The 1153433-nt window shown below is 41.7% G+C and overlaps 21 protein-coding genes, 2 long non-coding RNA genes, 11 other non-coding genes and 7 pseudogenes across 88 annotated transcripts; 16 read left to right on the top strand and 25 right to left on the bottom strand.

Moving 5' to 3' along the window:
* Positions 1-4063: 4063 nt before the first annotated feature.
* LOC124963604 (ras-related protein Rab-12-like) lies at positions 4064-4912 on the bottom strand (annotated as a pseudogene).
* Positions 4913-5713: 801 nt separating this feature from the next.
* On the bottom strand, positions 5714-22424 carry LOC124966499 (uncharacterized). The gene is made up of 3 exons (XR_007105361.1): positions 22296-22424; positions 18259-18334; positions 5714-5839 (listed from the first exon to the last, which is right to left on the bottom strand). It is a non-coding gene; the product is annotated as an uncharacterized LOC124966499 (long non-coding RNA).
* A 3319-nt stretch (positions 22425-25743) lies between these two features.
* Positions 25744-27096, bottom strand: LOC124963537 (vacuolar protein sorting-associated protein 29-like; annotated as a pseudogene).
* A 4150-nt stretch (positions 27097-31246) lies between these two features.
* Dmap1 (DNA methyltransferase 1 associated protein 1) lies at positions 31247-40430 on the top strand. The gene is made up of 10 exons (XM_047532680.1): positions 31247-31656; positions 32181-32272; positions 32535-32730; positions 38213-38371; positions 38466-38633; positions 38891-39076; positions 39238-39309; positions 39598-39670; positions 39785-40080; positions 40271-40430. Exons 1-10 carry the CDS (start codon positions 31552-31554, stop codon positions 40328-40330), a joined length of 1407 nt encoding a protein of 468 aa, XP_047388636.1. The 5' UTR covers positions 31247-31551; the 3' UTR covers positions 40331-40430.
* A 390-nt stretch (positions 40431-40820) lies between these two features.
* On the bottom strand, positions 40821-172613 carry Eri3 (ERI1 exoribonuclease family member 3). Of its 7 annotated transcripts, XM_047532940.1 has the most exons (10): positions 172222-172580; positions 169906-169981; positions 157335-157612; positions 139226-139342; positions 132982-133041; positions 128793-128884; positions 101989-102061; positions 65459-65558; positions 50863-50932; positions 41303-41366 (listed from the first exon to the last, which is right to left on the bottom strand). In XM_047532940.1, exons 1-10 carry the CDS (start codon positions 172354-172356, stop codon positions 41363-41365), a joined length of 1005 nt encoding a protein of 334 aa, XP_047388896.1. In that variant the 5' UTR covers positions 172357-172580; the 3' UTR covers positions 41303-41362. The 7 variants fall into 7 exon arrangements, with proteins under 7 accessions (XP_047388743.1, XP_047389028.1, XP_047388827.1 ...); XM_047532787.1 differs by lacking the exon at positions 50863-50932 and having other exon boundaries at positions 40821-41366; positions 65426-65558; XM_047532871.1 differs by lacking the exon at positions 50863-50932 and having other exon boundaries at positions 40822-41366.
* A 45972-nt stretch (positions 172614-218585) lies between these two features.
* On the top strand, positions 218586-435708 carry Rnf220 (ring finger protein 220). 3 transcript variants are annotated; one of them, XM_047545405.1, is made up of 15 exons: positions 218586-218825; positions 225234-225975; positions 398814-398946; positions 407679-407724; positions 411140-411241; positions 416706-416748; positions 420074-420195; positions 420552-420684; positions 428913-429009; positions 429211-429297; positions 429437-429492; positions 429622-429700; positions 433658-433766; positions 433900-433974; positions 434728-435708. In XM_047545405.1, the coding sequence occupies exons 2-15, from the start codon at positions 225351-225353 to the stop codon at positions 434797-434799; spliced, it is 1779 nt and encodes a 592-aa protein (XP_047401361.1). In that variant the 5' UTR covers positions 218586-218825; positions 225234-225350; the 3' UTR covers positions 434800-435708. The 3 variants fall into 3 exon arrangements, with proteins under 3 accessions (XP_047401361.1, XP_047401371.1, XP_047401379.1); XM_047545415.1 differs by having other exon boundaries at positions 218588-218825; positions 420074-420117; XM_047545423.1 differs by lacking the exons at positions 218586-218825; positions 225234-225975; positions 398814-398946; positions 407679-407724; positions 411140-411241 and adding an exon at positions 416324-416579.
* Positions 390445-402191, bottom strand: LOC124980174 (uncharacterized). The gene is made up of 3 exons (XR_007107751.1): positions 402050-402191; positions 401556-401663; positions 390445-391181 (listed from the first exon to the last, which is right to left on the bottom strand). It is a non-coding gene; the product is annotated as an uncharacterized LOC124980174 (long non-coding RNA).
* Positions 425891-455203, bottom strand: Tmem53 (transmembrane protein 53). Of its 3 annotated transcripts, XM_047545445.1 has the most exons (4): positions 455052-455203; positions 442359-442480; positions 427495-427668; positions 425891-426681 (listed from the first exon to the last, which is right to left on the bottom strand). In XM_047545445.1, the coding sequence occupies exons 1-4, from the start codon at positions 455110-455112 to the stop codon at positions 426334-426336; spliced, it is 705 nt and encodes a 234-aa protein (XP_047401401.1). In that variant the 5' UTR covers positions 455113-455203; the 3' UTR covers positions 425891-426333. The 3 variants fall into 3 exon arrangements, with proteins under 3 accessions (XP_047401401.1, XP_047401392.1, XP_047401410.1); XM_047545436.1 differs by lacking the exons at positions 425891-426681; positions 427495-427668 and adding an exon at positions 437252-438772; XM_047545454.1 differs by lacking the exons at positions 425891-426681; positions 427495-427668; positions 442359-442480 and adding an exon at positions 437252-438772 and having other exon boundaries at positions 455052-455190.
* Positions 443260-443451, bottom strand: LOC124980170 (cytochrome c oxidase subunit 7C, mitochondrial-like; annotated as a pseudogene).
* Positions 455204-455429: 226 nt separating the features above from the next.
* Armh1 (armadillo like helical domain containing 1) lies at positions 455430-483344 on the top strand. 2 transcript variants are annotated; one of them, XM_047564935.1, is made up of 13 exons: positions 455430-455498; positions 466348-466445; positions 467669-467899; positions 470856-470924; positions 471938-472104; positions 474175-474371; positions 476427-476511; positions 481964-482086; positions 482160-482232; positions 482362-482491; positions 482591-482668; positions 482908-482989; positions 483065-483344. In XM_047564935.1, the coding sequence occupies exons 3-13, from the start codon at positions 467694-467696 to the stop codon at positions 483199-483201; spliced, it is 1347 nt and encodes a 448-aa protein (XP_047420891.1). In that variant the 5' UTR covers positions 455430-455498; positions 466348-466445; positions 467669-467693; the 3' UTR covers positions 483202-483344. The 2 variants fall into 2 exon arrangements, with proteins under 2 accessions (XP_047420891.1, XP_047420898.1); XM_047564942.1 differs by having other exon boundaries at positions 455483-455590.
* A 3351-nt stretch (positions 483345-486695) lies between these two features.
* On the bottom strand, positions 486696-486811 carry LOC124968925 (U5 spliceosomal RNA). Its single transcript, XR_007105889.1, has one exon. It is a non-coding gene; the product is annotated as a U5 spliceosomal RNA (small nuclear RNA).
* Positions 486812-497417: 10606 nt separating this feature from the next.
* Positions 497418-525494, top strand: Kif2c (kinesin family member 2C). Of its 2 annotated transcripts, XM_047555972.1 has the most exons (21): positions 497418-497555; positions 498663-498757; positions 501434-501535; positions 501711-501759; positions 505160-505279; positions 506831-506953; positions 507493-507593; positions 508185-508280; positions 508908-508962; positions 509046-509208; positions 510970-511060; positions 511312-511375; positions 511453-511544; positions 512232-512374; positions 513222-513426; positions 513536-513646; positions 522491-522558; positions 522866-522974; positions 523102-523215; positions 524618-524741; positions 524866-525494. In XM_047555972.1, the coding sequence occupies exons 1-21, from the start codon at positions 497492-497494 to the stop codon at positions 524946-524948; spliced, it is 2172 nt and encodes a 723-aa protein (XP_047411928.1). In that variant the 5' UTR covers positions 497418-497491; the 3' UTR covers positions 524949-525494. The 2 variants fall into 2 exon arrangements, with proteins under 2 accessions (XP_047411928.1, XP_047411936.1); XM_047555980.1 differs by lacking the exons at positions 497418-497555; positions 498663-498757 and adding an exon at positions 500503-500548.
* A 5968-nt stretch (positions 525495-531462) lies between these two features.
* On the top strand, positions 531463-534117 carry Rps8 (ribosomal protein S8). Its single transcript, XM_047557927.1, has 6 exons — positions 531463-531510; positions 531913-532019; positions 532536-532635; positions 533016-533191; positions 533382-533511; positions 533950-534117. Exons 1-6 carry the CDS (start codon positions 531507-531509, stop codon positions 534057-534059), a joined length of 627 nt encoding a protein of 208 aa, XP_047413883.1. The 5' UTR covers positions 531463-531506; the 3' UTR covers positions 534060-534117.
* On the top strand, positions 531742-531824 carry LOC124968609 (small nucleolar RNA SNORD55/SNORD39). Its single transcript, XR_007105786.1, has one exon. It is a non-coding gene; the product is annotated as a small nucleolar RNA SNORD55/SNORD39 (small nucleolar RNA).
* On the top strand, positions 532350-532454 carry LOC124968638 (small nucleolar RNA SNORD46). Its single transcript, XR_007105799.1, has one exon. It is a non-coding gene; the product is annotated as a small nucleolar RNA SNORD46 (small nucleolar RNA).
* LOC124968633 (small nucleolar RNA SNORD38) lies at positions 533244-533312 on the top strand. The gene has a single exon (XR_007105798.1). It is a non-coding gene; the product is annotated as a small nucleolar RNA SNORD38 (small nucleolar RNA).
* Positions 533766-533834, top strand: LOC124968630 (small nucleolar RNA SNORD38). Its single transcript, XR_007105797.1, has one exon. It is a non-coding gene; the product is annotated as a small nucleolar RNA SNORD38 (small nucleolar RNA).
* Positions 534118-538076: 3959 nt separating the features above from the next.
* Positions 538077-541445, bottom strand: Best4 (bestrophin 4). Its single transcript, XM_047519795.1, has 9 exons — positions 541294-541445; positions 541111-541205; positions 540321-540554; positions 539940-540094; positions 539463-539540; positions 538967-539164; positions 538786-538866; positions 538509-538663; positions 538077-538350 (listed from the first exon to the last, which is right to left on the bottom strand). Exons 1-9 carry the CDS (start codon positions 541443-541445, stop codon positions 538077-538079), a joined length of 1422 nt encoding a protein of 473 aa, XP_047375751.1.
* A 10672-nt stretch (positions 541446-552117) lies between these two features.
* Plk3 (polo like kinase 3) lies at positions 552118-557322 on the top strand. The gene is made up of 15 exons (XM_047543004.1): positions 552118-552455; positions 552607-552714; positions 552803-552919; positions 553065-553194; positions 553280-553367; positions 554181-554276; positions 554370-554568; positions 554685-554808; positions 555202-555293; positions 555531-555624; positions 555764-555847; positions 555945-556107; positions 556261-556390; positions 556569-556682; positions 556796-557322. Exons 1-15 carry the CDS (start codon positions 552246-552248, stop codon positions 556985-556987), a joined length of 1941 nt encoding a protein of 646 aa, XP_047398960.1. The 5' UTR covers positions 552118-552245; the 3' UTR covers positions 556988-557322.
* Dynlt4 (dynein light chain Tctex-type 4) lies at positions 557243-565270 on the bottom strand. Of its 8 annotated transcripts, none has more exons than XM_047543158.1 (4): positions 564652-565270; positions 558854-558912; positions 558325-558396; positions 557243-558011 (listed from the first exon to the last, which is right to left on the bottom strand). In XM_047543158.1, exon 4 carries the CDS (start codon positions 558002-558004, stop codon positions 557336-557338), a length of 669 nt encoding a protein of 222 aa, XP_047399114.1. In that variant the 5' UTR covers positions 558005-558011; positions 558325-558396; positions 558854-558912; positions 564652-565270; the 3' UTR covers positions 557243-557335. The 8 variants fall into 8 exon arrangements, with proteins under 8 accessions (XP_047399114.1, XP_047399134.1, XP_047399105.1 ...); XM_047543178.1 differs by lacking the exon at positions 564652-565270 and adding an exon at positions 561882-561921 and having other exon boundaries at positions 558314-558396; XM_047543149.1 differs by lacking the exon at positions 564652-565270 and adding an exon at positions 561882-561921 and having other exon boundaries at positions 558318-558396.
* Positions 558351-593135, top strand: Btbd19 (BTB domain containing 19). Of its 11 annotated transcripts, none has more exons than XR_007107605.1 (11): positions 558351-560373; positions 561833-562046; positions 562175-562228; positions 563939-563998; positions 564524-564592; positions 564670-564801; positions 564920-565045; positions 570198-570234; positions 577411-577494; positions 589277-589499; positions 592986-593100. XR_007107605.1 is itself a non-coding variant. In XM_047543037.1 (10 exons), the coding sequence occupies exons 1-10, from the start codon at positions 559949-559951 to the stop codon at positions 593129-593131; spliced, it is 1347 nt and encodes a 448-aa protein (XP_047398993.1). In that variant the 5' UTR covers positions 558351-559948; the 3' UTR covers positions 593132-593135. The 11 variants fall into 11 exon arrangements, 9 of the variants coding, with proteins under 9 accessions (XP_047398993.1, XP_047399001.1, XP_047398974.1 ...); XR_007107602.1 differs by lacking the exon at positions 570198-570234 and adding an exon at positions 587342-587478 and having other exon boundaries at positions 564920-565166; XM_047543037.1 differs by lacking the exon at positions 589277-589499 and having other exon boundaries at positions 592986-593135.
* On the bottom strand, positions 575933-599522 carry Ptch2 (patched 2). Of its 10 annotated transcripts, XR_007107595.1 has the most exons (23): positions 599129-599518; positions 598518-598710; positions 590262-590451; positions 590084-590153; positions 589790-589881; positions 588962-589157; positions 588296-588417; positions 588002-588149; positions 587789-587920; positions 587545-587700; positions 587370-587462; positions 586661-586786; positions 586452-586570; positions 585990-586338; positions 585550-585862; positions 585318-585460; positions 585054-585234; positions 584662-584942; positions 584414-584551; positions 583163-583305; positions 582981-583080; positions 581998-582596; positions 575933-576104 (listed from the first exon to the last, which is right to left on the bottom strand). XR_007107595.1 is itself a non-coding variant. In XM_047542945.1 (22 exons), exons 1-22 carry the CDS (start codon positions 599198-599200, stop codon positions 582360-582362), a joined length of 3369 nt encoding a protein of 1122 aa, XP_047398901.1. In that variant the 5' UTR covers positions 599201-599519; the 3' UTR covers positions 581859-582359. The 10 variants fall into 10 exon arrangements, 8 of the variants coding, with proteins under 8 accessions (XP_047398901.1, XP_047398894.1, XP_047398896.1 ...); XM_047542945.1 differs by lacking the exon at positions 575933-576104 and having other exon boundaries at positions 581859-582596; positions 585550-585637; positions 599129-599519; XM_047542938.1 differs by lacking the exon at positions 575933-576104 and having other exon boundaries at positions 581859-582596.
* Positions 577170-577286, bottom strand: LOC124968931 (U5 spliceosomal RNA). The gene has a single exon (XR_007105890.1). It is a non-coding gene; the product is annotated as a U5 spliceosomal RNA (small nuclear RNA).
* A 5923-nt stretch (positions 599523-605445) lies between the features above and the next one.
* Eif2b3 (eukaryotic translation initiation factor 2B subunit gamma) lies at positions 605446-734075 on the bottom strand. 3 transcript variants are annotated; one of them, XM_047566686.1, is made up of 12 exons: positions 733930-734075; positions 731080-731237; positions 727312-727457; positions 698894-699053; positions 678270-678381; positions 644925-645014; positions 629708-629835; positions 628236-628426; positions 626924-627001; positions 625874-626022; positions 611445-611548; positions 605446-605606 (listed from the first exon to the last, which is right to left on the bottom strand). In XM_047566686.1, the coding sequence occupies exons 2-12, from the start codon at positions 731225-731227 to the stop codon at positions 605554-605556; spliced, it is 1359 nt and encodes a 452-aa protein (XP_047422642.1). In that variant the 5' UTR covers positions 731228-731237; positions 733930-734075; the 3' UTR covers positions 605446-605553. The 3 variants fall into 3 exon arrangements, with proteins under 3 accessions (XP_047422642.1, XP_047422651.1, XP_047422660.1); XM_047566695.1 differs by having other exon boundaries at positions 733982-734054; XM_047566704.1 differs by lacking the exon at positions 626924-627001.
* On the bottom strand, positions 639144-639554 carry LOC124994610 (dolichyl-diphosphooligosaccharide--protein glycosyltransferase subunit 4). Its single transcript, XM_047566728.1, has one exon. The coding sequence runs from the start codon at positions 639510-639512 to the stop codon at positions 639399-639401; it is 114 nt and encodes a 37-aa protein (XP_047422684.1). The 5' UTR covers positions 639513-639554; the 3' UTR covers positions 639144-639398.
* LOC124968406 (U6 spliceosomal RNA) lies at positions 661034-661139 on the bottom strand. The gene has a single exon (XR_007105707.1). It is a non-coding gene; the product is annotated as a U6 spliceosomal RNA (small nuclear RNA).
* LOC124990769 (RNA-binding protein 39-like) lies at positions 678476-682629 on the top strand (annotated as a pseudogene).
* Positions 687949-688421, bottom strand: LOC124994601 (60S ribosomal protein L23a-like; annotated as a pseudogene).
* LOC124968708 (uncharacterized) lies at positions 694936-695112 on the bottom strand (annotated as a pseudogene).
* A 6443-nt stretch (positions 734076-740518) lies between the features above and the next one.
* Hectd3 (HECT domain E3 ubiquitin protein ligase 3) lies at positions 740519-754739 on the bottom strand. Of its 6 annotated transcripts, none has more exons than XM_047542623.1 (21): positions 754274-754737; positions 753926-754086; positions 753566-753658; positions 753352-753487; positions 752943-753058; positions 752744-752857; positions 752511-752593; positions 751791-751956; positions 751505-751586; positions 750694-750876; positions 750471-750523; positions 750242-750306; positions 749978-750081; positions 749597-749716; positions 749391-749480; positions 748229-748435; positions 747895-748024; positions 747722-747796; positions 747536-747617; positions 747351-747422; positions 740519-741833 (listed from the first exon to the last, which is right to left on the bottom strand). In XM_047542623.1, the coding sequence occupies exons 1-21, from the start codon at positions 754640-754642 to the stop codon at positions 741764-741766; spliced, it is 2571 nt and encodes an 856-aa protein (XP_047398579.1). In that variant the 5' UTR covers positions 754643-754737; the 3' UTR covers positions 740519-741763. The 6 variants fall into 6 exon arrangements, 3 of the variants coding, with proteins under 3 accessions (XP_047398579.1, XP_047398580.1, XP_047398578.1); XM_047542624.1 differs by lacking the exon at positions 740519-741833 and adding an exon at positions 746134-747213 and having other exon boundaries at positions 752768-752857; XM_047542622.1 differs by lacking the exon at positions 740519-741833 and adding an exon at positions 746136-747213 and having other exon boundaries at positions 754274-754736.
* LOC124969009 (U6 spliceosomal RNA) lies at positions 743342-743448 on the bottom strand. Its single transcript, XR_007105910.1, has one exon. It is a non-coding gene; the product is annotated as a U6 spliceosomal RNA (small nuclear RNA).
* Positions 754740-755454: 715 nt separating the features above from the next.
* Urod (uroporphyrinogen decarboxylase) lies at positions 755455-758958 on the top strand. Of its 2 annotated transcripts, none has more exons than XM_047542625.1 (10): positions 755455-755598; positions 756203-756315; positions 756418-756497; positions 756571-756633; positions 757010-757207; positions 757321-757482; positions 757829-757966; positions 758130-758230; positions 758334-758400; positions 758724-758958. In XM_047542625.1, exons 1-10 carry the CDS (start codon positions 755579-755581, stop codon positions 758883-758885), a joined length of 1104 nt encoding a protein of 367 aa, XP_047398581.1. In that variant the 5' UTR covers positions 755455-755578; the 3' UTR covers positions 758886-758958. The 2 variants fall into 2 exon arrangements, with proteins under 2 accessions (XP_047398581.1, XP_047398582.1); XM_047542626.1 differs by having other exon boundaries at positions 755494-755598; positions 756046-756315.
* On the bottom strand, positions 758600-929443 carry Zswim5 (zinc finger SWIM-type containing 5). Its single transcript, XM_047542621.1, is given in 16 exon segments — positions 758600-762509; positions 763257-763338; positions 763816-763979; positions 782386-782543; positions 783369-783504; positions 783866-784126; positions 785998-786135; positions 786637-786726; positions 786729-786782; positions 790226-790407; positions 795522-795675; positions 795678-795695; positions 801499-801649; positions 802836-802984; positions 811772-812128; positions 928250-929443. Coding segments are annotated over 16 exon segments (3945 nt in total). The 5' UTR covers positions 929238-929443; the 3' UTR covers positions 758600-761646.
* LOC124968321 (U6 spliceosomal RNA) lies at positions 767979-768085 on the bottom strand. Its single transcript, XR_007105673.1, has one exon. It is a non-coding gene; the product is annotated as a U6 spliceosomal RNA (small nuclear RNA).
* On the bottom strand, positions 883504-883608 carry LOC124968537 (U6 spliceosomal RNA). Its single transcript, XR_007105752.1, has one exon. It is a non-coding gene; the product is annotated as a U6 spliceosomal RNA (small nuclear RNA).
* On the top strand, positions 909207-909279 carry Trnaa-agc (transfer RNA alanine (anticodon AGC)). Its single transcript has one exon. It is a non-coding gene; the product is annotated as a tRNA-Ala (tRNA).
* On the bottom strand, positions 921314-921975 carry LOC124978767 (60S ribosomal protein L9-like; annotated as a pseudogene).
* A 76324-nt stretch (positions 929444-1005767) lies between the features above and the next one.
* Hpdl (4-hydroxyphenylpyruvate dioxygenase like) lies at positions 1005768-1007542 on the top strand. Its single transcript, XM_047539935.1, has one exon. The coding sequence runs from the start codon at positions 1006133-1006135 to the stop codon at positions 1007240-1007242; it is 1110 nt and encodes a 369-aa protein (XP_047395891.1). The 5' UTR covers positions 1005768-1006132; the 3' UTR covers positions 1007243-1007542.
* Positions 1007543-1008153: 611 nt separating this feature from the next.
* Positions 1008154-1015822, bottom strand: Mutyh (mutY DNA glycosylase). 6 transcript variants are annotated; one of them, XM_047539878.1, is made up of 16 exons: positions 1015465-1015822; positions 1012057-1012177; positions 1011340-1011521; positions 1011211-1011250; positions 1011022-1011095; positions 1010844-1010885; positions 1010689-1010760; positions 1010495-1010608; positions 1010321-1010418; positions 1010094-1010238; positions 1009952-1010015; positions 1009596-1009745; positions 1009355-1009491; positions 1009120-1009269; positions 1008868-1008909; positions 1008154-1008345 (listed from the first exon to the last, which is right to left on the bottom strand). In XM_047539878.1, the coding sequence occupies exons 2-16, from the start codon at positions 1012169-1012171 to the stop codon at positions 1008214-1008216; spliced, it is 1557 nt and encodes a 518-aa protein (XP_047395834.1). In that variant the 5' UTR covers positions 1012172-1012177; positions 1015465-1015822; the 3' UTR covers positions 1008154-1008213. The 6 variants fall into 6 exon arrangements, with proteins under 6 accessions (XP_047395834.1, XP_047395808.1, XP_047395828.1 ...); XM_047539852.1 differs by having other exon boundaries at positions 1009596-1009787; positions 1015465-1015820; XM_047539872.1 differs by having other exon boundaries at positions 1009596-1009787; positions 1011340-1011488; positions 1015465-1015819.
* On the top strand, positions 1015552-1023813 carry Toe1 (target of EGR1, exonuclease). 2 transcript variants are annotated; one of them, XM_047539921.1, is made up of 9 exons: positions 1015552-1015787; positions 1016485-1016627; positions 1016715-1016755; positions 1016900-1016996; positions 1017123-1017281; positions 1017540-1017799; positions 1017969-1018128; positions 1018217-1018536; positions 1021780-1023813. In XM_047539921.1, the coding sequence occupies exons 1-9, from the start codon at positions 1015736-1015738 to the stop codon at positions 1021781-1021783; spliced, it is 1236 nt and encodes a 411-aa protein (XP_047395877.1). In that variant the 5' UTR covers positions 1015552-1015735; the 3' UTR covers positions 1021784-1023813. The 2 variants fall into 2 exon arrangements, with proteins under 2 accessions (XP_047395877.1, XP_047395866.1); XM_047539910.1 differs by having other exon boundaries at positions 1015554-1015787; positions 1018217-1023813.
* On the bottom strand, positions 1019039-1152602 carry Tesk2 (testis associated actin remodelling kinase 2). 3 transcript variants are annotated; one of them, XM_047539848.1, is made up of 13 exons: positions 1152292-1152602; positions 1129996-1130302; positions 1087157-1087278; positions 1066536-1066584; positions 1040294-1040440; positions 1022791-1022873; positions 1022479-1022563; positions 1022137-1022220; positions 1021834-1021920; positions 1020997-1021114; positions 1020539-1020678; positions 1020197-1020381; positions 1019039-1019190 (listed from the first exon to the last, which is right to left on the bottom strand). In XM_047539848.1, the coding sequence occupies exons 2-13, from the start codon at positions 1130218-1130220 to the stop codon at positions 1019142-1019144; spliced, it is 1374 nt and encodes a 457-aa protein (XP_047395804.1). In that variant the 5' UTR covers positions 1130221-1130302; positions 1152292-1152602; the 3' UTR covers positions 1019039-1019141. The 3 variants fall into 3 exon arrangements, with proteins under 3 accessions (XP_047395804.1, XP_047395795.1, XP_047395785.1); XM_047539839.1 differs by having other exon boundaries at positions 1020197-1020678; XM_047539829.1 differs by having other exon boundaries at positions 1019039-1020678.
* Between the last annotated feature and the right edge of the window lie 831 nt (positions 1152603-1153433).

The following is a 1153433-nucleotide window of genomic DNA, read 5'->3' as shown; positions in this document are numbered from 1 at the left end:
AACTCTGTCCCTGAACTATATCCCCAACCCTTTCTGTTTTATTTTGAGACAGGGTCTTGCTAAGTTGCCTAGACTGGCCTTGAACTTAGGATCCTCCTGCCTTAGCCTCCCAAGTAGCTGGGATTACAAGTGTGCACCCCTGTGCCACGCCCATTAAGTGTTTTTATTGAACACATGTGCCATCATCCACCTTTTGGAGAGTGACTTCTTATCTGAACCCATGGGAGGTCTGATTGTCTATGAAATCTGAGATTTTTTCCAATTTACAAATTAACTTCAAATTCCATGCAACCAGCACCCCACTATAGCCAAGAGAACCCCACTAGAATCTTTCCTCAGTGGAAAATAGGTTATCTTCATCTATTTCAAAGTTGATGCTAATTCTGGTGATTGATCATTTGGCTTCTGATCATGGGAGCTATTATGGACTTTCAAGGGAAGCTCTTCAAAAGGCAGGAGTGAGCCAGGTCAAAAGCAAGATCTAAACTAGTGAGGAGGCAGAACAGTGCTGGCGATATGGCCCATCATGTAGAGTGCCTGCCTCGCATGCTCGAAGCCGGGTTCGAGTCCCCAATGCGGTGGGAATGCGGAAATAACAAACAAACAAATGAAACCAATTCTGAGTCTCCCAACCTTCCATCGAGGAGGCAGAACAGAGTAAACAGGTTCTCCACAGACCCAGTATAGGCCCTTGGGGGTTTAGAAAAGAGGGCCACCTAGTGATGTCTGAGCAGGGATATGCTACTTTTGTTTGCCCATAAGTCTTAATAGCTCCTAAATAAAATCCAGTGGGAAATCTTTCGTGTGGGATAAATTAACACATTTGCTGGGAAAGGAGCTTACTGGATTTAATCCAGTGACATATAAGCAATTACTTGTACCTACATAGATAGCCCCCAGGTCTGGAGTGCCACACCTGGAAGCACAGTATGCCTTTTGCAGGCATCATTTGGAAAGGTCCTTTGTATCTGGTAATGATTAGTAAAGTTTCAAATATCATTTTAGCAGGCGTAAGAAAACACGTAGCACTGATGTTCAGGTTATTCAGGATAGCTTTCCATCCTTCCTTTCAAGTTCCAGGATATCTTTCACTGGGAACACCTAGACATTTTGGCATTAGTGGAATTGTTTTCTGATGTTTTGGCATTTAGTCCACAAACCCAACAAAACTCTGGTTTTGTGTTAAAGCATAAGCTCTAGCTAAACACATGTGCTGGTTAGGATCCCATAGATTCTTAACTTTTTAAAAGTAGGGACAAGAAAAGATTGAGACATCAGGAAATGAGGAAAAAAGAAAAAGGACAACGAGAAAAAGGGATAAGGAGAAGTCTTGATCCAGGGTAAAGCTATCCATATCTAGGATGCCATCTGCTGCTGAGGAGAAAGTTTCCATGTCCACTTCATCTTAAAGTTTCCGACAGAGGAGGTTTTCTTACAGTATGGGTGGTGAGAAGTTGATGTGATTCTTTCTAATGAGGCCCTATATCTGGCTTCTAGATCATGAAGGGTTTGATGGTACTCATTCAGTGGATCACAAAACGCTTGGTCAAAAAGACACTTTAGCATCATGCCTTAAAGCTTTTACAACAGTTAGTCATTAGATTTTAGGAGGACAGGCAATATACAAGGTTCTATTATGAGGGGTATAGGTCTTCCAGATTATTTCATATGGGGTCAACTTATGTTTTCCAGTGGGAATAGATATGACTGTCATTAAAACCAGCAGTAAAATCTTTGGCCAAGCAATGCAATTGTTTCAGTTAACTTTCTCAATTTTATTTTAAAAATGCCACTTGCCCTTTCAACCTTTCCAGAAGACTGAGGGTGATAGGGACAATGGTAACAGCATTGTACTTATAATATCTTATTTAGTTGCTTCATAGATTGTCCAGTAAAATAGGTACCTCTAACTCTGGCGATCTCTCCAGAGCTTCCCCATAGGGAACCCATTTTCTACTTACTACTTTAAAAAATATTTTTAGTTGTAGATGGACACAATACCTTTATTTTATTTATTTTTATTTGGTGCCGAGGATCAAACCCAGCGCCTCATACTTCAGGGGCAAGTGCTCCACCACTGAGTTACAACCCCAGCCCTATTAACAACTACTACTATTTCTTCTTCTTCTTCTTCTTCTTCTTCTTCTTCTTCTTCTTCTTCTTCTCCTCCTCCTCCTCCTCCTCCTCCTCCTCCTCCTCCTCCTTCTTCTTCTTTCTTTTCTGCCATTCCTTCACCTTTAGAATTAGAGGAAATCAAGCAAGAAAAGGCAGCGGGCAGAGTCTGGTAAAGTTCACTGTGTCTTTTTCTCTAGGCAGAACAACAACATCAAAAACTTATTGAAGCAGTTATCTACACAAATCAGTCCAAAGCAAATCAAAGAAATTCATGCAAAAAGTGAGCCTTTTACCTGAATCAGGGAGAAAATTATCTCGCTCCTCCCCTTTAGCATTCCTGGGGAGACCTGATCCAAGATTGTTCTTTCCAAAAGCTAGCAGATTCAGGGTGGAGAGAAAATGCATCGTGAGCACAGCTGTGGGGATGGGGTGTGCTGCCCAGAACGCCTGACGAGAACATGCAGGCGTGGACTCTGCTCCCCAGAGATGACCTTCCATGAAGAAGGTGACCTCAGGTGTCAAGAGAAGGGTGCCAGGTGCCTAGAGGGTCACCCTACCTGACCTTTCAAAATATTTATAACTTCACCTTGAACATACGATGTTTCAATTTACTGTCGGAGACATTGTAGGTGATTTCCATTTATCTGTTTAAAAATGTATTTCTTTTCCTATCACCTCTTAGCAATTAAAAGGGTAACTTGGTGAAAGACTTTTGCCTTCAAAGTATGAAATTAAAAGATAATTATAACTATAGGCAAGAAAGCATTTTGATTATGTATCACTTGGAAATGATAATAAAGATTATCCGTATGGTCTAATGTAGTGATTCCTTCCATTCCATTCCCAATCACCTAATATGGGTACAATTTTGATTACATAACTCATTTTAAATTCTGCTGTGTCCTAGGTCAACCAGGGTCAAGATGATTTACTAGAAATAGCTTCCATTTTTTACTTGTAAATGCTGCTAGGTGGTTGGGCAGACTGAATATTTTCAGACATAGGATTTTTGGTATGGTGTTCTTCTTAAACCTTCTCACTTTATCCTTCCTTAAGCGACTCAAATTCTATTCTTGTCTGTCTTAGGGACATAAAACAACGTCCAGAGGTGGTAAGACCTGTAAAAAATGGTTTTATCTGATTATTGATGTTAGTTTCCCTTAGATTTTTGTGGCTTTTGTATAGGTAGCTGTAATTTTAGATTATGAGTTTCAGGTGGTCAGTGAGCGGGTGCAGGGATTACTGTCCTGGGCCTTTTTGCATGCTCTTCCATTGACAGACCGTGCTAAATGTTCCTGCTGTTATGTTCATTAGTTGAATGTATTCAGTGCATTTTCAACAGATAACCTTTTCAGTTTACTGGGATGTGACCCCATCATAAGCTAAGGAGCACCTGTAGTTCAGTTTTGTCTGGCAAATATTTATTAGAATCTTCTCTTTGAAGCTATTATGGTAATGTAGATAATAATTCAGTAATAAGTTAATATCTCTAAGAGATTATCAGTAAACAGATGATGGTTGTATTGTACAAGGATCATTGGTCATTTTAATTTAGCTTATAGTAGGAAAAATGAAATATTTTAGGCTGGGTTTTTGTTGGTGTTGTTGTTGTTGTTTGTTTGTTTTGAGGACAGGCAGTGGATCTTTTTCACCTCTATGTGCGCAGCCTGGAGAGTACCTGACACACTGAAGGCACATAAATCAATGAATCATGAATGCATAAAATTGTTTCAGTAGAGGTTATTCCCAAATATTGTTCAATACGCCTACCAGATCTCCAGTTTCCATTCACATGCATGTCTACATAATTGAATTCTTTGTCCTTAAGGAAACTAGCCAAGAAATGGAAGGAGACGATGAGCAGCACCCAGCAGATGACCCGTGATGGTGAACTCTGGGGACAAGAACTATTTGGAGCAAGGCAGAAGCTGGAACGCGGCCTTCTCCTTCATGGACACACACAGATGTAAGTGCGCCTCCTGGCTTTCTGGATTCTAGGTAGCACACCCTTTTTAAATTTTGTCTTTGTGTCTTTAGCCACCTTGTAGAGATGCAGGTGCCAGTTTAGCAACAGCAACATAGCTACACACTTGAGTGCCACTTCCATGCCGGGCATCCCCAGGTGCTTTTTCAGAGTATCGCCAAGTTTCAGAAATATCTCGTCCACATTGATGTTGGCCTTAGCACTTGCTTCACAGAACCGCATCTCAGTTAGTGCTGTGCAAACTTTTCACCTTGCTGAAGATGTCTGTCCGTTTCACAGTCCACCTTATTTCCACCTGAGAAGTTCAGCGTCTTCTGAATGTACTTATCGACCATCTTCATCCATTTTGACAAATCATCAAATGTCTCCTTCTGAAGGATATCATACACTAACTAATATGATCCCCTTGACACTTCTGTAATAAGCTGAAGTGATGCTGTTGGATCTCTCCTGACCTGCTGTGTCCCCACGGTGGACTTGCAGGCCTCGCAGAAGGTGTCGCTGGAGGCGATGATGATGACCTGCAGCTTGAAGTCTGCGGGCTTGGGCGGCTATTTCCTCCCACGCGCCTGGCCACTAGACAGCGCCCGGATGCCAGCGCCCAGCCGTCGCCGCCGCTGCTCTGACGCACCCTGGAGCGCGGTGCCGGGATCCAGGCAAACGTAAGGCTCCCGCCCGGCCATCCGCCCGCCCCCAGACCCCGGGGCTCCGCGCTCGGCGCTGCAGCTGCGCCTCGGGCCCGACCCCGGCGCCCTGCTCGCCTCGGGGAGAGGAGGAAGGGAAGCAGAAGTCCCGCAGTAACTGCAACAGCATCTCTGAAGAGGAGGCCCATCACTCCTTAACTATTGCCAGAGCATTGACTTTCCTACATGAGAAAACCTCGGCTCAAACAGAGAACATGCCAACTATTATACGATGACACTAACAGGTGGTCATTGAGGGTGGCAACCGAGTGAAGTCCATCTGTTAATGTTCAAATAGTCCATCATGTAGCAGAAATATACCAACTTTTGATTGGTTTCCTAGGATTATGGATTTGGTAAACCAAACATTGCTCATAAACCATTTTAGCAAAAAAAAAAAAAAAATTTTTTTTTGAGATGGGGGTCTCGCTATGTTGCCTAGTCTGGTCTTGAACTTGTGGGCTCAAGTGATTCTTCTGCCTCAGCCTCTTTAGCAGGGATTACAGACATGCATCACCACATCCAGCTGATTTTAGCAATTTTGGAAGTAATCTCACAAGTATTTTTTCATAATTTGGATGATTTTGTCTATTCCATGATGAGCTGTGGAGTTCAGAGCTTTTAACATCGGAAGCATCAAGAACCCAGGAAGCTTCTAAATAGCTATCTGGATACTTAACATTGAATTTATATCATTTCAGATACCAATTTCCTTTTACCAATCACATGCATTACAATGCAGTAGCTAAGGTGTATTCTAATGATTTAAAGGCAGTGGCAGCAGCACCCTCTAACCAAATCCAGTTAATTATTGGATCTAAATCATCCTTAGTGCAGTTCAATCAAAAATAGCTCATTTAAACTCAGAAAGCGCAGAACACAAATCTGTGGGTTTGGAATCTGAGGGAAAAACTCACCTATGATCCCAATTGTTTTGAGAGAGCAATAGGTACTTTGAACCTTGGGTGGGTATCTTGCTTGGTCTTGGTCCAGGAGGACCAAGGAATTCCCCAAAGTCTACTGAAATTCTACTTTAGACTCCACTTCTGACACCAATCTGTAAAAGAGAAACTTTATTGATTAATTAATTTGTTTTTCTATTAATTTTTTTGCAGTACTGAGCATTGAACCCAGTGGCACTCTACCACTGAGCTACATCCCAGTTCTTTTTACTTTTTATTATTTATTTATTTTTATTTTTTATTTAAATTTTTATTTTTACAGATTGCATTTTGAGTCACTGTACAAAAATGGGGTGTAACTTTTCATTTCTATGGTTGTACACAATGTAGATTCACACCATTCATGTAATCATACATATACATAGGCTAATACTGTCTCATTCTACTATCTTTCCTTCCCCCACCTCTTCCCACCCATTTTCCTCTATACCATACAAAGTTCCTTCATTCTTCTCTCCCCACTCCATCCCCCTAGTTATGTATTCTCATTCACTTATTAGAGAAAACATTTGGCCTTTGGTTTTTGGGACTTGGCCTATTTCACTTAGCATGATATTCTCCTACTCCATCCATTTACCAGCAAATGCCATAATTTTATTCTTCTTTATGGCTGAGTAATATTTCATTGTGTATATATACCACAGTTTCTTTATCCATTCATCAATTGAAGGGCATCTCAGTTGGTTCCATAATCTAGCTATTGTGAATTGAGCTGCTATGAACATTGATGTGGCTGCATCACTGTAGTATGCTGATTTTATGTCCTTTGGGTATAAACCAACGAGTGGGATAGCTGGGTCAAATGGTGGGTCCATTTAAATTTTTTTGAGGAATCTCCATATTGCTTTCCAGAGTGGCTGCACCAATTTGCAACTCCACCAGCAATGTATGAGTGTGCCTTTTTCCCCACATCCACGCCAACACTTATTATTACTTTTTATTTTGAACAGGGTCTTGCTAAATTGCTCAGGTTGATCTCAAATTTGAGATCCTCTGGTTTCAACCTCCTGAGTAGTTTGGATTACAGGTGTGTGCTACCACACCTGGCTAAAAGAACAACTTCAAATTAAATTTAACAGGGTTTAATAGACAAAGAAAGATTAATGAGTTAGGCAGTCTTCAGAAACAGAGCAGATTCAGAAAGATTCTGACTTGTAATGTGGTATAAAAAGCACTTATAGGCAGAAAAAAAAAAAAGAAGTTATGCACAGAAAATGGAAGTGAAACAGAGAAAGCTGGATTGTTTCCAACTTGGCATTTGTCTTATTTGAACATGGTTTGAACAGTGGCTGCCTGTGATTGGCTGAAGCTTGACTGCTGTGATTAACTAGGACTCAGCTGTTTGAAAAAAAGGGCAAATTCCTAAGTTAGGTTTTAAGTTTAGGTACAAAAGTTAGGTTGTAGTTTTGAAACCAAGGGAACCCGAATAAACTCTCCAGCTTCACTTGTTTTTAGTTACTTGCTTTTATCACCAATTTTAGAGGTCATGTAGCTAAACAGTATTCTCCCACTAGCTTTGCTATAGATAACACTTTTGATGTACGGTCGCCTTGGAAACGATTCTTTAAGTTGGTTTTTAGGATTTGGGAGGTGAATGGGTTCAAATCACAACCTTTCACTTGATCCTGTACAGGTGTTCCATGGGTGACCTTTTGAAGTCTGAGTGCTGAAAACTCCACTCTCAGGTAATGCCAATGCTGCCATTTTCCAAACATGTGTCCTATGAAGAGCCCTGTGGTTTGATCATGCATGCACACACCACCGACACCAATTACCAATTACCTCTTTTTCTCTGCCTCTAATCACCTTTCCCCACGCCTCAGTTCCCCCTGGTTCTTTGTTCTATAAATACCCTTAAACCTACCCTAGAGAAGGTAGATTTGAGTCTTGAGACTCCCATCTTCTCTTATTTGGCCACCTCATGAATAACTGCCTTGTTTTTGCAAACCTTATTACTTCAGTGCTTAGCATACTGTGGTGGGCAAAAGGGGTCCCTTAGGTAAGGACTGAAGTATGTGAGTACAGAGGCCCTACTGGGCCAAAGTTAGTTTAGTTTAACACTTACCTATAAGTTTATGGAGCATCTCCTCCATTTCAAGGAATCACAGGATGCCTCATCATTCTCATAGTCTGGACCCATTTTCAGAGGTACATCTATGTTTCTCTTCTTCAAAGTTAATTATCATCAATTTTCTTATCTTGCCTTTTCCAAGTCCCTGACTATGCAATCTAACAATTGCCACATTTTATGTATCACGGTAGATTTTTACCTCAGGATATCTTCCCTAAAAGAGAAATTAAACAACAGGCGGTGTTTTTTTGAAGTTCTACTCACTAGGAGGATTTCCTTTCTCAATAGTCCTTCAGGGACACTTTGAATATAATGATATAATAGTATACTTCTGGTCACTGCCAGAGTCCTGGGCTAAGTATTTTGTAAAAAGGCTAAAAATTTCCCCTCTCTGATGAGCTAGTCATAGGGAGTTCTTCATGAGTTCACAGGTAGAGTCTGAGGGATGGGTAACATGATATAACAGACATACTGGGAGTGCACACAGCCAGCTCAGCTTGTGCAATTCTTGTATATTCAGGCTTGAGTTCATAAGTACCCTTTCCATTTAAATTGGTCTCCCTATTTCTCCCAGGCTGACCTCTATCTCCTGGCTTCCAGCTGTCCTCTGCCTTAGCTTCTGGAGTATCTGGAGAGTGTTCTCTATTTTATAGTTTGGCATAAATGTGGGTTGTATATTACCTGGTAATTCATGGTTAAGTGTTTTTACACTCCTGGAGTCCAGCAGCAAGCTAGATGCTAGTTCTCAAAATAAGAACATGCTGAAGACGATGAGACTTCCAAATGATTCCTTAATGGGGTGAAGCGAGCCCCACCTGGAAATTTTAAATGATTCCCTTTGTAGCCTTAAATGTACTTATGCTAATATTAAACCAGAGTGTTTCAAACAGGTCCACCAGTGCCACCCCGCCCCATTTACTTTGCTTTAACTAGTCAAATAAGAGATTCCACCAGGGTGGTGGGGTTCGCTTGTAAAATGAGCAACTTGTGATGCCAAGGCAGGACGATTGCCAAGTTCAAGAACAACCTTAGCTACTTAGTGAGTCCCTAAGGATTTAGCAAGGCTTTGTCTCAAAATAAAACAAGAAAAGGATTGGGGATGTGACTCAGTGGTTAAGTGACCCTGGGCTCAATCTCCAGTGCCGGACGGAAGGAAGGAAGGAAGGAAGGTAGGAAGGAAGGAAGGAAGGAAGGAAGGAAGGGAGGAAGGAAGGAAGGAAGGAAAGAAGGAAGGAAAGAAGGAAGGAAGGAATTCCTTCATTCACCAATTTCTCCTCCATCTGCCACCATTGATTTAGAAGAAGGAGGAGGAGAAGAAGAAAAGAAAGGAGTGTTAGAGAGCCTGTGATACAATAGGAAATATTTATCTGATCTTTGTACCCAATTCCTTTGTCCTCAGAGGTCTATCTCTTGGAATTTCTTGTTTGATAGGGGTGTTAGGAACATCTTTCATTATTCATAACAAGCTCCCTTCAACCAAATACCTGAATTTATGCTAGTTAGGTGACTCTTGGTGGGCCCTTAGATAACTTCCAGATGTGATCTGGCTGCCACAGGAACCAATCATGTCATTTAGGGTTGGGACCTTTAGCCCTAACCCTGGACCTCGGGGTAGAGAGCTGAACATAGTTAACCACTATCATGTAATGATTAATGGATCAAGCCTATATAGTGAAGCCACCACAAAACCCACTAACCCTCAGGCTGCCGAGAGTATCTGGGCTGGTGCACCATCCATGTGCCAGTACGATGGTGCACCCCAAACTATCCCCAGGAAAGAAGGCCCTGTGCTCCCCAGCCTTCTGGACCTCACCCTGTGTACCACTTCATGGGGCTGTTCATTTTATCCTTTATAATCAGCCAATAAACATAAATGAAATGTTTCCTTGAGTTTTATGAGTCTTTCTAGTAATTTTGTGAAACTCAGAAGGGGATTGTGGGAATGCTTAATTTATACTTGGTTGGTCAGAAGTATAGGTGGTAAGCTGGGACTTTCAACTAGCATCTGAAGTAGGGACAGTTGGTGTCTGGAGAGTTGGAGAACTGGTTGTTGATGTGTAGTAAAAACATACACTGGTGTCAAAAGCGTTGGGAGTAAAAACAGTTCAGAGAGCCCTTCGGGAAGTTTTCCTATATGGAAGCCTGGATCCTATAAAACTGCCTTATAACTATTTATCCTTCTCATGGGAAGCATATGGGATTAACAGACTGTGACAGTGGTCTTTTATTTTTCCATAATATTTTAATTTTTATCTGTTAAAAGCCTTCCAAGACCAAAGAAAGCAATTGAAAGGAAAGTAATGCATATTAAATTTTTATTTGATCTGACACTTGATCTTTTGAGTTCAGTGGCTTCACCTGGGAAGACCTGTGAGTGAGGGGATTCACACCTTTTTATTATGGAAAATTTCAAACATATACAAAGTAGAGAGCGGTATAATAAGCCTCCACGCGCCTACCACCTAGCTTAACAATTGCCAAAGTTCTTATTTATACTCTATCCTCCCCACCCGCAGTTTTTTTTCTTTTGCTGGCATATGTTAAAGCAATCCAAGACATCATTTGATTTCACTTGTAAATTCTTCATTAAGATTCACTACATATACAGACCAGTTTATAATCATAGCCATTACTTTATTATCATACTCAGAAAAGTTAATAATTCCCTAATATCATCTAATGACTAGAATACTTTCAGTTGTTCCAAAATGTCTTTTTATAGTTGGTTTATTTAAATCAGGATCTAAAAAGGATCTACGCGTTGCATTTGGCTGATCTCTTAAGTCCCTCTCTCCTTAAGCTAAATACAAGCTTTTCTATTGGAGTAATTTATAGTTTTTCCAGTTCTTAAAATAGGTATCAGATTTCTAAACAGAAGCAAAAAGCCTTAACCAAAGAGCCACATATTAGATATTCAGACAGGCCTAAGGAAACTAATAAATTGAGTAAACTAATTTGAACAAATTAAGAGTGCACATTCAGAATGTAATTGTAGCTTTTGGTGAGCAACACGTGAACCAAAGGCAGATATCTGACAAGATTAAAGCAGGCTTTTTAAAAAAAAATTATTATCCCCCCCTTTTCTATTATAAAACCATATAGCACATTGTGTTCTTGCTATTTTTCTCTTAAAGTTCATTTAATATTCACTTCGATGTGATTAAAGAACACTGCCAAGCTAGACTACAAAAAAAAAAAAAAAATAGCATAGAAAGAAACTTTAGTTTCTTGCTGTTTTTTGTTTGTTTTTGTCTTTGTTTTGTACCAGGGATTAAACTCAGAAGCACTTGACCACAGAGCCACATCTCCAGCCCTTTTTATTTTTTTATTTAGAGACAGTGTCTCACTAAGTTGCTGAGGCTGGCTTTGAACTTGAGATTCTCCTGCCTCAGTCTCCCAAACCTCTGGGATTACAGGTGTGCACCACAGCCTGGCCTATTTTGCCAGATACTGACCATTTAGAGCTTATCCTATTGTAAAGTATGAGGAATGGCTCTAATTTTATCTTTATCCACCTATCAGTTGTTCCAACACCTTATTCATCAAACACTGAATTTCTGTATGTCTTTGAATCTGTCTATGGACTTTCCATCCTATTCCTTGCTCATCTGTCTCCTTATACACCAGCACCATAATGTTTTAATTAGAGGGGTTTTCTAAATGTTTTAAGGAGGGGCAGAAGTAGTCCCTCATTGCTCTTCTTTTTTTAAGGGGATTTCTGGCTAACCTCATATTTATTTATTTTCCAAATTAACTCTATAATCAATTTGTCTGGCCTCAGAAAAAAAAGTAAGGATTTCTTTTTATTGGGATCACATTAAGTGTATAAATTTTAACTTAGAGATAATTGATCTTTCTGATCTTGACTCTTCTGATCAAGAACATGGTTATGCTTTTCCATTAGTTTAAGTCTACTCTTTGTCCTATAAGAATGCTTGGTAATTTTCCTTGAGCAGTTTTACATGATTCTTGTTAAATGTGTGCTCATATGTGGTTTTGTTTATTTTTGCTATTGTAAATGGAGGCTGGGATCATTATTTCTTCCAAGTGGTTCCTGTTTGTTCCTTTTATTTCTGTATGTTAATTTTATATCTTGGTACTGACAAAATAATTTCACTGTTCAAGAGGTTTTCCACTGATGAAAATGTTTCCTAGAAATACATCGTTTGTACATGAATGTGATTTTTCTTTTCCAGTTCTTATACCTCTAATTGCTTTCTCTTATACTCAAATAGTGGGTATCCTTTCTTCATTTCTGATTTTAGCAATATGCTCCAATACCAATTTTCTGACACCAATTGGGGGTCCTACAATTCAGTTCAGTCCTGACACTAACATCTGTAAGTAGCACAGACCCACAGGTGAGGGGCTCAGTAGCACAGGACTTCAGAGGCCAGTCACAAGTGCTGGGTATCCCCAAGCTGCCTGCATGTCTGTCCTGCTGGCTTCAAATTTGGGGCTTCCCATATCCCGTCAGGTTGATAATGCATGAAGAACAACTTACAGAACTCAGGAAAGTGCTATATTGATGATTACTAGATTGTTATAAAGGACAGAAAGATACAAATGAACACCCAGGTAAAGAGGTACATGGGGGTGGGGGTATTTGGATTTGGGCCTGGTGCTCAGGATTGGAACTATGGCTTCACCTGTGCTGGGCAAGTGCTGACCTAACAGCCCCAGCCCTTGGGCCTCATGCTGTTTTGATATGTTTCTGTTTACAAACTTGTATTTCCACAGAAATCTGTCTGTTCAGACTTTATAGCTTTATGGGAGAAATTTCAATAGATAATATTCTACCTAGAAAATTATCTATTTCTTGTAGTTTTTAAATTTAGTTTCCTAGAATTGTAGAAATTAGTAGGTTGTGTACAGCCCCTATCTTCCTGTTGTTTGGTTTATACCTTTGTGTTCTTTTTTTCTTTAAATTAAGTTAGAGTATTTGCATTATTAGTATTTTGAATAACAAGTCTTTTTTTTCTTTAGGTACTACGTTCACTCTGTTTCTGTTGTTTAATCCACCATTTTTATTTTTATTTGTATTTTTTTAGTACCAGGGATTGAACCCAGCAGTGCTCAACCCCTGAGCCATATCCAAAGTCCTTTTTAATGTTTTATTTAGAGACAGGGTCTCACTGAGTTGCTTAGAACCTTGCTAAGTGGCTGAGACTGGCTATGAACTTGTGATCTCCTGCCTCAGCCTCTCCAGCTGCTGGGATAACAGGTGTGTGCCACTGTGCTTGACTTACTCTTAGTTACTCTTATTCATCCTGTCCTTATGTGTACGCTTGTTTTTTTTTTTTTTTTTTTTTTAGTTGCCAATGGATTTTTTAAAATTTATTTATATGTGGTGCTGAGTATTGAACCCAGGACCTCATACGTGACGGGCAAGTGCTGTACCACTGAGCCACAACTCCAGCCCCTGTAGTCTTGTTTTTTGTTTGATTTTTTTTAAGCTTTGTGATGTCAGTGTTTCATTTAGTTTTATTTTCATTGATAAAGGCTGTTACTACTACACACTCTCCCCCATAACTGCTTTTGCTGTCATTAGCATCAGGTATGTCATTAGCATTGTTAAAAAGTCCCCCTTTTGAACTTTGGATTATCCAGAGGGGAGGAAGGGGAGAGGTGGGGTTGTGGGATGGGAAGGATAGTAGAATGAAACAGATATTATTACCCTATATATATACATGTCTGATTACACTACTGGTGTGACTCAGCACCATGTACAGTCAGAGGAATGAGAAATTATGCTCCATTTGTGTACAATGTGTCAAAATGCATCTACTGTCATGTATAACCAATTAGAATAAAATTTTTTTTAAAAAGTCCCCCCCTTTTTTTTTTTTTTTTTTAGTGCTTCTTGATCACAATGCAACCTTGACAGATATCAACATCATGACCCTTGCCCCCTCTCTGTATTTTACATTTTCCCTGGTATATCCTTTTTTTTTTTTTTTTTTTGGGGTGTTGCTGGGGATTGAACCTAGGGCCTTATGCATATGAGGCAAACACTTTACCAACTGAGCCATATCCCCAGCCTGCTGTGTCCTTGTTAATGTTCTTTATTTATTCTTAAACGTTTTAAATCCCTTTCCTTTAGGTGTATCTTGTATGTAACATAGGGTTGGACTTTGTTTTGTTTGACATTTTGAAAACACTTTGATTTAATATGGGAGTGAGTCCCATTTATATTATTGATAATAGCCAGTATGTTTGCTTGTTTGTTTTTAAAGTATAAAGTATTTCACTGCATGGCCATCTGTCTTCTTCTCTTTCTCACTCTTTGGCTCTTTTAAAAAATATTTCTCTTGGAATCTGTAACTAAAAATAACTGAAAACGGGAGCAGACCTCAAACGGGTCAGCAAGCAGTCTTTATTGGTGGAATGGCACATTTTCAGGGGAGAAAATGTCGACTGGTTACAAGAGGGATCTGTCTTTTATAGGTCTTAATGAGAGTTCATCCTGGCAGAATGTTTAATGTGATTAATCATTACAGACTGGGGACATGCAGGCTGGGCAGTCAGGTAACTAGTTGTACAGGTTAAAAATCTAACTTAGGAAAACAGTTGTAAAAACCTGAAATTCATTGTTACCGAGATGAAAGCCCAGAGCCCTGGGCCCATTGCTTGCCTTCCCCTCCTGCCCTCTGGGATCACACTGACCTCCTTTTTTCCCTGCAGGCTGTCATTTCCCTTTTCTTGGGGGATATTATTTTCCATATCCTTCAGAATCTAGAGGGTTTTGTTTTATTCTAATTGTTACTTTTTAACAATACAGTTGCAAAATACCATTTTCCCTCTTTTTATTTGTTTTTTTGTGGTGCTGGGGATTGAACCCAGGGCTCTGTGCTTGCAAGGCAAGCACTCTACCAACTGAGCTATCTCCCCAGCCCTGTTTTCCCTCTCTTTAAAAATAATAGTTTGGGGCTGGGGAGATAGCTCAGTTGGTAGAGTGCTTGCCTTGTAAGCACAAACAAGGTCCTGGGTTCGATCCCCAGCACCCCCCCGCAAAAAAAAATAATAGTTTGTTGGTTCCTTACTTTGAGCAATGTTAAAATTACCTAGGTACAACTTCTTCCCCTTCCTCTCTCTGACATCTACTTAAAGTAATATATTATTCCATCTTTATAAACGCTAGGCGAACAGAGAGTTTATCCTGTTCTCTTTTCTTTCTTTTTTAAAATTATTTTTAGTTGTAAATGGACACAATATCTTTTTATGTGTTTACTTTCATATGGTGCTGGGGATCGAACCCAGTGCCTGGTGCATGTGGCAAGCGGGCTACCACTGAGCCCCAGCCCCAGCCCTTATCCTGTTTTCTATGCATTTCTCTTCCTTCCCCCATTTTTTCTCGCAATGAATAAGATTTTGTTTTTTTTTATATTTAAAATTTAAATTAAATTTATTTTAACTGAAACATGTGGTTAAAAGTAATCAAACATTAACTGGTACCATGTGATGTTTTAATACATTGTGTAATGTTTATATCAGGTTAAACATATCATTTCCTCAATATCATTTCTTTAAAGTGAAAACACTCAAAATCTTTTCTTCTAGATTTTTGAAATATATAGTACATAATTACTACCTATAGTCATCTTCTTGTGCAAAAGCAATCCAGAGCTTACTCCAAACTGTAACTTAAACACCACAAATCAAACTTTCTTCATCTTTCCCTCTCCTTCTCCCACTTTTTTTTTGAGAATAAATTTTTTCTCTCCCATTTTTGAAATTTGCAGTTTATCTACAATGTCTGAACATCCAACAATTACATAACATGATGTCACTCTTACCCTCAAATTTGCTTTTAGTCCTACTGTTAAACGTATTAAATGTTTACCATCGATCCTCATGTTGATGCTTCTCTGGGTATTTTGCAATTGTCCAAAGCTTGTCCAGTAGGTTCCTCAGGAATAATATTGTGGGATCAATAATTCCTGAGTTCTCACATGTCCAAAACATCTTATCTGTGGTCTTTATAATTCATGGTCAGTTTGGTTGGGTAGAAATTCATGGCTCACATCTTGAGTATTTTGAACGCATTAGCTTAATTTTCTTTCTTTCTATTGTTTTCATGCTGGGGAATAGAACCTTGGGCCTCATGCAAGCTGAGCCACATCCCTAGCCCACCTTAATTATCTTCTTGCATAAAGTATTTTAGTTCAAAATTCTGATGCATTTTTAATTTTCTCTTACCCATAAATAGTTTGGTCTTATTGCCTTGCCTGGATGTCCAAAAATTTTTTCTTTCCTTTAAAATTCAATAATATTTAAGAATATGTGTCAATATTGATAATTCTGGGCTAATTTTATTAGGTATATTGTATGCCCTTTCAGTATATCTTTTTATATTGCAGGGAAGTTTTCTTGGATTATGGTTCTTAGTATTTGGTTTGTTTTCTTGCTTTGACTTTCCTTTTCAAGTTCTCTTGTTATATGCATGCAGAATCTGGTTTGCCTGCCTTTTACATCTATCATTTTCAACATTTTTATCTCTTTCATTTTTTATTTGATTTCTTTATTTTTCTTCCTCCTGTCCTTTTTTTATACAATGCTGTCTATTCACTCTTAAGTTCTTCCATGTTAGTCTGTATTTCTAAAACATTTTTCTATTCTTTCTACTTATTTTCTAAGTTCCATTAATTTTCTTTTGATATCTTCTTATTGCCTACCCAGTCTGTTTTTAAGCTTTTAAATTTTGCTTTATCTTACTCCTTCATAACTTTTATTATTTTCTTAATAGCTTTTGTTCATTTCAAAATATTGAGTTACAGTCTTCTGCTTTGTGACTCCATATATATATAGATAGATAGATAGATAGATAGATAGTAAATATATATATTTGAATGCTTCATTTTCTGGGGGCAAGTTATTATTTTTATCCTATTTTTTTTCTTACAATTTCCATGGGGTTTAACCACCATCATGTTCAAGTAAGATTAGTTTTCCTGTGCTTTTAGGAAAGGGCTCCATGTTGGAGTGGGACTGGGCAAGGACAGCTTCCCTATCTTCACGGCTTTATAGATCCTTTTTCTGTTGTTATCATTATTATTTTTTTTAGAAAGAACAGCAAGTGTTTTTAATACCTTTATTTTATTTATATGTGGTGCTGAGGATCAAACCCAGGGCCTCACACATGCTAGGCAAGCTCTCTACCACTGAGTCACAACCCCAACCCGTTCCTTTTTTTTTTTTTTTTTTTAGTTTTTTAGTTGTCAATAGAACTTTATTTTATTTGTTTTTAATGTGGTACTGAGAATTGAACCCTTTGCCTCATATATGCTAGGCAAGTGCTCCACCACTGAGCCCAGCCCCAGCCCTCTGTTGTTACTTTAGAGTGTTAAGAGGTATATTTGATCAGTGTAGCCACTTTACCAATAGTCTTAGATATCTGTTCCCTCAAATTCTCTAACAAATAGCTAAAGCCTTGTTTCTTTTTCTTCTTCTCCTTCTTCTTCTCTTTCTTCTTCTTTTTTTTTTTTCCAGAGGGTGTAGTCACTGAGTCACATCTCCAGCCCTTTTTAATATTTTATTTTGAGACAAGTTCTCACTGAGTTGCTTAGGGCCTCGCCAAGTTGCTGAGGCTGCCTTTGAACTTGTGATCCTCTTGCCTCAGCCTCCCCAGCTGTTGGCATTACAGGTGTGTGCCACTGCACCCAGCTTTCTTATTTCTTTTTTATCTCCATAATACCACTCTGACCTATTTTGTACGATATTCACAAAGCTTCTCATCATTGAATGAGGGGTTCAGTTCTCTCAATGGATAGTTTCTGGAGTCTTGAGGACCATGGCTGCTTCAGTTCCTTTAGACCTGTCAGCAGTCCCTTTGCAGTTGCCTGGAAAGTAGAAAAGTAGAACCTGTACAGCCTCTCCTGTATTTTTATTTTTATTATTTATTTATTTTTCCAGTGCTGGGGATTGAACCCAAGGCCTTGCACGTACTAGGCAAGTGCTCTACCACTGAGCCACATCCTCAGCGCCCCCTCCTGGTTTTGACTGTTTTCCTCAGTTTCATCCACAGAAATCTCCTTGAGAGATATTCCTTCTGCAGGTGAGTAGTTGCTGATGATTTCCAGATTTGCCCTTTGGCTTCTCTGTGTGTCCTCCTTCACTATTGATAATATCACAGAAGTTTGCTGCTCTTTGGCCCCACCACCAGCTCATATTAAGGGTTTGTGGGAGATATTTTGTCCCCCGGTTTGTTGACCCCCTCCTTCTATCTTTGGTATTTTCTTGGTGGGTGGTACACCATGCCATGTGGATCTCACCACAGCTGAAAGCTGAAATTGCCTCCATTAAAGAGAGTCACCTCATGTAAGATCTGCCTCCTTCCCAGGACCGCCCGAGTTTGATCACTGGTTGTGTTCATCAGTTTTCCATCGCTGTGGAAAAGTACCTGCGAAAATTAACTAACTGTAGGAAAGATTTTTTTTGACTCACAGTTTTTTGTCCATGGTCAGCTGGATCCACATGACAGGGAGCGAGTGGTAGAGCAAAGCTGCTCACCTCATGGTTGCTAGGAATGAGAGAAAGAGAGAGAGAGAGAGAGAGAGAGAGAGAGAGAGAGAGAGAGAGAGAGAGAGAGAGAGAATATGAATATGAAAATGAGACTGGGAACAGGATACACGCCTCAAGGACATGCCTCCTATGACTTGCATCCTCCAACTAGGCCTCACCTCCTGAGGTTTCCATTATCTCCCAGTAGTGCCACAGACTGGTGGCCAAGCCACACCTTCGATACATGACCTTTGGAGGACATTTTAGATCCAAACATGACACTAGTTGGCACGAGAATATTAGGACCTGGTTTCTTCACCTCATCAGGGGATGACTCTGAAGGGCCATCCACCCCATCGGTCAATGGAGGCCTTACTGGAATTTCATCATGGTCGGATTTCTCCCTTTGCCCAATCCTGTTTTCTCCCTTTCCCTCCAAGAGTACTTCTTCTAGGCTAATCTGTGTTAAGGACTCTGCTTCCCAAGAAACTCAGCTCAGGGCACTCTGTTTTCTCTAAGGGGAAACAACCTCCTTCTCATCGCCGAATTATTCTGGCCTTTTGCTTAAAGTGAGGTATGTGTGCTCTCTCCTAGAGACAGGAGGCATATGGGTTACTTCAGTTTATCCTTGGCCTAAAGGCCTTCTTACCAACCAACTCTTTAGAATCGTTGGAAGTTGGTTGAAAAATAAGAATAAACCCATTCCACAGCTTCCAAAACAAAGTAGGAGCGAGAGCATTTCAAATGTGCCTCCAACTTCCGAGCATGAGAAAGGAATGGAAAGTGTCAGAATCCCACCCTTACTGGTTTGGCAGCTGTCTGTGCCCCCAGATGCTTCGCTGCATTTCAGGCACCCCTCTGTGACCAGACCCCACTGCCACTGAACAAATCGGGTCTTAGGACTGTTTGGGTAATTAAAAATGCTTCCCTTTAATCGGAGGGTAGGTGCACAGTGAGTGATAGCTGGATAGAACTTGGTACTGGCTTTGCTAGGGGGAAAGAACCTTTCGATGAGCCTCTGTCTCTGGTTGAGATTTCAGTTTCCATCTTATTCTGTAATATGAAACCAAGGTAGTCTTGTTTATAGGGGAGAAGTGTTCCTGACTTTGGGAGACCCTGAAAGAGCAGTTGCCCTGTGAAGTTTTGCTCCCATCAAGTCCCCTTTTTCATTTTTATACAGAACAATTTTGAAGGATAAAAATGGTCCCTGCCTTATGTTTTACTTTAACGGCAGGCCTTTAATGGTCAACCATTTAATATGATGTTTGCTCTTAGTTTCTGAAAATAAAACACACACACACACACACACACACACACACACACTCACACACACACACACACACACTCACACTCCTCTTTATCATGGTTAGGAAATGTCCTTTGTCTCTTTTTTACTTAATGTTTTTACCAGAAATGGTTCTTGTATTTTCTCTACTGCTACATAATCTAATAACATAGTTTTCAATTTTATTTTACCAATGTGATTAATTAGATTGATGAATTTCCTAATACTGAATTATCCTTAAAGGCCTTAAATACATTCTGTATTTAGGTTTATACTTAGATGCTTAATAGTTTTTGTTGCTATTGTGAATAGAATCTTATTTCCCGTTACATTTTCTAGGTGGTTATTGCTGGTATACAGGAAGGCTATTGATTTTTGTACGTTGATCTCGTATGTGGCCACCTTGCTTATTAGTGCTAATAGTTTGTCAATTGATTTTCTTAGGCTTTTCTATGTAAGCCATAGTGTCATCTGCAAATAATCACAATTTACCTCTTCTTATCTCATGTTTATACCTCTTATTGCTCTCCTTGAATGAGGACATCTGGCATCATTTTGAACAGTAGTGGTGATAAAGGTCACTCTTGTTTCTAACTCCAGCTAGAATGCTTCCATGTTTTGTCATTAAGTATGACATTTGCCGTAGGTTTTACCTCAAATTGTTTTATTAAAAAATATATATCAATTCCTAGTTTGCTAGAAGTTTTTTTTTCCTTTTATATTATTAATGGGGGTTGAAGTTAACATAATTGTATTCTCACTGGGTGTGGTGGTGCATGCCTGTAATCCCAGGGATTCAGGAGGCTGAGGCAGGAGGATCACAAGTTCAAGGCCAGCCTCAGCAATTTAGTGAGGTCCTAAGGAATTTAGCAAGACCCTGTCTCAAAATAAAAAATAAAAAAAGGACTGGGGATCTGGCTCACATGTAATGAACAAACCAAACCAAAACAAAAAAAAACAAAGATCATGTATTTTCATGTGAACTTGATTAGCATAATAAATTAGTATAATAAATTAAGTAGATATACATTTTAATGCTAAACCATCCTAATGATGTTAGGATAAAATCCTCTTTATATTTGATGAATTATTCTTTTAACACACTGCTGGATTTAATATGGTAACTTTCTTTTTTTTTTCACTCAGGATTGAACCTAGGGCCTTGAACATGCTAGGCAAGCACTCTATCAATGAGCTACACCCTAGCCCTTTTATAAAATTTTGTTTTGAAACAGTCTTAAGTTGTCCAGACTGATCTTAGACTTGGCAAGCCTCCAGCCTCAGCTTCCTGAGTAGCTGGGATTTCAGGTGCGAGCCATCATACCTGTCTCTTGTTAACATTTATTGAGGATTTTTGCTTCATTGTTCATAAATGGGATTGTATCTTTTTCTCCTCTTGCTATTACTATCTGGCTTTAGTTTCAGGATACACTAGTCAGTTAATACATGTTGGGTGCCTTTCCATCTTCTGACTTTCTTAAATAGTTTTTATAAGATGAGAACTCTGTATTCTTCAGAGGCTTTCTGTTTTTTATTTGGCTCTGGTATTGATATTGTGCAAAAGTTTTCAAAAGTTGAGAGAATTTTCAACTTCTTACATGCTTTAAAGTTCACTTGAATAAATGAGGAATAATCTGTTGCTTGAAGGTCAAATAGAACTAATCTATTTATAATTTTCAGCCTATTACCTTTCAAAATTGTAGCTCATTAATATCATTTTTTTTTTTTTTTTTTTTTTTTTTTTTGAGCTGAGATCTTGCTATCTTTGGTCTTGAAAACTTCTGGGTTCCAAGCTAGAGAGAAAAGAGGAAAAGAAAGGTAGGGGAAGATCTCATGAAAATCAAAGAGAGATTGTAGAAGATTGTAGAAGAAAGAAACCAACAAGTGGGAGGTGGGGGGCAAGTGGTGGGGAGTGATACTGACCAATTTATAGTTATATTGTGTGCATGTATGAATAGGTAACAACAAATTCTTTCATTATGTACAAATACATCGCACCAATAAAAAACGTGGGGAAAAAGAAAGAAAACTTCTGGGCTCAAATGATCCTCTTGCCTCAGCCTCCCTAGTGCTGGGATTATAGGCATATGCCACCAGGACTGGCTAGTAATAATATATTTTTTTCCTATGGTTTTTCTGTGGTTATTGCTCTGTTGGTTCTCCAATTCTTCTTGGAACAGTTTGACTGCTTTTTATTTTCTAGAAAACATAACTAAGAACTACCAGTTGTAACTGAAACATAAACTTGCATTAGAACAGGCATGCATTGGATGTTTATGTTTGGGCAGTGGAAATTCAGCTACTTTAAAGGTAGTTCGTGCCCTGTAACTAATAGATTATCACCTGCTATTGATTATCACCTGAATGAAAGATGCTCTGAGGGCAAAGATTTGGGGAAGCAGAAGGAATGTGCGGACTGGGCAGCAGAATTTCTTTTAACTGTTCTGGACAGAGTGACAGGATCAGTACCCTAAAACTTTGGTTCAAGATAAGTCTCAAACGTCGACTTTATATATTTATGACAAAAATAATTTATCTTGTGCAGTCAGAGGACTGGTTATAGCTGGAAATTAAGTTCAAAGTTTGATACTGAGAATTACCCATAGTAAAATATCTGTTGAATTCTCACATTTCCATTATGCAAATGTTGGAGCATTGGCCAGAAAACGAAGCATTGAGACAACTCAGATCCTACCCTCTTGCCTGCCTCTTGCCAGCAGAAATGTCTCTTCTTCCCCTGCTAAGGCTGGTGGGTGACTTCTTAAAATTGTAGTTAGCAGGAGGAAATATTGGGGAGCTTGGAAAGCCTTCTTTTGACACTTTCTGGTAAATCAAGGATGCACCAGGATCAGAGCATCTCAGATTCAATGAAGTAGAGTAAATCCCATGAAAATATGTCTCAGTGATGGAGCTGGAGGTCCAGCGTTCTAGGGCATGTCACCACATCCCCTTCTAAGCACAAGTTGATCCCCTTTACATTCTCCTAGCATATGAAAGAAGAAAAATACAAATATCATTGATTCTAAGGGACATAAAAGTTATTTATTGAGATGAAATCTACACAACGTAAAATAAACCATTTTAAAGTGAAGAGCTCAGTGGCATTTAGTGTATTTACAAGGTTGCCATAATTGCCCCAATTTTAAAATGCCAGTGTATCCCACAATCAATGGCATATCATGGTTTAATTGATAGCCTTTAAAAAAATCATTCACAGTGGAATATCAGTGGTGTATTTTACAATTGATAACATTTTAGATTAGTTGAAATGTGGTATTTGGTTGCCTTCTTAGAATTTTGAGGCAACATATACCATGTTTGGGTCTCCCGTACCTGCCCATTTACCCGAAAGGCTGCAGTTTTGAGAGGAAATTTGAGGAAAAGAAGTCCTCAAATGGTCTAGACTGCTCCTTAGGTAGATAAGCCAGCTGATTTCCATGACCCACCACACCCCGTCATGTTCAGGTCACCATTCTGGGAATATCCTGTAAGCCCAGGGAGCTGGGCATAGTGGCACATATGTGTAATTCCAGAAACTTGGGAGCCTGAGACAGGAGGATCACAAGTTCAAGGTCATTCTCAGCTATTTAGCAAAGTCCTCAGTAACTTAGGGAGATCCTGTCTCTAACTAAATAATAAAGACATTTTTAAAAAGTAGTGGGAATGTAGCTTAGTGGAAAAGTGCTCCTGGGTTCAATCCCCAGTGGAGGGAAAATGTATAGGAAGGCTGCAGAAGAAGTCACTAGAATTTGTGAAGAAAGCCATGCTGTCTTTGGCAAATTGCTGAACTCCTTTTGAGAAACAACTTCATCTTGTTCCTGGGCCCTCACAGAAACTAAATTCTTGTCTAGAGGACTACCAGGTGATCTTGAAAGTTGAACTGTCTGTCGTAACCTGAAAACTATTTAATCTGACGCAAAGTCTTTAGTGTCTAATAGCAATTTATTATCAAGAGGAAAGGATAAAATGAGACCAGGCCCACGTACGTCCTCCTCAGCCAACCCCTACAGGCTTAAGAGACAGAGATGGTTCAAATGAATAAAAAGAGCCAAACTCAAATATCTACCCTGAATGTAAACATATAAGTAAGATGGGGAAAAAATGGAAAAAAGAAGGTATACTGTGCAAATAGTAAGCTTACAAAGTGTGGAGTGGTTATAATATCAGATAAAGTACACTTTTTAGCAGAGATAAAGATGGATATTTTGTAATGATACAAAGGTCAGTTCACCTGGAAAACATAAAAATTATAAGTGTATATTTTCCTAGTAATAGAGCTTCAAAATGTGTGGAGCAAAAATGAATGGAATTAAAAAAAGAAGTAGATAATTCCATAATCATAGTTAGAGATTTTTTAAGATTTCTTTTTTTATTTAAAATTTTTTTTCCATACATGTATATAGGGTAATAATGTCTGTCTTATTCTATGGTCCTTCCCATCCCCACTGCCTCACCCCTCCTCTCTCTCCCCTCTGTATAATCCAAAGTTCCTTCAATCTTCCCTACCCACCCCCACCATGAATCAGCATCTGCTTATCAGAGAAAACATTTGGCATTTAGATTTTTGGGATTGGCTTATTTCACTTAGCATGATATCTCTAGTTCCATCCATTTACCTGCAAATGCTATAATTTCATTCTTCTTTAAGGCTGAGTAATATTCCATTGTGTATATGTACCATATTTTCTTTATCCATTCATCTGTTCAAGGGCATCTAGGTTGGTTTCATAGTTTAGCTACTGTGAATTGAGATGCTCATAGTTAGAGATTTTAACAATCTTCTCAGCAATCAATAGAATAGTAGGTAAAAAAAAACTAATCAAGACATAGATGATATGAATACTGTCAATCATCTTGACCTAACTGATGTTTATAGAACCTTGTACCAAACGATTGCAGGATACACTTTTTTCTCAAGTACACATGGTATGTTCACTAAAGGACCATATGCTAGGCCATAAAACAAGTTGCCATAAAGTTAAAAGGATTTAAATCATATGGAATAAATTCTCTGACCATAGTGGAATTAAATTAGATACCAATAACCATAAGCTATCTAGAAAAGTCATATTTGAAAATTAAGCAACATACTTCAAAATAATCTTTGATCAAAGAAATCATAAGGGAAATTAGAATGATAATGAAATGTAAAAATTTGCAAGGTGCAGCTAAAGCAGTGATCAGAGTGAAATTTACAGCTTTAAATATTTATAATGGAAAAGAATAAAGGTCTCATATGTACTCCTTAAATTTTATAATGGAATGCTGCATCTCCAACTTTACGGTTCAGTGGATTGGATAATTTTCAGTTCATGCTGGGCAGTTCCCATTAGTGTTTCATAGTCAGGCATTCAGTTTCTACCAGGGCCTAGTTGTCAGCCAGAAACTGCTTTTCAAAAGGTGGCAACTGTTTGCAGGTGAGACTGAGGATTTCTTTCAGAATCCCGGGTGCCTGTGCTGCGATTCTCCTACTGGCGTCAGCAGAAGACAAGCATTAGATTTTTGCCACAAAAGACTTTCAGCATCACTGGGTGTGTTCCATAAGCAGGCCGAATGGCAGCCCAGCTGGAATGCTAACCCAGAGCTCCCTCAGGACTCCTCCTGGAGCCAGGCCCCTCTCAAAACTTACCAGTTACTGGATAAACGAGTCAGAGCATGAACAAAGGTACAGCACACGCAGCCTCCAAACCCAAAGAGAACCACCAAGCTTTGCAACTCTTTCTTTAAGGTGGACGGTACAAGGTGTAGCACCTTATCTTTCATTTATTTTTAAATGAAAGGTAGACATTTATTCCTGAAGAAGAGAAAAATGTATACAGAAAGTCTAAATTCTTTCTCTTCATGCACTCCCTTTGCAATGAAGTCCAAATACCAACTGTGAAGATGTTTTCAAGGATAAATTTTTCTTAACACATGACCACCTGCTGTGTCATGGACTTTTTTTTCATAGAAACCATATACTGCAAATATATTCGTATAGCTTACAAGAAGCTTAGAGCACTTATGCATGTTAACAGAGAAGACATATCTTACTGCAAAATATTACAGAAGTAATACAACTGTGTGACTCTTAAACATTTAATTACTTGATTCAAACAGAGGAATGAAAAAAAAACCCCACAAAATCATGAACAGGCATGGCTTTAAGACTCTTTGTATTCAATTTCTTCTACTTTCACATCATCTCCAATTAGCTGGTGGACATAAGTGACCATGGAAGAAGCCTGGATATATCCATCAACACAAATGAAAGAATAATGTTTGTTTCCAAGGCATTATATGAGCCAGTGGTCAGAACCTGGGTTAATATAGAATATATTTTCAAGTTCAAGTGCTTCAAATTTGTGTACGTGTCCTGAGATGAGAATGCCCACATCAAACTGTCTCGGCAATAGGGCTAAGCTGGCCATACCTACCCACGGAATAACTTGATGTCCATGGATCAGGCCAATTTTGAACTGTCCCACGTCTGTTCAGGATAATTCAGATCCTCATTGAAGTCTTCTCTCACAAAATGAGCATCACCAGCCAGTCTTGAGATAGTCATAACTCTCCTGGGTGCAAAAGTTTCCAGTGCAGAGAACATGCTGGATCTTTCCTGGCACCAGGCGTTTTTTGAATTTAGCAGGCAAACTGTTGCACTGGTGTGGAATGTGCGGATCTCCCAATACAACACCAACAGCCTGTCACCTGGCTCTGCTCAGTCCCCACAGCAGCTGTCGCCCTCTTCCTCCCTTATCTCTTATTTTAATATTTATTTAGTTAATTAGTTCAGAAAAACGAAAGAAGTCCCTTAACAAAGAAGTCTGTGAGGGAGATCAGACTAGAAGAAGACAGACAAACATCCATTTGTTTGTGGTGGAGAAGTAGCAACTTTCTCTCGCATGCTCACCCTATGTAAAGATCATATGTTGCCATATGTCAGCACTGCAAAAACCGAGAATGAAGTTGTCTTTGTTAGAGAGTGAGTGATCACGCTAGGAAGGCTTAAGTTTTTATTATTTGGGGTTTAGAACTAGTCGCTGTGGCCCTGCGTTTCGGGAGCGAGGGCTGGGAGCACAGGGGCTGAACCCAGAGGCGCTCTACTACTGAGCCACATCCCACCCACTTTGTTTTTTGAGAGAGGGTGTCACTAAGTTGTGCAGGCTCACCTTGAATTGCAATCCTTCTGCCAGAGCCTCTGGAGGACCTGAGACTGTAGGCCACCACACCAGGCAAGAGACTTGAATATTTTCAGCTTGGAACAATTATGAATAATACTGTTCTGATGGCTTTTGTTTATGCCTTTGGTGAACACGAGAACTTACTTCTCTTGAGACTCTACCAGGAGTAGAACTGCTGTGACAGCAGGTATATGTATATTTAACTTTAGTAAATAATGTCAAATGATGTTCCTATGTGGTTGTAATAATTTAATTTCCATCAGTAATATAGGAGAGTTCTACTGCACCATATCTTCACCAACATTTGGTATTATTTTTTTTTACTTTAGCCATACTTGTGGGGAAAAGGTAAACTACCCATATTGAAATAAAGAGAAATAGGATAATAAATATTAAAGAAATTGAAGTGATAACTAAAGATTGTCTTCATCCAAAAAACCAAAATCAAGCCAAAATGAGGTCATTTCTAAGTACTAGCATACTAAGAGTTTGTGTGTGTGTGTGTGTGTGTGTGTGTGTGTGTGTGTATTATTACACCTACTTCAGAAAAAGCATGAAGATTCCCAACTTCATATAGGAAAATAGCATAAATTTTTTTTTTTGGCAGGGGTGATTTACCACTCAGCTACATCCCTAGTCCTTTTTATTTTTTATTTTGAGACAGGGTCTCACTAAGTTGTTTAGGACCTCGTTGAGTTGCTGAGACTGACCTCGAACTTGTGATCCTCCTATCTCAGCCTTCTGAGTCATGGGCTTACAGGTATGCACCACTGTGCCTGGCTAAATAGCATAAGCTTGAATCTAAAATTAGATATAGTTATGAGAAAGAAAATTATAAGCCCATTTCATTTATGAAAAGATTATTTTAAAATTCTAAATAAAATATTAGTTACCTGAAGCCAAGGTACACGTGACCAGGTGGATTTCATTCCTTGAATGTAACATCAGAAAATCTGTCAACTCACTTCATTGATAGACTAAAGGAGACAATTCATATGAATATATCAATTGATAAAAAATATTCTGCTAGCTCATTACCTATGACTAGGGAATAAACAATTATTAGAAAACTGAGAGCTGAGTGAATCCCAGCAATTTTGGAGGCCCAGGCAAGAGGATCACAAATTTGAGGCCAGCCTCGGCAACTTAGTGAGGCCCTGCATTGAAATAACAAAATAGAAATCAATGGTAAGATGCCCCTAGGTTCAATTTCCAGTCAAAAGGAAAAAAGAAAAGATGAAGGGGTGGGGGGAACAAAAAGAAAGAAAAATTTAAGTACACCTCCTTTAGGAATAATACAAGGATGCCCACTACCACAGTTGCTATTTAACCTATTTCTGGTGATCCCGGCCAATGCTAAAAGAAGAATAAATAAGAGGTGTAGGTAATATTGTCATTATTTGCAGATGATATGATGGAACCCATTCCTGCTTTAGTTGTTGCCTAGCTATCTCCCAGAAAGGCACAGTCGCCTGCACTGTGGTCCAGTTCATCCTCCACAGCTCAGCTGGATCTATCTTTCCTTTTCCTTCTCTTTCTTCTTTTCTTTTATTATAAAAGAAGTACACATTCATTGTAGGACATATAGAACGTACCTACAGACAAAAGGTAGAATATATAAATAGCCTAAACAAAAACTACCAATGGTATAATTTTGGCTTATTCTCTCTTCCAAAAGGTTTTTTTTAATACATATACACACTTATAAAAGGCAGAGAACATAAACTCTCTGAAGGCAGGAATTGTGTTTGCCTTCTTTACTGCTTCACATCCAAGACCTAGCATAGTGCCTGGTATATAATAGCATATATGTAAGAGGCATACAGTAAGTATCAAACAAATATTTGTTGAATGAATTTATGAACAAAAATGAAAAAAAAAACATTCCTACCAACAGTTTATGCTAATGTCTATTTCACCTATATCTTGGTCAAGAATGGGTATCACAATTTAAAAGTTTTACCTAGCTGACAGGCAACAAAATAGCATCCTATTGTGGCTTTAAACTTTTAATTTCTTTGATTGCTTACCTGTATGTTCACTAGCTGTTATACTATTTATGCAATTTCCTCTAATGCTCTTGGCCCATTTAAAAATGGAAACATCTGTCCTTATCTTATTAGTGTGGAAATGTTCTCTCTTATTAACCTGATCAAGTTCAAATCAGCTCTCCCTTACACCATGTACTGCCTCCCTTTTCCCATAGTGTTTTTCTGAGGAGTTTCTCCAAATAGGGCACATTTTCCAGTTTTCAAATGAAGAAACAAGCTCTGAGATGGTTCAGGTTCAGAAGATGAGACCTAGTGCCATCTTTAAGGAGCTCCTAGTCTTGGTGAAGAAAAGGGAGGATGTAAGATGATTGTCCTTACAGTGAAACTCAACTCCTTACCATGGCTCACAATGCCTACCTCTGATCTCAGCTCTTCCTGTGCTCCCCATTCTCACCAGACACACACCATACTGGATGTTAGTCAGGTTTCCATTGCTGTGACAAAATACCTGAGATAAACAACTGAAAGGAGGAAAAGTTCATTTTGGTTCACAATTTCAGAAGTTTCAGCCCTTGGTTGATTGGCTTATTTACTTTTGAGCCTATGGTAGAACATCATGGCAGGGAATGGGTGATGGAAGAGGCCTTTCACCTCATGACAACCAGAGCAGAGCTGGGGTGGGGAGGGAAAGATTGAGAGAACGAGAGAGAAAGGGAAAGGGCAACGGGGTGTGGGGAAGGGCCAGGATCCAAATAGCCCCTTTCGAGGGCACGTTCCCAATGACCTAATTTCCTTCCAGTAGGTTCTATCATCTTCCAATAGCACCACTGGCTAGGGATGAAACCTTTTAGCATATGGGCCTTTGGGGGGACACTTATATCCAAACCATAACACCTTCTTTATCTGTTTTTCTTCAAAAAATAGAGCACCTTCCATTTTAGGGAATTTGCATTTGCTTTTCTTCCTATCACAAACATTCATTCTTTCTCCAGATATCCTGTGGTTATTTCTATTGTTTAAATTCTAGTTCAGATTTCGACTCCCTGGAGAAACATTCCCTGACCACACTCTTTCGCCCTGTTACTCTTTTATTTCCTTCACAGTTCTTCTCACCATGAAAAGGTACATAATGGATTTTACTGTTTATATGCCCAGTGTTTCTCTTTGCCCACAAATAAAAGGTCTACCAGGAGGTATTTGTACCTCATTCACCTACTGCATCCCCAAGTCCAAGAACTGTGCCTGGCACAATATTCATTTACATGTTAGAATCTCTGTCTTACACAATTAATTACACAAATAATGACACAATTAATTAACCATAAATAGGGTCAAGTGCTTAAGGCAGAGGCACAGGGCTCTCTCACATTGCTTTACTTCTGGCTCCAAGGAACATTCTTTTACCCTGTGGGCAATTTTTGCTACAAGACTTAGTTTCCCCAGAAACTGAAGCTCGGTGCATCCAGCAGCAATCAGACCTCAGGAACAGGGCGAGGTATGTACTTCCAGGCATAGTTCTCAAGTTTGGGGTCTAGCTAGACTTGCACTGCAGTTGTTGTATCTCCTTCTCCATTCAGATCATAGGCTGCAACATTTATATCTAACTTGTGCAGGTTGTCTGCTCCTCTAGTCCTTGTGGGGATCTTTGGCAGGTCTTAGTTTATGGTCTGGCCTTAATCAACCTCAATGCCTTAGCAAGCCCCTCTCCATGCCCTGCACTAGTTGCCCATGAATTCTCCATGTTGGCAGGTTGATTTTCAGAGGCTGAAGCTGGGAGCTGCTTCCTCTGTCACTTCTGTTCTTCCTCTTTCTCCAGGGATATAAGCAGATTTCTTCCTTTGAGGAGCTTCTTCCAGTAGCTCCCGACTTGGAGCTGCGTTTTGAGCCTCTTTATAACTCAAAACAGTGTAGCTAGCTCCCGGATTAGTAAAGTTCCAGGATGCTGGGGAAAGGAAAGCCCCAGAGGCCCCAAACCCACAGCCACTTCCACCACAGAAGGCGCAAGTAATGTCCAGACTCTATCTTGGCAGCCACCCAGGGATGCTCGGCCTGTCTAGTTTATCTCTTCATTGCCAAACTTAACACAGGTACACGTTAACATTTAATAAACAAAGGCAGTTACTATCACTAATTCATTTAATTAAAAATGTCCCAGGCACTGATTTTTATGTTTTACATGGATTATTAGTATTTCATTTAGGCAGGTATTATTACAATTTTTTTTTTTTGGAAATGAAGAAACAGGTTAAGATAAATTCCTTCCAGAGCCACAAGGTTCTGGGCTTTTTTTTTTTTTTTTTTACGCCCAAGATGCAAGGGTGTAACTCGAAATATGGTAAAGGCCGGAATAGTAGCACACCACCATGCGCGGGGGTCGCGCAAGGACAGGACTGTGATAAACTCAGCGCGGCCAGTAGTTTTCGCACTGAGTTGCCAGCCGGCTCCGTTTCCGCCAAGCACAGACCGGAAGTGTTTCCGTCGGCCGCGTTTGTAACGTGCACACCCGGAAGTTTCTGACTGAGGATTTGCGGGGTTAGGGGAGCGGCGCAGGGAACCGCAGCCGGGAGACGTAGGTGTGGAGGCGCGGGGTGGGGAACGAGGAGGTGTATGAGGCTGCTGCTAACACCCAAGCAACGGGACACGCAGAACCCCGACCTGATCTGGACCGCTGTCCTCGCGGCCCTCCTCTTTACCCCGCCCCCACTTGGGTCCGGAGTGGTCCCGCCCCCTGGCCTGAACGTGGTCCCTCAAGCACTGACCCTGGACCTAGGGGTGCACCCCCCATCTCTCAGGCGTGATGGCCACGGGCGCGGATGTACGGGACATTCTAGAACTCGGGGGTCCAGAGGGTGATGCAGCCTCCGGGACCATCAGCAAGAAAGACATTATCAACCCGGACAAGGTAACAGGTGCATTAGAGAGCATGGGGTAGTGAGGAGTAAGGGAATGACAACGGAAGAGAGAAGAGGGAGTGATGGGGTGGTACACTTCTAGTGAGATGCACGATAAAAAGGTGAAATAATGGTACAGAGAATATGTGTCATTCTTGATGAGAGGATGGAGGAGGTGGGACACTGTGGGAGATGGTAGGGACCAAGAGAGTGGGGCACCTACAAGACATGAGAGGACCAGGAGAGAGAAAAGTTTTGGGTCAGGGGAGACCAAGATGTTGTGACATTAGGCTGAGAGATGGGGAAAGGATCTTCAACTTTAACATATCACAGATGAGGGAGGGAAGGGGAATGACATGCTCAGATTGGGTATGCTTCAGCAAGTGGATTTCTGTGTCTTTAATGTGTGTCGTTATAATGTTAGTATGTGTGTAACTGTACTTACAATGCTTTGTTGAAGGATTCTGCTGGTCTAAAGAATTTTCAGGAAAGGGAGTCTAGGTTGTGGTTCCTTCCTTGTGGTTTCTTTCCTCAGAAAAAGTCCAAGAAGTCCTCTGAGACACTGACCTTCAAGAGACCTGAGGGCATGCACCGGGAAGTCTATGCCCTGCTCTACTCTGATAAGAAGCAAGTATTGGGATCCCAAATCCCCATTCTCTGACCCCTGAGCCACCTACCATGTCCCTAACTCCTGGTTTTTTCTTCCAGTTCTCTCCTTACCTTCCTTCCTCAACCAGGGTTCCTGCTTGCTGAGCAGGATGCAAGAGGAGCTCAGATGTCTTGCTCTAGAACATGACTTCCTTGCTCAAGGGGAAATCAGCTCCTTGAGTCTTAAGGCTGTATACACCTTCTGATTCTAACCTTATACCTCCCTAAATCCTACTGCCAGGGATGCACCCCCACTGTTACCCAGTGACACTGGTCAGGGCTACCGCACAGTGAAGGCCAAGTTGGGCTCCAAGAAGGTGCGACCCTGGAAGTGGATGCCATTCACCAACCCAGCCCGTAAGGATGGAGCTATGTTCTTTCACTGGCGACGGGCAGCAGAGGAAGGCAAGGACTACCCTTTTGCCAGGTTCAATAAGGTGAGCTACCACCATTTGGACATAGGCCAATGCTGCCCACCTACTCTGAGCCATATGTACAAGCTCTCTCATCTCCTAGGGTTGGCTTCAGATGTATGCTCGAGCCCAGCCATGGTTACCCACTCAGTCTTCATGTCAAATAAGTGCAGAGTGGGGACTGGGCACGGTGGTGCATGCCCATAATCCCAGCGGCACAGGAGGCTGAGGCAGGAGGATCAAGAGTTCAAAGCCAGCCTCAGCAAAAGCGAGGTGCTAAGCAACTCAGTGAGACCCTGCCTCTAAATAAAATACAAAATAGGGCTGGGGATGTGGCTCAGTGACTGAGTGCCCTTGAGTTCAATCCTTGGTTACCCCCCCGCCCCCCAAAAAAAGTGCAGAGTGGGGTCTTTTCTGCCCATGACATCCTGTTCTTCCCTGAACCTACTTTGGTTCTTGGTGACTTCTCTTAGCCTTTTACATACTGCTGTTTCTCAGACCTGTAGCCTATGTTTTGCTTTTTTCACTCTGTGCTTTCTTTCTAGTGTGTCTGATTTACTGTGTGGCTTCAGATACCCTCTATAATTCAGTAACTCCAAACTTAATATCTGTAATCCAGAACAATGGTTCCCACATATCTGTAGATGTCATTTACTGACAAATCTTTCAGAATGCCCCAGAGGTACCTCACATCAAATAGGTACCCCTGATCAAAACTTATTCTATTTTCTGCCCCAAACCTATTCCCCATCTCATTGAGTGGATACTGGTATCCACCCATTGGCCACACTTGGGAATCATCCTTGACTTAGCCTTGTCCCTTGGGTCTCAACAGCAGGACAGAGGTACAGCAGGAGAAGACAGTTAACAAACATCTAAAGAAATAAATAAGTTGGATTTGTTCAGATAAAAGCCATCAATACAATGAAACCAGGGTATAAATGAATATGAAATGAGAAAAAGAATGAACATCTAGGTGTAAGGGAGGCCTACTTTTAGATAGGGTGGTTAGGGAGGTCTCTGAGAAGGTGGCATTTAAGCTTGACCATTGTGATACATCATTGAGTCCAGTTGATTATTTCCACAATAAAGCTTAGTTCTCTGCCTATATTCTCCATCCTCTCTGCCACCACTCTAATCCAAGTTGAATTATCTCTGGTTTGGATAATTAAGGCTCAGCCTTACCCAGACTCATCCAGCCAGTGAGAGGCAGAACTCGACTGGATTGGAATTCCTGTCCATGACTTAAGCCACTGTACAATGAAGCCTCACAGGTGTTCTAGCTTGGAACAGCCTAGACTTAAAGCCTAAAAGCACCAGAGGCTCAAAACCAGGACTATAAGTCCTGACTTCTTTCCTCTCAGCCCAGTATATCCAGCTGCACCTGGATACTGTCCCCTGGATGGCTCGCAGGCTTCTCAGACTTGAGCATGGCCACTGTGAATTCATCACTTTCCACATCCCAAACTAGGTTTTCTTCCATCTCACCATCATCCCTAAGTCCAGTGGAAGGAGAGATAGGAGATGCAAGGATGGGAAGGGATAACCACGAGGGAGGCCTCTGAGGCAGTGGGGGAGAGAGGTAGGATGAGACAGGTTGAGGTGAAGACAAAAAAAATGTTCATTTTGTATTTGGTAAATACTGCTCCATGCCAAGTTGAGGACTAACCATTGAGGGCACAAAAATGCAGACTCAATGTCTGCCCTCAAAAAAACCATATTGTTAGGATGGGAAGAGGGGTTGAGGCAGTCAGAGCCTGGTGGGATACATGGTATATTGGGAGGACCTGACAATCATGGAAGCTTACTGGAGTTGTTAAGAGTCTGAGTTGTCCTGAAGGATGTCACCAGGTGGTATTAGGAAAGGTATGCAATGATTTTTTAAATAAAGGGAACAACATGAGCAAAAGCATAAATGATAAATTAAAAAAATTTTTTTTAGTTGTTGATGGACCTTTATTTTATGTATTTGTTTACTCATATGCATACTGAGAATTAAACCCAGTGCCTTACACATGCTAGGCAAGTGCTCTACTACTAATCTACAACGCCAGCCCCATAAAATAATAATTTTAAAGGGTCATGTGTATGGGATGCTATGGGCATTTCTATGCTGATGAATCCTAAATCCCAAGGTGGGGCAATGTGGGAGATGCCAGCCAAGTGGTGAGTAGCAGCCAGGTCAGGTTGGCCTTTGCATCCAGGCTCAAGAATTTTTACTCTGGTGTCATTTTGTAAACATGGACAAATTTTAAGCAGAACAGTGTCAGGATCAGATTTGAGTTTTGGGTGACTACAAGGCCAGAGAATGAAGTCAGAGTTAAACAAATTAATTATCTTCCTCTCCCGTACTGCTTCTCACCGTGGATCTCATCTCACTCAGTGGCTCCCTATCTACTCCCTTGCTTAGGCCAGAAACCTGGAAGTCATTTATGGTGGCAGCTCTCTTTGCTGTGCACACTCAAGCCCTGTGGTTTCTGTCTCCTGAACCCTCTTGATCTGGGCCCTTCTCAGTGCTTTCTTGAAGCAGCTCAGGCCTTTCCACCTCCCACCTGCATTACAACTGGTCCCCAGACTCTTGTTTCACCTCTCTGTCCTCACTGCTGCTGGGGTGGTCTTTGATAACAAGAACTATGACCTTTTATTTTCCTTAAAACTAACCCTGCTAGTTCCTGTCACCCTCAGGACAATTCCAGAGTCTATAACAGGTTCAGAGCTGGCTTCTACTAGTTTGCCAGGCTCTTTTTGTGTCTCTGCTATTTGTTTCCCAACATGTTCCTGTCTGCACATCAGGCGGTTTTTCTCTCTACTTAGGATTCTCTTCCCGTTTCCCCTCACTAGTTCACTTCTACGTAACTTTTTTTTTGGTGGTACTAGGGATTGAGCCCATGGGCACTCAGCCACTGAGCTACATCCCCAGCCCTTTGACAGGGTCTCACTAAGTTGCTAAGGTTATTCTCAAACTTGTGATTCCCCCTGCCTTAGCCTCCCAAGTCACTGGGATTACAGGCATGTGCCACTAAACTCAGCCCTAATTAACATCTAATTTTTTACAGTATTGGGGGTTATGCCCAGGGGAACTCAACAACTGAGCCACATTCCCAGTCCCCCCACCTTTTTTTTTTTTTTTTTAATTTTGAGGCAGGCTCTTGCTAAGTTTCATAGGCTGGCCTTGAATTTGCAGCCCTCTTGCTTCAGCCTCCCGAGTTGCTGGGATTAACAGGTGTGTACCACTGTGGCTGGCACAATTCTGCTTTACCTTAAATGAGGACTCATTTATCTCTTCTCTGACCAACTCTTGTCCCCAGGCTGGACCCAATGTCACTTATTAACACCCTTAGGCTTACCTTTGTCATCAGACTCACCACACTGTACTGAATGACTTTTTTTTTTTTTTCCCCCGGCTGAACTGTGAACTGAGAAGTGAAGCCCACTTCCCTTTTATTATTTAGCACTACGTTTCTGGTATAGGTGAGGCAGGCCTGTGATAAGTATTTGTTGAATGAACAGAGATGAAATGCCTTACTTCAAGAGCAGGATTGGCTATGCTTTTACCATGTTTTTAGGTTTTTAAAAATTAAATGGAATTAAATGCATAGGAGGGATATATATTCAAACCTAGGAAACCAGAGAGACTCCAGAGAAGAAAATGTTACAGACAGAAGAAATGTGAATGTGAAAAGGCATTTCAGGCAATAACAAAGGCAAGGTTTCTGGTGTGTTCCAGAAACTGCTGATTATTTGGCAGGAACTTAGGGTCCGTTGAAGGGCAGTGGCTGCAGAAGGATATGTCATTCCCTCATGTGCTCATTGATCAATTCAGTAGATATTCATTGGTACCTAATGGAAACTAACTAAATAATCCTTGCTTTTGAGGCGTTTGTGAATTATTTTGAAGGCACTTTTGTTTTTCCCTAGAAGGATATTTATTTTTGGTACCAGGGATTTATCCAGGGGCACTCAACCACTGAGCCACATCCCTAGTCCTATGTTGTATTTTATTTTGAGACAGGGTCTCACTGAGTTGCTTAGTACCTTGCTTTTGCTGAGGCTGGCTTTGAACTTGCAGTCCTCCTGCCTCAGTCTCCCAAGCCACTGGGATTACAGGTCTGTGCCATCACCCTTTTTTTTTTTTTTTTTTTTTTTTTTTTGAGACAGGGTCTCAGTAAGATGCTTAGGGCCTCACTTAAAATTGCTGAGGCTGGCTTGAACTTGTGATCTTGTGATTCTCTTGCCTCAGCCTCCCCAGCTGCTGGGATTATAGGCATGTGCCACTGTGCTCAGCTGAAGGAACTTTATCTTGAAGGTGGGAGGCTTAGGGGTTGATGTGGTAAGATCCCTTGTTCTAGAACTGCATCTCAAATTATCTGTGGTGAAGGACATTTTTATATTTCCAGTCCATCAGATACTGATAAAGATAATACAATAGTAAGAAAAAGATAATACAAGTTTTTGTTTCTTCATATTAAATTAACCAGCACAGTTTTATTATATAAAAAGTTTTCTGTGCTTCTGCTCAGTTGCTCTTTTCACCATAGACTAGTGAAGTCTACACTGCCCTTTCAAAAGTAGCTCTGTTCACAAAAGTCAAATTTTGGCTGCAGATGGAGGGTTAATTGGAGGAAGTTTGAATGGAGACAAGAGAGATGAGTGGAAAGCTGTTTTTCTGAGCCAGGCAAGTGATGGTGCTGGCCTGGCCCAGAATGTGGCAGTGGAGATAGGGATTATGGAGGTAAAGCCCCAGATTTATTAAGTGGTAGAAATTTAAAGATGCCTCCCAGGTGTTGGTCACATTGACTGAGGTCTGGACTAGTGATGTCAGTATGAGCATGTTAAGTTGAATTCAGAGGAACAGCTTGGGACTTCCAATAGGAGGTGTCCAAGAGGTACTGGAGAGAGCCAGCTGTGGTGGTAAGCAGAGAAACTTTCCCAGTTCAGTCTAGCATTGACTCTGTCCTTGGGTCTCTTAAGTGAAAAACCCCGCTTGTGCTGGTGCTATTTGTCTCTGGAGAAGAGGGGTGGGGTGTGGTCTAGGGGAGCAAGGGGCGATGGCAGGGTTGCATATATTGGGGCTAGGATTCAGGTCCTGTCTGTAGAGGTTTGACTTCGGAGAGCTCTGGGGGAGCGACAGACCCCACTGTCACCACTTGGTGGCAGTAGTGCTTCAGACAAAGTTGCTTGGCCTTTTCTCAGTCTGATGGGTGTATTTAGCCATCTGCCTGGCTCCAGAGTTGACCTTTGGACTCCACAGAAGTGCTTACAAGTGGTCCCCTCACCTTTACCATGGGGGCAGGAGCACGTGTCCTATTACCAGGCTCTGGAGCTGAATATGGTGAAGTTGCCCTTAGAGTACATCAGGCAGGTTATAGCCCAGAGGCTGCCAGGGTTCTAGTCAAGCAGATAAGTGCTTTCCTCACTCTAGGCTGCCCTCTGCAGGGGTTGACAAGAGGACTTGCTTTTGTCCCCCTGATGTGGGCATTCCCCCACTGTCCCTCTGTGCCAGTAGACCGTGCAGGTGCCTGTGTATTCAGAGCAGGAGTACCAGCTTTATCTCCATGATGATGCTTGGACTAAGGCAGAAACTGACCACCTCTTTGATCTAAGCCGTCGTTTTGACCTGCGTTTTGTAGTTATCCACGACCGGTATGACCACCAGCAGTTCAAGGTGAGCTGGTATGCGTGTGCTTGTGTCCCAGCCTCTGGACCTGGTAGACCCTACCTTCATGCCTATTTATCTCCCCGTGTATCTTGGTTCTCAGAAGCGTTCTGTTGAGGACCTGAAGGAGCGGTACTACCACATCTGTGCTAAGCTTGCCAATGTACGGGCTGTGCCAGGCACAGACCTTAAGATACCAGTATTTGATGCTGGGCATGAGCGCCGGCGGAAGGAGCAGTTGGAGCGTCTCTACAACCGGACCCCAGAGCAGGTTAGTCCCGAGCCCCACTGCCTCTCCTCTAAGCCCTAAACCCCTTGCTCATTGCCTCTGTCCTCTAAACCCTTAGAGCCCTCACCCCATTTTCCATCCCCAGCCCATTCCTGCTGCTTCTTGGCTATTACCCTGCTGTCCTTTACTTCCGTCCAGTCCCTTCCCTCTCAGACAACCTGCCGCCCTTCACCTCCCTATCTACTCACTCTCTGGATTGCCCTCACACTACCTTTCAGCATCTCTTCTCCCTTTTCTAGGTGGCAGAGGAGGAGTACCTGCTACAGGAGCTGCGCAAGATTGAAGCCCGGAAGAAGGAGCGGGAGAAACGCAGCCAGGACCTGCAGAAGCTGATCACAGCAGCAGACACCACCGCAGAGCAGCGGCGCACTGAACGCAAGGCCCCCAAGAAAAAGCTACCCCAGAAAAAGGAGGCTGAGAAGCCGGTGTGGAGCTTAAACCAGCCCAGCTTGGGGTGGAGGGGTTCTGTGCCAGGCGACCCCACCCCGAGTGGGGAACTCAGAGGGCACACAGAGTTAGTGGGGTGCTGGAACTGACCCTAGACTCATTCCCTGTGACATCTTGGTCTCTACAACTCCTTCCCTAGGCTGTTCCTGAGACTGCAGGCATCAAGTTTCCAGACTTCAAGTCTGCAGGGGTCACACTGCGAAGCCAGAGGGTACGTGAGTTATCTCCTTTAGTTTGGGCTCTGGGTTCCTGCTGGCCTGAGTGCTGCAACCAGTAGGAAGGGTGGCTGTAGACAGAGGTGGCCTCATCAGGATCACAGGGGGATGTAGCCAAGCTAAGGTCAGAACTTTCACTATATTCCACTTGTTAGGCTATTTCCTTCTCTGGCCCATAGTTACCTCCAAGGGGGTACCTTCCCCCCAACCCCACTATCGTTAAGTTCCTTTCAATCCCTAAACCTCTTGTTGGGGAGAAGACTTAGCTGCCTGGGTCATTGCAGATGAAGCTGCCCAGCTCCGTGGGTCAGAAGAAGATCAAGGCCCTGGAACAGATGTTGCTGGAGCTTGGTGTGGGTGAGTGTGGGCCCCAGAGGAACTACCCATGGGGGGCTGTGGATGAAGGCTGGACAGGGGGTGGGCAGTTTGTTACAGGCCTTTAGCCACAGCCTGGCTGTGCCTTGCCTGCAGAGCTGAGCCCCACCCCCACGGAGGAGCTGGTGCACATGTTCAATGAGCTGCGCAGTGACCTGGTGTTGCTCTACGAGCTCAAGCAGGCCTGCGCCAACTGCGAGTATGAGCTACAGATGTTGCGGCACCGGCACGAGGCACTGGCCCGGGCAGGTGTGCTGGGGGGCCCCACCACACCAGCAGCGGGGCCAGTCCAGGCCTCTGCTGAGTCAGCCGTGTCTGAACCTGGACTTGGCCCTGACCCCACTAAGGACACCATCATTGATGTGGTGGGCGCACCCCTCACACCCAATTCGGTAAGAGTCTGGATGGGCTTGGGAAGCATGCCCTGACCCCATTCCCTCTAGTGCCTGCAGCAAAACTATCACCTCTTTGAGGGTCTGTGGCCAAGGGCAGGAGTGGGTTGACCAGTGGGCGTTATCTTCCGAGTGAAACACACACCAGGCCTTGGGGACCACTGACCTCAGCACTCCTGTGTCTCCTCAGAGGAAGCGACGGGAATCGGCCTCCAGCTCATCTTCTGTGAAGAAAGCCAAGAAGCCATGAGAGGCCACCCGGAGTGTGGGTGGTGCTATGGTGTAAATAGAGCTGCTAACTTAGACTGGGCTGCCTCTGCCTCTTTTCCTGCACTTCCGATGCCCCTGGCTGGGAGGGTTGGCCAGGCAGGGGCTCAGCACAGCCACTTCCCAAAGGTGGTAGTGCTTGCCTGTGTCAGGTCCTTGGTGGCACTGTTGGTTGGCCTCTAACCCCTGACAACTGCCCCAAGCCTCTATACCTTGAACACCTGTGGTCTTACACTCAAGATGACCTCACACACAGTGGTGGCTTCAAATACCAGCAGCTTTGAACACAGCCTTGTGCTAAGACAGTCTTCACACTCCCAGACCTGTATATCTTCAGTGAGGGTGTTACAGGTGCTGCAGTGACAGCTGGCCACACACTGATGGCCTTGTGCAGAGGCAACCTGGAGCATGCTCCAGCTGGTTCACATCCTGATAGCAACAGCACAGCAATAGCCTTACAAAGATGGCTGCACACACACCCACCACCTTGTTTCCCCGACTTTATTCAGTGGCACGTTCACAGCGGGGATGGGGGTAGACACAAGTGGGGCCTGATCTGTCCTGGAGCCCTGGGGGCACCACACACCATGCACTATGGATGGGAGGGGGCACAGGGGGGCTTGGTGGCCCCAGCAGTAGCCTGTGTGCCAGGGAGGAGGCGGCGAGTGCCTGGGTCCCCCTAGCCCAGGCCCATAATGGGAAGGGCTAATACTGGGCTGAGACTGAGGGGTGAGGGTAGGTGGGGGGCACAAAGTGTCTGCTCCAGAGAGGCCAAGAGGCCAAGTGCTTACCCAGGGCACAAGCCTACAGGGCAGCTGGGGGACACTCTGGGCGCAGGACTGTGCCACTCTCCCTTTTCCCCTCTGGTGAGGGAGAGGATGATTCCGGGCTGGGCCAAGCAGCTACCCTGTCCTGCCCCATCCCGTCCTCGACCAATCAGAATGGCTTTGACGTCTGCTTGAAGATGAAGCCTCGATATGCGAGCGTCTTCATGATGTTGGCGATATTCTTGCAGTCATCTATAGGGAGGAAGAGAAAGCATTTAAATGGGCCCCAGATCCTTCCTCTCCATGCCCATAGGTGCTTGCACAGGGTGGGGAGGGGAAGCAGGGTAAGGTTCAAGAGTCTTGGGCTCTAGAGAGCGGGTCCCTAGCCCTGGTGGCAGCATCTCTGGCTTCAGGTTGGATGAGGTGACGCTGGGCCAGCAGGAAGCCTGGTCGCGAGGCTTCTCAGCCCCATAATTCATGCTGGAAATTGGCCGGCATGTCCTGTCCCAGGCCCAGCAGTGATGTATGGGCGCCGTCGCAGTAAGAAAAAGGCAGAGTAAATGTGTAATTTCTCCCTTGACGGCCCCCGGCCGCTGGGCGATCCTTCTTGTTGCCGCCGCGTGGGGACGGCCCGTCCGCCACACTCCGTCTTCCCGCCACCCGCCTTGATGTCTCCATTTCATTACTGTGTGGCCATTCATCACACCCATGGCCAGGGTGACTTTGCCGGCACTTGTGTGTGTGTGGGAGATGTGGCCCAGGCCATAATCACTGGTGACAAGGCACAAGGCTCAGCACTCGTGGGCTGGATCCCTGAGAGTCACACCTGCTGTGGGTACCTGTTTCTGTGTGGTCCCAGACAGGCTAGGGATAGCCCAGATTTATGGCCCCTTTCAATCCTGGCCATTTACTAGACGTGTATGTCAGCCTGGGCCTCACTTGTCCCTGAAGGATCAAAGCTGGGTGCTGGTCACTTTCTTTGGCTCTGCCTCTGCTCAGACCCCAGATTAAATGTCTGCTTGTGCCAGACCCTATCACAGTTTCTCTGCTATGGGTCTCTTGTGAAAAATTTGATGCTGTAAACTCGGGGCATCCTGGAGGTCATGTGCAAGAATGCTGGGCCTTGGGATCATAGTCATAGGGTGGGACTTATTCCACTACCAGCAGTAGGAGGGGCAGCTGCCCAGAGCTTGTCCCACTAGAGTAAACCTAGTACAGAAATGGCCTTAGTGGCTTATTTTTCTGTTCAGCTGCCCTGAGCAGTCACCAAGTGCCATCCTCTCACTTGCCTCTCTTCCCACTCCTTTCCCACTTCCCAGGCTCCTGGGCCATGACCAGGGGCTTCAGCCGCCACCAGCCCTCAGGGGATCGATGTTGTGATTGCAGAAATATTGTACATCGATGTCATAATCAAGTGGGGGGTGGTGGTAAGGTCAAGGTAGGGTCAGGAAGCCTCTGCATTTGTCAAGGACTGTCCCCTTCCACTGGTCTCTAGGCTGGTCCTCATCAGGACCTCAGCCTAGGAAAGGGAACCCCCTTTCTCAGAGCTAGGAAAAGGTTGTAGGTAGGAGAAGAGTCTCTGGTCAGCCCAGGGCCTTTGTCACTAGCCAGATACCAATTCTGCAGATCCTGCTTGGGGCAGGCAAATCAGAGTCCTGTCTTGCAGAGGTCAACATGCATGTACCTGTGGTGGATACGGGTGTAGAGAGGTGACACCTTGTTCCCCCCGGGGCTCAGGCAGCCATGAGGGCTGGTCTAAGGCAGAATGGTGGGAAGACAGATGGGTGGGTAGTGGCGGCCATGGCAACTCCAGACGTGACCCATCCCTGTGGTTTATGGGCCGGACACGCACCCCGCTCAGCTGAGGCCCCGTCATTTGTCTCCCTTAGTGTGTACGCCTGGGCTGTTGGGTGTAGAGGGTGGAGGAGGGAGGGAGCTGTGACAGGAGGAGCAGGCAGTTGACAGGGGAATAGGACAAGAAGGGGCTTGGGAGGAGGAGGGGTTATGATGGGGTCTAGGGTCTGTGATGGCACTGTTGGAAGGGTTGATAGGGTGATTTTCTTCCCAAATAAGCCTTGCTGTCGGGCACCTCCAATCCTTCCTGTCTCTTGCACTCTGGGGACTGTGGCTGCTGTGCATATTAAGAATAAGTCCCCTCGTTATCTGCAATTACCCAGCGGCCACACACCTCATTTCTTCCAGCAGAAAAGAAAATTAGTTTTCTATTGACTTCATCTAGCTCCTCCCTCATCACTGGACAAATCGCTCAATCTGCCTCCCCTGGCCCAAGTGAACGTTCTGGCCCAGACCCCCAGGCCACCAGCCATCCAGTGGGCAAGCACTGATCTCCCACCTGTGTGGGAAGGAGTTGCACGCCTCAGTCTCTGTCCTTGACCTGTCCCCATGCTGCACATTGGATGACTTCACCCAATTCCTAAGCTTAGGCTGCCCCAAAGGTGACTCTCATCAGCCTCACCTCTCCTGAGCTCCACACCATAAATTCAAATGTCTTTTGAACATTTCCTTCTAAATAAAGACACAAAATGTCCTCAGTAATGAACATATTTTCTCCCAAGCTTCTGCTTGCCCCTGTGTTCTCCACACCAGAGAAGGACATCATAATTCCCTCAAATGCCCAAAGAAACCTGAGGCAGGCTTCTCACCTTGCCCCGCCTTGCTCCCCAAATCTAGTCAAGTACGAACCTCTGAAGATGTGATCCCCTTATTCTCTAATCACCTACTTCCCTTCATCCCAGCAGCAGCCACCCATGAGTTCAGACCTCATCGCCTTTTACTTGGATTACTACAGCCTATTCCATCTCCTCCCTGTAATTCATTTCCTTGTAGCTAAAGCAATCTTTCTTCCACAACTCTGGCCGGGTCCTTCCTGCTTTAAACCCCTTCGGTGGCTCTCCCTGCCCTCTGTTCAAAGTCTATACTCTTTAATGTGACTCAAAGCTTCAGCAAAATCTGATCCCTGTTATCACCTCTGTCACCCTCTACCTCCAATCTCAAGGTACCACATACTATTTGCTGAAAATGACAAAGTGGACTGTGGAATCAGACAAACCAGTTTTAATTTCACCCACCGGTTGCATGACATGTGGCAAGTGCTTCATTTCTTTACGCTTCGTTCCATCCTATATTTTTGCATGAGTCATTGTTTACACTCAGTCTCTTTTCTCTTCCTGAAGGATGCTAGCTTTCTGGATGACCCAGTGGTGAGAAAGTGTATACTGTACAATCTATGGCATAGATGGAAGACTGGGCTGGTACGCTGATGAAACCAATTGTCATTCATGCCACAGACTCTGACTGCTTACTCTGTTTACAGAGGATTCTGGATTCTAATGTGTTGCAACTTGTCCACTACAATAGAGGCCCAGAAAGAGGAGAGAGCTTGCACCAGTTCACTTCTCAAATCAGTGGATGGCAGTTACAGGCTGTCAGCCCAGAGCTCTTTTTCCCCTAGGAGCATAATGAGAGTCAATGCAAACTACTCATCAGTTAAAAAAGAGAAGTCAATGGCACAAGTAGAAGATAAGGAAACTTGGTAAAAGATGCACCAGAGACCGATCTGGGGTTTTTAATAGGCTAAATGTGCAGAGAAACAGCAGCAGTGTCAGCCTGGTGACAACACAACCTCTTGGAGTCCTCTGCTTGAAACTCCTGGGCCATGTGGACAGCCTTGCCTTTCAGCACTTCTCACTTAGCTAATGAGACCCGCCTGAGGCTGCTGTGGCATGGGGTGGTGTGGGCACAGCCTTGTGCCCACAATGGAGGCTATAAGAATAGGTCTTCTGTACCTTCACATTCTAGAAGGTTAACCTATTTATGTGCCTCAGGGTCATCAACTTGAGACATGACGACTTTTCTTGCACGTGCGTGCGCACACACACACACTGAGGAATGAACTCAGGGGTGCTTTACCACTAAGATATATCCCCAGTCCTTTTTAGTTTTTGAGACAGGATCTTGCTAACTTGTCCAGGCTGGCCTTAAACTTATGATCCTCCTTCGCCTCCTGACTTTCTGGGAGGTGTGTGCTATTACACTAAGCTGGGACATTCATATTCCTAATGTTGGAAGTATTTTTATATTGCCAAGATCATTTATCCCTCAAAGAGGAGATGAGCAGAGCTAGAATCTAACAAAGATAAGCTTGTCAGCTGGGCCCCCAAGAATAGTCAAATATCTGTTTGGCAAAGGAGCTGATATAGTGGAAGGGTAGCTCAGATCTCTTAGAACACTGAGTGAGTTCACACAGAGTTAACAAGCTGAGGCTGGCATGCTCTCTTTAGCTGCACTTGTCTGGGAACTGAAGAGGACAAGAAGCAGCCTGTGCCAGGAAGACCCTCAGGAGGAAAGGGGTCTAAGAAACTCTTGGGGAGCCATTCATTCCCACATTCAGTTCATTCAGCAAGCGTGCATTGATGTACCCAGCACAGGTGGGCTGTGTGGTCTGAGGGATGTGCAAGACTCTGCAGCTCCCTGTCCTCATAGTGCTCAGAGACAGCCCTGCAAGTGGCGCAATGCTACAAGAAAAAGAAGCATGGAAAATTCACCTAGTTCTTCTGCTTGGTCCTCAGAAATGGATTCCTGGAAGAACAAAGCTAAGAAGAGGTCTTAGGGGATGTGGGAGGAGTTACCTGGGCAAGTTGGGGTTAAAGTGAGAAAGGTATTCTCTGCATAATATACAAGATAGGCCTATTTTTGAAAGTGAAATATAGGGTGTCCAAAAACATTAAGTTTAGAAAATGGGTGGGTGGGAGGTAATGCAGCAGCAGCAAGGAAGTGACAAGATATGAAGCTGGTGAAATCAGCAGCAACTGACAGGAGTAGAAATCCTGAGGAACCCAAATGCTCAGCTAAGGAGCTCTAGGCTTTATTATTCTAGCAAGATTGCAGAGACATTAACATGTTTAAGGAGGGGAATGACAGGACCAGATCTGTTTCAGAATTACCACCTCATCATGTTAAGACAGGATTGGAGGGGCTAGCCCTGAATTGAGAGATCACTTAGCAGACATACTTTGGCCCAGGTCAGAAAGGTTGACTCAGAGTGAGGCCAGTGGCAGTGGAGATGGAGGTGGAGATATACTGATGGGGTGGAGTGTGGATGGAGGCAAGGAGTTTTTAGGAAAGAGAATGAGTAAGCCTTACTTCGGGGATTTGGAGAGCTGGGAGAGGAACCTTAGTGCTACTCAATGAGATAAGGAATTCCAGATAAGGTGCAATTCTGAGGCAGTTATGAACTTAGTTTTAGATGAATTAAGATTGCTATGGGACACCTAAATTTATCAGGCATTTCCTTAACACTTTTCAGGCTTAGTATGTTACTTCAGAAGGCCCTCTCTCTCCCAGTGTTCTAAGAAAAAAAAGCCTATTTTCTTCTAACAGTTTTATCTATATTTTATATTTAACTTTTGAAATCTGTCTAGAATTTATTTTAATGTGTGGTAAGATACTTATTTTTTTCTGATGGATGTTGATTGTCCTATCCCCACCGAGCAAACTGTCCATATTTTCTGCAGCCTTTTGAAATCACATATACAAATCTCATACATGGGTCTGTTTGAGCAGGAAATTGAAAGAACATGAAATAATCAACCTGAAGCTCACTGGAATATCCACAGGCCTCCTGCCTCAAAGTCTTTGCCTGGTAATACACCCTATTAGTGATCAGGAAGTGGTGAGGGATGGGGCCAGAGCCAAGTAACCAGAACGGCAAAGATGGGAGCAAGGTGGGGGAAGGATGGGGAGAAGTGTGCGAGGAGCAGGAGCCAGGCATGGTATGTCAGTGTTCTAGAACCTCATTTGCCTGCCTGCCTGCCTGCCTGCCTCCCTGGACATTCTGGAAGCAGAGAAAAATGCTGTGGAGCTACCCCGAGCAGGTTTGATTAAACATTGTACTGGCTTCACTTGGGACTCACACTAAAAAAATTGTTATAGCTGAAATTCAAATTTAACCAGTATCCTATATTTTTATTCACTAAAGCTGGCAACTCTTCAATGGGGACTAGGATACCAAGCTCCAGCTGGCTGCAATTCAGGGTTCAGCTTCAAATGGTAGTTCGAAAGGAAGATGGGGGCCAAGGCAGTTAACTTAGAACTGAAACAGCAGAGGGCCCCCGTTCTATCCTGATTCTGAATTTGAATGCAAACTCCACTCCTTAATAACTGTGTGAACTTTAAGCAAGTTTCTAAACTTTAACTTTTCTGTGTTTTGGTTTCTATGCTACAATGGGAGTAAGAGTGACAATTAGAACAACTATGTCCCTCAAAAATCAAAAGATGAGTTTTTATTTGTGATGTGCTTATAAACATTGTCTTAGTTACTGTCAATGTTGTTACTCCAGTAACATCCAAAAATATGGTTATTCCAACAATATCCTGATATCCCCCATCACCCTGTCCCTTGTCTGTCCCATACTTAGGGCTCACACAGACCCCTGAGACCTTATTCACAGCCACCCTGGCTTTCTGGATACATTTTCCAGACATAAACTCCCACTTCCAACAGACACAGTTCCATAGCCTCCTATCCCTCCCTGGGTCAGGGTCCTCTCAGCCTCAAGTCTGAAGTGACCCCTTCTTTCAGTCCTTCCCCTCAGCTCTCTCCCCCTCCACCCCAGCCGAGGTGCCTGGAGGTGCCACAGGGCTGATGGTGAAGGATGACGGTGGTTCCACAATAAGGGGAAAAGGCAATTTCATCTTGATTAGCAGGCGATTTCTCTCTCCGTAATAAGCGCGCTCCAAATAATTAGCGTGTTTTACGTAATAATGAAATTACAGAAATGCAGTCCACTTATTCAAACAACTCACCATTACCATATTTTTAAATATTAGACTTAATTAGAGTTTATCACTTCAGAGAAGTATGCGGACCGAAGATGTTTTTAAAAAAAATCCTCATAAAGTGTTTATTAAGCGCTGGTAAAGCTGGGATAATGATGTGTTTGGAAATTAAGGCAATCAAACACTTACCGCTGCTCCTGGAGGCCGGGCATGGAAATGAGGCCATTACACGCCCATTACCCGCCAGCTCACAGCCACTTGGGGGGTGGGGGGAGGATGTGCCTGGCCGAGAGGGCATAGTGCCCGGAAATGCCTGTGCCAACATCCCAGAGCTGCCTGACCAGTAAGCTCAACAGCAAACCCCTTAAGTCACTTATATACCACATTTGGGTACCAGGAGCCCAACTCAGACTTGGCCAGGCAAGTGGTCCCAAGTGCTAAAGAAGATACTCCAATCAAACCCCAATGCAGAATGAGGACACAGCCAGGTGAGACAGCCAGGAAGGCTGGTGTAAGGAGGTAGAGGGTGAATGCCACCTGCTAGCTCAGGTCACTGTGGAGGAAGCTACAGACCCAGACCGGGCGATCACTGCCAAGTGTGGGCCACACAAGAGGGGTTCATGAAGTGGTGGAAGGAAGATGAGGAACTGAACTGGGAGCCAAAGAGGCAGAAGAGCCAAGGCCTACGCTTGGGAAAAGGTCTAGGGGCAGAACCTGGATCAGGGAAAGCAGGCAAGAAGGGTGGCAGGGAGAGGGCTGGTGGCTCCAGGCCCCATTTATCCCAGTGAATAACTAATTCCAGAATTTATAGTGCTGGGTTTTTGTTCTGTGGCCATTTATATCTACGAGGGGAGGAAATGAAGAGGCAGCGCGGACGCCACATCTTTCTGTGTTATTGCTTGTCTGCCATTTGCAAATCATTATTAATTGTGGGCCCTAGTGGCAGGCCGGTGGGGGCCGGGCTGGGTACATCCACATAGCTCTTCATCAAGGACCCCAGCCGCTGCCCCAGAGAGCCAATTACCCCGCCCTGATTGGGATCAGATAAAGAGGGAATTTTTACAAATTAAGGAATAAATAGAATTTCCACACAGGGCGCGGGCAGGACCTGAGAGGCTATAATGAAAAACCATCCGTCACCATCAATGCGTCCTGGGCACGCAGCCCCGGCACTCCTCCTCTGATGGGCCTGCCCTAATGCTCAGGGGCCTAGGCTAAGAGTCTAAGGACACCCCAACCCTCCCAAGGCCTGGAAGTGAAAAAAAGGAGTCCCATGGGGGTGCATGCACCCTTTGGGCTGAAAAGGCCTAGGCCCTAGCTCAGGTACTGGCCTGCATGCTGCTCCCCCTCGCCCTGTCTGCCTTCCCTAGGGGGTTTGGGAAGGAAGAGAGAGGCAGCCCTAAGAAGGACCAGAGTTGGGGACCACGGGGCAAAGACCACATCCATGTCTCACAGTCCCCCTGGACCACTCACTCTGGGCTCCCATTAGCGCTCCTCCCCTTGGATCATTAAATATGTATATCTTATTACACGCCTTGTTAGAGTATCGAGCTCTATTGACTGATGATAAATCCTGAGCCTCGTCGTGGCCATAAATTTATCTGGAGATGATGAAGACTCAATAATCTAGTCAGGCAGATAATATCATCGGGCCTTAAAAAAGATCATTACATTATATGTCAGAATTAAAAGTGAAATACGCCGTAGTAACAGGGCGGCTGCTCTGGCCGTTACAACAGATGCCCGCCTCCCCCATCCCATTCCCAGCCAGCCCCTTCCAGGTGGAGGCATCAGGAGGCCTCACCTGCCTCCTAGCTCTGGGATGCCATAGCCAGAAGTGCTAGAGGAGAGCCAAATAACCCATGGTCAAGTGAGGAGACCTAGCTGAGAGGTGAGGAAAAGAAGTGGCTACTGAGAACAGCTGAACAGATCTGCTACACCTGGCAGCCACATCTGTTCCAACCAAGCTTCCACCTGACCCTATCCCCAGATATGTCCCATGATCAGTCTTCTCCAGTCTTCACTGGTTCCAACAGAAAGTGTCAGGGCCTTACCCACTTCCAGAATGGCCTGAACACCCAGGACACAGATTCTATCCAAAATGGGGACACAGAGAGCAGTTGATCTGCTAGCCTGTGCTGCTCTACTAGCCCCTGTGCCAGCAGCCTGTGGGAGCCTTTCTTGTGAGCATGTGCTATCTATTGGGCCAGCCCTGGCTCTTCCTTCCCGAGGGCCTGTTGCCCAGCCTCCATGTTGCCTCTTGCCCTCTCCAACCTCTGAGAGTCTGAGTTGCCAGCCTCTTTCTTCCTTGACTTCACCATTAACACCCTTCCTGGGTCTTTTTCTACCCATTTCCACTCTAGCACCCTCAACCATTGAAACATCCTGTTCTTCCCTGGATACACTAAGTTCAGATAGCCCCAGACCCTGACGATTATCTATTTTTCTTTTGTTCACTGGAACCTTGAAGCCATTTACACCCCTGTTCTACCACACACACCATCCTTCCTATCTTCACTTTTTCCCTCATTCCCTCTGACTGACGACACACTGTGCCATGCTGGCAGAGCCCACCACTCCCTCACATGGCTTGGATTAATCCTCCAAGGTCAGAGTCATTTATGGTGCTCCCACCCTACCTTGCCAGTCACTTGGGTCAGGAGTGGGTAAGTGTTCTGGTTACTTGGGAATGCGGGTTAGTCTGCTGGAAGCACTTCAAGGAGTTTTCTAATGAAAATAGGCATAAGGGGAAAATAGAACAAGAAGCTAAAAAAACAGTCTCTAAACTGGGTACACACTGATGTCCCTGATTCCAGAGGGTTATATTTAGTGAGGAAGAAGGAAAAAAGGATGCTGAATATGAACCAAGTAGCTTCTGTCCTAGCAACACAACAGACACGCCTACCTTTGGAGTCTGGCCCCCTCTACATTGTGCGGGAAGCTTCCATACCTGCACTTAGTGTCTGGGACTGCAGAAGCCATCTTCCAACTTGGAGGAGAGTTAGCTTGTGAAGACTGTGCTGAAGATAAAAGAGCAGAAAAATGGACAACTCTGGGTCCTTGAGGATATTGCTGAGATGCTGGATTAATCAGCCCTAGATCACACTCAACTCCAAATTTCTTTTGTGAGATAATAAATCCCTTATTAAGTTATTTTAAACTGGATAACCTATGACCTGTCATTTTCTTTCAGCTGAAAGTACACTAACTGATAGAGCATGTAAAGGCAGAAAGAAGAATTATATGGGAATGGACTACACAAGATAGAATTGACCAAATGGAGGAGGTAGGGCAAAGGGAAAAGAGGACACTGCTACCTAAGGCTGGACAGTTGGTAACCTTATGCTCTCTTGAAACATTTGAACACATTGTTTCTTGCTGTACCTGAGGACACAGGCCATGTTACTAAGGCTAAAAAAGAGTCATGAAACCCATGTAAAAACTGAGATGCAAGAAAATATAACTTCAGTGAGAAAGATGTTTTGTCTCTGGCTTGCAATGTCAGTTTACTAAAAGCCCCATGGCTCCACATAATCATTAGATTCAGGCTTCCGCCTTCTTTCTGCCCTAACATTTTCAACATTTTTTTTTTACCCCCAGGGTCCAAAATAGCTGCCAGAGCATCAGCTATCACATCTACATTGCAAGAAAAAGGAAGGAGTAAGACAGGAAAGGTAAGAAGCGTGCACTCCTTTGCTGAATTTCCAAATATTGTTCCTAGAGGTCCCACACTGCACATTTCCTTTTTTCCTACTGGCAGATATTAGAGACATGGTCCTACCTAGCTGAACGAAAAACTAAAAAAGCAGTCTTTTATCTAGGTACACACTGATGCCCCTAATTACAGAGGGTTCTATTTAGTGAGGAAGAAGGGGAAATGGGTATTGAGTACCTACCAAGTGGTTTCTGTCCTAGCAACATGATGGACATACTTCCCTTTGGAGCTTGGATTCCCATGGTCCATAATTTCAAACTTTTTCTTGCCAGTATCCTCAACTCTCTTGTTCCCTTTTCCTTCAGTCACCTGTGCCTGGAAAAACCAAACTCTGCCTTCCCTAGGCCTGCATCTGGGCAAATGTGGCTAGAGAAAATCCCACCACACAGGTCAGCACATCAGCCTCTGCTGGGTGTACCACACCAACATGGCCCTCCGTGCTCCCGACCGGTGTATGCGCTCTCCTTTCATCCCTTAGGACAAGTTCAAGTTTCCTTTACACAGAGCTCAAGTCTATGCTCCAGTTGACAACGCACCCCCCTTGCCCACAGCCAGCCAGCCTTGTCTCCTGCTACACAGGGGCTACACAAGCCACTGTCCTGCATCTGTACCTGTCCTCTCCTTATACCTTGTCACAAGAGAGGACCAACCCTGCTGTCACTTCCAAAGCTGGTTCATCCACTTCACCTGGGTTCTCAAGTCCAGCCTAGCACCCAGGCTTTCCAGGGTCTGGCACTGTTCAGCACTTTCTCTCTGATGCAGCCTGTTCCCAGATCTGCCCTGATCTGTCACTCAAGCATCTGAATATATGACCTCTCCCCTGTCTTGGGAGATGGGAAGCCTCCTTTAAATCCCTCTGTCTTGGCCAGTTACCCAATCTCTCCTCCCTCTTAGAGTCAAATCTCAGAGCCATCACAGTCCAGATGTCCTTCTCCCCTCTCCCTGTCTGTAATCTTCGCTTACCAAAGCCACCTTCTCTCATGAGCCCTCTGGTTCCCCAGGGCTGGCGCTCTTCAAGTCTGACTGACATGGGGACTGCTCACTCCTTGAAGCTCACACTCCCTTGGCTTTGAGACATTGCCCTCCCTTTCCATCCCAATCCCGCAGGTTCCTATGAACACTCCTTGTCTTCAGGTCACTCCTCAGGTGTGGTGATGTTCAGAGAGGTCACGGGCCCTGGCCCCTTCTCCCTCTCTATTCTCTCCCTGGACAACCTCATCCATCCTGAGGCTTTAGTTACCATAAAAGTTCCAATAATTTCTAAACCTAGGTTCCTATTATCATCATTATGGCTCAGGCCACATCCCCTCTCATCCAGGTGACAACAGTGCTTCTGCCACTCTCTCCAAAATGGTGTCCTTTTAAACCATGAATCTGGTCACTTGACTCCCTGTCTTAAAACTCTTCAATGATCCTAGAGGAGAAGAGGGACATTAGTAGAGCCCACGGTAAAATTTAAACAAGGCCTTCAGTGTGGTCAACAGTCTGGAACCAATGTCATCTCCTGGTGCTGACAGTTGCACTCTGATGATGCAACATGTTGACTTCAGGGAAGGCGGAGTAAGGGATATACAGAAACTCCTCTGCAAACAGCTTAAGAATTAAGAATGGAAACAACCACCACCTCCACTGGCTCCTCACTGCTCCCAGGACAGAACCCAAGTTCCTTTATGAGGTCTGGGAACCTGGCCCTGTGGACTGCTCTGGCCTCATCTTTCCACTCTCCTGCTGTACAGTCGAGTTAGGCTCTTCTGCCTCTTGACTCCTCCACATGTTCTTCCTTCTGCCTAGAACACTCCCCCACTCTTCCCCTGGTACTGCTCCTGACCCTCTGGTTTTTACCTTGGCCTCTCTTCCCTATATTCCCTCAGAACTCAGAGAGCCCCCTGTCATGACTACTCTGTCATTTCTGCTAGACCATAGCCACTCTGAGGGGTTATCTACCCAGAGGCTCTCAGGAAATATGTAGAGAGTCAACGTAAGGAAGGTCTTGTAGGAAGAGAGAGGACAGAGGGTCAAGGTCACAAGTGGCTCACCTCCAGCCCTGACATTTGCCGTTCACAGCTGCCACACACCCAGGCTCTGAAAACCAACCCAGTCCTTGTCTCACCAGTGCCCAAGGTGTCATCTGTTTCCCCCTCCATTCCCTCCTAGCATCTCACTGTGCCAGGAGGCTGCCTGACCTGAGCTGTTGGTAGCCTGGTCAGCCTGTCCTGCAAACTGAGGTAGCAGAGGTGGCAGGGGTGGTGCTGGCCAGTCCTAGCCAATGATGCCCTGGAGAAGAGCCCTAGGGATGCTGGGAAGGGGGGCAGCTGCCCTTCCTAAGCCCAGTCCCACCTGGTAAATATTTCATCCTCAAGCTGCTCAGCTAATCCCTATTAATTTCAATACCGCCGCCTTGCCTGGCTCAGCTCCCAATGCATTATTTATCCCCTTTGTTTGTTTGTCGCTAACAGGTGGGCCCCAGCGGAGGCGCTGACTGGGGACAAGCCCACTCCATCACAGTGTGGCTGTGAATTAATCATGAGGACTAATGGGAACCACCTCAGCTCCAGGCACTTCCCTAGCCACCTCCCCCTGCCCTGGCACCCAGGGGTGGGCCAGGACCATCTCAACTCAATTTAACTCAATTCAAAACAGCACATTTTATTTATTATCTGCCTACACTTGTCAGACACTATGCTACGCTTGAGGGATGCAAGCTGAACAAAACAGACAGAAGTTCTGGCCCTCAGGGAACTTACAATCTAGTGGGAACAGAGGCATTAAACAACTTTCAGGAAAGTAATTTCTTAATTACAACTCTGATTAAATGCTGTACAGGGCAAGTGGAGGGTGCTGGTGAAATGGACATGGGGTGGGGTTGGTGGCCAAGTCTAGGAGTCAAGGCAGGCTTCCCGAGGAAGACAATCTGACACTGGCTCTAAATGAGGAGGTGGTAAGCAGGCTCCGGGTGGGAATATGCGTCTGGAACCAGGGGAAATAAAGCCACGGGAAAAGGATCTGAGGCAGGGCAGTACCCAGGAGAGGAAGGAAGAGCCTGTGGCCTAGAAAACAGGAGAAGAGTGGCTTGAGAAGGAGTAGGAAAAGTGAGCAGAGACAGAGGCTATGACTAGCCCAGATGGACAGGGACTGCCCCCTAAGACAAAGAGGCTCAGCCTGGGGGCTCTTCTGCCTCAATGGCAAGTCTTTGACCTGGTGGGTCACCTGAACACAGGATTGGCATTCCTGACACTGACATAAACACACATTCATACTTTACTTGACTTTGTGTTGTGGTCTTCTGAGGCTGTCCCTGGTGCTGTGCCCACCTCCTCCAAGAAGTGCCAGGTTCCTACTTGCTCCTGTGCATACTTGGGTGGTTATCAACCCCAACTGCACACATCAGTGAGCTCAGGGGAACACCTGGGGCCAAAGGTAGGCTTCTAAGCACCCTGAAGGTTTAGGCATCACCAGGAGAAGGCAGAGCTGGGAACCTACCTCAGCTGAAAGTGCTCACTTCACCTTCTAGGAAGGAACTTTCCTTGCCTCTGAGGCCGCCTGGTCTGGAAATTCAGAAGACCTCAGCAAACAACTTGTGAATCAAAGAATGGGCAAAGTGAAGGTCCCACTATCTCCCACAAGGATCTGTTCTCCAGATGCTTCTCTCAGAAGCCTTTCTGGAGATGTCAACAAGTAAAGGAGTTACCAGGTAATCAGGGTTTTACAGAACTTACTTCTGTAAGCTTGGGAGTTAGAAGCCATGGTTAACCCCATCTTGAAGAGTCTGAAGAGGCCAGGTCGTGAGTGACTTACCCAGGTACACTCAACCTCAAAAGGGCAAGCCTTAAGAGAATGAGGTCAGCCTGGCTCTGGCATGTGCCGAGATATGCTCCCTTTGTGATCATTTCCCCAGGGTTCTTTCTCAGTGACTCCAAGAATCCAAGCTTCTGAGAGTGACACTAAAAGGCCCCTGGTTTATGAAGCAAGTGCAGCTCTGCCATGGCAGAGGCCTCACTGCGCACATGCTCAGGGTTTGTAATTCTATTCAAAGTGGCCACTTTGAAAATCCATATGTCTTCAGGCTCCCCGTACATCATGGTGTCAAGTCCTGGAGCAGAGGCATCCATCAGCAGCTCCCAAACGCCATGGTCTGTATGCCCACATGACTGATCCCACCCGCATGCTCATCCTTGGCTCCAGCAGCTGTGGTAGTACTGCCCTGCCCCGTGCAGGCTCACTCCAGCCTTGGCCCTTGGACTTGCCAGCCTTTCCTGGCTGCCTTCAGACTGGCCAGCTGCCCTGCCTGGCCGGGCCCACCCAGCCCTGCATGCCTCCTGTGCCCCACTGGTCTCTGCTCCTCTCTTGGAGTTAGGCAGCCAGCGTGGAGGCAGCCTCGATAACTTGCTAACGTGCTGCCCATGCTGTTCTTAAAAATTTATGACTGTGCAACATGAAAAATCCGGCTGAGGAGCCATCATTAGCGGTGCTGCCTCCCTCCCCCACCAGAGCCGCCCTCGTAAATTGAGATTTATGGCTGCGGCAGGAGGGGCGGGGGCGTGCGCAGGCGGTGAGGATGTTATGGGGGAAACGGAGACCAATGAGGCAGCGGTGAGGCCAGGGGCTCCCCCCTGCGGCAGCTCCCGTTCATCACAGGCCAAGGTGATGACACCTCAGGAGAGTGAGGTCTGGTCTGGATTTCTGCGCAGCACGGATTCTAGACAGGACTTGGAGGTGGACTGGAGAAGGGGCCCAAGTCAGTCATTGTGGTGTGAAGGGTCAGAATTTAAGGTCCCAGGTACCAAGCAAGGTCTCTAAGTAGGATGGCTTGGGAAGGGGGAAGGCTAGACTTAGGTGGGGGAGCATCATCCTTGCCAGGTTCACCCTGAGTCATTTTGTCTAACCAGAAGCACTGGGGTTGGGCTGGGATTGTGAAACCCCAAGAGTTGAGGGGAGGCATGGAGGATGCCTGGGAGAAAGGGACAGGGAGGGAAAGGATATTGGAAGCAGGAGCGCAGGTCTGGACCCAGTCACACAGATTCCCCCACGTGGGCCAGGTTGGGGCTGAAGAGAAAAAGAGGTGATCCCACTGTCTGTCCCCCCACTATAGTCCCTCCCCGTCACCTCCCCTCCGCCTCCTCCTCTGCTCACTTAGCCCTGTCAGCCAGGCCATTATGAAATTGGGGTTTCATTTACAGACTAATTAAACATTACAGCTTGTTCACAATTACAACGCGGGGATGAGGGAGTAACTAATTACGGAAGAAATGAGCTAACATTTATCTCTGCTCCCACCCTCCCTCTTCCCACTGCCCCCCCCCCACCCCATTCTGGTCTCCTCTCACTCTGTGGTCAGTACCAGCTCTCTCCGCCTATTTCCTAGAATGGGGGCTGGAAGGGCTGGTACTCCCTACCCCTCACCCCAGATCCCACTGCTGTTCCTAGCTATTCTGGGGGCGCGGGGCGGAGCTTAGTTCCCAGAGTCCTTTGGCAGGCAATAAGCAGGGTTTGTGATGGTATGTGAGGCTATGACTTGTCAGTGTGTGTGTGCTGCGGGGGAGGAATGACAATGCTGTGGGGCTAACTGGTTCTATGTATCTTTATCTTACCAGCAAGGTTTTGGTGTGATTGCTGCAGATGACTATTTGTGTGACTGGGCCTGAGTGTGAATGAACCACGCCCTCCCTGCCACCCCCAGGACAGGATAGAAAAGAACTAAGTGGCTGGAGGAGGTAATGGTCAAAGCAGGCCTGGGATGTGGTCCTAGCAACTCAGAGCTCAAATTCCTGCTGGGCAGCCCATTCACTCTCCTGCCTCAGAAGCAAGAGAGAGGCAGGGTTACTGTGCCCTGGGGTTCAGCTGGCCTGGCCTGGGTCTCCGGCCAGATGCCCCCTCTGGTGTCCAAGGAACCTCCTGGGGACTTGGAGTGCCCCCTGTGGGCAGGAGTCCTGGGATCTGGCTGGCCTGCCACAGGGTTTAATAATAGTAACAGTGAGTGTAAGCGTTTCCATCCTTCCTGCCTTTGGGCAGAAGAAGAAAGGAAAGGAGGGAGAGGAGGGAGTAGAGGGAGCCGGCTGAAGGGAGGCTTTGAGGCCTCAGAACTCACATCAAACGGCCGGATCTGGGCCTAATTGTCTGACCCCTGCCCCCGCCTTCAATCAGCTCTGCAGCTCCCGCCCGCCCCTTGCCTAACTAGCAGCCATGTTCTCCTCATTAGGACAAGCTCCCCTTGCACACGTGTCCCCGGACATGTCCCCAGCACTCCCAGCGCCCAACCCTGCCTAGTGGGAGGGTATGGTGGGGACCCAGTTTTGGAGGGGGCCCCTGGGACAGCTATACCCTCCACCAGCCATAGCTGGCTGGCCTAAGCTGTATTAATCCTTCTCCTTGAGTTGCAGGGCCTGGTGATACATGCTGTGACATATTCCTGAGCTGGTTCAGCTGCCCAGGGCCTGGTGATACATTTCTGTGACATATTCCTGAGCTAGTTCAGCTGCTGAGTTCATACTGTCCTCTGTGTGTCCTTGCTATGGCCCAACTGTCTCAGACACAGGTCCCTATAGTCTGGACCTCTTTGGTTCTTGTCCCCTTGGCCTGGTTCAGCTCGGCAGGGGGCCTGGGTGAGGGTCTGTGTCTACAGCCTGGGACCTGAAGGAACTTGTCTGCCTACTGTCTGGGATGGTTCTCTTTAGTGGATCCAGGTGTGGTGACATGTTGGGGTGGGTGGCACAGTAGTAAAGTGGTAGGGCCTGGTGATGAAGTGTTCAAACCCTAGACTAGGGGAGATCTGTATTTAAATCCTGGCTCTCCCACTTCCCTGCTACGCAACCTTCTTGAGCCTCAGTTTCCTCACAAGTAGAGATGCCAGTCATTATCACTGGGCTTAAAAACTTGGACAGATCTGAAGCCTCTGTACTCCACCTGGCACTCACCAAATGGTGTGGAATGACAGAGGGTATTCAAACAGACCACCCAGATTCCCCTCTCCATAGGCCATGGGTCCCACTTAGCCCAGATGGGGCCTGGCCCCTGGTCAGTAGTATCCAGAATGGGAGGCTTTGTGAAAAGGGGTACAGAACTCTGCAGCAGAGCAGTTCTGGAGGCGCCCTGCTAATACCAGAACCCAAAGCACCTAGGCTGGAGCCTAAACATGGGAGCAGGGATGTCACACAGCAACTTCAAGTGCAGGGGCAGGGGCCCATCCTAAGGAATGCCAGATGGCATTAGGTCAGATGAGGTAGGTCAGCGGAGCTGGCCCATGAGGTGTGAGTCGTCCCATGAGTACTATAGGCCTGGGAGGAGGGGTTGTTGTGGACACCAGTGGAAGGAAGGCTGCTCCAGGGATTAATTCTCAGGGTACCAGGCCTGTTCAGGATTGGGGGAGGGGCTGGCCTGGTCTGGGCCCTGACATTGTCTCTCACCTTAAACAAGTGATAATGACTTGCAAATATTGATGAAAACGCAAACTACAGAGATTGTGTTTTTCGGGGAGTGAAGGTGGGGAGAGGGGATAAGGAGGAAAATAAACTGAAATGAAGTCCAGTTATCTCCCATCTGTGGCTGCTCCTAATCCTCCAGCCCAAAGGAATCCAATGCGGCCCCTTATCTGCCCTGTCAATCACTCAATCACCGCCCAGTGCTTGGTGGGCACCACACACCGCACACATGCACACTCACTCCACTGACTCTTGCTCCAACATTCCCGCCCACCCCCAGCCCATTACTCCTCTGAGTAGGAGCAGCCAGCACGCAGGTCCTGCCAGATGGATGCAATTTGCATAATATCAGCAGCCGAGGCTGCAAGATCACCAGGGGTCAGGGCGCTGACATCCCCGCACAGTCTATCTGCAAGTGCTAATTTGGCCGGCATTGATCTGTCTTTCTGATTTCTTTGTCATTTACGTCTGCGATGGTTTGACAGGAGATAGAGAGAGAGACAAGGGGAGGCCAGGCTGACCCGGGGCTAGGAAGGTAGGAAAACAAAGATAGTACTTCCCAATGCACCACCCACAAGGAACACATACATACATAGACCAGAATCTTCCTCCATCCATCCGTCAACTCAACCCTCTATCTATCCTTTTTTTCCATCTGTGGTCGCTACTGAAGACAAGAGCCTGAAGAACCAATTCCTGACATCCCTAGAGTTCCCAGGGGGTCAGTTCAGGGAGGAAGGAGCCAGTACCTCTCTCCCCAAGCACCATCCAGGCAGGCCAATGGAGACCCTTCTCTTGGTCATCCATCCCCAGGTTTCTCACTTTCTCAGGGTCACACCAGAAGGAATAAGATGGGAGTAGGCAGTGTTGGGGAAGACACTCTAATGATGTTGTCTTGTACCTTCCCAGAAGGCAGCAGGACTGATTCCTTCCATCCAGCCTTGAAGGTGGCAAAGTTGGGGTGGTGGTGGGGTGCCTCTCTGAGACAGATGGGAAAGGGACACCAAGGTCTACAGGGGCCTCATATCAATACTTCATCATCTCAGGTCATCCAAAGCCCAGACATTGCGCTCTTGCCGATTCAGTGAGAAAGTCCCATATCACATCGGGTCAAAATGCTATCTGCTGAACCCTCAGCCAGAGTCCCTCCATTATTCCCTGCCTAAGGAGGGCTCCCCATGGGGATGGGGACACTGCCAGGCTAGGAGATGTCATGGGGCAAGGGGAGGGGAGAAAACTGCAAGACCCCTCTGCAGAAAGGGGACATGTTACTGTCAGGGGATGCAGAGGCCCCCTCCCCCGGCCTGTCTTGGTACCACCTCCTTCCCTTGCCCATGGTGCAGGAGCAGGGTGATCAGAAGGAGCACCCTGCTGGGCCAGAGGGGGCTGGCGTTTGGTGTGTGCTAATCCCAGGCCTGAGGTCTTCAGAGGGACCTGGGAAACTTCAAGGAGGGGAAGGCAAAGCTGTACTGCAGACGAGCTCATTAGCTGGCACCCCCCACCCCCCCACCAGGAGGAGGGCGGGCGGCCCAGTGAGCGTGGCGGCAGAGGCGGCAGAGAAAAGGCTGTCACTGTCCTTTCTTCCTTTTGGTACAAGCGTCTCCCTGAGCCGACGATTCTCCTGCAGTGACACCTCTCACGGGCACTAATGAGATCCGTGTCACAGAGCTAATGCATTCTGACTGGACTCTGATAGACACCCCATTCCTTCAGGGGAGACTACAGGCCAGTACTGCCCCCCTGGGGGCCAAGTCCCCACCCTGCCACCTGCCAGTCCAGTTCTTTTGCTGGACTGTGCTGGGTAGTAAGCTCCTGAGAGTCCATTGTGTCTCTGGCCATGAAGTGCAGAAGGGCCTCCTCAGTCAGTCCCAGAGCAGAGGGGCTAAGCTCCCAGGGCAGGACCACCCAGTTGGGCATCAGGAAGGTTCCAGTTATTCTCCCAGCCAGTTGAAACCAGTAGTCTGTGGGGTTTCCCTGTCACAACAGATGAGATTTTACTGATATTTCCTGCAAAGATTTCCCAAAAGAAAGAAGGGAAGGAGACCAAACCCAGTCTCAGAAAGCCCAAGTATGAAGGTCCAGGTTATTGCCCCTGACAAATTATAATGGGTCAAACCTGTCTTCTGTACACTCATACTTAGGAAAGCCAGGCAAGAGGCCCAGAGGAAGTGGTCCCTGAAAGATGGGCAGGAGTTTTTTGAGCCAAGAGGTGAAGAGCAAACTGCAATCTCAGAGGGAGAACTATCACGGTCAGAGGAGAACAGAGGCCTCTAGGTGCAGGGACCTGGCTCTCAGAGTGACTGTAGCAGGGCCGATGGAAGGCGATGCCTCCTTTCCTTTCTTCCTCAGTTGTCATCAAAGCTTTGTCAAGGCCCAAGTGTTTCACTTGACACCAAGGTAATAAAGGAAATGAGCTTGCCATCTTCTATATCATCTTATTGGCAGCAAAAAGACCAACACCAAAAAGGTAGGTCAGTACAGTGGTAGGAACATAGCCTTTGCACTTGGATGCACCTGGGTTTGAATCCCGGCTCCTCACTCAACTTGTGGGAATTTATTAAGTCTCTTAACGAAGCCTCAGTTTTCTTCATCTATAAGATGGGAGTGATGATGCCTGCTTTCATGGAACTGGTGTGAAAATGGTCCCAAGTAATGTGAGTACTTTGTTGACCCTTTGCTGAAATGAAAGAAAGAAGGAACACTCAGCAGTCTTCTGTGGAAGCTGCTGCCCTGCCTCAGAGTCTTTGGCCCAAACTGCAGATGCTGACAGCTGCTGTGGCCTTAGAAGCCAGCAGCTCTACATACACGTGCGCAGCTCCTCCTCATGCACATCTCACTCGGACACCACACTGTTCATTTCACTCCCAAAGTCAAGTCTGCCATCCCTGGAGGAAGTGTCCTACCTCTACTGAGATGTCACATCCTCAAGCCTCCAACAGCCCAGTACTCCACCACCTTGGGACCCTCCTTAGCCATGCCTGAACCTGCCTTCTCTCTCAGTCAGTGCCCAGAGGCAAGGTCACAATTCTACCTGTGAACTCAGTGGGGACAGGGCACAGTGTTTGTCATCATCACATTCATTTTTAGCTCCAACACATAGTAAGTGCAACATTTAATGAATGAACTGAAGTTTTAGCTGGTCCCTGTCTCTTCTCATAGTCACTGCCCTGGCCCTGAATCACCCATCACCTCTTGCTTACCTTATTGTACCTTCCCACTGGCCTCCCTGTCTGTAGACTCTTCACCAGTTCTTCCCGTACAAACTACCAGACTGCTCTGGCTGAAGCACAACTCCTACTGAGTCACTCTCCTGCCCCCAATACTCCCATGGCTCTCCTTCAAACACCTCAGGATGCACAGCTGGCCCTCTGCCTTTCTTCAGCCTTATCTCCCAGCCCCACGCCTGTCACCCCACTGTTCCAGCAAGCCCCCCTCCTTGCTCCCTCAGCATTTCCATACCACCAATACCATATCCCCATGGCACTGAGGAAGAACCAAGCAGACTCTGGGGATGGCTAAGCAGTGGGCTCTGCAGAACCCTTGCCCAACATCACCCAATGCTATCTCACCCCCCACCAATGTACATACCACTCCCTACTCCAGGCTGGCAGCTCCTCACACAGTTAATTAGCACCATGTCACTGAGGACCAGCCTGAGTGGCCAGTGACAGGAGCTGACCTCTGACCCCAGGGCTGGGAAGCAGTCCACATCAAACTCTTACAGCGCGACCCTTTTAGCACGCACAGTAACTCGGGGCACCGCCAGCTGAAGCTCATTAAAGCTGTCTCTTTGGTGCGAGGGCCATTAACCTCACTGCTCAAAACCCACGCCTCCCCTCCCCGCCTCTCCCAGCCCAATTAATGCCCTGCATCCTCCCTCCCTTCCAAGCACCCTCACCCACACCTCAGAGCCAGCCAGGAGCCGGCAGGGCAGCCCTCTTCATTCAAAGACTACAAAGACCTAGTGCCAAGAGCTGCCAGTGCCCTGGGGAGCCCTGGTGTTGGCAGGGCCACAAAGAAGAAGCTCCCTGAGCACCTGCTACAGGCTGACTGCACAAGTTCTTTACAAGGTTTCTCACAGGGCCTCCCAGCAGCCCTGAGAAGCAGGTAGCACTGCCTCTTATCTAAGGGCCCAGGGTTCAGCACGGCAAAGCCAGAGCTATCTCTGGCTTCAAAGCCTGTACTGCATTGACAATCAGAGCCTTGGGCTACCCCCTGGGACCAATCAGATGGAGAAACCTTCTTCTCTAAAACAGGTGATTCGTCACAGGATATCAAGGGTAAACATAGAAGAAGGATATCACTGAGTCTCAAGACACAACAAAGAGTGGGCAGAGGGAGCTGCTTCCCCTCACAAACACCCTGGGAACAGACACACAGAAGCAGAATACCCAACTTAAGGCCATGTAGCCTGTGTTCACTCAGTCTTGCAGCTCTTCCCACTGCCAGACTCCATTATGGGTAGCTCCTCCTCCCCTGGATCAGTGCTGATCTTCTCATGGGTCTTCTCTCTCTGATCTCTCCTTCCCACCACTTTTCCACTGATTTACTCGCCCAGGTTTTTGTCCATCCATCTACAAGCATTTATTGAGCATCCAGTAAGAACTAGTTTTGTGTAGCACAAACTGCCTCATTGGTTCTGAATCAGAACTATGATCATGTCATTATTTCACTCATGACTATTCTATGTCTCCTCTAAACCTTGGGGGTCGGGGGTGGGGATCTACCCTTTAACCAGGCATTCAAGACACTACTTATTTCTCCATTTTCTAGTTGATCCCTAACCTAAATTTTCTACTCCAGTCTGGGGAAATTACTTGTATATTTCTGAACTTGTTCTCTCAATATGTTGGGCATTCTCATGCCCACAGGCCTTTGTGCACACAATCTCCCTACTTAGAGGATCCTTTCTCTGTTTTCTGCCTGGCAACTTCTATTCTCCTGTTAAGCATCCCAACTGAAGTGTTCTCTTCTCTAGAAAACTTCCTGCTGATCTTCCAAGTATATCACCTACTTGGGTTTAATGTCTTCTCTAGGTTGCATGGAAAACCTTCTATGGGAGGGAATAGATGTTATGGTGGTATTCTCCCCTACCCAAGCCTGTTGACAGCTTCTTTCCCCTAGTTCCTCAGGGAGCCTGGGGATGTCCCAACAAAAATGATATGGGGCATACCAGGGGCCAGGAGTTAGCAAGATGTAAGCAAAGAAGTAGAACCTACTTTGGCAACTGAGAACATCCAGGTGTGTCTATCATAGCCCTTAGATGCTGGCTGACAAGCACCTATTTCAGTCTCTCCTCCCAGGATGTGAACTCCCTGAGGACACAAATTTCTACTGAGCACGCTCAGTGCCCAGCAGGCATCAGTAAATGCGGAATGGATAAAGGGGCTAGTCTGTAGCAAGTACCTTCTGGTGTATCTTTCCAGCCCCCACCAATGATACCTTCCCCAAAGTAATCAGGTTGTAACAAAGCCATAGCACCACCCAGGAACAACCTGGCTTCTCTAGAACAAAGCCTATGCCACTTGAAAGCATTTGCATGCACACATATGCATGTACACATAAAATGAGAGACACAGAAATGAACAGACACTCTTTCTGACAGATATACACACAGGCTGGTAGCTGCTTTCAGGTACAGACACATGTCCTCAGAAAAATACAGATGTGTTGTTATGAATACACATCCTTCACACAGCTATACACAATCACAGACACATTATACTCTTACACAGACACACAGCTAAAGGTGTCACGCATGGGCAGACACAATGATATTCACACAGACACATATTCATGCTGATGTATCAGAAGCTCAGAGCCTTCAAGTGCTGGGATTCACAGCTACTCTAGTCTCCCTGAGAGTGTACCCCCTTCTGATACCCCAAGTGGCCCCTCCCAACCCAGGCACCACTCAATGGAGGCTGCTGCTCCTACAGGGGAGTCAATACCCTGTGGACGAAGCCATCGGTCAGAAGGACCCCGACTAATTAAAAGCTGGTGAGGTTTAAATAATTCATCTCCTTAACTCCCATTGATCGTCCAGTTTAGTGGCCACAGACTTGAAACAATATTAAACAGCTTCCTCCAGCTCCATGGGTAAGCTGACATGTGCCCACCTCCCTGAGGACACTGCCCACTAAGGATGCAGGCAAGGATGTTGGGGGACTTTGACCTGAATCCAAGGCCACTTGTGACTCACCCAAAGCCCAGACCCCCACCTCCTCTGAAATGTTGTTTGGAGATGTTCTTTCCAATGGTCCTCATCCCATCCTCCCTTTCCTCCTTTTCCCAGCTATGGAGAGAATCCTGTGGGGGCACTGAATGAGCCATGGAAACCCTCTGTGTGCCAGGGGACTGGGGCATGTGGGCAGGGGACTGACCGAGCTGCCAGGGGGATTTGCGGAGGGACTGACCAATGCCGCTGTGGGGCCGGCCTATGTGTTGCAGGCTGAGACCCTTGTTCATGTCTAGAAGTCCATTCTTGGGCCAGCAGCCCATGGCGAAGCTGTAAGCCTGGAAGACAGGAGGCAAGAGTGGTTAACAGAGTCCCTGACCCCTGAAACAATCCAACTCACCAAGTCTCCCCCAGCCCCCAAATCTTCCCACCAAGGGCTTAATCTTTTTTTATTTAAATATTTTTTTATTTGTAGATGGACACCTTTATTTTATTTATTTACTTACTTACATATTTATTTTTTATGTGGTGCTGAGGATCAAACCCAGTGCTTCACATGTGCTAGGCAAGTGCTCTACCACTGAGCCACAACCCCAGCCCCAAGGACTTAATCTTATAATGCCATTTCATGAGAGCCCCCTCATTGGGTTCCTTTTTCATGAAGGTCCCTCTAACAGAAAACCTCTTCCTTCTCCAGAATCCTTTTTCTCCTGGGCTTCTCCCCATCAGTTCCTTGGCCCTCACTGTGTATTCCTACCAGGGCTCCTATCTAGAGAGCTTCCACTTACTAAGATCTTCCTATCAGGAGCCCTCCTTTGACCAGGGTACCCCTTCACCATACACCTCTCCTCAGATTCCCTCTTTTCTAGAGCACCCAGAACTCTGTGGGCTCCTACTGGTCAAAAAGACTGGTCCTAGGAAGGACCTTAGAGACCACTTCACTCCACAGATAGGAACACTGAAGCAAGAATTGGCCAACAACTTCCCCATAGTCAAGGTGCTTTTGACTCTAAGCAGGTGAGGCTGTGAAGGGCTGAGTGACATGTTGGGGCTCAACTGAGGAGGGGAGAGGGCACCTGGCTGACTAAGGCAGCTGTGAGGACAATCATGGTGTGTGTGTGTGTGTGTGTGTGTGTGTGTGTGTGTCTGTGTGTGGTGGGGGGAGCAGACGCTCTGCTGAAGGTCAAGTGCTCACTTATGCATATTCAAAGCGGCCACCCATCGATCTGTACTTAATTGTTTTCCTGGGGTTGGGGAAGGAAGTGCTGGGGGCATCGATCTGCTCAGCCCCCAGCACTCCATTGCCCCCTCCATTCCCTACCGCACTACCTGGCTGCCAGCAATCCCCATCTGGGAGGAATACAAGGCAGGTTGGGGACAGCTTGACTATCTTCACAGGCATGACTGCCTGATGTCACAGATGAGGAAACTAAGGCCCAGAAAGAAGAAACTTACATGGGTTAGAATGCAATGATGTGAGATGGGAATTAATTCTTGCTCAGTCTGCTAACAAAATCCTGGGCTTCTGTCAGTGAGTCTGATAGCTGATTGACCCCTCAAACAATACCTATTCCTTCATTTGAGAACTTCAGAAGTCCCCAAACACTAGGCTGCCCTTCTCCCCGTGGCAGGAAGGTGACAACATGAGAGCCAGCAGCAATGAGAATCAAGCTTGGATGAGATCCCAGAAGTTGGATGGTAGGTTTAGTGTTGGAACCAAAATGACTATCAGTCATGCTCAGACAGGCACTGCAGTGTCCTGACCACTGCTGGGTCAGGAGGTCCCCATCCCACTATAAAGAGAGGACAGGGGATCAGGACAAAACACAGGCTCAGAACAAAAGACAGGTAGCTGGACACTGTCTGTGCCAGGGCACGAGGCTGGGCAGAGGACCACTTCCCTTCCTTCCCAGCTGCAGGAACCAACCCTCCCACCCCAAAGGTACTAGCAGCCACTGCACGTACACCTCAGCACCTTCCAAAGTCATTTTCTTTGACCGCAGAAGTACCAGCCACAACCCAACTTTCCAGCCAACCCCTCCCAACCCTCTACCAGGCCACAGCTGTATCCACAAATCGTGGGCTGAGAGTGGGACTCAAGGACAGCCCTAGGATGCTGGCCTAGAGCCAGGGTAGACACGGACAGCAAGGGGACACAGCCAGTGGGAGGGGCACAGCTAGAAGAGCTGCTGAGCATGGCCAGGCTGAGGCAGGAGCTCAGTGGGCCAGAGAGCAGTGGCGGCTGCCTTTCAAGTACTTTAAAATCACTTACAAAGGCCGGATTAAACGATCAGAAATTCCATTTAATAGGACAAATAAAGAAATAACAATCTACTCTATCAGCCTGGAGAAGGCGAGCTGGATAGGTTTTTTTCCCCTCTAAAAAGGAAAAAGGGAAGGAAGGGGGAAAAAAGAAGGATAATGTGTGTTTACTCAAGCAAAGAAAAAAATATTTAAGTGATGTCGGGGAGAAGATTGCAGTAACTAGTGAAGAATAACATCGTCTACTTTGCTGTCAAATCACACCCGAATTTCAGTAATAGATTCTCGGCTGACACTCAATTCAATTCGAAGGTGATCCTGCTTTATCCCAGCCCATCAAATATTAAACACTTGCATTAGCAGGTGCTGCCGCTTTCCAGCTTAAAGCGGCGGGCGGGCGTCAGGGCTGCTGAGGCCCCTCTGCTCTGCTCTCGGCTCAGGGACAGGGCAGCTCAGCGTTATCTGCACGTCATCCCGAGTCTTATCGCAGCTAAGCGGGAAGACCACTTCAGATAACATTAGACGCTTGCCCTGACGCATCACCATGATTAGGTTATTATTATAATTATGACTCCCCAAGATCTTCCACAGACTGGGTTGTGTGGAAGGGGAATGGAAGGAGGCAGAGCCCAGGAGGGCCAGGCTGGACCAGGGCAAGCCCAGAGCCTTTGGCAAGAGAGGAGAGGTACCAGGCAAGGTGGCAGCCGGTCCTGCCTGAGGGATGCCTTTCAGGAAGGGCAGTCTAGCTTGTCAGAGCGAGGGTGAGATGAATTGGCGTCTCCACTGCGGCCGTGGTGTTATGCTGCAGTTTCATATTCCCAGATAAGGCATGATAACCAATTGCTGCTGTGACACGGCCTCATCCAGCACTTCCTCAGGGGGGCGTGGGGCGGGGAGGGGAGGGGCATGTGCACATGGGTCTGCCAAGCTCCTAATAAGAGGGATTTAATTTTTACAAATGCTGCTTCCAGCGGGGCCTTCACAAACCAGCCAAAGTCCAAAATGATATTAAAAACGGTTAATTAAAACTGCTCTACTTCAGCCTGGGCTCTCCTCCTATTGCCCCTGCTGAGAACCCAGGCATGTCTCTGGGGAGTACTGACGCACACTTCTGCAGAGTTAGCGCCTCCTTTGGATGTGATCACCTGCCTCACAGACCCATCTTTGGCCCAGTACCAGGGCCCAGCACCTCAATCCCTCTCACAGTTCCTGACATCTTGGGTACCCCTCAGGCACAGTCATCAGTCAGACAGTAACCCAGAAAACACAGAGGGTCCTATAGCAACTTGTTTTCCTGCCACTGTATGATCTGGAACCCTTGCACCTGCTGCCCTTCCGCACCTGTATCTGCATTCCCACCACCCCTCCCCGAGATACATAGACACCATGGAATGCCCTAACCACTCTATGCTCCCACACCCATGCATAACCCAGACCTGCCCTCTGATGACTCTGCCCATCCTGCTTTTCCTGGACCCCTCCAGATATCCTTCTTTAGAGATTACACTTGTTTATAAATCTTAGCAGAGCCCTTCTAGGAGTCCAGCTCAAGGCAGAGTAATATGGGCTATGTCTCAGGGATTCTGGCTGGAAGTCAAGGCTGGCACCCAGGGACTCATCAGAACAGGAGGACCAGGGAGGTTAAACTCTGTGGAGTTGTCCACAGGTGACAATGAAGACAAGCAGGCCTGTGTGGGGTAGGAGGCAGTTAGGAAAGCTTCCTGGTGGGAGTGAGTGCTACTGGAAGACCACAGTACAGATGACAGGGGAGGACAACATTCTAGGCAGAAAAAAGACAAAGGAGAAGGGTGTGGCTAGGGAGTCAACTCAGATAGCAGGAAGCACCCAAGTCTGTGTGCCAGCAGCAAGCAGTGCCAAGGGGTCTCAGTGCACACTTTCACTTATGCCTGCTTCCCCTCCCACTCCCTCCCTCTCCCCTGCTAGCCTATATGGGGAGTTGGGGATAAGGAGCCCAGAAGCTTCCTGACCTTGATTGGTGGTGGTGGTGGTGGGGGGGGGGGGGTTGCCAGAAATCTGCTTTAAGAGCTTTCTCCAAAACCTTGTCTTGAGCCTCTTTCCCAGTGTTGGTTCCAAATTTCCTGGGTGTCACTTCTCCAGCTGCACCTCTCTCAGCCCTCAAGGTCCACCTGCCTAGCTGTGCAGTCAGCACCTCATTCCTGATGTTCCTGACCAGAGGCTGGGGAGGGTGGAAGGATGACAGAGGAGCTTTTGAGTTTTTTCCACAGCAGGCATCAATGCTGAGCTATGAGGACAGGTAGAGTTGGTGAAAGATGCTGGGTCTACCAAATCAGCCCACCCCTACTCTGTGCCAGGCAGGCACACACATCTCGCTTCCCCTGGGCTGCTGTAATTTCCACGCATAGGGAAGCAGGTGCTGAGCTGCTCCCGGCTGGCTTTCCCCTCTCGTGGCTCTGCCCGCCTTGGCTGCTGCCCCATTAGCTTAGTGGCCAGCCATCTGCAACGGGCCTGCTGCACAGCCCTGCTGTAGGCGCGGCGGGTGGCCCCCTGTGTAACAGGGAGCTTTGCCATTAGCGCCTTTAATATTCTGACACCTCAGCACAGCCTGCTATTACATGCAAACGCTGATCGCCCTGTGAAATTACATTGCTGGGCCCGCGAAATGGAATCGTGTATAATCAGCCTCCTCCATGCACTGTCAGTCCCATCACAAACACGGCGCCCGGCGGCTTACGGGGGCTTAGCAGCTGCGACAAGTGTATTGGGTTTAATAGATGAAGTAGCCCTCATCGGCAGCAGCACCAGATTCTTCAAAGAGGAAAGAAGAGGCATCCACAGCTGCTCTGGTGCCTCTGCCCACCCATATCCAACCTATGAGGGCCCTGAGAGTGGGGTGGACAATGAGTGGGCAGGGTGATGGTTGGGTAAATGGCCAGAACCCAGCACAGACTGCAGGCGAAATAGACTGCATTGCCACTTCCAAAAAACCCACAGCTCCCTAGTCAGCCCAGTATATCCAGTCTATTCAGCCTCCTCATGAGTTGGGGAGGAATAGGCTTTTAATCACATACCTTTGGATGACTTGTCAGTCTGTGGACCTAAGACTGATGGGACATTTCCTAAGATTAGGAGCCCTATCCAACCACCTGCCATTCTCTTAACATCCACCACAGATGATGCTCTAGACAAAGTCTGACAAACCAAAGTCTACCTAGCTTTTCACCCAACTGACCAACACTTCTATAGCTGATGAACCAAGGCCACAGGTACTTCTGGGATGGGGCATGTGACATGTACTCAGGAATACCCAGAAGCCCATGACTCACAGAAAGATAGTATGTTCAGGGCTTAGAAGTCAGACAAACCTATCTTTAATTCCTAATTCTGCCAGTTATTAACCCTGTAACCTTGGATGAGTTATTAAACCTGAGTCTCAGTGTTTAGTACTAAAAAAAATTTCCCCAGGTGCACCTGTGGTCACCCAGGGATACTTGCTCTCATTACCACCTCCAGACACTCTTGGTGCCATCACTCAAAATGCATGTTGTCTCTGAAAACACTGCTCCCTCTCTCTTTTCCAGTTCAGCCTAACACCAATTGTGGCAGACTATATTTTCCAGTGATGGCTGCAATACCAACTCTCATTCCACAGGCTCTGACACTGTGACTGATAAACTTGTCATCAAGAGAAGAAGTCGACATCCCCTGGAAACAGGGTGGGCTTCTGTGACTATTTTAATGGACAGTAACACAGAAGTAATGTTACATCCAGGCTATTGCAGAACTGCTTCGGTGGCTTCCGCCTCAATTGCTAGAATACTTGCCCTAGAGCCCTGAGCTGCTGTGTTAAACAGACTGACTATCCAGAGGCAGCCATACTGTGAGGAAACCCAAAGTACCAAAGCAGAGAACCACACAGAGAAGCCAAGAGACTCAGAGAGGAGAGGGGGGCAGCTAGCCCCTAGCTGCTCCAACCAGGGGTTGTTAGGTTCAGTAATTGCCTGACTATAATCACCTGAGAAAGCCTGAACCCGAATCCACATAACCAGGCTCTTCCTGAATTCCTGACTCACAGAATCCATGAGAAATAATGAAATACTTGTTGTTCAAGTCACTAACTTTTGGGGGTAATTAGTGTATAGCAATACCAACTAGAAAACCAATACCTACTCACTTCTAGATATACTCTACAGTTTTCTTCAAATTCTTCTTTACTATTGCTTCTAGACTATTCCTCTCCCTCCAGAACTTCATTTCAAATCACATCACTCTTGGTAACTTCAGTGTCTACAGAATAACCCAACCTAGGAAATTTATCTCTAAGTTTCCCAATTCCTGTTGCTCATTAATGACCTTCTCAGTCTTTCCCTATGCCATGTCCTGGGCCTTGTTATCATCCAGAACTACTTCTCCTCTGAAATCTCTCAATGACATTTTCCACTCTGACCCCAGCCTTTTATTCTTTCAGGTTCTGAATGCTCTTTCCCTCTGCTCTTGGTTTTTCCCCCTAGTCTATCCATTCCTTCTGGCCTCAATCCCTTTTTTAGTGAGCCTGCACCTTTTTATCTATTACTTCGACTACCCACTTCCAAATCTGCAACTTCCCTACCCACTTATCCTTCACACCTTCCCTGAAAAACCCAACCATGACTAAATTTTGCCACAACTGCCCTTGAGCTAAGTGATGCCAGAAAAAGTCACACTTATGTAGGAATCAGTCACTATAGATCCAAGATCACAACCTTGGCAGCCCTCAATGGTACCCAACAATCCTACTCTTCTGCTATTTTAAAAAAGATACTAAACGCCACTAGGCAAAACTTTTTGATTGCATGTCCTGTGTTTATAAATGCATATATATCTTTCCCTACCTGCTGATTCACCTCTGTTTACACAGGGGTCTCTTACTTCTCACGTAAGGCACATACCTGTGCTTTACATGTCATTCCTTTTCACCTCCTCAGGCCCTTGCTCCCTTCTTTCTAAATTCTTAGCCTTACCTTCTCTGCTGACTCCTTCCCTAACTTAGCACTGAAGCAAATGCTTGAATCTCTACCATCTTTACAGAACTTCGGGTGTCTCAATTTTCTCTTTGAAAAATGAGTATAATAATCGTCCCAATCTCATAGAGTTGATATGAATATCAAATAAATTATTATTACGTATAGTGCTTAAAATGATGCCTAGCTCTTTGAAAGCTACAAGTATTAGATTGTGATTTTTATTATTTATTTAAAAAATTATTTTTAATTTGTCTACTGACTATTCTCCTTTTAACTAAACTCAAAATTATCTCCATATGCCTCCATTTAACTCCCCATCATTCATGAAGAAACTGAAGCTGGTTTACATCCATGTCACATCACTTAGCTCCTGCTATGGTCAGTAATTTTTGTGATGCTGCCTCCATCCATTGATGGTTTCAGGTTCTTACCTGTCTTCACCACTCTTCAGCCTCCTCCACCTTTGAAACCCTTCTTCCTTTGGTTTTCTTGACGCTTTCCTAGTTCCCTGCCATGTTCCTCACAAGTTCCTGTATGGTCATACCTCATACATGACTCACACAGGCTTCACTCTCTCTTCCTATTTTTTCCTACACTCAACCACTCTCCTTGGGTGATTTCTTTGACTCCCTTGTTTTTGGTCTAACTTCCAAATCTCTACTTCTTACTGCTACTTGAGTGTATTGCCTACCTGACATTTCCATCTGGATTTCCGCACAGGCACTTGATTCCCAATATGTTTAAAATCTATCTTAATATCTCTTCTTCAAACTGTTCCTTCTCCTGGTTTTCCAAATTCCAGTGTACGCCACTACCATCAACCTGTATTACTAAGCCAGAAATGTGAAGGCTAATCTTGACTCTCTACTCTTCCTTTCTTCCACGAAGTCCTAGGATTGTTGTTTCATGCCACCAAGCTTATCCAAGCAACCCCTTCAGCCTGCCTGGAATGCCTTCTGCCTTCTCCCACTTTCATCCTAGTTGAACATAACTCCTCTTTCAACACACAAAGAAAAGTACCTCCCTGGTGTGGGGGAAGGAAAAATAACAGAATGAATCAAACATCATTACCCTATATAAATGTATGATTACACAAATGGTACACCTCTATGTCATGTACAACCAGAGAAACAAGTTGTACCCCATTTGTTTACAATAAAAAAAAAGTACCTCCCCTTTACAGTCTTTCCTGACTCATCCTGCTTTAAATTCCACCTGTATTCTGAACAGAACCTGCAATATGAGGCTTTTTTCCATTTTGCTGGGAGATTGCCGGGTTTGTGTCTGATGTCTCTAGATGGTCTCCGTGGAGGAAAGGCGAAGAGAGGGGAGGAGAAGAAAAAAGGAAAAGAAAACTCTGTGGGTACACTTCTGCTAAGCATGAAGGCCTGGTTTCCAGACCTGTGACTCCTGTCAATACCACCCAGTGTCCTTCAGGAACCAACACTGTTTTTGCCCAGCAAAACAGCAATCCTCCATAGCCATTTTTGGAACTGGGAAGTCAGTTGCCTGCATAAGAAAGAACTCCTGTTCCCCTTCATTGCTGAACTTGTTAGCCTTTGGGCGGCCTCCACCACATTCCTCGGGCCCAACAGAGGGTTGGCCAGCACAGCTACAGGAGCAAAAAGGTGGGCCCTCACATCATGTGATAGAAGCCCACCTTCCTAAATCCAGCTGGTGGTTCTATTCTGTGCACAGTGTTCTCTGGCTACCAACAGACTTCAGGGACCCTGGAGCTGTGGCTGCTTCTGTCTATCAACAGAACTTGAGTGGGATAATTATATTCTCTGTGTACTGCTCACTGCCTATAACAGGACAGCTGCCTCTAGTGTGGGTCACCACCATAGTAAAGGCAAGGGTTGTGCCATAGATTCAGGTTCCACAGCATTTGGTACTAGGGGCCCCAGGATGAGAGGATGGCTGCCAGCTCCACTGGATCCCATTAGGGTCCTGAGTATTTTCAGGTAGAATAATCTCCGGACAGTTCCCAGATCTCCTGGCTTCACTGCTGAGTCAGGGGGGATGTGGGCACACTGAGGTTACTGGGAAGAGAACCAGGTAAGAAGTTCCTGAGCCATGCTGCCTGAGCCCACACAGAGGAGGCTGGCCTGTCTGGGGTTTCACATGCATTGTCAGAGTCTAAGGCAGCAGGTCAGTCTCAGCCAGATGCCCAGGGTAAGAGATATATTGTGAGTTTTCTTTGTTTTCATTACAATTTCCTCTCCCACTGCTTCTTTTTAGCCAGTTCTTTCCTCCCCCGGGGTGCTGGGGATTGAATGAAACACCACCCCCGGCTCCAATAAGTGTATTTCAATTACATCTGTCACTGCATAACGATATAATGATATATCATGTGATATTAAATCCATGGTAATCATATCAGGGATTTTTTTTAATCGTGCACTAATCGCATTATTACATCTCTATAATTAACAACAGGAGGTATGGAAATTCGGTTAAGGCAGTAAGCTCAGGATAGTTCCCCCACCCCCGTTTTAGCTCCTTCAGATTAGGATCAGATTAGGAGATGGGGACTTCAGGGCACTCGCAAGCTGGGTCAAAGCCCTCACCTCCTAGTGCCTCCCTCAGCCACAGGCAGACCCTTCAGCATCCAGGGCTGACAGAGATTGTCCAGATTGAGGCCAGGATGCCTGTCTATCTTGTGGTTACTCAGGAAAGAGCCTGGGGCAGAGGTCACACAGAGAGGTCCAACCACAAGGGTCAGCTGGGCCTTCTAGACCTTCTGCCACTACAGCACTAAATCATCTCCATGGAAAAGAGTGTTACCTTTCCTTCAAACCAGCAAGGCCTTCAAAGGTGCTTGTGAAGCACAGGGCAAGTTCCTACCTCCTGCACCAGAATTCCTCCTGCTACTGTTCCACATTCTCCCTCCCTCTGACCTAGCCCTCTGACCACTCTTAAATCACCAGGTCCAACAGCTGTGATGTCTCTGTCTCTTGCTCCCTCCAGCCCTGATGATAGCTGAACACACAACTTTTCCTAGGGCCCTTCCTCCCCAGCTCTCTCTCTCTGAAGTCTGGCCCTTCATATTACATAACAAGTAATTTTTTGATAACCACCAGGTGTTCCCCTATTCCCCAAACAGTCTAAGTTCTTATGTCCTCCCACCCAGGCCTAGATGGAGAGAGGAGGGGCTGGGGACTGTAGCTTGAACTATGTCAAATGACCCTGTCTTTCCTACCCCCCTTCCTGATACTGAGCTGTTAGGGCTAATCCCCTCAGGGGTGTCAGAACCAGTCTGCAAAGCAGAATTCTATGTTTCAAGTCCAAGCTTTGAACCTGGCATGTAACTAGTCCTCAGTGAGGGGCAGGCATTTTGCTAAGTTTGACTCTCAGAAGTTGGACAGGCCTGAAGATAAAAGAGAAAAATCATGTCCTTTTTCCTAATAAAAAGGAGACACTAATAGCAGTCAGCACTTAGGCAAAGTACTTTAAGTTTCTAAAGTGCTTTCCAAATTAAAATCTAATCCTTTATTGAGCATGCGACGCCACCATCTGTCCACCCCTCATACTTGAGGGTGTGTGCACACTTGACCACAGCACATATACCTTCACTTTCTTTCTCCCTGGGAAAAAGGAGATGCTCAAAACATTCATCCCAGATCCTTCTACCTCTTGACAGGATTGCTCATTTAGTAATTTTTTTTTTTTTTTTTTTTTTTTTTTTTAAGTTACCTTGTGCCAAACCTGTGCTGGAGAGCCACAGACCAAGTAGACCAGACCAGTACCCTCAAGGTAGGAGAGACACGTAAACACACTTGTAAAACAATGCAGCAAGGGTTAAGATCCGGCAAAAGCAATGGGGGCGGGGGTGGTGGTGGTGCTGGAAATAAATCACTGAGGAGGACAGAGATGGCCCTCAGCGAGGCATACTAGGTGGGATTCCATATAGGCAAGGAGCTCAGTTCAGAGGTCTGAGCTGAGACAAGAAATTCCTAAGAAGGCAGATGAGAGGTGCTCGAACCTGAGGGTAGAGAAGATCACCCAGGAAAAGTGAAAGCTGTTAAGAGTCAGAGAAACTCTTCTCTGACATTTGAGTAAAGGAAGTCTGAGATGAGAACACTGAGACTCCACACCTAAGGACTGAAGAATCTTCTCTCTGGGGCACACCCAAGATTCTGGTCCCTGCATTTCCCTTTGTCCAATCAGTCTTCATTCTACCCAGGTGTAACAGCATGGAAGAATTCAGGCTTTGGAATCACACTGCTTATTCACAACATTTATTGAGAGCCTATTAGCTGCCAGGCTATCTGCATGCATTTAGCAGCAGAGACACAGTACTGTCCCTCAGAGAGCTTATAGTTTTTTGGAAAGATGTTAAATAGTAACATAAATCATTATGAAGTTGCATCTATAGTATTTAACCTGTTTTGATAGGATAGAAGAGGGGATATGGACCTAGTTGAGAAGTGATTCCCTAGAGACAGGTAAGCAGAAACTGAGAGGGACTGGTGTTTGGGGGCACGTTAAGGTCTTTAGGTGAACTGTGCTCGAGCACCTGGAAGGAATCAAATGAAGGCCAGTGTTCCTGAAGCACAGAAAGCAAGTGTGTAATGTGGCTGATAAGGAGGCAAGGAATATAGCCCCAGCAGGTCTTATACTCTTTCCCTAAGGCCTTCCTTCTACCATGCTGTGTGATCTTGGGGTGCTCCAATAGGCTAAAAGTGAGTTGCTTTGCACATCTATCCCTCCCCATTGCTAAAGATAGCCAGTCCTGGAAAAAACTAATCGAGAACCAAGACCATTTTCTATGTAGAAGAGGAAGAAACTGCAAAACCATTCACTTAATGAACATTCTGTTCTCAGTGAAGGCCTGCTGGACCTCAGTAACTCAAAGGGAATCACATGTATATTCTACCTTCATAAAACTTACGGTCTTTTGAGGAAATCAGACTCAGAACCAAGAGTTGCCTAATAACTGTGGTAACCAGTGAGTAGAGAAAACCATAGTACGCATACAAAGGAGGGAAGTGCTCAGGCCCAGAAAAGTCTAGAGTGGGGCATGCTGTTTCCTGGTCCTTGCCCTGCCACACAAGCAGCAGTTGGTGGTCTAGGATAGCACACCCCACACAGACTGCAGACTGAACAGGGGCAAAAGTGTGAGGAGGACCTGAGCCATGGCTCCTGGGTAGGGACTGAAGAGCAAGCAGCAGTGAACCTAAGCCAGGATCTTCTGGTTACAAAGCTGAAGACTGAAAAGATATGACACCACAAGGAGAGGGGAGAGAAGGAGGGAGGGAGTGTGGGGGGAAGAGAGGGAAAGAGAGAAAGAGAGGGAGAGAGGAGGAGGGAGAGAGAGAGGGGCGGGGAGAGACTGACTGCATTTTCTCAGGGTTAACTGAAGGGAGCACCTTAGGAATAAGTAAGAGAGTTGTGCACAGTGCTGCATGCCTGTAATCTCAGCTACTTGGGAGGTTGAGGGAGGAGGGCTTTGAATTTGAGGACAGCTTGGGCAACTTAGCAAGATCTCACTTCAAAAAAAAATTATAATAAAAAATAAAAATGCACAAGCAACAGGAACCAACTAGAAAAGTCACTTCAGGAAATGGCAACTTTAGTCTCCAGGCCCCAGTGTCCTCACTGGAAATGAGGGCTTAGTTACTGGATTTTTTTTTTTTTTGCGGTGCTGGGGATCGAACCCAGGGCTTTGTGCTTGCAATGCAAGCACTCTACCGACTGAGCTATCTTCCCAGCCCTGGATTTCTTAAATTCCTTCCTGAACAGAAATTCACAGATCTGAGGCACTTCAATTTCCCATAAAAGTTGGCTCAGTTTTGCCACATTTTGCTTAAGCTGTTCCTCTCCCAGAACACTCACCTTTGACCCTTTCCAAAACTCCACCTTCTGCCAGACAGGAGGCCCGACCTGCTTCTTCCCCATCTCCCGTGTCTCAACCTGATTACCACACCAGCAGCACCTTGCTGAATCACACAGCACACATGCTTGGTCGGTCTAGGGACTACCTTATCACTCTCTGACCTCTCACTTCCATTTCAGAGGCAGGACGGAAGCTCTACTCCACAGGCTCCAGAAACAGGCAGATGCTGTTCCAGCCCGAAGTCTAGGTCCCCTTCCCTCTGCCCACAGTCCTTTGAGAACTCAACAGGCCTCCACTTGAAAAGGGTGCTAAAAGCAATGATGTCTCCAAGTGTGATGGGAGATATTTGTGTCTGCTTTACCCTTGGCTTTTTGCTCTGGTTCAGGTAGGAGCGGGGTGGGCCGGCTGGCAGATCTGAGAGCGCGGCACGCCCCAGCGGGCAGGGCGCACAGCGCGGAGGAAGGCGCGAGTCAGTCTGGAGTGCTCCCCATTTATCAAGCTCACGCAGGCCGCCAGCCGAGCGAGTCTTTCTATCATTACACCTCTCAAAATCCGATTCATACCACTAATCCTGCCTTCATTCTCCCAGATTAATAACATCTCTTTCAACCTTCACAGTGTGATAAATAGACAAAGAGAGAACAAAAGGAGAGACAGAAGAGAGAGAAAGAGCTGGAGCAAGTCCCCATAATAGAGAGAGCCGAGAAAGAGGAGAGGGAAAAAAGGAGAGCGAGCGAGAGCGGGCAGCGGCCAGAGACTGCAGCTACCTCAGAGAGCCGCTCTGAGGAGAGCTGGCGGCTGCGCCCCGCTATGCGCTCTGCTCTGTCCCCAAAGAGAAAGAAAGGCTCGTTAACAGCTCCTTCCTGCCTGCACTTTTGTTCAAATTCTTTTCTTCCCTTCCAATCCTGCTTCAGGTCAAATTCCAGTGAAAATGAGTCTCCTGGCTTCCCTGTCCCAGCCTCTGGACCAGGCCCAGAAGACCAACCTGGTCCTTGGTGGAGGCCTTCGTCTGGGTACATGCTGGGCTGGGGATGGGGTTAGCAAGGGTGGAGCAAGTTTTAGGCAATCCTGGCTTGAATCCTCATCCTTTCTCTGCTCTTTCAGCAGAATGGGAAAGGGAACAGAGCAGAGGGGGGACTTGGGGCTCAACCCCTATGGTGCTGTTCTACACATTTTGTTACCATAAGGCTCTCGATGATCGAATTTAGGGTCCCTAACACCTAGCAGCCCAGTCTGATGGTGAAAGTAAATACCGCTCAGGTTTGAGAAAGCAAACCATAGTGGAGGTGTGTGACAGGGACAACAAACCCACTGGGTTCTAGTCCTACCATAGCAACTGACCTCTGGTACTTTCAGTTCTCTTCCCACAGCACACTCCCCATGCTCTGCATAGATCCAGTTCAAAGACCCTCTTCTGCTATCTGAGCTCTTCCAGGGGAATTCACTCATTCCCTCTTTGGGGTTCTGAAAAGCAACACCATTTACATCGCCTTATAATGATCATGGGTTTCCCTCACTCCACGGGGACTCTGTCTTCTTATTTCTTTCTTTTCAGGTCCCAATTATCCATGGTAATTCCACTCTTTCTTGATTTTGCCCAAACTAGCCAGAGCTGAACGTGGCTCAACCCTCTTTCTGGACTGCAAAGCATTTTTTGCCTGCTGGTCGACCTTGCTCAGAGGGAGCAGCAGGGGCACACCACACCAGGAAGCTCAGATGGCCCTGTGCATCCGCTGCTTCACAGTGTATCAGAATCAGGGAAAGAGGGCTGAAGCAAGCTCCCAGGACCACTTCATCTCTCAACACACTCATGACAGGTTGTGGGGTGAGACAGAGGATGTGCATGGAGAAGGGAACTCTGCCCTGCCCTGCCCTGCCCACCCACCCTAGCAGGAGGAGCCTTCTAGGAAAGTCGAGAATTCTCCAAGGACAGAGATTGGTGGTGGACAGGAATGCCCTGATGTGGACTGTTGGTAGCAAGTTGGTGGCCTGATGGCTGTTTAGAAGCAGGTCCTTTCTAGAAAATCTCTTGCAGATACTTTCCAGATTCTTTCCTCCATAAAACCTCTTCTTCCTTCCCTCTGTCCCCTTTCCCAAAACACAGCTCTCCTCTGGGCCCAAATGGCTGCTGCCCACACCCACCATTCATTCCTGGGGACCCCATCACTTCCAGTCTAGCTCTTAAGTTTGCTCAATTACATCTCCCAAATATAAAAGCTCAGAGAAAAGGAGGCTTCATGGGGCCCAGTAAGAGTAAATCACAAGGGGAAAGGATGTTAAAGTAGATGGGGGTAGTTCTTGGGATCTCTTTCACAAAAGTCTAGACATTCCATTAACATTCCCTCAACCCCTCATCAGAAGGACTCTCCACACTTTATTCTTTTCTACTAGACCTCCAGCATCAGACACCTGCAATAGGAAGGGTGGAAGTAATGACAGTGACTGGTGTTCCTCCGTGGGCCCAAGTGACCCAAAGAGGTGGGAGGCTAAAGACAAACGGCAAGAAGGAGAAAGAATAACAGTTTCAGTGTCGGGTACTAGTCCTCCCTACAACAAACCTAGCCTACTGGTGCCCGGGCCTTCAGGGCAGGTTAGGTCCAACTGGTCATACAGGCCCAAACTGCTTCCAAACCCAAGGTCAGAGAGGGTCCCAGAAACATGGACACCAGACCTTCCTTAAGAGACAGCATCAGCCAGAGTCAACCCTGCTACTTGCCTGTATCTAAAGCTTACCATGTTAAGTAACCAGTTGACTTTCCGCACAGTTTCCCCAGGGGCTTGGAAAGATGGTCCAGCCCTTATAGTCCCAACTCTGAAAGGTTGAGAGGTCTAGGTTCTGAGAAGAAAAACCTTAGCTGTTCTTCTGTTCTCTGCCTCTATTGCCAATCCTGTCCAACACACACTCTTCTTCCTCCCTTTGCTTCCCTCAATTCTTTGAGGTCTCTCTGAGCATTTCCTCTTTCCTCACAAGGCATGCCCCTACCAAGGTGCACAAATCTAAGGGATAAGCCTCATCTCTTTAGGGGACTTTGCCCTTCAGTTAGAGAGACACCCCTAGACCCCAGTAAGAAACCCGTTGTGGGTGGGGATGAGAGAGAAGGAAATCAGTCTGATACAAAAGGGTCTCTGGCAGATCAAGAAGTCAGATCCAAGTGATGCTTTTCCCTTACTCCCTAAGTACCTGGTTCTAGAGCTCACTCCTCCAGGCAGCAGTGGAACAGAGCAAGGAAGGAGAAGTTGGGTCCTAACGTGTAAAAAACTCCAGCAAAGCAAAATCATTTACTCTTTGGTGCGACTGCTCAGCAGAGCTAATAAATCTTGCATGAGCAGGGCTGATTCTAATTTCCTAATATGAAAAGGCATTTGGATTGAGAGAGAGGGGGAGATAAAAGTGATTGAATCTCCAATAGTCCAGGTTACTGACAAGAAACATCCTGCTCAGCCCTGAGAGAAGGATGGCAGCACCCGCCTGCTCACACACACCCATCTGTTCTGCCCCCCTCTTGGCGTGATACATCTCAGTCTCCTCTATTGACAGGACGTGGCTTTAAACACAGTTACACAAGTTATCATTTCTGCCTTCTGATCAATCTGAATTTTCAGGACAATTACCCTCTTAATCAATGATTGCTATCAGCAGCCCCGCGCCTGGACGGATTTCTCAGCAAGGTAATCATGCCGCCAGGCTGGACGGCGCGTGCATAGGCAATGAAGCTCCGGGTGGGGTCTCCTCCCTCCTTGAGCCCCCATATTCCAGCACCGCTGCCAGCATTGAGGACAAGGACGGCAAAGTGTGAAGGCCACTTCAAGGAGTGGTGGGAATAGAAGGAAGGGGAGGGGGTCCAGCCACCCAGTCAGCCTTCCAACCACCTGCCTATGAAGCAAACCTATTAAAAGACTAGATTTACTGCCCACACCCTGATGCATCTCCACATGCCCTCCTGCCATCATTCCCACCTCCTCATTAGCCTCATAAAGACCAATTCAAATTATGGGCTCAAATTATTAGGGTAAGGAAATACAAAGAAAATAGAAATATTGGTTTTACTAATCTCTCAGAGGCTAGTGATCCTAGAATCCCTTTTCTTCCATGAACTTGTTCATACTGCTACTGAATGGGATGGCAGAGGCAGCTTCTTTTGCCTCTTCTGATACATCTGAAGCTATCGCAAAGCCAGCCTGGCCTTGAGCAGGAGGCCACCCAGTCCAACACTCCCTCTTCCTCCAGGGTCCTCCCACAGATCCAGCCCTCTGTGCCATAAAACAAACCAGAGCTCCTCAGGAGAAAAGGGAAGAAGAGGGAACAGTGGAATCAGTGTTCAGTTAGCTGGAGGCCATATCTTCCACACTGGGAGCAACTCAGAAGTTTCTTAAATCACCTGTTGTTGGGAAAGGACTTAATATAAGGAAGTCAACAGTGGAATGAAAAGGGCTTGGTTCAGGATGTTGATAAATGAACTTAGGTTCCAGCATGGGTACACAGTTTTACTCATGGCAAGATGGGTCAGGGGTTAAAACAGGTACCAATAAATTGCTATTACATCCTGAGGGGGAAAGAGTTTTAGAAAGCAAATGCATGTTTTTATTCACTGACATTTACTGAGTGCTACCCATGAGCTAACTGATGGGGATAAGGCAGTGAACAACACACAAATGACTCCTAATCTCATGGAGCTCACCATTTACTAAAAAATAGACCAACAAAAATTTTTTTTAAAAAGCAAAAGCAATAAAGTAAACTTGTACTTGAATGTTCATAGCAACATTATTCATAATAGCCCCCAAAGTGGAAACAACCCAAATGTCCATCAACTGAGTGAATAAAGAAAATGTGGTATAGCCATACAGAATATTACTCGACAATAAAAAGAAATGAAGTACTGATTAATACATGGTACAACATGGATGACCCCTGAAAATTATGCTAAGTGAAAGAAGTTAGTCATAAAGGTCACATATAATAAATTCCCATAACTGTCAGAACAGGCAAATCTATAGAGATGAAAAGTTGATTAGTGGTTGCTTAGGGCTGGGGTGTTTAGGGGAGAAATAGGAAGCAACTGCTAATGGACTTTCTTTTAAGGGGGACAAAAGTATTCTAAACTAAGATGGTAATTATGGCTATATAATCTTGTGACTATACTAAAAAGCATAGTGTATACCTTAAATGGGGAATTATATGGAATATAAATTACATCTCAGTAAAGCTACTTTAAAAAAAAATGTATACTATGATTAAAGAAGTACAAGGAGCCCACAGCAGGCTCACCAAGAATGAAAGTCAAGGAAGGCTGAGGCACAATGCCTGCACTGTGAAGGCACTCAAGATAGGTGCTCAAAGAGGGAGTAAACTCCTTTGTCCTAAAGGATAAGTAGGAGTTCATTAGGCAGTAATGCGAGAACTTGCCAGACAAACAAAACAAATGTAATAAGACTTCAGCATATCATATGGACCATCATGGCATAATTGGAAAAGGACTTTGGGGGTCTCAAAGATCAGGCTAGAGAATTTATACTTTGGTAGCCATCAAGATTTCTTAAGTAGAGAAAGTCAGTATAGGACAGTTTGGGGTTTGATGGTTCAGGCTTAGAAAACAAGATGCCATAGTTGAAAGGGAATGGTTTTTGAGGTCACAACAGCCAGAGTTTAAATCCTCAAATCCTTCTCTCAATTAACTCTAATGACCAGTTGGGACTAGGATTTTGCCTATTTTGCTCACTACTTTATCCTCAGAGCTTGGCAGAGTGCTTGACCCAGAAGGTGCTCAACTGAATGAATGAATGACTATGTTGAATTCAATCCCACTTGACAAACATTTACTGAACATCTTCCATAAACCCTGACACTCTAGTTGCATAGTGTGAGTTCTTAAAGGCTAGAGGTCCTGTCTGATCTCTGGCCTCACACAGGATCTACTAGGCACAGGGCTGGTACTCAATCTGTAGTAATTCCTTTCTTTCTCCCAGTCTAGGAAATTTCCTTAAAACCCAGTGAATTTTTGGATAGGCTTGACCTAAACACACTACTGTGGCAGGCAAGAATAGGGAAGCTGAAGTTGTAGGGATGGAAGCTTTTAATAGAGCAATAGGAGCAGGCAGGATGGCCCAAGGCAAGCCATGGTCCCTCTAGGAGGCCATTCGGCAATGCAAGTCATAAAGCTGGGTAGAAAGAACACTTTGTAAACCGTCCTGCATCCCAGGCAGTGGACCTACACGCAGGGAAGGAGTTAGTGTAGGTAAGGTAGAAACATAAGCTGCAAGGCTTTCAGGTGGATAGGGAGGGGAAGAGCTGCACCTTATTTCCTGAGCACTCTGTTCTGACCCTGGAGATGTGCCATTTCTATATGTCCCCTCTGGTTAGGAGAGCCCTTCTGACCACAACATGAAGGAGCTCCTCAGTTTCCCAGCCCCCAATTCCTATAGGGCCTCCTCCTCCCTCCTCTCTTCCCTCCCTTTTCTTCTTGCAAAGCTTCCCTCAAGCCATAAAAATAAAATAAAACACAAACACCCATAGTCCAGGAGGAGGGCGTCAGACAGATAATGGGCATTTTATATCTTTTTATGACACTCCCCATAGGCAGCTCGGCAATCACAGCGCAATAAAGGCAGGCATGCAGCTTGCATAGTTAAACAACTGCCGGGTAATTAGGCACAGCAAACACACCACTGGGGAGGCCTCAGGCCTGTCCTGGGATCTGCCTACAGCCTGCATGCCTGCTTGCAACCAAGTAGGTGCCAAGCCCAGGCCTAGCACCATAAGACCTGGTCACAGTGCTAGGGAGAGACCACTGACTGCTGCCATATGAACAATAGGGCTCCTGCCTATATACGCTCACAAGCAAACCTGTTTACACCCACACTGGCACTTCCTGAATAGCTAGTGGGACCTCATCTTCCTAAAGGGCCACTCCTCTTTTCCAAATAGGGAAACCCAGGGTCCTAGGAGGGCCCTTTAAAGGCCTTTGAAGAAGTCACAGCAGGCACTAATAGGGAACCTTTCATTAGGGCAGCTCTCAGCTTGTCAAGTGGCACAGGCCAGGGGCACATGAACATGCAGACAGGCTTACATGGACCTGCTGTCTCATAAATTTTGACCCAGTACAAAGCTAAATTCAAAAGTTTTTAAAAATGGAGATGATATATGCATACTCCATATACATATTTCCATCACTGTATTTACTACTTCTATTGCATTTTTCTCCATTCATCTATTTACCCACTCATCTTTCCCACCAGACCAGGAACTCTGTACAGGTAGTGATCAGGTCTTATTCACTGAGTCCAGATGACCCAACACACAGGGCTTCAGGAAGTGACTAGTGGCTGGATGCAAATATAGATGTCCTAGCCCAAGCAGAACACAGACCACTTGCTATCTGAGGCTTAGGTCTAGGATGATCTAAGCCCAACCAAGAAAGAAAGAAAACTCCTCACAAGAGCTCAGGGAACTATACTGTGAATACACACATTACACATTCCTTCTTTAGGGATCTAGCCAGTCAAGTTCAGAAATTACAGGGACAGAAAAGACAAAACCTGGCTAAGTCTCACTTGAAAACTGAGAAAGCAAAAAGGTTCCATCTCTAGAAGTCATCCAGATCAGCTCTGAGGAATTAGCCAGGGAAAAATTATGGCACCAAAGTTCAAACCACTCTTTCCCCAAGAGAGCTGACAGTAGGCCTGGGTCAGCTCACAGAAGGACCATAAGTTGTGCCAGCACAGTCCCATTTGAATATGAACATACAGCCTGCTACTTTTCCTGGTCTCTACCTAGCTGCCACTCAGCATCTGCCAAGACAACCAACAGAGGGGATCAAAAGCCAGAGGAAGGGCCTGGGCTGCTCCCTGCCTGTAGAGTATTGAGAGCCCCTTTCTATCCAGCCCCCCAAGTAGTAGGGAGGCAACAAACTTCTCCTCACCCCATATTCTCATGATGAAGCCCAAAGCCTAATGGATTCTGGCTTCAGTCCAAGACACCTTAAACAGTATCAAGATGCCAGCTATCCAAATTCCTCCACGGCACCTGTGTCCCCAGGTCTCTTGACCTGATACCAGGCAATGCCCTGCATCCACTGGACCTTCAACATTTCTCAATGAGATAGTGAAGTAGTTCCAAGGATAGAGATAAGAGTAGGCAAGGGTAAACAGAAGGATTTCTCTTACCTTCCTTGCATCAGTTTCATTTTTAGATGGAAGAAAAAAGGGGAAACTTAAGATATGATGAATGATCTCTTAAGGACAAAAGTAGATAACTTACAAGAAGAAATTGCTTCATTCAACTTTTTTATTCCCTGGATAAGGAACCTGAGGTCTCAGAAAGGGCAAGTGACCCCGATTAGAGCCCATTTCTTTATTTTCCAACTTCAAGTTTAGTCAGGTTCTTTGTATTGTACCATGTTTCCCTCTAGAGATAAGGGACTCATCCCCACTATCTCCAGTTCCTAGAGTCAGGCTATAAATTCCATACCCACAACTTCCCCCATATTGCCTAGTGTGGGCACATGCCCACACCAGATGCACATAGAGGGAGATATATTTTAAACACATACAGACATACAGGTATACATGGGAATACCCTCTTACTCGCATGGATTCCCATTAAGTAAATATTACTCTCTAAAGACCTGGAATAAAAAGCCAATCCCTATCCTTCCCCAGTTGCTTTCACTTTCTCTGACCACACAACTTGCAGAGGCTGCTGTGTGTTTGCTTCTAGCTCAAATAAGGTCAGACCATAGGAGTTGCCTTCAGATAGAATCTGCTAAAGGACAAAGGACAGGAGGGAAGTTGTGGAAGGAGAGAATGTGGATTTACATTCTCCTGGTCATGTAGCTTTGGGCAGACTTCTTACTCTTTGAGTTTCTACTTCAGCACTCAAAAAATAGGAACAAGTCCTTTCCTTGCTGAGTAGCAAGAGGAGTAAATGCCATGTGTGTAAAGCATCCAGCACTGCGGCTGGCACCAACTGGGGCTCAATGCACCAGTGCTCTATTATCATTGCTTCTGACAGATGTGCTCAAGCCTGCTTTTGCAGAGTGTGGGAAACAGGAGGCAGAGCTGTGCTTCCTGCCTTCAAGGAAGTCTCTTTCCTTTTTTATAATTCTTCTAGTTTCCAGAATCCAGAGTAGCAACAACAAAATTAAAAAAAGGAAAACCAAAAACAAAACCCTGGGGAGAAGGCAAAGTAACTAAACACTCCCTTAGCTTTCATAGACTTAAAAGGACATTGATGCATCTGCCTCTCCCCTTCTGCCACACTCCACCCCTTTCCCAAACTATCCTCAGCTTTTCCTCTAGAAGTTGCCCCTAGCAGCTACTGAGGTCCCTTCTGCCTCCCACTCCAGCTTTGTTGCTTCAGAGAAGATATAGATCTAGTCTTTTTCCTCGAGTGGCTCATGATACTATAAGGAACAGACCAGGTCACACTGATAACCAAGAGGTATGGACTCTGGGCTATGCTGAGTCCTAGTAATTGGCCCCCAGGATAAGAGTACAGGATCTATGGTCAGAAACTTAGGTTTAAATCTAGGACCCAAATAGACCCGGGAAAGCTCCCCATTCTTATGTGTTCCAAAGCAAGCAAAGAATGCTCTTCAAGGACATAAGGAAAAGAGGCAGCTCAAAGTAGGAGCAGGCTTAAGAGGTTACCTCACCTAGGAGGATGCAGATTGAGCAGCAGCCAATGACAGGCAGGCAGGCCTGAGGCAGGCCTGGTTGTAAAGCCCTGCCACAGAGGCACTGCAAGAAATCCAGGGTGAGAGCCACTTGCAGTGGTTGCAGAAACCTTGGAGGAAGAAATGATCCCTACTGCACTGAGCTGATTCCCTCACCTGCTCTTCCCCACCATGGCTGTATGCACCAGGGATGCAGACCAAAATAGGCTGGGTCCCTGGCTGGGAGAGCACCAGTACTCTTCTAAGAGCTTTACAAACATGCTCTAAGGATTCCTCTCACTGCAATTCCCTCATTCTGCCATAAGGACACAGAGGTCTTCTACCTAGCAGTCTTGGGCTGTCCACAGCTAATAGCCTAAAAGGTGGGGTGGCCTCTCCCTTGGCTGCCATCACTGGCCCCTAGACTCTGTCTCCCTTTGCATGGATATACATGTGTCAGTTTCCTAGACCTATAAGCGCTCCTCTCAGAAGGCAGCTTAATTTGGTTCCACTCTAGACACTGGATAATGGTTCCTTACTCTCTTCACTTGTTCTCACTGTTTTCTTCTGACAGAAGACACACATGGGTGGTCCACATCTGTAGCTCAAAAAGCCTGGAAGCTGGGCTGGGATTGTGGCTCAGTGGTAGAGAGCTTCCCGAGCATGTGTGAGGCACTGGGTTTGATTCTCAGCAGTGCATATAAATAAATGAATAAAATAAAGGCCCATCAACAACTAAAAGAAAAAGGTTCAAAGCTACTGTTTGTCATTTTTCAAGCCATTTCACCACTTCAGGCCTTTTTCACAAGATACTCTTTGACTGGATGTCCCTTCCACCCTATCTCCTTAAAACTTACTCATCTTTCAAAATGCAATGCAAGCAGCTTTCACTGAAACTTTTCTTGACTTTCTTTTACACACCTCAAGTAAAAATGACTCCACCTTCCTTTGCTCTGAAGGCAACGGGGCAAAGCAGTTAAAGAGCATGGACTCCAGAGTCTACTGTATAAATTCCAATACTACTCCATCACTCACTACTACTGGGCCTTGTGGATGGTACATCTGCTTCAGTTTCCTCATCTGAATGATAGCTAATGATAGTGCTTAAAGTTTGAGAATTAAGAGTTAGTCCATATAAAGCATTTAGAGCAGCATTTATTATCTCCACTTTACAGATGAAGAAACCAAGGTTCAGAGAAGGTAAGTATCTTGCCCAAGATCGTAACAGGTAGGTGACAGAGCCAGGCACTGACCTAAGGTGACTGTGACTATATTTCACTGGATAGCCAGGTATGCTGACAGTATGTAAAAAGGGCATGATACCATCAACTCTGTTCTTTGGTGTGCACTGAAAGTGAGCCAGTCTGAGGACAGTATTAAGTTCATTGTCCATGATGCTCATATGTGCTCTGCTGGGGGAAGTCCTGCCTGCAGAGTTCTATGTGCTCACCTTGAGCTCCTAGATCCTTGACCTCCCTTCTCCTTGAGGCCTGGTCATTTCTAGTACAGTACTATTACTTCATCCTGAGGTCTCTCTCTACAAGGTGGGTATTATTTTTCTCAGTTTACAGTGGAGGATACCATGGCTCAAAGAAGTTAAGTGACTCTCCTAAAACCCTATAATTTGTAAATGTAAAGCCAAGTTTCTAAATCAGTCTTCCTGGACTTCAGGACTTCGGTTCTGTGAGTCAGATATCAGTTGTCTGCTATGGGTTCACAGAGACTTGCTCCAGTTCACACAGCTGGTTGGTAGTAACACTAGAGTCTGAGCCTGATTCATCTGGCTCTGAAGCTCTCTTTTTTTGCCCCAGAGGTCTTTGGCCTGTGAACCATATCCCTGAGGTCCAGCATTTACCACATACCACCTGAATATTAAATAAAGGGCAGGTCTTACATACAGCCACACTACTTTCCAGATTTATGAAGACAGTATTATAATTAATGAAATACAAATCCATTTAAAAAACCAATCAGAGTCACTTCAGTCTTCTTTTCATTGTGTACTCCTCTATCATTATATTCCCTAAGTCCAAGTTCCAACAAATCCTGAAGGGAGAAAGGGCTATCTGTGAAATTTTCTGACATTACTAAAAGCTCCTTCTGCTCTGCCTGCCTACCTGTTTAAGAGCTCTCCAAAAGCACACTAAGGTACCTTTTCCAAGGTACTTTTCCTGATCCTTGGCTGTAAACTCACAATGGAGAAGTGTCTTTTGTGAGGAATAATTGTCCAGAAGTCAAAGTCAGCAACAAGAGACACAATCCCTTCCAAGACTTGAATCCTATGAATGCTAAGGACCAATGCAATCTTCATCAAAGAGGACTCCAGTCCTGAGCTATGATGAAGGAGCCAGGTAGCTGCATTTCTGTCTTTCCTACCCCTCACCTCCAATGCCTTCCCTACCCACCTAAGATACATAATCTGGGGAAAAAGGAACATTCAAATTTCATTTCTAGTTTCACTTCTTTCTGATTATGTGCTTTTAGGCAAGTTACTTAACTTCCCTAAGACCATTTGCCTGGGTAATCTGGCAGAGAAATGGGCACCTGGGCTCTGGAGTTCATTAGTCTAGCCCTAGATCCTAGTGTATGCTGGGTCTAGGGGGCACTGGAAATACAGAGATGGATCGTACACAGATCTCAAGGAGCTTACAGTCTAGCAGGAAACACAAACATAAGAGCATGTGATTTGCTCAGTACAAAGTTCTGAAAACATATAAAGGAAGTTGACACTTTCTACCAGAAGTGGGGAAATGTTAGAGAAGCCTTCACACAAAAGGGTTTTGAAGGATGAACAGGAGTTTCCCCAACACATTAAAAGAGTGAAGGCAATGTAAGCAAAGGAAACAGCATAAGCGAAGGGAGATAAAACATTCATGTGTATTTGGAAAGCAGCAAGAAGTTTGATATAGCTGAAATGTTATGAGAGGACAGAAGATGTGAAGATAGGGATACTTCAATGAGTTAGATCATCTAGGAACTTGATATCTTGCTCAAGAGCAAGAATGGGGCATAGTCTTAAATATTTACCCTCTTGGCTCCAGTGCTCTTCCTGTCAAAACAAGCACCCTGCAATCGCACCCTCTTCTGTGCCTTTGATTTAAGAGTTCTTCTCCTGGCCCTGACAGTAAGGCATTTCTGTCCCACAGATTATAACTCACTCTGGGCTATTATTCAGCTCCCCAGCCCTGGCCCTGCTGCAGTTAGTCCAAACATAATATCCTTCATGCATATATTATCTGTCTCCCTATTATCTGGAATCATTTCGGAATTAAATTTCAGTCCTGCAATATTGGCTTCAGGAGCGGCACGCTTTATGGGCTAGTCAAAGGTTAGAATACCAATCAAAATAACAGTGCCGATGCAGCGAGACATTTTAATATTCCAAAACCCGGTAATTGTAAAAGGACATAATATTTTTTCCCTGATTACCCCAAAGGCAACACATGTTAACAAGGCGAGGGAAGAAGTGAAAGAAATTTCAGAGTTCAGACAGCTGTAAGACATATTTAAAGGAAAAAGCCCAGGCTGGGCACTACACCATGGAGGCAGGGAAACAAGAAGAAAGGAGACATTCCCTCTAGCTCCAGCAGCCCCTGACTCCAAATGCAGTACTGTCCCCTCCTCTACCTCTGGACTACACCTCAAAAACTCATCCCCAAAGGCAGAGGCTGCAGAGGGCGGAATGAAAGGTGAAGAACTCAGCACCTAAGTCTTGAGGTATGAGTTCCAGGTTTCAGCTTATAATTCAGTAGCCTCCAGCTCCCAAGAATGGCCCCTCCCGGGGTTTCAGCATCAAACTCGGCAGCAAGTACCCTGGGCTGCTGTCCACTCACCCCCTCCTTATACAATGCCTGTGTGTGCACCCCACCCTCCCTTACTTACACCTAGTGTTCTGTGTCCTGCACTATGTGCTTGTCTTTCTTCTCAAACACAGCTAGAGGCCCTGATCTAGCTGGTTTCCATCACAATTCCAGCCCACAACTGTTCACTGTCCCATGAACAATATTCTGTTCTTTGGATGATGCCCAAAACCTGGACCCTAGCCCTGTCTCGTTCTGACCGCTAAGTAGCCCAGAAGTATCTGCCCTCAATGCAAACTATCCCCCTCCAAAATACCTTGTAGCACTTCTAAATATTCATGCCTCTTTTGACTTTCTCTTTTGTTGTGTTCTTTTTTTCCCCAAAATTACTTCTGAAGAGCCCTAGAAGAGGGGCTCTGTGGCTGGCACCAGGCAGACACCATAGCTTCTCTCTGGCTGCCTATCACTTGATCAGTTTTATCCTAACAGTTCTAAAAAAGTGATTTGACTAGCAGAGTTTTGGGTCTTCTCACGCTTGACAGCTTCCCACCTTGCTCAGCCCACTCGCTGAAACCACCAATCTGTATCATCCTGACCTGCTGACCTGCCTATGGCCCCCAGCAAAGAACTTCATTAAGGCTGAGAATTTATTCTTCCATAAGCCCTTAATTTATTACTGTGCTGATTGGGACTCTGAATGCTCCAAGGTCAGGAAAAGTCGTACTCAATTGTAGATACCAATGCTCCCTTTAGCAGGGGGAGGCAGGAGACAAAATGTTTCTTGGAGGAACTCAAAAGGCCTCCTCCTTGCTCTCTAACATTTGGTCCCAATCTCATCCTTTTCAGAGAATGGTATAGAGCACAGGTGTCAAAGAAAAAGTGAAGCATCACACTTCATATCCTGGTACCTTTGGGCCTGTTAAATTCAAGGCAACCCCTACCCCTACAATTGCTGGGCATGACTGATTGAGACCTGTCTGCTAGGACTGACTCAGAATCCTCCTAAGGCTGCTCACTTCCCCAAAACCACCAATCAGGCTGAGGCATCAGAGGGGAATCCTGAGAATTTATGACTATACATGCACATAATTGCATGGCAGGGTCTGAAGATACACGAATTGTCTCTGTGTAGGAATACATTTTTACATACATTTATATGTATGTGTCCATGCATTCGTGGTGGGTAGAACATCATTTTATGTGTGCATGTGTTTATCCATGTGCTCCCATCCTTATGGAAGACTCATCCCACCTTTCTTTTTCTTGATTCTTTATTTATAACAATATTCTTTTCCACTCAACCTTAGCTAACCACTTCCATGGCTGTACCTTGGAACCTGCCAATAGCTAGAACTGCCCCATCTCTGAAATCATGAACTTAGTAAGCCTAGTCTTTAATCATAATCTCTAATCCTTCCATCTTGCCTGCTCAACTATACCCAGTATAATTATTCCACATCTTACTGGAACCTACCTTTCTCTATCTATCAGACCCCTGTTATCCTCTCTTCCCTCAAATTCAGTTTAGATCCTACAGTTCATCTTGTTGTCTTGACAACATCTTCAACTCCCTCTTCCTTTCATCACAGTTCCTGGAGGAGAATCTTCATTCACCCTGATGAATCTAAATGTCTTTCTCCATGCCCACAACCAGGCAGCTGAGCTCTGGCTAAAGAAGTCACACAACTGATCAGAGTAGCTCCACTATGAATTAATGTCATCAATTTAACTGGACCCTCAACATTGCCTGTATTTCTCAAGTTAGCCTGAATATCTATTCTTTACTAAAACTACAATAATTCTCTTTTACTTTCTGCAAACATTCCCAGCTTTCCTGCTAATTATCAGCAAATGATTCACCTTGTTTCATAGAGAAAAATAAAAGCCATCAGATGGGAACTACTTCAATTTGCTATCACCAAATCTACAAGCCTGCCTACATCCATCTGCAGCCATCTTATTTCCTGCCACAATGGAAGAGGGATTCTTCCTCTTGAAGAGAGCTGATTTCAAGAATGTAGCTTCTGCCAGGTGTGGTGGCACATGCCTGTAATCCCTGCTGCTGAGGAGGCAGAAGGATCAAAGTTCAAAGCCAGTCTCAGCAATTTAGTGAGGACCTAAGCAACTAAGTGAGACTCTGTCTCAAAATAAAAAGGGCTGGGGATGTAGCTCAGTGGTTAAATGCCCCTGGATTCAATCCCTGGTACCAAAAATAAAACAACAACAAAAAAGAATGTAGCTTCTGCTGAACGTGATGATATATGCCTGTAATACCAACTACTCAGGAGGCTAAGGCAGGAGCATCTCAAGTTTGAGGCCAACCTCAGCAACTTATGAGACCCTACCTCAAAATAAAAAATAACAAGGGTCTAGGGTGTAGCACAGTGGTAAAGCACCCCTGGGTTCAATCCCCATTACCTAAACAAGCAAAAACAAAAAATTACGAATGCATCCTCTCCTTCTATCTCCTTTCAACTTCTCAGAGGTCTCATTTACTGATTCCCTTTACCTCCTATATCTTCATCCTTTCCTTCTCTAATAGTTTTTACACAGAAACACATATGTCTTCTATCTCAAAAACAAAAAAACAAACAAACAAACAAACAAAAAAACACCTTCAGCCAGGCATGGTAGCACATGCCTGTAATGTCAGTTACTTGGGAGGCTGAGACCAGAGGATCGTAAGTTCAAGATCAGCCTTGGCAATTTGGTGTGACCCTATCTCAAAATAAAACTGAAAGGACTGGGGATGTAGCTCAAAGATAGAAAGCTCCTGGGTTCAATTCTCAGCACCAAAACAAAAACCTCACCTCAACCCCACATTTGGCCCCTCCTCAGCTCCTGCCTATTCTCTCTCCTTCAAAAATTACATTTCTGAAAAAGTTAAAATTTCTCCATCTCATTTTCTTCCCAATTCACTCCCATTTGGCTCCTTGTCGTGCGCACAAAAAGCTTTCACTAAGACCGCTGAGGTCCTTGTGACTGGATTTTAGTCTTCACATCATGTGACCAGTCCTTTTCTATTTCCAACTCTTCCTCCTCTATCAGATATTGGTGTTTTTCCATGTTCCGTCCTAGGCTTTCTTTCTTTTTTGTTTTTTTTTCCCCCCTCATCCTATATTCTCTTCTTTGGCAATCTCATTTGCTTCCATCCTTTCATTGTCATTTGTATACCATTAACTCCCTCAAACCTATATCTCTTACTGGACTTCACCCTTGAACCCTAAACCTATATATTCAACTGCCCCCTCATTAGCTTCACAGGAATGTCTCAAAGGCATGTAAACTTAACATGTTCCACATTGAATTCATCTTCTCTTCTAATCCTAAAGCTTCTCCTTCTTCCACTATCTAAGTAAACTCATTCCATTCCCCTAGTTGCTCAGATCATAAACCTTGGGATCATCACGGTCTCATCCTTCATCTGCAGCCCTCATAATCAATCACCATTTCCTATCTATTATATATTCAGTGCTACTGTAACAACTGTTTTGAAAGAGCAAATATGTTCCAATGTAAATGTAACTGATGTATTGGAGAATTATTGAGTATATTGCAAATTTTGCATTTGTTTGTGTCATTATGTACTCTAGATAAACACAGGAAACTACACCCAACTGAACTATGTTAGAATATACAAAATGCACATCTGCCCACACCTGAAACATCTACCAGCCACAGAGATCACATATGTTAAAGTCACAACTGTCTGGTTACAACTTTCCATCAGATTTCAGACAATTTTTTTCTACCACTTCAGTAACTCAGAGCTGTGATCCTTTTACTAGTGGTACTCAGGACTGAACCATTTGGGGTGCTCCAACTGAGCTACACCCCAGTCCCACAAGTCCTTTTTTTTGAGACAAAAATCTCACCAAGTTGCTGAGACTGGCCTTGAACTTGAACTTGTGACCCAACGTGGTTTCCCAAGTTGCTGGGATTACAGACATGTGCCACAGTGATAAAGCTGTGATCTTCCTATGCCTAAAAGCAAACTTTGGGTCTTTTTCAAGGTAAAGTGCCATATTTATATATTACCATTAAATGGTTCTATATAAATATATTTATGACCATTTATATATTATCATTTATAGGTATTAATTATAATTTATTAGTATATATTTATATAGCACCATTAATCTATATACTTATACAAATTTATATGTAATATACAAATAAATATATTTATATAAAAATAAATATGTATATATTTATTAATTTATACCATTTATATATATTAACCATTTAATGTATAAAACTTATTTTTATTAGACTCATAATCTTTTTTTAATACATCACTGATGAAGTTTTGAGTGCCATACTCCAAACTGAATGTTTGCTGTATGATTTCCCATAGCAAGGGAATTTTCAGAAACTTATATGTTGCTTTATAGAAGTGAATATTAACATTCTGGAATCCATCCATTTCTCTCCCTTACCACTGCTGTCAGTTTAATCCAAGTAACTATCATCTTCTACCTGGACTTATCAGCAATGGTCTAATTCTGTGACAATCAGGGACAGTACTTCTTCACTCCCACCCCTGTCCAGGTCCTAGAAATATATATATATAGATGGCAGGGAGAAGCATTTCTGGTTGCCTAGTGATTAGAAGAGGGGCACTATTCAATGAGCAAGAACCTAGAATGTCACAAGTTCAGCAATGTTACCCATGCAATGATTTGTGTCACTCAAAAATGCCAAATGTAGAAGAGGTTATCTTTTCTCCATTGTAAGTTTTTGGCACCTTTCTCTAGTATGAGATAACTGTACTTATGGGGGTATGTCTCCGTGTCTTCTATTCTGTTCTATTGGTCTACCTGTCTATTTTGGTGCCAATACCATGCCGTTTTTGTTACTATTGCTCTATAGTGGAGTTTAAGGTCTGGTATTGTGATACCTCCTGCATCACTCTTCCTGCTCAGGACTGCTTTGGCTCTCCTGGGTCTTTTGTTCTTCCAGATGAATTTCATGATTGCTTTTTCTATTTCTATGAGAAATGTCACTGGGATTTTAGTTGGAATTGCATTCAATCTGTATAGTGCCTTTGGAAGTATGACCATTTTGATATTAATTCTGCCTATCCAAGAGCATGGGAGATCTTTCCATCTTCTAAGGTCTTCTTCAATTTCTTTCTTTAATGTTCTGTAGTTTTCGCTGTAGAGATCTTTCACCTCTTTGGTTAGAAAACTGGAAATATGCAGTGAAATAAAATTAAACCCCTAGCTCTCACCCTGTACAAAACTCAACTTGAAATGGATCAAGGATCTAGGAATTAGACCTGAGACCCTTCACCAAATAGAAGAAAAAGTAGGCCCGAATTTCCATCACGTTGGCTTAGGACTCGACTTCCTTAACAAGACCCCCATAATGCAAGAAATAAAAGCAAGAATCAATAAATGGGATAGATTTAAACTAGAAAGCTTTTTCTCAGGCAAGGAAACAATCAATGTGAAAAGAGAGCCTACAGAGTGGGAGAAAATCATTTCCACACACACTTCAGATAGAGCTTAAAAAACTTTACACCAAAAATACGAAGAACCCAATCAATAAATGGGCTAAGGAAATGGGCAGACACTTCACAGAAGATATACAGGTGATCAACAAATATATGAAAAAGTGCTCACCATCCCTAGTAATTAGAGAAATGCAAATTAAAACCACCCTAAGATTTCATCTAACTCCAATTAGAATGGCTATTCTCAAGAACACAAGCAATAATAAGTGTTGGCGTGGATGTGGAGAAAAAGGTACACTCACACATTGCTGGTGGAGTTACAAATTGGTACAGCCACTCTGGAAAGCAGTATGGAGATTCCTCAGAAAACTTGGAATGGACCCACCATTTGACCCAGCTATCCACACGTTGGTTTACACCCAAAGGACTTAAAATCAATATACTACAGTGATGCAGCCATATCAATGTTCACAGCAGCTCAATTCACAATAGCTAGATTATGGAACCAACTGAGATGCCCTTCAATTGATGAATGGATAAAGAAACTGTGGTATATATACACAATGAAATACTACTCGGCCATAAAGAAGAATAAAATTATGGCATCTGCTGGTAAATGGATGAAGTTGGACAATATCATGCTAAGTGAAATAGGCCAAGCCCAAAAAACCAAAGGCCAAATGTCTTCTCTGATAAGTGGATGATGATATATAACAGGGGGAGGGGGTACTGGGGGGGAAGAGAAGAATGAAGGAACTTTGCATGGTATAGAGGAAAATGGGGTGGGGAGAGGTGGGGGAAGGAAAGGTAGTAGAATGAAACTGACAGTATTACCTTAGGTATATTTATGATTACATGAATGGTGTGAATCTACATTGTGTACAACCATAGAAATGAAAAGTTGTACCCTGCCAAAAAAAACGCCAAATGTAGCCCCATTAAGAAAAAGTAACTGGGGCTGTGGTTGTGGCTCTGTGGCAGAGCGCTTGCCTAGCACACATGAGGCACTGGGTCGATCCCCATCACCACATAAAAAAATTAAATAAACAAAATAAAGGTATTGTGTTCATCTACAACTAAAAATATTTTTAAAAAAAGAAAGAAAAAAGAAAAAAAGAAAAAGTAACGGGTATAATCCTAGTGACTCCAGAGACTGAGGCAGGAGGATTGCAAGTTCAAAGCCAGTCTCAGCAATTTAGTGAGACCCTAAGCAACTTAGCAAGACCCTGTCACAAAATAAAGAGTTGGGGATGTAGCTCAGTGGTGAAGTACCTCTGGGTTTAATCCCCAGTCCAAAAAAAAAAAAAAAAAAAGAGAGAGAGAGAGAGAAAGAAAAAGAAAAAAGTAACTGGTCTTTTGTATCTATTCTTAGTTTTCTTTACACTGCAGTCAGAGGGAACTTTTTAAAAATGCAAATCAGATGTCCCCCCACCCCTTTTCTTTGGTGTCAGGAATTAAAGCCTGAGGCACTTAAGCACTGAGCCATATTCCAGACTCTTTTATTTTTTTATTTTGAGACAGGGTCTCCCTACGTTTTTTAGGGCCCATGAAGTTGCTGAGGCTGGTCTCAAACTTGTGATCCTCCTGCCTCGGTCTCCCCAGTTGGGATTACAAGCATATGCCACTGCACCTCTCTTAATACCCTTTAAGACTTCCCCTTACCCTAAAGATAAAGATCAAAATCAGAGTATGGTCCTATCTTTCCCCTCACTTTCTTCATACCAGTCTCTTCTTCCCACATTCACTATGCTTTAGGTAGTCATTTGCTCAACAAATAATGATTAAATTGTCTGTAGACCATGAACCATTCAAAGTGATGGAAATAAAACAGTAAACAAGAGACAAAAGTTCTGTATCCTGGTTTCTATGAAGCTGCCAGGCTTCTCCTTACCTCAGGGCTGTTCCTTGTGCTTAGTCAATTACTCCTTCACACTTTGGCTTAGACAGCCTTTCTCAGAAAACTATTCTTTGACTCCACCCAACTAAGTCATGTTCCTTATTATATGATCTGCAACTCTGAACTGTTCAGTGTTCTCAATGCAGCTGAAATGATCTGGTCAACATCCATCTTTTCTGTTATATCCCAAAGGCCTAGCATCATACCTGGCACACAGAAGGCTCTCAAGAAGATTTATTTCTTGATGAAGATGCATATGCTTATATATATGCACATGTCTTTAGACTTTATGAATATGTACATATAGATACATTCATGTCTGTTCATGTTTCCAAACATTTCTGCAGAAGACTTTATGTGGATATGTAGATACATGGGCATGCACATAAGGATATGTATAATTTTGAGCATACTTACTTGGGTGTATTTATTCACATGAAGACCTGTGTGTCTTTAGGCATATGCATGTGTGTGTGTGCACACACGTGTGTGTATTTTTCTGGCCCTTCAGTGACAGTTCTGCCTTCCTGGAGGGAGCTGGGAGCAGGGCCCCAAGTCTTCTCTAAGCTGACAGCTCAATAAAAGTCTAAGATCATTCAATGACATTCCAAATGTCAGCAAACACTGGCTTGCTCCACTCTGCTACAGGGGAAGTAGGTGGAGGCGGGAGCTATAGAAACCTGGCTGCTGAAAAGCTGCTCTTTCCTAACCCAGCCCATACAATTTCTGGAGAAGACAGGGCAGCTGAAAGATGGCATTTTGCTTTTCTTAGAGGCCTTAGGAAATGGGGATGGTGAGTTCAGTCCCAGTTGCTTACTTAGTGGCACATTTGGAATGATGTGACTAGGGGGCAGAGAAGGGGTTAGACCCTTTGTTTTCCCAACCATGCTTGGTTTACCTCACAAGAGGAAATCACAAGCCCAACTAGAAATAGAGTCCTCAGTTTCCCCTTGTGCTTATTTCTTCCTTCTATCTTGACAGTTGGTGGAGAACCAAGCTGAAAAGGTTCAGGACTTCCACCCTCCCCCTTTGGGCCCAACAGCACCAAGGTGGCTCTGAGTGGCAATGTTACCACATGGGTCAGCTGCTTTCCTGCCTTTCTGCCAAGGAACCTAGAGGCAGGGAGCTGCCACACACCAAAAAGTCAAGTGAACTTCACAGAGTAATTGTTCATGGTCAGCGCCTGCTGCGCCTGGACGGGTCTTCACATTGCATTTGCTGAGGCTGGACAGCAGCCTCAGATGAGCTCTGACAGCTAGCACGCTGTCTTCCAGGAGTGCATGCCCAGTCACATGGGCACACTTAGCCCACCAAGCCCCGCCTGGGAAGTCTCTGTGGAGTTACTTCTCAAAGATGATCCAGTCAGTCAGCAATTATTCACTGAGAACATATTCTCTACCTAGCCTGGTCTAACCACTGGGGACACGGAAAGGAACAGACTCAGTCTCTGTGCTCCAGGTGTATATGTCTGGAAGGAAAATATATAGACTCAGTTTCAACTGAGTTAACTAATCCCAAGTGCCAAAGAGCCTCAGGGCAAGAGAAGCTCAGCAGGAGTGATACCTAAGTGGATCTTCAAGGAGAGGGAATGTGTATGATGAAGATGGCTGGGGGACATTTCAGGCAGAGGGAAGGCCTGAGGCCAGATCCCAAAGGTGAGGCAGAGCCTAGCCTTCTCGAAGATGAGAAGTAGTAAGTGGCACTGGCTCAGTTGTTGGGAGATCAGTAGGAAAAGCAGGTAGGGGTCAAAGTACAAAGAAGTCAGAGTGCAAAGTACATCTGTAAGTACTTGTTCCACATCCCTTGGACTTGGTTCCATGCTTTGTGGCAGCAGTTGCCACAAACTTTCTCTTCTACTGTTGTCCTACATTTGCTTAGCTCTAGTCCCCCACACAAAAAGCATGCTGCTCTCCCTGCTTACAAATATTATCCCCTCCTTGTATCCATATCCTGCCTTCCTTGATTGCCAGTTTAAGATCCAAATCTTCATGATACCTAGCCTGAGCAGCTGTACCTCTTCAATAGCTTCTTTTTTCTGAGCTAATGGGAGCTACCACCCTGATCCCTGATGTATTCTTCCAGAGCTTCCTGAGAGTCACTAAACTGACCAGAAGCATGAAGTTCCTGAGGGTGCTCTAGGGCTGTTGTCCTATATCAGGATGATTTACGGGGATCAGTCTCCTAGTGGACTGGGCCTTCTATAGTAAGGATTCCTCCGGACAGGGATCTGGGGAGTCTATACCTATACATCCTTTCTTCTGCTTACCTAGGAAACACAGCACACACCAGGAAAGAATGGTTTTCTTGGTGTTTCATTCTCTACCAGAGTCATTGTCCTAGCTACACAGGATCCCTACTGGCCCAGAACTTTAGCATCAACTCTCTAGGTCCTCAGGGATGCATTAGTGCCAGTCTCCTCCCTCCTATACACATGAACAAGGCTCTGCTAAGGCTAGGTGGGACCCAAAACCAGCTTGTTTTGACTCTCCTCCCAACCAGAGGGAGACATCAGGGCAAGTCAGGAGGCTCAGAGGCTACACTCTTGAGGTCATCAAAGAATACTTTCCCAAAGGCTCATCTAGCACCACATCTCTGTGATAACGTGACTTAGCCCAGAGATTCAGCTCTGACTGAGAACCCTGGAAAATCCCTTTATCTGGGATCTCTGTGCATACCTGCGTGACACCAACTAGAGCAGAATCATACTCTATCTAGTCCCCATTAGCTTCCCAGAAATAACCATAACATTTCAGTGCATATTAGCTAGGGAAGAGGAAGAAGAGATGTTGAGAAAAAAGAAAAGAGAACAAAAATGGGAGGGGAGCTCTGAGTCATAGGAGGACCAGAGGAAGACCCTGGGTGGGGCTCAGATAGTACCTTTTTCAGATTAATCCACTGCTTGAAGTAATCCGCCACTGGCAAGCCCAAGTACTGGCACTGGCCTGGAAGCCTACAAGAAAGGGAAGAGAGAACAAGTTGGACACACACATGTCCCAGGTATGAAGTCTTAAGCTAGAAAGCCCAATAAAATCTACAGGACAAACGGTCTCCAAAGGCAAACCCATTAGCCATGGATCCCACCCCACTCAAGGAAATGACCCCACCTCTAGCATTATACGCACTGGGCTCTAAAATTAGCCCTTAGATCTAAATGCAAGTGCCTGAAAAAGCTGCTCAAAATAATACCGGCAACTACTATTTTCTAATGGCCTATAGTATGCTACGTACCTTGCTTTCACTTTTCACATTTAATTTTCAAAGGTATGCTGTGAGGTAGTAGTGTTATTTACAGTTTACACCCAAGAAAATGAGATTCAGGCAACAAAAAGCAGACTAATATATCTGTATTCCTTTCATTTCCTTTTCTTGTCTTATTGCAATATGGGAGCTTTTATTGTTTGGTTTTTGTTTTGAAACAGTAATCTTTTGAATCCAGGGCCTCACACATATTAGGTAACCACTCTGCCACTAAGCTACACCCTCAACCCTTGTTTTCTTGGTTTTTTAAAATCATAAATAGGTATATGATTCTGTCAACTGGTGTTCTGGAAAAATAAATTATTATTGTGTAAAAAAGAGGAAGAAAGAAAGAAAATGAGATTCGAAGAGGTTATCCAAGGTCTCACAGCTAAAAAAATGGTAATGCCAAGAACTCAACTCAGTTTTGTCAGATTTTAAAGCCTGTGTTCTTTCCAATGACCCAGTCTCTTGTTTAGTTACAGCAAAGAGATAGAGATACAAGATAGGAGGAGACAGGGAACAAGCATATGATGTGGAGACAAATGGGCAGGGACTCACTTCACCTTTAAACCTCTATCTGTATACTTATTTCATCATTAGAATAAAAGGAGGTCAGGGTTGGGGATGTGGCTCAGTGATACAGTGCTTACCTAGTGCGTGTGAGGCACTGGGTTTGATCCTCAGCACCACATAAAAATATATTTTAAAAAATGATATTAAAAAAAAAGAATAAGAGTAGGTCAGAATTAAAACCAAGGGTCTGTTCTTGTTTTTTGTTTTTTTTTTTTTTTGTTTTTTTTTTTGTCTTTAAAATACAATCTACTGCCAGGCACAGTGGCCCACACCTATAATCCCAGCGGATTGGGAGGCTCGTAGGAGGATCGCAAGTTTAAAGCCAGCCTCAGCAAAAGTGAGGCACTAAGCAACTCAATGAGACCCTGTCTCTAAATAAAATACAAAATAGGGCTGCAGATGTGGCTCAGTGGTCAAGTGCCCCTGAGTTCAATCTCTGGTACCCCACCCCAAAACAAACAAAACCAAACAAAACAAAAAGTACAATCTATCAACTATCTCCACCTCTAGCTGATGATGCAATTTTACCCACCCAATCAATTTCAACCAGACATGTATGATACCTGATGAGAGTTAAGAACTAAGGATTCAAAAAGGAAGACTTAACCCCTCTCTGTAAAGAACTCAGTTTGTTTAAAGAAATGGACAGTGAAAAGAAAAAAAAGGTGCCTTAAGTTGGCACATGAAGGTATGTGGAAGGACAGAGGAAATTCATGTCACTAGAAACACAAACCAGGAAAGATACACTTTTCTTTCTAAAAAAAAAAAGTGGTCACAGGCAATGGAGAACCTCTGAGGAATTGTGACTTATGACAAGGGTTCTGGGGGCAACAAAAATAATAGATTAAAAAAGACAGGTGGTAGCCAGGAGACCAGAGACAGTAGTGGCAGAGACAGAGATCGAGGAATAGACATAGGAGATGTAAAGAAGGACTTGGTGACCTAATGAGATATGGGGTCTGCTATTTTTTGGATCTTAAATAGGTATTTGGGGCATATACCATATATATTTTTAATATAGCATATTCATTCTTTTTTTTTTTTAACATTTTTTTTCCAGAACTGGGGACTGAACCAGGGGTGCTCCTTTATTTATTTATTTATTTATTTTCCAGTGCTGGGGATTGAACCCAGGGCCTTATGCTTGCAAGGCAAGCACTCTACCGACTGAGCTATAACCCCAGCCCCAGCATATTCATTCTTTTAGGGAAAAAAAACTGCCAGTATCACTGACAGCTGCCAACCAGCAACTACAGATTCTGACCTTAAAAGTCATAATTTAAACTCTAGCATTCAATAACATTCTTTCTCAGGATGCCTTTGTGTTAGCCAAATATCCACACATAAAAGAACTTACCGACCCCCAGACTGGCACTATTGGAAGGTGGCAGAACTTTTAGGAGGCAGGGCCTACTCAGAGGAAGTTAGGGTATTGGGGGCATGCCATGGAAAGGGATTATTTGGACTTGTGGCTCCTCCTTCTCCCTCTCTGCTTCCTGGCTGCTGTGAGGCGAACAGACCTCTATCACATGCTCCCACCACAAAGTTCTGTCTTGCCACAGACTGAAAGCAACAGGGCCAGATGACCAGATTGAAACCTCTGAAACAGTGAGCCAAAATATGCCTTTTCTCTTTTTAAGTTTATTATTTTGGGTATCTTGCCACAGTAACAAAAAGCTGACTTACGCATGGCTCAACAAAAGAAAATAATGCAGCCCAAGCCAAAGGTTTGTGGCTTGGTTAGAGTACTGTTTGAGTGTGTCCCTCAAAGCTAATGTGTTGGAAACTTAATCCCCAATGCAACATGTTAAGAGGTAGAACTTTTAAGAAGTGATTAGGATTAATGCCATTATCACAGGAGTAGGTTAGTTATAGAAGGAGTGGGTTCCGAATAAAAGGACGAGTTTGGCACCCTTCCTTTGCCTCTGTCTCTCACATGCATGTTCTTTTGCCCTTCTGCCTTCCCTCAATGGGATGACACAGGAAGAAACCCCTCACAGTGTAGACCTCTCAACCTTGGACTTCCCAGCCTCCAGAACTGAGAAATAAATCTCTTGGTAGTAAATTACTCAGTCACAGGTATTCTGTTAGAGTGACACAAAACAGAATAAAACAACTAGCTTCATACTACACACTAAGATAGAAGAGGTACTAACAAAGACAGCATATTTGAGGCCAGGATTTTGTCAATTTTATCAATGGGTTTTAAGTTTTCTGCATATAGTGTAACCCTTTACTGCTTAAACTGGGGTAAACTGCCCCCACAACCCCACACTTAGTATATCCCTGAAAGGAGGCAGAATTGGGAATGCAGTTTCAGATTGACACAAGGTAAGCACTCAATGTCTGCTGAGGTTGAGGAGCCTAGGAGATATTTGAAAGTAGAATGATGTCTAGGACACAGCTACATATTCAGCTCTGCAGAGACATCTGGTCTAGGGATATAGATTATTAAATCATTAATTTAATGGAAGGAAAATTAAGAATAGATATTACTATACTCACCTGAGAAGAATACAGGATTAGGTGAGCACAGGGCCCAGGCTAATGTCTTATAAACTTTACTGAGCTAAAAGGAAACCACCTCTAGCACACCATCACCCCACAAAAAGAACTCATACTTGACAGAGGAGACAACTCTAATTTTGAACTCAATTTTAGAACGTCCTTCTTTACACACTTAACCTTGGTCTCCCCGCAACTCTATTCATGAGTCAGAGGTATGTCTTCAGAAACTACACAGAATAAAACTTCTATCTTTTCCTTGCAGAACCCTTCAAGATCTGAGAGCCCAGAAAGCTTCCTCCAGAGTTCCCTTCTCCAGGCCGCAAACCCTCATCTCCTTTCAGAGTTCCTCAGGAAACAATGTGTCATGAGTCAGGACTCAACCAATTCACCCCATTCCCAAAAAGCAGGGCCCCAGTCCTTTTCAAGGTTATTAGACACTGAGGTCACACATTCTCTTTTGACCCCACTTCACATCTTTGGTAGCCAACCTAAACTGTGAAAGTATGTTTCCCTTTTCTGTACTATTTAGAATTAATTTTTGAGCTTAAAATAAAGGTCATTCATGTCAAGTGTCATGGAGTGAGCAAGCAGGAAGAGAGTTGAGAAAACCCCAATTAATTTGGTAATGGGGAGGTCACAGGCAATCTTGGTGAGAAGGGTGTTAGTGGGCCAGGTGGGGGGCAAGGCAGAGGCAGCCTGCGAAGCGTTGAAGAGTGAGCAAGACACAAGAAATGGAGACTCTTTTTTCAAGGTTTAAACTTCTAATTTAGTTATAAGACAAGTTTGACCCAGAAACTTCAAGACCAATCTAGCCTTCCCTTCATTATCCTTCAAATACTCAACAGATGCTAACAGAAAGTTGACCTCCATATTTTAAGCAATATAGTAAAGATTTACTTTTATATGATCCAAAATATCTTATGTGAGGAACAGGATCATCTCAGACATCCAGGTGGCACAGTGATATTGCCCATAACCAGTCAGTTTTCTGAAAGAGAACTTCTGGCTGAGGTCAAGAGGAAGAAGGTGATATCCAGAGAGGATGTGCCCATATAGGACAAAGGACCAAGGATAAGAGAAAATTAGGTAAGGTTTTTAAGGATGAGAAGTAGCCTTAGAGCTAGAATGTGGTTGCCTAAGAAGCAAATCTGAAATCTGACTTCAAATAATTTTATTTCCTTCAAACTTTCTCTTAAGTTCCTTGTCCTTGGTGTGTGAGAAAAATGCTTGCTGAGTTCAGCTATTTTATTTTTTTCCCATACTTTTTTTTGGTACATAACAGTTGTATATAATGGTGGGATTTATTGTTACACAGTATAATTTGGCCAATATCATTTCACAGTATTTCCCCTTTTCCTTCCCTCCTACCTCCTTCCCCTGGTCCCTTTCCTCAAGTGATCTCCCTTAGATTTTCATGAGACTACACATACACATACCTTTCTTTCTCATTTTTAAAAAAATGTGTTCTTTTTACATGACAGAGAATGTATTTTGACATACATACGTGGACTATAACTTTCCATTCTTATGGTTGTACATGATGTACAGTTATACTGGTTGTGTATTCATATATGAACATAGGAAAGTTATGTCCAATTCATTCTACTGTCTTTCCCATTTCCACTCTCCCCGATCCAATCTGGTGAATATCCACTCCTCCTGCCTAACCCTTGGCCTATTATGAGTCAGCATCCATGTATCAGAGAGAACATTCAGTCCTTAGTTTTGGGGGATTGGCTTATTTCACTTAGCATGATAGCCTCCAGTTCCATCCTTTTACTGGCAAATGCCATCATTTTATTCTTCTTTATGGTTAAGTAATATTCCATTTTGTATATGTATCACATTTTCTTTATCCATTCATCTACTGAAGGGCACCTAGGTTGGTTCCATAGCTTAGCTGTTGTGAATTGAGCTGCTATAAACATCGATGTGGCTGCATCACTATAGTATGCTGATTTTAAGTCCTTTGGGTATATGCTGAGGAATGGGATAGTTGGGTCAAATGGTAGTTCCATTCCAAGTTTTCTGAGGAATCTCCACACTGCTTTCCAGAATGGTTGCACCAATTTGCAGTCCCACCAGTGATTTATGAGTGTACCTTTTCCCCCACATCCTTGCCAACATTTCATGTTACTTATATTATTGATAATTGCCATCCTGACTAGAGATGAAATCTCAGTGTAGTTTTAATTTTGCATTTCTCTAATTGCTAGTGATGTTGAACATTTTTTCATATATTTGTTGACCATTCAGATTTCTTCTTCTGCCAAGTGTCTGTTCAGTCCTCCCAACCAACACCTTTCTAGTCCTTTATCCTCTCTACCTTCCATATACGACCGAAAACATGTGACCCTTGGTCTTCAGAGTTGGCCTATTTTGTTATATGATGGTCTCAAGTTGCACCATTTTCCTGCAAATGACTTAATTTCATTTTTCTTTATGGTTGAATAAAACTCCATTGGTATATATACCATCACATTTTCTTTATCCATTCATCTGTTAATGAACACCTAGGATGGTTCTGTAGTTTTGCTATTGTGAATTGTGCTGCCATAAACATGGGTGTGCATGTATTGCTATAGGATGATGACTAATTTTTTAGGCTATGTACCCAGGAGTGGTATAGCTTGGTCATATGGTGGTTTCATTCCTAATCTTTTGAGGAGCCTAAAAACTGATTTCCATGGAGGCTATCCTAATTTATAATCCCATCAACAGTGTACAAGCGCTACTTGCGACAGTGTAAAAGTGTTCCCTTTTTTCCACACCCTCTCCAGCATTTATTATTGTTTGTATTCTTAATGGCTGCCACTCTGACTAGAGTGAGATGAAATCTCAGAATAGTTTTGATTTGTATTTTCCTAATTGCTAATGATATTGAACTTTTTTTCATATATTGGGCATTCGTATTTCTTTTTTTGATAAGTATCTATTTAATTCATTTGGCCATTTATTAACTGGCTTGTTTTTTCCATGTTAAATTTAGAACTCGGCTATTTTAGATAAACCACATTAAAGTCTGGGAACGAAGAAGGCTACCAGAAGTAGGAATAGCACACAGGCACTGCCAACAAGTGGCAGAGATCCCCGACACTATTTTTTGTAGCCAATCCCAGCACCTCCTGATAGTTGACACAGGCCAGGAGTCCTATTTGGCTCTGGGTAGCCCTATGGGGCAAGGGACTCTCTCTTCAGCAGGATTTTAAGGAAAGACAACAGCTGTAGGTATTTCCACTTAGGAAGGGTCTAGCTCAAATAGGATCCTTCCTGTTCCTCTGGGAGGAGGACCTACATCAGAGGAGCCACATGGAGGACAAACCAGACAGACTGTCATGCTGGCTACTCATTTATATCTGAATATGGCTCAGCAGCAGTGCTGACTGCCATTCTGTACCCCATGTCTGACTGGAGCACGGGAAGGTTTGGGACTATCAGTCCCACTCAGGGGTTCTTGTCACTTGCAGGTATGTGTGCAGTTTGCAGATTCACTGATAGGTTGTTGAATGGTCCTCTGAATGGTCCCAGCAAATGCCATCATTTTATTCTTCTTTATGGCCCCGTGACTCCAAGACACAAACGCTATAAATGTAGCAAGGCCAGCCCCATCTTCATGAGAGACATAGAGACTAATAGCAGAACTTGAACTCCCAGAAGATAGCTACATATCTCTATCAAACAACCCTAATCCACCTTAGCACCAAAAGATTAACTCTGTGAACAAAGTGGGTTACAGTGGTTGTCATCCCCTAGACAAGAGGAAACTGAGGATCAGAGAAGAAAAAGAATTTGCTCAAGCATACAAAGCCAAGGGTAGAACTAGAGATGAAATCTAAGGCTTCTGAATGCACAGGCACCAGTTTTATAGATTCATTCAGAGTTCCTGACAGTCCCTGGGGAGGTGAAATCTGGAACTTAAGAGAAGCAGGTAAGGTGGTCACTGATGAAAGTCACACTTTCACTGAAGTTCTTAGTAGCCTAAGGCCAGAGTCAGGGGGTACCAAATGGATACGTGGTTCCACCAATTTGGAAAGGAAAAGGGCAAAAGTCCCTCTAGCACAAAGGTTCTAAATGCTGTAAGTTCCCACCAGATACTGATTCCAAGGAAAGAGCCACTGGCAGTGGGCCCTGGACTAGCCTGTGGGCATGAATATGCAGGCAAATTTATGGTGCCCAGGTCTCCATGCAGCTGGATTCACTGGGCACAAAGCTCCCCAACTGCCCAAATATCATCTGGTCATGCTTATTACTGTTGCCCAATGAAATTTTATGCAGCAAGTCCACAGGTGTGATTTCCCCTTCTTTACGAGGGTCGGAATGACATCACTGATGGCCAATAGAAAAGACCCAATTATGTCCAGGCCATAAAAAGGAATGGGATTTTTTTCCACAAAATCAAAACTTCCTTCAGCTTTGTGAATGCAAGGGGCCCCCTTTAAGGAAGGGCCCCCAGTCCTGCCTGGGGACTCTAAACCAAGGGACCTGATTGTTTTTTCAAATACTGTGGGGCCTAGGGCCAGAAAGGGGCTCTGCCCTTGGCATTTACCATTTGGCCCTGTTTTTTATCACACTGGCTCCTCAGGGTCATCAGAAGAGAATATCAAACCCTACTATAAGACATCTGATTGGCTCCTCACTTCTGCATCAAGGGGAAGTTAAAAAAGATGGGGTACTTCCCAAATTCCCTTATTTTTACTTTTGTGTAACAAAAAAGCAGAGAGACCTTCCCTGCTTAGAAAGACGAGAACAATATGAGGGGAACAGGGGTGTGAGAAAGTGCCCTCCTCACAAGCATATGGCACAAAGCAAAAGGAACCCAACCTTCCCACCCCACCCCTCACTCAGCCCCACCACCTGCAACCAAGCTGCTCTGGCTGGGTCCAGACAGCCCTGATGGCAAACAGGTGTGGCTAGCTCGGCGCCAGCCAAGGCAGGGGAGTAGCTCATTAAGGCACCCCCTACCCCCCCAACCCCCCTGCTAATGGGTATGGCCAAGGTGGAGCCATTGTGAGCAGGAGCTCAGCTTTGAAGATTAAGTGAACAGAGCTGGAGGGAGAGCAGTCAGCTTGAGTAGAGGAGACCAGTAGCATCTACGCAGGTCTGACAGAGTGGCAGATAGATCCCAAAAGCTAAGTCCAGTTAGAAAGCAGGGACTCAAGCTGAAAGAGGTCATGGACATTACTCCTTCCATGATTTTTTTCTCTTCAAAACTTAAGAGACCTGACTTGGAGATGCATGTCAGTCTCACTTTTAGTAGACCTGAGTTCTTAAAGAGGAGGGGCCAAGCAGACTCTGGAGCCACCTTCAAACCCTTTGGCCTCTCAGGAAAGGCTGTGGAACCTAGATCTTCGAATGACGTGGCCTGTCAATCCTGGTGCTCAACAGCTTTAGGATATGCACCCACTGCTCACCTGCAGGAGCAAATTATTGTGTGCCAATGATATACATGTAACGGGTGTTGAAGAGCAAAGAGTGGGGAAGAGGCTCTGTCTGCCTCAAAGTCACAAGTGGACCAGGGAGGCACAAAAGGCCATTCCTTACGGAGAGGACTGAGAGAAGCTGGAGAAAAGATCTTGCAAGGAGGACACCTATGAGGTGCTTGGGGTCCATTTCCATATTTGCTCATTCTAATATAAACACTTCCAAAGAATGTAGTCGCCAGCTGTTCTGCATCTCGGAACTGCCACAATTTTCTATGCTCCTCTCCAAGTGCTATGGATAAGCCTCAAAAAAAGTCCCACTCCCCCTGGACCCTAGTATGGGAGTCCATCAGGTAAGAGCTCCACAGTCTGAGCGGCATGAGTCTGTGTCTGGCACATGCAAGCTACCCCAGCCTGAGCAGCACTTATCTTGAAACACAGCTCTTTGTCTCTCCTGTTTCCGTTCCCCACCCAAAGGAGATAAACAGACCCGGGTGATGAACAGTCCGCCTTTCATGATCACTTTTCCTCAAGTTGAGGAGAGTAGCTGGTGATGGATGGGTTGGAATTTGGTTATCAGGAAGGGCTGTCAGCCAGAGGTACCTATCTCCTCCCCCACTACGCAGGGCATCATTACACTGTGGCATCGAAGTAAAATATGACCAAGGGGAGGGAAGAAAGAAAGAGGGGAAGGCTAGGCTTACACACAGAGCAAATTGAGCAACAATGAGAGCAGGCACGAGGCTGGGACGTTAGTTATCTGCCTGTGACACCTTTTATCTCTGCACAAATTGGTCCTTCCTCCCCCACTGCATCCTCTTATACAAACAGAGGCAGACACAATGTGTCACCACTGCAATAGCACAGCAATTTAACCCGAATTAGTGAGGGGGTCAAGCTAGGAAATAGGGGTTTCTCATTTCAACAGGTTCCTTAGTCTTGGTTCTGAACCACCACATTGTAGGGAGGAGGGTAGAGAGAAAGAAGACTCATAATTGAATTCATTCACTTGGCTGCTGCTGATGTATAAAAAATTTATGCTCAAGCCTCCTACTTATCAAAGCTGGTTAGTATCCACTTCACCCACGAGATGCACCATGTCAGGAGACATAGCACGGGCCTGCCCGGGGCACTCAGTCATTTTAGCCAATGTAGAAATCAGCAAGAACAGGGAGAAAGAGAGAAAGGCGCTTCCCAAAGACATCAACCCCAAGTCAGAAACCGCTTGCTATAGGACAGAGTACAAGGTAGCATTGGGTGGAGGGAAGGGGGAGTTGTGGATGTGTTATAGGTGCCGACTGCATCAAAGGCAATCAAGAATACACTTGAGTTGCTGGGCATAGTGACTCATGCCTGTAATCCCAGCAACTCAGGAAGCTGAGGCAAGAAGATCCCAAGTTTGAGGCCAGCGTGGGCAACTTAGTGAGACTGAGTCTCAAAATAAACAATAAAAAGAGCTAGAGCACTTGCCTAGCATGTCCAAGGTCCTGGGTTCAGTACCCATTACTGGGAGGAAAAATGCACTGAGAATTTACAGACCAAAAAATCATTCGCACTCCACTCTCCAACAGAAGGTGTCCAGGGTATTATATGACTAACTCCTCCTAAAAGACATACACACACTCTGCTATGCCTGAATAGTAGCACTGATGGCACTGATGAGGTTAAAAGAGCAGGGAGGAGAGGAACCAGGCCTGTTCACCAGTGACCTCCCCTATAGTAGGACCAGTGGAGACTGCAGCTCAACCCACATCCAGGACCATGGCTCCATGCACCAAGACACAACTGGTCAAATGATCACATGTCCTTGAACAAGTAACATCTGTGCCCTGCTCAGTGAGAGTTAAAGAAGCCAGCCAAGGGAAACATGCTTTATAAGTGGGGGTTAATGGGTTGGGTTCCGGTTAGAAGGATATCATCTGAGACCAAAACTGCAATAGCCTTTAGAAATGCTTCCAGGACACCTGCTTTGAGAAGACGGTGCCTTAGTCAGGAAAAGGGTATTGGAGAAGACTTCCTGGGTATAAAAGACACTTCTAGAATCACTGAATAACTACAAAAATGAATTCCTAAAAGCTTGGGTTGAGGAAAAGAGTTATGGACATGGGGGTATCTTGGGACTCATTATCCAAATCCAAAGAATCAGCACACAAATACCAAGGAACAAAAGCCAAGACCCCATCTGGACACAAAATGAGAGAACCTTCTACCTCAACTGACCACACACATTTTTAAGATTACCTTCAAGACCCAGAACCTCAAGGTAGAGGCTAGTCAAAACTGATTCCTATGTTCAGAGGTTTCAAGATCAATTCAGAAGATAACCATAGCATAAACATAATGATCACGCTCGGAGAGACTACTGAGAAAGGGCCATCTCAATTCTGGTGATGGGAGAGCAATGTCCTAGAGCACTTACAGAGACTCGGTTTCAATTCCCTCTGCTCAAGCGAGTGCACATGCATGTATGCACACTCTGTCCATCCACTCTTCTCTGCCTGCCTGTGGCCCTGAGGAATGCACTGCCAACTTCTCAGCCCATTTTGCCCCCATGCTTGCCCCCATCCTCTGGGATGGCTGCAGGTTACAATTCCAACCACAGACTTCAGAAAAATGATACACTTGCTGGAGCCTGCAAAGGGTCAGGAGAGAGTACTGTTTGAAATACCAGCATGACAGCTGGCTCCTTGTCTGTCTCTTTCTCCCCCACCCCCTCCCCAAACTTGTCATGGCACAAGAAGTCTATAAGCAGCCCATCAGCTTTAAATATCAGTGTGCGTGAAGCAGGAGCACGAGAGCGAGGGAGCGGGAAGCAGACAGCAAGCGCCTCTGTCGCCACTGCCTGTCAGGGAACACTAATGAATTTCACCACCAGCAGCCATGCTTCAGATGGGGGGTGAGGTGGGGGTGGGGTGGGGTGTTTCTAAGGAGAACTCTCAAAGTATTAAAACATCTTTTCCCAAAGTCCTTTTAATATATGTCATCGTGGAACTGAGAACTATGGCCCACCCAGGACTTCAAGGGAAGGGGAGGTTGGGGCAAGCCCCCTTGTCCTCCCACACAGGAAGGGGAGGCTGGAAAGAGCTGGCTGAGTCCAAGTGAGAATGGGTGATCTCTGGCAAGTTTTCCACTCTGCCTAACCACCACCACCTGCAGTTATCTCATAAAGGCCTTAGGATGGTTAAGAGGATAAGAAAAAGAAGGAAGGGTCCTAGAAAGTGAAAGGTGACCAGCTGTGGTTTTCTAGTCAGACTACCACCCACCCCACTTAACAGCAACTTCAGCTAGCTCCACAGGAAGTTATTTCCCCACAGATGTCAGGAGACGGAGACGGAGATGCTTATAATTTTACTGATGGAGGTTAAGAGTGGTAATACGACTTTTCCAAGATCCTACAATTAGTCAGTAGTGAAGCTAGAACTTCAGCTCAGATTTTTTATAATTTGAAAGGTCCTGCTCTTTCCATACCACCACTCAGCTTCTCTGATGAAGGCCAGTTATCTCACTGTCTCCTGTGTGTCCTAGTGCCATGCCCTGCCCTGTCTCTCCACTCCCTTCCACTGGTACACATGCCTCTTTTGCCTGGCATGGGCCACAGCTGCCATGTAGCACTGGGCTGGGCTCCAGGCCAGGGTGAACTCAGTCGGGCAAAGCCCTGGGAGTGAGCCAGGCCATCACCTGGGAGTCTCCACAGCTCAGAGGACACGGATGTAGCATAAACCTTCCCTTGGGTGCCCTCTGTACAACTCTGATCAGCAGTGTCTGATCTGGCAGCGATCTGCTGTGCAGGGGGCAAATGACATTTAATTTCCTCTTGGTTTCCCTAAGGTACAGACAAAAGGCCGTCACCTGCGTCTGGGTCTGGCGGCACAGCTGGAAATGTTCCCAGACATGCTGCTCTGGAGAGTTCCCAAAAGAAACCAGAACACAAGCGGGTGCAGAGGATGCCCCTTAGGCCAGAATGCTCGTCCTCCCAAGGAAAACCAACCTCAAATCTCTAGTGCCAAACAGTTGCTCAAAGTCTCCAAAAGGGTGTGTGTGTGTGTGTGTGTGTGTGTGTGTGTGTAGTACCACGTTGCTTCATGGCTTTTAATCTACCTGCCAACTACCTCTACTCCCATTCTCCTCCACAGAGCCCATATGAAGCATACAAGTGCCACAAACACCCTGTGGAAAAATATAACTTCTATCTCCCCAGTGCCACGAATACTCATGAAACCCTGTAATTTGTATCTTGCAGCCCTTGTCTAGGGAAACGATGAGAAAAGCACCTCTCCATGTCCTTCGCATGGCAACTCTTCCAGGAAAGGGCACAGTGTCCACTTGTTATGTGAAAAGTGCTAGAGTTGCCACGAGGCCAGAGCTCTTTCCCAGATATTAAGGCAGAAGCCCCAGTCAGGAGTGGAGGTAGGGGAAAGGAGGCTGAGCAGGTGATGGGAAGTTTCAAGGACACTCTGGCCATTCTCTTTTTGGCCAAGGAAACCAAGAACTCCTGAGTAATTTAAGTTGTCTCTAAGACATTTGTTTTTCCTACTACAGTCTCCATCTGGCCTGTGGCCATCTTGGTCCTACGCTTGGCCTACAATGCCCTCTGGAGGTGCCACAGAGAGGTACCCTTCTAGTGCTCACACTCTGGGATGCAGTCTGACCTCTGCTCCAATACAGACACTCAAGGACACATCTGTTTCCTTTCACCATCTGGCTGGTCTCTTGCCCCGATTCCAGGTCCCCCGACTCCTTCAAGATATATAAACAGTCAGCCTATACGAAGTCACCCTCCTGGCACTACCATTATCAGATCAGGTCAGTGGTTTTAAAACTATGCTCCACGGAGCTCAGGGTTCTCAGGAGGGACATCAGGAGGCTTCATGGACCGGGGAGGAAGAAGAGACAGGACTTTATCTTGGCTCCAACCAGAATGGCTCATTTGGGGCATTATTCAATATTTTGTTTAAAAAAAAAAAAAGTTCACTGCTAAAAGATACTACCCATTCTGTCTATGGTGCTCCTCTGGGTTCTCACAGCATTTGTCTGTCTTCTTCATAATGTTTTCATAGTCTACCTTACCCTATAATTAGTTATGCACGTGCTGGTCTTCCTGTCCTGATTACTTGGTCCCTATCGTCCTCAGCACAAAATTTACTGGACTCAAAGCAACTCTCAAAGAGGCTAACTTTAGGCCACTGCTGAATGCTATTCCCTCCAGAATACCATAGTCTGCACCTACAGTATTCCTTAGGAAAAAAGAGCTACAGTGGAAAATAACTAACACTTACAAGAAGGTTCTAGTGAAGATGTGAGGCAACATGCCACCCTTAAATCAACAAATGGGGACACACCTGCTACCATGATCAATCATCTAATTCCCTCCAAGGGACCAAGAAGACCTTGCATTTGACCAATCTTTGGCAAAATGCAGCATTTTCCAACAGGATATATCACTAAGAAGTTTCGTGACCCTAAATGTGTGACCATGGGAACACAGGATGATGTTCATCAGCTGAATACTCAAGGTCTATCCTCTGGTTTGGTCAGCCTATAGAGGAGTCACAATTTCTACAATTCAGGCTATAGGACTAGAGTGGGTGAAGTCCCTTGGCCCCAACAACCAGACCCACTGCGTGGGCCTCCTCCTCCAGTCAGGTTTGGAGTTGGGGCAGGAGATTGCTCTCCTTCTAGCTATAGCCACTTGTTAATAGGCCCTAGATTCCTTTATCCCTGGGGAAAGGAAGGTAGCAATGAGCCCTCTCCTCCCCAGCAACCCCCCTTGCCTCCCAGCAGGGCCAGGGAGGACAGCCATTAGTGTGTGCCTCAGCAGACAATGGGGAGGAGAAGTCTCCAGAGCAAAGGACAACTGCAGCAATTAGAATGCAGGGAGGTTCAGAAGCTATTTAACTGGGTGACCCCTGAGGTCGCTGCATCTGACTCCCATCCCTGGATAAATATTGTATGAGAGGGGAGGGGGTGGGCGAGGAAGCCATCTCAGCACAGCTCCTCCTTCCCCTACCCCACACGGCTGCCTCCAGCTACACACACCAGAAACATTATTTACAGCCCTGACAGTCAGAGCAATCACTCTGCTAACCAAGAGGGAATGGACAAAGTCGACTTACCAAAAATTGACTATGGCAACTGAAGAAGAAACGAGGGCTGGTGGTGCAGGGAGCTGAGCCACCACAGACACAAGGCCTCCCTCACACTCTGGGTCCAGCTAAAAGCAGAAACTTATCCTCAAACCCCAAACTGCTGGCAGGTGAAGTTGGTCTGAATTGTCAGAGAGTAAATCAGAGAAACAGAGTATCCTTCCAACTTTTGGGGGCTACCCAGTGGAAAAACTCCTGGATCTCATCACTATTCAGGTCCTCCTTAGAAAAGATGAGAGCCCTGGCTACCTGCCCAGAGGAAATCACACCAGCCACATGCCACTTGCTGACTCCAGGTGACCCTTGGCTGACCTAATGGGAGAAGGCCAAGAGCAACAAAGTCAGACATCACAGAAAGGGGTCAGGCAGGGGAGAGAGGAGCGTGTGTGAGTGCAGGCTTCGCCTCAGCCCCCGCATGTGCCGCTCTTCCAGTCCTGCTCTAATGCACCCTGACATGCCTCTGAAGACAGAGAGCTGTTTGCAGTCAGCACCGTGATTTGTTAGTAATTATTTCCATGGTGTCACATTGCTGTCACTCTGTTAACAAAGAGACAGGCTGCCTCGGGCTGCCTGCAAGAAAGAATTGCAGAGAAAAAGGCCTGTCAGGCTCTCGGGATTCTCTGGGCTGGCTGGCTTTCTTCCCCAAACCAACATCCTCACAGGTTTTGGAAGAAACAGTTTTACAGAACTATCAAGTCTGAGTCGTGTCACCCTTTAGCCAGGGACACAGAATTTATCCTATCCTTCCCAAAGCCCTAGAAAGCTAAGTCCCTGAGTCTAAATATCACTCATGCAAGGGCTACCATTCCAGTTGAAGCCTTGTGTTCACTGGCCTTTAACTCCCAAGACCCCTGCTCTCCGACTCTTCTTCCTCACTGGGATGTTTGTGGCCTCTCATGTGCTCTTAGGAAGCTGGCAAAAGGAGCTTAATTCAGACCAAATTGAAGCAGCTGGACTTTTGGCATGAAGGTGTTAGGGAGATTATGATGGGTGAGCATCTTCCCTTCTTGAATACACCAACCACTCTTCAGGAGCAAGTGGCTCAGGTGCCAAAATCCATCTAGCCTCCATGTGCCTGCACATCTGTAAGGAATAACCCACAGAGCTGACCTGTCTTTCCAGGGCCTGGATCCACCCAGGATCTGCACAGGAGTACTGGTGGTTTGCTTTAGAACAAAGTAATGTCTTCATTACCCTGGCTGGGAATTAGAGGACAGATTGGCAAGCACTGACAAAACAGAGGTCACTCACCTTACAGGCATGGAAAGTTGAAGATTAATTCCCTCCTCTCACAGAGGGAATCAAGACTCCAGGATAGTGGAAGGGAAGCACCAATACTAAGAAACCCTTTCACTGCCAAGAAGTAACAGCTGCTGTAGCAGCAACAGCTACACCACCACAGGAAAGAAAAGGAAGATGAAAGCCCACAAACATACAGAAGACCCTTGCCACCTTGGCAGGATCACTGCCACACAGCTCCTATGGAACCCCCAACACCTGACAGAAGAGCCTGGACAAGACCATGATTCTTCTGGTACCAGGGTCCCCAAAGCAGAGAACAGTGCCAGTTGCATGCAGCAGAATGCACACTCCATAAAGGCAGAATATTGGAGAGGTTTGCCCTCTCTATTCATTGCTGTATCCTCAGTACCTAGAACAGTGCTATAGCATGTATCAACACATATCTGCTGAAAAAAATAAATGAGCCAGTGTGGCTCAAGGGCCACTCACTCCCCACAGGTCTAGGACCAGCCTTTCCCTAGCACAGGATCTCAGAGAAGAGGGTGGCCAGGACAGGTTCCAGAACAGACAGGGAAGACCATAAGACTGAGGATTGGAACTGAGATTTATGAAAGAATTAGTGGTGCTGGGACAAACCAATAGGTTTAGGGAGATTCCCACGTCAAATTGAACTTCACATGCTCATTCAACAAACATACGTTGAACAACTAAAGAAGGGAGGGGTTTCAAAAGCTAAATAAAGTGCACTATAATAATACAATGGATTACTGTATTTTTCAACTATGCTATTATACTACATAGCAATAAAAGGGCTAACCTACAGATACATACAACCACATGGATTGACCACTTGTACCTTATTTCGTGCAAAAGAAGTCAAACACAAAAGAACATCTTGTATAATTCCATTTCTATTAAAGTTAAGAATAGGCAAAACCAGAAATAACAGAAATCAGAACAAATGGCTACCTGGAAAGGGAAAGCATTACAACTGAGAAGGGGCACAAAAAAACTTTGAGATGATGGTAAAGGTTCTTTTTTAAAATTTGTTCTTTTTGGTTTTACATAGAATGTATTTTGACATATACATACATGGAGTATGACTTCCATTCTTGTGGTTGTACATGACGTGGATTTACACTAGTTGTGTATCATATATGAACATAGGAAAGTTTATATCTGATTCATTCTGCTTTCTTATTCCCATCTCCTCTCCCTTCCCTTTATTCCCCTTGGTAAACGTTATTGATCTTGATCAGGATGGTAGTGATTCAGGTGTATATCTGTATACAAATTTATCATACCATACACTTATTACAAATACATAAAATGTACCATACTATACCCACTTCATACTTGATTTTTTTAAAGATCCAAACAAAACAAAAACAGAAACTGATGCTCAAAAGTTACAAAAAGAGTTTTAAAAAACTGATCTAAAAAATATCTCACACAGGAGATAAAAATATCTCTCACACAGGTACTCCTAGGAGCTCCAGAGGTTTTTTTCCTTAGAGATTAGGAGACAAGACCATCCAGCATTCCCTCTCTATTTGACAGAGAACAGATGGGCCCAAGCAAACAGCCAAGATGTGGAAAGATTTTTAAAAATGTTCAAAATACTAAGGAAACTGCTGAGCATGGTGGCACATGCCTGTAGTCCCAGTCAGTTACTCCAGAGGCTGAAGCTGGGGAATCACTTGGGCCTACAAGTGAGACCTGCCTGAGCAACACAGTGTGACACTGCCTTAAAATCCAATAAAATAAACCCAAACAACCAAACAATAAAAACAAACAACAACAAAAAGGAGTCCAGTCCAAGTCTTGGGCCTAAGTGGTGGTGGCTTGATGTGCTCGCTACTGCACGCCAGGTAAGCTCTAGGGAGACAGAGATGGATCATACAGTACAGTCATGCTCCCAGTTGGTTCAAAGGTCCTCTGAAGTAGCCTGTCTATCAGATTCTGCTACAGAGCATACAACCAGACTTCTAGAGAGTACCCTGAAGAGCCACAGACATAGGGTCCAATTTGTCTTCCTGATAAGCCAGGTAAAGACTGGCTGAGCTTGTCCAACTCTGGGCTAAGGCAAAGTTCTCAGAGCATCTAGCCCTTCCTGCCAGCAAGGAAGAGGTGATAAGACCCTCATAGATGGTCAAAGGGAGCGCCACAGATCAAATCCTAGGGCCAGACCCTAGGCAGCAGCCCTTGCTTCTGGATAAATTAAGCAGTAAAGAACCATTCGGCTGGCTCTGTAGCAAAAGGTGAGACTGTCACTGCCCTAAACACCTCACAGCCTGACCAGTCATAGAGCAAATATCTTTATCTTTAATCAGTTTTAACTGGGCAACTTCCATTCAGGACTTTGTAAAATTACTTCAATGATTTAAACCCTCTGCAAGTTCCAAGGGGGGATTAGAGTGAGATTAGGCTGCCACTGGAGTCCTACCCTTCAGCCTAGAAGTACCAGAAAATGGAGCACCAGAAGCTCTTTCTACTGGGGGAAGGGTGCTTGTTGACCTGACAATAGCTTCTCCCCCAGTCCCCCTCCAGGCACAAAGTCCTTCCAGGACAGACCAAGTACCCCAAACAAATGCTCTGAGCGAAGGTCGTAGTAAGATGCCTGTGGACTAGCAGTGCCAGGACCACATGGAAGAGTGTTGCTGAAGGAGCAACACCTGGGAACTAGGAGCCTGCTCTGGTTCCACAGAAACCTCCTCTCCTGCCCCAGGGCCCACTTATGGGAAATAACCCCCAACAAGCCCACAATCAGGAGCCCCTTTACTTCCAATTCCAGGCCCCAGGACATGCAGGAGGGGCTTTCAGATGTTTGTCAGTAGGCTGGCCCCAGGGGCATCTGAGCTCTTAGGCAGAGGTGGGGGCACCCCTCACTCTCCCAGGCCCAGGAACTCTCAGCCCAAGGAGCTGTCAGGCTAACGAGGCTACCCCACCACCACTCCATCTGAGCGTGGCAGGCTGCACCGCACGACTGGCTTCAGGTGGCTCTTCTTTAATTAATGGCATCCCAGGCTCTGCAGGGAGCTTCACCCCACAATGAATGGCCCTCTCTCATTAGAGGCAAGCCTGCCATGATGTATTCAGGGTGAGGGCCAGGATTCATTTCCCTGTCTGTGGGTTGGGGATGGGAGGGAGGAAGAGGCAGCGGGGAGAGATTTATATCGAGGGACTTGGATTAGCTGCAGCTGAAACATGACCCCATCAACTCAAGCCGCCTTCTTGGGCCTAACCCAATGCACCTCTGCTGACTAGAGGGCTCTAGGGAAACCAAAGGGAGGGCAGAAGGTCTGGTTCCTGTTCTCTCTGAGCTTAGACTTCAATGCTAACGCCCAGAATTCCTATACAACTTCCAAAATGTCCTCCTCCTGCCCCCACATACTGCATTTGCATTGGAAGCCAGGGCTGACTCTGAGAGATCTTGCCCAAGAGTCTTTCTGACCAGAAAGCTGACCCAGTGGCTTTATTTCTAACATACTGAGGCCTTGACCATGATCTCTAGCTGGATGTTCTGCCTTCTGTAGCAAGCAATACCCTCGCCCCTTACCTCAGAGAAGGTAATTCACAACATGGCTCGCCCTCATATCTGCTCTCTGGATAGGACCTGAGTAAGTTCTGCCACAGGCATCTCAGAACTCGGGCCAGCCAGCAGTAGGGTAAAGACAGGCATTGGACTGCCACAAAAACATGCTGTCAGTAGTCACCTCACTATGGTGATCCATCAGCCTGAATCCCACCTCTAGGGTGGGGAGAATCTGGGCTATACTACTCTCCCTGGCCCCTTCTCACAGGGGGTCACAGGAGACTGAACAGGGGGAACTGGGCCTTCATTTGTCCCAGTTTCCAACGTACTTCCCACAGACTCAGAAAGAAGACCACCCTGCACTCTGCTCACCATATAGGTGGCTATAAGTCTAGAAGCTAGGTGGACTAAGGTGGCAAAAAACAGGACACAGCCCTATACACTCCTTATACAGATTACTCTAAACTTGACTTTCAATTTTACTTGTAGAGGGGAAGAAAAAACACACTTCAGAACCTGCCCTCTTTCCATTTTCAGTCCCTTAGAATGCCCAATTCACTAAGAGCATTGGAAGATGTTTATGTCAATCAGAAGGTTGCTTTGCATGACTGTTGTCCCCCCTAGAAGGGTCAGGGCAGGTGTCTATCATCTACATGTGCACTCATTGCATGTCACCCACCCTTCTCCCTGGCCCTTTTGGAGGAGTGTTCATATACCCTTCCTTCCCTACTCAGAAAGAGATGTAGCTCAGTTCCGCTTTGCTAAGCCCTATTTGGCAATGTGTCTAAACACATGCAAACTTAATTAGTTCAGGAGGGGAGCCCAAGTGCTTGCAGTGACAGATAAAAGTAACGGGAAATGAGACAAGTCAGGAATGGCAGGGAGTACTAACACCAGCCCCTTCCCCCAGCAGGCTGCTAATCAAAGGTGATGTAGCTCAGTGCTGGGACCAATTGGCACTCTCATGGGCAAAGGGCAAGGATCTTATAAGATCAGTGGCACCATGAGATGCCCTGAGTGCTTCCAAATTTGGCTGTAGTTTCCTTAAAACAGTCTGAAGATGTATTAATTTGTAGCCAAGGCAGGCCCAAATAATCCCCACCACATCTCCTGGCCAATCATGCCCTCATATCAAAACCTCCTCTAACATCAGACCAGGAATCCAGTCTCAGGCATCAGAGAGCACCCAAGGTTCTAACACTCAGTGCAAACAAAGGAGAGGCAGAAGGACATTCCCACCAGATCACAAAGCCATGGGCCAAGAAGGACAGAAGCAGATCCCAGATAGCACATGTGGATTGACACAGTTCTAGAGTCAGAATGTCTAGGCTCAAATCCCTGCTGTGCCCAATCCCAAACAGGCTGTGTGCCCTAGGTAAATTACTTACCTTTCTGGGCCATAGTTTCTTCCTTTGATAAAAAAATGTGTTATAAAGACTTATTTCACAGAACTGTCATAAGGACTAAAAGACATACCATGTATAAATGGCACAATAGGGCTCCACATGTGTAATAAGTGCTCAATAAACACTATCTTTATACTCTGAGGTAAACTCTTTCAAGGAATTCCAAACCCAAAGGCACAAATCTCTTAGAGAAAGCACTTAGCACTATGCCCAGGATCAGGCTTCTCTTCCCTTATCTAAGCCTAACCCACCATGATGGGTTCAACACAATGCTGGCAGTGAAAAATCCAGCGGCTTCCTGACATTAACAGCTTAGTTCTCTAATTCACATACAAGCTAGACCAGTAAAACCCAAGTTGTCCCCTTCTGTTCCACTTGTCCTATACAATAGCAATGAATGTTCCCTGCATCTACCATCAATTCACAGTCATTATTCCTGAACACGATTCCACAGAACTACTTTATTACTTAATTATTCTTCATTTAGCAAATACTGGGGCTGAGAGTGTAGCTCAGTAGTAGATGTTGTTAGCATGTGCAAGACTCTGTATATAAACCCCAGCACCACCAAAAAATAAATAATAATTCAACAAATATATATTGAACAACTAGTTAAGCCTTGTCCTAGTATGACAACACTGCTCATAGTCTAGTGAGAGAGAAAGACAAGTGAAGGCAGTTACAACAAATTTTATGCACGAATAAATACATGGGCTCTAAGAACAAAAAGGAAGGCACCTAGAGAAAGTTATTGGGAAATGGCCAGCTAGAGTGTCTTCATGGGATGGATGTAGGGGTGCAAAGTGCATAGAAAGTACTGAGGGATGTGATTAGAGAAGTAAGTAGGAGCCTTGAAGCTCTCAACAAACAGTGAGAACTTGAGCTTGAGGGTAAGGGTGAGCCTGAGACTGGATAGGGTTAAGCTGAGGTGTGACATAATCTGCAGCAATTGGGGGAAGGGAATAGAAGCAGTAAGACTGGAGTCAAAGAGATTAGTTAGAAGGCCTTGGTAGTAATTCAAGAATATGATCATGTTAACTAGGGTGGTGGCAGTGGGAATGGAAAGAAGGGAAATAATTCCAGAAACCTCTAGGAGGCAATCAACAGAATTTGGCAATTAACTGGTTGTGACTAGAGAAAGGATGATTCTCAGGTATCTGACATGATAGCCAAGTAGATGGTACCAGTCATCATTTGAGGGAATGTTGGAGGACACTCTCTGGGGAGAAAGTAGCAGGAGAGCTTTAAGGGACCTGTGACCATTGAGGTAAAGATGTAGGAGAAGCAGCTGGATTTGCAGGCTTAGAGTTGAAGCAGCAGATGGAGCAGATTTCTTTCTCCAACAGGATCTCAGTTGCCATGTTAGTTCTCATATCTCACTTGAGGAAAAAAAATTAGACAACTTCAGCATACAGAAGATAGCTGAAGCTATGGCAAAAGATAAGACCACTCTGGTAAAGGCAGGTGTGTAGAATCAAAGAAAAAGACAGCTAAGACAGAGATAAAAGCATCACCAATATTTAAAAACACCAACACTTAAGGGAGTTGCTTCTCCCACTGAGGAGAAGACAGAGAATCAGAAGACACAAAGAAAAGATAAAAAACATTCAAAAAGATTAAATGGTTAATTTCGTTGAATGATGCCAAGAGGACCCAGGTTGACCCCAGACACAGTATGTCCCTGGTCCACTGTTTCAGTCACTTTCTACATTCCCAGGACAATCACCACCCCACAGGGGTTTGCAGGTATGTGGTTCTACCCCTGTGTTTGGCTCTTCAATGGTCTGGGCCACCACAGCCTGGGAACCCTGTCATCCCTACTGAGCACATGCTCCCTACACCAGCAGCAAGTGATGTACTCTGGGCAAGCATATTTCCATCTTCAGACTTTGTAAAATCTGAAGTGCTCCAGGCCCGCCTCAGCAGAGCACAGGCAGAGAGGTGTGGTATGCCAGACCAGGAAGGCAGGCAAAGAACTAAAGCCCATGCCAGTCCAGCACCTACATTTGAGAGGAGAACTTCCTGTTCTAAAGCTTAGCAGAGCCTAGAGAAGGAGCCACTGAACTCTGAGCAGGCCACATCCCTCCTTCATCAGAGCACAGCATCAAATTACCCTGAATCTCTCCAGAAGGGCCCACTCTCAGGCTGCATCCAGGGCCAGGGCCTCCCTCCAGCCAATCTCGCCTCCTCCAATCTTGCCCTCTTCCTCAGACCAACAGCCCACCCAGAAAGCATCTGGTCTAGCTTCTTAGTCATGTGGTGCTTTTCAGCTGGCAAACCTGATCTTCAAGTGACAGGTTAAAGCCCAAGTTCCTCAAGTGGGCACCTGGGGAAACACCACTCCTCTCTCTACTAGACCTACCCAATCACCACACCAAAGATGGGCCCCCCCCTGAAAGGGACATTCCCTACCTTGGTAAGCAGAGAAATAACACTAAACTTCATGAGAGCCATAAGAAACCAGGTAAAGCAAAGGAAAGGTAGGATAGGTACAGAAGGTGGTCGAAAGCCAAATCCATATTCTTCTTTAAAGATCAACTCTTTAAAGAAAATTAAACCTGCACCCACTAAATTTAAACCTGCCTAGCAGGGATCTGTGGCTATAGCATCAAAGTCCTATAAACCCGGAGTATCCGCTCATCGGGCTTTGACAAAAGATGGACACAAAATGATTTTGTCAGGATGGGAGCAGATTTCTTTTCTCCAGTGGGATTTCTGCTGCCACTTCAGTTCCCATTTCTCAGTGCTGCACTAATCAGCCTCCTTCCAACAAAAGTGATGTGACGCTGCTTTGGGGGGATGGGGGTAAGGGCAGCGATGAGAAGAAGCCATGCTTCCAGAATACTAGAGTGTGAAATGAAAATATTTGCTGAATTCCTTAGACTTAGTTAAACCTGGAAATGGATGTCAAAATAAGAAGTAAGCCACAGACTAACAACTTGTGAGTGTCAATTTAACACCACCCTTGTCAGGCTCATCAGCAGCCTTTACCAGGCGAACAAAAGGTGATGGCTCTGCCGAGAGCAACTGACGAGAGGTTCTGGGAACACCGATAAGCTGTGCACTGTCACGCTACACTACTTAAGTTTCCTCTCTGGCTGTTTTTATTTTGTTACACATTTAATTAAGAGCCTTCCCAGCAGTGGTACGGAGTCCTGCTTCTAAAAGGCAGTCACAGAGCCCTCCTCCCACCCCTGCCACCTGCTTCCTCCTGCACACTCTTCCCCAGAGCCTCACTGGCCTTCTCCATCTAAACCCAAATCAGCATCAAAGTCCACCCTACCACCTCTTATGGAAACTATGCCAACTTAGAATTCAATTCTGTTTAGGTACAAGTCTTTAACTCTCTTAGCCTCAGGAGGGTTTTGTTTTGTTTGCTTCATGAATAAAAGGGAGACATGACCTCCTACCAGAAGCAGTGGTCAGGAAGACCAAATGAGGAAAGGTTATATGCTCTTAATAATTTGGTTTCCCTTCATATATGCTTGTATTCCACCACCCAATCCAAGTTTTCAATTACCTCATTTCTTGTGAGGATACAGAGCAATGTCCTCAGTCACCAACATCTGTCCTGGACACACTGTGCTGCAGTGCATGCAGGGCTGGAGGGCTAGACTAGAGCTCCAGTCAAGAACATGCCAGACCCAAAGATGACAACCCCTTTGAAACTCTCTATCTCATGGGGAGGCCAAGTCCAAGCTTGGGAGGCCCAGCCAGATAGATGGTCTCCAGCCTTATGCACAATAAGTTTTCATATGTACACACCATTCCCTGAATGACGAAAAATTCTGAAATGTGGGTCTTTGAAGATGAACATGCCAAAGATAAAAACAATGGAAGGGTGGGAGGAGTTCTGGTGAAGCTACCTGGAGGAACTGAATCTCTGGACCAGGCCAAAGTACTTTCCTCCTGTCCCACACAAGCTCTAGAATGCTGGGTAGCAGCCTGATCCTGCCCTGCCCTGTGTAGCTTCTCCTGGGCTTCAGAGTCCCACATTAAACCTGTCAAGGGTTCACAGTTACCCAGGGCACCACCAACAAGAACAATGGTCTTCTCCTTCACCCCTTCTCCATGACCTCTTCCTCTGATTCATAACTGCTTCAACCCCAGCCCATATAATTCTTCTGACAAATGAGTGCCATGTGGAAGGGTGGGGAGACACCCTGGAGCACATATAGAGGTGTGCAGTCAGTGTGTACACACAACCAAACGGGTGTGGCAGGTGAAATGTGTGTGTGCTGATGTGTTCTAGGCTTTGTTCTTCCTCCACTGTGGAGTTGGAGTCCAATACAGGCTTGACAGCCATCATGGTGCATTAACTCCACCTCAATTTCCACTGTCCAAAAGGCATAAAAAGGACCTTGGTGAGAAATGGTGCCTGTTTAAGTGGAAAATGTCATACCAGAGCCACTACTGCCCACCCCCCACCAATATCCACCTTATGCTCAAGAGCGCTCTCTCTCTCTCTCTCTCTCTCTCTCTCACACACACACACACACACACACACACACACACAGAATGCTTGCTGCTGTCTTCAGTGACAAAGAACATAAAGATATCGATTCTATCAATCCTCAGCAAACAGTGCCCCCACCACCTCCACCCCTCCGTTAGTTCCCTGGGGGCTGTCTGAAGCCAGGTATCCATGAGGACAGAAAAGATGCAGAAGTGTCAACCCAGCAAAGAAACCAGTTTTTGTCTATAACTGGGGCATGATCAGGAGACAAAGGAGAAAACGCAGTGGGGACAAAGAAGAAAAGGAGAGGCTGGTGACATGGGCAGCTTCCTAGAAGCAGCCGTCTTATCCTACCACTAGGCTCTCAATTAGATCACCAGGGTCTTACATGGAAGATAAAAGGGTGGCATAGTGTAACAGTTAAGGGCAAGGACACTGGAGCCAAGTTGACTGGGTTTTAATCCTGGCTCTGTGTCCTTGTCAAGTTACTCAACCTCTCTGTGCTTAATGCTCTCAGTTATAAAACAGAAATAAAGATTAGTACCTATTTCATAGAATTGGTAAATGCACTACTACTTCTAGAGCTCTTAGAATACTAAATACTATATATTTGGTAAAAAATTTTTTCAAGACCCTCTTTTTGCATGTGTGTAGTACTAGGTTTTAAACCCAGGGCCTCCACATGCTAGGCAAGCACTCCACCACTGAGCTACATCCCCAGTCCTTTTGAGTTTATTTTGAGACAGGGTCTGACCAAGTTGTTGCCTTAAATTTATGATCTTCCTGCCTCAGTAGCTAGGATCATAGCTAGGATTTCAGATGTGTGCCACCATGCCAGGCAACACCCTCTTTAACACTTTCCTTCTAGGGATCATGTGCAGCCCAGCAATTAGAAGGGCTGTCATGAGGAACGAGACTTGGCAAAGGCAGGAAGGCCCCAACAGTAGCAGTCTAGGCAGAGCCCTTGACTCAATCCCACCCTGTTCCAGAAAGATAGAAAGCAGGACTCCCAGCCCTTCTCCATCCCTGGTAGCCCCAAAGACCCAGAAATCCCTGCCCCAGGTATCCTGCAGGCTTAAACACGTACACCTCTGAAAGGCAAGACCTGGCCCCACAGAGTCCAAGTCCTGGCAACAAAGGAGCCCTTCTCATACTCACATGACTTTTAAGTCCCAGTCTCCACAGGTGACAAAAATTGACTTGACGTTTGGATCTAAGAGGCCTTCCTTCGCCATCCACTCATCGACCCTCTGAAAAGTACACAGGAACAGATGAGATTTTCCTTTATTTTTTTTCCCCCTGAGCCTATGAAGAGCTACAACAGTGAAATGCAGATAAGCTGCTTGTAATCGGAGCAAGAGAAAACTGTGATCTTATTCAGTCATGGCTCTGCTCTGGACTCTCAGCCTTAGCTCAGAACTAGAGAGGCCCCTGGAGGATGATCCCTTCAGGAAGACTCACAAGCCCAAGTGTGTGGGAGGGTGGGCCCCTCCAACCCCCCTGCCTGGCCTCCGATCCCAGCAGGTCAGTCCAACAGCCTGCTCTAACTTCGTTGTTCCTCTCATTGGTCCTCCGACAAGTCATAGCCCAGCACAGACAGGCTGTCCTGGGGCATGAGAATGGTCCAGAAGGAAGCCCCAAGCAGAGACTCCAATCCACAGCTTTGTTCATTCACTTATTCATTTTACCCTTCCGCCCAATGTTTACTAACCAAATTTGTGAATTTGGTTATTTGCCAAATGAAGGTGAAGAGAATTTCATCTTCCTGGGTAGCACTGCCTGTTCCTGTTGCTAAAAGCTCATAAATGGCCCCTGACTTTGTATTTCTCCTTTTCCCAGTTGAGGATTCAAATTTAGCAGAATATTTTGAAGGTTGAGCTCAAATCCTACACAAGGAAAGAAACTGCTCCTAAACATACTTTAAGTTTCTTTCCCTCTGAATGATTTTACCGTTTGCACTCACACTGGAAGTACAAATACTAAAATCAGTATATAATGAGAGAATTATCATGAAGAATTCATGAAGCATTGCCTATTTTTCAGAAGATCTTAGGCATGAGGAGGGAGTAGAGTAGATCACACCACTGCTTCTACACACATAGGAGGGTTATTTCTTAAGGCTGTATCACACAGTATTAAAAATGCAAGACTGAAAGTCAGACACATCTGGGTTCCAACCCTTCGCTCTTCCATATCCAGGTTATGTCATTGATGGGAAGTCATTTAAAAGTCATCTAACCCCTCTGAACCTCAGTTTCCTTCATCTATAAAACAAGGTGGGATGACTAACCTTACAGAGTTGTTGTGAGAATTAATTGGGATAATGTGTTAAGTGCCTACTACAAAATAAGACAGTAGGCTGAGAAGGAAAGAACCACGGACCATCATAAAACAATACAACAGATACAGCAATGGAGAAGTGACCAGAGTGCTAGAACACCAGGAAGAGGAAATGGCTACAAACACAGAAGCAAAGGTATGAGCATAATACTTTTGTTATTTGAGAGGCAATTATTTGTTTCATGTCTGTCTTCCCTACCAGATTATAAGCACCATGAATGCAGGGGTACTCACTGACTTAATCCCTAACCCAGCACAGTGTCTATGCAGTAGATATTTCCTGACTGACTAAAACACAAGCAGGTACAAATTTAGTTGTGAGTGAAATCCAGAGGAAGGATAGGAATGAGGCTGGGGGACTAGTTTGGCCAGACTGCAAACAGCCTTGGGTAACCACCAGGTAACAAAAAACCCATGGGTATCTTTAAATAAGATTACTCTGGGAGGTGTACGCTGGCTCCACAAACACCCCTGAGATACTGGAGGCTTGGCTCATGCCAAAGAAGTCCTTGTGCAAGGCCAAAGATCCTATTTAGCTCCATGGCTATAGCAGTAAAACACCCAGAATGTCAGAGCTGCTCCCTAGTGTCAGACTATGTAGACCATGTCGTCCCTAAACCCTCTTCACAGTCTATATGCCAGAGAATCCTTGTCAGCAGTGTGTCTGGGCCTTCTGTTGAATAACTGCCCCCCAGTCACTTCAGCCCAACCCCCTGCATACATGCACATGCATCTGTAGACACACTAGCACATCCTTTCTCCCATGCTACCTAAAGAAAATAAGGCAGACTTTACACAGGAAAATAGGTAAGGTGAACCTACTGGCCCTATGTTCCCAAGGTAGGTGTCCCATGTGCTACAGGGGGTCCCAATGCCCCAACTCCTACACAGCAGAAACAGAGAGCAGGATAGAACAGGGCTGTCTGGAGGCCATGTCTAGCAAGACCACCATGAGACAGAAGTACTTAATACTCTCTCATGCTGCAGACACTTAGTGAGTGCCTTCTATATGAGTCCAAGGAAGTAATACTACATTTGGAATCAGGCCTGTCCTTCTTCCCTTCTCTGCCTTAAGGAATAAAGGATTAGTGGAACCACCAAGACAACCCCAATCAGCTGGGTCTGGCTTCCCAGTTATTGACAACCTGGTGGGGTCTAGCCTGAGCTCTACTTAGAATAAATGAGCCAGGCAAGCCTCTTGCTAGTTGCCTGCTCAGGACATTGGTTGGGACAAGAAATTAGCTTTAGCTCTATAACCAACTCAGGGCTAATGGGACCCATCTAGTTTCCTTGTCATGCCAGAAACATTCTATTCAAGCTGATGCCAGGAATCTTTCTTCCTTATCCACAAAGTATGTGGAAGTGTCAGAAAATAGCTTCCTGGGTAAAACTCAGGAATCCTCTAAGCACCCTGCTCTGGGGCTGGCTTGGGGTTAGCAGAGGGTTGCCTCCTGAAGATCACATTTCCTGGTCATGGACAATGGCCACAGACAAAACACCCTTCATCTCAATAGCCCTGGTTTGGTGCTGACTCAGAGAAGCATTCTCCTGACAGGGTTCCAGTCACAGACATTCCCAGGAAAAGCTGTCTGGACTCTGGCCTCCCACAGGGGCCAGGCCCTGACCAGGGATGCTGCTGGCTAGGACACAGGGAAGGACAGGCACCTCTTTCTCCTTGAGTCTGGTCTTACAGGGAGTGGCCCATGCTAAGGAGCTCCCTCAGTCATAGCAGCGAATCTCCATCCAAAAAAAAACAAAAAACAAAAAACTCACTGGGGTCAGGAGGCACCCAGAGTACCTTCTCTCAATCTACCGCAGGTGCCCAAACCCCGACCCAATCAGAGGTGGACAGAGCCTGGGCTTCCACATCAGGATCAGAAGTATACTGCACCACAGAGGGGAGTCGAAATCTTCCTTCTGGACCCTATTCCATCCTGAGGAGAACCAGGAAATTCAGTCTGTATCTCTCTTCCCCATGGGACAGGATTCTTGGCTAACGGGAGGTATCTGGTGCTCTTTTCCCACCACTGCCCTACTTCCTCGAGGCTGCCCACCTCCCAAGCACATATGCCTTGCTAGTTTGCTATTCCTCCAGATACGTGGATTCTTCCTGAGCATTGATTATGTCTGAGCTTTGGGTTTATTGGTCTTAAAAATGAACAGAGCACCTAATGAGATCCACAGGCCTTTTCTCTTCTCCCCTCCCCCTACAGAAGATATAGGGGAAACTTCTCCGCCTTGAAAAACCCAGAGGTGGGAGGGGGTGATAGGGGAGCTCAGGCCAAGCATGGTCCTTCCTTATTCCCTTGGGCTAGAGCACAAGAAACAGCGTCTTAACCTTTTCCAGCTCCCTGAGGAGAATATCCTAGAAGTGTGGTCTCTGCCAAGGGTTCTAAAGTCTTTAATTTGATTTCCCTCACATAGGCAATTGTTGTAATTATTCTGATTAGGAATCATTACCCAGCGCAGCCTCTGCACCCCTGACAGGCACAATGTATCCAGCAGCAAGCTGCAGTGGGGCAGGCAGGCCCAGCCGCAGCTCCTGGAGGAGCTGACAACAAACAAAAGCCATCGATGGGGAGTTCTGGGTGAGTTAATGAAGTGCTCACATGCCACAAGAAGCCAACACTAAAACTAAACAAAAACACCTCCAGTCCCCAGGGCTAGCCTCCCAGTGCCACAGATCAGCTTCCTTGAGTCCCAGCCTGGGTGCAGTGCAGAATGCCCCAGAGCCATCAGGGCAGGGCCAAGGACAGGCAGGGTGGGGGCCCTCTGCCTGACTCCTGGCAGCACTCGGACATCTTGTCAGTAACCCTGACGGGAACAGCTGGAGATGACAGATCAATGGTTCAATACTCTCAACAGCATGTCACTGATGTGACAGCAAATGTTATTCTAATCAAGCCATAATCATAGTCAAATTACACGGCTACATTCTCAGGAGGGGAGGGAGAAAAAGGAAGCAGGAAGGGGTCAGAGGTCAGGAATTAAAGGTCATTCAACCTACCTCCAGCACTTGCTGCAGGCTTGGCTGACCATCCACCATGGCTTGAATAATCCCGGTGAGCTGAAAGGAAAGAGAAACAGCCTTTGGGTGGAAAACCAGGATGCAGGGACTCAAAGCTGAACTGGCTCCTTCCCTTTCTTTCTCCTTCTACTCTACAGGTCTCTGACCTGGCACTGCCTCAGGCTCAGAACCCACTGGGAGCCCTGAAAACAAATTCCAAGGACACTATGTAAGCTTTTCCCACAAAAGCCTGTCCTGAGATGAGGGTACACAAATATATGCTAAACACAGGGTGTATCTAATACCCATTTCAGCTTTCATTTTGGAAAAAAAAATTGATTTTTAAATGTCTTTTGTATTAAATAGGCTCAATAACTTCCCCCCAAATACAGCCTGAAGTAAATTCAACTCAAAGCTTCACAGAAGTTCCTGTAAAACTTGGGGAGTGCTAGCACAGGGCAGGCACACTTGGTTTCAAGTCTCCCCCACCAAGCCTCGATGTCCAGAACTCAACCCTGTCACACTCTCCTTAATACCAGTGAGGTCCCACAGGTATCCATCCTTCACCCTGCATACCTGGGTCCTCAATACTGACTAGCCAAAGAGGAAAGAGTCACCTATGAGGAAACTAAGACCAAAAGCCCAGTGTACAGAATCTGGCCTAGAAAATCTCTGGCTCACAGGCCTCTGCTCCTCCTAGGTCAGGACTAGGTTCAAACAAGGTTCTTGTTCTACTTTGTTGTTTTGTTTTGTTTTGAAGTAGAAATACCCCTCAAACACAGACTAGGGAGAGACTGCCTACAAAGATCTGAGGCATGAGGACCCCTTTCCTGGACATCAGTTAGAAATCACAGGCCCAACATGCCCTTGGCTACTTCTAGAAAAAGTAGTAAGTATCTCAGGCTTGCTTGGAAACAACTTTTTTTTTTTTTTTTTTTAAATGGGGGAAGGGGTTTAAAACTCCAATTAAACTATAATTTCATTTAATGAATACCAAATACCCAACTCATAGAAACCAATGGCTCTAAGAGGGAAGGTTATTTTCTCATAGTGACTTACATGGAATGGTAATACACACCTTTTAGGGAAGAAATTTTCATTTTAAGAATGCTGAGTTCCTCTAGGTGGGTTTCTGTAGTTCATCAAGTCATTATTAGGTGGTATTTTAAGGAAGTGTAAGGACACAGCCACTCTATTTTATATTCCAGAAACTGTTTTTATATTAATCTGTATTTTAATTGGGTAACAGCTGCTGCCTACAGACTTCCCATGGTCTAAAAGGAAAATAAATTAGAAAGATTAACTACGCTGTTGTTTCGCAAGGCTTTAACCCACAGCATGCCCACCCGGCTGGCACCTCCACACCCTTTCCTTGCTTGGGAGACCAGAGAACTGCCCAGCAGAGGGAGGGCCTGAGTCAAGGAAAAGAAAAGATTGGTCAGCCAAGAACTGGCTGGGGGGCGGGGGGGGGGGGGAACCCCTGGGTTAGCCACTTTTTAATCTTGGAGTGCAAAGGACTTCTCCTTTTATTTTGCCAACAACTATTCTTGGAGCACTTACTATGTGCAAGGCTCTGTCCGAGGAATCAGGGATCCAGCAGTGAAGACAACATAACCCTGCCTTCATGGAATCTGCATTATTCTTGGTACTCCCTCTTCCACCCAGGGGTATCCTGAGCCTGTCCACCTTCCAGAGTTACACACTGAGCAGGCAAGTCCTGTTTTGTCTCAGGCATGTAGGGGCCAAAGAGAATCAGGAGTAGGCTCAATCTCAATTCCAGGTCCCCGATTTCGATTAGTAACTGACACCCAGGCACCACCATTGCCAGTTGTGACTCAGCTTCTCTCCTGCTAAATTCTTCCAAGGCATGGAGCTGGGACATAGGGTCATGGAAAAGAATGTTCACAGCTACTCCCACTTCTGAGAAAGCTCTGGGAGTGAATGTCAGCCTTGTGTCTAGTCTGAGTTTTCTGGGGCAAGGTCAGGTCCACTTCTCTTGGCTCCCACAAAGGGTAACTCAGACGAACTGTACCTTGAAGAGCTTCAAGTCTCACACAGGTAACCAATGGAAGTGATGCCAAGAACGTTCCTCCTTTGCAGATAGGGCTGAGGTCACCACCTATGTACCCCTAAGTACCTTCCCTAAACCCCGGGAAAATTACAGATGGGGTGAGAAACTCACTACACCAAAAAGGAAAACTGGGGATTTACTCAGATATCCTGTGGCAAGATTCCTCACTGTAGACCAGGCCCACCTCTTGCCACCCTGGGGTTCGGGGAGGGGCTCTACCATCTGGGGGTTGTCACAAGTTCTACTTCCATACTCAGCACTCAGCAATCCTGGCTTAGGAGAAACCGGGTGAGGTCAGCTTCTCTCTGCACATGCTTCCCATAAAACAAGCATTTTCACTGTGACCCAGCCAGGCATGCTCACAACTGAGTTCCTAAAGGATTTGAACTTGACCCTCAGAAAACACAGGGGCTTGGGTTGGTGGGATACAGCTCAGTTGGTACAGTGCTTGCCTCACATGCACAAGACCCTAGGTTCAATCCCCAGCACCACAAAAAAGAAAAAAGAAAAAAAAAAAGAGAGAGAGAGAGAGAGAGAGAGAGAGAGAGAGAGAGAGAGAGAGAGAGAGAGAGAGAAAACACAGGGGCTTAAGCACTGGTTCAAGCAGACATAGTCTTCCAGAAGGTCTAATGCCCCTGCATTCAGTCCTCCAAGAATGAACCACAGCTTATCAGCTCTGCCAAAGCACTGGATGTAGAGGGGGTAAAATTAAAAGAGTACCTATACCTAATACTGACAAACTGTAGAGTTAGGTTAAGAAACTGTGAGGAAGAGAGACAATTTTATAAAATAAATACTGGGAAGTTCTATCTTAGGCCTAACTTAAATCCTTCATGCTGCAGTTTAAGTCCATTCCCACTTAGGTTAATATATGTTTGTAATAAGCTTTCACATCCTCACAATGAAAGGTACTAGAGCAAAGCCAAGTATTATTAAGCTGAGAACCAGGGCTCACAGGCTAAACAGAGCTCAGAGACCTTAACCACTTAAAGCAGGAGAGGTGAGAGAAAGAATTAATGTGTGCTCTGTGGCTCCTTTCACTGAGGAATTACGATTAACTCCCACTTCTCCAGACACAAGCGAGGGGCTTTTGACCCTGACTGATAACATGGCTGGTTACTGAGATCCCCTACCCACACAAGGGCTTTGTCCAGGGACAATCTGGCTTCTTAAACACTGGCAACTATAGGAAGCAGCCCAGGAAACTCAGTGCCAATAACATGTCAGCATCCAGTGCTTCCTTCTTTCATGGTTTATCTCCAACACAATCATATTCTGACACCAAGACAGTTTGTTGATTACATAAGCACTTGTCTCTGTTGTACAATCTGATAATCAGACCCACTCTTTCTCCTCAGACAAAGAGACCAATAAATCTCACCCTTTATAACTACAGGTGCAAGACAAAGCCCTTTACTGGCATTTAGCAAAATGAGTATTTTTCTAGCTTTTTTCAAGACAACACAACAACAACAAAGACTGCACATGGTCAGGGACTGTGAAGCAGCCCAGCTGCCAGAGACAGAGACCTGATGTGCTAGAGCAGAATTCTCAAGGCAAGGAAAGGACTTGGGAGGGAAGGAAACACAGCTCATCCTACCTCTGTTAGAACCATGTCTCCAGGCAGACTACCAAATGGAACTAAGAAAGGATCTCAAGAAGGCTTACACAGAGCCACAAAAGTAAGAGTGCCTGTACACGGGCTAAGGACTCACTCAAGGGGGAATTCTTTTTCCTGTTGTCTCTCCCCACACAAGACTGTGTTCATCTGTGTACCTGCCGCATGCATGTGTGCACATGTGTATGTACACACATGCGCAGGCTTGGGTTCCTAAGAACTCCCTGTGCACAAAAGAGAAAATCCTACCAGAGTAGCAGCCTGGGTACAATCTGGAAGGGCTTAGGGTTGTGTTTTACTTCCTAACAAAAAATGACCTACACCCCTAACCCTAAAGGCAGTTACTGCCAGGGTGGGTGAAGTTTCAGAACAACAGCCTCCATCCTATGTCTATGCTTCTCTCTGTGATACAGCTCTACCTGGTATGAAGAAAAAGCAGTATTTAGATTATCTGAAGTTTTACAAAAAGACTTACTTACTCAAAAGAGCAAGTCAGCAGTACAATTGCTTTTGGGGGAGATGGGAATAACTCCTTGACAATATTTATCCATCTACAGAACACACTTCAAGTGTTTACTCAGTACCAGACCCTAATGATGGGGTAGAGATGAATGAGGTCTAGTTCTGTCCTCAAGGAAGACAGGTCTAGTGGGGAGACAGATGGTTAAAAATATAACTTGTCTGATCAGTACAATGCTAGGGCAAGCACAGGCTGAGATCAGGGAAAGCTTCCCAGGGAAGGTGACCTTTAACAGAGTCCTGGAATACAAGCAGGAGTTATGGGGAGGTAGTGGTGTACAGGCAGAGGAACCACCAGGTGCAAACATGGCTAAGGGAGGACAGCCTTTGGGTGAGAGGAGCAGGTGGGATATGAAGCAGAGGGACATGAGGCTGGACAACAAAGAAGGGACCAGGTCATGGAGAGTTTTGAGCTGTGAAGTCCGAGACAAAATGATCCAGTGTCAGCAACACAACCACAGCCTTACTTTACGAGGATGTGTCAACCACACTCCTACTCCCTTCAAATTATGCATGTACGTCCTTGGGTGAAACTGTCTAGAAAGAAGAAACATAGCTTTCCCCACATTCTCACAATGCTTCCTCCCCTCCTCCCAAACAGCAGCAGCAGTAGCCCTGCTCTGGCAGAAATTTCTCTGGTCTCCATACTCTGGATACTCTGGAACACTGGAGGTATTTCAGTCTTCAACAGGCAGCAAACTTTCCAAAGCTCAAACCTGCCTGGAGCCCAAAAGGTACAGGCCACACACAGAGGATGAAGAATAGGACAAGAGGACCCTATAGACTTTTGAGCCAGTGGAGGGCTCAGGTGACAGGCTTCCTTCCCTCCCATAAAGAAGAGAATTTTCACTATATTAAAATGGAGATTTTTTTCCAAAGGAAGCCAAAAGGACACATTAGCACCCTCTGGTGATTTCCGGGAGAAAGGGGGGAAAGCAGGAGAGAAAAACAAGGAAAAACTTCAATATCATTAGTTAAAACAAAAAGTTTAAGAGACCAGACACCTGGTGCAGGTGGCAAATTCTGGCGTCAAGAATAGGTGACCCTGCACCTTGGTTGTCAACATAGATCTCACTGAGATGCCCACCTCTACCATCAGGCAGGCCCTCCTGTAGCCTACTCTACTCCAGAGATGTTTGGGATTACTCAAGGACTTCTCTCTTCCTATTCCATTCACAGATAGAAGGTAGGTCTCTAAATGAAGGCACACAATCTCTAACATCTCAGTGCCAAACTCTTAAAAGATCCTAGAAACACTCACATTTTCCTATAACCTCTCCTACCACATAGGCTTGACTCTTGATTCCATCACAAAATGCAAAACAAGACATGTCATAGGGGAAAGCAGCCACAGAAGGCTTCTCCTCACTGTTCTGGAGGTCAGAACTCTCAGGGGCTCCTTCCCTCTACCAAAGGCTCCTCTGAGATCCCAGCAAATCTCAAAATCTTAGTTAGTCCCAGTTTTACAATCTGTAAAACAGGGTCAGTAATACCTACTAACAAGGTGGGCAGTATGGTACTAGCCTGGAAAGGATCTTTCAGCCTTTGCCAGCCTGTCTTCTTTTGTTGGTAATAGAGTGTGCTTCCCACAAATTCAACCCACAAGTTCCACACAAGGCCACTTTAGAGAAGGATAGAAAGCTAAGAAAACCTGAATATAACACTTCCTTCCAAGTGGCTAAAATCTTCACCTCTTGCCAAATGGCCCTAAAGAAAATGGAACTAGCAAGAATTCGTGCCCCAGAAACACCATCCTGCTCCCAGGCTCCAACTGCCCAGTCACCAAGAAAAGTAGGAATGATAAGGAAGGGAAAATGTTGGGGAAGCTGGGAAAAGTTGTGCTACTGCTCTCCCTGGATCTCCAGGCACAAGTGGAGTCACAACTTTATGAAAAGCTAATTGCTAGGCCCAAAAGATGTGCCTGCCTTAACCACTAAACAGACCTAAGTTTTCCCTAAATGGCCCCCGTACTGAGCACTAATGATCCCAAAGTTCTTCTCCCAGCAGCCCTTGCTACTCAACTCCAAGGCCCTTACCTCTGTACAGAAGGGGGTAAGCTGTGGATGGACTACAGGCTGGACATACATGTGAAAGGTGGACTCAATCTCCATGGTCCGGCCATTTAGTTTCAGGATGGGGAACTCGATGATTTCCTGGAATGCCAAAGACATAGAAAAGGAAGTTAAGTTATTTTAATCAACCATTTCAAAAGATAACTCTAAAAGAATGAGTGTTTGGGTCTCATTACTCCTGCAAGGTCAAACCCAAGACCGAACAAGATGGTGACAGCATAGTGATATTCCTCACTCTCCCACTGCTGGTAGCCTCACAGGTCCCAAGGACTACACGAATGCCCCCTTCATCTCCACTGTTTCTGGAAAGGGTAAGAAAGACAGTGGTTTAATCTGCCACAGTTTCTCCAACAGGTTCTCTAGCACAGGCCTGCTCATTTGAGCCCCTAAAAGGAGGCCCTACTTCCTTTTTCCCAGTTCCCTATGCTGGAATGAGTCTGGATCCCTAGCCATATAGACATCCAGTCACCAGACCAGTGCATAGATTTCCTTGCATGAAGTTTAAACAGATCTGGTGAGTTTCTTTAGTTTTTATGAGAAAAAAAAAACAAGAAAGAAAGAAAGATAAATAATAAATAAAGCAAAGCCAAAGGGGATACCAAAGAGAAGGCAGAAACTGAACACAAGTAATAGGAGCTAGTGCCTCCCACCTTTCTTTCAGGCAGTACATGCTCCCCCCTTATTTCCCCACCCCCCGCCCAATTGCTTAGCCAGCCCTTCCCAGCCCACTGGAACGTAATGGAAGAGAAGGAGGAGGAGTGACAATTTGTTTGGTGTCTCTAAGATTAATTTGTCTCCGTTATTTAATAGAGATGCACAGCACCAAGGTCCTGGTGTGCAAACAGGCTTGCAGAACGCTGGCTGTGCAGCACATCTCATACATCGCTCCTGGGAAGGGAGGGACACACCAGAGGGGGAAGAGGGCAGGAGAGCACACGCGCACCAGAGAGAAGAGGGAAAACGAGAAGAGAGAATAAAAAAAAATGGCTTTTTAATATTCAAAAACAGTTTGCAAAATTTAATCAAAGCAGAGGAAAAGCTAACATTTTTACCACTTTGACATTTTTATTAGCGCTTTCATAAATTTTTAAAACATGAATGGAATTAGTTTACAACACACACACACACAAAAAAAAAAACTGCCCTGAAAACATCTGGAAAAGACAAATAGGAAATAATAAAAAAAATAAATAAAAGCAAAATCTTCCAAGTCAAATTAGCATGTGGAAAAGGCCTCCACTGCAGAGAGAAAAGGGGGGCTTTGCTCACTCAGTGGTCCCAACAGTCAGCACTAGTAGCACCCCTGCCCCACAAACACCATCCTGGAGGGGACTTTTTCAGTATTCCTGCAAACAAGGCCAATTGGTTCTCTGTAGAGACGGCCTGGGGAAGTGACACAGGAGCTGATGACACTTGACTGTAGTGGGGAAATGGATGGGTGCGAAAACAAAAGGAGAAATAGTCAATCTCCTTGATGACCCAGGGAAACCACATATCCTCCCCCAAAAAACATACCTGCTAATATTAGGCTTATTTTTAAAGCATCAATTTCAATCCAACATATAAGAGCAGGACTGAAAACCAAATCAAGGCAGTCAGATTTCATGCCAGACAAATCCAAAGGTTCTGGTTGCCTGATCTCCCTGGGCTGATCCCCAAAGATGGGGAAGTTGACAGGAGCTTATTGCCAAGCATCGGAAGGGCAAAATGGCTGCAAGGCAGAGACAGAGGGGAGACAGAGGAGGAGGCCTGGGGTGCCGCTTAGACTTGGTGATACCTCTCTTCTCCTAATCCAAAAAGAAAACTCATTCCCCAATTGCCTGAGCCTTTTGTTCCCCACAAAGCATTACAGAGCAATCCAGGGAGAAAGGAGTTTGCTCTGAAAAACAAATGTGAGCACACACATACACAACATACACTGAACTCCCTGAAAAATCAGATTTCCAAGATTTCCAAGAGCCAACTCTGAAGTGCATCTCATCAGAGTCAGGCTCATTTGACTCCTGAATTTCCACAAATCCTTCCCTTCCACTAAGTAGGAGAAACACTTCCCCCATTAGAAAGAGCCCCAAAGTCTGGTGAGTTTGGCTGCCCTGGTGTCTAAGGAAACAAATACGGCCAGCTCCTCACTAACAATGTTAGCTGGGCCCACAATGAAATTTAACCTGTGACACAACTGTACTTTTCATTTAAACTTTCATTTGAAGAGAAGCAGTGTTTGGAGACCTGCAGTTTGTCCTGCTAATAAAGACAAGTGTTGGGACCTTTAAGGATGCCATTCATCTTTGGCTTTTTATTAAATTCAATTTTCTTAAGCCCATGATACATTATGAAATTAGGAGTTGACATTCCTCTGGAAACAAAAGTATCTATCAAACATAAATAGAAAAAGATCCTCTATTACCAAGAATTTATGGCTTAAAGTTGATCTCTTTCCACTTTTTTATAAGCACATGGTTTGTTTTAGATATCTGAAATGCTATTACAGATCTGGAATTTCATTAGTATTTATCATAAAATAGTACATGCTCCAGCTCCCACTCTGACCAAGTCAGCATGCCCAACAGACTCTCTAAAAACTTGGCCTTTGGATTTCCCTACTGCAGCTTAGTATTCAAACTTCCCTGCTGCTGGCTTCATCACCCAAAAGGGAAACGGAGCGAATCTATGTTCAAACTCAGTGTCACCCTCTCAGAGACACACAAACACACACACACACACACACACACCAAAAAAAAAAAAAAAAAAAAAAAAAATCAAGCACCCTCAGTTCCATGTGGATGAAAAGGCACAGACCCCTGTGATGCCTGGACCCAAGGACCAGGACATATCAGACTGGGCCTATCATAAACATGCTTCTCTGATGTTGCTAGCCCATCAGTCAGAACTACTCCCTAATAATGAGAGGGACTTTCAAGAGCCAGTCTCAAAACATAACTGCAGGATTCCTTTGGTAGAACAGGAGCCTGCACACTGGCGATTTCATTTGAGTCACTGAAGATACAAAAGAAGAGCTCTTGATAGAAGGCCTTCTGAGAAGTCAGAGCAGGAAGGACCTCACTTAGGTACTTCTTACCTTCCCCTACCATTCAGCAAGCCCAGACTTCAAAATATTGGTCCCAACATCCCAATCACTGGAGGGGAGCCGTACCTTGTACCAAACTGATGTGACACTATAGCAAGTGTATCTGAGTCATGCCAAACACTTCCTTGACAGTTTTTAGCTGATAATGATCAGAGACATAATCCCAATATTACAGGTTGATAGCATCAATTCCAACCCAGGATTTGTGAAGATGTGCCCAAGTGCCAGCTTCTAAGTTCAGTTGCTCAGATAATGAAACTATTATCCCTGTTCCTCTCCTTTCCCCACATTCAATTTCATTATTCCCCAAGGAAGAAGTCTTTTCAGGAACAGTTGAATACCTGGGCAATGGCAGCACCAGAAAAAAGGAAAAAAGAACCAGTTTGTATTTACAGACCCTCTTTCCAGCCCCTAATAATAGCTTCACAATTCCTTATCTTCATATGCCATTTGTGCTCACTTAAACTACCTGAGTACTTACTTGGTATAAGACATCATAAAGTGTTGGAGGATGATTTAGAGATAAGACATAGTCTCTGCTTTAGAGAAGTATGTGAACTTGTGAATGCAAAAGATATGTGAGCAAATAATGAACAGTACACTATGATAAATACCTCAGTAGAGGGACATACAAGGTGTTGTGCTTTTCTACTTACAAAAGTGTGCTTCCACATACATTTTCTCATGTCGTGCACACCATCAGTAGGTCATAAACCAATACATTTTAGCACCCACTATTTACCAAGCAGGGGCTAGGTGGAGACAGGGATGAATACAATGAGATGTGGCACTTCTCTGTGAGATGCTCAGAGTCTGGGCAAAGGGTGCAGAGTAATCAGTCTCCAACAATCTCCAAGACATATGAAGAATGAAAGCATCTTATTTCCTTCCATTTATTATGTACTCTGTGGCAGATAAACTGTGCTATGTGCTAACAGGGATGATCTCATTTGATCCTCTGAACAACTCACAAGGTGGGAATCATTACTATTCCTATTTTCATAACTACCCAAAAAAGGTAAGTCACTTACTTATACCTATACTGCTAATAAGGGATAGAGGTGGGACTCCAAATGGGAAGAAGACATTTTTTTAAAAAGTGGGACTAGCAAGCTTTCAGAGTTTGACAGGTCAACAAGTCTGATTCTCTTAATCTGAAAGGCTACTTACTGTCTCCTAGAAAGAGAGGCTGTTCTCAAATTATAACAACAATGTAAGAGGATTCCCAGGCAGTAAGTTCCAGAAAATTGCTATTGAAAAGTCTCCAACATAGTTGCAGTAGCATGGATGGCTCTAGACTATGAGTTGATGGTGGGCTTGAACCTTTGGCCTTCAGTTTATATCCCAGCATCTAGCTGTTTTGGTACACAGTCCTCACTCTCCATGTTGTTGAACATACACACAAAGAAGCTAACAAGTAGAAAGAAGATAGAGGAAGACAGCCTGTTTTTCCAAAGCAGATTCTCCTCTGCCTGAGTTGATGTTTCTGTGGTTTTCTGGCTCTAACAGAAAACGCTCTGCTTTCAGGGGACCTTCCACAGGTCACAAACGTAGTCTACCTGAGAAGACAAAGATGGCAGGTGGCAGAGCCAGGATTCAAAATAGAGATACATAACACTCTAAAGTCCTTTCTCCTAGATCCATCCACTCTCATCCCTAAGTGGTTTCTTCCCTCAGCTGCTACAAACCACTATGTTACAGTTTTACCTGGTTTAACCAACTATCAAGTTTGCCTGGGACCAAGGGTTTCAGGGAACAGAGGACTTTTGGTGCCAAAATTGGGATAGCTGGTCACCTACAAACTACCTACACCATTAGGTTATCCCAGGGCAGAGCAAAATAAATCCAAAATGTTGGTCTGCTGATAGTGGATGAGCACTTGACATGACTTGAGTGGCCACCACTTGACAACTGAGGAAAAGCCTCAGAATTTGAATTTGTCAAAGTATACAACGTTCCAAACCTATTGTAACTATTGTCTCTCTCAATAAAATGCCAACTACAAATCTCCATTGCCCTCTTTAAGGGGAGAGAAGACAAAGAAATAAAAAAGAAGTACCAAGCAAGTATTCATTCACCTTTACCTTTTCAAGTGAGTTGAAGCAGAGGTTTTAAAACCAGCTGCTTTAAAATTGCTCAACCAGGAATCCCAGTGAGTCCACTGAAAAACTGAGGACAAAACTGAAACAGCATTTCACATGAAATTTCACCCCAGCTTCGGTAGATTACAAGAAATAAATGTGTAGGTTGTTTTTAGGGTATTCAAACTTCCTTTCACTAAAATTGTCTGCAGCAATAAGATTATATTTGAAACCAAGTGTAGTGGCACACACCTGTAATCCCAGCAGCTCGGGAGGCTGAGGCAGGAGAATCGCAAGTTCAAAGCCAGCCTCAGCAATTTAGCGAGGTCCTAAGCAAGTCAGAGAGACCCTATCTCTAAATATTAAAAAGGGATAGGGATGTGGCCCAGTGGTTTAGCACCCTGGGTTCAATCCCTGATACCAAAAAAGAAAAGAAAAAGAAAAAGAAAAGATTATATTTGAAGACAACAACAACAACAAAAAAGCTGATTTTAAGCAGAAAGAGCTAAGGTTAAACTTTCGGAATTCATGACAATGGTTAATAGTGGAACATTCCAGCCCTTTTTTCTAAAGCATAGATTCTCCTCTGCCTAAGCTGATGTTTCCATGGTCTTATCTGAAACAAGGGAATGAGTGTATCATTTTTCATGGCTTTTCCCTCTCAATCTAAGAAGGAACTGGCATTTCCTCAATTTCGACAGTTAATCTATTCCTTCCTTTCACTGAAAAAAATTCCAAAAAGCATATGCCCCTGCACTGAAAGGCTTGATAAAATCCAAAAGCAATATCACATCTCAAGATAGAAAAAGCAGTACCTGCCACAAAATGGGTTTTATCCAAATGGGTGGTTTTGAATAAAAGTCCCATGCAAAGGCTTGCCCTTTCTCCAAAGAAACAGGGGGTCTCAGGGCCATCGGGAAGAGGAGAAGTTGGAAAGGGGAAGTGAGGGCTACAATGGGCAATGGGGCATGGTTTGCTTAATAGTTTTTCTCTTGGAGGAAAAAAAAAAAAAAGACATTTTATGCACAAGGAGCTTATTTCTTAAACAAACACTCGTGGTTTTGATTTACACCACAGCCTGCTCCTAAATAATTTATGGCGGGTTAAATTTATTGCCGAGCCCTGGCTGGCTGCAAATTCGAATTGCCAAATAATTAGATTTTAGGGCAAAGCTTATAAATTACCCGTCGATTTGTCCGGACTTGTTTGTCAGTTGCTTTGTGCTTCGGGTCATCTTTGGCATTTGGCTGTTTGGGTTTTAATTGCTGATTTACACTTTGACAGATGAGAGCTGATGCTCAAAGTTTCAGGACAACGAATGGTACAAAAATCAGAGCTGTAAAGGGCTGGTTTTTCACCTGCAGTTCCCATCCACCCATTCCCACAGACCCCAAAACAATTAAAAGAAAGAAACGAGGTTGAAAATAAGATACTGCTATTCCTTATTGAAAGGGGTGAGGATACAGAGTGAACTATAATTTACCTTTACTAAAATTAGAATTTTTCAAAACAACACAGTTATCAATAAATGAAGGGAACCGAAAGTCTTAGAAATCATATCCTCACCTAGAGGTGTATACACCTGTGTCTCCCTCTATATGCACATGACTTTAAAACAACTTCAGTTCAAACATTTTTACATATTCAATTATACATAACTTCAAATATTAGTGGCCTTTGTGAAGCTGACCCTTCAGGGCAGTAAACAACCAAATGATTTCTTTGTAGCTACCTGTGTATATCTGTCATGTAATTAATTTAAACAAATCTCAGGCTGTACGCAAGAGTGCTCCCCTGGAGGTAGCACTAAGGGTAAGCAGGGAAATGGATCAGGGTACTAAGCCCAACTTACCATTCCAGTAGAAGATAACAAATCTCTCTGGGCAGTGCCCTGGCTCTATCCACTATGTTGATAGAGGCCTAGAAGGCTAGGCTCCATGTTCCCAGAAAAGTAGGGTCTGCCTTCTAGCTACTTGCTGTATCCCAATAGTTTCCCACAATGCCAGGGATCAGAATAATACTAAGTACTAATTCTACCAATAAGTAGAATTCAATTCAACACATATAGCTAATATATGCCAGACACAACTCTGAGCACTTGCATGTATTATTAGTTTGTTGTCCCCCCCCACAAATCCTATAATATTGGTATTATTATTAACTGTCTTTTACCAACAAGGCAACTGAGGATAAAGAGTACAAGTAACTTGCCCATGGTCACACTGCTAATAGGTAATGGAGATAAGACTCAAATCCAGATGGTCCAATTCTGGAGTCCATGTTTAACCAACATGCTAGATTATGTCTCAGTAAAATAGCCTCTTTCTCAGTACACCTCACTCTGGAGGCCTAAAGTCCCCACTCTGGGGCTTGGGCACATGCAGCCAAAGCCTATTCAATTAGTCACCTAAGGAGGAGGGGAAAGTCATATAATTTGCTCAGGATCTCAAGATGCATTAGCAGCTTGATTAGAGAATGACCATTTTCCCAATCAATCCTAATACTGTCCTAACAATTCACTGGCTGCGGGTAAAGGGTTGGGGGTAACAGGTGATCAAGACAGAAACAGGTTCACTCAGGCACACAGAGAGTTTTGGTCAAGAAACCTGGCTAAGAGTCAGAGAAGCTGGCTGGGCTTCAGGAAGGTCTGCTCAGTAATTCCCATCCACGGGAACTGCTGATATTTCCCCATAGGGTAGTTCACAGATTCCCTGTTTTCTGTCTACATCTGATGGTCAAAAGCCAGTACAGGATATGTGTTGACATGACTGATTTAAAAAATCAGAACACTAAGCAAGTAATATACAGACTGACATCCTGCCCACAGTGCACTGAACCCTTTTCTCACACATTATCTCCTGTGATCCCACATCTCCATTAGCTGGCAGGAATTACTCACCTATTTTATGGATGAGAAAGCTAAGGCAGTCAGTGGTTCTCAAAACACAGTTCCTAATAGGCAGCATCTCATCACTTGAGATTTTGTTAGAAATGCAAATTCCTGGCCTCTACCCCAGACTATCCAAGTCAGAAGCTGGGGAAAGGGAGGGAATCTTGGTTTTAATCAACCCTCCAGGTCTTCTGATGCTCACTGAAATTTGAGAAGTACTGGTTCAGACTAGAATAGCATTTCTCAGTATTCAAACTACCTGAAGATCTTATCAAACTGCAGATTCTATTTAGCTTTGGAATAGGACCTGATATTCTACATTTCTAACAAGGTAAAGTGGATGCTGCTGGTTCACAGAGTACACTTTGAATAGCAAAGCTGCAACAGCCTAAAACATCTATGTTACATTCCTTGTCACAGAGACAGTGACCAAGTAAGAATCAGAACCCAAGGCTCTCATTTCTTCTCAGAATAAACCCTTCTCTGGCCACTTTTAAGCCCCCCTGGGGCAAGCCCTTTAGATCTGCCAACCATCCCTGGCTCTTGCCTTCAGATTTCATCTTCCTTGATGCCAAGAGCTTAGGGAGAAAAACTGGCATGTCACATCCAGAACTTAATAGCGCAAGCTGGTACATCTCTATTAGGGAGCTACCAAGAGGTTTTTTTCATCAGCTCCCTTAGGCAGACTAGGACATCAACTACCATCAGAATGCTCAGCATACTGTTTTCTGAACCTTCCAGAAGAACACCTTGTTTCTGTCTAAATGGACCATAAAGGGGGTCTGGATACCTCTCCTATGAAGAACTCTTAGACACAGCCAGAAGCTTATCAAGTCTGTCTTGCCACTTCTAGTCCTAAGAAAGGCTTCTCTAACACTGGCCATGAATCCGGAACAGGTTCACAGAAATTCCTGCAGATCATGAGACACCAACCTGGGGACTCCTTGCCAATGTTACCAACCACCCAATTCTAAATCATCACCATGAACTTCCTTTGGGGGCTGTCCCTGACATTGGTATGCCAGTCATGCTTCCTTTCCAGTGAAAGTAGACTTTTTCAAAATGGCATGGTTCATCCCATTTATGAGCTCTTACCTTCCCCACCTCCAACTAACTACCAATCTCTTTCAGTTTATCAGTTTGCCTTTCAATGCTGCTAGTGACAGGAAAAGTACCCATGAATAAGCAGACATTCTCCCTGAACTGTAATCTCAAATCAGGGCTTTCATTTTTATCATAATTTTGGAAAGTAAGATTCCAAGTTTTCTAGCTAAGTTTTATCTTACCTACCTAACCATCACTACCTACCTTCTCTGGTCCAACGGTCAAATAGTGACTCAAATGGATCTTAGAGGGGTAACTACCTATACTACCACTAAGGAACTCACCTGAAACAGCTGTCCCTGTATATTCTCTTTGATGTGGATCATAAACTCTGAGCTCCCCATTTACAATATGTTCCACTACTTACCAATCTCTTAGCATTCGTTACTTCCCAGAAGCCCACTCCAGGGAGTTAAGAGCTAGATAAGAGCATGGTTCTCATGCTTCTTTCTTTCCCAGCACAACTAAGGACTATGACATATAACTCTATTTCCACCATCACCACTCTAGTCCAGCTCACTAGTATCTCTCTCAAGTAATGCATTCAAACAAGTTTCTCTACACCCATATTTAACCCTTGGAACACTTTCTTCTGTTAACACAAACTCTGGTTGCTATTTCCATTTCTTCCCTTCCACTCAATTATTGTTGAGTGGAACTATTCAAACTTCCTTTTCTGGCCCACTAACTCTGCCCCCAACCTCACCAAGGACTCTCCCTGTGCAGTCTTTACCTTCACCAACACTGGGATCTCTAAATAAGAGCCTCTGCCAGCATTTAGCCCTCAGATCAGCCCTTGACTAGAATGACTCTCCAGGAACTAGATACTGTGGACTACAGCACTAGAAGAGAAGTAGAGCCACTCATGTAACAGAACTGTTCTACTGTCCTCAGACCTTCAACATCTCCCACTGGCCCACTACACGCAGGAACAGGACCCAAATAGTAGCCCACTCCAAGGCTCCTCTACTTCAGAATAAAGCTTCCCTGATATTTGTCTCTTCCTTCAGGATCTCCTGCCTGATCTGCCTCCATTCTTATTCTCCCAGCACCTACCTATTAGGGCTTTGTCTGTGGATGTACTCCAGACATACATACAAACCCTCTCTGCCTGTGCAAGTCTGCTCACCCTTCTACTGCAGACTGCGTGGTGGGGAGGTGGGGGTATCAATCTGGGAAGACTCTAGTCTCAGGCTTTTAGGTTATGGCACAATTCTCACAGCTGGAGCTCAAAACTCATCACATAAATGTAAGGCTGTGGGGGCTTTTTAAGTACTGTGAACACCCAGGATAAGAGGATAAAAAATAATCATCCCAATGGCATCTTAATCAAAATGATGTAGGATCCTTTCTTCTAATGAGGCACAGAAGCATCTCGAATACCAGTTTCCTCACATCAAATAACTGAGCTCAGTCTACAAAAGAAATGTAATCAACAGAGGGGAGAGGAAAGACAAGACAGGATAGAGGCAGGAAGAAGCAAAGTCTATGAATTCATCCTAACCATTCCTTTGGATTTCATTCCCTCACCCACCGGTTCCTGACCTGTTAGCTTGCTATCTATGGCTGAGTACCTGTTGCTGGAGCTCAGAGGTGGAACTCAACCCACACCCTCCAGTCACCTTTACTCTTGCCAATCTTCTCTTGCAACCCAGACCCTCCTGCCTCTTCATTAATCCTTCATTTCACATGGCTCTTAATATTAGCCAGCCAGCTGTTTATCTGTTTGAAGGATCTAAACTTCCTTGGTCTACAGAAAGTGGGTCCTAGCAGATCCAAATCCAAATTCCCAGTATAAGGGGGGAAGGTATTGTGTCACTCCCCAGCTATTGCCCCTCCCTAGAGACTTATCAGTCCACCTAACTGCTAACTTCAGTGACAGCTATCAGATTGGCCTCTCTAACAATGCCTCAGAGACTCAGCTCACATATTTCCACTTTGACCCTCACCCATTTTGCCCAGACTTTACAGGTTCAAATTTTCTTAAGCCACTTCTAGCCTTCAGACTCCCACAGCATCCCAGTAAAGACCTTCTAGCTTGAAGATGAAAAATACCATATAACTGACACAGATAATCCAACTAACTCAACAGTGAAATATCACCAAGTTCCAAGTCTTCATTCTCCCTCTCCCTCATTTGCAACTTTCCTACAAAGAAGCCTATAATCAAGGTGAATTTTCTCAGACTTAGGTCAATTCATCCCGCTTTACTCTGTGAGCCCCTTCTTTTATCCCTGCGTAACAGTGTAAGGCCTCAGGCCTCCATGGCCCTCCTGGGTCTCCTAAACTTCTTATAACATAAAACCTATTCACCTCCCCTGCTCTCTCTCTCTCTCTCACACACACACACACACCCACACACACAAAGTGGGGCTAACCACTCTCATTCTTTGTGCCCCCACTACACAAATACTTGCCTGTATAATGATAATTCTCATACTGCCTGATGATGGTCACAGGTTCCTTGATTGTGAGCTTCTTGAGGGTAAGACTATTTCTTGTCTTTATCCCTGTAGGTGCCATCCCAAGAGCAAAAACAGGTCTTTTCATTATCTGTAAGGTGGTGAACATGAAGTCCTCCCCATCCTTTCTTTTTTCTTTTTGGTGGGGCTGGGGATTGAACCAGGGTCTTGTGCATGCAAGGCAAGCACTCTACCAACTGAGCTATATCCTCAACCCCTGAAGTCCTCGCCATTCTTCTGCTAACTTAGTTGCTATTTTGTCAGGTTCAACAAAAACTTTAAAAAGCAGCTCAGTGTCACTGTTATTTTACAGTCCCTGATTTCATTCACCATTTATCAATGGTCCTATTCTTTAGAGCTGTTCAACACACCAAACTAAACCTAGTGCCTAACAAAATCTGCATTCCAACAGCTGTCTCAGCCCTGGGGAGGCCAGAGGATAATAAGAAGCTATGGGGGATGTTTCCTGGTTTACACTAAATTATGTGGTGATTTCGTTTCTAGTGACTCAGTGCTCCCCAAGGAAAATTCCTGGTCCCACCCCCAGGCAACTCCATGGCCTAACTATACACCATGGCAACCTAAAGGTATAAACCCTGGGGAAGGTAGAGAAGCAGTCTGAATAGAGTAGATAAACCCATTTCCATCGTGCCTCTGCTATGGCAAACACAGAAAACGGCACCCCTATGTTATCAGTACTCCATGTCCTGGGATGTATGTTTTACTTCTACACTATGTCTGCTCCAAATAAAGAAGAGCCCTTCAGCTTTCATAAGGAATTACAACACAGTCAAGACCTGGACACAGAAAATGTTTGTTCCCATTCAGAGTGTGCTAGTGAGGAGCAGGCAGGAAGAGTTGGGAGGTGGGTGTTGCAGGGAGGCCTATCCCTGTGGGGGACACCAGAAAAAGCAGCCTGTAGAGGGGGTGGAGGAAGCACCACATTAATATAGGTAGAGACAAAAAGGACAAAAGGGCCTAGTGGGTCATCTCATTCCCACTATCATCACTAACACCAATAGAAGAATTCATTTGTAGTGACTCTGGAGAAAGAGATGTGTTAAAATAGAGATATAACTAAAAAGAAAGGCAATAATCGGTCTGATGGGCAAGGGAGAAATTATCCCAGGAGTTGGGAGCCTGTGCAAGAACACTTACGGCTCACACAGTCGTCATAACTCAGCCCCCTCAAGCATTTTGTGCTCTGCTTATGGTGTTAACTTTAATGTCTTAACATATAACACCATCCACACTAACACAAAATACTACACACGCCAGATGAGGCTGAGTTATAGTTGCTGTGGGAAGCATAACTTTGAATTTCCTGATTTTGGTGCATTTAATCTCAACCATAATGTTACATTAACGTCGGTTTTGCATTTCATTTCCCAGTTTAGAAGAATGGCGTCAGCGTCTTCGCCTGTTTGTACAGAAAAAAGTGCAGGCTGACTGGGCCACAGGCAGAAGGACCAAAATCCAACAGCTGGGCTCTCCTGCTGAAAGGCAAGGACCAACCTGTTTCACCTGGAGGAGCTATTACTGGGATAAGCTTATGGGAAGGAAAGGATGGGTTCTTTCTCTATGGCACTGCCTTTCTGTCTACTTGGAGACTGAAGGAACCAAGAACAGAGAAAAGGAAAAAAGCTAATCATGCAGCAAAGAGCAATGTTCATGTTTGGGGTGGGATGGGGATTCCTCCCTTTCAGCCTTGAATGCAGTAGAAAGGGAATTGATATATTTGGTTTGTAGGAATCTTAATCAATTTCCTGTAAAGTTTTCAAAATATCTTTCACAAAACACTATAATGATGTTCCAGCTCTAGGTCATATTGCCTGTCTTCTATATCATTCCCTCTCCTCTGTCACCATTAACCCCTCCCCCCATCCTGCCCTCCAAAAATAAACCAGCATCTGGACAATTTTCTATAAAAGAGAAACTCTTTTACTCAGTAGTTCTAACTCAAAATGCAGATGGAGTCTCTTTAAGGTTTCTATAAAAGGGGGGAAAAAAAAAAGCCCCTGTGGACAAAGACCAAACACTAGAAAACCTCAACCCCAAAGGTCATTTTTCTCCAAAGTTATGGGCACTTGAATACAGATAAGAAGGAAAACAGTAGGCAGGGCTGCTGCAGAACACTGAGAAAAGGACTACCCAGGAGCCTGATGGATGGCCAGAGAGGACTCAGGAAGGCAGCAGCCAGGATGTCAGCTCCCCAGATGGGGAGAGCTAGGTTGCCCCTCCCTTACTAGCTGTCCAGACAGCTGAGGTTACTTCCTCCTCCCCATGAGCTGTGGCCTACACCTCATTTTCCTCACTTACATTTACTTTGGTCTCTTCTGAACACTGAGGTGGTGAGAGAACTTGCCCTGAGGTTAAAGATGCACAATTAAAGATCCCACCAAAGCTTTCAGGCTGCTCTCTGGGCCTCAGGGTCAGAACAACTATCATTCCATGCACATCCACACCAAAATGAGCAAAGTGAACTCCTGCTAGTAAGGACAAAGAAGCCACTATTCTCCTAAACCAGATAAAAATCTTCTATATCTGGAAACAATTCCTAAAACAAGAAAGGAGCTATGTTCCTGAAATTTAGAGCCTTTAATACATTATAAACTATCTAAATTAACAGTTAAGTGAAAAAAATGTTTTCCGATGAACAACAGTTTCATATTCAAGGAACACCTATCATGTTAATCTGAAGCAAACATGTAAAACAAATAAAATGAGTGCAACAACCAGAACACAAAAGCCTATTACTGGCAAACCAACCACTCCAGTTTCACCTAGTTGAACAAAGTACAAAAATAAACAGCAAAAATGATGACAAATGGAAAATACCAGATGTCTTACTATATTTATAACCAATACTGTTACTCACCCAAGTACAACAGAGCTTACAACTGTTAGTTCTTCATGATGGTATTACTTTAGGATAGTACCAATAAGCTGACTCAGGAATTTCTGAAAACCAGAGACAGAGGATGCAAGCCTCCAAAGGACCTTGGCCCAAAACCTGATTCTACCTTCTGTCCACCCAAAGTTATGATGTAATCTAGAAGAATCAGAAGGGTACTATGCAGAGATCATGGGCATTGAAAGCTCTTGGGAGCTGGTCAGGAGAGGAGTTGGGATGGTTTTCATTCATGATCCCAGTTCCATCCACAGGAGGCAGGCAAACTTTACCCATAAAGAACCTGTCAAGAGGACAGACATCACTCCATTCTGAGAGAGTACTCAGGCAAGTTCTAACTTGTATAGCACATTCTAGCCCTTTATTCTCTTCTGGAAGTTTCTTCTCATCCCAAATCTCAAGTTTTCTTGTTTCCATTTAAATTTATTTTTGTCCTGATTAAAGTGAAGAGCAAGTTGGAACAACTACTCTCACATGATGAAGTTAATTAGTACAGACAAGAAATCAGTTGCCCAAGCTATAGTTCATTCCTTTTCTTTCTTACTAAGTATCATTTTGTTTTTGCCTGAAATAATTTTTGTTCCTCTCATCTAGACTTTTTCCTGTTTCCCCCACTTACTGTGCTGACTAGAAGACCTAAATAAACAGCACAGAGGCTCTAAGGAGAACCTGACCTATGATGAACTCACCAGAAGGATGCTGTCCTACCTGAAACTAAAAGTTTCTATAATCTATTTTCTTAGCTTTCCCTGAATCCTATGATGAGCCTGCTACCTGCGATCCCTAAAGAAGATCCTCATACACACACACCAAAAAAGACGGGGCAGATTTTAAGTTACTAATAACAACAGGTCTTAAGTTGCCTATCCCTTTCCTGAGGGTGATCCAGAGTAGTCCCAACATAGATGTGTGGCCCTAAACTCACTTTCCTACCTGTTGATCATAGCATCGTAGAGGCTTAATGAAGTTGAGATGCATTACATTTATCACTTGCCCTAGATCCACTCAAATCCATCACTATGTCACAGCAAGAAGTTAGATTGATCTGACAAGATTTGCTCTTCTTCACAAACCCATGTAAGTTATTACTCAGTACCCCACGCTCTTCTAGCTGTTTGCTGATTGATTATCTGACGATTAGGTCAAGTATCTTCTCTGGAATCACAGTAAACTAACAGGTCTATAATTTCCAAGATCATTCGTATTCCCCTTTTAAAAATAAGCAAGACAGCAAATGCTTCTTCCTGAGTTCTCTAAAGCAACAGCTAATGCTTTGCTAATAATGAACCAGGGCAGCCAATTCCTTAAGTGCCCTTGGAATCACATCATCAGGGTTCATTGATTCTGGAGATAATCTTTAATCAGGCTCAGATCCTGGTAAACAGCCCAAGGTTCTAACAGCCTAAATCTGGAAAGCTCTGGCGCCTAAGACAGAGAAGAAAGTTGGTGATACAGTGATTTAAAGCTATACTACATTATGTCTTCAGCATTGCAATAGATATATAAACAGAATAATGCTTTGACAGACTGATGAAAGGTGACACTTAAAAACCCAACTGAGACACAAATTAGACTCTACCTTCAGGAACACTGGCAGGACTCTCTGCAGGACATTAGAACACAGCTACTTAATTATCTGAGTTTATAATCTAACTGAAATGATAAGGAACATGCATCCATAAGCATGTCCCAGGAAGCAGCAAATGCCATAATGGAGGTGCCAAACCATTATGAAGGTTCATAATGGTTCAAACCATTATGAAGAGGGATGAATCATACGTAAGAGAAATGTCTTGGATTTTAGACTCACGTCTCATTAAGGCTTATTCAATGACTGAAACCTAATCTGTAAGGAAAATAACATAGAGTGTTAGGATATGGATCTCTGATTCTCAATTTAGGAGACTCTATTTAACCAAAATTCCCAACCTACCACCCAGGCACACCTACCATGCCAGAGAAATTGCAATAGTTTGAGGAGGCAAAGATGAGACTTTAAGGCATAGGCAGGAGCAAGAGTCAGAGAAAGTAAGTGTGGCTTACTCCCAAGCTGTATTCCTGTTCTTCCAAAGTTATTTCCCTTACTGTATTATCCATATCCAGCTTGTCTTTCAAGGCCTCCGTAGGCCTGATTTCAACGCCCCCGAGGCAAACTATTGCTTTAACAGAAAACAGGAAAGAGTAGAGGAGAAAGGAAAAAGGGGTTGTGAAGTCTGCTTTAGGTAAAATAATTTATTATTCTAAAGACAGACCCCTTTGTGGGGAAAAAAAAAAAATGATGAGAAATGAAGCCAGTTTATCTCTTAATGCTGAAGGTCCTCTTCTCCTTCTCCTGCTTACTCCTGCTGTAACCTGCTCCCACAGCAACAAATCTATGCATCCCCAAATTACATACTCTATAACCTAGCCCTGTAGGGAAGAGTTACAGTCCTAGAGTCAGGCATACCCTAAGCCCTCACACTGCAACGAACTGCCACATAGAACACAACCATTTCCCTCAAAGCAAACACCAAGCGCTTTAACATACCCCAGCACAGGTGTCTCTCTGCTAGTAATCCAAGCTTCCTAGCAGCATAACTTAAAAAGGTAAAAGGTCTTTTTACACAGCTGGTGACTAAGGAAAAAAAAAAAAGCAAGCAAAAAAAATTTTCCTTTCCAAAAGACCAACAATGGTACCTGTTCAAGTTATCTAATGCTACATAACAAGTCACACCAAAACTTATGGCTTAAAGCATCAACAATCATTTGTTATTTCTCACAGTCCCTGTAAGTCAGGAATTTGTAAGTGACTTGGCCTGCTGAAGATCTCTCCTGAGGCTGAAGTCAAATGTTCACTGGGGCTGCTGTCATCTGAAGGCTTGACTGGAGCTGGTGAATTCACTTCCAAGATGCCTCAATCACATGGCTGCCAAGTTGGTAGTGACTTTTGGATTAGAGCCTCAGTTCCTACACACATGTGCCTCTCCACAGGACTGCTTCAGTGTCTGTGTAGCACAGTGGCAGGCTTCCGCCAGGGCAAGTGGTCCAAAAGTCCAAAAGTGAACTGCAATTTTTTTTCTTTTTTAACTTAGCCTTAGAAGTCACACATTGTCTCTTCTGCTACAGTCTACTGCTTAGACAGGGCTACCTTTGATTCAGTGTCACAGAATTTCCAAGGGTGTGAATCCCAGGAGGTAAGGATCACTGGGGGTCAATGTGAAGGCTGACTACCACAGTACTCCTTGAAAGAACAAGCAGCAGTGGCAGGAGGCGGGAAGAAGGAAAGGAAAGGAAAGGAGGAGGATGAAAGAGAAGGAAATATTTTGATTCCCAAAAGTTGAGACAAGAAAAAACAATGTGCCCAGTTTTCCCCAGAGACTTCTCAGATCTGCCTTGCCCTAGCATACCTGGACCAAGTTCTGCTTCCTAGGCAGAAACTCCAGATGAGTAGCTAAAAGCCAGGAAGACATGAGAAAATAGCTCTGGGTCCCAGGAAGCAAGGTTCTCCTCCCTCCCTCCTTGCCCACCCCACCTTTTCTGAAGCAATGATGCAACAGTTACCTGAGGATGAATCTGTGGCTTGTCACACGTGGCCTCAAAGTCCAGCACTAAAAAGTAGTGATACCTCTGGGGAGGGAAGGACACCATTGCCGCCATGGATGCGCCAAAGCCGTGGGCCGCCAGCTTTCTGGTGGATATGGAGCAGAACTCCGGAACACCACAGGGAGAAAATAAGTGGGAGCCCAGCACTTTTCTTGCTCTTGAAAGTAAATATGAAGAAAATCGAGCTGCTCCAGTCTGTAAAGGTGCTAGCATTGAACATCCAGAAGCATCTAAAACTTAGGGGAGGAAAGTTAAAAAGAAAACAAAACAAAACAAAACAAAAAACAAACAAACAAACATACAGAAAACAAAACAAAACAAAACAAAAAAAAAAACAGAGAGCCTGGGTTACTCCCCTCCCACTGTGGCCCTGTTCCATCTAGTCTTCAGGAATGTCCATGCAACATGAGTCACTCCTCAGTGTTCTTAGGCCCCTTTTCTAAATCACAGTATCTGTTACTAAAGTTCAAGACCCTAACACCAGCACCTGCAGCATTATTACAGCTCTGAGTCTCCCAGATCATTCTCAAAACAACACACAGCACTGGTCTTATTTTTAAATGGTGCTCTAGTTCAAAAGAGAGCAGAGAGAAATTCTGTGGTCACTTCCCAGGTGGCAACAGTTAACTTTAAAGCTAAGTGTCCCAAAGTTAATACAAGGTGACTCAGTTGCACAATCAGTCCTGGGAGTTAAGTAGACCCAGACGAACAGGAGGAAATGTCCAAGTTCTCTCCTTAGCTCTGTTACATGCCATTTGCCCTGGGTTCTCCTGTGTCTTGACATCTCTACACACCAGTGTGAAAGCAAACAAAGTTAATCCCAGGGGAATTAGCTCCCAACAGTCTGGTGACTTCCCAACCCCCACAATGGTAAGCAGCACCCTGGGGGAATGAACAGGGCCTGGAGAGCACAGCTGGCAACAGCCTCAGGCCCCCTCATTTGCTGCCTTTCAGCCTCACTCTGTCCTAGAGGCCCTGATCAACTGCGGGACTTTTTAAATAGGGAAGGAAAAAGAGAAAACCCAGATGTGGCAGTAATGGGAGCTTTGCTAAAAGTCTAGTAAAGTTTTCTGAGTGAACATGTGCAAAAAAAAAAAAAAAAAAATCACTTTTCCTTTACATTTTTCCTTTAAATTTGCAGTATGTCTGCTCCTCAGAGGGCTAACTAAATATAAAAATCAAAGCCTAAGTTTTACTCATAAATAACTCAACTTTCAAAAAAAATAAATAAAGGAACAAAGCAACAATTTTGTCTTTCTCCCCTTTATACCTAATACTCAAATTTCCTTCAACTTTGTTTGAGAAATCTTACCACTCAATACAGATATAACCATAATTTGTGCTTTTTGAGGCCCCATTCCAACCCAGTCAAATGTGACTGCCTCAGAATGGCTGTAAGTGAGCACCTGGCTCTCTCCATGTCAGGTAGTAGGGACAGCACACTGTGAATCCCAAGGCAAACTCAAGGCAATGAGGTTACTACTACCTGGGCAGAAAAGGACAATGACACATCATCACTTCTCTTTCAAGTTCTCTCCTGACTCACTAAAGGATCTACAATCATTTGCCTGTATTAGGACATATGCTAGTGTAGGTCTTAATTTCCCTATCCCTATACTGAGAGGTCATGGGAATTGAATGGAAACCAAAAGGATTTTAAGTTCTTCATGGATCCTGCACAAACACAGCACACTTGTTCTTACCACTGCTTCACAGTCTCCCCAAAAATGCAGCCAAACCTCCTTAGCCCAGGTGACAAAGGCTAGCTTGAGGTTCATTACAGAATCTCTTGGAAAGGCAAAAGGGCCAATAACTTTTTGAAAACCAGAATCCAAAATAACTCATCATGTCACCTACTCCTGAATAGTACTGGGAAACCTTATTGAGATGACAGACACCCATCTGCTAGTTTGGATCAAAAGTCCCTCAGGGCCTTAGAATTTTTCTCTAACCCTTTGAAGTCAGACCATATAAGACTTTTGAAATCCTTAACATTCTCCAATGTGTCTACAGTATATGCAGTATAGATAGACCCTATACTAGACCCTACCTGCAAAATACTGGCAATTAAGCATCACCATTAATGAGGACTTCCAGTGAGTCCAGACTTTTGTCACTTATTAGCCATCACACCTTAGACAAGCTCTGTTCTTCAATTCCACACCTGTAAAATGACAATAATAAAACTACCCACTCCTTAAGTGAGAATGAAATGCAACAACACATGTAAAGCACCTAACAGCAGTGTATGGGACATACGGGGTCAATAAATATTAGCTTACTATTATTACTATTATCATCCAGTTGGCTCTGCCCAGCTGGCCAAGCCTGGATCCCCATACCCTGGGCCTATAATTCTAATCAATGCATCAGGTAGCCTCAGGGATCTACATCAAAGTCTCCTGCATCCCTAGAATGCTCCAGCCCTCCCATAGAGCATATTATGTACACCCTGTCCCCTCCCATGGACAATACATGAATGGCTAGAGGTTCTCTGACTCACAGGCTTTATTTCTCACCTGATTTCACCCATATTAAAAGGCATCACTTGTAGAAAGTCTTAATAGACATCAGGAGGGCCAGGCCTCCACATATCAACAGTCACTGGTTCCTTATTTCCTTTTTTCTAACAACCAAGTTCAGTTCAAGTCAAGAAAAGAGGGTAGCTCTTCCTCTTCCCTTCCTGAAAAATTCAATCCTAAAGCTATTAAATGTAGTAAAGGAAGGGAATATCTACAACAAATGGAGTGAAGAGAGATATGCAGGTGTAGGGGAAGATATACAGGGCCCAAGCAGGGCAAAAAGGGTATCCTTGAAGAGGTGGGAAGGTGTGCAGTATGTCAGAGCCAAAGACAGGTGAGGAGGCATTCATGTCTAAGGTCATCTACTCTGGGGAGTCAAGGGCAGGATAAAACAGGCACTCAGGAGTGGTAAAGGGAAATGGCCAGCATTAGGAGACTGGTTACATACAGAAGAACTGAGTAAAGAAGTACATACACTAAGGATAATGGGAAGCAGGTTTCTCACTGTTAAAGAAAGTAGTTAAAATATGAAAAGGGAACTGGGAGCAGCAGCCCACACCTGTAATCCCAGTGGCTCAGGAGGCTGAGGCAGGAGGATCTAGAGTTCAAAGCCAGCCTCAGCAACTTAACGAGGCCCTAAGCAACTCAGTGAGACCCTGTCTCTAAATAAAACAAAGAATAGGGCTAGGGATGTGGCCCAGTGGTTAAGTGGCCCTAGGTTCAAACCTGGTACAAAAAGAAAAGGGAGAAAATAAGGTGGAGTCTGAATGGAATTGGCAGTAAGAGTACAAACTCATGGTTTTTGATATAGACCTGGATATATAAGTGTAGATATATAAATATGCACATACATATACACATATACATACATACACAAATATAAATACACACACATGCATAAATATTTTCTAGTTCTGTCTAAGGAAGAGCCAGGAAGCAGCAACACTCAATAGTAATGAGCACACTGAGGACTCAGTCGCCTTCTAAATACCATTCTCCATTAAAAGAACCAGAGTTATTGGGCACAGTGACACACACCTATAATACCAGTGGCTCAGGAGGCTGAGACAGGAATTCGAAGTCAGCCTCAGCAATGGCCAGGCACTAGGCAACTCAGTGTGACCCTGTCTTTAAATAATATACAAAACAGGGCTGGGGATGTGGCTCAGTGGTTGAGTGCCCCCGAGTTCAATTCTGGTACCCACTCCCCCCAAAAAAAGAACCAGAGTTCCTTGGAGAACTGGTTCTTTGGAGGTTGGTTCCAGAGCTGTGGCAGAGAAGTACAAGATGAGTCTGGAACATCCTGTAGTACCAGAAAGTGAGGAAATAATCAAAAGACTGATGGGAACATAAAAGGACACAAAGTCACCTTGAAAGGACTTCTACTGGCTAATAATTAGTGAGAGTAATGGATTAAAATACACTGAATAAACTAGGGACACTATGAGTCCATAAAAATATAAGTAAATAAATTGAAGTTTATTGAGGGATATTTACATAGTTTCAAAGTCTCCACAAAATGTTTATTAATTAAAACAGGAAATGATTTTATAATGGGAAAGCTTGACAGACATCACCTCAATCAACTGATCAAAAATAAACATCATCTATAATGGGATCAATCAAAATCACATGCCATCTGAAAGGATGCAATAAGAACAAAGCACTATTTCTGCAACATTCTTGTTGAAGAGGCAAAACCTGAATCTAATCATGAGAAAATATCAAACAAACCGTAATTGAGAGCCAATCTAAACAATAACCATCCCATAATCTTCAAATGTATCAAGGTCATGAACATTAAGGAAAGTCTAAAGGATAACAATACTTGATAACTAAATGCAATCCACAATTCTGAACCATATCATTTTGCTTCAGAAAACATTCCTGGGACAACTAGTGAAACCTGAATGGGATTTTACCTAGATGGAAGTAACATACCAATGTCAATTTCCTGATTTTGATGGTTGTATTGTGGTTAAGAAAATGTCCTTGCTTGTAGGAATAAAAAGTGTTCAGGATATAGGGCATTAGTTGGGAACTTAACCCAGAAATAGTTCAGGAAAAAATTATTTGTGATGTACTTCCAACTTTTATGTAAATTGGGGCTGTTTCAAACTTTTTAAAAATTATTTTTAAAAATCCATATGCAGGTCTGGGGTATAGCTTAGTAGTAGAGTACTTGCCTAGCATGCATAAGGACCTGAGTTCAATCCCCAACACTGCAAAATAAAAAATAATAATAAAATATAAATAAAGTCTGTGTGTGATGTGGTCTAAAAAATAAAAACCAGAACAGATGGTATGTGAGAAACAGAGATATCCCCACTGTGTCCCCTCTGGCAGCAAGGCTGGCAAAAGCGAGCCCTCAAAGCATCTCCTCAGCCCCAACAGTCTCTATTCAGTTGAGTCTTCATCAGAAGAGCCCCTATTCCATGGTCCCCTCACTGGCACCGAGGCCCCGAAACAGCTACTCAAGAAACACCTCAGCACTCCCTGAATGGCATCCCATCTGTTCTAGTACCTCCTGGCAGCTTAAGGACTTCTCTTTCCTTTCGATGTCTTTGTACTTTAGTTACAGGTTTGCAGAGTATAAGTCTTGCAGCTTACAACCTCAGCTGGAACTCCGAATATCTAGTTAAGGGGCAGAACTGAAAAGAAACAGCTTATGATTCTCTGTATTTCTGCAAACTATCTTTTATCAGAGAACAAGATTTACACATTTATTCTCAGACATCCTTTTTCTTCTTTGAACAAATTAAAGGAGTAAGCAGCCTACAGCAAGAGGGAATATGAATGATTCTCTCCTCAAAATGAAGGGATCGGTCCTCCAATGGGGACAGAGGAGGGGTAAATAGGGACTGCCCTGGGGCCAGCCTGAGTTGGAGAAAGAGGTCTGCGCCACAGCCCCTGGAGGATGGTCTCTGTACAGCGTATTTACACAACAGACACCAATGGCTCCTCTGCAGCCATTACTGTCTATCAGGTAAATAACACATGTGCCAAGACACACATTTAATGAGGGAAATAATATGCCTTTATAAAAAGACTCAATCTGTATTTACCTGAGAGACCAAAGAAGCACCAAATCACCAGATTAGTGGAACCACAGAGGAGTCGTTCTGGTGTCTTGGGTAAATAGACATTTTATAGCCTCCATTACTGGAGGGGGGAAGGGAGGGTAAAGGGAGGGGGTCATTCTTCAACTCCACATACACAGGCCAGAGGAGCCTAAGGAATGGGACAAGCAGAGGAGTCCATCAGGAAACATGTGGTCTACTCCACTCCACCTCCCCAACCACACAGACTTAGAATCTTTGGGAACACAGGGGTTGATACTATCTCTGTATTCAATACATGCCATTAAAAGTCAGACTGGGAGGCTGGGGTACCTTCCAGAGAAACTCCAAGGTACCAGAGGCGGGTCCTGAGTCCATCTAACCGGAAGTACCTGGACCACTAGAGCTATAGCTTCCTCAGTCCTGGGGCAAGTTCCTGCCCCAATCTGACCTATAGCATCACGGGTGCTCAGGCACCTGAATCACAGAAACAATAACAAAGAACACTGTACCACCTGTTTGTAACTTACCTGGTCCCAAATTTTGTCTTAGGCAGCTAAAAGTTGCCTGGGAAATAAATAAACAGACAGCATGCCTTCAAAAATCATAATCTTCAACTAATAAATGTATCCTTACTGCCAGAAAACTTTCCGTGAAAATCAGACGGTCAAAGGTAAAAGAAAACCTAAGAGGCAATACAGTCCAGTCAGCCAGCAGAAATGAAGCCCAGGAAAGAAAAAGGATCACCCAAGGTTCACACAGCAAAAAAGAGAAAGAACAGAATACAGGTCTCTTGACTCCAAGGCCAGGGACCTAGGTCATGGCTCCAGTGCAAGGAGCAGGCCTCTCCACTCATCATGCCCCACCATTCTCTACAGTCTCACAGAACAGGCAGGAGTCTAAAAGTTCTGTTTAGTCCACTCAAGGCTATGAGCTGGAGACAAAAGAAATCATGATATGTCCCACAAACTCTACATGACTTCTTATGACCCCAAAACTCTAAAGGAGGACCCTCACCACAACAAAACATTCTATTCCCCTCTACAACCTGTCACTGCCCTTAGCCTTGGAGATTCTGCTCCAAGGCAGGGTTAAGGAGAGCTTCCCCCTTCAGAAACAGCTGCTAATCCCAAATTACCTAAGAATCTTCACCGAAGACCTATAGGAACACCAGATTCTTATGGCAACAACACAGGCCATAGCAGGTTAGCTCTCCCCTCAACTGGTCCATCTCAACAGCTTAAAGCAGCACATAAAAGAGGCAACTATTTATAATTTGCTTGCTGTTTGCTAAATCATCAGAATACTCACAACTTGGTCAAACTCTTTCCAGGGACCAAAGCTGGAAGACACCTCTTAGTAAAGTCCTACAAGTCAGTAGTCACTGCATTACATACAAAAGGACACAAAGTCTTGTTTCCTAAGATATCATAAATAAGATAGAGAGGGAGTGAGGGTGAATTATCATCATCCCTTTAAGCACCTCTCATACTATAGACTACATCTACATCTACAGAACTACATCTACAGCAGTATTCAGAACTGTCCAGAAATCTTCTAGGCTCCTGCTTTCAAGATGGAGAACAGGTGCTGAAGCAGAGTCACACAATCTATTTCTTAAAACACTTGTATCAGAAAAATCTAGGTTCAAATTCTGACTCTACTGCATATTCTTTGTAATAATAGCTAAATAATACCTATATCTTGGGTTCAGTTCAATCAAATAATGTACTTATGATGCTCTGCATGATAGTAAGTGCTAAATAAAAGGGAGCTACAGTTAACACATGAGAAAGAGGAAAGGGAACAACATTTTCTTTATTGGTGATTTATATATTTTAATATCATTTAGTCCTCCAACTGTCAAGCAAAATGGTTAACACTATTTCCATTTTACACATGAGAAAACTAAGGCTCAGAGGCACCCATCTTTTGGGTACTCTTAGTTTCCTCTACCATGTTTGATGGCCCACATTTCCACACTTGACCAATTTCCCCAACTGTCACAGGGCTAACAATGCATATCAACTTTTTTGGGTTTTTTTGTTTGTTTTTATACCAGCAGTTGAATCCAGGGGCACTTTACCACTGGGTCACCTCTCCAGGTCTTTTTGAGACAGGGTCTCCCTAAGTTGCTTAGGGCCTCACTAAGTTGCTGAGGCAGACTTTGAACTAGAAATCCTCCTGCCTCAGACTCCTGAGCTGCTGGGCTTACAGATGTGCACCACCATGCCCAGCAAAATCTAACTTTTTCTTTCTTTCCTTTTTTTTTTTTTTTTTTGTGCTGGGAATTGAACCCAGGGTTTTGTACATGCTAGGCAAGCACTCTACCACTGAGCTACATCCCAGTCCAATTTTTCTTTTTAAGTAATGTGTGATTTTAACCAAAAGTAACTCAAACTTAGGCAGTGATTAAATTTGCAAACCAATTTGTTTTCATAATACTTTCTTTTATATTTTAAAAAGAAAAACAAATTACAGCCCTGAGCACAAAAGTAGGAATAGGAAGAGGTGTCTTGAATTAAAACAACTGCAGGATGGAGAACTCAAAGCTTCTTCTCAAACACAATTCCAGAGGTGCAAATCTTCCCACCTTAGAGTGAGAAACTGGCAGGAGACAGATTACAATGAGCTCTTGCCCAGGTTCCCAAATGTGACATTTCCTTTTCCAAAGCTGAACTTTGGCAAATGCTACTCCCTCTGTGTTGGAATGCTCCTCCATTTTTCACTAGGCAAATTATTACTCCTTCTCTAAAACCAAGCTCAAATCTCCCCCTTTTAGTAGCCTTCTCTGATAACCCATCATAAAATTAATTGCTTGTTATCCAGTAACACAGTTTATTCTTATTTTGTAACTTTTCTCTCACTATAAGACGTTAGGTATCTGTTTCTCCTTCTAGTAATAATCTTTGAGGAGCTGAGAGATGGACGGAAAACAGGCATAAGTGTGCATGTTTGTGTAAAAAGAAGCATATCAGATATGCTAATTCCTTGACTTTTTTTGGTCAGACTTCATGCACTTTAAAATTTCATATATAGCATTAAAGAAGGGTATGAGATTCATCTTTTAAATCTAAATGGTGAAAAAGAGTTTTAAAAGCCTGAGAAACACAGTTAGACCCTTAGGTGCAAGAACTACATTTGTTCATTTCTGTATTCCCAATATCCAGCACAGGGTCAGGCACAAAGTTAAGTGTGAGTTTGTTGAATGAATTAATATGCCCAAAGTCCACTGCTCTGGAATTAGAACATGCCAGAACAGAGCATGGCCCAAGCACCAAACAAAGCTTCTTTTCTTTCTTTCTCTTTCCATTCTTCCCCCAGTCCACCCCATTCTGTCCTTCCCAGTTGAGAGAGAGAGAGAGAGAGAAATTGCTTTGGTGCTGGAATACTATTAAAAGGATTAATTTAGGGACCGGTATTTGGACTGTCACATCCAATCACTACCCACAGATCTACAGCTTCCCAAATCAGGCTCATGCAAAGAAGAATCAATTGCAAGGACACAGAGGGTCTGAACAGGCATACTAATGGCCTCCTGAGGTGCCAGCGGCCAGCTTTGACACTCCCATAAATTATCTGCCTTTTGATTTTACCTGTAGCTGTGGGGCACAAGGCACAATTTTGAACATATCAAAGCAATTCCTCGTAACCCAAGGCTCCCTAAGGAATGTCCCCAAAGGAGAAAAGGCTAAAACAACAACCCAAAGGGAACCTACTTCCCAACAGGTCTGGTCCTAGCAGTCATCAATTAAAACCCAACAGAACCAAACAGATTCAGCAGAACTCAAATGAAGCCTCGCAGATATGGACAAGGCATGTATCAGATGCAGTTCTGCAATGACTACACATCTCTCACTCAGGGGAAGAGAAATCACAGCAATAAACAAACACAATTTCATCTGGAGGCAAATTCGCACTTTGACAGTACCTCACAGTATGACCTTAGGCAACTCACTTAACCTTGTTGAGACTCAGTTTCCTCACATGGTAGCAAGGAAATGAATGCTGAATATCTGACCCACTTCCCATAATGGCAGTAAAAGTAATTTAAAAAATTCAAGAGGCACTTTACAAAGATGTAGGGTCACAAGGGTGGCAATACTAATAAATGACCCCAGACAAACAAGGAGGAATGATTGGTCACAGGTGAAATTCACTAGGAAGCTCCTTGCTCAACTCACTTTACTTATGGAGTTGGGACTAAGGTCCATCCCCACAAAAGTTCTGGGATGAGTTCTGGATGGAACTCCTGCTGTGTGTGAATTTTCTATTAGGAAAAACAGTGCCTTGCTTTAATTGTAACTTTCTCCTATGTGTTAGCTCCCGCCACCAGGGTTGTTTCTACCATATAGATACAATGACAACAGTGCGGACCAAAGTATTTGTCAACTACTTTCTGATTTTTAAAAAAAAATCATTGTGTAAAATACTACTAGTAATAAAAATGTATCAAGACACTGTGCCAACAGCTTTATATACATTACCAAAGCCTTTAACCAACCTATTAAGTCCCTTATCTCCATTTTATAGATAGGAAAGTGAAGCTCAGAGAACTAAGTCACTTGTCCAAGGTCACATAAACACAACTACCAGAAACCTACAGGTTGGCCAGGAGTGGTGACATGCCTGTAATCCTAGCAACTTGGGAGGCTGAAGTAGAAGGAATGCAGGTTCAAAGTCAGCCTCAGCAACATAGCAAGGCCCAGTCTCAAAATACAAAACTTTAAAAGAAAAAAGTGCTAGGGATGTGGCTCAGTGGTTAAACACCCATGGGTTCAATCTCCAGTAACCAAAAAAAAAAAAAAAGAAAAGAAAGAAAGAAACCGACAGGTTGGGGCTTAGGGTATAGCTCAGTACAGTGTTGAGGAGGAAAAGGAAAGAAGGGAGGGAGAAAGGGAAGAACTTATAGGCTTCCCTCTAGTAATGGGACTCAAAGAAGTGGAAGACAAAGGGCAAGAGCAGAAACAGGACTCTGTGCTATAATCTACCCATTAGACACTCAACAAATACTTTACTTGGTTCCTGTGTCTGACATATCATCATACCTGAACAGGGAAACATTTCCAAAATTAGGAAAATGTCATCAGTCTGCTGCAAGCAAGGAAAGGAGAGACTGAGTAGGACATGTACAGAAAGAGGACAATTCCCTAGAAAGCTTAGGAAAATGGGTCAGTTTCTGTGGGTATAGTTCAAGAAGTTTGAAACAACTGACACTAAGCCATGAATCCTAAAACCAATATCCTTTCCAGGATTTCATTTATTCCATACTTCCTTCGATATAAAATAGTTCCCCAAACATTTGACTTCATCTTATATCAACTTTCTCTTCCTCTGTCTTCTCCAGTCTGTGAAATAGGAGTTGGTATTACCAATACATTCCTTGATAGACATACTTTAAGCTTCACTGGATGACCAAGAAGTTAGTGAAGAGAACCAATATAACCATGTAAGCAAAGATTCAGTTATACTTGGTTTAAGGATCAAAATACTACCACAAAAAGGGAAATATAAAATGATATCCACGAAACTGCTAAAGCCTCATTATTGGTCTCTCTGCTTCCAGTAATATCTGTCCCCTTCAATTCATTCTTCACAGTGACATCAGAGCAAACTTTCTACAACACAAAACATCACTCTATTGCCTAAAACCTTTTTTTTCAGATGTTGATAGACCTTTATTTTATTCATTTATTTACATGTGGTGCTGAAAATAAAACTCTGTGCCTCACACATGCTAGGCAAGCGCTCTACCACTGAGCCACAATCCCGGTCCCTGCCTAAAACCTTTTAACAGCTTCCTACTATTCTTAAGTGTGATTCAAGGCACAGCAAACTAGAATCCATGTGTTAAGTTCAGCTGTTTTTATAAATAAAGTTTTATTGGAATATAGCCATGTTCATTCATTTTCCTACTGTCTATGGCTGCTTTCATACATAACTGCCAAGTTGTATAAAGTAGCCACAGAGCATCAATATTTACTATTTTGTCCTTCACAGAAAGTTTGCCAGTTTCTAATCTTTTTCTACCCACCGACACAACTCCAGGTCTAATCCTAAGAGTTTATAAGGCTCTGGCATCCACTTATCTCTCTTGCTTCATTTCTCACTACATTCTCCTGCCCCTGTGCACTAAGCACTGTTTCAATCACACTGAACTTTCTCAAACTCAACAAAGTTCTGACACTGGTCCCTCATGTTTTCGTCTAAATCTAGGTGAAGAGGTTACTTCTTCTGAGAAGCCATTCCTGAGTCTATAAGTCCGGGTTAGGGACATTTCTGCACTCCCAGAAAACTTGTACTTCTTTTACTAGAGCACTCTCAGATATAACCCAACTGCCTCTTTACTATCTGTCTTTCCTCTGAATTTCTAAGTTCTTTGGTAAGGAACAGTGGCTGTCTTATTCACCATTACAATCCTAGGAACTAGCAAATTGCTTGGCCCTTAGTTATTGGACAAACTACTTCCAAGTCCCTAGATAATAATCTCATAGTCTGCATTTTTAGCAAGTCCTTGATCCTGGCAAAATGGAGACAGGTTGGGACTAACTATTCACTTAAAGGTGACACACAACTCAAATTAAACCAATATCCCAAAGGCTTTGATCAGATACATTATCAAGAGTCAAATGAATGTGTTTCATCCTCTTGTATTAAGATGTGTATTTCTCAGGATAAAGGATTATTCTAGCTCTATTCAACAATCCTGAACCTAAAGTAGATGTTCATGAGATGCCCATTAAAGAAATCATGAGAGAGTTTAGGAGTCTGGATCCTCAACTCCAATTCTCACTTTAAGAATTAGGGAAGTTTCAAAAGGTTTTGAGCATATGCTGCCAAATAAAAGAAGCTACAGAAAAACAATTGCAACAGCTCCCACCCCCACCCTGCCCAAATACTCAAAAGGAAGAAGTCAAGTCAAACTTGACCATGCAACAGGAGTCTCACCTCTCCTTACTTCGAAGATGCCAAGACTGGCAGCTGGGGATGCTGAAGGTTCTGTGAGAACTGGAAAGCCCCAATGCTGTGGACAAACACACATCTCTGCGACAAGTCTATTTCAACACAAAGGATCAAATCCCCACTAAGGATCATACTATATCTCAAATTCCTCAACTCAAAACTTTGGGATAACAGTTATATATGTGGAAAAAAAGCGTCCCTATAGAACTTCCAGAAGCAATTAGTACTATATTTATTTTTGGAATGATGGATTTCATGTTCTCTCGTAATACACTTTTCTTGGTAAGGATACTTACTTCCTAGAAACACCAAATATTTACAATATCTGAGCCGAGACTGAGAAAAAATGGCCATGAAGTGGTGGCTCACTAGATAATTTCAAAAAGAATGCTATCTAGACAAGGAGACACTAAGGCTTACAATATTCCAAACTCAGAAACTGAGGCTGGGTCAGGACTGAGGCAGGACTGCCACAAACACACAGGTCATATTGTAAATGGTCATAAATGCTAGGAAACACTTTCAGGATATTTCCATGTCTGCCTCAAGCTCTAAGAAAGTCAAAGTAACCAAACCCCAACTCAAAACATCAATGGACACCTATCATATTTATCACCTAATTCAGATTTTCTAAAGAACCAGAAGTTGCATGATGATCTTGTAAGCTATTGATGCCCTTTACACAAAGAAACACCTACAATTGGAACCAATATGTTCCTGTCTATCATTATACACATTTGACTATTCTACTCAGATCTTCTGGGAAAAGGCCACTAACTTAACCCACCATAGAGAAAACACTTTTCAAAATGAAAGGGAATAAAAGCACTTTTATTTGGAAATTTCAAGTTGGAGGGAGAGCTCCTAGGCAAGCTCTATGACCTAGCTAGCTGATTATTTACAGGATCTTTGGGCAGGAATTGTTAATGAGCTTTTAATTTGGAGTGCTTAAGTTGCCAAAGTGCTCTGAGCTCCAATGAAGCAACACAGAATCCATAAAGGAAACCTTATCAATCACTTCCTGGCAGCTCCCTTCCCCCATTCTGCACCTCCTGCCGAAAGGCGGCCAAGTAGGTTTCTAACTAAGATCACAGAACCACATTAGTGGAGTCACACTCCAAGTCCCTGTTTATAAATTGGCTTTTAAATGGTAGGGGATTCAGGTATAATATACTTAGGCTCCAAGAACGCGAACCCACTAAAACAAGGTATGCTGTATATGATAAAGTCAGAATAAAGCAGAATTTGATGAAGTCAATTTCTGGTAGCAACTCTACAATAAAAAAACCAGGTCAGGCCCAGTGGCCCACACCTGTAATCCCAGCTACTTGGAAAGCTGAGGCAGGAGAATAGCAAATTCAAGGTCAGCTTGGGCAAATTTAGCAAGACCCTAGCTCAAAATAAAATTTAAAAAGGGTTGGGGATGTACCTCAGTGACAGAGTGCTTGCTTACCAAATGGGAAGCCTGGTTTCAATCCCCCTTACCACAGGTTAAAAAAAAAAAAAAAAAAAAAAAAAAATCAGCCAATCACAACCTACTATAATTCAAATAGAGTAGTCTTTAGCCAATGAAATTCATGTTTTGCTGCCCTAATGCTGAGAAACTGACGAAATGTGTGACAAGAGCAAATGCCATACAAGTGGCCAGAGACCTCTAGCAGAAGACAAAAGTGGACACTATTTGTTGCAAAATCCAGCCCTAATAACAACCTCCACATCCCTAGTGAGGGACCTCACATTCAGCATCTTTTGGGTCAACAAGAAAAAACAAGAACAACAAAAACCAAATAAATTTAAAGGAAGTTACATATTGCAAGAACTCACAGTCATGCCTCAATCCAAATTAATGCTTTTTTCTTTTTTTCTTTTTTGTCTTAAGTACCTGTTGCTGGCCCATTTGCAGAAAAGACAAACAGAAAGCTAGCCAGGTTAGGCCCCTTATTCACTCTTTTCCATCGCTTCAGATTTACAAAAAGGTAAATTGCTAATTTCGTGTGCATGTGTCGGGAGGGGGAGAGGGGATATTCTCTCAACTATCTCCTTGCTGTTCCTAGCCCCTCCGGTCAAACCTCTCTAGCAATTCCAAGTAAGAAGTCAGCCCCTTAATCAACTCACCCAATCTGTCTGGCAAAACCCTGCCCCGCTCCCCCAACACCAGACCGTTGCTCAGTAGCTCATGAATCCAGGGTGTGCACAACGGCCATCACCCCAAGCTGCACAAACTATACAAGCCACGACCCGCAACCCGCATGCATTAACCGGGGCCTAGGATGGGGGGAAGGGGCTCTCAGCATCACCCACCCCAGGGTGTTGCCCCCAACTCGGACCCATCCAAGTCCAGGGGAGCGTAAGGGGAGGGGCAGGGGGCCAGGAGACCAGCCCTCCTTCCCAGGGCCGCCCCCGCCCCCCGTCAGCTGCTGGAGAGGCTGTCGCCATGGCAACGCCCCCTCCTTGGGGCCAGCGCGGCAGGCTCTCTCCAGGTGCAGGCCCCGACGTCTCCCTCGGCCTCAGCAGGCGCTCAGGGCAGTTGACGGCGGCGGGCGCGGCCCGCGCCGACTGCGGCGCCGGCCAGGCAGAGGCAGGGCCAGCTCCGCCCGCTTCCCACCGCCCGTTCCCGGCCGCCTCAACAGCGGCAGCCAGCACCACGAGTCCACAACACACCGACTCACCTCCGCGCACTCTGACCCCGACCGACGCGGCGGACGGGCGGGCTCTGTGGCCAACCGCTGAGCCCGCCGTCGGCCCCTTTAACCAATGGACTGCAGTGGGGCGGGGCTTCTTCTTCCCAAATGCTCGCTCTCCCGCCGACATGCGCGCTAAAGTTGTCAAGATGGTGACTGCTGGTGGCGGGCCTTATGGGACTTGTAGTTTTGAGGCTGCACTTACTCAGAGGAGAAGGGGAGGGTCACTTCTGAGCAGTGAAAGGGATTTTTTTAAAAAACAACACTTCCTCAGGCCTAGAGCGACTCAGGTGCCCCACCTCTTTTTTCTCACTTTTCAATATATGCACAAGGTGAGTATAGGCTCATAAAGTGACATATTCTGTTTATGTGACACTTTCTCCTGATTAATTCATTCAACAAGTAATTATTATCATCTACCCTCTGGTGTGGGCCTGAGTGAGATCTGGGAGGAACAAAATGCTTAGATTTCTAAAGGGCCTAAGGAAGAGGGAACTGACTTGTTCAGGGCTCTTCAGAGGAAATTTCAAGGCTAAAACGATTCTGACTGCTGGGGATGGGGTTGTGGCTCAGTGGTAGAGCATTTGCCTAGTGCACGTGAGGCATTGTATTCCATCCCCAGCACCACACTTAGAAACATAAAAGGATTCTGACCCAGCTGTGGATAGAACCCTGACCAAAGCCAGTTCTCTGGTTCCAGCTTATGAGCTGGGAAACCTCAGTCTTAAACAAGTCAATGGTGACTTTGACAGCTTCCTAATCAGTCAGGACCCTTCTATGAGCTAGCAACTGCCACCATGCTCAACGAGCTTCAATTACCAAGCTCCTCTGTCACGTGCATATTTTCACTTAAGACAGTGATGTCATTTTTGGACCACCTCTAAGATCTTAACATAATGGTTCCCACCTGAGCTGGAAATGTCCGGTAATCTCCATATTAGGAGGAATGCCTTCCTTAATTTCATCCACACATGAGTTAGGTGATTCTACTGTGCATCTACGGAATTGATCACACTGTTTTTTGTTTTTTGGTTTTTTTCTTTTTCCATATTTTTCATTGGTGCATTATAATTGTATATAATGATGGGATTCAATGTTATATATTCATGCAGTATAACAATATCATCCGGCCAATAGCATTCCCCAATATTTCCCCTTTCCCTTCCCACTTCCCTCCCCCGATCTCTTTCCCCTAATACTGATCTCCCTTCAATTTTCAGGAGATCTCCTCCCACTTCTCTTTTTCCTTTTTCCTCTTTAGCTCCCACATATGAAAAGAAAACATACAATCCTTGACTTTTTGAGTTTGGCCTATTTTGCTTACCTTTATTTTCTCAAGTTCGATCCATTTTCCTTCAAATGACATAATTTCATTCTTCTTTATGGCTGAATAAAACTCCATTGGATCAGTGTTATGTAATTGTCTATTTCCTTGTCATCTCTCCTCCAGTATTTTAAGCTCCTCTAGGATAGAAGTTATTTCTGTATTGTTCATGCTGCCATCAATAATACCCAATACAGGACCAGGCACAAAGCAGGCATGCAATAAATGTTTGTGAATGAATGAGAGAATAAACAGCAACAGGGACAGGAGATGAAATGGAAGAGGAAGAACAGACAATACATAATTACATAAATATAAAAATAAAAATATAGATAGCTCGGTTGGTAGAGTGATTGCCTCGTAAGCACAAAGCCCTGGGTTCAATCCCCAGCACTGCAAATAATAATAATAATAATAATAAATGTAAATTATGTAATATAAAAGTAAGACCATAAGTTGGCCTCTTTTGTCTCTGGCTTTGTTATAGCCTAACTTTTGACTTGAGAATATGGCACAGGCAAACTTCTTGGCTATCAGAATGAAGTAAATTTACCCATCTGGATTGGAGGCCTTCTTTAAGACCCTGCCCAAACATCCTAGAATGTGCTCTTTCCTTTTTGATGCTCTACAACTTAACTCTACAACTTCTAGGACCTCACCAGGCTGTAAACCCTTTTTGGACAAAGATAAGGCAAATGCATTCAAATAATAGAACAGTTGAAGAGTGCAGTATATACTTGATACCTTAAACCTTGGCTATAGTGTGCCGTTTGGCTTCCTAGAAAACAGCCTGAGACAAAGCTTATGTGCTTAGATTTAAATGGGAAGTATAAGCCCAGGGCAGCAGGAGTAAGGGGGAAAGAGAATTGAGGCAGGGAAGAATGGAATGAAAATACAAGACAGTGTATTACCAAGTTAGCCAGTGCTTCAAAGAATACAGCTAGTTACTCTTTGTATTCTAGATGTGCCTAGAGGAAGAATCACATTTTTGGAAGAAACAAAGGATTATATTACCCCACCATTTTGGTAGCCACAGGGGGCGCCAGATTCCACACCCTGGAACATAGTGATTCTTCTGAAACTACAAATGATAGGAGCAGCCCAAGACTCTAGTTTGACCAAATGGGGCCTGCTGCAATCCCACCACCACAGTGGACACTTTGGAGACTGGGTCAAAACCTTACTCTCACTACCAGGGGAGGCTAGAATAGCCAGATGAGGTGATAGTGGCAGCTGGACTGTTCAATAAGCAAGTGACCACCGCCCTGTGTCAGGGTACAGATGGGGCAAGTGAATTTGGAGAGGCAGATAGTGAACTGAGACCAGTACACAGACTTATGTACACTCTGGGCAACCTCCTGGCTTCTGGGTCAAGTAAGTGACTAAAGTGAACACTGAGAGCAGGAACTAAAGACAGCAGCACCAAGTTGCTTCTACTGCCCTTCAAGTCACCAGGAAAAACAGCAAGGTGACTCAAACTGGGACCTTAACTAGCAATTAAAGGGCAGTGAGTGGTAGCCCCCAAACTTGGCACAGTTAGGAAAACCCAGACTGGGTTTGAAAGCATTTTATCTGGGAACTGGAAAAATTGCTGCTGCCTGCATAGTCTCCATAAGCTATGTAAGACAGGATGGTGCAGTTATGAATGTGGGTTCAGAAAGAGCCTATTCAAGATTTGAGTCCTGGTTCTGTGACCTTAGGCACATCACATACCTCTCAAGTTCAGTTTCTTCTCTAGGGTAGAGATAATACTCGCACCTACCTGTTAACTAAAATTAAATACAGAAGCGTTTAGCACAGTACCTGGCATAGAGTTCAATAAATAGTGGTTATTACTGTTATTCTCACCCTTTCCCACCTCTCTCTCCAGCTCCTCTCCTCACCATGACAACCACCCTACTATGTTCTCCCTGCCACTCCTACCCCCTAGCAGTATTCTGCTGCTTAAGGAGCAGTGGGGTTGGATCTGGCCATACCTATTTCTCTCTGCTCTCCCTGGGGCTGTTCCCCGTGAGCCTGAGTCGTTCATCTCCCTGGTGACCCGAGTCTGAACTAAGAGACAAATGTGGGGTGGCTGAGGCCATGGTGGTAATGTGTTCCCTTATCTTCGTGCCCCTCACTGGGGCCTAGTTAATTTTCCCTTTGATTTTAATATAGATTTATTGAAAGTTTCAGTTATCAAAACAAACTGCAGCAGCAAATTGGTGTTCTTTGCAGGCCTACAAGTGCCTATAAAGCTGCCATGCTCGGGAACGAATGGCACTCTCCAGGAGGTCAGTCATGGCAACAGGAAGTCCCTGGGGACACACACACTGCAGTTTAATATTTTTCTTATTAGCCTTTTTCTTCTTGGCTATCTAAACCTCCCCTTTAAATCGGAAATCAAATGGAGACACCTGCCCAGGGAGGCTGTCTTCCCCAAGCTGCTGCGCTTTCCATCTACCCTCTGTCGTCTCTCTAGTCCTAGCCTCCTTTTCACAGATCCTCTGGCTTCACCTTGCCTTGCCCGTTGTACCAGAGAGAATTGTGATTCACATGCCCCACAGATGTATAAGGCCTGCCTGGGCTACCCAGCCACGAGTCAGAGGCAAAGCATCCCTAGAAAAGATTGGGGCCCACAGCTTCTCCCAGAAATAGTGCTCAGAAGAGAAGTAAAAGCAAAACCAATAGCAAAGGAGTTGCTTTCAAAAAGGCATGCAGTCCTGTCAGGATCTACTGGACTCCAAAGAAGCAAACAGGAGACGATGATCCTAGAGAGCGGGCAAGTTCTACTTGCCCAAGAATTGTCTGATTTCTTTCTCAGATCCTCACTGCCACCTCCAGAATAGCCTCTCCTCTCAATCCCAGCTTGCCCCTAATCTGTCTCTCTAAAGACCAGGACTCCAGTGTCCCATTGGCTCCAATATCTAGAACCACCCATTGCTACCTCTAGACTCTGGAATCAATTCTATTCCAGGGCAGGGTCTCCATGGCCTGGTTACTAGGAGGCCACCATCATCTTTTCTGGGTCTGAGGTGCTGCTAGGTTGCCATGCTACATCCCAATTCCCAATGTCCTGTTGTTGCTCTTAAACATACCATGTCAGCAGCAAGGACTACTGCCCTTCCTCAGAACTGACTATGACTGAGGGTTCTGACAACTATATCTACAACTAGAATGATAGAAAGTGCCAAGGTCTGAACCCAGACAGTGCAGAATTTGAGTCCTGGCTGACACTTACTGACTCAGTGACTTGGGGAACTTCTCTGTGGTTTCACTGCACCTTGTGCTTGCATCTACTCTCAGCTGAACACAGTCTGTAATAACATGATTTGCCTCTGAGCCTCTCTCCTGTGATATTCTGAGATCCGCAAGGGAAAGGACTGTGTCTTATCACCATCATATTCCTTGTGCATATATTTGATGAATAAATGAATGCTCCTTCCCCAACTACAAAGTGGAGATAAAACCTGCATCACCAATGTAGTGAAGAAGCACCTCTCATGTGCCACCCAGTGTAATGTAGGTATTTAGCAAGTGAAGTGCCCTTGGTCAGTTTTCCTTTGAGGTTGGGTCATTAGTCACCTGCACTCCACTTTTTACCTGTTACTATCTCAGTTTCAAGTTGCCTGCTGGGCATTCACCCTGGCCCCTTTGGAGAGGTGCTGACTTCTCTTCTCCAGGCCAGGATCCCTCATCTTTCCAACCCATTCATAAACTGCTGCTTTCTGGTAGCTCTGTTTCTAATCAAAGTCCAATTCCCTGGGCTGCTTTGTAGTTCCTCTGCAGCAATGCAAATATTCCCAAGCCTACCATCTATACCAGCTTGTGGTACAAGTGAGTTTACATTAATAGTAATATACTGGTCTTGCTAATTCTAGGTTCCCACCTCCTCTTGTAGAAATGTTGATCCCTAACAATGTTCCCCCCCGAACCTCAACTGTACCTATCAATCCAAGCCACTGTGTCCACTGGCTTCTGTCAAAAAAGTACTATAGATGCTGGCCTTGAATGCCTCTTCCTGATGTGCTTAGTCCCTACAGTACTGTGACAACTGAGAGCATGGCTGTCTCTTGCAGAGTGAGAAGGTGACTCCCTCCATATGACATTCTGTTATAGGTACATGAAGCAGTGTCATTTAAGATCTTTCTATTTATTCTTCTCATTGTGCACATCTACTACCATCAGAGTAGCCAGAATAGGGTGAGTTTATTTAGGAGCCATCATACTGAACCAGTTATGATCCCTCTTCAACCTCTAGTCCTACTGCGGAAGCTGGTCCATTCCACCAGACTCCTCTCTCCTCTATCATAGGTCTGTCTCTGGAACTCTGTTGAGTTGTCACATATACCTACTCAAGTCATGCTGGTATATACCTGATCCAGTTATGCAGTTTTTGATTTGTTTTTCACTGAGAGAATTTTTCAGCCCTCATATAATCATTAGATTCAAATAGATATTTGGATCAGGGCATGTTGCCTAATTTCCCACACTTGATGTAACTGAGAATCAGCTCCAAACTCACAATGGCTTCATTATATTACATTTCCCCCAGAATGTAGTGAATAAGCTCCTTTCCTGTCTGATTAGTTCCCCTACCTTCCTCAACAAGGAGGGCTTCACCCTTACACCAGACTACTTCTTCAGCTCCTCCCTCTTGGTCCTGGGTTGGCATTCAAGTCCTTTCCACCCAAGCTCCAGCTCATGCCTTCAGCCTTATTTTCTAGTAATTCTTTTAACTCTTTTTTTCCAGCCCACAGACTAATTACTACTCATCAAGGTAGTACCTTTTGCTGCCAAGCCTTTGTGGCCCTGTTCTCTCCACTGGGAGTACTCTCCCTGTCAAGGAAACATTTCCTAATTCCTCAGGTGGCTCTTCCCTCCCCTCCTCTGGTTCCCCTAAGCCCTTCCTGCCCATCCTGCCCTGCACAGCACTCACTAATCCACAGAGCTGGGACTTGCTCAGCAATCTTATTTCTAGAGCGTGCCTGACCACAACACCCCAGGACCTGAGAGTGCTGGAGGGATTTTAGGAGGGCATCCCAAGACTTCAGGACATCTCCTCCAGGATCCATAGCCCTCACTTTTCCTGTATCATAATAAGTATATACTCCAAGTGTATTTTTTTTTAAGATTCAACAAATATTCTTTGAATAGTCTTTGAAATGTTGGGCTCCATGAAAACAACAGAAGAGGACATGAACAACAGACATACTTCTTTCCCTCATAGAGCTTATACTCTTATGGAGAATTAATGGTAAAGAAATCTTTGTCACCCAGGGTGATAGCTGGGATTCTAAAGACCACTAGTAATAAGGATTTGAAGATGAGGTGTCTAGTACAGCCTGGAAAGACTTCCAAGAACAGGGGATATGTAAGTCCAGTAGAGCATGCTTCTCAAATTTTAATGTGTGTTCATTGTAATCACCTTGTCAAAATGCAAATTGTGATTACTTGGATCTGGAAGCATCCTCAGATTCTGCATGTTAAAAAGTTCCCTGGTGAGACTGGTGCTCCTGCCTCTCAGACCACACCTGGAATCTTGAGGTTTGAGACAGTGGTATCAAATGTGTCCACTCACACCAGCAGGGGCAGAACATTTTTCTTTGCTGAGTCTGACTCAAGGCTGCTGTGGCTCTTCACATTCATTTAGTACTTACATTTTAGAAGCTGTTTATTGCATATTTGTTCCATGTCCAGCAAAGTGCCAGGTAAGGAAGAGTTGAGGGTGGGGGCCTTGGGGAAGTCAAAAACATGACAAAGTGTTTGGTGTCATCTAACAAGGTGCAGCTTTCTCTGGGCCGCCCGCAGCCAGACCTGTCATAAACATGCCAAATGAAGCCTGTCTCAGCGGTGCTCCCTGGGGCCCCACTGCTTCCCCAGCCCTATCCAGAGATGAGCCTGTTTATCCCTAACTGTTGTCTCTGACCTCTAAATCAATTTCCTATCTGATTCAAAACTCCAGTCCTCTCCTTTGCTTCTCCCAATTCCAGGCGAGGTCAATTTGTAAAAGTGGAGGTAGTGAACTAGGACAGCATTAGGAACACAGGCCTTGAAGTTACACTGCCTGGCTTTACCCTTATGTGTTGGGTGACCTCAGACAAGTAGTTTAGCTTCTTCAAGCTTCAGTTTTTTCATCTGTAGATTGGGCATAATAACTTGGCCTGTGTCCTGGGGCTGTTGTGAGAATCTGATGTGACAAAGCATACGCTTCGCAGGGTGCGGTGGCACATGCCTATAATCCCAGTGGTCCAGGAGGCTAAGACAGGAGGATCTCAAGTTCAAAACCAGTTTCAGCAACATTAAGGTGCTAAGCAACTCAGTGAGACCCTGTCTCTAAATAAAATACAAAATAGGGCTGGGGATGTGGCTTAGTGTTTGAGTGCCCCTGAGTTCAATCCCTGGTACCTGCCCCACAAAAAAAGCATACAGTTCAAAAGTCTTTGAAACATCTGAACATCCAATGATTGTTATCTATTGGTTTTATAAATATGAAAAGTGATGTGTGTATCAAATTTTATCAAAGTCCTTTGAAAACGCATATAAGTAGAAGTCACTGCCATCCCTTATACATCCACAGCTTTTTCTGCTTGTGTCATCCCCTTCCTAATGCTGGGGAGGCAGAAGGAAGCTGTAGATGCTCAACACTGAGAAGCACTGCTGGATGAGGCAGCCTTGAGGGAGCTCTGAGGGGCAGGGATTTCCACCTCGCAAAGCTGAAGATCAGTGTTGGAGGGGGATGCTTCCAAATCCCCTCCTACCTCAACCCCATTCCCACTGTGTCCCCTCTGCCCAGGGTCACCCAGGCTCCCCCCCCTGCAGGCTGCAGTGAGAGGCAGCCTCAATCATTCATCTTAATGTCTCTATTAAACAGGGTTATGACCAGGAGGAGACAAGAAACAAGGTCTTTTAGTGTAAAAACACAGCTCCCAGGACTGGGCCCCACGGGACTCCTCAGCACTGCTGCTTACTCCAGGGTTACTGCTGCTACAGGGGACTGAACTTCCAGACCAGGGGGATGACTTTGCACTGAGTTTTCTCTCTCTTCTCTCAATTCTTCTAAGGGCCTTCCTGTTCCCTTTTATTTCCAGCAAGAAGAGCAATGAGGTGGCATTTGGCAGCAGCGGCCATAGGGACCTCAGGACTGTCTTTGTGTTAGACCAGCAGCCTGACTTGCTCATCGCCATCTCACCTTGTTTTAGTCAGCTTTTCCGCTGCTATGACTAAAGGATCTGATCAGAGCAATTGTAGAGGAGGAATAGTTTATTTGGGGGCTCACAGTTTCAGGGATCTCAGTCTATAGGCAGCTGGCTCCATTCCTCGGGGCTTGAGGTGAGCTGAGCATCGTGGTGGAAGAATGTGGTGGAGGGAATCCACTTACATGGTGATCAGGAAGCAGAGAAAGATTCCACTTAACAGATACAAAATTTAGACCCTAAGGCCACCCGCTACCTGTCTTCAGTTACCACTCAGTTAATCCCCATCAGGGGATTGATTCACGGATTGCATTAAGGTGCTTATAATCCAATCATTTCTCCTCTAACCCTTCTTGCATTGTCTCACACATGAGCTTTTGGGGGACACCTCACATCCAAACCCTAACATACCTCTTCCCAGCAGTGTGGAGGCAGATCCAGCCTTGGTACCCGGACCTGGGCTCCAGAGGGTCTCAGCATCTACTCAGAGCCTAGAGGTATGAGTATTTCTGATTGTAGAGTCAGTGAGAAATCCTAAGAAGACCACACAAGTCCCCATCACTCGTAGTAGAGAAAGTCTTAGCACATGCTGAAGTGGAGTGCTTACTGATGCTCACCTGGCATCCCCACGTGGTGAGCTTTGTGGGCTGAGGCTCCTGGAAAACCAAATCAAAAGGCACCAACCTGGAACACATTGGGAAATTCTCAAAGGGAACCATGTGCACAGGCTGGCCTTAAAAGGCATGGAAAGAGTCCCAAGAGAACTGCTCCCAAAGGTCAGTAATGTCACCATCAGTACATGAGTCCTTTAACTGGCATGGGAGGATAAGGATATAGAACACACAGAGGGACAGGTACAGAAGGGAGGGACAGGGCATCCAACAAGTTTGCCAACCACAGTCCCATGAATCCTCAAGCCATTGATTTGTTTTCCTCTGTACTGTTGCCATCTCACTGGTCCTGGTTTCTCCCTCCATATCAATTTATTTTGACCATAATCTCATCCACGTGGCCTTCCCTGAGGGGAGCCGTCATGGAGGAAACACTCAGCCTGTACAGCCAGGCCAAATAGACTCATATCATGGCTCTACCCCTTCTAAGTGACCCTGGGCAAGTCATTACTGCCTCCTGAGCTTCAGTTCCTCAAGGTGTAAAGGTATGAATGAGTCTGCATGTGTCAGCTTATTGTAGAACTTGGAACACAGTGGAAGGAGAGATGAAGTGGAGAAGAGAACTGGGAGTCTTAGTCCATTTCATGCATGGGAAGGACACCTGCAGGCCTAGACTGCAGGGGCATTCCCTACTCTCCTTCCTATGACTGTGGGTGGGTGGAGAGGCCTTGACCAAGAAGGGCTGGGAGAGCAGGGGGGGTGTGGGGGAATGCCAGAGCAGCTGAGGGCAGCACAAAGTCAGAGTGAGTTAGCACTGGTCCCAGGGGCTGCATGAGCAAGGCAGGCTTTTACACAGATATCCAGGGAACAAGAAATACCAGCAAGGAAGTTGCCCCATTAATAAATAAGGAGGTAGGAAATTAATGATGGTCTGAAAATGGCTGAGCTACTGAACTCGTTCTTTAAATCTGTCTTTAACAAGAAAAATAAAGAAACGAGATTTGGCCAATTAGGAGGTAATGAAGACATGGTAGAAATAGCACCTGACAAAAACTCAGGGGTGGAAGGCAGGGGGTGGTGCTGAATGAATGTCCAATGGCCTTGACCTGCCTCACCCCCAGACACAGAGGAAGGGTGCCAGTGGAGGGCACTCTTGCTTATAAGCAAGAAGAGTAGAGAATCATCCAGGGCCTGGGAAGGGATAAGAAAGGAACAAGGATGGGGAGATTCCAATTTGGGCCTAATTGATGTTTTCCCAGAGCCTGTTGTGAGCCAGGTGGGATGCTCCACCTTCTCCAATATTGTCTCCTGTAAAGGCTGGGAATGAAGGTAAGGAATGGGGGATAAAAGGAAAGCCAGAGGGCTGGGGTTGTAGCTCAGTGGTAGAGCGCTTGTCTAGCACGTGGGAGGCCCTGGGTTTGATCCTCAGTACCACATAAAAAAGTAGATAAATAAAATAAAAGTATTGTATCCATCTACAATTTAAAAATATTAAAAAAAAAAAAAAAAAAGAGGGGCTGGGATTGTGGCTCAGTGGAAGAGCAACTGAATAGCACATGTGAGGCACTGGGTTCGATCCTTAGCATCACATAAAAATAAATAAATAAAGGTATTGTGTCCATCTACAACTAAATAAATATTAAAGAAAAAAAAAGTCAGAATAAGGGTAGATGGAGGAGATAGAAGGGGGCACAGAGAAGAGTGATCTCAGAGAAGGGAAGCAGCAGAAGGGCCCTTCTCAGAACTACAAAAGGGCTACACCTCTGACATGTTTGAGATGGTCCCTTTTGGGGTGTTTAAACCATAAAAAAATAAGAGAACAGGAGAGGAGACATGGGAGGGAAAGAGAAAGAAAGCAAGAGGAAGGGTCTGGGGTCTAGAGGAGGGAGAACAAGGAAGAAGGAAAATATAGAAGAAAGAAAATTAGATAGTGTTTCCAAAGGGCTTAGGAAAGGAGTTGGTGTATAGCGTGAGAAGAAAAGGGCCATTATGCAAAGCATAGGAAAGGTCACACTGCCTGCCATGCTGGCCTAACTCTGGTACTCCCTTGAGGTCCAGGTGACCCACACAGGGAACAGAAGAACAACTTCAGCTCTCTGAGGAAGAAAGTAAGGGAATAAGAATGCAGGTCCAATCTACCCACCCCTGCCTATATACAAATGAACCTGACCCTGTGGCTAAGAAGGAGCTCTGTGCGCCCTTATCCCTCCCCATCCTGTCCCAGGTCAGGGCCCACTATCACCAGCAGCCCTGGGTGCCGTCTTTGGGCTAGCTCACTGTTCAGGGAAGCAAAGGCCCACAGTCCCCCAGGGATAGAGGTTTTAGGATGCAATCTAAAGTGGCTGGGCTCTAATAACACTGACACTGCATGGGGGGCACAGGGGTGCAGGCAATGAAACTGCAGGAGAAGGTGAGGGCAGCCAGTGATGAATAGGGGCAGCAGCACCTCGTTAGAGGGTGTGTGGAGAGGATAGCCACTGCAGGGATGAGCCCGGGGCCTGATTTATCATCTTCAGAGCTGATCTGAGCGAGAGGGGTTAAGTAGCAAGTTAATGAAATCCGCAGATGCTGCTAAATGGGGAAGAGCTGGGAGCACAGAGGCTGGCAGGGATACCAGGCAGGAGGCAGGTGGCAGGTTGGCCACTGAAGGCGATTCATCTGGAGAGGGGATCGACATATTCCAGCTGAGGGGAAATCCTGCCTTAGTCTCTGCATCCAATTTCGGCAAGCCAGAGAGAAAGAGGTTAGACAGACAGCAGAAATGCACAGAGAACCAAGTCCCCGCCTCAGGGATGTCCTCAATTAAATTTCACAGCCCCCTTCCCCAGTTCCAATGGGACTTCCTCTAACACTGGGCAAACTTGAGCCCCAGAGACAAGGAGGTGAATGAGCCCAGGCCTCTGAATCTCTTCTCCCAGACTGAGTGGCCAAACAAGTAACTACAGTTCTCCGTGATGAGTGCTGTTCAACAACACAAAGGAGGGAGCAATTAATTCTGACAGGGGAGGGCAGAGAGGTCAGGATGACATTAAAGCTGGTCTTGAGAAATAAGGATTTTACCAGGCAGAAAAGGGGAAGGAGGGATTCTGGGCAGAAGGAACAGCATGAGCTATGGCCAGGAAAAGCTCAAGGGAAGCTGAGGGAAAGGAGCCGACCTGGTGGGGATGCCTGTTCAGGGGAGGTGGTGGGCGAGGGGAAACCAGCCAAAAGCTGGAGGCAGGCCAAAGCGGCAGGTGCAGGTCCTGCACTGCACTGGGTGTGCATGACAGGAAAAGGAGGCAACCAAGTTGTTGCCAAAGAGCTTCTTCTGCATGCCGGCTGCATCCTTGGCCTCCAGCAGTAGACCAGGGCCTCAATTAGAGAGTCTCCATGAGGATGAAAGGAAATCAACCCTGTGTAGAGTTTAGCATAAGACCTGGCATGCAGTAAGTGCTTACTAAATGGAAGTTGTTATTGTGGTTGTTAATCTTCCCAGGATGACCTAAAAATACTGGGTGTTTGTTATGGTTTGGATGTGAGGTGTCCCCCAAAAGTTCATGTGTGAGACACTGCAAGAAGGTTAAGAGGAGAAATGATCAGGTCATGAGTGTTTTAATCTAATCAGTGCATTAAACCCCTGATAGAAATCTCCTAGATGGTAACTATAGGCAGATAGGGTGTGGCTGGAAGAGGTGGATCCCAGGAGGAGTACCTTTGGTTATATATTTTGTCCTTGTGAGAGGAGCTTTCTCTCTGCTTCCTGGTGCCATGTCCCTAGCTGCTTTCCTCTCCCATACTCTTCCACCATGATGTTCTGCCACACTTGGAGTCCTGGGAAATGGAACTGGCCTTCTATGGGCTGAGATCTCTGAAATAGTGAGCCCCAAAATAAACTTTTCTTCCTCTAATTGTTCTTGTCAGGTCTTTCAATCACAGGTGTGATCAAAATGGCGTTTTAGTTTATTTGGGGCTCCCAGTTTTAGAGGTCTTAGTCCATAGATGACCGATTCCATTGCTCTGGACCCAAGGTGAAGCAGCACATCATGATGGAAGGGCCCAACAGAGGAAAGCTGCTCAGCTCATGGCAAGATCAGCAAGCAGAGAAAAAGGGTGAAGGGCGCCAAAGAAGATGCACCCTTCGGTGCAAACCCCCAGTGACCCATCGCCTCCAGCCATTCCCCACCTGCTTGCAATTATCACCTCGTCAGTCATTCAAAGTGGAATGCATTGATTAGGTTAAAGCTCTCATAATCTAATCATTTCACCTCTGAATATTCCTGCATTAATGGATTTTGGGGGACATCTCCTATCCCAACATTAACACTGGGCCAGAAGTCTGACTGAAGCTCTAAATGTACCTAGGGAATGGCAAGAGATTGAGTGGACAGGTGGCTACTTAATAAGTAGAAACTTGGGCCCATGAAGCAGAACATAATCAATAGCTCTAATAATGAGGTAGGTCAAGGTACTGCTGAGGTATCAGGGACCAACAGCCTCTAAGAAGGGGAAGACTGACACATAGGTTTATATCAAAGGACCAGTCTATCCACACTTCTGCCCAGGCCCCACAGGGGCAGCTCTTGAAAGCAGGTAAGATCAGTTTGCATCTTCGGGCTCTATGGTCAAGCCCCTTTATACTTCTTCCAGCACTCAGAGATATCCTAGGCAGGCAAATATATCCTTCCCTGTAGAGGCCTTCCTTTCTCAGAATTTGAGAGCAACCCTTCCTTTGTAGGAAAACCTTCCCCAAGGAAAGTGGCAAGGGTAAAGTGGCGAGACATGCTCCTTTTTATTCTATATCAACTTATGTAGTGCATGTTTGTTGAATGAAGGACTGGATTAACTGATAAAAATCCTGAAACTCTTCAGCATAGCACAGCATAGGCACAATCAAAAAAGTCTCCCCAACTCCCCATCATATACACAATTCTTTCCTCCTTCTAATTCATGGCATCTAAATTGATAATCATGTGACTAAAAGAATAAGCCAGTCAGGCATGGTGGTACACACCTGAAATCCCAGTGACTTAGAAGGCTGAGGCAGGAGGATCACAAGTTCAAAGTCAGCCTCAGCAACTCAGTGAGATCCTAAGCAACCCTAAAATAAGAATAGAAAGGGCTGGGGATGTGGCTTAGTGGTTAAGTGTCCCTGGGTTCCATCCCTGGTACGAAAGAAGAAAGAAAAGGAAGGAAGGAAGGAAGGAAGGACAAGATCTTGGATTTAGACAAGTCCCAGACAGTTCTGGAACTCAGACTTTATTCCATTACTTACAATTTCATGTTCCTAAGGAAGTCTTAGTTTCCTCCTCTGTAAAATGGGTACAATAATAATACCCATGTAATAGATCATGTGGATTTAATTAATGATACATGTAAAAGGCTTTTAACAGTGCTTGGCACAGAAAGTAACTGTTACACAGATTGAACATGACTCAGTAAAATTAAAAGAGAAAGTATCTTAATTCTCCCTCCATTGTATTCCTTCAAACCTTTTCTGTGGGCCTGTATTCTCTCTCTGCCCCTACATGCTTTTTAAGGCAAATTCTTTAACTTTATTCTATAAGTAAAATCTAGGTTCTGAAACATACCAAAGCATAAAACTGGGAAGGCCCACTAAACCATTCCCCCTAACAAGAGAGAGACACAGGTAAGATTGAGCGCAAACAGGACTAGCAGGCAAAGCAAACTGCATGACAGGTATCCCAGACCCCCTGTCATCTGTCACTACTGTACCAGTGCCTCTCTTTCACTCACATAAGTTGAATGAAGAAATTCCTTATAACTAAGAAAGAGGAGAGTTGACTCAGTATGTGATACAAGATAAAAGTAAACAATGACTGTACTGAAAGATGGTGGGGAGGGAAAACCTTCCCAATAAGCAAGGCACTGGGGGGTCCACTTTATATGGAAAGAGAATATATGATAAGATCAACCTAGATTTTCAAGGTTAGAATATGTAGACTCATGGGCAGTGGGTAATGACTGAGTTGACTGGCCAGGTCCCTGAAAGGAATCATGATTAGAAGGTCATGGGCAAGAGGTCTGGGTTATGGGCACAAAGTGTGAAGATCTTTGTATTACAGGTTAATACTGATCAGAAAGCGTCTACTGTGGACAAGGTACTGAATTGTCACGTAAACAAAATGACTCAAGTCAGTGTACACCAATCAGCTCTGTTATTGGCTACTTTGATACTGGCATACTGAGAGCACAGATGAAGTAACCGTGATGGCAGGGATGGATGGCAGCTATTATGAAGAGGCCCAGCTGCACAGGTTCCCACTTACTAAGGTTGATCCAGCTACTACTACTGCAGAATGTCCAACCTACCAGTAACAAAGACCAATGCTGATCCCCCAATGTGGCACCATCCACTGAGGATGCAAGTATTATTTGGGGCTCTTTCCTTTGGAAGGAGCAGAAATTCATTTTGATAGGAATAGGTGCACATTCTGATTATGGGTTTGCCTTTTCTTCCTACGAGGCTTTAGCCAACACCACCAACTGAAGGCTCACACAGAGTGTTCGATTCACCAGCACAGAATCTCACATAGTATCCATCATGTCAGATCAAGGGACTGACTTTACAGCAAAGGAGATGCAACAGTGAGCCCATGATATGGGATCAACTGGTCACAGCATGTGCTCCAGCACCAGAAACTGCCAGTCTGATAGAGTATCGGAATGACCTGCTGAAGGCACAACTGAACTAACAACTAGGAGATAATATTTTATAAGAATGGGGTACCATCTTCTTGGATACTGGCTCTCAAATGAAGAGAGAAGCCTTCAGGAGATTCTAGGGAATAGTTGGTAATGTCTACTAAGAGTGGGCACATAGCTGGCAGAGGGCAAAGGTAGTAATACTGGCATAAGTAAGTAGAGGCCTGGAATGTGCATCCTATATACAGGATAGCACCCTGCAACAAGGAATTATCCAGTCTCAAACGTCTTTGGTGCCAATGTGGAGAAACTGTTCTGGGATACAATATGCACTTTAAATCACAGACCTTTATATGGACATGGGTACCCAGTTGGGCCTAGGAACCAAGATGTGGGAATTTCCCCATTTTTAGTCCTAGTGATCCACTTTTGGAAGTTGTGACTTCACACATTGTGAGGATCTGGTTTCCAAGGGAGAAACACTTTGTTGAGAGACACATCCAGAGTCCCACTGATCCATATGATACAGCTACTGCCTAGGTTCTTCATGCCAAGGGACAAACAGGCAGAAAGAAAAGTCACCATATCTTGGCAGAGGTGAATGGTCATCAGGAAGCAGTAGGGCTGCTGGTACACAATAGGGACACCCAGACGTGATCTACTTAATACTTGGGCATCCACTGGTACACCTTTTCTATTTTGATGATATATGGACAAGTGCAATAACCTCATACTCAGAGGCCTCGGTGACTAGTGTGAGGTCCCTAGAGGATGAAAGTCTAGGTCATGCCACAGGTTAACCTACCAAGACCAATAAATGTGCTAGCTAAGGATAAGGGGAATCTCGAATTATTAATAGAAAAGGAATATAATGAGTGTAAGTTGTAGCCCCAAGACCAGCTGCAATAATGGGAGTCTATAGTTCATTTTGCCAACCTTCCTGTTTTAAATTTCCTTTAGGAAGAGAGGCCCACCAAAATCCTAGAGAAAATGCTCTCAGAACATTTGAAAAAGTGAATCCAAGTGGTACCGCAATTTACCAAATGGTGTAAATTGCGGTGGATGTTGGGATCCAACGCCTAGATCCACCTTCAGAAATGAAGGTCTTTTTCCTCCAGCTGCTGGTAGTGCTACTCGTAGGTAACCCTTAATTTATAGCTTTGTTGGGAAATTGCTGCAACTGAAGAAAAATTTTCACCCAGGTCCTGTCTCCCTCCACATACTGATCCAGAGTAGAATACAAGCTGGGCATGGTGGCGCACGCCTATAATCCTAGCAGTTTGAGAGGCTGAGACAGGAGGATCATGAGTTCAAAGCCAGCCTCAGCAACAGCGAGGCACTAAGCAACTCAGTGAGATCCTTTCTCTAAATAAAACACATAATAGGACTGGGGATGTGGCTCAGTGGTTGAGTGCCCCTGAGTTCAATCCCCAGTATACCCCCAAAAAAGAGTAGTATACATAGGGCCAGGCATGGTGGCACACACCTATAATCCCAGTGGCTCAGGAGGCTGAGGCATATGGCTCCACGGTTAAGTGCTCTTGGGTTCAATCCCCAGTACCAAAAAAAAAAAAAAAAAAAAAAAAAAAAAAAGAGTGTACAAAGATCCAGTCCCCTTGCCCCAGTTCCAGAGTTCCTCGACGCAGAGTTCTCTTTGGGATCATCTGAGGCTTTTGCTAGGACTGTACCACACACAGCTCAGCTGCTTCTTTTGCACCAATCCTGCTTCCCCCCTTCCATTAGTGTTGATCCCCGGAGCACGCTCTAATAACCATGCTATATGCTAATCTCTTCCTCAGAAATTTCTCCTGAGGAACACAATCTATGACAGTCAATAAACTTTAAAATAACATCATTGCTATGGTCTAAATATTTGTGCCCCCCTACCAAAATTCATATGTTGAAACAATTCCCATCATGAAGACATTGGAGATGGGGTCTTTAGGAGTTAATTAGTTCATGAGGGTTCTAGGAATGGGATTAGTGTCCTATAAAAAAGTCCCCAAAGAGATCTCTTGCGCCTTTCATCATGTGAGAACACAGCAAGATGATGCCTGTCCATCTATGAACCAAGAAATGGGTATTCATTAGACACTGAATCTTCCAGGACCTTGATACTGGATTTCTTGGTCTCCAAAACTGTGAAAAATTTCTGTTGCTTATTGGCCACCCCACTTATGGTATTTTGTTATAGTAGCCCAAATGGACTAAGACAATTTCTGTGAGTGTTCAGCTTGCTTACGTTCTAGTCAGGGAAACAGACCAAAAACAATAAACATAATAAGCAAGTAAATCATTAAATATGTTGGAAGGTAATAAGTCCTAACATAAAAAGAAAAGGTAGAGAGAGCAGTGTAAGGAGATCAGTAATGCCTAGGTGTAGGACGTGGCAGATAGAAAGCAGTATTAAATCAGGCCTCATTGGAAAAGATGATATATGAACAAATTTGAGGTGAGAGTTGAAGAAATGACTATCAGGAGATAGTATGGATAAAGGGTATAGCAAGAACACCAACCCTAAGGCACCAGTCATTGTGTTTCAGGACTACCTGGGAGGACAGTGAGGCTAAAGCAGAGTGATCAAAAAGGGAAATATAGCCATAGGGATAGAGATGGAGAAGGAATGTGGGGATGGAGAGTCAGATTATGTAGCCACTGTGGGTCATTTTAAAGGCAATGGCTTTTACTTTGAGTAAAATAGGAACTGCATCTTGCTTCCAGGAAGCCCTCCCTGACTCTCTCTGGTTAAATTGAGAGCCTCTTTTGCCCTCACAGCTTCTTGGGCTTCCTCTGTGGTATCACTTATTGTATTCTATTATAATTGCCATATTATCTGTTTCTGTTACCTCCTTAATTTTTTGTGAACTCCATGAGGATACACTAAGATTGTCTTGATAATAGGGGATCACTGTGAGGATGAAGATAGGAATGAGGAATTTAAGACATATAGCCGCATGGTGAGACTTCACAGAGACCATAACAAACATTGGGAACAGGACATTGTTTAGGATACAGTCAGTTCTAGAAATTTGGTTATTTCATTGCTGCCTCTGAATTGGGCATTCATTGATCTCCACTCTTGGGTTTCATCATTATAATCACTCAGATCTCTGTCCTTGCTTCTACAGTATCTAACACTTCCATGGACTCCTGGCCAAGCCAGTAGATTGACTGCCTTTAGGTCAGGTATCTATCCCAGACCCAGTTAGCTGGTGACCAGGCCGGTAAAATCTCTCACCTATGCATGAGTTCCTTATCTTGGCAGTGAGCTGTAGCTTTGGCAGTTATGCAGGGGATAGTAGATTTCCTCTTTAGTACAGCTTAGTACAGTGATCACAAATAGGAAATATCAATCAATCAATCAATCAATCAATCTTGTAAAAGCCCACCCCCTCCCAAGTGTCCAGAATAGTGTCTGGCACAGAATAGACAATAATAATTATTTTGGAATAGAAAGTCAGTATATCTAGCAACATAGCACTAAAGAAAGCGGTATAGAGTAGTGGTTATGCATATGGACTCTGGGCATAGACTGCTTGAATTCAAATTCCAACTCTGCTACCTAACAACCATATGACCTTAAGCAAGCTACTTAACCTATTAGAACTTAGTTTTTGCTTCGGTAAAATGAAGCCACCAATGATCCCAATGTCATAGGAGATTTGTGTGCATTAAATGAGACCATATACATTAAGAAATTTTCTACAGTCCCTGATATATAGTGCTGCCTCAATAGTTAGTGGTTTTATTTTCCTCTGTGAAACTCATGCAAATGGGTGTGGAGCTCTATGCCAAATACATGTCTGGAAGACAAAAGTCACATCTCATCCTTGACTGAGTGAAGGAAGGTCCCCTGTGTAAGAGAACTTTCTAGGTACACACTGATTCTGAGACATGGCCAGGGTCAACTAACTGGATCCTCTTTTTTCCCTGTGCTGGAGTTTCTGGGTCATCCAGGAAATCATTGCTGACTTTAGCAAAGAAAGTCACTACAAAGGGTGTACCTAGGAACATTTCCAGGTCAGTAATCAACATTAGTTGTTGGCAAGCAGTATATCCTCCAACTCCTGAAGAGACAGCATCTCTAGGCAGAGTATGTGAGAGAGACAGAGACAGAGAGAACACATCGACCATAGTCAAGGATTCTGCAAGTTATAATTCAGTATGTATATCTTAATATGTCCAGTATGGAGAAGCCATTTTGTCACCACCTCTATGCAAGCAGAGATCAATAAGAAAGTCAAGATGGTGACATGTCTGTGCATGTGTGTGAAAGCAGACACAAATGAGGTCGCAGGTTTATTTCAGGGAAAGGGCAGGGCCTATCCTAAGGCCCTCTTGGGCTCCTCTCCATGTCAGCAGAAAGATGGGACCAAGAGCAGAATGTGAGACTTTTCTTTGGGACCTACTTAAACAGAAAGGGCTTCTGGTGGAGGACATGATGAGACAATTTGAAAAAAGGAGTGAGAATGGCTACCTTGGCTTGGGGTATATCGGAAGCAGAGGGGTGATGGGAAAGGAGAAGGAACAGGCGAAGCGAAGGGAAGATGGTGTCCCTGCTGCAAGTGCAGCTCTCAGCAGACGGGGCAAAGAACAAAAAGATGCCATGGTGGTCTGCTCCGTGGGCAGGAGCCTGAAGAGTGTCCCTTCAGGACTTTCTGGAACAATATGCCTGGGCCTCTGGCTCCACTACCACAAAGCCTCCCACTCTGCCAGTCAAAGGAGCACCAAATGGCAGCACCACCTCCCCTTACTGTGCACAGCACCTGGTGGCCAGAGGCACTCTTTGTCAAGAAGGAAGTATTTTTTCCGATGACCAATTTTTCTCTTTCCTAATTAGGCTGAGAATTTCCTCTGGGGAAATGGCAGTGCCCCAAGCACCACCAGGGGGCACTAGGGCCTCTAGGCACCAGGGGCCAAGAAAAGTGAAATCCCCCAGCTCAGAGGCCCCAGTCCAGGTGCTGAGTCCCCTGCACAGCTCCCTCCAGCAAGGACTTAGTGCAGCAGACCAGGGAGACTGTTGCTGGCTTATCTAACGAGAAATGAGAGGACTGGGCCAAAGAGCCCTATTTCTGTCCAGCCCTACACTACCTGCCATAAAATTAAATGATCACAATGAGTACATTAATTACCTGACACAAATGCTTTAACATAACAAAATTATTAGCCATTCTAGATTTAGTGTTTGTACAGCACTTTATATTTGCAAGGGCGTTGCAATAACTTACCCTGCTGAGGGTGCGTTTCGAGCCCTGAATGACATCCTAAAGGGTCTCCTCTGGCCAGCCAGCTGTCTGGCCCCTGCCACAGCTGGTCCCTTGCCCTTCTTGCCTGCACTGACTTCTTTTCTTCTGTTCCTGCTGCCACCTGCCATCTCCTCCTGGAAGCCCCCTCATCTGTTCACTGACGACTTTTTACCTCAGAGAGCCATGAGCCCAGGTTATCTACCCAAAACGGTGTCAGAATCCAAGTGCTCAAGGGTAGCAGCCCTGGGTGGGGCAGGCCTTGGTTCCTAGTAAGGCTCTCCCTTCTTTGACTGAATGTGAATCCAAGTGTGGACACATGATGAATTCTACACATAGAAGGAGCTCCAAATTTGAGACCTACTGCTGTTCAAAGTCCATAGGAATTGACTGTGTGTCCTGTTGAAACACTTGCAGAATGTTCACTGAGTCCACATCCCTTGAGGAGCATGGCATTGAGGAGGGTCACCCCTATGCTGAGTCCATTCCAGACTGGATGGGATAGCATAGGAAACCTCACTAGTAAAATTGTGTTGCAGTTGGCTTGGGTGTGAAATCTGCTTCCTGGACAGAGAGATCAAAAGCTCAGTTGATGGATGTCTGTATACCCAGCTCGCCTTGCTTGCTTTCATCTTCCTTCCAGAAAGAGGAGTAAACATTCAGCTAGTGAACACTGCAGGTGTTCCCATAAGGAGTGTGAAGGAATATCATTGAAAGCAGACAAGACCACCAATGAAGGTGTCCATGGGGATCCCAAGGGCCTCAAGGAGGATCAAAATGAAGGGCATTTCCTGCTGTAGTTCCAGAATTTCTATGTAGGAAGGTCTTGGGGCCATAGCAATTTGGTTGGAAAACAGCTGGGGAGACTTACCTTGAAGCTGCATTTGTATAGCTTGTATGATACAGATCAATAACATTTCCCGACATGCTTTTAATCATACTTTATGACAACTGAGGAAGCAACAATTTTCTATAAAAAGTTTATCATGGCACACAGTGTAGTGATGAAGAGCACAGCTCTGAAGCAGGATTGCTTGGGTTCAAATGCCAGCTTCACCATTAACCAACTGGGTGATTGCAGGAAAGGACTTTAACTTCTCTGTCATTCAGTTTCTTCATCTATAAAATGTGGAGCTGAGCATGGTGGTGAACACCTGTAAACCCAGTCACTTGGGAGACTGAGGAGGAGGATTGCAAGTTCAAAGCCTCAGCAACTTAGTGAGGCCTAGGTTATTTAGCAAGACCCTCTCTCAAAATAAAAAGGGCTAGGGATGTTGCTCAGTGATTAAGCACCCCTGGGTTTAACCCTCAGTACCCACCCCCCAAAAAAAGAAAAGATGTGGATAATTAGTGGGCATGGACAAATATGTAACCAAAAACCCCATCAATACATACAACTATAATGCATAAATAAAAAACAATTTGGATAGCTAGAGTATCTAACTCAAAGACTTGCTACGAGAATTAAATCAATTAACCCATATAAAGCATTTAGCATAGAGTAAGTACTCATTAGCTACTATTCATTGGGAGAAACCTGGAAGGGTCTGGGACTGCCTATGGAAGTCACACTGCACATTTGGGAGTAAATTCCCATCATTCAAAATGAGAGAGACGAGGAGAGGGATTCACAATTTAGATTAGGAGTGCTGTATATGATGTGGTATTGACATTCCTGGTGAAATCCAGAGAATTCTACCTCCAAAGGAGTCAGAGTCAGGGTTGAGTTCCAGGTGATCAAAGACCCTCAGCCTTTTGGTGTACATTGAGCTGGAGATGGAAACCCTCCAACAACCCCTTGGATTGGACCAGATGTTACACCCGAGAGTAGAGGGGAGCATGACTTTTCTCGCTCTTCTAGGCATAGACTGTGGCATCTCTGGAAAGAGGTCCAGGAGGCCAGTGGGAAGGGTAGGCTGTCAGTATGGTGGGTGGGCAGCCCTGCACTCATGCACTTACTCAAAGGCTTCAGCAGTACTCTCTTGGGTCAGGCTAGCCTCCTCCTGCTCCTGCTTCCCTACATGCTCTCAGCCTCTAAGAAGCTCCAAATAGCAACTACACTAGGAATGGGAACATCCAGATTCCTGGTCCTGACACAAAGGACTAATGGAATGGGGAGAGTCAGACATGTGAAGAAAACTGGCCCCTGGCTGGATTTTGGTAAACCTCAGGCCCACAGGCTTCAAATGCAGTGAAAAAAAGGGCTCTTCCAAAGTCTACCAACAAGTTCATTTGAGATCTATCTCTTGTGATGGCCACTAGGAATAAGGAGCAGAGCTGAGTTTTACGGTTTTGCTATGATTCTTAGAGGTATTGGGGCTTTAAAACCAAGAACGATCACTCAGAACTCCCAGTTCCACATCCCCCTCTGACTCAGTCAGCTCACCTATTGTGCCAGTAAGCACACCCAGGATGTGCCCAGCCAAGAGTGAACACACATATTCTTTGAAACGGCAATTCTAGAAAGACTCTGGATTAAGAATTAGGAAGCCAGGGCTGGTGAGATAGCTCAGTTGGTAGAGTGCCTGCTTTGCAAGCACAAGGCCCTGGGTTCAATCCCCAGCACTGCAAAAAAAAAAAAAAAAAAAAAAAAAAAAAAAACAACTAGAAGACTTCTGACTGTGTTACTTGAGGCAATCCTCCAATCTAGAAGTCTTCAAAGATGATTCCTTGGGTTAGAAAAAAATACTAGAACTACAATTTTTATGTGTTTCCTAATGCAAAAAAAGAAGAAATTGAATTTACTGGTATTTAATATGCATGTGAGAGACGCACTCTCATTTGGTAATTCATTCCATCACCTGTCATGTAGGAGACATGACCATCCTGAAGGAAGATGGTAATAAGAAAATCCAAACTTTCCAACTAAAGGTTCAGTAATTGGATCTACTGAAACAAACTGACAATAGGCAGATTAATGGGATAAACACATAAAAATTTATATATATATAATATATATTACATATATATACATGCATTGGAACCATACAAAATATGAAACTCAAAATGGCCACATGGTTGAGGCTTAAATGCTCTCTTCACAGTGGGAAGTGAAGTGTAGGGGCTGTAGGCAAATTTAGGGGGGTGGCAAATGAATTTTTAGGGAAAAGCATGAGCCCAGAGAACAGATGGTGGCCTGAGACCAAGTTCCTCCAAGCTCTAGGTGCATTATTTGATTTTCAGTCTCCTCTTCTGTGATGTACATTTAATCTCCACTGGTTAATGAATTTCAGCTAGAAGTTTTGAATGCAGTTGGATTCCTCTTGGTGGATCTGGTCTTCAGGTAGATAAGAGGGAAGCCCTTCCCTGTATTTGCTACTCCCTAGGGTCTCTAGGTTTGAAGTCCAAAGTGGCATGTTTTGGAGTCATTTTTCCTAAGCCCCCAAATGACCTCAGCAACATAAGGGTTGACAATATTTATGACACACTGCAGTTAACATGTGCCCAAGAAAGTGATTTTTTGTTGTTGTTGTTGTTTGTTTTTCAGTTATCGGGGATTGAACCCAAGGTTGCTTTACCACTGAACTACATCCCTAGTTCTGTTTTTAAGTTGCTTAGGGTCTTGCTAAGTTGCTGAGGCTGGCTTTGAACCTGTGATCCTCCTGCTTCAGCCTCCCAAGTCACTGGGATCATAGGCATGTAACACTGTGCGACTAGTAGTTACTACTTTTTAAATCATCTGTCCATTCTTCAGATGGTTTAAAAAGATTACTATAACAACATGGGGCACCAGTCTTCCTTATCACTTTCACCTTTTCATTCCATGCCTAAAAGCCTTCAATAAATCTTGTACTATCAACTTTTCCTCTGTTATATACTATCTTGTATTTTTCAGCATTTTTTTCTTCAAGTTAGTCTTGTCTTCCCAGTCAAACCTGTTGTAGTTGATACTTAGAACTCAACAATAAGATTGTCCTGGAGAAAACTGAACTTAATCAACAGGTGATGAAAGGAACCCACTGTCTCCCAGACCCTTGGGAGCTGCTATTTGACTGCTAATCAGTGGTATTAATGTGTCTAAGGACAGAAAACTTCAGTATGGTCTGCAGTGCAATTTGGAATAGAGAAAAGCCATTGTAATAGCCATTGGTATTATACTTGAAGGACTACTTAGCTAAAAATAAAGTTTATGAGTTTTTCTTTGCTTCCCCTTAGAACCTTGAAGTCATTGTTTCATTGTTTTTCTGACTTAAAATTTGCTTAGTTCTTTTACTCCAACATCTTCATTTCTTGGTTGGTTTGATTTCATCATTAGGTACCATCCCATCCCAACCCCTGCCCCAGGAAGGGTTCACATGTTCTTTATCTTCCAAATTCTTGCTTATTTGAGAAGGTCTGTCTCTGGCTTATACGTGTAAATGACAACTTGGGCAGATATAATATTTTTAGGCTCACTATTTGCCTAGAACCTCAGCCATTGAATGCCATTGTGGAGAAGTCTCAGGGTACCTTATTCTTCTATCTTTTAAGTGATCTGATTTTTTTGCCTGGACGATTGAAGAATTGCTTCCTCATCCTAATGTTGAACAACTTAACCAGGAGACATCTTGGTTTCTATTGCTCATCATCAGTTTTTTTTCTTGGAAAATAGTATATTCCTTTCATGTGTGGATTTCGCTCTCCATAGTTATTTAAATCAAGAAATTTTCCTTTTGTTATATATTAAAACACCTCTTTTGTTTGATTTGTTTAATTTTCCTTTAACTATTACAATTTTATGAGTTTTTTATATATCTCAATCTTCTTTCAGAATTTTTTTTTAAGAAAATTGACTCCTTTCCCCATTTATTATGACTAACCAAGAATATTTTCATTTATGTTGTGCAATAGTATTGATTGGGTCCCTAACTTGGTTTTTATGCTCTACAGTATCTTTTTTATACTCATTCTGTTATTTTATCATGTTGTCTTTGAGTTCTTTTGTTTAATTTGTTTTTTTAAAAGTTCTCCAATATCATGAAGCTTTCATGGACAATTTTCTTTTTCTCCAGTTATATTTTGCTCAACACTATCTTTTTAATCATTTTTTTGTTCCTTTCCTTCTTGTTTCTTTTTCCTTTTCATTCACTATGTTATATTTGTACATTCATTATGCAGATGTTATGGAGGACTTTCTTCACGTTAGTCTACCAGTCTTATTTTGTCTCAGGAATGGGCATATATGCAAGAAAGGTCAATTAAAATTCTGAGACAGTTGGTCAATGGATGTCTCATTTCTTCTTTGCATTGAGCTGCCTTGATTTAGAATATCAGAAGTGTTTTGTATAATCTTAGGGATAGCAATCACAGCAGCTAAGCATGCTCTCATCCTCACCATATATCCTCAGGTTACAGATATATAAATAGATTTTTCTAGCCTGTGCTCAAGCTGTAACTTTTGGAGAAAATAAACCCCACTTTATATGCCCTTTTCTCAGGGGGGCTTTTTCTGATTACCCTTTCTAAGGATACCCCTGCTCTAATTACTCTATTTTACTACCTCTGAGGTAGATCTTCAAAGCATTTGTCACCATTTTAGACATTTCATTTTATGCATTTGCTTATTTGTTAAATGTTTCTCAAACATTTGGAATTTAAACTCTATCAGAAAGGACCTTGTTTCTCTTTTTAAGTTTTTGTATTCAAAGCATCAAGAACAGGGCCGAAGATTATTCTTGTTTTGGTAAGTAATTCATTATAAGTTGTGCAGTTGCTGAGCACAGTGATGCACAACTGAAATCCAAGCAGCTCTGGAGGCTGAGGCAAGAGAATCACAAGTTCAAAGCCAGCCTCAAAATAAAAAATTTAAAAGGCTGGGGGTGTGTCTCAGTGGTTAAGTAACCTGAATTTAATACCTGGTATCAAAAATAAATAAGTAAGGGCTGGGGATATAGCTGAGTTGGTAGAGTGCTTGCCTAGCTTACACAAGGCCCTGGGTTCAATCCTTAGTACCACAAAATTAAATAAATAAGTAAATAAATAAATAAATAATGCAGTGAACATTCTTAGTATGCATCTTTGAATCATTTAAAAGACCTCTTTAAAGTAAAAGATCTCTACAATGAAAACTACAAAACATTGAAGAAGGAAATTGAGGAGGACCTTAAAGATGGAAAGATCTCCCATGTTCTTGGATAGGCAGAATTAATATTGTCAAAATGGCCATACTACCAAAAGTGCTATACAGATTCAATGCAATTCCAATTAAAATCCCAATGACGTACCTTACAGAAATAGAGCAAGCAATCATGAAATTTATCTGGAAGAATAAGAAACCCAGAATAGCTAAAGCAATCCTTAGCAGGAAGAATGAAACAGGGGGTATCGCAATACCAGAACTTCAAATGTACTACAAAGCAATAGTAACAAAAACGGCATGGTATTGGCACCAAAATAGACAGGTAGATCAATGGTACAGAACAGAGGACATGGACACAAACCCAAATAAATACAATTTTCTCATACTATACAAAGGTGCCAAAAATATGCAATGGAGAAAAGATAGCCTCTTCAACAAATGGTGCTGGGAAAACTGGAATCCATATGCAGCAGAATGAAACTAAACCCCTATCTCTCACCCTGCACAAAACTCAACTCACAATGGATCAAGGACCTTGAAATCAGACCAGAGACCCTGCATCTTATAGAAGAAAAAGTAGGTCCAAATCTTCAACTTGTTGGCTTAGGATCAGATTTCCTTAACAGGACTCCCATAGCACAAGAAATAAAAGCAAGAATCAATAACTGGGATAGATTCAAACTAAATAGCTTTCTCTCAGCAAAGGAAACTATCAGCAATGCAAAGAGAGAGCCTACAGAGTGGGAGAAAATCTTTGCCACTCATACTTCAGATAGAGCACTAATTTCCAGAATATATAAAGAACTCACAAAACTCTACACGAAGACTACAAATAACCCAATCAACAAATGGGCTAAGGATATGAACAGACACTTCACAGAAGAAGATCTACAAGCAATCAACAAACATATGAAAAAATGTTCACCATCTTTAGTTATAAGAGAAATTCAATTCAAAACTACCCTAAGATTCCATCTCACCCCATTTAGAACGGCGATTATCAAGAATACAAGCAACAATAGGTGTTGGAGAGGATGTGGGGAAAAAGGTACACTCATACATTGCTGGTGGGGATGCAAATTAGTGCAGCCACTCTGGAAAGCAGTGTGGAGATTCCTTAGAAAACTTGGAATGGACCCACCATTTGACCCAGCTATCCCACTCCTCGGCCTATACCCAAAGGACTTAAAATCAGCATACTACAGAGATGCACATCAATGTTCATAGCTGCTCAATTCACAATAGCCAGACTGTGGAACCAACCTAGATGTCCTTCAATTGATGAATGGATAAAGAAACTGTGGTTATATATACAATGGAATATTACTCAGCTATAAAGAATAATAAAATTATGGCATTTGCAGGCAAATGGATGAAATTGGAGAATATCATGCTAAGTGAGATAAGCCAATCTCAAAAATCCAAAAGGCGAATGATCTCACTGATAAGCGGATGATGACACATAATGGGGGGTGGTAGGGGGCAAGAATGGAGGAAGGAGGGACTGTATAGAGGAGAAAAGAGAGGTGGGAGGGGTTGGGGGAATGAAAAAATAACAGAATGAATCAAACATCATTACCCTATGTAAATGTATGATTACGCAAATGGTATGCTGTTACTCCATGTACAAACAGAGAAACAACATGTATCCCATTTGTTTACAATAAAAATTTTAAAAAAGACCTCTTTAGATTAATATTTCTGGATGTAGAATTACTACATGAAGAGGCACCACATTTTATATTATTACCCATTGCTAGACTCTTTTCAGAAAGGTGGTTCAAATTTATGCTATTGCCAAAAGTGCATGTTGAATGCCCATTTTCCTTACCTACAGTGAGTTTATTTGATCTTCCTGATTTTGTCAACATATAGGTAAAATATAACAGTTCATTGTTTTACTTGTTTTTTAATTTCTATATTTTTTTCTATTACCCGTTAGTATTCTTATTTGTGAATTATCTGTTCATGCATTTTGACTATTTCCTATTGGGTCATTAATTTTTTCTTGTTGATTTATAAGAGCTAATAGATATTTGCTATTAGCTATTTTAAATTAAGTATTATAAAAAGTTTCTCTATTATTTGTCTTTCAATCTTGTTTATGACCTTTTAACCAGGCAGAATGTTTATACAGGTATATAGTTAATAGTTTCCCTTTATGTTCCTGGCTTTGGGAACATGTTTTGAAAGACCTTCACCTCCAAGATTATACAAATATTTACCCATGTTTTCTTCAAGTGTTTTTTATGTTTTTTTTTTTTTTCTTTGACTCTAGGAACTGAAGTAGGGATAGTGTTTTTTCAAAAAGATTGACCAGATCTTCCAAAATCATTTGCTGAATTATTCAATGTATCTCAACTGATTAGCATTTAGTGACTATTTATCATGTGGTAGGCACTTACTAAATCCTTTATGTATTAACCTAGTTTAATACTTATGTCAAGTCGTGACAAAATCATATTTTCCTCTAAAACACACATATACAATCTGTCTTCAATGTGGAAAATAGATTGGTGGGGTAAATTAGATTCTCCACAGAACAGAACCAGTAAGATATACATAGATATGTAAGAGGGAATTCTTTATGGGAATTGGTTCATGAGATTACAGAGGCTAAGGAGACCCATGATAGGCCTTCTGCAAGCTGGAGAACCAGGAAGCTGGGTGTAATTCAGTCTGAGTCCAAATGCCTGAGAACTAGGAGGGCCAGTGCTGTGAGTCCTGGAGTCAGGCCTGAGAACCTAGAATTCTGATGTCCAAGGGCAAGAGATGAATGCTCCATCTCAAGAAGAGGGAGAAGAAATTTGCCCTTCCTCCACTTTTTCATTCCATCTGGGCCCTCAATGTATTGGATGATACTTGCCACATTGGTGATGGTGACCTTCTTTACTCAGTCTACTAATTCAAATATTAATCTCTTCCAGAAACACCCTCACAACATACACCAAGAGTTAATATTTTACCAGCTACCTGAACATCACTTAGCCAGTCAGGTTGGTACATAAAATTAGTTGTCACAATGGGGGAAGGAAAGATAGCAGGAAGGGCAGTTATTTAAGAGATTCAGGCAAGAGGCTCTTTTGAAGCTCTGTATTCTAATACATGGTACATGGTAGGTATTAGGTGGAAAGAAAAATATTAATGACTTGGAGGGGGAAATTGAGTGGAGCTTGTTGAACAAAAATGTCAATGATCTGGACCAGAGAGGTGGCAGGAGAGATGGAGAAAAGTTAAAAACAAAACAAACAAAATCTGAAAATAGTTTGAGACAAGTAACAGTTCTTCATGAATAAATATGAGGAAATGAGAGAGGGAAATGTGAACGATAGCTCAGATTTCTGGATGGAATGGGCAAGTGATGCGTTTACTTTTGAACACGCTAAGCTGAAGATACCTTGGAGATAACCATTTGAAGATGTAAGATAAGCCATTAGGTTTATCTGTCTGGAAGTCCAACAACGTAATGTAATTTGAGGAGCATATGCATACTGATAGTGATGAGGCCATGGGAAGAGTTGAGTCACTTGAGGAAAGACTAATGAATGAAAAGAGAAGAGTTCTTAGGACAGATCTCTGAAAATCCCAATATTTAAAGGTTTAGTGGATGAGGAGGATGGAGTTAGCAGAAATGTCTGCAAAAGGGCTGTCAGAGAAGTAAGAGGAACTGGGAGAGGGTGGTATTTGAGAAGATGGGAAAGAGTTTACTCAAGTATAGAGTCGAGAGTAATTCTAAGAGAGTAAATGAAGTGATGGACCATGAACTCAAGCTAAATAAATAGGGAAATGAAGACAGGAAGAGAGTTTTAGAAGAAAGTGAAGGGGTCGATAAACTGATATTCAAATGAGAGGGGAAGAATAGATGCAGTCAGATACGCTTAATAAGCAAGTTGAGGATAGGTGACTGAGGTCAGAGTCTGAACTCCTTGAATTAGTGACTTTAGAAGTAGAGAAAGTAGATAGTCAGGTGCGATGGGGCTTGCCTATAATTCCAGCCATTTGGGAGGCTGAGGTAGGAGAATTGCAAGTTCAAGGCCAGCCTCAGCAACTTAGTGAGAACTTGTCTCAAAATAAAAAATGTAAAAGATTTGGGATGCAGCTCAGTGCCCCTGGGTTCAAGCCCCAGTAGAAGTGGTAGAATGAAAGAGAGAGAGAGAGAGAGAGAGAGAGAGAGAGAGAGAGAGAGAGAGAAAGTGAAGGAGTCTTAGGTCATAATGACAAGATGCTGGGAGTGACTCTGGGGGTAGGTGGGTTGAGTAACATTGTGAAAGAACACTGGATGTAAGGTGGGTCTTTCATGTGAATTTTGCAGTCACTTAGGATGGTGGCAGGACTCAGTGCAAGGGAACACAGTATGCCAAATGCTAGTGTTTTCTGTAAGCAACAAGGAGCAAAGAGGAGCTGGAGTACAGTGTCCAATCCAGGGGAGAGTAGCAGGGGTTCTTACAAGAGATGGAGAAGCATGGACTCTAAGTAGAATGGGGCGGGGAATGTCCTCAGCTTTTGACACTATATAACTGTGAGAATACCAGCAGACTGCCCTTGAGGGAGCTGCAGGGAAAGTAGTGTAGACAGATCCAGGTTTAGATAAGGCAAGAGGTAGAAGGGACATTTAGGGAAGTGTTTGAAGGCATAAAGGGCATTGGAATTCCAAAGGGCAAATGGAAGGTTTTGGCAGGGAAGATGACAGGGAATGGATTAAGCTTAAGGAAGTATGAAACATTTCAGGAATGGCAATTCCATAGAGAACAAATATGGGAAGAGAGCAAGTGTTTATATTTGGGGCTTTGATCTATGAAAATGGGAATGATGCTTGGTGGCTTTTATTCCAAGTGACCCTTGGAGATGAGGACTTAAAGAAAATCCTGCAAACATCCTGCATAGACATACGAGATGCAGCAGAGGAAGGTTGTGTGGGACAAAAAAGCTTGAAGTTCAAGGTTCTTTGAAAAGGGGGTGAATAGTGGCACTCATGTCCTGTTTAATGGGAGGTTGGAGGTCTTGGGGTTTGAAGCTTAGGATGGGGTGTGTGAAAGGAGTGACTTAAGAGTGGCCCAGGAAAAAAAAAAAAAGTGGCCCAGGGATCTCAAGCTTAGATCTCCAGGTGAGATATAGTTTAGAACTTCCTATTTTCATTATAGCACAAATTTTATTTTCACTTTCGAAGTACAGAAATATTGCCTAAACTATTATTTCCAAATTATTATTTTTTTTTATTTTTTAATTTTGAGGGAGGTATCGGGGATTGAACTCGGGGGCACTCAATCACTGAGCCACATCCCCAGCCCTATTTTTTTTTTTGGATTTTATTTAGAGACAGGGTCTCACTGAGTTGCTTAGTGCCTCGCTGCTACTGAGGCTGGCTTTGAACTTGAGATCCTCCTGTCTCAGCCTGGTATTACAAGAGTATGCCACCAAACCTGGCTCAAAATTATTTTTCACAGGTAAAAATTTAAGTGATTGGGTCACTTCTCCCAGGTATCATTCTTATTTTAGCAGATTATGAATTTGCTTAATTTTTTATTTAAGTAATTGTTTTTATTAAGTTAAATTTCCTCACACACACACAAAATGGCTTAGGTTAGTATAATGATAGAATTCAAAACTGAAAGTCATCATATTCAAGGAGTTAAAGTATAAAGCTTAGTTTTAATTTGTCCTTTTCTTGCCAACACCTTATACAATTAATAAAGGGCACATTGGCAGAACTTGGCCAGTGTCACATGTAGCATACTCTCCTGTCCACCCTCAGCTCCTTGGAACCTCTTACTACACTGATTTTCTGAGAACCTTCTTATCTCCAACGCACTCTTGGAACTTTGTATAGATAAGTTCCATTATTTTCTCACCAAGGAAGCTCTTTGTTTTTTACTCACATATGTAGTCAACTGGAAGATGCATATTGTTCCACATTGTAGCAACCTAAAAACTGGAATGCTGCTTCATTTGTTGTTGTTCTGGGGATTGGGTACTTTACCACTGAGCTACATCCCTAGCTCTTTTTTATTTTTAATTTTGAGACGGGGTCTTGCTAAATTGCTGAGACTGGCCTCAGACGTGCGTTCCTCCTTCCTCGGCCTTTCCAGTAGTTGGGATTACAGGTGTGTACTACTCCACGCAGCTTGGAATGCTTCTTATAATCCAAACTGTCTTTGACTTGATGAATTATAGTACTTGGTAACAGTACTTTGTTTCACTCCCTGGTGCAGCCTAGTTTAATTTCTGACACAGAGCAAACACTGAACAAATGTTTGTTTATTGATTGACTAATAGGTAAACTAAGAAGAGGTCACATAATTTGAATTATGACTTACATACAAACTTTAACTTGACTTCTTATACTTCTTCAAACTTTTAACCTTCATGAATCTTTATTCAATAAAATTTTAGATTATTATTAAAAAGGAGAAAGAACCAGGTAATCTCAGCAGCTTGAGAGGCTGAGATAGGAAGACTGAAAGTTCAAAGTTAACCTCAACAACTTAGTGAGGCCCTAAGCAACTTAGTGAGACCCTGTCTCAAAATAAAAAAGAGAAAGGGCTGGGGATGAGACTCAGAGGTAAAGCACCCCTGGGTTCAACACCTGGTACCAAAAAAAAAAAAAAAAAAAAAAAAAAAAAAAAAAAAAGGTGGAAAGGGAGGAAAATGTAATTATTTACCTACTTTTATGATTTTTAAAGAAGCATTTTAAAATAATACCTCACTTTTTTAAAAATTGTACCAGGGATTGAACCCAGGTTCACTTAATCACTGAGCCACATCCCTAGCCCTGTTTTTAAAATTTTGTTTGTTGTTTTGTTTTTTGAAATAGGGCCTCACTAAGTTGCGGAGGTTGGTCTCAAACTTGTGATCTTCCTGCCTCAATCTTCTGAGTCACTGGGATTACACGCATGTGCCACGGTTCCTGGCTGCCCCTACCTCATTTTTGTGTAGAATTTGTCACAAAAACAAAACAAAAACAAAACAAAACCTTGCCATATAGGTGGAAAGAAAACCGCTATAGAATATCGAAGTATGTGTTCTACCTAAGTCCCCAACTGGTCAGTATCCTGGTTTCCTGTTTATGGAAATTTTCTTTTTACTACCTTGTCCCACGGAAAGACAGATGCATCAAATGCATTCTTCAATATGACCCTTTTTGCAAAATGCTTCTTAAAACTGATGCCATGAAGTGAAGTCCTAACTGCTGCATTCCTCTTAACTAGTCTTCAAAAGAAAGGGAGGGAAAGATGCAGCAGAGCTGAAGTGTAATTGCTTATTAGGCCTCATTCAATGAGGGAGGCAGTAAAAAGCAAAACTACTAATATTGCATAGTAAAGAGAACTTATTCAGCTCTTGGGAAAAATTGAAGAATATTTACTGCTAAAATGCAATTTTCACTCACTTTGAAGGAATCATCACAAGAGTCAACCCGTTTTCCTACTTTAAACCTTTAAGTCACGTCAGCCAAATGTTCATATTCCTTTTTCTTGCGCAGCTCTTTCTGCACATTTTTCCACTGCTTGGCTTTCACTCAACTTTGGGAGTAATTTTCACTTTTGCACGTAGGTTTTTGTTTGTTTGCTTGTTTGTTTTTGGTACCAGAGATTGAACCCAGGGTAACTTAACCACTGAGCCACATTCTCAGCCCTTTTTTATATTTTATTTTGAGATAGGGCCTCCCTAAATTGATTAGGACCTTGCCAAGTTGCTGAGGCTGGCTTTGAACTTGTGTTCCTCCTGCCTCAGTCTCCCAAGTTGATGAGATTGCAGGCATGTGCCACCTGCGTCCAGCTTGCACATAGATTTTGGGGTTTTCCTTAGATTAGCCTTTTCTTTCTTGTTCTTTTAAGGCAACAATATCTTATGTGACATCCATTTTAGCCAAGATTAACTTTCTTTGACCCCTAAATATTTTATTTTTTTCTACTATAAGCTTGTTTTGAAGCCAAATGGGTCCCGGTATAGAAGTATGTATTTTCCATTTCACTGAAGTTACTTCCTGAAATTACTTCTCTCTTGGGAAAAGAAAGGTAGCTTATGATGCAGCTCATTGCTTCAGAAAACAGTGGACACTGATTTTACAAGCTACAAGGAAGGATCATGTTCTGGGGAAGGTGTTATATTGACGCCTCATTTTCTCTTCCCACTCAAAATGCTTGCAAGTGTCAGAGAAGGGATCTCTCAGTGACTTCCAGATGTCCTCCTACTTGGCTTCTTTTTTCGTTATTTATATTTAGTTTTATATATTTATTTATTTAACTTTTTAAACTTTTTGAGCAGGTTACTTGATCTGAACTTCAATTCTTGTATCTATAAAGTATGTGCAAATGTCTACCTCTTAGGGGTTTTGATAAGGATTACTGATACCACTTACAGGGGTTAGCAGAATAATTGTTTCATTTCAGATTTAGCTCTTCATAAAGTATAACTCAGCTTGGCACATCCCTTCAACTTGAAATTGCTCTAATTCCTTGTCATTCTATTGTCCTAAATAGTCTTGCCCTTAAATCACTCAATTTTTCCATTCATGCAATCTTCTGGCTGACCATTTGGACACTTTTGAGAGTATAAGGGGCAGGTACCATCAATTATTATGTTAGGACAACAGGTGTTAACTGGGACTATTCTAGGCAAATTAGATCGCATCCCATTAGTTAGCTTCTCCTGGCTACAGCAGACTACTTTCAACCCTGGAAATTACTTTTATGGTTCCCCTTTCAGGACTCCATTGCATTACCAACCTTCTCACTAAGTATAAATTCTCCCCTATGTTACCACAACTATCAATACCTATGTTCAGAACTGTATGTATTTACTTCCTAAATCACCTCATTTATCAACTTCTCATATTTGTCAAAGGCTAGGCCAATTCGGAGTTTATCTTTGACTTCCTGTATTATTTCAGGTCTCATACCTGGTCAGGAGCTTGTCAATTTCATTCTATAAATCTTTATTGAGCATTATCATTGTGCCAGATACCAGGTGAAGTATTAGAGATAATTTTAAAAAGGTACAGTCCTGGGGCTGGGGATATAGCTCAGTCGACAGAGTGCTTGCCTCACATGTACAAGACTCTGGGTTCAATCCCCAGGACCACATAAAAAAAAAAAATTACAGTCCTGATATACAATAAGCTCATATTTTAGAAGGGAAGATAAACTTGTAAGTAAACAATTACGATACAGGGTATTAAATGCAAAATAGAGGTAAAATCTTGGGTATAGTGGGGATGGGAACATGGGCATTGTCAGTTCCCTTTGGGTAGCTTAAGAAAGACTGTGCAAAAATAAAGATTAAGTTGACCTGTGACTGATTGTTTGAATTAATTTAGAAATCATTACCTACTATTTGTTAGACACTATACTATGTACTAGGAATTCATTGATTAGCAAGACGGGCATGACTCCTGTCCTCTTGGAGTTTATAGACTATTAGGGAAAGCAGAAGGAGTGTTAAAGGAAGGAGTATTATGAGGTAGAAGAAAGAGGGGCATTATGTGATTATGTAAATGGGGAACTAACCAACTCTGCTTCCTATTCCAAAACAGTTAAGCTGAAACTCCAAAAGATGAATAGAAGCACCTAGGTGATGGGTAAAGATTGATAGGAGAGCCAAGCACGGTGGCAAACACTATAATCCCAGCGACACAGGAGGCCGAGGCAGGAAGATTGTATGCTCAAAGCCAACTTCAGCAACTTAACCAGGCCCTAAGTAATTTAGTGAGAACCTGTCTCAAAAAAAAGGGGGGGGGGGAGGGGCCTGTGGATGTGGCTCAGTTATTAAGCACTCCTGGGTGACAGAGAGCAAGGTCTTGGTTAGGAGAGAGTATGAGCCATATTGAAGTACTGAGAGGAGACCAATGCAGATGGAGAGGAGAAATAAGCAGGAAAAGAGACATGAAACAAAACTAGAAAGTAGGGGTCAGAACATACAATATCTTGTAGAATATATAAAGGATTTGGGACTTCATCCCAAGGTCAATAGATAACCATAATGTAGGCACTGAGAGTGGTATAAACAGATGTGCTCTTTTTAAAGGGAGGCTGTTGCAGGTGCTTAGCTAATGATATTGGTAAAAATGGAGGAAAAGAATTATCTAGGAAATATGACAAAATAGTAATTGATTTGTCATGGATGATGAAGATGGAATGGTTGAGGATAATTCTCAAATTTCTGTCTTGAGACTGGGCATGGTGGTGCATACCTGTAAACCCAGAGACTCAGGAAGCTGAGGCAGGAGGATTGTAAATTCAAAGCCAGCCACAGCAACTTAGTGAGGTCTTAATCAACTTAGTGAGAAACTGTCTCAAAAATTAAATTTTTTTAAAAGGACAAAAGGGCTGGGGATGTGGCTCAGTGGTGAAGTACCCCTGGTTCAAACCCTAATACTGATAATAATAATAATTATTATCATTTTTTAAATTTTGTCTTGAGCCACAGGTTAGCCGGTGCTGTCATTTAATGAGTTAGGAAACACCAGAGGAGGAACAGGGTTAAGAATGAAGATGATGAAGCCAGATTTGGATATGCAGAGTTTCAGGTTGCAGGGCAATCTTCTGGTGGAGAGGGTATGCAAGCAGTTGCCCATATGGGTCTGGAACTATAGAGTTGAGAGTTGTAGGTGCTTTGATGATAATAAAGCCATGGAAGTAAATGCATTTCCCTAGGAAAGAAGCCAAGTGGGAAGAGAAGTGTGCATTAGAACAGAACCCAGAAAAACATTTAGAGATTGCATAAAAGAAATCCTGTCAATGATGGGCAAGAAGGGGTTCCTAGAGAGGAAAAAAGAGAATCAGAACAATGTGACTTCACAAAAAGAAAGAAAGCATTTCAAAAAGGGAATGGTCAAGTAAAATAAGAAATAAAAAATGATGATCTTAATGCAGTTTTTGAGGAATGGCAGGCACAAAATAAAGCTTGATGTGGTGAGAAGTGAGAGGTGAGATTAGCGGTAGAGTTTACAAGTTACCCTTTCCACAAATTTGGCTGGGAAAAGAGAGAGGGCAGAGAAAGTCTGAGAGCTAAAGAAGTATGTAGGTGAATGACTATGAAAGGTTTATCTTCTTTCTTTCTTTCTTTCTTTTTTTTTCTCCTGAGAGATACACAAGTATGCTTAAGTGCTCAATAGAGAGGAATCATTAGAGAGGAAGAAGTTGACAGGAACAGTTTGAGTGCAAAAGCCCCCAAAGAAGACCAGGACTCCAAAGTACAGGTGGAGGATTCAGTCTCACGAGGAGAGGGTTTCTTCTTTCTCTGCAACAGGAAAGAACAGGCAAAGAGAGATATAGTAAGGGGTGGGAAGTTGAAGTCATTTCTACTTGATGGGTTTTAATTTTTCAAAAATAGATGCTCAATAAATATTTATTGAACCCATGAATGAATAAGTGCAAGTAACACAAATCTGAAATGTGCAGTTTCTTATTTCCCCCGGAAGCATTCTATTGCTCAGAAAAAACTTGACAATAATAGTGGTGGTGAGTGGGATTCAGAGTATTTTCAGGAAGAGGGATGATTCAAAACCAAATAATAAGAATGCTGAACTCTTGCTCCAAATGGAAATCAGCAGGGAAATCATTGCTTTGTTGAATGGAGTGAAGGTAAAAGGGCCGACTGGCTGTTCCGTACAGGTCTGTTCTATTCTACACTTTTTGAGTTAAAAACAATTCTATTTCAATCCCTAGAAGTTTCCAGCCACAGGCTTGCACATGGAGGGAGAACACAGAACTATCACCTATGGAATGCTTATTATTTGTCGAGAACTGTGGTGAGTACCTTTTATTTAGTCCTCATATCACCTTTATGGACTAGGTATATTAATACTCTCTGTTTTAAGTTGTGGAAACTGAGCTTCACAGAAGATAAGTGTGTCGAGGTCACTCAACCAATAAGTGGTAGAAACAGGACTCCAAACCAAATCTGCCTTTGGTTGTTCTTAACTGCAGTAATTTTAATTACTGATCATCACAAATACTGTTCATGATGCCAGTGTTCCCTGACACAGCATGGGCTTGTGATTCTTTCCATCCTCCAATATTAAAATCTCATCTCCTTTAATCTTCTACTTAAATCTCACTTTGTCTCAAAACAATTGGGGCCTCTCAAACCATAATGGTCTCTCTGGCTTTTGAAATCCTTCAACAATTTGCTAGTCACTGTGTACATTTTATCTGTATATAGTGTATTTATAATTGAGTTGGGTCTTACTCAACTTCTCTTTCAACTCTGAGTTGACCCCACATATCCATAAGCTTCTTAGAGGACAGGAAGTGTATCTCGTGCCTTTTTTAGGGAACTAGGGTGGGCATCCTACGCATTGTCTTACTGCCTTGCCCATAGTATGCAGTCAGTAAATATTTGTTGCTGGATAGTCAATTTCAGCATTTATATTAGTGGAATGTCTCTGAGAACTGTCTGCAAGTACTTGAGAAAGTTTCTTGTTGATATCAGCCTGGAAAATAGAGGATTTTTTATTTCCACTGTGAATTTATTTTTTCTTTTTCTTTTTGGATTCTGAAACTGGAAATCTCAAAAAGACCTTAGGAGTGTGTGTGTGTGTGTGTGTGTGTGTACGCACACATGTGTGTCTTCCTTTTGAAAGAGAGTGTTAAAAAGCAGACTTTATTTTGTTAAAGATTTTTTTTTGAAGCTTACAAGTTCTCATAAAAAAAAGTCCAAATTGGTCGAACTTGAAGTTCCCTCCTCCTTTCTCCTCCTTCAGAGTCTTTTTCTAAACCTACTTCCCTTAAAATGACTTTTATTGATTTTCACTCAATGAGAGTTATTCTTCAGAATGAGGATGGAGGGGTCAGAGAGAGAAATTTACCCTGTGTTACCTGTGGAATAGGTGTATCTCCGGATCCAGTCTTGCTTTATTTGTTCTGTTTCCTGTATCCAGAAACCTGCACACTGGGGATCATTAGGTCCTCTGTGTCTTGGTCGGAGCTTGAGTACAGTATACTAATAGATCAATTTATGTGTTCATTCATTCAGCAAACATTTATTGAGCAGGCATGTCCTAGGCATTGAAGATACTAAGATGAATAAGACGTAGTCCCTGCCCTGGATGACCTCTAGATGTGCGCTAAGGCACCAGACTAGTGGGGGTGGGGTCAGAGAAGGCTTTCCGAATAAGGTAACTGAATAGCCTACATCAGGGACTCCTAAGAAGATAAAAATATCAGGTTTGCAAAATAAATATAAACACCTAATCAAATTAGCCAATTAGACACTTATCAAGAAAAGATAGTCTTTTACCATGGGATATGCTTCTTTTATAATTTTTTTAAAAACTGGTTATTGAACCCAAGAGTTTTCTACCTCTGAGCTATATCCTCAGCCTTTTTTTCATTTTATTTTGAGACAGGGTCTTGATTAATTGTCTGGGCTGGTCTCCAACGTGTGATCCTCCTGCCTCAGCCTCCTGAATAACTGTAATTACAGGCATACACCGCCTTTCCCCCCTAATTTCTTTGTTCCCAGTCTTTTGCCTCTCCAGTTTGCATTTAACATTGCCTCCAATATTATTTTTCTAAACCCTGATCTGATCAGGTCATTCCTGTCTTGAAAATTATTAAGGGCTGCTCACTCGTTCACTTTTCATATTTATTAGTTACCTACTACACAGTTTCAGGCAAGCGTTTAGTGTTGGAAAGTGGTGAGCCAGCAGGCCTTCCCTTCAAGGAGCTTAGAGTCTAACCATCTAATTCTTCCTGAATCTTGTCCTCTTATTTAAATCAGTTCATTCCAACAGATTCTGGAATCTATAGGCTAAATTTGTTTCATGCAAAACAAGACAGAATTTTGCTTTTAAGCAGATCCAAGCCTAATGAAGGAGACTGAAAGCTTAATCCATCATTCCAACCACATGTGGTAAGTGGATAGATAACTTATTGGCTGCTATGATAACAGGGTTGTGGAGAAGAAGGGACTGCTGGGCAGGGTGGTTCCCCGAAGAGACTATGCCTAAGCAGAGTCTTGAAGTACAAATAGGATTGAGCTAGACATGGGGAGTGCCCAGTTCCTTAACGTGACAAGACCCTTCACAATTCATTGACTTACTTTTCCAGTCTACCTCTATATCTCTATACTTAGTGTTGCACATGGGGTATAAGAAAGTACCAGATAAATGTAGTGCATCTTTCTAGAATAGTGGTGCTACCAAGTGATAAATAATTTAAAACATGGTTTTATATTAAAGCACAATATATTTGTAGAGTCAAAGGCAAATTTTCCAATCATTTTTCAAGATAAAACAGGATAAATCAATTACAAGCTATTGTGAATCTGAAATGGCTTAGGTACCACCATCCTCCATCACCCTTTCCAGTAGAAAAGTTTGAGAAGTACTATCTGAATGTGCCAAGAAAGTTCATGCCTCTATGCTTTTGCATATGCTGTTGCTCATCCTAGAGTGTTCTTCCCATTCCTGCCCTTTGGTAAACTTTTTTTTTTTGGGTATTGCTGGGTCTTGAACTCAGGGTCTCATACATTCTAGGCAAGTACTCTACCACTGAGCTACACTCCCCAGCCCAGGTAAATTCTTCTTATCCTTCAAATCCCAATTTAAGTGTCATCCTATGCAATGTTCACTTTTAACCAAGTGCAGATGTTGACCCATATAGTAGTTATTTTTTGAATATCCACTTAAGCCTGTGGCCTCTTCCTCCTAATAGCTCTTAGGCAGAGTTAGCAACTCCCTCCTGTTTCCACCACCCTCTACTCAGGATCCCCACGATAATGTTGCTCACACTGTACCATAGGTACTTGTTTCTTATCAATCTCTGTTTCTGGAATGTAAGCTCCTCCAGGGCAGGAACAATTTTTTACATTTATTTTTGTATTCTTGACTGATGGACACTCAATAAGCTGCATGCTGAACTCCTAGACCATTTCTTACTATGTATCACTCTTGCTCTTGTATAAAGTAATAGCTCCTTTACTTCTCATCTTCAGGTGTTCCACAAAAGTATCTTTTCCAGACAACTGTAATTGATTTCCTAAGGTATCAAAATCTGCTGTTTATAAATCTTCATTTTGGAAAAAACTATGTTGGCAGGGATCTCATCAAAACAGAAAGGAGACCAATAGAGTAGAGGAAAGGGATCAGGGGAAGGGACAAGGGGAACAAAAGGGAAGAGACCAGGGAAAGGTATTGACCTTATTGTTATATTGTGTGCATGTATGAATATGCAACAATGAATTCCACTATCATGCATAATTATAATTCACCAATAAAAAATTGAAAAAAATCATTATTTTGGTGGGACTTTCTTTTTACACACTTGCTTGTTCTAATAAGTAAAAAATACTTTAGCATCATGTGTTCTTTGGTGACTTGACTCGAAAAATATGATGTTGGGTTGGAATTTGTGACATCCTCTGGGGCCACTGGTAGGATAAAGTTTTGTTTGTTTTGTTTTGTTTTGTTTTTTGTCTTCACACTAAATAACCTCCTCTGGGTTTTGTTGTGGTGCTGTGCTCCTGGGGATCAAACTTGAGACTTCATACATGCCAGGCATGTGATCTACCACTGGGCTAGTCTGGTTTTTGAATTCTTGTGCCTATTTCTTATAGTTTGGTCAGAGTGCTTGCTCTAACCTTTTTCCTTTTTTTATTTTATATTGTGGGGGTTGGAGGTGGAGTTTGAAACCAGGGGCCCTTTGCCACTGAGCTATCCCTGGCCCTTTTTATATTTTATTTTGAGACAGGCCTTGCTACATTGCTGAGGCTATCCTTGAGCTTGCAATTCTCCTGCCTCAGCCTTCTCCCTGAGTCGCTGGGATTATAGGCATGCACCATTGTGCCTGGCTCCCTTTGCTCCTTTTATATACTTTATAATGGATATTAAAAATTACAAAACAAATATATCTTCATCGGAAACAAACAAAAATATATGAAGTAAAAAATCCAAATCCTTCCTTCCTGTCACTCACCCACACTCACACTCCCATTCCCTAGGCATATCCATTGTTAACAGTTTAATGTGTATCTCTGCAGGCCTTTTTCTGTCAATGTGTGTGTACACATGTGTATATACAAATATCAAATCACATATATGCATAATGTTCTATGACTTGATTTTCTTTCCAATTGACAGTATATAATAGGCATCCTTCCATGTCAGTGTATTCAAGTCTATCTCATTCTTTTTAATGGCTGCCCCCTTTTAATTTGACAATCTTAATCAGCTGTAAATGGGAAAGCCAAATAATCAAGCTTATTAGAATTGTACCTAAGAAAGAGTAAATCGGCTCTGAGTGAAGGCTTGTGGAATTCTCCTAGGAGTAAAATGTGTTAACTTTAGTGCATGGACTTTGTAATGTTTGTTTTGGCTATTCTGGGATTCTTTTTGCTTATTTCCTGCTTCATTGTGTTTTGGATAGCTGAGGTTGCTGAACACATGATTTCAGAATCAGTGAGGTATTACATATTTGTTTTGTGTGATGTAATTTTGTGGAATTTTGCATTTAATTTTTTCATTTTGATTGTTCTTGTAGACAGTGATTATTTCTTTTGGTTTCTAAGTACTTAAGTCTTAGTGAGGACCACTTTAGTGGTAGCAGTTAAAAATACCTGGCTTGAGGACTGACACGGGTCTTCTTATCTGTATGGTCTACCTCTGAGAATGTGCGCTAGACTTACGGGAACTCTATAATTTGATTTGAAGAAACCCTTTACTACTGATGAACATTAAAATAAGACAGTATATTGAGCTATGAATAATAATATTTGAGGATTTATACAGGTCTTCTTTCTTCATCCACCATAGTAAAGTGTCTAAATCTACTTGATTCAACCTTTTAGATATCACTGTAATGTGCCCCTCTTCCCTATTCCTACTGTTCTAGTACCTTGGTTCAGGACCTACTATTTCTCAACTGAGTTATCTGTAACAAACTTTTAATTAGTCTCCCTCCTTCTTGTCTCTCCTGCCCCACCCACAACTAGTGTTTCTTTAAAAAAAAACCCTACCACTCTACACCCCTAAAAACCCCTCTAGGGGTTTCTTATCATCTCTAGGATAAAGTCCACTTTTCTTAGCTTAGTATACAAAGCCTTTTGTGATTTGCCCCACTTCTGCTCATTACTTCAATTTCTAGGGAATCAAGTGGTTTGTAGTTCTTTCAGCAAATCACCTGAGAGTGCTCAATAAATGTTTGTTAAATGAATTAATGAAATACTTTAGGTACCTAGGGTGACCATTTGACTTGCTTGGTCCAAGATGATCCCTGTTCATACCTGTCATCTTAGCATAATTATCAACTTTGTTTCTTTTTATGATCAAACTTGTCTCAGACAATAAATTATATGGTCACCCTAATTACAAGAGTCATCAAATTGATTTCTGACCCTTTCTTTGTCTCTTCTAGTAGATGGTGAGCTCTTCAGGGACAGGAATTTTGTCCATTTTTATATCCTCATTTATTTATTCAACAAACAGATTGACATTGTTAGGTACTGAGGAGGTAATGTTGAAAAAAACATAGTTCTTGCCCACATAAAGTTTACAGTTCAGCAGGAAAAAACAATCTAGTGAAAAGAATAGTGCCTAACATAATAAATACTGGTGTGTGAATGAATGACTAAACCATGGATTTAGAGATTTAGAGGTTCCTAAATAAACCACCCTAATCCCATGAATCATAGAGACAGAAATAGTCATAAACTAGGTGATTCACTTAACCATTTATTTAAAGAGTTGCAAATTAAAAATTTTAAACATAAACGACACGCATATTTACGCATGCATAATATTTAGATGTTACGTAATGTTAAACGTAAGGAAAAAGAATGATGAAATATTATCAAGAATGAAACTTTGAAAAAAAAAAAAAAAAGAATGAAACTTTGGATCTCATTTTGTTTTAGGCAATGTTATTTTTTGCAGGGTGGATTAGTATTATGGTACTCCTAGGGGAGGAAACTTTCTTTCCAGATTAGAAATCTGAGGTTTAGAAATTGAGCAACTAAACAAAGGAAAGATTTCTTAAACCAGGCTTAGATTTTTGGTGGCTTTTTCTTTCATAGCTAGGACTACCTGTTTTCCTAAACTTGTTAACTGAATTCCCATGGGCCAATTACAAAACCCTTTCAACCTCAGTTTCCTCTTTTATACTAGTGACAATATTACCTCCAGAATTAATCCAAGGATTAAATGATATTATTTAAAGGCATTGTAGTCCCATAACCTGGCTTCTAAAAAGGCTCTCAGGAATATTAGTTCTTGTCCATTTCCCATTTATCTTTCTGTGCTTGATGATTTAAATGAGTTGAAGAGAAAGAACCAGAATATAAACATCAATAAAACACCAATGAAGAACCATACTCTCAAATCTGTGTGTTAAACTAGGCCTTCTTCACTTCCTCTAAAAGTTAGTTTTATTCACATTCATTTATTATTTTATTTTTCTAGGCAAAGACCCAGAGAAGTATTCCAAGAATCAAACAGTGGGTAAGAGTTTTCTGGGAAAAAGGCAGCGTTTATGAGAGAACCAGGCTTTGGGGATCAGTTTGCAGCCTTGGGTGTCAGTCTTGAAGATTTACCCATTTACTCTTAGTCACTTTTGGCTCAAGAAAGAGCGAAGAACAGCAAACCATTCATTGAGATCTGTAGGGAGTAACCAGGAGATGTAAACAACATCAAAGGCTCTCTAATTTCCACTACATCTAGCAATCCCAAGACTTTCTGAGCCCTTTCTTGAGGGCCAGCAGGTCTGTTCTTCAGGAGTGCCCTGGGTCTGGACTCCATTTCCCAGAGTCCCTTAGTGCCCTAATGTATTCAGTGCTCAGAGTGCCTGTATGTGTGTGAGTGTGAGAGAATGTGTGCGTGTGTATGTGTGTGTGTGTGTGTGTGTGCGCGCGCGCGCGGGTGTGTGTGTGTGTGTGTGTGCGCCTCCGAGTCCCTGAGAGAGTGGAGGCTCATTCACTGATTAGAGCCAGCGCTGAGAGGCAGCACTGCTCCTTCTCTCACACCAACCGAGTCTCTTGATCTGTACATGCAATCCCAGGCAGCTCGCGAGCACAAACCCGGGGCCAGCCGCCTGCTGCTGCTGCTGCTGCCGCTGCCGCCGCCGCCGCCGCCGCTGCCTCCGCCGGCTCTGCGCACCCGGGACTTTTCATGCACCACACTCTCCGCCTTCTTCCCTCCGTGTCCTGAAAAGTGCGACCGTTCTCCCCAGGAATTTCCACGGCAAGTATGGAGATCAGAAGGGGGTGTGGATGTGTGTGCGTACATAAGAGGGGGTGGGTTCGAGGGCGGCCGGGTTGCTCAGGAACCTGGCTAACTTTCCGGGTCGGTCTCCTAGGGATTCGGGCGGCTCCCCCACGATAGGGGTAGAGACTGGGACCTGCACTGGCGCGTCTTAGATCATCGCGACGAAGCTTCCCGGCGTCGGTGCCCGGCGCGCTCTGTGCGCTGCCTCACTCAAACTTTCCGTCTTGAGTTTTCCTTAATGTGTTTTATTTGGGGGGTGCAAAGGGGAGGGACCAGACTCGGGAATTGGACAAGTAGGGTGGGTGAGGGGACAGCCAAGAGAAAGGAGCAGGACTCCTTTTCTCCATCTTCTAATAAGCCCCATTTCCACTTTGTTTGGGTCGATCGCAAGAATGCCCTCTTGCTGGGCTCTCCGGTGTATCCCGCGGTGATTTCCGGCGGGGCCGGGGCTGGGTGGTACTCAATGGGGAGCCAGAGGTGCGGGAGGGATAAGGATGGGGAGATCCGTTGAGACACTATCCCGGCCGCCCCCACACAACACACTCCCTGCCGGGTGGGGTATCCAAGGAGAGGCTGAGGATTCTGGGGGTCCCCGGAGGCTTGGCTTACTTTTTTTCTAGCGGGGGCGGGTGTGGAAGGTGTGGAAGGAGGGGGGTGGGGTGAGGGGAATCCTCTGCCGACTGGAAGGAGGCAGGTGCTGGCACAGAGGTGGACTGTTCTAAATGCAACCGGTAAACTCCCGGCTTCTCTGGGGTGAACCGGCCTGGCCTTAGAGCAGTCCAATCCGTAGGGTCTCCCGGGATTTTGGGGGTCAGGACCCCTCTCCCAGCGGTTGTAAGGAGTGAGGCGGGAGGATGATCGTGTAGACCCGGGCGCGTTGCTCTTTTTGTAGTGTTATTTTTATCTTAGACCTGCCTTAAACTGAGTAACAATTTCTCTTCTTCCGACTTGAGAACAAAACTTTTCAGTGAGCACGCCGGTAGCTGCGGTCCTGCGGCCACCACCGCCGCGCTCTTCAGCCAGGGCCGAGCGACCTTCCCCGCCCGGAGTCCGGCCCGCCACCGCGCTCCGGAGCCTCCGGCGGCCCCTCCCGCCCCCCGCAACCCGGGGCTTTTCAGGGCTCGGCCTGGGCGTTTCGCCTTTGTGCTTTGTAAGAGAAAGCCTTTTCTTCCAGGGCACAACAAACTTGGGCGGAGAGCTTCCGTGTGGCCCCCTGGGCGAGGCCGCCCACGGTGGTGAGGCCAACCAAAGGGATGCCCAGTTTGTCCCTGGCTCCAGGAGCCCCAACGAGAGCTCGATGCCTGGGTGACGGTGGCTGGCGAGGGCACGCTGGAGCCCCGAGGTAGCGGGGTCCTGGGCTGCCCAGAGGCAAAGGACAAGCCCCGCTTCCCATTAAGAACGCACTGCTTTCCCAGGTCTTGGCCCCGGTTCTAGCCGAAGACCGTGGCCAGGGCCGCGGGTCCAGGGCGCGTTACACCGAGTGGGTGCATAGGGCCAGGGCCATCGGGATGGGGCGCAGTCCTGCCTGGCGGGCCGGGGTGTCCGAGGTCTGCCGCCTGCGCCGCCTCCCTGCCCCAGGAGCAGCCGAGAGGGAAAACACCGGCTCTGTTTGCCCACGATGCCCAGCAACCTCGCCTTGCCTCTCGCCCCCGCTCCGAACTCGGCTTGAGGGGCAATGCAGAGAGTAAAGAAAAATAAAGGAAAAAGGGCGGGCAGTGAGGAAGCAGCGAGTGGGACTGGGGGAGTAGAGCGGGCAGGGGCCCTGTGCCTTGCCGGGCCTCCTCCTCTTTCCGTCTCTCCAGCTCTTCCCGCAAAGGGAAAATGAGCAAAGGGGGAAAGACTGAAAGAGCGTCGAGGAAAAGCACTCCAGGCGTCTCCGGTTCGGATCTCTCCTGGCTGCGAAGACCCGGCAAAAGTGGAGTGAGTTAGCTCGCTACGCTCTGGGGAAAGGTGGGGAAGGCCGAGGACAGGGCGGCGCCCCTCCGCTGGTGACCGACGGGGCCGGGGAGGGGGCCGGGCGCAGAGCGAGCCGGGATACACACCTGTTCTGCTAACCGCGCCGGGTGCGGCGGCTCGGCGGCGGTGGCGCAGAGGGCAGAACCCTCCCTTCCGCTCCCCAGGCCCGCAGTCCCGGAACGCGGTAGACCCGCACTCGCCCGCATTTGCACGAGAGTAGTGTGGAGGAACCCGTTGCTGCCCGCTGAAGCGGTGGCGCGCGGCGACGAGACCCGGGTGACCCGCGGGGCGGGGCTGTTTAGGGGCTCCAGGTCCTTGGACTTTGGTCGAAGGCAGAGTGCTCCGAGACCCTGACCCGAGGCCTTGCACGGCTGCGGACCAGAGCACCTCGCGCTTGTTCAGATTTTTGCGAAACCGGCGCCTTGGTTACCCAAAGTTAAAGCAAATTGTTTCCATGCGGAGGTTGTTGGGATGTAAAGTATTCTTTGTACAAAGGCAACCTAGAGCTGGAGAGAGAAGTCAGGCCAACGAGTGGTGTGGGTGGGTTCGGTTGAACGATGGCCCCAAGTTTACGTATGCTTCGCCTTCATCTCTTCTTTCCCCGTTTTCCCCCAAAGAGTTGGTTTTTCTGGGTCAAGACTCTTCCCGGCTGAATTGTGCACCCGCTAGCTCAGCGGGCATCCGCGCGGCACCGCACAATCCAACTGGTCCGGTTGTCGGGGTTTCGCACCCCTTGGCCAAGCAGGGCCTGGGTCCTGGTCCAAATGTGGGACTAATACCCGGCCTTGTCTGAACCTCAGGCGTCGGCCATAGCCTGAGAACCGTATTAGCCTTATGCTCCCAGAGTTTTCGCATATGGTGGTAAAATTTCTGTTAGGGCGGTGTTTCCAAATACCCCCTGGGCATTTGGTGTGCGGGAATTCTCTTCAAGCGAAGTCTGTGAACTTAAAAAAAAAATTCTTTCCTGCGTTCTTCACCACCCCCCACCACTCTGGCCTCACTTCCCATTGTTCTTTGCTTTTTAAGTTGCCTGTTAATTTTTTAAAAGTTTATTTATGCAAAGGAAAAATATCGTTTAATTTGTTCTATATTTTAAGTCCTGGCTTTTGGAAACGGTTCAGAGACCACAAAAATGTCACCTGTTGTTATAAGCAGAGGAGTGTTGTGTGTGCATTTTAATTGCCAGCAGAGTCGTAGTTTGGTGGGCGCCCTGAGCTCAGCTCCAGGAGAGAGCCCTTTGCAGCTTGCTTTGTGGCAGTCATTTGCAAGTGGGTTTGGCTCCCAACAGCAGCAGCAGCAGCAGTAGCAGCAGCAGCAGCAGCAACAGCAGCAACACGGCTTCCTCCTCTGCCGATCCCGGGCGAGAGTCAGGAAGCCCAGAGCCTGGACAGGGGTGGAAGATAGCCCACTCTCTGGGACTTTCTGGCTTTCGGTTTTTCTGTGCGAAAGTGACTAGTTCGCGCCGGAGAGCGCGGAGCGCTGCGCATCAGTCCAGCCTCAGACATTTTCACGTTCCAAACGCCGGCTTCTTCGTTTCATTTGTCTTGATTCTGGCATGTTTAACCACGCAATTAGTAATCTCACTAATTATTCAGTTAGCTGGCGTCTTGTAATCACTTTAAACCAGGGTCGGGTGTGTGATTTAAGAAACAAACTCCCACACATACAGAACTGAACCAAAACCCATCACGTCAAGGATTTGAGATTTTTAAAACTCAATATTTGTTGGTCCCTCTGTCCAACCTCACTGCCTGCCAGACAATTTATTTAGCATCGTGGATTGATCCCTCCTCCTTGTTTAGTTAATTCAACAAAGACTTTTTGCAATCTGTTTGGAGTTTGTCTGATGCCATGGAAAAGTAGCTGATGATTTATTTGGTTGCTTTTCGATTTCTGTCTTCAGCCCTTCTTTCTCCTCCTTTCAGCGGGGATGTCAGCTGTTATTACTTCCTATTGATCCCTTTGCAAAGTGAGAAGTGAACTAAAATTAATGTCAATTCCACTGCTTGGATCAATAGCTGGAGTTATTTTAATCTGGATTTGCACGAAGTGCTAAATTAAAAAAAATCAGCATAGAGGCAGAAAAGTAACAGTTACTTACTTTCCCTCTGCTTGGTTCTTTACAGTCACCCAAATGCTTCATCAATCTGATTATCTTACAATCCATATTTTTTTAATTAAGAGGGTCAGTTAGTTTTCTTATTTTGGGTTCTGTGTTTAAACCCATGACATTTTGACATTGGGAGTGTATTAACTATAGATTTTCATAATGACTGTGGTCTGCTGAAGCCTCATCTATACAAGTTGTTAATGTGAGGAGGGGAAGAAAGAAAAGGGAAAAGAAAAAAAACACCCTTTCTCCCCCTCAGAGACCAACGCCCACACAGTGGAGTAAAAGATATGTGGCTTGGAAAAATATTGTTGATTTATTTTCAGTATAATGAAGTTTTCAAATGAATAAGCAGATTTGAGTGATTCACTGTGTTCTATTGGAGTGTCCGGTGCTGTCGCCAGATTACTAATTTATGAAACTCATTTAACATAATGAGGTGATCCAGGAAGCAAAAATAGAAAGTAAATCCTGGGGGGAGTTATTTTTGGGGAAAAATATTTTTCACTAGACCCCCAGTGTATTAAGTTTGTCCTTTTCTCCAGCTGGCCTCACATATTATGGTTTGTGGATAGACGTGTAGTTATTTATTTTCGTTGTGAAGAGCTGCTTAGAACCCTTGGAACAGTCCTAGATCCACTTTCAGAGCATCCATGTTGTATGACCATTAATCTAACTTGAAAACAGCCAAGAACCGGATTCCCAGACTTGTCAGGCTAACTGGCTGTCCTTGGCAGATCATTCCCTGCACGGCTATAACTTGACAGGAAAGTTATTTAAAATTTGGAAGAGAGAAAAATCCGTTAATGTGAGATACATAATCTGGTAATTTAGCAATGATGTCTATAAGGAAAGATGCCAAATGAGGAAGCAGTCTGATGGTGTCCACTCATCTTCCCAATTAATAACAGTCATTGACACGTCTGCTACAGGATGGGAGAAGGAAATACTCTCTTTGCACTGCATTAAGCGGGGAGGATTCATCTGCAGTTTAACGGGATTCTGTGTTTGAGGGAATACCAAAAAGACTCCATTATAGAAGTGGGGCTTTAAAGAGGAGGGTGTCACTTTTATTTCTGATATGACTCTCAATTTAAAGGTTATTTTTTGTAGCAGGTGGTGATTTGGGGTTGTACTTTGAGTTTCCTTCGGTTTCTACTTAGTGTACATATTTGAAGCTAATAAGTCCTAGTCTTCATCTTTTCCTGGCTTTTCCCCAACCCCCACTCAATATAAATTCTGAAACTGAATCGGTGACTATGAAAACTACAACCTAAATTTACAAGGTAACCCAAAAGAAGTCTGTCTGAACTCCATTTTGTTCTGGGGGCCTTTATTGGACTTCGACTCTGACTGGGCCAATAAGCAGAGCAAAATAAGTCAGAAATTTTGTTAACATTTTGCTCTAAATGTTAATGGCAAATCCAAGGCAGTTTACAAATCTACTTAGGAGTGAGTGCATTAGTAACTAAAATTACCAATCCGTTCTTTGCTGCCCCTGGAAGACAAACGCTTGTGGAGCGCATATGCCAAAGGCACCCATTATGTTTTTAAATATTGTTAGAGACGCCAGGCATTTTATTGATGAAGGTTTTGTTCCTTCTCAGAAAAGAGAAATAGGAAGGCTGTGTGATTTGAGAGGGATGTGCATCAAAAATAACATTGCTGTTTGTTCACATAGTACTTCTCTCTGGAAACAGTCTTAGATGATACACAGAGATATATGTTTATGTACATGCCAATGTGTATGATCAAGCCACATGTACAGTTTGTACCAACTAATCTGTACAGATGTTTCTGGTCAAAGTGTACTTGATATAAGGGTTTTACAGTATCGGGGCATTGTTAGGGAAGATAAAGAGAGGATGCAGATGTGGGGAATCATAAGTGGAACCTGGTCTCTGAACATCAGGCCTGCCATGACTAGTGTATGTGGTAGAAGCCCTTTAAAATATAGACAACGCCCCCCCCCCTCCACCTAATCTACTGGGTGACTTGGCCTTCCAAAGCTCATTTGCTCAGGGAATATTGTATTTGGAGGTTTTATGATTTTTTTTTCTTTCCTGGGCTCAGGCGCATTTCACCCGGAACGTGTAGGGACCAAAGTCAGCTACGCGTACATCACAGTAAGTTGTCTATTGATTTTCCTGAATGAAAATGGTCTGCTGCTGCTGCCCACTGGCTCCTAAAGCCTGTGGTGTCTCTTGCCCGAGCATCTGTAAGCCAGAAGGATGGTGTTTCGATCACTTGGGGTTTCCCTTTTTTTCCTCCCCCTGACTTTCCTCCTCCCTCTTCTTTTCTCTTTGCTGTTTCTGCAGGTCTTAGAAGGGCATGATTCCCCAGTAATATTCCCCGCCCTGATCCAAGGTGCCGCTTGGCCTCCCTCCCAGGGAAGACTGCTTCTTGTGTGACACCAGCCATTGAAAGAGACTCCGATGGACTTACACCGGGCAGCCTTCAAGATGGAGAACTCATCCTACCTTCCCAACCCTCTGGCATCCCCAGCATTGATGGTCCTGGCATCCACAGCTGAGGCCAGCCGGGATGCTTCCATTCCTTGTCAGCAGCCACGACCCTTTGGTGTACCTGTATCAGTAGACAAGGATGTGCATATTCCGTTCACCAATGGTTCCTACACCTTTGCCTCTATGTACCATCGGCAAGGTGGGGTGCCAGGCACTTTTGCCAATCGTGATTTCCCCCCTTCCTTACTACATCTGCACCCTCAGTTTGCTCCCCCAAATCTAGATTGCACCCCAATCAGTATGCTGAATCATAGTGGTGTAGGGGCCTTCCGTCCCTTTGCTTCCACTGAGGACCGGGAGAGCTATCAGTCAGCCTTTACACCAGCCAAGCGACTTAAGAACTGCCATGACACAGAGTCTCCCCACCTGCGCTTCTCAGATGCAGATGGCAAGGAATATGACTTTGGGACACAGCTGCCATCTAGCTCCCCCGGTTCACTTAAGGTTGATGACACTGGGAAGAAGATTTTTGCGGTCTCTGGCCTCATTTCTGATCGGGAAGCCTCATCTAGCCCAGAGGATCGGAATGACAGATGTAAGTACTTTGGTTGGAGCCCTCCCTCGCCCCCAGTAAGCCCTGCCTCCCAGTAGTGTTCAACAGGTCGGTGGCATTGTGCATGCTCCTGCTGATGGGAAGGGTCAACTGCTTCCCTTGTGATAGCTATGGAGTGCTAACATTTATTTGTCTCTCGCCAGTGAGCACTGATAGTTCTTATAGAAAGTGTTTTTCTGAAAGTAGCCAGAGGCAGGTTGGCCTCAGTACTGCTTTATCTCCTGGACCTGGCTGGCTTCTTCTCTGGGGATTGTGGAGTGAAGAGGATGCCATATAGACGCTGGAGTGAAGGTCATTTCATTAGAAAGTGTAGGTTCCCAGGGACTTTGGGAGGCCTGAAGAAACTTGTCCATCCTTCCTCTCTTTGCTGTCCTCATTATGCTCTCTGATCGCAGTATTTTTTTTTTTTAGCTTTTCCATTGTATCGCAGCCAGCAGACTCCACGTGATTTTATTTTCACAACTCTCAGCCCTTGTCCACATCAGGCTATTTTTCAGAGTAGGACAAAGGTGTCGTCAATCACCATAAAGCATTTCAAACAGCTGTGTTTTCCTTGCTATCGCAAGGCTGGAAAGCCGACCTCTCTTGGGATTTGACAGGTTTGCTGGATGCTTATCCTGGGGCTCACTTTTAGGACTAGACACGGTTGACCTGTGTGACTGTTCCATAGTTGATGTTCACAGCTATTATTAATTTCTGCTTATGAAATGGCTTTTCTCATGTTCTCCAAGTACCTTGTTGGGCTGTGGCTACACTCATATCATTGAAACTACAGCTTTATTTGGAACTTGTAGACTAGGAGTGCTGAACCTTGCAATCTTCTGCTCTGATATAATCAGAAAATAATTGTGTTTTGAAGCTTTTGGGCTGTGGGTAGACAGAGCAGTTTTCTTCAAGCCTGGAGAGAATTTATGAACTGAGGGTGTTTTCCCACCCAACCCTTTGTTCTGAGATTTGCTTCATTTTATTTTCTTAAGAAAACTACATCTGAGGTTTGCTTTCCCCTCTTCTCTATTTTTTGTACTCCTGTCCTCTCTATAACCACCAACACGAATACCATTTTTTTCTCTTCTCTTTATGATGCCGAGGAGAGTAATAGAGACATTGCAGCTCTCTCCCCTGTCGGCACTGCTTCCTCAGGCTGTCTCCTTGAATTAGGCACTGTGTTAACTTTCCTGCGCTAAAAGGCATCTGCCTAAACCCAGCGTACCTTTTCAATAAAAGTCATCATAAAATCAACCTGCCTTGTAAATCCATCGCTCTTTGGTTTTGAAATATGTTGCGAGTGTGTCTTTTATGTCAGCGTCTGTAAGCTGGAGACCTCCCCACTTAAGGGAGAAGGCTGCTACATGACAGCACAACTGCTAGTGTGGTTCATACACTTGGGTTTTCGATCCTCTGTCACCTTTTCACTTTCTGTCGACTCCTCTGTATTTTGATCCCGCTTCTTGAATATACCTACTGAACAGGTGTTGGTATTATGTTGGTCTGTTTTTGTTTTTATTTTATTTTATTTTTTATTTGTTAAAGGGATGTGTAAGTGATCAAAGCTGGCTGTAATCTGACCTCTGGCTAAAAGTGCCCTGGGTTAGGGTGTGACTGATTCTGCCCCTTTTTCCTCCAAGTCCAAGTTGAAAATGAAATCTTCTCAAAACGAATATGCCACAAAGTAACATCTGCAGATCATGATTCCTTTCTTCTCACCTAACAGATCCAGCTTGTCTCCATTTTGCTGGGTTTTTTTTTTTTTTTTTTTTTTTTTTTAAGCCCAAACCTGATTCAGACTCGCAGAGCAGGCAGAAGCTTGTTAGTCAAGTCAGAACTCATAGCTGTGGATATCCATTCCCCTCCGAGTGTCAAAGCCATAACTCTTCTGTTTGCCTGGTTTGCATTGTGTGGTGGTGCCATTCCCCCATGGAGATGGATCCCTCACACAGGAATACGCCTGGGTGGAGAAAAATTAAATGAATCTGTCTCCCAAAGTGAAATGGAATTCTGACCTTGAAATTAATGAGATTCTGATCGGAAGGGTGGGGAAACTTCTTTATTTCAAATTGTCATGTTATATAAATTGAAGTTCTTTCCCTTTTTATTTAAAATATGCTTCCCTTATGGAGTACTTTGTGTTCTCCTTTTCTTGGGTGCAGACATTAAACCTATGGGAGTATCTATGAGTGCAGGCTGTTTGTACACACCCATGTTATTAGCTAGAGTTGCATTCGTGACTAATCTTTGACCAGACACAAAGGTGCAGGTAAAGAGGAGACTGTCACTCTGTGCAAGTCCTAGATTCATGCTCCTTTTTCTTTTCTTTGCCTTAGGTGGTATAGCAGCTTTTGAAGGGGTGGACTGGGCAACATCTGTGCTTTTGATTTTTGAGTTTTTGGAAGGCAGGAGAAACATTTCCTGCAAGGAAGGGTTGAAGAAGCACTATGACAAAGTCAGTAGCAGCTTTCTTGGCTCTTGTCATATGCCGACGTGCGTGGGAATATTTATGGTCTGTTTTATGTAAATACATATTTAAGGGCCGTTAGAAGACCTGATTATTCCCACTAGATGCCTTTCAGGTCCTCCCCACAGAACCATTTTGAAATAAGTAATATTTCTCAGATAATCGAGTGACAGTATACAAGACTGCTTCCAAAGGGAGAAAGGAGCTAATTCAGGGGCAGATGGGACAGTGATGGGGGATGGGGAAGGGGAGAAGAGAGGAGAGAAAGTGTTCACAAGAGCTAAGGAACAGGATTCCTAAGAGCTTTGACCAGGATTGCCAAAATGAATCATGTACATTTTAGGTTTTTTTTTATTAAAATCTAGAATTAATTTCTGATATGGTTGATTTGTTTTCAGTTCTTTTTATATAAATAAAATGTTTTCATGAAATGTAAGAAATGTTTTAATTAAAAATGACAGTAAAACTCTAAGTAAGTGTTTAGTTTTAGAGCTTTGTTGGGAGTGGGGGGTGGTGAAAATGGGGGTGTGTGCGTCCTTCCTCAGAGTACAAGTTTTATGACTGAGTTTTAGGTCACTGCAAAATCAGTTTTATAATGGAAACACTGACAGCTTTTACTACTGCAGCCGCCCCCTGCTCACACACTACATCCATATGCAGATATGTCCACATGTGAATGAACGCCTTTTAAAAGGGGTCCTGCAGACATAGCGTAATACATAGTGTTGATTTCTTAATCCTGGGTACTGATAAGCAGAATTTTTTTTGTGATTAAACATGCATTTTTTGAAGATGGAAATATAGCTACTTGGGTAAAATATCCTCTCTCCAGTAGATGATCTCCAGTTTGCTTGCCTGTTCATCCACCTGACATCACAGGTGATCCTGAGATAGGTGTTGGGCTCTAAGGAATAGGAAGCCTTTGCTCTACAGGGCTGACTTATTTGCCCTGGAAAAGGGGACAAGTGTTTTGTGAGGAGCCCTTCTTAGAGGATACATAATTCCCCAGGAAGAGGACTGAGGTAACTCCAGTTTATTGTCACTCCCTGAACCAGTCCCCAAGGTTCCTTGTCCAGGGAAAGGATGCTGAAATTTATGGACCAATTACAGATAGTCCTCATTGTGTCTTACATAGGAAGCGTCTACAGATATGTTTCCCAGGGCCTTTAAAATAAACATTCCTCATTAAGGAAACTTTACAACAAAAGGGAAGGTAAGTACTGTCTGCTGCCTTGTGCTGTAATCCATACACTTATTACCCCCTCAACACTCTAGTTTTTGTCATGTGCATCTCCTGAGGGTTCTCTTTAGGCCACCCCTGTGCCGGTGACACAGTCTTTGGCCAGCCTGCTATCCATTCAGCCCAAATTGGAGTTGGCGGGCATGCTCACCTCAGGACTGAGAAGGCCCAGAACTGTCCCCATGGAGCCAGGACTGGCTCTGCCTTCTGGCTCACCCCAGGGATGGGAACTGGGCACTGACCATAAGTAGCTTTGCTTGGCCAACTTCCTTGGCCCTTCCTCTAGTCAGGCAGATTCACAGGTAGGCAGGAATACCATCTGATGACTGTACAGCAGTTCCTGGATGTTTTGCTTTGCTCTCATTTTTGATGTATTTGAAAAACTATTCTCAGGTCCCAAAAGCCCTGAGTAGGAGATGGTATTTTGTACCCTGAGATGATCTTTATAAAGGCATGTTATCATTGAACACCCTATGTCCTGAGAATACACTGAGTTCTCAGGCCAAGGCAGTCTGAAATGAGGAGATCTGGCTGACATCATGGGGGTGATGTTAGGTGGAATACTTTCCAAGGGCTCTAGGACTGGGTGAGCAAAGACGTTAGTCTGGGGTGGGGAGAACGTTTGGGAGCAGTTCCAAGGTCACCAGGCGCCACCTCTGGATTGCAGCTGAAGCAGATGAACAGTGTGAAAGGGTCAGCAAATCATCAGAGGAGAGGGGTCAGATGGTTCCCTCCGTCCTGACTGCCCAGACCTAGCTCAGCTGCTTCCCTGCTCTCCCCCCTCTCTCCCTGGGGGCAAGAACTCCTGTGATGTGTGTGGTTTCTGGTTGTTCACTCCCAACACAGTCATGGAGACTCCTTTTCATGCTGCTGGGTTTAATTGTCTTGTTGGGATAAAGAAATGTTTGCACAGCTAAAGTGGGGCCGGGCTGGACGGGAGCGGTCCCTGATGGCTGCAGAGCCATCTGGCCAGGCTTGGCTCAGCTCGGCGCGCCGCTCGCCGGGCGCCTGGGCTCGCTCTAGCTCTCGCTCCCGCTCTCTTCCCCTGCCCTCGCTCCACAGCGCGCCGCTGTTCGGCGGCTGCCTCTTCGCACGGCCGGAATGCCTAATCACCATGGTGAGAAAACGGACACCACGGCCGTCCTCCCTCCTCGCCTCGCGCCCTCCCTCCCATCAATTGTCATGCAGAAGTGATCCGGGCTGCCGTTTCCTCGCGGCCGCCAGCCAGCCCCTCGCCGCTCCCGGCAGAAGGGTGGCTGGTAATTGATCGTTGGGGGGAGGGGGCGCGGAGAGGCGTGAGGACCGGCCGGGGGAGGCAAGGCCACACTGTGGGCGCCTCGCTCACTTGCAAAGGACCCCCCAGCCGCCGCCACTGAGGCGGCTCGCAAGTGGTTTCAGAAATGTTGGTGACCTCGCCGTCGCTCTGCCGTACTTGGGAGGCTGCGCGAGAACTCCGCGCGCTGCCCCGAGGGCCCCCGGAGAGCCCGCGCCGCCGCCCTCCCGCGGCCGGGGACCGAGGGTCAGCCGCGGCCCCCGCCCTGCCCTCCATCCATGTCCCCACGCCCCTGAGTCGCACACTAAGAACCCAGCCCCGGGTCGGTTTCCTGTACGTCGTCTGAGCAGAAGAGTGGGGGACCGGGGCGAGGGGCAGGGGAGGGAGTGCAACCGGAGGGGGGGCACGCCCAATGCAGATGTCCCGGGTAATGGGGGCCCTGCGGGACGCGCAGGTGGTTGCGTGGGGAGGGTGAGGGGCACACGGCGGGGGTGACGGCGGCGCGGGGAGGGGGCGCGGGGTGACCAGGGCCGTGGGGGCGACGGAGAGGAGGGAGGGGGCGCAAGGGCGTGCGGACCCAGAGGCTGGACGTGCGTACGCGCGCATCTGGACCTGGCTTCTCCTCTGTACCCAGGGACTTTGAGGTTTCTGCTTTCTGTTCAAAATGTTTTTCCCGTCTTGCTTCTCAAATCTGTAAAATGTTCCGGGGAATGTTTCCCAAGTCCAGGGCTGGGCGAGCCGGCAGGATTGCTGGTATTCGGGCGAGGCGAACCGCGGTCGCCTCTGCCGGTCGGAGGCTCGCAGCCAGCACAGCGGGGCTCGTTAAAGTCCCGGCAATTTCTGGAACTCTTCCCACGGGAAGTTTTCCGGGGCTGCCTTCCGGTCAGCGGCCCCAGGTTGATTATTTGGTGGCCCTTTTTTGTTTGAAAACAAAAAACACACATTGTATCCAAATAACAAAAGTTGCTCTCCTTCCCCCACCCCCTTTCCTCATTAGGCAGGGAAAAGGAAACTGAAAAATAGAATTATATTTTTATATTGGTTTTTCTTATTTTTAACCCTTATTAACTACCACCATCTGGTTAATAAATATTAGCACACGTTGAAATGTATTCTTTGTAAATACTCGGGATTCGGAGTGACACTACATTTAATAGTTATATTTTTCTGATGATTTTTCTTGTTTTTAATTCATTTACCACCTCCATCTGGTTAATGAATATCAGAGCACACGTTGGAACGTACTCTTTCTAAATACTTGAGATTTGAAGTGATGGTACATTTCATTGTAAAATCCACATGATTTTAACACCAAAATAATAATTTTTGAACTTGAACATTCTCTTCTAACAGTTTACAGCTGCATTTCTCAGCGCCATTTTATCCCTCTTAAAGAAAGGTGAACTGCAGACTTCAGAATATTTTATTGCTACATGACAGCTAAAATGTCTTGAAATTTTTAAAAAAGTATCATTTCAGTTGTGGCATTTGTGGTTGAACAGAATCTGTTTTTATCCTCAAAGTGTGTACTACAGGGTGGGGATTTGTAAATCTCTCTCTCTTTGGGTCATAGAGGAGAATTTTCTGCAAAAGAACTTTCTTATGCCTTTTCCAAGAAAAGGTCCTGAATTGGGACTATGGTTTTAGTCCTAGAGAAATGATAGACTGTGGTATGAATCAGGAAACCTGGAGGTAGATACTAACCAAGCAAACAGAAGTAATTCATCCTTTCAAGTCTTACATAGTGGATTAGACTTTTCTATTATCTCAATCACATTTTAGTTTTAGTTTAAAAAAACAATTTTTTTTTTTTTTGCATTAGTGACAAGCACATTAGTAAGTTTTAGTTGGGGTATTGAATACATTGATGGTGTGATTATAATCTGGTTTTAACTTTAAGTTTTCACCAATTTGCCACTCTTTGGCATCACATAGAACAGAATCTGCAAGTCTCTGCTATCCCAAAGGTGTGGGGATTTGAGGAACTTGAGGAAGAATTGACTTTAGCCTTGAGTTTTGATCATGATGAAGGTAGGGGTTTTTCAAAATATATGTGAAATCCCCTTTCTCAAATATAGACTTTTATTGTAAAAATACTAAAAAAAGTTTCATAACTGAAAAAGTAATATAAAATTTACTTTTTTTTCCCTAACCCTCTAGAAACCTGAGACTGGAGTCTATCCCCTGTCCAAAGGTTTTCCTGCAGTATTACATCCCCTATCATGAAGTCCATAAATACAAATCTGCTTTTGGTGTATATTTTAGAAAAAAAGTTTCTGCCTATATCCTGGTTGAAGCGGGAAACAGTCAAGTGATATGGGGGCTTGTACACACATATAACCATCTGGCAATTCAGATATTTGACCGTCAAATTTCTCTGTGGAATGTGTTCTGATTGCAGATGACCTAGAGGAAATGAAAGTTGTGTTTTTAAGGGGCGATGTGGTACTGCGCCCAGTACATTCTCTTTAGCAGATCCAGAGCTTTAGGAAAGTCTGGAGCTTCGAGGGTGAAGAAGGAACCTTTTGGTTTGGTCTCATGAGAAATCAAGCCCAGTGAGCCTGAGTGTGACTCACCAGATGAGGGTTGTCTTTTTTCCACTGAAATTCATTTGCAAAATTCATTTGCAGGCTGAGACTTATGACTTTGCATCCATCTTTTAGTGGCAGAGACAGTCCACAAGCCATCGGGAGGGGACAAGGGCCAGCCCTGGAAAGGCCTTCACTTTATTTTCAGCTTATGATTCCCATTTAGGCGCTAGCTAATCCTATATTATTCTCATTTGACCTTTTTTGGGGAGTTTGATTTGAACTCAATCAGCAGCCTAACATAATAAATACCTGTTAGAGGAATAAAAGTTGTATTTGCCCCTTTGAGCCTCAACTTCAAGGTGTTAAGGCTGGCAATATAACATAGTAGTTATGAGTATAATCTTTATAGTTTGATCTTGACTCTTTAACTTACTTGTTCTGTGAAACCAGGCTATTTACTTACTGTCTTCAGGCCTCAGTATTCTCATCTGTAAAATGGGAATTATACAACCTTAAACCTTAAACCTTAAAGGGTTGTTGTGAAGGGCTAAATGAGGTTAAATACACAGATAATGCTTAGAATGGTTCCTCACACATACTGAGGGCTCAATATATAATGACTATTGTTATTTCCAGGACAATCCCATGGTGTGATCTTCCTTGTTTGAAGTACCAACATAGTCAAATGTAGGACCATTAAAAACTGGCATGTATGTAGGGTCCTTTCACATATACTCACGCCTTATGGCAATGTGGAAAGAGGGAGGGAGAGAAGCTGGAAAACCCTTTTCGTGTTGACCAGCTGCTTCGCCTCCCTTCATTATCATCCATCCACCAGGATTAGCCCTGGTGTCCCTCTGACCTCCTCCTCCCTTAGTTTTATTTAGAAGCAAGTTAATATTACAGTTAGGGACTCCCGAGTCGCTGAGTCCAGAAGGGACTTGACTAGGTTAGATATCTAGGCAGTGGCCCAGGTCAGAGAATCCTGAGCTCATGATATTTTCTTATTCTGGAATTTTGTCTTATCAGATATTGTTTGAAATAAGTGGGTTATTAGAATTTGTGAGTGTAGAGATTTGGGCTATGTATAATCAGATTTGCTATAATGGTATTTGACTGGTATTAGAATTCAAAGTCTCAGAGTTTCTAAAATGTCCTTAGATTTTAAGTTGTACAGACACTTTTACCCTCTTGCCTATGTAAGACAAATCTGTGAACCTTCCCCCATCTGTGTGTGTCACAGTCCCACAGCATGATGGATTGTCTCTGCTTGGGGGAGGCTTAGGACTGGGCTTGAAGGGGCCTTGCAGGTCAGGAGAGAAATACAGCAGCAGGGCTGTGATGGTTGGGGGGGGCTGGGGCTGGGGTGGGATTAGCGGGGGGAAGGGGCGGGCAGGGTTGGGCGGGGACAGGCCTCTCACGTAGTGTCTGTGTGCATTCTCCTAGGAGTAAAAGAGGGCTGTCCATTACCCTGAGCGCACAAATAAACTCAGTGTTTTTCTCTTTGTAGAAAGAAAGCCCCATGGGGTTTGGAGTATCAGAGAATGACTCTGCAAGTCAGTGGGAGAGGTGGGGAGTGGAGGATGGGAGTGGGAAAGACCTACCCTCTGTTTGAGGACCGTCGTTTTAGTCTGCATTTCAGTAGAGTGGCTCCTACTTGGAAAGTCTTATGTTCACGTAGGTATATAGCAGAAATCGCCATTGGAGGCCAGCCATCTGCTACCTCAATCCCTATCAGCTCTTTAACGCCCTTTAAGGAAAGGGCTTCAGCTCATTACTGCGGACAGATTGTCCCTACAGGTTGTGGAGCACGCAGTTCTGCTCTCTCCCTGTCCTCAGTCCCTTCCCACACATAGGCACAGAGATGTGGTATTGAAAGAAGGTGCAATAGCTGGGAGTGGTGGTGTGCACCTGTAATGCCAACCACTTGGGAGGTTGAGGCAGGAGGATAACAAATTTGAGGCCACTTGGGCAACTAAGCAAGACTCTGTCTCAAAATAAAAAATAAAAGAGCCGGGGATGTAGCTCAGTGGTAGGGCGCTTGCCTGGAATGTGCGAGGCCTTGGGTCAATCCCCGGAATCAGGGGGAAAAAAGGAGGGGGCAAAAGTCTGGAATTTAGACCCAAATGCCAAAAGTATAGTTAAGAAGAAATTCTAGGAGAGAAAAGATGGAAGTCTAAGGTGGCTGGAGAGGTAGGGCAGTGGCACATGCTAGGGGAAGGAACCAGCAGGACTGCAGTTAGGGCCTAGGCTTCGGCTTCCTTCCTGAGCAGTAAAATTAAAAAAAAAAAAAAATCCTTAGAACAACAAAAGTCTGGACGCATGGGCTTCCTTCCTGACAGGCCAACCTGGTGGGGCTTCATTCAGACTGAGCAGCAGTCAAGGCTGATTTACGGGTAAAAAAGAGCCCAGACATGTGGGCTTAACCCTTTCCTTACCACAAGGATGCTTCATTGCAAATGCTGCCTCCTCCTTCCAGCTTCCCATCATGGTGTGGGTAGCTTAATATTGTCATTTCCTCTTAACTGAAAGGGAGTGCCTATTGTTGAAATGCCTACTACCCTCTTCATGAAAAAGCTGAGTTTATGAGAAGTTGAGTGACTTGAAGGAGACCTTACCATCAAGTCTGTGACAGAGCTGGTATTGGGACTCATGGCCAGGACAGCTCAAAAGTCCTTGGTGACATTATATGGACTTTGGAGCATTGCATCCATGTTTGATAATGGAAAGTGCTTCCTGGAGTCTGTATTGGTGTGATCCTGTGAGCCACAGTTCTATCTCTATAATATATTGGTACTGCAGAAAGAATGGTACTGCTTTATCTCAGCTGTTTATTGGCAGCCGTGGATAAAACCAGGCAAAGTACATGGGGCATGATTCAGTTGCCATCACTGGTAGAGGGTGTTGTGCACTTATTAATCCATTTAGTCATTCAACCGCCCTTACTGAGTACCTACATTGTTCCAGGCACCATGCTTAGTGTTGGGGACAGAACGATGAGCAAGACAGATTATAGCCTCTGCCTTACTGGAGCTTAAAGTTTGGTTTACAACAGCAGAATGTTGTGAAAAGTGCTATCATAGGGGATTTGGAAAATGCCACAGGACTAGAAATAGAAGCATCGAATCTTACCTAAGAGTCAGGGGTGGTTTTCTGGAGCAAGCAACCTTTAAGCTGATATCTGAAAATCAAGAAGGAATTGTTTATTCAAAGGAGCAAGGCTTGGCAGTTTGCTTTTTTGGACAAAGTATTACATCCGAGAGTGGAAGAAAGAACTCCAGAACTGCCAAGCATTGCTCACGATAAAGTGAGAATAGAAATCTCTCTGCTGGGATCTGAAACCTGGCCTCGGATATCTACGGTACATCATTCTACAGTCAGATATTCTTGAGAATGTCCATTTGGTACTTATGTGGTTCTGAGGCCCAATATCATAGAGGGTCCTGCTTTTAAAGTAACTTTCTAAGGATAAGTCACCATAAAATACTTTCTTAGGACATACGATATCTTAACCACCAGAAGACCCATTTGTAGAAAAAAGGAGGGCATCCCCCTGCTGATGTTTAGTGAGGTAGGTAAATATCTGTCATTTTATTGAAGTTCATGGTCAGCTCTGTTCTTTGCCCTGGAGAGAGACGTGATAGGTCTCAGGACCTAGAGTGCTCATTTGGCCATTAAACTAAGCCACATAGCACCAGGGATTCCTGGCAGGGTTTCTTGGCAAAGTTTCCTACAGGAGGTACATTGCTCAGGCTTGACTTTCATGAGTAGTGCCAGGAGTATTGAAGAAGGGAAAAAGTGGCAAAGCAAACAGTTGTTCCAGTCTGGCACACATAGGCATACTAAAAACAGTTCCTCCAGCGGGGCCTCTGCACGCTGCCATCCTTGTTGTGGTTTCCCTTCCCCGGTCTCTTATCTTCATCATCTCTCTCCATCCACGAACATTTCCTGAGCTCCTGTGTGCAGAGCGTTGTGCTCAGTGCTGCTTGCAGGGGAATCAGAGAAACAGGAGACCATACTTCCTTTTCTTGAGGGCCTCATGGTTAAGGTGAGTAGTTAGGGTGTGTACAGGAGAAAGAAATGATAATGTAAAATAACAGATGGTAAGGGCTTAAGGATTTCAAGAGAGGGAGTCAGCTCCAAGGCTGGGTTTCTCACATGTGATCTAAGGACTGCCTGCTTCAGATCACCTGTAGTGTTGCAGGGTAGGAGCGGGGGTGGAGAATGCTGTTGATAAAGCAGAGTGCCAGGGCTCACACTAAACCTGCTCGTCAGAATCCCTAGGAACACTGTGCATTTGGCAAACGCTTCTGCACGTGAGTCTTATGTTCCTTAAGGTATATGAAGCACTCATTCAGGTTGAAAGGATTAGAGGAAAGTTTTTGCAGAGGAGTTTGGTCTTGAAGGAAGGGGAGTTAGGACTAGGCGAGTAGAGAGCACAGGATGGCATTCCATTGAGGAAACACAGGCTCTGGGCTCAAATAGTACCTTTCTTTCCTGCCAGGGGGAGCATGTCCAGTTGCCTCTAGTCCTCCCTCTCTGCCTTGGCTCCTCCTTGGGCTCTTTCCCTTTTCCTCCCTTATTGCAGATCAGCTGACTGTGTGTGTTAGGCCTACCCTTCTTGCTGCAATATTGTCATTATGCGGTGGCCCAGCGGAGGGGCTGGAGGTGCTTAGCCAGATGTGAGAAAGGCCAGAACATGCCTGGTGTTCCTTGGGCTCTGGCCAGCAGCTGGTCTTCTCACTGTGTTCGTGCTGCCTGAAGGGACTGCAGAGGGGCTGTGGTAGTGGTGGTGGTGGTTTTGTTTTTGTTTTTGTTTTGTTGTCTTGCCAGCCTCCTCTCAGCTTCCCCAGACTTAAGCTTTCAGATACTTATTCGTAAATAAATACAGGTTGGAGGGTTAGAGGCATCTCAGAGGCAGAATTAGTCCCCACCACCTGCAGACTGGTTTTGTGCTTCAAGTTTTAAGTTTTCTGGGAGCAGCTGCCAATGGGTGGAAGGTTAAATGGACCATGAACTGGGTTCAGTCTGAGGCTCAGGTGGCTTCAGATACCTGTGCATAAGGGATGCCCTCATCAACTTTGCTTCTAGAGTTGGAGATGCTTGTTTTTTTCCCAGCATAATTCTATCTTTGTAAACACTCATCACATTATATTGTAATTATTTGCTTTACTGACCTTCCTCCAAAGGCCCATGTCTACGCCCTTGTGTGACTCCGCACAGTGTGTCTCCTCATGTAATGCCTGACTTGATCAATATTTGGTGTGATCACTGTTTCCTCTGAGTTCTGCTGAGACTGCCAGCTGGCTCTCCACACTTTGACATAGACTGAAGGACCACACAGGATCCAGCACAGGGTTGGGCACTTCTGGCACATTGACATGTGGAAATTGATGAATACAAATAAAGGAACAGTTCAGTAATGGGACAAGAGCACAGAATCCAAAGCTCTGGGCTGATCAGTTACTAGCTGTGTAACCCTGGGTCAATCACTTCATTTTTCTGAGCCCAAGTTCCTCACAAAATGGGAGGGGGTGAATAATCCCTACCCTACCTTACAGGGTTGCTGCATCAGAAAAGATAACAGGTCTACTCTGTAATCTATAATCGAAAAGTAACAATATTAGTGTCATCCACATATATATTGGAAGACATTCCTCTTCCAAGAACATCTGTTTAAAGAGCAATGTGGTCTTAGGGAACTGAAATATTCTATGAAATACCTTCAACCTAGAGGGAGCCTTCTTACTTGCCCTCTGTCTTTGAAGTTAGGCTAAGAAAAAAGTCTATTCCCTGGCACTGGCTGCACACAGCATTATTTTCCTCAGTAGTTTGGACAAAGTTGCCTAACTTTCGTTGATTTTTTGAAGGTAGACTGGCAGGCCACTTTCTGTACAGATTTGTGACACCTCAACTGAGATTTCACTTTGCCAGATCCCCCATTGAAAGGAATTTACCCTTTGCCTTTCTTCTCAGCCAAGTGGAGTGTCTTTATTTTTTTGTTTTCAAGGCTCTCTTCCTTTTTTGTGGAGGGAAATGTTTTAACTCAGAGGCATAACTCCCTGGCCTGAGATGATGGACAGAATCAAGGAAAAGAGGGCTTTCTGCCCTAGAGAACATTCCTAGGCTTCAGAAACAGCCAAGCCAGTGCAACAAGATGAAGAAGGCTGCATCAGATTCGGAAAGATTTGGAAGGGCTGGCCCCTTAGGCAAGATCTTTCGAAGTCAGGATTGGAAGGATTGGAAAGAGCCAGCATTTGAAAAAGGCTTTACTTGTGCGGTAAACTTCATTGTGTGATTATTTAATAGACCATTAACAAGCAGATTCATTAACAAGATCTTAATTAACAAGTTCCAGGGTTATTCCTCCAACTTCCCAGGGGAACTGTTCTCCTCCTATTTAGTCCTAGAGACTTCCTATCCTCCTTAAAGTAACCGTACCAGATGCATTTAAATTCGGTCTTTTTATTGCAAGTGAAATGACTGCAGGCAAAGGCAGGAACATAGGACTCTCCTAACAATAATAGCTAACCACCCCCAGCTTTTTTTTTTTTTTTTCCTGCTCTGCTGGCCATTGAACCTAGGGCCTTGCACATGCTAGGTAACTGCTGTACCACTGAGCTATATCCCCAGTCATTAGCTAACCCCTTTTGAGTGCTTTTATATGTCAGTATGGAGTGCTTTATAGGTAGTGATCATTTAATCCTCAAACATCTCTAGGAGATAGGTGTTGTTTACCTCTATTTACAGATGAGGAAACTGAGGCACAGAGTATTTAAGCAATGTGCCCCTTGTCACACAAGTGAGAAGTAGCAGAGATGAGATTCAAACCGAGGCAGTCTGGTTCGAGTCAATGGGAGGAGAAAACAAAACAAAACCCCAAGAGAGAGAAGCCTGTGGGTCAGATTCATGAGATAATCAGTGTAAGAGGGCCCGTGATATAGCTATAGAGTGTGGGCCTAACAGCACGAGACTCAGGTTCAATCTCCAGTTCCTCCCCACACACACAAAGAAAAATAGTTGAAGGCGAGTACTGTGTGCCAGATGCTGCTTGCTCTGAACTCTTCTTGCGTGCATGTCAGGCTGTGTCCACACTTGGAGAAATTGTAGCAGTCTTTTGTGGGGAGATGTTCCTTAAGCACAATCTGTTTTGGTCCATTCAAAAACTTTTGTCACCTTGCTACTTTGTGCACTTTTTCAGGTAGGACTATGTCTTACTTATCTCTTCTCAGTCCCTAATGCATTGCCTGAGACTTACTAGTTGTTATCAAAAAAAGAAAGTTGCTCAAATGAACCGCTTGACAGGGAAGGGGGAAGATAATGTGGTATCTTCTAACTCCTAAGGCTTAGTGCTCCTGTCTGCCTCCAGGATACTTAAAGCACAGCTCAGATCTATTAGTTTAGAAGGAGCCACCTCTGAGATGGGACAGACACACCTGTTTTTTCTGTGCCTCTGTTTCCTCAGGGTAAAGAGGGACAAATACTGGTTACAATCTCTTAGAGCTGCAAGGATTAAGTGAGTTAACATAAAATACAAATAAAATCCTAGGAACAGTGCCTGGTGCAAAGAAAGTCTTCAATAAATGTTAGCTCTAATTAATATTACAAGGGTTTAGGTCTGGGTTTGAAGCCTCTTTTAAATTTTTAATTAATTAATTTTTGTTTTTTGGTTTCTGGGATTAAACCCAGGGGCTTTACAACTGAGCTACCTCCTCAGTCTTTTTTAAATTTTATTTTTTAATTTTGAGACAGCTTTTCTTTCTTTCTTTTTCTTTTTCTCTTTCTTTTTTTGCTAAGTTGCTGAGGGTCTCAATAAATTGCTGAGGCTGGTTTTGAGTTTGTGATTCTCTTGCCTCAGCCTCCCCAATTGCTGGGATTGCAGGCATGCACCCCAATGCCCAGTCAGGATTTGTTTTTTTTGTTTTGTTTTGTTTTGTTTGCTCAGTCAGGTTTGAAGTCTCTTGAACATCTCCTTTCACTCTACTCACCTCTACTCTTGATCACATTGCAGGGACTCTGGCATGCCCTAATCCTTTATGGGTTTATTGCAACAGTCTTTTGATAACCATAAAAAGTTCCCAATCTGATATTAAGGAGCTGGTACCTATAATGTTGTCTTTCTTTCCTGGCTCCAGTTACACGGGGGCTGGAGCAAGGATGACTTTAGAGCTCACGTTGTGACCCTCTTTTTGAGCTTCCCTAAAAGGCCAAAAGTGGCAATAACTAGAATTCTATATTAAACTCCTACCTGGGAAGGACAATAAGCCACAAGGACTTTTTCTGGGGCAAAAGGACTTGATTAGTCTAGTTCTTCACCTCTGCCCGACCAGCTACTCAGATAGTAAGCCTGTAGCCATTTACTCTTTCTAACTATCTGGGGAAAGGACAAGGAAGTGACAGAATGCCTAAAGTCATTGGGAAATTTGAGCTAAGAAGGATCTGTTACAGGTTGCTTTATTGCCCTCATTTTCAAATTACTTTACTTACATAGAGCATAGGACTGTGTTTCCCCTTTATCTTAAGGGGAAAAATCACATTTACCCTATCCAGATCTCACCCCATTTTTACATTCTAGAAATACTTTTCTCCTAAATCTCATCTTGAAGACTTACAAGAGCATTCGTTCTCATGGCTGGACACTTGCTACCCTCCAGCATCCAGCCCCGCCCTGTCATCTTTAGCTCATGAGAGATGCTCATAAACCCTCAAAAGGGCCTCCCTCTTCCCCAGGTCACACCCTTGTGTTCTTTCTAAGTAGCTTGGCCATAATATCACTTTCTTTAGCAGCATTCTAACTTCTAAGAGGCTTAATAGGCAAGGAGATTGTGGGGTCTTTGACTTTCCCTGAGCCTTAGCCCTAAGTGGTTTATTCTATTAAGCCGCTTCTTGGTGGTAGATAGAGCTTTGCTGGATAAGAAGTTGGGGTAGGGGGGAGGTTGCAGGAAGAGTAATAAGAAACTTTCACTCCCCCTTCTGCCATACCCCTCCCTCCAGCCCATTCCTGCCCAGTGATGCTGGCTTTAGAGCTCCTGAATGAAGGGAATGGTGATGGAACTAAGAACTTTTCTTAGAGGACATAGGAAGTTGGCCTTTGCCCCCTCACCTCTTCCCTTCCTGTTCATTTGTTCCTACTCTTCAATTTGCCACTTCTGAATTTTTCTTCCACTTCTACTTTTGCCTCCACTCCAATTCTATGGATCTATCTAGGAGTGAAGAATAAAAATTACGAACTATTAATTCAAAGGGACTTGCTATACTGTCTAGGTGTAAAATATAGAAAAAAAAAAACAGATTCAAGTTTAACAAAGGAAACAATGCAGAATTTTCCAAGACATTTTTTTTCCCTCAGAGTTACACCAAGATGAATGTATTTCTTCTGATATTTTGACCCAGATTAAGGATTTTCAGGTCTCCCTATTAATATTCTCTCTTGGTTCAGGTGGGCAGCAGGTTGGGAGAGCTGGGAAACTATGTCTGGTTTTTATTTAATCATACTGAGCTGCAGAGAAACTACAAGGGAAATTTGTGAACAGGAAACACGAGGTTGTTGGAGAAGTAAGGCAAGGAAGGGAATCAAGAGTATAAGGGTAGGGAAAAAAGTAGAAGACAGTCTTTACCAGGAAGGCAGGAAGAAGGCCAGAAGTGGTCAGGGAACTAAAAAGAAGGAAAAGTTGAAGCTGGAGTTGGGAAGAAGATAGAAAATTTGAAGCATTCTAAGGAATTATGCGGTTTGTGGCTGTAACCCCATGGCAGAGTACTTGCCTTGCATGCCAGAGGCCCTGGATTCAATCTCCAGTACTGAAAAAAATCAATAGACCACGTGTGCACACACAAACACACACACATGCAAAAAAAAGAAATTATGAATCATTCGTTTGATAACATACCCTGATTGATGAAGGTATTTGGAGGACAATTTGACAGTATCTACGAAAAATTCAAAATATTCTTTGATAGGATTCAACTATAGGAATTTATCCTACATATATTTGGCCAAATACATAAAGACGTGTGTTCTTTATGATATTGTTTGTAATATGAAAGCAAACAACCTAAATGTGCATTGATAGGGAATTGGTAAAACAAATTATGATACATCCATATAATAGAATACTATGTAGTGGTTTTTTAAAGTGAGTTAAGGTACTAAATACTTATATGTAAAATAAGATACAGAGAAAATATTTCTTTGTATAGAAATATATATGCATATTTAATTTTGTATGTGCATATAAAACTTTCAAAAGGGTACATAAGATACTGTTGATGATTTCCTCTGGGAAATATGATGGGGACAGAAAGAAGAAAATATTACTGATCATAATATTGTTATCAGTATTGATTCATTAGTTGTGAGAAATGTATCCTATTGATATTAGGTAAGAGTAGTAGGGTAAACTGGGCATGGTATATATGGGAACTCTCTAAAATAAAAACTATTCTAAAATAAAAACTTTTTTTGTGTGTGTGGTGCTGGGAATTGAACCCAGGGCCTTGGGTATGCAAGGCAAGTACTCTATCTCCTGATTTATATCCCCAGTCCCCTAATATAAAAGATTTTTATCTTATTTTATTTTTCATTACTGGAGATTGAACCCAGGGGTGCTTAACCACTGAACCACATCCTCAGCCCCTTTTATTTATTTATTTTATTTTGTGACAGGGTCTCACTAAGTTGCTCAGGGCCTCGCTAAGTTGGTGAGGCTGGTTTTGAATTTGTGATCCTCCTGCCTCAGCCTCCTGAGTCACTGGGATTATAGGTGTGCATCACCACTGAAAGACTATATTATGGGAAAGGTCCATAATCTAAGTTTTAAAGATTGAACCTTGAAATGTTGAATTGATAAAATTAAATTATTCCTCTGATTCTAGAAGTAAATACTAATTGGTTCTGTTTCTTCCAAATGGTCAAGTGAATGGGATTATAGTTACAATAGCTGGGACAATGTCTGATTTCTTATTTTTTTATTTACAAAATTAGTTTTCTTTCTGAATTAGTTTGTAAAAAGGTTAACTGATGGTTGTTTCTGTTTAACCATCCAAAAAAACAGACTGGTTGGGGGAGCTATATAGTGAAAGAAATTTTAAAAATAAAGAGACGTCAAGGTGGTCAAATGCTTGTTACCTTCTTCAAGTGAGCAAGTTAGTGTGGACAGAGAGCAGATATGAGGGATAAATGGAATCCCATTTAACCAACTGTATATACTGCCATTTTTACGAGATTTTTCCCTCGTCAAGTTGATGCTGCAGTCAAGTAGGAGCAGACCAGAATACCATAGTTCTAGCATCTTCTAAGTGGGGTCTCTTCACTCCTTGTGCACCATCAGGGGTGATGGTAGCCCATGATGGAGGGAGTTCTTTGCAGGATCTGGGTCTGGAGATCAGACTTGCCATTGACTCACAGTGATGGTGCTTATTTACCTTCCTTCCTCTGATAGTAGGATATGATTAAGACCCAATGTAAGACATTTTCCCTTTGAATTAATTCACTTCCTACCAGAGGAAGGCACTTAGTTTTACCTTGGAGAGGGTAACAAAGGGAGATCTCTGGGCCCTGCTCCCACTTGGTCCTGGCACCCAGTTTGAAAGGGAGGCTCCTCTGTAGTATTGATTACAACCGGCTACATCATCCTTGAATTCCCCTCCCTTGGCTTCTGGGACATTTTACTGTCAATCATTGTTCTTCTACTTCTTGGACCCTACTTTTGCTCCCATGATGCCCTGTTTCCCCATATTACAGCACTTACACATTCTTTACTATGATAGAAGCATGCACTGGGGAGGGGAACAGGATGCTGTTAGTTAGCAGAGGAATTTTAAAACAACAGTCAACTAAAAGTTGGTTTGCTTTTTAATATCATCATGCCATGGCCATTCTGAGGACTGTCAGTCATAAAGTATCTTTAAGGTAAAAAAATAGTATTTTTAAAAAATTTTAGTTTGAAAAAATGCTGTGGTTTCTCTAGAGTTTTGATATATATGTAATTTTTGAATTAGCACATTTTAAAAGTTATTCTCTAATAAACGTTGCTGTCTGTAAAGAAGAATTTGGAGAGCTTTCACTTATATTGTATATCCCTGACATCCGCAGACTCAATGTGATTCAAAAGTGAATATGGATCAGTTCAGAATCTCATTGGCTCTCTGAGGACCCACTTGTGTCTCTATCTCCTGTGGCACTACATAGTCCTGCAGCCACACAGTAGGTTCAAAAATAACACTGGGAGCACTTGAATCATAAAGAATAAAAACCAAAAATTGAGTTACTTTAATCTTGCCATTCTCTGTGACCATGTGGAATTGTTAATTGTGCTTAAAATTTAAAACAGTGAAATATATTGTGAACTGGGTGTAATACTTTGGTATGTGCAAACTTTAGTTTGCCTAGTAGTTTGCTACATTTGACTATCTTTAAAAAAAAAACTTATTGTTTTAAAATTGTTAATTGCTCATATTAAAACCAAAGAATTAATCAGGAAGTAATTACTGTGACTGATTATAACATGGTTACTTATTTGTCATAAAAAAATAAAATGGTCCACTCTATTAAAATGACCTTTGGATTGTAATGTGAACAAGGAGCAGGAGACAACTGTGTAAGGGTTTGGGAATAGGGAATCTTGGCTCATTTAGGAGCTGGAAGGCCTAAGAGCCAGGATGGTGTGTTTGCAGGATGATGGTAGCAGATGAGGTAGAGAGGGGCCAGACATCCATAAATCTTTTAGGCCACAGAGAGTTTGGATTTTATTCTAGGTGCACAGGAAGCCACAGAGTGTTTTAAACAGGGAGAAGTACCGTGCTGTGATTTATCACTTAGAAAGACTACTCTGGCTGCTGTCAAATAGGGATTGAAATAGGGAAAGTTGGTAATAGAAGACTTGTAAAAAGGCCATTGCAGTAGTCACAGTGAGAGCTGAGGATAGAATAGTACCTTATACTTTTTGAAATATTCACAGTGCCTTTCCCATAGAAGGCACTCAATAAATGCCAAATAAGTAAATTTACAAAACAATAAGTGTGCCCCACCAAAACAAACAAACAAACAAACAAATGAAAAAGAAACCAGAAAGACAACAATAAACCTCCAACAGACCAAGAGCTGGGAAATACAGAGTTAGGCCAAGAACACTGCCTCCAGAGTTCCTAGGACAGGGTTTTAATTGCGGTCCTAGCACTTCTTAGCTACGTTGCTAAGGGATGAGTGATTTAAACTCTGTGAACCTTGGTTTCCTTGTCTGCACAATGGTAATGAGATGACACACCTTTTTGTTTTATTGAACAAATTAAATAAGAGAATATATTTCTCCCACGGTAGCCACCCAGGAAATGGTGACTATTTTGTTTAGCAGAACATGAGGATACCTTGAGAGAGTGGTCAGTGAAACTTCATTATGACTCCAGCCTTGAGAAACAGTTCCTTCAGCTAGGAGGAACACCGTGGACCTTTTCATAATTGGGATTCTGTCCTGAATCAAAACTTTTGCTGGCCTTTGAATAACTGGATTTTTTTTCCCCCCTAAAGAGGGAAAACCATAGGAAGAGAGCTTTTGGAAATACAAAGTTAAGATAAGAGTCTTCCAGCTCAGCTCAGCTCTTGCCCCTGGTTTTCAGAGGAGTCATCTCCTCCCCCTTCATTTCCAAGTTGAAGGGTAGCACCCTAAGGTACAGTGCTTTCTTGATACACAAAGTAGCTATTCCCCAGAGCCCAGGGAGTTCTCTTCTTAAATGGAGTTAAATGCCTCAATTAAGTATACAATCATAGTTGTTTGACTCTGTAAATCATTTGACCCTTGCCTCATGCAGTCAGAGCCTCTGGGGGCCCCAGGGATGACCATTCTGTACCTGCAACGGGGGTGGAGTTGGAGTCAGCTATTATCCATAGTGGAGAGATAGCCACTCGTTGGGGGTGATATATTTTTCTTTTTCCCTAGGTTTTTTGGAAAGATGTGGTGTGGGGGGGGATTGCAGGGGCAGGGAGCAAAAGAGAGAGGATAAAGAGAGAAAATGGGACCAACAGTGTACAGAAACTGTTAGCACAAAAGCCTGGGGAAGAACTTGCAGAAGACAAGGAAGTGATTTTGCCCAGTTTAAATCCCACTTGAACCGTGTGGTTTGAGTCCTGAACCTTTTGAGGTTCAAGTTGAGTGCACTCTTGACAAAACGTGATTTTCTGGTTCACATCAAAAAGGCTTTAAAAGACTTCGAGGTCTTTTCCTTGAGACATCAAACAGTCCTCAACAAAGCAGGGTACTGATGAGATGCGTACAAATGAACAGATTAAATTCTCCCGTGAGGATTAGATTCTCCTTAAGAAGCATGTGAAGTTGGAAACAGGGGAGATGGGACTACGCCAATGCATACTCACACTCAGGACCCCAGAGTGCCCCTGCGCCTCTTGTACCCTCTGTACCTCCCGGAGCCTGGAGGTAGACCTTATTTATCAGAAGGTTCACACAGAAGTACCCAGGGAATTAGAAACTGAAAACAAACTCTTCTGCATTCTCTGTCTTGCTTAAGGCAACACTTATGTCCCCCAGTAAAAGGTGTAAATTAATTTAGATAAGATAGGCCATTCCTTTAAAAAATTGTTATTTGTTTGGGTGACTTAGAGCACAATTCTGCTTATTGAACCAGCCTCAGTCTTTACCAGAAAGGACTTAGGTGACTACTGCCTATGGCAAATGAAGAGCTGACTTGGGGATTGGTAAAGCAAACCAGCCCATGCAGAAGAATTTCTGTTGCCAAGCCAGTAGCTAAAGCTAAAGTCAATGGCACAGACAGTGCTGTGGGTGAGTAGGCTGTACCACTGCAGTTCTGAGCCAAGCAGGTAAAATATTAATGATCAGCTTTAAGGAGAAGCAACTCTGATTGAGGCCCCTCTCCTGTCAGAAACCATAATTAGTAATTTTAAAAATATATATATATATACATATATATATATATTTAAAAAAAACTGTTCTAACCAGCAGCTTCTAAATAAAGAATTGTTGCTGCTGATTGAACTTGTTTTATTTCCCTGTGTTTTTCTTATCTTTTTTTCCCTTTGCATAACTTACAACCCTGTAAATGCTCAGTAGCTGTTAATATGATTCTGTCAATACGTTTACCATGGTGACTTGGGCCGTATTTGGCGAGCATTTGAAGAAATCAGTCACTGGTTGGAGGGAGGAAAGACAAGCTGTCGATATCCAGGGAGAAATGCTAATAACCCTGGTGACAAATCGTCCTCTGGATTCTCCAAGGGTTAAGAAAAAGCACCTCATAGACCTGGGAGCTCAGGGCTAAGGAATGGTGACTTGTTAGGAAGCGAGGACATTAGCTGTCATGGTCCTGCAATGTCCTTTTCCTTGTCTTGCTTTGAAACTCTTAAAGCCACACTTGAGTTTTGGAGACACACAGGCCTGGATTTGAATCCTGATTCTCCTCCTGTGTAACTGTGTGACCTTGAGCAACCACTGAACCTTCCTTTTCTCATCTGTGAGTTAAAGATTGTAATATGTAGCCCCAGGACGGGGTGGGAAAGGCCTTACACAAAGACACTATTCACTGCTGCTCAAACTCTTCTGGAAAAGTACACAAATGGAAGAAGAAAATAAACTTTTGTGTTGCAATAGTGTACAGAGAATATAAAATATTTGGAAGTCTGGTGCTGTCCTAAATTTTTGTGAAGTTTGCACTTGATGTTTACTTGATCAAAATAATGTTTAAATATGCTTATCATTAAGTAAAATTAGCGCTCTGATATGATTCATTAACTCACAAGCATTTATTGAATGCCTACTATGTGCCAGGCAATTTTAGGCACTAGAGCTATAGCAGTGAATAAGACAGATGTGGTCTTGACTTCTAGTAAGCTTATAGCTACGTCATCAGGGAGGCTGATATTGGATGTTTCTTATGTCCCCTGGGAACCATTTGAGGGGATAAAAATCCTACATCAGAGAATCCTGTGGAGGACCTCCCACTGGCTATCTGCCATGTTTTTAAGTGGAGAAAGAGAATAAACACCTACACCTAGAGAATCATTAATATTTTGGTATATATCCTTCAGATTCCTTATTAGGAGTGGATAGGTAAGTAGATCAATGTATTTATATAAGCAGGATCATACTAATATGCTAGTTGTATGACTTTCTTTTTCTCTTATTCATTTATTCTAGATAGTATTCTACATCAATAAATATAGATCTACATCACCACTCGTAATAGCTACTTAGTATTCCATTGCAGGAATGTATCATGTTTTATTTAACCAGTCTCTGGCCTAATTAGAATGTTTCCAGCTCTTCAGTACTATAAACAACACTGCAGAGAACATCTTTGTAAATTCACCTTTATCAAGTGTCTTATCGTTTTCTTAGGATATAATCCCCAAAGTAGAATTGTTGGATAAAAAGTAGGCATGTTAAAATTTTTATGCCTATTGCCGGATTACCTGTTGCCTTTTGATCTTAATGCATAATGATAAATCATCTTATATTCACTAATTTAATAGGAAAAATGTGATATCTTGTTTGTTTAATCTCCATTTCTTTAGTTGCTAGTGAAGTTAACCATATTTTTAAATGTTTATTGGGATTAGTTTATCTCCTTTTTTGAATTTCCTGTTCGCGCCCTTTACCCATGGGGTGCCTGTTTTTCTCTTACTGATTTTTAGAGCTCTTTGAAAAAATAAGAAGGATATTCATGCTTTTTCATCTATAATACATGTTGTGCATATTTTCCCCACAGTTTCTGACTTTTGGTATCTTCTTAGAAAGTTATAAGGCCATTCTTAATCAATCCCTGCAGCTGTTTAAATGTGCTGTAGTTATCTCAAAGCTAGTCCGCAATTGAGAACAAGTCTAAATCCTAAGCCCCTGTGGATGTGCACTCAGAAGGAAGATGAGAGGCACCCAGACCTGAGAGAAGTCCACAGGGATCCAAGCTATCTGATGAAATTTACAACCGAGTGGAAAATATAGGCAGACAAGTAATTCACATAAAATGTGATGAGTGATATAATAGAAGTGGTGGAGAGGATGCCAGAAAGCCAGAGGGAAAACTTAACTGCTCCAGGAGCATAAGATATGCATCCTGGATGAGTAGATGTTCAAGATGAGTACAAGTTAACTAGGTGAAGAGTGTGGAAATGCACTTCACCCAGGGAAGTAGCATATGCAAAGATGTACTGTCTAGAACCATAGGTTATGGTATCCACTGGCCATGTAGGTATATTCAGATTTAAATTGATTAAAATTAAATAAAACTAAGACTTTACTTCCTCAGTTCCACTAGCCACAGTTCAAGTGCTGTCTACCCACATGTGAGTAGTGGTGGTAACATTGGACAATACAGATACAGGACTTCACCACTGCAGAAAGTTCTGTGGGACAGTGCCATCCAGAAAGACCTTGATGTGTTCAGGGAACTGAAAAGGCTTCACTTCAGCAGGCATGTCGAGAGAGGCACAAGATAAAGAAGACAGCACAGCATGCAGGGACTTTAGTCAAAGCTGACCTTGCTATTGGGGCTGATGTTCCTAGCCAGTTGCCAGTACAGAGGAAGTAGAATGAAAACAAATTAAAGATTTACCTAACAAACCTGTAGATAGACATTATCTCCATTTTATAGGTAATGTATTTGAGACTCAGAGAATTCTGGACCTGTGAACAACATACAACTAGTTGGTGGCAGAGCTGGATTCAAAGTTTGACCTGTCTGATGCCCCAAACCTGTGCTCTTCCCTTTATATCACTCCAATGGACTCCAGAAAGCTCTGACTACTGATCTCTTAGATCAGGAAGGAAGAATCCTGACTCAGGAGAGGCTCCTCAACTTGACATTTTTTTCTGTTAAGGGAGTATTGATCGCCCTGGGTGTAAAATAGAGAGCTTACAGGCAGAGCTTTCATTGGGGCTGTTGGTCTATTCCCTGTGTTGCAAAGAGGAGCTCTAGAGACCTTGACATTAGCCAGATTCAAGGGAGACCCCGTGCAGATACTGACAGTAGAACCAGAACTGCTTTGCCAAAGAGAGCGACTAGCTTGAAGGCATTCACCTGAAGCCTACCAGGGGGATTCACTGGTATCCAAATGTATGCTTTGATCCATCCCTTAACCAACAGTCTATTGTAATAGCCACTTCCAAGACAGTGTTATTGGAAAGAGAGAGTGCTGATTCCCAGTTAAAAGGAGAAGCCCTTCCTTGCCTGAGGGCAATCCCATTTTGTTCTGCATTTGAGTAAAGAGTTGTTTCAGGCCATTCCTGCCCCAGCCCTAAGCAGCCACAGGGATGGAGGCTTTGAATTTGCTGTCACAGCTCCAGGCATTTTCTGAGCCAGTGAAAGTCATGCCTGGCAGGATATTAAAAAGAACATTACCATCAGAATGTGAATTCTGGATCAGTCAGTTTCCCTGAGTCCAAGATCTTGTATTTTCTAGGATGAATACGATGCCTTCGCATTTTCTGAACTGGCATGAATTAATGAGTGGAGGGAAAAATAAAATGTGTGATCATACAGAACAGGAATAATAAAGGATGTGTTAATTGGCTTTTTGCTGCTGTGACAAAATACCTGAGAAAAACAACATGAAAGGGGGAAAGATTTATTTTGGCTCATGGTTTCAGAGGTTTTAGTCTGTGGTTGCTTGGCCCCATTGCTTTTGGACCTGTGGTGAGGCAGAACATCACGGTCAGAGTACATTTCAGAAGAAACTGTTCACTTCATGATGGCCAGGAAAGTGAAAAAGTGAGGAAGGGGCCAGGGCTCCCATTATCCCAAGGGCATGCCCTCAGTGACCTAACTTTCTCTCACTAGGCCCCACCCCCTGAAGGTTCTACAACTTCCCAGTTGTGACTCAGGTCCATAACCAAGCTTTTACCACATGGCCTTTGGGGAACATTTAATATCCAAACCCTAATAATGCAAATCTGAAGAAGTAAAAGAAGTAAGAATCAAGGGGATAGGCAAAAGGATTAGCCTCGGAGATGAGCAATAATTCTCAGAAGAGTGAAAAAAGAAAACATTTTCAATGAGTGAGGAGGAAGATGCTAGTGACCTCTACCTTTGAAATAGGATGCAAGATACTTCATGAAGAAAAGGTGAGCAAAGGAAACTTAGTATGTGAAGGTTTGACTATGGTGCAGAGAACATCAAGATGATTGTAAGAGGAGTCAGCAGCATCCCATCATTCATTCATTTATTCTAAAAATTCATTGATGCTAAGAATCATTAGGTCATAAGGATACAACATGAACAAGACCCAACTTCTACCTTCAAGCAACTCACAGTTCTTGAGGGGACAAGATGCGTAAGCAATAAAATACATTATATTGAGGAATATATTTTAAGAGTAGTGTAGTATTAGACTAGTATTAGGTCAGGAAACCCTTAAATACTGTCTTTTTACTAATGGAACCCAAAAATTATAATTCCGAACATGTCCTCATCCTCCATATTCCAGTGGTGTACACAGTTGCCTAGGTGAGGATTCCAGTTGAATGTCTAAATGATATTTCATGTATATATAAAAGAGTATAAAAGAGAGATCTTGATTTTTTTTCCTCTCTCTAAAAGCAAACAAAACAAAATAATTAATTTTGCTTCTTTATTTGCACTTGCATCTCAGATTAAAGGTACCCACAATTTACCCAGTTGCTCTGGCCAAGAAGTTAGGAATCACCCTTGTTTTCTCTCTTACCCTCATACCCAAGTACCCTCTTACCCTGCCCTCTCACCAGTGAAAGTGAAACTTCTCAAGTTGGTAGTGGTCCAAACCACAATGAACCACTTAACAATTTCAAGGTGTAGATTTTGCAGTGTCCAGGCCAAATATCTATGCTGCTGAGCTTCATACATGTACATTCAGCTGCCTTCTAGACATTTACCCTTGGGTATCCTAAAAGGACTTCCAACGCAACAAGACCAAAACTGAACTCACCCTTTTTCCCCAATGAACCTATTTTTCCCCTTGTATTACCTATTTTGATTTATTATCATAACAGTTATTTAAACTAGAAACTCAAGATCCCTCCATTATCTTACCTTACATCTAATCAATTTCCATGGCCTAACTCTTCTAGTTTTGAAACAGCACCATCTGTCCCAAAATCTTTCTCCCAAGTTCGTGTTCCCATGCTGTAATACCAAACTCTGCCAACAGGCCTGCAACATCTCGAGCGTTAGTCTCATCACTTGTTTCCAAACATTGTTGATAAGGGTCTTTCTAGAATGCACAGCTATTTGTGACACTCTCCTCCCTAATACTCCTTTTAATTATCATAAAAACACCCCAGACTCTCCAGCCTCCTGATACATGTTCTTTTCTCTCCTCTTAACTTCTGTCTTAGTCATACTAAGTACACTGTGGCTTTGGGATTATTTTCTGTTCTCTCTTACTTGCTTGAATGTGGACACACTATTTTCCCTATATAGAATTCCCTTTTTCCTATGTTGGTTGGGCAAATTCTAACTAATCTTTTATATTTCAATCCCTGTGTTTCTCTTAGGTGAAGTCTTTTGTGATTTCTTTATTATTTTCAACAAAAATGACTTTCCATTTGCAACCACATCTAGCGGAACATAGCTGTTAACATACTTTTTATGGAATACAACATACAAAGAGAAAGATGCATGAGACCCATGTACACTTTTAAAAAGCAATTGTATGGTGAACCCTCCTGAGACGACACTCATGAATGTTTCTCCTTGAACACAACCCATTTCTCCCTCACTTGGGTAATCACTATCTTGATTTTTATGATGATTATTTTCTTGCTTTTCTTTATAATTTTATTATCCACATATGCATTCCTAAATAACACAGTTAAGCTCAGCAGTTTTAAGCATAAGTGTGAAATCATGTTTTTTTATAAACTTGGGTACTTAACCACTGGACCACATCTCTAGTCCTTATTTATTTATTTATTTATTTATTTATTTTAAAACAGGATCTCTCTAAGTTGCTGAGGGCCTCATTAAGTTGCTGAGACTGACTTTGAACTTGCAATCCTCTTTCCTCAAGCCTTCTGAATTGCCAGGATTACAGGTGTGCGTCCCTATGCCCAGCTAGTGTCTCATTTCTTCTGTTTATCACCAAATTTGTGGCATTTATCCATAGTACTGTGTATATCTAGAGTCTGTTCACTTTTCTTGCTGTGTAATAGTACATTTTTCAAATATACCCTGATTTGTGTATCCAATCTAAGGGATACACATTTGGGTAATTTTTGATGTTTGGTTCCTATGAAAAATGCTGCTGTGAACACTTTTGTAGTGTCCTGAGGTACAGGGCACAAGTTTCTTTAGGGCTGGGCCCCAGGGTAAGATTCTTCAATTTTACTGGCTAATGTTAAACTGTTTTCTGAAAATATTCTAATAATTTGCCCTACTTTGAGCAGTGTACAAGAATTTTTGTTGCTGTATGGTCTCACCAATACTTGGTTTTGTCAGATCTTCTAATTTTTGTCAACTTTGTGAATATATAATGATTTCTCAATTTAGTTTTTGTCTATATTTTCCTGGTTACCAATAAGGTAGAATGCCTTTTCATGTATTTATCAGCCATATGAAATTTCTTTTATAAATTGCCTGCTCATTTTTCTATTGAGTTGTCTCTTCCCTGGATTTCTTCATGCAGGTTTATTATTTCTTCTTCTAATCAACTATTGCACCTTATGAATATATCTTCCATAAATATATTCTACCTGTTCTAACAGGTCTCCATATCTCTGGTCTCAAATCCTGTTATTTCATCTTTTCATAGCTACTCAAGTCCTATTTCTAAGAAAAACCCTGTTCTTGGCATTCCCATAGTTAAAACCCTTTAATGGCCCCCAGTGACTCCTAGACAACACAGGATGTGAGGCCATCCATCATCTGCTCTGGCCTAACACCCCTCATCACTTGCTGGGCCCCCTCAAGCCCCTCCCCATCTTTTTACTGTAAACTTCATCTCTATCAAAAGGTTTGCAGCTCCCCAAACACATAAAATTGTTTTATACTTGCCTTTGCCAGGGTTACCCTTTCCCTTTGCCCTTAATTTGGATAACTCCTACTTATCTTTTTAAACTCAACACAAAGTTCACCTTTTCTACAAAACCTTTTCCAAAACTCCTTCCTGTCCCTCATTAACCCTCTATCTTTTGTCTTTCTACTAAACATACTATACTATTTCCTGCAGGGCACCTGCATTTGCTGTTACATTTATTGGTTAATATGCTAGCCTCTTCCATCAGATTATTCTTCAGTCCTTCTAAGGTATGGGAAGCCTCTTGAGGGCAGGGGCATAGAGTCTGGCACTAGGCTGTGGAAAATAGGAGAAATTGTATTAAAGTTAATACCATGACTGAGTACATGTCTGTTTTCCTTCTTAGATGGTAAAATTCTTGAGGAGCCTGGCACTTGGGTGGTGTGCAATAACATTTGTCTCATGAATTAATAACTTAGAACAACAATCGCTTTAAAGCAATATTTGGAGTAGGAACATAGAGGCATTGAGTATTAAGTTTGAAGGGAAACAAAATTGGTTTATATCTGTCTCACAGAGAATGAAATGTTAGGTTCAAACAAATTCAAAGCAAAAATTTAGAAGAACAAATGTAAAGTTTTCTGTTGGGGTTAAGCAGTAAGATTTAAAAGTAAAGGTGGAAAAGATCTGAGTTGTCAGTTCATATGGAAAAGAAGCTCAAATATAATATTTTCCTTCATCTAAAAAAATTAGGTTTTTGTAGTGGATGATTTGACATGAGTGTGACTAGGATGATGAAAACCTGAGGAACATAGTGCTTGATTATCCCTGGAACCACCAATGTCTGCTCTCTAAAGATCTTGTCACTGTTAAAGTGAAATCTGTAGATGGCCCTATTAAGACTTTCATTGCTCAACAGCTGGGCGTGGTGGCACACATGTAATCCCAGTGGCTGAGGGGCAGGGGGCAGGGGGAGCTGAGTCAGGAGGATCTTGAGTTCAAAGTCAGCCTCAGCAACAGTGAGGCACTAAGCAACTCAGTGAGATCCTGTCTCTAAATAAAATACAAAATAAGGCTGGAGATGTAGCTAAGTGGTTGAGTGTCTCTGAGTTCAATTCCTGGTACCCCCACCACCACCTGCCCCCCAAGGAAAAAAATGTTTTCAACACACAATAGATGAAGTTCACATGCATGATGGTTCTCATAGACAAACCAACAGTGATGTGTAATTTCAGGTCTGTGGGCTCTAACTGCACCTCTCTCTCCCCCTCCAGAAAGCATATCCTAATGGAAGTAAGCAGCAGTGACATTGTTTATTGTAGTGATAACCTTGGTCTGCTCCATGCTCTATTTTCTAAAAAGCAAATCATTTCTCTAAACTTCAATCCTTTATTAGTGGTAATAAATTACTATATTCCTCACAATTGATGTCTTGGTTGGGAACCAAGATAAATACAGTGGTAGGTTTTGTTTGTAGGAAGAAGTGAGGCTTTGGAGTCATGCCAGTTGTGATTCATATTACACTTCAGTCATAGCTCTGTGATCCTGATCTAGTTACTTAACATCTCTGACTTTGATTTGAAAACAGGCTATCTACTTTACAAATTGCTGTCAGGACTATAAATACACCCAGCATGATATATACCTCCTAAATATCTTTCAAGTCTGTATACACACCTCTGTTCCCCACTACTACAGGCCTATTTTTAGCCACTCCTCTCTATGCTTTGGATTATTTAGCAACCTTCTGACTGGTCTTTTGCCTTCCATCTTGCTCACCCAGTTTTGTTCAGAGCAAAAGATGTTCTGAAACGCTGACTTGAACCCTTAACAGCTACATCGCTGGCATGGGGATGGACAGGCAGCTGCCATTCTTCGAGTGCCTATGACACGACAGGGACTAACTTGGCATTCTGCACGACATCTCATTTAATCTTACAGTAAGCCTGTGAGTGACTGTCATCATTCATCTTTTAAACACTGGAGCTTGGAGAGGCCAAGTGACTTGCCCACAGCCACTCTGCTGGGACATGGCCTGTGTGTGTTTGGATCTATCTGGTTCTGAAGCCCATGCTCTGCTCCTGTCTCCTGCTGCCCTGTGCCTCCAGTTATCAGATCCTGGTGCTCTTCAACATTGTAATCCTATTATTAACCAGCTGGGTGCTGATTTGAGCCCACAATACTGTCCCCTAGTCATTTTGCTTTGTGTATCACTTGGTTACAGGATGATGAGGCCGGACGTGGATGTATGCACTGCCCGACGGTCACATTTCTTTGCGTACATTTATCAACAAACTAATACTCTAGTTTCGTACTTGGGTTTGTATGACTTGGTGAGCACGTGTGAACCTCCTGGGTTCAGCTCTGAAGGCATGTGTTTCTGGACCAGAAGGGTTAAGGGCCAGATTCCGTGAACTTGGACAGATTCTTTAAGGGAAATGCCACCTGGTGTAAGCCTGCTGGCAGCAGTTTGCTGTTCCAGACTACAACTTTCTGATACCTACAACTAACCTTGATGACAGTGATGAAAAATCTTTTATTTGGTGTGAAACCTAGCTGCTTTTGTAGACTTTTAGATAGTGGCAGAAATAAAGTTTATCTACACTTGGTTCCCTGAGACTTAGGCTAGTCTTTGTGAATGGCTGCCCATTTCTTAATGTTTTCTCAAGCATTCACTCAAAAAGTGAATAACAAGGGGACTATACAAAGAAAGCCATCATTTTGCCATTGCCCTCCAAATGCTTACAGTGTAACTGGGAACATTAGACATAAAAAGAAAAGAGCCGACTATTCAAAATATCAGATGACGGTGTTTTTACATAGCATCCTATGAGTCACACGGGCTTTGATACAACATATTCCCAACTTTCATGTGAGAACTTGATTAAATATTTAATGGATGATTATTGGAGGTTGGCCTCCCAGTTGCCACCCTCTCATGGACAGCTTTCTGTCCATATACCTAGCTCTGGCCACTCTAAGAAGTTGCAGGCTTGTGATATCCAGCTACCCACCGGACAGCTCCACCTCATTGAATCTCCCATCAGAACCTGAAACTCAACGTATCAAAGTGGATTTTATGCCTTTCTGTCTTTGGAGAGGCAGCATAGCCTCTAGTTAAGAGCATGGAGCCTGGGATGATGGTGTGAGTCACAGCTCAAGCTGAATGACATGGGAATAGTCTCTTACCTGGCCTTTCTTTGTGTGAGGGAATATAAGGGTGTTCTTAGGACTCAATGGAAATAGTGGATTCAAAACATTCAACAGAATACTTGCTTGTGGTCAATCCCTAAATATTAGCTATTATCATCCATAATTTCCTTCAAATGTACTATTTTTCCTTACGTGGTAATGATATCACTACCTATTCTAACCCTCTCCTTCACCTCCTCTCATTTATTTAGCTACTAAAAACTGTATGTTCTACCTTTTATCATACCTCTCAGGTTATGATTCATTCAACATATACTTGTGTAGCATCTCGTGAATGCTGAACACCTTGCCAGGCACTGTAGACACAGAGATGAATGCTTATCCGTCTGCATGTCTGTGGAAGCAGATACATAGAAGACTGCAACCTTCAGGTCATCCAAATAAAGGAATATACAAAGTGACGTAAAAGAGCCTGGAAGAGATATCCCTTCCTCTTTTCAAAACCAATGCCCTCGTCCAAGCCTGCATTGCCTCTAACAGTAGCTGGTGCTGCAGATTTTTTCATTTTTTAAAAATTGCTTTTGAAAATATATAGGTAAAACAAAGACATGCTTCTTGCAAAAATATAATAAATTAAATTAAATTACCAAAATAATACAAAAGTATTTACTCTACCTCTTTAATCCTACTACCCTCCATGAAGGTAAACAGTGTTTACCCTTCCAAATGTACCCTCCCAAATTTTTTTTCTCTATTTACATGTGTACCATATGTATACTTATATAGATATAAACATAGTTTTTATGCAAATGGGTTTATACTTTAAGCATACAGCTTGCTTTTTTCACTTAATAATATGTCTTTTAAATTTTTTCTGCATTAATACATAATAAAATTACCCTATTCTTTTTAACTCCTAAATAGTATTCCCTATTTTATATAGCTACCATAATTTATTTAAAGTTTCTCTATTGGAAGTCTTTTGGTTCCACTTCCTCCTTTTCACTGTTGCAATCAATACTGAACTTTTTATACATCTGTTTTTATAGACATGTGCAATTATTTCTGCAAGCAAGTTTATAGAAGTGAAAGTACTTAGTTAAAAGGTGTAAGAACTGAAATTTTGGTTAGACTGTGCTACATTGTCCTTCAAAAAGACTGTACACATTTACAGTCTCATCCAACAATGAATGAGAATATTAACTTATGTAATAAGAATAATTGTTACTTATCTCACCAACACTGAATATTGTCAGTCCTCTGATTTTGCACCTCTAATGAGTAAAAAAAAATGGTATATTATTCTTTCATAAACATCTGTGTGCGGTTACTAGTGAAATTGAGCATGCTTTTATATATTTATTCATCATTTATATTTTCATGTGAATTGTCTGTTTATAGTGTTTGCTCTATAGATTATATTTCCCTATTAGATTGTCTTTTTCTTTTTGGTTTGAAAGCATTCTCTGTTGTGTTACGATATTCTTTCACTGTTAAATATGTTGCAAACATTTTTACTTAGCCTATTGCTTGTCTTTATTTACCTTATCTTATATAATCCAGAAGGTTTTCATTCCTATGTAGTAAATCTGTCAATCTTTTACTATGGCTTTTGGAGTTTGTGTTTTGCTTAGGAATAGTATGCCTACCTCCCAGAAGATTTTTTATATTTAATTTCTTTCTCTCAATACTTTGATAGTTTTATTTTCTGAGTTTGAGTTTTAATACAATTAAAATGTATTTTTATCTATATGCTAAATTAAGGTTTTTTTATACTAACTTTTTAAAAAAAATTGTTCTAATTAAACATGACAGTACAATGCATTGGCACATTTTACACAAATAACTAAATTAAGTTTTATAACTTTTTTTCCTAAGAGAATTTCCAACTATCCCAACACAATTTCCAGTGGTTTGAAATGCCAGATTGTACATGGGGCTGCTTCTCAATTCTGTTCCCTTGATTTTGTTGTTGTTGTTGGGGGGGGGGGAGGGTTGAGGTCATTTTTGTGCAAACACCAGGCTGTTTCAATTAGTGTAACTTTATAGGATAGTTTTATACTTTATGGGGCCAAAATCTGAATGGTCTACCTTTTTTCTTTTCTTTCTTTTTTTCTTTGTCACGTTGTTTTTCTTTCTTCCGATTTTATGAATTCCTTTTGTACATTTCTTCTCACAAGAACTTTAGAATAAAATTTCCCCATACTGTAAAATAACCTAAAACCCTTTTGATGGAATTTCATTAAATTTATTGTTTAATTTGAGTCTCATCCAGGAATATGACATATTCTTCATTTCTTTTCTTCTTTTAATGTCTTTCAATAAAGTTTACAGTTTCTTAGCATAAATCTTGGACATACTGACGAATTTAGCCCCATGTGTTTTATAGTTTCTTTCTATTATCAATGAAATACTTTTCATTGCATTTTTCCATTTGGCTGTAGTTGGTGAATAGGAAAAGGATTGATTTTTGTTGTTGATCTTTTATCAAGCCTTTAATAAAGTTTAGTATATTCGTTTTGCATTTTTACAGTTAAGTCTTAGATTGTCTAAGTTGAAAAATAAATCACTTGTGGAAATCGTCTTATGTCTTCCTCTGTAATAGTTCCATTTCTTTTTCTTGTCTTATTGCATTAGGTAGGACCTCCACTGCCATGTTTAGTAGTTGCAATGAAAGCAATAAAACAGGCCTCTTTGTCTTGTTCTTGACTTTAATAGGAATGATGACTGCTCTTCCTCAAATGAAAGAAATTTTCTTCAATTGTTGGTTTGCTAAGAATTTTTAAATTTTTGTTTTGGTTTTTTAAATTACCAAAATAATACAAAAGTATTTTTTTTGCTTTATTGTTTTGCTTGCTTTATTTATTTATTTTTGGTACTGGGTCCCAGGACTGAACCCAGGGTCACTTAAACCACTGAGCTACATCCCCAGCCCTTTTTATTTTTTATTTTGAGACAGGGTTTGTTAAGTTGCTTAGGGCCTCACTGTGTTGCTAAGGCTGGTCTCAAACTTATGATCCTGTTGCTTATTAATGCCTAGCTACTAATAAGTTATATTAATAGATTTCTAAATATAGAACATCCCTTACATTTCTGGATAAATCTTGTCTGGTCACAAAAATTGTTATTTTAAGAAAAATTGAATCTAAGATATGTGTACTTATGTTCTTAAGTAAGCTGATAGTTTTATTTGTGCTATTATCTTAGATCTTTTTCTGTTGCTATAACAGAATACTTGAGACTGGGTAATTTATAAAAAAAAATAAGGTTTTTTTGGTTTATGGTTCTGGAGGCTGAGAAATCCAAAGACAAGGTGCCAGCTTCTGTTGGCTACTGATGAGATGCTGCTTCGGCTGATGATAGAAAGTAGAAGGAAAGCAGGTGTGTGCAAGTGAAAGAAAAAGTAAAGGGTTGACTTGCTTTATAACAATCTGCTTTCCTGGTAATTAACCCAATCCTACAAGAACAAGAACTTGTTTATAGGAGAAAAGCATTAATCCATTCCTGAGGGCTCCGTTCTAGTCACTTCTTCCTAGGTTCCACCTCCCAACACTGCCTCATTGAGGGATTAAGTTTCTAATACATGCAAACTTTGTGGGGACATGCTCAAACCATAGCAGCTGGTTTTTTGTTTGTTTGTTTGTTTGTTTGTTTGTTTGTTTTTTTGTGTGTGTGTCTATTTTTCATATTGAAGCAATATTAGTTTAGTACATTGGTTCTCAGACACTTTTGGTCTTAGGTTCCCTTTGCCTTCCTAAAACTTGTTTAGGGTCTTCAAGGAACTTTATGTGAGTTACTATCAATATTAGAAACTAAAATGAAGAAAACTTTAAAACCAAACATAGATTTCTTTAGTTACCAATGACTCATCACATAGCATTCTGTTAACCTCTGGAAAACTCCACTCTGCACTGTAAGAGTAAGAGAGTAAAAAGATCAAAGCATTTTAGTATCATTATCAAAATAATTTTGGACCTTATGAACTCCCAGAAAAGTGTTGAGGATCTTTAAGGATCCCTAGAATGCACTTTGAGAAGTACTGATCTAGCAGAATTAGTTGTAAGTTTTCCACTTTTTTTTTTCTGTGTAGCAATACAAATAACATAGATTTTTACTTGCCTTGAAGGTTAGAACTCATTTGGAAATTATTTGGAACTGATAGTTTTTCGAGTGGTGTATCTTTGCCTACCGATTCAATTTCCCCTATGGTTATTGGTTGTTTTAGTCAGCTTTTTCGCTGCTGTGACTAAATGACCCAACAAGCACAGCTGTAAAGGAGGAAAGGTTTATTTGAGGGCTCAGTTTCAGAGGTTCGTAGAATGCTGGCTCCATTTCTCAGGGCTCAACGTTAGGCTGAACATCATGGTGGAAAAGGGTGGTAAAGGGTAGCACCTTACATCATGGTGATAAGAAAGCAGAGTCTTCACTCTCTAGATACAAAATATATACCCCAAAGCCACACCTCAATTCCAGTCTCCTCCAGCCCCTCCCTACCACTCAGTTAATCCTTATCAGGGGATTAAATCACTGATTGGGTTAAGAGTTTTACAACCAAATCAGTTCTCCTCTGAAGCTTCTTGCAATTGTTTCACGTATGAACTTTTGGGGGACACCCCATATCCAAACCTAACATTGGTCTACTCGGGTTTTATATCTCTTATTAGATCAATTTGTTTTGCTTTTCCTCTTGTTGTTGTTGAACTGGAGTCACGCTGTGTTGCCCTGGCTGGTCTTGAACTTATAGGCTCAAGTGATCCTCCCACAGGTGAGGCCACAGGTGAGGCCACAGGTGAGGGTCACCATTCCCAGTCTTACGTCAATTTGTAAATTAGAGTTACGTAGAAATCTGTGCAATTTAATATATGTTTTCATTTTTAAAGTATAAAGTTGTATTATAATTTTTATATTTTCTTTATATCAAGAATTAAATCCCCTTTTTACTTTCTAATATTGTCTACCCATGTGTTTTCCTTTATTCCCATTTGAGTTTGTCAAAGATTTGTCTATTTTACTGCTATTGTTGATGTGTTTTAAAGATATTTTTAGTATGATTGATCTTGCTTCTTGTTTTTTGTTTGTTTCTAAATTTGTCTTTTTTTTATTTTAGGGGGGTATTTATACTTTTTTATTCTTTTTAAAAATTTTTTAAAATTTATTTGTTCTAATTAGTTGTACATGACAGTAGAATGCATTTACACATTTTGATAGCTCATACATAAATGGAGTATAATCTCTCATTAGTAAAGTCAAATTTATCAGGGAATAACTACAAATAGTAAAACTTACCCTTGATAGTGTACATTTCAGTGAGTTTTGACAAATGTATCCAATCAAGTAAGCACCACCACAATCAGGATATAGACTCTCTCAAAACTTTCCTCATTCCTTTCGTAGTCAACATTTCCCCCTATCCTTAGCTCCTGGCATCTTGCTTTCCATTTCAGTAGTTTATTACATTTTATTTCTTAGTAGTATTCCATTGTATGGATATACTAGAATTTGTTTATTCATCCACCCATTGAAGAACATTTGGGTTGTTTCCAGTTTGGGATGCTTATGAATAAGGCTACTATAAACATGTGTGAACAAGTTTTTGTGCAAACGAAAGTTTTCATTGTTCTCGAGTGAAGATCTAGGGGTGAAAGTGCTGGGTATATGGTTAGTATGTTGACTTTATGAGCAACTGCCATATTGTTTTCTATTTCTGTTGTTCTTTCTTTTGCTTCAGTCAAATTTCTTCCTGTAGGATGAGTTTGGTCTCCTCACTGCAGTTCATCTTAGTGAGGGCACAGGCACCAAGTGCCAGGAAGGACACCTTGGTGACAGGACTTGGGAAATGAGTGATCAAGGTGATATTAAAAAGTGTTTCTAAGCAAGACCCCATAGGGGTCACAGGAGAGAGACGAGAAAACGGGAAACAGAAGAAAGGAGAGTATAAGAAGGGGAAGGAGAGAAATGAAAACATAATGTTGCCTAAATGGGGAGGGCTGAGGGCTACCCTGTAACACCACCATGTAATGGGGGCCTAGAAAGAGCATGGGGCCCTGAGGACTGTAGGGTAGAGGGAGGTGGGCCTGGAACCTCTAAGGCTGATGCTGAAAGTCTGTGGTACCAAGATTTAGTTTGAGTAGAAAGGTGAGCCATTGTCGGCTTCAGAAAAAGGTGATTGTTGCGGTGGGAGGGGCTTGGGGAGAGGAGACAGGCTGGAGATAGAGTTGGCAGTGAGACTGAGGTAGGAGTCTTGCTGCAGACTCCTGGTGCTCCCAAAGGAAAGAGAAACGTGTGGGATGGAAAAAATGGGGTAGGGGTCCAATAAATATTTGATTAATTGACTAATTAATTCAGGTGTTTGATATTTTGAGTAGGTTGCAAGAAATGGAGACATTGAGAATAATATGGAAAGATGTGTAAGTTGGAAGGAAAAAGAATTCTGAAAACTAAGGGGCTAGAGTCAGGAAAAGACTTGGCAATGGAGACAGAATTGATTAATCAGAAAACTACACATAACTATATAAACCTAATACAAAAATTGTTTTTTGTGATAAACATGGAACCTAGTGAAAAGCAAGGACAACCTTCTGAGTTCTCCAGTTCTAGCACCTGCTATCTCTCTGTCTGACACCTGAGCTTGTCTCAGGAACCTTGATACCAGACAGTCAAATGATAAGGAAGGGAAGTGCCTGAGGGAATTTAAATTTTGAATGGGGATGAGGGGTTGATTAAATGATCCTGAAGAACTTTCTAGCCTTGACAGCTTGTCATTCTTGTGAATTTATTGGTGGAGTGTCATATTTCCAAAATAAGTTTCCTTTTAATTTGGTGAAATATCCTAAGATCTTCAATGGGAAAGAGCACAAATAATCCAAGTTATCCAAGTCAAGACAATTGCCATTAGTCTCTGGAGATGTTTAGTTTAAAAGAGAATGGAATTCCTTTCCACCACATAACTTGTGGTTGCCAAGGACCCAATAACCCTATAATAAAGTAAGGTTATTATATGGTGTAGGACAAGGGAAAAAAATCTGGTAGTTGGACAAATGTCTCCTCCCTTTAGACAATATAAATTTTGTCCACAGCTTTAACATTGCATTAACTGTGACTTCCATCCTTCCCTCACGAGAAAGATCACTCATTCATATCTCACAGTACTGGGAAATCATGGAGCTGAGATACTACAGAAGAAAATGGGGTAGCATGAGAAATGACATAACATAGGTGCATTATTTAAGTGACATTTATTAAGAATCCACTAAGTGCTGGAAGCTATTATAGACATTGAGGATTCAGTAGTGAATGAAACAGATCAAATCCCTGCCCTCAAGGAGCTTCCTGAATTTTGGTAGGAGCACATGGGAGAAAGCATCATCCCATGATGGATCCACTGCCACTGGGATCAAGGAAGGCTTAAGAGAGGAGTGACAATTGTCATACTTATCATCTGCTCTCCACATGAGAACAGACGGATTTTGTTTGCTTGTTTTTGTGTTGTGCAGTACTGGGGATTGAACCCAGGGGTACTCTACCACTGAGCTACATCCCCAGTCCTTTTAATTTTTTATTTTGAGACAGTATCTTGCTAAGTTTCTGAGGCTGGGAGATAGGATCCTGCAGAGTTGCTCAGCCTGGTCTTGAACTTGTGATCCTCCTGCCTCAGCCTCCATAGTTGCTGTGGTTATAGACATACACCACCATGACTGATTTGGAAAGATTTTTTAAAAAATCATACACCTGAAAATGTTATTTCATTGCTGAAGTCTCACCCATAGCTTCCTTTTGCTTTTCTGATAAAGATTAAAATTGAATTCACATGGCCTGTAGAGCCCTGGAGGATCTGACCTCATCCTTTAACAGTCTACTCCAGTTGAAGCAGGACACTCCGCAATCCTGCCACAGTGGTCTTTGAGTTTCTTAAACCTGTCTCCCCTCCTTTGGCTTCTGCATCTTGGTACTTGTGTTCCCTTGATCTGTAACACGTCCTGCCACCAGAACCCTTTGCCCCTAAGCATCCCCACCTCCAACCTGCTTTGCCCGGTCAGCGGTCAGCCCACTTACCCTGCAGATCTCAGCTCCAGGATGAACTCCTCAGTGTTTCTGACCTTTTCCCTCTCCCTGCAAGCAACATGTACTCTCACAGCAACCTGTACCTACACTCCCCTCCCTTCTTTCTCTGTTTTCTCCTTCTTCCCTCAAACATGAAGCAAATGAACACAAAACCAAACATGAAATAGTAAATTGTGATAAACGCTTTGAAGGAAAAATACAATATTTCAGCGAGGACGTGTGTGTGTGTGTGTACTCACTGTTCACACAAATAAGTGCCCAGAATTGTTTGCTGAATTAATTAATGAAGAAAAATTATGAGTAAGTTTTCCCCAGTTGGAGAAGGTAAAGAGAATTCTAGAAAAAAATGATTCATATAAAGCTACAGAAGCATGAAAAGGACAATGGGTAATTGTCAAATGACTAGAAATAGGGGCAAAGAGGGACTGGCCCCTTCACAATAAGACCGAAAGTGTAGGCAGGATCCCATTTGTAACCTCGATTTCTTCCTACCTGGGAATGGAGGTAGGTGTGGAAATCAAAGGTTTAAAAGCCAGAGTGTGTTATAGTCAGATTATGCTTTAGAAAGATAATTGATTCTTCATCTCTGGTTATGGCTGTGACATGTCTAAACTTCTAAATTCTCAAGTAGAGAATTATTCATTCAGTATTACCACTAAGTTGGTTAATCAAAGTCAGTTAAAGTGGGAAATATAGAAAAGTGCTACATATATACTCTGAACATTTTATTCTAAATGCTACTTGCTAATCTTTGAGTAGAGGAGGAGGGTCTTAAGGGTGGAGTCCTGGATTCTTGAATAACTGCATCCATACCCATTGCCTATGGATTTCAGCTTCAGCTTCTTTAAAATAGAACAAGAAACTTCAGCACAGACTTCATTGTTAGTATTTTTTCCAGTTTTTTTCACATGATAGCACAACAGTTAAGAACAAGCACAGTCTTGCTGGGTACAGCAGCACACGCCTATAATCCCAGCAGCTTGGGAGGCTGAGGTAGGAGGATCACAAGTTCAAAGCCAGCTTTAGCAGTTTAGCAAGTCCTTAAGCAACTCAGTGAGATCTTGTCTCTAAATAAAATATAGAAAGGTATTGGGGGTTTGGTTCAGTGATTAAGTATCCCTGGGTTTAATCCCCAGTACAAAAAAAAAAAAAAAAAAAAAAAACCCATAATCTCTTGAGCCAGACTGCCCTGGTTCAAATCCAGCATGCATCGTCTCCTAACATGAGCAAGGTGTTCAGCTTCTCTGTGCCTCAGTTCCCTCAGGACCCAGGTCAGAGAGTTATTGTGAGGATCAAGTAGATATTTTATGTAAATGTTTAATGTAGTGATCCTGATACATACTAAACATTCAATAAATGCTAGCTGGTTTCCAGTTATCTCCACCCAATCAGCAGCATTTTAAAAAGAGATCTACTAAGTCTTCCCAGAGCATTTGGTTTAGTGTTTGTAAGAACAACGATTCTTTCTTTTTGCACTATTGGTTTACATAATATTTAATTAAATTATGTAAATACAGTAACTACTGCCGTGGAAATACAAACATTTTGCACCATGACAATGATTTACACTCACTGGGTGGAAGTATGTGGACATGCAAGAGAGTAGCCTACCAGCCAGGAACTTTCTGGGTGCTGTGGCCACTGAGGAGTACGTGTTACAGTGGAATGGTAAGTTCCAGCTAGCCTAGTAGGTCAGTTCAGAAAAAGTCCACCCCAGGATGACAACCTGTATCCCTCCAGCTTCCTCTCTCCCTTGCTCCTATTACAGCCATGCTTGAATCTCATGAACTCCCAGGCGCAGGCCAGACTTTTAATCTCCCTGGGCACCAAAAAAGAGAATGTTCCCTTATGTAACTTAATAATAATACTAACTTGTAAAATAAGTATAAGGAAGTTCAATAAACTTCTGACTTTTCCCATGGCGACTATTTTGGTGCTTTTTAAATTTTTTTTTCAAAAAATTTCTGAGGAGATGTTAAGGGGGGTTCACTTTGCTTTGCTGGTGCCCCATGTGTGTGTTTATCTGTTGAATAATTCAGTACTGCCTTAGACTCTTGCATGTTTTTGCCATCTACTAACTACTCCCAGAATTACCTCCTTCCCTGTTGAACCTACATCTCATGATCCATCACTTGTTAATATCTTCTACCCTATTTCTTAACAGACTTGTCCTTACACAGAACCATCCAATGAACCCCCAAACATGGCATGTATTGAATTTGAGGTGACTTTGCAAATTCCAGGTCTAGGTGATCAATAGGTAGTTGGACACAAAAATCTGAAACTCAGGAGACAAAATAAGGGCAGTTAAAGAGACTTAGGAGTCTTCAACAAATAAGTGGGATTTGATCCTTTGCAAGTAAGTCACATCACCAAAGAAGGGCAGGTAGAGAGGGAAGAGAAATGGCTGGGCTGAGAACATGTCACCACTGTATAAGGGGTCATGGAGTGGGAGCTGCTGATGAAGGAGGGAATGTAAGGAGGCCTGAGCCCAAGGAAGGAGAGCTGCAAGAAGTGGCTACTGGTACCAAATATAACAAACATGTGAGGCGAGGTGATGCAATGCCTGGCACCGAGTAGATACTCCATGCATACTTGTTAACTGACTGGCCCATTAGGACTGAAACAGTTAAGTCATTGGCAAGCCTGGTGCTTACGTTGGGTCTTCCTAGAAGCAGACTCTGAGACAAGGATTCATTTCTTGGATAGATAAAAACACTGGGGTGTGTTTTGGGGGTGAGGGATGTGAAACAGGGAGATGTGGAGCAGCCAATCAGGGGTGAACCCAGTCAGCAGCCACTGTGGACAATTAGAACTGAATCCCACTGGGAAAGTTCTGGAACTCTGTGCAGAAAACTCACCTCATGGTTACCCTCTCAAGGACTGAGGGAGATGGGCTATTTATATAACAATTTTTTCAGGTCATTGGTTGAGGGCTACTGATAGTAGGCATTAATTCGATGACATTGCCAGCCCTCTGCTTGGGCAGCAAAGAAGACCCTGGCTGCAAGAGAAAGTCCTCAGGCAAATGGATGCAGGTAGTGGTGGCTGGAAGTCTGGTGTTCACTGAAGTAGTAAAGGGAGGGGGTATAGACAGGGCAGCAACAGCACCCATAACATTTAGTAGTCACGGTTTCAACAGCAGAGGCTGAACTGCTATGGATTGATAGTAAGTTGGAAGTGAGAAGTGGAGAAAATGAGTGTAGACAAGTATTTCAAGATGCTTGGTTGAAAAGAGGATTAGAGCTATGTCATTAGGCTGACTTTGTGTAAGGTGGGAAAGAAGGGCAGGGTATAATGAGAGATCACAGCCACCCAGTGACGTTCATTGAGGGAACCCACGGTTCCCAATTTTTTGTTAGTGTGAGAAGTAGTCTTACTTCAGGACCCTTCTCCAGCTCCTTAGACTAGCATCTGGGGCTTCCTTTGTTGGACTTTGGGTCCTGGGTTCCCCAGCTGAAGAAGCCCCACTCAGTTGTCTGTTGCCGTCCTCCATACCAGCCAGAGGCAGAGGCAGAGTTCGAGAATGGTTCAGAGCAGCCTGGGGCAGGCAGGGAGCACAGTGGCTATATGCTGAGCCCTCAGGGAACCATAGGTCAGAAGAGACCTGCTTCTGAGGGGGTCTTCCTCCAGTGGTTTCTCACATTCCCAACTCTTCCCTCTCACGTCAGCAAATCTCAACTGTTGGTTTGGTTTGAGCACAACAGAACAACCCCAAAAGATACTTCCTGTCACCTTCATCTAAAGTGTGGCTTTTTATTTGATTGATATTTGTCTACCTTTTGGCTAAACATAAGCTCGTGAGGGCAGGGACTATATTCATTTTAGCACTATCCCTAGTACCTAGTACCTAGTCAGTATTCAAGAAGGATTCATGTAATGTAGGAAAACAAAAGCGGTAATGCTGTCTATTGATGGTGCTTAAACCAAGAAAAAGGTAAAGCTAATCCCCTGCCCGCCCCGCCCCCTCCCCCCAGGGGCCTCACACCTGCTAGGCAAATGCTTTACCACTGAGCTACATCCTCAGCCCTAAAGCTGGGCTTTTTTTTATCCACCTGGAAGTGGACCTCCTCTGGAGCTGATCTAAGCTTAAGATCCTTCACTTGCATGGACTCCTTTCAAGATCCTGGGAGGGGCCTTAACAATATTTTTATGTAGTCACTTTTTTTTTTTAATTTGCAAAAATAAAATAAACAATCAAAAATAATATCACTGTTTCCACTCTAAATTTACATCTCCTCTTCCTGGAGTGGCTTTGGAGTGGTCATGGGTATTTCAGGGATCTGGTTCAGGGAAAATGAGTTGGGAATATACATGTTTGATGGAATTGTGTATGTGGCTCACAGTCTCTTCTGGGCAGAGTTAACTTAGACTGGCTGTCTTGGTGTAGACATGACTCTTAAGAGGGCTGCTACTGCCCACAGTACTGACTCGCTGAGTATCAGGACATGAGATGCATGAAGGTGTCCTATGGCACCCTGCAATGGAACAGAAACAAGACTTAAAGTGTATGGTTCCAGAAATTAGTCATCACACATGTAAAATTGTCAGTGGAAAGTTTGGTTCTTACTAATGCCTTTTCAAAATGAAACCTCACTATCTGCAAGATACTTCTTATGCAGTATTTAAAACTATAAATGTAGCATTTTTTTTTTCTTTTTTAAAGGGACCTACATGAAATAGAATTTTTAAAAATTCTATAGGGCACAAACCTATGGAGTGATATTTCTAGTAACAAATGCATTTTATGCATCTCCAAATACCGATATTGCCATAAAACTATAGGACATCAATAATAAACCAGTAAAGGTGTCAATGAAGTTCAAGAGTATTAAGGAAAGCTTGAAATGCCCTAAAATCTTACAATTTCTATAAGAAGGAAACTTGATAGAGTTTTCCCCAAATTTCATATAATCCTAAAAGGTACATAACAATAGCAATAAGGATTTTTGAAGTTGAAAGAAACTTCTCTAAACTACAGATAACACATTTTGGTCAACAATGGTACAAGAGAGACTGAATTATCTTTCTATTTTCTTTATAGAAAATGATTCTTCAAAATTGTTGTTCATATGAAGAGTTAGAAGTATATCAGACAGTTAATTTTTTAAATGTTATTAAGTTTTTATGATGTTCCTCAACTTTAAAATTTCTGTAATTTGTTGTGATATCATTTAACATTCTAATAAATATTTGCTTTGAACCTAATTTTACATTTGTAATTTTGTTTCTTTTCTTCTTTTTTCAAAGAGGGTCCTTAAAGTTGTATATGCTCAATTTCAGATGCCACAAAATATGGATCAGCCTCATATCTTCCCTTTACCTTCCTAGCTTTAGGTGATTTTGCATATAAAGCAATATTTTCTTTCAAGTCTCAGCTATAGACACTTGGTACATGACTGGCTTCCATATTGACATTTTAGATGTTTCCTGAATTCCTTTTTTGGTTTATAGAATAAGTTGAGTTTCCAGAATTCACAAGATGCTGAGGACCACTCCCTTCTGATTCACTTGTAGGGAGCTTGAGTTTTAATCTTACTGAGTCTCTTAATTCTAGAGTCACTCTGAGTCCAGGCTCCAGGGACAGATTCCTTCTTCCTTTGCCATATGGCTACCTCTAGAACAGAGGCAGAGTTGAAGGGAAGAGGGTCACATGTGTGCAGAATTCTAATCTGATGACTCTTTTTGGGAGTGCTTCTTAATTAGTTCCAGTTGGGATATCTTGCAGAGCAATCTGGCAGAACTGAGAAAGGAGAAAGCATGACGAACCGTTGAAAGAAGTGGAGGTATTTAGCCTAGAGAAGAGATATTGCTGTTGAAGACCTATATCAGCAGCTCATGCCACAAAAACACTGTATAACGAACTTATACAAAACCCCCTGCCATAAGGTGGTGGGTATTTATTTCTCTAGGGCAGAGGTATGTGGATCAGCAGAGATGTAGCTGAGCTAGGCCAGACTCAGATGGGCTTAGCTCCAAGCTATGGGTTAGGCCCGGGTCTGCTCTGTGTCCTTTATTGTTTTGAACCAGCAGCTACCAGAAGCATACTCTTCTCATGATGGAAGGTGGAAGCCCAGTGACCAAGACCAACTTTGCCTGCACATTTTAAGCCTCTACTGCATTATGTCTGCTTACATTCCATGGTTGAAGAAGGTCACCAGCCAAGTCTAAAGTCAGGCAGTAGAAAAGTCACTCTCTATCCTGCTTTGAAGACAAAGCAAGCGGTATGGGCAAGGTGCATCAGTGGGGACAGGGAAGATGGCAGTGGAAGAATGGAGGGAATGGGTGACTCGTGAACAAATATCTAATATGCCATAGGAGCTGCTATATTAAAGAAGCAGCAGCAGCTTTCCTCACCTCTCAGTCACATCCTCAACTCACTGCAGTCTGTCCTCGTTCTCTGCTCTTATCAAAACCACTGTCTTACTTCTTTCGCCTCATTATAGCTAGAATCTGATTCCTCTTCTTCCTTCTCACAGTTCAGCTTGCCGAGATGGCTGCTACAATCTGCTAACTGCTCTCCTTGTCTCTGGTCTTGTCATCTTCCAATTCATCATCCACAGAGCTGCCAGCTGTTATCAGTATCTCATCAGCATCCACATCATCATTATTGTTATCTATTTTGCATTACACTTTCTGGTTTATGTGCCTGGCTCCTTCATTATATGAGAGTCCCTGGATGGCAGGAACTGTGGTAGGTTTCTCTCTCTCTCTCTTTTTTTTTTTTTTTTTGTCTTTCTTTGAATCTCCAGCATCCTGGCCTGGGTCTGACACATAGTAAAACTTCAGTAAGTTAATATGAAAAGAAAAGGCAAAGAAGGAAGATGGCATTCCAACTTAAGTCCTCCTAACATTAAAGCCCATACACTTTCTACACTACTTTTGTATATTCTGAGTCACAGATGTGTGACGGATAAAAATAAGGATAAAGCTCAAACCCTCCACTTCTATACCAGAGGGCAAGCAGGTTACTAGATCTAGATGAACGAAAGATTTTTTTCCTACCATAATCACAGTAATTCTTCCTAATCCTAATTCTTCTAAAATGGAAGTCTAGAAGCCATAAAAAATTTTAAATGGCCATAAGTACTTTAAATCTATGATATGATGCTCAAATTTATTCTTAAAGAAATACATATGCCTTTCTTTCTTTTTATTTCTTTCTTTGTTTTTGCTTATACAGTTGGTAGAGATCAAAAAGTGTTTTAACATTGTAAGAGTGAAAGATGTGGAATGAGACATTCCCATGCGCTGTTGATCTGAGTGCAAATTGGTTCAGCCTCCATGGAGGGCAATTGGGCAGTATCTATCAGCTCCTTAGGTACTGACAGAAAGGTCTCCAATATACCTTCTGTTGTAAGTGAAAAGGCAAGGTGCAGAAGCAGAGTACAGTGCTACCTTTTGTGGGCATTGTGGGAAAAAAACAAGCTACACGTGTCTGTTGTTATTGCTTAGATAAGCTCTGGAAAGATAAACAAGAAACTGAGTAGAAGGATTGATCTGGAGACCAAGGATGGAAGGAAAATTTGTTGTTCATTATATATTCTTTTCATATTTTTAAAATTTTGTTCTATATGGAATAGAATTGTTTAGATGCCAGAAATAATATCAAAAGATTAGCAACAAACTAGAAAACATATTTGCCATATAATTTGGCAAAGGATTAATTTCCTTAATCTACCAAGAGTTTATGAATCAGTTTTTAAAAATTAAGAGAGAAAGAAAAAAGGAATAGAAGCACTAGTTTCAGGAATGAATACATATGACCAATGATCAAAAAAATGTAAATTTATATATTATTAAAAACAAGGAAAACCAGAAAGAATCCTCTGGAGATGAGTTGAGCTCTATTATTAGATATGTTTAAGTACAGTATAAATGACTGATTATTAAGGCTGATGAGATGTTTCTTTCAATCACCTGATAAAGGAAAGAACTGCATCTGAAAGTACTAATTCCTCCCAATATAGGGTCTTCTGTGCTTTCAAGGACCACTGGAATTGTGTTGATAAGGTCAAGCAGACCAGCCTAAAGGAAGGAGGGAATGGATAATAATGGAAGTTCACCTAGAAAAGCCAGAGACCTCAAAAATGAAAGGAAACTTGGAGCTCACTTTTCAAACCTCCCACCTAATGCCTCTCCTCTTGGGACAGAGTTTCTGATCTGTCACTTACTAACATGGAGCAAGTTTATTAATATAGCATTCATTCAGTCAATCAATATTTATGAGTCCCTTCTGTGCGTCAGGCACTGCCCTTCCTCAAGGAAACAGATATTAATCAAAAAAATTTTTTTTCAAACAAATGTGAAATTGCAACTGTAAAGGAGAATTATGCAGATTATGTTATGGGCATCTAAGAGTATGATGTGACCTAGACAGGAATTTTAGGACAGTTGCTCTTAGGCGGATGAGCAGGAGTTTAACTAAACGAGGGAAGGAAATACCCACTAGGCAGAGGCAACAGCAAAGGCCCTATCAGCTAAAGATTTATTCTCCTATAACCACAATAATCTTAATCCTAACTCTTCTGTAATAAAAAGGTCTAGAAGCCATAAAAATTTTAATGGTCACAAGCAGGTTGAATCTATGCCGTGATGCTCAACTTTTTACCCTTAGAAAAATTATATGTCGGTGATCGTGACAAGGACCAGAAGGGAAAAGGCTGGGAACACTGATGAGAGTGTGGTATGTGGCGAGGTAGAGGAGAAACCTGACAAAGAATCCAGTCACTGTTCTAAGAATGATTGGAAGAGCCAAAGGGGCTTAGGGAAGGAGGGGCGGGACATGGGCCGTTATGGGATTCCCATTTTGAAACTGTTGCTCTGGCTACAGAGTGGAGAATGAATTGGAGGGAGGCAAGAGCAGATGTGCAGGTGAGTCAGGAAGCAGACTTAATAGAAGACAATGGTTGCTTAGATCAGAGTAACGAAGGTCGAGCAATCTGGACACAGGTGAGAGATGTTGAGGAAAGTGCAATAGACAAGACTTGATGATGGATTTGACCTCCAGTGACAGAGAAGAAGGAATATGTCAATAACGTGTCTTAAGCTTTTGGCATGCACAGCTGGATAGATGATGGTACCATTCGCCAAGGCAGATAACAATCAAGAGAACTAAATCTGGAAGGCAATATCAGAGTACAGTTTACAAGATGCCAGATCTGAGATGCTTTTGAGAACATCAGTCAGTTGGCAGTATTTATCTATGGAGCATCTACAAGGCAGCTGGCAGGGGAATACATAGGTTTATTTTCTGGCAAAAAAAAAAGAAAGAAAAAGAAAATAAATAAGGATACACCATTCCCCTTTTTTGAGGCTCTTACTGTCCCACCATCCTGTGGTATGATCTTTTTTACTTCTATCATTTGTCTGGCTTCAAGGATGCTCACCTCTCTTTTGGTCAATGGAATGATCCCATACCTTCCATTTATAGTCACTTGGCCTATTAATTTCTAAAGACTTATATTGGCTATTCCCATGACCACATCACAAAACTTCTCACTAAAAGCACATCCACCTCAAACTTCTCTCACTTTTCCACTGTGCCCTCCTATCCTTCCAGCTCCTGACAGGGCTTGCATCCTCCTCATCCTCCTGTTTACTGTTCTATTTCTTTCATTATTTCCAGACCCCTCTAGAAGGATTTCCTCCCTATCGTGGTCTAACACATAGACAGAATAACACCTCCACTTCCTTATCTCCCATGAATTCCCAAACCCAGTGTAGTCCTTGTTGACCTTCACCCTTCCCCCAAGGCCAGCCGCCTGCCTTAGAAATCATCAAGTCTCATGGCTGCTTTCGGCTCTCTCACCAATATCTTCAATATTGCTCACTTTGTTTGCCTATTCCTTCCTTTTCAAACTCTATATTTCCTTGAATTCTGCATTTTTCCTGTCACTGTGCTACTTTCTCTTATTCTTTTTCAAAGGACCCATAATCCTCATGGCTCATCTTCAGCCTTCTTTACTTCTCTACCCATTTTCCCTAAACGACCCCATCCACTCGCTGTGTTATGAATCCCTCATTATCTGTGTCCAGCTTGGAACTCTCTATCCAAACTCCAAAAATGTGTTTCCAACTGCCTACTGAACATTTCCAACAGGCACATAGTAGGTATTGATTCCTCGACTATTGCTGAACAAATGAGTGAAAATTCTGTATGCACCTTATCAGTTGCCATGTTCCCCGCAAAACTTAACCTCTCTTTCTTCCAACCCACTTCTCATTTTCTGCTCCCTACTCTGATTCATGGTAATGTTGCCCATCAGGTTACTCATTCAAACATCCAGATCTGATTTTCTTTTTTCCTTAAATATGTTTCAATCTTTCTCTTCCTCACTGTTCCCACTACTATTATTCTAGTTCAGGCACTTACCAGATCTTTGTCTGATTATCCTTTCTCATTCCTATTATAGCTCTCCTTGATCATTTCAGTAGTTTTCTAAACTCATCTCCCTGACCTCTTATCTTACTCCTCTCTTGGTCGATATCATATATATGTATATATAAAAATCCCATGAAATTCACCATTTCAATCATTTTGAAGTGTATGGTGATTTTTTTTAGTGTATTCGCAAAGTTGTTTAGCCCTGTCAATTCTCTAATTCCAGAACATTTCCATCTCTACCCCCCCAAAATAAACCCTGTATTTCCCAACTCTCCCTGATTCCCATTGCCTGGCAATCCCTCTCCATGGATTTGCCTATTCTGATTATTGCATACAAATAGAATCACACAACACATTGCCTTTTGTGTCTCTTCTTTCACTTGGCATAATGTTTGTAAGTTTTACCACTACTGAAGCATGTTTCAATACTTCATTCTTTTTTATGGCTAAATAATACTCCACTATACAAATGATCACATTTTCTTTTTCCATTCTTCAGTTGATAAATATTTGAGCTGTTTCTACTTTTCAGTTAGTATGAATAATGCTGCTATTAACATTACTGTACAAGTTTTTGTGTGGACATATATTTTCAATTCTTTTGGTTACACCCAAAAGAGAATTGCTGGGTCACATGGTAACTAAGTTTAACATTTTGAGGAGGAGTAGCCAAATTATTTTCCACCAATGCTGTATCATTTACACCATTCCCGTAATCCATGTATGAGGTTCCAATTTATCCACATTCTGGGCAGCACGTATTTTTCTTGTGTTGTTTTTGTTTTGTTTTGTTCTGTTTTGATATGTAGCCATCCTTGTGGGTATGAAGTGGTATCTTGGAATTTTGATTTCCATTCCCTAGTGGCTAATGATGTTGAGAATCTTCAATTTTTTTTTTTACCATTTGCATATCTTCTTTGCACGCAGTCTTAAGGAAGCAATCTCCTCATGTTGCTTCAGTGCTCAGAATTTTACCCTATTGCCTAAATAATAAAAATTCCCTAGTGTGACAGGAGGAACTTCGGGATCTGGCCCAGCGTTCCTGTTCAATATCTTCTGTCACTCTGCTCCCTACATTCTACGTGTTTGCCATATTGAACTGAGGGGAGTAGGAGGTTTTACTTCTGTTTCCTTTTTTTGTCAAACAGTCTCCAACAAGAAAGGATGCTCAACCGAAGTTAAGGAAATGCGTCACTCGACCAATGGAGTGACGAGGTCTCTGCTTTTCCTTTCTCTTGTCCTTATTGCCTTGTTTCTGAGCATGCTCACTCTGTCCTAAGTGTCAGTCCTAAGTCCTGAACAGGTCTATGTTCATGGCTCCAGATCTTACTGAAAAGTACTTGCTCTCAGGCTTCCTGGCTGTGAGCCTCGTGCTCTCTCCTGTCCTTTGGCTCTCCTGGGACTACAATAGGCAGAGCTTCCAGCCTGGGAGGAGGCAAGTGGGTGGAGGAATAGCAGTTTGCTCCTGGGCCCCTTCCCTCTCCTTCTTGACTGCAAAGGGCTGAAAAGTCAGCTTCTATTGTGATTAAGTTATAATTTAAGGCAGTGAACATGTGCTCTGCTGGCGGCTATAAAGATTCAAATCATAAAGTTTTACAGTGGAACGGTTTCTGTAAAAGCATCGTTAGGAAGTGGGAACTATGCCTTTAATTCTTATGACATATGGGACTGCCTGGTTTGTTTTGGTTTCAGTGGAGTTTAGTAGGGTGATGGGCTGACTAATTAAAGTCAGACCTTCTTCCTTTCCATAGTGCTGTGCCCCATCAGAGGACAGTGCTAAGGTGGAAGGTTGTTCCCCACCTGTGTTCCTGTCTCAGCTTATCAGGGACAAGCAGCTCTCAGAAATCAAGAGGAATCCTTCAACAGATAAATATTTTAGAATCTCTTCCAACTTAGTAGACTTTGTTTCTTGGGGAGTTTTTATCTTCCTCTGTCCCTTACTGGCCAGGGACAAACTTAAACAATGAATCAAGCCTACATGGAAGATAATTTCCTTCAGGGAGATCAGCGGAGGAGACCGTGGCTCCTGTAACTATGTCAATGGTAGAAACAAAGAGAATACTGATACCTTGGTTACCTTAACCAACTTCCATTTAGCTTATTTGCCAGGTTAACTAACACTCCCTCTGTCCTCTGTAAAATATATCAACTGATGCCCACAGTGTACTCTTGGCTCTTGCTTTTGCTGTTGTACAGAATGGCCTCTCATGGCTGCCCCCACCAGGTATCTTGAATGTTTTCCAGAACTTGACCGTACTTGTCTCTCTCTCTCTCTCTATTTTTGTTTTTGTTTTTGTTTTTACATGTCTATATTTAATTTTTTTAATTTTTTAAAATTTTTATAATTTATTTATTTTGATTCATTGTAAACAAATGGAGTATAGCTTGTTTCTCTGGTTGTACATGAAGTAGAGTCATACCATTTGTGTAATTATACATGTACATAGGGAAATGATGTTTGTCTCATGACTATACTTGTTTCTAAGCCTCTTTATGCCAGGAGTAGTTGTTGTAATTGTCTAATTTCATTATATTTTATAATGTCAACAATTAAAATTGTGAAGATTTTTTTTCCTATGAGAACCAAGTTGAAAATTAAGAATGAATGTCTATACTAATTGCTCTTGGAAGACCTGTAAGACCAATGGAGGAAAAATATTACAACAATCTAGGAATCTAAGTCCGATTGCTTTAAGTCCTTGTCCCACTAAAAACTAAAATTGTAGACAATGTATTATGGTTATGATTTATGCAGGAAAGATCTGGAAAGCCAGTCAGCAGACACATGCCTTGGCTTTACATCAAAAAACTGGAGAATGAATCTATATTCATGTATTTTAAGTTAAAATAAAATGTTCAAGGTAAGTATATATCTCTTTTTAATGATATTCTGCTTTATGGGACTTTTCGGATTAACTAACCAATTCATTGAACAATATGGTTTCTCTGTAATAGGATTTATCATTTATTGGGTGTCATTATTGAATGTATTAAATCTTTATGGAAAAAAAGTATTGCTATCCCCATTTTACAAGTAAGGAAATTGAGGCTTAGAGTGGCTAAACTTGTCTAATTCTCACAGACATCAAGGCACACAGACATCCCAGAAGAAGGAAAAACTGAATGTAGTATATATGAGTAAATGATATAGGGGAAGAGGTATTGGAGTTTGATATAATAAGTTATAGTAAGTAGGACCTGATAGGCTACTGAGACTACAAATGGATAGCATCACTTTGGAAAAATGTAGCATTATCTTCATTCATTCAATCAATTAACTATCGGGTCATCGACTCTGGGGATAGAGCAGTGAACAAGGTAGATAAACATCTCTGACCTCATGCATGGTAGTTTACATTCTTGTATCTGGATCATGTGTCTATCCCATGACTTAACAGTTCCATCCTTACAAATGTCCCCTGAAGGATCTCTTGCTCATGTACTCCAAGAGATGTGTATACAGGAATGTTCCCGGCAGTGTGGTTCATCCTGGCAAGAAACAAAGCATGTAGACAATCCAAACGTCTACTAACGGGGGATGGATAAAGAGATGGCAGCATAGTAATATAATTGAATCCTACAAGGCAGTGAAAATGAAAGCACTCTAACCATATACACACAAAAAAACTCTTAGAAATATAATGTTGAGTGAAAAAAGCCAGTTGCAGAAGAATACATACAGACCAATATATACATTTATAGAGTTCCAAAACAAGCAAAACTAAGCAACATATCGTGGAAGGACATGCAAATTGGGTGAGTTATAGAGGAAAAGTAAGGACCTGGGGGAAGAGTCTGAGACAATGGTTACGTGTATGGGATGGAAGGTCAGGATCTGGGATCTAGAAGGAAGACCTAAGAAGTGCCAACTGTGAGTGATCCTATTCTGGTTAAGTTGGATGGGTGGTTCACCAAAGTCCATCTCATTTCTGTGCTGCATAACTTTCTGTAACTCAAATGTAACATTTAATAAAAGCTTAATATCTTAAAGAAGGAAAAGAAAATATCAAATTATAGAGCTTAAAGTCAAAGATCTTAACTAAGAAGGTTGGGTTTGGGAAAAACCAGAAGGCTAAAGCTCCAGAAATAAGTGGGTGAGCTTGGCAGCTTGTTCCAGGATCCATGCCCTGATTTGTCTTTCTACCCTTCCCCTGTGAGAGGATCTCCATGCTCTTAGACCCTTATTTCCTCACAGTATGTGGTTTGTGGGCTTCAGACATATTGCAAAGTCTGATAGTGGGACCTTGTAGCTGTAAATGCTACTGGAAGAAAGCTAGGTGTAGTCTGAAAAAGGTGTCTGTGGGCTTAGAACCATCAGGTTGATGATACCATTGGGCTTCATGTTTCTGCCATAGCCTTCCTTCAAGCTCTGTGTATATGCATGTGTTTCGTGAGTATGCTTGTGCTTTTGGAGTAGATGGAATACGCCAACCAAACTTGATGAAGGTTGCTCTGGCCCTGGTGGAAACAGCAGATGGCCTGAGCTGCATCTTTGACCCAGTCATAATGTTGGTCCAGAAGAAATCAGGCATGGCATAAGCAAGTGTTTCCCAATATCTAGGCTCATTCACTCACTTTAAAATTCCTCTATTCCATAAATATTTACTGACAATCTGCTATGCATTAGTCTTAAACCCAGGCTTTAGGAATGCATTGGTGAATAAATGAACATGGTCCCTTTCTTATAAGGTTTAGTTCAATTGGGAAAACAAACAAGTCAACAAAAACTATTTACTGTTACAAATGGGGACGAGTGCTACGAAATAAATGGCATGACTATATAGAATAATAAGGTGGTCTCTGAAGAAATTCATTTAAATTAAAATCTGAGGTTAAGACCTGCAATGAGCGAGGGAATGTTCAAAAAGAAGAAACAGGTTATTTTAACAAGCCCAAGTCAATAAAGTGCTTGTTGCATTTGAAGAATGAGAAAAAATCTGTCAGATATTGCCAAGTAACAAATGAACACATAAATCCCGGTTGCATACAACAGTGGCATTACTTCTCACACATCTCTGCAGGTGGGCTATTCTAAGTCTAGCGTGGTCAGGCCTCTCTGTCCTTATAATAGGTTGAGCTCTAGTCTGATCCATGCAAGTTCACTCTGCAGCTTGGGCTGAAGAGAGTGGCTACCTAGGGAGAGCTCTTCTCCCCAGGAAGGCCAGTCACACAAGCACAAATCAAGGCCATGCTTGGGTCACATATGCTAATGTACCATTGACCAAAATAATCATATAATTGAGCTAAAAGTCAAGGAGCAGTACAGTTTTCCATGAATAATTATTCCTGAGGAATAAATATTTTTGGACAATAATTAATCTGCCACCGTCCACCTCTTCTTCCTGAATACTCATTTTCTTCCCCCCTGCAAAATAAACTCATCCAAAATCCCAAGACTCCTTCAGATATTATCCAACCGTGGCACCAGTTTAAAGCCCAAGATCTTGTAATCTCTGTGTGGATCTGGATATGGTTTTTCTTTTTTCTTTTTTTCTTTTTTTTAATTTTTTTTTAGTTGTAGATGGACACAATCCCTTTATTTATTCATTTTTATGTGGTGCTGAGGATTGAACCCAGTGCCTCATGCATGCCAGGCAAGCACTTTACCACTGAGCCACAACCCCAGCCCTGGATATGATTTTTCTTGATCCAAAGACCTAAGAACTTAAAAAAAAAAAAAAAAAAAATCATTGTGTACCTCCTTCAACATCCAGTGGTGGAATAGGTACAGGAAAACAGAAATAAACTACTCCATCCAAACAGTGGCACATGGAATCATCAATCCATAGAAGTTTCAAAATTCTGCAGGGCAGATGTTGACAGGTTCCACCATTCTAGGGATGGGAGTGTTGACAGGTTGCACCTAGGTGGTAGGAGTGGTCTCTGATTAGGCCCTGATTCTGCTTCCTGGGAATGGATATCCATCCATTATTCTGTATGCTCTTGGTTCAATTCTCTGGGAATCCTTGCTTTCATCCTCCTTGGACACTTGAAGAAGATATTATATAATATGTCTTTGTGTGGTTGAGCACTTTTTCAGCATACCATCTGCTTGTAGAAATTTAAAGACCCAGAAATTCTTTTACATCTTGAATGGTCTCAGTCTTTTAGTTAAAGCTGGCAGTGCTTTTGCCAATACAGCTCTCTTACAAACATTGTGGGTTTTCATGCATCAGTATTAGTGCCACAAGCTGTATCCACAGTATTTACAAGAAAGGATCTTCCTACACTCAATTACTGGTACTCTAGGTATGTCAGGCTTCTGTAAAGCCATGCTCTTAAGCTTTCTTTTTTTCTTTATTTTTTAAATATTTTTAATTGTCAACAGACCTTTATTTTAATCATTTATTTATATTGGTGCTGTGAATTGAACCCAGTGCCTCACACATGCTAGGCAAGTGTTCCATCACTGAGCCACAACCCCAGCCCTGCTCTTAAGCTTTTTAGGAACTTTTTCTCACCTGAGAAATGATGCCATCTTCTTCATTCAGAGCTCAGGGAAGATATGATTCTTATTTTACCCTGAAACTACATCTTTCCGGTGGCATTTGATCTTTAGCCCCAGAATCAAGCTTAATTTGAAAATCTTTTACTGGAGAGGTTGGAATGAGAAAGTTATTTTTCAACCGAGCAAGTTCTGACTTCTCTGCATTCCCACTAATTCTGCTTGCAAACTAGCCAGTTCTTTTCTAAGTTTGTCTCTTTCATATTAGTGCCACATCAAATACAGCTAAAAACAGCCAGTTTGTGCTTTCGTTATTTAGTTTTAGATCTCCTCCTCCAACACTAGTAGTTCATAAGGTACATTGCCTACCTTCCAGATTATTCTAGGTTAAACAAATAATTTACCATTAAATAATACAGGTTGCAATTATTCCAGTCTTTTATGCCAGCTTCCTTCCTGCCCACTGCCTAGTCCCAAAGCCAATGTCAAATAGTTTAGATGTTGTTTTGTTTTAACAGAACCTCACTGCTTAAATTGATTTGCAAATGATGAAATCACCAAGGTGATTGTATAAAAAAGAGAAAATATAAGGGCACAGAGCCAAGCCCTGGAGAACTCTAACATTTAAGATCTACTAGAGGACAAGAAGAAAGGATTCCAACAAGAGAGATTAAAAAAACAGGAGTGGAAGAGGAGAGTGTTTTAAGAAAGAACAAATGGTGATCCATGTCCAGTGGTACTGAAAGATGAAGGATAGGGAAGTGTCTTCAGGATTTGACAATCTGGAGACTAACTGATAACCTTGAGACCCATTTTAGTGGAATGGTAGGGCAAATTCAAATTCACATGAATTGGAAAATGAGAAAAAGATAAACAGCAGGCATAGCCAAAGGCTTGGAGATGTTTTGGCTATAAAGGAGAGAAGAAGAATTAGATGGCAGGTGGAGAGAATATAGAGTCAAGGAGAGATTTTTTTTTTTTTTTTTTTAAATGGAAGACCCTAGGGTATGTGTGTGTACTGACAGAAGCAATTTGGACAAAGAGAAAAACTGATCATGCAAGAGAGAGAGACAGTGATTAAGGAAGCAATTTTCAGAAGACAAGAAGAAGTAGGATCCAGAACACACATAGAGGATGAGATTTCAACAGTAAGAGGGTCATTTTCTCAGTTGTTAACAGGAGGGAACAAAGAGAAGATGGATGTTAATTCAGAGATAGGAAACCATAAATAAGGATCACTAACATGCCTACTGTGTGTCAAACATTGTCCCAAGTACTCTGCATTCAATACTTTAGCCCTGTGAGTTTGATTTCATTTCATTCCCATTTTACAGATAAGAAAACAGAGGCTTCAAGAGGTTATATAATTTTCCTAAGGTTTCTAAACTTATAAGGATCAGAACTGGGATTTAAGCCCCACCGGCCAGATCCCACACTTTTAACTTCTATTTCAAAATGACCCAACTCATTTTTCTACAGAGGAGTAGTACCCACTCCCTCCCCCAAAAAGACAAAATTAAGAATACAGTGCATGCTGACCAGGACTGGGTTAGGAGGAGTGGGGAGAAAGGGCTGTGTAATGATAGTGGAAGGAGGGAGAAAGATAAGATTAATACTAATACTGACCTGTTCCCCTTTAATATATGGTGCTGCATATTTTTCAAAGCATTTTTGCAGTTCTTCTCTCAGTGAGTAATGAATAGCTTAAGTGGAGCTAGAAATCTTTTTACAGGAAGAAAAGGAGCTATTTTCTGATTGTCATGAGGTATTCCAGTTCTAGGGATCTGAAAAGGGATTCTTCGCATTTGCCTTTGGCATAGCCTATGGCTGATTCAAGCAAAGTGTTAAATGCACACCTTTCTAGGGGATGAGTTCCATCTCCTTTCGGCCAGTTGGCTCTGCTCTGCCCTGCTCCATGCCAGAAACCCAGCTTTCAAATATCTGCTCTTGATCAGGGGTAAAAAAAAAAATCCTGAATGGAAACCTGTGAAGGAACTATCTCCAGTCTCACAGCACTATTTTAGAGAGTATCTCAACATATAGAGGAAGAAGAGGCAGGGGTATTATGTCCATAGCAGAAAATACACTGTTGGATCCTGGCATGGTGGTGCCCTCCTGTAATGCCAATGACTCAGGAGGCTGAGGCAGGAGGATCACAAGTTCAAGGCTAACCTCAGCAATTTATTTAGCAAGGCCCTAAGAAACTTAATGAGACCCTGTCTCAAAATAAAAATAAGAAGGGCTGGGGATGTAACTTAGTGTTAGAGCTGCCTGGGTTTGATCCATAGTACTGAAAAAAAAAAAAGGAAATGAAAGAAAGAAAAGAAACACACTGTCGGCCATGCTGGTGCGAGCATGTATTCCCATCTTGAGTGGCTAAGGCAGGAGGATCACAGGTTTGAGGTCAGCTTGGACCACTAGCAAAGACCCTGTTTCAAAATAAAAATTAAAAAGGATTGGGGATGTAACTCAGTAGTTAAGCACCCCTGAGTTCAATCCCCAGTAGCACCAAATTAAATAATTAAATAAATATACCTGTCATATTAACAAATAACCATGCTTTGTGTCAGTCACTTCGTGGATATTGAGCTAATGCTAGGTTCTAGGTCCTGAGGTGACTGAAGGGGTTTAGAGATGCAGGAGACTCTTCTGACCTTGAAGAACTCCAGAGCTAGTGAGCCATCGGATGGGTCTATCCTAAAAAGGTATTCAGTGTAGTATATCCAAGAAGCCATGAGAACACAGCAGTGGCAAGGTAGAGAAGGGAGCAGATCAGAGGTGGCCAGAGAATGTAGGCAGTAGTGCTATGTGATCTGCTTTGAAATTAAGATTTTTAGTTTGCTTTCAAATATACATTTGTTGTTTTGTTTGGGTCAAATGTTCATAGCCTTCCCCCTTATTACCTTTTCTGCCTTGAGATTTCCAAAGCCCATCAACTTGTCCAAGTTTGTGAGGAACGCCCCAAAGCTGTGAGGATCTTTTCCACAAGTCTGGGCCAACAGCTAGCCATGGCTCTCCTAAGCCCCTTACCCTTGCTCAGCCTCTACAAGCAGTGGAATGGCTCCAAGATCTGGGAACAATCACTGTTTCCCAGCTGGAGGATTTGTTTACTAGTCAATGTAGGCTAATTACTCTATCAAAAAAAAAAAAAGAGAGAGAGAAGCCTCAAAAGTGTTTGTAATGGTGTTTTTAGAATTCAAGTTTAGCATCCTCTAGAATTCAGAATCTTTGATTGATGTTCTAGCTGGCATATAAGAAAAGAACATAAAAGATCAAATAGGAGATTTTTATTGGCCCAGGGGAAACAGCATACATCACCTCCATCTGCAATCCAGTGGCCCGACTTCAGTCGTGTCTATTTCTCAACAAGGTAGTTTGGGAAATGCAGTCTACTGTGTGCCCAGGAAGAAAACGGGGCAGGTTTCAGTAAGCACGTGGAGACTCTGCCACACAGTGGGTGGCATTGGCTGAGAGCATAGAGTACTACACTCTGGTGAGGGTGACAACGACAGACTCCCTCAGCATTCAAATCTGGAGATCTAGCATATTCCTACTTCGGGTTTTAGGGAGGGTTACTGGGAGAGGCACTGTCTGCTTCATGAATGGGAGGAGCCCATGCACGAGTGGATGGGTGAGAATCCTTTGCACAGGATAGGAGCTGACTCGTGCCTGGAGGAAGGCACTCTGGGGTCCTCCCTGAGTATTGCTGTGGCTAAGTCAATCTGATTGTCTCTCTTCAGCTTCTTCCAACCTTGGAGCATAAATATTCCAAGGCATCCTCAAATGTAACAAATCAAGTTCTCTCTTATGTATCTAGAATGTACCATCTAATTGTACCATCCTTGGGAAAGCTAAGAAAATAGTTACTCAGGTCATTTTTCGGTGTGGTCCAGTTGGGGAACTCCGGCTGAGAAACACCGAAGAGAGGCACACAGCATCGGCATCGTGCTTTTGAGGCAAATGCTCTGGACTGTTTTCTCCCTCCCCCAGTCTCCTGTCCCCTGAAAGGAAGCAAACTGATGTCATGAGAAATTCCTTTCTAATAACAAAAACAAATGGGAGGTCTCAGGGGATTGTTCCTATGGAGAGACAGTGGTCTTGTAAGAATGAGAAAATGGTGACTCCTGCTCAGAGTTCTGGTTAAGGATCAGGTAGCATTTTTCCAACATCATTTTGAATCAAGAGAGGCACTGAAATCACTTTAGTAAAATCTTTGAGTGGGAAAAATGTAAAGAAAACAAAATCCAACTCTGGCTGCTTTCCCCAGGAAAGGCATTAGTCAGGCAGCTGCTGGAGCCAGCCACCTCTCAAGAGCCTGTTTTTCAGTGTCACCGTAGTGACTCGCCATGCTCTGGGTTTTAATTCTAGCCTCTAATCTCGGTCGCTTCTGTGATAAATTAATTGTAATGATAGAGGCCCCAGTTACGAGGTCTGCACCGTTTGCTTGTAATGTGAGCGACAGGTTTAGGGCCTGCTTTATTTAAGATGCTGGGGTAATTACATGGGAGTTAGCATATGCAGGCCGAGATATGATTCATTCTTCCAGCCACAAGCATGACACAGCTGTTTGCGGGATAAAATAGGGGAACCGTGTTGTTACAAAATGTTCCCCTTATTATACCTCATTAAAAACAAGGCTGTGATAAGTCAGGACTGGCAATGAAGAAAATCTATTGCCCCTCTGTAAAACCTGATAGGAGAGGAGCTTAGAGCTGTGCTGTGTCATTTTATTTTTTATTTCTTTTTATTCTTTTTATTTTTTTGTCCTTTCACTGACTCTTCTCTCCCTATTATTCAGCAACTCACTGAATACTTGGGGAAAGAACAGCCTCCCGGACCCTTTCCCTTTCTTCTTATGAAATAGGGGCTGCCCTTTCCCTTGCTTAGCTAAAGCTGAGAATTTTCAGAAAGAGAGAGCATTCGCTCAGAACAAAGCCAGAGGGGTCTTTTTGGCGACCTGTCCCAATTTTGTCCTCATCACCTTCAACAGGAGCACATAGGCTGAGAGAGCTCAGAGGCTCCGGTGGGGGCCAGAGCTTCAAAGTCGGAGAAAATCACGAGCAAGAGACAGAGGATCATTCCTTTCAAGAGACAGACATATGCTCTCTGCCCCCATCATCTCTCTTTTTAAAAATAACTTTAAAAATGGAAATGAATCTTGGCCTGATTTTCCTTCTTCTTTTCTCTCTCTCCAAGGGAACTAGTGAGAGTTTCAACCAACACGCAGATCAACATTAAACTACAGACAGAGGGCCAACTAAATCAGGCTAGTTTTGATCAAAAATGGGTGGTTAGGGGCTAGGGTTGTGGCTCAGTGGTAGAGCACTTGCCTAGCATGCATAAGACCCTGGGTTCAATCCCCAGCACTAGAAAAACAAGTAAAAATGGATGGTTAAGAAAGAGAAACTGCAGTACAACTTCAGTGATAGCTACTTAGGGTCATTCCAAAAGAGCTGTCCATGAGATAGACATGTATCTGTTCAACAGTAAAGTCCACCTGGGGAGCCACAGATCTTTATGGTTAACAGAGCGGGTTGCATGAGTTCAAATCTTAGCTCCACCACCTGCCAGTCACGTGGTCTTGGGCAAGTGAAGTCAATATCTCCTTGTCTCTATCTTTGCTATCTGTAAAATGAAACTGGCAATAATATTACCTACCTCGAGAGTTGTTATAAGGAATAAATGAGATGACCCACGTAAAGAGTTCAGAACATGCCTGGCAAACAGCATGTGCTACATAAATGTTATCATTATAAGTAATTTAATTAGCAGCAGCAAATGGCTTGGGTCTGCATGTGTTTTAGACTTGAAAGGAGGGTTTTAAAAACTGTGGTTGCTGCAACAGAAATAGGACTAATTTGTGACCCTTCTTCACAGTTTAGGCTTTGGGGACAAAGTCTCAAGATTTAGGTTGGCAACAAGGGAAGGAATTCCATGGGCACAATTGACAGACCCTTGGTGCGTTCTCCCTAAGAGCTTGTGAATTGAGTTGAAGTGTTCTGATCATCTGGAGGATGGGGTAGCCTATAGAAAGGAACAAGTGAGCATGCTGGCACCATAAAAGTTGATGTTGAAGAGGTCGGCAAGGGCCTACTGATGTACAATTTTACATATAATACAAATAAGTAGAATCAAACAAGCAGTAGATACTAAAAGAAAAGATGGTGCAGATTAAAGATAACTATACCATAACCTTGAAGGGGTAAATACCATGAAAAGAATTCTGATAAGCTGTTGTGGGAGTTCAGAATGAGGCAAGACAGTTTTCAGCTGGAAACTCCTGGTATTCCTCAGGATTCTGTTCTGCCCATTGTTCGTTCTTTCATTTACTCAATGAATATTTATTGAATTCCCACTATGTACCAGGCACTCGTCCTTGGCTCTCATCCACCTCCTTGGTTTCAACTACATGAAAATTAGTTGGATTTTCATCTGCCTGTTGGGCGTTTTCCAGCATGAAAAAGCAAGTCTTTTTCTTAAAATCCTCGTCAAAGGCCCACTGCATCCCTTTGGCTTTGATTTGTGACCATTTCTGAACCAATCATGGAGGACAGGGAAACATAATGCTCTAATTGTCTCATGTCTGCATCCCGTCCATTACCCTAGAGTGAAGGGTACAGTCTGCTTCACCAGAATCTCATAGACTGAGAACAGGGGAAAGAGTGGTCTTGAATAACCCATTTTGTTTCACATCTCTTAAGTCTTTATACATGCTGTTTCTACTGATCAGGAAGTGGTCTTTTATCACTTTGCCTAACCAATGGGTTTTATTTGTCCTTAGAAAACTTGCTCAGTAATGATCTCCATTGTGAAATCTACTCCATTAGAGCTAATGACTTTCTTTTTTTTTTTTTCTTTTTTTTTTTTTTTTTTTTGTACCAGGGATTGAACCCAGGGGTGCTTAACCACTGAGCCACATTCCTGGTCCTTTTTATTTTTTACTTTGAGGCAGGGTCTCCCTCAATTGCTTAGGGCCTCACTACGTTGCTGAGGCTGACTTCAAACTTGCAATCCCCTTACCTCAGCCTCCTGAGCCACTGGGATTAGAGACATGTGCCATCACGCCCAGACTTTTCTACATTCTTTTGTACTTTAAACATATAGCGGCTTAGGGGGCTGAGACTGGAGGATTGCAAGTTCAAAACCAGCCTCAGCAAAAGCTAGGCGCTAAGCAACTCAGTGAGACCCTCAGTGCCCATGAGTTCAATTCCCTTTGCCAAAAATACCAAAAAACAAACAAACAAAAAAAAAAACCACCCATAACTCTATCATTGAATGCATCAACCTATGTGTTCACTGTATGTTTGAAAGGGTACAATGTGTGTTTGAATGTAAACAATAAATGCTTGAATGTATCAACCTATACATTCACTTTGTATGTGTCTGGGTCATCTTTCCCCACTGTACTGTGAATTGCTACAGTAGAAGGATTGTTTTATAGTCTAATACTCAGTTTAAACATATTTGGCACTCAACAAATGTTTATTAAACTATTCTCTTTTCTTCCCTAGGACCGAGGATTGAACCCCAGGGCTGTCTACCACTGACACACCCACATCTTTTTATTTTTTATTTTGAGACAGAAGTCTCTTTAAGTTACCCTGTCTGGCTTCAGATTTAGCAATCCTTCTGCCTCAGCCTCCCAAGTAACTGGGATTATAGGCATGTGCCACTGTGCCATGATAAACTATTCTTTATAAGACTAATCATACAACAAAGTGTGTTATCAACTAGAAATGAAGATATTGGATATGTTTTCTAAGCATAGTTAAAGATAAGAAGAAATGAGGAATCAGAGATGAAATCTCAAGGGAAATTAGTAAAGTACTTTTAAATGAATAAAAAATAAAAACACTACACCATAACTGATGGGATGCAGCTAAAGCAGTGCTCTGAGGGAAATTTATGGCTATAAACACCTGTATTTTATTTTTTCCATATTTTTATTGTGCATTATAGTTGTAAATATGGTGACATTTCTTTTTACCTATTTGTACATACACACAATATAACAATATAATTTGGCCAATATCACTCCCGAGTGTTTCTCCTTTCTCCCTCTTCCTCCCCTGCCCCCATCCCTTTCCTTTACTCTACTTCTCCCTATGATTTTCATGAGATCTTCCCCACCTTTCTTTCCCTTTTTCCTCTCTAGCTTCCGCATAGGAAAGAAAACATACTACCAAGGCTTCCTGAGTTTGGATTATTTCACTTAACATAAAGTTCTCAAGTTCCACCCATTTTTCTGCAAATGACATAATTTCATTCTTCTTTATGGCTGAAGAAAACTCCATTGTGTATGCATAACACATTTTTTAAAATAAACATCTGTATTTGAGAAGAAGTTTTTGTTTTTGTGGTATCAGGAATTGAACCCAGGCTTACTCAACCACTGAGCCACATCCTTTATTATTATTATTATTATTATTGTTATTATTTAATCTTGAGACAGGGTCTCACTAAGTTGCTAAGGTTGGCTTCCAAATTAAGATCCTCCTGCCTCAGTTCCCCATGCCACTGGGATTACAGGCATGTGCCACCACACCCGGCTAGAATGGAACTTTCTTAATGGTGAGAGACTGGATGCTTTCCTTATCAGATCAGGAATAAGACAAGGATGTCCACTCTCACCACTTCTATCAACATTGTACTGGAGGTTCTAGTAATTAAGTAAGAAAATGAAATAAAAGGCAACAGTTTGGAAAGAGAAAAGAAAACTCATAAAAAATAATAACCCAATTTAAAATGGGCAAAGGATCTGAATAGATGTTTTTCTAAAGAAGATATATGAGTGCTCAATAAGTACGTGAAGAGCTTCTCAACATCATTAGACATCAGGGAAATGCAAATTTACAGTGAGATTCTACTTTACATTCACTAGGGTGGATATAATCAAAAAGCCAGATAATAAAAGAATTGGGAAGGCTGCAAGAAAATTGGAACACTCAGTACCCTGCTGGTGGGAATGTAAAAGGTGCAACCACTTTGGAAAAGAGTCAAAAAGTTAAACAAAAGTTACCATTTGAAGCTGAGCACTGTGACACATGCCTATAATCCCAGCAGTTCGAGAGGCTGAGGAAGGAGGATCGCAAATTCAAGGCCAGCCTGGGCAATTTAGTGAGACCTTAAGCAACTTAGTTAGAACATGTCTCAAAATAAAAAATAAGGGCTGGGGAGATAGCTCAGTCGGTAGAGTGCTTGCATTGTAAGCACAAGGCCCTGGGTTCGATCCCCAGCACCCAAAAAATAAATAAAAAATAAAAAATAAAAAGGACTGGGGATGTGACTCAGTGGTAAAGTGCCTCTGGGTTCTACCCCTAGTCCCCCCCCCAAAAAAAAGTTACCATTTGACTCAACAATTTCACTCTTGGGTACAGTAGTTCCCCCTAATTTGCAGGGAATACATCCCAAGACCCCTAGTGAATGCCTGAAACTGTGGGGGGAGCTTATACATACTATGTTTTTCCCTATACATACATACTTACAATAAAGTTTAACTTGTAAATCAGGTACAGTAAGAGATTAACAACAGTAATTCATAATAAAATAGATCAATCATAACAATATAATAAAAGTTATGCAAATATACTCACCCTCTCTCAAAATATCTTCTTGTCCTGTAAGAACACTTCTTCTTGTGGCCATGAGATAATACAGGGCCTACATGGTGAGATGAAGTAAGGTGCATGATGCAAGCCTTATGATGCAGCTCTAGGCTACACTGACCTGAGAAGGAGGGTCATGGAGCCATGACAATGCCCAGTAAGGGAGGTAACTGAAGAAGGAAAGCAAAACTCCAGATAAAGAGACCACTGGTTGGGTGCGGTGGTGCACACCTGTAATTCCAGCTACTGGGGAGGCTGAGAGAGGAGGGTCACAAGTTCAAGGCCAGCCTCGGCAACTTATCGAGACCCTTTCTCAAAATGAAAAACAAAAAGGGCTGGGGATGTAGCTCAGGGGTAGGGCACTTGCCTATCATGGGTTCAATCCCAAGTACTGGCAAAAAGAAAGAAATCAGAAGCAAAAGGTCAACTATTATGTGCTTCCATTTATATGAAATATCTAGAATATGAAATATCCAGAATATGCAAATCTATAGATGCAGAAGCTAGATTAGTAGTTGTCAAAGGCTGTGGGGATGGAGGATTGGGGATTACAAATTAAAGCCATGGATTTGGGGGAGGGAGATGATGGAAACCTCCTAAAATTCACCGTGGTAAGAGATGAATAGTAATAACAAAACCAATGCATTTTTTACCTTAAATGGGTCAACCGTATGGTATGTGAGTTATATATTAATAAATATATCTCTTAAAAATGAAAAGAGGGGCTGGGATGTAGCTCAGAGGTAAAGCCCTGGGTTCAATCACCAGCACTGCGAAAGAAAAGACAAAAATAAGTGAATAAAAATAAAAATAAAAGAAATCATGAGGATTTGAACAGGAACAGTAATAGATCCAAAAAGGAGATAATTAAAGAGCAATTATGAAATCTGATGGACTTTGCTAAAAATTTGATTTATGTACAAATGAGAAGAAATCTTTTTTTTTTTTTTTTTTTTTTTGATGAATTTCTAAGTCAGGTGTTTGGGAGTAATGATGGCACCATTTACAAAAACAGGAAATACACCAGGCGCTTTGGCACATGCCTGTAATCCCAGCGGCTCAAGAGACTGAGGCAGGAGGATCATGAGTTCAAAGTCAGCCTCAGCAACTCAGGGAAACCCTGTCTCTAAATAAAATATTTAAAAGGGGCTAGGGATGTGGCTCAGTGACTAAGCCCCCCTGGATTCAATTCCCAGTACCAATAAAATAAAATGAAAAATTTTTAAAAAGAAACAGGAAATACGAAGAGAGAGAAAGTTTGAATGGCAAGAAATATTTTTAGACTACCACAGTGCTTGGCACAGAGCAGGTGATAATAAAATATTCGATTAGGGATGGGGATGAAGCTGAGTGGTAGAGCACTTGCCGAGCATGCAGAAGGCCTGGGTTTGATCCCCAGAACTACAGGAGGGGGAAGTATATAGTGTAGCAGAATGTAGACTACTTAAAAAGTAGATTCAATAAGACATGGTGAGTGTTTTGATGGAGATGGTACTAGGTGCTTTGGAAATGTGTGGTTTGTAAGGGAACCTTACTAATTGGAGTGAAGGAAATCCAACCGTTAAGTAGGAGTTAGGCAGGCAAGGGACAAGGGTAGGGAAACATCTTGGTAGAGGGAGGATAATGAACTTTCTAAGTAGAATTAGCTGTATAAGTTGACCCAGAGGTAAAAGAGGGACTAAAAATAAACTGAGATACCTAAAGCTTCAGGAAGGCACAGATCTTTTTGTTCACTGTTGTATCCCAGCATTGAGAATAGTGTCCAGTATCTAGTAAGCACCTGATGTGCTTATTGGATGGAAAAATGGATGGATGGTTGGATGGTTGGATGAAAGGAAGGAAGGAAGGAACAGTGGCAAGAGATGATGGCAAGAGACGTAGACAAGGACTGGTTCATGTGGGACTTTACGTCTTGCTAAAAAGCTTGGACTGAATCCTAATGACAATGGGAAGCCATTAAAGAGGGGCAGAAACACGGTCAGGTTTGTATTTTAGAAGGAGCAGTGTGGCTACAAATGGAGAATAGGGAGCTTGGGAACAGCCTGGGTGACAGAGTAAACAGAGGGACCTTCCACTGACATGGAAGAACAAATCAATGTGAAGGGGAGAGAGAATGAGGTCGGTTTTTAGCATATTGAATTTTTAGGTACCCGTGGGAAATCCTGGTGAAGAAATTGGGATACAGGCAGTTCTACCAGGATGAAAATCAGAAGAAGGGTTGGGAATGGTGATAGAGATTTAGAGTCAGTGTTATTCATATGGTAGCTGAAGCTATGGGAGTAAATGAAGAGAATGAAGGAATGAAATGCAAAAGCTGCTCTGAGTGGCTTCAGTTAGAAACCTGCAGGATGATGGATGCTGAGGGAAAAAGGGAAGGCTTGAAGTAACGAAGCAGTACTCCTTCCCGATCCCACAGGGCAGAGCTGAGTTTGAGGAAAGAAAGCTATGTGCCTGGGTAGGCAAGGGTGACTTCCCACGCCACTGCTTTTCACCCCTGCCCTTTGCCACCTCCACAGTAGCATGGCTTTCCAGTCCAGTGTGTGACTGCTGGGTAATAGATTTGTGTGATGTGGGTGATGGTCCAGAGCACAGCTCTTACTAGTGCTTCCCCTTCCCACCAACAATGAAACACCCCCTCACACACCCCGTTCACCTAGCAAGTTGCTAAAATTAAAACTTAATCAAGCATGTTCACTTGGGGATGCTGAATAATTTTGCAGCCCACCCCAGAGAGCAGGGAACTGCTGGGGCAGACAATTACAGCGTGAGGGCTGCAGGAGGTGCTTCCACTTTCCTGTGGTCCTCCTCCAAACTCCCAATGGACCGAAAGACAGTGAGGCCTGCCTCCTACTAGCCTGGCTACTGCCTCAAAGGCGGGGAGTCCAGGCCAGTAATATCTCCTCTGTGACATTGGCCTGAGGGTGAGACACGACCTCTGGGACAATTTCTCCTCTGGCCAGTATTATCCTTTTCCCTGGGAGCAAAGCAAGGATTGTAATAGTGTCACCTTTCAAATAAATCCTAGAGTGATAGCCCTGAATCCCTATGGCATCTCTGGAAGTTCCACTGAAGCAATGCCATTGGGCTGAACTGTCGCTCAGTGGTAGAGCACTTGCCTAGCATGCATGAGATCCTGGGTTCAATCCCCAGCACCACAAACACTCAGTGCTGTGACCACAGCCATATTTGATATGTCTGTCTTATCCTTTGCAATTGTACTCATGGTCCAGGTTCTTTCTTAAGGTCTTATAGGTTCTTGGTTTAAATTAGTGATCAAATATGAACATGTTAATGCCTTACCAGCACACCTAAGTATTCCATCCTATGCTTAGAGACCAAGCTCCTCTTAATAAAACCACTGGCCTATATGGTCTTGGATCTTTATTTACCCATATGGAGTGAAGTCCTACAATCTTGAGTGAACGCCTTGTCTCTTGAGTGTAATCTTACTCCAGTGTACAGCTGTTTCTCTTATCTACCTGTGTGTTGGCCAGCTTTCTGACCCTATGACCATAGTACCTAACATAAATAATTTACAAGAGGAAGACTTTATTTTGGCTCACAGTTTCAGAAGTTTCAGTTCATGGTTGGCAGTCTCCATTGCTTTGGACCTGAGGTGAGGCAGAACATCATGAAGGAAGGGTAGAAGGGAAGAAAGCTGCTCAGTTCATGATATTGATGAAGCAGGTGGGGAGGGGTGAGGAAGAGGCTAGGGATAAGATATAGTCCCCAGGGCACACCCCCAGTGACCTACTTCTTCTAACCACTCTCTACCTGCCTGCAGTTTCTACCACTTCCCGGTAGTCCATTCAGATTATTAATCGATCAGATGGATTAATCCACTGACAAGGTCAGAGCCCTCATGATCCAATCACTTCCTAAAAGCCCCACCTCTGGACATTGCTGGGCCAAGCCTTCAGCACATGAGCTTTTAGGGGACATTCCAGATATAAACCATAGCAACTTGTGTATGACAGTTCCTCAAATGCTCATCAGCACTATGTGGTAATCCTTGTTATTGGCCTCAGTATTATTTTATTATATGAGATAATCCTTCTCAATCAAGTCTTCCTGCATAATGGCCAGACCTTGTGAGTTTACGATTATACACTCCTTTCCTTAGTACATGATAATCACTCCATTTCCCCAAGTTCAATAATTCCCCTCAATCCTAGGTTCATTTGCCATCCACATTTATTAAGCATGTCGCATACTGCTTTTAGGACCTCCCTTTCTCATGTCCCCCTTCTTTCTGTTAGAAGTTGCCTCCCAAATTCTTCAAATAAATATTTCTCTGAAGTTGATGATGTTCCTGCTTATCTGTACTCCCAAGGGATCTAGCCTGGCCCAGAAAGCCAGGCTGGGTGATACATGGAAAGCTGTTTGTGCTTCCATGTGAAACAGAAACCAGCTGGGGAAAAGCCCAGCCTAGTGAGGGGATGTGCTGCCTGGGAGCAACAGATCAGCAGTGGCCTGGCCCTAACTTGGCTCTGACAGTAGTTCCCCTAGAGCCAGGCAATCCAGATGTACGTCAACATTTACCATGGAACATATTTGGAGGGTGGAAAACATCCCTGTTTCTTCCATTTATAGATCCATCCTTCCAAAGCACTTTTTTTTCTGCATTCCTAGAAGAGAAAGGCCCATTGGCAGGCATGAAGTAGTAACCCCAAAGATCCACATTGTCACATCCAAATTCTTCCCCAGTTTACTGGAACCAAACTCTTCATTCCCTCTGTTTTCTTCACTCAACACAAAAGTTCCCTGACTCCTGGGAAGCCTTCATTGCCTGGACTGTCATTCTGTAAAGTTCTGTATACTCTATAGTGGTTCTCAACCTTGCCTGTATACTAGACTTACTAGGAAAACCTTTAGAAATACCAATATCCTTAAGGCTCCCTCTCAGATAGATCTGGAGCTCAGACTCAGCACTTGGATTTTTAAAGTTCTTCTGATTCTGATGTTGTGCGACCACGGTGGAGAACCACTGCTCTGATCTGACCCCATCTCTCACACCTCCTCACCTCCAACAGTCCATCAAAATCCCCTACATCAGTGAATCTCAAACTTAACCATCATCAAATAATTCAAGAGGGCTTGTTAAAACACACTTTGCTAGGCCCCATCACCCAGAGTTTTTGATTCTGTAGGTCTGGAAAGGATTTGCTTTTCTTAAAAGTTCCCATATGTTACTGATGCTGCTGGTCCAAGGACCACACTTCAAGAACCAGTTCCAATATCCTGCTCTTTCAGCTCCTTGACTTTCTCTCTCCAATGAGCTTGTCCTCCTACCACGGTCATGGACTCTAATGCTCACCCCCAAGCCTTGTCATTACCAATAATTACACCCTTTTGTAACATCCATCTTAAGCATCCTACCCTCCAATCTCCACTTCACTCCTGGTAGTGCCCCAATTCCAACCCCGTGGGACTCCACTGTACTGGATCTAACTGTTTTCACTGTCCCTCATCCCATCATGCCCTTTCTCTTAGCCCAGCTTAGGTTCCATGGTCCAGTATTATTTTTGTTCCCTCAGACACCCTCAACTAATTCCCTTGCCTCTTTTCTTTTGTTATACTCTCTTAACAAAAAATCTAACCCTAGGTAAGTCCACTACTTGCACCTCGAATCTCATTTAATTTAGTGAATAATTCAATCACTTCTGCTTGCTCCCCCCACTTCATGGGCCAACCCATTTTGTCTATCATTGTTTGGCTTTCTTTCCAGCGAGTGATTTGACACTCTGGATCCCATTCCCTCTCACTTTCCTTAAGGACATGTTCCAGCAATCACCTCCTCCTCACCTCCTCGTCAATTCTTCTTCCTATTGGTGCATTCCTGTCAGCACACAAATATGTAATAATATGTACCATCTTTCAAAACAAACTTCCATTGGTCCCACTGCCCTGCTACTCTTCCATTTCCCTGTTCTACCTTGTCACCCTCCTCTCTCCTCATTCTCACTTGAACCCTCCCTACCCAGATTTTCTCCCATCTTTCCTTGGAAATGTGTTTTGTCAAGGTCACTAGTGATTTTCCTATTCCCAAACCAGTAGCCACTCTTTGGTCCCAACCTGTCATTCTCTCCTTCTAAAACACTTTCTTCACTTGGCTTCTGGGATATTGCTCACCTTCCAGGTTCTCCTACCTCACTGCTTGCTCCCTTTGCTGGTTCCTTCTCCCCTCCCTGATCCCTAAACTTTAGAGTGGCCTTGGAATTGGGCCTCAGATTCCTCTCTCCTCTATCTGCATTCCCTTCCCAGATGATCTCATCCAGTTCCATGGCTTCAACACCAAGTCTATGCTGGCGACTCCCAAATTTATATCTCCAACCTACAAGATACAAAGTTCTCCCCGAACTTCAAACTCAAGTACTTAGTGGCTTACTGGACATCTCCTGTTGGCAGCTCATATTTGTAAGTTCAAAACCAAACCCCTGATTCTTCTAACTGCACAGTCCCAAACAATTACTTCCTCTATCAATGACATATCAGTAAATAGCTATTTCAGCCTTTCCCTTGGATCAGGCCCCAAAGAAGAAGTCATCCTTGACTTCTTTCTCTCACACACACCATCCATACCACCTATTTACAAATCCTGATTGTTCTACTATCAGAATGTTCTCAAAATCTGACCCCTTCTCTCCAACTCTACCACATTACCCTGGTCTGAGTCATCATTATTTCTCACCTAGATAGTTTCTTAAATTCTTCCCATTTCTACTCTCATCCTGGGACCTTTCAATATGTACATCAAATTCTGTGATTCCTCTGTCTTGCCCCTCATACAGAGCAATCTAAACCCCTTATAAAGGCAAAGGAGACCTGCATTTCCTGGCCTCACTGTCCTCTCTGATCTCAGACTCCCCTACTCCTCTTTGTCTTGCTTCAGTCTTTCAGTTTTTTAATCCACAGCTCAAGGCCTTCACTCTTACTGTTCCCTCAGGCTGGGAAGCTCCCTCACTTTCTGACTGTTTGAGAGGCCTCCTGTGACCTCCATCCGCCTCTAACACACTCCTCACTGGCTCTCTCTAGCCCTTTTTCTTGCTGTATAGACTTTCACCTGAAGTTTTATGTGTTGGTCTCTTTTGACCCCTAGCAGATGAGCTCTGTGAGGACGACGTTGTTTTATTCATCGACATTTCCCCAATGAGCATATGATAGATGCTCAATAAATACTTGTTGAATTAATCCGTTAATTGAAAAGCGTTTCGGTCTTCCCTCCCCAGTGGCTGCAGCCCTGTATGGGGAGGTATCCCCCCGACTGCCTCTCTCTATTTTCTAATAGCCTCCTGGTCACCACCTGGGCCCCTCCCCTCCCCAGAGCCTGCCAGACCCGTCTAATTGCTCCTGCTGCAGAGGGAGGGAGTCAGTCTCTAAAGAGAGAGTGGAGGGAGGGAGGAGCTCCATCTGGTGTCCAGGAAGATAAGGGAGCAGCCTGGGGTCGGCTGTTCTCCTGCATCCTTGAGTCCACAATATGGGGCTAGGAAGCCTTGGGGCCAGGCACCCTTCCAGTAGACTGGCTCTCGGCTCTCCTCAATTCTGTTGTCACAGGATGGGTCCAGAAGCCTCAACTTCTCTTGATTTGACCAACTTAGCAGGGCCCAGCAACCAGCCTCCAGGCTGCAGAAGGCAGGGGGTGGGGGTGGCAGGGACAATGGGCAGCTCCGAGCCAGCGCTCCTTTTGCACCAGCCTGAAGTGATACAATGATACAAAGGGAGAGTCTTGTGCTCCCGGGAAGGGGGGTGGGCAGAGGCCTTTGTCCCGCTATTTTATACATTGCTGCAGGGTGGGGGGTTGGAGGGTGGGGGGGTGGTAAGCGGCTGTCAATATGGGGAGGAGTAGAGAGTGATGCAGAGGCCCTGGAAAGTTTTTGAATTTCAATCGGGTTGGCTTTGAAAGAGTTTGGCTTTTGTTGAAAGAAAGAGAAAGGTTAATGCTAAAGTTGAGGGGGAGGGGGTGGCTTCTGGAGATAGAGTCCTGTTTGCAGGCGGTCAGCTGTGGGACACCCAGGCTGGCAGAAAGTCTGGGGATGAGAGAGCAGAGGAGCAGTGGGGTCCCATCTCCCTGCACCGGGCCAGAATGAGGAGCGCCATTAGAGAAATCAAGAGTCCCTGGGAGCAAGCAGGGAAAGTGGTCAGGAAGGGGAGGCGGTATGGGCAGGGGCAGGGCAATTTTCCTCCTGTGTGTTTTACAGAGCCTTTGACTTTTTAAGCCAGGAAAGAATGAAGTTCCCTCCCCTCTCCCCTCCTTCTGCAATCCACCCAATCACAGCAGCAGAGCATTGGCTAGGACTCTGTGACAAGTGCAGGCTTAGGATGGTAGGGAAGGGAAGGCCAGGGTGGCTGGGGACCTCTCAGTGTTCAGGAACAAGCTGTTTTCCATGCTCTTGGCTTCTGCTGACACCGCCCTCCTGACTGTGTCCTCTACCTTCTCCAGAAAGAGCAGAAAAACCTGGAGTCTTTGGAACGGGCAACATGTTCCTTTCTTAAAGTTGGGAGAAAAAAGAGAAAGGATGGGGGAGTAATTGTAGCCATTCGACAGTCTAGAGATCTGCAATTTCAAGTCCAGGCATGGGGGCCTGGCCTTCTCCAGTTCAGTTCACCTCACAGCCATATACAAAATCTTTGATTCTTTCCTTTTCCTAAACTTGTCCCAAATACACACTTCATATGGCTTCTGGAAAAGGCTACAGTATGATCGATTCAGCGTTCTGGGAGTCTTGGTAAAGAAGTCTGTTAGGGGTTGGGCCTGGTAGCACACAACTATAAATCCCAGAGGCTCAGGAGGCTTAAAGCAGGAGGATTGCAGGTTCAAGGCCAGCCTCAGCAAGTTAGTGAGGCTATAAGCAACCTAGTGAGACCCTGATGGAAGATTACATTCGTGTTTTTGTCTTAAATTTTTTAGTGCATTTGAAGTTTTACTGAATTTGTTTACAGAGGAGAAAACTGGTCCCACCCAGCAAGAAGGGCTTGGATTCCAAATCCAGGCTAAGGGAAAAAAAGAGGCCTGTGTCCATTTTTGCATACACAGGAGTCAGTGTTCTGGAAGATGGCCATGACTTTGCCTCCTTCATCCAATGCCACATTGAAAATATGTTGGTGGTTGTATTCTCCATCTGATTTGTAGTCAAAAAACAACCCCAGATTCCACCACCACTACCACCTCCACCTGGAGAGAGAGAGTATATGCATTATCCCAGGTCTTTCTGTTTATCTTTCAGGGCCAGGTCTTAGGTGGAGAGAGGACATGGAGAAAGATACATAGCCCAGTGTTCTCCAAGCCTGGTCCCTGGACAAACAGTATCAGCATCACCTAGGAATTTAGAAATATAAATCCTAAGGCCTCACCCAGGTTACTAAACCAAAAACTCCAGGTGGGCCCAGCAATCTATGTTTTAACCAATTCTCTGGGTGATTCTGAAGCTTCCTAAAGTTCCAGCATGCTGATCAACCTTGCAACTCTTAGATGATCCTAATGTTCCTCAGAAACAATTTGCTCTGGGTAGAAGGTAGGCCAGTGGGGACCAATCCAGCACAGCATCTAAGTGTTTGGTTAGTTCTTGGGCCAACCTGCCTGGGAATGTGAATGGCTGACACACAGAAGCTCTTAGTGCCCACATTATCTGGGCTTCCTAGAACCTTCTGATTCCACTGGCCCTTGCAGTCACATGAGAATAAGGCCTGGCTGTGGAGAAGCCAATGGAAGTGCAAGGTGACCATCTGGTAGGACTTGTCCCTTTGAGATTCCTCTTAAGAATCTAGGCTTGTAAGAATACAGATCATGATCTGAGTCTCTGGAATTTCTGAATGGGCACATATTATGAGTAGTTTATTAGAATTGGGAAAGACAAAGAGGGGGAGAGCAAAGCACTTCTTCCATATTTGATTTTTCAGAAAGTATCTGATACTGTGGGGAGAAAGCCCAAGGGACACCTGGCACCTGTGTCTTCTTGGTGTCAGTGTGTTTCTTGGCATACAATGAGAGTTTCTCTTTGCAAAAATCTCTTGGCCAAAGCCATGTGACAATGTATGTCTCAAGAAGTTGGCATCTGTCCTTTTTCCAAATTTGTCCTTTGTCTTCTCTGTCCTTCCCAATTTTCCCTTTCACCTGGAGCTAGAAACTTCAAGTGTCCTCCAGGATGTTCATACTGATGGAACCAAATTATTAGTTTTTAGCTATGAAAGTAAGGCTAAGACTTCCTTGCAGAGAGGAAGAAAAATTAATATTAATTAATTAAGTGTCAAGCACTGTACTTGTTGCTTTACATAATTCATCTCCTTTGTCCTCCTGGCAGCCTCACACACTGTTATGTCCCCCACTGTATCAATTAGGAAACTTGAGTTGGGAGAGTTTGGCACTCTGCATACTCACATAGCTTTTACATAGGCAACAGGATTTGAACCTAGATCTGACCAACTTCAGAACACATGTTTGTTCCTTCTTATGTCTCAGGAGAGTTCCTCTAGGTCCTGGCTCCCTCTCAGCCAATCCCCAGGAAACAGTCCTCTGGCCAAGTTCATGGGCTTAGCCAGTCCTGGCTGGATTTGCCCTTGGCTCACCCCATCAGCTCTTACCTGAATTCTCCCAGCCAGCAGGGTTGTCCACCTTCTGGTTTCCCCTGGTTGTCCAGAGGAAAGAGCAGAGGGAGGCCACAAGGGCTCTGTACAGGTTGCTGTGAGTGTCCCTTCCATCCTGTGTTAACCCCTGCGGCTGGCCCACAGCAGGGAAGCCTTCTTGCCTAGCCCTGCACAGACTGCTCGCTTGCCTGAGTTTGCATTATTTATTTAATGTCTTGTACCGTAAATAATGGTAACTTTATGGTTATTAGGAACGGGTTAAGGTACATGCGGGTAGCACCAGGCTGCCTTCAAAAGGAACAGTCCTGGCATAAAATGTTGCGATAATTGCTTTACTGCTGAGTGTTGGTCTTTATTTTGTGTCTGATTTGTCCCTTAAGCCAGCGTAACATTCTCCCCACGGCAGGAGAATGCAGAGAGCAAATTGAAGGGCTGAGCATGAACAATGCGACATGGCGCACTGCTGGGTTTTTCTTTTTTCTTCTTTCTTCGTTTCTCCCTTGACCTCCCTCCAATCCTCTCCGCTCCCCTCCCCCCATGCCCTGCCCCAGTCTCCGCCCCTCTCTGGTTGGTAGACTCCTTCTCCCCCACCCCTGACACCTCACTGAGGTATCCCATCTTACCCCCTTATTTTGAAAATTAGGTTAGTAGAGAACTCCTTTTCCTTACCTTTTCTCTGGGCAGCAAACAAGACAAAACAAAAGATAATCACATAAAAGACCCAGGCATCCCAGTCCAGGGTCCCTTTCATTTCTTACAAGGAGGCTGTGTCTTGGCACCAGCTAGGACATAGCCTGACAGTCCTTTCCAGGCTGGTTGTGCAGGAGGACCTGGTCTGTGGCTCCTTTCTGATGCTGGGAGATGGCAGTGGTCTCCAGGGCTGGCTGGCACTCTCTTCCTCTTCTCTGCTTGCCGCCACACCAAAGCAGGAGACCATGGCACTGGCCACCATGTGCCACACCCAAGTTTCCCTTCTCAGCGGAGGAAGGGGGTCATCCAGATCCTGGCTTTCTCCAGTTGCCCCTGAGGGCCACTTTCAGAGGTACCCCTCAGGCTAAATGATTCAAGGAAAATGAAACCTCTCTCTTCTGGCATAAAACAGGTCCAGAGCCACCCAGCACAGGTGCTGTGGATCATGCTGGACTTCTTTGGTGTTCCAGGAGTTTGACCCAGATGAGAACAGGACTCAGGAACCCTGGGCTCTTGTCTTTGTACTCCCTCAACTTGCCCTCAACTGTGTAGTAAAATGGTAGAAACCAAAGTTTCTCGGAAGCTTTCTGCCTTTGTTTCATCTGTAAGATGAAGGCAAAAATACCAACTTGTGGGATTTTTATGATGACCAAAAGAAGGTAATGGGAGAATACAAACTCCAGAACCAAATGTAGCTGGCTTCTGGTGGAGGCTCAGATGGCCCATCGTGCTCTCCAGCAAAAGGCGAGTGACTATTTCCAGGTAAGGAGGAAGGAGAGTTGGGGTGGCACAAGGAGATGGAGAAGAGGGAGGCGGGGTGCACCAGCACCCTCAGTGTCTGGGAAGGGAGTCCCCATTGCTCTTCTCCATGGAGGTAGGCACAGGGCAGCACCCTGACTTCATCTAGGAAGGGGACCTCCTCTTACCCTTACCCTCCAGCCTCATCCCTTCTTCTTGGTTCTCTTCTCTCTTCTCCCTTCTCTCCCCCACTTCTTTCCTTCCTCCTCTAGGGGCTTCTCCCTCTTGGCTACAACAGAGGGGACAACAAAATCCAAGCTAGTTGACAACCAGTGGCTCTAAGCTGTAGGAGGCTGAGGATTTGTATGTCTCCACTTACCCCACCTCTCCAGAGCCTAGTAACTCATCAATAGCGGAAATTTGAACAAAGTGGAGAACCTGGGATGAAAGCAGAAATGCTGTGGTGATTGGGGTGGGGCACGGGGGGGAAGGGGGGATGGCTTTAATTAGGGCTTCTTGGCCTCTTTAGTCCTGGGGCTGGTCGGGGTAATCCAGTTAGAGTCCTAGCCTTTCATCTCAGCTGGCTGGCCTCTCTGGGGCCCTGTCAGAGCCTTTAGGGGGCAACAAGTAGCGGGCAGGCTTGGAGTGGGTGGGGGCTGGTACTGCACTCACTTCCAGCTGGACGCAGAGGGGGGCGCGGAATGAAGCCCAGCCAGGCAGCAGTTGGTGGTGGGCAGTGAAGTGGCCGGTGTGGGCGGCTTGGGCGCTGGGCGGCTGTCTCCTGACACCAGAAACTCTCTTTATGAAAGGATCAAGTCGGGAGCATTGTTCTCTGGGCCAGGGAACCAAGAGCTCAGAATGCTCTTTTGTGTGGAGGTGCCCCCCCACCCATTCCCCCTTCTTTTTTCTCCCTTTGAGCCACTGCTGGTTGTGCCTCTGCCCCCATGCTTGGGGGGGGGGGGTGGGCAATGGAGTGGTGGAGATGGGCTGGGGACAGACAGTCCTGGGGGAGCCATCTGTGCTGGGGTAGGATCCACTGGAGCTGAAAAATTAAACAGCATTTTCAATTAACTTTTCCTCTCTTGTTTGGGGGTGGGCGTGGGGGGGCGGGCTGGTTGAATTTAACCTTTGAAAAGCTGCCTTGGAGAGGAGGAGGAGGGAATGACCTTTCTTTCCTGAGGCAAGGCTGGGTGGGGGTGGGGAACGGTGGAATTGTTTCCTGGAGCTAGACAGGGGACCTTCTCCTGGTGAATATTCCTTGGTGTCCTTAGCTTAGGTGCCATCTGGGGAGCCATCAGGTCTATGCCTGTGTCCCCAGAGCATTTGCTGCAGGAGAGGCAGTGGAGTTGCATGGTGTTGGTAGGTGGGTTAAGACTCAGTGCTGATCAATAAGAACCTTTTACACTCCCTGAATGGCTACCTATTTTTGCCTACGTATCTTCCCTTTTTCTCCAGAAGTTCTGCTTATTAGTTTACCCTCTTAAGACTGGGTGCCCAAAAAGATGGTTGAACACATATAAAAGGGATTCTGCTTTAGGTGGTGCTTGGCCTACATAGGCTGACTCTACAAGCCTTTCCAACCCTATTCCATTGGCAATGTAGACTAAAATGGGCTACAACATAGCCAGAAATCAGGATTCAAGAGCCCAGTTTGTTCCCTTCTCACCTCCCCAGTGCTGTGTCCCATGGCCTTCTCCCCTTCCCTGAGCTTGGGAATAGGCCTTCCTCATGCTCTTCAGTCTCTTCTTCACGTCACACAGCAACTGCAGGGCCTTCACCTCTGCCTGGGTCCTCAGTGGTGGAAGACTTCTCTAACCCTAAGAACTCTCTGTAATTTCAGAACTTATGTGAGCCTTCTTTTAATCATAGGGACAGATGGAGAAGATTAATCCCACTTTTATGAGAAGGAAGCTTAGACTCAAGAGAAATTGGTTCTGCAAAACGGTCTTCTACCAAATGGCCATCAGCATCACCTAGGGGCCATTTTCAATTTGTCCATCCCTACCCAGAGAGTCCACAGTTCTCACGCCTTTTACTCCTACCTTCACCCCAGAGCAAGGCTCTTTAATGAAATGATATCTTGCAGTTTCCTTTAGCTAAGTACAAACTGACCCATTCATGGGTGAGAAAATCAGGAAGGCTGCTCTGGTTAGCTAAGGCAGAAGAGGAAACAAATCCAATAGTGTCATTTGATTTTTCACCAACCCAGGTTTTTCTAATCCCCCCTGGTTTCCTTAAAGCAACTGGGAGGATTAGAAAGTAGACATGAAAATGATTTGCTTCCTCAGCTACTCTAGGGCACAGTGGCACAAGCCCTTCCTTCCCCAACCTGCTCCTTGTCTTCTGTCTCATGCTCACATGAGGACACTGTCCAGCCTTCAGCTGGGGTTCTCTTCCCTCCCCTGGCTATGTCAGCCAAACTTCTCCTTCCATCCCCCCAGTGTGCAAGCTTTCCTCTTCAGGACCTCTGTATGTACTTCACCCGGCTCCGCCAGCCTCCTGTCTCAGTGGGTTGCACTGCTTAAAGAAGTCTTTCTGTCCTCCAAAGTCAATCCTCTCCTTCCATTATACTTCCTCATAGCACTCTGCACTTCCCTGATGTAATGTAACATGGCTTGTAGTTGGGAGAACAGTTAGTGAAGGTTTCTCCTCCTCTAGGCTTAAGCATCACAAGAGCTTGCTATTTAGTTCACTACTCTGTCCCCTGTGCTATGGAATTCACAGAGGGCCTTAACTCATGCTAAGTGAATAGTTGAAAGAAGAAAGGGAAAAGGTAGCAACTCACAGAGAAAATGAGCAAAACAACCGGGCACAGTGGTGCCAGCTTACTGGGGAGGCTGAGACAGGAGGATGGCAAGTTTGAGACCAGCTTGGGCAACTTAGAGAGACCCTGTCTCAAAGTTAAAAAAAATAAAAAGAGCTGGGATGCAACTCAGTGGAGAGTACCCCTGGGTTCAGTCCCCAGTACCACCAAATTAAAAAAAAAAAAAGAGCAAACTAAAAACCAAGATTTCCTAGAAGTAAGGGTGAGGATTGGCTATTGATTTGCCATCCAGGAAACTTCTTTTAGACTCCAGAATAGAAGTCGATAGGACTGAATGGTGCAGAGAACACTTTTAGGGCGGGAGGATGCGAGGGTGTGATGGTTAAGGTCATCTGGGCTATATCCTTGTATTGCAAAGAAGCCTGTCCATTTCGAAGCTGTGTGAAGAGAGGGCTAGAGGAAGAAAATTCAGAACTACAGCCAGTTCTGATGAAGAATAAGGGAAAAGAAAAGGCTTTCCTGTTGGAATAACTTTGAGTCAGGACACCCTAGTTTTCTGCAAAAAAAAAAAAAAAAAGGATAAACTTGAGGAGCCAATAGATCCTGGGGCTTGTGGACAACAGGAAGAACCAGAGGAAATGGAGGGAAACTTCTAACTTGTGAAGGGTTAAAGGGAATAAACATGTTTAGCAATAGATTTGAGGGTAAAGTGAAGGAAAAATTGGGGAAGACCAGTGAGCATAGAGACCGCTAATAAATGAAGAGCAGAGGGAGATTCATCTTGCCTCCTACAGGGCAGAGATACTCAGCTCATTTTTTAGATCAGTCTTTAAGAAGAAAAATGACAAAAAGGAATTTGGATAATTAGGAAGTAAATGCAGAGTGTGCAAAAATCGTTACTGATAGAAAGCAGGTAGGAGAACACTGAGAAAATGTAAAGGTTTCACAAATCAGCAAGCCAGGATGACATCCATCATGAGGTATTAAGGCTAGTGTTCTGGGAACATGCTAAGCGGGGCGCTGATTGAACCACTTATAATTATGTCTGGAAAATCATAGAAAGTAAAAGGAGCCATCAGGAGTCCGGGGAAGTGAAACGGATGCGACTCCTATCTTCTAAAAAAGGCTACAAAGCCCTAAAAATCTTTACCCACTCAGTGTAGAACTAGATACAATGAAAGTGTGTGTGTGTGGAGGGGGACAGTCTGTCATCTCTGAGAGAAAAATAAAATTGCAAGCCGTGTGTGTGTGTGTGTGTGTGTGTGTGTGTGTGTGTGTGTGTAAGTATGCCTAAGGGCCAAACCACACCAAACAGAATAACACTAAGTGATCAAATTGGAAACAGAAAAACAGATGTGTTGTAATGGGCGTGCCACAAGTGGCTGTTGTTAAAACAGGTTCAGGTTTTCACCGGTGGTGTAGGTATGTAAATGAAAACTGCACAGAAAGGAAAAATCAATAGCAGGGAATCTACTGAGGGAGAGGGATGCCCTCCTGATGAACATTTAACAAGGTCTCCTTTTGGATGAGGAGAGAACAGTTTGTAACTGAAGAAGTTGATGAGTAGGTGTGACCAAGGAATAATACAGGAACCCAAAGAAGTCACAGACCTAAGCGCCTAATTATGGGGGAAGAGGGGAGTTGGAACAGATGAACATATTTGGGGGGGTGGGATTTCCCCCTGCATGTTGGAGGGAGCTGTGGGAAGGCCCTGGGTGCTGCCTGGGTGTGGGGGCTGCATGCACAAAATTTGGGTGCAGAGTCCTTGGGGCTGGAAGGGAGGTGACATACTGAAGTGGTTTCGAAAAGTGTGGGGAAGGACCCTAAGGGGACTTGCCCAGAGGGAGTGGCTTCTTGTGGTAACAATCCGAGCTTGCTCCACAGCCCCAGCACCCTACACACTTTTACAAGGTTAAAGCAACAGCTTGAACCTGTATGGGGTGAGCATTTGTTTCCTTTCCAGATTGCCAGCTAATGAGGAAAGATTAAAGGAGCTAAATCTGTTTAGCTTGGCTAAGTGACGATGGAGGCGGCGGGAGTGGAGAGGCATGCTGGGCCTGCCTGGCTGAGCCAGGGGTGTGATAAGTGTCTGCAGATTTCAGAAAGGTGTGACTACAGGGCAGGAAGAGCCCTGTCTGTCTCAGTGGGTACAAGCCTCAGCCTTCAGCAGTGGGAAGACAAGACAATGGGAGGGCTTTCCAGCAGGGCGCTCATGGAGCAGCCAGGGACCAAGGAAGAGAAGCAAGAAGTGGGGATAGGCTAGCCGAGCCAAGGGAGAGATCAGGCCAGCCACCCAACCCACCAGGCACTGTCCTTACAGGCCAGCTTTCCTCTGCTGCTAATAGCATCTTCAGTGTTCCTGAAGGTCTTCTCCGACCCACTGCCCCACCACAGCCAGTGCCTTAGGGACTTTGGAGTCTAAAAAAGGTTACCCCACTTTTTGGCTTGTGATATTCTCAGTGACTGACTTGGCAATTCACAGCCAGGCTGCTCTTAGAGGATGTCTTCACATACATTCCTCCAAGGCTGTGAGATCTGAATCTGTGAGAAGAACTCTGCTAGGGGCAGAAAGAATATCTCCCCAAAAGGAGAGCAAGTGGCAAGGCCCAGGGTTTGGTGTCCCAAGGGTCCCTAAGCCTGAGCCCTTGGGCCAGCTACACGGCCTCCCTTGTGCTTCCTGTTGGCAATCTCACAGTTAAACACTTAAACAATCTTTCTTTCTCCTCTTTTCTCTCTCCCCCTCTCTCTTTTTCTCTCTCTTCTTTTCAGAGTTGACAGGGGCCAAATAAAGGCCCTTTTAAAAAAAACACACAAAACAATTTTGTTCCTTCTGAAAGTGATGGAGTGAAAGTGAGTGCAGATTATAGGCCTGTGAGGCGAGGGCCTTCCAGACGGGGGGAGAAGCGGTGACATGATGGGAACCTAATGGCAGTAATTGGCCCCGGCTTTGACAGGGCCCATATCACAGCTCAGGAAAAGAGAGATGTTTAAAGTAAAAATTTACACAAAATTATATGTTTTCGGGGTGAAAAAGACTGTTTGGATTTCATTTTTTTTCTTCCTCTTCTTCCCCCTAGGGCATGTTTCATGGGTCATCCTCTGCTCTGTGTGTGTGTGTGTGTGTGTGTGTGTGTACTTGTGTACGCATGCAGGCATGTGTGTGCGTGTGTTTGTGTATGTGTGTATGCACCCACCCCATGCATCTGTCTGCAAGGTACATCCTATACCTGCATCATCAGTGCTTTCTACTTTCTCCCTCCCTCAAATTAGAGGCATTGGTTAGCTTATGAAGTCTCCCTTTAGTAGAAAGAGTCTAAGTAAAGGAGGAGAAGAAGAACCATTGGAACCCTATATTAGGCCACCCTTCATAGGTTCACCCAGTGGAGCTTATTGGGACTCGGTGTGAAGGTGCATGGCGTCGTGTATTTATCCTTGCAGCACTTAGTCCTAAGTAGAACCAAGCAACAGATTAGGTAATTATATTTGCTTAGTGTCTTGACTCCCTCTCCAATCTCAGAGCCTCTGAGTACAGGACCCTGTCATCTTGCTCACGCCATAATCCCAGCCCCTAGTCTGGTAGCACCTAGCACAGAGCAGGCTCTTGGTGTTTGTTAAATGAGTGACCTAAAACAAGGAGTCATGTTGGAAAAGCAGCCATGTTAGAAGACCATGTCTTCCTGAGGATAAAATTCTGGATGCTAGAATATCCAAATAATTGATTCTTGTGGGTGTGAATGTTGGGGGTTCAACCCAGGGCCTTACTCTACCCCTAAGTTACACTCCCAACCTGTAAAAAAAATTTTTTTTTTAAATTTTGAATCGGGATATCTCTAAGTTGCCCAGGCTGACCATGAATTGTGATCCTTCTGCCTCGCCCTCCCAAGCAGCTGAGAATAAAAGCATGTGTTACTGTACCTGGCCAGATGAATATTTCTTCATAGCTTATTGGAATGTGACTTGACAAGAGTGTTTCAGAGGTGACACAGAAGCTGTATTGGATGTTCCCCCTGGTTCGGAGAGATAAATACTTTCCCCATGGTGAATGTCACTAGGGGCCCTAGGGTCCATCCCAATTGCCTTTTCAATGATAATGACCCTTCCCAGGGAGAACCATTTCCACTGGGGTCTACTAGAGATACTGCACTCCCTCTCTTATCTAGGATTTCAGCATCATGCATGCGCTAAGAACTATCCAACTATTAGTCTACTTTTCAGATTTTTTAAAAAGAATATTCTTTGACTAACCTAATAACAAGACTCATAAATGAAACTAAATTGAATGCTTTCTCCACATGAGCCCAAGGGGAAGTAGCAGAGTCACAGAAACTCAGACTGTGAAGTAGCATTGGAGGTTTGAAGTCCATCCTGTACTAGCTGCATGCATAACCTCTACAATAACCTCTCACTCTCCAGTTTCATAGATTAGTGATCCAGCAAGGGAGGTGGAGCTTAAAGTCAAGAAATGAGGGACTAGGAACTGGGTTAGTTGTGGAGAACAAACATAGAAAGAAATTCTGAAAGGCAAATCCAAGAGGTTGGTGTAGAATGGGAAAGTATAGAAACCAGCAATGGGTCAAGCCAACAGTCTGTGTCCTTTCCATTTTGCCAGGGTTTGAAGAAAGTCTCAGCCTAGCCAAACCAGGTGGTTCCAAGACCACTAATGGAGTCCAGAACACTGAGTGGATAATGCTGGGGATGGGAGAGCACAGTGGTGTCAAGAATCATATGGAAATGATGCTCTTAGAAATGTGTCCAACTGATGGTAAGGACACTACAACTCAGCAGGTGGTTCTTGAATAATATAAGCACAGCTCATGTGCTAAGTACCATGTTAGCTACAGTAATAGCAGACAAAGTTGCAAGTGATTTATAGAACTGACATGCTCTTGGAGTGGAAAGGAAGAAATAATCGCTTATGGTCAGAATACATGTTCTTAAAGAAAAACCTGTGACATTCGGGGTTTTGGAACCATTTATTGGTGCCAACATTCATGGAATATCTACTCTATTCCAAGCATCATTCATGGTCAAGGCCCTTCAGACCTCATATTTAATTTGAGACACCTCCCTTTTATTTTCCCTTTGTATGCTGAATTGAGAGTGTGAATAAAGAAAAGAAAGTGACTGACATTCCATCCATGAAAATCATATAAGACGAGAATGCTCTCTTGGCAACCTCAGGGTTCTCCCAGCTCTACAGATGCTCCAAGAGTCTAAGGAAATAGCTGCAGCTTACAGAATTTTCCTCCTTTGGCATACTGATGGTAACCTTGTCCTCATATATTACCTCTGTGTAGGAATATTAAAATGGTAAATTACATGCATTTTCCTAAAATACAGTCCTTTTGCTGTGATCTGAAATAATGACTTGGCTGCAGGTGCCTCTGGGTATCAATCACTTGGCTTGCCAGTCAATGTTGATGAGATGCTAAAACCTTCAGGACCGCCTTCCTTGGATATGATCTTAGCTGTTCGACATATCCCTCCTGAATGAATAGCATAAGAGCCATGGGTGGTGTTTGCTTAAAATTATAGAATCTGAACTTTTTGCTTAAAATTATGGAATCCTAGAGACTTACAGGTGATGTGGCATGTGTCATCTAAGTTAAGTGCTGAAGATATGTAGGTTTAAAAACAGTTCCTGCAGTAAAGGAATTCATAGTCCACTGAGGAGAATGGGCCAGCCAAGGAGATAATTTCATATACTATGATAAGTGCTAAGACAAACATAAGATGCAGCATCTCTTAGACGCACATCCCTCAATCAACTGGAGACCTCAGGGGAAAATTCACAAAGCCAGGAAAGCTTTAAATGAATCTTTAGGAACAAGTTTGCTACCTAGGGAAAGAACAAAGGGAAGGAAGAAGGCAACTCATGATTGCTGAATGCATGGATTCTAAGTCAACTGATCCTGGCTCTTTGTTCCTTAATGTTTAGCAGCTTCTAAGAGAGTGTTCTCCTCACTTTTGTGGCAATTGTGAGAAAAAGAAGGGATTAAGGAGCCCTTAAGAAAAAAGATGAGGGCTGGGGATACAGCTCAGTTGGTAGAGTGCTTGCCTCCAAAGCACAAAACCCTGGGTTCAAGACCCAGCACTGCAAAATAAAGAAGAAGAAGAAGAAGAAGAAGAAGAAGAAGAAGAAGAAGAAGAAGAAGAAGAAGAAGAAGAAGAAGATGGGAATAAATAAAGTACAGGGAAGGAAGAAGGGAAACGAAACCAATATTTATTGAGTGACAGGTGGTTTTATGTGATTGTATTTACTGCTATTATTTGCATTTCATGAATTAAGAAAATGTGGTTCAGAGAGATGAATGGGTTTCTTCTCTCTCACTTCAACTTTTCCTCCTTCCCTGTCCCCCATTCCCACTCTAACTCTACCCCAGACCTCTCTTTGTTGTTGTTGTTGTTGTTGTTTTGGTTCTAATTGGTTATCCATGACAGTAGAATGCACTTTGACACATTGTATACAAATGGAGCATCACTTCTCATTCCTCTGGCTGTACCTGGTGCTGAGTCACACCAGTAGTGTAATCAGACATGTATGTACGTAGGGTAATAACGTCTGTCTCATTCTACCATCCTTCCCACCCCACACCCACTTCCCTCCCCTCACTCCCCCTGCACAGTACAGAACTCTTTTTTGAAGTCACTAGTACCTGTTCACCACCACAACTCAGATTGCCATCAGACTTTCTGACTCAACCAGTTCAAATGCTGCTAAGAATATTTTCCCTGTGCAACTTGCTTGTCCTCCACTTTTCCACGGCACCTCTCTGTCCACGTGCTCCAGGCAGAACACTGGGAATCAGTCTTTGGCCTTTCCTTCTTCCTTAGCCCCATACCCAATGCCCACGGCGTACTTCATGCATTCGCTTCTGCCCAACTTCTGTGGCACCATCCTGAAGGAGGACATCATCATCTGTCCGTCATCCATCACTGCTAGAATAGTCTATTTGTTTTCTCTCCTTTGCTCTCACCGCCTTCCATTCTGGCCTCTTCCCCTGGCAGAAGATGTATGACCTCTGAAGCAAACCCATAATCCTTAATCCTGCTCCCTGTCTACCCTGAGCCTCACCGCACCTTGGGGTCTTTGTATTCTGTCCCCTCAGGCTCCCTGCCTCCTCACATGGTTGGTTTCTTCTCATCCTGCAGATCTTAGCTTAAATGCCACTTTCTCGGGGAGTTCTTGCCAGTCTAGAAAAGATTTCACCTATTTTCCTACTTCTTATCTTTTATCTTTAAAGTATGTATGACGAATTGTAGTTTAACTTTATTTGTATATTTCCTTTTTTAATGTCTGTGTCCTCTGCTAAGGTTAAGCAGGACTAAAGTCAGCCCTCCAGGTCGCTGGGATCCACATCTGCACAGTCGACCAACCTCAGATCTGAAGTACTTGGAAAAACACTGCTCTGTTCTGAACATGTACAGACCTTTTTCCTTGTCATGATTCCTAAACAATAAAGTATAACAACTATTTACATAGCATTTACATTGTATTATAAGTAATCTATAGATGATTTAAAGTATATGGGAGGATGTATGTAGGTTATATGCAAATACTATGCCATTTTGTATAAAGAACTTGAGCATCTGAGGATTTTTATATCTTCAGGGGATCCTGGCGCCTGTCCCCTGAGGATACGGTGGGACTGCTACATGTTTCTTCTTCCCTCCTGAATCACCAATACATTGCATAGCACCAAGCATAGAGTAGACATTCGTAGGTTATATTTTGGCATATTATATACCCTTTGTTAAAAAGGAGTATTGCATGAACCATTCAAGACAAAGAAGAGTTTGATTTAAACCCACTTCTTTCCAATGTCAGAGCCCCCTTCTTTCCTCTTCACCACAATATCATCCAGTGGGTAAAATCAACCCGGGGCCACCAGGCAGCATGCAGTGTTCCTGCAGTTCGTTTCAGAGACGGGATAAAGAGCCTTCAAAAACTTAATCCTGCTTAGAAAGTGAACTCTTTGAAGCCAGAGGCCATGTCCTCATTGTTTAGTAAAGTGCCTGGCACAGGGTAGGTGCTCAATAAATAATGAATGAATGCACAAATGAACTATGAGAAACTCTCGGCTTGCTAATGTAAGCCAGCGGGCAGAGGCACCAGTTACTGAGGTGGATAGCAGAAAGGAAGAACAGATTTGTTGGCAGTGTGGGGAGGGGTGGGAGAAATGAAGCAAGATTTAGTTTGGGAATGACATGCAGAGAAAGGCACAGTCATCAATAAGCCTGCTGTGTTTTGGAAACAATGAGAAGTCTGTTCATTCAGTCATTTATTTATTTAATCATTAATTTAATCAACAAATAGCTATTTGAAGCTTAGTATATGTCAAGCACTATGCTAGGCGCTGAGCATATGAAAACAAATCAGACAAAGGCAAGAAGGGGAAATGGATAAGAAAACAGATATTAAAATGCTGAGTGGCTGGTGCCATTATCAAAGTAGGCACGGGGTGTTGTGGGGCTTGAGGAGAAGAGCAGCAAGACTTCTTGCAGAAAGCGATGCCTTAGTCACACGCTGCAGAGTGGAGGAAGTAGGTGCTAGCCTGACTAAAAGCCAGAGAAAGAGCTTTGCAAGCAGAGGAAGGAATGTGTGCAAAAGCCCAGCCAGAAAAGAAAGTAAAGTATTCGGAGAACTGTAAATAGATCAGCATGGCGGGAACGGTAGTGTTGGGAACATGTTGCTCCATGGACAGTAGTAAGAGACCCAAGTGGAGAACCTCCTTGACATCCCTCCCTTCTGTCTTTCCATCCAGAGAGAGTAAGCCAGGTGTCAGTGAGTCATTGTGGCTCCCAGAAGGTGTGCAAGGGAAAGTGAGGAGAGAGTGGAGTTGGATCCTAAACTTGAGCCCCATGGTTAGGAGACTTATTTACTAGAGTATGACTTCTGGGAGCGATTGGTAAGCACTGGAGGTTTTAATTGGTGGTAACATAATCAGATTCATATATTAAATATAACTCATGGTCAGAGTGAAAAATGGGAACATAACCAGAGGCTACCATGTTTTCTGAAACGGCATTCTTCAGATTGGAGAACAGTAGAATAGTAAGAAAATGCCAAAGCCTAATACTGTGTGTGTGTGTGTGTGTGTGTGTGTGTGTGTTGGTGTGTGTGTGTGTGTGTGTTGGTGTGTGTGTGTGTGTTGGGGTGTGTGTGTGTGTGTGTGTGTGTGTGTGTGTGTGTGTGTTGGTGTGTGTGTGTGTGTTGGTGTGTGTGTGTGTGTGTGTTGGTGTGTGTGTGTGTGTGTGTTGGTGTGTGTGTGTGTGTGTGTGTGTGTTTCTAAGAAACTATTACATAGGATTCACATCTGACCTTCACGGTCAGCTGAACACCTACCTCAAGATTGCATGCTTCTTTGCACTGATACATTAAAAAGTCCTCCCTGCCTCTTTCCCATCTTAAGGTAAAACTTTAAATTCAAGCCTGTCCTACTCCTCTTTTCCCAGACAGATTTAACAGCTCTGTTCTCTGGGCTTCCAGGTCACTGTGGACATAACAACCGTATTAGATTACTGTTCTGTTCATCTGTCTCCCAAACTAGACTCCATATTTCTCAAGGTCTAAAGCTGTATGAGCTTCTTGGTGTCTCCAACATCAGTTATAGACCATGGGAAGCAGTAGGTACTCAATGATAATAAATAGATTGGAAGTTTTTAGACTAATAAGCTGGAATGATGTGAAACTTAATAAATATGAATTCCTGCACTTGGATCCACAACTTTGGCTACAACAATACAGGATAGGAAATCAACATGATCCATTCAGCAAATATCTCTTGAATATCAAGCACATGCCAGGCAGTTCTCAACACGGTATGTGTTCTGCTAGCAGTGAACTAGGGAGAGACATTCTTTACCTTTGTGGGACTCACAATCTACTGGGATGACAAACTTTAAACAAGTAACCACATGAAAGGGAAATGCTCCAGAGAAAAATAGGGAGTGTAATGGAGACCTAATCTGATCTGCACCTTTGAGGAAGAGGAAGTGGTACGTAAACTGGCCTGAAGAATGATGAAGTTTTCTAGCAAAGACAAGGGGTAGAGATTGAAGTGGGAGATGTGTTGTCAGCAAGTCTCGGTTCTATCATTATTTCCTTAGATAAACCTTCCTTGACTTTCCTAAGGAGGTCACATCTCCTCCAGTAGCAACTTGGATTACTTTTGTAGAACTCATCTCTGTTGTACATTCATGTTTATTTCTGTCATTATTTGATTAGTGTCCATCACCCCAACTAGACTGCATGCACAAGGAAGAGAGCTGTCTGTTCTTCAGTGTATCCCCAGTACCTAGTGAGTACCTGGCAGAGAATAGGCTCTCAATTTATGCTAGTGAATGGAAGAAAGAATAAATGGATGAATTAGCAAGTGAATGAATGAAGGGTGGACATTCCAGATACTGGGAACAAGCACCAAAGACTTCTATGTCCAGGAACACAGTGAGGGGGAGATGTAGTAGTGTCTGAGAAAATTTAAGTGTTTGGTTGACCACCAGCTATATATGAAATAACAAAGCCTGCGACCTTAGGTTTTATTATGAAAAATCTTGTCTTTACCCTGCCCTGGCCAGATAATCCTGGGGTGTTTTCTTCTTTCCTGGGGGCCGTGCTTTAGGAAGGACTGTGACAAATGTTGGTGAACATTTTTCATATGGGAAACTCCACTACCTAATGGAAAGATCATGGGATTTCTGAGTCAGATAGATATGGGTTTACCTGAGACAGGAATTCCAGCTCTACCACTTGGAACTAAATTGGACAAATCACTTAACATCTCAGAGCCTCTTTTCCTGTCTGGAAAACAGCGTAAAGCTAAATGAAATAATATAAAAATTGCTTAACATTGTGCCAGGCACACAGTAGGCACCCAGTATATGTGAGCCCCACATCTATTAGAAAAACAGAGCTCTGGGCTATTTGAGTTACAAAAGGCTTGTTGAAGCAAGTAAAATTTGAGCTAGTCAATTTGACCTGGGAATTCTATTTTACTGAAGAAAAGAGAGACCCTCATTGAGCAAGGTGGGCACTAACTGAGCTTAGCACTGCGTTCTCTGTGCATGGACAGAGAGAAGCAGGAAGAGCCTGGTCCCAGTTCCAGGGACCTTCCATGCCTGATCACACATTCCCAACAATAATATAATGCCTGGGAATCATCTTTGACTAGTGAACACCCTGTGGAAAGTAGGGCACCTACAGCTTAGTTTAGAATTTGCTCCCAAACAGGTAACATCTGAGAGCTTGCACTCTGGGAGCTTGTGTACGTGTGCTCTGCTGATGGAAGTTTGAGCAGTTAAGTGTGTGTGTGTGTGTGTGTGTGTGTGTGTGTGCGCGCGCGTGTGTGTGTGTTCATGTGCATGCGTGTACACACTTGAGCACTCAGCAAAGCCCAAACAAAGCATGCTACCCACACTGGCCTTGGAACTTGGCACTAACAACCATAGCGGCCCATCCAGAAGGTAGCCTTGGGTATGGAAGGACCAGGAAGGCCAGCGACGGGGAAGAACATATGTTCAAAAATAAACACTGCCTCCTGCTAAATGGTCTAGAAAGCATCTGTAAGAGGGGCTCTGGGCTGTGGGGTTTCCGAGGATGGTTAGTGCGGGAATGTTTTGTCTGTACAGTTGGGGCTGGGGGCTTCCACATCCTGCCACTGCCACATCTGGGGAAGTCATCTGTGCTGGGCTGATGGCTCCCTCAGCTCTCCTGCTTTAATGGCTCGTGGTGCCGCAAGAAGTGGCCCTGTAATGGCCATTCCAGGCCGCCCTGGGGAAGGTCTGGGGCAGGCCTCAGACAGCCTGTTTGCTTCCCCCCACCCAAGGCCATGCACCACTTTTCACCCCTTCTTGCCTAGATGAGCGGCTTGTGGGTTTGGGAGCCTCCAGCTGTGAGGACGTCTTGGGACTAGGGGGCGCCCGCGTTCAGAGTGGGGAAGAGACCTGGCCCTTTCCTTACTGTCTCATCCCCGACTAAGGCCCTGGCTCCCAGGTCCACCCTCTTCTTTCTTCTTCTGATGCAGCTCTGTCTCATCTCTTTGCAAAAGAAGGCGATTCAGGGTTATGGGGTCACTTCCAAGACCAACTGGTGCAGAAAGGGCAGACACAGCACGTTTCGAAAGAACTGCTTTACCCTATGAAGCATGATATTGGAGAGATGGGAAAAGAGAAAGCAGAGAGATGCATGAAGGGCTCTGCCACTGCTGTGTCCCTCAAGGTCCAAGAGGAGCCACTCATAATTTCCGCCCTCACAACCCCATGTAGTCCCATCCTAGACGGTCCCTGAGTCTACAAACCTGTCACCACTGCACTCTGGCGGGGGTGTATTTTAATGGCATAGTTCCCTCACCTTGCTGACAACCCTGGAGAATTACCTGGGAGGCCCAAGAGAGGTGCATTGCATGCAGACCTACTTGCAGGTTGTAAGGACTGAGCCTAGGGCTGTGACTTCAGCTAGGGTGAGAGCCCCCTCATCTGGTGCCCCAGCAGCAGCCTGGCTAGAGCAGGGGCCCAAAAGTGCATGGGGAGAAGCTGGAGGGGGGGCAGGGCTTGCACTCGCTGCTCACGGCAAGGGCTCGTAAAGCTGCAGGTGTGAGATGTTGTTATTTAGTCTAGAGCCTGGTATGTGACAACCCGGGCCCTCTCTCCTGCGAACTGCCGCCACCACCGCCTCTGCTGGCCAGATAATTAGTCCATTACGACTCTCCCACCTCGGGTGGGTGGGGGCAGGGTGAGAGCCCACCCTCAGTCTCCTTGTAATTCAACTTCCTGTGTTTTATGGAAGCAGGCTGTTGGGGGCAGAGAGTGAAAGGCCGGTCCCTAGGCTGGGCCAGCCCCTTCCTCAGCTCCCAGTCCCCCCACCTCCCGCCACCCAACCTCGGTTGCTGTGGTGACCGAATGTTATTTCCCAGCTTCGTATTCGGACTAATTTGCAAAAGTTTTTTTACATCTCTTACCTGCCTAAAAAAATGAACGCGGGTCGGGCGTATCTCTTCCCATGTCTTGCTCTGCTGTCTCTTCCTCCGCATCTCTCCTCTGTCTCTCTCTATTTTTATTACACGCTTATCGCCTTTTTCCCTCCTGCTTTTGAAATTGATTTCCTTTCCTTTCTCCCCCTATTCAGGACCTAAACGCTGAATGTTCGATATTTCATTTGAGACCGCTAATCGCATTACTGCCCTTGACGTTTTACAGATATCATATTATGGCGCAAATTTGGCAAATTATTAGCGCTGTAATGTATAGCTTGTCAGAGGTATTTAAGACGCTAAGAGCCCAAGGCTTATCGGGGTTAGCAGAGAGCCCTCGTTGAGCTTTTGAAATGCAGAGAGCCAGTTATAAAACACACTGTGACTCTCTCTTCAGCTGGGGAAAAAAAGGAAAAGAGAAAAAGAGAAAGAAAAAGAAAAAAATGTCACCCGTCTATCAGAGGCTTCCAGGGCTGATAACAAGCAAAATTCTTCTCTGTGGGTTTCACTGGAAATGTGAGAAGCTTTTAAAACATTTCTCAAGCTGTCTGGAAAAGAAAAAAAATCTTTATTGAAAGGATGTAGCAATCTTTTTTACTGTGGCCTATTTATCTCTGGGGAAAAAGCTGTAACAAGAAGATCCCCTACTGGTCATCAGCCCTGTCAGGGCCTGCCTGGCTTTGGTGCCAGGACTTTGGTGTAGGGGGCTTGCTGAGAGGGAGTGGGGCCACCTTTGGCAAAAGGGGGAGAGGCTGCAGAGCGTGGCGCATTCCTCTGGAAGGCAGCGACCAGCACATCTCGACTGGTGCAGTCGCATCTCATCAGATTCTCTTTGAATGAACGGTGGATTGAACCAACCAACAAACAAACGGAAAAAATTAACAGAGCCAGGAGACCTGTGCCCGCCTTTGGCCAGCCTGACTGTACCCCGTACCCCTTTACCGCACTGGCTTGTAGGAAGTTGCCTTTGCTGGCACCTCTCCTGTCTACACAGGTGTCCTTCACCCTCACGCAAGCATCCCTGCTCTTTCGAGGCTGTGATCCTCTCACGTTCTTGTCATTGTCATCTGTTGATGGCATCTCCCCTCTGTTCAGCACCAACTGGACGTTGGCGCTTGGCTCAGGATCCCTCTGTGCAGCCCGATTCCTGCCTTCATCCTGGGAAGTCAATCCTGGGATCCCTCCTCCAGCGCCCTTCGCACTGCCACAGTCCATGGGAACACAGCCCCCCATCCCCGACTGACCATCTCCCGGAAGCTCTTCAGCTTGGAACTCGTGAACTCAGAACCTGGCTGTCTAACCAGAGTCCTCTGTCTTTACATCTGTCCTGCTTCCTTGCTCCCACCGAATCAGTTCTTTGACCTCGTTTAGACCTTCAATCTCGGGACTATTCCTAACTTGACAAGCCCATCATTTCTCTCCCAACTTCGCTTCCTTTCCTACCCAACCTTGACCCTCTGATCAATCTCTTTAAAGACTTTCTTCATGCAAGTGCCTTACCCTTTTGCCTTCTGCCCACCTGTTTGCCGACCTCGGACCCCAAATCCCACATAAGCATTTGCTTCCTCCTCTACTCTGGCCTGTGATGCTTGAGGGAGAAAATCACATCCCTGCTCCCGCTGGTGTCACCGCTAGCCAGGCCCTGACTTTCTCACCAGGCTTTTCACTTGACTCATAATCTACTCTCTGTATCATTTCCTAAAACAACTGTTTTAAATCTTTCCCTTTCTTAAAAAAAAAAAAATCTTTCCTAGCCAGGCGTGGTGGCACTTGCCATACTCCCAGCAACTTGAGAGGCTGAAGCAGGAGGATCACAAGTTCAAAGCCAGCCACAACTTAGCAAGGCCCTAAACAACTCAGTGAGACCCTGTCTCTAAAATATAAGAAAGGGCTGGAGATGTGGCTCAGTGGTTAAGCATCCCTGGGTTCAATCCCTTGTACCAAAAAAAAAATTTTTTTTGTCGTTTTCCTCTCCTATCTCTATTTGTCTTACTGCCCATGGACAATTTCATTTCCCACATTTCAGAGTAAATAGAGGGCAGTGGGCTCAACTCCTTCCCACTCCTCACCTTACTCTTGGCCCTGGTGTTCATCCTCACTCCTTCCTGACCTGTACAGTTCTGACCCTTCCACCTGTGCCCACCACTTCTTATAACCTTGTGCTACCGTCTCTTCTTCTGTGTCTTAAATTTCTCTCCTCCCACCAATGCCTTTCCTTCTGTCTTCAAATACCCTCAGATCTCCCCTTTAAACCCTCTTTTAATCTCAACTTGCAAGCCCATTACTGCCCCCATCTTCCTCTTTCTTCTTACTAATAAACTTGTTCAAAAGCGATGGGACTCTGCCTCCACTCTCCCACCTCCCATCCACTCAGCCGTGGTAGACCGTGTTCTCTCTCATTTCACAGACATTTTGATCCCCTCTTTCTTCTTTAGATTCCTCTTACCTTAGCTTCTCCCACTCATTTCTTTGGCTCTTCTCCTCCCATTCCCTAACTTCCCCTTCAATGTTGCCAATGTCCAGAGAACCGGCTTTCACTTTGGTGCTTCTGCCAGAGGTGAGCTCATCCATCCATGCCTGTGGTTCCACTTGCCATCTAAATACTGATGGCTGCCATGTCCAGAGCTTGAGCCCCAACCTGTCCCCAGAGGTTCATGCCCATATTCCAACTGTCTCCCCAAGAGTTCTTGAAAAGCACCTCAGACTCAACATATTCAAAACTGACATCCCTAGGCATCATCCAACCAAACACATAAGCAGAAATAGGATTCAACCTAGATTGTTCCCCTCTCTCCTTCCCCTTCATCTGTATTCTTTCACATAAATAAAATATAACAATACGAAATCTTAGGAGGTGGGGAGGAGAAAGTTCCTTGTCTTATATAAAAATAAATTTAGGTTAATTAAAAAGTCAGATGCAAAGGATAAAGTCACTGCCAGATCTTTACTAAGTAGCTTGTTGGGGAATGATTTTCTTAGCATAAACACAACGGAAGAAGTCACCAGAATTTTAAAATTACTACATAACCACAACGAAAGCCTTAAATGAAAATAAAAGGCAAATGACACCTGAGAAACAAAGACTTAAAACAAAATGGCAGAACATTTGCGATCCTTAATATGTAAAGAGTTCCTACAAATCAATAAAAATCACTAATAGCAATATAAAATGGACCAAGTAATGAATAAGCAGTTCCTAAAAGAAACACAAAAATCTTCAAATTAATATAACTAATAAATATTACACAAGTGAGTTAATATTTTTGTCTATACCAATGGGAAACCTTAAAAATTATAAACTTCAGTGCCATTTAGGGTAGAGTTAGGTATTCTTATGTACTATTGGTAAAAGCATTTATTTGTATGACCTTTCTAGAAGTAATTTTGTAATATGTAGCAAAAGGTTAAAATATTCTTGTCCTTTATTTTAGTAATTGCCTTCTTGGAACCTATTCTTTAAAAAATAATCAGAATAATCAAGAATGTGGCCAAGGTTTTTTACATAAGAATAATCATTGTTGTGGGCTGGGGATATAGCTCAGTTGGTAGAGTGTTTGCATTGCAAGCACAAGGCCTGGGTTCAATCCCCAGTACCGCAAAAAAAAAAAAAAAAAAAAAAAAAAGATCATTGTTGTATTATTTTATAGTGGGGAAATCTGAAAACACCCCAAATGTTCAACAATGAGGGAACAGCTAAATAAATTATAAGTATATGGTGAGATGCTGTACAGCTGCTAAAAATCATGATTTTGAAGAATATTTTAGCAGAGATCCTAACTAATATTAAGATAAAACCCTACATTAAAAAAAGAAGAAATTGCACTCACATATTAATAGTAGGTGCTAGGATGTAGTCACTTATTTTCTGTCTTTAGAGTTCTCTTAATTTTCTAAATTATCTACAATATGTATGTATTGCTTTTAAATCAGAAGAAAAAAAATATTATTTAGAAGAACAAATCTTATCATGGAGTCCTCATTCATCCTTCCCTGCTGTGCTTTCTTTAGTTTCCTTCCACTCCAGTCCTTTGCTTATACTCCCTACCAGTGATCTGTTGAAAACACCAATGTGTCCCTCCTCTTCTTGGATTTCTCCAGTGCTTCCTCTAATCCTCAAGGTAAATTCAGGGTCCTCAATAAATTGCAGTAGGTGCTTCACAATCCAGCCCCAAACTGCTTCTTCGGTCTCATTTTCCACACACCTCATCTCCCCGAAGCATCCCCTGCTTCTTCATGATTTCAGGGCTTCGCCCATCTTATCCCTTCCACCTGTTGCACCTTGACTTCCCCTGTTCATCTAGTGAGAGGATTTCTTCAAAACCCAGCTTCAGTGTCATCTCCCTGGAGAGACTCACCCTGTTGCCAGCACTTAGTTTTTTTCTGATGTGGTCTAAAGCAGACCTCTATCATGGTCGTTGACCCCACTGTACTGTAAAAACTCAGAAGCCAAGGTCTTTCCCTCTTTTCTGCATATTTTCTCAGCACCTAGCCGACTGCCTAGCATGCAGCAGATGTTGAACGAATATGTGTAATGAGCGATGAGACTGAGGTTTTCAGACTCTTTCCTTGCCACATGATGACAGAGAACAGGAGAGAGAGAGAGAATCCCAACAGCTCTGACATTTCAGCATCAGACGGACTCTTAAAGACCATCTGAGGGTGTAGCTCAGTGGGTAGACCACGTTCCTGGCACGCATGAGGTCCTGGGTTTGTTCCCCAGCACTGGGAAAAAAAAGAAAGAAAGAAAGAAAGAAAAGGATGATTATTTTGGATTATTATTATTTTGGAGTCTCAAAGAACGGTGCCTAGACCTAACCTTCTCCAAGTAGCCACACCAGGGCAGAGCAGGGTGAGCCTGCCCTTGCTTTACAAATGTTGTGGAACATGGTCTGAGCTACTAAAGACCCCTGAGTCCCCAGTGCTGAGTCATGTCTCTTTCATCTTATTCTTATACTGTTGGGTTTTTATATCCAAATTCAGATCTTTACATTTACTGTTATTCTCTTCTACTAATACCCATCAGGTCCTCCTGTGGACTCCAGGTAGACACAGGTGTATGCGTACACTGATATCTTTCATCACACATTTCCTTCCTTGTTAAAACTATGGGTGGGCGTTATTATTTTTATTTTATGGGAAGGCAAGCCAAAGCTAAGAAAGGTAAGCAGTTTTCCCGAAGTTAAATAGCTTATAAGAAGCAAATTGTTTTCTGACTTCAAAGCCTGTGCTTTTTCTTTTCTTCTTTTTTTAATTACAACAATGTGCCTTTCAAAGGGGAAGAGGGACTAGAACAGTCTGACTGGAGTACTGTAGTGTGACTGAGGCCGTGTGAGGAGCATTGCATGCATTATCCCAGTTCATCCCCGTAACAGGCCTTTAAAAGCCATCAGTAAACTTCTTGCTATTCACCTACTGCTCTTGCAGATGGCAATAGCCCAAAGCTAAGAGACTACTGAGGCTTTCTGCTGACCGACCCCAGAGATCTCAGGGAGCAGAAGGGAGCAAGAGCAGAACTCAGCTTCCTGGAGGGTTAGGAGTGCAGCCACTGACTGAGGACCAGGCCAGGGGTAGCAGTCCTGAGCCTGATTGGTCTGTACTTACTCCTCTAAGCGGTATACAAAAAAGAAGAGGAAAATAGAAGACAGTAAAATAGAGGGCATTTAATATCACACACTTGGGGGTTGCTCCTTCTTTTTGGTCTTAGAGGGGGCTACCAGGCTTTGAGGGTCTCCAGGGGGCCTGTGTTAGTCAACTTTCTGTTACTGTAACAAACACATGCAATAATCAACTTATAGAGAAAAAAGGTTTATTTTGGTTCACCGTTTGGGAGGTTTCAGTTCATGACCTGTTGGCCCAGTTGCATTTGGTCCTGCAGCAACGCAGGGAACTCACAGCAGAGCAAAGCCACTTACTTCATGGCCAGGGAGAAAGAGAAAAGAAGAAGGGGCTGGGGTCCCACAGTCCTCTAGGGCACATCCCACAAGAACTCCCACTAGGTCCACCTCTTCAGAGTTTCCACATCTCCTAATAACATCAAGTTGGGGACTAATCCTTTTACACATGGGCATTTGGGGGACATTTCAGAGCCAAACGATAGCAGGACCTAATCAGAAGAGAACACTAAAGTCCACTGAAGGATCTAGGTCAGCGTAATGGTGTGAGTTTAAAGCCTCAGTCCAGGTTGATTGCCCCAAACTGTGCAATAAGCAAAAACATGATCTGGTGCTTGCTCTGGGTCAGGCTCTGTGTGAGCAGCTAAGACTACAAAGAATAAGACACCTGCCCTGAGGAGGTTCAAAAGCTACTGATTGATGCTGACATAGAGGTAAGTACAGGGTTCTTTGGGCACAAAAAGGGTCCCCTAGGGGTGGAGTGGCAGAAAAGGCCTCCACAGGAGATAATGCCTGACCCAGGTTAAGAGAGCTGACTGTGGGAAAGCAGATGGGCCTCCAGGCAGAGGGGTCGGAATGAGCAAAAGCAGAGAGCCAATAAGGAGCATCCTGTGTTAGGACTGCAGGGGCAAAGAGTGAGGGGCCGGACCCAGGAGGTGAGCCCGAAGAAGGAGGGAGTGCCGGGCCCTGGAAGACCCGCTGAAGGTCTCCTGAAGAGTATGCACTCAACTGTGTCCTCACTTGAAATAATGATTGCGTCTAAGTCCCCAGAATCATTTGTTCACTGTTGGACTCTGCCAGAGCAATGGCATTTAGTCTGGTGAGAAGAGTGAATCACCATCCGCCTACTGTCCTGTCCTTAGGTTTGGGGACCATCGAGTGTCAGAGTGAGGTGTCATTCCTTCATCATCGCTGCCACCACAACCTGGTGCCATCACAATAGCCCAATGGTAAAGCTTGGAATTGTACATGGGAGAGAAACGCAAACTCCAGCCTAAAGTCTGTGGCACATCAAAGCATGCTTCCAGCATCAGAAAACAGTCAGGTGGTCACCCCTCTGGCCATTCGTTGTCTGATATGGACAGACATTTTAAAAGTGTAGAGAACTAAACAACAAAGAACACATTTGCCGGGCGCAGCGGCTGGGCACACCTGTAATCCCAGCAGCTGGGGAGGCTGAGGCAGGAGGATTGCCAGTTCAAAGTCAGCCTCAGCAGCTTATCGAGTCCCTAAGCAAGTCAGCGAGGACCCTGTCTCTAATAAATATTTTAAAGGACTGGGGATGTGGCTTGGGTGGGTTAAGCACCCTGGGTTCAATCCCTGGTACCAACAAACAAACAAACAAACAAACATATCCGGGATAGAAATGCATTAAATACACTTAAGCTCTTCAAGGGAAGATGTTCGGAGTAAAAAGGTGAGCTACTGGACTGGGGTCGTAGCTCAGTGGTAGGGTACCCTGCACGTGTGAGGCACTGGGTTCAATCCTCAGCACCATGTAAAAATAAATAAGTAAATAAAGATATTGTGTCCATGTACAACTAAAAAGTAGCCAAAAAAAAAAAAAAAAAAAAAAAAAGTGAACTACTGGGTTGTCCAGATTGTACATGACCAGACGACAGTTCCTGCCTCTCCTGTCAGAAGTGATGCTTTCTGGCTCCATGGAAGAGGCACCTTTGTCACCTTTCCTTCCATGGAAGGTAGGGTTTCAGATACACCACCTCCCCTTAAGAGGCACCTTCCGTGGGAGATTTGTAGGAACTTCTACTGGGGTTGTCTCTCCCTTGTTGCCATTAGGGTTCTTTGGAAGGAGCTGAGTCCAGAATAGATGGGCTCAAAGTTTGAGTTTAATTTGTGAATGAGCGGATCCCGACTGGATCCCTAAAGCCTATTTAAGATGCAGCCCTGGCCTTGAAAGTGGACCTTCACTTCCTGATGCCCACACCCAGCCCCGGTTCACCAGCAGGGCACAGAGCAAGGGAGAATTGACTCGACGTCCTGCTGCAGCGGCTGAAGCACCGCTCAAGTTGATGTCCACCAACAGGTGTGGGAGGACACGGGACATAGGTGAGGCTTCTGGTCAGAGAGCTCCCTCTTTAAAATGGGCTGCTCCAAGCCTGTTGCCCCTTCCGGGCAGCAAGACTGTGAGGAGCGGTGACGTGAGCTGGAAAGGGGCCTTCCTAGGAGAGCGGTGAGCACTCCCCAAGTCCTCTTCAGCTGGGAGGAGAGAGACCGGCAAGGAGCGTGACAGAGCCCTGAAGCCTCTTCCTGACTCCTTGCTGGACGGGGGTGCTCTTATAATCTAACACAGAGAACCAAGAGGGCCTTCTCTGTTACCCGTCTCACAACCTCTCCTGTGTTGGCTGGTGATGACGGAAGAGGGTGACCTTAGGAGGTGTGGCATTGGCTTAAAGACTGCCCCGGAAAGCCAGGGCTTCCCTCACTTACTGGTAGCTTCTCCAGAGCACCAAGTGAGTGGGTGAATTCTAAGAACGACCTGAGGGCGCAGAAGCAGAAACCAAGTCTTTGCAAGAAACACTGGAGCCAGGCGGCCTTCACAAGCAATCACTCAGGAAGAAGCACTTTGGGGGTGAGGCTATGGGGTGAAGGTTACTTTGAACTGGGCTCTTGGAGTGGAGACCTGGGAAGGTTGGAGCGAGTGGTGCTGATTTGCAGGACCTCACTAAACAGCCCTCGGGATGGACACAGGTTTCTGCACCAGGGACCTGGGCTGCCCTGGAGACCATAGGCCCCGTGTCTCCAGGGCCCAGGGACTGCCTCAGTCCCTCCTGCTTTCCTCCTGAGCTGCGGAGATGGGGAAGGACTGAGCTCCTTGCTTCACTCTCATGAAATGGCGCATCAGTAAGTGCTACTTAAGAAAACACATGGTCTGCCCCTCGAAAAGGCCCCCCTCTGCTGCTGCCGCCACCAACACCTTTCTTTATTCCGCCCAAACCTCACCAAGGGGAATTCGAAACAACTGTGGTGATAAATCCGCCTGCAGATAATTGGCAAGAAAACAACACTTGTGCAGTATATAACGTTTTATGGTTGTTTCATGTACTTTATTATAATACTAATGAGCAGTTATATATCAGGAGCTAACTGCACGCCGGATTAGCTTGTTAGCATGATATGAAATGGCAGAGCAAACAGTCCAGGCCCCTCGCTCCCTGCATGCCTCCCCCACCCTCCCTCCCTACCCCTCGGTCCCATTTGCACTCAGTAATTAGTATGCAAATTAGGCCCCGGGACCACACAAGTTCTAGTATATTACAAGGGCTTTATTATGCTCTTGTGAGTACATGATGGAAACGGCCCATGACAGTGTTTATCTCACTACCTCTGTCTTGCCTTCCCCTTTATCTCTCTCCCCTCTTCTCTGCACACATACTCACAACACACCTTCCTTTTCCTGGTCTGCAACCAAGCCCTTCTTGTATCAGACCTCCAAACATGATGGTGGTTCCTCCTTCTATTTGACCATATCCAGTGGTGGGACACCTGCTCCTTCTGGAAGCCAGGGTTCCATTCCAGTTGCCACAACTGAAAGAAAATCCTTCTGTGATTCTTCCTGTGCGTGTGCATGTGTGTGTGTCCCACATCTCCTTAAGTATTTGTTGAAAATCATAAACTCCCTTCATCAAAATAACCTATGTATTCACATGTACACGGTATTTTATGTTCAGTTTGGGGGATCCTATATGTTCATGTATAAGGGGGTTCATCGACTTCTTACCCCATATGGAGCCAAAATTTACCTTTCTTTAATTCTTACCCTGGGATTATAATTCTGTACTTTGACTTCCTTCAGAGAAAGTCTATTCACTTAACTCTACAACAAATGAGCAAGTATTTAGGAATTCCTATCATGCTTCCCAAATTTTTCTTTCCCCAAATTCCTTGATCGATGATCACAAGTCATGGTTTCAAGATACATTTCTATCCTGACCACATCTGTCCTAGTTATCAATGTCCCCTAAACAATAGGAAGCCCAAAGTAGAGCAAAACGTCCCCGCTATGTTTGTGGTCTAACCAACTCTCCTTTGTTCTGCACACTGTACCTCTGCTAATGTGACCAAAGTCTTCATAAGTCTCCTGGTTAATATAAATTCACCGAGAACTTCCTATGAATTCTTCTCCAGGCATAACTCATCCAACCTGCACTCCCTGTATTTATGTTTTTTTTAGCTCACATGCAAAATAGTTACTTTCTTTGTTAAATTTCACTTGTATTTCAACTCATAGAAGTGATTTTTGAATCTTGGTTCTGCACTCTGTCTTGTTGGTCATCCCTAGTCTCGTCTCACTATAAATATGTTAGCCCGGTTGTTATGGTTCCGAGTTGCTGGTAAAAAGTGCTGAGCAGTGGAAAGGACAAAATCCCATCATAAGTCACTAGAGACCTCTTTTCCAAATGCTGATCAATACACTTTGGGTCTGGTTATCTAGGATCTACCTAACTTTCTTTCCTAACTCTGAGCTTTCTTGTTCAGTCTCTTAAGGTGGCTCCTATTCTTGCAACCTGCCCCTAAAATTCCTCTGCTTTCCACCTGTAGTTCTATCTTCCTTCTTTTTATGCATTCATTTGCATGTCTGTTTATTCAGAGTAAGTGACACTGAGCAACTCTATGTACAATGCACCATATTAGACGGTAAGACACAAGGATTCATTTAGCATGGACCCTGCCTTTAGGGAGCTCGGACTAAAGGTCACAGGACAAGGTGGTAAGAGCCTCTTCCTCTAAAGGGAGGAGAGGTATGGAAAAGATACTAAAGGAGCCAAGAGAAATGAGTGAGCCACCTGGAGAGAGTGAAATGATTTGGGTAACACTAAAATTAGTCTTAAACTGGTCGTGGTGGTGCATACCTATAATCCCAGCAACTCAGGAGGCTGAGGTAGGAGGATTGCAAATTCAAGACCAGGTTAGACAACTTAACTCTCAAGACCCTGTCTCAAGATAAAATTTTAAAAGGGTGGGGATGTAATGTAACCCAGTGGTACAGCATCGCTGGGTTCAATCCCCAAGTGCCATTTAAAAAAAAAAAAAAAATTAGCCTTAAAGGATGAGTAGGGATTTACTAAACTCTCTCAAAAAATCTCATATTATTGCAACAGTCTTCTGAAATTTTCTCATTCCCATTTCCCTTCTTGCTTTCTCTCACCTGTACCCCTTCCCAAACTGTATTCCACACTGAGCATGTAGAAAAGTCTTTCCAAAAATACAAATCTGATTCTTTGTACAATCCTTGATGGTTCCTTTTGCCGATAGGATGAACTCCCAACTCTGGAGCATGGTAGGCAATCTGTCTTACTAATCTGACCTCTGGCCAGCTTGTCTCTGATGCTTGCAGGTGGTCTTGTGCCCTATGATAGGGTCTCTCAGTTGGCCGTGAGGGATCCATAGAAGGCATCCTCCCACACTGCCGGCACTTGAACTTTGAACAACACTCCTCTTACCCATCTAAGCTCAAAGTCTGGACCTGACGGCCTCCTAAGGACAGCTCTGAGCAGGCTTCCTCCCCCAGTGCCCGCATCTCTACCCCAGGCTGCAGCAAGGCCCCCAGCATAAGCAGACAGAGAACAGGACAGCTGCAGTCCAAAGGAGAAGATCAGAAAGGAAGAAGCTGCAGAGCATGAGCACAGAATAATGGGCCTCATGAATACTTAGCATAAGGAAGAGGGGGGGGGAAAAAATCTGTGTAGCAGGCAGTTTTTGTAAAGCGTTGAACTGTACCACACATCACCCCCTGACAGGCCCTGATGTTAGCTCCTGGAATGGATCACAAGAGACTCATTAGAAAAAACAAATATTATCGCACGCTGAAATGATTTATGGAGAAAAATGAAAAATTTTGTGTGGTTGCGTTCCCTCTCACTCACTCCCCTCGCCTCTGCCTTCTTATGGGGAAGTTATTTATGGCTCCAGACCCTTAACAAGAGAACAGCAAAGCTCTGGGCTGATCACTCCTGCAAACTGCCTACATTTGATTTTTATTAGTGACTTAAAGCTTCCTTTTTTTTCTTTATTGTCCTGGGTGAACCAAAATGCATTTTAATGCCTGCTATTCAGGCCAGACAAGAAATGTGTATATGCCTCCCACACAAGCCAGCCATTCAGTGTCTCCATCCAGAACTGAGGGTGATGAAGAAGGAAGGGAGGAGAAAGACCAAGCTCACGGAGAGGGCCCGTCAGGTGCCGTGATCCGGGGCACTGTCTACACATTGCCCTTGCATGGGGGCTAGACCCACAAATTGAACCCTGTAAGTTTCAGACAAGGAAAGGAGATGGTAATTAACATTTATCATGTTGTTTACAACATGTCTGACATTACTCTAGGTATTTCCCTTAGATTATTTCACTTAATCTTCCTAACAACTAGGAGTTAGGTATCCTTATGCTCATTTTATGGAAGAGGAAACTGAACCTCAGAAAAGTCAAGAAACTTATCCAAAGTCATATAGCTAGAAACCACCTGAGCTGGAATTCAAATTCAGGTCTTTCCTACAACTACTACTCGTTCTGTATCTTCTCCCAGGTTGGATCATGATGTCTCTAGAATCATAATTTCCCAAAGACGAATTTCATAGTTCTCTTTTCTTCTTTTTTTTTTTTGGGGGGGGGGGTTGGGGTGGGTACCAGGGATTGAACTCAGGGGCACTCGACCACTGAGCCACATGCCCAGCCCTATTTTGTATTTATTTAGAGACAGGGTCTCACTGAGTTGCTTAGTGCCTCACTTTTGCTGAGGCTGACTTTGAACTCGTGATCCTCCTGTCTTAGCCTCCCGAGCTGCTGGGATTACAGGAGTACACCACGACACCCGGCTCATAGTCCTCTCTTCTAGACAAGGTGTCATCAAGTCCCTGAGAGGTGTTGTTTCTCAAGGCAACTGAGGGCCCTGGGGATCCTCATGACATCTGGGTATCTCCAGGTTGACCAGGTGTATTTCTATTCCAATTGTCTTGCTCTGGAACATTGTAACTATCTGCATCCCTCTTTCGTTGCATCTCAATAGAGTTAATTTAAAAAAAAAAAATCTTTCTTTATTTTTAATTTTTTATTTTGAGACAAAGTTCCCCTAAGTTGCTGTGACTGACCTGGAACTTGCAATCCTCTGGCCTCAGCCTCCAGAGTTCTGGGATTGAAGGCAGGCACCACCACTCCCAGCTCATAAAATCAAATCTCGAGGGATTCCTCATGAGAAAAATTTTAACTTGCAAAGTCGCCCAGGTGGAGTACTTCCCTTGCCATCCTTGCTGTGGTGCTCAGGACCCACCCTACAGGGATCTGGGCTTTACCAGCAAACTGTGATGGGGCCTGTCTGTCCAGCCTCCATGATCATGGACCTCTGTCCCCATACTCTTTTCCTCTCAGCTCTCTAGTTTCTCCGGCTGCTTCTCATACTTATGATGCCAGCACTGGCCAGGAACAGAGTGGGCACCAGTGCAGGCCCCAGTGGACTCTGAAGGCAGGCGACTATACAGTAACCGTTCTTTTCCTTTTCCTATTTCTATTCTGATTCAGCAGTGGGGTCCTACTGTCAATCAGACAGTTAACAAAGATGCACAAGAAACCTCAGTGAGCAGGAGCTGACCAGGTCTTTCATATGTAATTAGATGTCACTAGTCTAAGGTTGTGGCCTTCCTGTGGACATCCGTGGAAGATTGCAAACTGAGCCTCAAGTGATCAGCCTTGGGAAATGTCCTGCTAATGCCTCTGTACTTTAGGTTGTCCTGAGGGAGTGGGGAGGTATCATGGACAGATTGGCCACCAGGAAGCAGGGAACTACTAGAGATGGCTTGGGAATCATGGCACAGTCCTAGCTAATCCTAATCTGTACTTTCCTCTCCACAGTTTGTTCCCCCAGGGAGGCTAGGGTCCCAGGAAGAGAGGATGGTGTTATTGACAACAAGGAATGAGGTCTCCATGCAGGCCATGGGGGCTGTACGTCATTGTGACCCGTAACTCACTTTGACATCTGAACAGAAGGAAGGGCTGCTGAGGAAGGAGCAGCCCATCCTCCCTACCCGCCACCCTGAATTTAATTCACAGGACCACGGGGAGCTCAGGGAGCTCGGCCCTGGAACATTACCAGCAGTTCCTCCCGAAACCCCGGAGCTCTTTAGCAAATTGGGCGGGTCAAAGAACCTGGATGGGGAGCAAAGGAAATCTAGAGAAAGGAGTGGGCACCCTGAGTGGGCCTGGAGTGTGGAGGGGCTCAGTCTCCCCTCTCTGCCTCAGCCCCTCCCAGGCGGGCTCCAGGGCCCAGCCCGCTGGGCCTCATTCCTGGAGGGCCTGTCTCTCGGCAGGGTTGCTAGGTGCGGTGAGCCGGGCGCCTGCCACCGGCTGGTCAAGGCTCTGCCTGGAGACCATTGGGGAGGCTGGGAAGAAGGAGCTGCATTATTTGGTTGATCCCTCCCTCCCTCCCCCCAGCCTCAGCACAGTGAGCTTTCCGGAGGGATGGTTATGAGCCAGCCCATCCCCAAGCCTTCCTCTTTGTGCAGAGACCTCCCCATCAGACCCCCCACCTTCGCTGGCTGCCCCCTCCCCCTTCCCTCCAGTTCAGCAGAGCCAGAGTTAAGCCCGGGGTTAATGCCCAGTGACACCTGCAGGTTGGCTGGTGTTGTTGACATGGGGGTAGGGGGAGGGGAGGGGTGATGGGGGAGATCGTTGGTGGCTTTATTATGGAGAACTCAGCAGGCCTGGGGCCTTCTATTGTCCAAGTGGCAAATAAATAAATAGGAGAAAGTAAGTCTTCCCCATGGCTTACCGACGGGAGGTTAACAGCTGGACATGACATGACAAATTGGGCATTTTTCTTTGGGGACTGATCCTTACAGCAGCTAGCAGGGAGAATGAGAGAGAGAGAGAGAGGGAGAGAGAGAGAGAGGGAGGGAGGGGAGGGAGGGGGCAGTTAGAGAGAGAGAGAGAGAGAGAGAGAGAGAGAGAGCGCATAGAAGGGGCTCCTCACAGAAGTCCACGTTGAAGCCATGTGTGTGTGGCCATGATTACATGACTGGAGGGTACAGGGATCATGACACCATATTTTGGACCTTTAAAAACAAAGCAAAACAAGCTGCTTCTGGAGTAAATCCAAGAGCCTTGGCAGCTGGGTATCTGGCTGTAGGGGGAGATGCCCTGGAAACTGTCACCTTGGGCACCTCCCATTTCAGTTTGCCAAATGGAAAACCAAAAGATGAACACCAGTTCCAATCTAAAGAATCCCCTCCCTCTAGGTGGGCAGTGGAGCAAGCGGCCTAACTCAAACCTGATTAGGAGGAGGTCTCTTGCCTTCAGGCGCAGTTGACTAGATCTGGTCCCCATTGGGCAACAGCGCCTCCCACTTGTCTCTATCTGGGTCTGGGAGCCGCTCTCCCCTGACCCTGTACCACCTTTCTCTCACCTAGGCAGTACCCAGCAAGAGGCCTGGAGGAGCAGAGGAGGTAACCTCTCCCAAACAGTGGCCTCAGTTGCCCCAGCAAGTTGGATTCAGGTGGGAAACAGGAGGGATGGGAGACTGCTCATCTCTGCCAGGCTCTGCACCTGCTAAGCAGAGGGCTGATGGCCATCATGTTCTGAGGCAGCAAACTGTGTGGCAGCCAATAGCTCCTGCTCTGGAGTCAATAGGCCTGAGATGTTCATCCTGTTCCTCTTGACCCTACAGTTGCAATAAGCGATTTAACCTCTCTAAGTCTCAGTTTCCTTTAGGTAAAAGGGGGATAACACTATACCTTCCACCTAGGCCACTGTGAGGTTTCAATGAGTTAATGCATGTGAGTGCTTAGTGCAGTGTGTGACAGAGCCTTTACAAATGCCACTGCTCTGGGGTTAGCCAGACTTTTCCTCCTCCACGTTGCCCTGTGCTTTAAGACTGGCGAGAGGACCCTATGGAACTGTCTTGCAGCGTGGGAGGGAAGCATACAGCCAATTCACAGGAAGTTATGTCTGCACCATCTCCAGGCTGAGCATGGATCAGCCCAAGCCCTCATGGAACCTTGCCTGCAAGAACTACCTCCTTCCATTCTTCTTGCCGAGACTGATGCTTTTAGCAGTGGCTGCAAGGAGAAGCCTTACTGGCAATAATTCTGCCCTATGTCCACTCCATGGGAGAAGCCTGGCCAGGGTTCCAAGGGTGTTTAGAGGGAAGAAAAGATTCCTGACTTTCAAGAGCTTTTGTTTGCGTGTTCATCTTGAAAGCAAACTCTCCATCCTCCCTCTGGGACCAGAGAAAAACCAAAGGAAAATGGTGAGAAGAAGCTGAATTAATTAATTCATCTAAGAAATGCTTATTGAACATGAACCAAATATCAACACAGCTCTCCCTCTTGGGAATAGAGCCATAAACAAAGCAGCCGAAAACCTCCTGCCTGCATGGAGCGCACACTTCAGTTCTCCAAGACAGCAAATGTATCCCTCAGAGTTGTCTCTGGCCCTTACATGGGCTCCTCAGCATGTCCATGGCCTCATGGGATCTTTGTTATTCTTCCTGTTGGATTCAAATCAGGCCTCCCAGGAGAGCCGATGCAAAGGGGGCCTGGGAGATGTGCAGGACAAGAGCACAAGTATGCAGTTACTTTAGGGAGGGAGGGCAGCTGCTGATAATTACTGGAAGCATCACTGAAGGGAAGTTTGAGAGGAAGAGGAATGTGCAGAAAGAAGCTACCATGTATCTCATGCATATTCCACGTCAGAACTGTCAGGCATTTTACATACATTGTCTTATTTCACCCTTGCAGGTACTCTGCAAGGCAGTTAATATTATCCCCGCTCTGTAATAAAGACATTAAGATTCAGAGGAGGAAGGGACTCACCCAAGATCCTTAGCTGGGAAATGTCAGAAACTGGGTTTGAATCCAGAGCCTTTGTTCTTTCCTCTGCCCATAATCCCCCATACTGGTTTGCTGGAGAGAGGGAGAGAGGGTACCAGCCCAGGAGGGAGGAGCTGGGAAAGCTGGTCAGAGCAAGAAGTGTTTAAAGTGCAAAGGAGAAGAGAAATCAGGCAGAGGGGAGGGCTAAAGATGGGTGAGACCTCGGAGACTTGCTAAATCAGCATGCTGCCCCTTCTTCATTGGAACACTCCATTATGGTCCCCGCTTTGTGGCAGATCCTACTATAGGAAGTGAGGGGCTATCTGAACCTGAGAGAGACAGGAACGAGTCCTCTGAAGTTTCTTGTCAGACCCTAGAACCAAAGGGGTGGGAGGTTTAGAGAAAGGTTTGAAAGGCGGAGGACTTTCATATGTGATAGACAAGAAGCTAAGCGCACATGGGTGTTGCATTACGACCAGATGGGCATCTGGGGCAGGTCATGGAGGGAACTGGGGAGTCACTCTCAGCCTTGCTTGCTTTGACCATTCAGCCTCCTTATGGCCAGTACCAAAAAGCCAAATCCTGTCCTTCCCAAGCAAGCCCACAGCCTTGGCTCAGTGGCCCCCAGGTCCAGCCTAGAGTTCCGATGGCCAGGACTTCTACCTGGAGAATCACCTGCACCGTAAGGATCTGAGCAGGAGCCACACAGCTTTCTTCTTCCAGGAAGTCCCTTCCCCCAGCCCCTGCTACTCACTCCCCTATATAATATTCCACGTTAGAGCTCATAAATGCTGCTGCGGGTCCCCAGCCTGATTGAATTTGGAAGCCATTGTTTACAGACGTCTGGCTGTACAGGGGGATTTATTGAATTTTCCATGAAATGTTGCTCCCCTAATGCTGTAAAAGGCAAGCAGCCCACATCAGAGGAGCCCTGCGTTACAGGATCATGTTACCCCGAGATGGAGTGCTTGCTTCACAGTCATCGATGCACCAAGCTCTGGCTCTGGGCAGGCAGGAGAGACTTCAGGATCACACCTGACACCCCAAAGCTGGAACTTCTGAGCCAGTCTCTGCCCCTCCAATTCCCTTCCCTTTGCAGTTAGTCTGAAAACCCTGGAGACACCCTCTCAAACGTATCTCCCAAGGTCACTCTCCTGCCCATCCCACCTGCTGCTGTTCTAGTTCAAATTACAACATTGCCGTAGTCATTGCGCCAGTCTCCTACCTGCAGCCCTTTCTCACCTGCCCCATGCCCATAGGGCAGATGACACATGGCAGGTGTTCAATAAATAAAGGACGAGAAGGAGGCAAGCTAGAAAGAAAGGAATAAGGAACTGAGGTGTTCATGAGCTTCACAGGTTGGGAGGGAAACTTCCTCCCGACGACTGGCACAAGTGACTGGAATCTATGGATAAAAGAAGCCCCAGGACAGGGGACAGCATAACCAACAGCACCTTGAGAGCCGAATTGGAGATGTGTTCTTGTGTGTACCGCAAAATGCAACCAGACCAAGTTTTTTCTATGTTAAAAAGCACATTCTTTAAACCCCACGCTCCTTGAGCGTCTATCCTCTTCATTGCCTCATTGCTCAAAGGTTTATTTATATTTAACCAGCTCCACTTCTCACCCCCGGCTCGTTTCTGCCATCATCCTTACTCTTTATTGAATCTGTTCTCTTGAAGGTCATTAATCTGAATCCTCAAGTCCATGTTCGTCCTCACCCCTCTCAGCATCTCCAACCCTGCTGGCCACCTTCCTGAACCCTTTTCTCTCTCCGTCTCTCTTGTACCACGTTTCTGGTTCTCCTTGCAGAGGGCTCCTTCTCACTCTTCACCCTCCTCCCACCCTAAATAAAAGGAGGTGTTTCCCAGTGTTCTGTCTTTGACCCTCCTCCCTCGGTGGGCACTTTAATCTGATGAGCTCATCTGTTCCTGCGCTCAGCTATCATCTTTATTTAGAGGACTCCTGCATATAAAACTCCAAATCTGACCTCTTATTGCTCTGCTCCCATTTTTCCAACTGCTTGGTGAATGTCCTCAGTGCTATGTCCCATAGACATTTCAAAATTGAATCTATCCTGTCACCCCCACCCTCATGATAATGCACCTTCAGTAGGCCTTATTTCTGTTGATGACATTATCATTCTCTCAATTACTCAATCATGAAATCTTGAAGTAGTCTTTGGTATAGATGCCCTAGACCCACATACCCACTGCATACTGAATAGCTCTTAACACAGCCATTAGTACCCCCAGCACACACACATGAACACACAACTTGTTCTCTTTCTTTTATTTCCTTGCTAGCATGAACAGGTCCTCTATCCTCCCAGGAACCTAAGCCAAAAACCTAAGCATCCTTAGTCTTGTCTCTTGGCCTCATATTCCTGTGTCCCATCAGTCACTAAATCCTGTGGGTTCATTATCATCCTTTATTTATGACCCTCTCTCTCCAGTGCCTGGTACTTAGTTTGAGTCCTCAATACAGTTTATCTCACTTATATTGTCTAAAAGTCCTCCCAGCTGGTGTTCACCATCCAGTCTCTCTCCTTTCCATCCATCCTTCATCCTGCTATTAGCATGATCTTGCTAAAATGCCACGCTAAAACCTGCTTAAGCCTCCAGTGGCTCCTCACTGCTTCCGCCAAAATATCCAAGCTCTCCAATGCCTCTTCCTTTTGCACATGCAATTCCCTTTACCTGGAATGCTCTCCTCCCCTCAGGCCTTCCCCTAACCCCTTATTTTATCCAGCCTCCATTTTTTATATTCTCCTGCTTATTCTTTGTTTTTTGTTTGGTTTGGTTTGGTTTGATTTTTTGTTTTTTGTTTTTTGTTTTTGGTTTTTGGTTTTTGGTTTTTGGTTAGAGGGACTGAACCCAGGGAGCACTAGACGGAGCTATATCCCTAGCCTTTTTATTTTTTCATTTTGAGACAGGATCTTGCTATTTGCCTGGGCTGGCTTTGAAGTTATGACCCTCCTGCCTCAGCCTGTTGAGTAGCTGAGATCACTGGTATGCACCACCCGACCCGGCTCTAATCGTTCTTTAAGACCCAACTCAAAGATCCTACCCTCTATGACATCTTCCCAACACATCCAGGCATAAGTGAGCCCTTTGTTCCACTAAGGCTCTCCCATAATTTGTTTATGCCTCTGTTAGAACAGATGGGATGTCACAGTGTGATGGGCCATATTCCCCAACCGGACTATGGAAGCCCCGACACCCAGCACAGGGCCTTGCCAGCCGAAGGCTCTGAACAGTTGCTCAATGAAGGTCACATTTAAGGGAAGGAGGCACAGCACACAACAGGAACTTTCCTCTCCAAGTGGGATTCTTTCTCCACAAAAAGGGTAGATTCTATCTTGCCTCACTGTTCCTTGGTTGAGTCCCCATGTGTCAGCTACACATTCCTCAAGTCGTGGAACTCCCCGTCTCCAAGTTCTGCCTTCCCATTGTAGCTTTCCATCTTCCTCCTTCAGCCTCTTAACTGGGGACTCCCGTGTGACTGAAGGGCCTCAGAGGAAAAACAGTGATGCTCTAGAGAGAGCATGTGTTCCCCACGTTAGGCAAACATGCCAAGCTGCAGGGGCGCCTGAGAAGGGGGAGGAAAGAGTCCCCACACCAGCCTCATAGCTGGCAAGCAGACCCCTCTTGCCCTGAGGAGCGGGTGGACAGTGGCCCCAAAGAGAAGTGGTGGGATGTTGTTTTTTCAGATTCCATTGGTTTATTTATCCTGCGCCTGGGTACCATCTGTACAACCTCCAAAAAGAGAAGCAGTCAGGGCTCCACACAACCACAGGAGTCCTGTCCTCAGCCTGCAGCTCTATAAGGACCTGGAACTGAGCTAAGTTTTGAGTTTCTCCCCTGCAGGGTAAAAATCTCAGACCATATGGCTCAATTTTCCAGAGATAGACGGAGAGCAAATAGACCAGGAGGAGAGCACAGGCCCAGGCCTGAGCCCTCCCTGCTCCTGCCAGGTGTCCCTCCACAGTTCCCTTGGCAAGGCCAGGAGGTCCAGGAGGTCTTGGAAAGACCAAGCATACTACAGAGAAGCCCAGGTTTGGCTCGGGTTTGACTCTCCTATTGCAACCAAGAGAGGCAGGTATTGGGTGAAGATGTTTGGGGTCATGGAATCGGCCTCTTGGGAGAACCCACTGTGTGCTAGTCTCTGGGTGCATGTTAGCTGGAAAGTTATTGAGTGCCATACAGTTGACCATGGTTTTGCAGAGTTCTGGGCAGAAAACAGGGTAAAACTCCTCCCCTGCATGGAAGATTTTGAGGATTTTTTTTACCAATAATGGGTTGATGGGAGAAGTAAGAAATGGGGAAACCAGGGGAACAGGATATTCCAAAGAAATGCAGAAAGGTTGCTTTCCATCCATCCTGAGGAGTAAGAACCTTCCCAGAGAGCAACATCCTGGCAACCCAGGACTTGCTGCAGATTCATACATTACTTTGTCTCAACCCTGAGGTCAGGATGTAGGAGGTGTACCAAAGTATCACAAAGCCAGGTAAAGAATGGCAGGCTCATTCTACTGTTTTAGACATAAGCCCATAGGTGGTTCCAGTGGTGACTCAGAGTCCTGGGGCCTGAGCTGCTCTAAACCGTGCTTCTCTGAGGTCAGGCTGGTGCCCTATTCATCCCATCTCTGTCCCACCCCGGTCTCTTCCCCCCCGTGTGTGTACTCACCTAGTGTCACTTGAGCTATGGACCTCAGAGCCATGCGACCTCTGAAGCAGGCCTCGCCCTCCAGAGCCCAGACACATCACTCAGGCCACTCAGGACATGCAGATATTCCCATCACAATAGAGCAGAAACTAAAACCCTGCCAAACTGGTCCCTTCTCTCACCCTCTGTGTCTCTGGAAGTGGCACCCAAACTTACTGTTGCCTTCAGTTCTTGCCTTTATCTATCACCCACATATAACCAGACGGCAAGTCCTATTCTTTCTTTCCCCTATCCTTTTCTCTCCCAAAACTACCTACTAGGGGGTAGGGAGACTCACGTCTGATCCCACTTCCCCAAGATAACCTTTTTAACTGCCTGAGATTGTATTTCTTTTTGCAATGCAAAAATTGGAAAACCACAAGCCTTAGTATCAGGAGTACTTGAATTTGAATTCTGGGTCTCCTGCTTGCAAGCTATATGACTTTGAGCTTCTTTCTCCTCATCTGTGAAGTGAGGTGGCATAGTTTTTACTTCATGGCACAGTAGGGAGGATTCAGGGGTTATGGTAAGGAAGGTGCTTAGCATAATGCCTGATGTGTAGCAAGAGTCAAGAAATGTTATCTACAGATTTACAGAAGTTACAAAGGCCATGTAGAGATTCTCCTACACCTCACCCAGCTTCCCCTACTGTGAGCATCTTGTCACTATGACACATCCATCAAAACAAAGAAACTAGTATTAGTACATGTTAGTATTTTACTAAACTACTAGTCACTAAACTATAGACTATATTCATATTTCCTCAGTTTTTTCCACTAATGCCCTTTTTCTCTTTCAGAATCCAGCCCAGGATACTATAATCCATTTGTATCATGTTTTTTCCACTTATCATTTTATTGTGAGCCCTTTCTAATTCCATTAAATATGCTTCCAAAACCCATTTTCTAATAATGTGAAAGCATTTCGCTATGTGTATTTTAATATGTTTAACCATTCTCTCTTGGATGGCTGTTTAGGTAGTTTATTTTTCTCTTTCTCCTTTTTTGCTACTATTAATAACACACAGTTGAACATTTCTGAACATGCATATTTTTGAGAATTTCTTGAGGTTAAAGTCCTGGAAATGAAATAATTGGATCAAAAAGTATGAACTTTTAAAAAGCTGTTGATACATACTGATAGACAGCAGTGAATGATTATGCCCATTTTCTTAAAACATCATCCACATATCAATTTTTAAATCTTTACTAATGTGATTAGTTAAAAAAAAAAAAAAAAAAAAAACTTTCTGCATTATTGCAGCAACCTCCCCATCGGCCTCCCTACCTCCAATTCACTTTGCCACCAGGTTATACATCCTAAGATTCCAGTATTACCATGTTATTTTTCTGCTAAAAATCCTTTGGTTCTGCTCCCCTGCTTTCCTGCTACAAACTAGGATTTCTCAGGCTGACATTCCCATAAGCCAAGCCTTACATGTGTCTCCTCCTAACATGTAATTCCATTTTAACCTCTTCACAGGAGAGGGTTGGCAGCCACCCCGCTCCCAGGGCCTGACTCAGAGCCAGAACTGTCTGATCAATGGGTCAGTGGAAGCTATTGCCCCTCTGGTGCTAGGGAAGTGCCATCAAAGCATAGACAGCAGTCTACTGAGAAAGTGTGGAGGCTGCGTGGCTGGTTCTGATAAAGTTCATCCCAGATTATCTAGGGTACTCAGGGGAAAGAGCGTCAGTAGCAGGCTCAGAACACATGAACGTGGGAACTCCAGGTCTTGTAACGGGCTTCATTCAGCCTTGGGTAAGTGCCCATCTCATCCTGGCCTCATGAATGAAAGTGAAACTTCTCATTCTCAACCTCCTGCCAGACCTGCCCATTCTCTCCTTCCTTTGCTTCTGGTCAACGTCCCCAGTCACCAAAGTGGGAAATGGGAGCAGAGCCCAATTCCTCTGTCTTCCTCACTCTCCCCAACATCCCACCAGTCACCAGGCTGAATCCTATCAAGCCTTCTGTCCTTGTCCTATAGCAGTCTACTGTAGTAACCTCCAAGACTTCTCCCTACTCCTATCTGCTCCTCCAATCTGTTCACCACTTTACAGCCAGTTACTTCAACACACATCTTACTGGATCCCTTCCCATCTTAAAAACCACCAATGGCACGTCACTGGTCTCAAAGCAAAGTCCAAATTCATGATCACAGCCCAGAAGGCCATGTGTGGCATGGTCTCTACCGCTTTTCCAGCCTAATCTCTCACCACTCTCCAGCCTTGAGCTCCATGCTGAGTTACCGATCTTCAAGGCATCCACCTCCAGCTGCTTGTCATTACACATACTGTTCCCTCCTCCTCCTCCCCACCTCTCTTCCCCTCCACCTCACCTCCCCATTCCCTCGATTCCTTCAGATCGAGTCAGATTAGACTCACTTCCTTCGGAAAGCCTTCTCTGGCCACCCCTGGCTTTACTTTTGTATATTTCCACGTCACCCTGTACTCACCCCTCTTAATAAGGTCATTTAATTATAAGTGCTTGTTCAATCAACTGGTTCTCCAACAAAATTGTGTGCTGCGACCAGGGTTATATTTGTCTACTGTTTGTGATATCCTTTAGCATAGGATCTCTGAATATCGTGTTTCACAAATATTTTCTGACTTGAAGAATGAACGAATGAATGAATGAATGAATGTTCTAACCCAGTCCTGAGATTCTCTGAATCTCAATTTCTCTCTTACTAAATAAAATATGAGGCGACTTCTTTTTAATCATCGTACTCTGTAAAGTTGTTGGTACGAACAGCTATGAAGAGCTATGAGAAGCTGCTTAGGCCAAGGGCATGGGATTAGATTTCTATTTGGTTTCTCCACAGTCTGCCCAACAACTCAGCAGGAAGAGGCACTTATTAACCTAGTATCGAGAGATCCATGGTTGGCAAAGTAAGATGGGACTAAAAAGAACTTTCTAGAATACATATATGCCCAGTTAGTGTCACATCTCTGAAGATGCTAGTCAGGGTTCTAGCAAGCAAGAGAGGTTCTTGCCAAGCACAGTCATGCACACCAGTAATCCCAGTAGCTTGGGAGGTTGAGGTAGGAGGATTACAAGGATCACAAGTTCAAAGCCAGCCTCAGCAAAGCGAGGTGCTTAGCAACTCATTGAGATCCTGTCTCTAAATAAAATACAAAACAGGTCTGGGGATGTGACTTAGTGGTTGAGTGCCCCTGAGTTCAATGCCCAGTACAAAAAAAAAAAAAAAAAAGAAGAAGAAGAAGTAGAGGCCCACAAATGGGGTGAACAAGGAAAGTTTAATAAAAAGACTATAAAGAAAAGGAGAAACATCCCAGGGCTTGCAACGGCAGGGGATGTCACCCACTGCAGGGCTGTAGGAACATGTGCCAGATCCCAGGAAGGACTGGGCTATGATCCTGGCTGCAGTCAGAGCTAGGAATGCTAACCCATAGCTGGCAGAGAAGCCAGGGTAATATTTACCCCAGATGCTTTCTAATGTCCTCCATGTCAAGCCTAACAGGAATCCTGAAGGCAAGGATTCAGACAACCGTGCGCCATCCATAATTCCTGTTTCAGTAACCAGCTATCTATACTTGATGGCACCTTCCTGGCACCGGAGGGGCAATTGCTTCCATTGGCAAATAAGCAAGGGACTTGATTGAGGCAGTCCACAGAAGTTAGCTGCCAAGACACAGAGCAGGACAGAGAAGGTGATGTGTGGATTTTGAGGGGCAAAGAGAGACATTCAGCCATCCACTACCCTTAAGAATAGAGGAAGGATGGAGATGAGAAGGGCTGGGACTCCTTCTCCACTTGGGCTTCACCCAGGTCATAGAACAAGAGCCTCTGAAGAACAAAACCCAGAGTGTGGGGCGGTAGCAACCTGGTGAGCATCAAGGAGGGACTTGGGCAAAAACTGAAGCGACTGCTTGGGGGTGTTCTTCTCACCTACCCTTACTCCTTTGCCATCTCATTCCTCCAACTTAGCGTCAATTCCCAAACAAAGTCAGAGGAGGAATCCTGGCAGGCATTTGAAGATTACACTTTCTGATCTATTCATACTCAACAAAGCTGTCTGTTCCCAAAATCTGCCAATAGATTCTTTGGTGTGTATAGAGCAAAAAGTTCCAATGTCAGACCCAAGAACAAGAAACAGTTGGGCTGAAGGGGCCCCCATTGAGCTAGGGCTTGAAATCAACTGAGCAGAGAATAAAGAGGCAGGAAGATCTACCTTTCCCCAGGCACAGCTCTGGGGATAGGACCTACTGTGCTGCAACAGAGTGCAGCCAGCCAGGTGGGAAGTCAGTCTAGATCTCAGATGGACTTGCATGGCAAGCAGGTAGCTGGCAATGGCCTTCCCAGTTCACCATCCCTTTTGGTCTCTGTCTCTTAGTTTCTGAAAATAGCATTCTAGCTAGTCTCCCTGCCAACAATTTTAATTCATTAATTCCTCCTCTACACTGTTTTGAGCGTGATACTTCTAAACTGCAAAACTGATCATGTCTCACACCTTTCTTAACAGGTTGTTTTTTTGTTTTTGTTTTTGTTTTGTTTTTTGCCTTTTGCCTTTTGCTATAAGATCAAACCTGGACTCCTTGGTATAGTATTCAAAGTTCTTTATTACCTGACCTCACAGACCTCCCCAGTCTCAGTCCCCAATGCTCCTCATTGCATACCCTCAATTCCAGCCATTCTGCACTACTTCCTCTGAAGGTGCCCCTCCATGTTTACCTCATCTTTGCACTTACCTTCCCTCTGCCTAGAGGGGCCACAGTCTCTTTATCCACCTGTTGATATTCATCTTCCAAGACCCAGCTCAAGTGACACATCCCTAGAGGGGGTACCCAAGGAGCTCACATGACTGGGCTGAATGTCCTTGCCCACTGAGAACCCCAGGAGACCAGAAATGGTAACAACAAGCCATGTGCTCATGGGGAGCCTTAGCACCTCATTCTCCATCTCCCCAGGGGTTGAGCTGAAGGTGCTTCTTTCTGCTTAGCTCTGAAATCTACCAGTTATTTTGAGTCTTGAATTTAAGAGCTACTGGAAGCTGTCTGTTCCATTGCCTCTCAGGACCTGCCTGTCATTGGATCACGAGAGTGTGCCCTGGGTATTCTGATCTGCCCTAAAGAGTAGACCAGATTTCCCTGTGTCACTCGAGTGCCATTCTTCTGTTCTCTTCAGATCTTTCCCTCCTCTCTCCTTCTCTCTCAATCTATCTCTCTCTCTCTCTCTCACACACACATCTCACTGTACTCTTATCCATACCTAATATGTCCTTCATTTTTTCACACACACTCCCCAAATCTTAGGAGTTATTCTCTTTTTCTAGGATGCCTTTATTTCCACTTTTACCTGCTAAAAACTACTTCATTCTTTGAGACTGGTTTCCAACATCCTCTTCTCCATCCCTCACAGAATTGTTCCCGTAGTCACCTGCATTTTTCTTACAGCACTCTGTGTCCACCCTGTGTTGACAGTATCCTTTCTAATCCCCTTATAAAAGTGTAAGCTTCTAGACAGAAACTGTTCAATTTTACATCCTGCACAAAGCTTTGCACACAGTAGGCTCTCCATGAATATTTATTAGGTTGGATTGAAATACCTTGAAAACCAGAGTCATCCATATTCATTTATTTATTCGCTGAACAAACCCTGATTCAGGAACACATATGACTTTGTCTTCCAGAGATTTCCCCAAATACGTTTCAATTCATTCATGTTTTCTGCTTGGGATAATGAATTTTTTAACTTCACTGGCCACTGTACAAAATAGAAACCCTCTTTATTCATCCTAAATGTGCTCAAATTTCAAAGCAAACCCACTTTGCCTACAGTTTCAGGATTTTGTGAATGAGCCCCCAGTCACCTTCTCTATACCCTTTGAAACTTCCTTTCTGTCCCCCAGTAGCCTACCCATGTCTAGACTTGAGAGTGAGTCATTCAGTCTTTTCTGCTAAGAAGGTTTTGCACCCCCTGGATCTTCTCCAGGATAGAGCACAACCACATATCTTAGTCCCGCAGGTAGGACTGTCCAGCTGGACACTTGGAGAAATATGTGCTCCTTCTTCTTTGATATCTTATTCACAATTCTCTTTGCCTCTTGGCCAACAGCCTCGGGGAACTGTCTAAATGAAGAAGGATTTCCAGGTCCTTTGCCAGAACCGTGGCTGACCATGCAGAGTTGAGCACTGGGAAGGGGATTTTGATGTGTTTATCACAAAAGGCATTGCCTTGCACTTGTCCACATTTAATTGAGTCTGTAGCCTTTTGCCCTGAAATCTTCCTGCCAACTAAATCCAGAAGGAAGCTGGAGAACAGCCTTCCCAGCCCATCCTCCACCCTATAGATGCCTGCATGCCAAGGGCCATACCTTGGGTGGGGTGCCTGGGGTCTTTCTTTGATATCATGTGAAATATCAGAGTCTCTTCAATTCTCTCTGTCTAATCAGATGGAATGCATAAGACTTTGTCCAAACCTTCAAGAACCTCATAGTAATCCTGGGGTAAAAACAGACACATATGCTGGTCCTATTTGTGGTAAGGTCTGCTGTGTATGGCACATGTCCTATATGTCAGGTACTTGACATACTTTCTTTATACTGATTATCAAGTTAAATCTCTACAATGGCCCTGCAAGGCGAGTATTTAACCCCATTTTACAGATAAAGATATGAAGGTACAGACAGTTTAAAGAACCTCCCCAAGATCTCACGGCCAGTAAATTCAAGAGTTAGAATTCAGACCCAAGTGTGTCTTGCTCCAGAGCCTGTATCCTGTGCCCCTACACTACATGGTCTCAACACAGAACGATTAACACTACAGGTAATAGCCCTGGTGAAAGTGATTCGTTATTGGACCGTTCTGGTCTCTCCCAAGTTACCTATTACCTGTCCACCTAATCTTTTCACACTTTAGCTTCGACCTCATTTCCTAAGGGAAACTTTTCCTAGTCCCCATCACTCATTCCCACAACACCTGTCCTTGTCACCTACAGCCATTATCTAGGCAATTGTTTATATAATATTTCCTTTCATGAAAAAAAGTTCACGCGGGCAGAGACTGTGACACTTTAGTTCACTGTTTTGTCCTTAGTACCTGGCCCATCGCTAAGACAGAGTAGATGCTCATTAGACCTTCCTTTCTCAGGATGTCTCCCTCATCCCTCCCCTACTCTCCTGCTTGGAGAAGGACACCCCAGGCCAGCCCTCTCCTGCCACTCCCACCTTGCCTCCAGAACTTCCTTCAGTGGCCATGCATGGCTCCAACATCCCCTCGCCTCCTTCCATGAGTCAGCTTTACAGACTCTTGTCTATTCCAGGAGTTTTATTCACACTTCCATTCTGTTTGTGGAAGCAGGGCTTCCCCTCAGCCCCAGCAGGGCAGGTGCTGACAGGAGCAGCCAATAACCAGGATACCAGGTTTCCCTTTGCTAAGCTTTTTCCTGGGAATGATTTAAGGCCCCGAACAGATAAGTGAAGAGCAAACCCGCAATGAAGTCAGCACTCTGCTTATTAAGTGAAAAAGCTGTGCTCGGCTTATTGAAATGTTCATTAGACAGATATATAGAGATGAAAAGAAGGGAGGGAGGCAGGCAGCGCCACGGATCCAGCAGGCGAGCTCCAGCGGGAGAGGCAGCGGGTGGGGGGAAATTTCAAACTAGCCCAGGAGGAAGGGGGCCACTGGGGCAGGTGGGCAATGCCTGCTGGGAAGAGGGGCCACAGCTCTGACTCACAGAAGGGGGAACAGAAGGAAGGAGGTTGGCCTGGCTCTCGAGGGAGCTCTGCTAGTGGAAGCTCTCAGTTTCATGGGACCGTAGATGGAGAGGACTTTGGCCCTAAGGGGTCAGGGCATCTTGGTCTCCTTTGGAGAAGACCCACTTCTCTGTATCAGTGTAGCTCTCTTTATCCCAGGAACATAACTTCTAAAGTTTTGTGACCCAGTTCATTTGTCCGCTTTGAAAGCAGGAGGGTGAACTGTGTTCTGTCAGGAAGAAAGGGCCTATACAAAGTAGCATCATGAAGCCACCCACAACTACCTCTCTGGAGGAGTCGTCTCTCGACAGAGCCCCCATTCCCTACCTACAGCTCCATGAACCCTGATCTCCCTCCAGGGAGGGCTTTTCCTCGGGTGGGAGCTGAGTCTTGCTGAGGGTCCCCCTCAGCCCAGGCAGAGACTGGCTCCTTCAGCACTCTCCTGGCTCCCTGGCTTTTGACCTTCTCCGTGCCCATCAATGTGGCCCCAGCAAAACTCAGAACTTCAGAGTGGGGTGCTTTAAAAGTCTGTAGCCACTTGATAACGTCACCTTCTAAGAGACGGTGAGAATTCCTCGTGAGTGGGAACTTGTCCTAAATCATCCCATGTCCCCAGAACTAACAGAACCTGACCCAAAAAAGGGCTTCTTATATCTGAGGTTTAGTTAGTAGCTGATTGATGAGTGGAGATTCTACCCCTCTCTCCATTGGAAGACATTGGAAGGCAAATGAATCATGTCACTGGAGGGGCAGGTCCTGCTTCCCAAACAGAAAAGATGGCCTCGAGATTTTCCAGTATCTTCAGATTCTTTCTTGCTTCATCGGTTTGGCTCCTGGAGGATAGAGGTGCTGGTGACTACATAGATAAGGGAAAGGAGGGTGACAGGAAATGTGTGTGAACAGAGCAATCAAGATACTATCTTTAGGGTTTCAGACTGTTTTCACACCCAGTGGTCTCAGTGGTTGGGCTCCTGTTACCTGTCAGGCACTGGACAAGCCCTGGGGTCACCCTGGTGAATGAACTACCCCATTCCTACTCTTGTGTAGCTGTAGCCTTGTGGAATGTAAATGTCATAACAATTCTTCATTAATTCTTTTGTTCAGCAAACAATGATGCCAAACTGGACTCCTGGGGATGGAGAAATGAATCAGACATGAATCCTGCCCTAGAGGAGTTTACAGTCTATGAGGTACATGTACAAGTAAATAGATGATCGTACAACAGTGTGGCCAATGCACTGAGCTAACCAGCCCGAGAGGTAGGGAAGCCCTTCCCTAAGATGTCCAAGTGGGTCTTTAAAAAAGAACATGTGTTTCATCATGTGTTCAGGGAGAAGGAATTTCTAGGCAGAGATACATGGATTAGAGGGGAAATTCAAATAGCTCAGCCTTGGAAAGAGAATGGGGAGTAAGAGTGTTTAAGAGCTAGGCAGAGCCCCAATCCTGAAGGCATTTCCATGCCATGTTCAGGAGTTATCCCCTTTCTGAAGGCAACTGGAGGTCATCGAAGGAGAAAGACCTCACAGAAGTGTGGAAGAAGAGTTACCCAGACGGGCCCACCCAAATGCATGACTCAATTGGGGGCCATCTCAGTAGCTGCTGTGGTTTGGATATAGTCTGTCCCCCAGAGGTTCATGTGCTAGAAGCTTGGTCCTCAAGGTAGCAAATTAAGTAGTGGTGGAACCTTTAAGAGGTGGGGCCTAGTTCACTAGGGCATTGCCATAGGAGGGTATTAGTTCGTGTCTTGTGGAATTAGTTGTCACCATAGCAAGTTTTATCAAGCAAACCCACCCACACACCTTGGCCCCTTCTGCATGTGGCCATTTCTCTTTTCCTTTCTCTACCATGTTGTGACACAGCCAGGGGACCAATGTCATGCTGCTCCAACCTTCTAATACCAGAATCATGAGCCAAATAAACCTCTTTTTTAATAAAACACCTAGCTGCAGGTATTTTGTTGTAGTAACAAAACGAACTAATACAACAGTCTGAGTAAGATGGTGCCATCTGACTAGATCAGTGGCCTGGGAAGAAGGGAAAGTAAGAATGGATCAGGTGGATCAGCAGGAGGTTTGAACATGTCTTTGGTGATCTGATAACCACAGGAAATAAACAAGGAGCTGTCCATTTTACAAGTCGGAGAGAGGGCACAGGAATGCCTCATCTCAGTGGACTAGAGCAGTGTGGGGAGTCCCGGGCACTGCAGGGAACTGTGGCTGCTTAAACCCACGTTGGCAGTCCCCGCCTCTGGCTGCTGACACCTGCTCCCAGGCCTTGATGACTCCATTTCCCAGCCCCCCTCCCTCTGCCTTGCTGACTTTGGAGGTGATTAGTAATAAAAATTTAACAAGCATCCATAGGTGCGTCTCCCTGTCACTTTTATGAGGCTATTTCCTGAGCAAAGATATAGGAGCGCCTTCAGTCCTGTCCTCGCCATGTTGCTGCTGCCACTGTCAGTCTCGACTTCAGCCTTAGCAGGTCCCAGACAACTGTAGGGGCTCAAAGAAGTACAAGCCGGCAGAGCCCACGTATGCCCCAAAGGGCTCTTTGGCAATTGTCCCTGGGAAGCCTGGAGCCATCTTCACTGCCGGGCCATTGTAAATCAAAGGGGGCCTCATATCTCGCCTTCTTCCCGCCTCTCCTCTACCCTGCTGTTCTCTTCCATCCTCATCCTAGAGTTGCTTTTCTGACTCAATTGAGCAGTGTGTATTTATCCAGTGCCATCACAAATGAACACTGGGGATCTGCTCCCTGTCCTTGGGAACTGGTGACCTGAATGGGACTGAGAACAACAGACACCTATCAAGTGACCAAAACATACTGAGATCAAGTTTTCACAGGCACATATGAAGTGCTATGGTGGGAACCAAGTTGAAGCCTTTCATGAAACTGAGGACAGGAAGAACCTGGAAGTCTTTCTCCAAGGAGACAAAGCCTAAAGCTTGTTGAATAAGAACCTTATGAACTGGGGTGAAAGAAAGGCAGCCCCTTCTTTCCTGGCAAAGTTCTAGGTCCTCAGGGGCAAGATAGAGGTGGACTTGTGCAAGCTGAGCTTCCTCTTGCTGGGCTGGGCTGAGGCTGAGGCAGGGTCCCCCCGAGTCATTGGGCCCCAGCTGCAGGACCAGGCGCAGTGACACTGTGATTCTGGTAGACAGCAGAAGACTTGGGGTGCTGTTATTTCCTCCCCCAGTGCTTCCAGTTTCAAGGTCTTCCAGGGAATTGGGGCCAGGTGAACAGGAAGAAAGGAGCTGCTTCCTTCAACACTATTAACTCCTCCCTCATTCTTGAAATTCTCTGACAATGTTGTTTCCTGTAGGATGACATAATGCAAAGACACCCTAGCCTTGAGCAGACACGATTTCCAATCAGAGCTCCTAAATTTTAATCCCCTGATGATAACTCAAGCAAGTTTCACTCTCTGAACCTATTTCTCCATCCGAAAAATAGAGATAATAATACCTACTGCAGAAAGTTGTTATGCAGCCCAAAGGAGACAGCTGGGCTGTGTGGGGACAGCCTTGACTTGAAGCCAATTGCTTTAGTTCATTTCCTCCTCCACCACACCTTCCCTAACCTCTCTGGTTGTTCCTTCCAGCCTTGTTCCCGGGTTCCTTTTCTTCCAAGAGCTCCTCAGTGTCCCTAAGCGGATATCACTCAACTCTGCAACTTCTCCTCAAACATCTTTCCTGGGTTGGAAACCCACATCCAAGGCTGCCCACTAGTTCAGTCCAGTTCAGCATTTACTAGATACTCATCCTATGGGGCCCAACTGGTACCTGCCTTCAAGGACTTGTTATCTTTTAGAGTTTTACCCACTGGCCTCAGTTTCTTCTATGAAGTTAGAATTGCTAGGAGATTTGGAATAGGGGATGAGTGGGGGACCAAAGTGGTTAACTACTAAAATAGCCATAAGAGAAATCTTTCTCAAATTCCTCTCTTCTTTCTGTCAGTTTCCACTCACTATCATCTCTTGCCTGGACTATCGCAATAGCGGCTCACTCAGGGTTTTCAACTGTGGCTGATCATTGAACTCCCCAGGTCGGGCAGGACTTTCCAAAAACTTGATGCCTGGATCTCTGACCAGGGATTCTGATTAATTGACCTTAATGTGGCCTGGACATTAAAGCTCCCTATTGTGTGACCAAGGTTGAGAACCCTATTCTGTTTTCATCTCTGTTCTCATCCCCACTTGTCAAATGTGGGCAGGGTGAGCCTTATGAAAGACAATTCTGGTTGTGTTGTTCCCTTGCTTATCAGCCTCTTGATTATAGGTTCCTCCAGAACAAGAACTTCTGGGAATTGATTGTGTCCCTAGCACTAGCATAAAGCCTGGCCTGTAAAAAGTGCTTAGTCAGCAATCCATGAACCAGTGAACAAATGACCACCAGTAACCCCAAATTGACAGATGTTGGTTCTGTGCTTAGGCGTATGTTGGTAGATTATAGCAGTTTGCCATGGAATCAGAGAATAAGGCCAGTTGGGTACAGATCTAGAAGCCTGGGGAGAAAGCAGGGGCGGAGGGAGGGCAGGAGGAAAGGAGCGAGAAAGGAGGCAGAGAGAGGTCAGAAAGGCAGAGTTTCCTGAGAGGTGAATTATCAGAGGGACCACCATGGGTCGGGCAAGCACCTCAGCCCAGGAGTAATGGAGTTATGGAGGAAGGCCCAGGCAGAGCCAGCAAGAGCAATGGGAGCTGCTTAATCTGCCCCCAGGAAGTGCAGGCTGGGGACAAGCAGGCAGAAGGCAGCAGGCCCATTCCTCAGCCGCTAATGCCCCCAGCTTAACACAATTACCCCTTCCTTCTCCCTCAGCCCAGGCAAGGGGGAGGTTGCATGGAGGGCAAGCATGCCCCGCAGCTCGGGAGGTGGGGACCCGGCTAGAAATCCAATGAGGAGATCCACTTTGGTATTAGCCTGAGCTCCCCATTTCAGCTGGAGGGTCTTGCAAAGAGGCTGAGCTGGGGCCAGGAAAGATGCTGCTGGGAGATCTGTGAAACCCGTGCCCTGCCCTCCTGGGGTGCCAATGTCTGGGACATTCCCCTTCCACCCTGTGACCCCGTTCACCTGGCCACAGCCTTACTACTTCTCTGGGGCCAATTTGATAGTCTTGCGTTCCACCTGGGGCTGGCCCCCATTGCTGCTTCTCACTCCCCACCTCACAGCCTCTCGCCCTCCCTCTCTGCTCCACATTGATATAAATGGAGGCTCCGGCTGCCTTTAAATAGTCCGATCTATCAGAGGGGCGCACGCTGCCCATAAATCTGCCGGGGCTGATGGCTCCCTAAGTGGACTGATAGGAGCTATTTCCGGCAAGGTGTTCAGTTACTCTACCCCTCCTATCCCTCCCCCTAGCTTGCCCTTCCCCAGGGGCAGGGACCCTTTTTGTCATCTGGTAATTGGCATTTTTTCACTTGCACTTGGTCCTACAGAGGGCGTGCAGCGCCAGGCCAGCCCCTAACCGGATTAGCATTGGCTTTCAGAGGAGGCCCCTCTGGAGTGACCTTCCAGTTCAAGAGATCAGGATCGAGCTGTTGGCTCAACAAGGAAGGGTGAGGTGGAAGGCGCGTGCCCAGGGGAGCCAAGACGAAGTGCAGAGGGAGGGGGTGAGTGGAGTCCTCAGCCCCTCTCTGGCTAAGCCTGCCTGTTTCCAAGACACCAGCCTAAGAAGCATGGAAGGGACCATAAGATAGGCTCTGGAGTTGAGGATCTCTATCCTGGCTATCAGAGTCCATTTCCCCCACCCCATCAGGCCGCCCTGGGCTAGCCTTGAGCTTTCCTTTTCTACGAATGACCTAGAGTTAATGGGGATAGGAGTCTGAGACTGGAGTGGGATTCCTGCACACAAGCAGTATGGATCTGAAACAGAAGCTGGACAAGTCTCAGGGCCAGCTGTTATACACAGGAGGTCTGATGCAGGAGCCAGGTCATTACCCTAATTTGGAGGGCAGCTACTAATGGATAGTTTCCCCTGAGGAAGGGACAAAAGGCCTCTGGAGGTTGGGCCCTGCTTGGGGAGACATGGAGATGCCCTTGGAGGTCACCCCAGTGACCCCTGGTCAAGAGGTCACTATGGTCACTGAGAGATCATCACTAACATAGCTCTATTTCCTGTCTCATTCCCCTTTGTTTTCAGAGGGTAGAAAGTTGAGCCAGTGCAGTGACATAGACCTAGGCGCCTACCCCTACCAAAGACTCCTAGAATATTCCACTAAAGTTCTATGTCTAAAGAGAAGGAAAACCGAGATGATGGAGAATTATTCCTGGAATGTGTCCATAAGAGCACTTGTCAGGCTTCTTTCCTAAAATCTGGGTTCTTGAATAAGGATCCAGTGGGTGGGTAATGTTTCTTATTGGGGTGCCAGAGGTGAGATGTTCCTACTTGTGGGTTCTGGTTGGGAACCAGGACAAGTCCAAAGAGAAGGTGTGAACGAGTGTTATTTTGAATAAAGCAAAAATTTCATATTACAGCGACCCCATTTCTGGCCCAGCTATTGGCAATTTGCAAGAGGGTAAAGGGAAAATCATGGGGTAAGATTCCCAGGTGTGGGATCCTGGGGCAGGGACAAGAGTTAGCCAGATTGCCCCAGTCAGTCTTGGAACTGAAGGAGACCTTTTCTGCTGCTCTAGGGAAGAGGCTGAGCAATGACAGAAGCCCTATGAGTGTTATCAGGGATGTCAACACCATGGAGATGGTTGAGGTCATCAATTCTCAAGCGATCTTTCAGGAGACCTGAAGAAAGCCTATCCTTTCTGGGTTGGGTGACTTGAGGGGGATAGCTTTTGTTTAGAAGCAATCCTGAGAGACTCTGGGGCAGCCACCAAAACCCAGGGGTAGCTTCATGGAGTATGAGCAGTTGCTCTACCTCCCCTCCTCCCTCCATTCATTCATTTTCTCCTCCACTGCACTGCTGCGTCATCTTCTGTGTAATCTGCCCTGTGCTGGTGAATGAAGTTGGAAGCATATCCAGGTCCAGCTCCCACCCTCAAGGAGCTTGCTTCTGGTAGAGAGAAACAGTTTTATGAGCAGATTACAAAACCCAGAGTGAAAGGCACCCAGAAATCACTGCCGAAAACTAGCGCGAGACACTCCATCACACCCTGAAGCCAGCTCTACTGCACTTCTGGGCGTTTCCAGTTTTCTGACTCTCAGACTCCACAAATCCCACTTGTCTACATCTGAACTTTGTCATCATGCCTCCAAGTTTGTTCCCCCTGTAGTGTCCCTAACTTAGTGAATGGCACCACTAAGAACTGTCACTGTGTCTGTCATCAGAGCCAGAATTCCAGTTCACCCTCACCTCTACATCCCACTTGTGATCCATCAGAGTGTCCCTTCTAACAACATAGGTGACACCATGCTACACCTCTGCTGTGTAGCCCTTGCCCTAATGAAGCACTGTCTAGACCTATAGCAAGCCTAGACAGGAGCCAAGGAGCCAAGGCCAAGTGTCCAAGGCCAACGAGCAATGTGCTCATCACTTGTAGATGCCCAAGCATTTAAGCTGTGTTTGAAAGATGAGGAGGATGCCCAGGGTGGGGCCAGTAAGGATGGGGCTGCAAAGCAGGACAGGCCTGGAGGCAGTCCAACTCGGAGGCATGCGGAAGGCCACCTGGCAGTGGCCCAGCTCTCCCACAGAACACTATGTGTCATTGCCGTTTTTTTTTTTTTTTTTTTTTTTTTTTTTTTTTTTAATGGAATAGGGGGTTATATGGAAAGATTTCTGAGGACCATTCCTACTTGAATTTTCTAGGGTGCTACAAAGACCCTTTGGGTCTAGACTGACTGAGTCTGGAAGCTCAGCAGAGGAGCCTGGCTTTGGTCTTGCTGGCAGCACAGTTTCTAGGCAGAAAAGTTTGGCTTCAGAACTTGGTCTATGAACTAGAGGCAAAACTTCCTCTTAGACCTCTACACAGACCTTGAGGCTTCTGGAAAATTGATGAAGAACAAAGACTTCACTTGCGGGCAGTCTGAGGTGAAGAGAGCTGAAGAGAGGTTGGTTATGGCAAAGGCATCGTCTCCCCGTGGGAGACTCCGGAAAGGGGCTTTTGTCTGTTTTTAGACTAGCTTGTCTCCCCGCCCCACGATCCCCAAAAATTATTATAAAGAATTATTGCCATTAGTACGTCTTTCCTACTGAAAGGAGAAAATCGCCTCATTCATAATTTATACCCTCAATTACTATTAATAAAGAAATATTTCAGCAGAAAATCGCCTGGGAAAATTACACGTAACATTGCATTAACATTCTATTTGAACATTTTCATCACATTTGTTATAGAGTTAATAAGAGGGATACGGTCCCCTGACTTCTTCATGAAATTATGGGCTGACGATGATAGTTTAATCTTTTAGACTTTATATAATATATTCACTTTACTAATTGAGCTATCCAAGGAGCAGTTAGAGATGTTCTTAAACGTGGAGACAGAGGAATCAGGGCCATGACTTTGCTGCCAGAGGCACCGCCTGTCGGGGTGGGGCTGAGGGCGAAGCTTGCTGGCTTAGGCCCTGGCCGACCTGGTCCCCACCTCACAGGCCCAGGATCTTTGTGCTACCTGACAAGGCAGCAGATGCCCCAGCCTTCTGGGAAGATGTATAGCACAGCTGAGAGGGAGAAGGGTGGCCAGGAGATGAGAAAAGGAGACAAAAGGGCTTTCCTCTCTAGACTACTCCTTCAGCCCTCACTTCCTTTAGTTGCTTTCTGCCTGCATTGTCCTGGGCCCCAGGGGAAGTTCATAGCTAAAAGGGGCAGCAGACCCATGATGGTTTATGGGATTACCCTTGGCAGTGTTCTAGATACTGAGAGCTCCTGGAAGAGCTGGATCCTAGGGAAAAGTCTGCGGAAGCCCCCAGAGACGGGCACTGGAAAAGGTGATGCCCCTAAGGGCCTTCCTAGCACAAAAGGAGTTACTTTTTTTTTTTTTTTTTTTTTTTTTTTTAATGTCTTAATGGAAATGACAGGATATGTTTTGGGAAGCGGGAAGGAGGGTGGAGCAAAGTTAAGACAGTCATTCATCACTGCTTTAGTCTATGCGCTGATCCATCAGCAACACCTGGGCAGACTTGGCAAAGGCACAGGTCCCCATCCTGACCTCACCTCAAATGTCACTTTTTCTTACACATCCGCTTAGCAATACCCCCTTTCCTTGTCACTCTCTCTGACAGAACCTGCTTGATTTTTCATAACATTTATCACTTGGTAAAAATGCCTGCTTCCCCCCTACTAGAACTGATGTTTTCTGTCAGTCCCACTCAATGCGAACTAGTTGCCCAACACCTTGAACAAAGCCCACACATGGTGGGCAATCTAGATATATTACCTGGATGAGTGGAAGTGGGCAGGATGGTCCAGCAATGTGCCTGATACCATGGAGTTACCCAGAACAGAGACTAAAACTCCTTTCTAATTGATTCCGAGTGTGAGCATCTCTTTTGCCTTCCTGACCCAATATGTCAACAAATGGGAAGGCAGTGAGACTTCTCAATACCTTCGTTGTCAAATGGTAATGCAGGCTGCCAGGATCCCTCACCTTTACTTTGGCACTAATCTCCCCTCTTCCTTTCTGCCCTCCAATATCTGTTCACCCCACAGCAGTCAGAAGAGTCCTTTAAAACATAAAACAGACTCTATGACCCACCTTGCTCCAAACTTTTCCAGGCCTTCCTATTATACATAGAATAAAATCCAGTGTTCTTATCTTGGCCTACAGGACCCCTGGTCTGGCCCCTGACTTCCTACCCCTTCACCCCATTTCCTGCCACCCAACTGTGGCCACATCAGCCTTGCTGCTCTTTCAATACAGGGCCTTTGAACATGTTTCCTGGACCTGAAACATGCTCCCTTCATCCTCTTCCTCACTTCACTCAGCTATTTGCTCAAATGTCACCTCTTCAGGGAGTAAGTCCCTGACCAGCTGCTGCCCCTCATGGCATCTCCTTGCCCTGCTTCATTTTCTTCATTGCATTTGTCCCTATATGACATCCAACTGTACTTTTATTTGTTTGTTTTCTGCCTCCAGAAGTAGAAGGTAGTTCCATGTTCACTGATATTTCCAGCACCTGTAATACTACTTGGAACATAATAGGTGTTCAATAAATGTATTGAGTGAAGGGATTAATTTTTGCTCTGCTTTTCTCTGTCATGCTGCATCTGTGTGATCCCATCCTTTCCCAGGTAAATGCTTCTCCAGTACTCCAATGGTTTATAAATCTCAACTTCAACTCAAATCAGTTTCCTGAGTTTCCAATTGCTTTGCAACCACCTTTTGGACACCTCCGCATAAAGAAATCTAAAGTGCAATACATCCAAAGTGGAACCTGAATTTAGTTCATATTTCACTAAATGGCAGCAGAGCAATCTTAGATGCCCAATCCAGAAGCTGGGATTATTTTTGACTCCTCTTTCTTTCTCATCCCAACATCTAATCAATCTCTAAACTCTGTTAATTTTACTCTTATACAGCTCTCAGATTAATCCACCTCCATCCATTTCCAAGGCTCCTACCCAATCCAGAGCACTGTCATCATGTCTCACCAAATTACTGCCTGGCCTCCAGCTGGTCTCCCTGCCTCCAGTCTCCTTTCCCTCTAATCCATCCTCTACAGGATGTTTTATGGTTTGTCTAAAACATAAATCTTGGAGTCAGAGATAATATCCAGGCTTCTAGCTTGAGGAATTAGATGATAATGATTCCTATCACATTAAATGGAGGAGGAGGCAGTCTGGGGACATGTGACATTTGACTGCCTTTGTGACTTTTTCTAACATAGCTGTCTCCTCCCACTAGGTGGCAGAAATCATCTCATTCATCTTTGTATCCTCTGTGTCCTCCGCACCCAGCACAGTGCCTGGCACAGAGCAGGTGCTCATGTTTATTGCATGTTATTCACCCTGAAATTCATTAAGGAAGGGACTATTTTTGAAAGTCACGCCTCATTGGCACCCTGTCACTACTACTAGATTATTAGTATTGTACTGTAATTCCTGTTTGTCTGACTAAACAATGAGCCCCTCTTTCACAGATAAGTCATCAGCACAAAGTAGGTGCTCTGTAATGTCTGTCAAGTGACAAACTGAATCCTCACTGACACATTACAACATCCTGTTTACTGCTCCTTCCTCCTGCTGACCTGCCAGCAAGACAAGCCACTCTCCTAGGCAGATCTCTGGTTCACCCATTTCTCAACCCTGTTGGTGTCTGTGACTCACCGCCTCAAGGGTCGCTTTCCATCTCTGTCATCAGTTATTGCCACTGAGGATTTAAGTTGTCCCCTTCTCTTTGATACTGAGTACACTGCTCTCTAACAGAAATGTTTCTCTATAGAATCGTGCTGTTACTCTGCTTGGGGAGAGATGCCCAGAGAAGGGATGATAGAGAGTTCAGCAGGTGAAAGGAAGGGTCCTACAGGTGGAAATCATGTCGGATGAAGTAGACAAGGACATGAAGACTTGAAAGAGGAGTTCTTGAGCTGAGGATGTGGCTCAGTGGTAGAGCAATTGCCTGGCATGCACAAGGTCCTGGGTTCCATCTCCAGGACTATACACACACACAACACACACACACAACACACACACACATGAATTCTCTAGACCCTCAAGGAAGAAAGCACATAGGAGAAGGCATGAAAGAAGACTGAAGAGAAAGGCAGGCATCCAAACCCAGCATGGAGGTAGTGTATAATAGAATATATGATATAATATAAATTTTATAATTATTACAATGTGTAATAATAACTACTATTAATTGAATGCCTAAAATGTTCCAAGCAAAGTTTCAAGTGCTTTACACACATTGTCTTATTTACCCTATACTAGAACCCTAGGAGTTAGGAGCTAGGAGTTTGAATGTCATTTTCAGCAGGATCCATTGAAGGCTTAGAAGGGGAATAGCTGCATGGTTGAATTTGCCTAAGGTTTGCACATGGAATTCTTACACCCAGAAGAGAAATGTGTCAGGCTCAGGACAACTAAGGGGTCATTACTGAGCTATCGGTCCACGAAGAAACCAGACCAGGGAAGAGAAGAGAACAGAATCCACAGGAGGAAGCTAAAGGTGAACATTGTGGAAAGCTGAGCTGAACCAGAATCAGGAGCAAGAGTAGAAGGACATTGGGAGAGTTCATACTAAATAGTTTGAGTCTAAAAACTTTACATCCACTAATAGTGGATACGAGGGTCTGATACTCCCAAGAGAGTTCAAGGGTAAAGATAGAAAATCTGGAATCAACAGAATATAGACAACAGTTAATTCCATGGGGTAGTGTCCCCATTTAAGACAAAGAACTGGGCTTCCTGGGCTCTTCATCATCTAACCCTTGCTTACCTCTCTAGAATCATCTTAGTGTCCCTTCTGGCTGCTTTCCACTCTGGTTCTACTGTAATACATGGATTTCCCCATCTGGGCCATGCTCTTCCTCCTGCAGGCCTTTGCCTGACTCCGCCTTCAATTTAGAACCCACTCTGCCCCTCTTCACTTGGTGGATGCTGACCTCTCCTCTCCTTCATGTCACATTTTAAAATCAAGCATTAAACAGCTTGCTACGGAGATGCACTTCTTGAACACCTCTGTACCTCCCTTACTCACCTTCATACTCCAGTTTAACAGGCTGAAAAGCATAGAAAAAAACTTCCCAGGACTTCACCATGATTCCTTACTAAATTTAGAGGGTCCACTGGCCCTAGTACTCAAGAGTCAAAGTCCTGGTCCTTCAATAGTAGGGGACAAGAGAATAAGAGAGCACCCAGGCCAGCCTGCTCCTGCACTGACATTAGGAATTCTGCACATTTATACTTCCTTCATTGAACAAGCATATCATTTGCTGTATCTTAGATGTCAACTGCCTCTAAGAAGCCTTCCCTAACCCCTGGAATGGGTGAGGTGCCTCCCCTGTGCTATGGCCTCCAGTGACAACCCCTGGGGGGAATCATTGCTCTGTTTTTATTACCCACTTTGCCACTAGTCTGCAAGCTTCTGGAGAAACGTTTGTTTAATAAATGAGATAATTGTGTCCCACTGTGCGTCATGCTCTATGATGAGCCCTGTGGCCACCAAGTTGACATGGGCCCTGCCCATGAGCAACTACCATGCAAGGGACCTGATCTTCATCCCTGGAAATCAGCTATTTCTCTTCAATGTTTTACCAGAGATTACTTCACTACAGTAACAAATGTTTTTTTAAGTCTTCACAGATACATCATTTCCTTTGATCTTCATAGTGGTTTGGAGGGGGATGGTAGATAAAGCAGAAATTTGTTCCCAGACCTTAACTACCAGGAAGAATGGGGGATGGGGAGGCTACCATTTTGTTATCCCAATTCGCCACTTGAAAAGAGCAGAGATGGGAAGCCATGGGATTTCAGCAGTTCTCCTTTCTCTGGGGCTTCTAAGGGCTGAGATTTGGCCCTGGGACCAGGTCTCAGACCATTCTCCTATCTTGAGACTTGTGCTTTCCTGGCCTTTGAGCATGTTGGAACCCTCCCACCCCTATTGCCCCCAGCCTAAGGTTAGGAAACCCTGGGTCAGGAGAGGCCACTAGCTGGGGTCTGACTGGAGCTCCCCAGCCCATCCAGGACAGGATGGGCCCCAGTGTAAACCGGATTCGCCTTGTAAACAGCTGAGCAGCTGGGCTCCATCTTGGCAGGGGAGCCCCAGCAACAACCCAGCAGGATAGCCCCAGCCCAGCAGGGCATTGTCCCAAAGAAAAAGGGGGGGGAAAGCTGAGTAAACAAAAGGGACGGCCAATTTTTTAGTCTCTGATCTGTTATTCAGCCGGACATTTGCCGGGCTGACTGTGGGGCTGTGTTGGGCTGGCAGGGCTAGCTTGGTCAAACGGTAGGGGCTAAAGTCTCGCCGAGTCTTCCTCACCTCTCTCCCCTTTTCTCACCTCACCTCTACTCTAGGCTCACTCTGGGAAGGAGCCAAGGTGGGGGCTGCTGGACCAGTGAGAACAGGCTCCATGAGCTGTGGGGAGGGCAACAATGGGGTTGAGACTGGGTAGTAGTAAATGAGCAGGGTGTGCTGATGCACTGAGAGAAAAGTTAGTACTGGGTCCTTGGCATCTGCCAAGCTTCTGTGCACACACAGAGACACATCCAGGGTATTGTGAGAACAGAGAGGCAAGGGGTGATACAGGAGATGATTTTATCAAGAGTCAAATGGAGCGCTCTTGTGGGCCCTGAATTTCCCTAAGAGAATGGAAGGAAATGGGTAGAAAAGTCTGATACAGGTATAAACATTGAGAACAACCAAGAAGCCAAAATACAACAAAGATAGAAAGTGATAAAAGAATGTTCTAGACCAAATGGCAAAAATTTGAAGGGAATAAATAGCACAATAATGTAGAGACAGTCCTTGAGGAAGGGACTACTCTATACAGGATGATCAGGGAAAAAACTCTCTGACAAGATGTTTGAGTGGAGAACTCATAGATGAGATGGACTCAAACACATAAAGAAAGGTCCTAAGATAGGGAAAATTGGGAGTGAAAAAGAACCTGATAATCTTCTCAGGAGGCTGAGGCAGAAGGATCACAAATTTGAGGCCAGCTTCAGCAACTTAGTGAGACCCTGTCTCAAAATAAAAACTAAAAAGAGCTGGAGATGTAAAAAATTTTAAAAAGGAACTTGAGAAGGAGACCAGAGTAATTAGATTCAGTAAGGGGAAGGCGGTACAAGATGAAGTGAGAGAGGCAGGAAGAGCCAAGAGATTAGAAGGCCTTACAGCCAATGGCTGGAAATGTAGATGGAGTCTAAGTACAGTGGTAAGCAATTTAGAAGTTTTTAAAGTCATTGAATAAAACGGCCTTAACTCTGAAATTTTTGACTCCTCCCTCTCATACCCATGTCCCCTCCCAACAGAGGGGCAGGACAGCATGTGTCAGGCTTCACAATGGTTGGTTTCCAATAGGTTTTCATGGGAAATGAAGGATCAAATCAATTCAGATATAGTTAACTCCTCCTCTTAGACCTCATCAGGACCTCCAGGGTCCAGTTCTAACATTTTCCTCCAGCATATCAGTACACACTGCTCATTTCTTTACCAGACTCAACCCCATGACTATTCTATGAACTATTTTCTTATCAGTCCTCACCTCCTCTGCACCTATCCTTCTATACCACACCGAGCAAAGCTCTGACACTATCAAGCATTGCTACGATCCACTTCAATGTCCATAGCTGAGAGCTATTGAACGAAGTCACAATACTCTGAGACAATCCACAGCAATGCCTGTTCTCCCAGTCACCTGGTCTCAGAGTTTCCTTCTATGCATTCACTCTCACTTCCTGCCTCAACTAGAAAGTCAGGATATTTGACATCCCTCCACTTTGAGCATCTTCCTTTCAACTCCATCTGAACCCTTTCTTCCCCTGTTCCCTTTCCCCTTTTCCTGTTCCCCTTTCCTGGAGGTCACCTCCTCTTATTCAGAGCTAAATTTCTCTGCCCGTATTTATGTCCCCATATGATCTGATCTCTATCTGTCTTTCCATCCTCATCTCCCTTTATTCTAGATCTTAACCTTTATGAGCACGAAAGCATGGGCTGTATCAAATAGCCACACAGCTAACATTGATTAAGACCTTATTATGTATCTCTCTTTTCTAAGCACTTCACATATATTAATTCATTACATCATCACCACAGCTGGTATTAAAGAATACTATTCTATAATATACTATACTAGACATATCATGCCTAATATTCCTATTTTACAGAAGAAGAGACCAAGGCACAGAGAGGCTAAGTAACTTTCCACAACACACAGCTAGTAAATGGTTGAGGTTAGGAATCAGATCTTGGCATCTGACTCTGGAGTTCATGCTTTTTGCTCTTCCATTTCATCCTTTATCTTTACTTATCCAGAAAGACTAAGCTCAGGAACTATGCACTCCAGGGAACATTCCCTTACCACCCTTCCCCAATCTTTTTCCCAGACCCCTACTCCCCTGCTACCAAGGTCTACCATGTAGTAGATGCCAATATAAACATTAATACCATTACTGAGACCATTCACAAACCTACAACTCATCACAATTTAAACTATACAACTTAATGTGTTTTTTAAAGTATATTCTCAGGGCTATGCAACCACCACCATGATCTAATTTTAGATCATTCTTGTCCCCCCTGAAAGGAGCTCAGTAGCAGTCAATCCTCATCCTTGTTTCCTCAGCCTCCGGCAACCAATATCTACTGTCTTAATAAATTTGCCTATTCTGAACATTCATATAATGGAACCCAACAATATGTGGGCTTTTTGTAACTGGCTTCTTTGATTTAGCAGGTTTTCAAGATCTATCCATGCTTATCATGAATCAGTACTTTATTCCTTTTTATGACCAAAGACTATTCCATTGTATGGATTACCACATTATTAATCCATCCCTCAGGTGACGGGCTTATTTCCACCTGGGGTGCTTCCAATTTGTGGCTATGAGGACTGGTACCAGCTCTGAGCATTCACAGATGTTTTTGTGTGGCTGTATGTTTTCCGCTCTCTTGGATATGTACCTAAACATGTATCCAATTGCAAGTCATATAACTCTATCTTTAATATTGTAATGAGGTCCAAACTATTTTCCAAAGTGGTTTTCCACCATTTACATTCCTACCAGAAAACAATGAGTGTTCCAGTTTGTCTACATCCTCACTAACATTTGTTTTTATCTTTTTTATTATAGCTATCCTAGTCAGTAGGAAATGTCCTGACAAACTCTTAAAAACTAAATATTACCCAGTAGTTCTCAAAGGAGATTGACATTGGAATTAGGTCTTGAAGGATGAGAATAAGTTTGCCAGGTGAACCAAGACTGAGACAGCTAGCTGCCAGGCAGAGGGTGCGTTTTCTCTCTACTGACTCTGCAGTGGGGAAGTTTTACAAATGACTTAGCATCTTGTTGATGAGATCTGAAGAAGACACCTGCTAGCAAGAAAAAGGACCAAATCAGAATATCAGGTGGTCTTGATTGGCTCAAACAATGGGTAGAATCTTCCAACCAGATGTCAGCAACTGGTATAAATCTTGAAATCTGAGTGCCTGCAAAGTGAAGGGAAACTAAGCTAAAGAAAAGCTCTGAGGATTATTCGACGATAAATTGAGAAGAGTCAGCAAGTGCCAGAGCCACCCCCATATACCTGGTATCATTTGGACCCCAGAATGAGTGAGGGGACAAATAATTCTGCTCCTTCCTCTACTGATCAGACTAGTGATCAACTCCCCTAGAGGACTACATCCAGGTCTGGGGAAAAGGCACTGATCGACAGCTCTAATCATTCACATAAAACTTGGGCCTCAATAGTTTGCCAAAAATGACATATTCCTATTACTTAGCATCCACGACCTTCACAGCTGTCCTTGGGAGTAGTATAATAATAATAGCTAATATTTATTGAGTGCTTACTATGTGCCCAACATTCTTTGTTCTCTCTGTATAAAATAATGTATCCTCAAAATAACCTGGAGGCAGGTGAATTACCTGCATATTTGAAAATTAAAAGAAAAAAAAAGGTGCAGGGCCTTAAGTAACTTAAACAAGATCAACAATTATTGAACTGTAGGACCAAGATTCAGACCCTGGGCTACTAAGAAGTCTGAGCAAGCAAAAGATATGGAGACTTTAGGGACTCTGAACTAGTGTCTTCAGCAAGTGCTCTTAGGCGGGATCTTAATCCATCTCTGGACTTGGAGAAACCACTCTGAGCTTTATATACTCGAGTTCTGGTGCCATGAGCCGAAGAAGAGAGTGGTTCCATCACTGGAACGAGCAGCCTGTTACATGTGGGTTTATTTGTCCGAGCATAAAGGCAAGAATGGGGACAACTGTGTACATACTTGAAGATATAAGACTTTAGCTGGTTCTGAACATTCATCCAGGACACCAACTATTTATGGATTTCTGGTACCGTGTATTGAACCCAGTGGTGCTTAAGCACTGAGCCACGTCCTCAGCTATTTTTATTTTTATTTTGATACAGGGCCTCACTAAGTTGGTTACGACCTTGCTAAATTGCTGAGGGTTGGCTTTGAACTTGCCATCCTCCTGCCTCAACCTCCCAAGTCACTGGGATTACAGACATGCATTCTCTACACCCCGCTATTTAGGGATTTCATTTACTCTACCTGCTCCTCTCTTCTGCTGACCTCCTCGGCTTAAGTAGGTCTCCCCTAAGCTCAGGAAGTAGCACAGTGGTAGAGCACTTGCTAGCATGTATGAGGCTCGGGTCCAATTCCCAACACCTCAAACAAAAAGCAGGTCTCCACTGAGGTCTTGGGCTGGCCTTGGACCACATCTGAAGTTATTCCAAGGAGAAAGGTGACCCTTCATTTAGTGTTAGGCTATAGAAAGTGAATCTCAAAAAGGTAAAGGAAGTTATTTAAATTCTTCACATGGCTATTCAAAACAGACTAGGATTCTGAACCTTAGGTTTCTGACTACAGAAGACTGTGTTTTTTTCTCCCTTTTTCTATCATGCAATGGAAAATGGGCATGATCTCAGTGGAACAGAACTGGGTACTCGGGTGTCAGAATACTTAAAATCAGGACGTATTGGGAATCACTGAATGAACTAGGAAGAATCAACAAAAAGAAAAGGAGACTCTAGGAACCATTCTTGTTTTCATATTCCCAGCAGGTTAGTGTGTGGGGTTGAGAGAACACCTTTTTTGTTTGAGCCCAAGGGGTTAAACACAGACCAGGGGGGTGGAAACTTACAGGAAATAGCTGCAGCTGTGTGTGAATTTTCTAAATAGCCAAACTTCCAGAGCAGAAGTGCTGCTTAGGAATGTCTGGAGTCTCCTGGTCATGAGGTGGTTTAGGTAGACCACTTGTCAGGCCACTTTCCTGGAAGAATGTGGAGATAGGCTGGACCATGAGACCTTTCCAGACTTTCAACTGGGTGGTTTGGGGTTTGGGGCTCCAAGACCAGCCTCTCCCAGCCTTCAGAACTCTGGAAGTCCCTGAGCATCACATCTACTACTTGGCGCACTCTATTTGATTGTGTCCTCCCTTCCCAAAGTGTCCTCCAGCTTCCCCAGGAGACCGAGGAGAGGAGACCAGCATATCTAGGGCCTGTCTTGCTTTTTCCCTTGATGTTGGGTGGACCTTCCTAGGGTAGGATGTGGAGTCAGGACCAGGGTCTGGGCTAAGGGAACTTCATAGGAGAAAGGCAAACTGAGGTCTAGGGACGAGCCCTGGCTGAGGGAGGGAGCGTCCGGAAGGAGTAAGTGCCTGTCTGGTGCTGAGGAACGAAGGTTCATTGATGACATCTTCATTAGGATTTTCCTCTCATCATTTGGACTGTGCACCACACTCACACACATATATAACTATTGGAAAAACGATTTTAATACCCATGGCACATTGTCCTTGTGTGATATAAAATCCAATGACATGTGGCATTTGGAAAAGGTCACTTCTCCCATCAGGATTCATTAGCCTGTTTCAGCCTCTACGCCTGCAGGACGGGTCCCAGCTGCCTGTCCCCTATAGTGGGGGCAGCTGGACAGGTGGAGCCCACAGGGACCCTCCCTGGAGAGCAAAGGGCTTCCCCAGAGTGCTGACCAGGAGTCTTTGCTTTTGTCAAGCTCCTCCTCATACATGCCTGGGGAATAAGAAAGAGTGGTATCCAGAGAATATGAAGCCCCTGGCCAGGCAACCATGATTTTGAGGTCTGGGGTACATAGGAAGGAGAAAGACAGAAACAGTGCCTCAGTGTTTCCTGAGTATCATCCTTTGGGCAGAGGATGGGAGATCTGGGACTCTGAAGTGAGACCTGAAGGACCAGGGTGGATTCTATGAGTAAATCAAAGGTATAGGGAAGACAGAGTCCTGGGAGGCCTCAGTGGCAGGATCCTGGGCCTGCCTTCAGGGATCAACTACACCTGGGTTCTCCTTGTAGTCTGTTCATTCTTCTTTCAAAGCTGAGACCCGCATCTGGTCTTCTGGCTCCACTCTTATGTTCTTTATGTGCTTGGATTTCATTTGTAGTTTTGAAGTAGCTGTGCCCCAAGCTAGGCCCCTGGGAACAGGCATTATCTGTCAATGCTGATGGTGGTGCAGCCAAGGGATGGGCCATCCAGTGCCAACATCCATGCCTTCTCCATTTCATTGTCAGTCTGTGCTGGCATTGGAATCTCTGTGAAAAGCCCAGCATTCCCAGCTTGGGACATTACCATCATACCAGCTAAACAGGAGTGGTTTCTGCAGATCCTTGTGCTCTTGGCTTGTTAGATGGAAGTCACCAGTAAGTCACAAAAGAACTCTGGTTTCAGAAAACAAGAATGGAGATAGAGTATAAGAGAAGACTTTGGAAAGATTAGAGATGAGGCCAGGCATGGTGGTGCACACCTGTAAGACACCAGGAGACTGAGGCAGGAGGATCACAAGTTCAAGGTCAGCCTGAGCAATTTAGCAAGATCCTGTCTCAAAATAAAATAAACAAAAAAGTGCTGGGGATATAGCAGCTCAGAGGTAGAATGCTCCTGTATTCAATCTCCAGTAACCACCCCCAAACAAAAACAAAGACTACAGCTGGGAACCAGAAAGGCAGTGGGCTCACTCGGATAGAGGAACAGGGAAGACACACACCCTAAGACAAAACCTCCAAAGCAAGCAAGCCTCCAAGTGTGCAGTGGGGTCCTGGTTCCTGAGCTACGGTGCCCATCCACTCACACACTCACACATCCCGTCTTGTCTATTCTTGCAATAGGAAAAGGAGGGGCCTCTAGCAAGAAGAAAAGAAATATCCAGTAAGGCAAAAAGAAACAGGAGAGACGGGCACAGAAGCACAAGCCTATAATCCTAGCAGCTCGGGAGGTTGAGACAGGAGGATCGTGAGTTCAAAGCCAGCCTCAGAAACTTAGCGAGGTCCTATAAGAAACTTAGAAAGACCCTGTCTCTAAAAAAAAAAAAAAAAAAAAAAAAGAACAGGCTGGGGATGTGTCTCAGTGGTTGAGTGCCCCTGGGTTCAATTCCATACCAAAAAAAAAAAAAAAAAATGAAGAAGGAGGAGAGAAGGGGGAGGAGGGTGATGTTCAGAAGCCAGGTAAAATAAGGCTTCAAAGGAGAGAGCTGCCCATCATGCTAAAGTTGCTGCCAGCCACGAAAGATGAGGATTCTGAGACTTACCCTTTGGAACTGGCAAAACAGAAGCCATTGGCAATCCTGACAAGAGCACTTTCAAGAGACAATAGGAAGGAAAAAAGAGAAAATGATGAGTATTGATGTCTCTTGTGGAGTTTTGCTCCCAAAAGCAGATATATACTTTTATACAAAGATTCATTTATTGTTTGAGAAACACTTGTTGAGGCCCTAATCTCCATGAGGTTCTGCCCCAGGTACTGTGTACCAGACTGGTCCTTGCCCTCAGCATCTTGCAAAGTTATGGGTAAATGAATGAGATGAAGCCTCAGTTCTCCCACCATTTAAACTTCATTTTCTTAACTGTTCAGAGAGCAGTATTAGAAAGCCCCACCTGTTTATAGAGCTTAGAATGTCCCAAATTTACTGTGCCAGTTCCAAATGTTCTGACCTATTGCCATACCGTGAGGTTATCACACTGGGTTCTAATTTTTGATCTAGCAAATGTGGTTATTGCCAGGAGCAGTGCCTATCAAAGTCTTCTGTGACCTGCAAGTGCTCTATCAGTACTAGTCACTATTCAAAACTGATCTAGATTGAAGAGGCAGCTTGGCCACTCCTTGCTGTGTGCGTTCAGGATAACTTGTCCATCCCTCCTTCCCAGCACTCATCTCCCTTTATTTTTAATGTGTTGTTAAGTGTGTGCCTCACTCCAAATAGCATCCGACATGGGGCCTGGCATGCAGTCTAATTTCTCAATAAAGATTTATTGGATTTCTGAATGAATGGATAAATGGTGAGCGACATAGACAAGCAAACAGCAATTATGATTTAAGACCAAATGAAATGATAATTATCATCACTAACATTTACTGAGGACTTACTTTGTATAAAACCTGATGCTGATTTCTCTACATGTCATCTCACATCTTTCTCACTGCTCCTCTAGGAGGTAGAGAGCATCATCTTGCAGATCAGAAGACAGAGGCTCAAAGAGGTTAAGTCACTTGCCCAAGACACAAAAGTTTGGAAGTCCTGAAGTCAGAAGCTGCAGCTCCACCAGTCCAGGGTTATTCACTCTGACCTAGCCAGAGGGTTACAGGAAGAATCATTTGGCCCTTGGGTTGTCCTTCTTTTGGTCCACTCAATGCAGAACCCAGACAATTGGCCATGAACCCACCACTTAAATCTCCCCTCCTTCACCAGGGCAGCCTAACCAGGCTTGTCCAACCCTAGCAGGAGCAGCCACCAGGGAAGGAGCTGAGAGTGGTTCATTCCTCTTTTACAGCCCTTGTCAAATTCCAAAGCAAGTCGTAAATTCATTAACCTCGTAGGGATTAAGCTGTACAGCTTACTTAGCACCATAAACAAGATCATTGGGATGTTGATTTTCCCTTTTTATTGCTTCACTCAAGGAAAGCCTAGCTGGCTCCAGCTCTGGAAACAGGGGTTGGCTTTCCTAAAGCTTGTCGGGATGCTGGGGAAGTCCCAGCTGCTGCCCCCAGGCAGGACTGGGGCTTGCGACTCAGGTATATGTAGCCTGAAAATCTCTCTCCCTGGCTTGTCTTGTCACAGCCAGAAGCAGCATTTCCAAACCAGTGGCTGAGCTTCTGTCTCTGGAGCTGGCCTGGGCATGCTGGGGAGAAGCCAGGGAGAGGATCTCTGCTGCCTGCCGTCCAGCTCACCTGGCTGTCCTGTCAAGATGGTCTCAAGATGGCTCCACCCTTCTTTCTCCTTGCTCCCCCTTCCCCTGGAGTTTATCCTAAGAAGGCTACCATTGTCTGTGTAACCCGTCTCTCTTCAACAGAGGCCAGGAACTGCCCCTCTCCTGGCTGGGGATCCATTTCCTCAGGCCAGGCGCTAGCAGTAATCCTCTCTCCCGGAACTCCAGCTCACTTCCGTATCTGAAACACAAGACCCTCCTATAGTCATCCTCCAGACCCTGTGCTCCCCCGGCAACCACAAGCCTCTCTGTCCTCCCTTCACACTCTGGGATGGGCTGTCCACACTTGACACCTGCTCACACTCCTCCCTCCCTCATTCCTTAAGCTGCTGCAGCTTTACCTACATCCCTACCTCTTCCTTGACCCGATTTTACCCAGGTCAACAACTGCTGCAAAGTATCAAATCCAGCAGCAGCATTTCAGTCATTTATCTGTGTTCTTTTGCTCAACAGATGTTTGAGGGCTTCCTAGATGCTGGTGACCATAGTAAGAAAAACAGAAGAGAACTGAGACCTGAGCAAGAGTTCATAAGCTCAGACTATGCTGGCCCACCTGGGTGTTCACCTTGACTGTGCTGCTTACTAAGTTCTGTGAACTTGGGCAAGCTCCTCACTCTCTTTCTCTGGTTTTCTGAGCTCTAAATGGTATCTACACAATCATAGTATTGTGTAGATTGCTGTGAAGTTGAAGTAAATTATCAAGTTCAAGTCTTTCAGTCAGTGCATGGTGCCCAGCAAGTGATCGGCTTGATATCACACAGCTGACCAGCAGCAGGACCCAGCCGTCAACCCAAATCTGCCTGCTCCAAACTGTCGCCCTCTAGTGGCATTATGCTAACTCCCTATTCCTACTGCCTCCCACCTCCACCCCATCGTCCTGAATTCTGGGCTTTCCCAGTGGTAGTCTTCTGGAATGGTTTGCTCAACATTCATTTAATCAGTGATTCTCTGTTTGGGGAAGCTAGGCATCTAGAACAATAGTTATTTAATGGATAGAAGTGAGACAGAGGAAAGCCATTTTGAAGAGAAGATAATTATTTCTGATTCAGCATGTTTCATTGGGAAACCGTAAAGCATTCAATGGTTATGTCCTTTGGGCAGTTGACAAATTGGGATGGGAGTTCTGGAGAGACGCCCAGTTGGAAGAATACTTGGGAGTCATGAGAAGAGTTGTGGAAAGTTTGAAGTCTAAGGAGGGAAGAAAATAAATTCTCTGAAAGCAAAGAGCACAGGAGCGATCCTTGAGTCAGAGGAAACTAGGAGGTGGAGACAGTACTGACTCGGGACAGCTGAGGAGGAGCAAAGGAGTAAGGACAGAGCGTGGTGTGAAATGGAAGTGCAGGAGTACCAGGGAGAGCCACAGACACTGTGGTAAGGAGGCCACAGCTTCCCAGGTTCTATGAGCTGCTGAGGATGACACAATGGGAATGACACCAAAGGGACAAAAGCGGCATCCCAAAAAGCCAGGAGATGGGACAACAGGCTTAGGCTCTTGTTCCAGGATGCAGATTAGAGGACAAAAGTAGGGTAAAGGGTTCAGGAAGTAGCAAGTTTCGGGGAAGGGCTTGGGGGTGTAGCTCCGTGGTAGAGCACTCATCTAGCATGCACAAGGCCCTGGGCTCAAGCCCCAGCACCAAAAAAGGAGAGAGAGGAGAAAGAAAGAGAAAGAGGTTGGGGGCGGAGGGTGGGGGTTATACTTACTTGGAAGACAGAAGCAAGAGGAGAGGAATAATCACAAGTATGAGGTCCCTGCTAGGGAGCCAGGGAATTGGCCCTAGAAGAAAGTGGGCACTAGTTTGGGTGAAAAGGCAGAATTCTGAAAACTGAGACTGGAAGGAACTAGGTAGAGGCACATGGTATCAGAACATGAGTCTTCTCAGTAACAGAATAAAAACAATGATAATAAAAGTTATTTAGTAGCTCAATTTGGGAGATGCAAATCTGAACTAGTTTTGCCTCCGATCTCTACACCTGGTCAAATCCCTTTCCTGGATGGGTAATTGATCCCTTAACAAAATGGGCAAACTTCCCCCAACCCCACTTCTAGTTACTTCTGATTCTTAAAAGTTTGCACAGTTTGAAATTCTAATCTGAATCTGGTTTAAAGTATTCCTGTCCTTTTATTACCCCTTATCTCCATTACCTGTGCTGAGGGGCAGTTCTGCCTCTGGAACCTTCCCTTTCCCTCCGTTCCTCTTCAAGGAAAGAGGGAGGAGGGGTGCTGCTGGTTCCCTGGCCAGCAGCTGGGACGTCAGGGTTCTCTGCAGAGTTGGTCCTCCTGAAGGGCGCATGTGTTCAAACAACTTAAATGCCTGAGCCTTGGTTCGCTTCCTCTTCTATAAAATAAGTAACACTAACTTGGAATGCCCTCAGGATTGGTGTGAAGGATTAGACAAATGCTTGTAAAGCACTTATCCTCAGCACTTGCTCCACAAATGGAACTCTCATTACTGGAAAGCGTAAGGATAGCTCCTGGGCATGAATGTACATTGTGTCTGTCAAGATGTGTGTATGTGTGTGTGTGTATACCTGTGTGTGCAAGAGAGAGTTTATGTGTGGGCTGGGGATGGGGCACCCTGTGAGTCAGCCTATTGTATGTGTCATTGCCTACAGCTGACCCCAGGGCTGTAAATCCTGCCTCTATGCCCGCTAGAGTGAGCACTTATAGCCCAAGGTCAGGCCCATGAATCATAAGTGGGGCTGGCAGGAAGCAATCAGGCAGGGCTGGGTGGAGCTGGGTGGGAGGAAACCCCAGGATTCCCACCACTTGGAGAGGAACCCTGGGTGAATCCTGCAATCCCCATCTCTGGGGCGAGGTTCTCAGGCTACATATACCTGAGCCTCCCACGACAGGCCTTTCCATGCTCCGGGCACCACAACGGTGCTTCAGGCCTTTCTTGGAGGATGTAGGTCCTGAGCCCAGAGTCCACAGCCTGGTGGACATGGAGCCGCCGCCCGATGCTTTTATTTCTTCATGCCTTTCCAATCTGTCTTGGGGAAAGTGGCCCCAATAAGGCAGCCCTTTCGCTCTGAAACCTTTTTATGACTCTAGCCATAATTAACTTGAGTAATAAAATTTTTCAAATCCAATAGATATAATTAACATTTAATGCCCCTGGTTGGTGCTGGTGGCTGGGCCCATTAAGAGCACAGTATTGATTGAGAAGGTGAGCCAGCTGGGCCTGCTGCTGGGCCAGGGGGCAGAGGGGGTTGGAGCCAGGGCTGCCTATGAGCAGGGCCCTAGCCCAGGTGTGAGGAAGGTGGCAAGTGGCCAAACCCCGCCCCCACCTGTGTGATCAGAATGGGACTCCCCAGGCTGGGTGAACTTCTTCCTGCTGTCAGTCTCCCGTGGTTCTCCTACCTTCAGGCCCTATGGTCCCCAGCATCTCTTCCCACCAAGCACTTCTGCACCAAATCTTGCACTGCCTTTCTGGTGCCAGAGGCCTGCTTCCTCCCCAGAACTTACCCGGTTTCCCAGGACAAGGTTGTGTCTTCTCCTTAAGGAGTCACCTGACTTTGGGGCACATCTCCTTTCACAGTTCTTCCTGACTTGCACTGCTCCACTATGTAGTCCAGGTTGAGCTCTAAACCATTTAGTCAGAGAAGAAGCCTTATCTATTTCCTGGACAGGTCTTACACCTTTCCAAAACTTCACTTTCCCCAGGGAGCTGCAGAGTGGTACAGTTCAGGGAGTATTCCTTTGAATCCTAGTCCCTCCACTTCCCTGCTGTGTGACCTTAGGCAAATACACAAGCTTCTCTGAGCCCCAGTGTCCTTTTCTAAAAAATAACAAGAATATCCACCTTCTAAAGATGCATTAACATCAGTCTACCTTACACATCACAAGAGTCCAAGGTCAGGAATCACTGTCTCCATCTTATATGTAAAACTCAGATGTCAGGAAGGCAAAACCCATATTCTCATGTCTTATATTTCTCTGTCTCTCTCTCTCTCAAAAGTTAAATTTTATATATATTTGTAAGCATCTAGACTGGGGACTACCTAGGAAACATCTCGCTGGGAATAAGATAATTCTAAGTCCAGGACACTATATGCAGGGTTCTCCTGGTGTGGAGGGGCACAAGCAGGGAAAGGGGGTGCTCATCATAGACTGGTTTAAGTTAAGGCTGCATAGGAGAAGCGTGTGGGCTATGGGCCCTGCTGCAAATTAGAATGCAAAATGTTGTAGGAGAAATGGGTAAAGGTCATGAGTTCAAGGCAAATCCAGCTATGAGGACAGAAGAACTGCCAGGGATGAGCAGGACACACTGGGGCTTATGTGTGTAGTTCTGAGTCTGGGACAACGGGGTGCTGGAACAGGTGTGGTCCTCACAGAACCACCCAGTCACCCACAGGGAGCCCATAGGGCCAGGTCCTGCTGTGCAAGTAGAGGCAGCTTAGGGGCTGAGTTCCTTTCTTGGTCCATCTTTGCCACTACTCTCTCAAATTCACAATCTGCTCTTCACGAAGCTCAGCATTTTCTATCCTCCAAGGGAAGGTGCCTTCCCAGCCTTTAGAAACCTCATTCTTCCTCCAAGCTCTCACAATGGGGGTCTTGAATAGTTCTTGATTTAGTCCAGGTCTTGCATTGTATTTAAACTTGACTGAAGTCTCTACTTTGTCTACTGCCCCCTTCCAGGACTGCTGACACCAGCACTGGTGCTAGAAAGGTGGAGGTAGGCCGGGTGAGGTGGTGCATACTGTAATCTCAGCCTGGGGCAGAAGGATCGGGAGTTCAAAGCCAGTCTCAGCAACTCAACCAGGCCCTAAGCAACACAGTGAGTTGCTTAGTGTCTCTAAATAAACTATAAAAGAGGGCTGGGGATGTGGCTCAGTGCTTAAGTGCCCCTGAGTTTAATCCCCAAACCAAAAAAATAACAATAAAAAAGGTGGAGGTAAGAGGGCAGTCCCTTGCCCCTCCACTCACTCACCGGACATCACGGGCTGTGCGCGGCCCTGTTGAAGAAGGAGCGAGTAAATATGTAATTACAATCGGGGAAGGCCCAGGGCTAGAGGGCACATGGTGGAGCTGAAAGGCTCAGATAAACTGCTTCTGCAAGAGTGAACCGGAAGCTGAGCTCTAAAACAGTTGTCCAGGCTGAGGGAACAGTATATTTAAAAGCCCAACAGTGAGAGACGATGGCCCATTAGAGAAACTGAAAGAGTCAGTGGGACCAGAACAGTGGTGAGCAGGGTGAGAAGCAGTAAGAGCCGAGGCTGTCCAGTTCAGCAAAGGCCCACGCCAAACGCCCCTGCAGGACTTGCTAAGGGACTCAGACCCTTTCCAGTCTCAGCTGCATACCTGCTGGTAGTAGGAGTTAGGGCATCTCACTTGACTTCTGAGTCAATGAGCATAACCTCAGGTACCTGCGCCATGTGTAAATGTCAAACTGCTTCATGCTAGGCCAGTGCCTGGCTAATTAGGTATGGTTAGAGACATGGCCAGGACATATCTTCTGCATAAGACAATTCCAGTCACAAGCCTTAATTCCCTCTCTCTAAATATTGAGGGGGTTCAACGACGTGGTCCATATGTCCCACCAGCTCTGAAATGCCTACAGAACAAAGGCCCAGGGGAGGCCCTCTGATCCTTACGGCAGGGACTCCTCACTCCTACCTTCTCCTTCTCCAACCTCACTGGCCCACTCTTGCCCCTACCCTCCGGACTTCTTCCACTGCCTCCTCCAGGAAGCCCTCTCCCTCTGAACCCTGGCCTCATTCTCCTCCTTAGCTCTTCTCTCATCTGCCTCATAGTATCTTGTTGGGCCCAGCCTGGCTTCTGAGCCTGGCCCTCATTCCTCCACACCATCAGAGAATTGGCTCTCAAACTTTAAGGGTGTTCCAGTTCTAAGTTTGGAACAAGCTATGATAAAAAATGAAAGGAGAGAGCAGACAGACCAACAGATAGAGGCAGAGGGAGGAGGGCAGTACTTCCCATGAGCAGCCCCAACCTGAGCCCTGGTTCCTTCTCACAGCTCTGCTCAGCGTTGAAAACTAAGAACTAGGAGGGCAAGGGAGCCTGGGGCCTGGCCTTTACAGCCAGGGAGCTGCTGCTTACTGCAAGGTTCATTGCGGAGCTGGTAACAGGCTGTGCCTGGCCAGGCCTCCTAGTTGCCCCTCTGTCTCAAGCCCTCTTTGCCACAAACTCCAGCCCAACCCCCCACGCAGCTGCCTCCTCATGACACAGGCCTGTGTTGTCCTGTTGACCACTGACCACTCTGACTGGGGAAGGGCCAGGACTCTGTGGGAGGAGGATCTCCAGAGCCCATGGGCAGAGTCTCCCATGCCCCCAAGTTGTCAGTCCCAACCTCTTGCACTTCCAGGCTCACAGTGGCTCCATGACCCCCATCCCATCCCCACCCACACACAAAGACACACTAAGACCTACTCGTGCAAGTCCCTCTGCTTCAGGTGACACATACTCGTCTCATTCATTTGTTAAGGTGGAAGGAAGGTCAGTGCTGTCCTCAGTCTCTATAAGAGAAGAGGACTGGGGCAGAGGACGGCACTGACTCGGACATACGTGGCTGGCAACGCTGAAGCTGGTTTCAACGCCAGGTCTGACTGACTCTGAAACCCTTGTTCCACACTACCAGGCTCCTTGCCTCACTCCTGTTTCCTGCTTCAGCCCAGCCCTTGCCCTGGACTTCTGCCTGTGACTGAGACACCACCACCAGTGCAGCTGCAGGGACAGGGAGTAGCAGGGACCAGTAGTAGTGGAAACACCAGCGTAGAGAGACTCAAGAAGACACATGCTGGAGGGAGGAGAATGTCTTTGGTGAGGACCTGGACTCAGAGCTACCATGATTTCTCCCCAACTCTCTCTTGGTCATGGAAGCCCAGGAGTCAGCCCCCAAACAGATACAGGGGCAAAGCCCCTCTCCTCTCCTAAACCATGCCTGAGTCCAGGCCAGCCCACAGAGAACCGTCACTTGCCTAGATTCAATAGGAAGGCGAGGCTTCCTTCCCTTTTTCCTCCCACAGCCTAGACCCAGCAGAAGTAGACGAAAATTAGACTGATCCTCCTGCCCAGTTGGTCTTTGCTTCCTGAGGAGGACTCCTTTGGCCTGATGTTTTCAGCGTAGTAGACAGACAACACAGGACAACAGTCACCCAGTTTTATTCTTAAGCTGAAACATGACTTCAGCAATGTTTTTCACTTTTCCCTATTTCATGAAACTTGCCCTGTCTAAAGTGCTAAATATCCCAGGGTTTTAATAATAATAATAGCAAACACCTAACATAAAGGGCTTATATGTGCCAGCACTATTCCAATGACTTTATACATAACCTTGTAAAGCAGATACATTTATTCTTTCCATTTTATAGATGAGATACAGAGAAGTCAAGTAACTTTTCCAAGGTATTCAAAAGGATCTTTCTATTTCAATGGTTGATGAGACCGTGGAAAATTAGAGAGACATGGGCCGGCTCAGTGGCAGAGCGCTCGCCTGACACGTGTGAGGCACTGGGTTCGATCCTCAACACCGCATGAAAATAAATGAATAAAATAAAGGTCTATCAACATCTGAAAAAATCATTAAAAAAGGATTGTAGGGACATTTTGTAAATGTGGAGTTACTTTATAAATGCAGAGGTAGTTTTCCTTATAGAGGTGTTTATAAACAGGGAGGGAGGTGCATGCTTTTGAAAGGCAGCAGTTTGGTACATGCAGAGGTATTTTTAATTATGTCATGCCTCACAGTGTGAGAGATGGCTCTTCCCTGACTCCTACACTCCACACCTGAGGAGTGGGTCACAGTGAACAGCCCTCCAGGGCAAGGGCAAATTGCTTCTTATTTTAAATTGCATTCCTGGGCTGGGAGTGTGGCTCAGTAGTAGAGGGCATGCTTAGTGTTCGTGAGGTCCCATGTTGGATCCCCAGCACTGAAAATTTTATTTTATTTTATTTGTTTTTGTTGTTGCTAAATTGCATTCCTACTTAAAATCACAGACTGTCAGACAGAAGGGGTAAACTCTCACAGCCCAGATCATATAACCTATTGCCCCTGCAGGAATCTCTTTCTTTACTACACAGAAGAGCCAGATGGTAGGCAGGAATAGGAAGGAAGATGGTCCCTCAGAAAGAAAAGCCCTGGAGGGTGCCTTGCCTACCCACTCCCCACAGAGCCCCCTCCTCCCTCCTAACCTGCAGTCAGGGCTGGGCTGATGGACAGCCTTCCTCTCTGCCGAGTCCTGGGAAATGAAGCCCTTAGGACAGAGAAGAGCAGCATAGGATTGGGCAAGGACAAGGCTCTCCTATCCCCAACAGCGAAGGACCTTAGAGGTCTGGAGCATGCCTGTTCTCCATGAGGCTACCCACTTGTTCTTTTCTTTTGCTGCACTCTGAGCTGAGTCCAGGAGGAGCTTTGTCCAGGCATGTGTGCCCCAATCCTACTGCCTTACCATCCTGGCCCAAACTGGCATCCAAAGGAGAGTATGGCAAAGGACCAAGAAGGTTATCAGAGAGTTTAAGGGGGCTTTTGTTTTCAGACTGACTGAAGCCATGGGTGGCCCTTTGGGAACTGAGGCTAATTTGGGAAATAGAATTGGTTTGGGGTTTAGATTTAATTTTAGAACTTGGGCTAAGGGGCAGGGCTGGGTAAGCTCAGAGAATTGGGGTTAGGTTTTGGTTCAGAGCTTCTCTAGAAACTACCTGCTTCACGCTGGTCTAGCTAAGTCTGTCTCCAAAAGAGGGAATCTGTCATAACAACCCTTGACTTTTAATTCTGAATTTTGTTGAAAGAAATAGGAATGAGGGTGAGGGTTGACTTTTAAAGAAAGTAGAGTCGGTGTCCGTGCACTGGGGAGCTGCTTCATTAGGACCTTGCTACTCAAAGGGAGGCAGACCAGCAGCATGGTGTCACCTAGGAACTTGGAAGAAATACCCACTCCAGAGTGGCTGACTTAGAATTCACATCTAAATGTGAACCCCCAAGTGTTCCATGTACACTTAAAGTTTGAGGAGCCCTGGTGAAGGCTTTCCTGGCAGGAAGGCCTGAGGCAGGGACAGGAGGCCAAGAGACACCCAGTGCCTTGGCCTGCTCCAGGGCCCCTGTCTAACACCCCCTCCCAGTGCTGGAGCCACAGTGACACCTACTGGCCATGGGCACCGAGACCACCTCCTCTAGGACTGGGCCCTGTGGTCCAGCCCTGCCTGGCCTGCACCCTGAAGTGAAGCAGGCATTCCTGAGTTCTGGCAATCTGGCTTCCCCATCTGGACTGGAGCAGGCATAGGAAGGGTGGGCTCAGTGTGGAACAGGGCTGTGTGCAGGCTGGAGCCTAGGGCCTCAGTGGGGAAAGGGCAGGACAAGTAAAGAGGTGTTCCACAGGTGCACAATGCTCGGGAAACATCCCAAGCCCGGGCCTTTTCTCCAGATTCAGTAACACTAGGCACATGTTTGTCTGCTCTCTTCACTTAACTCTCAGCCAGATGGACAGCTGGCTTCCCAACCAGTGTCAGGCCCATGCCCTTTGGGGATGGGGTTTGAACCTATGTCTAAATTGCTCTTCCTAGAAGTGGATTTTTAGGAGGGACCATTAAAAAGCACCTCAGGGAAGGGGAGAGGGTAGGATATTTCTGATCTAAATCAGAGGTTGCTAGATCAAATTTGATAGATCAATATCTAAGTCAAAAGAGGAGACTGAAGCCAGAGAGAAGTAAAAAGGTAGGGAAGGAAGCCACTCCACTTCCAAGGCGAGGCTCAGCTGACCCACTCCCAAGGGACCTGGTTTGCCCAGGGCTACCAGGGAGGAGAAAAGGACTTCTTTCTGTGCAGTACTGGTCTGTACACCCCACCCCATGCATCATTTCCGGATCTCATTTATTGCTGGATTCCCTCCCTCTAGTCTGCTCTCAGTAGTGAGCAGGGTTTGCCTGAGAACTAAATGAATGTGATTGCCCACCAGTGCTTGCCATTAGTGGTGATTAGTTAAAACATCAGAGTCTAAACAGTCAATTGGTTCTAATAATTAATACTATGGCTCAATGGTGATTGAGAGAGGGAGGGAGAGAGAGAGAGAGAATAAAAGTGAAAGGGAAACAGGATTGACCAAGGGACCCTTGCTGTGTAGCTACCATTTCTAGACCTACATTAAGTGATACAGTGCTAGGGTGCATCTAGCTCTGAAACCTGTGCTTTTTTGTAAGACATTTTACATAAATTACACCACGGAATTACCACAACCACCCTGTTAGACAATGTTATTATTACATTCATTCTATAGGTAAGAAATGAGGTGCGGGAAGGTAAAAGCTACTAGTTGCTCAATAACAATTTATTGAATGAGTGGATAAATAAATGAATGAAGTAGCGAGAACTGAAATTCAAACCCAGGTTACCCTGAGGGGGAAAGGGGTAGGGAGAAGAAAATGAGGGCACACACCTCACACACCCTTCTCAGTCTCAGTATACTCATCTTTCTCTGTCTCTCTCTCTCACACACACACACATACATACACACACACACACACACACACACACCCTTCTCTCTGTTACACACACTTTTCTCTCTCACACAATCTCTTTTCTCTCTCACACACATCCCTCTCTCTCCCTCCCTCCTCTACTTCTCCCTCCCTTTTCCTCGCACAAACCCACCTCTCTCTCCTACCGTACCCCCCAACCCCACACACACAGGAACCTCCATCATGCCTCCCTGGTGGTGTGCCCTGCCCCCACCACGTCCACCCTTCACACACAATGCATCCCTGTCACACATACCCTTACTCTTGTCCCCTCACACAATCATCTCTCACAAGGCTCCCCGTGCCAGCCTGCCTCCCTCCTGCTCACACTCAGCCACCTTTCCTCTCACCCTCACACACCCGCCTCCCTCTGGACCATACTTATTTCTTTCTCACATCCTGATGTGTCCCTCTCCCTCACATGCACACCTGCTCTCTCCAAGACCCTTGTCTGTCTCCCTCAGTACTGTACCTGTAGTTCTTAGAATGTCACCAACCCCAAGTACTCACTCAAAGAGTGTTTGGGACACGAAGGAAACACACCTCTCCACCTCCAACACACACCCGGCCCTCTCCCTTCCACGTGCCATCTCATATCACACACATATACAGCTCTCTTGCACACAGGTGGGCACTCTGGGCCTTATCCCAGAACCAGCCCCTGTGCACCCCTGTTTCTTGCCTCCCCCTAGGAGTCAGGCCCCAGAGGCCTCCCACTGTGCACTCTCTAGTTGCACTTGCTAACCTTTAAAGTGTCCCCCCAGTCTCAAAGGGCTGAGAGGACTTCCCTGCCTGGGACTGGGGAAGGGATACCTGGCAAGGGGCTGAGCCCAGAGTCCTCAGGCATCCTGGAGCAGGCTCAGTCGCTCCCCACCCCCTCCCCAGGTCAGGAGCAGCAGCAGGAGCAGCGGGAGCAGGATGGCTGTGTGTGCATTGCTATTAATCACCCCTCCTGGTCCGCTAACGAGGCTAATGCGGTAAGTGACAATAGCCCATCTTGGTTCCTGATTTAGGGGCTCGGGACGGAAGCTGGGCTCCTGGGAGAGAAGACGTGAATTCTCCACGACACTAAACCTTCAAATAAATCTCCTCCAGTCAGAGAAGCCCAGGGCACTAAATCCCACGCGCCGGTAATTGAAACCCTTAGAGCTTTCTTGGGTAGGGAAATTGCTGAGAGAGAGCACGCGCAGCCCAGGGGTTCCGGGTGGGGTGGTGGGCCAGGGTGGAGGCCTGCAGAGGGCTCTCTGAAGGGGGAGGTTTCCAGGGCCCTCTAGGAGCACGTGGGCATCTGCCTGACCTGATGCGTATGTCTGTTTGTCCATGTTTTTAGGCAATTTACTATCTGGCTATGTTCCTGTGGTCACTGCTCACCCATTTCCCACCAGGCCAACGAACACTTGATATTACGGGAGGTGGGGGACGACATTACAGAGCTTCTCTCTTTTGAGAGCTTCCACCTTTTGAAACTCTTGGGACATGTCACTCTCACTGACCATGAGCAAGTCTTCATTGAAGCAAAAGGGATTTTCAAAATTCTCTCCATTGCTTTCTGCCACCTATTCCTGCCTTTCTCACCCCCACACTCTACCACCCCCATCTCCCACTCTCTTTCCAGAACGTCTCCTATAGGCCTTTCAGGTCCTTATCCCATTAACGTGGTCACTGAATCACTCAACAGTCACTAACACAACACCCACTCTCTGCCAGACCCTGTGTGGGTCTTGAGTATACCAGGGTGAATCAGGTAACCTCCCAGCCCTCAAGGGGCTCAGAGCAGGAAAGTGAACACACAATTGCAATATTATGTATGTGTTATAACAGGGGTATAGACATATGTAGAACAGAGGGTAAAAAAGAGAGTAACTATGAGGGAAGGACTCCAAGAGGAAGCATTGTCTGAGGGTAGTCTTAAAGAATAAATAAGAGTTACAAGTTATCCATGGGGGTCAGATGTCATGGGCATTATTGGTAGTGAGAATCTAGGTCTTGTCTGGCCAGAGTGTACAGTACTGCTGAAGGGCATGTGAGGCTGGAGAGGGGCTTGGGTGATAAGGAGTACACAATTTATGCTTTGAGCTTCGGGGGCCAGGGAAGGGTCTTAGTGACTGAATGGTAGGATCTGATTTGTGTTTTAGGAAGTTCCTTTTATCTGTAGAGATGGAAATAGATTAGAGGAGAAAGAGATGTGCTAGGAGACTTAATAATAATGACTGAAGGTGATGATGAACCAGGGTGATGGAGAAAAGTAGTTCCTATGGGGACTTAGGGGGTAAAAACAGCTAAGATGATTTACTGGATGTAGGGGCCTGAGTAGAGTTAAGAGTCAAGACTGTTGATTTAGTGAATGGTGGTCCCACTCACTGAAACAGAAAAGCAGGAGGAGGGCAAGGTAAGTCCCATTTCAGACAGGTTGAGCTTGAAAATTCTATAGGACATCCAAGTGGAGAATCTTCTCACAGTGTTGTATGTGGGTCAGCACTAGAGGTAAGAACCGAGGGAATGAAACCTGAGTAGAGGTCACACACAGAGTGTGCAGACACGTGAAGGATGGCAAGGATAATAGTGACATCAGATGCAGCAGAGTGGTGACAACATGAAGGCTGATGTTACACTGTCTGGGTTGAAAGTCCAACATAGCCCCTCACCACATAACTACAGGCAAGTTTCAGAACTTCTCTATGCCTGTTTTCTCGTTTATGAAATGGGGATAAATAGTGTAGTGCTTGGCACAGAGTAAGCATGCAATCAGTGTTATGGCTTCCCTCCTCCTCATCTCTTCAACTCCTACCCATCCATCATAGTTCAGCCTGTGTCCCTTCTTCAGGGAAGCCTGTCTGGATTTTCCTGACCAGGGCAAATCTCCATATTATGGGCCTATGTAGCATTGTTTAACACAACTGCTATTTTACAATTGTTTGTATAAGTATTTTATCTAGACTGTAAGCTCCACTAGGACATACATCTCATTGTCTCCCGAGAGTCTGGTATAGTGCTTAACACACGAGAGACATGTAACAAGTATGTATGGAATTAGTAGATAATGGATTAACTGGAGTATCTATTATGTTTAGCAAGTGATGATCATCAAGGACCTGATTGGGAGCAGTTTCCATAGAATGGTGGAGATGGAAATCAGTCTGCAGTGAGTTAAGGAGTGGTAAGGAGATAAAAGAGCATGAAGAGCAAGAAAGTCTTTGGAGCATCTTAGATAGGAAGGAGGGGGAAGGAGAGGATGTTCGTTACAGAAGGTTGGAAAGCTTGTGGATATGACCTTACTATGGGAGAGACTCAGAGTTTATGTGCTCATGGAGGGAAGCAAGAAGAAGAAAGGGAAGGATGCAACAGAGAGGGGAACCAACATTTTCCCCCAGGGAACATAGGCAGGAATGGAATTCTAAGCCCAGGAGAAGCAAGCAGGCTAAAACAGAAATATGAATACCTCCTTCACTGAGACTGGGGTGGGGAAGGAGGTGAGCTGAGGAGAGCTGAGGGAACTCATGCCTAAGGTCTCCCCATTTCTGAGTGAAATAAGAAGCAAGGCCACCTAGAAAGAGAGAGGGGGGCAGAAGATGGGGAGGTGACCCAAGATGGTAAAATATTATTGAATTGTATCTGTGGGAAAGGGGAGACAGAGCCGACTAAGAACATGTAAAAGGATTGCTTAGTAGTGCTGAGATTGGAAACTGTGAATTTTTATTGGCACATATCTGTGTGGTTTTGTGATTTTCCCCAGCTGCGCTTAGCCGCCTGTGTGTCTGAGACAAAAAGAATAGCTGGATCGTGGCAAAGGCGAAGGAAGAAAAGAGATTGAGTGTGTTGATGAGAGGGTGTTGGAATGATGCACTGTAGGTCCAGTCTGGCATCCATGAGTAAGTGGAGGCTTGGGAGTGGGGAGACAGGTAGAGGGAGGGGCAAATATAATGGACTCCGTGTACAAGGCCACGAGAAGGCTTGGGGGAGAGAGTGTTCTACCACAGAGCAAGTAAGGTTGTTGACAAGATCCTCCAGGAAGAAGTAGAGTGTAGGAGAAAAGAAGAGGAGCTGAGGAGGTCAGGGAAATGACAGGGCTTGGCTGAGAAAGGTGAGTGTAAAGTCCTGGTGGAATGCAGAGAATGGTGGCTAACAGAGATGAGATGGAATTCAGGGTGGAGACCTCCAAGAGCCCATAGGGTGGAGGAGCAATAGACTGCAAGACACTGGCCCCACTGCTGGCATGAAGAGCATGGAGTTGGGAGAACAACCGCCTACCCTGAAGAGGAGAGTAAAGAAGTGGTGTCTCTAGGGATAAGTCAGGGTTCCAGGAACTTGAAGAGAGGAAGTAAAGGAAATATCTAGAACTGAGGATGAAGAGGAGGTTACTGGCATGGTACTCATGGGAAGGTGGTAGAGAGACATCAGCTGGAGCCAACTCCAACCCCCATGCCCGCAGCATCCCTCTGGGGGCTGTCGACACACATCTCTAGCCTTCCTTCCTTCCCTGACTAGATGTCTCTCCTGCTGCTCCCCACTCCACCCCATACAGGCATTCCCCTCCTAATCCATACATCCTTCCCTCCTCCTCCCACACTCCCTCCCCAGTTGTCCCTCCCTGGACCCTTCCCCTGCCCTGCCCCACCCCAGCCGGCCTGAGTGAGCAGGAACCCCTGCACCTTCATTTCTCAGGTCACTGCTTGGCTAATGGGCTATTAATTTGCTCAATCGTCCCCTGTGAGGCAAACTCAATTTCTGCCAGCCAGTCGTCCCTCCCTGTCGACAGCGTGATTGATTGGAGGAACAGCTGTCACCGCCCGGCTGCCTGCTCCCTGCTTCCTTCCCTCAGAGTCCGCACCACCCCTCCTCCTCGGGCCGCCGCCCCGCGCCCACAGAGGCAGCGCACCCCTGCCACCTGCCCAAGGATCTGTCGCCAGCAATGAAAAATGACAGAAATATTTAAGGACAAATAAGGTTTCCCAACGCAATTGAAAATGATTACAGGCAGCTACAGATGGGGCCAATCTGATGCGCAGCAGCAAATCAAATCGAATTTCCTTATCGGCGTATTATTTTAGGCGTTATCTGGCACGTTGATGCAGTTATCAATTCAATTTCAGCCGCCGGGCCGCTGTTTACTGTCTCGCCTTTGCTGGGAAAAGGTAAACATGCTCAGCCCAGCAAATTAATTTCTGGCTGAAGCCAGAGGCAGTAAAGGACTGCTACCCAGGACCCACGGCCTCCACCTTGGCCCTGGGCTCCACAGGGCCAGGCCAGAGCTTGCCCAGGGAGCAGAAGCCCCACTAGCTGCCTGCCCCTGCCCCAAGCAGGATGCAGCGCTCCTAGGAGGCTGAGGTGACCGTTGTTGGCTCTGCTGCTGCTGCCAGGGAGAGGTGAAGGTCTCCCATTAATTCCCAGCTAAAAATGACAAATTCATCTTGGACGACAATTAAATGAAGTCAGTAATTGATGCTAATTGATCTCCAGATGCGAGGGCTCCCCTCAGCCTTAGCAGCACGTGGCTGTCTTGCTCACTCTCCCTACCCGGGCCCTTCTCTTCCTCTACCTCCCTCTACTGAGCTCTCAGTCCTGCTCCTTCCCTAGGGCTTTGGCTCTTTTGACTGCACATGTCTGTGGGAGGCAGCTGGGCTGGGCCAGCAGGCAGTGCCTGAGGCTCCACAGCTGGCCCACTGCCAATCCAGTCCCACAGGCACTTGTCAGTACCCGGGCTCCACCCATCCGCCTAGAAAGCAGGTAACCCTGCCCTCCTCGGCCATTCAGGATTTATTGCCCACAGCTGTGGAGGTTCCCACTTCATTTTTATAAGCCCATAGTCAGAGCCAGCAGGGGGTAAAGCACACTTGAAGTTACTTGACTTTAAACAGTACAGTCTCAGCATTTGGCTCCATGGCAAGGAAGGGATGGGGAGAGGGAAGTGGGTGGCATGCTGGGAGAATATGTAGGTATATACTCAGGCCTCATATCAGTATATGCACTGGAGCTCAGGTGTATATATGCAGATGTGAAAAAAACACTCTTATGTGAGCACCTGTGTGTCCAGACACTTGGGATGATAAGTGTGCATGTCCATATGTGGATAGTCTCCTGAAGGGGGCCCTTTACTGCAGTTTGTAAAACCTAATCCCAGGGAACACTGGGAGGCCCCACCTACCCCACCCAACACTGGTTGCCCAGCCCAGGAACTGTCTGGAAGTTATTAGCTCTAGGAGGAGGGGAACAAATTGTAGCTCCATAAGAGAAGAGAAACTGCAGTTTTTTTTTAGGAGAGCCAAGGTCAGGGGTGTGAAACAGCTGTGGTCCTGAAGCTCCACCCACCTCTGAACCAGTTGGCTGGTGCACTTGGCTACAGCAAAGGCTCATGGGGCCAAGGATTTAGGTTCCATGACCAGAACTCAGTGAGCTTGTGTTTTGGCCCAGCACCTCTGGCTTCAACTTGAACCTAAATCTGAGCCTAAACCTGTCCAGAAACTGACCTCCACCTGGCTGTCCTGCAGATGTTTGCCCCTGGCCACCCAGGAACCATGTCTGGCTCAATTCAGGCCCCCTCTATTGCCAGAGACAAAAAATAGCATCCATCACAATAGGGGTCAGAGCACCAGTCAGATTCTTGTACCTGAAGCTGGGAGGAAACCATGTGGAATGGGTTGTGCCAATCTGAGCTTCTGTAGGCAGAGCAGAGGGAGAGGGAAGATAGCAAGGGCTTGTGGGCATGAACTGTCACTCCTCCATATTGGGTATGTATGTCACATGTGAAGAACCTGATGCTGTGTGAAAGAGTCTATGCAAACCTTTTGGAAAGAAGAGGGAAAGCACGTTAAAAAAAAAAAAAAAAAAAAAAAAAAAAAAAGCATTAATAGGATAAATGACTAGATTAGGCCAGAGTCAGGGTGGGGACAAGGAACCAGAGAAAGCCCTAGTCACCAAGGCAATGTTGGCATTGTTGGGGGTCTCAATAAGTCAACAATCATTATTCATTAATTCAAAGAATATTTATTGATTTGTTATTACCATTACTTTCCTCTTACTTTGAGCTATGCCCTCTGCTAGATGCCAAGGCTACAGCCGTGATCAAGTTAACTTTTGCTCTCAAGAAATTTACACTCTAGGGCTGGAGAGATAGCTCAGTTGGTAGAGTGCTTGCTTGTCAAGCACAAGGCCCTGGGTTCAATCCCAGCACCCCCAAAAAAAAAAAAAAAAAAAAAAAAAAAAAGAAAGAAAGAAATTTGCACTCTAAAGACAATTATAGACACACACAAGCAATAATAACACTGTGTGCCAAGTCAAGGGGAGTCAAGGAAGGCTTCCTGGAAGAAGGAATTATAAGTTGAGTCCTGAAGGATGAGTAAGAGTTAGCCAGCTTGTGCAAAGGGTCCCTACCTATACTTTCCAGTTGTTTGGCAATCCCAAAGCAGAGACCAATAAGCCTATTTGGTTCTAAGTGACCCTGGAACTGCTGAAAATGTCACCTCTGTGACATCTGGTACCTTGAGTGCCAGCTGCCATCCCGGGGTCTGGGTAAGAGGGAGCACAGCTGCTTTCAGGGTATGCCTGGGCACCAGCAGATAAGTATGGGCCACAGCTAAATACACATCTCTCTCCTGCCTGCCCTACCCCCACCTCCTCGACCAGGGATGCCTATTAATCCTGACAAATGATGACTTACGAACATGTAATGCAAACTGATTCATCATACATTCAAATCCGCCGCCCCGCCCCAGCGGGAGGCCCCAGCCAGACAAGTGTATTACACGGATAATGTATTTGACGTATTAATAAAACCAGCCGCATTGCTCTGGCGCGGGGACTGGGGAATGCCAATATACGATGACAGATCACATATTGATGAAATCCAGATGTTTGGAATCATAGTCTTGGGGCCTTGTTCATATTGACTGAAGGTAAAAAATGCTGTCTGTCAGTGTGTTAACTCTTCCTGTCCCATATTCGACAGAGGCACCAATCATGGTTTTCTGGAGAAAAAAGGAGGAGGAAGGGAATGAGTGAGAGGGGAGAATGGATGAGTAATTATTAGGTGGTTTGAATGGATGACGGATGGATGAAGTGAAGGGTAGAATGGTTGTACTGTGGATAGGAGAGCGGATGGGACACTTTTCATGCCTGATGTTGTTGACCTCAGCAGCATTTGACTCTTGGTGACAATCACCTCTGCACCCCTGAAACTCTTCCTTTCTTGGTCTCAATGGCATCACACTTTCCCTCTGATCATCTACCCCTTGACTATTCCTTCTTAGTCCTCGGTGACTTCAACTTCCTTCATCTGTTAATCAAGGTTCTGCTCCAGATTCTTCTTAATGTATACTCTTTCCCTAGTTGATCTCACCTCCTCTTAACTTCATTCATTTATTCATTCAATAAATATTTCTTGAGTATTTACCATATGTCAGACCTTGTTCTACATACAGAGGATACAGTGGTGAACTTTAGTTCTTATACATATGTCAGTGTCTCCCAGGTCTATAATCTAGCTCTAGCTCACATAATCATATCTACTCAGCATTTCCTCATAGATGTCTTTGCAGTTCCTCAAACTAAAACAGACCTAAAACTGAACTCATTTCCTTCCTTACCAAGCCTGCTGCTGCTCCTCCTGTTTTATAAGTGAGTTAATGGTCTACCACCTAGTAGTCAAAGGCAGAAATCTTAGAATCATCCTTAACACTTTTCTTTTTCTCTTGTTTTCTGGTGCTGGGGATTGAGTCCAGGAGAGTTCTACCACTAAGCTACATCTCCAGCCCTTTTTATTTTTTATTGTAAAACAAGGTCTCACTAAGTTGCTGAGGTTGCCCTCAAATTTGCGATCCTCCTGCCTCAGTCTCTTGAGTATTACAGACATGTGCCACCATGCACAGACATCCTTAACCACTTTCTGTCTTTTAACCCCCCATCCAATCCATCTGCTTCTGTTCATCCCCATCATCATCACTCTAGAGTAACGTCACCAGAATTTCTCACCAGAGTGAATGAAATAATCTCCTAAGCGACCCTCTTCTGTTTGCTTTTGCCCCTTAGATGATCAGTTACTTTGCAATTAGAATAATTCTTTTAAAATACAAGTCTGACCAGTTGAGTAGTGTAAGGGAAACAAGGGGAGGGAAAAAGGGAAGGTGGATAAGGAGGCACTGGGGACTGAAAGGGAGCAAATTAAATCCCATACATGTATGATTGTGTCAAAAAGAAGCTAACTATTTTATATAACTATCATGTGCTAATAAAAGCATTTTAAAAAATAAAAATAAAATACAAGTCTGATATGTTACTCCCCTGCTTAAAACTCTCCCAAAGGCTTCTGATTATACATTTAAAAATACTAATAATTACCAAAGTCATTAATGTAGATAAAAAGTCCTCCAGAGGTGTAGGGATGTAGCTCAGTGATAAAGTGCTTGCCTAGCAGGTGCAAGGCCTTGGGTTCAATCCCCAACACCACCACCAAAAAAAAAAAATTCCTTCAGGATATGGCCTCACTATTATCATATGTCACTTACTCTCCTTCAGTCAAACTGGATATTTTTCAACCCCTAGGTTACAATCTCTCCCCTCTGTACCTTCAAACATGCTGGGTTTTTTAAAATCTATAACACCACTTTTTCCTAGAGCATGACTGGTTCCCTTCATCCTTCAGGTCTTTGCTTAAATGTAACTTCATTCACCTGCCAGACCAGGAACTAATACTCTCATTAGTTCCATGTATTTTCCTTTCCCTAAGACCACTCTGGGGACAATTATTTAATGTTTCTATCCATAATTAGGCCCAAGTTCTCTGAGGACATTCATTGTGGCTATCTTACTATTACCGTCTGGTGTCTGTATTAGAGCAGGCCCATAGTGGGCATGCGCGGACACTTGTGGAAAGGTACTGAATCATGTGCTAGGTGAATGGGTCCATAGGTAGGCAGGTAGTTGGGTATTGCTCAGGTTTGAAGTCAGACAGACCTGGATTTAAATCTCTACAGTTCCCTTTGTAACCGTCAGTGCATTATTCTGAGCCTCATTTTCCTTATTAGTGAGATAATAATTCCTACTTCACGGGACTGCCATGAAGTTTAAATGAGATAAATTATGTGCAGTACCAAACTACAGCCTAGCATATAATGACACTCAGTAGCATTATTTAACAGAAAATAGGTAAATAGACGGGTGGATGGACAGATGGATACACTGGCACACAAACCAATAAACAGATTCATGGGTATAAATGGATAGGAGAAAGACTTCCACAGAGGCCAGAGGGCCAGAACCAGTGAGTCTACTGAGTGGTAGATGACCCTGATTATAGCCAGGGGGAAGCTGGATACAGGGTAGGACCAGGTGTCAGGACATAGACACAAACACAAATCTGTGCTAGTGAAAGTCTGTTGAATTCTGTTTGAAGTTCTGTTTTTGACTTGGTCACTAGAAAGTGAAAGTCCTCCTATCGGAGGTAGGGAGGGAAAAGGCAGGACCTACACATGTGTACAAACAAAGGTGTGCATATACCTACATGCATACTCTTAAAAGTCCCAGCCTCCATTGCCATCTATCATTAGGGTCACCCTCACCCTCATTTTAATGCTCCCTATCCCTAGTCAGACACCAGGTAGTCAAGTCATGCCCTTTGTGGCCTACAAAGAAAAGAATAGTAGAGGTAGAAATTACTGCTTAGACAAGCAGAGAAGCAAGAATAGAACCACCAGGCAACAGAATTGGGACAAAAGCAAAAGGCCAAGCCAGAGAGGCAATCACCTGGTGAGGAGTTGCAAGGCCAGATGTGGGTTACTGATCCAGGGGAAGAAGACTTTTTCTTTGAATGAGACCCTCACCCTCCATGTGTCCAGCCCTCACTAAAGAAGATGGCAGTGAAGGAGCAGTGTGTGTGGGTCCAGTTACCTGTTCCCAATGGTCAACAATTCCCAACAGAGGGGGGCAGCAGAGGGCTGATCTAGACCCCCACAGTACCTTAGGCCTTGTTGCAAAACTTGAGAGATGAACAGACTGGAGCCTGGCCTTCTCTCTACTCAATCAGCCAGTCCCCTTTCACCTTTTACAGATAGCCCATTCCTGTTGGAGCCTTACAGGGACCTGGTGGGGAAGGTAGTACAGCAGCTCAGCAAGCCACAGGAATCCCTGGAGGTCACTCTGACTAGGGAGCCATCAACTAGGACCTGACTGTCCAGCCTGAGGAGCAGAGGCCCCTCCCTGCTCTTTGAGAGAGTGCCCTGTATAAGGCTGAGAACAGGGTCGGGGCCCCTCCATGCCCTCCCTCCGCTTGGAAGATACCTAGGCAGGCAGGCAGAGAAGTGGAGGTGGCAGGCCCTACAGGGGAAGGGGTGGTGGGAGGGAGGCGCGGTAATGAATGTGGACGGGAGGCGGAATGAGCGATCCATCTTTGCATGGGAGGGGAGGGGGCTGCGGGCGGTCCCCCCACACACTCACACACTCAATCAGGCGCTGTCAGACCTCCGGCCGCCTGGCATTTTGGTGAAGAATCTCTCAGCTAAAAATTGTTGTCAGTCCCATTTCCTCGTTATCAGTGCAAGGGCTAAGGCAGCGCCCGGGGATTAGCAGGAGCGGCGAGCGCTCGCGCCCGCCATCCACCGCCGATAACACTGGGCCTCCCGCCTCACCTCCCCCATTCATCATCTTTAGCACTGACAGCCCGACCCAGTCCCTGTCCCCATCCCCTCCGCTGCTCCCCATCATGCGGCTCAGCCTGGCTCCTGACCTCCCCAGGGAGTTAGGTCTCCTGGAGAGAGACAAAATTCAACCTAGGCTTATGTGAACTAGACCCACCTGTGGCAAAAGGCTTTGCCCAACTGTTGGGGGAATTGTCAAGGGCAGGATGAGGAACGTTCAAGGAGAGGACGCTTGCTGACAGTCTGCCTCCAGTAGGCTCTGGCGGCTACCTGTGATGCTGCCAGCAGAACTGAAGATGGGATTTCTGTATCGGATGGGTAGTTGGACTAAGGATTTTCAGGGGTCTCCCTGGCCTGAGAAGGACTTCCAGATTTGGGGAACTGTGGAAAGGAAGAGCCAGAGGATGCCTCCACCCAAGCCTATGAAGAGTAGAGGGTTGAGAGCTTCATTCCCACCCCAGCAAGACCACAGCCCCCTCCTCTTGGCCATCCCCAGCGGTTTTATGGCCCATTTTATGGCCACTGTAATGGCCCAGGTCAAAAGCTTCAGGGAGCTGTATTCTGGGAATTATGCAAACGAGGAGCAGGCCCAGGGCCAGAGTATGGATTTTGTCATTAAACCTGGGCAGGCCATGTCGTTAATGCAGTAAAATCCACGTCATGACCACAGGTCTCAATATAAAATTATAGGGAACACAGCGGGGGAGGGGAAGTAGGGGGCTGTGGCCATGCTGACACCTGCCACTCTAACCCCTGAGAAAATGGAGGTGGGATGGAGGGCACAGACTATAGAATTCTTCTGCTGATCCCTGTCAGTGTTATTGCAGAAGCTGGGAGCCAAGAAGAAGGCCCATTGTCCCCACAGGAAAACTGAGGCCAAGCTCAGAAAAGCAGACTATCTCAGTGACAGCAAAGCAAATGAAATGAGAGCAGGTATTTGGGAATGCTGATGCCTGGCCTGCAAACATGGAAAGAGGAGTCTGGGCTCCAGGAAGTCCTAAGAGCCAGACTTGTATCCTAGGTAAAAACGGGCCTGAACCCCTGATTTTTCCACCTCAGCTCAGACAGCATATCCTGGATCATCCTCTTACCATCCTCCTCTCTCATCATTTCTCCTTTTATACCCCAAACCCCGCTGCAATGATCTGTTCCCACAACCTTGTCAGCTCTTCCTTACTCATCCTTCATGCCCACTACCCCTTAAGCATCACTTTCATCCTTGATCCTACCAACCCCTCTCTGGTCCTACCTGCCCTCCTGCACTATCCCTCATAATTCCTGCTTTCCCACTAATGTGTGTTCTCCTAGAGGCCAAGAATTTGTTTTACTTATCTCTGAACTCCAGCTTCCTCAATGCTGGACATAGAATGGTTGTTACATAAACATTTGCTGAATTAATAAATAAATGAAGCCATGAAATCAAGAGCCAAGTTCAGCAATCCCTTCCAGTTCTGAGTCTCAATTTCCCCATCTGTAGAATAAAGATAATAGCTGAGAGAATTTCTAGGGCCTCACTCATCTCTGGGATTGGAACTGAGACGAGAATCCTCATTTCCCAACTCTCACAAGGGCCACACCTACTTCTTTTACTCAGTTGTCCCCTGAACACCAAGGTACATGATAGTAGGACTTGTTTCCCTCCTCGGAGACCTAGCCACACAGGCTGGGGCTACACCTCTCCCACCCTGACATCCTAGATTTGCAAACCCTATCTGACTTCTAGAACATTCTGCTGGTTATTCACCCTTCTTCCTTCCTTCCCTTCCTCTTCCTCTCTTTTGCTTCATCATTGAATATCTAGTCTATGCCAGGCCTGCTATAAATTGTCTATAAATATACAAATGGATATGAAATGGTTCCTGTCTTAAGGAAATTACAACTTATTTATTCATTTATTTGCTCCCATCCCCTGCCTGGTGTACTTCTAAGCTGCAACTTAAACTTCACTTCTTTAGTTAAGCCTTCTCTCTATTTCCACTCCCTGAAACACGCTCAGAATGAATTGCTCCGTCCTTTGAGCCCTCACATGACTCTATTTGGGCATCCAGAGGAGTTGTAATCCTGCTCAGTCTGTGTCAAAGGGAGATAGATTCTTGTGCTCAGTCTTAACTGGAAACTTACTCAAGTATCAGGTTGCTAGATTTAGCAAATAAAAATATAGGAAATCTAGATTAAATTTGATTTTAGAAAAATAAGAAATGGTTTTTAGTATAAATATGTCCCACTCAATACTTGAGACATCCTCAAACTACAAAATCATTTATTGTTTATATGAAATCAAATTTCACTGGGCATCCTGTACTTAACCCGGCGACCCTATCCAGGTGACCATCTTGATCATCCCTGGCATGATTTTTATCTCCCCCAAACTGATTTTGAACCTCTCCAGGTACCAACAGGAAGAAACAAGGAGGAAGAACTGGGCTTAAGCTAAAGAAATCCTTCTAAACTGGAGAAGGTGGTACATGCCTATAATCCCAGCTACTTGGGAGGCTAAGGCAGGAGAATCACAAATTCCAGGCCAACCTGGGCAAATTACCAAGACCCTGTCTCAAAATAAAGGGCTGGGGGTGTAACTCAGTGGTAGAGTGCTTACCTGGCATGTATGAGGCTCTGGGTTCATTCCCCAGCACTGAAAGAAAAAAAAAATCCTTTCTACAACTATCCATGGATAGCTAGAGATGTTTCTAGCTCCTCAACCCTCATGCTTATAAGCAAAAAATGGAAGAGCACTGCATGGGTTTAGACATCCCAAGAGGGGGTGAACTAGGCAACCAAAAGGCTCCTTCCCAACTTGGTTTATTCTGGATATCATTAGTGACCAAGCAGGAATAGAGTCCAGGCTCCCAGCTGCCCCCACACACACACACAATGTACTCATATATTAGGGATACACAATTTAAAGGGGATGTTGGAGAAAGAAAACTCAGGATCAGTGATTCCTACAGAGGTCAATGAAGTTGTTCAAGGAAATAGTGAGACCTGAATGGAGAGACAATAGATTCCAGGAATGTTGAAATAGACTGGACAGGACTTGATAGTTAAGTGTGGGAGAGGTGGAAAGGCAAAGGAAGAGTGGATGGTGAGGCTATTACTGGCTTCAGTGAGTAGGCTAAAGAAGGCATTATTTACAGAAATAGGCTCTGCTAAAGGAGGAACAGGTTTGGAAAGGATGAAGAAGTTGAAGAACTCAATTTTGAATTGTTGAGTTTCAGATATTTTGGAACATTCAGGCATTGATGTCCATTAGATGTTTGAATGTAAGGGTCTTGAGGGATCTGGGGTAGAGATACAGAATCTGCAGTCAACAGGACATGGGTAGGAATTATAGCTAAAGAATAAACTAGATCATCCAGCATGCAGAATGAGGAGAGCAGAGGTTGAGGATAGAATCTTGGGGAAAAGTAAAAAAAAAAAAAATTAGAGAATGCTACTCTGGAAATCACCTAAGTCCCTGTTGGTTTTTCCCACTTGACCACAAGTCCTCAAGGGTAGGGACTAGATCTGATTTCATTCTAGGATGACACCATTCTGCACATGCCTATTTTGAAGTGAGTATGAGGGAATACTTGTTGAATGATTGTAGAAACGAATCTCCTTTCTCCCTCTCTTGTATTTCTTCTCCAGATCTGGGGCCTATGAAATCAGTGAGGAAAGGAGAGAGTCAGGAAGGTACTAGATATTCTGGGTGATGGTATGATTAAACATGTGTGAAATGGAGTGATCACATTTGATTGCACAGAGCATTGATTGTATCCCAATAGACTTCCAAGAGAGGCAGCTAGCTGAGGAGGTGCCATTTATGGCCACAGCATCTGGAGCTACCAAAAGGGGTGATGTTTGTGGCTCTGAGACCCTCAGACTCACCACTCTTTTAGATCAAGAAGCCCTAGGGGGCAGCAGCCAGTATGGCTTGGCTTCCCTCCAGGGACTGGAATAGTTAATGCATGTCTATTCTTCCCCTGCCAGGTAAAAAGAAAGCAGCAGCTCTGTTTGACAGCCAGGCCCCGATCTGCCCCATCTGCCAGGTCCTGCTGAGGCCCAGCGAGTTACAAGAACATATGGAGCAAGAACTGGAGCAGCTGGCCCAGCTGCCCACCAGGTAAGTCATGGGAAGCCTGACACTGAAGGATTTCACTGAACCTCCAGCCACCAGGTCTCAGGAGCAGCCACCTGGCCACACCCCAGCCTCTAGGGAGAAGCCGGGACCCTGCTGCCATTCTCCACCACTCAGTTTTCAAGCCTTAGATCCTCCAGCTGAATGGTGCTGCCTTCCTTTTCTCTTATTTTTGGGAATGGGAGGAGCATGACCCCTTGGGTCCCAGTCTCAAAGAGCAGAAGAACTGGAAAGGGGTTAAGTCACTGCCCCACGTCCAGTACTGCCATGTGAGGCTTCAGGGCAGAATAAAAGAAATGGGTGTGAGACCTGGCAGCCCCATCAGAAGTTCAGCCTGGTCCTCCTTCCAGGCGGGCGAGCAGTACCATCTCCATCAATCTCAAGGACTGAGAAGTAACAATCTTGAGAATGTGCTTAGGTGTGTTCCATCCCACAAACAGGAGACTGAGCCTCCTCAAGGACCCTGAGGAGGAGCCAGGACCCTGAGAGGAGCAGAGGAGAGGTATAAAAAGAGTGTCTCAAATCTTAGCAGTATAAAGCAACCATTCCATTATGCTTGTGTAATCTGTGGGGCCAGGAACTCAGATAGGGCACAGAGGAGACAGCTGTGTCTGTTCCAGATATCTAGGGCCTTAGCTGGAAAAATTCAGCGGCTGGGGCCTGGGATCATCTGGAGGTTCCTTCACTCATGTGTCTGGTGGTTGATGTTGACTATCAGATGGGACCTCAGATGGGGCTGGGACCAAAGCACCTGCACATGACTTTTCCACATGGCCTGGGCTTTCTCATAACTCAGTAGCCTTGGGGTAGTTGGACTTTGTATAGAGTGACTTAGGGCTCCAAAAGCAAATGTTCTAGTCAATGAGATGGAAGCTGAATCATCTTTCATAACCTAGTCTCAGAAGTCATTTAATGTCACTTCCACTGTACTCTATTGATGAAGGCAGTATTAGCCCACCTGGATGCAAGGGTAAAGGAAAAGTGCCCCTTTTGATGGGAGGAGTGGCAAGGTCATATTGTATGACCTTGTATGGTCACACATTGTATGGTCAATATGACCATAAGTGATCATATTTTATGACCATATTGTATGAGAATAGAGGGTACTCCAGTCCCACTGCTTCTTCAGTTCAAGTCATAAACCTGAATGATCCTTCTTCCTTCTACCCTCCCACCTAACCCCCCATGCAGGGTGCCAAAAGGATCCAAAATCACCCCTGTCCAGGGAAGCTCAGAATATCAGAACACAGAGTCAGGCAATACAAACCCCAAGGAAAAGAACCTACTATATGGGAAAAGCTGGAGTTGTAGGGGTATCATTGAGGCACCAAACCTAGCACAAAGTACAGGAGGCTTCCTGAGGGAGGAGGATTTTTATATGTGTTGTGTGTATGTGTTACTAGAGATAGAAACCAGGAGTGCTTAACCACTGAGCTACATTCCCAGCCCTTTTTATTTTGAGACAAACTCCCACTAAGTTATGCATACTGGCCTCAAACTTGTAATCCTCCTGCCTGAGTCTCCCTAGTAGCTGGGATTACAAGTATGTGCCGCTGTGCCCAGCTCTGAGGGAAGAATACTAAAGGAAGAAGTAGTAGTTGTCAATTTCTATGTTACAAATTATCCCCAAATCTAGTAGCTTAAAACAACATTTATAATCTCAGTTTCTGTAGGTCATCAATTCTAGTACTCCTTAGTTGAAAGATTGTGGGTAGTTGTGGCTACTGGTTCAGAGTGTCTCATGAGGCTGCAGTCTCAAGATGTTAATCAAGGCTGTGGTCATCTGAAAATCTGACTGTAGGATCTGTTTCTAACATGGCTAATTCACATGGTTGTTGGCAAGAGGACTCAGTTCCTTGACATGTGGTCTCTCTAAGGGATATTTGAGTTTCCCTCTGACATGGAAGTTGAATTCCCACAAACATATGATCCAAAAGACAGACTAACCAGGAAGCCACAATGCCTTTTCCTAGTCTTCCTTCCCCTATATGCTATTCTATTCAGTAGAAGCAGGTCACCAAGCCCAGTCCCTCAGTGGAGGAAAATTAAGCTTTACAAGCTCTGCCTCTTGAAAGGAAGAATATCAAAAGAGTTTGTGGGTATAGTTTAAAGCCCTCAAAGAAGACTATACTACTACTAATAATAATCCTTGTTGAACACTCACTATGTGCCAAGTACTTTACATTGTCTTAATTTATTTAATCTTCACAGCAACCCTCTGGAGTAAGCGGTACAGTTGTATGTTACTTAATGATGGGGATATGTTTTAAGAAATGTGTCCTTAGGCTATTTTTGTCATGCACACATCATAGAATGTACTTACATGAACTGAGATGGCTACGACACTAAGTGATATAATCTTATGGGATCACTACCACACATGCAGTGGGTCACTGACCAAAACATCATTATGTGGTGCATAACTGTAATTATTACCCCCACTTTACAGATGAGGAAACAGAAAGGTTAAGTGACTTCACTAACATGACACAGTTAATAAGTGGTAAAGATAGAATTGAAACTCAAGAAATCTGATTCCAGTGCCCATGCTCTTAATGTCACCTCCCCCAAATACTTACATATCCAAGACTGACCTGCCAGGGGTAGAAAGTGAAAGAAGCATCCTGCTGTTAAGTGCTATATCTCGCTGTCCAGGAAGAGTTCTGTGTAATTTGCTCTCAATGGAGGGTTTCTCAAGGAAACTGAAAACAGAGGCAGAGATGGAGGGACCTGTAGTAAAGGCAATGTACCCTTTACTGGAGAATGGAACTCTCTTTCTGCCTCCTCAGTCCCAGTGCCTCCTGCACTGCCCAGGTCATCCCCTAGTGCCCAAAGCCTCCCTTGTTCGACCCACACACAGGACCCTCACAATCCCTCATCCCCCACGTTCTCCCAGGAGCATCCCCTTTCTGCACACCCTTACCCCCTTGTACCTTTCCCCACCCCTCATCTGCTCCCTGCCCCTCTGGCTGTGTCTTGCGTCCCCAACATCTGTCCCCTCACGTCCGGGCCCTGCCCAGCACCCCCTCCGCCCACGTTACCCTCCACACGTGCACGCCCTGTGCCCCCGGCACGCCCCCCTCCCCACCAGCCGGTGTCTGACAGCCGGACAGCGGGATCTGCACAGCAAGTGAAATTCCCGTCGGATCGATAAAGCCGAAGCGCTGGCGGCGACGGGTCGATGGTTTTATCTGTCTCGGCCCCGCCGCGCCCGGCGCGCTGACAGTCGGACCGGCCGGCAAAGGCGTTCAAGGGCAGCCGCGCCCGCCGCCCCCTCCCCTCGCCTCGCCCGCGCTCCCCTCCCTGCGGCCGCTGCGCCCACCGGACTGCGGGCTGGACCGGCCCGCCGCCGCCCTCGTGATTTATCTGGATTTTTAATTGGAAAAAATTTGCGAATTAATTGATTTCAGGAACTTGCCAATTAACATTGTAATTGGGTGCGTGATAAATTCCCAAGGAGCGTGTCAGCTCCCTCCGGGCTGACGGGCAGCGTGCGTGCGCGGGGCGGGGCGGGTAGCTCCAAGAGGGGCCCAGCCTTGGCTGTCCTTGCCCCGCCCCTGCCAGCTCTCCCGAGGACAGAGGAGAGCAAAGGAGGCTGGGAAATGATGAGGCACCCAGGCCCCTGAGATATGCACTCCCCGCCTTTCTTCTCCCCACCACCAGCATCCTGGACAGAGAGGGGCCTTAGAGTGGCCATTTCACAGATAGAGAAACTGAGTTCCGCAGGAGGGCAGAGCCCAAAAGCCGGCATTCCGCATCTAAAGCCTGTGGCCAATGCCTCCCCAGCTTTCCAATCCTCCCCTTTCTGTTCTCGGCCTTGTTCCCTCTCCTAGCTGCTCCTCTCTCTTCTTTCCCCTATTGGCCCCTCCCCTCTGCTCTCCAACTGACCCCTTCCCTGTCTCACCCTGCCTTCTGCCTCTTTGCTCTCCTTGACCCTTCCTCAAACTGGCTGACTCCTAAATCTTTGGATGCTACTACCAGGGTGTCCTGTATCAACTTGAGTGCGTGCCTCTCCCCCATGTGGCTCTGGTTGAGTAACTCTCCAGGTGGACCTGTTCTGCCTTCAATTCTGTCTACCTAACCCCATAAAGCAGCCTCTTGGGAACCAGCAGCTATTTTGGTCACACCTAAGGGCCCCCAGGAAAAGCAGGAACCTTACCTTTCACAAACACAGGCACAACACATAGGTGTGTTCACAAATCTCATTCCCACATACATAAATGTGCTCACACCCCACCTTGAAAGAACCACCTTCCCAAAGATACACATTCCCACAGGTACACAGGCAGCCAAACCCTCAGAGAAAAAGTAGTCAGAACTTCCTTTGGCACAGCACATGGACTTTTCAAAGCACTTTTACATTTGAGATTAGAGACAATGCTCACACACCCTCCCTCATGTCAACCCATCCCGTCTTTCCTCAGTCCTGCACAAGGGCTCCCTTAGACCCCAGGACTTAGTAGTTAGAACAACAAGGACAAAGTTAGGTTCAGGACAGATTGTAGAGGGCCTTCCATCCTGGAAGAAGTCCTAGATGTAGTGGCAGGAATGAGAATATTTGTGAGCCAGGATGAAGCTCTCTCAGAGCAAGATGGGCTGCAGAAGAAATGCTCTGGAAGCCAGTGGAGAGTGTGGACTGGGGGCAGAAGCAGGGAGACAAATAAGGAGGTTGGGCCAGGTGCAGAGGATGCCTGAAGAGTCTGCCTAGGACAATGGTGGCAGCGGTGGGGATGCAGAAGAGGGAATGATGAGAGACCTGGAGAAGATTTAGCTGGCATACTTACTTGGAGAAAGCTTTCCAACCTGGATGATTGAGAGAGTGGTGGTGGCAGAGAAATGAGTGTCTGAAGATAGGAGGAAGCAACAGGCAGGGCTCTGGGCAAGCTGAGCTTAAGACATCTCTGGGATGGTGACAGGGTAGGAACTGCATGTGTACAGAGAGACAAGCAGGACATAGATGGGGGCTGAAGATGGAAGAGCAGGTCCCAGACCTCTCTGTGGTTCTTAGGCAGTAATTTCCACCCAGCGAAAAGAAACAGCCCTGGACATGACGAGATTGTACAAAGCTGAAAGTGCAGCTTGGCTTCTTGGGGCCTGAGCTCAGAGATCTCTGGGAGGCTTCTAGAGCCACTGTGAGAGCTGGCCTCTGGGCTGGAGAGCCACCTCTTTGGGCAGAGCTATAAGAGGCCTGAAATAAGCCAAAGGGAGGCTGAGTGACTCTGGAGGAAAGGCGGGGTATAGAGATGGCAGTGCCCTCACCCCCACTTAAGCCTTATTTAAGGCCGGCCTCGGTGTTTGGTTGGGTAATGAACTAGATAAACAATTCCCCAAATAGATTAAAACGAAGTGTAACTTACAAAGGCGGCTGGTGATGATGGTTTATTCCCGGGCAGTGCACCATTTCTTTATTTCCAAGGATAATTCAGTGTAAATCACCTTAATTAAAAGTGTCAGCCCAGCCCATGAATATTGTACTTAGGAACGCGTTTCCTGGGTCCCAGTTATAATTTAAAACCCATGGATCACTAGGCAGCGAGTGACTGAGTAAGGGAGGAAATCGTTGAGGGCGGGCTGTGGAAACAGGGAGGGACAGAAGGCAGAGCTGATGGGCTGGGCGGGAGCTAGGCTGCCAACAGCTCCCAGAGCACAGACCTCTCTTTCCAAGGCAGATCCCTCACCAAGCTCCTCAGTCTCTGGGGGACCACGCAAACTTGGAGGCGATGGGGTTGATGGAGGAAAGGTAGGGAGGTGTCCTTGCTCAATGCAAGGGAAGGAATCTGAGCTGGTATCAGTTCTGTGCAAGGAAAGGAAAGAACATTGCTAGTAAAAGATCTAGAACATGAACTTGACCAAGTAAGAGGCTAGACATCCTGACCCCGAATGGCTTCAATCAGCAGAGTAAAGTGAAACCCAGGGTCACCAAGGCCCTCCTCAAAGTGACCCAGCAAGCAGAGAAGAAAAAACTCAGAATTCTGCTCATGAGCCTGAGTCCTGCATATCCTTAAGGAAGGTGGTGTGGGCATTAAAATGAGCACTTTGTGTGAGCATGGAGCATGCCTGTAGTCATAGCTACTTGGGAGGCTGAGGCAGCAGGATCTCATGAGCCCAGGAACTCGAGGCCTCCCTAGGCAATGTAGCAAAACTCCTCCTCCCTATCTCAATAAATAAATAAAATAAAAACCAGCACTTCGGATTTGGTCAGATATAAACTCAAACCCCAAACCCTCCACAGACTGTGATCACAAAGTTGTCACATAACTGTTAATCAACTTTGTAAAGTTTTTGTGAAGATTCAGTGAGATGAGGCATTCAAAGCCTGTGTCTGAGGCAGGCACTGTACTGCACATCTTTAATCCCAGCCACTCAGGAGACTGAAGGAGGAGGATCACAAGTTTGAGGCCAGCCTGGGTAACTTAGCCAGGCCCTGTCTCAAAAAAGGAGTGGGGGTGTATCTCAGGGGTAACGTACCCCTGAGTTCAATCCCCAATATCTATGGAGGTGGGGGGAAGCCTGTATGTATCACATACAGTGGGTATATAGTGATTGTTCATTCTTTCCTTTTCTGTTCTTATTTGATCCAACTAGATACTACTCATATCCCAGTTGGGGATAGGGCCTGAAAAACAGTGTATACAGGAGATGCCTCATTTTGTAAGCAGAAAGGTGATATGAGCACTTGCTTACTGAGTGAATGGAGGAGTGAAGTAATGATAAAAGTCATGAACTCATCAACTAGATGCTCCTCAAGAACAGCTTAGTTTCCCTTCTGTATCCCCAATGCCTAGATCAAGGTTGGATGTGGACCATTTAAGAATGAAAAGTAATCAAATGGAAACCTTTCTGTCTGTCCTTCTTAGTTCCTATGTGTGATCAGACTGGTAGCTCTTTCTTATACTCAGACCCTGGCTTTACTCTACTGCTAAGCCTAGGGCCTCTGCACTGTGGTGTATGGTGTGTTTGTGTGTGTGACCATATGTGTCTACCTTTGAGGGTGCCTGTGAATCTGGGTGTGTGTCTGTGCCTGTGGGTGTCTTTGTCTATGCATGTTTATGTGGACCTGTGTGCAGGAGCAGTTTTTCCTCCTGTTGAATTTGTCTGGAATTATGACCCTGCGGCCCTGTGTTGCATGCAGGTCTCCAGGTGTAACTGTGTGTATCTATGTGCCCATTGTCAGAATTATAGTCTGTGAATATGTGTGTGTCCCAACCTCAGCACTATTGATATTTCGGGTCAGATAATTCTGTATTATGAGGAGCTGTCCGTGATACTGTAGGATGTTTAGCATCTTCTACCCACTAGATGCCAGTAGTAACCCCCCTCTCCCTGCCCAAGTTTTAACAATCAAAACTATCTCCAGGGACTGGGGATTTAATTCAATAGTAGAGCATTTGCCTAGCATGTGTAAGACCCTGGATTTTACCCCCAGCACTGCAATACACACACACACACACATTGTCAAATGCCCCCTGGACAGGAAAACATCTCCCCCTCATTGAGGGTCACTACTTTATCCAGATCTGCCTATGTTTTGCTTGTGCTTTGGGCGCGTCCATATCGGACTTTGGGAATGCCTGAGCACATCTGTTGATGTTTCCTGTTTTTCGTTTTGTTTTGTTTTTTGTTTTTTGAGTTCTTTTGGTGGTACTGAGGATTGAACCCAGGGCCTTGTGCATGCTAGGCAAGCACCTGTGGGTATTCCCTGGGTAATGGACTTGGTAAATCCATATGTGCCGTCCATATTCTGCATTGGATGTGTGTCTGTCTTTTGTGCCTTCTGGATGTTTCCATGGATGTGCTCCACATGCGTGTCTGTGTGGGGAACCTATGAAAATAGGCTGCATCTGCCTTCATACATGTATTGGCCAGCACTTCTGTGTGCATGTATTTGTGAGTGTGTGTGTGTGTGTGTACTCACGCAAATGTGTAAGCACAGATGTGGTAAGCATGGCGGGGGCAGCAGGCAGGGAGGGACAGGAGCAGGGATATTAATGTTTCTGAAGTGGATCTGATTTGATATGTCTTGTTCCATTGTCAGCATCTGTTTAGCGGGGATTTGTAATACTTTGTGGCTCTGGATCACTCATGCTTAGCACGGGATGTGGCCTTGCATACCAATTTTGTTATTAAACACAGTCCTCGCCTCCCCCACAGCCCATCCATCACCTCCCACTCCGGCCCCCGCCTGCTCTGAGCTGCCCACCATATTTCAGGGCCCAGCTCCCGCCCGCCTGCCGTGCCCGATGCCGGAGGGCCTGGGGCTGACAAATTGAATCAGGGGGAGATCATTCCTGGCCTAACACAGTTTGCAGCGTGTTGGAGGGAGAATTGACAAGAGCCATGTCAGCTTCATCACCCCAATCCCATAGGAGCTAAGAGCAGGCTGGGGACAGGAGGTGGGGAGAGAAATGAAGCCTCCTGGACAGGCAGAATCTTTAGGGCTGATCTCAGGAGTCAGGTAAAGTTCCTTTCCCCAGATCCACTGAGGAATCTCCCGTGCCTGGTGTGTATATCCCCTGCCAGTGATCAGCATGGCCCTTGGCCCCTGATAAAGGCCAAGGTAGGCCAGGCCACAGTGTAGAATAGGCCAGGTAGAACTTGGCTAAGCTGGCTGGGCAAGGTTGGCTAGGCCATCTCTCTTAGGTTCTTCTTACTCCTTTACCCTCACAAATCCTGGGCAGCAGGTGGAACGATCACCCTGTTTTCTTCTTTCTTGGCAGCAAGAATTCCCTTCTGAAGGATGCCATGGCTCCAGGCACCCCCAAGGTAGGTGGTCATTTATGTTTTTCCTCCTGTCCATCCGACCTAGATGTACCCAGATCTGGTTCCTCCTGAGAGAAAGGAGCTCCTCCTGGACACCCAATGTCTTTAGAGTTTGAACATTAGCCTGAGGCCTAGAGCTGCTGTGCGTGTGTTGTGGGGAGGTCTTTGTGTGGGTGAGGGTATGCTCATCTGACTTCCTCCTTTTCCAGCTAGGAGAGGGATCAGAGTCAAGAGTGGCCTGGGGATATGGGCAACCCAAACACTAAGGCTAGGAGACTCAAAGGAGGATGGTGAGCTGTAGCAAGTGAAGAAAAATATAGAATTTGAGTTCAAGACATTCCATGAACTTAGAAGTCAGACACATGCAAAAAGGGACCAGAGAGGATGCTGGTCATCTAAGGAGACAGTTTGCCCCTCTAAACAGACATTATGGGAGAGAACCTTGAAAGGATCAGATAGAGAAAGGAAACATGAAGGGCAAGTACCTGTCTCAAAGGAGGGGCCAGGGAGGCTTAGCACAGTAACATAATTTATACCGAGAACTCCCCACAGAGGGAGATGGTACTTCTTCCCCAAAGGTGATGATTTGGAGGGGTTGAAGATCTGGAGAGAAAGACTAAGCCCTCACCTACAAAGTATCCCCTATCCCCCCACACCCCAGCATAAGATTGCCCACTTCTTACAAGTTTTCACAATAACCCCCTCTAGTGCACATTATAGGGAGTAAGGAGTGGATGTTGAAGCTTGGGGAATCTCAGGAATCTTGCACTTCCAGTCAAGGTGAGATTCAGAAGTCTGGGACAGGGCTGGGGAGATAGCTCAGTTGGTAGAGTGCTTGCCTCGTAAGCACAAGGCCCTGGGTTCGATCCCCAGCACCAAAAAAAAAAGAAGTCTGGGACAGAGACAGAGGAGGGATAGTTAGTGTGTTAGGAGGGATACAGGAAAACATGGTATCCCAGGATCTTAAGGAAAAAAAACTTTTGGAATGTTTGGGTGGTCAGCAATGCAAAAGGGAAAGGCTAGTGAAGAGACCCACTGTATTTGGAAGGCTTAAAGTCACTGGTGACCTCTGAGAGGGCAGTTTTGGGAAAAGGAGCCAGAGTGACAGGTATCACCTCTGCAGGGCTGGCCTCACTATTCTGCAGGTCTTTACAAAGGATAAAGTTGAACTTTGTACCTTCATTTAAGAAGTCTCTCAGCTGTATTCAGTTGGAAGAGGAGGAGCAGAGCACCTAGTCCAGCCTTGGACTGGTGCAGGCCCTGGCCAAGGAGACAAAGGCCTGCCAGCCCCAAAGAGAAAGGTGGGAAAGCCAGGTGACTATGACTCATAGAAGTAGGGAGCCACATTGGCCAAGCTTGGCTCAGCCTGCAGCATTTAATGGTGTGGTTAAGGAAGGTCATGGCAAAACTTCCAGGTTGGCCAATGCAACCAGTGACATCTGACATCTGAGCATGGCTGGCAGGTTTGGGAACTTGGACACCAGAAAGGCCTGTATTCTAAGGCCAAATCCTGACAACCTGCATCCATTCCTACCTCCCACATACGCAGACCCATACACACAGCCCAGAATACACACATAGGAAGTCTTAAACTTGGGCACATTCCCGCAACCATAGACACAGGGAGAGTTATCACCAAATGAGACAAGAGACACTTGCTCACCCACTTCCAGATATACACTCATACCCCGAGAGCTGAACGGTTCCTGACCTATCCTTGGCCTTGACCTCGGCTTTAGGGAAGGAGGTCATGGGAGAAAGAGGTGGGAGGCAGAAGGTTGAAGCAAGAGACTGGGAAGATAGGGAAAAGGCGGGAGGGAGGAGGAGGAGAGGGCGAGGGGGCCTTAGACAAGATTGATGGCCTCGTTGCCATTAAGAAAAAAATTAGCCGGTGGCGGCTATCATATTAAAGGGTGAAGAAGCCGTGAATTATTTTCTTAAAGATCTTATCGCTTACAATGATAATTTTACCTTCCAAAAGGCCACTTTTAATGAGGCGAAGAGCCAGGCAAAAAGTCATGATTTAATGCCGAGATTTTTTTTTTCAAAACACATTTTACTGCTTTTTGGTCCATGTTTAAAAAGCACCAGTGACCTTTTTTTATTCTGCTTGCCCCAGGTGTAATGCTGAGGCCTCTCAGGGCTTCTAACCCAGAGAAAGAGAGAGGGAGGAAAGGTGGGAGAAAGTGCACACAAGCATGAGCTTTTCATGGCTGGGGGACCCACATTGTTCCCCCTTCTCTGCACTGGGACCAGAAAAGGAGGTCATTGTCTGACAGCACCTATTTTGGGGGCTGGGGCTGAGTCGCCCACCAGGCCTCTTGTTGGGCTTGGGTGGGTAAAGAAGGAGCTCCCAGTTGCAGGGAATCCCACTCCAGGCTCTCTGCAGCCTCCTCTCTGGGCCATGGGCAAGTCAGAGATCCCTGCCAGACCAACAGCTGCCCCTTCCTTTCCCAGGGTCCTTGCCTGAGGATGTTCAACATGGCCACCGAATGCGGGTCACATCCTAAGTCTCAGTCGGAGATGAAGGATAAATGGTTGCTCCATCTTTCCCAAATTGCTTTCTTTGGGCTGTCACTGGCGATTTGGCATGGCTTTCTAGGCTGGGGAGGACTCCTAGGGAATTGTGTGCTTCCTGCTCAGAGCTGTGCGGGCTGGAGAAGGTGGGGGGAGGAAGTATGGATTGCTTTCAAAGTCTCTGGGCCCCCAGTTTGCAGCTGAACAGGCCTTGGCAAGAGCTGGCTCTCAGGCTGAATGTGCCATGTGGTATTTAGAATTGTGGTGCTCGCAAACAATTTAAAGTAGACAGTTTATTAATCTAAACTGCAGGCGTATGTAGAAGAGGCCAGGCAGGATTGACATGGGGGGATTAGTTTTGCTGGGGTTTTTGCTGGGGTCATCACCACAGCACGGGGATAAATGGACCCAGCGTACATCCCTAGCTGCACGCAAGAAACTCATACATACTATTTAATTTACTGTCTCCATAGCGGGGCTGCCATCAGCCTGTATTAGGGGCAGGCAGGGTGCTGGATATGTGGCTTTACCCCCAACCCTTCATGGGGGTTCCACAGTGTCTGCTTTCTAAGGAAGAAAAAAGCAGGTTTTGCCCTACTGCTCAGCCCACAGCAAGTGGACTGACAGCGTCAACTCCCTGGGGCAGGAATTAACTGCAGCAGGGGTGGAGGTTTGGACCCTGGGGGAGGGGTCTATACCTAGTCCTAAAATCAACCATTCTCTCCCATAACCATACTCCAGTGCCTGACAATATACCTTCGGAATCTCAAAAGTGGCCTTCTGTCCCTCTGCCCTACTTCTTTCTGTCTCACTCCCTAAAGCTCCACAGGACTGGGAACTCCAGGGGACTGACTATAGGTCTCCTTTGGTCTAAGGTCATGTGTCCTTTTTCTTCTTCCAGTCCCTCCTGTTGTCTGCTTCCATCAAGAGGGAAGGAGAATCTCCAACAGCATCACCACATTCATCTGCCACTGATGATCTGCACCACTCAGACAGATACCAGGTGAGGAGCGTGTGGCAGGTGGCCATGAGAGATAAGCTCATCTAGGTGAGAGCTTCAAGGCCAAGCTTGGTGCTAGCTACTCCCCTCATAGGGAGGCCAGGGAAGTGGACTGAATTGTTTGGTTCCCTCTTGTGTCTAGTGCCCTAAGAAAACTCAGAAGGCCCAGGTGTCACTGATGGATGGGTCTTAAAAATGGATGGATCTTAAGGAAAGATGCCAAGGTCCCCTGGGCTCCACTGGGCTCAGAGTACCTCTCAAGTATCCTATCCATCAGGAAGCATCCTAGGGAGTTTTGTTTTATAAGAAAGCCAGAGACATAGGCTCAATCACTGAAGATTTCAGACTTCAATAGCAGGATCCCTAGCCAGACACACTGGCGCACACCTATACTCCCAACAACTCCAGAGGCTGAGACAGGAGGATCACGAATTCAAGACCAGCCTCAGCAACTTAGCAAGGCCCTAAGTAAGACAGCGAGATGTTGTCTCACAATAAAAAGTAATAAAAATTAAAAGGGCTGGGAATTTGGCTCAGTGATTCAATCCCCGCTATGGGGGCGGGGTTGGGGGTGGGGAGAACACAAGCAGGATCTCCTCAGCAAACAACCATTTAATCCTGCCAAAACTTGGTATTGGGCCCAGATAGAGAAAAAGGTAGACATTGCCTATGGGCAAACAGGAAGGGAGTGATCACACAGTCCTAAAAGATCAGAGCAAAAGGGGGCCTAAGGATAACAGTTTAGCAATAGATGGTGCTTCCTTGTGATAGGAAGGAGAAAACTTCCCTCAGAAGCTTTTACCTAAGAAGTAGAGCCCTCCCTTTGGGCACTCCCTATCAGAAGGAAGAAAACAAGGCCCTGCTCCAAGGAAATTTATCTAAATGGCAGGAGGGCTTCCAAGGGATCCTCAATATGAACCGGAAGAAACATCCCTAATCTGATGGAGAGGCAAAACAGTAAGGAATGATAAGCTGGGGTGGAGAGCCAGGGTCCCTGCTGGCACATACCAGGCCTTGGTGAGAACCAGAGAAATGTGTCCTCTCAGGTACCCTGTCCTCCCAGCTGACACAGCCTGGAGAGGTGCAGAACTTGGAGAATACAGTGCCAAGTGTGGGCTTGACACTAGCCTCCACTGGCACCTCCTCCAATAAATGCCTTTGTATGGAGCTTGAACTGAATAGCCCCAAGTGTCAGTGCTGGAGAAGAATCCCTGCACACATGAATCCTGGTTTGAGAGCAGCAGCCCAGTGAACCCCCCAGGAGACATTGCCCTGATCCAGAAAACCCTGATTTGAGGTAGAGAAATGACCTCTTGGTAATCCTGGTCTGAGAGGGAAACAAGGCACTGTCCTGGAGAGTTTCACTGCAAAGGCTAAGCAGAGCCCTGCCTTCAGAGGCCCTAATTCCCTCACAACATCAGTCTCACCATCTGCTGAACTAGGAAAAGAACAGACATCAGGCAAAAATCGCCTCAATTCCTTGACACACGCACCCCATTCCTACCCCAAAAATGTTGATGTTTCTTTTACTCTCTCCAGAATATGAGGAAAGTTTCTTGCCTGAAAAAGTACATATATTGAGCTCAGCAGTGGAGTGCTTGCTTTGCTTGTATGAGGCACTGGATTTGATCCTCAGCGCCACATAAAAATAAGTAAAATAAAGGTATTGTGTCCATCTAAAACCAAAAAATATTTTTAAAAAATACACATATGACCACACACACACCCTACATGCACACGCACATTCATATACAGCACCATATGTGCAACTAACTTCAGGAGGTGAGGAAACCTCTAGAGCCCATCCAGATGCCTCTCAGGTTGAAACCCAACACCCTGTTTACCTCTCAGACAAATCAGATTAGGTGACTTCCTATAAGATAAAGTTCAAGGTCTTCTGCATAACAAGACACCCTGTAATTTAAATTTAACCTGTATTTCCAGCTTCCATTCTTGCTTCTCCCCTACATGAGTCACATGGCCTATGTTCATTGAATCAATGCCACCCACCCCCTTCTTGCTATTTTATATCACCATATCAGATTTCTATTTATCCTTCAACATTCTACCCAAATACAATCTCCTCCAAGACGCCTTTCTAGATTAGTGGTCTCTTCTCATGGACTCTCGTGTCCTTGTTATGGCCCCGTTACCCTATATTGTGATCAACTGTTTAGTATGTTTCAGTTACCTATTGATGTATAACAAACTATCCCCAAACCGGTTGGCTTAACACCAGTTATTATTTCTTATTTTCTGTGGGTTGACTGGGTATTTCCTCACTTATACAGCTCATTCAGCTAAGGATTGTCTAGGATAGAAAGTCCAAAATGGCCTCATGATATCTGGGAAGTTGTCCTGATCCTCTTCCACATGGCCTCTCAGCTTTTTACTTAGCAGCTTCCTGGAAATGTTCCACCAAGAGAGTGAAGGCAAAAACTACAAGGCTTCTTGAAGCTAGATCTGGAACTCATACAACATGACTTCCACCACTTTCTATTAGGCAAGTCACACAGCTAGCCCTTAATCAAGGGATGAGGAAATCCAGCTCTCAAGAGAAGAAGCTGCAAAGAATTGTGGCCACTTTTAATATATCACAATGAATCTGACTTTTCACTCCACTTGGAGTTCCTCCAAGGCAAAGACCTTGTTTTATCCTTCCTTTACTCAAAGGTTTATCTAGTACTGCTCATATTCAGCCCAGTGTCCTTGCCTTCAAGGGGTTAGATTTGCAAATTGATAATTATGACCCAGTGTTTTAAGAGCTATGACATGGGTATAAATAAGTTTTTTAAAATGGCACTGTGAAAGGAAGGAAAACCAGCAAGTTTCACTTGATGTACAAGGAAGAAAGGATATTCAGATAAAGGTAATACCATGTAGGAAAAACAAAGTAATATAACATGGAATGATGTATCTGAGGACCTGCAAGCAGTTCCCCTTTTTTTGGAAAGTACACTGCTCACTGAATACTAACCTCTCCCTGGATGTGCTGTTGGAAAGGGGAACTGGTAGGAGATGAAGCCAATAGTAACCCAGGAACTATCTAGGTATCCCCTGCTCTTTACACAATGCCTGGCAAGTAGTAGTTAGAGTTATGCTGGATTTTTATGCTAGTTATGCTAGTTATGCTAGGCATGGTGGTGCATGCCTGTAATGCCAGTGACTCTAGAAGCTGAGGCAAGAGGGGTACAGGTTCAAGGCAAGCCTCAGCAATTTATCGAGACCCCGTCTCAAAATGAAAAATGAAAAAGGATTGAGGATGTAGCTCAGCATCCCTAGGTTCAATCTCCAAAACCAAAACTAAAAAGAAATTTTAAAAAAATTATTAAACTAGTCCTTAAAAGTAGCAGGTATTGGTTTCCAGTTTGGATTCCCATTTACTTAGCTCCTGCTGAGTACCTAACCCTCTTTAACCATTACCTCACTTAGCCTTCCTGGCAACTACATAAATTAGGATTCATTGCCCCCAATTTATTATTAAGGAATCAGTACAGAGGAGGGAAGGGACTTTTCTGAGAACATACAAATTATGACAAACATCTGGGTATGGTAGCGTATGGGTATGCCTGAAATCCCAGCTACGTGGGAGGCTGAGGCAAGAGGGTTTTAAATTCAAGGCCATACTCAGCAACGTAGCAAGATCCTGTCTCAAAATAAAAAATAATAACAAAAAAATAAGAACTGGGGATGTAGCCAAACTATAGAAGTTTCCCAACCCCGCACTGGGCTCAAGGCTTCCTTCATAACGTCCTTCGCCTTTTCTAATACCTCCTTCGTGCTAGACTTCACATGGGATGACTAGGTAGAGATGACTTGGAAGGAAAAATCAAGCCTTGCCAGCCCTGAAGGATGAACAGTTAACAAAGAAGGGAATACTGGGGGGCGCAGAGCATGGAGGTATCTATCCCAGAGTGCAGAGCATGGAGTGCTTAAAGAGCTATAGTGTCAGGAAGACAAAAGAAGGGAGTAGGTATGGAAGAAATGTCTGGAGAAATAGGATAGGGCAGGGCAGGCCCATGTTACCCTGTAGATCCTCTAGATGGAAAACCACTGAAGGATTTAAAGAAGGGGAAACAGGGTTGAGTTTGTACAAAAGAGAGATCATACTGTGTGAATTATGTGGTGATGGGTTGCAGGAAGAGAAACTGGAGACCAAAAGATAAGGTGAAAGGTGCAAATTGAGAAAACTAATAAGATTATAAACTAGAGCAGTGACAACCAAAGTAGGTAGCGCCATTAAAGAAACTCTCAGGGATGTCTTGCCTATGCCAAGCACCATGCTGGGCCAGGTTCTGGGTTCACCCACATGACTCATACATGACCTCAACCTGGAGTCGTCAGCTCACTGATAAAAATTTGTACTAGCTATAATAAGGGTACAGAGATGGAAGGGAGGGAGAGAAAGCTTTTTCGATTAGGCCTAGAAGGATGAGTAGGAGATAACACAGGAGGTGGAGATGAGAAAATTCAAGAAATCTTTAAAGGGAGATTCCCGGGATGGGATCTAGAGGAATGACTGAGGGATGGAGAAGGTGGAGGCAAGAGCGACTCTCAAGTTAACTGTGTGGGCACACCTGAGTAGACTGTGGCATTCCCTTATGAACTTAGAATCTAGGAAGCAAGTGCCTGTTTGGAGAATGCTGAGCTTAGTGTTGGTCATAAGGGCCTCTTGGGGAGCTACAGGGGATGTCCAGCAACAGTGAAATGCTGGGAATACTCTATCAACAGAACTGGGATGCACTGGGTCTAAGTGGGATAATGTTGGGAGCTTGCGGTGGGATGGCCCGCGGACGATTTCTCCGTAGCAACGCACCCCTTTGAAGGGTATGCCCCAGGCAAGCCGCGCGGAAGGAGGGAGTCTGGGCCGGGCTCTGGGGAGGAAGGAACCCTCGCACGGGGAGGGGCCGTGGGGCGGGGGCAGGGACCTTGCAGCCACTAAACCTGGGGCCTGCCCGCTCTAGGGGTAGTGGGAGGGACCCGCAAGCAGCCCCAGTTGGTGGCTACCAGAGTGCCGAGCGGCTATTTCCTGGTCCCAGTCTGGCCGCCCCCCACCGTGAACTTTCACCCCCAGCGCGCGACGGCGGAGGGTCACGTGATCATGGCCAACATGGCCGCCGCCGCTGCTGGGAGCTGAGGTGCCGCCGCCGCCGGGCAGCCGGGGGGAATCCGCCCGCATCGCCGCCCTCGCCAACCGGGCGGCAGCGGGGCCCGGAGCACCGGAGGCCGGGGCTGGGGCGGCACCGCGTGGCGGCCACGGGGTCCCGTTAGAGCAGCCCCGGCGGCTATGCCGAGGGCCCGGAGCGGCCGGCGGAGCAGGGGGGCCGGCGGGAGGGAGGAAGTAGGTTTGTTTACGGGCTGTTTGGGGCGGGGCAGGCCTGGACTGGGGTCGTCTGCTGGGGCCGGGGCCAGGCTGCGTCTGACGCTCTGTTTTCTTTTTTTGCATCTGTCCGGGATCTTCTCCCAGACCTTCCTGCGAGTGCGAGCCAACCGGCAGACCCGACTGAATGGTGAGTCCTGCCCGGCCCCTCCCTCCGCCCCACCCCCGGCCTCCTCCTCCACTGCCCGCTGCTCCTGGCTTGCTTGGGTCTCTTCCACTTTGGGGCCCACTCACTTTACAGTCACAGTGCATGGGTATGTCCAAACCAAGGCTGCCGACCTCAGTTTCCCCGTCCGTCTAATGGAGGTTATGGTTCCCAGCTCTTGCCCATTTCTCTCTAAAGGCCCTGAAGAACCCTGGGGGGCAATAAGTGCCAGAGAATGAGGAACAAACTACATAATTCCACTCTGGAGCTCAGCTTTGAATTTGCAAACTGCTGGGACCTCACTATACAAGCCGGCAGGGCGCTGAGAATGTTTTTCTTCCAGTTTTTAATCAGTGCCCAGTAGTGTGAATACAGCCTCTCTGCTGAGACTTGACAATGCATTGAGATCTGGAGTTCCCACGGCAACAGGAACTAACTCATCCCAGGGCTCTTTGAGTTATCAGTCGGCCCACATTTCACAAAAGTGATCAGCGTGGGCTCGACAGCTCTTAGAGGCCTTCTCTGAAAGCAGGCCATGTATGCACTACCTGGCGGCCCCCCTTTTGGATTCAAACCTCTGGAGCATTCTTGTTTGCTGAACACAATTGAATGATCCTCGCTTTTTGTGCTTACTGGGGTGTGGTGTATGCGTGGGTTGGCTATAAGCTGCTTAGGGTCTCTGGAGTAAGTGAGTGAGGCCATGGACGTTCAAGATCCCCAGCTCTTACCACTTGGTTGCTGTTGCCAGCCTCAGCTTGTCTGAAAAAGGAGAGCATTCATGATGGGCTAGCACCATGTTAAGCACCATCCTTAAAATACCTCTGAGATGAAACTGTTACACACATTTTATAAATAAGGAAACTGAGGCTCTCAGATGTGAAAATGACTTGTTTAAAATCACACAGGCTGAGATGTAATTGAGCCACTATGGAACTGAAATTTGTTTATTTCCAAAGTCTAAGTTTCTATCATACCACGCTACTACCTCCTTGGCAAATGCTTTGGCTCTTCCAACTCAGAGGTAGCCTCATGTAAAGAAGAAGACTGGACAACACTGTAATAAGGTTAGTTCAGGACTTAGAAGATGGATAGCAAGGGAAAACCCAAATCTGCCTTGCTTACCTGAGAATTTTGAAAAGAAGCCCAGTCCATCATCATAGCTTTCTGAGATTGTAAGGGATCATCTGCTCTCCTAGGGTGCCCTGAGCAAGAAGAGCATCATGCTCTCTATGGTGGTTCATTTCTTTATTCAGTCTTTGGACAGTGTCTGTCATCAGCCCCTTCTTACCCAAAGAGGCATTCCATCAGACTTTTGGCAGGGTAGGTGAGGACCTTTTCTTATTACACTACTTCATGCTAGAATTCTTAGGGGCCTTTGCTCAGTGCCTTTCTGATGTATTGCATCCGTTCTCCATCCCATCCCTGGCTTTAGAGTGTCAAGGTTGCCCGAACTTGAAATTCCAGTTATAAACCAAAACAAAGTGATCCGGATCTTTGTTCACAAAGTCAAAGGGATCCTAGATATGTGATCCATAGTCACATATCTGTAGTGGAAACACAGGTAATTGAGATGGCCTGGACTACAGACCAAGGTTTCTCAAATCCTTGCTCAGTTCTGGTGGGCCAGTGGTTTTCCCTTTGGTTTGCGTTTTTGTCTAGGGTCATGTTCTGCAATTGAAGAAACTCTTTCCTTGAACCTTCAACCGGCAGGAGTTGGAGCCTAGCACACTCACTGTGATCAGTTTTGTTGCTGCTGCTCAGTATGGAGGACCACTGGGGTAGGAGAGCATTCTAAGCAGTGGAGTCAGACCTGGTTTTTTTCTTGCCTTTGCCACTCGTCAGCCACTTTGGCAAATGCATTGATCATTAAGCTTTGGGTTTCATCGGTTAAAATGGGAGAATACAACTTTAGCTTCAGTATATAGATGTTAAGGAGTCTTATTGTGTAGTGTGCCTGACTTTGAACCTGACTTGCAGTAGAAGTTCTGAATTATAACTGTCATCTGTGTGTTCCCTCCCCTGTTGCATTCACAAGCGTCCCATCATCACCACCATCCATAAGAAAGTTCTTCCTGGCCTGGTATGGTGGTACATGCCCACAATCCAAGCAGCTCGGGAGACTGAGGCAGGAGGATCACAAGTTTGAGACGAGTCCTAGCAACTTAATGAGACCCTGTCTCAAAATAATAAAAAGGGCTGGGGATGTAGCTCAATGGTAAGAGTACCCTGAATTTAATACCTTGTACTACATAACACACAAAAAAAATAATAAAGAAAGAAAAATAGTACATAAATAAGTAAGTTCTTCCTGGCTCTGCAGTGCAGAATCTTTCCCTTGTTGGCAGACACCTCTCCTCTCCCCTCAGTGTCTGGTATTGGAGTGGCCATCTCTGATCCTTCTGTTGCATCGTGGGAGGGGCTAGAGAGAACAGAGTCTCTTGTTTTGACCCCTTCCTGCTTCAGTGACAGGAGAACTGCAGAGAGGGATTAGTGAGCTAATTAGAAATGATTGCATCTCTCAGCATTAATTAGTAGTGCTGTGGGCTTACAGTGTGCACTTTGGAACTGAGCCCCCTACGGGACAGCATGGCAGGCGGTCCTCTGCCTCTGGGGCCTGCCATCCCCTCTGTACTGATTAGAAATGATGGAACAGGTTTGAGATAGGTACATCAAGGGCTGCCATTTCATGGTATCCTGGGCACTCTGACCTGGCCACCCAAGATCTGACTCTGATACTCTCTCTTTATGACTGGGTCTCAGTCTCCTTTCCTGTAAAATGGAACCAGTGGACATCAGAGAAATTCCTCCTAGAATGATTCTAGTTAGGACTCCAGGGGTTGCACTTCAGGGCTCATAGCTCCAGAACAAAAGGGTAATTTAATTGATGAGTAGACAGTAGGCCAAATCAGGCCCCCAGGTGACCTTGGGTTCTAATCAAGAAATGTTCTCTAAAGTTGTATTTCCTGACACCAAAGAGCCTGTAGTCTTGGCCTTCTGAGGAGAAACCTAACAACATGGAGTGTCTTTGCCCATTGGACACAATGAAAACAGCATATAGGAAGGTATGCGTTGAACTTAAGCCACCTGTAGCCAAAGAGTGGACACTTCCTGGTCCAGACCCATCTGCTCCTTGGTGCTCTTGGCAAATTCTAATCCCCAAAGGAGCAGGAGGCATTGCAAAATGAGGGCCAGATAGGCACTGAACAAAAGGGCTAATGGCTGACAGCAGGTCAGGATGTGTTAGCTCCACTGGGACTCTGTGTTACAGTGATTACTTATTCTGTGCCTTGTTTCCTGTTTCTCCATGCAGCTCGGATTGGGAAAATGAAACGAAGGAAGCAAGATGAAGGGCAGGTATGTCCCCTGTGCAACCGCCCCCTGGCAGGATCGGAACAGGAGATGAGTAGGCATGTGGAGCATTGCCTTTCTAAGGTAGAGGGACCGTCACCACCCATCTTCGTTCTCCCCTCCCTTCCCTTGACACTAGCTGCTGACTGCCTCCAAATCTGGGCTCTTGGGGTCTTCATGTGATCTCAGCAGTTTTTCCTTTTCATTCTTTGCTTTCTCTTTGCTTTCGCTCTTTCTCACTCCCTACTGGGGCTCCATGGAAAGTTACTGGGAAGAGGCCCCAGTCTTTGACCTCTAGATTGGTTTTATTTCAGAGGAACCCTAGAGCTGGGGGCCCATATGGTACACAGGCAGGGGCTAGGGCTGGGCCTTTCCTGCAGGCTCTGGGGAGCAGGTGGGGATGGCTTGGACCCTGCATGATCCTGCTCTGCTTTTCACAGAGGGAAGGCTCCTGCATGGCTGAGGATGATGCCGTGGACATCGAGCATGAAAACAGCAACCGCTTTGAGGAGTATGAATGGTGTGGGCAGAAGCGGATACGGGCTACCACTCTCCTGGAAGGTGGCTTCCGAGGTACAAGCAGCTGACACATAGGCAGTGACACTGGTAGAAAGGCCTCTGCTAGGTATCCAACTGTTAGGAACCACAAGGCCAGGGCTGGTGGCTGGTCATCCACTCCACCACGTGTGAACTGCTGCTGGCGGGGCTCCTTTGTGACCGTGCTGCCTGCCTGTGATGTGCATATTAAAATGGATGTATTTGGGTGGGGAAATGGAATTGTGAGACTGCAAGCTAGGAGTGACGAGGGGGGTTCTCAGCCTCGGGTGATGCATTGAAGGTGACAGCCAAGCCGCGTTAGCACCTGCATAAAATATTAAAGGGACGGTTATGCATTTATCACTCCATCCCTCTTAAGGCTGATAAATGAGAATCCAGCAACCTGCTGTACACCTCCAGCACTGGGGGCCCTCAGGGCTTCCAGGCAAACACATTGGATTTTCCTCCTCCTCCTCAGCCCTATGTCAGGGAAATCAGTTACAGAGGAGAGAGTGAGTTATGGCAAAATTTGACCTCCCATGAGCTTCATTGGTGAATCTAATTTTAACTCTGATCCTATCCCTTCTCCCTGGGCGCCCTCTGCCCTGAAGCAAAAGGGGCCTAGGCCCAGCTGCTCCCTCTTTCCCTTGGGCTCTCCTCAGTTGCTGCAGAGGAGTCTGCAGGGCTTTCCCCATCTCCATGTCCTCCCATCTCCTTGGAGGGATGTGACTTGCAGGACCCCTCCAATATCAATTCAGACAGCAGAATTAGTTGGGTGTCCAGGGTCAGTGTCCTCTTGTCAAACTCCCATCTTGGGCAGGGGAAAGAAGGAGCTGCCTGCCTCTTGGCCTCCAGCTTTTCTCTCTTTCTGTGCACAAGCACAGCTGGCATTGCAGCTTGTGATCATTAAGGAAGCCAGTCTGCTTCCCGTCTGCTTCCCATTCTCTGGAAACGTCCTTGGGAGTCCCACTGCATATGATCCTTGGGGAATCTCACAGCATCTGGGAAGAGGGTTTTGCCTCCTTGGGGCCGTGTTACCTGGGCTCATGTTGAGGATTGGTTTTCCAGTGCCATGCATCATAGACTGGTTGTGTGAAGAGGCCGAGAGCCCAGATGGGACATTATGCCTGTGGGCTTCTCTCACATTACCCACGTGTCTGAAGACCAGCCAAAATATAAATCAGGAGGGTTAGACTAAACCATTGCTCTAAGCCTGAGCTGGTCAGCTTTAGTTGCCATTGAACTCTGGTCTTATGCTGGATCTCTGGTGTGTCTGAGGCCCTGGATAAATGAACAGCAGAACCCATGAGCCCAGAAATTGTGCACACAGGTGTGTGATGGCAGTCTGTACAGTCATTTCCAGAATGCTTCTCTGGGTTAGCTCTGTTGGCAGCTATAACTATTCATATCTTGTATTGCTGTGGCAGCTTCTTAGGTTTCTTGGCACAGAACTGGACCCGATAGTGTCTGGGCACCAATCAGGGTTTGTGGGGGGTAAAGCTGCACAGGGTTTGCTGTTTCTGTCAAGTCTTTCCCCTGTGCTGGGACGAACTTACAGAGCAGTGTGAGGGGCTTTCAGGCCCTGGGCGGGTATCAGTTTTCCTTAAGTGTTTACACTGCGAGGTTGTTTCTTTCAAGAATTCCTGAGGAGAGTTCAAAGGGGGCTTTTCTTTGAGCGATTTGGAGAGCGAGAATGAGAGTGAGACTTGAAGAGGGAACGGGCCGGAGGTGCCTTTATCTGCAGAGAATTGCTCCAGCTTTCCTGATAGAAGCTGCTGCTGCCTCTTAAACAGCTTAGTGCAGTCAAAAGACAGGCCGACTTGAAAGGCTGTTTTACAGCAAGATCAGCGGGGGCCACAAGGCAGAGAGCGGGGCGCAGTGGAGCGGAGGAGGCTGGGCCTCCTCAGTGCGGGAAGCTATCAAAGGGAGGCCCTGGCTGATCTGACTGCCTCTGCCCCTGAACCCTGTCTGCAAAAGCTGGCCATCTGTCAGCCTACCCTCCCTGGTCGGGACCAATAGGCCCAATTCTTGGGGGGTTGGGTGTGGCCCCGCCAGGCGGGCTGGTGTCAGTACAGCGCATTGATCGCCCGCCGGGCGGGCCAGGCCGCAAGCCGGGCAGCGCGTGCTTAATGTGATTGAAAGGCAGTTAAAATGGCGGTGACCTTTTCAGGAGGAATTAGATTGCCTGCCAAGACCGGTTAGAGGGAGTGATAACGCCAGCTGAAGAAGCTGCCCAGCCGACTTCAGAGAGAGGGAGGCAGAGGCAGGATGAGCAGGCGAGCAGCGAGGCCCATTTAAGCTGTGCTGTGCGTGCTGACAGAACAGAGATTGCTGTCCTTGTTAGATATGAAAGAATTGAAGAATTGCAGATAAGTTCCTGTATCCGATCATCCCCGTCCCTCCTCCCAGACTAGGGCTTCTTCGTCATTCTCAGCAAAGCTTCCCACCAGGCCCCCCGGTAATTGGGCTGATGGATCAGATCAGTTACCTTGAGTGAAATCTGTGGAAGGCAGGAGACAAGCAAGAGTTTTGGTGGAGACACTTGCTAGGGGGAATGGTCTTCAGGATGGGACCGTTTGGTTTCTAAGGGGAAGGCCCAGATATTTCAGTCCTGGGAGTGCTTGAAATTGGTATTTTAGGACAGAATGAAGAACCAGACAGAATAGAAGAGCATCAAGATAGGCCCAGCTGGAAACAGATGTTTAAAAGACCCAAGAAAATAGGTAAAAACTTCGAGAGAGTAAGAAATTTTTGGTGTCTAGGAAATACTCTGACCTTTGCAGTTCTAGGGGAGGTTTCAGACTGCTTAGCTGCTGATTGCTGTCTTAGAGCCTGAGGTTTTTTAACTTGCCAGTGCTGTTTTCATAGAGGGCAGCACACAAAGCCCAGTGCCTTACTTACAAGAGATCAGCAGTTTGGAGAAAAAAGATGCTTTTTCTGGGGTACCCTACAAAACCTGTGCAAAACAGGGGCCTTCTAAGCCAGAGAAGCAAGCCATAGGAAAGAATCTAGTTATATAACCCTTCAGACAAACCTGCCCCTACCCACAATAGGAGGTATGTGACAGATTAGTCGTGGCACTTTTTCTCTCATTTCCAATTCCAACTATTCTTAGTTCCTAGAGAAGAGCCGATGGTGGTGAGCTGTGGGCCCTCCCCTGATTGTCATTGAGTTCACCTGGCTGGATTAGGGGAACCTAGAACCCCTCCCATCTGGAAGGAAGGAACAGGCAAGAGAAAGGACATGGGAATGATTGGTTTCAAATAAGATGGCAATGATGCGGGCATAAGAGTGTTGGGATGGAGGCATTTCCCAGGAGGCTACACAAGAAATACAAGGTGTCTCCAGCTGTGTCATTGAGCTCTAGGTTCTAGCATTGCTGAAATCCACCAGGAAGCCCCTTTGGATCAAACAGGTGGGTAGGGAGAGGAAGATAAAACATTTGACTGTGCAAGGTTTTCTGCCCTGCGAGATTCTGGAGGAATCTGTAAGAGGCACTACATTTGAGTTCTTGTCTTAGATTCAGACTGGTTCCAAGCAGCCTGGAATGAGAAATCACAGAGAGAACTATAAGCAGGGCAGCTTTAGCGCAGTTCTTTGGACCATTTGTTGATAAAACTTCAGCATCGGATTATGGGACAAAGGGCTGAGAGGTGTTGTGAATCCAAGGGCACAGGCACATGGGCCTGGCCCTGGCTGCTGCCTCCATTGGCACGTTACCTTTTAAAAGATGGGAGCCCCAAACACTAAAAATATGCCCAAGTGCAGCTATGCTGCCTGCTCTTGTCACTGGCAGTTGTTGGAACAGCACACCCCTGGAAACAGGCTGGAAATGCAGAGGGCCACTGCCTTCTAACTCCCCGCCACCTTTAGTTATGACTGTCTCCTGTTGGGAGGGGTGAGGAGAGGTGGCAAGGAGCAAGGCACCTTCTGTCCCCTGTGGCGACGGATGGAATTTAATCGCCATTTGGAACACAATTGTTAAGCTGGGACAGAGAGAATCCAGGCAGAAGGAGCAAGTATCAATGGTTTTAAACGGCGTCTGTCTCTGAGCGTCTCTCCTGACGTGAGGCAGTGAAACGCGTTATCGAGGAGGCCCGGAAAGTGGCTAAGTGCGTTTGACACACGCCAACTCCCTGCCTCCACACTGGATAATTGCATTGTCAACTGTTCAGCGAGGTGGCAGGTGACACTGCAGGCCGATTGATTGTCCCGCATCGCAGCTCCCCAGACTGTCAGCTCCCCAATCGATGGCGTTTACACAAGACACCGTAACTGCATCTGTAACTAATTCCAGTGTAAAACTCCCCGGAAGCTGCTGTCCCTGCCCTCCCTGTAGGTGAACATTAGGCTCTGGAGGACCCCCAGACTCCTTTCTCTCTGGGATCTGGTTTGGTTGAGAGTAGCAGGTGAGGAAATCGATAGCCTCTTTTTTGTGGTTTCAGGTTTCAGGGCGTAACTACCCCCAGTAAACAGGCATCTCCAGTTTCTCAATCGATCATTTGATCAATTGATTAAATTAACACTGATTTTTTTTTTTTTTTTTCTCCCTTCTCAATGACCCAGGAAGAAATGAGTTTATGGGAGAAGGGTTGTTTTTATAAAATTTATAGTTAGATATCAGTTATGCACTTAACTCTCTCCCTCTGTATTGCTGAGTGTTCACTGGGAAAGAAGAGGGTTCTTTGTTTTGTTTTGTTTTGTTTTGTTTTTGTATGCCCACCTGCCCAGGATTGGACAAACCTGGCTCCCACTTTGCTGGGCATTGCTGACAATCAGACTTAGTTTGCCTGTGAGTGAGCCCTTTTTGCTGCTTTCAGGTGGGGTAGAATCATAGCAAGGGCCCCTTTCTGGTGACTGAGGTACACTCTGGGTCATCTTGGAAGTCCTAGGGACCAAGTTCCTTCCCTGGAAAGCAACAGCAGAAGTGGCAGCTTGTGCCAGTCACAGTGGCTCAGGAGACTGAAACAGGAAGATCACAAGTTCAAGGCCAGCCTCAGCAACTTAGCAAGACCCTGAGCAACTTAGTGAGACCCTGTCTCAAAATAAAATACAAAAAGGACTAGGGATATGACTTAGTGGTTGAGTGCCCCTGGGTTCAATCCCTTGTACCAAAAAAAAAAATGGCAGCTTGCCTATTATTCCCTGAGTTTCAGAGAAGAGGAGCCAGAGACTTGGAAAGGAGCTGTCTGTGCCATCTTGCCTCTGAGTACTGGCTTGGGATATTCCAGCAGCTGAGAACATAAAATGACTGTGGAGCCTTCCTCTCCAAGTGGGAGGGGGCAAACTGGCGGGTGTGCTATCTGCATAAAACGTCTTTATGGCCGTTTCTTTTTATTATGATTCTGCCAGAAGTCAGCAAGTGACATTTCATTAAGAAAATAAAGTTTAATGTGCTGGGAAGGAGGTTGGAGCGGGCTCGGGCAACACCAGAGTGAAATTGGCAATGGCAGCCTGTTCTAAACACCTGTGAGGGTAGGTTCCCAACATCTGTCTCAGCTGGGGCACAAGGTCAGGGTCAAAAAAGACTGCTCAGACCAAAGGCAGAGAGGCCTTTTCCTTGGCAAATAAGATTTTGTACTTTCCCTCCTGCCTCACTGGTCAGAGGAACAGAAGGTTGCCACCTGGCTGGGAGCTGCACTAGAATAGGGAAGCCTGTGTCATGAGATTTTTCTAGGCCCAGCCTTATTCTGGAACAGGGCCCCAGGGCCTCATAGAGTAGTGTTGCCAGTACTGCTGTGGTAAGTTGTATAGCACCTGCTCTGAGCCTGGCCAACTCTGCTGGACAGTGCTAAGATCACAGCAGTGAGTCACTCTTGAGACCCTTGAACTTTTTGGTCTGGTGAGGGAAAGTGACAGTGGTAATAAATGTGAGTAACAGGAGTTTGGGTAGACACCAAGGAATGGACACATGTATAAGATGTATAAGTACCTGAGCAAGGTACATCCTCCACTGAGTATTTGGAGGATGGGAAACCAGATCTTGAGACTGTATTTACCACACTGGGCCAGACAGGATGTGCTCCATAAAGGCTGAAAGAATATTAGAGGTGAAGAGTCATTCCTTTTGCAAGGATTTGTAGAGCAACTACTCCATGTAGGCACTACCAGTTAATGGTAGAAGGTTGAGCTGACTTAGACTTGCAACTGAGCAGCCATTTGTTTTGTAGACCTGTAGTGAGAAAGTTATATAGGCAGATGGGGTAGAAGTATCCAGGCATGAAGCATAAACATATAGGATATGGGAGACCACACTAGCCCTGTTCCCATGGGGTATAAGTCCTGGAAGCAGGGTAGGCAGTGAGATTACAGAGGAAAGGACTTCAAGCCACAGGGCTGCTTTATATACTGGGACTTCTCCTGATAGCTAGAGCTACCCTGTCTTTTCTGTTTTGCCAAGGGAGCCAAACTGAGCTCAGGAGTGGTGCCAGGTTCTCTGCTTCTTTTTTGCCCACCCACAAGGCAGGGCTAGGCTGAGCGGAGGATGTGAGACTGGCTGCTGAGCTGCATGTACTTAGAAGAGGGGGGTTGGCAGGGATCAGAGGGCCCAGGCTATAAGTGAACCTGATAGCTACATTCTGATTGATGGCAGAGTTTGTCTCCCAAACTGTCAGAGGGTTTATAGAGGTGCCACTCACCCACAAGGTGGGAATTGCTTGTCAGGACACCTGGCCATGAACAGGAGACAGAGCTGTAACTTGGTGTTTTCTCAGCTTAATGGCCCTGCTGCTGACCTGCCTGCTGTACAAGTGTGTCAGTGCCTCCAGGTCGAGGGCAAATGAGGACTGTCAGGGAGGGTGGAGCCTAGGGAATGCCCAGCCTCTTTCTTTCCCTGGTGCTGCTTACCTCTGGGATGAGTGGAATCTTTGAGACCCGAGACTGGAGGAGGATCAGGAAGAAAGTGCTTTTCAGGTCTTGGTAGATGGAGAACATTCCAGATGGAGTGAATAGTATAAACAAAGGTCTCAATGTGTGTCTGGAACACAGCAAGCAGTCTCCATGTCCATATGTACAGGGCTTCTGGAGTGAAATGAAAAGAGAGTGAGTATAGAGAAGTGGATGCATATAGATCTTCACAGATCTAACTGAAGAGTCTGGACTTGGCTGTGCATACAGTAAAGAGTCATACTGGTTTTGGAGCAGGAGAACAAAGGATCAAAACTAAAAGGTAGGCAGGATAAGGGAATAGATGAGAGGTTTAAGGACCTATTATAGCACTGTTAACCATTACTCTAATGAGAGTGTAAGTACCTAAGAATGGACAAGAAGACATTGCTGAGATCATTGGGCAGAGTCCCAGGTTGTTTCCTTGCTTCTTAAAGGATCTCACCAGCCACAGAATCTTTTTTTTGCCCCTGGCCAGTCTGCCATGTTCCTTATATAGGTATGGTCTGAGACCCATAGAGAAGTAGAGGTTGGGGGTAGCCATGGGCTTTCAAGAAGGGTGGTCCTGGGAATCAGACACCACCCAGCAGGTGAGCTGGCTTCGTATAGTCTTATTAGCTCACCCTTCCCCATTAGCCAAGAGTCTGCCTGTGGCTTCGTCAAATGAACCTCAAGTGGTCAGCTGCTTGAGGTTCAGCCTGGCCCTTGGCCTGCCCCAGCCTAGCCTGGTTGCCTTCATAGACTGCTGCTTTGAGAGGCAGGTGTGCATGCCTGTTCTCCCTTGTCCGTCCATTCCTAATCCCTTTATAACTACACTTGTCCAGGAATCTGGGCTGCGTGAGGTAGAGATGAATAATTAATGTCAGGCGCTTCAGACACCAAATATTTGAACAGCTGCCTGGAGTTTTTGCTGGCAAGGACCTAGCGGCCAAAATCGGGATGTTGGCTGGGGGTTCCACTCTGTGGCTCTGATTGGCCTTCGTCAGCCTGTTTTCTTTGATGGACTTGTCAGACTGGACAGTGGGACGTAAGGAAGCCCAGGTCCTGGTCAGAGCTGGGCCAACCTTTTGGACATGGATTTCCCTGCTTTCTTTTTGCTTCTGGAGCTGGAAGACAGATGGATAGCAGGCCTGGGACAGGGTGTTTCCTTAGGACTTGACAGTATATGAATGGGCCAGTTTATGAACAGAGATCCTGGTAAAGGGACTGAAATGTCAGTCAGGAGCACTTAAGTATCTAGTTCAGTATATCCCAGGTCCAAGTTTCTGTTCGGGCCTCATCTGGACCCCATATCTGATCCCTGCTTAGAGGCAGCATAATGGGCACACTTGGCCTAGTCTTTTTGGTCCATTGCTGTCCTCATACCCTGCTTCCCACAGGCTCTGGCTTCGTCATGTGCAGCGGCAAAGAGAACCCGGACAGTGATGCTGACTTGGATGTGGATGGGGATGACACTCTGGAGTATGGGAAGCCACAGTATCCTTGGGCCTCTATGGGGCAAGATGGGACTGGCGGGGCAGGCCATTGGGAGAAAGAAAAGTAGCTAGCACCTCTAGTACTTGACCATATCACCCCCAGGGTCAGAGACTCAACTTTGGCCATGGGGAGTCCTCCTGAGTATTTAGCCCTCATGGCTTACAGCAAACTAGAATCCATTGTCCTTGACCACCATGCCAGATACACGGAGGCTGATGTCATCCCCTGCACAGGCGAAGAGCCTGGTGAAGCCAAGGAGAGAGAGGCACTCCGGGGTGCAGTCCTAAAGCAAGTGTGGGCACAGGCGTGGGATGCTGGGGTGGAGGGATAGGAAGCACAGAGGCAGAGCTCAACCCAGTACCCACCTGCAGGGTTGTCCTGCATGCCATCAGGCCTCACTGTGTTCTTTCTTCTTTCTCTTCTCTAGTGGTGGCCCTCCCAGCACCCGCATCACACCTGAGTTCTCTAAGTGGGCCAGTGATGGTAAGTCCTGACCGAGGTTAGCTATAATTTAGAGAGGGATTCCTAGATAGTCATGACTGACTCAAGCCCAAGCTCTCACCTATGTTATCCAATCTGGCCAAAGTATGAGTTGTCCCTCTGTCCCTGCAGAGATGCCATCCACCAGCAATGGTGAAAGCAGCAAGCAGGAGGCCATGCAGAAGACATGCAAGAACAGCGACATCGAGAAGTGAGTGTGGCTAGCCAGGACTGGGGTGGGGTAGGGGGGACAGTTGCTAGTAGGAAGGCCTGCTGCCAGGGCTTCTGGCCCTCCCAAGTGTAGCTCAGTCCTGCTGCCCTGGGCACACAGCCGGCATTGGAGCCCAGCTGGTGCTAAGCGTGACTCTGTGAATTGATCGCTGGGCCATAGACCTGGGAGCCTTGGTGGAGGGAGGAGCAGTCCGCCTGCGTGCCTGCCTGCCCGCTGCGGCGGCCTCCACCCGGGGAATGTGATGTATGGCCGCCCAGCCCAGCCGGCGCACTTGATTCATCTCCAGTTTCTGTTTCTTAATCGGGAGCTAAATTGGTTTCATTTTTCTTGTCCCGGGTGGCGCTCGCAGTGGGTTTTAGGCAGGAGCACTGGGTCTCATCACTTCTGGTAGGAATTTTTGGCCAGGGCTTTCCAGCAGGGGAAAAAGGGATCCATTAGTACTTTACCTAGGACTGGGCAGCCCCTCTGGCCTGGATCCCCGGGAGCCACAAAGATTTAATATCAACTGGGCATCTTACTGCCTTTCCAGAAGCGCAGGCAAGGCCAGTTCCAACCCTAGGAGGTGGCATTGTCCAGTCTGGGCTGCCTAGAGCTGCTGCCATTGGCCATTGCTTATCTCCCTGCACCCACCCCACTCCCTCTAGTTATGGGGTAGGTTCCCTGGGGTTAAATGGCAGCCTCTTCATTCTAGGACCAGTGTTCCATCTTGCCTTCTGCCAGGAGAGTGGATTGCAGGCCGATGCAGGGCTGGGTCGGTGGCCCAGGGTCACCTCCCATTTGTTTCCCTCCATTTTGTGTTGTCATAAATTCATTCCAGCCCGTTGTGGTTGATCAGTTTATCTCGGCCGGGGCCGCGAGTGCTGCTGGCATGATGTATGGGCCGCGGCGCAGGGCCCGGCTGCCCATGAATCACTGCAGCTGCTCCGTGTCAGCGCCGGAGCGGGCCGTACAGGTTCGGCGCAACCAGCTTTGGGGGGGAGAAATGACGTATGGATGTTTATTTAATAATTCTCTCCTACTCCAGCTGAGCGGGGCGGGCGGGGCTATAAGGGGCACCCACCCTCGTCTGGAGGGGCTGCTCATAAATCAGAAAGACAAGATCATTAATCAGGGATGGCGCCTGAGGAGGAGGTGGGGGGCCAGAGCCAGTGGCCATCCATGAAGGTGCTACCCACCCAAGACTGGGGGAAGTCCCACTTGTGTGAGCACAGGCTCCAGTAGGCAGGGCTCTTGAGATGAGTTGGGGATTGACTTGCTCCTGTGCAAAGATCACCATTGGGTCTGGATCAGCCAAGGTTGGAGCCCTTCAATCCCTATGACTTCTGTCTTCCTTATCCATAGAGTATGGAATCCTGCCTTAGATCTGTTTCATGTTCCAGGAAAGGGAAAAGGCAGGATGCTATGGCTTCCTCCAGGAATCTGGCCACCTCATGCCCTGGAGGGGCTCAGGAATAGCTAACAACCAAGCTGGGTCAGGGGTTGGAGGATTGGGTATTTCACCAGAGCAAAGAGTAGAGGTCAGGTATGTGCTGAGCAAATCTAGGAAAGGTGGGCTTTAGAACTATATCTTGGCCTGTGATGTGACCTTGGAGTTCTTAGGTATTTGTTTCCCCATCTTTGAAATTCCTAGCATGGGTCTTGGAAAGGAAGGGAACATAACTCCCCATCCTTGTCAGGAATTTAGCAGCAATTGAGATGGGGATGGTACATACGGCATCAGGCAGAATGCCAGGGAATGAACCAGCTGTGCAGCTGCTTGTGAGGGTAGGGGTGAAGACGTCCCAGAGTGAGATGGAACGGACACTCCTGGGAATCAGTACCAGAAGGAACTGGAGACAGCCTTTCTCAGTATCCCTGGAGAGGCAGGGCCTAAAGAATAATGGATCCATAGCTGGTGGATCTAGAGCATTCCCAGTATAGGAACACAGACCACTAGGGAGTTATATTCTATGTTGCTTCTAGCACCTAAAAAGAAAAAGGTCAGAGATTGAAGTTTGTTGTCTGTCAAATGTTACCACATCCCCCAAGACTACTTTGCATCTAACAGTGATAGGCCACCTCAAGCTTTCTCTGGACCATTGTCTCTCTCAGGCTGGCAGAACAGGCACCCCCAGGATATTGTCCATGCCCACACCACAACTCACTGTGTTTCTGCCTGTGTCCTCCATACCCCCTTTAGTCCTGCTTTTCACTTCCTTATTGAATACCTCTTAAACATTACCTGTTTTATCACACCCTTCTTCTAACATCCCCACAACTTCCCATTGCCCATGAGGTACTTCAGTTTCTGACTGGAATTGAGTTCTGCCAGACAAGTCTCCTCTCTCACTTTAGCAACTTTTGCCTACCTACAGATGAGCCTTCCAGCCCAACTGGGCTCTTGGGCCTCTTGGTCTTTGTTTCTTCTGTTCCCTTGACCTGAGACACATCTCCTTATAAGCCAGTATAGAGTAACAGTTAGTCACAGTTGACCACAGGCTCAGTCTGCCACAATGGAGTCCCATCTCCCCAAATCTGTGTGAACACCGGGCAGGTTGTTTAATTTTTCTGTGCTTTTTGTTTCTTCGTGTACAAAATGGGAATATTAGAATCTTCTCACAGGGTTTTTATGAGGTGTAAATAGGATAATAATTATCAATCCCTCAGTACAATCCCTGGCATTTAGTAAGTACTTAATAAATTTTAGCTATTTTCTTTGTATTATTATCCTTATTCCCTACGGCCATCCCCAGTACCATTTTTCTACTCTTCCGGCGGGCATTTTTCTCTGTGAGTAGCTCTGTTCACTTGTTTTAGGACGGGCAGGAGGGATCCTTAAGAGTCTTAGCAATTCCCTATTCAGCAATATGACCGGTCTTGGAAGAGTCATAGGGACCTTATGGTACAGGGCTTGGACAACAGGCTGAGGCTTACTAGGGTATCAGATGGGCCTAGGAAGAAATAACAAGGAGCCCTTGAGGGAGGCCAGGCCTATGGCAAAGGGACCTAGATTTTATGGGATCTGTCCAGCCCCACATCTCCCTTTCCCTGGAGGTTGGACTGGCTCTTCATTTTACAAATGTTTACTCATGTTCACATGCCAGAAGTGGGGCTTAGGTCCAAAGTAAATACTGGCCAAGTGAGAGCCTGCCCTTGGGGAACTCAGTCTAGTGGAGAGACAAAGACCTTTGCAGTTGGACTGTTGGGTTTGAGTTGGATACAGGGTGCCCTGAGAGCCCCCAGTAGTGGTACTGTCTGGGAGCATTGGAAAAGGTTTCTGGATGAGGAGGCAGAGCTGGTGAGTTGGGGGTGAGGAGTTGGGAGGACCCAGAGGAAACAAAATGTGGAGGCCAAGAGAATGGAAAGGGTGGTTTACATGAAGACAGTGACCAGTTTGTGTGGATAGAGCATAGTGAATGTGGCAGGGTGCTGAGGGGTACAGGCTGGCAAGGCCAGACTAAGGAGGAGTTTGTTAGAGCTTTATTCTGAGAGAGACATTGAAATGTTGGAGTAAAAATGATCAGATTTGCTTTTACAATGTAAGTTCTAGGTGCTGGGAGAATGGGATGGAGATGAGAGACTGGAGCAAGGAGGCTGTTTACTCAGCTTAGTGGAGTGATCCATGCAAGAGTCCAGGAGGCCCAACCAGTAGTGGTAAGGGTGGAAAGACGTGGAGTGATTCCTATTAGGACAGGTGGGAGATTTTTTCGAAGTTGTGGATGACTAAGAAATAGTGATTAAGAATGGTTCTCAGGTGTCTGGTTTAGAAATTCATCAGATGGAGATGGAGGAACAGAGTGAGTTTAGTTCTGAAGTAGGGTTTGCAGCTGTGGGACGTTGGGGAAGGAGTGTGTGGGGATGTCTAGGAAACATGGTTCTGGATTAAGGGAGGTATATGGGCTGAAGGTTCAGATTAGGGACACCAGCCTACTACCCAACTGTGTATCTTCTTTACAGAATCACTGAAGATTCAGCTGTGACCACGTTTGAGGCCCTGAAGGCTCGGGTCAGGGAGCTTGAACGGCAGCTATCTCGGGGGGACCGATACAAATGCCTCATCTGCATGGTAAGTAAGAGGGAACCTAGGGGTACCCTTGGTCAGGCTTCAGTGCTCCTGAGGTGTTGGAAAGGGTCTCTGGTGGGTTCTTGGAAGGGTGTTCCTGCCTCAGTGATCCCTTCTCTGCCCACCTTTTCCCTAGGACTCATACTCAATGCCCCTAACGTCAATCCAGTGTTGGCATGTGCACTGTGAGGAATGCTGGCTGCGAACCCTGGTGAGGTGGTGTGGAAGTTGGGGGTAGGGTGGCTGTTTGGGGGGCACTGCACGGATGTTCATGCCTCTGCTTGTGCCTGCTTTGTGGAGGTGGGGAGTGAAGGATAAGGAAGAACAGGAGCATAGAACACAGCCAGAGCCAGCATATTTACACCACCACTACCCCACCACCCCCAGCGAATCACTGCTTTCTCTGCCCCCCACCTCAGGGTTATTAAATTCTCCCCTCCATGGACTCACTACATTCTGCTCCCCCCCACCCCAAGGCCCACCACATCACACATTGGTGAGATCCCAGGTCAGGAGAAGGCTGGTGGTGGGTAAGCAGGACCAGGGCCTCAGCCCCTCCCCCTCCCATTACTAAGCTCCTTCTGCTCCTGCCCCTGTTCTTCGCTCAGGAGCAGCCATTAAAATGTCGCCCGGAGACAGCAATAAAAGGCCCGGACGTGGGCTCTGTGTCCTGATCAAAGGCCGCATGTAATCTCGTTAGGGCCGCGGCAGCCACAGCTGGACCCAGCCTTGTTCTCATTACTGGGGCTCCCGCTGCGGGGCTGGCCAGGCGGTTTGATCCTGGCGTCCCCCCAACACAGGAGCGTGCCTGCCTGCTCAGAGGCCGCCCGTGCATCCCCAGCCTGGCTGATACAACCAAAGTCCCAGCACACACTAGTGCAGAGAGATGCAGCTTTAGGCCCACATACTCACATGCACAAACATGTGGCACATGTGTCTGATCATAGCCCTCTTCCCCCTACAGGGTGCCAAGAAGCTATGCCCTCAGTGCAACACTATCACAGCGCCTGGAGACCTTCGGAGGATCTACTTGTGAGCTAGCCACCCAGGCAGGCCTTGCCTCAAGCAGCCTCACCTGCCCCCAGCCTCTGTGACAGTGACCCTCTCCCCTTGTACATACTTGCACACAGATTCCCCATGTACATACATTCACATGCGCACACACAAGCATACACACACACACAGGACTCTGGAGCCAGAGTGGAGGCTGAGGCCCAGGCCCTGCCTGCTAGCTCCCACCAAGCCTGGGGACCATACTTATTCTGGCCTCTGTTCCCAGAGTGGGGCAGGGAGGTGGGGGTGGGAGTAGAGGGGCAAGGCTCCTGAGATACAGCTCCCAGATGGACAGACAGACATGCAAACACCAGACTGAAGCACATGTAATATAGACCGTGTATGTTTACAATGTTGTGTATAAATGGGACAACTCCTTTGCCCTCCATGCCCCCACCTTCGGTTGTATGATTTTCTTCTTTTTTTAAGAACCTCGGGAAGCAGTGCCTCCTTCAGGGCTGGCTGGGGGCTCGGCCCATCCACCTCTTAGGGTACCTGCCTCTCCCTCTCCCATGGCGTCCCTTCCCTCTCCCATGTGCTCGGTGTTCAGTGGTGTATATTTCTTCTCCCAGACATGGGGTACATGCCCTGAGGGACATGACCCTCTCCTTAGTCTTAGCTCATGGGGCTCTTCATAAGAGTTGAGGGTGAGGCAGGAAGAAGGTCCCGAGCTGAAACAGAAGCTGAGGTTGGAGCTGACTGAGATGCCCCCGGCTGTAGCCTTCTGCTGAGAACCTTCCTGGGAGTAGAGATGCTGTTCCCAGGGAAAAGTTGTCTCCCTGCCCCTCCTGTGGGCCCCATGGTGTGATGCTGTGTCTGTATATTCTATACAAAGGTACTTGTCCTTTCCCTTTGTAAACTACATTTGACATGGATTAAACCAATATAAACAGCTGCTGCCTGTGTGTATGTATGGGGGAATAAGGAGTTGACAGCAGTGGGTGGACTGAGGCAGGTAAAGGGTTAATCCTAGGCAGCAGTCTTGGGAAGAGGACTTAGATGTAGATCCTTGTGAAGCCATACACTGTTGGTCTGCTTAGGGGCCCTGGAGCATTCCAGCAGGAGTGGGGGTGGGGCTAGAGATCTGGGCTCCTGACTATTGATGGGTAGGGGCTCTAGGTTAATTCCTTATTGATGCAGAATCGTCAGCTCATTAATCATAGAAGAGGTCAGAGCTTGGGGGTACAGAGGGAATGTAAGCTCTATCCCCCAACCTAGAGCAGAAACAGCTGCAGGCTTGGGTTAAAAACCCAAGCCCCAGGTTTCTGTCCTTTTCTAGTCCCCTGAAAGGTGCTCCTGGGATCACAATCTTGGGTCTTCTGGGCTTTTATTCTATTCATCCTAGTTCCCACCAGCTTGATGTAGTTGCTGCCCAGATCCTCAAATGGAAACAGTAGCAACTCCTACTATCCAAGATGGACCTTCACTCAAGTTAGGTAACTAGGCCTAGCTAGGCCTCTAGCACTGGTGATGGAGCACTTGTTGGTCACTCCCACAACTCCCCTGCTGCTGAAGTAGACCAGCATCCTAGATGTGTCTCAGACAGGTGTAGACCAATCCTTGCCCACAGCAGAAAGATGTCTTAAGGAAAATAGATGTGTTAAAATTCAAGAGCCAAGAGTCTCCATGACTCCAAACTCCTTGACACATTCTTACAGCCAGGCCCACCTCTCCTTTGCCCAAATCCCCTGCCTTAGACACCCACCTCTAGAATGCTTGGAGAATCAGCAGGTCTTGGCAGCTCTTGCCTCCTGCACCCAGTGGAAGTGCACATGACAAGCCACCCTTGGTTGGAGCCCAGCAAAGGCCTCACTGTCCCATGCCCAGCTTGGGACAAATACCCTAAACAAAATCCTGGGGCCTGAGATCACAGGGACTGTATATAGCCTCTAGGGAAGTGAAGCAGTCCCACCGATGGCTGAAGGTCTGTAAAAGAAGTAGGCTTGAAAGAGTGGGCCTACAGGAAGTAAGGGTGATGGCAAAGAAGAAATTCCAGTCAGGCTGACTCCTTTTATATCTATTCCCCCCTCTCTCTGCCTTGGACTCTAGGTCCTTGATAGCTGGTTACCCGCACCCTAGAGGCCAAGTGCTCTCTTAATAGGCACATTAACCCACAGGAAGGGCATTCTGCTGAAGCCAGCCATGCTGTTGGATCTTTGAGCTTTCATGGCACAGGCGGCACTGCCACCTGTTGGCCATGGCTAGGAATGCAGCCACAGCATAGGAATCACAGCAACAGTAATGGGGATTCCCAGAGGACTGATGTCCTGCAGACAGAACTTGGCCCCAGGGAAAGGGAATCCATCACCCCTAAGAATATCAGGGATCAGTTCCAACCCAGAGCTTTCCAGCCATTGCTTCACTGTCTTCCAAACTTTGAAAGCCCATCCTTAACCCCCAGGCCTCTTGACTACCACAGCAAGTTCATTCAATCAACAAATATTTATTGAATACCCATGTGCCAGCACTGTGTAGCAGTGACTCACAGAATGATATATGGGACAGAACTGTAAGGCTGAAGCCGCTTCCCCTGCCCGTAGAGTATCAAGTGGGTCTCCTTTCAAGGAGATGATGTCATTTCAGCCAAAACTCCCTTTACCCTGGAATTCTGGTCTTTAGGACACCAGAGTTAACTTGCCACAGCTCGCATTGTAACATTGCTGCCTTACTGCTTCCCACTCCAACTGCCCCTTACAAAGACAACTCACAACTTTCCCAGACCTAGTGGCTTCCTAGCAAAGTGTGGAAGAGCTGGGCAGCACACATCTCTGCATCCTCAGCTAATCTGGCATCCGCCTCAGACTCCTGGGCTGAGGTCAGAGAAGCTTCTCTGAGTGAATGGGCAAGTGAGATTCATGCTTTACCTCCCCAATAAAGCTCACCTCCATTCAGGAAATCTGAATGGAGGTGGCAACAAGTATACTCTGGCAATAAGTATAAAGTTCTAGAGATCTGCTATATATAACATTGCACCTACACTTAACAATAGGGTTATCAGTTAAGTGTATTATACACTTGGAACTTTTTTAAGAGAGTAGATCCCATACAAGGATTCTTACCACAAATTTTTTTTTTAAATCAACTCTGAGGTTCATCCTCAACCCTCTCCCCTGCTTTTTTAACCCTTTCCAGCCTGAATGCCTCAGGAATCATCAGGCTGATTGTTGCACTTGTTTGAAAAATCAACTACAAGGCTCCACAGAAACCTGCCCAGGCACTTGTGCCCACTACAATCACCAGCAGTCCCTCAGGGCAGATGTAGATTGTGGGAGGTGTCAGGCATTTATTTCTGGAGCAGGACCTGAGCACTGGACACAATTGCGCATGAAGTCGACACAGAGGCTTGTGTAGTAAATAGGGTAGTCACGAAGGTGGCTGACATGTGCAGATGACACAAAGTCCACAGAGCGTACCAGGACCTGGTGAGCCAGGCGTGCTTCCACCATGCGTTCCACATCCCTGGCTAGGACAACCTCATCTGCCCTTGAGTAGAGATAGAGCTCAGGCCAGTGGGAGCCTGCATCCCGTAGCTTGTCATAGAAGTGGGTGTGGAAGAGGGCAGTGAGTGGAGCAAGTAGGATATGGAACAGGACTGCCACCAGGGTGAAGGCCACCAGGAGTAACAGGCGCATCAAGGCAGGCCGATGTTCCAGGATGACTGCCAGGGCCCGTAGGGCCCCTACCAGGTTGCTATCACCAGGACCACTGTCAAAAATGGTGCCCACCACACGCAGATGGCAGAAGCGCTGATGGGTCTGTAGGAGCTCCAGCACGTAGCGGTACAGCATGACGCCAGCATTGCTGAAGACATGGAAGAGCAAGGGCTCCCTCTCAATCTCATAATCAAAGAGTAGCTCAAGCAGCTTCTGGGCCAACAAGCGAAGTGAAGGGATGCCCAGGGACTCTGAGAAGAAGATCATGTGCCATGGGGCTGTGTATCGGATCACGATGCAGCCCTGGGGAGAGGAGAGAAGCCTGGTCAATCCCCGGGGATACAGTGGGGGTGGTGGGCACAAGCTACATCAGAGAGGCCCAGTAATCCCAACTTCCACAAGGCCAGAGTCCAGCAACACTCTAGGCCCTGCTTCAACCTGGGCACCAGCTCACTACTCATAGACACAGGTGTTTTCCAGGAGTGGAAGGTACACTCAAGGCCCATTTTTGGACTCTGCTTAATGTTGATTATGCCTCTGGGATGGTACGTGGGGCCTGGAGATGAGCATGCTTTGGAGACGTCGAGGCTGACCAGAATGTCTCTTCATTCCATTTCCTTCTCTGTCCTCACATCCCAACCGCACCCCAGACCTTGTACATTTAAAGCCTCACTGCTCAGCTACACCTTGCTGCAGCAACTTCTCTCCATTAACCCTACCTCCCCAACACAACACCATGCGACCAACTCCTAAGAGAGTCTGCAGGCCCCAGCCTTGACCACCGGAGGCCACTTCTGAGCCAGCCCCCAAGGCATCCATCTCTTGTCACTGTCATCCCCTTCTCCCCACCAAGGACATGAAAGCATAGTCCATACTGTCTGGATTCAGGAGCCTGACCCCCATATCTGTCTCATTCCTGAGCCTAGGATCACTCCTCACACTCACCCTGAAATTCCAAATACAGTAAATACTGTTGTTCCTCAAATTCTAAAATCTGGGCCCAAACTCTCTTTAGGCTTCTATATGCCTCACTGCCTGGGCCAGTGTAACTCAAAACCTCCAAAAAGGTCTCCTTCTAGGCCTGTTAGAAAAGGCAGCCAAAGGCACCCTACCTCAATCTTAATCCCGCTCGTTAACCTGTTCTAGAGACAAAGCGCCCTTTGTCAGGAATCTGAGTTGGCCAGGCTCTGGGGTCAGACAGGTCTGGGTTTAATTCCTGGTCCTAGCATTTAATAACAGTATGAAAAAAAAAAAAGCAATTTAGTTCTTTCTGAGTCCCCATCTATTATTGGGATAACACCCATCTCCTAAGGTTATGGTGGAAATTAAATGAGAAAAAAAAAAAGTATCTCAAGTGACCAAAGCAAAACATGGCACAAAGTAAACTCACGACCAACAGTTGTAACAATCATCAGAGATGGTTATAATAACCAGGAGAAAATTATGTGGGCACAGTTCTTGAGTGACCCACAACCAAATGGATGGTCAGCCAGGTTGCCTGCTATTGCCCCGACCTGCTAGGTCTGGAGGCTCCCAATACTTGGGTGGCAGCGTCGCTTAAGGCCACCCATGCTCCCAATGGTCAAATCTAATAGAGGCCTCTCAGTCCCCACCACTTTTCTCCTGGCAGCATCTGGAGCTTACACACTCCTACAACTATTTCCTTAACTGGAGCCCAGTCCCTCCAGTTAGTCAAAAAAAGAAACATTTTTAATCATGAGAAAGGGGCTGTTCTGGATATAGAGCCTAAGGAACAAAAGAACTAGATACAATGTGTGACCCTGGTTTGGGCAAATCAACTGTAAAGGACACTCAGAGGACAATTTGGGCATTTGAACACGGAAACTAGATGTGATGAAAATTTATTAACATGAGAAGATGGAAAGCATGATCTAAAAAAAGCAGGCTATAAAATGGCATACTCAGTAGCTCTCATCCAGGCAAAGAGAAGATCCAGAAAAAACCTGGAAGGAGATACCCTAAGGTGTAAACAGAGGTCATCTCCAGGTGGTGGAATATATTTTTATTTTCCTTTAAATAATGAAGGTTGTCTCCCTCTGGAGATAGCCTGCATTCTCCCTTGAATGTTCCTCTGCTTTCCCAAATAAACCTTTGTGTGTGTCTCTAAAAAGAAATTAAATATTGGCGTTTAGATTGGAAAAGTTTCTTCTCTGCACCCATCCTGTCCTCCTCCCTATGAGGGGTAGAGGCAATCCCCTCCTTGCCTCTACCAGTCTTGCAACTTCAGCCCCTTTGCCTGCTCTAGAATCTTGCTCCATCCATTTTCTCCCTCACACCTTCTGCCCACATAACATCTTCCTTCCTCCTCCTCCAAGGGCCCTGTTTCTCTGTTCTTTCTGTCATGTCCTCCTGGGTTTTCTTGTCCTTCCTGGCCACTCCTCCTTTCCTCATAGAATTCTCTCCATTTTCTACTAAGTTTGGGTTCCTCTGGGCTATCCCAGCCCTCTTCTTTCTGTCTCTACACTCCCTAGAGATCTCATTGACCCTAGAAACTGTGGATTCTCTTCTAGTGCTCCTGTCTCAAAAACATACCTCCCTCTACCCAGAATGTGCTCCAGCCAGAAACTTGGTATGACCCTGGACCCCTTCTAATCTTTCATGAGCTATCTTTCTACCTCCCAACAAGCTCCTCCACCCATCACTTTCCTTCCACCTGCACCACCAGCCCTAAGGTTCTGACCACCCTGACCTGGGCCACTGCACCCCTTTCCAAACTTCCTTCTGGATTCCAGTCCCAGCACCTTCAATCTTTCCCCCAACTCTGCAGTGAGGTGCTTTCAGATGGCAAATCTAACATCATGCCCCTGTTTAAATCCCCTGACAACCCTCCCCACACCAAGCCTCACCTCTCCACACTTGCACTTTCATTCTCTGTACTAGCACACTCAACCACTCCTATTCCCCTGTCTGCCCTCAAGGATCCAGGAGCTGATTATCTGAGGAGCAAAGTAGTCTACAAAAGGCAAAGGCAGAGGGCCACTTTATTGGCTGAAAGGAAGCTTCAAACTCAAAACTACTTTTCTCCCCCAAAGCCTCTCCTCTTCCAGAGGTTCCATGCTGCTCGGGCAGAGTACAGACAATGGTTAGTGGAAGGAGGTCAAGGAAAGGGGCATCAGCTGGTCTTTCTCCCAGGTAACTCCTACTCCTTTGCCTGGGCCTTCCATCTAGCAGTTGAGGCTGTCCAAACAGAACCCCTGCCAAAGGCTGCTTTGGGAAGACCTGCCCTGAGGAGGGCAGAGAAGAGCCAGAGACTAAAGACATAAAAGGGAGTTCCAAAATATAACCAGGCCCTCCAAGGGCCCCCTCCAGTTACCACCTCTACAGCCAACTCTTGGTGCAGCTTGAGAAGCAGCATGACTTCTCCAAGAGGCCCTGTAACTCTGGGAATATGAAAAGGTACCATGGTCAGTCCCAAGACAGAAACTTACCTGACAGGAAAGGAGAAAGTCCTGGGAACAGGAAGTATGCCCAGCACACCCAGCCCTTGCTCCTACCACCCAGAGAGGCATCATCCAGTCAACAGGACTTAAGGCCTGGGGTGACTCCACCAGTGGGGAGAACATCAAGGCTGCCCACTGCAGGATTCCAGGAGAGAAGCAGGTCAAGGGACTGAAGGAGCCAGACTAGGACACAAAGCTGGAAGCAAAGTGAGTGGGGGATAATCCTGCCAAAGTCCCCATGACCCCATCATCTTCCTCACAGGTTGTTCTTAACACTAGTTCTTAGCACTATTCCTAAGCCTGTCACAGAGTGGGTCAGCCTTCACTGCAGCCCAGAGGTGAGGCAGCCAGAGGCTGGGAGTTCCCCAGAGTACCCAGAGGTGGCAGGAACCCAACCATCTGGGTATCCACATGCCTGCAGTACTCACCCTTTCATGGTAGATGGCGCTGTACTTGGCAAGGTTCTTGTCCCTGCAGCCACCCCAGCCCAAGAGAATCACCACAGGCTGCCGCGTCCCTGCCTCCTTCCCACCTTGGCTGGGGTCATTCTCTGAAACACAGATGCGAACTATCAACACCCAAGGTAGGATGGGGGTTCTGGTCAACCCAAAGCCAATACCACTGTGGCCAAAGGCAGGGAACCAACAGGTGCCAGGCCCAGGCATCCCTCCAGCCTCTCTGCTCCAGGCTCCCAGGGGGCTCCTGCCACTGTCCTACCCTGACTGTCTTTCTGCAGACCTCTCAGGAAGAACCGTGGCATCACTGGAAAGCCCTCTTGAGGGCACCTTTCTTTAGTGATTCAAAGACAGTCAAGGAGGGGAAAGTGAATACCTTCTCCAGGCAACTTCCCCTTCCAATCCAGGGGTTGGCAAACCATAGCCCAATCAGGCCCACTGCCTTTGTATAGTCTATAGGCTAAAATGACTTTTACATTTTTAAATGGTTAAAAAAATCAAAATAATAATATTTTTGTGACATATGACAATTATATAAAATTTAAATTTGTGTGTTCACAAATAAATTTTTATAGGAATTTAGCCACACTCATTCAACTTATTTATTCTCTATGGCTACTTTCATACAAAAATAGCAGCACCGAGTAGTTACAACAGAGACTGTATGGCTCACAGAGTTTAAAATACTATTGGCCCTTCACAGAAAAAGTTTGCCGGCTTCTTTTCTTTTTTCTTTCTCTCTTTTTTTTTCATGTCATTAATTATTTACAAACATATCCAGGATGCTGTGAATCCAAGAGTTTGACCCATTTTTCAGAGATTGCACCTCTTAAAACATTCTTCATATCTGTTAAATGGATGGATTAAAACGTCCCTATTTCTTAAGCAGTTGGTGTCTTACTATAAAGAAAGGTGCAGCAAAACCTGATCCAAAGTATAAGGTCATCATAACCAGTAAGTGTCACTTGTTTTCCACTGAAAATGGCAAATTTTTCCCAGGGCCCTCCTCACAGTAGCTCCGATGGACCACCAAAGTGGTGAACCTCCGAACGCTCTATCCCAACATGGTGCTGCTGGGGTCTCTGCAAAAAGCACAGAAACCACAGGCGGAAGAAAAGCATGAAAAGACAGAAAGGCTGCCAGCCTTTTTTCTAATTCCAAGAGCTAATGGAAGAAAAAGGTCTTAAGAGGAGCAATGGAAAGGACAGTGTAAGCAGGGACATGAGGTAGAATGACTCTGGCTCCCATCCTGTCCTGCCAGGAAAACACATACCTATATTCTAAACTAAAAGCAGAATGAGATTAAATGTCTTACTTATGGGCACAGGAAGAATGGAACTGGGAATCTGGCCCCTACTACCCACCCTAAGCTCCTGGAGCAGCTCTTGGGCCACCGCCCCCTAGCTAGGTCTTCCTCGGGTGATGTGCTGGGAGGCATGAGCCAGCTGCCTCTGCCATGGTTGCTGAAGAGGTCTCCTGCAACTTTGGACAACAGGACTCATCTCGTTTCCCTGCAAAGTGAATGCCCACCCCCACGGAGGACATCTGTGCAAGGATGTCTGCAGCTAGATAGCTGCCCTCCTGAAAGGGCTGGTGTGTACCCTTGCAAGGACCAAGCTACTTGGCTATGCTCAGCTGCCATCCTGAAATTTATGGATGCTGGTGGTGACCTGGCAACAGTAAATTTCAAGCCTAGTTAAGAGGATGGTAAATATAAATCACTAACCTTTGGACAAAAGGAAGACAACAATTTCCTGTGGAAATTAATGTGATTGAAAAGTTCAATGTTCCTGCTCTCTAGGAGTGGTGACTCTGGCCTTCAGAGATTAACTGCCCGCACCCACGGGGATCCTGGGCCAGTTGCAATTCAGGCTGGAGCAGAAATTGCCAGGGTCTCAGTCCCTTGCTGACACCTGCCAGCCCTCCCAGCCACTACTGACACTGGCCTTGACCTTGCTCTAACTCAAGTTGCTCCAAATATTCTCACTGCCTTTCTCAGCCTGATGTCCCCATCTTTTGCCAGGACAGCCCTTCACCTGTGCTGGCCTTTCTGGTGGAGATACCCAAAGTGGGGCCATGAAGCTCAGACTGAGGTGGCCTCTTGGGTAGTAATCAACAGCTACTATTTGGATCTGCAGAATCTCTGAGGTCACACTACTAGACTTCTGAGACCCTGCCTTGGGAGCCTCCCTTACCTCTCTGTGCAGCTACCTCAGAATAGTCTCCCCTTCCCCAACCTATTAAAAAAAAAAAAACCTCAAAAGTCCCCTGCAAGACACCAGCAAAGGGCTTTGAGATTTATCTCAAATACAGAGAAGGCAGCTAAGGGAGGTCACATTCACTGGTGACTGAAGGATGATAAGGCCAGCCCCCATAAGCAGAAAGGGGCATTCTACATTCACAGAAGGTTCGAGCAGGTTCTACTGGGCCTGGCCCTTCCCATTCTGAGATGCACATAACTCTGCTTTGCTCCACTGCAGGTTTTTCTGGCACCCTTGGCAGAAATGACTCTCTACCAAATAAGTATCTCCATGAAGAAACTGACACATTTTGGCTACTTCCAGATCCCAAGATTTCCCTCATGTTCTCAAAGGGGTGGAACCAGTCCTTTCTCTGGCCAGGCCCTGGAGGTTGCTCCAAGGGACCCTTCTCACCCTGGGACATCTCCTGCTCCCTCACACATGCTCCTCCCAGTGCCCTGCTCTCTATGCCCATTCCTAACTTGAAGGTTTGTCATGACCTTCTCCCTGCTGGAGCCACATTTGCCCCTTCTGATTCTATACGTGAAGGGTTACAGTCCCAGAAAATCCAATGTGCCTTGGGAATATGTCTGGGAGAGTGATGGTGACCAGGAAAGGTCTCCCAAAGGAACACACATTTGCTGCAGTGGCCTCGAAGGCCCAGTAGGAGTGCGCTGGGTGGACAGAGGACATGAGTAGAGAATGGAGTTGTGGAGATGTTGTAGTCCACCTGAGGCATAGTAAGCAGTCCTGGGGGACTGGAACCCAGGGGGAGCGAGCAGTAGTAGATGGAAGAGCTGCCAAGAACAGGACCAATACCTGACCCTGCGTAGGAGCCAGGGTTTTATATTCCACTGCAATGAAGAGCAAATAAAGATTCTGAAATGCAGAAAGTGGCATGACCCAATCTGTACGCATTAATGACTTACACAATTATTTGTTTAATGTCTGTCTCTCTCTGTCCTTAACCAGCAGGTTCCATGAAGGCAGGAAACTCTGTCATGTTTATGGTCATGCCCCCAATGGTCAGCACTGTGGCTGGCCCATCAGGCACTAAGAAGTTACTGGTGAGTGACTAAATACATGTTGCAAATCGAAAGATGGCTCCAAGGAGAAAGAGCTGGCATTCTTCTTGTTCCCCATTGCCCTTTCCAGAGTAATAAAACTCTTGGTTATGGCTGTTGTTTATTGCCACATCCAGACCACAACTCCTCCACCCTCCTGTGCAAACCCCTACTCCTCTCTTGCTCACTCCACTGGTCATCCCACTCTCTGCTCCTCCTGCTACAGACTCTCCTGGCCTCTGGCATATAAAATGTAAGGACTGAAGACTTTGGTCCCTGGCTTGGTGTCCTACTCTATTCAAAGACTTGCCATGACCTTGCACTAGCAATCAAGTACAAGTACACTTTGTGCCAAAATCATTACAAACCTCTCAATAAAAAGAGCTAACACAGAGAATATTATGCACCAGGTGCTATTCTAAGAATTTGGCATTTTTACCTATCAATTCATTTAATCATCAACATTTAACCATTTAATCATGACAACCCTAGAAACAAGGAATTCTTATTTTACAAATAAAAAACGAGGCACAGAAATGGTAAATTACACACTTAAGGCTACATAACTAATTTAAGTACTGAAAACTGGAATTGAACTGGAAAGATCAGCTTATATCTACTACCTATGTGGTCTAAACCAAACTGCTTCAGTTCCAAAACTACACACAGCTGCCTCCTATACATTGGCAGACCCAACACTGACATCATTCACTTGCTCCTCCTCAGGGACTGGCCACTCAGATGTCAACATATACTGTTTCATTTGGTCCTGCAACCATCCTAGGTGTTAGCTACTATTTCCATTTTGCAGATGAGAAACTAACAGAGAAAGTATGTCCTTTTCCCTCCAAACACACAACCAGGAAGTGGCAGAGCCAACTTCCACTCTCCTACCTCCACCTTATACTTCCACTACCTCCAGGACCTTACCCGTGCTTTTTATTCCCAGCCCAAGATGCTGATGCTTCATGTTTATGCTTTGCTAATGCCCTCTCCACTTACAAAGTCAGCTTGCTTTTCATTTCCAGAAGTCCTCCTCAATGCCCTCCCCAGTGATCAGACTAGTTTAGGTGCTACTTCTCTGAACTGTCCCAGCACCCACCAACACCACACCACTCCTCTTAGCATACTGCCTTGACAGTGTTTGTTAGGAAAGGGAGGAAGTTATTAAAACATGCACAGCAAGAGATGGTGAAAGTCAGAACCAGAGCAGTCAAGAAACAGGCAGCAAGGGTAGGCAAACGAGTCACAACAATTTTAGGACATATTATCCAAAGTCTCAAAAATATGCAATTTTTGACTTGGCAATTCCACTGCTAAGAAAAAGGCTGACTCATATAGAAATATTCACTAATGTGTTAAGCGGATCATAGACATTAATGGAAGATCTAAAATTATAAGTCTCAAAGAAAAAACATTGGAGTAAACCCTTGTGATCTTGAATTAGGCAATAGTTTCTGGAACAACAAACAAAATAAATAAATTGGGATTTCAACAAAATTAAAATATTTTGCACTTACAAGAGCACCATTTAAGGAGTGAAACAATACCCACAGAATGGAGAAAATATTTGCAAATCACATACATGATGAGGGGCTTGTTCCCAGGATATATTTTTTAAAACTTACAATTTAACAACAAAACAACGAACAGTCCAATTTTAAAATGAGCAAAGGATTTGAACAGACATTTCTCCAAAGAAGATATACAAATGGCCAATAAGTGCATGAAAAGATTAGAGAAATTAAAGTCTAACCCACAATGAGGTATCACTTTGTCACTAGCATGGCTGTAAAAAGTCAGATAATAGCAAGTGTTGATGAGAAAGTAGAGAAATAAAAGTCTTCATACACTGCTGGTGGGAATGGAAAGTAGAGCCACCATGGAAAATGGTTTGGCAGTTCCTCAAAAAAATTAAACAGTTACTGTATGACCCAGAAATTTCACTTCTAGATAAATTTACCCAACAGAACTGAAAACATATGTCCACACAAAAAACTTCCACATGAATTTTCATAGTAGCATTTGACAATAGCCAAAAAGTAGAAATAATTCTATCACCTATAATGAACCATCCATTCAATGGAATACTATTTAGTCATAAAAAAGGAATAAAATACTGCCCATACTCCAACATGAATGAACCTTAAAATCATATGCTAAGTAAGAACAGTTAGACACAAAAGGTCACACACATATCATGATTCCATATATATAAAATATTTAAGCTAAGCTGGGCTCAGTGGCACATGGCTATAAGCCCAATGACTTGGGAAGTTGGGAGGAGAACTGCAAATTCAAGGTCAGTCTCAGCAATTTAGCAAGAGAGATTCTGTCTCAAAATTTTAAAAAAATAAATAAGAAGGGCTAGTGGTTTAGCTCAGAGATACAGCACCCCTGGGGGTTCAATCCCCAGTACTGAGGGGGAAAACATCTAGAATAGGCAAATTCGTAGAGACAGAAAGTAGGCTAGTGGCTGTCAGGGCTAGAGGAGGAAATGGGAATGACTTCTAATGGGTATGAGGTTTCTTTTTTCTGTGATGAAAACGTTTTGGAGTTAGATAATGGTGATGGTCTCACAAGTCTGTGAATATACTAAAAAACAGTGGATTGTACTTTTTCTTTTTTTTTGTTTGTTTGTTTTGTTTTGTTTTTTTGTACTGGGGATTGAATCCAGAAGTGCTTGACCACTGAGTCACATCCCCAGCTCTTTTTGTTTTTTATTTTGAAACAGGGTCTCACTAAGTTGCTTAAGGTCTCACTAAATTGCTGAGGCTGGTCTCAAACTAGCGATTTTCTTCCCTCAGTCTCCTGAGTCAATGGGATTACAGACAGGCAGCAGTATGCCCACTTTTTTGTGTGTGTGGTACTGGAGACTGAACCCAGGGCTTCATGCATACTAGGCAAATCCTCTCACTAAGTTATATCCCCAGTTCAAACTACACGTTTTAAAAGGGTAAATTTTACAACATGTGAATTATATTTGTGTTATTATTTTTTAAAATATATTTTCTTTTAGTTGTTGATGTACCTTTAGTTTCTTTATTCATTTATTTATATGCAGTGCTGAAGAATTGAACCCAGTATCTCACACATTTCGAGGCAAGGGCTCTACCACTGAGCCACAACCCCAGCCCTGTTATTATTTTTTAAATAGTAATACATTAAGTGAAAAAGCAAGTTAAAAGTAGTATCACTACAGAATATCCTTTAAAACATATACACGTTATGCATTGAAAAACTATATCAAATATTAATAGCAAGTATTTCTGAGATCAGAGACAATTTATTTTTCAAGACCTTTTTTTTACCCATTTTCTCAAATCAATATGGGGCTATGAATGTACTTCAGTGGTAGAGTTATGGGTTTGATCCTAGCACCACACACACACACACACACAAAAGATTTAAGTTAATATGTATCACTTTTGCAATGAGAGTTCAAATGTTATTTCAAAATCATAATAGGGGAGGTGGTCTAATCAAAGCAGTTCAAGTCAAAGAGGTCAAGGATAACCAGAAGCCCCTTGGCAATGGGGAACTTTCTTTTCTATCCTAGGAAACTTTTTTTTTTTTTTTTTTTTTGGTGGTGATGGTACTGGGAATTGAACGCAGGGGTGCTCTACCACTGAGCTACATCCCCAGATCTTTTTAGTTTTTATTTTTAAGAAAGGGACTCACTAAATTGTTAAGGCTGGTTTCAAACTTTGATTTTCCTGCCTCCGTCTCCCAAGTTTCTGGGATTACAGGCAGGCACCAGGCCCAGCTCTTCCCTGGCACTTCTTGAGCACTCCCCATAACAATTTAGTCTCCCAGGATCCCTGTCATCCACGGTTTCTCAACAAATAACACTGACACCAAGAATACAAGAATTACAACTAAGTATATTGTACAACAGTTCCAGTCATAAAACTAAGGCGTGAATTAGATTGTGGATGTCCCGGGGGCATGTGGGGAAGACAAAGGAGAGGCCTGACAAGGCATAAGGGTCTGTGGTATAATATATGCTATTTATTTGTAAGCCAGAAGCAAAATACAAAGAACCTATGTTATTTTTAAATGCAAAGGATAAAAGAATCCTTAATTTTCTCTATTCCCCAGAAAACTTTCTAGAGTCTCACTGCTCCTATATTTAAACCAAATTACTTTATTTTACATTTAACTTTTGAAATAACAGTATGAGAGAGTAGTATAGTATCTAAGATTAGTGTTAGGGTTAGAGTTAGGGTTAGGGAGGGGGAAAAGAATGGAGGAAGGAAGGACTGTATAGAGGGAAAAGAGGGGTGGGAGGGGTGGGGGGGGAGGGAAAAAATAACAGAATGAATCAAACAACATTACCCTATGTAAATTTATGATTACACAAATGGTATGCCTTTACGCCATGTACAAACAGAGAAACATCATCTATCCCATTTGTTTACAATAAAAAAAAAAAAGTATAGCATCTAAGAGTACATACCATACAAAACCATATCTGGGTTCCAATCTCTGGTTCTGCCACCTGATATCTATGCAACAGAACTGAAGCAAGGGGCAAGGGGTGTGGCTCAGTGATGGGGCACTGGCCTAGCATGAGAGGCACTGGGTTTAATTCTCAGCACCAAATAAAAATATATAAATAAAATAAAGATGCAAAAAAATACAATAACATTATATTTTTAAAAAGGAACTTAAGCAAATTCTCTAAGTTTCAATTTCCATGTCTGTGAAATGGGGACAATAACAAAAAGAATTCAATATATAATAGTGACTATGGAGGGCTTAGCAAAGGGACCTGGCACAAAGAAAGAGTTCAATAAGTAGAAATTATTATTACCTCACCAGTAATGCATGTTCACTGTAGAAAAAGCAGAAAATGAATACCTAATAAAATTGGAATCATACTGTTTGTAATCTGCTTTCTTCCGTTTAGCAATATATTGTGAACATCTTTCCCTGTCAGTTTATATATTTCTACACCATTATTTTTAGTGGCTGCAGAGCAGCTATAGAATGTTTCATAATTTATGGTGACCAATCTCCCACTATTAGACATGATGTTGTTTCCAATTTGAGGCTGTAATAAAAATACTTGAATGGACACCCCTTTCTTTGTGCATGCCCCTTGCTGTTTCCTAGAAATGGCATTGCATTCAGGCAGCCCTTTCCAATGGCAACTGAAATCTGCATGCACAAGATTTGGAGTAAGACTCTCAAGCCGAAATCTGGAATTACTTTGGGCAAGGTACTTCACCTCCCCCATTCATCTGTTCCTCATCGTAAAATGGGATTAAGAGCACCCCTACTTCACAAGATGGTTGTGAGGATTAATAAAATAATGAAAGGCAGGTCGGCATGTGGCTAGGGCATGGACATGGTCAACTGTGTATGAACGACAGAGAAAAAGGCCTGCAAAGGGTGCATTAGGCTTTGACTTCAAATGCAGGGCCTAATACAGCACCTGACATAGACTGGGCACTTGGAAAGGGAGTTTTTAATGGCTGAAAGAAAAGACAAGAGGATTCAAAAAAAAAAAAAAAGAAAGAAAGAAAGAAAGAAAAGAAAAAAGAAACTCTTCTAGAAGAGGGAGAAGATGGAGGCTGCAACAGCCTTGAGGATCCAAAGATCCTCAAGTCTTAACTGATTCTTCTCCTGGATCTTTTAGACCTGACAGCTCTTGAGGGTTTCAACTCAACTTCCTCTACCCAAAGCTCACCACAGCCTCCTTGCTAGGGTTGCCCCTTCCAGCCAATTCACTCCAAGTCCTCCCTCAGAGTCCTTCTGTACCTTCTCTGCTCACCACAGGTCTGCTCGCCAAGATCTACCTCCCACCATGGACCCCCAAGGTCATATAGACCTCAGCAGTTTTCCTGGCACTAGTGAAAGCTTCCTTAGGGTTAAGAAGATAGAGCAGTTCTTTGACCCTGGCCAGTGGCTAGCAAAAGAGCAGACTCATAATAAAGTGTAGGAATCTAAAGCCCCTCACCTCCTTTCTCTGTGATCTCCTTGAGGCCTTCTGTTTACTCTAAGAGCAAGACCACTGTCTCCAGCCCATGACCCCAGCCCTATTAATTCTACAAATGAATGACTTTTTAAAATGTTCAGTGAACATGAGAGCAGCATGCCTTTAAGAAGGCTGGCTGGGTTGGTGTGTAGCTCAGGGGTTAGAACCATTTACCTAGCATGTGAGAGGCCCTGGGTTCCAACCTCAACTCTGCGGGGGGGAAAAAAAAAAAAAAGAGGGGACCTGAGTAGGACTCAGTTGACCATTCTCTGGATGGAAGGAGGAATGGCACAGCCCAGCTGGGATGTCAGAGCAGCTCTGGCCTGGACACACAGTGCTTCCAAGTGATTCCAGTCAGCTAGCTTGGCACCTCATCACTGCCAGGCCCTGGCAACAATGAGCAAAACTGTCAAAGGCACTATAACAGAGCGATACAGTGCTATGGGAGCCCCCAGGACACAACCTTCACTCAAAGGAATGAAAGGGAGCTGGGAATTAGGAGAAAAAAGGGATCCTGGTCCAAGAAAATGAAAGGAAGGACAGATTCCAGATCAAAGGTCAGGTAGACTACCCTGGGCACAGGCAACCACACAAACGGGCTGGTGGGATTCCCAACAGGAAGATCCTCTGCTGCCTAGTCTGGCTCACAAAACCCAGGGTTCTGAATGACTCCAATCTACAGCTGCCTTCCAGATAATGTATGTGCCAGCATCAGCTGCTCACCTCTCTTGTCAGCTCACAGCAGGGCTGGCTCTGGGGTTTGGGTTTCAAATATTGGGGGAAAGTAATTCCAAAACTAAACATGACCATCCTGCACACTTCTCCACTGCAAAGAGAAACAATCTCTGAGGCCCCTGAAGACTGTCACTGTGTGCAGCCATGTCAGCCTGGAGTGGAACACTCTACAGAGGGAACAAATGAATTTAGGGAATTACAATGTCCTGACATCCTTCTGAGGAGTTCTACAATCTCCAGCTCAGCTGTGGGACATGCACTGTGAGAGGGAAGGATATGAGGAACTAAAGCAGTAGTAGGTCAGCACAATCAGGTGGTAGAGGATCAACCAAAAGCTCTGGAGGTATTTCTTCAAGACACCTGTCTCTTGAAAAGAGGAATAGAGACTCCCTGCTCTGTGTTATCACCACCACAACAATTCTAGTCCTATAGTGACCATTACATTTTGAAACCATCTGCTTAAAAATCTTCATTCCCTCCCCAGAGCCACAGTTTCCTAAAGGGTGCCTGTATGTGAATCATTTCTGAGGTGGCACCAACTAACCAAAGGCCAGGACCCAGCAAATGCTGAACTGAGAGTGGAAATGAGAGGAAGGCCTATTGTGGTTCCAGAAAGGGAAGTGCTTTCTAACAATGCCAGTCGCCTCCAACAGACCAGGATGTTTGGGGAGAAATGGACCTGCTAGCAACAAAATGCTCTCATGCTGGCAAAGGGATGCAGGACAAAATGGCCCCAATGTCTTCCAATTCTAAGCCTCAGCCTCTGGAAACCGTGAGGGGAGGCCTAAGGGAGGAAATGCACCCAGAACCTGCTCTATGCCAGGCACATGCATTCAATCACTTCCCTGTTAACCCTTATAATTATTTCCATTTGACAGTGGAGGAATATGAAGTTTAGAGGGTTAATAGCTTGCCAAAGCCATAGAGCTAGTAAGAGGTACAGTAGAAATGAGAACCAAGATTTGTCACAGGCTGCGCACATCGGCAGAGAAAATTTTTCTGTCCTCCTCATCATGCAGAAGGCAGATACTGCCCTTTACACCTGAAGGCTCTCCAAGGATAAAACTATTAACTGACTTAACTTTTCTAAAGTATTTTTACATCTATAAGCTCAATAGCCCTAAGCCAACAGATTTAGTCCTAGAGAAAAAAAAGCTAGTTGGAGCCATGTGATCTTTGGAAGCCTAAGGGCTGACCTCTTAGACTTCAACCAAAGAACACAAGATGCTACAGGATGTATGCACCAATAAAAAAGAAAGAAAGATAAACAGCAACAAAAAAAATGCTACGGGAGGTGTCTGGAAAGACTCTCCTGAAGGAGGCAACATCTAAGCTAAGCTCTACGTGGTGAGCTGGACAAGAGTGGAGGCAGTGCAGGGCAGCAGAGGGGAAAGGGCATTCCAGACAGAGGAAAGAGCAGAAGCAAAGGCAGAGAAGTAAGAAGCGTGTGGAGAATCATAAGCCATTTGGTGTTGCCAGAACATAAAATTCACACTGATCAGCAGAAGGACATAGTGATCAAAGAAGTAAGCAAGGGCTGCTAAATTATGAAGGACTTTGAATGCCATACTAAGAAATCTGGACTTGATTTATTCCGAGGGCAATAAGGAGCCACTGAAGGGTTTTATGAAAAGCAGTGATGAGATCAAACCTTTGCATTAGGAAGATCACTGTGGTAGCAATACAAGAGGTTGAGCTGCTGGTAGTGAGACTGGAGACCTGAAGGCATTGCTGGAGTAATGCGGGTCAAATAGACTGGACCCAAGCTGACAGTACGCCCAGACTCCTCTACCACAATTCCCGACGGGGACAACTTTTCTTCCATTCTATAAGCTGCCCAACTTACACTGTCCCATGGACTCAGGCCAGTTTTAAAGGCTACTAATTTTGTGGAACCTCCCACACATCTTTCTTCAATGTTATGACTGGGGAGCAGGGAGACAACGCTAATCCTAAATGCTGATTACTAAATACACTCCAGGTAAAGGCCCTATGCCAGGCTGTTTACACAAATAATCCTAGTTGTGTGACCAACAACCCAGTGAGGGAGTTTACTACAGTTACCCTCGTTTTGCAAAGGAATACACTGAAGTTCAGAGCGGGTAGCTTACCCAAAATCATCCAACTACTAAAAAGGAGGAGTCAGGATTTCAACAGAGTTCTACCTGAAGGACGAAACTGGTCTATTAACCACTGCCAAGAAAAGTGGAGAGTGAAGGCTAGCGCTTCTGAATTCCAGGTTCCTTGGAGAACCAGAGACAACTGGAGAAGAGAGGCGAGAAGCGGGAAACCCGATCCCAAACAAAGGAATCAAAGGGAATCTACCCTAGGCATTCTCCAGCTACTAAGAGAACAAAAAGGGTAGGAACCTGAGAACCACTGATCTGAAAAGCAGAAAAAGAGACCCCGACCCAGCAGACGCAGACGCAGGGAGGGCGGGGCTCTGGAAGGAGGAGCGTTCTGGGTGGGGCCCATAAAGGGGCGGGGCTCTCCGCGCCCCACAAATCCCGGACCTGCCGGATCCAGCGAGGGGGCGGGACGCGAGAGGGCGGGGCCGCGAGACGGGCGGAGCTACAGCTGCGCTTGCGACCCTCAGATTTGTTAGGTCACCTCCCCACGACAGAACCCAACCCTCGATCCATACTCTGGCTCCAGCAGGGCTGATCCGGGATCTCGATGGTGTAGTCCAAGTCAGCCCAGGCCATGATGAAGGTGCCGGCCCTCAGCACGGGCCTACAGCCGGAACTCTGGCTCGCGCGCCCGCGCCTCGTTGGGGCGCCTCCCGGACACCGCCCAGTCCCCACCTCCTTCCCCGACACTGCCCAATCCCTGAGCCGCGCTCTGTGACCTTCCTCCCTAGCAACCCCGGAGTCACTCAGAGTCTCTCGCCTCACCCCTCTAGCAACCATGCCCCGCCCCTCCCTTTCTCTGGCTCTCATCCATTGGCTGACTCTCTTGAACTGGACCGGGGATTGGTCAGGCAGGACGCCGGTCAGGGAAAGCCCCCGCCTCACGCCGCAGTGTAGGAAGCCGCTGGAGAGTCGTTTAATCGTCTTCTGCGAACCCCGAGAGTCTCTCCTCTCCCTGTCGCGTACGTTAGTATCTGGCGAAGTCAGCGCCCTTTGATTTTCATCGTCTGGCTACCTCCACTGTCCACTACCAGCCACAGTTCCAGGGCTGGAGGTAGAAAACCGTACAAAACCGCCTAGGCGGCGCGTGCCAACCCATTCTTCACCCAGTGGGGTCGAGGCAGATTCCGGCGGGTGGGTGGGAGGCGGACTAAAGTTAATGACTTGAGAAAATGCCCTGTTGGTGGGGGACACCGAGGGACTAGGAAGTACAGCTTTCTTGAATTTATCCACGCATTTAACAAATATTAATACCTCTTATGTGCCAGAGACTGGGTTAAGGTTCCTTGGGCCCTAATTAGGGTCAAGCTTTTGGCCCTACTTTATATGTCTTTTGTGTACATGGGATTTTGTTTTTTGTTTGTTTGTTTTTTGTAGTACTAGAATTGAACCCAGGACCTTGCACATGCTACGCAAGCATTCTATGACTGAGCACCCTCCCCTTTTTATTTTTATATTTCAAGATGGGGGTCTCCCCAAATTGCCAGGGCTGGCTTCAAACTTGCGATCCTCCTGCCTCAGTCTCCGAAATAGCTAAGATTACACAATTGAACCATCGCTCCTGGCTCCAATTTATATAATTATTGAGAGAGGGAGAGAAACCATGTATGAACCAACTCTAATTCTATGCAGGGGATAAATACTACAGAAGAATAAGATTTTTAGAAGTTCAGAGCCAGAGAGGGGGCATTTATAGCAGTGGAGATGGTTCTTAAGCTAGGCTTTGAAAGACTCACGGAGATGAAGAGGGAAAAGAACTCCTTAGAGAAGCTCAAAGAAGAGAAAGTGCCAGATGAGTGCCAGAAATTCCACGAAGCATCTGGCCAGAGGAGAGAATAATGTGAGAAAAGAATAGGTCCAGGTGCCAGAGAGCATTGGATGCCAAGATCAATGTGAACTTTAGGTAGATCTCGTTGGTGGTAAAAATTTTACACCTATAAGCACAAAGGCTTAGATTTATCATAAGGGCAATAGGGAGTCATTGTCAGGCTTTAAGCAAGGGAATAATGATCCAACATGTGTTTTATTTTCTTAATTTTTTATTTGTTCATTGTATTTAGACATGACAGTAAAATGTATTTTGACAAACATACATGGAGTATAATTTCCCATTGTGGGTTGTACATGTTGTGGAGTTTCACTTGTCCTCTATTCATATATGAATAACATGTGTTTTAGAACCATGCAAAGAATGGATTGAGGATTGGGAGAAGGAAGGAGATCAGTTAAGAGTTGTTTGAATGGTGGGGATTATGGTGACCTGAAGCATGGAGTGGCAGCTGAAATGGAGAGAAGGGAATGGATTCCTTAGACATGTATAGCCAGAAAGACCAGGCTTTGGTGAATACTTGGGTATGGGGAAGTAGGAGAAATGTTGGATGACTTCTGGATAGGTGATCTGGGCAAACATGAAGGAGAGGAAACAAGGCTTTTAGGAGGGAGTTAGTTCTGGGCATTGTGAGTTTGAGGTGCCAGTGGAACATCCAAGTGAAGGTGTCTAGGAGCTAGGTGAACATGCCTGATGGGAGTTCACAAGATAAGTATAAACTGGAAGTAGGTATGTGGAGGCCTGTAGGAAGGACCTTGTACATGGCAGCCACAAAAGTAGATTTGTTGAGTTTGCCCAGAGGGCCTAGAACAGAATCCTGAGAACCCAAGATTGAAGGTCTGGCAAAGGAGGATAAACCTGCACAGGTAATTGAGATGAAGTGACCAAAATTGTAAACATACAATGAGTAATAAAATCTGGTGTCTCAGAAGCCAAGGAAGGAAAGTGTTGAAGGCCAGTGATGAATCAAGCAAATAAGGTTAGAAAGAATCCACTGGATTTAGAAACAAGGAAGTTGGTGACCTTTGCAAATGCAGTTTCTGTGGAATGATGAGAACAGAAGTCTCATCTGTGACTTGAGAAGTAGGATGATGAGGAAATGAAGATTGCATTTATAGTACTCTTTCAAGAAGTTTGGGCTGAGGTAGCTCAGTGGTAGAGCACTCACTTAGAATGCAAAGAAATTTGACCATTTAGTGTGGTATGGTTGCCTATAATCCCAGCAATTTAGGAGGCTGAGGCAGGAGGATCATAAGTTGGAGGCTGGCCCCAGCAATTTAGTGAGACCATCTCAAAATAAAAAGGAACTGGATATAGCTCAGTGGTAAAGCCATCTCTAGGTTCAATCCCTGGGACCAAATCATCATCATAATAATACATAAAAAATAAAAAGGACTGGGAATGTAGTTCCATGGTAGAGTACACCTAGGTTCAATCCTTAGTATTGCAAAAAGTAAAAATAAAAGAAATTTGACCATTTTGAAAAGGAAATAGAGAAAGCAGTTGCTAAAAGGAGACACAAGTTTTTATTCAGATGGGTGAGATGCTATTGACACAATTTCAGCAAAGAGGAAAAAGATAAAATTATAGAGGAAAGAAGATAACCAAGAAAGTGATACCCATAAAAGAGAATAAGAAAGAGGTTCCAAAACATTGGTGGAGAAATTCACTTTAAAATGTGGAAAGACACTTGCATTATGTCAAAGGGAAACATATGTTGAAATGAATACATTGGTGGGCTTGGTGATAGTAAGTTGAAGGAATTCCTATTTGATGGTTTCTGTTTTCTCTGTGAAATAGAGACTTATCAGCCAGTGAGTGTATGATTGGAGATAGTGTGCGAGGTTAACAAGGGCAGAGAAGAGCTGGAGATGTCATTCAGTGGTAGAGCACTCACCGAGAATGGGTGAAGCCCTGGGTTCATCCCAGCCCCACAAAAAAATAAAGGTTTGACAACTTTAACCCCAACACAAAAGGTTTTCATTAATTGAGAGGAATGTTCATGGTGCATTTTCTGCTTATAAGCAAATCTGCAGTTTAAAAAAAAAGAGAAACCAAGCAAACCACAAATGGACATACTTCTGAAAAGAGTGACTACTATTCAAGAAAAGCCACAGACAGGTCCTTTAAGAGGGATTCCAAAAGAAAGCACTTTTATCATAGGAGATGACAGTTCTGTGCATGTTAATGCCCCTGAATACCTTCCAGTGGGACAAGATGCAGAGGTGGAATACAGTGATACAGTGTTGTTGATCCTGACCCTGTGTGGCCTAGGCTCGTGGGTATGTTCATGTCTTAGTTTTTAACAACAGCAACAAAGTTTAAAAAGCAAAAAAAAGTTTAAATTTTTAAGTGGGAAAAGCTTATAGAATAAGGCTATAAAGAGAGAAAATGTACAGCCGTATAGTGTGTTTGTGTTTTAAGCTAAGTGTTATTATAAAAGTTAAAAACTTTAAAAGTTAAGTTTATAAAGGAAAAAGAAACAGTAAGCTAAGTGTGTTAGTCTACTTTCCTTCACTATAACAAAATACTTGAAATAATCAACTCAAGAAGTTTATTTTGGCTCATGATTCCAGAGGTTCAGTCCATGGTTGGTAAACTCCGTTGCTTTGGGGCCTGTGGCAAAGCCGAATGGTGCGGGGTGTGGGGGGCAAGTGATGCAGAAAGCTGCACACCTCATGGAAGCTGGGAAGCAGAGAGAAAGAGAAAGGAACGCGTGTCCTGATATCCTTTTCAAGGTCACTCCCTCAAAGACCTAACTTCATTAAGCCCCATTTCCTAATAGCACCACAGCTGTCTCAAGAGTGAAAAGCAGCCCTGACTTGGGCTGAGGAGCCAATATTTACAGAAGGGCTATATCGGGGCCTGGACTGGAGGTAATGAGTGCATCTATCTACCCATGAATGAAGAATGAAAGTGAGGAATCAAAGATAGCAACCCAAGGAGAAGACCTCCATCTCATTCTGCACATGAAACCTCCAGGAACAGTAGACCTGTCTGCCTTCTTGTCTTTGAGGCCATCTGGGGACAGGATTTGGGCTCCCGTGACTTGGAGGCTTCTTACATATACAAAGGTGTTTTTTTGTTTGTTCGTTTGTTTTCATTTTTTAAATTTAGGCAGGGGAAGTCCTTTGGGAAAAATTATTTAGAAACAAGACTTACTGACCTCTTGATTTTTCTTACTTTTTTTTTTTGGTACTGGGGATTGAACACAGGGACTGTTTACCACCAAGGAACATCCCTTTCCTATTTTTTATTTTGAGACAGGGTCTCACTAAGTAGCTGGCTTCAAATTTGTGATTCTCCTGTCTCAACTTCCCAAATAGCCAGGATTACAGGCATGCACCACCATGCCCACTCAACCTCTTGATTTTAATACCTCCCCTAAGGATCTTTGCTAAGGATCTTTGGCTTAGCATGAGAGCTGGGGTTTTTAAAGATTTTGTGATTTTAGTTTCCCTGCATGAAGAAGAACCATTTGGCTGCTATAGAAATGATTTATGGATGGGTCCAGATTTATTAATCACCTCTGAAGATGGAGAGGAAATTAAAAACAGAGAGTCCACTCTGGGCTGAAGACAACATAGGTTGGTCGTCCTTGCAGAAGACCTTGCCAAGGTCAAAGGCCACAAACAAACCAATTTGGACCAAGGTTTCTAATCTGAATTTTAATTTCATGTGATTTGATTTTTCACACCATTTTCTCTCCAAGGTGAAATAATGACTATTTTAATTGGCTGCCACTTACAGAGAGATTCCAATAAGCATGATGGCATCCGTACATTTTTCTCTGGCATTCCATGTGTGCTCCAGTTCTTATGATCAAGCTGGTGAAGCTGACTTTTACTGCATGCTGCATGCCATGATCAGTTGACTATAAATTAAACCCTCTTTTCCAAAAGCCATTTTCCATTAGTGCTAATTTGTTTGCTTCTCATTTCCACTGAATCATTAGAGTCTCTGATCGTGAGCACCAAATTGGAAATAATTTCCTTGACATTTCAAAAAATTTTCTCCCCTTCTTGAATGCCATTTGGCTACAGCTAAAGAACATTATAGTTTGCAGAAGAACAGTTCCCTCCAATTACAATTTAACTGACCGTTCATGGCACTGAATCCCTGTCCTCGGTGTCCAAAGATGACACCATTGCTGACATTGCTATTTCCTGTCATAGCTATAAAATGCCTCATAGACTTTGCTCTGGCCTTCTTGGATGAAGATTCCACCACTGTGCACATGGCAGCTTTGGGAAGTTGGTAGTTTTATGGACCTACATATCAGGGACATTCAGATATAACCATGTAAACAGGAGCTGGCTGGTTTCTTCACTCATTCACTCTGTGAGCATTTATTAAAGATCTGTTTTATGCCAGGCCTGGGGACACAGACATAAGGAAGATCAACCCCTGCCCTTGAGGAACTCACACTCTAGTGGGAAGGAAAGTTAAATTGTAGAGCATAATAAAGGAAGAGGGGATACAGATGGGACCACGAAACTGAGAGGCTAGTTGTCTCGGAATTTGCCAAAGGGCAATAAGGAATTGCTGGTCATTCCTCATGGCAGAGCAGCCTTGAGATGCAGATGGCCTGAAATGGTGAAAATTCGAGGTATGTTTTAGTGCAGAAGTGACTGGAGATGAGGCTAGGCTGCCACCAAATTTTGAGGGGTCTTGAATGCCATATTTGGTTTAGACTTTATCCTGTAGACCACAGGGAGCTAATGGAGAAATCTGGAGGTGAAAAGGGGAGCAAGTGTAGAAGTTTGAGGAGCAAATAGTCAAGGAAAGTCTTTGTTCACAGTTATATTTAGGTTAGTGGGGATTCAGCATGGATTTGAGAGAAGTCAGAGGAAATTGGGCAGGGTGGTACATGCCTGCGATCCCAACAGCTCTGGAGGCAGAGGCAGGAGCCAGCCTCAGCAATTTAGCAACTTAAGGAGACCCTGTCTCAAAATAAAAAGGGTTAGGGATGTGGCTCAGTGGTTAAGCATCCCTGGGTTCAATCCCCGGTACACCCCCCCACCCCCAAAAAAAGAGAGTGAGAGAAGTCAGAGAAGATGGAAAGACTGGAGATGGAAGGGTAGAATCCAGTACTGATATAGTAATGTGAAGAATAGAAGGGAAGGCTGGAGGTGTAGCTCAGGGGTAGCATGCATGATGCCCTGGGTTCAATCCCCAGTACCAAGGGGTACAGAGAGGTACATGCCTGTAGTTCCAGTTACTTGGGAGGCTGAGACTGGAGAATGGCTTAAACCCAGGAGTTCAAAACCAGCCTGGGCAACATAGTGAGAACCTGTCTCAAAAAAAAAAAAAAGCAAAGGAAAGAGAAAAGAAAAGATGGGCTGGGGATGTAGATCAGTGGTGAAGTGGTTGTCTAGCACGTGGAAGAAAGCCCTAGGTTTAGTCCCCAGCACTGACAAATTTAAAATGGAGGATAGAAGAGGGGGTTCTGCTTGAGTGACCCAAGCAGGAAACAAGGTTATTCAAGTATACTGCATAAGTCCTCCCCTTCTCTCATCATCCACAGCCAGTCAGGCACCACAGCCTGTTGCTTCCACCTATGTGGCTTTTCTATTTCTCTCCACCCCTAGTACCTTCGGCATCTTTTACTTGGATTGCAGAATTGACTTTCTAACTGGTGCCCCACCTCATCTTGCCCCCTTCCAGTCCTCTTTCTATACTGCAGTCAGAAATTTCTAAAACAAAAATCTTTTCTTGTCGCTACTGAAAACCCTTCGTTGCCCTCACTTACCCTCAGGACAGAGTGGGGACCCTACAGCACAGCATATAAGACTCTTCATTGTCTGGCTTCACCTGTTTTTCCTGCCTCATCTCTCACTACCTTATTCTCATATTGTGCTCCAGCCTCTCAGACCACTCTCACCAATGAAAGTAAGAATTAGCACTATTGAGGGTTTTCTGTTGGGAACTGAAGACTTGAGTAGCTTGCATAAGATCACACAGTTGGAAAGTGGGAGATCATCCAACTCCAGAGTCCATGGCCCTAACCATTGTATTTTACTGCCTTCCACTTGGAATTCTTCATAGCTGTACTCTCTCACCTCTGAGCCATGCATATTTTATGCCCTCCATCTAGAACACGTTTTCTTAGCCTCTCTCCTGACTACAAACTGCTTTTCAGACTAAAAAGCATCTTCTCTGAAAAACCTACTATAACAGCCAACATCCAAACCAAGTACCTCTCCCTCCTTCCCAGGTGTCCTGTACTCATCCCATCATAGCCCTTACCACACTACTGGAATTGAAATCACATTTTTTTCTTCTTGTTTTGGTACTAGAGATTGAACCCACAGGCGCTGAGTCATATCCCCAGCCCTTTTTACTTTTTATCTTGAGACAAAGCCTCACTAATTTGTTTAGGACCTGGCTAAATTGCTGAGGCTATTCACCAACTTGGGATCCTCCTGCCTCAGCCTCCTGAGCTGCTGGAATTACAGGCATGCACCATCATACTAGGCTGAAATTCCTGTTTTACAAGACTCTATGCCACCTTTTCTTCAAACTTTCTATCCCTTTTGTTTTGTTCTGTTTTGGTGCTGGGATGGAACCTCAGGCCTCAAGCATACTAGGCAAAGTTCTATCCATTGAGTTAGACCCCCCAGTCCTGTAGGGAGAATGTTCAATAGGAAAACAGAGTGTGTAGAATGTTTTTCAGAAGCTTTGCTGTAGTGAAAAAAATCTGAGATGTCTAGAGGAGGCTGTAGGATTTTTGTATTGATTTTTGCCTATTTACAAAAATTAAGTAGGCTAACAAAAAAATGCCTAAATAAAGGAGGTGGTTGAGGATAAAAAGGAGAAGACAGTAATGGGTAGAGCAAAGTCCCTGAGGAAGAAGGATGGGTGGATACATGCATGCAAGAAGTCTGGTGGAGAGAAGGAAAAGAGAATGAAAGAGGAATATGAGGACATTCTTAACCTAATTCACGTAACTTTTCTTTTGCTAAGCCCAAGACTAGATTTTTGTGTGTGTGTGTACTGAGGATTGAACCCAGGGGCACTTTACAGATGAGCTATATCCCCAGAGTCTTGCTAAGTTGTGGAGGGTCTTGCTAAATTGCTGAGTCTGGCCTTGAACTTTTGATCCTCCTGCCTCAGCCTCTTGAGCCACTGGATTGTATGTATGCTCTACCATCCCCCACCCAAAACTAGTTCTGCTAAGAACAGATGGAGGAGGTGGTGGGAAGGGTAAGGAGCTTAAAACTATAGACTTGGTGGGCTGGGGATGTAGTTCAGTTGGTGCAGTGCCTGTCTCGCATGCACAAAGCCCTGGGTTCAATCCCCAGCACCATTTAAAATATATATAGAGAGAGAGATTTGGCAGAGGGATTGTTTCTGGCTAGTCACAGAATTTAGGATTTAGCTCCTGAGTATGAATGCTGGGTTGGTTGGATGTGATGGTTGTAACCTGGTTCTGGATTTCATACCCCTTTGTGCTTCAGCAAAACTTGAACTATGTCCCCTCAGAGGGCTTTTCACTCTTCATTAAAACCCCTTGGTTGGGCTGGGGAGATAGCTCAGCTGGTAGAGTGCTTGCCTTGCAAAGACCCTGAATTCGATCCCCAGTACCGCAACAAAACAAAACAAAAAAAACCCTTGGTTGCTTGCCTCTCTGCCTGCCAGAAGTAAACACCCTGAGGGCAGGAACTATGCTTGTATGTTAACCAATACCAATTTCAGTGTCTGACTCAGAGTTAGCACCCAGAACATCTGTTTAATTAATGTGTAGAGTCAAGGAAATCAAAGTACTTATTATGAGCACAGTATGTTTCATGTTGGTTTGTTAATGTTTACTGAGTATCCATTATGTGCCAGAAACCAAGCTAGACTCACAATTGACTATACTGATATTGAAATTGTCTAGCAGATCTTGGATCCACAAAAAGATGTGTCAAAGTCATTGGTGAGAGCCTCATTAAAGCACCCCTGGGTTCAATCCCAGTACCAAAAAATAAATAAGTTGATAGATAGCCCAGTAAGTGCCTAGTATAGTAAATGAAAAAAGACCTGCCCTAAGGTATATCATACAATTTCAAAAAAGGTTTTAAAGTCATTGGGAGTAAAAAGCCATAAAGAGGGCTGGAGATATGGCTCAGTTGGTACAGTGCTTGCCTTGCAAGCACAAGGGCCCTGCGTTCAATCCCCAGCACCGCAAAAAAAAAAAAAAAAAAAAAAAAAGCCATAAAGACACAGGAATCAGAATGACATCAGACTTTTCATCAGCAAAAGCAACTAGCTCAATTAAGGCAAGTTTATTTCTAACATAGAGTTATACACCAACCAGTCCAACTTGAAGTCAAAAAATATTTTCAGATCTTCCAGAACACACACACACACACACACACACACACACACACAACCCTGAAGCTACTAGAAACTGTGCTTCAACAAACAAGGGAGTTAAACCAAGGAGGAAGATGTGGGATGTAACAGAAAAGAATGGCAAAAGGAAATCATCCTAGCTGTTTGTGTACCATACTTAGTGAGCAGTGAGTCTCAACTAAAGGAGAAAAACAGGTCTGGGGTCAAAGGTCTGCAGGGAAAAGATGGAACTGGTCAGTTACAGATTGAATATTTGGAATAATTACTGGTAATGTTTGAAACATTTAGAAAAACTTGGCTCTAGGTTCTTAGAACTAAATGATTAAAAACCAACCACAATGATTAACTCTAGGTAAAACTAAGTAGTAAGAACAGAATGTAATATAGTTTACTAATTGAGTGAAGAGTTTATTTACTTGGTCAATAATGTAAACACTATTGATTTAACTGTAAATTGTTAGAAACTGTATTGTGAGGATGGGGGAGTGAAAGCAGGGGTTAGAGTGATACAAAAAAACAAATTCCCCACTGCCAGAATGATAAGTACATATATATGTATTATCTACAATTGATAAATCAAGTAACAGTGTATTTATTTACTGAAGCTTCCATAACAATGTACCACAGACTGAGTGGCTAAAACAACAGAAACTTTTTTATTTCCAGTTCTGGAGGCTGAAAGACTGACCTCAGGTATTGCCAGGCTGGTTGCATCTGAGGCTTCCCTCAGCTGGTCGACGGCCATCTTTTACCTTGTCTTCACATGGTCTTCCCTCAGTGTGTGTCTGTGTCCTAATATCTGCATAAGGACACCAGTCATATTGAATACAGGCTCACCTTAATAATCTCATTTTATCTTCATCACCTCTTTAAAGACCCTGTCTCCAGCCAGGTGTTGTGCACATCCAAGCTACTTGGGAGGTTGATGCAGGAGGATTGAAAATTCAAGGCCAATCTCAGCAATTTAGTCTGTCTTGTTTTTATCTTTTTCTTTCTTTTTTTTTTTTTTTTTTTTTTTTTGGTACCAAGAATTGTACCCAGAAGCACTTAACCACTGAGCCACATCCCCAGCCCATTTTATTTTTTATTTTGAGACAGGGGTCCCACTAAGTTGCTGGGGCTGACTTTGAACTCGTGATCTTCCTGCCTTAGCCTCCCGAGCTGCTGGGATTAAGGGTATGCACCTCCATGCCCAACTCAAAATTTTTGAAAAATGGAAAGGTCTGGGAATGTAGCAGTGTTAGAGCATACCTGGGTTCAATCTCCATTACTCAAAAAAAAAAAAAAAAATACACACACACACAGCAGAGAAAGACTGAGATCCAGACAATCTTTGAAGGGCCATAATATGAAGCATCCTGTGTAGAGTGTCCTGCCCTTATGTCCTGGAATTGTTGGGTGCATCTCTGTTAGCACTAGAGTTTTGATCGCAGGGAGCTTGATCCTGAGAAAGCTAATGCTGGTGTTTCAACCCCTCCTGTCTTAGGTCCAGAACAGCCACTCATTCCCATTTTCTTGAAGTCTCTGTGGCTGTGGAAGGTGGCCACAGCCTCTGAATATTATTCTCAGGCTTGGGACTATAATGGCATTCACAATGATGATGGCATCATCTCCTGAGGGGTTTTGGTCATTTTTGTGTTTAGATTGATCCACAGTTGACCACCCAGTTGTCTTCCTTGCCTAAGCTACGTGGACGCCTTTCCTGGGATCACATATCCAGTGTCCTCTGGGGGTAGTGGAGGTTGGTATGTATGTATGTCTGTCTCAGCATGCCTCAGATTATTGCTTCCTAATAAAATTCTGATAGCTGGGCCCCATCAATATCTCAAATACATGTGAGGAAACGTTAATTTAGAATCAATTTTAGGATGTTTCAGACTGTAAAGTCCTTTTAACTAGATCTCTGGCGAAGATGTAGAAGCACTTTATGGGACTGTAAATTTCATGTTGAACAGTCTTTGTGAAATACACATCTCCCCTACACACAAGCTGTTCTCTCCATATCAATCATGGCCCCTGCACGTAATGTTTCACAAATATTCTGTAAATCACAGAAAACCCCATGATAATGTGAAATATGACTTTCACTTGTCTGTTAGACAAAAGAATCACACATGCCTCTCTCCCATCAGCACTAACATTTGTTATGGATAATAACACTTTCAATCACAACTATTTTTGGAAAACGGGTTTATTTTAAACCTTCCCTCCCCCACTGAAAACACTCTCCCAAGGACACAGGCTCCTACAAACCACAGCCCATTAATCCAACTGTGGGATAGGAACTTTTTCTTCCCACTAACTTTTTTTAAAGTTGTTTTGAAGAGTTAGTATAAAAGTCCTAGGTACAAGGTTAAAGAGCACTTTACCTTAGCTGATTGGCATAAAAGGGGGAGCTGGATCTCTAAATACCCCACATCTCTGACCCTGTGTAAAATCAGCTAGGAGAGAGGTCCAAGTTTTTAGCAAGGACTTTCATTCTAAGTGACATTCTGTGCTCTTTCAGTTATGAGCATCAGCAGCAGGGGAGTCTTTAACTTTGGAACTGGGGATTGAACCCAGGGGCACTTTACCATTGAGCTATAGTCTCAACCCTTTTTTAGTTTTTATTTTGAAACAGGGTCTGGATAAGTTGTTTAGGACCTCCCTAAATTGCTGAGACTGACCTCAAATTTGCAATCATCCTGCCTCAGCCTCCTGACTTGCTGGGATTACAGGTTGTGCCACTGTGCCTGGCAGGAAGCCAGAATAAATGTTTACCACCTTGATGTTCTTAAATTCCTTTACAATGCATTTAGAGCTTCCCTGTTCAAGTGGCAGATGACCAGTTCTAGAGTGGATTTTGCATGTAACTACACTTGTGTGTGACAGAGACTCAGAGGAGAATAGGAAAGCAAAACCCACAAGGTTATCGATTTTCATGGTTCTAAACTTTCTGGTAACCTGTTTTCCTTCCCTTTGTAGCCAACCTCAGGACTACGGATTGATCATGACTTCTATAAAAGAGCAGGCAGCAATTAGCAGGCTCTTAAGCTTTTTACAAGAGTGGGACAATGCTGGCAAAGTTGCAAGGAATCACATCCTCAACAATTTCATTCAAACCAACCAAGGCAAGACTTCCCCTGAATTGGAGCAGGAGTTTTCCCAAGGAGCCAGCTTGTTCCTTGTACGCTTAATCACCTGCCTTAGAATCACGTATCCTTTGCTGAACAGGGCAAACAATAGATAACTTCAAAAGAAAAGATTGTTAAGAGAGCTTTTCTCTTGATTTTCTCTAATATTAATATTTTGCTAAATTGCCAAGGTTGGCCTCAAACTTATAGTTCTCCTACCTCAATTGCCTGAGTCACTGGGATTATAGGTGTATGCCACTACACCCAACTTTGGTGCCCCTTTAAATTTGAGATCCAGAGCAAGTACTGGGTCTCCCTCACCTCACCCAGTCCAGCCTGATGGCCACTGTTCCTTCTTAAGCTCTCTTCTCCTTGTCCTCCTTCTGTTTCTCTGTCTCAGCTACAGAATTTCCTCCCACCCCTTAAACGCTAGTGTTTCCAAGGATTCTGTGTTCAGCCTACTTTCTTTCTTACTCAGCTATTGCATTTGTGCTAGGCATTGTCATTCTTCACCACATCTCAGGTGCCAGTTATAGTGCGTAATATTTAATGGACATTCAGCTAATGCTTATGGAATGACTGGATGAATCATGCTTTAAACTTACAGCTGTAGATTCAGTTTCTGTACCTGGAATTATTTATAAATTCCTAACTTTTGGGAAGGGACTGGGGATTGAACCCAGAGGTATTTACTGAGCCATATCCCCAACCCTTTATTTATTTATTTTATTTTATATTTTGAGACAGAGTCTTGCTAAATTGCTTAGGGCCTCTTAAATTGCTGAAGATGGCTTTGAACTTGTGACCCTCCTGCCTCAGCCTCCCAAGCTGCTGGGATTATAGGCTTGCACCACTGCTTATAATATTATAACTCATAATTTCCTAACTTTTGTGATCCTGTCATATAACAGAAAAAATAGATCAGCTGAAGTGATAGTGTTTTGAATTAGAGATCGCATGTCTCCTCCTCAGCCCTGAAGTTATAGTGCATTTTGGAGGAAAACAAATCAGTATAGCATCATTATATTTTCCAAAACTGATGATCACATAAGCCTAAACCTTCTTCATTAATCCTGAACTTCCAGAATAGATCAGTTACAACTAAGGGTTTATATATTATAATAACAAAATTAAGCTGGGCACAGTGGCACATACCTGTAATTCCAACAAATTAGGAGGCTGAGGCAAGAGGATCCAAAATTCAAGGCAACTTAGTGAGATCCTCAGCAATTTAGGAAAATAAATAATAAAAAGGGTTAGGGGTGTATCTCAGTGGTAAAGAACCCTTGGAGTTCAATCCTTGGTACTGCCAAAAATAATAATAATGGCAAAATTATTAGTTACCATTTATTGAGTCTTTTTCATTTTCTAGGCACTGAATACAAACATTATCTCATTTGAGCATAACATCATCCTAGTAGGTGACTGTTATTATAGATAAGGAAAAATGAACCTTGAAAAGATTGAGTAATTTACTAGTGAATGGCAGAGATAAGACTTGGAATGGTTCTGTCTGGCCCAACGCCCATAGGCCATCCATTGTACTCCAGGGTCTTGCACTTGGTGGACAGTGCAGCCCAGACCTCCACCTGCAACACTGTACAGGGAGAGCCCCACCAGCTCCCCATGTCTACAGGCAGAAAGGCCAAGCAGGAAGAGCTTAGGCTCTGAATCAGCCTGCCTAGGTTCAAATCCCAGTTCCATCAGTTCCCTTTAGTTACTTCATGTTACTCATGGAGTAAATGGTAATACTGATAGTGCCCACTGGAGGGCTATTGTGAGGATTATATGAGACAATGCAAGCAAAGCCGCAGTGTCTGGTACTTGTCAGCTACTGCCAATATTGTGGCAACCTTCTAGAACTAAGTGATGGAAATAGGCCAGAAATATGTATCACAAGTGACTATGAAAAAAGACTAGCCTGGGACAGAGAGAAAAGATGGTGACAAAAGTTGATCAGCCTAGTTGGTCACTGAGGAAAATGCACTAAGTCAGGAACGGGGCAGAAGATGGGAACAGGGAGGGGATAATGTAGGAATAAAGAGACTGCTATGTGGCTGATGGCCTGGCCCCCAGCTATGGCGGCAACAGGCAGAGGAGCCTGGCTCCAGAGCGAACACTGTTTTTGCAGTAAAGAGCCTTTCCTAATGAGCCAATCTGTCTCTACTTCTATTGGCATCCTGGGAACCAGGGTGCAGCAGAGATAATTTGCCTCATGCCCCCACCCTCCCCGCAACAAAGCACCATTACCTCCAACCCATTACATTAGCCTTTATCAGTCTTGGAAGCTCTCAGTCATCCTCCATGAGCTGCAATAATTTCAGCTAATTTCTTAAGTGTTCTAAGAGCCTGTGATGTGTTATGAGCCTAGTAATTGTTGACTGGTTCCCTTTCTGTTGTGGCTTGATTTCATACCTTGTATCCGAGCTGATGCGTGCTCTGGATGCTTTATTAAGATGAGGCTTTTTGCAAAGGCTCACATTAAAAAATAACATTAAATACTGAGGTAGTTTTAAATCAGAGTTTAATTTTTCTACCATCTCCTGTTATTCTTATTAGGAAGCCATACAATTCTTCATAAGGATAGTGACCTCCAGTGTAAAACTTTGAGCAAGTACACAATTGAGAATTAATGATGAAGCTGATTGTTTTTAGAGAAGTCTAGGAATGGTGCCCAAAATAATGAACTATACTGAGACGCAAGAATGCAATGATCATGGCTTAGAGAGACTTGGGAAATTGACCTTCAGCTTTCTCCATGTACCTTTGATTTACACAAGCATCCTTGCTCCCTAGGGAGCCTGTCAGAGCCAGACTGACTACCCTGGAGGAACTTCCTGGAGAACAAGAAACAACCCAGCATCCATTCTCTGTGTGTTGCCCCTTCCCTTTCAGCTGGTAGATCCTCTCAGGGTAAAGGGTGCACTCCAGCTGCTTGGTTATACTGGACCTGAGGGGTTACCCAGGATCAGGCACAGGATCTGTCTCTCTATGAAAAACCACCCTGAAATATACTCTTTGACTTGTTTGTTGTCCAGCTATATGACTGGCTCATGTTTAGAAAAGCTTTTGAAGTCCATTGGCATCTTCTTATCAGCTGTGGGCAGGTGAGTTCCACTCTAGAGAAATTTTGGAGTCTCAGGTGTCCTTGGCATTCACACCACATGGAATTCTAGGTGTCTGTAGGGCCCAGAAGTATTGTCCGCTTGCAGTCTGCTCCCATGGCTCCTCCATCCCTTGTTCCCCATTGGCCCCTTACTAGTCAGTACCCTTTTGACTGAGAATTACAGAGAACTAACTCATACTGGACTCAGAAAAAGGGAATTTATTGGCTTGCTTAACTGAACAGCCCAGAGGTGGAAATACATATTTTAGGCCTGACTAGACCTAGGGGTTCAAATAATATCATCAGTATTTGGTCCCTCCCTCCCTCTTTTCCTCAATGTCTCCATTTGTTCTCTATCTTCAGAGGCCTCTGTGTGCTGAGGTTCCCAGGAGCTCCAGGTAGGCATCCTTATAGCTCAGTTACACGGACAAGAGACCAGTCTTTTCCATGGGGTCCCAGGAACATCCTGGCTTCTGAACCTCATTGGATCATCTTAGGTTACATGCCTGGCCCCAAACCAATTTCTGCAGTCAGAAGGATGGCATACCTTTTACCTGTTTACCCCACCAAAATCACATGACCCATGAGTGGTAGAGACATGATTCCCCAAGGGACAATCAAAGTGCCATTACAAGAAGAAGGGAGATGGACTAGAGTTGTGACTCAGTGGTAAAGCATTTGCCTGGCATGTGTGAGGCCCTGGGTTCACTCCTCAGCACTACATATAAATAAATAGATAAAATAAAAGATCCATTGACAACTAAAAAATATATATTAAAAAAAAAGAAGGGGGAACAGAGGCTGCAAAGCCCAAAATAAAAATTATCCACATTATTTAATCCCAGCATTTCCTGCTAGAAGGAAGAATTTCCAAACTATTATATCACTTTACCTATGGACATTTCCCGCAGAGGAGGCAAAATATGTGAGGAAAGGACCTTAGAGTCTCTTAGAAGGGTCGGTGTCATGGAACTTGTCAAGTGTTTTATTTTAACTCTTCTATTCCCTGGACAGTAATCGGTACCTGATAGAATTTCTTGAGGTTGGAGGTGTCCTAACACTCTTGGAAATACTTGGAATGGAGAAAATCAAGGAAGAGGACAAGAAGGAATCCATCAAGCTACTTCAGCTTATTGCAAATTCTGGCAGGAAGTATAAGGAGCTTATTTGTGAAAGCTATGGTGGGTACTATGTGTGACAAGGTGCTGATTCCCAGGGCTCCCTGGGAGCCTGGGTGGAATGGTGGCAGTACCTACCTCTGCTATGGGACAGATTCATCATAGAAATGATGCACAAGCCAGCATTTCATACAGTACTCAATTAGCTTCTGTCCATATCACCACCAGAAGACCAGACAAGATTTTTTCCAACTGGGCGTGGTGGTGCACGCCTGCAATCCCAGCAGCTCAGGAGGCTGAGACAGAAAGATTTCAAGTTCAAAACCAGCCTCAGCAACTTAGCAAAGCCCTAAGCAACTCAGCCAGATCCTGTCTCTAAACAGAAAAGGGCTCGGAATGTAGCTCAGTGTGTAAGCACCCCCTGAATTCAATCCCTGAGACCAGAAAATATATATATATATATATTTTCTGATTCATCATTTATTCAAAATTTTCAATGGTAGTTTTAGGACCACTTCATTTTAAATATAGCCCCTTTCACCAGTGGCACACAACTATAATCCCAGTGACTCAGGAGGATAGGTAGTTCAAGACCATTCAGCAATTTAGTAAGACCCTGACTCAAAATAAAAAATAAGAACGACTGAGGGTGTAGCTTAGTGGCAAAGCACCCCTTCGGTTCCATCCCCAGTACTAAAAAAAGAAAAAAAATCTACATTTTTCATATATCCATTCACCAAAAACTTATTAACCATCGCCTAAAATACTGTTGAAATTGAATTATGAAGGACTTAAGAAATTAAATTATCAAAAGATTGAAAGACTACTGTGTGCCAGAGACATGCAAGGGTACAAGGGATATAAAGATGAATAAAATATAGTCTCCATTCTCAAATAGCAACCTGGTGAGAAAGATAACCATTCAGTAATTTATCAAGTGCACTGTTTGAGAAATGTAAAGAGGATGCCATCACCCACGAATCCTTGTTTCAAGTACTTCCCACACCCTGCACTTTCATCCTTTCTGCCTCCTCCATGACCTCTCTGTGCCTCAGTTTCTTAACCCATAAAATGGGATGAATACATTACTCTCACTGTAGTTTCTGGGGTTAAATGATATAGTATTTGTCAAAATATTTTGCAAACTTCTGAGCACTCAAGTGTTATCATCTAGCTGTAAAAATGTGTTTATTGCTGGGCGCACGCCTATAATCCCAGCAGCTTAGGAGGCTGAGGCAGGAGGATATCAAGTTCAAAGGCAGCCTCTGCAAAATAGAGGTGCTAAGTAACTCAGTGAGACCCTGTTTTTCTCATTGGGTTTTTTTGTTTTGTTTTTTGGTACTAGGGAATGAACCCAGAGGTTCCTTGCCACTAAGCCTCCTGGTGCCTTGCCCCAACCCTTTTTATTTTTTATTTTGTGACAGGGTCTCACTAAGTTGCTTAGAGCCTTGCTAAGTTGCTGAGACTGGCCTTGAACTTGTGATCTTCCTGCCTTATCCTTCCAAATTGCTGGAATTACAGCCATATTGAAAGTTAAAACATGGATTTTAACTGATCATGGTGGTAGTACACACCTATAGTCCCAGCATTTGGGAGGCAGAGGCAGGAAGATCACTTGAGTCCATGAGTTGGAGACCAGCCTGGGCAACATGGTGAGACTCCTGTTTCAAAAACAAAATAAAACAGAGATTTTTTTTTTTTTTTTTTTTTTTTTTTTTTTTTTTTTTTGACCAGGGCACTTAACCACTGAGCCACATCCCCAGCCCTTTTTTTATGTTTTGTTTAGAGACAGGGTCTCACTGAGTTGCTTAGGGTCTTGCTAAATTGCTGAGGCTGACTTTGAACTCACAATCCTCTTGCCTCAGTCCCAAGCCACTGGCATTAAAGGCACACATCACCCCGCCTGGCCATACAACACAGATTTTAACACACCTATGCTGAAACAAATCCTCTGTCCCCCACACAGCTAGAGGTAAACAAGAGAGTGATTCAACATGAAAAAAACAGTCTCCATTTTTATTTGATTGAACAGACTTGGTTGAAAAATTCTTAATTCTACTCATATAATGTAATCTTGAGTGGATATTGTTGTCATAGGCACTTGCAATTTCGCGTTTTCTCCTCTTTGACCAGGTGTACGATCCATAGCAGAATTTTTGGCACTGTCTAAGTCCGAAGAGACCCAGGAGGAAGTGCAGGTTCTCTTGGATTCTTTGGTTCATGGTAATCCCAAGTACCAGAATCAAGTGTATAAAGGTCTAATAGCTTTGCTGCCCTGTGCACCCCCTAAAGCTCAGCAGCTGTCCCTGCAGACACTCAAGACTGCCCAGGTGAGCCAAGGCTTCACGTTCCTGTGGTTCTGATTCAAATGCAGTGGTCTTATAATTACCTTCCGCAGTTGCACTTCCCATGGGCATGAGAAACAGAGCTCAGCCTCCCACAGCATGTCTGCTATTCAATCAGCATCACTTCCAGAAGGCCAAGGCAGGGCAAAGAGTTCATGTCTCCCAGCAGAGTGATTTGTCATGTTTACTTAAGGATCAGAAAGATGTTGGCAGACTTAAAAATGGTTGAGACAAGCAACAAGGATGATGAAAGAACTGGAGAAAAGATTAAAGGTGTCGATTTGATAGGGAGAGAATCATGGTGCATTTGTAGACAGCATGTGAGTGAAGAGGCCAGATCTCCACTACTTGGAAAACCTCCTTCTTTTTGGCCTCTGCCCTTCTCTCAATGCCCTAGAATGCAAAGGAAGTCCGAGGTAGGGGATGGTGACCATAAGAAGACACTGTGCCTAGTAAGGAGGGGGACATGATTTTGATATGAGCCATCAAAAGCTGTCAAAACTAGGGCTGGGGAGATAGCTCAGTCGGTAGAGTGCTTGACTTGCAAGCACAAGGCCCTGGGTTGGATCCCCAGCACTGAAAAAAAAAAAAAAAAAAAAAAAAAAGCTGTTAAAACTGTTTCAGATGATGAGCTAGAGGCAGCGAGAAAAAGGAGGAATGGCGGAGATGATAGGGCCTGAATGGTGGCAGTGGCAGTGGGAATAGAGGTGACCAGATTGGCTAGACATTTCTGAGGCAGAAGGTGTGGGGCTAATGGCAGTAAAAAGAAAAGGAATCAAAGATGACTCCCAGCTAGGCACAGTGGTGCACACCTGTAATGCCAGCGACTTGGGAGGCTGAGGCAGGAGGATTGTAAATTCATGGCCAGCCTCAGCAACTTAGTGAGACCCAGTCTCAAAACAAAAAGGGCTGGGATGAACTTAGTGCTAAAGTGCCTCTGGGCTCAATCCCTAGTTTAAAAAAAAAAATGACTCTCAGCTTTGAGCTAAAACAGCAGAGTGAGTTGTACACCATCAAAAGAGCTGGAGTAAAAAGGAGAAATCAGTTTGACTTGGGAAGAATTAGGTTTTGACCCAATAAAGTTGATGGGCTTGGTAGTTCCCAAGTGCCCATCTGGGGAACACGCCAAGTTGGCTGCAGAAGACAGAATTGGGTCACTTTTTCAAAGAATACTGAACCAGAGCCATAGAATTCCCATAGAATCTGACAGCTCTCAGGTGACCCTTGGTAATGCTTCTTCCTTTTAAACTCCCCAAGTGATTCTGATTCCTGATTCGATTGAAGAATAACTGTCCAGAACCGCTGGGAGAAATACCCACTGGACAGTGAAAAATAACAGTCCGGAGCTCCAGAGCAAGGCCCAAGATGAAGATGTCAGTTTAAATTTCATGAGCAGAGACGTGATAACTGAAACAGATGTAAATAAGATCCCCAGGCAGGATGCACCAAGGCAAAAGAGAACAGAAGGGACACCAACCCCCAAGACTTAAAAGATGAGCTGAGGGAGGAGATGCAGCAACACGTATCTGGTTGTCATTAGTATTCCCAGCTCCCATTAAGTGCCTCCTACTTTTAGGAGTTGATTTACCCTGTCTCTTTCAGTCTTCACTGAAACTGATGGAGGCAGCATGGTACAAGTTTTAAGAGGTAGAAAAGAAGGGCTGACTGAAGGGTGAAGTTCCTGAGAAAGAGACAATCTTGGTTGAGTCCCACTCTCCCCTGTGTCCTCCCTTCCTCAGCCAAGAGTGCAGACCTTGTTCCTGCACCTGTATCAGGTGGCTAGCTATCTTTGATTTCATGTGTCCTGAGCTCCAGGGTTCAGTGGCAATCTGGGCAGATTCTCAGTCACATTCCTGGCTGCCCGTCTCTGCCCCTCCTCTCTGTGCTCCTAGGAGAGCCTAGACCCAATGACTCACCACTGCTGTCTCCCCTGCCCCCCATTCACCCAGGTACCTGGCTATTTGGAAGTCTGCATTTTGTTTCTTCTGGCTGTATAAGATCTAAAAAGCAATCACCCTTTCCTGTTGTCTGTCTTGTCAGTCCATCATCGGAACCACACATCCCAGCATCGTGGACTGTGTGCTGAAGGTGCTAGGCACGATGCACCTGGAAGTCCAGTATGAAGGTAGGGAGGACTCCTCCAAGTGGCCAAAAGTGGCCATGAGAGCTAAGTAAAGTAGCTCTCGAACAATATCTATTAGTCACAAAGAGCCTTATTGCTGAACATCCTGAATAGCCTTGACAGACGGAAGACCCTGGTTCAGTACTAATAAGCAAATTACCTAGAAAATGACAGTCACATGCCATACTTCGAGTCAGCCACATGGTGCCTTAATGGTTATGAGAATGTGTCTGGGTCCAGAGTTGGCCCTTGTTCCTAGTCTCATGTGGAGTTTCCCCTCTGAACAGAAGATTCCTTGGGCGGTGGAGCACAAGAGCCTGGGTTCCAATCCCCAGCAGCACAAAAAGAAAAAAAGAAATCACCCTGGGAAATGTCCTTCTAAGAAACAATGTTGGCTAATGATGAATGCCTCTATGTTCCAGCCACATTTTCCATACATTTCATTGAATTCTTAAAATAACCATAAGAATACAAAGCCTGGTATGAACCAGTTTTTCAAATGCTTGAGTGAATGAATGGTGGAGATAGGTGTTTTTTATGTTTTTCAAAATAAAACATACAAGCACAGAGAGGTAAAGTATGCTTCCTAAGATACACAGATCTGGATTCAAACTAGATCCGTCTGATCCTAAAGCTTATGGTTTTGACACAGAGCTCTTGTGCAAGGCATTCAAAGAATCTCATTTCCTTTCCTTTTCCTATCCCTTTTCAGAGAAGGGATTCTGTTTTCAATAGGAAGGGTCAAGGAAGAGTTCACTGAGAAGGTGGTGTTTGAACTGAGCCTTGAAGAATGGGAAGGATTTTGGAAGGTAGAAAGGAACAGAAATGGGCATCCTGGGAAGGGGAATGGTAGAAACAAAGGCATAAAAATAGGGAAGTACAAGTTGTGGTTGGGGAATGACATCCTACCTGGGGTATTTTCTTGGAGGCAGTGTTATCAATTTTGTGTGCGTTTGACCCCTGCAGGTATGTATGGATACATAGGCCTTGTATGCTAAGAAGTAATGCTGTGTCAAAATTTACTGATTACCAACTGGAGCAGAGCCCAGCCAGGGAGAAGCTGCCAGTGACGGGGTGGATTGGTAGAGGGACCTAAGTAAAGGTCAGAGCCAGCAGGAAGCAGCAAAGCAGTATTGCTGGCCTTGGAGCACAAGGGTTACTGGGCAGTGGAATCACGTTAGGAAGGTTAATCAAACAAACCCAAGGAGACAAGACCGGGTGGCACTGAGACCTTACCACCCCACCTCCACCTGGCAAACATGGCCCTCCCTTCATTTCCTAGCTGAAGCATTTTCTTCTCTAAGTCCTCCCTAGACCCTGACTTTAACCCCCACCCAGAGGTCAGCCCTCCTCCCTTTGAACCACTCTGCCACCCTGGACTCACCAGTAGTTCCTCCCTCTGTTGGAGCAGTTATCTCCAAAACAGTAACTGCCCTTTACATAGATTGTACACAATTTCAGTGCAACTGTCGTGGTTTTTTTCCATACATCCAAGCATGCATTCAGCCCCATCCCATACTTGTTGAGTGGGTGAGGGAGTGCTGTATATACACACTGCATTCATGATCCCCTGAGTGTCCTTCTGCACCAGACCTCTGAGCAACTTCAGGGTAGAAATGAGGTCTGAGTCATCTCTTTTTCAGCTTAAGGTCTGGAATACAGTGGGTACTCAAATAGAGGCTTGCTAAATAAATTTATGAAGAAATGGTTTAACTTCAGTTATACTGATGAACTCCTCCAGAGTTGGAACTGGACCTGGTCTCTTCCAACATTGGCCCAGTTTAGAGTTCCTCTGCATTTATTCAGTAAGTACTAACACTGTGGCAGAGGCAGTGGGAACATGAGGCTTTATCACTACCTTTTGGATGTAATGTCACCTCATGTGATAACAATGAAACCGGCACCTCAAAATAATTTCATGTTCCCAGACTCATAATAGGTGCTTAAGAAATGTCTGTTGAGCTGGGTGCAATGGCACATGCCTGTAATCCCAGAGCCTCAGAGGCCGAGGTAGGAGGATCGCAAGTTCAAAGCCAGCCTCAGCAACTTAGCAAGTCTCTGAGCAACTTAGACCCTGTCTCAAAATAAAAAATAAGTTAAAAAGTGTTGGAGATGTAGCTCAGTGGTTAAACACTCCTGGGTTTAATCCCCAGTACCAAAAAAGAAAGAAAAAATGTCTGTTGATTGAATAAAATAATCTTTTTTTTTAACCAAATACTTTTAAATAATATAACCCAAATATAGAGGATGTGCATGTAATCATTGTCCACCAGGGGGAACTATTTCACATGATCAATGCAGAGTTGAAGTTAAGGAAGACCAGGTAGTTTCCACTGAAAGTCCTTCAAAGGCAGGGAAAGATGGTCTGACAGGTCTTCAAAGTGGTTCTAACAGAGGGTGGCCAGAGAGAACCCATGGTGAATTTCTCATAGTTTGAGGACACCAGATTTCAAAATCCTGGGGAAGGCCCCCAGGAAGAAGACGACCAAGAGGATGACAGTGATGAGAAGTCAGTGGATGGTATAGGTGAGTGGACTGGCCTTGAAAGGGTCAGGTAGGATTTGTTTTGGTTTTTGAATAAATACATATTAAATACCGGTGGTGTGCCAAAAACTGCTAGGCACTGGGGTTTTGTTTGTGTTTGTTTTAAGAAGGAGAAAAGTGACTGATTTAGAAGGATGACAGTAGGAGGGTGTCTTTCTACCTCCTATGCTGAAAGGGAAGAGGGGAGGCTTGCTGCCTCTGAGAAGGCAACAGGGAAATGGAATTAATTCCCAGGGAAAGGTCAAGAGTCTGAGGATGCCTGGTGTCTGTCAACCCCACAGTGCATATCACCATGAAGGGGCCAGCTGATGGCCTTGTGCCTCAAGAAATCCACCTTCCCACCCCCAAGTCAGCCAACCTTCCTGACCTGCTCTGTGCTCTTCCCTGTTGCTATTGCAGCCACCTCTTTTGCTTATTCTCCTGATGCCCATTTCCTCCAGGACTTCCGTCCTGCCTGTTAACTCTCCCTTTTTCTCTGGCCAAGAACTCCATTGCTGTGCAAATGTGTTCTGCACCTCTCATCATAAAAAAAACCCTTGGGTCTGATCCAAAGTCCTCCTTGGGAACCTGTAGATGAAAGGATATTTAAAAGGTGGTCCCATGACAGCACAATTATAGTGTTTGAAGAGATGTACCCTTCCTGACCCCAGCTTCCACTCCAGCTCTTCATTTTTCCATTTTCTCTCTCCTTGACCTCATAGCTGCTTTTGACCCAGTTGACCACTTCTTGACTTCTGTGATGCTCTCTCTTTGTTTTCCTCCTGCCCACTAATTTTCCCTACTTCTCTACCAAATTGTTGGGTCAACCTACTTATCATCTCTTCATCTACACTTTTCCCCCATTAGGGCCTCACACCTGTTAGGCAAGTGCTCTACCACTGAGCTACATCCCCAGCATTTATTTTATTTTTTTGTACCAGGGATTGACCAGAGGGTGAGTGACCACTGAGCCACATTCCCAACCCTTATTTCTTATTTTGAGACAAGGTCTTACTTAATTGCTTAGGGCCTCACTAAGTTGCTGAGGCTGACTTTGGACTTTTGATCCTCCTGCCTCAGCCTCCTGAGCCATTGGGATAACAGGTGTGCACCACCATGCCTGGCCCTGCACCTTTTAGTTTAAGACAGGGTCTTGCAAAATTGCCCAGACTGACCTTGAACAGTGATTCTTCTGCTTCAGACTTCCGAGTAGCTGGGATTACAGGCATGCATCGTGCCTGACTCTTTATCTACATTTTTTATCTACACTCGTTCCCTGAGTGATTTTGTCTAGTATAAGGACTTTAAATACCATATAAATACCAATATAGAATAGATAGATCTATATCTCTGGCCCATATCTCTCCCTGAAGTCTCCATGTGAATGTCTAATAGAGATCTCAAATTAATGGCTACAACAAACTCATTTTCTTCCCTAAAACTGTTCTTCCTCCTATTATTCTCTATCTCAGTAAAAGGTACCCATCAACCCAAATGCTCAAGTAAAAACTTTAAGACTAATACCAAATCACCTTCTTTTTCTTACCTCACCCCAAGCCATCCTTACCAAATCTTGTAGGCTGTATTTCCACTTACATAAAGATACCATGTCCATCTGTGACTAAAAATATTTTTAATTGGGCTCTAGACAGGAGGTGGTGAAAAAGCAGAACACACAGGAATCAGACATAGAATATAATTGGTCAGGAAGATGCCTGACTTGGTCCCTTCCTTACAACAATGCCAAACATTCTTACTGGTGTCCTACTGGAAAAGAAAGTAAATCTCTGTGGAGGTTGCACTTCTCATATGTCACCAGTAGGTGACAGTCTTGTCTGAAAGTGCACAGTAAGAAATGGGACACCAGTTTTCCAAGGTTCTAGTAGAAAAGAATTACTATAGAACAAATCTCAATAGCACTGTGAACATCTTGGAAATGGCTGCATGTATAGGCAACTTTTAAATTTATTCTTTTCCCTCTAGACGTTCAATAATTGTAGTTTATAAAATGAACTGACAGTAGACAGATTAACAGGGAAAACCCATACATTTTATTATGTACCTAAACACCAGAGTCACTCACACACAATAGGAGGCTCAAGGGATAGGAGGCTCAAGGGAGGAGCAAGATTGCTGAAACTTACATAGAACTAAAGGAAGGAATAGTGGCATTGGCCTATGTCTATGGGGAGAAAGAAAGTAATAGCAGGTTATGAAAGATTGAAGGGAGGAGGCAGGTAGAAAGCAAGCAGAAAAAGTCCTCCAGGCAAGAGCCACTTGCTCTCATGATGGTTATTGAGGTTCTCTACATTGCTATCTATCTTGCTTCCTCCCCCTTCTCATTTGATGCCGAACACCCACACACATCTGCTTGCTCATTCTCCCACCCCTTGAAAGACCCAGCACAGCCAGGCTGCATGGCACTTGCCTGTAGTCCTAGTTATTATGGAGGCAGAGGTGGGAGGCTGAAGCAGGAAGATTAGTTCCAGATCAGCCTGGGCAACTTAATCAAAAAGTAAAGAGGTTAGAGATGTAACTCAGTGGCAGAGTTCCCCTGGGTTCAAGCTCCAGTTCCACAAAAATAAACGAACCCAGGCCCTCCTCCCACGGATTCCTCCAAGCCTAAGGCAGCTCAGTTCTGTGGAGCCTCAGCCTCTACGGCCTCCTTTCTGGGGAGCTCACTATCCAATCCTTGCTCTGCCCTCTTAGGTTGCTCTGTGAGTTGTGGGACCTCCTCCTACCCCTCTTTAACCATAAGCTCCAGGAGGACAGGAATGAGGTGTTACCTTCCCGGCTCACCAGAGGTCTGGAAGTGCTGGGCAGTAAAAGGCACTAGGAAGCGTTTTGGTGAGGACAGTGTAAAGGGAAATGACCTTCCCCACCTTGATGGGGTGTAGCCTCCTGTCTCTCCAGTGTCTCTCCCCTTCCCCAGCCATTGAGCTGATAAAGGACCTGGTCAACTTTGACGTGCGCCAGTCGCTGCTCAGGAGCCTCGTGGCACTGCTAATACCATCTGTCAAGGAGATGTCCAAACTGCAGCCCAAGATCCTCACTGGTAGGACGCCCTCAGATGAGGCTGCCTGGTGGAGGGAGGCGGCCTCCTTCCTCACGGTCTCTCGCTCCCCTAGACTCCCCGATTCTCCAGCTCACCGCCCACCTGCCAGTGTTCTTGCAGCAGGCCGCGGCCGCCAAGACCATTGGGTAAGCGGGCATGGGTTGGGCGTGACTGTGGCAAGCCAGGCCTGGCGCTGCTCGCGGCCTGTGTGCCTGGCGGCACTTGAGATCTCAGAGCCTCGCCTAGCACCGCCGCAGCCTGATACCCCTGCCCAGGGTTCTGGCGCGTAGAGACATGAGCATCGCTGAGGAGATGCTGCACATGCGCGTTGTGCACAGCCTGATGGCCGCCATGGGCAACACGGACCATAGCAACAGCCAGAGGCTGGCCTCCCTCACCCTGGAGGTGAGCCCGCGGTGGCGAGGGCTGCGGGGCGGGGGCTGCGGGGCGGAGGCGCGGGTGCTGGCGGTGACCGTCACGCCGCCTCTCCCACCGTGGCTGCAGTTCTTCGTGCAGACGTTCCCGGTGGTGGAGGAACACGTGCGCAAGTCCATGGGGGAGGAACTCTACCAGCTCTTCCTCGTAAGTGCTCGCATCCTGCCCGGCAGGTTGGTAGTAACAATGGTGCCCACCCATCCCCACAAACAGAATGGGCAGGATTGCCCCTGGCTGGGCTCTCCATCGGCTGTCTCCCCTTCCCCTTGGTACCCTTCCAGTCCGGCTGGGAGCTGACCCCACCTGCAGCACCACTCTGCCCAAACCCAATACAGGAACACACTGCCCTGGTACCATAGCTGTGTCCACCTCATTGTTGTCCTCAGATCCACGGTGAGGACTTGTACATGAAAATAGATAGCATTCAGGCAGACATCTTGGCAGCCAATGAAGTCAATGTTACCAAAGGTGAGCCAGAGCCAGGGGACCTGGGGTGCAGGCACCCTCGCCACCCAGGCTCATGTTCCCCTTTGTTGCCCACAGCGTTGAACCTTTATGACGCCTCCAACAGCAACTTCAGCGTTGTACTTGACACTGGTGTTCTGAATCAGATGACTTACATTACACACTTCGGGGATGTGGAGGAGGACACTGAAGAGGACGCAGAATCCAAGGAGTAACAGACTCCCTGTGGCAAACCAGGAAGGCCAAAGTTGTGTGGCAGGGAAGCCTGGCAGAGAGAAGGAATCGGTGACTCCACTTGGCTCCAGAGGAGGCTGGGGGTTATGCATGCAATGGGGAAGAAGGAAGGTTGCTGGCTGGAAAGAGACCAATAAACAGTCTTGATATCCGCCTTTTCCGTTTTCTTGTGGAAGGGAAAGATCAATGAGAGTTGTAGATGGCTTAGAGTGTCTCTGCTTACTAAGTTAAAAATCAGGTCCTGGGGCTGGGGTTGTGGCTCAGTGGTAGAGCACTTGCCTAGCATGTCTAAGGCACTGGGTTCAATTCTCAGCACCACATATAAATAAATGAATAAAATAAAGGTCTATCAACATCTAAAAATATATTTAAAAAAAATAAGATCCCTGCTAGGCAACCTGGCTCAGGCCTGTAATCTCAGCAACTCAGGAGGCTAAGACAGGAGGATTCTAAGTTTGAGATCAGCCTGAGCAACTTAGCAAGACCTTGTATTAAAAAGAAAAAAAAAAAAAAAAAAAAACAGATCCATGAGGGAAGGATCACCAACAGCCTGAAAAGTTAAGGGCATAGCCTGCATAGAGGGCCCACCTTAGCCCCCTACTGGCCCCCACACTTTCCTCCAGGACATCATATACACCTGTTTTTTTTCCTGCCTCTCTGGTTCCTTCTTATTTTCTTTTGCTGATTCCTCTTCTTCAATCCATCCTCTCTTTCAACTTGGAATGAGGTAAGACCCTAACCTTGAGCCCTTCTCCATTCTCTTTTATACCCTAGTGATCTCAACCAGTCAGGGCTTAAATAACATTAATATGCAAATGACTCCCACATTTCTATGTCCAGTGGAACATATCCACCTCATTGCATCTAAAATTGGACTCCTAGCCAGGTGTGGTGGCACAGGCCTGTAACCCAGTGACTCACGAGGCTGAGGCAGGATTGCAAGTTTGAGGCCACCCTCAGAAACTCAGGAAGATCCTTAGTAATTTAACAAGATCCTGTCTCAATTAAAAGGCTATAAATGTATCTCAGTGCTACAGTGCCTCTGGGTTCAATCCCAGTACTAAAAAATTTTTAAAATTAAAATTGAACAACTAATCCTGGGCCACCTTCCACTAGTACAACTGATGGTAACTCATTGTCCTATAACTCAAAACAAAATAATGGAGTGCTGCTTGAACTCTCCTTAACATAGTCTGCTGACTATCTCCAGAACCCAACCATATCTCACTACCTTCTTTGCTAATGCCCTGGCCTGAGCCACTGTCATCTCTCTTTTGTTATTTTCTTTACTCTCTATTCTCTTTTCAATACACAGCTAGAGTGGTCCTTTGAAACTTCAGATTCTGTCATCGCTCTACTCAAAACCTCGCCAGGCTCGACATTTCACTGCGAAGGCCTACATGGCCCTAAGTGATCTCATCTCCCATTGCCTCTCTGAACTTGTCCCTATTTCTCTCTCTCCTTCCCTCAACTCCAGATACACTGGCCTCCCTAGCTAGTTCTGACAAACAAGATCTTGCTCTGGAACTTTCCTACTGGCTTCCACTATGCCTAGGACCTCACCCCTGATAATTATCCATATGGCTGACTCCCTTACCTCCCTTCATCTCTCTACATGAAAGTCACCTTCTCAAAGAAGGCTAGTTTTGTTGTAATTCTTGGGGTTGAACCCAGGGAATTGTGGATGGTAGGCAAGTGCTCTACCACTGAGCTACACTCCCAGCCCTTATTTTATTTTGAGGCAGAGTCTCACTGAATTGCTTAGGATTGAGATAGAAATTGAGTCTCTAAAGGAAAAATATCCCTGTTAAAATATGGAACAAACAATTGGTTAATAACTCCTGAGCCAAAGGAGCCTAAGAGATAGAAAAGGGCCAAAATATAAGGATACACTAAACATCCCAGAAATTACTTTGTAACTTTCCAGTTTCCTGTAAGTTCCTGAAGCAAAATAGGAGCAAGACCTCAATAGAAAGAGACCATTAATTTCATGAGTCTAACTTCATGGGCTAATATTTGATTGGACCACCACCCTTGGCTCAATCACCATATAGACCAGAGATGTTGATGTGAGTTGAAACCTACATACCAAATCAGATCCCCTAATGAGGAAACAGCCCCTTTGGATTGTACATATCCCACCTACTTATGTACCCTAATAAAAGCTTGGCCTCAAAGCTGGCAGTACATCTCACTCTCAAGATTGCCCATATCCTGTTCTGGGAGTATATCTTCAACTTTTGCTCATATAATAACCCTCTTTTTACTAAAACCATCCTTAAATTCTATTCTGCAATGGAATCAAAAACCTGAAAGGTTGAAATACAGGTGCCCTCCCGACCTCCTCAGATCCCCACGTGGTAACAGACTGGCCTCAATTTTTTTTTTTTTTGAACCGGGATTGAACCCTGGGCCACTTTACCACTGAACCACATCCCCATCCCTTTTTTATCTTTTTAATATATTATTTAGAGACAGGGTCTCACTGAGTTGCCTAGGGCCTCACTAATTTGCTGAGGTTGGTTTTGAACTAGAAATCTTCCTACCTCAGCCTCCCAAATAGCTGTTATTACAGGCATGTGCCAGAACACCTGACTAAGGCTACTGTTTTTTAAATTACAATGAACCCTGCTACTCTCTATATTCACAGCTCCTATTACTCTATTTTTGTAGTATTATTATGTTTGCTTGTTCTCTATCTTGCCTACCTGAGTGTAAGCTCCATTTAGGACAGGGATACTTGTTTTGATTACTCATACATCCCAAACATTAGGACAATGCTTGGCACGCATGAATGAATAATCAAAGTATTTGAGGCAGTTGTCCCTCTAAGTCAGAGGAAATGAAGTTAGATAGCAGTAATTTTACAGGTTGTCACAAGAGGGCAACACCAGGACTGACATTGTTGATCTAAAGCAGCCCAGCTTTTTTCTATTTGTTCCTAAAGGGAGGAGGAAAAATCAAGCTAAATGGATTTCCTATTTTAAAGTATCATCCTGGGGATGTAGCTTAGTAGTAGAGATCTTGACTATACATGCATGTATGTGTATGTAGGTACATTACACGTACACTGGTAAAGCACTTACCTATATATGTGCATGTCACAAAAAAGCAACCAATTATACTTCAACAGAGGAAGGGGGTTATTTTAAGGAACCTAATTTACAGGAGTGTAACACTGAGTGCCGGGGCCCTAAAGAGACTTCCCTGGGTCTTGACAGAGGTGCTCAAACGTCTCTTTGTCAAAAGCATAGAGAAGAACAGATGGGCCCTTGCCTGAAATAAAAAAAGTAAAAAAAATTTTTTTAAAAAAAGACGTTATTCAAGGATAGGAACCTGAAATTCCAGTTGCTCGTAACAACTAAAACACCATGGAGAGAAACAGCACAAAGCGCAGTAAGTGCTTACGAAAAAAAAATATAAGTTACAACAAGACAAAACAACGAAATAAGTCTTTTTTTTGCACACGTTTATTAGCCCTGCAAGCGCAAGGCCTCAAAAAATTGGGTTAAGACTCAGAATTGTTCCTCTCCACGGAAATCTTTAGTAAAAGGCGAAAGATTTATACGATCTGAAGAGAAACCAGAGTATAGATACATACTCCCGCGTACAGTCCTCCAGTAACTGTAACTACTAGAACAGCAATGGTAACTATCCACCCAAGAGAGCCGATAATTTCTGTTGTTATCTCAGACAATTCAGTGAAAACAAACGCATTTATAAGAGAGGAAAGAAAGGAAAAAGAGAAAGAAAAGTCTTCCCGTTATAATTTAGGAAATGGCCTATGTGCAAAGCATTGTGGGTATGTAAATGATGAGTCGCCAACCTCCGGTTTCTGGAAACACCGTAGTTCATTAATTTTCTTGCTAGGTGTTGGGCCACCACCAGGGGGCAGAGCAGTAGCCAGATTTATGGAAGAGATTTACAGTAACGTAGAACCCCTAGTCCAGCTAAAAGCCTGACTCTTATAGTCAAAGCTCAAAGTAAAAGTTCTCTTCAATTAAAAATACTGGAGGTGTAGTTCAATTGTAGATCGTTTTCTGGAATCGATTTATCTGTTCTCCACAGGAAGGAGATGTCACCAGAAGAACTAGGAAGTAACTGTCTTCTAAATTAACAAGCGAGGACTGGAGTTGTGGCTCAGTGGTACAGTGCTTGCCTGGCATGGGCGAGGCCCTGGGTTTGATAATAGGCACCACATATAAATAAATAAAAAAGATCGTTGACAACTAACGTATGTGTGTGTGTGCGTGTGTGTGTGTGTGTGTGTGTGTGTGTATACACACACCCCTGTTAGGGTACACCTGGAATGTAGCCTTTGAATAGCTTCTTTAATAGCCCTCTGTTTTCCCTTATTTGCAGAATCACTGCCTCTTGGACAGGAGTCTCCTGTGTTTCTCCTTTGTTAGCAAAGCAATTCTTTTTCCTTTTTCTCAAAACTATGTCCCCGTTATTAGATTGGCATCAGGGACAAGGATGGAGATTTTGGTAACATGATGAGCATTGTTAATAGACTATTCAACAACACAGGAGCCAAAGAAGTAAGGTCGAGAGGACATTCTTGGCAGAAGAGAAGGACAACAGTGTGAGCCCAGGCAAGTGGCTAAAGGACAGGGACCTAGTGTTTCTGTTTGTTTGTTTATTTGTTTAGACAGGGTCTTGTTAAGTTGCACAAGCTGGCCTTAAATTGGTGACCCTCCTGCCTCAGTGTGCCTCCCCCTGTAGCTGGATTACAGGTGTGTGACACCTTACCCAACCAGGGTCCACAATCTTGTGTATGTGGCCCTAAAATACATCCCCAGCCCTTTTTATTTTTTATTTTGAGGTAGGGTCTCACTAAATTGCCCAGGCTAGCCTTGAACTTGTGATCCTCCTGACCTCGGTCTCTCAAGTCTCTAGGATTACAAGTATGCATTACCATACCTTACCAGGCCAAGTTAAAATCTCAGATTAACCTTGAAGGCAGTCAGAAACCATTGAAAATCTCTAAAGGAGAGTATGATCAAATTAGTTGTGGTTTTTTTATTTGCTTGCTTTTTTTCCCCCCAGATTTGCATTTTTTTTTTGGCGGGGTCAAGGGGGGGGGGGTTGTGCGGGGGATTAAACTCAGGGCACTCGACCACTGAGTCACATCCCCAGCTCTATTTTGTATTTTAGAGTCTCACTGAGTTGCTCAGCACCTCAACATTGCTGAGGCTGTCTTTGAACTCTGGATCCTCCTGCTTTAGCCTCCCAAACCGCAGGGATTACAGGCAAGCACCACACCACCTGGCTCAGATTAGCATTTTAAAGAAGAAGCAGCATCACATAGTATTAAGGGTGAATTGTGTCTCCCTACCAAAAAAAATCATATGCTAAAGTGCACCTGGGGATGTAACTCAGTGGTAAAACACCCCCGGTTCAAAAAAAAAAAAAGAAGAAGAAAGAAAAGAAAGAAATTATAACCATTTTGGCCAGACGCAGTGGCACACACCTGCAATCCCAGCAGCTCAGGAGGCTGAGTCGGGAGAATCACAATGTGAAAGCCAGCCTCAGCAATTTAGCCAGGCCCTAAGCAACTCAGTGAGACCCTGTCTCTAAAATATTAAAAAGGTTGGGGATGTGGCTGAGTGGTTAAGTGCCCCTGGGTTCAATTTTATCACATCAAATTTTTAAAATTTTAGTTGTGATGGACAAAATACCTCTTATTTATTTTATTTTATTTATGTATGTGGTGCTGAGGATTGAATTCAGTGCCTCATGCATGCGAGGTAAGCGTACTACCAGTGAGCCACAAACCCAGGCCCCCATCAGTTTCTTTATTGGTTACTAGGTCCATTGGTCTACTCAAGTTTATGAACTTTTTTCTTATGCCAGTTTTGGTATTCCATATTTTTTAAAGAAATATATTCATTTTACCTAAGTTTTCAATTTACTGATGTAAAAATTATTTCTTAATTTCTTAAAAATATTTTAGGACCGAGCTCAGCATGCCTGAAGACTTTTGTTCAATTCCCAGCTTGAGGAGAAACAGTTTTTTTTTTTTCTTTTTTTTCTTTTTTGGCAGTGTTGGTGATTGAACCCAGGGTCTTGTGCATGCTAAGCAAGAACTCAACCCACTGAGCTATATCCCCAGCCCCCAAGAAGTAGCTTTAATAGATGCTGTAACTATAACAATGCTTTGTTCATTTGCATGTTTTTCTCTATATCTCTCACCGGATTTGTCTAGTTTATCCATACTTTATTTTTTATTTATTTTTAATCTTTGCAGGTACTGGGGATTGAACCCAGGGGCACTCTACCACTGAGCTACATCCTCAGCCCTTTTTTATTTTATTTATTTTTTAAAATATTTTTCAGTTGTAGATAGACATAATATCTTTATTTTATCTATTGATTTTTATGTGGTGCCGAGGATCAAACCCAGTACCTCACAAGTATTAGGCAAGCGCTCTACTACTGAGCCACACGGCAACCCTTATTTTTTTAATTTTGTTATAGCATCTTGCTAAATTACCCAGGCTGGCCTCATACTTGTGGTCCTTCTGTCTTAGCCTCCTGAGGTGCTAGGACTTATAGGTGTGTACCACTGAGCTCAGCATCTAGCTTATTAATACTTTTAAACGACTACTGGCCTTTCAGGTCTGCTAGCCCCACCAGCCATTCCTGCCAGTTGTTCCCACCAGCAGTTCAATAGAGGCTCTCTAACAGGCTCTCCACTAAGGTCAAGAACTGGCTCCTGTCCAAGTAAGAACCTCAGAAGGAGGCTGAGCTCTGTAGCTAAATCCAGGGATTCAAGGGCCTCTCTGTCAGCCCTCACTTCCAGAAGGGGCTGAAGGATTGTCTTACATATATTCATGAAGAAGCTATACCCAAGTGATAGTAGTTGATCAGTTCCCCAAAACAACTACTTCATGCAGAATTGATACTAGTTAGAAAACCTCTAATTTCATCAGCTGTGCTCTGCTATAGCATGAACCCTGTGTACCTGTTTGATGCCTGTGACCTATGTGAGAGTGGGAACATGATGTGGGTATAGGTGTTTCTTCTTGAGCTGACAGGGGAAACCAAGACAGAGGGGCTACCTAGGGGGCATGGACATTGGTGTCAAGTGCCCAGAGATGCAGAAGTGGAACTTCATTGATGTCATCATGAAGACTGATCAGTATCATGGGGCTGCAGATGGCCCCCAACAAATCGGTCAGCCGATTTGGGTCAGCCAGTTGGGTATGATGGTATATGGTACAGGAGACACCATACAACCCCAAGAAGTATATCCTGCCACCCACAGACCACTCTACTATCAGCCTCTAGATAGGTTGATAGCAAAAAAAGTACTAGCCAGGTAGGTGTGATGACTTTGGGAACCCAAGCACAAGTGTGACAACTCTTCATGTCCCTGCATATGGGTTAGACATTTATGTGCCAACTGGAGTGGTAAGATCTCTTTTTTTCCCACATTTTTTATTGGTGCATTATAATAGTACATAATGATGAGCAGAGTGGCCAGATCTTTGGCCTGGGTCAGTCCATACACAACTCCAAGTACTGCCCACAAGGCCAAGCATCAACTGAGCTCCATTGGGCATTAGCAACTACTGAGCCCAAGGGAAGCCCCAGAGTAACTCCCCTACTACCAAAAGAAGGCCAGTTACTGAGGTGCCTGGGTGTTCTATGTATGGCAATACAGCATTGCCCTATATGGGTTTGGGGCTGGGTGTGGGGGGAGGGTGTGTGGGGGGGGTTTGTTTGCTTGTTTTTCACATTTTCAGTGCAGTCAATGGAGGATCTATGGCAGCTGTGTGGGATCAGGTCTATAGGGGATGTTTCTCTCCAATCCTGCCATGATTCCTTTGCAGGACTGAACCACCAGGCTGAAAGTAATGGGGGCAAGCCATATTTAAGTGTACGGGGGAACCCCTGTCAGGGCACATGTAGGTACTGAAATTCCCAGCTGTGTTGGGGTGACACTGGGACAGGCAGAACAACTAGTCCCAAATGGTTTTCAGTTTCCTTATCTTCCAATTAGTTTGTGGTTACTGTACACACAGAAATTACAGGCAAGTTTAACACAGGAAAAAATAAACTTTATTTTTCAGGGAAATGAAGTGATAATGGAGTGGGGATGCTAGGAAATCGATCCCTTGAGAGAGAGCCAGGCCACAGTCACAAAATGTAAAATGTTTTAGGACTGGATTTCCCTTGGATCCTCAGACTGACAACCCTGACTCCCTCCAAGGCCCAGTGGGGAAACAGACCCAGGCAAGCAAGACAAGGATTTATCCTTGGTTGAGCCAAAGTTAGGCCCCTTCTCTGTATTACCCCCTCCCACTTCAGGGCTCTCAGTAGATTTTCATTTTAGCATGCCTGGTTCAAACTCTCTTTTAAAAAAGTCTTTAAAATCCCTCTTTCAGGGCAGGGGTGGTAGCTCAGTGGCAGAGCACTTACCTAGCACGTGTGACACTGGGTTCTATTCTTAGCACTGCATAAAAATAAATAAAGGCATTCTGTCCATCTACACCTACAAAATAATTTTTTAAAAAAATCACTTTCACTGATGCCTGCCTTTATTTTCTCCCTCCCTTCTTTGTTTGGATCTCAACTTGTAGCTCTTTTCCAAATTATGAACAGAGCATCAGCTAGGAATGTTTTAACCTAAAGAAAACATGAAAAAAGGTAACTTAAAGAAATAGGTGAAATAGGTGAATTTTTGTTTGGTTACACACAGCAGGTTTTTGTTTTGTTTTTCACACAAGAAGTAAAAAATTTGAAAAAAAATTTAAAGTATGCATGTAGGTGGTGGCTAACATTGGTTCTATTGCTCAACCATCAAGAACCCTCCTGGGATCTTCCTGCTTTGCTGTCCTGAATGTGTTGGCTTTTTAACCTGATGATTCTCATTTGCCTCATGATGACAAGGTAGGTGTCACAACTCCAAAAAGAACATCCATGTCCAAGGCAAGAATAAAGGGATGACACAAATGAAGCCACCTCTATGTCATTCCCTTTTATTAGGGAACAACCTCTTGCCCACAAGCCCCTCATAACACTCCTGCGTCCATCTCATTATTGGAACTGTGTCATCTGACCAACTCTATTGCACAGGACTTTGGGAAAGCAAGTAGAAAGCCTTCTCTGTGTCTAATGTGGAGATGAATAAGGAAGGAGGGGAAGTTGGGAATGGCTGCTGGGTTAGCCAACAACCATGTGTGTCACAAACAATTGGATCATTTGTTTTCAATCTTCCTTTTGGAAGGAATCCTCACCCTTCTACCTTTTGGGTGGATCCTTACTCTGATGTCATTGCTCACAATTCCATTTGGGCTGTAACCATTCTGTAATTCAATCCCTGAATGGATTTCAACTATTAAAATTTTCAAACCCAGCAATTCCAGTTGGTGGTTCTTGTTTGTTCTTTTCTTATATTAATAATATCCTTCCTTATCTTTTGAAGATATTTGTTATGCTTTTTAAAAAATTGTCAGATCTATTAATTCTGCTTCATCTAATATTAGTTTCTCAATAAGTTATTTTCCCATTGTTGCAAATATATTCCCCTTCAAGTTCATATAACCTCGGATATGTCAGTGAAGTTACAGTGGAAGGCTAAAGCCCAGACCCTAAGATATGCATGCAGGAGATGGAGCAGTGAAGTTTAAGGTCCACTGGTCTGGCTCTACCTGGCCAGGCTGTGGTGCTGGGATGGTGCTGCCATTTTTCTGCCCTACAGTGGCAACAGGGCAGATAATGATTGTTAAAGTCAAAATCAGAACACATTTAGTTTTAAAGATGTCAATTGTGGCTGGGGATGTGGCTCTGTGGTGAAGTTCCTCCCTACCATGCGAATCCCTGGGTTCTTGACATCTAGCACGATAAAAATAAATAAATAAATAAAATGTCACTTGCAAGCCAGATGTCATGGCCCATGGCCCATGCCTGCAGTTCCAGCTACCTGGGGCTGAGGCATGGGGATTGCTCAAGCTCAGGAGTTCAAGGTCAGTCGGGGCAACAGAGCAAGACCCCTTCTCAGGAAAATATAAAAGAAAAAAGATGTCAATTGCAATTCTGGAATTGAACAACATATCATTTTATAAAATAGGATAAGTGTTCCAATGAGCTGAGCAGAAGAATTTAAGGGTTGGGGATATAGCTGAGTGGTAGAGTGCTTGCCTAGCATGTGTGAGGCCTTGGGTTTGTTCCTTAACACTACAAAAATAAAATAAAATATCAGAGTTGGGGGTGTAGCTCAGTAGTAGAATAAATATGTGCTTAGCATGCATGAGGTCCTTGGTTAAAGCACCAAAAATAATTAAAATATCTATTTAGTCAAAATACTCCTTTCCAATCACATTAACCTGTCAAAGGCCAACAACTCTTCTGAATCTTTTTTTTTATCATTTTTTAAAATTTATTTATTTTGATTCATTATAAAAAAATGGAGTACAACTTGTTTCTCTGGTTGTACATGAAGTAGAGTCATATCATTTGTGTAATCATACATTTATTTTCTGAATCTTTTGAACCATTGAGTTATATCCCCAGTTGCTCCCCCACTCCCCAGCTTTTTTTGAGACAGGGTCTTTCTAAGTTGCTGAGGGGCTCAATAAATTGCTGAGGTGGGCCTCAAACTTGTGATCTTCTTGCCTCAGCCTAGGATTACAGGCATATGACTTCGTATCTAACTCCTGAATCTTAAGTGTTTATTATTTTCACATGTCTTTATTCTTTTATTACATAAGTATCCATTAATTTAAAAAAATTTTTTTAGTTGTTGATGGACCTTTTTTTTTTTTTCATTTATTTACATGTGGTGCTAAGAATTGAACCCAGTGCCTTGCATGTACTAGGCAAGTGCTCTACCACTGAACCACAACCCCAGCCCCAAAATCCGTTTTTATCTCTCATCTGGCTCTCACCTTCAACGCTTCACCAGGGCAGCTCAAAGTCACCATTGGCTCAGATGCTAGCAAATTCAAAGGACAATTCTATGTCCTCTTCTTACTTGACTTTTTTTTGGGGGGGTGCTGGGGATTCAACCCAGGGCCTTGTGCTTACAAAGCAAGCACTCTACTGACTGAGCTATCTCCCCAGCCCCCTTACTTGACTTCTGAGTAGCTCTCTACAGTTGCTTCCTCCTTCATTCCCCCAATTGGCTTCCAAGATACACCACTCCCTGATTTTCCTCATCCCTTCAAACCACCCTAATTCCATCTCCTCTGCTGGCTTCTCCTCCCTTGCCCTACCTCAAAATGTCAGCATGTCCCACAGTTCAATTATGTTCTCATCTCCAACTAAGCCCTCTTCCTGAGAGAGCTCATTCAGTTTAATGACTCTAAATAACATCCACATAATGCTGACTGCCAAATCTCTCTGGTCTTGACCTCTCCCTGGGCTTCTAGCTTGTATATCCAATTGCTGACTTGAGTCCTCCACTCAAATGTCTCACAGACGTCGGACTCAACACGTACAAAATGACTCAACACGTACTTTCAATTTATTTCCTTTACGATCCCACTCCACCATTTCATAAAATGGCTCATCAGGTATGTAGATTTTCTAGCCAGAAACCAGGAGTATGATTATCCCTCATTCTTCAATTCAACGCAAGACTCATTTACTCCACCTCCTAAATATCCAATTCTTTTCTTGTTTGTTTGTTTTCTGGTAGTGGTGATTGAAACTAAAGTTACTCTACTACTGAGCTCCATCTCCAGTCCTTTTTAGTTTTTATTTTGAAACAGGGTCTCACTAAATTGCCCAGGCTGAGCTGGGTGTGGTGGCATACATCTATAATCGTAGTGGCTTAGGAGGCTGAGGCAGGAGGATGGCACCTCAGCAACTAGCAAGGCACTCGGTAACTTAATGAGACCCTGTCTCAAAATAAAAAATAAAAAGGACTGGGGATGTAGGTCATTAGCAAAGTGCCCCAAACCCCAGTACCAAAAAAGAAAAAATAAATACAAGTTTTTAAAAATTATAATAAATAGGGGCTGGGGAGATAGCTCAGTCGGTAGAGTGCTTGCCTTGTAAGCACAAGGCCCTGGGTTCGATCCCCAGCACCCAAAAAAAAAAAATTATAATAAATAAATAAATTGCCCAGGCTGGCCTTGAATTTGCAATTCTCCTGTCCCTCAGCCTCCCAAGTAGTTAGGATTGCAGGCATGTGCCACTGTACCCAGCTCACATATATGCACCTTGAATCCATCCATTCCTGAAACTACATACATTTCCTTTGTCACTAACCAAGGCTAGGCCAGCACAATCTCTTGCCTACAAAATGGTCTTCTCACTTCCAGTCTTGCTTCCTTCAAATCTGCTACCCACATAGCAGCGAGCCTGACAGACACACAGTAAAATCTGACTCTGGAGATAAATTTTAATGGAAGTCAGTTTGGGAAGTCAGAGGGAGATCTTGTCACTTCCCTGTCTAAAATTCCTTAATAACATCTCATTAGAATAAAAGCCAAAATTATTATAATAAGCCAGGAGATACTAAATGATCTCACCCAACCCACCCCTTCAACTTCATCTCATGCTTTCTCCTTCACCCATTACCTTCCAGCCACACTGCCTTCTTTTAATTCTTCAAACACCAAGTTCTTTCATATTTCAGGGATTTTACACATACATTTATTCTCAAAGCTTAGTCTGGAAGGTTCCCTACCTCCTTCCTCTCCATTTTGGCATGTGTGGCTTTAGACTTAGGTTAAACGTCACTGCAAAGATTTATGTGAGGTACTAGGAGTTGAAACCAGGGTCTCCTGCATGCTATGCAAGAACTATACCACTGACTATATCACCAACCCTTTTTGTTTTATTTTGAGAAAGATTCTAAGTTGCTCAAGCTGGCTTAACTTGTGATTCTCCTGCCTCAGTCTCTCAAGTAGTGAGGTCTAGGTTCAATTCCTAGTATCACAAAGAGAGAGAGAGAGAGAGAGAGAGAGAGAGAGAGAGAGAGGAATTTAATATAAAGATGTTACTTGAGCTGGGTGCCATGGTGCACACCTGTGAACCCAGTTACTTAGGTTGAAGTTAGAGGATGCCTTGAGCCCAGGAGTTAGAGACCTGCCTGGGCAACATAGTAAGATCCAGTCTCGAAAATAAATAATAACAAATAAAACCAATCTTAGGTAGCTTTTCCCCCCCTTTATTTATTTACATGTAGTGATGAGGGTTGAACTCAGTGCCTCACACATTATAGGCAAGTGCTCTACCACTGAGCCACAACCCCAGCCCCTAGTTGGCTTTTATTTGCTATTCTAGAATCAAGCAACACTTCATCCCATAAAATAAAATTAGTACGAGCTAAGCAGAGGAGCTAGGGCACAGAAAGCTGAGGAAATCAGAAAGAACAAGAAGTACACTGTTTCAATCTTACTTTCCCTTGTAAAAGGTTAATGAAAAAGAAACTCCCTCAGCTAAAACTCGCTTGTTTGAGGATTTGGCTATTATCTAACTTCTGATTTCTCTGAAATTTTGTGTGTGTTGCTGGGGATTGAACCCAAGATCTCTGGCATGCTAGACCAGCGTTTTACCACCCCAACCCCAAAGAGATTTTAGTTTGGCCAGCGGGGTCTAGTGCTAGAGCTCAGTTCAAACGAAAGGCATATGAATTTTACTTAACACTTGTTACTTCTTTCTGCCCCGTTCTTATCAAAAATATTAGATCAAGGATAGAACTATGTACCTTGTTCACTACTACTATCTCTAGTCTAACACCAAGCATGCCACATGGTAGGCACTCAATAAATATGAATTGAGTCAGTGTCTTAGAAACTTTACATCTAACTTCACTGAGGAAGCATACATGCCCATCGTGCAAAACAGGAAATCTAAGAGTCAAGTTTCTAACTTCTTGATCACTGAACTTGTAAATGAAGAAACAGATTTGAACCCATGTCTGTAAAACCCCAGAACCCTCAGTCAAACATATACAGCTTCCCTGTTTGGAGAACTTGACGACCAAACAGCCAACTCGGCTTTAAGCCGGGAACCCAGGACTTCTGGTCCGCTGGGATGGTGAAGTCCCAACAGGCACAGCGCTCGGGGTGTGGCCAGACAAATGGGCGGGCCTGTGCGTCGGACAACCAGTCAGAGACTACGTATCCCACAAGGCTCCTCCAACAGGGCGTCGCTTATTGGCGGAAGCGAGGACGGCGACAGCGTGATGACGTTACCAGCCGCGCTAGCGCGCGGGATTTAAACTGCGGCGGTTTACGCCGCCTTAAGACTTCGCAGAGTTGTGTTTTCTTGGGAATTCGCTTTTTCTTCATCGCCGACCTCCTTATACCCATGGACTCATCGCTTCCGGCCCGCTTGTTTCCCGGTCTTTCCATCAAGATCCAACGCAGTAATGGTGAGGGGGTGGGGGGGTACCTAGGCTAAAGAGACCAGTGAAGGATGAGAGGGCTGAGGTTATTGCCCCGCCCCCAAACGGCAGATCCAGTACTCTGTTGGTGATTCCCCTCCTACCCGCTGCACAAACACAGTCCGTATTCCCACACTGGCAATTTCCACACTGGTCTTTCCTATCCAGAGAGAGAACTGCACTGGTTGTGGATCCCTCCCTGCTTTCTGGGAGTGGGCAGAGTTTCTTAGTGGTCTTCGGACTTCCCAGGGAAGTTAGGACCGCTAGATTAACTTTTCTTCCAAAATCTGTTCTGAATCTGCCCTGCCTTTGTGGGAACCTCTGCTTCCTAGCCCCTCTAACTTTCCAAAAAATATTGTGTAGTTGCAGTATGTCGGGTGCTGTGATTCAAAATAAAGGAGACAAGATCCCTGCTCTTAAGGAGCGGGTCCTCTGTTTTGGTTAAGCAGGTACTGCAGCTTTGGCAGATCTAATACTAGTGTCATTAGGAGAGTGGCCAGACATGCTCGCCAGAAATGAGTTACGGAAACCTGCAGTCTCCAGATTCTCAGTGTTGTGTTTAGGAACAGCTCAACTAAGGACTAGTGACTCTTCTACTTAAACATACTTTCATTCCATTACAAGCTCTCTTTTGAGTGGGTATGAATCCTTATCCTATTAAGCTGGGGTGTTTTCATTTGTTTGGTTTTGTTTTGTGGTGCTGGTGATCAAACTTAGGGCCTTAAGCTCCAGGCAAATGCTCTACCACTGAGCTACTCACCCAGCCCCACAGCTGGGTTTTAAGAGCTATTCTCTGCTCACCTTGCTATGGTGTGTTCTAAGGGTGAAGCTCCATGAAGTCTATTTACCTCTTTTAGTGTCTGTTTTTGTTTTTTTGTTTTTGTTTTTGGGGTGCTGGGGATCAAACCCAGGGCCTTGTGCTTGCAAGGCAAGCACTCTACTGACTGAGCTATCTCCCTAGCCCCTAGTGTCTGTTTTTTAAAAAGGAAAACAAAAAACAAAAAAAAACACCTCATCTGCTCTTACCAGGTAAACTCCACACTGGGAGTTTCTGTGGGATCCTAAACAAGTAACACTGGTCTTTTCGTACTGTAGGCTTAATTCACAGTGCCACAGTAAGGACTGTGAACTTGGAAAAATCCTGTGTTTCAGTGGAATGGATAGAAGGAAGTACCACAAAAGGCAAAGAGGTAGGTTTTATGAGAACACTTCTACCACATTTAATACCTTTATATGCAAAGGAGCTGTATGGAAATGGAACCTGAGAGCCTAGTTTCTGATGCTGTGCCATCCTCCTCCCCAACCTTAAAATGTTCCTCTTTGGATGCATTGGGATTTGAAAAAATGTTTTAGCATTGGGTATGTATGCATACCTAGGGCTGTGTGCATGCTAGGTAAGTATCATACCACTGAGCTACATTCCCAACCCTTTTTATTTATGTTTTATTTTGAGACAGGGTCTCACTCAGTTGCCCAGGCTGGCCCTGAACTTGTGATCCTCCTGCCTCATCCTCCCAAGTAGCTGGGAGTATAGGCATGTACCACCATGTTCATAAAATTGGAATTTTATTTGTCAAGCCCATTCTAAACTGAAGAAATCCACAGCATGGGTTATGTTTGTGGAAAGCAAACTATAGAGAATCCCCAAAATGTTGCTCACTAATCTAAGCTAGTTTCTGAGTGTACACTACCTATAGTATCAGTTTGGGTGCAAAATCAGCAGTGTTGAAGAAACAAAAGTATGTTTTTTCTGAAATGTCAAATAACAAGGCATCTTTAATGACTAGCACAGACTGGTAGTGCTGGAAAAACTTGAGTGGAGACTCTGAGAACGGGCTGGCTTGGGTGCAGCACGAGGGTTTAACTAAAACAGCAAGTCAGCACACATAAGGTTTAGGAAAAATTGGTCACAGATAGTGTAGGACTAAGGGATGCTTTGGTAGCAAAAATGTTAGAGAGACTGGAGGGTCTTCATCTTTGGGACCTAAGATGCTTAGATATTCTGTAGGAAGCAGGGAGCCTTGGAATGATTTCGAGAAGACAGATATACTTAGGGCATTATGTTCTAGAGGCATTGTGGTGTTGTGAAAAGCTTACAGGACTATGAGTATAAAACCCTAGATTCTAGTCTGACTTTGCCTCTGCTTTGTGTGTTCTCAGGCATATTTCCATCTTTCTTAGAAATTTAATATCTTGCAGGGCATAGTGGCACACACCTGTAATCCAAGTGACTTGGGAGGCCAAAGCATGAGGATCGCAAGTTCAAGGCCAACCTGACTAATTTAGCAAGACCCTATCTCAAAATTAAAAAAAAAAAATGACTGTGGATGTAGCTCAGTGGTAGAGCATCCTTGGGTTCAATCCCCAGTACCAAAAAAAAGGAATTTAATTTCCTTATCCATAAAATGGAGGCAGTGATAATATCTACCTCAGAGCTCAGATTGAAGATTTATTCAGCAAATGCTTTTGAACTAGTTCCAAAATTCTAGACCATGTGTTGGGTTCTGGGAATATAGAAACAAATAAGAGACACCCCCGGGACCCTTGCTTATGGAGCTTAATGAGGTAACACATGAAAAGGCTTGCTTATAATAGTGCCTAGTGTAGGCATGCAGATATTTAGTTGGTCTGTTTGAGAAATAAAAGGATTGAATACTTCCCAGTTTATCTGAGGAAGCAAGAGGTTCCTAAAATTCCTTTCTTTTTTTTTTTTCTTTTACTAATACTGGAAATTGAATCCAGAGGTGCTCTACCATTGAGCTATATCCCCTGTCCTTTTTACTTTTTATTTTGAGACAGGGTCTTGCTAAGTTGCCAAGGTTGGCCTCGAACTTGCTATCCTCCTGCTTCAGCCTCCTGAGTCGCTGGGATTACAAGCATGTGTCACCACATTGAGTTGCTGAGGGTCTCGCTAAGTTGCTGAGGTTGGCCTCCATCTTGCGATCCTCCTGCCTCAGCCTCCCGAGTCACTGGGATTACAGGTGTGCGCCACCACTCCCGGCTCCTAAAATGCCTTTTAACCAATGATAAGCAGTTCCTTGTGGTCTGTTGTTTGTTTAGAAATATTTCTCTTGTTGGATCTCACCCCAGCTCAAATATTGCCATTGGAATAAAGTCCATACTTCTTTTTTCTTCTTTTGTGGTGCTAGGGATCACACCCAGGACCTTGTAAATGCTAGGCAAGCACTCCACCTTTGAGCTACACCCCCAGCCCAGTTTAATGTGTTTGAATCTGCTGTGAAATTATGCTGGTGAAGTCTGAGTTGTTCCTAAAGTGTTCCAGGACTCTGATGTAAACCTAGAATTGTGACCTCATTGCAGGCATGAGCAGGTACTAGGGGAGGCATGAGCAGGAAGCTGTGACTAGGAAAGAAGTTTCTGGGCCCAATAGAAAATGTAGGTAGACTTAGGGTTAGGTAGTTGCTGTTGGGAACTTGTTCCTGCCCATGAGATCCTGAAGGGCCCTCCATTTTAACTATCACCAGACAGTTCAAACTTGTTTCCTCCTCTGTTGTCAGCTAGCAAGAGGTGCTTAGGGGACTGTGCCCAGCAGGATCCCACTATCCAGTAGAATAGCGGGGAACCAAGTGACCTAGGTCTACTGTGGACTACCTGATTGCCTACCTGCCTATCTGCCTTCCTCTTCACCTCATATCACTGATATCCATCGTTGGCTTGGAAATCAGAAACTCATATCCATCTAGATGGTAAACCATTACTAAGGAATAAATATTTGTTTTGTAGCTATAAGTATTTAGTGGAACTTAAGGTTGGTAAAATCTGAATCTGGGGTAGCTTTGGTTGCCGAGATATATTTAGATTGAACATTATGTTATTTCACTGAAACTCTTTTGTGTTCCTTTCAGATTGATTTTGATGATGTGGCTGCAATAAACCCAGAACTCTTACAGCTTCTTCCCTTACACCCGAAGGACAACCTGCCCTTGCAGGAAAATGTAACAGTCCAGGTAGGTGCCTGTCATCTGACTGTAGCTAATGTCCTGGAGAAGTCACCTCACTTAGTAACTCTTTGCTCATTTGTTTTTTGGGACTGGCTGGGTAGCATGTGGACCCAGAATGGGTTCTTGAGAATTGTTAAGAGCCATATGGTGTGGTGGTTTGTTTTGTTTTTTTGTTTTTCAGAAACAAAAACGCAGATCAGTCAACTCCAAAATTCCTGCTCCAAAAGAAGGTAAATTGATTTCTACTGGCTATTATAATGGCATTTGTGCTAGGATTAATGTGCCTAGAACTCAGACTAGTAGAAATTGTGAAGTAGATTCATTGCTTCAATTTAACAGGTGACTTATGTGTGGACTGAGTCCTGCCTTGTATTCTATACATCTTTCTCAGTGAAGAAAAATTCAGCCTATAACCAACCTATAAGTGACTGGTGCAACTTTCCTGTAGAATCCAAAGCCTGGTCCTGGGGAGAGTAGGAATCAGCCACTGGAAGACTTGTTTTCTTTGTTAGGGCTCATCTTCCTCCAGGGAATAGCGTGTCTTGGAGTGAGCTGTGAGAAAAGCAGACATCTAGGTCTGGGCTGTTTGGAAGTAGAGTCAAGCCAGGCATAATGGCTCATGCCTATAATTCCAGCTACTCAGGAGGCTGCAAGTTCCAAGTCAGCCTAGGCAACTTGGCAAGACCTTGTCTCAAAAAGACACGGGGATGTAATTCACTAGAGCACTTGCCTAGTGTATGCAAGGCTGTGGGTTTACTCTCTAGTACTGCAAAAAAGTGATGATAATAATAAATTAAAAAATAAAAGGACTAGGGATATGACTCAGTGCTTGCCTAGCATATGAGGAGTCCTGGGTACAATCCCCAGTACTGAAGGAGAAAAAAAGAAAAAGGAAGTGCAGTCAATAGTGCTATGAAGTCAGGTGAAGGTCGGGGATATAACTAAGTGATAAAGTGCCCTTGGGTTCAACCCCAGTACCAAAAACAAAAACAAAAAAAGTGTTATGCAGATGGAGACTGGGGTCAGGAGGGAAAACAGCAATGCCTCATAGTCTTGGAAAAAGTTGGGCTTTCTCTGCAGAGGTAGTCAGCATAACCCTGCTTTGGCTACAGTAGACTGTGATTATAGGGGGTGACTCTAGGCACAAACTGCCCAAGAAATACAGCATATTACTCAGAGACAGCTGTACCTTGCAGGTCATTGAACTTGTACAACTGTCCTGGACCAGAGGTTATCACTGCCTTTACATGATCCAACTATCTTAAGAACCTTGAAAATGCTTGACTGAAGCTTCAGATGCATGGAGGCCAGGATGGAAGATGATGCCTTTGTAAACTTGGACAGGGGCTGGGTCCCATGGTGCTGGCTCCTCTTGCTGGTTGTACCATGAGTCCTGCAGGGGAGATGAGAAGGTAGTCAGTGGTCCCATTCCATGTGTGTAGCTCAAGGACTATTGGCACAACTCCTTTTTTGTTTAGGTGCTAAGCCCAGGACTTTACAGATACTAAGCACATATTTTACCACTCAAACTACATGCCTCAACCCCACAACTCCTTTAAAAAAACAAAAACAAAAGACTATGAATAGGCATGTTAGTCAATAATAGAAATTAAATATAAGGTTAGAAATCATTTGTGAGGGGCTAGAGTTGTAGCTCAGTGGTAGAGTGCTTGCCTAGTATGTGTGCAGCACTGGGTTTAATCCTCAGCACCACATGAAAAAGTAAGTAAATAGAGTTATAAAAATATATTTAAAAAAAAATCATTTGTGAGGCCAGGCATGGTGGCACACACCTGTAATCCCAGTGGCTCAGGAGGCTGAGGAAGGAGGATCACAAGTTCAAGGCTAGCCTCAGCAACTTAGCAAGGCCCCATCTCAAAAATTTTAAAAAGGGTTGGGGTGTTGCTCAGTGATTAAGCAGTCAAGGGTTCTATCCCTAGTACCAAAAAATAAATAAATGAAAAATAGAAAAGGAAATCATTTGTGAAATAGGAAACTTCTAATAGTTCATGCTTTTTTTGAAAGAAATTGGTTATAGATGTTCCTTGACTTATAATGAGTTATGTCCTAATAAACCCATTGTAAATTGAAAATAAATATTGTAAGTGCTCAGCTATTAGACCCTGAGTTCAATCCCCAGCACCATAAACAAAAAAAATATTGTTAAGTCAAAAAATGCATTTAAACTGAGCATGATCCAGCTACTACTCAGGAAACTGAGGCAGGAGGGTCAAAAGTTTGAAGATGGCCTGAACAATATCACTAGATTCTGTCTTAAAATAAGGGCTGGGATCAAGTGCTTGCCTAGGATGCATTAGGCTCTGGGTTCAACCCCCAGTACTGGGAAAGCAAAACAAAAAACTGCATTTAATACACTTAACCTACAGAACATCATAATTTGGCTACATAGTACGTTGTAAAGTATAGATGGTTTGTCTTCTTGATCTCATGGCTACTTTGGAGCAGCAGCTTGCTGCTGGAAAGAGTATTGTACAGAATTTGGCTAGCACAGGAAAAGATCGAAGTTCAAAGTTAGTTTTTTGTTTTTCTTGTTTTTTTGTTTTGTTGTTTGTTTTGTTTTTTTGTACTGGGGATTGAACCAACAGGTGGTTTACCACTAAACTATGTTCCTAAGCCTTTTTGAATTTTGAGATAGGGTTTCACTAAATTGCTTAGGGCTTTGCTAAACTGCTGAGGCTGCCCTTGAACTTGGGATCTTCCTGCCTCAGCTTTCTAGGTCACTGGGATTACAGGTGTGAGCTACCAAGCCTGGCTCAAAGTCAGTTTCTAATGAATGTATATCACTTTCACACCATCATAAAGTTGAAAAATCATATGTCAAAACAACATAAGTGCCAGGTGCTGTGGTATACGCCTTATAATTCCACTGACTTGGAAGGCTGAGGCAGGAGGATCACAAGTTCAAAGCTAGCCTCAACAACTTAGGGAGACCCTGTCTCTAAATAAAATATAAAAAAGGGTTGGGGGTGTGGCTCAGTAGTTAAGTACCCCTGGGTTCAATCCCCAGTACCAAAAAAATCAAAAACAAAACAAAGAAAAACAAATGTCATAATTCGGAAACCATCTATACTTGGAGCCTTGAGGCTAAACCTGTGACTCAGAAATTCAGTGTAAGTTATTTGTTACATGAGATCGTGTCTTCTCTTTCCAAATTTATAGCTATATTTATGACAAATTTGTGATGTATTTTATGGGTAATAAAGTGTTTCTTACAGAGGAAACTACATGGATTTATATAAATTGATAAGAATTCAGGTATAACTCAACTAATTCTCTCAGTTAAGCATTCTTCAGAAATGATTTCAGATTTGCTCTAAGTCCATCCATTTACTCAAGACAGATGCTCTTATGAGAGATATTTTTGCCTTCCAGAACTCCTAGATTTGGAGAATGTACACAACAAATTAGTTTTGGAGTCACTGGTACTTTAGTCTAACATTTCCTTCCTGTGGGTAGAAGGAATGGGAAGTAGCTGGACTTTTTTCCTCATGGGTATGTTCTACCTCACCTTATGCAGAATCTTGGAGGTTTGCCTCTCTGCTCTCTTCCTGCCCCCTTTGACCCTCCCGATCATGCAGAACTGATTGGTTTCTGCCTTTGGTTCTTTAGGTCTTCGAAGCCGCTCTACTCGCATGTCCACTGTCTCAGAGGTTCGAATCACCACTCAGGAGAATGATATGGAGGTGGAACTACCTGCATCTACAAACTCCCGCAAGTTTTCAGTTCCCAGTGAGTAATAAATATGCTTTCCCTGTTTGAGGCACTGAAGCAGGTTCCACACACTGTGCCTGTGCTAGAAGATCCTAGAATTCTTCCATTCTGGATTCAGTACTCTTCTGCCTCAGCTGTATTAACACTGTTTCCTTATCTGGACATAATCTCTTTTTTATTTTTTATTTTTAGTACCGGGGATTGAACCCAGGGTAAATTTACCATGTCTCCAGCCCTTTTTTAAATGTTTTATTTAAAGACTGGGTCTCACTAAGTTGCTGAGACTACTTTGAATTTGTGATCCTCCTGCCTCAGCCTCCCAATCTGCTGGGATTACAGGCATGTGTCACCATACCTGGGATAACCTCCTTTTTTAAAAAACACAGTTAAGCCAGGCATGGCAGTGAATGCCTGTAATTCCAGTGGCTCAGGAGGCTGAGGCAGGAGGATTGCAAATTTTAGGCTAGACTCAGCAATTTAGAAAGGCCCTAAGTAACTTAGTCTCAAAATAAAAAATAAAAAGGGCTAGGAATGTGATTCAGCACCCCTGGGTTCAGTTTTCAGTACAAACAAACAAAAAAAAACCTCAGATGAAACATTGTGCTTTCCCTGTTTGAGGCCCTGACTGTATATATATGTATATACATACAATGCAGTATATAAAGTACGGTATATATTTCAATGAATTTTCTCACACTGAATATATTCACGTAACTAATGCCAAACCAGAGCATTTACCAGCCCTCCAAAAGTCCTCTTCAGACTTGCTTCAATTCCTAACCCCTAGAAACCTACAGTCCTGACTTCTAATAGCATAAATTAGCTTTTCTCTTTTTGTACTTTACATAAGTGGAATTTTTAAAATAATTTTTTGTAGATAATATTTTTTTAGTAGTCAGTGGGCATTTATTTATTTGTTTGTTTGTTTGTTTGTTTATTTATTTATATGGTGCTAAGGATCAAACCCATGACCTCACACATGCCAGGCAAGCGCTCTACCACTGAGCCACAACCCCAGCCCCCTAAAATAATTTTTAAGTGAAGTATTTATCAACCTTTAATAGATATGTAAAGTAGATGCAGATTTTGTAAGATGCACAATCATTACAATTGACATATATCAAAGTTAGCTCTAATAGGTTGAATGTAAATGAAAGGGTCATGACCACGGATGGGGAGGTAATGGGGTATTGTGGATTGAACCTTCTGTGTTGAATCAATATGTTTAGTTGTTCCCCAAGTTCCCTGCTACCCCAAATGAGTAGAAAAACCTGGCCTGAGAAGACATGTTTAGGTCAGGCCTCCATATGTTTCTCCCTTCATGGAAAAGTTCTTATACCTTAGGATACTTTGATCTTGGAGGCCTGCCCCTGCAGAGAGGGGGTTGGGCTCAGGGTGTTAGCCAAGATGAAGGGAAAAGCCCAAGTTCTGCTTATACTGGAAGGGCTCGGGCCCTTGCTGAGCTGACACAGTAATAGCCTTCCTCCTGTCCCAAGACCCACTAGGATCCAAATGAAGACAGCTTTCATGTACCTGCTTGCTTCTCCAGTGACTCTTGTTCCCCCACAGCGGGCCCCCCTAGGCCCTCCTACCCTGCAGTGGCTGAAATACCATTGACGATGGTCAGCGAGGAGGTGGAAGAGCAAGTCCACTCCATCCGAGGCAGCTCTTCTACAAACCCTGTGAACTCAGGTAGACACGTTAAGCTGTCTGCTGTTCTATTCCTAGTGTGGAATGGATCATTAACATCTTGTCCCAAACCTGGCCTACCTGGACACCTGAGTTCAAACTCTTTTGTCACCTTGAAGGCTTGTTTTCCTGTGTCCATGAACTCTTTCACAAGTGGTGAAAGATTGGGCAGTGGCCCTCCGATGTAATTGATGTGTTAGCAGCTAAGCTGTTGACCAATACCTAAAGAACAGCCCAGAGTGACTCAAGACCAAGCAGGGCTGTTTTACCTCTTTGATTGTTGAGAAAATAACCACAGAAGCATAGAGAGAGCTTAAGTCAGACCAAGTGCTATTATCAGTGCTCTGGTCTCATATTAACCAAATCATAACTTCATGGACTTATCTATCCCAAGAGTAAGACCTGTTGCTGCTTCTTGCGTAGCGATTTAAGGGTGAGGATCTAGAGGTTTGTTCCTGGGAAAGACTTAAGTCTTAGCAAAACAGTCGAAGAAGAGCAGACTGACCCCCAGGTAAAGGATTGGGCTCCCTTTCTCCCTCTAGTTCGGAGAAAATCATGTCTTGTGAAGGAAATGGAAAAAATGAAGAACAAGCGAGAAGAAAAGAGAGCTCAGAACACTGAAATGAGAATAAGGCGAGCCCAGGTACCTTTCTTTTGGGAGGCTTGAGCAAGTTTTGGGGCAGGTATCCTTTACTGAAGCCCCGTGGGCAAGAAAGATACAGTGGCCCCAGCATTTCTTGGACTTCAATCCTGATATATAGGAATTTGACATTTCTCACCAGGATTCAGAGAACAAATACATTTTCCAGAAGTTTATCTTCAGGCTCTCAGATGAGCAGTACTTGATTCCCGTTGTCCATTGGGAAACTCATCACATGCTCACAGTACGGTGCTGTACTGGCTTTCCTTCACTCCCCCTACTTTCATGTATTGCAAGGCGGGGTGACTGCAGTGGATTCCCTTTAGCTGGGTTAGCTCTTGGGGAAGCCCAATCTGCTGTTGTGCCTCCCAAGATGTGGAACAGTGGCCCTTGTCCTATTTCCTAGGGTGGTTTGGTACGGGCCTAGGCTCCCTTGCCAGTCTCTGCTCAACTCAGCTATACCTGACTTCTCAGCTTAGAGCCAGGGTGGGGCTATGTCAACTGTGAAGTTGATACAGACAGCCATTGTTGCCCCTTAGGACCAGGTCTGAGAGCACCTGATAAGTCTGCCCTTCTTACTCTTGTCTCAAACAGGAGTATGACAACAGCTTTCCAAACTGGGAATTTGCCCGAATGATTAAAGAATTTCGGACTACTATGGAATGTCATCCACTTACTGTGACTGATCCTGTAAGTCAATCAAAAGGGCTCCTGCCTCTTTTTCCTGAGTAGTTATACAACTGGGGGACAGAAAATTTGTCTTTATAGAATTGAAAGTATGCTGGAATCTTCACTTACCCTTGGTTCTTTGTTTGTTGATGCTTGGGATTATACCCATGGTCTCATCTTTGATAAGCAGAAAATCTACCTCTGAGCTACATCCCAACCCTGTTTTGTTTTGTTATAGATGGACATAATACCTTTATTTTCCTTATTTATTTATTTGTGGTGCTGAAATTGAACCCAGTGCCTCACACATGCTAGGCAAGTGCACTACCACTGAGCCACAACCCTAGTCCCCCTGTTTGTTTTTTTAAATGCCCATTGGTGTGTTGGAGGAGTGAGGCCCACGTGGGAGGTTCTGATCTTACAAACTGTGTCACACCCCAACGAAAGTAATGCTCAAGCCTTCTGTTTCAGGCAGCAGAATAAGAAAACAGAAAATTCAGTTCTCCTTGTGCTCTAGAGTGGTTAAAAGGAGAGGCTGATGTCCTAATGTTAGATACTGTCCATTGGCGGGACCAGGGGAGAGAGTGTAGACAAGCTTTCTTTTGATATTGCTCTGACCCTTTTCCCTTTTGTTGTCTTCTCTTGTAGATTGAAGAGCACAGGATTTGCGTGTGTGTTAGGAAACGCCCTCTGAATAAACAAGGTAAGTCACTCAGTCGTAGGCTTCAGATATCTGAGAGTCCCTTGCATCTAGGGATTACCTCCTAAAATATTCTCCTCCCACAGAATTGGCCAAGAAAGAAATTGATGTGATTTCCGTTCCTAGCAAGTGTCTCCTCTTGGTACATGAACCCAAATTAAAAGTGGACTTAACAAAGTATCTAGAGAACCAAGCATTTTGCTTTGATTTCGCATTTGATGAAACAGCTTCAAATGAAGTCGTCTATCGGTTAGTCCTTACCTCTTTTTTCCTTCTTATACCCCCTGCTTTCCCCACCACTTCCTCCTTTTGATGTGGGACATTGTGGTATTATACTCACAGACATGCTTAATTCTGAGATCCTACCTGGCCTCTTGTATTTTCTTTCAGCCCTCCAAACTAGGAGCTCTGGCTCCTGGCATTAGGAAGGCCCCATTTTTGGGTCTGCCACATCCCCTTTTGCAACTTTAGTGGCCCATCTTTAAACAGATTATGACTGAGGTATTATCCATTACATTCTGGGCCTAGGCTGGGCAGGCTCTGGGGTTCTTCCCAGTGTTGTATATAGGCACCCCACTACCTACTGAGCTTAGCAGACTTGGATAACTCCAGATCTTCACTGTATAGAATACACCCAGTAGCCTTATTTAAATCTAAATAAAAGCCAAATAAAATAAAAAATTTAGTTTTTTCATTACACTGTCCATATTTCATGTGATCAGTAGCCACATGTGGCAGAGGCTACTGTTATACAGCACAAATAGGGAATATCTCATCATTACAGGAAGTTTCACTGGAAACAACACCATTTTAGAGCAGAGGGTAATAGACTTTTTCATAGGCTAAATCTGACTCATGACTCCTTTTATGGGAGAGAGGGGTACTGGAGTTTGAACCCAGGGATACTTTACCACCAAGCTATAATCCAAGCCCTATTTATTTATTTCCTTTGTGTGTGTGCACACGCACGCACTCTACTGAAGGTTGAACCCAGGGCCTTATGCATGCATTCTACCACTAAGCTATATACCTAGCCTCCTTTTTATTTTATTTTGTTGTTGTTTTAGTACCTAAAATTGAACCCAGGAGCACTTAACCACTGAGCCCCACTGAGCCACATCCTTTTTTTTTTTTTTTTTTTTTTTTTTTGAGACAGAGTCTTGCTGATTTGCTTGGGGCCTCACTATGTTGCTGAGGTTAGCCTCAATCCTCCTGACTTAGCCTCCTGAGCTGCTGAGGTTACAGGCATGTGCCCCTGCGCCCAACTATTTTGAGACAGGGTCATGCTAAGTTGCTGAGGCTGGCCTAAACTTGTGATCCTCTTGCCTCAGCCTCCAGAGCAGCTGGGATTATAGGCATGCACCATTGTGCTCTGCTCTTTGTATTATGTCTTATGCTGCAGGTTGTCAGCCAAACTCAGGTTTTTATTTTATATGTCCAGAGTCAGAGGAGAGGCTGGATGGCTTAGAGTTGGACCATCAGCTTGCTCCTGGCAGGTCAGTCCAATACTCCCCACACCATTTCAGTTAGCTAGTAGTATATCAGATTTGTTAGTAGTGTTGGGATCAGGTTAGACCAATGAAGCAAGAGAGAAGTACAATGCTTAGAAACAATTGAGGAACCCAGGAGCTCTGTAGTAGAAGGACCATGTTTTAGGGAGCACATTTTGAGAACCCTCTGTATCCTTGGTTTCTGCATGTGTGGATTTGACTCACTGTAGATTGAAAATTTTGGAGAAAAAAAATTGTCTTTACTGGACAGACTTCTTTTCTTGTCATTCTTTCTGAAACAACATAGTAAAAACTTATATTAGGTATTATAAGTAATCTAAAATGATTTAAAGTATACCATAGGATGTGTGTAAGTTATATGTAAATACTGTCATTTTCTGTAAGGAACTTGAGCATCTGCTGATTTGGGTGGGTGCAGTGTGGGGGGTCTTGGAATCAGTCCCCTTGGATATCAAGGTGGTTATACAAACACTTCCCTCTACTCCATACTTTCTTCTAGGTTCACAGCAAGGCCACTGGTACAGACAATTTTTGAAGGAGGAAAAGCAACTTGTTTTGCATATGGGCAGACAGGAAGTGGCAAGACTCATGTGAGTATTCAGGTCTGGCAGGGGGAGAGCCTTCCTGTGGTACAACACTGGGTCTCTGAAAAGGAAAGCAATCAGTTCTTATAGAAAGTCCCCTCAGTGCAGATGCCCCATCACCAGACATACCATTCCAGATAGGATCTTAGCAGGTCCAGCTCCTGTTTTTGGTGTGGTCCCTTGTGGCAGTAGAGCCAGTATTACTCTGGCCTAGGCCTAGGGCCTTTACCATGGTCATCTACCTCTTCCTTTTGCAGACTATGGGTGGAGACCTGTATGGTAAAGCTCAGAATGCATCCAAGGGGATCTACGCCATGGCCTGTAAGTAGTGTGTTCTGCCACATCAGGGTTGGGTATGGAAAGGCAAGTTGCTCACTTATCCAGGCTCTCTCCCTCAGCCCGGGATGTCTTCCTCCTGAAGAATCAGTCCCGCTACCGGAACCTGGGCCTGGAAGTCTATGTGACATTCTTCGAGATCTACAATGGGAAGGTAGCTGGCAGGGAGCCCCTTTTTAAGATGTTGGGGTCCCTGACTTTCTAAAACCTTGAGGTTGGCTAGAAGTGGCAAAGGGCAACAAACCAGTTAACTGTCATATTTTTGGGCCATTCTTGATCATGAGGTGGCAGCCAAGCTCAAGTGTAGCAGAAATTCTCAGGGCTCCCTCTAGATGGAAAGTTTGCCTTGTGCATGCCCTTTCCTCCCTTGACACACTTCCTTTGTAACATTTTTCCCAACTTCATTTTTATGTTTATTCCCCAACTCCCTGTATATCTCTTTCTGCCTCTCTACAGCCTCTGCTTTTGCAGAGTTGCCTTTCCTAGAGCAGGGCTTAGATAATGAACATAGCTAATATTTATCATTAACAGGATATTATGTGCTAAGCACTATTCTAAGCACTTTACTTGTCTCTACAGATGGAAAACAGGCTAGAGTGATTCATTAACTTGCCCAGCTTCATGCAGCCAGTAAAGTAGCAGGGTTGGATTGAACTGTGGCACACTGGTTCAGATTCCAAGTGTAGTACCCTCTGCTGGTCTGATACCTATCAACTAGTATTCTCTCTGCCTTTCCTGCTGCTGACCCTTGTCTAAGCTGGAGCAGACTATTTAGGAAAGAAATGTTGGGTGGGGCATCTGGCACCCATGACTTTAACCTCATTTCCCTGGTCTGGCACAGCTGTTCGACCTACTCAATAAAAAGGCCAAACTGCGTGTGCTGGAAGATGGCAAGCAACAGGTGCAGGTGGTTGGGCTGCAGGAGCACCTGGTTAACTCAGCTGAAGATGTTATCAAGATGATCGACATAGGCAGTGCCTGCAGGTTAGAGGGAGAGGGAAGAGGTCCACCTTATGAAGCCTGATTCAGGTGATAGTCTAACGCTGAGGCCATTTTCTTTTCCATATAGCATATTTTCCCCCCAGCTTGATAAGGACTATGAAAGCCTCTGTTTTAAGGGGTCTCCATGGGACAGATGAGTTAGGGTCAGAGACTCAGCAAAACCAGCTTAAATATAGTCAAGTCACAGTGTGCTTCCTGGCATCTATGGAATTCTTGTTTTCCCTCCCTTTCTGGAAGGAAAGAGCTGTGGGTCTGTTATGGGCTGGAAGTAATGGGGCCCATAGCTCCTTCCATACAGAAATAGAGAAGCACTGCTGGGTGTGGTGGTGTACCCTGTAATCCCCCCTACTCGGTAGGATGAGGCAGGAGGATTACAAGTTTGAGGCCAGCCTGGGCAGTTCCTTGAGATCTTGTCTCAAAATAAAAAATAAAACAGGATGGAGCTAGAAGTAGAGTGCCGGTTTAAGCCCCAATACCCAAAAAGGAAAGAAGTGCTGGCAGGTGCAGTGGGTGCTGGACAGCTATGGAGGGCCAAGGAGAGGTTGCCCTATGCAGGACCCTCAAATTCAGACAAGTGGTTCATGACAGCACCCTGTGCACCCTATAGCAGAGGCATCTCCTTCTTTGCCAGGTCCTTATTTGTTCCCAGGTTCACAGCTGGAGAGAGAAATGCTGTCCAGGGAGGGCAGAATGGAAGTATGGGACAGGCAGACACAGGACTTCTTAGAATCCTGACCTTTACTAAAGAATTTACTACTGCGGACTGGGATGCCCTGGGAGCTTGTGACCCCAGAAGCTCATAACCTTTCTTCGCCCTCCTCTGCCACAGGACTTCTGGGCAGACATTTGCCAACTCCAACTCCTCCCGCTCCCACGCCTGCTTCCAGATTATTCTTCGAGCCAAAGGGAGAGTACATGGCAAGTTCTCTTTGGTAGATCTGGCAGGAAACGAGCGAGGTGCAGACACTTCCAGTGCTGACCGGCAGACTCGCATGGAAGGTGCAGAAATCAACAAGAGTCTCCTGGCCCTGAAGGTAGCAGAGGCTAGCTAGGGGTGGTTGGCCTGGAGTGCAGCTAGGACGGGAGGGAATGGGCAGCACAAGAGGAAAGGAGCGAGCCTCAGTTATTCCTGCCATCCCACAGGAGTGCATCAGAGCCCTGGGACAAAACAAGGCTCACACCCCATTCCGCGAAAGCAAGCTGACACAGGTGCTGAGGGACTCCTTTATAGGGGAGAATTCAAGGACTTGCATGGTGAGTAGTGTCACTCTGGAAATGATGGAACGAGGAGACTTGCTCTCCAAGGAGATATTTAATATTGTCTGTGAGCTTCCCACTCAGCACCTCGGGCTGCCTGAGTTCCCAGGCTCTTTTTGTTTGTGTGGTGCTAGCATTTGAATCACCCAGGTCCTCACATTCTAGGCAAATGCTCTACCACTGAGCTACATTCCCACCACTTATTTTTTTATATTTTATTTATTTATTCATTTATTTATTCATTATTTTTTAATTTTTCGTGATTTTGGTGCCAGGGATAAACTCTGGGACACTTAACCACTGAACCACATCCCCAACCCTTTGTTTGAATTTTATTTACAGACAGGTTCTCACAGAGTTGCTTATCACCTTGCTAAGTTGCTGAGGCTGGCTTTGAAATTGTGATCCTCCTACCTCAGCTTCCTGAGTTACTGAGATTACAGGTATGTGCCACCACATTGGGCACATACTTTTTTTTTTTTTTTTTTTTTTTAATTTATTTTTTTAATTTATTTTTATTGTAAACAAATGTTGTTTCTGTTTGTACATGGAGTAACAGCATACCATTTGTGTAGTCATACATTTACATAGGGTAATGATGTTTGATTCATTCTGTTATTTTTTTCCTTCCCCCTCACCCCTCTTTTCCCTCTATACAGTCCCTCCTTCCTCCATTCTTACCCCCCTCCCACCCCCCATTATGTGTCATCATCGCTTATCAGTGAGATCATTCGCCTTTTGGATTTTTGAGATTGGCTTATCTCACTTAGCATGATATTCTCCAATTTTATCCATTTGCCTGCAAATGCCATAATTTTATTATTCTTTATAGCTGAATAATATTCCATTGTGTGTGTGTGTGTATATATATATATATATATATATATATATATATATATACCACAGTTTCTTTATCTATTCATCAACTGAAGGACATCTAGGTTGGTTCCACAGTCTGGCTATTGTGAATTGAGCAGCTATGAACATTGATGTGGCTGTATCTCTGTAGTATGCTGATTTTAAGTTCTTTGGGTATAGGCCGAGGAGTGGGATAACTGGGTCAAATGGTGGGTCTATTCCAAGTTTTCTAAGGAATCTCCACACTGCTTTCCAGAGTGGCTGCACTAATTTGCAGCCCCACCAAGCAATGTATGAGTGTACCTTTTTCCCCACATCCTTTCCAACACCTATTGTTGCTTGTATTCTTGATAATCACCATTCTAATTGGGGTGAGATGAATCTTAGTGTAGTTTTGATTTGCATTTCTCTTATTACTAAAGATGGGGAATATTTTTTCATATGTTTGTTGATTGCTTGTAGATCTTTGGTGAAACGTCTGTTCATATCCTTAGCCCATTCGTTGATTGGGTTATTTGTATTCTTCATGTAGAGTTTTTTGAGTTCTTTATAAATTCTGGAAATTAGTGCTCTATCTGAAGTATGAGTGGCAAAGATATTCTCCCACTCTCTAGGCTCTCTCTTCGCATTGCTGATAGTTTCCTTTGCTGAGAGAAAGCTTTTTAGTTTGAATCTATCCCAGTTGTTGATTCTTGCTTTTATTTCTTGTGCTATGGGAGTCCTGTTAAGGAAGTCTGATCCTAAGCCAACAAGTTGAAGATTAGGACCTACTTTTTCTTCTATAAGATGTAAGGTCTCTGGTCTGATTTCGAGGTCCTTGATCCATTGTGAGTTGAGTTTTGTGCAGGGTGAGAGATAGGGGTTTAGTTTCATTCTATTGCATATGGATTTCCAGTTTTCCCAGCACCATTTGTTAAAGAGGCTATCTTTTCTCCATTGCATATTTTTGGCACCTTTGTCTAGTATGAGAAAATTGTATTTATTTGGGTTTGTGTCCGTGTCCTCTGTTCTGTACCATTGATCTACCTGTCTATTTTGGTGCCAATACCATGCCGTTTTTGTTACTATTGCTTTGTAGTAGAGTTGAAGTTCTGGTATTGTGATACCCCCTGCTTCATTCTTTCTGCTAAGGATTGTTTTAGCTATTCTGGGTTTCTTATTCTTCCAGATGAATTTCATGATTGCTTGCTCTATTTCTGTAAGGTACATCATTGGGATTTTAATTGGAATTGCATTGAATCTGTATAGCACTTTTGGTAGTATGGCCATTTTGACAATATTAATTCTGCCTATCCAAGAACATGGGAGATCTTTCCATCTTCTAAGGTCTTCCTCAATTTCTTCAATGTTTTGTAGTTTTCATTGTAGAGATCTTTTACCTCTTTGGTTAGATTGATGCCCAAGTATTTTATTTTTTTTGAGGCTATTGCAAATGGAGTTGTTTTCCTCACTTCTCTTTCAACTGTTTCGTCACTTGCGTATAAAAATGCTTTAGATTTATGTGTGTTGATTTTATAGCCTGCTTATTTTGCTGAATTCATTGATGAGTTCTAGAAGTTTTCTGGAGAAGTTTTTTGGATCCTCTAAATAAAGAATCATGTCATCAGCACATAGTGACAGCTTAAGTTCCTCTTTTCCTATTTGTATGTATCCCTTTAATTTCTTTAGTCTGCCTAATTGCTCTGGCTAGAGTTTCGAGGACAATGTTGAATAGAAGTGGTGAAAGAGGACATCCCTGTCTTGTTCCCTTTTTTAAAGGAAATGGTTTCAGTTTTTCTCCATTAAGAATGATGTTGGCCATGGGCTTAGCATAAATAGCCTTTACAATGTTCAGGTATGTTCCTACTATCCCTATTTTTTCTAGTGTTTTGAGCATGAAGGGGTGTTGTATTTTGTCGAACGCTTTTTCTGTGTCAATTGAAATAACCATATGATTCTTATCCTTAAGTCTATTGACATGATGGATTACGTTTATTGATTTACGGATGTTAAACCATCCTTGCATTCCAGGGATGAACCCCACTTGATCGTGGTGCACAATTTTCTTAATATGCTTTTGGATACGGTTTGCCAATATTTTGTTAAGGATCTTTGCATCTATATTCATCAAGGATATTGGTCTAAAATTTTCTTTCCTTGATGTGTCTTTGCCTGGTTTGGGTATGAGGGTGATATTAGCTTCATAGAATGAGTTTGGTAGGGTACCCTCTTTTTCCATTTCCTAGAATACTTTGAGAAGTATTAGAATGAGATCTTCTTTGAAGGTCTTGTAGAACACGGCTGAGAATCCATCTGGTCCTGGGCTTTTCTTGGATGGTAGGTTTTTAATGACTTCTTCTATTTCATTGCTTGATATTGATCTGTTTAAATTGTGTTTGTCCTCCTGGTTCAGTTTGGGAGGAGCATATGTCTCTAAAATTTGTCAATGTCTTCGGTAGATTCTATTTTGTTGGAATACAGATTTTCAAAGTAGCTTCTAATTATGCTATGTATCTCAGTGGTGTCTGTCGTGATATTTCCTTTTTCATCACGAATTTTAGTAATTTGAGTTTTTTTCTCCTTCTCTTTGTTAGTGTGGCTAAGGGTCCATCTATTTTGTTTACTTTCTCAAAGAACCAACTTTTTGTTTTGTCAATTTTTTGAATTGTTTCTTTTGTTTCAATTTCATTGATTTCAGCTCTGATTTTAATTATTTCCTGTCTTCTACTACTTTTGCTGTTATTCTGTTCCTTTTTCTAGGGCTTTGAGCTATAATGTTAGGTCATTTAGTTGTTGACTTTTCATTCTTTTCTGGAATGTGCTCCATGCAATGAATTTTCCTCTTAGTACCGCTTTCATAGTGTCCCAGAGATTTTGATATGTTGTATTGTCATTCTCATTGACCTCCAAGAATTTTTTTATCTCCTTCTTGATGTTTTCTGTTATCCATGTTTCATTCAATAGCATATTATTTAGTTTCCAGGTGTTGGAGTAATTTCTGTTTTTTATTTTGTCATTGATTTCTACTCTCAGTCCATTATGATCTGATAGAACACAAGGCAGTATCTCAATTTTTTTGCATTTCCTAAGGGCTGCTTTGTGGCATAACATATGGTCTATTTTCGAGAAGGTTCCATGTGCTGTTGAGAAGAAAGTGAATCTGCTCATTGATAGATGGAATATTCTATATATGTCTATTAAGTCTAGGTTATTGATTGTATTATTGAGTTCTATGGTTTCTTTGTTCGATTTTTGTTTGGAAGATCTATCTAGTGGTGACAGCGGTGTGTTAAAGTCACCCAGAATTATTGTGTTGTGGTCTATGTGATTCCTGAAATTGAGAAGGATTTGTTTGATGTACAGGGATGCACCATTGTTTGGGGCATAAATATTTACTATCATTATGTCTTCCTGATTTATGGTTCCCTTAAGCAGTATGAAATGTCCTTTATCCCTTCTGACTAACTTTGGCTTGAAATCCACTTTATCTGATATAAGGATGGAAACCCCTGCTTTTTTACTGAGTCCATGTGCATGGTAGTTTTTTCCCATCCTTTCACCTTTAGTCTGTGGATGTCTTTTTCTATAAGATGAGTCTCTTGCAGGCAGCATATTGTTGGGTCTTTCTTTTTAATCCATTCTGCAGTCTGTCTTTTGATTGATGAGTTTAGGCCATTAACATTCAGGGTTATTATTGAGATATGATTTGTATTCCCAGTCATTTGGCTTATTTTTGGTTTTTAACTTGGCTTGGTTTCTCCTTTGAGTGGTTTTTCTCTAAGGTAGTTCCTCCCTTTGCTGACCTACATTGTTGTTTTTCATTTCCTCCTCATGGAATATTTTGTTGAGAACATTCTGTAGTGCAGGCTTTCTATTTGTAAATTCTTTTAACTTTTGTTTATCATGGAAGGATTTTATTTTATCTTCAAATCTGAAGGTTAGTTTTGCTGGGTATAGGATTCTTGGTTGGCAACCATGTTCTTTCAGAGCTTGAAATATGTTGTTCCAGGCCCTTCTAGCTTTTAGAGTTTGGGTTGAGAAGTCGGCTGCTATCCGTATTTGTCTCCCCCTATATGTAATCTGATGCTTTTCTCTCGCAGCTTTCAAAATCCTATCTTTATTTTGAATGTTAGGCATTTTCATTATAATGTGCCTTGGTGTGGATCTGTTGTGATTTTGTGCATTTGGTGTTCCGTAAGCCTCTTGTATTTGATTTTCCATTTCATTCTTCAGGCTTGGGAAATTTTCTTGATATTATTTCATTGAATAGGTTGTTCATTCCTTTGGTTTGTATCTCTGTGCCTTCCTCAATCCCAATAATTCTTAAATTTGGTCTTTTCATGATGTCCCATAGTTCTTGGAGATTCTGTTCATGATTTCTTACCATCTTCTCTGTTTGGGCCACTTTATTTTCAAGATTAAATATTTTGTCTTCATTGTCTGAGGTTCTGTCTTCCAAGTGGTCTAGTCTTTTGGTGATGCTTTCCATTGAGTTTTTGATTTGGTTTATTGTTTCCTTCATTTCAAGGATTTCCGTTTGGTTTTTTTTTTTTTTTTGAGAATCTCTATCTCATTGTTGAAATGATCTTTTGCTTCTTGCAGGTGCTATTTCAGCTTATTGGTATTATCATTCATTGCCTGCATTTGCTCTCTTATCTCATCCTTTGCTTCACGAATCATCTTAATCATGTATAATCTGAAGTCCTTTTCTGACATTTCTTCTAATATACTGTCATTGGATTCTATTAATATAGAATCTAGATTTGTTTGGATCATTTTCTTCCCTTGTTTTTTCATGTTGTTCATGTATCTTCCCCTCTAGCAGTGCAGATCTGGGGTATTGCAGATTTCCCCCTATAGGCTTATAGTGGCCCTATAGGTTTCCAAAGCCCTTTCTTTAAGGGGAGATCAATATTAGCAGTGCCCAATTCAGACACTATGCAATCCTAGACCAAACAGCCCGTATGAGGACAATAACAAAATTGTCATAATAAAAAGAATGAGTTCAAATATTATCTTCAATAAAACAAACAGATTCACAATAAGGTATGCAGTTTCTAATGGAGGACAAAGAGGACGCAGAGGGATGTAGAATGTGGGTGTTAATGGGATAAGAAAAGATTATACAGAAGTTCTAGATAATAGAAAGGGTGAGAGTGTAATCAAAAGAAATTGGATGTTAGCATGCAAAAAGGGGAGAAAGAGACTCTGAGAGAACAGGTAAACAAAAGGAAAAGAGAGCAAGAAAAGTTAAAGAAATAAAAACTTAAATGTTTTCTATAAGGAGAAAAAAGAAAATCTACAGTATAACAGTCATATAGTAATGAAACCTCCCAGAGTTCAGTAGCCTGATGCTTGAGAGGTACCTGACAATGAGCTTCAAGCCTCCAGCAGGCGTCTCAGGATGGGATTTGCCCCACCTAAAGATTGGAGCTCCGGCTTCCAGGATTATCCAAGATGGCCGCTGTGGCTTCGAAATGTGTTGGCAAATGGGGAGCTGCAGCTCAGGGTGTGGACGTGGTCAGCTGGAGGTCCTGAAGGCGGGATGCGGTTGGTCAGGCAAGGGTCCTGGAGGTCTGGTGTGTTTGTTGTGTTGTGAGATCCTGGAGCCCGGGTGCAATCAGTCAATCTGGGGTTCCAGTGATAGGGCACAGTCAGTTGGTCTGGGGGTCCTGGCGGCAGGGAGCAGTCAGTCGATGTGAGGGCCCCAGAGGCAGGGAGCGATCGGTCGGGCTGAGGGAATCTGGAGACGGGGCTCAGTCAGTCCTGCCAGGGGTCCTACGGGGCCTGGCTCTTGTCTCAAAATGTCGACAGCCACTTGTAATCAAACCTGCAGGTACTGTAACAGTGAACTTCCAGGCAACAGCAGGCAGCTGGTGCTCCACTGGCGGTCGGTGATCAGTTTGCTAGCTGTTGTCGGACGATCGGGAGGTGAACCTCGTGCATTGGGTGATGGATAGGTGTAAGGCAGGCGATGGACCAGCAAGAGGCAGGCAAATGGCGGATGATAGGCGCCTGACAGGAGCAATCTGCACTCAAAAAAGGCGTCGATATGCTGGCAGACTGCAGGTCATCACAGCAGACAAATGGGGTAAACAGCAGGGGATCGATAAGCAGCAAAAACTGCCTCACCAAAAAACAGATATCCTCTGCTTGAAACCGGAGTTACGGAGCGGCAAGGAACTCAGCCTCCCTCTAGTCCACCATCTTGGATCCCCTCTCACTTCGTCCTCTTTAACCACAACTGAATTCAATTGTCCAGTCTTTGCTGAGCCTGGTTATAGTGCTCTTCACAGATTCGATAACTTTCCTAACTCGTGTTTTTTGTCCCCCCAACCCCGTCCTGGGAATTGAACCCAGGGGCACTTTACTACTGAGCTACACACCCAGTCCTTTTTATTTCTTATTTTTGAGACAAACTCTCACTAAATTACCTAGGGCCTCGCCAAGTTGCTGAGGCTGGCCTTGAATTTGCGATTCTCCTGTCTCAGCCTCCAGAGTTACTGGGGTTACAGCTGTGTGCCACCGCGCCCACCTAACTTTCCTGATGCTTAAAAGTTAGGCAAGAGAATCCCCAATTAACAGACCGTGTATGGCTCAGAGAGGTCAGGTATTTTTCCAAGGTCACACACATCTAGCGAGTGGTGAAAGAGAATTTGAATCTAGGCAAATCTGGCCTAGAGTGTAGACTCCTATTGGGGCTGTGTACGTAAGAGCCTCAATTTCTTGGCCTGACAAGTGCATGGGGAGATGTGAAGGGCCTGTACTTTGAAAGGCCGAAAAGCCCCTGTGCGCCACTGTCCCCCAGGGCAAATAGCCAGTGGTCTGTACCCGCTTTCTGCATGCAGCTGCCCAGGCATCCTTACTTTTTACTTTGAGTCAGGTTATCACTAAGTTGAGGAGGCTGTCCTCAAATCTGCACTCCTGCCTCCGCCTCCTGAATAGCTGGAATATGTGCAACCGTATCCAGATTATTCCTAGGTTCTTCACCAGGCTTCCGCACCCTGCTTTTCAGCAACAGCCTCCTCATTACCCACCTACACAGAGAGGAAAGGATTGACACCCTTAATGTGTTTAGAAACAAGTCTTGGTTTTGGGAGAGGTCATTCCTCCCTTACCTGGTGAAAAAAGAAGTCCAGAATTCAGAGGATAGACATAAGGAGAGACGAGTGGGAAGTCCTCATCTCTTCCATGGCTTCTTCAGGTTTATTGATTCCCAGCCTAGGAAATAGACTGGAGCATGAGGCCATAGCCTCCAATGACGTGTTATCCTCTTCCCTATTTTATCTCCTAAGTCCTAAGTGAGTACTGCTATCCCTCCTCTCCAAGGAATATCCTCACTCCTCCTCCCTGGGTAGGGGCCTTTTCATGAGGAAGGAGGGCTTTTCTGGGTAAGCTCTACTTTTTTTTCTTCCCAGTACTGAGGATAGAACCCAGGGCCTTGGACATGCTAGGCAAGCATGCCTACCACTGTACCACCCCTCAACCCCTTTGACTAAGCTCTAAACTCTGATTATCCCATGACCTAGGTGAGCTGAATTTCTGGTAGGGAGCCACAGCACTTTGGGATGTAACCTTGGTAGAGGGATAAAAAAGCAAATGACAGCTGGATGTGGTGCACGCCTGTAATCTCAGCAACTCTTGGAGGCTGAGACAGGAGGATCACAAGTTCAAAGACAGCCTCAGCAACTTAGCGAGGTTCTAAGCAACTCAGTGAGACCCTATGTCAAAGTAAAACATAAAAGGGCTGGATATGTGGCTCAAGGGTTACGTACCCCATTACTTAAAAAAAAAAAAAAAAAAAAAAAAAAAAAAAAAGGCAGGGTGTCAATTTTTAAAGCACCTTAATTTGCAGTGCCCAGGGAGAAAGTTGCCTAGCATAGCATGAGTGCTAAATGAGTCCTCCCACCTTACCATGTAGGTATCTTGGCATCTACTGTGTAGCTGTGTAGCACCTTTACACTGTGATTCTGAACCTCTTAATCACCATTTTCTCTTTCGTAGATTGCCATGATCTCACCAGGCATAAGCTCCTGTGAATATACTTTAAATACACTAAGATATGCTGACAGGTATGAGGACCTACAGCCAGGTGGGATGGGGAAAGGAATGGCATTGATGAGCAGGGAGGAGACTGGAGGAGACTTGGTCTCTGACTCAGTGGGAGGTGGGAATTGGTAGTTCCATCCCAATCCCCTGCAGTCAGTGTGTGAGGGTCTTGTCCAGCCCAGCTTCAGGTTATGCCACTTCTTTCTGGCTGAAGGCAAAGCTGCTACTCTATCCGCTAGGAGGCCCAAGCCTTGCAACCTGAGTGGTGCTGCACTCCTGTGGTGAGTATAAGGGGCTGCCATGGGATTTGAGACCTTCTTATTTCCTCAGAGTCAAGGAGCTGAGTCCCCACAGTGGGCCCAGTGGAGAGCAGCCAACTCAAATGGAAACAGAAGAGATGGAAGCCAGCTCTAATGGGCCCCTGATCCCAGGCAATAATGTAAGGGGGCAGGTGGGACCAGGCAAGAGGGAAGGATGACCTGCTGAAGTGGAAACTCTGCACACTGTTCCCCCTCTCTCTCTCTCTCTCTCTCTCTCTCTCTCTCTCTCTCCTTTTGATTCATTAGTTCTCAAAAGAGGAGGAGGAACTATCTTCCCAGATGTCCAGCTTTAATGAAGCCATGACTCAGATCAGGGAGCTGGAGGAAAGGGCCATGGAAGAGCTCAAGGAGATTATTCAGGTAGGCATGGGCTTCGGACAGGGAGAGGCTGAATATCCATCTGGAACTTGACCGGAGTTCTGCTCCCACAGGTCTTTAAGTTGGGATGATTATAAGAGGCAGCCATCTGGGGCTGGGGAGATAGCTCAGTCGGTACAGTGCTTGCCTTGCAAGCACAAGGCCCTGGGTTTGATCCCCAGCACCCAAAAAAAAAAAAGAGGCAACCCTCTATACTAGCATTCCTAAATCTCCACCTGTCTGTATAGCTGTTCTCTTAAGGCAGCTAATTACCACACCACCCTCTTTTAGAGCCTGGCACATATAGAATTTCCTGCATCATGATAGCTGGAATTAGTCTCTTTCCTCCATGCTCCTGATTGAGGGTTTAAGAGGTCAGTCATGTAGAGCTCTTATTTATTCAGTGAATGTTCCAGTTCCTGTACTACAACCATGACCTAAAACATCAGATACAGGTAGTTCTCTTTTATATGGTATTGGGAATTGAACTCAGGATGCTTTACCATTGAGCTACATACCCAACCTTTTTTTAATTTTGAGATAGGGTCTCACCAAGTTGCCCAGGCTGGACTTGAACTTGTGATCCTCCTGCTTCAACCTCCCAAATCATTGGGATTACAGGCATGTATCATCACACCTAGCTGCTCATAAGTATATCACTGTGGCCAAGGGTGTAGTGATAGAGTACTTGCCTAGCATGTGCAAGGCCTTCAGTTCATCCCCAGTTCTGCAAAAAAAAAAAAAAAAAAAAAAGGCTGGGTATATTGGCACATGCCTGTAAATCCCAGTAACTCAGGAGACTGAGTCAGGAGAATCATGAGTTGGAGATCAACCTCAGTAACTTAGCAAAGCACTAAGCAATTTAGACCCTATCTCAAAATAAAAAAGGGCTGGGGATGTAGCTTGGTGGTAAAGTGCCTCTGGGTTAAATCCCCAGTACTCCTCTCTCCCCTACCCCGGCACCCTCCAAAAAAAATTTTTTTCCCATGGGAGAGGGTCAGGAGACAGTGTATAGACCATGGATAGAGGTATGTCATCCTGCACAGTCATCTGCATTGCAGATGGTTGGGCCTCAGGAATCATTTTTTTTTTTTTTCTAGTTGCAGATGGACACAATGTCTTTATTTATTTATTTATTTATTTATTTATTTTTTTTGCAGTACTGGGGATCGAACTCAGGGTCTTGTGCTTGCAAGGCAAGCACTCTACCAGCTGAGCTATCTCCCCAGCCCCTAATTTTTTTTTTTTTTTTTTTTTTTTTAATGTGCTGAGGATGGAATCCAGTACCTCACACATGTGAGGCAAGTGCTGTACCACTGAGCTATAGCCCCAGCCCCCCAGGAATAATTTACTGAAGTGTTTTGGTCATTATTGAATTGAAAAGGTCCTCCCTGTGTTGTTACAGCAAGGACCAGGCTGGCTTGAGCTCTCCGAGATATCTGAGCAACCAGACTATGACCTGGAGACCTTTGTGAACAAAGCAGAATGTGCCGTGACCCAACAAGCCAAGCACCTCTCAGCCCTGCAAGGTGGGTGTGGCTCCCTCTGGCAGTGGTGGCTTGCTGGCTTCTGGGCAATGCAGGGGATGTCAACTCTGCCCTACGTGAATAGGGGCCTCTAAGACTCTCATACACCACTGCCCTTTCCTTCTAGATGTCATCAAGGCTTTGCGCCTGGCCATGCAGCTGGAAGAGCAGGCTAGCAAACAAATAAACAGCAAGAAACGGCCCCAGTGACAACTGCAAATAAAGATCTGTTTGGTTTCACACCCAGTCTCTGCCCCGCCCCTCCCTTTCCCTCCCCAGTCAACTCTGGGCACCTGGTGAGTTGTTCAGGGTTTGAGCTGGGGCAGGTTTTGGTAAATGCTAAGTGTGAGGGCATCCAGCCCAGGGCAGCTGGGGTGGGAAGCACTATACTTTCCTTTTTCCTCAATTGGGAACAGGAGGAAGGTGCTTTTAGTTACCATGTAAATCTGCCCTTCTCTCCCTCAAGATGAAGTGCTTTCTTGGTAGTTTTCTCTGGGGTAGCATCCTGCCTGCATGAACTGGCTGCTGGTGGAGGCTTCCCAGCGTTGTCCTGGCTCTGGAGAAGAGAGGAGCCTTTAGTCCATTTCTCTCTTGGCTTTGGCCTACCTTCCACAACCTTGGCTCAAGCACTTGGATGTCTTGTACTTTAAGAAAAGTTTCTGGGGGGGACCTTTGCTTTCCTTGCAGTTTTTGAGGCCCAAGAGTATCCCTGTTCTTTTCTGTTTTATATGTTTATACATCGTGTCTAACAATAAAGCAAATAAAGCAAGAGAAACTAAATCAGCCTTTTTTTTTGTTTTTTGGTTGTTTTTTTGTTTGTTTGTTTTTTGCGGTGCTGGGGATTGAACCCAGGGCCTTGTGCATGCAAGGCAAGCACTCTACCAACTGAGCTATCTCCCCAGCCCTAAATCAGCTTCTTGAGTGGTGTGTGGGAAGAGCCTGGGAGTGTCTGAGATTTCTGGGAACAAGTACTTCATACAAACTTTGGCCTCTGTAGTGCTGATTCTGTATTTTTCTTAGATCAATCCACATCTAGAGTCAGTGACAGGCAGAAGACTCCAAACTAGCTTGTTTTCAACCTATTACATTTGTACGATAAGGGACAGGAACTGAAAAGTAGGGAGGAGATAGTACTCCTCTATGGTTGCGCTCAAGTCATGTTCAGAGTCTGACAAGAAAGCACCTGAGCTGGGTGTAGTGATGCGCACACCTGTAATCCCAAGGGTTTGTTCGGGGAAGCTGAGGCAGGAGGATGGCAAGTTCAAAGCCATTCAACAACTTGGCAAGGCCCTACACAACTTAGCAACACTTTGTCTCAGAAAGGGCTGGAGATGTGACTCAGGGGTTAAGAGCCTCTGGATTCAATCCCTGGGGGAAAAAAAAAACACTTGACTCGCTAGTCAAAAGATCTGAATGGAAACACCAGTTTGGTCCTGGAAAATTGAGAAGTTTGCAAGTTAGACTGAGGGTCCAAGCACAGGCCCTGGGCAGTTTGCAAAGTGAAGGACCAAATTCTGTGTCATGGGGTTTGAATTAACCGAATGATAATGAGGTGTCCATAAAGAAGGGTTTTAAACCTAGGAACCACATAGTCAAATGTGTGGTTAGGATGGTCTCAGTAATGAGAACAGGCAAGCCGCATGGACTATGTAGGCTGTTACAAAAGGCAGAGAATGATGGGGTTGGATGGACCTGATCTTGCTCCTCAACCTGGGTGTTTTGGGTTTTTTTGTTTTGTTTTGTTTTGTTTTTGCAGTGCCCAAGGATCCAATCCACAGCTTCATGTGTACAAGACAAGTGCTCTACTACTGAGCAATATTCTCAGTCCCTCCATTTGTTTGAAAAATAGGGGCATTTTCTACCTTGTAATGAGAGAATTGTACACATCTGAGGTGACATTAAATTCTGAATTTCTGGATTCAGAAATTTGGCTAAATCACAAGCTTAACAGAAATGGCACTCTGTGGCCTTGATGCCGTGGCACACACCTGTAATCCCAATGGCTTGGGAGGCCAAGGCAGGAGAATCACAAGTTCATGGCTAGCCTCAGCAACTGAGCAAGGTCCTAAGCAATTTAGTGAGACCCTGTCTCAAAATAAAACATAAAAAGGGCTGGCAATGCAGTGCTCTTGAGTTAAATCTTGGGCAAAATAACTTTTAATTGTAATACAATTTATATGCCATAGTATTAATTAATGTAAAAATGCACAATTCAGTGGTTTTTAGTATTCTGAATTGGGCAATCACTATATAATTCAAAACTTTTTTTTCAGGGGAGGGGTACCAGGTATTGAACCCAGGGACTCTTAACCACTGAACCACATCCCCAGCCTTTTTTATTTTTTATTTTGAGACAAGATCTCACCAAGTTGCTGAGACTGGCTTTGAACTCATGATCCTGCCTTAGCCTCCCAAGGCGCTGGGATTACAGGAATGTGCCACCACACCCACCTGTAGTTACCCTTTATCAGGTCAAGGAAGTTCAATTCTATTTCCAGTTTATTGAATGTTTTTATTACTTAAGCATGTTTTTTTGTTTTTTTCTTGGGGGGCGTGCAGTACTATGGATTGGACCCAGGGGTGCTTTACTGCTGAACTACATTCCCAGCCACCACCACCCCTTTTTTAAATTTAAGACAGTGTCTCATTAAAATCCCAAGGTTGGCCTGCAATTTGTAATTTTCCCACTTCAGTCTTCTGAATTACTGGGATTATAGGTATGAGCCACTGCAACCCACAGGATATTGGATTTTGTCAAGTGCTTTTTCTGTTCTAAAGTGATTGTTTTTCCCCTTTGTTGTATTAATAATGGTATATTACAAAATCTAGGGCTGGGGATATAGCTCAGTTGGTAGAGTGCTTGCCTCGCAAGCCCAAGGCCCTGGATTCAATCCCCAGCACCACTAAATAAATAAATAAATAAATATATAAATATCTAGGAAAACTGGTGAATACAATATGGTTAAGTAGAAAATTAGATTGCCCAAATATTTGTGTATCATTCAAATATTTATTGTATGCTTACTAAATGACAGGCATTATTCTATGTTTTAGAATTTTAATAGGGAGCAAGTTTCTACCTTCATGTATATTTTGGTTAAGACAGATACGCATGTAAAAATGTTAGAGGTAGTATTAGGTAGAGAAAGATGAGGTTTGCTACTTTAGAAATCAGGCTCCAGTCGGATGCAGGTTGATGCACACCTGTAATCTCAACTTTTTGAGAGGTAAGGCAGGAAGATTTCAAGTTCAAGGCCAGCCTCAGCAATTTAATGAGAACCTGTCTCAAAAAATAAAAGGGGATGTAGCTCTGTGGTAGAGCACCCCTGGCTTAAATCCCCAGTACTGGGGAGCAGGGGAGCAGACTCAGAAAAGTCCTCCCAGTGTGTGTTGGGGGGGTAGGGGAACACTTTGAATATACTTGAATGAAGAGAGGGAGAAAGCCAACTAAGACTTGGGAAAAAGAGCTTTTCCTGTCAAAGCATTAAGGCCTGAAGCAGGAAAAGCAAAGTCAGTGTGCCTGGAGTAAGGGGGAGTGGTAGGAGATGAGCAGTTAGAGAGATAAGCAGAGGCCTGATAAGGAATTTTTATTTTTTTCTGAATATACTGTAAAAGTAGTGGAAACTGAAAATAAAGAGGGGGTAATGTTGAATCTCTTCCAGGAGATGAGATATAGGGCTGGAGATGTGGCTCAGAGGAAGAGTGCTCGTCTGCCAAGGAATAAGATATAATCTGGAGCCAAGTGTAGCCGGACTGATGCATCAGTTTATTCCCTTAAAATATTTTCCCTCTGTTCTGCATTCCTCCTCTTTAGCCACTAGATAATTTATCTTCCTCTTCCAAGTTATTCTTCTCAAAGAATTGTCTACATACTGTTTCTTTCTATTTTTCAACTTCCCATTTTCTTTCGTTTTTGATAAAAATGAATCAAGAGGCTGAGGCTGTAGCTCTGTGGCAGACCACTTGCCTAGCACGTGAAGCATTAGGTTCACTCCCTAACACCACATAAAAATAAATAAAGGCATGCTGTCCATCTGCAACTACAAAAAAAATTTTTTAATGAATCAAGGGCTGGGGTTGTGGCACAGTAGTAAAGCGCTTGCCTGGCATGTGTGAGGCCCTGGCTTTGATCTTCAGCACCACATATAAATAAGCAAATAAATAAAGGTCCATTGGCAACTAATTTTAAAAAAATGAATCAAGTATTTGCTCAGTTCATTGCACAGGAACTGCTCTTGCCAATATCACCAAGGACTTTCAGATTACCCAACTGAACTGTAACTTTTTAGTTTTTTTTTAAATCAATACTAGGGATTGAACCCAGGGGGGTGCTTTACCACTGAGCTACATCCCTGTTTTTTTTGTTGTTGTTGTTGTTTTCTTTTAAGACAGGGTTTTGCTAAGTTTCCCAGGCTGGCCTTAAATTTGCTATCCTCCTGCCTCAGCCTTACAGGTATGCACTACTACACCCACCATTAATCTATGACTAAATAGCACTCAGTAGACACCACTCTACACTAACTTTGTTCCTGCCACTTGAATTGGTCCTTTGGTCTCCCTTGACAGCTTACTTTATCTTATCCTGAATTGTTGATATTCCTTAAGGCTTGGACCTAGGCCCTCTTACACTGCTTGATCCAACCCCCTCTTTGGTGCTGGGAATCACATCCAGGACCTTGTACATTCTAGGCAAATGCTCTACTACTGAGCTACATCCCTGGCCCCAAGACCTTTTTAAGTTCGAGACAGGGTTTTGCTATATTGTCCAGACTGTCCTCAAACTTTTGTTCCTCCTGTCTCACCCTCAGGAGTAGCTGGGATTACAGGTGTATGCTTCTGTGCCTGGCTCTCATTTTTTTTTTTTTTTTTTTTTTTTCTTTCAGTACTAGGGATTGAACCCAGGGTGCTTGACCACTGAGTTACATCCCCAGCACCCCCCCCCCCTTTTTTTTTTTTAATTTTACAATGGAGTCTTGCTTGCTAAATTGCTGAGGCTGGCTCCAAACTTGTGATTCTTCTGTCTCAGCCTTGAGTGGTGGGATTATTGGTGTGTGGCCACCATTCCCAACTCTGTCAAATTTCTCAATGCCTAGGGGTTGGCAGACTACTTTGCATTGACAAGGCCCATGACCTAAGAATGGCTTTTACATTTTTAAATGTTTGGGAAAAAATCAAAAGTATAGTGTTTCATGTATCAAAAGACAAAAGTATAACAAGTGTAAAGACCTTAATTAGCTCTATTTAGAAGTTCTAGAATCAGACAACACTTCATTCCCTAAAATAGAATGTGTTCCAATACACTGAGAAGAGGGTGGTGCTATAGACAAAAAAGGGCTTACAGAATAATAGAAAAATAACTGATTGGTTAACATCAGGTTATTTTTTTTGTAAGGATTAAAGCAGAAGGAATTTCACTGTGCCAATTTAAACTGGCCTGTTTGGGAAACTTGGCTTTTATATCTCTTTCAATGTCTCTGAAGGTCAGATTAGTTTCAAATGGTGATGTAGGACTTTAGTATACTAAAGTAGCTCCATTTTAATGTTTGCAATACTGGAGATCAACCCATGGCCTCAGGGATGTTAGGCAAGCATTCTACCACTGAGCTATATACCCTCCAGCCCTCCGTTTTGATTTTTAGTCTGGTCTGTTGGGGCCTTACTGCAATACCTTAGTTTAAAAGGATAGCTTCCTACAATTGTTATTTACTAGATAATACATGAAAATTATATGAAATGCAAATCCAAGTATCCATAGATTTATAGGAATGCAGCCACACCCATTCACTTATATTGCATATTGCTGCTTTCACACTAGACAGGAGTTGAGTAGTTGTGCCCAGTGTACCAACTTAATTTTTTTTTCTCCTCAGACACACTTTATCATCACTTAAAAACCAGTAGCAGAACTTATTTACTCTTCGTAAGAAAAGTTTGCCAACCTATGCTCTCTCCCTAGATTGCCTTTCCTCTTGTGGCTTTAATTATCCCATATATACCAACGATTCCCAAAGTAACACGTTCTGACTATATCTCTTATCTAAGGATGACCAGACATGAACAGCTTACCTGTCATTGCCATTTACATAATTCACCCAGATCTCAGACATGAACACTACCTTAGCCTATCCTGTTGTTAAATGGCACCAATATTCATCAAACTGGTCAAGAGAGAAGAAATCTTTGCCGACTCCTTCAATCCCCACGTTCAACCTACCACCAAACCCTTCAAAACAAAACCGAAGCCTACCATCTCCACTGCCTTCCAGCCTTTTCCAACACAGCCTCGCCCATACCTCTCATCCTAGACTACTGGAGTAGCCTCTGAAACGAATCTCTCAAAAACGTAAATAGGCGGAGGCCTGTAATCCCAGAGGTTCGGAAAGCTGAGGCAGGAGGAACCCGAGTCCGAGGCCCTAAGCAACTAGGCGATCTGTCCCAAAATAAAATATAAAAAGGGCTGGGGCATGTGGTTCAGTGGTTAAGCTCCCCTAAATTCAATCCCTGGTACCAAAGGGGGAAAAAAAAGTCAAAATCACGCTCAGTAGTGCCCTAAACTCCTGCATTTCTACCGAAACAGCTGCGTGCTCACCCTCCCAATCAGCCTAAGGTCAGGCGGCTGAGAGTACCAGACCCTCAGACTTCAGGCTTCAGTAAAACTCGCAAAGACGTAAGTCACGTCGCCCGGAAGAGACGTAAAGGGGGCGGGGCAGGGTCTCACAAACTGGACCGTGAAGCTTTGCGTTTCCTCTTTCCAGCCGGCGCCGAGCGATGGGTGAGTGTTTCCCTGAGTTAGGGCTGAGAACCGGGGTGACCTCAATCCGGCTCCATCCTTCCCCACGGCGAGTTTAGGACTGGAGGCGTCCCGATCTCCGGTCACAAACAACCGCGAAGGGGATGGCCCACCAGTTTTAGGTTGCCAAGGTCTGGTGGGGGGGGTACTACAGGGTCTCCGAAGTGCAGGCTGCATCAACATGGCTGCCGTGGGAAGGAGCTACGGCTGGGCCGCACGTTATGATGACACTTCGGTAATGCTGCACATTGCTGACTGAGCAGTGGGGAAGCCAACCTTGGAGAGCTGAGCGTGCGGCCCGCCAGGCGAGTGAGGTCTGGAGCGGCCGAGCCTCCCGCACCGAGCTCCAGCAGCTCAAGCTTCCGCCCCCGTTTCCACACACAGGCATCTCTCGGGACAACTGGCACAAGCGCCGCAAGACTGGGGGCAAGAGAAAGCCCTACCACAAGAAGCGGAAATATGAGTTGGGACGCCCTGCTGCCAACACTAAGGTAGGTGCGTGCTGGGCCTTGCTGCCTGAAAGGTCGCTTTCCCCTGTTACCTAGTCGGATCGCTGGTGGTTGTGAATTTTCTTAGGTTCTGTCTTTCTTTGTGTTAGGGACTGGACGGTCTCCCTACCTTTATGTGTTGAATCAATACTAAATGAAAGCATGGCCTCTGGATCCGGTCCCCCCAGTTTACGGTCTGGTAGAGACAGATGCGTGCTGGGATTTGATCAATTCTTGGAAGGGTGGGCATTTCTTGTGATCAGGAGCCTGGTATTTGTGTTTAGTGGACACTTAATTTTTAGTGTTGGGCCGCAGGTTTTTCTCTTAGGAGGTAACTAGAGTGATGAAAAAAGTATCCTTAGGCGTGGTTGTGGCTGTATTGGTCACCTGTGTGCCACTTGCCAATGGAAGGACTTGTCATAGTTACACTGACAGTTGCCTCCTTTCAATCCAGGTTGCCTTCCCTCACTTGTCTGGCTCTCCTTGATAACCTAGTTCCTGTCTCCTTGTATTCTGCAGATTGGCCCGCGCCGCATACACACTGTCCGAGTGCGAGGAGGCAACAAGAAGTACCGGGCTTTGAGGCTGGATGTGGGGAACTTCTCCTGGGGTTCTGAGTGTGAGTGGGGCCCTTAAGAAGTGGTGGGAACCTAAGTCGTGCTAAACTTTTGTAAGTGTTTTTTTATAAGGGATTGCATGCTCTGGAGCAAAGCACTTAGAAGTGTCTCCTTGCTGAAAGACCTTGAGGTAGCAAGAGAGTTTTCTCCATCCAGACTGTTCTGCCCTGGTCTCTTACTCCTATAGCCTGAGGGATTGGGGCTGATTTTTAGAAGCATTGTCAAACACAGGCCCTAGGAAAAGATGGGATTGTGGAGGAGCTGATACCCTATGGCTGGGTGAATTAGTTCCCTTCTGCTTCTGCCCTACTTTGGGAGGTAAGGATCCAGTTAATTGACCCTTGGATTACATGACTTGATTCTGAATTTCTCTTGTGAGTAGGTTGTACTCGTAAAACAAGGATCATTGATGTTGTCTACAATGCGTCCAATAATGAGCTGGTCCGCACCAAGACCCTGGTGAAGAACTGCATCGTGCTCATTGATAGCACACCGTACCGACAGTGGTACGAATCCCACTATGCACTGCCCCTGGGCCGCAAGAAGGGGGCCAAGCTGGTGCGTGCCACTCCCTGTATGGGTTAGGGGGAGGGCTGCCTGATTTGAGCCTTCTTGTGATGAAAACTGTCCAGTTCTGCTGCTGAAGGGAGAGAGATGAATGCCTTTAGTGCTGAGGAGGGCAGGCATTGGGCTGAAGGAGGCTCTGATGGCTTCTCTGAGCTAAGCCATCTGTGTCCTTTTTATTCAGACTCCTGAGGAGGAAGAAATTTTAAACAAAAAGCGATCAAAGAAAATTCAAAAGAAATACGACGAAAGGAAGAAGAATGCTAAAATCAGCACTCTCCTGGAGGAGCAGTTCCAGCAGGGCAAGCTGCTTGGTGAGATGGCTGTTGGGTTGGGGAAATGGGAATCACAAAGATGCAGTGTGCCCTCTGCATTTTACCCTTCACTTGATTTTACTTCACTGCCAGGCATGTTTATCTAGAGGGTTCATCAAGGAGTTTAATGATAGTAGGACATTGGTATGAAAGTGAAATGTGAAATTGCAGGTAGAAAGGGTATATCCACACATCCTTAAAGCTTGACCTCAGATGTAGGGATATTTTGGTAAGCCCAGGCAGTGAGGGGGCTGTCTCAGTGATGAAAACTTTGTCCAGTTCTGCTACTGACTTTAAGTGATGATAAAGTGTGTCTGAGGAGACAGTGGGCTTCATGCCTGCCCCCAGGGTCCCAGAACCAACATGGACCTTTTCAGAGGATTATATAGGTATGTGGGGCCTTTTGTCATTCACTAAGGGCCACATGATCTCTTACAGCCTGCATTGCATCAAGACCAGGACAGTGTGGCCGAGCAGATGGCTATGTGCTAGAAGGCAAGGAGTTGGAATTCTATCTGAGGAAAATCAAAGCCCGGAAAGGCAAATGAGTCCTCCTCCCTTCTGTCTTAGCTCGTGTAATAAAAGTGTTTATTGTTCTATGCCCTATGTTCATGGTGTTTGAATATTTGGCTTTTTTATTTATTTTTGTACTGGGGATTGAACTCAGGAGTACTTGACCCCTGAGCCACATCCACAGCCCTGTTTTGTATTTTATTTAGAGACAGGATCATGCTGAGTTACTTAGGGCCTCACTTAAGTTGCTGAGGCTGGTTTTGAACTTGAGATTCTCCTGCCTCAGCCTTCCAAGCCACTGAGATTATAGGCATGTGCCACCATGCCTGGCTGATTTTCCTGTTTTGAGCAAAATTGATAATGATATGTGGTATGGCCCTCTTCCCACCTTCTATCCTAATCTGGGTTCATCCCACTGTGGAGTCCTCATTGGCCTCTTATATCCCTGAAGGCCCAACTTATTGGACTATGTAGACTCTGACTTTGCATAGTTGGGCCATTGTTTCTCACTGGGTTTCAGTGGAAACTATATTGGGGAGTTTTTAAGAAGAAATATGTAAATATATGAATATAATAAGTTAGTATGTTTTCATTGTGGACCTGGATTGTGAGGATTTGTTTGATTGTGTGGGATCAAACTCAGGATCTTGTGCATGCTGACCACATAAAATGAGTTACACCCACAACCAATTTTTATACTTTTGGTAAATGGATGGTCTGGAAACCTTAAAATTGTATTCAGAGTGTTTTCTGCATCGCTGAGAGCAGATTAACCCATTATATCTCAGTGTCATTCATATATAAATATATGAATATAATAAGTTAGTATGTTTTCGTTGTCTTTTGGATTCTTTGTGGTGCTGGGGATTGAACCCAGGGCCTTGTGCTTGCAAGGCAAGTACTCTACTGACTGAGCTATATCCCCAGCCCTGTCTTTTGGACTCTTAATCCCTAACCCCCTTCACACAAAATTTTAAAATTTAGATTACTAGTGATTTCTGCATTGCTGGAGATTATTTCTTCATCCTTAACTTGCCCTGTCAGCATTTTGCCCAGCATGCTGGAACATGCCTGTAACCCTAGCTACTTAGAAGGCTAAGGCAGGATCATAAGTTTGAAACCATTTATTTTGAGACAGGGTCTCACTGAGTTGCCCAACTGATTTCAGACCCTGTGATCCTCCTGCCTGTGTCCCACATTGTGGAGGCACTAGCTAAAATACTTACTTATTTTGGTGCTGGGGATGTAACCCAGAGGTGCTTAACCACTGAGCTAGATCCCTGGTCCTTCTATTAATTTCTTTCTTTTGGTACCAGGGATTGAACCAGGGGCGTTTAACCACTGAGCAACATCCCCAGCCCTTATTTATATTTTATTAGAGACAGAGTCTCAATTAGTTAGGGCCTCATAAGTTGCTGAGACTGGCTTTGAACTCCTGCCTCAGCCTCCCAGGTTAGCCCTTTTTTTCTTTTCTTTTCTTTTTTTTTTTTTTTTTTTTTTTTTTGGTGCTGGGGATCGAACCCAGGGCCTTGTGCTTACAAGGCAAGCACACTGCCGAGGCTGACCTTGAACTTGTGATCCTCCTGTTTCAGCTTCCCAGGTCACAGGGATTACAGGTATGTGTCACACCTGGCTAAAGGACCTATTTTAAGAGCTAAAGAAGCATAAAATCCAAGTAGTTAATCAGCTTGGCTAAGTTCCAGACTTCTGTGAAAAGATGATTGGAAGGTGTATCAGGAGATCAGCCTCTTCTGAGTACAGAAACTGCTTTTGAGGACAAAATAAAAAACCTTACTATTGGCTCTGGTGAGACAAGGCCCGGCTTTCCCAGTGTTCATCTTTGTTCACTACCTTAATATCAGCTGATGTTTACTGAGTTCACATATCAAACATAATAAAGCAACATTCAGCATTCCCCCTCCTTTTTCCTTTTGCACAGTAGTGGGGATCTAATGCAGGGCTTCCCACAGGTTAGGCACACACTCTACTGACCTACGTTTCCAGGCCTGCTTTATTTTGAGACTCTAGCTAAAGTTACCAGGCTGTCCTAGAACTTGGAATCCTGTCAGCCTCCCAAGTGGTCAGTATTACAGCTTGCTCCCTCTCTTCTATCTCTAATCCAACAAAAATATCTGTTTTTGTCTAGTCTTAAATTTACCTGCTCACCATCTCCACAGCCTCCATAGATTATGATTCTCACCATAGAGCAAGAATATCTCTCTGAAACCTAAGAAAAAAACCCAGAAGCCTTCTGAATGAATTGCTATCATTGTAGGGTTCTTAAGTCTCCATGTTACAGATTTGGAAACTGGAGACATGCTTGTAATCTGAGGCAAGAGTATCACAAGTTTTAATGCCAGCCTCAGCAACTTAGACCCTGTCCAGAAAATGAAAAGGACTAGGAATTTAATTCAGTGGTAAAGAGCTTCTGGGTCCAACCTTCAGTACCTAAAAATTAAATAGATTTGGAAATTGGAAGCAGGTGTAGAACTGTTTAGTATTGCCAGGCCTAGTGGCACACATCTGTAATTCTAACTATTAGGGAGGCTGAGGAGAGGTGGGCAACTTCAAGAGCAGCCTGGGGACTGGGCTTGTGTCTTAAGTGAAGGAGTGCTTGCTTGGTGTGTGTGAGGCACTGGGTTCAATCCTTAGCACCACATATAAATACATAAATAAAAGAAAGGTCCATAAACAACAACAAAAAATAGCCTGGGCAAATTACAAATTAGCAAGACCCTGCCTCAAAAGCATGGGGATGTAATTGGTAGGGTATTCCCCCTGCTAGAATCTCTAGAATTCAAAAAAGAAAGAAATGTAGCCAGCGATCAAATCTTCCCCTTTCCCCCACTGAATGCCAGGGCAGCTGTACACCCCTAGTGCCTCCCTCCTTTGTCTTCCTCCTTTGTTCTGGTAGTACTTCAGTTGTAAAGGCATGACAGGTTTGTCATTCACCATCTTCTTTAGGTGGAGGCTAGAGCTTGGAAGGAGCCCAGTTTTATAATTCCAGTCTCCATGGGTCTTATCCACAGGGCCTTTCTCTTTCCCTAACTGAGTGCTCCAGCGTTGCAGGCACACTGTGGAGGTGGACGCATGGTTCTACCCTTTGAAGTTTTCTCCCCTGTTTGGTTGGGAGGACCGCAGGAACATCCAAATGCTGAAGGTCTGGGGTGCTGGGTGGCATGGGACTGCTTCTCATCTGAGTTTAATCCTCCACGGCATATTCCCAAACCCTTATTTCATCTGTATCCTACAGTGCACGTGTCAATTCATTTTACACAAGTAATGAATATATTCTCCTTGTCAACAAAAACGTCACAGAGCAAAGTTCCCTGGTGCACATACTGACCACGCCTTCCCAGTGATTTAGGTTGTCAGTGTGAGTAAGTTATATCTTTCCAAACATTCTTTAATGCATGACTCTCAAACTGTCCACCCCAGACTAGCACAGCATCACCTAAAATCTTGTTAGAAATGCCACCCTTTTGTGGGGGGAGGTTACTGGGGATTGACTCAGTGGGGCTTTACCACCGAGCTACATTACCAGAACTTTATTACTTTTGAGACCGGCTCACTAAGTTGTTTATGGCCTCACTAAATCACTGAGACAAACCTTGAACTTGTGGTCCATCAGGCACTGGGATTACTGCTTGCACCACTGTGTCCAGCTAGAAATGTCACTTTTTGATCCACATACCAAATCAAATGCATCAGAAAAGCTAGGTGTGCCCAGCACTCCACAAGACTTCCAGTGATGCTGATGCTTCCTCAGGTTTCAAGACCACTGGCTCAGGTCTCCATTGCCAGGCAAGGAGGAATCTAACTTTTGCACCTGGACTGTAGTCCTCCACACCTGGCCTTTATCCTTCTAGCTTCACCTCACCAAGGACCCATCCTACCTGGCTCTTCCCACCATCTTCTCTTTCAAGGATGGTCCCTAAATTCTGCTCAAGGCCCACAGGAAATGTTTGCTCTAAGTGCTGACAGGCAGGACACAGCACTGCAGGAGGGAAGGGGGAGTGGTGGGAGGTAGGGGTGGGACAGGCAGAAGGGTCTCAGGGCTCCAGGGCCTCGTCGCCAGACTCCACTGCCTCCTCTTCAATGCGGCCAGTGGCTTCAGGGTCTGCTCCCTCCTCAGTCCGGACACGCAGCAGATGCGGGGTCCTCGGGGCGCCACGCACCCGGCCAAAGTTTCGGAGGCTTATGGCAGGGGAGGGTGCTCCTGCACCCAGGAAGCGGCTGAGCAGCGGGGTTTGTGCTGCAGGCACTGGCCGGGCCGACCCTGGAGATGCCTCCACCTGCAGGCTCTGTTCAGGGTCATCGCTCATGCTATGGCCAGGAGGGTGTACAGGGTGAGACTTGAGGCCAGACTGGACCGGGGGCAGAGTAAGGGGCTGGGTATATTAGTGCTCCAGAGGGTGACCGGGGACCTGGCACCAGCCTGCTGGGTCAAGCAAGTCCGGCCTTGGCCAGCACGGGCCACTTACCGCAAGTTGAAGGTGGATCCCAGGAAAGAAGGTCGCAGTGACTCCGCTGCTGTTGCCACAGTGTAGGGTGGCTGTGGCTGCTCCTCATCCCAGTACGGGTCCTTCTCCGCAGGGGGCAGGTTTTGGTACATGTCATCTACAGAGAGCAGGGACACCTGGACCAGAAGAGAGGTGGGCAGCAGGTCACAAGGATCCTCCTCTCCTCTCCACACACAGACGGAGAGCTGACTGGGGGAGGGAGCCAAAGAATTGACCCCTGAACCTACTCCCACCTCACCTGCAAGTTTCGGTCTATGAGCTGGTTGGTCTCAAAATCATCATCATCTTCACCAAAGGGGTTGATGATCTGTTCAGCCACCTACAGGATGCAGAGACAGTGTCTTTTGCGCTTAGAGCCCCCACTCTACCCCAACATTGGGTTTGACCCGTGCCCAAGCATGGCCATCTGCAGTGCCCACCTTGAGCCAGCCAGCATAGAAGAAGAACTGCAGCAGTGTGGTAAGAGGCACATACATGTCCAGGTCTCCCAGGGCTGGCGCTGCCTTCTGGCCTGGTTCCAAAGGCTCCTGAGGTTTGGCAGCCCCTGCTTCTGGCTCCACAAACTGGCGGCCAACCAGGGAGAGGGCAAAGAAGGAGTAGACAGCTATGGTCACCACCTGGAGAAGGGAAAGCCAGACCCAGAGTACAGTGCAGTGACACACACAAATGCATCCCTGCTCCTGAGACCCTGGGGAGTCTGACTAGTAATGAAACATGCAAAGGGGTGGCAGCACCAGCAGGATAGGGACACCTTGGTGGGGTGGAGGGAGGCTTTGACGGTGAGCTCTTGGATATTCAGAGCCTCACTGAACAGAACGGGCCCAGGGCAAGGACCATCTCTTAATTCTCTTCAGGATCTCACACACAGCACAGAACATACAATAGGCATGGGACAGGGGAGGTGAAAGCATTTACTTGGGTGTAGACGAGGGGGATGCTGATCCAGTCATAGTGGAACAGCATGCTGCACTTGGCACGGTACTTGTTCAGCTCCTGGTGGAACAGCAGGAAGAGGAGATCAGCAAAGGGGAAGAAGGAAGACTAGGAAGAGAACAGGGAAGCCCAGCACAAAGCAGGCCTGGGCAGATCTGAGGCTGGGCCTGCTTTACGATGTTATTAGGCTGGGGTGCCTGTGATGGGAAGCAATTTATCAAAGTCCTTGCAAGCACAGGCCCTGGAGCTAGAAGGACTCAGAATGAATCCCAGCTGTGCTAACTAGCTGTGTGATTTGAGCTTTTCTACAGTGTCTGTTCCCTCGTTTGTGAATGGGGCTAAAGGAGCTACTATAGGTAAGTACTTCCAAGTGTGTGGTACTTAGTTGCAGTCATTCAAGCGTTAAGTACCAAAATTAAAGGCAGGAGGACCAAGGAAGCTGGACCTAGATTAACTCACTTCCAGAAGGAGACAAAGAGCAATGTCATCACGGATTCGCCCATCTCTGCGGGCCTGGGCTGCCAGGTTGGTGAACCAGACGCAAGGGACCCAATACTTGTTGAAGTCGGATTTCAGGCTCTCAAACTTTTTCCTCTCTTCCTGGGACATGAAACCTGTGAAGTGGGTGGGTGCAAGACACATCCTTCGCCACCAGGGGAGGCTGACGGTCCCCTATGTGGCTGCCCTCCCTTGGCTAACTCAACTCGCCAAGCTGGGATCCTGAAGCGCCTTCTGGGGATTAGACCTTCCCGGAAAGGCCCTGACCTGAGAATCCCCCAGCCTGACACCTGCACCCAGCTGGGGTGCCAGGCCCACACAGAGGTCCCACAGACCACGCACCTGAGTCCACCACGTGCTCCATAGTGGGGAAGCGCTTGAGCACGCGCGTGCTCACCGAGCGCAGCACCAGAACCGATGCCAGGTTGGCATAACGTATAAGAGTGCGGCGGAGCAGGCGGCCGCGCTGGTCCACGCCATGCACGCTGGCTGAGATGACGCACATCAGCTGGTCCGGCAGAGGGATGCTTGTGTACTGGGACCACCAGCGGTTCACTACCAGAGTCACATAGAAACCTGGTGGGCCACCATGAGTAGTGGGGGATAGAGGGATCATGGAGGAGCTGGGAGTCAGAGAGCCCTGCCTCCCAAGCCAGAGGGTAAGCCTGCAGCCCCTGAACCACAGCCAGGCTGCTGCAAGCAGGCAGGAACGCTTTTGGCTCCAGTGAGCCTTGCCTCTTCCTCTGGTTCCACCACCCTGCTGGGCCAGGCCAGACCAGGAGAAGGAAGAAATGCAAATTTCCAAGGAATTGGGGAAGCGAGAGTATAAGACCAGGTAATGGTTAACTCTGAGACCTGCTTCCCATGAGGGTGAGGAAGGGGCTGTCACCTCTTTCCAGCTCCCCTCAACCCAGAGTGGAGTTGTGAGGCCACAGGTGTCTTGTGCCTGTGTGGAGTGAGGGTCCAGCAAGTGATAGGCAGGGCCTTGCCCTGGAGAAGCCCTGGACCCAGTCCCCAGTCCCCAGCCCCCAGTTGGTGCCTGCTCCAGCTGGCTCTAAGCTATGCTGCTCAGAGCTGTCAGCTCAACCCAAAGGTTAGAGACCACAGCCAGGGAAAAATAATGGAGCCTCACCCAGTACAAAGGACAAAGGGATGAGGTCCGCAGAGCGGTTGCAGTATCGGGCCACCTGTGCATACACTTGCCTCTGCTCCTGGGTCAGCAGCAACCTTGGGAAGGTCAAGCATAGGCCTAGGTTGGAGGGAGGTGGACAGACAGCCTCTGCCCCAACAGGCCAGCCCTGAGACCCACCCTCACCTGTAGGCGATGCTGAGCACAGCGTAGAGAGCAACAAAGAGTAGGAACTCCTTGTAGAGGAGCTTGTAGATGCTTCCCCTCCAGCGAAGGAGCAGACTGGAGAAGCCACCAAAGCGTGCTTCTGCCACTTTGAGGGTGTATGAAACCGTCATGGTTCTGGGGCCTGAGGCAGGAAGTCACAGAGCTGTCCTCCTTAGCTTGTGTTTCCGTTAGAAGCTTAGTACCCGGACAACCTCCCTTCACCTCTGGTCCATATACATGTGGGCCTTCAGCCTGTCAGTAGATAAGAGGCCAGAACGCCACAGGGCACACCTAGCACAACCAACCCATCCTCTGCAGAACCTGTACTCACAGGGGAAACCAGAATGGAATAGAGCAAAACAGGGCTGAGCTCTGTGCCTCCTCATGCATGAGACTTTCCCAAGCTCTTTTATTTTTTTTTTTTAGGTTCTGGAAATTGAACCTAGGGCCTGGAAATGTTCTGAGCAAGTGCTCTGAGTTACATCCCTGCCCTTTCCCAAGCTCTTCTTCCACCTGCAGGACTTGGATAATGGATTTTGAGTTTCTGGAGACAATCCCCAACTCCAGCCCAGAACCACCTCTCTTGCTCTGAACTCTGATTATCTGGTCTCCCCAGGCCCAGGGCACTTTCACCCACACATACCTGCCTGCCTGCTGGGAGCAGCAGCCTGTGTGGAGGAAGAACAGCCAGCTTTCACTCTGCACAAATTTAAGTACCTGCTAGGACTGAGGTTGTCATTGATGGATTGAAGAATCATCTAGCTTCCCCTGGTCCTGGGAACTGGATGAATCTCCCTACTCCTGCAGGGCTGGGCTGGCCTTTGAGAAGCAGAAGTGCCGTTTGCATTGACCCTATCGCTCACACAAATGACACCATGTCCTTCAAGCCAGGATGACAGGGATCACTGTCCCATGCTCCAGGTGAGAAGACAGGAGCAGAATAAACTGTTATAATACCAACTATGGACTAAGGGACAGGTACTATGCCAAGAGCACTACCATGTCACCCTCTCATGGAACTCTCATCACAACCCTACAAACAAAGTAGGAACCATCCTCATTTCAAAGATGAGACTCCAAGAGGTAAATGACAGCAAGCATATATGTTGGAGATAGAATTCAAAACCAGAAGTGACAGACTTTAAAGACTAGAAGTAGCCCAACTAGGCCTAGACAAGGACTTGAACTCCAGGACTAGTGTCCCGTGCTAGGGTTCTGAGGGTCCTGGCCAGGATTTTCCCTATTTCCCCACAGGACTGACAAGGTCACAGATCTAGGAACTCAGTACCAGAATGCAGACCCCTTTAAGTCTTGTGTCCCACCTCTTGACTCCTAGCAGTACCCAGAGTCTGGAGTGACCACTTTCAGAGCAAAGCTATTGGCGCTTTGCAAGAAGCAAAAAGACCTACCTAGTTGGCAATTTTTCCATTTTCATGTAGATTTTTTTTTTCCAGTACTGGAGGTTGAACACAGAGTTGCTCTACCACTAAGCTCCATCCCCAGCCTTTTGATTTTTCTTTATAATCTTTATTTTTGGTACTGGGGATCAAACCCCAGGGCACTTTACCACTGCTCTACCAGTCCTTTTTAAATTTTTTTACTTTGAGATAGGATCTTGCTAAGTTGCTTAGGGCCCTGCTGAGTTGCTGAAGTTGGCCTTGAACTTATGATCTTCCTACCTCAGCCTCTGAAGTTGATGGAATTACGGGTACACACCACCGCACCTAGCTTATTTTTCATTTTAAGATAAGATTTCACTAAATTGCCAAGGCTGGCCTCCAACTTGCAGTCCTCCTGCTGGTGTGGACATGTGAATTTTTAATATATATGCCAAGATATAAACATTAATACAAGTCAAAATGGTTCAGTGAACAAGTTTCAGGAGTTCATAACAGTTGTATAAAAAAAATCAAACAACTTTTCCTGAACAATGCCAGCATTTGGATTTTAAAAAAATATTTTTTAGATGTTGATAGATCTTTACTTTTATTCATTTATTTATATGTGGCTCTGAGATTCGAACCCAGTGCCTCACACATGCTAGGCAAGCACTCTACCACTGAGCCACAACCCCAGTCCAATTTTTTTTTTTAAAACAGTACTGGGAACCAGGCACGGTGGCATACACCTGTAATCCCAGCAGCTCTGGAGGCTGAGACAGGAGGATCACAAGTTTAAAGCCAGCCTCAGCAAAAGCGAGGTGCTAAGGAACTCAGTGGAACCCTCTCTCTAAATAAAATACAAAATAGGACTGGGGATGTGGCTCAATGGTTGAGTGCCCCTAACTTCAATCCCTGGTCCCCCCCAAAAAAAACAGTACTGGGGATTGAACCCAGGGGTGCTCTACCACTAAGCTCCATCCCTAGTCCTTTTTATTTTTTCAATCTTTATTTGTTCTTTTCACTTACACATGACAGTAGAAACCATTTTGACATATTTATACAAGCTTGGAATATATCTTATTCTAATTAGGATCCCAGTCTTGTGGATGTACACAATGGTGAGATTCACTGTGGCGTATTCATATATGTACACAGGAAAGTCATGTTAGATTAATTCTGCTGTCTTTCCCCTTCTCATTCCCCTCTCTTCCCTTCATTCCTCTTTGTATAATCTACTGAACTTCTATTCTTCCCTTCCCCCCTTTTTATTTTTTGAGACAGGTTGTTGCTCCATTGCCCAGGCAGGCCTAGAACTTGCCATCCCCCTGTCTCAGCCTCCTGAGTTGCTGGAATTAGAGCTGTGCACCACTGTGCCCAGCCAGCATTTGGGTTTTTAAAAAACAAATTTATCGCCCCATGCATGCCTGTAATCTCAGCTACTAGGGAGGCTAATACAGGATAGTAAGATTGAGACCAGCCTGGCCAACTTTACAACACCCTAAAAATGAAAAGAAGGACTGGGGATGTAGCTCGGTGGTAAACCATCCCTGGATTCAATCCCCAGTACCACAAAAATCATCATCCTTGTCATCCCCACCATCATCATCATCATCTTATTGAAGGCAACTAAATGGTGTTTGTAGCATTTTATCAGAGTCCATCCATTCACTATGCTTTTCTAAGTTGTTCCACATGTTTTAAGTATGTGTTGTTTGTCTTCTAAGCTGTTCTTGTAAGTTCACTATTATTATTTATTTATGTTTATTTAGAGACAGGGTCTCACTAAGTTGCTTAGGGCCTCACTAAACTGCTGAGGCTGGTCTTGAACTTGCAATCCTCCTACCTCAGCTTCCTGAGCTGCTGGGATTAAAGGTGTGTGCCACCATGCCCAGCTGTTAATTTATTATTAAAATACATTATACTGCCAGGTGTGGTGATGCACACCTATAATCCTAGCTACTCGGCAGGTTGAGGCAGGAGGATCACAAATTTAAGGCCAGCCTTGGCAATTTAGTGAAACACTTTCTCAAAATAAAAAAGGGCTGGAGGTAGAGTTTAGAGGGAGAGCACCCTGGGTTCAATCCCTGGCACTGCAAAAACATAAAAACAAATAATAATTACAAAAAAAAGATCCAAGCCTTGAGAGTTACTTAGAAGCTCAGCCTACTCTGCTCTCTCGGTGACACCTTTGCTTTCAATAAACCTCTGCCTTGCTTGCCAAAAAACAAATGAAAAAGATCCAGTTCTAAGAAGCCTCTGGAGAACCAGCCAAGCTCCTTCCCCAAGTCACTCCTCAAAGCCCTCAGGTTTTCCCTTTTGCAGCAGTCAATCCAGGCCCTCCAGACAGGATTGGATCTGATTCATCTCAGGAAAGTCAGGGAAGACTTGAAACCCAGCTACATTCTTTTTCTCTTTCTTCCCTCCCTTTGTAACAATGGTCTGCTTCATGCTTTGAATATAACCCTTGCTGCTCAGTACCAGGAATTGAATCCAGTGGTGCTAACCACTGAGTCGCATTCCCAGGCCTTTTTATTGTTTTTATTTTAAGACAGGACTTTGCTAAATTGTTGAGACTGGCCTTGAACTTGCAATTCTCCTGCCTCAGCCTCCTGAATCCCTGGGATCACAGATATGCACCCCCAGGCCTGACTGTGATTTATTTTTAAAATGGACATGTTTCTTTCTCCCTCCCTCCCCCTCACTAATCTGGGAGGGAGGCGGAATGGAAACAGGATTGCCTTTCTTCCCCATCCTAGGCAGACACCCACCACAAGAATGAAATAATTCTGACTTCAAAATGGTACCAGAAAGGCTGTAGCTCAAAGGCAGAGCACTTGCCTCATGTGTGAGGCACTGGGTTCCAGCCTTAGCACTGCATTAAAACAAACAATAAAGGCATGTGGTCCATCTACAAATCCAAAAACTTAGAAAAAGATGGCACCAGAAGATATAAAAAATTGCTATCTCCCAAGTTAACAAGTGAACTACATCTCCAAACAGGGAATACTTGGAATGTGACCTTTTTTAAAACTCCCTATTTACAGGCAGTGGCATTCATCTGTAATCCCAGTAGCTGGGGAGGCTGAGGCAAGAGGATCACAAGTTCAAAGCCAGCCTCAGCAACTTAGTCTGTTGACTAATCCTGTCTCAAAATAAAAAAATAAAAAGGGCTGGGGATGCAGTTCAGGAGTTAAGCATCCCTGGGTTTGATCCCTGGTACCTAAATAAATAAATAATAAAAATCAAACTTTCCTGTTCCCCATGATGGGCAGAATCATATCTTCTGGGACAGGAATCCCTTGTGCTTTTCCTTTGCTAGCAAAGTAATAAGACTTCTTCCTTTTTCTCAAAACCATGTCTTATTTGATTGGCATCAGGGACAAAGATGCAGCTTTTGGTAACATCTTCATCCCTCCCTTCTTTCTCTTTTTCTCTCCATTTTAACATGAAAGACATCTGGATTCACATTCTCATCCTCCCCTGCCTCTTTAGGTGAGATTTCCCTGGTGAGCCAAAGTCTGGAAACTGTCATGACCTGACTGGAGTTGGGCCCTCCTTCCAGGTCCAAGGTGAGAAGTCACTGAATAAAGAACAGATCTACGAGAAAGACCAGTACCTCATCCATCTCAGTCACAGAACCCCTTCCCAAGCTCTGATCTGTGACTTCCCTATAGGCTAGGGACGGAGCTCAGGGGTAGAGTGCTTGCCTAACATGTGCAAGGCCCTGGGCTTGATCTCCAGCATGAAAGAAAGGAAGGAGTGAAGGAAGGAAGGAGGGAAGAGAGGGAGGGAAGGAAGGAGAGAAGGAAGGAAGGAGAAAGGCAAAGAAAAAGAAAGAAAGATTGGAAGAAAAGAAAGAAAGAAAGCTAGCTTTCTGGACTGCTTACCACTCAAAGATGTTCTAATACTTGGGAAGCCAGGCCAGGGTCTCCCTGACAGCTTTCCCCAAGGCAACACCTGCCCCCATCCTCAACCCTCACACTTCTGCCTGTTACTAGCACTCTGGTCTGTGAATTTCCCACAGATCTAGGATGAAGGTACATGACCTAAAGTGTCTGTCCCAGGAAGGGACTGTCACCAGACCTACCCTGCCTCTCCCTCCTGAGTCACATATCTCCCTTCCCACTGCCCAGGTACCCTTCCCCTGGTTTATGGTCTAGGAGAGGGAACCATTTAACCTGTAAATCACTTTGCCCCACCCTGCTTGTCATCCTCCTGTTCTATCTCCCTTCCTGCTTTTCCTGCCCTCCAGTGCACCCTCCTCCTCATAGTTAACTTGGATGTATGCTGTACACTTAGTACTACAGTGTCTGCAGCTAGGCTTCACCATGGTCACCAAGGTTACCAAGCATCATGACTTTATTTATTTTTTATTTATTTATTTATTTTTTTTTTGCGGTGCTGGGAATTGAACTCAGGGCCTTGTACTTGCAAGGTAAGCACTCTACCAACTGAGCCACATCCCCAGCCTGCATCATGCCATTGAGTGAACCACTTCTGTGCTTCATTTTTCCATGGTGAAATGGGGATAATACCTATCTCATCGAGTTGTTGTGAATATTAAGTGAGTTAATTGTATAAACTGCTCAGAATAGCACAGGAGAAGCATGAAGTATACTCTAGCAATTAGCACATGCTTTAGTTTTTGGCTGTAGCACTCTCCAAAGAACCCTGAAATCTTATTGCTGAATCCTCCAGAGTCCTAACCTCACTTGGTATCTCTCATTCTTGGAAGATTGTCCTCTCTTGGCCTCTGACCTGACAATGTCAAGAGACTCTAAGTAGCCAAAGGGACAGGGATATAGGGCATGTGCCCAGCAGGGCAGCAGGTCTGACAGAATTCTCTGGGGAATGGAGACCCCAAGAGTTTAGGAAAAGCTCAGCTTGGGGGCTGGGGATGTAGCTCAGTGGTAGAGTCCTTGCCTAGCAAGCACAAGATCCTGGGTTCAATCCCCATCAGTGCAAGACAAACCCCTCAGTTTTGACAAGCCATTGGTTATGAGAATCTTGGGGGAGGAGAAGGGGTACTAGCAAGAGGAACAGGGAGCAGTGAGGAAGGAGGACAGTTGCAAAGACAGGGAATGAATGACCCCAGAAAAAGGGCAACTGAATAGTGGAGCCAGACAGACTTAGGTTCAGAACTTGATTCTGCCCCTGGGGAGCTGTAGATGACCTTGGGAAAAGTGTTTATGAAATCCCCCATAAATTTACAATGAGCAATCAACAAATAAGATAAATACCATTTCACAAATGGTGCCTTTTGGCCATCTTCCAATAATTCTCTGGAAACAAGAGAGACACCTGTGCATGTTGCACTGAATTTCTCCTTTAGAAAGCATGGAGTCATTCCTTTGCTCACAGACATACAAGAATTATAGGGGCTGCGGTTGGAGCACCCCTATAATTCCAGCAACTCAGAAGGCTGAGGTGGAAGGATCACAAATTCAAGGACAGTCCCAGCAATTTAGCCTCAAAATAAACAATAAAAAAGTTGGGAATGTAGCTCAGTGGTAAAGCACCACTGCCACTGGATTCAATCTCCAGGAAAGAAGAAAGAGAGAGAGAGAGAGAGAGAGAGAGAGAGAGAGAGAGAGAGAGAGAGAGAGAGAGAGAGAGAGAGAGAAGAAAGAAAGAAAGAAAGAAAGAAAGAAAGAAAGAAAGAAAGAAAGAAAGAGAAAGAAAGAAAGAAAGAAAGAAAGAAAGAAAGAGAAAGAAAGAAAAGAAAAAGGAGAGGAATGTCTCACATATGTTACCATGGCAAAACTGAAAGGGTCGACAAAGCACCCAGCATGCTGTTGGTATTGTAAATAAGCAAGTTAAGGGGAAGATTTTTTTGTTAACAGTAAGATTCTTAGCAAGAGAATTAAGGCACATATTGAGCATATTAAGCTCTGTAAGCGCCAAGACAGTTTTCTGAAACGTGTGAAGGAAAATGACCAGAAAAGAAGGAAGCCAAAGAGAAAGGTACCTGGGTTCAGCTGAAGTGCCAGCCTGCTCCGCCCAGAGAAGAGCGCTTTGTGAGAACCAAAGGAAAGGAACCTGAGATGCTGCAACCTGTTCCCCATGATTTCATGGCACAAGAATACAAGAATAATTTTAAAAAGACCCCTGGACTGGGCTGGGGATGGCTCAGTTGGTAGAGTGCTTGCCTCACAAGTACAAGGCCCTGGGTTCAATCCCCAGCACCACAAAAACAAACAAACAAACAACAGAAAAACCCTGGACTGTATAAAAAAATATGTGAATGGGGAGGAGGTTACACAGAGAAGGACTTGCTTAGCATGTATGAGGCTCTTGGTTTTGCTCTGTTTCCTTTGGCTTTGTTTTTGTGGTATTGGGAGTTGAACCAGAGCCTTGTACATAATCCACAAGTGTACTATATCCGGGCTACATCCCTGGCACCACCCCCCAACTTTTTTTTTTTTTTTTTTTTTTAAGTTTGAGAGAGGGTCTTGTTTAGTTACCCAGGTTAGCCTGGAACTTGTGATCCTCCTGCCTCAACCTCCCAATTAGCAGGGGTTACAAGTGTATGCCAACCAAACCCAGTTGAAACCCTTGGTTTGATTCCAAGAATGACAAAACAAAACAAAACAAAAATTTACTGTAATCAGGAGGCTCTCCTGATATCCTGGCTCCTGGATATCAAGAACCTTGTTTGTCAGGCGTGGTGGCTCACACCTGTAATCCCAGCAATTTGGGAGACTGAAGCAGGAGGATCACAAGTTCCAAGTCAGCCTCAGCAGTTTAGCAAGGCCCTAAGCAACTTAGCCAAATCCTTTCTCAAAATAAAATATAAAGAAGGATGGATATGTGGTTCAGAGCTTGAGTACCCCTGGGTTCAATTTCCTGTTACCAAAAAAAAAAAAAAAAAAAGTAAACTTTTAAGGGAAGACTACAGTTAAAAAAAAAAAAAGTGAACTGGGTATGTTGTTCCCTAGTAGAGCACTCCCGGGTTTAATCCCCAGTACTTAAAAAAAAAAAAAAAAAAAAAAGCAGGGGAGGGGGTATTTAGCAGCTCAGTAGCAAAGCACTTGCCTAGCATGCGCAAGGCCCTATGTTTGGTCCTTGTCCCTGAGGGGGAAAAAAAATGAAAAAGAAAGAAAATAAAAAGAAAAACAGATCATATATGTGAACTCAGAGGAAAAAACATCTATAAGCTAAAGAGGGAGGCCTCAGAAGAATCAAGCATGCTGACATCTTGATCTTGGACTTCCAGCCTCTAGAACTGTGACAACAAATTTCTGTCACTTAAGGTACTCATTCTGTGGTATTTTGCTATGGCATCTATAGCAAACTAATACAGAGACATTTTGCTTTGTTTTCCAAATATAAAATTGCAATATTGAATATGCCTTTCGAAGCTGTGCATGACTCAGGCCCACTCACCCTGGGGATTCACCCTTTCTAGCCCCACCATTATCATCTCCCCCTGGAAAATTGCTAACCTGTGAGAAAGAGGACCAACTCCTGAGTATGGCACTCAAGGCCTTCCTGCCCATTTGCCCTTCCCTCACTCATCTCAAGCTGGTTTGGGTCTCCCTTCAGTGGCCATGAAGGACAAGCTTGAAGTAGGCCCCTGTGGGTCTGATGAAGGACTGGGTGAGATCTCTCTAGCAGAATATGGTGATGCCATAAAATGGAGGTGACAACAAAAGCCAGGAGACCAGCAAGGTGCTGTGGCAATAATCTGACAAGACAGACTGTGACCTAGACTAGGGTGGGAGGAGAAGATGGAACCAAATGGATACATATCAAAAATATTTGGGAGATAATCTTGACAGGAATTGGATACAAATAAATACTTGTTGACTTTCCCAGCTACTCTTCCTAAAGTAGGCTGTTGGTTTACTCTTGTTTTTTTTTTTTTTTTCCTTCATAGCACTTTTCACAGCCTGCAATTATTTTGTTTACTTACTTATTTATTGTGTTTCCATAAAACAGAATCAAGCAAACTAAATGAGGACTGCAAACCCTTACCAGTCTTAGCTGAGACAATAAATCTGAGGTCTGACTGGTTCAGTAATTGATAGAATGATCCAGAGTGGAAAGAGTTGAAATTGACCATAAGATCGGCAAGTCTGATCCTGGGACCATCACTCCAGAGGTGTTAATATCACACTTCTGCCTCTGGACCTGGGCATTGAAGGGTGGGCATTGAAGAGGGATCTAGGGGTCTAGATGGCCCCAAGAAAGCTGCCCAATTGCCCAACCCCAGCATTTGAGAATATCCAATACCTGTTCTTCACTTTTTGGCCTTCTGGCTGTTGACTCAGGGTAGTAGATAATTTCAGGAGAAGGAAATATGGGAAGCTACAGGACCCTGAGATCCACCCCTCGAGAGCTTATAAATGGGTAGTGGAAGATGCGACTAAAAACATGGTAAAAAGCCTTCAATACCAAGCTGATTTTTTTTTTTTTTTTTTTTTTTTTTTTTTGTACCAGGGATCTAACCCAGGAGTGCTTTATCACTGAGCTACATTGACGACTTCCCTCTTTTTAAAAATATTTTTTTAGTTGTAGATGGATACGATGCCTTTATTTTATTTATTTTATGTGGTGCTGAGGATGGAACCCAGTGACTCACACGTGCGAGGTCAGCGCTCTACCGCTAAGCCACAACCCCAGGCCCACCGAGCCCTTTTTATTTATATTTATTTGGTAGCTGGGATTGAATCCACGGTGCTTAACCAGTGAGTCACATTCCCAACCCTTTTTTTTTATTTCTTATTTTGAAAAAGGGCCTCGCTAAATTGCAGAGACTGACTTTGACCTTGCCATCCTCTTGCTTCAGCCTCTCCAGTACCTGAGATTACAGGCGTGTGCCATCACGCCTGGCTAATATCAGGCTGTTTTGACCCCAGAAACCAGCATGGCAGTCCCCAAACTAGGCAAGCCAGGCTCCGAAGTTGGTTTTTCTTCAGTTCCTAAAGGGGGCAGCAGTGGCCTGGGCCTCTGGGCTCTGGTCAAGTGCCTGAGACGCGAAGGGTCCCACAAGCAAAAAAGGGAGAGTTGGTGACGCGCCCAGGAGAAAGAGCACCACCCTGCCTCTCCCTGGTTGGAACGCTGGTCCACCCAGTTTCTGGAAAAACGCCCTCGGATACCAGACCCTCATTCCAATTTCAGCATGTGCTCCAAAGACAGGAAAGAAAGGGGCCCCCATTGGCGGAACACACGGTCACCAGGAGGAGTGGATGGCAGAGTCAAAGGTCAGTTTGCCCCTGCTGCGGGTCGCACCGCTTGGTGACTAGCACTATAGCGGCTCCTTTAAGGTTAGCACAAGAGGCGGGGCCCCGAAAAGTGTCGGGTGAGAGGAGGAGCTTCAGAATGACGTAAGGCCTGGGAAGAGGCGTGGCTTCCCCCGGACTCACCGCCAGGAAGGGGCGGGGTTCGAGATGACGAGACGCCGGGGAGGGGGCAGGCGTTCATTGATAAAAACGCCGGTCTCCCTCGGGCGCGAGCGCAGCGTACCAAGACCAGGCAGCGCCACGCGCGGCCCGGGCCGGGCGGAACCGAGAGCAAGCCGGGCCAGCGCTGCGACGCGCCGCCCGCATGGAGCCCGCCGCGGGCTTCCTGTCCCCGCGCCCTTTCCCGCGTGCTGCCGCCCCGCCCGCGCCCCCAGCTGGACCGGGGCCGCCTCCGAGTGCCTTGCCCCGAACTGAGCTGGAGATGCTGGCTGGGCCACCGGCGCCGGACCCTGGGCGCCTCATCACCGACCCGAGCAGCGGTCGTACCTACTTCAAAGGCCGGTTGCTGGGCAAGGTGGGCCGGGGGCTGTCTGGGGAGTGGTATTAGCGCGGGTGGAGGGAAGCCCTGCCAGGCAGGGCGGGTGTGCTGGACCCCGACAAGGGAACGTCTGCGGACCTGACCCGGCCCCCACTCGAGCGTCTGGCCTGATACCCCCTCCTCCTAGGGGGGCTTCGCCCGCTGTTACGAGGCCACTGACACAGAGACCCGCAGCGCCTACGCGGTCAAAGTCATCCCGCAGAGCCGCGTCGCCAAGCCGCATCAACGCGAGAAGGTGGGTCCAGGCCCAGCGGGCGAGGGGTGAAGTGGGATCTATGGGGTGGGAACCCCGGAAGGATGATGACCCCGCATCCTCATCGCAGATCCTAAATGAAATTGAGCTGCACCGAGACCTGCAGCACCGTCATATCGTTCGTTTTTCTCACCACTTCGAGGATGCTGACAACATATACATTTTCCTAGAGCTCTGCAGCAGAAAGGTGAGGGATGGGGATTTCAGCAGGGACCAGGGCGGGGTGGGGTGCGTCTTAAGACCCAATGCTAGGGCCCTGCCTCCCTCAGCGAGCATACATAGAAGGAGACTCAGGTAGGGCGAGCAGGGGCTGAGACAGTGGCTCTCTGCAGTCCTTAGCCCACATCTGGAAGGCTCGGCACACCCTGTTGGAACCAGAGGTGCGCTACTACCTGCGGCAGATCCTTTCCGGCCTCAAGTACTTGCACCAGCGGGGCATCTTGCACCGGGACCTCAAACTAGGTGAGACTCTTGGGTGAGACAGCAGGGTTGGGGGACTGGGGATAAAGGGAGAAAGAAATCTGACATACCTCTCTGTCCCATCCAGGAAATTTTTTCATCACAGATAACATGGAATTGAAGGTGGGAGATTTTGGGCTGGCAGCTCGGTTAGAACCCCCAGAGCAGAGAAAGAAGTGAGTGTTTGAGTGGAGGGGTGGATATAATCTGTGTATGACATAGGTGATGTGTGACAGACAGAATGTATGTGGGAGGCAAGATGATCTCCTGATGTGTGCATGTGATGAATAGGGAAGGGGTAATGGGCTGTTTGTGTATATGTGAAGGTGGAGGTGGCAGCCTTGCTTGCTGGAACTGGTGGGGAGGATGAGGGTCTTATGAACACAGATGGGATAGGTGACTCAGTCCTTGAGACAGATCGGGGTGTAAGGATTCTTGGAGGTGTGTGACTGACCCTGTGTGTGGATGGGGAATGTGACATAGGCCAGGCAATGTGTACGTGAGACAGTGTGGGAATGGCAGGACATGATGCTTTCTGTGTGTGTATGTAAAAAGACCCTGCTGTGGCTACTGTGACTGAGTGTGCATGACACAGATAGCATGTGTAGCAGATGAATGTTTATGGGGGATGTGACAGCTGGTGTTGGTGTGTGTGCAGCACAGACCATGGGAGGTGATTGCCTGATGGATATTTGACAGACGGGAGTGGGGGAAGGGATCAGTGATGGACCCTCTGTGTTGATCCTGGAAGAGGGGACTGGGTTGGAGGGTCAGGGCCTCCCCCTGCCCTGCAGAACTGCTGAGCAGCTGGGCCAGGCGGGTAGGCGGGGACTCAGCTGCCATCTCTGGCATCCATTGTCCCAGGACAAGCAAGAGCTCTCTGGCCTTTGGTGACAAGCAGCTGCTTTGTCTGGACTCACAGCGGGGGCAGGGATGGGATACTGCTGGACTGGGTCTCAGCTTTCCCTCTCTTCCCTACTCTTTTTCAGGACCATCTGTGGTACCCCCAACTATGTGGCTCCAGAAGTGCTACTAAGACAGGGCCATGGCCCTGAGGCAGATGTGTGGTCCCTGGGCTGTGTCATGTGAGTGTTAGAATCAGTGGCTGACAGGTAGTAGGTGCATAGGCAGGGCATTTCTGCCACTTTACTCCTGACCCCCTTATCCCTGCCCCTCAGGTACACACTGCTCTGTGGGACTCCCCCCTTTGAGACTGCTGACCTGAAAGAAACGTACCGCTGCATCAAGCAGGTTCACTATACACTGCCTGCCAGCCTCTCACTGTCTGCCCGGCAGCTCCTGGCTGCTATCCTTCGAGCCTCACCCCGAGACCGTCCCTCTATTGACCAAATCTTGCGCCATGACTTCTTTACTAAGGTCTGTGACTCTCCAGACACCTGAGTTCAGTCTGCATATTCCCAGGGGATTAAATGGGGGCAAGGGACAGGACCCCTGGGGTCTCTCTTCTCTGTTGACATGGCTTCTCTCCCCAGGGCTACACCCCTGACCGGCTTCCTGTCAGCAGCTGTGTAACAGTCCCAGACCTGACACCCCCTAATCCAGCAAGGAGTCTGTTTGCCAAAGTTACCAAGAGCCTGTTTGGAAGGAAGAAGAAGAGTAAGTCTGGGGTGTCAGTGTGTTGAGTGGCAGAGAGGCTTGTGATATTCATTTTGGGGGCATGAGAGTACGGGTGCAGCTGGGTATGGTGGGTCATGCCTGTAACTCCATCAACTCGGGAGGCTGAGACAGGAGGATCATAAGTTCAAGGCCAAGTCTCAGCAACTTAGACTCTGTATCAAAATCAAATATAAAAAGGGCTGGGGATGTAGCTTGGTGGTAAAGCACACCTGGGTTCAATTCTTAGTACCAAAAGAAAGAGAGAGAGTGAGTGTAGATGCCTGGGAACTCCTGAGGAGAGCATGTCCAGGTACTTGGGAAGGCCAATCCATTGTGTTATCCCTGTGGACAGTGGATTTGGGCAGAACTGAAGATTATCCCCCCTACCTCCAGATAAAAACCATCCTGAGGAACGGGACGAGGTCTCCTGTTTGGTGAGCAGCCTCATGCGCACATCTATTGGCCATCCAGATGCCAGGCCCGAGGTGAGGTGCTTACATGGGCACTGTCCCCTGACTCACCCCCACCCTAGCAGCTGAGGGAAGCCTGGGATAAAAGGCTGATGAAGCATTGAGCCTCGTGCTGGCCTAATTGGCTGTGTCTCATTAGCCAGCTGGGGCTGACCCAGGGTGCCCTGGAAACAGGGCAGGGCTGGGCCAGGGACTTTCAAGGATTTAGATTCCAGGGCCTATCTCATTCCCTGTCCCTATCCAATTCTTCAGGCTCCAGCAGCTTCTGGTCCAGCCCCTGTCAGTCTGGTAGAGACAGCAGCTGAAGACAGCTCACCCCGTGGGACACTGGCAAGCAGCGGAGATGGTGAGGAGCCATGGAGTCTGAGAGTTGCTAGAACTTACTGAGGCAGAGATCAGGGACCAGAGGGAAGGAATTGGCAGAGGGACATGACCTGGGTCTAGAGAGGGCTAATGCCTAAAACTCAGTGCCCCGTTCCTTTCAGGGTTTGAAGAAGGTCTGACTGTGGCCACTGTGGTAGAGTCAGCCCTCTGTGCTCTGAGAAACTGTGTGGCCTTCATGCCCCCAGGTAAGGCAGGGGTCTGGTATGTGTGGATGTTGTTGGAAGTTCTTCAGCTTGGAGGTTAGGAAGGAGCAGGTCCTTATTTCCTTTTCTCCCTTGACAGCGGAACAGAACCCAGCCCCTCTGGCACAGCCAGAGCCTCTGGTGTGGGTCAGCAAGTGGGTTGACTACTCCAACAAATTTGGCTTTGGGTATCAACTCTCCAGCCGCCGCGTCGCTGTGCTCTTCAATGATGGCACACACATGGCCCTGTCAGCCAATAGAAAGTAAGTGCTGTCGTGGGGGTGTTTTCTATCCAGGCCATTGTACTCATCAGGGCTGTACCTTGGCATGTGTTCCTAGGCTCAGGGGCCTACGGTTTCTCAGTAGAAGGGTGTTGGTGCAGGCTCCCTCTGACCTTGGCCTCCCCCAACTTCCAGGACTGTACACTACAACCCCACCAGCACAAAGCACTTCTCTTTCTCTGTGGGTGCTGTACCCCGAGCTCTGCAGCCTCAGTTGGGCATCCTGCGATATTTTGCCTCCTACATGGAGCAGCACCTCATGAAGGTATGTGAGTTCGGATTGAACAAACTAAAGACTAACACATCCTCATTACTTCAAGTTCCCCTTTGATAATGGGACCAGGGGCTCAAAACTAAAGACTGAACCTGTAAGAAAGGGAGACATCAATGGAGAGGGGCCTGATTCATGTCAGACCAGTGACCAGCCCTGCTCCTGCTCTCAGGGTGGAGATCTGCCCAGTGTGGAAGAGGTGGAGGTGCCTGGACCACCCTTGCTGCTGCAGTGGGTCAAGACTGATCAGGCCCTCCTCATGCTATTTAGTGATGGCACTGTCCAGGTAAGAGCCCACCCTGGAGTTGGAGGGAAGGTCTGGGAGGCCTAGGTTGCCGGGAAGAAAATCAGGCCCACGACCCTAGCCTGGGCCCTGATTAGTATCCTCCTTGTACACAGGTGAACTTCTATGGGGACCACACCAAGCTGATCCTCAGTGGCTGGGAGCCCCTCCTGGTGACTTTTGTGGCCCGAAATCGCAGTGCTTGTACTTACCTCGCTTCCCACCTCCGGCAGCTGGGCTGCTCCCCAGACCTGAGGCAGCGACTCCGCTATGCTCTGCGGCTGCTCCGGGACCGCAGTCCAGCCTAGGCCCCGACATGCAGAGCAGGCCATAACCCAAGCCCTAAAGCCTGAGGCCTGGGCCTGTAAGGCTCTGGCCCTTGCCTTTGTGGCCCTCTCTCTTCCATTGGTGCCTCACTGGGGGCTCTGGGCTGAATCCCCCAGGGAATCAGGGACCAGCTGTACTGGAGTTGGGGGTGGCCCGTCCTTACTATTTCTCACCCCCTCTCTGAGATAAGCCTGAGCCTTAGCCCCCAGTTAGGGGGCATTATTTATGGACCACTTTTATTTATTGACAGACATTTATTTATTGGGATGTGAGCCCCAGGGGGGGCTCCTTCTGGGATAATAAACCTTTTGCAGAACTCGGAGGCCTGCTTACTCGCAATAGAGCCCATGGACAGTGGCCACCGCAAAAAGGGAAGCGTTGGTGAAGGCAGCAGAAACCAGCCCATCGCGTGCTGCATCCCAGAGCGCGCGGCTGACCACACGCACGCCCTGGCCGGTGCGTGGCCCCAGCACCACGCTGCACACAAGCTTATAGCGTGGTGGGCTGAACTCCCGCAGGCGCACACGCACCTGCTCGCACAGCTCTCGAGTCAGCTGCCCAGCCTCCGCGCCAGAGTAGGAAGCGTCGCGCAGCCCCGCATCCAAGACTGCCTCCAGAGCACGCTGTGCACGGGCAGCCTCCCAACATTCCCCAGGTGCAGGCTCCATGCGGTAGGAGGGTGCTACCTGACGGACTGGCGCCAGGGGCAACCCTGAGAAGCTGACCCGTGAGCCTAGAGGGGGCACTGGGCCCAGGGATTGTCGCCGACCTCCAGGACCAGTGGCTGGCCCAGCCAGTGAGTTGCGGCGTGAGAAGGATGTGGCTAGAGCCATCACAGAGCCACGGCGGGAGGCGGGGCCCACAGCTGCGGGTCGAGCCTCATCAATGCTGGGCAGGTGACCAGGGGGTCGTACTGGTGGTAGTTTCGGCCCCAAATCTTTGGCAGTCTCCTCCTGGTGTCCTTCCTGGCGTCCTGGGGGTAGAGTCTTGCCAGCCATGGGCCTGCTGGTTGAAAGCTCACACTTAGTATGGCCTTCACTGGCCATCCTTCTGCATCACCCACTGTTGCTGGGTGTTGTCAGGGGCTTTTATACCTCTATTCCCTTCTTGTCCACCCCTCTCCACACACACACACACACACACACACACTGCCGTTTTTTTTTTTTTTTTTTTTTTTTTTTTCTTCTATTTTTTGAAGTGATGTTGCACCATGTGGCCCAGGCTGACCTTGAATCTATGGACTCAAGTGATTCTCCCACTTCAGCTTCCCAAGTAGCTGGGTCTACATGTGCCTAACTCCCCCGTACCTACTTCTTACTTCTGTTTTTGGAACAAGTGGATCAAACAGTCCAGAGCTTCGTGGGTTCCTAGGTGCTTAAAGGGTTAAGGGCTGTTAGGGACATAAGCAGGGAAAGAGATGTTACTCAGTCTGGGTCCTGAGCTAGTCCTTGCCATCCTGGTTTCCACTTTGCCTTGGCACTGTGTAGGTTGGCTAAGTGAGCTGTATTATACTTCCTTTTCTCCCAGCCACCTGACTTCAGCATAAGGGGGAGATGAAGTTGGCTTCTGACTCAGCCTGGAGAGTGGAAGTAGTGCCTCCAACCCTTAACTAGAAGGGATGGACTGAACCAACTCCCTCTTCCATAGAACCCTCTAGCCCTGGGGATATTGAATCCAGCCACCTTCTACCATTCCTGCTCTAATAGGGCACAGAAGATCTTCCACTACAGCAGGCTGAGATTGGGGGCAGGTGACCCACTGAAGCTCTATCCCTCTGCACCACCTACAGAATGATTTCTGGGATGGTTGCCCTCCTCTCCCGAAACTCCCTCAGGCACCTGACTCACCTGCAGCCTTTGGTCTCGGAGCTTTCCTGGCTCCACAGCCCTGGCCCAGCTGGCCTGACCTGCAAGTGGGAGGAGGAAGAGCCGTGTTGTGCAGTTGCCATGGGCTGCTGGGGCAAGCACTCCTTCCTCCCAGTGTACCTCCCTCCAGCCTGGCTCTGGAATAACTTGAGTGTTACTACTATGAGCACCTGCTGAGGGTGGGGTGCCCCTGAGTTATTGGCGAGAGGGGCCTATAGGGTCTTGAGCTTGAACATGTTACCACCATCAGACAACCAAGGGGCCTGATGTAGAGAAGGGCTCTAGTTAGAAAACCCCAGGGCTCTTGAACCATTCTCCATTTCTTCCTTTGTGAAATGGCCACATGACTGGCCATTTATGAACAAATCACAGGACCTAGGGTGTGGGAAGGCATTGAGGCTTCTGGGGTGGCTGCTCAGGAATCCAGGATCTAGGCAGACAGGAAGGAGCACGTCATGGCTCTATCTTCTCCCCATCAGTCTCAACAAGGACAAACATTTCCGCTCCAGGCGCTGAGCTGGGGTGGGGCTTGGATGACTTCCTCATTCAGGGCTGTGTGCGGGGGCGGGGAGGCCCTTTGGCTCAGATGGGAGGACCAAGGCCTGACAGCTGTGACTCAGTGGTAAACCCAAGTCCAGTCTCTTGACCCTTGCTGACCCAAGTGCCCTGGGGCTTTTCTCCAGTTGGCCACACCTCTTATGTGCTTCAGTACCTAGATTACCCTGCTGCATTTCAAGGTTACCACAGGCTGCCATGCTTCTGTCAGAGGTGACAATTCACCTGACCCTGGAGGGGATGGGACTACCCCATCTCCAGCAGAAAGTCATCTGGGCTTAGAAAGTCATCCATGGGGTGAGGATTTTCCCTGTGGTGCTGAGGTTCCCCAGGCCTGGTTAATCTTAGCTTAACCTATGATTCTGGGGGAGAGCAGGGGGTTTGAATTCTGATCCTGTGGCAGATCAAGACCAGAGCTAAGGCCCTCAAGATTGTGCTTAAGGCACTTCCACAGGCTAAAGTTTTCCACCAGGCTTGTGGGGAGATGGGCGGGGCCTCCTTTTAGGCTGAGCTCCAGTTTCCATGGAAACCCACAGGCTTCCCACCCCAGCGCTGCCTGGGCAGGCTCCCAACCTGGGCCTCATCCCACTCCAGCTTCTCCCCTGGACTATAGGCGCTTTGGCCTCAGCCTCTCCAGTTCTTCTACCCCTACCTCCACCATATTTATCCCTATTCCTGACCCTCTCTTCATCCTTAAACTTTAGCTTCTCAGTAAATAGGCTTCCTGAACTCTTGCCTCGCTCTCAGGCCTTTCTAGTCTCCTCATCAGCTCTAGGGCCTGGCCAGGCCTCCCACAGACCAAGGAACGGCAGCAGACCTCCTAAGCCACTGCACCCTCTTTCTCCCTGCCCCACTCCATGCATGGAGACTCCAGAACTAGTTGTGCATGGGCAGACTGCCTCCTTTTCCACAGCACTTCGAAGTCTTGTCAACAACCCTCGATACAGGTGAGGAAGTGGGCCCTGTTGGTGGGTTTTCCCTAGCTGACTTTGCTGAGCCCCATGACTCTGCGGAGGCCCTGGGTGAAGAGGTGAAAAGGACTTGGCCCTCCTCCCTGGCAAACACACTGCGGGGAAGCCAACTGTAGATGATGGCTACTGGCTGCTCAGTGTCCATGATATCCTGGGCTGCTGTGTGAGCTCAGGCAAAATCCTTCTCTGGATAATGGGCTTCTCTCAGAGGGGAAAAGAGCCTCAGCACTCTGGATACGGACAAATGGAATGTAATTTGACTCCCTCCCATTGAGCACTTAGGTGTTGGGGCCTCCCTCCTTGAAGAGGCAGAGGAGCACAGGGCCCTATTCTGAGAACTGGGGATTGCAAAGAGGAACAAAGCTCAAGGGATTGAGCCAGTGTTCCAGACAGGAAGTAGTTCAAGGGTGCTAACCACTGTTTGCCCAAAATGCTAGTGGTGTCTGAGACCAGGGATAGAGTTTCCTGGGGGCAGGGCTGGTCAGGAGAGCTAAAATGCAGATTTTTGTCCCCACTGTCTCAAATCCAGACTCTTCCTCAAGAGTTAGTAGCTCCAATAACCCTGCTTCTTTGGAGGTTGTATTCTGGTCTGAGTAGTAGGAACCTCAGGACTTGGACTATGGGACTAGGAGGCTCCAAGAAGCTCACACTTTTTCTCTTACCTTCTACCATCTACTTTGTTCAGTGGCCCAGAAACTGGGGCCGGAAGTGATCATGAAGATGGAAAATGTGGTCTGGCCTCATTATGGTGCATCACTGCCATGTCTGTTTACAGTCAATGCACATTCTGCACCCTACACCCCCACACCCTCTTGCCTGGAGGAGAGAGAGCTGAAAAAAAGCTGAGTTTGCAGCCAGTGGAGGCGGAGCCAAGAAGAGCTTTCCCTCAGACTGAGGAGAGGTCCGGGAGATGGGATCAATCTTGCTTATATTAACCCTGGTGCCCCCTTAGCGACCAAGCAGTCACCTCCTCTGAGGTCATGGGTGAGAAACTTAAGATTCAAAGATAGGAAGTCACTGGGCACAGTGGCACATGCATGTAATCCCAGCAGGTCAGGAGGCTGTTGCAAGTTCGAAGCTAGCCTCAGCAACTTAGTGAGATCCAGTCTCAAAAATACACACACACACACACACACACACAAAAAAAAAAAAAACCAAAAAACCCAGCAACAACAATAACAACAAAAAAAAAGGGCTGGGGATATGAATCAATGGGGAAAACAAAGAAAGATAGGAAGTCATTTGCCTGCAATACCATGGGACGGAGTTGGGACTGAAACTCAGGTCTGTGTACACCAGACATTCTCCTGGAAGGCTAAACCCTGTCACATAACAGATAAGGAAACTAAGGCCCAGAGTGGGCAAAAGCAAAGGCCAAACTGTACTCTAAGTCCTGAACTCCTTTCCTCTGGCTCTCTGCCCCTCTCTTCCACAGTGATGTTTGCTTTGTGGTTGGTCAAGAACGGCAGGAAATATTTGCCCACCGGTGCTTGTTGGCCTGTAGATGCAACTTCTTCCAGCGTCTGCTCGGCACAGAGCTGGGTCCTGGGGTGCCTGGTCCCGTGGTGCTAAGCACTGTGCCAGCTGAGGCCTTCTTGGCAGTGCTGGAGTTCCTGTATACCAACAGTGTCAAGCTGCACCGCCACTCTGTGAGCCCAGGGCCCAGGGGCCTGGGTGGGAGAGGATGGGGGTACAAGAGGCAGGAGTCTGCCCATCACACTATGGGTCAAGGGGCAGGGGAAACTCCCTTCTGGTTCCCCAACCACCCACTTTGTAGGTGCTGGAGGTGTTGACGGCAGCTGTGGAGTATGGGCTGGAAGAACTGCGGGAGGTAGGTTTTTGTGGCAGGCCCTGGCTGGTTTCCCTTGCCTCTTGTGGGCCCAGTTCATACCCTACTTTCCATACTCTGATCTGGAGGGGAATGCGTATACACACAGAAGTATCTCTGTATGGACAGGGCAAGCATGAGTGCTTGTAGGCACAGGAGCCACACATGCCCCGAGTAGGCTAAGTGAGCATCAGGTGTTGATGAGTGAAGGGTGAATCAGCCTTGATCCCTATCTCTAGAGGAGACAGACACATGGAACACTTAACCCTGTAGCATGAGTGTGATACATAGGGTAAATGGTACTGAGGCTGTATGGGGAAAGAATTCCTGGAGGAGGAAACATTTGTGATCTAGCAGAATGAACAGAATTTTTTCACAGGGGGAGTGGGAAGATGTCACACTAGTTCCAGAGGTACTGAAGGAGCTAGTGAAACATTTGGTGTGGCTGGATGGGAGTGTGAAAACAGATGGGGGTAAAATAAGAATGAAGAGGGTGCCAGGGTCTGGTTCATTCAGGGTCTTCAAGAATTTAGACTTTTGGCTGGGTGAAGTGGCTCGTGCCTGTAATCCCAGTGACTCAGGAGGCGGAGGCAGGATTGCAAGTTTGAAGCCAGCCTCTACAAGTTAGTGAGGCCCAAAGTAACTTAGACCCCATCTCAAAATACAGTATAAAAAGAACTGGGGATGTGGCTCAGTGGTTAAGTGCCCCTGGGTTCAATCCTTGGTACCAAAGAAAATAAATAAAAGAAATAATTTTAAAAAGAATTAGACTTCTAGATTGGGCATGCTGTGACACACCTATGGTCCCAGTGACTCAGGAGGGTTTGGAGGTCAAGACCATCCTGGGCAAATTAGTGAGTCTGTCTCAAAATAAAAAATAAAAAGGGTTAGGGATGTAGGTCAGAGGTAGAACACCCCTGCATTTAATCCCCAGTATTGCAGAAAGAAAAAAAAAAAAAAAAAGGTGGGGGGAGGTTTAGACTTTGGGTTGGAAGTGCTGGTCAGTGGTACAGTGCTTGCCTAGCCCGGTGAGGCCACACACACACACACACACACACACACACACACACAGACACACGACAAAAGAAGATTCTTTCAACCTGGGGACAGAGGGGCTTTACTGAAGGTTTCAGGTAAGGGAATGGGATTTGGATGCTAAGGGGAGAAGGGACTGGGAGAAATGGAAAGGGCTCATCAAACCAGTTAGGAGGCTAGTGCAGCAGTCAAGTCAAGAGGATGTGGCAAGGATGGGGGTGGCAATAAAAGCCCAAAAGAGAAGTGGGTGGTTTTCAGAGATGAAGTGGAACTGCCATGACCCAGTGCTTTTCTGGGTGTGACAATGAGAGATGTTAAGGATGAAATTCAAGTTTCTGATAAAAATAGAAATGTCCTTGAGTCAGGAAAAGAACAAGTGGAGGAAAATAGCATCCTGAGAGGAGAATGGAATTTTTGCATGGTTTTATCTGGTCTGATTAGTGGCAAATGTGCTGGAAGGTGTATTTCTGGGCTTGGCTTTGCTCATCTCCAGTCTCTTGGGCTTGCCAAATCTCAGTCCCTGGCAATTCCTTGCTTCCCCAGGCCTGGTAGGTTAGGGTGGGTCTGGGGCTCATCCGAGTCTAGATGGCTAACCTTCAAGCCTGCTCACTGCTTTAGGGTTGGGTCTGGGCCTTGAAGCAGAGACATCACACAACTCAGATTTATTTCTGTTCCCAGCTGTGTCTGGAGTTTGTGGTGAAGGTGCTGGATGTGGAATTGGTTTGTGAGGCTCTGCAGGTGGGTGTTACTGGATGGGCCTGGGAGAAGACTGGCTTTTGGTATGTGGTAGGGGGCTCCTAGGTACCAGGAGTCTAGAACTACTATGTCTGTCCTGGAGTAGCCTAGGTACATGGAATTGGGGAGGGTTGCACCAAGGATGTTTATGGGATAAATTCTGTGCCTATATAAGTGGATCCAGGGGGTACACTAGCAGGTCTGATGTAGGAGTAAGGGTTGAAAAGCAGATCAAAACTGGGGAATGGTTCTCCGCTGGGGAGGTGAAGGGTGGGGTGTGGAGTTGGGAAGCCAAGCATAGGCCCCAGGGTGGGATTGAAGAAGGTGGCGTGCCTCCTTTAGTGTCCACTTGTGTGTGCACATGCAAATAGGGACTTTCACAGGTTCTAGTTTCCTGGGAGGCCAGAGGCCTTGTCATCCTCCCCAACTAGGGGTAGGGTCAGGCTTGTAGTGAGGATTCCCAGTGTGGAGGGCAGGGCTACATGGCCTCTCCAATCTCTAACTTAACTTCCCTCACTCTACTCCCAGGTGGCTGTAACCTTTGGCCTGGGGCCGCTGCAGGAGCGGTGCATAGCCTTCATAGAGGCCCACAGCCAGGTATGAATCCCCACCTTCGTACTCCTAACCCCACACACCCCTTCCTGCTTTCCCCTGACCCGTTCGCCGGCCCACAGGAGGCGCTCCGGACCCGCGGCTTCGTGGAGCTGTCGGCCGCTGCGCTGCTTCCCCTGCTGCGCAGCGACAAGCTCTGCGTGGACGAGGTTGAGCTGGTCCGGGCAGCCCGGAGCTGGGCGCGCGTGGGCGCAGTGAGTGGGATCTGGGGACCCCCAGGGAGCTGAAGGCGGCACGGGCAGCAAAAACCTGGCGAGCGGGAGGTGGGGCGGGTGCTCCCGCCACGCCCGGGCTCAGTGCTGCCTTTCGCAGGCGGTGCTGGAGAGGCCTGTGGCCGAGGTGGCGGCCCCGGTGGTGCGAGAGCTGAGGCTGGCCTTGCTGGCCCCGGCGGAGCTGAGCGCCCTGGAAGAGCAGAACCGGCGAGAGCCGTTCATCCCGGTGAGAACGCGGGGAACCAGGCTCAGACCAACTCCGCAACGTGGGGACCCGGAGCGGGGGGCGCGGCCCTGCCCAGCGTCTTCCGGGAAGAGGCAGGGCCCCGCGGTGACCCGCATGCCCTGTAGGTGGAGCAGATCGTGGAGGCGTGGAAGTGCCACGCCCTGCGGAGAGGGGATGCTGCCCCGGGAGCACTGTGTCGCCGACGCAGGGGGACTCTGCCCCGGGAGCACCACCGCTTTCTGGACCTGCCCTTCCGGTGACCCAGTGCGGTGACTTGAGAGGAATTCCGGGCCGGCCCGACCGGACCTACTCGGAACTGCAGCTCCCGAAGTGCTCTGCGGTTGGAGCGGGCTTCCGGGCGAGCTCGCGGGGACGACGGGGCGAGGGAAGGATCGTTCTCAGGTGCCGCGCCCTGTGCCCGGGGCTGTGGGAGGAGAGCTGGGCCAGTGCAGTCTCGCCAGGGCACAACCCAAAAGCGAGGGTTTCTTTCACCCACGCCGGGGCACTGTGGTGCGCAGGTCTACCCCGATTACTACCACGTGTCTGTCCAGTTCAGCCTCCGCTTTAATAACAGATCCTCCTCTGGAGGTCCTTCCCTGAGTGCCCCACAGACACCTCAGTGCAAACTCGAGCTCCCCATCTTTCCCCAGCTCTGTCCCGGTTCTGTTTCTCATGTCTGTGGGCGCCCACGCCCGAAACCTGTTTGTCATCCTTCCCTTATCCCCCTTCCTCACACTTGCCTCCGGTCTCTTTCTGCTTTCTAAAAGACTTTTCCAGAGGTTTCAGCCTTCAGCCTATCCTGCCTGTCACATCTCATAACCCTTCTTGCCCTCGCTCCAGCGACCCCTCAATTGAGTTCCCACATGCAGCCTGCCCGATCAGTTTATCAAGTCGACTTCCCTTTAATCCCTCAGCATCCCTGTTAAACTTGCAGGGCACTCAAAACTACTGTGGTTTCTGAACATTTAGCAACTCTTCTCTCACCCCTGCTTTTGCAATAATTCTCTCCTGGGAGGTACTCAAGATTTGCTCCCTTGTTATTGAGGTTTCTGCTCTTCACCTCTTTCATCTTACATCTTGTCTTCCTGTGGACCTGGATCTTCCTGAAGAAAGATCCCTGGGGCCTGGAGTTAGGCCTTATTGGTTTTTTTGTTTTGTTTTGTTTCATCAGTCCCTGTCACATAATCAGTGTTCTGTAAATGTTAAGTGAATGACTTTATCTCCCTATTTATTCCATAAAGAGTCCTCCTAACCTCCAGTACTGGGGACTGAACTCAGGAGCACTCTACCATTAAGCTACAGCCTCAGCTTTTTTTTTTTTTTTTTTTTTTTTTTTTTTTTTTTTGAGACAGTGTCTTGCTAAGTTGTCATGCTGACCAAGAACTCCTCAACAATCCTCTAACACAGACTCATCAACAGCTGGGACAACAGATGGGCAAAAAGTTTTAAAGAAGTTGTAAAACAAGATACCATCAATCTAAAATGAGAGACAATTGACTATTTAGAAGAAAATATTTATATCTCAGGGACTTTATACAAAAATAACTTGCAAGCCAATAAAAATAGTTATTTGTGATACTGGGGATTGAACCCAGGGCCTTACACATGCTAGGCAAGGGCTCTACCCCTGAGCTACATCACCAGCCCTTTTGGTGTTTTTAATTTTGAGATAGGGTCTCCCTAGTTTCCCTGGCTAGTCTAAACTCGTGATCAACCCTCCAGCTTCAGCCTTTTGAAAAACTAGGATTACAGACATGCACCACTACACCTGGACGGAGAGTGAAAATTGAACATTATATATCCATTAATAGAGGTCTGGTTAAATCAACTAGGTATATTCCTACAATAACACAAAAAGATATACATGATGGTCAGTGAAAAAAAGCACGCCGCAGACAAAGTAGAGCATTGTGCCTTTTGTTAAAAGGGTGGTAGCTGGATGTGGTGCTGTATGCCTGTAATCCCAGCAATTTAGGAGGCTGAGGCAGGAGGATTTCAAGTTTGAGGCCAGGCTCACCAACTTAGTATGGCCCTAAGCAATTTGACCAGGCACTTTTCTCCAGGGGCTTAGTGGCTCAGTGGTCAACCATCCCTGGGTTCAATCCGTGGTACAAAAAACAAAACAGAAAGAAAGAAAAGAGAAGTGTGCTGCTAGGCACCATGGCATTTGCCTGTAATCCCCGCTGCTCAGAAGGTTGAGGGAGGATTGTGGCCAGTCTGAGCAACTCAGTAAGACACCCGTCTAACCATGTAGTTCCATGGTGGTGCCCCACCTCCATTCAATCCCAAATCCAGCAAAATAAAATAAAAATAAATAAATCTATTCATTTGTTTCACATGTACTCATTGAGGGCTCATGTTGGTGTCATTGATTTAACATCACAGAGTGCATCAGAGAAAATCAAGTCTCTGCCTCAGAGCTTACATTCTAGGGGGAGAAACAAGGACACGTGTGATACAATTTCAGGGAATAGCTCTGTTATGAAGAAAAGTAAAGCAGGTTAAAGAGATAGTGGCAACTGAGCATATAGTTCTGTGGTAGAGTGTCTGCCATGTACAGACCCTGGGGTTCATGTACCGCACAGCAAGAAAGAAAGACAGGGGTTGGAATGGGATTGTTTCATACAGGGTACTGAGCGTAGATTTTGAAGCCTGAATAAACTCACTCTATTTTCTCTTTATTTGCTTGTCATTTTTTTTTTTTGGATCATTTCATGATTGATTGTTCACGTACTACTCTGGAGTCCCTAATCTTTGCTTAATCCCTTTTTCACCCTGGTCCAGACTCTTCTCATTTAAGGTTATGTAAAATAAATTACATCTACCAGAACTCCCCTTGGGGGATAAAATATATGAATCTGAAGGAAATATTTCAATAAACCACTTTTTTTATTAAAATATTTTTTATTTTTACAGACACATTTTGATTCGTTGTACACAAATGGGGTACAGCTTTTCATTTCTATTGTTGTACACAATGTATATTCACACCATTCATGTCATCATACATATACATAGGGTAATACTGTTTGTTTCATTCTATTGTTTTTCCATCCCCACCCCCTCCCACCCCTTTTTCCTCTACACCAGTCATTTGGGCTTATTTTTGGTTTTTAACTTGGCTTGGTTTCTCCTGCGAATGGATTTTTCTTTAAGGTAGTTTCTCCCTTTGCTGACCTACATTGTTGTTTTTCATTTCTTCTGCATGGAATATTTTGTTGATAATATTCTGTAGTGCAGACTTTCTATTTGTAAATTCTTTTAACTTTTGTTTATCATGGAAGGATTTTATTTTATCTTCAAATCTGAAGGTTAGTTTTGCTGGATACAGGATTCTTGGTTGGCAACCATGTTCTTTCAGAGCTTGAACTATGTTGTTCCAGGCCCTTCTAGCTTTTAGAGTCTGGGCTGAGAAATCTGCTGATATCTGTATTGGTTTCCCCCTATATGTAATCTGATGCTTTTCTCTCACAGCCTTCAAAATCCTATCTTTATTTTGTATGGTAGGCATTTTCATTATAATGTGCCTTGGTGTGGATCTGTTGTGATTTTGTGCATTTGGTGTTCCGTAAGCCTCTTGTATTTCATTTTCCATTTCATTCTTCAGGTTTGGGAAATTTTCTGATATTATTTCATTGAATAGATTGTTCATTCCTTTGGTTTGTATCTCTGTGCCTTCCTCACTCCCAATAATTCTTAAATTTGGTCTTTTCATGATGTCCCATAGTTCTTGAAGATTCTGTTCATGATTTCTTACCATCTTCTCTGGGCAACTTTATTTTCAAGATTAAATATTTTGTCTTCATTGTCTGAGGTTCTGTCTTCCAAGTGGTCTAGTCTTTTGGTGATGCTTTCCATTGAGTTTTTGATTTGGTTTATTGTTTCCTTCATTTCAAGAATTTCCATTTGGCTTTTTTTTTTTTTTTTTTTTTTTTTTTGAGAATCTCTATCTCTTTGTTGAAATGATCTTTTGCTTCCTGCAGTTGCTCTTTCAACTGCTTATTGGTGTGATCATTCATTGCCTGCATTTGCTTTCTTATCTCATCCTTTGCTTCATGAATCATTTTAATCATGTATAATCTGAAGTCCTTTTCTGACATTTCTTCTATCATACTGTCACTGGATTCTATTAATATAGAATCTAGATTTGATCGGATCATTTTCTTCCCTTGTTTTTCATATTGTTCATGTATCTTCCCCTCTAGCAGTATAGATCTGGGGTATTACAGTTTCCCCCCTGTGGGTTTATAATGACCCTGTAGGTTTCCAAAACCTTTTCTTTAAGGGGGAGATCAATATTAGCAGTGCCCAATTCAGACAGTATGCAACCAAAACCAAATAGCCCCTATGAGGACGTTAACAATATTGTCATAATAAACAGATGAGTTCAATTATTATCTTCAGTATAACAAATAGATTTGCAATAAGGTCTGTAGTTTCTAATGGAGGACAAAGAGGATGCAGAGGGATGTAGAATGTAGCTGTTAATGGGATAAGAAAAGAATATATAGAAGTTCTAGATCATAGAAAGAGTGCGATTATAATCAAAAGAAGTAGGTTGTTAGCATGGAAAAAGGGAGAAAGAGATGCTGGGGGAACAGGTAAACAAACAGAAAAGAGTGAGAAAAGTAAAGAAATAAAAACTTAAAATTTTTCAATAAGGAGAAAAAATAAAATCTACACTACAACAGTCATATAGTAATGAAACCTCCCAGTCTTCAGTAACCTGATGCATGAGAGGTACCTGACAATGAGCTTCAAGCCTCCAGCAGGCGTCTCAGGATGGGATTTGCCCCACCTAAAGATCCCGCTTCCAGGATTATCCAAGATGGCCTTTCTGGCTTCCAAATGTGTTGGCAAGTGGGGAGCTGCAGCTCGGGGGTGTGGGCATGGTCAGCTGGAGGTCCTGGAGTTGGGGTGCGGTTGGTGGGGCAGGGGTCCTGGAGGTGGGGTGTGTTTGTTGTGTTTGTGGGATCCTGCAGGTGGGGTGCAATCAGTCGGTCTAGGGTCCTGGTGATAGTGATACCGCCATTTACCGGTGACGAGTTCTGCTCCTAATGTTGAAGATTGAACGCTAGAGAAGCACGCCAAGGCAAGCATATTAAGCAGGTTTTATTTAAAGGTAATAATACAGACTTCTCCCGGCAGGAAGAAGGGGACCATGGCTGATGTTCTAAAAGTCCCAAGAAGTGAGTGCACCCTACATCTTTTATAAAGTCTCTTTTGTTCTCCAGTTTCTCTCCCCCCTTATCTCTCCTTCCTGCCTACGTGACTAGGCCTGGTTTTGCATTAAGTGAGAAACCATGGGCAGGGGGAGGGCCAAGGTGATTCAGGCAGATAAGGGCCCAGGGGGCACCAATTAGCAGTTCCTTGTTTGCAGTCCTTGATAAAGGCAGGTAAATTTGGTAATCAATGGCCTCTGGAGATCTTGACATTCCATTCTTCCAGGGGCAGTCTCCAACTTCCAGAGGCAGATGGCTTTATGGCCTCCATTTCCTCGATTTGTCCCGATCCCCTATTTCTGCACTAACTACCTGTCCTTAATTCTGGCTTCAATAGGGTGCAGTCAGTCGGTCTGGGGGTCCTGGTGACGGGGAGCAGTCAGTCGATGTGAGGGCCCCAGAGGCAGGGAGTGATCGGTCGGGCTGAGGGATCCTGGAGACGGGGCTCAGTCAGTCCTGCCAGGGGTCCTACGGGACCTGGCTGTTGTCTCAAAATGGCGGCAGCCACGTGTAACCAAACCTGCAGGTACTGTGACAGTGAACTTCCAGGCAACAGCAGGCAGCTGGTGCTCCACTGGCGGTCTGCGGTCAGTTTGCTGACTGAACCTCGGGCAGTGGATGATGGATAGGTGTAGGGCAGGCGATGGACAGGCAAGAGGCAGGCAAATGGCAGATGATAGGCGCCTGACAGAAAGCAGTCTGCACTCAAAAAGGCGTCGATAAGCTGGCAGACTGCAGGTGATCACAGCAGACAAATGGGGTAAACAACAGGGGATCAATAAGCAGCAAAAACTGCCTCACCAAAAAACAGATATCCTCTGCTTGAAACCGGAGTTACGAGCGACAAGGAACACAGCCTCCCTCTAGTCCGCCATCTTGGATCTCCAATCTTGTAGTCATTTTTTTAAAAAATTGTTTTAGTTGTAGATGGACATGATACCTTTATTTTATTTATTTATTTATCATTCATTTATTGTTTATTTATTTATTTATATGCGGCAGTGAGGAGCGAAGCCAGTGCCTCACACATGGCTAGGCAAGCGCTCTACCGTGGAGCCACAACCCCAGCCCTAGTCATTTTGTTTTTATCAGCAATTTTAGAGTTCATGAAGCTAAGCACTACTCCCATTAGCTTTGCTATGGGACACACTGGTCACAATGGTAATGGTTGCCTAAATTGTTTTTCAGGAACTTGGAGGTAGCCTAAACTGATTGAAATCCATCCACCCTTCACTTGGGCTTATACACATGTCTGACCTTTTGATGTCAGAAGGCCAAAACTCCACCCATGTGAATTTTGCCATTCTCCAAACTTACATCCTATGAAAAGCCATGACATTTGATTACATTTGATTACACTTGCACAGACTACTAATTACTTCACTTTTCCTTACCTCCAATTGCCTTTTCCCATTCTCAGAGCCTTCTGTTTTTTTTTTTTTTTTTTTTTTTTTTTTTAAATATATATTTTTAGTTGTTGATGGGCTTTTATTTTCCTTATTTATTTATATGTGGTGATGAAAATTGAACCCAGTGCCTCACACATGCTAGGCAAGCACTCTACCACTAAGCCACAACCCCAGCCCAGAGCCTTCTGTTTCTTTATCCCCATAAATACCCCTAAGTCCTGTTCTAGGAGAGGTAGATTTGGAGAATTATGGTACCTACCTTCTCACAGTTGGCCATCTCATGAGTAAACTTTCTCTTGCCAAACTTGTCCTGTACTGCAAGATGGGCAAAAAGGGCCTGGGTCAGTAATGACTTCTGCTGAGATGAGTTTAGACAAGCGATCTGAGGTAAGCTCTGGGGAAAAGCACTGGAGGGATCTGTGCAGGAGGATCAGATTTAGCTTTATATATGTATTTATTTATTTATTTGGTACCAGGGATTGAACCCAGGGGCACTTTACCACTGAGCTCCATCCCTACCCCTTTTTGTTTTTAATTTAGAGACAGGGTCTCACAAAATTTCTCAGAGCCTTGCTAAATTGCTGAGGCTGGCTTTGAACTCTTGATCCTCCTGCCTCAGCCTCCCAAGCTGCTGGGATTACAGGCAAGTGCCACTGCGCCCAGCATGCTTTTTACTTTTATTTTATTTTGGTACCAGGGATTGAATCCAGGAACACTTTAACCACTGAACTACATCCCCAGCCCTTATTATTATTATTATTATTATTATTAATTTTGAGATAGGGTCTTGCTAAGCTGTGTAGGGCTTCACAAAGTTGCTGAGGCTGACTTTGAACTTGTGATCCTCCTGCCTCAGCCTCCCAAATTGGTGGGATTATAGGCATGAGTCACCGTGCCCAGATAGATTTACCTTTTCAAGGTTTATTTTATCTATTTATTTTTTAATTTTTGAGTTGGGGATCTCACTATGTTGTGCATGCTGGTCCTGAACCTCTGGGTGCAAGTGATCCTTTTGCCTCAGCCTCCCCAGTAGCTGGGACTACAGTAGTGGGCCACAACACTTGGTTTGGATTTCTTTTTCTTTCCTTCCTTCCTTCCTTCCTCCCTCCCTCCCTCCCTCCCTCCCTCCCTCTCTCTCTCTCTCTCTCTCTCTCTCTCTCTCTCTCTCTCTCTCTTCTTTCTTTTTTTTCTTTTTCCTTTTTTTTTTTTTTTTTGGTACCAGAGATTGAACCCAGGGCACTCAAGTACTGAACCACATCCCCAGCCATTTTAACAAATATTTTATTTAGAGACAGGGTCTCAGGCTAGGGAGATAGCTCAGTTGGTAGAGTGCTTGCCTCACAAGCACAATGCCCTGTGTTCAATCCCCAGTATGGGGTGGGGGAGGTAGAGACAGGGTCTCCCTGAATTGCTTAGGGCCTCACTAAATTGCTGAGGCTGGCTTAAACTTGAAATCCTTCTGCCTCAGCCTCCACAAACTGCTGGGATTATAGGCATGCACCACCACACCTGGCCCTATTTATTTTTGTTTTTAAATTATTGGTTGTGTTGGGGATTGAAATGGAAAGGAAGGGTGGGAGAGAGGTAGAGGGAGAACAGCTAGGAGGTGAAGGAGCCCAGGATACTGCACCCTAAAATATGGCACCTTGGTATGCTTTTTTTTTTTTTTTTTAACTTCAGCAGTTTTTTTTTTTTTTTTTTACCAGTTAGTTCATTTATTTCCCAACAAAATTAGCACTCATAATTCACTTTTGATTTTGCCAAAATAACAAAAAATTAAATTATACACACACAGATACAACACTCATATGCCTATGAAGTTTCATAATATGATGAACTTAAATTCAAAACATTCCATGACACAACAAACAGAAAAATGAAGTCAATTTCAATCAGTGTGTCCACAGTTCTTGACCTTTCACTGGGAAGCTACAAGATATCCTTGAATAAGATCCTGAACCCGGGACAGAATAATCTCATTAGAGCTGCTGCAATTTTCTGGACCATATGGTGGATCTATGGTCAAGACCCCAGCCACACAGAGAGTCCTTCATGAATCTCCCTGTTCAGTGATGGGGATATGGTTCTTCTCAAGCCACTTCTTTAGGCTGTTCTTTCTCTTTTCCAGGTCTTCAGGGCTATAAGCTTTGCAGTCCCCGGACATGAACAACTGCCTCAATTTCGCTCTCACTCTATGGTCCCCTTCACTCACAATTTCAACAGTTTGTACAGAATGTCCCATAATTCCAGTCACAGATAAGTCGCCAGGGCTGGGGAGATAGCTCAGTTGGTAGAGTGCCTGCCCCACAAGCACAAGGCCCTGGGTTCAAACCCCAGCACCGCAAAAAAAAAAAAAAAAAAAAAAAAAAAAAAAAAAACCAGATAAGTCACCATCTTCAAGGAAGTTCATGAGAACAATACTTTGAAAGAAAAGTTTAGAGAAGATTTGCAAAAGAAAAATCGAAAGGCCCATGAAACTACAGAAGAAGCGATGCAATGAGAGGTGGTCTCAACCCAAATAAGTCACTAGAATTTAATATTTAATATTAATTCTCTTACCACCAAATGATTTCACTTGTTTGACAAGCATTCACTGAGGATCCTAAACATCTAAACATTGTTCCTGACATAAGGTTAATCATTGTGGAATACAATTAATGTATTTTCTTGTTTAAATATTTTTTAGATGTAGATAGACTTTATTCATTTGTTTATATGTGGTGCTGAGAATCGAACCAGTGCCTCACACATGCTACGAAAGCGCTCTACCACTGAGCCACAACCCCAGCTCCTACAAAATTAATGTATTTTCTAAAGCATTAGTTGGGTTGTGGGGTGTAGCTCAGTGGCAAAGTGCAAGTTTAGTATGCCTGAGGCCCTGGGATTTATCCCCAATACCAAATTTATTTTAAAGTTATGCCAGGCACAGTAGTGCACACCTGTAAACCCAGTGAGTTGGAAGGCTGAGGCAGGAGGGATCAAGTTCAAGGTCAGCCTTGGCAACTTAGTGAGACTGTCTCCAAAAAAAAAAAAAAAAAAAAAAAAAAAAAAAGGTGGGGGATGTAATTTAGGGTTGGCAGAGACTGATCTGTAGTTAAAAGTCATCCTTTATACTGTTTCTTCTCACTGGCCAGCACTCTGACTTTTTTGAAAATGTAGTCTTCCCATTCTAAGGGGTTCTTCATCCATTCACTCATGGTTGCCAGTTGGCTAAATACCTCGTGGTGCTTAACGCTTAACCCTCGCAAACCAGGAAAGAGCAGCTGGAACGCCTTCCGGCCCGCGACCGCGCCGCGACCACTTCAGCAGTTTGTAATCAAAGTCCTAAGATTACTTTATTCCTGCATCTTCTCGATTGTTCCCTCCTTACGTTTGCCCTTTTCCTTTTCTACTTGCTGAAATTTGGCTTTCTGTGCTAGGATCTTTTTGCGGTCTTCGTGTCTAGTTTTAGCTTTGCTGGAGTGGATGCCCACGCGGACAGTTGTGCCATTAGTCTTTTCCCACTGCACCTGTTCAAGGTTTATAGTATATTTCCTTCTGAAAATTTGGACTGCTTTGCCAATCTGCTGACCTTTATTTACAGTGTCCTCATACAACCTGAATTTTCTCATCCTTTCAGATGGGTGGAGATCAAACATTGTACTTCTGTCTCAGTTCCTTGGAAAGAGGGAGAAGATAATCTGAATGTGTGAAGATGCATTGAAATGCCTTTAATGGGCTGGGGCTGGGGCTCAGTGGCAGAACACTGGCCTGGCACATGTGAGGCACTGGGTCCCATCCTTAGCACCACATACAAAAAAAAAAAAAAAAAGCAGGGGCTGGGGAGATAGCTCAGTCGGTAGAGTGCTTGCCTTGCAAACACAAAGCCCTGGGTTCGATCCCCAGCACAAAAAAAAAAAAAAAAAAAAAAAAAAGAAAAGAAAAGCAAATAAAGGCATGCTGTGCATCTACAACTACAAAATTTAATTTTTTTTTTTTTTTTTTTTAAAGAGAAATGCCTTTTTTGGCTCTTGCTTAGGTCAAAAGTCATAAAGAGATTGAACTTCATCTGGACTTAGCTGCTTCAGTGATGGTTGCACAAGTGAAGAATTTGTTGAGTATTTTGAACTAAAGACCCTTCAAAGTTAACAGGTGCTGGAAGAGGCTGTACTCTGATAAACTCTTAGGGTCATAAGACTAGACCCCCCAAACTGTGATGTAGCTCAATGAAAGAGTACCAGGCCCCAGAAAGGAAAAGATATTTGCCTTCCATCCCAACCCTGAAATCTCATCTATCACAAATGGCTGAGAAATGTAACTGTGCCTGATGAGACTTTGTTTCATGGTAACTTCTGTCCCTCTGGCTGGAATTCTAAAGCAGATCTGAGGTTGCAGGTCGGTGGTAGCATGCTTGGCTAACGTACCAGGCTCTGGGTTCCACTCCCAGCACTGCAAAAATAAATAAGTGAATGATCTAGAGAGTCATTTTACAAGCGAATTTCTGTCTTCAGGTCTCTTAATTCTCCTAATAATCATTTACCCCTCAAAACTATCACATTCATCTCTCCTTCCCCTATGAAGAAACGTATAGTAATATCTGGACTTCATTGGGTTATTTGGGCAATCTCACTCCTGTGACCCACATTAATTATCAATTGTGTGCTTTTATAAATTTGCTATCTTTTCTCCTATTTAATCTGTCAGTTCATTCCAGTGAACTTTCTGATCTAGAAGGAAAGTCTTTGCTTTGGTGGCTAAATGCAATAATCCAGCAAGAGATCTTGGACTAGGGTGGTGGCAGTGGAGGTGATAAAATGTGAATGGATGAAATATATGCTTTGAAGTTAAGAGTCAACAATCTGCTGATGGCTATACATTTTGGGGTTAAAGCTATTAGATAGTATTTACTTAAAGCGGGGGAAATAGATAAGCTCCCTTATAGGACTAAGACCTTGGGACATCCAACTTTTTTTTAGACTGTCCAAACTATCAAAACACTTCCTCGAGATTATATGTAATCCGTCTGGAATTGTTATTTACTCAACTGTTGTAATGCTTGGTTCCATTAGAAAAGCCCTCAGTCAAGTATGGGAGGCACCTATGGTCCCCAACTACTTAGGAGGCTGAGGCAGGAGGATCATTAGCACCCGGGAGTCAAAAGCCAGCCTTGGAAACCAGTAGACCTCCTTTTTTTTAAAAAAAAAAAAAGGAAAACACCTTGTGGGAAGTCTTGCTTCTCCAAAGAGTCCTACAGGTATTTACCCCCTGGCAATAGATGGAGGAGTCAGGTAGAAACACCTTTATTCAGATCACCTCAAACAAACAAAACACCCCTTGTCAGTAAAAATGGTGGGAAAAAACCCACAATTATTTGTGTGTGTGTGTAACCCAAAGCGAAAAAAAACTCAAGTGAAGGACAGCCTAAATCACAAGAATAAACGCAATACTAAGCAGAAAGATAAGCTTAAAAAAAAAAAAAAACCAAAAAATCCTGTTTTTTTCAACTCTCAAATGAAGCCTCACAGGGTGAGACTTTAAAAAAATTGGTTGATAACTCGTAATTGTTCCTCCCCACGGAAATCTTTAGTAAAAGGCGAAAGATTTATACGATCTGAAGAGAAACTAGAGCATAAGCAAGGTACAGCTTCCAATCTCCCAGAAAGACACAACACTTAAATCAGTTATGGTTGTTCAGTGCCTGCGCTGCACGCGCTTCGTGGCTGCAGTTTATTTTATATACGTATATTTCCCACAGGCATCGCGTCCTACAATTGTGGAGAGGACCCCTCGGGGATGGAACTTAAGCATCGCGAAGCTGTCTTCTCCTGGTGCACCATGGGTATGCAAATTGAGGCAGCTCCGGGCTGGTACGGGTAACAGCTGTGGGACCTGATAGGGCCACCTGCGCCACCGAGGGCCCTGCGGGTCTGCTCTCACTCTCTGTCTTCTCTGTGGTCTGCCTGGGACCGCACTCATCTGCCCGGAGAGGTGCGGGCGTTTCCCGCCGGTTACAGGTGCTTGGTGTCAACTCCCTCACGGGGAGATGGGAATGGTAAATTGATAGTCCCAATCGTTAGGATTCCGTTCTCTTGTTTCTTACCCGCAGGGAACCCCCAGTGCTAGGGAAACAGTAGCTAAAACAGCCAAGCATCGCGCTCAAGGGCAGTGGGAAGCACATTACCACTCCTCCTGGAGAAGATGATATCCAATTCATTTTGAAAGATGGTTAAGGGGCTGAGGAGATAGCTAAGTCGGCCTTGCAAGCACAAGGCCCTGGGTTCGATCCCCAGCACCGCAAAAAAAAAAAAAAAAAAAAAAAAAAAAAGGTTGAGGGTTTGGTTAAGGGGAGATGGGACAGTGCTCTAGGCAGAGGGATGGAGAATGCAAAATTATGGAGGCTGGGGTCTGTGGCTCAGTGGTTAAGCACCCCTGGGTTCAATCCCCATGCCGGGGTGCCTGGGGCTGGGGATCCTGAAAAGAGCCAGGCAGGATTACACACCTGTAATCCCAGCTACTGGGCGGACTAAAGCAGAAAGAATGGAAGTACAAGCCCAGCCTGGCTTGAAAACGAGAAATAAAAAGGGTTGGGGGTGTAGCTCAGTAGTAAGTTCCCCTGGGTTCAATTCCCAGTACCGAGGATGGGAATGAATGAATAAATAAATATAAATAAATAAAACAAAAGCCTTGGGGGTATGGTTCATGGTGGAGTACTGGAGCCCTTGCCTATCTCGTGTGAGGCCTTGGGTTCAATCCTCAGTATGGGGAAAAAAAATCTGAATGGGGCTGAGGTATATAGCTCAGTGGTAGCGTTTTTGCCTAGCGTGTGCAAGACAAAATAGGCTCTAATCTTCTGCTGAGGCTCACGATCAGTAAAGTTAGTCAACTTGTCCAGATTTTTCAGCTGGTTAATAGCACAGTGGGCTGATGTCTTTTACACTATTCTGGCCCGGTGAGCCGTCTCTGCTTCACTCAAAAGTCCCTCCCTAGTGACTTAAACACTACTGGATCCATATCTGGCCTTCATTCCTTGGACATGAAGGATATGTCCTGCACTAGGTTCTAAGCCGACTGCTTCTCCCCATCACCTCGCTTCTGGTGTTGATTCATCTGCAGTAGGCTGTGTGTGTGTGTGTGTGTGTGTGTGTGTGTGTGTGTTCATGTTTATAACTTTTGGTCAGAACATAGTTTTCTGGTTTTGGGTGGAGTGCTAGAAGGCAGTATTCTTGGATGGGATCATTCCTGCTGAGTTTGTGGTTGGAATCCAGGGTTTATATGTGGATCAGCTCAGGGATAAGTGTTCTGAGAAGGGCAATAAGAGATCCTGAGCCCTGCTGGGTGAGGCTCTGTACTCTAGCCCAGGGGTGCATCCAGACTCTTCAAGGTCCCTGTATAATGGGGCTGATTAACCTTCACAACACACCTAAACTTCTGATTGTTGCTAGCACCTAAACTTGATAGTTCACGCATCTAGCTAGCTGGTGATCAAATATCCTTGCTGTCAGGCTGACTGCTGGCATACAGAGGCTCTGCCTTGAAGATTGCTCTAGGCCCTGGCTCCTATCCCCCAGCTCACAAACCGCCTAAAACATTTTCTTAGGTCCTGTTTCCCCAGCTCAGCTTTGATGGCTACTTGCCTGATAACTTCTGGTGACTTTACTGGATGTGGCTTTGCCCCTCTACCCCTGCCCCACATGCTAATGATGCAGGAAGGTGAGAAATGAGTGTGGAGAGGTGGGCAGGGTTGGAAAATGATTTCTCTGAAAAACCACACAGTACAACTTGGCACCAAAAATATTATTTTTTGGTAACTTAACCACTGAATCACATCCCCAGCCCTTTTATTTTTTATTTTGAGACAGTGTCTCACTAAGTTACTTAGGGCCTTGCTAAAGTGATGAGGCTGGTCTTAAATTTTCAATCCTCCTGCCTCAGGCTCCCGAGACACTGGGACTACAAGTATGTGCCACCATACCTGGTGATAGGTGATTCTTCTGGGAGCTCAGAAGGCCAGAATGCTGATAGGAATATGAAGAATAAAGGCTGTTCCCCTCAAATTTCAGAAGGGAATGAGTACTCCATTGGAAATTAGACCAAAGGCCATGCCTGTTACATTTTGGCAAAGACTTTGTCTACATTTTGTTCATGCCCTGAGACTTTGTGTGAGATTGAATTTAAAAATGAGGGAGTAGGACTGGGGTTGGAGCTCAGTGGTAGCATGCTTGCCTAAGCACATGTGAGGCACTGGGTTTGAGTCTAAGCACCACATTAAAAAATAAATAAAATAAAGGCATTGTATCCATCCACAACTAAAAATATTTTTTAAAAATGATGGGTTTGGGGCTGGGGTTGTAGCTCAGTGGAAGAGCACTTGCCTAGCATGTGTGAGGCACTGGGTTCAATTCTCAGCACCAAATATAAATAAATAAATGAAAATAAAGGTCCATCAACAACTAAAAAAAAATAAAAAATAAAATGATGGGCTGATTATTCAGGCAGAGGCCCTTTCAAGGGAGGACAGTGTTCAGGCTGTGACATGGGTATTGCTGTTGCTTTTTGCCAGATTTACAGGGAGCAAAAAGCACAATGGAAAGATTTGAAAAACTCATATTCAGCCAGAAAAGAAGCACACTTAAGGGGCTGGGGAGATAGCTCAGTCAGTAGAGTGCTTGCCTTGTAAGCACAAGGCCCTGGGTTTGATCCCCAGCACCCAAAAAAAAAAAAAAAAAAAAAAAAAAGCACACATAAAATTGTAGTTAAGAAGTGTGTGGTCGCTAAAGAGATTAACACCATTACTGACCCTGAGGCAATAGGAGAGCTGCCTTGAAGGCATCTCAGGCAACACAGGCTCAAGGGAGTAAGTGTAAGCTTGTTTAACTTTACTTTGAGAATAACCAACGGAGTCCTGCTGGAACAGGGCCATGTAGGGAATTTGTTCCTTGGGACTCATTTCTTCATGATCAGCCACCCAGGCATTCAGAGGCTGCTGCACCCATAGTACAAAAAGGCCTGGGTCTGCTCCAGTCAGTCACAGACCTTGACACGGTCCTGTGCTATTTTTTTCAGGCATGCAGAATGCAGAGTTAAGGGGTCATAGAGGCCCCTGCAAGATTTCAAAAGAAAACCTGGAAAGAGCAGCCTCTGATAGGGTGATGCATGAAGCTGTTTAACAACGGAGTCAAAGCTGCAATGGAGATCCCAGGAAGTTAGAGATGGCAGGAAAGGGAAACTATGGGCAGTGAGTGGAGAGAACCCAATAAAGTATCTTTGTAAGCCAGCAAGGTTATAAGGGAGAGGCTGCCCAAGTCCTTTGGCACTCACATCATGCCACTTTGTGCCCTAGATGCCAGACATGGAACTGTATGACTTAATATTTGCCTCATTTCACTTTGGTCTGATTCCTCTTCCTAATTTCCAATTCCTCCCTTTTGGGATGGAAATGTTTACATGATGCCATTGTATCATAAAGTTAGGTAACATACTTTTTGATTTCAAGGGACTCACAGCTATGAGTTTGCCCTTGAGTGTCAGAGACTGAACTTTTGAGCAATGCTGGAACTGTTAAGACTATGGGAACACTTGGAGATGAATCAAAGGCATATTGTGTTGAGATGGACATAAGTCTTTAGGGGCAAAGGGCAGGATGTTAAATGGTTTGGATTTGAAATGTCCCTCAAAAGTTTGTGTTGAAGGCTTGGTGCCCAATGTGGCAGTATTCAGAAGTGGGGTCTTTGGGCTGGGTGTGGGGGTACATACCTGTAATCCCAGTTACTTAAGAGGCTGAAGCAGGAGGATCACTTGCTTAGGATACATGAGGCCCTGGGTTCAACCCCAGCACCACACACACACACACACACACACACACACACACACACAAACGCACACACAAAAGTGGGGTTGTGCCTCATCAGAGGAAGTAGTAGGTTGTAGCAAGGTCTTCCCTTGAAGGGTATACTTGCCCCCCTGACCCTTCCTCTTTTGCTATTTCTGCTTCTGGGTCACCATGAAATACACAACCTCTTCTACTTCATATTTGTACCACCATGATGTTCCGCCTTACTACAGGCCTACAAGTGAGTGGGCCAACCATGGACTGAAACCTCTGAAACCATGAGCCAAAATAAATCTTTCCTCTTTTAAGTTGATTTCCTCAGGTATTTTGTCATAGCAATAGAAAGCTATCACAAGGACCATAGTCATTTGAGATGAGTTCATAGAGAATATATTTCACTCTTTAAAAATAAAACTTTTAGAACAGCTAATATCTATATATACTACAAAAATAAAAATCTTCATATAAATAATTTATGTGGTAGGAGGTGAGCAGGAATGTAGAGGAGCCTACCTGGAGTCAACAAGTAGTGAGACACAACTGGCAAAGTGTGCTTGAAGATCCCTCAGGCTTGCTGGGAGGGCAGCAGTGTTGGGTAGGAGGGGGAAAGGGCTACACTGCAGCCGGAAGTGCTGGCTTTCCTCCCTACCCAGCAGCTATAGGTACAGAGGAGCACCAGTGGCTGGGCTGCTGTCAGCCTAGGGGTGGCTGTTCTATATGGGTATCAGGGAGGTCTGTGATGGCCGAGTCAGGGAGGGGATGCAGACAGCAGCAGCAGGGCCCTCCAGGGGTCCATCCTGCATTCAGAACCCCAACCACTGCTTCCCAGTGATTTCATGTGGCCCAGGTAGGATCTCTGTCCTTCAGCTGCTTCTTCACTCAGTGGCAGAGCTGTTGGCAGCTGGGGTGACAGCAGGAGACCATATGGGCTCGGTAGAGGTTGGGTGGATATAGGCACCAGGTAGTGGGGGTGGGTGCAAGGCCACAGTCATGGAGGTAGTCACTCTGGCAAAGTTCTGTGGCAGGGTGGGAGTCACCCCCCATCTGAGTGTGCCTCCCCGTGGAGTTGCAGGACTCAGGACCTGTGGGCTCTCCTTATACATCTGTACTACCTGTAGGGAAGATACCAGTAACAGTGAGTCCAGGGGTACTGGGGCTGCAAAGTCCTCCGCACCTATCTGGTGATCAAAGTGATTGTTGGTAAGCTGGATCCTCGTTGGTCGCTAGTAGATTATGAGGGCCCACAAGTGCCAAGTTATCAAGGCCTGGGGCAAACCCTGCACTTGTTCTGGATCCAAGGAAGGGCTAAGGAGCAGGAGTGTGGTGTTGGAGGAAAGGTAGATGCTACTACCCTTTTAGCTGGTGGCACATTTTGGGAGGGCCCTTGTGAGCTGGGCCCTATCTGTTGAATTCTGGAGACATTTAGTAATTTGTCCTTTCTTATGCTTGTCCTGACCCTGACTCTGGGGCTGGGAGCAAAGGGAGGGAGTGGTCACCTCTGGTGGGGGGCCCAGGATGGACAGTAGCACAGGTAGCAGCACGAGTCCATGGAGGAGACCCAAGAGTGTGAGCACTGTCAGCACCACGAAGAAGTACCTGGTGGAGGTAAGGAGTCAGCAGGGCAGGGCAGGGCCTGACCACTGCAGGCGATCCCACCTTCTCCAGAGCCCAGCAGTACCTTATGATGAAGTCAAAGTTGGAACCAGCAAGCATGAGCAAGCCCAGCAACGTGGAGACGGCCCCATCAGTCACAGGGGCAAATGTGTGCTCAAGGGCATGGGCAGCCCGCAGGTTCCGGCTACCCTGGGTGGTCAGGAAACCCTGGGGGAACAGAGTGGTCTCAGAGCTCCTACTCTGCCAACCATGGCCAGCTCATCCGTGTCCTCAACTACTCTCATGTGTTCTCGGGGTTCACCTATGCCCTTGCCCACTGAAGACCATGTGAACTGAGCTCATGGAAGTGGTCTGGAAGCATGAGTCCATTCAGGTAACACTGCATAGATGTGTCTGGTGACACTAAGAGATGTCTAGAATAGGGTGGGCACATTACAGTCTGTCACCTGTGTCTTGTAAATTAAGTTTTGTTGAAACAGTGCCATACCTGTTCATCAATACACTGTTGTCTATGGCTGCATTTGTACTATGATGGCAGAATTTCAACATTCCCTATGGCCCATCAAGTCTGAAATATTTACTAACTGGCCCTTTTCAACTCCTACTTGAAAAGAAGGGACACTAAGGTGATGTCACTTCTTACGGTGGCACTTCATAGGATTTTGAATTCCTTCTTGGAATTGTTCTGCACACTGGCTTTTTGGGGGGTTACTGGAGACTGAACCCAGGACCAAACTTGTGCTAGGCAAGCGTTCCATCACTAAACTACATCCCCAGCCCTTTTGTCCTGTTCAAAGAGCATATATCATTCTTATAATCAGAGTAATAATGGGGTTATGTGGGTAATGATGGGGTTATGTGGGGGTAAAACGAAGGGAGTTGTTTGTGGGCCTGGCTGGGCTTGTGTTGGTACTTCCACTTGGTCGGGGCTCATTTGTCTGCCAGAGAATGCACGACTTTGAGAGAGGCCTGTGCCCTCCTTGGTTCTAGTATCTGTGGGTTTTCTTCCCCCTTCCTGCTGGGGAATGAACACAGGGTCTCTTCTATTCTAGACAAGTGTTCTTTCCCTAAGCTGTGTCCCTGGCCCTTTTCATTATTTTATTTTGAGACAACAAGGTCTTGCTAAGTTGCCCAGGCTGGCTTTGAACTTTCAATCCTCCTGCCTCAGCCTCCCGAGTAGCTGGGATTACAAACTTGTGCCACCGAGCCTGGCCCAGCTCTGATTCTTAAATAAGTGCCTAGCACAGAGGTGCTCGAAACATGTTTGTTGAATACTGAGTCAGCGGCCCGTCCCTCCCCCATTGCCTGTGCTCACCAGAGCCACGTGGACTGTGAACTCGACACCAATTCCTACAGAGGCCACGAGGATCACCACAGGGATGGCACTCAGCTTGATGCCCAGGAAACCCATGATACCAAAGAGTTCCACAGTCATCATTGCCAGGACCAGCACCTGGGGAGGGCAGGGCTCACTGGGGGCTCTTGGCAGGAGGAACGTCGGGCTGGATAGGGCAGGGCGAGTTGCCACCAAGTCTTTCTGACCCTACCCCTGCAGGTACTCACTATGAGGCCAGCCATCCAGGGGTTGAGTAGCAGCAGGGCACAGACCAGGAAGGTGCACACCAGCAGGATGCCAACAGCTAGCAGGAAGCAGCGCCGCAGGCCCAGGTACTGCTCCCAGAAGAGGAAAGGGGAGCCGCTGGGGTAGGCGTGCACCCCTGCCTGGCCTGCCTCAGTGCATGCTGCCCGGGCCCCCTGGATGGCCTCTACAAAGTCTGCAGTCTTCTGGAGGCCACGCAGTAGGAAGGGGAACTGGGCAAACTCCAGGGGCTGGGCTGCTGGGACTGTGGAGGAGAGGAGAGAATGGGCAGAGCGAGGCAGACGGTAAGCACAGGAACAGTGGGCAGGGCTTAGGGTCAGGGCTGTGGCTCTAGGTGAGCTCCCCCAGCACTCACTGCGAAGGTTCTCCCCAGTGGTGTCATATTTGTCATGTAGCCATTCAGGAGGTGGGGGGTAGAAGTTGGCCTGTGAGGCTGCCAGACCCAGAGGGTCACTGCTCACCCACACAGTTAACCCCATGTAGAAGAGCTCTGGTGGAATCAGTCCCTCCTTGTCCACCAGCCTTCTTGTGGTCAGCTGTAGAGACAGAGAGGGCTGAAGGCCTGGGCCATGGGGTCTAGAGCCCCTGTGCTCCCTGACCATTCTAGCCCTCTCCCAACCTGGCTGAAATCCAGAGGCTCCTGGGCATTCCCAGTCTGAATGAGCAGCTTGTAGGCCAGGGCCCCATCCTCAGAGCCATTACGGTATGAATGGTAGGTAATGCGCCCAGAAGCCCAGTCCTGGTCAAATGCAGCCTGGATTCCTACAGAATAGGTTAGGGCACAGTTAGCCTGTGGTCAGAGGGAGCTTTTCCCTGCAGCAACACTCCCTGCCAATCTCCTGGCCTCTCACCCTGTAGCCAGTTGCGGTAATAGTGCAGCCAGGTGCGGGGTGCCTGGGTGGCAGGCGGGGGCAGTACAGCCTTGAGGGAACTGAAGCGCTGGTGCAGATCAAAGAGGGCACGTTGGGAGTGAGCGTAGTCAAAGCCACCCTGGGTCACCAGGGCTACTTCGTACAGGGAGAAGTACCTGAGCTGGGCGCTCAGGAAGGCATGTTCCTTGGTGCCCCGAGGCACCACATCTGTCAGGGCCAGCCCATCCTGCACCAAGGTGGCTCCATAGAGGCTCAGGCCCAGAAGAGCCCCAAAGAACATCAGCACCATGGCCTGTGGGAAACAGCGACTAAGCCAGAGGCCCAGGGCTGTCCTCCAGTCCTCAGGTAGTGGGTGAGGCCCTTTGCCCTTCTTGGGGCCCACAGATACTAAGCTTCTGCCCTGCCCCACCCAGTCTCACCTTGGCATGTGTCTGGAGCAGCAGGGGTGCAAACTGATAGCGGGCGAAATGGGCAAGATTCCAACGGGCACAGGGTAGGGACTTGCGGGCTGCCTTTGGCCTTATCCCCTCCTCTTGTCCTAGAAGGTCCCGTGTGGACCCAACAGGGCTGAAGAGCTCAGAGCTCAGTGGATCAGAAGGTGGGGGTACCAGCTGGGCTTGGGGAGGCAGGATGGTGACCACGTGTTGGCTGCTGGCTTCACAGTGGGTGAAAGCTTGTACTGTGGTGGTCAGGTGGGCAATGCCCACTGGCACTGTCCTATCCCCCAGCTCCTGGGGCAGAATCTGAATCACTCGAGCAGAACAGGGGCTAGAAGAGGCAGAGAAGGTGGATGACAGGTCGGTCCCTTCCTTGCAATGCCAAGGAGGGGACAAGCTGGGGTGGGTCATGGGAGGAAAGGGGTGGGCACCCAGGCACAGTACCTAGAGAAGCAGCAGAGCACATCAAGGCGCTGGCAGTGGCGCCGGTGCAGGTCCAGGCTGAGGACAGCCGGGAAGACGAGCATCACGGCTGTGAAGTTGCAGCCCACTACTATGGCAGCCTGCGGGGGGCAGGAGGGACGAAGGCTGGATGAAGCACACCTCTGGCCCCATGCCCACCCCAGCCCACCTGCCTGCTTATGAGGCCTCACCTGCAGGGAGAAGGCTCGCAGTGCGGGGATGGGAACTAGGGCAGCCATGAAGAAAGCAATCATGTTGTTGATGGATGTGAGGGCAACACTGGTGCCTGTGCGCTGCAGACACTCGCCCATGCGCTCCTGCCGGAATACAGCAGGGACGTGCCCTCAGGTCACTGGAAGGAGGGAACTATGTCTGTGTGTGTGTGTGTGTTTTCTTTGGTCCTGGGGATTAGGGATTGAAGCCAGGGGCGCTTAACCACTGAGCCACATCCCTAGCCTTTTTTATTAAAGTTGCTCTCACTAAGTTGCTTAGGGCCTTGCTAAGTTGCTGAGGCTGGCTTTGAACTTGCAATCCCCCTGCCTCAGACTCCTGAGCCCCTGGGATTATAGGTGTGCGCCACCATGCCTGGTAGACCACGGTCTTTAAGGTAGAGTGAAAGGGAGTCTCCAGAACTTGGATGATAGAGGTGGGGCAATAATACCACAGTGGCTAACATTTACTGAGTACCACGGATGTGTGATGTGATGTACACTCACCTTGAATTCTCACTGATCCTCACAATAACCCTTCGGACACAAGCACTATTATTACCCCTATGCACTAATGGGGAGGCTGAGGCACAAAGAGGTCAATTAGCAGCCCAATGTCACTCAAGCCTAAAGACTCTTAACTATTATGCTGAACTACCTCAGGTGAGCCTGGGCTGAAGGATGGTCTTACCTGGAGACGGGTACCAGGAGGAGCCTCTGTGAAGGCATGAGCCAGCAGGAAAATGTCATCTACACCAATGCCCAATGCCAAGAAGGGTAGCACCTGGAGGGGCAGAGAGGTGAGCAGCTGGAAGAACTATGCAGTCTGGTGATGGTCCCAAATCAGCCCTGCAGCCCTGGTGTACCTGAGTAGTGGCAGCATTGAAGGTGATGCCAAGCAGGGAGCAGAGCCCAAGGCCAGAGGCCACTGCCAGGGCCACCAGCAACACCCCAGCAAGGCCCACGGCACCCTGAGACTGGGCACAGTCCCATCGCAGCATGGTTACGCAGGCATAGGCCAGCTGTGGGGGAAAAGGGTCCAATCTCAAGACAGGGGCTTCCATGGTGGGTGCTGGGTAGAGGTGGAGCAAGGTGCTAGGGCTGACCCACCATCAGCAGATAGCCTCCCACCACACGGGCCGTGCTGACTTCAGAGAATGCGTGCAGGATGTCGTCCAGGGTGGTAGGGGAGAAGGCGTGGATCTGCTGGGATGCGTTCTCAGGCAGGGCCTCCTGAGCCAGCTGGAGAGACAGGGTGGATCTGAAGGGCAGGGAAGAGGGAGTGGCCTGAGGGCACCCTGCCCTGTTCTTGTCCATGCTTACCTGCACGAAGCGCCGTTGCCAGGTTTGCAGCACTCTGCTGGCCTGCTCCTCACTCCAGCCGATGTCATGTGTCTGATAGTCGCCCCTGAAGTGTTCGAACAGCTGGCGGGGACTCATCAGCAGGAAGGTGCTCTGCAGAGCCTCTGCCCTGGTGAGGGTACAGGAGAACTAGGGGTCAGAGGTGGCCCAAACAACTGGTAGGGGTATGCAGCAGACTTTTGCCAGAGCTGCCTGCTATAGAGTGGATTCCCATGCATGGGGTTCGTCACCAATTCCCAGGGGAGGAGCCTCTACCTTAGCAGCCGTCCTTGGGGGTCTCTGACCATGCCTCCCAACAGCAATTCCTCCTGCCAATGCATGAATTTGTGGGAGAAGCCATGGCAGCCCCCACTCAGCTCCTGAGCCACATTGGGAGCCTGGAGGGGGACAGGAGAAGGGTTTACTGCTCAAGGCCCTGCCTGTGGATAACTGTGTCCCTGGGCTTGTTCCTCCAGGAACCACGCCTGCCAGAGCTCAGTAGGTCTGGAGTGTAGGTAACTAGTCTCTTGAACCTCTTCCCTACTCTGTGAGTAAATGGCTAGGTGTCCTGCAGATAGGAGGCCACAAGAGGGAGCAGAGTCCTGAAAATAAGCAGTTGGGAGGGGATGGAAAACCTATGTGGGGAGTTGGAAAAAGTACCCCACACAGGGCCGCATAGACACATGGGAGACAAGGTGAAATGTTTGTGTTCAGTTACTGTGTTTTTAGTGTCCTTGTACAGACTGTTTTGGTAAAGTCTAGCTTTAGGCTTAAAAAAGGAAAAGGGATTCATATGTCACTTCAGGGTGTCTTAGGAGAAATGAATGGGGATGGACACTCCAGGGCAGGGTGGCAACATCCAGAAAATAGTGGGGGCAGCTCTCTTTCAGAACAGAGGGACACCTGCAGGAGAGAGACCTGGCTGACCTGGTTGGAACTCACCTGCCTGTTGTGATGGTTGGGGGCACTAGGTGGGCAGTGGAGGTCATCAGGATCCAGACAGGGCCGCCCCACATAGGCCTGGCCCACCTGTGCCTTGTCTAGCAGCTGCCGAAAGCCTTCCAGGGAGACAAAGGGACCTAGTTCCTCCAGCAGTTGCTCTGGGTCCAGGTTGGTCCACTGGATATCAGGGCGGCCCCTGGGGAGAACCCATGGTTAGTGAGCGTCAGGGATCAATACCCAGCACCTGAGCTGCTGCTGTGGACCCATGCTACACCCCACCCTCCTCTTATGAGCTTATCTGTCCTTCCCATGCAGGGTGTGCAAGGCTGAGCTTCTCACCAGCCCACCAGGCTGCCGCAGTGAGCTGTGGATGGATATAAAGAGCTGAGAAGCACATCGGGACAGATGTGCTCAGTACATGGGAAGGGCCCAAGAAGCACCCCTGCATCTGCACCAAGCTGCACACCCTCAGCTCTAACAAACCAGAGGGGCACCTACATTCAACAGGTTTCTTCTGGCTCAGGCAACAGTTTAGCTGGTACCTAATTCCTCCCAGAAAAGTCTCTTTCTGGGGATCTTTTTTCTCCTTTGCTGAGATCTTGGAGAACCGTGCTGTTTTTTCTAAATGAGACAGGTCTTCCTTTCCTTTAGAGCTGAGGAGAAGGGGGATGTGGAGCCTTGGGCAGTCTGTCTTTTGGCTCTGGCCTGAGAGGTAACAAGGACTTGGCCAGGTTTTTTCATCCTCCTTACTCCCATCCCTCCTTTCTCCTGGGAAGTCCCTGGCAGGAGATGAAGTGGTACCCCAGGAGCGGCTGTGCCAGCACTCACGGCAAGTAGGCAGAGCCCCCTTGGAGTTTGGCTCCCTCCCAGAAGCAGTCGAGTGGGGTGAGGATCACACATGGAAACAGCTTCTCAATCATCTGCCAGGGATACCACAGGCCACATCAGTCCTTCCCTGGGCTCCTTTCTCCATGGTCTGTAAGATACCCTCTGCAATCCTCCCAAGGTTGGTCCCAACCTGCACCCCAACTCCCATATCTGCCACAGTGTCTCTGGGCCTTCCCACACTGTGGAAAATGTCCCACCTCTGCCCAGTCCACGGGAACAGCCCAGGAGACTCACCCGCTCAATCATTCCATTTTCAATAAGGGGAACTCCCGACTTGTAGCAGATTTTGTTCAGATCCCAGGACCTACATTAGCCAGGGGCACAGGCAATCAGCAGAAAAGGGGGAGTCCCCCTCCAGAACTGCCCCGGCATGCTTTACCCACCAGCTGCTCAGGGGCTTGGCCAGACTCACTTTCCATAGAGTGATACTTGTACTTTACTGGCAGTGAGGGCTGCCTGGAGGTGGAGGCCAAGTGCCTCGGGCGTGAGGATGTTCTCCCCCTCCTGGCGTGGAGTCTGAATCAACATCTGGGAGGTATATGCAGCCTCCTCCCCCAGCTTCTCCTTGGTATAATGCAACTCTTGGCTCACCCGGCTTCCCACTGCCGAGCAAAGAGAGAAAGCTGGGGAAAGGGGCCTTGGACATTCCTAATCTCCTAGGCTCCCAGACAAGGGGGAGACGCATTGCTGAGAGACCCTGCCTTCTCCCCATGGCCTTGCTATGGCCCTGGCTGACTCCCAAGCTTCTGCCCCTCTCCTCAGAGTTGAGTCCTGCTAGGGAAGTAGGGAAGCCTTAGCTGCACAGCTTTATGGATTTCTTGTGTGGTTCAGCGATTAAGCATGAACCAGGTTGGTGGGTTTGGGGCAGAAACTTAAAAATGAGAATCAGCACAAGCTGGGACCAAGTTATAGGAGCATCCTGGTAAGGAAACCCTTATTGTCTCTGGTCTGGTCTGCAGGACAAGAAGGGACAACAGGCCAGTAGGGAGGCTGCCAGCAGGGAGGGGTTTCTAAAAGATCAGGTCTAGGGTCAGGGCTGGTTCTCGTTCGGGTTGCCCTGCATAGTGATCACACCACACACCTTTCTGTAAACTGCTCTGAAGGGGCAGGAATGGTGGTGTCTGGTAATGATGGGCCACACAGTGGCACAGGTGACAGGGAGGACTAGTCTTTCAGTGTGATGCTGCCACCCACTCAGGCAAGAAGTACACAGACTCGGCTCGTGTGCCCTGGCAGAGGTGAAATCAAAGTGGGCTGAGGAGTTCGGGTCCCTTTCCGTAGCCTCCTCGTAGAGACCCTGAGTCAGATCTCCCAGCGCCAGGCCTGCCTCAGTCTCCTTGATCTTAGCATTCCTCAAGTCCCGTCCGGAATTGCGCTGGCAAAGGAGTCATGCTGGGGCCTGGGGAAGGTGGGGGCACTGGGAGGGGATATGACCTAACTGTGATTTGGAGGAGGGTGAGGGCCGACATCTGGGAGTTTTATGGACTTGGTCTGGTCTCAGACCTACTTCTGCTTCCACTTGTCTTGGAGTCTCTTCTTGCTGGTTGCTGCTACTCCAGGGACTAATCATGCTGCTTCTCTGAGACTCTAGCCTCACTTGAGATTATCATGTTCCCCAATCTCTTTTTTAACTTTTTTTTTTTTTAAGAGATAGGGTCTCACTATGTTGCCCAGGCTGGCCTTGAACCCCTGGGCTCAAGCAATTATTCTGCCTCAGCCTCCTAAGTAGTTGGGATTACAGACATGCACCATTCCCCTCCGGTTTCCCAATCTCTCTCTCTCTCTCTCTCTCTCTCTCTCTCTCTCTCTCTCTCTCTCTCTTATTTGGGGGGGTACTGGGGATTAAACTCAGGGGTGCTTAAGCACTAAGCTACATTCCCTGCGACCCCCTTTTTCATTTTGACACAAGATCTTGCTAAATTACTTAGGGCCTCTCTAAGTTGCTTGAGGCTGGTCTCAACCTTGTGATCCTCCTGCCTCAGCCTCCTGAGTTGCTGGGACTATAGGCATGCACCATCATACCATACCCCAATCTCTTTTTCAAACCCATATAATCTCCTCACTCAGGAAAGTCCCAAGCCCTTGTTAATTTCCCAATTCAGATTTACCCATATGCTCATGACCCTCAACCTGAGTCACACTCCTGGTCCTGTGCACAAATACAGTCTTCCACAGCCATACTGTTCCCCTCTGCTGCCACAGTCCACCCACTCTTTTCTTCCTCCCCTGTTCTCCACTCCGTTTCCAGGCCTATACTGCAGGATTTATCTCACCAGGCAGAGGCCAGAGCTGCCTCATGGATGGAAAGAAGGGAGGCTTAGATAAGCTTCCTATAGTAAGGGGGTTGACTGAGGGCGAGAAGGCATGGGAGAAGGAAGAGACTCAAAGGAAAGAAACACTGACAGTTAAAAATATATAGTGAGACTAAAGAATTCTCAGTGGGGGTGAGGAAGAGAAAAATGAATCTCAGCTGACCAGGGACAGACATGAGGACAGATGAACTAGAATGTACTGGTCAGGCAGGAAGAGACAGTGGGTATATGGAAGAAAACAAAGGCTCTATTTAGACCGGGTTTTGAGCCCTGGTTCCAACATTTATTCTTTGTCTTGGACAAATGACTTATTCTCTCTGAGCCTCAATTTACTCATCTGTGAAGTGGGGACAATGCCTCCCTTGGTAAGATTAGAATCAACACAGGCAAAGCACTTAAGAAACTGCCTAGTTCAGAGTAGGTGCAGATGTAGAGTTGTTATTCAATAGTTGCTGCGAGAGAAATGATGTGAAGAGAAAGTAAGAAAGAACCAGAGAAAAAGAAAATACTGTGGTTAAGTAGGGAGGAAATAGAACAGGGGTGGGAGGATATCAAAATCAACAACAAACTTGGTGAAAACTTTTATACCTTTTCTTTTCTTTCTTTTTTTTTTTTTTGGCAGTGCTGGGGATTGAATCCAGGGCCTAGGACTTGCGAGGCAAGCACTCTACCAACTGAGCTATATCCCCAATCCCCAGCCCAAAACTTTTGTACCTTTAAAAAAGGGAAAATACCAACATGGAAAAGGAGTTCATCTGATAGGTAATCCTATAAATATAAGTTAAAATAGCAACCAGTTATTATATACTTTTTTTTGGGCACAGGAGATGGATCCCAGAGGTGCTTTGACACTGAGCAATCCTGTTTTAAAAAAATCGAGACGGGTGCAGTGGCACATGCCTGTAATCCCAGCAGCTCAGGAGGCCGAGGCAGGAGGATCATGAGTTCAGAGTCAGCCTCAGCAACTTAGCAAGACCCTAAGCAACTCAGTGAGGCTCTGTCTCTAAATAAAATATAAAAATGGACTGGGAGAATGTGAAGAGAGAGCCTATAGAGTGGGAGAAAATCTTTTCCACACGCACTTCAGATAGAGCGCTTATCTCCAAAATTTATAAAGAACTTACAAAACTTTACACCAAAAATACAAAGAACCCAATCAATAAATGGGCCAAGGAACTGGACAGACACTTTACAGAAGAAGACATATAGGCAATTAATAAATATATGAAAAAGTGTTCAACATCTCTAGTAATTAGAGAAATGCAAATTAAAACAACTCTAAGATTTCATCTTACTCCAATTAGAGTGGCTATTTTTCAAGAACACAAACAATAATAGATGTTGGTGTGCATGTGGGGAAAAAGGCACACTTTTACATTGCTGGTGGAGTTGCAAATTGGTGCAGTCACTCTGGAAAGCAGTATGGAGAATCCTCAGAAAACTTGGAATGGACCCACCTTTTGACCCAGTTATCCCACTCCTCAGTTTATACCCAAAGGACTTAAAATCAGCAAACTACAGTAACACAGTCACATCAATGTTTATAGCAGCTCAGTTCACAATAGCTAGATTGTGGAACCAACCTAGATGCCCTTCAACAGATGAATGGATAAAGAAACTCTGGTATATATACACAATGGAATATTATTCAGCCATGAAGAAGAATAATATTATGGTATTTGCAAATAAATGGATGGAACTGGAGAATATCATGCTAAGTGAAATAAGCCAATCCCCAAAAACCAAAGGCCGAATGTTTTCCCTGGTAAGTGGAGAATGATATATAATGGGGATGGGGGGGTGTGTAGTGAGAGAAGAATGGGACAACTTTAGATTATGTTGAAGGAAATGAGGTGGGGGGGGTTATGAAAAATGGTGGAATGAGACAGACATCATTACCTTATGTACATGTACGATTACACGAATGGTATGAATCTACATTGTGTACAACCAATCAAAATGCAGTCTGTAAAAAATTAAAAGATAAATAAAAAATAATAGTTAAAAAAAATTGGACTGGGGATGTGGTTCAGTGCCCCTGAGTTCAATCCCTGGTACCAAAAAAAAAAAAAAAAAAAAAAAAAATTGAGACAGGGTCACACTAAGTTGCCAAGGCTAGCCTCAAACTTGCAATCTTCCTGCTTCTGCCTCCCTAGTCACTGAGAGTACAAGTGTGCACCACTGAAGTCCGCTAAAAGTTAAAAAAATTACTAGCAATTATTGCTGGCTTATAGGAATCCACTGTGGGAGTGTGATTTGGTATCTATTTGGAGGAAAGCAATATTGCAATATTTATTCTCATGATTTCTGGTCCAGAAATTTCACACATAAGGGCCATTGAGCTGTGGTAGGGACTCAGACTTACTCTAAGTGAAATGGGAATCATGTAGGTTTTGAGCAGAGATGTGAGATGATCTGACTTTTTCATCACCTAACAAGTAAGAATTGGCCCAGGGAAGAAGTCAAGAAAAGGTATTCTGGACCCACAATGCTCAGAGAACTGTCAAAGACTTAGAGTTTCCATACTGTTCAGGGAAGAAGGCTCAAGAAGAATGAGTCAGATTATGGAGGGCCTAGAATCTGTGCTAAGGGGCTTATATTTGATTCTAGAGACTACAGAATCTGATAGAAATTGATAGAAGGGCTCTAAGCAGGGTACCGACTTGGTCGGATTTAGACATATCACAAGAGGGGTCATATGGAGGTAGATATGAAGGTGAAGTTGACAGATCTTTTACCTCCCTTCCTCCTTTCCTTCTTCCTTCCTTCCTTTCTTTTTTTTTGTGTGTGTGCCAGGGATTAAACTCAAGCATGCTTAACCACTGAGTCACATCCCCAATCCATTTTATTTTTTTAAATTTTGAGACAGTCTCACTAGGTTGCTTATAGCCTCGCTAAGTTGCTGAGGCTGGCTTTGAACCTGTGAGCCTCCTGCTCAGCCTTCTGAGCTGCTGGGATCACAGTCTTGCGCCACCACACCCCGCTGTCTTTCCCCTTTCTAACAGACTGATTTAACTGGCCATCTCCTGAAAGGCCTTTCAACTTCTCTCCAGCATCAGAGGGTGAAACCTGGTTAATCTAAGAAGCCAATCACATAATTCCATTGCCTTTGCCAAGGGGAGCATTTAGGTATAGGATGCTACCCAGTTTTTGCCAAAGTGCCCCAATGGGAGATCAGCTGGGAGGTTTGTGGTAAATTTTTCCTTCACTTTAAAAAGGGATGCAAGATGGGTGACTTCCTTTTCTTACCACTGCAGCAGCCACCTTAGGATAAGCCTGAGGACAAAAGTCTAAAGAGCTGAAGATGGCAGAGGAGAAAGAAAGAAACTGGGTCCTTGAGGATGTCCTTGGGCTGCCGGATTAACCACCCTGGAACTTCTCTGCTGCCAGCCTTCCTGTTATAATCAATCTTCTTCCTTCCTCCCTCCCCCTCTTCCTTCCTTCCTTTCCTTTCTTTCTCTTTCATGTGGCTAAAAGGATCTAAATGACACAACCAGGAGTGTTTTTTGCAGGAGATTGAGAAAGGACTCAACTAAAGTGTGACCACAAGGGTGGAAAGGATGAGTTTGTTGTGAGAGTGGTTAAAAGGGAAGAATTTATTGGTTCAGTAACCATTTAGGTGAGTGAGGACAACTGATGCAGTCTCACAAGGATTTAGTTGTAGATATTTGAGTGGATGGATGGGGGCTCCCTCAATTGACACATGGCCAGGCGCTGCCTTCTAAATAGACTGGCTGTATATTCCTTATCTTCTCTCTCACTCTTTGCTGGAGATCAAACCCAAGACCTCATACATACCAAGCAACTGCTCTACCATTGAGTTATACCTCCAGCCCTATGTCTTATCTTTGATAGCTCCAATTTCAAACTATCTTTGTCTCATTCCAGTAAATATAAGTTGGCCTACATGCTGTGATTTTTATTTTGGAGAACTATCTTCCTCTGAGCCCTTTAGTTTTAAGGTTAACCAGGACCAAGGGTGTAGCTCAGTGGTAGAGCACTTGTCTAGCATGCACAAGGTCCTGGGGTCCATTATTAAAGAAAAAAGAAAGTAAGTCGTTCAGGAAAGGTGAACAAGTCACATTCCAAGTCTCACCATGGCAAAACTGGGAAGAACCTTGAACTCTGGTTCAGAACTCTGATAGCCAATGTCCTACTTCTCCCTCTTCTTTTTTTTTTTTTTTTTTTTTTTTTTGGTACTAGGGATTGAACTCAGGAGCACTTGACCACTGAGCCAAATTCCCAATCCTATTTTGTATTTTTTATTTAGAGAGAGGGTCTCACTGAGTTGCTTAGCTTCCCGCTTTTGCTGAGGCTGGCTTTGAACTCGAGATCCTCCTGCCTCAGTCTCCCAATCTGCTGGGATTATAGGCATGCATCACCACTCCTGGCTGCCCTCTGCTTTTTATATAAGACAAAGGGGAAAGAACGTAAAATATCCTAGTCCTCACTTTTATCAGCTCCTCACTGCTTAGGCATTGAAGGAGAAGCCTTAACTACAGATAAGGCTCAACTACAGATCTATAGAGAAAGATCACATTACAATTACTTCTTTTACCTCACCCTCAACCAATACAGGATAGAGTGATCTTTATAATAAAGAAAAGAAGTGAAAGTCAGGCACAGTGGTGTACACCTGTAATCCCAGCTACTTGGGAGGCTAAGGCGGGAGGATTGAAAGTTTGAGGCTAGCCTCAATGACTTAGGGAGATCATGTCTCAAAATAAAAAAATATAAAGGGCTGGGGGAGATAAAAATGTCTAGGCATTGGCTACCATGCTTTTATAACACTCTTCCTCAAACACCAGCAAAAAACTGGTAGTAACTAGCCTTTTTTGTGCTGGAGGGCAGAAGAGAGGATAATGAAACTTGGAAGATCAAGCAGTGTTTAGAGGGAGAAGATCTGGGGAACAGAAAGAGGAAGAGAAGAGAGACTGCCTCAGTTGTGGCAGGAAATCCAAGTCATCTGGGACCACCCAGGCAGCAGTGATGTGGGTGGGGGGTATGTGTATGTGCATGCATGTGCATGTGTATCTTGGGGCTGGGGGCAGGCAAGCAGGCAGAAACATCTGCTCTGGACCCCAGGGCTGGCCTAAAGTATGAGTGTATGAGAGTCTGCAGAGGAGCAGGAGTAGGGTGGGGATGGGGTGTGGGAGACCAACAGGCAGGCAGACTCTGAGAAACATCTGCTCTGGATCCTAGGACTTGCCAGCATTTGAAATAACTCAAGGGTGTGAGACTTCAACCTGGGCCCTGCTCTTGGGCATAGGCCAGGGCTGGGGGAGGTCTAGGGGAGCCCACAAATGCAAATTTCTCAGGGAAGAATAGAGCAGAGTTTGACTCTGTCAAAGAGTTGTCATGAAACCAGGCCTTAGGAAAGAAAAGAGTCATGCTAAAAATATTAATACGAAATTATTTTTACCTAATGCTTCCATTAGAAAGTGATCCCATTTGACCTCAAAGGGCAGAGTCTGCGCTGCTTCTTCACTAACTGGTCGCAGGGTACCTGGGTGTATGACCCCTCTCCCCAGAGGCCTGCCAGATGAGTTTACTCAGTTTCCTAGACTTCTGATCCAAATTTCTCTTTCTCTCTCTTTCTTTCTCTCTCTCTTTTGTGACAGGATCTCATTATATTCCCCAAAGTGGCCTTGAATTTCTGGGCCTAAGCAATCTTCCTGCCTCAGCATCCAGAGTAGCTAGAACTATAGTACTAACTTTTCTGGTCAGAAGTGACCTGTCTCTGCTTTGTTTGTTTGTTTGTTTTTGGCAGTGCTAGGGACTGAACCCCGGCTTAGCATGCTGGGAAAGTGCTTTATTTCTGAACTGCATCCTCAGCCCTTTTGTAAAAATTTTATTTTGAGACAGGGTCATGCCAAGTTGCTCAGGCTGGCCTTGAAATTGAGATCCTCCTGCCTCAGTCTTCCAAATTGCTGGGATTAGAGGTGCGTGCCACCATGCCTGGCTTCCCTGCCTTTCTTCACGCATCATAATCATATTCTGCTTTTAGTACATGTAGTTATCCTAGCATATGTTTTATTTTCCTTGCTACTGAAAGATGGCTCTTATTTTAGTTGCCTTTATACTATAAAAAGATACACATAGAAGGTTGGCAATAAATGTTAAACAAACACACACATAATCACAGATAAATGAATCCAACATACCCAAGTGAAGGATGAAATTACCTGTAGACTATGGTATAGGTGTTCCAGCATGCCCAGGTGCACAGGCTCTGCTCACAGATTCCCCTCCAGACCCTTGGCCAGGCTGGCTAGGGCTCAGTGGTCAGTTCCTCACCCTGCTCTTGTCTTGGGCTCAATGTACCCAAGCAGCTATAGCCAGTGTCCATAACTCACCTTCTACCCAGAGCTGTTCCAGGTCTGTCTCAATAACGGCCACACGGAGACCCAGCGCCAGGGCCCCAAAGGCCAACAGTCCCAGGAAGAGCACTTTGCCACAGTGTTTTTGGATCCCGCAGCCCAGAGAGAAGAGCAGGCCCTGGAAGTAAGCACGAAGCCAGAGTGGAGTCTTCAGGCTCCCAGCTAGGATCTGGGACAGAAAGAGAAAGGTCAGCCAGGTGTCACTGTAATAGCACAAAAACCTTCCCTTCTCTCTTATATACACCCACTGGCAAGCCCATGCTTCTTGATCTAGGGCAGGGAGCACCTACAGAAATAGGTTCAGTTGTTAAGATTTAACTCCATTCCCCTCTACCTTCCCGTAGCACACACTTGAGGAACGCATAGACCCATTTTGTGAGAACAGGATACACATACACACACACACCTGTAGTCATGTGGACACAGAGGTGAACCTACACACCTACAACTGACACAACTACGCTAGTTCTCACCTGTCTTCAAACACGAACGCCACTGACACATGACATTTAAAGCCATCATACCCTGCAGAGGCCCCAGTGACAGAAAAGACCCCACTCCTCCTTCTTCGTTTCCCCTCTACTCACCTGAGGTGCTGTGGGTCGAGCTGGGGATATGTAGCCAGGTGGCAGCTCTCCGAGAGGCGGTGGCTGAGCCATGCTGGCGGGGATAGGGGGCGCGGGCGCCCCCAACCTGTGTTATCTCGGCGCTCCCATAGGCTAGCCCGGCCCCCTGTACCGCCGGACCCCGCGTGGGGCTTCAGTGGGCCCTCAGGCGCGGGCGTGGGTGACGCCGTGGGGTGCGGTGCTCAGGGGCGGCTGTGAGAGGGGCAGCGTGGGGCGCGGAGGCCCTCGGGACGGCCGAAGTGCGTTGGCGTGCAGGCAGAACTGGCGGGCTGAGACGCACCTCGCCGCTCAAGGTGGCGACTGCACTGCCGGGAAGGCGGCTGGAGTCCCAGAAAAAGGGAGCGGGCCGGGGCGACGCCCTCCCATTGGCTGAGGGGCAGGCAAATCACCCGGAGCGGAGAGCCGGATCCGCTGCTAGGTAACGGCGCCGCAGGGGGCGGGGCAGAAGACCACCCAGGCAGGGCCACCCCTGGCCTGGCCGCGCCCGCCCGCCCGCCCGCGGGGCCCTCCGGGAGGAGAAGGGAGGGAGACCCCGGAGCGGGTAAGCCTAAATTCGGGAGAGGCGGAGGCTGAGAAAAGGCGTCTGCTGGCCCAGTTAGGACCACCCTTTCTTCCCGATCCAGCCAAACCCCAAAGACTTCTCCTTTTCACTCTTCCCAGCCTTCGTTCTTGCTCCCTTCAGTCCACTCGCCAGGGAGGCCAGAGTCATCTAAAATGCAAATTTGGTGATCGCTCCAAAGCACAAGCTCCGCTTGGAAGCACAGGGCCCTGTATAAACTAATTATAGTTTTTTTCCTCTTGGGTCCTACCTCACAACCACCCAATGTTCCTTCTACCATGAAAAGTCACCTATAATTTCCTAAACACATCATGATGTTCCATGTGTTCTCGCCTTTGTACATGTGGTCCTTTTGTCTTGGCAGATTATCTTCAAAACAACTTGAATCAATTACCCCCTCTTTGAAGCCTTCCTTGTCACATCTCCCCCCTGGCAGATAATTGCTGCTTTGTGGTCCTCATAACACTTAATTTACATGTTATTGTGTTTATGATTAAATATTTTATGTGCAGTACTTGAAAGTCTGCTTTCCTCACCAGACAATAAGTAGGTGCTCAATAATTGAGTGAGTCTCTTAAGAGTTGAAGAAACCAGGGTGTCAAGGACTGGAAACAGGGGAGGAGGGGGTATTTCCTCTGTTAAACTTTTAATATCCCATCTGAGTGTGCTGTTTCTATCGGGTTCCTGACTGATAAACCATGAGTGGCAAAGTAGAGTAAAAATCAATATTCCAATATGTAAAGAGAAAAAAAATCTGCAATAAATTCATTATTCTAACACAAGTACATTATCTCTGGCCAAAAGTTCTTGGTCAATTCTTCTAGACTTGTTTATCATTACATCATAAATATTTCATGTTACTACACAGTCATTGTATCAGTCATTTGCAGAATGTCCTCCTGAGGCAATATTCCCAGAAATGGGGTTGTTTGGGTGGAAAAGTATGAACCTTTTCATGGTCATGCTGCATACTGCCAATCTACTTTTTGGAAATTTGTGTGAACACCCCTCCTGAGCCTCAGTTTTAGGGAACGAGAACCTTTAGGTTGTAGGGGGGTGAACACATAACAAGTCTGCTGCTTCCATTTGTCCATTCAAAATGTGGAGGAACTATTGTCTACAATACTGTTGGCCTACTGGTAACAGCACAGGCGCATAGTATTTTCTTCCTTCCTCCCTGTCATAGAGGAGTGGGTCCCACTGTATACCCCTAGGTTTTTGGAAATAGAAACAGCCTCTAAACTAGGCTGTAGGCCCCTACATTCTCTTGGGGCTGTAAAGACAGTGAATGGTCTAGAATCAGCAATGGATGTCATTAGGACTTTGAGAAGAGCTGCTTTGCTTTAAGCAGGTCTTTCAATCTCCTTCCTTCTTACTAGACTCTGCAAGACATAAAGTCCATGGACAAATAGGTTTGTAAACACCTGGGCTTTGGGACTTATTCTGCTTCTACCACTAACAATTGTGGCAAAGTCCAGCATTTTTATGAATGCTTCCAAGGCAGGGCCTGCCTACTGAGAAAATCTCTTGCCAATCAGTCCAAAGAGTAATGTGGAAGGAACGGGTTTGCACTTCCCAGCCTGTCCTGTAGGGCTTAATGCACTATGGCTGCTGCAAGCTCCAAAATAACCTTTCTTTCCCTCAACAAAATGATTTCCTGAGTGCAGATGAGCTCAACTACAGGTTAAGCCACAGATCCCAGGTAAACAACAGGAGGAATAAAGAGGCTACTCTTTCCCCGCTGCAAGCAACCTGCTTTCTATTGAGTGGGCTTGTTCCACTGTTACCTCCACTGGATGAGGTTGTGTTTTGGGCCCAAACCAGAGACATTTTCTGAAAAACAAAGGAAAAAAAACTAATACATTTATTTATTTATTACTAAGGTTTAAATCTATTGATTCATGGGACAAATAAGTCTTGGGGTCTTTTATGTGTCTAAACCCTTTGTGGAGATCTGGAGGCTGTAGGTTATCTTTTTATTTTAAAATTTTTAAAAAGGAGTTTATAGCCTGAGGGGGAGAACAGAGACCATGAGGGAAACCACTGTGTATTGAAATAATGAGGGAGTTTTCCAGAAGTGAGAAAAACTGAGAGAGAGGTAGGAGATGACAGAATCTAAAAGGAGAAAACATGGGGGTGGGGTTGTGGCTCAGTGATACAGCACTTGCCTAGTATGTGTGAGGCACTGGGTTCAATTCTCAGCACTGCATGTAAATCAATGGAAAAAAAAAATAAAGGTCCTTCAAGAACTAAAAAAAATACTAAAAATAAAAAAATAAAAGGAGAAAACATGGTTCAAGGTCTGAATCTTTCATTTACTGGCTGTGAGATCTTGGGCAAGTCACATTATCTATGACACTGACATAAGGATTAAATGAGATAAGATATATGGCTAAAGAGATTCTCATATGCAGTGTTGGGGAAAGTGACCAGCCTGGCTTCAGGGGAAGGTCCATGGGGCAGTTAAAGGGAGTCAGGGCAGGACTTGGCATTCCTTGGTATTCTCCCAGGTTGCTCATTCACCCTATTTTTTGGCTGGTTTCTGTTTTCTGGGACAGGCAGAGTAAATGACCTTGGTATGTGGAAGAGGAAAGCAGGGGCCCTGGGCAGCCCTCACACCCACCCATTACATTAGGGATCAAGCCTGGGAATATATGCCCATTCACTTCAAGCCTACAGCATCTATCAAGTTCTGGGTGCCAGAGGCTAATAACCAGAGATCAGCGAATGATCCTTCATCTTGCGTAAGGGGGAGAGACGTGATGAGCCAAAGCATCATCTCCTCATTTTCCATGGAAGAACCCTGATGCAATCCCCCTGGGTGGTGGAAGACAGCTCAGGCCAAGGACAGGTCATCCTGGCCTCCAATAGAATGTGTTCTCTGCCCAGCCTCTTTCCCTCCTAGCCAGCTTCATCTTAGCTGAGCTTTCTAGACCTTCTGTCTGGGTGGTCTTTCTGCACCCCTCCCCCTCCCTCAGACACATTTAACTATTTAGTGTTTAATTTTCTTTGCTTTGTTTGAGCTGGGGTGGAGGTCTCAGCTAAATTGTTCAGGCCAGTCTTGAACTCCTTGGCTCAAGTGATCCTCCTGCCTTAGCTTCCCAAGTGCTGGGACTATAGGCCTGCATGCCAGGTTTACATGTAGCTATTTAGAAAACAGCACACAAAGGTCTGATTATGTAACTTCTTAGGGATAGTGATGGCTGTACACCTTTGTAACTGTCAGGAAATAGAAACAGCCTCTAAAACTAAGCTGTACAGGTCTCTAGATTGCTCTTGGGGCTATGCTAAACACAATTTGCCTTCCTCTATACTAGGGATGGGAATGTAGTGAAGGACTGGGAAGTTCAGCCTCTGGCCTTTGAAAAAAACCTGGAGAGCAATCCTGGCAGTCAGTTCCCTTACAGGCTCAGGGAGCTCTTGCCAGTAGGCAGGGATATGTTGACGGGGAGAGGGTTCCTGTAGCAGTAGCCATCACCTTTTGTCCGACTGGGCAAGGTCCCAGGACTGTTTCTCAGCACCTCCTCAGAGTCCTCCCTGATTCAGTACCAAAGGCCCCCTTGATCATTTTTCCTTTCACTTCTTTCATCAAGCATCACTGAGAGAGGCAGGGCAGACCCTATCAACACTTCTACCTAGCTGACTGGCCAGTGGACATTCAGTAGCAGTTGCTCACTACATTTCAGATACAACCTCTCTGTAGCTGCTACCAAAAGGAAAAAAAAAATCCCTGTCTGCTGGCAGATAAATAGAGCAAAGAGAAGAAAAATCTAAGCATTTGGGTACCCAGTCAATCCTGAAGTTGTTAGGGACAATGGCAGCAGTGTCCTGAGTTGGGGGTTGCTCCCAGTTGGGTCTCAAACTCAGTGAGGCCTTTCTCTGGGAACTCTTACCTTCTCTGTTTGCTCCAGTTCCCTTCTTTCCTTGGTGCAGTGGTTGCTAGATAGACTTGTGCAATGGGAAGGCAGAGGAAAGGTTTTTTCCTACCTCTCTGTCAGGGGTTCTGAGGGATCAGTGAGAAAGCACAGAAAGGGGCATAGCAGGGCTCTGGGACAGTTCTTTCACCCTACTCTTTCTCCAAACCTGTCCAACTCCACCTCTTTCTGTGGTCGAGGTGAGGTTTTCTGACCGCCGAGGCTTCCTAGACCTTAATGGTCAGAAAGATCTGAGAAAGGAGACAAAACCTGAGAATCAGAAGGGCCGTTAAGTCACCCATTCTAACTCTCTCCTTTTGCAGATGGGGAAACTCAGGATCAGAGGAGACGCAGTGATGTGGCTAAAACCATAACTATTACAAAGGCCAAGTCTTCTTCCACCCAGGCCAAGATCATCAGGGCCAACAAATTTCATTTCAGTTCCAAGAGTGATCGTTTGGTGCAGCACATCTCTCTCAGTCCTACTGCTTTTAGCCACTTCTGCTAGGCCATTTTAACTCCTGTCTGATTAGGGCAAACTTTCAGGAACCTTGTCTTAACCAGTGGGAGGAATGTGGAGCTCTGGAGCTCCCAAGAAGGCTGATGGAGGTGGAGCTCCCCCAGGGTAGGAATGCTCATCTAGTCTCTCAGAAGTTCAATGAGAAACAGCACTAAGATCGGGCAAGATTACTCAAGTGAACTTGAGAGCCTTGAGATTTTTTTAAGTAATATAGAAACCAGTATTTCAAACCATTCTTTATAATTACTGCCACCCACAGTGAGGACATCAAGAGAAACCTTTACTTTGATAATTCTAGGAGGTGAAATCTCACCTGAGGAGCCACTTTTATCTTCCACCAAACACCTGCAGGTTGTAAAAGTGGTGCAGGGAGAGACAAGAGCAGAGTGTTTGGGAGTAAGGGTGGCGGATGGAAGCGTGGCTCGGACTCCAGGGGACTATGAATATAGAAATTGCATTTCTCAATTATCTGAAGCAGGAATGTCTATATGATTAGGACATAAAGGAGTACAGCTAGAGAAGAGTCAGGAAGAATTTCAAACCATGATACTGGTTCTGGGCTCCACTTTACCAGGCTGAGCAGACCTCACCAAGGGGAGGTGGGAAGGGAGCTGGCTTGGCTTATATCGTGGATGTCTATGCTCCTGTCTCCATGACAACCAGTGGGGACAGGCTGGCTTTCTAGGCATGGTCTGCTCTCCTTCTTGTTTTAAGAACTTCCAAGAGACAACAGTTGAGGCTGGGAGACTTGGAGCGAATGATGGGGGGTGGGTAGGATGGTGGCAGGTGCTAGATATCTGTGTGACAGGTATTGGAGCAAAGAACAGTTAAGTCCAGGCTCAGTTGGTAGAGTGCTTGCCTTGCAAGTACAAGGCCCTGGATTCAATTCCCAGCACCGCAACAAAAATAAAAAAATAAAAAAGAATACTAAGTCCTAGGCTGATTGTCAGGCGTGGTATTGCCATCAGCTGGGCCTATGCTGTCTACAAAGAGTTGACTTTAATCAAGTCAGAGACTGAAGTATTTCCATGTCCTTTTAAGTGGAAGGTGCTTTATGGACAGGGCTGGGCTGGCAAGTCAGAAAGTTGTACTCATAGGAGCTTTATTACTGGACAGCTGCTTCCCCAGCCTGATAACTTTGGTACAAAAGAGTTAGGCTACTGTGTCTATCCTGTTCACATACTTCCTCTAGATGGTGTTTACCACATGATCTATGAACACACACTGTGAATACCTGGAGACCACATGACAGAGCCTAGGACTGCTCCACAAATCTCTAGCATGCCTTTGGAAGTCCTTCTTTATTAGGAAATAAATACAGAGTCAAACAGGTGGGCCAGCCAACATCTGTAGTTTTGGGGGCCAAAAGGAAGGAGTTTGACTTGATCAGAACTCAGATCTCCATTAGCTGGTCATTCCCCACGATCACCTCATTCATTCGTTTAGCTACAAAAGAAAGAAAAAGGTTTTCTGAGAACTAGCAGCAAAAGATGTCATTTTAAATCCAATTGCTTCTAATTTTGTGTTCAGAAACATTTGTAGTGTATTCTGTTCTTGAGGAACTCTTAGGACGGCAACATGCCAAAGGGGCTATGAAAGGGATAGCATTTTCTCACACAGAAGGGCTAATTCTCTATATACCTGTGTTTGGGAAGCGTAAATAGGAGACCTGGAGCTGACTCTTAAAGAATGAACAAAGCGGGCTAGGACTGTAGCCCAGTGGTAGAGTGCTTGCCTGGTCTGTGTGAGGCACAGGGTTCAATCCTTAGCACCACATAAAAATAAACAAATAAAATAAAGGCATGCTGTCCATCTACAACTACAGAACAAAACAAAACAAAACAAAACAAAACAAAAAAACCCAAAACAAAACACAAAAGGATGAACAAAGGTTTTTCAGGCAGTGATCAAAGGGAAGACATTCTTGGCTTCTGGAACTGCCTGGGCAAAGACATAGGGATGTGAGAATGGGGAACACGAAATACTGTGGTGTGGTCAGAGGATAGGGAGTGAGAGGAAAGGAGGGAGAAGAAATGAGGCTAAAAGGATAAATGGAAATACTTCATTCTTCCATGGATGCCTGAAATTGCAGATAGCACCAAACCCTATTTATTTTTTTTTCCTATATACATATGGATATACATAGGATAAAGCTTAATTTATAAATTAGGCATAATGAGAGATTAACAATTAGCAATAAAATTGGACAATTGTAATAACATTATAATAAAGTATATAAATGTAGTCTTTCTCTCAAAATATCTTATTTTACTGTATTCACCCTATTCCTAAGATGATATGACATGAAAGACATAGGCATTGTGACACAGCATTAGGCTACTTGGTAAGTGTAACTTGAACATAAGCACTGAAATACTGTTACAGTGGATTTGATAATCAAGATGGTTATTACATATGAAGGGGGCAGGTAGTATTTATAGCATGGATATGCTGGACAAAGGGGTGATTCTCATCCTGGGTGAGATGGAGTGGGACAGCATGAAATTTCATCATGCTACTCAGAACAGAATGTAAATTAAAACTTGTGAATTGTTTATTTCTGGAATTTTCCATTTAATATTTTTGGCCTATGGTTGGTTGCAGATAACTGAAACTATGGAAAGCAAAAGTGTAGATAAGGGGGGGCTACTATCACCTACGGAAGAGAGTTGTTGTAAAAAGTCAGTGAGTTAGCTGGGCATGGTGGTGATTTCATAGAGTAAGTGTGAAGGAACCTGTTAATTCCAGTGACTTGGGAAACTGAGGCAGGAGGATCAAAAGTTTGAGGCCAGCCTCAGCAACTTTTGAGGCCTCTCTCAAAATGAAAAATTAAAAGGGCTGGAATGTGGCTTAGTGGTTAAGTGCCCCTGGGATCAATCCCTGGTACCAAATAAATAAATAAATAAAATAAGTGAGTGAGTGAAAGGAAGATCAGTAGAGGGAAGAGAATAGGGGGTGAGAGGAGGGAAGGGAAAGGATAGGGGAATGGGGATTGAAACCAAATTCCATGCATATAAGATTTTGTCAAAATGAACCCTATAATGCTCTTAAAAACAAAAAACAGGGCTGGGGCTGTAGCTCAGTGGCAGAGTGCTTGCCTAACATGTGTGAGGCACTGGGTTCGAACCTCAGCACCACATAAAAATAAACAAATAAAATAAAGGCATTCAAATAAAGTTGTCCATACACAACTACAAAAATAAATAAATAAATAAATAAATAAAATAAAATAAAAAGAAAAACCCAAAAAACAAAAAACCCATCAGAATGTTAGGTCTCTGGGGCTGGAGTTATAGCTCAGTGGTAGAGCACTTGCCTGGCATGTGTGAGGCACTGGGTTCAATTCTCAGCACCACATAAAAATAAAGTAAAGGCATTGTGTCCATATACAACTAAACTATATATATATTAAAAAAAAAAAAAAAAAAAAAAAAAAGAATGCCGGGTCTATGTACACCTGCCCTAGAAGATGCTCCTTTTAATGCTTCATAGCCATCTGCTTCCTTTAGTGATGAGAATGGGAAGGAGGCCCAGTTAGTATTCAGACTGCTAAATCCTTTAGGGCTGGTGAGTAACTATCAGGCCCCACCTCCAAGGAAAGACTAACCAAAAAAGAACAAAGGAAATGCTTCTTTGGCTAGTTCTCCAGGGTGCCTCCCAAAGCTCCTCTTTACTTTTTATTCCTCTATAGCTGTAAGTCAGACTCAATCACCTCACATACACTCACATCCAGGGACAATGGACTGTTCTGAAGATGGTTTCAGTCTCAACACTTTTCTTGGACCTCAGTACTTTAGACCAGAGGTAAATGAGGTACCTGGCTGGGGCAGACAACCCCTTCTTCTCTGTCACACTCTAAGGCCTCTTCCCTCTGGTCTATTCTTGGCCTGCGTGTCAGAGAGGATCTTGCTTACTGGGATTCAGGGGAGAATGTATCTGGAATGCTGGGGGTAGATATAATTTCATAGAGTAAGTTTGAAGGAAACCTGCAGGTCTAGTTTTGCTTGACCAGGGCTGGGAGCAGGCTTCAGTAAACACAATGGTAAAGCACTGGGCTGTAATTAGGTTGGGAAAGACCCCAAAAGGAACACTAAAAGGGAGGATGGTAAATTGGGGAAAAATCAATGGGACAGTATATATCACAATTGAAAAGCTGCACTGTTAGGAAAGTAGGAAGGATTCTTGCTAGCCAGGAGGACTTGGCTTATGTCATGTATATATCAAGACTTGGATCTATATAAGGTCTACTTTCATGACTGAAGGACTGATTACTGTGATTAATAATGTAGAGATCTAAGTTCCATCACTGACAGTAAGAAGAGACTCAGATGAGGCATCCAATTAGTCTTCCAGGTTTTTTCTTCTTTTGGGGGTACTGGGGATTGAACCCAGAGGTGCTTTACCACTAAGCTGCATCTCCAGCCCTTTTTTAAATTTTGAGATGGCTTTGCCAAGTTGCTGAGACTAGCCTTGAATTTGTGATCCTCCTGCCTCAGTCTCCCAGGTTACTGGGATCATAGGTATGAGCCACCACACTGGGTTAATCTTGCAGGTTTTCTTTTTTCTTTTTATTTTAATTGTCAATGAACCTTTATTTAATTAATTTATTTATATGCAGTGCTGAGGATCAAACCCAGGGCCTCACACATGCCAGGCAAGCATTCTACCACTGAGCCACAGTTCCGGCTTCCTCTTGCTGGTTTTAACTGTTGGTTGTGGCTGTCTACTGCTTGAGTTGGCAGGATTTTGTCAGAGATAATCACTGAGAGTACTGGGATCAGGTGAGAAAAGCCAGAGTTGTTATAAAAAGGCTTGTAGGGGGCTGGGGTTGTGGTTCAGTGGTAGAGCACTTGCCTCGCATATGTGAGGCACTGAGTTCGATCCTTAGCACTACATAAAAATAAATAAGATAAAGGTACTGTGTTCATCTACAACTAAAAACAAAACAAACAAACAAAAAAACTTATATAAAAGGCCAGGATTTGTTCTCTTGGTAGTGCTAGAAGTGGATAGCAAGGCCTACACTGGGTTATGAGAGTTACATTTTTGGTGTAAAACATTGCTATGGACGTAATGACTGTGTCATGAAAATGATTAGAATTTGGAGAGGGGATAGTATTACTTCTTAGGATGAACACTTTTTCCTGTATTTCCTCTATGTGAGGAAAATTGGGAACTTTGTCATCTATTAAGCTCTTTGTTGGTAGATGGTTTTGTCAAGGTCATCCATAGTAACAGTACTCTTTTCTTCTTTTTTTGGAGGTACTGGTGATTGAACCCAGGGCACTTTACCACTGAGCTACATTCCCAGTCCCTTTTATATTTTATTTTGAAACAGGGCCTTGCTAAGTTGCTGAGGCTGGTCTTGAACTTGTTTGTGATCCTTCTGCCTCAGCTTCCTGAGTCTCTGGGATTACAAGTATGCACCACTGTAACTAGCTACAGTAACAGTTCTTGAGTGTTGCACTGGCTAGGAATTTGCTTTTTTTCTTTTCTTTTTTTCAGTTTTGAGGACTGAACCCAGGAGTACTCTACTTCTAAGCTACATTTGTAACCTTTTAAAAAAATTTTTTTTAGTTGTAGACGGACACGATACCTTTAATTTATTTATTTTTATGTGGTACTGATGATCAAATCCAGTGCTTTATACGTGCTAGGCAAGCGCTCTACCACTGAGCTATAACCCCAGCCCCCATAACCCTTTTTAAAGGGCTCCCAACTTTGCTCAGGCTGGCCTCCAACTTGCAATCCTCATGTTTCAGTTTTCTGAGTAGTTGGGATCACAGGCATGTAATCCCAGCCACTGCACTCAGCTTCTAGAGTTTAAACATTTAACCTCATATATATCAAGTTAGTTGCACAGTTAAGATCTGACCCTGGTCTGTTGGATTCTAAAGCCCAAAAGGGAGGCATGTGACTTTAAAAAATGGAAGAGGAAGTCAGGTACTGTGATGTATTCCTATAGTCCTAGTACTTAGGAGCCTGAGGCAGGAGGATTGTGGGAACACAGGAGTTCAGGACCACTCTGGGCAACTAAGTAAGACCTCATCTTTAGGAAGAAAAAAAAAAAAAAAGGCCTGTTCACCTGAGAGAAGGAAAATGAGGTGGCTTCTACAGAATTTGCAGGATTAATTTATTCAGTAACCCCACTATCCTATCCTACTTTATGTTTAGGAATAATTCCCAAAGCAATCTGCTTTTTAAAAAATTGATCTTAAGCTTTGTCTACTTTTGGTTAAAAACATTTAGTCATGGATGGATGTGTAACTTAGTGTTAGAATGCTTGCCTAGCACTTGGGAAGCCCTGAATTCTATTCCTGGCACACCGTGCACACACACACACACAATCCAGCCAAATTATAGGCAATTGAAATTTTCCCTGACCACCTAGTTTCTGTATGTGTCTAAGGCACTGTACGTCTTTCTACCAAGCAGAGCAAGCTAACAGCACAGTTTACAATATCTTCCCTAAGTAGTTGAGAATGGCTCTCAAGTGTTGTATCTTGTAAACTCTGTCCCAGGTCAGGAATGTAGGGACTACCTGTCTTAAAAACCAGGTCAGGCTGAGCATGGTGCCATGCACCTGTAACCCCAGCAACTTGGGAGTCCGAGGCAGGAGGATTCCAAGTTTGAGGCCAACCTTGGCAACTTAGTTGGACCCTGTCTCAAAATAAAAATAAAGAAGGGTTGGGGATGTAGCTTAGTGGTAGAGGACCACTGCCTCTGGGTTCAATCTCTGTTATCGGCCCTTCAACCTCCCTCCTCAACAACAACAATGACAACAAACAAAAACCCCCACCAGGTCAGATGAAGCACCCATGGACTTCAGTAGGCCAGAACTCACTAGTTCCAGAGTCTCTGCTGCACTACTGGTCCTGGTTTCATGTCCAAAGAGTCACTGTAAAGTATTGGTGCCCATCTGGGCCATTGGATCTATTGGTATTCTTTCAATGTTTTGGTAGTACAGCCACATACATGTATTTACCTTATTTATAAGATAAATTCTTAGAAATGGAATTAAGTCAAAGTTTAGCAATTTGAAAACAATATCAATTATTCTCCAAATATGGCTTTACAAATTTATACTCTTATCTGCAGTGCATGAGCTTGTTTCCCATATCTCCACTTTGTATTATCTGTGCTAGTATGATAGGTAAAAAATAGCATCTGTGGTGGTGGTAGAGAGCTTGCCTAGCATGCACAAGGTCTTGGGTTTGATCCCAAGCACTTAAAAAAGAAAAAAGAAAAGAAAGTATCTATGACTGTAACTTGGGTTTGGTTTACCTTTGGCTTCAATCCTCTGGCCACTTCCAATCAAACAGTCCTTGATGTCTGCTCCCTTCTCGATCACGGCATTGTTGCAGATGACGCTGCCCTGGATGTTGCTTCTGTAACATAACAGCCAAGTTAGAATGCCCTGAACTCTCATCATCATCCTTACTACTATTAGCTGGGGGTTCAGGCTCTTCTCAAAGCCAGACCTGTTAATAGTTACATGCTTGAAGTTATCACTGGAAGACAGAATGGCTGACTAAGGGAGACATTGGTTTTAGAGAAGTCTAGAATTGGGATATGCTTAAAATGATCTTTCTCCAAGGTCTAAAAAGAACAGATATTTTCATTTCAGTTCTTTAGAGTACCCCAGACTTTGGGGTTTAAATTGCATCCAACCTCTCTTCCCCTTTCAATCTGCAGGTGGAAGCTCAGGCAATAGGCTTGCTTCTGGGCTGACCCATCACTCCTGCTTCTTAGCTAAGAATATATGCCAAATTTCATTTGAGATTCAGAAATCATGAATCTTCCTAGGAGATTAATTATGGAAATAACGGGTTCCCCACAGCTCTCACCAAAAACTGGTTAATCAGAACCATAGTCCTTCAGGAAGAAAAAAAAATTTATATATGTAAAATTTTGGTAGGGCTGAAGGATTGAACCCAGGGCCTCACACATGCTAGGCAAGCACTCCACCACTGAGCTACATCCCCAGTCCCAAAAAGGATATTTTAGAAACCAGCTTCATTTCATAAAAGATTATTCCAGACCCTAAAGTACATGATCTAGAGTAGCAGTGGTTCTTAGCATTTGAACATATTTAAAGAGCAGCTTCCTAGTTCCTGAAGATTAGTAGGTGGGAGAAAAGGTCCTTTTCACTGACACTTACTGCATTTCTACTCTATGCCAAGGACGTGCTAAATAAATACTCAATGTACATTAGAGTAACTTCTTTTATAAATCCAGTCATTTCATCTGAAAAATCACCTGGGCAGTGTAAAAAATAACAAATGAAACCACACTCTGTTTTGGGTTCCCATCAATCATTCTGGTAGGCTGGGATAAGAACCTTATGTATTTAATAGGAAAAAAAAACCTTCCCAGGTGATTCTGGGCATGCCACTTTTATCTCTGATGTAGTAAAAACAGCAACCATGTTTTGTAAAGGAGGTAACAAATTTAGAGAAGATAAACCATTCATCCAAAACCATGTAACTGCTAAGTGACAGATTCTAATCCAGGTCTGCCTAACTCCAGGATCCAAACATTTAGTCATAATGCAATACAAAGAAACTAAGAGGAGAAAAGACTGAAACAAGTCTAGATCAGACTGATGTAAGATCTCTGCAGAAAAACCTCTGTCTTAACAGTGAGTATCCCTGAGTTAGAAATGGGAAGTCAAAAATGGGGAGTTGAAGGGGAGAAGGAGAATAGGAAGGTGTGAGTACAATGTAAACAAAATGAGTGAAACAAACTAAGAAAAATCCACAAGCAACCCTGTGGATACATGGGGGTAGGAAAAAGGACATTCCAAGGGCTGAAAATACCAATGCATAGGCCAATAAAAAAGATCCTTCCCAAATGCCAAATTCTTTTGCAAAAAGGAATTTTAGCACTTTATGGCATTCTAGACTCTTCCTCAATTCCTCCAGAAAGTTAAAGCCTATGGAAGAGCAGCAAAAGTCAACCACAGCACTTGTTAGAGATGAACAAAGATAAGCACTGGTTTGCTTTTTTGGCACAGACACAGATACACTCAGTAGGTGTATTGAAAAGGACCATCTATAACTTTCTAATTTGCCCAACTTCAAAGCAATCTAGTCAACGGTTAGGGTGGTTCCTGCTCCTTGGGGAAAATTCCCCCAAATAGGGTAATAAGGAAATATAGAAAGTCTTAGATGGAAACTCCTGGGACAGAGCTAGTTTCCAACTAGCTACTAGTTTATCACTGAAAAGTCTCATTTCTTTTTCCAAGGTATTAGCAGGAGCATGCTTCCTACTCAGTAAAGAGCCTAAAAATATATGTTCTGGAGCCAGACAAGAGGTAAATACAGTCAGCAGATAAGAAACAACAAACAGAAACTCAAGCAGTCATAATTAAAGACTACTAAATAGTTATATTGAAATTTAGGATTTAAGTGGGAACCTCTTAGCCAGGCGTGGTGGCCCACACCTGTAATCCCAGCAACCTGGGAGGCTGAGACAGGAGTATCGCAAGTGGTTAAGTGCTCTGGGAGTAAATCCTCAGTACAAAAAAAAAAAAAAGGAACCTTTTCTGGAAGGATGAGGCTAGAATTACTGGGGTCAGATTTCTACAGCAATGGACAGTCTGGTTTTCCTTATGTTTAGTAGGTCTGATTAGGGTCTTCAGGAACCTTACATATTGCTTATCTCATCTTGTTTATGCATAACTCTACCTGAGATGTATAAACCACTGTAGAGTCTGTAATGTGATAGGGAAAAGTGGGCTGGTTAATGAGAAGCTGGCTCCAGATGAGTGGATCTATGGAGGCCTTAAGATGAGCACCTGAGAACAGATTACTTTGTCTCCTTAACTGCTGCCTAGTATCACTGGTGTGATCACCAATCACCTCCATTAGCCAGGCTGAGGTACTTTGGAAAAATTAACACAGCATATCTCTCCCTCTGTCCAAGTCCTCTAGATCAACTTTTTTTTTTTTTTTTTTTTTTTTTTTTTATGGTGCTGGGGCTCAAACTTAGGGCCTTGCACATGCTAAACATGAGGCTGTATCACTGAACTACAACCTCAGCCCAAAGATCAAAGATTTTATTTGTGTGTGTCTGCTCATACTAGAGGGGATGGACAGATTAGGGTTGTATCAAGCAAGCCCTTTCTAGGTTGCCAATACAAGGCAAGGACTGTACCTTTTCTGCTCAGTACTTAAGAGGGAAGATAAGATTCTTTAGCACTGGTTCCAGTGTTAGATCTGTAGTTTTTGCAACCAAGTTTTAACTCTGAGTTTGTCACTAAGAACTCTGCTCTAGTGTCTAGCTGCACTCTCTAAGACGCTGTCTAGTGATGACTAAGACTAATGGAGATTTGGTCCTCATTTCTCCTTGGTGGGATCATTTTTTAAAAAATTATTTGAATACTGAGTATTGAATCCCAGGGTAATTTATCACTGAGCTGTATCTCAGGCCTTTTTTATTTTTTGAGACAGGGTCTTGCTACGTTGTCTAGGCTGAACTAGAACTTTCAATCTTCCTGTCTCAGCATCTTGAGTCACTAGGTCCTACCTGGCAGGTGGATCAAATTTTAATTAAAATTGCAGACCCTGGGAAATTATCCTGAAAACTGTAATGCATTAGTGAAGAGGAGATTATGAGGAAAAACATAGAGATCTATAGTGAGACCCCTGCTTGGGGGAACTGGGGTTATAGCTCAGTTAATAAGAGTGCTTGCCTTGCATGCACAAGGCCCTGGGTTCAATCCCCAGCACCACAAACAATAACAACAACAACAAAACCCAGCAAAGATCCCTGGCATAGTGGCACATACCTGTAATCCTAGAAACTTGGGAAACTGAGGTAGGAGGATTGTGAGTTAGAGGTCAGCATCGGTAATTTAGTGAGACCTCTTCTCAGCAACAACAAAAAAAGATCCCTGCCTGGCCAGGCATACCATACTATACCATGTGATGGTATAACACATGAAGAAGCCCCAGCTGGTGAAGAAGGGGAACTTCCAAATTCTCGATCTTCTTTTGTCTTTAGGTAGGACTTTTCTTTAGTTCATTCCAAGGAAAGAGAACTCATATATACCATATATAGTGTCCACTACATCTCAGTCATTGCACATAGAACTTCATATTCATTTTGTAGCTTAGTTAGTCCTTTTAGAAAACTTGCAGGGAAGGTGGTATTTATTTGAATTTTTAGAGAAAATTGAGGCTCATGGAGATTAAACATGTGTCCAAACCTATATACGATGAGTGACTCTCCATCATCATGGGTTCCTGCCTTAGTTGTTCACTAGGTAGTATTTGGTAAGGAGTCAGGAAAGTCCTCAGTAACTCTGACAATAGGCAGATTCTTTTCTTCTCTGGAGGTTAGTTAGCATGTTTTCTAAGCCTACTCATAACCCCGGGGGGAAAAGCAAATATGGAATTGGAGTTACATATAGCTTTTCTAGGAATGTGACTAAGTTCTGCTTTAAAACACTTTGGCCCAAAGATTATGGCTGAGTTGCCCATATCTCTCAGGATGTCTGGGAGCCTACTAACCTTAGCCCAAGGGGTCCTGGTCTAGCTGTCCCTCTAAATGAAACATATTCTTTTAATGAAATATTTAAGTACAAAGAATACCAGTGTGCCCACAAAACAGCTTAAGAAACAAATAACACAACCTGGTGTGTGTTTCTCTTTGATTGTGTTTCCTTTCCTCCCCCACCAGAAGTAATCACTACTTGTGCTATTTATGTTCCCAAGCATTTTTACCACATATATCAGTAGACAACATACAGTATTGTTTTGCATACTTTATAATGCTATCATCATGCTAGCATTATAGCACTGAGACTGCTAACATTCTCTATGTGTTCTTCAATGTGCTTTTTCCCTCTTCAGCATCATATTGTGAGATTTATGCAGGTTAATTCATGTAATGAGATATAAAACTCGAAGAAGAAATAGCTCATCTTTTCCCTGCTGCTAGTCATTTTTGCTCTTGGTTCCTTTAATCAAAATGTACTGGCTCCAGTAAGCAGGTGGAAAATTTCCTCCTTTTAGTTCTATGTGCCTTCCTTTGCTACACAAAGATTTGGCGGTGAAAAATGTCACCTTCCTAAGAAATCTGAGCTTTATATTCCCTGAGCAGAGGCTAAGAAAAAGAGAGGTTTGGAGGACATCAAAGCAAATATGTAACAACTTTAGGAAATTAATTTGTGGAATTCTCCATCTGAGAAGATGGGTTTAGTGCAAATGGTAGGGAAAGAACCAAAAGCCCTCAGGAGCTCCTTAAATCTAGGGTACCTTCCCCACATTGGCGTAATCTGGTGTTTTCAAGAGTATAAATAAAGAAATATGGATAGATAACTTTTTTTTGTGTGTGTGCTGAGGATTGAACCTAAAACCTCCACTGAGCTACATCTCCAATCCTAAAATTCTTTTAATATTTTTCTTTCTTTTCTCTTCTCTTCTCTTCTTTTCTTTTCTTTTTTCTTTCTTTCTTTTGGTGTGTGTTGCTGGGGATCAAACCCAGGCTTCTCACATGCTAGGCAAGTGCTCTACTGAGTCACACTCCCAGTCCTTATGCTGTTGTTTACCACTCCCATATACTAAATTTTAGACCTCAAACTACCAATTTGTTAATAGTTTATGTTAATAAGCTTCACTTCTTGCTAGGCTATACCTTTTGCAAGCAGCTTTGCAAAGAGTTCATGAGTGCCACATCTTCTGCACCTAGAAATATGTTTGATGTTTTAGGATTCTTAGATTGCAACTTTTACCCCTCTAAATTCTCTAAATGTTGTTTCACTGTTTTCTGGTCCTAAATGTTGCCATGGAAAAGGTCTACCTGATTTTCTCCCTTCTATGCACTTGAATAGTTTTTCCTTTCAGTTCTATGTGCCTTGATATTGTGCCAAAAGGATGCTGGCCATTCTCTACTTCACCCACATTCCCATTCTTTATGCTCACTGAATCTTGCTCTCTTTGGATTTTATCTAAATTCATTGTATTTGGCAGATAGTCTGTAGTCTGTGTATGAGTATGTGATAGTTATCCAGTTTTATTATAGATAAAGATTCCTTCTTTTTAAAAAAATATGTATTTTTTTTTAGTTGTAGATGGGCACAATACCTTCATTTTATTTATTTTTATGTGGTGCTGAGGATGGATCCAGTGCCTCACATGTGCTAGGCAAGTGCCTACCACTGAGCTACAACCCCAGCCCTGATTCCTTCTATTTTTGTTTTTTGTTTGTTTGTTTGTTTTCATTTCATTTTGTTAAACCTAGAGGTGTGAAACATTTAATTCACTAGTTTTTCTTACTTTTTTTCCCCCCAGTGTTGGGGATTGAACATGCCAAGCAAGTGCTCTACCACTAAGTTACAACCCCAATGCTGACAGGGATTTCTTGACAGATAATCAGCCAATTTGGGTAGGGGAGTTAAATCAGAGATCTCCATTTGTCATTCAGTAAATACTTCCAAGGTATATAAAAAGTGCAGTATTAGCTGGGCCTTGCACATGCTAGGTAAGCCCTCTACCACTGAGCTACATCCCCAGACTTAAAAAGTATTTTTCTATTTAAGGAATTTATAGTCTGATTGAAAAGAAAGGTGCAGTAAGTGTCCCATTGTCACATGAGCATAAATAAAGTGTTTTGGGTGAAGGGGGAACATAGAGGTGGGGGAAATAATTTCTGGCTAGGACATTTTGAGAAGGCTATAAGGATAATTCAAGATTGGGAATAGGCAATGGACTTTGAAAAAGGGGTAGAATTTCTGCAGGTAAAGATCTCTAAAGGGAGTTTTTAACTTGGTTTATTGTTTCCTTCATTTCAAGTATTTCAGTTTGTTTTTTTTTCAGTATCTCATAAGTGAATTCAGTAAAGTAGCAGGTTACAAGATCAATGCTCATAAATCCAATGCATTTTTATACATAAGTGATGAATCTTCAGAAAGAGAAATTAGGAAAACTACCCCATTCACAATAGCATCGAAAAAAATAAAATACTTGGGAATCAATCTCACAAAAGAGGTGAAAGACCTCTACAATGAGAACTACAGAACACTAAAGAAAGAAATTCAAGAAAACCTTAGAAGATGGAAAGATCTCCCATGTTCCTGGATAGGCAGAATTAATATCGTCAAAATGGCTATACTACCTAAAGTGCTATACAGATTCAATGCAATTCCAATTAAAATCCCAATGATGTACCTTGCAGAAATAGAGCAAGCAATTATGAAATTCATCTGGAAGAATAAAAAACCTAGAATAGCTAAAGCAATCCTCAGTAGCAAGAGCGAAGCAGGGGGTATTGCAATACCAGATCTTCAACTCTACTACAAAGCAATAGTAACAAAAACGGCATGGTATTGGTACCAAAATAGACAGGTAGATCAATGGTACAGAATAGAGGACATGGACACAAACCCAAATAAATACAATTTTCTCATACTAGACAAAGGTTCCAAAAATATGCAATGGAGAAAAGATAGCCTCTTCAACAAATGGTGCTGGGAAAACTGGAAAACCATATGCAATAGAATGAAATTAAACCCCTATCTCTCACCCTACACAAAACTCAACTCAAAATGGATCAAGGACCTCGGAATCAGACCAGAGACCATGCATCTTATAGAAGAAAAAGTAGGTCCAAATCTTCAACTTGTTGGCTCAGGATCAGACTTCCTTAACAGGACACCCATAGCACAAGAAATAAAAGCAAGAATCAACAACTGGGATAGATTCAAACTTAAAAGCTTTCTCTCAGCAAAGGAAACTATCAGAAATGTGAAGAGAGAGCCTACAGAGTGGGAGAATATCTTTGCCAACCATACCTCAGATAGAGCGCTAATTTCCAGAATCTATAAAGAACTCAAAAAACTCTACATCAAGAATGCAAATAATCCAATCAACAAATGGGCTAAGGAAATGAACAGACACTTCACAGAAGAAGATGTACAAGTAATCAACAGATATATGAAAAAATGTTCACCATCCCTAGTAATAAGGGAAATGCAAATCAAAACTACCCTAAGATTTCATCTCACCCCAATTAGAATGGCGATTATCAAGAACACAAGCAACAATAGGTGTTGGCGAGGATGTGGTGAAAAAGGAACACTCATACATTGCTGGTGGGGTTGCAAATTAGTGCAGCCACTCTGGAAAGCAGTGTGGGGATTCCTCAGAAAGCTTGGAATGGAAACACCATTTGACCCAGCTATCCCACTCCTTGGCCTATACCCAAAGGACTTAAAATCAGCATACTACAGAGATACAGCCACATCAATGTTCATTGCTGCTCAATTCACCATAGCCAGATTGTGGAACCAACCTAGATGCCCTTCAGTTGATGAATGGATAAAGAAACTGTGGCATATTTATACAATGGAATATTACTCCGCAATGAAGAATGATAAAATTATGGCATTTGTAGGCAAATGGTCGAAATTGGAGAATATCATGCTAAGTGAGATAAGCCAATCTCAAAAAACTAAAGGTCGAATGATCTCGCTGATAAGCGGATGAGGACATATAATGGGGGGTGGGAGGGGCTAGCATTAGGTTTAGGGTTAGGTTTAGAGTTAGGCTAAGGACAGCGGCAAGAATGAAGGAAAGAAGGACTGCGTAGAGGGAAAAGAGGGGTGGGAGGGGTGGGGGGAGGGGAAAAATAAAATAAACATCATTACCCTATGTAAATGTAAAAAAATAAAAAAATAATTTAAAAAAAAAAAAAAGATCTCTAAAGGGAGGCAATTCAGGCAGAATTTTAAGAATAGATGGGAATGTGAAAGTAAGGAATCCAGTGGGTGGGGCAGTCCAGTTAAGTGTAGTAGAAGGGTACACCCTGGGTAGCAATGAAAAGCAGTAATACCTTTGGCTCTGAGGATCTGCACTCGCTAATTGCAGAAAGCATGGAAAACCTAGGTGAAAACCTGACTCTCCGCCTGCTTGCACATGGAGGTGCTATCCTAGATTGCTACATGGGATCATTTGTCTTGGACTAGGGGAAAAAGCAAGAGTCATTGCTCAAGATCAGGGAACTAAACATGCAGACAGAACACAGGACTGACATTCAAGCCTTGACTATAAAGTTTTCACTAAATTTTTGATTCCTTAGCATCAGCTATGATAAAAGTGGCAGAAAATGAAAAGACAGGCAGGAGCTTTTTCTGCATAGACTCACTTATACCTTCCCCAAGGTGGTCCTATTAGTGTCTCTCAAGCCCTGAGGACCCTGAGCAGGTATTCAGCCTGCTGTCCAGAAACCTCAGCAGCCTACCACTGCTGGTAGAGACAAGTACACCAAGAATATGAGAAATTCTTTCTGGACAAACTTATGCTCCTAATCTGACACTCAGTACAGACATAAAGGCAGCAGAGTAATCAAGATGCACATGACTGCAATTTAATTAGCTTCCTCAAGTTTACCAAAACTTAATTAAGACTAAATGACCCCCCCAAAATGGGAAAAATTTTATAAGGGATGCAGGATGTCTGATCTTATCACCAGGAGCTAATTTGCAGGATTGGGTAATCTCTACTGGCCTTTATAGTCATTAGGCCAGTGTAGGCTGCCTATAGCTTTACATCAACCTTTTTATTTGGAAAAGCAGCAGCAGCAGCTCTCTAAACCTCGTACTATTTCCCCAGCTAGAAACCTTACTAGATCATCTAAGATTATGTATCCTTTAACAGCAACTGACTCTGGATCTGTTAGGCTTTTCCTGTCAATTTCTTCTTTTTTTTTTTTTTAATTTTTTTAGTTGTTGATGGACCTTTATTTTTTATTTTTGAAATTTATTTGTATGTGGTGCTGAGAATTGAACCCAGTGCCTCATGCATTCTAGATAAGTGCTCTACCACTGAGCTACAACCCCAGGCCTTTCCTGTCAATTTCTCTCACATAAATCAGTAGTAGCTTCTTAGGGAGCCATGAGTTTCCTCACAAAGTTTCTTCATATCAATTAGGACACTAACACTGAACTTTCACATGGTGCCAGAGAACTGTTCCTTTGTCTGCCCACCCACAGGAGGATTAGAGGAGGCTATTAATTAGAGCACATGGGGGAAAGTTACAGCATTGTCTTTCTTGGAAGGTCTGAGGCAAGATGAGAGAGTAGAAGCTACAAAGCCTCATAAGTTACAGTGGAACTAGGTGATCAAATGGATAAAGGTAAGTGCAGTTTCAGTTTTCAGAAGAATGGTAGTGTCTGTCAATCTCATGTGGGAGTTTAGAATGGGACATGGAGTAATAGAGGTGAGATGAGAAAAAAGCCTGGAATGCCACAATTTATTTTACTCTGAAAATGAGTTAGATGACTTCTAAGGCCTCATGTCACTCTAACATCCTAGGACTCATTGTTGGAGACAGATCATGAGAAACCCCTAAGTTCCAATTTTATTCTAAAGGTAATGAGTGAAAACCTGGATGCAGAGCCACATGCCTATAATTCCAGTAACTTGGGAGACTGAGGCAGGAGGATTGCAAATTAGTAATTTAGCAAGACCCTCAGCAACTTAGCAAGACTCTGTCTCAAAATTAAAAATGAAAAGGACTGGGGGATGTACCTCAGTGATAAAGTACCCCTTGGTTCAGTCTCCAGTATTAAAAAAGAAAAGGTAATGAAAAACCTTCAAAAATTTTTAATGGAACAGAGATATGATCTGATATATTCCCTTTTTATTTGGTACTGGGGAGTGAAACCAGAGGTGTTTTACCACTGAGTCACATCCTCAGCCCATTTTATTTTTTATTTTGAGATGGCCTCACTAAGTTGCTGAGGCTGGCTTTGAATTTGCAATCCTCCTGCCTCAGTCTCCCTGAGTTGCTGGGATTATACGGATGCATTACCTTAGGAAGATGCTGGCAATACGCCACCTTTGTAAAGATAAAAGTAATTATTTAAAAAAAAAAAAGGCAACTATCATTCTGTGTGCCTGTGTATCAAATATTGTTCTAAGTGCTTTATATTTATTAACTCCTTTAGTACTCCCAATAAACCTATGAGGTAGTTTAGTTCTGCTCCATTTTATAATGAGAAGATGGCACAAAGAGGTAAGGCTAATTCTATAAGTGGCTAACAACGGAATTCATGCTCTAATTTGGAAGAGCAATGGTGAGAGGGTAATTTGGAAGAGAAGATGAAGACAGGAAAATAAGTGAGAGAACACTACTTTATTTCAGAACAGAGACAAAGATTTTTATCTCTGGGTCTGAATGCCTCTCTCTCTCTCTCTCTCTCTCTCTCTCTCTCTCTGTGTGTCTCTGTCTCTGTCTCTGTCTCTCTTTCTCTTTTTGGTACCAGGGATTGAACTCAGGGGTACCACATCCCCAGCCCTATTTTGTATTTTATTTAGAGACAGGGTCTCACTGGGTTGCTTAGAGCCTCTCTCTTGCTGGGGTTGGCCTTGAACTCTCAATCCTCCTGTCTTGAGTCTCCCAAGACAATGGGATTACAAGTATGTGCCACTGCGTCCAGCTTTTTTTAATTTTTTAAATTTTTTTATTTTCTTAGTTGTAGATGGACACAATATCTTTATTTATTTATTTTTATGTGGTGCTGAGGATGGAACCCAGTGCCTCACACATGTGAGGAAAGTACTCTACTACTGAGCTACGGTCCCAACCCACTTCGTTCTTAAGGTAAGTTTATGTTGTATGTCAAAGAAACCTACAAACCCTTATAAACCATATTTTCATGGTCTCAATCTAGAAATACAACAATTCTAATTAACACTGATTTTTTTTTCAAATTCTATCATGTACTTACTTTATCTTCAGCACTGTTAGTGGTAACATAAATAAAATTGCAATAATATACTACTGACAATGTCAGACAGTGATAATGCTAGGAAGGAAATAAAACAAGCTGATACAATGGAGATTATGGGACAAATTAGGGTAGTCAGGGAAGCCTCCTCTGAAGGGTGACAGTTGAGCTAAAATAAAAATGAGATGTTTTTGGAATGAGACATGCTCTCTCATACTTCACATTCTTCCCCCACCCCATCCCTAACTGAGGATTGAACCTAAGGTTTTGCACACATTAGGCAAATGATCTACCACTGTGCTACATACTCAGTCCCTTTTATTTATTTTAAATTTTATTTTTAATTATTTTTGTGTTACTGGGGATTGAATTCGTCAGCATTCTACTTCCAAGCTATATCCCCAGCCCTTTTAAAAACAATTTTATCTTGAGACATAGTCTCACCATGTTGCCCAGGCTGGCCTCAAACTTGACTGATCTACACCACCTTGCCTGGCTCATACTTCACATTCTTGAGGCATCTAGAATGTTCCCCTTCTCCAGCTCAAGTGGCTCTACTCATTTTTCAAGATTTAGCTCAAAGGTCATTTCCTTAATCAAGTCTTTCCTGACCCTTTCCTCTTTTGTGACCATTCAGACTTCTATCACAGCATCTATAACATCTTACTGAATATAGTCTATGAATTCCTTGAGGAAGAGATTGAGTCTCATGTAGTTTTACTTCTTTAACTGCCTACCAGTATTGAGCCTAGAGTGGTTTCTTAAGTGTTTGCTAAATGAGTAAAAGATTCAGATGGGCTTCTATTAATAGTAACTTGTTCAAGCTTAGGAAAACTGATTATTAGCACCTGTTCAGTGATGTTGGCCACAGTTGAACAACTTACACTATATAAATTCACAAATGTTACAAATAGGTCACTTTTTCCTTTGAAGAGCTGGTTGTTGACAATTTATTAGCACGATACTTGTAGCAATGTGCCACAAAACTGTTTTTTTCTGGGGTATTTAAAATTAGTACAGTTGTCACTAGGTATCCATGAAGGACTGGTTCCAGGTCCCCCTGAAGATATAAAAATCCTGGAACACTCACATCCTTTATATAAAAGGGCATAGTATTTGTATGTAACCTATGTACTTCCTCCTGTATATTTTAAATCATCTCTAGATTATTTATACTACTTGGTACAATGTAAATGCTATGTAAATAGTTGTTAGTTATTCTGTATTGTTTAGAGAAGAATCTGTACATGTTCAAGAAAAAGTCTGTACAGGTTCACACTGAGTACCAATGCAATTCCCACCCCACCCTCCCCCCCAATACTGGGGATTGAACTCAGGGGCACTTTAACACTGAGCTACATCCCTAGCCCTATGAGACAGAGTTTTGCTAAGTTGCTTAGGATCTTGCTAAATTGCTGAGATTACAGGTGTGTATCAATGTGCCTAACACTGTTTTTGAGTATTTTGGATCCTGGGTTGGTTGAATTCACAGATGTGGATTAGAGGGTAGACTATAGTTTATATTTTGTGGTGCTGGGGATCAAACCAAGGGCCCTGTGCACGCTAAACACAATACTCTACCACTGCACTACAACCCCAAACCCAGACCCAGACGGAACATTTTATTATGAAAGACAACAGTCCCTTGCTCCTCCTATTCCTCATTTTCTTCTTCCTAGAGACAACTCTTCGAATTTTTTTTTTGGTACCAGGGATTCATCCCCAACCTTTTTTTTTTTTTTTTTGGTGCTGGGAATTGAACCCAGGGCCTTGTGCATGCAAGGCAAGCACTCTACCAACTGAGCTATATCCCCAGCCCCCACTTTTTAATATTTTATTTAGAGACAGGATCTCGCTGAGTTACTTAGGGCCTCGCTAAGTTGCTGAGGCTAGCTTTGAACTTGTGATCCTCCTGCCTCAGACTCCTGAGGGATTATAAGTGTGTGCCACCATGCCCATTGTAACTGTATTTTTAAATATTAAGTTTCTGTGTTAAATTTTTTTTGGGGGGGGATTGGTATGGGTTTTTTTGTTTGAGTGACTTCCAGGGGTACTCTACCAGTGAGTTCTATCCTGAACCCTTTTCATTTTTCATTTTGAGGGCTGGCTCAGTGATAGTGTTGTTCACTTAGCATGCATGAGGCCCTGGGTTTTATCCCCAGAACTGCCAAAAAACCCCCAAACAAACAAACAAAACACAACATTATTTTGAGGCAGGATCTTGCCAAGTTGCCTAGGCTAGCCTCGAACTTGTGATCCTTTTGCCTCAGACTCATGAGTTTCTGGGATTACAGGTATGTGGAACCATGCCTGGCTTTGCAGAAGATTTATATTAAGAAAATGTTTTGAAACCATTTTTCTTGAAATATCCTTCTTTTTTTATACAACCTATGCTTGCATTTTATATACAAAACCCCCCTCATACTCACACAGAAGCTCATTAAATATCATTCAAGTCTTCTCACTCTAAGACCAGACTATTCATGAATTATGATTTTAGGTTACTCTAGTGTTTCCAAATGAGAAAGATCTCTACAACTTGTAGAGGAGCTGGCCTCAAAGGTAGAGTGTGGCTTATATATACACTCCTCCTAGGTTTCTGCCTTCTTCAGGGATGCACTGGGACATCCCTGAAGGGATAAGGGGAGGCGACTTTTAGGGTGCAGGGTCATCCCAGCAATGTCAGTGGCTCACTGTGGTGGCCATTTTTATCAAGAATGATACCAAGACAAAAGAAGGCAGCTTTTCATGGGATCACAACTGTCATAAGTATGAGGAGGGTGCTGGAAATGCTTTCAGAAATCATGTCATTGATGAGGCAAAACCAAGGCCTCAAAGGAAACAGGTGCTACCCCTTCTTTCTTCCTTTTCTTTTTGCTCCTCCTCCCCAAGACGAACTCTTTCTTGGGTTGGACTGGCCCGTAAAGCCTCCTGGGGGTACCAAGAGCCTTGTTTCAAGTGGGTACAAGAAACTTACCCTTCCTCCACAGTGACTGAGTTCATGAGAAGGCAATTGGTAATAGTCACTCTCTCTCTTATGAGGCAGGATGAACCAACAACTGAGCGTTTAATGGATGACTTCTCTCCAACCTGTGTATCTGGTCCTATGAGGCTGTCAACTCCAACCTGTATAAAGCAGATAGAAAACCTTGTTCATCTGTCTCAACCAACTATAAGTCACTCTCAGATCACTTGAGTTGGAGTCTAATAGGATCTTTCATAGAGACAGTTCAACAAAAACAACCAACATCAGTGTTTCTCAGGACTAAAAATTCCCATAACCCCTCTGAGACCAACTCAAACCTATATTGAAGCATAGGTTCTTGGCTTTCCCTTGCCAAGAAAACAAATAAAACAAAATGGACACATATGCACATACCATGCATTTGTGTGCATGGATGTGCTCTCTTGAAGAGAGTGCACAAGTCAGGATAAGAAGAGAGACAGAGATTGAAATCACCTACCTAGATTTTTTTTTTTTTGGTGGGGAGGACTGGGGATTGAATCCAAGGGCACTTTACCACCTACCACCGAGTTACATCTCCAGCCCTTCTAACTTTTTATTTTGATACAGGGTCTCACTAAAAGTTTCTTAGGACCTCCCTAAGTTGCTGAGGCTAGCCTAAAACTTGTGATTCCCCTGCTTCAGCCTTCCAAATTGCTGGGATTACATGCTAAACCATCATGCCTGGCCCAGGAAGTCTTTTTTTTTTTTAAACCACTGAGCCACATCCCCAGCCCCTCCCTTTTTTTTTTTAATGTTTTGTTTTGAGACAGGGTCTTGCTAAATTGCCGTGGTTTACTTTGAACTCCTGCCTCAGCCTCCGGAGTGGCTGGGATTATAGGTATGCACCACTGCACTTGGCCCAGGAAGATTTCTTGAGTGAGATTTTATTACTAGAACTCAGATGGATTTCCCTGGGAGTGAAGAGGTTCAGGGTTCAAGAGTCTCAATCAAGATCTTAAGAATAAGACTCAATGCTCCCAGAAAGTGCCCCATGCCTGCCCTGCTCATGCTAGCACTTACCAAGTGTTTGTTGACAATCTGGGCTGATGAATGAACCGGTGATTCTTCTGGACAAAGAACAGACAGCAATTTGGGCACCTTGAGGAAAGAGATTTGGTCACTAAAGACCAGAAACATACCTAAATATACCTCAGGTAGGACCCGATGCCTAATCAGAGGTAGGGAGAGTTCTCAGTTAAGCTTCCTGTTTAGGTGAGGAAGAACAGGAGGAGGTTGCTGCATTTCTCCTAGAACTAGGATTATTTATATAGCAACTTCTAGATGGCCTTATTCTCATTTTCTTAGCTAAGGGTACTCTTTCCTGAAAGTCATGTTATATCTTTAGCTGGGAGGAGGTGAGGCAAGCCTGTGAGGTTCTGACATGGCACTTCTTTGGAAAAGAGTTCTGATGGGGCAAGGAACACCATGAGTCCTGATTGTAGTCATCAAAGATTCTGTTACTGGGGCCATGCATGTGCTCAGCCTCTTTGGGACAAGACTCCTTACTAGTACTGTTTGCAGACAATTCTCTCTCATAGACATTCCTTCCTTGAGGCTTTGCTATCTGACCACTCTATCCTTCACTTTCTTAAGGAAGCCTCCTCTATGTGTCTATGTAATGATTACACAGTATTTATCTGCTTATTTATCAAGTAAATACTGCACATATTTCCATGTAGAACATAATAGGCAGAAGCTGCTAAACCCAAAGGTTAAAAGTTAGCTTTCCTGGAGATCTAAGCCTTTCCTTAGAGCTACAGAGGCCCTGCCTCTATGGACTAGGACCTCCATTTCCCCTTTTGCTGTACTTGGGCACACCAATCTTCTTCCCTGACCTGTCATGTCTTGGTCAGCCTTGGGAATGAAAGGATTCTGAATAAGTTACTTATTCTGAATAAGTATCTAATGAAGAAATAAGACAAAAGGTTCAGTTTCTAGGGCAGGAACTCCATGAATCCTTTATATTTAATTTATTTATATCTATATATTTATTTATTTTGTAGTGCTGGGGGATTGAACCCAGGGGTGCTTAACCACTGAACCACGACATATCTCCAGTCCTTTTTTATATTTTATTTAGAGACAGGGTTTCACTGAGTTGCTTAGGGTCTCTCTAAGTTGCTGAGGCTGGCTTTGAACTTGAGATCCTCCTGCCTCAGCCTCAGGAGCCGCTGGGATTACAGGCATGCACCATGGCGCCTGGCCCATGATTCTTCTTTTTTTTGGGGGTGCTGGGGATCGAACCCAGGGCCTTGTGCTTGCAAGGCAAGCACTCTACTGACTGAGCTATCTCCCCAGCCCCATGATTCTTCTTTTAAACCCATCTTCTCACCTGTCTGTTTGCTTCCATGTAGAGTCCAAGTGTGCTCACTCGAGAACAGAGCCCCTCTTTCATGATGTGGACATAGCAGCGCACCTGTGATCTGGCCAGGTCGTTCCACCGATCTTTTCGACAGGCATTCCAGCAGGCATCATAGGGAGCCAAAGTCAGTGTATTGGCTTCTTTTATAAAACTGTAAATATCTTCAGAAAGAACACCCAATCCAAGCAAGTAAATGAGAGAGAGATGACCAAGGGGATACAGATTCAGTCAAGTTTTGAAAGAGGGTATAGTTAACACAGCCCCCTGGGAATTTATCCATGAAATGTGAGCCTGTGGAAATACTAAATCAAATTTAAAGAGGCAATATATTTTTCTGAATGTTTGAAATATTGTTTGATATAAAAATGCTTAATGGGACAAACCAGGCGTGATGGTACACGCTTGTAATTCCAGGAGCTTGGTAAACTAAGGCAGGAGGATCACAAGTTCAAAGCCAGCCTCAGCAACTTAGAGAGAACCTAAGCAACTCAGAGAGACCCTGTCTCTAAATAAAATATACATTTAAAAAAAGGGCTGGAGATGTGGCTCAGTGGTTAAGTGCCCTGGGTTCAATCCCTGGTACCAAAACAAAACAAAACAAAAAAAGTTCACCAAAAAACCAAAAGCTTAGTAGAATGTCCTAAAAGCAAGTTTGAGCAATAATCAAGCGCTACTAGGGAAAATAAAATAGATGACTCTGGTAAATCATGAAAGAACACAAGCAAGTACTCAAGTACTCAGGCTTTAGTGATTAGCCATGGTGGCTTTGTGCTGCTAGTCTCTATTACTATATCAGGTAGCTATGTTATGACAGAAAGAGCACATAACTCAGAGTCAGAGTAACTGGGCTCCAGTTTTTCATCTCTCACAAAAACCTTTTTGAAAGCTTTTATTTTATGGTAAGTAAAACAAGAAGGTTAAGTAATCTGCCTCAGGTCACAGAGTTAGTAAGAGGCAGAGGTAGATTTCAAACCTAGGTCTGTTTGATGCCAAGTGCTGTGATCTTAATCATCATGCTACACTATTTATTTATTTGGTAAATATTTTTTAGTCCCTGGTTAGACTGTAACTATACACTTCTTCACCTTCCTTGCCTAGACAAAAGAGACAATATAATCAGGACTAGGGTTTGCACAGACATTGAAGCACCAGGGAACTGAGATATGGCAAAGAGAGTTTTAAGACATAATGGTTTAGTAAAGAACAGTCAAACAGATCTATGAACCAAACAATGGGTCTGGAAGCATGATAGTCTGTCCCTGAAGAACACTGACAGGATCTGCTAAGCAAGCTTACCCAGAGCTCAGGAAGTGGGGTCAGTTAGCCTATATTGCCCTGTAGACTAAAAAAAAGTCTGCCATTTGAAGACTAGCTTTTTGGCCTGGGACTTTCTCCAAAGACCCTCTTACCCCTGCCCTTACTGCCCCAACCCAAGCACTGACCTAAGGACTTCAGTTCCTTTTTCTTTAGATCCTCTTCTTTTTCTTCTTGCCCATGTTGTGAGGAAGCTGAGGAAAACTGTTTTCTTACTAGGTAGGGAATCAGTTCACTTCGGATAGAAGTGATTGACCTAGGAAGAAAGAGTGACCAAATATGAGAAAACAGACTGGATTTTACTGGGATCAAAAACTCTGTACATGGCTGGGGTTGTAGCTCAGTGGTAGAGCTTGCCTTGCATGTGTGAGGCACTGGGTTTGATCCTCAGCACCACATAAAAATAAACAATTAAAATAAAAGTATTGTGTTCATCTACAACTAAGAAAAACAAAACAAAACAAAACTCTGCATCTGAGGAAAAGTCAAATCTCATCATATCACCTTGCAACTGAAAGAGATCAAATGTGGAATTGATTTGGCAGTTTTGGAGAAGCAGAAGTTCTGAATTCTCTTTTTCTGTTTCATGGGGTGGGAAGGTAGTATACTGAATCTAAGAAAACCTCTCCCTGGTCAAGGCAGAAAAATCTTTCAGGTAGTCCATGTACATGATGTAGGGAGCATGTGAATGTACATGTGTATGTATGTATATGCATATGTATTTAAACACAGTTTTCTGATTCCTCATTGGTAACCACCCAAGAGAAGGCAGAATATTCTGGTCTTTTGAAGAAAGCTATTTTAAAAATATAAACAATTTTTTCCATAAAGGCTAGGCATATCTTCTGTTAGATTAACTCTAACTTTTTCACATTTTGGTTGGTATTTTAGTGTTATTTAAACCACTATTTTCTTCTTACTATTGTTTTATAAAAATTCAGTTTATTTTTGTATTTGATCTTGTACCCAATTGCCTTACTAAACAATTTTATTGATTCTAATAATTCATCTGTAGATGCTCACAATCAAATCAACTATGAAAACAATTTTTCTTCCATTCCAATCCCTATATCTTTAATTTTTATTTATTTATTTCATCATCTTAGTATATCAGCTAAGACCTTCGATACATACTGACTAGCAACACTGAGAGCAGTGGTTTTTTTTTTTTTAATTTTTTAATTTTTGAGATGGGATCTTGATGTGTTGCCCAGGCTGGCCCTGAACTCCCTGGCTCAAGCAATCCTGCTGCCTCAGTCCCCTGAGTAGCGGGAATTACGGGTAAGCACCACTGTGCCTGGTTCCTTATTCCTGATTTTAAAGGGAATTTTTCCAGTATTATTTACAATGATGACTGTTTTAGATTTACTGTAGATCTTTTATCAGGTTAAGGAAGTTTTCTTTTCTTCCTATTTTATTAAGAGCTTTCATCTATAAATGGTACTGAACTTTCTTTTCAAAATTAAGTGACTTTCTTTTTTTAAAATAACTTTTTATTTTATTTATTTATTTTTTATGGTGCTGAGGATAGAACTCAGTCCCTCCCACATGCCAGGCAAGTACTCTACCACTGAGCTACTACCCTGGCCCCCCTTTCTTTTTTTTCTTTCTTTTTCTTTTCTTTTCTTCCTAACTTATTAAGAGCTTTCATCTATAAATGGTACTAAATTTTCTTCCTTCCTTCCTTTCTTTCCAGGTACTGCGGACTGAACCCAGGGAATGCTTTACCATTGAGTTACACCCCAAGTCCCTTTTATTTTTCCTTTTTGAGACAAGTTTCACTAAGTGCTGAGGCTCACCTCAAACCTGAGATCCTCCTGCCTCAACCTCCCACGTCATTGGGATTACAGGTATGAGCCACTGAACCCGGCACTAAATTTTATTTTTTAAAAATTATTTTTTGGTGGGTGCAGTGACACATACCTATAATCCCAGTGACTTGGGAGGCTAAGGCAGGAGGATCACAAGTTCAAGGTCAGCTGGGGCAATACAGCAAAACCTTGTCTCAAAAAAAAAAAAAAAAAAAAAAAAAAAAAAAAAAAAAAGGGCTGGGGATGGAGCTCAGTGGTAGAGGAGCACTCCTGGGTTCAATCCCTAGTACAGGAAAAAAAAGTATTTCTGGCACCTTTGGGGTTTATCATATTTCCCCCCTTGAATCTGTTACAGTCATGAATTATGTATTTAAAAATTTTAAATATTAACAGTTATGTTAAACAATGACCTTGTATAGGAATATTCTCTCATTGTGGTAGAATTATGGGTGATTTTTTTTTTATACAAATTATCAAAATTTTAAAACTTTAGGTTATTCTCTTTTGTTTGTTTTTAAAATAAGCTCTGACACATTTTATTAAAGAAAAATTGAGCATGGTTTACTTTTCACCAGACTAAAGATATCAAAATCACCTGGACCAATGACAGTGTGCATACTCTGTAGTAGTTTCTGCAACTGTGCCCAATTCAATATTATTGTCACTTTAGAGATGGACATCAGTTTTGGCCAACATGGCATAGTACTCTGTTCAGATTTCCTCAAAGCTGGGCAGTTGTTGGCAAGAATGACCAATGTTGCTTTGTCCTGTGTGGTCATTTTCAGAATTTGCTTATACCCCAGCACATACTTTCCACTTTTCATAACAAGCTGGAGCCCAGAGTCCATCAGCTCTGCAGACTTTCTCTTCATGTTTGAGGCCACTATGTTCCAGTCTTAGGTATGAAATGGTCCCCAACCAAGAGCAGCTCCCATGATGACCAGGGAATGACAAAAGAACATTAAGTTGTTCTTATATGTTTTTTGTTTGTTTGTTTGTTTGTTTTTTTTTGCGGACTGGGGATCGAACTCAGGGCCTTGTGCTTGCAAGGCAAGCACTCTACCAGCTGAGCTATCTCCCCAGTCCTTATATGTTTTTTAAAATATACTTTTTAGTAGTAGGTAGACACAATACCTTTATTTTATTTTTATGTAGTGATGAGGATCAAACCCCAAGCCTCAGTGTAGGCGAGCACTCTACCACTGAGCCACTACCCCAACCAGGCCATTCTTAAGTTTCTTGCCTTTTGGTTTTTTCTTAGCTTCTATGGTACTACTCTGCTGGTTTGAGCTAGACACTCTGCAAATTTAAGATCCATTCTAAAGACTAAGTAGTTCCCAAGCAGACTTTACACTCTTACCTACTAAAGAGAGTGGGTTCCTTTGCATTACAACAGTTGTGCCTATTTACTAAAGGTTATCAAAGAATTCCCACAATGAAGTTAATTTCCATTTACTTTTGTGTAATCATATCAGTGTAGGCTAACTCATAGAAGATAAGATCAAAGACCAATATGTAGAAGAACTCCCAGAAAGCAAACAAACAAAAAAAAACCCCAAAACCTGCACTATTTTTACATTACCCCAATACAAGCAGTAAGCAATCTTGGTCAAGAGCTTTGGAGCTCTCCATAATTTGGTCTTCTGCATCCCAGGAAGCATGCTGCTTCCTAGTGGGTATCAAGACAGTATGTTGGGTCTAAGTGACCAGGAATCTATAACAGGGGAAGAAAGGACTTGATCCTTAGTACAGTGTATATGCTTTTTTTAAAAAAAATTTTGTTTTTGTTTTTTAGTTGTAGATGGACACAATACCTTTATTTTTTATTTATTTATGTAGTGCTGAGGATCAAACCCAGTGCCTCATGCATGTGAGGCAAGCACTCTACCACTGAGTTACAACCTCAGCTGGTGAATATGCTTTTGAATTATACTTAGCAAAGGAAACAAAAGCAGTTGGTTGAGGGACTAGCACATGTTTTTCAGTTTCCTCTTTCCACTGCACCTTGTTAGAATTTTAAATCATTGGTTAATTTATTTAGCATTTATCAAGCAACTATTATATTCTAGCTGCTATGCTAGGTTTTGATAATATGCTATTTCTGACTTTAAGGAATCAATAATCCAGGGGGCAGTGGCCTGATGTGTTTAAGGAGAAAGGTGGAAGGTGATAAAGCTGATCAGGTAGCAAGGGAGCCAGATTTTGGAAGTGTTCTCTGGAGGTCTAGAAAATCTAGATTGAGAAGCCAATGGTAGATTTTTTTTTTTTTTTTTTTTTTTAGTTGTAGATGGAAACAATATCTTTATTTTATTTATTTTTATGTGATGCTGAGGATGGAACCCAGTGCCTCACACATGCTAGGCAAGCACTATACCACTGAGCCACAATAACAGCCCAATGGTAGATTTTAGAGAGGAAAGCAACATGTTCAGTTTTATTTCTTAGGAAGGTAATTCTGGTAGCAATATGTGAGGAAGTCAGGAACAAGGAGACTAAAGACAGAGAAAACCAATTATAATATTCTAAGAGATGAGATAAGAAGGACTGAGAGAGTTAAAATACTATTAAAGTACTGCTGCACAGTTCCCACCCTCATCCCAACTCCCATTCAAAGAACCTGATTATGCTGACGCAGGACCACACAGATGGAGTGCAGGTAAGAAGGCAAGACACAGGAGGCTGAGGAGAGTAAGGCTAATTTGAGTCCTGCAGCTACATAGCTCATAGCTTTGTTAATTTTAAAGGATCAAGTCAAACATCTTTAAATGAAAAATTCTGTGTAAGTTGGGAGTTCTTGAATTGAATTTCAATGTGATTTTTCTCCTGATCCTTTGATGGAGATTAAAAATTTCCATATGAATACAAAGAATGAAACAACTCATACTCTTAGCTTTTTTTCTCCCCTTTTTAATGCTTCAAACCCAGTGTGGGCAGCAAATGTTTCCTGGCCCCCTCCATTGGAAAATAAGTCAGTTCCTTTTGAAGAAGTGACAAAGCATGGACAGCTGGAGGATTTCAGGGCCATGATATTTACATTATGAACCAAACAGAACTGTCACTGCAAGAGGCAAGCAAACAAGCCTTGGCAAAGAGCCCTATCAGCTCAAGGATGTCAGTAATTTGAAGAGGGGATATGAAACTGTTTTGCCAGGACTCACCCGCTTTTGCTGGAGCTCAGCATTAGGTCAATTCCCATAATGCAGTTGGTGTAGCAGCACAGGGGAGGACACAATTGCCCCTCCTGCTTCCTAGTCAGAGTGGAAGCAGCTCAAAGCTGTGCCAAGAAGTTATACAAGGCTAGTGTGGACCACTGTGAACATTCTGACTTCAGTCTAAAGGCTGCTAGAAGGATACAAGGACATGGTCAATCTTTTTTTTTTTCCCATTCCTTTTTTTTTTCTTTTTAGGTGCTGGAGGTAGAACCCAGGGCCTTGTATATGCTAGGCAATCTCCCTTCTGTTTTTGTGGTACTGGAGTTTTAACCCAAGGGGTGTTCTACTACTACACTATACCTCTCTCTTTTTTGTTTTTATATTGAGACAGGGTCTCACTAAGTGAGTTTGACCTTGAACTTGAGATCCTCCTGCCTTAGCCTTCTCAAGTCACTGGGATAATACCTGACTCCCTTCTCTCTTATATATGGTTTTCTCAGAAAGTACCTTCCTTGTTTCATGAAATTACTATATAAGGATCTTAGAGAAAAGGTATCCTTTGAATTCTACTTATAAAAATAGAAAACAAATAACTAATAACAGAATAATAATGCACCTATATAATAGAATATCATATAGGCAAAACTGTGATTATAAAGAATTTTTTGATGACAGGAAAATACTCGTGAAATAATTATGAAAAAAGTAGAATATTTTTATGTGATTTCAAGTGTGTATTTGTATATATAAAGTAAAATAATGGAAATACATTTAATGTTCACAATAGATATCTCACAGTAGTAGAATTATGAGTGACACTTTTTATATTCTTTTGAGTTTTCAAATTTTACAGTTATAGGCCATTCCTTAATCTATCTTTCCTTACTTTCTGTGGCATCACTCTCTTGATATGCTCCTATTTCTGATACTTCTTCCTTGGTTTCCCCAACATATCTGGTGTGTTTCTGGATTTTTCTTTCCTTTTTGGGGGGCAGCTCTACCACTAAGCTGTACCCCCAGCCCTTTTCAAACATTTTTTAATTAAAAAAAGTTTTTTGGGGGTACTAGGAATTGAATCCAGGAGCACTCAACCATTGAGTCACATCCCCAGCCCTTTCTTTTGTATTTTATTTAGAGACAGGGTCTCACTGAGTTGCTTAGCACCTTGATAAATTGCTAAGGCTGACTTTGAACTTACAATTTGCCTGCCTCAGTCTCCTGAGCCACTGGAATTATAGGTGTGCACCACTGTGCCCAGAAAACATTTTGTATTTTGAGACAGGGTTTCACTAAGTTGCTGAGGCTGGTCTTCTTGAAATCCCCCAGCCTCAGCTTTCAGAGAAACTGGGATTACCAGTGTACACCACCATGCCTGGTCAGAATTTTTCTTTTTGCTTATGATTTTTCTTATGACACTTATTTCCCAAGTCAGTTCCCTTGGTGGCTTCTTTGCTGCTGATACCCAAGTCTAGATCCATAGCTAAGACACCTCTCCTTTAGTCTCACATTTTCAACTGCCTGTTTGGATCCCCCCATTTAGATGACCTACAGGTATGCCTTGAACACAATGTCTAAAAGGAATTCATTAGCCTGGCATGGTGGCACACTCCTAGTTCTAGTGAGTCAAGAGGATGAGGCAGGAAAAGTGCAACTTAGCAAGGCCCTGTCTCAAAATAAAAAGGCCTGGGATGTAGCTCAGTGGTAAAGCACTTCTGGGTTCAATCTCCAGTATAAAAAAACAAAATAAAATAAATTTATCATCTTTCTTCCAATCTCTACCACCCACCAATACCCACCATTGGTTTTTACTTGCTTAGTGATATGAAGATCTTTTCTTTTTTTTCTTTTAGTGGTGCTAGGGATTGAACCCAGGGCTCATACATGCCAGGCAAGCATTCTACCACTGAGCTACATCCTCAGCCCTTTTGAAGATTCATTTAGTCACCCAAGATAGAAAACTGGTAATCATCCTTTCTTCTTCCTCTACTTCTCACTTTTTTTTTTTTTTTTTTTTTTTGGTACTGGGGATTGAACCCCGGGGCACTTTGCCACTGAGTATACCTCTAATATTTTTTTTTATTTTGAGATGGGAACTTGCCAAGTTGCTGGGGCTGGCCTCAAACTTGCCACCCAAGTTGCTAGGATTACAGATGTGCACCACCATGCCTGGCTTCAACCCCTCACATCTAATCAATCACCAAACACTGCTGATTTTATCCCCTACATCTCTCTCAAAACTGTCAACTTCTCTCCATCTACTGCTACCACCTAGTCCAGACTACTGTCATTATTGGCATGGATTCCTGCACTATTTGGTTTCTCTCCTTCCAGTCTGATTTTCCCAAATCTATTCTTCATATTGTAGACAGAATACCCTTTCTGAAGGACATATCACTTTTTTCAATCCATTCTCTAATTAAGACACAGTGATCATTTTAAAGTACAAATCTCATCCTATCTCCTTAAGCTTCTTTAAAGCTCACAAGAATGATTACTTTTGTGAATGTGTTGGGTAGGGGGATAGTGACTGGGGGACACAATGAGGAGAGGTTCTGGAATTCTGGTAATATCCCATTTTTTTTCTTTCTTTTTGGCAATGTTCTATTTTCTGACCTGAATATAGTAGTTATAAGGGTGGATTCACTTTGTGAAAAATTTTAGAGCCACAGCATCCCTCTTAAATGCCATGTACTCTTAGAAGTCTTTCATAATACTTGTAGGCTTCTATGCTTTCATAGTAAAGATAATTAGGTGTACTTTTTTGACTCCACATCATGTATGTATTATGCTAGGAAATTAATGCATATCATCTCAAATTCTTATAGCAATCCTCATAGTTGATACTATTGTTCTTATTTTATAAATTAGGAAATCAAGGCTCGCAATCAGCTGGGCATGGTGGCACATACCTGTTAATCCCTATGACTTGGGAGGTTGAGCCAGCAAGATTGCAAATTCAGGGCCAGCCTCAGCAACTTAGCAAGACCTATCTCAAAATAAAATTTAAAAAGGATTTAGGGGCTGGCTATGGTGGCATATGCCTGTAATCCCAGCAACTCAGGAGGCTGAGGAGGAGGATTGCAAATTTACCTCAGCAACTTACTGAGACCCTTGGCAATTTAGTAAGACCCTATTTCAAGATAAAAAATAAAAAAGACTGGGGATATAGCTTAGTGGTAAAGTGCTCCTGGGTTCAATCTCCAGTACTACAAATAAACACAAAAAGTGGTGGTGGGGGGCATTGGGGCTATGGCTCAGAGATTGCTTCTGGGTTCAAGTGACAGTACTGGGGAAAAAAAAAAAAAAAGAGGTTAACTATTTTGTCCAAGGTTAGTACAGTTTTTATTTTTATTTTTAGTTGTCAGTGGACCTTTATTTTATTTATATGTGGTGCTGAGAATCAAACCCAGTGCCTCACACATGCTAGGCAAGCACTCTACCATTGAGCTACAAGTCCAGCCCTAATACAGGCTTTTAAATGATAGAACTGAAACTTATTCCAGATCTATGCCAATGCCCATAGCCTTTTCCACTATACCATATGAGTATTCTGTGCTTACATCTGTTTCCATAGGATTTATAATCCTTTGCTTAATAGCACTCTACCAATAAATATGTAGTCTGTACTAAATAAATATTTATTCAAATAAATGAGCATATGTGAAAATGATCAAGTATCATCCCTCTAGGCCAGATTCCTGGCAATAATTTATTCTGATTTTTGCATATTAAAAAATAAGAGCTTTCTGGGCTGGGGATATAACTCAGTTCGTAGAGTGCTTGCCTGTCAAGCACAAGGTCCTAGGTTCAATCCCTAGAACCTAGGAAAAAAAAAAAAAAATAGAGCTTCCTAGTTGGGCATGGTGGTACATGCCTGTAATCCCAGAGGTTCAGGAGACTGAAGTAGGAGGACTGAGAGTTCAAAGCCAGCCTCAGTAATGGTGAGACACTAAGCAACTCAGTGAGACTCTGTCTCTATTGCCTAGCATGTGTGAGGCACTGCATTCCATTCTCAGCACTGCATATAAATAAATAAGTAAAATAAAGATCCATCAACAACTTAAAAAATATTTTAAAAATTCAATACTTGAAAAAACACATCATTATTAATTCTGGTTATACCTGGTATTTTTAGCATTTTGCCTTTATCTGAGATCTCACCTTCCTTGTAGACCCAAGATTCCAGGGGAAGCTTAAAATTGAGGTCCATCACAAAGGAAAAAATTTGTCCTTGTATACATTCTGGCTTTTTATCTTGTAAGTGCTTTAGTTTGGATCTTGAATGTCCTTCAAAAGGCCCATATGTTAAGGACTTGTTCCCAAGGTGGTGCTAATGGGAGGTGGTAAAATCTTTAAGAGATGGGTCCTACAGAGAGATCTTGGTATGGGGGTAGTCATGTCCTTTAAGGGGATTGTGGGATTCCAGTCTCTTCTTTGCTCTTTTTTGCTTCCTGGCAATACACAAACCGTTTTGTTCTGCCATGCACTCCTGCCATGATGTGCTGCTACCTTACCATAGGCTCAAAGCAAAAGGGTCAACCAATCATAGCCTGGAACCTCCAAACTATAAGCCCAAATAAATCTTTACTCTTTTTTTTTTAATATATTTTTGTATTGGGGGGAGGGGAGGGAGTAGAAAAGCAGCCCCTATACTGGGCCCTATTCAGTGGCAGCTTCTTGTTCCATAGGGTTAAGGAAGACTTTGAGGAAATAAAAGTTGTTTGGAAAAATCCAGGTGTAGTTGCTTTGTATGTTGTGATGGGTAGAAGGGATGAAGTGAAGTGTGAAGGCCCCTCACACCCTCCATCTTGCCTCAGCCTATGTCCTGGAACCCTGGGGCGGAGAAAGCGCCACTTTCATTCCTGTTTCTTGGGATTGTTGACCGCCACATAGTGATAGAGAACCACAAGCAAGAAGAGCGACACGCCCAGCATGTTGGCGAAGATGGCGAGCTGCACGTCCGTGATCATCCTGACCAGCTCGGCTCGGCTCCCAATCTTTACTCTTTATAAGTTGGTAATCTCAGGTATTTTGTTATAGAAATGGAAAACTGAAACACAGTAAGCAAATCAAAAGAGACTCAAAATCCCCTAAATGTCTTCTTCATCTCAGTTCTTCAAAGGATTAGTTAAGAAAGAGGTAGAACATGGGCTAGGGTTGTGGCTCAGTGGTAGAGTGCTTGTCTAGCATGTGCGAGGCACTGGATTCAATTCTCAGAGGCACATATCAATAAATGAATGAAAAGTAAAGGTCTAAAATTAAAAACAAATAAATAAAGGTCTATCAACATCTAAAAAAATGTTTTTTAAAAAAGAAAGAGGTAGAACAGAAAACCTACTTTTATAGGGCCTGGAATTAAAATGTACAGAGGACTAAAAGTTTGGGGTTTCTTGCCTTTTCTCTTAGCAGAGCTATAATTGGGAAGAAAAGGCAATTGCTGAGTTAACTCTATGCTTTATTCTTAGGCTTAAAAATAAAAACTCACCTGTTTTTTAAACAGATAAGTTTAATATAGTATTTGCTTAATTTTGTTTGTTATTGAAGTAAAGGGCTTACCATGCAATCTCTAGAATATTGAAGGCCAGGAAACAAACTAGCAAATCTACATCAATGTTTGAACTCAACAATAAAGAACTATCTGGCAAGGTGGCACACTCCTGTAATCCCAGCTACTTGGGAGACTGAGGCAGGAGAATTGTAAGCTCAAGCCCAACTTTGCAATTTAGTAAATTCAAGAGAATTCTTTGGTACATTTATCTCTCTCAAAATAAAATATGAAAAGGGCTGGGAATATAGCTCAATGCTTAGAGCATCCCTGAGTTAAATTCCACTACCACCAAAAACCAAAACTATCAGACAAAAAAATCCACAAAAAACCCCACAAAACAAAAACCACAACACACACACACACACACACACACACACACACACACACACACACAGCAAAGCAAAGCAAACAAAATCATCCCTGTCAAAACCAACCAAACCAAACCAAACCAAACCACAAAAAACAAAAACAATAACCAAGGCAACCATTGCCTATCTCTAATGGTACTACATGGTCCTTTATTTATGCTGTTTATATCTATTTTGCTTTCCTGTGCTTTATAGCTATTCCATAACTTCAGTTTGCATGTGGCTTTAATTATCATCCTGATTCTGACCTTGCTGTATGGCTGCCTACCCCGAACTCCTCACTTCACTTTGTGGGGCCCATCTTTTCTTCTCTGTATCCTTACATAGCTCAGGCTAGGAAATTATGACTGTTCTATTATCTTTCCAGGTATGTGTGTGCGTGTGTGCGTGTATGTGTATATCTCTGTAATACAGATACCTAATATCTGTGGTATATATTGCTAGCAATCAAGTCATCAGTGGTGACTGATTTTGTTGAGGCTCTGGTTGTATGATACAGTGGAGCTACGGGGATTAGCATACTCACCATACAAAGTAAGCAGTTTACCACTAAGTTATACCCCAGCAGAAGCAAATGACTTAAGCCTCATCTTCTGCCTCTATAATATGAAGAAGATAATACCAAATGAGAGAACTTAATTAAATAACTTTTTTTTTTTGTAGTGTTGGGGATTGAACCCAGGGCCATGTGCATGCTAGGCAAGCACTCTTGCCACTGAGCTGCACTCCCAGCTCAAGAATTATTTTAAAGACTGAATGAACTGATAATGTGAAAAGCACTCAGTCTAGTAATAGTACCTGGTACATGGTTGTTGCTGTTCAAGGTAATTTTCATCTCTCTTTTTTATCTCCCTGCTATGAAGGCCATATTCCAAGACTGTAAGTATTGCACAGCAGGATCTGATTCTAACACTAAAAGAGGTTGATTATAATTTTATATTATTCTGGACAAGAAGGAAGTACTCAATTCTTCCTTTTAAGATTAATCTTGAGGGTAGAGTAGGGAGGATAATTGATTTAAAAAAAAGATTGATCTTCTCTAGGCACTAGCAGGCCTAGCAGGTTAGGGAAAGGAAGAGAAATACCTTTTTTTTTAAATTTTCTCCCTGGAATTCTTTGCTAAACAGAAATCAGGACTACTCCTGGTATACACTGCCTGTCTCCTGTGGCATTAGCTCAGGAAGACAGCATATTGCTTGATTCCTTCATTGGACCAGTGTTTGTCTAGGACCCTGACTCAGGTCTCTATTTTGGTATAACACCTCCTAAGGCAAGCAAAGAACTGGGCCAATGTCTGGGCTTCTAGATCTCCGAAGAGACCAGCTTCCTTAGGCTTACTTCAGCTAACGCTGAAAATGAGGGAGGAACCTTTAGCTCACTACTGAGCATCAAGAGGCATCACTATCACAATACTCAATCTAAGTTCTGCTCTGGCTCTGGATATACATTTTGAATTACAATGTTCAAGAGAATTCTTTGGTACATTCATCTTCATATTTTATTCAGAATTGGATAAAAAAACTTCCAAGGGCTAGGAGTGTAGCTCAGAGGTAGAGATAGAGTGTGCCTGGATGCACAAGGCTCTGGGTTAGATACCTAGCACCACAAAAAACACAAACTTTTTTTTTTTTTTTTTTTTTTTTTTATATTAGGGTGGAACCCAGGGGCACTTTACCATTAAGCTACATCCCCAGTCCTTTTTGAGAAAGGATCCTGCTAAACTGTTGAGGGTCTTGCTAAATTGCTGAGGCTGGTCTCAAATTTGTAATCCTCCTGCCTCAGCCTCCCAAGTTGCTCAGATTTCAAGTGTGCACCACCATACCCAGTCAAACAAAAAAACCTTTAAAACAGGTGTATAGTTCAGTTACTAAACTTCTGGTCTAAGAGGGTACAGATTTTCTTATTCCCACAGGTCTCCCTATAGCTTTTCTGCTTAGTCAAATGCAGATATCTGTGTCTTTTCTTTCACAGATGTACTAAATTACATCTGTTGTTTGCACTATAACTCCTTTCTCCCACTAACCAAGTGTACACTGAATGCCTTGCCAATCCAGGTAAGGTATCTGTTCCATTCTCAAAGAATTTGGATGGGCTGGGTGTGGTCGCACATACCTGTAATGTCAGTGACTTGAGGCAGGAAGATTACAAGTTCAAGGCCAGCCTCAGAAGCAAGATTCCGAGCAATTTAACAAGACCCTGTCTCAAAATAAAAAGGTCTGGGGATGTAGCTCAATGATAAAGTGCCTCTGGGTTCAACCCCCAGTACCCGCCAAACAAAAACAACAAAAACAAACCAGAATTTGGACGATTTGGATGGGAGATGTTAACATGTAACAAGAAACAAAAGATAAACATAATTTAATAGAAGATTTGAAGTTTTCTATACAAGGAACATGGAGTAGAATATTTTAACTTTCTACTAATATTAATATTTTTAGGTGAAATATAACAAAGGATTGTTGAAGCACAACTTTCTTGAAGTTGTATTTCCTAGGTTTACTCTTTCTTTTCCATTCCTAAAGGATTCATCACTTCATGACAAGATTATTATATAAGGACTCCTACTTAACTTGAAGCAATCTCTTTCCCATGTACAATGATCTGTTCCTGCCAGGCTGTATCACTGCTCATTTCATATAAGACTGTTGAGTTGTACTTTTTATTTTTATTTATTTATTTTTGAGACAGGGTCTTGCTACGTTGCCCAGACTGTCCTCGAACTCTCAGGCTCAAGCAATTCTTTTGCCTCAGCCTCCTGATTAGCTGGACTACTGGTGTGTGCCACTGCACTTGGCCAAGACTGTCTGTTTAAAAGTTTGTAACTCCATGCTCAGTCTTCAAGGCATTCTACACATTGCTACCTACCACCAACCTATTTAAATCTCATCTTCCAGAATTTCTCAAAGACCTCCATTATTCTAGCCAAGAATAAAGAATCTCTCTCAAGTACCATTCTAAATCACCCCACTATGACTTTGCAGCTTTTCCAATATATTAAAATTTACCAATTTTTAATACATGACCTTTGATTCTAGAAACTCTGAGAGGTAAAGATAGATAGGAAAAAGAAAGAGAAAAGTGTCTCTAACAGATCTTGAGATGGGGAGGTAGATAGAGTTAAGGTTTTGTATCACTCTTTATTATACCAGACTCTGGGAAAATCCCATTCGACAGAACTTCTGGACAGAGTGACAGTTATAACACCAACCTCAGGCCTATCCTTATGGCACATATCACTGCACTATATTTGCCAGGTGTGGGAACAGCACTGGTAGTGGCTAAAATTAAGCTATAGCAGGCAAGATGAAGCTAGTTTTGGTGCAAAATTGCCTGTGTCTCTGCCACAATCCTATTTGATAATACTAAGTATCATTAGTATTTTTTTTAGAAGTGGTAATGGTACTGAGGTATTTTTTAAAGAGTTCTTTATTTTAAAGATATATACTGAAATATTTAAAGATGAAATTATGAGAGTAGCATATACAAAACAAGATCAGTTAAGATGTAGTTAAGTGGTAGAGTATACCTGAGTTCAATCAAAAAGGAATTTTTCTCTTTGGAAACCCAAGTTCTGTGGTGTACCAGATAAAGTCTGTGGAAAGTATTTAAGGTCCATAAATCTATTCTCAAAGCAAAATAAGAAAAAAATACCAAAATTTGTTTGCCTGCATTGATGACAGTTCACCCAGAAGGGAGGTTATTCTCTAAAATTGGTTTGAGACTTGCTGTTCTTTTTCCCTCTTTTAGGGAAAAAAAAGTCTCCAGCCCTTTGCTAAGAGGGCCTATCTAGAGGATAATTGCCTAGGGGAAGGAAATGTTCTTGGAGACAAAACAGCATAAGAGCTGGGAAGCTTACCCTTGTTGTTGTTGTTGTTGTTGTTGTTGTTTTGTTTTTCCTGTGTTGGGGATTGAACCAGGGGTGCTCTACCTCAGCACAAAATATTTTATATTTTGAGAAAGGGTCTAGCTAAATTGCCCAGGCTGTTTTCAAACTTGGGATCCTCCTGCCTTGGCCTCCTGAGTAGCTGGGATTACAGGTGTGTGCCACTGTGCCTGGTAGGGTAAATTCTAAAGAATTATTTTGCTGGTTTATTATAACACAGGTTTTCAAAACATAAACAAGAGACCCTTTGGTATGGGCAAAATAAATAACATGCAGACAATACTATTTCGTTTCCAAAACAAAAGTGACAATCAATGTGTAATTTATATAAACTGGTATTTTAACATTAAGAAGGTTTAAGCCTGTAGTGGGGTGGTGATAGTTTAGTGATGTCACCCTTGCCTAGTATGTGCAAAGCCCTGGGTGTGATCCCAAATACAAGGAAGAAGGGAAGGAAGGAAGAAAGGAAGGAAGGGAGGGAGAGAAAGAAAAGAAAGGAAAGGAAAGGAAAAAAGAAAGGAAGGAAAGAAAACAAGAAGTGGGGGAAGAAGGAAGAAAGAAAGTCTATCTCCCACCTTCTTACCTGTTTTCCATTAGGAAATCCACAACATATTTTTTCAAGCAGTAGAGATGGGCATCCACAAGGCCTGTATGGAAGTGTATTCTAGGGAACCTGCAAAAAAAAAAAAAAGGGGGGAAAGAAGAGGCTCATAATCAGGTAACAGGGGTTCCATTTTACCATCAGGTAGTAGGCATCTGGAAGTGTTTAAGGGTGAGAGCCATGCCACCTACACCCCACCCTGGGGAGACCAGGATGGTGGACACCAGCTTTGATCCTACCACATAATAGTTCTCTCTAGAAGCCCTCCCCTCATACTCTCAGAGGCTTGTAATTTCCACAATCCCACAGTGCCGGGGATTCGAACCAGGGCCTTGAGCATGCGAGACAGGCACTCTACAAGTTGGGCTATATGGGCTGCACCTCTCAGAGGCTTTAAGGTAATTTGGCAAGACATCAAATCACTGACAATCCACCTTCTATTCTATCACAAACTCCTACTCACAATTCTTGTAACTAACATTTTCCTGCCTCTCCCTTAATTATTCCACTTTCTGAAGGCCACACTTTAGCTATGTTTTCTTTTACCTCCAAGATCGGACACATATTATTCCATATTCATAGATGAAGCAGAATTCTATGAAAACTCCTAACTCCTTAATCTCACTCACCCAACAGAACTCACCCCAGATAATTTCCTCCAGGAAACCTCCACTTACAATCCAAGTCAGTGCTTCCACAGTACTCAGTGCCTATCTCTACCAGATAACTTACCATACAATAATGGAATAGCATATTTATTTCACTCTCACTAGGCTGAAATGCAGCAGAGAACAGAGATTCATCTTTATAGACTTAGCACTCAGCATGGTGCCTGACAGAATGTCCAATTAAATAGTTGTTGAATAAATAAAGAAATGAATATGTTATATCAAATTAAGGCATTGAGTTAGTTGCTATTTTAGTCTGCCATCTCTGATTTCAGCTTTTAAAAAATGCCAGGTTTGCAATATCCCAGGTCATCTTAGTATTTAATGAAAACAAATAGCTCGGGAGAAGTGGGAAAGAGTGGGGTGAAAAAAATGGAGATTCCAGTTATAGCTGTCCAGTTGTAATCTTTCTTCTGTGTTCCTGTACTTTGACTGGCTTATAGTTTTAAGGAAAATTATTCTCAAGGGATCTAGAAATCCTGGAAGTACTTATATAAATTAAGGTATACCACTAGGGGCTTTTACTCTTTTGGGAAAAGGGGGCAGAAATATTTTCAAAAGGGTAATAGAGGAGTTAGAGACTTGCGAATCCCACACATAACACAACACACAAGCCAATCAATGTACACAATGAGGGTGAAGGAAAGTAAAGAAATCCTAACTTTCTGAGAACCCCAAATGCTAAAAAATTCCTCAGAAAATAGATTTTAGCAAATGTGAGTGTGGTTGTCTAGTTGTGGACCTTTTAGGTTCATATTCTGATAATTCTCTCCCTTCATCTAACCAATTTGGTTAGTTGCACTCTTTTGTTCATCTCCTATTTTACAATTTTTAAATCATATACTATTATTTAATTCTCGCAAATCACTTCTGATATAGATATATTACTCTCATTTTTATTGTTGAGGTCAACTTGTACAGCCAGGATAAGAATAACTTAAAAGTGAATGATCACAGTCTTAACTATTATCAATCCCTAGTTACAGATGGCACTAATATTCATATAGCACTTTATCTTTTTTTGATACTGCGAATTGATCCCAGGGGAACTTAACCACTGAGCCATATCCCCAGCCTTTATATATATTTGTTTGTTTCTTTCTTTCTTTTTAATTTTGAGACAGGGTCTCACTAAGTTGCTAAGGGTCTTGCTAAATGGCTGTGAGGCTGGCTTAGAACTCACAATCCTCCTGCCTCAGCCTCCCAAGCTGCTGGGATTACAGGCATATGTCACTGTGCCTGACTTAACTGGCATTCTTAAAGATATAGATTTAACTGGTTATAAATTTGGGATATGGTGAAGGAATGGAGATGGGTAATTTGGTGATTTCTTTTTTCTTTCACATTAAATATGTAGTGATTTGGAACTGGGACACTAATGACATTTAAATTGCTAAAAAAAGGAAGTTTCTTTGTTTCATTTTATTGCCTTTGAATAATATTAGAACTAAAGATTTATTTTATTTTTCTTATTTATTTTTGTGGTGCTGGGGTTTGAACTCAGGGTCTCATGCAAGCTACACCCCCAGCCCAAGATTGATATTTTAAACAAAAAAAAAAAAAAAAAAAACTTCCAAGATCCACCAGGGAAATCTGGGTAACTGGCTTACTCCCAGGATACTGTTTTGGGTTTGTATATAATAAGGAATGAAACCAACAAATGGAATTAAGACATTTAGAAATAGTTATAATTGTATGTAAAAAAAAAATGCCAACATAGAAAAAGTCGCTTGTCATAAAAAAAAAGTATATAAAAAAATCTGTGGGAGTCCTTTCAAAGATAAAATGAAAATAAAAGCACAAAGAAACAGTTTAAACTTCAAAGTCTATAAGATAATTGAAGAGCCCCCCCCACATCTTTTCTCCTTTTCTGTAACAAAAAAATTCTTCTATATACTTTAAAAAATATCTACAAGAAAATTAAAAGGAGGTGGTGAGGAAAAGATCTTAGAAAAGCAGAACAGGACAATGGGCAAAGATACTAGTCTAGAATGCCCAGGACAATTTAAGCCATCAGGAACACAAGGAATACCTGTGTGTTATTATTATTATTTTTGGTACTGGGGATTGAACCCAGGGGCACTTAACCACTGAGCCACATCTCTATCCCTTTTTATTTTTTACTTTGAGATAGGGTCTTGCTAAGTTGCTTACAGCCTCACTAAATTGCTGAAGCTGGCCTCCAACTTGCAATCCTTCTAACTCAGCCTCCTGCACTACTGGGATTACAGGTGTGTACCACTGCATCTGGCTCCTCTGAGTTATTTTACAGACATGTTTTTAAAAGAATAAGTTGTGGATTTTAGCATTTGTATTTGTAAAGTTTAAATTTTTGAGGGAAGTAAAACACATTTTAAATAGAACAAAACCAACAGGTCAAATAATTAAAACAACAATTAAAAAATCAGTTTATAGCCTGGTACAGTGCCACACACCTGTCATACCAGTTACATAGGAGGCTGAGGCAGGAGGACCACAAATCTAAAGTCAGCAGGGCAACTTAGTGAGTCCTTGTCTCAAAATAAAATTTTAAAAAAGGGGCTGGAATGTAGCTCAGTGGTAGAGCATCCTTGGGTTCAATCCCCGGTGCCACACAACACACAAATATTTTTTTTTAAATTTATTTTTATTGTAAACAAATGGGATACATGTTGTTTCTGTTTGTACATGGAGTAACAGCATACCATTTGCGTAGTCATACATTTACATAGGGTAATGATGTTTGATTCATTGTTATTTTTTCCTCCCCCCACCCCTCCCACCCCTCTTTTCCCTCTATAGTCCCTCCTTCCTCCATTCTTGCCCCCCTCCCACCCCCATTATGTGTCATCATCCGCTTATCAGCGAGATCATTCGTCCTTTGGTTTTTTGAGATTGGCTTATCTCACTTAGCATGATATTCTCCAATTTCATCCATTTGCCAGCAAATGCCAAAATTTTATTATTCTTTATGGCTGAGTAATATTCCATTGTATATATATACCACAGTTTCTTTATCCATTCATCAATTGAAGGATATCTAGGTTGGTTCCACAATCTGGCTATTGTGAATTGAGCAGCTATGAACATTGTTGTGGCTGTATCTCTGTAGTATGCTGATTTTAAGTCCTTTGGGTATAGGCCGAGGAGTGGGATAGCTGGGTCAAATGGTGGGTCCATTCCAAGTTTTCTAAGGAATCTCCACACTGCTTTCCAGAGTGGCTGCACTAATTATTTTGCACTTTTTATTTTGAGACAGGGTCTCACTAAGTTGCTCAGGCTGGCCTTGAACTTATGATCTTCCCCTCTGCCAAGTTGTTGGGATTATAGGCATGTGCCACGAAACTGGCTTAGAATATTTTTTAGTAAGGAAAATTTCAAACATATACAAAATGAGGGATACATTTTTATGCACCCATCAACCGATTCAACAATTAACATTCTGTCAAACTTTTACATTTTTTACTATAGTTTTATTATGGGTTGAATTGTTTCTATCCCTAAAAGATGTTGAAGTCCTATCCCTCAGTACCTCAGTGGGTGTGAAATATTATTTGCATATATGGTCTTTGGAGATCAACTTAAGATAAAATCACTAAAGGGGTGTTAATTCATTATAATTAGTGTCCTTATAAAAAGGGAAATTTGGACACAAATGCAGACACAAAGGGAAGACAATGTGAAGATACAGGGAGAATGCCATTTATAAGCCAAAGATGCCTGAAGTGTCCAGAAGCTAGGAGAGAGACATGGAACAGATTCTCCCTGTCAGCCCCAAGGAACCAGCCCTGTTGATATCTTGGATTTTGGACTTCTTGCCTCCAGAATTATAAGACAATAAATTTCTGTTGCTCTAAACTAGTTTGTGGTACTTTGCTGTGGCAATACTGGCAAACTAATACAGGTTATTTATTTTTGCAGTAGTGCAGATAGAACCCAGGGCCTTCTGCATGCTAGGCAAGTGCCACTGAGCTATGCCCCATCGCCTAACAGTACTTTATTTTATTTATTTATTTTTAATTTATAAAGAAGAGAAGTTTATTTAGCTCAGGTTCTGGAGGCAGGAAATCCAGGAACATGGTCATGCTGGCATCTGGGAAGGGTTTCCTGCTGCATCATAGCATAATGGAGGGCATTGCGTGGTGAGACAGACAGCAAGCCAGAGAGTGCTAGCTTTCACAGCAAAGCCACTCCCACATAATTTATGATTCCGTTAATCCCTAACCCTTTAATCCATGAGTGGATTAGTCCATCCAGTAGAACACAGCCTCATGTCTAACAACTTTCCCAAGTGCCACCTCTCGAATCCACTGACAAGTGACTTTGGGGAAGTGTATCACATTTGGGGGACACATTCAAACCACAGAAGGAGAAAAGACCGAGTTTGGTTTGTGCCTAATCAGCTGTTGGATATTGAAGTCGTTCCCAGGGCGGTCACCCAGTACAAACACTTGCTGAGATGATCTGATTCATGCTACCAGAAGTAGAATTTCTGGATCAAATGTTTATTTATTTTTTTATTTTTAGTTTGTAAAAAAATTTTTTAGTTGTAGATGGACACAATGCCTTTATTTTATTAATTTATAGACCCAGCCTGCCTAACAGTATTTTAAAGCAAATTCCAGACATAACATTTTATCTATAAATACTTCAGTATGTGGAATATGCATTTCTAGCTGATAAGAATGGATGTTAAAGTATAATCATTATGTCATTACTATACCCAATAAAATTATCAATGATCTCATAACGTTATCTAATATCCAATCTATATTTCAGATTTGTCCTTTGTTTGAATCAGGATCCATTCAAGGTCTCACACTGCATTTGGTTATTTCACTTAAAAAATTTATAAAATTTTCCTGTTCTTATTCCCCCATCAAGTCACTGATCTGTTAGAATGAGTCATCTATTTTGTGGAATACCCATGATCTGAATTTGACAGATTACTTTGTTATAGTGTCTTAAAAAAGAAAACAGCCTTATTAAAGTGTAATTTACATACCATAAAGTTGACCTGTTTTAGTTAGTGATTTCTAGAAAACTTACAAAGTTGTACAACTATCATCATAATCTATTTAAATAACAATTCTATTACTCATGTAAATCTTATATGAAGCCAGGCATGGTGGTGCATGCCTGTAATCCCAATGACTTGGGAGGCTAAGGCAGGAAGATTCCAAGTTTGAGGCCAGTCTCAGCAATTCAGCCAGGTTCTAAGCAACTTTAGGGAGACCCTGTTTCAAAATAAAACAAAAAAAGGTATGGGGATGTGAACCCATCACCTACTGGGTTCAATCCCTGGTACAAACCGCCCCCTGAAAAAAACAAAACCCCCCAAAACAAAAAACAAGTTCCCCCCTAAAGTCCCAAAACTTCACATGACTATTTGTAATCAATCAGTCCCCTTTTCTTACCCTCTCTGGTAATCACTTATCTGTTCTCTTATCTCTAAGATTTTTTTTTCCTGTTTTCTTACATTAAAAAAAAATATAGTCATTCTAGTGGATATGTGGTAGAATATCATCATGACTTTCATTCACATTTTCCTATAACTACTGATGTTGAGAGTCTTTTCATGTGCTTCTTAGCAATTTATATATCTTGGCCAAATGGCCATTAAATTCTTTTGCCCATTTTGAAATTGAGTTGTTAGTCATTTTGCTGAACTGTAAGTTATAGGAGTTCTTATTTTTTTATTCTCTTAAAAGTATCTTGAGGTTCAAAGTTTATTTTTTTATTTTTTTGTACTGGGGATTGTACCTAGGTGCACTTTACCATCAAGCTATATTCCCAGTCTTTTTTTTTTTTTTTCCAGACAGATTGCTTTGGGTCTTACTAAGTTGCTAAGCCTGACAAAACTTGTAGTCTTCCTGCCTCAGCCTCCTGAGTTGCTGGGAATACAGGCATGTGCCACCATGCCTGGCCAAAAAGTCTTAGAATATATTAATTTTTTCTTTTATGAAGTATGTTTTTGGTGTTATATCTAAGAAGTCTTGGCCTAACTCAAGTTCACACAGATTTTTCTCCTAGTTTTCTTTTAAAATCTTTATAGTTTAGCTCTTAAATTAGGTCTGTACTCTATTTTCATCTTTGTGTATGGAGTGAAGTAAGGTTCTAAACTGATCTTTTTGCATGTGAGTATCAAATTCTTCTAGCACAAATTGTGTAAAAGACTATCCTTGGCCCATCAGTTGCCTTGATATTTCAGGTAAAAATCAGACTCAACTTTTGTTCTTTTTCAAAACTGTTTTGGCTATTCTAAGTCTTCTGCCTTTTCATATAACTTTTAGGATCAGCATATCAATTTCTGCAAAAATCCTCTTGGGATTCTTATGCAGTTTGTATTGAATCTACAGATCAATTTGGGGAGAATTGCCCTCTTAACAATACTGTGTTTCCCATCCCAGGAACATGAAATGTGTCTCCACATATTGAAATTTTATTTAATTTCTCTTGCAATGTTTTGTAGTTTTCAGCATATAAATCCTGCCCTTTTTCCATAAAATTTATTTCTAATTTTTTTTCTTTTTGATGCTATTGTAAATGGAATTGTTTTCTTAAAATTTAATTTTGGGGTCATTCAATGCTACTATACAGATATATAACATTTTTGTATATTAAACTATATTCAGCAATATAAACCTTGCTGAATCTTTTTTACTTGTTCCAGTAATTTTATGGATTCCTTGGCATTTTCTACATATATGATCATGTTGTCTGTTGATGTTAAATGTTCCCAAAGCAGCAGTTGCCTGTTTTCAGCAGATTACTTTTAAATGTCAAAGAGTTCAAGGAGCAAGATGTACCCAAATTTACTCCTAATATTAATATATGTCCTACAAAAAGTATTGTACAAAACAAGTTATCTATAGAACTACAGAGCTACAGGGGAAAAAATACGGTTCAGAAAGACACCCTGAAAAAAAAGAAATATGTCCATGAAAGACAAAACTATTACTTTAGAGGTCCAAAGTTCATAAAGAATAGAATGATGTGTCAAACCGAGTTGAGTTCAAAGTTTAGGAACAGAATAGCAAGGGGTGGGAATAGAATGAGGAAAACTCAGTTGAACGAAAACTCAAAATATAAGAGAAATTTTATTACAGGCATTTCTTTACATAAATATGACTGTTAACAAGTAAACTAAATGTCACAGATGGCTCCTGAATTCAGATGCCAGCTCGAAACAATCAAGCCAGAAGAACAATATCAATGAGGATAAAAACCTCCTATGATAACTTAGTTATATTGAAGTGTTCAGTTCAACAACTCCTTTCTCTATTTGAAGACCTTCAGATAATCTCTTCTTACTTTATTTGGTAGTTTTAAACTTGTCCCAATAAAGAAATATCTTCTCTCCCATTAGAAAAGTCAAAGTTAATTCCCTGATGCAGAAATATTACAATTTAGAAAAAAATTAGAGACCAAGAAATGCTTGAAATAACCAAGGTAGCTCAGAACTACAGGAAAGAGAATGACCTACGAAACATGGTTACTCACTAGCTATCTACAATTCTAATGAGAAATTTTGGGACAACCACATTATCGCATGGCTAGCTGGCGCTTGCTGCAATGGAAAGGCACCTGCCATACCACTGTACAAGCATGATTCTGGTGGCACTGTAAGTGGTCAGGAGTTGCATATGGAGTTATCAAATTAGAGACCTGCCTATTCAGCAAAGTGAACTGTAACACTGTGTACTAAGGCCTTCTCCAAGAAAAGCAGTGCTCTGAAGTGAAAGCCCTTGGACTCAAAGCAGCAGATGCTGCTAGAGCTGGAAGCATTCTTAAGAAGTGCTACTCCAAGGGCTACTCTTCACTGTACCAACAGAAAAACAAGAGGAAATGATTTTTGTCCATGTTAAAAGCAGATTAGGGGCTAGGGTTGCAGCTTAGTGGTAAAGTGCATGCTTAGTACATGTGATGCCCTAGGTTTGATTTCCAGTACCAAAACCAAAGAATAAATAAAAATGAATAAAATAAAAGCAGATTACTTCATTTCTCTAGGTTATAGTTTCCGACCCATATTCACTGGGGAGCTACCATATGTCAGACACTTATGATTTAGCAATGAACAAAATGGACAGGAGCCCTGCCTGCAGCTTACAGTTCAGTAGAAAATAAAATACTACAAGTGTGCGATAATGTGAAGGGAAAGCACAGAATGCTATGGAAACATGTAACAGGGAACCCAGTGTAGGCTGGAAGAAGACAGAAAGCTTTCCATTTAAGCTTAGACCTGAAGGAAGGAAGAATAGGAGTTAGCCAGGTGAAAGGGTGGAGAAACTGAAATGAGCACTCTGGGTAGAGAAGACAGCAGGTACCAAGACCTTGAGGCAGACTGGGGAGAATGAGTCTAAATTCTAAAGGAAGTAGGTCTCAGGTTACAGCTATCTATAGGCAAAGGCAGAAGAACAGAATCATCCTGACACTAATGACCACTTCCACTCTGTGATATCATTGGCTTAAGAGTGAGCTAAATCAAAGTTGAAAGGCAGCTTGGTGTAGTAAAAAGAGCACTAGACTAAGAGTTGGGGTTCTAGTTCTGGTCTTGCCACTAAATACAATGCAACCATTCTTCAAGCCAGTTTTCCAATAGAGTCTTGTGTTTCAGAATCCTAGAGTTTTGTTGAGGTGTTTTCAGGTACTGTTTGGAAAGGTTGAACCAGAATAACACTGGGTTCTCTTTTTTATATAGTAGGCCTTCATATAAGATTTAATTTAAAGAAAAAGTTCTACAGCCTTAAGGGAAAGCTGGAAAAGTATCATAACTTTTTTGGGGGAGTAGGGGTGCTGGGGATTAAAACCAGGGCCTTGTACATGCTAAGGTCATACTTTATAATTGAACTACACCCCAGCCCCTAATCATAATTTTTAATCTTAGATAATATTAATTTATTGATTCAAAAAGTGTGGAAGAACAAACATGGAGGTCTATCTTATTGCCCATCTATTGCAGAGTTATTAGGAAAATTAAAAATTACAGATTTGAAGTGCCTCATATAGTCCATGTCATATGTTAGGCACTTATTAAATTATAACTAATATTATTATCATGGTCCAAGTACCTCATTTGAGATACACAGTTGAAATAAACAGATGTTGCCCTTAGGTGCTTACATGTAGTAGGAAAGATTACATGCTAAAAAACGTTATAGTATAATGTGGTATATAAAATAATGTATGAAACTGGTATAGAGGAGGATGCAGTGAGTTAAGGGAGTGGGCATAAAGCTTTACAAGCTTCATAAGCTTCATAAGGCTTATTCTAAAAGACAAGGAGAAATTTGCTAGCAGACAAAAGCATATTTTAGATTGAGGGAACAGTATGTACAAACACCAAGGAGTATGAAAAATCAAAACAGGATATGATGATAAAGTCTAAAGCTGGAGAGAGAGAGGTAGCCAAAGGCCAGGTCATGGACAGCCTTGTAAGAGGTCACATTAAGGAGTGTGGACTGGTATCTTAGGCAGAGGAAAACCAAGGAAGATTATTATCTTAAGGAAATACATACCTATGGTATGATGGCTTTGTATGCATTAACTTAGTTGATTCAGAATTATGTAGTACCTTCCCTGAATGATTCTGAGTTAGCAACAGCTATAGGAGATTTAAATTTTTATTTATTTATTTTTTGGATGGGGTCTCACCATGTTGCCCAGGCTCATGTGGAACTCCTGCGCTTAAGTAATCCTACTACCTCAGCTCCCTGAATAGCCAGGACTATATAGCCTGCAATAAGAGATACTTTGTGTGAGATTTCAAAGCCAGAAATAAAGCTGTATAAAGCTATATAGTCACATTTTTATGCTATGAAGGTCAATGAATGGAGACAAGTACTACGGCAATTTGTATATGATGTTATTGATATGCTCGCTCACCTAGTAGGCATGGGACAATACCCAGACCTGCAGTTCTTCCACATTCTGTCAGATATCCTTCAGCAACTCTTGAGTTCTGAGCCAAACATTGTGTAGTCCTGTGGTAAAGGATCCTAGCTTTTCCCACTATCATTTCACAATAATGATGCTGAAGGTAGTGAGAGACAAGTGTGTGCTTCAGTTCGTTCTTGTAGGTTTAAGGTGTCTTTGGAGTTCCTGTTTGTTCTTGCACTTGTTCACATTCAGCTTTCCTTTCTGACTGTTGGTCTAGGTTCAACATTAGACAAAGACACAACAGCATGCATACTCTACCAGCTTCCACAATAGCATAATAAATCCTTTATTCTAATCACTCACAATGCTTTTGCTTCAAAAATTGCTACTAGGCCAGGTATGGGGGATCATTTCTGTAATCTCAGCTACTCGGGATGACAGCAAGTTTGAGGAGAACTTGGAGAGACCCTATCTCAAAGCAAAAAAAAAAAAAAAAAATACAAAAAGGACTGGAACTGTAGCTCAGAGTATTTGCCTAGCATGTGCAAGGCCTTGAGATCAATACCCGATACTGCAACAAAACAAAACAAAACAAAACAAAACAAAACAAAACTCTACTTAAATCTTCCCTGTACTTACAATGCACACTTTCATATCATATTCTTATGTTTCAGAATGACTGAGTAACTCAGTGTTCCTTGTTTATAACTTTTCCTTTCTGTGCCTTTACTCAACCCACATCCATCCACTTCTTCCAACATGTATGAATCCATAAAGTCCCAGTCTTAACTTTAGTCCAAATTACCACTGTTTCTCACTTGGATTGCCAAAATACTGTCTCTAACCTGGTTTCTCTACATTTTTTCTTACCCAACTCCAATCCACTTTCCATACTATATCCAAAGTTATCTTTTCCAAGACAAATGTGCCATACCATTTTCTCACTTAAAAATTTTTGGTAATTAGGTCTGTGGTAAATTTTTTTCAAAGCTATAATTTTCCATACCCATATCCTTTTGTAAAGTGACTTTGAAGCTCTTCCCATCAAGAAGTAGAGTCTATTTTCCCATCCCATGAATCTGAGCTGGCCCTGAGACTACTTTGATCAAATGAACATGGTAAAAATGATGCTGCTACAGCTCTTCCTCTGAGACCCAAGAGTAAAAGGTCTCAGTTCTGCCCATAAAAAATCCACACCAGAGCACATTCAAACACAAGATGACACTCTGGCACCATTAATGTCTTCTTCCAACAAACATATTTGGGTCCTACTATATGTTAAGCCATATATTAGACATTAGGATTATAAAGATAAAATATAGTCATTGTCCTCATGTAATGTATTATGCAGAACAACATAGTGTTACAGATGTATCATAGAAATCACCACAGTATACAGGAAAGCATAAAGAAAGCACAATTCTGCTTTTGCAGGACAAGTTAGAAAAAAAGAGAAGTGATATTTCAGCTGAGTCTAAAAGAAAAGTAGATTTAGCCAGGGAGAATAGCCACTCCTAACTTTCACTGAAGGAGTACCATTGAATGGTGAAAATAAAAGAACAGAGGAATTAAAAGGAATGTACAAGTCAGAGAATTACAAGCAACTCTCTACTGCAGTGTGATAGTGTTGAGTATAGAATTATGTTGGAGGAATAAGGATGGTTAGGTGACCGAGGGCCTTAGGAATATTTCATTCTATAAGCAATGATTAAAAGATTTAGAGGAAAGAGATCATAGAGAACAAGGTTGAAGGTTGGGAAGAGTATTGGAAATGCTAATGGAGCAAGGTTTCAGTGGCAGTAGAGGAGAGAGTAAAAGTCATATATAAAAAGACTGGTCCCAGGCTTCTTTCTCTAATGCTACAGGAAAGGAAGTGAAGGTGGATCTGAGTAAGGATAAATTATGCAAGGAGTAGTATGCTGGGGACATCAGTATTAATTAGCTAGAATTTTCCATGGAGGGGAGGGGCTAGGGCCAATTTGTGATATTAGAATGAACAGTTGTTGAGTGATGAGGAAAGCTGGCCTAGGACAGGAGGTGTAAGGATGCAGAGTGGTTCTGAGGGTTCAACTGAGATTGGAACCATGAATTTATAGTGGTGCCAATGTATATCACCAAATAATATTTCCCCTGAAAATCTGAATGGAACCAGCATAATAGTAGACAAAATAGATGTTCAAAGTAATCCAAAGTTGAAAGTAATATAGGCAGACATAGCAAAAGGGCAATGAGTGAGGGTATGGAGGGAAAAGCCTGAAGTCATAAAATCAAGACTGAATGAAGAAGGAAATGAAGGGAAAGAGAAAAGGAAAGGATGGAAGGGGAATGATTAGAAATATGTATTGAGACTGAAATGAATGCAACGGTGTTTTGAGTAAAGATTAAACACAGGCACTAACTTCTACCCCTTCTGAAAACTCAATCCAATGGCAAAGTTGTCTTGCTTTGTTTTTAAAGACACAAGGACAAAGACACTGAGAAGAGATGACAAACAAAAATTTGGAAGCTAGAAAACAGAAGGATATAACAGATTTAGTATATCCAAGAAAGTTGAATCCTAAACCAGACATACAAAAAGTTAAGCAATCTTAATTTGTACTGTTGAAGCCCTGAAAAGATCAGGAATTGGCAACACAGCTCTTACTCACTCAGGCAGGAAATTAGCCAGTCTATGGTCAGTCCCAAAGAAAGGGCTTAAAAATATCAACATGGGTGTTCTCTCTCTCTCTCTCTTTTTTTTTTTTTTTGTGCTAGGGATTGAACCCAGAACCTTGTACTTGCGAGGCAAGCATTCTACCAACTGAACTGAACTATATCCACGGCCCTGACATGGGTGTCCTCTTATAGCCATATACTTTAAAAGTATAGAAAAGTAAGAATAAGTCTTAGTGCCTACACTGGACAAGATGTCTTGGAAAGAGTTTGTGATTCTGGCTTCCAAAAGTCCTTCTATACCTGAACCCCACCCCAAACAGTGAAAAGTACAGAAAAATACATTAGGAATTAGGGTTGGTTAGTATCAATGGGGATGTTAATTTAGGTAAATAATATTATTAAATTTTCCACACTATCAAGAAAATAATCAAGAGTTTAAACCATGTCTCCTCTGTAGTCACAGAAACAGATATTTGGCCATGATTTTTGAGGTCTTGACCAAAGTCCTTGAAAGTCCCTAGATATAAATGTCTAAATCTTCCAAGATGAGCTTGTGAACATTTTATTCCATTTAAAAATATCTGTTAGAAGATTGTTTTAATATTTTCATTACCATTCCAGTAAAAAACCTTGACTAGAATTCAAAAAAACACAGCAGAACATTGGAGAAAAGCTACATGATTTTCTTATTAAGTATCTGGCACAAATACCTTTCACTTATGAACTATTAAAAACACATGTCTGTCAGAAATAAAAAACAGGAATTTTTGAGCTGGGGGGTATCTTTAAAGAACAACTAAGCTGATTTCAGTTGGAGAAACTGGAGGCTTAGAGAAACAAAGTGATTTACTCAAGGTCACACAGCTGGTTTGTCTCAGGACTAGACTCCAAATTCCCTGTACCTGAATTTCCAGTACAATGCTCTTTCTACAGCAATATTCTTTTCCACTATACAAATGCCTGTACAAGTAAGAAAAATACTAATTAGACATGTGAGAAAGGTGCTTTGCTTTTTCCAAGTCTAATGATGTTGTGATTATGTGAGCCCTTTGGAATAAAAAAAAATTTTTTTTTTTTGGTATCAAAGAATTGAACCCAGAGGTGCTTAACCAATGAGTCACATCCCCAATGTTTTTATTTTGAGACAGGGTCTCACTAAATTGCTTAGGGCCTTGTTAAGCTGCTAAGGCTGGCTTTGAACTTGCAATAGTCCTGCCTCAGCCTCCCAAGCCGCTGGGATTACAAGTGTGCATCAACATACGCAGCCTGGTTTTTGTTTTGTTTTCCTTTGGAATAAAGTTACCAGCACTGCCTGAGGTCTAAGCTTGCTGGGGAGACTGCTGTACCTGACCACAGGCCTAGCAGGACTCCTGCTCCAACAGGAGTCTTACTCTTTTTCACTTTTCAGAACTAAATATGCCTGAGGTCCAACAAAACAATCTCTTTTAAATTATGCAAATACTTCTTTCTTTCTCTCAAAGAGAGAAAACATATGGTATATACATGCTATCATTGTTCTTTTCTTCTATAACAATTATAAAAGTAAGAAAAATTTAAAAGAAGAGGTTTCTAGTTCTCTTATATACAAAAAGGTCCTTTCCAAGATAACTCTGGCATTTGCCCAACTGAGACTGACCCCCATCTTTGGAAATTCATTAAAAAAAAAAAAAAAAAAAAAGGTAGGAAGAATGTGTTCATATTCAAAAAATGAAAATCTGAATCTAATTAGCTTTCACCCACCATCTCATTGAGGCAGGAGGAGCACAATATCCCCAGAGGACCATAGGAATGGAGGAAGAACATTTTTACTGCTCATTTATTTAGCCAGCTGCCCTACTACAACTACACACCACAGATCCTGAGTCACTGCGGGTGTGGATTCTAAGTTAGAAGAACAGGGCAAAAATGTGTCAAAGCCTTGACACTTTGACAGCACTCACACTGCTACTATAGGAAATATTCTTTTGATATGACCTTTGAGTCCTCTGACACCACAGATAGTAAGAACCCACTGTCTTTTCTGAATGTATTAGGAAGCCAAATATGATCTGAATTTATGAATAACTCTCTTGATAACTCAGAGTTTACTTGTAGTTCCAAACTTAAGCAACAACATTTAAAAAAATGTGAAATTAAATTATTCCACTGGCTTATTATTACTTCTAAAATCAACCATCTACCAAATCTGGTAGCAAACAAAAATTCTCACATATTATGAAAACTATGATTCTCAAAAAGCCTAACAGTCTAAAATATATATGTAGTTTTTCCTAATTTGATTCAACAAACAAATGGTATATGTCTACTTTTCTCTTTGACAGAACTGGCCTTATCTCTCTAGTATGCACTGAAGTTGTCTCAGGAAAGTTGTCTCTTTTTAGGAATCCTTCAAAATTCTGGATACTGAAATCCTAAATGATTTACTGGTAGAATAAAGATGATTTAAAATAAGTGCCAACTACAGCTCACGGGATAACTCAAATGTGATATATCCGTAAAACAGGATAACATTCAACAACAAAAAGAAATGCATTGTCAGCATTGCCAGAAAAAGAAAAGGAAAAATCCAAATGTTCAACAATATTGATGTGGTTAAATAAATGCCTGTGTGTGTATGTGAATGCATACATATATTTATGTCTGTATATATATACAAAATTTGTGTGCAATACCCACTGATACCCAGTATCTTTCTTTTTTTGGAATGTGGGATTGAACTCAGGGGGACTTTACCACTGAGCTAAATCCCCAGTCCTGTTTATTTTTTATTTTGAGGCAGGGTCTCACTAAGTTGCTTAGGGCCTTGATAAGTTGCTGAGGCTAGTCTCAAACTTGCTATCGTCCTGCCTCAGCCTCCCAAGGCTCTGGGATTACAAGCCTGTGCCACCACGTCTGGTTTCTTTCTTTTGTAAAAATCTGGAATGCTTCAAAAATTCGCATGTCATCCTTGTGAAGTTGCCATGCTAATCTCTGTATTGTTCCAATTTTAGTATACATGTACTGTTGAAGTGAGCACTCAAGATGTTTGTTTCTTAACTGACTTTGGACATGTTAGTAGTTTTGGGAAAAGGCCCTTGGGAAAAGGCCAATGTGGTTGGCTGCAGTTCACCTTTGTTTAGGTTTATGCATAAACCTCTACTGCCTTGGAATGAAGGTATCCTTTAGTCCTGCTGCAAATCCTGTAAGTCCCTAAAAAATTGTGCTTTGTGCAATACTGGATCTTCCTGCAACTTTATTCAGGTTGAGGTATCTTCTGACTTTGGCAGTCAGTTCTCATACACCTGCACTGAGTTTTTCTGAAATAAAATGTTGATCCTATGCCAGACCAATTAAACGATAATCCCTGGGGGTAGGATCCAAGCACCAATATTTTTTAAAATGCTCATCAGGTTGAGAAGTACTGGTCTTGTGAGAAAGGCAGAGAAGAAATTAATGCTTATAGTAGTGAGAGGCTGGAAAGGTTCTGATTGAATGGATGTACATTTTTTATACTATGATCAGTTAGGAGTTATAAGAGGCATAAACATTATAGATAGTATTCATCACAGTTTTCATATGTGTGGAGACCAATGCAACAAGTTCACCTTCATGGGAAGAAAACAATTTAACCACCCAGGCAGTTTAATTGTAGAATTAAACTATGAACGAGAACTTCAAGAGTGAGAAAACTTGTATCACAAGACAGTGGCAAACCACAGAGAAAACTATGTCATCATGTGTTGAAGTTTGGAGTCTCCAGAAGTACAACATGTTTATTAGGGATTAACATCTGTGAAAGGAGGGAGAGAAAATAGATTGTGGTAGAAAAAAAGACTGAAATGAGATGCAGGTTCTACAAAGCTTCAGTCACCCTGGCAGGGAGCTTTGGAGCAAATGTTACCTCTCCAAGTGGACTCAGTGAGGCAGGGGATGCAGGCTGCCCAAGATAGAGCAAGACCTCAGACAATGTGCCTTTCTGCAGGTGAGATAAATGCGGGTTGGTGACAGCTAGAAGTTGTCTGCTGATTTTATTCCCTGAGCAGCAAGTCCTTCTTTGAAGGGGTAAGTAGGCAGCATATCTCTATCACATAGCAATATAGCAGTGGACAAGGGGGATAAGAGGTAGATCTTTCTTCTAAGGAATCAATTTTAACCCAGGCCTTCTCTAGGAACACAGGAAAGAAGAATTATGAGATTACTTATTGCCAATGTTGAAACAACAGAAGTCCTTGAAGTATAGTAAGACCAAAAGATGACTATCTACTGCCTTAATATTTTGGATAGAGCTGGTGATTTATCCAAGATCTCAATAAAGGCTTTGTGCTGAGGTAGGATGCATCCCAAATACAGCCATGTGACTTCCTACTTCCAAACTATATGGGAACAAACTGAGGCTGAAAGCAATGGTGCCATACAAACGTTTTTTTTTTTTTTTCCTCCAAGATGTGATTCAACTTCAGTGTTTCTAAGAAACTTTTAATTCAAAGCCTACAGGTTTAGAATATTATTAGTCATCTATTACTAAACAACATGTTACCTCAAACTCAGGCTTAAAACAACAAATATTATCTCACAACTTCAGTGCTTCAGGAATCTGGGAGTGGTTCAGTTGGGTGATTCTGACTCAGGACCTCTCATTAGGCTGCATTCAAGTTCTTGTTTGGAGCTGCAGTCATCTTGAGGTTTCACAGGAAGAGAATCTGCTTTCATCATGGTTGCTGACAGGTCTAAGAATAACTACTCCACTCAAGGGTTGCCAGCCTCCACTCATGGCCTTCTCCATAGTCTTGTCTATATCCTCATGTCAATGGTAGTTAGCTTTCCTTTCCCCAAAGCTGAGTTATGACCTAGCAGCTGACTTTCTCAGAGTACAAGAGTGGATGAGATTAACAGCAGGCACCAAAGATAGAAGTTGCAGTCTTTTTATAACCTTTTTATAATTTTGGAAGTGACATCCCATTACTTCTGCCATATTCTATTTGGTGGAAACAAATCACTAAATCCAGCTTACTCTCAAAGGAAGGAAAATCCACCTCCATCTCTTGAGGGGAGGTGTGTCAAAGACACATTTATAAGTGTATCTTTAAAATTCCTATAGCAATTTAATGGAACAGTCAGTTTTGCTTTGGCTATTGAGTAAGGAAGAACAAACAATTCAATGAAATTCATTAACTATGTCCACTGCAGAATGCATTCTGAGCAACCTGACTTAATTTAGCCAAGAGCAAAGACCCTCCCCAGCCAAACTTTTCCCTAGAAGGCATTTGTGCCATGGATACAAAGCCAGGAAAGGCCATTGTCCAAAAGAGCAATGTGTTAAGCCTCTTGACTATATTCTTAGGGTTTTTGCGATTTTAAAAATTTTTAAAAATATAGAAAAACATAAATAAAAAATAATCAGACATACTTCAACTTTCCAGAATTAATTCTTACTACCTTCGCATTAAGAGTTCTAGTTTTTTAAAAACATCCTTTGTTTTATGAAGAAAGAGGCAGTTAATCTTACAGAATTCAAGGACTACTTTAGAAAATTACTAAGAGTTAAAATAAAGTCATCCTAAATCTTATTTTCCAGGAATGAAATCATTATAGACAACTCTCTATGTATATAAACACAAATAGACATACCACTATAAAAACAGGATCATACTATTGAGTCTATTTTTAAAATGAAAACTGCTCTGGTCAACAAACATATGAAAAAGTGTAGTTTTAACTAGCAATTAGAGAAATGCAAGTTAAAACTACACTGAGATCTCATTTCACTCCAGTCAGAATGGCAAATATCAAGAGTACAAGTAACAATAAATGTTGGCGAGGATGTGGGGAAAAAGATACACTCATACATTGCTGGTGGGACTGCACATTGGTGTGACCACTCCGGAAAACAGTAGCTCAATTCACAATTGCTAAGCTGAGGAACCAACCTAGGTGCCCTTCAGCAGATGAATGAGTAAAGAAAATGTGGCATATATACACAATGGAATGTTACTCAGCCATAAAAAGGAATGAAATTATGGCATTTGCAGGTAAATGGATGGAACTGGAGACTATCATGCTAAGTGAAATAAGCCATTCCCAAAAAACCAAAGACTAAATGTTCTCTCTGATATGCAAATGCTGACTCACAATAGGTTGAGTTGGGGGAGGGAAGTTTACTGGATTGGACAGGACAGAGTACTTCAAAGGGAGGGAGAATGGGAATGGGGAAAGACAGTAGAACTACTTAGACATAACTTTCCTAGGTTCATATATGAATACATAACCAGTATCCTAACTCCACATCATGTACAACCACAAAAATGGGAAGTTTTACTCCATGTATACATGATATGTCAAAATACATTCTACTGTCATGTATAACTAAAAAGAACAAATTTAAAAATAAAATGAAAAGTGCTACATTATATTTTACTTGTATTTAACAGAAGAAAAAAAGAAGTAAAAATGAAAGAACAATGAGGCACAGTGGTGCACACCTGCAGTCCCAGTGACTTGGGAGGCTGAGGTAGAGGAATTACTAGTTCAAAGGCAGCCTTGGCATCTTAGCAAGGACCTAAGCAACTTAGGGAGAGCCTGTTTCAAAATAAAAAAATAAAAAGCACTGGGGATGTGGCTCAATGGTTAACTGTCCCAGGGTTCAATCCCTGGTACCCAAAACAAATAAAAACCCCCCAAAAGTTGAGAGTTATTATATTTTATTAAAAGTTTTCTCATTTTTTAAAACTTCCTACTATTAAAAAAAGCTACTATCACCTAGACATGTTTCTTTTCTCTTCATTCTAATCACATGATTTTTGGCAGTTTTATTTTTACGCTGCTTAGGTTTATAATATCTGAATTATGTTCTATAGCCACAATTCCTACAGTTCTATCAGCATATATAAATGGATTATATGCTGATGACCATAGCTTCTCTATTATTGAATTTATTTTATTCAATCCTTGGTTGCTTTCACTATCAAGAAGTTTTTCTTCAAGAAAGGATCATAGGTGATGTATTCTTTTGAGTTTTCATGTTTGAGTATATCTTCCTGCTGTTTTTATATTTGGATGATATCTTTATTGTTTACACTATTCCTGAGTTCTACTCTTTTTCCCTGAGACTTGTGTAGATATTATTTGTCTGACACTGAGTACTGTGTAAGCCCAATTTTTCATAATTTCCATGTAAGCTTTTTGCCTCTGGATGCTTAAAAAATTCTCCTTATCCCTGAAACTTAATAAGTTTGTCTAATCTGGTCAAATTTCCTTGGAACAGAGTGTAATCTGTAGAACAAAGTAAAATCTGTAGATATCATGAATGAGGTCCTGGGTTCAATCCTCAACACTAGGGCCCCCTGCGGCGGGAGGCGCCTTTCAAGGCTAGCTTCTTGGAGCAGACTGCCCAGTGAGAGCCTTTCTACACAGAACCAGCCACAAGTCCCCAAGCCAATGGAGAGCTTCAATCCGCAAGCAGCCTCTGGGATCAGGGTAGGGCAGCCAAAGACTTCTCCAGGCGGCCCTGTCCCCTCCGGCCGCAGGCTCTTTCCACGGAGCGATCCAAGATGGCGGACTAGAGGGTGATTGCATCTCCAGTCACTCCAGAACCCAGGAGTCAAGAGGGGGAGGTATTGAGAGACTCGGACTAAAATAGAGCCACGGGGTGATCCAAGATGGCGGACTAGAGGATGACTGCATCTCCAGTCACTCCAGAACCCAGGACTCAAGAAGGGGAGGCATTGAGAGACTTGGACTAAAATAGAGTCACGGGGTGAGTCTCCCCCACTGGGTGAAGCTCGGCCTGGGCGGCAGGCACAGATAGGGGCGGCTTATCAGAGCAGGGCAGGGCAGCTAGAGTCTTCCCCAGGTAGCCTTGCACACTCCGGCGGTGGGCTCCTCCCACACGGCCAGCTGCGCGGTGCAGGCCCCCCAGTGAGAGCCTTTCCGCACAGAGCCAGCTCCAAGCCCTGGAACCAGTAGGGGGCTTTCTTCGGAAGCACTGCATTATCAAGTTCCTCCAAGACTTCAGGCTACTGAAGGCTGGGAGGTGATACACTGGAAATCTACAGGGACACTATAAACCAATAGAGGAAATCTGCAATATTTCAGGGTCCCACTGACATCTGACCAATATGAGAAAACAAGGGAAGAAAATGTCCCAAACAAACCCAGATACTGTATTAATAAAACCCAATGACAGCACAGCAGAAGAAATGTCAGAAAGGGAGTTCAGAATGTACATAATTAAAACAATCAGAGAAGCAAATGAGGAGATGAAAGAGCAAATGCAGGCATTAAATGATCGCACCAATCAACAGTTAAAAGACCAAATACGGGAAGCAAGAGATCGTTTCAACAAAGAGTTAGAGATACTGAAAAAAAAACCAAACTGAAATCCTTGAAATGAAGGAAACAATAAACCAAGTTAAAAACTCCATAGAAAGCATAACCAATAGGATAGAACACCTGGAAGACAGAACCTCAGACATTGAAGACAAAATATTTAACCTTGAAAACAAAGTTGGCCAAACAGAGAAGATGGTAAGAAATCATGAACAGAATCTACAAGAATTATGGGATATCATGAAAAGGCCAAATTTAAGAATTATTGGGATTGAGGAAGGCTTAGAGAAACAAACCAAAGGAATGAACAATCTATTCAATGAAATAATATCAGAAAATTTCCCAAATCTGAAGAACGAAATGGAAAACCAAGTACAAGAGGCTTATAGGACTCCAAATATACAAAATTACAACAGACCCACACCAAGGCACATTATTAGGAAAATACCTAACATACAAAATAAAGACAGAATTTTAAAGGCCGCAAGAGAAAAGAATCAAATTACATTCAGAGGAAAACCAATAAGATTATCAGCAGATTTTTCAATCCAGACCCTAAAAGCTAGAAGGGCCTGGAACAACATTTATCAAGCCCTAAAAGAAAATGGATGCCAAACAAGAATCTTATACCCAGCAAAACTTACTTTCAGATTTGATGATGAAATAAAATCCTTCCATGATAAACAAAAGTTAAAGGAATTTACAAAAAGAAAGCCAGCATTACAGAACATTCTCAGCAAAATATTCCATGAGGAAGAGATGAAAAACAACAATGCAAATCAGCAATGGGAGGAACTAGCCTAAAGGAATAGACAAATAAAGAAGAAACCAAATCATGTCAAAAAACAAAAATGAGTCAAATGACTGGGAATACAAATCATATCACAATAATAACCCTGAATGTTAATGGCCTGAACTCATCAATCAAAAGACATAGACTGGCAGATTGGATTAAAAAGAAAAATCCAACAATATGCTGCCTGCAAGAGACTCATCTCATAGTAAGAGATACCCACAGACTAAAGGTGAAAGGATGGGAAAAAACATACCATGCACATGGACACAGCAAAAAAGCTGGAGTATCCATCCTCATTTCAGATAATGTGGACTTCAAGCCAAAACTAGTCAGAAGGGATAAAGAAGGACATTACATGCTGCTTAAGGGAAGCATAAATCAGCAAGACATAACAATCATAAATATCTATGCCCCGAACATTGGCTCATCCATGTACGTCAAACAAACCCTTCTCAATTCCAGAAATCAAATAGACCACAACACAATAATACTAGGCGATTTTAACACACCTCTCTCACCACTGGATAGATCTTCCAAACAAAAATTGAATAAAGAAACCATAGATCTCAATAACACAATCAACAATTTAGACTTAATGGACATATATAGAATATACCATCCAACAAAGAACGAATACACTTTCTTCTTAGCAGCACATGGATCCTTCTCTAAAATAGACCATATTTTATGTCACAAAGCTACTGTTAGCAAATACAAGAAGATAGAGATACTACCTTGTACTCTATCAGATCATAATGGATTGAAATTAGAAATAAATGACAGAATAAAAAACAGAAACTTCTCCAATACCTGGAGATTAAATAATACACTATTATATGATGAATGGATAACAGAAGACATCAGGAGGGAAATAAAAAATTCTTAGAAGTAAACGAGAACAAAGACACATCATATCAAAATCTCTGGGACACTATGAAAGCAGTCCTTAGAGGAAGATTTATTTCATGGGGCGCATTCAACAAAAGAAGTAGAAATCAACAAATAAACGACTTAACACTACAGCTCAAAGCCCTAGAAAAAGAAGAGCAGACCAACACCAAAAGTAGTAGAAGACAGGAAACAGTTAAAATCAGAGCCGAAATCAACAAAATTGAAACAAAAATTGGAAAAATTAACAAAATAAATAGTTGGTTCTTTGAAAAAATAAACAAAATTGATAAACCCTTAGCCACATTAACAAAGAGAAAGAGGGAGAAAACTCAAATTACTAAAATTCGGAATGAACAAGGAAATATCACAACAGACATGAGTGAAATACAAAACATAATTAGAAGCTATTTCGAAAATCTATACTCCAACAAAACAGAAAACCTCGAAGATATCAACAAGTTTCTAGAGACATATGAATTACCTAAACTGAACGAGGAGGACATACACAACTTAAATAAATCAATTTCAAGCAATGAAACAGAAGAGGTCATCAAAAGCCTACCAACTTAGAAAAGTCCAGGACCAGATGGGTTCTCAGCTGAGTTCTACAAAACCTTTAAAGAAGAGCTCATTCCAATACTCCTCAAAGTATTCCATGAAATAGAAGAGGAGGGAACCTTCCCAAACTCGTTCTATGAAGCCAATATCACCCTGATACCTAAACCAGACAGAGACACATCGAGGAAAGAAAATTTCAGACCAATATCCTTAATGAACATCGACGCAAAAATTCTCAACAAAATTTTAGCAAATTGCATACAAAAATATATTAAAAAGATAGTGCACCACGATCAAGTGGGTTTCATCCCAGGGATGCAAGGTTGGTTCAACATCCGGAAATCAATAAATGTAATTCACCATATCAATAGACTTAAAGTTAAGAATCACATGATTATTTCAATAGATGCAGAAAAAGCATTCGATAAAATACAGCATCCCTTCATGCTCAAAACACTAGAAAAAATTGGGGTAGTGGGAACATTCCTTAACATTATAAAGGCCATCTACGCTAAGCCCATGGCCAATATCATTCTAAATGGTGAAAAACTGAAAGCGTTCCCCCTAAAAACTGGAACAAGGCAGGGATGCCCTCTTTCACCACTTCTATTCAACATTGTCCTTGAGACTCTAGCCAGAGCAATTAGACAAACCAAAGAAATTAAAGGGATATGAATTGGAAAAGAAGAACTAAAACTATCCCTGTTCGCTGATGACATGATTATATATTTAGAGGAACCTGGAAATTCCACCAGAAAACTTTTAGAACTCATAAGTGAATTCAGTAAAGTAGCAGGTTACAAGATCAATGCTCATAAATCCAATGTATTTTTACACATAAGTGATGAATCTTCAGAAAGAGAAATTAGAAAAACTACCCCATTCACAATAGCATTGAAAAAAATAAAATACTTGGGAATCAATCTCACAAAAGAGGTGAAAGACCTCTACAATGAGAACTACAGAACACTAAAGAAAGAAATTAAAGAAAACCTTAGAAGATGGAAAGATCTCCCATGTTCTTGGATAGGAAGAATTAATATTGTCAAAATGGCCATACTACCTAAAGTGCTATACAGATTCAATGCAATTCCAATTAAAATCCCAATGATGTACCTTGCAGAAATAGAGCAAGCAATTATGAAATTCATCTGGAAGAATAAGAAACCCAGAATAGCTAATGCAATCCTCAGTAGAAAGAGCAAAGCAGGGGGTATCGCAATACCAGATCTTCAACTCTACTACAAAGCAATAGTAACAAAAATGGCATGGTATTGGTACCAAAATAGACAGTAGATCAATGGTACAGAATAGAGGACATGGACACAAACCCAAATAAATACAATTTTCTCATACTAGACAAAGGGGCCAAAAATATGCAATGGAGAAAAGACAGCCTCTTCAACAAATGGTGCTGGGAAAATTGGAAATCCATATGCAACAGAATGAAATTAAACCCCTATCTTTCACCCTACACAAAACTCAACTCAAAATGGATCAAGGACCTCGGAATCAGACCAGAGACCTTGCGTCTTATAGAAGAAAAAGTAGGTACAAACCTTCAACTTGTTGGTTTAGGATCAGACTTCCTTAACAGGACTCCCATAGCACAAGAAATAAAAGCAAGAATCAACAACTGGGATAGATTCAAACTAAAAAGCTTTCTCTCAGCAAAGGAAACTCTCAGTAATGTGAAGAGAGAGCCTACAGAGTGGGAGAATATCTTTGCCACTCATACTTCAGATAGAGCGCTAATTTCCAGAATCTATAAAGAACTCAAAAACTCTACACCAAGAATACAAATAATCCAATCAACAAATGGGCTAAGGAAATGAACAGACACTTCACAGAAGAAGATATACAAGCGATCAACAGATATATGAAAAAATGTTCAACATCTCTAGTAATAAGAGAAATGCAAATCAAAACTACCCTAAGATTTCATCTCACCCCAATTAGAATGGCGATTATCAAGAACACAAGCAACAATAGGTGTTGGCGAGGATGTGGGGAAAAAGGAACACTCATACATTGCTGGTGGGGTTGCAAATTAGTGCAGCCACTCTGGAAAGCAGTATGGAGATTCCTCAGAAAGCTTGGAATGGAACCACCATTTGACCCAGCTATCCCACTCCTTGGCCTATACCCAAAGGACTTAAAATCAGCATACTACAGAGATACAGCCACATCAATGTTCATTGCTGCTCAATTCACCATAGCCAGATTGTGGAACCAACCTAGATGCCCTTCAATTGATGAATGGATAAAGAAACTGCGGCATATATATACAATGGAATATTACTCTGCCATGAAGAATGATAAAATTATGGCATTTGCAGGCAAATGGATGAAATTGGAGAACATCATGCTAAGTGAGATAAGCCAATCTCAAAAAACTAAAGGACGAATGATCTCGCTGATAAGCGGATGAGGACATATAATGAGGGGTGGGAGGGGTTAGTGTTAGGGTTAGGGTTAGGTTTAGGGTTAGGGATAAGGAGGGTGGAAAGAATGAAGGAAAGAAGGACTGTATAGAGGGAAAAGAGGGGTGGGCGGGGTGGGGGGAAGGGAAAAAATAATGAATCAAACATCATTGCCCTATGTAAATTTATGATTACACAAATGATATGCCTTGACTCCATGTACAAATAGAGAAACAACATGTATCCCATTTGTATATAATAAAAAATAAATAAAAAAATCCTCAACACTAAATAAATAAAATCTGAATATCTTTACCTGATTCAGAAAATTTTATTTTATTATATAATTTTCTTTTAAAAATTAAAATTGAAGTTATCTATGTAAAGATGTGAATAATTTTTAAAAAACTTATTAAATAAGCTTAGTTGCTTATTCTTTCTTCTACACATTTTCTGTTTCTCTGAAGCACCCACTTTCAATTCTTCTGGAGACCCTTTTAGTATTATATACCCATCATTTACATTCTTATATTGGTGTTTCTTGGTTTTCCCATTTCAGAAATTATCGTGATTTCCCACTGCAGAAGATAGAATTTCACTTATTTTCATCACTGCTATACCTCCTGTACTTTCTACCTTCCCAATATAATTGGGTTCATTATTTTGGTTAGCTCAATGTCTAGTGCTTAAGTTATTAGGACTTCAGTTCTAGATATTAGTTACTAACTATAGAAGAGTAAGATTTATGTTTTCTTCCCTCATGCCTCCAACATGCTAAATAAACCCTGCCATCATTCCAAAGTAAATATATCATAATTTTTTGTTAGATTGAGTCAGTGATTATATTATTATATATATATAAACGTAAGTTGGAGTGAATCATTCATAATCAATGATTAATTTTTTCCCCTGCATTTTTGTTGTCAGCCTTGGTGTTAATAATTGCCTTGTTATTTCTTCTTTTTCTAAGGTGCTTATCAATAATTCAATTCCAGTGGGGCTGGGGAGGTAGCTCAGTTGGTAGAGTGCTCACCTCGCAAGCACAGGGCCCTGGGTTGAATCCCCAGCAACGCCAAAAAAAAAAAAAAAAAAAAAAAAAAAATTTCAATTCCAAACAAACCAATAAATACCTAAAATTCCTCTTAAATGTTGAGACACAAGCTGGCTGTAGTGGCACACACCTGTAATCCCAGTGATTTGGGAGACTGAGGCAGGAAGACAGCTAGGTAGAGGTCAACCTTGGTAACTTAGTAAGAACTTGTCTCAAAATCAAATATAAATAAAAAGCACTGGGGATATAGCCCAGTGGTAGAGCACCACTAAATCCAATCCCTGGTACCCCCTGCCAAAAGTTGAGATACATCAGGGAGTCTGTCATTTTTATCAGAAGATGTATGATTATCTTTAAGAAATAATTCCTAAAGTTTTCTAACCTATTCCAATCTGATTTTCGATGTCATCATAATGGGTATATAACATGTTATTCTGGAACCTCCTTTCATCATCATCTTGGGGATTCATCTTTGGATGCCCTTTCTCCTGTATTCTGTGCTTTTTCTTAGTTTATATCAGGATTTGGTGTTATACAGACTATAAGAACTTTCTGAAAACAGATGTATGGAAAGCAAAATGAAAATTTCTTATTTGATTCTCATTCATGATTGATAGTTTCACTAAAGATTAAAATTTGAAGACATTTCTCCATTTTGTTGTTGTTGTTGTTTCTGGTGTTGCTATTATGAAATTCAAAGCTATTTTAATACCTTTGTGTATGATATTCCCCTCCTCTTTGGGAGTTTGCAGGATCTTTGTTATAAGAATTATAAAATTTCACAATGACAATCTTGGTATGTTTCTTTTCAAGCATATTGCTGGGCATTCAGTTTCCTTTCAGTCTAGAAATCCAGCTCCTTTCATTCTAAGACGGACACAATACATTTATGTATGTACGTACGTATGTATGTATGTATGTGGTACTGAACCCAGTGCCTTACACATGCTAGGCAAGCACTCCACTATGGTGCTACAACCTAGCCCTGAATAAAATTATTGATGATTTCTTCCCCCTGCATTTGTCTCTTCTCTCTTTCTGGGATTCTGTATTAGGAATATTTGACATCTTTCGTTGCTCTTTTAATTGTCTTATTTACCTATTTTACATCAATTTGTCATGGAAATTTTTTCCAAAAATTTCTTCCAACCTTTCTATTGAGTTTTTCATTTAAGTATCAACACTTGTTTATTCTGTAAATGCTCTTTTTAAAGTACAGCATTTTGCTGGGTGCGATGGTGCACAGCTGTAATCTCAGCAGTTTGGGAGGTTGAGGCAGGAGGATCCCGTTTGAAATCAGCCTCACCAACTCAGTGAGACCCTATCTCAAAACTAAAAAAATAAAAAGGAATGTGGATGTAGCTCAATTCCAAGTACAAAAAAGAAAAAAAAAAATCCAAACTAAAAAACCCCAGCATTTTGCTTTGCTTTGGGGCTTAAAAATGTAATATTTTCTTTTATATCTCAGTGAGGGCAGGATTTTTTTAATTTGTTTGTCCACTGCTGCATCCCTGGCTCCTTGAACAGGGACATACAGATACTCGAATATTTGTTGAATGAATAAATCTTCCTGAGGATACTCATGTTGCCTTTTCTGAAGTTTTTGTTGTATAATTTGTTTCCTTTGAGTTGATTTTTTTTTCCTTTTTTTTTTTTTTTTTCCTCTCTATTTATTTGCTCTGGCTTCCAGAACTACTAATTCTTGGATTTCTGTCCTAAATTAAGAGTGGCATAATAAACATCTGATTGAGAGCACTGACCATGGGAGGGGGGCCTGTCAACTTTGAAACTGAATGTAGGGTTATTTTTAGGGAACTCCTTGATGTTCATCTTTAGGTCTCTCCTCTTAGACTGTCAGTTACTTCAGAGAAGAATCCTCTAATATCCTTGCTTCATGAATGTGGGCCTGGCTGCTAGTTTTAGAAGCCAAGTGGGAGAAGGAAATTGAGGACCTTAGTACGTATATTTCTTATTATCCACTTTCTATCTGTTCCCTCCAATCTCATCTATTCTTGGTACCCCATTCCTGAGACCTTCTATTCTTCCTTCTTTCTTCTACATTTTTGTGTTGTTATCTCCTTTTTCCTTTTCTTTACCCTTCTGGATTTATTCCTTTCTAAAATCCCATTATTGTTGTTTTAGTGGGGTTTCAGAAGTTTTATTACTTATCTAGTTTTTATATTTTTTTGTTTATATTAAAATCATTGAATAAAATTGACAAATGAAATTACTTTACCAAAAAGTCCTTGTATCTTTGAATACATGTTTGGGTTCCAAGTTTGGTACTCTATTTCAAAGATATTAATTATACTAAATTATCTTTGTCTTTCATTTTTATTATATTTTCATTTATTTAACCATGTTCTCCTCTCTCTTTCTCCTCCCTTTCTCACTATTTTTCACTTCTTTCCCTTTCTTTTCTTTCTCTCTCCTCTCCTCTTCTCCTTCTCTTTCTCTCTTCCTTCCTTTCTTTGCAAGTACCTCCACCACTGAGCCACACTCCTGAGCCCAACTGTTTTTTTTTGAATCTAAATCACTGAATATCTCAAACTATTCCTGTGTGTCAGTAATTTTCAGCAATGTCTATTCTGTTCTTTGCTATCTTTACAATTATTTAATTAATTCTGTAACTAAATTTTTTGCCTCAATTTTTTTAGTTCTATGATATCCTTTTTTTATCTCAATTTGTTTTTTTCTCCCTATATCACTGAATTCTTATTTATTCGATTCATGTTTTAATGATTTGTTTTATAGTTGTAAGGAAAATTTCCTATTTCTCAAATTGGTTTTTTTTTTCTAGTTTTTTCATGGCATTTTTCTTTTTTTTCTTTTCTCGAACCTGAGTAGCTGGGATTTCAGGCATGAGCCACCATGCCCAGCTACAAGGCACTTTCCTTCCTTTTATTTTATTTGCTCTGTATGTTTGTATAGTTGATATGCTAATTCTTTTGGTCTTGTTCATGCTTAAATCATGGTTCTAGTCAGAATTTTATTTGTTTTGATATAATATAGATGAATTTTTATCTCTGAGCCTTCTATATCTGGGACCGGGTACCATATGAGTACTGGCTATTTTATATTCTATATGTTTTTTTATGGCTTCAGGGAATGATGTCGGGGGGTGGTACAAAAAACATAGCTAAGATACTGTTAAGTCTTTGTTAGAAAATTTCTCTTTCCTGAGATTTTGTTAAAGGTTCTTGGCTCATGCCATAAAATTATGAGGCATATTCCATCCCTATGTAGGAAAATTCTCTATCTCTGTATTATTTCACCCATTTGTTGTTTAGACTTAAATATTTCCTTTTGTTCAAGTGTCAGTTTCATTGCCCACTTTCCCTTCTTCATCATTTATTTTCCAGTAGCTGTCCCTACTGCTTCAAAGTCAAAGATAAAGGCAAAGATTACCTTTTTAGATTTGGGTATTCAACGAGAGTTTGCAGGATTTCATTATCAGGTCGATATGGCTTCTGGGGAGTGATAACAGGGTGGAAATGGGAGACTATTTTTATTCCTTCTGTGTTCATCACCAGAGTCTTGTTCCTTTCCCTGGCTACTAGTTTTTAAACTTTATTAATTTAATTATCCTATTTCCTTTGCTGATCTTGAAACTTCAGATGCTTTTTATTTCTATTTGTAATTTTCTAATTAGAAACTAGTGGTAGCAAGTTCTGTGATATAGTTTGAATAGCCACTTTAATCCAGAAGTGAATGTACAGTGTTTTTCAATAACTGTTTACTTAATTAGAAATAATAATAATATAATATTTATATTATATAATATTATATAATAATATAATATAATATTATATAATATAATATTATATAATAATATAATATTTTATATTTATATTATATAATAATAATAATATTTTTGGTCACTTACTAGGTAAGAGGCATTATACTGATTATTTTACATGTATTACCTTATTTATTCCCCCACAATACCCCTATTATTATCAGTCCCATTTTATAGATGAGACAACAAAGCCACTAATATAGAACTTTTTTTTTTTTTTTTTTTTTTTTTGGTACCAGGGATTGAACTCATAGGCACTCCACCATTAAGCCACATCCCCAGCCCTATTTTGTACTTTATTTAGAGACAGGGTCTCGCTGAGTTGCTTAGCAACTCACTTTTGCTGAGGCCAGCTTTGAACTTGAGATCCTCCTGTCTCAGCCTCCTGGGCTGCTAGGATTACAGGTGTGTACCACCATGGCAGGTGCTAATATAGAACTTTTATCCTTAGAAGTAACGGCCTATCTGAAGCCAGAGTATAGCTTGATTTCATTAAACAACATACTCTGAAATACCTCTTATTCCTACTGTGCTGAATAGCAAAGGCAAAGAAGAAGGTATTTCTTTTCCCAATTTATTCCTCTCATATTCATCTTACCCAGGCTTCAAACATTCATTAAACATTCCTGTATACTAGCATCAAGCAGAAAGTTCTAGGTATGTGGCTTCTGATTAGAATTCCATGCTGGTGTATGTGAATGTATTAAATTACATATATTTTATTGCACATACTTTTCATATTAAGCCATGAAGATATTTGTTATCAGGTGTTTCAATTGATATGTCAGACTTATAAACTACTATTTTTTAGATTTATCAATTTAAAAATCATCCACTCCTGGAAAAATGGAATAACTCTTACTCAAACGGGCAATAGAATTAGGTTCTATATCATTTGTTCTATATTTTACTTGTGATTTGAATGGAATATATTATCATTATTAAAAGTTTTGCCCTAAAATACCTACAACTCAAATATGCTTGCAGAATCTCATATATGGTATTTGAACATTATGGATATAGAAGTTGGATGAAATTCTAGTCTTAATATTTCAGAATTACTACAATTCACAGAGATTCCTTAAGATACTGTCTTCTGTGGAAAATTGCTCACACTTAAACTGACTTGAATTTTTTTGAAAGTTTCTTCTTCCTATTCAACAATGTTTCTCTCTCTTGAAATAAATATTTTCTCTGGATTATAAAAACAAAACAAAATAAAAATTCCATGCTGGGTAAGCAATCAATAAATGCTAATTGAAAAAAATGTGACTGGCTGAAAATGTAACTGGGTTGACTATGTGTACCATTGTATTAAAAGTAGGTTCTCAAGGAGATAGTATTACATATCTAGTAAAATGGTTTATATCATAAAAAATGAAAATATCAAGGTCTGACAAGGATGTGAAGATACTGGAACCCTTATGCATTATTGGTGGGACTGTTAAATGGTATAATTATTAAGGGAAATAGTTTGATAATTCTTTAAAAAATTAAAAATAGAACTACTATGTGACCCCACAATTCCATTTCTGGGTGTATATCCAAAAGAACTGAAAGTAAGGTCTCAAAGAGATATCTATATATGAATGTTCATAGCAGCACTGTACACAATAGCCCAGGGGTAAGAAGTAACTCAAATGTCCAATGGACGAAGAGATGCACAAAATGTAATATACACATACAATGGAATATTAGCATTAAAAAGGAAGGGAATACTGTCATATGTTATAACATAATGAATCTTGAGAACATTATAAGTGAAATAAGTCCATCACATAAAGACAAATGCAGTATGATTTCATTTACATAAGATATGTAAAGTAGTCAAATTAATAGAAACAGAAAATAGAATGGTGTTACAAGGGGCTTAGGGAAAGGGGGAAAAGGGGAATTGTCTAATGAGATATGTTATGAAATCATATTTCCAACATGAAAAAGCTCTGAAGATTTGTTTCCTAACAATGTGAATATATTTATTACTGAATTTGTCACTTAAAAATGATTAAGATGGCAAATTTTTTGTTATGTGCTTTTTGCAAACTTTTTTTTTTGAAAGGTTCTAAAACACTATCAGAAAGACAGTCCTATTCCCCCCACAGCTGCTTTACCCTATTCCTTTGCAGGATTTGGCTCTACCTTGGCAAGAAAAGACACAAGGAAAGTTTCATGCAGTGAAGAAAAGCCTTTATCCTGTCTCAGGGGGGAAAACGTTCACATACTTTTGTCAATTTCACACAATATAATCCTCTTTCCCATGGTGGGTGGTTTTATTTTGTTTTAAGACAAGGAGAACTGCCAAGAAGGAAATCTCTAGGGCTTACTTCTGCAGGATGGATCCCTTAATGACCAGCTCTTCATCCAAGTCTGCTTCATTAGCCATGAAGAGCAGTCTCTTTCCTGTGTTGTCCACTCCAATGAAGTCACGCTGCTCCACTAAATCATACAAAAGAGGAAAATCAAGTATAGTCATTTGCCCCATCTTCATGTCTAAGTCAGGGGACAGAGTACCTACCTACTCACATTGCTCATGGAACCAAATGTAAGACTGAGATGGGAGAGGAGCTGTGATGACTGAACTGTCCATAGCACATTCTACAACAATTAAAGCACAAGCACTCAAAAACATTTTTTGTGTATTGTTCTAAAGGATATTATCAAGTTAACTGGTAAAGTTTGAATAAGATATGTGGATTAAAGTATTGTACCAATGTAATTTCCTATTTTAAGAGACTGTCCTTTGGGCTGGGGTTGTGGCTCAGTGGTGGAGTACTTGCCTAACACGTGCGACGTGCTGGGTTCAATTCTCAGCACCACATATAAATAAGTAAAATAAAGGTCCAATGACAACTAAAAAAAGACAGATTGTCCTTTGATTGGGGGGTGGTGTCGGTAGGAATGTACGTGAATGTATTTAAGGCAAAGGAGAATCAGTATTACTTACTCTCAAATAGTTCTGAAAAATAATAATTTTAGATATAATATATTGCCTATGTATATTATGTGTACTGAATATATATCATAAATAGAGTGATGAACAAATGTTAATAGTTTGGGGAATCTGAGTAAAGAATATTATTTGTGCTATTCTTGTAACAATTCTGTATCTGTAAATATGAAATTATTTCAAAAATAAAAAGTTAAGGGGAGGCTGGGGGTATAGTGCAGTGATAGAGTGCTTGCCTAGCATGCACAGGCCCTGGATTTGAGCCCCAGCATTTAAAAAGGGTGGGGGTCAGTCAAGATACTGTTTAGTCAAGTAAGTACATGACTCACAAACCTACTACATGGCACAGAACATACAGCAAGGAAATTCTCTCTGCAAATAATAACCTAGGTCATAATGAAAATTGTGAAACTGAACAGACTGGGGATTGAATAATACTAAGCATTAAACCAGGGGTGCTCTGCCACTGAGCCATATCCCCAGCTTCCCACCTTCTTAAAAAATTTTGAGACAGTCTTGCTAAGTTGCCCAGGCTGGCCTTGAATTTGTGAACTACCAGTCTCAGGCTCCTGAAGAGCTGGGATTACAGGCCAAATATTAAATAAACTGTTTAAGTTAAAAAAATTAGCCAGGCATGGTGGTGCACACCTGTAATTCCAGCAGCTCAGGAGGCTGAGGCAGGTGGATCTCGAATTCAAAGTCAGCCTCAGCAACTTAGCAAGGTCTTAAGTAACTCAGCGAGACCCTGTCTCTAAATAAAATATACAGAAGGGCTGGGGATGTGGTTCAGTGGTTGAGTCCCCTGGATTCAATTCCTGGTTCCAAAACAAAACAAAACAAAACAAAAAATACATGCTGTCATTTGATCCCCAAAACACATAAAGGAATACTTTAACATTTTTTTTAAAAAGTAGAAACTGAAAATTAAGTTCTAGGAAAGATGTTATCTGTAAAGATGAATTTGCCTGCCTTTTATTGACAGAAAATGGCTACTATACAACTGAACAGGATTCACTACTGACTGTAGCTACCTATAGACCTAGAACCAAATATATTTTTCGATTGTATCATGTTTGGCTCAGCTGAATAAAAGCATTAAGACCATCAATCTGCAAGGTACGGTGGAGCACTCCTGTAGTCCTAGTAACTAAGGAAGCTGAGGCAGGAGGATCATAAGTTTGAGGTCAGCCTCAGTAACTTGGCAGATACCAAGCAAATTAGTGAGAACTTACCTCAAAATAAAAAATAAAAAATAAAAAGGGCTGAGAATGTAGCTCAGTGATAAAGTATTCTTGTGTTAAATTCCCAATACCCCCTCCCCCCAAAAAGACTATCAAGCAGATGGTTCATCTATCTTATCATACTAAGTGTTTGAATCTGAATAGGAGAAAACAGTTACGTGCCCCCCCACCACAAAGAAAATTTATGAAATCAAAGGAGAAAGAACAAATACTGTCAATTTCAAGCTAAATTTTGCAGAGAATTCCAAATGCCACACAGCAGCTTTGACATATAGCAATTCATTCATTACATGGAAACTTAACAAAGGCTGCAAAGGTTTAATTAAGAGCAAGTCACTTAGAAAGAAACAGAGATGTTATTTTGGATGTAATCTGGACAAGTCCTTAGGCTCACAAAACTCTATGAATCACTGAATGTCCTGGGAACAATAATTTCCAGAGAGTCAATTTTTCAGCCTCCCAGGCCCAACTCCTTATATTGCTGCTTTGTGGTTACCATAGTGACCGGGACCTCAGAATGTAGTACAAATGACAGAAACTTGGAAAGTCTTTTTCTATTCTGCTTTACCAAAGTGAATTCCACTTTGGGAGAACAGCGAGTAACTGCAGAATGTCCATCCTAAGAAGACAGATGACACAAATAAGGTTAAGGAAGCAGACAAAACTATGAACTTCCATTTATTAAAATTCTGACATATTCAGTTATTCACACCTTTTTTCCTAGATGATTTTTACTTCTCTGACTCTTCTGTTAAAACATCAAACAAAAAGTGAACAAATCAAAACTAACAGAATAAATTGTAGATTTTAAAAGGTCACTAACTTGTTGCAGCTTCTTTCATTTAGAGGTATTGTTAGTTCTATATCCTTTACATCTGGGCTGGCCTGGGAATTAACTTTGACTAACAAAGTACAGCTGAAGTGTCACAGTATGTGTTCTGAGTTTAGGGCTCCAGGGACTTTGTAGCTTCTACTCCCATTCTCTTAGAACCTGCTATTGCCACCAGGTGAACAAGCCAGAATTAGCCTCTTATCTGATAAGAGACTACTTGGAAAGAGGAAACCCAACTCTGATAGCTGAGCCCTAGTCATAATACTGAGTCATGGGATGGTAGGTAGACTATGAAAAGTAGTTTCAGTAGGGCAGCAGCAGCAGCAGCAGCAGCATTCCCTTCTTAATATGAACACTACAGGCATTTCAAAGCCTACACAGACATTTAGAAGCAATGGCAAATATTGATATTGAAGCAATGTTTTTGAGGCTCCTTACAAGAAGGAAGAGAAGCTAGGCGTGGTTGCATACTCCTGTGATCTCAGCTACTCAGAAGGCTGAGGCAGAAGGATCACAACAAATTCAAGGCTAGCCTGGGCAACTTAGTAAGACCCTGTCTCAAAAAAGAAAGAAGGATAGAACAAGTTGAGCAGTGCTAATGGCCATGAAGAAGATGCAAAAAGAAGGAAAAAACAAGATGTAGTCTTGAAAGAAAAAGAAGCAAAGTAAGGAATGGAGGCAAAATAGAGCTGGAGAAAGGAAAAGAAAAAGTCTAGAAAGGAAGCAAAGTAGCAGCAAAGGAAGGAACCCAGGCACAGCGAGGCAGCCTCTACTTCCAGTGACTAAGGAGGTTGAGGCAGTAGAATTGCAGGTTAGGGGCCAGCTCTGGCAATTTAATGAGATCTTAAGCCTTTTAGACAGACTTAAAGTATGCAGCTCATAATGGATAATGAAATAGGTCAATCTAAACAATATGGATTTATTACATTTTCTGACCTAAAATGTGCCAAGACAGCTTGAAACAACTATGGATTAGATCTAGCAGGAGGGCCAATGAAAGTTGATCATGTTAATGAATGTGCTAATGCTTCTAGTGGTAGTTCATTTCTGGACAGTGATAAATTAGAAGGGCCTAGAAATGACTTGGGAAAAACTGGTCATCTTCAATTAATGACCAGATGCACAGAGGGTACAGGTTTGCAGATTCCACCAGCAGCACAGCAAGCTCTACAAATGAGTGACTCTTTGGCATTTGGTGCTGCAGCAGAATTCTCTTTTGTTACAGATCTATAAACAGGACTTTCCCAACAGACTGAAACTTCAGTTTTACCTGTAGCTGCCCCTGCTCAATCACTTGCAACACAGTGTTTCCAATTCTCTAATATGTTTAAACCCCAAAAGAAGAAATTGGATGGGATACAGAGATTAATGATGACATGACTGAAAAATGTAAGAAACATGGAGAAGTTATCATATTAATGTTAAGAAAAATTCAGCTCAGGGCATCATGTATGTGAAATATCTGTCAATTACTACAGCTATTGCTGTTGTCCCATGCATTGCATGGCAGGTGGTTTGTTGGCAAAATAAAAGCAGCATATGTATCTCTTCCAATTTATCATGACCACTTTCCTGATTATATGACAGTAACATAACTACTGGTTCCAAGCAATGAAGGAAGACATAATCCCTTAAGTACCCAGCTGTTTTTTTTTCTTCCTTGAGAATTCACCTTGTTGTTGTTTTTTAGATAAAAATAGAGACAGGGATCTGCTGTCACTTGTATACAATTCCTGTTGTCTTGAAAATACAAAAATGTTAACAACAACAAAAAAAGAATGACAGCTATCTCCTGGTCTTCAGTTCCTTATGTTTCCCCTCTCCTTGAGTGTGGGCTGGCAACTTGCTTCTAATACACAGAACACAGCAAAGGTAATAAGATGTTACTTTCATAATTAGGTTACATAAGAGTCTGACTTCTATCCTTCTGGAAAGTTCTTTCCCTTGCTGGCTTTGATGGAGTCAGTTGCCACGTTAGAATAGCCTAAGTGATAAAGAAATGAGAATAGCCTCTGCACAACAGTGGGCTAGAAGCAAAGGCTCTCAGTCCATTAGTTCTCAGGAAATTCAAATTCTTCCAACAACCAATTGAACTTGGAAGCAAATCCTTTCTCAATTAATAAGCCTTCGGATGAGACCCCCACCCCAATCTAGTTAACACTTTGATTGCAACCTTGTAAAAGGTACTCAAAATGAGAGGACCAGCTAAAGTTGTGCTTGGATTCTTAACACACAATGTTGTTTTTAAACTTTTAAGTTTCTAGTAAGCATTAAGTAATAGATATTAACTGATATCACTTGAACGGAGATGAGCTATCTCAGCTATTCCCATGCCAAAATCATGAACCAAGAATCATAAACCAAGTCATTAATTATAGTTTTAAGCCACTAAAGTTTGGGGGAGGCTTATTATATAGTAAAAACTAATTTCTACTATAGTGTTAAAGGACTATAAACCATGACTAAGTTAGGTTTATCCCAGGTATATAAAGATGGCTTAATAAAATATGTAATTGTTAATCATCACATTATCAGAAAAAACAGAGAAACCAGGACTACTTGAATAGATTCAGAAAAGCATTTGATAAAAATTATATATTTATGAAAAGAAACCCTTAATAAATTAATACTAAAAAGGAACTTCTCAACCTCACAACAAGTACCTAGCCTGATACTACAGGCTAACAAGAGCCTGTAGTATCACTCTAAGGACTGGGATTGTACCTTAGTGGTAGAGTGCTTGCCTGGCATGTGTGAAGTCCTGGGTTCAATCCCCAGCAACCTCACCTAATCACTTTAAATGAGAGATGTTGAAAATATTTCTTCTAAAATTAGGAATGAGAAAAGGGAGTCAACAAGCATCATTTGTATATACAGAACTGTATTAGAGGTCCTGGCCAACACTGTAAGTCAAGCAAAAGAAACTAGAAACAAACACTACTGGGGAGACATTGGTCAAAGGATACAAAATTTTAGTTAGGAGGAATAAATTCAAGAGATCATTGGGGCTGGGGTTGTGGCTCAGTGGTAGAGTGCTTCCCTGGAACACATGAGGTACGGGGTTTGATTCTCAGCACCACATCAAAAAATAAATAAAATAAAGAGATCATTGTACAACATTGTGACTATAGTTAATAACCAGGTATTAAATTCTTGAAAATTGTGAGGGCTTGAGGGTATAGCTCAGTAGTAGTGCACAGGGCACAAGAGGGCTCTGTGTTTGATCCCATGTGCAAGCAAGTTGGTGGGGTGGCACACACCTGTAATCCCAGCAACTTGGGAGACTATCGTAGGAAAATAGCAAGTTTGAGGCCAGCCTGGGCAATTTAGTGAGACTGTCTCAAAACCAACAATATAAATGACAGGACTGGGGATATAGCTCAGTGGCAAAGTGCCCCTGGGTTCAATTCCCAGTACAGTGAGGAAAAAAATAAAGAAAGAAAAAGAAAATTGCTAAAAGAGTAGATTTTAAAAGTGTTCTCATTGAAGAAGTTCTATAAGAAAGAAAGATTTCATTCAAAGAATCAAGAATTAGAATGAGGGCTGGGGTTGTGGCTCAGTGGTAGAGCGCTTGCCTAGCATATGTGAGGCACTGGATTCAATCCTCAGCACCACATTAATAAACAAACAAAATAAAGGCACCATGTCCATCTACAACTAAAAATATATTTAAAAAAAAAATCAGAATGGTTTTGTTTGTTTTTGGTACTAGGTATTAAACACAGGGATGCTCTACCACTGAGCTACATCCCCCCAATTCTATTTATTTATATTTTGAAATGGGGTCTTGCTAAATTGTCAAGACTGGTCTCAAACTTATAATCCTCCTCCCTCAGCCTCCTGAGTAGCTTGGAATACAGACATGCACCACTGTCTCCTACTTGATGTTGAACTTCTTAAAGAAAAAGCTAGAAGACAGTAAAATAACACCTTCAAAATTTTGAGGTTATGTGACTTCCAAAAGAAATTTCTATCTGACCAAACTATCTAAAGACATTTTCAGATATGTAAAACTAAAAAAATTACTTCTTACAAACATATTGCTGGAGGCTACCAGAGAATATGTTCCATAAAAAATTGTGCATATAAAACTTAAGTCAGAAGAAAACATAAGATTCAAGAAATGACAGGGAACTTTGAATCTAATATGACAGTTCCACAGCACAGCAACTAACTCAGATTAGAAAAGTTCAAGAAGTGTCTTCAAGAATTTAAACCTAATGCACTGAAATACAATAAGAAGGACTGGGGTTGTGGCTCAGTGGTAGAGCACTTGCCTAGCATGTGTGAGGCACTGGGTTTGATCCTCAGCACCACATAAAAATAAATAAATAAAGGAATGCTGCCCATTTACAACTACAAAAAAATAAAAATAAAAATAAAAGGGAAATACAGTAAGAAGAAACTTCACATAACTGGGGCCGAAGTTGAATTAGTGATAAATATATAGAAAATGAGCAACCCAAAAAGACAATATTTAGGAATACAGTAGGAAAGAGAAAAGTAATCATACACTACAAAACTCAGCCATGAATACTATTTACATAGTCACAAATGTAAACATGGAATTTTCAGTTAATTGACAATAACTGTCTTAGGAAGTTGGCAAACTGGAAGTTTGCATATTTGTAGCAGGGGCAGAGAGTATAGTAAAAGAGAACTAAGTCTTTAAGTTCCAGGCTGGAAGTCTACAGTTAATTCCTAAAACTAAAAAAATTAAGACACAGCAAATAAAAGTAAGTTATTTAGAGATACAGAGTTAGATGCCAAAAAAATTTAAAAATTAGCAAAAGCATTCAAAGTGCCGGAGTTGGGTGAGGGGATGCTATTTATTCTCACACAATTAATTATATCACCTTGTGAATTATGGGCATATAAAACCAATAAAAGGAAAAACTAAATACAAAAAAGAAATAGGGGCCAGGGATTTGGTTCAGTGCCTAGCATGTGAGAGGCCTGGCATAGATTCCCCACACCACACTAAAAAATAAAATTGAAAAAGAAAGAAACAGCACAAGCTGTGGATTCAGAAGTCATGGATCTGAGATCTGGTTCTACTACTCATCACTGATGTGATCTTGAGTAACTATCCACAACATGCTAAAATAAATGAATAAAAACTTGGTAAATAATAAAACTACTTGACTTCACTCATTGGATTTTAGCTGGAAAGCAAATCTTGATTACCTTTTTTCCCATATAGAATTTTTTTTGTAGGTGGTCAGATAAGTATTTATTAGCATTATTATTATTTGATTCATTGTATACAAATGGTGTACAGCTTTCATTTCTTTGGTTGTACATGAAGTACTCACACCATTTGTGTAATCATATGTGTACATAGGGTAATGATGTTTGTCTCATTCTATTACTTTCTTTCCCCTCTTCCCCCTCTCCACTCCTCATTTCCCTCTACACAATCCATCCTTCCTCCATTGTTCCCTTACTCTCCCACCCCCGTTATATATCATCATCCACTTATCACAGAAAACATTCAGCCTTTGTTTTTTTGGGATTGGCTTATCTCAGCATGATATTCTCCAGTTCCTTCCATTTACTTGCAAATGCCATAATTTCCTTCTTCTTTAAGGCCAAATAGTATTCCATTGTGTATATATACCACAGTTTCCTTATCCATTCATCCACTGAAGTGCATCTAGGTTGGTTCCACAATCTGGCTATTTTGAATTGAGCTCCTATAAACATTGATGTGGCTGCATCACTGCAGTATGCTGGCTTTAAGTCCTTTGGGTATAGGCCAAGGAGTGGGATAGCTGGGTCAAATGGTGGTTTCCATTCCAAGTTTTCTAAGGAATCTCCATACTGCTTTCCAGGGTGGCTGTACCAATTTGCAATCCCATCAGCAATGTATGAGTGTATCTTTTTCCCCACATCTTCTCCATTGCTTCCCATGTAGGACTTTTTAAAGTTTTTTTTTTTTTAATGTTTTAGTTGTAGATGGACACAATACCTTTGTTTTATTTATTTATTTTTATGTGATGCTGAGGATCAATCCCAGTGCCTCACAGGTGCTAGGCAAGCATTCTACCACTGAGCCACAACCCCGGCCCTTCCATGCAGAATTTAACATAGATTTTATACAATAGCATGTCCTGATCTGGGGTTGTGGCTCAGTGGTAGAGCCCTTGCCTGGCACATGTGAGGCATTGGGTTCAATTCTTAGCATCACATAAAAGTACATAAATAACTAAATAAATAAATAAAGGTGTCCATCTACAATTTAAAATGTTAAAAAAAGTCAGTGTGTCCTAAATTCAATGCAAGCATTAACATTTAATGTAAAAAAAAAAAGTAAAAAAAAATTTTTTAATGTACTTGTAAGACAGGAATTTTATTTCACAACATCGACTCTGGCTTCACATGCGTAAATTTCTTACCCCCGTATTATCAGATATCATGCTTTTAGGCAAGGACTCTACCACTGAGTTATACCCCCAGCTCTAAATGTCACACATTTTAGAATATAATTCTTAGTTGCAGATGGACACAATATCTTTATTGATTTGTTTATTTTTATGTGGTTCTGAGGACTGAATCCAGTGCCTTATATGTGCGATTGAATTCAGTGCCTTATATGTGCGAGGCGGCAAGTGCTTTATCACTGACTGAGCTATAGCCTCAGCCCTAAATGTCACACTTTTAAACAGATTTCCCCATAACACAATGAGACATTGAATTGCTCCTTGTATCTTGCACATACTCCCATTACTGTACTTATCTTTTTTTGATTTAGGAATCACATCATATTTGGACTTACTTCTGTATATTTTCCCTGAAGCATAAGAAATTTTGTTTTGGATATATAGGTATTACAAAAAAATGGGAGTGGAATGGGGAATGAGGTTTGAGAGAAAAAAATATAGTGGAAGCCCAAAAAGGATTAAAATTCTTTTCTTTTTTTTTTTTTTAGGTTGAAAAAAAAAGGGGGGGGGTATATTTAGAATTAGACAGCTGGACTCTGTTTAGATGATCCCAATTTTGTTGGCAACATCCAAAGCATCATAATCAGGAGTCAGTCGAACGTACGCCTTCTTCTCTCCATCAGGCCTAATCAGGGTGTTATGGCCACATCAATGTCATAGAGCTTCTTTACAGCTTGTTTGATCTGGTGTTTGTTGGCCTTGACATCCACAATGAACACAAGTGTGTTGTTGTCTTCAATCTTCTTCATGGCTGACTCAGTGGTCAGGGGGAACTTAATGATGGCATAGTGGTCAAGCTTGTTTCTCCTGGGGGCGCTCTTCCGAGGATATTTGGGCTGCCTCCGGAGCCGCAACGTCTTGGGTCGCCGGAAGGTAGGTGATGTGCGGATCTTCTTCTTTTTATGGCTGTGGACACCCTTCAGCACTGCCTTCTTGGCCTTCAAAGCTTTTGCTTTTGCTTCAGCTTTGGGAGGGGCAGGAGCTTCCTTCTTAGCTTTCGGCGCCATCTTGGTGAAAAGCTAAAATTATTTTCTTTCCCAGTATAGTTTTGAGAGAAATAAAGGAAGCTGAAGTAAAAGAAACTCAGGTTTGGAACTGCCTGCCAACAACTGTCAGTGCAAAGGGAGATAAACTAATTAAAAGGTGACAGCCACAGCTTTCACTCACGTGGTTCTGAAGTATACTGGTATGTATTGATTGTCTGGACCAAGACTATATAACTGAGAATTGGAGAGAAGCTGAGAAATAATACAGTGAACTGGAATGGGTTAAACAGAAGTTTCCAAGAACTTTTTCTATTATAGTATTACAGACGATAGTCAATAATTTATGACATAAAATCCTAATAGCACTGAACATTTGCAAAGAGGAATATACATAAGAAAGGAGACCTTTAGTAAACAGATTGCCTATAATAAAGAAAAATAATTAAGGCTGGGGTTGTGGCTCAGTGGCAGAGTGCTTGCCTAGCACATGAGAGGCACTGGGTTAGATTCTCAACACCACACACAAAACAATAAAATAAAGGTCCATTGCCAACGTAAAAAAATTGTATTATCTTCTCATTGAAATTGAGAAAGAAAGAAATCTTAAAGTTTCTAATGTGCAAAGGATAGAAAATGGACATTAATTATTTTTATACACTATTGCAAATTTAAGAGATATATGGAGATCCAAGATGGTGAGCTAGAGGGAGGCTGCATTCCTTGTCACTTGGTAACTCAGGAACCAACCAAAGGAAATACTGTTTCTGTGAGGCAGTTGTCTCTGCCCACTGATTCCCTGCTGTTTACCCCTTCCGTCCACTGTGATCACCCTACTACACTAAAGGAAAGGTCAATTAAAGGAGAAACTAAGTCAAGATAAAAACCAAAAATAAACCAAACTGACCAGGAATACAAATCATATCTCAATAATAACCCTGAATTTAATGGCTTAAACTCTTCAATCAAAAGATATGGACTGGCAGGTTGGATTAAAAAAAAATTCCCAACAATATGCTGTCTTCAAGAGACTCACCTCCTAGGAAAAGGCATCCATAGACTGAAGGTAAAAGGTTGAGGAAAAACATCACTCACAAGGACTGTGTAAACAAGCAGGGGTTTCCATCCTCATATCAGAAAAGTGGACTTCAAAGTTAGTGAGAAGGGATAAAGAAGGACATTTCACACTGCTTAAGGGAATCATACATCAACAAGAGGTAACAATCTTAAATATATATGCCCCAAACAAAGGAGCATCTATGTACATCAAATAAACCCTTCTCAATTTCAAGAATCGAATAGATCACAACACAATAATACTAGGTAACTTTAACACACCTCTCTCATCACTGTATAGATCATCCAAACAAAAACTAAACAAACAAACAAACAAACAAAAAACTATAGAATTAAATGATACAATCAATGATTTAGACTTAACGGACATATATAGAGTATTTCATTCATTATCGAGTGAATACACTTTTTTGTCAGCAGTACAAGGATCCTTCTCTAAAATAGACCATGTTATGCCACAAAGCAACTCTCAGCAAATACAAAAAAATAGAAATACTACCCTGCATTCTAGAAATCAATAAATAAAATAGATAATAGAAAATACTCCAACACCTGGAGACTAAACAGCATGCTACTGAATGATGAATGAACAAAAGGAGAAAAAAAAAATACTTAGAGGTAAATGAGAATACCGATACAATACATCAAAATCTCTGGGATGCTATGAAGGCAGTGCTAAGAGGAAAGTTCATCACACTGAGCTCATACATTAAAAGAATAAAAAGTCAACAAAAAAATGACCTAACATTACATCTCAAAGACCTAGAAAAAGAACAACAAATCAACACCAAAAGCAGTAAAAGAAAGGAAATAATTAAATCAGAGCTGAAATTGATGAAATTGAAACAAAAGAAACAATTAAAAAAACTGACAAAACAAAAAGTTGGTTCTTTGAAAAAATAAATAAAATTGACAAATCCTTAGCTACATTAACAAAGAGAAAGAGAAAACTCAAATTACTAAAATTAATGATGAAAAAAGGAAATATCACAGCAGATACTACTGAAATACAGAAGATAATTAGAAACTATTTTGAAAATTTATACTCAAATAAAATAGAAAAACTTGAAGACATTGATAAATTTCTAGAGACATATGATCTACCCAAACTGATGCAGGAGGACATACATAATTTAAAAGATCAACTTCAAGCAATGAAATAGAAGAAGTCATCAAAAGTCTACCAACCAAGAAAAGCCCAGGACTAGACAGATTCTCAGCCAAGTTCTACAAGACCTTCAAAGAAGAATTAACACCAATCCTCGGGCTGGGGAGATAGCTCAGTTGGTAGAGTGCTTGTCTTGCAAGCACAAGTCCCTGGGTTCAATCCCCAGCACCGCAAAAACCACCAATCTTCCTCAAATTATTCCATGAAATAGAAAAGGAGGGAACCTTTTCAAACTCATTCTATGAGGCTAGAATCACCCTTATGCCAAAACCAGACAAAGCCACATCAAGGAAAGAAAATTTCAGACCAATATCCCTCATGAACATAGACTCAAACATTCTCAATAAAATTCTGGCAAATCACATACTTTTTAATATATTAAAAAGACAGTACACCATGAATGAGTGGGGTTCATCCCTGGAATGCAAGGTTGGTTCAACATACGGAAATCAATAAATGTAATACATCACATCAACAGACTTAAAGGCAAGAATCATATAATTATCTCAATAGTTGCAGAGAAAGCATCTGACAATACAATATCTCTTTATGTTCAAAACACTAAAATACTAGGGGTAGTAGGAACATACCTCAACATTGTAAAAGCTATGTATGCTAAGTTCATGGCCAACATCATTCTAAATGGAGAAAAAAATTAAAGGTATCCCCCCTAAAAACTGGAACAAGACAGGGATGTCCTCTTTCACACTTCTATTCAACATCGTCCTTGAAACCCTAGCTTAAGAAGACAGACGAAAGAAATTAAAGGGATATGAATAGGAAAAGAAGAACGCAAACTATCACTATTTGCCAACGACATGATTCTATATTTAGAAGATCTGAAAAATTCCCCCCCCAGAAAACTTCTAGAACTCATAAATGAATTCAGCAAAGTAGCAGGATATAAAATCAATACCCAGGGCTGGGGAGATAGCTCAGTCGGTAGAGTGCTTGCCTTGTAAGCACAAGGCCCTGGGTTCGATCCCCAGCACCCAAAAAAAAAAAAAATCAATACCCATAAATCAAATGCATTTTTATACATAAGCGATGACTCCAATGCAAGAGAAATTAGGAAAACTACCCCATTCACAATAGCCTCAACAAAAAAAAAAATACTTGGAAATCAATCTAACAAAAGAGGTGAAAGACTTCTACAATGAAAATTACAAAACACTAAAGAAAGAAATTGAAGACCTTAGAAAATGGAAAAATCTCCCATGCTCTTGGATAGGCAGAATTAATATTGTCAAAAGGGCCATACTACCAAAAGTGTTATACAGATTCATTGCAATTTCTATTAAAATCCCAATGACATTCTTAATAGAAACAGAAAAATTAATCATGAAATTCATTTGGAAAAATAAGAGACCCAGAATAGCCAAGGCAATCCTTTAGCAAGAAGAGTGAAGCACGAGGCATCACATTACCAGACATTAAACTATACTACAGAGCCATAGTAACAAAAATGGCATGCTATTGGCACCAAAATAGACATGTAGACCAATGGTACAAAACGGAAGATGCAGAGACAAACTCACATAAATACAGTTATCTCATACTAGACAAAGGTCTAGTCTCATACTAGACAAAAATATACATTAGAGAAATCTATTTGACTAATCTATTCAAAAAGTCTATTCAAAAAATGGTGTTGGGGGCTGGGGAGATAGCTCAGCTGGTAGAGTGCTTGCCTTGCAAGCATAAGGCCCTGAGATCCATCCCCGATACCACAAAAAAAAAAAAAAAAAAAAAAAAAGGTGCTGGGAAAACCGAAATCCATATGTAACAAAATAAAATTAAACCTCTAGTCTCTTCCTGCACAAAAATCAGCTCAAAGTTGGATCAAAGATTTAGGCACTAAAATAAAGACCATGTGCTTAACAGAAAAAGTAGGCCCAAATCTTTATCATGTCAACTTAGGACCTGACTTCCTTAACAAGACTCTTAAAGCACAAGAAGTAAAGTTAAGAGTCAATAAATGGGATGAATTCAAACTAAAAAGCTTGTTTTCAACAAAGGAAACAATCAAAAATTTGAAGCGTGACCCTATAGAATGAGAAAAAATCTTTACTGCACGCACCTCAGATAGAGCACTAATCTCCAAGATAAAGAACTCAAAAAACTTAACACCAAAAAAAATAAATAAATAAAAAACCCAATCAATAAATGGCCTAAGGAAGTTCACAGAAGAAATATAATCGATCAACAAACATATGAAAAAATGTTCATCTCTTGCAATTAGAGAAATGCAAATCAAAACTGCTCTAAGGTTTCATTTCACTGCAGTCAGAATGGCAATTATCAAGAATACAAGCAACAATAGGTGTTGGAGAGGATGTGGGGAAAAAGGTACACTCATACATTGCTGGTGGGGCTGCAAATTAGTGCAGCCACTCTGGAAAGCAGTGTGGAGATTCCTCAGAAAACTTGGAATGGACCGACCATTTGACCCAGCTATCCCACTCCCTCGGCTATACCCAAAGGACTTAAAATCAGCATACTACAGAGATACAGCCACATCAATGTTCATAGCTGCTCAATTCACAATAGCCAGATTGTGGAACCAACCTAGATGTCCTTGAACAGATGAATGGATAAAGAAACTGTGGTATATATAAACAATGGAATATTACTTGGCTTTAAAGAAGAATGAAATTATGGCATTTGCAAGTAAATGGATGGAACTGGAGAATATCATGCTAAGTGAAATAAGTCAATCCCCAAAAAACAAAGACTGAATGTTTTATATGACAAGCAGATGCTGATCCAGAGTCAGGGGTGGGTAAGGAAGAATGAAGGAACTTTGGATTGTACAGAGGGGAGTGAAGAAAGGAGGGGGCTAGGTGGGGATGGGAAGGATGGTAGATTGAGACAGACATTATTATCCTATATACATGTATGAAAAAATTTTTAATAAAAAAAGTGTATACATAGCATCAGCAGTATGTCTTTATATGTTTTTTTTAACCGTTTAAATTTTGTGAATGCAAAAAATTATGAATATGAGGCTTTCATAAACTTGCTCAAGATCACATTCTTTAATCCAATTTTCCCCATGAGGTTTCAAGTTTCTTAAAATGCCCTATGATTGGGAAGAGTACAATGAACACTTGCTTATCCTTGAGAAAAGGGATATTGTGGAATTTCTTTGTTTTGTGTATCTAGCCTTGGTACCTAGTTCAGGGCTTGGCATGAGCTCAGTAACTGTGTTAAGCTGATTTTTTGATCCATTTACTCAATATGTAATACCAAGCAATAGTAGAATGGTGGCTGAATGCTGATGTGACAAGTTTTATATTTCAATAGTGGTATTTACTACTACCAGGAAATGGGGTTTATCAGAGTTTATTGACCCCACTGTGATATTTGGTAGTCTTTAAACCATTCCTATTTTATATGAAATATAAGAAATACACGGGATATAGAATGCTTACGTTATTAAATGTGACTTGTTATGCTACAGGACCAAATGATAATAGGAATTACAATTTATTAAGTATCTATTATATTTCAGGTGCTAGATTGAAGGTTTTTTTAATACCTCATTTAATTCTTACCAAAAATCCTGACAAGGTGTGGGGATACAGCTCAGAGATAAGAGTGTGTACCTAACATGTATGAGGCGCTGAGTTGGCTCACCAGCACAGGAAAAAAAGGGGGGAAAAAATCCTTGGGCTGGGGATATAGCTCAGTTGGTTGAGGGCTTGCCTTGCAAGCACAAGGCCCTGGGTTCAAATCCCCAGTACCGCAAAAAATAAAAAATAAAAAAAATCCTGAAAGGATTAGAGTGAAGAAAATGAAGGGCAGGAAAGTGAAGTTTTTGCCATAGACTACATGGTTTTTGAGCACTGAAACCCAGACAGTTTGAACTGTAGAGTCTGTGCTGTGAACAACCATGCTATAGCACAAGGTGCTTATTAAATAATCTTGTACAAAGTTTCAGTTAGAATGGAAGAATAAATTTTAGTGATCTACTGCACTGCACGGTGACTATAACGTACTGTGTATTTCAAATTACTAAGAATATATTTTTAACATTTTTGCCACAAAAAAATAAGTTGGTTGGAAGGTAATGGGTACATTAATTAGCTTGACCACATCTTTCTACAATGTATACAAAGATTAAAATATCACATTGTATCCCATAAATATACATAATTACTATTTGTCAATTTAAAAACTGTTGAAACTACGTTAAAATATAAATTGATAATCTAATGTCAATCTGCTAGGTCCATATAGCTAAAATCATTATAAACTGATCAGACTTATATCTTTAGGACTTTATTTTTTTGTGGGTTAGGGTGCACTATTTCTGGAGGTATTGCAATACCAGGGTGATGAGTGGGATGGATGGAGCAAGCTCCTATGCCATCTCCCTGCTCCAAAAATTCATTTAATATCCTGTCCTTAGATATTAAACCTATAAGAACAGATACCACACTTGATTTTAACCAAAAGGCCAAGAGAAGTGATCACATCTTTAGGATTTTAAATTGCTAGGGTTCAGGTCCACCTTCACTTACCTTGGGGTAGGGGTGGGGGCAATAACAGCCATCTTTATAGGCAGCATATTCAACTACTGACTGCTCACCATGAGCTTTCACTCAGTCAGGAGTTAGGAATTAAATTAAAAAAACAGATATGACCCCTGCCCTTACACAGCTTAGAGGGTAATAAAGGAAATAGTAAAGACAAGCCAGCTGCTATGTACAGGCAAACAAGAAGATATAATTTTATATTAGAAGGTTAGAGAGAGCCTCTTTCAGAAAACAACTGAGGCTAGATTTAGAATACACATGTTGAGGTAAGAAAGGAACTGGAAAGCATTTTAGGCAAAGAACCTGTGTGAAGACCTATAACAGGAAAAAACAGTCTGAAAAGTCCAGACATGAATTTGATCCTGCCCTCCTCAGTATTCACATCCACAAATTATCTGAGAAATAAGTGGCAAAGGGAGAAAGTTGATTCCTGAATCATACAGTTCTTAGTCATTCTCCTGAAAGTCAGTAAGAGCACCAACTGGGAAACTTGGACCTAGGGACTCTAGATGATCAAGCAGTATCTAGAAACAGTGGACTGTTGGCTATTCTGGCAACACAACAGCAACAAAGAGGCTGATCAAATATATAGTCTGAGAAATTCAGGATTCTTTTTCCCCCTTTTGGTGGTTACTAGGGATTGAACCCCACAGCCTCGTACATGCTAGGAGAGCGCTCTACTACTGAGCTACGTTCCCAGCCCTTGGGATTCTTTTAAAAAATGCTTATCATTGAAATGCAAAGCACTTAACAGGAGGAATTTAAAATTCAATTATTTAGGTGAACCTTAGCCTTGAAAGGTAGCAAAATGTAAATAACAAGGAGTTCAAAATTTTGTATTAAAAATGAAAAATCAGCTTGGTAAAGATTTGTCCTGTTTTGTTTGGGCAATACTGGGGCTAACCTAAAGGGTACTTTAATAAGATAAAATAAAAAACTTCAAAAAAGTATTGGGAATGAAATTCAAACTCTTTGCTCTGATCCCTGAATCTTCTCCAGTCCCATCTGCTTCCCTACCATCCCATATTCACATTCTAGCTATAAATTACCAGAATATATCACACTTTTTCAAAAAGTTATGGGAGTCAGCTTAAAGGAACTTCTAGTAGCCAAACTGTGATAACTTAAGTATAAAAAAAAAAAATTAAGAGGATGGATAGACAGAAAATAATTAATGTAAAATACAATTATAATGATACATAGGCGATAAAACCTAATGTGAAAGGTACTAAAAAGTTCTAATGCCAAGAAGAGTAACTCTAATAAGATACTTCATTTTTCACCTGAATGTTATAAAGGAGTACTTATAAATAAAAAAGTCATTAAAATATAATATCTGTTTATAATGTCTGATTGGATAGTTGTTTCTATCTTTGTAAGTAGAAAAGGATGAATATAGGGAACTGTGAAAAGCAAACCAGATCTTGCAAAAGTAGAAATCACATCAAGAACAAAAGGACTGATCAGCATGAGCATCATTACATAATAGTAAGGTAGAAAAGTAAACAATTAGAGCTGGGAATGTAGCTCAGAGGTCGAATACTTTACCAGCATGCTTGAGGCTCTGAGTTTGATCCCCAGTATTACAAAAACAAAAAAATCACTGTCAAAGTATCCAAAAATTAATCTGTGCCAGTGATCACCTGAATACAAAAATCAACTAGCAACAAATTTAATTGTTATAGTCCAAAATTATAAGGCTGGAGATAAAGCTCAGTGATAGAGCACTTGCCTAGCATGCACAAGGTCCTGGGATCCATCCCGAGTATCACAAAAACAAAACAAACAAAATTATAAATTATCCGAATGCCCTAAAAAGGAGAATTAAAATTACAAACTTGATTATTCAGCTTCTCAGAATGAAAGTTCTAAGTGGTTCTATTAATAATACTAAACTATTAGTAAGTTATACATAGATTCTAATAATTAGACTATGCCAATATATAATAACAACAGAATAATAGGTTACATAATACTGGCTAAGCAAAACCTAAAGAATACATCTTTTCAGGGAAAAACTCCAAGTAAAAAATACAACATTGCAGGAAAAACTAAAACTCATAAAAAGTGTATCTTAAAGGGCTTTTTGGTCATAAGTTTGGTCATAAAAAGTAGCTCAGGGGGCTAGGGTTGTAGCTCAGCGGTAGAGCACTTGCCTAGCATGTGTGAGACACTGGGTTAAATCCTCAGCACCACATGAAAATAAATAAAACAAAGGTATTATGCCCATCTACAATTAAAAAAAATTAAGTTAAATTAAAAAGTAGCTCAGTCACAGAATGAATGACTTAGATCTAAGATATTCTGGGAAAAGCATTGAGTTACATATTTCAGCCAAAAATCAACAGGTCAAAAACCCGAATTCTCTAACCTTGGCTGGACTAGAATGGTCTTTCTTTTCTTTTTGGTCTGATAAGATTACTATAGCTCTATGAGGATTAAAAACAAAAATAAGAGTTAGGGGTATAGCTCAAGTGATAGAATGCTCCCTAGCACCACAAGCAAAAAAAGTACTACTAGAATGCTAGAAGATAAGCTTGACTAACAAGTACCATGTTTACTGGTTACTTGGGGTGATTAAAGTAGTTAAAAGAAACATTAAATTTGTAATAGCAATTTTAATTGCTTAAAGGTATCTAATGAAATCTATAATCAAAGTCTAAATATTTTGTTTAATGTGATTTTAAATTAGATTGTTTTGTTTCTTATGTACAGTTGGTACTCAGTATCTACAAGTTCCATATATAGGATTTAACAAATTGCAGATTGAAAATATTTTGGGGGAAAAAACTATGTCTTTACTGAACACGTACAAACTTTTCCCCTAATGATTATTCTTTAAAAAGTACTGTATAACAACTATTTACACAGCATATACATTGTCTCAGATATTATAGGTACTACAGAGATGATTTAAAGTATATGGGAGATGTGTATAGATTATATGTAATCTATACCACTTTATGTAAGGGAGCAAACATTAGGATTTTGGTATTGGCGAGTGCACACACTTGTATACATGCGTCCCAGAATCAATCCCCCACAAATACTGTGGGACAATTTTACATGCATTTAACTATGTAACCCTTAAATAGAATGCAAATAGTTCTGAATGCTCTTCTCCACATAAAAAACAGCATTATAGAATCTAATTAACAGTTACAAGCATTTTCTTTTTTTAATTTGTTCTTTTTAGATATACATGACAGTATATTTTTAAAAATATTGTTAGTTTTCATGTACAGAGAAACAACATGTATCCCATTTGTTTACAATAAAAAAAGAATAAATTATATATTTTTAGCAAAAAAAAAATATTGTTAGTTTTAGGTGGACACAGTACCTTTATTTTATTTATTTGTGGTACTGAGGACCGAACCCAGTGCCTCCCACATGCTAGGCAAGTGCTCTACCACTGAGCTACAATCCCAGCCTAGTAGAGTGTGTTTTGACATATTATACATACATGGAGTATAATTTTTTCTAATTAGGATCCCATTCTTGTGGTTGTACATGATGTGGAGTTTCACTGATGGTATATTCATATATAAACATAGGAAAGTTAACAAGTCAGCAACTATGTCTTGTTCAACTTTACATCATTAACTCCTAGCACAGTATCTATGATACATAGCAGGGTCCTAATAAATGTTTCTAAAATGAAAGCATGAATGATAATTATAAAACCCAGCAAATACATCAAACTCCAAACTTACCTGTTTTTTTTTTCCCTTTTTGACCTGGAACTGGTTCTAAACTATCTTGGCCTTTTCTCATTAACATGGCAAGTGATGCATCATAAGCTCTGAACAGGTCCACAACCTCATGTAAGGCAACATCTGTTATCAGATCACAGCTCAGGACCAGCACATCTGTCTGTCAAATGAAGAGAAAAATACCTTACAAAGGAAATGGATCACACAAATCATCCCCCGATAAACTTACAATGACTTAGAAGCACAAAAAACAGACAATATTTTCAAATATTTTACAACAGCAAAACAAGTAAAATAAATGAGTTGTTCTCATGGAATTGTGAGGCGGAGGATCTGGCATTTCTGTTGCTTCCTTACAAATCTTACTGGGCAGTCCTGAGACACCTCTAGAACCCTGGTCTCTAAGAAACACAGTCTGAAAAGTAGCACAATGTCTGTTTCTATGACTTTGGGATAAATTATTTTTATAGAACAATCACTTTGCTATATAGTACAAGGAAACAGCAAGATGATTATAATATAATGCCCCATTCTCTGGAAACTCTCAATTCTAAGTTATAAACAAGTACAATACATCTCAGTTATATACAAAGCACCCATTTAATCTTATAACAATAACATACAAATACTATTGTTGTTATTAATATTAATAGTCTTTTTTTTTTTTTTGAGATGAGTTCTTTCTATGTTGCCTTGGCTGGCCTCAAAATTTTGCGATAGTCTTGCCTTAACCTCCCAAGAGGCTGGAATTATAGACGTGTGCCACCATGCATGGGTAATCTCTATTTTTAAAGATAGAAGTGAAGCCTACTACAATAGTACTTGGAACACAGTAGGCATTTAATAATTGATCAATGAGGGGTTGGGGGTATATGTAGCTCAGTGGTAGGGCATACGCTTATTAGCATGTGAGGAACAGGGTTCAATTCCCAGCACCAAAACAAACAAACAAAATTGATGAATGAATCAATCAATCAATGAAGAAAAGATTTGCTCATAATTGTGGTTCTTTTGATTACAATGCTCATAATTCAATTATAATAAAAACTAATAATAATTAATTTTTACAAACTGCTTATTATTGGCCAGGAACTATGATAACCTTCTGTTGTATCATTTCTATCTTCACAAAACCCCTATGCAATAAGAACTAGTATTATCAGTACTTTACAGATGAGGAAATAGGTATACAATTATAGTAACTTTCTAAGATCTAACAAATAGTAATGACTATTCATATAACTAAAGAATCTGTATTATTGAATAGTGTTAAATTTAGATCTGTCTTGGGGCTAGAGATGCAGCTTAGTGGTAAAGCATTTCCTCAGCATGTACAGGTCCCTGGGTTCAATCCCTAGGACCATTCGTGCATGTACACACACACACACACACAAATACACACACAATCTCAGGTATGTACAAAGCACTCATTCATTTATTCTTTTTTAAAAAATATTTTCCTTATTTAGTTGTAGATGGACACAATACCTTTATTTTATCTATTTTTTTTTTATGTGGTGCTGAGGATTGAACCCAGTGCCTCATACATGCTAGGCATGCACACTACCACTGAGTCACAACCCCAACCCATTCATTTACTCTTATAAAATACGATATGAATAGTATTGATATTACAAATATTACTAGACTAGTACTATTTAGGTCTGTTCAGTATTCCATATTGTGGGTATTACATATCAGCTGAAATATCTGATTTTAAGAGTAACCCTGAAGAGCTGGGGATCTTGACAGGCATGCATGTTTGATCCCCTGCACTGCTAATAGATAAATACATAAATTAAAAAAAAAAAGAATTAACCCTGATAAACTAAAAAGTATAAATAAGGTTATCAAGATGGTAAAAGAGCTAGAATCCATGGTAGTTGAAAGAACAGAATATGTTTAGTAGGACAAGGAGTAGGATTAGGAAAGGAGATGCTTTAAATACTTGACAATGTGAAAGAAGAACCAAATTTTATCCAAGTAGTTTAAGAGCAAAATCTAAGAATGAGCCGGGCGTTATGGCACATGCCTTTAGTCCCAGCGGCTCAGAGGCTAATGCAGGAGGATCCCAAGTTCAAAACCAGCCTCAGCAACTTAGTCCTATCTCAAAAAAGTAAAATTAAAAAAACAGGCTGTGGATGTAGCTCAGTAATAAAAGCACCCCGGGGTTCAATCCCTAGAACCCTGCCCGCACAAAAAAACCCTAAGAATGATAGGTAAATATGAACAGAAGTGGTTTTCGTTCCTATGTTAACTTTCAATCAGAGTTAATCAAAAAGAATGATACTGTAAGGTAAGTTTCCAATCATTAGAAGTACTCAAGAAAACACCAGATTATTACTTGCAATGATTAATTTATCCATTATTTATTTATTTATTTATTTATTTATTTATTTATTTATTTATCTATCTATCTGTCTATCTATCTATTTGTTTTTTGCAGTCCTCAGGATTGAACCCAGGGCCTTGTGCTTGACAGGCAAGCACCCTATGAACTGAGCTATATCCCCAGCCCTATCCACTATTTATTGAGCAATTACTCTATACCTAGCTAGGCCTTATTATGGAGCTTGGAGGAAACTGGTACTATAAAGTTTTGAATATGAGTGGCTAACCAAGGCTACTTAATTTATTTTAAACCACTTTCTACCTACACATTATGCCATCATATATGTTTATCATAAATTCAGAAAACAAGTTCCAAAACAATAAAGTAGAAGACAAATTCCTTAAGTTGCAATTAAAATCAATTCTATCAATGATTCTCAATAGTACACCTATAATTTCCCAGAGTGTCTGAGGGAAAACCTGGTTCTCACTGCCCTTCCTGAGTCTACCAGGGCAGCTCTTCTTTTATAAATTTTATTTTCTAGGCTTCTCTTTAAGCACTGGCTTTGAAAATTGGTTCTGTAACTTTTTAAAAGTCTGAAAAACACTAAATTATTCCACTCATAGGAATAAAGAGACTATTTAATATGCAGAATTTTTTTAAAAAATATTTTTGGTTATAGATGGGCACAATGCCTTTATTTTGTTTATTTAGTTTCTTTACGTGGTGCTGGGGATCAAACCCAGTGCCTCACGCATGTTAGGCAAGCACTTTACCACTGAATCACAACCCCAGGCCCCATGGAATTTTTTGTGATTCTAATTTTCCTAAAATTTTAACTTAAAATCAAGATTCCTGCTTTGGGTGGGTAAATGAATTAATTTAACACATACTCCCTCACAACACAAACACAACCTTTGTTGCAGATGAACTCAGGGCATAGCACCACTGAGTTGCTCCCTTGGACCTAAGCGCATAGTCTATTTAGAAAGTGAGACTCAACCATCAGAATGCCTTGCCTTACTGCATGTTTCTGAATATAGAATCCCTATAAATATCATCTTTTCAGGAAAAAAAATTCTTAAGTCTATAACTCATCATTCAGGAACACCAAGCATAAACAAATCAGATCATACACATGCAAAGTAAAGAAGAAAGTCTGCAGAATCCCACTGACAATAATGCTTAGAAAAGCAGGGCACATTGGCCATTATGAAACACATACATAAAATTATTACTACAATGATACAGAAAATGTCCCATTTCATCATAAAGAAAATGACAGTTTCCTAAGGAAAAATCTCCTATTTTCCTAAGTTTCTATAATGACCAATTGTTACAAGTTGACTGTTCCATAATTAACTGAATTAATTGTACCTCAGAGTGAAGAAAATGGCTCTAATGCAGTGCCTCTCAAGTGGTGACAATTTTGTCTTGGAAAATAAATGCTGTTATTATTCAATATCTGCAAAAATGTTTAAATCTGTCAGAAACATGAATGCTGAACAAGTCCTTATAATTGTGAACAGACATGTAGGCTCATTTATTTCTTTGCTTTTAAATGACTTTTTGCTCAACTGAATAAAAAATCCCCAAGGATCACAAGGATCAGACCCCTTCCCTCAATGTCTGGTTACCATCTGTTCTCAGAATGAAAAGAAAGGCATCAGCCTGAAAGAGCAGACCCTGGGACTCAGACAGAGGTGTTGTTCTATCAGCTCCTCTCCTGCCTCTGTCCCAGAGAATATACTATATAAGAGTCAATGAAATTCCCATCCTATATGCAACTCCACCACTTCCAAAGCAAGGTCTTTGCTGTCTCATCAATGTACTTGTTTCCAAAGCTGGAAACCCTGGAACAAACAAAATTCTAAAAGGAAAACAAAATCACCTTACACCTTCATAATACCTTTTATCTCTACATTTTTATAGAAGTTAGAGTAGAAAAAAATTGACCATTGCTTAGATTTTTATTCTAAAAATACAAATCCCATTCTCAAAATGCAAATGGCCTTCTACTAACTGGAGCCCAGAGAGAGAAATTGAAAAAAGTGATAAGATCCAGAAAAGTATTTTTGATCATGTGTGACCACAGCCATGAATAAAAATGGAATGTCTGGATTGTGAAGTAATTGTGTATCTGAAATGCAATCAATATCAATGTTCCCTGAACATGCCAACCCTCAGCTGCCTTGTGTTTCAAGGGAACAGTTCTTTTCTAATACTGATAGCCGGTCTCTTCTGTAGAAATCAACTGAAACCTCTGAAGATCTTCCTACTCACTATTCCTACAGTCCTCATTATGCCTTATCCTAAAACTGCTTCTCTAGAGAAGCCAGGGCATTGTCAAGGGCAAAAGGCACAGCTCTGAAAGATAACAAATGTGCACTGTTTATAGTACAGAAACACGCAAGGTCTTCAAGGGAAGGCAACACTTAGCTATTTAGGGAGAAATCAAGACATCCAGGAATTCAAAACAAACTGTTGCCAGTTAGTGTTGACTAAAGCAAACAAATTAAGCTCAGAAAACCCAATTATCAAGCCATGGCAAAGCCCAGAAATCTCTCATTACAAGAACATTTTCCATCAAGCCAAAAACCACTGAGTAAAACTACAGGGAAAATAAATGCTAAATCAGAAAACCGGATGTATCTGTGTGTGGGGGGTGGTAGTGGGGGGCAGTGAGGAGAGCTACTGGGAATAGCCTCTTTTCTTTTCCTGGCAGCTGTTCCATGACAGATTGTTATAAATAACACAATCTAGCAAACAATTTCCTACAGCAAGGAAAGAGAAAAACACTTATTCCGCTGGAAAAAAAAAAAGAAAAGAAAAAACATCAGGGCATGGTAAACTACCATGCTTTTACCCACCCAGCAGTTCCAAAAACCAAGGGCTCTGATCCAAATTACCACCCTCCATTCGGCCCTGCCCATATGGAACTAATGAATTCAGCTACTTAGCGTGACTGCAAATGGTCACAATTTACATTTTCCTATGTAGTCCAACCCAGTCCAATCCTCAAAAGTAGTTTGTGTGCTTTAATAAACTTCAACGGTTAATTTAGATTTGGTTGAAAATCTTAGAAAAGATTCCCAGTCTGTGGTCCTCAAACTGCACAGCAAAGGACCAAGTACCACTTTGTTTTCATTGAGGTTGAGGCCCTAGGTGCAGGGAGAAAGGACCAACTCAGTGTGTAGGGAAGCAATGATAATCCTTAGGTGTGAGCTGAATATTCTCCCTGTGTTTCTTAGCTCAGTCATAGAACTACTACCATCTGGGATTAAAGTCGGCTTTGAAGGTGTGGACAGTGACGTGCTAGATTTACAATTTTAAAATGGAAGCTCAATATTTATAGTTCCTTCATCTTCGAAAGGAAGTTTTCCACTTCAGTTTAAGTACAAATTCTATTCCTCTGTAGTAGAATTCTATTCATCTTCCAGGTGTAAAGCTAAAAAAGTAACTGAGAATATGTTAGTTAAAATGGTTTCTCTAACACTAAAAACATTAGTCACTTCTCTTTGGGATTTAGATATATACAATATAATTCTTATCCAAATGCATGATTTCAAACATCTTGGAATAGAGAAAAAACAAGGTTTTTTTGTTTTTGTTCTTTGAAATCAGACCTTCACTAAAATAATTTATTAAACCAATTTTTTATTTTTTTAAACAGGGTCTCACTATATTGCTCTGCTGGTATTGAACTTACATGGTCACATGTAAGTTCATGTAAGTAGCTACGATTTTGAGCATGCCACCAAGCCTGGCTAAACAATTTAGTGTTCTTTTTTTTTTTTTGGTGGTGCTGGGGATTGAACCCAGGGCCTAATGCTTGAAAGGCAAGCACTCTACCAACTGAGCTATAGCCCCAGTCCCTGGCTAAACAATTTATATTTTTAAATTTCATATTTTTTCTTTGGTCAGTGACAAATGTCTCACAGGACAAAAATACCATTACTCTCTTAGTGGAAAAAAAAAAAAAGAATAAGAAAACATTACAAGACCATAGAACATGCTCTTAAAATTACTTTACATATTTTTTGCCTGATTTGAATTTTATCCTGGAGCATGACATAGAAATATTGTCCAGTTTACTCAGACACCATGAAGGTTGGAAGATCAGCAGAGGATGGTTGGGGGCTGTGATTATGGGGACTTTACCACAATGAGAAAAAGACAGCTAACTGGTTAAATAAGTTAAGATAAAATAAAATCAGAGTTTTATCATCCCAAAAGAGCAACTTCTAAAATTTGTTTCTTATTAATTTCAAATGGGACCTTCAGTAAGTAAATCCTTCAGGCCTCAGTTTCCTTGCCAACAAGAGGAGAGGGCTACATCATTTCTGAGGTCCTTTATGGTATATGATAATATTATTACAAGAATCAATCTATTCTCAGTTCTTTATCGAGAGTTATACTCTGGGTTAAAGGGCATTAATGAAGGTGACTTTTAGGTTCTGAGTTTCTTATCAAATTCCATGCATCATCATGAAAGACTTAAACATCTTATTTTGATGCTTAGCAATTTAATCAAGTATGAAATTTTTCTTTTCTTTTCTTTTTTTGCAACAGTAGGGACTGAATTCAATAGTACTTTATCACTGAGCTATACCCCCAGCCCTTTTTAAAGTTTATTTTGGAGACAGGATCTTGCTTAGTTGCCCAGGTTGGTCTCATTGTGATCCTCCTACCTCAGTCTCCCAAATAGCTGGGATTTCAGGTGTGTGCCCCACCATGCCCCATTTAAGCTTGTATTCTTTAAAAATTAATAATCTATGCATGACATATATAGTGATTTTGAGATAATCAGAGAAGTTTGGCACAAGAATCCATAAGCAGTTAACTATCCTGGTTAAAAAGAAAGCTACTACTCAAGTTCATTCATTAAAGGCTGTGACTTTGAAAACTTTTTCAGCAACAGCCTGAGTTATCATACTTTTAGAGTTCTAATATATAGAGATTTCTGTTTGGAACCAATGGCTATATTCTATCTCCTTTATGAGCTCCTCTGGTTCCCTAAGGCTTTACTGTTTTTAAGGTGAAGGCAAAAACAACTAAACTTGCAGGGCAAAGTACAGAGGTGCAGGCCTGTAAACCCAGCAATTGGAGAAGCTGAGGCAGGAGGATCAAAAGTTCAAGTCCAGCCTCAGAAAACTTAGTGAGACTCTGTCTCAAAATAAAATAATAATAAAGAGCTGGGGATGTAGCTCAGTGGTAAAGTGCCCATGGGTTCAATCCCAATCCCGACTCCCCCGCAAAATTAACTTAAAACTGGGCAGCATTTTACTACTTATAGAGCTCTTACACATATTTTTGTTTAATTCAAACACAACCTGTTATCAATAATCCATTTTCTTACACACATACACAAAAAACAATGGCTCGGAAACACTATGTGATCTGCTTCTCTCATCATCTTGCCTCCAAACCAAACTAAAATAAAAATAAAAATAAAAAAGCACAGCTAGCAAGGGCATGGTGGCTTACACTTATAAATTCCAGCCAGCAGGGAGGATGAGGCAGGAGAACTGCAAGTTCAAGGTCAGCCTCAGCAACTTAGCGAGACTTTCAACCCTCGGCAACTTAGTGAGATTCTGTCTTAAAATAATAAAAAATAAAAAAGGCTGAGGAAATAACTCAGTGGTAGAGTGCCCCTGGGTTCAATCTCCAATAGCAAAAACAAACAAACAAAAACAGTACAGCTAAGAATTGTAGTGCTAACTGAATTGAGGCCCTCTTTAAATGTACTCATGCCATTAAATTTGGTCAGGCATCTTTTGTTTAAAAACAAATTATATCTGATGAAAAATTAGAAGATATTTGTATTTCAGAGTAACTGTGAAGTACTATATAAATGGTACACTTTTATTGAAATTAATAAATCTCTTGTAATGATGGTCTCCAGATCATAGAATATAACAATATCACTGGGACTTGCAGGGTTCAAATCACACTTTGAAACAACACATTTTGAAAGAGACTGATAAGAGGGATACGAGAGGTTACAAGGGTGCTAAAGTGTTTGCGAATCATTGGAACCAGGGCTACTTAGAGGAAGAGAAGAACCTGGGGGTCTAATAACTGAAAGGCTGCCTCAGGAACAGGAAAATACTGTATTTTGATTGCTCAAGGATTGTATATGATCAAAAAGTAGAATTTAAGAGGCAAACTGATCAGTTCAGCATTAGAAAAAACTTTCTAATGCTTGGAACCTCATAAGAAATCCTACCAACCTAATAGAGGTTTTCAAATATAACCTAGTATAATCTCCATGGGAGAGACTCAAGGTTTTTTCTTCTTTATTTTAGAGCTGGGGACAGTACTTGGGACCTTGTATATGCTAGGAGTGTTTTACCACTAGGCTACATCCCTAGTCCCTCCATGGAAAATATTCAAGAACAGAGTCTTGTGCAGGGTATAAATGATTCCATTTGATGTCTTTTTAGATATTTTCTAATTCTATGATCCCAAGAGTCTATCGCTCTTGATTTTAACAGTATCAAACAACTGTTTTGGATATTTACTCGACCCTTCATTCCCCCAACCAAATGGTCCAAAGATAGAGCAGAGATCCTCTTTGCTTCTAATTATCATTTCAGATAATTTCTCTCTTCTTCACAACCTCAGCTCATCTGAAATGCATGATAACAGGCAATAACACCTATTCCTCCTGATTGCAATCAGCTTCTGAGCTCCCTATCACACCCTCTTCTTCATGAGAGATTTTAACAGTGTCAAGTAAAGACAATATGAATAGACATAACTATTTACTCCCAAAATATTACTGAAATAACAACAAAAGGATTTTTAAATGGGCATAAGCCAACAAAAACAGGAAGAATCTCTGGGTGAGATGTAATCTCAAACAGCTTGGGCAGCTGAGGTAAGAGGATCACATGTTCAAGGTCAGTCTGAGCAACTTAGCGAGACCCTGTCTCAAAATAAAAAATAAAAAGGGGCTGGTGCACAGCTCAGAGATAGAGGGCCCTGGGATTCAATCTCCAATATAGCAAAAGGAAAAAAGTTGGAACAGAGAAGAACAGACATTTAAAAAATGACTCCTAAGTCAGTAGTAGGAAAACTAAAAACCAACTCAAGTTACAGTAGATCCTAGAAGGCTCAGAAACTGATGAAGGTGGAAAGGTAGGGAATAGGAAGTTAAAATAAAGAGGGCTTTTCCACTCTAGGCAGTTCAACTGCTACATAGGTCCCATACTGGCTAAAGAGACTAAAGTAGAGGATATCTGGATTGGAGAATAATCATCATACTTAGGGGCAGGGAGAGGGAATGTCAGTGAAAAAGGGGGATTTATTAAAGTATACATACAGGTTTCTGCACACTCTTCAACCTATTCATTTCCAAGAATGCCAGCAACCAGGAGTTTACCTTTCAGGTAGGGGAATTTAAAAGTTTTTTTCTATGGAATCCAAGGAATTGAAGAGAAAAACAAACAAAACAAACACAAAAACCACCAAAGACATAAATACCAGAGATTGTCCCCACAAAAGAGTGTAACCATATCACCTTACAGAGTAGCTCACAGTCAACACACTCCATCCATAACCTATATTCTTTATTCTTTATTTATTTTAGTACTGGGGATTGAATTCAGAGATGCACTACCACTGAGTTACATCCCCCATTTACTTTTATTTTTTATTTTGAGACAGGGTCTAGCTAAGTTGCTGAGCTAGCCTTAAACCTGCAATCCTCCTGCCTCACCCTCCTGAGTTGCTGGGTTTACAGGTGAGCACCACCATGCCCAGCAGGACCTATTTTCTTGAGCAAAAAGATAAAGAAAAACAACAACAACAACAACAACAAAACAGAGAAACCAGCAAGAATCATCAACAAAATTTGTTTTTTAAAATTTCTCAAAAAAAAAAATTTCTTGAAACTGAAGGACATGAATATCCAACTGAAAGGGTTTGCTGGGTGTCGTAATTATATGGAAAAACGAGATTCTTTTTTCATTATGAAATTTCAGAACACTTGGAACAAACAGAAGATGCTACAAATTTCTAGAAAGAATCAGTCATAAAAGATTAGCAAGGCATGGTGGTGCATGCCTTTATCACAGATATTCAGAAGGCTAAAACAGGAGGATTGCCAGTTTGAGGCCAGACTCTACAACTTAGTGAGAACCTGTCTCAAAAAAAAAAACTAATAATAATAATAATAATAAAAAGGACTGGAAATGTATCTCAGTGGTAGAATGCACCTAGATTCGATTCCCAGTACCACAGAGGAAAAAAGATTAATAATCACAAAAGCTTAGGACTTCCCAACAAAATTAGTTGCCAAAAACAGTGGAACAATGCCTTCAAAATTCTTAGGGATCTGTTTTGAGAATTTTATTCCTAGTCAAACTATCAATCAAGTATAAAGGTAGAATAAGGAGATTTTTCAGGCATACAAGGTCTCAAAAAATTTAGCTTTAATAAACATTTCCAGGGAGCTCTAATAAATTTTTCACAAATATAGGGGAGTAAACCAAGAAAAAGGGGGATATGGATTCTAGGGAAAACAGCATTAAATTCAAGAAAAAGGAATAATGAGTCCTCATGATGATGATACAGGGAAATGAAAGGATGACAGCTCTGCACTTGGCAACCAGTAGAGACTGAAGTAAGTCAGAGGTTCTGGAAACTTCCTTGGGAAGATGAAATTGATAAAATAACTGATAAGGCTAAATATCTAAAGAGGTGACTGGTCAACTAGTGAAACGGTTGGGATGAATTAATAAATTCATAGAAGATAAAGGAAACAAAAAGATAAGACAATTATTACCTGGCAGGGAAAAAACTGTGTGGGGCGGGGGGCGGGGGGGACTTTAGTTGACCCATGACTCAGTTTACATAGTCAAATAAATACTGAATATTAATCTTTCAAAATTATAATATAACTATATTAGGAGAAGTAAAATTCTCATTGTTCATAGTAGGGAATCAGTAGGTGGTATCTAAAACAGAAAATTCAAGAAGAATTTAAGCATGTTATTTAGAGACACAGAGATCAGAATAAAAATAATTAGCTAAAAGCAAAAAATGTGACTACCTTCACAGATAAAATTATGAGGGGGGCTCCAGCAATTCTGATTCTAATGGGATCCTTAGTCTCTTCATTACACTGATTTTTCACATCTTTATTTCCCTTGGGGCTTCATCTACACAGTGTGTGGTGGTCCATCACTATAATCACTCCCTCATATATATCACTGCCCTCTCTGCTACTCTCACCCCATATACATACCAGGTAAAGCCGCACTGTTAATTAAATTCCAACCCTCCCTACTTAACAGCTGAACCCAAGAAGTTGAATGTGGTTGGAAAAATTCATCGTAGTTCTGGATAAGTCTCTTTTTAAATTGATAATCCAATTAAGGGGAACCTTAGCATTGTCCAGCAACATATTTCCTAGTCAATTCATTCTGACATCCTCTGAGATTTCATATATTCTCATCCTTCCTTAAAAGTTCAACATGTCTGTGGCTCAGTGGTGGAGCGTTCACCTAGCACATGTGAGGCACTGGGTTCAATCCTCAGCACCACATAAAAATAAATAAATAAAGGTATTGTGTCCATCTATAGCCTCCTCCCCCGAAAAAAGAATCAATAAAATCTTCTACAATGATGGATATGTTCTTTATTTAAAAAAAAAAAAATTCCAACATACTTCCCCCTCCTTCACTCCCCACTTTTGAGATTCAGAATTGTAAATTCAACTGCCTACTTGACATTTCAACTAGGAAATCTAATGATCAATTCTACAAATTTAATGTTCCCAAATTATCTGGGTTCCCAATTTGCTCTTCCAATAGTCTCCCACACTGCAGTAAATGATAATCACATTCCTTCAGTTCAAATAAAAAAGCTAGAAGGCATTGTTTGATTTTTTTCTTCCTTTTATAAATCAAATCTATAAGAAGTCCTGTTTGGTCTATCTTCAAACTACATTTTGAATTCTAACTACTTCTACTACTATTGTTCCAGTGTTAGCATTATCTTTCAACTGAATTATTAAAATCATCTCTTAATTAACCTGTTCTACTATATCCTTATTTTCCACATAGCAGTAGAGTGATTTTTTTTAAAACACAAATCAGATGATGTCACTCATATCCAACAAAGGTCTCCCAAAACAATAAAAGCTGAACTCTAAATCCTTCTATGGTCTATAAGATCCTTTATGATCTGATTCTCACCTAAGTCTCGGCCTTGTATATTATCATTCTACTACTAAGTACTATACTCTAGTTACACTGGTCTTCTTGCTGCTTCTCAAATATGCCATTGTCATTTCCACCTGAGGACCTTTGCGCTTGCTATTCTCTCCACAGAAAAAGATCTTTGGCTCACTACCCTGCATCCTTAGTTTCTTCTCAAATGTTACTTCCTACCTAAAAGGGCTCACTGTTTTCAACCATTCTTTGTCCTCTTACCCTGCTTTATTTTTCTTCTTAGCACTTGTCACCTGAAATAGTTCCTTGTTCATTATCTCTCTATATCCTTACAGTTCTATGAGTGCAGGCATCTTGCTTTATCTGGTCAACCAGAATATTTATAGAATCTAGAATGGAGTGTGGCATATATTAGGTATTCAATACATATTTACTGAATAAATTAAAAATATTAATATTTTATAGATGAATTAAAAACAAGATCAGAAGGAACTTATAACCTCAACTAGGATCACACAACTAGTGAATGACAGAATAAGAGTTAGAATAGTGGTCTCCTGTCTTTGTGAAAGACTGTGTTCTTTTCACCATGCCAGCCTACCTCATCACAAAACTAAAATAATCCTTCTAGAAGAACACACTGGGGGGGAGAGGATCAGCCATATCAGTAAACCTGGGGCTTTCTGGGAACTTACAAATGCAACTAAAGTGAACACTAAGCAGCCTATACCATAATCAATTCCTCTGATTTACAATCACTGAAACTCATCCTCAGGCTCACATAAACATTTCTTCTATATTAAATGAGTAAGGAGCTTGTTCCAAATGTTTACAAAGAACTTGCATCCATCTGTGATCCATTCAATTAACAAATACATAGAGAATTCTCTCGGTGCCAGTCTCAGATATAGTTCTGTCCCACAGTCTCATACAGGAAGATGATGATATGACAACTGCAATCTCCTGCACAAGTACAGAAAAATCATACCCAATTCAATCTTAGGCTTGCTGGGGAAGATGAGTCTTAAGAGTCTGAGGGGCTACAGGTAATTTCAAATGAACTCTCTGATCAAGGTGACAGAATACCAACTTTTCATAAATTATACTGCACCATTCTAGTAGTCAGGATGAAGTGTTACTTCATGATCCAGAGTAGAATAGATGGCCCTAACAAGTTTTGAAAAATCTAAGCCATATGGGCTGTGTGATACCCAAAGATGGAAAGTTTGTGATGACAGCCTATGCTTTCTATCACAATTCCTAGCTAGCTCCTTTCCACACTACCCTACATCTCTTCAAGGAATGAAAAAAAAAAAAAAAAAAAAAAAAAAAAAAAAAGACTCAAAGGAACACAGCTTGAACACAGCTTGCTATATTTTCTGGCTACCAAACTACAATGACATACAGGGCTACAGAAGTACTCCAACCCAAGACCAGAGTTCCAACAAGTAGCAATCTATGAAAAGATAAGAGGAAATCACTTCAATCTTGTGTATATACATACTAGGTTAGTGTACTCATGAAAAAAGTTCCACTGAGATTTCCTCAAGGGAGGGAAAAAGAAGGCTCAAAAAACCCTACAGCCAACTTGTTTCTGCCATTATTCCTGGACTTTTCACTATGCCACCAGCAGTCTCAAAAAATGCATCATCAGGGATATACTGAGGCTCTCCTGGAAACCACAGCCCACCAAAGAAATCATATGAAGGAAAGGTGCCACTTAATAAAGTCTTTAAGCAAGTTAGGACCAAGTTCTCAGATCCTCCCTTGACCAAACCATACTGACTCTTTCTAAGCAGATAGAAATCTGACAAAAACAAAACCTCAGGCGAAATGAAAGATTCCAGGAAGAATGACAGAGATTTGTAATTTGATAAAGACATCAAACGTTCAAGTGAAAATAACTTGCATTTAGCTTTTTGAACATCTAAAAATAGAATATATGCTCAATCTTTCTAATAAGCTGTCTCCAGGCTGGGGGTTTCAACAGCATAGTTTGTTCTTTGTTGTAGCATGTTAGCTGTTTCATAAGACATATAACAATAGTCCTTCTTCTACATCAAAGGACTTCAACTAAACCTCAAACAACCAGTGTTTTGGCATGCATCATTATCCCTATTTTCTGGGTTGTGAAACTGAGGCAAACCTGAGGCCAAAGAAAGCTTCCTACCTTGATTAAACAGAGATTATCAACTCTGTCATTTCTTCTTTCTTTTTTCTTTTTCAGGGCTGGGGATCAAATCTACAGCCTTACCACACAGGCTAGGTAAGCACAATACCACTAAGCTACATCCCAGATCTCAACTCTGTCATTTCTTTCTTTCTTTCTTTTTTTAATTAGAAAAAAAAATTTTTTAGTTGTAGCAGACACAATACCTTTATTGATTTATGTTTTTATATGGTGCTGAGGATTAAACCCAGTGCCTCACATACCCTAGGCAAGTGCTCTACCACTGAGTTACAACTGCAGCCCCAACTCTACCGTTTCTAAATTAAGAGAAGCAATGAAACCTGAACTATAAGTGCTTTACACATAGGCTGCAGGACTCTATTATAGATTTAGTCTGCTTAAGTCTCTTAAATCAACCTCATTAACCCGCTCTCTAAACATATATTTAAGAAATAATCACATTCTCTTTCTAAAGCATAAAAACAGCACCAATAGACAATTACCTTAGACAGTGGAACAGCTGAGGGTGTGGTTTAGTGATGGAGGGCTTGCTCAAGGCCCTGGGTTTGATACCGAGGACTGAAGGAAGGAAGGAAGGAAGGAAGGAAGGAAGAAAGAAAGAGAGAGTGAGAGAGAAAGATAAGAAAGAAAATAAAAAAGTAAAAGGAACAGCTCTAATGTGGATCAGGCTCAATGTCAAAGGAGTCAGCCAGGTTTCTTGTTCACATTGCCCTAGACATAGAATAGAAAGTCTTACTTCAAGACCAGAATTCACTCCACTTAGAGAAAGATACCAAGATGCAATAGCTGCACTTTTTACAAGACAAGGACATTGCTTGAGTTCAACTGGAAGATTTGCTAGTTTTAAAAAAGAAGTTTTACGAAAAATATTTAATTAAGAGTTCTGGGACGTGGATGTAGCTCAGTGGTAGAAGAACTGATCTAGAATGCACAAGGCCCTGGGCTCAATTCCTAGAACCAAAAGAAGAGTTCTAAACAGGGCCTGGAGGTAGAGTAGGTCCTTGGCAAGCACAAGGACCTGGGTTCAATCCCAAGAACCAAAAATCAAACAAACAAACTCTCTATATAGCAGAACCACTGAATTGTATACTGAAAAAAGAGTTATATACATATATATGTAATTATCTAATCTACACACAAAATTCTTCAAGATTCTAAGATGTACAAATGCATGACATTTAGCTCTGGATCAGCAATTAATTAGGTGTGGGATTTTGGGGCAGGTTATTTAAGCTCTCTGATTATCATGTTTCTCAACAGTAAAGCAGAATAATACCATTTACCTTTCAAAGTGGATTAGAAAAGTAGTATACATAGTAAATATGAAAGCTCTCCCTCATGATCTTCAGATCAAATGTCTCAGGTAACCCCAAGGAAAATAAAAGTTATATCTTCATGATCACAATCAGTTAAATGAACTCCCTAGTTTAGGGCAGTCTCTAAGAACAGAAATTAAAGTTCTAAAGTAATAAATTCTCATGTACTCATTTATAAATCTTTAGCAATTTAAGTATCATCAAAAGTGCTCAACAAACTACAGACAGAAATCTTTTGTGAACCATCAGGTCTTACTGCAATGAAAGCTCTGTTGTTTCTCAATACCCCATTATCATTCTGCCATTCCTTCTCTCCTAAATAGTTTAACTTCTAAAAACAATAAATCCTCTGTGAGTCTTGTTCTAGAGAGCCTGCATTCTCTGAGAATGCTTATCTTCACTTTTTACTTTCTAACAAAGCTCTTCCTTTTTGCTTAAGAAATAATAATAGTAATAATCCTCTGATATTTCAGCTTTGTAGAATTCTTCAACTGTTAAAGTACAGGTTCTAGACTGGGGAGATAGCTCAGTTGGCAGAGTGCTTGCCTGTGAAGCATGAGGCCCTGGGTTTGATCCCCAGCATTGCAAAAAAAAAAAAAAGTACGGGTTCTTTCAAAAATTTCATGCTTTTTCAAGAGTTATTCTATCCTGTACCCACCAGGAATGTTTATCCCTCCTCACATCTCCAGCATCACAAATTCCTATTTTGCAAGGCTCAATTTGAAAAGTCACGTTCATAAAGGGTTCCTCATTCAATAAGCAGATCCAAGTTGTGTTTCCTGATGCTCCTCTAGAGGGCACTTAGTACTCTTCTAAATACCATGTTTCTAACCAACACCACAATTGCACTCTCAAGTAAAAAAGTTCCACTAAAACATGTGCCATCTGGCTGTATCTAGCTAACATTATCCTTCCAATCTTTTGGTTATTCAATGCATTTACTGAGACTTTGGCATCTATAGCATTTTCTTTCAACCTGAACTTGAAGCAAACTAATTGAGTTGAGTCCTACTTTTCCTATTTGTAAAACAGGGATAAAGATTCTATCTACCTCAGTGTTGTTGGGGAGTTAAATGAAATCATGCACTTAAAGAAGTCAGCATGGAGGGTCTGATGTTGGAAAACTGGTGGATTATGATAATACAAAACTTCTGTTACAAACACCTAATAATTTTGGATAAAACACAGCAAAAAATTACTCCAAATACATTCTGAATTTACAAGAAAGAAAGGGAAAATACTAAGTCTGGAATTAAAGAAGGAAGCTAAAACTGTACTGAAAGTTAGTTGTCTTAACTGGGGTTTTTAAGGTATACAGTGGGTCAAAGATGAGGTTAGAAGCTGGTGTGAGGAAGGCAGTGTGAAGTGAACAAACCAGGCCTTAGACCTGGGTTGAACAATCTACCTACTAGTACAGCCAGCCATCAAGGAAGTTTGTTTCTCTTTGGATTCAGTATAAAAGAATTCTGAGACAATATCTAACCTAGAATTCTATAAAAGTTAACAATGAAGAGTAAGGATGAAATCAAACATTGCAAACATGGAAATTCTCAAAACATTTATCTTTTATGCATTTTCTTTAAGAAGTCAGTAACAGCTGGACACAATGGCACATGTCTATAATCCCAGCTACTTAGAAGATTGACAGAGGAGGATCACAAGTTCTAAACCAGACTGGAAAACTTAGTGAGACCCTGTCTCAAAATAAAAAATAAAAAGGGCTGGGGATGTGGCTCTGTAGTAGAGAGCCCCTGGGTTCAATCCCCAGTACTGGATGGAGAGGATGGGGAGTCAATAGAGTTGGGTTTCTCAGAAATAAGGGAGGATCAAGAAAGGTGAAAAACTGAAATCTGGGGATAAGAGCACCTGACACAGTTTTATTTATTTTTTTTTTATTTTTTATTTTTTTTTGTGGTACTGGGGATCGAACTCAGGGCCTTGTGCTTGCAAGGCAAGCACTCTACCAGCTGAGCTATCTCCCCAGCCCCCAGCATCTGACACAGAAGAAAGAATTCCCAAAATGCTAGTAAAGCAAAATCCCAGGATGACAGCATTGCAGCAGGCCTCCAAAGCAACTAGCAGAGAATGGAAAGCTCACAAGAGGGTTGTCTCAAGTGGGAAGAAAAAAACAATGATGGAATACTTGATGTTTTAAATATATATCAGATTAATGTTCTTTTTAGATGGGATGAATCAGTGAGAAACACAGAAATCTAAGCAATTTAAAAGTGAGGCAGCTGGGTGCGATGGCATGCACCTGTAATCCCAGCGGCTGGGGAGACTGAGACAGGAGGATTTTAAGTTCAAAGCTAGCCTCAGCAACTCAGCAATGCCCTAAGCAACTTAGTGAGACCCTGTCTCTGAATAAAATATTTAAAAGGGCTGGGGATGTGACTCAGTGGTTAAGTTTTATGGGTTCAGTTCCCAGCACAAAAAAAAAAAAAAAAAAAGAGGTAATTAATAACTCTAAGAAACAAACTATTTTATTAAAAAGGAAGTTGAAACTTGTAAGGGATGACAAAACTGTTCTATATCTCTACTCAGGTGGTAGTTGTATCACTACAATATTATTAAGTACATTCAGCATCTGCCTGCCCTACCCACCCTCCCAGACTTCATGATGGACAGGCACTTGCTGGGGTTCTGCTTTTTACTTTTTTAATGTGAGTCTGAGTCTTTGTAATTATGGAATCATAAGAACATTTTTAACAATTTACCTGTCAATAAAGCAGAAGACAGCAATTTTAAAGTAAAAAAAAAAGTATATATATATTTTAAAAATATTTTTAGTTGTAAATGGATACAATGCCTTTATTTTATTCATTTAGTTAGATGCGGTGCTAAGTATCGAACCCAGTGCCTCACACATGCTAGACAAGTGCTCTGCCACTGAGCTATAGCCCCAGCCCCAGTATATTTTTTAAAAAGGGTAAATTTTGCTGTATGGAATGTTATGCCTCAAAAAGCCTGAGTAAAAACAAAATAAAACAACTTTCTGAATTGTACATTTAAAATGTGCATTCTCAGCCCGGGGATGTAGCTCAGTGGTAGAATGCTTGCCAGGAATGTCCAAATCCCTGGGTTCAATCCCAAGTACTGCAAAAATAAATAAAATAAAATGAAGTAAAATGGGCATACTTTATTGTACGCAAGTTGTCTCTCAATAAAGTTATTTTAAAGAAAGGATATACGATATTAGTAGACTGGTTTGATTATATATAAGTCATCATCACTGATTTAATAAAAAATTATAATGTAACCATTATTGGTGAGAATAGGAAAGAGGGATATTGCCTGTGTACATGAGGTGGGTGATAAGTGAGCTAAATCCTTATCCTCCAGAGTAGAAATTCAGCAGATAGTATCTAGAATCAAAAATTAAAAAAAAAAAAAAATAGTACGTAATACTTAAAAATACTGAGGGAATTATCAGAAGGAAAAAAAAAAAATCCGAAAATAGTTGCCTCTGAGGACCAGAAAGCAGGAGTGAGGATGGATAGTGAAGGATACCCTTGTTCTTCACTTAAGTCTTGTAGGCTTTTTGATTTTAAAGTTTTATATATATAGTAAAACACACACACATACAATACATATACATATTAAAAAAACACAAACTGTTTTGCCTTGTTTTGTTTTGTTTTGTCTTGTTTGTAGTGTTGGGGACTGAATCCATGGCCTTGTGCATTGTAAGCATGTAGTCTACCACTGAACTACATCCTTAGCCCTAATCTGCGATTTCTCTCTCTAACTTGGTGGAACCAGGAATCAACCCCAGGCTTTACGCATGTTAGTCCAGTGTTCTACCACTGAGCTACACCTCAGCCCAAGATTTTAAGAAGTAAATTCTAAAACATTAGAAGATATTAAATAAGACTGAAATAAATGGAGATATACACTACATATATGACTTTAGGAAGACTCGGTATTGAAGGTGACCTCAATTTATATATAGATTTAATGTAACTCCAGTGAAAATTCCAAAAGTTCTGTGTAGAACTTATAAGTTCTATAAAAGAACAAAGTATAGATAAGATACTTAAGAAGAACAATGAGGTAAGTGAAGGACTCTACCAGTATTAAGAATTATTATAATATTAGAGTAAATGACTATGGTATTAGTATAGAGAAAGACAAATAGCTCAGTGAAACACAATGCAGTCTCAAAACATACAAATATATACTAGATGTATCCAGGACATCACAGATCAATGGAGAGAATGAATGAATTATTCAGTATAGAGTACAGGACTAACAGACTATTAATAAATAAAATACAAAATAAAACTGTATAACTATTTTGATACAAACAAAAAATCAATTCCAGTTTCTGAGGAAGATCTCACCTTTCCCTTTGAAAAACCATTTTCAGACAAAAATTAGAAATAAGATGATAGGCAAATTCCATACAAAGTTATTATTAAAAGTAATAATAAAGTTTAGAATAATATTCCTATAGACAATGACAAGAGAAAAACAAGCCCATAAAACAGATGAAATCTAGAGACTAATACTTCAAAATAAACTAAAGTAAAAAAAATGAAAAAGTGAACCATAGTATAAATATGAATTAGAAAAGTTAGAAGTGAGGTGAATTAGAAATTTTAACAAATCACTTCAGAAATAAATAAAACTAGGAAGAATATGTGTGCAAATAAAACACAATTCACAATGCCTTCAGGGAAATGGAATGTTAAAAGGAATAAAATCCTAAAATTAAAAAAAGAAACAAAGAAACATAAAAAGGGTTTGAGGCAAAATAACAAAAAGAAGAGAGATGCAATTTCAGACGGTCAAATGACTTGAGAGAAAACAAACAGGGACTGTTGGCAACGATTACCAACAATGATTCACCAACAGCTGCTCACATCACAAAATGAAAGGCAACCAGCCTCAATTACATGCCTCCAGATGGAAAACCACACCACCACCTACGAAGCAGTCTTGCCAAAAAAACTCAAACCTGAGTTTAAACAAGCCTCCAGGTCCAACTACCAATTTACAGAAAATATACAGAGATAAACACTTATTAAATAATATCACAGTGTTGCAATCAACTGAATGCAGACCTGAAAACCACACAAGACAAAAGACCAGTTTTTTTAACAAATACATTAAAAAAGGAAAAAAAGAGAGAGGAAGAAGGAAAACCCATGAGTTAAGAGGCTTAGGAGACATTTCAACCAATTGTAATGCATAGTCTTTTTTACTTCTTGAGTTAAATAAACATTAAATAACATGTTTATGTTTATAAAGCAACTGGAAACTCAAACACTGATGGGTATTTGATACCAAAGAATTATTATTTATTTGTTTTTTAATCTTTTTTTGATGTGATAATTTTTAAAAAGCCCTCGTGTTAGCAATATATTCCGAAATATTTACAGATAAGATAAAATAATATGATGTCTGGAATTTGCTTCAAAAGAACATGGGATGGGGGCTGGGTTGGAGCTTGGGGGAAGTGCGCTTACCTGGTGTGCATGAGGCCCTGAGTTCAATCCTTGGCACCACAAAAAAAAAAAAAAAAAAGCAAGTTGGATGGAATAAGATTTGCTATAGGATGTTAATTTATGAGGCTGGATGATAAATACATGGGCAATGTTCTGTTTATATTTAAAATTTTCCATAATAAAAAGTTAAAACAATAAGCATGTCTGGTTCACAACTGGTGTTTATTATTATTATTATTATTATTATTATTATTATTATACTGTGAATACATATTTGCTAAATTAATGAGTTCATATATGAAATACAATAATGGAGAAAATATGAAATCCAAGAATATTTGTTATCAATTCCAGTTCTAAGAATGGAGCTCACTCACCCAGGGCCTGGGAGAATGAATGAACCAATAATCTCTCTTGATAAGTCAGGGAAAAGTTTGGACAGCTGAAATAAAAAGTGAGAACCAGTAAATCAGTAAAATTGTGGTAAGATACAGCAAATGAAGTAGAAAATAGTTTCAGAAGGATAATCCCAAATGAAATGTGTCCTTTAGTTGAAAAAAATGTTAGCAAATGTGGTATCCAACTTCAATATTCTATAAGCAAATATGAGGGGGGTTTCTACATATGAGTAGGACTGCACTACATTTAGCAAATGCAAGGTAAAAAGTGATTATAAATTAAAATGTATTTTAGCTGGGTGCAATGATGCATGCCTGTCTATAAGTCCAGTGACGGGAGGCTAAGGAAGGCAGACTGCAAGTTTGAGGTTAGCCTTGGCAATTTAGTGAGACCTTATCTCAAATAAAAAGTAAAAAAGAGCTGCAGGGTGGGAGGGATGGGGGGAAAGGAAAAAAAATAACAGAATGAATCAATTACCATTACCCTATGTAAATGTATGATTACACAAATGGTATGCCTCTACTTCATGTACAAACCGAGAAACAAGATGTATCCCATTTGTTTACAATAAAAATGAATTAAAAAAAAAAAAAAAAAAAGAACTGCAAATGTAGCTCAGTACTAGAGCGCCCTGGGTGCAATCCTCGGTATCACCAAAAAAGAAAAAAAGAAAGAAAGAAAGAAAGAAAAACCTAAAAAAGTAAAAAAAAAAAAAAAAAAAGTGAATATATTATCCTGGTCTTTCTCTAAGACAAGCAAAAAGATAAACAGGATTACTTCACATTAATATTTGGGGAACTCAATTTGAAGGAAGGAAGATGGATAAAGATAAAAGCTAATAAACCCCAAACTTATATTACCTAAAATCTTACTGAAAACAGACCAAAAGAGTCTCTAAACGTTTAGGACACTCTTTTGTGGGCAAAGGGAAAGATAAATCAATGGGTTCCAAGGGCCATTTCTTTTAAACCATGGCACACCCTGTGGGTGTAACTTTCTCCTTTAGAGAGGTATATCAGATGTCCTTTAGCAAACTGGCAAACTACCTTTGCAGGCTGTCTCACTTTCTTCACCTGTTTATGTGCCTTTCTACTCTCTTCCTAAAAGTTTACATTGATCCCAACCAGATAGTTCTGAGTTTGGGCTTAGCCTGGGTTTTACTCTGTTCTTAACAGGTATTTGGGAATCTCTACAGGTCAACTTTGTTGCCTTCTATTCCAGGTTGGAAGGTAAGTTGATGTGAAGCCAGCCCTATAATAGGGAAAACCAAGTAAAGATAGCAAGACTTGCTGACCAAAGTCACAGACTGGAAGAAAGCCCAGAGTTAGGATTGTATGTAAGGATGCTGTATAAATGATGTGGAAGTAAAGAAGAAAGTGAGGAAAATAAATGAGACTGGGCACAAGAACTTAGTGAGAATTCTGATATTAGGTGCAAAGGAAAGGGGAAGGAGTAAATGATCAAAGGTGTGAGAAGAGAGTTGGGTGCAGCAGCACACACCTGTAATCATGACTCAGGAGGCTGAGGCAGGAGGATCATAAGTTCACGGTCAGCCTCAGCAACTTAATAAACTTAGTGAGACCAGCTCAAAAAAAAAAAGGACTGGGCTGGCTGGGCTGGGGATGTAGCTCAGTAGTAAAGCACCCCTGGATTCAGTGCTCAGTACCAAAAAATTTAAAAATAAATAAATAAGTTGTAAGAAGAGGCAACAACTTTGAGAATAAAATGTCTCTTTGGTAATTCTATTAATAGTGGCTGCTTATTACTTCCCAGTTAAGAGCTAGAGGAGTGAAATGATGTACAATGAATCAAAATGCAATCTGTTAACAAAAAAAAATGCAGTCTGTAAAAATAAAAAAATCAAGAAATAATAAAGAAAAAAAGAAAAGCTAAAAAATAAAATGCCTGAGGTTCGCTTATTCTGAAAAAATAAAAGAAGAAATATTTGGGCGGGGGGAAGAGCTAGAGGAACTCATTTGCATGGAACTCCCAGGATCTCTAATTCTAGACTAGAGGAAAAATAATATTTCTTGGATTTAGGGATTAGAGAGCAAAGAGAGTTTATATCTCCATCCATAACTTTCAGACAGTAGCTAAAATAGACCCCAGGAAGATCACTAAAAATTCTAACTCTTTGCAAATCAAAACAAGATACAACTTTGTACCCATTAGGATGGCAACATTTAAAAAAAAAAAAAAAAAGGACAAATAACAAGCATTGGCAAGGATGTAGAGAAACTGTAACTCCTGTGCATTATTGGTAGGAGTGTAAGATTGTACATCTGTTGTGGAAAATAGTACATCAGTTCCTAAAAAAAAAAAATATATATAAATACCTATATAACCTAGCAATTCCATTTCTGGGTACATACCTAAAAGACCTTTCTGAAAGCAGAGTCTCAAAGAAATATTTGAATACCCATGTTCAGAGTAGGAATTCTTCACAACAGTCAAAACAAGGAAGCATCCCAAGTGTCCGCTGATGGATGAATGGATAAGCAAAATGTGGCGTACACGGTATACAATGGAATATTACAGTCTTAAAAAGGAAGAAAATTCTGTAATGTTCTACAACATGAATGAACCTTGAGGATATTATGCTAAGTAAAATGAACAAGTCATAAAAAGACAAATACTGTATAACTCCACTTGCATAAGGTAGAAAAGTGAGAAATCAAAAAATCATCAAGTAGAATGGTAGTTGCCAGGGGTGAGGGACAGTTAAGTTCAACTGTTTGATGAACACAGTTTCAGTTTTGTAAGACTGAAGGTATAGAGATGGATGGTGATAATGGTTGCATAATATTATGAATGTGTTCAATGCCACTGAACTGTACACTTTAAAATAATTAAAATAGTAAATTTTGTTATATATATTTACCACAATTTTTTAAAAATTGAAAAAAAAATCCTAATTTCTTTAATAAAGCTGGCATTAGTTCTTGTGGAAGAATAAAATTCTCTTATTATCCTAAGGAAGCTCCCTATTCCTCCCTAAACAAATAAGCAGCAGCACTCTAGAACTCTTAACTCTTAACAGTATTGGAAATCTTCTCTTTAATCAGAAACACCAAAGCCCACTTGGATGGAAACATATAAATGCAAAAAGAGGTTAAAAAAGTGAGTGGAAATATATGTACTGGAGGTCCTGGCCAGGACAATAGGGGAAAAAAAAAAGCAAAAAGATTAAAACTCATTTTATTTGCAGACAAATGATGATGTATAAAGAAAATCCTAAGAGACTCTATATTATAACAAAGTCACAGGGTACATGGTCAAATTACAGGAAACATCAATTACATTCTATATATACGCAATAAACGATTGAAAGATGGAATTTTAAAAATACCAGTTACAATATCACTAAAAGTATTTACCTAGGGTTGGGGATATGGCTCAGTTGGTAGAATGCTTGCCTCAAAAGAACAGGGCCCCGGGGTCCAATCCCCAGCAACACACACACACACACACACACACACACACACACACACACACAAAAGCAAAGTATTTACCTAAATACATTTTTGAATTGGGCTCAATGGTGCACACCTCTAATCCCAGTAACCTGGGAGGCTGAGGCAGGATGATCTCAAATTTGAGACCAGACTCAGCACCTTAGTGAGACCCTGTCTCAAAATAAAAAAGAAAAATGGCTAGGGATGCAGCTCAGTGGTAGAACATTCCTGAGTTCGATCCCCAGTAATGCAATAAATAAACAAAAATTTACCAAAATGTGTTCAAATCCTCTACACATTATAAAATATCTGAAAAAATTAAAAGAAACTTAAATATACACACACCATGTTGAAGGACTGGAAGATTCACAATGTCAAATCTCTCCAAATTATTCTACAGGTTCAATGCACTTCCAATCAAAATCCAAGAAAGCTGCTTCTTTTTTTCTTTTAATTTTTTTAGCTGTAGATGGACACAACACTGTTATTTTATTTATTTTTATGTGGTGATGAGGATCGAACCCAGTGCCCCACATGTGCCAGATAATCACTTCACACCAAGTCACAACCCAATCCTCAGGAAGGCTTCTTTATAGAAACTGACAAGCCAATTCTAAAATTTACTTGGAAATCCAAAGGAACCAGGATAGCCAAAACAATATTAAGAAAATAATTGGTAGATTTACACTACCTGCTTGTATGACATACGGTAAAGTTAAAATAAGACAATGGTACTGAAGTAAAGATAGACCATAACCAATGGAACAAAACAGAGGACAGAAACAGACTACACGTAAATGGTTAACTGATTTTTGACTAAGACACCAATGTAATTCAATGGGGAAAAGCAAAGTCTTTTTAACAAATGGCACTGATGCAACTGAATATCCAAATGGAGAAAAGATAAATCTTTATCCCTACCCTCAGGATCACTTAAAAATTAAATCAAGACAGGTCATATATCTAAATGTAAAAGCCAAACTTAAAGCATTTTTAGAAGTAGAGTAAAAGAATATCTTCACAAACTTTAGATAGACAAGGATTTCTTAGGACACAAAAGGTAGTAATTGTCAGGTATGGTGGCATATGCCTCTAATCCTAGTTACTCAGGAGGCTGAGGCAAAAGAATTGCAAGGTTGAGGCCATCTCAGCAAGTGAGATTCTGTCTCAAAATAAAAATGGAAGGGATTAGGGGATGTGGCTCAGTGGTAGAGCACCCCCAGGTTCAATCTCCAATACCAAAAAACAAACAAACAAACAAACCAGGGTAACAGTCACTAAAGAAAAAAAAAAATCAGTAATAGCTGGGCACAGTGGCACATGTTTATAATCCCAGCAACTTGGGAAGCCGAGACCAGCCTCAGCAACTTAGAGTGGTCCTAGGCAACTTAGTGAGACCCTATCTCAAAATAAAAAATAAAAAGGGCTGGGGATGTGGCTCAGTGGTAAAATGCCTATGGGTTCAATCCAAACCCACCCCCCGAAAAAAAAAGGGAGAAGAAGAAAAAAATCGGTAATTTATATTTCATCAGCATTTAAAACTTTTGGTCATCAAAAGAAACCATTAAGAAAGTGATAAGACCAAGCCATAGACTGGCAGAAGAAAATACATCTGACAAAAGATTTTCAACTAGAATATATAAAGAATTCCCCTATAATGGGAATAGGACTGGGGTTGTGGATCGGTGGTAGAGCACTTATCTAGCATGTGTGAGAAACTGGGTTTGATCCTCAGTACCATATAAAAATAAATAAATAAAATAAAGGCACTGAGTCCATCTACAACTAAAAATATTAAAAAAAAAAAAAAAAAGAATTCCCCTATAATCAATAATAAAATGGCAAATGGCCCAATTTAAAAATAGGCAAATGCTTTGAACAGATAACTTCATGAAGATATCCAAAAGGTTGACAAGCACATGAAAAGGTGGTTGACATCATTACTACCAGGGAAATGCAAGTTAAAACCACAATAAGAGGTCACTACATGTACATCCACAAGGAATGATCAAAATTAAAAAGACTGACAGCACCAAATTTTGAAGATGTGAAGCAAATGGAACTCTTATATTATATTAACAGAAGTGTAAAATAATATAACCACTTTGGAAAACTGATAGCTTTTAATAAAGTAAACCCTACAATCTAGAACTGTACACTTAATATCTATGCATTTTGCTGTGTGTAAGCTACTCTCAAACAAAATGGGGAACATGTACATATTTGCATTAATTTTTTGTTCTTTAGTACAAAGGTAGGTTAAAAATATTAACACATCTGTTTGCAGTCACCAGAAATAGCAGAGAAAGTTTGTCCCCCAATTCAAACAATACAACAATATCACAAAATCTGAATTTTTTCTAAAGGTCATCCATTTTAGAACAATTCCATGGTGGGTCCGTCTCAGCTTACATGCTATAAACCACTGGGGACACTGTTCTCCTATGTATATGCTCCTGTTAGTTTCTTAATAAAAAGAGAGCAAAACTTCAAATATCATGAGAGGTCTCCTCAATGCCTACCCTGAAGTACTGGGGATTAAATGGTAGCAAATGCTTTACCACTGAACTACACCTCCAGTCCTTTTTTTTTGGTACCAGGATTGAATCCAAAGGTACTTAACCACTGAGCTCATTTAGAGACAGGGTCTCACTATGTTGCTGAGGCTGGGTTTGAACTTGTGATCCTCCTGCCTCAGCCTCCCAAGTGCTGGGATTATGGGCATATGCCACTGTGCCTGGCACCTCCAGTCCTTTTTAAATTTTATTTTGAGACAAGGTCTCACTAAGTTGCCCAGGTTGGCCTCAAACTTGTGATCCCCCTGCCTCAGTCTCCTGAATAACTACAACTAAAGGTATGTGCCATCATGCCCAGGTTCTGTCTTTTTTTTCTTTTTCAAAAAGATGTATTACTACTGAAAACCACAGACTGACAACTAAATGTCTAAATCATAACAAAGAGTAGTTGAAGAGTACATGGGCAGCAAAGTATGTGATGTAAAACCGTATTTTAAAAAAATTTTTATAAACTGTAATACACTGGGAAAACCATTTATTATTTAATTTCAATAAACATTAAAAGAAATAATTTTCACCTTAAGTTTTGGGTATATGTAGCGCAGAGAATCTGCAGTTCCCATGTCAGCTTCATCAGCAATGCACACAATATCTGGCTTCATTTTCATCTTGAATTCTGTACATAAAACCTTTTGGACATCCCTGGTTGTAACCACAATGACTTCTAAAGTGTGAAAGAAAAAAAGAAGGAAAAATGCAAAACTCATTCATTTAGATAAAAGTTTCAATTGGCTGTGGTCTGTTTCTAGGTGTAATAATAACTGCTAACGTTATTGAGACTTTTCAATGTGTCTAACATGCATTCTTTCAATTAATTCTTATAACAATCTCACTTTTAAAATGAAGAAACTTGCCCGGTGTGGTAGCACACACTTGTAATCCCGCCTGCTTGGGAGGCTGAGAGAGGAGGGAGGATCACAAGTTTGAGGCCAGCCTGGACAATTTATTGAGACTGCCTCAAAGTAAAATTTAAGAAAAGGGTGTGGGGGTAGGGGGAGTACTGGGGTGTAGCTCTGTTTCAGAGTGCTTATTTAGCATGCATGAGGCCCTGGATGCAATCCTCAGTAACACACACACACACACACACACACACACACACACAAAGAGGAACCATGGACTAAAAGACTTTAAGTGACTTTACTCAGGATGCAATGGAATGAAGACAAATTCACGTCTGGCCAGACATAGTGGTGCATGCCTGCAATCCCAGCAGTTAGGAGGCTGAGGCAGGAGGATCACCAAGTTCAAAGCCAGCCTCAGCAACTTATTGAGGCCCTGAGTAACTCAGTGGGACCCTGTCCCTAAATAAATTAAAAAATGGGCTGGGGATGTTGCTCAGTGGTTAAGCACCCCTGGATTCACTCCCCAGTACCAAAGGTAGGGGGAAAAAACCCCTCAGGTCTGTGTGATTAATATCTACTTATACTATATACCACTTTTTGTGGATGTAAAGAATTCACAAGACCATTCAACAAAACATATAAATGTAATCTTAAGTCTTCATTTAGTTCTAATAGTTATCCCCACTTCTTACCAGGTAGCCATTACTGCTACACTAAGGATTAAATGAATCCAAGAAGAACCAATTTTCACACAACAGATATCTTCACCTTATCCATTTATCAATCAAACAATGACAGAAAACCTGGGGTGTTTTCACAGATCTTTGGTGAGATAATGTTACTGATATCTGATGATCTGATTTTGGCATCTCTTTAAGAATTCCCACATGTTCCATCATAGTGCTCCAGATCACAATGATCCCTCCCTTTCACTGGAATCACTCTCTTTGTTTTTAATTTATTTTCTTCCTCTCTTTTTCTTTAAAATCATTTAACCTTCCTTCCTTGATTCCTTCTTTCTTCCTGTTCTCAATTTAGTAACTCACTCTTTTAGCCAACAAATATTAATATATTTAACATGTAAAGGACATATAAGCACTGAGAATTCAGAAAGGAACTTAACAAGGTTTCTATTCTCAAGAAACTTAACATGGAGCTGGGCAGTGGCACACTCCTGTGACCCAGCTACTAAGGAGGCTGAGGCAGGATTGCATGTTCAAGGCCAGACTTGGCAACTCAGTGAGACCATTTTTTTTTTTTTTTTTTTTTTGAGGTACTGGGGATTGAACTCAGGGCCTTGTGCTTTCGAGGCAAGCACTCTACCAGCTGAGCTATTTCCCCAGCCCCTCAGTGAGACCATTTTAAAATATAAAAATAAAAAAGGGCTGGAGATGTAGCTCAACTGTAGAATGCCCCTAGGTTTAATCCCCACTACCACAAAAAAAAGAAAATAAACTGAATATGGAGAAATTAAACATGGAAAGATTACCTAAAGAAGGCTTACTAGTCTTAGAGATGGCCTTTGAGATAGGGCAAGCATTCAAGTTCAACAAAAATTTCTCAAGTACAGCTGGGTGTGGTGGCAAACACCTATCACCCCAGTGGCTTGGGAAGCTGAGGCAGGAGGATTACAAACTCAAAGCCAGTCTCAGCAACTTAGTGAGACCCTAAGCAATTTGTCAAGACTGTCTCAAAGTAAAAAGGACAAGGGATGTGACTCAGTGGTAAAGTACCCCTGGGTTTATTCCCCAACACCAAAATACATACATACATACATACATACATACATACATACACACATACATAATTATTTTAGTACATACTGTCTGTAAAATGCTGACAATACAGAGGTGAATTAGATACAGTATCTGTTCTTAGGGAGATTACAAAGTCTCCCATACCATTAACTATAGTACAAAATAGTCCTTGAGAGGTGCCAGGATAGACGAACAAAGAATCATGGATACATAGAAGACACACCAATTAATGCTGTTAGGGATTTTGAACAGAAGGTAACATTTCCATAGGTTGGAGAGATTTGAAGTACTATAATGGGAGCAACTGCTACTAACTGCTACTAACTGCTACTGGGACAGTCTACTAACTAGATCAAGATTCTTTAGTATAGAGGGACACAAAAGTTAAGTAGGACTATGTTAACTTCCCTCTATAAAATCATTAACAATAAGAAAAGAATGATGCTAGGAATGGTGGCATGAGTCTAATCCCAGCTACTCAGGACACTGAGGCAGGAGGCTCATAAGTTCAAGGCCCAACTGGGCAACAGAATAAGACCCTAACTTAAAAAATGGGGTAGGGGTAGGGGAGATGATGTATCTCAGTGGTGGAGTGCTTGCCTAGCATGTGAAAGGCCCTGGTTTCAAACCCTACCACTGCAATAAAAATAAATAGACAGAAAGACAGGCTTAGCTATTTAAATTTAAGAATTCTACATTTAGGAGGCACCTCCCCCACCAAATTGTGAGGCTCAATGAGAATTTTCTATGAAGGAGATATTAAATATATTACAAGGCACACTCAAATATGAACTAAAGGTATTGTAAAAGTAAAAAAGTAAAAAGAGTTACAGAAGGCAAATCCATAAAGAGTTACTACAGGAAAGTAAAATATTTTAAACTAGGCTAAAGTGTGTCACAATCACCATCTGTGGGATCAAGCTCTAAAAAGAAAATCTCTAAAACATCTCTCTCTCTCTCTCTTTTTTAAACATATCTCTTAACTTTAATGTCATTTAGACCATTGCACAAAAAAGTCTGTGGGTTTGTGTCAGGAATGCAACTAACTCTCATAGCACAATGACCACTGGATCATGAGGTTGGACCCCAGAATATGGCATCCTGATTTGTTATACCTAGCTGGTATTCTAATCTGTTCAACCTACCCATAGGACACTAGACTCAATGGGCTAAAGCTGAACATTTTCTTGTTTCAAACCTGATGTCTCACATTCCTTTTCCTACTTAATAGCATCAGCATCTATGATACCCAAGCAAAAGTAGAAAGAACTTTTCCCACTGGTCTTTAAGGTTCTGCAGAGCAGGGCCTGAGATGTCTTTCTAATTCTGTATTCCCATTCTTAATATATTACCTGGCACACAACAGATTCTACTGCTAAGGAAAGTACTGATCGTGAAGCACTTGGAATCCTAAATAGCTCTTTCTGATAACTTTACATCAGATCACTGAGATAACTTTACTTGGATCACTGAGACAAGATCTATAACAACAAAACTTAGTACTACTTTCTCAACCTTTGTCACATAGCAGCGGAATACTCCTTTGTTCCTAATTTAAAAGTGGACAGAGTCCAGCAAACTTTGAATCTTTTCTAATCATCCTCTCTCAACCTTATAATGCTAACAAATCACTGGGACGAAACACTCTAAAAGTTTTTTATGAGTGCAGTTCATTGTCATTGCTCACCTTCAAATCCAACACGCTCAAGCAGGTTCAATGGGTACCAAATTAAAGGTTTGTTCCCAACTGGAAGCAGAGGCTTGGGAATACTGGAAGTCAGGTCTGTCATCCGAGAACCCCCACCGACCGCCATCACTACTGCTTGAAATTCCATTTTTTAGAAACTGCAAAGAAACAACAGGAAAAAAAGATGTAACAAAAATCAAAGGACATACAATACTAACCCATTTTTCTTCAGGTTACTGATACCCACTTATATCAGATGTATCACTTCCAAAGTTAGTTACCATATGACTGCAAAATACACACATCATCATCATCTTTACCATACTCTGGTCAACACAGATACTCAGGTCTATTATCGGTAAAAGCAGGGGTATATGAATGAAAAATATCTGGCTTGGCCCTTAGGTTGTTCACAAGACAGATTCAGTAAATTACAATATACCACCATTAGTGCCATGGCAGGAATATATCCAAGAAACAGTGGACACAGGATGAAGGGAACACCTGTTCTTCCAAGAAAACACAGGAAGGTAATGCTCAATTTGATTCTGAAGAAGAGTTTATTGAAATGATATTTTAATTCTTATTTCTTAAAAACATTAAAAAAAAACAACTCAATAGAATTAAAAGTAGAAACACAGGCATGTTAATCTGAAAGGTATAAAACAGACTGAAGATTCCTCTAGTATGTTCTAGTCTTCTTATTACCCCTAGTTATAAAAGCTATAAACACAAATGTAGGTTTGTAGTGTTATTTTTGTGTGGTACTGGGTATTAAACCCAGGGGTACTCTACCACTGAGCTACATACTCAATCCTTTTTATTTGTTATTTTTGAGACAGGATCTCAATAAGTTGCCCAGGTTGGCCTCAAACTTGTGATCCTCCTGCCTCAGTCTCTCAAGTAGCTGGCATTACAGGTGTGTACTACTGTGCTGAGCAAATATAGGCTTATATGTGAACCTACATTTGTAGAATCCAATTACAGAAACAATCTAAGTTGTTAATTCCTTTTTCAAACTCAATGTAATAAAAAAAGCAATTTCACTTGAAAAAGAACCTCTTTATAGCAGCTACCACAGAACAGAGGCACAGGAAAAGGTCATAAATCCTGATGATATAAATTGAAAGATTTTTTTAATATATATATTTAATATATATATTTTGTAGATGAACATAATACCTTTATTTTATTGATTTTTCTGTAGTGCTGAGGATTGAACCTAGTGCCTCACATGTGGTAGACAAGTGCTCTACTACTGAGTTATAACCCCAGCCCCGAAAGTTTTCTTTAACTTACAACAAATGATGTAATCATGTGCAAACTGCAATGTTTAGAAAAACAATCTATTTAACACCAAATTAGCAAATAATGCTGCACCTTGACCATATACTCAGTCCTGGGCTCCCTACATCAATATCTAAAACCCAGCACTTAACACCCAGTATATCCAAAACATAAGGTGAAGATACGGTTCACGCACAAACTTGAAGACATAATTATTTCCAATTCAACAAGCATTGCTTCATATCAGAATCTAACCTTCACTCTGGCATTATACAACTTCCATGGCATTTGAGGTTGTGAAAAAAGCACTGAACCCTTAAGAGTCAAAAGATCCAAGTTTAAATTTTGGTTGTGCCACTCACAGATGGTGTGGAGACTGACATTTAAAATTATCACCGGCACCTTCAGTTTTTAGAAGAGAGCCTGGTGGTTAAGTTCACAGATCCTAGAACTCGTAGACTCAAAAGATCCTCGTGCTCCAGCATTTACAGTAGCTGGGGCTGCAGGCACACATCACCATGCCCAGCTGCACTGCTATTTTTGCTTTATAGGTTCCCTTTCTCCCGTGTCTAGTAATCTACTACAAAGCTTGTAAGATTCAGCTCAAGAATCATCTTCCCACAAGGCCATTCCTAACCTTCCCATGTCTCTGGCAGAAGGGATTCCTGTTCCCTATCTGCTTCCACTCTACTCACGTACAGATTAGCTCAACCTTTACAGGCCTTACTGCACATGTGTTTAATGACTATTTAAAAATGAGCTCCCTGAAAGTAGGGATTGTGTGCTGTCATCATTGTATTACCAGTCAGATGCCAGGCATGCAGTATGTATGGAATCAGGATCCCTGAACCTCACAACAGCCTCAAGTAAGAGTCAAGCTCAAACAAGCACAGAGTAGCATTAGAACCCAAGTCGCTGGGATCTGAGATTTCTGCTCTCAGTGAGTCTCTGAGTGAAGAATGGTAACCTGGGAAGTAAGAACAGTTATGAATATAACTAACCATGTTAACCAAGCGAACTATCAAATGTTTCAATGTCAAGACTCTGTAATGGGAACCAAGGCAATGAATCTTCTAGCCTCCCAAGCTTTAGAAGGAGTGTTCCCGGCTTCGCAGACGTGCCTCACTGCCTTCTCCGGCTGGGAATGTAAGAGAGGCCATGGCATCATAACTGAGCGCTGACTGAGGGCAGGGACCTTCTTACATCTCCATGTATTTCATTGCTCTGCACCCAAACAACTAAAGGTAGGTTGAATAATTGAAGGTCTGAGGTGGGAAAAGTTCGGGCATGGTGCTCAGGGCGTCTGATACCAGGTCTGGTGCTCGCTCGATGTAACTCTCCATCCCCGAAACTCAGTTTCTCCATCTGCTGTACAAAGTAGTTGGCTCGAACCCTCCCCAACCTGCTTCTAGTGTGGACACTTGGCTCCATGGCCGTGTGAAGCAGGGACTCACACTAGTCACTTCAGGGCGCATCACCCCCTTCTGCCCTTTCCGGTCCACCTCGACCCAGCTCGGCGAGTCCCTATAAAGGGGGGTCTCCAACCCGCTCCGCGATGCTCACCCGGCTCAGCAGGCTAGTGCGCGGCCCGGCAGGACAGAAGCCACGGCTTTACCTCAGCTCCCAGCGCGTCGCAACCGCTCCCAGCGCTCCCCACGCTGCCGCTGACTGACAGCCCAAAAGCGCAGGCGCGCAATAGTCGAGCAGATCGATGCTGCTGGGCAGACTCACGGAGAAGAGGCGAGCGCCGAGCAATAGATTACACCGGGGAAGCGCACGCGGCGGAGAAGAGAAGGGGAGAAAAGAGAAGGGGGAGGGACCGGTGAACACTGGACTGCCCTAGAGCCTCCTGTCCACTACAAAACGGTGTAGGGTTTCGTCAGCGCTGTCCTCTCGTTCATTAATGTCCAACTCCCAACGTCCACCGAATGTCCCGCCCGGAGCAGGGTTCCAGGAACCTAGATGGAACAGGTGAGAGTCTTTTCCCTCAAGGAGTTCCTATTCTAGGACCTGGCTCCCACTGCCACTCTGAAAAGAGAGCTCATTGGATGCCTCAATTTTTGGTTAGCCAGTTGCGGGGAAAAATAAAAAAACACGGAGTGGCGCAAGCCTGAAATCCCAGCAGCTCAGGAGGCTGAGACGAGGATCGCGAGTTCAAAGCCAGCCTCAGCAAAAACAAGGCGCTAAGCAACTCAGTGAGACACTGTCTCTAAATAAAATAAAAAACAGGGCTGGGGATGTGGCTCAGTGATCGCGTGCCCCAGAGTTCTATCCCCAGTACCAAAAACAACAACAACAAAAAAATCCCCCCCCCCAAAAAAAAAAAAAAAAAAATCCCAGGTTGGGGAGATAGCTCAGTTGGTAGAGTGCTTGCCCCACAAGCATAAGGCCCTGGGTTCAATCCCCCAGCACCGCAAAAAAAAAAAAAAAAAAAAAAAAAAAAAAAATCCCTGAGATCCACAGGGCTTCTGTGTGTGAGACGGCTAACAACCACTGTGCCAATTTTGGTCATCCAAATAGCGAGGGAGGGAGTCAGCAAAGGCCTCCCTGAGAACGTGACACTAAACAAGAATTCAAAGAGATTTGAATCAGGCGGGTCTTAGGTAACCTTGCAAGCAGACTAGCCAGCAAGTACAAAGACCCTGAGACAGACTACATTCTCAAAAAAGAGCAGAGTCCAGTGAGGCTAAAATGAAGTAAGCCGGGGGAGAGTGAATGACTGTAGAAAAGGTGAGAAAGGTAGTGGGAAGAAGGTTGAGAATCCAGATCCTGTGGATTAGTGGGTTATTTTGAGGGTCTTAAATTTTGATGTGAATGAGTTAGGAAGCTAACAGATTGTTGAGCACAGGAATATAATATGACAGTGTTTTAAAAGATAATTCTGGTGGCTGTTTTGACAATAAACTCCCTAAAAGCAAGGAAGGAGACCACTTAAGAGACTGCAATTGATTGAGAGATACCAAAGGCCTAAGTCTAGACAACTTCCACAATTGTGAGAAATAATAATAAAATAATTGTTGTTCTAAGTACTAAGTTTTGAGGTGGTTTGTTAAGCTACAATAGATAACTGAAACAACAGCTGGTCTCTCCACACATTCCTGCAATTTCCTAATCTTTTGGAAGTCTCCTTTTTTCCTATATGTCTCTCAAAACCCAAATTTCTTTAGTTTCCTGCTAGTTAGGAGGCACAGCCTAATTTCTGTAATAAAAATAAAGGCAATTGACTTCATGGACTCAATATTTATTGTCTAATATATGACAAGCAATGTCTTAGAGCTAGGTGCGAATACAGCTGTCAATAAGAAAAATGGGACATGTAATTTTCCCCAGACTTTCAGCCAGAATAAAAGGAGCTCAGGAGAGAGGGCAGAGAGGACTGAAAGGAAGAGGAGGTCATTATGAACTGAAATAGAATTCCATGCATGTATGAGTTTGTTGGGATTAACCCAACTATGTGTAACTATAATGCTCTAATGAGAGGGAGAGAGAGAGAGAGAGAGAGAGAGAGAGAGAGAGAGAGAGGAACTCAGCTTAAATTCTACTAAAACAAGTTTTAAAAATACCTGAGGCTTGTATCTACAAAATGGGTTTATCCTTGCCTCTCCTTCACTTTAAGATGCTGGTGATGATTATTGAATTATTACTCATTTTAATTCAAATATAACAGTGTGTTGGCAAAGAGGAGCTATGGAATAATTGATTCAGCCACAGGAGGCCTGAAACCTGACTACCCCTTCCTTTCCCAAAAGATTGTCCTTGGTATTAGCTCCAACAAGAATCAGAAGTCTTGGGAATTATGGTATGGGTTTTCATGGGATGTTTGTTTTTGCAGTGCTGGGAAATCAAACTCAGGGTCTTGCACATATTAGGCAAGTGCTCTATCATTTGAGCTACACCCCAGGCTCAGCTACATCCCAAAACCCTACAGCTTGGCTTTGAGCTAAGAACTAATTTTAAAGTAAGAATAGCAGTCAGTCCATATCTGTCATACATTTTAAATGTTCATGTTTAAATTAGTGAATGCCTTCAAGAACTAAAGGGCTTTCTCTTCTAGTGGAGGAAAGTAGTTGAGAGATTACTTCAGTCTATACTCACTTTAAATTACTCCCATAGGATAACAATTCTCAGTTTGATCTCTGGACTCTTTACACTCTTTAAAATGATTAAAGACCTCAACAAGTTTTTGTATCTATTGATATTTACCATATTAAAAGTTCAAACTGAGGAAAATATTTTTAAGTTGTTAATTCATCTTTAAAAATAAAATAATAAGCCAGGCATGGTGGTGCCTACCTGAACTCCAGCTACTCAGGAGATCGAGGCAGGAGGATTGCAGGTTTGAGGCCAGCCTGGGCAAACTAAGCAAGACACTGTCTCGAAATAAAAAATAATAAGAAAAGAGGTGAGGATGTAGTTCAGTGGTAGAGCACTTGCCTAGCATGTTCAAGACCCTGGATTCAATCCCTAGTACTATCACTCACTCAATCAATCATATGGTAAATATTTTAATGAAAAATGTAACCTATCAAAACAAAAAATTTGGCAAGAATATCATTGTTTCATTTTTTTTTTAAATTTGTTTAACATCTGGTTTAATAGAAAACAGCTGGATTCTCTCTTCAACTGTGATACATTGTTAGGTCGTTTGACCTCACACAGATACAGAGATGGAAAACAGAGGTTTTAATAGCCTTTTTGGATAACTATATGTGTTCATATACTATACTCCACCAAAACTTAATAAGTGGTGGTTTGTTGAAGGTTAGTTGCATATAAAATCTGAAATTATATCAGTTAGCATTTTGTACTCTGTTACATTAAAATACCTGCACCTTTTTTTTTTTTTTTTTTTTTTTTTTTTGTGCTGGGAATTGAACCCAGGGTCTTGAGCTTGTGAGGCAAGCACTCTATGAACTGAGCTATATCTCTAGCACCCCCCCTTTTTTTTAAATAACTGCACTTGGAATGGACATTTTACCCATGCATGGTTTTGCAACTTGGCATATTGATCATTTGTAAAATATTGGTTCCCTGAGTTAAGCAGATCTTCCCAAAGATGACTCATTTACACAATATAAAAGAACCACATTTGTTAGTAATATCACCATCCATCTCGTCAGAAAAATTCTTAAACACTGAAAGTTGGCAAGCTTCTGATGTGAGATACAAGTTTTCTAAAATTCTAATTTTCTCTTGAAATCTCAAATATTATCATTGGCAAAAAACACTGGTAGTGGTTTTCCCTGAAATGACTAGCTCACTTTATTTTGATAAATTTTCAGTCATAGTTTGTCAGTTGTTCTGACAAATATGTAAATATGTTGTCTGAAAAAAGGAGCCATTCAAATCACAAGTCCGTCACACAAGAGCTTCTGGAGCTAACTACTATATTTCTTTTGTGTGCACAGCAGTGTTATATGCACACTTCCTTCATGAAAGACCCTCTTCAGTGAAACTGACTTTGCTTTATTGTTTTTCATTTTTTTTATATATATATTTTTTATTATAAACAAATGGGATACATGTTGTTTCTCTGTACATGGCGTAAAGGCATACCATTTGTATAATCATAAATTTACATAGGGTAATGTTGTTTGATTCATTCTGTTATTTTTTCCCTTCCCCCCACCCCTCCCACCCCTCTTTTCCCTCTATACAGTCCTTCCTTCCTCCATTCTTGCCCCCCTCCCTAACCCTAACTCTAACCCTAACACTAACCCCTCCCACCCCCCATTATGTGTCATCATCCACTTATTAGCGATATCATTCGTCCTTTGGTTTTTTGAGATTGGCTTATCTCATGTTTTTCATTTTTATTGCAAGTGTGTGGCAGTGAAGAACACAATAACTCTGAGTGCAGTGTTGGTGTCACTGCTTTAAATATAAAGACCCCGCAGTTTTACCCACCACTGATTTTGCACTACAGGGCAAATACCATTATGATGGCAAAGGGACAAAAATGTTTCAGCATTATAATGAAAATAGTTTTGACCCAACACATGCCCAGAAAGGAGTTGGAGATCCCCAAGAGTCCATGGAGGACACTTTAAGAACTGTGGTATTACGGGAGTTTTTTCTTCCTGGTTCCTACTGCTTCTAGTACTTACATTACGGCACTTACCATAAACAATTATTACCACCTTTTCCAAGTCCTCTCTATCACACTGGAAGACTTTTGAGGATAAGGGCTGTATCTTATTTGCTCTCAGGACCTAGCTCAGGTCTGGGATGTGCTAAGTCAATAATCTTGAATTAATTGAAAATTTCTGCTATATTTTCTTTTAACCTCCCATTTGATGGTGGGAAAACTGGGCTGAAAGCCCAGGTCACTGTCATCTCTTTTGAAGTCCTTCTAAGTCAATCTCTATTATTGTTCCTCATGCCTAGACTCATGCTCATTATTTATTATTCTTTAAGTATACAGGAAGTACTTAATAAATGCTTACTAAATACAGGCTACTTCCTATAATGTTTGTTTTCTATTCACAGTGACTACTTCTCATTTCTTCCCAAGGGGTGGGGAATAAGTTAAGAAGGGCAAACTTTCTGGGCATGGTGGTACATGCCTGTAATCCCAACTAGTTGGGAGGATGAAGCTGGAGGATTACAAGTTTGAAGCAGCCTGAGCAATTTAGCAAGACCTTGCCTCAAAATTAAAAATAAAAAGAGCTGGGGATACACCACTGGGGATATACATTGTACACCACTGGGTTCAATCCCTGATACTCCTCCCCACCAAAAAAGAAGGGCAAACTCTCTGAACTGTGGGAGACAAAAGAAACCTTTCAAAAGTTGGGCCTTGGCTCACAAGTATTCTTCCCACAGTCTGCTAAAGATCTCTTTGGGAATTTCTGGCCACATCATAATATTCATCTATTCCATTTGGCTGTGGACTTGTCAGTGGGACTGGGAATTATTGTTTTTAGAATGCTGAGTGAAAGATAAAAATGAAAAAAAAAAACTACTTTGGCAGTCAATTGCAGGTCTTAAAATACTTGCATTTTATTTTCGTACATAAGTTCTGTGAATGCCTAAATGATTAATAATAAATTAGAGAGCAAATGATGCTACATTGTTTAGTATAAAAAGTTTGGAAAGAATATTCATTCATTAGGACTTTAATATTTCTCTTCAAGCATACAAGTGTCATCATCAGTGTTTTTAAAGGCCAAGAATCTGGCTACTCCTGTTCTAAACTGATGGATCAATTTTTTAAATAAGTGATTTAATCAATTTGGTGATTCCTCCCTTTATTAAAAACAATAACTTTTCAGATGACTTGCTTTTAAATCCGATAAGTATGGATTTTGGGCCACAGTTGCCTTATTCATTTAACAACTATTTGTTCATTGCCTAACTATCAGTGCCTGTTTGGAATTATTCCCTGTCTCCAGTCTCCTTTCCAAGGATAGTTCAGGCTCCTGGGATACAGTTCTGAACAAAAGAAAGATGGAGCTTATATTCTTGCAGAGATAGGCAGGATAAATGTGCTTTTTTTCCTTTTTTTTTTTTTTTTTTTTTTTTTTTTTTTTTGCAGTACTGGACTTTGAACCCAGAACCTTACCCTTGGCATTGTACCACTGAGCTATATTCCCAGCCCTGGGCAGGATAAATTATAAAGAAGCTTAAATAATAAACTGACAATGTATTAAAAGGTGATAAATTCTATTTGTTGCCAGAAGCCTGATTTCAGGGGTTCCCAATAAATCTGGTCGAGCCATTTGCCCCAACAACCAAGTGAAAAAAGTAATTGTGAAAAGCAGGAAAGGAACTTAAATCAATATAGCTCTATTGGGAAGGCAAAATGAAATCAAGCTTCTCAGCCTTCTCTTTGGGATACTGACATGAGCTTTACGTTTTTGTTTGTTTGTTTGTTTGTTTGTTTGTTTTAATCTTGCCCCTTGAGTAAAAAACTAACTTTGTGTGTGATGACATGAGCGGTGTACATGAACTTTTTTTTTTTTTTTTTCATACTAGGGATTGAACCCAGGGGTTCTTAAACACATCCACGGCTCTTTTTATTTCTTTATTTTTTTGTGGTGCTGGGGATTGAACCCAGGGTCTTGTGCATGCGAGGCAAGCAATCTACCAACTGAGCTATATCCCCAGCCCTCTTTTTATTTTTTATGTTGAAACAGAGTCTCCCTAAGTTGCTTAGGGCCTCGCTAAGTTACTGAGGCTGGTCTTGAACTTGTGATCTCCCTGCCTCAGCCTCCCAAGTTGCTGGGAGCATGAACACTTTTGTTGCATGCCAAAGTAAGATGGCTGTCTCAAGGGAAAGTGCATGTTGTGATTGCTTGAGTTCCAAGTTACACTAGCCCTTTTCTTCTTTGAACACCATTTTTGGGGGGTCATTAGCCTCAAGTTTTCTGTCTCTGATTCGTCATCTGTTTGCTGTCCTCATCCTCTTCTTCATAACCATCTTCATCACCCCTAGGGGAGGAAAGTGGTCCTCTCCATAGGCGTCAGATACCCATCCACCCTTCTCTTCAGTGATGCTGCCCACAGCTTCCACTCCATCCTCACCATGAAACTTGGGCTCTGAAATCTTTTGTGTAAACCTCCAGAGACTGAGCTTTAGGTTTAAACAGAGAAAGAATGGGCAGGGGGCTAGAGGTATCCATAATTAAACAGTTTTGGTCAAACTATGGCCTGATTCATCATTGTCTCAGTTTTGGTTCTGCAAGGCAGCTCCAGAGAAGTCCTTACTGCTTGAGGTGGCAAATTCCATTTGCTGCTCAGGCTGTTTATGTAACAGATCCGTGATCCTCAAAAGGGGCAATTTTGTTCCCATGAGACAATTTCTCTTGCTTAGGGGAGCAGTCTTTTCATGAGGTGATCTGCCTGCAAGGCTTGCTATTCTGCAAAGGTGTAGGGCAATGGGAACTTTCAGGGGCCACACCAATAGTCTGGAGTAGAACCTTATAAAAGCTGACAGTTGAATGTCCCTGCAAATCTTGAAAATACCTTAGTTATTCTTATCTTGATGTCTTTGGTCTCAAAAGGGAACCAGATAGGTTAGGCAAATAAAGGCTAACAACCTTATATACCAGTTTTTCGATATGTACTTCTTAAATTATTAGCATGCTTATGTGCAGTTAGTAAAAATCTGACCCAAGATTTAAGGCAAAGGGGACAAATATAAAATGAAGGCAGAAATGCCAAACTTTACCTTTCTTTTAATTACCCATCAGGCATCAGCAGTCGCAAATGAAATGTCAGTACTTCTTGCAAAAGCAGCTTCTAATTCACTATTATAGTACTTTGGGAATATGAAAATCATAAGCAGGGAGAATACTATATTGACAGTTGTAAGGTTTTGGAGTTTAATAGAAGGTATTGAAATTTGGGACTTGTGTTTCATCTAAATCTTTCTACAACTTTGTATCAAATAAATTTAGAAGCAAAAGGAACAGTTGACATGGTAAAAATGGTGAAGTATAGGTCCTCCAAAAATCCTCTTCTCTCTAAAACAATAAGAATACTATCAAAGATTGCCAAAATCAATTTTTTTTTAAAGATGTGGTCGCTTCTCTTTTTTTGTACTGGGGATTGAACTCAGGAGCTCTTTACTACTGAGTTACACCCCCAAGTCCTTTTTATTTTTTATCTTGAGACAGGGTCTCCCTAAGTTGCTGATTCTGGCTTTGAATTTTTGATTCTCCTGATTCTGCCTTCTGAATAGCTGGGATTACAGGTGTGTGTACTTGGGCAGGTAGCTTCTTTCAAAATCTGTTGGTAATTGGTCACACAAGATCTCTTATTCAGTTTATACACAGACAATGAAGAGTATTTGTGTTGCTTCCTTGTCTCCTAGAGATAACCCATGCAACATTTTTCAAAAATAATCAAAAGAAAATTAGTCAACAAAAGCACATCAAAGAAATGAAAAATGATAATGCTGGAAGTAAAGTTAAAAGGGAATGTAAAGGCTGGGGTTGTGGCTCAGTGGTAGAGCCCTTGCCTAGCACATGTGAGGCATTGGGTTCAATTGTCAGCACAGCATATAAATAAATGAATATAATAAAGATCCATCAACAACTAAAAAATTTTTTTTAAAAAGGGAATATAAATGGAGTTGTAGAAGATATAACTGATCATGGGGATGTTGACTCTATTGTCATGAGAGACTATAGTTGTGCAGTCAGAGGAACTTAGTGAAGGTGGAATTTCACCAAGTAAAATTATATTATTTACAATAACAAGGAAAGAAGTTGTGATAAAAAAAGTATTTCCTAGGGGAAGCAATGACAGTTAAAAACTTTCATATTAAAGAGATTCTCAGAGATTTTTTCATGAGATTGAATATACCAAGTTTAAACATGTTTTAGCAGATCCAAACTTATGACAATTCACTGAGGCTTGGAGATGCTGCTCCATGTTATGGTGTACAAGAAAAAAGATGCAAACACTGTTCAAACTATTCCTTTTTTTTTTTTTTTTTTTGAGGGGGTATGGATACTAGGAATTGAACCAGGGTCCTTGAGCATGCCAAGCACATGCTCTACAAAAGTTATAATACTGAGCTACATCCCCAGCCTATTTTATTTTCTAGACAAAGTCTCACTAAGTTGCTCAGGCTGACCTCAAACTTGCTGCCGTTCTCCTGTCTCAGTCTTCTGAGTTGCTGGGATGGGATTACAGGCACATGCCACCATGTCCAGCGATTATCAATTTTTCTAATGCTTTAGGTGTATTAACCTAAATCTAATTAAACACTTAACATTTAATTAAACAAACATTTCTTTTACTGTTTTAAAAAATTTCCTTATAACTTACACTGACAATGAGAATTTTTAATGTTTTGATGAAGAGTTTTAAAGATCATAGAACAAACATCTTTTCCCATAGATTAATATATTTTTTTAAAAATACAACTGCTAATATTTTCAGATGACTTGTTACAATTCATTAGAAAGATGTAGCAAAGGGTACTGGATATAGGCAATACATTCACACAGCAAAAATGAACTATAAAAATATGGAACGCTTCACGAATTTGCGTGTCATCCTGGCGCAGGGGCCATGCTAATCTTCTCTGTATGGTTCCAATTTTAGTATATGTGCTGCCAAAGCAAGCACCCCATAGATTATTAAGGTCTCTTTGTTTTTTTTCTACTTTTTAGGATCATTTGATACAGTCTGAGACAACTACGCAAAACTCACAATTCTTGTTTTTGCTTTTTGTTTTTTTCAGTGCTGGGGATCAAATTCAGGGGCTCACGCACAAGTGCTATGGCACTGAGCTACATTCCTGACCCCAAGGAATTCTTATATATAAAAATTTAGCATATAATAAGTAATGTGAAAGTTAATCATTTCAAATCAAAAGTAAAAGGACAGGTAATTAAAAAAACGGAAGCTGAAGAAACTGATTAGGCATTTGGAAAAGACAGACATAAAACATCATCTTCTATGTAAGAATAAATTTCAGCTGGGCGTGGTGGTACACACTTGTAATCCCAGCTACTCAGCAGGAGTACTGAAGCAGGAGAATGACAAGTTTGAGACTAGCCTCAGCAACTTAGCAAGGCCCTCAACAACTTAGTGAGACCCTCTCTCAAAATAAAAATAGGAAGGTCTGGGGTGCACTAGTTAAGTCCTCTGAGTTTAATCCCTATGTCCCACCAAAAAAAATTACCAACAAAAAATATTAGGCAATCCTGTACCTACTCTTACTGGGAAAGGATTTTAAGAATTCTATAATAATAATTAACATTAATTAATTACCACGTGCAGGTAACATTTTAAAGATTTTTCCCTGAATTAGTTGTCACAACAACCCTCTAAGGGAGGCACTATGATTGTCTTTTATTTTAAAAAGGTGGAATCTGAGGCCCAGAAAACTTAGGCAACTTGCCTAATGATAGAACACAGGCAAGTTGACTCCAAAGAATCTTCTTTTTTAAAAGTTGATTCCAAAGAAGCTTCTTTTTGAATTCAAAGAATGTTCTCTTAATTGTTTTCTTATATTGCTTCCCATGGTATATATTCAATGTATGTTTTTTTTCATAAAGACAGAGGTTCAAGTCAGGTACAGGGGCTGAGGCCTGTAATTCCAGCGATTTGTGAGGCTGAAGCAGGAGGATTGCAAGTTCAAGGCCAGCCTCAGCACTTTAGCATGGCCCTAAGCAACTCAGCCAGACACTGTCTCAAAAAAATAAATAAAAAGGGCTGGGGATATGGCTCAGCGGTTAAGTGCCTCTGGGTTCAATCCCTCGTACCAAAACAAACAAACAAACAAACAAACAAAAAACCAAAACCAAAACCAAAAGTTTTCAAGTTCAAAGCTTTGGGACTGATAGATTACCACCCAAATCCTAGCTTCATCACTTATTACTTCCTCCAGGCAAGTTACTTAATTTCCCTTTGCTCCAGTTTTTCATCTGGAAGAGTATAGTAATCCTATTTACTTCATAGAGTTGTTGAGATTAAAGCAGTTGACATGAAAATATATATAATAGCACTTAGCACAGTACTTCGCACTAAGAGGGTCGTTGATCACTGACTACCAAACTTACATTTAGTACTGTGAAAAAATTGTTACAAATATAAGGGTAAATATATCAAAATCAATAGAAAAATACTTGAATTAACCATTTTACTACGTTCTCTAACAGTACTGGTATCTTCACTTGTCCTTATAGCTCTTACCCAAGTGTTACTAAAGGTCGTTTACATGATTCTTTGTTTAATATATGTATCTCTCTTCTATAAGTGTTTAAATTCATGAAGGCAAAAATAACCACTACTTGCGCCCCGCCCTGTTTATTCGTTGCTAGGTGCTCAACATCAGTGCTCCATGTTTGCTTGTGGGAGGAATGAATGAATAAATGATTAAGTGAAAAACAAACTACAAAATAGTGTGAGTGAAAGAGGGACTAAGGACATGTGGCTAGTACTAGGCACAGAAATGGACTACATTTACTCCAAACCAGACAGGAGCCTGCAGACCAGGCCCTTTCCAGAATGACAGAGAAGGGGAAGAGGTAGAGCTTGCTGGTAGAACTGGGTGGGAGTTGTGGCCTCTGGGGTTCCTGCCTCTTCAGCTCCTTGGGGGAAGGTGTGTGTCTGTGTCTTTTTCTCTCCTGTGGGTCATCCAGAGAAGAGAGATGGGGAAGGGGCAGGATAGGGGCTGCCCAGATGGCTAAACTGTGGTGTTAGACTTTGTTCTAACACCATGTGTTCTAACACCTTTGTTAGGCCTTGTTCTGGTGCCACAGCTAGGGAGAGAAATTTCTCAGCCCAGACAGTGTTAGAGTGAGCCCTAGAGGACAATGTAGGAAAGAGTTGAGAGAACAGGATCCTTCCCTGAGAAATCTGCCTCCACAGTCATATTGTACTGTCTCAGATCACTGGGCCCCAGGGACTGTGCTTGAGGGTGTGACTGCCCCCTGGCAGGAGGCTGTACCCACATCTCTGCAATTGAGTGCAGACTGGAAGCAGGTGGGGTTGGTAGTGATGCTGCTATTTCCATGTTTGTCAAAATCCTCACCTGGCTGGCCTGTCAGTCATCCCAAGGATTTGTCCTTTGATGTGACATTCTTCTCCCTACTAGGATCCAGAAGTGGACTTCCAAATCACTATAACTATCCCAGAAGATGCCAGGCCAGCACTGCCACCCAACACATTCCTGGGCTCTTATTTCCTTGCCTCATCCATTCCAGATGTAATGTTTGTCACTGAGAAGCCCCATCACTCCAACTAGGCATATATCTCCTTGGCTACCAGCAGGGCAATAGCTGGGGAAGGTTCTTCTAGGACATATCAATTCTCTAGGTACTCCATGAGCCTAGCAGACAATCCAATAAACAGACTTCAAGCTCCAAAAACACATTTTGAAGGAATGAATTCATCTGTTTATTCTATTTTCCCATGTGCAAGCCCTTCTTTTGAAGGAGTATCATGGAGGCCCTCAAGGGAGGGAGGACCGGGACAGGGGCGTGCATAGCCCTAGGAGCAAGTTTAAAGTCTAGACATCATTTTAGAATAGGGTAAAGGGGAGCTATTGGAGATTTTGGAGAAGACATAACTGGTCTTTTACCTGTGCAAAATTTTGGGGGTAAAATAGCAGATGGGGACTCAGGCTGGAGGTGATACAGGAGTGATGAATATGAGGTGGTGGTCAAGAATTAATGCTGAGTGGGTGTAGGTTCTGAGTCAGGGAAGGGAGTTGCACCCAGTCATTTGAGACTGGGTTGGAGCAAGGACAAATCTCACACCTCTGCTATGGAGGGAGAGGAGGAAAAGACCAATATGTGAGGGAAAGGATGCTCAGCTCTGGCTTCATTTTGGGGGATGACCAAGAAGGATGACTATCATTCTTTATCCTTCCTTATTTCTTTGTCTGAGGAGGGACACACACAACATCCTCCAAAGTTTTTAAAAATCTGAGCCATGGCTGAAACCAGAAAAGGAAAAAAAATAGGTGGAACCAAAAATGGAAGCAAAATCCATGGGGTGGGGAGCTGGATGGCCCCCTTCAAGTAGCTCAGGCCTGGCAGCTTGTGCTGGGCTTGTGGAAGAGTCCCTCTCACAGAGGCTAAGTACCTCGGGAAGTAAGCCCCAGCACCGTAGGGCTTGTGTTTCTGCGGGGCTGGACCACTAGTGTCAAGTCACCACCCCTGCTCCAACCCCACACAGGAGCAGGGTTCATTGCAGATTTCTGGAACATGGCAGCCCTCACCAGGAGTACAGACCCAAACTGGGCAGCGAAGGTGTGCCCTCCTGGGTGAGGGCAGTGGGGCCTGTATAGGGACGCTTCACTCCTCCCAGGGGCTCATATCAGTGTCGATGGCCACACAGTTGTAGGCGGCATAGCGGAGCTTCTCCTCGCACACTTTGGCACTGTGGGGGTGGGGCAGTGCTCGGTCAGGCCCCTCCACCACTCCCAAAGGCAAGTAGGCTCCAGTTTGTGCACTTCACTGCCAGAAGTCCTCCCACACCAAGGATGCCACCCCAGGCTGGAGCTTATGAAAACCCACCTGACATAGTGTGGTAAGAAGAGGGTACTGGAGCAGGTGGAAGACTCAGGCAGCGCATCTGTGGTCTCGTATCTGGGGGTGTTGAGGGGCCACAGATTAGAAGATTTGTAGGGGTGTATGAGTATGAGTGTGTGTATGTGTGTAGGGGTGGGCACCTCAGCTCTCTCTGCTGTATTTCCACTCACCCCAGCTTGTCTGGGTAGATGTAGATCCGTGCTGGCAGGCGGCTGCGGCCTGTCACAAAACGCAGGAAGCGGCTCCGGTCCTCTAGGTGGAGGAGAAGGAAATGAGGGAGGTTCTACAACTTTTACCCTGCTTCTGAATCCCACAAGTGGATCAGTGCAAGCATCACTCTGCCCTCCTCCACTGACCATTGGTGAAATTGTTCAGCGCCTCCCAAAAATACTGCACCCGCGTGTCAGATGGCTCGAAGTCCTCAAATCGAGCTGGAGGGGACAATGTCAGAATTCATTCTTAGGTCTCACCCTGTCCAGTCCTTAAGCTCCATCCCCTGAGCTTCACTACTACAGCATCTAGAACTCACTGAGCTTGCGCAGAGCATCCACAGTGACCTCTGGGTCCCCACACACCTTCTTCTCCAACTCCTGCCAGGTCAACAAGTCCAGCACAGCCTGCGGCACCACCTTCAGCAGACCTGCCTGCATGGCTGCCACCTGGGGAGGAGGGAAAGGCCTGGCTGGGAGAGAAGGCATGACTCTTAGCTTACACTTGGGGCATCTCTTTACCCACTGATCAGTAGGAATGTGAAGCAGAGTTATGGTGGGGGCCAAGTTCTTAGGATTGGTCCTGGTGGCCTATCAGGCAGGGTTTTGGGGACTAGGGGCTGGGTTCAAGGGGGTTGTGGCCCTGGCTAATACCTGCTCCTTGCTCTCCTCTAGCCGTGCCTTCTGCACCAGTTGGATGAAACGACAACGGTCCTCATATCCCACTACGATGCTTGTGCCCCCAGGGATCAGCTCTACCACCTGTTGGTCACTCAAGACGGTGGTAAAGGTCAGCTCCTTCCCAAACTTGAACTCAAATGTCTCCTTGTCCATTCCCTCCATCACTTCCAGGAGCTTCACCTGGGAGTTGGGAAGAAGCAGGGAGGTATTTCATTATGGAGGCAGTCTGTATTCTTTCCTCAAGATGCTCACAGGGAAGAAGAGAGGCAGCCAGGCAAGGCAATTCCCAGACAGCAGGTAACTGGGAGTGAAGGGACCAGTACAGGGCTGTGGAAGCCTTGAGACAATGCTTAATCAGCCTTGAGGCCAAGGAAGGCATCCTGCAGGAAATGGCATTGGGGCTGAGACCCAAAGGATGGCTGGGAGTTGGCAAAGCCACAAGGGAAGAGAGAACATCTTGGAGAAAGCTGAAAGAGAAAAGGCCTGAGGAATCTGTTTGGCCAGAGCCTGAATGAACTAAGTGAGTAGAGATATAGGAATCACGTAAGGAAGGCCTTTATAGAGTCTATTCTCCTGAACCCAGGGCAAAGTCATCAGAGGGTTTAAATAAGGAGAGTGAAATAAATTACTTTGGCAGCATGGAAATCAGATGGGCAAAAATGGAGACAGAAACACTAGTTTTTGCAATATGTGGTTAGAAAGAAAGGTGGCCTGAACCAGGAGGACAGTAGTGAATGGGAGAAAGATTCCAATGAGAGACTTGACAAAATGTTGGAGGTGAGGAAGGAGGAGTGAAAGATGACTTTAAGTACTTTGGCATGGGGAGGGGTGGGTGCTAGTGCTGTTCTGAGCAGGAAGCCCTCAATGGCAGTAAACTGGGGAAAAGATGAAGAGCATGCTTGAGGCAGATATCCAAGATGCAGATGCATACATGGCCCCAGGTTCAGGAGAGAAGTTGGGGCTGGAGGTCAAGATTTTAGGAGTTACCAGAACAGAGACAGTAGTTGGAACCATGGGAGTAGGTGGGATTGGAGAAGGAGCACATGTACATTAAGAGAAGAAGGTGCAGGGAAGTCCTGGGGAGCACCCATCTTTAGGGGTTGTGTAGAACAACACTGTTTTAGGCCCAACTCACCAGCACAGAGTCTACAGCTGGGAAGTCCTTGCTCCAGCTCACCTCCTCACCAGAGAGCTGCTTCCACACAAAACCAGGCAGAGCCAGGACCTGTGTAACAAACACTCACTACAGTTTGTCTTCTCACCCTGAGCTGCCCAGGTTTGTTGGTGTTTCCTTCCAGGGACCTGGGCTGATCTCATAGTGCTGTGGATCAGGCTACTCACCAGAAACTCCTTACCCCGAAGGGCAGCCCCCATCAGCTGTCCAATCCACTCATACTTGGCAAAATCTCGGCAGGAAGGATTGGGCACATACATGTCCCGGGCCTCACCAGTGCCATTGCCCTGCCCCAGAGACAGAGCTGTCAGCATGGCAGGCAATGGAGCCCACTATATTGTCCCAAACACTCCAAAGGGTTCTCCCGAAATCTTCACTGGGTCCCCGGTATGACCCTTCTGAATATACAAAGGCTTCTCCTTTCCCTGTCTGCCCAACAGCTTTCCTGGACAGCTCAGTCTCTCTTCTATTCTCTCTGGCACCTGAGAGGTTTGCAGAGATGGGATAGCAGAAACTTGGGAGGTGGAGGTGTGGGGGTGGGAGATTACCTGGTTGGCTGTGCGCACAAAGAAGGGCAGAGGCACAGGGGTGTCAGCAGAGCTAGGGCACAGCTCTTCTGACATATCTGCCAGGCTGTCTCGGAAACCACCCCCTGAAATGACAGATGCTCTCAGCTGGGCACATAAGAATTCAGTCTCTAGAATGTGTTTATAAGCAGGCTTCCTATCTTTATTAGGTGGTGACCCCAGAAGCCTCTAGCACTCTAATAAAGCAACAAGCGGGACCCTTGTCATCCTCCTGAAGGGCCTTACCTTGGTCAATGATGCCTTCTGCAATGAATTTACACTCCCACCACTGGTCATAGCGCATAGGCCACCTGTAAGCAGAAGCAGATCTCTATTATCATGCTGGGTCATGATTCAGCAGCCTAGACATGAGGCAGTAGAAGGGCTACAGAGTGCTGATGGTGAAGGTGCCAGGAACAGTGTGTGGGTGTAAGTGTGCATATTTCCCTGACCAAGTCCTTTACCCTTACCATACCTGTAGTCCAGGGGCTTTTCGTACTTGTCAGAGGGTTTGAGGCCTTCATAAACCTGGGGATAAGGAAAGGGGAGGGAGTTGTAGGGACTGGGAGGGAGCTCTCTGTCAAGGCCTGGCCCTACTCTTGACTCTTGCCCAAAGACATTGTTGCTCGGGCCCCTCCAGGTCAGGCCCCTAGGCCTTTTACTAAACTTCCCTCAGTCTAACCCAGGGTGTTCCAGACCTGGGTGAAGACTGCATTCTTGCAGGCAGGGTCCCGAGAGGGGCAGGCACGATGTTCCATGGCAAGGCGACGGTTGATGTACAGGCGTGGCATGAAGCTGGGCTTGCTGCTTTCTGAGTCCCGCAGGCACTGGGCCACCAGGCTGGGTCTCTGGCGTGACAGCAGTAGGAACTGCTTCACTTGCTGGAGAAGAGAGGTAGCCAGAACAGGATCAATGGGCAGGCTTTGGAAATTTCCTCTATCCTTGGATTCAATTTCACCATTCCCTTCCAAGCCTAATCCATCCCCTGTCCTTGCCTCTAGTCCCTTCCTTAGTTCAGCTACCAGGGGGAGCTTTCTAAAACAAAAAAATCTGACATTGTCATTACCTTACTTAAAACTTTTGCAATGACTCCACAGACCTAGGACAAAGTCCCTGCTTCACAGCCTGGCCCTCAGAGCCCTCAGCTACCAGGTCCTGCTTCCAGCCCAGCCCCTCCCAGCCTCATCCCCATATCATACTCACACCTACCTGCATACTTTTCTCAAGTCATATGGAACTGCTGGTAGCTAATGCACACATTTCACACAAGCTGCCCTGTCCCTGCTGTCACCTCTTCTCCCCAGCCCATGTGCATTCCACATGTTCATCTGGGGAAAGCCCCCCAAACACTAAATTTTGATCATTTGTGTCTGGCTTTCTCCTTGGTTCCTGTAACCAGTAAAGACACAGCCCTACAGTAGGTCTTAGGAACCCTGTTGAAGAATGAAAACTATAATATCAGCAAAGGAGAGTCCACTGACCAGACCAGTGCTGGGTGAGCAGGCTCACCTTAATCTCACTGAAGGTGCCTAGAGTGTGGTCCCATGCAGGTACCAGGTGGTGCAGGACACTGTCTAGGATCTTGATGAATCTGGGATGATGGATAAAGATAATGGCAGCTAAAGAGTTTGGCACAGATGTAAGACCTCCCCGACTCCCCACACACTGGGACAGAAGGTAGCCGCTTTAAATGTCAGAGCAGCTTACACTATAAGACCTTGAGGCTTGGTCTACACAGACATACAAGGTTTAAGGAAGGGGGAAGGGAATGGCCTGCAGGCCCAGGACCAGTCACCTCTGCAGGAGGACAGCTCTGCGGTATAGTACTTCTGGATCAGTGCCTTCTAGGCGTGGATATCGCACCAGACTGGCTGGCTGGAACAGGTCTGCATTCAACCCTAGTTCCCGCTGTCTAGATGACTTGATCTTGACCCCTCTAAGACGAACATCAATGCCATCATCTGGGGAAGGGGTCAGAGTGAGGTCATTTATGGCATTTGCTGCCTTCTTGGTCCTTAGATCAGGGAATGGTTCCTTAGTGCTCAGTCTTTTGTTGCCCTTTTGTCATCCTATAGACTTGGGACCTTAGGGATCCTATTCTATCACCTGGTTCTTTGCTGGTTCCTCTGTTCACCTCTATAATGTTGGGATGCTTGAGTGTCCCAACTCAATTTCTCTTCCAGTTGAGTCCAACCACCTCTATAACTTTAAGGCCATAGGTTTATATGACACCTCTCACCTGGAATAGGCCCCACACCTTCAAATCCTGGAGTTAGTCCAGCCATCATCTTCATTTTCCAGGCCCATCCCCTTCTCTCCACACTCACTGTCAGCTTGCCCACATCTATACCCAGGGGCTCCTTTTCCCTTTTTTTCTTTAATACATTTTTTAAAAAATTGGTATATCACAATTATACATAATAGTGGGATTTGTTGTTACATATTTGTACATACATGATATACTGATATAATTTGGTCAATATTGTTCCCCAGCACTTATAGCCTTTAGCCCCACCTCGGCACTCCACAATGCGGATCTCGATGATTGGGAGGTGGACTGTCATGTCCTCCAAGACGCAGACATCCCCGATCAGGGTCCTGAGGAGATGTGTGTGAGGCACTTCAGATACCCTTTGCCTCAGGCCTTTAAGGATTGCTGGGGTCCCACCCAAATTTAAGCATCCAGGTTGGGCCAGGTCCCATTGCTAAGACTGCATCCCACCTCCTACCCCAGGCCAGCCTGCTCACTCGTCAATGCTCACGTCACTCAACTTCTTCAGGTTGTCCCCTTCGCCCCCATAGACAACCACTCGCTTAGGCATAAAGTTGTCATCTGTGGTATCCACTGTGAGTAGCAGCTTCCTGAGGGGTCATAGTGTGTACCTGAGTCTCTATGCACCCACAGACACATGGTTTACCCACCCGGTCCTGCTCAGAGCCTACTCACTTGACAATGGTGCCCTTTTTCATAGTAAGCCGTACCCAGTGCTGGCACTGGGACCCATCGCTCTCCCAGTAAGTATCTGCATTACTGTCTGTCAGGCAAGACACATTGAACTCCTCCTAAGGAGAGACAGAGTGGTGGGGTCAGCATTTACCCTCACTTCTGCATTGGATATGTACTTTGGGATAGCAAGCAGAAGACAGAAAGCATAGTGGAGTTGGGCTAGAAGGGCAACTGATATGGGGTGAGGGCAGGGTTAGGGTAAGGTAGGAGAGTGTCTAGGGGTTCCTATAGCACTTCCAAAATGGGAGCTGAACTGAGTGTGGCCCTGGTCTGGAGGTGGGAAATCTGGATCTAACCTTGAGGGATGTGACTACATTTTGCCTCAGGAGAGAGGAGTCCCAGCACCCACCGTGTAGGAGGAAACGTCTATGCTCTCCACATACTGCTTCACGCTACCCAGGTTCTCATCCTCCTTGCCCAGGTGGTCATACAAGAAGTGGATCAGGTCCTCGTCGCATTCGTAGGTCCATGTTGGGGGCACATAGCTAAGCAACCCCAAGCCCCTAATTAGGCTGGGCCCAGACTTGAGCTCCCTTCCTCCCCATCTGGTACAGCTCACTCACAGTAGCCTTTGTACAGCTTCTGTGTATGCCTCCGCTGGTTGAGGCCTCGATCCCAGGCGATGTGAGTATGTCAGGTCCACCACCTGTTCCCATCTGTGGGCACATAGTTGGGGGTGGGTGGGGAGGTATCAGTGGGCAGCAGGATATCACCAGCAGGACCTGGCACCTTCTCCAGAGTTCTAGCTTCTTGCCTCTATAAGTGCTATGTCAGCTCCCTCAGGTCCTGTTCCTTTCTGCTCTTAACATTATCTCCATTTCAAAATCCTCTCCCCACCAATCCCACCCTGGCTGTGTTGGTGGTGTTCCCACCCCCTCGTTGCCAATATCTGATAGCAAGTCCTGCCCCTTCAAGTGCAGGACCTGAGCACCGGTCGGTAGTCCACGCCAAAGAGCTGCTGCTGCCGCTGGAGGTGATCCGGAGTGTCTATGGGTACAAGGCGGGCCCCACCCTCCGCTGGGCGGCATACCAGCAACCAGCCTTCCTCCAGTCCGCAGTCACCCAGGTGTTCAGCCAGCTGCTCCTGCAGGGATCGCCAGATGGGGACAGCCATCAGGGAACTGCTCAGCTGCTCGCCCTGCCCAGTCCAGGGTAAAGGGCACCGAATGCAATGCCAGCTCGACATAGGGCAGGAAAGGGGAACAGGGTGTTTTCTGGACGCGGGGAAACGCAGAGATCTTTTGAGGAGCTCCGGGTAGGCCAAAGCTTACCTTGGTCAGCTTTACCCAGAGACCATGGCCATTGCATAGCTCCTCGCCTGTGGTGCGCACGCAGGCGCCGCGCCGAAGCTCGATGCTGTCGCGGGCGGCGCGAAGGGGCCCGGTGGCCGTACCAGGGGCAGGGCCCGTGGCACCCACACGCAACCCCAGGCCCTCCGCCTCCCACACCGGCAGCACCACGCGGGACGGTCCGGCCGGGTCCTTGTAAAGCTTGTACAGCACCTCTCGCGGCACGAATGCCAGCGCTGCGGGCAACGGTCGCCCGGCGCGGAGGCTTCGTGCTGCCTCCGCCAGGAAGCGCACGCGACCCAGCAGCTGGCGCGGGGACTCTAGCGCCGCGCCCGGGCCAGGGCCCGCCATGTCGAACTAACAGAGGGAGACTAGAGGTAATTCTGCCCGGGAGCACCAGCCGAGACCACAGACAGAGCTTCCCACCACGCCCTGCCCCGCCTTCGGCCAACCTTCGCCGTATGTTCTAGACTAAGCGCATCCTACATTTCTGCCATATAATCCTGTGTTCTGTGATGATCAATGCTATTACACCTACTTCTGTGTCCTCCCACCCAATCAGATAGACCCCAAATTAGTGGTTTCTACTTGATCAATTTCCCTCTCTCCATCGCTATTGATACTATCATTTTATCTCCCATGCTATTACCCTCAAGCCACAGTCCTATCTATCCTGTATTTTTCCCCCACTCACGGTCCTCTGGGCTTTCCGTTTCCGCCTCCCCAAACCCGACCAGATATTACAACCAGAGGACTTTTGTAAAGTCTACTGGACTGTCTATCCTACGGATGGTGTAATTAACATCTTTGGGAGAATGACGCCTTCCCCAACTACTGACAGGTGACTTGAGTCATTCTGGATTGATCCTGATTGTAACTGCTAATCCCAGCGTATTTACCATCTTTATCCATTTTAATGTATTGCCAATTTGTTTTCCCATCAGACTGGAAGAACAATCTGTCTTTAAAGGCAGGGGCTATCTTGTTCAGCACACTGACCTTATAGGTCATCATATGAGAACAAATTCCTCACGCCACCTGAAAGTTTCAGCGGAGTTCTTTTGGGCTTTTGTTGTTGCGTCGCTACAATGGACTTTACGGTGAAAAATGGTTGGGGTCCTCCAGGCAGCAGCCAGGGCAGCCCCAGACCTGTCAGTGGAGTCCGATCACGTGGCTTTCAACATGGCGATGCCCTTCGTTCACTTCAGGAAGGGGCGGAGCCTGCTCTGGGGGCAGGCTCAAATTCAGGTTTAAGTGTTGATTGTGCTCAGTTACAGAGAGTTTACCATGGAGGCGAACGGGTTGGGGTGAGTTCTCTACTGCATGCAGTGTGGCTAGCGAGACTTTCGATCTGTCTTCCAACTCAGTTATCTGTCCCTATACCTCCCCCAATCGCTGGGATCACGAATTCTTCCAACCATGGGATTTCTGACACCTTCATTTCAGGGGCCGCTTTATGTATTATTATTTTAGGAGATGCCCCAGAACTTCTAACTAGGATCTCTATTCTGGGACTGTCTATTCTGATCCTTCTTTGACTATTTCCCAATCTGGGGATCTCCCAGCCTTGGACCAACCCACTGGCAGCCCCGTCCCTGAGATTCATTAGTCTTCCCTCAGAACTATTATTACTGTGCTTTCATACCGACCCCCCCCGAGTTCCTCCATTTCCTTTAAGCTTGGGAGAGCTGGGAGGGCGTGTTGGAAAGCGGCCCCAGCACGGGCCCTTCCAGAGTTTGTGCACCATCTGATAGGCAGAGAAGAGGCCTAACGCGCGGGGAGCCACAATTTGCGAGCTGGTCTGGAGGAGGCAGATAGCAGTGCCCGACTGAATCCGCTTTAAGAACCCTTGCCTTCTCCACCCACCAGCTTAGCATTTGACACCTACCCCCAACCCCACCTGATCGCTAGATCCCAGAGTTTTCCGGAGCTGAAGAATGACACGTTCCTTCGAGCAGCCTGGGGAGAGGAAACAGACTACACCCCCGTTTGGTGCATGCGGCAGGCAGGCCGCTACTTACCAGGTCAGGGTCAGGGCCCAGAATTCTAGATAACTCTGGGGAGTGGGGGTTGGGGTGGGGCTCTGGGGGCCTGAAGGTTGAGGTCTGCCTTCCTTCTCTCGGCAGAGTTTAGGGAAACCAGGGCTACCCAGGACTTTTTCAGCACCTGTCGCTCTCCTGAGGCCTGTTGTGAACTGACTTTGCAGGTGAGGGGTCCACAGAGGGAGGTGTTTTATGTCCTCAGCTTGCCACCTAGCAACTTGTTTCCATTCCCTACAGCCACTGCGTCGGTTCCCCCTGGATGCGGCCATCATCTTCTCGGACATCCTTGTTGTACCCCAGGTACCCACTCAAACCGGATCCTGGAATGTGTTTAAAAAAAAAAAGGAAAGGATTCCTTGGAAATCTTATCAACCCTCCCAAGGTTCAGGATAAGTACTTATCCTAACTGGATAGAGAGAAAACCTAAGACTGAAAGAGATTTGAGTCTGCTTGAGTTTTATTCTCCATTTCCTTTCCTTACTGGCATGGGCTGAACAGAACTTTTTTTTTTTTTTTTTTTTTTGAGACAGGGTCTTGGTAAGCTGCTGAGAGCCTCACTAAATTGCAGAGGCTGACCTTGAACTTAAGATCCTCCTATCGCAGCCTCCCCAATTTTTGGGATTACAGGTATACTTCAGTGCACCTGGCTGGGATTCAGAGGTTTATCCCCTTCCAGGCACTGGGCATGGAGGTGACCATGGTACCTGGCAAAGGACCCAGCTTCTCGGAGCCATTAAGAGAAGAACGGGACCTAGAACGTCTACGGGATCCAGCAGTAGTGGCCTCTGAGCTGGGATATGTGTTCCAGGCTATCACCCTTACCCGACAACAGCTGGCTGGGCGTGTGCCACTGATTGGCTTTGCTGGTGCCCCGGTAACATGGGACCGCAGGGGACTGGGGCATGAGATCATGCTGGAGTATCCAGCATAGACAAGGGAAGTGTCAGTGTGGCTTCTGCACTGTGACACCTTCGTATCCTTCTGCAGTGGACTCTGATGACATACATGGTTGAGGGTGGCAGCTCAAGCACTATGGCTCAGTCCAAGCGCTGGCTCTACCAAAGACCTCAGGCCAGTCACCAGCTGCTTCGCATCCTCACTGATGCTTTGGTCCCATATCTAGTAGGACAAGTAGCTGCTGGTGCCCAGGTGAGTCCTGAGGGAGAGACAAATAGGCTGGGGTTTGGATTATAAGAACCGAAAACACTAGTCCCCTTAACTGGAGGGCAGGGATCTTATCTTGGCCTTGATCTGGCTAGAGTAGTGGAGCCCACCCTGACCCTACTAGGGTGGGGGTGAGGGTTTAATACTCTGAGTGAAGATCAAAGCTAGCATTGGGATCTGGAGAAGGCAAAACTATTTGACTGGAACTGGGTTTACAGGGTCAGGCAGTATCAGGGCTTAGTCACCTGGGAAGTTGAGGCACATTCTGTATGTGGGGCCTGAGGTACTTCTCGTGTGTTATATATTTTTCTTCACCACCCTCTAACTGTAGGCATTGCAGCTCTTTGAGTCCCATGCAGGGCATCTTGGCCCACAGCTCTTCAGCAAGTTTGCACTGCCCTATATCCGTGATGTGGCCAAGCGAGTGAAAGCCAAGTTGCAGGAGGCAGGCCTGGCACCAGTGCCCATGGTGAGGATTGGGATAGGCTGAATAAAGATGGGTCTGTAGAGCTTTCAGGGTAAGTCCTGCATGGACTGAAGTGACCACAGGAGGGCAGCAGAAGTGCAGCCAAGAAAGCTTAGTAGGCACAGCGGCGCCCTATGTGTATTCTCAGATCTGTTCTTTCCTCCAGATCATCTTTGCTAAGGATGGGCATTTTGCCCTAGAGGAGCTGGCCCAGGCAGGCTATGAGGTGGTTGGGCTTGACTGGACAGTGGCCCCAAAGAAAGCCCGGTGAGTGATGAAGGTGTGGATCTTTGAGGTTAAGGCAAAGATTAAGGGGTGGGCAGCTGCCAAATTCGCAGTCACCAGAATGTGGTCCTGGCTTTGCTTCTAGGGAACGTGTGGGGAAGACAGTGACCCTGCAGGGCAATCTGGACCCCTGTGCCCTGTATGCCTCTGAGGTAATAATCAAGGCCTCTATACGTGCATGAGTTTGTCTTTCTTCACTCATATGGCTATGTGATTATGTGTCTGATTTATATATTTGTCTTTCTCCTCTACTCCATACATACAATGTAAGACCCAAGAAGGCAGGAATTTTTGCTGTTGTTCATTTGTGTTTCCTTAGTGTCTGGCTCATATAAAACATCTGATAAATTTTATTGATTTAATGATAAATAACACTGAGTAAAAGCATGCCTACATATGTATATGTTACTATTATACATAGGAAGGACAGGGGTTTACAAACCTTCTTATAGCCAGTGCTCTTTTGGTCCCCCAGGAGGAGATTGGGCAAATGGTGCAGAAGATGCTTGATGACTTTGGGCCACAACGCTACATTGCCAACCTAGGCCATGGGCTTTACCCTGACATGGACCCAGAACATGTAGGAGCTTTTGTGGATGCTGTGCACAGACATTCACGTCTACTTAGACAGAACTAAGCATATACCTTTTCCCTCAAGTATATGGATGATTGTTTTCTGGAGAATAAAGTTCCATAGTTGAAATCTAGTATGTGATTTTGTTTGTGAAAGATTTGTGCTCTTATCTTCAATTCCTTAAGCCTGCACTCCTTCCCTGGGGCCTCCTCTGTATCCTCTCCCATAAGTCTCAAGGCTCCATTATCAATGAACATGTATTATAGCACTTAAAGTCAGGGTTCTCACTAGCATTGTACCTTTAGATATCCAAGCCCCAGAGCTACAGGGAGTTGGGTAAAGCTTCCTAGAAATTGGGACTATGACAGTGTATTGAGGGAGTGGATTCCCTACAGCATACAAAGCCCAAATTGATAGGCTTTGTGTCTGGGGAGGAAGGGGAATGCAGATCAAAGAGAGGCACTGAAGTGCCTAAAACACTTCAGGGAATCCTAGAAAGAAAGATGCAATCTAGGTAAGGAGGGAGAAGCTAAGGAACCTTCAACTTTGACACCAAATGATGGGGAAGACATAAAAGACTCAAAGCTAAGTTGTTTGAGATTTAAGCCTTAGATTACCCATCACCAAGGCAAGAAGCCCTCTGAAGCTAAAGGGCCCTCTGCCACTTAAGTGTTGCTTTGTATTGTTTTCTGATCATACCCTTTAATTTTCTCAGGATCTTGGGATCCTGCCCATCACAGTGACACCTCTGAGGACAAGCTTCTGAAGTGCTTGTGAACTCTGGAGAGGAGTCTAGTGTGGCAGGAAATTCTTCATCTGTCATTTTCTACATCCATGTTAGGCCCAAATAGTTCCCTGTCCCAGTTAGAGCAATGCAGAAACAGAGAAGGGCCTCATTTATTGAGAGAACACAAGTTCTACTTTTAGAAAAATGATTGTTTCTGTGATTCATGATTTATTCATAGAAAAGCACTGTGAATTCACACACTTGCTAAAAAAAAGGGCAATCGTGATACAGAAATGGGAGTGGCTTCTCTTGTTTACCAACCCATTGGGCTGAGATGTTGTAGGGGCCCTTGGCTGGAGAGTAACACTTTAGTAGCCACAAACAGCAAATACAACTTTCTGATCAGTTTGGAATAAAAAAGATGACATTTTTCCAAGAGGAAAATTAAGCAAAGCAGGTTCTTAGTTCACACTCTAGCTATATCACCCATTCCCTATCAAACCCCACCCCAACTCAGGAACGAAGACACAAAACAGTAAACACCCAAAAAACTGGTATCCAGTTGACTCTTCTGAATGCCCTTGCTACTTCCTATAATAACTCCAGGTTGAACACAGAGGTCAGGAACGTAGCAGGAACATGATACACTGTGGCGGTCGTTAGGGCTAAGATAAGGATTGCCCACTTGGTGGGAAAGGGAAAGGCCAAGGGATACCAGCTTCAATCTCCAAATCAGTGACCACTGGGACTGAGACAAAAGCAGGCAGAGGAAGTTTGAGGTAGAAAGGCAGGGTAAGAAAGCAAGTTGGTTGAGAACTGTAGAGTTGAAGTAGCCTATCTTAGGGCAGAGGGACACTGGTGCTTAGAAGCTTATTTGTCAAGAAAGAATGGTGAAGGGAGGACCACAGAGATGGGAACAAATGTTCAGCTGTTGAGAGAGCAGAGAGGAATGGAGAAGAGATATCTGGCATAAAGAGAAGGGACACATTCATACAGATCTTCCAACATGAATACACAGACATACCCATGTAGAAATATCTTGGTTACACATACAAAGACACAAAGATCCATGGATAGCAGGCATACACACACACACAGCCATCTATACACTTGTACTCATGTTAGTACAAACATGTACTAACTATGCAAACATGAGTGCACTTAGCTATGTATTCTCACATGTACACAAATGAAACAATGATCACACAAACCCACAATCCAACACACACATCACATATATAAATTAGATGAAACCAGATACTCTTAACATAAAGGTGACAGAGTATATGAATATTATGAGCTCAAATGGCTTCCCAGACCTTCATCTTCTCCCTGTACTTGTTACTCAGGAGTTCAGCAGGCTCCTGGAGAGGTTGTGTGAGGCAGGAGCAGGAGCCTCAGTGTCCTCATAGTAAAAGTCTTAAGTCCAGTCTTGGCCTCTCCCTCACCCACCACTGGACTACAGACGCCCTGTCTGCAGGCTGGGGTTTCTGCATAGATGAGACTTGGGATTCATTTTAATGGCCATTTTCTCCCTGCCACCCCTACTTGTCCACTGCCAACAGCATATACTCTGCAAGGGAAACCTGAGAAATGGTTATGAGTCTCCTCAGAAAACAAGCCTATCCTCCCACCCACAGCTACTTTAGGTGCCCATCAAATCAGAACCAGAATTATAAATAGTTACAACTTTACAATAATTGGCAACACATATACTATAGTATTTACAGTACCATAAATGCTTCTGTTTCTCTGGTTAAGCAATCCCTGAGACGGAACAGTGTCTGTGTTTGCCAAGGGAAAAAGGGCCAATGCCCAGGACACGCAGGATATAGGGGCGTGAGGTGGCATGTTGTGGGATTTCTGATCGATCTGCAGGGCCCAGCTCCTCCAGGAACAGTGGGCTGTAGTGAGAAGTATGCCAAGGCAGAAACATTGGTTAGAGTTGGACTGTCTCTAACCTTAGCCCTGTGGTCCTTTGGCCTCAGCCACAGGTGCTCAGAGTCCTCCCAGGGCAGACAAAGGCTTCAATGTCCTTGGCCTGACTTGATGGTACCTGGGTACCCAGGCTGCCCTGGCAGTAAGCTATCTGCTTTTTCAGCCAAAGCGCTCTCGAACCAGCAGCATCAGCTTCTTCTTTCCTTTGTAAATCTGTTTGAGGTTGTCAATGAACTGGGCAAATTGCAAGTGGCCATCCTGGGGCAGCAGGAAGGTTTCCCGAGCCTTGCTCAGAAACTCAATGAACTCTCCATAGTGTCGAGGGCTGATGTGTGTCAGGCGTGAGTGTGTAGTGTTGATATAGGCATTGATGGTGGCATCCAGCAGCTGGCGCAATGGAGCTTTGTCAGTCGACATGAGCTTTCCAGAGCTGCGGCGGCCTGGAATGCCAGCTAGGCCAGGTGCAGTCACTGTGCAGCGCCGCAGGATGTCTGAAAGCACTGTGGCACAGTGTACACTCTTCACCACCAGGGGGATGAGGGCTGCCAACTCATTCTTGCCCAGGGAGTGGCTGAGGGCACAAGCCCAGAGCACATCATTAATGGCTGGGTGGGTGTCCTGGTTGTAGGCCAGGTTAAGATGGCTCATGGCTAGTGAGGCCAGCTTGAAGGCACGTAGCGGGTAGCCACGAAGCTCCATATAGCGGGCAATGGTGAACAGCTGTGAATGGGTCATACCACCAGCAGCAGCATCAATGGCAATCTGGTAGGCTGCCTCAAAGGCGATGTGGTCTTTCTCACAGAGTGTGAGGGCTGACAGGGCACAGCTCTGTGGATCCTTCATAGCACATTGCAGGGCCAGTGTGCGAGCACAACTAGCCAGTTCCTCCCGCTGTGGGTAATCAAGACTGAGGCGCAGGATAGTGGTATGAGAAACAGCTGTAGCAGCTACAATACTAGTAGCCTCGGTGGGGGTGAAGAGTGTGTACCAGCTCTGCAAGATGCTCACCAGGGCCCGCACACCTGTCAGGGAGAGCCTGAGCTCAGCAGTGGCCATCCAGGTCCTGATGCAGGTCTGCCCAGATTACCATTTGGGGGTCTGAACTTGGCCTGCAGAGATGAGTTCTCCCTCCTCCACAGCAGCCTTGAGATGATCTGAGGCAAACCAGGGCAAGGGGAACATCCCAGATGGCCAGACCCTGTTTGGGGTCTCTTCCCACCCATTCCTTGCCCAGGTCAGAGGGTTAAAGGTCTCTTAAGTGCAGTGCTCCCAGGGATGGAGCAACAGAGCCTGTGGTTTGCTAGCCCCAAGGCAGGAGTTGCAGGTCCACTTGGGGGTTCTACCTGAAGTGGGCCTCTGGGGGTAAAGTCTTGTGCTGGGGCTTTGGGTTCTAGAAGGGGACCCAAGTATCCAAGTTGTCTGAGATTTCTCAGAAGCATGGCAGGGACTGGGACCAAACCAATAGGCCCACTACCTCCAAGGGAGCACTTGAGTACAGAGGGCTGAAAATTCATTCTTTCAGACAAGCCTCTGAACAAAGGAGTAAAGTGCTGCTGACATCAGGATATGATCCAACCAGTGAGGGCAGAGCTTGGACTGACTAAATAGAGCCCATTTTCTCCTACCAGCAGCCTTTCCTTTTCTAGGACACATGGAATAGGTATGCGACAGCTCTAAGGATTCATCAACCTGTCCCAAGAGTTGAGTCTAAAAATTTCCCTAGGGGTACTAAAAATTTCCTGGGGGGTAGAGGGAGGTGGAAGACTCACCCACTTCTGTAGCACAGGTCACCAACCATCGAACCATTTCCCTGCGCCTCCAGTTAAGGGTTGATAAGGTCATTCGCATCACCTGGGAACAAAAGAGGCATATCCAGTTGGCTAAGCCTTACTATTGTGATCTCTTCCTCCCATCTTCCTTTTGCCATTCATTTATGCAACAAATATTTTTTGGTGCCTTAAACAGTGCTCTTTCCCCTGGTAGGTATGGACAGGTTTAATTTCTGCTTGACCCCTCTTTCTAATTAGATAGGAGGCTTCTCTAATGACCCATAACAAAGAAATTTCCTATACTTTGCTTGACTTGGAGGAATGGAGAGGTGGGGAAAAGGTGGGGATCCCATGGAGCCTAAAGCTATTCTTCTACTGGCCTTAACTTAAAAACAGAACCCAGTTTATAGCCCAATGTGCCATATGCCTAGCTTAGAATTTGTGTTCTGGGGACAAAGAACCAGACTTGGTCTACATTCAGTCCCCCAGGGTTCTTATCTTCTGCCAACTGTAACTATACCAAAAATCTAAAGTGGGGAGAGTCACTCCTACCCCATACCTGTAACCCTAGCTCCAGGGCTACGTTGAGCAAGGTGCTGTCTGTACCACTGTCGGTGGGAGTAGCAATCTTGAATGCATCTTGAGCCAGTTTAAAGATGAGAGAGGAAGAATGGATGTGCTTCTGTATTGCTTCCAGAATAGTTCGAAGTCTCAGAGTATCCCCTGTAGGTGTTGAGAGAAGGGGCAGGGACAGAATTTGCCTGAAAGATTCCCTAGGCAGTCAGCTGATCACAACAGGTACTGGTTGAACTACCTGCTATCAATTCATTGAATGCTCCTGAATATACCATCCCTTCTGGGTAGTCAAGCTTCTCCAGTGAACTCACTGGTAGTTAGGTATTCACATGAATTCACTTCTTTCTACCTTTTCATCTTCTCCTACTCTTCACTCACTGTATCCTCAGGCTTTTTAGAGATGAAAATCAATTTTCTTGAACACCTAAATGTTGAGACCTCTTATACAGGTGACTGGAAGCCAAATAATTGCAAAAAACAAAAAACAAAAAAACAAAAACATAGGATCTCCCTAAGTTGCTGATGCTGGGTTGAACTTGTGATCCTCCTGCATCAACCTCCTGAATTGCTGTGATTACAGGCATGCACCATGACCAGTTATGCCAGTCCCATTATTTTCTTTCCTTTCTTCTTCTTTTTTTTTGGTTTTGGGGATTGAACTCAGGGGTACTGGATCACTGAGCCACATCTGCAGCCCTATTCTGCATTTTATTTAGAGACAGGGTCTCACTGAGTTACTTAAGGCCTCACTAAGTTGCTGAGGCTGGCTTTGAACTGGTGATACTCCTGCCTCAGCCTCCTGAGCCACTGGGATTACAGGTGTGCACCACCATGCCTGGCCACTATTTGCTTTTTCTGGAGCAAAAAGTAGCTGGGTGAACTCTTCCTATTCAATAGGCAAGGATTCTATACAAAGTACTAGTACATGGAGTTAAGGAACTATATACTACCATATGAAATGATGGTTGTTGTTTGAAGGCAGTATAAAAGATTAGTGTATCTTATGAAGGGTAAATATGTGAACAAAAATATGTCTTAGGTTTTGCTTTGCAGTTGTTGATAAAGAGATTTAGGCTTTGGAGTAAAATACACTGAGGACTGAATCTGGTATAACCATTAAACAATTCAGTTACTTCTATAAAATGGGAACCATAACCTTTGGGATTGTTGTGAAAATTATAAACAATCTGTCCATAGTTAGTAGTCTATGAATATTCTATTTTTTAAATAAAAGATAAATAGCAGTGTATACATAGTATATGTGCATAAATATAAATAGAAAATCTCCAGGAATATTTATACCAATGTCTTATCTTTCTCTTCTTTTTTAAATTTTTTAGATGTAGATAGACCTTTATTTTATTCATTTATTTATATGTGGTGCTGAGAATCAAACCCAGTGCCTCACCATTGCTAGGCAAGCGCTCTACCACTGAGCCACAAAGCCAGGTCCTGCCTCCCCGCTTTTTAAGTAGTGGGGTTGGAACCCAGGGACATTCTACCACTGAGCTACATCCCCAGTTCTTTTTATTTTTTGAGATAGCCTCCTGAGTAGCTGGAATTACAGGTATGCACTACAGCACCTAACTTCTAATAGTTATCTTTGAGTATTAAGATTATGGAAGAGATTTCCTTTATTCTTCTATTATCTTTTTAAATAATTTTAGAATTAGTAATTATATTTTTAGAGCAGTTTTATGTTTATAGAAAATTGAGCAGATAGTACTGAATTCCCATATATCTCCTATTATTAACATCATACATAGTGTGGTAGATGTGATGAACCAATATTGATATGTCAACTCAAATCTTTATGTTAGGACCCATCCCGTATCATGTAGTTTTATGGTTCTTACAAATGCATAATGTCATGGATCTACCATTACAGTAGAACATAGAAGAGTTTCACTGCTCTCAAAATTTCCTGTGCTCCACCTTTTCAAACTTTTCCCCACTTCTCCCAAACCTTTGGCAATTATAATGTCTCCAGAGTTTTGTTTTTTTTTTAGAATGTACAATTGGAATTGTACAGCATATAGCCTTTTCAGATTGCAATGCACATTTAAGGTTATTTAAGGGTCCTCCTTGTCTTTGTGGTTTGACAGTTCTCCCCCACCCCCCACTTTTTAAAATTGGTGCATTGCAATTGTACATAATGATGTAATTAAAAAAATTTTTAGATATTGATAGACCTTTATTTTATTCATTTATTTATATGTGGTGCTAAGAGTCAAACTCAGTGCCTCACACATGCTAGGCAAGTGCTCTACCACTCACTGAGCCACAACTCTAGCCCATGATGTAATTTTTGTTACATATTCATACATGCAAAGAATATAGCAATATAATTTGGCTAACACCACTTCCCAGCACTTAACCTCTACCCCTCTGTAAAGTTCATTTCTTTTTATTGCTGAATAATATTCCATTGTAAGGATATACCCATTTTGTTTATCAATTTATCTTTTTAAGGATATCTTGATTGCTTCCAGTTTGGGAAAAATATGAATAAAAATACAGGTTTTAGAATGGACATAAGTTTTCAGCTTATTTGACAATATCTAGAAGCATGTCTGCTAGATCATCTGGGAAGACTACAATTTGCTTTGTAAAAAACTGCCAAACTGGCTTCCAAAATGGGTGTACTATTTTGCATTCTCACCAGTAATGAGTAAAGATTCCTGTTGCTCCATGTTACCAGTATTTAGTGTCACTGGGATTATAGCATTCTAACAAGTGTGTGCAGTGGTATCTCTCTATTGTTTTAATTTGCAATTCCCTATTTATAAGGTGGGCATCATTTCATATGCTTGTTTACTATCTGTATGTATTCTTTAGTGAGGTGTTTCTTCAGATCTTTAGACAATTTTTCAATTGGGTTGTTTTCTTTTTGTTGAGTTTTAAGAGTTATTTGTATATTTGGGATACAAATTCTTTATCAAATGTTTTTCAAATCTTTTCTCACAGTCTGTGGTTTGTTCATTTTCATTTTTCTTTACACTATTAGTTAATTTTATTTGTTCAAGGGCTCATATTGGAAGCATTAAACTAAGTCTAGGCTTTGATTCTGTGAGCCAATATCACATATTAAGGAAGAGCAAACTATGGCCCATATATATGGATTAAAAACTACAGCCTCAGGGTTAATCACATTGAAGTTAAAATTTCTATAGTCCAGAACTTAGAAGTCACATGGCTTTTAGGTCCTTCTGGACATTCCACAGGGTATCTGCACTTTCACCAAACTAGGCAACCTTATCAGTTTTTAGTTAATAATACTGGTTAATCACTGAGCACTGAGGATACGTGGAAAGACTCAGGAAGACTTCATTCTCAATACCATACATCCTCACCACCACTGTTGACACTGGATGAACTACTCCTTTATCACTACGTAATGGCTCTCATTAACCCTAACAATTTTCCATGTTGAAATCTGCTTTATTAGCCAGGTATGGTGGTGCACACCTGTAATTCCAGCAGCTTGGAAGGTGAGGCAAGGTGATAGCAAATTCAAAGCCAGCCTTAGCAATTTAGTGAGGCCCTGAGCAACTTAGTGAGACCCTGTTTTGAAATAATGGGGGGAGGGGATAAAAGAAGAATGGGGGGAGGGGATAAAAGAAGAATGGAGGAAGGATGAATTGTATAGAGGGATATGAGGGTGGGCAGGGGGCGGGGGAAGAAGGAAAGATAATGGAATGAGACAAACATCATTACTCTATGAACATGTATGATTACACAGTTTGACTCTACATCATGTACAATCAGAGGAAAGTTGTACCCCATTTGTGTACAATAAATCAAAAAAATTAAAAAAATTAATTAAAAAAAGGGCTGGGGATGTAGCTCAGTGGTAAAGTGCTCTGGGTTCAATCCCCAGTACGAACAACAACAACAATGAATTTGGATGGGATATGTAACCTGTAACAAGTCTCTACCACTGAGCAATAGCCCTAGTCCAAAAAATTATTTTCTAAAGCAACTAAATCAATTTACATTCCCACTAGTACTGTACAAGGATTCCAATTTTTCCAGAGCTTTAAAAAAAATTTATGCTTTCCCCCATATTTTTACTGTACATTATAATTGTACATAGTGCTGGGATTCACGGTTACATACTCATACATGTACACAAGGTAATTAGGAAAAAATATGGAATGCTTCATACATGTTGTGTGTTATCCTCGTGCAGTGGCATGCTAATCTTCTCTGTATTGTTCCCATTTTGGTGCACGTGCTGCGGAAGCAAGCACAATTTCCCCATATCCTTGTTAACACCTATTTTCTGTTTTGTTTCATAATAGCTATCCCTGTGGTTTTTATATGCATTTCTCTAGTGACTACTGACATGGAACTTTTTTTTTTTCCTTTGGGTACCAGGGATTGAACTTGGGCACTCAACCTTTGAGCTACATCCCCAGCCTAATTTTGTATTTTATTTAGAGACAGGATCTCACTGAGTTGCTTAGAGCCTTGCTTTTGCTGAGAGTGGCTTTGAGCTTGAGATTCCTGCCTCAGTCTCCTGAGCCGGTGGGATTATAGGCATGTGCCACTGTGCTGGCTGGAACATCTTTTTGTGTGCTTATTGACCATTTGCCTATCTTCTCAAAAGAAATGTTTATTTAAGTCTTTTGCCCTTTTAAAAAATAAAATAGAAGGGAGATCAGTGGAGTAGGGGAAAGGGAATGAGGAGGAGGGTGGAGGGAATGGAAAAGGAAAGAATGATGGAATGAATCTGACCAAATTTTTCTATGTACATACATGAATATACCATAGTAAATCTCACTTTTGTATATCCACAAAGCAGTAATTTAAAAAACTATAAATAAATAAATAGAAGGACGATCGGTAGCACAGAGGGATTGGGGGGAAGAAAGAGGTAAAGAAAAGGGGAAGTACTAGGGATTGAATTAGAGCAGATTATATTCCAAGCATATATAATTATGTCAAAATGAACCCTATTATGTTTAACTAAAATGAACTAATAAAAAACGGTTTTGATTACTATTACTTTATAGTATATTGAGTTGGGAAGTGTCTGGCTTTCAATTTATTCTTTCTTAAGATTGATTTGTCTATTTTTGGTCTTTTGGGGTTTCATATGAATTGTAAAAAATTTTTTTCTATTTTAGTAGAAAGTGCCAGGATTTTGATAGTATTGCATTGAATCAGTAGATAGACTTGTATAGGCATTTAAGCAATGTTAAATCTTCTAATCCATGAATATGGATATTTTCCATTTGTGTCTTTAATTTCTTTCATCAACATTTTATAGTTTTCAGTACACAGTCATCCCTTCATATTTATAGGTTCCATATCTATAGATTCAAACAACCATGGATTGAAAAAATACATATATTTAAAACTGCATCTGTATTGAACATGTACAAACTTCTCTCTTTTCATTGATCCCTAAGCAACATATATAACAACTATTAACAAAGCATTTACATTGAATTAGGTATGCAAGTATTACTTCTTTTTTTGCCCACTTCCCCCAAGAGATTGCTATGTTGCCCTGGGTAGGCCTCATACTCCTGGGCTCAAGCAGTACTCCTGACTCAGTCTCCTAAGTACCTGAGACTACAAGGGTACACCACTGTGCCTGACCCGCTACTTCATTTTATATAAGAGACTTGAGCATCCTTGGATTTAGGTGTTCATTTGGGGGTTCTACAAGTTCCCAGATACCAAAGGATGATAGATAAGACCCTTCAGCATCAGGGGCCTGTTCATCTGTCTGCATCCTTAATTTCCCTCTATCATCTGCTCACTTTTTGATCTGACCATAGTGAATTTATCATTCATTGTTAAAGAACATGCCATCTCCTTTCAAACTCAGTATTCCTGAGCACTCCAGGGAGGAAAGGAAATGCTTAAGCACTTATCTGCACAGTATTTCACTTCCTTTGCTCAGTTTATTCCCAGGCCCTTTACTCTTTTGTGTTATATTATAAATGAGATTGTTTTACTAATTTCCCTTTGGTAGTTCATTGTTAGTAAATGCAACTGATTTTTGTATGTTGATTTTGCATGCTATAACCTTACTGAATATATTGGTTATAACAAATTTTTTAAAATGAAATCTTGAGGGTTTTCTATATGTAAGATCTTGTTGTCAGCAAACAACTGACAATTTACCTTTTTCCCTTCTGATTTACATGACTATTATTTCTTTTTCTTACCTAACTGCTTTGTCCAGGATTTCAATGCTATGTTGAATAGAAAGGGTGAGAGTAGCATTGTTAGCAATCGGTTTTTCACATATGGCTTTATTATGTGGAGATAATTTCTGGCTATTCCTAGTTTCATGAGAATTGCTGTTCCATATTGAATCTTGGAAAATGCCTTTTCTCTATCTACTGAAATGAACAGAGATTTTGTATCCTCTATTCTGTTTATGTAGTGTATCATAATTGATTTTTGTATAGTAACTACAGGCCATCACAGAATTGTTTCCTCAGCCCTACATACATGTTTGGAATCAAAGTTTTCATTAACATGTATCTTAGTGAATCTGTCAATATAATTTTCATCTTCAGGATAGGCATTTTTTCATTACAGACTTTCAGATTATTTTATACCATAATGCTGCTTTTTTAAAAACATAATTTAAAATCTTTTACATTTTATACATATTTACCATGTACAACATGTTTTGGAGTATGTATACATTATGGAATGACTAAATCCAGCTAATTAACACATACATGACCTCATATAGCTAAAAATTTTTGTGGTAAGAACATTTTACATTCATTCAGCATTTTTCAAGAATACAATATATTATATAATAGATTATAGCTGGGCATGGTGACAAATGCTTATAGCCCCAGCTACTCAGGAGACCCAGATGGGAGGATCACTACAACCCAGGGGCTGAAAGTCAGAGTCAGCTTGAGCAACACAGCAAGGATTACAGTAGGATTACTGTATCTACACCATGATGCATCTCAAAAGGAATAAAAAAAAGAATATATTATTAACTATAGTCACCATGTTGTACAATAGATATCTTGAATTTATTCCTCATTTCTAACTGAAATTTCATATCCTTTAACTAACATCTCCCTCAGCCCATAGTATCCACCATTCTGCTATTTTATGTGATCACTTTTTTAAGATTTCACAAATGAGTGAGATGCTTTTCTGTGCCTGGCTTATTTCAATTAACACAACACTCTCCAAGTTCATCCATGTGGTCACAAATGATAGGATTTCCTTCTTTTTTTTTTTTTTTTTTTTTTTTTTTGCGGTGCTGGGGATCGAACCCTGGGCTCTGTGCTTGCAAGGCAAGCACTTTACCAACTGAGCTATCTCCCCAGCCCCTTCCTTCTTTTTTAAAAGACTGAAAACAACATCCCATTGTGTGTGTGTGTGTATACATACATGCCATATTTTCTTATTCATTCATACACTGATGGACACTCTAGTTGATTATCTAGGCTATTGTGAAAAATGTTGCAATAAACAGGGAAGTGCAGATATCTCCTCAACATAAATTTAATTTCCTTTTAATTTATACCCAGTAGGATTACTGTATCTACACCATGATGCATCTTAAATTTCTGCAGTCAATCTTCTGATATTCTGTACTCACCTTAAATGTTTAATCCTTCATGGCATATTCTAGTTTAATGACCAAAAAAACAAATCAGTGGCATATTCATACTCATTTATTGTTGAATCCATTCAATTATGGTCAAGTCAACATCTTTTCTCTTCTCTCTTTTGTTTTTTTTTGGTGGTGGTACTGGGTTTGAACTCAGGGCCTTATGCTGCTGGACAAGTCTTCTACCACTGAGCCCAACATCTTCATTTTTCATCCTCTAAAAATTTTTTCTAGTCTTCATTAGTTTTGGTTATTGTCAACACTATAAAACTTCAACATTGTGTCTATTTTTCAACTTATAAGTGGTATTAATTCCCACACCATATTCTTTAAGTAAGATATCTCTTAGGTGTACTTGATCAAGCTTTTGCATTAACTCTATTTTGTGCTATTAAAAAAAATGACAGATGTTTCCTTTTCTTTTTTTACCCACAGGAATATCTTCAAATTTGGGGGAATTTTTAATAAGGCAATTAAATTTAAATTGACAAAACACCACCCCCAACACACACAAAAAGGGAACACAATATTAGTGAGCACCAGAAGTATCTGTGACTGGTAAGTGTTATGAAACAACTAACATCTCATGCTGGATAAGGTCAGGTTTTAACAGCTGTCTTGAGTTATTAAAAAAAAAAAAAAGTTTGGGTTTCTATAGTTCATCTTGACCTGACTAGCCATCTTAAGTCAAAACCATCATGTCTACCCCTGAATAACCCTGAATAATAATAATAATAATAATCCTTAATAATAATCCTGTTTTCTCCACATAGTTCCCCAGCATTCTATAAATAAACAAAACCATTAGAAAGGTTATCCGAGTTTTATGACCTGGTCCCTGGTGCTATAAGCTCCAGGAATGTGCCTACTATCTTTGAAATTAGTTTGAGATAAACCAGGTACATCCTAGCTTGGATGAAAGTCACTTTTGCCCTGACTGCTAAGTAAGCCTCTGACTGAAATAATGGATCCACTGATCTTACTGCTACCTTTGACTATGCTTCTGTCATAAGTCCCCAGTTAAATACACTTTGAGAAATCCTGGATATGCCTTTCTTCAGTCTATCGCATCTTGTGGCTGATTCTCATACATTGGGATGGTGTGTGTGTGTTGTGTTTTGGTATTTTAGCCATTAGGATGCAAATCAAAACTACAAGGAGATACCATCTCACCCCAGTCAGAAATGATTACCATTAAAAATACAAAAAAAAATCAACAAATGCTGGTAAGGATGTGGAGAAAAAGGAACCTTTATACTATACTATTGGAGAAAGTACAGTCACTATGGAAATCAGTGTGGAGGTTCCTCAAGAACTAAAAATATGACTATTATATGATCTAACTATACCCAAAGGCACTGAAGTTAGCACACTAGAGAGACATCTGCACCACCAATTTTATCACACAGCACAATTCACAATAACCAAGTTATGGAATTAGTGTAGGTGCTCTTAAATGGATGAAAGGATAAAGGAAATGTGGTATTATACACAATGGAGTACTATTTAGTCATAAAGAATAATGAAATAATCTCATTTGAAAGAATATGGATATAACTGGAGATCATGTTAAAACAAGCCAGACTCAGACTAGTACCACATGTTTTCTCTCATATGTGGAAACTAGGGGTTGGGAGGGGGAAGATGACATGAAAGTAGAAGGGAAACTATTAGAAAAGAGGAATGGGATCAGGGGGAGGGAAGAGTAGGGTAAAGAAGGGAAAATCAGGGTAAAGGAAGGTAATGGGTGGTTAGTTATGATCAAAGTATGTTATATACAGGTACAAATATGCCACAATGAAATCCATTTTCTGTGCACCAATAAAAATTATTAAAAAGTGATGTCTGCCAGGTTTTTCTACTGTCAAGCTGTAAATTTTCCCTTTATAATTTGTAAATATTTGTGGAGAGATACTCTGAGACTATGTAAATATCTTGTTCCTCATCAAGTATTTACCCAATAGTTTTAATATCCATTGATGTTTCTTGGCTGAATATTATAGGTTGCCAAATCCTCATCAGTTTGTATTCCATTATATTTATTTTTTCATACCAGTATAAAAAAGATTCATGTTAAAATGAACCCCATTCAATGCATTATAATCAGTGGCTACATCAGTGGCTATTATCTGTATTATCACAGTGACTTTCACGTAAAAGTTCATATTTTTCATCCAGTTCAACATATCAACTTTTAAAAATGTATTTTTAGTGTTAAATCTAAAAAAATCTCTAACTCAAAATGAAAATTACTTTGTCCTAGGTTTCTTCTAAAAGTTTTATAGTTTTAATTTTTACATTTAGGTCCTTAAATCTGTTTATGAACTAATTTTTGTATGTGGTTTATGGTTTGTTGTAGAAATTTTTTTCAACTGAACTGTTTTTGCCCCTTTATCAAAATAGTCCACAAATGTGCAGGTTTGTTTGGAGACACTATTCTTTTCCATCAATCATTTTTCTATGTTTACACTAATTTCTATGTGTTGATTATTATTTCTTTAAATGAGTCTTGAAATCAGGAAGTATGAGCCTTCCCACTTTATTCTTTTACAAAGTTGTTTTTGGCTATTCTAAGTCCTCTGCATTTCTATATCATCACTTTCTACCCAAAAAAAGTCAGCTGGGATTTTGAATGAGACTAAATTGAATCTGTAGGTCAATTTGCAGAGAATCACTATCTTAATACTGAGTCTTTCAATCCATGAGCACAGCATTTATCTAAGTCTTTACATCTATCAGCAATATTTTATGGTTTTTTATTATACAAATCTTGTACATCTTTTGTTAAGATATATCCTCAGGTTGGGGTTGTAGCTCAGTGATAGAGCACTTGCCTAGCATGTGTGAGGAGGCACTGGGTTTGATTCTCAGCACCACATATAAATAAATAAAGACCCATCGACAAATAAAAATAAATAAATAAAAGAATTTTTAAAAGATTTATCCTCAAGTATTTAGTATTTTTATGCTATTATAAATGACAATTAAAATTTTAATTTCTCCTCATTTCATTGATGGTATGTAAAAATACTAATCTTTGCATATTGACCTTATATCCTGCAACTTTGCTAAACTTAGTTCTAACAGCTTTTGTTCATGTTGATTTCATAGGATTTTCTACACAGACAATCATGTCATCAGAGAAGAAACAGTTTTACTTTTCCCCTTCCAATATAGGTATCTTTTCTTCCTCCCTACCTCCCTTTCTCTTTTTTTTGGTTTGTTTTATTTTGGTGGCACTGAGGATTGAACTCTACAACTAGCCACATCCCCAGGCCTTTTTACTTTTTATTTTTGATACAGGGTCTTGTTAAGTTCCCAGGATGGCCTTGAACTTGGAATCTTTCTGCCATGCCTAGTTCTGTCTTTTAAACAGCTTTATTAAAATATAACCCATTCATTTAAAGTGTCCAATTTCTTTATAGTATACTAGCAGAGTTATCACCACAATCATTTAATTAAATTAATTAATTAAATATTCCAGTACTGGGGATTGAGCCCAGGGGTGCTTTACCACTGAGCTGCATCCCCAGCACTTTTGTTTTGTTTTGCTTTTTTCTTCAAAATTTTTTATTTATTTATATTTAGTTTTATGTGGTGCTGGGGATCAAACCCATTGCCTCACATGTGCTAGGCAAACACTGTACCACTGAGCCACAACCCAGCCCCCCAGCACTTTTTATTTTTTATTTTGAGACAAGGTCTTGCTAAATTTCTGAGGCTTGCCTCAAACTTGTTACCCTTCTGCCTCAGTCTCTCAAGTAGCTGGGGTTGCAGGTGTGCACTACCATGCCTGGCTCCAAAATTTTATAACATTTCAATACCCTGTAAGGAACCCTTACATCCCTTACATTTCATCTCTTACCCTCTTCTGTTGCTCCCAGCCCTAGACACTGCACTAATCTTCTCTCTGGCTTATGGACTTGCTTCTTCTGAATATTTGATATACAAATGGTCCCTAACTTATGAGGCTTCTACTTACGATGATTAGACTTAGGGTCTTCAATTTCATGATGATGTGAAAGTATACCTATACAACCATTCTTCTTTTCACTTTCAGTACAATATTGAGTACTTCATTATAAAACAGGCCTTGTGCTAGATGATTTTCTCTAACTATAGGCAAACACAAGTATTTTGAGCACATTTAAGATAAGCTAGGCAAAGGTTATGATGCTCAGAAATTAGGTGTATTAAATGCATTTTTTATTTAAAATATTTCAACTTAAGATGGGTTTATCAGGACATAACCCCACTGTAAATCAAGAAGCATCTCTAAATAAAATCATCCAACATCAATATATGATCCTTTGTGACTGGTTTATTTTTTGTTTTTATTTATTTTTGGTGCTGGGGATTGAATCTAGAGCCTGTACATGCTAAGCACATGTTCTACTACTGAGCTACAGCAGCAGACATTGGCTTAATCAATGTTTTAAAAAACTTTACTCTGCTAATATTTAACATAACATCTACTTTTTTAATGTTTTAAGGGCATGAGACATTATTGTTGACTCTAGATTAAAAAGTATAGCATATATCTAGAGCTTATTCATCTTGCTTAACAGAAACTTTATGCCCATTTTGATTTTCATGAATCTATTTTAGATACCTCATATAAGTGAAATCATGCAGTGTTTGTCTTTTGGTGAATGGCTAATTACTTTCAAGATTTCCTTATTTTTTAAGGTTGAATAATATTCCATTGTATATTGGTGTCTTAGTCAGCTATTTTGCTGCTGTGACTAAAAGATCTGATCAGAACAACTGTAGAGGAGGAAAACTTTGAGTGCTCACAGTTTCAGAGCTCTTGGTCTACAGAAGGCCAGCTCCATTCCTCAGGGCTTGAGGTAAGGGTGAACATCATGGTGGGATGTTCAGGGTGGCAGAGGGAAGCAGCTCATGTCATGGTGATCAGGAAGCAGAGAGGAACTCCACTCTCCATATACAAACATATATCCCATAGTCACACACCCAATTAACTGCTTCCTCCAGTCATACACCACCTACCTCCAGTTACCACTTGGTTAATCCCATCAGAGATTAATTCACTGATTACGTTAAGACTCTCAAACCCCATCATTTCTCCTCTGAACTTTCTTGCATTGTCTCACGTGTGAACTTTTGGGGGACACCTCATATCCAAACCATTAACAATTGGCATTTGTATATTGGCAATTATCAAGAATACAAGTAACAATAAATGTTAGGATGTGGGGAAAAACGCAGACTCATACATTGTTAGTGGGACTGCAAATTGGTGCAACCACTGTGGAAGGTAGCATGAGATTCCTCAGAAAACCTGGAATGGAATCACCATTTGACCCAGTCATCCCATCCTTCACATGAACCCAAAGGACTTAAAATCAGCATACTATAGTGATATGGCCACATCAATGATCACAGCAGCTCCATTCACAATAGCTAAGCTATGGAACCAACCTAGGTGACCTACAGCAGATGAATGGAAAAAGAAAATGTGGTACATATACACAATGGAATATTACTCAGCCATGAAGAAGAATGAAATTATGGCATTTGCCAGTAAATGTAAGGAAATGGAGACTATCATGCTAAGTGAAATAAACTAATCCCAAAAAACCAAAGGCCAAATGTTCTCTCTGATATGTGGATGCTGACTCACAATAGTCAGGGTGGTGGGGAGGGAGTGGAGGTTCACTGGATTGGACAGGGGAAAATGGAGGGAAAGGAGGGGAGATGGGAATGGGAAAGACAGTAGAATAACTCAGACATAACTTTCCTATGTTCATATATGAATACACAACCAGTATCCACGTCATGTACAACCACAAGAATTGGGAAGTTATACTCCACATATGTATGATATATCAAAATACATTCTACTGTCATGTAAAACTAAAAAGAACAAATAAAAAATTTTTAAAAATTCCATTGTATTTATATATCACATTTATAAAATCCATTCATCTGCTGATGGACATTTAAGTTGTTTCCTCATCTTGGCTATTGTGATTAGTGCTGCAGTGAACGTATTAGTGCTGATACACTTCAAGATCATGATTTCAGTTCTTTTGGACAAATAACCAGAAGTGAGATTGCTGGATCCAATGGTAGCTATATGCTATTTTTTTAAAAAGGAATCCCCATGCTTTTTTTCCATAGTGGCTGCACCATTTTACATTTCCACCATAGTGTGTCAGGGTTCCAAATTTTCCACTCTTCATTACTACTTAGTGTCTTTTGTGTTTTTCATAAAAGTCATCCTGAAAGGTGTTGAGATGATATGTCCCTATGGTTTTGATTTGTATTTTCTTGATGATCAGTGATTTTGAGCATCTTTTCATCTGCTTGTTGGCTATTTGTATTTCTTTGGAGAAATATCTATTCAGGTCCTTAATTCATTTTAAAATTGGGTTATTAAGGTTTTTTGCTACTAAGTTTAAGGGTTTCTTATACCTTTTGAAAATTAACCCCTCATCATGTGGTTTATAAATATTTTTCCCATTCTGTCAGTCTTTTCTCTCTGTTGCATGTTTGCTTTGCTGTGTAGGAGCTGCTTCTATTTTTTTTTTTTTTTGGTGTGGGGACTGATGTAGCCCCCACTTACCTATTTCTGCTTTTGTTGACCTTTTATTTCTTCATATTCAGATATGTTTTTCTTTCTTTCTTTTTTTTTTTTTTCCTGGTTTTAGGGGTTGAACCCAAGGGTGCTTTACCACACTGAGCTACATTCTCCAGAACTTTTAAAATTTTGAGGCAGGATTTCACTAAGTTGCCCAGGCTAAGTCTCAAACTTGCAATCCTCCTGCCTCTTGAATCACTGGGATTATAGGTGATAATTTTGACTTATTCCTGATCTTAGAAAGAAAGCATTCATTCTTTCACCATTACTTATAAGGTTAGCTATAGATAAATCATAGATCCCTTTATCACATTAAGGAAGTTTCTCAATGTGCTAAGTGCTTTTATTTTCATCAGGAGTGGATTTTATCAAATGATTTTTCAGTATTATTGCAATAATCATATGAATTTTCTTTTTAAATTTATTAATATGATGAAGTATTGTGACAGATTTCCTATTGTTAAACCAACTTTACATTCCTAGGATAAATCCTACTTGGTCATGATTTATTATTCATTTTCTCAAATTCAGTCTGCTAAAATTTTTATTTTCAATTTTTATATCTGTGTTCATGAGGGATATTACTCTGTAGTTTTCTTTTCTCATAATGATTTTTGTCTTATAATGATTTTTTGTTGGTATCAGGATAATGTTGGTCTTACAGATTGAGTTGGAAAATATTTTCTCCTTTCCAATTTTCTGAAAGAGTTTATATAGTAATGTTATTATATTTTCCTTAAATGTCTGGTAGAATTTACTAATGAAACCATTTAAGCATAAGTTTATTTTTTAATCTACAAATTAAATTTCTTTAAATTCATTCCTACTTAAGGGCACAATTCTGTGGCACTAAGTTGTGTAGCATAATATTGTACCACCACCAGTATTTATTCCACACATCACTATGCACAGTGACCAGCACCATTACCCATTTTCAGAACTTTAACATCCCAAATAGAAGCTCCATACCCATTTAATAATTCCTCATTCTCTCATTCTATGAACTTCTCTATAATCTATTCTTTCCATCTCTATGAATTTATATCAACTGAGACCATTTGATTAAAATGATGTTTATCAGGTTTCTCTCCTCTATGTAAATTGTACTTTTTCCCTTTATGATTGATATTTTGTGGAGAGATAACTTTAAGACTGTAAACATCCCAATCCTCATCAAATGTTCATCTAGTAACTTAGAATCCACTGATGTCTCTTAATTGTGGCTATTCTAATTACTTCATACAGGTGGAATCATATAACAGTTGTCCTTTACTGTTTGGCTTATTTCACTTAGCATAATGTTTACAAGGTTTGTCCATGCTGTTGAATGTATCAGAATTTCATTGCATTTTATGTCTGAATAACATTCCACTGTATGTATATACCAAATTTTATTCAACCATTCATCTGTAGTTAGACATGGGTTGTTTCCAACTTTTGGCGATTGTGAATAATTCTACTATGAACACTAGTGCACATGTAACTGTTTGGGTCTGCTTTTAATTCTTTGGGATATATACCTCATTCTTTTTTATTTATTTTGAGTGAGCTTTGGCAGTTTGTGTTTTTTAAGGAATTAGTCCATTTCATCTATGCTGGTGAATTTATCAGCACAAACATTTATAATATTCCTTGTCATTTTAATTTCTTTGGAATCTGTAGCAATGTCACCTTTCTCATTCCTGATGATGATTTTTTTGTGTGTCTTTTTATCCTGTTTATTTGCAACCTCAACTGGTAGTGATAATTTTTATCTTTTTTTTAAACCTGATCAGTCTATACAGAGATTTCAACTTTAATTATTTTCACAAAGAATTAGCTTTATGTCTCTTTTTTTCCTCCACTGTTATTCTATTTCATTGATTTTTTACTTTGATCTTTATTATTTCTCTTTCTTTTGCTTATTTTAGGTTTCATTTGTTTTTCATTTTTACATCCAATTCTAGGAATTGAACTTAGGGCCTGTTACCACTGAGGTGGAGCCAAGATCACTGATTTGCAACTTTTCTTCTTTTCAAATATAAGCATTTAGCACTAAAAATTTCCTTCAAAGGTGCCTTCCACATTTTGGCATTTTGTGCTTTTTTTTTTTTTCCTTGTGTCTTTTTTTCTTTAGCTCATGGGTTATATAAAAATGTGTAGATTAGTTTCTAAATAATTGGGATATTTTTCAGATATCTTTTTATTATTATTTGTAATTCTATTGGGGTTGTCTGAAGATAGTTTTTTGTTTTTTGTTTTGTTTTGGTACTGGGGCTTGAACCCTGAGGGGCTCTACTGCTGAGCTACATCCCCAGCCTTTTTTATTTTAAATTTGAGACAGGGTTTTGTTAAGTTGCTGAGGCTGGACTTCAACTTGTGACCCTCCTGCCTTATGCTCTCAAGCCTCTGGAATTATAGACATGAGTTTGAAATTTTTAATTTTGTCTTTTTTTTTTTTTTTTTTTTAAATACTGGGGATTAAACCCAGGGGAGCTCTACCCTAGCTTTATTTTTAAAATTTAAAGAAAAAAAAAATTTTTAGTTGTAAATGGAACACAATACCTTTATTTTATGTGGTGCTAAGGCTCAAACCCAGTCCCTAACACATGCTAGGCAAATGCTCTACCACTGAGCTACAACTCCAGCCCTTCCCTAGCTTTTTTATTTTTTATTTTGAGAAATGTTTCATAAAGTTGCCCAGGTTAGCTTTGAAATCCTTCTGCTTCAGCCTTCTAAATTGCTGGGATTACAGGCATCTGCCACAGCACCTGTCTTATTTCATTTTTTATTTTATTTTATTTTATTTGGGGGGGGGTACTGGGGATTGAACTCAGGGGCACTCGACCACTTAGCCACATCCCAAGCCCTATTTTGTATTTTATTTAGAGACAGGGTCTCAATGAATTGCTTAGTACCTCACTTTTGCTGAAGTTAGCTTTGAACTTGTGATCCTTGTGTCTCAGCCTCCCAAGCCGCTGGGATTACAGGCTTGCACCACAGCACCCAGTTTTTAAGTACTTTTAAAGATATTTTTTTCTCGACTGTCTTCTGGTTTACATTACTTTTTAATGAGACATTTGCTGTTATACTTGTCTTCTGTCCTTTGTGGTATGTCTTTTTGTTTTTTAATTTAACTCCAGTTGCTTTTAAGTAATATTTTCTTTTTTTTTACTACTGGTTTTAAACAATTTGATCATTATGTGCTGGGTATAGTTTTCTGCATGTGTCTTATGCTTGAGGTTCACTGAGTTCCTTGGTTCAGCAGTCATCCTCTTTATCCTGCTAGGAATCTAATTCATGTCAGGCTACCTACTTTCCTCATGGTTGCTTATCATCAAATTTGATTTTTTTTCCTAATAAGACTAATGAAAAATGTTATCTCTGTGTAATTTTAATTTGCATATCTCAAGTGAGACCAAGGACTTTTATTTTTTAAAATATCATTTGTATCCCTTTTTGGGTGAAATGTAGACTCATATCCTTTGATTCTTCTACTGGTTTTTTGGTCATCTGTATGTTGATTTATATATATTTTTACCTTTTTTGCAATGCGCATGAATTTTTTTGGCAATAAGAAAATAAAACAAAGTTATTTTTAATTTGAAAAAAAGTTGGGTGTGGTAATATATGCCTGTCGTGCCAGCACTTGGGAAAGTGGAAGCAGAAAGATTGCTTGAGCCTGGGAATTCAGAATCAGCTTGACACCCATCTCAAAAACACAACAAAGCAATACCCCATTTCAAAAAGCAACAGCAAAATAAAAACAAAGCAAAAATACTTCAAAAACCCATGCAGTTTCCTGGTACAAAATACTCAGTCCATAGTAGCTGGTATTTTATTATAGCTCTTCATCTAGGTGATTATTTTCATTTCTCTTTGCAGTGATGCCTGCATATGTGGTATGTGACCTTAAAGGCCTAAGTGTCACACTGGACTCCCTACCTTTTGACCAGGGGTACTGGAAAAATTACAAACTCTGATTTGTAAGATACTATCTTGGTCACCATTTCATTACATCTTCCAATGGCTCTGGGAGGCTGATAGGTCATTGACAACGATCCCCATTTTATAGATTCTGAAACTCAGGCTTGGAAAGTAAACTGACTTTATCATATGGAAGGTTATATTTAGATGTTAACTAAAAATAATTTAATTCTATATACTCAGGGTCCTACAATTATAAACAAGGGCAAAGTTTTAGTTTGGACTCAGATGCCCTTTCTAATTAGCAATAAAAGTGAGGATCCCTATCACTTTGAAGTCCACAGTCTCCTCAGGAGACTGTAGGCCAAGCCTTGAACAGCCATGGCTGGGCAAGCACCGTGGGGACACCAGTATCTAAGGTCTATACTTACCTTTGGCAGCAGTCAGCATGGTGGAGGCTAGTTCGCATTGCTGTGATTCCAAATGTCCAAGTGTGAACCAGCGAGGATAACGGCTGGGCACCACAGACACCATATGGTGTGGGTGGGAAGTGTCACCTGCAGAGGCTGAATTTTCTAGAACAGGTAACCTAGAAGAACCAGAAAGAGTCATCAGTCATCATCTAGACCTTGCCTATCTGAGTCACCTTAGAGAAGCTTGCTCTTAATTGGGGAGGAGTTTAAGAGGGAAGGATAAACTAAGAGTTTTGAAGGTTTTCAAACGTGTGGGTCTATACTCTATGTGAGGTAAGTGACTGAGCACTTGTAGAAATCAAGCTGAATAGGCCCCACTGTACACAGACTTGAAAAGTCAGCCTAGAGCAACAGGGTTATTTTTAAAAAACATAAGAAATATACACCAAGACTTTCCTGTTTTAGGCTTACAGTCTAATTAGTATTCTTCTTCTATATGCTCTGCTCCCTTACAGAAGTCAACATGCCTAACCAAGGATTCTATTCTAGTTTGGAAGCAAGATCCCCAAAGCTTACTGTTTTCAAGTCTTGAAGTATACATACTTATTTCTACTTCCCCCAGATTTCTCTGGGGACATGTACTTGGGAACCATGACTCAAGTAAGTTATGGAAGGGCTCCAACCCTTTCTCAGGCTACCTCAATGGATCAAGAATATGGAGATCCAAGTCTTGTGTGTTCCATATCTAATAAATCATAGCATCTCAGGGGATTCCTCAGACAATCTACCATGAGAATAGCCAGGGACTGAAGTGGGTCACAAACACAGAATCCAAATAGGAATCCTAGATCATATGAAAATATCAAAACCATTTTAAGGCAGATTTGTGGGCAGGCCAACAAAACAAAGAGGGAAAGAGAAGAAAGTAGGATAAACAAAGAGACAGAGTATTGGAGACTTCTTCTTTGGTAGGGGCAATGGAATGGAAATGGGCTACCCACCTCATGGCACGTAAGGCTAATTTATAGGACAGGTCTGGATCATGAGGCAGTAAAGCTGAGAACAAATACTTGGCAAAGGTATGCATGGGAACACTCTCTCGGTGGATGACTTCTCCTAGGCCACTGAAGGGGCCTCCTGCAGGAAGAAGATAAGCCCGATAGTTTTACTTATCTGTATGCTTCCATTCACCAGGCTAGACTTTAGAGTCCCATGGTCTCATGCATGTTTGCCAGTCATGGGAACCTTCATTACATTTTTTTAAATATATTTTTTAGTTGTAGGTGGACACAATACCTTTATTTTATCTTTATGTGGTGCTGAGAATCAAACTCAGGGCCTCACACATGTGAGGCAAGCGCTATATAACTGAACCACACCCCCAGACCCCTTCATTACATTTTAATTGTCATAAATATTCCTGTACCTGTGCAGGTAGAGGAGGGGTGTCCAGGGTCACAGGCAAAGACACTGTGACAATATCCCCTTCTCTACTTACCTTCTAGTAGTAAGATGCACTGTTTCCGCAGTGTTTGTACTAGCTCATCGTCCAGCTGCAGTTCCTGGAGTTGGCTTAGAAGTTGTTCCTCATTACGACACACTTTGTCCTGGGCATACAGGCCTTCAGGCATTACCCTCTGTTGACCCATGCCCATCAGAGCAACTTCCAGGGCCAATGACAGGTAGGACTCACTGCTGTTTGGGCAGCCTGTAGCCACAGGTACATGCTGGTATACAGGGAGTCTGCTTTCATTCATATCTGAGGGTAACAGGGTATCAGGTTCTTTAGGACAGGCGTGGTAGATTGTTCTATCCTCCCACACCCTCCCACTTTGGAAAACTGCTTGATCAATAGTTATTTCAGAAGCTAAATCAGAACCCCAGAGCAGTAATAAAAATGCACTGAAAAAAGATTACACAGAGGCACAAAGGTTTCCACCTCCTTCATAATATATGAACTGTCCAGGCCAGTAGAGAATTATAAAATTGAATACTTATCTTCTGATATCTTATGACATTATGTAATATCATAATTGTCCATCGCTTTTACTATAGTGTGAATACCTTAAAAGGATGAGACTAACTTGTTCCACGTATCTCCAGGGCCTGACATATGGAAGGAGTTAAGTATGTATAGTAGTGAGCAAATAAACCAAATGCAACCTCAGGTTTTCAAGCTATGTGTTACTGTGCATATGAAATTGATTAAAGATATTCTGTACACAGGGTATCAGAGGAAAGATAAAGGCAACCCTACCACAGTTTGGGCTAATCCTTTTATTTCTACATAGAAAAATCTGTATTCAGTTAAAATTTTTACTTTGGTAACACTTGCAAATTCTATGTTATTATTATTTTATATGTTCCACCACTGGGTTCACAATCTCAGGAAAAGAGTATAGGTTTAAAAGTCAAAGTCTTTGACAGGTGTGTTGGTATGCACCTGTGGTTCCCGCCACTCTGCAGGTTGGGGTGGAAGGATCACCTGAGCCTGGGAGTTTGAGACCAGCCTGGATGACACATAGTGAGATCTCTTTTCAAAACAAAAGGCACATGACTGAAATCCCAGCTATTGGGGAGGCTGATGCAGGAGTTCAAGCTAGCTTCCACAACTTGTTAAGACCCTGTCTCAAAAGGAAAAAATAAAATGGGCTGATGATGTAGCTTAGTGGTAGAGCACCCCTGGGTTTAATTCCCAATATTGAAACAAAAAACAAAACAAAACAAAAAAACAACAAACAAACAAAACCCAAAGCTAAAATCTTGATTTCTTTCTTTTTTCCTTCATCTGATAAGTATTTCCAGAAGACTATTAAAATGGCAGGTTCTACACTGAGTGTTAAGATCACAAAGACAATTAAGTTATAATTTATCTTTTCAAGTAACTGATAAAATTGGTAAAAGATACTAATTTGTAAACAGATTATAATGCAGTGTGCTAAACACTCAAGTAGATATAGGTAACAGTACAGTGGTGCCAGAAAGGAGAGAAGAATAAAGTTTGTCTCTATCTAGTCCTGGCTACTCTGTGATTCTGTTAGACTATTCTCCTCTATTTCTCATTTATAAAACTGGCACAAAAATATCATGAGGGAGAATGTTTAAAGGAAATCAGAGAGAGTATTATTCCACTGCAAGGGATATATACACTTTTTTTTTTTTTTTTTTTTCTTGTAACAGGGTCTCACTATGTTGCCCAGACTAGCTTAAATTCCTGGCTCAAGGGATCCTCCTGCCTCAGCTTTCCAAGTAGCTGGGACAGCACGCAGGGCTGTGCCACCATGCCTGGCTTGATATACCTTTTTGGTAGATGTTCTCTCCCATTTTCAGACTGCTCTGAACTTATGGCCTCAGACTCCTGAAATTCTTCTAGCTCTGGGACTACATTCTTTAGCCATTTATGGCAGGGAAATGAGAGAAGCAAGGAAGCTGGCAAGGTAAAATAGACAGGGACAGACCAAAGGGTGGGAAAGGAAAGTGGGAAAGAAAGGAAGCCTATAGACACCTCTCAGGAATGCTCAGTTTGGACAAGATTGAAAAAAAAGGATACGAGAGGAGTAGAGTAGAGTTTGGCAGGGAGGACAGGGCTGCCAAGGACAGTTCTGGCTTGTCTAAGGCTGACCCTTGTACCTGACACTTCCATATAGCCATCATCATTCAGGCGGCAGGCTTCAGTCAAAGTCAGAAACAGGCAGCCAATGGGATCCAGGGGGTGGCCCACCCAGCCCTCCAGGTTTGTGATGGTTGTGGTTCCTCTCTGCAACAGTTCTAGAAACAAGCAGGTTCAAAGTTTTAGATAGTGATAGATACATGTTGCTCTTTTCCCCTGCTTAGCTCTCCTTATCAGTTTCATTCTGGGAGTTACAGAAAAGCTTCATTTATTGTCTTGCCTTGGGTTGATAGGATTGGTCACAATCTGATCAGTCAGTTGTTAGGCCATGTGATGTGAATTTAGATTGCTTGCTGGTAGTTCATATGTGGTTACAGCTTTACAGCTTTGAAAGGGTCTTCTCATACAAGACCTTAGTGGGCCTTTCACCTGCAGAGTGAGGGAAGCAGGCAGGCATCATTGTTCCCACTTTACTGCTGAGAAAATTGAGATTTATAGAGATAAAGGGAGGCATTTCACACAGCAGTAGAATTCTTGGACTTCTGTAGCTCCTGCCACACCATGATACTTAATGAAAATTAGGTTCTAGTTCTCATATTCCCTGAGGATCCTCATTAGCATTAGGCCTAAAGAGGTTAGATGACTCCTAAACACCATACCTTTTTTCTGATGCTTGTAGATTTCCAACTGCCGCTGCTGTTGCAACCTCAGAGTATTAATAATGGCCACCGTGAGTCTGAGGGCCTCTTTGGATAACCATGAGAACGCAAAGCATCAACCCGAGCACAAGCTGTAGGCACATGCTCTACCAGATAAAAGAAAATATTTTGATCTAGTTAAAATTTCAAATCAGGATGCCAAGCATGATGGCACATGCTGGTAATCCCAGCAACTCCACAGGTTGAGGCAGGAGGATCCTTGAATTAAAGGCCAGTTTCAGCCCCTTAGCAAGGCCCTCAGCAATTTAGTAAGATCCTGTTTCAAAGTAAAAAATAAAAAGGACTGGGGACACAGCTCAGTGGTAAAGCACCCCTAGTTTCAATCCGCCATGCCAAAAAAAAAAAAAAAAAAAAATCAAATCAGGAAAATTCATACTTGACAAAGGGAGTTTGTATTCAGTTCAGTTTCTCAAATTCAACCTGATATCGACTTTATACCTGAAACTGTTATTTTATATATATATATATATTTTATCTTTAAGGATACAAAAAGTTGAATAAGGCACTATAGCCCAATGGTAGAGCACTTGCCTAGCAGGTGTGAGGCGCTGGATTCATCTTCAGCACCACATACAAATAAATAACTAAAATAAAGGTATTGTGTCCATCTATAACTAAAAATATTTTTTTTAAAAGTTGAATGAGTCACAGGTGCCACCTTGAGAGAGCTACCTTGCAGCTTCAGGATGGTGGTACAGTGTAAAAAGGGATACATGAGTTGGGTGCACACCTGTAATCCCAACAGCTCTGGAGGCTGGGGCAGGAGGGTCACAAGTTCGAAGCCAGTCTCACTCAACAAAAGTGAGGTGCCAAGCAACTCAGTGTGACCCTGTCTCTAAATAAAATACAAAACAGAGTTGGGGAAGTGGTTCAGTGGAGTGCCCCTGAGTTCAATCCCCGGCAGCCACCCCCCGCCAAAAAAAAAGACAACACAACCAGGATGACAAAATACAGTATCTCTTTGTGAACATGTATTATAGGAACCCACTGGAGGTAAGAACTAACTGCCCAATGGGAAAGTCTGATTCATTTGTCAATCCTATATTTCTTAAAGACCTACTATACACCAGGCAGTGTGCTGAAAGTACAAAGATGAATAAGAAATGGCCACTGCCTTCAAAGAGCCCACAAATGATATATAATCAGTTAATTATAAAACAGTTAATGAAGTAGTCCCATGATGGATATATATGTAGAAAAAATATTTCAGTTGTACTTTGAAGGACAATCAAGATCATGAATAGGTGGATAAACAGGGAAGGCATTCTTGGCAAAGGGAACATATAAGAAAAGGCATATAAGAAAAAGTATTCTATGTAACAAAATATCTTCAGAGTATGGCATATATGGGTAACTAACGTGAGGTTGTATGGCTGGAAATAGCCTGGAAAGGTAGATCTGAATTAAAAGGGGTTTGACCATCATTAGGAAGAGTCTAGATTCACCTTAGTGATAATGGAAGATTATTGAAGGCTTATAAATGGGTAAGTGATTATAACAAGCTTTATCGTTTATCCATTTCTTTTAAAACTAACATTAAAGTTACAGAAATAATTACAGATTTTAAAATACAGATAAACAAAATATAAAATAAAAATCAGATAAATACTCATTCCAGTTTCATGTATATTTAATCTATCAATTTTTCACTAAATGGGATATTACAATTGTTTCTTAAGTGGATTTTTTACTTAATAGCACATTGTAAATATATAGACCATTCCACTGAATATGTGTGCATCCACGGAATTAATCCCATATTGTTGGACATTTAGACTGTTTCCAATTTTCCCATCTGTGCATTATTTATATCCATGCCTAATGAATCTCTTAGCTTTATGCATATCCTGAATTACCGCTCAGGATAAATTCCAAAATATGGAATTCCTTGATCAAATGGTATAAATGAGCTGGGCATGGTGGCATCCACCAGTAATCCCAGCTACTCAGGAGGCTGAGACTGGACGATCACAAGTGTGAGGCTAGCATGGACAACTTGGAGAGATGCTGTCTCAAAATAAAATTTAAAATGGACAGGGGATATAGTTCAGTGGTACAGACTTGCCTGAAAAGTATCAGGCCCTGGGTTCAAACCTAGTACCAAAAAAAAAAAAAAAAAAAAAGATTTTAAAGGCTTTTGACAAGGTGTTACTTCAAAGAGGCAATACACATTTAAATTCCTACCTATCTCATGCAATTTCTCACACCCCAGAAGCTAATTATCTTTATTTAAAAATTCCTGTCCATTTGACAATTAAAAATGGTATCTCAGTATTGTTTTTATCTTGGTACTGGGGATTGAACCCAGGGGTGATTAACCACTGAGCCACATCCCCAGTCCCTGGGTCTCACTGAGTTGCTTAGGGCCTCGATAAGTTGCTAAGGCTGGCTTTGAACTTACTATCCTCCTGCCTCAGTCTCCTGAGCCTCTGGGATTACAGGCATGTACCACCATGCCTGCCTTTAGAATTGCAGTAATTTATATCTGTTTATTAATGAAGTGTATATTTTTCACATGCTTGTTAGGTTTATGTTTTAGAAATACTGGAGAGAAGAGGAAAGATGATCAGAGGTAATTTTAGGTGGTAACCCACAGGGAGTTTGGCCAAGGGTTTTTTTTTTTAAACAGGGAAATGTAGATTCAATTAGAGCTTTTATGGGGTAATGGATGGAGGAGGGAATTGGGTAAAACAATGAAAATCTATGTGATTATTTTAAGATTCAAAAAATGAATATTTTTAAAAAGAATGTTTATTTTGGAATGGGTATTCTGTAATAAAGTCAAGGACAGACTGATTGATAATAAGAATACTATTTCAGAGAAAGGTTTAAATTCAGATGGAACAGTTCTATAATGTTATGAAGGTAGGTAAGAAGGTGGGAAAGAAGAAAGGAAGACAGCTTGATGACAAATGAAGATTGTGTCCTAGTTGCCAGCACAGGGTAATTTAAGTTTCAAACTTGGTGTTTTGTGTTTCCTTTTTTTTTTTTTTTTGTACCAGGGATTGAATCCAGTGGTGCTTAACCACTGAGCCCCATCCTCAGCCTTTTTATCTTTTGAGACAGAGTCTTGCTAAGTTGCTGAGGCTGGCTTTGAACTCACAATCCTCCTGCCTCAGCCTCCTGAACTGATGTGCCACCACACCCAGGAAATTTGGTGTTTTTAAGCAAAATATATAATTTCAGAGTAGAATATTATGTTACTCAATAACCACTGTCTGAGAAAGCCTGTAAATTGATGTCTAATGCTTTGTTACACTCTTTGAAATATATTAACTCCTTTATCCTCCCAAAGTTTAGAGGATAGGATACAAATCCTATTTGAAATTACTGTACCTCAACTAAGCACATATACAATGGCTTCAAATAAATATCCCAAATCTCTCTAATAAAGGTCCCAAAAGAGATGTATGAAGACTGTCCAAATTGTAGTTGGTTTTGCCGGTATTTACACAGATGGCTAATTTGGGCCTCATATGAGGTGAGGTTGGACTCTGAAATTCTTGGAGTAGATGATGGCTGGACTTACCAAGCCACAGGGGCTGGCCATGGGAATTAAAGAGTAGTCGCTCACTTTCTCGCTGGCAGGCAGGAGCTGTATATATATCACTGCTGATAATTCGCTGTAGGTGGCTGTCTTGCCAATGTAACTCACGGCCTTCAATGGCTCTAGTGAACACTGTTCGTCTTGGTCTGGATAAGGAGTCTGGGAAAAGAAAAAAGTGCAGCAGCACAATGTTGGATAATCTGAAGTTCTAATCCCTGGATCTTCATCAAGGTGGGAGGTTGGGCAGAAGAACTGTCTAAGGGCAATGAAAACAACCACTCCACAATCTGGATATTTGTTGTGCTGCTTCCTTCCTGGATAATCGTTAGTATGTCTGTGCTCCCTATCAGAAGAACCTTTTACAAAGATCTATCGTTGCCTTCCTCCTTTCACAGAAAACAAATTTCTACTGGGACTCAGAGGTACACGAAAGCTAGGAGAGGCAGTGATGTTCAGTTACTCAATCACAAGGATGCAAATTGTTTCTATAGAGGTCAATGGTAGAGAGAAGCAGCCAGGTAATTTCCCTGACTAATCCATAATTTGCTTCATTTGCAGCATGACCCTTAGCAGACTAAGGGCTTCCATGGAATTCATATTAAAAGCTGAAAATGAGCTAAAGTCCTATATATGCTGGTACTTTAAAATATCACACTAATATCTACAGACTTATAATCTTATTCCCTATAAGAAAAGCTGATGCTGGCAAAAGAATAACTTGTTTTCTCATTGTAATCTTACCATGTCCTCTCTTTTTAGGAAGAGTGCTCCAGGAAAATAAATTCTATAGATAAAGTAAGCTCATTTCTTAAGGGTAGTATGCAGGTGAATCAAACGGCAGATATGTTGTCATAAACTATCGACTTAGGGGGACTCGGGGAAATGACATTTAAAAAAATTTTTAAAAAGGGATAATTTAGATAATGTTTGCCAGATTAAGAGCAGTTAAAACTATTTGGGATCAAGACCTGAACTACACAAATATTTCCAGAGATACCCAAATTAGGAGTACATCTACTGATTCTGTACAAAAAAAATTGTGTGGGAAAGTCAGAAGATTCAGATTGAACATGAAAGAAACTAACATATTCATCCACATAGGAAAAGGCCTTGGAATCTGCTCATCTCTTTAGAATTTAATATATCCTACTGGGTATGGGCTCAGATGATTAAAGGGCATTATCATCAGAGTAGCTCTGATAGTATTTATTGAAATTGCTTCTTGTTCAGTCCCTCCATGGAAGCACACTAACTCTTCTGCTGGCTGAAGTCTAACCTCCCTCCTGCTGAATTGAGAATTTGCTAGGGATGTGCTCAGCTAACAATGGGGACTGGGCTCCCAGTATGTCTTACAATTCATTAAATTAGAATATAATATATACCTAAATTATAGTAGTACTTTTCTAGGTGCTGAGGATATACAAAGTCCTTATATTTAAAGAACTTTACATCCAAATGGAGAGAGATAGTTCAAATATACAGAATCTCAGATACATTATCTGGTTAGAAGTACTATGGAAAAGACTAAAAAGGCAAGTTGATGTTAAGTGGGGTTTTTGTTTTATATAGAATATAAAATAGCATATGAACAGCCAGGTACACTGTTCTGTGCCTGTAGTCCCAGGCACTTGAAAGGCTGAGGGAGGAGATTCATTTGGGCCCAGGAGCATAGAAAGATGCCATCTTAAAAAAAAAAAAAAAAAGGAACACATTTGAATAAAGATCTGCAGGAACAAGGGGCCAGCCTTAGTGACACTGAGGGGAAAACATTCTACGTGGAAGACCCAGAAAGTACTAAGTCCTGATGTGGGAATATATTTGGAGTGTTTGAGAACAGTAAAGGAAGCCAGTGTAGTTGGGATGGAATGAACAAGCTGTATGGGCAGTTGCTACAATTATTTATGAGAGATGATGATACTGGTTCAGAGTAACCAGTAGTAGAAATGGTAAGCAGTTGAATTATGGATATATTCTGAAGGCAAATGCAATGAAATTTGCTCACAGATTAGATTTAGCGTGAAAGACAAAGAAAAATCAAGAATGACACCAAGATTTTTCAGATAAAGATGCCATATATGGAGACAGGGAAGACTACAGGAGAAGCAGATTTGGGTATGGTTTATGGGGAAAGGAATCCACTGAGATGCCTATTAATATATAAGCAGATATATCAAAAAAGCAGTTGAAAATACAAGACTAGAATTGAGAGGAAAGGTCTAGGCAGAACAGAAGATATGCATTTGGGAGTTGTTAGCATATATAGATGATTATTCAAACAATGCAATCAACAATTTAATATAGAAAGAGAAGTGATGTAATGACTGAGCCCTGAGCACTACAGCATTTTAGGTTTGGAAGGAGTGGAAGAGACACTTCAGATTTAGAAGAAGGGGACAATGAAGTAAGGGAAACCAAGAGAGACTGATGTCTTAGAAATGACATGACAAAGATGTTTTATGGAAAGAATGGTCAGTTCTTTAGCAGTTCAAACACTGCTAAAAGGTCAATGAAGATTATGACTGACTTAAAAAAAAAGAACAATGTTTAGGGTAATTAAGACCACAGGTTTCAGAAATTGTGGGTTTATAATTTCTTGATGAATGTGAAGAGATATTTTACTACCATATGTAAATACCTCAAATTTAAGTTAATTTGACTGTTTTGTTAGCAAAGAACAAAAACTCATGCAATTACCTCAACTAATTTAGAAGTTTTAACAATAAATCTTGTGATGCCTAAAAATAAAGATTATGACTGACAATCACTAGGTTTAGCAGAAGTTAGCTGTAGTGACCAGTACAAGAGCTGTTCAGTAGTGGTGGGAATGAAAACCTGACTGGAGTGAATTCAAAGAATCAGAGGAGAGGAAAAGGAAATAGTAAGTATATACTGTTATTCTGAACACTTTTTCTTAATTCTACCACCTCAGAGAAATAGGTTGATAGCCAGAGAGGCATGTGGAGAAGCAAGAAAGTTTTGGTTTGTTTAAGAATGGGACATAGAATAATGTGCTTGCTACTTATAGGATTGATCCATAAGGAGGGTAAAATTTGTGATGCAGGAGAGATAGGAGCTAATTCCTACAGCATTATTTTGGATAAAAGGAAAAGAATAGGACTTTGGGAAGAAGTGGAGGGCTTGGACTTGGGCAGAAGTACAAAGAACAAGGCAAGAGGCAGAGGAGATGGGCCAATACTGATTTCTTTGACTCATTAGGTCAGTAACTCTTTTGAACCAACACCACAGAGGTGGTAATGGAGTTTTGGAAACTTCTGATTGCTTCTCTAATGTCAGTGATCAGGAAGCAAAACTCAGCTGAAAGCAGGAAGAGGAGGAAGTATAGAAAGTTTTAGGAAAAAGATGATATGATACAGTAGTTTAGAAGAGTGAACTGGTATAGGCTAGGAAAATGTAGCAGATGTCCAGAAAACATTAACTTGAAATTTGTGGTCATAAATTTAAAATAAGACCAGTATCATGATTGTTTTCTCTCTAGCCATGGCAAGTTGTGTAGGTGTGAGTATCAAGAAATAAGGGAAATGGAATGAACAAAGTTTAGAGATTTGCTACATGAGTCTAATAAGGGAAAGAGGGAGCTCAGTGTGTACACTAGAGAGCAATTGTAATGATGTACCAAGGAATTTACCTGGATAAGAAGGACAATGAGGCTATCAAGACAGTGAAAATATGGGAAGATCAAAATTTCTAGCAGGTCAAATAATTACTGGAATTGGGATATTAAAGAAAATAAGCAAGAAAGACTGGTGATAATAACTGGAGATGTTTAAGAGGGTGTAGTTATTGGTAATTACAAAGTTTAGGGCATGACTTTGGGATTGGATGGTTAAATCATGGTAGAAGATGAGAGAACTGAAAAACGGGGAATCAAAGAACTGAGAGACTACAGTACTGGAAGGATCATCTCTGTGGCTACTGAAATCACCAAGAATCATGACAGGATTAGTGACAGAAAGTAGTATTAGTAAGTCAATGGTTTAAAAAAATCTTCAAAGAAAAAAAAACCTTCAAAGAATGAGCGGTATTGATGCAGAAGTCTAAAGATGACAAAAACAAGAGGGTAGGAGTAGCAGATTGTCTAGTTTAATGTCATACAATTTAAAATTAGGAGGTATTTTAGGAAGATGGGAAGGATAATGATGGAGAAATGGCAAAAAAGTGAATAGGGTGCTTTCTACTTCTCCAGCTCCACTGGTAATGGGATATGAGAGACAGATACCAGTCACAACTTGAGAAGAAAGCAGAGGAAGCAACATCCTCAAAGAAGAGCCAGTAACAATGAAGAACCAATATTTATAACAAGGAAGAAACTGCCAGACTGAGGCATGCGTTTGTATGCATTTGACCTTCTCTATTCTATCCAGGGTCAATATTAAAATGGTGGCTTCCTGTGTTGTGCAGGCTAGAAGAGTGCTAGGTACCAGTAGGTTTAATAAAGTGATAAGATTATAGTCTCTTCACAACTTATTACCTTAGTTCTTTAAATACATTGACAACTAATTATGGTATAACAGAAGAAGACCAAGCAAAACAATAATTTAAGTGGTTTCCTCCTTAAGATTAAAAATATCAATAGCAATTACTTAAAGAAAGGTAGCAATTACAAAATCAGTATCTAATAAAATCTCTTACCAATAAAGATTCTCAATGAATTAAAAAAGCAATCAGTTGTCAGTATCAATAGTCTGAGTTGGGTAAAATAACATTGATGTGAACATTGATACCAAGTAACATCTTTAGGACAATGGGTTCATAAGACAGATGGTATTAGTATCACTGTGCTGGATTGTCTTAAAATGGGGCAGGAGTCCTGGCAACTTGGAGGATAACCCCCAACCCCCAAATATCAGCTATATAAAAATTTGAGGAAAACAGAGAACAAGAACAGAGTAAGAAATGGTCACTTTTTCCACTTTTCAAAACGTCTTCTGGGTTACAATCAACCACAAACGAAGGCCAAGATCCAAGAGACATAAAGAACCTGAAGGGTAGAGAGGAATCATGACGAGGGTTTTAGGACCTTGTGCTGGGCAATATGTAAGGATTCTCTAGATATGGAAAGGATAACATACCCAATGTCAAAGACAAAGGCTTACCCTTATTTAAGATTTAAAATGAATAAAAAGACAGACTTTTCATATTTAGTTTGGTAATGTGGACAACTAAGAGGCTGTCCAGCTACAACTGTTCTTGGATTTTACCCTCTTACCTTTTCAAGTTCTAAGCACAAAAAAACTAAAAGGATACTCAACTCACCTGGCTGTGATTGACATTCTGGGGAAGTGCATTGGTGATGTTGGGAAGTTCATGCCCATAGTTCCCATCCTCTAGGGGACAGACATCAAGGTCACTCCACTTCTGCAGTTGCTGCAGCCAACAGGATTTTTCCTCCAGTTTGCAGTGTGGATTTAAATTATGCACACCCATAAAGCCCCTAGAAAAGAAAGCAATCCACATGTTTGATACCTCTCCTTTGACGTATGTGTAACCCTTACTGTTTCAGTTTCATTTAGGGTGGTAGAGAAAGTTCCAAAGCCACAGTGGCTGCAGGTGTGGCTCAGTGTAGAGTATGTACTCAGCATGTGCTTTAATGAAGTGACAAAATATTAGCCTTTTACCACTCATGCCTTGGTTATCTTAAATACACTGATGACTAATTATGGTACAGTATAAGAAGACCAAGAAGGTCCCCAACACCAAAACAAACTAAAGCAACCAAGCAACACTTTTCTCAATTAAAAAAAAAAAAAAAAAAACTTGATATGATTTTCAAACTGTCTTATTTTTCCATCTCCAAGTTTCCTTAAAGCAGAGTAGCCAACTGGATATCTGGATCTGTGGGCCTCTGATGATGAACAAGACAGATTTAGAATTGAACACTTAGCTAAAACTTGCAGTCTAACAAATATTTTGAGAGCCTTCTATTCACCGAAGTCCTATACTGGTGAAGAAGGCATTGTTCCTACCCTTGAAAAGCTGTTTAGTGAGAGAGACTGATAAATAAATGCAAAACCATTCAGATACATGTGTTAATATAAAGATATGTTCAGGGTATAATAGCAGCACGAAGGAAAGGAATTTAGGACAAAGACAAGGATTGGAAGGAAGGTCAGAAAAAGTTCCATACATTGACTGGTTGGACTTTCTGACCTTTAAATCCCTCAACTGTAAAATCAGTAACACAAAAATACCTAATTGGTAGGGACAGTATTTTTGCAATTAAATGGGATAACATTTACCAAGGGTCCAGTATGTAACCTGGTACAGAGTAGAATTTTAGTAGTTCCTATTTTCAAGGAAAATGATTTATTTGGGACTTAGGTTCTGAAACTGCTGATCAACATGTGATGCCTTAAAACCATTACTTCCTTCAATTTTCTGTTACTGGAGCAGAGTATCACATGTTTCATATAACCAGTGATACTGTTTCTTTGACCATATCACCCTCTTTTTAAAGAAAAACTGCTTCTTTCTTCAAGGCTGGTTATGAGGCTATGCCAGATAACTTCTCAATCTCAAGTTAGCAATAACATGAAGTGCTTCTTAATTAAACATCTTTTGGGATGGAGTTACATGCTCCATGGATAGAGGTACATTCAAACAGTATTTCAAAGCTTCTCAAAAATCAAACAGGAATGCTTAAAAAGGCCATCTTAGCCTCAGTTTCAGATACTAACTGAAAATGAAAGTTTATTTATTGGTTCAACTCCATTTGTAAAATGTGCCATGAAAAAGAAAAAATACTATGTAATAATTACAAAAATGGATCAGAAGGTGATTGATTATAATAGTAGTAGAATTTATTTTATAGTTTAAGAAGTGCTTTTCATTTATAGTGAAGGAAAGGATTTTCACATTTAATCTTCACACAAGGAAATCAAGACCAAAATGAGGCCACTCTATTTGACTACTTGAAAGACAGTGATCTAAAAATGGCAAAATCATTAAGATAATAGGAATGGAAAACAGACTGGGTAAGGTGAAAGAGGTTTAAGAGGTAAAGAAACAGTATTGATGCTACAGTCATGTAGGAGTTCCTATTTCCTCATCATTCAGATATTGAGAAGCCCTAGAAAGTAAGTTTAAGTAGTTTCACCTATAAATTTAAAATGAGCTTTCTGTCTTATTAAGTAGGTCCTTATAATTTTTCAAAAACACTCAGAAACTGTCACATCGCTAAAGACCAAAGCAAGAAAAATCCTACAGTTGCCTATATTTAACAGCATTCATAATACTGTGTTATCAGTATCCAAAAGTATGTTTTTCCTACAACTTAAAAAAAAGTGTCGAAAATTCTAAGCAAATGTATCTATTATGGAAGTTTAAATATACATAATTATTATATATTATATATAATAAGAATAGCAATCTTCTATTTCTTTTTATCAGCTAGCTATTATTTTAAGCACTTTATATAGATTATTTTGTTCAGTATTCCAACTCTTAAGGATCAACAAGTCTTGGTTTGGATACAGAAGGCAGAAAATGGGGAACCAAGGATGACTCTTACATTCTCTTCTTATGTAACTAGATACAGCTGAGCATGGTGGCACACACCTGTAATCCCAGTGACTTGGGAGGCTGAGTCAGGAGGATTACAAATTCAAGCCCAGTCTCAGCAATTTATCAAGCCCCTGTCTTAAAATAAAACAAAACAAAAACAAACAAAAAAGGGTGGGGATGTGGTTCAGTGGTTAAGGGCCTCTGAGTTCAATCCCTGGTAACCCCCCAACCCCTGCAAAAAAAAAAAAAAGTCACTAGATACTTCTGATACTGTGTACTGAATGGGGACAATAAAGGGAAAATCAGGTTTGGCAGTGAAATTAAGAGTTCTGTGATGGCTATATTAAGTTTAAGATGTTTCTTAGAAGTGATAGGCAGTTAGACACAGGGGAACGGGTCAAGGCTAGAGATATAAATTTGTTTTTGTTCCTTTGGGGTATTGGGGGATAGAAACCAAGTCCTTGGGCATGCTAGGCAAGCACTCTACCACTAAGCTATACCCCAAACCCTTACATACATAAATTTGTTACTTGCCTTCAACTGGATACATTTAAAACCATGGAAATCAATGTAATAATTTAGGTAGAAAATGTAGGCACTGTGGGATACTCAGTATTTAGAAGCACTGGGGGAAGGTAGAGGAGGCTGCATATGGGACTGCGGAAAAAGCAGTCAGGAATATAGGAAGAAAACCAAGAGAGTGTATAGGTATAGAAACCAATAAAAGAATAAGTTTCAAGAAGAGAATGGTTAATTTTATTGAAAACTGCTAAGTGGTCAAATAAGATGAGAACTGAGAATTGATGATTGTATCTAGCAATATGAAAGTCACTGGTGATTCTGACAAGAGTGATTTTAGTAGAGTGACTGCAATGACAATGGAAACCCAACTGGAGTTGCTCAAGGGAAAATGGAGGTAAGCAAATGGAAACAGTGACCACAGATAACTTTTTTTAGAATATTACTTTGAAAAGAAGATGAGAAATGGGGTAGGAGTTGAAGAGGTTGGCTGGAACATCAAAGAAACTGTTTATTAAATTTGAGATTCAAGATATCAGAGCATAATCGCACATTGATAGGAATGATTTGCATGCATGTGTGTGTGTGTGTGAGAGAGAGGGGGGGTGAGAGAAGTAAGAGAGAGAAAGACAGTAAGAGAAATTAATAATGTTAGAGAAAGGAGAAAACTACAGGAGCAAAGTTCTTGAGAAAAGGAGATAGGATGGAATCCAGAGCAAAAAAATAAGGATTGGTTTTACATGGCAACATATACACTGGATTTTAAAAGAAGGGAAGGTCAAGCATATGGGTACAGACATGGATGGGTAAATAGATTTGTAGGTGGGAAGGTGAGGAATCATCATTTCTGATTGCTTCTATTTTCTCTAACTCAGGAACTAAAAATAGTGAGCTTATTTTATTATACTGGTAGTTCCTACACCCCTGCCTAGACCCTCCACAGGTGAACAGGCCTTATGAATATTTTCTTATATATGAAAATGTCAGAAATGAGAATTATTCATAGTGAACACAAGTATATAATAAGAGCTTTAAAAACCCTGTGAAACAGTTCTGCTTACTTCCTCACACCTACTTTTGTCCCAAAGGCCAAGCCCAAATCCACATCACAGTCCCATGACTGGCACAGAAATTACTCTACGACATTCAGGACTCAGATGAAACTCTCTGAAGAAGGCTAATTTCAAATTCTCAAGCAACAAACAAAGAACATAAGATAGAACACAGGAATGTTTGACTTAAGAGTCAGGCGTAGCAGGCCAGTGTTAGAACCACCACTCATGGTGTGTGACCCTGAAGAAAATACTTAAATTTTTTGAGCTCAGATTTCTTATCTAGAAATATCTTACCCTGGAAGGAATTTCATGTCTACAATACCTTTCAAGGGAATAGTTTAGAAGCAGTTTCTAACTTTCCATGCTTTGTGTCATAGAGTCCTATAACTCTGGATACAACTGGTTGACCAACAGTTATAGACTGTTGTAACAGTGTTGTAATAGTGTAACATTCTTAAACTCCAAAAAGTGTGACTATGTCACAGCAGATAGACTTTATCTATAATTCCTTATTTTATTCTGTATGAAGCAGTAATCAGATCTGTTTGTTTCTTTGCAATAAATATACAAATACCTCATAAAGTTATTATGAGAATTGAACAAATAAAGTATAGTACTGAACACAGAGACTAGCACATAACAATAATGTACCTATTTATTATTTTTTATTAGAGCTTTATGGTTATAGTTTGGGTCCATCCCAAAAAACTCATACATGCATGAAAATTGATTTCAGTTCATGATCCTCCCTTTTCCCTCCCCTATTTGTTATTAATAAGAACTGCAAAGCCATTACTACTCTAGGTTGTATAAAAAAGCCTCACCAGGGATGGAGTTGTGGCTCAGTGGTACAGTACTTGCCTCACATGTGTGAGGCCCTGGGTTCAACACTCAGCAGCACATATAAACAAGTTAAATAAAAGATTCATTGACAACTAAAAAAATATTTTTCAAAAAAAGCCTAACCACTCACTCTGAAAACCCAGGTTTACCAGCCCCCAAACAACCAAGAATAGTACCAAAGTCATTAAGCCATAACCCCTGACATTTTCAGAGCTAGACTATCAACATAGGCTTCATTCTAGAACTCACTAAAATCACAAGTTGGCTGTAGTAATTTCTTGTGACATTTTGTATGAGTGTGAAGTTTGTTTTCTGGGGCAGGGGACATATGGAGGAGCTGTATTAGAACTTTAGAATATACCATATGAGAACTTTCTCAATATAACTCCCAAATGGGGCTACAGTTGAGTGATGAGTTCAGGGTATGGAAGATTCCGCCAATAGGGAGAGGAGTAACGTATTAGCATTGCAAAACTGGCCTTGGAGCAGGGAAATGAAAAAGATAAATGATGACCAAAGGGACGTCCTTCATTAGGGAGACCGAGAACAAAGAGGCCACAGTTCAAATCTAATTTAAAAGTTCTAATGTCCTCTACCAGACTAGTGGTGATGGGGAATAAAAAGTGAGAATGGACACTAAATGCGTTTAAAGGTTAAGAAATCAAATGAAGTTGGAGTCTGGATGCAGGGAATTAAAGAAAAATGAGTGCCTGACAATAAATTTGGTAGAGTAAGCATTGGGGTCAATGCTGACATGGGAACCTATTTTTATAGAAGTCCCAAGTTAATTTGGAATTCCCAAATGGCAAGTAGGTAGCCTCTTACCATGGAAAGAAGATAAGGTTGAGATCTACAAGTAAGCTCTGAAGTCATGATATTTAAAAAAAAAAAATTCTTAAGGGAGTATGGAGAAAGAACAGTAATAGTCCAAGTCTAAGTCTTGGAAACTGTCTTATATATACAAGTTCTGGCCATGAGTGATACAGAAGAGTAGATTCAGAGAAAGCAGCAAGGGTGAGGTTGACAAATACTTGGAAAACTAGGCTAGTGCTATACAACAAAATCTAAGAGAAGAGGTGTTCTTTCAGCAAGGGCTTTTATGTGGGTATTATATGGAACAGAAAGCTAATGTCAATAGCAATGCTGTAGAAGCAAAATTGTAAGTTCAGAGTTACTCTGGTTTGTTGCTGTAGAACTTAAATATTCCACCAGTTAGACTTAGCAAGACCTATGCAATAATTGATAGCCAATGATCACTAATGTCGCCAGAGGGTGAGCTTGTTGGACATAACACTTCTCTGAGAGATGGAGACTTACCTAATTCATCCCAGAGTTGCCTGCACTTGTCTGTCATGCTTGTTCCTTGCTGCCTCCAAAGTGTGAGTCGTGGGTCAGCCATAAACTGCTCAGTTATAAGTGTCAGCATCCTGGCTCCATTAGAATCTCTCATCCGCAACATCTCTCGAACCTGTCACATAAGGAAGGGCAAGAGATGGTGAATACAGAGAATAAAAGGGTAGGAAAGAAGGAAGGGGAGTAGGTAAGGTGATGTATTTGAGCACAACATATCCAAAGAGCCAGAAAGAAGCAAGGCCTATCAGCAAGGTCTCTGCATGTGCCAAGAAAGCTTGTTATAATGAGATACCATGCCACATCCACTAGGATGGTTAGAATCAAAAAGTCAGAAAACAAGGGCTGGCCAAAATATAGAGAAATAAGAACCACATGTATTATTGGTAAGACTATAAAATTATGCAACCACCTTAGAAAAATGGTCCACAAGGGAACTTGTACAACAATCTTTATAGAAGCATTATTTGTAATAGCCAAAAGGTAAAAACAATCCAAATGTCCACATCCATTTATCTACAGGCAAAAGGATAAAGAAAACGTAGAGTATCCATACCATGGACTATCATTCAGTCATAAAAAAGGAATAAAGTACTGGTTCATGCTAAAACACAGATTAACCTAGAAAAAAACTAGGCTAAGAAGCCAGTCACAAAATACTATATGTAATATGATTCTATTCATATGAAAGTCCAGAATAGGGAAACCTAGAGAAAAAAGTAGATCAGAGGTTGCCAAAGGCAGGAATAAAGGGATATGGAGGATAAGAGTGAGATGGGCAAGGGTATGAGGTTTCTTTTGAGATGATGAAAATGCTGATTTTGATGATAGCTGCATGTATCTGTGAATATACCAAAAACTATTGAACTGTGTATTTTAAATGGATGAATTGTATGGTATATGGGTTACATTTCACTAAAGGTATTAAGGGGGAAAAAAGAAGAAAGCAAGCTGGTTGTGAGGGCCCCCAGTTTCAAAATACTGACTTTCATGGATACTGTTGAAACTAGTCTTTGAGGGTTCATCTAGCAACCTTAGGTTCAAAGCAGAGAGAAGATGGTTTCCACATAAACGCCCCCAGCAATGCTAGCTCATTTAGAAAAAAGAAACAGGACTACCAGGGTAAGGTAGCAGGGCTCCCTGGATGTGGCCTGCTTAGGGCTGTTCTGCTTAACCCCTCCCACTAGGTTTCAGGCAGTCAGCAGAGCTAAGTCAAGTGAGCCAGATTTAATGCATGAAGACAGAAGTATAGTGAGCCAAGTTTACTTAAAAGTTTAAAACAAATAAGCCTTTTCATATCTTACCTTGGCAAACATAGAGTTGAGCTGCTTTCCAGAGCCATAGTAACCACCCTGGGAAAGAAAGAGCTTAACTTGTTCTTTCACCTGTTCTTCATCCAAGTGCCAACAGTTCTCATCATCAATGCTGGCCCCAGCTGTGGGATCAGGGGCACCTGTGAGGAAGGGAACAGTGAAATGAATCCCTGAGTTCACATGCTACACACTCAGCTACAGGCAGGTTGTAAGCATATTCAAACACAGATGAGTTATCTTGTTTTTTGGGTTTTGTAAAAATAAATGTAAGAGATTTAATACTAATTTCAGGTTCACATAAATTGTAGTTGTATTTCTTCCAAGGACACAAAACCACTGGGGGATTAGTCTATCAGAAAATATACATGTGATATTATGAAAAATAAAACATAGGTCTCTGTTTTATGTCCTGGTATACAGCTTCTAAAATTCTTGGAATCTTCAAGGTGATAAGCGTGACTTTCAGCCCTATACCCCAACCTTCAAGGAAGGGACAGGGGCTGAAGGTTCAGTTGATCACCAATGGTCAATAAATTAATTAATCATACCTATGTAATGAAGATGCCATAAAAACCCAAGGGGACAGGATCTGTAGTTTCCAGATGGCAGAACATGGGGAGGTTCCTTGAGAGTGGCACACCTGGAGAGAGTATGGAAGCTTGGCTGCTCTTCTCATATACCTTGACCTGTGCATGTTTCCATTTGTATCTTTTGTAACAGTCTTTATAATAAACTGGTAAATATAAGTAAAATGTTTCCCTGAGTTTGGTAAACCACTCTAGCAAATTAATCAAGATTGAGAGGGGAGCCGGGCATGGTGGTGCACACCTGTAATCCCCAGCAGCTCAGGAGGCTAAGGTAAGAGGATTGAGAGTTCAAAGCCAGCCTCAGCAAAAGTGAAGCATTAAGAAACTCAGTGAGACCCTGTCTCTAACTAAAATACAAAAAATAGGGCTGGGGATGTGGTTCAGTGGTCAATGGTCAAGTGCCCCTGAGTTCAATCCCTGCTACCCTCCCACCAGCAGGAAAAAAAAAAAAAAAAGATTGAGAGGGGAGTTGTGGGAACCTCAGAAGCACAGCTAAAACAACCTAGGGCTTTTTTTTTTTTTTTTTTTTTAAAGATATACATGACTGTAGAATGTATTTTGGTAGAATATACATACATAAAGTATTAACTTATTCTATTAGGTTCCCACTCTTATGATAGCACATGATGTGGAGTTACCCTGGTCAAGTATACAAATACAAGGTTAGGAAAGTTATGACCAATTAATTCAACTGTCTTTTCCTGTCCCCCCAACTCCCTTCCCTTCATTACCCTTTGTCTAGTCCAATCTATTTCTATTATTCACCCCTCCCTCCCTTGTTTTGGGTTAGCACCCACAAATCAGAGAGAACATTGGCCTTTGGTTTTTGGGGACTGGCTTATTTCACTTGGCATGGTATTCTCTAGTTCTATCCATTTACTGGCAAATGCCATAAGTTCATTCTTCTTTATGACTAAAATTCCATTGTGTATGTATACCACATTTTCTTTATCCATTCATCTGCTGAAGGCCACCTAGGATGTTTCCATAGCTTAGCTACCGTGAGTTGAGCTGCTATAAACATGCACATGACTGCGTCGCTGTATTATGTTGTATTTAAGTCTTCTGGGTATAGACCGAGGAGTGGGAAAACTGGGTCAAATGGTGGTTTCATTCCAAGTTTTCTAAGGAATCTCCATACTGCTTTCCAGAGTGGTTGCATCTGTTTGCAGTCCCACCAATGTACGAAAAGAATCTTTCTCTCCACATCCTTGCCAACATTTATTGTTACTTGTATTCTTTATAAATGCCATTCTGATTGGAGTGAGATGGAATCTCAGTGTAGTTTTAATTTGCATTTCTCTAATTGCTAGAAATGTTGAATATTTTTTCATATATTTTTGACCATTCTTATTTCTTCTGTGAATTAGCTGTTCAGTTCCTTTGTCCATTTATTAATTGGGTTATTTATTTTTCTGGTGTTTTCTGAGTTCTTTGTATATCCTGGAAATTAATGTCTTATCTGAGGTACCGGTGAAGATTTTCTCCTAATCTGTAAGATCTCTGTATATATTCTTGATTGTTTCCTTTGCTGTGAAGAAGCTTTTTAGTTTGATACCATCCCATTTATTGATTCTTGGTTTTACTAATTGCGTGTTAGAAGTCTTGTTGAGGAATTTTGTTTCCAAGTCAACATGTTGGAGAGTTGGGCCTACTTTTTCTTCTGGTAAGTGCAGATCTTGGATCCCTTTTTTTTGTTTGTTTGTTACAATTTCATTAATTTCGGCTCTGATTTTTATTATTTCCTGTCTTCTACTGCCTTTGGCTGATTTGTTCTTTTTCTAAGGCTTTGAGATATAAAGTTAGATTATTTATTTGGTGATTTTATATTCTTTTAATGAATGAGCTCAATGCAATAAACTTTCCTCTTAGAACTGCCTTCATAGTTTCACCTGGAGGCTTTCTTTTTTTTTTTTATTTATTTATTTTTTTACGTTTACATAGGGTAATGATGTTTATTTATTTTTCCCTCCCCCCCACCCCTCCCACCCCTCCCACCCCTCTTTTCCCTCTACACAGTCCTTCTTTCCTTCATTCTTAGCGCTCTCCTTAGCCTAACTCTAAACCTAACCCTAAACCTAATGCTAGCCCGTCCACCCCCCATTCACCTGGAGGCTTTCTGACTGGCATCTGAAATGGCGTGGGGAAGGACTGAACCCTTAGTTGTGGGATCTTAAGCTATCTTCAGGTTGATAGTGTCAGAATTGAATTGGTTAGAAGACAATCATATGCCAGCTACAGATCTGTTTGTTTAGTTTGTGGGGGAAAATCCCCACATTTTTGGTCACAGAAGCATTCTGCGTTGTGTTCAGAGGGTATGGTAGGGGAAACTGACTTTGTTTTCTCAAAACACAACAGGAGAACAGTGATGTATATTTTCCTAGTAATTGACATTTTTTCTCCTTTTTGCTCTTCTATGAAATTCAAATATGCCTTAATGTCTATGTAGTATTTTAAAACAATGACTCTCGTAAAACATAAAAAAGTCCTATTTTAAAAAGTTCACTATAAAACTGCTTTCTCTAGCACAGGCAGAATTTGCCCTCTTCCCTAGTAGGCTGTTAGCCCCTTGCTCACAGTTGAATCCATAATGGCATCAGCTATAGCATGTAATGTGACAGGCATTTTAGAAAAGTTTTGGGGATGAAAATTCAATCTTCTCTCACTGTCTTACAGATGGAGTCCCATGACAAGTTTTTAGAAGCCTGCCTCCAAGTGATAACTGACTGACCCTAAGTCAACACTCTGTAGATATAGTCATGCAATAGGTTATAAATATATATCACATTTTAATAAGTTAGTAAACTATTTCTCTATGGCAGAACCCTGTTTAGTGAAATCTGGGTTTGTACAACAAAGTTACTCTTCTGCTTAGCTTTTTTAGACCATCTTACTCTCCAGGGAATTAGGATGGTTCACATTCATTCATTCCACAATGTATGATTAACTCATATCATCTGTCAGAGCACAGTAACTACTGTATGCTATATTTCTTCTAATGTTTTATTCAAAACATAATTCTAATTGTATCACTTCCCTGATCCAAAGTCTTCAATGATGCACTTACTAAATTAAGTACCAATGCCTTAGTTTGGCATTCAAGGTTCTTAGTTTTGGCCTTATCTTTCATTTCTGGCCATGTTTTCCTTACACTTATGTTTCAGGCAAACACTGTTCCTGGAAGTCAACCATTATATATCCTTACAACTTACTTTTATTTCCCATTTACTTCCCTCCTATTTCCTCTAACGTGTTCTTTGGTTAAAAAGAAAAAATTCAGGGACTGTGATTGTGGCTCAGAGGTAGAGCACTTGCCCACCATGTGTGAGGCACTGGGTTCAATCCTGAGTATCACATAAAAATAGATAAAATGGAGGTACTGTATCCATCTACAGCTAAAAAATTTTTAAAAAGAGAACACTGTTCTTTCTAAAAAAAAAATTAAAAAATCAACTATTCTCACTGTCATATTATTTCAGCTCTAGAATCAGGACTGCAATAAAAAACACAAACTATAAGTACCCAGCAGGCTAACATTGCTGAGGTTTATGTACTGCTTAGTTCACTTGATAGGGTAGACTCTTTCTTTACCTCCTCACTAAATTAGTTGTATAACCCACTGCCACCTGCCAAAAGTAGGCCCAAATTATTTTCAGTATAGAAAGGCAAAACACTCTTCATAGCACTCATTATTATTTCTGTTACATTTTGTTTTATGTTAAAATTGTGTGGTGGCACACACCTGTAATCCCAGTGACTTGGGAGGCTGAAGTAGGAGGACTGCAAGTTCAAGGCCAGCCTCAGCAACTTAACGAGGCCCTAAGTAACTTACCAAGACCCTGTCTCAAAATAAAAATAAAAGGGAAGGGGTTGGGGTGCAGCTCAGTAGATAAGAGTCCCTGGGTTCAATCCCCAGTGCCCAAAAAAAAATGTGCATTTTCATATTTCCAATTAAATTGAAAATTTTAAAAAAAGATTCCTTTTTGTACCTCACAGTGCCTAGTTCATGATAGCACCAAGTCAACATTTACAGAATTTATAGTACTGAGTTAATATTTATAGAATGAACAAATATGTCTCATTGACCATCTAGACATAAGTTCTAGGTTGGCAAATACTCTACTGTATTAGACATCTGTATCCCAAAAGTGGTAAAGGTCAAATCCCTTATCCTTATTTGTTAATTACCATTTACTAATGCTTCCTATATGACAGAAGTTAAGCACTTTTTATACACATATGTCTACTAGAATGTGTGCTGAAGGCAGAAATTTATGTTTGCTGATATATTTGCAACATGTAGAAAAGTGCCTGGTATATAGTAGTGGTCAATTAATATTTGTTGACTAAGTTTTAAGGAACCTTCATAAAAAGGTGGTATTATTATACTAGTGTTAAAAATAAAGAAACTAAAGTTGAGATCGGGTAAGTTAACATACAGACTATATCTAAGGCAGGATCTATATGTAGATCTCTTTGGTCTTCAGTCGTACACTGCCATGATCTACCAGTTGGTTTCAGGCCCTCTGTATAAAGCTGATGGTGTGTCTGAAAAGAGCCAAATCCCATTCTTTCTTGGACTACTTTACTATACAAAATATGGAATTAGTTGGAATAATGTACTTTTTTCACAGGATAAACAGAGTTCTCAAATGTTAATATAAAGAATAACCATCAGGGTTTGTGTTTAAAATGCAGATTATAAAGTCTCACCTCTAAGGATTCTGGTTTTCAACAGCTCAAGAGAAAATGAACTGAAATAAACTAAGTTAAACCAAGGACTTGGGCCTGGAACAAATGATGGGGGTAAGAAAAGAAGAGCAATGGTGTTCCAGCAGCAGAGGGCAAGGATGGTTTTAATTTTCATCCTTGTGTGATCTGATCAGGATGTGAAAAAGCAGGATTAGGATTAGGCCACTGAAGGAGTGGCCTTAATCAACTGGTTTGGAGGCATGGAGTGACATCCCCTCTAAGGATGTGAAGGGATATGGAAAAAAGTGGAGAATACTTAGGACCCGCATGGTGGTAGTCCTAGTACCTATGGAAGAAATAAGGTACAATTTATAAATACCTAGTACGATCTATAGAAACCTGTGAGGATAGGGCTAGGAAAAGGCAAAGCCCTTGAGAATCACTAACAGAAAAATTTCACCTAAAATTTCAGGTTTTGCTTATTTTATTTTATTTTTGGTACTGAAGATTGAACCCAGGGGTGTTTTACCACTGTGCCACATACCCAGCTATTTTATATTTATTTTTATTTTTTTAAGTTTGGTTTTTAAAAATTTTTTTAGATGTAGTTGGACACAATACCTTTATTTTAATGTGGTGCTGAGGATGGAACCCAGTGCCTCACACATGCAAGCCCTACACTCTACCACTAAGACACAATCCAAGCCCTTTATTTTTATTTTGAGACAGGGTCTCATCCAGTTGCTTAGTGCCTCATAAATTGCTAAGGCTGGTCTTGAACTTATGATCCTCCTGCCTCAGGCTCTCCAGTCGCTGGGATTATAGGTGGTGCCATTCCGTTCAGTCAGATATGCTTATTTGGTAGGAGAGAAAGGAGGTTAAATGATGTAAATGTTTACTGGTCTACAATGGACCCAGGAAGTGAGAAACTAAGCTGCCCACATGGGTGGCTGCAGCAAAAAAGGGAGTAAGTCAATTTTGGGGGATCTAATTAACAAACTACAAGTTGGTGTGACTGCTGAAACAATCAAAGTCATCTGAGAAGAGCATGAATTGGCAAGAGGACTCAGAGGATTTTCAAAGACATTTTTACTTATTCATCCAAAATTTATCAAGACCCTGAAATGTAACAGAACCTCTGCCAAATACTGGATATACAGTGTGTTGGGTTAAATACTAATCAGCGCTGAGGAAAGCTTGCAGTGAGGTGAGAAGGACTCTCTAAGAATGTGATAATGAAGAAAAAGGAGAGAATAAGCTGATCACTCTCTTCATCTCCAATCTTTAGGTGAGTATCTAAATAGAGTGACACTGGTTGTAAAGTAAAGGAACGTACTCATAAAATATCTGAAGAAATCCACCTGCACAGTGAGCATGCAATCTATTCAGTATATTCCTCCTGCTTGTAGGTACAATGTGGTCCTCCACTGTATCTCGGTCTGCTGTTGCCAAACAGTGAGTGAGTAATAAAATGTCCAAAACCTCTCCATTGAGTCTTCCGAGTTCTTCCTTTGGGATCAGTAAACAGAATTGGGACATTTATAGTCCCGAGGTTGAAGGTTCCTGTTCTCATGGAGCTTACAGACTAATTGGGGAGGCAGACATTAAGCAAATTATCACATGTACACTTTTCTTTCTTTCTTTTTTGCTTTGCTGGGGCTCAAACCCAGGGTCTCACATATGCCAGGCAAACACTTTACCAATGAGCAACTTCCTCACTCCCCCATATATACACATTTTTTTGTGTAGAAAAAACAAATGGGTCAACTGAGGCTTTCCCTGAGAAAGTGACATTTAAGATGACACCTAAGGAATGCATAGAAATTAGTCTGGCACAGAGTGGGGGAAATACTGAATTTTTTGTTTGAAAACAGCATTAAGTCATAAGTCACTCTGTTCATTAAATGTAACCATAGTAAGTGGAATGGATAGGAAGAGAGGACAGAAAGGAGGATATTCCCTTAAAGAAAAAGTATATCATGTGAAAATGAAGACAAAAGCCAGATCATGCAAGGTTTTATAGGCCACAGAATTTTGAACTTTATTCTAACAGAAAAAGGAGGCCACTGAAGGATTTTAAATGATAAATAATATGACAATATCTGCAGTTACAGAAAAATCACTTTGAATGGCTATATAAAAAATGGAACAGAGAGGAACAATGATGGATATGGAAAGATCAATTACAAGGTTATGTGGCAATCTAGATGAGAGACTATTGTGGATTGATTAAGGAGATAATAATATCAATAAAAGTACAAAATGATGAAATATATTTAAGAGGTAAAATTAACAGATCTTGCAGTGTAACGCATGTGCAATACAGGAAAAAAGATGCTAGGGTTAACTACAAGGTTTCCATCATGACCTAATAACTACACAGTAGTGCGAGTTGTTGAAATAGAGAATACGGGAAAATAAGCAAGTTTAGGGAAGAGGATCATAAATTCATATTTGGATATGTTGATCTTAGGATGTTTATTGTTTAACATCACATAGACATCCTAAGATAAATTAGGTGGATATAAAGTCTACAGCTCAGAGATCTGGGCTGGGGAAATAAATCTGTGAGTCATAGTATATAGATGACATCTGAAGTCAAGGATGTAGCTGAGATAGCGATCACGCAAAGTAAAAAGGGAGAAAATGAGATTAAATAAGGAAAGTCAACACTCAAAGGTCCAGATAGAAGAGAAGGGACAATATTTAGGAATGAATGAACAAGACCACAGTTCATTTTACCTAGATAAACTAGAACTGGAGTTCAAAACTGGTTTCTTTGGTTCTTGTTCTTCACCAACTTCCAGCTAAAAGCTTTTAAAAAAATCTCTTGATTTAAAATTAAAATTAAAATGCCCCTATACTGCTTCTGGTTAGAATATTTTAGCCTTTTCATAAAAGTAGATGAGAATGAAACTACTTACCTTCCAGTAAGTGATAAAGTAAGCCTACTAACTGTAAAAAATATTTTATATTTTGAATTTTCTATACTGGTTAGAATATTTTAGACTTTTCATAAAAGTAGATGAGAATACCACTTTACCTTGCAGTAAATGGTAAAGTGGGCCTACTAAATGTAAATAGTATTTTATATTCTAAATTTTTCTCAGAGTTAAATGAGAAGTGGTGATAAGTGAAGACAAATTAGAAAGGATGTCATTTATAAATTATCATGAAACAAACCATTGTATGGGTTGAGGTACCAGGTTAACATTAGGTTCTATAGTGATGAGACCTATCCTGAGAGGAGTATTAAATCTAAGGAACCAATTATTCTTTCGTTCTTAAACATAAATGTTCTTAGTAAATTAAAAAAATAATACATACTTATTGCAGAAATTACACTAAAGCATCAAAAATTCCACCTATAATTCTATCCATAGATTACCATTACAGTTAATTTCCTTCCAGTCTTTTGCCTTCTACATATGCATACAAACAGGTTTCAACTGGACTGCTTTAAGAAACTATGAGTTAAACACAAGAGTTGTTTGGACAGAATGAACTGTAAGGTTAAATGACTACAATTGCAGATATATCTCAACCTCTAAAAATGCAATAAAGCAATATGGTAGAGAGAAGAGGGTTGCTAGTGACAGTGGTGGTGAGCACAACCATTTTTAGCAAGAAAAAATATTATACAATTACCATTCACTTGGTTGATTTCTGAATTGGAGGACAGAATCTCATCTGCCAGTTTTTGTGCAGTTGGAAGAACTTCGGTGTGGTGTGCTGTGATTAAATATTGAATAAACTTCTGTAGCTGGTCCCTATTCATCTGGAAAAGGGTTTCCGAGATAGGAAGACGCAATTTGACTTGGTCTGGTTTACGGATCCTGTAGAGTGAGAGTGCTACCACATGAGCACAGTAGAATATGTCTTTATTCCCACAGCCACATGTCACTGAAGTGATTTTGCATCGATCAAAACTGATTGCAACTTTGTAAGTCACTGCTGGTTCTGAAGCAGTGGCTGGCTCAGTTACTGTGCCACTCAGATGAAAGCCTAAGGAAAGAAAAATGAAAGCCTGTTTAGAGATTCCATAGTGAGAAACAAATTTTAAGAGTCTCATTTTCATCAATTTACAAACAATTTAATGAGTATCTCCTACATATGCAGTAGGTTTTGCTACAGACACAGAGGCCAGTAAAACTCAGGTACTGCTCTGAAGAAACACAAACCTCCTGAACTAATATAAAAACTTTTATCTGGACATATGTACCTTTTTAATTTTTAAATTTTATTTTATTTTTAAACAATTTTTTTGGTTTTAATATTTTTTTAGTTGTCAATGGATTTTTTATTTATTTATATGTGGTGCTGAGTATTAAACCCAGTGCCACACACATGCCAGGCAAGCGCTCTACTACTGAGCCACAACTCCAGCCCTTAAATTTAATTTCTTAAAAATGTTTGTTTGTTTATTTTTGGAAGTGAGGAATGAGCTCAGGGGATGTTTTAGCACTGAGCCACATCCCCAGCCCTTTTTATTTTTTAAGACAGGGTCTCACTAAGTTGCTTAGGGTCTTGCTAAATTGCTGAGACTGGCCTCAAACTTGCACTGCTCCTACCTCACCCTTCCAGGTTGCAGGCATTACAGGTATGCTCTACTCCACCTGTCCATACATACATTTTTCGGTGGGGGAGGCATAATTCATAGCTTCTATAATAGTCTCAAATGGCAAAGAAGGAAGCCCCATAAAGATTTCCTGTAGTAGATTTTGAGCTCTAGGTGGTAGGTAAAAATAAGTCTACAAATAATATCAGTACCATCTAGAATAAAGGGAGTGCTATAAATGAAAATAAAACCAAAAGAATGCCACAAGGAAGGACAGGAGGAAGATCAAGGACACATTTATTCCTTAAATCATACAATTCCAGTGCTGGGTGCAAGGGCACACACATGTAATCTCATCTACTGGGTAGGCTGAGGAAAGAGAATCACAAGTTCAAGGCCAGCCACAGCACTTTAGTGAGACCCTGTCTCAAAAAATTAATGATGTAGCTGAGTGGTAAAGCCCCCTGGGTTCATTACCTAGTACTGGAAAAAAATACATAATTCCAAACTGGTGACAACATGGAATATTTGAAAGGCAAGAAAACTTCTAAGATATGGAAGGCAGAGCTTGGTGCAGTGAAACTACTTAGTATTTCATCTCTACTCAAGAGACACAAAGCACCAATAACTTTGACATGCGAGAGAATACATTTTTAAGTTACAACTAAACTGAAAAAGTAAGATTAACAGCGAATAATTCTATCCTATTATTTATTCTTTATATATGTGTATATATACAATATATGTAAAATTCTTCTCCTTTGACAATATGCAACAAAAAACAAGGATAATATCAAATATTTGTTAAGCACCTACTACATATATATTTAATATAACATTATAACAACCTTAAGAAGTCATTATTTTTCTTTCTTTCTTTCTTTTTTTGTGGAGCTGGGGATTAAACCCAGTGCCTTGTGCTTGCAAGAAGTCATTATTTTTCTTATCTTAGAAGTATGTAAACTGATGCTCGAAAGTTTAAGTAATTTGTCCAAGACTCTAGCAAGTGATAGATGTAGGATTCGGAATCAGATCTAACCAATATTACAGTTCATTTTCTTTTCATTATATTGCACTGCTTCTACAAATGATGCTGTACAAAGTCCTTATCCTCAAAAATCACAAACATATAAGTAAATGATTACAATGTGATGTTCCAAATACTACAGTGAAAGAGAGGTGAGGCTAATTTAATTGGACTGCACACTGTGAACCAGAAAGAAGTCTTAAATAGTCTTTATTCATTGGAGAAATATTTTCCAAATAATAAAAGGTGCATATGTAAAGCTTCAGAGCCACCATTACAATTAGGTGAAAATTTAAAAATATAGAGAAAACTTTATAAAGATCAAGTTTCAGACAATTATGTTAATTAAAATGAAACCAAAAGGTTCATATGTTAAAGAGATGATACTACTAGAAGGTGCTGTGGATCTTTAGGAGGTGTGGCTTTTCTGGATTATTGAAGGGTATTCTCTCAAAGGAGATTGTAGAAACATGATCTCTCAGGTTCTTGCTGCTTTCTGGCTCATGATGTGACTGGTTTGTCCTGCCACACAGTCAAGCTATGACATATTGCTCTTGCCAAAGGCCTAAAGCCATGTGGTCACTTGATCTTGGATTGGCACCTCCAGAATTGTAGGCCAAAATAGATCTTTTTAAGTTAACTGCCTCAGGTATTTCCTTTTATTAATGTGAAGCTGACTAACATAACCACTATTCAAAAAAAAAAAAAAAAGATTGAAACTCACCTTTCTCAATTTTGAAATGAGAGGCTTGTCTACAAGACCATCAAGGTTCACTCTAAGTGCAGATTTTATAGTGATTATCACTCAATCTCCCACCATGTTGGGCCCAGAACTCTGCCTAATATAGGTGCTTAATAAATGTTAGCTGATGTTATGCAGCAAAACTCTTTTTAAATTTTATTTTTATTTGTCCTTTTTAGTTATACATGACAGTAGAATCTATTTTGATATATTTATACAAGCATGGAATCTATCTTTTTCTAATTAGAATCCCAATCTTGTGGATGTACATGATGTTGAGATTCACTGTGGTGTATTCATATATGTACACAGGAAAATTATGTCAGATTCATTCCACTGTCATTCCTATTCCTATCTCCCCTCCCTTCCCTCTCCTTTGTGTACTCCACTGACCTTCTATTTTCCTCTCCAACCCACTGTTCTGGGTTAGCATCCACATATCAAAGAGAACATCTGACCTTTGGTGTTTTGGTATTGCATGATAGTCTCCATTTACTGACCATCCATTTACTGACAAATGTCATAAATCATTCTTTATGGCTGAGTAACATTCCATTGTGTATATATACCACAAATTCTTTATCCTTTCATCTATTGATGGGTAGCAAAGCTCTGTTACTTGTCCTTTCTGAGTGCCTAATATGTGTTAGGCTCTGTTCTGAATGCTTTGTATACATTAATTCATATAATTAACAGTTTTATGAATTTATAGGTATGATGGTTAGTTTTATGTATTAATCCGACTAGTTATAGTACATAGTCATTAAAATACTGCTCTAGGTTTTGATATGCAGGTATATTGTAGGTGTTAACCACACCAAAAAGGAAATTTGACTAAATCCTTGATAGTGTGGGTGGGCCTCATCCAATGAACTGAAAGATCTTAGAAGCAAAACAAATTTCTGAAGGGAAAGAATAAATTCTGCTTCAAGACTATAACATCAGAGAGAGAAAAAAAAAATTAAAGCAGTGTGTAGGTTAAAGGAAAAAAAAAATCTTGTAGATTTTAAAAAAGAAAAGAAAAAAAAAGACCACAACATTAGAGCACAAACGTTTCCAGTCCACCCTACAGATTTCAGACTTGTCAGCTCCCCAGAACAGGCTAATTCCTCAAAAGAAATATTAATTTCTCTCTCTCTTCTACTTCTATGCATCTCCTATTGGTTCTGTTTCTTTGGAAAATTCTAATTATTATTATTTCCATTTTATGTATAAGGAAATACAATCATAGAGAGGTTTAATAATTTGCTTAAGATCATTCTGCTAGTAAGTAGCAAAGTCAGAATTCACATACAGGCAGTCTGGCTCTAAAGTTCACTCTTAATTATTACACCATACTTTGTCTATATAATACTATGTTGCATGGCAATGAATACCATATTTAACTAATTGAATTATAAACTATTAAACTGCAACTAGAAACATTGGAAAATTACTTTCAGGTTTATTAAAATTCTAAAATTTGGGAAAGGGGATGTGGTTCATTGTTTGCCTAGAAGGCATAAGACCCTGAGTTCAATCCCTAGAACCACAAAAAAACAAAACAAAACACTAGAATTTCAATGTTAACAGCAGTGATAATGGTTTGAGCCCTCTAAGTTAGAATTTGAGACAAAATGTCAAGTATCAATTTAGATTCCAGGTGTCTCCACAGAAGGTCAATGTTAAAACAACTAAAAAACTTTATGCAAAATATTTTTCAAAAGCTAATTACATATAGCTCCCTATTGACTTTGGCTAAGGCTCATGATGCTCTTGGGAACATGTTCATTTCAGCTGAATAAATGTTTGGGTTCCATCAACTGTATTAACACTGGTATAGTTCAGGCTCCAGGACTAGGCCCAGATGAAAGGTAGAAGGCTCTGCCTGGCTCTGTGAAAGTTTCCTTCCTGGTAGTTCCTTTTCCCCATCATATCTCTTAGAAGGTAAACTGAAAGTTGGTTTCAAATATTCATACTTCTTGCTTTATTGCAACCTAGCAACATTGTTTAAGTATAATTACTCCTGAGAATAAAGCTACATAGAATAGGTTCAATGAAATGGTACTCATTGCAAACCTAACTGCTATAATCATGAACATCAATAATGTACAATTTAAGAAAACACACAAAAACCCAATTTTTAAAAATCTTTGATTCCAGAATGCATTTACTGAGTACAAAGTGTGTTCTGACTTTTTACTATTTAACTTTTAATTAAATGTTTAAAACAAACAAAACAAAAAAATATATGGAGAACAGTATGAGTCCCCATGTATGTTTATCACTCAGCTTCAACTATATCAACAAAAGATAAATTTATTTGATCTTTACCCGTTACCAACTCCCAATCTCAATACAATCCAAATCTCCCATGGATTATATTGAAGCAAATTCCAGAAATATGGTTTCTTTGGTAAACATCTCTGTGTGCATTACTAAAAGAGAGGAATTTAAAATGAGTAATAATTTTTTTAAAAATTTTTAAGATGTTGACAGACCTTTTTTTTTTTTTTTTTTTTTTTTTTTTTTTTTTTTGGTGGTACTGAGGATCGAACCCAGGGCCTTGTGCTTGCACGGCAAGCACTCTACCAACTGAGCTATCTCCCCAGCCCAGACAGACCTTTATTTTATTAATTTATTTATATGTGGTACTAAGAATCAAACCCAGTGCCTCACACATGCTATAAGCAAGGGCTCTACCACCGAGCCACAACCCCAGCTCCTTGTAATAATTTTTTAACATCAAATATCCAGTATTAAGAGTTCCACACTTGACCTTTAAAAAAGAAAAAAAGGAGGAAAGGAGATGTGTTCAAATCAGGATGCGAACAAGGCTCAGATATTTAATGTGGCTGATATGCCTTACACTGCAAGTTCTCTTTCTTCCCCCATATGACAATTATTTATTGAAAATAACAGTTGTAGAGACTTGATCAGATTGTTTATTTGTTGTTGTTCAGAGGGAGTACACAGGCATAAAAGGAAGCAATATACAATGTTTGCTTCACTAGAGGCTTTAGCAGGCCATAAGGGTCAACAACCACACTTCCTTCCTTCCTACAGCCTGCCTTTTTGGGGTGCAAAACAGTCAGGGATAGAAGACCTGGTAGAGACCTGTTTTTTTTTTTTTTTTAAGAAAATAGGCAATCAAGGAGCAGTTCCTCTTATGGCCCTATTACTTCATACACAAGTTCAGAAAGAAAAAAAAAAATGAGAGCTGGGGTTGTGGCTCAGTGGTAAAGCTGGTTGCCTAGCACATGTGAGGCCCTGGGTTCCATACTCAGCACCACATAAAAATAAAAAATAAATAAATAAATAAATAAATAAATAAATAAAGGCATTGTGTCCATCTACAACTAAAAACAAATATTAAAAAAAAGAAAAAAAAAGAAAAAAAGCTCTCAAATGCTTTAACACTGAACAGACCCAGAATAAAGTACCAAATATTTTCAAAGAGTTCCTATTTAGTTTTTGCAAGCAGTGTTCCATCCTCAGCCCCAAATCACAAAGCAAGGCTTGCCCTGAGAAAGAGGTGCTTTGTTTCAACTATCTATTCTATGGTTTAGACAGTTTCTCTTCCTGATCTCTCCATTATGTTTAGAAATATTGCAATAAAATCATTCCATAGCTCCTTCTTGCTTACATATCACAATGGCTCTGACATCTCAACTTCTAGGAAAATTGCTCTATAAATACCTACTATGATGTGAGCCTCTATCAGCAAGTCATGTTTAAGTGTGTCATGCTTTCTTTGCCTTCAACATGCTCTATGTGCTACTTGGGTAAGATTCAAAAATTGTGCCACAATGGCTTCACAGGGCTCAAACAACCAAGTGCTTTGCAGGAGGTTCCTTGCTAGAGATTACCATGCATAAATATGCATCAAGAGCTCTGAGAACCTCAAGATTAGGAAGAAACTGTTTAAAACCCATGAGTAGTTCAAGGCTTAAAAGAGTTCTGATTCTCTTGACTTTTAGAAAGAACAGCAACACAAGAAGCAATGGAAATTAACTGAAATTGCTCATTAACAATTTTCCAGCATTAAGGCTGGGGAATCCAAGGCATAGGTTGGATGGAACCATGGATTGAACAGAAAGTACTGAGGACCATTTGGACATACATAAAAACATATATGTTACATATAAACAAATAATATACAAATATATACAATGTAGTATGTGTGTGTGCTTTTCCAAATAAGGAAATCATATTCTTGATGGCTTAGTTCAAATATTATTTTCATATGAAACTACCTGGTATCTTAGCTGTTAATCATATTAAATAAAGACACTTTAATATTTATGCCTGTGAAGTTTATATTCATTTAAAAGGAGAGATTCTACCCAGAATCAACAAAGATCCTATGAGTTAATCATTCATAGGTGAGGAAGAAGCTCGAAATAGTTACATGATTTCTCCTAATTTCATTGCATGATTATAGTCATGAGAATAGAAATTTAAATGATCATGATTTCACATTCTGAAACAACTCGGGCTATAAAAACTAGGGAAAAATAATATTATAGTTTTTCTTTCAAGATAAAGAAATAAATTGCTTCTTTTAATCAAAAAGTAAAATAAGTAATTTTTAAGCAGTAATTTTTTAATACTATCCATGCTAGGCACTTTCTTACGTATGTACACCCTTTTATGTATATTTAATCATTACCACAATATTATGTGCTTTGTGCTATTATTATTTCTATTCTTGCTGGTAAAGAAACTGGCACAGAGTTAGGATTTGAATCTAGGAAATCTGGCTTCAGAATCTAAGCTTCTAACAACCCCATTTTATTTCCATTATGTTTCTAAAATATCAACCTTATTTTCGCAGATTAGGAAAATCTGAGTGTTGCCTGGTATTGCTTATTGAAAAAAAATTTTTAAATTAGAACATTGCTAAATCATATTAACTAAATTTAATCTTTTTTTATATATAGCCTGCTACTATAATACTCATTCAATTACCCAACAAATAGAAAAATGGAATCGTAACAGAGACAAATGGCAGAGAATATTCAACATGCAGTTCCCTGTTCAGATTCAATGTGGTAATCAAAAACTCAGCAAATGTCATTCCCTTTGGAACTATAGGAAATATAAAGAGACAAACCCAGAAACAAGTTAATCTTGGCTCATGTGGGGATAGAGCCCACCGTGGGGCTCTACCACTGAGCAACACCCCCAACACTTTTTGCTTTTTATTTTGAGACAGGGTCTTGCTAAATTGCCAAGGTTGACCTCAAACTTGCAATCTTTCTGTTTCAGCCTCTTGACTAGCTGAAATTGCAGGCTGTACACCACTATACATGGCTCTTTTTCCTTCTTTTAAAAAAAATCTTAAATCAAGGCTAATATATTCAACTAATCATTATTTAATATTTACTAGGTATTAGGTCTCACATACACATTTGTTGAAAAGACTTAAAGATTCCTGGACTTATGGCATTTATATTCTAGTAGGGGAGAGAGATATTAAACAACAACTTCTGCAAATAAAGAAGTACAGAATGGGGGCTGGGGTTGTAGTTCAGTAGTACAGCACATGCCTAGCACATGTGAGGCACCGTGTTCATTTCCCAGCACCACATAAGAAAATAAACAAAATAAAGGTATTGTGTCCATGTATAAAATATATATATACAAAGAAGTACAGAATGATAGGATAGTATCCAACAGTGGGTACCTGACTAGATTTCAGGGCAGAGGTGTGATGAGTTCCTTGAGGAAATAACATTTTGATAGAACAAGTAGAAAGGATGGGAAATGGCAAAGTAGTGATACAGAGGACTACAGGGAGAGGGAAGAGGGTAGAGAGAGGAGATGAGAATGAATATGCAGAGGTGCAGAGGAAAAGGGAACAAAAAATAAAACTGGAATACCAATAGGAAGGGATGGAGTGGCATGCAATAGTCAACAGAGACAAGCTTTTGCTCTGGGATTTATCTTCAGCTTCTCTAGTTCCACATCCGAAATGTCACTAAATCCTGGGATTCTGTCTCCTAAATATCTTTCCATTCCAGTCTTTTTTTTTTGGGGGGGGGGTAGAGGGGGATGGGTACCTAGAATTGAACCCAGGGGCACTCAACCACAGAGTCACAACCCCAGCCTTTGTTTTTTTTTTTTTTTTTTTTTTTTTTTTTTTTTTTTTTATTAATTTAGAGACAGGGTCTCACTGAGTTGCTTGGCACTGTGCTGTTGCTCAGGCTGGCTTTGAACTTGTAATCCTCCTGCCTCAGCCTCCCAAGCTGCTGGTATTTCAGGCATCCACCTGTTATCCACGTCCAGCTCCATTCCTACCTTTTCTCTTCAACTCCCCTAACAGTGCCGCAACTCAAAATCATGGTAATGTCTTGCTTGGATTAACTAATCTTCCTGCCTCTAAATCTTATTTCGGCTACTCTTCTATAACATAACAGAATGATCTATTCAAAAGAGAATGAAAATCATGTTATTCCCATAAAATTGTGACCTATCTAGTGTATATTTCTGGTATCTAACAAAGAGTGTGGCACAGAATTAACATTTATAAAAATGTTTGAATTGCTTTAAGTCCTTCAATGGTTTCCCAATGAATATATGATAAAGTTTATTTTTCTTATGATGTGGCTTCTATTTCTTCAGACTTGTTCCCCACTACATCTCAACACATGAAACACATGAAAATACCAGCATACTGTGGTATGTTTTCTCCATTTTTTTAGCCTCTACACCTTTGTATGTGAAGTTCCCTAGAGTAGGCATGGCGTTCTCACCTCCTTTTCATTCTGAATTCTTGACATGAATACTACCTACTCTGAGAAATCTTCCCTGATCTCTGGACAACTAGTTAGGTGCTTCTTCCTAAGCTTTCATTTTTCATCAGTTATCTCTATTAAAGCACTTGACTATCAACATAATAGTTTTTGTTTGCCTTGTTCCCCTTAGATTGTAAACCTCTTGAAATCAAGGGTTATGTCTTTTTCATTTCTATAGTTTCATTAGACACACTGTAAGGGCTTAATAAGTATCTGTTTATAGATGAAAATTAAGTATAAATGAACACTGTTTAGAAATGAACACTAAACTGAATCCTTAATTTACATATTCATTTCTGTAATCCAGAGAGGACTGCTGATTTTGGATTAAAGTAAAATCAGCAAATAATTAAGAATTTTATTGGGATGGTGAGCAAATAATTTATATATGTCAATAATATTGATACACCAAGATTATTTTTTGTAATTTATAATTGTGTCTCTGTTTCTGCCATTCTCCCCCACCAGTATTGAGGATTGAATCCAGGGATTCTCTTACCACTGAGCTCCACCCCTCTCTCTCTCTTTGTTATTTAATTTTGAGACAAGATCTCCCTAAATTTCCCAGGCTGGCCTCAAATTTGCAATATTCCTGCCTGAGCCTCCTTAGTTGCTGGGATTACAGGGATGTGCCACTGTGCCTGGTTGTTTTTTTCTGCCAAATTTTATAACCGGTTTTTTTAAAAAAAGTTTTATTTGCTAACATTTACTGGATACTTACTACATGCCCAACGGTATTCTAAATGCTTTCCATGTATTAACTAAGTCCCCACAACTACTCTATAGGGTAAATTCTGTTATTCTCTTTTTCAGAAAAGGAAACAGGCTCAGAGAGATAAAAGAACTTGTTTAAGATCATACAGACTGCAAAATGTAGTCAGGATTTGAACACAGATTGGTTCCACGGTCTATTAACCACTTTGATACAGTGAATATGATACTATTCATTTAAATTACTTTATACAAGTAATTAACAAGTACAATTCTATAAGGACAGAGTCCTGAATTAATAACAAGTCAGTAAATTCTGACATTTGCCTGGTTTCCTGAGTAATTATTCAAGGCAATTGAAACTCACAATTGCTTTGTGATCTCTCACAGTTGGAATGAAGATGGGCTCAGCAACTTATCTGTGTGTACTAGACAATGTCTCACCATAGTAAGTGAATCATCTGCTTAGAGTTTTAAAGGAAAACACTTCTCAGTACAGCCCTCTGACACCATTCAAAGTCTTTGTGTTTCTGAGAGCAAGAAAAGCTCTAGCAAAGCCTGGGCAATTAAAACCACTTTGCTCACTGCTCTTTTGATTCACTAGGCTCCTAGGCAGGTGCTAATGCATGAAAATGAGTGTCATTTCTGCCAATGGCAGGGAAAAGGAGAACTGTGGTTTTAAAAAATATGTACTGAGGGGGGTCAGTTTAAAAATAACATGTATACTCATATATATAATATATATGCAAATACACAAACCAAGTAACTCCACTGAATGAGAATGCTTCCTTTTAAATAAATTTGGTTTTGATGAAATTGCAGAGTAAATTAGACCTTCTAACTTAATTCCTGTTTTCTGGAAGGCCATGGCAATATATCCGCAGAAAATAAAGCTCTCTTTTAAAGCTCTCTTTTTCTTCTCTGTTTTTTCTTTTCTTTCTTTCTTTTTTCTTTTTTTAATGCAGTTCTAGGGATTGAACCCAGGGCCTTGCACATGCTGGGCAAACACTCTACCACTAGCTACACCATAGCCCTTCTTTCTGTCCTTTCTGTCACCTAGCAAAACAGTAGCCAGGAGGAGGATTAAAATTCTGAGGGTACATTTACAAAATCAGTAATTTCCTTTCCAAAAAGTTTTACTCAAATGCTGGGTAGCTAATGCCTAAACTGAGAGCACTGGAACGGCTCTGTGGACTATTAACAAAAAGATTAAGAATCAGAATACTTCAGTTGTAATTCCAATATCCCTCAATTCTATTTTGCCTCAGTTTCTTAATTATGCAAATGAACATAACACTTATCTGCCTATCAGATTCAAGTGAAAGTAATCTGTAAACATTACATTTTCCAAAGATATCATTCAATGGTAGTCCCAAGTAGAGAGGGCCAGGGTCAGGGCCTATATACTTTCACAAGAAGCAGATGGTGCCCACACACTGGGTAAGGTGTAAGTGATTGCAAAGTGAGGGACAGTATTGTTATTAGGGAATACAAATGATACTGCCCCATTACCCTGGGATCTACTTGGTTTGTTTGTATTAAAGAGGTCACCCTAAGCAGCTGAGTAAGCTGGAGGGCCCTTCTTGCCACCATCTGCTCCAGACTTCTCTGGCAAATCAAGAGTTTTTCCTTATATTAACCTCTGAAGAACAGCTATGGCACTTCTCAGCACTCTTTTTCAGCAGGCAATGGTCTCTGCTCTCCATCTGTGACACCAACCATAGTTAAAGAACAATGAAGCTTCCCAAGGCCATTCACTTACAGAGATAACCTTGATTACCTAATTTTCCAGTATTCTTGTACTTGGAACTCTATAGAGGAATTAAGTGTGTGCTTTAAAAGAATGAGAATTCTTTTGTTGTTATTTTAAAAATATTTTATGTAAAAAAAAAAAAAAGAAATGGAAGACTTTGGAAAGTTCATTAAAAAATTTAACATGCATGAAACAATTTTAAAAAATAGTAATTTCATTTTTCTGGTAACATTGTGATGCATAAGACTTAAGATAATAGTTATTCTTGTATATTGGTAGATAACCAATCTATTTGGAATTACAAATCAGATGCCTCATTTTTAGTTTATAGATGTGAATATAGATTGGAAAAAATATACAGCATATTTCTCAGGCAGTTCTCTGCAAAAACAGGGAGCACATATACATGTCACATATGTTGCCAAAATGGATGTTATAGGCCAATGCTACTACCACCTGAGTTCTTGATTGAAACAGAGAAAAGGGTAATGTGATTGTGAGGTTCTTTCAGAAACTACTCTGCTTCATTCAGCAGCCTATACATACCAATGGGAAAGAGAAGACAAAAATGACATTGTTTTTCAAAAGGAAAAGGATATACATAGCTATTTCTGATCAACCATAATATTCAGTGATCAACTATTTATTTTTGTGTCTTCAAAAATAGTATTTGGATTTACTTTAAAGCATTAAAAAAACTACTCAGACACCCTTTTCTGGGAGGAAAAATATTTCCTGGCTAATTTTCTGAGACTGTGTACACTGAATCAAGTCATGTGAATATACTGAAATCATATTTAAATGTGTGTATGTGTGTGTGTGTGTGTGTGTGTGTGTGTGTGTGTGTGTGTATGCATGTGTATATAAATATAGCTTAGAATACTATCTGGCATACCGCCAGGTTCAAAATGATATTATGTCAGTGTTCTCACCTATAACTCTTGCTGGCTAGCTTTTGAATTTGGGACTCAGTTTTTCTTGTTTAATTTTGTTTTTGCAGTGTTGAAGAATGAACCAAAGGCCTCACACACATGCTAAGCAATCACTTTGCCACTGAGATGCAGTCCTAGCTCTAGTTGGCTCCCTTATTCCAATATCTAAAGACTTCTTCATTTCAAGCATAGCCTAACCTCATATAATCTAAAGACAAATGCTGGGGTTGGGATGTGGTTCAGTGGTAGAGCACTTGCCTAGCATGCGTGAGGCACTGGGTTCAATTCTTGGAACCACATACATACAAATAAGGTTAATCAACAACTAATACAAATGTTAAAAAAAAAAGAAAGAAAAATGCCTAGGCATAAAAATTATATGAACTGTAATCAAATTCTTACAGTAATCAGAAGACTAATTTTCAGGCAATCTTAAGCCTCATCTTTTCTAAACTCCATGACATTTTATTTCCAACATGGCCTTTTTAATATGGAAATGAATTCATATCCCACATAACATACTTTACTTACAGGCTTCATATTCTAGCAACAATGCCATTCCTAACATTTACAGCATTTTGGTCAATGCCTCATATTACTCTCTAGCTCTACTCTTTGTTTCATCTTGCAACTTGACCTGTGTGGGGCAGCAAGAATATCAAAACAAATTCAATTAGGACAATGCTTTTCATTCTGTTTAGAAACTGGAGCAAAATCATTTTTTCCCACATTCTACAGTAACTTGATTTCATATAAACTCCAAATCAGAGAGAAGATATTCCCATTAAGTCTTCACTCAGGGTTCTAAATACATTCATATTATCCTTTGGATCTGAGGAGAAGTTCTTCATAGAAAAATCTTTAGAGTCGGCAACTCTTCTGAAAAAAATTCAATTAATGTACAATTCCCATTAATTGGCCAGCATCTCCTTATGTTCTTACATGTCTTAATTCCTTCTTATTCTAATTCCAAAGGCAGTGAACAAAATTATTATATAGAATGCTCCTCCTCATAGAATGTTTCTCTTTAGAAAGTTTCTCTGAACACCTTTAGAAAATCTAAATTGTAAATTATGCACTTATAGGTTCTCATGCTCTGTGTAATATAATTTTTTAAACCAAGTTTAAATTTGTTTATAAAACAGTCATGATTTGAGCTAAAGTGAAATTTACTCTGGCCAGATCACAGAATTAAAACAGACTAGAGCTCTGAAAATACACAGACATCAAGGGAAAAAAGAAAAGAAAAAGACCTTCCTCCTTTTGTGATTCTTTTTTTTTTTTTTGCAGTACTATGTATTGAACCCAGAGGTACTTTACCACTGAGCTATATCCCTATAGCTCCCATTCACCTTTTTTTTTTTTTTTTTTTTTTTTTTTTTTTTTGAGACAGGGTCTCACAAGTTGCAGAGGCTGACTTGGAACATTCTGGAATCATCCTGCCTCAGCACTCACCCTTCCAGTAGATGGAATTACAGGCATGTGTCACTACCCCTGGCTCTTCTGTGAGTCTGAAGACTCAAACTTGCATACTGGAGTGCAGACTGAAGAAACAAAAAGATAATAAAGTTTTCTCCCATCTTATCCATCTCTAGATTCAAGAGTTCCTCTGTGGTTGATGAAGGGGCTCTCAAGACCAAGAATGTGGTAAAGAGGGCTCTGGGATGTTTTTGCAGGCAAGAATATGCAGAGTGCAGGAGGATGTATAGACATACTCTTATTTGAGAAGTAGCTTACAAAATAAAAACCTAAGAACGAAACAAGTTTCTTTGGTTCAAAGGTCTAGGACCACACAATAGAATTCCAGTCTCTGTTCTAAAACATTATGCCAAGTAAAGTATTTTAATTTTTATCATGCAAAATTGGTGGGCAAAAGAAAAAGAACCATGATATTACTTATGTAAATAGTGCTAAAATTTAACAATTATTTGAAAGAATGAATGCTGAAAGTGATAAATATCTCATCGGCAGCACTAGAGCTCCTATAATTTTTATGGTGGCCATGTGAGCTCATTTTCTTATTTTTGGTACCCTAATGGGGAAAAATTATATTTTCAATTCGGGATGAATATAATATTCTAATAACAATTCCAAAAATAGAATCCATTCATTCATCAAATATTATTTATGTCCTTACTGTGTGCAATATACTAAGATGAGTACCAAGAATATGATGATGAGAAGGAAGGGTGTCTAGTTGCAGAAACAGACAAGTAAACATTTATAATTAAGGGAGTAAATCTCAGGACAAAAATGAACAAGTGGTATTTATTATTAAGTGGTATTTGAGTTAAATCTCTCCCTCCCTCTCTCTCGATCATGTTGGGGATTTAACCTAGGGTTTTGTACATGCTAGGCAAATGCTCTACTACTGTCGTACTCCTGGCCTCTGAATTAAATCCTGAAAGGTGAGTAGAAAGTAGGGAGTTAGATATGTAATATTTGGCATGCAACAGAAGTAATATTAAAGAGTAAGATCAACATAGAGGTGAAACAACCAATGCACACTAACAGGGGGCTAAGAAAGGCTATCCAGAAATGGGGAAAAGAGGCAGAAGATTATATAGAGAAGAAAAACAGCAGTGAGAAAGGCCAGCAGCAGAAAATATAGTATGGTTTAGTGATTTATATTAGTTTCCTATTACTCTTATAACAATTATCACAAATTTGGTGGCCTAAAATAGCACAAATAAATTATCATCTTACAGTTCTAGAAGTCAAGTCTAAAATGGGTCTCACTAGGCTAAAATCAAAGTGTTGGCAGAGGAGCATTTCTTCTTGAGGACTGAGGGGAAAATCTGTTTTCTTTCCCTTTTCCAGCTTCTTGAGGTTGCCTTTATTCCTTGGCTCATGGCCCTACCTCAAATGCGAATGCCAGCAACGGCTATGTCTCACATTGGGTCAATCTGACATTGAATCTCTGACTTCCCTCTTTCATTTATGAGAATTCATAAAGCTGCACTGAACCTACCCAGATAATCCAAGAAAATTTCCCCATCTCAAGACCATTTGGTTAGTAGTAAATTTAATTCTCCCTTGTCTTGTACTGTAACGCATTCATAATTACGTTCTGATGTTTAGGATGTGGACATCTTTGGAGAGCTATTACTCTATCTTACACAATGATTAAAAGCGTACATGCTGGATTCATATTGCCTGGATTCATGTTCTGTACCTCAGTATCCTTATCTGTAAAATGGGTTAATAACTATAACCACCTCATTTAATTGTGTGTAGTGAGGAATAAATGAGTTAATATGTGGGTAGGTAAATGGAGACCCCTCAATATGAGACTTCAACTTTTGATTAAATATTTAACTATGTACCCCTGAAAGCCTGACAAAGGTAAAACATCAACTATGTTCCTAAATTAAAAATGATTTCTGGGAATGGGGATGTAGCTTAGTGGTAGAGTGCTTGGCTAGTATGCATGAGACCCCCAGTTCAATGCCCGGCACTGCAAAATAACAACAAAGGCAGCAATTCCTGACTGGTAAGAACTATAAATATTTAGCTTGAAGCCAAATGAGTATGGTAACTCAAAACTTAGCATGACCCTTACAAGGACACTAGATACTATGCCTGTGGAATTCCTACAAGAGATACTGTCTCCTGTGGTATAGGAAGCTTTTGAGTCAGGCTAACTCCCTATATACATTAAATATGGATCTCATTTCTTCGTATCTGAGCATCATGTGGGGAAATGGAGGCAAAGAAGAGCTCCTGGACAACTAGGTACACAGTTCTATGAACAGCTATAAGGTCTCACTATAGAAGAATGCCTGATGCTGTTTTGCTGGCAAGCCTTGGTCCCTATTCCTATACATTTTTGAGTAGACTGATGTTAAGTGTGGCCTATTATGGTCTTATAGAGTCTGAATGTTTAAACGAACTTAAGAAGACTCCCCTGGTTGATGTGGCAAAGTGTAAAGTTTTGTAAAGTGTAAAGCTTTACAAAAGTGTAGTGTAAAGGGTAAAGCTCTTAGGTGATGCTACATGGTATGTACTATATTTTTAGCTATTATCAATAAATATAAGCTGCTTAGAATAATGACTGGCACAATTCTAACACTCTTCAAAAAATGCTGCTATTAGTAGTATCACTACCACTCCATTGCTAATACTACTATAATGGTGGTCCATAAGTGGTCATAAATGGCTACAGGGTAGAGCATAAAGAAGAGAATAGCAGAGATGAGTCTGAAGAGACAGAGAAGGCTGAGATTATAAAGGAAACAGGTAAAGAGTTGGTGGATGCTTGTTTGTTTTGGGGTACCAGGGACTGAACCCAGGGGCAACTAACCATTGAGCAACATCCTCAGCCCTTATTTTGTGGGGTTGGTATGGGGGACTGAACTCAGGAGCACTCAACCACTGAGCCATATCCCCAGTCCAATTTTTTTTTTTTTTAAAATTTAGAGACAGGGTCTCACTGAGTTGCTTAACGCCTTGCTTTTGCTGAGGCTGGCTTTGAATTTTGTTGAGGCTGCCTTAGCCTCCCAAGTCATTGGGATTACAGATACCTGGCAGACAAGAGTTTTGATTCTCTTCTGAAGACCAGTAAAAATTATTTAAAGGTTATTTTAAATACAGCATTATCATGATCACATCTATGTCTTAGAAAGATCATTCTTGCAGGAACATAGAGAATGGAATGAAAAAGAGGGTATGGTACAGAACTAGGTTAGTCAGGAGGCTGTAACAGTTATTTATAGAAAAGAAAATGATGGTGAAACTAGGATAGTTTCAAATAATTTCAATGATTACTTTTTGCTAGTAATACCCAAAAGGATGTCTCTAGAAATCTAAGTTCCAGACCCATATTTCCAATTGCCTGCTGGAATCTCCTAAGGAAGTTACTTTAAACTTACTGTGTTCCAAACTGAGCTCTCATTTCTCCAAAGAATAGTTTTCCTCCTGATTTCCCATGATCTATTCAAGAAAGCATCCTGGTCACTCAAAGTGGAACTCTGGTCTTAATTTCTGTAACTGGTACTCTTCCTTGCCTCTCACATACACAGCTGACAAGTTCTCAGAAAAAGATTCTACATGCTACTCATTCATTCACTCAGCCAATCATCCTGGCAATAAAAATAACATCTTTGGAACTGTGCTAAAGTTGAGCAGTGAGGATATATGTATATCATAATCTACAGTTAATAGAATGATTAAAATAAAGTTTCATGATAGAATTGTGTAAAAGTTACAGCAAATAACAAAAGGAATGGCGAAAATACAACTTGCATTCTACTTCCTTTTCTAATCCTACCAAAACTACTTTAGCTTAGGTTCTCATTACTGCTTATCTAGATTACTACTCCCAATGCTCTCTAAGCTTTTAGTCTCTTTCCTCCAAACTAACCAGCACTTGGGCACAAGTAGAGATAACTGTGGTAGAATGAAGAGTATGCTATAATTTAAATCAAAAGCCATCTTAGTTTGGGTCTGGCTAGTCACTGTTAGTCAGTGACTAGCAAACCCTAATCAGGAAGCTATTCCTATCATCATACTATCCTTATCTTTAATGATATTAATTGGTTTATTTTACTGGTTACAATGAAACTCAAATAAGTGAATGGGTAAACTGAAGAGTAAATGGTCAAAAATAAGCTGTGCTGGTGCAATATCCTAGAAAGTTCCCAAACATCCAAATCCCAGACACCAAAATCTCAATTAGGAACTTCAACCAATTCTAGGTACAAGTCTTTGTATGGATATATGCTTTTATTTCTTTTAATTACTCTTTAAGAGTAATTACTCTAGAGTAATACCTAAAGAAGAGGAAAGATTATATCACAAGACAAGTGTTTAACGTTTAAAAATACAAATATTATTTTTTAGAGCAGTTTTAAGTTCATACCAAAACTGAACTAAAAGAAATGAGCTATCAAGCCATGAAAAATCATGAAGAAAACTTGAATGCATTTTACTAAGTGAAAGAAGCCAGTCTGAAAAGACTACACACTATATGATTTCAACTGATATTTTCAGGGATAGGGGTGAGTGGTAGAGCTTGTGCTTAGCTGGTATAAGATCCGGGGCTCAATACCCAGTATCTACTGCCCCAAAGTCACTCAACTATAACTACTTTCTGGAAAGGGCAAAACTATGGCAACAGTAAAAAATATCAGTCATTGTCAAAAACTATGGAGACAGTAAAAAGATTAGTGGTTGTCAGGAGTTGGGGCAAGAAGGATTTAATAGGTGAAGCATGAAGGACTTTAAGGACAGTAAAAATACTCAGTATGATATTATAACAGTGAACATATGCATTATACTTGTCAAAACCCATAGAATATACAATACCCAAAGTAAGCCTTGATGTAAACTATGGACTTTACATGATTATGATGTATCAATGTAGGTTTTTCAATTGTAACACTCAGATGGGGAATAATGAAATGGGAGGCTCTGCATGTGCAAGAGAAGGAGGTATGTGGGAAATCTCTGTACTTTCCTATTAATTTTGCTGTAAATCTAAAACTGCTCGAAAAAACCCCAGTCTTTGAAAAAATAAACTGACCACACAACATGCAGGTCAATTTTTGGACTCTCCATTTTTGTTTCACTGATATAATACCATACTGTCTTTTTAAAAAAATATTTTAGTTGTAGATGGACACAATACCTTTATTTTATTTACTTTTTTGTGGTGCTGCGGATGGAACCCAGTGCCTCACATCTGCCAGGCAAGTGCTCTACTACTGAGCCACAACCCCAGCCACATTTATACCATACTGTTTTGATTACACTAATTTAAGTCTCAATTTCAGGTCATTTTAGTCTTTTAATATTGTTCTTCTCCCCAAAGTAATTTTAACTATTCTAGGTGCCCTGAACTTCCACGGAATTTTAGAGTTAGTTTTATCAAGAAGTTTGCCGAATTTCTGAGATTGTATTAAATCTATGTATCAATTTATGAGAATTAAAATCTTAATAAATATACTGTCTTCCGACTCATAAAAATAGCATCTCTCTCCACTTACTTTGGCCTTCTTTCATTTATATCAACAAATATCCTGTGGGTTTTTTTTTTTTTTTAAGTCTAGACAATCAACAGACCTGTATATTTTATTTTTTATTTATTTTTTTTAAATTCTTTTTTTTTATTGTAAACAAATGGGATACATGTTGTTTCTCTGTTTGTACATGGTGTAAAGGTATACCATTTGTGTAATCATAAATTTACATAGGGCAATGTTGTTTGATTCATTGTTATTTTTTTTCCCTTCCCCCCCCACCCCTCTTTTCCCTCTATACAGTCCTTCCTTCCTCCATTCTTGCCTCCCTCCCTAACCCTAACTCTAACCCTAACACTAACCCCTCCCACCCCCCATTATATGTCATCATCCACTTATTAGCGATATCATTCGTCCTTTGGTTTCCTGAGATTGGCTTATCTCACTTAGCATGATATTCTCCAATTCCATCCATTTGCCTGCAAATGCCATAATTTTATCATTCTTTATGGCTGAGTAATATTCCATTGTATATATATACCACAGTTTCTTTATCCATTCATCAATTGAAGGGCATCTAGGTTGGTTCCACAATCTGGCTATTGTGAACTGAGCAGCTATGAGCATTGATGTGACTGTATCTCTGTAATATGCTGATTTTAAGTCCTTTGGGTATAGGCCAAGGAGTGGGATAGCTGGGTCAAATGGTGGTTCCATTCCAAGTTTTCTAAGGAGTCTCCACACTGCTTTCCAGAGTGGCTGCACTAATTTGCAGCGCCACCAGCAATGTATGAGTGTACCTTTCTCCCCACATCCTCGCCAACACCTGTTGTTGCTTGTATTCTTGATAATCGCCATTCTAATTGGGGTGAGATGGAATCTTAGGGTGGTTTTGATTTGCATTTCTCTTATTACTAGAGATGTTGAACATTTTTCCATATGTTTGTCGATTGCTTGTAGATCTTCTGTGAAGTGTCTATTCATTTCCTTAGCCCATTTGTCGACTGAATTATATCCTGTGGTTTTAACACTGTACAATTCTTTTGCCAAATTTACCTTCTAGGAATTTCATGCGTGTTGATGATTATAAATGGTACTGAATTTTTAGTCTCAACCTCAGATTATTCGTGGATAGCAATAGATATATAATTGATTTGCTTTTTGTATATTGATCTTATATCCTGAAACCTTACCAAATATACTTTTAGTTCTAGTAGATTTTTCTAGATTCCACCAGATTTTCTACATAGAAAATCAGATCATCTGCAAATGTTTTACTTTTTTCTTTCCAATTAAAAGTCTTTCCCCTACCCTTGCCTTATTACACTGGCTAGAACATCCATATAATAATTAAACAGAAGCTGAGAGCAAACATCGTTATCTTGTTCCTGTTCTTGAGGAGAAAGCATTCAGGTTTTCAACACAATGTTAGCTTCAGGGTTTTTGTAGACATTCTTTAACATGTGGAGGAAGTTCTATTCCTAGTTATTTGTTGTTTTCTGTTATTTCTTGAGTGAGAAAGACAGATTTAAATGAAGAAGAGATGCTAGATTTTGTCACATGCTTTTTCTAAATTTACTGAGAACATCACATGGGTTTTCTTTTTCAGTTTGTTAATATGGTGAATTAACTAAATTGTTAACATATTATTATTTGGCTTATGATTTCTTAATTTTAAACATGTTTTACTGAGATGAAATTTCATATAAAATTCACATTCAAACTGTATTCAGTTGTTGTCTATTTTCTGTTTCAATGAATTTGTGAATTCTTGACATTAGTTATAATTGGAATCATACACTATGTGGCATATTGGGTATTTCACTGGGCAAAATGTCAAGACTCATCCTTCTGTAGCATGTAACAATACTTCATTTCTTTTTTGACCCTTTAAAATACATCTATTTAAATATTTTTTCGCTTTTTGGTACTGGGGATTGAACCCAGGGGCACTTTGCCACTGATCTACATTCCCCTGTCTTTTTTATTTTTTATTTTGAGACCAGGTCTCAGTAAGTTGCTCAGGGCCTTGCTAAATTGCTGAGGCTGGCCTTGAACTTGCAATTCTACTGTCTCAGGCTCCTGAGTTGCTAGGATTACAGGTGTGTACCACAATGTCCAGTTAAATAAATCTATTTTTTGATTGGGTAAAGGTCACACAACATAAAATTAACCATTTTAAAGTGAACAATTTTGTGGCATTAAGAACATTCTCAGGGGCTGGGGTTGTAGCTCAGTGGTAGAGTGCTTGCCTGGTACATGTGAGGCACTGGGTTGTTTTTTTTGTTTTTTTGGGGGGTGGGTACCAGGGATTGAACTCAGGGGCACTCAACCACTGAGTCACAGCACTATTGTGTATTTTATTTAGAGACAGGGTCTCACTGAGTTGCTGAACACCTTGCTTTTTCTGAGGCTGGCTTTGAACTTTCAATCCTCCTGCCTCAGCCTCCTAAGCTGCTGGGATTACAGGCATGCACTACCATGCCCAGCTGATCATATGTTTTTAATTTTATTTGGTAAATACCTAAGGGGTATAACTATAGGTCATTAAATAATTTTTAAATATTAAACTGACTTTGCATCCCTGGAAGAAACCTCACTTAGTCATAATACAGTATTCTTTTAACATACTGTTAAATTTAATTTGCTAAAATTGTTTAGAATTTACATATCCACGCTCATGACAGATATTGGTCTGGAGTTTTCTTTTCCTTTAACATCTTTGACTAATTTTGGTACAGGATATTGCTGGTTACATAGGATGAATTGCTAAGCAGTCTCTCCTTTTCATTGTTTTGGTTTTTATTCAGAAAGGACTGGGGATTTCTGTCAAATTCTTTATCTACATCTACTGAGTTTTGTTAATTTGGTGAATTATATTTATCAAAATTTCAAATGTTCAATCTTTTATACCTAATAAAAATCCCATTTGGTTATGATGCATTATCACTAGATTTGCTAAAATACTGTTTAGTATTTTGGGTCTTTGGTTATGTTTTTATGTCCTTGGTTAGTAGTTTTCTTGTAATGTCTCTGTCTAGCTTTGGTAGCAGGATAATTCTAGCATTATAAAATGGAAAATATTCTCTTCCAATTAAAAAATATTTGTATGGACTTATTTGTGTAGAATTGGGATTATTTCATACTTAAATGTTTTTTTAGGATTCACCAGTTGAGTCATCTGGGCCTGGAATTTTTAGTAGGATGATTTTTAACTATTAATTGAATTTCTTTATTAGGGCTAGTCAGGCTAGCTACTTCTTTCTGTAGCACCTATTACCTGATACATTCTTGTTTATTACTTATCTCCCCCTAGTAAAACATGCACTCCATGAATATAGAGTAGTATTGTCTCATTTATTTATTTATTTGTCCATGTGTGTGTTTTACTGGTGAGTGAACCAAGGACCTCATGCATGCTAGCTAGGCAAGCACTCTACCACTGAGCTACATCCATAGTCCTTTCTTTATTTTTTTCATTTTTATTTTGAGAGAGGGTCTGCAAAATTGCCTAAAATGGTACTGAAATTGTTATACTCCTGCCTCAGTGTCCCAAGCAGACAGAATAACAGGCATGCAGCACCATACCTGGCTTAGTTTTAACTTTTTAAACTGTCTTTCTTTCTGATGTATTTACAGTCCTTAGTGCGTGACACAGAGTTAAGTATTCAATATACTGGTGAATTAAATTATAAATGAGTACAAAAATGTGATTATCATGTTTTCTAATGTCTTCCAAATACTCAAGCATTTATATGTTGAAATATATCATTATAAATTATAACTTTTGCTTTACATTATTGTTTTTTTTTTTTTTTAAAGAAATTATGTGATAGGCTGGGGATATAGCTCAGTAGTAGAGCACCTGCCTAGCATGTCTAAGGCCCTGGGTTCGATTCTCAGCACTGCAGAAATTCAAAAAAAATAATGTGATAAATTATATTGTATTTATGAGTTTCATTTAAGGAAAGTAAAGGGAACTCTAAGTTTTTCATAAAGCGTAATACTATATTTGGTCAAGAATAACTAACTTCAATCATATTAATTGATGTGAGAATTATACAAGGGTCCCTGCTCCAGAAGTTTATGAAAGAATTGCTTTCCTCTGATTTTAAAAATATTCATCTACACACTATCTGTACGTATTCTGGAACAAGGTAGATGGTGGAGAGGAATAAGTTATAAGGACCTTAGTATCTTGAATGTATGAGTTATAGATGGGATCCAGGAGAATTCCTACCTTGTCTTCAGGAGGTGTCATTATGGAGAACTTTCCCATAAACAATAGAGAAATCTTCAAAAGCCACTAAACAGCCTTGAAAGTAAAGATACAGGTGGAGTGTTAGTACTCCAAGACTGAGGTTTCCTTTGATTGGAAACATCTGTACTCCCCAGGTACAGAAGAAAAAAACTCATATAATCAAAGACCTGCTTCTCTAGGCTTATGCTGAAGTGGTAGTAAGTTCAAAGTCAAGAATGTTCAGAGGATCATGTGTTGCCAGCATCAGGAAAGAAATCAACCTAAATAATTATCTCTGCATGGAAGCTTGAGAAGATGATTCTTCACAGGGGCAAAAATGCACCAAAAACATTCTAAGGAGACTAACCAGCATAATTTATGCCCATTTCCCCAGTGTAATTATAAGGAAGCTGCTGTGGTTATAAAAACAAAGTAGACTAAGGAGTATTACTAAAGAAAGAAATTTCATAATGATAGAAAGATCAACATTACCTGCATATACACTCAATTATAGATTTCCAACACACAGGAAGAAAAGCTGACAAAATTGAAAGAATGCACAGGTAAATTAACAATTTTATTTGGAGATTTCAGTACTCTTTTTTTCAATTATTGATAGAACAAGAACAAATAATTCTGCTATGCTCTTTTTCAACTGACAGATGGTCTTGCATACAGCAAGTTTGTATTCCATATCTTCTTTCCATAGCCAAAGATATTAATCAAACTTGTATCATTTCTGTTTAATGATGTTCTGTAATCTATTGTATTTATGAGTTTTACTGCTTTCATGACTTATAAAATTGAACATAAGAAACTGATTTCAATTCTTTGGATTTTTCTCTTAAGAGAAGATTTTAATCAACACCTGGCACTTGAACTATCAGTGTGGTAATCAGTTTTTTTGACTTGAGAAATTCCTGAAGAGCAATCTCTATTCTCCTAACTTACCAAGTGCTTCATTAAATAACACCGGTTCAGAGTCTGAAGCTTCAAGTACAGATAGCAGACTGATGAAAAACAAATAAAACCACTTCTAGCTTTACCAACACAGCTTATTTTCAGTAATGCTAAACTGCAGAATAAACATCTCTTATCAGAATGGCTGGAGTATAACTGAAGGCAGGTAGATAGGGCAGAAAAGCCAAGGGACAAATAGTCTAACTTCTGAAAATAATAAGCAATTACCTTGGGCAATAAAAACATTTAACTATTGAATTTGGTTATCTAGGACTACTTTTTTAAAAGGATGACGTTATTCGGTGTGATCAGCAAGAATGTATTTGCTTGGTAACAAAGAATTCCAAGGAATGGTTAGAAATTCAGAACACTGTTACATTTGTTCATCACCTCTGTTCACACACCCCTTAAATAGGAAAGAAAGAACATATATAAAACAAAAGAACTCTGTTTTGAGGAGCTAATTAGCATAGACTGTTTATAATTTTAAAATCAAAGATAACAAATCAAATCGTTTGAAACACTGAGAAAATTCAAGTTATTTTATTATGTAGTAGTTGGGAGAACCACATAAAGGTCAAAGAAACTTAAAAGATAGAAAAAGTGACTGGATTTTAATAAATTTGATAACTAATCCTCATGACTAAGATCCTAATCAGAAGGAGCATAATAAAAAAGAAAAGGGTGTTTAGAGGAAGGCAGGACAATGATTGAAATGGAAAATGTAGCAAGAGTGTTTTATTCAATCACTGATTGAGAAACTGTCCTTCAACTGTAAGTGAGAATCATTAGCAGAGTATAATAAATAGATCAAGTCCTATAAATCTTGCCCTAGTTAAATGGTTATCCAGTTAAATTCTCCTCATAAAAGTAGTTTGAGATTCCACCTTAATCATCTATACTAGTTTATAAATTAATAGGTCTGGGTTATATAATTGCAAAATGACTATGTAGTATACAGAGATTGGATGCTATAACTTCAGTTGACTTGTTTAATTCAGCAAACATGGCAGGAAATAGTAGCTTTTATGAAAGGGAGTAGTAAGGTGCTCTTTCATAAAAGTTGACAGGAATCATTCAGAGATAGACTCTGAAGTCTAAGAACAGGTTATACAGTGGCTTTGATGGGAGTGCAGGTGGAAGGTAGAGGGGCTAAGTAGTGGTGGTGGAGGGAGTATCTCCATCAATTACAAAAGATATGCAGATGTGTGCAATGGACTTTAAGGCAATTACTTAAGCAAATATCTCAAAATGTTTGCATAATGATACCAATTAAAATCACTACAAATGTGGTTTTTGTTGTTGTTTTGGTACTAGGGATTGAACCCAAGGAAACTCTACCACTGAGCTGTGTTCCCTAACCTTTTTTATTTTTTATTCTGAGACAGGGTCTTGCTAAGTTGCCAAGGTTGGCCTCAAACTTCTGATTCTCTTGCCTCAGACTCCCAAGCTACTGGGATTACAGACATGTGCCATAGTGCCCATCTCTTTAAGTGTATTTTAAGGAATACTTTAGGGCTGGGGATGTAGCTTAATCTGGGGTGAAGGCCATATTGCTCACCTGTTTTTTCTCTAAGTTTATAGTCCTCCTGTTTACCTCATTATATATTTTTTAAAAATATTTTTTAGTTGTAGATGGACACAATACCTTTTACTTTATTATTATTACATAGTGCTGATAATCGAATCCAGTGCCTCACAAGTGCCAGGTAAGCACTGTACCACTGAGTCACAACTCCAGCCCCTACCTCATTATACTTTCTCACCAGTACCTTCAACCACTTGTTCTTATTCCAAACCTTTCTTATAAAAATTGTTCTTTGGTCACAGGAGTCTCAAATTGTGAAATAGTTAAATAATCCATCCTTTATGCTACTATATTTTAGCTCAAAGCTAAGCACTCAGGCTTATCCTTCACTTTACTCTCTTCTGAACATTATATTTTAATTTTGAACACTCCTTTAAAGTGCTTAAGGTAACTGTGTAGCCTCATTTCAAGTGCTCTTAACTTAGTGGGTGAGAAGAGCCAATTTGTTCAGTTTCCAGCAGGCCCTGGAAACATGTGGAAGAAGTACAAACTTTACTCATCAATTCATCAGTTAATACTATCAAAAATTCATGATTTCCAATCTTAGTTTGAAAAATTCTGCCTCTTTCACTTACCTTGAAATGTACCCTTCTCCCATCCTCTTCAGTAGCTGTCTCAACTGCTGTCATACCACCCTATTAGTCACCAAAGAGTATGTGTTGTGCCGCCTTATTTAATATTTGCCTTTATATCCTCCTACCTTGAACATGAATTGGGCAGTGACCACTCAGAATCTCAAAACTTCTCATTTTCACTTTATTCTGATAATCTCACCTCTTATTTTCCAGAGAAATTAGAAGTTAGCAGTCATTTCCCAAATTCTATCCATAAAAATACCTCAGCACATCCACACTTCTCTAATCACCTCAGTTCTCCTTTATATGACCATTCTTTCATTTTACCCAATGGCAGAATCCCAATTCTAGATGAATCTAACAACCTGTCCTTTCTAATTTCCTGGAGTTGCTGAACAGTGATGTAGAAAACTCACACAACTGTGCAAAATGACACTAAAATATTAACTATAGCTACCAAACTGAAATCAACCCTCTTTTCTCCATCACTGTTTTCCATATTCGGCTCTCTATTCTATGCCAAAGCGGTTTTTCAAACACTTTCACACTGTCTTCAAACCTCCAACTCCTCCATCTGTCATCTCACTTGCAACAAATGACATTACAAGAGAAACAGAAGTCACTGGCTCATTGCTTCTAAACATGTAAATTGTTCTCTATCCCTCACCCTCCTTTTTATTAAAATACATGCGTCTCTCCTACCTTAGGGTAATCTTTCCATCTCCGCTCTGAATACTATCACCTCATCATGGGTCTTTGTATTATTTCCTCTCACAAAGGTGTCAGTCTTCACTGGCTAGTTCTCAGTCTCCTCTACATGTTCTTATTTTTCTACCAATCACTTTAATAATTCCTTAGGATTCTGTCCTGAGTTGTCGTCTGTTCTTTTCTCTCAGGATCCATGACTTCAATTGCCACAAATCTAGTCCAAAATCATGGAACCAACTTAATCACTGCTATGGTTTGAATATGAGTAATGTCCCCTAAAAGTTTGGTGCACACCTACTGAGAGTTGCTGTGAATCTTATAGTAGGTGAGGAGGCCTTGTGGGATGTCCTTAGGTCACTGAGGGACTCCCTCAATGAGAACTGTGATCTCTGGTCACTTTCAGGTTCTCTTGCTCTCTCTGCTTCCTAGCTCAAGCGATGAGTGGTGTGTTCCAACACACACTTCCTGCTATTGCCTCACCAGAGGCCCGAAGTTATAGGGCTGCCCAGTCTCCAGAACTGCTAGTTAAATAAACCTTTTCTAAGTCAGAACATGAAGTTGGCTAATAAAATTAATCACCACTTGAATTATTCAGAGACTTAAGTTTAATGTCTAAAACTGAACTCTTCTTCCTCTTCACCTAAACCTTTTCTTTTATCCACTTATTTTACAAGTAGGAATCTCTCTCTTGTGTTTGTGTATGTGTGTGTGTGTGTTTATGTACACGCATGTGCGCAGGCTTTCGCATATGAGCCATGTGCAGGTTGGGAATTGAACTCAAGGCCTTGTGCACACTAGGGAAGCACTCTACCACTAAAGCTTGGATGGTCCCAAGAATTCCAGGAATACCAGAATGCCTCTTTTTCCTTATATCTACCATCCAGTTAACATGTCAACTCTCTCACATCTGACTTCTTTCTATTCTCACTGCCACTAATCTAATCCTGGTCGTCATCATCTCTTGCTTGGATTACTTTACTACCCATCTTCTAATGGTCTTCTGGCCTCTGGTCTTGCTTCTCTCTATTCTACTAACCTCATTTTTTAAAAGGAAAACCTGATAATATCAGTCTTTTGCTCAAAAACCCCCTCTGTGAACCAAGTCCAAGGGCTGGTTTAACAGTTGCAAATGCCTGACCCTTCTCTAGCATCTTCTCATATCACTCCCTCCCTAAAATTCAGTATTCTATCTTACCTAACATTTTCTAATTCCCCCAAATCCTATTTTTATATTGCTTCCAAGGGCATCACACAACCTGTTTCTTCCCTTGGAAAGTTCTCTCTCTCCCACTCCTTTCTCTGGTTAGCTCAAACTAGTTCTTCAAGACTTAGCTAAATATCATTATTTTGAGAAGACATATCAGTAACTTAGATAAAAAGAGTTGTTCCTACTAACTGCTCATATTGAAACCTGCACTTCTACTACCATGGAACTTTGCATACTTTATAATTGCCTTTAATTGTCAGTCTTCAGCCCTACCATCCAAGCAGCAGTAGACTGTTAAAGGCAAAGAGCCTGTCCACCTCATGGTTGCAATCTGGAATTTATTCTAAATTTCTATTCCCCTTCCCTCCATGTCCAATCTTTGAAGTTGTAAATACTTCTCCAATCTGCCCTCTCTTCTCCCTCTATAATTTTACTTCTCTAATAGAATCACTCATCATCTTTTGCTGAAACCACAGTAAGTCCTTAACTTGGTCTTCCTTGTTTCCTAAAGTCCATTCTTCACAAAGGCACCTAAGTGATTTATTCAAAACACTAATCTTGCTAATTTGTTGTTCAGCCTATGTATCTTCATTTCTTGCTGCTTGCTTTAATGTCCCATCAACACCTGCTTTCAGTTTCTCCATATAATTAATCCATGTTGTTTCTTGTCTTTACATCTCTTTATTCAGACTGCCCCTTTTGCCTAGAACATTCTTTCTTCTTTTCTTTACCTTTCTATTTCCTATTCAATCTGTAAAATCTAGCTTGGTGTCACTTCTTCCTGGAAGCTTTCCCTGAATGCTTCTCCCCTCCCTTCACCTGCCCAGAATTCTACAAAATGCCTTGTGCATCTCTATTTTTACATTTCATGCTGCTTTAAAATGATCTAATTGTGTCTATTTTTCCAAATAAACTGTGAGCTACTTAACAGCAGGAACTATATTTCACCTCTCTTTGTATCTCCAAGGCTTAAAATAGCACCTATTGTATACTATTTTAATGAATAAATTAAGCTTCTTAAATTAGTACTCTATGTATAATGTCACCAATTCTTTACCTTGCCTCCACTTTTCAATCAACTATAATTTGGCTTCTACTCATCCCACTCCACTGAATTTACAAGAGTCACTAACAATATCTCTTTTTTAAAAAAAAGTGTTATTTTCACAATCCTTATCTTTGCTGACCTGTCTGGCATCTGATAATGTTACCAACGCCCCTCTTTTGTAACTTCTCTCTTCCCTAGATTTCCATGATAATGTTCTCATTTAGTTCTGTTTCTTCATCTTTGACATTTTTGGTTTTCTTACCATTATTCTCTATTCACTCTTTAAACACTTCTTCCCATTTTGTCCTTGCATCTCTTTATCTTATTTTACTCCCTCTTTTTAGGTCATCTTATCAAAACACCCATATGTGCTGATAGCTCAATGAAACAGACCTCTCAATTGAGCTACAAACCAACATAGACAACTATCAAAAGGGCATTTCCTCTTAAATATTCCTTAAGTATTTCATACCATTCTCATCTTCCTTACAAATGAACTTGTTAGTATCCTAATAATAGAATGAATCATAAAACTGGTAATTTCATATGGTTTGGCACTATAATTTTTGCATTAGTTGGCAAAATGAGCATTCATTCAGAATCCTGCTAGCCATTCTATGTTCCTTTCTTGTCATTCATCCCCAGTAACTAATGGATTACCAAGTCTCTTAATGCTATCCTATTAAATACAGAAGTTTGCAAACCTCTTCTATCTATTCTCTCTATTCCCATCACTACTAGCTTGGTTCAGGCTCTGACTTTTTTGTATGAACTACTTCAATAGCCTCCTAACTAGTCTCTAAATCCTGAGTTTGCAAATGGGAAATACATGAAACCATGTTACCACTCTCCCCTCCTGAAACCAAACAGAGCTTCAGAATACACTTCAATCTAGCACTCGTGGTAGTCAATACCATGTTCTCAAAGTTGACACACGTGACAAAACATTACTTCCCTCTAGTCTTCTGTACTAAAATTAAGGTGATGATCATGCAACCTATGGGTCTAAAGTCCTTCTGTGGCTCTTCATAGCCATAAGGTCAAATCTGAGCTCATTAGCATGAAATAGTGATCTGCTCCCTACTGGCTTCTCAAAGCTTCTTTTCCTTCCACTGATCTATAAGAGAAGAAAATAAATCTACTTAATTTTCTTCAAATACATAATGCTATGTCACACATGACACTTTGCTTTTGCATAAGATATTTCCTCTAACTAGAATGTCTTCCTTCTTCAAAAACTGCAATCCCCTATTAATTCCTTTTTGGTTCTTTTTAGTTATACATGACAGTAGAGTATATTCTGGCATTATTTATACAAACAAGAAGGATGTCATTCTAATTAGGATCCCAGTCTTGTGGATGTACATGATGTGGAGATTCACTGTGGTATATTCATACATGTACATAGGAAAGTCATGTTAGATTAATTACACTGCCTTTCCTATTCCTATCCCCCCATCCTTCCCTTCATTCCCCTTTACCTAATTCACTGAACTTCTATTCCACTCCCACCTTGTTGTGTGTTAGCATCCACAAGTCAGAGAACATTGAACCTTTGGTTTTTTTGAATTGGCTTATTTCACTTAGCATAATAGTCTCCAGATCCATCTGTTTACCAGCAAATGTCATAAAGTAATGAAATTCATTTGGAAAAATAAGAAGCCCAGAATAGCCAAAGCAATTCTTAGAAAAGTGAAGTAGGAGACATCACAATACCAAACCTTAAATCTTATTACTGAGTTATAGTAACAAAAACAGCATAGTATTGGCACCAAAATAAACATAAAGACCAATGGAACAGAAGACATAGAGACGAACCCAAATAATTACAGTTATCTCATACTAGACAAAGGTGCCATAAATATACATTAGAGAAAAAAAGACAGCCTCTTCAACAGTGCTGGGAAAACTGGAAATCCATATGTATCTCTCACCCTGCACAAAATTCAACTCGAAGTAGATCAAGGACCAAGGCATTAGACCAGAAACCCTGCTCCTACTAGAAGAAAATGTAGGCCTAACACTCCAACATGTTGGCTTAGGAGGAGACCTTCTCAACAAAACCCCTATTCTTCTAAGTTGAATTTAATACTGGCTACTTCCACTTTTGCACTGTGTGTCTATGCATGTATTTTGTATGTTATATATATATATCTATTGGAATCACTGTAATATATTTATTTTCACAAGGGTCAAGGTTAGAATGCTTCTTTTGCTAGTATAAAGCCTGAATAAAGTAAGTAGGTCTTTAGTAAATGTTTGTGGAACAAATAAAGGAATAAATGTCAATGACCTCACTTTAAGATTTCAACTGAGTCTTGAAGAATGGAAAGTACATGAATTGATATAGTAAACAGTTAAGAAGGGTAGTGAGGAGGCTGGTTGTAGTTCAGTGGTAGAGCGCTTGCCTAGCATGTATGAGGCACAGGTTTGATCCTCAACACCACATATGAATAAATAAATAAAGGTCCATCAACAACAATAAAAAAAAAGATTAAAAAAAGAATGGTGGTGAGGTTGGGGGTCCACAGACTATATTATTTCTACCTTTATGGCTGATCATATTAAAACTATCCCTTGTTTTCCTCCATCTATTCAAATTCAGTTCATCCCTCTTGACCAATTCAAATTCCACTAACTCCAAGATGAACTGATGATCTCAACTTATGTTGATTTCTCCCTTTGCTAATTTGTTCAGTATTTATTATCTATAGTACACAATTACATTCAGCCTTATTTATTAACTGTACTTAGTAGTTTTAAATAATATCAGTATATGAGGCTGATACCCAGGAAAACAGTATTACAAAGTGTTAAGAAAAACAGGCCTTAAAAAGACCTGGGTTCAAATGCTGACTGACACTCAGCATCTGTATGTCTTAAGAAAGCTGCTTGAGGCTGGGGAGATAGCTCAGTCGGTAGAGTGCTTGCCTTGCAAGCACAAGGCCCTGGGTTCAATCCCCAGCCCCCCCCCCAAAAAAAAAAAAAAGAAAGCTGCTTGACCTGTCAGTACCTCAACTTCTTCATATGCAAAATGGTGATAAATCCATATTTCATATAATATGAGGATTAAATAAGCAAATATATACAGAACACTTATGCTTAGCACAAGGTGAACACTCAATGACAATAACAATAGTTAAAATTTGTATAACAACTATGAGAAATTTCTGCTTCTAGGAAGATGGAGCATATTCCATTTCATATTCTTCTCATGAAGTACATAAAAACCCCTTGAAGATTATATATAAAACAAATGTAAGAACACTGTGAAAAACAGAGAGCAGAGAGTCAACTGTCTAGGAACATCTGGACTCAAGAAATGACAGGGTGGCTAATTCTCTGAATTTTCTTTTTCATGTATTTCAGACTTGGAGGGAAAGAAACTGACAACCCAGAAGAGCCAACAAGTACAGACAAAGACAAAACAAACGCAAACCCAGTCCAACAAAAGTCTACTCTCTACCCAGGATCAGGAAAAGAGCAGCCTAGTAAAACAAAACACTTTCAGACAAGAACCACTATACTGATAAATAGCAGTGAGAAAACCATGATCCTAACCCCCACTAAGGACAGCAATAGCTGAGTGAAGAGCATTCTACATCCATTAGGCTTTAACAAGGTATCCCTGATGTCTTTCTCTCCCCACTAAATTGGTATCAGATAAAGCTTAGTGGAAAGTCAGGACTGTCACCACTCAATGGTGATGAGATCTCTACCATTCCACCCCTGGTATCAATAAGTAGAGGCCATGCAGCAAACAGTAATAAGGCATTCGTAATCATCTAAATCAGCATGTCAGAAGCCAAGAAGAGAATCAGAACTTCAACCTCCACCTGGCACTAATAAAAGTAGTGACAGCAGGGCTGGGGATGTAGCTCAGTCGGTAGAGTGCTTACCTCGCAAACACAAGGCCCTGGGTTCAATCCCCAGCACCACACACACACACACACACACAAAAAAAAAACCCAAAGTAGTGACAGCAATGTCAGAAGAAGCCAGCTAAAACAGAAAATTTAAATAAAATCCACAGTCTTGACCACTCAGTGGTAGAGTGCTTACTTAGCATGTAAGAGATCCTGAGTTCAATTCCCAGCACTGCTAGTTAAATAAATGAATAAATAAAATTAAAACATTTTAAAATCCAGAGTCTTACAATGCCCGAATGTTCAGATTTCAATTGGAAATCAGTTAACATACCAAAACCAGGGAAATTTCAACTTGAATCAAAAAGACAATTGGTAGATACCAACATCAAAATGACACAGATGATAGAATTATTTGACAAAGATTTTCTTGCTTCAACAAGAAATCATTAACACACTTGAAACACATGGAAAAAAGCAGAAATTCTCAATAAAGAAACAGAAGATTTAAAGAAGAATCATGGAAATTTTAGAACTGAAACCGCAATAAAAAAAATTCAATGGATGGATGCAGAACAGACAGGAGAGAAAAGAATCAGAGAGCTTGAGGACAGAATAATAGAAATTATCCAGTGTGAGAAACAGAGGAAAAATTGACTTACAAAACAAAATAAAATGAAACAAAAAGTAATACCAAACAGAGACATGGCAATCTGTAGAAAACAGCAAAAGAACTAATATCACTGCAGCCCTGGAAGAGGAGAAAAGAAGGCAGGATTGAAAAACAAATTCCTGAAATGCTGTCTGAGCACCTCCAATTTCACAAAAGATGTTGACAGTCCTTTATTTTATTCATTTATTAATATGTGGTGCTGAGAATTGAACCCAGTGCCTCACACATGCTAGGCAAGCACTCTACCACTGAGCCACAACCCTAGTCCCACAAAACTGAATATTTAGAAGCTTAGTGAATCACTAAAAGGATTATACACGAAGAAATTCACATCAGGATACATTAAAATCAAATGCCTGAAAATTAAAGACCAAAAAACCCAAAAAACAATAAACTTCAAAACAACAAGAAAAACAACACCTTACCTATGGGAGAAAAACAATTCAAATAACAGTGGATTTCTTATTAGATAACACAGTGGCCGGAGTAAAATAGCATGCTTTTCAAATGTTGAAAGAAAACAACTATAAACCCCAATTTTATATCCAGCAAAAACATACTTAAGAAATGAAGAGGAAATCAAGATATTCTCAGAAGTAAAACTAAGGGAATCTATTGACTACCCCAAAAGAATGGCTAAACTAAGTTTTCTAAAACAGAAAGGAAATCATAAAAGGAGGAACCTTAGAACACCAAGAAGAAAAAAGGCAGCAAGCAACAATATGGGTAAACAAAACAGGCTCTCCTCCTACTGAGTTTTCTAAATTATGGTTGATACTTGAATTAAAACTTGTAGGGTTGGGGAGATAGCTCAGCTGGTAGAGTGCTTGCCTTGCAAACACAAGGCCCTGAGTTCGATCCCCAGTACCACCCCCCAAAAAAAAAAAAAAAACTTGTAACACTAATCTGCTTCTAAACATATGTCAAGGAGATATTTAAATATTTATATTTATATAAATATTTATATAATATTTATATAATATTTATTATATAAACAGGGAAAGTAAAAGTATAAAAAGAAAATTAAGGTTTCTATACTTCACTTGAAGTGGTAAAACATCATTAGTAGACTAATCTATGTGTATATAAACTGAACATGTGGTACACACTAGTAATCTCAGTGTCTTGGAAGGCTGAGATAGGAGGATCACAAGTTCGAGGTCAGCATGGGCAACTTAGCAAGACCTTAGCTCAAAATTTAAAAAAATAAAAAACAAAAGGGCTGGGGATATAGCTCAATGGTAGAGTGTCCCAGATTTAATCCCCAGTATTGTGCGTGTGGGTGTGCACGCACACCCACACACACACACACACACACACACACTTTGTATGTATATAACATAATACCTAAAGCAAATACTATACAAAACCATAAAAACAGATATTCTCAAAACCACTACATACAGAATCAATTTCTTAAAAACTGTTCAAGTAATCCATGGAAAAAGAAAGGCAAAAGAAAACAAACAGAAAACAGCAAGAACAAGCAGAAAACAAAAAAAGTGACAATTTTTAAATCAAAGAATAAAATAGGAAGAAACAGTCTACATTACTTCAAGAGTTGTTAAACAGATATAGTAATCAACACTGTAGTGCTGGAGGGATAAGCACATAAACACGGAATCTAGATATAGACCCACATAAATATGCTCAACTAATATTTACTTATGCTTGTTTACTTTAAAGTACATTAGTCATCAGTTAATATTAGGGCTTATTCTTTTTTAAAATATTTTTAGTTGTCAATGCGTCTTTTATTTTTTTATATGTGGTGCTGAGTACTAAACCCAGGGCCTCACACATGCCAGACGAGTACTCTACCACTGAGCCACAACTCCAGTCCTAGGGCTCATTCTTTATGTTGTATGGGTCCATGAATTTGACAAAAGCATAACGTCATATGTCTACTATTACAGTATCACACAGAATAATTTCACTGCTCTAAATGTCTTCAGTTCACCACTTATTCATTCTTTTCCTATTACCACTTGACAAACTCCTAGCAACCACTGTTTTTTTTTTTAACAGTCTCCTAAATTTTACCTTATCTAGAATGTTATATACTTGGAAATACAAAGTATGTAACTTTTCCAGAGTTGCTTTTTTATTCAGTAATATGAATTCAAAATTCATGTCTTCATATCTTGACAGCTCAGTTCTTTTTAGGACTGAATAATATTCCACTATCTAAATATACCATAGATTATTTGTCCATTCACCTACTGGATTCTTAATAATACTGAGTCTCCATTAATTCATTTTATTTCTTTCATAAGAGTTTTATAGTTTTCCAAAAACAGACCTTATATATACTCTTCAAAGTTATTTCTCTTTATTCCTATCATTTTTTCCTTTCTTTTCTTTTTCCTTTTTTTGGGCTAATGTAAATAGCATTCTTTAGATTTCAAATTCCAATTGTTCATTACCAGTATTCAGGAAAACTGCTTTTTGTATATTAACTTTGTTTTCCTTAACCATGCTACAATTCTAAATTTTTAAAAAGGTATAAAAGCAGTACATTAAAGTCTTAAGAAAAAAATAATACAACTGGATATTCATAAGCAAATAATGATATTAAATTTTGATTTAAGCTTCACTCCCTATATAAAATTTAACTCAACAAGGACTCAAATGCAAAATGTAAAACTATAAAACACTTAGAAAAAAAGAGAAAATCTTAAGGATCAGGAGTTAAGTAAAAAGTTCTTAGACAACACAAAAAGCATAATGCATTAAAAAATACTATAATTAGATGTCATCAAAATTACAAATTCTTGCTCTGTTAAAGAACCCATTAATAGGCTGAGAAGATAAGCTACAGACTGAGATAAAAAGATCTGAAAACCAGCTAGAGTAAAATAAAGAAAAGGGGGAGGGAAGGATAAGATTACATAAAGAATAAATCAAATACAAATTAATAATCAATCAATAATCATTAGAATCAATCAAATACAAAGCAAAACTAGTCTAATAGAGTAAAGGAGGAGAAAGAGAGGGAAGGGAAGATGGGAGGGAAAAGGGAGGATTATGAACTGCAATCAATTTCCCTGCATGTATGAGTTTGTTGGGATGAACCCAACTACTATGTATAACCATAAAGCTCTAATGATAATAATTAAAAAACTAGAAAAAAATTTTTATAAAATAAAAAAATTGAAAATCACATACCAAATAAAAGATTAGTATTTAGAATATATAAAGAATTCTTGGGGGTGAAGTTGTGTTTCAGCGGTACAGCACTTGCCTGGCATGCATGAGGCCCTGAGTCCAATCCTTATCCCTGCATATAAATAAATAAATTAAAAAAAAAAAGATCCACTGACAAATAAAAAATATTTTTTTAAAAAAAGTTTTGTTTTGTTTTGTTTTGTTGGTGGTACTGGGAATTGAACCAAGGGCCTTGTGTTTGCAAGGCAAGCACTCTATGAACTGATCTATATGCCCAGCCTGCCAAAAAAGAATTCTTAATACTAAAAAACAAACCATTTGATTAACAAATGGGCAAAAGACATTTCACCAAAAAGGATACACTAATGGCAGGTGAAAAGATATTCAACATCATAAACCATTAGGGAAATGCAAATTAAAACCACTATGCAATATCACTACATAATCTATCAGAATGGCTAACACAAAAAATAGCAACAACCATTAAATACTGGTGAGAATGCAGAAAAATGGAATCATCTGTAAGTTGATGACAGGAATGTAAACTGGTACATGATGATGGAAAGCAGATTGGTAATTCCTTTAAAAACAAAACAAAACTGAACACTTGAGTCTGAGGGTATAACTCAGTGGTAGAGTACTTGTCCAGCATGCATGAGTTCCTGGTTTCAACCCCTAGCACTTTAAAAAAAAAAACAAAAAAAAAAACTAAACATACAAATACTATATGACTTAACAATTATACTCTTGGGCATTCAGAGAAATTAAAATTCATGTTCATACATAATCCTGCATATAAGTGTTCAAAGTAGTTTTATTTGTAATAGTTAAAAACTGGAAAAAATACAGATGTCCTTCTATGGATGAATAGTTAAATCATAATGTACATCCATACCATGGAATACTATTCCACAATTTTAAAAAAACAACATTTGATAACACATAAGAGCAGTACACAACTTGCATCTCCAGAGAATTATGCTGAATAAAAACAGCCAATCTTGGGATTCAGGGAGGATGGTGAGTGAGTGGCAGTCAATAAAATTTGAATTGGATCACCAGTTTTGAATTGGATCAAGTGGTGCAGCTTCATCATGAGATAGGGGAGCAGAGCTATATGCCAACTTACAGAAGCAGTAATCAGCTAAAGTCCAGGAATAATGTTTTTGTTGTTGTTATCATTTTTAGATAATAAGAAAGAGGAAAAAAAGTCACAGTAATAGATTACAATGGTGCTAGGAACATGGCTGCCCAGTCGGGGAAGAGAAATTCCCTTCTAGAGTGCTGGGGGAAAGAAGAATCAGAACAATTTCAAGAGTTACAGATTCCACCACTGTGCAAACAGCTTGAGCAGAAAGCAGTTTCAAATACAGCACCACGAATAAGCATCACTCAAAAGCAGATTTGCATTCCTCTCTGGAGATGTATTCACAGTTACAGGTGATCTTTATGTTCCCTTAAAAGTGGTATAACAAATTGATCAAAGCACCAAGACCACATTGACTGGGTCCTATGACATAGAGATAGACCCTGTGTTGGACATACAGTAAAGTGAGAGAAGCCTACTAAAAGTCCTCAAGACAACAGTGGGACAGAAATCCATTCCAGAAGATGAACAAATCTCAATGCAGAAATATAGGAAACATGAGAAAGCAAGGAAAGAAGATACCTCCAAAATTCTATAACCCCCTCAATAACTGAATCCATTGACATCAAAGTGGATGAAATCCCAAAAGATTTTAAAGTTAATGGTTAAAATAATCAATGGACTAAGATAAGATCTAAGGAATTAACTAAAAGAGAAAATACCAAAGATGAAATACCATTTCAATAGAGAGAGAGAGATTCTGAAAAAAGAACCAAACAAGATATCCTGGAAATAAAAGACTCAATAAATCAATTTTAAAATGTAGTTGAAAGTATCATCAATAGATTAGACCATGTAGAAGATAGATTTTTCAGGCCTTAAAGATAAGATACATTATCTTGAAAACTCTGTAAGCAATCAAGTAAAGATCAAAAGAGACCATTCAGGAAATCTGGAACATCATCAAGAGACCAAAGTTAAGAATTACTGGATTCAAAGAGGTTCAAGCTAAGGGCATGGATAACCTTTTCAGTGAAATATTATTAAAGCTGGGCACAGTATTATATGCTTGTAATCCTAGCCACGCAGGAGCTGAGGCAGGAAGATCACAAGTTCAAGGCTAGTTTGGGCAACTCAGGAAGACCCTATCTCAAAAAAAAAGGTGTGGGGGGAGGTGAGAATGTAGCTAACCCCTGGGTTCAATCCCCAGTACCACAAAAATAAAACAAAAAATATTATCAGAAAAATTCCCAAACCATGTGAATGAGATGGACATCCACATTCAGGAGGCATTGAGAGTCTCAAAAGACAAGATAAAAAATAGTAATAATAACATCTCTATGACACATTATAACTAAAATGCCTAGCATCCAGAAAAAGAATAGAATTTTAAAAGCCTCAAGAGAAAAATATCAGGCCACATTTAGAGGTAAGCCAATAAGAATCAATTCTGACTTACAGCACAGACTCTAAAAGCCAAATGAAAGAAAATAACTATCAGTATTGCTACAGCCAGCAGAACTATCCTTCAGAATTGAAGGAAAATAAACATCTTCCAAGATAATCATAAACTAAAAGAATTCATGACGACTAACCCATCACTACAGAAAATACTTAAGGAAACACCATACAGGATAAATTAAAAAGGAAATGAAAAACTTCAGAGCTTGAGAGTGGAAGCATCTCATGAAAAGGGTAATCAAAATATAATTATAATTGAAAAAACATCAAAAATAAATAAAAATGGCAGGTAATGGTAAACCTTTCTCTATAATAACACTGAATGTAAATGGTCTCAACTCTCCAATTAAAAGTCACGGACCTGCAAAATGGATAAAAAAACAAGACTGTTATATGCTACTTCAAGAGACTCATCTTTTATTTATTTATTTATTTATTTTTCCTTTACAGTCCTGGGAATTGAACTCAGGGGCATTCTATAACTCAGGTACATCTCTAGTTCTTTTTATTTTTTTTAATTTTGGGACAGGGTCTTGCTAAGTTAATAAGGCTGGCCTCAAAGTTGTGATTCTTTTCACTGGAATCACAGGTGTGGCCACTATGCCTTGCAAAAAATTCATCTTACAGGCAAAGACATCCATAGTTAGAAAGTGAAAAGTATAGAAAAAGATATTCCACGTAAATGGAGATCAAAGACAAGCAGGGGGAGCTACTTTCATATCTGATGAAACAGATTTCAAGTCAAAATTAATCTGCTGAGCTAAAAAGGATCACTTCATATTAGTTAAGGGAAAAATTCAACAAGATATGATGACAGTAAATATTTATGCCCCCAATATAAGTGTACCTATTTACATAAAAGAAATACTACCACAAATTAAAACTCAGACCCCAATAGAGTAACACTGAGAGATTTCAACATGCCTCTCACCAATAGATAGGTCATAGAGACAAAAAATAATGGACTAACAGATATTTATAGAATATTTTATCCAATAACAGTCAAATAGACTCTTTTCAGCTGCTCATGGAACCTCCAAAACAGACCATATTTTAGGACACAAATCAAGTCTTAGCAAATACTATAAAACTGATATAATTCCTTTCATTTTATGAGATCACAATGGAATGAAATGAGAAAGCACAGCAAGAGAGAGAGAGAGAGAGAGAGAGAGAGAGAGAGAGAGAGAGAAATCGACAGCAAGAAAAACCAGAGGAATTACATAATTAGAGACTGAACAATATACTTTTGAATAATGAATGGCTCAAAGAGGAAATTAAATTAAAAATTGCTAGAATCAAATGAGAATAGAGAGACAGTATACCAGAATCTTGGGACACCATAAGGTAGTCCTAAGAGGAAAGTTTACAGGTATGGGTGCCTACATTAAAAAATCAGAAAGAGGGGCTGGTGTTGTAGCTCAGTGTTAAGAGCACTTGCTTAGCATGTGTGATGAACTGGGTTCAATTCTCAGCACTGCATATAAATAAATATAAATAAAAAGATCCATCAACAACTAAAAAATTTTTTTAATTAGATCCCAAATAAACAACCTAGTGATGCATCTCAAGGCTCTAGAAAAATAAGAACCATTTCCAAAAACCAACAGAAGGAAATAATTAAGAGCTAAAATTAATGAAATAGAAAAAAATAATTTAAAAGGATCAATGAAATGAAGAGTTGGTTCTTTGAAAAGTAAAACAAGACTGATAACCTCTTAGCTAGTCTAACCAAAAGAAAGAGGGATAAGACCCAAATTAATAAAATTCGAGATAAAAAAGGACATATCACCAAAGATAGATATGAAATCCAGAGGATCATTAAAGACTAATTTGAAATTTTATATGACAATAAAAGGCAAAATGAGAAATGGACTGATTCCCAGACACATACAACCTACCAAAATTGTATCAAGATGATATAGAAAACCTAAACAGACCAATAAGAAGTAATGTGAGTGAAGCAGTAATTAAAACCCTTCCAACAAAGAAATGCCCAGACCACACGAATTCCCAGCTGAATTCTGCTAGAGCTTTAAAGAAAAATTAATGTCAGTGCTTCTTAAATTATTTCATGAAATAGAAGGAGGGGGAGGAGACACTCCCAAATTCATTCTATGAAGCCAGTATCATCCTAATACCAAAACCAGATAAAGACACACATTAAGCAAAGAAATATGCCTGATGAACATGTATTTTAAAATCCTTAGTAAAGTATTTGCAATTCATATTCAAAAACACATTAAGAAGATTGTACATCACAATCAATTTGATTTCATTCTAGAGATGCAAGAATGGTTCAACATACCCAAATCAATAAATTTACTTAAACACATAAACAGAAGTAAGGACAAAAAAAATATCTGATCATCTCATCAGATGCAGAAAAAGTCTCTGACAAAATCCAGTACTCATGCATGTTAAAAACATGGAAGAAATTAGGAATAGAAGGAACTTAAACATATTTTATTCATAAAGGCAATATGTGACAAATTCAAAGACAACATCATACTAAATGGGGAGAAACTGAAAGCATTTCCTCCAAAATCAGTAACAAGACAAGGATGTCCAACCACTATCACCACTGCTGTTCAATACAGAACTTGAAGTTTTTAGTCAGATCAATTAGATAAGAAAAAAAAATAAAAGAGATACAAGTAAGAAAGGAAGAAGATAAATTATTACTGCAGATGATATGATCCTACACTTGAACCAAATAATTCTGCCAGAAGACTTCTAGAGCTGATAAACAAATATAGCAATGTAGCAGGACACAAAAGCAACATACAAGTATCAACAGATTTTAATACACCAATAATGAACCTATTGAAAAAGAAATCAGAAAAACAACTCCATTCACAGTAGTCTTAAAGAAAATTAAATACCTAGGGAAAAAAATCTAACCAAAGAGGTAAAAGACCTCTACAATGAAAAAAATTATAGAGTAATGAAGAAAGAAATAAAGAAGACACTAGAAGATGCAAAGAACTCCCATGTTTCTGAATAGGGAAAATTAATATAGTCAAAATTATATTACCAAAAGTGAGATATAGATTCAATGCAATCCCTATCAAAACACCAATGATTGTCTTCACAGAACTAGAAAAAAACTGTTCTAACATTCAAATGGAAGAATAAAGACCCAGAATAGCTAAAGCAATTCTGAGAAATAAAAGCAATGCTGGAGATATCATAATTCCCAACTTCAAATTATACTACAGAGGGCTGGGGTTATAGCTGAGTGGCAGAGTGCTTGCCTAGCAAGTGTGAGGCACTGGGTTCAATTCTCAGCACTGCATATAAATAAATAAAGGTTCATCGACAACTTAAAAATTGTTTTAAAATTATACTACAGAGGTATAGTAACAAAAAATGCATGGTACTACCATACAAACAGACATGTAGACCAATGGAGTAGACTAGAAGACAAAGACAAATTCACACAGATACAGTCAGTTGATCCTTGACAAAGGCACCAAAAATATATGTTGGAGAAAATATAGCCTCTTTTCTTTTTTTTTCAGCTAAGAAAAAATTATTCTTTTATTTCAGATACAGAGTTGAATTTTTATATTATTTTCTTTTTTTTATTGTTAACAAATGGGACACATGTTGTTTCTCTGTACTTGGAGTAAAGGCATACCATTTGTGTAATCATAAATTTACATAGGGTAATGCTGTTTGATTCATTCTGTTATTTTTTCCCTTCCCCCACCCCTCCCACCCCTCTTTTCCCTCTATACAGTCCTTCCTTCCTCCATTCTTGCCCCCCTCCCTAACCCTAACTCTAACCCTAACACTAACCCCTCCCACCCCCCATTATGTGTCATCATCCACTTATCAGCGAGATCATTCGTCCTTTGGTTTTTTGATATTGGCTTATCTCACTTAGCATGATATTCTCCAATTCCATCCATTTGCCTGCAAATGCCATAATTTTATCATTCTTCATGGCTGAGTAATATTCCATTGTATATATATACCATAGATTCTTTATCCATTCATCAATTGAAGGGCATCTAGGTTGGTTCCACAATCTGGCTATTGTGAACTGAGCAGCTATGAACATTGATGTGGCTGTATCTCTGTAGTATGCTGATTTTAAGTCCTTTGGGTATAGGCCAAGGAGTGGGAAGCTGGGTCAAATGGTGGTTCCATTCCAAGTTTTCTAAGGAATCTCCACACTGCTTTCCAGAGTGGCTGCACTAATTTGCAGCGCCACCAGCAATGTATGAGTGTACCTTTCTCCCCACATCCTCGCCAACACCTGTTGTTACTTGTATTTTTGATAATCGCTATTCTAATTGGGGTGAGATGGAATCTTAGGGTGGTTTTGATTTGCATTTCTCTTATTACTAGAGATGTTGAACATTCTTTCATATGTTTGTTAATTGCTTGTACATCATCTTCTGTGAAGTGTCTGTTCATTTCCTTAGCCCATTTGTCGATTGGGTTATTTGCATTCTTGATGTAGAGTTTTTTGAGTTCTTTATAGATTCTGGAGATTAGCGCTCTATCTGAAGTATGATTGGCAAAGATTTTCTCCCACTCTGTAGGCTCTCTCTTCACATTGCTGATAGTTTCCTTTGCTGAGAGAAAGCTTTTTAGTTTGAATCTATCCCAGTTGTTGATTCTTGCTTTTATTTCTTATACTATGGGAGTCCTGTTAAGGAAGTCTGGTCCTAACCTGATGTGCTGAAGATCTGGATCTACTTTTTCTTCTATAAGATGCAAGGTCTCTGGTCTGATTCCGAGGTCCTTAATCCATTTTGAGTTTAGTTTCATGCACGGTGAGAGATATGGGTTTAGTTTCATTCTGTTGCATATGGATTTCCAATTCTCCCAGCACCATTTGTTGAAGAGGCTGAAAATATAGCCTCTTTAACAAGTGGTGCTGAGAAACTGGATATACATATGTAGAACAAAACTAGATTCCTATCTCTTAACCCTGAACAAAAGCCAACCTAAAGTGGATCAAAGACCAATAACTTTACAACTGCTAGAAGAAAACCGGCTCAATACCCCATCATACAGGAGCAGGCAACAACTTTCTTAATAAAGTTCCTTAATAAACTTAATAAAGTTTCCCTAAAACTCAGGAAATAAAACCAAGAATAACTGGATGGCATCAAATTAAAATGCATCTGCACAGCAAAGGAAACAAGAACTTGAAGAACAAGTCTACAAAATGGGAGAAAACCTTTACTGGTTACTGTTCTGACAGAAGAGTAATATGCAGAACATATGAAGAACTCAAAAAACAACAATAACCCCAAAGAACCCAATCATTAAATGGGCAAATGAACTAACTAGACATTTCTCGAAAGAAGAAATGTGTGTGGCCAAAAAGTTATGAAAAAAAAAAAAATGTTCAACATCTTTAGCAATCAGGGACGTGCAACTCAAAACTACATTGAGATTGCATCTCACTCCAGTTAGAAGAGCAAACATCAAGAACATAAATAATAAATGATGGCAAGGATGTGGGGGGAAAGGAACACTTACATACTTTTGGTGAAACTGTAAATTGATATGGAGATTAGTATGGAGGTTCCTCAAAGGACTAAGAAAGGAACTATTATACCACTCCTTAGTATTCATCCAAAAGAATTAAAGTCAGAATACTATAGTGAGACACACACACACAAGTTTATAGCAGTACAATTCACAATAGCCAAACTTTAGAACTAACCTAGGTGTCCATCAAGAGTTGGCTGGATAAAGAAAATGTGGTATACATACATAATGGAGTTTTATTCATCCAGAAAGAAGTTAGATCATTTGTAGGAAAACAGATGTAACTGGACAGCATTGTGCTAATTAAGATTAGCCATACTCAAAAAGTCAAGGGTCTTGTTTTCTCTCATATATGGAAGCTAGAGAGAAAAAAAAGAAAGAAAAGGGACTTTATAAAAATAGGTGAGAGACCGGTAGACTAGAGGAAGGGAATCTGGGGTGGGAGGAAGGAAAGTGAGTACAAGGAATGAAACAGATCAAACTGTAAGTTGTGCATATGTGAATGTATCACAATGATCCCATTATTATGTAAAACTACGATGTACCAGCAAAATTAAAAATAAATAAAGAAAACAGCCTATGAAAAAAACTTACATGTTAGGGCTGGGAATGTAGCTCAGTGGTAGAGCACATCCTTAGCATATATGAGGCCCTAGATTCAATCCCTAGCATCACAGGAAGGAAAGTGCTACATATTATAACATTTTAGAAATTATAAAATTATAGGAACAGAGAAGAGATTAGTAGTTGCTAGGGTTAAGGACTGGTAGAGAGAGGCATGTGGGAGGAAACTGAGTAAGGCTATAAAAGGGCAACATGATATAACTTTGTGATGGAAACAATTTAAATCTTAACTGTATCAATATCAACATCCTGGCTGTAATATTCTATTATAGTTTTTTGAGTTGTTACCTTGAGGGAAATTAGGTAAATGAATTTTCTTCAGATTAATTACTGCAACTGCATGTGAATTTATAATTATCTCAAAATAAAGTTTCAATTTAAAAAACACATAATGCTTTCAAAGATGAATAATATATGACATTCCTAAGCTTAGCTGATGAACTTACAGATCAGTGGGAAAGACAAGCATTTAAGTCAAAACCACAATTCATTCATGACAATAATAACCAATTATACAGCATTTACTATGTGCCAGACACTGTCATAGCTTTTCATACCTAACATATTTTATCTTCACAACAACCCTGAGGTAGGCATCATCATCATCATCATCATCACTGTTATTATGGATGAACAAACTGAAGTACTGTATAGAGATGTTTTGTGATTAGCAGCTAATAACTAACATGAAAATTATTTACAATACATATAACAGAAATTGGAGCGATCAGCTAAATTGATGGGTGTGTCAGCTGACAGAAAGTTTCAGAGAAGAACTGAATCTTGATGGAACTAACGGGCTTATCAAATATTTTAAGCAGAAGTATCAACATATGCAAATTTTGTGGTAACCATTTCACTGTGTGTTTATAAAACAAAACATCATGTTGTACACCTTAAACTCACAGAGTGAGAAAAATGTATAATTTCATTAATATGAGATGCGAAGAATTCACCAAAAGAGAAGTCATTTAGCTTCCTGGGCTCTCCATTTTCTCCTTCATAAAATTAGCAATTTGGACTATTTATCTCTCAAGTCCCTTCTGGCTCACACACTCTGTTTAAGAGTAGAATTAAATCATTGGGGCCCCTTGTAGTCCTTGTTTCTGCACAATACTAGAAGAACTCACAGGAAATATATCCCTGTGCCCTAGAAACAAGAGTATAACCATGGTCAATTATAAATGAAATAGCTTGTGATACAAGTTGATAACACTCTGAAGTTTGGTGGGGATATCAAACCACCATTTATAATGTTTCTATGGTAAAATAACTTTTAAACTAAATATGGCATATAAAGCATTTGTTTAAAAATTGTGCATGTTCTATTCAAATATGTTGGAAAATGTCTGTTCAGAAGAAAGCAATGGGTCCCTTAAAAATATTAGACTCAGGCTTGGAAGGAGCTGTGGATCTCAGAAAAAAGTTAATGAATAATCTTTTGAGTCTGATGCCAATTAGCTTTTATAACAGTTCAACCTTCAAAGAACAGGAAGTTGCAGAGAAATCAAGAAAGAACTTCCATCCAGAGTAGAAAAAGCAGCAGAGGATAATCCCAGGAAAACAGTGCCTATGTAAGCAGAATCATTTCCTTTCCTTTTAAGTTAGAATGGGAAAAAGCAGGATGCTGAAAGGTGCTGGGAGGCAAGTAAAACCTGAGCTATGATAGCAGAATAGAAACAGCTTCTACCAAAGTCAGTAGTAAAAGAGCCACTACGAAAACAATGCTTGCCTAGCATACTTGAGGCCTTGAGTTTAATGATCCTCAGCACTGAGGGAAAAAAAAAAGCAGTACCTTCTCTTAGTTTTTCATTACTACAATAAGTAGAACACTTAAGAAGAGTTATAGGGCTGGGGAGATAGCTCAGCTGGTAGAGTGCTCGCCTCACAAGCACAAGGCCCTGGCTTCGATCCCCAGCACCACAAAAAAAAAAAAAAAAAAAAAAAAAAAAAAAAGAAGAGTTATGTTCTTGCCAGGTGGGATCAGCCTCAGCAGAAGCGAGGCACTAAGCAATTTAGTGAGACCCTGTCTCTAAATAAAATACAAAGTAAGGCTGGGGGTGTGGTTTAGTGGTCGAGTGCCCAAGTTCGATCCCCAGTATCCCTTCTACCCCCACAAAAAAGAGTTAAATCTCTTATAAAACCAAGGATAAATCACAATAGTAGAAATTTTGTTATGATTAAGTGTGTAAGTATGTTGAAGTGTTTCATTCAATTATTCTATTAATTATGTGTTTTACACTTAAGTCCCACATTGTATGCTATTTCAAAAGTTATTTATGTTTATAGTTCAGGATACTTCCTAAATTGAAATTATTATATTTAAATGCCTACTTGATGTCACCATTTGGATGCCACATGACCATATCATACCTAATACATATATACTTTCTATCTCAACCAGGTACCTTACTCTACCCTTTTTCCTGGCATAGCTTCCCTCCAAATCTGCTCCTTCTCCAATCTTCTCCATCTAATTCCAAAAATACTGTTTTGCTCCTTTCACTTTTTTCCATTGCCACTGCCAAGCCCTGATCATCTACTGCTTAGACTATGAAAAAGCCTTCTAACAAGTTTTCACATTCCTACTCTTGTTATAGTTTATTTTACGATTTATATTCAGCAGCCAGACTGCTCTTATTAAAACATAAACTAAACTAGATCATGTCAACAACTTATAAAATGGGAGAAAATATTTGCAACTCAGATATCTGACAGAGTTGATATCCAGAATATATAATGAATTTCTACAACTCAACAAGAATGACCCAATTAAATCACAGAAAAAAGATGAATAGCTGATTTCCCAAAGATATTTAACAAGTATATGAAAAGATGTTCAACAATACTACCAAAAGAGAAATTATAGTGAAAACTTCAATGATTTATTACCTCACACTCAAGTGACATTCACTATTAAAAAACAAAAAATAACAAGTGTTGGTAAGAATGTAGAAAAATCACCATAGAGGTTCTTCAAAAAAACAAAAACAGAATTTCTATATGATTCAATAATCCCACTCCTGGGATTAATTCAAAAGACTTCAAAGCAGGATGTCAAAGAAATCCCATTTGGGAGGATTTCAAAGTAGTCAGAGATGGATGTAATTCACATGTCCATTGACAAACGAATGGATCAAAAAAATACGGTATATACATACAATGGAACATTATGTAGGCTTTAAAAAGGAAGGAAGTCTTATCACATGCTATAGCATAGATGAGCCTTGAGGACACTAGGCTAAGTGAAATAAGCTATCCAAGAAAGGACAAATATTGTATGATTCCATTCCTATGAAGCAAACAGTAGAAATGGGGTTGCCAAGAAATGGGGGTTGAGGGAAGGGCAAAATAGTGTTTAATGGTTATAGTTTGTGTGTGGCAGAATGAAAAATTTCCAGGGAACTGTTGCACAACAATATGAATACACTTAACACTACTGAACTATACACTTACTGATTAAGATGGTGAACTTAATGTTTTTTCCCCACCAAAATATTAGATCATGTCACTGATATAAAAAGAACTTGCTTTATAGGAAGAACTTACTGGAATTATTTGCCAAATCTTAGATTTAACTATTTATGCTTAGAGGATAACTTAACAGCTTGAACTGTGTGATTTATAATCTACAATTATACGCTGACTTAAATACTTTTGAAAAATTGTCTAAGAGATGTATGTCCACTAAGAATTAAGATTAGTGAATTTAATTATACTGATTTAAAAAACTGACAGACTATAAACCACTTTAAAGAACTGGAGTTAGTGAATTTAGTAATACTGATAAAAAACTGAAAAGACTATAAATCACTTTTTTCTTTGACTTTTTTTAAATCATTTTTTTAGTTGTCAATAGATCTTTATTTCTATGTGGTACTGAGAATTGAACCCTGTGCTTCACACATGCTAGGCAAGCGCTCTGCCTGAGTCCCAGTCCCCCAATTTTTTTTTTTTTTTTTTTTTTTTTTACAGTGCTGGGGATTGAACCCAGGGTCTCGTGCTTGCAAGGCAAGCACTCTACCAACTGAGCTATATCCCCAGCCCTTGACTTTTAATCTATGATCACAACAACCAACTTTCACTATCCCACAGACACAGAACTACTCCTTTCAGTCATTTACTTTCTTATAGTAAACATCTGTCAAAAATTTACTTATTGGGGCTGGGGAGATAGCTCAGTTGGTACAGTGCTTGCCTTGTAAGCATAAGGCCCTGGGTTCGATCCCCAGCACCCAAAAAAAAAAAAAATTACTTATTTAGGGGCTAGGGATATAGGTCAGTTGGTAGAGTGCTTACCTTGTAAGCACAAATCCCTGGTTCTAATCCCTGGCACCACAAAAAAAAAAAAAAAAAAAAAAGAATTTACTTATTTACTTGAACAGGAAAATTTAGCAATATACTAACCTAGGTTTATTTTCTAAAAATTTATTAAATCATATGCATTCTATATTTATAAGTAAACCTTGATTATGCCAACACTCAGGACATAAAAGCATATTTCACAAGGAGGCATCATGGGTCTACATAAATCATGCTTTTCATTGACAGTATATAAAGAGAAGTTTAGAGTACATCTCTAAATTATGATATTCCATCTAAAAAGTTCAAACGTGCTATAGTGGGAATTCATATATAAATATTGGTTCCTCCACTGATCAACTTTTACTAAGTTTGAAATTAGCCATGTTTAATGAGAGGACATTTTGAGAGATAAAAGTATTAGCAAACATCAAAATAATCATGTAATCTAAATTAGATGAATTGCTGGAATGAGAGGGAAGACTCTCCATCATGACAGTAGTGTTATTTTGAGTTTGTCCCTTGATAATAAGATACTATCAAATGAAATAGTCTACAAAATATGCTCCTATGTAAAATATACTCCTAGACAGATGATAAATGAGAAAAAGAAACCTTTTAGATAATACCTTCAGCTAAGTGATACACAAAGAGGGGGTGGAAAGGTTAAGCCAAATTCAATTTATTGGCAATATTAAAAAAAGAGTTATGCATTACTGATGACAGGTGAAGTCTATTCCATTCTTATTTAAGAACAGTATAGTACTGATATTTTCTGATCAGAAAAAATGAAAGATAAGTCACAAATATCATTGAAACCTTTCTTTTCTAATTGGAAATTCAAATGCCCTACTTCTATAATAAAAAAAATTGTCACCTCTGCAAAGAATAATAGCAAATACTGGAAACTGGCAATTATAAAAACCTAACTTTAGCCATCAGTCTCAATGTTCTTTCTTATTAAATTCCTGAATACAGCTGCTGAACAACAACAAAAACTATTTAATTTAATTTTCATTCTCTTTTTCTGCTCAATCTTTTCTGGGAAGTATGAAGTAGGCAAAGAGTAAACAATGGAAGAAGGGAAATAAAAGGAAAGTAGAAACAAGTTACTTGGGTAATCCATACATTGAATGATCTGATCTCATCTAATCTCATCTCATCTCATCAGGACTGAGATGATTAAAAACTGGGCTTCAGATCTTTTTAATATTATGCTGGTTGACTCTTATTTCTAGGGTTCCAAACACTTGGAGTGTTTCCTGGGGGCCTATCCATAGCAACTCTAATTTTTGTTCTTCTAGTGCCATGAGACTGTTAATAGCTCTATTCAGTTTCTCACTCTTTCAGCCACTGATTTTGGAAACAGTAATCACCTGAATGAAGTATTCCCAAATGTTGGGTTTGCCTTGCTGGTTTCTCACTTTTACCAAACCTTAGCACCATGAATCTGTCTTGGTACTTTTTGGTGCCTTCAAACAGATTTTTTAAAATATTTTATCCATTTCTGTGGAGCTTCCATTTTAGTAGGAAGAGTAAATAAAAAATAAATAAATAAGTAAACTGTGGTACATTAGGAGATAAGTGCAATAGGAAAAAAGAAAAGAAAAGAAAAAGACCAGGGTTGGGCATAAAGAGCCATAAAGTTGAGTTGTAATTTTAAGTATGGTGGACAACAGAGGCCTGCTTCTTTGAGGAGGTAATAACTAAGCAAAGATATGAAGAAGGCGAGGGAATTTGCTATATGGATAACTGAGACAAAAACTGTTAAAGAAAAGGAAACAGAAAATATAAATATCCAAAGACAAGGATATGTCCAGTGTGATCAAGGAATAGCAGGGGGACCACTATGATTGGTGCAAAATGAGCTGGTAGGGCAGTAGTAAGAGAAGTCAGAGAGGTAAGTTAGGGGGGAGGGAATGATAGATTAGCTAGAGCCTTATAAACCATTGTATGGAATCTGCCTTTTAAACTGAATGGAAGGAGGGCCCTTTGCAGGGTCTTCAACAGACCATATCATTCTGGTTGCTGTGTGGAGAATATACTGATAGAGAATATACAATACGACTGCTATAATTCAGGTGAGAGATCATGTTGGCTTGGATTGGGGAGGTTAACAATGGAAATAGTCAGAAGTAGTTCCTCCAACACTGGGTTGTGGGTGGGTGTTCTTTTGTTTTTGGGTTTTTTTTTGTATAGAGGATTGAACTCAGGGCCTCATGCATGCTAGGCAAGTGCTCTGCTTTCGAACCTCCACCTCCACCTCCACCTCCTAGGGTTTGTTTTCTTACCAATCTCATTTCTAGGAAATATATGAACATATATCCTCACAAATATGAAAACAGTATAAGGTTATTAACTGAAGTATTACTTGTAATAGCAAAAGAATGAAGACAACTCTACTATCCATCAATAGGTGTAGTACATTTTCCCCAAATCTCTTTCCTGCCTCGGATCTGGGAAGGCCTTCTGACTTACCAACTGGATCAGTTTTAGAGCTGACATTAACAGGCTTCCATTTTTCTTCTCTTAGAATGCTGCCCTGACTCAGTCATGTAAGGAAGCTGGAACAGCTTACTGAAGGATATATCCCACACTCGGCTATAACCAACTTTCTGACGCATGACTGAAACCACTGTGAACCTTCCAGCCTAGCACACTCTCTAACTGAATTCAGCTATGTGAGTGATCCAAGTGATCAGCAATGAAATCATTCAGGCAACAAACAAAATGTAATAAATGTCTGAGTATGGCTTTATAAAATTATATTTTTGAATGTGTATATACGATAAGCTGAAAACTTGAAACAAATACCTACCAGTGTATCAAATATGTACCATAATAAGTGACTTTTAAAAATGAATTCCTTCTGTTTATCCTTAGTAGGATAAACTAAGGAGAGAAGAAATTCACAGAGATTACCCCTAAACCACATAATATGCTTTATTGTTGGAAGTAATTTAAATTTTAAATGCTATTTTATGTATATTATAGATAAAGCAAGAATTAAACATCAATGTTTTTAAGAGTCAAATTTTTCTATGCAAAAGAAATATGAAGTTAGAGAAATTAATGGGAAAACTGTAATACTGAATTTAATTTGGAAACATTTTCCTATCTCATTGAAAAGACTTAAAAACAATGGCACCATTATGATGATAAACACAGCACACACATCTTGGTTTCTAAAAACTATTTCTCAATACTAAAAGTAGTAAGAGTTCCTGAGTGAATTCTAGGTCTAATCAGAGAAGGTGTCTTTTTTCCCCCTCAATTACTGACTAAAATCGAGGACACACTCAAAGACATATATTAATACACACACACACACACACACACACACACACAGAGCTGGAAAGGGCTTCCACTAGTTAAATTAGGGACAACTTCCACAGAAAAACATCGCTCTACTACTTTATTTATTTATGCTGGGGGTTCTACTACTTTAAATCAAGTATAATAATACTTGAAAGCAGAAGGTTTTAAAGCTATAATCAGAGATTTGGAAACTATGGCCTGCAGGCCAAATCTGACCTGCCACCTGTTTTTATAAATAAAGTTTGACTTGGACATAGCCACAGTCATTCATTTACCTGTCTGCTCCTGTGCATCAACAGCAGATCTATACTTACAGCAGAGATAGTGTAGTCCACAAAGCCTCAAATACTTACTATCAGAACCCATATAGAAAAAGCTTGCTGACTCCTGGTACATTCTACTTACCATCAAACTGACACAAAAGGAGGTACAGTTAATATGCCAACAAAGGAGACAAAATGAAATCATAAAAGATAACCAAAAAGAAAGCAGAAAAGTAAGAAGAGACTGAAATGTAAATGGAGGCTGGGTTTGTAGCTCAGTGGTAGAGTGCTTGCCTAGCAAGTATGAGGCACTGGGTTTGATAATCAGCACCACATAAAAATAAATAAAATAAAGGTATTGTGTCCATGCACAACTAAAAATATTTTAAAAAATCAAAATGCAAATGGAACAAATAGAAAACAAATAGCAAGGTAGTAGATTCAAACAATCATATCAAAAATCATACTAAATGTAAATGGTCTAAACAGTCCAATAAAAAGGCAAGGTTATCAAATTGGATAAAAATCAACATTTAACCATATGCTGCTGTTGTGGTCTGCCTCTAAAAATGGTCCCCCCCCCAAAAAAAAAATGTTATGAAAGCATGATCACCAATGCAGCAAGGTTCAGAGGGGTAGCTTTTAGGGCAATGATGAGAGTTATAACTTCGTCAATGGATGAATCCATTTGATAAATTAATAATCTGAATAAATACTGAGTGGTACTGTAAGCAGGGGTGGGCATGGCTGGAGGAAGGAGGTCACTGGGGAAATGTGTTTGGGAACTATATCTTGTACATGGTTCCTTATATGTGCATGTGCACACACACACACACAGCGCCCCCCCAAACGCCCCGCCCCTGCAAAACCTCCCTGTTTTCAGGTTGCCATGAGCTGGGAAGCTTTCTTCTACTACCCCTTCAGCTATGACCTTCTGCCTCACTTCAGGCCCAGAGCAACTAACCATGGACTGAATACCTGAAACTGTAAGCCCAGCATAAACTTCTCCTCCTCTAAGTTGTTCTTGTCAGGTATGTTGGTCACAGTGAAGAAAGACTGACTAACATAGCTTCCTACAATAAACGTACTTAAGATATAAAAACACAAATAGGTTAAAACAAAAGGATTCAGGTTCTAGAGCTGGGTAAGATGGGAAAAACACACTTCACTCTGTCTCTCACAATAAGGAGAGCTTTAAAATCCAAATAGTATGCATGCAGTAGTATTTGAGAATTTTGAAAACACATTAGTATAAGCACATTGAGGAAGAAGACTAGAATTTGAAGTGCACTAAAGCAGTAGTGACTTTTTCCTCTCCCCTCACCCCTGTATTCGCAGTTGGAACTCAACATTTAAAAAAAAAAAAAAAAAAAAAAAAAACCAATAACGGGAAAGCTCCATACAAGGCCTTTCAAGGAAAATCTTAATGTTCAGAAATAGTATAAAAATTCCCCACTTTTCTTCTTTGTTTTCTCCATTCCCCTCATACTCCAACTCCCAAGCGAGTCTGAAATGATAACACTGTAGGCAGTGGCTGCAAAATCAGTGGCAAATCATTCGAAGTCAAAATCTGAAAGACAGAGATCATCCTCTCTGTTTAGTCAAGCTGTAGTTCTAAGAGGGCCAATGCCCATTGTCCTTTTTCTCTTTCTTTTTTTTTTTTTTTTTCCTTCTTCTTCTGTTTTATTTTACTGCTTCATGGATCTAGATATGGAATTATACAGAAGAAAGGGTTAACTAGAGCCATAATTTTCTGGCAAGAGAAGGGGAAAAAAATTCCCAGAGCACTGAAAAGTACTGGGGAAATCACAGAGATAAAACTCAGAGGGTAGCCCCATAAACTTGTTTATGAACTCCTGGGCTCAGCCCAAGTTAAGGACCTGTGGACCGGATCCCATTCAGTGTATTGAAGACTTTATGAACTAACACAAAGACCACTACCCAAGTACCAAGGTGGTCACTGAGCACCACATACACTGGCTTAGAAAAGAGAACTGACATTGTAATCAAACTTGGGGTCTGAATCTAATCAAATAGATTTGCCTGCTAAACTTAAACTATCAACATCCTCCATAAGATTTATCAAAAACCAGCTGACCACAATAAAAACTCACTTCAAATATAATGATATAGATATGTTAGAAGAAAGAGAAGGGAAAATACATATACTATGCAAACACTAATCAAAATAAAGTTAGAATGATTTTAATAAGAAAAGACAAAGTAGACATCAATTTTAAAAACACACACAGATAAAGAATACTATGTAATGATAAAAGGGTCAACTCACCAAAAAAAAAATTAACAGTTCTAGATGTGCATTTCAAAATACATGAAGCAAAAAATGAGAGCTAGACAAAGACACATTATGACTGGAGACTTCAACACTCTTTTATCAGTAAGAAATAGAGCTAGTAAAGAGAAAATCACCAGTGATATACACAATTGTGCAATATCATCAACCAAATGGATGGAATGGCATTTATATAAAATGACTCAACAACAGCAAAATATACATTCTTTTGAAATGCATCAGGAATATTCACAGAAATAGTCCATATCCTGAATTACAAAATAAACCTTAATAATTTTAAAGAACTAAAATTATACAAAGTATAATTTTTAGATAATATTTGGATTACATTAGACACAGAATAGGAAGAAATGGTAAAAATCTCTAAACTCTGAGAAATTAAACAATATATTTCTAAATAATTCAGAGATTAAGGAAATCTCAAGGGAAATTTAAAAATATCTGAATTTAATAAAAATGAAAATTCAACAAGCTGAAGTGAGTGATGCAGCTAATGCAGTGTGTAGGGGAAATTTACAGCACTAAATGTTCCTAAAAATATAAACAAAGAATAACAGCACAATGAAGTGGACTTTCTTCTGTAAATGGAAATCTGGTTCAATATTTGAAAATAAATTTATGTAATCCATTATATTAACAGTCTAGAGAAGAAAAATATGATCATACCAATTAACATGAAAAAATACATTTGATAAATACAATAATCATTCATTTAAAAAAAAATCTCTTAGTAAACCAAGAATAGATAGGGAAATTTCCTCAACCTGATAAAGGGTATTGACCAAAATCCTAAAAAGTGAAAGACCAAATTCCTTCTTCCTAAGATCTGGAAGGTGGCAAAAAATGCATTATTTTCATCATTCCTATTCAATATTACACTGGAATTTCCATGCTGGTACAACATGGGAAGAAAAAGTAACAAAAAGCAGACGGATTGGAAAGGAAGATATAAAACTGTCCTTAGTCAAGCTGACATCCTGGACAGGCGCAATGGCACACACTTGTAATCCCAACAGCCCAGGAGGCTGAGGCAGGAGGATCACAAGCCTCAGCAATGGCCAGGCACTAAGTAATTCAATGAGACCCTGTGTCTAAATAAAATACAAAATAGGGCTGGGGATGTGGCTCAGTGGTTGAGTGCCCCTGAGTTCAATCCCCGGTATCCTCACACCCCGCCGCCCTGCAAAAAAAAAAAAACAAAAAACAGTGTGGTAAAGGTGAAGGGGTAAACATATAAATCAATGAAACAGAATAGGATCTAGAAATACATCCACACACATCTAGCCAAGTGATTTTTCATAACAATGCAAAAGCCATTCAATAAAGCCATTCAATAAAGAGGATAATCTTCCCACTAACATTTAATACTGAGCAATAAACATCCATAAAACAAACATCCATAAAAAAAACCTCAACCTAAATCTTACATTTAATGCAAAAATTAACTTAAGATGAATTCCAACCTAAAGGCAAAATGTAGAAGTATATAAAATGTTTAGAATAATACACAGCAGAAAATCTTTGTTACCTGGGATTAGGCAGAGTTTTTAGATATATCATGAAAAGCGTGGTACATAAAAGAAGAACTGATAAGTTGGATTTTATTAATATTAAAAACTTGCTCTACTAAAGATACTGTTAGAAGATTGAAAAAATAAGCCACAAACTTGGAGAAAATATTTGCAAGACACATATATAACAAAGGACTGTATCCTAAATATACAATGAACTCTCAAAACTCTAAATAAGAAAACAAACATCCCAATTTAAAATTAAGCAAAAGATGTAGATACTTCTCCAAGAGAATATACAAATGGTACATAGAAAGATGTTCAACATCATTAGTCCTTAGGTTAATTTTAAAATTTGTATTTTATAAATTAAAACCATGGTGAGATACCACTATACAGCTATGAGAAGGGGTAAAATAAAAAATATTGGCAATACTGACTACTGGTGATGATACAGAATGACTGGAACTCTTGAGCATTACTAATGGAGACACAAAATGATACAGGTATTCTAGAAAAATATTTGGCAGTTCTGTTTTTTAATAAAATTAAACATACACATTATATTATATAGCAATTCTACTCCTGGGATTTCTCCCTAAAGAAATGAAAATTATATTAACACAAAACCTGGTTATCAATTTTTATAGGCAGTCCTACTCATAGTTAGAAAAAAAAAAAAAACTGGAAACAACCTAAACATCCTTTAGGAGGAAAAACAACTTTGGGTATATACATATAAAAAGAATATTATTAATATTCTTAAGATATCTTAATATTAATTTATAGTTACAAACTACAAATACATGCAACAATTTAGAATATCAAAGGCATTATGCTGAATAAAGGAAACCACCTAGAAGGTTACATACTGTGTGAGCCCATTTATATAACATCCCTAAAAAGACAAAACTATAGTAAGAGAATAGATAATTCACTGCCAGGTGTTAGAAATTTGATTATAAAGGGACAGCATGAGGGAGATTTTCAGAGTGACAGGTTACTGTTCTATAGTCTGATTATGGTACTGGTTACATGAATTTATACTTGTGTTAAAATTCATAGAACTGTACATCAAAGGAAAAGAGTCAGTTTTACTGTATTTTAAAAAATATTATTTTAAAGTTAAGAGGGAGAGAAGTCAGAAAAGAGGAAAAATGAGCCAAGGACACTGACATGGAGCTACCAACGAGGTAGGAGGAAAACTGAGTGTGTTACTCTAGAAGCCTTGTTCTACGTAGAAAATGAATTAAGGGTGGGAGTGATCAACTATCAAATACTGCTGCCAAGTACAGAAGGACTGGGAAATGGTAAGTAGCAAGGTAGAGGTCATTGGTGACTCTGATGAGATTTGGACTAGTATGGTAAACAAAGGTTGAAATAGGTTTAAGAAGAAATAGGAGAAGAGAAACTGAAGTTAACAAGTATAGATAATTCTTGAAGTTTTGCCACAAAGCATAGTGAAAAAATAGGACAACAGGTGACAGAAGTAGAATTGAGGAGTTTGTTTGGTTTGGTTGGTTTAGTACTGGGAACTGAACTTAAGGCTTCACTGAATTACATACCCAGCCCTGAGAAGATTTTTTTTTAATTTTTTTTAGATGTTGATAGACCTTTATTTTTATTCATTTATTTATATGTGGTGCAGAGAATCGAACCCAATGCCTCACACATACTAGGCGAGTGCTCTACCACTGAGCCACAACCCCAGTCACTGAGAAGATTTTTTTTTTGTTAAGAGGCAAGAAATAAAACTATGTTTGTAAGCTAATGAGAATACCCAACAGAGAATGAAAGTTTGATGTGTCCAAATTATTCTGTATACAGCTTTTTTTCAGGACTTATACTACAACTATTTGCTAATATATATACCTGCCACAGGGTAACTATAAAGTCTGGAAACACAGGCAAAAGTAAAAGCAACAAAGGACTTCTTTCATCTGAAAAAACATATATACTTCCTATATATATGTATACATATATGTCTATTTATAGATATATATACACATATATGAAGTAATCTGTTTCCAGACTTTATAGACACCATGCACACTAACTGTATACACACATTTTCATACTGACAATAAGATCCTTGAAGACGCTATCATGTCTTATATATTTCTGTATTTCTCTTACCTAAGAATGTATGGAACACAGTCAGCAATTCAATTAAAAGAATCTGCTGACAGGCACAGTGGTGCATGCCTATAATTCCAGCTACTTCAGTGGCTGAGGCAGGAGGATCACAAGTTCCAGGCCAGCTTGGATAACTTACTGAAATTCTGTCTCAAAATAAAATTGCATTGTACATCTTTACCAAGCTAGATATTCTTTGTTTATATGATACCTAGTGTTGCTATTAAGCTTTCTGTCAATATCTCTTATTTTTTAATAAAAATGAATGATTTGGGTGGAAAAAAATTATTTTGGAAAGGGCTGGGGAGCCAGGAACAGTGGTACATGCTTGTAGTTCCAGCAACTCAGGAGGCTAAGGTAGGAGAATCACAAGTTCAAGGTTACCCTGGGATGGAGCTCAGGGTATAGTGCATTCTTAATATGCACAAGGTCCTGTGTTCAATCCTCAATATCTCGAAAAAGGTTTTTAAAAAATCTGCTAAATGGCTATAATATGTAAAAAGTCAGACTTTAAAAAAAAAAAAAAAAGCTAAGCCAGGTGCAGTGGCACACATCTGTAATCCCAGAGGCTCAGAAGGCTGAGACAGGAGGATCATGAGTTCAAAGTCAGCCTCAGCAACAGTGAGGTGCTAAGCAACTCAGTGAGATCCTGTCTCTAAATAAAACACAAAATAGGGCTGGGGATGGGGCTCAGTGGTTGAGTGCCCCTGAGTTTAATCCCCAGTACCAAAAAAAAAAAAAAAAAAAAACTCCTTACCTCCATTGGCCAGTTCTAGGATAAAACAATTTTTCTCTTAATACCTTTATAGCACAAAGTAACTTGTAATTTCCTGCCCACTCCTAACCTACCACATCACCATGTTTCTGGTGTTAACTATGAGCATACCAGAATTCTTTGAAAGTTTTACTACTGAGAAATATAGTCCTTTTATTATAAATGTTCCATAGTTCCCTCATGTTCCAATGGGCACAAATGACATTTTCTGGATAATAAATGTCATCATCTTTAATAAAAATTATCAACATTTTCAACTTCAAAAAGGGCTAAAATTATGCCTAAAAACTTAAAATTTTTTGGCAGTGCTAGGGATTGAACCCAGGGTCTCACACATGTCAGGCCAACTATTCTACCACTGAGTAACCCAAATTCAAATTGTTAAAAGTTAGAAATCCTAATTCACACAGGGCTAAACTTCTTGTAGATAGCAGTTTAGATGAAGTGTCATATTAATTCAAGAAACAACTTTACTACAAAGCCTCCTTCAATTATCACGAAGTATATTTGTGTGTGTGTGTGTGTGTATACACAAACATTTATATACAGCAACTTGCCAGTATCACTTGTAAATGTACAATTACCATCTAGGAAAGGTTTTTGCTTTGCAGAACTCAATAGTGAATTCAAAAAGAGTTCTAAGAAAGGCCTCTAATTTATTTCATTGTTAGTCAAGTGGTTTATACTTGCAAGAAAAAAATTAGACATATATAATATAGAAAGGAAAAAATGGGAATAGGAGAAATCATCTCAACATCTCTTTTCTCCTTTCTAAAAAATACCATCTTATGCCTCCTTTTTCTCTTCTCCTACCTCCCCCCCCTCCCCAAAGAGCAGGATCCTTGCCAAACCCCACATAAAAACCTTTAGGCCCCTCTCAAGCATGCAAATGTAATTTTCTACCCAGACAACACACTCCCTTTTTAATGAACTCTAAAAACAATCTGTGAATACCCGAAGAAGAGAAAAGAGGAAAATTGCAATGAAAGAAAATACAAACAGAGAGATGTGGGGGAGGGTCAAGATAGATATGGCAAGTCCAGAGTTTAAATAGGCATAAAAGATAATGAAGGTAAAGGGATTGTAATCAAACAAAATGGTTTGCAGGCTGTCATTTCATACAAATTAGAGTCAGAGAAATATATGAATATTCACTTGAATAAAAAAATCATTCATTACAGAAGTGGTCCTTCAAGTGAAAGGATCCCTGTCAAGGCCCAATGTGGCTGTCATTCTTTGTTCCATTTTGTAATTTTAAACAACAACAAAAAATTGTGTATAGATTAAAAAAAAGAAAAAAAAACGTTACATATGCAGGAACCCCAAAAGCCATCAAGAGTAGAAACAAGTTTCTTCATGATATAACCAAATACTATGTCAAAATTAGACATTCAAAGAGTATCTAATAAATGACAAGAGACACTTCAGTCACATGATTCAGGATTGCTCCAGATGCACATTATGATTCAGATTTTAACAGTAAACAGAGTAGGCCACAGGGTAGGATGGGAGGACTTAAAGAAAAACACAATGCAAGAAAGGTCATCAAAATGAAAACTGTCTTCTTGCCTCACAATTTGAAGAGAAGTTTTATTGAAAAAAAAAATAGCTGTAAACCAATTTAGGCTGAAATAATTACAACATTTACAATCTAACCTCTCAATGATGAATAGAATTCTTCTCCCTGCTTAAGGATCAAATTGGTTGGGCTCTACACTTGTCTGGCACCATGCTGTGGGCTATTTCCTTTAATATATAACCAATCAAAGATGTATTCAGGCTTTTGTGAGATCCAAAGCATTGTAGCTGCATATTCTAGAGCATCATGAAGTTTCTCTAAAAGGAGCAAAGCTGTACACAGCGATAGCCTCCCTTGGGTAGCTAATATTCAGTAGTCCCTCATTTCTCAAAGGCAGACATTGAACTCTCATAATATACCAAATACAGATATTTTTCCTTACAGCAGTTGTCCTATAATATTTATACCATTTTTATCCCTTTAATTTTTATGAACATAGCACAAGATCACAGCTGCTTAGGGGGGAGACAACACCAACAAAACCTCTTCAAAATACTAATTTTTATAAACAGTAAAATAACCCATAAATATTAACTGAAAACTAATAGTACTTTATCAGGCTTAATGATAAATGTGATCAACTGAATATACAACATAGCATAGATCTTTATGGAACTGCTATGTCATGTAAGGCATATATAAACACTATACCATTGTTAAATTTATAATTTGTAGGTGAGAGTAATTTTACATATTGGCACATGTGTTAAACAGCATTATCTACACTATCTAAACTGAAAACAGTCTTTAAAAAATGTAACAAAATGCATTAAGGCAACCAAGTTAAATCAAGGATTTAAGGGTGAAAAGACATACAAAACAACATTATGAGAGGTGAGTTTTGCTTTCATTTATTTACAAAAGGCTCGTCATCTATAATACCTATGGTAGTGCAGAATACAAAGAGAGCTAAATATTTCTTTAAATTGAAAAATAAAATGTATCTTTATGATAAACCTAGTTCACATTTATTGTATTCTTTCTAAAACAATGCTTTGTTCATTTGCCCCTATAAATCATGTTTTAAAAAAGTTAGGGGCTGGGATTGTAGCTCAGTGGTAGAGCACTTGCCTTGCATGTGTGAGGCACTGGGTTCAATCCCTAGCACCATATAAAAATAAAAAGTTAATTGTCTAATAACATTAAGATTACCATAGAAAAGCTGCTATGAAGAAGAAATAACAGCCAGGTACTATGGTACATGCCTGTAATTCTAGTTCTTCAGTAGGCTGAGGCAGGAGAAACCCAAGTTTGAGGTCAGTCTGGTCAACTTAGCAAGACCCCCTGTCTCAAAGTAAATAAAAAGGGTTGGGAATGTAACTCAGTGGCAGAGCACTTGCCTATCATGTGTGAGGTCTTAAGTTCAGTCCCCTGGTACTGAGAAAAGAGATAAAATACAAATGGCCAATAAGCAAATGAAAAAAAAATTAACATCCTCAATAATTAAGAAAATGAAAATCAAAACCACAATGAGATACCACTTCACACTCATTCGGATGTCTATTTTATTACAGTCAACAGAAAACAATAAGTTTTGGTGGGGTTGTGAAGAAAAAGGAACAGAAACCCTGTACATCGTTGGTGGAAACATAAATGGTTCAGCTACTGTGGAAAATATCTGGCAATTTCTTAAAGTTGAACACAGAATTACTGCATTACCCAGCAATTTCTACTCCTAAGAATATACTCAAGAGAAATGAAAATGTCCACATAGATATTTGTACACAAATGTTTACCACCACATTATTCATAATAGCCAATAGGTAGAAATAACTGAATGTCCATCAACTAATAAATGGATAAACAAATTCTCATATATCCACACAAAGGAATATCATTTGGTCATAAAAAGGAATGAACGGGGCTGGGGCTTGGCTCAGTGGTAGAGCACTTGCCAGTGGGTTCGATCTTTAGCACCACATAAAAATAAGTAAAATAAAGTTATTGTGTCCATCTACAACTAAATTTATAAAAAAGGAATGAAGTATTGATATATTCTACAACTTCAATGAACCTCAAAAACATTAAGCTAAGGGAAAGTAGTCAGACACAAAACATCATATATAGTATGATTCCTTTTACATAAAATATTAAGAAAAGAGACAGCAGATTAGAGGTGGCCAGAGGATGGGTAAAGAGGCAAATGGGGAATAATTACTTAATGAGAATGGGGTATTCTGAAGTGATGAAAAAGTTTTGAAACTAGAGCTAGGTGGTATATACATAACATTGTGAAAGCACCAAATGCCACTGAATTGCATACTTTAAAACAACTATGTCATGTGAATTTCACCTTGATTAAAAAAAAAAAAAACAAAGGGAAAGCTGTTGTAAATTTTTAAAATTAGGACTTAAAATAAGATGTAATGTTATATGTTCTGGAAGGAAAAGAGAGAGAAAAAGTAGAAAGTAAAATAAGATCACTGACTATGGTAAAGGTAATAGGAGATTCAAAGGATACCATTTGAAAGTGACAAACCACAGAGCAAAATGTTAAATTTTAAAAAGATGATTGTGGGCATGATAAAAGGTATAAACATAAAACCACTAGATCAAAAAAACAAAAACAGACCTTCCCACATATCAAAATAAATTTTAAAAGGATTAGGGGGGAAAGACCCAGGAAATACAGTTAGTAATGAAAACATAAAATAATACATTAGCATTTAGATCAATCATGTAAGTACATTAATAAATGGAATAGGCTTATTAATTCACCTAATAAAATAAATATTTTCAATTGGCTCATAAGTTAAATTTAATTCTTCTGCATATAAAGGTTACACCTAAATTGGAGATTTAGAAAGGTTTAGACTAAAGGAATTAAAAAAGATATATCTGACAAATGAAAACAATAAGAATGTATTCCTGATATCAAAAATAATTAGGCCAAAATGAAACAAAGGATATTTTATACCGCTAAAAGACAAATTTAAAAGTGACTTTGTAACAGTTCTCCACATCTATACATCAATAAGACAAAAATCACCCATATAAAGCAGAAACAATAGGAGGTGAAATAAGAAACTGATAGAAACTACTAAAAACAGGAAGCTTTGACACACCACTATTAGTAAAATATAGGTTAAGTGGACAAAAATAAAAATGAATATAGAAAAATATAACAAAAAGATTTTGTGGATATATAAACACATGTGCAACTAGATTTGGAAATTCAGTATATGACAAAGGTGGTATTTCAAATGACAAAGGCAAAGATGAATTTTTAAATAAATGGTGACTGGAAAATGGGATAGCATTTGTAAATAAGATAAAGTTAACTCCACTCTTCATACCATACACATAGACTTAATATGAATCAGAGATCTAAATGTAAAAAAGTTAAACTATACAAGTACTAGAAGAAAACCTGAGGTTCCTCTATAACCTGGTTGTATGCAGGGGAAAGCTTTCTAGTTATGTTCCAAAGTCCGAACAAATTAAAGAATATTAAATATGACTACAAAAAAAATGAAAAAGAAAAAAATTTTCATGACCCCAAACACCACAAAGTCAAAAGACAAATGACAACTGCTAAAGAACTTAAGAAAATCAAGAGGGAAAACAAACAAAAACTGAAGGTTCTCTTAAAAATTGAGTTCTTTAAAATGTTGAGAGGAAAAAAATTTGGAAAGGACATAAACAGACAATTTACAAAACAAAAAAAGATTTGATTTAAAATGTTATCAGGGTTTGTTTGTTTTATTTTGTTTTGTTTTTTACATGTGTGTGGTACTGGGGATTGGACCCAGGGTCTTGCACCCATGAGGCAAGTTCTCAAGCACTGAGCTACATCCCCAGCTCAATGCTACATCCCCAGACCAATACATTCAATTTAAAAAAAAAAAAAATTTTAGTTGTAGATGGACATAATACCTCTGGTTTTATTTATTTATTTTTTATGCAGTGCTGAGGATCAAATCCAGAGCCTCACAAGTGCTAGGCAAGCACTCTACCACTGAGCCCAATACATTCAGTTTTTAATGATCCTTAAATATACAAAAAGACGTTCAACTTCACTCAGAATAAGAAAAATATAAATTAAAATTATTCTGAGTTACCATTTCTCACCCATTAGGTTGGCGTAAGTTTTAAAGTATGACAACTTACTCTCTTGATGAGTAATTGGGCAATGTCTAACAAAGCTACACTATGGTTTAGATAAGATGTGCCCCTAAAATCTCATGTTTGAGACAACAAGAAAGTTTAGAGGTGAAATGATTGGGGTATGAGAGTCTTAGCCTAATCAATTCATTTATTCACTTGAATAGATTAACTGGGTGGTAACTATAGGTGGTAACTATACAGTGTGACTGGTCTTTCGGATACGGACATATATTTTTTAAAATATTTTTTAGTTGTCAATGGACTTTTATTTATTTATATGAGGTGCTGAAAATTGAACCCAGTGCCTCAGACATGCTAGGCAAGTGCTGAGCCACAACCCCAGTCCACTGGGGTATATATTTTGTCCCTTGGTAAATGGAGCTCTTTCTCTGTTTCCTATCCGCCATGTCCTGAGCGGCTTTCCTCCTCCACACATATGCCTTTTTTTTATATATATTATTGTAAACAAATGGGATACATGTTGTTTCTCTATTTGTACATGGAGTCAAGGCATACCATTTGTGTAATCATAATTACATAGGGCAATGTTGTTTGATTCATTCTGTTATTTTTTTCCCTTCCCCCCACCCCTCCCACCCCTCTCACCCCTCCCACCCCTCATTTCCCTCTGTACAGTCCTTCCTTCCTCCATTCTTACCACCCTCCTTATCCCTAACCCTAAACCTAACCCTAACCCTAACGCTAACCCCTCCCACCCCCCATTATATGTCCTCATCCGCTTATCAGCGAGATCATTCGTCCTTTACTTTTTTGAGATTGGCTTATCTCACTTAGCATGATATTCTCCAATTTCATCCATTTGCCTGCAAATGCCATAATTTTATCATTCTTCATGGCGGAGTAATATTCCATTGTATATATATGCCACAGTTTCTTTATCCATTCATCAACTGAAGGACATCTAGGTTGGTTCCACAATCTGGCTATTGTGAACTGAGCAGCTATGAGCATTGATGTGGCTGTATCTCTGTAATATGCTGATTTTAAGTCCTTTGGGTATAGGCCAAGGAGTGGGATAGCTGGGTTAAATGGTGGTTCCATTCCAAGCTTTCTTAGGAATCTCCACACTGCTTTCCAGAGTGGCTGGACTAATTTGCAGCACCACCAGCAATGTATGAGTGTACCTTTTTCCCCACATCCTCGCCAACACCTATTGTTGCTTATGTTCTTGATAATCGCCATTCATTCACCATATCAACAGACTTAAAAGTTAAGAATTACATGATTATTTCAATAGATGCAGAAAAAGCATTCAATAAAATACAGCATCCCTTCATGCTCAAAACACTAGAAAAAATTGGGGTAGTGGGAACATTCCTTAACATTGTAAAGGCCATCTACGCTAAGCCCATGGCCGATATCATTCTAAATGGTGAAAAACTGAAAGCATTCCCCCTAAAAACTGGAACAAGGCAAGGATGCCCTCTTTCATCACTTCTATTCAACATTGTCCTTGAGACTCTAGCCAGAGCAATTAGACAAACCAAAGAAATTAAAGGGATACGAATTGGAAAAGAAGAACTCAAACTATCCCTGTTCGCTGATGACATGATTATATATTTCGAGGAACCTGGAAATTCCACCAGAAAACTTTTAGAACTCATAAGTGAATTCAGTAAAGTAGCAGCAGGTTACAAGATCAATGCTCATAAATCCAATGCATTTTTATACATAAGTGATGAATCTTCAGAAAGAGAAATTAGGAAAACTACCCCATTCACAATAGCATCGAAAAAAATAAAACACTTGGGAATCAATCTCACAAAAGAGGTGAAAGACCTCTACAATGAGAACTACAGAACACTAAAGAAAGAAATTAAAGAAAACCTTAGAAGATGGAAAGATCTCCCATGTTCTTGGATAGGAAGAATTAATATTGTCAAAATGGCCATACTACCTAAAGTGCAATACAGATTCAATGCAATTCCAATTAAAATCCCAATGATGTACCTTGCAGAAATAGAGCAAGCAATTATGAAATTCATCTGGAAGAATAAGAAACCCAGAATAGCTAAAGCAATCCTCAGTAGAAAGAGCGAAGCAGGGGGTATCGCAATACCAGATCTTCAACTCTACTACAAAGCAAGAGTAACAAAAACGGCATGGTATTGGTACCAAAATAGACAGGTAGATCAATGGTATAGAATGGACACAAACCCAAATAAATACAATTTTCTCATACTAGACAAAGGTGCCAAAAATATGCAATGGAGAAAAGATAGCCTTTTCAACAAATGGTGCTGGGAAAACTGGAAATCCATATATAACAGGATGAAATTAAACCCCTATCTCTCACCCTGCACAAAACTCAACTCAAAATGGATCAAGGACCTTGGAATCAGACCAGAGACCTTGCATCTTATAGAAGAAAAAGTAGGTACAAACCTTCAACTTGTTGGCTTAGGATCAGACTTCCTTAACAGGACTCCCATAGTACAAGAAATAAAAGCAAGAATCAACAACTGGGATAGATTCAAACTAAAAAGCTTTCTCTCAGCAAAGGAAACTATCAGTAATGTGAAGAGAGAGCCTACAGAGTGGGAGAATATCTTTGCCACTCATACTTCAGATACAGTGCTAATTTCCAGAATCTATAAAGAACTCAAAAACTCTACACCAAGAATACAAATAATCCAATCAACAAATGGGCTAAGGAAATGAACAGACACTTCACAGAAGAAGATATACAAGCGATCAACAGATACATGAAAAAATGTTCAACATCTCTAGTAATAAGAGAAATGCATATGCCTCAATGTTCTGCCTCGCCTCAGACCCAAAGCAATGAAGCTGGCCTTCTATTGGCTGAGACTCTGAAACCATGAACATCTAATAACTTTTTCTCTTCTAAAAGTGTTGTCAAGTCTTTTAGTCACAGCAGTGAAAAAGCTAACTATAGCATACTACATACACAGTTTTATCCTTTGGTCCAACAATTCCACTTATATGAATTTATCCTGCAATAATGTCAAAATACTCACATGCAAGGCTATTTGCTATGTGAAAATATTGAAAACTGCATAAATATCAAATCAGGAAACTGGTTGAACAACACTACAATATTATACATATACTCAATGAGGTACTACGCAGTGGTTAAAAAACAAAAACCTTCAACTGATATGGAGTGATTTCTAGGATATATAGTAAAGTGAAAAAAGCAAATTGCAAAAGAGTATATAAAGTATGCTATTCTGAATATTCTGATAAATACATTTTTATTACTGATTAATAATTCCCTATATAACTGTATCATAGTTTATTTAGCTATTCCTCTGTTTATTTTTCATCCTATTGACAATATTTCCAGAAGTCTGCTAATATACATGTGCTCATTTATCTTGGTAAAAACTTATGAGTAGAAGTGCTGGATCATAAGTAGGTTGTATGTGTAGTTTGATTAAAAAAAAAAAACAGACCTTTTTTCAAAGTGGTTTGTACCATTTCCAAAAACAAGCTATTAAAGGTGTAGTTGCTTCATATCATCATATTCAGTGGTGTCATCTCTGTACTTTTCTTACAACTTTGCTATATGTTTTAAATTATTTCAAAACAAAGTTAAAATAGAATTTATCTATATTTACTTTGTGCCAGTTCCATCCTAATAGAAAAGAAATAGTCACTATTGTTATTATTATCTCATAGCAACTTATCCAAGATCACAGATAATTGCTGGTATTATCCACTGACCCATCTCTTTATTGGTCTCACTGACCCACAACCTTCTACTCACTAGAAGTCAGGGCCATTAGGCTGGTTGTCTTCAGTCATGTGCATAACCAATCAACAACTTGCCTCTAAACTTTTTCCAGTTTCATATTTCCAATAGTTTTATTCTATACTTCATTTTAGCTACATATTTTCTTGGCTATACTTTTTTTCCCACAATTTTTTTAAGAGAGTTCTATAGACAAAAGCACTAACAAGTTAGACTAAAAAACAGTGTCAGACACTGAGACTGTCTGAGAAGTAGAGACCTCTGCTTGTTCACATTTTATACCTCAGCATCACCCCAAACTGTTCCACTTCTGAAATCACTAAGTCTCATATCCCACTCTCTTCTGATGCCTTTCCTTCTTTGGTGTTCAATTATCCCATTACAGTTGTGTTCTACCTCACTTGAACTTCCAGTCATCAGTCCATTAATTTTCTTATTCTTCACAACTCTCTTGGGTATTTAGTCTGTAGTAATCATTTAATAAATATGGATAAATAAAATCAGCAGCAGCATCCAGCTTAGATTCTGTGGTCCATATTTTAATTACTCTGTTGTCTAAAACCTATTCCTCAATTCTTCATTTGAAAACTACCTGGCAAAACCTTAAGTCTAGAACTATCTCTCTTCTCTATGTTGACACTCAAACTAGAAGGCACTGTTGAATAAAATCATACAATGCAACTAACTGATGCTATTGAGAATTCAGGTTCACCAATTTTATTTTGGTCCATAAGTATTATCAGACATTCTTATTATGTTTTCTTCATCAGTTTGGTCTTTTTGCTCAACAACAGCTATATCAAACCTCTTTCTTTTTTCAAACTCCACTTGTTATCTACACTTTGATGTCTCACAGACATTTTAAATTCAACATGCTGAAAACTAAATTCAACATCTTTTCCATGGAACACAACCCTAACCATCCAAATACATTTGTTCTCTTTCTCCAGTCCCCTCACCCTGGTAAATGGCACCACCATAAGGTTAGATCTAGCAGTCATCCTTGTTCCAACTATTGCCTCACCAGTCATCTTCCCAATATTTAATCAATCAATAAGTCATGTTGACTACTTCCTAAATATGCTTACAACTGAACCACTTTTTTCATGGTACCAAGTATTTCAGATCAACATTTTTTTCTTTTTTTTTTTTTTAATGGAATGCTTAGTGAATGAGTATGTGTGTTGTCCATGCACAGGGGCCATGCTAGTTTTCTCTGTATGTTTACAATTTTAGTATGTATATGTTCTGATGATGTGAGCACTCAACATCATTTTCTAACAACTACAGTTTTTGAAACCCATTCTCCTGGCTTCCACTCTAAGCATAATTCTAATTCCTTCTCCAAATTTCAGAGCTGACCTTCTAATTGGCTTAAGACCCCTACTAGGCCCTCTTTGATATGACACTAGCCAAACTCTATTAACTTTATTAAATTTCTTTTAGTCTCAAACAAGTCACTCTCACCCATAGAACTACATTCTCTATATAATTCAATATTCTCTACCTGATTGATTTCTCTATACCTCAACCTGGCTAACTCTTACTCAAACTTCATGTGTCAAATTAAACATCACTTACTTTAGGCTCTACCATATTTTCCAGAGTAAGTAAGAGCCCAAATTCATACATTAGTAGAAACAAACATAATATAAAGTGATACTTACAACATATGAGAAGTAGTAAAAAATTTTTAAAGTCTTTTTTTCTGTGAAGAATCACAGAAAAGGCAACATCTATACAGTTTTAAAGGATGAAGTGAGCTCAACCTCTTGACACATACAAACACACACACAAAGGAATGAAGTAAGCCAAGTGTCCAGACAGATACACAAACACATGCATGTGGCAAAGCATGAGAGAAAAGCTTTAAGGAGAGGAGAGGAGAAGGAGAGGATCAGAGACAACTAATTTGGTGTTATAGTGAAATAAAGCACAAGGGAAAGATAGATCCTCTTCAGTATTTAACAATGGTGATCTGCAAACCATCTGTTTCAGAATCACTAGGCATTTCAAAAATATGCTCAGGTTAGGGTTGTGGCTCAGTGGCAGAGTGCTTGCCTGGCATTCGGTGAGGCCCTGGGTTCAATTCTCAACACTGCATATAAATAAAAAGGTCCATCAACAACTGAAAAATGTTTTAAAAAATATGCTGATCTCAAGGCTTCATGCCAGATCTAATCAATCAGAATCTATGGAAATGTGAGCCCAATAATCTGTAATCTTACCAACAGCTCAAGAGATCTTATGCACATCAGTCTGAAAACTGTAGGTGAAAATATTTTTAATAGAGGGAAACTGACCTTGGTTCTAAAAGAGGTAATTAAATAGTTTTATTTTCTATATAAATATTATAAAATTTCCTGTTGAGTCAATAGGGGTTAACAAAATTCTCTAAGACACTAGAATAAATACCACACCTTAGATCCCTCCCTCCCTGGTTTACAGGGATGATTTGACACAAACCAAGGCAAACCAGGGATCAACACAATATGAAAGTTTTTGAAAAGAAAAATAGCTTAATCCTTGGGAGAATCTCATAGGAAGATACTATTTGCAGGGTCTGCAATGGGAGGAAACCCAAACTCAGCTAGGTACAACTCTTCTGTGACAGCAGGATCTTATAAAAGAGTGGACTGAATTGTGAGCCTGAAGCGATCAAAAACTAAAAGTGTACAAAGAGACATACCCTGGTTCACTTGGAGTACTGAGAAAGTTAGTTGTCCATGGAGTCATCCCCATTTGAAAAGAACTTACTGGCCTTTACCAAAAGCTGGACGAGTAAAATATTGCTGTCTTGGGAACCAGCAGCACCAGACAGCTGAGATAAGTGTTCAACTCTGAACCATCTGGCAACAAAGAACAGTAGTAACTTAAGTCATCAAGATTCTTCCCTGTTGACAAGTGGAAATCAGATATATATTATGTTTAGAAAGAATAAACTCTCTGAAGTTTTTAGACAACTGCAGGGGAGGGGAAAATGCCTGTATTTTAGACAACATATGGGAAGGGATGACATTCATCTCTCTGCTTAATACAGCATCTAGGGACTTGGGTTGGTTTTGATCTAAATTAGAGAAATAAGAAATGGACTACATTTTCACTCATAAGTGTTAAGAAGCAAATCATACCAGTTGCATGATAATGTGTGTAAATATCTAGCACAGTGTCTGGCTCATTGCAATTAATCTATAATACATGGTACTCAACTGTTATTCTTTTAGAGGGAGAAAGATGTAAAAGTGGTTAAAAGGTTTTTAGTCTGAACATTAGGGAGAATGATAACCAACAGGAAGAAGGAGGGAAGATCTGAGTTTGGAAAATATTTGTCTTTAGGCATGCTGATTTTACACTGAAGAAAGATATCCAAATAGAAACATTTGCTTGCTTAGAATACATATCCTATCATTTTTGCTTATCCTTCTTCTACCGCCTTCCAGCTCCCATTTCTATCATACCTTTAACCCTTTGCAATTATTCTTTTCTTCGATCCTTCAGTACTTCTATATTTCTACAATTACATTGTTTTATATATTATAATTATTTCTCTACACATTTGTCAACAAGAGTGTGTTACTTTAGGGAAAGGAGAAACTAAAGTCAGGTAGATTTTTGTTTGTCCCATAGGATTGGGCCCACAATGAGTACTTAGTAAATCTATAAGCATCATCAAGGGAAAGACCCAGACCTCTTTATGAACATAAATAAGATCACTTAAATAATACCATCTGCAGAATAAACAAAAGGAACCCAGGATTCTGTGTGATCTGGCAAAATCCCTGATCCTCCCTCCCCCCTTGCTCAACTTGTACAGCTTTACTAATTGCCTTCAGACTCTCTTAATACCTTTTATGCCCAGTTAACTCCAAAAAGTTCAGGGCTCCCAGGTCATTCCTCAATGCCCAGATTCTAATGCCTATGTGTCAATACAAGCAATGAGACAAATACTCCACCTATCTCAATACTACTTATTCCATCTCCTTGCTTTATTTTCTTCCATAGCATTTACTACCATCTGATTGTGGTACAGTACCCAGCTTATGGTATGGCTCAAAAGATACTTGCACAATAAGTAAAAATGAATACATATCTCATTTTTTAATGCAGTCAACAAATATTGAGTGCCTATAATATATTTGAAGGACACATTTGTAAACAAGAATGGCATGACTTGTATCTTAATTTAGATTCTACAATAAGAGAAAATATTAAACCCTATATAATTATGCATAACAATGATAAATGTTGTCAAGTAAAGGGTAGGATTTATAATAGGGAGACCTGACCTGAGAAAACAGTAAGGAAGAGTCCAAGCCAGACACTGAGGAAATACATTTAAGCAAAGACTGAAGAATAAATAGAAATTAGGTGAACAATGAAAGGTGAAAATTTTCAGACACAAAGAATGTGTCAAGACCCTAAAAAGCGGGGCTGGGGAGATAGCTCAGTCGGTAGAGTGCTTGCCTTGCATGCATAAGGCCCTGGGTTCAGCACTGCAAGAAAAAAAAAGACCCTAAAAAGCAACATAGATTTTGTTTAGCAGCTTTATTGAGAAAAACTGATATGCAATAAATTGTAACAATTTAAAGTGTACGACTTGTTAAATTTTGATTTGTGTTAAGTTGGATATAAGTTTAGACATACATATATGAAATCATCACCACAATCAAGAGAATCAATGTTATCTGTCTCCATCTTGGCATATAATTTGATTTCTTCTTGTTTTTGTTTTGATTTAGTGTGTGTGTGTAAATGTACAATAAACCAAGGGACACTCTACCAGCCCTTTTAATTTTTTGAGACAGGATCTTGCTTAGCTTCCCAAGCTAGCCTCAAACTTGTTATCTTCCTGCCTCAGCCTCCTGCGTAGCAGGGATTACAACTGTGTGCCACTACACCCAGTAATGTGGAATTTTTATTTATTCAGTGAAGATTTATTGGTACCTACCATGTACATATTGAGTATATATTGGCATATGATCCCTGTCCTTTTATACTTCAATTGGTATCTAATTCAAGGAAGTAAAAGAAGGACTGGGTAACTATGTCTGGGGAGGTAGTATCCTGCAGAACCTTGCACACCATATTTTGATTTTTATAAAGAGTCACAGAAAATAATCAGGTCAAGTCATGCTTCACTTGAACAGTTAGCCTTAGAAGGTTTTAAGTAAGGATATGACGTGATTATATTTGTATTTTCAGAAAAATCATACTGACAGAAAGGTGAAGAACAGACAACACAAAGTCAAGAGTGGTTTCTGAGTGAATCAGTTATGAAAGTGCAATAATCCTGGCAAGAGATGATGGTCATTTGGCAAAGGGTTGTTGGTGGCAGAGAGCATACGTTTTACAATGATTCAAGAGATAATTAAGAAGCAGAACCAAAAGGACTTAGTGATGGGTTAGATATAATTAGGCTAACCTTGCAGTTGTGATCCTCCTGTCTCAGACTCCCAAATCTATGGATTATGGGTGTGTGCCATCACACCTGGATGATTCTTAGTTTTCTTACTAAACAATTATTTGAATGTGATGTCATTCCCAATAAAGACGACTTTAGAGGAAAAAAGACTGGTGGAAAAGATGAGTTCAGTCTTAGATATAACAAGTTTGATGGGTTCAAAAGATATCCAGAAGTTAGTTAATTATACAAGGTTGGAGAGACTAGGAACAAGAAGCAAAGGTGTTGAGAAAGGCTAATTAAGCAAATAAAAGAAATACTAGGTAACCAAACTGGAAAGAAGTAAAACTACTATCACTATTCACAGATGACATGATCTTGTATATACAGAAAATCCTAAGGAATCTAAACAAAACTATAAGAGGTAATTAAATGTTCCGCAAGTTTACAAGGTTCAATATTCAAAAATCAGTTGTACTTATACATCTAATGATTGATACAAAAATGTAAATAAGATAACAAGTTATAGAATTTTATCATTACTCCAGAAATATCCCTCATGTCCTTACCAGTTAAATAATCTCCAGAGACAACCATTGTTTTTTTAAACTACTGATTAAAATTTTATTTTAGAACTCTGTATAATAAATTATTAAATATATACTCTTTTGAGTAGAGATTTTTCCATTCAGCATTTTTTCAAGATATATTAATGTTGTATACATCTGTAGTTGTAGTTTGTTCCTTTTAATTAATGAACAGTAATAGTTCATTATATGAACATACTGGTTTATTTAACTATTCTCTTGTTCAAGTACAACTAGGCTGTTCCAATTTGGAGATCGTATGAGCAAAGTTACTATGAACAATCTTGTACAATGGTTTTTGTTGATACTGTTGAAATGTACTTTATTTAACTTGGGTAAATATTTAGAAGTAAAATTCCTGGGTCATAAAATAAGTATATGAGCTGGGCACAGTGGTGCACACCTGTAATCCCAGCAGCTTGGGAGGCTGAGGCAGGAGGATCTCAAGTTCAAAGTCAACCTCAGCAATGGCGAGGGTGGTTTTGAACTCAGTGAGACCCTGTCTCTAAATAAAATACAAAATAGGGCTGAGGATGTGGTGCAGTGGTTGAGAACCCCTAAGTTCAATCCCCAGTACCTCTCCCAAAATAAAATAAGCATTATGTCCAGATCATTTTCCAAAGAAGTTAAATTATTTTATATTCCTAATAATAATAATATATATCTGAGACTTTATTTTTTATTTATTAATTTTTGGTGGTGGTACTGGGAAATGAACCATGACTTCACGCATGGTAGGCAGCAAGCACTCTATCACTGAGAACATTCTCACATCCTTAATAATATTTGGCTTTTTAATTTTAGTCAGTCCAGTGGGAATGCTGGTTTCAATTTACACTTCTCTACTGATTAAAGAAGTTGAAAGCTATTTCATGTGTTTATTAGCAATTTGTGTTTGTGTTTAATTATTTGTAGTGCTAGAAATTGAGCCAGGAGCTCACATAAGCCAGGCAAATGCTCTATCACAGAGTTATACTACTAGCCACATACATAATCTTTTTTTGGGGTGGGGGGACTGAACCCAGGGGCACTGAGCTACATCCCGAGTCCTGTTTATTTTTTATTTTGAGACAGGGTTTCACTAAGTAGCTGAAGTCAGCCTTGAACTTGCAATCCTCCTGCCTCAGTATCCCAAGTTACTGGGATTAGAGGTATGTGCTACTGTACACAGCCAAGTATAAAATCTTGTGAAATGTCTGTTCACATCTTTTGTCCATATATTATTGGATCATCTTTTTCATTATTGAGTTGTAAGTATTCCTTAACTTAAATACCAATCTCTTGTCAAATATATAGCAAATATTATATTTGAAGGACAAGTATTTATTGAATGAACTACTTACAAATTTTTAAGTAATCCTACAGAACTTCTCTCTTTGAAATTAGAGACTCAGATTCAAAACTGTCAGAGTTTGAGGAAGGTATTTAACTTTCTTGGGCATTTTCTTGCTTCTATAATATAAAGACAGTACTGCTCTTCAGAAGGTTGTAATGATTTAGACAATGAATTTCAATGTATCTATCACAAAGAAGGTCCTCAATAAATGTTAGTTCTGTTCTTTTCTGAGTTTAGTTCTATGATAATATGGCAGTTTCTGCCTTAAATAGCTGAACTTCAATTCTTAAGTCTGCAACAGTATAAAATTTTAAATTTTCACAATGGTACAAAACATTGAGATAAAAGATCAAAACAATTAGGGCTCATGGGAAGAGATTAATGCCTTTTATTCTAATTCAGTAGCATATGCAAAATAAGGCTAAACCTAAACATAATCAAATCTAATGAAAATCAGTTGGAGGCAAAATTGAAAAGAAAAATGTGAAGAATTCATATTTTATTGTGCTAAGAATTATCTACTATTGCACTGGGAAATTTTTTTCCTTTTTTTATTGTAAACAAATGGGATACATGTTGTTTCTCTGTTTGTACATGGTGTAACGGCATACCATTTGTGTAATCATAAATTTACATAGGGTAATGTTGTTTGATTCTGTTATTTTTTCCCTTCCCCCCACCCCTCCCACCCCTCTTTTCCCTCTATACAGTCCTTCCTTCCTCCATTCTTGCCCCCCTCCCTAACCCTAATTCTAACCCTAACACTAACCCCTCCCACCCCCCATTATGTGTCATCATCCACTTATTAGCGATATCATTCGTCCTTTGGTTTTTTGAGATTGGCTTATCTCACTTAGCATGATATTCTCCAATTTCATCCATTTGCCTACAAATGCCATAATTTTATCATTCTTTATGGCTGAGTAGTATTCCATTGTATATATATACCACAGTTTCTTTATCCATTCATCAATTGAAGGGCATCTAGGTTGGTTCCACAATCTGGCTATTGTGAACTGAGCAGCTATGAACATTGATGTGACTGTATCTCTGTAATATGCTGATTTAAGTCCTCTGGGTATAGGCCAAGGAGTGGGATAGCTGGGTCAAATGGTGGTTCCATTCCAAGTTTTCTAAGGAGTCTCCACACTGCTTTCCAGAATGGCTGCACTAATTTGCAGCCCCACCAGCAATGTATGAGTTGCACTGGGAAATTTTTAGTGACTTGTTATTGCGCAAACAATTGTACTAAATCCTACATATTCTAGATTAGTTGTATTTCATCTCTTACATGAGAGATTCACATAAAAAATATTTTAATCCACTGGTACATGGGGATGCACACATATAATCCCAGCAACTCTGGAAGCAGAGGCAGGAGAATCACAAGTTTGAGACCAGCCTGACAACATAGCAAGACCCTATCTCAAAATAAAGATTTTAAAAAGGGCTGGAAATGTATGCTCAGTGTGCATCTGTAAGGGCCTGTGTTCAATTCCTGGTACTGTGCAAAAAAAAAAAAAAATAGGCAGGGAGTATATAGCTCAGTAATAAAAGCACCCCTGGCTTAAATCACCAGTACAACAAAAATAATAATAAATTTAACACAACAGCATGTTTATGGTGACAACTTCAGCTTGTTAAGTAATATTTTAAGTAAGTTATACTAATAAACAGTATAAAACTAGTATAAGTTATAGTAACAACTATAAGCTAAACAGTACAAAGCTTTTTTATTGTTTTTTGTTCCTATGTTTGTTGTTGTTATAAAAAATTTCAGGTTCTGCTGAGCATGGTAGCATATGCCTACATTCTAAGGAACATGGAAGGCTGAGGCAGGAGGACACAATTTCAAGGCCAGCTTCAGTGATTTAGTGAGATACTACCTCAAAATTCAAAAATAAAAAATAAAAATTAAAAGTCTAGGGGTGTAGCTCAGTGGTAAAGCAGTCCTGGATTCAATTCCAAGTACTACCACCAAAAAAAAAAAAAAAAAAAAAAAAAAAAAAAATCCAAATTCTGTCCTCTTAAGTAGTCAAGTTAATTCTCCTAGATGTCAACTCTTTCATTTGTAAAGTGGAGATATTATTGATTGTATATCACTCCACTGTAGCTCAAATGAGATAAGCTTATAAAGTCCATATTTAGCATATAGTAAGTGCCTACTAAATATTAATTATTTATTATTGTTCTTAAAGCATGTTAATCAAGATTTTTTAAGATTTTTAGTGACTAGTTATGGCTTCCCATTTTCTAATCTGGAGAAGCAATTGAGATATGATTACTATTCATTTTTTAAACTAACTGGAAATCATTGATAGAGATCCTTCAGATCTAGCTTAAATGTCATTTTTTAAATTATTTTTATTGTAAACAAAAGGGATACATCTTGTTTCTCTGTACATGAAGTAGAGGCATACCATTTGTGTAATCATACATTTACCTAGGGTAATAGTTTTTTATTTATTCTGTTATTTTTTCTCCCCCGCCAATGTCATTTTCTTGAAGAGATTTACTCTTCATATAAATTTTAATTTCTAATACAGTAAATATCAATAGATATGAGTTATATAAGCAGATGTTCCTTGGGGGTCCTCAGTAATTTTTAACAATGCAAAGGGGTTCTGAGATCAAAAATTTGAGACTGATATAAAGCACTGATTTGAAAATATGTACTCTCTGCATTTAAAGCATATTATGGTCCCTCGAACTTCAGGATGGCTTATTCTCTCTTTTTGCTTTTGTTTTATTTTGTTTGCCTGCATTTAATTTGAGAGGTAATTAAGAATTGTGGGCTGTGGGGGCATAGCTCAGTGGTAGAGTACTTGCCTAACATGTACAAGGTCCAGTACTGGGAGGAAAAAATAACTGTGCACATTCCCTTTTCCCTATTATAGTTAAACAGTTAAGACTGCAAACACCATGATACCAGATATTCTTTCTTTTTACTATGAACTAGAATCCCATCAACTCAATGAGGATTCCACTAGTTACCTTATGCCTACACGAACTTAAGAATTTACAAATAAATTTTCTGGTACTATGATTACTAATAAAAACATTTTATTTGTAGGACTTCAATTTTTCTATTAAGTAAATATGCAGTGCTCCACTAAAGGGAAAAGTATTGGGAAGTATTGCCCTGATATTAGCTCATCGATCCATCTCCTACTCCCATTTTTACCTATTGCTACTACCTTTGCTTACCTATTTCACCATAACTGTCACAAATTTTATGCCAAATCTTTCTGCAAAAAAAGTGGGATGTGAACCATTATATGAAGCTTTTTAAAAAATTTGCGTCTGCATTACTCAAAAAATCATTTACTACTAAACTATCTATGATGCATGATTAGGATTCACAAGAGACAGAGTTGCCAAGAAGATCCTGCACTTTTAACATTGGTTTCATTATCAGCTGTCCTCAGCACCACTCATGTAAGACAAGTTTACTGTTAGTATTGCAGTGCTCTCTTAGCAAAGCACGAAAATCACTTACTGAAACCTATAAGAGGAATAGAAGATGCAACTCACTAGCAGAGTGCTTGCCTAACATGCACAAGATCCTGGAGTCAATCCCCAGCAATGCAAAAACAAAACAAAAACTATAATATGCACGTAAACATTATCGGTTAAGAAATATCTTCCTGATTTTTAAAAAATCTCTCTATAGTAACATTATGCCTCCAAGCTGGTAAAATATTAAAACTGAGCAACATTTGTGTGTGCATATGAATGTGTGTGTGTGTAAATGGCTATTTTATTTCATTTTAAAGGTAAATATTTTACAAAAGCATTTTAAAGGTTACCAAGTAACATATTATATGAGCCTATTTATATAACACTATATGCATATAACACTGCACCTATATCCCAATAAAGATGAAATCTGCAAACAATGTCAAGATTTTAACTTTTTCCTCTGAACTTTTTTATAGTTATAATTTTAAAATGCGTAATTTTTTTAAAAAATAAAGCTATTTTAAGAAATAATTCTATTTTAATCCATAAAAGTCAGAAAATTAATCATAGTCCCCCCATCTCACTCAAAAACCAAGTAAATCACATTTGAGAAGTAAATACTAAGATCCTAAGAACAAGCATCTAAGTAAATTAGAGAGCAGTTTTAATTTTAGAAAGGAATGTTATTCACTCAACAAAAAAGGACCCTGAAATGACTTCTTATAAAATTTAAAATGAATGGAGAACCACCAATAATCAGCACAGTACTGAATTTACATTCTTTCACACGATTATTGAAAAATAATTACATTTATCTTACAATACAGAATTTTTTTAATTTTAGAAATCACATGTATTTCTCATTATCTACTTTAGAAGATGCACTTTTAGAGGGGAAAAAAAAGATACATTTAACAGTATAGAACTTGGAAATTTCAGCATAAGGATTTATTCAATTAACTATGTTGTCACTTACTGAAAAATTCTGCCACTGTGACGACTACGCTGTTTGGCTTCCAGATTAGCCCATGTTCCTGCCTGTACATTTTCAGTTCCCTAAAATTAAATTTTCTTTAAAGAGTTAATAAAAGGCCAAATACATTCTTCTGTTGTCTTTTCAACAAGCTTTAGCACTATACCACAGCAACTAAGAACCCCCCTCAATTAATATGACATCTAAAAAAATTAGTGTATGGTATTTCTTTGTTATAAGGTCAGAAATGCAAATTGGATTTGAGTCACCTACAATAGCATGTATCCAACAAAAATTAAAACAGATATTGGGCACGGTAATTCCAAGATGGCACCTGGCTTGGTTCCCTGCAGACGATTGGTTTCCTAAGGGTAAAGAAGCCATCTGTTTTGTCATTGGACTGGCAGTATGCCAAATATGAGTTACATAAAAATTGTTCACCAAGACTGCTGAAGTCAATTTTGGATGAGTGTAAACAGTGATCTTCCAGAATATAGCTTCAGATACTTCCACATTCTCAAACCATTCCATGGGGACAGGTGAATGGTGAACGGACTTCTCAGTTATCAACAAATGTCACAGAGCTGGAATTACACAGATGAAGCATTTCAGACAAGAGGTTTCCCTTGGAAATATGCGTTTATGGTGCCTTCACGTCCTTTCATGTTTGGTAGAGCATTTCTTTCTTTTTAACTCCAATGTATAAATGTAACACAGTGTTTTCATTAATAACAGGTAAATACTACTAAAGGTTATCTTAGCTGCTTCATGTTCTTGGCAATCATGAATGAAGAACCCATTAACACTGGTATGTAGGTTTTTGTGTGGACATTAGCTTTCAACTCCATTGGATTAACAGCTAGGAATACAATTACCGGGCCATATTAAGTGTGTGTTTTGATTTTTAAGAAGCTACTAAACTGTCTTCCAGAATGGCTGTCCATTTTTGTGATCCTACCAGCAATGGAGGAGAGTTCCTCTTATTCTTCATCCCTGCGAGCTCTTGATACTGTCAGATTTTGGATTTTGTAAATTCTTATAGGTGTGTTTAATTTGTAATTCCTTAGTGACATATAATGTTTAACATCTTTTCCTAATGTACACTTTAAAAAAAAACTTATTTCTTTCATCCAATTTTAAACAAATTTATTTAGGTAAAACTAAAACATAATAAACCACGTATTTAATGAAAAAAAAAACCCAGATATTGTCTCTGAAACCAAAGACCACTGAACCATTTCATAGTCTAGCAATCATGTGAAAACCTATTTAGCTGCAAATCTGCTATTACACTTCTTTCAGAAATATTTTGGCCTATTTTTATAATGTAGAGAGTCATATTATTATATTCTATAAATGTAAAAGAACTGCAAAAGTACAAAAGATAATTAAGGATAATTATAATGCTGGATATGGTGGCACATGCCTGTAATCCCAGTGACTCAGGAGGCCGAGGTAGGAGGATCAGCAGTTTGAGGTCAGCCCTGTTTTAAAATAAAAACCAAAAAGGACTGGGGATATGGCTCAGTGGATAAGTGTCCCTGGTTTCAGTCCCTAGTACAGAGAGAAAGAGAAAGAGAGAGAGAGAGAGAGAAAGCATGATTGAAAGGACTTTATGAAAATGAACATTAACCAATAATATCAAGAAAAATTCTGAGGGAATACTATATGGAATATATCACTACAAACTTCTTTTGCTAACTATGAATAACTCAACAAATACATTTTTAAAAATTTAACCAACTTATCAGTTGGTTATTATTTTAGTAAATTATTTTAGTAAATTATTCATGCAATTCTGACTACAATTGTTTTATAACATAAAAATGTTTTTAAAAAGGAATTAAATGAGGTTACTCAAGTAACAGTTCACCTCTACTCACTCACTGTGTCAAAGAATCATAAATTCATTATATGAATTTTTAGGCCTAAACATTTTTTTTTTTCCAAAACCTCTCAAACAATGTCCAAACTAAGGGGGAAATCTATTAATAAGACCATATACATGTATGAACTCAGATATAATGTTCAAAATAAAGGAAATATGATAAATTCATGCTAGAGCCAAAATATGGCTCATGGCTTTGAAAATGAACAAATATGATTCTGGTTGCAATCCCAGAAACTTGGGAGGCTGAGGCAGGAGGACTGCCAAATTTGAAGCCAGCCTCTGAAACTTAGTGAGACTTTGTTTCAAAGTTAAAGTAAAAAAATAAATAAATAAATAAATAAATAATTTTAAGGGTTGGGATGTAGCTCACTGGTGGAGTAACCCTGGGTTCAATCCCGAGTATCAAAAACAAAACCCCCCACACACACACACACCCCGCTGGAAAAAAAAAAAAAAAAAAAAAAAAAAAGCTTAAAAATTGTTTGGGATTAGTCCCATACTTTTGTTTGAACTCTAATCATTGAGCATGGCCTAACTATAATTGATAGTTTTGCAGCAAATAAACTATACAAATAAGAAACTACTAATATCAAAACAGAACTTTACACTTTAACAAGAACTTCAGATACATAATCTTCTGCAGCTGAAAAACATCTTCCCATAAAAGGAGCTATTGAAGATTGCTACAAACCTTTCTCTTACAGCATGTCCTCATAGCCTTACCAGGACCTCTAAGATCACAGAGTTTACAACAGTTATGAAACAAACACAGGGTTAGATTATAACCATCATAGCAAATCATTCTTAAAATGAGTTTTATAAACCAGTCTTGAGTAAAACTTCCAAATGTTGTACTTCTTTTCTTCCCGTGTTAAAACTGACTGCTTTTTACCAAACTCTATAACAGAAAGTAAGCTGAGAAAATCTAAAACTTCTGTGGGACAGATCAAAAAGGCAAATAAAGATAAAAATAAATAAAATCACCCCATTTATTATAAAATTTCCCCATTTACAAAGTTGTTTGGTTTTTCTACCTATATCACGAAGTAAATTATTTGTGTTAAAATGTATAACCATCACCAACTTAAAACATCTCATACTACAGAAAAAAAGGTTAATTTTACACAAATGCTTAATAAATTCACAATATATGAACTGAATACATTGAGCTCAACTACAGAGTAATTGTTCTGATACAGTACTTGCTAGCCAGTTACAATGTCTGTGCATTAAAGATGTGATATAAGCCGAGTACCTATAATCCCAGCAGTGAAGAGGCCGAGGCAGGAGGATTTCGAGTTCAAAGCCAGCCTCAGCAAAAGGGAGGTTCTAAGCAACTCAGGGAGACACTGTCCATAAATAAAAAATAAAACAGGGCTAGGGATGTAGTTCAGTGGCTGAGTGCCCCCAAGTTCAATCCCTGGTACCCCACTCCCCCCCAAAAAAGATGTGATGTAAGAGAAAATGAGAATGATGGATGTTATTAAGATGACATACAAAACCTGTATGAAGTTTTTATTTACAACAGGAAAGGAAACAATTTCACTATATAATATTTTCCTTTTACTGATTTTTTTGCCCTTCTCAAACATTTTCCAGGACTTGAAATTGTTCATTTATTTTTCACTATTCAAAACTGAATACAGCATAATTTTTAAGACCTTAGAAAGAAGAGTCAGACTTCCTGTGAGACAGAAAGAAGGGCTTTATGTTCCCCAAGAGGTACTTTTAATTTTTTTTTCTTCCATATTTGACTGCCACGGCTGTCAACACCTCCCCCACTAAGAGATTTACTTTGGTTGTGGTACTCTGGGTCATGGCAACTACCTCGGATGACTCCACCCCTGTGCAGCCAGATAGTCCCACTCTAGACTGTGAGAATCCCTTCTCTTCCCCAAAACTAAGCAGAAAATTTGCAGTTAAGCCGCAAGATACTGTAATGTATATAAGCAGTCCTCACCTCACCTTTTTTTAAAAATATTTTTAGCTGTAGATGGGCACAATATCTTTATTTTTTTATGTGGTGCTGAGGATCGAACCCAGTGCCTCACACATGTGAAGCAAGTGCTCTACCACTGAGCTATAGCCTCAGCACTCCCCTCACCCTTACTGAAACAGTTTGTGTACTGCTTCCCCTTACACTCCCGTGTAAGTCCTAATTAAGGCCTCTTTCAGAGAGTTTTATTTAGTCTATTCATGATTCCTATCTTGAGCTGGTTGTACTGAGATGGTAACATGAAAGGCTCCTGGCACTGAAATCAGCCAGCAGTCAAGGATGGTAACACACTGAGGGGCCTAGCAGACAGAGAAATGGCAGGGAATGATGGAGAGCTGCTGGCCCTGCATGAGTAAGATTTCCAAAGAACTCTTACTGGCTTTAGCTGCTGGCTTCAGCTGCTAAGGTTAAGTGGGGAGAGCTGCTAACACTAAGAACTGAGAGTCACTGGCATTTAAAGCTCAGAGCTGCTAACACTGAAAGGAGCTGCACTTTGCCTATTTGTGATTTCTATCCAAGTTGAACAAAAGAACACACAATCAAAAGTTTGGTAACACCAGGGTTCTAACTCAAGTTCTCCCACTCAACCAGATATATGAATCTGGACAAGTTTTGTTTTTGTTGTTTTTGTTTTAATCTGGGTCTCATTTCCTCATCTGTAAAACTGGGAGAATTAACACTACATACCCCAAAGAATGAGGATTAAATAAATTAAAACTTGTTAAACAATTAGCACAGTGCCTGGCACATAGTAAATACTATGTGTTAGTCTTTAATACTGTTGTTGCCATATTTATGTAAATAAAAAGTAAATTAAACCAAAGTTTTAAGAATTAGAAAACTATAAGTTTATATAAACAAAAACAACATTCACTGTTTTAAAAAAGCCTCAAAATTTTACCTTGTAATTTAATTAACCAAATGTTTAAAATGAAATTTAAAATTATACATTTGTACTGTTAATTTAAACATGAAATTTAAAATGAACATGAAATAAAACTAAAACATTCAAAAATGAATTTTATTCAAATAACTACAGATCTGAAATGTTAGCTAAGGAAAAATTCTCTAAAATAACTCAAAGCAAACAGGTAATGGAGTAATTAATTCAAGATTGAATACCACATTTATTCAGTTTTATTTTCAATCTTAAACTTGCAGGAAAAAAAAAAAGTTGCCAAACACAGTTCCAATAATTTTTTATGTGTCATTTGGGAGTAAATTGTCAACATGCTGCTTCATCTCCCTATAGTTTCTGTATATTTCCTTCAAATGAAGATATTCTTGGGCTGGGACACAGATCAGTGATAGAGGGCTTTTCTAGCATATGCCAAGGCCCTGGGTTCAATCCCCAGCACCACAAAACAAAACAAAACAAAACAAAACAAATCCAACAAGGACATTCTCCTACATGACCAAAAAAAAAAAAAAATCAAAATCAGAAATCAACAATGAAACATATAATCCCCACAGACCATATTCAAGTTTTGTCAACTGCCCCAATAATGTCTCAAGAATGATCCATTGCAAAAGCAGTGTGGAGATTCCTTAGAAAACTTGGAATGGAAACACCATTTGACCCAGCTATCCCACTCCTCGGCCTATACCCAAAGGACTTAAAATCAGCATACTACAGACATACAGCCACATCAATGTTCATAGCTGCTCAATTCACAATAGTGGAACCAACCTAGATGTCCTTCAACTGATGAATGGATAAAGAAACTGTGGTATATATATACAATGGAATATTACTCAACTATAAAGAATAATAAAATTATGGCATTTGCAGGCAAATGGATGAAATTGGAGAATATCATGCTAATCTCAAAAATCCAAAAGGCAAATGATCTCACTGATAAGCGGATGATGACACATAATGGGGGGTGGGAGGGGGGCAAGGAGGGACTGTATAGAGGGAAAAGAGGGGTGAGAGGGGTGGGAGGGAAGGAAAAAATAGAATGAATCAAACATGATTACCCTATGTAAATGTATGATTATGCAAATGGTATGCTGTTACTCCATGTACAAACAGAAACAACATGTATCCCATTTGTTTACAATAAAAATAAATTTTAAAAAAAAGAATGATCCATTGCAAAGTCACACTGCATTTAGTTTTTATCTCTTCAGGCTCCTTTGATCTGGGATTTTATCTAGTATTTCCTTGACTTTTATGACCTCAATACTTTTAAAGACAAGAGGCCAGTTAGTTTGAAAAATGACCCCAATAGTTGTCTGTCATTTCATCATGATTAGATACAGGTTATACAACTTCAACAGAAATATCACAGTAGTGGTGCTATATTCTTACTGTATCCTATCAAATGGCATACAATTAGGATTTGGCCTATTACTAGTGAGGCTAATTTTGCTTATCTGACAATAGTGTTTACCAGGCTTTCCTATTATAACGTGTTACTCTTTTTTCCACTTATAGTTAAAATATCTCATGGAAAGCTACATTCATATTATACAAATATACACACCAAATTCTCAAACTACTCATTTTTTATAAATTTATAACACAATGATCACATGGGTTTCTCTTTTACTAATTGGGTTATATCCATTACTATCATAATTTGATGCTCAATTTGTCCCATATTTGGCCAGTGGGAACCCCCCCTCCCATAAGCTACTTTTGTGATCTTTTGACATACTGCCATTATTCCCTGCTCTCTGGCACTAGAATATATTCAAGGCTCATGTGTCAGTTTCTCTGCCTCAACTCCTAGATTCAGCCAGCTGTCCACAGAGCTCCCATTCCTTTAGTTGAGAAAAGTACTTAAAACCAAGTTCTGAACATTAGGTATGATTACTTACTGAGATAGCACTGCTCCCAGGTCCTCTCAGAGAACAAAATTTTATATATATATATATACACACACACAAAAATTATATATACACATATATATACATAAACATATACACATACATACATACATCTCACAAATTAACATAGGTATCTCCAATTACAATCCAATACCTCAAGGTTCATTCTAATTTGTCTCCCTATCTGTATTTTAGCACCCTTCTGACAGTGAGAAGCCTGGTTTTTGTTGGATTTTATTACTATTAGTTGACCAATACTAAAAAAGTAACCTATCTTCCATTGCTACCACAGCCCCCTTAAGGACACACTCACTCTCTCTCTGTTCATATACAGCCTACACCACCCACTGCTGCCACCTCCTGTCATCCCCTGCTCACCCCACTTGAATTCTACCACCCCACACCTTTATGGTCTCCCACCTCTCTATGCAAGTCATCCTCAACTCTTTCAGACTCCATGTAGATACTCTTCTTATTCCAGCTAAGCTTTAACACCTACACCAGGCCACTGTTCCAGCTGGAGTCTAATACTCTCTTGAATTCAGGTGGCTGCCATTCTCCCTTCTCCTCTGTTGCTTTTCTTTCTTGTTTTCCCAGGAATGTACTGAATTTTTCAGGAAGGGAAGTCAGAAAGAAGGGCGAATGGTTAAGGGTTCAGGGACGAAAGAGAAGAGGGAAGAGAACAGATATCATTTATGATAACTTAAAGTTGGTTTGCTACATAATGATTCCTTGTGTTCCCCAAACCTATGCAGAAAATAAGGAATAAAAAATAAAAGAAAAAATAGGGAAGAAAAAAAGAATATAAGAATATTATTCTGAAGAAAAAATATTTTCTTAAACATATTACATTCTTGTTTTTACTTATGTATCCAACCATTAAGAATTGTCATAGATTTGGGTGGGAGGGAGGCAAGAATGGAGGAAGGGGGGACTGTATAGAGGGAAAAGAGAGATGGGAGGGGTGGGGGAAGGAAAAAATAACAGAATGAATCAAACACCATTACCCTATGTAAATGTATGATTACACAAATGGTATGCCTTTATGTACAAACAGAGGAACAACATGTATCCCATTTGTTTACAATAAAAATAAATTTAAAAAAAAGAACTGTCATAGATTATAATAAGGCTCTAAACTGTGGCCTCTTTTTCCACCTGATAATTGAGGAAACACACACACACACACACACACACAACTATACACACAGGAATTTAAAGTTCCTAAGCTGTAGGAAATGTAGAGTGGCAACAGCAATACAGCAATCCCTTTGACCCTACAACCCAAACTGTAAAATCAATAATGGTTAAAATTAGAGAGGGTTATATTTCATTAGCAAAACTTCTCTTAATTATGAATCTTGTTAAGTGGGAGAGGGGAGTCTGAGGATATTCTCTCTGCCCTTCTATGAGATAATTCAGGGAGACTGAGCAGTCAGTTACTACTTGATACCAAATAGTAACCAGCTCTATAATATACCTTTATATGACCTCTATTTGTTCCCTGTCTCCGAACATTTTCTCTGACTCTTGCTTGCCTAGAGCTGCATTCCCTAATGACACAATAGCACATTTTAAAAGCATTTCCCAATTCGATGCAAGAAAAACTATTCCTTAGTTCAATGCATTCTATGGCACACAACAACACTGAGTTTTGACACCTGATAAGGATGACGGGTTCCAGATTAGAAAGGAAGATGAAATTTTACTTTATGAGAAATAAGATCAGCAAGGTTATAGGCACAAGTTCAATATACGAAAAGCAACTTAATATATCCTAGCAATAAATAATCTAAAAATGAAATTAAAAAAACTATTTCATTTACAATACCATGTTTTAATGCCCAGAACCTGACAAAAGAGACTTTACATATATGAGCAAAGTTCTTAAGATATGAAGATTATCTAGATTTTCTGAGTATTTATAAGAGGAAGTCAAGAGACAAAGTCAGAGAAAGGAAATGTGGCAATGGAAGTGAAGGTTGGAGTGATATGATATGAAAAAGGAGAAAAGGGCCATGAGCCAAAGGATGCAGGTGGCTTTTAGAATCCAAAAAAAAAAAGGCATGGAAAGAAATTCTCCCCAAGAGCCTCTAGCTGCAACCAGGCAACAAAAGAAAAATAGATTAATTGTACTTCATCAAAATAAAACATTGTGCCTCAAAAGACACTATCAAGAAAGGCAAAAATGACAATTTGCAAATCATGTATTTCATAGAGGACTCATATCCAAAATAAATAAAAGAACTCTTATAATTCAACAGTAGAAAGACAACTCAATTTAAAAAGGGGCAAAAGATCTGAATAGATGTTTCTCTGAAGAAGATACACAAATGACCAAAAGAAAAGTGCATGAATAGATGCAAAAACTCACTATTCATCAAGGAAATGGAAGTCAAAACGAATCACAATGAGAAACACTCCCCCATGCACACAGGATAGCAATAATCCAAAGCAAGTTATGAAGAAACTGGAACACTCATACATTGCTGGTGGGATTATAAAATGGTGCGGCCAACTTGTGTAAATGGTTTGGCAGTTTTCCAAAATGGTAAGCATAGTAATAATATGACCCCAAAATTCTACTCATACTACAATCATTTACTCAACAGAAATGAAAACACATATCCACATAAAAGCTTATAGATGAATGTTCATAGCACCATTATTCATAATAATTAAAAGGAAAACAATCCAGGGTTGGGTTGTGGCTCAGTGGTAAAGTACTTGCCTAGCATGTATGAGGCACTAAGTTGATTCTCAGCACCAAATATAAATAAATGAATAAAATAAAGGTCTATCAACATCTAAAAAAATATTTTTTTAAAAAAAGGAAAGCAACCCAAATATTCAACAACTAATGAATAAACAAAATGTCTTATATCCATGTAATGGAATATTATTCACCAATAAAAAAGGAACGCAGTACTGATACAGACTACAACAAAGATGAACATTGAAAACAATGCTTAAAAGATGCCAGTCACAAGACTATATACTATGATTTAATTATTTATTCATTTTTATTTTTAGTACTTAGGATTGAACATAGGGCATCTTACCACTGAGCTACATCCCAAGTTATTTTTATTTTTATTTTGAGACAAGTCTCACAAAGTTGCTGAGGTTGGACTCGAACTTGAGATTCTCCTGCCTTAGTCTCCCAAGTCACTTGGTTTTCACGTGTGTGTCACCATGCCCAGATGATTCAATTCTTATGAAATGTCTAGAACTTCATAACTCAGGTTTTAAGCAGGGGAAAATCTGTTTCTCTGTGACACAGTCTTTGCTGCTCATCCATCCCCTGCTGTTTACCCCACTTGTCCACCTCAATCACCTGCAGCCTGCCAGCATATCAACTACTTTTTGAGTGCAGATGGCTCCCTCATTGCCATTTATCATCCAGCACTTGCCTGTTTGCCTGCCTCTTGCCTGTCCATTGCCTGCCTTTCATCTACCCATCACCCACCATCCAAGGCCCACCTGCCAATCATCCACCAGCACCCTGCAGACCACCCACACACTGCCTGCTGTTGCCTAGAAGTCCACTGTCACAGTACCCACAGGTTTGGTTACATGTGGCTGCCACCATTTTGGGACAACAACCAAGACCTGCAGGACCCCTAGCCCAACTGACCGCACCCCACCTCCAGGACACCTCAGTCCTACCAACTATGCCCCGCCTCCAGGACCCCCAGCCTGAATGACTGCACCCCACACACTCTGTGCCCATGCCCCATGCTGCAGCTCCCCATTTGCCAACACACTGGGAAGACAGTACAGCCATCCTGGATTATCCTGGAAACAGAAACTGCCATCTTTAGGTGGGGCCAATCCCATCCTGAGACGCCTGCTGGAGACTGGAAGCCCACTGACAGGTACCTCTCATGCATCAGGCTACTAAAGACTGGGAGGTTTGAATAGTATATGACTATTCATATACTATAGTGTAGATTTCTTTTTCTCCTTTTAGAAAATTTTTAAGTTTTTATTTCTTTATTTTTCTCACTCTATTTTCCCTTTGTTTACATGTTTCCTCAGAGTCTCCTTCCTTTTCTCATGCTAACAACCAACATCTTTTGATTCCACTTTCACTCTTCCTATGATCCAGCACTTCTATATACTCTTTTCTTATCCCATTATCAGTTACATCCTACACCCCACTCCATCCTCTTTGTCCATTAGAAACTGTAGACCTCATTGCAAATCTGGTTATACTGTAGATAATAATCAAACTTATCCTCTCTGTTTATTATGACAATAAACATAGGGGCTATTTGGTATAGGGCTGCATATTGTCTGTACTGGGTGCTGCTAATATTGATCTCTCCCTTAAAAAAGAGGTTTTAGAAACCTGTAGGGTCACTATAAGCCTATAAGGGGGAAACTAAAATACCCCAGATCTGCACTGCCAGAGAAGAAGATACATGAACAACCTTAAAAAACAAGGGAAGAAAGTGTTCCAAAAAAACCAAGATTCTATATTAATAGAATCCAACAAAATGGTAGAAGAAATGTCAGAAAAGGAGTTCAGAATATACATAATTAAAATGATTTGTGAAGCAAAGGATGAGATAAGAGAGGAAATGCAGGCAATGAATGATCACTCCAAAAAGCAGTTGAAAGAGCAACTGCAGGAAGCAAAAGATCATTTCAACAAAGAGAGATTCTCAAAAAAAAAAAAAAAAAAAAAAAAAAAAAAAAAACACAAACGGAAATCCTTGAAATGAAGGAAACCATAAACCAAATAAAAAACTCAATGGAAGGCATCACCAACAGACTAGACCACTTGGAAGACAGAACCTCAGACAATGAAGACAAAATATTTAATCTTGAAAATAAAGTTGCCCAAACAGAGAAGATGGTAAGAAATCATGAACAGAATCTCCAAGAACTATGGGACATCATGAAAAGACCAAATTTAAGAATTAACAGGATTGAGGAAGGCACAGAGACACAAACCAAAGGACTGAACAACCTATTTGATGAAATAATATCAGAATATTTCCCAAACCTGAAGAATGAAATGGAAAATCAAATACAAGAGGCTTATGGAACACCAAATGCACAAAATCACAACAGATCTACAAGGCACATTATAATGAAAATGCCTAACATACAAAATAACGATAGGATTTTGAAGGATGTGAGAGAAAAGCATCAGATTACATATAGGGGAGAAACCAATACAATTATCAGCAGATTTCTCAGCCCAGACCCTAAAAGCTAGAAGGGCCTGGAACCATATATTTCAAGCTCTGAAAGAACATGCTTGCCAACCAAGAATCCTATACCCAGCAAAACTAACCTTCAGATTTGAAGAAGAAATAAAATCCTTCCATGATAAACAAAACTTAAAAGATTTTGCAAATGGAAAGTCTGCACTACAGAATATTTTCAGCAAAATATTCCATAAGAAGTAAATGAGAAACAACAATGTAGGTCAGCAAAGGGAGGAACTACCGAAAAAAAAAGTGGGGGTTTCCATTCATGCTATTGAATGAAGCATGGATAACAGAAGACATCAAGGAGGAGATAAAAAAATTCTTAGAGGTAAATGAGAACAATGATATAACATATCAAAATCTCTGGGATGCTATGAAAGCAGTACTAAGAGGAAAATTCATTGCATGGAGCACACTCAAGAAAACAATAAAAAATCAACAACTAAATGACCCACCATTACAGCTCAAAGCCCTAGAAAAAGAATATAACAACACCAAAAGTAGTATAAGGCAAGAAATAATTAAAATCAGAGTTGAAATTGATGAAATTGAAACAAAAGAAACAATTCGAAAAAATTGACAAAACAAAAAGTTGGTTCTTTGAAAAAGAAACAAAATAGATAAGCCCTTAGCCACACTAACAAAGAGAGAGAAAACTCACGTTACTAAAATTCATGATGAAAAAGGAAATATTATGACGGACACCACTGAAATACAAAACACAATTAGAAGCTACTTTGAAAATCTTTATACTCCAACAAAATAGAAAATTTTGAAGACATCAACAAATTTCTAGAGACATATGATCTTCCGAACTGAACCAGAAGGGCATACACAATCTAAGCAGATCAATTTCAAACAATGAAATAGAAGAAGCCATGAAAAGACTACAAAACAAGAAAAGCCTGGGACTACACGGATTCTCAGCTGAGTTCTACAAATAAGAAATTCACAGAAAACTTATACCAATACTTCTCAAAGTATTCCATGAAATAGAAAAGGAGGGAACCCTTCCAAACTCATTGTATAAAGCTAGTATCACTCTGATGCCAGACATTACCAAACAAAAACGCATCAAGGAAAGAAAACTTTAGACCAATATCTCTGATGAACATTGATGGAAAAATCCTTAACAAAATTCTGGAAAATCGCAAACAAAAGCATATTAAGAAGATAGTCCACCATGATCAAGTGGGGTTCATCCTGGGGATGCAAGGTTGGTTCAACATCCAGAAATCAATAAATGTAATTCATCACATCAATAGACTTAAGGTTAAGAATCATGATTATTTCAAAAGATGCAGAGAATGCATTTGACAAAATATAACACCCCTTCATGTTCAAAACACTAGAAAAAATAGGGACAGTAGGAACACACCTCAACATTGTAAAGGCTACTTACGCTAAGCCCACAGCCAACATCTTTCTAAATGAAGAAAAATTGAAAGCATTCCTTCTAAAAGCTAGAATAAGGCAAGGATGCCCTCTTTCATCACTTCTATTCAACATCCTGCTTGAAATACTAGCCAGAGCAATTAAACATACCAAAGAAATTAAAGGGATAGAAATAGGAAAGGAAGAACTCAAGCTATTGCTATTTGCTGATAACATGATTCTATATTTAGAGGATCCAAAAAACTCCACCAGAAAATTTCTAGACCTCACAAATGAATTCAGAAAAATAGCAGGATATAAAATAAACACACGTAAATCTAATGCATTTCTATTCATAAGCAATGAATACACTGAAAGAGAAATTAGGAAAACAACTCCATTCACAATAGCTTCAAAAAAAAAAAAAAAAACTTGGGAATCAATCTACCAAAAGAGGTGAAAGTCCTCTATAATGACAACTACCAGAACACTACAGAAAGAAATTAAAGAAAATCTTAGAAGATGGAAAGATATCCCATGTTCTTGGACAGGCAGAATTAATATTACCAAAATGGTCATACTTCCAAAGGCGCTATACAGATTTAATGCAATTCCAATTAAAATCCCTATGACATTCCTCATAGAAATAGATGCTAAGCAATCATGAAATTCATCTGGAAGAACAAAAGACCAAGAATAGCCAAAGCAATCCTTGGCAGGAAGAGTGATGCAGGAGGTATCACAATACCAGACCTTAAACTCTACTATAGAGCAACAGTAACAAAAATGGCATGGTATTGGCACCAAAATAGAACAGAATAGAAGACACGGAGACATACCCCATAAGTACCGTTATCTCATACTAGACAAAGGTGCCAAAAATTTACAATGGAGAAAAGATAGCCTCTTCAACAAATGGTGCTGGCAAAACTGGAAATCCATATGCAGTAAAATAAAACTAAACCCCTATTTCTCACCCTGTACAAAACTCAACTCAAAATGGATCAAGAATCTAGGAAGTAGACCTGAGACCCTTGACCAAATAGGAGAAAAAGTAGGTCCAAATATCCATCATGTTGGCTTAGGACCAGACGTCCTTAACGAGATCCCCATAGCGCAAGAAATAAAAGAATCAAAAAATGGGATAAATTCGAACTAAAAAGCTTTTTCTCAGCAAAGGAAACAATCAATAATGTGAAAAGAGAACCTATAGAGTGGAAGAAAATCTTTTCCACACATACCTCAGACAGAGCACTATAGAACCCAATCAATAAATGGGCTAAGGAACTGGGCAAACAGAAGTTATACAGGTGATCAACAAATACATGGAAAAGTGCTCATCATCCCTAGTAATTAGAGAAATGCAAATTAAAATCACCCTAAGACTTCATCAAACTCCAATTAGAATGGCTATTACCAAGAACACAAGCAATAACAAGTGTTAGCATGAATAAGGGGAAAAAGGCACACTCATACATTGCTGGTGGAGTTGCAAATTGGTGCAGCCACCTGGAAAGCAGTAAGGACAGTTCTCAGAAAACCTGGAATGGACCCACCTTTTGACCCAGCAATCCCACTCCTCAGTTTATACCCAAAGGACTTAAAATTAGCATACTACTGTGATGCAGCCACATCAATGTTTATAGCTGCTCAATTCACAACAGCTAGATTGTGGAACCAACCTAGATGCCCTTCAATTGATGAAAGGATAAAGAAATTATGGTATATACACACAATGGAATATTACTGAGCCATAAAGAATAAAATTATGGGGACTGGGGTTGTGGCTCAGTGGTAGAGCGCTTGCCTAGCACGCACGAGGCACTGGGTTCGATCCCCAGCACCATATAAGAAAACTAAATAAACAAATAGAAGTAATGTGTCTATCAACAACTAAAAGTGTTTTTAAAAAAAGAATAAAATTATGGCATTTGGCTGGCAAATGGATGGAGTTGGAGAATACCATGCTAAGTGAAATAAGCCAAGCCCAAAAAACCGAAGGCCAAATGTTTTCTCTGATAAGTGGATGATGATACATAATGGGGGGGGGGTGATGTAGGGAGGCAAGAGAAGAATGGAGGGATTTTGGAAAATGTAGAGGGAAAAGGGGCAAGAGGGGGTGGGGAAAGGAAAGATAGACTGAGACAGACATTATTACCCTATGTACATGTATGATTACATGAATGGTGTGAATCTACATTGTGTACAACCATAGAAATAAAAAGTTGTACTCCATTTGTGTACAATGAATCAAAATGCAATCTGTAAAAAAAAATGTAGATTAGTGATTGCTGAAGACTAGCAGGAATAAGACTGTGGAGTGATAAAAGTATAGGGTTTCTTTCAAGGTACTGAAAAATATTCTAAAATTGACTTTGATGATGGTGTCCCATATCTGTGAATATACTAAAAGCTACCAAATCATACACCTTAAATGGGTGAGCTGTATGGCACATTAAGTACCTCTTATTAGAGGTATCGTGGGGGAACTGCTTTAAGAGTCCCTTGTTCCAACATATAGTCTCTTCAGGGACACTGCTGTCCTCAAGGTTTCATTAGTCAGCCTCAAATTCAAAGCAAGAAGGAGGTAGCTTCCTTACTAAAATTCCTCAACAATGCTAACTTGAGTCTATGGTCTGATAGATGATATTTATCATACGGCTATATAATATAGCAAATCAAAATCCAACATCTCAGCTAGGAGTGGTGGTGCACACCTGTAACCCCAGCAGCTTGGAAAGCTGAGGCAGGAGGATCCCAAGTGCAAAACCAGCCTCACCAAGTACCCTAAGATTCCATCTCACCCCAATTAGAATAGCGATTATCAAGAATACAAGCAACAACAGGTGTTGGAGAGGATGTGGGGAAAAAGGTACACTCATACCTTGCTGGTGGGGCTGCAAATTAGTGCAGCCACTCTGGAAAGCAGTGTGGAGATTCCTTAGAAAACTTGGAATGGACCCACCAGCTATCCCACTCCTTGCCCTATACCCAAAGGACTTAAAATCAGCATACTACAGAGATACAGCCACATCAATGTTCATAGCTGCTCAATTCACAATAGCCAAACTGTGGAATCAACCTAGATGCCCTTCAATTGATGAATGGATAAAGAAACTGTGGTATATATACACAATGGAATATTACTCAGCTATAAAGAATAATAAAATTATGGCATTTGCAGGCAAATGGATGAAACTGGAGAATATCATGCTAAGTGAGATAAGCCAATCTCAAAAAACCAAAGGATGAATGTTCTCGCTGATAAGCAGATGATGACACATAATGGGGGGGGTGGGAGGGGGTCAAGAATGGAGAAAGGAGGGATTGTATAGAGGGAAAAGAGGGGTGGGAGGGGTGGGGGAAAGGAAAAAATAACAGAATGAATCAAACAACATTACCCTATGTAAATGTGTGATTACGCAAATGGTATATTGTTACTCCATGTACAAACAGAAACAACATGTATCCCATTTGTTTACAATAAAAATAAATTAAAAAAAAAAAACCAGCCTCACCAAATTAGAGTGGTCCTAAGCAACTCAAAAAGACTCTGTCTCTAAATAAAATACAAAAAGGGCTGGAGATGTGCTCAGTGGTTAAGTACCCTTAGCTTCGATCAACGGTACCCTCACCAAAAAAAACCCAGCATCTCAATGATCAATTCTAATCTCAAATAGGTACTGGAAAACCACTCACTACTAAATAAAGTTCTAAATGAAACTACATTAAAATAAAATATGAAAACATAAGACTTTGGTTAAGTACTTTTGTGGTTAATTATTCTGATACTATATAAGTATTTGCAGGAGAGAACAAATAAGGTAAAAATCTACAAAACTGCAATTAGTACTTCAATAATGTATCAAAAACCATCAATAAAGCATATTAAAAATGTTACAGTTGATATCAAAATCTACAATGATAGACCTGATTTTTTTTAAATTTAGTTGCAGATGGATATAAGACCTTTATTTTATTTATTTATGTTTAAAATGTGGTGCTGAGACACAAACTCAGTGCCTCACACATGCTAGGCAAGCATTCTACCACTAAGCTAGGACCATAGCCCCAATAGACCTGATTTTAATGTCACATAATTTATTATTAACTTAGCAACAGATGGTATCCATGAAACAAAGCAAATCCACCAACACAAGGAAGAGTAACATCAGGGAGTAGATCACATTTAGCATCTAGGTTATCACTGGGGTACGTCTTGGTCCTGCCTAATGTTGCCAGTAAAGAACAGGTACAGTGGCCAAGGCCTGAGAAAGGACATGGTAATAAGGCACAAACTCCTTTGAGAAGACAGTTAACCCTCTTTCCACCCCACAGATAAACCACCAGACCAGTGAAGATTCTAGCCAAGAATCTAGAATAGAGACAGTAGGAAGCAGACAAAATTATATTGTGAAGACTAACAGCAGTAGCAGAGGTTGCACTTTGTCCCCTAATTTTACTCCTAAAGTTTTCCCATAAAAAGAAACTAAACAGAATTCTGGAGGCGTTGTTCCCATACAGGGTGGGTTTACTATATGAAATGAATCCACCAGTCTCAGGAAATACATCGATTGCCCAGATCCTTCCTTCAAGACCAAAGCAATCAAAACTAACTGCCTGGAGAACTGGCTGCTGGCAGTTCACAGTTCCTCCAACACAAGCTACCCTCAAACAAAGTATCATAGGTTAAGTTCTCTGAAAGTAAACAAGACAAATTTCAGGATGCAAGATACTTATTAGGGATCAATGTCTGCAAAGCAAAGGCAGCAGAAGCAGGACTGAAAAGAGAAAGAAGTAAAACTGCAACACAGTCCTGATGAAAGCTCAGTCAACCAGGTATGACTCCCTGACTCAGGTACTGCCTATCAAAGAAGTCCCTGTTAGGCTGAAATAGCTGTGTAATGTCAGACTTTTATACTCCCACCATGCTCAGTCGTCTGCAAGCTGACTTTAAAAAGAGTACAACCTCAGGTGAGGCAGATTTCACAGGTGATGTCTGAACCAGCTGACAGCTGGAATCTGTCTGATGAAAGTGCTTCCTACAGCTGGACAGCAAGCAGTTCCTAGAAGAGGAATTGTGGGGTTAACTCCATCTCTACCACAGAAATAAAAGTGCTCCCCCTCAGGCCAACCCATATTCATTCCAGACAACTCTGAAATGCCATCCTAACTCCAGAGCTCTATTTAGGACTTGCCAAAGTCTCTCTTACAACTATATCAATTCAATCTCTCTGACCTCCTAATCTTGCTTCCTTCATTCCCTTCTAAGTGTTCATGACCCTAAAAGCACTCCCTAATGTATCTTTTGTGAGCAAATTGCCATCTCAGAGTCTGTTTCCCAGGGAGTGCAACAAAAACAACAACCACCACCACAAAAAAAAAAAAAAAAAAAAAAAAAACAGATTCCAAAGGAAGATTCAATAAAGAAGAGTAGGTAAGGAGGGCTGGGGTTGTAGCTCAGTTGTAGAGCACTAGCCTAGCACATGTGAGGCACTGGGTTTGATCCTTATCACCAGATAAAATAAAGGTACTATGACCATCTACAGCTTAAAAATACATTAAAACAAAGAAGTAGACAGGACCTACTCTGTTCTGTAGTTTCACAGGTAGTATTTTACTTGAGCTAGTGAAAAATCATGAAAGCTCAGGAGACTACGGCATAATGTCAGGTCATCCTTATGTCGAAACAATAAAAAAAAAAAGTAACTTATACAACTGCATTTGGATTAAGTAGCAGAAATAAATACATCAGAGATTTCAAAATTGAAATATTTAACCAGTAAAGTTATGAACAGCAGAAATATGTTAATCTTTACAAAAACTAAAAAACTTTTTCTGTTCATAACCAGAAAATAGGTACAATAAAAAGGTTAATGGATCACTTTCATCAACATTATATACATAAAGGTTCAAAGGCAACAGAGGAATTAACTGCAGAGTTTTCATCAAATACAGTGAGTTCTTATTCTCCTACATAAATCACTGCTTTCTGAACTTATTTGGGACATGAGTATCAAATTAAAGTATATACTATCTTGTATGAAAAATGTCCACATGCATTTTGTAAAATCTGAAAATAATTTGAGTTTCATGGATTCAAGAGCCATTAATAGATGTGAGGTTAAAGAACCCTGACCTAATTAGGTTTATAAAGATAAGATGATATCATTATAAACCATAACTTGAAAGTCAAAAGATGCCTTTAACAAAAATTTTGGCTAAATAAACCATACTGTCTTTAATTTACTTTTATTACTTTGTTAAACATGAAGTGCAGGAATAGGTCCACACCATAAAAATAATTCAAACAACGATGAAACTAAATTCCCTCTTAGCCACTACCCATTCCCACCTTTCTTCAGAGATTTTTCACTAGTTTGACATAAATTCTTTCAGATTTTTCATTACTTTTTCAAAAATAAACATAGCTATTAAAATGCACAAATTGTTTTAGATGAATTATGTGTTAAGAACTAGTTTTTTTGTTTTGTTTTCTGCAGTACTAGGGATTGAGCCCAGGGGCATTCTACCACTGAGCTACATCCCCAGTCCTTTTAATTGGAGACAGGGTCTCACTAAGTTGCCCAGGCTGGCCCCAAACTTGCAAACTTCATGCCGCAGCCCCTGAGTCAATGGTCAATGGGATTACAGGCATGTACCAGCATGCTGGGCAAGAGCTAGCATATAAAAATGACAAAGGATGGATACAATAATAACTAGTGATTTTCAAAAATATGAACAAATTATATTTGAGATTAGTAGTTTTTTCTGATAAACTTTTTTGAATCCAGTCTATCCATTTTAATTCAATTTGACCCACAAGTTCCAAATTGGTTTTGGAACAATCTGGAGTCTAAATCAATCAATAAATCAATTCAACCACATTTTCTAAGTTCATTATAATTAAGTCACTGTGCTAAGTGCTATGGAATAGTGGTTCCCAAGCATTTAAACATGGGTTAGGGATGTAGTTCAGTAGTAGAGTGCTTGCCTAGCATGTGTTCAAGACACAGTATTGAAATTTTTTTTTAATTTAAAAAAACAAACATGGAGAATCTGTCGAAAATACAGGTTTTTGAACCCCAATTCCAATCTTGATAGCTAGAATTTCCAAGGGTAGAGTCCCTGGATCTGGTACCAAATCTCCTCAAGCGACTCTATAAAGCAGTCAGGGTTGGGGATCACTATTAAGAAAATTATACAAATGAACAGAATAATGTTATTGAATCATTTCAACAAAGACCTCTTTAAAGTCTATTATGAAGTCTTTGGGCATACTTCAGTGGTCAAGCATTTGCCTAGCATGCAAAAGGCCACAGAAGTCAAAAAGGAAAAAAAATAATAATAAAGTGCATTATGAAAACTCCTAGGTAGAGTGCTGAACAAATTACAGGATACAATCCTTGCCATGGAAGAGAATGGAGACTGGGAAGGAGTACAACACTGGTAACAAACAATTATAACACAATCAGAAGATGCAAGTGCTCCTTCCTTCCTACTGCCTTGTAAAATGTATGCTTCATGAAAGCAAAAATTTTGTCTTATTCATTTCTAGATCTTCAGTGGGTAGATCAGAGCCCAGTGCATTGATACTCAATAAACAATTGTCAAGTAATGCATACAACTAAATTGAAAGGGAATTTTAATTTCAACTCAGTAGAAATGAAAATGGCACTCTGTACAAAACTCACTATCTCTCACTCTGTACAAAACTCAACTCAAAATGGATCAAAGATCTAGGAATTAGACCTGAGACCCTTCACCAAAGAGGAGAAAAAGTAGGCCAGAATCTTCATCATGTCGGCTTAGGACCAGACATCCCCAGAGCACAACAAATAAAAGCAAGAATCAAAAAATGGGATAGATTCAAACTAAAAAGCTTTTTCTTAGCAAAGGAAACAATCAATAATGTGAAAAGAGAGCCTACAGAGTGGAAGAAAATCTTTTCCACACACACTTCAAACAGAGCACTAATATCCAAAGTTTATAAAGAACTTAAAAAACTTTACACCAAAAATACAAAGAACCCAATCAATAAATGGGCTAAGGAACCGGGCAGATACTCCACAGAAGAAGATATACAGGTGATCAACAAATATATGAAAAACTGCTCATCATCCCTAGTAATTAGAGAAATGCAAATTAAAACCACCCTAAGACTTCATCAAACTCCAATTAGAATGGCTATTACCAAGAACACAAGCAATAATAAGTGTTGGCATGGATAAGGGGAAAAAGGCACACTCATACATTGCTGGTCGAGTTGCAAATTGGTGCAGCCACTCTGGAAAGCAGTATGGAGATTCCACAGAAAACTCAGAATGGACCCACCTTTTGACCCAGCTATCCCACTCCTAGGTTTATACCCAAAGGACTTAAAATTAGCATACTACTGTGATGCAGCCACATCAATGTTCATAGCTGCTCAATTCACAATAGCTAGATTGTGGAACCAACCAAGATGCCCTTCAACTGATGAAAGGATAAAGAAACTGTGGTATATATACTCAGCCATAAAGAATACAATTATGGGACTGGGGTTGTGGCTCAGTGGTAGAGTACTCACCTAGCATGCATGAGGCACTGGGTTCAATCCCCAGCACCACATAAGAAAACTAAATAAACAAAAGTAATGTGTCCATCAACAACTAAAAATATTTTTAAAAAAAGAATAAAATTTGCTGGTAAATGGAGTTGGAGAATATCATGCTAAGTGAAATAAGCCAAGCCCAAAAAACCAAAGGCCAAATGTTTTCTCTGATAATTGATGATACATAATAAGGCGGGGGGGGGGGGGTGACATAGGGAGGCAAGAGAAAAATGGAGGGATTTTGGAAGGTGTAGAGGGAAATGGGGTGGGAGGGGGTAGGGAAAGGAAAGACAGACTGAGACAGACATCATTACCCTATGTACATGTATGATTATATGAATGGTGTGAATCTACATTGTGTACAACCATAGAAATGAAAAGTTGTATTCCATTTGTGTACAATGAATCAAAATGCAGTCTGTAAAAATAAAAACAAAAAAGGGGGGAAAAAGGAATAGACAGAATTTATAAAACACTGGGAAGGGGAAAAGAGAATTAATATTCACAGTACCCCTAACAACATGTAAGATATTCTAAGCAGCTTTCACATACATTCTCTCATTTAATTATCACATCAACGTTTTCCCCCCTGGTGGTACTGGGGGCTGAACCTAGGGAGGCTCTACCACTAAGCTACACTTTCAGCCTTATGTATTTTTTATTTTGAGACAAGGTCTCTCTAAGTCACCAAGACTGACTTTGAACTTGCAATCCTCCTGCCTTGGCCTCTCAAATTGCTGGTATTACAGGTATGCACCAATGCATCTGGCTACCATATTGACATTTATGTCCCAATTTTACAGAGCAGGAAACCAAGGCTGAAAAGTTAAGTAGCTCATTCAAGGTTACATGCTAGAAAGTGGCCAGGTCTCCGAACATAATGCTTAAATTTAGACCTCATTCCCTATGAAACAACTTTGAAGGTTTTCCTTTCTTTTTTGAAATATTTGCTTTTCTAATAACACCATGTTGCAATAGAATTCATAAATCATCAGATTCACCCTTTTAGAGCATACAATTCTGGCTGGGGATGTGGCTCTGTGGTGGAGTACTTGTCTAGCATGTGCAAGGCTCTGGATTCAATCCCTAGCACCGCAAGGGGAAAAAAAAAATAAAAACTTACAAGTCAGTGTATTTAGTATATCCGTAAGTTTGTGAGAATTTAGAACATTATTATCACCCCAGAAGGAAGCCCCACATCCATCAGTAATTACTTCTCCTATCCCCATCTTCTGAAAACCATTAATCTACCTTCTATTTCTAGGATTTGCCTATTCTGGATATTTCATATAAACAGAATCAAATACGTGGTATTTTATTGTAGTAAAATATATATGACTTACCATTTTTAAGTGTACAGTGCAGCAGCATTCACCTGGTTATGCAACCATCACCACTATCTCCAGAATTTTCAATCATCCCATACTAACACCTTGAACCCAATTAAACAATAACTTTCCATTCCTCCTTTTCCCCAACCCAATAAACTTTATCCTACTTTCTTTAAATTTGCTATTCTATAAAATTATGGCATTTAAAGGTAAATGGATGGAGTTGGAGAATATCATGCTAAGCAAGATAAGTCAATCCCCCCCAAAAAACAAAGGCCAAATGTTTTCTCTAATAAGTGGATGCTGATACATAATGGGGGGGTGAGGTGGAAGGGTAAGGGAAGAATGGAGGAACTTTGGACTGGGCAAAGGAGAATGAGAGGAGGGGAGGGGGCAGGGGATGAGAAAGATGGTGGAATAAGATGAACATCATTACCCTACATACATGTATGACTGCACAAATTGTGACTCTACATCATGTACAACCAGAGAAATGAAAAGTTGTACTCCATTTGTGTACAATGAATCAAAATACATTGTCATGTATAACTAAACTGAATAAATAACAAATTTTACCTATTCCAGATACCTCATTTAAGTGCAATCAGATAATATTTGTCCTTTTGTACCTGGCTTATTTTAATTATCATAATTTCTTCAAGTTTCATCATTTTGTTGACTCATTCATGTGTCGACAAACATTTGAACTGCTTCCATCTTTTGGCCATTGTGAATAATGCTGCTGTAAACATGAGTATTTAATATCTGTTCAAATTCCTCTAATTTTCTTCTAGATTATATACCCAGAAGTAGAACTGCTGAATTACATTTCTGCTTAATATTTCTGAGGCCCTACCATGTCATTTTCCATAGCAGTTACATAGTTTTATCCCCACAAAGGGTTCCAATTTCTATACATCCTTGCCAACATGTTATTTTCTGGTTTGGGAGGATTGTTTTATTTTTAATAGTCATCCTAATGGGCAGCAAATGTATCTTATTGATATTTTTATTTCCATTTCCCTAATGATTAGTGATGTTGAGCATCTCTTCTTGTCCTTATTCTCTTATAACTTCTTTGGAGAAATGTTTATTCAAGTCCTTGGCCTGTTTTTGAATCCAGTTGTTTGTTTTTTGTTGAGATGGAGTTCTTTATATATTCTGGACATAAACCCCTTATCAGACATGTTCATTTTGAGTGGCTAGTACAAAATCTATTTAAAAATCTTTCCAGGCAAATATACATGCTGATCTTGAACTCCAGGAGAAGAACCAAAGATAGAGACTTTGTCATCAAACACAGGGACATTTAAAAAGTAATTTCATATATATTGACTTATTTAGAATCTCACAAAAATTGACAGTTCCACAGATGAGAAAACTAAGGCATATTTCCTGACTCCAAATCTCAACATTATTAGGAAATGCTTCAGAATTTCAAAGGGAGGAAGTAACTGAACAAGATGATGGAGTTCTGGGCTCCTTCACAGTCCCCAAACCAGTTCAGGTTTATCTGCTGAAAAAATTGGAATTCCATCAAAGGTTTCTTTCAAAACTGTTTAAAGGCTGCTTTAAACAATTTTAAGTTCCTATATTATACCATGATATCTTATGTTTGTAAGATACTAACTGAAGTTGTAGAAGTAAATTAGATTGCTATAGTAGAACACTTGAAGCAAGAAGGTACATCCTACTTCTGTGGAATAAGAGAATAAAGGTAGGAAGAAAACCACAACAATGAAGTAAAACAAAAATCTAGTAATGAGTTTCAAGAGGAAGGTGCAGCAGACCACAGAGAATTCTATACAGAGCTCAGGAAGAATGAGGACTGGAAAAATAATGCTGTGATTGGCAACCATGAGATCACTGGAAACTTTTAGGAAATCAATTTTTTTAGTTTTGTGAGTAAGAACACAAGTCGAACGGGACAGGGCTTCAGAGGTGGTATGAAAGTTATGGAAGGGAAGATAACAAATATTGAATACTCTTAACAACCTTGCTAAACAATATAATAAGTGAATACTTACACTTAAAATGTGGTGGGCCTCATCCTAAGTGCTTCATATATTGACTAATTTAATTTTCAAAACAACCTGTGAAGTAGGTCCTATCATCCTATCCATTTACAGCTGAGGAAACTAAAACATAGTAAGGAGACCAAATTACACATTCACAACACATACACACACACATATACATAATAGTAAAGAATACAATAATATGAGTTAAAGAAAGATAAATAAGATAAAGGAGGTTTTCACTCTTATAATGTAGGGAAGAATTTTTTATTACTAATAACCCGTATAAGTTGCTGGTGCTTACCAGTCATGTTAGTTTATCAAGTGTTTATAGAGTATAGCAAAGGAAGTACAGGCTGGCTCTTCCTGAATCTATTAATGCTGCAGGCTTCCTTCAATAAAACCATGAATGAATAGAGGGAAAGATTTAATTATCACCAAGACTTTCAAAGACACAATACATATGCTTTCAGACCACATGATAATGAAAGGATAGACAAAAATCTATTTTACTGATTAGCTTCATCATATGTTTGTACTTAAAAGAAGCAACAATTTTTTAAAAGAAGAATAAAAGGATTAGCTGAAGATAAAGCTGCTGTAGAGCCAGAAATGTGTAAAGTTTATTCTGAGAAAAAAAAATTTGAATCTGATATTTTTGTCATTTTCCTGCTTGTCAGTATTATCCCTATGAATCAACTATGAATTAGAGGATTATAGAGCATAAGCAATGTTCATACAGAAGGAATCTCATGAAAGGTTAATAATCTAACTTGTAATAATAAAGTGTTCTCAACCTTTATTTCAATATTAGATACAATTTTAATATTTCTTAAAATTGGAATGATATTAAAATAAAATAATATATCCATTTGTACCCATTTTCTCAGTTAGTCACTTCCTACTGTTTGCCTTTATAGAAAGTACATCCATTATTACAAAACATTGTAGTAAGTGCTGTTTTATATGTCCATCCTATACTAAACTGTGTACCATTTATAAAATAGGAATTAATTTCTATTTTGTAAGGAATGTTAAAAACATAATTCTTTTTTGTGGTACTGGGGATTAAATCCAGGGCACTTACCCACTGAGTCACATCCCCAGTCCTTTTTTATATTTTATTTAGATACAGGGTCTTGCTAAATTGCTTAGGGCCTCACTAATTTGCTGAGGCTGGTTTTGGGTTTTTTTTGTTTTTTTTTTTTTTTGGGTGCTGGGGATCGAACCCAGGGCCCTGTGCTTACATGGCAAGCACTCTACCAACTGAGCTATCTCCCCAGCCCCTGAGGCTGGTTTTGAACTCAAAATCCTCCTGCCTCAGCCTCCAGAGGTGCTGGGATTATAGGCATGTATCGCTACACCTGGCAAAAATAGAAAATTTTATAAATGAATGAATGAGTGAACAAGCATGAAGGAAGTTATAGCTTGGCTCTGTATTTTGATAATTTAATGATGGTACTATAACAATTTATATACTTTAAAATAAGACTTTCCAAAATTGAAACATACTTAAGTGGTAAGATAATAATTCTCCTTGAGATCCATTAATAAACTGAAAGATAGGTGAAATAGAATAGTCGTAGAAAATTGACATGATTCACATACATAATGTTTTGATTATCAACAAGTTTATAAACAGTAATAACACTAATAAAGGCAGTCATTTTTCAAGAGCAAAATTTCTCAACCTTGGCCAGATAGCAAACTACCTTGGAGCTTTTTAAAAATTCTGAAATTTGGTCCTCATTTTCAAGAGATTCTGACATAAATGATCTGAGATAAGTTCTGATGCTTTTTTAAAATCTCCCCAGATGATTTTAATGTGAAACCAAGACTGCAGTCCATACTTTTTCCCCAAAACCAACAGAGGTCTTTTATTGCATCATTAAAATATCACAATCCAGGATCTTGTTTCTGCAGCTGGACAACCCTTAGATCTTATTCATCATCCTGTTGAACTGGTCCTTTTTCAGAGACACAGACACCATCCAATTTTTCTGATGTCTTTGGGGTGTGCAGTGCTGGTTATTAAACCTGGGGCCTCAAGTTATGGGTAACCACTCTGCTGCTGAGTCAACTCAATTCTGATTTACTTGTTTTTTAACTGTTGTGCCTTGCTAAATCAAAAGAGCTATGTTTTTAACAAGCTCAATGTTGTTTCCTTTAAGGATTAACTCATCCTTCAGAACTTGACCTACTGAACAAATAACATCTAGCATCATCCAAATCCTGTGGATGTATTTTTCACCCAAGAAATTTTGAACTTCAACGAGAGACTCATTCTCCTGAATAGCAGCCTTGATGGGAAAGTGAATGTACACAGACTTAACTGTAACAAAAACCCAGCATAATACCCTTGATCATGTTGTATACATGACTACAGATAGTGTGAACAGTAACCAGGTCCTTTCTGTTTCCCTATCATTTGTCAACCAGAGTCTCTCCTTTTTCTTTCCAAGAAGACTTACTTTCACATTGATGTGACTGAAGTCCCTCTACAGGGTTCTTCTGAGGCCCTTCATAATAACTGTGTGTTCCTTCACATTGATGTTGTCAATTTCTGGAACTTCAACAGTCTGAGTGCTGAGAAAGGACTTCATTCTCATGGTATATGAGGCAAAAAAGACTCATAATTCTTTTCTTTTAAAAAGAATTTTTGAGGTATAATTTACATTCAACAAAATTTACTAATTTAAGCATATAGTCTGATAAGTTTTAACAAATGAATACAATCATGTAATCACTACATCATGATATAGAACATTTCTATCCCCCCCAAAAAAGTTTTCTTAAACCCATTTCCTCTATCCCCTGGCAACCACCAATCCACTTTCTGTCCCATTAGCTCTGGGCTTTCTAGAATTTTACATATATGCAATTATATTACATATAGTCTTTGTGTCTGTCTGTCTTTTAATCTAGCATAATGCTTTTGAGATTCATCCACGATTCTGGGCTATCAGTTTGTTCTTTTTATTGCTGAGTAATATTCCACTATATGAATATACAATTTTTTTGAGCGGTACCAGGGATTGAACCTGGAGGTGCTTAACCACTGAGCCACATCTCTAGCCCTTTTAATTTTTTATTTAGACACAGAGTCTCCCTAAGTTGCTTAGGGCCTCGTTAAGTTGCTGAAGCTGGTTTTGAACTTGTGATCCTCCTACCTCAGCCTCCTGAGCCACTGCAATTACAGGTGTGCACCACCGAGCCTGCTTATTCACCTGTTTGATAGGCAGTTGGGTTGTTTATAGCCGGGGGCTATTATAAATAAAGCATCAAGTACAAGTCTTCATATGAACCTATGTTTTCATTTCTCTTACCTAAATACATAGGAGTAGGATTGCTAAACCTTAAAGTTAAGTGCATGATTAACTTTCTAAGAAATTATTTTCCACAGAGGCAGCACCATTTTGTATTCTCACCAGCAATGTATGCAATGTTTGAGAGTTCTGATTGATCCATATCCCTGTTAGTGCTTGGTATTGTCAGTCATTTTTCTAACCAGTTGTGTGTGTGTGTGTGTGTGTGTGTGTGTGTGTGTGTTGTGGGTATTTCCATGGGCTCTAATTTGCATTTGCATTTCTCTAAGTACTAAATGATAATAATTATACAGACAACTGTTCTTAAGGCAAGAAAATCACTTGGGAGAAAAGCATGTCATCTTTAGTTCTGCCGGGAATCAAATCCAAGGCCTCATACATGGCAGGCAAGTACTCTACCACTGAGCTATTACCCCAGTTCTCAATAGACTTTTTTAAACAAGTAACAATGTTATATTGCTCTCAGTACCACACTTATCACTCCACTATAAAGAGAAAAGATGACCAAGAAACAAGTGTACACAGAACTTTTCGAAAAGTGGTTTTAGAGATTCTTAGAGTCAAGTACCCACTGAGTTTATAACTGCTCACCTACATAAAAATAGCAACAAAAAGTAGTCCAGGGACTGGGGTTGTGGCTCAGTGGTAGAGAGCTCGCCTAGCATGTATGAGGCACTGGGTTCAATCCTCAGCACCACATAAAAATAAATAAATAAAATACAGGTACTGTGTCCACCTACAACTAAAATAATTTTTTTTTCAAAAAAAGTAGTCCAAAAAATGGCAACATAATGTCCTTAGAAACTTTAGTTTTGGTTCCCAATCTGGATTTGTATAGGACAGGAAAATACCAAGAATTTTTGAAACATTTCCACCAAAAACAAGTGAAAAATATTAATTCATTCATTTGGTAAACACTTATGAGCACCAGTTAGGGCAAATTACATTACCCATTCTAAGAGAGAGAAGAGTTATACTGAAAACCAAAAAGTAATCTGTGGCTGTGAAAAGTATGACAGAATAACTCAGCATATGATCATATCATGCTGAAGTGAATATCAAAATGAATCTGATTTCCATAGCGTACTATCTCAAAATAGGCTAAAGATGCCCAAAAAGAATGCATGCTGCCTATATCAGAAAAGAAATGTGCATATGAACAAATTATAAGGTAGAAAAATCGCATAAAAGTAATCTGGAACTACCTCCCCGACCCCCCCGCCCAGTGCTTGGGATTGCATTGGGGGCCTCATGCATGAGAGGCAAGACTTCTACCTCTGAGCTATACCCACAGCACTGAATTACTGTCTATTTCTCATATCAAACTCTGACTTTCTTTGGTGTACAGTTCTATATTTAACACATGTATATGTTCATATTACCCTCACCATGATAGGATACTGAGATACTGACAGTTAATGCCTTGATTTTTCATAGCTATTTCTGAAATGAGAAAGAACTTGTTCCACATAGGTATAAATAAATTTACAGCCTTTTCACTTCAAAATTTGGGCTTTATACTCATACTTCAATACTATTAGATTTTTTTTTTAATTTCTAAAGGAGAGACAACTTCTAAAATAAAATCCACTAGCTTTACCCATTATCTTTAAATCTCTATCCTTGAGGTCACCTTTATAAGAATTCACATACATTTCTTACATTTGAAGAAACTGATAAATCACCATTCTTCCACAAAACAGATGGTCAACATAGAAGACGTACCCATGTTGTAACACTCAAACTATTTAATGCTATCAGTTTATTATATGCAAAGTCTGCAGTTTTCTCCGCATCTTTCAATGTCAGCCTCATGGGATGAAGGTGTAGCTCAATGGTTGAGTGCCTGCCTAGCACACATGAAGCACTGAGTTCAATCCCAAGGAAAAGGAAAAGAAAGGAAAGGAAAGGAAGGAAGAAACAAACAAACCACTCATGTATTGTTTAAACATGTGGGTTCCAAAAAAAAAAAAAAAATTCAGCCTTATCTCCCCATTCCCTTCATTCATTGATTGATTGATTGGCTAGCGGATGTTTTGTTCTTTGACACAGGGTCTCATTATTTTGTCCAGGTTGATCTCAAACTCCTGGGCTCAAGAGATCCTCCCGCTTCAGCCTCCCAAGAAGCTGGGACCACAGGTACACTGGCATCCCTTCAGTTTCACAACACTGAGAAGTCCATTCTTAACATTCATTCATTCAACAATCACTTATTAAACATTAAGATGTATACATATGATGTACTGGGTGGTAGGGGAAGAAGAGAATTCAATGCTTTAAAAAAAGGCATTTAAAGAACTTAAAACTTAATAATTCTATATTTAAAAAAAGGTTAGTACTTACCACTCAAAGGAATACAGCTGCCTTTTGTGATGAAATATCTTTTAAATATAAATTAGGTCATTTTCCCCCATATGAAATTTTATTATGATTTTATCTATTCTAATTTATACAAAATGCCATACAGCTTTTTAAGTATATATGTATCTCTTTTTTTCCTCCAAACAATATAAATGAAAACAAATTACATGTAAAAATCAACAACTGGGGGAATTCAGATATATAGCTCAGTGGTAGAGCACTTGCCTAGCATGTACAAGGCCCTGGATTCAAGTCCCAGCACTGCAAAAACTAACAACTGTTACACTTGTGACTGCTGCAGTTCACAAAAATTACACTACATAAAAACCTCACAGACATGTTTATTGATGATATACAAATGCACTTAACTATGGATTTGATGTTTAAGTTATGGATAACTTCCTAAAATGGACCTCTTTTTACTAAAATTATTAACTTTGTAATTGTACTTCTTCAAAATAAGGTAGTATTTAGCACTGTGGTCCTAGTCTTGAAGACTATCTAAGGACAAATAATGTACTTATTTGAAAATGTGTAGACAAAAAACACTGGGATTAGATGAAGTTGCCTGTGAGAACCTATGGAAATTTTCTGCATAAATATTTATATAATTAAGTTATACCAGGAATAGAAGGCCCCTCCATGACTTCATTCAATTTTTTTAAAACTCCAAATAAATATAATAGTTGTTTAAGAAAGAAAAAATACTAATACTTCTTTTCCTTTAATCAAACTGACTTTCCTGAGAAATTTCCCTCCCTTAAGTTTTACCAAACATGAGAGAAATTAATTTAAAACATAATAGCAAAAAAAAAAAATCCAAATCTTAAAACTAAAAGTAAATTAAGCCAGGCACAGTTGTGCATGCTTTTAATCTCAGGGACTATGGAAGCTGAGGCAGGAAGATCACAAGTTCAAGATAAGCCAGGCAATTTAGGGAGACCCTGTCCCAAAATAAAAAATAAAAAGGGCTGGGGATGTGGCTCAGGGTAAAGTACCTTTGAGTTCACGCCAGAGTACAAAAAAAAAAAAACAAAAAACAAAAAACAAAAAACTACTGACGCAGTTTCAAACTTACAGATATCCATGAAAAGACTAATTTGCAATTTTCGCTTTTTAAAAGGAACAGCATTTCTGATTTAGTTCTGTTATATAAAAGAAATATATCGTTTAAGCATAACAAACCTATAGTTTTCCCAGTAGCTGATATCAAGGTGGGAAGTTTTAGTTCTGATTCAAAATCTGTTGTTTTCCACTGAGTCCACTGATTTCCCATTACTGATTCAATGCAGAAAATAATCAGAAGTTACAAAATAGTCAGAAAAAAATAAAGATTATAAAGCTCATGGTTCCCAAACAGTAATATCTAAAAATGATTCATTCTTTCTCCTATCTTCAAAGTGAATCACAAAATGTTCAAATGTGTTTTTTTCCCAGGGTCCCTGAAACTATGGTATAACACTCCATCATTTCATAAGCACACCAACTATCATACCATAAAAGAGAAATATCTGATTAAAACATGACCACCCACAAAATCTGATTTCACTTAGAACTTGACATTTTAATCACTTTAAAACTAGATACCTCTTTCATTTGCCTCCTCAAATTTGAAAATTTGACTCTTTTCAATTTAAAATATTTTAAATAAGAATCTTAAAAGTTAACTGATCTAAAGTCACTGGAAGATTAAAGTTTATAGATTTGATTTTAAATACCTATATTCACTTTCATGTTTTCAATATTTCAGTTTCAAAGCTATACAACTTAATTACCTGCTTATTCAATTCATTCATTCTAAAATATACAAATGTACAAAGGCCTAACCTCTTTAAAATAAGCAAAACTTTCCCAATCTACTATCAACTGTATTCTGGCACAGAATACTTAACATTTCACATTTGCAAAACAAACTGTGATGCTGCTGTTCTAATAAGAAATTCTGGATTCAGTGATTCTCAATAACCCGAAGCATATTGCTCTATATAAAACACTGGGATGTATTATTTTCCAAAGGAAAAGAATTTCAAATATGTTGGTTTTACCTGAGAAGAGAGCTAGATATTTGGGGGGAGGGGTGCGCGCGCGCACATTTGTGAACAACCTCCTTTCAACTCCATTCAAAAACCAATATTTTCATCAATAAATACAAGCATATACAATAAAATGCATAAAAATAATGTGTACTTCCAGAATGCTATAACAATCCAAATAGAAAAAAAATAGTGTTTTAATTTTCCACATAGCAAGTCAATGTTAAACAATGTCATTTTTTTCTTTCACCCTAACCATTCCATAAATCAGGTGTACTGTATTTATATGGTTAGTAAGACTAACTAACTGACTAGAAGCTCCAGAGGAGTTAAAAAAAAAAAAAATTCCATTTTCGCACAAACAAAAACATAAAACAAAAGCAAATGTGAGGACTTGTTAAATGAGAAGCATTGAAAACCCCAACGTGACCAGCTTTTGATTTACTCCAGTCTGACATGGAAGACAGACCCCACCCCCACTCCAGATTGTGTGTGTGTGTGTGTGTGTGTGTGTGTGTGTGTGTTTCCTTGGGTGGGGGTGTGGAGAAAAGAAGCTGTCACATTTCCATCTTCGGGTATTGTTAGTTCTCAGCCTAGATTCCCAAGCATCACTGGTCAGGGAGAAAAAAATATTAAAGCAGACAATTAAAATCGTCTAAAATACACAGTATTTTGGGTTTTTTTTTTTTTTCCAATGTTAAAGTTAATTACACTCAGATTCAATCTGCTAGGACTATAGATTGGCTGTGACAGCCTGTCCCTCTGACACTCCAAGACCGCTTGTTCCAGATTCACTAACAATCCTCTCCTCTCTAAACTTAAAATTAGAAGAACACATTTCCGAAATTATTGAATGCAAAACCTCACACCTCCCTATCTTTTTGCCTTCGATGTGGGAAAGACCATGAAGAGTGAAAAAGAGAGACCCATTCGCTCTTCAAACAAAAAGAAATAAGGGCAGAGGGCCAGGGGAGAAAAAGAGCAGAAGTGGACCTGCATGAAATGTTGAGAAAAGTTTTTTATGTGACTTGTTTGTCCTACGGTAGGGGTGCAGGACTTGGGCAGAAAGCCGCGGTCTCGATTCGGAGCTCCAGCAGAGACGAAGCACCTGCAGAAGAGGAGGCTGGGGACCAGAGAGGGACGGGACTGGCACCTACCGACTTGCAGCACGTTCTCCACCGAGCCGCTGTCCAGCAGACGGATGCCCCGGCGGAACGGCAGACCTTCGCCGCCGCTACCGCCGCCGCCGGCTACGCCAGCCCCAGTGCCCAGCCCAGGGGATGCCCCTGCCGAGGCGGCCCCGGGGGCGGGGCCGGCCGGAGCAGCGGCCCCGGGGGGTGGCGGCGGCCCCTCCTCGGCCGGCGAAGCCCCCGTGGCGCCTCCAGCCGCGCCGGCGCCGGGGCCGCCCCGGTACTGGAAGCTGGAGTACATGCAGATCTCCCGCTCATTCCGCGGGAAGGACCAGTAGACGATGCGGCGCTGCACCGGCTCCGGGATCCTCTCGAAGCGCTCCTCCACCCGTTCGTACGCCCACTTTTCCGCCACCGTCTTGGCGGCGCAGTCCAGCAAGGACTCCGGCTGCAGGTGGGGGCGGGCCCCGGGGGCCAGGCAGCTGCTGCCGACACCCCCCACCCCTCCGCTGGCCGCCCCCGGCGAACCGCGACGGTGGCGAGCCTGCGGGCTGGGCCATGAGCACAACCGCTTGGCCGGAGAGACCGGTGGCGGCGAGAGCAGCTCCTCTCGCTCACCTCCTTCCGCCATTGCTGGGGACTGACTGACTGACTGAGGCGACGGCAGCAGCGGCGGCGGCGGCAGCTCGGGCTGCTGCGGAGACCCGGACCACGGCCACGCGCCCCGCGCAAGCGCCCAGCAGCGGCGCCGGGGGGCGGGGCAAACGAACCCACGAGCCTGCCCGCCCGAGTGGGAAGCTGGGGCCGGCCCCGGGCGCGCGCCGCGAGGGCCGACACGGTTGTCCTGAGGACGAGCGAGAGGCGGCGCGCGCCGTCCGGGCCGCCGCGGGCGCGAGGAGGCACGGGAGCGAGCGCGGGCCCCCGGCGCGTTCCAGGCACAGACAGACCAGAACGCGCGCCGAGCGCTTGTTCTCGGCTGCCAGCCGGCCGCTGAAGAGCGCGGAGCGTCGGGCATCCTAAGCGCCTCCAGGCCCCCTGCCTCCGGGCCAAAGAGGAATGAATTGTGACCGTGTGAAATGATCGGGCCGCGAGCAATCTGCGTGAAGTAATAGGTTTGCGGTGCACAAGGAGAGAAAAACTCCAACTCAGGCTTCAGCAGTAGACTGATGTGACAGGAGACTCACGGCCAAGGGGAGGATCTGGCAGAAAGACGCTAGGAAGAATAAAAATCAGAAAGTGCAAGTGATGAAAACTCTTCAGGCCACAGCAATGTAGAATAAGGTCGGTGCCAACCCCGCCCGGCGCTTAGAAACCCGCTAAGTCGCATCAGCACGGTCCGAACAATGGGACGCTGTACTCTCCTGTCACTTTTTGGAGGGTTTAGCACCTTGCATTCTAGGAGACAAAACACGTTTTTGTGTGGTTTATAATAGAAATCTCTTGAGCGTCTGCTTCCGGTCTAAATTAAGTCTTTCGTGTTTTCTTTACTAGGATGTCTTCTACTCCTTTAAATCATTTATCACAAATTGTATACATATTTTTATTTATTTGTCTAATGTCTGACGGCCCAAATGACTATAAACTTCTGACCGCAGAGACCATGTCTGTTTTCTTCACTATGATTTATCCTCCGCCAGGCACATTAGTGAGTGCTTAAGAATGACACCTTCAACACTAACTCCTCCATAAACAGTCACGGGATTGTGACTGTGTCTCTTGCTCAAATTTTAGAATTTGCTGATGAACTAATCACGACATCTTTATAATGTTCCAAGAACTATATTTGAAGTTTCTATAACTGAATGCATCCTTCAAAGTGAATAAGTTCAAGGGGCTGGGGTTGTGACTCAGTAGTGGAACACTTGCCTAGGATGTGTGAGGGGCCCTGGGTTCGATTCTCAGAATTGCATATACATAAATGAATAAAAATAAAGGTCCATGAACAACTAAAAAGATATATCAGAAAATAATTTTTAAGAGTATATCTTTTTTTTTTTAAGTGAACGAGTTCAAGAGTGTCATATAAAGTAAGAATGAGAGAGCTACATAGTTATGTGTTCCTGTAATCCCAGCAACTGGGGAGGCTGAGGCAGGAGGATGGCAAGTTCTTCAAATTAGAGGCCAGTTTGGACAATTTAGCCAGGCAATTTAGTGAGACCCTGTCTCAAAATTAAAGACTTTGGATTCAATCCCCAGTACTGCAATAAAAAGAAGAAAAAAAGCTCAAAAAATAAAGAACTAAGGATGTAGCCTAGTGGTAAAGTGGTAAATTGAACCTGTGAGTTCAATTCCCAGTACCAAAAAGAAAAAAAGAAGAGAGTAAATGATTGGAGAGAGGCCGGAGCCAAAGTAGTTTGGTTTTGCAGTCATCTCAGAATTAGAGAGTACAGGCTATAAATTAGAAGTGGATGTGAATCATTCTTGCTACTTTTGTGATGTTAATCATGACTTGGTTAAATCATTTTTAACAGGGGGCTAATAATAATGCCTCTACATATAACTGTTGTAAGAATTAGAAATAATTTAAGTCAAACACTTAGTGTAGTCAGTACTCAATAAATATTTGAATATATCTGTAAAACAATCTATAATTGGATTACTATGAATTAACATACTCTCTGATTTCTGGATTAGAGATAGTCTATAATTGGTACCACAATTATAGACTTTTATGACACCCATTCTTTTCCTTCCTAGAATTTATCAGTGTTTATTTTGGGGTGAGTATTCCTCCCTGACTAGAATATGAGATTTGTAAGGGCAAAAACCATTTCTATGTAAGGGCCTATTCCTAACAGCTGCCACAGTGTCTAATGTGTAAGACATTCAAAGAATATTTCATTCTGAGGGGGCTGGGAGTATAGCTCAGTTGGTAGAGTGCTTGCCTCACAAGCACAAGGCCCTGGGTTCAATTCCTCAGCACTGCTAAAAAAATAAAAAACTCATTTTGAATCAATGAATATGTTACTCTGATTTAATCATTTGCTAGTAAACAGTTAATAAAGGTTCTCATAGGAAGAAATGTTACTTAAACATTGTATGATGATTATGAATTTGATTTAATTTGATGCTTTTTTAAAATTTCAAGGACATTAATAAAGTACAAAGAATAGCATATCTACAACCATATTCTCACAATTAATCATTTTTACCTATATCTGAAGTCTACATCAACCATCTTTGTATAAATCCTCCAGGAGCAACTACAACCTGAGTTTAGAGCCTATTTTTAAATTATGGATGTATATAACATTGTGTTGTATATTGTTTAGTTAAATGATATCACACTGTCGACCCTCATACTGATATCTTGCTTTTTTCTGTGCATACACCAAGAGCTCACTCATTCTTAAGTGCCACAAAATAGTCCATCTTAGGACTGTATTACATTTTATTTCAGAGTACAACACCACTATTGTTAGCTACATATATCTTACAGAAGCGACTTAAACCCTATATGCATCAGCTTTCTAATTTGTAAAATAGAGATAATAAGAGTACTTACCTAATAAGGTTGTTTTGTAATTAACATATGTGAATTGCATGGAATAGTACTAGCACATGGTAAGTACTCAATAAATTGTGTATTTATTTATGCTATTATTTATGTATTTATTTCACCAATGATGGACATTTTGATTGTCCTTTTTTATTTTTTTACTTCTTATTACAAACAATACTTCAATTAACATCTTTGTCTGACCTTTCTTATATGCATATATGCTAGAATTTCTCCTGGGTATATAGCTAGAATGGAATTACTATTTATAGGCTATAAACACTTCCAGGTTTTTCTAAATGCTGTCAATTTGTGTTCCAGTGTAGTTCTAACTAATGTTTAAGTTATCTAGTGCTAAGTAAGAAATTGCTCCAAAATTTAGCGATTTCAAACAACCATAGCAACTTATTATCTCTCACAGTTTTTGAGTAAGGCATGTAAGAGCAGTTTTGCTGTGTGGTTGTGGCTCAGGATCTCTCATGAAGTTGGCATCAGATGTTATCTGAGGCTGCAGTCATCTGAAGGTTTGACTAGGACAAAAGGATCCTCTTCCAAAGTGGCTCACTCACATGGCTGGTAAACTGGTGCAGACTCTTGGCAGGAGTCTCAGTTTCTCTCCGCATGAACTTCTCCAATTGGCTGCTTGAGTGTCTTCACAGCATGGCTAGTTTCCCCTAAAAAGAATCAAGAGAACAAGATTGCAGTGCCTTTTATGACCTATCCTTAAAAGTCATACATCATCACTTCTACTATATTCTATTCTATCAGGCCAGCCCTTATCCAGTGTTAGAAAAGACTGTAAAGGAGGCAAGGATTACTGGAATCATGTTGAATTTTGCTTACCACAACCAATTCCCACTAGCACTGAATGACTACTATTTTCTTCATATCCTCACCAGTATACAATATTGTCGGACGGAGTTTTTCATTGCCTGGTACACAAGATTTTTTTTTTCGGTTGAGCAGCATTTTATACATTTTTAGCCATTATATATCCTCTTCTGTTAATTGCCTAATTATATCATTTTTTTCTACTGGATTGTTTAACATTTTCTTGATTTGTAGTACTTTATTTGTTATGGTTACTAGTTCTTACATGCATTGCAAGTATCTTCTTCCAGTACGTCTCTTGTCTCTTACTATATTTTGCTATACTGAAGTTTTAATTTATTTATTTGTTTGTTTATTTATTTGTTTATTTATTTATTTTTGGTGTTGGTGATTGAACCCTCACACATACTAAGCACCACTTTACCACTGAGCTATGTCCCCAGCCCCTGAAGTTTTAATTTTGCAGGGGGATGGTTACCAAGGATTGAACTCAGTTGCCCTTACCCTTTTTTGAGACAGGGTCTTACTAAATTGCTTAGGGCATCCTTAAATAACAGGCTGACTTTGAACTTTCGATCCTCCTGCCTCAGCCTCCAGAGTCACTGGGATTACCAGTGTGTACCACAGCACCTGGCTGAAGTTTTAAATTTTGATGAGGCAAAAAACACTTAATTTTTCTTTGTTTTGCACATATTGCCTTATTCAAGGAAGTCTTCCATATTCTATAGTATCTTTTCTGTTGTTGTTTTTTGTTTTTTGTTTTTTGGTATCAAGGATTGAACTCAGGGGCACTTGACCACTGAGCCACATACATCCCCAGCTCTTTTTTGTATTTTATTTAGAGACAGGGTCTCACTGAGTTGTTTAATGCCTCATTAAATTGCTGAGGCTGGCTTTGAACTTGAGATTCTCCTGAATCTAATTTTAATCTTTTCTATAGGAAGACCTATTACTTGTACAAAAACTAGTTGTTGAATATTTCAGGACCAACTTGTCTTATATGCATGGGTTTGTTTCTGGTACAGCCTTTCTGTTTCACCTTACATTTTCATTTATTTTTAATTATTTTATTTATTTATTTATTTATTTATTTATTTCAATGCTAGGGGTCAAACCCAGAACCTACGCATGCTAGATTAGCATTCTACCACTGAGCTACATCCCCAACTGTTGTTGCTGCCGCTGCTGCTGCTACCGCTGCTGCTGCTACCGCTGCTACCACCGCAGCTTCTTTTGTTGTTTTGTTTTTGTTTGTTACTTGTGAGCCATATCCCCAGCCCTTTTTGGTTTTTACTAAATTGCTTAGGGCCTTGCTAAATTGCTGAAGCTGACCTCCAACTTGCAGTCCTGTTGTGTCAGCCTCCTGATTTGCTGGGATTACAGGTGTGTGCCACCACACCTGGCTTAAAACTGAATTGTGTATAATCTTTTTTTTTTCCCCAGTGCTGAGGATCAAACCCAGGGCTTTGGGCACTTGCATGAGCTCTACCACTAAGCTACACTCCCTGCCCTGTGAATAATCTTAAATGCCAAATTAAGGAGTTTGAAATGGAATGTACAATATAGGCAATGGGGAACCAAGGCAGTGAAGGTTATGATACATCTATGTAGCACTGCAACACTAAATATAAACTACTTTTCATATCTTTTCCCCCATTAGTCTGTGCTTTATATTTAGCACATAATAGATCATCATCCTCAATGAAAAGAATCTAGTTATGATGTGGAGAATCTATTTGAAGGCAAGAAATAGGAGACATAGAAACCACTTAGGAACCTATTCCAATAATCTCTTCATAAGTTGTTAGTGGCCTCAATTCAGATAATGACAGTAGGGAAAGAAAAATTTGCCTGAATATAGTGCTTCTACTAAATGTAGTGGTGCATCCCAGTGACTCAAGAGACTAAAGTAGCTGGATCACAAGTTTGAGCCCAGCCTCCACAACTTAGCAAAACCCTGTCTCAAAATAAAAATATTTTAAGGGCTGGGGATTCGGCTCAGTGATAGAGTGCCCTAGGTTCTAGCCCCATTACCAGGTTTGTAGGTGGAGGGGTGCCGGATATATATATATATCTTTTATCCTACTGTTTCTAAAAACTGATTTGGTAAGTATTTGTTAATTTCATCACTTTAACTTAAAGTAATAGGGTAAAAATTTTTATAGACTATGAAGCTACAGTACATGTTCTCTACAATACCATTTTAAAACAAATACAAATAACTACTATTTGTGAGGCACTATAAGTTAAACATTTTGAAGTTTACTAAGTTGTTTTAGCCAATCTGGGCATTAAGAATGGGGAAAAAAAACTTATGGAGGGTTGTTCTGGGACTGGGAATTGATACAGAAAAAGTTGCAGAAAGATAAGGAAGCAAGGACACCTAATAATGATACATAATACTTAAAACTGGTACAGTTTCACAGTTTTAGCTGGGAAATAAAGAATTGCTGAAGAAAATTCACTAAATTGTGCTAGCCAAAAGTACTACCATTTTAATTTCAGTTGGATGCTATATACTGCTTATTAACCCTATCATTCATCCCTCCTTGATTAGCACCTTTACAATTTTATATATAGCTCAGAAAAATTGTATCTTAATGAGAGCCACTAGCAAGTGAGTGACAGAACCAGGACTCATATCTAGTTTGTTGAATTCTGAATCCAGTGAAATTTCCTTTCTAAACCATAGTTGTTTTTCACAGGAGTCAAAGAATTTTTTAAGAGCAGTATCAAAGTAACTGTATATTATCTCTTCTGGACAGGAGGGAAAGAAAAAAAATTCTTTGAGTATAATGCTTCCATCCTATTGTTCCTAAAAACTGATTCAATGAGGATATGTTAACATCAGCAGTATGACTTAAGAATAACAGGGTGATTTTTCTAATCAACTATGAAGCTGCATTTTATGTTTTCTCATATATTTGCCATTTTAAACAAATATAAATAAACTACTATTTGTGAGACACTATGAATTATATGCATATATTGACCAGGAAGGGCTATTGGTTTGATTAACTTAGAAGATGACTAATACTTCATTGGGAAACCATTCTATAGTTCATAGTCAAATAGTAAAACTGGAAGGAAAAAGAAAAAGACAAAGAGAATAAGAGGAAGGAGAAGGAGAAAAAGAATCAGAAGGAAAGAAGAAGCAGTAGTGACTTGTGGTTAAGAACTCTTGTAAATCAGCAGGTGGGATAATGAAACTCAAAGTATGACCTTGTTGATGTGGCTTGTGTGGAGTAAATATGGAGGTCAAGAGTGTTATTGAGAGCTATGTGGAGCCAGCTCTTTTCAAGATCAGTCTAAACACTGGCTCAGATTAAAATAATATCAGTTCATTGGTGTTACCATTATTGTTCTCATGCTTTAAATATAAAGGTCAGCATACAAACAACATGGAGCATTTGTTTAATGTCTGTTTCTGGAACACATAAATATAAAAATACAGATGGTAATAAAGTGATATGTAAGTTGTTTGGGAATATACAGGTGTGATTGAGACTAGAAAATGCACTAAATTGATTGGACCACAATGTTTGTGGTAAGAAGTAGTGAGAAAGACTGTGAGGGAGACAGGAGACACTGTGAAAATCTTAAAAAAAAAAAAAAAAAAAAAAAAAAAATATATATATATATATATATATATATATATGTTTTAGTTGTAGATGGACAAAATACCCCCATTTATCTTCCTCACACATGCCAAGCAAGCACTCTACCACTGAGCCACAACCCCAGCCCCTGTGAAAAGGTTTCAAATGCAATTTAAGGAATCTGAATTTTCTTAGGTTGGTGAGAGAAGCTAATTAAAGGTGTTTTGGACAGGAGAATAATAAAATAAAAGACAGCATTTTAGGAAGATTAATCAGGCAGAAGATGAGTTGTAGGCTACAGCAACAGTGAGAGGAGGTGATAAAAATCTGTAAAGTTCTTAGGACACAATGACATCTAGGTACAGAGCAAATAGGGGCTAAAATCCAGTCTACACGCCACTTGCCCATCCCTGCCTCTACAGCATTACACCTGGGTGCCTTTTTCTAATTCTCACCAAGGGACCATACTGGCTAGCAATAACTTTGTTTGGTCTCTGTCCTCTAGTGAGAGAACTGACCCATTTTAAAGAGACTGTGAGAGTCTAAAGATACATCTTTGACAACATTGCAATGTCCAGGTGAAAACACAAATAGGAACACACAATGCCTTAAAACAGCTCTTTTAAAGCTGGAAGATTTTGAGCCAATATTAGAAACAAATCTTTAAAATTGCATTTGCAAAACATCATCAAACCCTTAGGATGGCATGGAAATCAGTGAGAAGATGAGGGTGAGTATTAAATTAGGCTCAGAGTTGAGAATTTAGTATTATCTGGCAAGCAAACTGTGTGCAACTCAGTCATTTATTTAATGAGATTTATTCTGACTTGCATTTCAGAATATAGAAGACACACCTATTCTTCATTTGATTGGGTATATCCTAAACACTGGATGAAATGGAGATGGGGAAAGATAATGGGACATGAAAAGGAAGACTATGGTTAAAATGATATTGAGGGGGCTGGGGTTAAAGCGTTTGCCTTGCACATGTGAGGAACGGGGTTCAATTCTTAGCATCACTTAAAAATAAATAAATAAAATATTGTTCATCTACAACTAAATATTTTTTTTAAAAATGATATCAATGAGCTGGAGTATAAGCCCAGCATGTTCAAGGCCCTGGTTTCGATTCCACTACCACCAAAAAAAAAAAAAAAAGACATGGAATTGATTGAACTTAGTACACAACTGTGCCATTAATAATATCTTGTAATAAGCTTTATGGTTGCTTCCCTTAAATCCATTACACTCCTCTCCAATTGTGGAGCAGCCATAAAATTAGAGGACTGTAACTCCAAGGGTAAGTCCCAACTTGTCTAATCAATGGAAGTAATCCATATACCATTCTGAAGTGATTTATTCAGGAATAGACAAATAAAATTCAACCAGTATATGACACAACCCAATGGACCAATGAGATATGTAGTTTGTTAGCAATTTCTTGGAAAGAAGAAATGTTCTCACACTTTCAAGAGAGTTTGTGAAAGCAGTTCTCTTGGCATTTTTGTTTGTTTGTTTTTTGTTTTTTTGGAACCAGGGATTGAACCCCGGGGCACTTAACCACTGAGTCACATCCCCAGCCCTTTGTATTTTTTATTTTGAGACAACATCTGCTAAGTTGCTTAGGGCCTCCCAAAGTTGCTGAGGCTGGCTTTGAACTTGTGATCCTCCTGCCTCAGCCTCCCCAACTGCTGGAATTACAGTTGTGTGCCACCATGCCCAGCTCTCTTAGCATCTTGACAAAGGAAAAAGATTGTTGGTAGCATGTAGTGAATACCAGGGTTAGCCAGGCTTGGGTTGAAGTTGACATATCAGAGGCTTATAGGATAGAAGGAAAATTATATTTCTAATAATATTGTTGAATAGCTGAATCAAACCTTCTTGAAGCCCTCTATGTCTATAAACATCCAGTTAGGGACTGGGGTTGTGGCTCAGTGGTAGAGCGCTTGCCTAGCATGTGTGAGGCACTGGGTTCAATTCTCAGCACCGCATACAAATAAATGAATAAAATAAAGGTCTATCAACATTTTTTAAAAAAATCCAGTTACATGGAACCAATAAATTCCCTTTTTTTAGTAATTTATCAAGGTAAAGGGTTTTTTTTGTTGTTGTTGTTGTTCTTTTGGGGTTTTTTTGTCTTTTTTTTTTTTTTTTTTTTTTTTTTTTTTTTTTTGCAGTGCTGGGGATTGAACCCAGGGCCTTGTGCTTGTAAGGCAAGCACTCTACCAACTGAGCCCCCCAACCCTCAAGGTATAGTTTACATGCATTAAAATGAACAAATCTTAGATGTACTTTTTAGGTATATATACACCCATGAGGTTACCATACAGGTCAAAATATAGAACATTTTTGTTATTACAGAAAATTCCCTGTATCCCTTTCCAGTCAATACCCATGCCCCCAAATGTATCTGTTATTCATTTAAATGGAATCATATAGTATGAATTTCTTCTGTCTGGTTTTTTCCACTAAGCATAATGTTTGTGAGAGTCATTTATAGTATTCTATGGCAACATGCTATGTTTTTATTCCGAGTGGTACTCCATGATATAAACACAGTAAACCTTGTTTATCCATTCTTCTTTGATGGACATTTGGGGTATATATTAGTCCAGACAGGATAGGGAACATGGGGAGAAAGTTAAGAGCCATGGAAGACTCTGAAACTATGAGATTTCAATGAAGGCGAAAGAAAAAAGAAAGGAAGTAGGGTTGAGTGTAAGGACCTTAGATTGCAGCAAGGTTCTAAGAAAGTTCAGCAAGATCTTGCCCATCAGAAGAGTCCTGCATCTCCCAAGAATGGGTCTTTCTTAGTACTCCTGCATTCAGTCATTGGTGGGAGCAGCTTGTAGAAAGCACGGCCTCTGGGTAAATTCCTGAATGTGTTGGACAGAAAAGTAATTAAGGTGGTGAGTGAAACATGATCCCCACAATCAGAGATCTAAAAAGAACATTTTCATGGATGCCACAATCCATCCTTGCATCTCACAGATTTAATTTCCCATTCAGGATCAGGGAGCAGATCTGTGGGGAACACTCAGAATAAGAATATTAGTGGGAAGAACTATATTCGGCATTGCTGCAATTGGTCTTTGGGCCCACTACTAGCACTCACCTTCCTTTCCTCCACTATTTGTTCTGAATTCCACCACCATCAGCCCTTACCTCAGTAGGTCTTGTAGCTTGTTTAGTGGTGTGACCCAAGCCCTCAATCCTTGGAGTTCTGAGTCCTTAGTAACCATACCTCTCCAGGCCAGAATTGTTTCAAGTGTCTGTTCAGAGTGGGCCAAGGAGGCACGCAGGTAGAACTCCTGGGTTCTACATGTATTCCTCCCTGCCCTCACTGTGTAAAAGGAACACAGACTCCTGCTGAAGGATCAATGACTCTTGCCAATGTGTTAACTCCTCTTTTCACCTGCTAGTCTCTGTATACAGGGAGTCTCTGGTTTGCTAGCAGCAGCTGTAATTTTGAGTGCAATGGATCCAGGAAAGTTAATCCTGCAGAGCCTACAGTTTTGGGGACAGAAAGTACATCTGCCAGGTTATTGGCAATGAGGATAAATGAGGTCACTCCTTTTTCTCCTGAATTTCTGGACCAATGTTCACTTCCTTTTGGAGACACAGCATCTATAGAGGTTCCTAATTTAATTCATACTTATACTTATTATCTTGAAGGATGGCAAGTCATCCCTCCAGAATGTTGTCTTCTAACTGAGCACTTTAGTTGTGCCTATAGTGGGTCTTCTAGTACTTTATGAGACTGACTGCTCCCGAAGAACACATTTTGTAATATGACCAATGGATTCCATGTTCATCCCAGCTGACTTCCACACATCTTTTGTTATGAAGTGGGTCCCCTGGTTGGATTCTATTCTATGTAGAATTCCATGCCTGTAGATTGGGCGTTCCATAAACCACTGGGTACTAGTGCTCTCTAAGGTCTAAAGAGGAAAGGCAAACCCATATGCAAATATCTATCCATTTGAAAACAAGCCCCTGTCCCTTTTAGAAAGCAAGGGGTTAATGTACTCTATCTTCCAACAGAAATCAGTTGGTCTCTGAGGAGCAGTATTATATCAGGAGCTTAGTTGTTCATCTGGGTTGCCAACAGTTTGGACATTTGAGTCGGCAACAGCTAGATTAAAATGGGTAAGAGGGAATGCCTGTTGTTGGGACTGTATGTAGCCTCCACTTATGCTACCATGATTGCTCTTTCATGTCCCTGTCATATCAGTTATGGGATAGCCAATGACAAAGGCTATTTGGCACCACCTGGCCAAGTCATTTTGTCTGTTCAGTGTCTCCTCCAAGATGGATGCTCTCTGGTGGTCAATGTATAATACTAAGTCCTTTTCTTTATCAGTTCCTCATAAAATGACCCAGGTCTAGGCCACTGCACAGGAATCTAATATGTTTACCTCACTAGCCATTTCTCCCTCATTCACACAGTGGACAACCAGGTGTACTGCTCTGAGCTCTGCCACTTTAGATGATTTTTCCTCTACACTGTTTTTCATGTCCACTGCTGAATATGATTATAACAGAGTTGCTACTCATTTTTGGCTTGCACTCACATTCCAAACAGATCCACCTACAAACCAACCTCATGCTTCTTATTCTTCTTTTAGCTACTTTATCAGAGTCTTTCCTCTCTTACAGATAAAAGCACAAGCTGAGGGAAGAGCAATAGTGTAACTATGGTAGGTGATATGGGGTTTTGGACTTCCTGCTTATGACCTCTGTGCCTCCTTCGGGTATTTACAGTCTTAGACATTCCATTTACAGCTTATGACAAATGCTAGGTATGTCTGAATTTATGATTTGTTAGGTCCAACCAAACCCAGTTCATATTAGAAGGTTCCATGCTCAAAATCACATGGTACCCCATAGTCAGGTGTCACATCTTGACCAGGACCAGTAGTAGTGTACAAGGAGCTATTGCTCATAGGATATTTAATCCTCTCTTGCAAATAGCATGACCATGCTCCAAAATCCCAGGACCTGCATTTTGATTTTTCCACAGAGGCTTGTCATAAACTCCACATTACATCCTTTCCCACCACTGACACCTCCAACTGGATCTGTTAGATCATACAACCCAGTGTCAAGGCTGTGTACCCTATAGTATAGATTTGTTCAGATCCCTTTCCTGTTCTAGGCCCCACAGAAACTGGCAACATTCTTTATTACCTTAGTATATGGAATATAGCAATAGTGTTATCTTCAGAACCTAAAGAGGCCTAGTAAGCACTGTACTTCACTCCATGTGTTAGGTGATGCAAGATGCAGCAATTTTGTCTTCTGCTTTGGATGGTATATGCTCACATGTCCTGAAACTGAACACATATACATTTTACCAAAGTCTCCAACTTATTTATCTCCCACCCTATGAAGTCTATGTATCTTACCAAGGCCATCAGCACTTGGTAGCCTTTTGTTTGCTCTATTCAGTCAGCTCAATGTCATCAATCTAATTCACTGATGCAACGCTCTTTGAGATAGGCAAGATCAGATTGCATTATGAAGGCAGGAAATTTAACATAATACCAAGGCAAAACTGTAAATAACTCCGGTGGCTAATTTTATGTGTCAACTTGTCTAGGTGGCCAAACATTGTTCTACGTGTTCCTGTGAGGGCATTTTGGGGTGAGATTAACACCTAAATCATTGTTCTGATTCAGATTGCCCTTCCTAATGTGTGTAGGCCTCAACCAGTTTAAGGCCTGAAGAGAACAAAAAGCCTGGTCCTCCCCAACCAAGAAAGTATTTTCCTGCCTGAATTGAGACATTAACATTTTTCTTGCTTTTAGGTTAAAACTGAAAACTAGCTTTTCCTGAACTGAGTTTCAGGCAGGAACTATACCATCAACTCTCTGGTTCTCAGACTTTCTCCTGGATCTCTAGGTTCCCAATTTATACTGCAAGTCTCCTCAGGAGAATCCTACTACAGAAATTATGCTCCATGTGAATGTAATTCTTTATTATACTTTTACTTTATTAGAACAGGAAAAAATGCATTTGTCAACTAAATGGCTATATACTATGTACCTTATCAATTGAATCTAATAATGATACCAATGCATTTGTAATCAGGGCTGCCCTTGGTTGAGCTTATGGTAATCTACAGGCATCCTTTATAAAACCTCTAGATTCTGCAGGGACCACACTGGCAAATTAAATGGAGTTAGAGGAGGATCACCATCCCCTGTATCCTTTGCATTCTTTTGATCTTTAAGCATGAAACTAACCTCCTTCATTGCCCCTACCCAGCTTCTGAGGATGAATGGGAGTGGGAAATTTTCAGAAGCTTCCACTTGGTCTTCTCCAGCATAACTCTTATCTATTGGGTCAAGGGCCCAATGCAGGGGTTATTCCAAATGCCAAGTATATAATCCTTGATTATACATTCGAGGACCAGGGAAATGGCTAGTGAGTAGGTACACATCTCCTATGGTCTACTGTAATCCAGACCTTGTTCAGGATCCATGCATCCCCACCTTAACATGAGGATCATGATGACAACTCATGTCTCTTTATATGAATATCAATTTAAACTGTGTATGAAAGTCCACAAAATATCTGGGTATTCCCTTCTCCCCAGTATGAGGTTTCTCAAGTAAATGGCGACACATTCCTTTGAATAATACATGGGGAATCATTATCACATATATTTCTGTGGTATTGCAGGGTCCTTTTCCCTGGTAACTCAGTCACCCTAAGTCAACAATTTCCAGATCTGAAAACTGGTCCAGGTCTAGAATTGGGCAAAAATCATTACTTTTCATCAAAATGACTTCTTTCAGCAACTTACTCATCCATTCTCACTCCTTTCTGTGTAGGTGTGTTACTGAGAATTGAACCCAGGGGTACTCTACCACTGAGCTACATTCCCAGCCCTTTTTATTTTTTATTTTGAGACCGGATCTCACTAAGTCACCAAGGCTAGCCTCTAACTTGCAATCCTCCTTCCTTAGCTTCCCAAGTCACTGGTATTACAGGTGTGAACCACTGCACCCAGGTCATTCATACTCCTTTGACCAACTTCTCCACAACTATCCACGGCAGGTGCCCTGGCTGCCACTCCAACTTTACTGGTCATCATGATATATACAACTCTCTGGCAGTTAAGTGCTGCCACATGATCTCTATTATTTGAAGGACCCTATCACCCATTTTTAACCAGGGATCCAAGTTTTCAATAGCCTCTACTACCGTCATCATTGGCTTACAGAGGAGAGACACCATTAACTTCTTAGCAACGCTGGGGCCCCTCTACCAGCACATATAATGGTTGGTGAGTAGTGTATCCCTTGATCTTTCTGTAGAATATGACATTCTGGTGGGTTTTCTAGCCTCACATAACATACACTGCTCACTTCCTTGAGCCTGTCAGTTCCTTCTTCCACTGTCTGCCATAGCAAACCAAGAATTTCATCCTTATTCTGTATGATTATCTCTTCTTCCCAGGTTTCTATGATCCACCCTAGTAGTATGGTTGCAGTATCACCTGGAGTCCCTACCAGAGCATTGAGATCCTGAATCTGGAAAGAATACCCTTAAGTGAATATATTTCCTCATTCTATCATGTTTCAACTTCCTTGATGAGCACCCCCAAATTCCAGTTTCATGGTTACTCCCTGGCCAGTATATGCTTGCTAAGTCTACTAGCTTTCTTTGTGATAAAATCCATATCTTTACTTAAGAGGAAGAGCACACTCCTTGCTAGGTTATACTGCCACTTAACCCAGATTATAGGTCCAATGACCAAGAGAGTAAGTGGGACCAGTTCCTGCAGGGGTGGGGCACTTGTTTGGCTTGTGAGGAAAAGACCACTGTATTGTTTTCTCACATAATGAGAATGTTGGCTCTTAATTTTTTTGTTTGTTTGCTTTTTTCCTGATGGTACCAGGAATTGAACTCAGGGACTTATATATGCTATGAAAGCTCTCTACCACTGAGCTATACCCCGAGTCCCTTTAGCTCTTAATTGGGAGGCATGGGTCACTTCTGCAAACTCAGAGTTTCAGAGAAAGCTGGAGAGACAAATCTTCAAACACATTCAAATATCTCTATATTTTTACCTTTAGGGTCACAGGTTTTCCCGAACATACCCCAACTTTGAAAAGAAAACAAACAAACCTGCTTTGGTTGAGTATTTAGTCATCTTCAGAGTTCAGCCATTACCAAATTCTATGCATGATCTTCAATCTTTTCTGCTTAACCACTCCACGAGATGAGGACACTTTATAAGCCACCAAAGAGGCTCTCTAGCCCTTGTATTGAGTTTCAGTTGTTTGCTAATTGCCCTCTGTTTTTCATTATTTGCCTGAAGGGCATCAATGCAACTTAGAAGCAACCATTCCACTTTCATTGTCCTTGCATGTACCTTAGCCCCATATAGTTCATTGTAGTGTCCAGTGTATTCCCTTCTACCTGCCTACCATCCCAGTCCACCACCAGGGTAGGTTTTAACAATGAACTAGTCCTTCTTGCGTGGAGCTGTCTTTGCATCACTTACCACCAAAGATAGAGTCCTCATTATTATCAGCATGGTGGTAAGTAAGCACATCTTCATCTTATTTCCTGCTTTGTTGGACCACTTCTGGTAACAACTGTCATAGCGGTTCTCTAGGGAGAAAACATCAAGACAGAGCTGGGAGTAAAAGAGATTTCTTGGGGTTGGTAGAGTGCCTGCCTCGCAAGCACAAGGCCTGGGTTCAATCCCCAGCACCACCAAAAAAGATTTCTTGATGACACCATAAAAGGAAAAAGGAGGGATTGGGCAGGCAAAATTATCAGACCACAATACCAACCTAATAAGGTCTCTGCCAGCCCCAAAGAAGGCTCCAGGGCAAAGATTCCCATTCAGGGAGTCCTGCATTAAGCAGAAATGGCAAGATACTGTGTAGTCATTGGCTGGAGCATGCCCTCAGCTCACGCTGAGGTGGACCCTGTGAAGTTAACAACCAGAAACTTAGCTAAACGTACTCCTTATGAGTATGAGCAGAAAATCTTCTCAAATTGGTATATGAGCAACACTGTTGTGTCTTCTACTCTTTCCTCCCTTCCTATACATCCACCCTATCAACTTTTCCAGGTACCTAGAACCTCCAAGTCCTGGGTTTCTCTAAGGTTTACAATGTAAACAAGTCCTCTTCTTTGTGGTTCCCCCCTTCCCATGAATTCTCCTGGGCTTCTTTCATTCTACAAAATCAGTTGCTCATCTGTTTTTCACCTACCAGGTTGTTTTGCTTTGTTCCTGCTGAGGATCAAACCTAGCACACATGTTTGGCAAGTTCTCTACCACTGAGCTACACCTCTAGACCCAGATTTTTAAAAAATGTTGTCCTCTCCTCTATTCTTTCTACATTCATGGTTTATACTTTTCCATTATCTAAATCAGAGGCTGAAAAATTTTTTTCTATAAAGGACCAAAGAGTATATATCATAAACTTTCATGGGTCATGCAAAAACAGGCCATGACTATAGTTAGTTGATCCACTCTAGTGTGGATCTAGAACCTTACTACTCAAAATGTGATCCACAGACCAACAACATCAATATCACCTATGCACTTGATAGAAATACAGAATCAGGTCCCACCCCAGAATTGCTGGATCCATGTTGCATTTTAATGATCTCCCAGGTCAATTCATAAACATTAAAGTTTAAGAAGTAATGATCAAGACTGGTTTGGGAACAGGAGCAGAGATAAACACAAATGTTTAACCCCTTATATTTAATCAGAAGCTCCTTTCATTAAAACTGGTTTGAGTTGGGGTTTCTAATACTTGCAGTGGAAGATGTGCTAATTCTTATCTCCTTGGTGATGCAGCTTATGTAAATTACTTTAATTTTCTGGACCTTAGTTTCTTCTCCATAATTAAATGAATAAACATGATGATCTTTAAAGCCTTTTCTAGCTCTCAAATTTCATGACCCTGCATCTCTGGTCTTGAGGAGAGACTGTACCCCTAGGCAGAAAAATAAAATAAAATAAAGGGTACTCAGACATAAAAAGGCAAAGACTCAGGTACTGGACTTTAAAGATTGGAAGATTAGGCCCCTGAAAAAAATAGATATACCATGAAGCTAATGAAATGAGCTTCATGACCCCTCACTTGCATGAGCCCCTTTTAAATCCTTGTATGTACTTTGATTTTGTACTTAATTTTATATTCATAATTGTGTTCTTTTTCTTAAAGAGAGCACCCAAGATTGCATAGGTTTCTGGTTTCAGAAAAACTTGAATCTGCCCCCATTTCTGGAAACTAAGAATAATAATTATCAGAACCATATGCAAAAATATCAAGAACAAGATTTTCTAGACCTGAGTCAACAAGTTCCTAGCCAAAGCTGCTGATATGATTATATCTAGGAACAGGATGAGTACCACGATCTGGAATGCAGGTGAACCACAGTTGGATAAAGGAAACTCTAGTATGGTGAGGGAGGGCTCTGTTCGCTGAGAAGGCTCCTAAAAATGCAGCAGGTCAGAACACAATGCAGGTCAGACAGAAAATCCAGGATGAAAGAGAAAGGAAGAGATCATATCAAAGGCAAAGAACCCAAAGTTAGCTGCTAGTCCAGGAAAAACCAAGGATGCTGTCTTGTTTGTTGCCTCTTTCCTTCATGGTGTAGTCAATAACCAAAGAATTTAGGTCTCAAATTTCTTTATTCTTCTGTTTATTCAGCTAACATCACTTATATAGCTTTACTTACTGTTCTGGATTACCTGTGTAAGGACAGGATCATGCTTACAGTAAGAGAACAGGAAGAACTTTCACAATAGTTACCATAGTCAGGTTTTCTCTTTAAAGGTGGCAATGGGAATAGAATCTTTTATATTTATGTTTTTATTTTATATAATCAAGAAATTTTGCACAAGAAAATATTCTTTATCACAAACAAAGTTTATAGAACAGACTGTATACTCAGAAAAAAGGACAAGGGGATAGTTGTTTGGCGTTTGCAAGGGTGCTATTTGAAAATGAATATCCACTTGGAATACAAAATGAAAAATGTGTATAAATCCAAGGTATAGTATATATATATCACAATGATTTATCAATTCAGCTCAAGGTATTCAGTGTGCTATCAAATATATATGCAATACTTTAGAAGAGCTCAGGTATAATATAATAAAAATTTATTATAAAAATAAATTTACAAGCTTTTGTGTTTTTTATTTGTTTGTTTTGTTGTTGTTGTTTTGGTACTGGGGATCGAACCCAGGAAAACTTTATCACTGAGCTACATCCCCATCCATTCTTTTTAAAGACAGGGTTTCAGTAACTTATGAAGTCACTGAGCCTGATCTATAACTTGTTATCTTCCTGTCTCAGCCTCCTAAGTCACTGGGATTATAGGCTTGCACCACCAGGTTCAGCAGACAATCTACTTTTAATCTAATTATTAATAAAGTTGAGTTTAATAATCGGCATCTTGCTAAAAGGAAAAAAGAAAATGAAAAGAAATTCTGCACAGATATGTAAGCAGAAACTCCTAACCCCAATTTCTACTTGAAATATATTTTTTAACTTGATTAATTCCCTGATCTACTTCTCACAGTGGCTGTTCTAAATTTTCATTGAGACTCTAAAAGTTCTGAACCCATCATTCTCATAAGATCCTTCCTATCCTACCCAAAACAAAAAGCCACTGGTTTACACCCCACCCCCACCACCTCCATCTCTAAAGACTGCAGTCTCCTGCCTGCCTTTCATTCTGCTTCCTACCAAGCGTAAGCTCCCTGCCTTTGCTCTCCATCCTAGCTTCTCTGGCTCCTTCAGATCTTCCTGTAATAACTGGTTCCTCTTTTTCATGCATTCTCAATCCCTCGTGCCCCACCTCTGGATTTTACAGTCTGCTTTTCAACATGTACAAACTCTTATTCTGGGGGAAAGGGAGCCTCCCATTTGACTTCTCAGTTATGACTCCTCTGTTATATTTTACACTGTTTTTTCATTTCACCTTCTTGAATAAGTAAGTGCTCTACCCTTAAAGGATTACATCTCCCCACCACTATCTCCTTATGGTCAGGCACTAATGAAAACTGGTAGCAACAAGTACCAAAACCAGTCCTGGAAGAGAGTGGCAAAAATAAAGACTGGATAAAAGCTGTTTGAGGAAGTGATTACTTTTCTAGGTCTCATTCCCCACTTCCAGATAGTGGCAGAACTGACCCTCTTTCACCACAGTAGAATTCAGGAAGCTGGACTGGGGCTGTAGTGCAGTGGCTGAGCACTTGCCTAGCATGAGTTTGATCCTTAGCACTGCATAAAAAATAAACAAATAAAATAAAGGCATGCAGTCCATCTACAACTACAAAAAATAAAAAAATTAAAAAGGAAGCTGATTTTCTGGAGAGGATATGATAAGGACTGGGGGATGCCAGATATAAAGTCTTAGATATCTTGAAAAAACAGGAAGCTCAAAGTACTATGTATGTATATACATACATATATATGGAGAGAGAGAGAGGGCTATGTAGATATATATAATAATATAGATAGATATAAAATTAGTATTTATATACATATATAAATACATATATATCAGAGAGATATAGAGAGAGATGATTTGTGTACATCTGCTCAGAGACTCAAAATCAATAACCCAACTTGTGTTCAAGATTCCAAATAGTTCTTCAACCTCTCCTGAGAAGACAACCAAGAATTCTGCCTCTGAAGAAAGCTTCTAACATGAAAGACATGGGTCAAAGCAAACAGACAACAAATAGGAAAAAAAAAAAAATATATTGGGGAAAACAAAGCTTCAGCAGGGAGAAGAAAATTCTGCAGAGAGAAGAGAGACTAACACATCCATAAAACAAAAATAGGATGTCATTAATAAATGAACAAATAAAAGGAAACTTCAAAGGGGGAAAAAATGCTGAAAATTAAATGCATAATAGCAGATATTCCAATATTAGTAATGCCAAAGAAATTTTCTAAAGTAGTATAAAGTTACTTAAAGGTGGAAAATAGAAGAGAAAAGATGAGAAGATTTGATAATTAGTCAAAAGGGTATCATTATCAGAATAATAGGAGTCCCAGGAAAAGCAGAGGGGAGGGAATCATTAATGAAATAATTCAAGAAAATTTCCCAGAGTGAGGTACATGGAGTTTCTAGAATTAAAAACATCATGGCAAAAAGTTTGAAGTGTCGCTAATAAGTGGATGATGACACATAATGGGGGGTGGGAAGGGTTAGTGTTGGGGTTGGAGTTGGGTTTAGGGAGGGGGGCAGGAATGGAGGAAGGAAGGACTGTATAGATGGAGGGGAAGGGTGGGAGGGGAGGGGGGAAGGGAAAAAATGGCAGAATGAATCAAACAACATTACCCTATGTAGATTTATGATTACACAAATGGTATGCCTTTACGCCATGTACAGACAGAGAAACAACATGTATCCCATTTGTTTACAATTTTATAATAAAAAAAATAAATAAATAAATAAATTAATTAATTAAAAAAAAAAAAGTTTGAAGTGACTAGAGTATGAGGAGTTTAGGATCACCTGGTGAAGGACTTTTTAAGCCATTCCAAGGAGCGGGAGTCAGCAGAGACTTTTAAGGAGAAATGACTGCTGAGGTGGTGTCTGGAGTGCCGAGGTGCTGACCACAGGACCCCAGCACTCCTTCCCAGAAATCTCTAGCCAACTGATTACTCTTACTTTGTAGTTATGTCAAATGCAGTTGCAAGCAGTTTTTGTTGTTGTTGTTGATTTTTTTTTCATTTTTGCTTTTGTACTGGACCTCATACATGCTAAGCACACACTCTACTCAGCTACCTTCCAGCTCCAGCAGATTCAGTTATTTTTCATGCCACGAGTTCTATCAGAATCAATATTTTAAATATAGGAAATTTATTGGTTGAAGTCATATTTAAACTTAGAAAAAAATTACTGTCTTCCTTCCCAGAAACAAAAACTAAGAGCAGGTAAAAATCTTAGCTTTGCTGCCAGAGGGGTGCTGATTTCAGCATAAAGGCATCCTTCAGTTGAGAGGCCCTGCCACCCATCCATGATGTTCACTTTGGTTAATTAGAAGTACTAAACAACATGGGAATGATTTTGCTACCCTAAAAGAGCATGAATAAATTATATAAAAGCCATGAGTAAACGGAAGATTCACATTAGCTTTTCATAATGGTTCCCGTCTCAACTTCAGACTTGAAAAGATTCCAACGTTCAATGTAATGGAAAATCAGAAAAAGAGTCAACTGGGCCCTACCACACTTCAGATATACAACTAGCTCTCATGTAACAGCATGCTGTAGGGATAAGGGATCAGTTTTGTCAAAATATATTTTGGCCATGGACTTAAATGGAAATAAGGGGTAAATTTTTGGTCAAGGATTCAGAGTGCTCTCAGAATCAATTATTTTCCCTCTGTGACCTATTTCAGAGGTCAGAGGTAGGATCAGGGAGACAACAGTAAACTACCCTTCTTTCAGGCACAAGAGGGACAAAAAAGTAGCCATTCTCTCCGGAATGAACATTTCCATAAAAGGGAAAACAAAACTGTGTTAATATGCTGTTTACCTCCTTTCCTAAGGGAAACAATCACATATCTGGTCAGGGCTGTTACTAGGGTATGCAGGCTTTTTTTTACTGAGAGAAAAAAAGTTTATAGGACTCCTGTCTATATAAATAATTTAATTAACTCAAAATCAGGATGTCAGCACAATTCCAGTAGCTCAATATCAGGCAATTCCATGAAAGAAATACCTTGCTGGCTAGGGAGTTTCCAAACCCCGGGACACATTTCTGAAACTTAGAACCAGCCATGGGACCCTGTATGACCTCACAGCATAAGTTCATAGTTCCCCAAAATATCTGATCAACTCCATATATATGATAGAAGTAAATAATTAGCATATGAGAAGTAAATAATTAGCAAAATGGTTCAAGTTTCAGTAGCATCAAAAGCCATGAAATACTGAGTAATAACAAAGCGAAAGTAAATAACAAAGCTCCATTGTCAAAGCCCCATTGAAAATGAAAAGAATATTTTAAAAAAGACTATGTGGTATTGGCATAAGAATAGACATAAAGATCACTGAAATTGAATAGAGAACCCACAAATAGACTTATATGTGTATGACAATTCAAAAGAACCAAAGAATCTAATAGGAAAAGGAAATTCTTTCACCAAATAGTGCTAGAATAGATGAATATCTCTATAAAGACAATGAATGTCAATCCCTGTCTCACACTATATGTAAAAATTAATTCATAACAGACCTAAAACTATAAAACTTAAGGGGTAAAGGAAGCTCTAAAAGTAGACAAATTTTCTTAGATGTAACACAAAAAGCAATAACCATGAAAGAAAAAAGTGATAAATTAGACTCCATCAAATTAAAATTTCTGTCATCAAAAAATATCAGTAAGAAAATGATAGGCAAGCCACAGACTGGAAGAATATATTAGTAAACCATATATCTGACAAAGGACTTATATGCACAATATATCAAGAATTCCATGGGCTGGGTTTGTGGCTCAGTGGTAAAGTGCTTGCCTAGCACATGTGAGGCACTGGGTTCAATCCTCAGCACCACATAAAAATAAATAAGTAAATAAAATAAAGGTATGGTATTAAAAAAGAATTCCTAAAATTAATATTGAAAAACAAAGTATTTGAATAGGTACTTCACAAAGGATATATGAAAGACCAATATAATATGAAAAACACTCAACATCATTACTCATAAAGAAAACAGTCACCATTCAACACTAACTAGCTTGGCTTAAATTTTTAAAATTAGCATCACCAAATGTTAGAAAAGTCCTTTAGGCTGTAATTTGGTTCCTCGGTATATATCCAAGAGAAATTAAGACACATATTTACAAAAAGATTTGTATAATTATGTTCATGTCAACTTTATTCACAATAACACAATACATCAAACAACCCAAACATTCTTCAGCAATTGAATGGATACACAGATTGTGGCATATTCTTGCAAATGAATAATTATTAAAAAATTTTAAAAAATAAACCATTGATAAATGCATTAACATGGAAAAATCTCACAAACAATGCTAAGCAAAAGAAACTATTCATATATACATATATATACATATACAATTGCATTTATATGAAGTTTTAAATCAGGCAAAACTCACCTGAAGTGAAAATAATAATCAGAATAGTGCCTGGGAATCAGAGGGAAGAACTGATGGAGAGGGGACACAAAAGAGTTTCCTATATCATGATAAGGATGTGGGTTATAAAGATGTATCTTCTTGTCAAAATTATACGATTAACTTTTTCAAATTTCAATATATGCAAATTTATTTATTTAAAAATAACTGCAAAAACAAAAATATAATGATAATTGGGGGCTAGTGGATGGAGACAGATAAAACGAAAATGGCAGAATGTTGATAATTACTAGAGGCAGATGACATTAAGTTCATTATATGATTCTGTTTACTTCGTGCTTGAATTTTTCATAATAAAAAGTCTTAAAGATCAGGGTGGGTTTTTTCCCCCCACATTTTTTATTGGTGCATTATAGTCATACATACTGATGGGATTGGTTGTTACATATTTGTATGTGTACACAATACAACAGTATAATTTGGCTATATATACAGGGTGGGTGCTTATAGTACATGCCTGTAATTCCAGCTACGTGGGAGGCTGAAGCAGGGAAACTGCAAGTTTGGGGACAATCTCCAAAACTTAGTAAGACCCTGTCTCAAAAATAAATAAATAAGTAAATGAGTAAATAAATAAATAAGTTAAAAATCAGCTGAAACTGCCATATTTCCTGGTTAGACCTTGTGATTCACCAAAAAGTTAATTTTCCCATTAAAGATTATTTCAAACCTCCTCTTCCTCTCACCTCAACCCTTCCACCTCCTAAAACTATTATTCTCAGAAGATGACCTGGTCTCCTATGTCACACAGAAAATAGTCATTGGATAGGAACTCTTTTGGTCTCTAACCACTAAACTTAACAGACATTTGCATGCACACCTTTCTCCTTCCTTCCTGTTCCAAAGAAAGGGAGCAGCAACATTTCTTTTGTCCAATATCATTCCCTCTACTTAGACCCTAGAGCTGCCCTCTTACCCCATTCCACTTTCTCAGAGATCTTTGTCTTTATTACTTTTTCCTGTTCTCCGCTAGCTCCTTCCCATTAATATCCAAACTTCCACAAACAAATTTCTTTTTCTTTTCCTTTCTTTTTTATTTGTGTGTGGGGGCAGTACTGGGGGTTGAATCTAGGGACACTGTAGCACTTAGCTACATCCCTAATCCCTTTTATTTTTTATTTTGAGATAGAGTTCACTAAGTTGCCCCAGCTGGCCTCAAACTTGTGATCCTCCTGCCTAAACCTCCCAGGTAAGCTGGGGTTACAGGTATGAACCACTGTGTCTAGCTACATTTTTCTTTAAAGAACTGTAACACTAATTGTCTCAAGTTTTTCCCATTTTATTCAATGTTAGTCACTTTGATTTCTACTTCTGTCACTTCATTGAAATGGCTCTTACCATAAGCACCAATTTTTCAGTTCTTGCCTTGCCTCAACACCTGACAGCATTTAACATCCCCTCCTTATCAAAAACCCTTTCAAGATTTCTGTGACAGTGTATACCCCGACCTAAGTCTCATTTGCTAACCTCCCCAGTCAGAACCTTACATGCTAGAGTTTCCTATGTCAATGTCTTAGACCTCTCTCAACACACCGTACCTCTCCTAGGTCCTCTCATTTCCACCATCCTTGTGCTGATGACTCCCAAATGGACATCTCTACCCCACCCCTCCCTTTAAACTCCAGGACTATATATTCAACTTCTACAGTGTCCTTGGATGTCCTGTGGGCATCTCAAACACTGCATACCCAAAGCTGAGCTCTTGAGTCCCCCCATATGCCTGCTCCCATCTAAGACTTCCTGAATCAGCATCTGGCACCACTTTCCAAATAATTGCTCATGCCAGAGTTCTAGTTCTAGGCATCCATGGTTTTTACATTTCCCTCATCACTCCCCAAATTTTAGAGATGCTATCTCTTAAATAGTTCTCAAATCTTGTCTTTGGTTCACCCTACTCTAAGCCACCGTTCCCTCTTTTAATCTCTAGCTTGCCTATTGACCTCCCTGCCTTCAGTCTCAGACTACTTCAGTCCTTCCTATGCACAACAGAGTGATATTTCTAAGTTTCTATTTGATCGTTTTCTCTATCCCTTAGTTAATATCCACATATCAAAGGAAAAATTGAAATTACAATGTCTTATCTTTTATTCACTCCTCAGTTTACTTCTTTTAGTTTAATTTACTTATTCTGTAGTGGTGGGAAAGTGTTAACAAAAACCCAGTGACATTTTCAAAGAAGTTTGTTTTGCCTTTATAAACTCTCCAGATTTTGGGAAGATTTTAATAAAGTGTTTTGGCATTTCTCAGATTTCTTAGTGCCTTCACTTTAAGTATTTCTCCTTAAAGGGTCTCTGGACATCTCTCACTCCTTTTTCTGGCCCTGGAGTCTTTGTCCTATATTCTCCCTCTTCTCCTAACTAATGGGACCTCAAAAAGGATCTTTGTCAGAGCAGATCTCCAAGAAAGAAAGGACATAAGGGAGTACCTTGTATATATTTTATAGAGGAAGACACCAAAGAGTAAGACTCAGTCTTTAGTCCTAAGAGCTGGGTCTGCTGTCCAGCAGAGGTGACAGCAAAGCAGGACAATGAAACAATAAAGAAGCATGGTTACTTATGAAAGGTCTGTTGTGTAGTCTCCAATTATTCTTCTAGACCCCTGGTAAAATGTCCATTCACCTCACACACTTGTGAAATGGTCTTGCATCAATATTGAGAGCATGCTATCTAACACTGAGATTACCTACTTGTTCATGCTTGATATAGAAGAAAATGAAAAGAACTATCATAATATTCAGAGTAAATGCTATGTTGTAAATATGTGAAACTTGTTTTTAGAACTCAACTTTTGAGTTGCTATGAACATCCAGAAACCTTTGTCAGTTATGAATCCACGAAAACAACATTAGTAGAAATCAAAGAGAGAAAAAAATTATTCTCAATCCCACCATTTCAACAAATCGAACTCTTCATTGTTTCCTGTCCCATGTCTTTGCCCGAATACATCTACTAGGCATTTCGGTTGCAAATGTCTAAGTAAGAAAGGAATTGTGGAAAAGTCTAGTTGTAGGTCTAGCTTCAGATAAGGCTTAACCCAGCTGTACAAACAAAATCACCAAGTACCAGGTTTCTCTCAGCTCTTCTATTCTACTTGTCACACATTGGCTTCATCCCTGTACTCGACAGGGTTGCCCTAGGCAGAGTTGCAGGCTCAAGATAAAAATTGTTGTTATTGTTGTTGTTGTTGTTGTTTCCCCTCTACTCTCATGCTCAGCACTGTACACTTTTTCCCACACTACAAGCGATTCTTCAGCAGACACCAACTGGGAATCCTATAGTTCAGTTTAATGTCAGATTCCACAGGTTGAGGGCTCAGTTACACAAGAAGAGTGCTCCTACTTCTGACACCAGTAGCACTCTCTCACATTCTCACACATCACCAAAACAGGGAATTCTCTTTGGGACTGCCACAGAACTGAGAGAAAGTTTTTCTTTCCCAGAAACCCTAACAAATAGGCTCTAAGGGGTTACCTACTTATCTAATTTGGCCAGGAAAAAGTTCAGATTGACCTGAATCATCAGGACTCCTTTCCATGACTGAAAAATAAAGAAAGGTCTTTTCTTCTCACACAAAATCTACATGATTTTAGGGAAAAAAGGAAGTGTGAATGCTTAGTACTATGAACAGTATGTGCTTGTTACCAGGTACCAACTCAATTTGCTTTGCATCATTATAATCATTACTTAGTTGTGATTTTATATTGTTTTTTAAATGTGATATTTCATAGAATTATATTTCAAAGTGTGAGACTGATAGTATGCATACTGTCAGTGTTGTTACATTTATATCATTTCTGTGATTCTGTCATCATTTAAACTTGACTCTGAAACATGGTTGACACAAATAAAAATTCCAGTGACAAGTTGTTCAGATAATATGAGTAAGTAAAATAAATCATCTGTGGAAACTGGTGTATCATAACAATGATCATAACACATCTTTGGTGCACTGGAATGTTTAAGGCCAAGAATTTAAGTTAATATTCAACAACTAAGTTATTTGTTTATTTAATAGACATTCAATGAATGCTCATGTGTGCTTTCATGTTCTAGCTGTGGGAAATACATAGATGAATTAAACCTGGTTCCTAACCTCAAGGGTATGCCTGGGTTTTATCAGCATGTTCCCAAAATCTCATTGCTTCATAATCATATTTTCAGAATGTTTTACTTTGATGTAGTAAAATTAAGTAACAAGCTGGGTGTGGTGGGTGCACACCCATAATCCCAGCGACTCAGGAGGCCAAAGCAGGAGGATCACAAGTTCAAGTCCAGCCTCAGAAATTTAATGAGACCCTAAGTAATTTAGAAACACCCATCTCAAAATAAAAATTGAAAAGGTCTGGGAGAGTGGCTCAGTCATTAAGCACCCCTGGGTTCAATCCCCCCCCAAAATTCAAAATAAACTCAAGTTTTATATCTCTGATAATTTTTCCTCCCTGGGACAGCCTGGACATTATTTCAGTCTTCTTCAGACTGTCAAGCCACAGGATTTGGGTGTCTGACTATAAAACAGATCCTCCCACACCTGTTTTTATGCTTCTAGAACTTAATTATCAGCACATAATTATTCCTAGAAATATAAAGGAAGACTTGACTAGATGGAGATAAATACCATACTCCTGGATACCACTCCTTCCCAAGTTAATAAATTTTTGTGTGTGTGAATTTGTTTTCATTGGGGTCTAGAACATGGGGTGAGAAGTTCCCTTGGCAAAATTAATGTATTGTTATATGCGATTCTAATCAACCATCGAATTAATTTTGTGTAACATAATTTAAAGATAATTTAAATATCTTCTAGAAGTCTACAAAAACAAATTTTTAAAAATGAGTGGAGCCAGGTACACTGGTGCACACCTGTAATTCCAGCAGCTCAGGAGGCTGAGGCAGGAGGATCCTAGGTTCAAAGTCAGCCTCAGCAATTTAACAAGGCGCTAAGCAACTCAGTAAGACTCTGTCTCTAAATAAAATACAAAAAGGGGTCTGGCTCAGTAGTTAAAGTACCCCTGAGTTCAATCCCCGGTACCAAAAAAAAAAAAAAAAAAAAGAGTGGATTAGCCTTTTAAATATGTTATGAAACTATAACTAGAACAGAGGTGAATCTTCTTTCAGAAGAATTCATATCATACATGTAGATAGACTCAGCTTTAGGCAATGGGGTTGAGGCTTAAAGGAGCTGCTTTGAAAGTGGGTTAGACATAGTAACTCTCTTTGAAAGGGTAGAGCAGGGACAGCAGAAAATAGCAACTTTACAGTGGAGAAACCTGATAAATACCACCTTAACCAAGTAACCAAAGCTAACCTCATGGGTGGTGTCATGTGGATTCCATCTATCCCCCATGGGATATCATGAAAAGGGCACTTCTCCTCTGTGATAGTCTTTCCCAAAACCTGTAAGCTCGGTCTAATCATGACAAAACATAGGACAAACCCTAATTAGTAAGCATTCTACAGAATATCTTGCCAATACTCCTCAAAACTGTCAAGGTCATGAAAAAAAAAAAAAAAAAAAGACCAAGAAACCTTCACAGACCAGAAAGACTGTGAAAACACGGCATTTGAATGCAATGTGGTACCTTGCATTGGATCCTGGAACACTAATGGAAAAACTGGAGGAACTCAAAGTCCGGCACTTACGATAATTGTCATAATAATGTAGCAATATTAGTTACTTAACTTTGGCAAATCTACCACAGCAATGTAAGATGTTAACAAAGGGGAAAACTGGGCAAGGAACTTGCTGTATGCTCTTTGTAACTTTTCTATAAATCTAAGTTACTTATCAAATTAAAATGAAACCTCATCTAGATATTTGTTGAACACCTAATATATGCCAGACATTATGTTAGGTATTAACACTGCCCATGTTCTCAAGGTGCTTACCATTGATGAGAAATGAGACAGGTGCAGCAGCATTCCATCATTAAATGGAAGTAAGAGATATTTCTATGTCCCTACCACATTTATGGGAACAATCTGAAATATAAATGAGTTGCATGAGCAAGTGACTCAGATATCTATGATACCTGTTCTTGCTGCATTAACACCTGTCTTTCTACTTATGCCTATAGCCTATGACCAGTTAAATGAGGGAGAAAAAATCCAGGCCTGATTTTCTGACAAATCTCTCTGATAGTGTCGTGGCAACACCTTAAAGTGAGTGGTCACAGTAACACAGTCATACTCAGGGGTGGTGCTAAATGAATAAGAAATTCTCGCATGTACATAACTTTAAGCAGTGCAACTAGTTGTTCACTTTGCCTGGAAAGACAGATAGCCAGAAGCATGCATTTACACTAATTTAAGGACACCGTTAATGAGTAGATGGTGACTTGGAAAAAATGAGCTTGGGCTAGGAATGTAGCTCAGTGGTAGACCACTTGACTAGCATATGTGGGGCCCTGGAAAAGAAGATGGAAGGAAGTCTGAGGAACACGTAATGTAAGAATATTTGTATTACAAGTGAATGTCCACCAAATACAACCATTTCAAAGAAGGCTCTTAATCAGGTGAACAATGTGACACATGCTGTAGATGTCAGTCAGCATCTTTCTCCAGCACCTACCTCCTGGCAATCTTGCTTAATAGGCTCAAAATGACCCTGGAGGCAGGGATAGAAGTTATGCATGGGGTTATCAATATTGGCTTCCCCTTACCAAGGTTATAGTCATTGATGAGAATTAAACTAGTCAACAATAGAGACCAACATTAAGCCTTTGATATGACACTATTCTCTGGAAAACCAGCCAACCACCTTAAGGCAGGATAGTTATATTGACCCCTTTTCTTATAAAAGAGCAGCAATTGATTTTTTTAAATTTATTTTTATTGTAAACAAATGGGATACATGTTGTTTCTGTTTGTACATGGAGTAACAGCATACCATTTGCGTAATCATACATTCACATAGGGTAATGAGGTTTGATTCATTCTGTTATTTTTTCCTCCTCCCCCCCCCACCCCTCTTTTCCCTCTACACAGTCCCTCCTTCCTCCATTCTTGCCGCCCTCCCACCCCCCATTATGTGTCATTATCCGCTTATCAGTGAGATCATTCGTCTTTTGGATTTTTGAGATTGGCTTATCTCACTTAGTATGATATTCTCCAATTTCATCCATTTGCCTGCAAATGCCATAATTTTATTATTCTTTATAGCTGAGTAATATTCCATTGTATATATATACCACAGTTTCTTTATCCATTCATCAATTGAAGGACATCTAGGTTGGTTCCATAGTCTGGCTATTGTGAATTGAGCAGCTATGAACATTGATGTGGCAGTATCTCTGTAGTATGCTGATTTTAAGTCCTTTGGGTATAGGCCGAGGAGTGGGATAGCTGGGTCAAATGGTGGGTCCATTCCAAGTTTTCTAAGGAATCTCCACACTACTTTCCAGAGTGGCTGCACTAATTTGCAGCCCCACCAGCAATGTATGAGTGTACCTTTTTCCCCACATCCTCTCCAACACCTATTATTGCTTGTGTTCTTGATAATCGCCATTCTAATTGGGGTGAGATGGAATCTTAGTTAGTTTTGATTTGCATTTCTCTTTTTACTAGAGATGTTGAACATTTTTTCATATGTTTGTAGATCTTCTTCTGTGAAGCGTCTGTTCATATCCTCAGCCCATTTGTTGATTGGGTTATTTGTATTCTTTGTGTAGAGTTTTTTAAGTTCTTTATATATTCTGGAAATTAGTGCTCTATCTGAAGTTAATGAAAAGATATAAAACTGAATACAGGGAAGATCACTGCTGGCATCAATCCTTCCTTCAGGAATGAATTTTTTTAAAGAATTGATTAGTCAGACTAGTCAGTTCTTTTTCTAATTTTTTTTAGTTGTCAGTGGATCTTTTTTTTTATTTATTTATATGTGGTGCTGAGTATCGAACCCAGGGCCTCACACATGCCAGGCAAGCGCTCTATCACTAAGCCACAACTCCAGCCCCAGGAATTAATGCTTTTGTCACTTCATCAAGTAAAAGAACCACAATTAGCTGAGGTGACAACTGAAGACAAAGAGAAATGGAATAGGTAATGAAAAAAGAAAGTTAAAAATACCAACTATGGCTCCATAACCAGTTGTAAAAACAAGAACTATACTTGCCATGCATTTTGTGTTTCTTGTTTCCACAAATATAATTTTATAACTATTAACCACTTCTTACTTACCCTTTTCTCATTTTCTTCTATTTAATATAATGTATGTTAATATTGGTTATATCATTTCAGGATACAAAAATGATATAGAGTAGAAAAGGCATGGATATCACCCAGAGGTGACTAAAGTGGGATTTTGTTCCTTCTCTTTTGGGGAGAGAGTGAGTATACCTTTGCTATGAGGGATAGTTGTATCATGCTAGAAAGAAGTATAATGATTTTTTGTTGACAGTGTTGGGAATTTCTGAACCCAGGACCTCTCACATACTAGATAAGTTCTCTACCATGGAGCTACACCCCCAGCCAATATTGTTATTTTTATTCGGAAATTAGTTGCAGGTAAAAGGAGTATGGATATTTGCTGAATTGACAGTACATAGATTTTAGCAGTTCTGTTATCAACTCAACATTACTACTACCCTCTCTCAACCCTTATGTATCACAGAAAAAGAAGCAAGGAACCACGTTTTCCAGATCCTCTTTTCTGTTTGATTCCAGGTTATAGTTTACCAATAAGATGCACTTGGGTGAGATTTGGAGAGTAGAAGAGAAGAGGCCACTGTTTTCTAGAGGTAGTTCCAACCATATACGTGGGCAGACATGAGAGCCATACAGTTTTCCAGGAGCTCTTGAAAGCTACCTACATCCACACACTGCTTCAGACTCTTAAGACAACTGGTGGAAGCTTCTCAGGTTCTTGAGATTTGTAGTGCCTTTGTAGCAAGCTCTTTTTTAAAAATATATTTTTAGCCGTCAATGGACCTTTATTTTTCTTATTTATATACAATGCTGAGAATCAAACCCAGTACCTCACACATGCTAGGCAAGTACTCTACCACTGAGCCACAACCCAAGCCCCTGTAAGCCCTGTAAGCTCTTGAGAGCCACTTATTGGTGTTTCAGAGTGAGATATTCAGTGGCACTTTCCTGATCTTCTTCAGCTTTTACTCCCCTGATCTTCCAATGGTTGTATAAGTTCCTAATTCATATATTTGATCTCTCATATCTGGGAAATAAAGAATGGTTTCTGTTTTCTGATTCATCCATGACTTAGAAATCTTCAACTTCACTAGATTTCCAAGTTGTTATATTAATTTATGCTATTGACAGTTTGGGAGTCCTCCTTTATGAATTAGCCATTATTCTTATCATTTGCTCACTTTAATGTTTTTTTAGTATAATGGTTAGTTTTATATGTCAATTTGGCTATGCTATAGGATACAGTTTTTAACTCCAACACCAAGTGTTGCTTTGAAGACATTTTATAGATGCAACTCACATCTATATTTGGTTGATTTAAGAAAAGGAGGGCTGGGGAGATAGCTCAGTCGGTAGAGTGCTTGCCTTGCAAGCACAAGGCCCTGGGTTCGATCCCCAGCACCGCAAAAAAAAAAAAAAAAAAGAAAAGGATATTACCAGTCAGGCACAATGGTACACACCTGTAATCCCAGTATTAGGAAGGTTTGGATAGGAGAATTGCAAGTTCAGGACCAGCCCAGGCAACTTAGTGATATCCTGTCTCAAAAATAAAATTATAAAAGGACTGGGGATGCAGTGCATTGGTGAGTGCTTCCTAGCATGCATGAGGCCCTGGGTCAATCTCTAGTACTTCAGAAAAAAGAGAAAAGGAAAGGAAAAGAAAATATAGTACCTTTGATAATGTGAATAGACCTCACCCAATCAGTTGAAAGGCTATCGGATCAAAATCTGGGGTTTCCCAGAAAAAAAAGAAATTGTCTCAGCATTATCTATCCATCCATCCACTACCCATCTACCTATCATTTATTAGTGCTTCTGAAAAACCCTCACTGATACAGATTTTGGTATCAGGAAGTGGAGTACTGCTGTAACAAATAGCTAAATTTAGACCCAACAATATGCTGTCTCCAAGAGACTCACTTCATAGGCAAAGACATCCACAGACTGAAGGTGAAAGGATGGGAAAAAACATATCACTCACATGGATTGCATAAACAAGCAGAGGTTTCTAATCTCACAGATAAAGTGGACTTCAAGTCAAAGTTAATCAGAAGCAACAAAGAAGGACATTTCACACTGCTTAAGGGAATTATACATCAACAAAACATAACAATCATAAATTTTTATGCCCCAAATGATGGAGCATCTATGTATATCAAACAAACCCTTCTTAACTTCAAGAATCAAATAGAAAACAAATGGGTTTTAACATTTTTATCCATATATATGAATATAAATATAAAAGTATACATGAAAATATTTAAATGGATATGATTTGTATATAGTTATTTTTCTTTTGAGATGAATATTTATAATTTTGGTAATATATAGGATATGACTATGTAACTGAATATATAGAAAATTTATGGGTAGGATTTTAGTTGCCATTATGGTACATACCTATATATGTGAATGTATATAAACATACATGGAATATATATATGTGAAAATTTATATGGATATTCAAAGTAGTAATTATAACTTTTGTTTAAAAGGCTTATGATTATGGGTTGAGTTAGGTTTAGTTTTGAGTTATGGCTTTGGTTTGGGGATGGGTTACATTTGGATCATATATATGAATATAAATATGAATATACAGGTAATATCATATATCAAAATGTATATATGTATATATTTTTATCTGTGGATATTTTTAAGGTAAGCAATATTGTTAAAAATACCTAAATTTATGAAAGTGGCTTTGGAATTGGGCAATGAGTAGAGGATGGACAAATTTCAAGGCACATAAAAATTTTTTTTCTAGATCTGTTGGAAATATGGAGATTAAGATGCTTTTGATGAGGTTTCAGATGGAAATGAGAAACATATTATTGGATATTCAAGAAAAGATGGGGCTGGGGAGATAGCTCAGTCAGTAGAGTGCTTGCCTTGTAAGCACAAGGCCCTGGGTTCAATCCCCAGCACCAAAAAAAAAAGAAAAGAAAAGAAAAGATGACCCTTGTTATAATGTGGCATGCTTAACTTTCATTATTAAGTGGAAGTAGAAACTGGAACAATGAACTTGGATATTAAACTCCAGGAGATTTCTAAGAAAAATGTGGAAGGTATGACTTGATTTCTCTTTGCTGCTTATAGTAAAGTGTGAGAAGAAAGAGATAAACTGAGGAAGGAACAGCTTTTGGTGATTTGGAAATGTCTGAGCCTATTTAGATAGTATGCTCTGGAATCAAAGCCAAGCAAGGAGCAGGACAAACTTTTGCTGAAAAAAATTTGCTGTGTGACTTATGTATCTAATCAACCATGTCAGCAGAAGCTAGGAATAGAGATGAAGTAATTCAGGAAGGATCTATGGAGAACTCTCCATGGAATGGTGTGAATTCCCTTAACATACTGGAAGATGAACAAGGCTTTTAAGAATGTTCTATCAGTATAAATACTGACATCTCTGACTGAAGGGGACAGAGACAGAATTAAATGAAGGAAGGCTGTCAGACTTCAGGGATTCTACAGGCAAGAAATAAACTGATACAATTACTCAGCTACACATATATGATATGATTCAATAAAAAGGAAGAATTACTCTGAGGCAGAAGACAGAGAGGCAGCCCTAGGGGCAGGAACCAAAGAGGCACCCCTCAGGCACTGAGGGTTAATCAAATTGCAGAAGATTATTCTCAGGTCTTAAAACCTAATGGAATTTGTTCTGCTGAGTTTCAAACTTGCTTGAGACCAGTGACCCTTTTATTCCTTCCATTTTCTCCCTTTCAGTATGAAAGTGTCCTACCATTATATTTTGGAACAAGACAACTCAACTGATTTTCTAGTTTCACAGGTCCACAAATGAAGATGAATTTTGCTCAAGAACAGACCATGAAAAGTGTCTCATGTACATTTGATTAGGTAATTAGATTATGAAATTTATATTTTTAATATAAATTTATATTTATATATATATACATCTCATTTATATAGATGAGATGTAAGATTTAGAGTTGATGCTGAAATGAGTTAGAACTTTTGGGGATGTTGGGATAGGATTTTGTGAATTTGAGGGGTCAAGGAGCAGACTATATGGACTTGAACAATATCCCTCAAAAATCCATGTCCACTAGAACCTCAGGATGTGACCTTATTTGGAAACAGAATCTTTAGAGGTGGAGTCAATCAAAGATTAAGTCATACTAGATTAGAGTGGGCTCAAAATATGAATGGTGTCCTTGTAAGAAGTTCATGATGTATCATCCTTAAAGAAAATGGGAACAGGAAAACACCGTGTCCCTGAATGCCCCCTTTCTGTTCCCAAAAATGTAGCCAAATTAAAGGAACAATGATAGCAAGCCTGGCCTAAACTGTCCAGATACATATTATCTTGAAGGACACTGCTTTGTTTTATACACACTGGAAACTAGGGCAAACGAGTGTTATCTGTAGAAAGCAACTTTCTTGCAAGTATTCCAGGACAGTTATTCCATGGGATGCTGGTCACACAAGCAAACTAAGCAAGCTAAGGCTGATGGTGTCATTACTTCTGCAGCCCCATACAAAGCTCTGCTTCCAATGGTTATTGGCACAGAACTGAGAGCACTGTGAAAAGGGTATGTGTCACTCACTGGTCAGTTGATTGCCGCTGTACAAAAGGCCATGAAAAGGAGGAGGCACAACTTGGTTGGTAAAGCACCTTGAAGGATGGAGGTACTCTGTTCAGTCTATTTGCCCTGAACTCTTCTTACATTGGTCATTGTTCTCTTATAAGCTTTCTCCAGTAATTCATGTGTCCCACATGGGGTCTCCAGGCACTTTCTTTGGCCTTTCAGGAACCTACCCCACTGCCCTGGAACAACTGAGCTGTGACTGTGACACATAGAAAGTCTCAGACAGATACACAGGGGAGAAAGCCATGTGAAGACAGAGGCAGAGTTTGGATAATAGAGCTGTAAGCCAAGAAACACCAAAGATGGGAAGCATCTTATAGTAGACGCTAGCAAAGAAACACGGAATCCTTCAGAAGGAACCAGTTCTGGGGACAGTTTGATTTTGTACTTTAGCCTCCAGAACTGTGATATAATAAATTCTGTTGTTTTAAGCCATCCATTGTGTGGCAATTGTTACAGTAGGCCTAGGAAACTATATTGTAGGCATTTAGTATTGATTGATACGTCTTTGCTGTAATCTAGATAGATTTTTTTTAAATATCTGGGTCAGAAATAATTTCTTTCAATTTGCCACTTAGATTTTCACTTTGTCAAACAATTTTGCACTGTTGGTGGAACTGGAAATTAGTACAACCACTATGGAAATCAGTATGGAGGCTCCTCAAAAGACTTGGCATGGAACTAACACATTACCCAGCTATACCACTCCCTGGTATTTATCCTGAAGCATTAAAGTCATCTTACTACAGTAATACCTCACGCCCAGGTTTATAGCAGCACAATTCACAATAGTCAAACTATGGAACCAGCCTAGGTATGTTCATCAGTGAATGAATAGATAATGAAAATGTGATTATAATGTAATTTTATTCAGTTACAAAGAAAAATGAAATTATGGCATTTGCAGGAAAACAGATGGAACTAGAGCCCATCATGTTAAACAAAGTAAGTCAAACTCAGAAGGTAAGGGGTTGTGTGTTTTCTCTCATAAGCAGAAACTAGAGAAGAAAAAGAAAAAGAAAGGTGGGGGTATATCTCCTAAAAATCAAACGAAGATCAGCAGAGGAAAGGAACTAATGGGTGGAAGGGAGGGAGGGAGGGGGAAGTGCTGGGGAGTGAAATTGACCAAATTATATTGTTATATTGTGTGCTCATATGAACATGTACAACAAATCCCCTCAGTATGTTCAACTATAATGCACCAATAAAAAATGTGGGAAAGGGTTGGGGTTGTGGCTCAGTGACAGAACGCTTGCCTCACACACGTGAAGCACTGGGCTTGATCCCCAGCACCATATAGGTATTGTGTTCATCTACAACTAAAAATATTTTTAGAATGTAGGGAAAAAAAGATTTTCACTTTGTCTATGATACCACTGATGTATGCTGCAGATTAAACCCAGGGCCTTGCACATGCTAGGCAAAAGCTCTGTCCACTGAGCTACGCCCCCAACTGATGTATACAAATTTGTTGTTGTACTTGGGATTGAACCCAGGGATGCTCTACTTCTGAGCTACATCCCCAGTCTTTATTTTTCATTTTGAGGCAGGGTCTTGCTTAGCTACTGAGGGTCTTGCTAAGTTGCTAAGGGTTTAGTTAAGTTGATCTCAAACTTGTGATCCTCCTAACTCAGCCTTTCAAGTTCCTGGGATTATAGGCAAATGCATGGTTGGTGTATGTAATTTTTTATGTAAAATGTATAAAATATTATCCTTCATGTTTTGTGCTTTTTGTGTCCTATTTAAGAAATTCTTACTCTGAAACAACAAAGATATTTTCCCCTACTTTCTTCTAAAAGTTTCTATGAATGGTATAAGATTGTATTTTTAATCAATTATGCCAGCATTTAGTAAATATCCCATATCTTCTACCTTTATCATATATCACATTCCATATATGCAGGGGTCTGTTTTTAGCTTCTGTCTTCTATTCCATGGGTCTATTCATCTATCCTTATACAATAACAGATTCATTGCTATTACTTGATAGTAGTGGTTCTTGATCAGAGGCAATTTTACCTCCTATGGGATGTTTGGCAATATCTGGAGCATTTTTGACTGGCAGTAGGGAGCAGAGGGTGCTACTATTATCTACAGGGTAGATGCCAGAGGTGCCGCTAAACATCCGACAATGCATAGAACGGTTCCCCAGAATAAAGAATTATCTATCTTAAGTTGTCAATGGTGTTAATGTCCAGAAACCCCATTTTATAGTAAGAATTGGTATCTGGGAGAACACTGTATTGTCTACCTGATCCTAACAATAACTCTACCTGATATGTACCATTACTAGCTTCACTTTACAAATGGGAGAACTGAGGCTCTAAGAGGTCAAGTAACTTATTCTACGTCATAAATTTCTTTTTTTTTCTTTTTTATTTGTTCTTCTTACTTATACATGATAAAGTAGAATGTATTTTGATATATGAAACATACATTCCCATCCTTGTGGTTGTACATGATGTGGAGTTACATTGGTTGTGTATTCATATGTGAATACAGGAAAGTTACATTCAATTCATTCTACCGTCCTTCCTATTCCCATCCCCACTCCCTTCCCTTCGTTCCCCTTTGTCTGATACATAATACATTTCTTAATAATGATTGAAATTAAGTACAAACTTAAGTAAAACTCCCCATAAAAAGATAGTTCACATGATGTCCTAAGATAGGGATCCCAAGTCCCAGCAATTTTCATATCAATTGACTGATTGATTTTAAATTGATTGATTTTAAAGAAATCTCACTGTGTATCCTGTATGTGCCAGCTCCTAGGCTGAACTGTGGAAATGCCCAGCAAATAAGCCCAAGCTCTGGCCCTCATGGAGTTCACAGCCTTGTGGGGAGACATAATGGGAACAACCTACAAGTGCTATGACAAGGGGTCACTTTGATTTCTTATCACAAGACAATGTTTCAAAATCTTCAAGGATATTGGTCATCCTACATATTCCCAATTTTTGTTTAAAATATAAATTTTAATATATGATGAAAGGGGTTTGTTAAATAAGCTTCAACTTTAACTCATCTCTATTCAAATTATTATAAATACCCAATAAGCTTACCAAGTAGAATTTTACTATGTATAGGGGCATGTAAATTAGTGGAAATGTTCATAAAAATTAACCATTTCATCTCTTTTTTTGTTTGTTTGTTTTGAGAAAATACTTATCAATTTTATCTGAATTAATAGCTGGAACTCTGATCAAACAGCAGAATAAAAGCACCATTTAACCTCCCTCTACTTTTCAGAAGTTTGGAATGAAGACCTGAGGGGTCATTAAGTTCTCTCTGTGGTAGCAGGATGGATGTGTTAGTCTCAAACCATCCATAATAGATGGGTGTCTAGTCTAGCCTTAGAAATCTATCACATGATGATCGCTCCATAGCCTCCCTCAGCAGTTCTTAAGTGTTCTTAGAATTTTAATGTTTATTAAATCAAACCTCATCAACTTATTTCCAAAGCCCAGACAACGGTAGGCGGAATCTGTTGTAATTGATTAGTCACCTGTCCCTTCCTTGCCAGATGTTCATCTTACAGCCAGGCACTTTCCAATGTTGAACTACTTCCTAATTGCCAGACTTTCTCCTATTTAGTCTTACATCACCTCCCCATTCCACATCCTTCCATTCATATCCTCCCTCTCCTTTTCTGGCTGCTTGACTCTCAGTCTCCTCTAGAATCAATTCTGGGAATACTTGAAACTTTTCAGTTACTCAGCTTGCTTTTTCTAAACAGTAATGCTTTAGTCATCGTAACCCTAAACATACTAACCATACTAATTGCCTATTACTGTACCTGTCCAAGAGAAATGAATGCCTATATTAAAATATTACATTTATGGAAAACAATATAGATTTCATGCTCACATTACCTATTTAGGTAATGTCATATTTATGCCATTTTCAGCTATATATTCTTTTGGACTTAAGTGAATTGACAAAGAAGACCAACTTTCCTTAGGATGGTTTGACCATTGTTTAGTTGGAGAGTCATGAAAAAAGCGATTCAGAATGGACTGGACCCACCATTTGACCCAGCTATTTGGTTTATACCCACAGGACTTACAATCTGTATACTACAGTGATGCAGCCACATCAATGTTCATAGCTGCTCAATTCACAATAGCTAGATTGTGGAACCAACCAAGATGCCCTTCAGTTAATGAATGAATAGAGAAACGGTGGTATATATACACAATGGAATATTACTCAGTCATAAAGAAGAATAAAATTATGGCATTTGCTGGTAAATGGATAACATTGGAAAATATCAAGCTGAGTGAAATAAGCCAATCCCAAAAAACCAAAGGCTGAATGTTTTCTCTGATAAGTGCATGACAATATATAATGATGGGGGGTGATGGGGGAAAGAGAAGAATGAAGGAACTTTGGATGGTGTAGAAGAAAAAGGGGAGGGAGGGGTTAGGGATGGAAAAACAGTAGAATGAAACAGACAGTATTACCCTATGTATATGTATGATTACATGAATGGTGTGAATCTACATTGTGTACAACCATAGAAATGAAAACTTGTACCCCATTTGTGTACAATGAATCAAAATGTGTCTGTAAAAATAAAAAAAAATATTTTAATTAAAAAAGTAGCAAAATAAAAAAAATTTTAAATCTTCCTGCCCTGAGCATTCAACTAACAAGTTCTCATGAACACCTGCTGTGTTCCAAATACTGGGTCTTCAGCGTGACTAAGACTCGCACTTGGTCTTCCTGAAACTCCTCTCCTCAGTGGGATGTCAAGTCATTTGACTAGTAATTAGAAGATGTAATAAGGGCTTTCAATGTCATGGGAGCCTAGTGGAAGTCAGCTTGGTCATGAAGAGTTTTGCATGGCTCAATCTGACGCAATCACTACAGAGAGGGGCTACAATTGAGCCATATCTGGTAACTACCCTCGGGAATTCACAGTCTAGTGAGGAAAACTGAATGGGGCATATTTTGTCTAAATACCTTGAAGTTTATAAGAAAAAAATGCTCAGCTGAATCTTGAAGGATAAGAAGACTGTGGAACAGAGAAAAGTAGAAGGAGGAACTCTTCCAGGTAGGGTAAGAGTCAGAACAAATAAAGAGGCATCACCCACAGGGTATGCTCAAAGAACCACAGGCCATTTGATACTCATAAGGGTAAAGAATAAGCCTAGGAGTGATAAGAGATGAGACCAAAGAGGGGAATAGGGCTGGGGGTATAGTTCTGGGGTATACCACATGCTTAGCATGTGTGAGGTCTTAGGTTCAATTCCTGGCATGCACATGCTCACATACACACAGAAGTAGAAGCCTGAGTAAAGATTTAATATTATAGCCATGACAGTGTTTTACATGCAGGTTTTTGTTTTATGAAGATCACTGAAGTTGTGAAGTGGATGGTGATTTTCTAGTTTGAGCAAATGGATAGATTTGGTGTCATTTACTGAGCTAGAGATCATTGTTGAAGGTGAAGATATGGGGCACACAGGAATAAAAGGGATATGAAAAATTCAGTTTGGGATATGTTATGGTTTGGATGTGAGGGGTCCCCCAAAAGTTCATGTGTGAGACAATGCAGAAAGGGTCAGAGGAGAAATGATTGGGTTGTGAGAGCCTTAACCCAATCAGTGATTCAATGCCCTGATACGGATTAGCTGAGTGGTAACTGAAGGTGGGTGAGGTGTATCTGGGGGAGGTGGGAATTGGGGGCATGGCTTTGGGGTATATATTTGTAACTTGTCAGTGGAGTCTCTCTCTGCTTCCTGATCACCATGTGAGCTGCTTCCCTCTGCCACACTCTTCTGTCATGAGCCCAGAGGAATGGAGATAGCATTCTACCAACTAAGACCTCTGAAACTGTGAGTCCTCAAATAAGCTTTTCCACCCCTAAAATTGTTCTGGTCAGATCTTTTAGTCATAATGGTGAAAAAGCTAACTAAAACCAGATATATTGAATTTGAAGTGTCTCTGAGATATCAAAGGGGAAATAGCACAAACTTGAATAAATTAAGTGGAAGATCTGGGGAGAAGTCAGGAGTGGGAGAGATTTGTGAGTCTTCAGTTCTATAGATGTTAGTTGAAACGGAAGAAGTGATAGGACCAAATATTCCCAAACAGTATAGTATTAATGGGGGACTGGAGTTGTAGCTCAGTGGTAGAGCGCTTGTCTGGCATGTGTGAGGCACTGGGTTAGATCCTCAACACAACATAAAAATAAATAAATGAAATAAAGGTATTGTGTCCATCTACAACTAAAAAATATTTTTTTTAGAAAAGTAATGCTGATTTAAGATAATCTTCATGTCAATAGATGATAACCTAAATTGCAATAATATAATTTTCCCCATGGTATTTAATGAAGTTTCATTAAGTTTTCCATTTTGTTTTATTATATTTGTTTTTTTTTCTTTTTTTTAATGCAGCAGGAAAGGAATAGGAAGTGGGAGTAACTTTATACTGAAGAAACCTGTCAAACACCAACTTAGCCATGTGATCAAGGTTAACATCATCAGTGATAAGCCATGCTAATAGCATGTACCCTTGATATGATATGAAGAGAAATGGCATGTTACTTCTGTGATCTTTCTCCCCAAAACATGCGATCCCCATTTAACCATGAAAAAAATGTCAGACGAACTCAAATTGAGAGACATTTTGAAAAAAATGAAAATAACAATAGTAAAACTCTAGTTAATGCATCTCGAAACTGTCAAGGTAATCAAGGGCAAGAAAGGTTGAGAAACTGTCACAGACCAGAAGAGGATAAGGAAACATGATAACTAAATATAATGTGGTATCTTGGATAGGATCCTGGAACAGAAAAAGAACTTTGGGAGCGAGGGAACAAGTGAAATCTTTTTGTTGTTGTTCTCTTTAGTTAACATGACAGAATATATTTTTACATATCACATATACATGGAGTATAACTTCCCGTTCTTGTGATTGTACATGATGTGGAGTTTCACTGGTCGTGTGTTCATATATGAACATAGGAAAGTTATGTCCAGTTCATTCTACTGTCTTTCCCATTCTCATCCCCCCCTGCCTTCTCCCCATTACCCCCTGTCCAATTGGATAAGCCTCCACTCCTCCCTCTCCCCCACCAGTGAAATCCTAATAAGTGTTCAGTTAATAGTAATGTACCAACGCTGGTTTTTTAGTTTTGATACATGTACCATGATAATATAGAATGTTAACAATAAGGGAAATTGGGTGAGGGGTATTCAAGAATTCTTTGTACTATCTTTATAAATTTTCTGTAAATATAACACTATTCTAAAATAAAAAGCACTTTTATTTTATTTATTTTTTTTTATTTTTTTATTTTTTTATTATTGTACACAAATGGGATACATGTTGTTTCTCTATTTGTACTTGGCATAAAGGCATACCATTTGTGTAATCATAAATTTACATAGGGTAATGTTTGATTCATTCTGTTATTTTTTTCCCTTCCCCCCACCCCTCCCACCCCTCTTTTCCCTCTATACAGTCCTTCCTTCCTCCATTCTTGCCCCCTCCCCTAAACCTAACTCTAACCCTAACACTAACTCTTCCCACCCCCCATTATGTGTCCTCATCCACTTATTAGCGATATCATTCTTCCTTTGGTTTTTTGAGATTGGCTTATCTCACTTAGATGATATTCTCCAGTTTCATCCATTTGCCTGCAAATGCCATAATTTTATCATTCTTTATGGCAGAGTAATATTCCATTGTATATATAGACCACAGTTTCTTTATCCATTCATCAATTGAAGGACATCTAGGTTGGTTCCATAGTCTGGCTATTGTGAACTGAGCAGCTATGAACATTGATGTGGCTGTATCTCTGTAATATGCCGATTTTAAATCCTTTGGGTATAGGCCGAGGAGTGGGATAGCTGGGTCAAATGGTGGTTCCATTCCAAGTTTTCTAAGGAGTCTCCACACTGCTTTCCAGAGTGGCTGCACTAATTTGCAGCCCCACCAGCAATGTATGAGTGTACCTTTCTCCCCACATCCTCGCCAACACCTGTTGTTGCTTGTATTCTTGATAATCGCCATTCTAATTGGGGTGAGATGGAATCTTAGGGTGGTTTTGATTTGCATTTCTCTTATTACTAGAGATGTTGAACATTTTTCCATGTTTGTTGATTGCTTGTAGATCTTCTTCTGTGAAGTGTCTATTCATTTCCTTAGCCCATTTGTCGATTGGATTACTTGCATTCTTGGTGTAGAGTTTTTTGAGTTCTTTATAGATTCTGGAGATTAGTGCTCTATCTGAAGTATGATTGGCAAAGATTTTCTCCCACTCTGTAGGCTCTTTCTTCGCATTGCTGATAGTTTCCTTTGCTGAGAGAAAGCTTTTTAGTTTGAATCTATCCCAGTTATTAATTCTTGCTTTTATTTCTTGTGCTATTGGAGTCCTGTTGAGGAACTCTGGTCCTAGGCTGACATGTTGAAGCTCTGGACCTACTTTTTCTTCTATAAGATGCAAGGTCTCTGGTCTGATTCCAAGATCCTTAATCCATTTTGAGTTTAGTTTCGTGCATGGTGAGAGATATGGGTTTAGTTTCATTCTGTTGCATATGGATTTCCAATTCTCCCAGCACCATTTGTTGAAGAGGCTATCTTTTCTCCATTGCATATTTTTGGCCCCTTTGACTAGTATGAGAAAATTGTATTTATTTGGGTTTGTGTCCGTGTCCTCTATTCTGTACCATCGATCCACCTTTCTATTTTGGTACCAATACCATGCCGTTTTTGTTACTATTGCTTTGTAGTAGAGTTGAAGATCTGGTATTGCAATACCCCCTGCTTCACTCTTTCTGCCAAGGATTGCTTTAGCTATTCTGGGTTTTTAATTCTTCCAGATGAATTTCATAATTGCTTGCTCTATTTCTGTAAGGTACATCATTGGGATTTTAATTGGAATTGCATTGAATCTGTATAGAACTTTTGGTAGTATGGCCATTTTGACAATATTAATTCTTCCTATCCAAGAACATGGGAGATTGTTCCATCTTCTAAGGTTTTCTTTAATTTCTTTCTTTATTGTTCTGTAGTTCTCATTGTAGAGGTCTTTCACCTCTTTTGTGAGATTGATTCCCAAGTATTTTATTTTTCGAAGCTATTGTGAATGGGGTAGTTTTCCTAATTTCTCTTTCTGAAGATTCATCGCTCATGTATAGAAATGCCTTAGATTTATGTGCATTGATCTTATATCCCGCTACTTTACTGAATGCACTTATGAGATCTAACAGTTTTCTGGTGGAATTTCCTGGTTCCTCTAAGTATACAATCATATCATCAGCAAACAGGGATAGTTTGAGTTCTTCTTTTCCTATTCGTATCCCTTTAATTTCTTTGGTCTGTCTAATTGCTCTGGCTAGAGTTTCAAGGACGATATCGAATAGAAGTGGTGAAAGAGGGCATCCCCTGCCTTGTTCCAGTTTTTAGAGGGAATGCTTTCAGTTTTTCACCATTTAGAATAATATTAGCCATGGGCTTAGCATAGATGGCCTTTACAATGTTAAGGAATGTTCCCACTATCCCTATTTTTTCTAGTGTTTTGAGCATGAAGGGTGCTGTATTTTATCAAATGCTTTTTCTGCATCTATCGAAATAATCATGTGATTCTTGACTTTAAGTCTATTGATATGGTGAATGACATTTATTGATTTCCTGATGTTGAACCAACCTTGCATCCCTGGGATGAAACCCACTTGATCATGGTGCACTATCTTTTTAATATGTTTTTGTATGCGATTTGCTAAAATTTTGTTGAGAATTTTTGCGTCGATGTTCATTAAGGATATTGGTCTGAAATTTTCTTTGCTCGATGTGTCTCTGTCTGGTTTAGGTATCGGGTAATATTGGCTTCATAGAATGAGTTTGGGAGGGTTCCCTCCTCTTCTATTTTATGGAATACTTTGAGAAGTATTGGAATGAGCTCTTCTTTAAAAGTTTTGTAGAACTTGGCTGAGAACCCATCTGGTCCTGGACTTTTCTTTGTTGGTAGGCTTTTGATGACTTCTTCTATTTCATTACTTGAAATTCGTCTATTTAAATTGTGTATGTCCTCCTCATTCAGTTTAGGCAATTCATATGTCTCTAGAAACCTGTTGATGTCTTCGAAATTTTCTATTTTTTTGGAGTATAGATTTTCAAAATAGCTTCTAATTATGTTTTGTATTTCAGTCGTGTCTGTTGTGATATTTCCTTGTTCATTCCGAATTTTAGTGATTTGGGTTTTCTCTCGTCTTCTCTTTGTTAGTGTGGCTAAAGGTTTATCAATTTTGTTTATTTTTTTGAAGAACCAACTATTTATTTTGTCAATTTTTTGTATTGTTTCTTTTGTTTCAATTTCGTTGATTTCAGCTCTGAGTTTGACTATTTCCTGTCTTCTACTACTTTTGGTATTGGTCTGTTCTTCTTTTTCTAGGGCTTTGAGCTGTAGTGTTAGGTCGTTTATTTTTTGAGTTTTACTTCTTTTATTAAATGTGCTCCATGAAATAAATTTTCCTCTAAGTACTGCTTTCATAGTGTCCCAGAGATTTTGATATGATGTTTCTTTGTTCTCGTTTACCTCTAAGAATTTTTTAATTTCCTTCCTAATATCTTTTGTTATCCATTCATCATATAATAGCATATTGTTTAATCTCCAGGTGTTGGAGTAGTTTCTGTTTTTTACTCTTTCATTTATTTCTAACTTCAATCCATTATGATCTGATAGAATACAAGATAGTGTCTCTATCTTCTTGTATTTGCTGACAGTAGCTTTGTGGCATAATATATGGTCTATTTTAGAGAAGGATCCATGTGCTGCTGAGAAGAAAGTGTATTTGCTCTTGGTTGGATGGTATATTCTATAAATGTCTGTTAAGTCTAAATTATTGATTGTGTTATTGAGATCTACGGTTTCTTTGTTCAATTTTTGTTTGGAAGATCTGTCCAGTGGTGAGAGAGGCGTGTCAAAATCACCTAGTATTATTGTGTTATGGTCTATTTGGTTTCTAAAATTGAGAAGGATTTGTTTAACATACATGGATGAGCCACTGCTTGGGGCATAGATGTTTATGATTGTTATATCTTGCTGATTTATGCTTCCCTTAAGCAGTATGAAATGTCCTTCCTTATCCCTTCTGACTGACATTGGCTTGAAGTCCACATTATCTGAAATGAGGATGGATACTCCAGCTTTTTTGCTGAGTCCATGTGCATGGTATGTTTTTCCCCATCCTTTCACCTTTAGTCTATGGGTATCTCTTTCTATGAGGTGAGTCTCTTGCAGGCAACATATTGTTGGATCTTTCTTTTTAATCCAATCTGTCAGTCTATGCCTTTTGATTGATGAATTCAGGCCATTAACATTCATGGTGATTATTGAGATATGATTTGTATTCCCGGTCATTTGGTTCATTTTTTAAATTTTATTTATTTATTTATTTATTTTTTGACATAACTTGGTTCCTCCTTTATTTGACAGTTGCTTTAGGATAATTCCTCCCTTTGCTGATTTGCTTCTTTGTTTTTTTATCTCTTCCTCATGGAATATTTTGCTGAGAATGTTCTGTAATGCTGGCTTTCTTTTTGTAAATTCTTTTAGCTTTTGTTTATCATGGAATGATTTTATTTCATTGTCAAATTTGAAGGTAAGCTTTGCTGGGTATAAGATTCTTGGTTGGCATCCATTTTCTTTCAGAGCTTGAAAAATGTTGTTCCAGGCCCTTCTAGCTTTTAGGGTCTGGATTGAAAAATCTGCTGATATCTGTATTAGTTTCCCCCTGAATGTAATTTGGTTCTTTTCTCTCACAGCCTTTAAAATTCTGTCTTTATTTTGTATGTTAGGTATTTTCATTATAATGTGCCTTGGTGTGGATCTGTTGTAATTTTGTGTATTTGGAGTCCTATAAGCCTCTTGAACTTGATTTTCCATTTCATTCTTCAGATTTGGGAAATTTTCTGATATTATTTCATTGAATAGATTGTTCATTCCTTTGGTTTGTTTCTCTAAGCCTTCCTCAATCCCAATAATTCTCAAATTTGGCCTTTTCATGATATCCCATAATTCTTGCAGATTCTGTTCATGATTTCTTACCATCTTCTCTGTTTGTTCAACTTTGTTTTCGAGGTTAAATATTTTGTCTTCAATATCTGAAGTTCTGTCTTCCAGGTGTTCTATCCTATTGGTTATGCTTTCTATGGAGTTCTTAATTTGGTTTATTGTTTCCTTCATTTCAAGGATTTTGGTTTGGTTTTTTTTCAATATCTCTAACTCTTTATTGAAATGATCTTTTGCTTCCTGAATTTGCTCTGTTAACTGTCGATTGGTGCGATCATTCAATGCCTGCATTTGCTCTTTCATCTCATCATTCAATGCCTGCATTTGCTCTTTCATCTCATCGTTTGCTTCCCTAATCATTTTAATTATGCACATTCTGAACTCCCTTTCTGTCATTTCTTCTGCCATGCTGTCGTTGGATTCTATTGATGTAACATCTAGATTTGTTTGGGGCATTTTCTTCCCTTGTTTTCTCATATTGTTCAGGAATCATTAAGATATTGCAGATTTCCTCTATCGACTTATAATGTCCCTGAAGATTGCTAGTATATCCCCTCTTATCCTCCAGTAGCCTGAAGTCTTGGAGGAAGTTGATAATGCAGAGCTCCACGAAGAAGCTGCCTTTCTAGGGTGGTGACCCTCAGGTGGCGTATATTCCCTGCTAGTGGTCAGAGGTGCCTCCACTTGTTGACCAATGGTCATCCAACAGGGAACTAGACTGCGGGCTGAGGCAAGTCCTGTTTGTGCCTGTGTCTCTGGTTTTACCGTCCCTGTGGGAAAACCTCCCCCAGCAGGGAAGACTCACTCAGTGGGAACGTCTTGCTGGTCAGTTCCCCTCCTAGAGGTTCCCCTCAATCTACAACTACCGCCTGGGCTGGGCTGTCTTCCTCTGCAACGTTCCCAGGGGCCCGGACCTACCTCCTGGGCCTGGGAGCCTCACCCTCCGCAAGCGAGTCTCCTTAGGCTGCCTCTCCCAGATAATCTGCCCGCAGTCCTGAAAACTTCGCTCAGCCCCTAGGCGTGTCTCTGTGCGGCTCTTCCAGCAAGAAGCCACCTAGCTCCTGGGACCCTACTCTGCACCTAATCGCCTGGCTATGTGGCCCCTCCTCTGAGCCGCCACCTGGAGCCCTGTACAATAGCTCCCATACCCAGAGACCCGCCACACACCTCCTCCACCGGACAGCAGCCCGGTTTCCGACGCAGTCACTAGGAGTCCAAGCAACTCACTTCGTGTCTCCTCCTCCCGCCAACCTCCCGTAGCCCTAGGCAGTCACTCCAAGCCCAAGTGACCCGCTCTGTTCCTCCTCCTCCTCCTCGGGGTAGCCCCTCCGGTGTTCAGGGGCAGTGGCTCCGAGACCAAGTGACCCACCGCACTCCTCCTCCAGGCAGGCCACCAGTGTTCAGGAGCGGTCGCTTTGAGTGCAATCAACTCACCACTCGCCTCCTCCTCTGGCAACCGCCTGTGGCTCTGATGCATTCACTCCTAGACCAAGCAACCCACCGCACTTCTCCTCTTCCTCCGGGCAACCCCCCGGTGTTCGGAAGCAGTTGTTCTGAGTCCAAACAGCTCGCCACGCAGCTCCTCCTCTGGCAACCGCCTGTGGCTCTGATGCAGTCACTCCTAGACCAAGCGACCCGCCGCGCTTCTCCTCTCCTCCGGACAACCCCCCGGTGTTCGGAAGCAGTTGTTCTGAGTCCAAACAGCTCGCCACGCAGCTCCTCCTCTGGCAACCGCCTGTGGCTCTGATGCATTCACTCCTAGACCAAGCAACCCACCGCACTTCTCCTCTTCCTCCGGGCAACCCCCCGGTGTTCGGAAGCGGTCGTTCTGAGTCCAAACAGCTCGCCACGCAGCTCCTCCTCTGGCAACCGCCTGTGGCTCTGATGCAGTCACTCCTAGACCAAGCGACCCGCCGCGCTTCTCCTCTCCTCCGGACAACCCCCCGGTGTTCGGAAGCAGTTGTTCTGAGTCCAAACAGCTCGCCACGCAGCTCCTCCTCTGGCAACCGCCTGTGGCTCTGATGCAGTCACTCCTAGACCAAGTGATCCGCCGCGCTCCTCCTCTTCCTCCGGGCAACCCCCCGGTGTTCAGAAGCGATTACTCTGAGTCTAAACAGCTCACCACGCAGCTCCTCCTCAGGCAGCCGCCTGGAGCCCCAGTGGTTGCTCCGAGTCCAAGCGCTGTGCTGAGCCGCCTCCTCTACAATGATCCCAGTTGTCCGTGTTTACCGCTCCTGTGGGGGGAGGGGCGTCTCGCCGGGCAACTCCACTTCACAAATTCCCTGCATTCCGGGGCTACCGCCCCACCCAGGACGCCTCCCCAACAGGAGAGACTCACCCGGCGGCTTTGAGTTGGTCCCAAGTCTCTCACTGTCTCCTCTTTTGAATCCTGCTTCCTGGAGCAACGTGAAATGCCTAAAAAGCACTTTTAAACAAATGTATTCAATAAACTTTTTTTCCTTGGACCAGATTTTAGGGAAAAACTGTTTCTCCCCATGGTGTAGATAGAGAAAAGCTGTGGACAGAGAATGATCCAAGGAGTAAACCAATATTTATAAGGCAGTCAGAGAAAAAGGAATGACAAGAGCTGAGATCAGGAGATATAATGTCTAGGTGGGAGTAGGGAGGATCCAGTGCTAAGGAGTATAGTAAGATAAGGGTCTAAATGTCTACAAGGAAATAGAATAAAAAGTCTAGAAACAGATCTGCTTCTAAGCAAACTTGATAGATTCTGCCACGGTTATGAAACTAAATCAGTGGTAGAAAATGAATTACTTAATAAATGATTTGGGGGAAATTAGTTACCTAATTTTTACCTAAAATTAGTTACCTAATATATTGAAAGATACAATATATTCCTATTTGTTACGATTTGGATCTGGAATGTCCCCCAAAAGCTCATGTGATGAAGATTTGATCCCCAATGTAACTGTGTCCAGAGGTGAGGCTTTGGGGAAGTGATTGAATCATGAAGCCTCTAACCTCATCAGAGGATTAATTCATTTTATAGATTAATAAGTTGAATGGACTACTGAGAGGAGGTGGAAACTATCGGCAGGTGGGACATGATTGGAGGAAGTAGGTCACAGGAGGTGTTTTAGTCACCTTTTTCACTGCTGTGACTGAAAGACCCAACCAGCGCGACTCTAGAGGAGGAAAATGTCATTTGAGAGCTCACGGTTCCAGAGGTGTCAGTCCATGGACAGCAGGCTCTGTTCCTTGGGGCTCAAGATGAGGCAGAACATCAAGGCAGGAGAATGTGGCAGAGGGAAGCAGCTCACATGATGATCAGGAAGCAGAGAGAGATTCCACTTGCCAGATACAAATACATACCCCAAAACCACGCCCAATTCCCACCTCCTCCAGCCATACCTACCACTTCAGTTACCACTCAGTTAATCTCTACCATGGCATTAAATCACTGATTGGATTAAGACTCTCACAATCCAATTATTTCTCCTCTGACCCTTCTTGCATTGTCTCACACATGAGCCTTTGGGGGACACCTCATATCTAAACCATAACGCTCAGCAAGGTGAACTTTTCTTCTGCAATAGGGCATGCTACCAAAGAAAATCCAGCAAGCAAGCACACTTGGGCAGGCAGTCCCCCTGTTTTTATCCCTAACACAGCTCAGCCCCTGGTTCTGATAGGATGAGCTCGTGATTAGCTAATTTTAAAACCCAAGAGGGCAAAGGGAAGAGCTATAGATAGTTAAAATGGCTACAACTGGATCTTACATCCCAATTAAGGCTAAATATTATATTCTGAAAATGGACCATTGAACTTTCTATTTCTCACAGCAGGCAAAAAGCTTGAACTAGAGGAATGTAGCTAGGAATAGAGGTGCACACCAGTAGTCCCAGCACTGGGCAATATAATAAGACCCTGTCTCAAAAAACCAACAGCCAGGTGCAGTGGTGTACACCTATAATCTCAGTGGCTCTGGAGGCTGAGGCAGGAGGATCACGAGTTCAAAGCCAACCTCAGCAATTTAGTGAGATGCTAAGCAACTCAGTGAGACCTTGTATCTAAATAAATTACAAAAACAGGCTGGGGAATGTGGCTCAGCAGTTAAATGTCCTTGAGTTCAATCCCTGGTACCAAAAAAAAAAAAAAAAAAAAAAAAACCTCAGAGAAATGTACATCAATATATAGATAGATCTCAAAACTAGAATGTTGAACAAGAAAAAAAATTGCAGGATAAGTAGATGCCATTTATATGAAGTTTGAATATATGCAAATATATGCAAAAAACACTATATTAGGGTACTACAGAATTTATTTATCTATGTACGTATGTATTTACTTATTATGGGAATTGACTCCCATGATTATGGAGGCTGAGAACTCCCATAGTCTACCATCTACAAACTGGACAGCAAGAAAGCTGTTGCTGCCATTTAGTCTGAGTATAAAGGCCTAGCAATCAGGAGCACTGACATCCAAGTAGGAGAAGATGGATGTCCCATCTCAAACAAGAAGCAAATTCACCCTTCCTCTATCTTTTTGTTCTAGTCAAAATCTCAGCAGACTGGATGATGCCCACTGTCACTGGTGAAAACATCTTCTTCACTCAATGTACCAATTCATATGCTAATCTCTTCCATAAACACACTCACAAATACACCCTGAGATCATCTATTTACTATTATATATATATATATATATATATAGAGAGAGAGAGAGAGAGAGAGAGAGAGAGAGAGAGAGACATATATATGCATCTATGTAGTATGTTTAGTGTATGTATGTATATATACTAAACATTCTATTCCATACACACATATGTGTATATATGTATGTATACATATATGATATGAATATAATATATAAATTATATATATAAGCTGATATTCTGTGACAGCCTGCTATAATCTAGGCCACTATGTATAGAACACCTACTATAAGCAAGGAACTTTACAAATATTATTTTTCTTAATCCTTTGTTTCTTTTTCAGTTGGTGCTGGGGAATAAACCCAGGGTGTTATAAATGCCAGTCAAGTGCTTGACCACTGAGATATACTCCCAGTCCTATTTTATTTAATCCTGACAACAGACCTATGAAATAAGCATTGCTATTCTTATTTCACAAACAAGAAAACCGAACTTAGATATCATGTTCAAGGTCACTCAGGAATGGTAGAACTGAGATCTGAACCCAGGTTCATCTGACCATAAAATGGCTTATGATCAGACTTCCTCAACAGGACTCCCATAGCACAAGAAATAAATGCAAGAATCAACAACTGGGATAGATTCAAACTAAAAAGCTTTCTCTCAGCAAAGGAAACTATCAGCAATGTGAAGAGAGAGCCTACAGAGTGGGAGAATATCTTTGCCAACCATACTTCAGATAGAGCGCTAATTTCCAGAATCTATAAAGAACTCAAAAAACTCTACACCAAGAATACAAATAATCCAATCAACACATGGGCTAAGGAAATGAACAGACACTTCACAGAAGAAGATGTACAAGCAATCAACAGATATATGAAAAAATGTTCAACATACCTAGTAATAAGGGAAATGCAAATCAAAACTACCCTAAGATTTCATCTCACCCCAATTAGAATGGCGATTATCAAGAACACAAGGAACAATAGGTGTTGGCGAGGATGTGGGGAAAAAGGAACACTCATACATTGCTGGTGGGGTTGCAAATTAGTGCAGCCACTCTGGAAAGCAGTGTGGAGATTCCTCAGAAAGCTTGGAATGGAAACACCATTTGACCCAGCTATCCCACTCCTTGGCCTATACCCAAAGGACTTAAAATCAGCATACTACAGAGATACATCCACATCAATATTCATTGCTGCTCAATTCACCATAGGCAGATTGTGGAACCAACCTAGATGCCCTTCAGTTGATGAATGGATAAAGAAACTGTGGCATATATATACAACAGAATATTACTCTGCAATGAAGAATGATAAAATTATGGCATTTGCAGGCAAATGGATGAAATTGGAGAATATCATGCTAAGTGAGATAAGCCAATCTCAAAAAACCAAAGGAAGAATGATATCGCTAATAAGTGGATGAGGACACATAATGGGGGGTGGGAAGAGTTAGTGTTAGGGTTAGGGTTAGGGATAAGGAGTGTGGTAAGAATGAAGGAAAGAAGGACTGTATAGAGGGAAAAGAGGGGTGGGAAGGGTGGGGGGGAACGGAAAAAAATAGTGAATCAAACATCATAGCCCTATGTAAACGTATGATTACACAAATGGTATGCCTTGACTCCATGTACAAATAGAGAAACAACATGTATCCCATTTGTATACAATAATAATAAAAATGAAAAAAAAAGAATCACCTTATTTCTCTTTTCTCCACTCTACTATTCATTATGTGTAGACACAATCCAACAGAGAAAACCCTTATAATTTGACAATAAGAGAGTAATTCTAAATAAAGTCTACATTTTATACAAATTGTTGTTGTGCTTTATTGCCACAACAAAAATCTGCTATTTTGCTCTAGTGAAAACACATGCACAATACATAATCCACCATGAGTAGTGTCCATTAAAAAAAAAAATGTGTTTCCATCTCAGTATCCTGGCCTGCCCTTGCCACTCTGTCTCCACCACACCTAGCTTCTGTTCCCGAACAACTCAAAAGCCTACTTCTTCATATTCTTATTCATAGCTATTCATTCATTCATTTATTGAGGGTGAAGTAGAAGGTATCGGTGCCCTACATGTAGCCTTGGCCTAGCCCAGAGGACACCTGTAGCTTCTAAGAACAGTGGATGGCTTGTCTCAAACACTAGCATCTCTTGGCCTGAGGACTTCATCTGCTGCAGGAGGATTCAAACCCCCTTCCTCCTAGATACTAAACTCCACGGTTGCTCAAGTTTTCTTACATGAAATGGTGCAGTATTTTCATGTAACCTCTGCATCTTCCTATATACTTTAAATCATCTCTAAATTAGTGTAAATGCTAAGTAAATAATTGTTATACTGGGTTGTCTAGGGATAATGACAAGGGAAAAAAAGTCTACATTTTCAGCACAGATGCAATTTTTTTTCAAATACTGCAATTTTTTTTTCAAATACTGCATTTGTGTGGTTGGCTGAATTGGCAAATGCGGAACCCACAGATGTGGTGGGCTGATGGTAATTTCTGCTTTTTAATAAAAAGAAAATGCATTGTTGAAATGAAGACAAACAGACTGGTCCAGGACCCAGAACTATCTAAAGCAAAACAGGCCCCATTGTTTTAATGAGGTGCTTTTGTGAGACAGCATAGAGTATACAAGCGCATAGATTTTGAAGCCAGGTTACTTGTCTTTATCTTGACTCTAACACTTACTGCCTAGTATGTGACCTGAAACAATTTACCCCACCCTCTATTTCTTAGTTCCTTAATTATAAAATTCTGATAATAAAAATACTTACCCCATAAGATGGGGATGGGGATGATGATTTGCTGTTGTTGTTGGCTCATCCCTGCTGACCTCTCATTGTCATCTTCTTCCTCCTGCTCCATCAGAGAGCATCCTATTCTCTGCCTGTCATTCCTAACTTCCCCGCTCCTTCTGTTAACCAGCCACTTTCTCAGCTCATCCCTCTTCCTTTATAACCTGGGTTCAGGCTGGCGTCTTCCTCCCTCATTGACTGTGCTCTGACCCCTCTCCGGCATTCCACACCTCCCTCTGTCTCACTTTCTTCTCCAGTTTCAGGCATAGGTCTATAGGAGAGCTGTATTTGTAAGTCTAAGAAATGAAAGTTCAAGAAGACACAATGAGAACTAAGGATGTAGCTCAGGGGTGGAGCACTTGTCTAGCATGTGCGATGCCCTGGATTCAATCCCTAGTTCTGCCAAAATAAATAAATAAATTAAAGGTCATCAGTGATTGATGAGCAAGGCAAGGCAGGAAGACTGGGTCTGTTGAGGGGATGTATTGAGCAGGTGGGAAAGAGAGTTAGAAGGTAAGGTAACCTAGTGAATGGGATTTATTCCAAGAGTCCCTCAGAGGGGAAGCACTAATATTGACCCCTTTTCTTCCTAAGGCAGTACTTTTTTTGTCTTACTCAGGGCCTCAGGTGTACTCTTAGTCCAGGTGTCTGGAAGGAGTAATTGAACTAGAGTCACCTGTCTCTCTTCCAGATAAAGGTGGCAGGCTCGTTGCTTCTGAAGAAAATGTCTTAGGAGTCCTCAGCTCCTCTGGTTTTTAGCCTGCCCAATCTTGCAGTATCATCTTGGTTATATCTGGAATGTGGGAAATAAGAGTATTCTGCTTCTTATCTACAAAACACTGGCTCTCTGGCTGTAGATCTAATTTAGATTACAATCTCCTAGAATCACGTCTAACAGTGCTACATAGAAGAAAACACAAACTGTAGTGTCAGAAAGATATGAGTTCAATTTTCAGTTCTTCCACTCACCAGCCATATGACTTTGAGTAAATCATTTAACCACTCTGAGCCTCAGTTTCCTCAAGGAGATTAAAATATCTACCTAAGAGGTTTTAGGAAGAGTTGGATGATATAGGAAAGCTCCATAATACCATGAAGGGTGCGATTGTGACAATTTGTTCATCATTATTGTCCAATGCCAGGCACGGATTATGCCCTCAATTGAATTAATATATAGGTATCTAACAGACTGTAGCCAGGTATCCCCTTGTCCAGGGGATGTTTAGTGAGGATGCTAGCTAAATGGAATCGCACTATGTGATTATATAGTCAAAAAAAAAAAAAAATCACTACCTCAAACCCAAGGCTAGTGGCACGCTAACGTGTCTGGAGTACTGCATATGCCCCACAGGCTAACACAGGCTGATGTGAAATGAAGTTTCAATAGTATTAATTGTGCCCACTGAGGAGTTTAATACACTGCTGCTCATACGTCAGTTTGTCTCTGAATCACCTGGGGATCTGGTTAAGAAAACAGGTTTTCACTCAACAGTTCTAGATGGAAGCTGACATAGTGATGTCAGGTGATATCAAGGTGATGCTAAAAATGAATGCATACTCTGGGGTGTGCAACCTGGCTGAACAGACTTGCCTTAGGATTTGGGTATTGAGTCTATGAGGTCCTACCTCAGTCTGTCCTCTTAAATGAAGAAGAATGAAACTATTTTTTTAAAAATTCTGTGGATTGAGAAGCAGAGAAAGTTAGCAATGAGAAAGAATGGAGGAGATACACAGAGAAAAATAAGGATGCTAGCTGGGTTCTCTTTAGCACTGAATTCCTTGGTTCCAAGCCATTCCTGAGGTCCAGATTCATCCTGCCCTTGAATTCTATGAGATGACCTGTATCCTTACATAAATTCATTTTTCTTTTAAGTCAAGTAGAATTCTGTTGCATGAAAACCATAGTCCCAACATAGTTAGCAAATAGTGCTTCAACAGAATTCAAATTTGGTAGAATTGTGTGTGTGTGTGTGTGTGTGTGTGTGTGTGTGTGTTTCTTGGGGCTGAACCCAGGCGCACTCTACCGCTGATCTCCATTCTAACTCTGCTGCCCCCTGTTTCATTTCTTTTGAGACTGGGCCTCACTTAGTTGCTGAGGCTGTCTTCACTTGTGATCCTACTCCCAGCATCTCAAGTCACTAGAATTACAGCACATACCATCATGCCCAGCAGCAGGTTCTTTTTCTAATTGACTTATAGATTGCTGAAGGAGTATGTAATTTAGTTTGAAACTGAATCTCTCTGACAATTGAGCATGTGAAATTTCATAAATATTAAATTGTACCTGTGTTCCAATGATCTACATAGTAATAAATCATGTTGTCAGTTGTATAGTAACTCCTAGCCCCTAACTTTGGTTAGGATTCAGTTCAGAGGAAAAAAAAAAACTTACTCCTTTGTATTTATCAAATGGCTTCCAATATCATTAGATGGGTTGAAGAAACAGACTCTAGGCTGACCTTCCAGGAGCAACTATCCAAGTCACACTGCGGAACTAAGTTTCAAGGAAGTTGTTATTCTTGCCAAGAACAAGAACTACCAGCTGAATCAAATTAACCACTAGTAGTTACTACCTCTGGAATCATGTCACCTCCTTCACATCAGGAAGCTACTTGACAAATTAGCAAACCATCACCTGCTTTTCAAGTTCCAGACAAAACTGCTCTATAACCATCAGGATCAGCAAAATATGATGCCTCAAACTCTAATCTCTCCCCTTTCTGCCTAACTCGGTTCATTTTCAGGGCCCATGTGAATGCATTTGTTTGAAGGAAGCTACATCTCCTTCATAACTCTAATAGCAAAGAAGTCTGGAAAATGAAGTTTTAAGATTTTCTGCCTGTGCACTCCAGGAAGATACACTATAGTGAGGCTGGAACAGATGTGGAATGAGCTAGCCCACAGAACAAGCCACACCCCTATTGACCACACAGTTGTAAAACAAAAATCATATTTTTGTGAAGAAAATGTAAACATGAACAAACAAATGATAATATACTAGGTAACTATTCTTGTTGAATTGATGCTACATAATTCAGACTTTCCCCATTTCTGCCAAATAGTGTTAGTTATACATTCATTACTACTTAGACAACTGGAATAGCATTTAACATCTGAATGATTATGATGAATAAAGAGATTTATTCAATCATTCATTTATTTAACAAATACTTTTTGGACACCTGCTGTGTGTGTGCCAAGCATTACTTTTGTGTTCTGCTGCAACAGGGAATAACAGATGTTGCCTCTTACAAGGTCCCTATGAAAATTCTCTCCTTGTTTTCTGTGAAGTTGAAAGAATTCAGGGAGTTCTACTGACAGGCAAAGACAAAGCTATTGCAATGGTTGATAACCCTTAAATATTTGACTTTTTTACACCTCAAAAGGTACAAATGTTTGGTCAACACATGTAATAAAATGTAATTCAACTTTATTGCCTTAAAGACTGTGCAAAAAACATACACTAAGATTTGTAGGGTTGGGGTCGTGGCTGAGTGGTTGAGCACTTGCCTCTCATGTGTGAGGCGCTGGGTTCGATTCTCAGCACTGCATATAAATTAATGAATAAAAGGCCCATCAACAACAACAAAAAAAGTTTGTAAACAACAACTACTCTTGGCCAAAATTTTACCTGTGATTTGATGTTCCTTAAGAGTTTTGCCTCATCTGCCAACTAAACTTTGGCAGTGTGCTGTGGAAAAGCAAACAAAATTAATCTTTCCTCATACTGAAATCACTCAACCAAACACACTCTTTCAAGAGTTAATTGTTTTTTTATTCCAATTCATATGAATGACAAAGTATACAAACTAAAATGCGGAGAAGATGCAAAAGAAAATTTCAGGCACTTGTTAGAATTATTACTGATGTGATTACTGATTCATGCCAAACCAAAAGGAAACAAAAAAAATTGTTCATGAATTTGCTGATTCATTGATTCATTCAGTAATCATTGAAAATGTGTCCCATTATATCAGTTATCTACTGTTGTATAACAAATTACCCCAGAACTTAGAGGCTTAAAACAATAATAATCATTTATTATCTCATAAAAGGAGCAACTTGACAGGGTGGTTCCAGCTCAGATTCTCTCATATGGTTATAGTTACATGTCAACCAGATCTGTAGTCATCTGGGGGCTTGAATGGGGCTGGAGGATCTACTGTCAAGGTGGCACTCTTTGTTGTTGTTGGTGGGAGGCCTCAGTTCCTTTCCATGTGCTCTCTATCATAGGTTTTCTCCAGTGATCTCAAAGTATGGCATGATCTCCCCCAAAGGAGTGATCCAAGAGTGAGAGCAGATGTGATGGCTGTGACGTCAGTCACTCCACTGATTTCCAGGGTTGATTTGACTGATCTGGCTAGCTATGTGAGTGTCCCTTCCTCCTCTAGCTAGCTCCACGTGTGTCCCTTTGGAAACTGCATTAGATGGAAGAAGATGGCATTCCCCAATAGAGAAGTTCTGTTCTGACAAGGGTACACAAGAAGCTGTGCTCCTGTTATGGCTGAGATCTGGAATGTCCCCCAAAAGTTCATGCATTGAAAGCTTGGTCCTCAGTGCAGCAATATTCAAAGGTGGGGTTTGGGGGAAGTGATTGGAGCATGAGGGTACAGACCTCACCAGTGGATTCATCTATTGAGGGATTCATACTTGTTGGTATTATTAACTGCAAGCCAGTGGAGCATGGTTGGATAAAGTAGGTTACTGAGGGCAAGATCTGAAAGGGTATTTCTTGTTCCTGGCCCCTTCCTCTTTCTGTTTCCTGACTGTCATGAGTTTCATGAGCTGAGCAGCTTTTCTGTGCCATTTCCTTGACTCTGAGGTTCTCCTCACCTTATCATAGGCCCAAATCAATGGAGCTGGTCGACCATGGACTGACCATGGACTGAAACTTCTGTAACCATGAGCCAAAATAAGTCTTTCCACCCTTAAGTTGTTTTCTCAGCTATTTTTCACAGTGACAAAAAGCTGACTAACATAGCTCCTCTGTTAGAACCTCCAAATGAGTTCTCAAGACTGAAAAAGCACCAGGAAGGAGCTGTATTTTTTCTATAATCTAGCTTTAGATATCAAATGCTGTGGAGCTGATGGGTGGCTTAGTAGTAGAATGCTTGCCTAGCATGTACATCCCCAGAACCACCGAGAGAGAGAGAGAGAGAGAGAGAGAGAGAGAGAGAGAGAGAGAGGAATCAAACATGGCATAATTCACTTTAATCACAATCTATTTGTTAAAAGGAGTCCCTACATCTGGCTTACCTTCAAGACAAGGAAAATTCGGTTTTAGTCTTTGAAAAGGAGAGTGTCAAAGTATTTATTTTTAAACTGCTACATTCATTATGTGCAAGTATAGAACAAATGCTGAAAGGCCATGTGTATAAAACAGTCATGGTCCTTGTGGAACTAAAGACAAGAGGAAGAGAGAGGTTTTTAATAAATCAACACAAAAACAAATGCAAAATTACAACTGCAATAAGCTCCATTTGGAAAGATATATATCATGCGATAATGGATAATGATAGGCGGACCTCAGTGTTGTCAAAGAAGTGGTATATTGGTCAAAATCTGAAGAATGAGTAACACCATTCCAGGCAGAGAGCAGAGTATGTGCTTCCTGTGACAAGGAAGAATGTATGGCAGGACAGAGGACCTAAAAGGAAGTTCCAGTGTCTGGAACAGGAAATATGATGAAGCTAAAGAGGGAGGCAGAGATTTGCTACAAGTCAGACTCTGGGTGGTTCATGACTGTTCCACATGAACCTGGAGGCAGATGCCCCAGGCTACCCCCTTGCAGTCCTAGGCTTCTGGCTGTCATAATCAACTGGGCAGTACACATTTTACTCTGATAGGTCACATCCTCACTGATATGACTTTTATGGGCCCCTTTCTGTATACTTTTTGTTTGTGGTGCTTGGGATGGAACTCAGGGCCTCATGTATGCTAGGCAAGCACTGTACCATTGAGCTACCCCCTTGTTGCATGCTGCTCCCTGATGTGAAGCTACATGCACCATGGAACCCTGTAGTTGCCAAACCACCACAAGAAGTTCCTCATTTAGGCTATGTATACCTTTTTCATCAAGAACCCCTTAGGGGACTGTGGTTGTAGCTCAGTGGTGGAGCACTTGCCTAGCATATGTGAGGCACTGGGTTCCATCCTTAGCACCACACAAAAATAAATAAACAAAAGAAAGGCATTGTGTCCATCTACAACTAAAAAATACACAAACAAACAAAAAAAGACAAATCCCATTAAAAGAAGTCACTTTACCTTTCTAACTTTCCTTGCAATTCTCTATTAGTTTTATACATCCTCTCAACTGACCCAGTCCTTCTTTGCCCTGCTCTTCAATCATTCCTCTGTATTCCCTTGAACTTCTACTCAGAGACCTATAAACTTCTTATATGTCTACATTCCCAAGCTTTTGTTAGACTGGAACCTCTACCTTCTGCCTAAACTAAATCTTAGATGGGCATTCTGGGGAAATAGCAGAGTGAGAAGAACCAGGAATCTATCTTCCCATCTAGACAACAATTGCACTGATAGAATCTGTCTGTTGTAACTAATTTGGAAATATGAAGTCTATTGAAATCTTGTATATTAATTCATTTTCCAATACTATAACACACAACAGGAGCCTGGGTGCTTTATAAAGAACAGAGGTTTATTTAGCTCACTGTTTTGAAGACTGAAAATATAAGATTGGCAGCCCCATCTATTTGACCTCTGGTGAGGGCCCCATGGTAGATTTTATAGTGGATGAGCACATACAGAAAAGATTACATGGTGATATAGGAAGCCAGCGATATTTAAGGACCAGGCTTACTCTTTTCATAACAATTCTCTCATAGGAACTAACCAAGGTCCTCAAGAACTACATTAATCCCTGCAGCAGGCAGCACTCCCAGTGATCTAATTACTACCCATAAAGGCATCACCTTTTACAACTAAACAGTAACTGGGCATGGTGGCATATACCTGTATTCTCAGCAGCTCTGGAGGATGAGACAGGAGGAATGCAAGTTCAAAGACAGCCTCAGCAACTTAGCAGGGTACCAAGCAACTTAGCAAGACCCTGTTTCAAAATTTAAAAAATACGTGCTTGCCTTATAAGCACAAGGCCCTGGGTTCAATCCCCAGTACCGCAAAAAAAAAAAAAAAAAAATTTAAAAAATAGTTGGGTTTGGTTCAGTGGTTAAGTTCCCATGGGTTCAATCCCTGGTGCAAAACAAAACAAAAGAAAACACTAAATTGTAAACAAAAACAGTAACAAATTCTAGCAAACCCTGAAGAATAAAGAGACTCTCATTTTGAGTTACAATATTGTTGAGGACCAAGCTTCCAATACATAAATCTTTGAGGGACACACTTAAACCATATTCAAATCATAGCAGCTTGCAACTTCCAGGGGAAGGCTTTGATGATGAATTGCAATTGACTTTAGTCAATTTCCTCTAAAATGTGTAGCACAGGAGCAGTTACACATTCCCTATCCTTACCATGGCAGGCAAATGTGCCCATGTTCCTGGAGCAACCTATACAAATCTTGTAGGACACAAAGTGTGCAAAAAGGACTCTGTCACTAAATATTGGGGATCTGATCACTGAGTGCTACTTCTAATCACAAAGATGCAAAGAGTCAAACAGCCATTGTTATTGCACCTTTCTCCATTGTTGCAAGCCCCTTCCCTTCCAACTGAAGTGACTTCAAGAGGATTTTAAGGACCGCCATTCTTTTCTTCCCCTTTTTATTTTTCTCTTTGACTCCTTTTGGGAGTCAGATATTAAAGACCAAAACATTTTTTTAAAAATACAGGGAAAATTATATTGGTGTAAGATCAGAAAAGCCTAAAAAGACTGAGTTTATGCTTCAGTTTGATCCTTGGCATGGACATAGTGTATAACAATTAAAAGAATTTAAACAATAAGCAAAAATAGTAACAAATCTCAGTAAACCCTGAGGAATTAAGAAAATCTAATTTCCAGATTTACCATATTGTGTTAAGCTTGAATGTGCAACAAAAAAATCACACAGTATACAAAGAAAGAGAAACTATGGCCAATGCAAAGGAAACAAAATAAATCAAAAGAAACCATCTCTGAAAAAGATCTGAGGCTGATCTACTAGACAAAGACTTTAAAACTATCTTAAAGATGTTCAAATAACTAAAGAAAGATGTGGAAAACATTTTAAAAAATGAATTAATAAAGTAGAAACAACAATAAAACTTAATAAGAAATTGAACAAATTATGAAGCTGAAAGGTGTAATAACTGAAATGAAAAATTTTATAGAGGGATTCAAAGGCAGATTTGAACAGAGAGAATAACATGAAGATAAGTCAATGGAAATTATTGACTCTGAGGAACGGAAAGATAAAAGATTGTAGAAAAATAAAGAACCTAAGGGACCTGTGGGACACCATCAAGTGGACCAACATACATGTTCGGGGAGTTCCAGAAGAAGAAAAATGGGAGGTGAGACTACTTAAAAAAATAAAGACTAAGAAGTTGGGGGTGTAGCTCAGCTGTAAAACACATGCTTAGCATGTGCAGGGTTTTGAATCTCTAAGACCACATAGGAAGGAAGAGAGAGAGGAAACTTATACATTTGTTGAAAGACATGAATATAAAGATCCAAGAAGTTCAACAAATTCCATAAAGAAATTCACACTGAGATATATTATAATCAAACTTCCAAAAGACAAAGACAAGAAAGAATCCTAAAAACAGTAAAAGAAAAGCCTGTAAACAGGAAAAGAATATGATTAAGTTTACAGTTTGTAAAGATTCTTCTGAGGACAGTGTAGATAAAAGATTTCAGGGAGAGTGAGATGCAGGAAGACTGCTGGCAATCAGAGCAATATTCCAAGCAAGAGCTGTGGTAATATAGATTAGGACAATAGTACTGAAGACAGGAAAGAAAAGAAGTGAATGATTTCAAGAGCATATAAGAGGGAAAACTGACAGCATTTGGTGACTGGATATGGATATGGAATGAGGAAGAGATTGAGGTTCCAGGTTACAGGCTGGTACAACTAGCTGGGCATTTCACTCTGATAAAGGACACTAGACAAATAAAAGATGTTGGCTGGGGGGCTGGGGACATAGCTCAGTTGACAGAGTGCTTGCCTCTCAAGAATAAGGCCCTGGGTTCAATCCCTAGCATTGTAAAAAAAAAAAAAAAAAAAAAAAAAAAAAGATGTGGGGGAAACTATGTGTTCAGGCTTAGATATGTTAAATTTGAGGTAAGACACCAAGTAGAACTATCCTGAAGGCAGTTGGATATGAGAGTTTGAAGGATATGAAGGTCAAAAAGAGAGGGGTCAGGTGGAGATCAATATTTGAGAGCTATATCCAGGGCCAGCCTGTCCACTGGGCACATTAGTACCATCAATACTTTAAAGACTCACAAAAATGCTTTAATATCCTTTAAAATCAGCACCAAAAAACCAACTTTTTAAGTCAAAGGAGATGTTTTAATATATAATATTAATATACTCATCTTTATGCCAATTCAATCAAAAATATATAATTTTAAAAATCTGGGGGTACTGGGGTGATAGCTCAATGGTACAGTGCTTGCCTAGCATACATGAGGCCCTGAGTTCCATCCCAAGCACCACAAACAAAAAGTATACAGAAAGGGGCCCATAAAAGTCATATCAGTGAGGATGTGACCTATCAGAGTAAAATGTGTACTGCCCAGCTGATTATACCAGCCAGAAGCCTAGGACTGCAATCTCTTCCTCATTCCATACGTATATCCATCACCAAATGCTATCAGTTTTTCCTTTTGTATCAGTAAGGATGCTTTTTCCCACAAATAATAGAAACCCCACACTCCAACAGTGACCATGTTTAATTTCCCTTGCCCAAGGAAGTTTGAGTGGCCTTCTGGGGACAAATATTCCTTCCAGCTCTCTACACCACCATCCCTGTTGCTAGCTCTATCCTTGTCTATTAGCAAAACAGCTATAAGCAGTTCTAGGCACTTCCAGATTTGACAACATTCCCAAGAAGAGGAAGCCATTGTTGCTTCCACTGGTTCTCCCCTAGGAGTGAGGAAACCTATACAGAAGCCCCACAGCAAAAGTCCTTGTTAGAAACTAAATGTGTCTCCCAAAATTCATATGTTGAAATCCTAACCACCAAGAGTATGGTATTAGAAGATGGAGCATTTGGGAAATAAAGGACAGAGCCCTCATCGATAATATTAGTGCCCTTACAAAAGGGATCAGAGAGTCTCTTAGTTCTCTTTCCACAATGTGATGGTCCATTGAGAAAATAGCTATCTATGAACTAGGAAGCAGGACCTCACCAGACACTGAATTTCCAGTGCCTCTATCTGAGATTCCCCAGCCTTCAGAACTATGAAAGATAAGTAATTATTGTTTAAGTCACCCAGTCTATGACATTCTGTTACAGCAGCCTGAACTAAGACAGTCCTATCAGTCTCACTGGGAAGAAACATACCCTCATTCCTAAACCAATTATTGGCAGGAATGATCAAATAAATATGTCAGGTTCAGACTAATCATCGAGGGCGGAATAAAAGATAGGGAGTTAACCATATTCCTTCTTTAAAAGTCTTCCTCCAGGAGGTAGGAACTGAAGCTGAAAATATGGATAACCATATTTTATCTGGGGTGTAGCTCAGTGGTAGAGTGCTTGCCTAGCATGTGTGAGGCACTGGGTTCAATCCTCAGCACCACATAATAATTAATAAGATAAAAGATATTGTGTCCATCTACAACAAATAACTAAAGGATAAACCCAGAGAGTGGTCAGAGGGAGAAGCACAGGAGAAGACAGGAGCTTCAGTCCTCTACTACTGGAAGGCTTGAGGAGCAGAGATTGAATAAGCTGTGGTTCCTGCTACAGAGAGGCCTCCTACCTAATGGAAGAGACACATCATTAAACATCTAAGAATTGGGTGAGCCTGTGAGAGCAGGTGGGGTTGGAGTCCCCATTATGTACTAATAACCAGGCAACTGGGACAGGTTACTTAAACTCTGTGACTCAACTTTCTCCCCCATAAACATTTTACACATAGTAAGTACAATAAATATCAAATAAAATCAGATTTAGGTGGTGGAAAACCATTGAAAGGGATTTAAGCAGAAAAAGTGCCCTGATCAGATCTCATTAGATGGCTTGGGCAATCTGTTCTTTGTCTCTGCTCTGGGTTGCCTCTTCCCTATGTCACCGTGAGCAAATCTTTCCCCTTCATTGAGTTTCCTTCCTGCTCCCCCATAACTGAGCCGCACCACACCCTGCAGGCCCAAGTAGCAACTTCACAAAACCTCTCTGCTGATTTTAGCTATGGTCCTGTGCCTTGGAATCAGGATAAATTACTGTCTCTCATTTCACCCTGTCCTCTTGCATTGTTGCTGCTCAAAGAAATTAATCAGGTTTATTAAGCATGACCTCTCTTGTGAGCCCTGCTCCCAGTCTGCTGATCTGTACCTGTCTGCTGCTTTCCTAGCTCAGTTACAATCAAAGGCCCCTCAGCCTCCAATAGTGCTCTGATGGGGGCAGGGACAGCCAGCCGGGTGGCCACATCTTTTGTTGTTTGTAGAGACTGACGCACCCAGCAGGGCTGGATGGGACAAAGGCAGGATGCTCTGCTATAGAGAATGCAAGGCCCTTTGTTGCCATGGCTGTAGACAAAAAATAGGAAAAGGATAAATGTTGCATCCAAATATGCTAATAATTAACACTCAGCTCCATGAATATAAAAAGCACTTAATGCTAAATTACAATGACCATTAATAGCTATTCTTTATTCAGCCCCATTCCATATGGCACCATGGCTTGGTAGCTCACTACATGTAGGCCGAAGCCTAACATCCTGGGTCTAAATCCAAGCTATTTAACAGCTCTGTGACCTTGGGCAATTTAGTCAAGCTCTCCAGTCTCAGTCTTTGCATCTATAAAGCAAAGATAATGTTTTTACAGACAATGTAAGTATGCAACTCATAAGGTCGTATGAATTCATACTGTTTATAAAGCACTTAAACATGACCTGCCACACAACAAGCACCAATGAACATATTTTTATATGCCAAATTTGGGGTTTTTATCTGTATTGGTTAGTAGATTTAGACCTCAAAACAAACTTGTGACATAGACATTATTATCTTCATTTATTGGTTGAGGAAATCCAACTATTATTTCTATTTATTGGTTAAGAGGTTGAGTAACTTTCCTAAGGTCACCTAGCAAGAAAGTAGAAGAACCTAATTCTGTTTGACTCTAAAGTCATATACTTTCTACTACATGAGATCACTGCGCTCCAGGAGCCCCTGGCAAAAAGTCCTGTTTATCAGTGTAATGGTAAATGTGTAGTGACTGTTCTAACAAATCCCTCCTTGCTTTAGTCAAAGTTGTAACATCCTAGACATTTTCAGAATGAAGGGTAGAGAAGTCCTATGTACAAGACAGTTTAATTAATGATTTCCATTCTCTCCAACCCTACATTATGCCTAGGCCCTCAAAAACTGCCCTAGAATGTGCAATGTGCAATTCTCTGGCAGAAGGTGGAAGTCCAGCTGACAGAAACATGGTTTAGCCCAGGTAAGAACTTGCTAATGCTCTACCTGTCTGTGAACTTGCTGGCAGAGTGGAGTCACAGGGTAGAAACTAGTTACAGGGTAACAGGTTGCACCAGATGCTGGGATTGGACAGGTCTAGAACCAAGGCAGCCCAGGACAGGTCTTTCACCCTGAGTCTTAATAAGTGAAATCATATAGCTCAAAGCCCACTGCATTTGGATTGCACTCTCTTGTAAGAGAACTTAAGATTCTTGAGGGAGCTGGGCACAGTATTGCACGCCTGTAATCCAAGCAGCTCAGGAGGCTGAGGCAGGAGGATCCCAAGTTCAAAGCCAGCCTCAGCAATTTAGCGAGGCTCTAAGGAACTTAGTGAGACCTTGTTTCTAAATAAAATATAAAAAGGACTGGGGATGTTGGCTCAGTGGTTAAGCACCTCTGGGTTTAATCCCTGGTATAGAAAAAAAAATTCTTGAGTGATGTTTGAATCCTTTTTAATATGAATGAATTCAGAAGTAGTCTAGTTTATTACACCTCCCATGGACAGGGTATCTTCCTGCCAGACTGGTGTGTGCCCATCAGGATCTGATCCCTCCCCATCTCAGTCAGGTCTCAGTCCTTACCTCTACACAAATCTTGTTCAGTGTTCACAAACAGCTTGACTCCTAGATGACCACTTGGATAAAATAAAAATCAGTCTCCAATATCACTGTGAAGGAGAGGAGCCGAGCCATATCATTAACTACAGCAATTCACTGAAACTAAATTTTAGGCAAGGCATTGTGCTTAATAAGACCCTTGTCCAAGTCCGTACATATCTTTCCACCCCTCACTTGTCCCTCCAGATCACAGCTAGCTTCTGGTAACTTTTCCCTTTGCCTCTCCCATATTCAGATGAATCAGATAAGACTTAGTGGGTTCATCATAGACTCTGAGAAACATAGTCTAGGCTTCTTAGTGAAGACACAGACTGGTGTCAGGTTAATGGCCCTGAAGGGCCTTCTCTAGATGTCCCAAAGGTATGTCCATATCTAGCTCAGGGCAGCAGAACCCACTCATGTGCAGATAGGCAAGATGTCAGTGCTATATGCCCCCTACAAAGCCCTGATCATATGTCCTGTTCCTCAACCCTTCCACCTGCATCTTCCTCATGCCTCCCACTCTTCTCTAAACTCCTAAACGAAGACCAGAGTAGGAGGAAAATGGTCAACTGAAGATTCAGTAAAAATAGCAGGAGCTCTGTAGGCAGACAAACATAGGTTTGAAATTCACCATGCTGTGTGACTTAGGCTAGTCACTTAACCTCTCTGTCTCCTCCTCTCTCCGCCCCCTCCCTCTCTTCTTTTTTGTACAGGGGATTGAACCCAGAGCCTGATGCACATACTCCACCACTGAATTACACCCGTAGCCAGTTTTCTCACTTCTGAAAAAGAAAATAATCTATTCTCTTGGTTACGGAAACTAGAAATAGACTAGAAATATTATGTACAAGGGTCATGATTAGTCGCACTCAACAAATGGTAGCTACTATCAGACATAGGCGGATCTCTTTATATTTATTTAAAGTGTATATACTTTTCCTAAATTTTGACAACTGCTAGGCTGCATGCAGTGCCCATTAATGGGTGATAGTGCTGGGAAGGGCTTGGTTGGGTGGAATTAAGTTCACCTATTGGTGGGGCTGGGGAGATAGCTCAGTCGGTAGAGTGCTTGCCTTGTAAGTACAAGGCCCTGGGTTCGATCCCCAGCACCCCCAAAAAAAAAAAAATTCTCCTATTGGGCCTAGTCCTTGGTCTGGGTAGACTTAGGGTTTTTGGCCCTTCTGTCTGGGTGACCAACCCTTCCAGCTGAGATTGTCCCAGTTTTAGTACTGAAAAGTCCTGGCCCTTTGAGTACTGAAAGTTCAGCCCAGGAAAAACTGGGATGGTTAGTCAGCCTATCGAGACAGTTAACCAGATCAGACGGAAGTGTCAGACCAGACAGAAAAATCTGGGTTTCCCATACACCTTCCCAGCTTCTGGGTCGATACATACAACGGCATTCCTTCTGGGTCCCCAGCCAGGACCTCATTAAACTGAGACCAATGGTGACATCTAGCGGTCATATTAAAAATGGCACTCTGGGAATCGCTTGACCCTTAAGGATTTGGTTCATTAATAAATATTTACTGAGCTCTCAAAACGTGCCAAACCTTGTGTTATGCTCTGGGCATAAGTCTTAGGGATTGCGGGAGTAAAATTTTTACTGAGGTCTACTGACTGAGAAAATGTTAGCCAGATCAAGGCAGGAGGGAAAGAGTATTCCAAGCAGGAGAGAACAGCTGTGAGTGGGAAAAAGGAAGTTGGGGGTGGGAAAGAACTTGAAATTTTCAATAAACTACACAGTATGGAGGAGGAGGATAGTAATGACAAAAAAGTTGGAGAGTTTAACAGTCTCATGACAACAGGAGACTTTTCTGTCATGACCTTAAGAATAGTTCAAACTTATTAAAGGGTTTTAAGCAGGACAGTAACACAATTAGATTTGTTAATGCTAACCTTGGCTACATACTGGAGACTGGTTTGGAGAGTAGCAAATCTACTTTCAAGAATTTGGTCTACAAGGCTGGGCATGTTGCTTGGTGGTAGAGAGTTTGCTTAGTATGTGCAAGATCCCAGGTTCAATTCCCAGCATCACATAAGAAAATAAATAAAAGGAAAAAGAGATTGGTCTACAAGAGTACTTCACATGTGCACAAAGACCTATGGCAAGACCTGTTTATGGTGGTATTTATAAACAGCTAACATGGAATACAACTTGCATGTTCATTAGAGAGTGCTCGTTAATGTAACTATAACACATGCACATATCAGGAAATTACATAGTCATTATAAATATCATGGAAGATTTATTTGTAATGATATGGAAATGTATCCAAGACTGGACAAGTTACAAAAAACAGATAAGGACTGGGGATATAGCTCACTAGCCCTGTGCTGGAACCCCAGTAACACACACAGAGACACACACACACAGAAAGAAAACAAAGAAAAATGGATAGCTATATATATGTTTGTATAAATGCATAGAAAATCATTTTTAAAAGGATGCATGAGAAACTCTTAGTAGTGGTGACCTCTGCTAGGTGATCAGAGAAGAATAATTATGCTTGTGTTTTTATTTTGAGCATTTTTAAAATATTTTTTATTTGTTGATGGACCTTTATTTATTTATATGTGGTGCTGAGAACTGAACCCAGTACAAGCACACTAACACTGAGCTACAACCCCAACCCTTATTCTGAGCATGTTTAATGAACTTTTTATAATTTGTCTATCTTTAAAACCTATTTTTGCTCAGCATGGTGGCAAACACCTGTAATCCCAGTGACCAGGGAGGCTAAGGCAGGAAGATTCCAAGCTCAAGGCCAGCCTGGACAACTTATTGAGTCCTACAGCAACTCAGGAAGACACCGTCTCAAAATAAAAATAAAAAGGGATGGGGTTATAGGTCAGTGGTAAAATGCTCCTGGCTTCAATTCCTGGTACAAAAAAAAAAAAAAAAAAAAAAAAAAAAAAAAAAAAAAAAAAGGTGAAAGAAAGAAAAATACGAAGAATTAATTTTTAGCCAGGCACAATGGCATGTGACTGTACTCCCAGCTACTTAGAAGGTTGAGGCAGGAAAAATTCAAGGCCAGCCTAAGCAATTTAACAAGACCCTGTCTCAAAATAAAAGGGCTGCAAATATAGCTCAGTGGTGCCCCGAGTTCAATTCCCAGAATAAAAAAATAAATAAAAACAATAATTTTTAGAAGTCTGACTGTGGAAATGAGGAGAAAGTTTAGAAGTAAAAAGGACAGAAATAAAGATTTTTTTTAAAGTAAGGGAGATCTCAGAATTTCTTTTAAGAGTGAGAATGAAGATAATGGAGAGAGAAAATCAGTAAAGTGGGCTCATTGATAAGTGAATTCAAGGAATATTCAGAGCCCTGGTATAGTCTTAACCTGGGTGAGATTCTTCCTGAAGAAAGGGTGTTATCAGCAAATCTCTAAATCTGGTGGCAGAAGGATGAAGTAAATCCTAACTGATGGTTCCCACTTCCACATTTTGAAAGTTCTTTCCCCTAGGAAAACTTCTCTGATCCTCCATACTGTTACAAACAACAGCCTCCTCACCCATCTCTCTATTCTATGCTTGCTCCCCTCCAGTTGCAGCCAGTAAGAGGGTCTTGGATTCCATCTCCGGCACCGCCTGCCCGGCCTCCCCGCGGTCAATAATTTGATCCACTTACCCCTCTGCTCAAAACCTTCTAATGAACTATCTCACTGCCAGTAAAGCCTAAATCCTAATGAACTGCAAGATTTATCCAAGCACTTGCAGGGAAGGGGCACTTCGGTAATCCTAGCTACTCCAAGGCTGAGGCAGGAGGATCCCAAGTTCGAGACCAGCCCCAGTAATTTAGTGAGGCCCTAAGCAATTTAGCGAGACCCTGTCTCAAACCACCTCCCCCAAATCATAAAAAAATAAAAAGGGCTGGAGATGGAGCTCCGTGGTTAAGAACCCCTAGGTTCAATGCCTAATACCCCACCCCAAATAAACTTATTTATACTCTTTTCTCCCTTCCTATTTTCCTCCAACATTGACCTTTGATGACACACACCAGTCACATTCCTGTCTCAGGGTTACTAGGCTTGTTCCTCTGCTGAGAAGGACCTTGCCTGGAGAGCCACCAGGCTCACTCCTTCACCTCCCTCAAGGCACGACATCGAGGACATTATGCTAAGTAAAATAAGTCAGTCATAAAAAGACAAATACTGTATAATTCCACTTGTATTAAGTTCCTAGAATAATAAAAATCAGAGAGTTGAAAGGTGGTTTCCACTGGGAGGTGGGAAAATGGGGACCCACTGATTTGGGAGTACGGTTTCAGCTGGGAAAGATAAAAAGTTCTGAGATGGACCGTGGGATTTCTCGCACAATATGAATATACTTAACACCACCAAACTATGCATTTACACATGTTGATAGTAAATAGTATGTTAAAATTAAATTGCCACACATAAAAACTTAAACGTCATCTCTGAAATTTTCTAGGACAACCCCGGTAAAACTTCAAGTCTCCACAACTGCAGCGAGACAGTCACGAGAGCGCAGGCACTGGTCCAAAGAGGCAGAAACTTGCGGGACTGCTTCCGGCGGAAGAAAAGACGGAGGAGCTCCGGGTCAGAACTGGGAAGGACGGGGAAGGGGCGGGACCAGAGCGGGCGAGCTTCCGGGTCTTCTCGTGGACCGGCAGAGCTGGGGACAAGAGAGGGGCAGGCAGCTTGGGACACCCTTTACGCGGGCTGGGAGAGCTGAGAGGGCTAGGATTTGGGAGCCAAACGGACGGTGCCCCTGCTAGCTGTTAGGCCTAGGCCGAGAGGTGCAGGAAGGACGTGGCTCCACCATGTGGCTTCCTGAACCCTCCATAGCCCTCGCCACCACCTCTGTTGACCTAGTGGCCCGGGAAGGCAGAGTTAGCAGCAAACGCCTAGCAGCGCCAACAACTTTCCCTTTGGCCCGGCGCGCCCTCCAGTGGCGCCCTCCGGTTCTCTTCAATCTCAAGCTGCACACCTACCCTGAGCACCTATAGCCGCAGCAGGAGGACAGTCTTAGCCTTGCGAAAAGCCCGACAGGATCCTGACTGTAAGGGAACAAAGGGTTCTACGTGGGCCATGGTCTGGACTCCAATAGAGTTGCAGGAAGTGGACTCTGTCTCGGAGGGAGACCAACATCCACAACCACCTCTACCCTCAGCCCTTGAGGGTCCAGTCTGGGCCCTGGGTCAGTGTCAACCACAGTACACTCACAGAGCACCATGCCTAGTAAAAATCACCCTTATCTTTCAGACAGCCCCTGCTTAGCCTCCACAAACCTTACTTTTCCCCTCTGGAGCAGGTGGGAAATGAATGACCAAGGGTCCTGTTTCTGCTGTCTTTACCTGGGACTCTTGCGTGTAAACTCCTGAGGCTGGGCCAAAGGTCTGGAGACTAAAGCTGCTCATTTGGGGCCCAGACTCTGAGGGGTCAAGGTAGCCCATTCTGTCCCAGCCCTTCCAGAACCCTATTCCCGGGACTCTTTATTCAGACTCCACAAAAATCAGAGCCCCACAGACAGCCAGGTTAGAGCCACCGTCAGTACCATTCCAGGCCCTGACCAATTCAGAGGGTAAAACCCAGGTCTCTTGCCCAACTGTAGTTCCCTGGTTGCACTGTACAACCTGAGAAATTCAGCACAGTCTAGGATCTAGCAATGGGGATACTTTTGGCCAGGAGGGACTGCCAGGCTACTGTCTTTCATTATTTCTGCAATCATTCAAGGCTTAAGTACAAGACCAAGGTTCAGTATCATCCCATTCACCATGATATGATATATTCTGGGAAGGAAGCTGAGTTGGTATTATGCAATCCTAGTTGGTATTATGCAATCCCATGCGGGAAGGCTGCACATTACTCAAGGTCATGTAGTAAATTAGCAATAAAATGGGGCCAAACAAAAGACAGGGACCCTTCTCCAAAGGTAGACCCTATACTTTCCACAGAGCCTGGAGCTAAGGAGAAGTCTTATTGGGATGAGGATGAAGAGGGAAGGATAGGGATTAATGCTACCCAGGACTCCTTGGAATGAGGCAAAGCTTTCTCTGGGTCATTATTGAGCTACTTGTGACTAAGCTGCATGGATTTTGACCTATTCCAGTTCAGTGCCTGCCATCTTACCTCTAACAGATCACATAATACCCTCTGGGAGGTGCCATGGCATTGTATAATGAGATAGAATAAAACAATACAGTAATCACAATAGCAACTGCTACTATTTACTGAACACTTGCTCTACCTCATTTCATAACAACCCTATGAGGTAGGTACTATTGAGATAGGCATCTGGAAATGAAGGGAGATAATGAGTCTTAACAGAAGTGCCCATAAACCATTGAAATGCAGAAAGCAGCCATGAAAAACTGCAACCTCTGAGGGGCATGCCCTTTACCCACACCCTTTACCCCTTCCCATGTGATATGAGGACAATGAGGAAGCACAGGGAAAACTGGCACAAATTTGTGTAGCTCTACCCTGCCTCCACCTCTAGTCCAGACCCAAGCACCAGCCCTCTACAAATATTAGCACCCCACACCAACAGGTTGCTATCTTTCCTCTGGAAATAGCCACATTCTCCCCTTGAATGTGTATTCCTTTCTTTATCCCAAAGGCCTGTCCCACCCTTGATTGTCCCCGTTATCCTTTCAATATGTATCTACCTTCCTAAATAAACCTCTGTCTATGCCTCTGACTGACAGTGCTAAAAATCTTCTGTCATGTATGCGAAGAACCCTGCTGGTCCTGAGTCAAGTTCCCCCTTCTTACTGTTAACTCCTTGGACCTTTCTTCAGAGATATCTTCTCCCGTGACACTATCATTATCTCTATTTTTGCAGATGAAGAAACTAAACCTCAGAAAAGTTACACTCACCCAAAGTCTTTCTAATAAGTGCTAGAGGTGGATTTCAAACTCAGGTTTGTCTGACTGTGGAATTCATGTTCTCACATTCACTGATCTGCAGAGTAACACCCAGTGGCTTTCAGCAGCACTGACCAGCTTCCAGGTATTGTCATCCTGCTTACAATTCTGAACACCCAGCCAGGCCTATTTCTAAACCCTGTCCCCTCGTAATAACCTTCTTCTTCCCAGTGAATCCCTACAGAGAAGGTTTCCTGACACAGGAATTTGTTGCATTGCCTCAAGCCATGGTGTCTATCCCAAATGCCTCCTCAATTCTATTTCTCCCCTAAGAGTTTATCTTAATTCTCACTAAACTTTTGCTTATGCCTTTTGCCCTTCTTGAATGCCCTTCCTTAACCCATAATGGTACCAGATTTTTAATTTCCTCCCTCCACTGATCCTACACAATCCTGGGTCTCAAGGCCAGAAACACCCCTCATCCCCCCCGCCCCAAAAGCTTTGGCTCAAGGTCAATTAGGAAGCTTCAAAGGGCAAGGAGGCTTGAGTTCTAGTCCTAATAGTGTGGGGCACAGCTATTCTTTTCAGGAACAACAAAACAAAGGATTTTTTCCCCCCTACAATTGTCAGGACAAGGGAGCAAAAATTGTTGAGAGAAGTGGGCTTGAAGAGAAATGTGGCTGAGAGGTTGCTCAGAAGACAGGAGAGATATGAAGGTGCCATACTGGTGGTCTGTCTTCCTATTAATTTTTCTGGACTGGGGGCTGGAGTTGTGACTCAATGATACAGCCCTTGCCTAGTATGTGTGAGGCGCTGGGTTCGGCTATCTGCACCACATATAAATAAATGAGCAAAACTTCTAAAAATTTTTTTAAAAAAGAAATTTCACTGGATCGTTTAGGGGAATGAAAATCTTTTAAACATTATAATATTTAAAAAAAGCACTTACAGGTACATTAGAACTTAAAGGAAAACTCCCGAATTGTGAAGAAAAAACCTGAAACTGCTAAGAAATCACATGTTTGTGAAGGGAGAATTCAGGCTCCTTCACCAACAAGGGCTGTGTCCTTTGCTTTGAGGTCGCTGGTACAGTGCGAACCCAGTGCCTGGCACCTAATGAAGGTGACTATTGTGATCTCCTGGACCCGGAAAGAGAGATTCAGTGCCCAAGGGTGTGACCCCGCTTGAGGCCCTGGGAAGGAGCAGCCTGGCGTCCCCACTGTACCCTTGGCTACAGTTCTGGGAGAGAAAAGGCGTGTCAAAGGCGGAGTCACAGGCTCTCCTCCTCTGTAGCTCCGCCCAGTAGTGGCTCCATGTGGTCTCACAACTCGCCTTTGCAGGGAGGGTGGTCCCCAGGCAGACTTGCGTTAGAGTGACACCGTAAGAACCAAGCTCCCAAGACCACCCAGCTTAAGTTCCATATTTTTAATTTCCTCCCCGGAAAAAGAGCTAGGAACGCGACCTGTGGGAAGAACTGGAGTCCACCGGTTTCCAACCTGCTCCGGAGGACCAGCCCAGGACCAGAAGTCTTGGGAGTTCCGAATGACAAGTGAGCTGCCTTAAGAGGACAGGCGCGTAATGGCCGCACACATCCGCCGTCTGTGTCATATTGCCTTCCACGTGCCGGCCGGGCAGCCGCTGGCCCGGGACCTGCAGCGTCTCTTTGGCTTCCAGCCCCTGGCGGCGCGGGAGGCGGGTGGCTGGCGACAGTTGGCCCTACGCAGCGGAGACGCAATCTTTTTGGTGAACGAGGGCGCGGGGCCCGGGGAGCCGCTGTACGGTCTAGACCCGCGTCACGCTGTGCCCAGCGCCACGAACTTGTGTTTCGACGTAGACGATGCGAGCGCCGCCGCCCGAGCGCTGGCCACCCGGGGCTGCCGGGTACCGGTGCCCCCAGTTAACGTGCGGGATGCGCAGGGCGCCGCCACCTACACTGTAGTCAGCTCGCCGGCTGGCAACCTCAGCCTGACGTTGCTGGAGCGCGCCGGCTATCACGGGCCCTTCCTGCCAGGCTTCGGACCCGTGTCCTCCAAGGCCGACTCCGGTTGGGTCAGCCACGTGGACCACTTGACCTTGGCCTGCATGCCCGGCAGCTCCCCAAAGCTTAGGCGCTGGTTCCAGGACTGCCTGGGCTTTCACCACTTGCCGTTGAACCCAGGGGAGGATCCCGAGCTGGGCCTCGAAGTGGTAGTTCAGTCGGGGCATGGGGGGCTGCGACTCACCGCCCTGCAGACCCCATCCGGCAGTGTTGTTCCCACCCTCGTGCTGGCCGAGTCTCTGCCGGGAGCTACCAATAAACAGGACCAGGTGGAACAATTTCTGGTCCGGCACAGGGGGCCGGGCCTGCAGCATGTAGGACTGTACACACCGAACATCATGGAGGCCAGTGAAGGGATGGCAGTGGCCGGAGGCCGGCTCCTGACACCTCCCGAAGCCTACTACCAACAGCCAGGCAAAGAAGGGCAGATCCTAGCTGCAGGGTTCAAGCCTAGCCTTCTGGCCCGACAGGGAATCCTGCTAGATGGAGATAAAGGCAAGTTTCTGCTTCAGGTCTTCACTAAGTCCCTCTTTGCTGAGGATACCTTCTTCTTGGAGCTGATTCAGAGGCAAGGGGCCACAGGATTTGGCCAGGACAACATCCGTGCACTATGGCAATCCATGCAAGAGGAAGCTGCCAGGGGCCAGTAAGCCTGAGGAGGGCCTGAGCTGGGTGCAGCCATCAGTCTTGTAGCCTAAGACACATCCAGAGACGGCCCAGCTATTGAAGAGCTTTGCCCTCAGAGGCCAGGTGTGACCTGCTTCTCAGTACCAGTCAGCAGTTAAGTTTCATACTGGGCTCCAAAGAAGTGGGTTTTTTTTGTTTGTTCATTTGTTTGTTTTGTTTTGTTTTTAACTCTAAAACCTTTCTTACAGTTTAATATCTAATACATACACAAGAAACAAAGAACAATAAAAGAATTACATGATTAGGTCACAGAGCTAATACAAGCGTTTGTGTTCCTCCTTTTTTTTTTTTTTTTTTTTTTATGTGGGTAGGGCTAATGGACACCTTATTTTTTGCAAGGTGGGGATTGAACCCAGGACCTTGCACATGCTAGGCACCCCTACCCCTTTTGTGTTCCTCTATGATAGCACTTCCGTCTCTGCCCCCAAATTTTGTGATTTTTTAAAATCCTTTGCATTTCTGTATTGTTTCACTGTATGTGAAATGTATCCCTAAATAAATGACTTAGTATTTGAGGCAGGTAATTAAGACAATACATTCTTTTGTGCTTCCCTTCTCTCTAGGGAGCAACTGGTGCAGGTAAGGACATTCTAGAGCCCAACCACCTGCTCTAGAATGACACCACTGCTCCAATCAGAGCCAACCTGAGTCCTAGAAAATGTTGCGTGTCGGCTACTGGCAGGTGCTCTCTGCAGCTGCCTTCAATCTCCTGGGGAATGGAGAAAGGACAGATTACTGTGGACAGAACACACCCTCCTCCCTCTGCCTAAGGCTGGCTGGGAGTTCAGCCAGTGGGAGTCAGGACCCAAAACTTTCTGGGTCCCTCAGAGGTGTGGAGTAAAGGGGCTAGGGAAAGGATACAACCTTCCCCAAATGACTACAAAAATAAACACTTTATTAAACAACAGGATTCTTAGGGGGGACTTCAGAGACATCACTGGGCTGCACTGTTGAGGCTGGGTGTGTCAGTGGGGATATGAGGCCGAAAGAAACTATCCAGAACTTGCTGGCCCCTGCTGGGCTTTTTCCGGCTGGATGGAGAGGACAACTGGGGCCTTTTGGAACCCTGCACAGAAATCAAAGAAGTGAGGTACTGAGGAGAGGTCGTCATAGCATTCTTTCCATCCAGCCCCTCTCTATTGATCTAGCTTAGGTTCTATCCTGAAATGTAGTGCTGCCTCCAAGTATCTTATCTGTCCCTTTCATCAACTCTACACAAAGCAGCCTGAGAAAATCTTCCTAAGATACAAATCTGGTTCCTCTCTTTCACCTAAAATGCTTCCGCACCTTGGTTAACATGGCTGACCTAGGTGGGCTCTGCCAACCTCTCTAGTTAACCAAATGCTCATGGTTCCTTTGGCACTGCAGACTGCATGGTACCTTACCTTTGCACAAACATTTCACAGATCTGAGACACTGTATTGCCCTCATTACTTTGCTCTTGTCCCCCTACCCTGTACCTTACACTGTAAGGTTCTCAGATCAAGAACTATTTGTCTGACCCCATGAAAGCCTGGAGTAGAGAATGTTCACCCAGACATGTACCAGATGGGGAGACAGATGGCTGGGTGAGGGCCATGAGACTCACCTTACAGGTCCCTGGCTGATAGTCCTCATACACACGGAACACCTAGCCAAGAAGAAGGGGAAAGGACAGGGCTGGCATCTTCTCCAAAAGAGCCAAACCTCTATTTTCTGCCCTTGACTTTATGCCCCAGTACTTGTTTAAAATGTTTTTTTTTTTTTTTTTTTTTTTTTTTTTCCTGTTTACACAGTTATAGGTTCATATAGACCATGTAGGAAACACACAAAAAAGGGACCATGAAGACAAAGGTAGTACCTTTTTCATGGCGGTAGAGACAGCTGCAGTGTAAAATTCCTCTCGGGTCAGCCACTGAGCGCCAGGTGGTGTGGTCATTGGGGTCTGCCCTTCCAGAGCCAGTCCATATACTTGATATGTCAGTTTGATATGAGAGAAAGTGTGGCTCACCTGGGAGGAGGGTCAAGGGGCTGAAATAGGACTGTGAATGTGGCCATAGATGTCATCAGTCCTGGCGCCTCCACTGTTTACTTACCTCCCCAAGGTACTGGAGGTGGGTAGCAGGGAGGGGCCCAGTCCAACTCTGCAGTTTCTGCAGCAGGGCCTTGCACTGGTGCTGCCCTGAGGGCTCCACGGTCACGGATGGGAACTCCCATAGTCCTGCCAGAAGACCTGAAAGGGAGGAGAGCCAGTATGGTATAGGCCTCAGCACTGACTCCTCTCTCTATTCCTTCCTCTCTGTTGACTGTGCCACTTCACTCTCAGCATCCAGGTACCTGAGTTAGGCCTCTGCACCAGTAGAATTTGGGCACCACCAAGGGCTCTAGGCTGCTCCAGAACACAGGTGGCAGAGTACTCCTCCCTGGGGGGCCTGCGGCTGGCCTTTCTGGGAAAGTTGACGACTCCTAAGGTGTGGTTCCAGGGTTCTGTGGAAGGCAGGCACAGCTGGCACTTTCCAGTGTTGGGAGCTGGGAACAGAGATCCCCAAACCCTGCTTAGTCTAGGAAGGCTTAGATGCCAACCCCAGAAAGCAGGGAATCTTACTGGTTCAGAAAGAACTAGTATGAGGATATATAGGCAGCTCCCTGACAGGGCCAGGAGAGGGCAGGGTTGGGGTTCAGGCTGCACTCACTGCAGTTCTCCACGTCAGGACTGCCTTGCAGGTTCCACGAGGCTGAGAACTGCTCCTGCTCCACCTGAGAGACAGGGTGGGGTGTCATGGGGCAAGAGTCATACCCTAGGACTCCTGACTGCTCCCTCCCCAGTAGGCTCACCCTCTGGCGTGCCCGGCACAGGCTCTGCACAGGGCACTGGCTGCAGAGAGGTCGCTGTGGGGTGCACACTGTGGCTCCCAGTTCCATGGCTGCTTGATTAAAGTCCCCAGGTCGGTTTGGATCCACTAGCTGCTGGGCTAGGCTCCTACAAGAAGGGAACACCTCTGGGAGATAAAGACCCTTTGAGGATACCCCTCCCAAACTCCCCCATTATTCCAATATCATACCAGAGCTGCTGAGAGACAAGAGTGCTCCTGGGATCAGCACCAATGGCTCGGACACGGCACAGCACCCGTACTACATTACCATCCACCACACCGGTTGCCTTGCACAGAGAAGTTCAGGATTTAGCCTTGGCTGGGAGGTGGCACAAACAAAGTGTGGGTGGGCAATGGTCTCACCTGACCAAAGGCAATGGAAGCAATGGCTCCAGCTGTGTACCGCCCCACACCAGGCAGGAGCTGCTGCAGGGTCTCTGCTGTACGGGGTATGTGGCCCCCTAGCTCCTCCACCACCTGATCAGGGTGAGAAGGTTTAAGGTTATGAAATACCTGAGGCCCTGGTCTTTTACACCCTGCCCCTGCCAACCCTTTACCTTCCGAGCTCCCTCCTGTAGTCGCCGGCCTCGAGAATAATAGCCTAGGCCAGCCCAAAGTTGGTTCACTTCCTGTGGGTGGGGTCACAGGTCAAAGAGATCAGTGGTCAGCCCCTCGGTAGTCCCCCTTCTCCCTACCCAAGGGTGGCTTTTACCTCCAGAGAAGCATTGGCCAGGTGCTGCAGCGTTGGCCACTTCTACCGTTCCAAGGCAGAAAAGAAGAAAAGAGATCAAGGGTTAGCGGGGTGGAGGAAGCCTTCTCTAAACCCATCCCAAAGTACAGGCTCTTTTCTGGGGTCTGACCCAACGCTCCCCTCTTTTCCCTGGTGTCACCTGCATCCAACGGGTATAGTAGTTGATCACCGTGGCAACCTGGGTCTGCTGCAGCATAACCTCTGACACCCACACTAGGGGAGAGGGGTTGGCATGAGAGTACTGCTAACCTGCCTTGCTTCTAGCCCACAGCCCCCAGATCTGTACACTTCCAAGCAAAGCACCCCTGCTTTCAGGAGATATACTGACCAGCATACGCCCGCCTGTCCAGGTCCGCCTCATTCTCCGCCTGTCAGTGCAAGCCCAGGTGGGAAGTTAGTGTGGAAGGTCCTGGATGCCATCCTCCTGCCCAGCCTTCCTTGTCCCTCATCTGCTTACCTGTCTTCTCCAGGGTAGGTCCCGCTTCTCTCTGTCATACCAGCTCAGCAGGCTTTTCCGGAAGGCTGTTATTTCAGTTCTATTTTTGAATAGATGGTATGGGGAGACAGAGGCCTGCAACATCTCTTCTTCCTGCTGACTGGCTAGGTCTGCAGGAGATCCAGGACACTCAGAGATCTTCCCTGCATAGGATATGCATCAGGAACCCAGGACACAGAAGCCTGTGGTAGTGTACTCCTACTTAGGACCTCCCCTACTCCCAGTCCCGTGCTTAAGCTTTGAAGCAGGAGTCAGACCAGAGTTCTCTAGTTGTACGTAGCCTTGGCCCAAGTTATGGCTTTAATTTTCTGAGTAGTACTGCTGGCTTTGTTGTCTCTGGGCCACAGTGAAAACCCACTTGTTTTAGTCAGGCACAATATATATCTATGCAGGGCTTCCCTGTTTACAAAACACTTTCAGGCTCATAACTCATTTGATCCCATGAAAGTCACATGAGGGAAGAAAAGCATAGGCTACTGCTCCATATTACTGGTAAAAAAAAAAAAAGTAGCCAATCAGAGCAATTATCCCAAAGTCACACAGCAACATAGAATTACACCCTTAATTGTTTCTTAATGCCTTAATTTATACCAAGATCCCTTCTCAATCCAAATCTGCCCCCTTCCACAGCCAACGAAACCAGCCTCTGTAGGCTTTGGTTAGGACGAAGCTCCTTACCCTTAGGAACAGAAGGCTTGGCCTGGCTACTGTTGGGGGCGCGTTTCTTCCTTCTCTCCTGGCCAGCTGCCTGCTTTCCCAGGCCACTTCCCACAGTTGCTCGAAGCTTCCTCATGATGACCTGGAACAGAAAAACCCAGACAAAGTAGTTGATCAGTGAGACTGAATCTTGGGGCCTCACAGTAGTCAGTCACCTCTTTCTCTATATCACTCATATAGTATCTAGCTTTTCTCAAGCACTCCAAAGACACCTGTGGGTTTGCTGTTGGCTGTCTGTGGCACTGAGGTATGACCAGCACAGGGGCACTAACATGAGAATTCAGAGTAACAAGCCAGCACTAGTATGGACCAAGGACCAAAGTCTTCTGTTGAGGAGTACTTACGGGTCCCTGATGCTTATCATGTTGTTGTTTTAAGGTGTCTGGGAGCATGGGGGTAGGTGGAAAGTTTCTCCACTTAGAGATATATCATGGTTGCACTAAAAGAGCCACTTTCGTAGCCATCTAGTCCAAAACCTTTGTTAGATAGAAAGGAGAAACCAAGGATCAGACAGGGAAAAAGATTTGCCTAAGAGTAGAGATGGCAAATCAGTGGGAGGATAGAGATGAGTTACTTTTATCCTAATCATTTCCTGATCTAGCAAATTCTTACTGACTGGCCATTAGCAATAAGAAAATGCATCTGGTTGATCTTCACTGCTCTGAATGTTCTTCTGGCTGCCTTTTCTCAAGTAGCAAAAAGAAGCTAACGCTTAGTGTTTACTGTAGGCCAGACCCCATGAAGTATTTCAACTTCCTGATGGCTCCCCAAGGTAGGTATTACCATCGCCTCCATTTTATTTATTTATTTATTTATTTACTTACTTACTTATTTATTTATAGTACTGGGGATTGAACCCAACAGTGCTTAGCCACTAAGCTTCATCCCCAGCCCTTTTTATTTTTTGACACAGGGTCTCCCTAAGTTGCTTAGGGACTTGCTAAGTTGCTGAGGATGGCTTTGAACTTGTGATCCTCTTGCTTCAGCCTCCCAAATCACTCGGATTACAGGCATGTACCTCAGCACCTGGCTTACCTCCATTTTAGCTATGAGAAAATGGAGGCTCGTAGAGATTAAACAACTTGATCTTCCAAACTGAGTGTGCACTCTTATATTCTGCTGTGCTGCAATCCCAAGCCTATTTCAAACTCTCACTTCAAGGTTTCAACTTCACCATCTAATTTTCATCAAAATAGCTTGCTTCCTGAGGCTGGGGTTGTAGCTCAGTGTTAGAGTGCTTGCCTAGCACATGTAAGGAACTGAGTTCAATTCCAGCACCACATATAAATAAACTAAAGGTCCATCAACAACTAAAAAAAATAATAATAAAATAAAAAGAGCTTGCTTCCTCCTTCAGAGGAAAAAAAATACAAACCTCCCTCCATTTGTACTGACCTCCTTCTTTCCCCTTTTATGTGAAGAATGGGGTCTCTCTTTTTCCCATGGTCCTGCTCCTCCAATCTTCTAACCAAGACTCGTTCTCCTCCCCTTCATGGCCAGACTTCCTTTACCAAACTCACTTACTTCCACAATTCATTCTACAATCCATTTCCAAAGAGGAAAGTGACCTTTTCAGGACATGATCATGTCAATTCCTTACCAAAAACCTTCAATGGCTTCTCATTAATTCCTTAAACACATATTTATGTGTCAAGCAGTTTATTTCAGTAAACAAAACATCAAAGATCCTTATGGAGCTTATATTCTAATGGGGGCAGACGTACAAATACATATAAGTAAATTATACGGGATGTTAGAAGATAGTAACTATTAGCATAAATAAGAAAAGTAGAGCAAATGAAGAGTTTAAAATGCCAGGATAGTAACAGAACTTTGCAATTTTAAAGAATGTGCAGAAGGTAGGCCTTATTAAAGTAATATTTGGGGCTGTGGTTGTAGTTCAGTGGTAGAGCGCTTGCTTAGCATGTATGAGGCACTGGGTTTGATCCTCAGCACCACATAAAAATAAAAATAAAATAAAGGTATTGTGTTCATTTACAACTAAAAAAAAAAAAAGTAATATTTGGCCTATGATTTAAAGTTAGATATGTGGATACCTCTAGGAGGCATTCAAAGAAGCTACAGCAAAGACCCCAAGAGGGGTGCTTGGCACATTTGTGGTACATTAAGCAAGCCAATGTGGTTAGAATGGAATGAGTGAGTAGTAAGAGATGAAGTTAGAGAAGGAGATGGGGAGGTGGGATAGGATCACCAAGTACCTTTTGGAGGGCTTTGGCTGTCACATCCCTTGCTCTTAGAATGAGTCAGTCCTCTTAATACAGACTTGAAGGTTCATGTATCAAGGCCTTACTTGTTTCAGCCTCTCCACTTACTATGCTCAAGCCACATTTACCTGAATTTAGTTGCTTAAATCCCCAAAGTTGTCCACTTCGAGGCCTCACACGCTACATTTCCTCTGCTTGGACAGAGTTTTTCTATGTTCTACCTAATATCCAACCATATTTTAGGTTTTGGCTTAAATGTCCAAGTACTTTACTCTCTCAGGTACTTCTCCATTATAGCTCTTAACTGTAATTTCACATTTACTTGTGTTTCTTCCACTTAGTGTCTGCTTACCTTCCTTGACTGTAACAAACAAACAAACAAACAAACAAAACCTCCATGAGGACCAGGTCTAGGTCTCTTCTGTTAAAAATTATTGTGTTCCCAAAGCCAAAGCCAGGTAAACTGTACACCGTAAATGTTAAATGAATTAATGGAATGGAGAAGCGTGAAGGAAGGTGTTCCTTTTTCAGAAGACGTAACCCCAAGCAACTGAATAATGACGAAAGACTCAGTAGGGGGAGAAAAGTTAAAGATGCCCTAGAATCAAGCGAATAAGCAATGAGAAAGGATCGCTGGACCAGGGAATGAAACTGGAGCCCCTGGGAAGAGACTGTTCTCTGGTAGGGACACCTCCCTAGAGTAGTAGAAGTCATGCTCAAACAACCTCTAAGTCAATTACACTTCCTATTTGCTTTACAAATTGTCCCTTCCTCACCATCCCCACTACCGGAACCTTAATTCTAGTCCACTTTATCGCTTGCTTGGAGTTTTTCAAAAGCTTCCCTGTTAGTTGGTCGTTTTATCCCTCAGCATCCTTGTCTTGTGGAATGCTCTCCGCCTGCACTTATCTCTCCATCCTTTCTGGGAATTTGCCCATGCTCGGAACACCTTTCTCCCCCCGACACCCTTCTTCTGGCCTAACTCCTAAGCATATTTTATGCTCAGTTTAGGCAGTGCACCCTCTTCTGGGAATCCCACCCTGCCCACCCAAAGCATCCTGGAGCTGTGCCGACAAGGACCGAACGCGCACACTCTTGCGTGTACTCCCAGTCTCGCGCGGCCGTGGGTGGAAAGAAGAATTACCTCCTGCGCTGACTCCCGCGACTCCGAGGGGCGTGGCTCCGGCCAATCCAGGAGGGGAGCCCGCAGCACCAGCCAATAGGTTCTCAGCGCGGGCCGGGCCCACTTCCCCGCTCAGGGCCCGGGAGGTCTGAACGGAAGTCCAACCCAACTGCGACCCCGAGCGCGACACCCCGCCCCATTCACGGCCGCCCGGGTAGCGCCTGGAGACTAAACGGAAGTCCTCCGTACCCGGAGACAACTCAAGCGAGGGACGCGCGGCACGCGCGGCGTCATGGCTGCCGGCAGTGACGATGGCGCAGCTTCAGCTCCGGCGGCCTCAGACGGTGAGCGACTTCCCAAGGGCCACCCTAGAAGCTTATGCGCTCTGGGGGAGGGGAAGACCTATGGCGGGTGGGTGGAGACAGACCTTCAGCTTCAGTGAACTAACTCCTTCCTTCGGAAGCATCCACGAACTCCGCGCTCGGCTGCAAAGCCTGGGAGTGTTGGGAACAGAGCTGGTGGGGGCCTGTCGGGAGATGTGGTCTTGATGGAACTCAAACTTATTGTGATTCGGTTAAGTGGGGCATGCACACTGTGGTCCAAAGGAAGTAGAATGTATTGAGAGCTGTGGTGTGGGGCATTATCAGTCGATGGGGCATGCTAAGAACTGTTGCTTGTGGCTGCTGGGGCACCATAAGAACAGTAGTGTGGAGCCTTAAAGGAGTTGAAGGGACTTGAAATCCTCAAGCCCTGCGAAATATTGCCTGCAGGGGATAGAAGAAAAGGAACCTCAAAAGCCGTGTTTACTTTTCTACTGATTGATGCTGAGGAGGAAGTAATCTCCCAAAGTCTTACTTAAAGTCACTGGAAGACTCTCCAAATTCAGGCAACTGTCCATTCCAAGGGCATTGTGAAGCACATTGGATACATAGGTTTAAGAGAAAAGCTATTATCAGAACCCAGCTCCTTTGGCCTAGCTTGGTGTCTGTGCCCCTGGGACCTTACCAGAGCATGAACATCCATCACTGTTCTTATCCCCAGGTGGTATCAACAAATGCACAAAATCTGGGGATGATTTAGTAATCCACGTTCCTGTAGTGGATGTGCAAAGTGACAACTTCAAGGAGATGTGGCCATCCCTCTTGTTGGCCATAAAGACAGCTAGCTTTGTGGCAGTGGACACGGTAAGAGATGCAAAACAGGGAGGACAGGTGGTTTTGAAGGAACTGGTGCTGGGGGCCAATCACAACCCTTCCTTTATCCACCCATAGGAACTGAGTGGGCTTGGAGACAGAAAGAGTTTGCTGAACCAGTAAGTATAAGTCTGTTCTTTAGTTCCAGCCCTGGCAGGAGGGGCAGACCTCAACCCAGGAACGTGTAGGGGAGTCACAGTCCTGGGTGTTTGGTTCTTTCATGAAGTAACTCAACCACAACTGCCCTTATACCCAACCCCAAGGTGCATTGAGGAACGTTACAAGGCTGTGTGTCATGCTGCTAGGACCCGTTCTATCCTCTCCTTGGGCCTTGCCTGCTTCAAGCAGCAGCCTGACAAGGTATGAGCTGTCTCACCCCTGTCCCAAGTCTGTGGCTATGGGGAGGAGGGTTGAGTTCCAGAGGAACATTGGGTGTGAGGTTTTCTTCTTCCAAATCTTGATGTAGCAGATGTCCTTCTTTCTCAGGGTGAACACTTCTACCTGGTCCAGGTATTCAATCTTACCCTGCTGTGCATGGAGGAGTATGTTATAGAACCAAAGTCTGTGCAGTTCCTGGTGCAGCATGGCTTCAACTTCAATCGGCAGTATGCCCAGGGCATACCCTACCATAAGGGCAATGACAAGGTAGGACTTCACCCTCCTTAACCTTGAGTCTGGTGCTCAAATGACTTTATTTCTTCCTATGCTACTAGACTATACGCCAGAGAAGAATCCGCTTATGTGAGTATGGGAAATCACTAATGACAAGACTGGGAAAATAAGACTAATTAATACAAGGGTGGGTAGTATTGGGTTAGATAACAAGGGAGAATTTTCCAGGTGGGAAAACTTGGGATAAGTGTCCTGTAGAAGAGGCTCTCTGACCCCTTCCCTTCCACCTAGGGTGATGAGAGCCAGAGCCAGTCAGTGCGGACACTGTTCCTGGAGCTAATCCGGGCCCGTCGGCCCCTTGTGCTGCATAATGGCCTTATAGACTTGGTGTTCCTGTACCAGAACTTCTATGCACACCTGCCTGAGAGCCTGGGAACCTTCACTGCTGACCTGTGTGAGATGTTCCCAGCAGGCATTTATGATACCAAATATGCTGCTGAGTTTCATGCCCGCTTCACAGCCTCCTACTTAGAATATGCATTCCGGAAATGGTGAGGGAATGGTTGAGGGAAAGGGGTGGGGCCTAGTATGAGTCTACTTCATTCACTTAAGATGTTTATATAGCACATACCATGTGCCAGGCACTGCTTTGAGATTCAGCAGACAAAAATCCCTGCTCTCATGGATATAGTGGACCAATACCCTCTTGCACTTTTGTAGTGAGCGGGAAAATGGGAAGCAGCGGGCAGCTGGCAACCCACACCTTGCCCTGGAGTTCTGCAACTATCCTTCAAGCATGAGGGCCCATATTGACTACCGCTGCTGCATGACTCCTACAACTCACCGTCCTCATCCCACCAGTATCTGTGACAACTTCTCGGTGAGACCACTTGCCCACTTGCTCATTTCCTGGGAGAGGGGAGGTTCTGCTATCTGGAATTCTTTATAAGCCTGTTTCCTACCTCTAGGCCTATGGCTGGTGCCCCGTGGGACCACAGTGTCCTCGGTCCCATGATATTGACCTTATCATTGACACGGATGAAGCTGTGGTAGAGGACAAGCGGCGGCGGCGACGTCGTAGGGAAAAACGTAGGAGGGCTTTGTTGAGCCTGCCTGGGACACAGACTTCTGGGGAAGCTGAGGATGGTCCTCCCACAAAGCAGGTCCATGGGGACAGTCTCAAGGCTGAGGAAATTGAGCAAAAAGTGTCTGAGGATGATACAAAGGAGCAGCCTGCCTCTGATCAAGATCACAAAAACGACCTGGAGAAGGAGCTTAAAGCAACAAGGTATGAAACAAATGACATGGCTACCTCAGAAGTGCCAGAGTGCCAAGCCAGTCCTAACCCAGTGCCTGGGGATGGACTGCACCGAGCTGGTTTTGATGCCTTTATGACAGGTTATGTGATGGCCTATGTGGGAGTGATCCAGGGACCCCAGCCCTGCAACTCTGAACCCTGGCTACCTGAATGTCACAACAAAGTATATCTTAGTGGCAAAGCTGTCCCCCTCACAGTGGCCAAGAGCCAGTTCTCGCGTTCCTCCAAAGCCCACAATCAGAAGATGAAGCTGGCTTGGGGCAGCAGCTGACCCAACTTATATATGATATTCAGCCCAGGAAGAAAGGCTGAGAGTAGAACAGAGTTGTTTGTGTCTGTAGCCTGTGAATGTCACTCAACTACAAAGAGTTAAGGTGGGAGAACCAGATACTGCTGCACTGCCCCCCCGGACCTTTTCCTTTACCCCAAAGGCTGAGGTATGAGGGTACAAGTAAGAAGGCTGACCAGCATCTGCAACACCAACTTTATTTTTAAATCTGAAAGTGTCTTGGGAAAGTTTTACAAAAAAATCAACAAACGAGTTATGAAAATATTTGACCAACTTCATTCTTTGGTTATTTCTTATTGCGGCTCTGTAAGGACAGACTGTTCCCGAAGCTCCAGCTATAGCAGGAAGGGGAAAAAAAATCAGTCCAAGTATAAACCATTTAACCAACTGGGTGTTTATCACCTGTTGATAACATAGAGCAGGCCCTAGGGCCTACAAAACCAGCCCCACTCCCAACCACAGGGTTGAAAGTCTTAATGAGGCAGAACATTAAGACTCCTTTATAAATATGAAAATAGATTAATCAACTGGAATAGTTCTTTGAATGGATTAGCTAAGAGCCATGACCACCACACTGCCTTGCCCTTCCCTTGCATAGAAATGTAGTGATGTGGTCTGACCATGCAGTAAGTGCAAACAGCAATTATTCAAGTGTCTTAAGACATACTGGCAAGAAGCACTCCAGTTCTCAGCCCTTTATGACCTCCTGATCAGCTCCAAGTTCCATCTGGTAGCTTATATGCCCCAAAAAAGGGCAACAGAGTCTTGGGATGGGAGAAGAACCAGGGTAATACCACTGCCAGTTCAATCTAGAACTAGGAGTTCTCTGGTCCTGTCTTGGGAAGTATACTTGAGTCAGGTAGGAACTAGAGCTTCTTGCTGGATTTCAGAAGCTTAGTATCAGCAGTTGGTCCTAACTAGGAAGGCCTCTCAACTGCAGCCTTCCCTCTCATGCAGCCATTGGGTATTGGGAACCCAAAAGTTGAACCTGGCTTGACCTAGCCTTTGTGCTCTTAGGGCTCCAGGGAATGGTCAAGGGTGTGCACCAAGGGGTCCCTATGGCTTCAGCTGAAGGTCCATCCCCAAGGTGAGGCAGGGACTAACCCCCCCTCACCCATCCTGTTCTCCCTGGATTTGCAGGCCTATGCCTGAGACAGAGCAGGGGACTGCAGCCAAGTTTCTTGGCCTGCCTTCTTCTACCTCCATTTCTTCAGAGGCACTTCTGCAACATGGGCTTGTCTCCTGGGGCTTGGGCCCAAAACCGTTTTCTTCCTGGGGATTAGAGCAGTCCATGGCCTCATGGGCTGGAGCAGCTGCCCGGAATGGTGGGATCTCTCTTACCCTGTACTTGAGACTACTGAGTCGTGGTGGGGGCCCATCAGATAGTGATTCTTCATGGCACATAAATGGGCAGGCCTCCTGACGCAAGAATTCTGGTGAACCAGGCAAAGAACGCCAACGGCGAGCAGGTGGGGCCAAGGGCTCCTGCCAGTCAGCCAGGGGTGTAGTTCTAGGCCCTGGTGCATCTAGGTCAAATACCAGGGAGATGACAGACTTGCTGGGTAGGTCAAAGAGCTTGATCTTCCCACCCTTGAGGTCCTGACGAGCACTGAAAGGGTTGACTTTGGGGGTGCGGGTAGCACCATCTCTTGGTGGCTGGTAGTATGGGTCCAAGACACTCACGGTACGTGGAGGTTTACGAGAAAAGATGTCTGACTGACTTCGAGACAGCCAGATAGTACGTCTTGGACGTGGTGACTTGTGGGGGATCTTGTCATCGAGTGAGCTCAGCCGCTTCCCCGCAGGTACTTTCTCTAAGAGTCCTAAAGAACAGTGAGTCAAATCTGGGTTCTCAGTAGTCATAATCAATAGAAGTACCTACCACTTCATCACAGTGTTTTCACTCAGGAAAGCAAAGTAGGACCTGTTGTCCCATTTTATCAATTAGGAAACACTCAGAAGAATTCAGTATTGTCAAGTCACAACTCTTAAAGAGTCCATAACTTTTTTCCCCATAATCTCCTACCCTCTTCCTTCTAGACCTAAGTTCTTGCCATCACAACCCTGGAAGGGAAGATCCCATAGACTAATTTTCTCTGTTGGGATCAAGTTGAGTTGTCTGATCTAATCTGCTCTCTTACCCTTTGCTGTGGGCTGCAGTTTCTTGTCCCTCTCCAGCTCTTCTTCCTGTAGGCGGTTCATAATTTCCTCCAAGGTCTTCTCAATCTCCACAAAGGATGGACGCAGTTTGGGGTCCATCTGTAGGCATCCACGCAAGCCATGAGTACTGCCCTCCTCCCACCCCACGAGTGGAATTTGAGTATATTTCTAGCATCTTTTAAGAGTCAGATGTGCAGCTTTGAGGTTTTCCTGAGGCCCTAGGCCATGAGAGTGATTGCCAGGGATAAGGCAGGGAAGATGGCTACTATCTTATTATCCTTTACTATCTTAGTTCTTTTTGTGTGTGTATTTTGTCCCCTTGCTAAGAACACTACCCTCTAAAAGTGTATACTCACATTGGGTTCTTCTGTTTTTCCTTGAGTTCTGATACTGATGTGTCTTGGGGAATTACCTGAACAAAGCTTAGCTACTCTTTGGTCCTAACAGATCTAGCCCAGCCCAGAGCTGAAAAAAAGGAAGGCCAACAAGCACTTTCCCCATGTGCCTCAGAACAGGCATAACCCCACAGTCCCAACAATAAAACCTATCCAAAGTTCTGTCAATACCCAAATACAAGAAGTGGTAGGTCTGTCCTGCAAGCTGAGGATTATTGGGTAATACAAAGCTGTTTTTTCTTCCCTTGGTCCAAGGTTCTAGAGAGCCTGGCCAAGCCCAGAAGAGGAAGTGTGGTTTGTGTTACACACCAGTGAAACTGTATCCCCTCATGAGGCTAATCAGCTGCCTCTCCCTATGGTCTTAACCAGGTGAAAAGGATTCAGCCAGCCCCTGACCAAAGTCACAGGGAGAAGGACACTCACATTACAGCAGTTGAAGGTGAGCTGCAGAAAGTCTGGGGGACAGTCTCCCACCATGTGTTGGAAAGCGTCATAGTCCAGCCCGAAATTCTGTGGATGAGTATGGTGGGGAGGGTACAGGGACATGGGTAGACAGGTCATTAATCCCCCTACCCATTCTGGCCTGCTCAGAAGAGGAGGCTGGGAGCTGCCTCTCAGAAGTAGCCACAGAATGAATACCAGCAACTCCACCCCAAGGACAAAATAGTTCTATAAGCTCAAACCAGCCCCATCCCAGTAGCACTGGGCCCCAAGCCTGCAGCTCACCTCTGTGCGGGGAAGATAGTCTGGATCGGCCTGGATGCGGGCGATGATTTCACAGAGGATGATACCATAAGAGAACACGTCTGCCTGGTGGGTAGTCAGACCTCAGTTGCTCTCTCAATGACAAGAGGATTGGGGCATCTTCCCCCATGTCTTAATGGCCCAGACCTAGGACTTATAGCCCATATTTCATCTATGTAATTCACTGAGAACTGTCAGGTGCCATCCCCACTCTGGGCAGAAAAAAATGTAGATCTTCACCCTGAACATAAAGGTGGACCCTGAGCACCTTCTTCTAAGAGTGGATTCTAAAAAGAACTGGGTCTCCAGATCCTCCAGACTTACCTTCTCATTATAGGGCTCATCTCGGAGAACCTCAGGTGCCATCCAGAAGGGTGAGCCCACCACAGCCAGCTTCTCACTCCCTATGCTGTGGGGTGAGATTATAAGGAAAATGAGTTCACCGCTGCCTGGCACACTGGGGAGTTTTTGAATGTTGGAAATTCCTCTCTCCCATGGACGGTACAGAGTAGGACTGATTGAATTCAGGGAGTAACACCAAACTGTTGTGATCGAGTCCTAGCCTCTGGGAGGAAGCTGGACTTTCCCTTAGCTTTAACCCTCTCTGCAGCCCTAGCATCCATTAGGACTACTCACCTGGCATCAGGGATCTTCTCAGCTAGGCCAAAGTCAGCCACCACTGCAGAATAACCGTTCTCATCTCTCTTTATCAGGCAGTTCTAGAGGTCCCAAAGAAGAGAAGATTGCTCACAAGTAGGAATCAGTGAATAGTTACCGCCAATACCTCCCTACTATAGGCCATCTTGTCCTCTGCTTCTTGGGTGAACGACATTCTTAGACAGACTTCGGTGGTCAGAAATGGAGGCTTTAAGACAGCCATATGAAATGAGTTAGTCCTGGAACTTGAGTGACTACCCTAGGTGTCACTTCAGGCTCCAAACACAAATATTTACCCTTGACTTTTATGTTCTTGGCATAGTCTTAAGTGCCAGAGATACCTCAATAAACAAAAAGGAAACTTTAGTCCTCTTGATGCTTATAGTCTAGTGTAGGACAAACTATCAGGCCCTTGGCCTCCTGGTCCCTGCCTTAACTTGCCAAGTAAGTTAAGTCTAGGACAAGTACTCATGCCTACATTAACTTTCACTGCCCACCAGACTACAAGCAACCTCATTCCTGGCATGAAAAGTCTCATCTGGCTGGGAGTGTAGCTTAGTGGCATTGTGTATGCTTAGCATGTGTGAGGCCCTCAGTTTGAACTCCAGTATTACAAAAAAGACCTGGCTCCTCTAACTGGCCTACCTACCTCTACCTGCCACCTCTCTGCTCCTGGTACTCCTATGCATCCCCGATCCTATTTGTAATAAATAAGCTTGACTTCAAAATTGAACAAACTGCCAGATGTGGTGGCACACGCCTGCAATCCCAGTGGCTCAGGAGGCTGAGGCAGGAGGATTGCGAGTTCAAAGCAAGCCTCAGAAAAAGCGAGGCACTAAGCAACTCAGTGAGACCCTGTCTCTAAATAAAATACAAAATGGGACTGGGGATGTAGTTCAGTAGTCAAGTGCCCCTGAGTTAAATCCCTGGTACCAAAAAAAAAAAAAAAGATTGAACAAGTCCTCTAAAACTTTACCTTTGCTTATACCATTCCCTTCCATTTGGAGTAGTCTCAATTCATTCTTTCTCATGTGGTGCCAGGGATCAAATCCAGGATGCTGTGTGTGCTAAGCATGCATTCTACCATTGAGCTATACCCCTAGCCTCACTCAGTTCTCCTAGTTCTCCTTTCTTTCTAAGAAGTTTTTATGTCTTTTCAGACAAATTGCTTTTTCAGTCCTGACCTCTTAAGTCATCATCTTTATGTCTCCCTTTTAATCTCAACTCCTTTGGCTCCTGTATGCTACTTCCTCTTACAGTCCACCAGAAAGGTTATGAGCAGATTCTGGTTTGAGCCTTTCTTCCTCCCAGTATTCAATTCATGAGACAAACTAAGGATATGTTCACTGAACAAATGCTGCTATCTGCAAAGAAAGGGTATATTCAGATGACCTATAAATAAACACAAAGCAGCAACCAGCTCTCCCCAGATAGCTGCATTCAAGATAGCCCTATGCCACTCTGGCTCAGGAGGTATCTCCATCCCACCCCTTCCTCAAGAGGCAGCAGAGTTCAGGAATCCTTGGCTTACAGAAACTTCTGGGGCCAGTAAGGCCCTATCTACCCAAACTAGCCCTCTCTCCCTTGCCAACCTTGGTATTTAGTTGCTAAGACATTGTCAAGTCACCTTTTGCTTACTCAACATCAGGTACACATTAGTTAGTTTGTCCTTGATGTGATTACACTAGTCTTCCTCAAGCTGGAAGCAGCCTGTGATTTCACCACATCTACCCTGGATCCAAAGTAGACATGCATTGTCTGGCTTCCAAGAAGGACTGTCCTTGTGCTTGTCCTGGCTTTGACACTCCCATCAGTCCTGCCGAATCAGCATCCCAACTCCCTGACTTTGTAGAAGAAATGGGCCCTAGGCCAACCTATATTAGCCAAAGCCATGGGTAAAGAGCACTATCCTATCATCTCTTTCTCTTCCCTCTCCTTTCCCTTCCCAACAACTTGAAGACTCCTGTCTCCAAGGCTTGGTCTAAAGTCCTATTTACTATTTGCTTTATGGTACTTAGAAACAACCCTTTTAAAGCCAGCTTGGGAGCAGCAGGTTAGGAACAGAACTTGGCCACAGTGTACTGCCCTTGTCAAAGCTATTGGGTTTCTACCCCATCTTCATATTCATAGAGGCCTGCTCACTTTCTGCAAATCACCCATCCAGTAGAAAGTAATTTCTGAGTAGCATCTCCAGAAGCAGCCAAGAAATGGCTAAGGCAGGGATGATCATGGGCTTACAACGTGGGGTAAGGCTGTTTCTCTAAGGTTTCTCTATAGCCAATAGCTGGTCACTGGAGTCAAACAGGAAAACAGGAGAATGAAAACCAAAAAAGTTAAGAGTCTGCATCTGAAGTGATAAGAAAAATGGGAGCCTTGACCAGGATTAACCTCGGGTTTCCTGTCCTTTAAGAGAGCTAAGCTAAACCAGGTATGGAGGCGTACACTTGTAATCCCAGTGACTCAGGAGGCTATTTGAGGCCAGCCTCAGCAACTGAGACATTGTCTTAACAAAAGGGCTGGGAATATAGCTCTGTGGTAAAGCATACCTGAGTTCAAATACCAAACAAAACAAAACAAAAAAAACACTAAGCTAGCCAGGTTTGACTTGCAATACATTTATTTTTTTCCCCTTTTCTCCCACTCATTGACTTCTGCTGGAAATATTTTCATTGAAGATCCCAGTGAGTTCCCTAACAGCTCAATAGACAAAAACAGTTCTTAGGTTATTTGATATTTCTGTTCATGCTATGGCTAATTACTTTCTTCAGCTACATATGATTCAGGAATTGTGTTAGTGTTGGGTGTGTACAGAATATGGCAGTCAGAGCCATGGAGCTAAGACTAGCATTAGCGCCTAGTTGGAGGCTATTCCCACTACCTTTTTATTCTCACCTGGTTTCTATGATTCTGCAGTTTTGGGTTTCCTTCTCTACCTTTGGCTATTCTGCAAGGCTCCAATGGAGCCTCTTCTTCCTATCCCATATGGATGACACTCTTAGACCTAATAGCTCTTCTTGTGCTCCATTTTGGAGGCTGTTCCATTTCTAATTACCACCTCTGTGCTGATGACTCAAATGTACATCTTGAGCCCTAGACTTTTTTTTTCCTTTCTTTTTTTTTTTTTTAGTTAGCATCAGAGTTGCATATCTAATCTACTTCTGGACATCTCCTGGATCACTCAAGAATTCCATTCATGCAAACCTGAACTCATACTCCTACCCCTCCCCCCAAAAAAAAACCCCAGTATTTTACTCAGAAAACTTTGTTTGTACATATGTGCACATGTGTGTTGGTAACTGAAACCAGGACAAGCATGCTAAGCACAGGCTCTGCCACTAAGCTACACCTGGTAGCTCCCTAGCTATATTTTTATGTCTTATGATATTGGTACTTTCTACCCAGTTTACTAAACTAGAAACCTGGGATTCATCCTAGACTTTGTACTTTTACTCCCACCAATTTTAACTTATAAACATTTTTCAAACTGGTGTCTCTCTTTTTATTACCATTACTATTGCCTCATCATTCCTCTCCTGAATGTTGCAATACTCTGCTAACGGGTCTGTGTGCTTCCAGGGTTGGTCTCCATAACCCATCTTCCTCATTCCTGTCAGCATTATCTTCTTAAAATATGAATCTGAGTTCCTTCCTACTTAATAGCAGCTAATGACATACTATATGTTCTGTTGACATGAAATGTCCAGAACAAGCAAATTCATAGAAATAAAAATTAGATTAGTGGTTGCCAAGGGCTAAAAGGAGAGAGAAATAGGGTACAAAGTTTGTTTTCAGGGTGATGAAAATGTTCTGAAATTGGATAATGGTAATGGTTGAATATACTAAAAACTTGTTACATGTGTACTTTAAATGAGTGAATTTTATTGTGTGTGCAAAATATCTTAATAAAGCTGTTATTTTCAAAAAGCTGGCAATGATTCTTCCTATCTGTAAAATAAAATCCAAGTTAGATAGTATGATATGGTCAGATTTTTCTCTGTCAACCTTATCCTCTACCATCCAACCTCACAGTACACATCACATTGTTTATGATCAGTACCTTTGTTTATTCTATTCCTTTTGTCTGATCTGTAATCCTATTCTTTCTCTACCATATACTTATTAAAGTGAACTCAATTTTCAAAATGCTCAGTCATCATCTCTTCTCAGAAGACTTCTCTGCACCTGTAGGTTGGGTTAAATATCCTTTCCTCAAAGCATCCTATATGCACTCTTAATTTCTCCTGTCTTAACATCTGCCACATTATAATGAAAGTGTCTATGTTTCTATAGTCCCTTACCCAACTAGACTTGATAAGTTTTAGGAAAGTGGGAGTATCTTAGGAGGGAAGTGAACTAGAAAATACATTCTAACCCTTTGGGTAGGTGAAAGATTGCCTGATTCTCTCTGTGTGGTACCTTTTTCACAGGCATAATCCCATTTATCTTTCAAAACAATACTATCAGAAAGGCAGATCTGATATTTTTAAGTTTAATGATAAAGACCCTAATCTCCTGATTCTAACAGGATCTCACCTAATTCTTTGGCCTCTCTAGAGAGTCAGATTTAAAAGCTTTCTGCTAGAAATGGCAGGAGCAATATATACTTATGAAAGCAGCAGGAGCCAGGGTCTATGAAAAAGACATACTGTTTGTGGAGGCAATGTCATAAGACCCCTTAATGGGAACCTAGTCCCTACCTTCAGTGTTGTTTAATTCTAGGACATCTAGTATAATGCTTGTATTTCTCACTCAACTGAGGCTACAAAATATGATGCTCAATTGGCCTGTGGAGCCAGACCAATTTTTAGGCTGTGTGGTGTGCAAGGCCACTACACAAGAGGATGAAGACTTCTGAATGAGGTAATCTTGCCTAGAGAAGCAAAGCATAAGAGGCCCAGCCAGTGAGGTGAGAGGTGACCTTTTCAGGTTCAAAAAGCAGCACACACATTGCTGCTGACTGGTGCCAATTCTTCTTTGTCCTGACCCCCTTAGCATAATACATCACATTGCATCAGAGCGCCCTACTTGTTTACCTTTTCAAGAACAGGGGATGATCTCATTCATCTCTCTATCGCTAACCTAGCACAGGCATACAGAAAAAGCATGGTAAAAGTCTGTTAAATGAAAGTGGTCCACTGACTGAAGCATCTGGGCCACTATCAAAAGCATGTGCTAGGCTGGATGTGGTGGCACACGTCTGTAATCCCAGTGGCTCAGGAGGCTGAGGCAAGAGGATCGTGAGTTCAAAGCCAGCCTCAGCAAAAGTGAGGTGCTAAGCAACTCACTGAGACCCTATCTCTAAATAAAATAAAGATTAGAGCTGGGAATATGGCTCAGTGGCTGAGTGCCCCTGAGTTCAATCCCTGGCACCCACCCCCGCAAAAAGCATTTGCCAAATGCATACATTAATCATGTATTCAACTCTCCATAATGGAGACTGGGCTAACAAGCGGTATCAAAAGTATGGCCATGAGTGCATTTTTTGGAAACCTACACTTTTTCAGAACTGGACCCGACTAGATATTTGACAGAAATTCCTGAGATGTCCTGGAACAGTGGCACAGTTTGGCATTGAATAAAACCACCTACATGGAGAAATACCAAGCCTATTTGCAGTGTTAGCTTTAGGCAACAACAACAACAATAATAATAATAATAATAAAAGGCTCTCAGTGTGCCATCACCTGTCTCCTCACCTCAGCAAACTCACTCCAAAAACCCAGCTATGTTCAGACAAAAAGAACTTATTTTACATCTCAAGAAAGGTTAAGCAGTCACAACGAAGGAAAATCAGAGAATTAACTGTCCTCCTAAACACTTCAGGGATTGCTGTAGCCCAGGTCTCTTAAATTATCTGTTTTAAGTGGGTGCAGTGACCCACATGCCTGTAATCTCAGCAATTCAGAAGACTGAGGCAGGAGGATTATAAGTTCAAGGTCAGTCTCAGCAACTTAGTGACTATGTCTTAAAATAAAAAAATAAAAAGGGCTGGAGATGGGTTGGAGTTATAGCTCAGTTGGTAGAGTGCTTGCCTAGCATGCCTGATGCACTGGGTTCAATTCTCAGCATCACATATAAATAATATAAAGGTTCACTGACAACTAAAAAAAATTTTTTTAAATGGAGGTGAGGGCCTAGGGATGCAGTTCAGTGGCAGACTGACCCTGGGTTCAATCCCCAGTACTGGGGGGGGGAATCTGTTTTGCTGTAATTTGTTCTATCTCTTGCCTGCCATCACACCATGTGATCCCAAATCTTTACCCCTAGTGCCTATGTAATGAATGACCTGCTCTGACATCTATCTCCCCAATTAGACTAAGAGCCCATGACATTGAACTCCAGTCATTCCTGTGTCCCCAATACTGTGTCCTCTAATAGGACAGTATAAATGGTTCCCAGAAGCTGTTGACAGTTCTTATTACAAAGAGTAACTCCAACCTGGCCTGATGGTGCACACCTATAATCCCAGGAGCTCAGAAGGCTAAGGTGGGAGGATCGAAAGTTCAAAGACAGCCCTAGCACTTAGCGAGGTCTTGAGCAACTTAGTAAGACCCTGTCTCAAAATAAAATATCCCTTTTTATATTTTATTTAGAGAAAGGGTCTCGCTAAGTTGCTTAGGGCCAGGCTGGCTTTGAACTCAAGACCCTCCCACCTCAGACCTCTGAGCCATAATTATGGTGCAACAAATTATGCATCATAATTTGTTGTTGGTTTCTAAAAATATTTTAAATTGTAGATGGACACAATACCTTTATTTTATTTATTTTTATGTGGTGCTAAGGATCAAACCCAGTTCCTCACTTGTGCTAGGTAAACACTACCACTGAACTACAACCCCAGATCACCATTTGTTCTTAATTCATGCTCTTTACTCTAAAATTGGTATTTTCTGTTCCCAGCTGTGTGGTCTAGACCATAGATGGATAGGCTTTTGGAGGAATCAACAGGTTGACTTCAATGAAGTCAACACTAATACCCCCAACAAAAGAACAATAATCACCAAGAGCTAGAGATACAATTCACAATGCACAATCTCCCAAGGGTAACCACAGATCATCAATGGTGCTTTCCTGATGCCAGGCAGTAACAGAATTAAGCAGAAACTGTTTTCTTAGCTACCCTAAAGAGCCAACGCTCATGTAGAGTTCTACTGGTTGCTACTGGAGCTACTGGTAAAAGCCTGCGTATGGTTGTTGACACTTCTTGATAGAGGGCATGAACTAAATATTTTTAAAGCCACACCATCAGGCTGGGGTTGTGGTTCAGTGGTAGAACACTTGCCTAGCACATGTGAGGCACTGAGTTTGAGCCTCAACACCACATTAAAAAATAAAGACATACTGTAAAAAAAAAAAAAAAAAAAAAAAAAATCTACCCTTAAAAAAGGGGGGGGGCATTGTGTCCATATATATATATATTTTTGTTTTGTTTTGTTTTGTTTTTGTTTTTGTTTTTTTAAAGCAACACTATATCCCACTTCTTTCTAAATACTTAGCGTTGCCACTACACAAATCTATTTTGGGCTGTTTCTTAGAAAAATTAGACTGAACCAGCCATATCTGACAGACTTTTCACTCTTAAAGTAGTAGTGCAATAACCCCATAGACATGTGAACCTTACAAAGGTAACACTGCTTTCAGGAGACACTAAGAAACTAGGATTCCTTTTGGGAGAAGGTATTTGCTTTTCTGTCCTGCTTTTACCTACTTAGAAAACATCCTGAACTTTAAAATCCTCCTGTTATCTCTAACCTGAGAATCCTAAATTGATTACTACTGCAAGGTCAAGGACAGAATCTATTTTTTCAGGTAGAACACTAAGGTCTCAAGGGCACTCAAGACATCTGAAGAGAGGGAGCAAACATGGGCCTGGAACCCCAAATCTTAGTTGTTGAGCAGATGTTTTGGCCTCTGTGCTATCAAGTCCCTTCCCTGAAACAGGGGCAGAAAATATTTACAAAGACAAATAAGAGGAGTACCTGAGAAACTTACATATTGGGGGAGACATAGACACAACAGAACAATCAAATACTATGAAGTGTAAACCACAAAAAAATAAGTAAACCTTAGACTGTCCTTAAAAGAAAGCTGACTCAAACCCACGGTTGATAATGAAGATATAATTTGAAAACCTCAAAGCCCTGAACTCTGTCCCTTTAGACTTAATTCTCCCTTGGAGATTTCATTCTTTTTTTTTTTTTTTTTTTTTTTTTTTTTTTTTTTTTTTTTTTAAGATTTTCATTCTTATGGTCATTGTCCCCCACCATACAGATGTCCTTGGTGGGGCTGGTCTAGGCATGAACATACAATTATCCCCCTAATCTTTGCAATACAGTTACTATGATGTTGGAGTTCAGGCAAAACTTTTCCAGAAAATATTCAGAGATGATAGAAGGGCTCTGATAGCATTTTAAATTGGATGGTATGGTTTATAAGACTCTCTTGATTATCTTCAATTTGAGATCTCCTACAATGTACTTCCCAGTCTGCCAGTGGAGCTTTCAAAAGTCATTTGTTCTCACCACTTAGGAGAACCCTCAACATCTCTAGACCCAATGAAGCATAGCCCAAACACATGGAGTTATTTCTCCTAAGTTCCTAGTGTCTCCTTTCAAGTCAGATGACACTGGAAATACCCACTTCCTATAAGAAAAACCAAAGAATGGTGGTCTTACGCTACAGTTCAAAAAAGTTACTTATTTTTATAATACAACACAGCAAGCACAGACAAAACCACACTTGGACAAAATGCCTTCGGGGAACAGAAGAGAATATAAAGAACTCTTTACAGAATAGGTGAGCTTTCCTCCAAGAAGCCTAGCCCTGGTCTAGAATGATCTCCCCTGCTCTGAAAACCTACAGTGTATGTAGCTGCACACTCAATTTTATTTATTTATTTATTTATTTTGAGAAAAAGGAAAAAGATTTATTGCTTTGCTAGCAAAGGAGAAACACAGGGAACTCCAGTCCCAAAGGCTGTGATTCTGCCCATCAGCAGGAACAGGAGACGTTTAAAGAGGTGACTCAAAGACTACATTCTCTGTCTGGAGTTGTCACTTGTTAATTTGGAAGATAGTCATTTGAGATCTTCTGCTACCATTCCCAAAGTCTGGATTACTTCATCCTATGGTGGGTGTGTACTCAGGAACAGATGACTCTGCCTAGGATGGGGAAGAAAGGTAATCCTGGAAGGGACTACACCAGAGCTACAGGCGGTTGCCAGAGGAGGAGCTGCGCGGCGAGCTGGTTAGACTCAGAACGACCGCTTCTGAACACCGGGGGGGGCTACCCGGAGGAAGAGGAGGAACATGGTGGGTCGCTTGGCTTAGGAGTGACTGCATCAGAGCTCCAGGTGGCTGCTCAGAGGAGGAGGCAAGTGGTAAGTTGTTTGGACTCAAAGCAACCACTCCTGAACACTGGTGGCCCGCCCGGAGGAGGAGCACGGTGGGTTGCTTGGTCTCGGAGCGACTGCTCCTGAACACCCGGAGGGCTACCCCCGAGGAGGAGGAGGAACAGGGCGGGTCACTTGGACTCAGAGTGACTGCCTAGGGCTACAGGCGGTTGGCAGGAGGAGGAGACGCCAAGTGAGTTGCTTGGACTCCTAGTGACTGCGTCAGAACACTGGGCGGCTGTCCAGAGGAAGAGGTGTGTGGCGGGTCTCTGGGTATGGGAGCTATTGTACAGGGCTCCAGGTGGTGGCTCAGAGGGGCCTCATAGTCAGGCGATTAGGTACAGAGCAGGGTCCCAGGACCTAGGCGGCTTCTTGGTGGAAGAGCCGCACAGAGACACGCTTAGGGCAGAGCGAAGTTTCCAGGACTGCGGGCAGATTCTCTGAGGAGAGGCAGCCTAAGGAGACTCGTCTGCAAAGGGTGAGGCTCCCAGGCCCAGGAGGTAGGTCCGGGCACCTGGGAACGTTGCAGAGGAAGGCAGCCCAGCCCAGGCGGTAGCTGTAGATTGAGGGGAACCTCTAGGAGGGAAACTGACCAGCGAGACCTTCCCACCGGGTGAGTCTTCCCTGCTGGATGAGGTTTTCCCACAAGGACGGTAAAACCAGAGACGCAGGCACAAACAGGCCTTGCCTCAGCCCGCAGCCTAGTTCCCCTTTGGATGACCATTGGTCAACAAGTGGAGGCACCTCTGACCACTAGCAGGGAATATACCCCACCTGAGGGTCACCACCCCTAGAGAGGCAGCTTCCTTGTGGAGCACCACATTATCAACTTCCTCCAAGACTTCAGACTACTGAAGGATAAGAGGGGATATACTAGCAATCTTCAGGGACATTATAAGTCAATAGAGGAAATCTGCAATATCTTGATGATCCACTGATTCCTGAACAATATGAGAAAACAAGGGAAGAAAATGCCCCAAACAAATCTAGATGTTACATCAATAAAATCCAACGACAGCATGGCAGAAGAAATGACAGAAAGGGAGTTCAAAATGTACATTATTAAAATGATCAGGGAAGCAAACGATGAGATGAAAGAGCAAATGCAGGCATTGAATGATGAGATGAAAGAGCAAATGCAGGCATTGAATGATCGCACCAATCGACAGTTAAAAGAGCAAATACAGGAAGCAAAAGATCATTTCAATAAAGAGTTAGAGATATTGAAAAAAAACCAAACAGAAATCCTTGAAATGAAGGAAACAATAAACCAAATTAAGAACTCCATAGAAAGCATAACCAATAGAATAGAACACCTGGAAGACAGAACCTCAGATATTGAAGACAAAATATTTAACCTTGAAAACAAAGTTGAACAGAGAGGATGGCAAGAAATCATGAACAGAATCTCCAAGAATTATGGGATATCATGAAAAGGCCAAATTTAAGAATTATTGGGATTGAGGAAGGCTTAGAGAAACAAACCAAAGGAATGAACAATCTATTCAATGAAATAATATCAGAAAATTTCCCAAATCTGAAGAATGAAATGGAAAATCAAGTTCAAGAGGCTTATAGGACTCCAAATACACAAAATTACAACAGACCCACACACCAAGGCACATTATAATGAAAATACCTAACATACAAAATAAAGACAGAATTTTAAAGGCTGTGAGAGAAAAAAACCAAATTATATTCAGGGGGAAACCAATACAGATATCAGCAGATTTTTCAATCCAGACCCTAAAAGCTAGAAGGGCCTGGAACAACATTTTTCAAGCCCTGAAAGAAAATGGACGCCAACCAAGAATCTTATACCCAGCAAAGCTTACCTTCAAATTTGATGATGAAATAAAATCATTCCATGATAAACAAAAGCTAAAAGAATTTACAAAAAGAAAGCCAGCATTACAGAACATTCTCAGCAAAATATTCCATGAGGAAGAGATAAAAAACAAAGAAGCAAATCAGCAAAGGGAGGAATTATCCTAAAGCAACTGTCAAATAAAGGAGGAACCAAGTTGTGTCAAAAAATAAATAAATAAATAAATAAAATTTAAAAAATGAACCAAATGACCGGGAATACAAATCATATCTCAATAATCACCATGAATGTTAATGGCCTGAATTCATCAATCAAAAGGCATAGACTGACAGATTGGATTAAAAAGAAAGATCCAACAATATGTTGCCTGCAAGAGACTCACCTCATAGAAAGAGATACCCATAGACTAAAGGTGAAAGGATGGGGAAAAACATACCATGCACATGGACTCAGCAAAAAAGCTGGAGTATCCATCCTCATTTCAGATAATGTGGACTTCAAGCCAAAGTTAGTCAGAAGGGATAAAGAAGGACATTTCATACTGCTTAAGGGAAGCATAAATCAGCAAGATATAACAATCATAAACATCTATGCCCCAAACAGTGGCTCATCCATGTATGTCAAACAAATCCTTCTCAATTTTAGAAACCAAATAGACCATAACACAATAATACTAGGTGATTTTAACACGCCTCTCTCACCACTGGACAGATCTTCCAAACAAAAATTGAACAAAGAAACCGTAGATCTCAATAACACAATCAATAATTTAGACTTAACAGACATTTATAGAATATACCATCCAACCAAGAGCGAATACAGGGTGGAAGGGGTGGAGGGAAGGGAAAAAATAACAGAATGAATCAACCAACATTACCCTATGTAAATTTATGATTACACAAATGGTATGCCTTTACTCCATGTACAAACAGAGAAACAACATGTATCCCATTTGTTTACAAAAAAAAAAAGAAAAACAAAGCGCGAATACACTTTCTTCTCAGCAGCACATGGATCCTTCTCTAAAATAGATCATATATTATGCCACAAAGCTAATGTTAGCAAATACAAGAAGATAGAGACACTACCTTGTATTCTATCAGATCATAATGGATTGAAGTTAGAAATAAATGAAAGAGTAAAAAACATAAACTACTCCAACACCTGGAGATTGAACAATATGCTATTATATGACGAATGGATAACAGAAGATATTAGGAAGGAAATTAAAAAATTCTTAGAGGTAAATGAGAACAAAGAAACATCATATCAAAATCTCTGGGACAAGGGGCAGATTATATAGCACAGCTCGTAGAGTGCCAGGCTCTCGTGCTGGAGGCCCGGGTTCGAGTCCCCAGCACCTTGGCCTTCTGGAAATTAAAAAAAAAAAAAAAAAAATCTCTGGGACACTATGAAAGCAGTACTTAGAGGAAAATTTATTTCATGGAGCGCATTTAATAAAAGAAGTAAAACTCAAAAAATAAATGACCTAACACTACAGCTCAAAGCCCTAGAAAAAGAAGAACAGACCAACACCAAAAGTAGTAGAAGACAGGAAATAGTTAAACTCAGAGCTGAAATCAACGAAATTGAAACAAAAGAAACAATACAAAAAACTGACAAAATAAATAGTTGGTTCTTCGAAAAAATAAACAAAATTGATAAACCTTTAGCCACACTAACAAAGAGAAGACGAGAGAAAACCCAAATCACTAAAATTCGGAATGAACAAGGAAATATCACAACAGACACGATTGAAATACAAAACATAATTAGAAGCTATTTTGAAAATCTATACTCCAACAAAATAGAAAATTACGAAGACATCAACAGGTTTCTAGAGACATATGAATTGCCTAAACTGAACGAGGAGGACATTCACAATTTAAATAGACCAATTTCAAGTAATGAAATAGAAGAAGTCATCAAAAGCCTACCAACAAAGAAAAGTCCAGGACCAGATGGGTTCTCAGTCAAGTTCTACAAAACCTTTAAAGAAAAGAAGAGCTCATTCCAATACTTCTCAAAGTATTCCATAAAATAGAAGAGGAGGGAACCCTCCCAAACTCATTCTATGAAGCCAATATTACCCTGATACCTAAACCAGACAGAGACACATCGAGGAAAGAAAATTTCAGACCAATATCCTTAATGAACATCGACGCAAAAATTCTCAACAAAATTTTAGCAAATCGCATACAAAAACATATTAAAAAGATAGTGCACCATGATCAAGTGGGTTTCATCCCAGGGATGCAAGGTTGGTTCAACATCAGGAAATCAATAAATGTAATTCACCATATCAATAGACTTAAAGTCAAGAATCACATGATTATTTCGATAGATGCAGAAAAAGCATTTGATAAAATACAGCACCCCTTCATGCTCAAAACACTAGAAAAAATAGGGATAGTGGGAACATTCCTTAACATTGTAAAGGCCATCTACGCTAAGCCCATGGCTAATATCATTCTAAATGGTGAAAAACTGAAAGCATTCCCCCTAAAAACTGGAACAAGGCAGGGGATGCCCTCTTTCACCACTTCTATTCAATATCATCCTTGAAACTCTAGCCAGAGCAATTAGACAGACCAAAAAAATTAAAGGGATACGAATAGGAAAAGAAGAACTCAAACTATCCCTATTTGCTGATGATTTGATTATATACTTAGAGGAACCAGGAAATTCCACCAGAAAACTTTTAGATCTCATAAGTGAATTCAGTAAAGTAGCGGGATATAAGATCAATGCACATAAACCTAATGCATTTTTATACATAAGTGATGACTCTTCAGAAAGAAAAATTAGGAAAACTACCCCATTCACAATAGCATCGAAAAAAAAAATACTTGGGAATCAATCTCACAAAAGAGGTGAAAGACCTCTACAATGAGAACTACAGAACACTAAAGAAAGAAATTAAAGAAAACCTTAGAAGATGGAACAATCTCCCATGTTCTTGGATAGGAAGAATTAATATTGTCAAAATGGCCATACTACCAAAAGTTCTATACAGATTCAATGCAATTCCAATTAAAATCCCAATGATGTACCTTACAGAAATAGAGCAAGCAATTATGAAATTCATCTGGAAGAATTAAAAACCCAGAATAGCTAAAGCAATCCTTGGCAGAAAGAGTGAAGCAGGGGGTATCGCAATACCAGATCTTCAACTCTACTACAAAGCAATAGTAACAAAAACGGCATGGTATTGGTACCAAAATAGAAAGGTGGATCGATGGTACAGAATAGAGGACACGGACACAAACCCAAATAAATACAATTTTCTCATACTAGACAAAGGGGCCAAAAATATGCAATGGAGAAAAGATAGCCTCTTCAACAAATGGTGCTGGGAGAATTAGAAATCCATATGCAACAGAATGAAACTAAACCCATATCTCTCACCATGCACGAAACTAAACCCAAAATGGATTAAGGACCTTGGAATCAGACCAGAGACCTTGCATCTTATAGAAGAAAAAGTAGGTCCAGAGCTTCAACATGTCGGCTTAGGACCAGAGTTCCTCAACAGGACTCCCATAGCACAAGAAATAAAAACAAGAATCAATAACTGGGATAGATTCAAACTAAAAAGCTTTCTCTCAGCAAAGGAAACTATCAGCAATGCGAAGAAAGAGCCTACAGAGTGGGAGAAAATCTTTGCCAATCATACTTCAGATAGAGCACTAATCTCCAGAATCTATAAAGAACTCAAAAAACTCTACACCAAGAATGCAAGTAATCCAATCGACAAATGGGCTAAGGAAATGAACAGACACTTCACAGAAGAAGATCTACAAGCAATCAACAAACATATGGAAAAATGTTCAACATCTCTAGTAATAAGAGAAATGCAAATCAAAACTACCCTAAGATTCCATCTCACCCCAATTAGAATGGCAATTATCAAGAGTACAAGCAACAACAGGTGTTGGCGAGGATGTGGGGAGAAAGGTACACTCATACATTGCTGGTGGGGCTGCAAATTAGTGCAGCCACTCTGGAAAGCAGTGTGGAGACTCCTTAGAAAACTTGGAATGGAACCACCATTTGACCCGGCTATCCCACTCCTCAGCCTACTTAAAATCAGCACACTACAGAGATACAGCCACATCAATGTTCATAGCTGCTCAGTTCACAATAGCCAGATTGTGGAACCAACCTAGATGTCCTTCAATTGATGAATGGATAAAGAAACTGTGGTATATATATACAATGGAATATTACTCAGCCATAAAGAATGATAAAATTATGGCATTTGCAGGCAAATGGATGAAATTGGAGAATATCATGCTAAGTGAGATAAGCCAATCTCAAAAAACCAAAGGAAGAATGATATCGCTAATAAGTGGATGATGACACATAATGGGGTGTGGGAGGGGTTAGTGTTAGGGTTAGAGTTAGGGTTAGGGAGGGGGGCAAGAATGGAGGAAGGAAGGACTGTACAGAGGGAAAAGAGGAGTGGGGGGGAAGGGAAAAAATAACAGAATGAATCAAACATTACCCTATGTAAATTTATGATTACACAAATGGTATGCCTTTACGCCATGTACAAACAGAGAAACAACATGTATCCCATTTGTTTACAATAATAAAAAAAAAAAAGGTAATCCTGTTTCCCTGTCAACACTCAATTTTAACATGCTGTATACTATTCTTTAGTTATTTTCCAACAAAACTATAAATTTCTCTAGGTCAGAAATTCTTTTCTAATATTCTTTCATCATGGAGCCAGGTATAGGAGACACTCATGTAGGTGTAGGGTAAATATCTATCTGTATTATTGATGAATAACTTGTTACAAATTGCTTGCTTAAAAGAAATTGTACTTTATGATTAGGAAGCAAAGATCTTGTTTTTACTGGATGCCTACAGTAAGAAAATTGACTTAAGGCGATGTCTAAAGTGTCCCTCCCAACAATTTGCCTGGAATATGTGCAGTTTTCTTAGTCTTGATTTTCTAAAACATTCTGGAGGGAAAAATGGCTAAGGAAGGGATAAGATGCTGCCTTTCAGGACCAAACTGACCAAATATTCAATTCTTACAGGTACTAATATAAATAAAGGGCTCCTCATAATAAGGTATTTGTTCCCAGTTCCTACTTCCTATTCTTGTGTTCCTTTAGAAACAGTACAGCTGAATATAAATGGTTCTGCCATAGACAGAGACCTTGTAATCACCTCCTTAAAGCAATTTTCTTTACAGTAGTTTTTAAGACAATGGTCAGGGTCCCTTAGGAACAGTACTATTGTTTAGAAGACCAGAATCACTCCAATGTGAGGTAGCCAGGAACTTAACTACTGTTTTAGGCCTTACTGACTCTGAAAGTACAGCTACTTTTTTTTCCTTTGAAAGTTTTTTTCTTACTACAGAAAGGTTTAGGAATATGTAAGCATGCATATATGTTTGTGTGCAGATGTACATGTTGGCATAGGGAATGAAGTAACAGCTATTCTTGGGCAGCTACAAAACTCCTGAAAGACTTTAATTTGGCTCTTGTGCAGAAGTCACATTAGGTATATTAGATGACCTTATAGTTCCCCTATCAATGACCAAAATTATTACTTATATCCCTGGTCATGGTGATATCCTGCGCTATTTGACCCTGAGGTACATTCTTTGTAGCCTGGACAACTTCTAAAAGCAACTTTTTTTCTAGCCTGGTCAGAGAGCAATTTGGACAGCAAGAGACTACTACACAGACCACTTGATGCCAAAAAGGAATTGGCAGGGTGGCAGAAACTTAATCACACAAACAGAAAATGGGTCAGTACATTATGACCTACTAAGTACTCAAAAGCTGCATCAAGCTGGGCATGGTGGTGCACATCTGTAATCCCAGGGACTTGGAAGCCTGAGGCAGGAGGGTCATAAGTTCAAGGCCAGCCTTGGCAATTTAGGGAGACCCTGTCTCAAAGTAAAAAAGGACTGGGGATGTAGTTTAGTGGTAGAGTATCCCTGGGTTCAATTCCCAATACTGCCAATTTAAAAAAAAAAAAAAAAATTTAAAGAATAGTGAGATTAAATCTACAAGAAATTTCCATAATTCTAAACTCATTAATAATTGACTTCTTGGGCTGAGGAGATAGCTCAGTCGGTAGAGTGCTTGCCTTGTAAGCACAAGGCCCTCGGTTCAATCCCCAGTATCGCAAAAAAAAAAAAAAAAAAAAAAAAAAAAAATTGGCTTCTTAATATGACTTTCTTGGTAAAACAAAAGGACAGTGTCTTTTAAAATTTTGTGAAAGTAAAGCTTTCATACCTTTGATGTGAGGTCCCGATGGAAAATGCCTTTGAAGTGAAGGTAGCTGAGGCCTACTGCTATGTCATAGGCCAGTTTCACCCTCACAGTCCACGGCAAATGCAAGTTACTATCTAGCAACTGCTCCAGGTTCCCAGAGTTGATATACTGTAAAACAGAAGAAAAACCAACTATCATTTATCAGAAATGTTTAGGCTGGGGGTGAAACCACTGGAGAGTAAATATCTAGAAAATAGAGGCTACATATTTATTTAAAGAAGTTACGAATGGCTTATTCTGCATCCAAATACTTGGTCAGTGCTGCACACGAAAATATTTTCCTTTGAAGAGATCACGATTTATTAAGGGATACAAACAAATAATATCAAGGGGTAAAAACTAAAATATAGGTATGAACAGGTATGAGAGTACCATGAAGTGCTGAGGATAAACTTATTTAGTCTGTGCACATCAGAGGAAATAAAGGAATTAGAAAGAATGACCTGTGTAGCATGAAAGAAGAATAGTCCACACAGAAGAGAGCAGGACATGAGTTATAGGTTAAGTATGTGGTGCATTTAGGAAACTAATTTACTCAATGTGGCCTCTAGGGAATAAAAGAGACATTTCAAGCAGGGGAGCAACTTGGTCATATTAACTTTTTTTTTTTTTTTTTTTTTTGGCGGTACTGGGGATCGAACTCAGGGCCTAGCTGAGCAATCTCCCCAGCCCCAAATTTACTTTTTAAAGAGAAGATCATTTTAGCAATGACATGATAGGTGGATGAGAATGCAGAGAAGGGGAAACAGGAGAGTACTGTAATAATCTCAGTAAGAGAAAGACATCTGAGTTAAAATGATAGAGGAGGCATTAGAACAAGGTAAGATTCAAAATGTATTTACATAGCAGGATTAAACAAAACAAAACCTTCATGCTGGGCACAGTGGTGCTCACCTGTAATCCCAGAAGCTCAGGAGGCTGAGGCAGGAGGATGGAGAGTTCAAAGTCAGCCTCAGCAACTTAGCAAGACCCTGTCACTAAGTTAAATATTAAAAAGGGAGAGGGATGTGGTTCAGTGGTTAAGTACCCCTGGGTTCAATCCCTGTTACCAAACAAACAAACAAAAAACCTTCATGATTGCCTAGATTGGGGACAAGGACAATGAAAACCTCTAGGATGATCCCAGTCTTTTGGTACCTGGATATTATTATTAAATATCCTGAATATAGGGAGAGGAATAGGTTGTAGAAGAATCAAGGTTAAAAGATAGGGGTTAGGGGCTGGGGTTGTGGCTCAGTGGTATAGCGTTTGCCTACCATGTGTGAGGCACTGGGCTCAATCCCCAGTACCAAATACAACAAAATAAACATATTGTGTCCATCTACAACTCAAAATATTTTAAAAAAAATAGGTCAGTTGGGCTATGTTGAATTTAAGGTATCTGTAGGGCAACCAAGGTAGTGATGGCCTTTAAAGAGTCAGTTTAAAGTTGAGAAAGTATGGGCAGGAGACTCGCATTTAGGAGGCAACAACATTAAACTGAAGCAGTCACTGATGCCAAGGAATGCAGCACACTGTCCAGGGGTAACACATAAGGTAAGAAATTAGAATCCTGTGGCACAAGAAAATTTAAAGTAGCAGCAAAAAAAGAAAAACCAAGGAAGAAACTCAACTCAGAAGACAAATAAGAACATTCCAAAAAAGAATTGACCAACAATATCAAATGCTATATATCTAGTAAGCTGTACTTGAAAGAGTTTACTAAATTTGCAATTAGAAAGTTACTGGCAACTATGGTCAAAGCAGTTTCCATGAAATTGTTAGGATCAGTGTAAGACCAACGTGAACTGAGGAGCGAGTAGGAGATACGTCTATGTAAAAACTACATGAAGATGTACTCTTTCAAGCAATCTGGTTGTACTGGGCACGGTGGCACATGCCTGTAATCCCAGTGGCTCAGAAGGCTGAAGTAGGAGGATTGGAAGTTCAAGGCTAGCCTTAGCAACTTAGCAAGGTCCTGTCTCAAAATGAAAAATAAAACAGGCTGGATATGGCTCAGTGGTTAAGTGCCCCTCGGTTAAATCCCTGGTACCATGCCTGTGCACCCCCACCCCTCCCCCAAAAAATTAAGTAACCTGGTTATTCTTTGTCATTCCTACATAGCCATGAAGTACTTCTTTGATTTTTAAAAAAGCACTTCTTTGATTTTTTTAAAAAGTAAGTATATTTACACATAAATAATAATAATAGCACTTTTTTCCTGTGGTACCATGGACTGAACCAACACATACTCTACCACTTAACTGTATTTCCAGCCCTTTTTATTTTTGATTTTGAGATAGGACTTGACTAAGTTTTCTGAGGCTGGTCTTGAACTTTCAATCCTTCTTTCTCAGCCTCCCAAGTATCTGGGATTACAGGCATATGCCACCATACCCAGCAGTAGCAAATAATTTTTGCAGCTAATATTTATATAGTGCTTATAATATGTCAGGTACTATTCTGAGAACTTCACATATATAATCTCATTTAATCTATACAACAAATGTATGAAGTAGTGTACTAACAGGCTAAGTATCCCTTACCTGCAATGTTTGGGACCAGAAGTTTTTCAGATTTAACAACTTTTCTAATTTTAGAGTATGTGCATAGCGTTTATCTATATTACTCTCATTTTACAGAAGTCATTTAAAGGTTAAGCAACTTGTTCAAGGTTACCCAATTATTAAGTAGCAGAGACAGGAAGACAAATACAGTCCAGCTCCAGAGAAAAAGCTCTTTACAACTACTTTGCATTGAAGAGTTAAAGACCCCATCAACTGAGTCAGAGAGCTTCATGTACAACATGAATTCAGAAAATAAATACAACCCTAAAGGATGTATTGTTTCCACTGTTCTTCCAAAGTAGAAAAATGGGCAAATTCTTCTAATGGTAAAATTCATCTCTAAGGGCTGGGATTGTAGCTCAGGGGTGGAGTGCCTAGTACGTGTGAGGCACTGGGTTCGATCCTCAGCACCATATAAAAAATTACAATAAAAAGGTATTGTGTATACCTGCAATTAAATTTTTTTAAAATTAATCTCTAATACTTTCAGGATGGGGGTGATATTGAATTTACAAAGGAGTAGGGAACATAAAAGGAAAAGAGGTAAGAGATTTGAATTCTAGTCTAATTTTGCCTCCTACTAGCCCCAATTAACTGGACAAATCAACTAAAAGGCTGTATATCTCCTTAAGTCTTCCTATCTATCAAGCAGGTATGATAACCTCTGATCCACCTAATTCAAGAAGTTATTATGAGAATCTAAAAATTTTTCTGATGTGGTAACGTAAGCACCAAAAGGAACCAGCTGGGGGCAGCATCATGCAGCACATCTGATTCCTGTAAGAGGAGGATCAGATTTGGCAGGGCAGAGAGAATGACTAAAAATATACCTTCTTACTTCTCAAAAGGGAAACCTGTCCATCCGCTTCATCCTGTTTGATAACTCAACTTTAAAAATCTTAAAATCATGTGTAAGCACAATGCCTCTTCTTCATTCTAGCTGAATCTGCCCAAGATTTTGAACTTGTAAAGTCCAAACTATTTGGGGACAACAAAGCTGACATCTAATCATGCAGTCAAATATCTTTAGCTCTAAGAGTTGAAATGTCTGAAGAGGTAGAGGTTCACTTCTTTGGCACAGTGAGAATGTGACACAGAAGGCTAGTTTTCAGGAAACACTCAGGTTTCTCCACTGAGTGTTAACACTGTATGTGCAGTGATAAGTCTCTCTTGAAGCCCTGGTGAGGCCAGGACTCTTGCTTCTGGTTCACAGAAACACATGTCTGTTCAACTATGTCTCTGAAAATCTAAGAAATTCACAGACTAACCTAGAAGGTAGAGAGCAAAGAAACTGTCGGGGGACAAGATGAGGAAATGTACTAAAAGACTCTGGCCTTTCCAGGCAAGATGGAAAAAGCACAATGCAGGACCAGAGAGCAAAACCAAATGAAGTTTATTTTTATGACCCATTTCTCTTGCTTGCCTGTGATGAATACACTGGTGGAACTGATAAGCCTTGGGCACTCAGAAACCACAACTTCTCAACTTCACAATGTCTCAAGATCTTTGTATGTATGAGGAAAGGAAGTTTGCAATCTGCCAACAAGGAAGATTTCTAGGTTGCTACACGCTATGTGCCCATTAGTTGGAACATTCCCTTCCCAGAAGCAACTCCTAGTGCAGACTCAGCTGTGTGGCCTCTAAACAAAGCCCTCAGTGAGAAGCAAAGGTAAGAGCAATTGCACTAGCATATTCAGCTTTCCCAGATGGGGATAACAGATGCTCAGCTTTTGTTTTCTTCCAGACTACTCCCATGGGCAGCCTTATGAAACCACCTAAGGCCTTGGCAATTAAAAAAAAAAAAATCAATAATTAATTAATTTATTTTATTTTTGCAGTACTGGGGATTAAATTCAGAGGCACTCTACCACTGAGTTCCATCCCTGCCCTTTTTATTTTTTTATTTTGAGAGGGTCTTACTAAGTTGCCCAGGCTGGCCTCCAACTTGTGATCCTCCTGCCTCATCTTCCTGAGTCTGGAATTATAGGCATATACTGTCACATCCAGTGTGCTGGTAATATTTAAATAATTTAGAGAAGTTTTAACATTTTTTAATATTGTTTTATTTTAAACTTTAAATTCAGAAAACCTTATCAGTTCATCAAATGTTACAGGTACTTCAGTGTATCTCCACATCTTCATAACTGTATCTTTATACCTATACCAACTTTACCTAAACCAAAACATGCCTCTTCTCCTCCTTGGTCTAATGAAATAATACCTGGCTTCATTAAAGATATCTTTTCCTAGAAGGCACTCAATAACCAAATGTGTGTTAATTAAATGATGTAAATAAATTACTAAAAATGTAAGAAATCATATGCCAATGTCCTAAAAATAATCACTAGAAGGAAAGGCTAAGTGAACACCGAGTTTTACACTTAGGAATATAAATTCAGGTTATTTCTAGAAAAACTTTTGTTTTGTTTTTTTTGAGATAGGGTATTACTATGTTGTCCAGGCTTTAAACTCATGAGTTCAAATAATTCTCCCACCTTGTAAGCTTAGTCCCAGGCACGCACCACAACATCTGATTTATTAAAAACTCCTCCCTTACTCCACCTCCATATGAGAATAAGAACCTGTCTGTTTATGTGAACACTGTATCTCCCTGTGTTTAAACAGTGCCTGGCACATAGTAAATGTGGGTATATAAAGATAAATAATACTTGGTTTATACCTTTAAAAAGTTCAGTAAGAGACACATGGGTAAGCAAATACCACCAACAATTCTACAGAAGTAAACACTGAGGGTATGAAGATGGAGACTAACTCTAGGAGTTTAAAAGATTTCAAAGAAGAAACAACATCTGTGTTGGATTCCAAAGGATAGTTAGGAGTTTGTACTATGGACTAAATGTTTGTATTTCCCTGCCCAAATTCATATGTTGAAACCTAATGCTCAAAGTGATGGTATCTGGGCGTGGGGCCTCTGGAAGGTCAAGAGTCATCAGGATGATGAATAGGATGAGTAGGATCATGAACAGGATCAGTACTCTAATTATTAAACAGGAGGAAGGTGAGGAGACAGCATGTTGGTGCACCTAGAATTCTTTAGTATCTTCAATTATCTAAGGACACAATGAAAGGCTGGCCATGTATGAACTAGGCAGTGGACCCGTAACAGAACCAAATGTGTCAATGCATTGATTTTGGACTTCCCAGCTTCCTCAACTATGGGAAATACACACTTCTGTAGTTTATAAGCCACCCAGTCTATGGTATTTTGTTATAAGAGCCCAAATGGACTAAGATAGTTGTCTAGACAGAAGAGTATAGGTTCTTTTGACATATTCCCAGTAAGGTCTGATGGGTACCAACTCAGGCAGCACAGGCAGACACATAAACATGTCCACGCACAGAATATTCTAGAGCAGCTCTAGGCAATATTCACCTCCCCTGAGAAAATATTCATTACACTCAGGATTTCTGTTCCTTGTTCTTACAGGTTTTAGTAGCCTCACCTAATTAAAACCAACCAGAAAAATGAAGACAAAATGGTAGCATTTGTTTTTTTTTCACTTTGAATTATCAGTGTACTGATACCTGTAACCAATCAAGCTTACTTCTGACCAATGGTTCAAAGGCGTACAAACAGGGTTTGAAGAAAATATCAACTGTAGAATTATTCCTTGGCTGGGAATATAGCTCAGTTGGTAGAGTGCTTGCCTTGCATGCACAAGGCCCTGGGTTCAATCCCCAGCACAGAAAAAAAAAAAAAAGAAGAATTATTCCTTTTTGAAAAACACCCAACTGGACTGCAGCTAGAGCACTTACCCATGGTAGATAACTGCTGTAATTCACATAGCAGAGATTAATGCTGCCACCTAATTTGCAGAATTGAGCTAAGGAAGATGTATCCATCCCTCTATCTACCTACATTAACACTGAAAATCTGCGAGGTAAAAACACAAAGATAAGCCGGGTCAGTCTCTGCCCTTAGTTCACAGTCTAATCCAGATCATATCTAGTAGAGATGATGCATTATCAACTAACATTCTTTTCACACTTGTGAATAACATGATCAGATATTTTACATAGAAATATCATTTTAATAGTACTGTAAAACCTGTATGGAAAGGTCAGGAAGGAATTGAGGCTGGGGGAACAGTTAGGAGGCTTCAGGAATCATCCAGGTGGGAGGTAACAAAGGCCTGAATAACACAATGGCAGCAAGAATGGAAACATTAATGTCTGAGAGACATCTCAAAGGTAGAAGCAATAGGATTTGGTGTTTGGTCAAAGGCAGGAACTAATTTTAAAAGAAAGGTACACAAAGTTAAATCCAGCACAATGCTCAGCTTATAGTACACAACTCATTATCCTCACCATAAATATCTTACACCATTATTCTCTCCCTCAGGATATTCCATTAGCTTTCTGACTAATCCTTTGCCCCCCCTTTTGCATCTTAAATAGATTTAATCCTTAATTCCACTTCATTTTTCACCATATAGCCAAGATAATCTTTCTGAAATGCCAATCTGAAGCCACTCCCCTGTAAAAATTATTCAATGATGTTCTCTTAGGATAAAACTCACAATTCTGAGCATATCATACAAAGCCTTTCACTCCTGCTTATGAAAAGTCTCATCCAGTTTACCTGCATGTTTGTCCACATTGCTGGTCCCTTTACCTGGAACGCCCTGCCCCCACCTACACCTGGTTAATATTCACCCATTCTTGGGGATTCAGTTCCATTTCATGGCAACCCATAGGCAGGGTTGCAGGTAAGAAAGACATTCTAGGCCAAGCACAGTGCATTCCTATAATCCCAGCTACTTGGGAAGCTGAGGTAGGAGGATCACAAGTTTCAATCTAGTGAAACCCTATCTCAAAAAATAAAAAGATCTGGCTGGGTACAGAATTACTCGCCAGTAATTCCATGGGTTCAGGAGGCTGAGGCAGGAGGATCTCAAGTTCAACGTCAGCCTCAGCTATGGAAGGTACTAAGCAACTCATTGACTTGATCTCCAAATAAAATACAAATATGGCTGGGGATGTGATTTAGTGGTTTAGTGCCCCTGAGTTCAATACCCAGTACTCCCTCCCCCCAAAAAAGATGGGCAATTTAGTATAGTAGAGAAGTTCACAGAATACAGATTTAGACTACCTAGGATTGAATCCCATCTCTGACTACTACTAATTAGGTGGATTACCAATTTCTTTAGTAGACTTCTACAAAATGGGAATAACCATAGTACCTAACCCATAGCATTATTGTGAAGATTCAAGGAGTTGATGTATATAAAAGGTGAAGAGCAAAAGGTAAGAAGTTTATACAGATAAAAGGTGCTGTGCTGGGGATCAAACCTAGGGCCTTGTATATGCTAGATGAGTACCACTGAGCCACACCACAACCCTGTTATTATTATGTTTATTATTAGTGTAGAAGTTCTAGAATACCAAAATGAAGCAGAGAGTGGAGGCTACTTGAAGATTTATAAATAAACGTATAACATGATCTGATAGGGGTTGGATGTCTCCTAAAAGGATATGCTGAAGTCCTAAACCCTGGTACTTGTAAATATGACCTTATCTGGAAATAGGGTCTTTGTAGATGTAATCAAGGTAAGATGAGGTCTATAAGATGAGGTCTACAGGAGTAGGATGGACCCTTAATTCAATATGACTGGTAGCCTTATAAAAAGAGGAAGGAGAGAGACACACATTAGGGAAAATCTCATGTGATGATAGAAGTAGAAAATGGAGAGGAATGTTCTAAAGGATTTAGCAAATGGGTGGTAGATTTGCCAACTGAGGAAAAAGGAGTCAAAGGCAACTCAGAGATTCCAAAATTAGATGTTCAGAGCATCAGTGAGAAGAGATCCCAGAATCTTATCTTATTGTGCCACAGTAAGCCAGAAAAACTAACATCAGTGTCAAACAGCTAAATCAGTGGTTTGGCAGATCCCAGCTCTGTGGCTGGGTCCTCTACAGAGGAGGGCCTGGGTCCTGACCTAGTTTTCACTGTAGCCCAACAATGCCTTTGTGCTGGCCACTGTATGTTTGTTGGTCAGCTCCAAATACAAAGACTAGCAGACATCTCATCCTGCTGGTTTGGTTTAAAGAAAAGAAAGCTTTGTTACTTCCCTGGGTAATTCCAGGACAGGCATCCCAAGAGCACCCTGTGGGAGGCTTGTGCTCCAAAGGATCCTCCTGTTCTCAGTTGAGAATCCACAGTCACTCTAAGTATACATCTGCCAAAGTCTAAGTTTGCCACGGTATATTAGCTTTCCTTCTAGGTGGTTCACTCAGGCCTGCCCCACTGAAATAGTCAGTAATAATGAGGTGACTCAAAAAAGGAAAGGGGACATTAGTTCTAGCTACAAAGTAAAAGGATTTTACTAACTCAAAATGTTTCAGAATATTTAAATGTTTCACTCTTTCTGACTTCCCATATGCTTTTCTACTGCCCAGGATACCCTTCTTCCCCATTGTAGCTTTTCTAATTTCTTTCCTTTTAACTGAGGATTGATCTCAGGAATGCTTTACTACTGAGTTACATTCCTAGCACTAACCTCTCTTTATTTTTAGATTTTTTGGAGACAGGTTCTTGCTAAGTTGCTGAGGCTGGCCTGGAACTTGCAATCCTCCAGCCTCAACCTCCTGAGTTCTGAGAATTAAAGATGTATGACACCACTCCTGGCTGCTTTTCTAATTTTTATCCATCCTTCCAAACCCAGCTGAGACCTCTTATTCTGGAAAACATTCCCTGATACTCCATTCCATATTTTCTGCCACTTCTGTATCTCTATTCTTGCTTTGTTTTGTGGGTGGGTGGGTGGGGAGGTACTGGAGAATCAGCCCAGGGGTACTTAACCACTGAGCTACATTCCCAGCCCTCATTATTTGAGACAGGATCTCACTAAATTGCTGAGTCTGGCCTAGAGCTCTCAATTCTCCTGCCTTAGTCTCACAGGTCACTAGGGTGAGAGGTGTGCACCACTGTTCCTGGCTCTATTATTCCTTATCATGTACTATAACTTTGGTGGTAGGGATTAGGTCTCAACTTTGTAAGTTCAGAATCCATTAAAATGAACAATAAACAGTTGAATGAACAAAGGTATATAATAAAGTGCATTTAAATAAAAGGTTTTAAGTTTCCTTTTTTACTGGAATCCCCTCTCTAGTTTGGTCATTAAAATGTGATTTATGGGCTGGGGTTGTGGCTCAGTGGCAGAGTCCTTGCCTACCACGTGTGAGGCACTGGGTTTGATTCTCGGTACCGCATATAAATAAATAAAATAAGGGTCCATTGCCAACTAAAATTTTTTTTCTAAATGTGATTTAAGGGCTGGGGTTGTAGTTCAGTGTTAGAGTGCTTGCCTAGCATGTGTAAGGCCCTGGGTTCAATTCTTAGAACTGGGGGGGGGGGGGTAAGATTTAAAAAAAAGAAGGATGTATAGTAGGAATTTTCTGATAAAATTTCATGTAAAAACAAATATTTGATAATGCCTTCTATATGGCAGGAACTATGGTAGGCACTGGATATAAAGCGATAAAACACTGTGTTTGGCCAATCAGTGATACAAAAAAGTTTGAAGAACACTTTTACCATTACCCTATCAGCAGACTCCTCAAAATAGTCAGAATCACATGGAAAATATAACTGAGATCTGCTTTTGGAAATTATAGAAGATAATTCTTTTATCAGTTGTTTCTAAAAGACAAATAGAAGTCAGACATAGATATCTCCCCCTCTTCACTTATATTTCTCACATTCAGACACTGAGTATGAATCATTCACCACTAGTCTTTGTATTTGGAGTCAACCAACAAACATACAGTGCCCAGCACAAAGACACTTTTGGGCTACAGTGAAAACTAGGTCTTATGTTTGTTCAGTATAACTAAAGTAGTATATGTGTTTTTCTATGTATTTAAGCAATTACAAAAAAAGATGCTGGAGATGTAGGATCAGTGGTAGACTACTTGTTTAGCAAGCACAAGGCACTGGGTTCTATCCCTAACACTGAAAGAGATTGCACTTTCCCCACAGACTTTAACTCTTACATCAAACATCTCACAATCAAAATTTAAAGAAAACTTGTTAAAGTAAACATTACAAGATAAACCTGCAAATTGAACCTCAAAGAAATAAGCCAGCAATTGATGGCTTATTTAAACTAATTCATTTTTCTTTCTTTCTTTTTTTTTTTTTTTTTTTGGTCCTAGGAATCAAACCCAGGGTGTCACGTGCTAATAAGCATGCACTCTACCACTAAGCTACACTCCAACTTCTAGACATGATTTCAATCAGATCAGATCAGATCTCCTGACTACTCCATTCAATCTGCTTTTCTATCTCAAAATCTAGGACAATTTTACCAGCAACATACCAGTTGCAAACATGTTCTAAAACACTGTTTCCTCCCGTGCTTTAGAACATGTACCTCACATCTACAACCTTTGTACTCTCCCTGGGTCAAGATAGGAACCTTTGACATTAACTCAGTACTGGGCTCAGAATGAACAAGGCAATCTGTTAAGGAACACAATGTACCCTGACCCAGCCACACCAGATCTGAGGAGTAGGTTCTTGATAGTAGTTAAAATGAAAAGAGAAACCAAAAGAGGTTAAGTTTTTAATTAAGGTGATTTATATCAAAGGAGACCCTGTCCTCAAATGAACTAATCCTTTCTTCTATCTCCCCAGCTACTACTTGGCTTCTGTTTAAGGAAAAAGTCAAACAATTAAGTTTTTAAAAAGCTGGGGCCTAGTGCAGGTGGTGCATGCCTGTAATCCCAATGGCTCGGGACGCTGAGGCAGGATTGTGAGTGAGTTCAAAGCCAGCCTCAGCAATTTAGTGAGGCACTAAGCAACTCAGTGAGACCTTATCTCTAAATAAAATACAAAAGAGGGCTGGGGATGTGGCTCAGTGGTCAAATGCCCCTGAGTTCAATCCCCAGTATAAAAAAAAAAAAAAAAAAAGTTAAAAGAAGTAAACTTCAAACACAAATGGTATTTTCTAATGACAAAAGGTAGGTAGAGAGAGGAAAGAAAGATTTCCAATTTGCCCTGAAAAGATCCAGCTTCCCAGGACAGTAGTCCCTATAGGGGCAGGCAGAAATTTCCTCTGAAGACTAAAGGTAGGTAACCAAATTCCCTCATGTTCACAGAAGTTCAAGAAGACTACTTGGAATTATCTACTCAAATCAAAGAGGGGAACAGAGAACCCAGCCATTCCAGTTCTACAGCAAGAAAACAAATTTCAGATCTGAGGCAGACATAAATATAAGGGCCACTTATATTCTAAAGGAAAAATGAAGAGTCTTTTCTTTTTTTTTTTTTTGGTACCAGGGATTGAACTCAGGGACACTTAACCACTGAGCCACATTCCCAGCCCTTTTTTGTACTTTATTTAGAGACAGAGTCTTACTGAGTTGCTTAGCACCTCAATAAATTGCTGAGGCTGATTTGAACTCATGATCCTCCTGTCTCAGCGTCCTGAGTCACTGGAATTACAGACATGCACCACCACGTCCAGCAAAGAACCTTTTCTTTTACATAGTTTCAGACCATCTCAATTGTCAGAATGAGAGAATAAATTAGTAAAACCAGATAGATAATTTTGTTTGTGGGTATGGTATTGGTAATTGAACCAAGGGCCTCACACATGCTGGGCATACAAAGCTACACCTCTAACCCCTAATAAATAATTATGAATGCAGTAAATCTAGATTTATTTTACAATTTTTTCACAATCGACCATCTCTCTACTTTTTTATTGTGGTGGTGGTGGTAACTGGGGACTGAACCCTGGGGTGCTCATGATTTCCATGATACAATCTGTATTTTAAAAATAGCACTTTGGCTGCTCTGTTGAAAATACACTATAGAAGGACAAAAGTGGAGGCAAGTAAACCACTTAGGAGGAACTTGATTTAGTTCTGATGAGAGATGAGGTAGCTTGAACAGGGGTGGTGTCTGTGAAGATGCTTAGAAATCTGTTTTTGGAGATAGGAATGTAAGGTCTTGGTAGTGGACTTTGATAAGGAGAATGTGGAATGAAATTAATCCATTGCATCATCATTCACAGAGATATGGAAAACTTGGGACAGTATAGCTGAAATACTTCCCTCACTTAGCTGTGTGTTCATTTCCTGGAAATTATTATTTTTTTAACATTGTAATCAGCACAGCCTCTTCATTATAAAAAAAACAGATTCAGCCTTTGTCTGAGTCTTTCAATGACAGCACAGCACTGCGTTTTAAGGTCCTTCCTTGGGACAAGATCTTCCTGGGTGTGAGGCAGGTGGTGAGAAAAGTATTTATTATTAGGCACTGATCTACAAATGACATGAAATCTTAGTGAATTCATGATGTGAAGGTATTTAATTGTATATTAAGACCTTCTGAATTTATTTGGAAAGGGTTTCCAAATTCAGTGGCTAGGAGTATTCCCTGCTTCTAGTCATTTAGAATTTTTTTTAAATAATTTAACTCAAATCCCCTAAACTCTTTTAGTGACATAATATCCAGATCTGCTGCTTTACTTGAACTGAAAGTTAGTCTTGTGGTTAGGGATATAGTTCAGTGGTAGAGGACATAAGACCCTGGATTCAATCCCCAGCAACAAAAAAAAGAAAGTAAGTAAATTGTCCCTAGCTGCTTCCTAGAAAATGCCAGCAGTTGATAAAGGAAAGATAAAAAGTAGATAAATGGCTGAGTTCAGTAGCACACACCTGTAGTTCTAACTGGAGGGGCTGAGGCAGGAAGATTGCAAGTTCAAGGTCAACTTCAGCAATTTACCAAGACCCTGTCTCAAAATAAAAAATAAAAGGGTCAGGAAATGTAGTTCAGTGGTAAAATACCCATAGGATTGAGCCCCAGTATGAAAAGAAAAAAGAAAAAAAAAAAAAACCCAAAACCATCCTTGATACTGGGATATTGCTTAGTTGGTAGAGTGCTTGCTAACACTCTACTGGTTCAATCCCCAGCACAGAAGGGAAAAAAAAAAAAAGAGAGAGAGACACTGCCAAGTACAATAAATTATTGGTTAAAAAGTACTTTCTCATCCAAAAATCTTAGTCTGCACTTAAAGAGTTAACAAGTAAGTAACATGTTAGTGTGTATATGTGTATCTCCAAAAGCCCCAGCACTTGTTTTGTTCTTTCTGAGTATACCAGAAATATGTATTTGACTAACCAGAATTAGTTACAAAATGAACAGATGAGAAAGCAAGAAGTATTACAACTGAATAATGCAAAATTCGTTTAGAAATTATTCACGAGGCAAAAATTCAAACCAATCATCTAGATACTAAAAAGCATTAGAAAATTTACCTCAGCAGGATATAGTGGCACACACCTATAATTCAAGGAACTTGGGAGGCTGAGGCAGGAGGATTTCAAGTTTAAGACCAGCCTCAGCAATTTAGTGAGACTCTGTCTCAAAATAAAAAATAAAAAGGACTAGGGACATGACTCCATGGTTAAATAACCAGATTCAATTCCCAGTACTAAAAAGAAACATGTTATAGCATGTTTTATTAATTTTCCCCTATTTGATCATTCAGTCTGTGTGTGGGTATACACAAAAATATATGCCCATATATCTGTATCTATGTGTGTATATATATGCAAGCAAGGGGGGCAGGCAACTAAATATGAAGTATTGCTGGGAGAGTAGGAGTATACAAATGAGTAATATGTTATCCTCACTCCCATAAAAAATAAAATAACCAGCAACTAAGTGGTTTTACAAATCATCTTCACTACCTCATTTGGGGCTGGGGCTTAACTCAGTTGGAGAGCAATTGCCTGGCATGCACAAGGCCCTGGGTTTGGTGCCAGCACCACAAAAACAAAAACAAAAATACATAGATAACTCATCCTTTTTTTTTTTCTTTTTAATAAACGTGGAAATCAAGCCCAGAGAATTTAAATGACCTGTTGATGAATGTTAACTAGAAAATGGTGAAGCCAGGATAGGTACCCAAGCTCTCTGACCTCAAAACCTGGTCCCTCCTACTTTAAAACTTTACACTTGTGTAGGGAAGCGAAAGTAAAACAACTTCAATACATGAAAGAATATATAATAAAAACAGTACAAAGATATTATAATAGGAGAAGATAAATGAAGGGAAATATTATGACTAAATAAATGGTGGGGGAGGAGGATTGGGGGAGGGAAAGAGAGACAAAGAAAAAATCAGGAATCATTTTCTGGAAGATAAGTGTCTTTGAGCCAGGTGTGTCTTTGACCCAGTGGTACTCTACCATCAATACTCCCACCCCAACCCAATGCGCTGTCAGCCCTTCTTTTCTTTTTTTGAGACAGGGTCTCGCTAAGTTGCCCAGTTTGGCCTCAAACTTGAGATCTTAAGAATCTCCTGCTGTAGCCTCCTGAATTGCTGGGATTACAGGTATGTGCTACCATGCCCAGCATGTTTCTACTTTTTTTTTTCCCCAAGGAAATTCCATACTGTTTTCCATAGGCTATAATAATTTATATCCCTACCAACAGTGTATAAGAGTTCCCCTTTCTCTGAAACCCAGGCCAGCATATATTATTGTCTTTTTGGTGACAGTCATTCTAATTGGGGTGAGATGATATCCCACTGTGGTTTTGATTTGCATTTCCTGGTGTGATCAATGATACTGAACATTTTTCATATAGCTGTTGGCCATTTGTATAACATCTTTGAGAACTATTCAGGTTTTTTGTCCCTTTTTTTGTTTTGTTGGTACTGGGGGTTGAACCTAAGAGGCATTTTTGCCACTGAGCCACACCCCCAGCCCTTTTAATTTTTTTATTTTGAGATAAGGTCTTGTTAAATTGCTTGGGGTTTTGCTAAATTGCTGAAGCTGACTTGGAACTTGTGATCCTCCTGCCTCAGCCTCCTGAGTCACTGGAATGAAAGGTGTGTGCCACCACACCAGCTATTTTGCCCATTTAAAAATCATTTTTATTTATTTATTTATTTATTCCTGAATTGAGGTTCCATATAAATTCTGGATATTAATCTTTCAATGAATGAATATTTTGCAAATATTTTCTCTCTTTCTGTAGGTTGTCTCCTTGCTGATTCTTTCCTTTGCTATGCATATTATTCATTTATTCAATGAACAAATATGATAAACAGCTACCATTTGTCAGGCACTGTGCTAGGAATCAATGCTCTCAAAAAATTTCCTCATATGAGCAAATGATCAATTGAAATCAATGATAAAAACCACTGTATTACAGGAGTGTATAGGAGAGATGAAAAACTAAACTTGAGAGACCAAAAAAGGCTTTCTACTTGGTACAGTGGTGCATGCCCGTAATCTCAAGAGACTCAGGAGGCTGAGGAAGGAGAGTCACAAGATTAAGGTCAATCTCAGTAACTTAATGAGACCCTGTGTCAAGATAAAAAGTAAGGGCTGGGGTTGTAGCTCACTGGTAGAATACTTGCCTTGCATGTGTGAGGAACTGGGTTCAACTCACAGCACCACATATAAATAAATAAATAAATAAATAAATAAATAAATAAATAAATAAAAGAAAAATTCATTGATAACTAAAAAATATTTTAAAAATTAAAAAAATAAAAAGGGCTGGGGATATAGCTCAGTCCCCAGTATGGAAGGAAGGAAGGAAGGAAGGAAGGAAGGAAGGAAGGAAGGAAGGGAAAATAAAGGCTTCCTATAGAAAGTGGTATCTAAGCAGGGTCCTGAAGAATTGATTGGACCAAGAGGAGATGAAGAGGTGTGTTCCAAGCAGAGGTGAAGAGCTGGTGCAGGGGCCCAAAGGTGGAAAGGGTCACTTCTCTTTTGTGGAACTGAAAGAGGTCCGATACAGCTATACTTCATAGTTCATACCAGAACAGAGGATAGAAGTGATCAGTGAGACCCTGAGATAAGTAATAGTAAGATCAGATGTTTTGACTTTATTCCGAGGATGATGAAAAGTCTTTTAAGACTTTATGGTTTATGCAGAAAGAATCTTGAATCAGAGCTGCTATTAATGACCTGTTGCCCAAAAGAATGCAGCTTAAACAACATTATGGAACTTTCAAGCCTACATAATAATAAGACTTGCAGTTTCCATTTGTGTGGCTTGTACCACTCACCTGTCAACCTATTTCCTATCCTAAGATCATCATGCTATACCAAGTCTAAGCCATATGGAAATGATCTAGAGAGTAAGACACCATGTAGAAAAAGTGGAGGAATCAAAGAATACCACAGGACTGGACATGTAAATGAAGAAATCATCTTGAAAGTGGGTCCTACTGGGTATGGTGGTGCACACCTGTAATCCTGGTGGCTGAGGCAGGAGGATCACAAGTTTGAGGCCAACCTCAGCAACTTAGCAAGGCCCTAGGCAACTTAGTGAGACCTGTCTCAAGAAATAAAGGGCTGGGGATATAGCTCAGTTGGTAGAGTGCTTGCCTTGCAAGCATAAGGTCCTAGGTTCAACCCCCAACACCTCAAATAAATGAATAAACAAATAATTAGTTAATTTTAAAAAATAAAGAATAAAAAGGACTGGGGATATGGCTCAGTGATAAAGGACCCCTGGGTTCAATCCCCAGTACCAAAAAATAAAAAGAAATTTATAAAGTGCGTCCTCCAGTTCAGCCACCCTCACTGATAGAGATGGCTTAAAGATCTTGTAAAGCCCTTCCAAATACCTGACCTAGGAAATCACATGCAAAATAAAATGGTTGTAAGCCACTAAGTTTTGGAGCAGTTTGTAATGCAACAATAAGTAAGGGGAACAGGAGTCTTTCTTATCCTAAGGTTCAGAGATTAGCAAAGTGCCTAGCCCACAGGAAATTCACTCAAAGTAATATGTGTCAAATGATTTTTTTTCCCTTGTTTCTAAATCATGTATGTATCAAGTGAATCTCTTTTTTCCTTGTTTCTAAATCATATTTTGTCATTTCCCCCCATCCTTAACAGTCTTTTAGGAAATCCTGAATCACAGAGGCAATCATTATGGGTATCTTAAAGGCATTCTCTTTAACTACCATGGGGTAATAGTAGTCTCCCCACACTTGAAAATAGGTATGTTTCTGCTGCCAAATTAACACAATGCAGGGCACCAGGCAACTTTGCATCTGGCTTAAGGTAAATTAGGCCAAAAGACTACTTTGTACTGGGCCACACACACAAAAAAGGAAAGCAGCAGGCACAATCAATAGCAATATCACAGCACACCAAGAAATTGGAATCAGGGTTTGGCTGCTCATTTTTATAAATAATGCATGAGTTTGGTCACTGAACCCACAGAGTTTCCTTTCATTATAAGCAGTCTGATTATATAAGGCTTCTTATAAGTCCAACAAAACCAACTCAGAAACAACACTTATTAACCCACATAAACAAGAAGTTCCCAAAGTAATAAAGAAAGAAGGTGTATGGTGGGGTTCAGCAGTACACAGAACCGATTCACTCCATTTCCTCATGAACTAAAACATTTCTTCAGTATATCTGCTTGACTGACATGTTTGCTGTAAAGAGACAGGATCACCTCACCAGGCCAAAGGAATATTCTGCAATTTCAGAATTAGTTGAGTGGTTCTTGTTGCCCCAGTGGGGGAAAAGTTTCTCAGTGGCAGAAAAGGCAAGAGATACGCAACCCCCCTCCAACAAGCACAAAATGTCCTACCCCACCAACCAATTTTTTTGTTGATTCCTTTGACCAGGAGATCCCACAACTATATACCCAACCCATTCCCCAAATCTCCAGTCTTCTAGTCACTGAGAGATTCTGCAATAATAGGTCCCCAAACTGCTTGATTGTAAGGACATTTTTGTGCTTTTCTTAACAAGCTTAAAAGGAAAAACATAAAGAGATGGCACATAATCTGTCTAGAAGCATCTCTTCCTTTTCTCCCTGCCCAGATACTTTCATCCCATCCCAGCCCTCACCCATTTTGGATACAGAAAACATACACCATGCAAATTGGTGGAAGGTTTTTTTTTTTTTTTTTTTTTTTTGGTCTTTTTTATTTTTTATTTTTTATTTTTTGTGCTGGAGACTGAACCCAGGGCCTTGTACATGCTAGGCAAGTACGATAACACTAAGCCACTACTACAATCCTCAGATCCAGGCACTACTTTTTTATTATGAAGGACAGCCAACTTTAGGATGATGTTGACAATGTAAAGACAGAGCACAGAGATATAAAGAGTATAGTCTCTATTTAGCTACTGTAATTAAACCAACCCTTAACCTAGTAAAGTGCTGAAATTTCAGTTATATCAGTTTTTTGTTGTTTAAGGCCACTTAACTATTTTCTGTTACTTATACCCAATATAACCAATAACTAGGAAATATCTTTTTCAAGTAACCCAGAATACATAAAAAGTTCGAATTTAATTCTACAAATACTACATATGCTACACAAAGCCCTGATGCTAAGCATTGTAGGGAATATAAAAATGAATTCAGACTAGTATATAATGGGAAGGGTATAGACTTTGAAATCAGACAAACTTGTATCCAATCATATTTTGGGGAAGTCACAAATTTCTTTATGTCTCAGCCAAGTTCTACAAGACCTTCAAAGAAGATCTCATTCCAATACTTCTCAAAGTATTCCAGGAAATAGAAAAGGAGGGAACCCTACCAAACTCATTCTATGAAGCTAATATCACCCTAATACCCAAACCAAGAAAAGACACATCAAGTAAAGAAAATTTTAGACCAATATCCTTGATGAATATAGATGCAAAGATCCTTAACAAAATATTGGCAAACCGTATCCAAAAGCATATTAAGAAAATCGTGCACCATGATCAAGTGGCGTTCATCCCTGGAATGCAAGGATGGTTTAACATCCGTAAATCAATAAATGTAATCCATCATGTCAATAGACTAAAGGTTAAGAATCATATGGTTATTTCAATTGACGCAGAAAAAGCATTTGACAAAATACAACACCCCTTCATGCTCAAAACACTAGAAAAAATAGGGATAGTAGAAACATACCTGAACATTGTAAAGGCTATTTATGCTAAGCCCATGGCCAACATCATTCTTAATGGAGAAAAACTGAAAGCATTCCCTTTAAAAACGGGAACAAGACAGGGATGTCCTCTTTCACCACTTCTATTCAACATTGTCCTCAAAACTCTAGCCAGAGCAATTAGGCAGACTAAAGAAATTAAAGGGATACGAATAGGAAAAGAGGAACTTAAGCTGTCACTATTTGCTGATGACATGATTCTATATTTAGAGGATCCAAAAACCTCCTCCAGAAAACTTCTAGACCTCATCAATGAATTCAGCAAAATAGCAGGCTATAAAATCAACACGCATAAATCTAAAGCATTTTTATACGCAAGTGACGAAACATCTGAAAGGGAAATGAGGAAAACAACTCCATTTGCAATAACCTCAAAAAAAAAAAAAAAATACTTGGGCATCAATCTAACCAAAAAGGTAAAAGATCTCTACAATGAAAATGACAAAACTACAAAAAAAAAAAAATTGAGGAAGACCTTAGAAGATGGAAAGATCTCCCATGTTCTTGGATAGGAAGAATTAATATTGTCAAAATGGCCATACTACCAAAAGTGCTCTACAGATTCAATGCAATTCCAATTAAAATCCCAATGATGTACCTTACAGAAATAGAGCAAGCAATCATGAAATTCATCTGGAAAAATAAGAAACCCAGAATAGCTAAAACAATCCTTAGCAGGAAGAATGAAGCAGGGGGTATCACAATACCAGAACTTCAACTATACTACAAAGCAATAGTAACAAAAACAGCATGATATTGGCACCAAATTAGACAGGTAGATCAATGGTACAGAATAGAGGACATGGACACAAACCCAAATAAATACAATTTTCTCATACTAGACAAAGGTGCCAAAAATATGCAATGGAGAAAAGATAGCCTCTTCAACAAATGGTGCTGGGAAAACTGGAAATCCATATGCAATAGAATGAAACTAAACCCCTATCTCTCACCATGCACAAAAATCAACTCACAATGGATCAAGGACCTCGAAATCAGACCAGAGACCTTGCATCTTATAGAAGAAAAAGTAGGTCCAAATCTTCACCTTGTTGGCTTAGGATCAGACTTCCTTAACAGGACTCCCATAGCACAAGAAATGATCAAGAATCAACAACTGGGATAGATTCAAATTAAATAGCTTTCTCTCAGCAAAGGAAACTATCACCAATGCGAAGAGAGAGCCTACAGAGTGGGAGAATATCTTTGCCACTCATACTTCAGATAGAGCACTAATTTCCAGAATATATAAAGAACTCAAAAAACTCTACACCAAGAATACAAATAACCCAATTGACAAATGGGCTAAGGATATGAACAGACGCTTCACAGAAGAAGATCTACAAGCAATCAACAAACATATGAAAAAATGTTCCCCATCTTTAGTAATAAGAGAAATGCAAATCAAAACTACACTAAGATTCCATCCCCCGAGTTAGAATGGTGATTATCAAGAGTACAAGCAACAACAGGTGTTGGAGAGGATGTGAGGAAAAAGGTACACTCATACATTGCTGGTGGCGCTGCAAATTAGTGCAGCCACTCTGGAAAGCAGTGTGGAGATTCCTTAGAAAACTTGGAATGGACCCACCATTTGACCCAACTATCCCACTCCTTGCCCTATACCCAAAGGACTTAAAATCAGCATACTACAGAGATACAGCCACATCAATGTTCATAGCTGCTCAATTCACATAGCCAGACTGTGGAACCAACCTAGGTGTCCTTCAATTGATGAATGGATAAAGAAAATGTCATATATAATGGAATATTACTCAGCTATAAATAATAATAAAATTATGGCATTTGCAGGCAAATGGATGAAATTGGAGAATATCATGCTAAGTGAGATAAGCCAATCTCAAAAATCCCAAAGGCGAATGATCTCACTGATAAGTGGATGATAACAAATAATGGGGGGTGGGAGGGGGGCAAGAATGGAGGAAGGAGGGACTGTATAGAGGGAAAAGAGGGGTGGGAGGAGTGGGGAGAAGGAAAAAATAACAGAATGAATCAAACATCATTACCCTATGTAAATGTATGATTATGCAACTGGTATGCTGTTACTCCATGTACAAACAGAAACAACATGTATCCCATTTGTTTACAATAAAAATAAATTAAAACTTAAAAAAAATTTCTTTATGTCTTAGATTTCTCACCTATAAAATAGAGAACACATGAAGGTGACAAAAACATACATGGGAGAAAAATAACCTCTTCAACAAATGGTGCTGGGAAAACTGGAAATTCATATGCAGCAAAATGAAACCGAACCCCTATCTCTCACTCTGCATAAAACTCCACTCAAAGTAGATCAAGGACCTAGGAATTAGCCCTGTACCAAATAGAAGAAAAAGTAGGTCCAAATCTTCATCATGTCAGTTTAGGACCAGATTACCTTAACAAGACCCCCAGAATGCAAAAAATGAAAGCAAGAATCAATAAATGGGATGGATTCAAACTAAAAAGCTTTTTCTCAGCAAAGGAAACAACACTGTGAAGAGAAAGCCTACAGAGTGGGAGAAAATCTTTACCACACACACTTCAGATACAGCACTAATCTCCAGAATTTATAAAGAACTCAAAAAACACCAAAAATACAAATAACCCCATCAATAAATGGGCTAAGGAACTGAGCAGACATTTCATAGAAGATATACAATCAACAGATGTATGAAAAAATGTTCAAAATCTCTAGTAATTAGAGAAATGCAAATCAAAACTACCCTAAGATTTCATCTCACCCCAGTTAGAATGGCTATTATCAAGAATATAAACAACAATAGGTGTTGGTGAGGATGTGGGGAAAAGGTACACTCATACATTGCTGGTGGGATTGCAAATTGGTGCAGCCACTCTGGAAAGCAGTATGGAGATTCCTCAGAAAACTTGGAATGAACCCACCATTTGACCCAGCTATCCCACTCCTCAGTTTATACCCAAAGGAATTAAAATCAGCAGACTATGGGCTGGGGATATAGTTCAGTTGGTAGAGTGCTTGTCTTGCATGCACAAGGCCTTGGGTTCAATCCCCAGCACACACATACACACACACACACACACACACACACACACACACACACACAAAATCAGCATACAACAGTGTTGCAGTCACATTAATGTTCATAGTAGTCAATTCACAATAGCTAGATTGTGGAACCAACCTAGATACCTTTCAACAGATGAATGGATAAAGAAACTGTGGTATATATACACAATGGAATACTACACAGCATAAAGAAGAATAAAAGTATGGCATTTGCAGGTAAATGGATGGAGTTGGAGAATATCATACTAAATGAAATAAGCCAATCCCAAAAAACCAAAGGCTGAATGTCTTCTCTGATAAGTGGATGCTGATACATAACAGGGGAGAGGGGTAAGGGAAGAATGGAGGAACAATGGATTGTGTAGAGGAAAATGAGGGGTGAGGAGAGAGTGGGGGAAAGGAAAGATAATGGAATAAGACAAACATCATTATACGTATATGTATGATTATACGAATGGTGTGACTCTACATCATGTAAAACCACAGAAGTGAAAAGTTGTACCCCACACAATGAATAAAAATAAATAAATAAAAAGAAAAAATAGAGAACACATAGGACTATAGAATTTTTAATTTTAATTTAATATTTTCCCTCACAGTACTGGGGATTGAACCCAGGGGCACTCTACCTACCAATAAGCTACATCCACATTCCTTTTTACTTTTTATTTTGAGACCCTGTTTCAAAATAAAAAATAAAAAGGGCTGGGGATGTGATTCAGTGGTTAAGCACCCTGGGGTCAAAACAAAGAAAAAAATGAGAGAGTACAAAAAAAGAAGAAAAAATGAGAGAGAGAAAGAAAGAGAGAGAAAATTTACCCTCAACTGGAATACAAAAGAAAAATTAATTATGATCTGTTCATTGGGATATTTAGAGTATAAGAGATTGCTATCAAGAGTTTCAATTCTTTGCCCTTTAATGAATCTAAGCCCTTTGACATGTAACACAGCAATACACTTCTAAAGTAGACAAGGCATAATTCCCATTCCTGGGCTCAGGCATGTGACTTGCTATGCCTAACAAAATGTTTGTTAGGCAAGCACATTTGAACATGAACAGAGTTGAGGAACACAGTTGGACAGACATTCTTGCTGTCCCAGAATCATCCCTAAAAGGGTATGTTCAAGTTAGACTATTGATCTCAGAAGGAAGAAGAGAAATAGCTAAAGCAAAGCTACTCCAGTAAATCCCAGCATAGAGCAGATCATCAGCTGGCCTGCAGATGCATGAGTAAGCATGTGACCAGGAGAACTGTCTAATCTAGCCAACTGGACATGGTGGTGCACCCCTGTAATCCCAGCAGTTCAGGAGGCTGAGGCAGGAGAATCTCAAGTTCAAAACCAGCCTTAGCAACTTAGTGAGATCCTGTCGCAAAATAAAAAATAAAAAAGGGCTGGGGATGTTGGCTCACTGGTTAAGTACCCCTGGGTTCAATCATTTGTACAAAAAAAAATTATAAACTCACTTCTGAGTAAAGACATATACACAAAATCTTTCTTGATCTAAGAATGATGATTAAGTTGTATTCCTTTGGAAAAAGTTAGTGAGCTATATTTTTCATATGTGTGTTTTTTCTCTTATAACTCAGTAAAAAGCTTTTTAAAACTTCAAAGACATTAACAGCAGAATAGGAAAATATTGACAATTTAGAATTCAGAGGAGGGGCTAGTCACTGTTAAAAATTAAAGTTGAAACAGTAAACATGTTTTAAGCAATCACTATATGCCAAGCACTGTGCCAAATGAGCGTTTTACAATTCATACTCACAGCATCTTTGTGAGGTCATCATTTTATCAGCAGCATTTGTCACAATTAATTACTCCCTCCTCCTGGAAACTCCTTTCTTTCCACTCCAAGTCAACATGCTCTTCGTGTTTTCTTCCTACCTCAGTAACCACTCCTCAGTATTAACCTTCTCCTTACACTTTAAAAGTAAATACTCTAGTGTTCAACTCTTCTCTACACATCATGAAGCACGTACTATTATTCTTCTTTGCATTTGACAGATTAAAATATTGAGGCACAGAGATTCAAACCTAGGTAAATCAATCTAGACTTCAGAAGTCATGCTCTTAACCTCCTCACCATTCCATCTTTTTTTGGCCTTCCAGATAAGAGGCAGGATATAGTTATACACATTTTGCATTCCAGTGCCTTTAGTAACTGAGAAAAGAGGCACAGAGTGAAAGCATGTAGAACTTTTCTTCAAAATATATTAAGGAGTACCAGGCAACAAGTCAGCAGGAAATTAATGCTCCTACAAATTCTGTTAAACAAGTTCCCTGTTTCTTCGCTCTGTACTCTGGTAGTTACTTCTCAAGGAGGAATGTGAAAACATTCTAAAACATATTCTCAAATCTATATTCTTATGAGAATGATCTCAGGAGGGGTGGGGATACAGCTCAGTGATAGAACATTTGCTTAGGGGGTGCCAGGTCCTGGGTTCAAACCACAGCATGAGGGCCGGGGGAGGGGAACCAACCAACCAATCAATCGAGAGAGCTTTTAAATAAACAAGTGGGGATGGGTGTAGTGGTGCAGGCCTATTTTAATCCCAGCTACTTGGGAGGCTGAGGAGGATCAAAATTTAAAGATCAGCCCAGGCACTTAGCAAGACCCTGTCTTAAAATAAAAAATAAAAATGACTTGGGATGCAGATAAATGGGAAAGCACTTCTGGGTTCAATCCCCAGTACAAAAAAAAAAAAAAAAAAAAAAAAAAGGAACAGGGGTATAGCTCAGTAGTATAGCACCTACATAGGATGTACAAAGCCCCAGGTTCAATCCCCAGTAATGCAAAAACTAATTTAAAAAATTCAGATGGAACCTATGCACCTATTAAACCTAGAAGATTCCAAGAATCTGTGTATCCAAGAAACTCAAGCATATTCTGAAGCTCATAACTTGGTACCTGACTTTGGGACACCTTTGCTATAGAGAGGAATTCTGTGGTCCTCAGAAGGTAAGTAAGGACTATCACATATTCATCTAACAAAGGTTGGAAATGAAATGAGAATGGAAATGTAATCTGATATCAATAAATAAGAAGACCAATCAGTAAATCAGAGCAGTGACTGTGGAATTCTAGAGGACAACACCAATCATTTCTCAGATGATCTGGGAATTTGTTGCCAGGAGAGAGTTCAGAGTGATGCCTCCATCCCTCAGCTTAGAAGGGAGCAAGGACAAGTTTAACACTTTAACAGTCATATTCTCTTAGTACTCACCAACTATTACAAGGGAACATAAGAGTGTTAAGAGATATGACCACTGTCCCAAGGGATTAGAAGGAAGCATTGTCAACGCTGTCATTTCCCCCCACACACACACTAGGGATTGGACCAAGACGTGCTTGACCCACTGAGTCACATCACCAGCCCTTTTTATTTTTTATTGTGAGACAGAATCTCACTTAGTTGCTGAGGCTAACCTCACACTTGCAATCCTCCTGCCTCAGCCTCCCCATTTGCTGTGATTACAAGAAGTACATCACCACTATACCTAGCAATACTGCCATTTTTGCATAAACATAAAAACACATATATTTTGCTTACATACACAAGTAACACTTACTATACAACCATAAATGCTGTAACTAAGGCAAAGAAGTCACTTCAACACACTTATTAATGTCTTACCTCTGTAAGTGCATGCAATTGTCCTTGATGTACACATACACCCAAGTACCTGAAAAATGAAACAGATTTTTAAAAATAAAATGAAAAGAACATGAACATAAACTCCATATAGAGAAACTATCTGAGTTACCCATGTATCAGAAACAATCCAATACCTGTGAAATACCTAGGTTCCTGTTCAATCCCATAGCCTCTTAATATAAATATCTGGTTTTAGTAATACTTAGTATTAAAAAAATGATGGACATAACACAACCAAATTATCCTGCTTCTTGGTATTTTCCCCTAAGATGTAAAATTGGCATACTATAGCAATATAGCCACTTCAATGTTTATAGCAACACAATTCACCGTAGCTAAATTGTGGAATCAACCCAGGTGCCTGTCAATAGGTGAATGCATTAAGAAACTGTGGTATAGGGGTTACAGTTGTAGCTCAGTGGCAGAGCACTTGCCTAATATGTGTGAGGCACTGGGTTCAATCCCCAGCACCACGTAAAAATAAATAAATGTATTGTTCTCATCTACAACTAAAATTTAAAAAAAAAAAAAAGAAACTGTGGTGTATACATAAAATGGAGTTCTACTCAGCCATAAAAAAGAATGAAATTATGGCATTGCCAGTAAATGGACAGAAATGGAGAATTTCATGCAAAGTGAAATAAGCCAAAATCAGAAACTCAAAGACCAAATGTTTTCTGTCATATGCAGAAGCTATAATAAAATAAAGGAAAGAGGGAGGCAAAGTATAGGATATAATAAAGATAAAGGGAAGACCAGTAAGGTAGAAGTTGGAGATGGAGAAGCAGAGTGGAAGAATGGGTAACAGGAAGCAATGCAGAATGAATTCTTAAAAAATCATGTTATGTGCATAAAGAAATACACCACAGAGAATTTCATCTTTATGTGTAAGTAAAAAGAACCAATCAAATATAAATAAATGGTCAAAGTATATTCTATTGTCATGTATAACTAATTAGAACAAATAAAAAAAAACCAAAACAACTTAAGTAGACAAGCATAATCAAAGTCTAGTAGAGTAGAGGAAGGAGAATAGGGGAAGGGAGGGAAGACGGAAGGGAAAAAGGAGGATCATGAATTCAAATTGAATTCCATGCTTTCATTTGTCAGGATGAACCTATAAAGCTCTAATAAAAATTTTTTTCAATACTTAAAAAAAAAAAAAAAACCAACAATGGTGAACCAAGTGTGGTAGCACATACCTATAATTTCAGCTACTTGGGAGGCTGAAGCAGGAAGGTCATAAATTCAAGGGCAGCCTGGGCAACTTAGGGAGACCTTGTTTTGAAATAAAAGACAGGGGCTAGAGAGGTAGAGCATCCCTGGGTTCAATCCCCACCAACACACACATAACAGTGGTGGAAAAGATGGAAGAGAGAGGAAAGTAAGCAAGCATTACAAATAACATGATATAATGGACAAATCACCAAACTGCAAGTAAGAAAGCTTGATGCTGGTTTCAGCTCTGCTACCAGCTGATACATACATACACATTCACATACTCAGAAAGGTTAGAAAAGAAAAAAGTCAAAAACCTATTTGGAACTTTGTTTAGCCATCTAAAAAACAGGTAAATTGGAATATCCAATTTGAAGGTTCATAATTTATAAACAACAAAGTGGGGGAGAAAAACATTTGATGGATGATAAAGAACTAACTTCTTTAACTTACAAAGAATTCTTCCAGATATATAATTTTAAAAAATAGAAAAACAAGCAAAAGGTATATACGTAATTTATAGGAAAATTATAGTAAATATCAAAATGTGGTCAAATTCACTTATAACTAAAGAAATGAACACTAAAAAATGAGATACCACTTTTTAAAATCTATCAAATGAACAAAGGTTAAGACTGATAATGTTTAGTATTGGAAGGTGAGGAAACAATTTGATGCTTTTGCGTTCTTGGTGCAACTTTTTCAAAGGGTAATGGATCATCCACAGTAAAATGTTTAATTGATCCAATAGTTCCACTTCCAGGAATTTATCTTGCAAATATGTTTAACTCAGGTGACAAAAGTACTTGTAAAAATATGGTTTGAATGTTTGTGTACCCCTAAAATTCATATATTTAGACTCAGTCCCAAGTATGGTCATATAAGAGATGGGGTCTTTGGTGGCTGAGTCAAAAAGACTGCACTCCTGAATGGTATTAGTGCCCCTATAGCAGATGCCCAAAGGAGACTGCCCTTTGTACAATGTCAGGATATAGCAATGAAGCACTATGAGACAAAAAGCCTTCATCAGACACCTTGATCTTGGGCTTCTCAGCCTCCAGAACTGTGAGCAATAAATTTCTATTGTTTATAAATTATCCAACCTAAAGTATTGCGTTAAAGCAGCCCAAATGGACTAAAAGAAAGGACACCTACTTCAATAGTACATATGAATCTAAATATTTGTGAAATCAGCGTAAGTACTAATGGTATATTCATAGAATGGAATGCTATATAGCCATTACAAGTACCAAAGTAATATTTATATACTGATATGGTGAGAAACTGAAAATAGTGTTAAATGAAAACACTGAGATGGGAGCAGTGGTCCATGCCTGTAATTCCAGCGACTTGTGAGGTTGAGGCAGGAGGATCACAAGTTTGAGGCCAACCTCAGCAAATCAGTAAGGTCCTAAGCAACTTAGAGAGACTCTGTCTCAAAATAAAAAAGGGAATGGGGATGTGGTTCAGTGTTTAAGTGCTCCTGGGTCCTAATCCCAATACAAAACCAAAACCAAAAATAAGGAACAAAAAACAATTCTATGCTGGGCACAATGGTACACACCTGTAATCCCAGTGATTCAGAAGGTTGAGGCAGGAGGATCACAAGTTCAAAGCAGGTCTCAGAAATTTAGTGAGGTCCTAAGCAACTTAGCAAGACCCTTGTCTCAAAATTTAAATAAATAAATAAATAAATAAATAAATAAATAAATAAATGGCTGGAGATGTGGCTTAGTGGGTAAGCATTCCTGGGTTCAATCCCTAGTACCAAAAAACAAAACAAAAAGAAGAGTTTACATTCTCTATCTACATTTCTTTAACCTTCATTTGTTCCTAAACATTATAATCTGCCATATCAGTCTTTTTTTTAGCTTTCCTCATTGTGGGAAATCCAGTTTTATTTATTGCTGCATTTTTAGTACCTAGTATAGTAAACTCTCAGTAAAGATTTACTGAATGGCAAGAATTATTCTTATTGCCGGGCTCAGAGGCACGTGCCTGCTATACCAGCGGCATGGGAGGCTGAGGCAGGAGGATGGTAAGTTCAAAGGCAGACTCAGCAATGGCAAGACACTAAGCAACTTGGTGAGACCTTGTCTCTAAATAATCCCCAGTATCAATCAATCAAATAAATAAGGGCTGGCGATGTGGCTCAATGGTTTAAGCATAGCTGGGTTCGATCCCCCAATACCAAAACAAAAACAAAAACAAGAATGATTTTTATTACCTGGAAATTTAGCTGAAGTTCTTCCCTTGAGTTGGAATACTATATTTGACTAAAAATCATCCTTCCAATCAGCTAAAATTTCCTCTCAGCAAGGGATCTCGCAGATGTCCTCAGCATTAATTTCTTCTTTCTCTCCCCCTCCCTTCCTTCTTCCTTCCCACAGCACTGCTAGCACTTTTCACCCTCCTTTGAAGGACTGCTAATTAGCATTAAGTGAGGCGACCTGGGTCTGAAGTCAGATCTGCCTGGATTCAAATCCTAGTTCTGGCCACTTCCTGATGACCTCTGTATATTTCAGTTTCTTCATAAGCATAATGGGAATATTAACATTACCTAACCCATATGGTAGTTGTAAAGATGATATGTGATAACTTGGGTTCCTAGAACATAATAAATACCAAAAAATGTTACTCTTCCTTTAACAATTCTGATTCTTGATTCCTTTCCCAGTCTGGAATATATGTAAGGTTTTTAAGAGTACAGATCTTATTTCATTTACTTCTACATACAGTATCTGATACAAAATCCTACTTTAATAGGACATTTAAAAAGCACTTACTGAATGAAGAAATAATAGCCACCACATTAGCTTCACACTGTAAATATGTCTTATAAGAAAGAACATTTAGAGACAGGTACAATACTAGAAAGCCAAGAAGTATTTGATTTTATTTAATCCAATATTTATAAAGAAGACAGGCACTAGGGTTCTACTATAAAAACAATGGCTACATTGTAAAATTAGAGGTCTTCTAGAAGCTGAAAAGATCTGGTTTGGGTGTGATATATACCCTTGCTTCTTTTCCTCCCAGGCCCATCATCACAGAAATGTCACAGATTATGGGCAAACATGACAACATGATGGTTTGCTGAATACATTCTTCCCCATCCCCTACTGACCACCCTACATCACAGTGCCATCACACAACTCCACTTCTATGTGCAACCTTTCTGCCTGATCTCCCCTACCTCATTCCTTACACAGACAACCATCACCATCACATCCAAAATGGTGTCATATGGTTGGCAAGCTGGGACAGGCATCAGCTTTATGGTGGAAGAAAAGTTTGAGCAGAGTTTAATCACTTCAGTTGCTAACGACAGAGTATATTTTAAAGGGAAAATATTACTCATCCTTAACAAGGAAGTGATATGTGCCTAGAAAAGTACATAATATCAGCAATAAGTTTTTCTGAAATTGCCATTGCTAATTACGTCAAAATCTAAGTTGTGCATGAAGTCTTAAATCTTTCTTAGTACAAAACAGGACTTAAAAAATTACACTCTAAATGATTCTTATTCCCATCCCCCAAATCATGTCAGCTAGAATAACTTAGCTCAGAAATGGAGTACTTTTCCTAATGCATGCTTTAGAGTGATTATTCAATTTTACTATTTTTAGGTTTTTATTTGTTTTATTTGTTTTTGCAGTATTGGGATTGAATCCAAGGGCACTTTATTACTGAGCTACATTCCTAACCCTTTTTGAGACAGGGTCTCACTGAGTTGTTGAGGCTGGCCTCAGACTTAACAATCATTGTGCCTCAGCCTCTTGAGTAGCTGGGTTTACAGGCATGCACCACTTTGGTAGTTTCATATTACATACACACTCATGTTGAGAAGTAAAGAGCACTGCTTTTGTATCTTAGATCAGTGCTACCCAAATTTTTATTTTTATTTTTTATTTGTTTGAGATGGGGTTTTGTAATGTAGAGATGGTTTTGAGTTCCTGGACTCAAGTAACCTCCTGCCTCAGTTTTCTGGGTACTGGGACTATAGACATGTGCCACGATACCAGGCTTGCTTGCTTCCCCAATTTTAACACGCAAACAAATCAACAGAGGATTTTGTTAAATTGCAGGGGCCTGAGAGTTTCCGTTTGTTTTGTTTTTTATTTTTTCCAGTACTGGGGATTGAACTTTATTAGCATTGCACATGTGAGGCAAGCACTCTACCAGTAAGGTACATCTCTAGCAGTCTTTTATTTTGAGACAGGGTCTTACTGAGCTACCCAGGCTAACCTCAAACTGGGGATCCTCCTGCCTCAAACTCCAGTTGCTGGGATTATAGGCATGAACCACTGCGCCTGGCTTGAGAGTATGAATTTCTGGGACTTAGGAGGCTGAGGCAGGATTGCATATTCAAGGGCGGCCTATGCAACTTAGAAAGAACTTGTTTCAAAATTAAAAATAAAAAGGGTTGAGCATGTAGCCCAGTGGTAGAGCAACCCAGGGTTTGATCCCTAATATGGCAAAAAAAAAAAAAGTCTGAATTTCTAATAAGCTCTTAGGTGGATGCTGTCCATGGATCACATATACTGAATAACAAGGTTCATCACTGCTCTAAAGTTAGAAAAATCAACAGGAAATTTTCAGCTCTCATACTACTGGTAAACTAGATTTGGGCCAAATAGTTAATTTGCCTCAGTCTTTCCTGTAGTTTAATTTACTATTACCCATTGATTACCATGCTTTTACAAACCTCTGTCTTTTTCAGGCTGTTCCCACTAGGAGAATGACCTTCTCATTTCCACATAGTTAGATTCTACCCATCCTCAAAGGCAAGTCAAATACTTCCTTCCCACAAAACTATTTATGAGAAGTGATTTCTAAACCAGCATGCTTCTGAATTACCAAAGTACTCCATCTACACCATGCTATTTTTCTATAGCATCATTTTCTAACTCTATATTTTATCATATGCCTTGTATCTTTTCTACTAGAGCACAGTTTTGTTTTTATTTTTTAGTACTGGGAATTGAACCCAGGGGTACTTTACCACTGGTCTACATCCCCAGTCATTTTTTTATTTTGGGATAAGATCTCACTAAGTTGAGGGTCTGGTAAATTGCTGAGAATGGCTATGAACCTATAACCTCCTGCTTCAAACTCTTGAGTCACTGGGATTACAGGCATGAACCAGCTCACCTGGATAGACCATAGTTTCTTTTCTTTTTGCTAATTATACAAAATTATAAACTAAAATTTTTAGTTTTACATGGACATGATATCTTTATTTTTTAATATGGTGCTGAGAATCGAACCCAGTGCCTCACACATGCTAGATAAGCACTCTACCACTGAGCCACAACCCAGCCACTAGATCAGTTTCTTAATAGCAAGATATCATTCTCTTGCTTGACATATAACAGTATAGTCTGGGCAAATCTAAAACAACTCTGATCATTTAAAAAATTTTGAGTACCGGGTACTGGTAATGATGATGATAACAGTTAACTCGTGTGTGGAGGTGGGTACTGGGGATTGAACACAGGGACTTCTACATGCTAGGAAAGTACTCTACCATGGAGCCCTTTTTATTTTTATTTTGAGACAGGGTCTCACTAAATTGCTAAGGCTAGTCTCAAACTTGTGATCCTACTGCCTCAGGCTCCTTAGTCACTAGGGTTACAGGAGCATATAATGGTACTCAGTCCCAACAGTTAACTCTTTTTTTTAATTTTTTTTTATTAGTTGTCAATGGACCTTTATTTATTTTTATGTGGTGCTGAGGGTCAAACCCAGTACCTCACAAATGCCAGGCAAGCATTCAACCACTGAGCCACAACTCTAGCCCCCAACAGTTAACTCTTAATGAACACATATTTTGCAGGCATTGTTGTAAGTGCTTTACAGTATCTTATATCATTCAATTCTCACAATAACCCAATAAAATAATTATTATGATTATTATACAATCATACCAATAAAGGGGCAGAGAGATTAAGTCACTTGCCCCAAGTCACATTGCCAATGGCAGGAAAAGCAAGGAATCAAACTCAGACTGTGGGTTGCAGAGTTTGTGCTCTCAAATCATGTGGCATTACATTTCAGTATGGTTATAAAGAGGATATAAAGATGAACAAGACACAATCTTTCCCTTACAAAGCTATTGGCTGCTCCAAAACCTTTTATGGCAGATCTGTATGTTCCTGATTAAAGTTCAAATTCCTTAGCATCTTATCCAAAGGTCTGAATTATCTGACCCAAACCTCTCTTGCCTGATCTTTTATTGTATCTACCTGCATTCCCTATGCTTTAGTCATACAACCTGCCACTCCTAAAGATGTCCTGAATGCTCCCACTTCCATTTTGTTTCTAGAATGAGTCTCTGTCTCAGAGCTCTACCAATTCTTAAAAACTCAACTCAAGAATATCTCCAAATAATAATAAACATTTATACAGTATATAGTTTGCCAGGGAACGCCATATCTCAAGACATTAAATTACCAAAATTGCCCTTTGAAGCTGATTACAATAACCTCTGATTCAGAGATATAATTTCAAACACTTCTCTGATCTTTCCAACCAAAGTTAATTTTCTCTTCCCTATACACTCATGTCAGTCTATTTTGAAACCTATATTACAGCACCAATCAGGCTTGCCTTCTACATCAGGTTTTCTCTACACCTAGCTCTTTCACTAAATTAGAAGGTCCTTGAGGGCAGGGATCCTGTATTTGGAGGAGAATCTACGTGTTTGCCAAACTGTTTACCTTTTCCTTCTATATTTCTGAACACTGTATTTCCCAGTCTTCATTACAGTTGATTTATAACCATAACACTAAGTTCCAGTCAGTGGTAAATAGGTGAAGTGTCATTTTGAGGAGTGTCCCATAAAACTTCAACTATTATCCAGCAGTTTCCAACATGGAGAATGAGCAAGAATATCTATTGTGGTATAGGGAGAAAATGAGAACTTTTACTCACTTTTTATATATAAAAAGAGAAATTTGGCTTTAATGATATTTAATTATTAGTTACTAGCAGCACATGAAAAAGGGAAGAGTCTTTAGAAAGGAATGTAACTCAATTAAAATCTTGATTCTACCCCAGTGAGACCCATGTCACACCTCTGACCTACAGAACTGCAAGATAATAAATTTGAGTTATTTTAAGCTACTGGGTTTGTGGTAATTTGTTATGGCAGCCACAGGACACTAATAAAAAGTACATAATCAAAAAAAATTTTAAGGGCTACTATCCTGTGTTATAATGACCACAGAACTAAGGTAGTCTTTGGGTTTTGACTCTTTCTAAACAAGCACAAGGAAAATAACATTAACACATTCCTCAGTGGCATTCATATTCAGTTAGTCAAATATTTATTGAGCTTTCAGTTCTATATAAAGTTCAGAATTAAACATTAAAAGTTTAAATGTTGACCCTCCCCCAAAAGTTTATTACCTAAACAGAGAAGTGAAGGGTGAGATATGATAGCAGTCTAAAACACATCAAGCCATACTCATTTCAATTCAAAACAAAAATCAAAAAAACACTAGCATTACTGCCTCTACTACTAGACTTGAACCTCCTCAAGACTGAATAGCAGCACCTAGAAGGAAGAGTTCATGGCCACTGTGTTGAAGTTGTCAAGAAAATTACTACTTATTGCTCACCTATAAAATACCTGGAACCTGAATTAGGTGATCTTTATGTATTACCCGAGAAGAAATTACCTCCCTATTATCATCAAGGAAAATGAGTTTTAGAGTATTTAAGTGACTTGATAAAGGTTGGAAAGGGCATTAGAATCTGGATGTTTGGCTCTGGAGCCTGTATTTTGCTCTGTGATAATGAATAAGTTAGAAAAAAAGGCCATTAGTTTAATAATAACTTCATTTTTGATTCATTTAAAAAAATGTTGCTGGATGTGGTGGCATATGCCTGTAATCCCAGTGGTTCAGAAGGCTGAGGAAAGAGGGTCACAAGTTTAAAGCCAGTCTCAGCAACTTAGCAAGGCCCTAAAGCAACTTAGTGAGACCCTGTCTCTAGAAAAAAAATATTTTTAAAAGAGCTGGGGATGTGGCTCAATGGTTAAGTGCTCCTGGGTTCAATCCCCAACACCAAAACAAAATAATAAATCCCACAAACAAATGCCTATCTATGAACCAATGAAAATCTAACTGGATTGCTTTATAAGTTTTTCTGCTGTCAGCTTTGAGCAATAAGCAGCATCCATACTGCTGGAGTTCTTCTGACCTGTACTGGTCTTCCTAGAAAAATGGTTGACTCTAAAGATTATGGTAGTAACAATTAAGAGACTTCAAACAGCCCTATAATAGAATATTAAAATGTGGGCATAATTTTGATACAAAAATGATTTCCGAAAGACCTATATCCAAAACACTGAAACCTATTTAGACTGGTTTGCTTTTTTTATAAAAGATGTTTTTCCAAAAGTTTTGATATATTTTTATTCCATTTCCTCACATAATCGTAGAAAGGAACCTACAACATACTTCATTAGACTCTACTAAAAGCTTTAACATGTGGCACTAAAATGAACTGCTTCGCATTTTACTCCAAATAAAGATACCATCACTCTCTTAGACTAGAAAAAATTACCAATATCAAAAAGAAGAAAAAGGGGCAATAACAGGGAGAAGAGAGGACAATGCACAGATCTCAAATCTCACAAGAATTATAAATCTAGCTTGGGAGGCTGAGTTCAAAGCCAGCCTCAGCAAAAGCAAGGTGCTAAGCAACTCAGTGAGACCCTGTCTTTAAATAAAATACAAAAGAGGGCTGGGGATGTGGATCAGTGGTCTAGTGTTCGGAGTTCAATCCTGGTACCAAAAACAAAAAACAAATTATGAATCTAAACACTTGAAAAGGCAATAATATCTTTGGGTAAGGCTTACTGTAGTTCAAAATGTTTTAAAGGTATTTTACCAGGGAATACTGGTTGTGCTGGGGCCTAGATCTGAAAACTCACAAGGAAAATTCAGCTGAACAGACATTAATCTTCAGTCTCACATCAGGTGATACTAAAGAGAGCTGGCTCAGTCTAGCTTTCTCTTTTCTGACCATGATTTTACAATCCAATTTTACCATAGCCACAGGCATAACAAACAAACATTGCTCAGAAATCAAATCATGTCAATAGTACCTCACATAATAACAAAAGGACCAATCAAGTTTGTGGTTTAATTTTATTTTTTTGTAGTTGAAAGCAATACAAAGATTTAAAAAGTGAAAATTAGGACCAAGAACATAGCTCAAAAGTACAGTACTTGCCTAACATGAATGAGGCCCTGGGTTTGATCCCCGCACAAATAAATAAATAAATAAATAAATAAATAGAAACAGCTTAATAAATATAAAAACTCCTTATATTTCTCAGAGGAAAACATCCTCTATCTTGAATAACAACTGAAATTAAACTCAGGCTAAGAATGAATTCATTTTACAAGTACTTTCTTTAATAAAAAATTGTTCAAAGCTACCATGTAAACAGCATAATTCCAAGTCTTCTGACAAAGGCAGAACTATTAATACAGATACAAGCAGTGAGTTTAATATCTGTTGAAACGCCTTTTTTTTTTTTTTTAATTCAGTAAGTTCAGAAGAGAAATAATACAAACGCAAAGATCTAAATTGTGTCCATAGATGGGGTTGGGGTTGTGGTTGTGGTTCAGTGGTAGAGTGCTTGCCTAGCATGTGTGAGGCACTGAGTTCAATCCTCAGCACCACATAAAAACAAATAAAATCAAGGTATTGTGTCCATCCACAAGGAAAAAAAAATTTTTTTTAAATAAATTGTGTCCCCAGAACCAGGTGCTCACGCCTGTAATCCCAGTGGCTCGACAGGCTGAGGCAGGAGAGTCAGTAGTTCAAAACCCAGCCTCAACAACTTATTGAGGCCCTAAGTAACTCGGTAAGACCCTGTATCTAAATAAAATATTTTAAAAGGCTGGGATATGACTCAGTGGTAAATCAACCCTGGGTTCAATTCCTGTAACCAAAATAAATAAATAAATAAATTGTGTCCAAGTCCTGAAAAAGCTTCTTCCTCCATTCCAAATTTATCCTGTATTCTAAGATTACTCATAAACTCACACACACAAAAAATACATACATATAAATACAGACTTCAATTTATGTGTGCATAGTTCTGAAATAACATTCTGACAATGATCTATTTCTTCTCCCTCTCCTAATGTACTAAGAAAAGAATAATTTAATTTAATCTAACAAGCATATATCAAGCAATTATTATGTGAAAGATGTTACTCTATTAAAATGCAGAGCACTTAAATTTGTTTTTTCTCCTTGCAGTGCTGGAGATTGAACCCAAAAGCTCACACATACTGGACAAGTACTCCATTACTGAGCTACATTCCCATTTTTTTTTTTTTTTTTTTTCAATTGCTTCTCAAATATACTAAGCACAGTGCCTGGCAAAGGTGATTAAGAGGGGTCTATAAAAATAAACATTATGGCCCCTTCTTCAAGTTCATAAAGAATGATGGTGATGTAAGGAACATTTACTGAGTACTTAAAGATGTGTCAGACACAAACTTTTACAGGGATTACCTCATTTAATCCTCATAAAAACTACAAAATAAGTACTATTGTAATTTCTACTTTACAGATAAAGAAAATGAAGACAGATTAAGTGACTTGCCAAAGGGTACACAAGTAGCAAATGACAAAGTCCTGTTTGGAACTTAAAGCTTTACAGTCAGGTGTGGTAGTACATGCCTGTAAACCCAGTAATTCAGGAGCCTGAGGCAGGAGGAACACAGGTTGGAGGCCAGACTCAGCAATTTAGCAAGACCTTACCTCAAAATAAAAAATAAAAAGGGGTTGGGGGATGTAGATCCGTGGTAAAGTACCTCCAAGGTCACTTCCCAGGGTCAAAAACAAAAACCACCAAAAGATAAAAGCTTAAGGCTTTACAGCTTCAATATGATGTATCAGATTATTATAACAGTAATAATAATAAATAAATAAAAATAATACTTAAGATTTGAAGAGGGATAAATTTGTTTTTTTGGTCCTAGGGATTGAATCTAGGGGCATTTTACCACTGACTGAGCTATATCCACAGCCCTTTTTATTTTAAGACAGGGTTTTGCTAAATTGCTCAGGCTGACCTTGAACTTGTGATCTTCTTGCATTTGTCTCCCACATTGCTGAAATTATGGGCATGAACCACTGTGCCCAGATTGCACTAGGATAAATTCATTATTTCACTTAATCCTCCCATCAAGCTAGTATGGTAATACTAATTTAGAGATGAGAAAATTAAGTTTATAGTGGTTACACAATTTGTCCAAGGTCCCCTAATTATTAATAGGCAAACCATCCTGAACCTCTCCTCTGAATTACAGATTTGTTTATCCAACTGCCAACTTGATACTTCCTGATCTCCCATTCTCAAAACCTGTCTCCATGGTTTTCCCCAGTACAATTACTGGCAATTCATTTCTTCCCATTGTTCACAGAAAAATCTAAGTAAAAGTTATTCTTGATTCCTCCTTCCCTTGTGCTAATATCCCACACCCAAATCCACTAGGAAAACCCACTGCCTCTTTCAAAAATAAACAGAACCCACTGGGTTGTGGTGATGCATAACCTATAATCCCAGTGACTCAGGAGGCTGAGGCAGGAGGATCACAATTTGAGGTCAGTCTTAGTAACTTAGTGAAGTCCTAAGCAATTTATTGAGACCCTGCTTCAAAATAAAAAATAAAAAGGGCTGGGGATATGGCTTAGTGGTAAGTGTCCCTGGGTTTAATTCCTAGTACCAAACACATACACACAAACACACACACACACACTCATACAGAATCCAACTACTATTCTACATCCATTGGTATCACATGGTCCCAGCCATCATCAACTCTATCTGAATTATTTCAATAGCTTCCTAACAATTTTCACCAGTTACATGCCTCCATAGCTTCAAATAGGCATGTAATGGAAATTAGCAGGCCCTACACTGCCCCAACCACAATGAATCCTATCCACAAAAAGAACCACTTTTAATTTTTTTTTCAGAAGACACTGTTTCTTCTATTTACCTTTACACATTTGGTTAACATACTTAAACTGCTATTTCTGACCTTATCTATGATTTGCCAGTGTATAAGCTGAGGTTGTAGCAAACTATTTCTGTTTCAATGTTGTTATAAGACAAATTTGGGTAAGATAAATATTTAGGGAGGAAAAATCAAGACTCAGAATTTACATGATTGTGACTATAATCACTACTAGGTCAAATACTATATTATATTTTATTTCCTTTACAATTTTTTTGCCTCACTTTTCATTTGCTTAGTTACCATTAATTTTTCCCAAAGTCTCCAATGGAACTGTAAAATTATTCTGAATATGAATTTCTACCCTGCCAAACATATCATGAAATCTCTAACTTCTTTCTTCAACCCCCTCATCTCCCCAGTATTTCTCCCGAAGTCCATAATTCTTCTATGCCAATTTGGACTACCTATTCTATAGACTGTTACATAGGAGACTTCTTGGTTACCTGCTTATTCTCCTTTCTAAAACTCATGACTTCATTTTTTACTTTTTACTTTGCCGTTTTATTTACCACTTTGTTTTGATAGAACACATCTTCCAGTAGCTTTGTGAGAAAGAGGCACATGAGAAGCAAATGTTTTGAGACCCTGTCTAAAAATGTCTTTATTAAAACTACCAATCATGTTTGATTGGTAGTCTGGGCTGGACACAGAATTTTGAATAGGAGGCTGGAGGTGTACCTTACAGGACAAATGCTTGCTCGGCACATGCAAGGACTCGGGTTCAATCCTTAGGCGGCACTACACACATTTGCAGGCACACACAATTCTAAGCAAGAAATTATTTTCTCTCAGAAAGCACTGTTTTATTGGTCTACTTTGACAGCCGATATTGAGGTATAATGCCACAGATTTTTCAACTCTTGTGTGGAATCTAGATTTATTTCTCTAGAATCTTTCTCTTATTATCCATATTCTAAAATTTCATAATGATATGCCCTGGGATGGGTATTTTTTCATTTATTGTGTTGGGCACTTAGTGGACCCTTTCAATCTGAAAGTCTGGAAATTCATGCCCATTGGTTTTAGAATATGTTCTCTTATTAATAAAAATAATAGACTTTCTAGGTTGATCTTTTCATTTTCTTATCACTTCTCTTATTTTCCATCTTTTATTTTTCCCTTAACAGAGGACTACTTCAATTTTAATCTCAACATTGTATTGAAATGGTTTCATTATATTTTCATTTATTTATTTGGTGCTAAATAAGTAAATAAATTCAGAATAAATTCCCAGATGCATTCTACCACTGAGCTACATCCCCAGTCCTTTTAATTTTTTATTTTGAGACAGGGTCTCACCAAGTTGCTGAGGCTGATCTCAAACTTGTAACCCCCCTGTCTAGCCTCCTAAGTCACTAGGATCACAGGAATGCACCACCATACCCAGTCATATTTTTAATTTTTAAGAACAGTAATTTTGGGGCTGGGGTTGTGGCTTAGTGATAGAGCACTTGCCTGGCAGGTGTGAGGCACTGGGTTCGATCCTCAGCACCACATAAAAATAAATAAATAAAGGTATTGTGTCCATCTACAACTAAAATAAATATTAAAAAAAAGAACAGTAATTTTTGTGGTTCTCTATCCATATTTTATAGTATTCCATTCTTGTTTCAAGAATGCAGTATAATCTCTAAACTCCTAAGAGATAACAAGGTGGGGTTTTTTTTGTTTGTTTTGTTTTGTACCAGGGATTGAACCCAAGGGTGCTTTACCACCGAGCCACAACTCCAGTCTTTTTTATTTGTATTTTGAGACAGCAAAATAATATAATTTGTTTAAAAAGTCCTCACTAAGCTGCTAAGGCTGGCTTTGGACTTGCAATCCTCCTGCCTCAGCCTCCTGAATTGCTGGGATTATAGGCATGCACCATCAGTCTGGCTTGTTATTTAATTTTTACTTTTAAAAATTGTCTTCCTTGAGCTGGGCTTGTAGCTCACTGGTGGAGTGCTTGCCTAGCACCTGTGAGGCAGTAGGTTTGATCCTCAGCGCCACATACAAATAAATAAATAAAATAAAGGAAGGTACGATGTCCATCTACAACTAAAAATTTTTTTAAAAACTGTCTTCCTTTTCTTTGAAGCTATTCATTTTCTCCAGGAAAAATATTCACCAATTTCCTGGCAGGTGGTAGGAATGAAGATAGGATGTCGATAATTCCTGCATGCCTGGGAGGAAGAAGACTAGAAGTTTCACAAGCCTCATCACTTTGTATGCAGTTTTTCACCTCAGCTCCCTCTTTTCATTATGGCATTCCCCTCTCATCTTCTGTTATGTCAGATGCTTCTAGTAGGAAGCATTTCTGTTCGTTTTGTTTTGTTTGTGGTGCTGGGAATCAAACCCAGGAGCATTATACCACTGAGCTAGATCCCCAGCCCTTTTTATTTTTTATTTTCGTATAAAGGAATTCTGGAAAAAGGGAAGAACGAAGTGGGAAAAACTCAGTGTGTTGGATAAACAAGAAGGCTAGTCATGGTGGTTAGAACGGTGTAAGAAAAGGAAGGAATGATGGGAAATAAGATCACAGGTAGGTAGGCCAAATCATTTAAGGTCTTGTAGATCAAAGTTTGGATTTTAAGGATCACCAAAAAAAAAAAAAAAAAAAAATACAGAAGGAAATTCAAGGAGATGACATGATCTAATTTACCTTTTTAAAATTCAATCTGGTTATTGTGGGGTAAGGAGAAACCAGAAGATCAATTGGGGGGCTGGCCTAGGGTAAAAGATGTGGAGGTAGTTAAGATGTAGTCAGATTCCGCATTTTTTTTTTTTTTTTTTTTTTTTTTTTTTGGTCAGGGGGTACTAGGGATTGAACTCAGGGGCACTTGACCACTGAGCCACATCAGAACATATTTTGAAGATAATGATGAACTAGATGGTTTGAAATGGTGTGTAAGAGAAAGACATTAAGGATGACTTAGGGGGCTGGGGCTGGAGTTGTAGCTCTGTGGCAGAGCGCTCACCTAGCACATGTGAGACACTGGGTTTGATCCTCACATCACATAAAAATTAATAAATAAAGGTATTGTGTTTATCTACAACTAGAAATACATTTTTTTAAAAAAGGATGACTTAGTTTTTTGGCCTAGGTAATAGATGAATGGTCGTTTTATTTACTAAAGTATGAATGGGAAAAAAATGGAGGTAGGACAGAATTGATCAATAATAATCTCCAAATGGTATTCAAAAAATTGAAACCATTTTTATATTAAAAACCATCTCATTTCTGAGTTGTGATACTTCACTCACTACCCACAATTACATAAATATTACTAAAGCTTATTTCATATTTTTTTTTACAAAATTTTTCTGCCTCTATGAAATTAGAACTTAAGACTCAAGTTCTAAGTCATTGGAATGTCTACCTTAGCACAGTGAAGAGAAAAAAAAATGTTAAGAACCCCTTACCAATATGCTAGTGTTACAAAAAATGCTTTGAAAGCTCCCATTCTCATGAGACTCCCTTACCTAGTTACTAAGATTACAATGTTAAAATCAGGAAGATCAACTTCAACCCATCATTTTAAAACACTATTTATTCTGAAACACACACACACACACACACACACACACACACACACACTCCTAATACAATATATTTTAAGAAGCTCATCAGTTACTATACCAGGTGCGGTGGCACATACTTATAATCCCAGTGACTCAGGAGGCTAAGGCAGAAGGACCATAAGCTCAAGGCCAGCCTCAGCAACTTACTCAGACCCTGTCTCAAAATGAAAAAAATAAAAAAGGGCTGGGGATGTAGCTCAGTGGTAGAGTTCCCCTGGGTTCAATCCCCAGTACTGAAGAAAGGAAATAAACTATACAATTAGGGCTGTGTATCAAGAGTTTAAAGGGGGCAGGGGATTCTATAGATGAGGGAAATAATTTACTCCAAGTAAAAGTGAAGAGGGCTGAACTACAGCAGATACATAAAAGAACGAACAAATGCAAAAGTCTGAAGATATAGAATCAAGGCTTAGCTTCTTACTAGAAGGAACAAAAGGCATACTAAAGATGACTGGGATTTTTCAGGATAGGTAACTGGAAAGATGTCTATCTTAATAACTGAGCCTGAAAAAATATCCTGCCATATCCTCATGGCACTAGCTAATGCTATTCTGTTCATTTTAATCTTTTTCTTCTTTTTGGTGCTGAAGATGGAACCCAGGGCCTTTTGCATGATAGGAAGGCACACTACCACTGAGCAACACTCCTAGCCACACCTGTGTCTTACATGCATAGTTTGCTTCCTAAGGAGACTGGAAGACAATAGGCCTATGCTTTTTGTATTCATCATATTACCTAGCACAGAGCTAGACTGGGTAGTTCCAAGTAAATATTTGGTGAATTGAAGGGTATAATCTCCATTTGAACAAAATGGTGATCACATTGTTGCAAATGGATTTCTGAAGAAAAGCTAAAATTTTTTTTAACAAAATTAGATCAGAGTGTGGCCCCAAAATAAAAATAAGCAAGAGAATGTGAACAAGGAGTCTAAAAGAAATATTAAATTTCCCATGGCATGAAGAACAACAAAGAGGTATGAGAACAAATCCTGGTGCAGATCCTCAGAAAGGCCATTGGGGAATGGAAGTGAGCAGGGCATGGAATTGGGTTACAGATCCTGAGCACAAGACTTCCTGGCATAAACAACCTTATTCACAGGAGGTCTGATCCATCAGTCTCTGCATTCAACAAAGTACTTTGTTCTTTTTTTTTTTTTTAACTGATAACTTAAAGCAACTGAAAACAAAACAACCATTTTTAACTGTATCTGTGTATAAAAAATGCATACATATGTGCAAAATTTACATTCCTACTACTTTTATGACTTTACCAATCCCACTCTTTTTCTTCCAAATAAAATCTTAGGAGGGAGGAAGATAATAAGAAAAAGGAAAGTAGGGAATGAGGGTCAAGAAAAAGAGAAGAAACTGCAAAAGTTTGGCTCACTCTCTCCTGCTGGGCACATAATAGCTCTGGCAGCAGAGGATGAAGGCATGGCCAGAGTATTAGATGCCCACCATCTGGCAGGTCAAACAGATAGCCTTCTTTCCCAAGTAGACTTGCCAGATCACTAACACAGATATTTTCAACTACTTCTTCTTTCTTCCTTCCTTCCTCCTTTTTTTTTTTTTTTTTTTTTTTTTAAAGCAGGAAACCCTTTCTTCAAACTCTTACACAGAAGTTCAACATAAAACAGACTAAAAGGCCAGTGCTGTGGCATACACCTGTAATTCCAACTACCTGGGAGGTTGAGACAGGAGGATAGGAAAATCTGAGCCTACCATCAGCAACTTAGCAAGACCCTGTCTCAAAGTAAATAATAAAAAGGGCTGGAGATGTACCTCAGGGGTAAAGCACCCTTTGGTTTAATCCCCAATACCTGCACCCCCTCCCAAAAAAAAAAAAAACCCAAAAAACGAATCAGAGAAAAAGTGGAGCTGCTCTGGCTAGATGAAGCCAAGAGGGGAACAGAAGTCTCATCAACCTCCCTCCAAGGACCAGCTTCTAAAAAGGTGCATCTGTGAAAATTGCAGGATTCCAAAGGGATGGGTTCTTCCCAGTTTCACTCTAATATCTCACTTTAGGGGAAAACTGGTTCATATTTTTGTGTCAACAGAAGTGAACTTATAGTTTGAAAACAGACTAAGAGATATATTAACAAATAGCTAGAAAAACTTAATTATAAGTAAAATGTTAATAAGTTGCTAAGACAATTAAAAAGCAATTAGGAGGACTGGGGAGATAGCTCAGCTGGTAGAGTGCTTGCCTCATAAGTACAAGGCCCTGAGTTTGATCCCCAGTACCGAAAAAAAAAAAAAAAAGCATTTAGGAAATACAAATTCTAAGAACTCAGACTAGATTATAGTCATGCTTAGTTTGTTTTTTCTTTTTCTTTCTTTCTTTCTTTTTTTAATGCCAGGGATTGAATCTAGGGGCCCTTACCAATGAGTCATATCCCTAGATCTTTTTATTTTTTTGAGACAGGGTCTTGCTAAGTTGCTTGGGGTCTTGCTAAACTGCTAGGACTGACCTTGAACTTGGTATCCTCCTGCCTCAGCCTCTGAGCTACTGGAATTACATGTGTGTGCCACCACACCTGGCACTTATTTCTTATAATAGACTAAGGAGCTAATGCTTTTATATAAAGACAGAAAGTTTCAAGTAAACAGCATAATTTAATTCCATAACTTAGTATCACCGACCAAACACGTAAGCCATACATGTAAGCTACATGATTTTTCTCTAGTCCAACAGATATATAAAAATTAGCAATAAATGACCCTAAAAAATAGCACTTTCAAAAAAACATTTTTTTTAGTTGTCAATGGATCTTATTTTATTTATTTATTCGTGATGCTAAGTATTGAACCCAGGGCCTTGCACATTCCAGGCAAGTGTTCGACCACTGAGCCACAACTCCAGCCCCTGAGAATAGCACTTTTTTTTTTTTTTTTTTTTTTTTTGCAGTACTGGGGATCGAACTCAGGGCCTTGTGCTTGCAAGACAAACACTCTACCAGCTGAGCTATCTCCCCAGCCCAAGAATAGCACTTTTAATATTCCAAAGCATCTTACTCATAAGCTCTAATTAAATATATATTCAATTAAATTGTCTTATTTGGTCTCATTTGGAAATTTTAAAATTTTAAAATCAAGAGGAATATTCAGATAGTGATTACCAGAAAGTAATAAGTAATCATATAATCTTATATATAAAAATAATTCTCAAAGACAAACTGTGGGCTGGGGTTGTAGCTCAATGGTAGAGCACTTGCCCAGCATGGGTGAGGCACTGGGTCAATTCTCATCACCGCATATGAATAAATAAAGGTTCAATGACAACTAAAAAAATAAATAAATATTTTTTAAAAATTACAAGCTATGTCTTTTTGAGTGAGTGCTAAAAGTTTAGGGTGGAAAGCTTGAGGGCGCAATTTTGTTTTTATTTTCATTCACAGATTTAATTACAGTTCCTCATAAAGTAATCAGGAAAATTAACTACATAAAGACAATTTTTTTCTCTTTGATAAGTTACAAATAGCAATAGGAAACAACTTCTCTCATGAGCTACCACTAATGTTCTAATGAGAATAAAGCAACTTCAGAGACAGAAGAAGTTGCCCTCCTAAATGCTGTTAATTACCAGGAAATTAAATCTTAACAGGGAGAAAAAGACCTAGAGGACAGTTCAACTCCACCAAGAAAGATTCAGCTATATATATCCTGATTTTCTCTTTTTAGCTATCAGTGTTGTTCTAGCAAGCTTCCAATAATGTTTCAGGTTTCTCAATGATCCCCCGAAGGAAGGAAAAGCCATTACCTAAGAATGTTGGGGTGGGAAAGTCTATTCATGAGCTGTACTTCTTTCAGCATATTTGCCCGGTTACTGCTTAATGTGTTCATCTTAAGTGCCATCACTTGACCAGAAGCTCGGTGGCGCACCTACGAAATTAAACAGAGGAAGAAAAGAGGGTCAAGGGCAGCATGAAAATTGTTTTACTATCAGTTTAGATAAAATGGCTGATTACACTAAAGTCTCACTTCCATTAATATAGATGAATTATTCCATCCAAGACCAAAATTGTTCCATTCTGAGTTATTAACAGAAAAACACTTAATGATACCCCAAGAAACCATGTCTTGCCAGGTGCAGTGGCACAAGCCTATAATCCCAGCAACTCAGGAGACTGAGGCAGGAGGATCACAAGCCCAAGGCCAGCCTCAGCAATTTAGTGAGACCCTATCTCAAAAAATAAAAAAGGATTTGGGATGTAGCTCAGTGGTTGAATATCCTGGGTTCAATCCCCAGTCCCCACACTCCCCAAAATAAAAAGAAAGAAAAAAGGAAAAAGAAATTATGTATTTTTAATACCTTAAAAAAAAAAAAGATAGAAGAATTTTTAAGGTGAGTTCTTTATTGGTGACCCAAGTCAGGATGCCAATAGGAAAAAGTCACGTCAGTAGAATTTTCAGCATAATCAGAAGGATGCATGGGTGAGTTTTATATAATACTTAATGAACTATAAAGCTATCTTTATTAGACACTAAATTCACGTACTTCCAGTCTCCCCAAGCACCATAAAATATACCTATAAGATAAAAGCAGGGACTTGGAGTGTAGCTCAGTGGTAGAGCAACTGCCTAGCATGCACAAGGCCCTGAGTTCAATTTCTAGCCCTCGAAGGAAAAAAGAGAAGTAAAACAAAAAAAGCATTGCATACTAAAAATAGAAAGAAGTCACTGAAGCCTTTAGAGATAATATTGTAGTAACTTAACCCAAAGCACCTATAATCATGTGTAAACAAACTGAAGTTAGACACAACAAACACAGACCATACTAATCAACTATTATCCATGTGCACAGATGAAATTCTATTTCCAAAAGCATTTACTCTCTAGTGAATTCGATCTATCTAACATGTATAAATATTATTTTCAATGCACACTTCACAGATCTTAAAAGCTGGTCTGGGGTTGTGGCTCAGTGGTAGAGTGCTTGCCTAGCATGCATGAGTCACTGGGTTCAATTCTCAGCACCACATATAATCAATCAATAAATAAAACGAAGGTCCATCAACAACTAAAACAATTTTAAAACCATAATACTTTACTTGAAAGAATATTAATATTTTCACCTTCTAAATGTGATCTTGATAGTAACAAAATGAGACCACCAGTTCAATTATTCACTGAGATGAGTTTCCTGCTAAGGAATTATGAATAAGGCAGCAGAAAAATCATAAAGCCCTAAATACATCTTTACTAGTACTCTGTTTTTTAAAAAATTTCATTTCATATCTTATACAACAGGGACTTGTGATGCAAAAGTTATCATTCTATGAACTTTAGGAGTATTACTTCAGGGCTGGGAAGATAGCTCAGTTGGTAGAGTGCTTGCCTTACATGCACAAGACCCTGGGTTCAGTCCCCAATACTACCAAAAAAAAAAAAAAAAAAAAAAAAAAAAAAAGGAGTATTATTTCAGTATGTTATATGCTTAACCAAGTAGGAATTCCAGTAGAAAATATGAAAATCTACTACTACTAAACTATTTAACCTTGAGTAACTGTACTGATAACAGCCCCAGAAGTTTAAGGTATCTATTAAAACAGGACAGACATCATAGCTTATCTTAGAACTAAAAGCAACAATGTTTGAGAGTGGCCACAGAAGAAGAGAAAACACTCAGAGCCAAAGAAGCCCTGATCAGAAAAAAAACGAGACAGGAACTAGGGATGTGGCTAAGTGGTACAGCAGATGCCTAGCATGTATCAGACCAAGCTCTGGGTTCAATCCTGGCACCACAAAAAAAAAAAAAAAAAGAAAGAAAGAAAGAAAGAAAGTACTTCTAGATCACTTTGTGAGATCTGGAACTCAACTGTCTTCTCAATACATCAATGATTCTGTTGTCACAGACCTCGTGATTGATGAAAGAGAAGTGGCTTTTCTTTTCAGATCTTGCATGGATAAGTTAAAAGAAACATTTGTACACAAAGAACTTGCCCCCACAGTATTTTTCCACCTCTATATACAGAAGACATCTGTGTTTTAATAAGGGCTCTCCATCTGAAAGTCACTCTTATTTTTTTCTTCCATCATTTGAAAACTGACACTGAGTTTTTAACAAAATGTTCATTTCTAAGAAAGTTTGATACTGAAAGCATGTAAAATTCTGGAATAAGCAATCTGTATTTCATACTAATCAGAAAAAAAAGCCTAGTCTTTAAATAAGAAAAGATGTTGAATTTGTTCATAATTCATTTCATTTTGTACTTCATCTGCATATAGTTTTCTTTCCCTCCTTTCCTCTAGAGTAGCTAACATAATAGGCAATTACAGGAGTGTACCACCTGGCCCACTTTCTCTTTTCCTCTAGGCTCCCTCAAATTCTACCTATCTTTCAAGGTCACACTCATATATACCGGCTCGGAAGCCTTCTTTGACTCTCTAGGAACTTTTTATGGTTTCTTTTGTTATAACACTTCTGGACTACCTTCATAACACTAATATAACACCCATCACAAAGTTGTGTACAAAAACATCATCTTACTAGGTTATTAAAAGCACCTGGATCTTGGGACTGTGGCCACACCTGTACACCCAGCAACTTGGGGAGCTGAGGCAGGAGGATCTCAAATTCAAAGCCAACCTCAGCAATTTAGCAAGGGCCTAAGGACTTAGTGAGATCCTGTCTCAAAATAAAACATAAAAAGTGGGGAGAGGGCTAGGGATATGGCTCACTGGTTAAGCACCCTGAGTTCAATCGCTGGTACGTACCAACCAACCAACCAACCAACAAAAAAAAACAACAACCAGAGACCAGAATCTATATTGAATCTACCATTAGCTTATAGTGCTTAGAAGGTTTGACACAATGTTGTAAGGGCCCAATGAAAACAATGATGACAATGTTAATGATCTTCTAACATACTTTCTATGTACCAGTGAATCATTTGTTTATCCACATGTTTTCTGACAGAGTAGAGCACCTGTCTTTCTTTCTTTCTTCATTTTTTTTTTTCTTCTATTTCTTTTGGGTAGAAGAGATTGGGGGAAGGAGTTACAGAGAAAAGTACTATAAAATCTGTACACCTACATTCATGGCAGCATTATTCACAATAGCTAAAAGGTAGAAGCATCACAAATATTTACTAACAGATAAATGGATAAATGAAATGTGATATAACAGAATATCATTTAGCCTTTAAAAGGTGGTGAACTCTGACACATGCTACAATATGGATGAATTTTGAGGACATTTTTGCTAAGTCAAAAAAGGCAATCAAAGAAGGACAAATACTGTATAACTCCACTTAGACAAAGTGCTTAGTTGAAATTACACAGACAGTAATGGTGGTTGCCAAGAGATGGAGAGAGAGAAGAATGGGGAGTTCTGGAGACTGCTTGCATAACAATGGTATACTTAATACTACCAAACTCTACACTTAAAAATGGTTCAGCTGAATATGGTGGTACAGGCCTATAATTCCAGCTATTCAAGAAGCTGAAGAGGAAGACTGCAAGTTCAAGGCCAGCTTAGGCAACTTAGCAAGATCCTGTCTCAAAAACAAAACAAAAGGGCTGGGGATGAAGCTCAGTAGTAGAGTACTTGCATAGCATGTATGAGGTTCTGGGTTCAAGTTCCAGTACCAAAAAGAAAAAAGAAAGGAAGAAAAAAGGTTAAGATGGCAAATTTTATGTTATGTGTATTTTAGCACAATTAAAAATGAACAGATGAATATATGAAAATCACCAAAGTTAGAAAACGACTCTTTGGGGGGAGGGGATTAAACCCAGGACTTCATGTCTGCTAAGCACGTACTTTTTTTTTTTTCAGCAATCATCAAAATTTTTTTTGCTTGCATACCTTCTAATACGCACATACTTTTACCACAGAGTTACATCTGCAGCCCTCCTTGACATTTATTTTATTATTTTTATGGTACTAGGAATTGATACCAGGGGTACTTTACCACTGAGTTACATCCCCAGTCCTTTTTATTTTGTATTTTGAAACCGGTTCTTGCTAAATTGCTGAGTCTGACATTAATCTTGGGAACCTCCTGTCGCAACCTCCAGAGTCACTGGGATTATAGGTCATACCACTGTGGCTGGTCCTCCTTGATTTTTTTTTTTTTTTTTTTTTTGGTATCATGAATTAAACCCAGGGGGCGCTTAACCACTAAGCCACATTCCCAGCCTTTTAAATTTTTTATTTTGAGACAAAAGCCTTGTCAAGATGCTGAGGTTGGCTTTGAACTTGCAATGCTCCTGCCTCAGCCTTCCAAACCACTGGGATTTCAGGCATACACCACAGCACCTAGCCGCCTCCTTCACTTTTAAATTCATCTGATAATACAACAGTATCTCCAAATCCAGTATCTAAAGAATGGTATAGGAAAATGGTAAGGTGCTTCAGATTTGGAGCTAAAAAGTCTGGATCCAAGTTTTAAAATTTAAATTGTTAAAATGAGTTCACTTTGAAGTGTTCTAAAATGAAGAGTATAAAAGTATCTCATATAACTGAGGATAAAACTAGAAAAATGAGAATCTGTTATGGTTTGGATCTGAAATATCCCTTAGCCAAAGGCTAATGTGTTGAAGGCTTGGTCCTTGATGCAGCAATATTCACAGACAGGCCTTCTGGGAAGTGATTGGATCATTAGGGCTCATCAATGGATTAATCCATTGGTAGGTTCATAGCTCATGGCATTATTGGGAGGTGGTGGAAACTGTAGGGGGTGGGGCCTAGTTGGAAGAACATCTAAAATATAGAATACCTAGAAGACAACTGGATGTTATTTTTCAACATATTAATGTTATAGAGAACAGACAATGTAGGGAATAGTCTAGCTTTTAAAAAAATTTACCAACATAACCATCAAAATGAAATAAATGAAAACTTGGATTGTGAGTCAAAAAAAATTGGGGAGACAAATGGGGAAAATTTAATGGGTCTGATATGAAATTATTTTACTGAATTAACTCAGTGGTAAGCAAAGCCTAGTGTGCACAAGCCCCTAGGTTCAATCCCCAACACAAGAAAAAAAGAAAGAAAAGACAAAAAAGCAACATAGCAAAATATTAATAATTATCCCAGCAGCTCAGGAGGCTGAGACAGGAGGATCAAGAGAGTTCAAAGCCATGTGGGGAAAAAGGCACACTCATACATTGCTGGTGGAGTTGCAAATTGGTGCAGCCACTCTAGAAAGCAGTATGGAGATTCCTCAGAAAGCTTGGAATGACCCACCATTTGACCCAGCTCTCCCACTCCTCGGTTTATACTCAAAGGACTTAAAAAGAGCATACTACAGTGATGCAGCCACATCAATGTTCATAGCAGCTCATTTCACAATAGCTAGATTGTGGAACCAACTGAGATGCCCTTCAATTGATGAATGGATAAAGAAACTGTGGTATATATACACAATGGAATATTACTCAGCCATAAAGAAGAATAAAATTATGGCATTTGCTGGTAAATGGATGAAGCTGGAAAATATCATGCTAAATGAAATAGGCCAAGGCCAAATGTTTTCTCTGATAAGTGGATGATGATACATAATGGGGGGGGGTGGGGGGATAGAAGAATGAAGGAACTTTGGATGGTGTACAGGAAAAAAAAAAAAAAAAGAGCTCAAAGCCATCTTCAGCAAAAGCAAAGTGCCATGAAACTCCGTGAGACCCGGTCTCTAAATAAAATACAAAATAGAACTGGGGTGTGGTTCAGTGTTGAGTACCCCTGAGTTCAATCCCCAGTAACCTCCCCCTCAAAAAATTAAGGGCTGTGGCTATGGCTAAGTGGTGAAGTACTTGCTTGGCATGCATGAGACCCTGGGTTCAAATCCCCCAGCACCAATAATAATAATAATAAGAAGAAGAAGAAGAAGAAGTGAATCTAGGTAAAGGAACTACAGGAGTTTTTGTATGATTCTATTTTCTATAGATACAAAAAGTTACAGGGCTGGGGACTTGGCTCAGTGGTAGAGCACTTGCCTAGCATACACAAAGTCCTGGGCTCAAGTCCCAGCACTGGGGAAAAAAAAAATCCAAAAAGTTTAAATAAATAAATAAAATCTTTTAATTTCTCCCATAGGAAAAAACTATTTTTTAAATGTGGGAGAAAATTCTTCATATCCAAGCCTATGTTAAAACAGAAAAAAAAAAGTAGAAGCTTAAATATTAATAGTGCTTAGTAGTGGTTAATACCAGTAAACCTATCAATCATTTTTCTTCCTTTTATTTTTCTTCATTTTCCAATTCTTTCACAATGTACTCATTTTAGTCTCCTAATAGAAAACAAAGCTTTACAATTTTAACTCATATTTCTTTTTAAATGAGTAATATATATTTTCTTTGTAACACATTAAAACAATATAAATAAAACTAAAGTCCCTTTTTGACTACCAACTAAATTAATCCCAATCTTCTGTTCCCATTCCCAGAGATATTGTCCCAAAACATGATAAGTACCCTTCCAGGCCTTTTAAAAAATGCACTGTCACATAACAAAATACTGACACAAGGATACATGTTATAGTATGATTTTAAAAACATAAATATAGAACTATATATCATTTATACTTTTTTACTCAAAGATATCCTTAAAATCTTTCCAAGTGTTATTGTTTAGATATTGTGTGAAACGATGTAAGAAAGTTTAAAGGTGAAATGATTGGGTTATGAAAGCCTTAATATAACCCGTGAATTAATCCTCGGACAGGGATTAACTAGACACTAACTGTAGGCAGGTAGGGTGTGGTCAGAGGAGGTGGGTAACTGAGGGTGTGCCTTCAGAGTACATACTGGTTTTTTGTTTTCTGAACCCAGGAGCACTCCACCAGTGAGCTACATCCCTAGCCCTATTTTGTATTTTATTTAGAGACAGGGTCTCACTGAGTTGCTTAGGGTCTCACTAAATTTCTGAGGCTGGCTTTGAACTTGGGATTTTCCTGCCTTAGCCTCCTGAGCTGCTGAAGGGTGTACATTTTGTTCATGGTAACGGGAGCACTCTCTCTCTCCCCTCTCCCTCCAGAGCTGCTTTTCTCTACCACGTCCTTCTGCCACTATGTTCTTCCTTATCTCTAGCTCAGAGCAATGGAGTTAGTCATCTATGGACTGAAACCTCTGAAACTGCAAGTGCCAAATAAACATTTTCTCCTCTAAAATTTTTCTTGTCTGGCCTTTTGGTTGCAGGAGCAGTAAAGGTGACTAAAACACCAAGTTAATATTAAAAAATGTACTCATCTACCTCAACAGAAGCAGACTAGTGATTGCTTATACTGGGGAAAGGAAGCAGCACAGGGGTAGAGATCAACTATTTTGATTAATCTAATTTAAAATTAGATTATAGCGATGATTACATAACCCTAGAAGTACAAAAAACATTGAATTTCACACTTTAAAAAAGTGACTTACATACTAACTGTCTGAATAAAACTGTTTTTTAAGTCATAACAGCAACACTGGTCAAAATAATTGAAAAAGTTTTAATTCTGTTAAGCAATATGTTATTCAATATGATAATAGGTGAGGAAAAAAAGAACCTAAATAGATAGTTTCCTTTAAAAAACTGATAAGGATTGGGGTTGTAACTCAATGGTAGAGCACTTGCCTAGCATGTGTGAGGCCCTGGGGTCAAGTCCATGGCACTGGAAAGAAAAACACAAACAAAAACCTGAGAGTATGGAATCCAACCTTAAAGAAAACAAAAGTTCTACAGAATAGAGAATTCTGTTCAACATGCTCAAAGTTCAAATACCCTGCAGGTTCCAGGGAAGTTTCAGCAGTACCACCAAAACAAGCAAAGAAAAGCCAAAAATACCATCAAAGGACAATACTAAAGTCACTAGAAAAGTCTTGGCAAACAAGTGTCTCTGCCAGCATGGTGGTATCTAATAACTGTACTGTGCTGCCAGGCATGGTGTTGTACACCTACCTATAATCCTAGCTGCTTGGGAGGCTGAGGCAGAAGGATACCAAATTCAAGGCCAACTGCAGCAACTTAGGGAAACCATGCCTTAAAATTTAAAAATAAAAAATAAAAAGGCCTCTGGGTTCAACTCCCAGTACAAAAATAAGATAATTTTATTTTTTTAAAAAAAGTCTGGGAATGGGGCCGGGGATATAGCTCAGCACTTGCCTTGCATGCACAAGGCCCTGGGTTCAATCCCCAGCACCGCAAAAAAAAAAAAAAAAAAAAGACTGATAAAGTAGCTCAGTGGTAGTAAAGAATGCATTTGGGTTCAATTCACTATATTCAAAAAAAGAATATTAACAACAATAATAATTTTACCCTATCATTCCAAATTCCTCTGGACAGTCTGAACAAAGGGAAGAAAGGAAGAGGCCAACCAGGAGAAAAAAATGATATGAAGTATAATCAGAAGTCATGAATCACTAATTAAAGTTACTGATCACAGTCACCAAAAAAAATATAAGGTGACATTAGATAGACAACAATCAGGAGGAGTTTCTCCATTAATCAAAGACTCAGAATACATCCCAAAATTAAAACCAGAGTTGAAGATAACAAAGATCTGCAAAAACAGCCACAAACCACAACTAAAGGCATGCCAATTGTGTGCATGCAGCTTGGAAGTAACTGATAATCTTTCGTTACTATTTTCAATTCCATTTCAAATACTAGCAAATATCATCTTTTATATACAAGGCATTGTGCTAGACACTGAGAAGACTATAAATCAACATGAGACATTAGTTTATCAGATCTTCCAGCAATTTCTGCCTCAAATTACCAGGTTATCTTCTTGTTCTCCATCCTAAAAATCTTCAATGGCTCACTAATTTGGGGAATAAAGTCCAAATTTCTTGGTGAAACTAAATTCATCAACTCTTCCCTATCAATCCTCCCCACTCTTCCTCTTACCTTTAGCTATCACACACTATCTGTAATTCTCTCCCATATGCACCATGCTCTCATACTTCCTTGCCTTGACATATGCTATTCTTCTTGACTTATCTAATCCTCAATTCCTGAATCCCATCCTAATTTCTCTACCAAATTCCTTTCAATTATTCAAGATATAGGAAATATCATTTCTCTAGTAAAATCTCACTTCAAGAAAAGTCAGACAACTCCACTCTAAGTTTTCTTAGTATTCCAACCTTATCTCTATTACAGCATTTCATACTATCTGCTATAAGCCTGCCTGTCCATCCAGCCCCTGTATGCCTAAGGGCAAGGACTGCTTTGCTTATTTATCCCTCAGAATAGTAATTCAACAGGCCACTCCTCCCTTTCACCACACCCACCCTGCTGACATGCAGGAGTTATTCTCATATGGACAAATCTAGAATTTCGTCAAAAATCTTAAAGAGGCATATAGGAAAGAAAAGTACAACAATAATTATATAAACTATCAACAGCATCAAAAGAATTCTCAGTATAATCTCTGGAATAGAAAAACATAAGTACAGGTTATGTCCCATATTCATTAGCTACTCTACTCCATTTTTTAGTTCATTCAAGTAAGCATACTGACATGCAAACTAAAGTGACAATTAACATAGAGTAACTTTAATTCAGCATTAATTTATATTATTTTGAAAATTAAATTATCTGTATGTTAGTACTTCAACCATTTTTAATAATAAATCATGTGCAAAACCATTCTCAACCTTGGGGATGAGGGTGCACCTCAGTGGTAGAGCCTGGAAGCATTTATGAGGGTCCAGGATTTGACCCTAACACAAGAGGGACGGATGGCAGGGGAACAGCAACAATTCAACTTTAGCAATGTAGTATGAAACCAACTTGAGAACCTCTTCTCTGGCACAGTTCCTAGCATTTAGTAGTTGTTGATTGCTCCAAAAAACTTTTGCTGAATTTAAATGGTTAACTTCAGTCAGGAAACTTTCTTTTTTCTTCTTCTTCTTTTATTTTGATACTAGGGACTGAATCTAGAAGTGCTTTACCACTGAATTATATCACTGGTCATTTTTTAAATTTTTTATTTTGAGATAGGGTCTCACTAAGATACTGAGGTCATGCTAAATTGCTGAGGCTGACCTCGAAATCATGATCCTCCTGCCTTAGCTTCTTGAGTCACTGGGATTTACAGATATGCACCACTGAGCTAGGAACTTATTTTATATAGAAGGGGAAGCATAAACCCTATAAAACATTAAGGAGAGAATTAAATAACAATAAGAGCTGTCACAAAGCATGAATCACACCATTCAAGAAGTCACAGTGTATCGTAAACAGCAAATTGGTATAGCAACATTAAAATCAAGTAGAACTGAATTGAAAGCAGTTTTTAACAGAGATTGTAACAGTTACTCAGGAGGCTTTTTAGAAATGCTCAGGTGAAGTGCTTTGACTATCACAATCATTGGGGGTGAGAAGTGCTGCTGGCCACAGATGCTAGACATTCTGTAAGGTAGAGAATAGACCTACACAAGAAAACATTATTTCATGTTCTATACTGAATTCAAATATATTACCAGACATTCATATAAATGAAAAATATTTATAATTACCTGAGTTGGACTGAATTCCATTTTACATAAAAACAAAACCATCTTGCATGGTTTTAATATATACTGAATTTTCCAGGAGTGCAAAAATGAGGGAGGGGAAATTTTGTTTTGTTTTGTTTGTTCATAACATCAGTAAGGACTGGTCTGTATTTCAGAAAATCATACCACCAATAACAATGATGCTCCTGGCAAATGAATTCCAATACAACATACCTATATCAGAATCCATTTGTAGCTTTTAGAGTCATAATTTATTTAGTCTTTATTTCAAAATACCAAATATAAATTAAAAAGTCTATTTTTATTTTGCCTGCAAAGAAATTATCAGAGGTTACTCTGTCAACTTTTTTCCCCTAATGAAATATTCAAAATTAAGTAAAATACTGATAAAATTGACAAAGATATATCATATATCCTTATTTTTCTCTCCTTCATCCATCTAATGTCTTGGCAAACTATCCTTATTACAATTGAAGGTACTTTCTCTTATCACATACAAAAAAAAAATCTAGTCTGTTATTGCATTTTTATTCTAATAACACTGTAATCTCTGCTCTTTAATTTTCCTTACTGCATAGCTTCTAATCATTTTCTCTTAAATCTAAACTTAAGTCATTTGTAAGAGGGCAAAATCAACTAATTACTTCAGTATGTCTTCTATAATAGGACCAAAGTTTGAATATTAAAGTCTATGTTTTTACTAATTTAATTTTCTTTTATTTTTCCTTTACCATGTATAGTTAGGGTATCATGGTCATCTTTTTTAAAATTATGAGCAATGATAACCTAAATTACATGTCAATTTCATTTCAGAATAGTAAAAAGCATGTTAAATGTGTTATAAAATACCCTTTTTACTTTATTTATTTATTTTTGTTGTTGTTTGTTTATTTGTTTTTAATGTGGTGCTGGGGATCAAACCCAGTGTCTCACGCTTGCTAGGCACGCGCTGTACCACTGAGCCTCAACCCCAGACGCCTTTTTACTTTTTGAGACAAGATCCCACTAAATTGCTAAGATTGGTCTCAAACTTGGCAATCTTCCTGCTTCATTCTCTGGAGCAGCTGGAATTATAGGGGAATGCCACTCTGCCTGGCCATAGCTAGCATTTATACTATTTGCTATGTACTAGATTTTGCTGTGTAATTGCTTTACATATATTAACTTATCTAAACCTCAAAATAATCCTCTGAGGCAAATATTAATATCCCTGTTTTATAGTTATAGAAATGAAGGCATACAGTGATAAAATAACTTTCTCAAGATCATACACCTAGTAAATGGCAGAGCTATTATTTTGAACATAGACAAAGGAGAGAATATTAAGCCTGACAGGATTGAGATAAACTGATCTAAGGGGAAAAGCACTGTGTGGACACACAATTATTCTGTTAAGAAATAATGGTCAAAAATAAATAAATAAATAATGGTCATGATCATATATATATATATATATATGTTGTTAGATATAGATATCTAGATATATCTAATAACATAGCCTTATAATGCAGAAAGCAGAAACTGACAATATCAAGCAAATCTGACAAATCCCAGATCTTTATGAGACATTTTAACACACCTCATGGAAATGAGTGAGGATATGAAACATTTTTAAAAATATTTTTAGTTGTAGATGAACACAATATCTTTATTTTTTTATGTGGTGCTGAGAACCCAACGCAGTGCCTTATACGTGTTGGCAAGCGCTCTGCCACTGAGCCGCAACCCAGCCCAATATGGAACATTTTAATAATAAAATTAGCATGCTTGATCTAATCCTGCTTCAAGAAAGGCAGACTTTTTTTTTTTAATTGAGAATATCTGAAACACAAACACACAGGAACTACATCATAAAGAGATTCTGAAAAAACTTCAAAGCAAGTCAGGTGTGGTAGTATACACTTATAATACCAGTGACTCGGAGGCTGAAGCAGGAGGATCACAAGTTTAAGGACAGTCTCAGCAACTTAGTGAGGCCCTAAGCAATTTATATAGATTTCAAAATAAAAAACAAAAAGGGCTGGGGAGGTGGTTCACTGATTAAGCATCCCTGGGTTCAATACTCAGTACCAAATAAACAAAGAAAAACAAACAAACAAAAAAAAAACACATCAAAGTGATTCAAGAACCGCATTTCCAGAACACCATAAAATAAAATATGACAAAAATAATTAAAAAGATAACTGTCTTTCTAGCATCTGCAAGACCCTGGGTATGATCCTCAATACCACCTAGAACAAAAGCCAAAAAAGATAACTGAAAATAAGTTTACCTATTTGGAGACTAAAAAATACACTATTAAATAACTCATGGGTAGGTGAGTGTAATTGTGTGCACCTGGGTCCCACTTACTTGGGAGGCTGAGGCTGGAGGATCATTTGAGCCCAGGGGAAGATAGAGGGCAACCTGAGCCGCATAGCGAGACCCCATCTCAAAATAAAACAAATTAAGAAAAACACAACGAATTATAAAATATTTAGAAATTGATTGACAAAGCATGTACATCAAAACATTAGAACTAACACAGTACCTTAAGAAGTACTTTATGGCCCTCAAACCCTGAGCTACATCCCCAATCCTTTTTATTTTTTTTTTTTTTATTTTAAAACAGGGTCCCGCTAAGTTGCTTAGGGCTTTGCTGAATTTCTGAGGCTAGCTTCAAACTTGCAATTCTGCCTCAGCCTTTCTAGTGACTGAAATTACAAGCATGAACCACAACACCCAGTTGAATCCATCCATTAAAAAACAAGCAGAATAGGTAATACTAATTATCTACCCAACATCTATTTCTTTTTTTCTTAACTGATCAAACCTCAAGTGGCAAGTTCCTCAGTTAAAACACTGAATCTGTGTTCACATCACATCAGATAACTCAAAAAACAATAAAAACAATCTCAATCTTCCTGGCAGCCTGGAGAGTCCATGTAGCATAGAGAAGAGAAGATCCAAGTAGGAATTGCCATGTGAGGCTTCTGAGAATGTCATTGTTTCTTGATGAAATTGTCCTTTTTCCTTCCTCTTTTTTATAGCCTGAAGCAAAGATTCATGGTATCTACATCAGGAGCGGTTATCTTGTGCTATGGTTTGGATGTGGTTTGTTTTCCAAGGATTCGTGTGTTGGGGCTTGATCCCTAGTGTGGTGATGTGGGACACAGTGGAACCTTTAAAAGGTGTGGCCTAGTGGGAGGTCCTTAGGTCATAGAGGGCATACCTACAGAAGGAAGGAATAAAATAGCTCTCAAAGGACTCCTGAGTTAGTTCTCTCAAGAGCATGTTGTTAGCCAGGCACACTGAGCTCCTCTGTAATCCCAGCAACTCCAGAGGCTGAGGCGGGGGATCACAAGTTCGAGGCCAGCTAAGACTCTCTCAAAATAAAAATAAAAAGGGGCAGGGGGTGTAATTCAGTGGTACAGCACCACTGGGTTAAATCCCCAGTATTGCCCCACCCACCCACCCACACACACACAGCAAGTAGCTATGAAAGTCTAAACCTGATCTGTATAGATGCCTGTAATATCAGGAGCTCAGGAGGCTGAGGCAGGATTCCAAGTTCAAAGCCAGCCTCAGCAACTTAGCAAGGCCCTGAACAACTTAATGAGATCCTGTCTCAAAATAAAAAATAAAAGTTGGACATAGTGGCACACTCCTGTAATCCCATCAGCTCCAGAGGCTAAGGCAGGAGAATTACAAAGTTCTAGGCCAGCCTCAGCAAAGTCAAGGTGCTAAGCAACTCAGTGAGATCCTTCTCTAAAAAATACAAAAAGTAGGGCTGGGGATGTGGCTCAGTGGTCGAGTGCCCCTGAGTTCAATCCCCAGTACCCCTAAAATAAAAAATAAAAATAAAAAATAAAAAGGGTTGGGGATATGGCTTACTGGTTAAGCACCACTGGGTTCAATCCCTGGTACCAAAAAAAAAAAAAAAAAAAAGAGAGAGAGAGAGAGAGAAAAGACCCTGATCTGTGACTCATTCTCTGCTTTCTGTCTGGTGATGTGATCTTTCTCCTCAACACACTCCTGACATTATAGTACCATCTGCTATGAGCCTTCACTAGAATCAAATTGATGCCAGTGGTATGCCCTTGAACTGTGAGCCAAATAAATCTTTTTTCTTTTTCTTTTTCTTTTAGGGGGAGGTGAGGAGCACTGGTGATTGAACTCAGGGGTGCTTAACCACTAAGCCACATCCCTAGCCCCATTTTGTATTTTATTTAGAGACAGGGTCTCACTGAGTTGCTTAGCACCTTGCTAAGTTGCTGAGGCTGGCTTTCCCCCACCCCCCTGAGGTTAGCTTTGAACTTGCAATCCTCCTGTCTCAGTCTCTCAAGCCACAATAAATCTCTTTTCTTTATAAATTGGCCTGCCTCAGGTATTTTGTTACAGGAATGAAAAATGAACTAATGCATCTTGTACCCAAAAGGACAAAGGCCACACACTAAAGATAGAAGAGGCAAATACTGGGCACAATGATGCATGCCTACAATCCCACCTACTGGGAAGGCTAACGCAAGAAGATTACAAGTTTGAGGCTACCCTAGGTAACTTAGTAAGATCCTACCTCAAAATAAAAATAAAAAGGGCACCCCTCAGTTCAATTCTCAGTATCACACACACAAAAAAAGCAGCAGCAGCAGCTTAGATTGTAGATGACTTCCTCAAAAAGCTACACAGCAGAGGCTGGGGTTGTAGTTCAGTGGTAGAGCACTTGCCTTGTACATGTGAGACATTGGGTTCTATCCTTAGCACCACATAAAAATAAATAAAATAAAGGTATTGTGTCCATCTACAACTAAAAATTTATTTGGAAAACAAAAAACTACACAACACAGGAATTTTTTCCAAGATTTCTTCAGAAAAATTAATCTCTAGTCAGGTGCAGTGGTACACGCCTGTAATCCTAGCAATTTGAGAGGCTGAGGCAGGAGGATTTCAAGTTTGAGGCCAGCCTCAACAATGAAGCAAGACCCTGAGCAACTTAGCAAGACCCTATCTCAAAATAAAATCTAAAAAAGGACTGGGGATATAGCTCAATGGTAAAGTGCTTTTGGGTTCAATCCCCACTACCACACAAAAAGAAAAAAAAATAATCTCTTATTTGAATAAACCTCTGTGTTCATGTTTCTGTAACATACTGCCAAAGACAATATTAACTCATTTGCAAAACATTAGAAACAAATGGGTTAAAGGTCAGCTACAATGCTAGAAAAACAAAAGATTAAACCTAAAGAATGTATACTTATAAAGATAAAAGCAAAATTATGAACTAAAAAGCAAAGAAACTATTAATAGGGAGATTCAACAAACCAAAAGCTAATTTGAGAGAGGAAAAAATTAATAAAATACAGAACCATAAGTCCAAATGACTCTGATCAAGAAAAAAACAATTATCTTCTGGTCCTTACCTACCCTGCCAGATTCATCACAGGTCTGCCACTCCTTTATGTGCACCACTAGGCTTTTCTTACCATTCCTAGAATATTCCTTACTCCTTTGTGCCTCTATGCATTTTTTCACATCTGTACAGTACACCCTTTCCATGTTCGTTCTGCCTGAAAAGCTTTTTCTTTCTCTTATCCTTCAAGAAAATGCAAGGGTAATTTTCTCTGGACATCCTTCTCTGACCTCTTCAAACAAGGTTTATACTGGCACCTTGTGCTGTACCTAGCACCCTATGCAGATTTTCACACACTTACTACCAACTATGTGTTGTGCAATTTCAATTCATTACCAAACATTCTGTTTTAGCAGATACTACATTTTAAAAGGATTTCCTGTCTTCCACCCTAAGCAAGGAACTCTTCCAGGGCAGGACTTTTATTTATTTTTCTATTCCAAGTACCTAGCTCAATATCTTACACCTAATAAACATTACCTAAATATTTATGGAATAAATAAGAGAACAAATAATTATAGTGTTTATTACATGCTAGAATAGATGTATCAGCAAACTGCTGAGATCACAAAGGGCAAGCAACCAATCAAGCAAGTATCCTCAATGCAAAATAACTCACTCTAGAATCATCTTTTTGTAGTTATGGTTCACATGTTTTTATGTCTTTTACAGAAAGACTTCTAAGCACCAAATAAATCCAAAGTTTACATACAACTTGGTATGATTTCATTTTATGTTATTCCAGTTTAAGGATCTTGGGAGATAATTCTGCACAGCAATACTGCACACAGTAAAATTTGCTGCTAGATAAATAAATCTCTTGATGTCAACTAGTACTGAGCTTAGCCCACAAGAGGCATCTACAAAATTCTTTCTTTTTTTTTTTTTTTTTTTTTTTTTTTGGGTGCTGGGGATGGAACCCAGGGCCTTGTGTTTACAAGGCAAGCACTCTACCGACTGAGCTATGTCCCCAGCCCCCTACAAAATTCTTTACTCAAACAGGAATCGGCAAGTGCTCCACCACTGAGCTCCATCCATCCTTAGCCAGGAGGTCTCATTTAAACACAGCAATTCAATTCACACACCCCAAAACACTGAACCTCTCCAGAAAGGCTTCCTCCCTGAAACCCTTGTACCTCAAGGGGGTTGCAAAAAAAAAAAAAAAAAAAAAAAAAAAAAAAAAATGCAACAGGGAAAACAATAGGAAATTTAGCAAGAAGCATCTTTGAGAAACAATAAGAACATGAAACAAAGACTGAATCTAAAGTGCAAAACCCTAAGAAGCACTGCACTGTTACCATCCTCTTCCTCCAAGCTATTAATTAATGCTAAACTCCTTTAAATAGAGTAGTGGCTTTAGTCCCATCAATTTATAGTAGATTTGACAACTTCCCTGATCTTTAGGAATCTATTTCTGACTTCTGCTTGTCTCTCTTGCTATTTTTTCCCCTCTTCTCCACACCCTCCCCCAAATAAAGGTATTTCTCAAGGATCAATCCTTGCTGCTCTAGTCTTCTATATCCATAACATTTTCCTTAATTGATTCTCACATCCAGAACATTTTTAGCTTTAGTGGTTAAAAATGTGTTATTAATATGGTTAAAAATTTGTGTTACTCATAAATAACACTGTTTTTAAGTCAGAGTAATACTGTACAATTAAGGATTTTTCTCGACACTTGTTCTTCCTTCTCATTTTTTATTTTAAAGGTTACCTTAATTTTCTGACTTCCTCATGCAGTTCAACTCTGAAATAGATGCTTTAATGCAACAAAAAAAGGCATGCCTGAGCACATGCACACACACTAATGTGTGGATATTTTGGGTGTTGGGGATGGTTCTGATCAATTCTACAACGTACCACTTTGTTTCACACTTAGCCTTGGAATATTTTGACATCTCAGTCAGAGCAAACCTTCTGAAAACCAGTGTGGCAGAAATGTCTAATATGCTATCTCCTAACATTTATTCTCATGTAGAATATGTACTGCTTAGCCATTTTACATTGGTGTTTTTTGGCAGGGGGCATGGGGTACCAAAGATTGAACTCAGGGGCACTCAAACACTGAGTCACATCCCCAGTCCTTTTTTTGTATTTTATTTAGAGACAGGGTCTCACTGAGTTGCCTAGCACCTTGCTTTTGCTGAGGCTGCCTTTGAACTCGAGATCTTCCTACCTCAGCCTCCCAAGTCACTGGGATTACAGAAATGTGCCACTGTGCATAGTTACATTGGTTATTAAAACATACAAAAGCACTGCATCTTATTAGAACAGTAGCACACAGTGTTTATGAAAGACAGGCACAATGGAGAAGCACAAGTACAACCATATAATAAAATACAGACAATTTAAGAAAAATCTTTTATAGACTCAGGCTGCAACAATTATTACATTTAAAAGACAAAGATTCACTTTCTTGCAAATTTCACAAGTTACAATTTGAGAGGTTAAAAAATATTGATTATGCTGGGTGTGATAGTGCTGCCTTTAGTAGCAGCTACTTTGATGGCTGAGGCAGAAGGACTGCTTGAGCCCAGAAGTTGGATGCTAGCCTAGGCAACATAGAGAAACCCCATTTCAAAAAAAAAAAATTATCATCAGCTTTTGGTATAATTGGGACACCAAGTCACTGCAACAGCACTATTATTTTGAAACTCCACGTCTAAATTCCCAAAGCTATCAGATAATATAAAACCTTCACCCTCACCTTCCTAAGCAGCAAAATAAAACATCCCAGACCAAAATAACATTCACTTGCTAAACATAAAACCACAACTGTTGATATTGCTACAAAGTTCTCATGACAAACCACACACGTACTAAATAGTAAATGCATAATCATGAACATAAGTCAAATTTTCAGTACCAAAAAGATGGCAAATATCAGGCTCTTTTAGTTTATAAATTTATTGTTCCTTACAGCTTGGCATTTCCAGACATGGTATTGCCAATATAGAAAAATATACCAAGGGGAAAGTGGGTCAGCCTCTATCTTATAACTAGTTATATACTTACAATGCAAAATTAATCAGGCTGAAGCCAGGCACAGTAACACATGCCTATAATCCCAGGCATGAGGCAGGCAGGAGGCTGAGACAGGAGGACCCCAAGTTTAAGACCAGCCTTGGCAATTTGCCAAGACTCTGTCTCAAATTAAAAATATAAAGGGGATGTAATTCACCTATGGGTTCAATCCCTAGTACCTTATACACACAAATGAATCACAGTAAACTCTATTTTTTAAAAAAGTGGAAAAAATAAAAAAGCCAGGTGTGGTGGTGCATGCTTGTAATCCCAGCAGCTCAGGAGGCTGAAGCAGGAGGATCACAAGTTCTAGGCCAACCTCAGCAATTTAGCAAGGTCCTAAGCAACTGAGTGACACCCTGTCTCAAAATAAAGTCATAAAAAGGTCTGGGGATACTCAGTGGTAAAGTAGCCCTGGGTTCAATTCCCAGTACCAAATAAAAAAGAAAAAAAGTGAAAAAATATTCAAATTTACTATCTTCCACAAACAGTGTAGATAAAAATTATCAAAACAGCTTGTTTCCTTCTTGTATATTGAATCAATATTAGGTTAAATCTTTTGTTCATAAATTAGGTAGAGAGGAATTCAAATCCTAACTGTACCACTTACTTATTATGATATTTGGCAAGATACCAAACCTCAGTTTCCTCATTTATAAAATGCAAGTACAATGACTTACAGGATTGTTATAGTTATTAAACAAGATAACATATACATATTCTTAACAGAATACCTAGCCCAATGAAAAGAACTCAGTAAAATCTTAGCTGCCTACATAGCAGAAATAATAATTAGCCCCTAAATAGGGCTGTTATGTATGGACATTAATCTAAGTGCTTTACATATATTACTTCATCATATCTCTATAAAATAGAGTTTTGCAACAAAGAAATGAAAGAGAAGTAACCTGTCCATAGTTAGAAAGTTTATAAATGGTAGCCAACATAAACCAAGACAGTCTATGTCCAGAATTGCTCTGCTATCCTCACAATGTGTTCCTGTACTATACACACACACACTTATAGGTAAACTACATGTATAATTTTTCCCTCATGCAACAAATATTTAGTGAGTGCTCTCTATGTAGCAGAATCTGTGCTACAAAAAGTTTTTGTTGTTGTTTTTGTGGGCTGTTTTTTGTTTTGTTGGTATTGGTCATTGAACCTAGGAGCACTTTACCACTTAAATACATTCTAGCCCTTTTTATTTTTTATTTTGAGTCAAGGTCTTGCTAAGTTTCTGAGACTGGCCTCCAACTTGAGATACTCCTATCTTCAGCCTCCCAAATTGCTGACATTACAAGTGTGTCTACTGTTACTATGCCAGGCTTATATTTTATTACGTGTGTGTATGTGTGTGGGTGGGTACTGGGGATAGAAGCCAGGATCCTACACATGCTAGGCAAGTACTCTACTACTGAACTACATGCCCAGCCCTCTTCTATACTTTGAGACAAGGTCTTGTTAAATTACTCAGGCTGGCCTCAAACTTGCAATCCTCCAGTCTCCGTTCATCCCCCAAGTAGTTGGGATTATAGGTGTGCACCACTAGCTTAAATCATTTCACTCTTCTCCATCTCCATTGCCTTTCCACCCTCCTCACTTTTAATATATATAAATTATATCACATTTTTCACCTAGACCACTAAATATGGAATCTAATTCTTATCCTCTCCAATTCATTTGATGTCTTACAGTCAGAGCAATCCTTTTATAAAGTATATCAGAACACAGGGCTGGGGATATAGCTCGGTTGGTAGAGTGCTTGCCTTGCAAGCACAAGGCCCTGGGTTCAATCTCCAGCCCCGCGGGGGGCGGGGGGGATTGTATATCAGAACACAAACAACCTGCTTCAAATAAAATCCTGTAAGATAAAGTTCAAAATACTTATTTCTGAGCACGTCTGTGAATTATGAAGTTCTCAACATTAAACTTTTACTTACCTCTGCAACATCATTTCACCTCTTACCAGTTTCCCTGGACCATTTTCTCTAGCCGTTCTAGACTTCTTTCAGCTCTTCAACTGTACCCAAGACTCTACCAATCTAGGCCTATGAATGGACTATCCTTCTGCCTGGAATTTTTTATTTCCAATCTACTCCTTACCTGGCTACTCACCCTTCAGAGGTCTCAGTTTAAACCTCACTTTCCCAGGAAGATCATTTTGCTTCCCCAAACTAGGCCTTCTTGTATTCCTACTGTACCCTGTGTGGTGACCAACTTTAGATGACCCTCATGATCCCTGCCTCCTGGGGTTCAAGCTCCTGTGATCCCTTTCATAAACAGAATCTTTGACTTGCTTCTAACCAATACAGTATGGCCAAAGTAACTTTAACCTAATTTATATCTAAAAAATAAAAATGGTTGGGGAGGTAGTTCAGAGGTAAAGCACCCTGGGGTTCATTCCCTAGTACTGAAAAAAAAAAAAATAACCACAAATTGTTAATTTATATGTGATTCCATTTATATGAAAAGTCCAAAATAAGTAAATCTATAAAGGCAGGAAGCAGACTAGACATTGCCAGGAGCTGGGGTAAGAGAAGAATGGAATGAAGAATGACTATTGAGAATAAGTTTTCTTTTTAGGACAATAAAAACATTCTAAAATTAGACAGTGGTGATGGATGCACACAGCCTTGTGAATATATTAAAGATCGCCGAATTGTTTGTTTTAAATGAAAGACTTTTCAGAATGTAAATTATTTCACAGTAAAGTTATTTATATATGTGTGTATGTGTATATATATATATATATACATGTGTGTGTGTGTATATATATATATATATATATATATATATATATATATATTTTTTAGTTGTACGTGGACACAATACCTCTAGTCCATTCATAGGCTTAGATTGGTAGAGTATTGGGTTCAGTTGAAGAGCTGAAAGAAGTCTAGACTGGCTAGAGAAAATGGTCCAGGGAAATTGGTAAGAGGTGAAATGATGTTGCAGAGGTAAGTAAAAGTTTGATGTTGTCACAATACCTTTATTTTTATGCAGTGCTGAGGACCAAACCCAGAGCCTCACATATTCTAGGCAAGTGCTCTACCACTGAGCCACAGCCTTAAAGTTGTTATTTTTAAGAATTTACATTGGTTTCTTTATTGTGGAATGGGATTCCAGGTTTTACAGTTTTCACAATGGATACTAAAGAGTTATCCCATGGAATAATAAAGCATACTTGAATTATTATAAAAGACTAGAACAGCCAGACACAATCAAACATGCCTGTAATATATATGCCTGTAATACCAGTAACTCAGGAGGCTGAAGCAGGAGGATCACAAGTTCCAGTCCGGTCTGAGCAACTTAGCGAGACCCAGTCTCAAAATAAAAAAATTCAAACGCTGAGATGTTACCCAGTGATACAGCATCCCAGGGTTCAATTCTCAATACTGTTAAAAACAAAAACAAAAAAACACTAGAACAATCTTTGCTTTCCAAGATTTTAAGGAATGAAACTATTACACTCCCAAAGAAGACAAGGACTGGTATAAAAAGAAAGCAATAACCTACTGTATCCCAATAGATGCATGCTTAATTTCAAACAACAGTTTGTCAGTCACAGCTACACTGGAGCTGGATCAATTTTCCACCTACCAGAGGATGAGAAGCTGGACCAATTATGACATTTGATTTTACCTATTTCTCTCTTACAAATGTACAATAAACTGAGTCACTCCACTTACACATACCCCAGTTTTTCCTTAGATTTCATTAACATCCAAAATGTTATAATTTTCTTAGAAACACTGAAATTATCCCCATCTCAGTTTCATGGTTAAAAAAATGGGGAGGGGAATATTAAGTCAAAGGAAGCTGGGCACAGTAGTGTACACCTATAATACCAGATACTAAGGGTAGGGGCAGCTAAGGTAGGAAGATCACAAGGTCAAGGTCAGTGTAGGAAACTTAATGAGATTCCTGTCTCCAAATAAAAAATTAAAAAGTCTAGGAATGTAGCTCTGTGGTACAATGTCCCCCTGGGTTCAATTATCAGTACTGAAAAATATGTGTTTATCTACACATGTATATAATATATATGTATATATTATACATAACAAATGTCTGTATAACATCTAAAGTTAAATATGACAAAAACATCTACACATATGTTAAAATATAATTTGATACATATATTAGCTATATATGTGACATATATATCATATATATAAAATATATATTTATAGGCACAAACTGAATCTTAAGTATCATTGGATTCTGTATCCATGAATTCAACCAATCATGGATCAAAAATATTTGAAAGCAAAATTACTTGTGTCCTGATAGACTTTTTTCTTGTCATTATTCCCTAAACAATGCTATAAAACAAGTATTTACCTAGCATTTATACTGTATCAGCTACTAAAAGTAATCTAGAGATGATTTAAAGTATAGGAGAACACATAGATTTTATTGCAAATATTATACCATTATAATTATATAAGGAACTTGAGCATTCTCTGACTTTGGTATTCTTGGGGATCTTGGAACCAAACCCCCATGGATACCAAAGGCTCTAACAAAACCTCAGTAAGGCTGGGCGCTGTGACGCATGCCTATAATCCCAGCTACTCAAGAGGCTGAGGCAAAAGATCACAAGTTTGAAGTCATCCTGGGCAATTTCGTTAAGACTCTGCATCAAAATTTTAAAATGAAATAAAAATGGCTGGGAATGTAGTTCAGTGGTAGAATGCCCCTTGGTTGAATCCCAGTACTGAAGAAAGAAAAAGAATCAAAGAAACCTCAGTAATTTAGACTCTGGTAAATGGTTCTTCCTGAAGACTGACCTTGTTAAGAACAGATGAACACACATGATAAGCAAGCACTGTACCAATGAGCTGCAAACCCAGCCCTATTCATTATTTCTAATGGCATGTTTGGAAATAGCAAATATTCATAGGAAACTACTTAAATAAATTATTAAACATCAATACAATGTGATACTTTGCAAATATATAAAGGATTGAGAAAATTCTTAAAATACTGTATGGAAAGACCTCCCAGTCAGGCGTGGAAGTGCACATCTCTAATCCCAGTGGCTCAGGAGATTGAGGCAGACGGATCTCGAATTCAAATCTAACCTCAGCAACTTAACGAGACCCTGTCTCTAAATAAAATATAAAAAAAGGGCTGGGGATATAGCTCAGTGGTTAACAGCCCCTGGGTTCGACCCCCAGTACCAAATAAAAAAAAAACAAAGAAAGAAAGACTTCCCAGATAAAAATTGAGAAGGCAAGGTTTGGGATTGGGGGTGTAATTCAGTAGTAGAGCACTTATCTAGCCTATAAAGGCCCTAGGTACTATCCCCTCCTCCTGAAGGAAAAAAAGAGAGAGAGAGAGAGAAAGCATGGTTCAGAGTACCACGTATGATATGTTTCATTATGTTTTTTAATTTTAATTGTTCTTTTTAAATATACATGACAGAATAGTATATTGTGACATATTGTACATACATGGAATATAACTTATTCTAATTAGAATCCCATTCTTGTGGTTGTTTCACTGGTGTTGTATTCATATGTGAACACAGGAAAGTTATGTCCGATTCATTCTACTGTCTTTCCTATTCCCATCCCACTGCTTCATTATGTTTTTAAAAAAGAGGGAGAAATAAGGAATTGTATTTGGTGGTATATTCATAAAGAAACTGTGAGGATACATAAGTAAGTAAGAACACTAGCTATTTGTGGAGAGTGGTGGTGGAAACTGGGCAAGTTTTTTGTTTTCATTTTTGTTTGGGGGTGTTTTGGTATTGGGGATTGAACCTAGGGGCACTTTCACATTGAGTTATATTCTCAGCTTTTTAAAGTTTTATTTTGAGACAGAGTGTTACTAAGTTGTTTAGGGACTCCTAAGTTGCTGAGGCTGGCCTCAAACTTGGCAATTCTTCTGCCTTGGCCTCCTGCAGGCAAGGTTTGTTATTACTGTTTTGTTTTGAGACAGGGTCTCACACTATTGTTCAGACTGTTCTCAAACAATTCTGTCAGCCTCCTGAGTACTTGGGTAAGGTTCTACCACTGAGCTACATCCCCAGTAAGTTTTATTTTATTTTGAGACAGAGTCTCTCTGAATTGCCCAGGTTAGTCACAAACTTGCAATCCTCCTGCCTCAGCCTCCCTAGTAATTGAGATTACAGTCATGTGCCACTGCAGCTGGCTGTATTTTTAAATGTTCTTAAAATCATGTATCTCAGTGGTAGAGTGCTTGCCTAGTATGTACAAGGTCCTGGGTTTGATCCCCAATACTGCCAAAGAGGGAAAAAAATCAAAGTAGGTATTATCGCATAGATTTTCTTCCATATGAATTTAAAAAACCAATCAGTTAAATTGCACAAAAATTCCTCTAAGATTTCTATAGAGAATATATTGATTTTAGAATTAATCTGTGGAGAATTGGCATATTTAACATACTGAATCATAACATCTTGTAAGTCCATAGTAGACAACTATCAGTAGCTTCTGGACACTGTTCATTGTAGTAACCAGACCCAGCTGAGTTATCTACCCCACTTCCTTACAACTACAAGTGGCCATATGAACACAGTTCTTTTTTATTATTGTTATTTTTTAGTTGTAGGTGCACACAATACCTTTATTTTATTTTTTATGTGGTGCTGAGGATCCAACCCAGGGTCTCACATATGCTAGGCAAGCCCTCTACCACTGAGCCACAACCCCAGCCCATAAACACATTTTGACTATTGAAATCTACTGGGACTCTAGGAAAGATTTTGTCCTTCCTGACAAAAGGGAAAGATGTAACTGTTGATGCTCTTTCCTCTTCTCCCTGCCTTGGAACTGAAGAAGTCATCTGGTGACTATAAGGCTGCCAAGGTGAGGAAAAGTCTAAGAACTGCAGAGAAGCCAACCCTGACATCAATGGTGGAGTTGAAGCAATGCCCAGGAATCCTTTATCTCTGTGCTTTTGGTTTTTGTTTTATAAGAAAAATAGCCCCTATTTTTATTTAAGGTATTGATCAGCCAGATATAAACTCTAACTTTGAAATGAATGCATTTCTAACCAGCTGAGTGAAATTCAATAAAGTTTTATGTTGGGTTTTTTTGTTTGTTTGTTTGTTTTTGGTACCGGGGACTGAATCCAGGGGAGCTTAACCACTGAGTCACATCCCCAGCCTTTTTTATTTTTTGTTTGAGAAGGTCTCACTAAGTTGCTGAGGCAGGCTTTGAACTCAAGATTCTCCCGCCTCAGCCTCCCAAGTTGCTGGGATTACAGGCATGCACCACTGCACTTGGCAACAAATGCTGTTTGAAATTAAAAACACATCACCATTTAAACCAGCATTCCCCAAAATGAAACAGGTATAAATCTAACAAAATATATCAAAGATCTATATGAGGAACACTATAAATTCTGATGAATAATATCAAAGAACTAAATAAAAAAGAGATATTCCACATTCATGGATAAGATGACTCAACTTTGTCAAAATGTCAGTTCATTTCAACTTGAACTACAAGATTCAACACAATACTAATCAAAATTCCAAGTTATTTTGTGGATATAGACAAAATGAATCTAAAATTTATCAGAAAAAGAGGCAAAAGAGTCAGAATAGCCAACTGGCTGTTCAAGGGAAAAAAAAAGTTGGAGGACTGGCACTAACTTACTTCAAGACTGATTATACTGGAGTAATCAAGACAGTGTGATATTGGCAAAAATAATAATAATAATAATTTAAAAATAGATCAATGGAATAGAGTCCAAGAATAGAGAGACCTATATTAAGAACTAACCTAGCTGGGTGCAGTGGCACACACCAGTAATCCCTGTGGCTCAGGAGGCTGAGGCAAGAGGATTGAGTTCAAACCTAGTCTCTGAAATTTAGTGAGGCCCTAAGCAACTCAACAAGACTCTGTCTCTAAATAAAATGCAAAAAAAGGGCTGAGGATGTGGCTCAGTCGTTAAGTGCCCCTGGGTCCAACTCTCAGTATCAAAAAAAAAAAAAAAATCACCTAATCCTTAACAAAGAAGACAAGGCAATACAATGGAGCACAGAAAAGAACAGCCTTCTCAACAATGGTACTAGAACAGCTGGACATCCACATGCAAAAAAAAAAAAAAACAACAACAACAACTAGGCACAGCTCTTATATTCTACACAAAAATTAACTCAAAAGTAAACCAAAGATCTAAAGGTAAAATGTAGAACAACATAGGAGAAACCCTACATGGCCTTGGGAATGGCAATTTTTAATTATAACGCCAAAGGCACAATCCTTCAAAGACATAAGCTGGACATAACTGATAAGCTGGACTTGATTAAAATTAAAAACTGAGGTATAGCTCAGTGGTAGAACACTTGCCTAGAATGCATGAGGTTCTGGGTTTGATCTCTAATACAAAAAAAGAAAGAAAAAATTAGAAACTTGTGCTCTGTGAAAGATAATGTGAAGAAAATGAGATGCTAAGCCACAGTCTGGGAAAAAATATTTGTGAATAACACATCTGATAAAGGACTAATTGCCCCAGGGCTGGGGTTGTGGCTCAGTGGTGAAGCACTCGCTGAGCATGCATGAGGCCCTGGGTTTGATCCTCAGCACCACATAAAAATAAAATAAAGATACTATGACCACCTACAAGTAAAAAAAATTTAAATTTAAGAATTTTAAAAAAGGACTGTTTCCCCAAATATACAAAAAAAATCCTTAAACTCAACAATAAAAAAATTTTAATGGGCAAAAGATCTGAAAGACTTTTTATTTTTCACTAAATAAAATATACAGATGACAAGTAAGCATATAAAAGATTTTCAGCCTCATAAATGCTAAGTACATGGTCTACTACTAAGCTACAACCCAGCCCTTTGGCAAATGATATATTATTCAACACATTTTTTTATCTTTTTTTTTTGAGATGGCGTCTTGCTGTGTTATCCAGGATGGCTTCACAATCCTCCTATCTCAGCCTCCTGGGATTACAGGCATGCACCACAGCATCCAGTTTATTATTCAGTACTAAAAAAAAATGAGCTATCAAACCATGAAAAGACATGGTTTGATGGAGGAAACTTAAATGCATAATATGAAGTGAAAGAAGACAATCTGAGGAATGAGAATGTAGCTCAGGGTAGAGCACTTACCTAGTATGTATGGGGTCCTATCTAAACCCCCAGCACAACTCACACTTACATACGTGTCAATCTGAAAAAGCTGCATACTGTATGATTTGAATGACATTCCAGAAAAGCAAAATTTTAAGGACAGTAAAAAGATTAATATAACTCACTTGGCAGAGCACTTGCCCAGCAAGCACAAGGCCCTGGGTTCAGTCCTCAGCACTACAAAAATAAAAAGATGAATGGTTGCCAGGGGTTAAGAAGTGGAATGGATAAATCACAGAAAATTTTTATGGCAGTGAAACTATTTTGTATGGTACTACAATAATGAATGCATGTCATTATTAATTTGTTAAACCCACAGAATGCCCAGTACCAAGAGTGAACTCTAATGTAAATGTAAACCCTAATGTACACTATGGACTTAGGATGACACTGATGTTAATAAAATTCCATTGAGGGCTGGGAATGTAGGTAGTGGTACAAGCATGCATGAGGGGTCCTTGATTTAATATTCAGCACTACAAAAAAAGTCATTAAAAATACTATATATATATATATGTGCTGGGATGTAGTGGTAGAACATGTATGTGTATGTATATACACACTGAAATAAACTCAAGATGAGTTATTTTTTTATTTACTTTTTTTAGTTGTAGATGGACACAATATCTTTATTTTTTAATTTTTTTGTGGTGCTGAGGATCAAACCCTGTGCTGCACACACACTAAGCAGGTGCTTTACCACTGAACTACAACTCCAGCTAGAGTTAAATATTTTTAAAAACTATTTATTACATTTCATTATCTCTAAGTCATTTAGGGGAAGGAACACTAGGGATTGAACCCAAGGGTGCTTTCCATTGGGCTACATCCCCAATCCTTCTTATTTTTTATTTTGAGACAGGGTTTCACTAAATTGCCCTGAACTTGAGAACCTCCTCTCAGCTTCCAGAGACTCTGGGATTACTGGTATACACCACTACCCATGGCTAAAACCTTTAATATCTGATTTTTTTTTTTTTTTTTTTTTTTTTTTGTAGTGGGGATTTAACCCAGGGCCTTGAATATCTTGAAATTTTGATGTCTTAAAATTACTTTGAGACCAGCATGGTAGCACACATCTGTAATTCCAAACTTTGTAGAATGCGCTGGAGGAGCAGGGGATTCTGAGAGTTTAGTCCAGTTAGTAGAGTGTGTCCTTACCATGTGTGAGGCCCTGGGTTCAGTCCCCAATCTCCAGCACACACACACACACACACACACACACACAAAGTAGAATAGGTGTCAGTGTTTAAACACCTGGATACAATAGTGCAGGAGCAGTCCTTTAAGAAATTATACAGGAGGAAGAAGCAAGATGGTGGACTAGAAGGAGGCCACGTTCCTTGTCACTCCGTAACTCAGGTTTCAAGCTGAGGATATCTGTTTCTTGGTGAGGCAGTTTTTGCTGCTTATCCAATCCCCTGCTGTTTACCCCATTTGCCTATGGTAATCACCTGCAGTCTGCCAGCATATCAACTACATTTTGAGTGCAGATTGCTCACTGTCTTGTGCCTACTATCTGCCATTTGCCTGTCTCTTGCCTGTTCATCGCCTGCCTTTCGCCTACCCATCACCACTGCCCGAGGTTCACCTGCCAATCTTCCAACAGCAGCCAGCAGACTGACCACAGACCACCAGTAGAGCACCAGCTGCCTGCTGTTGCCTGGAAGTTCACCATCACAGTACCTACACATTTGGTTTGGTTACACATGGCTGTCGCCATTTTGAGAAAACAGCCAGGACTTGTAGGACCCCTGGCCGAACTGACTGAACCCCGTCTCCAGGATCCCTCAGCCCGATGGACCACTCCCTGCATCCGCAGCCCTTGGACCACCTGACTGCTCCCCGCTGCCAGGACGCCCAGACTGAATGACTGCACCCTAGCACCAGCACTCCCAGACCGACTGACTGTGCCCCACCTCCAGGATCCAGCAAACAGACCACACCCTGATTCCAGGACCCCTGCCCGACCAACCACACCCTGCCTCCAGGACCTCCATCAGACCACACCCACACCCCAAGCTGCAGCTTCCTATTTGCCAACACATTTGGAAGCCAGAACAGTCATCTTGGATAATCCTGGAAGCCATATCTCCCATCTTTAAGTGGGGCAAATCTCATCCTGAGACACCTGCTGGAGACTGGAAGCTCATTGTCAAGTACTTCTCAAGCATCAGGCTACTGAAGACTGGGAGGTTTGAATACTATATGATTGTATAGTGTAGACTTCTTTTTTCTTATTGAAAAATTTTAAGTTTTTATTTCTTTACTTTTCTTGCTGTATCTTCCTTTTGTTTACCTGTTCCCTCACTCTCTTTCTCCTTTTTCACATGCTAACAACCAAATTCTTTTGATTATACTTTCACTCTTTCTACAATCTAGAATTTCTACATATTCTTTTCTTATCCCATTAACAGCTACATCCTATACCCCTTCCCATCCTCTTTGTCCTCTGTTAGAAACTGTAGATCTTATTGCAAATCTATTTGTTATACTGTAGATAATGATTAAACTCATTCTGTTTATGATAATATTGTTAACATCCTCATCATAAGGGTTATTTGGTTTAGGGTTGCATGTTGTCTGTACTGGGCACTGCTAATATTGATCTCCCCTTAAAGAAAAGGATTTGGAAATCTACAGGTTCATTATAAGCCTGTAGGGGGAAAACTGCAATACCCCAGATCTGCACTGCTAGAGGGGAAGATACATGAACAACATGAAAAAACAAGGAAAGAAAATGATCCAAACAAATCTTGATTCTATATTAATAGAATCCAGTGACAGTATGGTAGAAGAAATGTCAGAAAAGGAGTTCAGAATATACATAATTAAAATGATTTGTGAAGCAAAGGATGAGATAAGAGAGTAAATGTAGGCAATGAATGATCATACCAATAAGCAGTTGAAAGAGCAACTGCAGGAAGCAAAAGATCATTTCAACAAAGAGATAGAGATTCTCAAAAAAAAAAAAAAAACCAGAAATCCTTGAAATGAAGGAAAGAATAAACCAAATAAAAAACTCAATGAAAAGCATCACCAACAGACTAGACCACTTGGAAGACAGAACCTCAGACAATTAAATAAAGTTGTCCAAACAGAGAAGATGAACAGAATCTCCAAGAACTATGGGACATCATGAAAAGACCAAATTTAAGAATTATAGGGGCTGGGGATATAGCTCAGTTGGTAGAAAGCTAATATCCGGCACCGCAAAAAAAAAAAAAAAAGGATTATCTGGATTGAGGAAGGCACACAGATACAAACCAAAGTACTGAACAACCTATTCAATGAAATAATATCAGAAAATTTCCCAAACCTGAAGAATGAAATGGAAAATCAAACACAAGAGGCTTACAGAACACCAAATGCACAAAATCACAACAGATCCACAACAAGGCACATTATAATGAAAATGCTTAACATACAAAATAAAAATAGGATTTTGAAGGCTGTGAGAGAAAAACATCAGATTACATATAGGGAGAAACCAATACGGATATCAGTAGATTTCTCAGCCCAGACTCTAAAAGCTAGAAGAGCCTGGAACAACATATTTTAAGCCCTGAAGAACATGGCTGCCAACCAAGAATCCTACCCAGCAAAACCAACCTTCAAATTTGAAGACAAATAAAAACCTTCCATGATAAACAAAAGTTGAAAGAATTTACAAATAGAAAGCCTGCACTACAGAATATTCTCAACAAAATATTCCAAGAGGAGGAAATGAAAAACAATAATGTAGGTCAGTAAAGGGAGGAACTACCTTAAAGGAAAAACCAATCAAAGGAGAAACCAAGTCAAGTTAAAAACCAAAAATAAGCCCAAATGACTGGGGATACAAATTATATCTCAATAACCCTGAACATTAATGGCCTAAACTCAACAGTCAAAAGACATAGACTGGCAGATTGGATTAAAAAGAAAGACCCAACAATATGCTGCCTTCAAGAGATTCATCTCAAGAAAAGGACATTCACAGACTAAAGGTGAAAGGATGGGAAAAAACCTACCACTCACACGGACTCAGTAAAAAAGTGGGGATTTCTATCCGTATTTCAGATAAAGTGGACTGCAAGCCAGAGTTAGTCAGAAGGGATAAAGAAGGACATTTCACACTGCTTAAGGGAACCATAAATCAGGAAGACATAACAATCATAAATATTTATGCCACAAACAATAGTGCATCCATGTACATCAAACAAATCCTTCTCAATTCCAGGAATCAAATAGACCACAACACAATAATTCTGGATGACTTCAACACACCACTGTCACCACTGGATAGATCTTCCAAACAAAAACTAAACAAAGAAACCATAGAACTCAATAACACAATCAATAACTTAGACTTAACAGACATATATAGAATATTCCATCCATCAACAAGCGAATTCACTTTCTTCTCAGCAGCACATGGAACATTCTCAAAAATAGACCAGATGTTATGCCACAAAGCAGCCCTTAGGAAATGCAAAAAATAGATACTGCCTTGTGTTCTATTAGGTCATAATGGAATGAAATTAGAAATCAATGACAAAATAAAAAACAGAAAGTACTCCAACACCTGGAGACTAAATAATATGCTATTGAATGAAGCATGGATAACAGAAAACATCAGGGAGGAAATTTTAAAAATTCTTAGAGATAAATGAGAACAATGATACAACATATCAAAATCTCTGGGACACTACAAAAGCAGTATTAAGAGGAAAATTCATTGCATGGAGCACATTCAAGAAAAGAATAAAAAGTCAACAACTAAATGACCTAACATTACAGCTCAAAGCCTTAGAAAAAGAACAGAACATCACCAAAAGTAGTAGAAGACAGGAAATAATTAAAATCAGAGCTGAAATCAATGAAATTGAAACAAAAGAAACAATTCAAAAAATTGACAAAACAAAAAGTTGGTTCTTTGAGAAAGTAAACAAAATAGACAAACCCTTAGCCACACTAACAAAGAAAAGGAGAGAGAAAACTCAAATTACTAAAATTCATGATGAAAAAGGAAATATCACGACAGACACCACTGAAATACATAACATAATGAGAAGCTACTTTGAAAATCTATATTCCAACAAAATAGAAAACACCGAAGACATCAACAAATTTCTAGCGACATATGCTCCTCCCAAACTGAACCAGGAAGACATACACAATTTAAACAGATCAATATCAAGCAATGAAATAGAAGAAGCCATCAAAAGCCTACCAACCAAGAAAAGCCCAGGACCAGATGGTTTCTCAGCAGAGTTCTATAAGACCTTCAAAGAACAACTCATTCCAGTACTTCTCAAAGTATTCCAGGAAATAGAAAAGGAGGGAACCCTACCAAACTCTATGAAGCTAATATCACTCTCATACCCAAACCAGGCAAAGACACATCAAGGAAAGAAAATTTTAGACCAATATCCTTGATGAATGTAGATGCAAAAACCCTTAACAAAATCCTGGCAAACTGCATCCAAAAACATATTAAGAAGATAATGCACCACGATCAAGTGGGGTTCATCCCAGGAATGCAAGGTTGGGTCAACATCCGTAAATTAATAAATGTAACCCATCATATCAATAGAATTAAGGATAAGAATCATATGGTTATCTCAATTGATGCAGAAAAAGCATTTGACAAAATACAACACCCCTTCATGCTCAAAACACTAGAAAAAATACCTCAACATTGTAAAGGCTATTTATGCTAAGCCCATGGCCAACATCATCCTTAATGGAGAAAAACTGAAAACATTCCCTTTAAAAACTGAAACAAGACAGGGATGCCCTCTTTCACCACTTCTACTCAACATCATCCTTGAAATACTAGCCAGAGCAATTAGACAGACTAAAAAAATTAAAGGAATACAAATAAGAAAAGAGGAACTCAAGCTGTCACTATTTGCTGATGACATGATTTTCTATTTAGAGGATCCAAAAAACTCCTCCAGAAAACTTCTAGACCTCATAAACGAGTTCAGCAAAATAGTAGGATATAAAATGAACACGCATAAATCTAAAGCATTTTTATACATAAGCGATGAAAATCTGAAAGGGAAATGAGGAAAACAACTCCATTCACAATAGCCTCAAAAAAAAAAAAAAAAAACTTGGGAATCAATCTAACCAAAGAGGTGAAAGATCTCTATAATGAAAACTACAAAACATTAAAGAAAGAAATTGAAGAAGACCTTAAATGGAAAAATCTCCCATGTTCCTGCATAGGCAGAATTAATATTATCAAAATGGTCATACTTCCAAAGGCACTATACAGATTTAATGAAATTCCAATTAAAATCCCTATGACATTCCTCATAGAAACAGAACAAGCAATCATGAAATTCATCTGGAAGAACAAAAGACCCAGAATAGCCAAAATAATCCTGGGCAGGAAGAGTGATGCAGGAGGTATCACAATACCAAACCTTAAACTCTACTATAAAGCAATAGTAACAAAAATGGCATGGTATTGGCACCAAAATAGACAGGTAGATCAATGGTACAAGATAGAAGACATGGAGATATACCCACATAAGTACAGTTATCTCATACTAGTCAAAGGTGCCAAAAGCTTATAATGGAGCAAAGATAGCCTCTTCAACAAATGGTGCTGGCAAAGCTGGAAATCCATATGCAGTAAAATGAAATTAAACCCCTATCTCTTACCCTGTACAAAACTCAACTCAAAATGGATCAAGGATCTAGGAATTAGACCTGAGACCCTTCACCAAATAGAAGAAAAAGTTGGCCCGAATCTCTATCACGTTGGCTTAGGACCAGACTTCCTTAACAAGACACCCATAGTGCAAGAAATGAAAGCAAGAATGGGAGACAATTTTTTCCACACGCACTTCAGACAGAGCACTCATCTCCAAAGTTTATAAAGAACTTAAAAAACTTTACACACAAATTACAAAGAACCCAATCAATAAATGGGCTAAGGAAATGGGCAGACACTCCACAGAAGAAGATATACAGGTGATCAACAAATATATGAAAAAGTACTCATAATCCCTAATTAGAGAAATGCAAATTAAAACCACCCTAAGATTTCATCTAACTCCAATTAGAATGGCTATTATCAAGAACACAAGCAATAATAAGTGTTGGCGTGGTTGTGGGAAAAAAGGAACACTTGTACGTTGCTGGTGGAGTTGCAAATTGGTGCAGCCACTCTGCAAAGCAGTATGAAGATTCCTCAGAAAACTTGGAATGGACCCGCCATTTGACCCAGCTATCCTACGCCTCAATTTATACCCAAAGAACTTAAAATCAGCTTACTACAGTGATGCAGCCACATCAATGTTCATAGCAGCTCAATTCACAATAGTTAGATTGTGGAACCAACTGAGGTGCCCTTCAATTGATGAATGGATAAAGAAACTGTGGTATATATACACAATGGAATATTACTCAGCCATAAAGAAGAATAAAATTATGGCATTTGCAGGTAAATGGATGAAGCTGGAAAATATCATGCTAAGTGAAATAGGCCAAGCCCAAAAATCCAAAGGCAAAATGTTTTCTCTGATAAGTGCCTGACAATATATAACGATGTGGGGTGGTGGGGGGAAGAGAAGAATGAAGGAACTTTGGACGGTGTAGAGGAAAATGGGGTGGAAGGGGGTGGAGGACAGAAAGATAGTAGAATGAAACAGTATTACCCTATATATATATATGTATGATTACATGAATGGTGTGGATCTACATTGTGTACAACCATAGAAATGAAAAGTTGTACCCCATTTGTGTATAATGAATCAAAATGCAGTCTGTAAAAATAAAAAATATTTTATAAAAAAAAGAAATTATGCATCACTGAGACAGCATAGGAAAAATAAGTAGGAAGGAGACAAAACAAAGGGGAAAAAAAAAAAGAATGAAGCCTTATGCTAAAGCTCTACATACCTTTCCTCCCTGAATCAGTTCTCTCTCCCAGTCCTGTCACCCTACCTAAGTTAGTTCTCCCAGACCTGTCACTCCCAAATTTCTGGGAAATCTGTAAATAACAAAGTTAATATAAATTCACTCGCTTATAAAAATCACTTACAGCATTATTAATTAGCTTATGTAATAAACAGATGAAACAAAGAGAGCAAATATTTTAAGAAATCTATCATCTAAGGTACTTTCCAATCTCATCTACTGATCAGAAAATGGAGACTACATCAGCCTAAGGATCCTGAAAATGGCCAGACCACCATAAACCATTTTGTGAACATCAAACTGATATTCTCACGTACCTTCCCACGCCCTCCCCTCACCAATTTTCCTTTAAAAGAGGAGCTTGAGAACTATAAAAGCATTTCTCACTCAAGATAGACCACATTCTCCCTTGAATGTGTCTATACTTTTCTAAATAAATCTCTGTGCCTCTGACACAGCCTTAAATTCATTTCTACAACATGTGCCAAGAACCCTATTCATCCTGAGGTGAGGTCAGGGAACTTCGGGAACTCTCAGAACTCCTTCAGTGACATCACCAAACTCGCTCCACAAATGAACCATGCCCTCAGCCCACCCCGCCTTTTTTAAGAGATAGGGTCTCACCATATTACCCAAGTTGGGCCCAAATTCCTAGGCTCAAGAGATCTGCCTGACTCAGCTTCCAGAGTTAACAGGGACCCGGGCAAACACCATCACCCTGGCTTAATCAACACACCTTCGATGAAAGAAAGCGCAGTATTATATGAAACACACAGATATTAAACCCTCTGAATCAGAAAAAAAAAATGTGGAGGGGGGTTCTAGGTAGTTATATTCTGAATACAAAAAGAATTAAGAATGCTTTAATCAATTTTTTTCTACTGCACTTCCTTTTTATGAAACTATAACATGAAAAAACTGTTTAATCAAGTCTATAGGAAATCTTTAACTACAAATAAAACTTACAAGAACAGTCATAGTTTAATTGACTACAGGCATGTTTTATGTTCAATGGCATCTTAAATTCAATGAAGTGTGTCATAAAAGCTTTAGAAAAACAATATTTTCAAAAGCTTGCAATGAGGAAGGCTGTTTTAGGCAATATATAAAATCCACAAGTGATAAATAAAAATACTGATAGCTCTAACTACACAAAAATTAAAAAGAAGCCAGTCACCATGATGTGACTTTGTAATTCCAGCTACTCAGGAGGTTAAAACAGGAGGATTATCAAATTCAAGACCAGCCTTGAAGCCAGGGCATGGTGGCACAGGCCTGTAATCCCAGTGGCTCAGGAGGCTGAGACAGGAGGATCCCAAGTTCAAAGCCAGCCTCAGCAACTTAGTGAGGCTCTAACTTAGCAACCCCTGACTCTAAATAAAATATAAAAAGGGCTGGAGATGTGGCTCAGTGGTTAAGCACCCCTGAGTTCAATCCCCAGTACTGCCAAAAATAAAATAAAATAAATATAATAAAATAAAATAAAATAAATAAAATTAAAAAATAAAATAAAATAAATAAAATAAAATAAAAAATTAAATTAAATAAATAAAAAAATTTAAAAAATAAAATAAATAAAATAAAATACCTAGAAAGACAAAGACAGGCAGAGAGGAAATATTTGTAACACCTAAATAAATATAATAAATTACTAACGCAATATAAGTACAACATTCAATAGACAAAGATAGTAAAGAATATAAATGTACAGGTTATATAAATGATTGATAACCAAAAGGACTTCACACTTGTGGTCAATTGACATTTGACAAGGATGTCTTTACAACACATGGTTATGGGAAAAGCTGGATGTTCACATGCAAAAGAATGAAATTGGACACTGTCTTACCACCACATATATAAATTAATTTAAAGGGATCAACAATTTAAATATAAGAAGTAAAACTACACAACTTTTAGAAGAAAATGTTGGTGAGCCCAGGGGTATACAGTTCAGTAGCAGAGCACTTGCCTAGTATTATCAGCATGCACAAGGTCCTTGGTTTGATACCCAGCACATCAAAAAAAAAAAAAAAAAAAAAAAAAAAAAAAGAAAGAAAGAAAGAAAAGAAAAGAAAAAAGAATACTTGGGGAAAAACCTTCACAACACAGGATTTGGTAATAATTTCATCAATAAGACACACCCCCAAAAAAGGGATATATAAAACTTAATCAGGATTTAAAACCTTTGCACAACAAAGGACATGCTATCAAAAGAGTGAAAAGCCGGGCTGGGGAGATAGCTCAGTTGGTAGAGTGCTTGCCTTGCAAGCACAAGGCCCTGGGTTCAATCCCCAGCACTGGAAAAAAAATTAAAAAATAAAAAAAATAAAGAGTGAAAAGCCAAGAACAGTAGTACATGCATGTAGTTCCAGTTACTCAGGAGGCTGGAGGCAGGAGGATCACTTCAGACCAGAAATTCAAGACCAGCATGGGCAACATAGCAAAGAAGGTGGGGAACAGTAAAAAGAAAAACTAGAAAATGGAAAAAAATACTTGTAAATCATTTATCTGATAAGAGATGTAAATATTCCTTATGTATGAAGTACATAAACACAATTCAAAAACACACAAAGGTCAGGCATGGTGGTGCACAACTGTAATCCCTGCAACTCACAAATTCAAAGCCAGTTTCAGCAATTCAGCAAGATTCTATCTCAAAATAAAAAGGGATGGGGATTTAGTCCAATGGTTAAGCACCCCAGGTTCAATTCTCAATACTTCCCGAAAATGCACAAAAATCTCCAATAGACATTTCTCCAAGAAGACATATAAAAGGTAAATAAGCACATGAAAAAAAGCTTTGCATGCCTAGTCATAATCAAAATAACATTTTACCCACTAATTTAATTTCTGCAGTACTGAGGGTTGAATTTAGGTCCTTGAGCATACTAGTCAAGCACTCCACCACTGAGCTACACTCCTAGCCCATTTTATTTTGAGACAGGGTCTCACTAAGTTGCACAAATTGACTTCAAACTTGCAATCCTCCTGCCCCAGCCTCCTAAGGAACTGGGATTACAAGTGTACACCACCATGTCTGGCTTAAAGAAAAACAAGTGTTGGTGAAGATATGGAGAAATTAGAACCTTATGTGTAGCTGGTAGGGACATAAAATGGTGTAATTACTACAGAAAAAAGTTTGGTGGTTCTTCAAAAAGTTAAACATAGACAATGAAATAAAGCAGTCACAAAAAGACAAATACTATGTTTTCATTTATTGAAGTTATCCAGAATAGTCAAACTTCATAGAAACATAAAGTAGAATAGTAGTTGCTAAGGGCTGGGGGAAGGGAGAAATAGGGCATAGACTATAATGGTATAGAGTTTCAGTTTTGTAAGAAGAAAAATTCTGGAGTTTGGTTGCACAACAATGTAAATATATTTAACACTACTCAACTGTACACTCAAAAATGGTTAAAACAGCTGGGCACAGTGGTGCATACCTGTAATCTCAGCAGCTCAGGAGGCTGAGGCAGGAGGATCACAAATTCAAGCCTGCCTCAACACTGAGCAAGGCCCTAAGCAACTCAGACAGACTCTGTTTCTAAATAAAATATAATAAAAGGGCTGGGGATGTGGTTCAGTGGTTAAACAACCCCAGGTTCAATCCCCCGTACCAAAAAAAAAAAAAAGGTTAAAACAGAAAATCTTATGTTATATGTATTCTACCACAATTATTTTTTAAAAATTAAACATAAAATGACCACGTAACTCGGCAATTCCACTTATGGGTTAGAAAGAACTTAAAGCTGAGACCCAACTCAAAGCAGACTCAGATTTTTTTTTTAAATATTTTTTAGTTGTCGATGAACCTTTATTTTATTTATTTATATGTGGTGCTGAGAATTGAACCCAGTGCCTCACACATGCTAGGCAGGCACTCTACAACTGAGCTACAACCCCAGCCCAATCTCAGATATTTGTATGTCAATGTTCATACAAATATTTATATGTCAATGTTCACAGAAGCAATATTCACCATAGCCAAAAGGTAGAAACAACTTAAATGTCCACAAATAAATGAACAGATAAAGAAAATGTGGTAACTACATGTAATACATTATTACTCAGTCATCAAAAAGAATAAAATTCTGATACAGTATATAACATGGATAACCTGAAACATAAAAAGTAAATTAATTCAGGGCTGGAGTTGTGGCTCAGTGGTAGAGCACTTGCCTAGCATGTGTGAGGCACCGGGTTCGATTCTCAGCACCACATATTTTTAAAAAATTAATAAAATAAAGGTCTATCAACATTTAAAAATATTTTTAAAAAAGTAAATTAATTCTAATACAAAAGGACAAGCATTGTACAAATCCACTTATATGAACTGTCTCCTATAGGCAAAGTCAGGAGGGAAAGGGGAAACAATAGGGAATTATATTGGACAAATTATATTATTATACTGTATGAATGTATGAATATATAGCAACAAATTCCACTATTATGTACAACTATAATGCACCAATAAAAAATAGGAAAAAAAAAACAGGCAAAATCATAGAGACAGAAAATTAGAATGGAGGTTAACAGGGGCTGGGAGTAGGGGGAAATGGTGAGTTAATGTTTAATGGGTACGGAATTTTTGTTTGGGATGATAAAAGTTCTGAAAACAGACTGTGGTAATCAATGCACAACACTGTGAATGTAATTTACACTACTGAAGTGTAAACTTAAAAATGGTTAACAAGGAGCCACGCACTAAGCTACTTAGGAGGCTGAAGCAGGAGAATCACAAGTTTAAGGCCACCCTTGGCAGCTTAGCAAGACTCTGCCTCAAAATTAAAAATTAAAAAAGGGCTGGGGAGCCTGGCACAGTGGCACATGCACATAATCCCAGCAGCTTGGGAGGCTGAGGCAGGAGAATCACCAGTTCAAAGACAGCCTCAGCAAAAGTGAGGCACTAAGCCAATTAGTGAGACCCTGTCTCTAAGTAAAATACAAAATAGGGCTGGGGATGAGTGGCTCAGTGGTTGAGAGCCCCTGAGTTCAATCCCTAATACTGAAAAAAAAGGGGGTGGGGGCTGGGTAGCTCACTATTAAAGAACCCCCAAGTACAATTTCCAGCACTATTGGAGGTGGGGAGAAAATTTATGTTTTATATATATATATATATATATATATTTTTTTTTTTTTTTAACCATAATAAAACTAAGAGAAAAACTAGTAGGAAAAGAATTGGAGACACTAAGTGGGTACAATTCTATGGAGTTATTTTGATCCAAAAGGGAAGAGATAGAGAAGTATAGCTAGAGTCAAAAGACTTTATTCCCTTAGGAGAACATTTTTTAAGATAATGATGGGAATAATTATCAGAGAGTAAAAATACTTCATAGGAAAGACTGGAGAATTTCTTAGGTCATTTTGGTAGGTAAACGGAAACAGGAATTAAAATACAAATGAAAATAAGGAATTAGAGAGGAACATAGTTAGTTCTTCCATGACAACAAGGGTAAAGGTTGAGTAAGCATATAAACATATGGGTTGGAAAAAGCTCCCAAGAGTTGTGTATGGTGGCTCACCTGTGATGTCAGTTCTTGAGGAAACTTGAGGTAGGAAGATCCAAGTTCAAGGCCAGTCTGGGCAATTCAGCCAGACCCTGTATCAAAATTTTTAAAAATCTGGGCTAGGATAGAGTACTTACCTAGAATGTACAAGCCCTGGGTTCAATTCCCAGTACAAAAAAAAAAAAAAAAAAAAAAAAAAATATATATATATATATATATGTATGTATATATGAGTTGGTAGCTTTTTGTAGTGATGGGAGTTTGTGCAAGTTCTCTTTTGCTTGCTTCAATTTTCTCAGCAAATTATAGGAGATCATCACTGAGAAAGAACTAAAGAGGAAATATTGGGATTTGATGAGAGAAGAAAAGGTACAAAATAATCTTCTAGGAGAGAGAATAAATCAAGGAAACAGGATTTCTTGGGAGTCTTAAAGTTTCAATTTTTTTTTTTTTTTTTTTTTTTTGTGGTGCTGGGGATTGAACCCAGGGCCTTGTGCTTGCAAGGCAAGCACTCTACCAACTGAGCTATATCCCCAGCCCTAAAGTTTCAATTTTATCAAAAATAAGTAAACAAGCTGAATGAGGTGGCAGGTTGCCTGTAGTTCCAGCTACTTGGAAGGTTGAGGCAGGAGAATCACCTCACACAATAAGTAAGACTCCATCTCTAAATAAAAAAAATAAAGCTAACAGAGACTGAGAGTAAAACTCAATAGTAGAGCACACATTTATTACGCATAAGCCCTGGGTTCGATCCCTAACACAAAAACAAAACAAGCAAAACTAACATGTAGTTTTGTTATTTATTTTGTTTGTGCAATGTTTTGCCTATATACATAATTTTATATATGCATGTATACAGCACAGAAAATGGTATAAAAATACAGCAAATGGTTAAAAGTGGTTATTGGAGACTATACATATACTTTTACATACATGGGTGGATCAGACAGGAGTGGGAGAAACTTTTATATTCTTTGAACCTTCGATTATCACGTATTATTTTCATAAATAAAGCAAATAAAATATCCTACAAGTTAATAAATAGCGTGAGAGGGGAGTTTAAAACTGCTCAAAATGCACAGTACCCTGACTAGACAAAACCTTTGGCCTACTTAAATATCAGCCCTGCACTAAATGTGACCATCAGCAAAACAACATGAAACTGAAAGATCACTCACCTTGAACACTTCAGAGAAGAAACCAGATCCTATTTTTTCACAGGTGAAGTCATCCAAACGTGTCAGTCTGGAAAAGGCACTTATAAGAGCTCTGTATGAGGATGGCCAAACTCTTCCCACCTGAGTCATGTTTCCATCCCCTCCACCACCACCACCTTCAAACTCTTCAAGACGTTCCACACGTGGAGGAAATCCTGCAATTGAATTCCGTTTGCTCCGATCCATAGTCTCAATAATCACTTTCTTCTATTAAGAAAGAACTCCATACATAATATTTGTTGAATTTTACTTCTCTTCCAATTTGACACTAAACAAGAAACCAGAAAACTCTCATTAAAATCATTAATCATTAATTAATAAATATATGCAAATAAACTTTACTTCAATGCAAAATTATTTCCTTTCATATGCACCCCTCTCCCCATACTGGAATTGAGTCCATGCATACTATTCCACTGATCTATAATCCCCAGTCCTTTTTATTATTATTATTATTATTATTATTATTATTATTATTATTAAGACAGGTCTCACTAAGTTGCCCAGGTTGTCCTGAAACTTACAATCTTCCTGCCTTAGCTTCACTAATAGCTGGAATAACACATGTGCCGCACCCAGCTCCTTTCACATTCTATCTCCTGATCTTCAGATCTAAAAAATACTTTTATGTCTTTACCTTCAAAAAACATTGATAGGGCTGGGGAGATAGCTCAGTCGGTAGAGTGCTTGCCTTGCAAGCACAAGGCCCTGGGTTCGATCCCCAGCACCACAAAAAAAAAAAAAAAAAAAAACAACATCGATAACAGCCAGGTGTGGTGGCAAATGCCTGTCATCCCAGAGACTCAGGAGGCTGAGGCAAGTCACAAGTTCAAAGTCAGCCCCAACAACTTAACAAAATAAAAAATAAAAAGAACTGGGATTGGGGATATGGCTCAGTAGTTAAGTGCCCCTGGGTTCAATCCATGGTACAGAAAAAAAAAAAAAAAAAAAAAAAAAAAAACCACTGATATATTTAAAATCCAAGATGTATTCACTCTTTAACATGAGTAGTACATAAGATAATCAATTACATTCTAAGTAACAAAATAACAATGATAGTATCTATCATTCATTAACCACTAACTTTCTAGGAAACAGTATAAAAACATGGGCTGGCATCATAGCTTAGTGGCAAAAGCATGCACTTAAGAGCTTGATTCTCAAATAATTCATGATAAGAATTATCATGTTCATTTCACAGAGAGATCACGTAATCACAGAGTCACTGCCTTGTAGTGATAAAATTAAAATCCAAGACTAATTCAAAAGCCTGTGCTCCTACCAATTCTCCTTGCATCATCACATAATTATCTTAATTTGAAAAATTAAGTCCAAATAGATAAAAGACAACAAATTTCAAAATTGTTATAATTTTAAAAGAAAACTATATCCAAAAGCAATCTTAAATTTCACTATTGATTATACAACACAGTACAGTAGAAATGACAACAGAAGACTCCATTCCACATGGCATATACATAACTAAGAAAAAAGCACAAGCTCACTTTTTCTTTTAGCCTACTCTCCATACTTTCACTTTTTTCCCCATGACAATAGATTATAAGGGTTCTAAACAAAATACAAAATTGCTTTTGTGGTTTTATTTTTGTGTGTGGGGACGGTCTTCTTTGATTTTTATTGCAAAATACAACCTTGTGAGTATCCAATTAGTGAGATGCTTTCATAAATATGATGAATACCTACCCAGCCTACTTCCTCCACCTTCAAATAGGAGAATCATGGCAGGGGTCCCAAGGCCATCCTTACAACATGACCCTGACTGTCTTGCCATAACCAGAAACAACACTCTACTCAATATGCACCATTCACAGTTGCTTTATGGCAATTTGGAATTGGAATTAACATATTCCAGCCTCAGTTTGAGTGCTTTCTAAAATGGAGACTATGTAAAGTCAGGCACTACTGGCCATAGCTGTTTTCTACCATGCAGCCTGGAAGGCAGAAAATAAATTAAGAAATTACTGAGGCCAACTTACAAAGAGAAAAAGAGAAAGAGAGAGAGAGAAATTTGATTTTCCTTATTGTGCTGTAGTCTCCCAATTCCTGAGACTTAACTGCATTGTGACAAGGTTCCATAAAATATTCCTGTATTCCTAAAATAAATTATTTTTGCTTAAACTAGTTCTACCAGAGTCTTCAAAGAAGGAAGAATAATCCAAGTACTCAAAGAATAAAAACATTTCAGTATTACCACCATTGAACCTTTGCTAAAAAGTGACATCAGGACCAACAAATCAGAAGTTTAAGGTCACAAGAACAAAACTTTTGGGTTAAAAGATCAACACTTTTTAATTTTTATGCACTGGGTATGGTGGCACACACCTGCAATCCCAGCAACTAGGGAGGCTGAGGCAGAAGGATCACAAATTTGTGGCCAGCCTAGCAACTTAGCAAGACCCTGTCTCAAAATAAAAATTTTTAAAAGGCCACAGATGTAGCTCAGAGGTAAAGTGACCCTGGGTTCAATCCAAAAAAAAAAAAAAAAAAAACAAAAAAAACCCAAAAAATGTTTAAATTTGACAGTCAATAGAGATCATCAAGTAATCATTCATTTTATACTTGAGTAAACACAAGGCCAAGAAAGTAGAAGTGCTATAAGTAAAAGCTATAAACTGTTTATTAACAAAGCTAGACTTGGAACCAAGGAATCAAGGAACCAAGGAAATGCATTTCTCAAAGTATGTCTGTTGATCATCTGCTTCAAAATTACCTGAGGAGCTTGTTTAAGCTCCTCACTCTTGACCTACTAAATCAGAATCTTCTAGGGTGAGGCCTGAAAATTTAACCAAGCTCCACAGTGAGTCTTTATGTACACTAAGAGTTGAGGATCCTGTACAGCATAAGAGGGGAATGTTAACAGTTTTTTGTTTGTTTGTTTTTGTTTTGTTTTATTTAAGCTCCAGGATTTTTATTAACATTTTCTCATTTAATCCTTAAAACACTCCACCAAGGTATTTTACAGAAAAGAAAAAGAAAAGCAGACTCCAGAGATTAAGTAACCTATCTAGCATATACAGCCAGCAGAACCAGAATTGGAACCAAGCTCTATCCAGCAAAGCTCAAAATTTTTCCATTTCATTATTCCTTAGTTTAGTGTTTTTCCACTATAAAAGATGTAAGGAGTTAATTAGTCATCTGGATAGAAAAGACAACAAAGACTTAAATATAGAGGAAGGCCCAGCCTATTGCAATTGGGAGAGACAGAAAAGAAGGGGGAAAAATGTAACTTTAGAAAAATAAGCCATAATAACAAAAAATAGAAAAATGAAAGAAAATAAAAATAAGTCATATTAAAGTGAAATTGAATATATAAAACATAATTGTGTACTAAATTAACTAACTGATTTGACAGGTTTTCCATCTACTGACTTTTAATTGTTTGAGATATATTTCATTTTTAATGAAATACATTATTCACCTCTTGTGCCTCAGGGTTCTTGGGGGTGGCAGATCATAGTTCTCTATACTAAAGCATGAAAGACAAAATTGTTTTTTGCATCTCAACAGGTCTGGTTTTATATTCTTAGCTGGATAGGAGGAGGTAAGGAATTGTTAACTGCAGCTGAGCTGGTTTGATAGAAGCCCTGTTACAAAACTTTACAATAGACTGGCATTTTTTTTTTAATTTCAGTCTTTTTTTTTTTTTTAAAGTACTTTTTAGTTGTAGATGGACATAGTACCTTTATTTTATTTATTTATATGTGATACTGAGGATCAAAACCAGTGCCTCATGCATGCTAGGCAAGCACTCTAACACTGAGCCACAATCCCAAACCCAATTTTGATATTTTTATTTTGAAAAAATATGTTGTGTCAGTGCTCACAGCACTCTTCAAAAGTGAGAAACTATTATTTTTATTATATGCTTAAGAGAAACTCATATATAAATACAGGAGACCTGAACAAGAATTTTCATTCATTTTACCATTCTATGTCATAAGGGGAAGGGAAAAGATTAACAACTGAAAGTTAATCTATAAGAGCAATAGAAAAATTATAGCATATTTACCAGTAAACTATACAGGGTTTACATAAATTGTACCAAGCAATGTAAGTATAATTCAAAAGCAATGTTGAGTGGGGTGAAAGAGCAAGTTTAGTTAGTGATATCACTAAACTTTCATTCAAAAAAGTTTCTAAGTTACAAAAAAAATTGGACAACCACCCCCTACAGTATATCATTTTTATTTTTAAAATGTATTTTTAAAAAACATACAAAATAATATATACTTAAATTATAGAGAGACAGGACAGTACAGTAATGAACATTATGGCCTATAAAGCAAACACCTCAGTTCAAATAAGAATTTAACTTGCACAACCAGGAATGGTGGCACATGCCTGCAATCCCAGCAATTTTGGAGGCTGAGGTAGGAGGATCAAAAGTTTGAGGCCAGGCTGGGGTTGTGGCTTAGTGGTAGAACTCTTGCCAAGCACATGTGAGGCACTGGGTTCAATCCTCAGTACCACATTAAAAATAAATAAAAGTATTATGTCCGTCTATAACTAAAAAAAAAAAAGCAAGTTTGAGTCCAGCCTCAGCAAATTAGCAAGACCCTGTAACAAAATTTAAAAAAGAACTGGGGATGTAGTGCAGTGGTAAAGCACCCCTAGTTTTTTCCCCAGTACCACCACAAAAAAAAAAAAAATTTAACTTGCAGCTGTATGAATGTGGACATGTTATTTAACCTTTCTACAATTTCAACTACCCATTCATAAAATGAAAGTAAAGAGAGTAGCTAACATTAATTTATTTACATATATATATATATATATATATATAAAAGTTCCTTTAATCCTTATAATAACCATAGGACTGTTGATTAGATGAACAGTCCCTGGCAAAGAGCAAATATGCAATTTCTATCAAAATATTAAAGGTAGATAAATAGACTGATTTATAGTGAATGTCTAAAAGCATAAACTAGAAAGACACTAAATTCATGATAGTAGTTGCCTTAGTGAGGAAAAATGAGAAGAAAGGAAAACAAAAAACTTCAACTACAGCAATAATGTTTAGTTTCCTTTTCTTCAAAAAATAAACCTATAACAACACAAAATAATGTTTATTATTTATTTTTTGAAACAGTAATTCTAGGTGGTATTTATTATTTTTGCATTCTTTTCTATATTTAAAATGTTTTCATTTAAAAAAAAGTTTAACAGTTTTTCTTTTCCCTTAAGTCTATCACTAATACAACAGCTATGCAGTATGCTTAAGCCAAGAAAACTGAAAATAATTTGGCAAATAAATAGCATCCCAGTGTACAAGCCAAGTCTTCAGATTTTCAAACTATTATTCTCCAACAATTCCACTACAGTTTTTGGTCCAGGGAGTATTTATAACTGGGAAATTTTGGATAGCTTCACTTGCTCAAGTCATAAATTTAAAATGTTAATAGAGTGCATAATAAATATTGGCATTTAGTGTAGAACCCCTCTTACATCCTAAAGTAATACTAATTACTAAACAGCCAAAATGAGGGCTAAAAAGTACAGTGCCCTTCACAGGAGTAAGAACTTTATTAATAATTCATTTTGGAGATGTAGTGAGCAATAGAAAATTTCTAAACCATGACTCCTGTTCCCTTGGCCAGTATACAAAATAACCATATTTTAAATGAAATCAACTAAGCTATAAATGGCTTTCAATGTAATCTGATAAATTTTAATCAGCCATAAAAGGCAGCATAAAGGTGTGTATGAACATACTTGAAAACCACACCTTATTTTTTTTAATCTGAAAATGTATTAATTTAAAATCAGAAAATTGAAATTATTGAGATTTTAAGATATCTTCTGTATCTAGATTACATCTTTTGGTCTTATTTATGGACTATTATCCTTTGATTTAATAGTGCTTCTCAAACATTTTTGGGAACGGAAATAGTTAGTCTTACATTTACTAAAAAAATACAGTTGGGGAAAAAATGCAGTTTAACTCCAAAGAAGCTAGTTGGTTCAAGAGATCAGACTTTACTGATCAAGTAAGAATAATTAATCTTTTTTTTTTTTTTGCGATGCTGGGGATTGAACCCAGGGCCTTGTGCTTGCAAGGTGAGCACTCTACCAACTGAGCTATCTCCCCAGCCCAGAATAATTAATCTTAAGCCTGTAAAACTTGGAATTTTAGAAGGGTATGATGGCATATACCTGCAACCCCAGCAACTCAGGACTCTGAGGTAGGAAGATCACAAGTCTGAGGCCAGCTTCTGCAATTTAGTAAGACCCTACCTTCAAAATACAAAATAAAAAGACCTAGGGATGTAGCTCAGTGGTAGAGTTCCCTTGAGTTCAATTCCCAGTACTATAAAATACTTGGATTTTAAAAATGAAAACTGGTAATATTTGATCTGCTTCACTAAAAATATTTTAGCCTGAGTCCCAGTGGTTCTCAAGTAAGGAGCATGTAAAAATTTCCAGGGTGAGAAGGGTTGTCTTGTTAGGGAGGAGCTATTGTTACAATGGCAGGAGTGTGGGATGGGAAATACTGGTATTTTAGTGGGCTGGGACCAGGGAAACCAAATGTCCTACAATGCACAGAACAGTCCTGCACAACAAACAATTGTCCTATCTTAAATGCCAGTAGTGCCCCAACTGAGAAATACTGTGTTGGAAAAGTTTAATCATTTTTAAACTAGGAAACAATCTGTAGTAGTCTTTCAAAAAAACCAAAATTTTGTGGCTTACAGGGACACACACAGATAATTTTTTAGTAAATGTGGACTTTTTTGGTTACCAGGGATTGAACTCAGGGGCACTCAACCACTGAGCCACATCCCCAGCCCTCTTTTTTATTTAGAGACAGGGTCTCACTGAGTTGCTTAGCACCTCAACATTGCTGAGGCTGACTTTGAACTCACGATCCATCCTACTGCCTCAGCCTCCCAAGCTGCTGGGATTATAGGTGTGCGCCACCACACCTGCTAGTAAATGTATTTGCAACTTCAATATTTATAAATGTAGAAATTTAAAACTTTGGACTGGGTTTGTAGTTCAGTGGTAGAGTGCTTGCCTAGCATGTGTGAGGCACTGAGTTCGATTCTCAGCACCACATATAAATAAATAAAGATCCATCACAAATTAAAAAATATTTTAAAAAAATAAATTAAAAACTTTTCTTTTACATAGGCATTTTCTTTTTAAGGTTACTTTTAATTTCTGTTGGAGTTTGGGGGTTGATTTGTCTTGCACAAAGAAGGTACATTAAAAGCTTTGGTTGAAAGGACATGTTTTCTCTGATATGTGAATGCTGATTCATAATTGGGGGGGCGGTGAATGGAGGAACTTTGGATTGGGCAGAGGGGAATGAGGGGAAGGAAGTGGGCAGGAGAGTGAGAAAGAAGGTGGAATGAGATTGACATCATTAACTTAGGTACTTGTATGATCACACGAATGGTATGGATTCTATATCACGTACAACCAGAGAAATGAATAGTTGTGCTCCATTTGTGTACAATGAATCGAAATGCATTCTGCTGTCATGTATAACTAATTAGAACAAATTAAAAAAAGGTTTGGATGAATAAATTAGTATGAAAATGTACCAATTAAAAAAAAAAAAAAGATGTCAGACATGGTGGGGCACACCTGTATTCCCAGAGATTCAGGAGGCTGAGGCAGAAGAATCACAAACGCAAGGCCAGCCTCAGGAACTTAGCAAGAAACTTGTCTCAAAATGAAAGAAAAGAAGAAACAAAGGACTAGGGATATAGCTCAGCGATAATGTGTTCCTGGGTTCAATCCGCATTACAAAAAAAAAAAAATTAAAATAAAATAAAAAGTTAGTTAAATAGTCTATGACTAAAGGCTGGGGTTGAGCACTTGCCTAGCATGTGTGAGGCAGTGGGTTAGACTGTCAGCACCACATATAAATAAGTGAATAAAATAAAGGTCCATCAACAACTAAAAATAAATTTGAAAAAATAGTCTATGACTAATATTATATATTTAATCTTTTCAAAGTGGGAATTCTTCAAATCATTTTCCAGAGAATCAAGGAAGCTTTTAGGACTCTCAGATCATACTACTGTGTACAATGCTTCGGAAAGGCTAGAGATATAGCTCAGTGATAGAATGCTTTCCTACCATGCTCGAGACCCTGGATTTGATTCCCAGTACTGCCAAAAAGAAGAAAAAGGAAAAGAAACCTTAATGGTTTTAAAGTGCTTTTGAATAATAACTGCAGTCACCCTTTACTATGGCCCATGAATTCTACAAAGCATTTATGTATGTTACCTCTAATCTTTGTGACAACTCTGTAAAGTATGTATTATCATTTCCAATGTAAAGGGTTTTGAAAAACTTAAGACCCTGAGAAATCAAGACTTGCTCAAACACAAACAAGTGGCAAACTTAAGATTCAAATCTGATCATTCCCAAATCTAAGCGTTTCCCACTACAGACTATCTCCTCCAGAATCATAGCTAAATTTCTATGAAAAAATATTTGCAAATTAGCTATAGAAAGTCACTACTATTCTCCACCCTTCCTCTACAGAGAGACTAAAAAGTGCACAGATGATAACTCATCAGCCTCTAAGACAAAAGCCTTTAGTCATTTCAGACATAAAAATTAGCATTAATTCAAACAGGCTTTCTAAAAAATGGATGACAAAGTGACAGGAAAAATATAATAACTCAAAGTAGATGAAACTTCACTGTAGAGTAGGCATAAAATATAATCCTGAAAACCTATCAGTCACTGAAAAAGTATCAACCACAGATAGTAGATAGCAGGATATGGTACTATCAACCAGTAACCAAAATTCTTCCATCTAACTATCATGGTGTATAGAATTGGTAATGAAGTTCCCCCCAAGTGAGGAAAACAGATTTCTGAGTTATAAGTGAATTTTTATATCCTAGGTATAAAAAATAGAAAAAGAATGCAAACATAATATGCTAATATCCTAAACATACTTTCTTTCTATAATCATAAAATCCCCTAAATAATCCAAATGAAATAAGGATTTGTTAAGAGTGATATGTAGCCCAGGAAACTGTTCATTCATTTCTAAGAACAGAAATACTGACAAGCATATTAGTTGTGTTTCAAGACCAAACACATGGCAAATCTACATGACAGGTCTGCTCAGCTGTTATCTTTTCTATGGACCAACACAGCAAATACAGACACGTTTCAGGATGACTGCCTAATTAAAAATAAAAGCAATACTGCTGAGTTTGCCATCCTGCTGTGAAATAATAAGTTGCGGTTTCCATTCAAACGAAAGGCATTCAAGCATAAAAACTGGCATCCCCTATTTAATTAGCCACGAATATACACAATGGCATATGTTAGTGCCAGACAGATCAAAAGCCAGTTCTTAAAAGTGCATTAGCTCTTTTGGATAAGCATTATATTTGCCACGTAACTAGAATCCACCAATTCCTGGGCCAAAGGTTAAGCCATGACATAAAACAGAAATTTAGGTTGAAAGCTGTAGAGGTACTTAGAGGTTAACTAATTCAATCTTTTGATCGATTCAGGAATCCCCTCTATTAATTCAATAAGATGTTAACTGGGTTCCCATCAGGTGAAATACTAATAGATAGATGTTTATATATTAACATTATAGATGCTATATTTACTCAACATTTATTATAACCCAGGAACTTTTCCAAGTGCTTTATATTTAATAATCACAACAGTCCTATAAAATAGATACTATTCTTACCTTACCTTACAAATGTGGAAACAAAGGCATAAAGGAATAAGATAACTTGTCCAATCTCATACCCAAGAAATGATAGAGCCAGGATTTGAGCCCAGAGCCTGTACTCTTAATCACTATAGTAATACTGCCTCTCTCTGGGAGGAGGATACAAGAGAGAATAAAACATGACTGCACTTCTTCAAGAGCTTAGTCACCCAGAAAGACACAATTAACACAATACAGTGCAATAATTGCAAATGAAAGATTAGAAGGGTTAATGTCACAGCAGTGAGGACAGAGAAGTGAGAAAGAAGATAAATAACTTTAAAAAAGAGATCAAGTGGTGCTGAGAATACAGCTCTGTGGTACAGTACTTGCCAAGCATACACAGGAGACCCTGGATTCAAACCCTAACACTGCAAAATACAATTTTTTTCAAAAACTAATTTAATTGCTGTCTGATAATCAAAGATCCTTCAAAATATAATAGCAAAACCTGGACACAGTGTTGCACACCTGTAATTCCAGTGACTCAGGAGGATGAAGGAGGAGGACTGCAAATTCCAGGTCAACCTGGGCAATTTAAAGATATCCTATCTCAAAAAATAAAACAGACTGGGAATGCAGCTCAGTGATAAAGCATCCCTGAGTTCAATGCCCAGGACCAAAAATAAATAATTAATAGCAAAAATAGATGCATATTACATGTATGATATTCCTAGGGCAGAATTCATGTTTGACTATGGATTGTTTTGCACAAACTAGATACAAATAATATAGTTTCAGTTGTGTACAGTGATGCACCCCCTGTAATCTCAGCTACTCAAAGCTGAGGCAGGAGGACTTCAAGTTTGAGGTCAGCCTCAACAACTTAGCAAAACAAAAAATAAGGGACTGAGAATTTAGTTTAGTGGTACAGTGCCCCTGAGTTAAATTAACAGTACCACAAGGGGAAAAAAAAGAATATAGTTTCAGAGGGCACAGTAATCCCAGCTACTCAGGAGGCTGAGGCAGAAGGATCATACAAGTTCAAGCCTGGGTAATTTAGCAAGACCCTGCCTGAAAACAAAAATGAAAAAGGCTGGGGATGGAGCTCCGTGTTTTTTTCTATAACTTTATATGCTGAAGCATGAAATGACATGAAACATTAGTCTCCATTCAAGTGATTAAGTGCTTAGGGTTATGTGGATTTCTAGGTTAATACCTCTTAGTTTACATTACAAAGGCTTAATAAGAATTGAATAAAAGGAAAGACAAAATTAATAACATGAAGGATTACCTAAAGTTTAACAAATAATTTTTATTCAACCATATTTTCTTTCTCAAATGTATTATTTCTGTTAAGAAGAATATTTTATAGTTATTAAAATGACAATTGGGGGGTCAGTAGTGGAGTATGTGCTTAGCATGCATAAGACCCTGAATTCAATCTCCAGCATTCCCCTCAAAAAAATCAAAAGAGACAGTTACTGTAAGTACACAAAGATATATACACCAGAATACTAACTTACACATTTTTGTTAACAGAGAAAAACTGGAGATAATCCAATGTCCTTCAATAGGGATAGGTTAAATAAATTATAGTCATCCATATAATTTAACATTATGTAGTCATTAAAAGAATGAGGTAGGGCTGGGAGTATAGCTCTGAGCTACACTGGTAAAGAGCCTGCCTAGCATTCTAGATTTAATACTCCAGACTGGGGGAAAAAAAAGGAATCAAAGGAATGAAGTAAACTGTAAATTCTATACATACTGACATGGAAAGATGTTCGAGTCTCTCTTGGACAATAAAAAGTGACAACAGAAAGTGGCAAAGTAGAATGCAAAGTGCAATCTTTATTTATGTATGTATGTATGTATGTATGTATGTATTTATTATTGGTACTGGGGATTGAACCCAGGGGTACTTAACCACTGAGCCACATCCCCAAGATCTTTTTTTAATTATTATTGTATCATTTTTTTTTAGTTGTATATAGACACGATACATTTATTTATTTATTATTATGTGGTGCTGAGGGTCAAACCCAGTACCTCACATGTGCTAGGCTAGGCAAGCTCTCTACCACTGAGCTACAACCCAGTGCACACCCCTCTTCCCCTTTTTTTATTTTTCATTTTGAGACAGGGTCTCACTAAGTTGTTAAGGCTGGTTTTGAACTTGGAATCCTCCTCAGCCTCCTAAGCTGCTGGCATTATAGGCATGAGCCACTGTGACCGGCTTTTATTTTATTAAATAAATAGAAAATATTAGTATAACCTAGAAAACACACACACACACACACACACACACACACACAAAACTGTCATCTTGGTGGATTTATAAGAGACTCCTTTATTATACAATACATTTCTATGAGGTTGATAATTTTTACAATTATCATGCATTACTTTTGTTTTAGATGGGGTGGTCTTACTATGTTGCTCTAGCTGGTCTTAAACTTGTCATCCTCCTGCCTCAGCCTCCCCAATCATTGGGATTACAGGCATGCACCACAGTGCCCACCTACTTTTTCTTTTTTTTTCTTTTTTTTCTTTTTTTTTAGTTGTAGGTGGACACAATACCTTTATTTTATTTATTTATTTATTTATTTTTATGTGGTGCTGAGGATAGAACCCAGTGCCTTACACATGTTAAGCAAGCACTCTACCACTGAGCCACAACCCCAGCCCTTTTATTTATTTTTTTAAATTAAGATAAAAAATTTAGAACAAGGGCTGGGGATATGGCTCAGTGGTAGAGTGTTTGTCTAACATACACAATACCCTGGGTTCAATTCCCACTATCACACCCACCCACCCACCAAAAAAGGGTTAGAAAACTAAAAAAAAAAAATCCTTTTTCCTCCTATAACAGTAATTGAGACAATATAGTTACATGAGATAATTTATATATTAAATGACAAAAGGGAGGGGCAAAGAACATAAAAATTGAATAAACAATTGTAAGTGTATAAAAGTATGCACCAAAAAATAATTACACTAGAGGGATCATTTATTTTGGAGTGTAAAAATTATGATTTATTCTGTACTCTTATTCTGAACTTTCCATAATGGTACATTCCATCTATAATCATAAAATGGAACATCAGTTTATTAAGAAATGTGGGGCTGGGGCTGTAGCTCAGAGGTAGGGCACTTGCCTAGCACATGATTGAGGCACTGGGTTCGAGCCTAAGCACCACATAAAAGAATAAATATTGTGTCTAAAAAAATGTGGCATAGTGCACATAATATCAATGAATAATAATCCTGAGTCTCTTAAAACACTCAGTTATGACTATACAGAAATACAAATGCAAAAGACGTAACCATTAAACAGATTTCATATTAACTGCAGCCTACTAGCTGTTGTTTCCTCTGACAGGGGTTTGCTTTCTTTACATATTTTCTTTTTGATGAAAGTTTAGGAAAAACAAACAGTTCCAATTAGAGATCTATTCTATAATGTAGTTATGGAGTTTTTGTTTGGTTTTGGTAGTCCTATGGTTCAAACCTGGAGCCTTCATGATAGGCACTCTACCACTGAGCTATACCTCCAGCTCTAATTATGGAGCTTTAAGAGAGCTTTTAATATGATTTTCCTGAACTTTTGACACTGCAAAGAGAACAGAGATTTATCATGCCAATAGAGTTATGTGGTTTTTAAGAATCAAAAGGAATAGCTAGGTACAGTAGCCACAATTCTAGCTATTCAGAAGACTGAGGCAGGGGCTGGGGCGATAGCTCAGTCGGTAGAGTGCTTGCATTGCAAGCACAGGTCCCTGGGTTCGATCCCCAGCACCGAAAAAAAAAAAAAAAAAAAAAATTTCTTCTGCTCAGAAGACTGAGGCAGGAGGATCACAAATTCAAGAGCAGTCTCAGCAATTTATTGAACCCCTGCCTCAAAATTGCAAAAAAAAAAAAAAAAAAAAAAAAAAAAGCCAGATATGGTGTTGCACACCTGTAATCCCAGTGACTTGGGAGGATCACAAGTTCAAAGCCAACCTCAGCAATTTAACAAGCCCCTGTCTCAAAATTAAAAATGGAAAAAAAAATGGTTAGGGATGTGACTCAGTAGTTAAACACCCTTGGGGTTCGATCCCCAGTACCAAAAAAGGAAAGAAAAACAAAGAGAATTAAAAAAAAAGTTAGCCAAGGTGGAACAGGAACATGCTTTTAATCCCAGCTATTTGGGAGCCTGGGATTAAGTGGTAACTAGCATGCAAGACACTCTGGGTTCAATCCCCAGTAACCCCACCACACACACACACACAAAGAATCCAAAGGAGACAAGCAGACACTTTTGTTATAAAAGTTTTCTTCAAACAGAGCCTATTTTCACAGACCTTTTATACATATATAAATATTTATACACATACTCCTTTTTAAATTAAAAAGACGTTTTGGAAGTACTGGAACTTGAACCCAGGGGTGCTTGCTCTACCACTGAGTTACATCCCGGTCCTGTTTTGTTTTGTTTTTTTCGGGGGCGGGGGTGGGGGTGACGGATTACCGGGGATTGAATTCAGGGGCACTCCACCATTAAGACACATCCCCAGCCCTATTTTGCATTTTATTTAGAGATTTAGAGACAGGGTTCCACTGAGTTGCTTAGCACCTCGCTGTTGCTGAGGCCGGCTTTGAACTAGCAATCCTCCAGTCTCAGCCTCCTGAGTCGCTGGGATTACAGGTGTGTGCCACCGCACCTGGCAATCCCCAGTCCTTTCATTTTTTATTTTTGGGGGGCAGGGTTTCACTAAATTGTGCAGCAGGTCTTGAACTCCTGATCCTCCTGCCTCAGCATCCTGAGTAGCTATAATTACTGGCATGCACTACTATGCTCAGCTTAAATACAATTTTCGTGAGACATGGTGGCACACACCTCTAATCCCAGCATCTGGGGAGGCTGACAAGAGGCAAGAGGATCAGGAGTTCAAAGCAAGCCTCAAAAAGACGAGGTGCTAAGCAACTCAGTGAGACTTTGTCTCTAAATAAAATACAAAAGAGGGCTGGGGATGTGGCTCAGTGGTTGAGTGCCCCTGAGTTCAATCCCCAGTACCCCCCTCCCCAAAATTATAATTTTCTTTGTATTTCCACTAATTCATAGGAATGAAATATTTCAACAGCACTTCAGACTAACCACAATCTAAAATGGTTTTCACATAATACACTACAATTTAAAATATAGAAAGAAATCTGTTGCTTATAAAATTCCTTAGCTGCCATTCAAGGACATGACTCCTCTAAAAATAGGCAATCATTATTTATATTCCAGACTTAGTCCACCTTTCTAATGCAGGACTCCCTTCCCAACTCAGCTGAAGTGATGTTCACCACATTTTAACTCTTGTAGTACATTTTAACTATACTTACATGGTATTCACTAACGTGCTTTTGTCTTCCTACCTCCACTCATACCTCTTCCAATATATCCTCCAGGCTAAGCGAACTTTGGAGAACCCATCATGTGTCATATACTCTTCCTCATTTGACTCCTACACACATCTCCAACCTCATCTATTTCTTTTTCTCCACCCATAGACACAATCTACTCCAAATATAGAGTTTTTGTAAGGCCCTGCTCACACTTCAGTGCCTATGCATGTAATACTCTTTCTACTTGATGTGTTCTTCCTAGCAGCTTCAACATGGCTCTCTCAAGTAATCCTCTCATGTGGGATGTGCTCTATGACCCCTCAATCTCCTTTTTCTGTGCTTTTATAATGCCCTGTACAAATCTGTTATTACAGTTATCATATAGTATTTTAATTGTAGTTTATCTGTCTTTCACTGGACTATGAGCTCCAAGAATTTACCTTCAAACTAATTGTGGCATAGAAATTATAATACTACAATATAAATCAAAATGCACAGTGGAGAAAAAAAAAAGGACCATTAATATTACATACTCTCTATATTTAAAAAAATTAATTCTTAGTTGGGTGTAGTGGTGCACTCCTATAATCCCAGTGACTCAGGAGGCTGAGACAGGAGAATCACAAATCAAGGTCATCCTCAGCAATTTAGAGGCCCTAAGCAATTTAGCAAGACTGTCTCAAAATAAAAAATAAGACAGGCACAGTGGCACACTCCTATAATCCCAATGGCTCAGCAGGCTGAGGCAGAAGAATCAAGAGTTCAAAGCCAGCCTCAACAATTTAGCAAGATGCTAAGCAACTCAGTGAGACCCTGTCTCTAAATAAAATACAAAAAAGGACTGGGGATGTGGTTCAGTGGTTGAGTGCCCCTGAGTTCAATCCCTAGTATCAAAAAGTATACACACACACAGAGTATGAATTCTGACAGGACACAGCCCAGTATGTTAACACTGGTTATTAACTCGTTGAATCATGAACAGATTCTGAGGAATTTTTATTTTCTCCCTTGAAATCTTTCCAATTTCCCAATTCTTCCTTAATAAATATGCATTACTTTGATAATTACAAAAAATATTTTAGCCTTCCCAAATTGTAAATCCTACCAATCGGTAAGTTTGGTACTAAAACTAAATAGTATGTAAATTTGTGAACCATAGCTAATATGAGTGAAACATATTGATAACTTTCAGTCAAATTCCAATACAAGGAACAATAAGACTAAAATATGCAAAAATATTTCAGGATTTCCACAGTGAAATCATTGTGGAAATCATTTTGAAAAATATCCCATACAAATTATCCAAGAGAAAACATTAACATAATATCAATACCATCCTAGTTTTCTATATTGCAAATGATAATTATATCATTTTATTCTATTTAACATAAGTGAAAAGATGACAACTCTGTACAACTTGTTCAAAATACAAATTAATAAATAACACCATATTTCATCTGTATAATGATTTACAGTTTACAGTTCACAAAGCACTTTGACCTTCACAATAACTGTTTTCTTGTGCCCACTGGATAGATAAAAAAACTAACAATTGAAATGCAGAGGGATTCTCTTAATTATAACTCAAAATCCAAAAGCCATAAAGAAAATATTGATAAATTAGCCTACATAGAAATCAAAAACTTCCATGTGGAAATATAACAAGACAGAAGACAAATATCAAAATAGAGCTAGGGTGTAACTCAGTAGAAGAGCTTGCTCAAGGCCCTCAGTTCAATCCGGAGCTGGCGGGGGGAGAGCCACTAAAAATCAATAGGAAAGAGATATATGACTCAACAGAAAAACAGGTAAAAGACTTAAACAGGTAGTTAATGAAAAAGGACATATAACTCAAAGAGAAATGACTCAAACATATAAAAAGGTACTTAACCTTAGCATTAAAAAAAAAAATTAAAACTACGCTGACATATCATTTCTCCTTATCAGATTGGCAAAATTTCAAGTTTGATAACAGCAAAGCATAATACTAACAACATGATCCTAGAGCCAGAGTGCTTAGTTTAAACTTCTACAGCTTAGTAGCTGTGTGATGTGTGTGATCATATAAATTCTCTATTCCTTAATGTATTCACCTGAAAAACAGATAATAATAGCACCTACCTCATAGGAATCTTACTAAGATTAAATGAGGTAATGTATGTGAAGCACTAATAACAGTACCCATGCATATAGTAAGTACTATATTAATAGCTACATTACAGTCAATGTAAGTGCATGAACAGGCAATGTATATGGGAGCAACCCCTAAGGAAAGAAATTTACCAATATATTTCATAATGATAACTGCATTTATACTTTAACTTAGAAATTCTACTTCTGTGAATTTATCCCATAAATCCTCTTGAACGCATATAAAATGACATGTTCAAAGGTCTTCAATACAACATTGCTTGAACATTTAAAAACTGAAACATAAATGTCCATAATGAGAAGCCTGGCACAGTGACGCACACCTGTTCCAGCAGTTCGGGAGGCTGAGGTGGGAGGATGGAGAATTCAAAGCCAGTCTCAGCAACTTAGCAAGATGCTAAACAACTCAGTGAGACCCTGTCTCTAAATAAAATACAAAGAAGGCTGGGGATGTGGCTCAGTGGTTGAATGCCCCGAGTTCAATCCCAGGTACCCAAAAAAAGAAAATATACATAATGAGGAACTAGTTAAATAAACTATAATAAACTATGATACATCTATTTCATGGAAATCTATTAGATACTATGCAAGTGTTCAAAAACAAATACTGATCTATGCATTAATCTGAAAAGGTCTCCAATATACATTAAGTGAAATGGCAAGACTGTATGCAGATGGATAGCGTGGCAGAACAGTGGGGAACCACAGGATTCTGCATGAAAAATGGGAAAAATAAAATTATATACCCATGTTTGTAAGCATTTGCCTCAAGAAAGTCTAAAAGAATGTAAAGACAGGGAATGTTGATGCACTTTCAGTTGAAAGCGGCAGAGAACTTATCCAGCAAACAAGAGGCCCTGAGTTCAATAACCAACACTGGAAAGAAAGATCATGACAAGAGAATAAGGAAGTGGGTAGATGGGGGGAAAGGCATGGGATGAGACTTTCTATATATATAGAATATACAAATATTTACATATAAATATTTTTATATTTAACCACACAGATATATTATCTATTCAAATATTAGTTTTAAAAATGAACCAAAGGGCTGGGATTGTGGCTCAGTGGTAGAGCACTTACCTGATATGTGTGAGGTGCTGGGTTCAATTCTCAATGCCACATAGAAATAAATAAATAAAATAAGGGTATTGTGTCCATCTACAACTAAAAAAATTTTTTTTAAATGAACCAAAACCTATAGAGGGTGAGTCATTTGCCTATAATAATACAGTTAAAATAAATTACCAGGGTTCATTACAATTAGGACTTTCAATATTTTTCCTTTGATCATACTGCCTTTCTAAAATATTCAAGAATGTCTGGCATGATGGCACATGCCTATAATCCCAGCAACTTGGGAAGTTGAGGCAGGAGGACCACCAGTTCAGTTCAATCAGTCTCAGCAACAAAGACACTGTCTCAAAAAAAAATTTTATTATTTGTATTTTTGGTATTGGGTATTGAACCCAGGGGTCCATTGAGTTACATTCCCAGCCCTTTTAATTTTTTCAGACAGGGTCTTGCTAAATTGCTAAGATGACCTTGAACTTGTGATCCTCCTGCCTCAGTCTCCCAAAGGTTTACAGGTGTGCACCACCATGCCAGGCAATATTTTTGGTGCGTGTGTGTGTGTGTGCTATTGGGGATAGAACCCAGGGCCTCATGCGTGCAAGATAGGCACATTACCACAGAGCTATATTCCTAGCCCTCAAAATAAAATAAAAAGGGCCAGGAATGTAGCTCAGTGGTAAGGCACTCCTGGGTTCCATTTCCATTATCACAAAAAAATAAAATAAAATAAAATGTTCAGGAATGGAAGGTTTAAAATTCTAAGGTGGGGGCTGGGGATACAGCTCAGTTGGTAGAGTGCTTGCCTCACAAGCAGGAGGCCCCGGGTTCAATCCCCAGCACCGAAAAAAAAAAAAAAAAATTCTAAGGTGTTTTTTTCTCTGAAACAACTGTTCCTGAAACAACCACTCCCTGGGTGCTCAGCAAAAATAACACTAGTGAGACCACACTGAAGTCATCTCCATTTGATGACTTGCAAAACAGTATAATACTAATTGTTGGTCCAAAACATTCACCATTGCTCACACAATACAATGTAATAATTGGGTTTCATCAACTATAAAGAGATGAAATTCCCATAAAAGTCCTTATCATAGATTTCAAATTCAAACACATTTATTTTGTACAAATAAAATGTATGACACTGAGAATATATGCATAAACACTTTCAGATAGGGAAAAAAACTAAAAACAAGTCAACTTTCTACTCTAAACAAGGGAATGAGCACGTGTAAATGTGAATGTTCGTTTTACAATTAAATAAAACTACCCAAGCATGGTGGTACACACCTGTAATCCCAACAACTCAGGAAGCTGAGACAGGAGGATCACAAATTCAAGACCACCCTCAGCAATTTAGGCTGACCTGGGGATAAAGCTCAGCGGTAGAACACTGCTGAGTTCAATCCCCAAACCAGGAAAAGAAAAAAAAAAAAAAAAAAAAGACAAAAAGAAATTCCCAACATTATTTCCTAGGTAGACTTACCAAACAACCTACAAAATTGTTTCACCCATATTAAAAAGATATACATGTCAAAAATCTGTAACACCGATTTCAGAATTAGGTAGATCTTGTTCAAATTCTTGCCTATAGGTAACCATATTTTGCAAGTGCTCTACCACTGGGTCACAGGCTGTAGGGATCTATAATTTCTTTTTTTTTTTTTTTTTTTTTTTTCCCCAGTGGTGCTAGGTTGAACCCAGGGCACTCTTCCAGTGAACTACATATCTAGTCCTTTTTATTTTAAGACAAGGTCTCACTAAATTGCTGAGGCTGGCCTCAAACTTGAGATCCTCCTGCCTCAGTTTCCTGAGTCTCTGGGATCACAGGTGTGCACCACCACACCTAGCTCTATAAAGCATCTTTATGGTACATGGTATGTAGTATATTCTCAATAAAAACTAGTTTCACTACCAGTAGCTCTCCTTCACAACCACTTTTTTTTTTTTTTTCTTGAACTGGGAATACTTAACCATTGAGTCACATTCCTATCCCTTTTTATCTTGAGACAGGGCCTAACTAGGTTGCTCACAGCCTTGCTGAATTGCTGAGTCTGACTTTGAACCTGCGATCCTCCTACCTCAGTCTCCTGAACTGCTGGGATTATAGGTGTGCACCACGATGCCCAGCTATAACCACTATTAAAAGAGTAATTTTACCCATTTACTCCTCAACTAAGAGGAGTCAGATAACTTACCATGAACTGACTACTGACATCCTTGCCATTGCCACACTATCAAAACTGCCTTTCAAAGGAAACAAGTAACTTCCTAGTTGCTAAATTTGGTGGCTTCTAATTTTTATTCCACTTGAACTCAGGTGCTACAGACACTGATGGTCATTCCCTTCCCTCTTGAAATTCTTTCTTCTTTTGGCCTCCACAATAATGCCATTCTGTTCTACTGCTTGTCTGATTCATTTAATTTCTCTTATTCAGTGTCTCTTATCCTTCAAACAATGATGCTCCTTCGGGTCCACAGCCCTTTTTTTCCTCTTCTTTCAGTATTACCATTCCATACTAAGGCTTCAAATATCAATATATTTTCTCTTTTTAAAAATTTTTTTTAGTTGTAGATGGACACCATACCTTGATTTTATTTATTTATTTTTATGTGGTGCTGAGGATTGAACCCAGTGCTCAGCAAGCACTCTACCACTGAGCTATAACCCCAGTCCAATATATTCTTCCTTGATTCTTCAATTTATGTATTCAGTTCCAATCTTTCCCCCGCAACTTGAAGACCCAAATTTCCAGTTACCCACAGTGTATCTGGAAACACATATACACACACCTTGAACAACTTGTCCAAAACGAATTCATTGCCTTCCCTCAAAGTTGTCTTTTTCTTTCTTTTCTTTTTTTCTTTGATTAGCAGTACTTAGGATTGAACCCATGGTGTTTTACCAGTGAGCAAATTCACCAGTCCTTTTTTTATTTTTTATTTTGACAGGGTCTCATTAAATTGCTGAGGCCTGGAACCTGTGATAGTCTGGCCTCAATCTCCGGAGTTGCTGGGATTACAGGTGGGCAGAACCCTACTCAGTTACAGTTGCTTCTTTATATTCTCTATTTCTATTAAGGACACCAATGCATACCATAAGTTACATCAGAATCTGCCCCTTAAAAATAAAAAATCAACAAAACCCCCTCAATTCTATTTTGAAACCTCCTGGAATTGTGTGCTATTCTCATTTTCCTAACACCATCCCAGTTTATCCTCTCCCATCAGATTAGCACATTAGTTTTCTGCCTACCTAGGCCTTCTACACTTTCAATACTTCCTGCACATTTTCACCAAAGATAATTCAATCACATCAAACTCCTGGTCACAAACCCTCTATACTCCCCATGCCTACAGAAAGTCCCAATTCTTTAGCGAGTTTTTCTCAGGGGTATAAATTGAAAGGTTTTTTTTAATGGAACAACCCGGGTTTCATTTCTGGCTAAATCTGAAGAGTGGATTATTCTACAGTCTTCAAAGTGAAGGGTAAAAGAGAGGGAAAGGGAGAGCAAAGAAGATGGGAGAAAGAGGGGGTGGCAATGGTATCTGAGGGGAGGGAAGTATCTTTCGAAGGCAGAAGTGGGCGATTTCAAGGCAAGAGCACGTTTGAGGGAAGTACAGTGAAGCAGTACAGACTTGAGGCAGGAGCAGGTTCTGAGGGAGGCTCTCTCAGTGAGGAACTAGAGGTTTCAGAAAGTTTTCCAAGGAATCGAAGGATTCCCGAATCTTGAAAGTGAGGAAGGTCTCTGACATGACTTCTAATGGGTTCCTGGCCTCCAAGAAGAGAATGCGGGAGACCCTGAGAGAAGCAAGACTGGAAAGCAAGGGGCCAAGAGGGGGAGTGTCCCTTGCCACTGCGAGGAGGACTTCTGGGAAGCCAATGAGTCCTGCTGGGTGCTAAGCGACCCATGAGTAGGGGGGCTAAGAGTAGTAGCACCCGCGCGCGGGCCGGTATGTCCAGGGTTCGTGTCTCACGCATCTCCTGAGTTTACCTGAGACGGACTGAGCAGCCGGAGGGTACCTGCGCGGGCGGGAGGGGTAGGCGGCAGCCAAGACAGAGCATAGTAGTCCTCACAACTCCGTCAAGGCAGCGGCTTTTTAGCCCGCGGAGGCGGTGGGGGTCCTTCGCGCAGTTGCGGGCGATTCCGCGAGGTTAGCGGCAACGGAGGACGAGAAGATTACTGCCATGACCCCGCAGCCGGGGCGTCTACCCCAGCCTATTTGGCGGGGCCAGGACGATCCAAAAAGCGAGACCCAGAGGGCAGCTGGAAGCTCCACTGAGCTCTCCAGCAGCGAGCGACTGAAACGCCTGGGGCACGGGGTTGGGGGCGGTGCCTAAACTAGCCACGCCCATCTCCTCGGGCCCTCCCTCACAGCAGCCAATCAACTGCCAATCCTTGATAAAGGAGCTACTGGAATTGCCCAATTAGCGTTAGGGATGCCACGTGGTATGAGGGTGGGCACAATGGGCGTCCAGAGAAGCCAATCAAAAGCCCTAGGCGCCAACTCTTGGAGGACGAAGGGAACCAATAGAAAGGAAATGGAGGTAAAAACAGAAGAGGCAGTGTGTTGGAAAGGCGGAACCCAAGAAGGGAGAATACACCTGGGGGAAATCCAAGTCCAGGAGCCTCTCAAGGCGGGACAGTAAACACAAGATGGACCAATCAAAATGCCAAAGACAGAAGAGACTGGTAATTGATAAAGCCAATTGAAAAGGAAGTTGAGTGGTGCGGCTTTCGGGTTGATCAAGGCGTAGCTGAAAAAGTAAAAGGAAAAGCTATAAGAACGGGCGTCCTGCAGGATCTCGGTATAGTGAGAGGGAAAAAACTGATCTTGGGTTAGTATTAGCGAATTGAGACAGTAAGCGAAATTAGTAGAGCTGAACAAAAAATTGAGAAGACAATTCAACTGGACTAAGAGATGGATTCGGTGAAGGCTTAGAGCAGGTAATAATGGAGAGAGGCTGAGCGTGGCTTGGGTTTAAATTCCTAATTTGTGCTTTGTTTTTTGAGCTATTCTTGAGCAGGAGTGTGATCTAAACATGGCATTGTTTTAGTAAGATTAATTAGTAGCTCATAGAATCTGAAAAGAACAGAGATCACCCTAATTCAGTGCCTCTAGCCCAAAACCTCAG

This window comes from Sciurus carolinensis, chromosome 1, assembly GCF_902686445.1.
Source record: "Sciurus carolinensis chromosome 1, mSciCar1.2, whole genome shotgun sequence".
NCBI lineage: Eukaryota > Metazoa > Chordata > Mammalia > Rodentia > Sciuridae > Sciurus > Sciurus carolinensis.
Note: the sequence above shows the minus strand (reverse complement) of the source record. Positions and strands in the feature narration are given on the sequence as shown.

What these genes read in the sequence shown, in the direction of transcription:
- Dmap1 (XM_047532680.1), top strand. Translation starts at nt 31,552, where the DNA reads ATGGCCACGGGCGCGGATGTACGGGACATTCTAGAACTCGGGGGTCCA. An exon ending in ATGACCACCAGCAGTTCAAG is followed by an intron (nt 38,372 to 38,465) that starts GTGAGCTGGTAT and finishes CTTGGTTCTCAG; the next exon opens with AAGCGTTCTGTTGAGGACCT. An exon ending in ACAACCGGACCCCAGAGCAG is followed by an intron (nt 38,634 to 38,890) that starts GTTAGTCCCGAG and finishes TCCCTTTTCTAG; the next exon opens with GTGGCAGAGGAGGAGTACCT.
- Eri3 (XM_047532787.1), bottom strand. Translation starts at nt 172,356, where the DNA reads ATGGCGACAGCCTCTCCAGCAGCTGACGGGGGGCGGGGGCGGCCCTGG. An exon ending in CATCTTCGAAGTAAGGAGAG is followed by an intron (nt 157,613 to 169,905) that starts GTGAGACTCCTG and finishes TCCTCCCCTAAG; the next exon opens with TTTTAGATGCTTCTGGATGT. An exon ending in CAAATCCCCCTGGCAGCTCG is followed by an intron (nt 41,367 to 65,425) that starts GTCAGTCCCCTG and finishes TCCTCCCTATAG; the next exon opens with ATGACTGCAAGAATATCGCC.
- Rnf220 (XM_047545405.1), top strand. Translation starts at nt 225,351, where the DNA reads ATGGACTTACACCGGGCAGCCTTCAAGATGGAGAACTCATCCTACCTT. An exon ending in TGGAGCATTGCCTTTCTAAG is followed by an intron (nt 420,196 to 420,551) that starts GTAGAGGGACCG and finishes TGCTTTTCACAG; the next exon opens with AGGGAAGGCTCCTGCATGGC. An exon ending in ACAAATGCCTCATCTGCATG is followed by an intron (nt 433,767 to 433,899) that starts GTAAGTAAGAGG and finishes CCTTTTCCCTAG; the next exon opens with GACTCATACTCAATGCCCCT.
- Tmem53 (XM_047545436.1), bottom strand. Translation starts at nt 455,112, where the DNA reads ATGGCCTGGGCTGACTTGGACTACACCATCGAGATCCCGGATCAGCCC. An exon ending in TCAGCCCTGCTGGAGCCAGA is followed by an intron (nt 442,481 to 455,051) that starts GTATGGATCGAG and finishes TCTGTGTTTCAG; the next exon opens with AGAATGACCCCAGCCAAGGT. An exon ending in GCGCCATCTACCATGAAAGG is followed by an intron (nt 438,773 to 442,358) that starts GTGAGTACTGCA and finishes TCCTCTCCCCAG; the next exon opens with GGCTGCATCGTGATCCGATA.
- Armh1 (XM_047564935.1), top strand. Translation starts at nt 467,694, where the DNA reads ATGACTTCTATAAAAGAGCAGGCAGCAATTAGCAGGCTCTTAAGCTTT. An exon ending in GCTTATTTGTGAAAGCTATG is followed by an intron (nt 472,105 to 474,174) that starts GTGGGTACTATG and finishes CTCTTTGACCAG; the next exon opens with GTGTACGATCCATAGCAGAA. An exon ending in TGGCCTCCCTCACCCTGGAG is followed by an intron (nt 482,492 to 482,590) that starts GTGAGCCCGCGG and finishes CCGTGGCTGCAG; the next exon opens with TTCTTCGTGCAGACGTTCCC.
- Kif2c (XM_047555972.1), top strand. Translation starts at nt 497,492, where the DNA reads ATGGACTCATCGCTTCCGGCCCGCTTGTTTCCCGGTCTTTCCATCAAG. An exon ending in TCGAGATCTACAATGGGAAG is followed by an intron (nt 511,545 to 512,231) that starts GTAGCTGGCAGG and finishes GGTCTGGCACAG; the next exon opens with CTGTTCGACCTACTCAATAA. An exon ending in GACATAGGCAGTGCCTGCAG is followed by an intron (nt 512,375 to 513,221) that starts GTTAGAGGGAGA and finishes CCTCTGCCACAG; the next exon opens with GACTTCTGGGCAGACATTTG.
- Rps8 (XM_047557927.1), top strand. An exon ending in GCCCTGCTGCCAACACTAAG is followed by an intron (nt 532,020 to 532,535) that starts GTAGGTGCGTGC and finishes TGTATTCTGCAG; the next exon opens with ATTGGCCCGCGCCGCATACA. An exon ending in CTTCTCCTGGGGTTCTGAGT is followed by an intron (nt 532,636 to 533,015) that starts GTGAGTGGGGCC and finishes TCTTGTGAGTAG; the next exon opens with GTTGTACTCGTAAAACAAGG.
- Best4 (XM_047519795.1), bottom strand. Translation starts at nt 541,445, where the DNA reads ATGACGGTTTCATACACCCTCAAAGTGGCAGAAGCACGCTTTGGTGGC. An exon ending in TCTATGCTGGCTGGCTCAAG is followed by an intron (nt 538,867 to 538,966) that starts GTGGGCACTGCA and finishes TGCATCCTGTAG; the next exon opens with GTGGCTGAACAGATCATCAA. An exon ending in TCATAGACCGAAACTTGCAG is followed by an intron (nt 538,664 to 538,785) that starts GTGAGGTGGGAG and finishes CTTCTGGTCCAG; the next exon opens with GTGTCCCTGCTCTCTGTAGA.
- Plk3 (XM_047543004.1), top strand. Translation starts at nt 552,246, where the DNA reads ATGGAGCCCGCCGCGGGCTTCCTGTCCCCGCGCCCTTTCCCGCGTGCT. An exon ending in TAGAGCTCTGCAGCAGAAAG is followed by an intron (nt 552,920 to 553,064) that starts GTGAGGGATGGG and finishes GGCTCTCTGCAG; the next exon opens with TCCTTAGCCCACATCTGGAA. An exon ending in TTAGTGATGGCACTGTCCAG is followed by an intron (nt 556,683 to 556,795) that starts GTAAGAGCCCAC and finishes CCTTGTACACAG; the next exon opens with GTGAACTTCTATGGGGACCA.
- Dynlt4 (XM_047543158.1), bottom strand. Translation starts at nt 558,004, where the DNA reads ATGGCTGGCAAGACTCTACCCCCAGGACGCCAGGAAGGACACCAGGAG.
- Btbd19 (XM_047543018.1), top strand. Translation starts at nt 559,949, where the DNA reads ATGGAAACCCACAGGCTTCCCACCCCAGCGCTGCCTGGGCAGGCTCCC. An exon ending in TCAAGCTGCACCGCCACTCT is followed by an intron (nt 562,047 to 562,174) that starts GTGAGCCCAGGG and finishes CCCACTTTGTAG; the next exon opens with GTGCTGGAGGTGTTGACGGC. An exon ending in TCATAGAGGCCCACAGCCAG is followed by an intron (nt 564,593 to 564,669) that starts GTATGAATCCCC and finishes GCCGGCCCACAG; the next exon opens with GAGGCGCTCCGGACCCGCGG.
- Ptch2 (XM_047542938.1), bottom strand. Translation starts at nt 599,200, where the DNA reads ATGGCTCAGCCACCGCCTCTCGGAGAGCTGCCACCTGGCTACATATCC. An exon ending in GGGGGCTCTGCCTACTTGCC is followed by an intron (nt 589,158 to 589,789) that starts GTGAGTGCTGGC and finishes GGTTCTCCCCAG; the next exon opens with GGGCCGCCCTGATATCCAGT. An exon ending in CACTGGGGAGAACCTTCGCA is followed by an intron (nt 584,943 to 585,053) that starts GTGAGTGCTGGG and finishes TCTCCTCCACAG; the next exon opens with TCCCAGCAGCCCAGCCCCTG.
- LOC124994610 (XM_047566728.1), bottom strand. Translation starts at nt 639,512, where the DNA reads ATGATCACGGACGTGCAGCTCGCCATCTTCGCCAACATGCTGGGCGTG.
- Eif2b3 (XM_047566686.1), bottom strand. Translation starts at nt 731,227, where the DNA reads ATGGAATTTCAAGCAGTAGTGATGGCGGTCGGTGGGGGTTCTCGGATG. An exon ending in ACATATACCCAAAACTTAAG is followed by an intron (nt 699,054 to 727,311) that starts GTGAAAATTATT and finishes TTCATTTGACAG; the next exon opens with ACAGATGTGCTGGTCCTGAG. An exon ending in AAAGGAACTGAAGTCCTTAG is followed by an intron (nt 628,427 to 629,707) that starts GTCAGTGCTTGG and finishes TTCTTTCTGAAG; the next exon opens with ATATTTACAGTTTTATAAAA.
- Hectd3 (XM_047542622.1), bottom strand. Translation starts at nt 754,642, where the DNA reads ATGGCGGGCCCTGGCCCGGGCGCGGCGCTAGAGTCCCCGCGCCAGCTG. An exon ending in AGAATGCAGTCTTCACCCAG is followed by an intron (nt 750,524 to 750,693) that starts GTCTGGAACACC and finishes CCTTATCCCCAG; the next exon opens with GTTTATGAAGGCCTCAAACC. An exon ending in GCTGAACAATTTCACCAATG is followed by an intron (nt 747,618 to 747,721) that starts GTCAGTGGAGGA and finishes TCCTCCACCTAG; the next exon opens with AGGACCGGAGCCGCTTCCTG.
- Urod (XM_047542625.1), top strand. Translation starts at nt 755,579, where the DNA reads ATGGAGGCGAACGGGTTGGG. An exon ending in ACATCCTTGTTGTACCCCAG is followed by an intron (nt 756,634 to 757,009) that starts GTACCCACTCAA and finishes ATCCCCTTCCAG; the next exon opens with GCACTGGGCATGGAGGTGAC. An exon ending in GTGCCCTGTATGCCTCTGAG is followed by an intron (nt 758,401 to 758,723) that starts GTAATAATCAAG and finishes TTGGTCCCCCAG; the next exon opens with GAGGAGATTGGGCAAATGGT.
- Hpdl (XM_047539935.1), top strand. Translation starts at nt 1,006,133, where the DNA reads ATGGCCGCACACATCCGCCGTCTGTGTCATATTGCCTTCCACGTGCCG.
- Mutyh (XM_047539852.1), bottom strand. Translation starts at nt 1,012,171, where the DNA reads ATGAGGAAGCTTCGAGCAACTGTGGGAAGTGGCCTGGGAAAGCAGGCA. An exon ending in CAAGCCTTCTGTTCCTAAGG is followed by an intron (nt 1,011,522 to 1,012,056) that starts GTAAGGAGCTTC and finishes TATCCTATGCAG; the next exon opens with GGAAGATCTCTGAGTGTCCT. An exon ending in TGGCCAATGCTTCTCTGGAG is followed by an intron (nt 1,010,761 to 1,010,843) that starts GTAAAAGCCACC and finishes CCCCACCCACAG; the next exon opens with GAAGTGAACCAACTTTGGGC.
- Toe1 (XM_047539910.1), top strand. Translation starts at nt 1,015,736, where the DNA reads ATGGCTGCCGGCAGTGACGATGGCGCAGCTTCAGCTCCGGCGGCCTCA. An exon ending in AGAAAGAGTTTGCTGAACCA is followed by an intron (nt 1,016,756 to 1,016,899) that starts GTAAGTATAAGT and finishes CCCAACCCCAAG; the next exon opens with GTGCATTGAGGAACGTTACA. An exon ending in TCAAGCAGCAGCCTGACAAG is followed by an intron (nt 1,016,997 to 1,017,122) that starts GTATGAGCTGTC and finishes CTTCTTTCTCAG; the next exon opens with GGTGAACACTTCTACCTGGT.
- Tesk2 (XM_047539829.1), bottom strand. Translation starts at nt 1,130,220, where the DNA reads ATGGATCGGAGCAAACGGAATTCAATTGCAGGATTTCCTCCACGTGTG. An exon ending in ATCGGGACCTCACATCAAAG is followed by an intron (nt 1,022,874 to 1,040,293) that starts GTATGAAAGCTT and finishes TGGGACCTCTAG; the next exon opens with AACTGCCTGATAAAGAGAGA. An exon ending in ATGAGCCCTATAATGAGAAG is followed by an intron (nt 1,022,221 to 1,022,478) that starts GTAAGTCTGGAG and finishes ACTACCCACCAG; the next exon opens with GCAGACGTGTTCTCTTATGG.